Source organism: Oryctolagus cuniculus, chromosome 8 (assembly GCF_964237555.1).
Source record: "Oryctolagus cuniculus chromosome 8, mOryCun1.1, whole genome shotgun sequence".
Lineage (NCBI taxonomy): Eukaryota > Metazoa > Chordata > Mammalia > Lagomorpha > Leporidae > Oryctolagus > Oryctolagus cuniculus.
The window spans coordinates 127533076-128644536 of record NC_091439.1 but is presented as its reverse complement, the minus strand read 5'-3'; the positions used below and the strand labels follow the sequence as shown (position 1 = coordinate 128644536).

Below are 1111461 nucleotides of genomic sequence, written 5' to 3'. Positions count from 1 at the left end.
ATTCCAACAGACTTACTTCCAAGGGTAGAGTTTAAAAATTTGTTATGGGATCCCAATTCCCATTAAGTTTGGTGGTAAAAATGCCATCTTAATTGTTAAAGTGATCATATTAAGTGTTAAAGTGGACATACAAACAGGATTAAGTGTTAAAGTGATCATATAAATAGGATCCAGTGTTAAGAGCCTCAGTGGTCACTGACATCATACATAAGAATGTTAATTGTTAAATTAACAACAGGAGCCACTGTGCACCAACTCCCCATGCAGTACCTCTGACCTCAGTGAGTTGTATTTTGAGAATTAACTATAAAACTAGTTCTCAAACAAGTTTTTTTTGTGTGTATGTGTGTGTGTGTGCAACTGTTGAAATATTTACTTAGTACCGGCGCCAAGGCTCAATAGGCTAATCCTCTGCCTTGTGGCGCTGGCACACCGGGTTCTAGTCCCAGTCGGGGCGCCGGATTCTGTCCCGGTTGCCCCTCTTCCAGGCCAGCTCTCTGCTGTGGCCCGGGCGTGCAGTGGAGGATGGCCCAAGTGCTTGGGCCCTGCACCCACATGGGAGACCAGGATAAGCACCTGGCTCTTGCCTTCAGATCAGCACGATGTGCCGGCCGCAGTGCGCTGGCCGCGGCGGCCATTGGAGGGTGAACCAACAGCAAAGGAAGACCTTTCTCTCTGTCTCTCTCTCTCACTGTCCATTTTGCCTGTCAAAAACAAAAAAAGAAAAAAAAAGAAATCTTTACTTAGTATAGAGCTGGTCTTCTGTGTACAAAGTTAATTAAAGATGAATCTTAATGGAGAACGGGACTGGGAAGGAGAAAGGGGTGAAGCGAAGGTTGAGTGTGGGTGGGAGGGAGGGTATGGTGGAAAGAACAACTATATTCCTAAAGTTGTACTAACGAAATTTGTATTCCTTAAAAATAAATTCAAATAGAAGCTCTAATCTCTGATTTAAAATCTTTATTTTTGTGAATTTTTCAGTATAGCCAAAAATTTTTCTCTCTGTATAGTCTTATTAAAAATAAGAGTTTATGGAGCTCGTCACTAATATACAATCTTAATACTATTAGAAAATTTAAAAATATAAAGCAAAGTTTACTCAGATCTACTTTTAAGTGAACAAGGTAAAGTAAGTTGTATTCAACAATCACAAAAGTAAACATGTTGCTTGTGAAAATTCTTTGAACATAACAAAAATTGTCACCTTTTTTATCATTGGTTGTGACTCTCTGCAAATAATACAGAAGCTGGGGTGTAGCCCAGGGGATAGCACTTGAATGCTGGTTCTCCCAGCCTGGGGGCCAGGACTGCCCAGTGCTAAGTCAGGCCTCTGATTTCCCTGAATCAAACCAATGGGCAAAATGTTCTCAAAGCAGAGTTTGTTTATTTCACTTCCACAGAGTCTTCTCCAGACTGGTGTTCAGTGCCACATGGAAAAAAGAGCATCCAGTGGTCCACTTTAACATAATTTTTCCTCCCAATACCTTGGGAGAACAAACGTGATAAAATAAGCATTTATTCAATGCAAGTACTAATTCAATACCCTTCCTGAAAGAGATTAATTTAGGAACTATATTTAAAAGACCCACATTTCGTAGAAAGCAGTGAACTCCTATTCATTGTGCTCTGCTTCAAATCCTGCTGTGATTGGGATCTTGATGATGTGTCGTTAGTGTGTGTGTGCTCAGTATTGTATATTTCTGATCACATAAATACTTTATAATTCCTTTATTTTTTGACAGGTAGTGATTGGTATAGATTATTTGCAAGGATTTTTTGTTAATAATGTTGGTAATATTTGACCATCTCATTGATTTAGAGTCTGAACAGACTAGTGTAAGATCACACCACCATGCTGCTTTTCCAAGCAATGAAACAGTGATTTTACGAAAATATATACTCTAACTTATTCCTTTTGTGATATAAAATTGCACATTGAGTGAGCTGACATAATTAAATTGCCTGTGTATCTAGATGACTTTTTAATAATAAGAAGAAAGCCCTGGAGCAGTTAAATGATTTGGTACATTTGTTCAAACAAGGCATTCAATAGTATCTATTTAAATTCATTCATTCTTTTGGCTTCTGAACAAAGAAAGGTATTATTAGCTGTTTAGAATGATATTTCATGCAATGAATTTGTTATTCTTTCTCATTAAAATGCTACTCACTGGTTGTTGCAAGTATCATAATTCCAGAGCTACCTGTATGTTACAGGGGTATTTCTCCTTTCCCCTCACCTCACAGGTAATCATGCCTACATCCACTACAATTGAAAAATAGTCATTCTCAGCTTTAATAACGAATTGGAAACCACTCATTTGATAATTTCCAGCATATGGTAAACCTATAACTCTGCATACTTCATGCCTGCATCCTTAGAAATCTATTTATTTATTTCATCTACAAATATACTGAGTGACTACATGCAATATTTCAGAAGCAGCAGAATAAAATTCTCCTAGTCACTAAATTTTTATTATGATAGTATTGACTTCTATTTCTTTATTAGGTTGCACGCAGAGAAGAAATCTGTTATATTTTTTCCAGAAAAAATAATATTAATCCACAGAACTGAAAGATTTGTAGGATGTTGAAAGATACTGCACCTAAATTTTTCAAAAAAAGATAAAAATTATGTTTGTTTAATGAATCTTACAGACCAGTTATGTGGCCAGAGAGCTGAGCCACTGTTTGCAATGCCAGCATCCCATATCAGAGTGCTAATTTGGATCCTGGCTGCTTTGCTTCCCATCCAGTTTTCTGCTACATCAGATGGTCCTAGTACTGGAGCTTCTCTCAAGCATGTGCAAGACCAGGGTGGAGGGTCTTGCACCTGGTTTTCTCCTGGCCCAGACTTGACAGTTGTGTCCACTTGCAGAGTAAGCCAATAACAATGGAAGGAACTTCTCTCTCTCTGTTACCCTACCTTTCAAATAGATAAATTATTTAAGTTTAAGAAATTTCAAAATTTTTAACTTACGTCAGCTTAAACACAGTGCATTAACAGTTACTATGCCTATTTTTAGAAGTCCACAGAGAAATCTTTAAAAAATAAATAAATAAAAATTGGAGGCTGGCACTGTGGCATAGTGGGTAAAAACTGCTGCTTGTAGTGCTGACATCCCATATGGGCACCGGTTCCAGTCCTGGCTGCTCCACTTCCAATCCAGCTCTCTGCTCTGGCCTGGGGAAGCAATGGAAGATGGCCCAAGTCTTTGGGCCCCTGCACCCACGTGGGAAACCTGGTAAAAGCTCCTGGTTTCTGGCTTTGGATTGGCACAGCTCCAACCATTGTAGCTGTTTGGGGAGTGAACCGCCAGATGGAAAAATTCTCTCTCTCTCTGCCTCTCCACAACTCTGCCTTTCAAATCAAATAAATAAATCTCAAAAAAAAAAAAAAATCCATAGACCTCTCAGATAATACATTTTCTAGGAAGACTACAATCATTTCTAAGCTGAATTAAATTATAGCTTTAAAGGTAAGAATTAAAAAACAATATAGTCACCAGGAAAGTGGTGGATAAGGAAATCTGCAATTGTATCCCTCCAGAAAAAGCGTTGTAGACACTGGGAAAAACTAACATTGTCAAAGTGCGGAAATGCTGAATTTTTTCCAAAGGCTTACTACAACAATATGGTTGATGCTTACTCGGGAAACAATTGGATGTTGGTAAGAACAGTGAGACTGGTAGCACTTTAACTCACCCCATTGCAAACTCCCACTTTCCCACTCAGTGGCAGTGTTGAAAAATATCAGCTTCCTTTCCAGTGACAGAGGAACAGATTGGGCATCGCTCACGTCGAAGTGAAGCTATTTGTTTTGACCTTAATGGGGGCTCCTTGGAAGACTGGCTCGGTGGGTTTATCATTCTTTCACCTGACGCGGAACTTGCCCAGTGCTAAAGTTGCTACTCAGAAAGAAATGAGAGCTTACACATGCTGAAAACATTTGTAGGCAAATGTTTTAGACTTCAGAGAACACAGCTAGGGCAAATAATAGAACGGTGTAAAACTTGGCAGAAATAACTGGGAGGCCGGCGCCGTGGCTCAATAGGCTAATCCTCTGCCTGTGGAGCCATCACCCTGGGTTCTAGTACTTGTCGGGGCACCGGATTCTGTCCCGGTTGCCCCTCTTCCAGTCCAGCTCTCTGCTGTGGCCCTGGAAGGCAGTGGAGGATGGCCCAAGTGCTTGGGCCCTGCACCCCATGGGAGACCTGGAGAAGCACCTGGCTCCTGGCTTCGGATCTGCGCAGAAGGCCAGCCGTGGCGACCATGAGGGGAGTGAACCAACGGAAGGCAGACCTTTCTCTCTGTCTCTCTCTCTCTCACTGTCCACTCTGCCTGTCCAAAAAAAAAAAAAAAAAAAAAGAAAGAAATAACTGGGAAATAAACATGGAGTTTGAAAAATTATGTACAAAAGGATCAAATTTCTAGAATTGCCAAATTATAATATAAAAATTGTTCAGGGACCAGCGCTGCGGCTCATTAGGCTAATCCTCCACCTTGCAGTGCCGTCACATCAGGTTCTAGTCCCGGTCAGGGTGCCGGATTCTGTCCCGATTGCCCCTCTTCCAGGCCAGCTCTCTGCTGTGACCCGGGAGTGCAGTGGAGGATGGCCCAAGTGCTTGGGCCCTGCACCCCATGGGAGACCAGGAAAAGCAACTGGCTCCTGGCTTCAGATCAGCTCAGTGCGCCAGCCACAGCGCGCTCGCTGTGGTGGCCATTGGAGGGTGAACCAACGGCAAAGGAAGACCTTTCTCTCTGTCTCTCTCTCTCTCACTGTCACTCTGCCTGTCAAAATAAATAAATAAATAAATATAAATAAAAAAAGAAAAAAGAAAAAAATTATTCAGTATGTAACTGAAAATGAAAGGGTATACAAAGAAATGAGGGATAATAACCCATTTTCAGAGGAAAGAGAGCAATCAATTGGACAAAAACATTAATAAATCTTTTCATGAATTAAATAACTAGAGAAACACTGTCTAAAGAATTACAATAATGTATTAGAATAGTATTTCAACAAGGGGAATGTTTTTTTTTTTATCTTTTATTTAATGAATATAAATTTCCAAAGTACGACTCATGGGTTACAATGGCTTCCCCCCCCATACCGTCCCTCCCACCCACAACCCTCCCCTTTCCCACTCCCTCTCCCCTTCCATTCACATCAAGATTCATTTTCTATTATCTTAATATACAGAAGATCAGCTTAGTATACCTTAAGTAAGGATTTCAACAGTTTGCTCCCACACAGAAACATAAAGTGAAAAATAATAGATGATTTTTTTAAATGATGATGAAATCAGATCAGACCTATTGTCATGTTTAATCCCAGTGAGAGTCAAGTTGGGAATTGATAATTTCTTTTTTTTTTTTTTTTTTACAGAAGATCAGTTTAGTGTACATTAAGTAAAGATTTCAATCGTTTGCACCCCCATAGAAACACAAAGTGAAATATACTGTTTGAGTACTCGTTATAGCATTAAGCCTCAGTGTACAGCACATTAAGGACAGAGATCCTACATGAGGAGTAAGTGCACAGTGACTCCTGTTGTTGACTTTACAAATTGACACTCCTCAACAAGGGGGAATGTTAATACAGAGAGAGAAATATCAAAACTATCAAGCAGGAGTTATCAAATCCAGAATATATTAATTGATATGAAAAATTTAATATAGGAATTCAACAGTGAATTCAAGTAGAAAGAAAGAATCATTGAAACTGAAGATAGATCTTTTGAGTTCGTCCAGTCTGTGGAACAGAAACAAGAACAGAGAAAACTGAAAAAAGTCACAGATTTAGATGCCTAATTATGTAGTCTGAGAATTTCAAAACAAGAGAAATGGAAAACAAGAGAAAAAAAATAATACTTGAAAAATATTCTGCTAAAGCCCAAATTCATTGAAAAACATTATTTACATTCAGAAAAGCTTATGAAGCTCAAATCAAAATAAGTTCGAAATATATCTGTAACTAAATTCTTCATAATCAAATTGTCAATAGACAAACACAACAGAAGAATCTTGAAAGCAGCATCAAATAAGGTAATCATCACACATATTACTTGAGGCTAATTCTCAGTAGGAGTAACAGCTGATTTCACATCAGAAAACCTACAGGCAGTGAGATGAAAAATTCAAGGCACTGAAAGAAAAAAACTGCATACAAGAAATTGGTATTGGGAAAAATGAATTTTCAGACAAAGGAGCAAACAAGATATCCTCATATTAAAACAAAGTTTGTCACTTGTAGATCAACCCTACAATGAAGGCTACAGGGAGCTCTCCAAGATGACATCAACCCAAATCTACATAAGGAAATTAAGAACACCAGTAAAAGTAACTGTATGGGCAAATACAGAAGAAACATTTTCTTTGTTAGTAAGTCCTTTTTTATATTTTATCTAATTTAAAGGACAATTGCATAATGCAATAATTATAAATCTATACTATGGCTACACAATGTATGTAAATAAATTTATAATATTAGCAGCACCAAACAGGGTCAAATCTATACTGTTGTTTTTTTAAATTTACTATTGATATTAATATGCCATTTATTCTACTTAGATTGTTATAAATTATGGTGTCATTTGTAATTCCTAAGAAAATAACTAAAAAATTATAGCAAAAACAATGACAAAGGATTAAAATATTGCATTGTAAAATATCCATTTAAAACAATATGAGACAGTTAAAAAATGAATGAGAAACCAAAATATATAAGGAATAGACAACAAAAAGTGAAACGAAATGAATAATCCTTTCTACATTAATTACCACATTACATGTAAATAGATTAAATCCTCATATTAAAATACAGAGTTTGTTGGCATAGATAAAAAAAAATCTAATACATGCTATATACAAGAGACTTATTTTAGATCCAAAGATGCATAGAGATTTTTAAAAAATTAAAAAAATTTATATTCAAACAAAAAGGATCTGTAATGCTTATGCTTAAGTTGTATATAATAAAATTCAATATGAAAATTGTTATTAGAGAAAAAGAAGGGCATTGTTTAATAATACAAAGGTCAATCTATTAAGAAAATACAGCTACTGTAAACATATATGTAAATAACAATATAATCTCAAAACACATGAAGCACAAAATGATAGACATGAACAAAAATAATCTTCGAGGGGCCGGTGCGATGCAGCAGGCATTATTTGCCACACCAGCATCCCTATCAGAATGCCAGTTTGAGTGTTCTGCTTTCAATCCAGCTTCCTGCTAATGCAGGCAGGAAGGCAGTGGATGATGGCTCAACCATGTGGGCACCTGTCACCCACGTGGGAGATCTGCAAGGAATTCCTGGCTCTTGGCTTCAGTATGAACCAGCCCCAGCTATTGTGGGCTTTTGAGGAGTGAACCAGGGGACAAAAAATTTCTCTCTCTCTTTCTGCCTTTCAGATAAATAATTAAATAAATCTTTAAAACTTAGTAGTTGCTTGAGACTCCAATGACTTTTTTTTTAAATAAGGAATAGAAAAACCAGTATGAAGAGCAGCAGGAAAATACAAGGGATCTTTAAAAACTTTGTGAGAAATGTGTATTGTAGAAAACTATGCGGGAATTTCAAACTTTTTTTGCACCAAAATAAAATTTATTTTCCAGTGTCTGTCTTCATGAACAACTGTACTGTCATAGAAATCACCAATCAACAGAGGCCAGTGCTCTGGCGCAGCGGGTAAAGCCACCGCCTGTACTGCAGTGGTTTGAGACCCAGCTGTTCCGCTCCTGATCCAGCTCCGTGCAATGTGCCTGGGGAAGCAGCAGAAGTGGCCCAAGTGGGAGACCTGGAAGAAGCTTCTGGCTCCTGGCTTCAGTCTGGGCCAGGCCTGGTTATTGCAGCCATCTGGGGAATGAACCAATAGAATCTCTCTCTGCCTTTCAAATAAATAAAATCTTTTGAAAAAAAAATGGCCAATAATCCATGGAAAGTTGTTCTACATCATAAGCCACTGGGGAAACACAAATCAAAACCACAATAATGGCCGGCGCCGTGGCTCACTAGGCTAATCCTCCGCCTAGCGGCGCCGGCACACCGGGTTCTAGTCCCGGTTGGGGCGCCGGATTCTGTCCCGGTTGCCCCTCTTCCAGGCCAGCCCTCTGCTGTGGCCAGGGAATGCAGTGGAGGATGGCCCAGGTGCTTGGGCCCTGCACCCCATGGGAGACCAGGAAAAGCACCTGGCTCCTGGCTCCTGCCATCGGATCAGCGCGGTGCGCCGGCCGCAGCGCGCCGACCGCGGCGGCCATTGGAGGGTGAACCAATGGCAAAGGAAGACCTTTCTCTCTGTCTCTCTCTCTCACTGTCCACTCTGCCTGTCAAAAAAACAAAAACAAAAACAAAAACATAAGATGCTATTTCCTATCTTCCAGCATATATAAATATATACTTATATGCTATTTGTATAGTACATATATATGTGTGTGTGTTTATTACATATATGTGTATATATATATATAAGTTGGTGAGTGTGCAGAGAAATTGGAACTTTTTTTTTTTTTTGACAGGCAGAGTGGACAGTGAGAGAGAGAGAGAGAGAGAAAGGTCTTCCTTTGCCATTGGTTCACCCTCCAACGGCCGCCGCGGCCGGGGCACCACGCTGATCCGATGGCAGGAGCCAGGTACTTACCCTGGTCTCCCATGGGGTGCAGGGCCCAAGCACCTGGGCCATCCTCCACTGCACTCCCTGGCCACAGCAGAGAGCTGGCCTGGAAGAGGGGCAACCAGGACAGAATCCGGTGCCCCAACCGGGACTAGAACCCGGGGTGCCGGCGCCGCAAGGCGGAGGATTAGCCTAGTGAGCCGCAGCGCCGGCCGAAATTGGAACTCTTATACCTTGCTGATGGGAAAGAATAATACTGTGTGGAAAAAACAATCAGTGAGTTTTAAAAAGTTAAACATAGAATTACTGTATGCCCAGCAGCTCTGCTATTACCAGGTACACTCTTGAGAGAATATACTTCAGATGTTAACCCAGAAGGCTGTAAATGGTTATTTCTAGAGGTATTTTCTACAGAAATCAAAAACTGAAAATACTCCAATTGTCCATGATCTCAGAAATACATATAGAAAACTGTAATGTACAGCCTTACAATTGAATATCACTCAGTCCTAAAAAGTAATCGTATGGTATGCATAAACCTTTAAAAGTTACACTAATTTAAAGAACTTAAAAGGTAAAATATTGTGATTCCACTTGTATGAAATGCTGAGAATACACAAATTCATGGGGACACAGTTATCCTTGGATGAGGGAAGTTACAGAGGGTGAATTTGGAGCTGATTATATTAGGCTGGGGCTTCTTTTTAGAATAATGGGAACACCATGGAATTAGATGTGGTGATGATCACTTAGCATGGTGAGTATACCAAAAAGCATTAAGTGCAGAGCGTTGTCCCTCAAGAGCCATGGAGATTTGTTTAATGTACAGCCTGTACGTGCACCTTTTACACCTATTTGGGATAATCCATTACGTACTCTACTTAGAAGTAACTTACTTAGTACTTACTTAGAAGTACTTACTTGGTAGTAAGTACTACTTAGAAGCAACTTCAGAGATGGTAATTAGTTTATGACTAAGGATAATCTGTTCCATTTTGTGAAGTTGTATATTTTACAGTTTTCAATAGTCTTAATCCTTTAGGATCAGTGATTGAATTCATTATGAGTCCATGTGTATTCATATCCAATTCACACTTTTCTACTTTGTGTTCATCATCAACATGAAAGACTATTGGTTCTAGAAATACACATGTGAGTATTTTTTTTGTCTTTTGGTTCATAGATATGTATATATATTTGTTATGCTACAGCAACTCACATATATTTATATGTTTGAGTATGAACTCACTTTTAAAATTTCAGGGAAAAAGATACAATCAAACTGGAAAGTATATGCGATAAATAATTTTGAGGAAAAGTGTCAAATATTAAAGTTAGATAAGAAATAAAAATATGAATCCCTTGAGGAAGATAAGAGATATAAATATTAAGTACTGTAATTAAAATACAATCTTCCCTAAATAAAATTTTTAAATAATTTGGAACTGTACAATGAAAAAGAATCCACTTAGTAAGCATTCTAATCCATAATAACCAATAGCAAAACATATTCAAAAATATTACTGAATGTTAGAAAGGGAAATTGTTCTTTGACAACCAAGCTTACGAGGAAAATTAAAATGAGATTATCTAGCACTTTCAACAGAAATGCTACATCAGCAGAAAAAAAAGTAGCATACTTAAGAAACTCGGTGAAAGAAAATGTAACCCAAGCACTTCATATCCAGGAAAAATTAACTTTTAAGTATAAAGAGCACAGGTGAAATGCTGTGGACATGAAAGAACTCTTTTGTTCCTATTATGTCTCCCTGAGGGGAATACACCAGAGGTATTAGCATAAGGATCAGGGATGAGTGCTAAAGTTACAGTTATTTGAAAACCTAAAACTAAGTTGGGGGTAAGACTGAAAGAACATAGTGTGTAGTGCAGTGTGCAGTGTTTGTATAACACTGAAAAACTAGGTAGAGGAAAAAATGTCAAAAGGCAACAAAAAAGTGACTGGGGCCCACGCGTTCTCCCACTCCCCTTAGTCACGGTCTCAGGTATCGGTGCCGGTGTGAGCAGGCGGTGACGTCCAGGTGAACATAAAGTGTGGGAGTTTGAAGTTGATGGCCATTCATTCATTCCCTAAGAGAGTTTTTCAAATTTAGTTCATACTCAATAAACATATGTTTAACATCAGTTGTACAGCTGACAATGCTAATTGCTATATTCACAAAAGAAAATATATCACCAAAAATAAAGCCTCTAGTAAAAATAAGTTTAAAGTGTGAGCTTGTCTTACACCTTTACACAACAGAACAAAAAATACGAATGGTATTTAGGGTATTAATGAGACTGGCTTTCATTCAGTTAGGCACTGTTCTCTTTTCCTCATAGCATAGGAGGTATCTGTGAGTAGAACATGCCTGACTCCTGTTAGAGCTGGTATTATTTTTTAACGTTTACTTGTTTTTTTTTTTTTTTATTTTTAATTGAAAGATAGACTGAGATTTTGCATCTGTTGTTTCACTTACCAAATGACTGAAACAGGCAAGGTTGGACCAGGCTGAAGCCAGAAGCCAAGAACTCCATCCAGTTTTCCCAAATGAATAGCAGGGAGCCAGCGCCGTGGCTCACTAGGCTAATCCTCCGCTGAGCGGTGCCGACACACTGGGTTCTAGTCCCAGTCGGGGCGCCGGATTCTGTCCCGGTTGCCCCTCTTCCAGGCCAGCTCTCTGCTATGGCCAGGGAGTGCAGTGGAGGATGGCCCAGGTGCTTGGGCCCTGCACCCCATGGGAGACCAGGATAAGTACCTGGCTCCTGCCATCGGATCAGCGCGGTGCGCCGGCCGCAGCACGCCGGCCGCGGTGGCCATTGGAGGGTGAACCAACGGCAAAAGGAAGACCTTTCTCTCTGTCTCTCTCTCTCACTGTCCACTCTGCCTGTCAAAAAAAAAAAAAAAATGAATAGCAGGCATTCATTGACCCGTCCTCTGCTGCCTCCCAGAGTGCGCATTCGCATGAAGCTGGATCAGAAGCAGAGTAGCTAAGACTCAAACCAAGCACTCTAAAAAGGGATGCAGTTGTACCAAGCAGTGACTTAAATCACTGATCCTAACACCTGTCCCATACAGCCAGCATTATTAATAGTCATTTGTCTCAAACTAAAACCTCTAGCCATCCAAATAATTTAATTTAACATATCAAACTTATTCTGGAAACATTTTGATCATTAACTTTTTACATTTCTACAGCTTCATAAGAGTTCAAAGTAGTAAAATAAAATATACCAGAAAGTCATAAGATGATTTGCTTAGTAAAATTATATAAGGATAATAACTGAGTCTTCCTAAGAAAAAAAATAACTGTATTGTTTGGGGAAAGCCCTTGTGAAAGCTGACTTGAAATTGGGCCTTAACAGAGAAACAGTACTTTGAATGGTTAAACACAAAAGTAACACATTATATACATGGGACACACTGGTACTTTTCAAATCAGCTTTAGCACAAAGCAGTACTTCAAAAACTCTGTGGAGAAATGAAATTTAAAGATAAATTCTTGGGGCTGGTGCCGTGGCTCACTTGGTTAATCTTTCGCCTGCAGCGCTGGCATCCCATATGGGTGTCGGGGTCTAGTCCCAGTTGCTCCTCTTCCAGTCCAGCTCTCTGCTGTGGCCCGGGAGTGCAGTGGAGGATGGCCCAAGTGCTTGGGCCCTGCACCCACATGGGAGACCAGGAGGAAGCACCTGGCTCCTGGCTTCAGATTGGCGCAGTGCGCCGGCCATAGCAGCCATTTGGGGGTGAACCAACAGAAGGAAGACCTTTCTCTCTGTCTCTCTCACTGTCTAACTCCAGATGTCAAATAAAAAATAAATAAATAAATAAATAAATAAATAAAGATAAATTCTTATGCTAGAAAATAATTTTGGGAGCCAGTGCTGTGGCATAGTAGGCTAAGCCTCTGTATACAGAGCCAGCATCCCATATGGATATCGGCCCATGTCCAGCTTCTTTTCCAATCTAGCTCTCTGTACCTATGGCTTGGGAAAGCAGTGGAGGATGGCTCAGGTGCCTAGGCTTCTGCACCCATATGGGATACCCAGAGGAAGCTCTTGGCTCTTGGCTTTTGATCAGCCCAACTCCAGCTACTGATGCCATTTGGGGAGTGAACCAACAGATGGAAGACCTCTCTCTCTCTCTCTCTCTGTGTAACTCTGCCTCTCAAACAAATATTAAAAAAAAGAAAATAATTTTGAAACCCACCCATAATGTTCAATTATGTGCATTCCTCATGAACTTTTTGAAGACCTCTTGCATGTATGAATTTCAAAATTTTTTGCATCACAACAAACTTGCCTTTTAAATTCATTCTTCCTTCATTCTTCCGTAAGTTTTTTGAAGTACACTCATAAAATGTAAGCATTGATTTATTTATCATCCCTTAGACAAATACAATTAGATTCATTACTTTCTAGTTAGCACAGTGTTTTTAGATCACAATTATATGACACACAACAAGTATTTTGTGATTTAGACATAAGGGCTAGAATTTAGTTGCATTGTCTGATTTTTTGCAGTACCAGAACAAAAATGAAAAAAACAAAACGATTAAAAAAAAATCATGGTCCTCTTGGAATTTATTTTCTTATGGAGTGAACAGAAAATCAAATGAGTAAATAAGCTAATGAGGTAATTCATAACTTAACTATAAAACTACAGTATGTTACTTGAGAGAAATATGTGCAGAACAGGAATATGTGCATAACAGTGATTCCTGAAGCATAAAGGAAAGATAAAACAGGACATGGGAGGAGAAGCAGTGATTAGGTCACAAAAGTCAATAGGGTGCACTCGGTGACCCTGGTGATCCTGGAATGAAGATATGACACAAGTGAAATAACAGGCCTCAGGAAGACAGAGAATCAAGAGTCAAGTGTTCGGGGGCAGAACCCTGTCTGACCAGGCTCAAGGAAGAGTGAGGAGGCTGGTGTAAAGGGAGCAGGGGTGATAGGAATCTGGGGTGGAGACAGCGGTCATGGTCACTGCAGGCAGCTATTCTCCCCCTCTGGGTACAGACCATGACTTTGATGCTGAGTGAGATGCTGAACCAGAGTACAATGTTGAGTACAGGAGCAGCATGCTCCAACCTCAGTGTTAACAGGATCATTTCCTTGCTGCACATGGATGCACTACAGAGTGACAAGGACAAAGACAGGAGGACCAGAAAGTGAGCTATCACCAGAGGTGACAGCACACGCTGTGGGATGGCCGCACCAGGGGAGAGGTGAGTCTGCTTGCATAACACCCAGCTGCAGATTCACGATGGAGCTGAGAGATTACCTGGAGGGACACTCCTCTGCACAGGCTCCTTCCAAAGGCGGATTGTGTCCGGAAAGGAGCTGTTGGCAGGGAGCCACAGACACAAAAACGTATACATGGGGGCTGTGGGTGAGGAGAGCTGGGCTGGAGGGCAGCGCAAGGTGGAGGACTAAAAAGGAAAGACGTTTGAGCCACGAATCAGTCTATGAAAAAAAATTTCCGAAGATGAGGTTTGTAAACTTCTGAGTGTAGAATTTTTGTTCCAATTGATACCGAGTCAGAAAATTCCCTCCTGTCGGAGAAGCGTTTGATAGTGCTGCATACAAAACTGTTTCAACTTCATAAAAAAGATCTTTTGATGGAGACAAGTGCTTGGCACAGCTGTTACAAAACCGCCTGGGGAACACGTGCCCCAGCACCCCGTATCTGAGTGCCCGCGGTTGGGTCCCTTAGGGTTCCTCCTTCCTGCTAATGAGCACCCTGGGACGGAGCAGGTGATGCTCAGGTACGAGGGTCCCTGCCCTGACGTGGGAGACCTGAATCCAATTCCTACTCCTGGGTCCAGCCTAGCCCCAGCCTGGCTGTTGCCTGCATTTGGGGAATGAGTCAGTAGGTGGAAGATCTCTCTCTCTCTGCCACTCAGATAAAATGAAAATAAATACATAATAAAATTTGCAAACAAATTCTTTAAAAGGAAGAATATGAAATAGAATTTCATATAATTTTTGTGTTTGTATTCAGAAACCTATAGCATTTTTACAAACAGTGATCATATAATTGTATTTGACCTCATACATTTTATGTATTCACAGGAAATAGTTCAATGAAAATGACATAATGCACCCCAAAAATAAGGTTACCATTGGTAAATTGGGTAATGAATATCCTCCATTCAAGAAATATCAGAAATTTTTACATGAACATTCAGACGCCTGTAATTTAGTGTTTTATATGAAAGAAAATTTATAAATATAATTCTACATTCCAAAATATTACTCTGGAAAATAAGCAATCCAATAAACTTAATATTAAATAGCATTGCCAAGTTTAGATTAGAATCTGGAATTAAAAAATTTAATTTTGAAGCAAAAGATAATTTTAAATTCAATTATTTTGAGGAAGAGTGAACTGTTTTCTTCTCTTTAAAATCAACACTGTGAATTATTAATAAGCATGAAGCCAAAATTTCTAAGAAAAAATTGCTATCAAGTTGTGTCAGTGGAACCAGTATTGTGGCACAGCAGGTTAAGTAGTGGCTTAGGATGCCAACATCCCCTATCAGAGTGCTGGTTCATGTCCGTTCCATTCCAGTTCCTGCCCAGTTTTCTGCTAATGTGCCTTGGGAGGCAGCAGAAGATCACCCCAGTACTTGGGCCCTTGCCACCCAAGTGGGAGACCTGGATGGAATTCCTGGCTCTTGGCTTTGGCCTGGCCCAGAGACCTGGCTGTTGTGGTCATTTGGGGAGTGCATCATCAGATAGAAGATTCTCTCTCTCTCTCTCTCGTTCTATCAAATAAACAAATTTTTTAAGAAGATATATCAGGTAGTTCCTTAATAAAATAAAATAATTACCTGTGTTTCTTGTCAGCTTTTAAAATCTTATATCATATTATGATTCTTTTTTTTTTTTTTTTTTTCGGACAGGCAGAATTAGACTGTGAGGAGAGAGACAGAGAGAAAGGTCTTCCTTTTCCATTGGTTCACCCTCCAATGGCCGCTGCAGCTGGAGTGCTGCGGCTGGCGCACTGCGCTGATCCAAAGGCACGAGCCAGGTGCTTCTCCTGGTCTCCCATGGGGTGCAGGGCCCAAGCACTTGGGTCATCCTCAACGGCCCTCCCGGGCCACAGCAGAGAGCTGGCCTGGAAGAGGGGCAACCGGGACAGAATCTAGCGCCCCAATCGGGACTAGAACCCGGGGCGTTGGTGCTGCAGGCGGAGGATTAGCCTAGTGAGCCGGGCCCCAGCCATACTATGATTCTTAATGCAAATAAATATTCACATATGTACCTAATCTTATTTTCAAAATTTTGCATGTTGTTTCTTGAAGGAACCCACCCAAACAGAAAAGGTTCAGGTTTTATAATATCCAGATACGCCCCTAGTACTTGACAGCAGAGCTGGTAAGATTTCCTGTGACACTGAAATGGAGAAAAAGAAAAGAATTAAGAACATGTCCAATCTACAGAGATGCGGGAGAGTGGAAGGGATTGCAGGAATAATCAGGAGTCCTGTTTCCCTTGTGTTAATCTTCAGGGTAACTCTGAGGTATGGGGATGTCAGTAGACGGTGTAGAATCCTGGGCAGAGGCTCAGGTGCGATGCATGGATTTGAGAATCACCAGCTTACTCGTGGCATTTGAAGCCATGAGACTTGAAGAGACAATATCACAGTGAGGCAGCACAAGCTTCAATCTGTGAATCTGAATATTAACAGAGAGATATGGGATGGAAATATAAATTTGAAGGTCACAGTATAAATGTTTTTTGTAAGTCTAATTGACACCATGAAGAAAAGAAGATCAACAGAAAAGATTCACTATCTGAGAACTGAACCATGCATGAGCAAGTCACCTTCCAAAGGTATGGGTGATCACGAGGAGGCACCAGAGAGCTGAGCGACATACCTTGCCAGGGTGCCAAGGTGCAAGTCAGGACTCCAATTCCGAGTCCAGCTTCCTGGTACTGCAGATCCTTGGAGGTAGCACTGGGTCATTCAAGCAGGTGGGTCCCTGCCTTGGCCATGAGTGAACCAGGGGTTTCAGCTTGGCCTAACCTTGGCTGTTATGGGCATTTGGGGAGTGAGCACATAGATGCGCATTCTCCCTCTCTGTCTCTCATAATCACATAAAAAATTAAAAGAAAAGAATTATGCAAGTGAAACACTTGATGCCAGGGATGGAGGACAGAATGGCTGGAGGGGCTGGAAGGGATGAGGTTCAAGTTCCCTGGCAGCTGGGTAGAAGGCAGAATGGAAGGACACAGAGCAGGTGGGAAGCTGGGTGCACAGTGACAACTTGGAGGGCTTGTCTCTGTTTTCTGCTCTCTCTGTGAGATAAGAAATGAGGTCATCAGCTGAAAACAAGGAATGAGGGCGTCAGAATTTTAAGGACAAGAATAAAAATGAGCACTAGCTATCTTCCCTTTGGTGCTAGATGCTTTGGAATTTATCCAGCCAGTGCATAGAACTCTCTAAAAATGTCTTGTTCCCAGTGATTCTAAATCCTCATCTATAGGAGAAAAAAAAAAGCCATTCCTAATGCAGTCCTTCCCTACATCAGGTATTATGACTCAGAAGTGCCTGCATTTGTATTTTAAAGCAAAATTATTCTGGGGCCAATGTTGAGGTGTAGTGGGTTAAGCTGCTGCCTGCGACACCGGCATCCCATACAAGTACCAGTTAGACTCCCGGCTGCTCCACTTCTGATCCAGCTCCCTGCTAATGTGCCTGGGATAGCAGCGGAAGATGGCCTAAGTGTTTGGGCCCCTGCACTAACACGTGGGAGACCTGAAAGAAGCTCCTGGCTCTTGGCTTTGGACCTGCCCAACTCCAGACATTATGGCCATTTGAGGAGTGAACCAGCAGATGGAAGAACTCTCCCTCTCTCTGTAACTCTGACTTTCAAATAAATAAACTTTTATTAAAAGCAAAACTATTTTGCCCTTTGAAAATACATGTAAAGAAATACTACCTGATTTTATGTAAGATTCTACAATTTTTTTCCTATATTTATCGTCTGGAAGACGATATGAAATATTTAAGATGCTATGCCTTGAAGTCATGACCAGTGGAGGTGCTCTGGGCCTCTGTTTGACCTTTTTCATTTGCATGGTTGTTAACCTCCAGACACGAATGATTTTTTTGAAGGAATATCTTCAATTTTATGCAGTTTTTGAAGATTCTTTCTTTATTTATTTTTTTACCTGCAGGACCACCAGCTCTGTGTAATTGTGGTTTACATGCTAAAGGTAATATAAATGAACACATAAATATATGTGTACATATTCAAATACATGTAAACAGCCATCATAACCACAGAAAAAAGAAGGAGGTAGGATTTGCCCATTTCAAATGCTAGAAGCATCCTGTATAGTGCATACTAAGAAGTCATAAATTTATAATATGAAGCCATTGTGGCTTGAGGATAAATATTCAGTACCTGGTATTACCTGATAAAGTCATACATATGTATAGCTCCATTTTATGTGATAATTACTGAATCTAGCTTTAGCATCTGCCTTTACCAGATAAACTGAATTTATTATTTTGAATAAGGCAGTCACAATAATTCATGGCCTTGTGAAGAATTGGCAAACAAAAGGTTCATAAGAGAGAGGAAAGGTGAGTAGGAAATTTCATTAGAAATTCCATATAAAATCACAATGGTCCACTTTATGTAAATTTTTGAAATTGTCCATTGCATGTTCAAATTTTTAACTCTCCAGGATGAAGTAAAAATAACGCTCCGTCCAGAGACATCTGGAGGATTGCAGAAGTACCCATTTTAGCCCTTGAATTTTAAAGTGACTTTTATCGTATTTCAAAATAGCTGTGCATCCTCTCTCCACATTACCAGCAAACAACTGAACATGTTTCTCTATTTTCTGCTCAAGTGCTGCCCATCTAAAAGCAAGCAATAAGCAGGAAAATGTATTTTAGTGATGAAAGATAAGCTGGAGAAAGCAGCCAGCCATTCGGACACACGGGCGTAATAAATCCACATGCATCTCCACAGAATTCCTCTGCTTGGAGCCATCAGTTGTCAGCTGAATCTGTAAGCTGCCTATATCATAAATACTGCGTTATTTTTCCTTCATAGAGCTCAAAAACTCGACTTTATCTCAGACATTTTCCTAAAGACTGCCCATGCCAACATTCAGATTCATGATTTTAGCAGAATTTGTCATTCCTTTTCAGTGCTGTCGAATAATATATAAAAGTAAAATAACTGCAAAAAAGGAAATATTAAAATATTTGAAAAAATAAAGATGAACATTTAATCTTAAAATAGGGATGCTCATTGCAGTTAATCATAAAGACAGAAAAGGCTGTATCTATGAAAATTTATATTTACTAAATAAAAAAAAGAAAAAAAACTTCCTATGTGCTAGAGACAAAGTTTAACAGGAAGCCAAAAAGGAATTGGAAATATTAATGATCCACAAAATATATACATAATCTTAATACAAATTAAGTATAAAAGAGAATGAAAGAAAAAACTCCTGAGTACCTTTCTCCGAAGGGAGGAGAGAACTTCCACTTTGACTATGGCCTTGTCTAAATAAGATTGGAGTTGGCGAACTCAAGAAGCTTCCATAGTCTTGGCAGCTCATGACAAAAGCCTAGGGAGATTACTTACGTCATAAATAAGGGTGTCAATTGTTAAATCAACAACAGGAGTCACTGTGCATCTACTTCCCATGTAGGATCTCTGTCCTTAATGTGTTGTACTATGTGAATTAACGATATAACGCATATTGAAACAGTATTTTATACTTTGTGTTTCTGTGTGGGTGCAAACTGTTGAAATCTTTACTTAGTATATACTAATTGATCTTCTGTATATAAAGATAATTGAAAATGAATCTTGATGTGAATGGGATGGGAGAGGGAGTGGGAGATGGGATGGTTGCAGGTGGGAAGGTGTTTATATGGGGAAAAAGCTGCTACAATTCAAAAGTTGTACTTTGGAAATTTATATTTATTAAATAAAAGTTACAAAAAATTTAAAATGTAAAAAAACTCCTAAAAAGAAGAAAAATTCTCTAATGAATATTTAACTTTTTTCATCAGTTCATTAAAGACATAAAATTTAAAGTAAGAATGCTTTTTTCTTATTCCTTCAACAGCATTCTACAAATGTGAACATTAAAATACACAGTGTTCATTTGTGGTCCAATGACATATTGGTAACAATGCATAATGTCAAAACTTTTAGACAAACAATTTTCCAACAAGTCTAGGAATATTGTGATCTTTTGGACTAATAAGTATATTTTTTGAAGTTTAGTTTATGGGAAAATAATAGACACACACAAAAGATGGTATCTCATGGTAGCTTTTAATCTATATTGGGATATAAGTCACTGTCTTGTCAATTTCCTTTCTCTCTCTAAATATATATAACTGAATTACAGACAAATATAATGTAGGTAAAGAAATGTTATGTTCTTTGCAACAAGAAATTGAAAATTAGACCTTTCCACCATTTTGAAATCTCTCTATTTCTTTCAGAAGTTCCAGACAAGGTGTCAACCTTTTGAATGCTCTTGGTTTTGCTTGTTCATTTCAGGTGTTCATTTATTTGTGTCACTTACTGTATGCCAAGTACTCTGCTAGGCACTGGCAATAGAGCATCAGGTTGGACGAGCTGGATCCTTTTCCTCCTAGATCAGACATCTCCATATAGAACAGAGGTTGGAAAATCATGGCAAGTGAAGGAAGACTATGAAGCAAAAGTTCCAAGTGGTAGAGTATCACTAAATAAGCTTAAGTGAGGTAGTGATGGTAGAGGGAACTACAGTATGAAGAAAATGGACTTTAGATAGGGGCTAGGGACCACAGGTGGCAAAAGCTGAGAGGGTGATGAGAAAAGAGACATTCCAGACAGAGGGGCCGGCTCTAGGCTTCAATAGTAGAAATGAGAAGAAATTAATGGAAATCTGTAAGGTTATGTCTTAGGGGGAGAAGGCAGGGGGCAGTAAAGCTCCCTCAGTGTCCACAGACAATCAAGGGCTGTATCATACATGACCTAAGCCATGAGGAGTTTGGCTCTCACTAAAATTTTTAATGAGAATCCACTGGAATACTAATTATAAGAAATTCAAAGTATTTTTAAAACTGTATTATAAAATATTTCTTTTTTCAGAATTTAGGAGACCAATAGTAACTTAGCTCAATAGTCCAAAGGCAGAATGATTGCGATTTGGGCCAATGTGATGGAATTGTGAATGGTGGAGATAGACTCATATTTAGAGGAGTGACAGGGGTACTTCCTTTTTGAACAGGTGGAATTACAAGCGATTGACAAATCAAGCAGGAATGAGAAGGTTTTCACTGAAACAATCGTATATCTGTAAACGCTCTTTAATGTGATATGGAAGATTGGGAGGGGTAATAATTATTAAGAGCTCAATTTCAACTATATCTACTCTTAAATGATTGTAAAACACGAAAGGTTGAATTCCAAGAGTGAAGCCTACATGCAATGCAAAATAAGTTTGGGTTGGAGGTATGTGTTTGTGACTATCAGCATCTTTAGGAACATGAGTCTGGATAGGATCATCTACAGTGAAGATGGAAAAGGAAGTGTTACAACGGATACTACGGAAATAATAAGAATCATCAGAAATTACTACAAACAGCTATAAACCAATGAATTGGAAATGGATAGATTTCTGTACACGTATGATTTACCAGAATTTATATAGAATATTCAAATAGAACAATTCCAATACAGATACTGAATCCATAAGAAGGACCCAGAAAAGTACAGGACAGAAGGGCTTCAGTGCTGAGCTATGGAATGAAATCCCTTCATTTGTAGTAAAATGGATGCAAGTGGAGACCACTATGAAATAAGCCAGGCTCCAAAGGACAAATAACACATTTCCTCTGGTTTGCGGTAACTAATACTTAGAGTATAAAAATAAATGCAAGTTTTAGGAGTGAAATTGACATCTTGGGATGTGATGATTGTTTGACTACACTTCTGCAGGATGGCCGTCTTTCTATTTTTTACTTGTTGAATCTTTTTTTTAATAGGACAGTTAAGCCTGTGCTTATAAAATAAATTTCAAGAGAAAAAAGAATTCTGTTTAAAAATGTACAGTACTTAGATCCTAAGTTCTGTAACTCTGGAACCTATAGAAATACAGACGTGTTATCTCAGCTCCAAGTTCCCCATGTTGTGGCCTGTGCTGTGGCACAACTTGTTAATCTGCTGACTGGCATGCTGTCATCTCCTGTGGGGGTGCTGGTCCCAACTCCTCTGCTTCCAATCCAGCTCCCTGCTAATGCTCCTGGGGAAGCAGCAGATGGCCCAAACGCCTGGGCCCCTGACACCCAAATACGAGATCCAGAGGAAGTTACTGGTCATCTGGGGAATGAACCAGCAAATTGGAGCTCCCCCCCCCTTCCTCTCTCTCTCTCTCCCTCTCTCTCTCTTTCTCTCCCTCTCTCTCCCTCCCTGTCTCATCCTTTCTGTGTGTCACTCTACCACAAAATAAATGCAATAAATACAATAAATCTTGTATTAATAGCCCCTACCTTCATAGCTTGACTCCTAAATATGAAATATTTGAAATAGTGAAATATTTTAATATTTCTTACTTTAAACTATATATAAAACAATTAAAACTTAGCTAGGTAGACAAACATATATATTAAATATCCAGTGCAATCTACAGATTCAATATGATCCCCATCAAAATACCAAAGATATTCTTCTAACATAGAGAAAAATGATGCTAAAATTCATATGGAAACACCAGAGATCCAAAATAGATAAAACAATCTAAAACAACAAAAATAAAGCCCTAGGAATCACAAAACTAGATTTCAAGGTATACTAGAGAATACTACTGGCCCCAAAATAGGCATGTGGATAAATGGGGCAGAGTGGAAACCCCAGAAATTAATCCACACATCCACAATCAACTCATCTCTGACAAATGATCTAAAATCATTCCCTGGAGAAAGGACAGTCTCTTCAACAAAATTGTTGCAAAATTTCATCTATGCATGCAAAAGTATGAAACAAGACCCCTACCTGAGAAAGAGAGAGAGAGAGAGAGAGAGAGAGAGAGAGAGAGAGAGAGAGAGAATCTTCCATCCTCTGGTTCACTCCCTAAATGGCTGCAATGGCTGGAGCTGGGTCAGTATGAAGTCAGGAGCCAGGAGCTTCTTCTGGATCTCCCATGGGGTTCAGGGGTCCAAACACCTGTGTCATACACTGCTGCTCTCCCAGGTGCATTAGCAGGGAGCTAGATCAGAAGTTGAGCAGCCGGAACTCCAACCAGTGCCCTTATGGGATGCCAGCACTGGAGGCGGTGGCTTTACCCGCTATGCCACACGCTGACCCCATTATTGTGTTATTTCAAAAGACTTTTCTTTATGTTTGAATAGTCTCTTTTCTGCTTGGTACAGTCTTTTATTGAGGCTTTCAATTCTGTTTTATATTTGACTTACTGATTTCTTCATTTCCAATATTTTTGCCTGGTTCTTTGTAAAGATCCCTATCTCTGTACTGAATTTCTTATTCATAGCATGCATTGTTTTCTTGATTTCATTCAGTGCTCTCTCTGTGTTCTTTTGATTTCTTTTAGCATGCTTATAATCATTCCATTTGATTCTTTATCATCTTTTTCACCAATTTCCTTTTCTTTTGGAGTCTGTTATTAAAGTATTATTCTAAACAAAAATTGAAAATAGAAAGTGACAATTCTCATTTAGCAGAGATTTCAATCATTCAAAATAAAACATTTTGAAGGACTATAATTAGTAATTTAGAATGCAGACAAAATGGATGCCTTATTATAAAGGAATTAATGACCAAATATTGAATAGATTAATAATTAATATATGAATTAAAATAATAGTTTACGATGTTGTCATGAGGTCTAGTTGGTTTTTCATAGTTTTGTTAAAATTACAATTGGCAGTAGGCTCTGTTCTTTATAGATTTTTTCATATGTTGAAAAAAGTGGGACATCCGTTCATGCCACTTTAGCAATATGCAAAAACATTAAAATTAACTTTTGACAATTACAGTAAAGGAAGATCAAGTTGTGACACTGTTTGTGAAAATAGATGAGAAATTCTAAATGAAGTACAAGCATATTTATTTCTCTTGTTTTATTATTAATTTCCAATAAATGAATGAAATCAAGGAAGTAACTGCATTTACAATAGCATCAAACAGAAGCATAATCATTTCTTAAGTAAATAACAGTGACGACCTACCAGCATGAGGAAGATTTCAAACTTGAAGCAGTAGTTTGCAGGTGGTTTTTCCCACTGCACTTAAAAAACTCCAAAGCATACAGGTTATAAGACCCTGTTTGTGACTATAATGCAGTAAATTAAAATCTATCAGGATTTATCAGGGATGCATTTTCAGAATTTAGGGGAGGCACGTTGGCCCTTGAGGTTTTATAAATAACATGACTTATTTTTAAAAGATTTATTCATTTATTTGAAAGGCAGAGTTACAGAGAGAGAGACAAGGAGACACAAACACATAGGCATAGACACAGGGTGGGGATGAGAGAGAGAGAGAGAGAGAGAGAGAGAGATCCTCCATCCAGTGGTTCACTCCCCAAAGTGCCCCAATGACTGGGGCTGGGCCAGGGGAAATCCAGGAGCGAGAAGATTTCTCCAGGTCTCCCAAGTGGGTGCAGGGGCCCAAGGGCTTGAAGCATCGTCTGCTGTTTCCCAGGTGCATTAGCAGGGAACTGAATCAGAAATAGAGCAGCCAGGACTTGAGCTGGTGTCTATATAGGGTGTGACAGTGCTGGCACTAACAGCATCATTTTGAGTGGCATGAGCCAGTCTCTAGCCTGACCAAGCCTTGTCCTGCTGGCAAGCTTTATACTCACAGCTGTAGGATGTGGAGGAAGCTTGGCCTTCACCCTGTGTCCTCTCTTCAGCAGTCACGGTTGGGGTAACTCTGGAACCTTTCCTGAGGTGTCCAGGGTCTGTGGCCCAAATCTTACAATTGCAGCTTTGTGATAAAATGCACAAACATCTTTCAATACTGCTCTGCCATGTCAGCATTCTACCAGGACTAATTACCCTTCACACTGGATTTTGCCAAGTTTTATGGAAAAAGTTCACAAATGATCCTCCTCTCCCAGAAACCAAACTTGTTTCAAAGAAGATGGCTTGCAAGGAAATAATTTTGGATAAATCAGCCATTGTCTTTCAATCTATTGCCCTTATTTGACTCAGCTCCGTATAACCACAGCTCACTTTATCAGTACCTCCTATCATGTCAATCCATTACATATACAAGCAAATTGTGGACATCCTGAAGAAAATGCAGGAAGATGAACTGATAGGTACATAGGACAGGAAGTACTGTAATTAAGACCTGGAACTCTCCCAATCACGTGAGGACCATCATGCTGGTATCATAAAGCACTACGACTACTATTCAACACTTAGTAGTTTTGAACATCAGGGCTGACGGGTGGTCTCAAGAACTGGAACAGGTCCCCGGATGACTTGGAGTGGCTGAGTGATCAAGGTCTGAAACATTCGTTCAAAACTCCTCCCAAACCTAGGGAATTCTTGCCGTTCTATTCCGTGGGAGAACCCTTCTGCCAGGAATGCTTCATTTGAGGATTTGAAGTCTGCTGTTAGTGTTCATTTGATTCACAGGAAAGATGGTACAACCTGAGAGTGCCAGGAGGCTGGTAAGACCTAGAAGAAAGGTTACACTTTGAAAGGGTGGTGGCATGGCTACAGCTCCCCATCACCTCATGGAGTATCTAAGGAAATTACAACATTATGATATGCTAGTAAAAAACGTCAGTCTCTAAGAGGGCACACCAAGATAATTTTGGAAGGATTCAAATGCAATAATTAACATAGTTAATATAAGGCTACCTCAACAGGTTCATGGAAAATTAAATTAAAAGGTAAGTATTTTGGTGCAAAAATGTTGAAATCTATGTATAACAAGGGTTTTCGAAAACTTCATGAACATTCATATGATGAAAAAACTATATATGCGTTTCAAATTTTTGTGCCAAAATAAATGTATCTTTTAATTTCATTTTATCTTTGCCATATATACAACTCTCCTTCCCTTGATCTTACGTTTATTATAAAAACATTTATTTCTAGAAGCATCATAACTTCTGAATAATTGCCTTGGATGTATCTAGAAATCATAGTCACATTATGCACCCACATGATCCTATGGTACTTGGAGTCCATTTATTTTGTACCTACACCACAGTGATGACACAAAACATAACCACATTGGTTCAGAGCACCTGCAACAAGATAGCTTAAAGGTAAAAGTAGAGCCTTAGACTGGAGCCATAACAGCTAGGAGAAGACAATGACTTACAATTGATATCACCTATCTCTTGACACGCTATAGAGCTCAAAATGTTCCCAAATTCCTCAGAAAAGCAAACTGGAGGGAAACCAGCAAGGATAGACTCACGATATGCACACTAGTCAGGGTTTTGCCATTTCTCTACTTCCCTTCTCCTGGGTCCCTGTGAGATAGTAAAAAGCAGAGGAGCACCTGCGAACAACAGCACCATTCAGAATGTAACGATAGTGCAATCCTATCAGTGAATAGTGAAGGCAGAGTCAGGACAAATGCTGTTGCCAAGTTCTAAATCTCATATGTTTTGTGGGTGATGTTAAGAGAGTAGGCACTTCACTCTGTCTATTTGGATGATGCTTCCTTACACATTCCAAGAGTAATCAGAGTCATCCCTTCAAGAGATTTCAATGAGATTCGTAGACGCACTGTCATTGCTTCCACAACTGTATCTCCATTTCCATACGATTCCTGGAGTCTTAAGGCAGTTGGCTTGAACAACCCTGGATACCACAATCTGGAAATATGTACTAGACCTACACTAATGCCAATGATACCAGACATAATGTAGGGATGTTAAAGGATTTTGCAGATGTAATTACAATTTCAAATCATAAGACCTTGTAAGATATTATCCAAAAGGGATAATCACATGAGCACGTTAAGCATGACTTTAGAGTTAAAGAAGAGTCCAAAATCTGAAGCAAGAGGCGGGCTTACAGAGCTGTTGCTGGCTTTCAGACAGTGGAGGCCATGTGGCAAGAAATTACGGCAATCTCAAGCTGCTGAGAGCAGCCAGCAGCCAATAAGTAAACAGGCACCTCAGTTCCCTGCACGAGCTTAATTCTTCCACATACAAGAACAAACTTGGAAGCAGATTTTCCCTGGAGATTCCAGATAAGTCCAGGCAACACCTTGACTTCAGCCTTGATGGAGAAACCAGGCATGCCGTGCCAGATTTCTGATCTGTGGAACTGTGAGCTAATAATGGTATTGCTTTAAGCTGATAAGTGAGTGGTAATTTGTTCTGTAACAATAGAGTACCAGCACAGTACAATATCACAAGGATGGTATCACTACTCAAACTTCAAATAAGTTGCAATTCCAATTAAATTCCAAACATATAATTTAATAATACTTTACAAATTAAACAATAGAATGAAAAGCTAGGAAAAGGCAAGCTAAATTAAAGGAGAAAGAAATCAGTCAGTTATCAAGAACTATTGTAAAGCTATAATAATTAAATTGTTATATTGGTATAATAGACAAGTATTTGTAGGTAGCATTGCAAAGAACCCTCAGACAGAGAAATATGTATACACGAATTTAGTATACACAGAATTAACACACATATAAATGAGTTAAGAATAAAGTATTTTAAAAATATTGTATTAAGCAAACTGGATTTCAATAATGAAGAAAAAGTGTGATTCAACCCTCAAACAATGTATAATAAGTTCTAGTTATTTTAAATATTTTCATTTAAAATCAAAGCCTTATACCCCTTACTAAAAATCTAAATACACTTTATGGTCTCCATGGGATAGGAAAACATCCCCTCTCCCAACCCAAGGAAATAAAATATATATATATATATATATAATGATATAAACAGCTTGTTAAATATTACTATATTAAAATGATAATTTTACAAGAATGCTATCAATCAAAATCATGAGTAACCAATATCTAAAATAATAGTTAACTCCAAAAATTACTAAGCAAATGGCAAAAAAATGCAGGGAAAGCAGGAATGGTTAAAATACATATACAGAAATACAACAAATAGTAAGTAGAAAACTGAAAAATGAAATAACAAGAATTACTTTTCACATAGCAGATAGAGAAAAAAATCTAAAAATGCCAAAGATTCATAACAATGACAGAATCTCTAGATTCTGTAAATGTAGGAGAGGTGCACATTGTTGTACCTTTTTGCAATACAATGAGATACTTTTTAACAAAATTAAAGTAGTCACGATTTATGATCTGGTAATTTATCTCCTAGGTTTAAAATTTTAAGACACTTCTACATGTACTCTAAAACTCTTAAAGAATGGCCATTGAAGTGTTACTTCTCATAAACATTTATCCATAATCTAAACATTGAAAGAAAAAGCAATACATAAAACATCAGCTATTTATAAATGGGGTACTATATAACAGTAAAACAAATACATAAATAAACATGAATTAATAAACCTTGCATATGTCTTACAAATAAGTTGATGAATGAAAACATCAAAATTAGGACTTCTTGAAAAAATGGTTGATTCTATGGCACAAGAGTTGAGGATACTTCTAAAAGTTTGTGGAAAGTGAAATTAAAAGATAATTTTGTTACAAAAAATTGGACATCCATGCACTTCTTTCATATTACACATTTTTAAAAAGTTATTTTTTTCATTTGAAAGACACAGTGAGAGAAAGAGAAAGAGACAGAGAGAGAGAGAGAGAGAGAGAGAAAGAAAAAGAGAGAGAGAGAGAGAGAGAGAGAGAGAGAGAGAGAGAGAGAAGCTATCTACTGTTCACTCCCCAAATGACTGCAACAGCCTGGGCTGTGCCAGGGTAAATCCATGAGCCAGCAGTCCCATCTGTGTCTCTCACATGGGTGCAAGGAACTTAAGTACTTGAGCCCTCCACCACTGCTTCCAACACACATTAGCAGGAAGCTGGGTCAGGACCACAGTAGCCAGGACTTGAATCAGCACACAGAAACAGATTGTGTGCATCCCAAGAGATGGTTACCCACTGTGCCACCATACCTACCCCTCATACAACACTTTTGCATGTGAACTTTGCAAAAATCCCTGTGTATATGAAATGACCCTGGAACACCTTTTAGTGCCAGAACGTTGCAGAAGCACCACACAAAAAGAAAGACATCCATGACAGTGAAGTTATAACAAAGGGACACAGGAGCCAACCGAAAGATTGGCCCCAGTTCAAATATTAGGAGTAGCCCAATAGTTTTGGATTGTATCTAAAATATACAATCCGTATCCATGAATGTACACTGGCATAAGAAATCATTGAATATATACATAGAGAAAAAAAGAAAAACCTGAATTGCAGCAGAAGTACAAAATTTATACTACTAACTTATTCTCAAGGAGAGAGAACTAACCTCTACAATGTAGCTGTGTGTATTAGTCTGTTTCATGAGTTTAACTTCTTTGGAAGGAAAGGTTTATTTCAGCTTACAGTTTACAGGTAGCCCATTGCCCACCATCTCTAGAGGCTGTTCATGGCAGGTATGGAGGAGCAATCACATGGTAAGCTAGAAAGCAGAAGGAATAGCCAGGCAGAACTTGAATTCAAATAATCAACCATCCTTCAAGGACAACCCTCTGAGGGAATCCCCCACTCCCACGTCCTGAAGACCTCCTACCAGATCCAGCTCTCTGTTGCACAATTAGATCAACTCTCCATCAACTCTTACCATCAACTGTTACCACTAAGACCCCTAATCCACCAGCTGTTACCACTAAGACCACAGGGTTTAAACAGAATCAGATGTGTCACTCCCTCAGCCAGGTGGCTAGGGTGCAAATAATGTAGGAAACTGGGTGAGATTGTTCTGAAAACATTCTGCATTATTTTATCAATTTTTCTGGTAAATATAAACCCATTCTGAATAATCAAATGCGTTTCTTTTAAAAAATGGAAAAAGAAGGCCAGCGCCACTGCTCAGTAGGCAATCCTCCACCTGCAGTGCCGGCACCCCAGGTTCTAGTCCCGATCGGGGCGCCGGATTCTGTCCCAGTTGCCCCTCTTCCAGGCCAGCTCTCTGCTGTGGCCCAGGAGTGCAGTGGAGGATGGCCCAAGTGCTTGGGCCCTGCACCCCATGGGAGACCAGGAGAAGCACCTGGCTCCTGCCTTTGGATCAGTGTGATGCGCCGGCTGCAGCAGCCATTGAGGGGTGAACCAATGGAAAAGGAAGACCTTTCTCTCTGTCTCTCTGACTGTCCACTCTGCCTGTCCAAAAAAAAAAAAAAAAGGAAAAAGCAGAATAATTGAATATGGTTCTATTTTTAAAGAAAACACATGTATTATAACATGTAAAAACTACCAAAGTGGAGACATGTATATTACCTTAAACATTTTATATTTCATTATTTACATAATTTCCTCTGTCCTTCCTTGCATTATTTAATTCTTATAATTAAAATATAGGTCATGTTTGAAGAAAAAGGAAGCTCTGCCAGATATCCCATGAATACGTAAGTTTGGCGAATTGTTGACCTGAACCACCACCAAATTACTGACCTGATTTACTGATACATGTTGTCCAATGATGGCCAGAGCATGCAAAGCCGGAACTGAGATGGAATCCAGAGAACAAAGAATGAGTAAGGACATTCCCTACAAGAACAGGGAGCTCATTTGGGGCAACTTACAGACTACCATATCAAGGCAGGTGGGCAATCTGATCAACAATACTGTAGAAAGGGCTGGGAGTTTGCTTCAGTGTTTAGAGTGCCACTTGGAAAACATATTACAAGTCAGAGTCTGTGTTCAAGTCCAAGCTTCACTTATGATTCAGATTCCTGCTGATTCACATCTAGGAGGCAACAGGTGATGACTCAGGGACTTGGTTACCTGACATCCATGTGGGAGACCTGGATTTAGTTCAGGATCCTGGATTTCACCTGACCAAAGCCACACCTGTTTTGGACATTTCAGGAGTGAACAAGGGGATGGAAGATTTTATGTGCATATGTATGTATATGAATATATGTACATGTGACTATATATGTACATGTATATATTCAAATAAACTTAAAAACATAAATAACATGAAAATAAACTTAAATATATAAATAAAACATTCAAATAAATAAACTTAAGCACATCAATAAAATTCTAAACACTTAAAGAAAAGGAAGCTATGGCGAGATTTTTTTCCCCAAGAGGAAGTAGATGGAGCAAATGTCATGCATTCAAATTCCACAGGGAGCTGATGCTATACTCCCTCACATATGCTTTAGGAGCTAACCTCTTAGGCATTCTTGTGGGCTTTCTGACTTTATCAAAAAGAGTTATTAAAGCACTTAAGCCTTAGGACCTGGGAGCAGTGCCAGCTAGATCAGCAGGTGGTTCATGTCCTTCTGAGTTAGGGAGAGAGGTCAAAGCCGCGTGAGGAAGATGGCATCGCTATGGTTTGCTGTCACACATGAACGTGTTCTTTTTCTTTCACATCCACTGACATTGTGGCAAGGAATTTAAGTAGCCCTGTTTAATAGTTAGATTTATATGTAACAGTTATGACAGCGCTGCAAATTTTGACCCACTACAGCTTCATTGCTTTGTAGAATATTTACAAACCGAGCAACTGAGACGTTAGGTTTTGGGGTCTGCATTGTGGAATAGCAGGTTAAGCTGCTGCCTGGGACAACGGCATCCCATGTTGGGATGAAAGTTTGAGTCCCAGCTGCTGTACTTCAGATCCAGAACTCTGTTAATGCCCCTGAAAGCAGGAAATGATAACAAGGGTACTTTGACGCCTGCCACCCATGTAAGAGATCTGGATTGATTTCCAGGTTCCTAGCTTCAGCCTGATTCAGCAAAGGCTGTTGTAGCCGTTTGGGGAGTAAACCAGCAGGTGGAAGATTCCCTCTCCCTCTCTCTCTCTCTGTCTTTCTCTTCTCTCTCCCCATCCCGACCCCCAACCCTCTGCCTTTCAAATAAAATAAATAAATCTTTTTTTAAAGACTTTCGGTTTGCAGATCCTTTTAAGGGGTAATTTTTGTCTATCTATAAAAACACTTCAAGCAGTTGAAATATTACCAGTATATGATCATTTGTAGACACTCTGTTACAGGTAATCTGACTAATTTTCTCCACCTCATCGCTATAGAGCTCAAGACTATACAACCTGAAGTGTGGAAGAAGTAAACATTTTCTTATATCCGCCACTCAAACTCACTTTCTAACATAGACTGCAGAGAACAGCTCTGTGGTTAATGGGCCATCCATGTAGTTTTCTAAAAGCTTCTGAAAGCCTTTTGAAAAAAAACAAGATAGGAGCAAGGTGCTTGTATTTTGTCAAGAAAAAAGGAATCTGAGAATCAAGAGAAGGAAGGGAATACAGACTGGAATTACAAAGATGGCTCTGCAGAATAGACAACCTGTCAATTATTTAAGACTACTCTAAGTGGACCTGACAGGTCATTACTAATGACTTTCTCGCGGTTAAGTGCCCCTGGGGAATATGGATAAGCTGATGCAAGTCATTTGTCTAAAACATCTGGTTCAAGATCATTGTTATCTGACCCAACTGGAAAATGCTATTAATTAAAAGCCAAAGGGATGAACACTTCTGTACATTACCAACGCAATATGATAGCAGGATATTCTAAATGTGGAATTAGCTTCACTGGTTCAATCTCATCATGTTTTGCTCTAGTCTTATTAAGAAATTAGCTTTGGGGCTGGTGCCATGGCTCACTTGATTAATCCTCCGCCCATGGTGCCAGCATCCCATGTGGGTGCCAGGTTCTAGTCCCAGCTGCTCCTCTTCCAGTCTAACTCTCTGCTGTGGCCCAGGAGGGCAGTGGAGGATGGCCCAAGTGCTTGGGTCCCTGCATCTGCATGGGAGACCAGAAAGAGGCACCTGGCCCCTGGCTTCAGATCGGCACAGCGCTGACCATGGTGGCCATTTGGGCAGTGAACCAACGGAAGGAAGACCTTTCTGTCTGTCTCTCTCTCTCACTGTCTATAACTTTGTCAAATAAATAAAAAAATAGCTTTAAGAACATATTGGGTGAGGGGGAGTCAATTTTCTAAAGCAAAGTTTTGTGCATTTATAAAGCATCAGAGGAAAGTATATCTTTTGTCATGACAATGGTTCTTAACCTTTTGGTAAAAGGTGATAAATCTGTTCAAGAATGTGATAAAAGATATGGTAAATTTCCATGTTGACTATAACATACAAAGACACGCAGGCAGTGTTTTACAAACAATGTCTTTGTGGCCAGGTACTCCTGAAGATGGGCAAGGAATCTCAGATTAAGAGTGTATTATAGAGGACCTTGTTGTGGTATAGCGGGTTAAGCCACCATTTGCTATGCCAACCTCCCATATGGGCTCATGTTGGCATCTCAGCTGCTCCACCTCTGATCCGGCTTCTTGCTGATGCACCCAAGAAGGCAGTGAAAGATGACCCAAGTTCTTGTGCCCTTTCATCCAGGGGGGAGAGCTGTTCTGCAGCTCCAGCTCCTGGCTTCAGCCTGGCATAGCCTTGGCTGTTGCAGCCATTTGGGGAGTGAATCAATGGGTGGAAGTCTCTGTCTCTGCCTCTCTGTAACTCTGCTTTTCAAATAAGCAAGTAATTATTTTTAAAAGTGTTAGATTTTTCTGAGTTATTGAATTCTGGAATCTATTGTAGGCAATGAATGTTTCTATGATGGCATACAGGTATATAAATCTTAAGTAAAACAATTGTGAATATGAGCACAATGCTGCATATTATGTCAAACCTTCACATGAAACATTTAGACACAAAATAAATAAATTTAGCTTTTAAAAGGAAAGAAATGTTGGTTCCATGATAGAGAACAACAAGTTGTACTGAAGTTCTTAAGGGACATTGTTTTAATATTTTACCTTGAAAATTTTTAAAAAGATTTATTCATTTATTTGAAAGGCAGAGCTACAGAGAGGCAGAGGCAGAGAGAGAGAGAGAGAGAGAGAGGTCTTCCATCTGCTGATTCACTCCCCAAATGGCTGCAATAGCTGGGATGTTAAACTGATCCTAAGTCATGAGCCAGGAGCCTCCTCTGGGTCTTCCACACTGGTGCTGGGGCCTAAGGATTTGGGCCATCTTCCACTGCTTTCCCAGGCCATACCAGAGAGCTGGATCGGAAGTGGAGCAGCCAGGACTCAAACCAGCACCCATATGGGATGCTGGTGCTTCAGGTCGTGGCTTTACCTGTCACAGTCCCGGCCCCTTATTTTGAGATTTAATGTGAATGAGAGTAAAAGGTTTTCTAAATAATAAATATACAAAATATATATGAGGATATTTAAATAGTCAACCACATATTAGATGTATAGTCAATGTATATAATATACTTGTATTTATTATTATACTTTTATTGTATTTATTGTATTTAATATAATTATCTGTCAGAAACAAGATAATTACATTAATTTTGTTTAAGAGATTTTAAAACATCATAAGAAGCAAATTTACAAGTAGGAGACTGAACCAAAACAGAAATTAGATGTCAAAATCGATCTTTATAGCTATATATGCCTATACCTAAAAATATGAGTATGTCTGTCAAAATGAAATATTTCAATCTAAGTATTGTTCAGTTCCAACAATATTAAAAGTATTTTATTCCTCACTTGACAATGTCCATGGGAAACTTGCAACTTGTCAGACACTGTACTAGGAAAGGGTGATGCAGAATTAACCTAAGCAGGCAAGACTCCTTTCTTCATGGAACTTGTGTGGAGTTCCATGTTGGAGGAGGTGGTAGAGCTAAGCTTTGTGTCACCTAAGCTTAACCTATTTGTCTAAACTTTTCTTGAACCCTTTGCCTTAGCCATTGTTCACAATACCAAGCACACACAAGCCTTCTTTATATCTTGCCTTTTTAAGTTTCTCCTATTTGGTGTTCTTGGGAAACATCTTTTCACGCTAACCTGACACCTACCCATAATCCTATGTACTTCTAGCTAACTTCAATTTTTCAGGTCTTTTTTATATTTTGTCCTCAAAATTACTTGAGCTTTTATAGTCTATAAACTTTTTTTTTTTTGACAGGCAGAGTGGACAGTGAGAAAGAGAGACAGAGAGAAAGGTCTTCCTTTTTGCCATTGGTTCACCCTCCAATGGCCGCCGCGGCCGGCGTGCTGTGGCCGGCGCACCGCGCTGATCCAAAGGCAGGAGCCAGGTTCTTCTCCTGGTCTCCCATGGGGTGCAGGGCCCAAGCACTTGGGTCATCCTCCACTGCACTCCCAGGCCATAATAGAGAGCTGGCCTGGAAGAGGGGCAACCGGGAAAGAATCCGGCGCCCTGACCAGGACTAGAACCCGGGGTGCAGGTGCTGCAGACAGAGGATTAGCCTATTGAGCCAGGGTGCCGGCCAGTCTGTAAACTTTAAATAGTCTTTACGTTTCAAATTATTTGACCAAAGTCTATTTTTCATTGAGTTCTTAATCCATAATGACATGGACCCAAAGGCCTAGAGAAATTCTAGGAACAGAGTGGTTATTTGATAAAGGCCTAAAGAATAAAAAAAGGAGACTCTGGATAAGTGAGTGATTATGTAACATATTATTGTGGGGTTGTAATTTGTAGGAGCTTTGAAAGCTTTGTGCAAAGGGTGAGACCTCTAACGGGAATTCAGAGATCTGTAGGAGATAGATGGCATTGCTGTCATGACTAGCAAAACTGAATGCAGTGCTGTATACTGGATGTCATAAAAAACACATTTGCTTGATGCTTCCACTCATCCGTCCATCCCTCCATCTATCCATCTATAATTTACATTCATTAGAATATATTGAATGTCCAATAAATAAGAGTGCAATGTTCTTTCTTTTTTGTAACATTTTCTAGGAAACAACACAGGGGCTGCCCTATAGCAAAGATTTGACAATTTATTTAACTGGATGAATGGTTACACTAAGTTAGAACGATAGAAGTGAATAAAAAGAATAAAGTCGAAGATCAGGGTAAAAAGGATTGCAATGCTGTGTTTTCTAAAATACAACTGTTTTGACCAAAATAACCCATGTTGAATATTTACACTGTATAAACAGGATGGCATTTTTAGAAGTCAGTCTGTTGTTCCCTTCACTAGATATCTTCACATGATAATGTAGTTCTTAGTTTAAATATGTTGAAAATACATACAAATAAGTAGCAACATAGACTCACACATTTGCAAACATTTAAAATCAAAACAGAAAAACAGTCATCATCTGTTCCTTTTTCATTATACCTTAATTTGGTATGCAAATTGCACGGCTTCTACCCATACCTAAATTTTACATGGCAATTTGCTAATCCAGTTTATGTAATGTAGCGCAGACATAGACATTTATAAATGAAAATATAATAAGATCTTATTATGATTCCTGATATTTTATTAGCAGTTAATGAGTGTGATAATTTTCCAAGATAAGCAACCATTTTGAGATATATATATATATATATATACACATATATACTATTTGACAGGTAGAGTCATAGACAGTGAAAGAGAGAGACAGAGAAAAAGGTCTTCCTTCCGTAGGTTCACTACCCAAATGGCTGCTATGGCCAGCGCTGCGCCGATCTGAAGCCAGGAGCCAGGTGCTTCCTTCTGGTCTCCCATGCAGGTGCAGGGCCCAAGCACTTGGGCCATCCTCCACTGCACTCCCGGGCCACAGCAGAGCTGGACTGGAAGAGGAGCAGCCGGGACAGGATCCAGTGCCCCAACCGGGACTAGAACCCGGGGTACCGGCACCGCAGGCGGAGGATTAGTCAAGTGAGCCATGGCGCCGGCCCTTAGATCTCATTCTTGTGCTGTGTGCATTGACATTCATTAGGATTCAAATATTTCACCCATTTAAAAACAACATTGCAACTTTTGTTTAATTTCCAATTGTTGTATGTATACAATTTTGATCTATTTGAAATTGTAAAACTCTCTTACTTGACAGATTAATATTTTTAGTATACAGTGTTTTTAATTTGGAGAGAAATACCATCTGGAGATACCATTTGGAGATAAATACCAGGCACCCACATGGGATGCTGGCGCCGCAGGCGGAGGATTAACAAAGTGAGCCACGGCGCCGGCCCCTGTGTTTTTTGATATATAGTATATGGAAAGTCTCAGCTCCATCCACCAGGATGTAAGCTGAACAAAATCAAGATTAAGGTAACAGAACTGGTTCAAATCAGTTAAATCCAAAATGGTGTCCAGATTATGCACTACCTTTCCTCCAGTCCCATTATACCCTCATTGTGATGCATTAACAGAGTAAAAACCTCTCCCCCTCCTGCCATCACAGGTTACAATTGCCATGACAACCTACAGAAATGACCACATAAGGGGAGAAAAAGAGGTGGATCCTTAGTTCTGGAAGTTGCCCCCCACCCCTTTTCCAGAAATACAATGACTACTCAACCCAGATAATAACTTAGCTTTCCGGACCCCATAAACTTCATTTGTAAAGAGATCGCCACACTAAGAAGAGAGCTACTGCCAGAGGTAACTTGCCCTACAAAGCTTCAGCTTGACTAACGAGACAACTCTACTGCTCATTTCCTGCCTTCCTTTTCCCAAACTTGATTTTCCCACTCAGAGGACCCACACCTTTTCCTTTTCTTAGTCCAAGACTATCTAGAAACCTCAGTCATGTGGCCACCGCCTTGAAGGACATTCTTTGTGAACTCTTGTGTGTGCATATATACCTAAAACTCATTTTTCTTATTATCTGTCTCATATTACATGTGATTTGTAAGCCATAACCACTGAAGTAGAGGAAAACATTTTTAACCTTCTCTATATGAAATATAGTCAGAGTCTCAGTTCTTCCTGCTAAATTGATCACAAAGCATGTGAGTGTGCCACATGCCTCAACTTGGCCAAGGAATTGGTAATAGTAAGGAACTGTCTCTATAAGTGGTTGGAGGAGTTGCTGTAGAACCCCCAGACTGGAGATGTCTGTCCCACATGCATAAAGCCAAATCACTGGCATTGAGATGCTGGGAGAAAGGAGGTACTTATTGCAATGTTCAGAACTAGGAGCCAGGCTGCTGTAGCTCAAGTCACAGGCTCCTTGTGGGGAGAAGGACAAAGCTTCTTATAGATTTAAGTTGGGTCTTGAGAATGGATGTTCAGCTCATACCTAAGTTTCTGGTTGGTCTGCAGTGTTTGGGATTTAGCCATTCCGAGGACAACATGCAGATGGTAATTACTTCCTGCCACGGGCCTGGAATTTCCCTGAGAAGATACCCTTTGAGACCATACCAGCCATCAAGTTGGTAATTATTGGAGAAAAAAATGACCACATGAGACCAGTGATGGCTGCAGTACTCCCTCAATTCAGTAAGTTAAATTTAGTAAGAGGCCAACTTGCAATAAAAAAAGGTTAAAACAACAACAACAACAACAACACACATGCACACACAACACAGGACAAAGACACCTTACACTAAGGGAGAGAGGCTGAGAGGCAGGGGCCTGGTGGTATCCAACATTTGCATTCAAGGCCATGTATAGGGGTTCAGTTTCACTAACAGGTCAATGTAATGTTTGACGTAGCTTGACTGCCAGTGTGAGATAGTAATAGGAAATACATATATCTTGGTCTCTGGTTCCAGCCCTGAGCACAGATCACCTAACACCTTTGTAGTTTTCTCAGTGATAGGGGTGCTAGAAGACTCTTTGATCCCAATATTTTATTCTGGCCCAATCTCCTGAGTCACAATTCCTAAAACCCTACTAGATGGGGGCACTAGGAAAATTACTTTGCTGTAATACTTGGCCTTTGACCCCAGTTCTTGACCCAAATTCCTTTGGAATTTACTGGACACCTTTTTTTTTTTTCCCCCTAATGAAACAACTCATAGTGGGCTCTTGACTAAGGTCTGGTCACCAGAATGAGATAACCATGATTATAAGAGTAGGTCATTCAGTTCTCCCTCTCCTATTCTCCAGAGAGGGAAGAGACACTGGAAATAAATAAAACCTCCATAAAGTTCTCCAAATTTAAGGGTTCAGAGAGCTTCCCAATTGTCAAACATATCCTTGTGCTGGGACAATGGTCATCTCAACTTCACAAAGACAGAAATTTCTGTGCTTAGGACTTTTCTAGACCTCACATTGTGTAGCTTATCTGGCTTTTTTATTCTTTCTTACCTTCCCTATCATTCAACTGCTACATGTAAGCAAAGTGTTTCCCTGATCTCTGTGATTGATAGAAAATGAATTGAACTCAAGGGGAAGGAAGAAAGACCCCTGATGTAGCTGGTTGGTCAGAGTATAGCTGATGATCTATTACTTATGATTGGCATCTGAAATGGGGAGGGAGAGGTCTTGTGGAATTGAACCTTCAACCTTTGGGATCTGACTCTGTCTTAGAGTGTTGGAATTAAGAGGAGTTATAGAGTGGAAGTACCACTATGTATTTCATATCACTATGAACTACATGAAATTTGTTCAACTTATATAAATTTAAAAAAGAGGAGTTATAATGTTCAGAATTTAAGAGGTTCATGTTCTTATCTCTGACATATGAAAGAACTCAAGGACAAGACATAGATAAAGCTTAGCAGAGGAATTAGATTTACTAGCAAAGTGAAAGTACACACTTAGGAGGGAGTAAACCCTTTCAGGAATGGACAAACATTTCCAGGAATTTGGTGACTGGACATTTTCTGGCCTTTATAAGAAGTCTTGGAATTTTCATGGCATCAGGAGCACAATGGGAGTGGGAGTGTCAGCCATGGTAATTTTATTATAATGGAATTATAATAGGCTATAAGTTGTCAGTGCGACACAGTAAATAGCCATGTTGATATTTTTGGCTGGTGCTATTTCTGGGCAGCAGCTTTGCTATAATAGCAATTTCAAGTTGCCATTCATGGGATGAGTTTGAGTGGCAACCCTAGCAGGAATGGTATTTCCTCCACCTCTTTCTTGGATACGTATCTGTCTCTATAGCTATAGCAATAGGACTCCCAGCAGGCATTTTCTAGAAAATTATTGGGAACTGGGGAAGTACTTTTCCACATCAGATGTCGGAAGTGTTATTTTAAATGGTGAGTCAGATGGAAAAAACACTTTGTTTTTTCTTATATTTCAGAGCCAAAAAAGGCACCTTTTCAACAATAAGAATTTAGTCTGATGTTTAAACTGTGGCTTTAGGCATCTGCCTTATGGCTTCTTTTTGCTTCTGTATTTTATTCTGTAAAATGGATATATTAATACTGTCTTTGTAAAATTGTGAGAAAAAAGTTAGATAATAATATATTCAATATGGTTAATACTGTTTCCAGTCAATGACAATCACTGATTGTTATTTACTTTATATTAGGACTATAATTAACTTTTGTATTTTAGGCTTTATAGAGACCTTCCATAGTTTACATAAACCCCAACAAAATTAACTTAATTGTACAATGACTGTTGCTTTCTTATCTCAAGGCTTGTTGTTAGAGAAGGAGCTATTCCATGACAAGTTGAATTTATGTGACCCCTCTGCTTCTGCTCCTAGAAAACAAGGAAGTTGAAGGAATCCCATTTTCTTCTATCCCACCTTGTAGTCCATGGAATAACTTGCAATAAAACCCTCCCTTTTCCTAAAGGACATGGACAACATCCATGCATTCCCCATTCTTTATGAAAAGATCATAACACAGAAACCATGCAAATGCCCACTCTTTGGCTCATAAATGACTAATTGAATTGCTTTTTACTGCTTCAGAATATAACCCATGATGTTAAACGAGGTAAAGAAGACTGTAATCAGGATGAGGCCATCACTATAGGTGTGGAGTCCTATGAGGTGTTGCAGTGGGAGAGGGAGGTGGAACCCAAGCATATGCGTGTGACCATTTCTAGACAAAGAGCAAGGCAAGGGCAGTAGTTGGAGAATTACTAAAAGGAACATCAGGGTCAATGGGGATTCTAGCTGAAGGCAGGCCAGGGAGATGAGACATCATTTGGAAGATGGTGGAGGATGATGAAACTGATCAGACGATGAGGATGATCCGATATTGTTGATGGGGAGTTCTGCTGAAACTGGTGTAACAGGAATCTTCTTCCTAAGAGCAGATAGCGCAGCGGTAGACAAGAAGACCAAAATCTGAGCCTCACTGAACAGTGGATTCAGAAGGAGCCTGGTGCAGGTTGGTCAAGGAAAGAATATGGATCAAAGGGAGCAAAATGCTTGTAGACAAAATTTGGTTGGCTTCCCTCCTTCCCCCAAGCCCTTGAACTCAGGTCAATCTCAATTGGAAACAGCAGATAACTTCCACTATGCCCACGTTAAGGGCCGCTACCAGAAAATAAGCTGGCCACAAGGTAAAACACTCTTTGACCTACCATCCAATCAAGACACTTTTAAAACCTTTCTTCTCCATAAAACAAAGCCTCTCTCTGGCTAATTCTTGAGACTTTTGCAGGTCTGTAGCCACAGTGTTTTTCCTATTGCAATAATCTCTCCTGTATAGGGCCTCCACCATCTGCCTAGCAATGATATTTTAAAAGAAAATCTGTCCTTTCTAAGTATGAATTTTTTTTGGTTACCTGTTATAAGTGTGGGTGAAATCAGACATGACCCCCTAATATCTACACAAAAATGTGGCCCTTTAAAGTTCCCCAGAAGTGCTATCTGGGGTGCCACATATGCTACCGGAATTTGGGGTGCCATATGATTTCACCATGAGCTTATTAATAAATCCCCGATATTAATAAGCCCAAGAGGGTTCTTGCCTAATATTTAGAGGAGAATTCAAAATACTGGCACAGATAAACGAGGCAGCATAGTACATTTTAAGCTTTTATTTAGTGAGAAAGGTTCATAGGAGAGTGAGAGCTTTATTTAAGAGATAGAGGTGAATGGGGGTTCATACCAAGCACCAGGAACCAGCCACGTGGATGAGTATCTAGGCCAGGAAGCCTAGGGCGCATGGCCCGAAGGCCATGAGCCCTGGAGGCACAGGGCTACAGCAAGCCCGCCTCCTGCCAGACACTCTGTGCCCCAGGCTTTTAATCTACTTCCAAAGGGGAGTGGATAATTAACCTGATTGACTGGTTGGCACCCAGGTCTGGCCAGGTAGGGGCATGAGGTCACACAGGGGCGTGGCGAAGGCTTGGTCTTCCAGTTCACAAATCTAATCAATTTTAGCCTGTATGCCTGCCTACTTCAAGGGGAAGCAGGGCAATTTTCTATAAAATAAACTAGAAAATATACATACTTTATTTTGCTTCCTCTTATAAGAGAAAAATATGTTTTCATGGCCAAGACAGTATCCACCTTTAAGTTTTGAGTTTGAAAGAAGGAAAATGCAAGATGGCTTCTCCATACAGAGTCGCGGTATTGCTCAGAGGGCTTCTAATGTTCTTTGGTTCTTATCACCTGCTTTTAAAGCATATGTGACGAGACTCTTGGCTCAGCCTTGGAGGCTGGTCTCACCCTTCCCTTCTACCAGTGTGATGGGCATAGGTATTTTAATCTGTATTCTAGGTTCTTGTCCCCACAGAGATAAGAATCCAAAGCACAAGCATCCACATAGTGCCCAAGTGAGAGAGAGAGCAGGATTTATTTAAAATAGAGACACAGTGAACATACATTCACACATGGAAAGATGACATCATGAGTGGGCCAGAGAGTTGCCCATGAGAAGTAAGGGGGAAAAGAGGAGGCCCGAGAAGGATCCCCAAGCGTGGCAAGTAGCAAAATAAGGCATCTCGCCTGTTATTAGTCTATTTTATGTGGTGGTGGGGAGTGGCTTATGAGAATTCCTGGGATCTATATAGTCCCTAAACACAGAGTTTAACTTCCATGTGGCCATGAAGGCATCTCTTCCTTGCTGGTCCCCAGTGAGACACAGGTGCATCATGGGAAGGTGGACATATTAGATTGAGAAATGAAGGGATAAAGTTACAGTGGAGGACTGGTAAAAATTCCTGTTGTCTGGCGCATAACAAATCTTCCCAGGCAGACGAATCAATTCATTCACAGGCTTTTTTTGGGATTCCGCTCCCGGGCGAGGTTCACCAGTCCCAACAGAGCGGGGGTCCGGGAAAGTCGCGTGTCAAAAGTTGAGAGGGCTCCTTTTATAGATTCAGGGGTTAAAGGTTGAGGTGGGTCTGATCCTCACTGGTTGACCTTTAGGCACCGTGGGGACCTTGACAAGGACTTTTCTTCCCGGAAGTGCGGGTAGGGACTTTCTATTCCCGGAAGTATTATAGGCCTTCCCTCCTTGGGGATCCCAAAGCTACCACCTAGTAGTACCTAACTCCCTGCCTAATTTCACAAGGACTAAGACAAGAAATACACAGGGTGTTACTTAAAGCAACTGTCAATGAGTCTGCTGTTTAGGACAAACATTAAGAGTGTTAATTGTCACTGTGCACTAACTGCCCATGCAGGACCTCTGTCCTCAATGAGTTGTTATGGAAGTTAACTGTAAAACTAATTCTCAGTTTTTGTGTGTGTGTGTATGTGTGCAAATTTTTGAAATGTTTACTTAGTATAGAGTTGGTCTTCTGTGTGCAAAGTTCATTGAAAATGAATCTTTATGGAGAATGGGACTGGGAAGGGGAGAGGGAGGAGGAGGAGGAGTGGGAGTGTGGGTGGGAAGAATAACTATATTCCTAATCAGGTACTTATAAAATTTGTATTCCTTAAAAAATAAATTAATCAATTAAAAAAGAAGTACATAGGGACATTCCAGAAAAAAATCTGCCCAATAGGTAGTGTTACTGCAGATGTTTCCTGAAAATGTGAGGTATTATAGAGGATTCTAGTGTGGAGAAGCAGTTTAATAAAAAAAAATAGATATCAATTTTTAGAAGATTCTCTCTCCCATCTTGTTCCTCCTCTACATCCCTTTCATTTCTTTGAAGTGCACACTTTTGCTATGCAGAACAATTCAAGAGTTTCTTATCCCTACCACAGACTCAACTCTGGGAATCCCATACCTATGCAACTCATTAATGGTCCTGCTAATCTGTGATTTACAGTAGTTAGTTCCAACCTTTAGCAACACAAAACACTGGCAAAATGCTTTGAAAGTACAGTCTCCCAAACACATTAAGCAGTAAAGAGGCAGAATTGTTAAATAAGCTAGGGGCCATTGGCCTGAGGCTATCTCCATATTTTCAAGTTTCTACATGACAAGCTGCACCCTCTTTTTAGCACAGAAACTCAAACCTAACTTGGGAGAATGTTATTGTAGCAGGGAGCAGAGGCTCAGTCAATCATAAGCACCACCGTTCAGTCAATGACAGACTGATAGAACGATGCCAAGTAAGGCATTTGCTCTTTGAGAGAGAAAGCAAACTGTTTATGCATTTTACCTCTCCCTTCACACTACAAAAACTCACTGCTTTGTTGCCTTGGAGCCACTTCTGGATTTGAATGCTGCTAAATTTATGAATCTTTTCATGCATGTGTAAACTCAGCTCAATCTATTTTGTCTACAGTTTTTCCTTCAGTGGTTTTTGGAATCAGAATTGATATCCAAAGGAGACTTTCCTCTTCCCCAACAATGAGTAACCAAGAAGCCCATTCAGCTCAATGCTGAAACCAAGCCCTTATGGCCTGGGGGACTAGGCTGCCTCTGGCCTTCTCACCAGGAGTACCTCCTCCTGGGGTTGGCTGCCCTCATTCCTACCTGTACACTCACAATCCCACTTTAAATAAATCCTGCTCTCATTTTTGCACATTATTTATGCCTCTGCTTTGAATTCTTCTCTCACATGGGACAAGGAGTTGGAATAAAAACAGGAGACACTTTCCTAAAATACTTACCCAGTGCCTTGAATTCAGGTGCTAAATACTGCCAGATCCTACTCTACCATGGTCTCAGTCTCCTTCCTTCAAGCATTCCTTGCCCTGCTTTCATTAAAATTAACTCTGAGTTGAGGGTGTGGTGCAACCAGCCCTCCAGGATCCCTAATCCCCTGTGGATAGCATCTTGATGCTGGGCCTTGTCTTGAGGAGTTTCTTTCCCAGGAACTCCAGGCCTGTAGCAAAAAGTAGCCACCACCTCCACATTGCCCCCAGACTGACTGAAGGGCGCTTTGCCATTATCAAAATTCCCAGGGAATCAAAGCAAGGTCATGAGCACAACCTTAATTCCAGCCGCATGCTCTCTCCTTCTCTCTCTACTACTCTCAGCCTGCTAACCTTTTAACTCACTTACCTTCCCACCTCATGATGAAAAGAAAGCAATACAGACGCCTTCTAAAATTAGGCCCTCAGAACAACTAACTCTGCTTCGTTAGCCTTCTTTAGGCCTTGGTCATTATTGAGTTCACCACAACAGTGAACATTTTCCCTTGCAAGGGAAAGCTTCCTCTGCTACCCCAGAAATTTTCTGAGGCATTTAGTACTTTCGTTGGAAGGCAGGATCTGGGACTTCCTGATCTTTGAAGCCAGATTAGACTCCAATATATGCCTGTCTGCTCTAAGAAATATTTGCAGCTACTTATTTTAAGAAGCTTTTGAAAGACCAAATTTACATCTATAAAAGAAATTTCCATTTGTAAGACTGCTTGCCCCTCTGCACCAGGAAAGCAGGACAAAATTACTACAAATATTCCTAGATAGCAGATGGGCTAAAATCTGTAGGACATGCCTTGCCTTTGTTTAAGGTGTTTTCCCTGTCTGTAAGCTGGACTTTTACCTGCACATTTATTTATTTATTTTGGAAAGTAATGGTTTTTAAGTCTGGAATCTAAGTTCTATGTATTTGAGATGTGAATTTTCTATGGTCTCCCACCTAAGGCTGTCAATTTGAAAATGCAAATTTGAGGGAGATGACTCATCACAAGAAAGGAAGAGAACTATTTGGAAAGGAGCAAGCAAAAATCTCAGTATTTTTCAGAAATCTTAGTGTTAGTCATCTTGTTCCTGAAAACCAAAATAATGGGGAAAAAGTCTGAGGGTAAAGAAAAGACATATGAGGGTTAGCAGACCCTCCAGTCTCCAGATCTACCACCATCCTGAATAAGGGTGCTCTGGGATGTTTAGGAGGCCACAGGGAAGCAGAATTCAGGAATAAGGGAACAAAGGACAGACGCAGCAGCCTGTTGGCCGCTGGCCAGGTGATAAGGGGCTAGTTGGAGCTGCAGTGCTTATCCAGTCCAGTTACAAGGTCAGCTCAGGTCTAAGTTCCTCAGTGGTCAGCAATGCCATACTCTTCAGGGATTTTGATAATGGCAAAGTGGGCTTCAGGGCTTTCTGTCTTGCACCCAGAATTCTCCTATAGAACATTGTTCATGACAATGCTGTCCACAAGTGTCATCTATTATCTCGTGAGTCCATCGATTAGAATCCTGTAGAGCCATCTCCACCACTCTCTCGATTCAGTGAGTTAAGCTAAGAGAGATTGGCTGGGAGACTGGGGCCTGAGGTTTTTCATTCAAGGCACTGTTTGGGAGCTTGCTTTTAACCTAGAAAGGTTATTTTTTTTTCTTTTGTCCAGAAACACAGTTCAGATCTAACTATTCTTCTAGAAACTAGCAGGTTTTGTATTATTATACATAGCCCCTGATTAACAATTTAAAATGGAAGTGATATGATCTTTGTCTCTGTGTGTACGTCTATAGATGTCTGTATGTTTCTGTATGTCTATACTGGCATGTATGTTATTTATAGCTTGCCTACCATCTGTGTGGGTTCCAGGTCCTTGGATTTAAGGAACTGTGGCTCCAAAATATTTTTTTAAAAAAGATGCATATCTACTGACCATACATACATATATTTTTCCTTTGTAATTATTTCCTAAATAACACAGTGTAACAAGTATAAGTGTACTTCAAACATAGAATTACAAACAATAGAATTAAAAGTGATAACAGACTTCTCCATTCAGCTCTGTTTTCTCAGGTAGCTACTGAAAGCATGTCAGTGAGAGCAGGTACACTCAACTGGTCTTCCCATTCATGTTCAGACGATTACTGTTGTAAGAACTCTCCCTTCAACTCTGAGAAAGAGAACATTCATTGCTCATTATAGGTCTGTAGGAGAAGTGGCAGATCACAGTGAAGCCCAAAGCAACCTCTCCATTTAGAAAGAGATTTGTAAATTTTTGGAGTTAGGCTAATAGGGGGCAAACTGGACAAACCAGTGACAGAACATGACAGGTGCAGAGGAAAGGGATTGGGGGTGTTCTTTGAATAGGTATTGGCAAGTGACAATTATGGGCTATTAGTACGTTAGACAGCCCCTGAAGCTTACCATGAAGCAAGGAGAGAGGGGGTCCTCTGTTGTCTCTAGTTTCAACAGTATTAGATTTCAACAGTATTGTGTGAGTGAGAACAAGCTGTCCCTAAATTGCCTGTGTAGTATTCAAAAGAAACATCTAGTGAGCATTGTCTGAGAAGTGGTGGAACACTTTTATTTATTTATTTTGTTAACTATCAGGTCAGTTTGACATAGGGGACATGCACAAAGGTATGTTTTGTCTTAGCCACCTGCAGCAAACTGGATGACTCCTTTGCTCTGTTTTTCTACCTCGTCATGCATCCCTAAAAATGTCCTCCTTAAAGACAACGAGCACCCTTCTTGTCAGCAGCCTCTTTTCAGAGACAAAACCCTCATGTCTCTGACAGTGCTTGTAGACAATCATATCCTAAAGGAAGTAATCTCTAACCATTGAGAAATTTTCCCCTGGTAACAAAGCTACTTTTCAAGCCAAACCAAAGTATGCACATTGTTTATTGAAATTTGGATGCGAATTTGACCACTTTGGAATACTTCCAAAGACTCATTGTAAGCTGTTGGGCTTGGGTTTCCCACGAATAGGTCACTCATGTTCTACCCTGAATAAACCTCATATTAAACTTTTTTTCAGATCCTGTTTGTTTTCATCGACACTGTCCTGATTGATTCTGAGTCCCTCTAATCAGAACTTGATTTGCCAGCATTTTTACATACAAGCCCCTTCCGACCTAATCCATAAAATCTTTCCCCAGGCCCCTTATCAGACTCCTTACCTGATCTCCTTGTAATAGCTTTCTCTCTGCAAAATAACCTGGATTTGGTGATTGGTCTTCCAGCCTACAAATACAAATACACCAAAAGACAAAAGACAAAAAATACACCAAATGCCTTTGGTAACACAATGGCACTGCTGGCAGAACAGGAAGTCCTTCCTAAATGTTTGCCAGTGGTACACCAGCCCCAGTCAGAGAGCTGGACACAGCCTGTGAATAAAGCAGCTGCCAAGCATGTAGCTCCGTGATTCTCCAAGGCTTTCACCTCTGGTACAGTGGTATTTCTCTCTGTGTCTCTGTCTCTATCTCTGTCTCTGTCCCTCCCTCCTTCCCTCCCTCCTTCCCTCCCTCCCTACCTCCCTCTCTTTTGTTTGCAGTAGAAAAATGTCTCCAGGTGAGTAATCTCAAAAGGCCACTTTATCTCCCTCCTTGACTTTGTATGCCCCTATGTGGGTCCTGTCTAACCCTCTATGGGTTCTGTTGGGGTAAATCCCCAATCTCACTATTTGAGGCAGGACTGGGTTTCACGGTGGTGAGAACACTTGCTGAGTCCTTCCAGGACCCTGGTTCTACTGTACTCCGACCTTTGGTGCCTGTTCTTTGTTTAGCATCTGCTACGATTTGTGCTGTGTTAAGTTGTGTACTTTTTATGGAATCATAAAAAGAAAATTCTAAGAGCGCTTAACTGACTTCATAGCCCCTCCTCTCTCATCATGGCCCCAGCTGCACGGCCTTAGGTAGCTCCTCTGTTTCACTGTCTGCTACGTGGCAGGGTGGAGCCAATGGTGGAAGCCTGGACTAGTTTTCCATTAATGGATGATGTAGAACAACAAAGTTAGGTAAGATTTGATGTGTACGTGTGTGTGTTATATGTGTTGCATTAGTTACATATAATATTTACATGATAAAATACCATAAAGAATTGTATTTTGAATTGACTTACACATCAATGAGTGCTCACATAAATTAAAATTGCTAAATTAGTCCAAATGCCTTTTGGCTCATGTGACTTAAGTAAATCTTTGACAAATAAATTTGTAAATTTGTTGGTAAAAAGAAAGTTAAGGTTTTTTTTTTTTTTAATGATCATTAACATCCATTTGTGTCTGGGGTTGATGACCTAGAAAAAGGATGCTTATCAAAGCTGTTAGATATTTAAAATCATAAAAGCATAATTTTAATCTAAATATAAATGACGGGGATGAAAGAGCAATGTGGTTGGTGTTCACTGTTTCCTGGGAATCAAGTACCACAATTCAGCTTTGGGGATTTTCTTTTGACAGGGACAGATCCTGGGTTTTGGTCGCTAGACAACATTGCTCCTGGCTTGGCCAGCTCAGATAAATTCCTTTACCTCACAGCTCAAATCATTGTCTCCCTGTTTCCATTGGCATGTGTGCTAAACAAGAACTCTTGGGTTTTCTGCCTCATTATAAACACACGATGGATGCTGGTGTAGGTGGCATTGTTCCACCTCTGGGTGGTACTGCCAAAGTTAATTGGTTAAAATTAGAGCCCTCTATTTAGTTGGCTTCAAAGAAAATATATGCATATATAAACTAACTATCCTTTAAACTGTTAAAGTGATGGAAACTGAACTAAAATATTTCAAGTTTACATGATCTGTGATAATCTTCAGTTAATAAAAACTAGTGAAATTCTGTTTAATCAGAACAGGTCTATATTCAGAGTTTTGGACATCAAAAATGCACACACACAATTTTTAATTTATATCTGGGTTGATTAGTTATGTAGGTTTATGCCATCTTTTTTTGAGGTTTAAAAATACCGAACTATACATTCTACCTAAGAATAAATGTTGTTAGAAGAAATACACTTATTCATGTATGTCAAGCACATTTTAAAACTAAGTCAAACAAAAGGATTCATATACAGGGTTGTATAATAATTGGAAAATATATGTTGTGAAAAATCTATGAATATTTTTCCAATTTTTTGCACCAAAATAAATTTATCTTTTAATTATATTTTTTACAAAATCTAATTACTTAACATACAAATAAGGTAAAAATGGCTAAAAGATAAATAAATTGATCATTAGCCTTTTTTGGTGTGTTAACACGTATACTTTAAAAAAAGTACAAAAGTGAAAAATGAGCTACATAATTTTCTGTAGCCTTTGAAGGTCTGTCTTTTGATTATCACTTTGGTTACATGAATAGTGTTATTTAAAAGTGATTTGTGATGCCATTTTAATCAAGTGCTTTGAACTTTTGATATTGATAAACTTCCCCAAATCGAGACATAAGTTAAATCTTTTGACCTCAAACTGGTATAGGGAGCTTGCAGATGGATCCCTGATTTATAAAAATAGAGGCAGAAGGAGATTAAAATAATTCAGCATATTTGATATGTTAAAGTGCATGGAAACCATTGTCAAATAACATGTAATACTGAAACTTCTTTAATTCACATTGTATGGATACATTGTTAATGTACTTTATATATTACATGAAATTCCTAGAAATCTGATGGTTCTAATATAACCCATCAGTCATAATTATAGTTGTTATCTTAAATATTGTCTGTCACAGAAATAATGAAATTTCTTTGTCAATTGCCTTATAATGATCTCTCGTCAAACCTTTAATTATGGCCATTTTAAGTCTTGTCATCCATAGACAGTTAATTATTTTACTCTGATACTTGCATGAAAGCTATTGCAAGCAATTATAACCAAAAGTGTTTCATCTTATGAAAGACTCAAGGAAAGAATTCTCATAAGTATAGGTTTCTGTTAACTTTAAGATCAAACCATGGCACTAAGGATTCTAAAACTCTAATGACTAAACTGACTGACTTATAAAACCATTATCAAGTAAAACATGAACTAACTGAATACCCAGAAAATTCTGTGGTAAATTTCATGTTTAGTAAAGCTGGTACTGAAATGTGATGATAGGCAATCACAAATGAAATCCATACATGGTGCCCTTTTGCATCACTATCATTCAATATAATTCTGGAAGTTTTAGTCAGATCCATTAGTCAGAAAAATAATCAAAGGCATACAAATTAAAAAAAAGATGACAAAAATATTCCTATTTTCAGATAACATAATTCTTTATTTGAGGAATCAAAAACTCCACTATTAGAATTCATAAACAAAATTTGATAAAATTTTAGGATATAAAATCAACTCACAAAAATCAGTAACATTCTTATATACTTACAGTGCTCTGGTTGACAAAGAAGTTACAAGTTCAGTCTCATTCACAGTCATTACAAAGCAATTAAATTCCTTGGGATCAATTTAGCAAAGGATGTGAAAGCTCTCCACAACTGAAATTACAAAATGTTAATGAAACTTATAAAAGAGACACAACAAAATAGAAACATTTTCCATGATCATGGATTGTAAGAATCAGCTTTATCAAAATGTCCATACTACTCAAAGCAATTTGCAGATTCAATGTGGTTCCAATCAAAACACAAAGGAAATTCTTCAAATATCTAGAAAAAAATACTAATGTTCATATGGAAACAGAAAACACCCTGGAAAACAAAAGCAATTCTAAAAAATTTAAACAAAGCCAAAGGCATCACAATACCAAATTTTAAAGCATACTATAGGGCTGTTGTAATCAAAACAGCCTGGTACTGGCACAAATTAGACATTTAAACCAATGCAACAGAGTAGAAACCCCAGAAAATAACCTACCACAACCAACCAATCTTTAATAAATGAGCTAAAATCATTCTCTGAAGAAAGGACAGTCTCTTCAACAAGTGTTATGAAATGATGAACTTCCACACACAAAAGCATGAAACAAGACCCATACTTTATAGCCTATACAAGAATCAATTCACAATGGATCAAGGATCTAAACCTAAGACCTAAAACCACTAAATTACTGGAGGGAAGCATAGGAAAAATGCTCTAAGACACTGGTGTAGGCAAAGACTTCTTGGATAAAACACCAGAAACGGAGGCAATAAAAGTAACAATAGACAACTGGGATTACATCAAGCTAAGAAGATTCTGCACAGGAAAGGAAACAAGCAACAAAGTGAAGAAGTAACAGATAGAAAGACAATGTTCACAAACATCCAATAAAGGGTTAATATCCAAACTATACAAGAACCTCAAGGAACTCAACAACAACAAAAAGCAATCAAGTGAATAAATGGGAAAAAGATACGAACAGTCATTTTTCAAAGGAGGAAATCCAAAGGGCCAACAGACACATGAAAAAATGCTGAGGATCACTAGCCGTCAGGGAAATGCAAATATAAACCACACCTCACCTTAGTAAGAAGGGTTGCCATCAAAAAAATAAATAATAATTGCTGGCAAGGATGTAGTGAACAAGGTACCCTAATGCACTGCTAGTGGAAAATAGCAGCACAATTATTATGTAAGAATAGTATGGTGATCCCTTCTAAAACTGAAAAAAAAAAAAAAAAACAAATCTACCATATGACCCAGCCAACACACTCTTGGAAATATATCCAAAGAAAATGGAAGCAGCATATTGAAGAGTGACCTGAAATCCCATGTTTATTGCAGCTCCATTCACAATAGCTAAGATATGGAACCAACTTAGATGTCCAGCTAATTGGGTAAAGAAAATGTGGTATATATACATGATGGAATGCTACTCAGCTGTAAAAGAATGAAATCCTGACATTTAAAGTGAAATGGATGCAACTGGAGACCATTATTCTAAGTGAAATAAGTCTTACCCTAAAAGAAAAATACCACATGCATTCTTGTTTTTAATAGTGAATTTAGAGAGTATAAATACTATGTGGATGTCATATAATTTGAAATATAGTTATAAATTGTGTTTCACTGAATCATACCACATACATGATGATACACTTTCACATGTTCAAAAAAATAGAAATGTGGAGAATAGTTAGAATTCTTGAGGTATCATTAACCCTTTCTTAGTTTGAGTGCTGGATATGAGTGTGATCAGATGGCAAAAACCTCATTCATTTGTACACTCACGTGCATTTCTTGGGATGTATATTGTACTTTGATAAAATGCTTAAAAATTAAAGGGCTTACTTTCCATAATTCATCACGGAACAAAGTGATACAAATAACTGGTTTAGTGACACTTGTAAAATTGATAAAAATGGTTATAATTAATGTATTGTTTGTCAAACATATAATTCTAGCAAGATAATTGGAACTGCAGATGGTATATTTTTGCTACATGATCTATGATTTGAGCATTTACAGATGGGTTTCATTCAATTTTCATCTTCAATGGGTTTTAACACAGTCTTTTAATAGTTTGTAGGTTCTCCAGCAGGAAAACTTGTGCTAGGACAATGGTTACCAAATTAATAACAAAGGTATTTCATTTATGGGACATTGCTGGAGAAATCTTCACTGATAGGCAAGCTATTTTATGGACAAGTTATAAAGCAGTTAGGTAAGGTGTTACAAACATAATGACATTATCATTATCCCGGTTACTCTCACTCTTCTGTAAAGGTCAAATGGACAAATGGCATTTAAAAATTGAAAAAGTTAATTGAATTGATTGTATTGGTTTGGCCAAAGGTATTCCTATAGGCCCCGATGGCAATTAGATCCACTCCCATTGGGAAATATAGATTTACTCCTTATGAAACAGTTACTGGAAGGCTTATGGACTAAGAACATATTATCATGTTACACAGTTCTTGGCTTCAGCCTGTCCCAGCCCTCGCCATTGCAGCTATTTGGGGAGTGAACCAAGATGATTTCTCTCTCGTTCTCTCTCTCTTTTATTCTCTCTCTTTTTCAAGTAAATAAAACAATTCTTTCTAAAACCATCATTTAATTTGATTTTCCATGAATTTTTTAAGCATTCATATTTTTCAGTCTTATAAATTCTGATAAAAAGTTTCTTACCAACCCTACCTCATTAAAACTTCAATACTTGGGAACCTGATCACATACATATCAAGAAAGCAGATCCAGACTCTTGAAAATGTACGCTGTTGAAGTCATAAGGTGCAGCTGACCAGGTAAATCTTTCCCAGAAGTAGATGGAATCATGGATGTGTACAACGTTCCAAAGATCAACAACCAAGTCTTCCCTTCTCTGCCATCATAAAAAACTTATCATTGTTCTTTGTTTCTTGCTGTCACAATCCTGTCACTTACTTTCTTACACTCACTGAAAGTCATATCCCTACCTTTTAAGCTGATAACAAAACTCTAACCAAATCCTATCTGGATGATGCTTGTGGAAAGTTTATTATGCTTCCCAGTATCATGAACCCAAAACCTGGAGGCTATCTATGTGGGGTCAAGTAATTGCTTGTATAATATAACTGGGTTAATTCTGCATGGTCCCTTTTCACAAAATGTGGTTATACACCCTTACAGCCTGCCACAGAAAAGTCAATTTCTTCCCAGACCTTGTTTCAAGAAGTGTGCTGAGAAATAGGCTGACAGATTTAACTGATCTAAGCTCAAATGCTATTATGTAGCCCTCTTTTCCATTCCCTGAGGATCCATATTGGATCTGAGGAGAGTTTGCCTGCTTTGTTCTGCCTCCCCACTAGTTTGGATCTTATTTTCTAGCTTGATTCCCTCCTGCCTTCTGAATCGCTTCTCCTATTGGTCTATACAATACTTGCTATAAATAGAAGCCAAAATGACCATCAGTAGAAATTAGCATTAACCCTGAAACAGATAAAAATAAGCTAATGTCAGCTGGAGAAAAACTCCAAATGAAGGCTCACTCTTGGTGGTAATGAGGTGCCAACTGTGTGGAATTTGAAACTAATGCATAAATTGAGAGAAAGTCAGACTTTTTGACTAACTGGAATTCCTAGGGTTTTGTATAGGTAGAAGTCACCCTCCAGAAGGTGTATGACAGCATATGTGTTCAACAAAAGTAGTTACTGAATATTATCAGGCATCTTTAGATTTCCTAGGGACTTGCATATGGCACTGAACAAATCTAAATGCACGTATCTTTCCACTTATTATGCTATTGTTTAAAGTTTAATTCAAAAGGTGGTAATACCACTTTTTCTTTAGGCATTGCCAACAAATGCATTGAAGAAATTCTTTTTGGAAAAGGAGTACACAATGTATTTGTGATACTGGATGACAGTTTGAAGGCATTCTAAGTGGTGGCTAACTTGCCCCCAAGTTTTCTAAGCTTAAGGCTTCCTCAAGTAGGTGTCTAGGTCACTATGCTTGTGTTTCCAAGCTGATGACAAACACGGTTGCCTCTTTGGCTGGGCATTTGGTGCAGCTGTTAAGATGCTTCTTGGGTTCTCTGCATTCTATGTCACAGTGACTGGGCTGCAATCCTAGCTCTGTTTCTGACCCCAACTTCTCCCTATGCAGACCCCGAAGGAAGTAGGTGATGGCTCAAGTGGTTGAGTCCCGGCCACTGGATCGAGTTCCAGAATTAGCCCTAGCTGTTGTGGAATTTTGGGGAGTAAACCACCAGATGGAAGATTTCTGTGTGTGTGTCTTTCTCTCTGCCTTTCAAACAAACAATTTAAGAAAAGATTCCTAGGCAAATCAGATCATTCTACAGTGGATAATAATCCTTAATCACCACAAATTCCTAAAGATTATGACCAACCAGACTCAAATACTGTTAAACTACTTACATAGCCGGAGATTTGATTTTTTTCAATTTGATCAGTTGAGCTCCGTTGCGTTCTTGTGAAGCATTGCACTGTAATCTCCTGGAATCACCTTCCTGCTAATCATCACAGTCATCTCTCTGGTCAACTCTGTCCCCTCAAGAGTCTTAAAGATTTGTGTGCCACCATCCAGTGTACATTAGTCTCACTTTGACTAGAATGGAAAAAACAGGAGTCATGCAACTGACCTAACCTCAGGACTTGTGACCCAAATGAGTCCATTATGATGATGACAGGGAGTGTTACCAAGCTCCAAGCTTCTGAACACTGCCATTGGACAGAGTGCCCAGTGCTTTGACATTCTACATATTGGACTGCAACCTAATTTAGGAAGCTAACAAACCAAAGTCTAACTTAGAAGCGCTTAAAAAAAAAAAAAAAAAAAAAAAAAAAAAAAAAAAAAACAGAGAGTGGAGTATTGGACGATTACAGGCTTCACACACAGGCAGCCAATGATCATGCTATTAGTCTAAATAAGACAAATACCTAGTGATAACTAATCAAGCTGTTTATTCTATTTAGACTACAAAAACTTACTACCAATAATGTGGAATAGAGGTCCTCATTCCTCTGCAGGTTTTGTATGCTGCATCATTCATTAATCCTTTAACAATCAAACTACTCAATTTGTCTATGTTTTTCTTTTAATATAGAACTCATTCACTTCCCTTTCATATAGATAAACACAATTATTGGTGTAATATGCGTTATTTCAATGAATTATTTCACATATTTGCAATTTCCTTTTTCTTAATTTTTAATTAAAATCATTCTGCTTATTTGACTGTATATATTTTTTACAAATTTATTTCAAATTTGAAATAAATTAATTTAAGCTGAAGTAGGGAATAGTAATTTTCCAATGATTAATTACACCTTGTATTTCCTTTTTTTTGAGTTTGAATATTAATTTTTTATTTGACAGACAGAGTTAGACTGTGAGAGAGAGAAACAGAGAGAAAGGTCTTCCTTCAGTTGGTTCACCCCCACAAATGGCCACTACGGCCGGTGCTGCGTTGATCCGAAGCCAGGAGCCAGGTGCTTCCTCCTGGTCTCCCATGCTGGTGCAGGGCCCAAGCACTTGGGCCATCCTCCACTGCCTTTTTGGGCCACAGCAGAGAGCTGGACTGGAAGAGGAGCAACCGGGACAGAACTGGCGCCCCAACTGGGACTAGAACTTGGGACCTATATGCGATGCCGTTGCAGCAGGCGGAGAATTAACCAAGTGAGCCACTGCGCCGGGCCTGATACCTTGTATTTCCAAAGTAGATTTTCCATTTTTTTCTTCACTGAATTTGACTTTTCCAGGGTCTGTTGGAAAAGGGATGCCTCCTGATTCAGGTGAGTTCCTGGGGGTAGTCAGGCTGAAAGGACCATGGGAACATAGAGGAGCTCTAGCATTGCTAAAAGAAGATTCTCGTTTTCTTATCCCACAGACTCCATTCTCAACCAGTGTGAAGTTTTGGCTGTGTTCCTCTTCGACAGCTATCGGATTCTGCTTACCACATCTCACAGATACTTTCTCCCCTGAACTGAACCAGAACATCTTCATGCGCCCTCTCCTTATGCCATTCTTCCTTCCTACAGAGCTTCCTTTAATTCATTTTCTCTCTAGTTCCAAAACTTACGTTCCATAAATTAATGTGTTTCTAACATTTAAATCCAAGGATCAAATCATAGTATTTTTTCTTTTAAGTCTTTTTAAGCAATTTTCATTTTCCTTTTAGCTCTGCCTGTTTTCTTTGTGGTTATATTATACTGATATTACATACATATGGCATCTTAGATATACGTGGAACATCCCTAAATTATAATTCTCCCTATGCAGAGAACCCTGAACTACAATGTAATGTGCATGTAGAAGGTAGTACTTCTGACTCAGGCTATGGATTACAAAATAGATTTATTATTTCTGGAGTCTTTACATTATATACCCAGATATACTTCTTTTTTTTTTTTTTTTTTTTTTGAGAGACGAGAAGAGCTTTCTTTTTTTTTTAATTTTATTTTATTTTTTTTATTGTCTATTTTATTTTTTTTTAACTTTTATTTAATGAATATACGTTTCCAAAGTACGAATAATGGATTACTATGGCTTCCCCCCCATACCGTCCCTCCCACCCACAACCCTCCCCTTTCCCACTCCCTCTCCCCAGATATACTTCTTTGTTTTCTAATTAGTGAGTTTTAGATATATTTGTCAGGTATTTGTTAAACCTAACAGAAAGCCCAGATATATGATTTATGTCATATGACTTATTATCTAATTGTAATAGTATTTCCTTTTAATTTATAGCAGCATCCCTCCACCTCCCTCCATTCAGATAAATTAGATAATCCTATAGCATTCATCTGTAAAATTTGCTTAAGAAATTTCTTAGCACTAGTTTTCTCTCTACTCTCCAATAAAATTGTTATATTTAAAAATAAAAATTGTGTTTTTTTCAGATAACCAAATATATGAATTTCTTTTGCTATCTCTATTTTCTTGAACTAGACACTCTCCAACTTTATTATATTATTTTGCAAAAACCAAATGGAAAATAAATGAATATGGCATTATAATAAAACTGTGCTTGTATTGTTCTTATGGGTAATAATCTTTATTCACAGTTTGGCTGTGAAAACTTATCTTGCCACTCTGCAGAGAAAAATGATAGGAAACAGTAGATAAGATGTGTTTCTAGAGATAAATCTTCCTTATTCTCAAGCATTTGCCCCTCTCCAATGTCTGTCTCTGAATTGATCACTTCATAGCTCATCATCACTTCATAACTCATCTGTGAGAGGCATCACAAGAAACTTAATTGCTCAAAATGTGAATGATACTAATGGAAAGGAAAAGAGGAGGCTGTGTTCAAGCCATTAAGTCTTCAAAAAGCAGCAGATGCTGCCAGCAAAAAAATACTCTAGAGACACATTTGACAGTTGTGCTCAGATCACAAGGAGGTTCCTCTGAATCAATTTTGCAGAGTCCTCATATAAATTGTAGAGAGATTGCATATTAACAAGTGGGGTTGACATTCGGCAGAACAGGGACAATAATGTTCCATCTTTACAATCTTAATTTACTGATGTGAGCAGAGCTGATTCCTGTATAAGATGTCTCACCCTTATCAAATCTTCACACTCCACATGAACCCAGTTGCCATGACTTGCACCACTTTCTCTACCCTATCAACCCCTTACATCTCTGGCGATCTTACTACTCCAAGTGCTCAGTGAAGTGAGAACAAGAGGGGAAGACTGTACATGTGACAGTAGTATATTCCCAGCTAAGTCCAGATCTGTGGCAAAAGATAGAACTGGAGAAAGGAATAATGGAACTGAATGCCAACACAGTCAAGAATCAGGATGATAATGTGTATGCTGATGGGGTTCAGGAGAGCTGCCACAAATACTCACACTGACAATTGAGGAACTGCCAGAAGCAGAAAGCTCTCTGACCTTCTCCCATCATTCTCCCCAGTAGAAATGAATTTTCAGAAAAGAATTTTCCAGTGTTCCTCTACAATGGGTCTTTAATCCCTCATGGACTCTTCCTATCCCTAGAATAAAGGAACAAAGACAAGGAGATGCAAAGAATAATCTGAATAAACAGGATTTGATAATCCCCCCTTAATTATTTTTTGTTTTTGATTTGTTGTATTTTAAATGTAATTCTTTAGTTGAAAGGCAGAGACAGAGAGAGACAGAGATCATTCATTAGCTGGTTTACCCTCCAAATGCCTGTAATGGCTGTGGCAGGGCCAGACCAAAGCCAAGACACCAGAAATCAATCTGGTTCTCCCATATGGATGGCAGGAACCCAAGTACTTAAACCATCACCACTGCCTTCCAGTGTCCACATCAGCAGGAAGCTGGAAGTGGAGTCAAAGGCTGCTATGGACCCCAGGCAGTTGGATACGGGATGGGTCATTCTAAGCATCTTCTCAACTCCTGGGTCACATGTCTGCCTTCCTCAATTTGTTACCATTAAGTCATACCCTTTAGTCTTCCAATATTATTTCTGCATGACTACCCATAAAAACCAAGAGATTTTAAGTGTCTTTGGGTCTTCATTTATGATGGCTCCATGTCATATCAAACTTAAATAAAGTTACGTGTTAGTCCTTGTTAATATGACATGTGTTATACTTGGTCATAAATCTTGTGATGGAAGAGAAAATGTCTGCTTCTCTGCATTTCCAACTTGTATTAGAGAACAACCTGCTTTAGTAGATCTGAGTTAGTAGAAGGGACTTCCAATAATGTTCGCGATTTTCTAATTATGAAGGCACTTTAAAAATTTTAAAGAAAAAATAATTTAGAAATGAACTTATTTTTTTACAAAAGTATTTGAAAACCAAGTCTAAGTTCCTCATAATACATATTTGCCATGAATTTTTGAAGCTCCCTTGCATCATCACATTGAAAATGAAACATGAACTCTACACAAAAGAAGCAAATTATAATTATTTTCCTAAAATATTCATTGCAGCCTTTTGTTCAGTGCTGTATTAAATGCTGAGGACTTTGTAATGAACAGAATTGCCAAAAATCTCTATCTCTTTGGTACTTATTTATATCTGGGTGTGGGTTAGGTGCACATAAGTGCATGTCTGTCTGTTTATCTGTGTATCTATCATCCGTCTACCTATATCTGTATCTATCAACTCCATCTTTCTAGTATCTACCTATCATCTATGATGAGTACTATTCAAAAAGTCAACCAAGCATAGAATGAGAAAGTGTGGAAATGTGAAGGATTATGGCTGGATCTCATTTCTAAATGGGCCTTGAAATTGATCTCACTGAGTTGGTTACATCTCAATGAAGGCAGTGAGGAAGTGAGTCAGAGCCATAGCTGAGGAAAGACCACTCCAACTATAAGAAATAGGAGGCTCAAAGGCCTTGAAGTGTAAGAACAGCTGGTATATTCCAAAAGTCACAGAAAACAGCATAGATGAAACTATGATTTCAGAGAAGGAATTAAGCCCATTGAAAGATTTTGACTTTTATCCTAACTGATCTTTAAGGTGTTTATTTAAAGTAGTAAACTTGTCACTGAAATTTTCGTAAAAATAATTTATTCCTGTGGGGTTTTTTTAAAAGATTTATTTATTTATTTGAAAGTGTTACACAGAGAGAGGAGAAGCAGAGAGCTAGAGAGAGATGTCTTGCATCTACTGGTTCACTTCTCAATTGACCACAATGGCAGGAGTTGTGCCGATTTGAAGCCAGGAGCCAGGAGCTTCTTCCAGGTCTCCCACGTGGGTGCAGGGGCCCAAGGACTTGGGCCATCTTCTACTGCTTTCCCAGGCCGTAGCAGAGAGCTGGATCAGAAGTGGAGCAGCTGGGTCTCGAACCAGCGTCCACACTTCAGGCCAGGGCGTATAACCCGCTGAGCTACAGTGCTGCCCCTGATTCCAGTGTTTTAAAAGGACCAAAACATTGTAGGAGTATGAGAGAATTTCAAAGAGTTTGTGGAAAATGGAATTAGGTAACTATTATTTTGGTGCAAAAATGTTTGTTTTTTTTCATAGTAGTACATTTTCCATGAACTTATTGAAGACTGATCATGTATGTCCATGAGGTGGGGGAGAAAAGTGTTAAAGGCTTAAGGAAGGAAAAATATTAAACAGAAGGAAACCTAGAGAGGAGCTGGCATCTGACATAATGATAGGATGCCAGGTGAGACACCTGTATCCCCTATCAGAGCGCCTGAGTTTGAGTGTCAGATCCAGTTCCTGATTCTGGTTCTTTGCTAATGCACACCCCACGAGATAGCAGGTAATGATTCAGGTCGTGGACTCCCTGTCACCCATGTGGGAGACATAAACTGTGTTTCTGGCTCCTGGTTTCAACCTGGTCCAGCCCTGGCCATTTGCAAGCATTTGAAAAGTGAATGAGGAGATGGAAGCTCTCTCTCTCTCTTTGCCTCTCTCTCTCTCTCTCAGACTCTGCCTTTTTTCTCTCAAATAAATTGATAAAATTTTATAAAAGATAGGGAAAACAAGAGACCGAATGAACAAAAAAATCTATTGCAGAACTCTGTTATGTTGCTTTGATTTAATCAGCATATATTTGAGATGGGATAATTCAGTGTTGTGCTGTTCTCCAGCCATATTAGGCTGAGAAGGTGCAGGTGTATTATAGGAGTAGAGCTGCATTTAATCAAGATGAAGATTTTCTCAGATCATTACCACAAAGGATGAATTGTGATGAAGTCAAAGATTTATATAGAGGATTATCAATAATAATCTCACATAGAAGGCAAATAAAGAAAGGGAAGGAAAGTCACAAGATATGAGAAACAAAAGGGTAACAAGATTCAAGGATTGTGGACCTGTTAACACAATCAGCTGAGAGCTGGATTATTGGTAACAGACACTGTTAACACTAAGACAGAGACAGCCCTCAGCACGTAGGATGCTTGCAAGTGAGATTGTAGTGTGTGAGGTATAATTACCTGAGAGCTTCCAGTAGCATGGAAGACAGGCTCATTAAAGGAGGGTGGGCCAGGACACTGGTGGGTTTGGGCTACTTTCTCTGCTGAATGATACCCTGTGTTCTTCTAAGAAACTACACTTCTACGTCTTGATAGCTGTAAGATTCTGGTAGAATTGATTTCTTTCACACATGTAGGGATGGCCCTCATGGTCATCAGCCTCCATGCCATGGTAGTTATTTCCATTTCCAATCATAAATAATGCAAATGACAATAAGTGCTCACAAAATTTTGTGGGGAAAGGAAGCTTTAACTCTGTTCCATAGTAACTACAAGAGCTTGATATGAAGGTGCCACTGCAGAATTTAAACCAACACGAATTAGAGAATCTGAATCCTTGGGATTCCTGGACTGAACCCCTGGACCAAGCCTTGCCTGAGAACCATCTCTGAATACTTCAGTCATGACAGTGTTCTTTCCAGTATTAAGCCAATTCGTTAGCCTGGTGATGAGAATTTTCTGGAGTGTGTGAAATTTTCATTCTGTAGAAATTGTATGGTATTAGCTAATGTTACCCTGAGCTAAGAATAGAAGATGGCTTCAAAAACAGTTTTAAAGAATCAAATTATAATGTATGATTTACTAACAAGTTGAATCAATCACTAAGCATGTCAGAAGATAAAAATTTAGAAACAAAAAATTAGACTGCATTGGTAATGATAAAGGAAATAGGAACATTATGCATTTCTTGGCATAATGATTAAAGTAATATTTTCTTCCCATTTGTCCAGCCAGTTAATTGGGAGTTTGGAGAGCAGTCTGTTGATATAATTATTTCCCTGTGAATGGATATCTTTTTCATCCTTTTAGAAATAACATGGTACACAGTATTATAATATGAAAAGGAGAAATGAGTACAAGACCATCTGAGAACATGAGCATTTATATTTAAACATGAATAAACCCAAGAATAGTGACGTACTTATCAAGGAAATGTTAGGAAGTGACCTTGGCTGTAATCTCTAATTTTGTGAATACCGCTGCAGTTATGCCCATACATGAGCATTGTGCAATTAGCCTCATTGTGAAGCATTCCTTTAGGAGTAAAATTTCAATTCATATCATTTCTTACCTGTTGTTACTTTTACCACCTGAGATTAATGGCGGGCTTTATTTAATATATACGAGCAATATTGTTAAATCAACAACAGGAGTCACTGTGCACTTGCTCCACATGTAGGACCTCTGTCCTTAATGAACTCTACTATGAGAATTAATGGTAAAACTTGTCTTCAAACAGTACTTTATACTTCGTGTGTCTGTGTGGGTGCAAACTGTTAATATATTTACCTAGTATAGAGTTGATCTTTTGTATATAAAAAATCACTAAAAATTAACCTTAATGAAGAATATAATGGGAGAGGGAATAGAAGGTGGGACGGGAGTGGGAGTGGGAGAGCGAGTGTGGGGGGAAGAACTGCTGTATTCCAAAAGCTGTACATATGAAATTTATATATATTAAATAAAAGCCTTCTAAATATATATATATATACATATACATGATCAATAAGATAACCTTTTCATCATTTTGCTGTAAATGATTCATAAATCCTTAATAACTATTAGGAAATATTAAATAATTATCTTACCAAAAAAGATGAAAATCTTTACTGGTGAATGTGGTATATGCCAATATATTAAACAGTGTCCTGTATAAAGTATTTTCAGCTTTTGGGTTTGATCAAAGTTTCATATCAGTTGATTATGTTGACACAATGCACTACAGAAAGGACAGTGTTAGCTTGTGAATGAAAAGGTGGTGCTAAGCTTAAATCATAAAATTAGAAATGTCTGAATGACTATGTAGATATTTGGAAAATATTTTAATAGATAATTTTTATAAAAATTAAAATTGCTACCTTTCACTTGTTATATTTTTAATTTATACAAGGTGAGCAAATGTCATGTATTTCATATATACAGACTAAATGGCTCTCAAAGTATTGACGACTCTTAGCTTTCCACAAATGATGTTTGGTAGTAGACGTTTTATTACAGTCTTACCAGATACGGCTCTAGCCATGTAAAAGGAGGTCCTTGGTCGCTGTCCTGCCTTCCCCTTCCAACGAGTCTGTTCCCCAGCATGCCTTTGACCAAGGACAGAAACAGACCCAGGCCCACCCCCACCTCGAGCTGAGCTCCTCCAGGTGTCCTTCCATTCACAAGACTCCTCAGAAGAGTGGCTGTTCAGGGGAAGGCCATGTTAGGAGGTTTTATGTGATGAAACCAACTCTCATCCTCATGAGAGCAAAGTCTGAAATGATGGGGAGAATATTACACAAAGTGTGTAGTTTTTATTCCCTCCAGATGAATCTAATGTTCCTATAGTCTCTCACCTCACTTCTGTGCACACAGCAAGTCCTGAATTGATGAGGCAAGGATTTCAGACAGAGATATGACATGATATGACATGACATGACATGACATGACATGACATAACATAATATATAATATAATATAACGTAATACAATGTATATTCTGCTCAGCCAATCTATTCCTGCTTTCCAAAGATCTGTAGCTAAAATACATCTCTGACATGCTTTCCAGGTACTAATATATATAGTTAGGCTGTTTCCAGGAACATGAAATGGTCTGTAAATAATTCTGACTGGCAGGAGCTCAGGGATCTGAAAAAATTCAACACATTCCGCATGACCATAAAGAAAAAGAAAAAAATGTGAAAATGAAAAAGATAGAAGAAAAAGATCAGTTCAAATGAATTGCTCTGAAAAAAAGAAAAAAGAAAACGCCCATTTGAAAGACTTGGTGACAAAAATGTCTCGGCATCATCTGCCAATCCCTAATCCTAAGGACAACCACCCAGCCCATCGCTGCATCAACCTGACAGGATCCATAGGGAGGGAGAGTGTGGTGGGTGACATGGAGGGAGGAGTGGGGTAGGATTAACAGCTCTTTCTGCCCCTTGGACCCAGCACTGACATAATTGTCTTGGAAGGTACACAAACTCCAGAGAGAGCAATTTCATTTTGGAGTAAGCAAGAAGTCTGTCTAGGATGCACTCATAATTTTCCAGGAAACTGATTTTTTTTCCTGAGAGGGAGCTCTTTCCAATGAAAATGGCCCAGCAGTTCAATCTGCTGGGCCTTTTGGGGATCATTCAATTCTGTACAATTCCTGTTCAACTCATTGTTTGTAATACACGAATCACACTGCAAAAACACACATCTCTCTCTCTCTCTCTTCCATGCACTGGTCCATTCCCTAAATAGCCACAACATCCAGGGCTAGGCCAGGTCAAAGCCAGGAGCAGGAACTCCATCCAGGTCTTTCACATTGGCTGCAAGGGATCAAGTTCTTGGGCCATCTCCTGCTGCCTTCCCAGGTGTATTAGCAAGAACCTGGATTGGAAGCAGGGCAGCCAGAGCTCCGACTGACACTCCGGTATAGAATACAGCCATCATTGGCAGCAGTTTAACCTGCTGCACACCAATGTGCCCCATCTCCTTTTTTCTCTTATATTCCCAGAGATATTCTGTAAATCTGAAAACAATTTTGTAAGGCTCTTACATCCATTTTTCTGGCAGATGACACCTGTCCCAACCTGACCTGCTCCACCACCTCTCACTTCACCCACTTTGAAACTGCAATTCCAGCAGCTCAGGGCTTGGGAAGTATGTGCAAATAGGGTTGTGTCCTCAGAAATTCAGTGTGAAACCTCACTGGGTTCTGAAATACCTGAAGACAAGGACACAATCACAGGATGTTTTCCTGCTAAAATTCCAGTAAAGATATTTATTTTTATCACTGATAAGGTCCTACTTTTTCTTCATGTATCAAATACTGTATTTCCCATGGGCTGAGTGCTAAGGACACAGAGATGGAACAGCCAGCTTCCCTGCTCTCGGAGGGCAGCTGAATCTGCAGAGGAGACACAGGCACACAAAGGATGGCATTGCCGATAAGCTTAAGGTATATGAACAAATTATGCTTCCACCAACGGTACAGCAGTTATTATAGCACTTAAAATCTGGAAAGGGTACAAATTAATCATTTTTACTTCTTCAAAAGGTTCTAAAAATGATGCATTCTTAACAGCAACCACGGAGCAGAAGCAGAAGGACTGTCCGATGTGATGTGACGGCTGCGGTTATCAGTGTAGGCGGAGTAAGTGCTGCAGAGAATTCAGTGAGTCGGGGCCTGGGTATGTGTGCACCACCTGTCACTCCCTTAACAGCTCTGATCTCAACCAACTCCTTAGAATATTATTGCACCATTTTTCAATCTCTGCCTGTGAAAGCTTAATGCAGTCACTGATGCTTTTTCCCCCAAACTGAGTTAATATAGACAAGCATTTTTTAAAGCAGCCCTAAGGCCAAGGAGAGTATTTATATCCACCACTATTCAGAGAATAAAAGAGCCAATAAAGCACTCGATAAATTTTGCACTTTTCCCATTATGTTTCTGGGCTTCCTGTGGGTATTCTATGAAAGACTGTGGGTGTACTTAATCAAGGAAAACAGCATATTTCTTATACCACTGTGTGCTAGCAACGTTTTCATTTAAACAGATTTCTTGTCAAGTGATATTGAAGTTTCTAAAATATTTTCTTTGTCCACTGGAACATGTACAATGATGCCAATGTATTGGTATTCATTGGCCACATTCAATTAATTTTGATAGACTGGGAAATGCATTGAGGTTTTCAACACAGAGCTTTTCCTCTTCAATATAAGAATACATGAAACAGAGGCACGGCCAATACAGCTCAAATGCAAGTGCTAGGAAAGCTCTAAGGGAACATCGGAAAGCAAGTTTCCCTAACTGTGGGAGCCTGGATTGTCCCCTCTGCTGTGCTTCTCATTGGTTACTGATTTCCTCAAATTCAGTCTGGAGGACTTTTTCCTCCTGAAGCCTCCTGGCATCCTTGACCTTCATATTTCCAAATCAAGATAGACATAGAAGTGATAGACAGATGATACATTAGGTAGATGATAGATCGATATAGATTATAGATGGCTAGATGTGATAGATATATGGTACATAGAGAGATGATAGCTAGCTGGCTAATAGATGGATAGATATGATAGATAGATGATAGATACAAAATAAGAAAAAACTAAATGCTGAATGTGTCAACATCTACAGAATCAAAAGTACTTATAGAATTTGTTTTTATGCAACCAAAAATGCTTAAAGAATTGTTTAGGTAAGGAATTCCTTACAGTCTCACCCAATCACTAGCAATAATGAAAAGAAAAAAATGATATGTCGGGGGAATAAAAGACAAACATTGGAGAGCATAGAACTCACATATTTCTATGCAAAAACATTATAATTCATAAATCTGCTTTAATTTATGTAGGATCAGGGAAACTATTTTCTGAAATACTTATTTCTTCCTCTGCTTTTCATCTTGAATTGATATGATGATTCCAAAACAGATAACTGGGCCGGTGCCGAGGCTCACTAGGCTAATCCTCTGCCTGAGGCTGGCACACCAGGTTCTAGTCCCAGTCGGGGAGCGGATTTTGTCCCGGTTGTCCCTCTTCCAGGTCTGCTTTATGCTATGGCCCGGGAGTGCAGTGGAGGATGGCCCAAGTGCTTGGGCCCTGCACCCACATGGGAGACCAGGAGAAGCACCTGGCTCCTGGCTTCGGATCAGCGCGATACACCGGCCGCAGAGCGCCAGCCTTGGCGGCCATTGGAGGGTGAACCAATGGTAAAGGAAGACCTTTCTCTCTGTCTCTCTCTCTTTCTCTCACTGTCCACTCTGCCTGTCCCCCCCCAAAAAAAAAGCAGATAACTCGATAACTTGTAACAAGTATTATTTAACCTTTCTTTCCTTCTATTACTATACACCAACTCTTCCATTTAATGTCTAGATAAATTATATTCTCCTTCTACCATTTTTTAAACTAAGAATCTTTTTAGAACTTATTTATTTGAAATGGAGAGAGTGAGAGAGAGGGAGAGAGAGAGAGAGAGGATAGAAAGAGAGAGAGAGAGACTGGCTGGCACCGCGGCTCACTAGGCTAATCCTCCACCTGTGGCGCCAGTACTCAGGGTTCTAGTCCCAGTCGGGGTGCTGGACTCTGTCCCGGTGGCTCCTCTTCCAGTCCAGCTCTCTGCTGTGGCCCAGGAAGGCAGTGGAGGATGGCCCAAGTGCTTGGGCCCTGCACCCACATGGGAGACCAGGAGGAAGCACCTGACTCCTGGCTTTGGATCGGCACAGTGCACTGGCCATGGCGGCCATTTGGGAGGTGAACCAACGGATGGAAGACCTTTCCCTCTGTCTCTCTCGCTCTCTCACTGTCTAACTCTGCCTGTCAAAAAAAAAAAAAAAGAGAGAAAGAGAGAGAGAGAGAGAGAGTTCTTCCATTGACTAGTTCACTCCACAAATTCCTGCAACATCTGGGCTCACTCAGGCTTATGCAAGGAGCCAAAAACTCCATCCCAGTCTCCCCCATTGGTGGCAGGGATTCAAGTACTTGAGCCATTACCTTCTGCTTCCCAGGTGCATTAGCAGGGAGCTGGATGTGAAACAGAATAACAGAGACTCTCACCAGGCACTCAAACTGAAGATGCGGATGTCCCAAGCAACAGCTGAATCCACGGCACAACACCTGCCTCTAATTTATTCTTTATGTGCAAACCTAATGTAAGACAAAGAGAAAAACAGGTCCTGCTCATTTGACTTAGAAATTTATAATTTTGCTGTTATGGTGAAAAGATGACACCAAAAAGCCACCCCTTTCATAAAAATGTATACTTTATTTGGATATTAATTAGGTTATTAGGTTAATTTTTCTAATATGATAACCTCTTACTCTGAAAATTTTAGCAAACAGAACTTAAATACAAGTCTTCCCAGAGGCTATGTGCCTTCAGTTACAAGTCACAGAAACAGTGGCAAAGCTTTCCTACATGACGTCCCTAACGGATGCTTTTCATGGGTGGTTGGCAGGGAGATAAGGAGAGGGACATTAACAGCCTCTCCTATAGGTTTTAGTCACTGATAAACACAGAGGGGATATGACAAGTAATCCTTGCAGTCAAATCCATCGGACTGTGGAAAAGTGAAAGCTCTCTTCAGAAACAGAACTGAAGTTGGAAAATTTGTTGAGTTTTGCCAAATTCAAATATTCATTTTCCTGTCTCAGCTTTTTGAAAACAAAATTAAACATCATGTGTTAATCTGGGCATGTTAAGGGAGAGAAGACATGATTATGATTTTCAGCTCAAGAAACAGGCTAAATTCTTTATGAAGAATGAAATACCTGCACCAACCTTTGCATTTAGAGAATAATGCAAGGCATAAAGTTAGCTTTCTAACACAGGGAAAAACATTCACGTTTATGAGAACAAATAGTTTGTTCTTCTATCACCAACTCTTGTTTTACTGTATTTTGAATATTATGTTTAATGATCCAATGTGATTCACTGGACTCAGCAGCTAACAAACTTAGTTTCATCTGCAAGTCCAAGTTTCATAATGGCTCAGTATTCAAGGGCATCTTCTGTCTAAATAATGGGCATGCATTTAAATTCCATGAATGTTTGGTGTCAAATCCTGATCAAAGAATTATAAAAAAAAAAAGTCCCATGGCCTATACCTTAAAATCAGTATGAAAGATTTGAATTATTTAAAAAGAATTATAACAATAAAAAATGAATGTTGGTAAAATATGAATAGCAATAAAATGATAGGATTGTGGAATTGAGATGCTTAAATAAAACAAAAAGAAGTAAAAAAAATAGACATTTACAACACTCTGTTGGTCTAGTACCAAGGAGAATCAGTATAAGTGGAGAGAAAACAACCTCATTATATACAGCAGAGCTTGCTTTTTAAAGTTTGATTTATTTATTTATATGAAAGGCAGAGTTACAACGAGAAGGAGAGAGAGAAAATCTTCCATCTGCTGGTTTACTGCCCAATTTGGCTGCAACTGGTGAGATAGGGCCACACCAAAGCAAGAAGCCAGGACCACCATCCAGATCTCCCACACAGGTGCTAGGGGCTCATCTTCTATGACATTCCCAGAGCATTAACAGGGAACCGGATTGGAAGTAGAGCATCCGGGACTCAAACCTGCACTTGTCGCAGGTGGCTGCTTCACCCACTGCAGCACAGCCTTGACCCTGAATCATGTGTTAATTATTCTCTCAGTATTTGCAGAAGGCAACTGTATGCATCAATCATGCTTCATTCGATGTCAATGATTCCAACTGTCACCTTCCTGTCCTGAGAATACAACATGCTTATTCTTTTATATGTTTCTTGTGTTTTCCTCTGTTTCTCAGTCCCTCAGTATCTGCCAGATTCCTCATCCTCAGCCGTCTCTTTCTCTCTAGCTACAGTTTCAACAATACAGTCAACAGATGGTAATTCAGCACTCGCCACAAGCTCCAGTCAATGAAAATTCAACATTACACAAAAGTCCCTGCAGTCATGGAATTTATATTGAAGTGGCAGAAAAATGAAGATGAACAATAAGCATTTAATCTGAGTTATTGGTGGGAAGGAAAAGGTGGTGGTTTATGGAAATAAAGAAAGAAAGAGTAGTGAAAACACGAGGGCATTATGTTTATGGAAGGTTTATCTAAGGAAAAGAGGAAGTTGCCCATCTCCGATCTAGAGGAAGAGTGCTCCTGGCACATGGATCAGCAAATACCTGAGCCTGAGGTAGGACTAGAGCTAGTACCACAAAAGAGGACAGGGAAAGCGCAGTGCAGGGTCATGGCTGTTGGATCACTGTACCAAATTCAAGTTCTCAGAGACCTTACTACAGTCCTCAAATATGGAAGGGGTCTTGCCATTTCTTTTTGCTCTGAAACTACCAAATAAAATTCTTTCAAATTGGAATCTAAATTTTAAAATAATCTGAAAATGATATTCTAATGATAATAATCAAGAGATTACTGAGATTAGTGGTATAATTTCTTTCCAGGAAGCCGTATTTGGAAATGATACATATTCATTGATTAGCTCCATGGACACACAATACATGACATTAACATACAGATACTGGTACTGAAAAAGAATTATAGGATAAAGTTCTTGTTCTCAGATGAATTCCACCAAGAAGAACTTTACCAGGTAAGCGCATTTTCTGAGGGAAAATCAGACAGGCACTGAATCTCCCTTCAGACATGTAACACAGTCCATTGAAATGGTTGCTGGTAGCGCTTTCCCCTTCTGTTATGAGCCTTGTAAGGTAAAAATGTGCCCTGGTTCATGGGTGTGTGCTTGCCTCAGAAGAAGGGAGAGCATTTTAAAATACAGCAGGCATTCAGTAACTACTTGTTGAAAGAATGAACCCATTAGAAAACAAAGCCACGAAAAACAACGACTCTGATTCTGTCTTACAAGGATGGTGGAACACTCTGTTGGGCCCGGCGGTGATGCAGAAGAGCGCTAAGGCTGCAGCTGAGCAGCGTCTTGAAGGACCCAGAAGAGTTAGTGGGAGAAGGGAGGACGTGGCTTCTGAAAGCACATGGTTTCTAGAACACAGGCTACTCCAGGGCATTTAATTCATTCTCTGTTACTTGAGCAAGGGGAATCTATAAGAAAATGATTTGCGATCAAGAATCGGTTTACGTGTCATGACAAGGAGTTTGCATTTCATACGGAATGCGACAAGGATTGATGGAAGAAATAGTACCCTTGCTTTGCCAGTTCAGCAAGACCAATCTAGTGGGAATAAAGAAGACATTTTGGAGGGGCCTGAACCTGCTTAGGAAGTGTTGACAGTCACTCCAGATGAAAATCACAATGGGGAGCCTGTGTTTGTCCTAGCCCTCAAGACGCCATTTAAAACAGCTGAATCCCACCTGGATTAAATGCCCCTTCTCCAACCCCTATTTCCAGATTCCTGTGAAAGCAGACACTCAGAGGCAGAGGTGATAGAAAGCTCAAGTTCTTGGGCTCCTGTTCCTGTTACCCACAAGAGAGAACTGAATTGAATTCTTGGATCCCAGCTTCAGATCAGCCCAGCCCCAGCCACTGGGAGCATTTGGGGAGTGAACCCGCGGTTGGGGGTTCCCTGTCTAGCTGTTGATCTCTCTTTCACTCTCCCCGTGTCTCTCAAATAAATATATTTTTAAAAACAATAAAATAAAGAAATGGAAATAATAAGGGTGATGACAATGGGTGGAATGAGCAGAAATAAGTTTAAAGGACACAATCAGATGTGATGACTGCATATTGAGATTAAGGGGACAAGGGAAAAAGTTGTCTGAGATGATTAGCAGGTATTTATTCCTAGTTTGCCCTGGATTTATCTCCACGAAATGGAGAGAAAAAGAAATCATTGCTTTCTTGACCTGTAAATGCCATTTAAAAAACATTTAGAATCTCTATGGTCAAGCACTAGCTGTTTGTGATCAAATCTCTTACCTTCATTTTCTTTTGTATCTATTCATTGAATTGGGAAGAAAATCAATGAGATGATGGATGAAAAAGTTAATGTTAATGTTAAAAGTCACAAAAGCTACAAATTTGAGTGCCTTTATCACTTCATTATTTTTCTCCACTACTTTTATTGTCTGTCCTATCTTGTAAATTTGGTTTTTAGTTAAGCTTTCTCACAGTGGTCTGCCTATATTTTTCTTCCTTTTTCTCTCTTATCCTTTCTCTTGCTTTTAATACAATTCAGATTAAGCTAACAAAGTTTTGATGGTATCTTGAGTAATTTTTCCTCCCTACCAGTGAACAACCTCAATATTTAGAAAAAGTTGCACTAAGTACATATTAGAATATCTTAGGCTGGCGCCACGGCTCACTAGGCTAATCCTCCGCCTTGCGGCGCCGGCACACCAGGTTCTAGTCCCGGTCGGGGCGCCGGATTCTGTCCCGGTTGCCCCTCTTCCAGGCCAGTTCTCTGCTGTGGCCAGGGAGTGCAGTGGAGGATGACCCAAGTCCTTTGGCCCTGCACCCCACGGGAAACCAGGATAAGTACCTGGCTCCCGCCATCGGATCAGCGCGGTCCACCGGCCACAGCGTGCTGGCCGCGGAGGCCATTGGAGGGTGAACCAACGGCAAAGGAAGACCTTTCTCTCTCTCTGTCTATCTCTCTTACTGTCCACTCTGCCTGTCAAAAAATAAAAAATAAAAAAAAGAATATCTTGTGCACCATTATCAAGAACACAAGAATATATATATACTAACAGTCATAATAGTCATACAGACAGTGTCACACAGCATGGATTTTAGTATTAGTAACAATGATGACAACAATAATAAAGTAATATTTTTGGATTGCAACATTGTAGGTACTTCGCATTTTTTCATTAAACTCTCATGGTAATCTATGGACAAGTGATATTGTTTTAGTTTCATTTAGGTAACAAATCTTTTAAAAATGTAGATAGTATACCTAATACATGAAGTGAGGATTAAATTCATGTATGAATGTCTCCAGACATCCATAACAATAAATGCTTCTAGCATATATTTTCAGCCACAGAAATACTCCTACTGGGTCAAAAGGATATTTTTCTTAAGTTATTCGCTTCCTCTTCCTAAATGCATGAATTCTGTAAATATTCGTTTGACTTGGGATTCTGAAAGATGCTAGAAGAAAGCAACAACACAAAGATATGCAATTAAGTACCAAACAAAGGTATATAAATTCTGTGTTAATAAATGCAAAGTATTTACGTGAGATGTATTCAAATAGGAGGAATGTCATGCCAATCATGTGGGAGACATGGATTGAGCGAGTTTCCGACTCCGGCTTCAGCCCAATTATTCCAGGCATTTAGAGAGTGAGCCAGCAGATGGGATCTCTCTCTCTCTCCCCCCCTCTCTCTTTCTCTTTCTTTCTCTCCCTCTGTTTATCTCCCCTCCCCCCAAGTAAATAAAAATTTTAAATGAAACCAGATGATTTTGCTGGACTAAAACATAAATGCACCCAGTTACATAGTATGCTCAAAACAAACCAAAAAATTCAGGGCGATGAGAACTCCACTCTCTTCACCGTGGGCAAAGCACGTCCTGAAGACTCCTCAAAGGTGACAGGGGCCTGCCCGTTTAAATCAGGGAGTCTATCAGAACCACCTGCAGGACCTACTGACACCCTGTGCCCAGAGTTTCTGACTCAGCAGATTTAGGTGGGAGCTTGAGAGAATTCACATTTCCAGAAGGCCCCTGGCCAATGCTGCTTTTTCCTGAACACTCCATGCTAACACCTTTTATGCTAACCAGTTTCTAGAGTCTCACTTTTCACTTACAATAGTTCTCTAGAAATATGCTTGAAAAATTGCCTGTGGTGGAAACCTTTAACTTCTCAATTCCTACCTCTGTCCTCATAATTGCCTTTAGTTTACTCATAAAAATGGAAAGTATTCCTGGGTTCTTCCTGTGGTTTGTTGTCCAAGATTTTAAAATTTCTATGGCCCCATATAAAAGAACAGTTACAGATATCAATATTGAGAGAGAGAGAATGTAAATTAATTTATTCATACCAGGTTTTGCAAGTAAGGTAATCCCAAATTTTATTTTCTACAAAATGAAGGAGAATCTGATGAAAAGTCACCTGATGAATTTTTAAAATTAATTTTGGAGGACAAATATGAAGTCAGCAAGAAGGAATTCAAACTTCTTTAGCAACACTGCTATATTTCTCTTTATCTTGTATCATCAAAATTTGTCAGTCTATTTTTATACAAAGAAAAATAATAATAGAACTGGTGGAGACAGCATTGTGGCACAGCAGGTGAAATTGCTGCTCTTGACACATGCATCCGACATCAAAATGTCCGTTCAAGTCCCATCTGTTCTGCTTCAGATCCAGCTCTCTGCTAATGAGTCTGGGAAAGCAGCAAAAGATGGCCCAACAGCTTGAGCCTCTGCCACTTCTGTGAAAACCCAGAGGGAGTGCCAGAGTCCTGGCCTTGGCGTGACCCAGTCCGTAACATTCAGAACCTTTGAGGAATGAAGATGGAAGATTCTCTGTGTCTCCCTCAACCCCACCATGCCACTCTGCCTTTCCAATAATAAATAAAAGTCAGACTTATAAAGAGTGATGGGGACACACACACACACACACACAGAGAGAGAGAGAGAGAGAGAGAGAGAGAGAGAATCTCCCACCTGAGGTTCATTCTGCAAATGGCTAGATCAGGGCTGGTTCAAACTGAAGCCAGTAGCTGAGAAATCCACCTGAGTCTCCCACATGGGCAGCCTGGGCCCGAGTACTTGAGCCATCCTCCACTGCCTTCCCAGGTTCATTGGCAGAGAGCTGGATCAGAAATGGCATAATTAGGACCTGAACTGGCACCCATATGGGGTATTGGCATTACAAGTGGTAGCCTAACCCACTGTGCCACAATGCCAGCCCCATGTCAGGGTCTCTTGAAGCAAAGCATTTAAAAAACAATGCAAGTTCTATTTTTCTTCTTCATATATTCTCCCTCATCCCACTTCCTGCTAACATAGACAAACTCTGCTGCTCAAAGTTCGAAAATGTAGCTTGGGAGTGGATATTAGAGAATGTCTTAATTGTGTTACCCATAAAATCTGATGAAATCCTTTATCATACATCTTGCATTGACCCGGATTTTTCTTGACTTCCATGAAATGAAGGGCACCATGAAGCCAGTGAAATACGCTAGGCCGGCGCCGCGGCTCACTAGGCTAATCCTCCGCCTGCGGCGCCGGCACACCGGGTTCTAGTCCCGGTTGGGGCACCAGATTCTGTCCTGGTTGCCCCTCTTCCAGGCCAGCTCTCTGCTGTGGCCCGGAAAGGCAGTGGAGGATGGCCCAAGTGCTTGGGCCCTGCACCCCATGGGAGACCAGGAGAAGCACCTGGCTCCTGGCTTCGGATCAGTGTGGTACATTGGCCGCAGCGCGCCAGCCACAGGGGCCCTTAGGGGGTGAACCAACAGTAAAGGAAGACCTTTCTCTCTGTCTCTCTGTCTCACTGTCCACTCTGCCTGTCAAAAAAAAATGTGCTAAACCTCCACTGTAAGTATCCTCTCGTCTTACCTTCGGCATAACCCTGATTCTAGAGTCAATTCTCACTGGGAAAGGCCAGGTTGATTCACGAGAAAGATTATTATCTTTACATAACAGGAACTATTTTGCAGACTGCTTTCCAACATTGTATCTTCTCCACCCCATTAAACTGCCTTCCTGTGCATTCATTTTCTACAGCCAAAGGAACAGCTGTCTGCAGCCTTTGTGACTGGAGGCAGCACACAGTTAGATTTTGCTGCTCTGTAGATCAGAAGTCTACCAAGCTAAAATCAAGGGTCTCCAGGGCCTGGGCTATTCTGGAGGCTCCACAAGTCCACTTGTTTCCTGCTTGTTGAGATTTTGTCTGAATTCACTCCCTTGTGATCAAGGTCTCTGCTTTCTTGCTGGCTGTGAGTAGATATCTGTCCCCAGCTTCTAGAGGGCACTGAAGTCCTTGGATCATGGCCCCCTTTCTTATCTTCAAAGGATGCAACAGATAGTAAGAGAATCCTGTCACACCTCCTTGTCCAGCCCTTCTGCCTGTCCTTTCTCCTTTTAGAAGCCAAATGTTTAGACTGGGCTCACTGGGGTATGCAAGAATAACTCCCCATTCCAAGGCTTTTATCCTTAATCCTATTAACAACATAAAATTTCCATTAGGCACATATGCAATTTAATCTCAGACTTTCAGGGTTAGGAAAAGGTGCCATCGCTGGGGTTTTCAAGGTTGTACCTTCAACCACAAATCCGAGTTTTCTTACCTTTTTTTTTTTTTTTTTTTAAGATTTCTCATTTATGTTCTTTGCAGTAACTCTGTGTCTTAAGGGTCTCTTCCTGCACAGTGGACAGCTTACTGAGCCAATGGGCAGGAATTCATGTACTTTCTGCCAGGAAGCACCTCATCTTGTCTCACAAGGAAATGCATCAACCCCAATTATAGTCAACGCTTCCATCCCAAGCCACAGTGTGAGAAGTGGGCATTGCACAAACCATGGTGAAATCATTCCATCAATATTGCAAGCAGGGGGATCCTTTAGTAGCCATTAATCTGTGCAATCTACTTCACTATGGGTGAATTCAGGACTATTTAGACTTGATGGCTTTCTGGGACTTCAGTTCCTAAGGTAAGAATGACTGTGGAGACGGGCATGTGGCACAGCTGCTTAAAGTCCCCACTTCAGGCACCGCATCCCACATCAGAGTACTGGGTGTGAGTCCAGGCTGCTTTGCTTCTGATCAAGCATTCCTGCCAGTGTGTGCCCGGGAAGCAGCAGATGATGGTCCAAGTGCTTCCATTTCTGCCACCATGTGGGAAACCTGTGCTGTTGCTGTGAACATGGTGGCGCAGGTGTGTACGTGTTCATGTCTTTTGGGTATCTACCAGTTAAGAAATTTCCAAACTGTGTTCCACAATGGCTGAACTAATTTGCATTCTCGCCAACAGCGTAAGTGCTCCTCTTTCTCTACACCCTCACTGGCATTTGTTACTGTCTTTTGCAGTTCAGCCACTCTGACCAGGGTGAGGTGATATCTCATTGTGGTTTTGATTTGCATTCCCTGATGGCAAGTGATTGTGATAGTGAGCATTTTTTCATATATTTGTTGACCATTTGTATTTCCTCTTTTGAGAACTGTCTATTGAAGTTCTTTGCCCATTTTTCAACTGGATTGGTCCAGTTTGTTTGACAAAATATGAAACAATGTTTGGTAAAACTATATTTGCAAGAATACTGGTACACACGACATTTCTTTCTGTTTTTGCTTTTTTGATTTTTTTTTTAGGTTTAGTTTGCACACATACAATGACAAACTTGCATTATTCATCTTTGTTTCCAGCTTATTTCACTCAACAATATGTCCTCCCATTGCAACCATTTTGATGCAAAAATGCACAATTTCATTCTTTTTGTAACTGAGTAATATCCCATTATTTATGCCACATTTTCTTTATCCATTCATCTGATGATGGACACTTTGATTGATTCCTTATTTTGGCTATAGTGAACAATGCTGCTATAAATATGGTGATGCAATATTTTTTTGTATATACAATGTGTTCATGTCTTCATCTAGTAGTGGTTTTGCTGGATCATATGGCAATTGTCCTTCTAGTTTTCAAAGAAATTTCCACACTGTTTTCCACCGTGGCTGCACTAATTTACATTCCCACCCACGGTGTATGAGAGTTCCCCTTTCTCCACATCATTTCCAGCATTTGTTACTTTCTGTCTTTTGAGTAATAAGAAATCTGTCTATGTGTATTTCTTTTATTTCTTTTAATCATTTGCTTGAAAATTCTAATTTTCATTTGTTCTGAGCATTTGTAATTGTTGGAGCATTTTTATATTTGCCTTAGAATACTTAGGAGATAATTCTAACGGGTTATTTTAGTTTGGATGTTTTAAAAATGTTTACTTTCTTATTCAAATTCAGATTTTTTTTCCTGGTTCTTACTAAGTTGAATATTGGTGGGTTGTATCTTGGGCATTGTGAGTGTTAAGTAGTGAAATTCCAGTTCTTATTTAAATCTCCCTCTTTAGCAACTAGACAACATGTTAGGGTCAGAATCTATACCCTGACTCACTTTGTGGACTGTGGTTTGAATGTCAATTTGGCTTTCAAAATCATTGCATGCAACTCTGGCCTGTTCCATTATGTGCTGTGTAGAGGTCAATCTGTAAACCTGATGTTAGATAATAAAGTGGTTCAATTTGCAAACGTTTACTCTATTGCATCTGGTAGGTTTCACAGTTGGCTCACACAGAATTCTTACCAGGACTTCATATCTAAGTTTGAGTCTAGATCCTAAAGACATGTAGGATTTGTGTTCTCTTCTCCAATAAGAAAGTCCATACACTTTTCATTGTTCATTATTTCTTGCAGTGTTTACTGGGGAGTCTTTATGGATGCTCTTTTTGCTTTTAAAATTTCCATGCTTCAGTCTACAGCTTACTCTTAAATCAGATTGATCACTCTTAAGACATCTGATCATAATACTCATTTACTCCAGATCCTTCAATGGTTTCCCACTTCAATTTGGAGGATCTCAGTATAATTTACATGATAGGGATGGGGAACCTTTTTTCTACCAGGGATCATTTGGATACTTATAGCATCATTCTCAGGCCATACAAAACTATCAACTTGAAAATTAGCCTGCAACAGACAATGTATAAATACATATATTGTAAGCAAGAAATGTCATCCAGCTCCTCATTTTCTATTTTCTAGACAATTTGCTAACATTTTATATAATGCTCCTAGCAAATCGCTTCTCAAGGAGGTAATTTGTTTAGGTAATTATATGATTTTGCCATATCTTTTAGTTTTTCCCATTAAGTACAGCTTTCCTCTGAGAAAAAAAATAGAAGCTTGCTATAGATTTATTCAATTTCAAGCCCTGCCTAGAGTTGCCCTAACAGGGTCAGATCAAATGACTTTGCAGACCTTATATGGCCCACAGACTGGATGTCCCCTCTCCTGCATCATTTATCATCTAGGCTTTCTTATTTCTTTCACCCCAGTCCTGTTTTCCCACACTTTATCCCACCATAAGGAGCTACTTTTCTCTTTCTAACGTGCCATAGTTTTGCTTCTCTTTGGCACCCACCCATAACTCTCACCTGGATAGACACAACTCACCCTCCAATTAAAGTGGACATTTCCAACTCCAGAAAAAGTTATCCCTAGCTAAGTGTTCCTGTTAGTATTTCTGGATAACACATAACATAGCACTGTAATTTAACTTAAATAATGCTCATCCTTGATAAATATTGCCTTTCCTAATAGACAATAAGCTTTAATGAGAAAGTTATAATTTCAGTATATTTATCACTATATCCCAAGAATCTGACACATCAGGAATCCAAAAAGAATTGAATGAATTAATGCATGAATGAAAAAGGATTCAGCCTGGATGATTGAGCATGTAATGTGCCACTGCCAAAGCAAGGTAGCCAAGTAGGGGATGACTTGATGATTTGACTGGGGCAATGGCACTTCCATTTATATATGCATGTATGTGAGTATGTGGATGAGTGGGCATGTCTGAGTGCTGATTTCCTGCATGAGTTAATTGCATGTAACCACTTGAAATAGGCATGAGCACTCTGCACCTAACAAAGTTTGCCTTCAAGAGAAACCATTTTCACCAAGGTCTAACTTGGGGATTTTTCAGAGCCTAACTGACCTTAGGAAGGGGAAACAAGCTCTCCTATCCCACCTAAAGATTTGGGGAACTGACCTGTGAGTCGACATGCAAGAGGCACAGAGACACTGAAAATGAGATTTAATCATATACCTGACAATGCAAGTTCTTTCCCCATCTTGCCAACACATAACTGACATCCTATTTATAGCAGATTTTTTTTGTCAATGCATTTTGTCAAGCGTTAAGCAAAAAGCTGAAAGTTGTATTAAAACTCAAAAATGGTTTGAAGAGTAATAGCCAGGCTCAGTTATATGGCAGGAACTTTTTAAACTATGATTAATTTGCCAAGGGCTCTAGTGGATAAAGTAGCCAGCATGCAAGAACATAGCAACAATGCAAGCAGAGAGATGGAAGACGCAAAAAGGAATACTAGAGATAGAAAACACTGTAACAGAAATGAAGAGTACCTCTGGCAAGCTGCCAACGAGATTGCGTACAACTGAAGAAAGAATAGCTGACCTTAAGGATAGGTCAATAGAAACTTCCAAATTTGAAATGCAAACAGAAAAAAAAATCTGGAAAAATACAGAAGAAAATATTGATGAGTTGGGAGACAACTACCAAAGGTATAACAATACATGTAACATAAATTCCAGAAGGGAAACAAAGAAAGGAACAGAAGCAATATAAGAAGGAATAATAAAGGAGAATGTCCACAGATTGTCAGACACCAAATCACAAATCCAGGAAATTCAGAGAGTATCAAAGAGTGAAAACATCAAAAATAATACATATAAAAATAATATTCATTTTAGAAAGGTAATGATAAAAGCATAATCTTTTTTCTTTTTTTGACAGGCAGAGTGGACAGTGAGAGAGAGAGACAGAGAGAGAGAAAGGTCTTCCTTTTGCGTTGGTTCACCCCCCAAAGGCCACTTGCTGGTGCGCTGCGGCCTGCATACCACGCTGATCCAAAGCCAGGAGCCAGGTGCTTCTCCTGGTTTCCCATGCGGGTGCAGGGCCCAAGCACTTGGGCCATCCTCCACTGCCTTTCCGGGCCACAGCAGAGAGCTGGACTGGAAGAGGGGCAACCGGAACAGAATCTGGTGCCCTGACTGGGACTAGAACCTAGTGTGCCGGTGCTGCAGGCGGAGGATTAGCGTATTGAGCCGTGGCGCCGGCCAAAAGTATAATCTTGAAAGAAGCCAGAGTACAAAAATCAACATACCTATAGTAGGGAAAGGATAAAAATTATATCCACCTTCTCCTAGAAACTGTCAAGTACAATCAGAGGGGAGTGAAATATTTAACGTTGAGAGAAGAAAAGACACCCACCCAGAATTTTGTGTCATGTGAAATTATTCTTCAAAAGGGAAAGAGAAATAAAGATTTTCTCAGATAAAAATTGAGGGAGTTTGTTGGCCAGGGACCTGTCTTGAAATGAATGTTAAAAGGATTTTTTTAGAGAGAAGGAAAAGGTTGCAAGTCTGAAACTCAGATCTACACAAAGAAAGGAAGAATGTCAGAGAAGGAAAGTGAAATAAAAAAATCTCATTCTTTGAAAGCAGAGAAATTGGGGGTGGACAGCGAGAGAGCGAGAGAGAAAGAGACAGAGAGAGAGAATGAGAATCCCCCAATCCCTGATTCATTCCCCAAATGGCCACAATAGAAGAGTTGGTTCACTGTGGAGCCAGGAGCAAGAACTCCATCCAGGTCTCCACATGGGTGGCAGGGACCCAAGCACTTGAACCATCACCTGTGGCCTCCTAGAATGCATGAGCAGGAAACGATTGGAAGCGGAAGTGCCAGGCTTTGGTTCGATGCTCTGACGTGAGATGCAGGCTCCCTGAACAGCAGCTGAATCCCTGCTGAAAATGAGCAGCAGTGTGTGCTGCATGCCCATCTGTTTTTCTTATTCATTTAAAAAAACATGTATTCATTAGTTTAGCAGGGGAGAGGGGAGGGAGGGAGGGAGGGAGAGAACTCTCTCATCTTCTTTCATTCCTCAATTGCCTGCAATGACTGGAACTAGGCTGGTGCTGAAGCCAGCAGCTAAGAACTCTGTCCAGGTCTCCCACGTGGGAGAATGAGCTCAATTATTTGAGCCATCACTGCTGCCTCTCAGGGTGCACATTAGCAGGAAGCTGGAATGGGAACCAGGAATTAGAGCCAGGAACTGAATCCAGCACTCTGATGTGCAATGCAAGCACCTTAACTGAATAAACAACATAACAATTCATAGATTCATTAATACTTTAATGAGCCCAGCTCAAACTCATCTAATTCTCTCAAGAGACAAATAATTGACTGATGTTTTCCAACCTCCTAATGTTAGAAATTAAAATATGAAAAATGATGTTATAATTGGATGTGGCCTATAGATAATGATAATCTCAAAACTTTGCCTTTGCTGTTCTATGGAAAATTAACCTGCAGCTGGGGCTGTGGCATAGCAGATAAAGCAGCTGCCTGCAGTGCCAGCAGTGGGGCCTCTGAACCCACGTGGGAGACCCGGAAGAAGCTGTTGGCTCCTGGCTTTGGATCAGTCCCGCTCCAGCCGTTCTGACCATGTGGGGAGTAAACCAGTGGATAGAAGACCTCTCTCTCTGCCTCTGCCTCTCTGTAACTCTGCTTTTCAAATAAATAAATAAATAAATCTTTTTTTAAATTAACCTTTTAGCTAAATTTGTGTTCTTATTGTTTATTCTTTCTTTTTTTAAAAAAAAAAGATTTAATTTATTTATTTGAGAGGTAGAATTATAGTCAGAAAGAGGGAGAGAGACAGAAAGAAAGGTCATCCATCTGCTGGTTCACTCACCAAATGGCCACAATGGCATTGTTTCCCAGGCCATAGCAGAGAGCTGGATTGGAAGAGGAGCAGCCGGGACATGAACTGGCAGCCACATGGGATGCCGGTGCAGCAAAGGCTTAAACTACTGAGCCACAGCACTGCCCTAACCCCAAGGTTCTATCACCCAAAGTTATGAGACTGGGTAGCTTGAGCAGTAGGTGCTGAGCAGTGAGGATTCTCTGAGCATGCCTTCCTTAGAGGAAGATTGAGACCACGGATAAAGTTACTGGGGTATGGGCAAGACTTGGTCTGTCTAATACTGGGCTCTTCCAAGGTGTGAGGTGGCTAGTCTGCTAGTGGCTGCTGCATTCCTTTCTGCAAGTGCTTTGTTTTCCTTAGGCCCCTCACACACCAAGTAGTTTCTAACTTCCTACTTAACTAAACTGTCAAATAACTTTGGACATTCTCTTTGTCATGGCCCTGTGTGTAGACCATATAGCCTAGGTGTGTAGGAGGCCATATCACCTGGGTCTGTTTGTAAATGTAAAAAAAAAAAGAAAGAAAAAAGTATAAACTCTGATGTTTGCACAATGATACAATCACCCAGCGTTGCATTTCTCAACACATATTCCCAGCATTAGCAGACAATTGGCTAAGTGTAAGGATACTGGCGTAGTAAGAGCAAAAGAGCTGTTACCTCTCCAAGACCCAGAAGTAATTAAGGGAAGAAGCCGGTACAGAGCATAAAGGAGACACTGCAAGCAGTAACCTTGGCTCAGCGGTACAGTGAGTCTCAGGTTCTTGGGAGGGACAGAGCTAAAGCAATGGCAATCTGGCCTCATGTTCTCCCTCCCTCCAATTCCTTCACTGAGGTTTTCCATTGGGAATCAACCAGGTCAACTTCTTAGGGCATGGTGAAGAAGGGTGAAAAGAGCAATTAGAAGAGAGGTCCAAAGACAGAACACATGGCTGCAACAATCTGAGTGACTTTTCAGTATGCAGGGCCTCCAATCAGCCATTAGGAAAAATAGATCCACAGTGACCTTCAACCAGACTTAGTGTGTGTGTGTGTGTGTGTGTGTGTGTGTAAATAGGAAAGAAGGAAGGCACAGCTAGGAGTTCTCCCACTAAAACCTATAGGATTGCACACATATGTGGTCACACACACGGGAAATAAAGAGAAAAAGTATAAGTGGAGTTTAACTCTTTTTTCCCCTAAATATGCAGATGTCTGGTGTGATTTGATCCAGGATCTAAAGCTGCCTTACAAGTTTATTGAATACTTCCAGAAAACAACAAAGATACCAAGACTTCATCCATTTGTTTGCCAAATCATTGTCTATAAATAATTAAGTGGGGAAAGGTTTGAATGCAGCTGTGACCAAGTTGAAAAAAAAAATGGTATTCAGTTTGTGAGGATATCTTTTGCCCAAAATTATTACTACTATTTTTTATAGCTTAGCATATTTTAGAGAGTAAGGGGAATACACAGGAAGGTGAGGGCTTTATAAAAGGGAAAAGGGGTTTAGAAAAGTGAGCTAGGCAGAGAGCAGGCCAGGAGCCATGTACGAGAAATCCACAGGCTGGAAAAGTGGCATGAAATACAAACTATGCAAGTAATATTAATGCCTATTTTATCTGATTGATTGATTGATTTGGAAGGTAAAGCTTAAAAGACAGAGGGAGAGAGACAGAGACAGAGAGAGATAGAGACAGAGACAGAGAGACAGAGACTATCTTCCATTTGCTGATTCATTCCTCTAGATGACTGCAAATGCCAGGGCTGGGCCAGGTCACAGCCAGGAGCCATCTTCATCTGGTTCTCCCATGGGTGCAGGGGCCCAAGCACTTGGGCCATTTTTGCTCTTTTCCCCGGCTCTTTGCAGGGAGCTGGACTGGAATTGGAGTAGTCCGGACATGAACCAGTGCCCATATGGGATGCCAGTGTCACAAACAGTGTCTTAACCCACTATACCACAACACTGGCCCTGTACAATGCCTCTTTTAATTCTTGTATTTCTTTTGCAAATATTTATTAAATACTTAAAATAGATTAATGACTTTTTCACCTAATTATTCTTTTTGCTAACTGTGATATCCCAAGTTGTTTTTGAGTATTATTCTCTCTGTTTATCATAGTCAGGAAAACTTAGGAGAAAGGTTGAAATGGGGGAGAAAGATTACTAAGTAGCTGTCTTTTAGTTATTTTTCCTTTCATGTTGTCTGAGATATTTTGTAACTCTGTGAAGTTATAAAAACTGAAAATATGGCAAATATTTTGTCCATAGGTATATAAATAAACTCTGTCCAGTGGAAAGCAATTAATCATTTCTCACAGATACTGACCAACTTTGCCCATATGGTATTTGCAAATCCAGTTCACCATTCATCAATACCTACTACTACATGTGTACTTCAAAACCTTCCTAGGAAGTTGGTTGGAAATATACTTATACAGCTACAAATCTGTTGAGATCTACGCCCAGTTTGTTCCTAGTGCACATTTTTACATGAATTTTTAAATTTTTATTTGTTTAGTTGAAAGGCACAGAGAGAATGACCTCCCACCCTCTGGTTCACTCCACAAATGCCCGCAACAAATGGGAATTGGATGGGGCTGAAGCTGGGAGCCTAGAACTCACTCCAGGTCTCCCTCATGGGTGTCAGGTCCTCACTCAGTCACCTGCATCTTCACCACTGCCTCCTAGGTCTGCATTCGGAAGCTGAAGTCAAGGAACACAGCCAGGCACTGAATCTGGACCCTTAACACTGGACAACTGTACTCTAATCAGCGTCTTAATTGCAAAGACAAATGTCTGCTCAACTTGAACTTTTTGAAGATTGTGTACAGTTTTGTGAATTCTCCTTGAAGCCAGTCGCTAAGTCTTGCTGTTAATTGATGTGCTCAATGAAACCTTTGACATGTGTCTAGTTTGTGTTTGCAAGAGTGTCAAAATTTTGTTACTTAAAGAAGTATCCTTGGCTGGCGCCATGGCTCACTTGGCTAATCCTCCGCCTGTGGTGCCGGTACCCCGGGTTCTAGTCCCGGGTGGGGAGCCGGATTCTGTCCTGGTTGCTCCTCTTCCAGTCCAGCTCTCTGCTGTGGCCCAGGAGTGCAGTGGAGGATGGCCCAAGTGCTTGGGCCCTGCACCCGCATGGGAGACCAGGATAAGTACCTGGCTCCTGGCTTCAGATCGGCGCAGCGTGCCAGTCGTAGCAGCCATTTGGGGGGTGAACCAACGGAAGGAAGACCTTTCTCTCTGTCTCTCTCACTGTCTAACTCTGCCTGTCAAAAAAAAAAAAAAAGAAAGAAAAGAAAAGAAGAAAGAAAAAAAAGAAGTATCCTTCACTGATAGCCTGATTAAAGCCCAAGCTTGTGAGTGAAGTGGAGAAGACACATTAGTTTCTCAAGCAGCTGCAAAGGAAGGGGCTGATTCCCTGGAGGGTGAAAGAAGGATTGCTCAGCGGCAGTTCGAGTAAACATCAATTTAAGCACCATAGGCTTTATGTGTCAAGTTGATAAAGGAAACAACTTAAAACGACAAACACACACAATGCTTCTTAACTTGATCTGTGGTTTTTATGATCAACAGCGGTACTTAAAAAGCCTGCTGTGTAGTACTTCGAAAATACCTCCGAGAATGACAGGGTATGATTTCCCTTCTCTTTTTATGATACAGAAAAAAGTAATTTTATTGTTGTTTGAATATTTTTATACACATCCTTCACGCTTGGGCTCCCTTATCATGAAAATTGAGGGTTTCCTACTGTTCCATACTGTTATCAGGTTAAGGAGAAAAGGTTTACATCTCATGCAAGATTAATTAGGTCTTTGCCAAGTTTAAACGTGTCATCTATATTGTGTAGGCTTAGAGAGAACTTGGCAGCATCGTCAATCACTTTCCTATTTGCCCATGTACAAGAATGTATAAAAAAATCTGAAGGCTAGCTTGCTTTGTGTATAGTTACAGTGAGAAATATTTTCCTTTGAAATTTTTTTGATTTTGTGTAAAATTAATCAACAAGTAACTTTGATAATACTCCAAGGGTTCAATCTATATGGAATGTCAATATTAAAGTAAATAAATAGGTCCCACATTGTGGTCCAGTGGATTAAGCTGCTGCCTGCAACACTGGCATCCCATAAGAGCAGCAGGTCAAGTCCCATCCAGAATCTTAATAGTGCACCTGGGAAATCAGCAGGAGACGGCATGGGTGTGTGGGCCCCTGCAACTGATGTGTAAAAATCACTTGAAGCTCCTGGCTCCCGGTTTTGGTTTGGCCCAAGCTCAGCCACTGCAGCCATTTGGGGAGTGAACCACCAGATGGAAGTTCCCTCTCCTTCCCTCTCTCTGTCCCTTCCTCTTTCTCTGCCTTTCAAATAAATAAGTAAATCTCCTTTAAAATGAGTTCATATAGTCTAATCTGTGTTCTTTAACTCATGTATTATGTTTAATGACTTAAATTATACTTAGCTGAGATGAGCAATTACAAATAAAAACTTAGATACATTCAAAGATTGTTTAGTAAATGGCACTTGGGTTTAAATAAACAAAAACCCTAATACATGCTTTGGATTGAGATCTGATAACCCATTTGAATAAACATAATATTGAAGGAAATTATATCATTATATGCTAATGACAGATCTTGTTAAGCATGTCAGTAGGGGGCCGGTGTTGTGGCCTAGCTGGTTGGGATGCCACCTGCAATGCCACATCCCATATGGGTGTTAGTTGGAGTCTGACTGCTCCACGTCCACTCCATCTCCCTTGGGATGCACCTAAAAAGCAGCAGAGATGGCCTAAGTCCTTGGGCACATGCACCCATATGGGAGACCTGGAAGAAGCTCCGGGCTCCTGCTTACAGGCTGGCCCAACCCCGGCTGTTGTGGCCATTTGGAGAAAGGACCAGCAGATGAAAGGTCTCTCTGTCTGTCTGTCTGTCTGTCTCTCTCTCTCTCTCTCTCAAGTAAATAAATAATTCTTTAAAAAAATTTTCAATACAGCAAAAATAGACTTTCCTCATAGCTTGGCTGCTAAGGAATAGGACAAAAACATTTCAATCTCATTTCCTATAGACTCTGAAATTTTGAATTTATAGGCTGATGAAAATAGGCATAATCCCTACCATCTATCATTTAAATAAATTGTGATTTATTATGATTGACCTCAAAGGACATAGTGAACTATCAAAATATTTTCAGCTGCCAGATATGCAAAGCCAAGACACTCTGGCAAATAAAAAAAATGTCCTACATAAAGGACCTCTGTGGGAAGACTCCATGGAAAGAAGTGGCCACCAAAGAAGGTTGTACTTTTCTCTGAAAGAAGGAGAAAACTTCCACTTTGCTTATGGCCTTGTTGAGCTACTGGATCCAAAAGTTTTCCATAGTCAAGGCAGCTCATGTCAAGAGCCTTGGGTGATCACTGATGTCACACATAAGAGTGTTATTTGGTAAATAAACAACAAGAGTCACTGTGTACTAATTTCCCATGCAGAACCTCTGTCCCCAAAGGATTGTATCATGAGACTTAATAGTAAAACTTGTTCTCAAGAATCACTTCCTTTTAGTGTATTCATTGAGAATATTATTATGTCCCATAAGTTATAGTCCTGTCTAAAAGCTCACAAAAGATGTATTTTTCTTGGGTCCTTTTTTAAAGATAATTAAGTTTTTAAAAGGAAAAAAGGGGGAGGAAGGAAGGGAAAAGAAGGGGAAAAAAGCAAAATCACCTTTGAGAAGCAATAAATTGAACAGCCTTTGTCTAGACTGCTGAGGAACAGTTTTCTTAGTTTTTTTTTTTAATTTTCTTTTTTTATACCTTTCTTTTTCCTTTTCTTTCTCGGACTAAACAGGAGAGGGAGGAGGAAGAGGATGGGAGAGTGAGTAGGACGGTGGGTATGGTGGGGAGAATTATCATGTTTCTAATGTTGCATTTATGAGATACATACAAAATGCAAAAGCAAAGTGAATGAAAACAAACAAAAAAAAGTATTCTCAGCACCAGAAATTCATTTCAATTAGTAGTGTCGTAGTGTAAGTGCAGTGAACAGTAGCAACTTTGTTCCATTTCTTGTGTGGATCTCAATGCCTCCCAGTCAGTTCTGAGTGCAGCCAGGAATGTAGGAGCATTTGAGGCTGATGAACAGGGAATGAAGAACAAATAGCTCTGATCTGTTGACTCTGTTACTCAACCTTTTCTTTGCTTGTGCCACACTAATAGTTATTCTCAAACTGGAAGACTATGATTCAGAACAAGTCTTATCATAGGGTAATCCAAACATAAAGCATAAAGCATATATGTTTACTGGTAAAGGAGAAATAGGACATCAGTCTCCAGCTAGACTTCAGGCCAGAAGGTAAGCTTGGGATTGGCTGTTTCTATTTGTGATATTCATCGATGTAAAATTGAGCTCAAAACTAAGGTGCTAATTTAGCCACAACCACAATTTTTTAAGAATAATAGGCCACTGATCTCCATTATAAATGGAATAGTCCCCCACCATCTCTTTGGACAGATGTCCAAGGAAAATGTCTTGGTTTCTGTCTCCAGGGCAAAGCGTATATGTCTTCACAGGCATTTAAAAATTTCAGATTCCATTATTTGGTGTGCATAGTTCAATACAAGGCTAAGTACAAATGACAGACCTATTTTAAATATCATTTATCTCTTACCACACACATTATCTTATATCTCTCTAATGAACAGACACACAAATATGTAAAATAAATATTGTATAGGTTCTGCAATGTTAAAAATAACAAATTTGAACTTTGAAGTCAGTCTTTAAGAACAATAAAAAATTCTGTTAATGTTTTGAGTGTTTAAAAACATGTTCTCTATTTCAGAACCTTCTTATTTATTTTCACTTTATTTATTTGAGAGGTAAAAGGAAATAGAAAGACACAAAACAGTGACAGACAGATCCCCATCTACTAGTTCATTTCTCAATTTCCTGTTGACGATGAAAGCCAGGGACCTCAATTCTGTCTCCCATGAGAGTAGCAAGGACCCGACTATTTGAGCCATCACCTGCTCCTCCCAGGGTGCACACTGGCAGGAAGCTGGAATCAGGAGCAGAGAGGGGCTCAGACCCATTGGACGTGTTCTTCCCAAGTGGCATCTTCACTGCTAGGCCACACCCTTGCCTCTGTAGTGTATTGACACCAGGCTTTTCACACAGAAATTTTATACTCTTGTTTCATCAATAAACGATATCGCATTCATCAAAAATCGTTGAGAGTTCACACTTTCCAATAATGTCAAATACACATTATGCCACTTTTTCATTTCCAGGGTCATTGCAGTCTTATCTCACTTCGGGTGTATACAAGGTTTGCTTTTATTCTGATGCATTTCTGCCTTACTGTCCTTAAGAATGAGAACCCTTGTCTACAAGATAGGCACCCTTCCCCTCTTAACAAAGCATTGTTGGCCGGCACCAACCAGGAGAAAGCACCTGGTTCCTGGCTTCAGATAGGCACAGCGTGCCGGCTGTAGCGGCCATTTTGGGGGTGAACCAATGGAAGGAAGACCTTTCTCTCTGTTTCTCTCACTGTCTAACTCTGCCTGTCAAAAAAAAAAAAAAAGTAGAAGCACTGTTGCTTCCCATCGCCCATAAAATGTCCCGTGGTCACCTCACTGAAATTCCCAATCCTCCTTTCCTCTTAAAGAAACCCTGGTTTTCTGTAGTGAAACAATGGAACAGTGAAAGGAGAGCCAGGCCGTGAGAAAAGCAGATGTGCATCATCCCTACCGTGGCATCCCGGGTGACACCAGCAGGTGCAGAGGCCAAATCACAGCTTCAACTAAATTGTAGTAAGTGTGAGCTTTTCTCATTTCACTATGTCACCCTTGGGTCAGTTTAACTATATCCAGGGACTTCCAGTACTACTGGCACTGTGCATACATAGGACATTGTTGATCCCTAATGTTTCTGTCCCTTTCCGAAAACCAAACCAAGTAGAAAGTAAAGTCTTTAGTCCCTGACACTACACTATACTGCTGTATTGCACTTTATCCAACTTTTTTTAACTTTTATTTAGTAAATATAAGTTTCCAAAGTACAGTTTATGGATTACAATGGCTTTCCCCCCCATAATTTCCCTCCCACTCGCACCCCTCCCATCTCCCATTCCCTCTCCCATTCCATTCACATCAAGATTCATTTTCAATTATCTTTATATACAGAAGATCAATTTAGTATATATTAAGTAAAGATTTCATCAGTTTGCACCCACACAGAAACACAAAGTATAAAATACTGTTTCAGTACTAGTTATAGCTTTATTCCACATTAGACAACACATTAAGGACAGATCCCACATCAGAAGTAAGTACTCTGTGACTCCTGTTGTTGACTTAACAATTTGACACTCTTGTTTATGGTGTCAGTAATCTCCCTAGGCTCTATTCATGAGTTGCCAAGGCTATGGAAGCCTTTTGAGTTCGCCGACTTCGATCTTATTCAGACCGGGTCATAGTCAAAGTGGAAGTTCTCTCCTCCCTTCAGAGAAAGGTACCTCCTTCTTTGCTGGCCCTGTTCTTTCCCCTGGGATTGCTCGCAGAGTTCTTTCAATTAGGTCCTTTTTTTTTTTTTTTTTATGGGGCACGTACTCTATAGAACACTATACAGCAGTCAAAAACAATGAAATCTGGTCATTTGCAACAAAATGGAGGAATCTGGAAAACATTATGCTGAGTGAATTAAGCCAGTCCCAAAGGGACAAATATCATATGTTCTCCCTGATCAGCGACAACTAACTGAGCACCAAAGGGGAAACCTGTTGAAGTGAAATGGACACTATGAGAAACAGTGACTTGATCAGCCCTTGTCCTGACTGATGATGTACAACGTAATACTTTATCCCTTTTAGTTTTTTGTTGTTGTTGTTGTTCTAGTACTATTGGTTGAACTCTGTAATTAACACACAATTATTCTTAGGTGTTTAAATTTTAACTGAAAAGTGATCACTGTTAAATATAAGAGTGGTAATAAGAGAGGGAGGAGATGTACAATTTGGGACATGCTGAAGCTGACTTGCCCCAAATGGTAGTGTTAGAAATGTGCCAGGGGATTCCAATACAATCCCATCAAGGTGGCATGTACCAATGCCATCTCACTAGTCCAAGTGATCAATTTCAGTTCACAATTGATCACACTGATAGGTCTAAGAGTCAAAGGGATCACACAAACAAGACTAGTGTCTGCAAATACTAACTGATAGAATCAAAAAGGGAGAGAACGATCTAACATGGGAAGTGGGATACACAGCATACTCATAGAATGGCAGATGTCCTAAATAGCACTCTGGCCTCAGAATCAGCCCTTAAGGCATTCGGATCTGGCTGAAGAGCCCATGAGAGTATTTTAGGCATGGAAAGCCAAGACACTCTGAGAAAAAAAAAGACTTTATCCAACTTTTAAAACATGTATGCATTTATTTAAAAGGTAGAGCAACAGAGAGAGAGAGAGAGAGAGAGAGAGGTAAAGAGAGAAATAAAGGGAAGGATGGAGGAAGGGAAGGAGAGAAAAAGAGAGAGAGCGAGAGAGAGACATCGTCCATCCATTGATTCACTCCCCAAGTGACCACAACAGCCAGCGAAGGGCTTTGTCAAGAGCCAGGCACTCCATCTGGGTCTCCAACGTGAGGCTAGAAACCCAAGCATTTAGGCCCATTATCCACTGCCTTCCCAGGAGCATAGCAGGAAGTAGGTTTGGAATCAGAGTAGCTGGCACCCAAACCAGCACTCTGATATGGTTTAAACAGTGGCTTAATAGGCTGCACTGCAATGCCAGCCCCTTGTTCAATTTTTGGTAACATTTTCATGCCATACAGAAGGACTTGACATTGATCCTTTCATGTAAGATTGGATTATACCTTATCAATAGGATTTCATTTAAGAACATATAGAATAGATATAAATTAGCTATAAACAAAATGGTTATATATTTACATCAACATGGAAATATATCTAATACACACTAATTGAAAACAGAAAGCAGATCTTAGAATGGGTGTCATAGGATACTCAAATCATTCCAGCTGTGTTTTAAATTGTATTGAAAGAAATGAAACAGTAAGTAAAGATTTGTCCACAACATCCCCTGCGCCTGTCACACTCATGTCTTCCGTCCCTTCTCTCAGGCTGGTTTTACTCTAAGCATCTTTCAGGTGACAGGAAGGAATCCTGGCAGTTCTGCAGAGTGATGCTACTTTTTGTTGAATGACAAACTGCTGCACTGCCCTTATGAAGTCGGCAGATAATATCTAACCCACCACAGATGCTGTGATTGAAAGCTGTCTGATGGTCAGACATTTAACCTCAGGCAATAACTTTCTCCCAAGACGTGTTCCCCATCAGCGAGCTACAGACTGATGGAAGCCTAATAATTGCAATCAAATTTTCCCCAGGGCAGGCTGCCAACACCACTCCCATTTATACCCAGATTATTTACTGACACCTGTTATAATCCCCCTCTGAGCTGTTGGGCCTTCTGATTGACTGAGGGCCTGCTTCCCGGCTCAAACTGCATTGAAGGAAAAATGACTTTAAAAAATGTCTTTAGAAATGGACCATATTTAAGGCGATGAGTTACATGGCTGAGAGGAGGCAATGATACCAAAACATTTGGTAAACGTCCCCTTTGTGTATTCTATTTGGCTTCTTGCCTTCTTTTTTAAAAATTAATTAATAAGTTATTTTACATGCAGAAGGCTAGGGCATCTGTCTCCTTTTTTAAAGATTTATTTATTTTGAAGGCAGAGTGTCAGGGTGTGTGTTGGGGGGTGAGCTTCAATCTATTCATTCAATCCCCAAATGGCCCTAACAGGCAGGGCTGGGCCAGGAGTCAGGAACTCTATCCAGGTCTTCCACATGGATTGCAGGAGCCCAAGCACTTACATCATCTTCCACTGCTTTCCCAGGATACATTTGCAGGAAGCTGGATGGGACATGGAGTCTCCAGGACACAAACGGGCACTCCAATATGGAATACAGGGGACCAAAGCAACAGCCTAACCTGCTGTGCCACAATCCTGATCCCTGGTAGGGTTTATTCCTCACTAGCCAGAGGAGTTAGGAGTTTATTGGTGATTTCAGTGAAAATGCCTTCAACAATTCCCTTCAACAGGATGAAAAGTAGCTAACAGATGCTTATTAGGGAAGAATTAAACTTCGGGATATCAGGTGACTCACCAAAGCTGGAAGTCCACTGTTTTATTGTGCTTCTCTCTCCTTTGTAATAATTATACACTTGGAGTGATATATCATCTACATATGTGTCAACAGCTCTAAATACTGATGTCCTGTGAGCAGCATGTGACAATATGTAGAGTGTTTTGTAGTTCTAGCTATTTGGCCTCTCCTTCTACCATACAAGTGTTTAGCTTGTGATCCTCCGTCTTCAAACCTGCAATACTTTTTCCATGATCCTCACTGTCAGCACAAGATCTTGCTTGCTCATGCACCAAAAAATTAAGGGAAACTGAAGGAAGTTTTCATGACATCCTACAGTCACATCTTCCCACCTGTGCCCACTGTGCATCTGTTACTTGTGGTCCATCCATGGTAATACAGGTGTGTTCCTCTGTGAAGCCAAGATTTCCATCGTGTCCCAGCTTTCATTCCTCTTCTCTACTCAGGAATATTCCTCAAAGTGTCTTCTGCATATCTTGTGAGTCATGGATTTTTTCTTTTCGTAAGATTATTGAAGTCAGCATACAGTCAAGTCTTAACTTTCTCAGAAACCAATGAAATATCTTCTTTGGATCACACATATGCCTAAGTGTCCACACCTTCATCAGATCCTCTTTGATATTTCTCTGTAACCCAGCCCTTCAATGCTGTCTAAAATCCATTTCACCTGAGTTTTTGGGCTTCTTATTCCAATGCAGCTGTTTCCTTCTGATTCTCACATTACTTCCAGATTCCTACCTCAAGGGAAAGTCACAAAAATATCATCATATTCGGTCTAAGAGCAGCATTTGGCTCAACTAAGTGGTCCTTTGGAATTCTTTCTTCAGTGGAATTCCAGGATGATATCCTCCTCATACAAATAAGGTTGGAGCTGCAAGAGTAACACTGTAGGAAAATTAGATGGGTAGATGGAAAGGATCTTACATGCTTCCTTAAGAAACGTGGATTTATCTGTGAAGCACCTAGCACAAAGGAGAATTTTAAGCATAAGATGACACAATAGGACTTGTTTGAACGGCATGATTTTAAGTGTAAAAAGAATTTTATTTGAGAAATGCATGCACATGATTAGGCATGCAATTAACTTTCTCACTTTCAACCAATGGATATAAAATTAATGTGTTGTGAAGTCAGAAGACTCAAATGTGTAGATGAACACAGCCATCTTCAATAGGGCTCAAAACTGAGAGGGAAGCCAAGTATAAGAAACCGTGAAAGATCCATGGAAATACATTTTCAAGTCAATACACTGCTAATTAGAGTAATAGAATAAGTATTTCAACAATTATGTCTACATTGTTTCCAGATTCAGGCTTAGGAATGGGCATACATTCCTGCTAACATTGTTCAAGAAACTGATGCTCAAACTTTGGTTTGAATAACATTCAATTTAGGACTAAAAATTTTGAAACTGTGCTTGGAAATTACAGATTTTTCTTCTTAATATTTAAAAACCAAGTGTCCAAATAATGATATATGAAAGACCAGTTTATTTTCTGAATAACATGAAAGATTAGTTTAGTATTAGAAGACAGTTTGTAGCTCATTCAAAAACAATTCAATTGACTCCTTTGCCTATCTTAAAAAGGTAAAAATTCATGAGGTCAGTTGAACAGATTTCATGGAAACTTTATTATGAACCCATGTTACCTGCCTTACCTCCTTTAATCCTTGTGGTATATATTATTTTCATTTTCCCTCTTATATTGCTGACCATGAACAGTTTTCCCAAGCTCATATAAGAAGATGGGGAGATAGAGTAAAATCTAGATCTCTTTGCTCTTTATATATAATCTGCATCTATCAGACAGCACAGGCATTCATCCATGAATATAGCATAACTTGCAGTTCATGGATTTTATATACTGCATATTGTGAAAGAAAGACTGCCAAATGTTAGTATAGCAGACTAAGGATTTTTCTCAAGATAAACTGAAGATCCAGTATTTGAATGGTAAAGCTCAAGCTAGGAGTTATTTACTGTAGTGATAGCCACTGAACTGCTTAGAGAATGATTTCAACCTGATCCTCTCTCTCTCCTCTCAATACACACACCCCACTCGTCTCAGCCACTATTTCTCCATGACCGTGTGATTTCCAGGGACATCTCTGTCATCCAGCGTGACCGGCCCATGCACCATAAGTAATCGTCTGTCTCTGGCTATCCCAGGCCTGTGCCACAACAGTCAGAGTATGGTCCCTGAATTTTGTAGTTTGGAGAAGCAGACCTAGGAAAGTTACACACTCTCCCTTGGAGTTGAAGCTGTGGTTTGTGAAACATGAGAGTGTCGGTCACGTAATGAGAAATATTGGTCACGTATCACTTAATGTTGTTTTATTAAAAAGTACTCTTCTGCCTCAGAAACAAATGTAAATAAGAGGCCCTGAAAAGCAGGGAAGAGAGAAGCCCTGGTGTGACTTATGGCTCTGGTTCCAGTTGTTTCTGTGTTTCCTGTGGCTTCTCTGAGAAAATTTCAGAAAGCTGTTTTCTGAATGTAATTAGGATAAATGTGAAACACTTACCACTCACACATTGCAGAGTGGGTCCTAAGAGTTAGAGGTTGGAGATAAAACACTGGGTCTTTCACAGCCCAGAAGAGAGAGAGGCCTTGAAAAAGAAGCTAGGACTACACAAATGCAAATGAACTGTTGTGGGGAGTAATGGACATTGCACCTTCATCTAGGCAGTGGGCAGATTTCTTAAAAATTCTCATCTTCTAAATAGGCACCTGTGGCTGAGGGTGAATTTTCTTCCTAAAACACCAGTTAATGGAAAGGCATCAAGACGAGGATAAAAAGAGTCTCCTGTACACGCACAGATATATTCCAGGCAAGAATTCCCATGAGTCCACCCAGTAGTGAGGAGCACGACCATAAATACACAGCCATAGTCTTTATGCTGATTGGAGATTATCAAAGTTTCATCTCCCCTGTATAAAACAGATGCTTAGATATTAAAATAGAGAAATCTATACTCATGTATGTGTGTTTCTTTCATACATGAGTACCTTAAAAACGTTTCCGGAAAAATAGAAATGAAACATTTATTTTGTTATTAAAAATTGAATCCTATGGATAATTTTTGTAATATAAATTTCCAAGAAGTTTTTTAAGATGCCTCATATCTATGCACACCCATCCACACAGTCCTCATGAAGAAGCCTGACACAATGAGAAATAAAGCTTGAGAACTTGACAAGGAAAAAAACTGGTGAATAAACTGTTCTTACAAAAATCCTTGGATTTGTGTCTGACATCGGTTTGATTTCACACTTGGAAACATATACTCACTGAGTGACACAACACACTAATTGTTCAACAAAGCTTTCTAGTGTGTATTTATAGTTACTTAAAATTGACTTACTAACAAGTACTAGTATGAAAAATGTATTTGAAAATTTGTCCCTACTGTAAAGCCAAATATTTTGATTTTCAACATTTTAAACTAATGTTTTATGTGGGAGCTAAGAGAGAACTTCTGCTTTGACTATGGCCTTGTCTAAATAAGATTGGAGTTGGTGAACTCAAGAGGCTTCCATAGCCTTGGCAACTCATGACAAGAGCCTCGGGTGATTACTGACGCCATAAATTGTTAAATCAACAACAGGAGTCACTGTGCACTTACTCCTCATGTAGGATCTCTGTCCTTAATGTGTTGTATTGTGCGAATTAACAGTAAAACTGCTACTCAAACAGTACTATATACTTTGTGTGTCTGTGTGGGTGCAAACTGTTGAAATCTTTACTTAGTATATACTAAATTGATCTTCTGTATATAAAGATAATTGGAAATGAATCTTGGTGAAAGATGGGATGGGAGAGGAAGTGGGAGATGGGATGGTTGAAGGTGGGAGGAAGGTTATGGGGGGGAAAGCTGCTATAATCTAAAAGTTGTACTTTGGAAATTTATATTTATTAAATGAAAGTTGAAAAAAAGTCAAAGAAGAAACAACAAAAAGGAAAAAAGGAAAAAGGAAGAAATTTCTGGGTGTATCAGTACTGGTACAGTTTTGTAAAAATCTGTTTTATACCTTCATAAAACCAGTGGTTAAGAATGTTATACTACTATAGTTTTGGTTTTTTGTTTGTTTGTTTTTGTTTTTTGTGTTTTTTTTTTTTTTTTGACAGGTAGAGTGGACAGTGAGAGAGAGAGACAGAGAGGAAGGTCTTTCCTTGCCGTTGTTTACCCTCCAATGGGCTGCCAAGGCCAGTGCACTGCGGCTGCCGCACCGCACTGATCCGATGGCAGGAGCCAGGTGCTTCTCCTGGTCTCCCATGTGGGTGCAGGGCCTAAGGACTTGGGCCATCCTCCACTGCACTCCCTCCCTGGCTACAGCAGAGAGCTGACCTGGAAGAGGGGCAACCGGGACAGAATCCAGCGCCCCAACCGGGACTAGAATCCAGTGCGCCGGCGCCGCAAGGCAGAGGATTAGCCTAGTGAGCTGCAGCACTGACCTTTACTATAGTTTTAATGATCTGTGATTACTTTAAAACTTACTGTTTATGGGAGAAATTTTTTTTTCCATTCAATTATTGTTTAGAGCAATTGTCCATATTCCCACTAAATTAGGGTCTTTTTTATTTTAACTAGTTAAACTTATTTGTTGAAGCATTAAACCTTCTGACTATAATGTAAATTTAAATAATCTCAAAAACTAAAAAGAGAAAGTAAGGGCTTGGGCTGGAGGGAAGGGGACGAGAAGAGGGAGTAAAAGGGAATATCATATTCTTAGAATTGTATCTATTAACTATATTGAATCTATGAAAACTATTTTTAAAATTTAAATTAAAAAAAACAAAAAATAAAGGCAAAAATGATAAAAAATAAAATAGTTCCTACTGTAAGATAAGTTACAATGAGTAGGTTATGTTTGAGAGAAAACAAGTAAATGAACAAAAAATTTGTGTTTATGGATTTCCTAAAGAATATGAAAAGTGTTCTGAGATTCATATACCAACAGCTCAGTAGACCTTATTGTGGTATTGAGAGAGAAAGGGTGTAATACATTGATCACTAGTGGGATTTTTTTTGGGTCTGTAATCAAGATAAATTGAGGAATTATGATGAAATAAAAGAAAAAACGTGAGCTCACATAATGCAGCTTACTTCCAAGGGGTACTGCTAAAACATCACCACCAATAAATATTCACTGAGCACCCCACATCATAACTGTAGTGCAAATGATAATTACCCTTGGATAGGCTAAATATTTTTTCAAAGTGTCATAGTTAGTAAATGTTGAAACCCACTTTTTTAAAATAATATTTGTTTATTTATTTAAAAGGCAGAGTTACAGAACGAGAGATAGGGAGAGACAGAGAGAAATAATCCATTCGCTGGTTCACCCCTCAGATGACTGCAACAGCATGGGCTGGGCCAGGACAAAGCCAGAAGCCTGAACCCATCCACAGCTCCTATATGGATAGCAAGGGCCCAAGTACTTGAGCCATCGCAGGGGATACCATTGTCCCAGGCAGCAGCTTAACCTGCTGCGGCACAATGCCAACTCCCAAATCTGAACTCTTCACCTAAATATTGCAAGCCTACAGTAATGATTTATTTCCACAGACCTGTTTGTATTCTCTGAACTCCGTAATGCACATCCTTTTGGCCGACAGGATACCCTCACCTTCTCTCAAGGCCCCCACAGTCTCCTCATGCCTCCCCAGCATTAGCGCAAAGTCTGGGATCTCATTATCTGGTTTAGGGCCTGGGGCAGAGGAGGCTGCCTCATGGTTCCTACATCCAGCTCCTAGAGTTCAGTTCTCTATCGTTGGATCTGTGAGACTAGAGAAGACAAATGATTTGTCTCTCATACACCCAACTAATGGTCGGCGCAAGCACAGAACGCTGTAGACATTCCCATTCACACAAAGGAATTAGTGATTTGTAGTATTTCTGAAGTCCAGGAAACAGTTCCCCGTTTCCCTGTGCTCTGGGCAGTGAGCTCCCCTTTCTGCTCTGTGGCTCCTCTTTCCCCCTCCTGTAAGCCCCATCCGAAGCCACATGGGTTTGCGGCTGGTGATGGTGCCAGCCTGCTTTGTTTTAGTAGAATTTTCCAGACACAATGACCTCTCTTCATTTTGAATTATCACTGTTGCATTCCACCAAAGGTGCCATGGGATCTGCGGATTTAGTTCCCTAGAAAAGTATTGCAACCCTTCCACGATTCTTTATGAAAATTACGCATTTAGATTTCCAAACAGCAGCAGATCTTTGTGACAAGCCCTTCTTGACGCTAAGCTCCAGTTGAGACTGTGGAGGGAGAATGACTTAAAGCTTCCCAGATGACCAGTTATTTATTGTTTGCCTTATTGAGAGGATCCCAGGAGCACACCCTTAATTTCCTTAATGGTCCTTTGATTTGGGGCTGGCACTGTGGCAAAAAGGATAATGCCCTCCACTTCCGATCCAACTGTGTTATGCTCTGGGAAAGCAGTAGAAGATGGCCCAAGTCCTTGGGCCCCTGCATCCTCGTGGGAGACCCAGAGGAAGCTCCTGGATCCCAGCTTCAGATCAATGCAGCTCCAGCCATTGCGGCCATTTGAGGAGTGAACCAGCAGATGGAGGACTTCTCTCTCACCTCTGCCTCTGCCTCTCTGTAACTCTTGCTTTCAAATAAATGAATAAATAAATCTTTTTTTAAATCCTTTGATTTGGCACCACTGTGGGCCTTTCTGATTTTTAACAAAAGTGTCTATAAGTCACACTGCCTGGCAATGCCCTAGATTCAATATTGGCTCAGAAGCCAGTTCTTAGCTTGGATAGCACCTGCCACCTGGGAAAGTTAAGAATGTTCAGAAAGACCAAGTCTTGGCTCTCTTCTGACTAACAGTCCTTCCTCAATTCATCTTCTACTTTCATATTTTACTCTAAGTAGGACAAAGAAATCCCTGGTCATAGTTCACACTTTCCTTGGGAAGTTCCGTGGCTGGGTCACACAGGGGATCAGGCACATTTCTACTTTGCACTTTAGAGAAGGCAGTCATGCTGCTCATCTTTTGAGAATCCAGGCTTGCCTCCCTGCAGTTTCCAATAATACATTCCTGGCCTCCTTTTGTGACCTAAGAGAGACACTGTCCTTGGTGTTCAGAATTCTAATCATCTGATGAGGCCATGCAAGTTTTCTAGAACATTCTTCAAATTCCTTCTAGACTCTACTCACTGCTTGTTGATGCGAAGGTCACCACCACATTTATGTCTTTGCTGGGGAAGCAGCAAATCTGCCAGTGCTAAAATTATGAGTCGTTATCTATTGTGGGATAACAAAACGTTCCATACCCTACCAACTTAAACAAGCAAACAAACCTACCAAAAATGTCTGGGCAGGCATTGGACGTGCCATTAAGATGCCCATTGAAATGCCTGCATTCCACAGAGGAGTGCCTGGGTTCGGTTTTTGCTCCACTTCTGAAACTAGATTCCTGTTCATGTGTACCTTGAGATGCAGTGGTAATGGCTCAAGAAGTTGGGTTCCTAAAGAATAAAAATGCTGATATCTGCCTACTGCTATTTCTGTAAGTGTTACACCATCCTGCATATCTGACCCAGGAAATTTTGTCATCACCCAGTATTCAAGAAGCTCTAACAGACTTCTCAACTGAGAAGAATCTCAGGCTCTTCATTGTTTTGATAATAGTTTTTGCAGATCTATTAAATTTTGATAAAGTCCTTTTTGTTGTGCCACTATTTGGATGTTCTTCTATTAAGTTTCCCATCCTTCATCTACTTTTGAGGTAAGATGATATCTGATTCAGTTGTTTTAGACTCCAGTGACTCAGAAACCACTGAGTATTCCCACTTAATGTGTTTATGCATGTCATTAAATGGAAATAAAAACAAAAACTAAATTGTCATTTGGGAAGTTTTCTACTCCTATCAGTGTACTTTTTATTCTACTCATGTTCCCCTTCTAGAAAACACCAGCGATTTAGATCATGTGGGAACAACTTACACATAAAAACATTCTGTGTGTATTCTCTGAAGATTCGGAAAACTGCCATTTACTTGCAAAATATTTCTGTACTGAGGAGCACCTGTGAATCCTGGAGCACAGCCTGAGTGTCCCTACAGGTCCTGTACACCCAAACAGTGAACACCTGTGTGCTCGGCCATGAAGCCAGTGACCTTGTGCCAAAGGAAGGTGAACTTGGCAGGAAGATTGCCATTGTATGACAGAAGCCTGGTGATGGCTTTGGGAAATGATTACAGAGGTATTCTGCTGGGAAGTTCTTTTGTAGGTGAGCATGATTTTTATCTGCTACATATCCATTCACTTAACAGAGATTACCATTTTATTGGTATGGTTCAGTTGAAAAAAAAAAAAAAGAACCCACTCTAGGCATTCTGAGTGGAAAATAGAGAATTAAACAGGGCTTCCAAAGCCACTGGGAAGGTAGAAGAATGAAATTCAAAGAAGTCATTAGGAATTCCCAAATGATAGTGGTATCAAAGTCACTATCACCAATGGAACTAGCCACCAGCAGAGAAGATGTCCACACCACAGATAAACATGTCTGCCATCACCCAATGCCAACAGACCTGCTGACAGCAGCATAATGGCATTGTATTTCTCTTCTGCCTACCAAATTTTGCACAATTACCTCAACAATTACCTCTGAAATCAGAGAATCTATATATCAAAGTTTCCAGACTTTATATTCCTACAGCACAAGGAACAACTTAAAAGAGTGAGGATAGTAGTATCAACAAATTATATCTAATGGAATCTAATTTTTGTCATTCTTACAAACGTTATTCAAAAACTAAGGGTGTGGCCACTGTGGTGCAGTGGGTTAAGTCTCTGCTTGGGACGCTGGCATCCCACATTAGAGTGCTGATTTGAGTCCAGCTACTGTTTCTGACCCAGCTTCTTGCTAAAATGTCTGGGAGATGAGATGATGGCTCAAGTACTTGGTTCCTTGCCACTTACATGGGAGACCTAGATGGAGTTACTGGCTCCTGATGTTGGCCTGGCCTAGCCTCTGCCATTGCAGCAATTTGGGAAGTAAATCTCTCTCTCTCTCTCTCTCTCTCTCTCTCTCTCTCTCTCTCCCTTTCAAATAAATCAATGATTCCTTTTAAAAACTATTTAGGGGGAAAATACCTAGATTTTTTTTTTTTATGGGATCAGTGTTTCACTACTGCTCCACTTCTCATCCAGCTCCTTCTTAATGCACCCAGGACAAAAGAGGAAAATGACCCAAGTACTTGGGCCTCTGTCACCCACCCATGTGGGAGACTAGGATGGAGTTCTTGATCCTGAATTTGGCTGGTGCAGCCATTTTGGCGTGTGAACCAGCAGAAGGAAGATTCTCTCTCTCTGTTGCTCTCTCTGTCTCTCTCTCTCCCTCTCTGTTCTCTGCCTTTCGAAAAATAAATAATCTTTAAATAATTTTTAAAAGAACAGCAATAGAAAAGTGTTTTGAAAACAATTGACTATGCATAGATTTGATATTTAGTAATGACAAAAGATAAATACTAATAAATAGGAGGCATGAATCCTATCTATCATCTATGAAGTTTTGTACCATAAAATTCAAATTATGTATAAATAGAATAAGATTTTGTACTGTTTCTTTCTTTTTAAAAATATTTATTTATTTGAAAAGCAGAGTTACAGAGACAGAGGGAGACAGAAAGAGAGACAGAGACATCTTCCACCTGATTCACTCCCTAAATGGCCACAAAAGCCAGAGCTAGGCCAAGCTGAAGCTAGGGCCATTTGGTGAGCATCCCCTTGGGACACAAATATCAACTTAGACTGTTCTGAAAACACACCCCATTACATTTATCCCATATTTTTGGTTATCAGTCTTCTTATTTGTCCTCCCAGATCCTGGGTTACATATAAATAACTACTGGTTCTTTACATCCAGCTATCTCTATTTTTAGGAAAGGGGAGAAATAAACTGTTCTGCAATCCTTCCTCATGGAAGTTACCTTATCCAGTGTCCTTTATGGCTCACACAAATGAGGCTATAATATGGAAGTAAACCATTTTCAATTCATTTAAACATACCATACAGAATTTTCTGTAAGAGGCTTCATTTATATCTATCTATCTCTGTATCTATATCAACCTATCTATATATTATACTATTTATATTTTTATACTATGTGTATATATATATATGTCTATTCTTTTAGTTGATGGTGAGCCCCCCCCCCACAAATACATGTGTATATTGAGACAAGCAGTGGACCAGATCTCTAGTTGAATCACAGAGTATACCAACAAATTTTTATCCTGAAACACACTTATGCCTTGAGTATCTATTTGAGATAGATTTCTTTGTGCATAACTTCTTGAATTGTAGAATGCTCCCAGGTGTTTCTGGCTCTGTGTGAAGTTGCACAACTTTGCAGTGTCACTTGCTTTGATTTTCTATTCCAGGCTTCTATCTATCAGCACCTCAATCGCACCAGAGGTACGTCAAACACCATAAAACCTATTGAGTCACATGGGTGAATGGAAAAACAATATAATTTACAGAGTTAATACCAGTTATGTAACCATTTCTTTCTTTGCATCCCTGTGAAAGTTGGCAAATATGGGTCAATAGTAAATTAGGTTAAGGAAGAATTCTAAAATGTTACATCTTTATTAGGAAAAGGTGATGCAAATCATTAAAAGGACTATCAGGAACAAGTGCATTGACAAATTACATTGATAATTACAATGACAGGATTAGAAAGATGAGAAAGGAAATGTTTGGAAAGTCATTTAATTAGGCCAAGTAGGAAATGTTAGGGTTTATAATGAAGGCCATGGAAACAATAGTTGAGAAAATGAGATTCAACTGAGAAGAGTTAAGATGAAGAATAACTTGACATAGTGAGTGACCAATTATGAAAGGAGAGAGAGAGGTGTTGAATACGATGTCTAGACCTGACCTCATGTTTTGACAATTGATTGGCTAATGGTGTCCTTATCAAAAACAGAGAATGTAGTACAAAGAGATTCCAAAGCAAGGCTGAAACAGGGAAGCATTACATTTTTTTACAAGACTTTGATGTTTTAGGGGACATTTTCTAGTGATGTGAGGCCAGAGGAGAGAACTGAAGTTTGAACTCTTGACTTAGAAGTCAATAGTATTTGACTATTGACTATTAAATCAACAGAAGTTAGCAGCATATCCTTTAAAACTGCGGAGCTGCTGTTGATACACATTTAATACTAGTGATGTAGATGTTGTTGGAAGTTTATTGACTCTTCCCATTATTACTGATGATTTCATCAATGTCTTAACTTTCATTTTAATATACCAGGAGATTTATGGGTCAGGGATTTGGAGAGGGCTCAAATGGGCAGTTTTTGTTATCTCATGCAGTTACAATCCATTGTTAGCTGCCATTCTAGTTATGTGAAGGCTGTGCTGTGTTGATGTCAAAGTTGGCTCACTCCCATGGCTGCTGGCTGGAAGCTCCACTGTGCAGTGGACCTGTGAAATCTTGTTCACAGGGTTGTGGCCTCAGGGTAGTTGGAAATCCTACATGATAACTGAATACTCTGTGTGTAATGGTACCAGCACAGGGCAGAGTTCCTGCTGGTTACATTCTATGACCTAGAGTGAGACTCCATGCAACTTCACTGTCTTGAATTTATGACTATAAATGAATCACAAGTTTCAGTATAAATACCAGAGATGACATAGGTCCTCTTTGCAGTGGAATAAAGGTCAAAGATGTTGGAGATATGAAGGGTGTTCAAAACATTCTTGGAAAACATACTGTGAAATAATTCTACATGGATTTCAAAATGTTCAAATACATTTATGCTTTACTTCCATTTTGCACAAACTTTTTGAAGTACTTTCGCATGTTTTAAACCTGGCAAATTACCATCCCAAATGGGGCTTCTTCTTAGTCCTCTTACATTAGTTTTTGTCGCTCCCCCTCTTCGTGGAGGAGCAACACAGGACCCTGCGCTGTTCTCTCGTCTGCTCGGCCCTCCCCGGGTTTGCTGCTGGTTCTTCCCGGGTTGGCTACTATCCCTTCCACCTCCGTGGAAGGGCAGTTCCCCCTGGCCACATTCCCCACTTCCGCAGGGGAGTGGCACACCGCCGGCCGGCTCTTCTCGGGGGCTGCACGGGTTCCCTTAGATGTTCCCCATAGATGTTCCCGGTGCATGCCGTCTCTCTCCTCCTTTATAGTCCTCCTCCACCAATCCTAACTCGGCTGCCCACACGCCGAGTACGCTGCTCTCCTCCAATCAGGAGCAAGTCCTACAGTTTATTAGTTGAACTGGAGGCAGCTGTGCAGAAGCTGTTTACTTCTCTCCCAGCACCATATTGTGGGAGAGCAGATGCATAGAATAAGTCCTAATTCGAGTAACTTAGTCTAGTCCGGATTGCTCCCCATAGTTTTGTATTAGGTGGTAATGATAGCCCAAATTCAATGGCTTGAAACATAATAATCCCACATTTCTGGAGGTCAGGCAGCAGTGACACAGCTTGTGTTCTTTTTTGCTGCCATCACAGAGACTCAGTTCCTTCCTTTCTGCCTTCCAGAGGCCTCCCACGGCTCTTGGCCACATTACCATGACATCGGTGTTCTGTTTCACATGCCCTTCTCTGACTTTGACTCTGATTCTCCCGCCTCCTCTGATAAGAACTCTGGTAGTTATATTAACCTTCTGGTTACTGCAGGGCCATCTCCTATCTCAAAGATTACAATAAAATACGTAAAGCCCTTTTACCCCATAAGTTAACAAATACACAATCTCTAGGAATTAGGATGTGGACACCTCTGGGTAGGATCCTTGTCTGACTCATCACACCCATCGCTGAGGAGATTTGGACTGTAGCTCTCCATCCTCTTCTCATCTGCAGGGTTTCTGGTGGGAAATCAGCTGGAGATCCTCTGAGAGTAAGCTGGTGTTTCTCCCATGCATACTTGATAATCTTTTATGCTTTACCATTGAAAGTTTGACTATGTATGTGTCACGGATAAGATCTTTTCTGATCATGTCTATTAGGATTTCTATGAGCTTTCTGTATTTGGATGTCTCTTTCTTTCTTTAAATTAGGGAAGTTTTCTTCCATTGTTTTGCTAAATAGTCCTTGTAATCCATTCTCTCTTTTCATACCTTCAGGAACTCATAAGACCTGTATGTTTGGTCATTTGTATAGTATCCTATAGTCTCAAACATTATTTTCAATATTTCTAAATTTTTCTTCGTTTTTGTTTTTGTTTGAGATATTTTCAAGTATTTGAAAGCTCAGACATTCTTCTGCATAACCAAGTCTGTTTTGAGACTTTCCATTGTATTTTTAGCTTGATATATTGAATTCTTCATTTCTAATATTTCAGTTTGATCTCTCTTTAATATCTCTATCTCTGGGCAAAATTTATCATACATATCATGTATGGGCTTCTTTTTTAAAAAAAGATTATTTATTTGAAAGGCAGAGTTACAGAGATGCAGAGGCAGAGAGAGAGACAAATCTTCTATCCACTGGTTCACTCCTCAAATAGCCACAATGGCTAGGGCCAGGAGCCAGGAGTGTCTTCCAGGTCTCCCACTTGAGTGCAGAGGCCCAAGGAATTGGACCACCTTCCACTGCTTTCCTAGAAAGGGAACTGGATCAGAAGTGGAGCAGCTGGGACTTGAACCAGCATCTACATGGAATGCAGGCATGGCAGGCGTTGGTTTTACTGGCTACGCCACAGCACCAGCCTCATGTATAGATTTCTTTACCTCATGAATTTGTTTCTTTGTGTTTCTGCATAATCTCATGATTAGTGTTTTGAATTCTGTTTCAGGCATTGCATCCATCTCTTCACCTTCACATTCTAATACTGAAGTGTTGTTGTGTTCCTTTTTGGTAGTCACACTCTCTTCCTTTGTGTAGTTCTCTGTTTATGTTTAGGTATTTGTGGAAACGTTGTTGGTTTTCTCCAGTGATGTTTTTATCTCTGAACCATGCCCCCGGGGCTTAGCAGAGTGGATATCCAGAGGTGTGTGCTTGCTCTCAGAAGTTGGCTTCTCCTGCGGTCCCCAGCTGCAATGATCGCGGGTGGTGTCTCCTCTCACTGCTGTGTGCTTGTGTTGTCCATGCAGCTCCACAGTGTCTCTCAACTGCACACTTCTCTCCAGCTCCCCCTTGGGATTGCAGTTCCTCCATGCTGGTCAAAATCAGCATGTCTCTCTCCTAATCAATCACCAGTCTATTTTCAGTCTTTAACAACGTATCATACACCGTTTCCTATTTGGATTAAATCTGAGTACTTTGGTGCTCAGTATAAATGCATACATCTTTTCATCTGGGTTTATTTCTAAAGGACTAAAACTCTTGAATTGGCTGAAGCTGCAGAATCCACTTATTTTATATGTTTTTAATTTAGTGTAGTGAGTCTTCAGTCATGATGCAGTTATATACTTCTCTTATTTAAAAGAGATTATTGGATCCATTTGCATTTGCATTCACCCAAAATAATAATTTTCTCTGTTTATAACAAATGGCTTAGGGACACCTATCTTATTTCTGCAATAACAAAAGTGATGGAAGTTGAGTCCAAGTTCCACAACCACAGAGTGAGCTAACGGTACTTCTTTCATCTCATAGTATTGCTGTCACCATCAATGCATAAGGTTTGAAAAGCCGGTTTGTAAACTGAAAAATGCCATATGAGTAGTAGGCATTATTCCTAGTACCCCTTTTCTTTCAGTGCAACTAATTTTCCTGCTAATCAATAAAGTGTCATATTTATGTCTCAGTGTAAACACCACTCCCAGGGATAACAGCCTATGCTTTCAAGGCACAAGAAAAGCCTAACGCCATGCACACAAAAGAATAGGGCTCAAGGACTGACATTATCCATGTGGAGAGGACGTTCTGAAGGTCATGACAGAGCAGTGATTTATCACACACTCAGCCTGCTTTCTGTCTGCAGGGCACAAGCCATGTTTGCATCTCATTACCTTTAGCTACACTCTCTTGTCTTTGGGTCTTTCATTCAGGGTGACCTCTAGCTGCTTTCACCCTGGGGAAACTGATAAACTTGTTAAAGATACAGATTTCTGTATTCCAGTCTTGGAGACTTGGATGGAGAGGACTGTGAGGAGGGAACAGCAATCTATAATATTGATCTGCACCCGGATGATTCTGACGCTGTCAGTAGAGGCACCGGGAAGCAGGCTCCCATTAGTGCCATCACGGAGTCTCCTCTTAGTGTACTCATAAAAATAGAACTAAAATTTATTTACAACTCAATTTATGGATCTGGGTCAGTTGTCTTCATGCAATTCCTACACCACTTTGTGAAATGTTCTTAAGTATATTCTTTCCCTAAGGGACCTGTCTCTGAAAGCATCATACTAGAACTATTTTTTCTCCAAGTTTCTCTATTTGTGTATCTGTGTGTATTATTTCTTATTTTCATTTCTATAAATGTATTTTTTTAAATTTCGATAGCTTTTTTTTTTAGCATTTTGTGACATGTACTTCATAGAGTAGGACATACTGTCATGGTATGATTCAATGAAACAATATTTAAAACTAATGGCATCATCACAATTTTTATATTCTACATATTAGCTACCACAAATAAGAGATAACATGTAAATTTTCTTATTTCACTTAGCATAGCTATTATTTACTAAATGTTTCCTTTGTATTACTTTAAATGGTAGGTGGACTTTAAGAGAATACTATCTTATCAAGAAATCGAATTTTTAACATCTCTATAAGGTTTTGCTAGAATTCTGTTAGTTATTCTATGAAATATGTGGTTAGTCTTTAACATTTTTTCTCCATGGAAATCTTTAGTAAAAGGTGAAAGATTTTAGTATATTTTCTAATATTCATGTGTAACTTACTTTCAATCTGTATCAGTATCATATATCAGTGTGTGTATATAACCACATCAGTGGTTTTGGGAAAAAGAAGTAGGAATATATTTTCTATATAATTCTTTAGTTTCTTGCACAGAATGTATGGATTTTACATACCACCACTTTGGCAAGGTATAAGCCAATTATAACTACTTGCAAAGAGTTTCAAATATAGGCCAGCGCCGCGGCTCACTAGGCTAATCCTCCGCCTTGCGGCGCTGGGACACAGGGTTCTAGTCCCGGTCGGGGCGCCAGATTCTGTCCCGGTTGCCCCTCTTCCAGGCCAGCTCTCTGCTGTGACCAGGGAGTGCAGTGGAGGATGGCCCAAGTGCTTGGGCCCTGCACCCCATGGGAGACCAGGATAAGTACCTGGCTCCTGCCATCGGATCAGCGCGGTGCGCCGGCCTCAGTTCGCTGGCCGCGGCAGCCATTGGAGGGTGAACCAACGGCAAAGGAAGACCTCTCTCTCTCTCTCTCACTGTCCACTCTGCCTGTCAAATATAGAATCTCACAATCTTTCTACAAGGTAAACATTACTTACAGAAGGGAAATTTAGCCCCAAAATGGCTATCTTGACAAAATTCACACAGAATGTTAAGCCACTCATTCTCTTACCAATTTTGCCTATAGCAAGTGTCCTGTAGTGGAGGGATGGTTTGGAGCCAGGAAGGCTGTGCCTCTTCTTCCTTTTTTTTTTTTTTTTTCTGTTTTGCCATCATGATCACTTTATTATTTTTTTATTTTTAAGGAATTTATTACTAGACTAAATGTTCAGGACACAACAAATGCATGATAGTTACTACAGTACAATTTTCATCAATTCTCACGTTAATGTTATATTTAAACAAAGAGAACAGAATCAAAGTAGCCCATAGGTACAAGTCTAAGAATACAATGATAACTCCTTTCCTCCCTCTTTCTTGCTTTCTTTAAATTTGTGTGATAGCATATTTTTAATTTACATTATAGTCAACAAGTTAGTACTCGACTAAATAGTTCAACAGGTAAAACTTCAATAAGGATTTCAAGAGGTGAAAAACCATAGCTCCATAGGAATATAAGAAAGGGCTATCCATAAACAACATTCAAATGAAACGATGTCCATCTCATTCGTATATAGTCAAACTGAAAATAATCACAGATCATTAAGACTATTTTAGTATATCATTTTAAATCATTGGTTTCACAAACACATAAAACAAAGCTTGACAAAACTATACTTTCAGCAATATTGATACAGATGGCATTTCTTTCTTTTCGGGGGAATATTATTCAGCCATAAAAAAGAATATAATTCTTTCATTTGCAACTAGAGGATCTCATACTGAGTGGAATAACTCAGACACAGAAAGACAAATATCGCTTGGTCTCCCTCATGTGTGGGAGCCAAAATTTAAAAAAGAAAAGCAAATCTCCTTTTTCTTTCTTTCCTCTCAGCTGGGTAAGCTTGTATGCAAATCAATGTACTCACTTCCCCCATCTAGGCAGGGGACGATATTATAAAAGGAACATTAAATGCTGAATTAGGGAAGCCCAAGGTCTTCAGCCCTCTGCCTTCTCTTAAATATCCTTCTAGCCACACACAGGACAGGCATATCCTTTCCTCATCTGTATCTCAGTGACCTGGAAAACAATCACTATAAATAGAGTTTTGCAGTCTCTCAAGACACAAAACTTTATAAAATGCAACTCTATGTTTAGCAAGTTGCTGTCTTGCTTATACACTAATATTTTTTTTCTTTTTGACATATTTATTTATTTGAAAGGCAAAGCGACAGATTTTCTATCTGCTGGTTCACTTGCCAAATGGCTGCAACAGCCAGGCTTGGATGAGGCTGGGACCAGGCTGAACCAAGACTCAAGCAGTCCTTCCAAGTCTCCTACATGGCTAGCAGGGCCATCTGCTGCTGCCTTCCTGGGTATATTAGCAGGCAGCTGGATTGGAAGTGGAGCAGCCGGGACTTGAACCCACACTCTGAGAGTGAATGTGGATCACCAAGCTGCACCTTAACCCTCTGCACCACAGTGCCCCTCCTTACATAGTAAGATTCTAGGACCAGAAGAATTCATTAAAGGAATAGTTGTAGTAACAAACTGCATCACTGGGTATTAATGTAGGAATGATCAATGTCTAACAGTCTACAAGATAGTCGAAGCCATGAGCCATAAAATGATAGAAACATGCAATTTGAAATAGGTAGTTGAGTCACAGTTTGAAATCAATTCTGAATAACCATATAATATATGGATTAAGCTGATTCTCTGTGCCCTCAAAAAGCAAAAATGAAAACAAACCCAAAAAATCCAAATTCACATTTTCCTGAATAAGAATTAAACAGTTGGAACAGTCAAGTGATCCATCTACTTAAATCGCTCCAAAAAAATAGCAGTAACCATAGTCTCTACACCCCAAATATTTAATAATATAGAGCAGAGCTCCTTATCTGAACTAAATTAATGTCTGCTGGATGTGATGACCTTTCTATCACATTTTGTTATGTGATCGTCCTTAGTGAAATTTTTCTGATGTGCCTATACCTTTCAAACTGCAGAGGAGGAAAAAAAGCCGACAGGAAAAGGTCACAGCAGAGCTGGTGTGCAGCTCCAATTTCAAGGGGATGTGAAATTCACACACTGAGTGCCTCTGGATGGCATCCATGAAACTGTCAGGAGAAAGCAGGGGTCTTTAATGATCACAGGCCTCTGTGTTCAATTGAGTGTGACTAGATGAAGCCAGAATTCAAACTCCGTCTCCTCGGTGAATCGTCTACTGATTGAGATGTAGCTCAGAGAGGGGAAAATCTTCCCGAGGGAGGGCGATTCTGCCGAGAAAGCAGGAGCAAAGCCTGCTGTCAGGCTGGGGAGTGAGCCTGGGCTGGGAGCAGTGCGGAATCCTAATGCAGTCAGTGAGGAAGGAGAGGCGTGAGAGTGCTCAGGTGCTTTCCTCTGTGTGTGCCAGCTGTCCCAAATACTGGATAGGAAACACCTTTATTTCCCAAAACTTCAACAGAAAGTCATTTTCATTTCGGCAAACCATGGCATTTCTAGAAACTTCTCATCTTTTTATTGGACCTAACATTCCCAATAGAACACATTACATAATTCTGAACAAATCAGCTCTCACTGAACTAGAAAGAGACAGAAATGGGCAATACTAACTCACCTTGTTTCGGAGCATGTGTTGTGTGTTCATAGTCAAACTCCATCTCACCATGGAACCTCCCGTTTTGCTGATAAAGATGCCAGGAGTGCTAGAGCATGAAGGTCATCTGATCCCATGCATTTTGTCAGATGGGAGGACACTAGGAGCCTAACGTTCATTGTAAAGAACCGGCACATCAGACACAGGAACCCACGTGTCTTTCCTGCAAGTCTAACGGTTTCATCTTTATGCAACCTTGTTGGAAGGTCTAGAAAGAAGACCATGTCAGGGCACGTACACAAGTCATTGGCTCCAGAAAGGGTGGTCTCCCCCCCTACAGCACCAACTGAACCTGGGGACTTGTTAGAAACGCAAATTCCTGGGCCCCCTCACAGACTTACTAAATCAGAAACCTTGGTGGTTGATGTCCAGAAATCCGGGCTTAGCACCTCGCCTCCCCAGGTGATAGTAATGTGCACTTAAAAAGCCTTTTAGTGGAAGTGGTTTAAAGAAACAGTGTTTTGAGAACCACTGATACATGCAATAAAGCTTGTTACCCTTTAGACTTTCGCTCTTTCCATATAGATTTTACAGTCAACTTGTTAAATTGTCTAAAAAGGAATTACTGTTGTGCAACATTTAAATTGGCATTGCATTGATCTATTGATCAACTAGAAAACTGACCCATCTGATATTTGGCATTTCTATCCAAGAACATGGGATACATCCCATTAATTTAAGTATTGCTTAGTGTTTTTAAAAAATAAAGTTTATGCAATTTTATCCATAATAGTGTTGCCAAAGGTCTGTCAAATTTGTTGCTATGTACCTTGTCTCTTTGTTTGTATTTAACATATTTTCTATCAGTTTGTACTCACAATGTTTTTTATAACCTAACCCTAAACTCGGAACACTTCCTTAAATCTCCAAGACATTCAAACTATTTACTGGCTATTAAACCCAGTGATGTCTTGATTAAAAATGATAATAAAAATTCCCTCTTTTGGATTTTATCCTTTTAAAATAAGATATTAATTATCTTGAGAGGTAGAGAGATATAGAAAGATAGGTGAGAGAGAAAGAGAGAGAGCTCTCATTTACTAGCTCACTGCCCAAATACACACAATGGTCGGGAATAGGCCAGGCATGAGGCCAAAGCCAGGAGCTTGGAGCTCAATCTAGATCTCCCATGTGTGTGGTAGGGACCCAAATATTTGAGCCATCATTATTGCTTTCTGGTGTCTGAATTAGCAGGAAGCAGGACTTGGGAATGGAGTTAGGACTCGAATCTAGGCACCCTAGGAAGCAGATGTCTCAATTGGTATCTCAAGTGCTAGATTAAATGTCACTCCTCCAAATCTTGATTTTTAAAAGAAATGCCTCTAAAATTTAACCATTATTAACATTGTTAGTTCTAAGTTGGGAAGGGAATAGTCTTCTCAGATGAAGTTGGCACCTATTATCATGTAACTTTTTAAAAGATTTTATCATAAACAATTCAATATTCTGTTTTATTTGCCTTAACCAAATACTCAGCCTATGTGGCTTAACCAACAGAAATGTACTTTCTCAAAATTCTGGAGGGAACAAGTCCAAGCTCAAGGGTTGGTGGTGAAACACGTTCTCCTGGTTTGATGAAGACAGCACCTTCTCCTAGCGTCTTCACAGACGATTCTCTGTGTGTGAATGGAGAGACCGAGAGATGCCAGACATACCCTCTCTGGTTTCTCTTCCTGTTCTTAAAGGACCTTAATTCCATTGGATTAGAGCCCCACCTGTATGACCTCATTGACCTTTAAAGGCCCAAAACAGTCACATCGGAAATTGGGACTTCAGAACATGTACTTCTATTTGGTTTGTTTTCTAAATATTTCTTTAGTTAAAAGATAGTTAGGGAGAGGGAGAATGAGAGAGAGAGAGAGAGAGAGAGAGAGAGAGAGAGAGAATCCTCCACCTGCTGGCTCACTCCCTAAATGGCCACAACCTCCAGAGCTGGGCCATTCTGAAGCCAATGTCCAGGAGCTTCTTCCAGCAATTTGGGGGCCCCAGAGGGAAAAATGCTACAGGTTGAAAGATCTTTCAATGGATCCCATGTGTTCCGTTCTCCCATGGAGGTGCAGGGGCCCAACTACTACGGTCATCCTCTGCTGATTTCCCAGGTACATTAGCAGGGAACTGGATTGGAAGTGGAGCAACCAGGACTTGAACCCATGCCCATATGGGATGCACAGGTGGCGGCTTTACCAGCTACACCACAATGCCTGGCCCAACACATGTATTCCGTTGAAAGATCTTTCAACCCGCAGTATTTTTCCCTCTGGTCCCCCCAAATTGCTGACTTTCTCACTTGTAAAAGGCATTGTCCCCCACCCCAAGAGTCTTAACCCATTTTGGCATTATTCCAAGTCCAATGTCCTTTCTAAATGGTATCTAATTCCAATGTGCATGAGATTCTGGGTATGATTGATGCTTTCTGAGGCAAAATTCCTCTCCAGCAGTGAAATTAGACAAAATCTAGATGATAAAGCCATGGGGCAGACATTCCCACTTGATAAGGGAGAAAGAAGAAAGGGGAGACGGGGCCCCAGCAACATTAGATTCCATTCAATTTAATCTGATCTCATCTAGTTCCATTAGATCTTGGGCTCCAGAATCACCTTCTCTGGCTGGTTCTCTATTCTCTGGGCCCACAGGAGCAATCTTGTCACCATGAGGCCCTAGGCAGCAGCTCAGCCTCCTTGGCTCTGAGTGGTGGCCTTGCCTCTGGGGTCTGGGTGGGAGGCTGCTTGGCCTGCTGAAATTGAAGAGCATGTCCACCCTCTGAATCCTAGGAGAGAACAGTCTTGCACCCCTGGTCTGAATACTCTGTGCCTCTGGTGGCCATGGCAATTGTTATGATCCCTAAATCACCATCATTGTCATTGTTCCTGTTGTAGACAACTCTATTGTCCATCCTGTAGAATCTTTGAAATCAAAGTCTTTGTTTCATTCATCCTGTCTCTGTCCCCTTTAGTTCAAACTAGCAGTGTCTCTGCTGACATAAGCCCATCTCTGTTCCTGGCTTCTGCCAAGATGGCTGATTAAAGTCATGGGTAGGGAGTAGGTGTTTGGCCTAGTGGTTAAGATGCCCGTCTCCACATCAGAGTACTTGGGTTTGATTCCTGGCCCTGGTTCCTGACTCTAGCTTCCTACCAATGCAGATCCTGAGAGGCAGCAGTGATGGCACGAGTAATTGAGTTCCTTAAATCCATGTGCCAGACCTGGATTGAGTTCATGGCTCTTGACTTTGGGCTTGGACTAGCCCCACTCTTTGTGGGCACTTGAGGAGGGCAAGTGAACCACTGATGGCATCCTCCCCCATTTCAAATATAAAAATTTGAAAGCTTCTTTGAAATCATGGTACTTTTCTATATGGAGTGATTGTCTACTACACCTTGGTGTTCATCCCAGATCACACATCCTCATTTTATAATATGAATAGGCTCGGATTCTTCATATTCTGGTTCCTTTTTTGCTTAATGCTGCCTTCCATGTATCTCTCACTTCTTATATTTTACTATGAAACATAAGGAGGAGACGGGATGCAATTTATTAAACTCATCGAAGCTAATATACAATGTCATTGCTTGCAATCCTTACTTTCCACAAACACTGATAATAGAACACAATTCAGCCACAATCTTTGTCTCTTTGTTACAAGGACCACCTTCATGTGGTTTCTGAAATCCTATCTCTCATTTCCATTTGAGATTTTTACCAGGATATCCTTTAATGTTCCTATTTCTGCCATAATCAGTCCATGATGATGTATGTATTCAAGATGATAGGAGATTTTTTAAAATTCTGTTTCTTTCTCAGATTTCATTAAAGTCATCTTTAATTTTGATGTTTCAAGAAACATCTCCATCAGTGCCAACTAGGCTTTTTCTACCATAACCCTCAAAACTCTTTCACCTACTATGTACCACCTAATTCCAAAATCACTTCCATATTGTTCAGTATTTGTTACAGCAGGATGCCACTGTCAGTTAGCAAAATGTATATTGTTCAGGAATCTTGGAGAAACAGAACCAATCAGCAAAGAGGCTTATTGTAAGGGACAGGCTCATATGATTATGGAGTTTGGCAAGTTCAGTGTCAATGTCCAGTAAGAAGCTGTTGCAGAATCAGGAAGGTCTTATGTCCAGTTTGAAGGTCATTAGCCAGGACAATTCTCTCTTGCTTCATGGAAGGTCAGATTTCACACTGTTTAGGCCTTTGACAGTTTGGATGAGACTCACCCAAATCATAGAAAGTGATCTTGTTAATTCACTATCAACTTCAGTGTTAAACTTCTGCAAAGACACACTTATAGAAATACCCAGAATGATGATTGACCATATGTCTGGAAACAGTGCAGTCCAGTAAAGTGGACATATAAAATGAATCACCAAAATGATTTCTTAGTGGGGGCAGGGATTGAGCCACAGCAGGTGAAGCTGTCATATGCAACACTGGCATCCCAAATTAGTGCCATTTTGAGTCCTGCTTGCTCCATTGCCATCCAGCTCCCTGTTGGTGCACCCAGGCAAGCAGCAGAAAATGGCACAAGTACTTTGGTCCCTCCCGTTCAGGTGGGAGACCCAGATGGAGTTCTTGTTTCTTGTCTTCGTCCTGGGCTAGCCATAGCCATTGCAGCCATCTGGGGGAGTGAATCAGCAAATGGAAAATATCTCCCTCTCTCCCTTTCTTACTGAAACTCTGCCTTTCAAAGAAATGCATAAATCTCTAAAAATGATATCATGGAGCTGGCGCTGTGGCGCAGCAGGTTAAAGCCCTGGCCTGAAGTGCTGGCATTCCATATGGGTGCTGGTTCTAGTCCTGGCTGCTCCTCTTCAGATCCAGCTCTCTGCTATGGACTAGGAATGCAGTGGAAGATGGCCCAAGTCCTGGGGCCCCTGCACCCATGTGAGAGGCAAGATCCTAGTTTCTGACTTTGGATCAGCTTAACTCCGGCCATTGTAGCCATTTGTGAAGTGAACCAGCATATGGCAGACTTCTCTCTCTCTCTCTCTCTCTCTCTCTCTCTCTGTCTCTGTCTCTGCCTATCTCTATAATTCTGTCTTTCGAATAAATAAAAATAAATCTTTAAAAAATATATAATATTCTTTTGTAACTAACTATTTAGAGAAAAATAGTGTTTTGTATACACTATGGTTAGGAATTATATTGATATTGTTTTTATTATGGAAATAAATTATCCATACTATGTTATCTTTTTGAATACTTTTGGATTTATTTTGTCACACAGATTTCATATAAGAAAAATTTAGGATGCATTTTCCCTTTTTCTTTTTCCTCCTCTTTAATTTCCTTCTTTTGTTCTTTCTACAAGAGTTTACATTAACATTGGCATTATCTGTGTTTGAATATTTTCATGTTTTTATTAGAAAAGCAACCTTGAATGTTGGTTTTGCTTTTTGGAACATTTTTAACTTTTGATTCAGTTTATTTAATCATTAGTCAATTATCTAGGTTTCTCATTTAGCTTTAAGTCAGTTTTGCTGTATTTTCTGTAATTTTTTTCTAAATTTTCAAATGTATTACTGAACCTTTATTTGTAACATTTTCTTAACTTTTTAAACATGGATTTATTTTTATTTATGCTTATTTAAAATTTTCTTAAAGACTTATTTACCTACTTGAGAGGCAGACTGGCTGAGAGAGCTTCCATCTGCTGATTCATTCCCCAAATGCCAGACACAGCTGGGACTGGGCCAGGCTGAACCCAGGAGCTTGGATCTCCATTAGACTGTCCTGTGTGGCTTGCAGAGATCCAAGGATTTGGGCCACCATCTGCTGCCTCCAAGACCCATTAGTAGGGAGCTGAATACAAGCACAAGCTAACCTGTACTGGAACCAGCCCTCTAAAATGGGATGAGTGTCCCTACGGGCTGCTTAACTCACTGCATCACAGTATCCACTCCCATATTTTTACTTGTGTTCTCTGTTTTAACATTCTTTAAATTACACATTTTGCTTTTTGTTAATTATATTTTTACTTTTATCCTTGTTTTCAGTATAATCTTTGTTTTGTAATTTATTAGCTTTATTTCTTTGCTACTTCTTTCCTTCTGTTTTCTTTGTTTACCCTACCCTGAAGTTGCATTTTCAAAAATCTTGGGATGAAGAGCTTTGCCCAATTATTTTTAGTTTTTTTTTTTCCTAGTATAAACTTTTAGAGTTGTAAATCTCTCTTCCATTACCTTTTATCATATTCCATACATTTATTATAGTATATTTAGTTCAGCTGCTCTAAGCTAGTCTTTATTTATTTTTTAAGATTTACAATTCACTTATTTAGTTGAAAAGCAGTTACAGAGAGAGAGGGAGAGAGAGAGATCTTCCATCCACTGGTTCATGCTCCAGATGGCCACAAGGGCCTGGGCTGGGCTCCTCTGAAGCCAGGAGCCAGAAGCTTCCTCCAGGTTTCTCACATGGGTGCAGGGGTCCACATTCTTTTGCCATCCTCTACTCCTATCCCAGGCACATGAACAGGAAGCTGGATTGGAACTGCTAGAACTGCTGCCCATATGGGATGAAGGTGTTGCAGACTATATCCTCAATGCCACAACTCTGGCCCCCTAAACTAGTCTTTCACTAATTTCATATTTGACTATCAGATATTTGTATGGCTAATAAGAGAGTGGTTCATTAATGTTTTTCTGTCATTACAATCACTTATTTATTTGTTAAATTTTTGTTTGCTCATTTTTATTTTTCTTAAAGGGAGGGTGACAGAGAGAGCTCTCATCTGCTGATTCCTTCTGGGGCTGGGCCAGGCCAAAGCCAGGATCCAGGAACTATATCCAGGTCTCCTAAGTGGGTGGCAGGGGCTCAAGTACATGAGACATCAGCTGCTGCCTCCCAAGATGTACATTACCAGGAAACGGAGACTGGAAGTGGAGGCACAGCTGGATTCTCGGTACTCTGTTATGGAAAATGGGCATCACAATGTCTGCTCCCCCTCCTTTTATTTTAATACTAAGTTTTGATCTGCCTATGCGGTCAGGGCAAAGGGAACTATGTTACATGACTTAAGCCTGCTTTTATCAGAGCTTCATATTTGAGTATTGGGTGTGTACTAATCTATCAATGGATTGCTGTTTTTCCTATCTTAAAGCTATCTTGAGATTCCTGAAAGAAGGATGATCAACATGATTGAATACACAGTGCTACCAAGTCCTAGATCATCACAAAAATAAAGTAATACCAGATATTATTCCAGATGCTAACTATTTTCAAGAGAAGAAAAATAAAGGAAGCTGTATTACTCAACTTTTGTCTTCTGCACTGGAAAGTGTTATTAAAATTTCAAAATTTGGAAATAAAGCAGGAGAGTGAGTGTGTATCTTTCAGTGTCACCAGTTAACACGTGCCACAGAAAGATTATATGTTTGTCTGGCAGAATGCACCCATGCTTGACTTTAATTACTGTTTTATTGGAACCCATACAGTCTGAAGTTATTTCGTAACTTCAAGTTCTGCCTGTTAGAGAAGATAACCATGAAGGTTCCAGCTTACTGCCTTACAAGACATTAACCAGCCTTGCATCTATCCCAGCAAAATTTTTCTAACATTATTTCTTTAAATTGCCTGAAGTATTCAGGTCTTATCAAAACCAGTTTTAACATTGTAAAACTTCCCTTACTTATAAATGAACTGAACAAAGAGGGGGAGGAGGAGGAAGAAAAGCAGAGAATGTCATGTTCTTAAAATTGTATCTACAAATCACACTGAGTTGGTTAAAATTGAATTAAAGAATAAAATAAACATGTTTAAATATTTGGTGTGTTTTAATACAGAATATATTTTATATTTCTGGAAACATACTGTCAAGGATAAACTTATACCCAAGATTTAGTCAGTGATGAAAACCATAGGTGACAAAAATTTGGGGAAAAAAAGTCCCAAAAATATCTTTCCCACATCATCACATAAGCATTAAAAAACTATGAATTGAAATTGATAGCCTGATAGATACAAATTAAGAAAATGGAAATTAAAAGTGGCATTTAGAAGAATGTTGGGTGCACCTGTGGTAAAACAAGTGCTCAGCTGCCCTGTGAAAGAAAAGCTGCACAACTATGCAGACACCTATGCAGCAAAGCACATTTTCATAAAACTTAAACACAAACAGGCTCTCTTTTCTGGATGTAGGATGCCAATGTCCTTTTAAACCTTTCTTGCTGTTAATTTCCTGAGTTAAGACCTCAAAGTTAGGGTCATAAAATTCTGTCACATAGATGAAAGTCAGTATGTGGAGCAGAGGTTACAAGAGTATCATATTGTTATGTATTACTATGAAATGTATTTCTGCTCTTAATGATGAGAACCAGAGATTTCATCAGCGGCTTTTCTTTCACAACTCCCATCCGTCAGTGTGTATGACCATTCAGGGTTTTCATCTTCACACGACAAAAGTAGCTACATGGGAAAGATCTTTGGTTTTAGTGTAAAATTTAATATAAAATACCATTTTAACTTAAAAGTATTTTGAACGAGTTGCCCAAAATAAATGGATTGGATAACTTGCAGACCCTCTGTGTGATGTGGTAAATATAACAGTTAATCTTGGGGAAAGAGGTTTGGTGCAGAGACCATGATGTAGTTGGGATACCCACATCCAACATGAGAGTGGCTCCAGTCCTTGCTCCTCTGTTTCTGTTTCTGTTCCCAACTCCTTGCTAATGTGCACCCTGGAAGACAGCAGGTGGATGGCTCAAGTACTTGGGTCCCTCTGCTGACATGGAAGACCCACACTCAGTTCCTGGTTCCTGGGTTTGGCCTGGCCCAGCCCTTGTTGTGGGCATCTAGGGAGTAGGCCAACAGAATGAAAATCTCTCTCTTCCTCTTTGACTCTCTCTTTCCCTCTCTGCCTTTAAAATAAATGAAAATGAAAAATAAATAAAGATGTTAAAGTCAATCCTGTGATTAATATATGATTTTTTAAACTTTCAAGTCCTGGGCTGGAACTGACTTTACAGGAATTCATCATTTCATCACTTGGATTGTCATTGACATATTTAAAACATTTTCAAGTAAGATGCGAAATTCAAGGAAGTTACATTAGTAAGTAGTCTGATCATTTCAAAGCAAGGGAAAGATAAGCAGTCAAATAAAGAATAGATATTATGGATAGATGTAGTTTAAAAGTCACTAGTAGATATTTAGAGATGCAGTTATTTTCAGTGCCCACTACTGTTTTTATAAATAAAGTTGTACTGGAATCCAGCAGAGTCCGTTAGTTCACATATTGTTTACAGCTGACTTCATGCTGCGGTGTCAGAACACAGCAGGAATAGAGATGTTAGTTTTATTATGTTATATACTGTATCATATTGTCACTTAATGGAGGCACAAGTTCCCTACATCTTTCAAAATCTCACTGTAGGTCTGCCACCCACTAGTTTCCTATGTTTTTAAAAGATTTATTTATTTAATTTGAAAGGAAGAGTTAAAGAGAAGGAGAGAGAGAGAGGATGAGAGAGAGAGAGAATCTTCCATCTGCTGGTTCACTCCCCAAATGTTCACAGTAGCTGGGGCTGGGCCTGGACGAACAAGGTGCCTGGGCTCCTGATCTCAGCTGGGCTAGAGTTCTTTCTTCTCACACTAGATGAAATGCTTCTTTGACTCTCTCCACACCTCACAGCCTACTGAGGTATACTGAGGTATTCTGAGGCAGGAGTGCTCTTTGGTAACCTGGATGTAGTAAATCCTAATATCTGTGATTAATCTTGGGTGGACCACAATAACTTAGGCACATGACCAATCTTGGTATATATGAACTATATTAGGTGGTAGGGGACTTATGTAGAAAGAATAATTGTAATTGTGTATTTGTTTTATTCCTTGTGAATCTACAGTGTCTTGCATCCTCAATTTTAACTGGGAATAAAAATAATTTACTCACCACATCAATGTTTGCATTCTCAGTTCTTGATGTCGTAGACAAAATTGGAGATATTATTGGTTGAACTTGTAGTAATCTATAGTTATGCTGGCAAATATCTTTACTATGAAATGTCATCTTGCATTGGGGTCACTCTGTCCTTCACCTGTCATCATTGAAATGGTCCTCATGGGTATCCAGACAATAAAAAATCCAGCTCCAAAATCCCACCTTAAATAAATTGTTGTACCTGGATTTCACAGTAGCAGGTGCTGAGACAAATTTGCTGCATGGTATTGAGGATTAACACCTGCACAAAGAAGTGGAAGTAGTCAGGACTAAGTGAGGAACAAGGTGAACAGGCATGTGATCTGAGAAAGGATTGCTCAACCCAGTGGAGAGCTGTTGAACAAGTATTGCCCATCGGATCATTCCTTGTTAAGACAAAATGGGACTCTGTAACTTTGACTTTGCCCAGATGCAACATTCAGGCTTCCCTGGGAAGACTGCAGTATCATTTAGTTCTCTTTAGTTGAGTCAGATTCTGAAGAAACTGTTCACTGCCTGTACTCCCCACAACTGTCAATGCGTCATCCCTTGAGGAGGGATTGGGGCCACCTCTGTATCCGCCCAGGTGGTCATGTATGTTCCAATGCTGTCTGAACATCACTCACCTGAAGAGTGGTTCCAACCGTTTCTAAAGAGGAGAGAGCCCACTGAAGCAACTGCATCCATTTCCAGGCACATATTTACTGGAATGCTTATCAAATATATTGTATTATATGAGTAAAGAGTGAAAGATAAATACATTCACACAGATTTGTTAACTACTTACTTATCAATTTTCAAATTTTCATTCACTATCAAAAAATAAATGTGTCCATTAAATAATGCCTGGAGTGCATATAAATATACAAATACACACACAACACACACATTTATTTATTCAGGGAATAGGACATCCATTTTCGGGAGTGGACATGTGCCTGAGTACTTCTTCTCTGTAGCTCATCTATGTTACCTCAGCCAAAACTAAGAAAACAGGAAAGGCCTCATCTAACATATTTATGCATAAAGATGAACTATTTCCAGCCATGGAGATGTATCAGGATCCTCACACTGATCATCTCTCGAAGAAGAAAGGTAAAGTTAGAGGTAGAAAATGCTTGGATTTCACAAAGAGAAACTGGACAAAGAAGAACTTTAATTACAATATAGATTGCACATGAGTAATTTAAAAGGTCTATACATCTTTCACTTTGTTTTTTTTTAAAGATTTATTTTATTCATTTGAAAGACAGAGTTACAGAGAGAGGTAGAGACAGAGAGAGGTCTTCCATCTGCTGGTTCACTCCCCAGATAGCCACAATGGCTGGAGCTGAGCTGATCCGAAGCCAGGAACCAAGAATTTCTTCCGGGTCTCCCACACGGGTGCAGGGGCTCAGGGACTTGGGACATCTTCCACTGATGATGTGTAGGCCATAGCAGAGAGCTGGATTGAAAATGGAGCAGCCGGGACTAGAACCAGTGCCTATAAGGGATGCTGATGCTTCAGGCCAGGGCGTTAACTCGCTGTGCCACAGTGCCGGCCCCTGCATCTTTCACTTTGAAGACATCACGAGATGATAAATGTACAATACCACTACCTAAGTCATGATTTGTCCTATTATCTGATACCACAACATCCATGCAAATGTAGTCCCACAAAGACCTCTGTGTTTTGGATGAGGAAACTACATTCCCAGATTTGCTCATATTTCCACTGCTAGTAATTCACATTCCAAATCCAGGTACACTGGAGTACAGAGTTCAAGCATTTTAAGTAGCATTTCCAGTATTTAGGTATGATCAGCCAGAAGCAGAAATTAAGGGGCCTCATTGTGGTTTTGATTTGCATTTCCCTGATTGCTAGTGATCTTGAACATTTTTTCATGTGCCTGTTGGCCATTTGGATTTCCTCTTTTGAAAAATGTCTGTTGAGGTCCTTGGCCCATCTCTTAAGTGGGTTGTTTGTTTTGATCTTGTGGAGTTTCTTGATTTCTTTGTAGATTCTGGTTATCAACCCTTTATCAGTTGCATAGTTTGCAAATATATTTTCCCATTCTGTCAGTTGTCTCTTCACTTTCCTGACTATTTCTTTTGCAGTACAGAAACTTCTCAATTTGATGCAATCCCAAACGTTAATTCTGGCTTTGACTGCCTGTGCTTCTGGGGTGTTTTCCAAGAAGTCATTGCCGGTACCTATATTTTGCAGGGTTTTTCCAATGCTCTCTGATAATTTGATGGTGTCAGGTCATAGATTTAAGTCTTTAATCCATGTTGAGTGAATTTTTGTGTAAGGTGAAAGGTAGGGGTCTTGCTTCATGATTCTGCACATGGAAATCCAATTTTCCCAGCACCATTTATTGAATAGACTGCCCTTACTCCAGGGATTGGTTTTGGATCCTTGATCAAATATGAGTTGGCTGTAGATGTTTGGATTGATTTCTGGTGTTTCAATTCTGTTCCATTGGTCTATCCATCTGTTTCTGTACCAGTACCATGCTATTTTGATTACAACTGCCCTGTAGTATGTCCTGAAATCTGGTATTGTGATGCCTCCAGCTTTGTTTTTGTTGTACAAGATTGCTTTAGCTATTCGAGGTCTCCTGTGTCTCCATATGAATTTCAGCACCATTTTTTCCAAATTTGAGAAGAAGGTCTTCGGTATTTTGATTGGTATCGCATTGAATCTATAAATTGCTTTTGGGAGAATGGACATTTTGTTGATGTTGATTCTTCCAATCCATGAGCATGGAAGATTTTTCCATTTCTTGGTATCCTCTTCTATTTCTTTCTTTAAGGTTTTGTAATTTTCATCGTAGAGATCCTTAACGTCCTTTGTTAAATTTATTCCAAGGTATTTGATTGTTTTTGTAGCTACTGTGAATGGGATTGATCTTAGAAGTTCTTCCTCAGCCATGGCATTGCCTGTGTATACAAAGGCTGTTGATTTTTGTGCATTGATTTTACACCCTGCTACTTTGCCAAAATCTTCTATGAGTTCCAATAATCTCTTAGTAGAGTTCTTTGGGTCCCCTAAATAAAGAATCATATCATCTGCGAAGAGGGATAGTTTGAGTTTTTCCTTCCCAATTTGTATCCCTTTAATTTCTTTTTCTTGCCTAATAGCTCTGGCTAGAACTTCCAGAACTATATTGAATAGCAGTGGTGAGAGTGGGCATCCCTGTCTGGTACCAGATCTCAGTGGAAATGCATCCAACTTTTCCCCTACTTAATTTGCTTACAAACACTTATAGATCTGGTTTTCCGATTTCTTTAAGCTAACATGTATTATACCTCTCACATTTTAGCACCCGGGTATTAGTGTGTTTTAAGTGATGCACTAAAAAATTGTTATCCGAGATTGAAATTGATAAACTGAAAAAAAAACTCTGTGGGTGATGCTAAAGCTCAATATTAATCACCCCACAACACAGATGCTATACAATGATTATTATTGACTCTAATTGGTGGTTGACAAAGGAGACATACACACACACAACATACAATAGGCTCTCCTGTTTGAGGTTTCATTTTCTGCAGATTCAGTTATTTGTGGTCAAATGCAGTTAGAAAAAATAGTGGAAAATCCCAGGATCACACAATTAATGAGTTCTAATTTGCACACCATTACATGTAGCATGATGAAATCTTGTACCATTGCAACACCCCCTGGATGTGAATCAACCATTTTCCCAGCATATCCACACTGTGTCCACTGCCTAACTCTTAACCATTTAGTACCCATCTCAGCTATCAGACCAACTATTGTGGTGTCCCTGTATTTCTGACTAACACTCAGCTTATGTAATACTGGCCCCAGATCCTTAAAGGAATGATCCCAGTAATTTGGATACACACAGAGGGTGCCATGGAATGTTTCTTGCAAGTCAAAAGGTGATGATCTTGACTGAGTGAGAAAAAATCATATGCAACGTTGCTAAGATACACAGTAACAATAAATATTCTATCTGTGAAATTAGGAAGAAGGAATCTGTCTTAGCTTTGCTGTTACACCCCTAAGTGTTAGAGCTATGGCTATAGTCATGGTAAATACCTAATTAAGATAGAGAAAGCATTAAATTATAAGGTTCACTATTACCTCTAGTTTCAGGCATCGACTGGGAATCTTGGAATGTATCCTCCGTGGATAAAGGACTACTGTATGTTATTACATAGTATAAGGAAAATCTATATGTATATATGCAGTTGTATGCACATATACATATATGTTCACATATATCAGTGTAAAGAGAAAATCTACTTACATAAGGAACTTGAACAAAAGTGGGAAGATAGAGAACATTATTTAGATTGCTAAAATGGAGTATATATGCCCTAGCTATTCAGTAAGCCAAATCATAGGAAATATTTTAAGCACGTACTCAAAACAGGTGATTAAAAAACTCACATTTTCTGTCATAACGTCTTAATTTGTATCAGAATAAAAAATGAAGAGAATAATAAAACTATAATTGGTGTGTGCCGATTCTCACTTCTACTTAACACACAGCAGTAATCACAAATAATTAACAACCTCTCTGTTCACTTGTTTTTGTGTTTATAAATATTTAGCCATTTATTCTTCATTGCTTCTTTATCAAGAACCAATTTTAGGCTACAAAAAGAGTATTCCTTCAGTAAGCATAAGCAATTCATTAGAGTGGATATTGAATGATCAAAACTATGAAATTGATCAAGTTATAACCTAAACACCTGTCTTATCCAAATTAGCTTAGTGGTTTGGACTAGCAAATAACATTTACTTGGCCAAGATCCCTTAGATTGCATCCCCCCGTTGCTAGACATATAGTAAAAATCTATTTATCATATGGATGGGGTTAGATCACTTATTAACATTTTTACTATTTCTTATTCAAGAGTTTACTCTGGGTTGTAATTGAGCCTGGGAAGAGACTAGGTGAGGAAAAGTTGTATTACTTTAAATTGAACCTACGAAGGACCAAAGCATTTGTGTTTTGACTATTTAGCAGGCTCAACACAGTGAGACAGCCAGTTCATGGCTGCTGCTGCAAACACTGGCACGGATTCTGTGATTCCAGCCAACGAAGCAAAGCCCTGCTGCTGTGCGTTGGTCAGAGGGGTCTCAGAGAGGACCTGGCTTTCCCAGCAACGACCTGTAGAGGTTTCCACACACAACACGGAACTGTAGATTTAATGAGAGCCAGTTGGGGACACTAAGCAATAAGATACAGGGAATCTTTGGAAAACTTCTTCTCCATCCCTGGCCCAGAAAGAACCCTTTTAAGGTCTATCACTTGACGTGATTGCTTGGAAAGTTTTCGAAGAAATTGAGTAGTGGGTATAGAATATTATCAGACACTATTTCTTTAAAATCCCTACTGATCTGATGCAGAGTTACCCACTTGCTTTATTAATTAAAAATACTCTGCCATTTTCTCCATTACCAAATCTTCCCTTTCACTATCCATGTTATTTTATCTCAGAAGTGTGTATTAACCAACTTCTGTATGTTAGTAAATATTCAGGATACAGCAACAAAAATACTCAGAAAACTTACATTCTAGCAACAGAGCAGAAAATAAACAAATGAGTATGTATACTTTTATGTAGTCCTAGTGAAGAGCAATGAATTCTGTGTAGAAATTCTCAAGGACGTGACCATGGACCTTTGGCCTAAATGAATCAAGGGAATGGGACGAATGACTATTAGAAGGGAAAGACAACCAAGAGGAAAGAGCTAAGCAAAGGGCCTGTGGCATCTGTACATTCCACATTTCCACAGGAGCTCCTGCTCCTGATGTCCTTGCTGTAGAAGTGCATATTAGGGGCCAGCGTTGTGGCACAACAGAGTAAGCTGCTGCCTGCAATGCCAGCATCCCATATAGGCTCCCATTCTAGTCCCAGCTGCTCCACTTCTCATCCAGCTCCCTGTTAATGCTCCTGGGAAAACAGGGAGGATGGCCCTTAGACGTGGGCCCCTGTATTCATGTGAAAGATGTGGATGAAGCTCCTGGCTCTTGGCTATAGACTGGCCCAGTCCTGGCCATTGCAGCCATCTGGGGAGTGAACCAACAGATTCAGATTCTCTCTCTCCCACCTTTCCCCCGCTGCCCCCCATAACTCTAGCATTCAAATAAATAAAATAAATCTTTATTAAAAAAAGAAGTGTATAACTAATGCCTAAGGACGGAGAAGAGAAAATATAGGCAAAATGATAGCCCAATTTTTCACAAAGGTCCCATTAATCTTTTTCAGAATGAGCTTCTCACATCTCAAATACAGTCAGCGCATCACTAAATTGCTATGAGCACATATATTTCTGCATAGCTGATTAAGCTATATTCTTCCAAAATATTTTCTTATATGCACATCTCTTTGTGACTGAGAAAAAGATATGATGATCTGTGGTTCTCAAAAAGTAAATGTAGCAAGTTTCTATTAAATCTTTGTTACTCTTACAAGAGGCTGAAAGTATTTGCCATCCGGCACTCCCTGGACACGGATGCCAATGTGGTGTCAGTGGAGCCATGAGTGGTTTATAGGCAGTAGAGAGGGGGCCAATACGCATACCCAGTGTATGTATTTCCTGCTTGACAACAATGATTACATGGTTCCCTGTTCGGATGTTTCTCTCTAGTGAAGTCAGATTTTGTGATTTAATACATATTTATTGTGTGCTTGCTGTATGCCATGCACTATCTCAGACCACGGGGACACAGTGGTGAACGGCACAGGAGAACCTCTGCCTCCGGGAGGGAGCTCTGTGAGCTCCATGTTTTGTTCTTGCGAGTCCACACCAGACAGCAGCTGTGATGGGAATCTATTTTGTAAAGTGATAAAAATGTGCAGATTTATTAAATGTCAATTTTAGGCATAGAGATAGGAATTAAGACAGCCACTATGGATTCAAGAATTCAATTTAAAAGATTTATGCTTTTTCTCTTTCCATATGAATAGCAATATAAAATGCCATTTTTCAATAAAATGGCATACCATTTTAATAAGAGAAAATATTTTTATGGATAGACTCATTCTAAGTTGTAAAACAGTGTTTTCATTGTGATGCTCAGCATATCCTAACAAGCATTAATTTAAGCCTTTTGTTTACAGTTCTATTACTATGCCTACTGAAATATTTTTCATTAGCAAATGTTTCTAATTGGCAATACAGTAACTCTGCATTGCTTTTTCAGAAGTTAAATAAATCTACATTGGTTTGTTTATTTTCTTTCATTATTTTTTCAGGCAGCCTTACAAAAGATTTTATGAGCAGAGATCATTTATGATCAGAGATCAGAGATCCCTGTGAATTCTTGGTAAATCCACTGCAGAATCGAAAAACTAATTTCAACCCTTGTCTCTATTGTTGAGGAACAGTGTTTTTTCTTATTATTATTTGTTGAATTCTTTACTTAGTGGAGAGTTAAAGTTATGATTATAAAATAAACTGAGCGTAGCCGGCGCCGCGGCTCACTAGTGTCGCTCCCCGTCTTCGTGGAGGAGCAACACAGGACCCTGCGCTGTTCTTTCTGTCTGCTCGGCCCTCCCCGGGTTTGCTGCTGGTTCTTCCCGGGTTGGCTACTATCCCTTCCACCTCCGTGGAAGGGCGGTTCCCCCTGGCCACATTCCCCACTTCCGCAGGGGAGCGGCACACCGCCGGCCGGCTCTCTTCGGGGGCTGCACAGGTGTTCCCCTTAGGTGTTCCCCTTAGATGTTCCTGGTGCATGCCGTCTCTCTCCTCCTTTATAGTCCTCCTCCGCCAATCCTAACTCGGCTGCCCACACGCCGAGTACGCTGCTCTCCTCCAATCAGGAGCAAGTCCTACAGTTTATTAGTTGAACTGGAGGCAGCTGTGCGGAAGCTGTTTACTTCTCTCCCAGCGCCATATTGTGGGAGAGCAGATGCATAGAATAAGTCTTAATTCCAGTAACTCAGTCCAGTCCGGTTTGCTCCCCACAGATCCCCCTTTCTTTTTATTTTTGGCGTTGATACGCGCCTGTCTTCGGTGTCCTGCGGCACACACTCTGCTCTACTTGCTAGAGTTGCCACAGGCTCTTACAAGTCCTATCAATCAGGCAAACCGAATCCGGGTCCTCTCTTCGCCATGTTGTGAGGAGGTTTTTAGGCGCTGATGCGTGCCTGTGTTCGGTGCCCTGCAGCGCATGCTCTGCTCTGCCCGCAGGGGCTTACAAGCCCTAACAATCAGGCAAACCGAATCCAAGCCTTCTCATTGCCGTATTGTGGGGGAGACTTATTAGTGTTGGTTCGTGCCTATCTTCGGTGACCTGTGGCGCATAAGCTGCTAGCTGCCCGCAGGTGCTCATCGCCTCACTTGATCAGGCAGACCGAATCCAAGCTTTCTCATTGGCATGTTGAGGGGAGGCCTTTCTATTTCTCTATTTCTCTATCTCCGGGCATTCCTATTTCTCCCATTTTACTTCTATCTTCCAGCATTCCTATTTCTCTCACTTTACTTCTAAACTTCTGTTTCTCTTATCCCTGCGGCTTCCCGCTCTCATTCTTATCCCCGCGGCTTCCCGGCTGCGCCCGCCCCGAGGCTGCTTCTCGGCAGCTTTCCGGCTGAGCCGCTTCAGCCTGCGCCTTTCTCATCTGCGCTGCTTCCCGGCTTTGCGCGGCTTGGCTTCGCGCACTCCGCGGTCTCCACGCCCTTCGCGTCTGCACCACGGCCTCGTGCCAGCCCCGTTCCCTATCTATTCACGCCCCGTGCTCTCTCTGCACGTGGCTGCTTCCGCGAGTAACACAGCGTAGCTTACGTGTCCGCCACTAGCATTCAATCTAAGTTCCCCGGGCTAGCCTGGCGAATTCAACCCAGCATACGTTTCCGCCCCACGATCTGGCTTCCCGTCCTTTGCTCCCCGGGCTAATCAGACGGACCCCAATCTGGCTTACGTTTCAGCTTCTGGTTTCAACTTTTCGCCCCCTATTCCCGGGCTAACTTGAGAATCCCAAAGTGGCTTTCGTGTCCGCCTTGGCCTGCCCCCCGCGGCTTCAATTTCCCTAACATTTTTCTCTACCCGGTATGTTTCCCCAAGCTTTCCTCCAACAATATTCCTCCCTCATTTCTCCTGGCCTCTCCCCACAGTCCGCATCCGAGTTTGTTCTAGCTTTCACTTTCGCTTTCGACCTTAGAGATTTCTCCCAGCTTCCCCCGTAGTCCGTATCCGAGTCTATGCCTAGGCTTTCAATAGCTTCTTCCGGCACCCTTTTCGTCCGGCTTTTCCCTAGGCTGTTTGCTAGTCTCTCTCTCCGGTATTTTCCCAGTTCTTCCCGTTTCTTCCCTCCTAAGTTTCCTATCCGTCCTAGGTTTCCTATCCGAGCTAGGTTTCCTATCCGAGCTAGGTTTCCTATCCGAGTCATGGCACCATTATGTCGCTCCCCCTCTTCGTGGAGGAGCGACAACTAGGCTAATCCTCCGCCTTGCAGCACCAGCACACTGGGTTCTAGTCCCAGTCGGGGCCCCGGATTCTGTCCCGGTTGCCCCTCTTCCAGGTCAGCTCCCTGCTCTGGCCAGGGAGTGCAGTGGAGGATGGCCCAAGTCCTTGGGCCCTGCACCCCATGGGAGACCAGGAGAAGTACCTGGCTCCTGCCTTCAGATCAGCGCGGTGCGCCGGCCGCAGTGCGCCAGCCGTGGCGGCCATTGGAGGGTGAACCAACGGCAAAAGGAAGACCTTTCTCTCTGTCTCTTGTCTCTCTCTCACACTGTCCACTCTGCCTGTCAAAAAAAAAAAAAACTGAGAGTATGTCATTGTAAAAATTAAAAGAAAGAATAAGAAAAGGAGGAGAGAGGATGTGAATGTGGGTGGAAGAGAGGGTGGAGTGGGAAGTATCACTCTCCTAAATCTGTATATATGAAATACATGAAATTTGTTCACCTTATATAAGTAAAATATGAAAGAATAAATAAAAAGAAAAAAGAAACACTAATGTGAGCCAGCTAAACAAGGTAAGCACTGGAGTGAAATTCATGGACATTTTCTCAAAGAGTTAAAAGAACATGTTTTGCATATTCAAAAGGATCATTCTGGGCTACCTTCCTCTTGACTTTATCAAATTTTGATATTAAGAAATGTTATTTCAGCATTTGTTTTAGAGTTGGCTGTTCTCCAAGAAATTGCTTCTCTATTTGTTATTTATTCAACTGATGTTTAAAAGGTACATACTCTGTTTGGGGCACCAGGACTATAAATGAACAAACAGATTATATATGGTTTTTATCAAACTTCCTCTGCTGAGACAGATTCATGAACAAATAATTACACTGATAAAGGCAGGTACTACTATAGTCATATACTTTTGTGAATCAAATGCATTTTTATTGGGTTAGATTATGATGCAAGTCCTATGGCCAGAAACATTTTTTAAAACATAAATGATGTTCTCAAGGAATAAAAGAAACAAGCAGTTGAAATATCTCAAGAGCACAATATGGAGGCATACTCTCAGTGTACCTTAACAAGAGAGGAGGGCACGGTGTACCGTCCAGTTCTCAGAGGATGCCATTTCCAAGTCGAGTCATCCAGGGCGGAAAGCTTACCAGGTGAAAAAGCAGAAGGAAAGCAATTGCAGCAGATGGAGCCCTCCACATAATAGCACAAAAGGCAGAGGCTTGGGTCGTTCTGGAAGCTACAGGTTCATCTGCATGGCTGCAGAAAGGGAGTGATTTTTAGCCAGTGAGCCTTTTACTCTAAAATAGTTTTTGAGGGAGCTGAACTGAACAGAGGGAGAGAAGGGAAGCAGTTGTGGTGATCCAGGAAAGAGATAATGATGTCCTGACTTATTACAGATGTACCGGTACATCGAGAAAAACAAGTTAGGAGGTAATATAGACAAAGAGTTCCTCATACTTGGTTAGTAGTAGGTAAGAAACAGAGATTATCAGGAAAAGTTCTTAGTTTTCAGGAGCTGTTCCTGGAAAAACTGGGAGCACAAAGGTATAATTTCTTGAGTTATAAAATCTTCAAAGTGCATGCATTTTGGATATTTGATATATTTTAATAGGGAGACTGGAGATAAACAAACATTAATAGGAAGCAGGAAAGAAGGAAAATATGGCTAACCACACTGAATACAACAGAACAAACAGCTGAGTGGTAAGAAGCTAGAAATTAGGCATTGCATTTCCCAATTAGGACTTTTTTTTTGGGTGAATTGTGAAAAGGAAGTTCAATGGAGTAGTGAAGAAAAATGTAAGACTGTACTACAACTTCAAAATGTATACTGTCTTTTTGAAGCATAGTGGGTTTTATGGAAATCAGGAAGTGAATTCTCTACATATTACATTTTTATTTAAATATAAAATTTGACATATGTTAATCTTAAAAAACTGTGGCAGAAATTCAGTGTAAAGATGGGGAAAGGCTGTGAAGCTAGGGGAAATGGTTCAAAGCATAATCAGAGTAGGAAGGGGGGATTCAACTCTGCCTGAACAAGTTGATGAGTGCTTCAACTATCTAATCCATGTATCACCTTTAAAACTATTTAGTAACTTGGGGCTGGTGCCGTGGCTCACTTGGTTAATCCTCCACCTGTGGCACCAGCATCCCATATGGGTGCCGGGTTCTAGTCCCGGTTGCTCCTCTTCCAGTCCAGCTCTCTGCTGTGGCCCGGGAAGGCAGTGGAGGATGGCCCAAGTGCTTGGGCCCTGCACCCCATGGGAGACCAGGAGAAGCACCTGGCCCCTGGCTTTGGATCGGCGCTGTGGCGGCCATTTGGGGAGTGAACCAACAGAAGGAAGACCTTTCTCTCTGTCTCTCTCTCTCTGTCTATAACTCTACCTGTCCAAAAAAATTTTTTAAAAATATTTAGTAACTTGCGACATAGTCAGCTTTGTTTGCCTTCTTTTGCTTTTCCTGTTAAAATGTGAGGTATTACCAGGGCAGGATCTCTCTTGTGTTGTCCTTTGCATCGTGTGTCTAATCCTGCCGCGTCTGGCCCAAGTATATCCACTTGTGACACAATGAAAGACTGGAAGACCCAGATAGGACATCAAGCTTCCCAGCTTGCAAGTTGAACCCAATAAATTCTACTTTCTACTGAAAGATCCAAGTGCTAACAGCACACGAGTTTTCTATCCTCTCAACTCAATCCTGGTAATTGGCTAATGACAAACAATGAGTGAATACTAACTTAAAGAAGGAGAAAGAAGAGGGCGGATTTCGTGTGCTTACTGAAGGGGTAGAATGTGGGCAGGGTTTTAGAGTTTTGTCTGATTCAGCATCCTCCTAAGAATGCATCCTGAGCTACTCTCATCCCACTCATTAAACTGCTCCTCAAGTAAACGCCTACTTTATGCACTTAAAAGGAAATGTTCCTCTAAAGCAGTTTCTCTCTCAGGTTTTTTGGACTGGTATCTTCATTAGATGGAATTCATGTCAGTCTTCATTAAGTGGTAATTAGTGTTGGATGATAAAGGTATCATGAGCAAGATGGGGCAACACAAAAGAGATTTCATTGTCTTAAAACTTTCAAAGTGTCTGTAATGGCATTAAAACACATTTGCATCTTCTTTGGTCATCTACAATCAACAGAAGGAAATCAATCATCTTCACTTGAATATGAGATGGTCTTAGAAATAATTATAACCAATAGCATGAGGTGGAAGTGATGCTCCATGACTTTTCCTAAGTCATAAAAGGTTATTCTGTTCCCACTGACTTTCTCTTTACTATTGAGATGGCCCATGAAATGTAGTCATCACATTCCACAAGCACAAACCAGTCACATGTTCGTGTCTAGCAACGCCTTAGCTGAGATTTCGGCTGATGAACTGAGGAGCTACAAGAAAGATGACCCATGATGGAAGAGCTGATTCTGGTCCCCAGCCTCTGTCCAGCCCCAGCTAATGCCGAGCAGCTGTCTCTATTAAAGCTTTGTTGCCCTGCAAGTTCACAAGCAAAATAAATGTCATTGTTTAAGCATGGAATTTTGGAGACATTTGTTAATGAACAATAGATATTTGCCTTCCGTTAGCTAATGATATAATAAGATTTGCAAGAGAATATTCTGGGGTGGGTGTTTGGTGCAGTGGTTAAAACACAGCTTAGGGCATCTGCAGTGTGTATCTGAGAGTCTGGTTCAAGTCCTTCCTTCTCTGTTTCTGATCCAGCTTCCTGCTAATGTGCACCATGGAAATCATAAAGCAATGGCTCAAGTTCTTGGGTCACTCCCACCCACATTGGAGATCTGGAGTGAATTCTGGGCTCCTGAACTAAACCTGTCCCAATCCTGGCTGTTGCGGGAATTTCAGGAGTAAACAATCTCTTTTGGTCAGTCTTCTGATCTGTTTCTCTCTCTCTTTCTCTCTCTCTCTCTGCCTTTCAAAACACATAATTTATTTTGCTAAGAGGAGTAAGTTATACATTACTTTGTAAAGCTATTTTCTTATCCATTCTTTTTCTGTAAGCATCACACAGTAGTAGCATACTGTAGGGCAAAGTGAAGGAACAAAGCCTTTTCTTTATTCTGAAATTTTTGAATTAGTAATGTTTTAATAACTTTGTTGTGTGTTATATGGGGTTTTTAACTTAATATGTCTACTATTTTCTTCCATGAGTTTCAAGAATTATAACACTAAAATGTTGCATTCATTCAACAGCCCAGTTACTTCCATTGCATTGAATAAACACACACATACACACATTGTTTTTTCACTTTCTCTTTTGTTAAGTGAGACTTGGGTAGAGAGTATAAGTTATCCCAATGTGATGTTTGGATTTATTCAGAGAATTTTATGGACAAAATAATCCAAGAATATCAGGCACTGTATTTTATTTTATTTATTTATTTTTAGGATATCCAGGGCTTTATTTTGTAATGCAGAGGCCACACCATGGCCCCAACTCCACTTCCCACCTTGCACTTCTTAAATGTTTATCACTCTAGGAGACCCAGCAATCCCCTTCATGATCTTTTGAAGATCATTGAACTGGAAAATTACACCCTTATTTCTCTTAAACAGATCAATAGCATTACTTACAGAATTCATTTTACATAGATAGCAAAAGTTATACTAAAATTTTCACTAAACTAATTTTATATTTTCCTTGCTTCAGTTTCATTGCTAAACATCCTCACAATGCCTTCTGGTTCTCATTTTCTTGCTGCTCACAATGTCCTTATCTTTCTCTGGATCTTCTGCCTGTCTCGTGATCCCTCCTGTTACTCTCGGCTCAGATTTACGCTCCACAGAATCTGCACCAGACTTGAGATTGGTCTTTCTGGATCTCAGACTCATCACCTCTGTATTTCCAGTTACTCCTTTCTGATTCTTCATAGAGACTTCTACACTTCTCCCCTCCACTTTCACTTCTGTTGTGTTATGCATGGGGGACGCATTCTCTCCTCCAGATCTCAAGCACATTCTATTTTTACTGACTTTGCCCCTGGATGTAAGTTTCTTGGCTTCATCATCTGGTCTTTGTAGCTCCTGGCTTTCAGAGACCTCATTTTTCTTTATTTTAATAATTTCTTCTGGTATTAGAAATGCAGGTCTTTACCCTTCTTCCACATTCGTTTTATTTTGGCATCTGCAATGCAAGGACATTCCCTTATTGGGAGCGATCGAGTCTTCTTCATGTTCCTTTTTTGTAGCTTTCATTTTTTCGCTGTTCAATAGGCACTGTATTTTAAACCAACAAATAGTAAATATCTCCATGAAAATATTGGATTCTGCCAAAGCCAACTTTTTTTCACCTATGTAAAAGAACATAATACAGTCTTTTAATATCATGTGAGTCTTATTCTGCATTGGTTATCAGCAACTTTCCACCCTCACACATACATTCTTCCATGAAATTATATACATTTAAGATGTTATTCTGCCTTTGCTCTTAAAAAGTATTTTTCTTTTGAATACGGAATGCCCACAGCACAAGGCCATTTTCCAATCTCGATTTCCATTTCATGAAGTCACAGTGATAACAATAAGATTATACTTCCTGTCCTGTTTTAGAGCCTCAATTTAAGTTTACTTATTTCCCATCCTCTGTGTGGTAGCTTAGAGATGTTGAATCCATAAATATACTGAAATGATAGAACCTTAAGCCATGGTTCTGAAATCCAATTTCAACTCACAGATGGTGTTTTCCAACACAGACAGCTCCTTATAAATTTTATTTTCTTGTCTATAGACTCCAAGCTCTAGGATAGTCTTTTATGAAGTTGAAAACATATACAACAAGAGTTCATTAGACCTATTGGTCTATCCTATGTTTAAGACTAAGATTACTGAAAGATCATACTATTCATTGTTTTTATTTTTTCCAGGCATTAAAGATTCACTTTCTTAACTTTAGTAAAATGTTGTAGCCTGTATCTGTGCAAGTTATATAATGCTAACTAAGAAAGAATACTACTTAAGACAAAATAATTTTATATTAATAAAATGGAATCCTTTTATGTTACTATTATTTATAGGGCACCCATGATTGAAAGAGGAAAATGACTTATCATGATGGAACAAAGAATTAATTTTGTTAAAATCTAGGCAGTATATTTTATGAGAAGTCAAAAGATAATTAGCTAAATGGATTGATGAAAGGACAAATATAATTATAGTAATATTACATGCGTAATATTCCAAAATCGCATTCCTACCTTTATCTTTCTATCAGCTCTTAAAACATCTGAAATATTTTGCAGAAGCTATTGTAACCTTAAGAAAATTATTTTATTAGTTGGAGAAATATATGTTGAATATCTCTTGTAACAATTTTTTTCCATAGGAAATAAAGAATAAATAGGAAAATTCCCTGACATCCTTAAAATACATTCCAGTAAAGGATATAGAGAAAAATGTATAATTGAGTTAAGAATGTAATTTCAGGTAACATTAAATTCTGAGAGATAAACACACACACACACACACACAGAGACAGAGACAGAGACAGAGAGACAGAGAGACAGAGAGAGAGTTAGTGAACGAGTAACCAGGACTTAGGTTTGCAGTTGTGCATCATGGGGGAAGGCAGCAGCCACAACCCATCCAGACAATTCATAAAGCCTATGGCAAAAAGTGATAGCTGAACACACATTTAAATCATGTGTAAAACTAAGCTTTGCAACAAAAACATTGCCCTTTAAGCAAAGAGAGAAGTTATTGATGTAATAAAATGGTCTTGAGTACAGATGAAGCCAAAAAAACAGCCATCAGATTGGCAGCAAACATGGAAGCTGGGAAAATATCTGGAACACAGCATGGCATTAAGCACAGGGCCTGGAGCCAGCTAGTCCCAGCTCCACTATTGTGTAAGGCTGAGCAACCAGTTTAACCCTTCCGAGTGCTGCTGTTCAGTCTGTCCTTTGGAATCAATGGTCCGCCTGCCTCCCTGGGTCATCATGGCGAGGGTGAGGAATGCATCTAAGAGCCTCCAAGGACAGAAGGTGCAAGAATGCTCTGTTCTGCATCAGTGATGGATGAAGTCATAGAGTTAGGCAAAGACCAGATTATGCAGTTCCTTGTGGGCAATGATAAAAAGTTTGTATTTTTATTCCGGATGTAATAGCATTAGCAATTCCAAGCATGTGACGAATGTGATTTGATTTACATTTTGAAAAGATCGCTTCTCTGTGTGTGTGTGCTGAATAGAGAAGACAATTTGAGGTGTGGGGTTGGAACAAGAAGCAAAAACACTATTTCAATAATCAAACTAGAAGTGAGGCTGGCTTATGCTCTAGTGAAATTACTCTTCAGGTTTCTATTTTCTTGGCCATAACTTTGATTCTAGGCTTGAAAAATATCTCCTGGACACGGAGATCAGTTGTCAAGGAACAACGGAAAAACATGATTCTTTAAAGCATAAGAAATCTATCTTGATTTGGGTCCTACACTTGATATTAGTACTCTGTATTAATTTAATATTTATAACATATAAATATTTATACAAAATTGGTCAGTTACATGAATGACAATGGAGGTAGTCTCTAGTTCTAAAACATTATGATAAATTTTATTTGGAGTTTTCAAGTACATTATAATGTAAAGAAAGAGATAAAATGTTATAGATTATTTTGTAAAAATAGACTTGTAAAATGGTCAACTTAAATTTAGCTTTGATATCAAAAGATTTTTTATGTTTGAAATTGAAACTTCATGTCCAATAATTACTCTTTATAACCAGGTGATTTTTTTCATGTTTAATAAAGCATACATAATTCCTTAATGCTAGGGTCATGTATTGGATAAGAAACCAAACATTTCCAAAATTTGCAATCAGCAAATTGAATTGTTCAATTGCTTTTAGAATGACATGCTCAGGATGACAGCCTCCCAAGCCTGTCAGTGTTGAATATCGATGTGAATTTACTCCTGAAGCCCGCAATCCCTCACTGGCGTCTGCAGCCCATCGCTCCTTTCCCAGTACAGCTGTCACACTGCTTCTTCCTCCCACTTTGTTCTCCATCTCTATCTGCTTGGCCAAGACCAACAATGCATCCTTCTACATCAATTGCCTCTGGTTTGTTCTTAAAGTCATCTCCTTGTCTGTTGATCATTAGGGTACTTTATGGAAATATATGAGCACTTTAACCTTACTAATAAAAATAATTTAAGACCCCCCCTGTATATTAGAGGTGCAATTCCTTCTGAGGCTTTACATTTCCTGGTTTCTCTGATTAAACCTCAGTATCAAAGATATATTTCACCAAATATACAAACATTTTTCATTTTATTGCATGTTTCATGCTTTATGCTTTTACTCAATGATTACATTAAAATTGCAGCTATAAAGCTTTTAGTATTGCACCATAGTTATTTAAAACACTGCATTGTCAAAGGACATTTGAATCAGAAAACCTAATATTAGGTTACCCTATTCTGAGTAATGAGTTATTGAATGGTGATCCATGTTCAATTTTACATAAAATATCGAATCTGTTTTCTTCCCATGGTACTAGAGATGTTGATGAGTAGTAGGACACATACAATTATTAGCTTTATCTGAATAGTATGTATATTTTACTTCTATTATCACGTTTACTACTTTTTTAAGTGGTAAAGTTAACTGTATTCATTGTATAAATCATTTCTAATTATAATCAAATATATTTTTAGGAAAATATTCATGATAATCTTTTTAACCAAAAGTACTCTTGAAGAAAAATAATAGATACTATTAACATTCAAAAATGATTGTGAAATAAAATTTATGTGAAAGCATAGGCATTAGGGTCATTTTAAAAACATATTCCAAAAATTTTCTGAGTGTCATTAGAATAAATGTGTTAAAAATAAAATGATAGAAAAGAATCTATAATTCTTTTTGTAAATTAAATTGAAATAAAGTAATACCATTATTATAATACTCCATAGAAGATTTGAATTGTGCGTTTTTTGAAATTGCAATATAGTCAAGCTAAAACTATTTCAGTGATAACTATTATCATGTTACCTTGAATACTAAGAGGCAATTTTGGTCCCTACTATGAAGAGAATATTCCTGGGTATATTAGCACTTCTGTCTTACGATAGAGGGTGTGATTACTTTCCCAGTTTTATATACTTTCTCCTCCTTTGCTAAAGTAGACTATAAAATAATTAGGCAAGGGACAGAAACCTCAGAGGCAATTTTTCTAAGTGTGAAACAATGGCATCCACAAAAGTTAGAAGAAATAGAGGCAGATGTCATGTGGCACAGAGGGTACAGCTACCAGCTGCAACACAGGCACCACATATGGTGCTACTTTATATCCTAGCTGCCTCACTTACTATCCAGCTCCTGGCTAATGTCTTGGGAAAAGGCCTGAAGATGGACCAAGTGTTTGGACCCCTGCCAAACATGTGGGAAACCTGGAAGAAGCTCCTGGCTCCTGTCATCTGCCTGGCACATATCTGGCTGCTGTAGCCATCTGGGGATTGAACCAGCAGATGGAAGATTCTCTCTCTCTCTTTCTCATTCTCTCTCTCCTCTCTCTGCTGTTCTCTTTCTCTCTCCGTAACTGTGACTTTCAAATAAATAAAATGCATTTCTAAAAGAGAGAGAGAATCTTTATCTGCAAAGGTTATAGAAGATTCTCCTCTTGGGGTGGACATTTGACACAGTGATTAAGATGTCCTCATCCAATGTAGGGGTGTCTGGGTTCAAGTCCTGGCTCTGCATTCAATCCAGCTTCCTGCTAATGCACACCCTGGGAGGCAGAAGGAGATGGCTTAAGTACCTGGGTCTCTTGCACCCCATGTAGGAAACATAAGATTGAGTTCCATGCTCCTGGCTTTGGTCTGGCCCCATCCTGGCTGCTGCAGGCATTTGAGGAGTGAAAAAAACTCTCTATAAATAAATAAATAATAAATAAAATAGCTTCATCTCATTTTTTGGAAATTATTTTGCTTTCAAGTTTTAATAATATTTAAACTAGTTAAAGACTGTAAGTTAAACTATATATAAAATATTACCTTTCACCTAAGCTTATTCTCTGCAGATATCAATTTACAAGCATTGGCCTGTGCTGCGGCTCACTTGGTTAATCCTCTGCCTGCGGCACCGGTACCCTGGGTTCTAGTTCTGGTTGGGGTGCTGGATTCTGTCCCTGTTGCTCCTCTTCCAGTCCAGCTCTCTGCTGTGGCTTGGGAAGGCAGTGGAGGATGGCCCAAGTGCTTAGGCCCTGCAGCCGCATGGGAGACCAGGAGGAAGCACCTGGCTCCTGGCTTCGGATCAGCTACCTGTTTGGTTGATAGTTTTTAAAATCAGAGCAATTACCTACCAAAACACAGAGATCATATTAAAATGGTGAAACTCCTTAAGCTTGTATTTAAACTTATTTTCATAATAAAAGCTCCTGAGCAGAATCTAAATGATGAACAGGTTTGAACATGTGTGCATGTTTGGATAAATAATTCTGAATTCATTTAAGGAAAAGAACTGTAAAACATTAACTGTAAATCAATGTTGCATAGGTTGTCTCCCTTACCAAAGTGGAAATTGCTACAACATTTAAAGCATAAAATTATACTAAGGAATAAGTGTGAGATTATGGACTGAAGTTTTGTGTAGCTCCGCATTAGTGCAAACTTGTCTAGATGCAAATGGGTTTGTGTAGATTAGTGGAGGTGCTAAGCTTGTTTACCGATGATAAGATTTAGAAAAGTGCAAGCATAAAACTCCTTGTTCTACTTATAGCACAGTCAAAGCAAAAGTTGCCCCAAAGTTAACAGTCAGGAAGGACTTTCTTGAAGCTCTTGCAATAGGGCACAGAGGCCATAGCTCAGTCTCAACTCATCTCAGCCGAAACAAAGGGCAAGAATTTTAAAGGGCCAGCGTAGGAGAAGGAGGTAGGATCCCAGGCCATCTGCGTTTGCTAATTGGCTTTACCCAAAGGAAAAGTAAACTTTCTCTTATCTTCATAAGATGCAGTTTTATAACTCGGAGCAAGGTATCCACAGAAGTTCAGCTGCTACCCAACCGCAGGACCTGCGAGACAGGTGCACCATCGTCCTTGATGATTACATTTCAAAGCCATGGCTCCCAGGTACTTGGGAAAGACAGTCCTGGATTATAAAATTGACAAGAGCCTTCAAAAGAGATTTACATCTCAAAGTGGAAGGAATGAATTTACAATTACAAGATTTTCTTTAAGGTAAAAGCTCCAAGAGAAAAGAGTCCTGGGTCTAGCATGAGAAGAGATGGTGTCTAAAGTTTGGTCAAGCTGAAGGAATTGCTAAGGACTCCGGGGTTAACATGCACACATGTATTTGCACACACACACACATGCACACATCTGTTCCAATGTGTTTATAAAATAATGATAACAGCAACGGCTAGGTGCTGCACTTCCACTCTGTGATGTACTAGTCTAATCCTCAACTCAACACTAACTCGTGTGCATCGTTATTCCCATTCTCAAGGTAAGAAAGAAAATTGCAGAAGCATTACAGACACGTGTAATTTGCCTTCAGACACCAGGCTTGTAAAAATTAGGTGTCTGTCGAAGCACCCTTGACGGCAGGTTTTGTTAGTTACCTTTGTGTATCTCTAGTGATGACGGAGGCCTTTTCTGTTGGTTGAGAAAGCAACGACAGAAGGGAGGCCTTCTGGAAGCTGGAGTAACTTCTGTGTCTTCCTCTCCAAGCACATCGAGAAGGAAGAGCTGTGTTCTCCTTCCACACCTTTGGAGAGGAGGGTGCTGCAGGGCGAGCACAGGTGAAGAGGGAAGGACTCTCTGACACGCACCTCGGTGAGTCCCTAGGAGTAACCAGGAGATCTGGATGAGCCCTGAGGAGTCTCTCACATTAGGGTATTGGACACTCCCATCAGCCCCTTCTTAAGCCTGTTAGGCTAAAGAAGACGTTACTGGTGGCATGCAGGGAAATCATTGGCTGGCTTTACTCAGATTTCTACAAATGATCATTTGTATCCTTCCTCCCTGTGATGCAAGAGGTTCATCAGCGTTTAGCCAACTGTATTCTTGTTGGAGATTAAAAGGAGTGCAGCTCTCTAAGGGTGAAATGAACAACTGAACCAGCTTCAGCTGGAGAACCTGTACAGGGAAAACCCTAGAGGTCGCTCTGCAGCCAGTCCCGCAGCCTGCCTAGGGCCCCGCTGCAGCACAGGGAGTTCACAGCTCCCACTTCCCATCAGAGGGTTTTCTTCCCGCTGGTCTTACAGGGAGCACTGTGGGAAGATTAGAAGATGGAACAAGAGAGAAGCTAGGAGATTTCCTTACGTCTTTTCTCCCTGAAGAAGGACTGCTGGTGGATGCCTGGTCTCTATGGATTGAAAATAGCAGGTTGGGGAAGAATTCACCCATGTATAATCAGGAGGTAAATATCATAGAACACAAATATAAAACTGAAGCAATGAAGACAGAATGGGAGAAACAAATTGTAGAACATTTGCCAGAAAGTGTTGCTATGCAGCAGGTAAGAATGTTTAAATACAAAACACTATGACTTTGTTTAAATACAAAACACCATGACTTTTTAAAAACAGTGAAGTGAAATGGTATTTCGCTCAACAAGAAAGACACCAGTGCTCCATACTGGAGTACCTGTTCTGGAATCCTGGCTCCATGCTCCCCAGGTGGGCGACCTGGATTGAGGCTGTTGCGGGCCTTTGCAGAGTGAACCAGCAGATGACGGCTCTTTGTTGCTTTGTCTCTTTCTCTCTGATTCCCAAATAAATTTTGAAAATTAAAAAAAGATAGTATTGGAATTACCTTTACTTAAGATTAAAAACAGGTGCAAATCAGTGATATATAGATTCTGAATCCAAAGTAGAGATGAAGAAACAGCAGGAGGAGTAGAAACAACACACTACAGAGCTCAGCAACAACACACTACAGAGCCCAGGAACTAAAGGAAATAAAAATAAAAAGCATGGCGAATTTAAGAACATGCTCCTTTTTAAAAATGTTTATTTATTTGAAAAGCAGAGAAACAGAAATGGTGATCTTCCATCAGCTGGTTCACCCCCTGAGTGGCCACAACAGCTGGAGTGGGGGCTGGCCCTGGCCAAAGCCAGGAGCCAGGTGCACCATTCATGCCTCTCACACGGATGGTAGGGACCCTTCAGCCATCTCCGCTTCCCCCAAAGCTGTGCATCAACGGAAGGCTGGGTTGGAGCTGGGGGCAAGAGTTGATCCTAGGCACTCCAAAATGAAATGCAGGCTTCCCTAACAAAAGCTTAATTCACTATTCCACAATGTCTGTCCCAAGAGCACATTTTGTGATTCTGAAAACTAAAGGGAACACTGCATTAAGAGAAAGTGAATGTAATATAACTGAAATGTGATCCCTGTTAAACATAAGAGTGGGAATAAGAGAGGGAAGAGATGTATAATTTGGGGCATGCTCGGGCTGACTTGCCCCAATTGGTAGAGTTGGAAACATACCAGGGGACTCCAATTCAATCCCATCAAGGTGGCATGTGCCAATGCCATCTCACTATTCCAAGTGATCAATTTCAGTTCACAATTGATCATAATGAAAGGACTAAGAGTCAAAGGGAGCACATAAACAAGTCTAGTACCTGCTAACACTAACCGATAGAATAAATAAAGGGGAGAGTGATCCAACATGGGAAGTGAGATACTCAGCAGACTCATAGAATGGCGGATGTCCTATATAGCACTCTGGCCTCAGAATCAGCCCTAAAGGCACTCGGATCTGGCTGAAAAGCCCATGAGAGTATTTCAGGCATGGAAAGCCAAGACACTCTGGCAAAAAGATCTCTGTGAGTGAGATCCCAGTGGAAAGAACAGGTCTTCAAAGAGGGAGGTGCCTTTCTCTGAAGGGAGGAGAGAACCTCCACTTTGACTATGACTGTGTCTAAACAAGATAAGAGTCGGAGAACTCAAGGGGCTTCCATAGCCTTGGAAACTCATGACTGATGCATAGGGAGATTACTGATGCCATAAACAGGAGTGTCAATTGGTAAAGTCAACAACAGGAGTCACTGTGCACTTACTCCTCATGTAGGATCTCTGTCCTTAATGTGCTGTACACTGAGGCTTAATGCTATAACGAGTACTAAAACAGTATATTTCACTTTGTGTTTCTATGGGGGTGCAAACGATTGAAATCTTTACTTAATGTACACTAAACTGATCTTCTGTAAAAAAAAAAAAAAAAAAGAAAGAAATTATCAATTCCCAACTTGACTCTCACTGGGATTAAACATGACAATAGGTCTGATCTGATTTCATCATCATTTAAAAAAAATCATCTATTATTTTTCACTTTATGTTTCTGTGTGGGAGCAAACTGTTGAAATACTTACTTAAGGTATACTAAGCTGATCTTCTGTATATTAAGATAATCGAAAATGAATCTTGATGTGAATGGAAGGGGAGAGGGAGTGGGAAAGGGGAGGGTTGTGGGTGGGAGGGACGGTATGGGGGGGGAAGCCATTGTAACCCATGAGTCGTACTTTGGAAATTTATATTCATTAAATAAAAGATAAAAAAAAATTTAAAAAAGAAAAAAAAAAGAAAGTGAATGTAATATAAACAAAACAAACATCTTCAAATTAGATTTCGATAGAAATTTGGATTTGAAGTATGAAAAGCACTTTGGCTAACCAAGTAGAGAGAACAAGTTACCTATAAAGGAGAAAAGTTTTCTGCTAGAAATTTCTTTCTCCCAGTGATTAAATGTTAGAAGGCAGAGGGAGAACTCCATAAATCTTTTAAAAGGAAAAAAAAAGTCTATTACAGCACTATTCACAATAACCAAGAAATGAACACTAACTGTCCATTCACCAGTGAACAAGTAAAGAAATGTATATATACATAGTGGAGTATTACTTGATTAAAGAAAAGGATGAAATCATGTTATTTGGAACTGCACGGATGGAACTGAAGATTATGGTGTCAAATGAAATAAGTCAAGCACATAAAGACAAATATCACACAATCTCACTCTTATGTGGAGTCTAAAAAAAGATGTGATCTTATAGAACTTAAAAATATAATGGTGGTGGGATGGGTGTTGTGGCATAGCAAGTAAGGCAGCTGCCTGTGATTCCAGGATCACACATGGGTACAGGATTGTGTCCCAGCTGCTCCACTTCAGATCCAGTAGATGGAAGATTTCTGTCTTCCTCTCCCTCTCTCTATGTAATTCTGACTTTCAAAATAAATAAATAAATATTTTAAAAATATACATAATAGTGGTTACCAGAGGCTGTGGAGGGAAGTGTGAAGAGGGGGGAAACTGATTGATGACTACTAAGTTATAGCTAAATAAGAGTAAAAAGTTCTGGGGTTCTATTTCACAGTAGGGTAACTGTGGATAACATTAATGTACTCCATATTTCTCTATTAAAAAACACAGGATATAGGCTTTTGGATGTTTCCATTATAAAGAAATGTTAAATTCTTTAAAGAATGAATATATTTACCATGACTGAATATTACACAATATAGACATGTCATAATCAACATCTAGAACCCCATAAATATGCACAATATTGTCTGGCAATATTTTAGATCCTCTACTGTAATAAGATAATATTATTTTGAACTAATTTTAGTAGCATCTCAGAACAGAAATATCAGAGGTACATTTTCATAGTAATATATAAGGGGCATCAGAAAGGTCATGAAAATGCATATTCTCTTTCAATTCCACTTTTTTCCATAAACATATTGAAGCCCCTTGAAGAGACTTTAAATAGTAAATATAAGTGATTTTCCAAAAAAAAAAAAAAAAAAAAACGGAAAGTGTGTTTTATGAAAAATCTGCATGGATGTCAAAACTTTTTTACACTAAAATAAGTTTATGTTTAATTCCAAATCTCCAAAAACTTAGTGAAGAACCCTCATATAAAATTTGAGAAATCTGGCTCAAATAGTTTCGAGGAAATACTTGAATGACAATATCATTGGGAGATAGAATGTGGCTCCCCAAGATGGCAGCACAGCAACAGGACGAACCAAGTCATGTGGGGCAAAATAGATAGTTACAAAAGAGAGAAGATACACCCTGGAGATAGGCCATGGGAAATTCAAGATGGGAAGCCCAGGAGGCCAACACAGACTGGACAGGTCCACCCTGAAAGAGAAAATAAGAAAGAGAAGCAGAAGAGACTCAGTGCAGGCATGGGTGCCAGCCTCCAGCATACCATGTTAGGCAGGAAATTGTGGATCCACAGAGCTGCGAATAGCAGCAGGAGGAGGAGATTGGTGAGCTGCTTTTAAAGTTCCACACGGGAAAAAAAAAGAGAGGGTATAGAAAAGCAAACAGGGGCTGGCGCTGTGGCCCAGTGGGTTAAAGCCCTGGCTAGAAGAGCCGGCATCCCATATGGGCACCAGTTTGAGTCCCAGCTGCTCCTCTACTATAGCCTGGGAAGGCAGTGGAGGATGGCCAAGTCCTTGGGTCCCTGCACCCGTGTGGGAGACCTGGAGGAAGCTCCTGGCTCCTGGCTTTGGATCAGCACAGTTCCAGCCTTTGTGGCCATCTGGGTAGTGAACCATTGGATGGAAGACCTCTCTCCCTCTCTCCCTCCCTCCCTCCCTCCCTCTCTCTCTCTCTCACTTTCTGCCTCTCCTCTCTCTTTGTAACTATGACTTTCAAATAAATAAATAAATAAATAAATCTTAAAAAAAAAAAAAAAGAAAAGAAAACAGAAAGGTCGTGCACTCCCAGTCCATCTCCTTCCTCCCCTCCCCAACTCAGACCTGCAGCCTGCCAAGAGAAGCCATCTTGAATGGTTACAATTATGAACATAAGCCTTAGCCTCCTGAGCACACACCCATTAATTGCTGGGGCCACCCCACCACACCTCCAACCCAGGAATGAGGTCCACAACATTTCAGAGTAATTTCTTCCACACCACACAAGTCATACAACAAGGAAAAGTCCTGAATATTGAAAACTTGAGCCCATTCCATCAACCATTGAGAAGCCAGCTGGGGTCTCAGCAGTGGGGGCTAAGTGCACCAAAGTTCATACCTGCCCCCTATGATTGAAGGTTAAGCAGGGCTCCAGTAGATGGCTCTCTGTGCTTCCACTTGAAGCCCACAAACACATAGCAGCTCATAACAGAGAGAAACCTCACAAGAGAAAATTCCTCAGATAGATACACACACACACACACACACACATACACACACAGAAAAACAAAGCAAAAGCCCTAAATAAGAATAAGAAAGATACTATGAGCCCCCAAAGGAACACTCTTCAATAATAGAAGGTGAAGATGAAGAGATTGAGGATATGCCAGAAACCGAATTCAGAAAATTAATCATCAGATTACTTAGAAGCAAATTCAGAATCTAAATGAAAAGTGCTCCCAAGAAATTGAGATATTAAAGAGAAGTCAGAATGAAATACTAGAAATGAAGACTTCAATAGATCAAATAAAAAATGCAGTGTGAAGCTTAACAACAGAATAGGTGAAAGAGAAGAAAGGATATCAGAACTAGAAGACAAATCTCTGGAAATATTACAGTCAGACAAGAAAAAAATAATAAATTTAGAAAACTAAAAAACAAGGTTGGAGATCTACAAGATACTATCAAGCAACCCAACATACGGCTCCTAGGAGTAACAGAAGGAGTGGAAAGAGAGAAAAGACTAGAAGGCCTTCTTAAGGAAATAATAACAGAAAACTTCCCCAATCTGGAGAAAGAAAGAGACATCCAAGTACAGGAGGTACCTAGCACTCCCAATAGACACGACCAGAAAAGATCTTCATCACACACATTGTAGTGAAACCCACAGAGCACCTAAAAGGATACTTGTAAAAGTGAAATTGACACTTAAAACAATGACTTGAACAGCCCTTGTCCTGACTGTTGAGGAAGTTTACTTTTTCATTTTATTTTCTTTCCTTCATAATACCATTGGCTGAACTTTTACCTAACATAGAATTAATCATATATGTATAAAGTCAATTGAAAATATAACCCAGTAAAAAGTAAGAGTGGGAATAAGAGAGGGATGAGGAATTTTATAACTGTAAAACTGTATGGTTCTGCATACATCCCTTTGGACTTACTTCTAAGGTTACAGCTAAAAGCTTCCATGGGACCCCAAATCCCATTAAGCTGGTTGGTAATAATGCCATCTTAAGTGTTAAAGCGATCATATTAAGTGTTAAATTGATCATATAAATAGGATTAAGTGTTAAAGTGATCATGTAAATAGGATCAAGTGTCTGGTAATAACAATAGATAGAATTAAAAAGGAGAGAATGTTCCAACATGGGAAGCAATCCACACAGCAGACTCATAAAATGACAATTGCTCTATATAGCACTCTGACCTCAGAATCAGCCCTTAAGGCATTCTGATCTGGCTGAAAAGCCCATGAGAGTGTTTCAGACATAAAATGCCAAGATACTGAAGCAAAAACAAAAACAAAAACAAACAAACAAAAAAAAAAAAACAAACCCATGTCCTACATAAAGGATCTCTGTGAGACCCCAGTGGAAAGAAGGGGCCATCAAAGAAGATGTACTTTTCTCTGAAGTGAGGAGAGAACTTCCACTTCGCTTAGGCCTTGTCTAAATATTGACAGAGACTGTGGATTCAAGAGGTTTCCATAGCCTTGGCACCTCATGTCACAAGCCCTGGGTGATCACTGACATCATACATAAGAGTGTTAATTGTTAAATTAACAGCAGGTGTCACTGTGTACTTACTCCCCATGTAACCTTTGTCCTCAATGAGTTGTACTATGAGTATAAACTTTAAAACTTATTCTTTAAGAGATTTTATATTTTGTATGTGTGTGCAAATTGTTGAAATATTTACTTGGTATAGAATTGGTATTCTTGTATAAAGTTAACTGAAAACCAATCTTATTGTAGAATGGGACTGAGAATGGGAGAGGGAAGAGCAAATGAGGAGGAAGTAGGGTTGGGAGGGCAGGAAGAAACACTATATTCCTAAAGATGTACTTGTGAAGATTATACTCATTAAAATAAAAGTTTCTAAAAATAAATAAATAAATAAATATTGAAAAAATATCAGGGGCTTGAGAAAATTTGAGAATGAGAAAAGGTCCTGACTTACATACTGATGAGTTAATAATTTAATCAGATAAAGGTATTATTGCGCAGATGAGAAAAAACTTATTTCAAATAGGTTGTTTTTAAGGAATTTTTTATATAATTACTTTAATATTCTTATTTTCATATGCAAAAATTATTATAATAAATAACAATACTACCTTGAAATTATAGTAGCCAATCATTTGAGACCTGATCAACCCAGATGTATGCTGCCACTTGTGATATTCTCATATATCAAATCACTGGTGTTGGTTGACTCAGCTTCTATACAAATAAAATTTTTATTCCCTTATTCACGTGACCAGTGTTGGATAATTTGACAGCCTAGCAGATACACAAGAATATTTAGGACCTTGGAGATCAGCTTCTATCAGCACTACAAAACAAATACTAAGGAAAAAATTATCATCAGAGTTGAGAGTCTACTTATAAATCAGAGGCAAGGATAATTAAATTAAATGCAAAAAAAATAGATAAAGAGTCTCTACAAAACCAGATTTGGATGTAATAGCCAAATTACCTAATTTAATAATTTTATGTTTGTTTCCTGTATCGTTTTAGTTATATCAATGCTCCAGGAAATTATTGTATTGCTGTAAGTATAATTTTGCTTTCTGTGAATGGTACATGTTTTGCCTAACAGCCCCATATTCTACGCCTGGTAGCTTTGTTTTGAACCGCTGTCAGTCATATGTCACATGAAATTGTTATATGAAGAAGCATATAGCCTTCATGAATTTGTTAGTATCTCTGAAGGGGATCATTGTGATTTAATTGACTTTGGCGGCCTTTTATAAACTGTGAAAGGAAGTAGAATGATAATGAGGAGAGATCCCCAAATATCTCTTGAGTGCTTAATTTTTCAGACATTAAAAAAGGGCCCAGTGGAATTAACTTTACTAAATGCTTTATTTTTCCAAGAGGGGGAACTGACAGGCCAACATCAACTGTGAGGATCTGAGGTACTATCCTGAAGGCAGGCATGAGCTTTTCAAGATAACAAATTGTGTTCCAGTTGTCTAGAAAGAACCAATCACTATTTTGTTTTTCTAGAGATCTATTTAGGATATGGTGGACAGGCCCAAAGGTGACACCTAAAGAATCTCACCTGCTGATGTTTGCAACTTTATGGGTAACAGTTGTTGACTTAACGTCTGTTTTATCTAAGTACAATGTTCCTTGGTGTCTTGGTTTCCATTTTCATAGAATATGTTTTTCCACATATTCTTTTTTAGCCTTTGTGTAAGTCTTTAAAGTGAAAGCTAACATGAGCCTTTTAAAGGTAACATTTTTTGGATGATTTTCTTAACCAATTTTGTCACTTTGTGTCTTTGGATGGGAACTTTTAGTCTATTTACATTTTTCAAATATTTTTTATTCACTTGAAAGGCAGAGTTTCAGAGAGACAGAGGGAGAGGTCTTCCATGCACTGGTTCATTCCCCAAATGGTCACAATGGCTGGAGTATGGCCAGTTCTAAGCTAGGAGCCAGGAGCTCCATCCACGTCTCCCACGTGGATGCAGGGGCCCAAACACTTGGGCCATCTTCCACTGCTTTCCCAGGCCATAGCAGAGAGCTGGATCAGAAATGGAGCAGCTGAAACTTGAACAGGCACCCATATTGGATGCTGGCATCACAGGCAGCAGCCTTACCCACTACGCCACAGTGCCTGTACCTATGTTTATATTTAAATTAATTATTGGATGATAAAATTTACTGCTATAATTTTCTTGTTTCCTAATTGTTTTGTGGTTTTCTGTGTTCTATTTTCCTTGGCTAGTTGATGATTTTCTATAGTGGTATGTTTTGATTCTTTTTTCTTTATTTTTTCATGTCTTTATATGGTTTTGCTTTGCAGTTACCATGCAGGTTACCTATGGAGGCTTAAAGTCAATCACTCACAAGAACCCTACATTTTTGTGTGTTAACACTCCTAATTTCATTATTGATATCATAATTTACATCTTTTATATTATCTACCCATTACTTTAGCTATATAATTAGCTGTCACTACTTTAGTACTTCTGTTTTCTATCATTTGCTGTAGTTATTATACAAAATCACTACATTATTAGAGTACTCTGAATCTGACTATTTACCAGTTTTACACTTCCATAAATTTTCATGTCTATAAATGTTCTCTTGTTTCATATTGAAGAACTTCCCTTAGCATTTCCTGTAGGTCTACTGGTGATTAACTCCCTCAGCTTTTGTTTGCCTAGGGAAACCTTTGTTTCTCCTACATTCTTGAAGGGTATCTTTAGTAGTAAAGTATTCTTGGTTGGCAGGATTTTCCTTTCAATTTTGATTATATCATCCTACTCTTTCCTGATCTGCAAGGGTTCTGTTAAGAAATGCATTCATAGTTTAATGTATATCCTATTGTATGTGTTGAGTCCTCTTGCTGCTTTTAAAATTATCTTTAACTTTTGACAATTTCATTATAATGTATCCTGGTGTTGTCTTTTTTATTTATTTATCTATTTTTCATTGAAGTTCTTTGTGGACTTTGGGGCCTTGGAAACTAGATGACCAAATCTTTTCCAAGATTTTGGAAGATTTCTTCCTTTTTTAAAAAAATAATATTTCTGCCCTTTTCTCTTTACCCTCTCCTTTTGAGACTCCTATAAACTATAATTTGCTTATTCAGTGATATGTCATAAATCTTCTAAGTTTTCATCACTCTTTTTTATTGCTGACTTAATAATTTTAAATGGGTGGTCTTTGAGTTCACAGATTCTTCTGTTTGATCAAATCTGATGCTGAAGTTCTCTGTTTAACGTTTCTCATCACTTGTTTTACTTTTTCAGCTCCAGAATGTCAGCTTTTTATGATTTATTTTATCACAGTCTTGTGTTCATTATTGTTGCCCTAACTTTCTTCTCTAGCTGTGTTATTTTTTAGCTTGATGAGGTTGCTTAAAACAGTCATTTTGAATTCATCAGAAAATTCATAGATCTGCAGCTCCTTGGGTTTTGGTATAGGAAAATTCTCTTTTGGTGGTGTCATGTTCTTGGATTACCTTGCTTCTTAATGTCTTGCATTGCAGAATTCTTTTTATTTGAGAAGCACTCACTCACCAGCTTTGGGAAACACCTTAAGCAGTCAGCCCAGACAGCAATGCTAAGGTTCTCTTAAACATTTTCTCCACGTTTCTTGGGAGGCTGATTCTCAAGACTGTGTGACTTTATTGCAGCTTGCAAAGCTAGGCTGGGGAATGAGAGTCTCTGCTTGTTTGTCATGGGGTGATTCCTTGAGATGTTTAACACTGTGTACCTTCTCCTTTTCCACAAAGTTGAGCTGTCCTACTGCTGCTGCTCACAAGTCATCTTCAAACATTCACACTTTTTGGGGAGTGTAACTGCAGCAGCCAGTACAAGGGGAGATGAGGTGAGGTTTGCAAAGCCTTAGGAGGGGAGGTCTGCAGGAGACTCAGCCCAAGTGCGGATCTCCTCATGGAGACTGTAGAGTGATTATTAGGATACACGTTCCTCTGCTGATTTTTAAGACTTGAGAACTGAGTCTCTGCCTCTTCCTTGATCACAGCCTCTCCCAGACACTCAGACTTGAGGATCCCTCTAGTAAAAGAGAGGTAGCCATGTCTACAAAATCAACACAATGAGGATAGGTGATGGCAGAAAACTCCTGTTCTCCCCTTGCGCTGACTTCACCTTGAGGGAGGTCCTATTTTGGAAAGATGGTAGGAATAGGAAATATTTTCTGGAGTGTAACAATTATCAATACTCTCTGTCTTCTGATTTCTTGCAACTTTTCATGTGCTTTCTTTCTCTTTCTGTTTAGTGTTAACCATAAACAAAGATTTAATGAGCTTATGACTTCATTTTCTCAGTTTATACCTACTTCTCTAGACAATCATTAAAATAACTAAAGAAAATTACATTTTAATTCTCCTTGCCCTAGATTCAGTGGGAGGTTTCCAATCAGAAATGAATTTTGTAGGAAGAATTTGTTATTAGTATGATGAAGCTTTAATTAAAGACAGTAAATGAAGACTGAAGATTCTATTGTTATAGTTCCTTGTAAGTATATTGATAAAATATTATCTCACATGGAAATATATACCCTTTGCTGTAAATAACACTTTATTTTTAATTAGAAAATTTATTTTAATGGTGTTGTGTATATATTATGCATTTACATTTTATAGCATGCTGGTTGTTATAGTTTTATTGCACTTTGTAGTGGAATTTTCAGTTTCATTTCTCTATTGTCAAGTAGAATGGCTTACCCAGCATTTTAAATGAAAATGTTATAGAATGCTATGAACTATTACTAGAGAGAGCTAATTATCTCAAGTTCATAATCATTTATGTCACAGGTCATCTACAGTAATTTGGAGAGTTAAGAATTAATTATAACTTTCTAACTTTTTGCAGATAAATACTGTAACTATTGACCTCTTGGTGGTATTATAGTAAATTATTTTTTTTTTGTTTTTAAGCATGTTACCTGGAATTTCAGCTATAAGCAGGATAAATTTTGTATTCATGAAATCCTTACCATCTGGTGGCTATAGTATTTTCTTTTTTTTTAACTTTTATTTAATGAATATAAATTTCCAAAGTACAGCTTATGGATTACAATGGCTTCCCCCCCATAACTTCCCTCCCACCCCCAACCTTCCCCTTTCCCATTCCCTCTCCCCTTCCATTCACATCAAGATTCATTTTCAATTATCTTTATATACAGAAGATCAGTTTAGCATATATTAAGTAAAGGTTTCAACAGTTTGCACCCACATAGAAACACAGAGTGAAAAATACTGTTTGAGTACTAGTTATAGCATTAAATCACAATGTACAGCACAATAAGGACAGAGATACTACATGAGGAGTAAGTGCACAGTGACTCTTGTTGTTGACTTAACAAATTGACACTCTTGTTTATGGCATCAGTAATCACCCTAGGCTCTTGTCACGAGTTGCCAAGGCTATGGAAGCCTTTTGAGTTCACCGATTCTGATCATATTTAGACAAGGTTGTAGTCAAAGTGGAAGTTCTCCCCTCCCTTCAGAGAAAGGTACCTCCTTCTTTGATGACCTGTTCTTTCCACTGGGCCACTGGGACCTCACTTGCAGAGATCTTTCATTTAGTTTTTTTTTTTTTTTTTTTTTTTTTTTTTTTTTTTTTTTTGCCAGAGTGTCTTGGCTTTCTATGCCTAAAATACTCTCATGGGCTTTTCAGCTGGATCCGCATGCCTTAAGGGCTGATTCTGAGGCCAGAGTTCTGTTTAGGACATCTGCCATTCTATGGGTCTGCTGTGTATCTCACTTCCTATGTTGGATCGTTCTCTCCCTTTTTTATTCTCTCAGTTAGTATTAGCAGACACTAGTCTTGTTTATGTGATCCCTTTGACTCTTAGTCCTATCATTATGATCAATTGTGAACAGAAATTGATCACTTGGACTAGTGAGATGGCATTATCTAGTGTTATTTACTCAAAAATATAATGAACTTTATTTTGCACTTAAGATTTTGGGCTCTTAGGGAATTTTGATTTGTGACTTTTTTCTCTGATTTTGGAAGAAATGGCAAAAGATGTTTGTGCTGAATTGCGAATTTATGTTTTTTTTTTTTTCTTTTAGCACTTCTATGTGGTTAAGTCATTGGGCTGATAATAAATAATGGTAAAGAATAATAATATTTATGGATGGGTGTTTGGCCTAGCAGTTAATAAAACAGTGAAGGTACCCATGACCCATATGAGAGTTACTGGGCTCAATACCTGGCTCTGGCTCCCAATCACAACTCCCTGCTAATTCAGATTCTAGGAGGCAACCTAGTGAAGGCTCAAGCATTTGGTTTCCTACCACCAACATTTTAGAAATGGATTGAGTTCTAGTTTCCCAGCTTCAGCCCAGCCTAATCCTGTTGTTGCAGGCATTTGGAAGGTGAGCCAGCAGATAGGAAGTCTCTGTATCAATTCCCCCGCTGTCTCTCTGGACCCTAAATAAATAACATTTTAAAAAAGAATAATAATAATATTTGGCATCTTGTCTTTTGCCTCTCCCTATTCTTTCTGAACCCTCTCAGCTCCGAACTGATTATAGGTCATGACATTGAGTCCGTTAATTGACAATTTATGTATAAACCCTGAATGTAGTTTGGTTTTTCATATCATAACCAGCCCATGATTATAAGAATTTTGTAGTTTAAATAATTTGTCACCTAATAAAAGTTGATTTTTAATATTTCAAAGCTCTTAAGCAAATTCATTAAGCTGACAATTGTGACCACTACCAGATCAACTTTGTGCATTCTATACTTGCTATGGGTTGAAGTGAGCTATTAATCAAGGTTTAAAGTTCAATCATTAGTCAATGTGTTTTTTCTATGTGTTTAGGAATGCCTATAAAATTGTTTCACTTTAACTTCTTTTCCAATCAACTTCATTTCTCTGAATAAAAGCTATGGAGAAAGCACTCTCTAAAGGAATCGTTAGATCAAAATGTGTAGCTGTTAAAGAAACTAAAGCTGATCACTCTCAAGGGCACACAGTCCCATTTTCCTACAACCGTGTGCTTCCATAAATGGGTAAAATGCTTTGAATTTTTAATGATGACATCTATGGAAGAACTCCCAAAGGTAGCAAGCACAGAGTGACACAAGCTGCAGGGTCTCTATAGACATATGCGGGGACAAGACATCTGTGAAAGATGCTTTTCTCTAATACCGTGGATGTGATGACCTTTAAAATGCCTGCAACATGAATTTTAAAATATATGCTGAGAAACAGAGAGTGAAAAACAAAGTCTGGACTTACTTTGGTCTCATAAAGTCAAGAAAAGTGCTCTCTTAACAATCATCTCAACACGTTCTTGTTGACTCTGTTTATGGCTTAGATCTGTCCTGCACAGTGATCAATGCAGGAAAAAGTACAGCAACTCTGTGAGAAAGAAGTAGACTAGTTGGGCTGGCATTGTGGCATAGCCAGTGAAGCCACCACCTGCAACATCAGCATCCAAATAGGCACCTGTTAGAATCCTGGCTGTGCCACTTTCAATGCAGCACCCTGCCAGTGGAAAAGCAGCTGACGATGGCCCAAGTGTTTGGGCCTCTGCACCCATGTGGGGTACTCGGAAGAAGCTCCTGACTCCTGGCTTTGGTCTGGCCCAGCCCTAGCCATTGCAGCCATTTGGGGAGTAAACCAGTGGATGGAAGAGGTCTCTCTTTCTGTCTCTCCCTCTCTCTGTGTAACTTTGACTTTCAAATAAATAAATAAACCTTCAAAAGCAAAAAGAAGTAGACTGGTGTGGATATTGTAGCACAGCTGGTTGGCTTGGAGTGCCAGTGAGTGTTCCAGCGGCCAGACTTCCAATTAAGCTCCCTGCTAATGCATCCTGGAAGACAGCGGATGATGTCTGAAGTGCTTGGGCCCTGATACCTGTGTGGGGACCAGATTTAGTTCCAGGCTCCTGGCTTTCACCTGACCCAGTCCTGGCTGTTTCAGGTATTTGGAAAGTGAAGCAGCAGATGGAAGGTCTCCTCTCTCTCTCTCTCTCTCTCTCTCTCTCTCTCTCTCTCTTTCTCTGTCTCTATTGTTCTGCCTTTCAAGTACATGAGAATAAATAAATAAACCATTTAAAAGAGAAGTAAAGAGTTACTGAAATGGCTTAAAACAATAAATCTCAAGAAATACTGGGTAATGTCAAGAAAAAGTGTTTGAATTGCAACATTTAAAAATAAATAAAAAGACTAGAAGCCATTTTAAGACCTTAAAAGTCAAAAGAAATACATTTTTGAAAGCCAAACTTCTTACTGTATTTAAAATTACAACTGACATCTTAAGAGAAATGTCCCTGACTTTCAAACACTTGACTTTCATATAACCCACACTTTCATACATTAAACTTTGATGCTTAAAATTTGCATATTCATGAAAAGTGTTGTTTTTCACACATCGTTTGGAAAAAATAACAATTTAAACCCTATCTGCCAGCCTCTGCTACTGGAGAAAAGGCTTGTGTCTCATTCAGAAAGAAAAAAGGTACTTGTCAGCTGTTGATATGGCCAAGAGGCTTGCGTGTGGTTTAAGCCCCCCTATGCCACTCACCCGTCCTGGGTGTGTGTCATAATTTTAAATCACACTTTTTATATGGTTTCAAGTCTGCCATATATAAGTCCTCTCACAGTCTAGTTATAAATAATTCGATAGAGCCAGCCTTTAGTTTATAAATGCATTAAATACAAATCAGAAGCAACCCTTACAAATGCAAATCAACCCTGGCTAATTTGAGTCATCATATACTTTCATCTAAAAGGTATTTCAGGAAGTTTCTCTCTTTATACACTTCATGAAAATACTTTCCATAGAACACCAATTATAGCTATTCCTTATAACAGTAACTACTTGCCCTGACTCCATCACCTACCACTCATCCAACAATCATGTCATAATAACCATGGACTGTTTTGTTTTGACACTAATAAATGGGATATGAAATTTTCACAAATCACAAACATTTTCTTTGTCCAAAGTACTAAGGAAAACGGTGTCTTCTTATTATTTTGAAATAACAATATGCTCTGGATTGGTTTCACTTTAAAAGAATCCTAATAGTAACTCCACACACACCTGCAATGCAATGGATTTGTACAAAATACTTTCTTTATTCTTATGCTACACTAATTCGATGGTTCTGAGTGTAAGAACTTTCATTCTCTCCCTCCAGTGCTTAATTCATTGCTTCCCTTATTTTATTCTGTCCATACTTTTTCCTCAAATTCAGAACTGATATTGTTTCTCTAAACCCTTTATGAAATATTGATGGAACCCTCCCCACAATGTTTCTGAGAGATGCAAGCTCCCAGTTAGTTGGTGAATTTAATCTGCATTGCTGATTGCCAGAGGAACCAGTCATGGGAAACAAGAGAATCAGCCAGCCAAATGGGACCTAGGCTTCTCACAGGAGCTATGTACTATCTTTACTGGCATGAAAATTGAACAAAAGCCTAACCACCTGATGTGAGAGATAATTTTATACGTACATTTTTCTGGAAATCCCAACTGCAGGCAAAGTCCTTACGCTCCAGAGAAGTAGCCCTGAATTGCCAGCACTGGGAGCCAATCAATGCCCTGCAGATGCCAGAAGTCTACTATCCACCAACATCCCGCCTCATCCCATCTGTCAGGGGAGCGGAGATGTGGGAGCTTTCCAGCCTTGTGGACGCAATGTGCTTAACGTTATGTGACGTGTTTCTCTCTCTTCCATCTGGGGGAGTTAGGGAAGGTGGTTTCTCCTTCCCCAAGTCGAGTGAATGAGAAATTCTGCACAAATCCTTCCCCTCGAGGGTGAGAGTGATACAACATTTTCTTGGTGGATTGTGCTGACATAGGAACTGAAACATCCACCCATGGCCAACAGAGAATGCAGAATATGAAAGAGCTCATGGGAGAGTTGGGATTGTTTTCTGCACCCAGCCCAGAAGTTAGTAAGAGTGGCATGTTTACCAAGGGTTCTTAAATTTCAGGTGCACAAGTCAAGGTAAAGTCCAATGCCATCTTCCATTCTACAGCTGTCTGAAGGCAAGTGACCTGTCTTCAATGGCCCTGCTAGCCCTCCCTAAGGAGCCATCTGTCATTCCCATCTTAAATTATATGCAAAGAGGGCCTGGCATTCTCGCAGCTTTTCTTTAAGGAGCCTGGAAGATGGTGGTGAGGAGGAAGCCACATGTCTACACAGACAGCTACAAATTCAAGTGACTTTTAGGCCCATTTTGGAGAAGGATGACGTCTACATACCTGTGAGAACAAAGGGACCCAGGGAGTTACTCTTTGGGAAATGAGGTTCTCAGGCCATGAAAAGCAAAGCCACACCGGTCTTTGAGCCAAAGAACTCAATTGCATTAATTCATAGACGCTATAGCATAGTCAAAGTTCTGAACATTACACAGATGCTGACAGAACCAGAGAAAGACCGTGGACCTCTTCCCAACAGCACTTCCAACTCAACATGAGAAGGCATCTCATTTTTTTCACACCTCCTCTCAACTTCAGATACGTAAGTCTAGAGAACACAAGAGCAAATATCTTGGAATCTGGCTGTACCCATCTTTCTGCCCTTCAAGCAGCTGAGGACATTGTTAGTCTTCCCTGGGGAAAAGGGTGCAGTCAGACTTGATTTGAATATGAGACCAAAGTTAGAAATGAATGAATCTGAGAATAAGCATAGTAATCAGACTAATTTGTCCTAATAAATCTGGAGACAAGATAGTTTTTAAAAAGCCAGGGAATAAAACAAAATAAAAGGGGAGATGGGTGACAAGCACAGGATGAGAGAGAGAAGCAGTGAGGACAAGAGATAAAAAAGAGAGCTAAGACGGGTTACATATGTAGTAGAAATTTAACACATGGATTTTATCTGTACTTTTCAGAATTTCTGGTCCCTGTTAAAAATCTTGTTCAGATAGTAGCTCTGGAAGGAATATGTATTGGGATTTTTGAAAAAGAAATGAAAGAAGTAGTCTAGTAACAGTGTACACGGTTCTGGAACACTGGTCTTACAGATTACACAGAACTAGAGGATTTGCACCATAATCAACAGTCTGGTAATGCCCCACCCTGCCAGGTGCTGGATGCATTTGGAAGGAAAGGAGAAGACCCTCTGTGCCGCTATGATCATATTAGCTCCCTCTCACCAGGCAGAGAGGTGGGACTATTAGGAAAGAGCCTGTGGAACCCAGGCTGTCATTAGTCAATTCTCTCCCAGAGCCTACTCCGGCTTCCTTAGCCAAGTTTTGCCTCAAGTCCTGAAGCAGCAGAAGAAGGAAGTCCTGAGGCCATCATCACATTTGCCATGTTTCGTTCCTTTGGACATTTGCATTCTATTTGTATGCTCTGCCTACTTTCTGTGATCTGCTATTCTAGTAACTCTGCCCGAAAAAAAAAAAAAAATGAGATTATTGTGACATGAATTTGCACTTCGTGTGCCCATGCTGGGTCCTAATGAATCTGCCTTCCTCTCCTAGGTGTGCACAAATCATCCGTTTAATAATTGGATTTAGAATTGTTTGGTGAATTGATGTCAAGGTCACGGACATGTAGTTTACACAATGCACCTGCCTTCCTCCTCAGAGGATCAGAGCAGCCATACCCAGCACTGCTGCTTGCTGTGACTCCCACAGAGCCTCTGACAGTGATCTCCCTGCAGAAATGCCCCAGTGCCCCAACAAGCTCTTGTGTGCACCTGGAGAGATGAACTCACTTAAAATTGAAATTCTTCATCCACCTCAAGTTTAAATTCACTTTCCTCAATGTTCCTTCAAACTTTTTTTATCATTAGACTTCCATTCTATTTAGAGAAGAGGGATGCACAATCAATATATTGATATTCACTTTGTTGAAGGAGAGATTGTAAATCACATAATCTGCCAATTCATCAAGGCTTGGGGATGTATTCAATTATGACTCCCCGCACCTGCTGCCACACGGGACTTTGCTGATAAAGAGTCATTTGTTACTTGGCTTTGTGAGATCCAACTTAACCAGAAGGATCCTGCTGATGCATATATGCAATGCTTATTGATACATATTTTTATAGACAATAAAATGAGTATGCAAAAATTTCAAGTTTAAAAATCCACTTTCATATACTCAGATATTAGTCTTACAAACATGTGAAAGAAAATGAAGTATGATTCAAAGTCGATCTTTTTAATTGTCTAAAAATTTTGTCTAGAGCAGGCATTTAGCTCTGTCCTGGATCATCCCATATCTGAATGCCTATTTGAGTCCTGGCTGCTCCGTTTCCAATCCAGCTCCCTGTTAATGTGCCTGGGAAAGCAGTGAAAGATAATCCAAGTGCCTGGGCTCCTGCCACCTATGTGGGAGACCCACACGAAGCTCCGGCCTCCTGGCGTCAGCTTGGCCCAACCTTGGCCATTGAGGCCATCTGCAGAGTGAGACACTGGATGGAAGATTCTCTCTCTCTCTCTCTCTCTCCCTCTCTATCTCTATTTCTCTCCATCTCTCTGTCACTCTGCCTTTCAAATAAAATAAATTTTTAAAAAGCTCCCTTCACTATTTAACTTTCATTTCTTTACTCTGCTCAGCAGAATTTTTCCTTTCTTTTTCTTACACTTCATGCATATCAGTGTTGTCTCTTTTGGTAGAATTTCCCGTAACATCTCAGACTGCGCAATATGGTTTGATAAATAGACTGAGCCAGCTTTTTCTTTTTGCTTCATCACATCCAGCGTGGAGTTGTAATGGGAGATTGTATTTCTATCCATGAAAGCTCCAGATGTTAAAAACATGTCCCAATATTGACTTAATAGAGTGATAGATAGTGACTGCACCAACTCATCCATTCAAACTCCTCCCCTCCTCACCTGGAAACAAGAAGCTGTTGCATAGCACTTTTTAAATAAATTACTTTGCTTTAAAAGCTCATTAATTTTAAAAGAATTGAGAGTTTCAAATTTTATAAAATTAAAAACCCACTGCTCCCTGTTTTTATTACATTTTTATGGTGGTAAAAGGAAAAGTCTGACTTTTCATATATTAGTTCATGCTTTGGAAAATAAAACTCAAATTATCAAGTGAAAAAAAAGCAAGAGTATACTACCTATACTGAGCTTCTCAAATAGTCAGATATAATAAATTCTTTAAAGGTTAGGGGTGAGCATTTGGCTTAACATTTAAAATGGTGATTGCCAGCTGGCGCCGCAGCTCACTAGGCTAATCCTCTGCCTTGTGGCGCTGGCACACCGGGTTCTAGTCCCGGTCGGGGCGCTGGAGTCTGTCCCCGGTTGCCCCTCTTCCAGGCCAGCTCTCTGCTGTGGCCAGGGAGTGCAGTGGAGGATGGCCCAAGTGCTTAGGCCCTGCGCCCCATGGGAGACCAGGAGAAGCACCTGGCTCCTGCCTTCGGATCAGCACGGTACGCCCGCGGCAGCCATTGGAGGGTGAACCAATGGCAAAGAAAGACCTTTCTCTCTCTGTCTCTCTCTCTCTCTCACTGTCCACTCTGCCTGTCCAAAAAAAAAAAAAAAAAAGGTGATTGACATACTTCCACCCATACTGGAATATGGAACATGTGAGTGAAAGTGCCATCTCTAATTCCAGTTCCAGCTTCCTACTAATGTGCGGGGGGTGGGGGGGCAGCAGGTAGTGGTTCAAGTAGTTGGGTCCCAGTCACTAATGTGTGAGGCCTAGTTTGAACTCCCACTTCTTGGCTTGGGTCTGAACCAACTCTACCATTGTGGACTTTTAGGGAGTAGACCAATGGAAAGAGCTCTCTCTCTCTCTCTCTCCCTCCCTCCTTCTCTTTCTCTCTCTTCCTCCTCAAATAAATTTAATTTTTAAAAAAATTTTTAAAAGTCAAGCAAAGAAGATAGATACTAAGCTGATTTATAAATTATAAGCTATAACCTGATAATTATTACAAAGTTGAACATTCTTATCACTTAAAATGCATTTGAAGATATGAAAACTTGACATAGATAGATATAACATATGGCATCTAAAAATTTGTATGGAGTAATGAAATTGAAAGGCTTTTTCCTCATTAATAATTTGCAGTAATGCCTGTCTTTTCTAAAGTCTTAAACATGACATACAAATATCTCAGTTTTCTTCATGATTTATCTAGTGTAACTTCAGGTAATGGATATAAAATACCAATCAAATGAAAGACAATTTGTCACTGGACTATAAATCCATGTATTTATAACATCCCCAAAATGGGAACATTTTAAAATATTGATGACTATTTAAATGCATTTCAACAAGTTCATGGAAAATTCAATTGAATCATAAGTTTATATTGGTACAAAAATTTTTAAATCCATACATAGTTTTTCCATAATACATCTTCCACAAACTTTAAAAAGAAAGATTTATTTGTTTATTTGAAAGAGAGAGGACACACAGAGAGAGACAGAGACAGAGAGATAGAGATAGAAAGAGAAAGATCTTTCACCCAATGGTTCACTCCCAATCTGGCCACAATTGCCAGTTCAGGGTCAGGCCCAGGAGCCCAGAACTCCATCTTGTTCTCCCATGTGGGTGGCAGGGTCCAAGTACTTGGGCCATAATGACTGCTTCACATGCATAAATAAAAGAAGCTGTATCAAAAGCAGGATAGGAGGGCCAGCACTGTGACATAGTAGGCTAAGCCTCTGCCTTGCAGCGCTGGCATCACATACAGACACAGGTTCTTGTCTCAGCTTCTCCACTTCTGATCTAGCTCTTTGCTATGGCCTGGGAAGGCAATGAAAGGTGGCCCAGAAGAAGCTCCTGGCTCCTGGCTTCGGATCAACTCAGTTCTGGCCACTGCAGCCGTTTGGGGAGTGAACCAGTAAATGGAAGACCTTTCTCTTTGTCTCTCTATCTTTCTCTGTAACTCTAACTCTCAAATAAATAAAATCTTAACCCAACTATACCATGACACTGGTGCTTTCATGAAGTTTTTGAAGAAAACATATTTTTATGTATGCTTCCTCGTTATTTAAGGTCTCTGCTGAATCTAATTCTTTCAGATATATTTCCATCGACAACCCCATTTTTTCTTTATCTTCATTTTTCTTGCTATTCAGTAGTCTATTCGGCAGTTTCATTTTTTTTCTATTTTAATTTCTTCCCATCAGTCTATAAGACCTGAGAGTAGTGGATTCTTTCCTTGTGAAATGAATACAGAATCATTTTTAAAGTGGGTGCCACGGACACATTTGTTGAATGAATGCATAAATGTATATTAGTTGTAAGAATTATCTTAAAACATTTTGTTTTATGTTTTATTCAAAGTCAAATTTCCACCTAAGGCAAAGCTTCTAGCAAACATCTCTAATTATATTATAGAGGTCCTTGCAAGTGGGTAAGATAAACACTTCTGTGCTATTAAATATAGGATAAGTTTTGTGCTACACAGCAGACTCATAGAATGGCAGATGCCCTAAACAGCACTCTGGCCTCAGAGTCAGCCCTTAAGGCATTTGAATCCAGCTAAAAAGCCCATGAGAGTTCCTCAGGCATGGAAAACCAAGACACTGTGGCAGAAAAATGATCTAAATGAAAGATCTCGGAGGAGAGAACTTCCACTTTGATTATGGCCTTGTCTAAATAAGGCTGGAGTTTGTGAACCCAAGAGGCTCCCATAGCCTTGGCAGCTCATGACAAGAGCCTCGGGTGATTAGTGACGTCATAAATAAGAATGTCAATTGTTAAATCAACAACGGGAGTCACTGTGCAATTACTCCCCTTGTAGGATCTCTGTCCTTAATGTGTTGTACTATGTGAATTAATGGTAAAACTAGTCTTCAAACAGTACTTTATACTTTGTGTTTCTGTGTGTGTGCAAACTGTTGAAATCTTTACTTAGTATATACTAAGTTAATCTTCTATATATAAAAATAATTAAAAATGAATCTTAATGAAGAATGGATGAGAGAGGGAGTAGGAGATGGGATGGTTTGTGGGTGGGAGGGTGGTTATGGGGGGAAAACTGTTGTAATCTTAAAGTTGTACTTTTGAAATTTATATTTATTAAATAAAAGTTTAAAAAAGAGAAAGTTTTGTGCTAAAAAGTGTATATACATTAATTTATTTAATACAATAGTTGAATTGAGTAGATAGTGTTGAGATTCCCCTCTTGCCAATAAAAAGAAAGCACTAATGAGGTTAATAACTTCCTTAGCTAACTGAGCCAAATGGCAGAACCAGAATTAATACTTCATGTTGTGAATAACAATACACAGACACAAACTATGTCCCAATGCATCCTACACTTTTCAAACCAATTCAGCTTTCGCAACCTCTCCTTATGGTCCAAAAGAACCATTTGCAGGTACAAAGACAAAACATGATAAAGAAACTTAAAAATCTGACCCACTTAATGCCACATCAAACAGTTATGCGTATTAGCTAATGAATAACTAAATAAAGTTCTTTAGATCCTCCAAGTAATGTGTTTCAGATAGAAATTAGCAAAAGCATTGCCAAGTTGCTGGTTCATTTGTCTGAGCAGTCAATTTTTGCTATTAGTAACCTGTATTCCAGGCATTGAAAGCCCTTAAAAATCAATGGATATTGCTTCATTTTAATCGTCAGGCTTCAGACTATCTAGCACAACTTAATAGACTCTCAATAAGGTGATAATTGTGGACAAAATTGCAATGGAAATTTACTCAGTGATGATATATTTTCATTATGTCTGTGCTCACCGAGAATTGTTACAAGTTCCATTTTTTTTTACATATAGGGCTGTAGAAATAGGAGATTATAGGTTGGAGTTAATGAGCTATTAAAGTTTTATGATAATAATAAACCATGTTCCTATTTAAAGGGCAGAGTTTCGATATTCAAAATACCACTGGCCTGGAGAATCTGATTATATTCTTGGTCATGTTTTTTCAAGACTTGAGTAAGGAAGAGTTTATTTCTGACTTCTATGCATTGAGAAATGCAGTTATCAAAATCATCACCAAAATATAAGTGCCGTGCATATGTTAGGAGACTCTGGGACCCATGTCTAATTTGTCAATTCAAATTATCACCAGCAGAAAGACAAAGACAAGTCAATGATTAAAAGAAGGGTGGCTATGGTGAAAAAGAAAAGTAATTATAGCTTTTCCCTTGCTTTGAAAGGATTTGCACATAGAATTAGTTACCAAATTCTAAGGACAAAAATTCATAATCTCTCCCGAAACAAGATGAGGTGCTTCTGCTTTAGCCCTGTATACTAGCTCAACCTGGTTGAACTTATAAGTTGGTTGTTTTTAAGATTTGCTTATAGGCAGAGTTACAAAGAGGGAGAGACAGAGAAAGGGAGAAATCTTCCATCATTGGTTCACTCCCCAAATGGCCACAGAAATTCTAGGCTGAAGCCCAGAGCCTGGAACTCCATCTGCATTTCCCACATCAGTGACAGGAGCTCAAGCACTTGGGCCATCATCTACTGCCCTTCCAGGTAATTAGTAGGAAGCTGAATTGAAAGTGGAGCAACCAAGACTAGAACCAGTACTCATGTGGGATGCCGCCATCACAGGCAGTGGATTAACCTCTGCATAACACCTGCCCAGAGCTCCTTCTGACCTTGAAAATGTTGGTTTCTTATTCCTTCTCTAAGCATTTCCTTCTGTTCTCTTTTTGGACACAATACCATACTAGTTTTCCTCTTAGCACCTTGTATGATTCTGTTTGTCTTTTGAAGTCTTACCCTTATATAGTCATTAAATGCTGAAATTTCTCAAGCATGGCTCCTAGAACTTCTTTTCATTCTATTTACTCTTTCTAGACCCACGACATCAACATCTACCAATAAACTCACTATACAGAAATATACATCCATAGTTCACAATTATCATATCTTTAGCATAAACTCACATTACAACTTCTTACTGGATATCTCTTTTCTGATGACTCACAGGCAATCTAAATTCTATTATTCCAGGAGTGAACCTGTGATCTTACTTCCAAACCTCATCAACCTCCAGTAATATTCCTCTCAGTAATTAATATCACAATCAATCCTGTCTCTTGTAATCCTTTTACTTCTCCCTCTAATTCCTCATATTTGATTCAGCCCCATGTTGTACCAACAACCAAGATGTGCTACATCTTAGATTTATTTCATTGCTTCTATCAATATTGCAGTCATCCTAGTCAACTCTCTTCTGATCTTTCAAAACTGTCTCCCAGCTGTTAGCAAACACATCCACAGGGATTCTTTCTTCTAATCTCTTATCCCCAGTGCAAAGAATGGTTATTCCAGAACACAGATCAGATGTCAGCAGCTTGCTTAACACTCTTCAATGGCTTCCCTATAGGATCCACTTAGGAAATCAAAAAACTGTCATAGGCCTTTCAGAAAAGATTTGCTGCAGGAAACTGGTTATGGTAGTATTTGAAGACTAAAAGTGAAAAGCAAATTGAGAAAAATCCAGATTTTAATGACTAAAGGAAGCATCCAATACCTCTAGAACCTAGGAAATAAAAGGAGAGATTTAATTGTGTGAGAATTTGAGGGCTCAGAGGAGTAGTCCTATTGGGCCCTTGGTCACACCTCTGGGAGGAAGCTTCACTAAGCTCCTCTAAACAGTAACAGCAGAAACACAGGATGGGGCCCAATGCTGCTGCTGTTTCCTAGAGCACAGGAAGAATGCCGTATCTTCCCTCTTGCTACCTTCCAATCTCCCTCTATCCTGCTTCCTTAATTGCAGAGTCTAGAATCAAAAGGCCTCCTGGCAACGCAGAGTAGGCAGAGAGAGGGTATTCCATTTCTTTCCTTTTTTTGAGATTTATTGATTTGTTTGAAAGGCAGAGTTGCAGAGGGAGAGAGGGAGAGAGAGAGAGTAGAGACAGAGAGAGCTCTTTCATCCACTGGTTCATTCCCCAAATGGCCTGGCCAAAGCTACGAGCCTGGAGCTTCTTCCAGGTTTCACACATCGTGCAGTGGCATCTTCCACTGCTTTCCACTGCTGTCCCAGGCCATTAGCAGGGAGCTGGATCAGAATCAGAACAGCCAGGACTCACACTGATGGCCCATATGGTATGCTGTTGCCACAGGAGGCAATTTGACCCACTGCGCCACAGTGCCGGCCCTGGGATGTTCCATTTTTAAGATTAAAAATTGCCTAACTGTGATACTGATAAAATATTTTAATTATTTATATTAAAATCTGATACAATTCAGAAAGAAAGAAAAGACACCATGATATTTGTACTCTTGAACAAAACTAGTGAGTGCCCTAACATGACCACCTCTACAACAAATATCTTATTTGAGTCATTCTTTCCTCATGTTAACTAAAGCCCATTATTGGAAACAGCAAGTCACATATCTTGTCTTAATGTATTTTGGGTTAATAATATATGATCACCCAGTGTCTTTCAATAAAATAAAATTGTACTCAAGGCCTGTATCTATGACTGACTTTATCTGGTCTTGGAACTCTGCTTTTCTTGGCTTGGTTCCCATAGGGCAAAGGCAAAAATCTCTTTATTGAGAGATGACACAATATATAATCACCTTCATTTTTGTGGAGTTGAATCTGAGTCTTAGTGATATATGACAGTTTTCATTCCTGGAAGCAGTGGTTAATAGATATAAAAATTAAATTGTTTCTAGCATTTTACTTGATAGCATGAAAATTTAATTGAAGAAAATTTTACATGGGATAAAAAGCAAAATTATGCTGGAAGGTAAGATTATTAATAACATTTTTCTCATTAGAAAGCCAGAAAAAATGTTATAATTATATAATACAAAAGTCAATTTAAAGATTTTCCCTTTGGTTATATCACCAAGGTACAAAAAGAGGTAGACATTAATTGTACTCTCAGCAAAAAGTGTCATTAGAAAGATTTGTCAAAGGGAGGTTTATATCTTTAGTACTCAATCACATTTTTAATGAAGGATTGTAACGGTGGCTTATGAAAAATAAACAACTCTATGTGGATTTAGCATGGGTCAAATCGTTTTGACCGAAGCATTGATGATTTAAGGATTTTAGGATTTAAGCTAGTCACTTCCTTGTGTGTATTGAGATTGTTTTGTGAGACCTTCATTAAATTTTACTTGCAGCATTAAGGAATCATTTACCAAAATAATTTTTCCAGTGTCTGCAGCTATGTAGGGATTTTCCCTTTGAATTTGCAGATTAGAAATCTTTTCTCTCTCTTGTTATACCTGAGAACAGATTCATCTCAGTTAACACCACTTTCTTTTTGCACCAAAGCTGTTGAAGCAATGATTACCTTAATATTTTTAGGACATAGTTCTTTTTCTCAAGACTCCCAACAATGAGTTTACTTAGGCACTGCCTGTCACAGTTCTCATATTGACAGCATTATATATATGTATGCATATATATACACATATGTATTACTATTCTTATTTTTAAGATTTATTTTATTTATTTGAAAGGCAGAGTGACAGCCAAGGAGGAACTGATGGAAACAGAAACAGCCCACCCATCTGCTGGTTCAGAGGCCCAATCCCACCTGAATGGTAGGGGCCCAAGCACTGAGGCCAGCTTCCACTGCTTTCCCTTGCACATCAACAGGGCTCTGGGCTGGAAGAAGAGTGGCCCAGACACAAATCAGGGCTGCATTTGGATGCTGGCATCACCAGTGGCAGCTTAACCCACTGCACCCCAGTACTGGTCCCTAGTATTCTTTTCTTTAGAATTTGATAAGTCCTCAAAACCTTATTATTCTCAATTGTTGCTTATGTTTCAAGAGCAATCATTTAGTTTATTAATTGAGATTTTTAGAGAAGTTATTGAACATGTTTGCTTGGGTCTGGCATTGTGGCATAGCAGGTTGAGCCACCACCTGCCACACCAGCATCCCATATGGTCTCTGGCTCAAGTACTGGCTGCTCCACTTCGGACCCAGTTCCTTGTTAATGTGTCTGGGAAAGCAGCAGAAGATGGCCCAAGTCCTTGGGCCCCTGCACCCATGTGGGAGACCAGGATGAAGCTCCTGGCTTCTGGATTCTGCCTGGCCCAGCCCTGGCCATGTAGCCAACAGATGGAAGATCTCTCTTTCTCTGTCTCTTCTCTCTGTAACTCTGCCTTTTAAATAAATAGATCTTTTTTTTTAAAAAAAGAAAAGAGTATGTTTTCCTTTATAAATATGTAAGCATATATCAGATACTAAAGCAAAAGATGAAATAAGATAAAATCCTAAAGTAGATAATGGTTCAGTGACATGTACAACTTTGGGACCCCAGTAATAATGATTGGATTCAGACTGATCATGTGATTTAACAATGAGTCAGTGTCTTCTTTTCCAAGTAGAAGAATAATTGTAACATATTCTCTTCTTTTAACATATTATGTGTGTGTGTGTGTGTGTGTGTGTAAACTGAAAGCCAGGGTGACAGAAAAACAGAAAGATGGATCATCAATTGGTTCATCCCCCACAAATGGCTGCAACAGCCAGTCCTGGGCCAGGCCTAAGCTACGAGCAGGAGTTTCATTTGCGTCTCCCACTTGGGTGGCAGGCCCTGCTGTCTTTCAGAGTTCACATCAGCAGAAAGCTAGAAATCAGTGTCAAGCTGCATTTCAAATGCAGGCACTTTGATATGCTATTCAAGTTCCCAAGTGGCATCTTAATCATGCGGCCAAATGCCCACCCCAATGATAACATAATATTTCTGCTATTGAAGTTTCTCTTCTGTAATTGGTCTTGAATGGCAGATGACTCAGTGTGCATTTGTAACACTGGTTTTCACTAAGTATGAGACATCTGCAAATTGTCTGCTGGGTTGGCGTAGTAACTCCATCAGTCTAGACATATCATACATCTGCCATCTTTCATCATCTAAACTGCTGGAAGAAGGAACATGCATTTATGTTTCATAATGAAAAGGAAATGTCTGAATGCCAACAAGAACACACAAAAGATTACTATCAGAGATGCCAGGCTTGGATTGTCTGACTTTAAATGTTTTAACAGCTAATTCTTATGAATTATTGATGTTCTCACCATTTAGCAAATGGATCACATCACTATAGTAATTAGCACCCTGCCCCTTCTGCTTATCATAGTTAATGTGTCATGAAAGAGCTCAGAGCAGGACTTTTAAAAAAAAAAAATACATGGTGGGATTTGTTTGTGTTCCACTGCTGAACAGAAGATAATAATCTAGGACTTAGGGATAATATTGAACAGATTTAAAGGCACAACATGGTATGCATGAAGCAATTCATTCAGGCATTCTTTATTTTTTTAAAGATTTATTAATTTATTTGAAAGACAAAATTATAAGCAGGGAGAATGGGAGGAACAGAAGCAGGGGTGGGGGAATGAATCAACCTTCTAGCTGCCTGCTCACTCCAGAATGGCCTCAATGTCCTGGGCTGGGCCAGGCTGAAGCCAGGAATATGGAAGTCCATCCAGTCTCCCACATGGGTAGTAGGAGACCAGGTACATGAGCTATCTACTGCGGCTCTCCCAGGCACAGTAGCAAGGAGCTAGCTTGAAAGCGGAGCGACCGAGAGCCAAGACTGTGCTCATGTGGGATGCGGGCATCACGGGTGCAGTGTAACCTGTTGAGCCACAATGCAGACCCCTTTAGGCATTCCTCTTAGGCATCCGTTCTTTTGGGAAGACTATATTTTAGAGTACTCCCAAGTTGCCAAAAGTCACATCATGTCTATTAGTGCAATTGGTTGTAATTAAGCAGAGAGAAGTAATTTTTAGAATTTCTACCTCCCTATATCATGAGCATTTTTATCTATTACTGTTCTATATTGCTGATCATTATGACTAGAAACCCTGTACCTAAAAATACTTTAATCCTTACCCAAACAAATGTTAAATACATAAGAATAATATTGCTGTTTGTGGCGATGTGCTACCTTTATTCTCATTTTGATTTTTAGCCCCAATTGTCAAAGCTTCAAGCATCATTGTCATGCTGATTACACTGGAAATTCTCAAGAAGAGAAGAACAGTAGTGATTTAATTACCCTTGAAGCTATTTTAATATTCAAAGTCCATTTTGTCATAATCATAAAATTTCTTATTGTACTTGATAGTGGAAATGATTCCATCTTTACAAAAGTCTAGCCTCCAAACTGCTCAAGTGATTTTGGCCTCAAACATTCTCTACTAAGAAATTGAGTTATGATTTTGGCTTCAAACATTCTCTACTAAGAAATTGAGTTAATCCGGAAATAAAAAGCATGTTAGCTGCTCTGATTGCCTAATTGAACATCAGAAATGAAGATGTAGAATTTCTCACAGCAGTTTGTCCATTGCTACTGGCAATGGAAATGTTTCTGATTGTCAGCCAAGTCATTGTACAAGGTTCTAGGTGCTGGGGTTCTGGAACTGTGATGAACCAGAAGCCAAAGGGCATATCCAGAAAATATCTTTTACCTAGACGGCCCCTTCTGTCTCCTTGCTTCTGATTGTCTACACAGAGATGAACTCTGCATCCGCCTTCTGTCTGTGATACCTGGATACTGGGCTGCCAAGACTACAAGAGCCACTGGAGCAAGAAGTTGCTTTCTTGACTGATGATAATTATGCCCTTATAGCTTGAGTGGGTGTGTGGACCTGTAGGGAAGCAGTATATGGAAATTGTCTTTTCCCTGTAAAGGCTGAAATTTAAGGCAGCCGATGCTGACCCTGGCTATTGAGGAAGACACATCTACATCATGAATCCCAGTGTGGAGCAAGGGGGGAAATGCATGTGCTTTTTATGAATTAATAGTAAGTCCCTCTCTGTAAAGCTGAAAGCAGTGACTGTGACCTCTGGGATACAGTAGAAGGCTTTCTTTTCCAAGACAATGTTCAGTGATACTACTCAGCACTCTGATTTCCCAGGAGATTTCTCTTGCATCAACCCTCGAGTATCCTGCAGACCTGGAATCACCAGGTCTCTAACTCTCCATGGAATGACAGCTTGTGATTGCATGAAAACAATTCTGCATCACAGTAGGATGTAAAAACTTCAGGCAAGTTAGTCTCTTCCAGAATTTACATGTGAACAAATCCACCTAAACTCTGTACAATTATACAAACTCCTCAAGTAACTCACGCTATTGATTCAGATAGTAATATTACCCCCACCATAATCATAACAACACATACAGAAATGCACACACCTACACACACACACACAACCAAGGAACCACAACTTTTCTACTCTTTAATAACATGTGCTTATCCCACATTCATTGTGAAATCTGTGTCATTTTAAGGACTTAGAAACATTAATTCTTCTATTTCACACAACTGTAGATTATAAGATTCAGCACAGAAATAAAAATAAAATTCTCTTCAAGGATATAAGCTAGGATCTTTGAAATTGTCAATAAGTGAATATATCTTTGCTGGAGAGTATTATATGCAGAACTATGTGTTGTAGGCTCAGTGACTTAAGTCATGAGCAAGAGGTGGTATTTGGTGCAGTGATTAAGCTGTGGGTTAGGATACTTGTGCCCCAAGCCAGCTCCATTTTCGATTCTAGCTCTCCACTAATGTACACCCTAGGAGGCAGTGGTGATGGCTCAAGCAATTGGGCTTCTGCTCTCCCTGAGGGAGACTTAGATTGAGTTCCTGGCTCTAAGCCCCCATCACTTTAGGGATTTGGAGAGTGCACCAGCAGAAAGGAGTACATGATATTTCTCTTCTTCTTCAATAATCAAATAAATAATTTTAAAAACTTAAATAAAAATAAATAAGTAAACAAGACACAGAATCTCTGTCCCAAAATGATACTCTGCTTCGTGTCTCTTCAGAGGACTCAGGTAAGAAATGCACACCAAGTATGTAAAAAAAACCATTTGGGTACTACCGTGAAGATATCATAGGATGTGTAATAAAATACTGGGGACGTGGGGGTACACTTTGCCAATATTTCAAGGGGAGTCATTTGGAGAAGACATCTGAGAAGGACGTAGTCACACAGAGATTTGGGAGGATACCACAGTGAGTAGAAAGGAGAGTGAATGCGAAGAATGTGGCATATGGATGAGCACGTTGTGTTGAGTGAACAGAAAAGAGCAGATAGGGCTGGAGCGGAGGTCAGCAGGGGGGAGCAGAAGATATACCGTGAGAGGTGGTCAGGGTCCTAACGACACAGGGCGACTTCTGGTCAGGAATTGATGAAAACTTTAGACTGAGTCCTGGGCCTCAATGGTTTGTGCATTTATTCCTTCCCCTTACATCTTTTGAGCAGGCGGGGTTCAGCTCCTCAAATACAGATTCGATTCACTAGAGGAGTAGCTTTACAGAGAGGTCTGTCATGGTCCTGGAAATTTTGGAGCTCACCTCCCGTGGATTTCAAGTCTGTTTTTCCCTGAACTACCAAGGGTAAACACTGAGGCTGCCTTTAAAACTTCTCTAACATGAGTTAGCAGACAGAGCAGTCAACGACATCTGGTAACATGAACTCACATGTCAATATAACTAGATGTCTCAGAATAAAAAGCAAACACTGTAGAACATAGATTATGCATAAGAAGTAGGGCTACTTGGAGAAGAAAAAAAGCATGCAGATAATCCCAAAATATTTCTGAAGTATTAAGGAAAATTTTAGCAACATGAAACCATGTGAGAAATAATGGTCTACAAAGATATAGTAGTTCCATTAAAGTAGAACTGAAACTGGGGAGTTGGAAGAACGGATTGAAGAATTCTCTTAAATATCTTCCAAATGGAAGTAGAGATGATATACATATAATATATACAGAATACATATATTATTATGCTATATATTTTATGTCATATTAAGTATGTTATTTATATATTTCATTATTTATATATGTGTGTGTATGTAATAAAAGCCAACAATATATAATATAGAAGCAGCATCAGTAGCATCATGAAAACAGAAGTCTTAGGAAATGGAACCTAAAAATAACTATCTGTAAATACTAGAGGAAATAATTGAGATATATTTCCCAGTTCTACAAGTAGTTCTCAGGTGGAAGGGGTCCCCAGTGTCCCACACAAAACAAAAAGAACAGGCTAATAACACCCAGGCTAATAACAAATTTATGAGAGTTAAAAACAACTAAATTCTGGAAGCTTAAAAATGAGAATAAGGTTATTCGTGAAGGAATACACATTTGATTGACATCAGAATTTCATTAGTAACTTTGGTTGCATAAGTTCTGACCACAGAGCAGTCATTACTAGAGGTATGGAGTGTAGATGGGGAAAGAGGGAGTCTGGATGACAGGGACCAATCAGAATCAGCTAGAAAAGAATGAGTTCCTAGTGTCATGTGGCACACCATGGGGACTCCAGGTCATAGTAAACTAATAGATATTTTACGAACAAATAGAAGAAGGGAGCTCCCAGCCTCCAATCATAAAGTAATGTAGAAGAAGGGGAAACACTGCTTACTCTGATTTAATCAGTACCTATTGCTTACATGGATGGAAATGTCACATTACAGCCCATAAATATGTACAACTGTTGTTTGTAATTTTTTTACAAGCTGAAGGGGAAAAGTTTGATCCTAAAATTTTATATCCTTCTAAGCTACCATATACATGTGAGAGTATAATAAAAATATTTTCAGGGCGAGCATTTGACCAAGGGTTTAAGACGCCTGTTAGGACATCCATGTCCCACATCAGGTTGTCTGGGTTCAGTTCCTATTCCAGCTCCCTGTTAATGCAGGCCCCAGGAGGGAGCCATGGGTGCTCAAGTGCTTGGGTCCTGTCCCCTTGTGGGAGACCTGGATTGAATTCCTAGCTCACAGCTTTGCCCTGGCCCAGTCCTAGCCCTCGCTGGCATTTGGATGTGAACAACAGATGGGGGCTCTTTCTTTGACTCTCTCTGCCTCTTGAAATCATAAAAACTAAAAATTAAAAAGATATTTCAGGCATGACTGGCCTCAGTAAATTGGCACATCAAAACTCAAATTCAAAACTTTTTTCTAAATAGTATATAAACAAGAAAGTTCAATATGTTGTTAGAGATAGGAAGTTAAATATAATCAAATACATTGGTAATACTATTTGTCCTAAAGAAATGTTAGGTCCATCATGCCAAGCAACTTCATTCCATTGTGGCAAGTAAAAGATGCATGTTATGCTTTCATAATTTTTTTAATTTGCTGATACTTGGTTTATAGGCTGGCATATCAACTATCCTAGAAAGTCCCATGGATAGATGAAAAGAATGTGTATTCTGAAACTGTGGGGTGAAAGGTTCATTAGATATCAGTTAGGTCTATTTGATCCATAGGATAGATTAGCTCTGTTGTTTCCTTGTTGATTTTCTGTCTAGTTGATATTTCATTGATGCAAATATTATGTTGCTGTCTATGTTTCACATTAGATCCATTAACAGTCATTTTAACAGTCATTTTAAACAGCCAGACTCACTGGCATTGGATGCATATATACTTATTAGTCACATCTTCCTTTAGAATTATCCCTTAATCATTACTTGGTGCGCTTCTTGTCTCTTTTAACAGATTTTGTGTCAATGTCTAGTTTATCTGATATTAGGATAGCTATACCGGCTCAACTTTGCTTTCTGTTAGCATGGAATTTGTTTCCATCCTTTCACTTTCACTCTGCAGACATCTTAGTTGGTGAGGTGTGCTTTTTGTAGGCAGCACATAGATGGGTCTTGTTTTTTAATCCATTCAGCCAGTCTGTATCTTTTAATTGGAAAATTTAGGCCATTCACATTAAGGGCTATTATTGATAAGTAACAACTTGGTCTTATCATTTTTGTGTAAATATTCCTATGGTATGCTTTGGATTTCTTTTGTACTTCTCCTAAGAGATTTTCTACCTGTGCATTCTTTCACAATAGTGACTATCTTTCTGTGTTTCTGTGTGTAGCACATCCTAAAGCATCCTTTGTAAGTCTAGATGAATATTGACAAATTCAATTTCTGTTTGTTATGGATTGCCTTTATTTCACCTTCATTCATAAATGAGAACTTTTTAGTGTACAGTATTCTGGTTTGATTTTTTTTAAGGCTTGGACTATATCTCTCCATTCTCTCTTAGCCTGTAGAGTTTCTGAAGAGAAATCAGCTTTGAGTTTTATTTGATATCCTTTAAAGTATTCTGACATTTCTCTCATGAAGTTTTTAGAATCTTTATATTTTATTGTTGAAAATTTGACTACAATATGTCGTGGTGAAGTTCTTTTCTGGGCATGTCTGTTAGGAGTCCATGTGCCTCATGTTCTTGGATGTCTCTTTATTTCTCCAAATTAGGGAAAATTTCTATAATTATTTCACTAAAGAGGCCTTCTAATCAATTCTCTGTTTCTACACCTTCAGGAGCTCCTAAGACCTATATGTTTAATAGTGTTCCATAAATTTCAAACACTGTTTTCAATTTTTCTAATTTCTCCTCTTGTTTTGGTCTCACTGATGAATTTCCAAAGATTTTTCTTCTAGCTCAGATATTTTTCTTCTGCCTCATCAAATCTGTTGTTAAGGCTTTCCCGTATTTTGATTTCTTTTTAAATCTCAATCTCATGGGAAAATTTATCCTCCAAGTCATGTGTAGATGTCTTTAGCTAGTGAATTTGCTTCTCACTGCTTCTGAGAAAACCTAAGATTATTCTTTTGAATTCCATTTCAGGCATTTCACCAATCTCTTCCTCTTCACATTCTAATATTGATGTGTTGCTTTGCGCCTTTGTGGGATTCATATTGCCTTCTTTATTATTCTTGTTTCTTGAATTTCTGTACTTATTTTTTAGGCATTTGCGGAAATACATATTGGTTTTCTCCTCTGATGGGTTTTACCTTTGAACTATGCCTCTGTGACTAGTGAAGTGTCTGCTCTTTTAGTGAATGCTCACAGATGCGTGCTGGCTATGGCCAGGGAGCTTTGTTCAGTGTTCCAAGATGGGGCAAGTATCCAGGTTACCATCCAAGTTGGGCATGGTAGATTTCCTCTATTGTCAGCAGAGGGTAGGGTATGGTCACTTCTGTTGTCCTAATTACACCCTCATCTCCTCTTTTCCAAGATCATCAATGCCCAGTGTTAGCCCACAGTGGGTGTAACATTCACTTTTGCTTTCAAATGAACCATACAACCTCTGCAGTCCTCAGTATGAGCACAGATCCCTCTGCAATGACCTATAACAGGCAAGCTGGGAGCTATAGTCCTCTGAAGTGGCACAGTGGTTACCCAGAGACCCAGCTACACTCTGGGTCCTATCTTGTCATCACAGAGTTCCTACAGTCTCAGCACACAAGTCTACCACAGTCACAGGGTACAGAGGATCTGCTCTGCTATCCTGTCCATTATATGAAGAGAGCAGAGATGCTCCTAGAGCCAGCTGTTTGTGGGTGCTCTGCCTTGGCAGTTTGAGCCCCAGAGCCTGTGACATGTTGAGATGCTGGGGCATCTCTATGTCCTACACAGATGCCCAGCCCCATGTCAAACCTTCCAACCAGACTCAGTCAATGGGGGACACAAATGTTTCCCTCTGGTGAAATCCCCTGATCACACGCATGCACTAGAACCATCCTAGATGCTACTGGTGTCAAAATATCACCTTCTGCTCACCAGTTGCTGGGCACTTTTGTGGGGTATGGGGGAAAGAAATGTGCTTTTCTTTTACAGTTCAAGTGGGTACCCCACCCCTGTTAGGGTTGCAGGCTGAACTCAAAGGGAGTGTGATCTGCAATGCTCTTCCTCAGGCAGTATCACCAGTGGCATGGGCTGCTGCAGTCTCTGCACTCACCGTGTTCTCCAAAGCTTGTGTATCTTCCCACTCACGGCTGCAGGGATCATGTTTGGTGTCGTATTCATTGCTGCACACCCTCATCTTAAATGCTGATCCACCTCAGCCCTCTTCCTTCTGTAGAATATCCACTGCCAATTTCTCTCCAAACTCTCCCCTGGGCATGCACTTCCTATGCTTTGTTCCTGCTATTTCCCCCCTAGTCTAAAGCACTGTATTTTTTCCCTATTAAGCCATCTTGAAATCCCCAGAAAAATCTCTTTTTACTGTCAGCCTGCTTGCCAGATGCCAAGTCTAATGTAATTAATATAATATTAATTACAGAAATCTCCATAAATACAAATAAAATTTTCAGGGACAGAAGGAAAGAGATTGATGTAAAGGATTACTTAAACTGATGAAGAATATATAAGTCACCCCTAGTTATCCCTAAACTAAAACATATTGTGGGGGCAGGTGCTTGGCCTAACAGGTAAGATGTCAGTGTCTCACTTCAGAGTACCTGGGTTTGATGCCTCGTTTTGCTGATAACTCAAAACTTCCTGCTGATGCCAATCCTTGAATTGTAGAATGAGAAGGCCATGCCAAGATGGCCACTGGCAAGTGAGTACCAGTTACTCAGGAGTGGCTTCAGAACACACCTGGCAATGGAGTCTGCCTGACAACAGGCAGTGATTTGTTATGGCATAAACCGCCCCTTGACTGGATTGGCTGCCTCGGCAATATAAGCTGTTGCACCAACTGAAATTAATGAGTCTGTAGGCTGCTCGCTCCTGGCCCACTTTCACCTAACTCCTGGTGTCTGTGTGGTGACAATGCGCCTCTTGCCCCCACCATGCTCCTCCTCTCAAAATGAATCCACAGCAACACTTGAAGGCAGTAGTGAAGGCTAACATAATTTGGTTCCTGCCACCCACACCGGAGACTTGATTTGGTATCATTTTTAAGATAAGGCAACTGTTGCACAGAGTAAAATAGAATTCACAACAGATTATCAGAAGAAAACAATCATTCTACTGAAATTGTAGTATGACAAGGGGAAAAACAAACGAGAGCTGTTAATGGCCAATTAGAACTAGTACACCAAGAATAAGTCTAAGCTATAACAACTAAAATAAGATTAAATTCACCAGCTAAGAGGATGAGTCTCTAAAACTAGATTAGAAGACAAGATCAAACAACATATTGTTTACATGAGATGCACAAAGAGACTTAAAAATTTTGAAAATGAAAAGAATGAGAAAATGTTTAAGAATCAAAATCCAAAGGAAGTTGTAGTAATAATATTAATCTCATAGGATATATTTGAGGAAGAAAGAAAGAAGAGGACTGATTGACAAAAACAGAATTCATATACCAAAAAAATGTGAAAACAAATATATCCGTGAAAATTATATATCCAAAAAAATAGAAACTATTCATCAAGAAAAAATAAGTAGACATGCATTGAAAACAAAATAAATCAGTTAATGCAGCTGGAAATTTTAATATATCTCTCTCAAATATTAACTGGTTAGACATGTAAGCATAGCATAAAATTAGGCAATATAAGTAAAAAAAAAGAACTACAGATGTACATAAAACTCTGCTTACAAAATAAAAAGAGTATACTATTTTCAGGCATAAAATTACTATTTGTAAAAAGTATATCATTAATTAATTACATTATAAATAAATATCAGAGAAGTAATAGTATGCAGACCAAATACAATTATAATCCAATGCAACTAAAAGCTGATAAATAAAATAGAAGCAAAATCAATGCATTTATAGCTTTAAATAAATTCATCAAAAAGAAAAATGTTAAGCATAAAAATGGATAATAAATGATTCAACTCAAGAGATTGGAAAAAGATAAAAAGAAACTAAAGCTTAAATACTGATAACGATGTAAGTGAGGAGTTGAGAAAAGAAACTACAGCAATCAGAATGTAAATAAGATTCAGTTTAACCAAGTGAAGAATTAATGAACTGAAAGATAGATCAAAAGGGAAGGGATATCCAGAGTGATTCCCAGAAAATTAAAAAGTGGAAACTGGCTAAAATAGCATGAAAGAGTTGGAGATACAGAGAAATTGCAATTCTGAGAAAAAAGACGAAAGCAGGTTAGGAAGAATATTCTCCTGCAGATACAAGAAGCCACAGTACTGGGAGACAATGCCCATACTAAACAGTGCAAATAAAGTAAAAGATAAAACCTTTTAGTGTATCCCGGAAATACTGTTAAAATAAATAAAATAATGAAAAAACTAGAGAATAAAAGTTGTCTTTTAAAACATAATATTAAAACAGTCTATTTTCCAACAGAAAGAACGAGAGAAGAGAAAATGCAGTACGTTGAAAGTGATGAAATAATCAAAAACCCAGTTCTTCTGTGTGTGTGTGTGTGTGTGTGTGTGTGTAAAAGCCTTTTAAAATGAGAGTTAAGCTAATGTTTTTTATGGACCAACAAAACCTAAGAGGCTTACTCACCTGCAGGTCCTCACTACAGCTACAATAAAGCAGTATTAAGGGCTACTGAAATGTCCTAGGGTGGGTCTCCCACACTCTGAAAGGCCTACTGCTTCCTGCTCATCTGGAACAAATTGCATAATCTTAGCAAAGCCATGGGCCAGCAAGGCAGTATAACACAGAAATGAGGGTTGATAATCTTGAGATAATTCAGAAAATGTGCTCCATGCCTGCTGAGTGAGGATGGCACAGGGCAGTTTGTCTTTGATACTGAAGTCACCACATCCAGCAGAGCCCTTGTGATTCTCTGATTCAGGGCAAGTGTATTGTCATCACTCTGGAAAAAAGAGTTGTCAAGTGGGCATAATTACCCCAGACTTCAATGCTGGCACCAACAGACATATTTTGGCTTTGCTTTTGTTTCAGGCGCTTCCGCTTCACCTTTGTTATGATAATAGTCATTTTTTTAGGGATCACAATTCAGCAATATATATTCATGCCACTCTACTTCCTAGCACTAGAGGGAGAATCACAGGACTTGGATCAGCTCCACCAGATCCACTATGAGAAGAATTAATGTCCAAATGCCTTGAACCTCCATAAGCCCCCTTTTAAATCAACTCTTGGGTCATTCTGGATCCTAAATATGACTGTCCATTCAGAGCCAATTTCCAATCTCCCAGAAGGCTTGAGTAATTTGTTTTTCCCAATTTACAGTCACTCTACTAAAACCCTGTAGTGTCCTCTGAAGAATTATGATACACATGCAGGTTGTAGGGCTGGTACTTCTTACAGACACTCACCCTCCTCCCTCCTCCTCTGTCAAGAGGCTCTAGATTTGAGGACTGACTTCTGCTCATAAATTGGATAAACAGGATGTGACTGTTTAGAATACTCAAGAGAGACATCTGCCCACTAGATCTAGAAGTTCTACTTTAACTTAGTATGTTGCCATGCGTTGATTCTAATGGACTCCTAGATAAAATACCTATTTTATCTTTATGGCTCATTATGATTATCGCAGCCAATATAGTTACTGTGTATAATTTTTCCTCTAATGTTGAAGTATTGTAACTTGACTGCCTAAAATTCCAGTATCACATTTTTTCCTAATTGAAATCAATAAACTCATATCTTTGATAGGCTCTCCTACTATAGTCTATAGAGAGCCATCCACAGGGGTTTTCAAGAATTACAGAGCTCTCACTGTGGATTTCTTAATAGCTCAGTAGAGAGTGCCTTTTGAGTTATGTCAGAGAAACAGTCAGGGATAAGGGATACGGGTTAGCAAAAGATAAGCAAATTACACACAGTAAAATTAGACTAATAGTGTCTTTCTAAGCCTTTGTATACTTTCCTCTACATTTTTGCTTTTATATCTCATACTCATACTCATTTCTTCCTTCTGGTGCAGATTTCAACTGATTAATCCAACATATCACCAATGTCTGGTATCTGACAACATAGCAAGTTCTGATCTGAGAAGATGCAACAATGTCAAGGAAATTAGATGCATTAATTAATTCCATATGTCTGGTTCTAACTGCTGGAGTTTATTCTAGTAGATAGTCGCTCGTCTTTGCTGGATTAATTAGCAGGATTCTGATATTTTCCACCTTTTATGGTCTCCTACTTACATATGTAGGGTACACATCGTATCACTAAAACTACACTGATATCATGCAGTGTCAAGAAGGGGCAGATAATATCCAGAAATAAATGTGGGATTTAGAACTGAATGAAATAACATTCTAAACGATGACAGGAGTAAAAGTATTATGAGCAAGAGTCATTTTAAAATGAACAGGAGGGGCCGGCACTGTGGCTCAGCAGGTTAAAGCCCTGGCCTGAATCACCAGCATCCCATATTGGTGCCGGTAATAGTCCCAGCTGCTATGGCCTGGGATAGCAGTAGAAAATGGCCCAAGTCCTTGGACCCCTACACCCACCTGGGAGACCAGGAAGAAGCTCCTGGCTCCTGGCTTCAGATAGGCTCAGCTCCGGCCATTGTGGCCATCTGGGGAGTGAACCAGCAGATGGAAGACCTCTCTCTCTGTCTCTACCTCTCTCTTTAATTCTGTCTTTCAAATAAAGAAAGTAAATGAACAGGAATAATTTATTTTTAGTAAGTAACTTATGTGGGATCAAGGAATATATAATTAATCTTGAAAAAGTGCATATTGGTTACATTTCCCGGATGTGCAGGGCATTCTGGACACACACATTTATGAGATTAGATGGTGTATTGATCAGGTCTTCCCAAAGTAAAAACCTCAAATCATAGTTTACTGTGTCCTCAAGCAGAATGAAGAAAGATAGAACTTGCATGCCTGCATGACAACTGAATTGTCTGAAAGCATTTTAAATGTGTGTTTGTGACTGTTCCACTCACTGCTGGCAGAAAACATGCTGTTCTAACTAGTAAGATGCAAGTAGTTACTCATGCAAGATAACAGCCAAGGACTGATGCCTTCACTGCTGGAAATGTGGCAAACGGCCAGAGAGAAGGGCAATGTGGTTGTGAGGGTTCTGATATTTGAAAGATACTGAGAGCCGGAGCTGTGGCTCAATAGGCTAATCCTCTGCCTTGCGGCGCCGGCACACCAGGTTCTCACCCCAGTTGGGGCGCCGGATTCTGTCCCAGTTGCCCCTCTTCCAGGCCAGCTCTCTGCTGTGGCCAGGGAGCGCAGTGGAGGATGGCCCAAGTACTTGGGCCCTGCACCCCATGGGAGACCAGGATAAGCACCTGGCTCCTGCCATCAGATCAGCGTGGTGCGCCAGCCGTGGCAGCCATTGGAGGGTGAACCAATGGAAAAGGAAGACCTTTCTTTCTGTTGCTCTCTTTCACTGTCCACTCTGCCTGTCAAAAAATAAAAAAATAAATAAATAAAAAATAAAAAATAAAACAAAGATACTGAGGAAGGGAGATGCATATGGTACTGCAAAGATGGTAGAGTTCACTGGCTACAGCTTAGTTGTACTGAAGTCCTTCAGAGAGATAACAGGAAATTAAGAAACATGACATCAATTAAAATTAAAGTGTGAGAACCCAGACACATCCTTGGCAAGTTACATAGAAACTCGTATCTTCAGCACTGGAAGTGTTAGGCACAGTTAGGCAAAAGAGGGAAGCATCAGGATTGTCACAGTGATGCAAGGACTTGTGAATGTTCAGCCAAAACAGAGAAGCCAGGGTCCAGGACTGGAAGTGGTTAGCTTGGTAAGTCTCAGATCTCGTTAAAAACGGTGCATGTCCTGTTTTATAAAAGTTTATGCCTGGGTTAAATATCGCCATTCCACATCATTCTGGCCACACAAGGGGCCCTGAAACAGAACAAAGGACGGTGTACAGAAAAGATTGACCTGAGGAAAAAGCAGAAGTGTACTCTTGGGGCTGGTTGATCAAGAGTTGGGTACAGAAGAAGACAAGCCATAATGTGTTGACTTGGAGCACCTCATAAGGCCTGTGTTTAACAAGGATTGGGAGAGTTCTCAGAGTTGAACAACATTATGAGGACTTGGCCGGTGCCGCGGCTCACTAGGCTAATCCTCCACCTGCAGCGCCGGCACACCGGGTTCTAGTCCCAGTTGGGGCACCGGATTCTATCCCGGTTGCTCCTCTTCCAGTCCAGCTCTCTGCTGTGGCCTGGGAAGGCAGTGGAGGATGGCCCAGGTGCTTGGGCACTGCACCCCATGGGAGACCAGGGGGAAGAACCTGGCTCCTGGCTTCGGATCAGTGCAGCTCTGGATATTGTGGCCAATTGGGGAGTCAACCAGCAGATGGAAGACCTCTCTCTCTCTCTGCCTCTCCTCTCTCTGTTTAACTCTGACTTTCAAATAAATAAATAAATATTTAAAAAAGAGAGAGAGAGTATTAGGAAGAACTATAAAGGATTTGAGCTTGTATTGGGTGCTTTTTTAGAGAGCATTTAAGGAAGCAAGTCTTTACTATGCTTGTATGCTGTTCAAAGCCTGGGGTAATTTTATGATTGGTGTCTTAATAAATCTTACTATTATCTTGCTACTAAATTTATGAAAAAGGAGATTGAAACTTTAATTCTAAAAAAAAGTCATCATATTAACTAAGGGAGATGCTTGTCCATTTTTCTTCCTTTTGGACAATATTCATGGTCTGTCTGTGTTAAGGTGTGATTATGGAGTGGCCTTGTCTTTGTCTTGATCCATCACCATCACAGAGAGACCTTGACTAAGGCTGATGTTCTGTGAAATTGTTAATGTTCAGCTGAAACCAAGAACACAGCACTAACTGACAGCACCAGGCTCCTCTCAGACGCAGAGATGACTTCTCTTTTTCTAATCACACTTTCACATGAAAGCAAGAATTTAAAATAAATACACACACAAAAGTACTTTCAGGACTGCAATGGTTAACTCAAAGACGGTTGCAATGGAAAAGGTAAGCTGGATAAGGAAAATTTTATAACAAATGTCCTCTTGCAATGCTATCTCTGGAAATCCAATGTTTGTTATTTATAAAATATATAGTGGGGCAGGTTAAACGGCCCTCTACAGCACCAACATCCAGTATGGGCACCAGTCTGAGACCCGGCTGCTCCACTTCTGATCCAGTTTCCCAAAAATGGCCTGGGAAAGCAGTGGAAGATGGCCCAAGTGCTTGGGTCCCTGCACCCATGTGGGAGACCCAGCAGAAATTCCAGGCTCCTAGCTTTTGCCTGGACCAGTCCTGGTCATTACGACCATTTGGGAGCATTTGGGGAGTGAACCAGTGGATGGAAGATCTCTCTCGCTTGATTCTCTCTCTCTCTCTTTTTCTCTCTCCTGCTCTCTCTCCAACTCTGCCTTTCAAATAAATAAATCTGAAAATAAAAGAAAAGAAATGGGATATATAGGCCGGCCAACATTGTGGCACAGAGTTAAGCTACCACCTGCAATGCCAGCATCCCAATATGGGCCCCGGATGTGTCTTACCTGTTCCACTTCCAATCCAGCTCCCTGTTAATGCACCTGGGAGATCAGTGGAGGATGGTCCACTACCAACCACATGGCACACAAACACCTAAGGCACCCAAGCACCCAAGACACCCATGTGTCCTTGCCACCCACAAGGGAAACCAGGATGGAGTTCCAGTCTCCTGACTGCAGCCTGATCCAGTATTGGCTATTATGTCTCTTTGGAGAGTGAACTAGAAAATGGAAGATCCATCTATCTCTCTGTCTCTCCCTCTCTCTGTAAGTCTGCCTTTCAAATAAATAAGTAAATACTATATATTTTTTGACAGCCAGAGCTAGAGAGAGGAGAGGCAGAGAGAAAGGTCTTCCTTTTCCATTGGTTCACCCCCCAAGTGGCTGCTATGGCCGGCATGATGTGCCGATTCGAAGCCAGGAGCCAGGTGTCTCCTCCTGGTCTCCCATGCGGGTACAGGGCCCAAGGACTTGGGCCATCCTCCACTGCCTTCCCGGGCCACAGCAGAGAGCTGGCCTGGAAGAGGAGCAACCGGGACAGAATCCGGCTCCCCAGCCTGGACTAGAACCCGGGTTGCCGGTGCAGCAGGTGGAGGATTAGCCTAGTGAGCCACGGCGCTGGCCAGTAAATAACTATTTTTAGAAGAATATATAGCTGAGCAGATCATTAAATAAGAGCACAGATATTATGGGAAAGAATGACTGGCCACACTCATGAGAAATGATTAGAAAGGATCCTAAGGGAAGATAGTTCTTAAAGGCAACTCCAAGAAATGAGTAGATTTCAACAAGCAAAAATAACAAAAATACTCATTTAGAGAGATGAGTATGAGCCAGCACAGAAGGCCAAGACAAAGGGGGATAAATCAGTGTCCTGAAGGAATGTAATGAAATGTTATTTGTAAGGCCTTAATGAAATCTGAGGCATTTGTGCTTAGGAAGAAGGCCACTACAGGTCTTCATGGTTGTGTAAGAGAGAAAGAGATGTTCGAATTAAAGTAATTTGGACTTACAGGCGAGAGCTAGGGGAGAGACACATGGTTAAGGGCAGCCTTAAGATATTAAAGGTTGTGACCTCGTGAAAGGCATGGTAGAGGGGTAAGCTGCTGTTTGTGATGCTGGAATACCCTACTGGAGCACAGCTTTGGATCTCAGCTGCTCAGTTGCAGATCCAACTTCTTGTTAACATGCCTGGGAAGGCAGCAGATGATGGCACAAGTGCTAGAGCTCATGCCAGCCATGTGTGAGACTAGGATGGAGTTCCTAGCTTCTGGCTTTGGCCTGCTCCCCCCCTTCAAGTTTTCCATTTGGGAAGGGGACCAATGAATGGAAAATCACTTTCTCTCCTTCTCTTTCCTCTCTTTCTCTCTGTCACTTGGTTTTCAATAAAAGAGATCATTTTAGAAAAGAGACATTGTATTTAGTGAGGACAGAGAAATTGACAGTAAAAATAGAGAAAAAGTTAGTTTGCCTATGAAATACTAAAATTTGGAACATGGATGAAGTATCCATGGAAATATTCAATATGCATTTACAAATTCGTACATAGATTACAGAGATTGGCTAAAAGTTGGTGTATGGTGACTTAAAATAGAAGAATGATTCTAAGAATCATTTTGATGAGTATTTTATGTTAAGAAAATGGGAGAGGAATTTATAGCTTCCAAAGAGAGAGAGAGAAAGTGTGGTCAACAAACCACACAAAAAGTCATATTGTACCTACCTTGGAAAGGGAATTTCATGATTACCACAGATCCTATTAAAGGAGTATAAAATGTGAACTGAGAAAAAGAGCTTGTAGTATAGATTGTGAAATAATCGTTGATTTATTAGAAAGGAGTCACAAAATTTATTAATGGAATAAAAAAGTGTGTGGTTAAGAAATAGAGATCACTTGGGAAAAAACTGTGGCTAACTTAAAGAAATTAAGAATAACAGCAAATTTCAGAAAGTGATTTTATTAGTTAAGATAATTTTGTACATAGCAATCAAAACATAAGGGATAGAATATGTGGGTGAATGTTTGATGAGGTAAAATGTAGGAAGCAAGAACAGGAATGGTTGGAAAAAGTTCTTTTTCTGATAAAAATCAGAAGCAAAGGTGGCTAAGCTTTTGATTTGAGGAGGTACATAGTGTCTTCCCTCAGTATTTACATTAGATATTGAAACACAGTATGCAAAGTTCTAGCTCAGGTTGCATAGACAACATTTAGGGATGCTCTCTGAGGAAGAGAATGCAGAGTAAACAGCTGAGTATGCATATTTACAAAGAGCACTGAAGTGTCAGCTGAGATTAGAGCATGTGGATTCTGAGCATGTACGATAAAGATGATTTCAACTTTCCAGGAACTCCTGGAGCTTGGAATAGGAGTAACGGAATTGGCAACGAGGTGCTATGTGGATCTAACAATTGAAGAGTTATGCATTAGCAAGTCAGTTGATACTATTGTTTAAATATTTGAATTCCTAGTACTTTCCTGTTTAAATATTATGCCAGTTACTTAAAGGAAAGCATTAAATCACCAACTGTTTTTTATATTTGTCTATTTGTTTTTCACTTCTGTTAGTTTTTTATTTGTATTTTTGAGCCATTGTTAAATAAGTATAATAGAGTTACAGTATTTTTGATACATTGAGTTCATTAATATAAAATGTCCTTCTTTATCCCTTACAGTATCTTTTTTAGATATTATGATGGCATTTTACTTTTTATAGTCTTTTAATTTAAAAATATCTTTAGATACTCATATAAAATGCCCGACTTGTAGAACTTAAATTGAAATACATAACTCTTGAATGTTCCCTAGGTACTTGGCATTCAGTATTAAACAGAAGTGACTAAAATCATAATGCTTAATATACCACTTATTTCTTATTAATCAAGCAATCAAATGAGCCAGATAATACATAACTAAAAGAACTACATCATTTTTTAAATCTTAAAATATATCTAAGCTAGAATTAACTTCAAAATAAAATCATAGGACCTCATGATAATTTCTTTTTGGGTTTCTCAAATTTGATATGCAAAATTATAAGGGAAATATAATAAAGCAAATGAAGAAATGGTAACAAAACAAACCTACACTGTAAATTATAAAGAATGTCTGGAAATGTGTGAAATTTATGCCACGATAAGGGATGAAGCACAAACCTAGGAACTTGTGTTTTGCAAACTTGGTAAGACAAGACCTGGGATGTCCACATCCCAGTGCCTGAGTTCCAGTCCCAGCTCTACTCCCAATCCCAGCTTCCTGCTAATAGACGTTATGGGAGGTAGTGTAGACGGCTGGAGAAATGGGTCCCTGCCTTCAGCATGGAGGACCCGCACTGACAGGAATTCCTGACTCCTGGCTTCTGCCTAGCCGAGGCTTGGCCCAGCCCTAGCTGTTCATGAGCCTTTGGAGAGTGAGCCAGGAAAGGCAACTCTCTCTTCTCTCCTCTCTCCTCTCTCCTGTAGTCTCTCACCACTCTTCTCGCTTCTCTTCCCTCTCCTCTCCCCTCTCTCTCTCCATCCCTCTTTTCAAATAAACAAAATTAATGAATAAGCACAATTTTCACAAGCTAAATAGTCTTTAGTAAATATGCATACTCAACAGTTTATTCTGCATTCTCTTCCTCTGAGAACATCCCTAAATGCCTGCAACAACTGGGGTCAGGCAGGCTAAGACAGGAGCTCGGAACGCAATCCAGATTTCCCACCTGAGTAGTAGGGACACAATCAGTTACATCACTGCCTCCCAGGGTACGTATTACCGGGAACTGGTCAGAATTAAAGCTGGGACGCAAACTCAGGTACTCAGATGTGGGATGTGGGTGTCCTAACAACCACTAGGCCACATGCACACCTCATATTGGTGTAATACTGATGCTATCTTCTGCTTCTAAAGAGACCCCTGCCTCTTGATCAACACATCCTACTTAATGGTGACAGTGACCATTGGCTGACAATTATTTCAGCATTTCACTATTGGCTTGAAGGCTCCACTATTTTATTAGTTTTCTTCTATTCTTATTCAGAGATGTTTCTATAAATGATTGTTAAATTTAATTAAGTAGATTTGGGTTATATTTGGATATAGTATATAATTTGTCTCATTTTAATTATTGATGTAAAATTGATGCTAAGTTCAACACTAACCTACAATGAGACACCTGCACTTTCTATCTGAAACGTGTAATTTTTTTCACATTATCCTTGACTGCAATTTCATTAGGACAATTCAATGGTGGTACATGCATTCATTAAAAGCCTGGGGCACATTGACCCCATTTAATTTGTAGATTGAGTATTTTACTGAGCATAGATACATTTGTTTTGTTACATTTAATACTTATTTCTCTGAATCTAATCTTCTACACCTCTGAATGACCTGTTAGCCTCTATTTGCTCTCTGGGTGCCCCTTTCTAGTATTTGATCTTGGAGAGAGATTATTTGTCTTTTGTTTTTCTTACTTTTTTGGTATATTCTGAATTATGAAATAGATTCATTCGGTTTCTTTGATTAGAAGTTCAAATCTAAGATACATATTAATTTACAGGTTTGTAGTTCTTGGAGCAGTTGAACAGTTATGTCATAGGTGAGTATGTTTTACATGCATCTCCTTGAGAATTATCATAGTTTTTTAAAGGATTTATTGATGCCTGTGAAAGGCAGCATTACAGAGTCAACCTCCAGCCACCAGCTCACTCCTCAAATGGTCACAACAGCAGAGCTGGATGAGACCAAAGCCAGGAGCTTGGAACCCCATCTGGATCCTCCATGCCAGGGGCCGAAGTGATTGGGCCATCTTCCACTGCTTTCCAAGGCACATGAGCAGGGAGCTGGATAGGAAGTGGAGCAGCTTATATGGTATGTGGGTGTCATAGGTGGTGGCTTAACCCACTGCACCATGACACATCTCCTCTTATTAGTTTTTTTTTTTTTTCTTAGAGATCCTACATGAGGAGTAAGTGCACAGTGACTCCTGTTGTTGACTTTACCAATTGACACTCCTGTCTATGGCATCAGTAATCTCCCTATGCTCCAGTCATGAGTTTCCAAGCTATGAAAGCCCTCTGAGTTCTCCGACTCTTATCTTGTTTAGACAAGGTCATAGTCAAAGTGGAGGTTCTCTCCTCCCTTCAGAGAAAGGTACCTCCTTCTTTGATGACCTGTTCTTTCCACTGGGATCTCACTCGCAGAGATCTTTTGCCAGAGTGTCTTGGCTTTCCATGCCTGAAATACTCTCATGAGCTTTTCAGCCAGCTCCGAATGCCTTTAGGGCTGATTCTGAGGCCAGAGTGCTATTTAGGACATCTGCCATTCTATGAGTCTGCTGAGTATCTCACTTCCCATGTTGGATCACTCTCCCCTTTATTTACTCCATCAGTTAGCGTTAGCCGGTACTAGCTTTTTGATACTAGTTTTTTGATAAAGTCCCATGAGACCTATCCAGAAGGGAACCACATCACGTAGGCATTCACTCTTAATCTCTTTTCCTCAATTTACTCTTTGAGTACTAATTTTTCTTTGTCAGGTTACAATGTTGCATTCCCCAATAATCAGAACATTTTTTGGAAAAATTTGGGAAGAATTGGTATTTTTAAGTGTTTGCTAGATTTCAGTAGTGAAGCCAACTGGTACTGAGCTTTTCTTTGATGGGATACTTTTTGATTTCTGATTCTTTTTTTATTCTTTCTTTGTCAAAATTTCTTTTTTCATTATTTATTCTTGATAGATTGCATATTTAAAGGAATTTATCCATTTGTTCTAAGTTTTCCATAGTACTCTCGTATGACCCTTTGTATTCTTAGCTATCAGTTGTAATGTCTCCTCTTCCACTTCTGATTCTATTTATGCCTTCTTTTTGTTTTTTAGACTCATTAAGTGACAGTCAATTTTATTCATCTTCTAAAAGATTCTAATTTTTGAAAAAAATTTCCTATCATTACTTTTGTTCTCATTTTTTTATTTCTGCTTTGATCTTTTGAATTTTCTTCCTTCTAATAGCTTTGGGTTTAGCATGTTGCTCTTTTTTTTTTAGCTCCTTGAAGTAGAACTTGAAGTTGTTTACTTGATATTCTTTTTTGATGTAGACAGTTTCCCCTGTAAAGCTCCCTATTAAGCTGTGTTTTGGTGCATCTCATAAACTTTGCTATACTATGTTACCATTTTTGCTAGTCTCAGGCCAGTTTTATTTCTCTTTTATTTTCTCCTTTAGTCCATTGGTTGTTTAAGAGCACATTTTTTAATGCCCACATAATTCTGATTTTTCCAAAACTCCCCCTATTATTGATTTCTAGTTTTACACTATGATTATGATTATCAAGAAGGAAACTTGATATGATTTCAAACACACATTTATTAAGTTATTTTGTAGCCCAGCATATTCTCTGTTTTGAATAATGCTTGTCACACTTGAGAAGAATGTGTGTTCTGCTTCTGTTAGATGGAAGCTTCTGTGAGTGCTTATTTGATGCCTCTGATCTAAAGTTAGTTCAACTCCAATGTTTCTTTATTGATTTTTTTCAGCGATTTGTCTGTTGTTGAAAGAGTGATAATGAAGCCTCCTGCTATTACTGTGCTGCAGTGTCTCCTCAGGTCTATTAACAGTCACCTTGTATACTGGTGCTCTGATAGGCACATGAGTACATATTTATTTTATATGTTATTGATGAAATTGCCCTTTTATCACCTATAATGAGCTCAGTGCCTATTGTTATGTAAAGGATTTATAGGAAAAGATAGACTGAATGGGTGATAAGGAGGGAAACCTCAGCAGGAAAATATAAACCATAAAAAAGAAATGAACAAATTTCAGAAATGAAATGTACAGTAAAAGGTGGCATGGGGACAATCAGCCAACTCAAACATATATGGGATAGATACAGCTATCAATTTAAAAATTAATATAAATAGTGTGTATGTGTGTGAATGAGATAACATGATCTCTTATTTGTGTACTTGGATTCCCAGAACTAAAGGAGCAAAAGAAGAGAAAAGAAATATTTTAAGAATTAATGACAGGGGCCGGTGCTATGGTGCAGTGGGCTAACACCCTAGCCTGAAGTGCTGGCATCCCATATGGGCACTGGTTCAAGACTGGGCTGCTCCACTTCCAATCCAGCTCTCTGCTATAGCTTGGTAAAGAAGTAGAAGATGGCCCCAGTCCTCCCAAGACCCACATGGGAGACCCCACTTGGGAGACCTGTGGGAAGCTCCTGACTCCTGGCTTCGGATTCGCGCAGCTCTAGCTATTATGGCCAATTGCGGAGTCAACCAGCAGATGGTAGACCTCTCTCTCTCTTTCTCTGCCTCTCCTCTCTCTGTTTAACTCTGACTTTTTTTTTTTTTTTGACAGGCAGAGTTAGACAGTGAGAGAGAGAGAGACAGAGAGAAAGATCTTCCTCTTCCATTGGTTCACCCACCAAATGGCCACCACGGTGGGAACTGTGCCGATCTGAAGCCAGGAGCCAGGTGCCTCCTCCTGGTCTCCCATGCAGGTGCAGGGCCCAAGGACTTGGGCCATCCTCCACTGCACTCCTGGGCCACAGCAGAGAGCTGGACTGGAAGAGGAGTAACCAGGAGACAGAATCCAGCGCCCCAACCGGGACTAGAACCCAGGTTGCCGGTGCCACAGGCGGAGGATTAGCCAAGTGAGCCATGGCACTGGCCAACTCTGACTTTCAAATAAATAAATAAATATTTTTTTTAAAAAAAAGAATTAATGACAAAGAATTTCCAAAATTTTAATGGAAACTTAGATCATGGAAGGTATGAGTATTTATAGAAAATTTCAATAAACCCTGTGTGAATGTGCAGAATATATTTCCTTAACCTAATTAAAAGTTTCTGACTTTCTAAAAATGTTATTATGTTCTTTTTAAAATATATTTTTAATTACTTGAAAGACATCGTTAGAGAGAGAGAGAGAGAGAGAGAATGACAAATAGAGATAGATCTCTGGTTCATTCCCCTAGATGGTCACAACAGCCAGGTCTGGGTCAAGCTGAAGCCAGGAACCAGGAGCTTTTTCCAGGTCTCCATGTGTGTGACAGAGGCCAAACACTTGGTCCATCTTCCACAGCTTTTCTCAAGCCATTAGCAGGGAACTGGATCAAAAGTGGAGCAGCTGGGACTGGAACCAGCGCCCATGTGGGATGCCGGCACTACAGGCGTCGGCTGTACCTGCTATGACATAGCATCAGTCCCTGTACTTTTCTTAATTACATAAATTAATCAATTTGGTCTGTTCATTTTGAAGATTGTTGTTTTCAAATCTGAGTACAACTTATATTAATCATTATTATTTAATTTATTAAATGTGTAGATTGTCCTCCAAACATTTTTCTATTTCTCTGAAGTGCTTTTCATGTCATTTTCTTTTACTACTACCTTATACCAGGCTTTCTTTTAGTCTTTCAATCGTTTAGTTGGAATACTGCTGTAGCTCATCTACTATATCCCATTTAATATGCTCATAATTTTGTTCTTAATTTACCTAAATACTCTTCATATTACCCAATCTGTGGGTGTAGGTCTGTCTAGAAATGTTAATTTTACTTATTTAAGTTACTAGGTTTTGTTTGCAATTTCTCTTTAAACAGTTCAAATAATTTAAAAAATACTTCAATGAACACACATAGATGTAACAATTTGCAATATTTTCATGTTCACTTCATATATAAATATTGTACACATAGATATGGATTTTAAAGCAAGCGTGGATATATTAATATTGGAATGCATAGGATTCATGACAGCCAATTGAGTCTCTCATATCCAGTGCCTCACACTGACTGCTACCCTATCTGACATGTCAGGGTGCTTGTGTTTACGCTGGGCTCAGCTGCAGTACCCAGGGTATTATTTCATGCTCTGCTGATTACCAGGCTTATGTGAAGTGTGGCTGGATGCAGATTAAGAAAGACTAAGTAGACTTGATATACACCAGTGTAGTCTGTATAAATTAAAATACAAAGAAATAACAAACAAAACTCGCAGTAGTAGTGGTTCGAGTACTGACTGCTGCACTTCCGATCCAGCTCTCGAGTATGGCCTGGGAAAGCATTGGAGATGGCCCCAGTCCCTGCACCCCCATGGGAGACCCAGAAGAAGCTCCAGGCTCCTGGCTTTGGATTGGCACAGCTCTGGCCATTGCAACCACTTGGAGAGTGAACCAGCAGATGAAAGACACTTCTCTCTGTCTCTCTCTGCTTTCACATCTCTGTAACTTTGCCTGTCAAATACATAAATAAATCTATAAAAATAATGAAAAAAAGAAATGGAGTACAAAAATGAAACAGAAACTTGAGGTTAACCAACTTTATAAAAGGAGCCTGCCTTCATTAAGTTTAAATGCATGAAAAAGGCATCTAATAAGGCATAACATATGCAAATATTGAAAGAGAATACTAACATCACAGGCAATGCTTGCAAAGTGCCTAAATTCTATTTTCTAACTGTAGTTTTGATGAAGAGATCATTACCAATGTTAAGTTATACTGTTAATAATTGTTTTCATTACAGAGAATCCTTTTGTACTATTCTGTACTTCGGAAAACTGCTGTATGAATTAGAGAACAAATAAATTTACAAATTAAATATTTCAGGAACTAAAAACAATGTAAAAGGCTAATGATAGTAATACAATTTTGAAAATGCCTACATAGGAATTCCAGCACTCTTTCTCATTCCCTATTTATAAGGTGTTTATACTTAGAGGTTATTACTGATACCAACAGTAAACTAATGTACAATTTAAGCAATAGTGCTAAAAGAAGTTCAGTAGCTTAGAGTTCCTTCCTTGCTTTTGTTCACAAATGTCTTCTTGAAAACACAAATGTTTGAATCACAACTTGAAGAATGTGGTAGATCTAGACAAGTTGAAGTGATCAATGGAACTAATATTCGAACATAAAATATGCCTCATAGTCAGAAAAACACCATTTAGGTGGAGAACATTCCTTGTTTTCTCCTGCACCCATTCACTCCTTCTCGTTTAACCCTTGTTTATTCCTTCATCTCTTGTCTTTGATGGCTATTCCAACACATTCAATGAGATTTTTATAAACCGCATTGTACCCTCATGGCAAACAGAAACTCCCTCTATATTTAGTAAGGATAAAAATAGTTCAGTGGGTGCTATGGTTTCAATGTGTCCTTTAGAAAAGTATGTGTAGAGAATTTAACCCATAATTCAACTTTGTTAGTAGATGGGGCCCATGGGGAGGTGTTTACATCTTGGTCCATTCTTACAAACCAATTAGTGTAATTTATAAAGGGGCTTAGAGTTACAAGTTCTGTCCCTTGATATCTTTTGGTATTTGGTCCTTCTACCATGATTTCTTAGGAAGAAGGCCCATGCCAGATGCTGGCTTCTGTAGACCCATGAGCCAACAATCGCTGTTCATTACAAACTACCCAATTTGTATATTATTGCAGCAGCAAAAAATGAACTAAGACAGTGTGGTTTTGCGGCACACATCCAAACACATTTCCATTTCTTGTAGTGTGCAACGTGGCTCAGTAGATCAAATTGTGTTTGCTGATACTCAACATATAATTTTTGTTCAATGTCAGTTTGAACAAGTATCATGATGGTGTTTAAAGTTACCCTTACTGATTCTGTGACTGCTTCTCCTATCAGCTTGAGACAAGATTGTTCAAGTATCCAAATATAAATGTATATCTGTTCTCCTTCGTGTTTTGAAGCTTTCACAGTAAGTGAACATACATTTAAAACTGCTGTGTTGAGGCCGGCGCTGTGGCGCAGTGGATTAAAGCCACCGCCTGCAGTGCCAGCATCCCATATGGGCGCCGGTTCAAGTCCCAGCCGCTCCACTTCCGATTCAGCTCTTTGCTATGGCCTGGGAAAGTGGTAGAAGAAGGCTCAAATCCTTGGGCCCCTGCATCTTCGTGGGAGACATGGAAAAAGCTCCTGGCTCCTGGCTCCTGGCTCCTGGCTTCAGATCAGCTCAGCTCTGGCCATTGTGGTCATTTGGGGAGTGAACCAGCAGATGGAGGACCTCTCTCTCTCTCTCTCTCTCTCTACCTCTCTACCTCTCTACCTCTTTGGCTCTACCTCTCTTTGTAACTCTTTCAAATAAATAAAATAAATTTTTTTTTTCAAAAAACTGCTGTGTTTTCAGTTGACTTCATCAATACGTAATGTCCCTCTTTGCAAACATTTGTAATTTTCCTTATTCTGAAATATAGTTTCCAACATTAACCCAGTAGTATATTTTTACATCCTTTAACCTTTGCTTTGTCATTATATTTAAATGGTGTGCCTTGTTGAAAACACTTATCTGAGTATTTCCTTGTTATTCAGCCTGATGATATTTTGACCTCTGATTTGGGGGGTTAGACCATTTACATATACTTACAGTGATGTTGATGATTGATTTTGAATGTAGTTTTATAGTCTCTATTTATTTGTATTTTTCCACTTTTCCTGCTTTATTGCAGATAGAATCCAAAACCCAATTGCTTGTGATTCTTTCTCCATTCATGATTTATTACACATTAGATTTAGTTTTTTATGGGTTACACTTGTGTCTAGAATATGCGTCTTTTTTCATATGTTGTCTTCACCTGACAACTTCATGCATAGCTCATCCTTCCATAATCTGCTTCTTATGTGCTATGGTTGACATACATTTTCCTTCCCATTTGTTATAAAGCTTATAATGCAGTATCAGTACTTTAGATTTCAGTCAATCATTATCATTTAGAGTGATAACAGTAAGCTAATGTTGTTGTCCATAGTCACATTTTTTAAAAAAGGATTTATTTATTTATTTGTTTATTTTAATGACAGAGCAACAGAGGGAGGGAGAGACAAGACTGAGAGAGAGAGAGACAGAGAGAATCTTTCCATCTGTTTTTTCTCATCTAAATGGTCACAATAGCTAGGTCGAGCCAGGTGGAAGCCAGGATCCAGGAACTACGCAGGTCTCCAACATGGGCGGCAGAGGCCCAAGTAATTGAGCCATCTCCTCCCACTTTCTCAGGCACATTAGCAGGGAACTGGGTCAGAAGCTAAGTAGCCAGGACCTGGGCTGGCTTTCCACCATAGGATGATGGGCTGCAGCTGGTGGCTTAACTCACTGAGCCGTGACTCCAGCTCCCTTATTCACTTTCACCTGTACCATATCTCGTGCATTTCATTTGTGTGTGTGTAGATCCAAATTTCTTCCAGCTATCTTTTTCCTTCTATCTGACGATGATCTTAACATTTTTGGAGGCGCATCTTTTGTAGCAATTTCCCTCTACGTTCATTTGTCTGAAAAACTCCATTGCTAGCTATTAAAATCTACAGTGGGCATGTGTGTTTCCCTCAGAATCTCAAATTGTCACTGCATTTTCTTCAGGCTTCCATTGTTTCTGATTAGAATTCTTGTGTAATTTGTACTTGGTGTCTATGTGTGCAGTGTTTTCTTCTTATCCCTACCAACCAGAATTTCTTGATTACTTTAGTAATTAATTAATGAGTTGTATAGGTGTGGTATGGTATGGTATAGTGTGTGTGTGTGTGTGTGTGTGTGTGTGGTTCCTAGGGTCTCAGGGGTTGTAGTATCTGTAGTATGCTATACTTCAAAAATTGGCAAATTCTAAGTCATGAACACTTTAGTTGATCTTTTCCCACTTTGTCTCTTTTCTTTTCCCAGGGCACCTGTTATATATTTGTGAGATCTCTTGATATTGTCCCATAATCACTGCTTGCTTTACTATAGTTTTTTTAAAGCTATTTATTTATTTGAAAGACAAAGCACAGTGTGTGTATAGTGATGGGGTACAGAGAGAAAGAGAGAGCTCCCATAAGTTAGTTTGCTCTTCAATTGTGTGAATCCTAAGGAAAGACCCAGCTGAAGCAAAAACCTGGAGACCATTCAGTCTCCCATATTGCTGGCAAGGACCCAAATACTTGGCCATTACCTGCAAGAATACACACCAGCAGGAAACTGGAGTAGAAGTTGTGGAAGTGGGATTCAAACCAGGTACTCCAATATGGAATGTAGGCATCCCAAACAGCATCTTAACGGCTGCAGCAAACACCCACTCCTGGCTCTGAGTTTTGTTGATGGTTTATTTTAATTTATACAGACTACACTGATGTATATCAAGTCTACTTAGTCTTTCTTAATCTGCATCCAGCCACACTTCACATAAGCCTGGTAATCAGCAGAGCATGAAATAATACCCTGGGTAATGCAGGTGAGCCCAGTGTAAACACAAGTACCCTGACATGTCAGATAGGGTAGGAGAAGAGTCAGTGTGAGGCACTGGATGTGAGAAAGACTCAACCGGCTGTTAGGAAAGAACCAAGAAGGAAGGCAGGCAGGCAGGTGTCAGAAACTGGTAAAGAGAAGGAAATCAATTTTTTCTCTAGCATCTCTACAAATAAGACTTCTAACACCTAATAATTTTAGTCCAGTGAGATCCTTGTACATCTGGGCTCCAGAACTATGAAATAATAAATGCTCATTGGTTTAGGACACTGAGTTTCTTGTGACTTGTTAACATCAAGAGTGGTTTGAATGTATGCACTGCTTTTCCGACAAAGACAAAGGGTTTTTACTTCTACCTCTTCTCCTGAAGTGCAAGATCAGTTGGACAGACAAGAACAACAACAATAAAAATGTATATTATAGATAGGCACCACAGGCTTTTCTACTTCCTGTATGCATTCCTAAGTGTATTTCATGAGAAATGATGACACCAACTGATGTGGTTCAAAATATATAGAGAGGAAATATTTAAGACAAAAAAAAAATGCTACTAACTGGGGAACATAAATTTAGGTAAAGAGGGTTATATTTCTTTTCTCAAACAAGTAAAATGATGATAACATTAGACTCAATCATGTATATATTATGTAATGCCCAGAAAAAAACTTTCTATTAAAGTTATAAAAATGAGGTTCTAGGCCGGCGCCACGGCTCACTAGGCTAATCTTCCACCTGCGGCGCCGTCACACCGGGTCCTAGTCCCGGCTGGGGCATCAGATTCTGTCCCGGTTGCTCCTCTTGCAGTCCAGCTCTCTGCCGTGGCCCGGAAAGGCAGTGGAGGATGGCCCAAGTGCTTGGGTCCTGCACCTGCATGGGAGACCAGGAGAAGCACCTGGCTCCTGCCATCGGATCAGCGCAGCGCCAGCCGTAGCGGCCATTTGGGGAGTGAACCAACGGAAGGAAGACCTTTCTCTCTGTCTCTCCCTCTCACTGTCCACTCTGCCTATCAAAAAAAAAAAAAAATGAGGCTCTAAAAAATGTACAAATAAACAGGAAAGTAAAACAGAAAATAAAATCATAAAGACAAACAAAATAAAATGACAGATGTAAGTCCTAACACATCAACAATTAGAATAAATGCAAATGATGTGAAAATATCAATTAAAAGTAGATATCAACAGGGTAGTAAAAGCAAGAAAGCTTGATTCCATTATATGCAGCCTCAAGAAATCAGATTCAGAAATGTTGATAGAAGGAAGTTAAGAATGAAAGGGAGAAAAATAATTATACATCATGCCAATACTAATAAAAGAAAATTTGAAGTGGCTGTATGAGCATTAACAGAAGATAAAGTAGATTTCAAAGCACAGATGATTTCCAGAATCAAAGAGTGACATAATATTGAAATAAAAATCTCGAGGTCGGAGCTGTGGCCTAGCAGATAAAGCTGCCACCTGCAGTGCCAGCATCTCATGTGGATGCAGGTTTGAGTCCCAGCTGCTCCACTTCCGATCCAGCTCTCTGCTGTGGCCTGGGAAAGCAGTGGAGGATGGCCCAAGTCCCTGGGCCCCTGCATCTGTGTGGTAGACCTGGCTTTGGATCTGTGCAGCCCTGGCAGTTGCAGCCATCTGGAGAGTGAACCATTGGATGGAAGACCTCTTCTCTCTCTCTCTGGACCACTTGGGCCACCTTCTGTTGCTTTCTCGGGAGCATTAGCAGGGAGCTGGATCAGAAATGGAGCAGCTGAGACTTGAACCAGTGCCCATATGGGATGCTGGTACTGAAGGCAGTGCCTTAACCCACAACAACACAATGCCAGCCACTAAATACCTAATTTAAAAATGTATTTACTGGGGCTGGCACTGTGGTGTAGTAGGTTAAGACTCCACATGTGGTGTCAGCATCCCATATGGGCACCGATTCAAGTTCCACTACTCCACTTCAGATTCAATTTCCTGTTAATGGCATGGGAAAGCAGTGGAAGACGGCCCAAGTGCTGGGGCCCCTGCCCCAGCAAGAGAGACCTGGTAGATGCTCCTGCCTCCTGGCTTCAGTGCGGCCCAGCTCTGGACATTGCGACCATTTGAGGAGTGAACCAGCGGATGGAAGACCTTTCTCTCTGAGTCTCTCCCTCTCTCTAACTCCACCACTCAAATAAATAAACATAAAAAAGTTGGTTTATTTCTTTATTTTCTTTTTTCTAATCATTGGTTCACTTGCATAACAGCAAGTAGTGCTGGGCCAAGAGAAAGCCAGCAGCCCAGACTCAATCCGGATGTCCCATGTGAGTGCAGGGATACAAGTACTTCAGGCATCATCTGCTGCCTTCCAGGGTGTGCATTAGCCGGAAGATGGACCAGATGCAGAGAATCTACAACTAAAACCAGTACCCCAGTCTAGGATTCAGGCATATGAAGTGGCAACTTAACCACTGCTCCAATCATCTGCTCCAAAACAAGCACTTTAAGTGATAATCTACTCACTAGAATGTGAACTACTTTGATGACAAGTATATTTTTCACCATTTGTAATTATTATGGAAATTTCAAAAATTGGTTTAGTTCAAATGGCAATCATTAACTTTTAGTATCTCTAGCCACAAACATTCTCCAGCACTATGTTTAGTGCTATATGATCTCAACAAACACAAAGTAACACTTCTCAACACAGATATTTTAAAACTAGGCATAAAGCATATTATCAAAACAGGTGGCATAATGTAGGGAGCACCAGAATATTTGTCCCAGACCTTGATTTGAACCCTATTTCTTACAAGATACTGCAAAGTTGAGTTGTATAAATTGATGTTTACAGAAATTATACTTTATTAAAAATATAGTTTAGGGAATTTTTCAGCAAGAATTTATATATTACATAGCTACTGTTGATTAAATAATTCCATCAGTGAAGCCATTGACTCATTTATTCTATATATATATTCTATATATAGTCTACACACTTTTCACTATGGTTTTTCTAGAAGCTAGAGAAAAACCAATATAAGAGCATTTTTAAAAGCTTGTGGTAAAATGGAATTAAAAGTTAATTTTTGGGGGTAGCCAAAATATTTTTTGAAATCCAATGCAAATTCATAATTTGCATTTTAATAATACATATTTTCCATGAACATTTTGAATATCCCCAGTAAGCATGAATTTGCCCCACCAAAAAAAAAATTTACAACAAAACAAACTTATTTTTAATTCAATTTCACACAAACATTTTGAAGTACCCACATATAGTCTTGGCTATCATGGAATATACAACTTGGACAGTAGACAAATTGATCAGTGGCTACATGCAGAATACCAAAGGTGATAAATGCTGTGAACAGAGTTTCTGATGCTATTGTACCTGGGAGGGAGATAGGCCATTTGTGCTGCTATAAGAAATATCTTAGACTGGGTAGCGACAGAAAGGGATTTCCCACAGTTCTGGAGGATGGGAAGTCAAAGAGCACAGTCCTGGAAGGTTCAGGAGTCTGTTGAAAATCCCATCCTTGCTTCCAAGATGGCGCCTTGCAAGTTGTGTTCTTATGAGGGACAGCAGAACAGAGACAGGGCAGAAGGGACACATGGCTCCTTCAACAAATTTTTTTTCTATAAAGACATGGCTTGTTTTTAGGCCAAAAAACTGCACTGGTGACCTAATCACCCCTAAAGACTCTCATCTCTTAAGCCTATGATATTGGTGATCAAGTTTCAGCAAACGAATTTGGGTGGATACATTTTGACCATTGCAAGGGGTTTGACCAGGCCTACTCACATTAACTCCTTCTTATATGGCTTTAAGACAATAAGAAGTTTCAATGGTTTGGCAGATGAGTCTCTGTCTGTCTCTCTCTCCCCTCTGAATCTAAAAGGCAGTATACCATCCTGCAATGTATTCTATCTTAAGGAGATTGTTGCTTAAACTGTTATAATATTGGTTATGGCTTTGTTGCACGCTTTATGAATCCCAGTTCAACATCAATTTCCCTGAACTGTCTTGCTTTTGCACTGTCCATTCTGTCATAGATATTTCTCCATTTGATTTGACTGGTTTTCACAGTAGCGTGAAATATGTGTGCCTCACTAAACCTAACCAGAGTTCTCAGTAGAAAACCATTATGGTTACAAAAATTGTCAGAGGAAATTAAGTCATAGAGAAAGTGATGATCCATTTGGGAAAACATGTTTTACAATTTGTTTCATTTTGTGTGACTTAACATAATTCTAAATAAAATAAATATTTGTTCTCTTTAGAAAAATGTATGAGCACTATAAAGAATGACAGTTTTGTAAAAAGCTATCTCTAGCTAAATGATATCTACTTCCAGACTTGAAAACAAATGAACAGTGCATTAAAGATTGATATAAAATTTATTATCTTTGACTACTATATAAACATGTGAGTAATGTGATTTCTTTAAAAGGTATGTTTAATCTCATTGCCAAGAATGTTCATGAGAAAATATGGTTAAATATCTGACACTACCTCTCAGTCACAAATTCTGCACTCACATTTATCACTACATAGAAAATAAAGGCAGTGAAAGACAAAAAGAGGACTATTAAGTTTCCACGATTAAATCATTTTTCAATTTCAGTATTCGAGATCATACATTAAGACCTGAAGGTATCGGTATGGATACCCGACTTAAAACGAAGTAAGAGCTTTTGGCCGGCGCTGCTGGCTCACTAGGCTAATCCTCCGCATTGCAGCACCGGCACACCGGGTTCTAGTCCCGGTCGGGCGCCAGAATCTGTCCCGGTTGCCCCTCTTCCAGGACAGCTCTCTGCTGTGGCCCAGGAAGGAAGTGGAGGATGGCCCAAGTGCTTGGGCCCTGCACCCCATGGGAGACCAGGAGAAGCACCTGGCTCCTGCCTTCGGATCAGCGCAGTGCGTTGGCCGTGGCAGCCATTGGAGGGTGAACCAACGGCAAAGGAAGACCTTTCTCTCTGTCTCTCTCTCTCACTGTCCACTCTGCCTGTTAAAAAAAAAATGAAGTAAGAGCTTTTAAGTGTGGAATAAATTATATATTGTTGCAAAAATTCTAACAATGATTATCAACTTAAGACACAAAGGGCATTCAAAGCTTTCATTCAATGGCTCTATCTTTGTGCTGGTGTTCATTGATGAAGTGTAAAAAGGAGAGTCAAAAGAGGCAGCCGAGAAGGGTCTAGAGAACACAGATTTGGGGACTAGAAAAAGCAATCTTTAATGTTTTACCATATCAAGTGACTAAGGCAAGTACAGCTGGTCTACCATATAGCAAGTACACTGAAGCATGCAACTATTCTAACAGTACTAGAGCAACTGTAAGCCTTTTTTGATTCCCCAAACAAAAATAAGAACAATGCTTATCTTCCATGGTTGTGATGGGGATCTAAATAAGATGATGCATAGGAAGTCCCTAGAACAGTGTTTGGAACTGAGAAAAAAAAACAATAAAAGACAGCATTTTATTCATCAACAACATTATTATCTAAAGGAATCTTGATCAAAGCTTGACTGAGCATTTAAATCATTGCAAGAAACCAAAATCCAAAATGTATTCATGGGAAGTCTTTAAATATCCATCATATTCAAAGTAGCACCTACTGGGACCAGTGTGCATTTTAATAATACATATTTTCCATGAACATTTTGAATATCCCTAGTAAGCATGAATTTGCCCCACCAAAAAAAAATTTACACCAAAACAAACTTATTTTTAATAAGTTATATATATAAGTTATATATATAAGTTATATATATAAGTTTTATATATATATATATATATATATATATATATATATATATATATATCTGAGTGCTGGTTTGAATTCCTGCTATTCCACTTTGATGCAGCTTCCCGATTATGAGTCTGGGCAAACAGGGTGATGGGTCTCCACCATCCACATTGGAGATCAGCATGGAGTTCCTGGCTCCTGGGTTCAGCATTGCCCAGCCCTGCTAGATCAGAAACAGAGTAGCTGGAAATCAAACCTGCACTCTAGTAAGTGATGCAGGTGTCCCATGTGGCAGCTTAATGAGCTGCATCACAATGTCTGATACCAAGTTTTTGACAGATATGTTCGTCCGTCTATCCCAAACCCTATAAAAACAATGGCATTGCCAGCAAATACAGCATTGCTTCTAAATACAAGGCATTGTAGTAGAGACCATATGGAGGGACCAAACAAGAAGACTGCCATTTTTACCCAGAGATGACAGGAAATCAAGGTGTTACAACAAGACAAAGCCATGTCCAAAGATCAGAGTACAGAATCAAAGCATTCTCACAAGAACCGAAAGGGTACTGGCAAACTTATGTAATAAGGGACAATCTCAAGCCCAGGAGTCCAAATTCTGAAGAAGCAGCAGACATAAATTACCTCCATTTTCACCTCCCTCCCTCGTGTGACCAAATCCAGGACTTTTTGAAACCCAAACAGTGGCTCCAGGAAGTCTCGCCACCTTATCCTGTTTGGCAGTACCTTCAGCAACTGCAATTGTTTTATGAAACAATGAGGGCCAAATGTTACCTGTTCCTCGTTCCCATTTGTTTTCTCCTCCAAATGCAATTGTGGTTTTCAGCTTTAAAAGCCCAACCCTTACCTTTGCTCAAGGTCCAGAGATCTTTTGGTGTGAGCCTGCTCTCCACCTGATCAAAGGGCCCCACCCTAAACAACCCAGTCTAATCCAGTCGCTTCCCAATCACTTTCTGCATTGTACTCGGGTTAAGCCACCACCCTATTAGTATCATCATTTCATGATTTTGAGACTCCAACATCTGAGGAGTCACGTCTTGTTCAAACTATAGCCGTCTGGCATTGAGAAATTTCATTATTAGCCTGCATAATTTCTACAACTTCATAACACTTCCACCATGAATTAAGGAAACAGCTTCCTTTGTCACTCACCAAATCTTAAGAGGCTGAAATGTCCACACCAATGCTAAAAACTTCTAACTAGTGTCTGCAGGAAGAGTTGCTTTTCTGTAAATTCAGATGGTACTTCATAAGCATATCTACCTGTTATCCCCTGAGATCCTCCAAAGTCACTACAGGAACACTGTTTTCACATATCCAGACAGTGCAGACAATGAGGACCTCCCCTGAACCCAGAATTCCAGGGTTACCCTTCCCAGAGGTAAGGAATACTTCAGCAGTGCTCAACTAGCAAGCATGTTGTGGGTGATCCTGTGCCTGCCTGCCTTGCCCATGCAGGAGGTTAAGAGGGTGTGGCACACCATGCCTCCAGAGAAGGACCCTATCACTGCGGGCAGGTGGCAGGAGCCCCAGGCTCATTTACCAGAACCCTGCTTCCTGTTAAAGGGCTTTGTAATTGCCAATCAAGTAAACAGCTCCTGGGTGTGGCCAAGACCCTTAAGTACCACCTGGAAGGCTACATAGGGTACATGACCTTCAAACTGATTGGAGAAGCATAGCGGTGCCAACATCAGCTTTATCCTATGGAATTAGTGTTGCCCTGAACTAGCTATGGCCTCTGCCTGTCCCAGTTATTGTGTAAATTTGGGAAAGGATCCAATCAATGGAATCACACTCACTCTCTCTCTGTCTCTCCTTGACATTCTTTCAAATAAATAAAAATAAATAAGTAAAGTAAAAAGAATTGTTTCTGATGCAGTTTTCAAAGTCATGCTACAAATACATTATCCTAACCTTGTCTGTGATATAAAACAGAATACGGAAGAGTGACTCAGCTCAGCCCATTTACTTGAATCATTTGTCTTTTCCAATATGAAGATAAGAAAATGACTCTGAATCATTTTCCATAGCTACCTTTAGTCTTCTCAAAGGTATTTTGAAAAACCATCCATTCCTGGAGATGATTTTGCAGTGCATCCTCGTAGGAGTTATCTGGAAAAAAAAAAAAAAAAAGTCAAGTTGATTAAAGATCACTGCAGCAATGAAAAGAGGTGCTGATAGTCTGTTTCTTGGTTTTGGCATGATAGACACCGCACTTCATCTCTGTAGTCTTCTTCCTATACCCTAAATACAGTCTAGTCACAGGAACAACACCAGACAAACCCAAACACAGGGACATTGAAAAACCACCTGAGGGGAATTCCTTAAAACAGTGAATGTCACAGCCCAGAAGAACCTAAGGAGCTAAGACTCATAAATGTAATGTGCTCTTTTGGTGGGATCCTGAAAAAGAAAATGGACATTAGACAAAAACGAAGGAAATCCCAACATTGGTTAATAATAATGTGACAATCTTGGTTCACTTATTGTAATAAGCTTGCTCATACTAAAGTAAAATGGTATTAGAGGAAAGTACATTATCCTCACAGTTTCCTACAATTTAAAACTGCACTAAAATAAAGCCATTTCTTTCAATACATTGAAAGAGCACAGATATTAATCTAAAAGACCTTCCAACATCCTAAACTGGAATATTTTGAGCAACAAACATTGCTGCAATGCATCAAAAATGCATATTCATAGTAATATAAATGGATAACTGAAAACAAATATGGGAGAAGAGATAGCTTTCCATTAAAGAATCCAATTTAACAAATGTAAGAACTTAGAAAATTACATTAGAACAGTACAATAATAATTGCAGCATTGTCAAGGTGCTAATATTAATAGGCAACATTATGAGGGGATATAGGGTATTTGCAAAATCTCTTAGTAGCTCCCCCAAGATACGTATTGATTGCCAAAGGGAAATTATTATTTTAGGGTAGGTAAATCTAGTAAGCACTGCCTTATACCAATGATGAAGGCTCATATCAATAACGAGACAGAGCAACACTGTTTGCTTGCAGATACGGTAAATTCAAGGAAGGCTCATTTTTGTGACTAAGTAGCACTGGTTAAATCTTGGGGAGAAAAAATCAAGCAAGACCAAGCTGAGAGACTGCTACAACAGGAACTGATCAGCATTCTTGAAAACATCAAGACCACCATGGAAAACATGGAAGCAGAGCTGCATCTCAGTCTAATGGAAAAGCGGAGAAATCTGAGACAACACAGTCAGGGCACACAGCCTGATGTATTAGTCTGCTTTTGTTCCTACAACTGAAATACCCAAGAGAAGCTTCTTAGGAGAGAAAAAGTTTATTTCAGCTTACAGTTTAGAGCTTACATTTCAGGATCAAGTGGCCCCATGGTCTGTGCCCCTTGGAAGCTCATCTTCACTGGTGCAGAGGAACGACTGCGTGGTAAGCCAGCAATCAGAGAACAAGCAGGCCAAACCTGAACTCAAGTCAATCTTCTGGAGACAACTTCCCTCCCAGACTACATGACCTAAACACTCCCCACCAGATCCACCTCTCAGGTGCCATCATTAGATCAAGTCTCCACCCTGAATCCACTAAGACATTAAAGTTTAAACATCTGTGTGGGTCTGGGGAGACAAGTCCTACTCAACCTACAGCACCTGGCCTGGATGGAGTACTGAGTGGTTGTTTACGAACAGTAGTTAGGGAAACCTGGATCCAATCACAGTGAGCACAGTGAGTGACGGAAGGTGGCATGTGACTGGACCCTGAATGAGAGAGGTGAGCAGAGAGCCAGTTGCTATGCAGTAGATCTGTTCTGGAGCCTAATAGGCCTGGATTTGAGTCCAGCTCACTATCTCCTACCTGGCAAATTTCCTTTAAAAAAAAGATTTATTTATTTTAAAGACAGAAATGTGAATATGTTCCCTGGGTGAACTATGCACAACTCCCCACTTGGATCCATAATCCATCAGTTATATTTCACAGACCAACTTCTAACTGATGAGTTGCACCCAGACTATCTGCCAGTGGTTGAATGCAAAGACTATATCCTCAATGTTAGCACACTCCAACAGGGCCTGGTCTCACCATTAGCTCCTTAGCTGTCTTGGCAGTTCAACCTATTTGGTTGTACCAGAGTCATGAAGTCAAGTAAAATCACAAGAGCATTTCAAAAAATTCCCTTGAACCAGTCAACCCCTTGTGAAATTCTGTGCAGTGTGTTATTCTGTAAGATCCCTTTGACAAACACTGCAGGCGTGAAAGGCAGACCCACATGCAGTGTAAGTGCCAATTCCTGTGAACACTAATTACCAACACCTTCAGAGTAGAAAAGCCAGATGTGCTCATCTTATTGCCAAGCTGTCTGACTGCTCTTCTGAAGGGGTGGGACCACACCACTGTCCCACGTGCAGTCTCTGTTCTTCATCAACTGCACAAGCAGCAGCAAGAGGATCCACTGGAAAAGGATGGCCTGTTGAGTTCCCTCAGAGCTTCCGTCTCTGATTGGTTTGGGGTCTCTTGTAGAAGCAATAGAATGTAAATTTTATGAAAATCAGTTTTGTGGCATATATTTTTACATTTCTTAAATTTTTCATCAAAAACTTTAATATAGCATATTCATTATATTTACATGAAATGCCTAAAAATGAGAAATTGTTTCATGTTTTAACATAAAAATGTATTAACATGAGGAATGTTTCATGATATTTAACAATTGTTCCTTATTCGGTAAGAAAAATGTAATATATCATATTGCACTCATTCTAGAAAGCATAGACCTGAATTCAGTAAATAGATTACTTAAACTTATTTATTTATTTATTCATTTTATTTGAAAGGTAGAGAAACAGAGACAGGCAGGCAGAGACGGAGACAGAATCTTCTATCTGCTGGTTTGCCTCCTAAATGCCTGAAACAGTTGAGATTAGATCAGGCTGATGCCAAAAGTCAGATCAATCTGGATATCCCACATGGATGGCACGGCCGCAACTACTTGATCTATCACCTGCTGCTTTCCCAGGGTAGGCATTAGCCGGAGGCTGGAATTGGCAACTGATCCCAGTCTCTCCAGTACAGGATACAGTCTTCTCAATGACATCTTAATCACTGTGCCAAATGTCCCTCCTCCAGTACCTAAGCTTTACTTAGGTTTTCCACAACACCCTCCAATTTATTACATAACTGTGATTGTTCATTAATGTATTTATCTATATGTATGGAGAAAGAGTGTGATACAGAATAAGCCAGTGATTGAGTGGGAATACTGGGACATGAGAAAAACATAACTGTGCAATCATTTGTCATGAGCTATGAAAAGATTGCCCTTGTATGGCTTAGAATAATAAGATATTCATGAGACTCTTGCAGAATGAATTAAAGTACTCTGTGTGAAGCACTGCATGAATTAAGGGAAACCACTTAATATTAGGAGTTTTATCTTAAATGTAATAGAAATTTAAAAAAACTACATGCGTTTGCCCAATTACATCTAAATTTATAAAAAATATATAACTGGCCAAACCTGAAAGCAACTGACCATCTAAATTATCAATAAAAATACTTTCATACACCAAATACATATTTCAAAAAGTTAAAGTTATTAAACATAGCATTTATAATATTTGATTTAAACAAGCCATGCACATAACCACATAAAGCACAAGGATCAATTACTTTTACTCCCCAGGTAAAGTACAAATTTTCTTCTACGTAGATAATTATGCTTTTTGAGAATTGGCTATTCTAATTTTTACTCACATTTAAATTTTTTTTTTAAATTTTTTTTTTTTAATTTTTTTGACAGGCAGAGTGGACAGTGAGAGAGAGAGACAGAGAGAAAGGTCTTCCTTTTGCCGTTGGTTCACCCTCCAATGGCCGCCGCGGCCGGCGCGCTGCGGCCGGCGCACCACGCTGATCCGATGGCAGGAGCCAGGAGCCAGGTGCTTTTCCTGGTCTCCCATGGGGTGCAGGGCCCAAGCACCTGGGCCATCCTCCACTGCACTCCCTGGCCACAGCAGAGGGCTGGCCTGGAAGAGGGGCAACCGGGACAGAATCCGGCGCCCCGACCGGGACTAGAACCCGGTGTGCCGGCGCCGCTAGGCGGAGGATTAGCCTAGTGAGCCGCGGCGCCGGCACATTTAAATTTTTTATTTATACTTTAGTCTATTTATAGTGTATCGTAATAGTAACCAAGAACAATTAGAAATCATCATGCTTGTAAATCAATCCATAGGAAAAACAAAACAACAAATCAACATGAATATAGCTTTAAATGTGATTTTTATCAAATAATATATGTTGAAAATTTAGTAACTTTACACTTATAAACATATTTATATAAGGTGAACAAATTTCATATATACAGATTTAGGAGCATAGTGATACTTTCCACCATACCCTTCCTCCTGCCAACACCCCTCCCCTCCCTTCTTGTTCCTTTCTTATACTTTCTTTTAATGTTTACAATGATCTATTTTCACTTTATTTTATAACTGTGAAAATAACTCTCCACTAAGTAAATAATTCAATGAGTAATAGGAAAACAACACTGTTCCTCAACAGTAGACATAAGTGCTGTAAACAATAATCAAATATCAAAATCTCAATTTTTCTCATATGTGTTACATTTTTGTGTACTCCTATTAGTTTCCACAGATCAGGGAAAACATATGGTATTTGTCTTTTGAGGACCGGTTTATTTCACTAAGTATAATGGTTTCCAGTTACATCCATTTTGTTGAAAAAGACAGGATTTCATTCCTTTTTACGGCGGAATAATATTCCATAATATCCCATGGTATATACCACATTTTCCTTAGCCAGTCATTAGATGATAGTCCTCTGGGTTGATTCCATATCTTAGCTATTGTGAATTGAACTGCAATAAACGTGGGAGTGCAGATAACTCATTCACATGCTGGTTTCATTTTCCTTGGGTAAATTCCCAGGAGTGGGATGCTGGTTCATATAGTGGGTCTATATTCAGATCTCTGAGGAATCTCCATACTGTCTTCCACAATGGCTGTACTAGTTTACATTTCCAACAACATGTATTAGGGTACTTTTTCCCACACATCCCCACCAGCATTTTTTTTATTTCTATATAAGAACCATTTTTCACCTCTAATGAGGGTGAAACTTCATTTTGGTTTTGATTTGGATTTCCTTAATGGCTAGTGATCCAGAGCATTTTTTTCATGTGTTTGTTGGCCATTTGAATTTCTTCCTTTGAAAAATTCCTGTTCATGTCCTATGCCCATTTCTTAAATGGATTGCTTCTTTTGAGCTCTTCATAAGTTTTGGATATTAATGATTTCTTCGCAGTGCTGCAGTTTCTTGGCTTGATGTAATCCCATTTGTCTATTTTTGCTTTGATTACCTAGGCTTCTGAGGTCTTTTCCAAGAACTCTTTGCCTATGCTGATGTCTTACAGAGTTTCCCCAATGTTCTCCTCTAGTAATTTGATGGTGTCAGATTGCAGATTTAAATCCATGATACATTTTGAGTTGATTTTTGTATAAGGTGTAAGGTAGGGTCTTGTTTCATATTTCTGCACATGGAAATCCAATTTTCCCAGCATCATTTATTAAAATATTTTTAGCAGGGTTGTGGAAGCTTATAGACTAATCTGATAGATAGGAAAGCTCTGTGAATTTGAAAAATCAATATAAGCTTGAAGTATTTTATAAGGATTCAACAAATGCAAAAAGTTAAAATAGGAAAGTATTCAACATAGGCCCAATATACACTATTTTCACTCCCTTCCATGGGAATTTGTAATCAAGTGTGGGACTTAATATTGTGAATATAAATTGGGAAACAACAAAGTCAGGAGACTCTGGGAAGAATTATTGTGCAAAAGCTGTTCACCCCCAGCTTCCAGACACAACACATTGGCATGTTTACAAAAGGACTGTGGGTTGGAAGATACGATAATTAATGAACTGAACTATCAGGTAGAAAATTAAATTACTTCCTCAGAAGAAGTATATTTTAACAAATAGGATATTGGAACCATCAGAGCAATAAATTGCTTTAGATAATTTTAATCAAATTTTAATAACATTTAAATAAAAATCAAATCACTCTGATTATATTTATGTTAAAGGATGCATGACATATGCATGCTTGCATAATTTCCTGATTTTGAGAGCTTTATGTGTTTCAGAAGTGCCTGAGAAAGCAAAGCCTGTACTCAATCACTTGAGAATAGCTCATTCTGCCCATTCATACTTAATTACTATATCTCAGTTTCCACAGCACCCGATTTCCCAAGAAGGGCAAGTGGATTAAAAACTATTAGTGACTACCATATCAATATCTATCACTTATGTCAGATAAATCAACAGGGATGATAAATGATTTATGCTTCAAGGCATTGAGTTATACAAATATTTATTCATGTTCTGTTCTAATGTTCTCACAGTTGATCAGAAACTATTAGCGGTGAAAAATTTCCCTCTTCATTATGTTTGTCTTGCCTATCCTTTTGAATTCATATATAATATTTAAATTATCTTTTGGGGAATCTCAGAGAACCAAACTCATTGGAAACGATTCTGGGCAAATTTTTCTTTCTGATGTGTGATTCTAGCGTTGTGGTGACTCTATGCCTCTGGGCCTAAATATGAAGTAATGGTTCCAAAAATTTAATTTATTTTGATTATATTATTTCCATATCTACTCAATCTTTATATTTATCCAGAACACATACATTATATTTTATATACTCTATGTAATTCAAGGGAAATTCAAAAACCTCATAGAAAATGGGGTATAAATCAAGTTTATTGTATTTAAAAAAACATTTGGAAATCTACACATAGTATTTTCCATAATACCCACTTTTCATACCCTTTTTGAAGATGTGCATAAAAGCTTGGGTTTGAAAATGTTTTGCACCACGATAAACTAAGCTTGTGTATATTCTAATCCCTAGGAAAAGTGCCTGGAGGGAATTCACTTAACATCCTCAGAAGACATTCAGTTTTCAGGCCATACTTCTCTTTTCCAATTCCCGGTGTCCCAAAAGTTCACAACACCTATTCTGGCCTTGTCTCTTTATTCCATAGCAATGACTTTGATCACTGAACTAAATTTCATGAAACAAAATGCTACAACATAAGGAATATTTATCTATTAAAAGTAATTTGGCCAGTTAAAAACTTATACAGTCTAAATTTTGAATAACCCAATTCTTAATAAAGTATGTGTATATTTGAATGGAGTCATTTTTATAAAGCTGTCTGTTTGCTTTACAGTGGCAAAGACTTTGAATGAACAGAGTGTGATAGGGCAGCTGGACATAAGAGAAAATACAAAATAGTAAGACAAACCTGTAGTAATTCTGTGATAATTGTTAAGTGCAGAATATAAAAGATCATATTAAGAACTAAGCACGAGGCCGGCACCGTGGCTCACTAGGCTAATCCTCCACCTTGCGGTGCCAGCACACCGGGTTCTAGTCCCGGTCAGGACGCCGGATTCTGTCCCGGTTGCCCCTCTTCCAGGCCAGTTCTCTGCTGTGGCCCGTGAGTGCGGTGGAGGATGGCCCAAGTGCTTGGGCCCTGCACCCCATGGGAGACCAGGAGAAGCACCTGGCTCCTGCCATCAGATAAACACGGTGTGCCGGCCTCAGCGCGCCAGCTGCGGAGGCCATTGGAGGGTGAACCAACGGCAAAGGAAGACCTTTCTCTCTGCCTGTCTCCTCACAGTCTAATTCTGTCAGTCAAAAAAAAAAAAAAAAAAAAAAAGAACTAAGCACATCACTTTTCAGAGTTGTGATGGAAATATAAAAGGAAAATAAGAAATGGATATCTCCCAGATCATAGTCAATATTTTAACAGATGTCAGAGGAGGTAAAAAAATTGCACGATATTTATCATATATTTTTTTTCTTTTAAAGATTGACTTATTTGTTTGGAAGGCAGGGTTACAGAATGGCTAGGACTGGGCCAGGCTGAAGCCAGGAGCCAGGCGCTGAAGCATGGCCCAAGCACGTGGGCCATCTGCTGCTGCTTCCCAGGTGCTTTAGCAGGGAGCTGGGTCTGAAGCAGAGCAGACTGAACTGGACCAGCATGCATATCAATGCCGGCATCACAGGCAGAGGCTTAACACACGGCACCAAAACACCAGCCCCTAGAAGACGTATTTTCCAGTTGAGAAGGTGATCTTCAACATGGGAGAACTGAATAATGTAGAAGTAGTTTATTTTGTTGGTTTTTTTGTTGTTTCTTGAGGGGGTGGAGTGGGATGGTGTTGTGACACAATGTGTTAAGCAGCCACCCGTGATGCCAGCATCCCGTAAGAGCACCTGTTCCAGTCCCGGCTGACCCACTTCCTGTCTAGTTCTCTACCTATGTTCCCGGGAAATCAGTGAAAGATGGCCCAAGTATTTGGGCCCCCTCCCCCAACATGGGAGACCTGGATGGAGTTCCAGGCTTCTGGCTTCAGCCTGGCCCAGTCCCATCTCTTAAGGCCATTTTAGGAGTGAACCAGTGAATGGAAGATCCCTTTCTCTTTCTATGTCTCTCTCTCTCTCTCTCTCTCTCTCTCTCTGTCTCTCAATTTCTCTCTCTGTAACTGCCTTTCAAATAAATAAATATTAAAAATTAAATGTAGTATCAGAAATTAAATTTATGGTTAAAGAGGAACTGGTGGTAGTTCACCGCATCTTTTTAAAGGAATTTAGGTCTCCTGGCTGAGATATTAGGCACGGGGCCAAAGGGTTTCAAAAGAGAGCTCACGTGTCGACACTAATTGTTTATGAAGGTTCATGGGAATGAGGAAGTTGGCAGATTTAACAGAGGTTAACATCATAATTTTCCAAAGGGAAGATTTGTAGTGATCAGATATCAAATTTCTAAGGTATATATTTGTCACATACTCATGTTTTCTTTTAACTTATACTAAATTACCTAGATGGATTGTGGGGTAACTTAGGGAACACAATGAGATTCTAAGGAACATTTATTAATACAGTAGTGACAATTGTTACTTTTCCTTTTCAAGGGAGGGTTATATTATGCTAAACTTGCTGGCAGCTTTTTGCATAAACAAATAGTTATTATGAGTGTGGAATGCTTTATAATTTATTACAGATCAAATGACAATAAAATTGGGCAGAAGTGAAAAATTTTGTCTTTGACCTTATCTTATATCATTATATTTTATTCCATTATTTAGATAAATATATAAAATGTAAATCTATCACAATGTTAAATTTAGAATAATAGCTTCTGGGGGTTCCAAGATGCAGAATAGCGACAGGATGGTCTGACTTAGGCGGGGCAAAATTAATGCTTAAAAACAGGAGAAAGGCTGGCACCATCGCGCAGTAGGTTAATCCTCTGTCTGCGTCACCGGCATCCCATCTGGGCGCTGGTTCTATCCAGCTGCTCCTCTTCCAATCCAGCTCTCTGCTATGGCCTGGGAAAGCAGTAGAAGATGGCCCAAGTGCTTGGGCCCCTGCACCCACGTGGGAGTCCGGGAGGAAGCTCCTGCCTCCTGGCTTCGAATTGGCGAAGCTCCGGCCATTGCGGCCATCTGGGGAGTGAACCAATGGAAAGTTTCTCTCTCTGTCTCTCCCTCCCACTGTCTATATCTCTCACATAAATAAATAAAATTAAATTAAAAAAAAAAAAAAACAGGAGAAAATACACTTTGGGGAAAGAGCTCTGGGGTAACCCTAGAAAGAGACCCAGCACGAGCAATAGAAACACTCCACACCTGCACCCTGCACCGAGGGAGCAAACAGCAGAAAACAACAGAAGCTTGGAGGAAGACGCCAGCCCTGGCAAACCAGGTGAGAGGGGACAACATAGGCCCGTGGCGCTGCTGATACAGCTGCAGGGAGAGCTTGGTGAACTGCTTTTAAAGTTCCATGCAAACCCCCTAAGACAGCAGAAGTGGGAAGAAAGAAAAAAATAAGAGACTGTGCATCCCTCTCCCACGTCGCTCTGCACCATCCCCTCCCTGCCACAGCAGAAACCTGCAACTATTTTTTTTCTCTTTGGACTCAGGCATTGGGCCACCACCTGTGCACGCCCAACAATAAATAACAGAGGTCACACCAGGGCCACAACAATACAGCACCTCTCCATACTCCCACAGCTCCTCGGTTCCTATAACAGCTCATACCAGAGGGAGCCTTGCTCACAGGAAAGACTCCATAGATCAAACGTGCAGTTCCTGAAGCAGAGTGGTGAGTGTGAGCACACTGGGGACTAACACCGGGGAGTCCATCAGCTCAGAGGAGAGCTACCATGCCCAGTGGGGGTCTTTCCTGGATACTTGCCCCACCCTGGAATACTGAACGGAGCACCCTGGCCACACCCAGCACACACCTCTCAGTATTCACTCAAAGTGTAGCTGCCCCACTAAGTCACAGAGATGCAGACCAAAGACAGAAGCCATCAAAAAAGTGCCAAAGAATAAAGGAAAATATTCAAGAAATAAGAATAAGGAAGTCACTATGAGCCCCCCAAAGGAACACTACAACATTTCAATACTAGAAGCTGAAGATGAAGAGATTGGGGAAATGCCAGAAATGGAATTCAGAAAACTAATCATCGGGTTACTCAGAAGCAGTCAGAAGCAAATTCACGAATGAAAATTTTTCCCATGAAATTGAGATCTTAAAGAGAAATCAAAATGAAATACTTGAAATGACGAATTCAATAGATCAAATAAAAAATGCAATGGAAAGTTTTAACAGAGTTGGTGAGGCAGAAGAGAGAATATCTGAGCTAGAAGACAAATCTCTGAGAATTTTATAGCCAGACCAAAACAAGAAGAAATCAGAAAACTAAAAAACAGTGTTGGAGATTTACAGGATAGCATCAAATGACCCAACATATGGCTCTTAGGAGTCCCTGAAGGCAAGGAAAGAGAGAAAGGGTTATAAGGCCCTTTCAGTGAAATAATAACAGAAAACTTCCATAATTTGGAAAAAGAAAAGCACATCCAAGAAGCACATGGAACTCCCAATAGACATGACCAGAAAAGATCTTCACCGTGACACATTCCAATAAAACTCTCTTCAGTAAAACATAACTAAAAGATTCTAAAATATGAATGAGAGAAACATCAAATTACTCTCAGAGTTACTCCAATTGCACACTAAGAGTCCTTCCATATCTTTTAATTAATCCCAGTCTAACGGAGTAGTGCAGATATTGCATAAGTGGCAGACATATGTAGGATGAGTTCTGAGAAATAAAATTGGTGTAAAATTAATGTGAAAATCAAGGAGTTGTAATAGTGATGTGGATGAAATATACAAAGCATTAAGTAACATAAAGTCCATCAAGTAGTTATGACTAAATAGTTATGAAGACTAAGTTGTGACCAAAAAATTAAGCATAGATAGGATTGAGATAGGAAAGTAAGAAGTTTGCTTAGAAAACAGCCAATGGTCAAATGGATTGGAATTTTTCCTATAAAGGGAAATAATTTAAAAAGTTTTATTCCTTGTTAGAGGGGAAATATAACCTATGCTTCAGAAAACAGTGTTGATTGAGACAAGGAGATAACACTATTACAACAAGTGTGTGACACAACCAGTAGTGGTAGGAATTAAAAAGAGTCAGCACTGCAGGGCAAAGTTGAGAGAACTTGGCGACTAAATAAAAAGAAAGAGAATCCAGTAATGTACCATCATATGTCAAAAAGGGAAAAGAGAGAGTAGATGATGCTGCCTGATGGGAAAATGGTGTCCTTAATGGACAGGGTGCAGAGAAGACCACGCAGGTAAAAGTAATAGAAAGCGACAGTTCCACAAAGCCAAGTCTGAGACTACTTTCACACGTCAGGGAAGCATCTGGCTGCCCAGAGGGATACTTCCATTCAGATTTGTTTCTCTGTTTAACTTATCTCATGTAACTACAGTTCATTCGCTACAATTTATATTATCCTAAATCAATATGTCCACGTTTGTTTAAATTTGCATGTTGACATATTCTAAATGCACTTTAGGTAAATTCTCCTGATCATGTTCAATTGACGCGTAGCATGCATATATGAAAGCAGTATAAAATCGTGCTCAATGTCATGATGAGTTTATGATAAATGCACTCACCTGTGTAACCGCAGGAAGCCAGGAAATGAAACCTTGCCATCACCATAGAAGTCTCTGTTGAATCACTGTAAGAAGCTGCTCTCCTCAAGATTTCTAAAACCCGATTTTATGTTAATATAAATTAACCAACACCGTATCTACACTTCATCCATCTTTTGCTCAAAATTATGTTCATAAGATTCTTCCATAGTGTGTATGGTAGAAATGCTTTCATTATTATCATTGTGTAATTTACTATGCGACTATACCATAATTCGTTTATCTAGTCTACTCTTAATGGAAATTTGAGAGGCATATATGAATTTTATAGATTTTGGATATTGCTAACTATGTGGCTATAAAATACTATAGCTGGTATTTGGAGAACGAATATTTTGTGCATTCCTTTTGGGTGTTTATCATATATCTTGGAGAGGAATTACTAAGTCAAAATTATGCATATTTTAAGCTTTAACTGATTACCAGTTTTTCAAAGTGGTTGTTCCAGTTATAATTCCAGTAGAGAGTTGGAGAGTTCTGGTCACTCTAAGCTCTCATCAACACTTGAAATTCTCACAGATTGCTGTCTGAGATAGTATGGTGAACATGGTAGTTTTGTGTATCTCTTACAACAAGTGAACTTAAGTATTTTCATGTATTGTCAGTCATATATTCCATTTTATAAATTATCTGTGTAAATTGTGTTTTTCTACAGGTTTTTCTTTTTTTGTATGATTTGTACCTGCACTCTCATGTTTATAGCAGCTAAATTCAGAACAAATATATGAAATCAATCTAGATGTGCATGAACTGATGATAGGATAAAGAAAAATTGGAATGAAATCCTGACAGTATGCAGGAACTATTTTTCAAACTTATTTTGTTCCATTCATCTATTTTTATCATTGTGTCATTTTAATTATTATCAGTTTATATAGTTGTTGATGAATGATAATATAATACTTCACCTTTAATTTCCATGAGTATCTTTATGTTTCTTGGATATTTTTGAACATCTGTATTTTAATACAAATTTTGGAATCAGCTGATCAGTTCACACACATACCTACCCCAGTTGGGATTTTAGATGAAATTACTTTGAATCCTCAGAATTTATAATTTTATATCACTGAGTCTTTCTATCTATAAACATATCATTCAATAAATAATATTCTTCTTCTTTAATAAACTTTTAAGTATTTTATTTATCTTCATCTACTTGAAAGACAAAGTGACAGGAGAGAGAGAGAGAGGGAGAGAGAGAGGGTTTGATTTTCAAAAAAACGGTGTGCTCCCCAAATGCCTGCAATACCAGGACTGGGCCAAGCAGAAGCCAGGAGCCTGTAACTCTACACAGGAGCCCCACGTGGGTGGCAGTAGCCCAAGGGCTGGAACCATCCTCTTCTGCCTCTCAGGATGCATTCCCAGGTAGCTGGACCAGGAACAGAGGAGCTGGAACTTGAATCGGCACAGGGACACAGGCTATAGGAAGCCCAAATAGGGGCTTACCTCATTGAGCCACATTACCTGCCTGAGAAATGATATTTTTTAATTTCTTCAAATAAAGTATATTTTATCTGTAGAGATATCTGATATACATGTTGTAACATTTTTTCCTGGACATTCCTCTGCCCTTTTTTTTGATAATCTGAAAAAAGAATTATAATTCAATTATTTTATAACTTTAGATTTTTGTAGATTGAATTCACTAAAAATGATGCTCTGTGAACTGTTGCTGTAAATTTGCTTCCTTTCCAATTCTTATTTTTACATGGTCTTTTTCTTTGTGGCTATCTTTGATGCCTTGATATTCTTTTTGGGATGGCAAAAGGTGATGAACTGTCGTATTCTCATTATGCAGTTAGGAAGTAGAGTTCTCTAAAACATGTACTTTTTTAAAAAAATCCATTAGGTAAGCATTGTCTGTCACCACAGTCCCCTGCAGGAGTGACAGTGGTAAAGCAAAACCACCTGTATATGCTGTGGCAAGGTCGTAACAGAATTGTATTTTTTCTTCCAATCAGGCCATGGCAGCTGTTTACTTAGATTACAGTGACTAGCATGTGCTAGCAAATCTCTTTTAAGTACTGATGCCAGAAAGTAATAACTTAATAACATATAAATAAATGCTAATGAATGCTATGAGGAATGCAAAGTGTTGCAGAGCAGTGAGTGCTGTATGTGAGGGACCCATCTCCTCCTGAATCATCCATCCTAATAACAGAAGTATAAATTCAGAGGAAGATAACATAGGACAGTGCAAGAGGGAAAAATCAATAAAAGAATCTCAAACACAGACTCTCCCTCACTTCAGTCCCTTGTGGACATAAGTCTTAATGAACATATTGATGAGTCAGGCAAACACATTCAATTACTCTCAGGCAGGCAGGCCAGCATAACTTTTGTTTGTTTTTGTTTTCAATATTGATGGTCTCCTATAAATAAAATAATTGTCCAAGGATAACTTATTCATAGTGATTTCTTCATATGCTCTTGAAGAATAAACCAGGTCTTCAAAATGTCCATGGAAAACACATATTGTGAAATAATTACACTTGGACTTCAAAGTATTTTTACCCCAGAAATATCCTTTTGATTCCATGGAATGAAGCTGGAAATCAGCAACTGAGGAATCTCTAGAACATATGCAAACTCACTGAGACTGAAAAACATGCTCCTGAATGAATAGTAGGTCATAGGAGAAATAAGAAAAAAGTCTGGAAACAAATGAAAACATTAATACAACATATCAAAACTTATGGGATAGAGCAAAACAGTGTTAAGAGGAAAGTTTATAACAATTGGTGCCTACATCAAGAAATCAGAAAGGCACCAAATAAATGAGCTATCATATATCTCAAGGAACTAGAGAAACAATAGCAAACCAAAGCCAAAACTAGTAAGAGAAAAGAAATAATTAACATTAGAGAATAATCAACAAAATTGAATCAACAAATACAAATGATCAGGAAAATGAAGAGCTGGTTTCTTGAAAAAATAAACAAAATTGACACACCGTTGGCCAAACTAACCACAAAAAGAGAGAGAAGAGTCAAATCAATAAAATTAGATGAAAAAGGAAATTAACAACAGGCACCACAGAAATAAAAAGAGTCATCAGAAATTACTACAAAGAGCTGTATGCCAACAAACTGGGAGACCTAGAAGAAATGTATAGATTCCTGGACACATACAACCTACCTAAATTGAGCCATGAAGACAAAGAAAACCGAAACAGACCCATAACTAAGACAGAAATTGAATCAGTAATAAAGACCACCCCCACCCCCAATGCAACAAAGAAAAGCCCAGGACTGGATGGCTTCCCAGCTGAATTCTATCAGACATTTAAAGAAGAACTAACTACAATAGTTCTCAAGTTATTCAAAACAATTGAAAGGTAGGGAATCCTCCCAAATTCTATGAAGCCAGCATCACCTTAATTCCTAAACCTGAAAAAGATGCAAGAGAGAAAGCTACAGACCAACTTGCTGATGAACATATACACAAAAAATCCTCAACAAAATTCTAGCCAACAGAATGCAACACCATGTCAGAAAGAGTATCCACCCAGACCAAGTGGGACTTATCCCTGGTATGCAGGGATGGCTCAACATTCACAAAGCAATCAATGTGATACACCACATTAACAAACTGAAGAACAAACCATATGATTATCTCAATTGGTGCAGAGAGAGCATTTGATAAAATACAACACACCTACATGATGTAAACTCTAGCAATTTGGGTATAGAAGGAACATTCTTCAACTCAATCAAGGCAATTTATGAAAAACCCAAGGCCAGCATCCTATGGAATGGGGAAAAGTTGGGAGCATTCCCACTGAGATCCAGTACCAGACAAGGATGCCCACTCTTACCACCGCTACTCAATATAGTCCTGGAAGTTTTAGCCAGAGTCATTAGGCAAAAAAAGAAATCAAAGTGATACAAATTGAAAGGATGAAGTCAAACAATCTATGCTTGCACATGACATGATTCTATATTTAGGGAAACCAAGACTCCACCAAGAGACTATTGGAATTCATAGACGAGTTTGGTAAAGTAGCAGGATATAAAATCAATACACAAAAATCTACAGCCTTTGTATACAGGGACAATACCAAGGCTTAGAATGAAATTCTAAAATCAATCTCATTCACAATAGCTACAAAAAAAATAAAATACTTTGTAATAAATTTAACCAAGGATGTCAAAGATATCTACAATGAGAATTACAAAACATTAAAAAAAAGAAATAGAAGAAGATACTAAAAAATGGAAAATCTTCAATGCTCATAGATTGGAAGAATCACTGTCATCAAAATGTCCATTCTTCCAAAAACAAATTACAGATTCATTGTGATACCTATCAAAATATCAAAGACATTATTCTCGGATCTAGAAAAAAATGATGCTGAATTTCATACGGAAACACAGGAGTCCTTGAGTAGCTAAAGCAATCTTATATAACAAAAACAAAGAGAGAGGCATCAATATACCAGATTTCAAGATATACTACAGGGCAGTTATAACCCAAACAGCCTGGTAATGGTACAAAAACAGAAAGAGAGACCAATGGAACAGAATAGAAACACCAGAAATCAATCCAAGCATCTACAAGCAACTTATATCTGACCAAGGAGCTAAAACCAATCCCTGGAGCAAAGATCGTCTTCTTCAGCAAAAAGTGCTTGTAAAACTGGATGGAAAATCATTTAAAAATAAGATTTTAAAAATCTCTATAACAAGGCTGGATGGTAATATGTATGTCACAGTGAGATTGGCAAAAGTTTTGCTGGCTATAGTAAGAGAAATGAGCTCAGTGACAGTTTCACCAACAGGCCTTCACTGGGGTGACACTGACCTGTGTCAATATCCCGTTTTCTTCCACTCAATAAAAACGTGCTTGATTGGGGGATTTTTATCAGGTAGGCCTTAACAGTAACTTCACTAATGATCCCAATTTTAACCAGTGACCCAGAAATGAAAGACTGCACTTCACAAAACTCCTGGAGTGCACTATAAACAAGACTTACAAAATGTCATGCCCTTGAAAACATGAAATGCTACATGCTGGTATATGTCTTTTACTCAAAATTGAGTTCAAAAATAAAATATTGCATGGGCCACAGAAGGAGGCTAGGTCTAAGTTTAAAAGAAACACGAATCTTTTCTCTTCTATAAGCTAAACATCAGAAAATCTGAGATGTGAGTGATGGAGCTACAAGATCAACCACAGAAGTCTTATATACCAGAGGTGCCATTTCAACACTATTTATAACACTGAGGGCACTGCACAAGTCATTGCACAGTTTTAACAAGATGGTCATTTGGGAAGCCCTGGGAATTCCAGGTTTGTTCACACATAAAAATACTAAATTTACTTTGGCATAACAGCCTAGCTGAAATTCTTTAATCCAAATAATAACATGCGGATCTGCCTGTTAGAAACAATTTGCTTACAGACTATGTTTGAATGAAATGTCAGAGCTGCTGAATTGAATGTCAGAGCTTCTCTACTTTCTCGTAATGAAAGACAAGCACATATTTAGATCTAACAAATGTTAAACATAAATGTAGTACTAATATACATGGAAATAGAATTTGATACCATCCTAGGTAGACGTTTCTCTCACGACAAGTGTTTATACACTCAACCGTTTTGGTCCATAAGGATGATGTACTTGCTTGCCTAGACATCATATGGGTTAATTTATTGGTTACCTATCTGACTGTCTATGTATCATCTATTTTTTCTTTCTAAGCATTTCTCTATATATCTTGATATAATAGTTGTGATATAACGGAATTAAGTACATGATTTCTGATCACTTTGCATAAGTTATTTCTATGTAACACATGCATATTTTTAGATGGACCATATTTTAAATGGACTGTGTGTGTGTGTGTGTGTGTGTATTTCTGACACTAAGGAGTTTATGCTAGAAATACAAAATCAAAAATAATTTTAAATTCTGAATGTTTAAAAATGTAGAAATCAGTTATTAAGAAAGAACAGGTCATGCTGGCACCGTGGCTCACTTGGCTAATCCTCCGCCTGCGGCCCTGGCATCCCATATCGGCACCGGGTTCTAGTCCCAGCTGCTCTCCACAGCTCTCTGCTGTGGCCCAGGAAGGCAGTGGAGGATGGCCCAGGTCCTTGGGCACCTGTACCCACGTGGGAGAGCAGGAGGAAGCACCTGGCTCCTAGCTTCGGATCAGCTCAGTGCGCCGGCCGTAGCGGCCTTTGTGCAGTGAACCAAAGGAAGGAAGACCTTTCTCTCTGTCTCTCTCACTGGCTAATTCTACCTGTCAAATAAGTAAAAAAAAAAAAAAAAAAAAAAAAAAAAAAAAAACAGGTCAAAAGTCAGCTTTATAGTCTTAGAATTCTATCTATTCTATCTATGAACTATATAGCATCTATTCTCTTTGTATTAGTATCACATTACCATGGGAACTATTGAGACTAGTGTTATAATTACCATGCATTGGCTGAACCTTGAGAATCTAATGTATTAATAAATTCCTTTTAAAAAATTCACAGGGAGGGCTGGTGTTGTGGTGTAGTGGGTTATCGCCCTGGCCTGAAGCGCTGGAATCACATATGGGCGCCGGTTCGAGTCTCGGCTGCTCCTCTTCCAATACAGCTCTCTGGTATGGCCTGGGAAAGCAGTAGAAGATGGCCCAAGTCCTTGAGCACCTGCAGCCACATAGGAGACCTGGAAGAAGCTCCTGGCTCTTGGCTTCGGATCAGCACAGCTCTGGCTGTTGCGGCCATCTGGGGAGTGAACCAACGGACAGAAGACCTCTCTCTCTCTCTCTCTCTGCCTCTCCTTTCTCTGTGTAACTCATTCAAGTAAATAAATGAATCTTTAAAAAAAATTCACAGGGGAAATTAGAAAATATTTGAACTAAATTATTATATACATGTGAGTGTGTATGTAATTGTATTTTGTATGTCTGTGTGTATAAAAACAACCATGCACGCACACACAAACACACACACATAGTTCCCGAATGGAGTTAAAGCCTGTGTTGAAGGAACTTTGTAGCCTATATGCAATATATATATTTCTTACTTAGAGTAATAAAAATGAACAATATTGCCTAACTTCAACACCCTGAGTGACTTTCACAAACATGTGGTTCAATGTATGAAACCAGACAGGCAAACACATATACTTGTATGTATCTTTCATATGTATACAAATATAGGTAGTTTTTAGTGAAACTAAACTCTAGTGTTAATCCTAGTGCTAAAAATCAGAAACATTTCATGAAAGAGGCAGTAGTTGTTGGGTGAGAATAGGAAAGAGTCTCCATACACTAGAAACGAGAAATCTATGATGATATAATTTTTAAGGTTTTAGAATCTTTTTGTATTAGCCAGGGTTTTCAAAAGAAGCAGAATCAGCAGGCCATAAAAAGAAAAACATAGTTTAAAGGAATTGGCCGACATTACTTTGAAGGCTGGCGAATCCCACATCTGCAGGTGGGCCTGCAGACTGGGCATCCAGAGAAAGACTGATGCTACAGCTCCAGTCCCAAAGCCATATGCTGGCAGCATTCTCTCTTGGCAGGGGTGGGGTTCTGGGGGAAGGTTAGTCTTGTGTCCTATTTAGGCCTCCAGCTGACTGGATAAGTCTCCTTAGAGTTACAGAGGGCAGTCCGCTTTACCCGGTGTCTGTCAACTTAAATGTCAATCTCATCCAAAACCCCCTCATGGATGTATCCAGAATACTCTTTGGCCATGTATCTTGGCTTTGTGGCCCATTCAAATTAGCACATAAAATTAATCATTACCCTGCTTTTTAGAAGTATATTCACATAAAATTCTTCAAATAGTAAGCAGAATACAGTTCATCAACAAGTACATATTCATGAATGTAAGCCACAAGCCAGAAGGTGAAAAAAAAAAATACATAAAAGTTCCCACTTTATTCTCACATCCCAGGTCCCTATCACCCTTTTCCTTCTTCTTTCTTCAAGAGAAATAAATGGTAGGATTTAGTCGTCTCGCAGAGAGCTATGAAGTGAGTGAAGGAAGATCTGGGGAGGCAGGTTTAACAGCCATAGTGTTTAAGATCATGTCAACAATTGAATTTGGATCTGAAAAATTTCCATTTATAGCTAGAAAAATTTATATTTATCCCAATGTAGGATAATTGAACAATGATTTGGTGAGTACATGCCAGAAAATGTGAAAGTCAGATTGTCCATATTCCTGCCTGCAAAGAGTGCAGCATTTGTTTCCTGATGACTAGACTCTCTAAGCATACCTAATATAGAAGGCCTTTTTCACTACTTTGCTAGAAAAATGGGTAGGATTAATAGTAGTTTCCCTGCAACTTGATTAGAATTCCAGAGATTTGTCATCGGTTCACTTTAACACATTTGTTAGATTGGATCTTAAATTATATAGTAAGCTGTGAAGGCTAAATTCCCTTGTAATGGCATTGTTTCAAGATTTATTACACTGATTAATCCAAATCTCTAAATGGTTCCTTATTGTTTATCTGTAAATCTTTATTCAACTGAAGAAACCCTCTAGGTCACTCGTTCTCATCAGTGAGGTAGTGACCTTCCCCTCAAATGTGGAACATGTCTCCATTAGTGATTTTCATTTGTTTTAGAAAATATCTTTTGAAGAATTCTAAATTGTGTGCTTCTAGCTTGAATGAAGAAAATTGATCTATCATAGGAGTATATTAACGGCCTTTCTAATATGCAGACTTGACTGACACAAAGATGACTGATTCCTCAGAGCTTTGAAAGCAAACTTTATAATTTCATTAGTTACTAGTTCAGTCCAGGGATTAAATGTGTTTGTCTTATTTTGTTTATGCTAGTAAACTTAGAATGTGAAAAATTAATGACCAGTTAAAATATCTCAGAATTCCCTAAGACACTTAAAAGGCAATCAAATTTACTCCTTGGTTCATAACCTCCAAAGATTTGTTGTAGTTAGCCACAAATACACAACAAAATTGAATTATTCCATTTGATAACAAGCAAGGAAATACTACTTTTATTTCTAAAATTCTATGTATGTCTTCCTCCCCTTCTGCATTTGTTCCTTTACTTGAGGTGAGGCTGATTCTTAGACTTATTTCTGCCAGGGAAATAAAATGGAAAATAAATTTATGCAGACCCCATAGTTAGCACTTGAATTTGTAAAGTAAAATCATAAAATGGCATAAAGATAAAGAAATAGTATGTGCCTAACTGATAGACTTCTTTAGAGAAAGCCAGAATAGAAGTTTTCAAAACATAGACACCATAAAGGGTCTTGGCAAGCTTCTAAGATGGCAGAGTAGGGAGGGAGCTTACTGCTCTGGTCTAGATGACAATAGTTTAAAAAAAGTGCAGAGTGCAGTCTCAGGGAAGAGCTAGGGAGAAAAGGGCAGAGGAAACTCTGGGAAAATTAGAGGGACACAGTAGACCTTCGTGGAGGGCGTGGATGCCCACAACTCAGGACCCCAGCAGTCGAGAGTTTATGTACCAGCATTGGAGAGTGAGTTGAGACCAGACCACAGCAGCCCAAGCCACTAGTGATAAAGCTGCAGGAAGAGCCTACAGGGAACCCGGCTTGGAGCCCTGTCGGAGATAGTGTACCTACCAAACTAGAGGAGGAAAAAAAAAAAAAAAAAAGGAGGGACACGTTTCTCTTTCCCCAGTCACCTTACAATGGTATCCTGTAACAAGCCAATAGAGTGGGTGCCATTTGGACATATGTAACAGCTGTGCCAGCTCCTGCCCCCATCCAGCAACCAGCTGAGTGGAGACTCCTGACTCTGGTGCAGAGAACTAACAGGGGTCTGGGTGCCTGAGATTGTGAGAGGTTTGTGTGCCAGGACTGTGAAAAAAACTGAGGCTGTGTGGGAGGACTCATGGCATGGCTGGGACTTTGGGCAGTCACTGTGGGAGGCTCAACATGCACAGGGACCCCAGGTGACAGACATTGCTGGGGAATCTGAGCTTACACTGAGGACTACACAGATCCTTTGTATGGTCCTTGTGGCAGAGCGGACAAATAACATACCCACTGGGGCTAGAGCCCAGGCACTGGTCTTTTTTGAGGCAAGGTGCTCAGCTGAGCAGAAAAAAAAAATACTCCCTATGGGAAAAAAAAAAAAAAAGAGGAGATTTACCACACTAAACCTGGGTGTGTCACCTTAGACACGCCCTTCACCTTGGAGAACTGAACAGAGCTCCCTGGCCACACCTACCACATGCCTCTAGTTATTCCCTGAAGGCAGACACTCCACTTATCCACAGAAGCATAGTGCAAAGATAAACGCCACCAGAGAGAAAAAATAAAGAAATCAAGGAGTATCTCCGCATGCGAATAACAACTGCACCAATTCAAAAAACAAGAATAAGTAAGACAACATAATGCCCCCAAAAGAACATAACACTTCAATACTAGATTGTGAAGATTGAAGAAATGCCAGAAATGGAATTCAAAAAAGTTGATCATAAGATACACAGAAGTAATCAGAAGCAAATGCATGAACTACTGAAATCCATACACGATACAGAAGAAAATTTCTCCCATGAAATTGAGAACTTAATGAGAAATCCAAATGAAATGAAGAATTCAATAGAACGAACAAAAAATGCAGTGGAAAGCCTTAAAAACAGAATCAGTGAAACAGAAGAAATAATATCTGACATAGAATACAAAGCACAGAAAATTGTACAGTCAAACCAAAAACAAGAAGAGGAAATTAGAAAACTAAAAACACTGTTGGGAATCTACAGGATACTGACAAACAACCCAACATACAGGTTATAGGACTTCCTAAAGGTGTGGGAAAAAAATATTTTAAGGCCTTTTAGTGAAACAACAGAAAACTCCCCTAACTTGGAGAAAGAAAGGGACATCCAAGTACAGGAAGCACATAGAACTCCTAATAGACATGACCAGAAAAGATCTTCACCACGACAGATTGTAACCATTTAACACAGTAAAACATAAAGAGAAGATTCTAAAACGTGCATGGGAGAAATGCCAGATTATTTTCAGAGGATCTCCAATTTGACTCACAGCTTATTTCTCATCAGAAACCCTACAAGCTAAGAGAGAATGGTGAGATATATTCCAACTCTAAAGATAAAAAAAAACTGTCAATCCAGAATACTATACCCTGCAAAACACTCATTTATGAATGAAGGTGAACTAAATTGTTGAATAATGAATAAATGAAGGTGAAATAAGTTATGAATGAAGGTGAAATAAAATTGTTTTTCCATAACAAAAAGAAATTGGAAGAATTTGTCAACATCCATCCAGCCCTACAAAAGATCTTAATGATGGGCTGCAAATAGAAACACAGAAACATGGTCATCATTGTGAAAGAAGGTAAAGAAAGGAAATATCCCATTGAATGTATAAAGGAAATCCAAAGAAAAAATTAGGAATATTTGGAAAAATGGAATGGCAAAGTTGTTACTTATTAATAATCACCTTGAATGTAAATGGCCTCTACTTAACAGTTAAAAGACACAGTCTGGCTGAATGCATAAAAAACAAAACCCATCTATTTGCTGCCTACAAAACACATCTCACCAACAAGGACGCATGCAGACTGAAAGTGAAAGGATGGAAAATGATATTCTATGCTAACAGAAACCAAAAGAAACCTGGTGTAGCCACACTAATACCAGAAAAAATACACTTTAATGCAAAAACTGTTAAAAGAGACAAAGAAGGGCACTATGAAATGATTAAGGGATCAATTCAGCACGAAGATGAGTATTGTAAATGTACACACACCTAAATAAAGGTCACCTGGCTATTTAAAAGAAACATTAATGGATCTAAAAAAAGACGTAGACTCCGATACAATGGTAATGGGAGACTTCAATGTTCTACTTTCAACAATGGACAGATCACACAGATGGAAAATCAACAAAGAAACAACAGAGTCAATCAACATATAGACCAAGTTGACCTAACAGATATCTACAGAACTTTTCATCCTACACTTAAAGAATACACATTCTTTTCAGCAGTGCATGGAATTTTCTCTAGTATTGAACACATACTAGGCCATAAAGAAAGTCTCAGCAAATTCTAAAAAATCAAAATCATATCATGCATCTTTTCAGACCACAATAGAATGAAGCTGGAACTTAGCAATTCAGGAATCTCTAGAACATATGGAAATACATGGAGACTGAACAATCTACTCCTGAATGAACAGTGGGTCATAGAAGAAATCAAAAGAGAAATAAAAAATTTCTGGAAAGAAATGAAGATGACAACACAACATATCAAAATTTATGGAATACAGCAAAACAATGTTAAGAGGAAAGTTCATAGCAACTGGTGCCTATAATCAAGAAATTGGAAAGGCACCAAATAAATGAGCTATCAATGCATCTTGAGGATCTGGAAAAACAGCAGCAAATCAAAGCCAAAACTAGTAGGAGAAAAGAAATAATTAAAATTAGAGAAAAATCAAGAAAATTTAATCCAAAAAAATACAAAAACTAGCAGAACGAAGACCTGGGTTTTTTAAAAAATAAACAAAATTGGCACACCATTGGCCCAAGTAACCAAAAAAAAAAAAGGAGAAAGAAAGTCAATAAAAATAGAGATGAAGAACAGATACCACAGAGATACAAAGAGTCATCAGAAATTACTACAAAGAGCTGTCTGCCCACAAACTGGGAAACCTGGAAGAAATGGATAGATTGCTGGAGGGGTGGGAGTATGTGTAGGAGGGTGGCTATGGGGGAAGAATAATTATATTCCTAAAGTTGTACTTACGAAATTTGTATTCCTTAAAAAAATTAAGTAATTAATTTTTAAAAATGTAGTCTCCAAACCCCCATGTGATATACACCCGGTTGACTTACTTACATGTAGATTTCTGGACCTTATCCCAAATATCTGAGCCTGAATGTGGGAGATCACAATGGAGTACAAAAAAGAGTGATATAGCCTAAATCTTACATATTAATTAATAATTTTCATTACACATTTTTCAACACATTTTTAAAATTATCTTATTTAAGAGAGGTAGGGAGACATTGTCAAACAGAGCTCCCATCCATTGGCTCACTCCTCTAAATACCCACAATAGCCAGAATTCAGCTGGGACCAAAGCTAGGGGCCAGGTCTCAATCCAGATCTCCTATGTGGTTGACAGGCGCCCAGCCACTTGATTCGTCACCAGGAACTCCCAGAGCCTGCCTTTACAGGAAGCTGAAGAAGCCAGAAATCAAATCCAGGTTCTCTGATCTGGGACATGGGTTTCTAAATCATTATGCTAAATGCCCTCTCTACACATGCTCTTTTAAAAGTTATTATCCCAGAACATTTCACAGATGAGGAGAATGGGGTCCCACTGGACTGGGAGTTTCTTTGCCGTGGGGACCCTCTGTGCTGTAGAGCATGCTCAGCAGCATGCATGGCCCAGTGGATCCCAGTGTCCCCTCCATCCTACTCATGTCACCCAGAAATGGCTTTTTTTTTTTTTTTTTTGACAGGCAGAGTTAGACAGTGAGAGAGAGAGAGAGACAGAGAGAAAGGTCTTCCTGCCATTGGTTCACCCCCAAAATGGCCGCCACGGCTGGCCAAAAATGTCTGAAGACAACACAGAGCACAACTGTGCCCCTCTTTGTTGAGAAACTGGGAACCAGAGAAACATTGACAGGGAACAGTATGTTCACCTATTAATATTCTATTCTTTAATGACAGTGAAACCTGAATAGCTTAAAAATATCACTGAGAGACTAGTTCCTATTTCCAATTTTTGTCACCATCAGCCCAACCAATGACCAATCAACTTTTACAGTAAAGTCAATGTTCTTTGTCATCTCCCTGGTTTATTAATCACCCTTTTATTTTCCTCATATAATTATCTTTTGACCGAGTCAAGTTGGAGATGGTAATTTTTTTGTTGTTAGCAGCAGATCTCAGTATGCAGAAACTGAAGACTGATTTCTGAGCAATATGATTGCATATGACTATTTTTCTGTTCTTAAATAGGAGAATGATGCTCCACAGCTCCAACGACCGACATGCTCGTAAATTATTGACCGAGAATCAACAGTCATGAGATTAGTTAGTCTGGTAGTTTTGCATAAAAACCCAGTCTTCCAGTAACCTAATTTCAGAGTTTCTCAGTGGCATGGCATTCAGTCTAGTATCACAACAGGATTTCCTCTTTTGTTTCGGAACTGCATGGGCAGAAGTTCCCCCAGGCTGTGCCATTCTCAGTCTCAGTATGAACTTGGCTGGGCTTTGGATCTAAGCAAAGTATTCAGTGTCTGTATCACTGGACCTTCCACTGGGAGCAAGGAGGAACATCCGGCCTCCTCCACTGCATCTTTAGGGTCCTAAGAGAAAGCACAAAACAAGCCACCATGCGTGCGCCACACTGTCAGGGAAATTCTAATGAGTGTGGGCTTGGCAGCTTTGTTCTCTAGGAAGGATTCTGTCAGTAGAGAGCCACCTACATGGGCATAAAAATGGAAAACAGCAGCAGTGTGTGCATTCCATTAGCTGGAGCCCTGGAATGTTCAGTGGTTTTCTTAAAACTACTTTCTCATAAATCCCCATGAAGCACTTTGTTCTACTTCCAGTAAAATACATTTAAATTTCAAATTAAAGTAGTTTCATGTGCAAAAATAAAGCATTTGATTGTATTTTAAGGATGAGAGGAGATTTTTTTTTTATTACAAAAATTTCCCTGGGATACGTCAGACCTTGCTGTTTGTTGTACAGGATGTCAGAAATCACAAGGGGGCACTCTTTTACTAAATAGACCAAGAAAAAGGGCAATGATTTCAGCACACAATTTTTAATTAGTTTGTTCATGCTATAGTAGTCCTACTGATATACATACGATATTGTTTTTAATACTAAATTTAGACTATGCTAAGCACATTCTATCCATAAAAAATCACTAACTTAATTATAGCAGAAAAAGTTTGGGGATTGAATGCATTTTAAATTTACAGTACAAAAATTATTTTTTTTGAGAATAAGTAAATATTTTGTCTGAGAGCAAAAATTGTAGAATGTTTCATTTCACTGGGCTTTTAGACATAGATATGTTTTGAAATAACTTTTTCTGCTTACACTAAGAAATACAAGGGTGAGGCTACCATTTGTAAACACTTCTTTTGTCAGCAAACATTTTCTCTTTCCATGGATTTTATATAATTTAGGCAGTTGAGTGGAAATCCAAAATATATCACATTAGAATTAAAATTTACTCTTAGCCCTGTTGTATGCTAATCCTCTTTTGAGTGTTTCAGGGATGCTGATGATTTTTGAGGATGAACCAGGTACATTATTCACTTTTATGATCAAGCTAGAAGTATAAACAGGTCTAAGGAGTGAAGATAGGATAAATGACCCACACGAGTACAAAATTCAAGTCATACCAATGAGGGGTGGCTTTCAGCATGTCATTCAAGTAACTAACCATTGAAATAGTTGATAGAACATAAAATACGAATGTATGCAGTTATAAAATGTCAAGTTAGTAGGTGACATATGATTCTAACGTTGCAATGACTTGATGTTTAAATTTAAAAATAAAATATAAGCGTGGTTTATATTAAGACATATTTAGAAAATTTGCTGAATCTAGACAAATATCACTATAGAGTTCCCTAAGTTTTGTAAACAAACACGTTTAACCAGCACCAGACACAACAGCCCCCAATATGAGTTCTCACACAGGTTTTTCATGGTTTCTTCTCATTATTGTAAATTTTTACCTTTTAGAATTGATGCTACCTATAATATATACTGGATGTAGTTCTAGGTATAAATTTTATATTATATAGATTTTTAAATGATCTATACAGTTTTAAAGATTTTACTGTTAACTATTACATCAAATACTTATTTTGACATTAGGCTTAATCATCAAATTTCAACAATATTTGGTGAGTTCTGATTCACAGAGGCCCACGATCAGTTTTATTCACATGCTTTGATTTGGAACTTAGGCTCTCTCACTCAATTCCCAATGATTTTTTTTTCTCCCAATATGTCATAGCCACGAGAACATATATTTTCTATGTAGGTAATCATATATGTATATGTAGGTAATCAAAGCTCTCAAGCTTTAACATGATCTTAAAAAAAAAATTTTTTTTTTTTTGACAGGCAGAGTGGACAGTGAGAGAGAGAGACAGAGAGAAAGGTTCACCCTCCAATGGCTGCCGCGGCCGGCACACTGCGGCCGGCGCACCGCACTGATCCAATGGCAGGAGCCAGGTGCTTTTCCTGGTCTCCCATGGGGCGCAGGGCCCAAGCACCTGGGCCATCCTCCACTGCACTCCCTGGCCACAGCAGAGAGCTGGCCTGGAAGAGGGGCAACTGGGACAGAATCTGGCGCCCCGACTGGGACTAGAACCCGGTGTGCCGGCGCCGAAGGCGGAGGATTAGCCTAGTGAGCCGCGGCGCCGGCGATCTTAAAATTTAAAATAGGAAGTACTTCAAAAAGCTATATTTGTCATTATTTACTTCTAGTAAAATAAAGATTGACTTCAACTGCATAGATTTTTTTTAAAGAAAACTGTTTCTGCAGAAAAAAAATTGCAAGTTATCTGTAAACACATTTGACTCAAAAAATCTATGGGATACATCTTTGTCATAGTTGAAATATAACTGGATAGGAAGAGTAAGTCCTAGAGCTCATAGAATGGTGGCTACAGTTCACAACAATTTACTCATGAGTTTAAAAAAAAAAAAAAGAAGAGAAGGGTTCAAAATTCCCATCTCAGAGAAACGATCACTCGTGTAAGGAAACGGAAATATCCCAAATATCCTGATTCCAACAGTACACATTGGTTGAATTATCGCACTGTACCTCATAAAAAGTATATTTATTTTATTTTTTAAAGATTTATTTATTTATTTGAAAGTCAGAGTTACACAGAGAGAGAAGGAGAGGCAGAGGCAGAGAGAGAGAGAGAAAGAGAGAGAGAGAAAAAGAAAGGTCTTCCGTCTGCTGGTTCATTCCCCAGTTGGCCATAACGGCCGGAGCTACACCGATCCCAAGCAGGAGCCAGGAGCTTCTTCCGAGTCTCCCACATGAGTGCAGGGGCCCAAGGGCTTGGGCCATTGTCTACTGCTTTCCCAGGCCACAGCAGAGAGCTGGATCGGAAGTGGAGCAGCCGGGACTCAAACTAGTGCCCATATGGGAAGCCGGCACTGCAGGTAGCAACTTTACCTGCTACACCACAGCACTGGCCCAAAAAGTATATTTAAAAGAAGCATTTTGCTATTAAAATTCAATAAAATTGGGGGGTTTTGAAAAGAGAATGATAATAACACTAAACAATGGAAAAAATGAAATAGATGTGACTGGAGAACTATCTACATGCTAAAGGCATTAGGAAGAGATAAAGTATTGGTTTTCAATATAATCTATTGAGTTGTATCTGCCATTCTGAGTAGTCAATATCTGCCAGAAATGACAAAGGACGTTGAGAAGGGACACTGGATGTGACTATCAAAATCTGAGCCCAATGCACCTTCTTTCTTTGCTTCCCCCTTCCTTTCTCCCCTTTTCCATTCTTCCTGCCTCCTTTGATTCCTCCTTCATATAGGTCTCTTCTCTTCCAAGCCATCCTTGCTCTTCCTTCTCTCTTGTTTTTGTTAGAGGATGATTGTCTCATAATCATTTCACAATACCATTATCTAGGAGAGTATATTTTAGACATTCTGGTGGGAAAATTCCTGTGTTTCTATCTCTTCGGCTTGTTTTTTCCTAATGTTTCACTAATAAATTAGTGATGGAAGGAGTTACAATAGATTTTCATGCCAGTGACTTCATCAGCCAGCTGAACGCTTGCTTTTCTGACACTTGTGCAACTAGGCAACTCATCGCCTTTCTTAAAATCAAAGAGCTTTGTTATTGCTTCTTCTCTTTCATTGAGCGATATACTCATAAAAATAGCAATTGCACAAACTCCGAATGAAAAAAGCTATCACAGTGCCATCATCCTTGTATTTAATATATGGTTTTGGTGGTTCTTATGCTAATTTTGATAAATTTGAAATCACATGATATATATATGATCTTGCTGTTGCTATTGTTTACATGTGATTTCTTTTTATCTTTCTACATATAAAGTCCCATTATCTGTTCAATCTATTCCATTGACTAGTTATCTGGTATTGTAATAATTCCGCTTTGTTGGTTATCATTGTGCAGTAACAAAATATCTCGCCATTTCATCTGAAGCACAGGTTACCACTCACATTGTCAATTGTTTACATTTATTCCACCTAGTTTCAGTTCTAGGTGATGCCATAATCTTTTAATTAAGCATTTTATAATTGCTCTTTTTCATTTTCTTTTATGATAGATTCCTACAAATGAAATTACTATCACAAACAGGAGTAAAAATTTAAGTTTCCTGGTAGTAAATGCCAGTACTTTTCCCATGGTTGTGCTGCTTTCTTTTCCTGCTGGTTATAAGTGAAATAACCCACTTTACCTGCTCCTCTGTAAAGCTGTCAAGCCCAATCCTATGCTAATTTATCACAAGGAACATGTATCAGTCTGCTTTTCATTACTTTAACTAAAATACCTGAGAGGAGCTCCTCTGGAAAATAACTTTCTTTCTGTTTACAGTTTGGAAATCACAGTTCAGGACTGGGCAGCTCCATAGTCTATTTTCTGAGGAGGCTGGTCACAGTGGGTACAGAGGACAAATCACATGGTGAGGAGGGAGGAGAGAGAAAACCTAGGCCAAACTTGAACACACAATCAAACCACCGTCTCAGGTCACATGCCCAAAGAACCAAAACCTCCCATTGGCCCCACCTCTCAGAATCCATCATTGGAACAAGTCTCCACCCTTAATCCATCAACCACAGCATTGAGATTCAGAGTTTAAATAGCTTCATGGGTTTGGGAAAAACAAATCCTATTCAATCCATATCAGAACATAAATTCCAAAATGTTCTCAAGGCTTCACTTGGCAGTGTTTCCCACACAATGTCAAATGGCACCAAGGGAGCCATCCTTTTTAAAATTAAATTTGACTATAGAAAAAAATCCCTATTCTAGTTAACCAAGAAGCTCTTGCTGATGAACAAAGGAGTCTAATTTTATATATACTTTTTTAATAGATTTTTTTGAAAGGCAGAGTTACCAGGGATGGGGGGTGATATTAATTCTCCATCTGCTGGTTCACTCCCCAAATGGCTGTGATGACTGGCTGGGCCACACTGAAGCCAGGAGCCAGGAGGTTTTTCCAGGTCTCCTATGGGGTTGCAGGGGCCAACCACTTGGGCCATCCTGGGCCATCTTCCACTGTTCTCCCAGGCACATTAGCAGGGAGCTGGATCAGAAGTGGCGCAGCTGAGACTCGAACTGGGGTCCATAGGGGATGCTGGCACCACAGGAGGCAGCTTTACCCACTAGGCCACTACACAGGCTCCTACCCATACTTGTACAGCTACTTTCTGACCATCCTCATAAATTACATGTACTTGGCAAGATTTTCTTTTGATCACATTAATATGTCACGTATTTAATGTCATCATAGGATGATTACAATCACCATTTTCTCCTTAATGTTCCATCTACATATACAAATTAGAAAGGGCTCAGTTGGTGAGCTCTCTACATTAAGATTCTCCAAATATGCTACGTACCATCCTCCAGACACTTTGGGCCTCCATAGTGTCCTATTCAGGTTGACTGTATTGCACACTAACTGGAGTTCCAAAATCACTGATGTCTCAAATGAGACATATATAAAATGCCATTAAAAGGCTAATTGATAGGGGCCGGCACTGTGGTGTAGGAAATTAAGCTGCCGCCTGCAGTGCCGGCATCCCATATGGGTGCCGGTTTGAGACCCGGCTGCTCCATTTCCCATCCAACTCTCTGCTATGGCCTGGGAAAGCAGTAGAAGATGGCCCTGCACCCACATGGGAGACCCGGAAGAAACTCCTGGCTTCGGATCGGTGCAGCTCTGGCCGTTGCGGCCAATTGGAGAGTGAACCAGCAGATGGAAGACACCTCTCTCTCTCTCTCTCTCTGCCTCTCCTTCTCTGTATAACTTTATTCTTCAAATAAATAAATCTTTAAAAAAAAAAAGACTAATTGGTGGTTTCCATCTCTTTCATCATGCATCATCATGGTTTTAAAAACTTATTGAAAATATATATATTCAGTTCTGCCAATAAGAGCCAAACAACAGTAGCACCAATTACACACAGTGAGTGAAGAATCTCCCTACCCCCGAGCAGTTTAGATTCCAGGAAGTGAAGACACAGACACGCGATTAATAAGCATCAGGATCATTTCCTACATAATGAGCAACTGGAGCACAAAGAAGGCATAATAAGAATGCCTGGAGGAACCTGGGGACTTCCCAGTCGAGTGGAGATTTGGAAGTAAAGAAATGTTATGGCAATGTCAAGGGAGAGGGAATACTTCCACTGCAGTATGCAAAACTTTCATTTATACTGTGAAAGCCCAAGGGAGACTGGAGGTGGAAATGAAGGTCACTGAACTGTGAGATGTCAGGGATGAAGACCTAACGTTCTTTTTGACCTCCAACTGACAGTGCCAACATAAAAGCCATGTTTCACTGCATGGAGCATTGCATGAAGAGTGGCAGAGACGAGACAACGGCATGAAATGGAGGCCACACATTCATCTATAGATCTAGCAGGTGGGCAAATGTTAAAGGACGGAGTTTTTGCCATTGATAATTCACATTATTTGCCACCCAATTATACTCCAAATTGTGGAAATAGAGCAGAGAACAGGAGAGAATCCATGCCTTGAAGTTACTGGCTTTATACAGGAGGGGGGAGTATGTGCAATATTGCCATTTACAACATAAATGAAATATTCATTGAAATGAATAAATTCAATGAAGAAGCTAAGCCATGTTCTAATGACACCCAACTACTGGGCAGAGGGGCTGAAGCGATATTTCAATTGAGAATTAAATGTTGGAAGGAAGGCAGCCATGAAAAATTCTGATGCAAGAGGGTCCTAAGAAAGACAAGTAGCTACAAAGGCCTAGAGACTGTTAGGAGCTCACACGTTGAAGAGCCAGAAATCAGGCTAATATGTAGTAAATGAAGCAGAGATAGGAGACCACAGAGGGGAGGGAATTTGCCAGGCACACCACAGAGGTCCATGAAGGAAGCAATGAGGAATCCAATATCCAATTGGCATGCTCGTTGCAACGTTAAGAGTGTTAAGTAAGGAAGCAGCCTAACCCATCCTTAAGAGAATCGCTGTGCCCACTCGGAGCTGTTTAAGGAAGGAGGAGAATGTGGCAATAAAGGGAACCAGTGAGTATTAAACCTGCTACTTTCTAATGTCGCTGCATGTGGAAAAAAATTTGCTTTTCTTTTTTTACTTTTATTTTCTTTAGTACATGAAGGAACTCCAAAAATTTGTGGAAAATGAAATTAAAATGTTTATTTTGGTACAAAAATGTTTAAAGCCATGCATAGTTTTTCCATAATATGTATTTTCTATGAAATTTTAAAGACCTCTGTTATTAAATGTTGTGAATTTGTATAAACTAAGTTTCATAAGCCTCAGTTTCCTAAGCTATAAAATGGATTGATAAAAACAACCACCTTCCTCCCCACAGTTTATGGCTGAGACTCAATTGTGTCATCTCTGTGGCAATTTGAATAGGCTGTGAGGCATTTGAATCATCCTCTCGTGGTCTGTTCTGGTGAACTGTCTCTGGCAAGAACATCTGCTTCTTCAGGATGCATTCTGACTGTGAAGAGGCTAGGACAGAGCCAACGTGTTGGCCGGCGCTGTGGCTCACTAGGCTAATCCTCCACCTTGCAGCGCCAGCACACTGGGTTCTAGTCCCTGTCAGGGCGCCGGCTTCTGTCCCGGTTGCCCCTCTTCCAAGCCAGCTCTCTGCTGTGGCCCGGGAGTGCAGTGGAGGATATCCCAAGTGTTGGGCCCTGCACCCATGGGAGACCAGGAGAAGCACCTGGCACCTGACTTCGGATCAGTGTGGTGCTCCAGCCGCAGCGGCCATTGTGGGGTTGTGGGGTGAACCAATGGCAAAGGAGGACATTTCTCTGTGTCTCTCTCTCTCACTGTCCACTCTGCCTGCAAAAAAAAAAAAAAAAAAAAAGCCAATGTGTAACAGTGCGCACTGCAAAGTTCACCAAAACCACATACATTTCAGGGAAATATGACTGAATGGGATTGGTTTTATTATTTAGTGACTTATCCAAATCCCCACAGCTATTTGGTAGCAGATCTGACAAATACATGCCCTTCTTTCAATATTCAGGGATCAAATATTAGCCAGAAGAAGAATTTAAAAGGAAAAGATTAAGCACTGATGCTTTATGCTCAATAAAGTCAAGAAATAGTGCAGGTTATTTATTTATTTATTTATTTAACTTTTGGGGTAGCAGTTACCTTGATTAGTTCCAAAAAGACTCAGAGTGACTAAGGCTCAAATTGCAGACAGATTTGAGGGAAAATGAAGGCTTCTGAATGTTCCCAGGAATGTGGTGTCAATGCGGCCTCTAACAAACTTTACTTTTAATTCACATAATGCTCTAAGTTACAGAGCCACAATTGGTTGATCTCCATTTCATTTTTGATGTCTTCTAAGTACAGTCTCCTTTCTACTTACTCATGGGTACAAAGAACAATTTATCATTTAAAAGACATTATGATGTTTTATTCACTTAGCATCTTCTATTTGTCTTGGCAATATGAATAAATTTGAATATCCCAGCTTGGAATTTAGTTGACTTCTTCAACTGTACATGTGAAATCAGTTCTAAACTTAACAGATTGTTCCATTTCATTTCTGATCAGAATTGTTGAAACTCTAGATTCAAATAGCTATGAATATTTTTTAGAATGTGCACAAAAATTCAAGACTAAATCTACAGATAGACTATATATATTGCAGGGGGTAAGTATCTTGTTTTGAAATAAACTGATTTGAAACTAATATTTATTTTTATGTAGAAATTACTTACTGAATTGCTTAGTGTTAGGCACTCTTTTTAGCACTTGGAAGGTATCAATGAGGAAAAAAATCTTGAAAAGTATATATTTAAGCTTCTAATTGTAGGGCACAAGCAATGGTCAATAGCAATAATGTCTCATAATATATTATTTTAGAGAAAAATCAGTGCTATGGCGGAATGAGAACAGGAAGGATTTGTACACCTGCTTCACTGGTTCTTTTCTCTCTGATGACCCACTTTTACAGAATTGGCATCCTGAACATCAAACGCTGCATTTATAGTCTCCTGTGGGTGCTCATCCCAGAATGGCAGGAATATCTCAGCGTTCTATCCTAATTCCTGGAGGACAGACTCCGAGAGCTCCAGCTCCTGGTAAACTTGGGACTGCAGCCCAAAGCTGCCTGAGAAACCTTCAGGTAGAGGTCCCACCCCCACGTAAAGGAAAGTTCTGACACGGTTTGAGGCTGAGATGGAGACCGTGCACTGGAATGTACAGTCTTGCTCACAACGGGGACAGCCCCTGCCAGACCCCTGCCGTGGCATGGGTTTGGGGCAGGTGGGCCACTCTGAAGAGAGAGTTTTACACAGAGCGCTTTCTTTCGCAGAGCAAAGCCTTCTCCAGGTATTTTTCTTCAGTTTCCCAGAATCATCAAGCATGACTAATGCATGTTAGTGGCACACAATGGCACCCATTGTTCAAGAGGAAGATCACTCCGGTAAGGAAGCTGTGCAGAGGCCGGCGCTGTGGCATAGTGGGTGAAGCCACCAGCTGAAGAGTCAGCATCCCATGTGGGCTCCAGTTTGAGTCCCAGCTGCTCCACTTCAGATCCAACTCTCTGCTATGGCCTGGGAAAGCAGTAGAGGATGGCCCAAGTCCTTGGGCCCCTGTGCCTGAATGGGAGACCCAGAAGAAGCTCCTGGCTCCTGGTTTCAGATCAGCCCAGCTCTGGCTTGTGTGGCCATTTGGGGAGTGAGCCAGAGGATGGAAGACCACTCTCTCTATACCACTGCCTCTCTGTAACCCCTGTCTTTCAAACAAATAAATAACTTTTTTTTTTCTTTTTGGCATGCAGAGTTAGAGAGAAAGGTCTTCCTTCCTGTTGGTTCACCCCTGCAAATGGTTGCTACAGCCGGCGTGCTACCAGGAGCGAAGCCAGGAGCCAGGTGCTTCCTCCTGGTCTCCCATGCGGGTGCAGGGCCCAAGCACTCGGGCCATCCTCCACTGCCTTCCGCCTTCCCGGGCCACAGCAGAGAGCTGGACTGGAAGAGAAGCAACCGGGACAGAATCTGGCAACCCAACCGGTACTAGAACCTGGGGTGCCGAAGCCACAGGCAGAGGATTAGCCACGTGAGCCGCCGTGCCAGCCATAAATAACTCTTTAAAAAAAAAAAAAAAAGAAACTGCGCAAAGAGGGTGACGGGATCCAAGGAACCCCTCCTGGATCAACTACCAGGTTTCTTGGCACTGTCAGTATTTTCATTAGCTTATTTGTATTTTGTTCTTTATCCATTAACACAAGGATAAAAATTGAATTTCTGACACTTTTTATTAGGAAAATGAGCTTGGTTAATATTACCAAGAAACATCGGGAAAATTGTTAACTATTATAAATATCATGAAATCAATGTTTGTATGAATATCCTATTGAATATATATAATATATAAAAAACCTAAGATCTTTTAAAAATATATGTATTTATTTATTTGAAAGTCAGAGTTACAGAGAGAGAGGTAGAGACAGAGAGAAAGAGAGAGAGAGAAAGAGAGAAAGAGAGAGAGAGATTCTCTATCTGTGATTCACTCTGCAGATGACCTCAAGGGCCAGCACTGGGCCATGTCCAAACCAGGAGCCTGAAGCTTTATCCTGATCTCCCACATGGGTGCAGAGGCCTAAGCAGTTTGGTCATTTTCCCCTGCTTTCCCAAGCCATTAGCAGGGAATAGATTCCCAGGTTAGCAGCGAGCTGGATAGAAAGCAGAGCAGCCCCAGCTCAACCTGGCATCCATATGGGATGCCAGCTTCTTGGGCGAAGTTTTACCAGCTATGCCACAATGCCAGTCCCACAGCCTAAGATCTTAAAGACAAAATATAACACATTATTTCCTTCCTCTTACTCAGGGTGGCCCAATTAAAGTATCTCATCATGTTTCCATTTATAATGTCCACTTTAAGTGAGCCAATGTCTGTTTTGAACTAAATTTATGGCAAACACATACACTTGTGAAAATTTAGAAAATGTTAGAGAATGGACTTTCTTTTCACATTGAAAATAGAGCAAAAACTCAGAAATCATTCACATAAGGAGAAATGTTTGCTTTCTATTCTTGGTGAAGCACAGAATACACTTCCCATAATGAAGATTAAAGAAGATAAGTGTGTTACTCGACTATGAAATACATGGGTTTTTAAATATTTATTTGTTTATTTGAGAGGTGGACACAGAGAGAGAGAGAGAGAGAGAGAGAGAGAGAGAGAGTGTGTGTGTGTTCCCATCCACTGGTTTACTCTCAGATGCCTACAATGGCCCCTGCCTGGGATAGGAGCTAAGAGCCAGGAACTCAACCCAAGTTTCCCACATGTGGCAGAGCCTCCCACACTGGCAGGAAGCTGACATAAGGAGCAGAGTCTGGAATCAAACACAGAGACCCTGATATGAAATGCAGGCCTCTTAACTCCTATGCCTGATGCCTGCCCCTAATAAATCGTTTTTGGCTGACAGTTGCTATTCTGGAGCTTAAGCTGCAGTGATAAATCATTCATAACCTTTGGTCTTGGGGACATAGCAGTCATTTGGTAAAGATATTAATATAAAAGTAATTAAACTGTACAGGCTAAAATAGAATCATAGGCACAGGGTACAACACATCCCAGGGGCACAGAGGTATGCTGTCTAGCATTACACGGGGGAGGGGGGCTGGAGGAAGGTTCCAGAGAAAGGGGGTAATTGAGCTGATCAGATAGCTGTTGTTCTCCCAGAAGGAAAAAAAGGAAGGGTCTTTAACGGGAAAGGATTAGCACAAAGCCCAGAGAACGGAGAGGGCAGTGAGCATTCGGGAAAACATTCACCCATGGATGGGGACAGACCCACAGTGGGAGTGAGGACAAGAAGGAGGACACTAGGCGTGTGGACGTGGCACAGTCTTCCTGGAGCTCGGAGAGGCCATGGGACACTGAGCAGTAGGAATCTTCTGCAAAGCAGCAGGCGCTACCAAGTCGCTGGAGGTGTTGAAACAGGAGCTGGTGTGAACTGATTTCATTTTTAATTTATCATTCTGACAACCACAATGAGATACCATTAAACACCCACTAGATGTCAAAAACAGAAAGGGCTAATGACGAGAAAAGGTGGCAAGGATAGGAGAGCAACCGGTACAGACGCAGCTTGTGGGAGCCTGAAATGCTCAATTGCTTTAGAAGAGTGCTCAGCAGCTCCTTAAAATGTTAAATAAATAAACCTACCTATGACCCATTAATTATATTCCTAGATATTTACTCAAGAGAGGTGTAAATACATATTTTTTTAAAAAGAATTACACGGTGTTCACAGCAACATAACTCATAATAAGAGAAACTAGATATAATTGGAATGTTCACGAATGGCAGAGTGGATACGTAAATTGAGATATTTGCACACAGTGGAATATTATTTGGTAATAAAATTAGTAGCCTATTATTAAATATAACAACATGCATGAATCTGAAAAACATTGTGCTGACCCAATAAAGGCAGGTAGGGAAGAGTAGCCACTGTACAAATTCATCCAGGTGAAGGTCAAGAAAAGAAAGCTAACCTATAATTATGTAAACCATAGAAATGGATCGGCATGAGGAATGAGGATGGACTGGAAATGAGGTTCGGAGAATTTTTTGAAAAGTTAGAAACTCTCATTCTTAGTCGTGCCTACATGGAGTACGTATTTATCATAAAATTCATTGGTATTTAATGATTCTGTGAATTTCATTAAATGCTGTTACTTGAAGTAAATATTACTTTATATTTTCAAAAATTACAACTTACATCTGGAGGTGAACTAAGAAAAGAAGAAACTGTCAGTAATAATCCTACTAAAGAGAAGGAGGCTTTATTACAGGCAAAATGTAAGAGTTTAAATGAAGATGGCGGCAGTGATAATGTGATAATGAATGTCATTAAAATTTCAGAAGAGATGATGGTGTTCATAATAAAGTGATGACAAAGATGGAGATAAAAGAAGAAAGGGAATGATGGCAGTATTTTGATGTCATTGATAAAAATCACATTGAAAGAGAGAAGTCCAAAAACAGGCAATGATATTGAAGGAGAAGAACAAAGTCAGAGGACTGACTTTAAGGTTTACTGTAAGGATACAGTTGTAATTATAGCATGGGGTGAGTGAACAAATAAGAAATAAACGAGTGGAAAAGAATGGACAACTCAGAAATACACACATGAAAACAGTCAACTCATTTTTGGCCAAAGAGCAAAGGAATAGAGTGGAGGAAGCATAATATTTTCAATAAATTTGCTGCAACAACTGGAAATCTACATGTGAAAAAGTGAGTCTAGATACAGACCTTATAGCTTCCACAAAAATGGATCATAGATTAAAACATGAAATGTAAAATGCATTAATTTCTTCAGGATAATATGGGAAAAATTTATGCAATCTTGGGTTTGGCAATGACTATGTAGATACAATACCGCAAGCATGACCCATGAGAAAAGAATCCATAAGTTGAAATTCATTAGTTTTGCTCTGCATAAAGACACAATTGAGAGAAAGAAAAGACAAACTAGCTACTGGAAGAAAATAATTGCAAAATATATATCTGATTAAAAAAAACTACTGTACAAAATACACAGAGTTCTTAACACCTAATAATAAAAAAGCAAAAAATGCAATTTTAAAAATATAAAGATATGAACAGACAACTCCCAAGATATATATATATATATATATATATATTGCACATAAGCATGTGAAAAGATGTTTAATGTGCTATTTCATTAGGGAATTACAAATTAAAAAACAAAATACCACCGCACACCTGTTAGAATTACAAAACTAGAAAACAAAGACATCACCCAGTGCTATTAAGGATGTGGAGCAATAGTGACTCTCATTCATTGTTGGTGGGAATGTCAAATGGTTACAGTATGATGATTTCTTACAAAATAAATATAGTATACTATCCAGCAATCACTGCCATGGTATTACCAAAGTGGGCACCCAAAAACCTGCACACACATGTTTGTAGACGTGTTATACATAATTACAAAAACCTGAAACCAGCCAAAAAAGGCATTGAATAGGTGAATGGAAAAACAAACTATGGAACATGCAAATGACAGAGTCTTACTGTGCAGTAAAGAGAAATGAACCATCTACAAAAAAGACATGGATGAGATATTTATATACGTGTGTGTGTGTGTGTATATATATATATAGTAAGATTCTCTCTCCCTCCAAATGAAAGAAACGACGTAAAAAGTCTACAGACTGTATGATTCCAACTATATGACATTCTGAAAAGGCAAAACTATGAAGACGGCAAAAAGATCAGTGATTGCTAGGGATTAATAGGAAGAGCACAGAACATTTTGGGGGTGTGAAATTCTCTCATAATTCTGTAATGGTGTATGTGTGCTGCTGTATACTTGTCCAGTCCATAAAAGGTACAACATAAAGAATTCTAATGTAAACCACAGACCCCAGTCAGTAGTATATCAATATTGTCTCATCAATTTTAACAAATGTAGTACATGAAGGCAAGATGTTAGTTGTAGGGGAAATCAGGGAAAGTTGAGAGGGAATATATAACTTTCTGCTCAACTTTTCTGTAAATGTAAAACTCCTAAAAAATGAAGTCATTAATTTCAGAGAAAAAGTTTCAAGTATAACATAATGATCTTAGTGTGACATAAGTTGTGTAGGTACATGTGTTTTGCTCGGAGGAAATATAGGATTGGTAGATATGTCTAAGAAACACAAGAAATGGATGTACCTGTAGAAGAAGAAAAATAGCAGTCTTTGTCAGGAGTCTAAGAAGCATCAGCAGTTAGGAACAGGTGGAGGAGCCAGCAAAGAAGCAAGGGGTGGGGATGAAGTTTAGTGGAAGTCAAGAAGAAACAGAACAGGTTGCTTTATAAAGCAACTTTCAATTCTGTTCTGTTCAAATGCTGCATAAATATAAATTAGTTTGTGACTATTGGGAAACAATGTGAAACGCAGGCTATTTTTAGGAAAGCAGAAAGGATGTAAGCCAATTTTTAATTAGTTGAATAAAGCAAAGTGGTTTGAGAAATAAAATTGCCAGTGCGGGATCATAATTGGAAATTATGATTAAGAGGCAGAGGAAGGCCAATCACTCTTCTGTTGACTCATTCTGAAAATTGCAAAGCAACTTTTGCTTTGCAGGATCTAAAAGAGGGGATTCAGATTTTGAGATGAGCTTTGTTGTTTTTGTTGCTTTTGTTGACATATCATATATCTAGCTGATGATATTCTGGGGAATGTTGAGATGGCCAATATAATACTCCCCTTGCAGTGGGGATTTATCAGAAAGCAAACAGCGACAAAGGATATGCCCTTTAAGAGGTAAGTAAGATGACCTGCTTACAATGTTAAAGCAGAATGCTCTAGGAAGCTAATCATATTCTCACAGAATTCCTGTTGATTGCTTTTTTTTTTAAGATTTTATTTATGTATTTGACAGGGTAGAATTACAGACCATGAGAGAGAGAGAGACAGAGAGAAAGGTCTTTCTTTCTTTGGTTCACTCCCCAAATGGCCACAATGGCCAGAGCTGCGCCCATCCGAAGCCAGAGCCAGGTGCTTCTTCCTGGTATCCCATGCAGGTGCAGGGGCCCAAGGACTTGGGCAGTCTTTTACTGCTTTCCCAGGACACAGCAGAGAGCTGGACTGGAAGAGGAGCGGCCGGGACTTGAACCGGAGTCCATTTGGGATGCCGGTGCTGCAGGCGGAGGATTAACCTACTGTGCCATGGTGCCGGCCCCCCTGTTGACTTCTAATCTATGCTTTGTTATTATTACATCATAAATTGAATTCTGAAGACTACAGATTTTGGATTGAGATGATGGATTGGTTACCACAAAGGTATGTCTCTTCTTAAGAGTTGATTTCCTAAGATATTGAGCTTGAGAATAATTCCTATCAACACTTAGATAATTTGAATGGTGAATCATATCGGTTTTTGACTGGTGTATTTATGTCACTCTCAAAAAGTTTTATAAAAATAAGGAACAATCATATCATTACAGGGATGATTTAATGAATGAATGAGACAGAATCTCTTAGAAACATTTAGAACAAGTAGAATTTTGAAGTATTTATTTTCTGATATGATTTTGGTGATTATAAGGTAGTTTTTGACACTGGGCTTACATTCCCAAACAATTTTTATTATTTATTTTTAAAAGTGGTAATTTATGTTCATCAAAGTGGTTATTTTATTCACTTTCTTATCTAAAAATATTTAAATGTTGAAACATATGAGGTATCATAACAAATATAAGTCCTCCAGTATTCATTCCTTTTAGTTGTTCTATAAATAGTGTACTATGTCAAAGGATTACAAGAAGTTTTTGCCCATTTGTATTAATTCTTTGCGTTTTGCAGGTATTAGTTAAAGATTAAACAAACTACATCACATCTCTAGCAGGTAAATGTAAATTCAGGTTATGACACTGCGTGAATTTTCTACTTGAAACAATTAAAGCAGTCCCATAAGAAAACCTTGGGATTTAGCAAATATTCTCTAGCAATGAAGCATTTATCAGATTGCTCTGGTCAATGCAATTAAACAGAAGCTGTGGTTGGCATAAAAATGGATTGCGATAGGATGATTACTCGTAATGGTAGAGAATTCTGAGCTTTTTCAACTTCATCTGAGATAAACAATCATGAAAGAAATAAATGTAGTTAGGTTAATTTAAATTTATAACAATTGATACTCGGTTAAATTGACCGCAGTGTAATACTGTGCAGTCATTTTAAATGATGAGTTAAAGCCTACAATGATATAAAATAGATTAATAGTAGATTGGTAGGGTGAAATACCTAGTTCCAGAGCCTTTTGGAGGAAATATTCGTCTCTATTCTAATGACAGATGATGTCCCTCATGCAGTTTCCTGAGACCCTATGACAGCCTTCCAGGTAGAGGCAGGCATCCTGTAGTCTCTCCTTTTATGCCTACATTTAATTTCAACTCTGATGGAGAAGAATTCTCCACCAATGGGATCTGCTTTTTGATCCTTGGCTGTTTCATATCTCTCCTCAATCTGCACAATTATACAGAAAGAAATGATTGTGAATAATTGGTCTTCAAAGGTCAAAGGTGCTTTACAATAATAGTCACTGCAAATAAAAGTCACAGAATGTTGGATCTACAAGTACCCTTAGAAATGGACTAGTTTCGCCCATTAGTTTAGCAGTGAGAAACACTGAGGAACTAAACTGCTGCCTCATTTTGTATTGCACAGTTAATGACACATTTGGGGACAGAATTCAAAACATGAATAATGTGTAAAGTTGAAGTACAGCTAAAACCGAAAGAACATCAGTGAGAAATTGACAAAGTCACAGTTTCTGTTGTATGACAAATTAATAACTTATAATTGTGTAAATTGATAGAAAAAATGGGTTGTGATTTTTGAATACACTGTGGATTAATTAAATCGAGCTAGTTAACATACCCATCCCCTCATATACTTAGATTTTCCTGCGGTGAGAACATTTGAAATTTACTCTTGAAGCAATTTTGAATTTATAATACTGTTATTAGTTCTATTCACCACATTGTACTATAGTCTCAAAAAATCTTCCCCTTGTCTAAGCCTTGGTTTTTCAGTCACAGTTGGATACAAGAAAGCACACAATGTTTGGGTTAACAAATATTCAAACATGGACATATAGAATACAACTACATACATTTACATATCTAGTAATTAATATTAAGGAAATATGTATTATATTCAAATACATATTGAACACTCACAAAATTTGATCTTATAGTAGGCCATAAAAAATCACCCCCAGTCATAATCTATGTAATATGAACCAAAGCTTTTTAAACAGGGAAACTAAATATAAAAATAAGTTCTCCATTTGCATGTTAAAAAGCAAATATTCAAATAACTCATTAAGTTAATAGAGAACTAATACAGAACTTAACATGACTGAGGGACAGGTAATTGGGGCAGTGGTGAAGACGCTCTGTGGGACACCAGCATCCCGTATCTGAGGGCCTGGGTTTAAGTTCCAGCTTCACCTCCAGTTCCAGCTTCCTGAATGCACACTCAGGGAAGCAGGGGGACAGGGCTCCAGTACGTGGGTCCCTGCTACATGAGAGAGCTGTGTGAGTTCTTCGCTGGGCTTTGGCCCAGCCTAGCTTCAGCTGTTGTGGGTATCTGTGCAGTGAACCAGCATACGGGCAGTCTCTCTATGTCTCTCACTCTTCGCTCTATCTCTTTTACTTTCTCTCTCCCACTTCCTATATTTTAAATGAATAAGAATAACTAAATAAAATATGTGCATATTTATGGAGCACATTGTGATTTTTATATATGTATAAATTAAGAAAAGAGTCATTCAGACTAATTAGCATATCCATTCATTGCATTTTGTGGTGAGAAGGTTAAAAACCTATTTTAGGAATTTTGGAATCTGCATCAGGTTATTATTAGCTGTGGTCACCAGACAGTGCAATAGATCACTAAAACTTCCTCCTCTAGGCTACCCTTTGGTCAGTATCTTCCCTTTTCTCACTCACATTCCCAGCACCAGGAAACCATCAGCCTCCTTTCCACTCTCCGCTTCTAGGTATTTAGCTTTTCTAGATTCTATGTGTAAGTGAAATCATACAGTAATTTTTCAATTCAGATCATATAAACATTTTATCCTTTTTGGTCAAATACTTATTTTCATTCCCTATAGTTGAGATAAACATATTTGTATTATTAACATGGTTCTTTCAAAATATGCAGTTATCTATCTGATCATGGTCAAATTCGGGACATTCTTCTTTTTTTGTTTGTTTTTCTTAATTAGTTTACCTTGTAGTTCTTCATTTTATCTAAGCATATGTTAAAGCTACTTATCAGTTCCTTTCTCTGAAAATTAATATTTTTGGATTTTTCTGAATTGTTTCAGTGGGTTTTTGTTTGTTATTTTTTAAATAATTTTTTCAAGCTAAATCTTCAATGATTATAAACCATATGTTTCACAAAGATATCTATTAAGATCAAGTGCCTCTCTCTCTTTCTCCTTTTTAAATATGTATTGAACAACTGCCCATTCTCTCCTCCCCAGCCCTCTAGAAACCATTAAGAAAGTCTCCACCTCCATGAATGTGACATGATAGATAACTCACATGTAGTGGAGTCAAAGTAATTTATTCTGTTATTGGCTTATTTTGTTTTTCCTAATATCCTCCAGGTTCATGCACCATGTCATGAATGGTCAGATAACTTTTCTGTTCAAAAGCTGAATACCATTCTAATGTATACACACCATATGCATTTTTCAAAATTCACTTATTGTCAATGGACATTTGCTTTTTTCCATATCTTGGCTCTCATGAATAATGCTATCAGGAGCAGAGGAGTCCAGATCTCTCTTTGAGATCCTGATTTCAATTCTTTTGGATGTGTGTCCAGTGAAAATATATTTCAACTTTGAATTTTTTTGAGGTATGTTCCATACCTGATGAATCATTTTGCATCTCTTTTAAGATTTATTTTTTATCTATCTATCTATCTATCTATCTATCTATCTATCTATGTATTTATGTATTTAAAAGGCAGAGTTACAGAGAGAAAGGGAGAGACAGAAATTTTCCATCCACTGGTTCTTACCCCAAAGAGCAACAATGTCCGCAGCTGGGTTTGGCCAAAGCCAAGACCCAGGGACACCATCTGGACCTTCCCTATCGGTGGAAGGGCCTCAAGTACTTTAGTCACAGGTAACTTAGCAGGAAACTGCACTGGAAAGAGAGTAGCCAAGAAATGAATCAGTGCACTGATATGGGATGCCGACATTGCAAGCTGCAGCTTAATCCACCAAGCCACAAGACTGGCTGCCCCTCCACCCCCCACCCATTGTACATCCGCACCAACAATGTATAATGGTAAGGATTCCAATTTCTCCACATCCTTGTTAATACTTACTATTCTTTTTCTTTTATAGTAGCCATAACAGATAGTGAACTATTAATTCATAGATGTTAATAGATGTGAGGTACTATCCCACTTTTTTTTTAATTTGAATTTCTCTGGTAATTAATAGTGTTGCGCACTTTTTCATATAACTGTTGGCCATTTATGTGTTCCAATCTTTCGTCCATTGTTAAAAGGGTTAGTTGTTTGGCTATTGAGTTGTAGGAGAAACTTAATATTTTAGAAATTAACTCTTTATCAGGTATATGATTTGCGAACATTCCAAGTTACCTTTTCATTTTGTTGATTGTTTCGTTTGTTGTACAATTTTGAATATGGGAAAACATAGATAGCCCAGAAATAAGCATACGCATATACAACCAACCGATCTTTGACAAAAGTTCCAAGAATATGCAACAGAGAAAGGACAGTTTCTTCAATAATGGTTTGGGAAAACTGTTAAACATGTTTTTAAAAAAGCAAATTGGGGCCCCAGCATCACACCACGCACAGAAATCAACTCAAGATGGATCAAGGACTTAACTAAGAATTTAAAAGCCTGAAACTATAAAACTCTTAAAGGAAAACATTGGGGAAAACTTCTTGACATTGGTCTTGGAAATGATTTCTTGGATATGACATTAAAAGCACAGGTGATAAAAGCAAAAATTGACAAGTGGGACTACCTCAAACTAAAAAGCTTTAGCACAGTGATAAATCTCTTCCTTTGACATACCTTTTTACTTAGCTCTAAACATTTTGCAGATAGTTTAACAGCTTTGTGGACTTTGTTTGACAATCTAATCTTACTAAGATTCTAGTAATACGGGAACCTCACAGATTTAAAAAGCTGGAAACCTCTAGTCCACAAAATGAAGTAATTACAAACTGCAATGCAGCTTCAGTCTTAGCAAAACTATGAACCATAACTCTATATGTTTATAAACTCTCTGGTAACAGTTCTGTCAATTTTTTTAAAGATTTATTTATTTATATGACAGGTAGAGTTACAGACAGTGAGAGAGAGAGAGACAGAGAGAAAGGTCTTCCTTTGCCATTGGTTCACTCCCCAAATAGCTGCTACAGCTGGCACTGAGCCAATCCGAAGCCAGGAGCCAGGAGCCAGGAGCTTCTTTCTGGTCTCCCATGTGGGTGCAAGGGCCCAAGGACTTGGGCCATCCTCCACTGCACTCCCGGACCACAGCAGAGAGCTGGACTGGAAGAGGAGCAACCGGGACTAGAACCCAGCGCCCATATGGGATGCCGTGCCACAGGCGGAGGATTAACCAAGTGAGCCACAGCGCCAGCCCTCTCTGTCAATTGTAGGGTCAAGCTGTTCTTGGAAGTTGTTGTGGCAGATGGTCTCAAGGTGCTGACCAATACTTGAAATAATAGGTAATAGGATGTAAAAAAAAGCAATAAGTAATCAGAATTTTTAGGTTTCAGAGGAGGGGGATGGACAATAAACTGCTTGGCAGAGGAAAGCAACTTGGAGGATAATAAACAAGCCATTTTCTCCTAGGGAGAAGACAGTACTAGTCATCCTGACTAATGCAACCCTTTAGTCCTCGGGGAAGAAATGGAGTGCTGGAATTCCTGATGGATGCATGCTGTTAAGCAGTAACCACTGTGTTTCCCTTTTGCAACTGGGAATTTGTATATATTCTGTTCCTCATTCATGACTGTAGACTGGATGTATTGAAGGCGGGCACAACGTTTGCTAATTGATAGGCTATGAGCAACTATAAATAAACTTGATGGAAATGATAGTGCATCACCTATAAAATGCAAGTTAAAGTTGATGGAGCAAAAGGTGGGCTCATTTTTGAAGGGTTGTGTATTTTCTAAGCATGGAGAAACACACAGCCAAGTGGATACCCAGGGAATAATGGGTCATCAATCATACATACTGGTCAATATCCATTCTCACTATCTTCCTTCATCAAAAATTATTAAGGACATGGTTAAAATTAAAGGAGCACAATCCTGAGTTCTCCATACAGCTGAATGTGAGCACATGTCTAAATGTTGCCCAGTGACAGCTAACGAGAAATTTGAAGTGCAACTCCTAGGAAGGCGGGGTTTTGTGTTTGTTGTTTTAGAGTGAGAGGGAATGCCTGTCTTTGTTCTTCCCTCATTTCTATTGTTTGTCTATGGTGTCTGCAACTCCAACAGTCATCTTAGATATCACAAGAACCACTTCCTTGGAATGACTGAGAGAGCAGAAGGAAATTCAAGTTTCTGATTTATAGGGACCTCCTTAACAGACATGAGTATATCTGGTATCTATTATGTACTATTAAACCAGTTAGAAAAAGATGCTGTTACATTGATGTATATTGATATATGCTAACATTGATGTATGCTTAGTCAATTGTTTTAACTTTTGTTTTTGAACTGTTTCAGATTCTTGTATTTGACCTCCTTGATTCACCATCGGCCAAGAAATATGAGCTAATACTTGAATATTATTAAAATAGTACTAATTTCCTATATACCGACTTTACTATTTAGTTTACATGCTATTTCAATATTATATGATTTGATAAGATCATGCATATATTTATGGAAATAATTTTGATAATATTAAATATTGCCATCATCTTGATATGTGAACATTTTTAGCTTTATGTAAATTTTAAAAGCAAGCACCCCATTGAATTTAATCTTATTTGATATTCATATTTCATGCTTTCTTCTCTTTGGGTTTACCTAGTCTTAGTTCACATTTTAATTTCAACCTTTTTGAATCTCTTTCTTTTTGAAAGAGTTGATAATTTGGTCTAATTTATTGCTCAAATCTGAAGATATGTTCAAAGATGAGTTGATTCAATTTACAAGTATTTTATATCCAATTTACTTGACATGTTATATAATTTCAGTAATATATTGTTTTATTTTCAAAACTTACTGGATTCTTCATTCCGTTTCTAAGTAATGATATAAAGAAAATCCCATTTTGAATTTTGCAGTCAGCAGGTTCAGTTGTCCTCCTACAGTTCATATGAGACAGTTACAGTCAGGACACGTGTGTCAAGATCCAGACACACCCTGACGCAACTGACGTCACTACTGAGGTAGGAATGAGGGATAGGGGCTTAAAACTATGCGTGACTCTCTCAGTCTTGATGTTATGCAGGGAATGACCGGGAGTAAGGGAGTAAGGGAAGGGGAGAGAGAGAGAGAGAGAAAAAGAGAGAGAGAGGTCTCCCAAATACTGGTTTGCTCCCCTAAATGCCCACAAAAGCCAGAGCTGTGCCAACCCAAATCCGGGAGCCTGGAATTCACTTCAGGTCTTCCACATGGGTGGCAGGGGCCAAGTACTTGAGCATTCACTTGCTGCTTTTGAAAGAAATTAAATAAATAAAATTCTGAAATGTTTACATATGTGATATGTGGGTTCATCTGCCTCTGACCCCACAATTAGGGTCAAGTCTAAATTTTAAAAACCACCACAGAGAAATACAATTATGATGAAATATTTGGAGAGATGTTGATTATGTTCCAAAGCTTCCTCCACTCATAAATATTGAGATTATGTCAGCATATTCACTGTAACTGTGATCACTAATAAAATGACCATGAAAGTCACATGGTCTCTCTGTATCAGAAGCACAAAATCCCAAACCCCTACCATCATAAAGGCCTTCCATCTGAATCTACTAATTGGTTAAGTAATATTCACTTCACCATTTGAATATGTAAAATATTTTACTTTTTCTTCACTTATTATAAATTCTTAAGTAACTTGTATGTGTTGTTCTGGCTTTGGAAATATAATTGTGTATATACAGCTGCCAAAGTCACTGCTGATTGTTCTTCTACTCCTTTTATTCCAAGCAACAAATGTAATTTGCCCTCTTCTTCCATGGGTCCAGCATATGCTGATGCAGCCAACTGCACATAAAAAATATTCTTCTCCAAATTACAGAAATTTCTGAAAAGCAACAATTGAATGTGTCTCCCGCTGAGCAGTACACGGAATCTACATCAATGAAGTGCTGGGTAGGCACACCAGAGTGCAATTGCACCCCTGTGCAGGCCCTTATTCTGTCTCCAGCACTTGCCACTTCAGCACTGTCTGCTTTGCATCTCATTTGTGTATTCTGGTTATACTGAGGATGGCTTGGTCTGTACTGAGCAGGTACAGAGTTTGTTTTTTTAAATTTTTTTTTATTTATTTATTTTTTTGACAGGCAGAGTGGACAGTGAAAGAGAGAGAGAGACAGAGAGAAAGGTCTTCCTTTGCTGTTGGTTCACCCTCCAATGGCTGCTGCGGCCGGCATGCTGCAGCCAGTGCACCACGCTGATCCGAAGCCAGGAGCCAGGTGCTTCTCCTGGTCTCCCATGCGGGTGCAGGGCACTTGGGCCATTCTCCACTGCACTCCTGGGCCATATTAGAGGGCTGGCCTGGAAGAGGGGCAACCGGGACAGAATCTGGCGCCCCAACCGGGACTAGAACCTGGTGTGCCGGCGCTGCAAGGTGGAGGATTAGCCTATTGAGCCGCGGCACCAGCCAGAGTTTGTTTTTTTTTCTTCATATCATCCTTGAACAATACCATAGAACTGTTCACATAGAATTCATATTGTATTAGATTTTGTAAGCAATCTGGAGATGAGTCAAAAAATACAGGAGTATATGCATGAGTTATATGAAAATACTATACTCTTTTATGTAAGCAACCTCAGGAATAAGTCTGGTATCCATGGGAGGTCCTAGAACCAACCCCTGTGGATACTGAGACTTTCTTTTGTTTTGTTTTGATGTTTAGGGAAGAGAGACACAGAGTGAGAGAGACAGAGATAGACAAAAATGGATCTTCCATTTTCTGGTTCACTCTTCAAAAGATCATAACAGCCAGGGCTGGGCAAGACAGAAGCCAGAAGCCAAGAAGTTGATTCAGGTCTCCCATGTTGGTGACAGCGATTCAACTAACTGACCCATAAGTTGCTGCCTCCCAGGGTGCTTGTTAACAGGAAGTTGGTGTACCCTGTTTGAGACAGGACCCAAACCCTAGCACTTGGATGTGAGATGTGGGCATTCAAGAGGTGTTTTAATCACTGCCCCAAATGCCCACTCCTTGTTTTAATTTAAAGAACTTTTTGTTTTCTTGACCAACATGTGTGAACTTAAAGGACTCCTTGGATTTAATTGCTTTCTAGACCATTGTAGGAAAGAATCACAATGCCAGAATGACAAAGAGCAGAAGAGTTATTTGTGAGAATGACAAAATTATTACAGAGCTCACTAGACAGTATCAGTAGGAAACAATATCTGCCCCGAGGTCTCACAAAGGAGAACTTTTCTATTTCCTTACCTTATAGTTGTAATGCTATTCAATGTTAATTGATCATTCATCTTTTCAACATGTCATAGTAAGGTATAAGGAGTTGTACAATGAATTTCAAAGGAGATGATTCTCCTTAATAGCAACAGATTTTTCCATTACATGTTTTGGGAAGACTTGTTTTACCACTAAAATAGTAATAAAAAGAGTTTGTTTTGCTCAGTTGGCCCTGATGGGCTATGGTGGTCTTGCCTGCCTCTCACATTGTGGTGGAAGTGCATTGACCCTATTTTTTTTTTTTTTTTGACAGGCAGAGTGGACAGTGAGAGAGAGAGACAGGGAGAAAGGTCTTCCTTTACCGTTGGTTCACCCTCCAATGGCCGCTGCGGCCGGTGCACCATGCTGATCCGAAGGCAGGAGCCAGGTGCTTCCTCCTGGTCTCCCATAGGGGTGCAGGGCCCAAGGACCTGGGCCATCCTCCACTGCACTCTTGGGCCACAGCAGAGAGCTGGACTGGAAGAGGAGCAACCGGGACAGAATCCAGCACCCTGACCGGGACTAGAACCAGGTGTGCCGGCACTGCAGGCAGAGGATTAAGCCTATTGAGCCGAGGCACAGGCCAGACCCTAATTTTTAAACACAAACTTGAGATTACATTTTCAGTGTTGACAATTTGAAATACCAATCATATGAGAAGTATTTGTAAAGAATTGATACATCTTCTTCTCATAAGCAAATGCATGTTTGCAAACTAACCTAAAAATAGAGATGAGGTCCAAACCCAAAACTCTCCTACTGATTTATCTTATTAGATAAAGAGAAAATTTTATATTAAGTGGAAATTTCAGAAAAGATTATACATGGGATACACAAAGGAACTTTCACCTTATCTTGAAACCACGATAAAGATAAAGGGATTTTTAATGATACATCAACCGGCACAGGAAGACCAGGGTGGATGACCTCAGCTACAAATGCTAATGATGAAAGATTGTTAGGGAAAGGAATATGACTCTCAAGAATATGGAAACCAAAGAAGGTAAATAGGAAAGAGGAATTAACCATAATCACATTTTTAAAAGTCTCCAGAAGACTCTGAAATGATTGGTACCAGTTATGACTTCATGTGTAGGTCAAGAGAAGAAAATTAAAACAGAACTGGCTGAAAATCTACTAAGAATCAGCAAACTGGATACAGTCTTTCCTCTATTACAGTTACTCACCTCTCACTCCTGCAAGAGGCAGTGTTCTGTTTTCTGGAGAGGATAAAACAGGTGCTCTCTGGAGGAGACGTCACCCATCATAGATGAGGACAAGGTTGCCTTGCACATCCACGGTCCCACAGAAATGTGTGCCTACAGAGCTAACACCTTGCCTGCCACCACAGTCCCTCTCCCAGTGCGGCAAATAAGGCTTTCACTTTCCGTGCTTCCTGGGCAAACACCCTCATCAGAGTCTGAGCATTTGCAGGGGAAGTCCCAAAGACGATCACACAGTAAATGTTCAAGTCAAATATGATCCCTCTGGACAGAGGAGGGGATAGGTAAGCCCAGGATACACACTCAGAATGCTCAGCTAGCATGTGAACAAAAAGTGTCACCTGACACATGGCAAAGCATCCAATGTGGAAGGTCAAGAGTAAGAAAAATAGACAGAAGAAAGTTAACAGGGGCTAACAAAGTCTGTGCAAATACACAAAAATTCCAAAACTATAACTAGCATCCTTGGATATATAGGGGAAAATATTGCAAGCATCAGTCCAGAACAGGGTATAATACAGTTTGGCACTGTAAGAATAAACAGAGAGTTTTTGAAAACTATGTGAGTATAGCCAAAAGGAAAATGTCAACATAATGCTTGAACATCGACTTCTCAGAAAGAAAAGGAATGGCTTCCTCTGGGATAGTGTAAAGATGCAGAGACCAATACAAACTGTCGAAAGACTTTAAAAAGGCTCAGGATGTTACAGACACAAATGAGCAGTTCTAGAAAGAATGAAGGAAGAGCGAGAAGTCACTCAGGAAATACTGAAGATTGTTTACTTCCTTTGCACACTCATCAGGAAAGCTACAGGATGGTGTATTCCACCAAACACGGTAAGAAAAAGGAAGCCATGAGGTTTGCAACTTAAGCTGCATACTTAAGATACTTAAGCTGGCATAATGGGAGTGTGGTAAGAGAAGACAGAGAGTGGAGGCAGGACACACAAAAAAGAGCAGAAAGCAAAGTGAATCTATAAGAAATACCCACTGCTGGGAGATAAAAAGTAGTGACAGACATATAATGTAGAGACATGGAAGTGAGAAGCAAAATTTTAAAAAGGCAGAAAGAGACAAAATGAAAAACAGGTGCATTAGCAGGGAGCTGGTTTAGAACTGGAGCAGCCGGGACTTGAACTGGCACCCACATGGGATACTGGCATTGCAGGCGGCAGCTTTACCTGCCGAGCCACAGCACTGGCCCCCTGTGGCATCTTTTGAACAAACTTCTGTTGGAGGGACTTTCTTGGGAGCCCTGTCTATCCAAAACAGAAGCCAGAGGCACACTTGTCTAGCCTCCTTGAACTTGACGTTCCCTGTCAGACAGGTCTACTTCCACAAGGTCACGCACCATGAAAGACTCCGAGTGTGTTTTTCGGATAAGAAAAATAAATGTGACAAGAGTGATCAGACTTCACAGGGGCAGTCCTGGGTGGATCTATGTTTTGGGAAGCTGAGCGTTTAAGGTAGATTTTCTGGCTCTTCTGGATACTTGCTCATTCTCTAAAATGTTTAAATAAAGTTCTGTCCTTTTCAATCTCACTTTTGTCGGAACCTGTTGTTTGCTACTGAGAAAATGGGGGAAAGGTTTTGTTTTCATGTATATTAATACCAGGTAAAGAACTAGGGTAGAGTTTGAAATTCTTACGAAGGAAAATTATATATATGAGGTGTAAACAATAAAACAAGGTTTTCAAATTGTAATTCTACCTCTTACCTATCTCATCACACACTTTCTTACTCTGTATTTAAGTGATTACTAAGTGTTCAAGGCATACAGACAAGCTCCCCTCACCCTGGGATGTGCAACATAGTGGGAACTCAACAACAACAATAACAACAACAACAAAACATATCCTTAGGTCACTGCTTAGTAGGTACCAGGAAATAGAGTCACACAGAGAGTTATAGAGAGGCCAGAGGGTATGCAGTCAAGGTCTAGGTGACTCAAGATAGGCTTCCTATAATTAACTCATCTTTTTCTTTCTCTTACGTAAAAATTACCAAATTCTTATCCTAGATTTAGAAAAAAATACACTTTCTTATGCGAAGATGCAGTTCATGGACAAGAATGAAGTAAGAAGTCATGTCTTCAGAAAAGCTAAAAGCTGAAGCTGGTGTGAAGGCGCTGCTTATGGTGCTAGCACACTGTGCAGGAGTACTGGTGTGAGTCCCAACTACTTTGCTTCCCACTCACCTTCCTGCTGTGTCCCTGGGAAGGCACAGAAGGCAGCTCAAGTACTGGCACCGCTGCGCCCCCTGCTGGAGACCCAGATGGAGTTCCAGGCTTTTGGCTCCAGCAAGGCCCAGCCATGGCTGTTGTGGACATTTAGGGAGTGAACCAGTATTTGGAAAATCAATCTTTCCCTCTCCCTCTGCACCCCCTCTACTCTACCCCATTTCTCTTCCTTTCAAATAAATAAGTCTTAAAAAAAAAAAAAAAAAAAAACAGCTTAATAGGCTAATGCTCCGCCTGCCCCTCTTCCAGTCCAGCTCTCTGCTGTGGCCCGGGAGTGCAGTGGAGGATGGCCCAAGTGCTTGGGCTCTGCACCCGCATGGGAGACCAGGAGAAGCACCTGGCTCCTGGCTTCGGATCAGCGCGGTGCGCCAGCTGCAGCCTGCCGGCCACACCAGCCATTGGAGTCTGAACCAACTGTAAAGGAAGACCTTCTCTCTCTCTCTCTCTCTCTCTCACCGTCTACTCTGCCTGTCAAAACAAAACAAAACAAAACAAACAAACAAAAAACAAAAAAAAAACAAAAAAAAACCACAACAACAAACAAACAAAAAAAACAACGTACTGGGAAAAGAGCCTCTGTAAAGGACAAAAGCGGGACTGCTGTTCTTTTCTATGTATGTTTCCCAAGTGTTCTTACAACACCATGACAAGCAAGACATCTGACAAGAAGGAAAGGGAAAGTCGACAGGAGCCAGAGCGCCAGGTGGGAGCACTGCTTTTTATTCTCCAGCCTCGGAAGTCACATAGCTTTATTCCCGCCATATTCTATTTATAAGACATGAGTCACTCAATCCAAAGCATTTGCAGGTATATTTTAAAACCATCACTCTTATATAAGTTTATTTCTTTCTAAGGGAAACAAGTGTACAATGTCATCAGGGACTCAGGTTGCTGTCTCGCTGTGCAGATCACAGGGGCTGGTGGGGCTCGAGCCATGGAGGCCTTTATCCCAGCAGCAGGGAGGAAGACACTTGGCGGAATTGTATGCCCCTTGGCTTTTAGACAAATTTCAAGGAAGTCTCAGTGAATGCTTCTATTTAAACTTCACTGGTTAGACCCATGTTGTCCTCTTAGCTACACAGGAGGCTGAGAAATAACGTCTTGTATTACTTGTGAAAATATACCCAGCTTAAACTTGGTAGTTCTATTTCAGATGGGGATGGCAAAAGAGGATTTTAGGTCAGGCACTCAGCATCCTCTTCCCAAGACATAATTAGTTAATTCTTAAAATCAGTCAAGGTTCTTTTGGTTTTGGTAAACTTGGAGTAGGCCCATTCCTTCTTATTTCTCCCTCTTAAGACTGAAAAAACTCTAAATTTAATTTTAAAAATAAGCATATGAAGACTCAGAAACACAGAGAGAAGGAGCTAAACCCTCTTGGACCCTTAACCCTTGAAAATCAACATGAAGGTGAGTTTCCTGGGCTTCCAAGCATTGCTCATATAGCTCAGAAAGGGCATTGCAGAAGAAGAGTCCAACCAGCAGTGTCATCAGGAACAGGTAGAAGTCCCTAAACTGCATCTTGTTCTTTCCATCCAGAAGGTCTAGAAAAACGGTCTAGGAAAAAAACAAACAAACAAAGAAACAAACACATGCCTTAACAACGGAACATGTTTTGGCCAAAAACACCATACTCCAGTCCAGCAGTGGATAATGTGCAACCAATTGTCTCTTCCAATGTAAATCTGAGCCTCTGCTCTACCAGACATCAGGAGATTGAACAAGGGGTGTGAGTCTGGATGAATCAGCACTCCGGTTTCTCTTCATCCCTGGTAACAGTGGAGTCCCGTGACCGGGCATTAACAAAGATGACTGGGATACTGCGGGGAGAAGCTAGGTACCACTGCTGTCTCCACCTCCTCCCTTGTTTCAGAGATCTTTAGGGTATCTAAACTTTCTCCATAGGATTCAGCAACAAAGGACTGTAATCAGCCTTCCATTTCTCCCTTTCCCTAGATGCCACAGAAAAGCTTAGCTGCTGTGTTTGCAAGATAGTTGTTAGCAGTAGCTGAACTTAGATCTCTACAGTCTTCATTAGGGTAGTGCAGATAATTTTCAAATTATGATGGCTTGATTTACTGTGACAGGTTTAGGATGACATAAAAGTCAGAGGCATTCAGTAAAAGCCATACTTTAAATTTTACTCTTTTCTCAGGCTAGTGATTTGCCATATAATACTCTCCTTTAGTACTGGGCAGCAGCAGTGAACTATGGCTCCAGTCAGCCAGGTAAGCACACAGATAAATAACTAATAAATGTTTGGTTGGTTAAGTGTATTATTAGGTGAATTTTTGAATTACAATATTCTCAGTTTATTATGATATACCTAGAAGTAATACCATCATAAACCAAGGAGCATAAGTATATGCATAAATAAATGCTCCACTTTTGCCAGCAAGGGGTTGGCAATACCAACTTGGGAAGTTGAACTCATACACTTGGCAATATAGATAATTCAATGAGGGGGCCTACTTAAAAAAAGAAGAAAAAGAAGACTAAATAGGAACCATTCAAATACAGAATGAGAAATGCAATCCACATCAATACCAAGATAAAGTGGTTGTTTTAATGAGCTGACAGAAATAATTAAAAGCATTAAAATATTTCAACAAGTAGTTACAAATTCTCTTGAAATAAATGGAAAAATATAACATCTTAGCAAAGAAATAGGGGTTGTCAAAAGAATTAGATGAAAATGTGAATATTATAAATCCAAAAAAAACATAAGAACTTAAATAATAATTATTTAAAATTCACTGGATGGCTCCAGGAGTAAAGTGAAGATGGCAGAGGGTAGGTTCAGTGAAACTAAGAATTACAGAGAGAAGATAAATTGAAGAGTTTATGTTCATATTATTGGAATCAAAAGAAGAACTAAAAAGAACATGCTGACAGCTGAAGAGAATAAGGGATGAAAACTTTCCAAATAAGGTGAAAAAAAAAAAAACACTCCCCCAGAAGTCAGAGACTGAACTGACATCAGACAGACTGTATCCAAAGAAATCCACCCTATACACATTCTAAACTTCGGAAAAGTACAAAGAACAACAACAACAAAAAATCTTCAACTTAACCAGGTAGAAGCCACATCCATGGCAATGGATTTCATATCTGAAGCCATGCAGGACACAAAGAAAGAGTACATCAGTTTTCAGCTACTAAAATGGCTGTCAACAACAAATTATACATCTGCTAAATGGTCCTTTAGAATGAAAAAGAAATAAAGGCATTCTAAGGGAAGCTAAAAAAGCAAAGATCACTGGCCAACTTGCCTTTGAAATCTGACTAAGGGAAGGTTTTCTAAAGATAAAGCAAATGATAGAAAAAGAAATCTTGGAACTTCAGAAATGAAATAAGAACATCAGAATGTGAAAGGAGAAGGATATAAAAAATAAAATATTCTCATGAATTTCTTAAATCACATTCAACAATTGAAACAACAATTATAACATCATTTAACTTGGTGCCACATTAGACAGAGGAAATATTTAAGACATTATTTTTATAATGAACCTAAGTGGAAGTAACATAACCACATGTTGCTCAAAGAGCTTCAACATTAATAGACTAAGTGTGTTTATTTTGGTATCTAAAGCAACAAAAATAGATCATATCTTTGGTCATAAGATAAAGCTCAAAAAACTAAAAGGATCTGAAATCATCAAGAGTATATGCCCTGGCCATATGGAATAAGATCAAAATTAGTAACAGAAAAATGTAGGAAAATGTCCAAACATTTGGACTGACAAACATGCAGAGAAGATACAAATCAGCAGCATCAGGAATAAAACAGGAGCTGTTACTGTGGATCCTGCAGCCACTCAGAGGATAATAAGGGAGTATAACAATTAACTCCACACTCAGGAGTAAAAACTTAGAATACATGAATTAATTCCTTGAAAACCACCAACTGCCAATACTCAACCAAGATGAAATATACTTCCTGAGTAGTCCTATATCAAGTAAAGAAATTAAATTTGTTCTTACAAACCTCAACCCTCTCAAAAAAATGTTTAAAAAGAATCTGAATTCAGAGTAGAATCTGAGTTAAATTGAGCTTTCAATGTTGATTGCAACCAGCACTTGATTAGTACAGTAAATCTTTTAAATTACTGTGGCTCATTTAAAAAGAGCAAAAGTAGTCTCTATACCAAAAAAAAAAAAAGTTTTCATTATTAATCTGTGTTATCCTTTATGTCTTTATGTTCTAAAAGTTGAGAAAGAGTCTGCTTGATTTACAGGGGAAAGCGAGCCTGGAAAACATTTTACGGAGAAGAGTGAGGCATGTTAGGTTGAACTATGCTAAAAATAGATTTTAAGGGGCCAGTGTTTTGGCATAACAGGTTAAGCCCGTGCCTATGATGTTGGCAACACATATGGGTGCCGGTTGGAATCCCAACTGCTCCACTTCCAATCCAGCTCCTTGCTCAAACACCTGCGAAAGCAGTAGAAGTTGGCCTAATGTGGGAGACCCTGAAGAAGCTCCTGGCTCCTCCCTTTGGATGGGCCCAACTCCTGCCATTATGACCATCTGGGGAGTGAACCAGTGGATGGAAGATCTCTCTGTCTCTCTCTCTCCCCTTTCTCTCTGTAACTCTACCTTTCAAATAATTAAAATAAATCTTTTTAAAAAGAAGAATATGTTTTAAGAGAAATGTGTCTTATTTTTCCCCCTGATACCATTGTTCACTTTATTTGTGTCTCCATATTGGTGAAGTCTGGATGACAGAAAATAGTTACATTATGTGTGGGAAGGGCAATGTGGTGTAGTGGTGAAAATATCTTTTGGGATCTCTGCATCCCAGGTCAGCTCCCAATTCCTGCTGCCTGCTAATGCATACTCTGGGAGACAGCAGGTGATAGCTCAACAACTTGGATCCCTGCCAACCGTGTGGGAGACCCAGATAGAATGCTGGGCTCCTTGCTTCAGTCTGACCCAACCCTTGCTATTGCAAGCATCTGGGGAGTAAAACAACAGATGAAAGGTCTATCTGTTGCTCTGCCTTTAACAAATTAATATAATAAAGCCATTTAAAAATATTTGAACAACACTTTATTTCACAGCTTTCACATCACATCTATGCTCTTCCCTCTACAAGACATGCTACCCCTACCACATTCTTTATACTTCCCTGGTTAATAATTCTTCAAGGGCCACAGGCCATGTCTAATGACCTGTTCCTTTGTTCATACAGATTCTGCTGCCTGTGTTTGGTGGGAATCTCTTTCATTTGCCAAGGGTAAAACAAGGCTCTGAGCTTCTGTCCTTTGGGAAGCAAGTTCCTCCCCCATATCAAATCCAAAGATTTGATCGGGGCTGCTGCCATCAGAGCTGCAGTGTTGGGTTATCACTGTCTGCTTATTTATGAAAGACTGGGGCTACAACCACATTAAAACCAGTGCGCTTCAGCAACAGAACAGCTGGAGCTTCTAGGGCAGAGGAAATCCCCTTTTTCTTGGGGGTGTGTGATAAGAAAAGAATCCCTGTCTGTTCCTGGATGTGAGATCTGTGAGTGCCGGGGCATTGTTTCAGGCACAACAGCTCATGGACTTCCTGGGGTGGAGCTTCATGTTGTAAAACTCTTTGAGTTGGCCAAGTGTTTGGCCCAGTGGTTAGGACACAGATGGAGACAGCTGTGTCCCATATAAGAGCTCCTGGGTTCAAAGCCCACCTCTTATTCCCAATTCCAGCTTCCCCTTGGAGCAGACCCTGGAAGGCAATACTGATGATTCAACTAGTTGGGTTGCCACCCCAACATGGGAGACCAGAATTCAGTTCCTGGCTCCTGCCTTAGGACAGGATTCATGGGTGTTTGGGGAGTAGGTTGGCACAAGGGTTCTCTCTTTGTATCTTAAATGTTTTTAAAATTGTGGTAAAAATGGATTAAAAATACATTTATTTTAATGAAATAAAAAACTGACTAAATGGGCTCATGATGGAGACATCCCTCAGCTTTGTTTGAGGTTTTTGTCTGAGGTCAACTTTTAGTTTACATATGTCAACTTACATTTTAATGTTCTTGCATTGGTTCATGAAGAAGCTTGCTCCATATGATTTCACCTTCATTCATTGTATTTTAATTATTAATTTATAGAATTGACAGAAACAAATGTCAGTTACTCTGATTTGATCAGTGCACGTTATATACATTTGTATTGAAATGTCACACAGTGCCCCATAATATAATCAATTAAAGGACAGATAAGTAAAATAGTTTAAATGTTTAAAATAATAAGAAATGCAAGAATGCTTCTTTCTGACTGCAACTGCCTCATGTGTAAGAAGCTCCACATTACCCAGGAGTATAGAAGTCAGAGAAAAAATTTCAGTGTCACTTGGGATAGCTTTTGCCCACTGAAAAACAACATTTCATAATTTCATAGAGAACCTCACATGAAGTCTGGGGACTCAGACAAAAATAAGCAAATAACAATTTTCAGAGATAAACAAAAATTTCTCTGTAGATCTTGATTTGGAAACTCTATTGCCATTTTAGAACATAACCATGCCAACCAGCATTCTGAGTAGAAGAATAAACTCATTCCACACACATTCTTAACAGAAGGAGGAGTAAACTTTATGAGATTATGGAAAACCCCTCTGGTATTTAAAAAACCATTTTAATATGCAGATTTTTTCAATAGTTTTTTGATATCAACTCTTCCAATCCATGAACATGGAAGGTGTTTTCATTTTTTTTTTTTTTTTTTTTTTTTTTGACAGGCAGAGTGGACAGTGAGAGAGAGAGACAGAGAGAGAAAGGTCTTCCTTTGCCGTTGGTTCACCCTCCAATGGCCGCCGCTGCAGCCGGCGCACCGTGCTGATCTGATGGCAGGAGCCAGGAGCCAGGTGCTTTTCCTGGTCTCCCATGGGGTGCAGGGCCCAAGCACCTGGGCCATCCTCCACTGCACTCCCTGGCCACAGCAGAGAGCTGGCCTGGAAGAGGGGCAACCGGGACAGAATCCGGCGCCCCAACCGGGACTAGAACCCGGTGTGCCGGCGCCGCAAGGTGGAGGATTAGCCTATTGAGCCACGGCGCCGGCTAGTGTTTTCATTTTTTGTGTCTTCTCTTTCTTTAATGTTTTATAAATTTCATTGTAGAGATCATTCACCTCCTTCATTAAATTTATTCCAGGGAATTTCAATTTTGTAGTTATTGTGAATGGTATTAATCTTAGAAGTTCTTTCTCCACCATGGTATTGTCTGTCTACACAAAGTCTAGTGATTTTTGTGTGTTAATTTTATATCCTGCCACTTTATCAAACTCTTTTATGAGTTTCAGTAGTCTCTTAGTGGAGTGTTTTGGTTTCCCAATTTATAGAATCTTGTCACATGCATATAGGAATATTTTGATTTTTTTCCTTTCTAATCTGTACCCCTTTGATTTCTTTTTCTTGCCTAATGCTCTGGTAAAACTTCCAGGTCTATATTAAATAGCAATGGTGAAAGAGGGCATCCTTGTCTAGTTTCAGATACTAGTGAGAATGCTTCCAACTTTTCCCCACTCAATAAAATGTTGGTTGTAGATTTGTCATAAATTGCTTTGATTGTGTTGAGGAATGTTCCTTCTATATTCAATTTGTTTAAAATTTTCATCATGGAAGGATGCATTTTATCAAATGCTTTCTGTGCATCTATTGAGATAATCATATGATTTTTATTCTTTAGTTTGTTAATGTGATGTATCACATGGACTGACTGGCGAATGTTGAAACATACATATATACCAGGGATAACCTCTACTTTGTTGCAGGTAAATTATCTTTCTAATGTGTTGTTTGATTGGACTAGCTAGTATTTCATTGAGGGTTTTTGCATCTATGTTCATCAAGGATATTGATCTATAGTTTGTCTTTCTCTGTTGTATCTTTTTCTGGTTTAGGAATTAAGGTAATACTGTCCTCATAGAAAGAGTTTGTGAGGATTCCTGCCATTTTAATTGTCTTCAATAGCTTGAGAACTAACCCTAACCCTAACCCTAACCCTGACCCTAACTGCGTAGGCAACAGTTGCTATAAACTTCCTTCTTAATACTGCCTTTGCTGTGTCCCATAATTTTTTTTTGTATTGTCATCCTCATTCACTTCCAGAAATTTTTTTATTTCTCTTTTGGTTTCTTCAATGACCCACTGTTCATTCAGGAGCTTGTTGTTCAGTCTCTATGTGTTTGCACGTGTTCTAGAGATTCTTGACTTGTTGATTATATCATAAAAGACGTGTAGTGTGATTTTGATTTTTTTTAATTTGATGAGATTTGCTTTATGGCCTAGCATATGGTCTATCTTAGAGAAAGTTCCATGCACTGATGGAAATAGTGTGTATTCTGCAACTGTGAGGTGAAAAGTTCTGTATATATCAGTTGGGTCCATTTGGCCCATAGCATTGACTAGCTCTGTTGTTTCTTTGTTGATTTTCTTTCTGGTTGATCTGTCCATTGATAAAAGTGGTTGATGAAGTCCCCCATTACTATATTGGAATCTATGTCTTATTTTAGGTCCATTAACATTTCTTTTAAATAGCCAGGCACCCTCACAGTAGGTGCATATATATTTACTATAATCACATTTTCCTGTTTAATTGTTCCCTTAATAAGTACATAGTGCCCTTCTTTGTCTCTTTTAACACTTTTACATTAAATAACCTTAGTAAAAGTTTGTATATCTCTGAATAAAATTATTTTTAAAATATTCTTCATTTTTTTGCCTTTTTCTAATCAGTACTTTTCACTCCTCAAGAAAATCTGCATAGTTATAATTGATGCTCATTATATTAAAAAGATTTTCTTTAAAAATATCTCAATTTAAAAAAATTAATTTGCTTATTGGCCACTGTCCACTATTTCTTAGTAACAATTAATTAGCCCTCTGGTTTAAATGTTAAGAATTACAGTAATTGAACTCATTGATGAAATTCTCATATTTCCTACAGCTTTTAGAGTCTGTTTACCAACTGGATGCTTTTGATGAAGCTAAATCACAGGAAGGCTAAATCAAATTAGGTATTTAACATCTTTTGAGTTTAAGTGGGGTCATTTGTAAAAATCAAAGATACATTAACACCACAAACAAAAGCATGTTAACATCCTATTCCAGTGATTCCTGTACGGTTTTTCGTTTGTATGTTTTTAAATTCTCCCAACATAAGTCTTAGTGATTACTGCTGCTTTCTACTAAGTTAAGAACAGATGACCTGTAAAACTTAAATGGGGGACAGCATTGTTACATAGTGGTAAAGCCGCCACCTGCAGTGCCAGCATCCCTTATGCTCTCTCTGTGTAACCTTGCCTTTCAAATAAGTAAATAAATAAATATTTTATTTGAAAGGCAAGGTTACACAGAGAGAGAGAGAGAGAGGAGAGGCAGAGAGAGAGAGAGAGAAAGAGGGAGAGCGAGAGAGAGGGCTTTCATCTGCTGGTTCACTCCCCAGTTGGCTGCAAAGGCCAGAGCTGCATAGCTGTGGGTGTAGGAGCCCAAGGACTTGGGTCATTTTCTACTGCTTTCCCAGGCCATAGCAGAGAGGTGGATTAAAGTAGAGCAGCCAGGACTCAAGCGGGTGCCCATATGAGATGCTGGCACTGCAGGCGGCAGCTTTACCCGCTACACCACAGCACCGGCCCTTAAATAAATAAATCTTTAAAAAAAAAAAAACTTAAATGATTTCAGCAAATTAAATTTCCAAATGAGGACACAGAATGTTCCTTCTTGATAGGTTTTTATGATGGGACTAGCAAATCTTTAATTTGATCCTGGATTTTTAATACTTGGTATTTTGCTTTATTTTTCCCTTTGTTTCATATGCTTAATTTAAGCTCATAGATGGAGTCTGTGTAAGACAACACTCTGGATAATTGACTTTTACAGATCAGATAATGTAAGTCTAGCCTTATAACAAAATGTTTCAAGTAGTGTTATTAATAAAGCTTATTTATCAAGTAGTGATGTTAGGACCCCTTATTTAGTATTAAACCACAGTTTGTGGTGATGTCAGACTCTTTGGAAGCCCCTTACTGTCCACCTCCCTTTACCTTCCAGGAGCTGGATGAAATGGGAAGATGGACATTTGCTTAACTAGCAAGCATTTTTGCATGAGAATGAGGCAGCTTTAGTCAATTCCCTTCTCACAGGGCTCCTGGCTTGCTTCTGTTGACCCGGAAGGGCCTAGGGGACAGGGTCATCAGTTGAGACAGGGACTAAACTGCTCAGCGTGGAAGTGGAGTGACTTCTGTTGTAGCTTAGGAAGCTCCCTGAATTGCCCACTTGCTCTTTTCCTGATTTTAATCATAGAATGGTTCTAGCATTTACTGAAATAAAGACAAATAAATGTGCAACAGGTGAGGAAAGAAAGATACAAGAACAGCAGAACTGAAGAATATAAGCAGGGATTGATCCACAGCTTACAGGGTGAGAGAGAGGGAAAATCAAGAAGCAGTGTGGTATGGTCATTCTCAAGAACCCTACAGAGACTCAAAGCCACCCCTGTACTCTTACCAGCCATGGGATCATGTTGGAGACTAAAATAGGCCCTGTGTGCAAAGATCCCAGCTCTGCGCTGGTCCATAGGAGCTGCAGGACCACCTGGGTTTTTCCTACATATCCTCCTGGGAGCCGGGAAACACAAGACTAGTATGCTTTTACACTGGTGGAGAAGGTAATCTGGGAAAAACAGCTAAGTGTGTGTATGTGTGTGTGCATGTGCACATATGAATTTAAAGAAATGAAATTCTATTAAAATCTTCATAAATCCAATCTCAAGGGAATTATAAATGGACCCCGTGCCATTATATGCTTAGTATTTCTCTTTTTAGAATTGTGGCAAGTCTGGGCCCGGCGCCAAGGCTCGCTTGGTTGATCCTCGGCCTGCGGCACCGGCATCCCATTTGTGCGCAGGTTCTAGTCCCAGTTGCTCCTCTTCCAGTCCAGCTCTGCTGTGGCCCGGGAAGGCAGTGGAGGATGGCCCAAGTCCTTGGGCCTCTGCACCCATATGAGAGACCAGGAAGAGTCTCCTGGCTCCTGACTTTGGATCAGTGCAACACCGGCCATGGCGGCCATTTGACGAGTGAACCAACAGAAGTAAGACCTTTCTCTTTGTCTCTCTCACTGTCTATAATTCTACCTGTCAAAAAAAAAAAAAAAAAAAAAGAATTGTGGCAAATCTGAAAATGAAGAGATGAAGAGCAAAAAATCTAGAGAAGAAATGGACTTAATTAAAAAGTTCCTACCAAAAGTGACTTGCACATATTCAAGAATAGATAGTTATGGACTGCCTAAATGTTTACCAGATTAAGAGTTAAAAGGATAAAGAAATAAATACAGAGGTAGAGTTCAAGCTCACAGTGGCCCCAGTATCCGCTAGTTAAAATGTATACAAACCATGATTTCTGCATAAGATGATAGAAGTGACAGAGACGGGGCTGGGAACCTGAAGACTTGCGTCCTGCGGTGAGTTCTAATTTTGCTAAGCATGACAGGTACACAAGATCAAGGTCTAGACCCGCCACTTACTTTTATGGTGTCAGGATCTTATTCTACCCCTTTCCCCTGACATACCACATTCTACTTTCTGGGACTTTTTTTCTTACTATTTCTTTTCTTTTTACATTTTTTACATCTCCAGTTTCCTATAGGCTGCAAGTACAACTGGGAAGCACCTACAGAGATAACATTTCTAACCCTGCCAAGTTTTACCTCTCATGTTATTCCTCTCCTCCTATTGTGCCTTGCTGTGTTTTGCTGCTAGTAAGCTTTCAATCGATTCCCACAGAAGTGTTAACTCATAACCAAGGTGTTAACTATCCCAAGTGTCCATTATCTGAGCACCATTTAAATGTTCAAGACGGGGTCTTTGAAGACCCATTAGGTCACACAGAGAAACATGCAGAGAAGATTTCCCCATGATCAGTAGCATCCCAACACTACACTTCGGACTTTCACTCTCTCTACCCACATTCCCAGTCACTTTGCCTAGACAGCGGCAATGGCTTTGGTAGCAGAGGCCTGAGGATCAGTGGCGGATGACCTGGACCATCCCAGAGCCACAAAACCTCGAAGGAAATAGGCCCAGCCTACCTCTTATTGCTTCAGAATTTCATATTTGTGATTTGCTTGTACATCTTATCTACTACCAGATCTGGAGTTTAATGCTCTATGAGATGCTTCCCCACCCCCACAAGATTCAGAAAATAATTGTTATTTGTTCTTCAAAAACAAGTTTTTACACTTATCAGCAGTCCTCATGGAGCTGTCTTGTTGGAAGTTGTTAGCGAAAGTCAGATGTGAAAAGATTCTATAAGCAAGTCAGAGAAAGCAATGAAATAAGAAGGGTCTTCTAAAAGCTTATGGAAAGTGCATAATGGAAAAACTATGCATCCTTCCAAAAAATTCTGCCTCCAAATAATTTGCATTTTCCATAAATTTTGGGAGTAAGCGCATCAACGATTTGGTGGAAGAGAATATAAACATAAATATATGTGCTTCCATAATTCTCAAAGTGAATGTTAGTCTTAGATGGCATCATATATTTATGCTAAAATACATAATGGATGCTGAAGAGGGTGTGTGTGAAAGCATCGTTCCTCATCAAATACTTCATGGCAAATAGCATACCTCTCCTCGCAAGGTAGCTTATACAAGGTAGAGGCTTAGTTTAATTGAAGAAGTACTGACTTCCGCCATGCAGCAGGGCTTCACCTAAGGAACAATGTCTACGTTTTCCATGGTGGCTTCAAATGATAAAATAATAAGATTTTAAAATACAACGAACTATTCTTATTGAATTGAGAACAAAGGACTTTGTCAAATATTGGGGTGGAGAGGCAAGAGTGGGCGAAACAGGTAGGGCCAGGGCAGCAGTAGCAGTGATGGTGGAGGATGAACCTATTATTATCTTAATGAGGCACAAAGCAAGATCTCAAAGATGCTAACATACACAGCACAGCTCTGTGACCAAGCTAATATAAATGTCCTTGGAGAATTTACACATTAGTGTCCTGACAGTTATCTTGTGTGTATTTCTATCAACCAGGGATTCTGTGGGTTTCTGCTATAGATTCTGTGTGTGTGTGTGTGTGTGTGTGTGTTTTTCTTTCTCTAATTCATCAGAAGAGAAATAGGAAAGTTGAGGAAAACACTTCTTTTCTGAGTTGAATAGCCATTTCTTTCCTATCATGTATGCTACATTTTTAAACATCCTGGATGCGAAACTTGAAATGAACATTACTCATTGTGTTTGCTATTTTAACATATTTTGACAAATGTCACCTCACAGAACACGGGAGTAGATGGTATTGGTGCCATCCAAGTAGCTCCTGAAGTTGGGAAGCTACAGGAAACCTGTGCGGTTCTTAGCTTTGGGAGATGTAGTTCTGCCTGAAAAATCTATTAAGTCCACTGGAGATTCATAACATTATTGCAGTGTTTCAGCTTCCAGAAACCTCTGGATTTACATGGGATATTCACTTTGTCCTAAAACTCTAAGTACCGGGAGAGTCTTGGTCGCGCTCCCCTTACAGGGAACTGATGACTGGTTTCCTTCTGGCTTACTGGGAGATGTAGAGAAGGCAGGGAAAACTAAATATGTTGTCAAAGATGGGGTTGGGGGTGGGGTCGTGTCATGTCAAATGCGCGTTCAAGGGCTGCAAATGGTCTGCTTACCTCTCCCAGGGGAGACACGGGAGGCTTGTCCAGCCTTGAGTCAGGTTCTAGAACGTCCAATGCACTCGCCAAGGAACAAGAAAAAACACCCAAACCCTAAAATCCCTCCAACCGTCTAGGCTCGTGCTCAGCCAGCTAGAAGTTCAGGGCCAACTTTGTATTTCCTGAAATGAAGCAGGGCTCCCAAGCGCCTACATGTGGCCTAGCTTTCAGGGGCAGAGTCTGCCCAGGCTGGCAGGAGAGCGAGTCGCGGGGATCCTGGCTCGGCGATGCCAAGTTCGCCTCCGCTTTCCCACTCCCTGCCTTTCCTCGCTCGCACCTGCACGGTAGGGGCAACCATGGGGCGACGGGGCGCGCTCGGGGCGCCGCCGAGGACTCCGGAGCGGGAGCTCCCGCACCCGCGCGCGCCCGGCGCCGCCCGCCCGGAGGCCGGGGCTGCTGCGGGCGGGCGGGGAGGCGGGGGAGGGCGCGGGGGAAGCGCGGGGAGTCGGCGCGCGCGAGCGCGGCGCGCGGGGGGAGGCGGCTGCGGAGCGCGCGGGGCGCAGGGCGCGGAGTGGCCGGCAGGAGACGGCGGCGCGTGAGGCGGCTCCGGCAGCAGCGCCCGCCTGCATTTCCAGCGGGAGGCTGCGAGCGCAGTCCCGGCTCGCCGCAAGGTGAGGTGCGGGGAGGCGGCCGCCTGCCGGCGCGGGGCTGCTGCCCCCCGACCCCTGCGTGCTCGCGCGTGGGTGTGCGGTCTGCGGGGAGGGAGCCCCCCATGCCCCCCGCTCACCCCCAGACCCCGCTCGTCTCCTCCGCCGCGGCGCCCGCACCCCTCCGCTGACCCCGGCCCCCGCCCCCGGTTGTGTCTCCTCTCCCAGATGCTCAAGGTGTCCGCCGTGCTGTGCGTGTGTGCAGCGGCTTGGTGCAGTCAGGCTGCGGCCGGGGGGCGTTCGGACGGCGGTAATTTTCTGGATGATAAACAATGGCTCACCACCATCTCTCAGTATGACAAGGAAGTCGGACAGTGGAACAAATTCCGAGACGTGAGTGCTGCGCGCCCCCCTCACCCCACCGCCACGACCCCCGTCCCCGGGCACGGCTGGGGTGGGGGAGTGGGCTCGGGCGGAGCGGGGCCGCTCTCCGCCGCCCCGCCGGGGAGAACTTGGAGGCGCCGGGCCGGGCCGGGCCGGGCCGGCTGGGAGGGTGGGTGGGCGCCCAGCGCCCCCGCAGCCTCCCGAGGCTTGCAAAGTGCGGGCTGCACCTTCCCAACTTTTGAGTGCGATTCCTGGGCCCGGTAAATGCAGCGGATGCGCCGAAAGTCACCGGGGTCCATCCCCGCCGTGCACTGAGTGGTCCAGTGAGGGATTCGCAGGGAGAGGGACAGATGTAGGGGTTGACGGACGCCCGGCTCCCCGGGGGTGGGAAGGTGATCAGTCCGCACCGGTCGGTCGGTCGGCAGAAGTTGAACTGCCCCCTCACGCCGTAAAAATCGCCGATCCGGTCCGAGTGTCATCCAGAACCCGTTCGCCAGGCTCTGGAACCCGGGCTCATTCCGAAGGGGAAGCTGGCAGGTGGGGCGGGGGTCGGCCAGGAAAGGGTTAAACGGTGGGCTCCCCCCATCACACACACAACCCCAGCGTCCGGGCGCTCCGTCCGGGGTTGTGCGGACCCCGCCGGGAGGCCCGGGGTGCGAACCCGAGACCGCGACGTCGCAGCCCCTCGTACCCGCCACAGCCTGCCCCTCAGCTTGGAGCCTGGCGCCAGGGCGGGCGGCGCGGGTCCCCTGGACGCGCCCGGCTCTGAGGTCCCAGCCCCTCCGAGGGACACCCGCAGGCCCGACCCGGAGCCGGCCCGCGCCGCGGCACTGGGCACTGGCGGGGGGTCTCCCGCGGGGTCCTGCTGCGGAGCCCCGCGCGCCTTAACTTCTCTCCTCCGCCCCGGCTCCCCCGCGACTTGGGGTCCCCCGGACCCCAGCCCTGCACTGGGCCAGGAAGTAGCCGACGAGCCCAGCCTGGGAGAGGGAATCCGCAGAAAATGGTCATTTTGACTTTAAGTGTAGGTGCAGCTGGTTGGTGCGTGGGCACCCAGGATGAACAATGATGAAATACTGAATGAGGGCTCTGTCTTAGAAACAAAGCAGAGCGTAGTTTTATTGCTAACTGGATGCTCTTATAAAGAAAAAAAAAAACTCTTAGGCGTTTGTTTTGAATGTATATTAATATATATATTAAATATATGTATATGTTTACAAAAAAGCTAGAGAGTGAGATATGTATGAACCTGGAGAGAATGTGTTCAGCATGCTCTCGGGCGGGGGGAACATTGAAAATTTTGTCAGTATTAGAACAATATTTCAAATTTCAAGTTTTTTTTTTATTTCTTGGCTGTTGAAATGTTTTTTAAAAGGGAACTTTGGGCTTTCATCTTGAAAACATACTTTAAGATTTTAATGTGTTAGTGTTCTCTTACATTGCTTCAGTTACTTTGTTGAATTATTAAGAGTGACCGGTCCACACTTGGGCAGTTTGTGAATTTGTTTGGTTTAAAGTATTGAAAAAAGTTGAGTTGTTTACTGCAGAACTTAGTACTCTACAGTTTGTGCAGCCAAACTGTATAGAGACAGACTAGTGGGTTGTTACAGCACTCATATTTTCAGATCTTCTTAAGTGATCTCTGGGGAAAATGGTATGCAAATGTAAATAAAGGACTTAGGAGATACTTGAAACAAATACGTTTTGAAATATCTGCAATATATGTGACTATAAAAATGATTTATTTGAAACGCTTATCTCGGTTCTCAGCGTTGCCGTTTCAGTAAGACAATTTCATTTTTATGAAGATGACTTTGGAGGTGGTGGAGAAATGAAGTGCTATCATTTTCCCCCTTGAGCCACCTGTTGCTTATTATTAATATGATAGAAGGCATGCTGAGAGCCTGGCGTCTCAAATCCCACTACCGAGTAATTGATACAGAATCTATCCCAGAGTCATTAACTTCATAATTTTTTGTGTACCTTCCAGGATGTTGTTTATCTTTTAGTTCCTTTTTAGATCAAACCAAATGATTGAAAATAGACTGCATTGCCTGTGAAACTGCCTTGAAATGTTAAACCTGAGCATTTACCTAAAATAATGGATTTATGTACTCCGTCTGTATGAAGGCAAAGAAACAAGGAAATCTGAACCTCTCTGAGAAACAGTTTAGCTGAAGTACTTTTGCTTGGTCTTGTTCCATTAAAAAAGAATAGCTACTTTCATTTAGCAATAAAAGCTTCGGAAGATGCTTCAGCATAATTAATTCTGAAATTAGTACTTACCTTTTGTTTTTTGATTACATGCAAGTTTGAGTTGTCCCTTCTTTTGAATTCTATTTGAAAAGTCTCTTGAATGTTACTTGTTAATGCAACTCATTCTTATTTTGATAGAATGATTTTTAAAAATATGGTATAATTTATATGTGATATAGATATATAAATCTGTTTATTTATAAGAAATCTTTGGGAACAAAGATAGGAAGTGTTAGGTGAGACATGGTGGATTTAGAAATTACTGCTGCTAATGTCTTATTTCTTCAGTTTCCTCAGAACAAATCACAGAGAAATAGTAAAATCAAACACAAGTCTACAATAAGTGTTGACATAGAAGAAACTTCAAACAATTTTCACCACTCCATACTAGAACCGTTCCTTGAATAAAAAGTTAACTTTAGTTTTTCTTCAAAATGCACAGTGTATAACTATATATATTACATAGACATAGTTTTTATCCTTAGGAAAATTACTAATATTCTTGGTTATTTGTGTAAAGATTGTAGTAAAGCTTTTCATCTCCCAAATTCTAGTTGAGATTTTAATCTCCATGTTTTAATAGAATTTGACTTAATCTAAAAATATAGAGAAATCAGCACATTGAAAAAGAAGTGCAGGAGGTAGAACCAGCATGGTATTTTCAAGCTATAAAGATATGATTTTTAAGATAAATCCAAAAAAGCCTTGTCAACAATTGGGATCTGTTGAGCAGATAACACTCGTTGTGTGCTACTTTCAATGATTCTAGCTCTTGTTAAGTTGTCTTAAAACCAAGAACTTGTGATTCCTCAGTGGGAGAAGTATGAGAGTACTACCGCCTTCTCCAAGGATAGGAGTGAAGGATTGTCTCGTCACATTCCTGCATACGTCTTAGAATTGGAAACCATCATCATTTTGAGGAACCTGATCATTACCTCAGACGGCTCATATATTACATATTTCCAACATTTATATTTTATAAAATCTATTAAACCATGTCCTTTATCATGTAATAAATGAGTAGAAAATTTGGAAGTCAGTGAATTAATTGGCACTGTCTGATGTAATGCTGTCATCAGTCTTATTCTTATATATTTTTTACTTTCCTGAGGTACAAGTAGTAATTAAGAGTAGCAGAATAAGTAGAACAGGAGACACCCTTAAACACTGTGTGTTGGAAGCAATACTGTCACATAAAATGCTAGCAAAAGGAGCGATGATGGTCAGGCTTATTTTTAATAAATCATGTAATAAAATCAGGATTGTGGCAGTAAGTTGAAATTCAAGTAGTTCTGCATTAGATTTTTTTTTTCAATTAAAGTACCTGGCGCTCATTTGAACTTGGTTTTAAAAAATGGTTGCCATTATTGTTGCAAAACCCGCAATCAGCTTCAATTTACATTTATTCCCTAAGTGATTTTTAGTGCTCTTTAGATATATTGAAAGCACTAATAAAGCCCTACAATTTAACTTGCAAAATTTAACCTTAATGTAAGCTAAAGAATGTGTATAACATTGTAAAACTGAAAAAATACTGGTTGGCGTGTCTCAGAGAAAGTCAAGTTACTAGAGGCCTTTTCAAAAATGCTTGATTTGAGCAGTAGTGAGTAAACCTTTTTTAAACTGAATTGAATAGAAGTAAACCTTTCTTAACTTCCTTTTTTCGTTCTCTGTGCTGTTTTCATCTGAATTCAGGTTCCTGAGGGTACAGGTCATTTAAGGGATAATAATGGCTGATAGAGAGGGACATTTCCCGTCACTCCACAGAGGGCTGAAGGCTGCTGAGAGTCTATTAACTTTTACTGTTGTTGGAAAGTAAATAAAACAATTGGTTTCCATGCCTACTGCAAGGACAGCACTCTACTGCTTCCTAAGACATTAAAATTCAAACCAGGAGAATCTTCAAAGAATGTCCTCAGTATTGTTTAAGGTTGATGATGCAGCCTGATCGTGTTTCTTGAGTAGTAGGCATACCCTGAGCACTGTAGAATTCTCCCTTAGGCTACCTCAACAGGTGGCAGCACAGTTCACTCTTCTACTTTGCAAAGAATATGTGCCAAACATAAAATTAGAGGATTATTAATAATTTGGATAAGTTTAACAAAGTAACTGCTATTTTCTATAGCAGTTTCTATTTTCTAATCCTAATAATGGATACTCGATTCTTAAGAAAATGCACACTATCAGCGTTTCTTGTCATGGAACTTTGCTAACCGTGGTAATTATGTTTTATCATAGTTGAGATCATAAGCTTTTCTTGTAAATTCTTAATATTTAGTTCACTGCCTTAACATCAGTGTTTTTCTTTCTTTCTATTGCTTTATTTATTTGTGAAACAGGGAGCTCCCATCTGCTGGTTCACTTTTCAGATACCTACAAGGGCTGGGGCTGAGCTGAGGTTGAAGGTAGTAGCCACCAACTGAATCCAGGTCTCCTCTGTGGTTGACAGGAAGCCAGTTATTTGAGCTGTCATCTTCCTGCCAGGATCTGAAATGACAGGAAGCTGGAGTTGGGAGCCAGAGCCTGGAATTAAACCCAGACACTCTGATGTGGGCTGCCTGTGTCTAGGTGCTAGGGCAAATGCCTATTCCTCTTTTGCTTCGTTGATGATAATATACCATGTGCCTAGTACTTAATAAGTTGTTGACTACCCCAAGGTGCTTCAAAAAATTCATGGAAAAAAGAATTAGAAGATACATTGATTTTTGTGCAAAAATTGAAATCCATGCATACCAATTTCTTAATATTCATTTTACCTGAATAATTTGAAAGTCCTTGATACTGTTTGTATTTGCAGGTCACAGCAAGTGAGAATATAGAATGAAATAGCATTTATATGGGACTGCTATTCATATTGTTTAAATCAGGACATTTAATCAAGTGAGAGACAGTTGACTTCTGAAGTCAAGTAATAGTCTGACAATTGTAGGACCAGTGAGTACCCACAGTGCCAAGGGCTAGCCATTTGCAGCAACCTGAAGCATACCTTGTTGTCTGGGTCCTACTTTAGCTCTGATTGCCATATAACTTCTGCATTCCTATTTCTTTACCCTGCCACTGTCACCACTGCCATGCTCACTTGTCAGAGTGAAGATTGGCTTTGTCACGTCAGGTATCACATCACGAAGGAAGCCAGGTCAGAGGATGTACCCTTATTTGATAGTTTCTGGAGAGGGAACCTTGAAAGTGGTGGTATCACATTATGAGACTCCACTAGGGTGTTTGAACTGAATACAAAGTGTAGGAAATTTGCTGTGGGCTCAGTATCACTGAAGTGATAGGGAAGTAGACAATCTTTTTAACTCCCCAGCTCTCATAACTTCTAGTGAATTAGTAGAAAAGTGCAGTGAAGTATGTTATATATTAATGTTAGCCGTCGCAAAACACACCAGACACCGGAGTAAGGGAAAGGGTTTATTGGGGAATACCCTACAGACCAGAGTGAAGGGGCGGCAAAGGAAAAAGAGAGAAAGAGAATATAAGAGAGAAACAGAGAGGAGAGGAGCTAGCAAGGAGAGAAGATAGAGCAGAGAAGAGGAGAGAGGAGAGCAGAGCCAAGAGAGAAGAACCAAGAGCCAAGAGACCAGAGGAGGAGGCTAGAGAGAGGAACCCAGAGAGAAGAGTCAAGAGATCCCGTGTGCAGGAACAGGCCCTTTTTAAACTTTGCTTGAGGGCAGGCAGGGAAGCAGGAGCAGGAATCCCATTAGGATGGGGGTGGAGCCTGGCTCAGGTAGCTGGGCCATGCAGCCACCTGGCTACAACTGCGCCAGTTTCCTAACAAAGTATAATGAGAAATAAATTATTCTCTGCATGTTTATGTCATTTATATGTACATTTCTGTATTTGTAGGTGTATGCATAAATATATTTGCATGGGGGTATTTTGAAATTCAGGAAAGATAAGTTTATTTTGGTAGAAAGAAATTGAGATCAACATATAGGTTTTTCATAGTAGGCAATTTCCATGAACTTCTTGAAGATCCCATAGATGCCTGTGTTTTAGAAGTTTTTGCACCAAAATAAACTTTTCGATTCATTTTCCATGAACATTCTGAAGTATGCTTGTATACATGTGTGTGTCTTCCAATAGCTAACAGGTGAAATAATCTGAATATCAAGACATGCATATGTTATACTAAAGATACTATATACCAGGGGCTTCAAAAGGGTTGTGAAAAATCTGACAAAAAATGATAAAGATTTTGCATCAGCTTTCGAAAGTACTGCCCTTGTAATATGCTCCTATGTGTATTGTAGTTATTAGACTTAATATACTAAATAGAAAGCAAGTGCCGCACCATCACCTAGAACGTTATGATGTGTTAGGGTTCCCTCCCGCATCCCTTGTTGGGTTTTCTGCATCCTACTTTCTGTGAGTGTGGCCTGTGTGCTTTCCTGCTTCTTACAGGAAATCAGCTTGTCTGGGATTGGATTATATCCTTCAACTTTGCAGTTGGATGTTCAAAAGGAACACTGTGTACTGTGGTAAAGCATTTATGTTCCTACTCTGACTGCTGGGTAAGACTACTGTCTTACTGTGCTGGTTTCTAAGAGGAAGTGTTGGTCAGAACCCAGGGGTATCCAACAGGTTATCACAGGAGAGAGCCTGCCTCTGCTGACCAGCCCTGTTTTCCTCCAGGGAAAGCATTTAGCGTATCTTCTGTGAAAGTTTTTTCAGCTTTCAATGTGGGGGTCAGAGTTTCCGAATGCCCTTGTGTGTCAGTAGTGATGAGTCGGGGGGAAGTAGAATTTACTTTTCACTTCCCTGAGGTGAAGGGACAGGATGCTGTCTTGCAGCCCAGGTTGTACTTCCTCTGAGAAAAGGAAAAGGGACAAATGTGCCAATTCCCGTTCACTGAAATATTGCTAGAGATCATGCCATTGCCAGGTTCATGCAGCTCCTGGTATGGAAGCAAAGCAAACAGTCTGTTTAGCAGTCCCATCTCTGGGGCAGTTAGACTTGCTGAGTGGCCCTTGTGCTTTCTGTTTGTTTGTTGACATCAGAGACGGATGGCAGCTTGAATGCCGAGTCTCTGGCCTGGATCCCAGGCAGCGCTGGGGGATGACACTGGTTGACTCTTGTTGTTTTGGAGAGATCCTTGATTCCTTCCTCCTTCATACGTGTCAAAACTTTACTAATGAGCCGAGGTGCCGGCCCATTTGTGTTTTCTTACTCATTAACAGCTGTTGGGTTAGTCATTAACAGCTGTTAGGTTAGTCATTACTGGCCACTCAGAACGGTTTTCTATCTTTTGAAATGTGACATTTGGTCTTTCAAAATAATCACTTTGACTGTCTTTGTTATCTGTGAGACCAAGAGGTGGATAATGCTTTGGGATGTTTATTAGGATTTATTGTCTTTACTACAGAATCCCAGTAACTTGATGAGTTTATCTTGAAGTCAGAATGAAAGGCCTCCAGTTGACTGTCCTGGTTGACTGCCTTACCGGCCAGTAGTCACGAGGCACACTCTGCTCAAAGGGTAATGTTTGTTGTTGTAGGGACACCACTACTGGTAATAGCATGTTACTGCTATTTATACTAGTGAGCTTTCTGTGACATCTCAGCACAGTGCTAAATATCGTAGTTGGGCAGGAATGGCTGTTAGAAGGAATGTTAAAATATCCTTACACTAGCTATTGTTTGGTCAGGTGTCAGTGTGCCCATCTACAGTTGTGGTTGATTTCTTTTTTTTTTTTTTTTTTCTTGATAGATTAAGCCCCTTCCACCCCCGCCCCAACTCACATGTGCACACATATTTTCAAAGCATATAAAACCTGGAAATGGAAAAGAAATTATTTGCTTCAAATAAACATTAGGAATTCATAAATTATTGTACATGATCACATGCACCTGTAATGTAAGTGAAATCCGTGTGGAATGGGTTCTGAGAGTCTTCCAGTCTGTATCTAGCAGATCACTTACTCTTTCATGTTGAATATCAAAGCATGATATAATGCTATTGACTTAGAAAAATGAAGCCCTGTCATATATAAAGTAGGTTGGAATATAGCTAATGTTTTATATTTGGAAGGCCTTTCTATTCAGAATTTCATTTAAGAGATTAAATAGCATAATCATTGAACATGGATTCACTGCTTTGGAGTTTTGTAGCAAAAGAGCAAAACTAATTAGCTGCCAGACTAAGGAAAACACAGAATAAATTAAAATTCAATGATTTCTATATTTTATCCTTAGTGAAGCTAAATCATTTTGAACTTTTTAATGCTAAATTTTAAACTAAGTGCGATATGAAATAAGTGGGTATATGAAATATTCTCTGACAAAAATGAAAACCAGCATTTATATTGAGCGTTCCAGGTGAATTTTGTGAGTTGATTCTCAGCAGAAGGACAAACTCATTTAGCTGGACTGAAAGAAGAGGGAGCAAAAATGTAACAACTTAATCTCATTTTTTGCAAATACATAAAACGTTACTGGGCATGTCTTCCTGAATATGGTGATATACTTACTATAGAGAGTTCCTAAAAATAGTAATTTGATGGCGCCTTAATCATAGCTCACTTTTATTTTCCGATCACCAAGCTACTTTGTGACTTTCAAAATATTTACACAGGGTGCTCTAGGCAGGGTATTCTGAAATATGAGCTCGCTAATTGCCTTGGCACATGGTATTAGCATCTGCTGAAGGATCAGTTTTGGAATATCAGGAGAATATTTATAGTCCTTTCATGGCATAGAGTAGGGAATTATAGGAAACCTTCTAGTCTTTAGCAAGGCTGTCTGAGGTGCCCTTGGCAACATCTGATATTCTCCTCAAATGTCCCTCAGGCAGCCAGAGTCATCTAAAGTGAACATTCCCTGAGGCAAAGCTTTCTAGAACATTGTTTCAACAGCATTCACCTAGTGTTACCTGAGAAACCTTTCTTGGACATAAAAATATAGGGCTGAGATCTTATACTCTTTATTGTTTTGAAGAACTACTGTATTTACTGAAATTGTGTGAATTAAAAGCCCACTCCATGCTGATAACTTGGGAAGGTTCATTTGGAAGATGTAAAATTTGAAAGCAGTCCTAGGCAAAGGTACACATTTGTTTGTAGATCAATACATTGGGCATTTTGTCCCCAGAACTCCATGTTGATGAAAATGCTAACCCAGGACTGGAGTTTGGTGTAGCAGTGAAGTCACCTCTTGGGACGCCTACATCCCATTGTGGAGTGTCGGGTTTGTGTCCCAGCTACTCTGCTTCCCATCCAGTTTCCAGCTAATGTGCGCCCTGGGAGGCAGCAGATGATGTCTCAAAGTATTTGGATCTCTGTCGTCCATATGTTAGCCCCAGATGGAGGTCCTGGTTCCTGGCTCAGCCCTGGCTGAGCCCAGACTGCTGCAGACATTTGGGGACTGAACCAGGGAAATCTGTTTCTTTGCATTTTTTTTAAAGATTGATTTATTTGAAAGTCAGAGTTACACAGAGAGAGAAGGAGAGGCAGATAAAGAGAGGTCTTCCAAGAACTGTTCACTTCACCATTGGCCACAACGGCCTGAGCTGCACCGATCCGAAGCCAGGAGCCAGGAGCTTCCTCCAGGTCTCCCACACAGGTGCCGGGGCCCAGGGACGTGGGCCATTTTCCACTGCCTTTCCAGGCCACAGCAGAGAGCTGGGTCGGAAGTGGAGCAGCTGGGTCTTGAACTGGTGCTGATATGGGATGCAGGCACTACAGGTGGTGGCTTTACCTTCTATGCCACAGTGCCAGGCCCTCTGCATTTCAAATAAGATGAAAATGAATAAGCAAAAATGCTAATCCTACTTGTTAGTGTTATTGTTATTTATAATCAGAATCAAAAGAGTTCTCTTTTTAATCTACGCATTTCCTATGTAAAAGTTTTGAAAACATGGGAAAAATGCCAATAGAGAATGACATATTTAACTTACACAGCATATCAATATTGTAGGAGAAGACATCCCACCTAGTCTTTGGAGATTAAAATGTATTTGAGAAAAAGAAGTTATTGGATGCATACAGTGCTTCAAATCTTTAAAGTGACTGACAACCACAAGTAGTTTATAGGGCAATGAATGAGATCTGGAAATCTAATTGAGAACTGTTTTGTTTGCTCTGAGTATCTGGAAGCCGCCTGGCTTTTGCTGCCGGAAGTCTTGCATTTGTTCTTGGAAGGAGGCCCGTTTATTTACATGCACTGTGTGCACTGATGTTTGGCTCAGGAAAAAGATTTGCATCAGCCTCAGTGGTGACAAAAGCACCCATGGCCCAGGTGTCTTGTGTGGCTACTGCTCTGGTCCTGCAAGGAAAGTAGCATAAAGTGTCAGAACTGCACTGAAGGCTGCATGTATTTGGCCTTGAACACAGGATCATTTTTGAGCTAACAGCGGTCCCTTGATCTCAGCTTCCTCTGCTCTGGGCTCCTGAATGACTTTCGAGTGTCCTTTGAACTCTAGTCTTGAATTCTCATAATAGGTTCTTTGTGTACAGTGCTCTTAATACGTGGTAAGTAGTTTATGATTTCTAAATGTACTTAAAATTGCTTTTAATTATTGGTCTTGGATGAAATCATTTCATTTTAACTTCTGTGCTGCTGAGGTAGACTGTGATGTTTCTTATTTGTATTTGTGCTTGAATAAAACCCTGGTGTATTGAAGTTTGTGGGTGTAACTTTTTATTTTACTTAAACAAAGTTGTATAAATACCTTTCTCCTAGATAGTGCAATAAAAATCTCAGCATCTCACTTTTCCAGAAATACAGCAATATTTGTATCACATTATAGGTCTGGAGTATGTGAAAATACCTATTTAGGACAGGCTTCTGAACTGGGCTTAAATTATCTTCATTCCCACATCCTTTCTTAAATAAACATTGGCTAAGCACTTAGAAGTCAAAATAAACTGTGTAAAGAACATATGCTAATAGAATATGTGTTATGCAAATTTGAAATAGCATGTTTTCCAAATTTTGTAATATTTTAATATATTACAATTTTTCTGAAATAGCTTTGTAAATTAAAGGAATGGCTAGTTTAGAAGTTTCAAATAGTCTCTCTCTCTCTTTTTTTTTTTTTTTTTTTTGACAGGCAGAGTGGACAGAGAGAGAAAGAGACAGAGAGAAAGGTCTTCCTTTACCGTTGGTTCACCCTCCAATGGCTGCCGCGGCTGGCGCATCGCGCTGATCCAAAGCCAGGAGCCAGGTGCTTCTCCTGGTCTCCCATGGGGTGCAGAGCCCAAGCACTTGGGCCATCCTCCACTGCACTCCTGGGCCATAGCAGAGAGCTGGCCTGGAAGAGGGGCAACTGGGACAGAATCCGGCACCCGACTGGGACTAGAACCCGGTGTGCCGGTGCCGCTAGGCGAAGGATTAGCCTAGTGAGCCGCGGCGCCGGCCTCAAATAGTCTCTTTAAAAAATTTTATTTTCTTTTTGGAATTCAAATGCATTAATACAGTGCAAATAAAAACCAACATTAATTTCATCTTACATTGTTTAGTCAAGTTTTAAAAATACCGACCCATTGGAGTAAGGCAATTTGTATGTGTATGTTTAGTTTGACAAAATGTTTATTTCTACTCTCTGATCCTATTTAAATTTACTTTTAAGTTATCCCTAATGTTGTCATTCAATCAGGAGTATTAACTTCTGCAATGTAATTAATAAAAAAGTTTCTATATTTATAAAACTGACTCTTTTCCAAAGCTAATCTTCTGAGCCAAAAGTCTTTAACATTGTGGGGTACAGAAACTCAGAACTCAAGGACAGCTATGATCACTTTATCCAGAAAATGTTTAGATACACAAAACATGTTTTAAAATTCAGGTGACTCAAGGCCGGCGCTGTGGCATAGCGGGAAAAGCCATCACCTGCAATGCCTGCATCTTCACTTCCCATCCAGCTTTCTGCTATGGCGTGGGAAAGCAGTGGAAGATGGCCCAGCTTCTTGGGTCCCTGCTCCCCTGTGGGAGACCTGGAGGACACTCTAGGCTACTGGCAGCCATTTGGGGGAGTGAACTAGTGGAAGGAAGACCTCTCTCTCTCTCTCTGCCTCTGTAACTCTGCCTTTCAAATAAAATAAATAAATCTTAAAACAAAAAAAAAACCACATTCAGATGACTCATTGCTTCGCTGTGATAATCTGAAACATGGATATAGGTGCCTCTGCAAGGCAGTGATCACTGTGTGGAACAGAGGCTGTAGCTTGGAGCTGTGGGGATTTTTTGATGCTCTTGGGATTTTAGGAAATTTCTAATGGAAGTTGTCTTAGAGCCTTGTGTGCCTCCATTGTTCCCAGTCCAGGCCCTTGCCAGTCTTGTCAGGATCTCCTCTGCAGTATGTTTCAAAGCAAGACCCTTTGCTCTTCCGAGCCGCTCACTTAGACTGTGAGAAGTTACCCTCATGCTCCTGGTGACCTTCATGTTTCTAGACGATCTTCCCATTTTTCTGTGAGCGTCGTGCTTTCAGACTTTTACCTGCCAGTGAGATCTATAGTGCTTATTGATCAAGTACGTTCTCCTACAGTGTAGCTCTCCTGTGTTGCTCCTCTGTTCAAGGCTTCCCATTCAGCATTTAATTTATTACGGAGTAGTACTGATCCCATTGCTACTGTAAGCTGCCATCCAAAAATTCCAGAGTAGAATTGCCTTGAGTGGGATAAATTGTAACCTGCACATAGTGAGACTGTTCTTATATTTTGTATAGGCATATTGGAGGGAGATTATATTCTCCTAAATATGTTAGAGTTAATGTAAGCCCCAAGGATATTGTAACACCTACTGGGAGGAGGGCTGTCAGAGGAGTCTGAAATGAGTCAGAGAAAATAGTTCTCAGAAAACTCTGACGGTGCCCCGGAAGGAGAATAATTCCTTCCAAGTTTGGTCTAGTGCTCTGTAACATGTAGAAGAAAAAAAAAAAATCCCTGTCTCCGAGTCTGTGTTCATGCAGCAAACATCTGATTTCCATGTAGCTCAGACTCGGGGAGATCATGCACCGGGCTTTCTGACATGCTGTTTCTGCTGTCAGAACCAGGTTTTTTCCTGAGGCTTCGGGGCCGGAGGCCAGGTCCTAGGTGGTGGTAAATTTATCAAGGTAACGCCACAGTGTGAGCTCCTTGGTTGGTAGCCAGGATCTTTCTGGTGCAGACAGAGATCTCCAGGAGATTTCTGTTCAAATGTCAGCACCAAATAGCATTCGGTTTTCCTGTCCTCAAATCCAAAACCCCTTAGCTACCTCCTCCAAACCATATTTACTTCCCTCTGTCCTGCATTCTTTACCAATCAAATTGAATTCTTACCTGTATTTTTGCTACATTTTCTGCTTTCTCTGTGTGGCTTACTCACTGTGAGCCTTTCATCCAGAAGGGAAGAGACCAAGGCCCTACTATTTATAACTTCCCTAATATTTCTCATTTTTGATGGCCCATTTCATATTCTCTTTTTCCCAAGACTCCTGCCATGATTTCCATGGTCAAATGCAACATTTCTTTTCCTTGAACCCCTGAAGCTTTTTTGAAACATTTGTGTTTGCTCAGAGGATTATGCTCCTTTTTTTCTTCATCTTCTTTCTTTTCCCCAAGAAATCTTTTATCTACAGAATACACTTCATGCTTTTCATAATGTAACATTAGGAATTGAATGGATGTTACCACCATACCTGCCCTTCCACCCATACTCCCAGCCCTCTTCCTCTTCCCTCTGCTATTCCCATTCTTATTTTTTAATAAAACCTATTTTCAATTAACTTTATACACATATGATTAACTCTATACTAAGTAAAGAGTTCAACAAATTTTATGGAAAAAAAGCTATTCCTCAATTGTCAAGACATTTGCATCTTGAAGTGTTAATTTCACTTCTATAGATTATCTTTAAGGTGCATTATTAGTTATCACAGATGAGGGGGAGCATATGGTATTTGTGGTGTCTTTTGGATCCCCTATATATAGAATCATGTTACCAGCAAATAGGGATAGTTTGGCTTCCTCCTTTCCAATTTGTATCCCTTTGATTTCTTTTCTTGCCTTACGGCTCTGGCTAAAATTTCCAGGACTATATTGAGTAGCAGTGGTAAGAGTGGGCATCTTTGTCTGATTCCAGAAGTCAGTGGGGATGCTCCAACTTTTCCCCATTCAATAGGACTCTGGCTGTGGGTTTGTCATAAATTGCCTTGATTCTGTTTAGGATTGTTCCTTCTATACCCAATTTGCTTAGAGTTTTCATCATGAAAGGGTGTTGTATTTTGTCAAATGCTTTCTCTGCATCTATTGGGATGATAATACATTTTTTTGTTCCTTAGTTAGTTCATGTGATGTATCATATTGAGTTTTGAATGCTGAACCATCTCTTGCATACCAGAGATAAATCCAACTTGGTCCAGGTAAATGATCTTTCTGATATGTTGCTGGATTCGATTGGCTAGTATTTTGTTAAGGGTTTTTGCATCTATGTATTGCATCTAAGTATTCCCTCCCTTTCAATTGTTTTGAATAACTTGAGAAGAATTGGGATGGTGAGGCCATCTGGTCCTGGACTTTTCTTTGCTAGGAGGGTCTTTATTACTGATTCAATTTCTGTCTTTGTTATTGATCTGTTTTGGTTTTCTTTGTCTTCATGACTCAATTTAGGTGCGTTGTATGTGTCTGGGAATCTATCTATTTCTTCTAGGTTTCCTGATTTGTAGCATGCAGCTCTTTGTAGTAATTTCTAATGATTCTTTTTATTTCTGTGGTGTCTGTTGTTACATTTCCTTTTTCATCTCTAATTTTATTGATTTGGGTCTTTACCCTCTTTTTTTTGGTTAGTTGGGACAATGGTGTGTCAATTTGTTTATTTTTTCAAAAAAATAGCTATTCATTTGGCTGATGTTTTGTATTTTTTGTTTCAATTTTGTTTATTTCTTCTCTAATTTAATTATTTCTTTTCTCCTACTAGTTATAGGTTTGGTTTTCTGTTGTTTTTCTAGGTCCTTGAGATGCATTGATAGCTTATTTATTTGGGTACCTTTCCGATTTCTTGATGTAGGCACCAATTTCTATAAACTTCCCTCTCATTACTGCTTTTGCTGTATCCTGTAAGTTTTGATATGTTATATTGTCATCTTTATTTGTTTCCAGTAATTTTTTTGTTTTCTCTTTTGATTTCTTCTATAATGCACTGTTCATTCAGGAGCATGTAGTTCAGTCTCCATGTGTTTGCGTATGTTCTGGGGATTACTGAGTTGTTTCTAGCGTCTGAGTGCAGCAGGAACACCCACCAAGCAAGTTCATGTACAGATGAGTGAACAGGGATGTGACTGGTTCTTTTCTGATTACATGTGGAGTTGGCATAATTTTCCTGTTACTTATTTTCATTTTATTTAAATGCTGGAGGGAGGGAGGAAGAGACAGACTGACACACACACACACACACTGTTTGACTCCCCAAATGCCCACATCAGCTGGGGTTGTGTCAGGTGGAAGGCAGGAGCCTAGAACTCAGTCTGAGTTTTCCAGGTGGGTACAGGGATCCCAGTACTTGTCTCCCAAAGTGCACAAGAGCAGGGAACTGGAATTGGGAAACAGAGGCCCTCCAGTGTGGGATGAAGGCTACGCAAGCAGCATCTAAACCACCAAGCCAAATGTCTATCCCTGGTGTTGACAGAGATATCAAAACTCTGGTTAACACTATTAGCTGATTGCACAACATTTAATCTTATTTTCCCTTAGGGTTTTCATTGAGCCTGTCAGTTAAGGAACATATGTTCATTTCCAATTTCAGACCATCTTTCTGAGATACCTGATTTTGCAATTAAATGCTCAGCTAATATACAAGAACATTGTTTCTTTTGCCACCAAGTTTGAACTGTACTGTGGGGTTAATATAAAAGAAAAAATATTAACAAAAATTTGCCATGTCATATGTGACACATTTTTGCTCTTCCAAGCAGCCAACTCCTGATCTATAATTACTATAAAAATGTCAACGGTAGGCTGCTGGATTTCTGCCACAGTCATCACAGACATTAGCCACCCCCAGGCAATCTTTCACAGGCAGAGAAAGGGTTGTCACTGCCTGTCTTCTTCTACCTTCAAACTTTCTAAAAATGAGAGTCTTAAGTAAGAAGCACCATTGATGACCTACTGTTAAAACTCAAAAATGATTTATTTATTCTCTGATAATATTAGAGAAAAATGAAATTTATAGACTTTCTGAAAGATGATCTGCTGAAAGGTAACTCTTTAACTTGATTTCATAATAAAACATATTTAATGTCAAGAATAATCATTTGGGAAACACCTATTAAAAAGACACAGTTTGGGGCCAGCGTAGTGGCGCAGTAGGTTAATCCTCCGTCTGGAGTGCAGGCATCCCATATGGGTGCCGGTTCTAATCCCAGCTGCTCCACTTCAAATCCAGCTCCCTGTTGTGGCCTGGGAAAGCAGCAGAATATGGTCCAAGTCCTTGGGTCCCTGCGCCCATGTGGGAGACTGGAAAGAAGCACCTGGCTCCTGGCTTCGGGTTGGCACAGCTCCAGCCATTGCAGCCATTTGGGGAGTGAACCAACGGAAGGAAGACCTTTCTCTCTGTCCTTCCCTCTCACTGTAACTCTACCTCTCAAATAAAATAAATAAAATCTTTCAATAAAGACACAGTTTATCCGAGATATATTACATAGCTTGAAGTTTTACCATATGAATTAAGCAAAATACAGGTTTTGATTACTACAAATGCCATTGAATTCATAATTCGCCACAAAACCTTTTTCTTCTTTTTTCCTTGTAATCTTATATTGTTATACACTCAGTTTGGAGAACTTAGAGTACTAGAGTCAGACAGATGGACTTATATTCCATGATATGGACTGAACTTATTTTTTTTTTATCTTTTATTTAATGAATATAAATTTCCAAAGTACGACTCATGGGTTACAATGGCTTCCCCCCCCATACCGTCCCTCCCACCCACAACCCTCCCCTTTCCCACTCCCTCTCCCCTTCCATTCACATCAAGATTCATTTTCGATTATCTTAATATACAGAAGATCAGCTTAGTATACCTTAAGTAAGGATTTCAACAGTTTGCTCCCACACAGAAACATAAAGTGAAAAATGTGTTTCTATGGGGGTGCAAACGATTGAAATCTTTACTTAATGTACACTAAACTGATCGTCTGTAAAAAAAAAAAAAAAAAAAAAAAAAAGAAATTATCAATTCCCAACTTGACTCTCACTGGGATTAAACATGACAATAGGTCTGATCTGATTTCATCATCATTTAAAAAAAATCATCTATTATTTTTCACTTTATGTTTCTGAACTTATTTTTAAAGGGTAATGACAACTACTATTTGTTGACATTTTATTCAACTGTATAATGCAGTAGGAACAACTAATAGAATACCAGAAATCTGCTATATAGTGGATGATTTCATCCTGTTATACTTTCTATTTCTTAAAACATTTTCTAAAGTTACTTCTTGGAAGGGAGCCTTAGCCAATTTAATGGACGGTACATCTATACTCATAAAATCAAAAGCAGAAATGAGGCCTTTGAGAACATAATTTGAGATTAAATCATATACTCCAATTGCTTGAATATTACCATAGCATTTTACAAGTGTAAGATTAGAGTGTTTCAATTTTCATCATAGTGAAAACTTAAGATATTTAAATCATACCATCTTGTTACAATGCAGAAGATGACCAAATCTACCATGGAATGCTACCTTGAAGTTTACCAATTTTTACGGTGACTGCTTATGAACATTGTCATATGACATTTTATACTTACTGCTCTTTTGTAGTACTTCAAAGATTCAAGAATTAAATGCATCATTTCTTATGATTTACGAATCTGACCTTAATAATGTAAGGTAGCTGAATTTAGTTATATGAAAGCAGTTATGTTTTGATTGTTACTGAAATTGATCATGAGGAAAACGAGATTTCTGTTCTTTCATTATGCTTAAATAAATATTTCTGGCAATAGTGTTTGCATTTCAAACTACAGCTCCGTTTTTTTGTTCAACACTTAGTATCAACTGATACTATAAAAAAGTCACAATAAAATAGAGATGTTCTGCTTAATATTTAATGTTTCTATGTTTTTGAGAGAGTTATTTAATAGTGTAACTTAGAATTTTTTTTCACAGCCTACCTTTAATGAACATGAATGAAACAGAATAAATATTTAATATCCTCATATAAATGGCAGAGATTTTATTAACATAATTACAATGCTTGAATAAATTATGGTAGGTCTTTATGACAATGACTCCATATAACACAGAACTGCATTTAATTAATTTCACAAATGCAGTAATAAATCTAAGTTGTAAACTGATTTTTTTAAAAAAGATTTATTATTTATTTGAAAGTCAGAGTTATAGAGAGAAATGGAGAGACAGACAGAGAAACCATCCATCCACTGGTTCACTCCCCAGATGCCCACAATGGCCAGGGTTGAGCCAGGGAAAAGCCAGGGGCCTCAGGTTTCTTCCAGGTATTCCATGTGGGTGGAAGACCCAAACACTTGGCCCATCTTCTGCTGCTTTTTCAGGCACATTAGCAGGGAGCTAGATCGGAAGTGGAGCATCTGGACATGAACCAGTGTCCATATGGGATGCCAGAGTCCCAGGTGGCATCTTTACCTACTACTATGCCACAACATTTGCCCCCAAACAGTGAATTTTATGTTAAAGGTAAACTAAAGTATTGTCATGTTTTAGTGGCTGAGTATATTTTAAACCACTATAGGAGGACAGAGCTATTTCCCGAGCAAGGAGCTGAGACCTATGGGAGCAGCATCACTACTTACTTTGCCATCAGTGAGCACAGACTGACACCAGGCCATCTATGCAAACACCTGAGTGACTGAAGTGCGTGCCGCTGAGAGCACTGAAGTGATTGTTCTAGAACAGCTGAAAATGCTCAGGTATAGATTAGGCTGCGGCATCATTGTTTGTAGGCAGTGGTGACAGCCAAACCAAGCATTTTAAGATGGTTCTTGAATTTATCTGGGCTAATGCTCTGTGTTTTCATTTGTGTTGCATGTTGTCACATGTCTTAAAAAATAAGTTACTCGTGTCATTAAATATCTTGAGTTTCTCAAGATTTCTATTACTTTAAAGATTTCTAATGAGCTTATGTAAACAAATGGGAAAAAAGGTGTTTTATCAGTTTTGAAATGACTCTAGATGGATTTTGACTTGAGAGAGTTTGCTGTTTTATACTGTGATCTGTTGGGTGAAGAAAGGAGTCCCTTGGTTGCCGACTGATTTACATCAAATAGTTTTCTAGGCAATGGTTGCTCTTTGTGGAAGCAATTGGGAGAGAAGAATGATTAGTTTAAGTTGAGATGGTTAAAGCTGCTTTAATACAGTTATATATCCATAGTTAAGAGGTAGTAGACTGTCTAGCTTTTTTTTAAGTTAGATAAACAAAATAACAGCTTTAGTAAAAACTGGAAATAAGGATTACTCAGATTATAGTGCCTAGGAAAGGAGCAGAAAACACTTTGAACTTGCTTTTGTTGTGCATCACCAGTTTTTAAAAATGCTGTAATGTAGTATCATTGTCATTGCTTAACAAAGAAGGCAGAGCAACAGAAAATGGTGGTTGTAGATTAGTCTGATACTAGAGTAAGTGTGTTTATATTGGCTATTGTGTGGCAGCTTTAAGAACCTGTAAATAGTAATGAAACTATATGTTGAAGTCTCTGTGTTACAGAATGATCTGCATAGCCTAGCAGGAGAAAGTTGTTTAATTAAACCATTGAGTCCAAGTATGCTATTGCCTGTTGTCAAAATGAAAAGGATTATATTTATTACATTTTAGTGTGCGTATTTCATAATTTTATAAAGGTCATTTTTAAAATGAAATATGTTTTTTAAATGTTAGATAGACAATATGGTTTTTTGTTTGTTTTGTTTTCTGCAAACTGTCAATAAATAAGTATAAAGATAAGAACAATCCTAATACGCTTTAAAGAAGACAAAGCATTTAATCTATCTTAACTGTATGAAAAGCTGATTTGATTGACTGTACTAAGTTGCTTGTTAAGACTTAGTGTTAAACCTCTATTCATTAGTGGTCCATTAAAAATCCATTCAAAGCAGTCTCAAAATGCCGAGCATATACTTGGTCTTTGACAAAAATCTAAGACAATATTAGTGGTTGGCTCATTAGATTAGATGAACAAATATTTACATTTATTTAGAGAAACATGATTTAAAATTAATTTAATTAAAAATTAAAGATAGAATTGGTCTCATTTCCTAAGATCATTATCCACATCAGACAAAGAGATGCTAAGCATCAAAGTATGGTGTCTTCATTATTGGAGGGGTTATACGTGAGGCCTGGCATGGCTCTTTAGCTCCTGAGCTACAAATAATACTTACGTAAGAAAAACCTTCTTTTCATACAGTTTTAGAAAGAGAAACATAATAATTTCTAAGAAGCAGCAGTTTTACAGTTTGTACTATTTTCTGAGATACTGATCAAACATGAATGAATCTGTTTTTTTGGAGATTCTTAGAATCCGTTATTCCTGAAGAGATAGGTGCCTGGTTTTGAAAGTTCTTTTTTAAGTTCTGTATCATTAGCATCTTAAGAAAGTCAAAGCCTGAAGTTATTGATCTGACTGACTGCTGCGCTGGATTCCATCAGCCCAAGTAAAACCAGAAAACGCTTCAACACACAGTAACAGCAAGGAACCCTATTACAGTTCATAAACATAGTGAGATGTCATTTATTTGGTTCAATACACTGTAATCTTCTGTTGAATATTAGGAGGTTAGATCTGGATGCTATAAAGAATGGCTTTTATGGTGTTATATTATCTTGGTGTAAGACCTCCTGAGTTTGAACACTGAAGAGATACTGCTGAATGAACCTGGGTGAGTTATAGTCTGTCCTAATTGTCTGACTTTGTAAAAGGGAGATGATGTTAACACCCCCATCATAGTATGCAGGAGTGTGATGTCTTAGTACATATGACGTTCGTAGTTCATGTTGTCATATATTAAGTGTATAATATATGTTAATCATATTTTGTTCAGATCATTACCCATAACTTATTATTTTGATTTATAATCTGTTGACCTTTTACAAAAATAATTGTTTTTTGACAACTAAACCAAACTTAGATTAAGCATGTTGTCGGAAATTTGAAGATCTGGAATTTTTTTTAATACATTAGAAGTATATATTCAATGACTGAGAAGTATGATCAGATGTAAGTTAAAGTAAATATATCTTAAAAAACCATTCTTTTTTTATTTTTATTTATTTTGACAGGCAGAGTGGACAGTGAGAGAGAGAGACAGAGAGAAAGGTCTTCCTTTGCCGTTGGTTCACCCTCCAATGGCCGGCGCGGCTGGCGCGCTGCAGCCAGTACCCTGCACTGATCTGAAGCCAGGAGCCAGGTGCTTCCTCCTGGTCTCCCATGGAGGTGCAGGGAACCCGGTGTGCTGGCGCCGCTAGGCGGAGGATTAGCCTAGTGAGCCGCAGCACGGGCCAAAAGAAGCATTCTTTACTAACCTATTTGCTTGGGAGATAATTACATAACTATAATACTCAGTTATTTAGCCATTAAAAGAGAACAATACTTGTTCTTTCTAAAAGTGAGAGACCATTTGGGGGGTGAACCAATGGAAGGAAGACCTTTCTCTCTGACTCTCTCTCACTGTCTAACTCTGCTTGTCAAAAATAAAATAAAATAAAAATGAGAGGATTATTATAAACTTCAGATGATTAAATGTACCTGAAAACTGGAAGATAAATTGTTAAAATATTGTATCTTTTCAAAAACAGATGTTCATTTGTTTATAAATCTGATCTCTTTGCTAAATACAAACATTTCTATTTATAAAATCTATAGTAATCATTTTGACTAAAATATATATCAAAATGAAGGATAAATGATGTTTTATCTTAATCACATGCACTATTTATTACCTTTGCCCAAGACATACCATCTTCTCTCTGAAGAATCCTTGGAATAGTTGTAAAGGTTGACATGATGACGAATGATGAGACTGCAATGTGACAAGGGAAGCAGATAAGTACATGCAAATTACATCTGCAGGGGGAGGTGATTCAGGGAAGGCCTGGCAGAGTCCATGACACTTAATCTGAGTTTTGATGGATGAGTAGAGTGTGCTGTTTGGACAACTGGAAGAAAGCAAACCTGAGAGGGATTTGCATGTGTGAAGGTAGAGAAGTGTGCAAGGACATGGCATGTTGAATAGCTGTACAGAAATTAAGTGTGGCATAAATGAAGATTAAATGATAGGGACTCATGGGAGATGGGACTGTAAAGTATAAGGTCTGGAATGGGAGGGCATCCTGATGCTCTCATTTGAAGGCTACAACCTGCTAAGCAGATTGTCCTTTGTAAACAGTGGAAGGTTCTTATGATTACCACTCATGACAGCTGCCCGAATAATTTTGATGGATGTCCATGAAATCAGAGGAGGCTCTCCCGTTCAGAACAGCTTGTGATTCCTGCTCCACTGCTCCATGTGCAATATGAAATAAAAATAAGAGTGTGAAACTCCTATGAGGGATTTCAGCAAAGTTCTGTCTCCCTCCACCATGATGTCTGCTTTGCTTTGATTCTTCCAAAGTATAGAAAGTCTAAAAATCTCTATAATTTTTTGTTTTCTTCTTTTAAAAAAAGATCCACTTACAAAGGGAGAAGCAGAGAAAGCTATCTTCCATCCACTGGTTCACTTCCCAGATGGCAGATCAGACCAAAGTCAACAGCTTCATCCAAGTCTCCCACATGGGCGGCAGGGGCCCAAGCACTTGGGCCATCTTCCACTGCTCTCCCAGGCCATTAGCAGGCAGCTGGATCAGAAGAGGAACAGCTGGGACATGAACTGGTGCCTCTGTGGGATACTGGCATCATATCCAGTGTGCCACAACACCACCTCCCTGTTTTCTTTTTTAAAAACTGTTTGGGGGGTTTTAGTTTGCTAGACTTCTCAGTTAATGTGCCATCTCAGGCCATTTGTTTCTAAATGATTGGTTTCCCAAGTAATGACTTGGGAACACATTCACATTTTGTACTCTGTCTACTTAAGGGAGAGAGTGAGGCCTGGAATGATGTCTTAATCCAGATAGCATTAACAGGAAATCTGCAAGAACACTGGGGTATTTTGAACATAAGGACTTGTAAAGACGTGAGAGTGTTCCTGCTAGCATCCAAAAAGAGAAAACAAGATTAATTTCTATACTTAAGATTGCAAAACTTTTCAGTGTTTGCACTGTGCAGTATCTTGGAAATATAATTTTTCTTTAAAATTCATAAGCCTTTTGTACAAATGCAAAGTCTACTCATCCATCAGACCCAGATTAAGCATAATAAAACTGTCTGCTTCTATGTAAAAGTTATATTTTCAAACAGTACATGGAGAACTGATGAGTTGGAAGTTTAGAAGATACTGCTACTTTTCCGGGGACATGAACTTTCCATGGCTTGTCATCTGATGTGTGTTCCCCAGTCTGAGAGGCATGCTGTCAACACTAGCTGCTTCACCTTCCTCTTCGGTTATTGAAACTAAAGTGCTGACCTTCTTCTGGCTTTGGCTGTGACTGTGCTGTTTAATAGGAAGTGAGACAGTGATTAGGACATCTGTATAGTGCTTTCATTCATCCAGTTTCATCTGTATATTAAAATGTTAAAGGAGAAATTTAACTTCTAGTAGTCTATATGCAGACTACAAATAGTTAACTAGTGTATTTAATTTTTGAAAGGAATTATTGCAAACTAATATAATGTACAGACTATTGTGTTTGACAACAAGATTGTGATGTTTTCCTTGCTAGAATACTTTGAATCTTTTTAGTTATAGCCTCTCTGGGAAAGGAGAATTTTCTGTCAATATATAAATAAAAAATAATCACTTAATTTTAATAGATAGAAGTGTTAAATTTAGAAGAAATTTTTCTTGTATTTTCAGAAAGACCTACTTGTATAAACAGAATGTTAAATTGGTGGCAGGCAGGCATTTGGCACAGCCATTGTTAAGTTGCCGATTTTGCTGTCCACATCCCTTATTGGGGTGCCTGGCTACAGTCTTGGCTGCTCTGCTTCCAGTCCAGCTTCCTGCCAATGCACATGCTAGGAGGCAGTGGGTGATGATTCAAGTAATTGGATCCTTGCCATCCGCATGGGAGACCTTAACTGAGTTCCAGGCTCCTTGTTCTGGCCTGGCCAAGCTCTGGCTGTTGTGTGCATTTGGAGAATGAAACAGTGGATGGACGATCTTTCTCCATCTGTTTCTTTGCCTTTCAAATAAAATGAAAATAAATTTTAAAAAACTAAGAAAATATTGAATCTCACTCAGTTGCTACTGCTACGTGTAAATACATGCTTGCATTGCCAAAAATGTACTTGATTAAAAAAGGTATAAGATTTAAAAAAAAGAAAAAATATATAAATACCAGTTAAGTTTGAGAATTTATTTGCCCAAGATGACTTAACCAGTAGTTCTGAGAGATGTCCTGTTTCACTCTGAAGCCCAACTTCTTACTCATGTTCTTCACTGATAACTCAAATCAGGATGGATTTTCAAGTCTACAAATCCTAAAAGTAAATGACCAGAGTCTAGTACCATTTGGAGTGAAATGATAGCTCTAAAAGACAACACCTACATTTCTTGTTGTACCTCATAGAGACAAAGAACTATAAATAACAAACTGCAAGAATTGAAAAAAAAATGTTTCCTTAGTTTTGGTTTGACATTTTCATTCCACTTATGAATCAACCGATCTCTTTGAAACTGCCCCTTCATTGTTCTCCCTCACTGTGCCAGGCAGTGGTTATTCAAAGACAAATACCTCAAGAATCCTACCTTTTTTTTTTTCACCCTGGGTCAGAAAATTTCTCATAGAAGAGGATTCCTTGAAGCGAGTATTGAGGAATAAGTATTTGCCAAAGCTTAGCAACTGGGGAGTAGAGAAGTGTTGAGTCCTAGGGAGCCCTGAATAAGAGCTTGGAAGTAGGAAAGCTTGGGAGGCCATTCACAAATCAGGCTTCCTCCCTGAATGGGTTTTCAATTCTTGGGCACACACAGAATGAAAGCAGCATGACCCAATTTTGCTAGAGGCAATTTGGAATTTAATTTTTGTTGGATAATTAAAATATGAATAATCTAAAATTTACAATTAACTGTAGGAATACATTTACTTTTATGTTAACCATTACTCAGAACATGTGTAATATGCTTCACAACATTTAAAATAACATGTTAAAATAAATATTTTAGACAGCACTCCAGTGGGTTTGTGTAGAATAATAGAGTACTCAATAAGGTTTTACATTATGCTCATCATTGATTAAAATACTTAACTTTGACATTTAAAAATTATGTATAGCTGCGTGATTTTACATACTATATGGTATAATAGTTAGAAAATATTATTTTAAAGGTATTTCCTACATTAATTTTATAGTCTTTATTAGAAGGTCAGTGTTCTGTTAACATACATTTCTACAACCCTTTCACAATGCTATGAATTTGATGATATCAGTATTTAAATGTTTACAGTTCTTAACTTCTTTTGAGAGAGTAGAAGTTGATTGTTTGAAGTTGTAAATAAATTACTATACAAGTATAAATAGTAAATCAACAAATCTGCTGAGCCTTATTACCCATGCATTCTTGTGTAGTTTTATATCCGATAAATAAAACAGCTTGAACACGAAATCCATGAAATATTTGCACAATGACAGCTGGCCTCCCAGTTATTTAAGTTTGATAATTTTTAGTCATACAGCTTGCTTGTTAGACTAAAAAACCCACCAAGAAATCAAACACAAGGACAAAACAAAAGAAATTGTGACTCAAAAGAGAAAGTTGGTATTTGTTCATAAAAATGTTTGAATCTTAAGCTTCTTACTATGTTCAGTTGATATAATATTTTATGTGTGTATATGCTTATTTACTTGAAAGGAAGAGAAAGAGAGTGAGAGAAGGAGAGACAGAATATGAATGAATATGAGATAGAGATCTTCTGTCCTCTGGCTTATTCCCCAAATGGCCACAGCGGCCAGGGCCTGGCTGAAGGTAGAAAGCCATAACTCCATCCTGGTGTCCCACACAGGTGGCAAGGGCCCTAGTACTTGGAGGCCACCTTCTGTTGCTTCCCAGGTGCATAGCAGGGAGGTGGATTGTAAGTAGAGCAGCTAGGACTCAATGCAACACTCATCCATTGTGTCACTGCCAGCACTCCGTGCATGTCTATTTGTTGAAGAATAGCTACATCTCCTTCTCATTGATGAATGCTTTAAACAACATAGTAATTTATTATTTTATGTTATTATGTATTGTGATAAAAATAATACATTAAATTGTTTGCAGATACTTTTATCTATTAATGATTTATACATTCAATCTGCATATGTAACACATGTAAACATACTTCTAAAAAGTCTTTCCATAATAAGTGTGCTAATTACCCTGGCTTAGTCTAATCCAGATATACATACATGAATCAAAACATCACCTTCTACTTCATGGTATGTACAATTACAGGGTGTCAATCAAAAATATAAATTTCATAAAAAGCTTTCTAGAATCATAGGTAATTAATGTAAATTTTTGATGGGTAATTACCTTGAACAAACTGAAAAATCAAGAAGTTCTTCTACAGCATTTAAACTCATCTAAACTGAAATAAATCATTTTCCCTATTGGGGAACATTTTTCTTTCAAGATTTGTTTATTTGAATAGCAGATTCACAGAGAGGGAGAAAAAGAGACACAGAAAGAGATAGAGAGATCATGGGTAAATTTTTTCATTAGGGTAAAGGCTAAGCTAATATTAAAATAAAAAAACTCAAAAATAACAGTGACAAAATTTTTCAAAGATGAATTCTCTATCATATAACAGCTCAAGCATAGTTAACCAAGGACAGTTACAGCACGGAACGCAGGAGTCATGCCTTTCTTTCTTGTTCTGTTCTACTTCGTGGCTCCAGATGGTTGCTGTAACTCTGCCAGCACATCTGGATTCCAGCTCCTGAGAAGGGGAGGGAGGGACAGTGGAGGGCAGGATTTCTCTCTAGGCCTGGTTCCGTTGGGGAAATCCTGCACACCAATTTCACTGGTACCTGTTTGGCAAGGATTTCTTGGCATGCATTCACTCAGAGGGGCAGGGAGATGTGTCTCTACAGCTAAAATCAGAAGTTCTGTTGCTAACACAAATGAAAAATGGATATTAGTTGAAAACAAGTAGTTTCTGCTATAGGAATGTCAGAATGTAGTTTAGAAGTCTTAGACAAAGATGTTTGCCTAAAATGTTAGTGCGTCATTTAGAATAGTTTCTTTTTTTTAAAAAAAAAAGATTTATTTATTTGAAAGTCAGAGTTACAGAGAGAGAAAGGAGAAAAGGAGATACAGAGATCCTCTGTCCAGTGGTTTGCTCTCCAGATGGCTACAACAGCTGGGGCTGGGCCAGGCTGAGGCCAGGAGCAAAAACTCTGTCCAGGTCTCCCCTATAGGTTCAGGTGCCAAAGCACTTGGACCATCTGTGGCTGCTTTCCCAGGTGCATTTGCAGGTAGCTGGATGGGAAGTAGGAAGCAGAGCAGCTGGAACTCCAAACCATGTGGGATGCCCACAGTGCAGATGGCGGCTTTACCCGCTATGCCACAGTGCCAGCCCCAATTTAGAATTTTTTATACTGAAAACACCAAGTGATGTAATTGAAAGTGGTGTGTACTATAAGAACATTTTTTTAGCTGAAACAAGGAGAGCTATGACATGATCAGTTATTAAAAATATTTATTTGTTTATTTGATAGGCAAAATGACAGAAAGGGAGATGGTAGGAGAAAGAGGGAGAGAGAAGAGAGAGGCAGGCGGTAGGGAGAGCTCCATCTTCTCTATCTTCTATCTGTTGGTTCACTCCCCAAATAGTCACAACAGCCAGGGTTTGTCAAGGCCAAAGCCAGCAGCCAGAACTTCAACCAGGTCCCCCATGTGGGTGGAGGGTCTCAAGCACTTGGGCCACCATCTGCTGCCTTCCCAAGCATAGTAAGAAGTTGGGTGGGAAGTGGAGCAGATTGGCTCTCCAATGTGGGATGATGGAATTGAAAGTGGTGGCTTAACCCACTGCACCACTATGTCAGCCCCCAAGATTGGCTACTTTGACTCAGGAATTTTATCAAGGATATACAGTTTTCCTTGATCTCCACTTGACATCCTCAGCAAGATTGTCACTTATAATTTTGTCTTCATGGTTACAAATGGCTACTGTAGCTCCAGGCAACACCTTTTCAGAAAGCCATGCCCAAACGTAGGAAGCCCATTCTTTATTTATTTACCTTTCTTTGCTCCCTTATTTTAAAATCAGATAGAAAAAATTGTTTCTGTTGTCTCCCAGATTCCTTATAGGACTGAATGAAAAACTATGAGTCACACATTTTTTGTCTTGGTTGCAGGAAGTGTTAATATATTCTAGAAAAGAAAATATTTAGGAAATTATGCTTGAATAACATTAAAAATCTCAACCACAATTAGGTTATGTAATTCATAAGCATATATATATAGAAATGCATTTGATGTTTACTTACATTTCAAAAACAGTTCTAATGTGGAAGCTATTATTAAAAAGAGAAATATTTTATTTCTTTTTTTTAAAGATTTGTTTATTTGAAAGGCAGAATTACAGAGAGAGAGAGAGAGAGATCTTCCACGTACTGATTCACTCCCTAAATGGTCACAACAGGCAAGGCTGGGCCAAGCTGAAGCCAGGAGTTAGGAGCCAGGAGCTTCACCCCGCTTTCCCAGGTGGATGCAAGGGTCCAAACAGCTGGGCCATCTTCTGTTGCTTTTTCCAGACCATTGGCAGAGAGCTATATTGAAAATAGAGCAACCAAGAATTGAACTGGCACCTAGATGAGATTTTGATACTGCAGGTTAATGTCTTAACTCGCTCTGAGAGTTAAACATATATTTATTAATTACCACAAATCAGGGAGAACATTGCATTTGGGGGACTGGCTTATTTCACTAAGTATAATGTTTTCAGCTGGATCCATGTTGTTGTAAATGACAGGATTTCATTTTTTTAAGCACTGTGTATTATTCCATGGCTTACATATACCATAATTTCTTTACCCAGTCTTAAGTTGACAGGTATCTGGGTTGATTCTGTACCTTAGCTATTGTGAATTGAGCTGCAGTAAATGGCCCCCAATTTGCTGCTTTAACATTGAATTCATTTTTTCAAAAACATTTTTACCTTTATTTCTATAGGGAACAAATTTCATGTTTTTCATAAAATTTTAAAATTTTCAGTTTTAATTTTCATTTTTAAGAGTGTAATGACTATTCCCACCCTAAACTCCCTCTCTCACTCTTTCCTTTCTTGTTTTTCATTTAAGTTTTACAATGACCTACTTTCTTTCTTTTTTTTGGAATAAAATAATGAATCTTATTTTGGTGCAGAAAAACTTTTGGAATCTATATAGCTTTTTTTTTTTACCTATAAACCTTTTATTTAAAGTATATAAACTTCATGCATTTCATATATACAAATTTAGGAACGTAGTGATTCTTCCCACCCTACCCTCCCTCCCACCCCACTGCCACCCTTCTTTCTCCTCCCTCTCCTATTCCCATTCTTACTATCTGCTACAATTCACTTTCGATTAACTTTATCCACTAAGATAAACCCTATACTAAGTAAAGAGTTCAATGAATAGTATGAAAAAAAAAAACAAAACTGTTCCTCAACAGTTGAGACTAGGGCTGTTCAAAGTCATTGCATCTCAACGTGTCAATTTCACTTCTCTAAATTGCCTTTTAGGTTGTTTATTAATTACCACAAATCAGGGAGAACATAATAAACATATATTTATTAATTACCACAAATCAGGGAGAACATTGCATTTGGGGGACTGGCTTATTTCACTAAGTATAATGTTTTCAGTTGGATCCATGTTGTTGTAAATGACAGGATTTCATTTTTTTAAGCACTGTGTATAATTCCATGGCTTACATGTACCATAATTTCTTTACCCAGTCTTAAGTTGACAGGTATCTGGGTTGATTCTGTACCTTAGCTATTGTGAATTGAGCTGCAGTAAACATGGATGTACAGAGATCTCCTTCATATGCTGATTTCATTTCCTTTGGGCATATTCCCAGGAGAGGGATGGCTGCGTCCTATGGTAGGTCTGTATTCAGATTTCTAAGGTATCTCCTTACTGACAATGACTTACTTTCAATTTACTTTATAATTAGAAGTTTACTACTACATTAAATAAAAAATTCAACAAAGAGTAAATAGAGAAACCACTGTTATTCAAATAGTATAGACAGGCACTATAAACAATAATCAAATCTCAAAATGTCACTTTTGCTATATACATCACTTCTTTTGTATTCTGTGTATTAGTAACCATAAGTCAGGGAAAATATATATTTGTCTTTTGGGGACAGGCTTCCAGTTGCAACCATTTTGTTACAAAAGGCAGGATTTCATTCTTTTTTATGACTGAGTAGAATTCCATCATGTATATATACCACATTTTTGTTATTCAGTAATCAGCTGCTACTATAAACATAGGGGTATAGACAGCTCTTTCATATGCTGATTTCATTTCCTTTGATTCCCTCCAACAGTGTATTAGGGTACCTTTTTCATATATCCTCACCAGTATTTGTTATTTTTTGTTTTTGTATGATAGTCATTCCAGCTGGGGTGAGGTGAAACCTCATTGTGGCTTTGATTTGCGTTTCCCTGATGGCTAGTGATCCTGAGCATATTTTTGTGTGTTTGTTGGTTATTTGTATTTCATCATTTCAAAAATGTCTGTTCATATTCTTAGCTCATTTCTTAACTGAATTGTTTGTTTTGTTATTGTTGATACTGGATATTAGTCCTTTATCAGATGTATAGTTTGCAAGTATTTTCTGCTGTTCCATCAGTTGCCTCTTCACTGTGGAGTGTTTCCTTTGTCATGTAGACGCCTCTTAGCTTGATGCAATCCCATTTGTCTATTTTTGCCTTTATTGCCTGTGAAGCTGGTTTCTTATCCAAGAAGTCTTTGCCTACGCCACTGTCTTGAAATGTTTCCTCTCTGTTTGCCTCTAGTAATTTGATGGTTCTAGGGTTTAGATCACTGATCAATTGTCAGTTGATTTTGTATAGCGTGTAAGGTAGGGATTTAGTTTCATACTTTTGTATGGAAAAATCTGATTCTCCCAACACCATATGCTGAAGAGACTGTCCTTTCTTCAGGGAGTGATTTTAGCCCATTTGTCAAAGATTAGTTGGTTGTGTATGTGTGGATTAATTTCTGTGGTCTCTTATTTTTTCCATTGTTCCACATGTCAGTACCAGATTGTTTTGAATAACTGATCTGTAGTATGTACTGAAATTCTGAATTATGATGCTTCCACCTTTATTTTTATTGTCTTAAGATCGTTAATGAATGAAATCTGTTTGTGGCCTTATATTATGGTAGTAATGTTATTTTTAAATTTCAGTATATGTAGTCTCACATATAATTTTCCTGTTATAATAATAGTCACAAAATATGAATTAATCAGTAATTTCTGAAAATTTTCATTTTTGAAATCACTGTTTAATCTGATTTAATATTTTGTAATTTACATAGTTTAGGAATAATTGTCTTTTAGATATATATATATATATATGCATCAATAACACCAAGGTAAATAAAATTATTATTCCATATTATTTTAAAGAAAAATGCAAAGTCTAAATACACTTGATCTTAGCCAAAAGGCTGAGAAGTGATTGAGAAGAGTAAATAAAAGAACTTAAAAATCATGAAAGAATGTGTGTAGGAGGAGAAAAAACTCACACTAATTATACTATTGAAGTATCTTTACCCATAGGTCAAATGGTTTGCTATTCCTCTTTATCTTTGTCTTAATTTTGCTGACCTCTGGCTTTGAGCTAAGAATGCTGGAATAACAAGAAGGCAGTCTCTTTTGTTTTATTCATTGAACACACTTAAGGCTATTTTGGGAATAGATCTATCAGAAGTGTAAAGAGATCCTTGTTTCTTGGGGTGGGAGACACATGCACATCTTTACCATTAACAGTTGAGATTGACAGTATGATTTGCAAGGCAAATGTAAATGTATTCAAAGGTGGAGAGTTACAGAATGATAGCACTGCAAATGATGACCATTGGATTATTTTGTAAAAGGTTTATCTATTTATTTATTTAAAAGGTAGAGTTAGAGGATGAGACATAATGAGAGATCTTCCATCTGCTGAGTCACTCCCCAAAGGCTGCCTTGTCCAGGGCTGGACCAGACTAAATCCAGGCGCCTGGAGCTTTTTCTGGGTCTCACATGTGGATGACAGTGGCGCAGTCACCACAGTGTTTCCCCTGATAGTTGGATTATTTGAACTGGTCATGCCTTTAGTGCAAGATTTCTTGTGGCATCTCCAAAAGCTTCAGTGCACTGGTTTAAAAACTCTGCTGTACATCACATGTATTTTTATGATACTTGCCAACTACTTAAAATGGTGACTTTCATAAATATGACTGTTTCTGTGACATTTTACATGTCATATTCACAGTCTCAGGTTTTTTATTATTTCATTTCTGCCTAAACATGTATCTTTATCTCTTGGTTAAAATAGTACCCGAATTACAAAATAACTGTGTTTGTATGACTTTAGGCAAATTGGCATTTGATTATTATAAATAATGGATTGTAGTCTCAGCTGTAGAACAGCATTATTGGAACAAAATTTGGTGGAAATTACATTGTCAGAAATCTGCAGACAGGTCGTGGCACTTAAGAGTAGGTAAACAACAGCACACAGCGCAGTAATTTGTTTGGATTAGCCAAAGAAGCTAGTCCTAATAATGGTTGTAAAATTATAAAGCAGCATTCAGCACTCTCATTTCATGCTATGTATTTAATACTGAAGTCAAAACATACTGAATTGACCAAAAGATAAGTAAATTCTGTCCTATAGATTAAGTAAGTGCATAAAGCTGAACTAAAGTGAGGAATAGTGTTTACACTCCGGGAGATTACATTCATAATATATGGAACTGAAATTGCCCTATAGAAGTCATGCATAAGTCATATTATTTGGCCTGATTCTGAGAATGTCCGCAGGTACACTTTTAAATTTCTTAGAATTGATGCTTGTTTAAATCTAGTTTTCCTACTATACTACTAACATTGGGTACAGCATAAAATCACCAGGTTCAGTGCTAGATTTTAATTTCCAGAATGTGAGAAATAGCTCTGCAGTAGTATTTATTATAGAAGAAATAATGTGAATTCTTCTATTGTAATTGACAAAATGTGCTTTCAATATGCATGTTTATATGAGAATGCATTTTATATTAAATTCACTACACACATTTTAAAAATATGTCGACTAATAAGTGTTCCTCTTACAAAAGAAGGCATGTATTCATTCTCAGCTATCTATTTCCTATGATGATCCAGAGATTCAACTTAAGGAGTGCATTTGATATGTTAAGGAATCTGGGAAGTTCTACATCACAGCCTTCATACTTCTTTTCTTAATACAAGCTGACTTTTAACACTTTTTGAAGAAATGAAATTAAAATGTATTAAATGCAAAGCATGTTGAAATCCATGTAAAACATTTTGAAATCCATGTATACTCTTCATAAGTATGTAGTTCCCGTGAACTTTTTGAATATTTCTCTTATTTCATATAGACTTTATGGATGAGATCATTCATCATACTTTGTTTTATCAAATGACCAAGAAGGATGTCATCATCATCATCCTCATTATCATAATGCAAAATAATTTTTTTTATTCTTTTGACAGGCAGAGTGGACAGTGAGAGAGAGAGACAGAGAGAAAGGTCTTCCTTTGCCATTGGTTCACCCTCCAATGGCCACCGCGGCCAGCGCGCTGCGGCCGGCACACCTCGCTGATCCGATGGCAGGAGCCAGGTACTTCTCCTGGTCTCCCATGGGGTGCAGGGTCCAAGCACTTGGGCCATCCTCCACTGCACTCCCTGGCCACAGCAGAGAGCTGGCCTAGAAGAGGGGCAACCGGGACAGAATCCGGTGCCCCGACAGGGACTAGAACCCGGTGTGCCGGTGCCGCAAGGCGGAGGATTAGCCTATTGAGCCATGGCGCCAGCTTGCAAAATAAATTTTAATCCATTAAAATACTTTAACAATGTACAGAAAAAGAATGAATACAATAGCTTTCATTTTCAAAGTTTTTTGTTATCTGATTCTTATAAGAATGCATTTTTATTTTCCCTCTCCTTCCTTTGCTGATTTTTATGTTTTTCTTCTAAGAACTTTCATTCTCTCTTCTCTTTTCCTTTCTCTCTCTGCTTCTCCATTCATTATTCCCCAAGAATAAATTGCCAGTATCCGAATATATTTTTATTCCGCTCAGTTATTTCAAAGTTTGATCAGAAGCCTTACTAATTTCAGCAAGAGCTGAAATTAAGCTGTGTGATTATAGCTGGTGAGCCCAGGCACCCCGCAGTGGGTTGGCTTCTGTTGATGGGCTGTGTTTGGGATGAAGGGCCCTTCAGAATGCGATTCCAAGAGGATACGTTTTCTCTTTTGTCAACTGAAAGTTCCAGGGACTCTTTTAAATAATTTGGTTTTTAATCTATTATATTTAAAATGAAATGGCATGTTATATCAGCAGAATCACCGACTTTCTTCCTTTGCTTGTAGGTTAGCGTTGTGATTGTGGTCCCTGATGATGGTGAAATCAGCAAGCCAAGATTGCATTTGACCTTCTTTTGCTCTTTGGTATCTGCTAATTCTCTGATGACTTTGCTCTTCATAGCTGTTATCAGTTGTAATATTATATGTGTGCTATGCCAGTAAAAATGCTTACATAAGAAATATATAGCAAAGATGTTTGTTGGGAATACTCTGTGGTATATCTGGTGACTAATGGAGGCCCTTGCCTTTTCATTGTAAGCACTTCCAGTTGTTCTTTAGAGTTTTAAATTTTTTAACCTATGGATTGAGTGCCATTGAAATCTAATAGGGCGTTCTTGAACAACGTCAAGACCTAGATTTATTTTTAGGCAAGGAGTAGATAACATTGCATTTCTTTGAACATGTAGATATTCAAAGCTGCTCATCTCCTTTAAGCAGGATTTCAATCTATGAAGTAAGAGAATCTCTTTTATACATTCTCCTTTGCATCTTTAATTTTTCAAGCAAGCAGTGAGTATTTGGATTAGGCTTCCTCATGTTTTAATTAAAGTCTACTGAGTAAATCCCACATTTTGGAGCTAAGGCTGTCTTCTAGAAAGATCTAGAAATAATAACAAATATATTTCCTTGTCCATAGGATAATCACATAAATACTTAAAGGTATCTTTTAGCTGGGTTATAAGTCACATATTGTGTTAAACATACTATATACTGTATAATTTTCTTGTATTTTTCATGGTTGTATAATCATTGTTTCTCTTATTTGTAGGATTTTTCTAAGATCTTTTTCTTTAGAATTATAAGAATGCTCATAGTTTGGAGTAATGTGTACAGTAAGTATAGAAAAGCACAGAAAATAAAATTTTCTATGATTTTATCCTTCAGTGATAACCGTAGTTACCTAGGTTGGTACTTAAAGTTGTTACTGTTTATTTTATCCATGTTGCCATAGGTTGGGTAGTTTTGCTGGGGACTACTTTTTGGAATCGTATTTGTGAGCCCTGAGGGGCAGTGGGAGAAGCTGACCTCTGAACTCATAGAAGAAGTCTCAGTCACAGGAAGAACTGTGGAGTTAAAATGACTCTAAACAAGGAGTTTAAGAACACCAAATGATTTCATAATAGTGCCATTTTGATATTCTTGTTTTCAAGAGTAAAATATACTTTTCTACATTCATGATCCATTTCCATGGATATTAATGGTAATTAAGAAAAGTCATACACATAGCATTTTTTTAAATATAGAAAGGCAGAGACAGAGAGAGAAAGAGAGATCTTCCACTTGCTGGTTCACTCTGCAGATGGCTTCTGTGGCCAGGAGCTTCTTTTGGGCCTTCCATGCTGGTGCAGGGGCCCAAGAACTTGGAGCATCCTCCACTGCTTATAGCAGAGAGCTGGATCGGAAGTGGAGCAGCCAGGTCTCCAACCAGTGCCCATATGAGGTGCCGGCACTGCAGACATCGGCTTTCTGCACTATGCCACAGCACCAGCCCTCGTAGAATATTTTAAAATGTAAAATAAGGGTAACCCAATACAACTGAATGTAAGATATGTTCTTTATTCAGCAACTTAGGAGCCTTACAAAGCTCATTAGGTGAGCTTGGGCATGGAAATAGGTAATTTATTGATAAAATATTATGTTTATATTATTTAATCACTTTAACTTTATTTAAATTACTTACAGAAATTTATTCCACCTGGAGTTTATGTTTCTTTTTTTTTTTCTGATAGAAAGCAATTAAAACATTAGGGTACTTCAAGCAATTTATGGTTATGTAACTTTTGAGTATTTATTCATGAATTTAAAATTAATGAACTGTAGATGTCTCACACTTAAATTTCCAGTAGTTGATTGTCACTCTCTTTACAACTTCACTTACCTTATAATTACTGGCCCATGTTTTCACACACCATAAGGCTTATAAATTAAAATTAAATTATAAATTTTATAGGCAATAACCATGTCTGTCTTTTATTATCATTTTTGATAGCCTTGAGTGTATTCCTAAATCTATGACATTGAAATCAGTGAATTGATAAAGTTGTATACAGTTCTGTAAATTCAGGTAGCTTTGGAACTTAAATGTGGGAGTTTTACCTTAAGGTAACACCTTAAGTCACACCCTTGTGAAATCCTCCCCCTTAGAAGGTTAGAGAAAATCTGTGATGTGCTTTCTGATGCTAAAATTTGAAAAAGGTGGTAAGATGCCATTCCCATGATTAGGTTCAGTGGCAGGCATTGTGGAATGATCACAATTATTTAAGACTCCACTTTGGCAGGCTGCATGGGGAGGGTCTCCCACTGGCTTGGGGAAAGTATGTGAGAGGGCCTTTGAGAGAACCATGTGACAGCTGCCAGACGTCTCTAGGAACTAAGTGCACCTTAGTGATATTCAGTGAGATAATGAAGATCTCTGTACTACCATGACAAGGAAGTGAATTCTGCCAACAGCTGTCCAACCTTGGAAGAGAACTTGAGTTACAGAAGGGTGCAGCCGGCTGACACCTTGATGTCAGTCTTTTGGAACCCTGACTGGAGAACCTCACTAAGCTATGCCCATCCTGACGCATGAGTACTGTGAGATAAATACCTGGGTATTATATTAAGCTGTTAAGTTTGTGTTTAATGTGTTAAATGAGAATAGATAACTGATAAACCAAGGAAATTAGCTATAGCAGTTTTATAGAGCTTAAGAAGAAAAAGTAACAAAAGCACAAGCAATTGAATTGCAAGATAATAAGGGTGTTTTGATATATCCAGATACAAGATTGCTCAGTCATTAAACATTCTCTAATAATTCTTGTTTTTTTTTTTTAAGTTTTTTTTTTTTTAATTATTTGAGAGGTAGAGTACAGATGGAGAGAGGGAGAGACAGACAGAAAGGTCTTCCATCCACTGGGTCACTACCCAAGTGACTGCAGTGGCTGGAGTAGGCACCGCAGGTGGAGGCTTAGCCTACTAAGCCACAGCACCTACCGCTTTTGGTTTATTTTATATGACTGAAAAGAGGTTGCAAACCATGTGCTCCATATAGAGTTTTTTTTTTTTTCATAGAAAATTGATGGGATGTGCACTAAACATGAATAGGTTAATGGTAATCTAAAATTCCTTTGGGAGGGACCTTAGCAAATCAATGCAATAGGAGGTTCCCTACCAGTATCCTTTCACAGAAGTGATAATTAGGCAGTCCTCTATGAACAAAAGTGCCTTTAAGGGAGCTTTGAGATCCTGTGATCTGGCTCTAGGCTGCTTAGCTGTGGTTCAGTAATAGTCCTTTCTACCCAGGAAACTAGCAGAAGGCACACTGGTCCATTGCCACTTGAAGCAGGTCTTCAGACTTCAGTCTTGGCTCTGGCTGTGAAACAGGCCTGCAACTCAGTTCCACAACATACAAGCTGTGGTCCAGGGTTAATGATACCAAGCTAGGAGTCCACCCAGTCTCTCCTCCTCCCAGAGACCTGTGTGAGTCCTGCTAAGAATCTTGTCCTCTCAAGAACCGGTTTGTGAACCCTGAAGCAGTCACTTTCCTCCAGTGATAGCCTTTTTGATCTGGGTACCTGAGCATTCCAAGTATACCCAGGGACTAGGCAGGATCCGCATCCACTGGAATCCACCGACTATGGAAGTACAGCCAACTAAGCGGCAGCAGTGTCACCTGGCATCAACACCACTGGATTGCAGTGCTGGAGACCTAGCGGGGGTGTTGTCATCTGTCGAAACACTCTGTGAAGACTGAAAGTGGGGTTAGCACCTTGGAATGCACAGACACTGATGCAAGGATATATGAATCATAGAGTCAGGCAAACTGGTAGGACGGAAGGAAACTAATGATGCTGTAGTGACCAAACACAACAAAATGGAAGTCTATGAATTGCCAGACAAATAATTAAAAATACTCCTCTTAAGCTCAATGGCATGCAAGAGAACACAAAGAAAATCAGGACAATACATAAACAAAATAGAAAGTTCGATACAAATAAAAAACACAAATGAGAAACAGAGATCGTGAAATAGGAAAATACATTACAAAAATTAAAACTTTAACAGAGAGCTTTAACTGCAAAACGAATCATGCAAAAGAATCAGTGAACTTGAAGACGGGCCATTTAAGATGAACCAATTAGCAGAACAAAAAGACAAGAGAATGAAAAACAATAAAGAAACCATATTGGGCCTATGGGACATCAAGAAGCAAATGAGATTATGCAGTGTGTTTTTTCAGAAGGAAAGGAGAGAGAACCCTCCTGAGATTATCTGTGGATTTCTTAACACAACGCTTGCAGTCTGAAGGGATTGGGTCAATATATTAAGACTATTGAAAAAAGGAAAAAAATACTTCCAGCCAAGAATACTATACCTGATAAAGCTTAGCATATAAAAAAATCGCTGTTAACTCATATTCAACATCAGAATACAGAGGTGGTGGGCCATTTTGTTCTGCCAAGGACCTTTGTATATTTACAACATCATTTGCAGTTCATCCAAAATTATCTACTTAAAAATAGCTAGAAATTTTAAATAACCTGTCTTTTGTTGTTGATGTTAAATAGTAAACACCAGTAGTGATCAAGAACACAGTAATTACACATACTATACCGAGGGATTTCTTTTTTAATTCATCTTTATGAAGATTTAGAATTCATTCCTTGTGTTTAAAAAGGACTGTTTAATTGAAAAATAAACATTGGTGTACAAAAAAAAGAATAGCCTGCTATAGATTTCCCGAATCTCTAGTCCTGCCTTTGGTTGCCTCGCAGGGCCAAATCAAATGATTTTGTGGGCTTTATGATGTGGCACATGGGCCAGATAGTCCCCACTCCTATTCTAGTATATTAATGGTGATGTGTAAGTTATGGTGCGTGGATCACTTTTAACTTTAATAAGATAGTTAATAGTAATGACATGGCTGGCGCCGCGGCTCACTAGGCTAATCCTCCACCTTGCAGCACCGGCACACTGGGTTCTAGTCCCGGTCGGGGCGCCGGATTCTGTCCCGGTTGCTCCTCTTTCCAGGCCAGCTCTCTGCTATGGCCAGGGAGTGCAGTGGAGGATGGCCCAAGTACATCAATTGCATATAAAATTTCTACATTTTACTTTTCCTCTTCCACATACCTTTGTGGGCCGCTTCTTGATGAGCCTGGTTAACCAAGTGCCCAAAATAGTTCCCGATGACTTCGAGACCACGCTCAACAGCAACATCAATGACTTGCTGATGGTGACCTACCTGGCCAGTCTCACACAGTCACAGATCTCCCTCAATGAGAAACTTGTAAACCTGTGAACAGGCCTCAAGCAGCACTCCTGCCAGTCTGGTGTGAGCCCTGGGACTCAGAATGAGGTGGAGGAGAAGCAGTGTCTTGTGGTATTGAGTCACCTGAGTCAGTCCACTGCTTGTGACTAAATAAACATAGCCTACCTTTTGTAAATGAAAATGGCCCTGCACCCCATGGGAGACCAGGATGAGTACCTGGCTCCTGCCATCGGATCAGCGTGGTGCGCCAGCCGCGGCGGCCATTGGAGGGTGAACCAACAGCAAAGGAAGACCTTTCTCTCTGTCTCTCTCTCTCACTGTCCACTCTGCCTGTCAAAAAAAAAAAAAAGTAATGACAGCTTCAATAATTGGTAAATGGATACACAATAGAAAAAGATGTAAAGTATGATATCAGTAGCACAAAAGTATGTGGAAAGGGAAAAGTAAAATGTAGAAATTTTATATGCAATTGATGTTAAGTTGATTAAAGTAGTTATACCAAGTTATTTTCTGTAAGCTACATGATATCCACAATGTACAAATCTATAGTAGATGCAGAAAATATAAAGAGAATGGAATTGATCCATGTGAAATTGTAAAGAGGAGAAGAAAGGCCCCAAGGCACACAAAACAGGCAGAAAGTAGTTAACATGATGCAATAGTAAGTTCTTACCATTGCCAACGATTTTACTTCAAGAGGACCACGTTTGTGTGGAGTAGCTGAATGGAAAAAGATCCAATTCTGTTGTGCCTCTTGGTCTGTGAGATTTACAGAGACTGGAAGTGAAGGGACAGAGAAAGATATTCCATACAAATGAAAACTTCAGATAGCAGGATAGTGATAATTATATCAGGCAAAATCAACATTAATTCAAAATCTGTTAAAAGACATAAAACCACAATTGTATAAAGGTAATGAGATCCATTCATAAACGGGATATAAAAATAATAAATATATGTGTATATAATATCAGAGCACCTGAACATAAAGCAGATGTCAACTGAATTGAAGAGAGAAATAAATAGCAATGCAATAAAAGTAGGGGACCTCAGCACCCCACTTTAAACAATGGATAGATCATTCAGGCAGAAAATCACTAAGGAAACATTGGACTTGAATAGCAGTATAAACTAGATGGACCTAAGACACACATACACAATACTATATCCTACAGCATTAATTTTATTTGTAGAATCACACACACACACACACACACACACACACAAACACACACACACACAGAGAAAGAGAGAGAGAGAAGTGGGCGGGGGAGGGACGACAATAGAGAGCTCCCATCCATTGGTTCACTTCTCAGATGCCTGCAAATGGCCAGGGCTGGTCTGGCACTGGAGCCAGGAGCTGGAAACACAAACCATCTCCCGTATCAGTGGCAGGAACCCAACTACTTGAGCCATCACCACCACTTCTCATGGCCTGCATCTGGAGGAAGCTGGAGTCAGGAGCTGGAGTCAGAAACTGAATCCAGGCACTCTGATGTGGGACACTTAGGTCTTAACTGTAGGCTAATGCTCACCTCCAGAATATGCATTCTTCTGAAACTCACACAGAGTGTTTTCCAGGATAGTTAGTAGGAGTATGTTGGGTCACAAAATGAGTGTTAACACATTTAAGAAGGCTGAGGTCATCTCAAGTATCTTCTCCAACCACAACCTAATGAAATTAGGCATCAAAACTGGATAAAATTGAGAAATTTCCAAATGTGTTGTAATTAAACAACATAATCTTGAGCAACCAGTGGAATAAAAGAGAAATGAAAAAAGGAAATCAAACAGTAGACAACGAAAATATATCAGAACTTAGGAGTGGTAGCGAAAGTGGTTTGAAGGAAATTTATTACATTAAATGTCTCCATTAAGAAAAAGCAGATAGTTCAAGAGTCTCAATCCAGTTTGTGTTGGTATAACTTAATATCACAGACTGAGTTATTTATAAAGAGAATAAAATGTACATCTTACAGTGTAAGAGACCATATCTGTGTGTAGTATTGTGTAATTAATTGTTCCATTTGCTTTTATGTCTCTGAAGGATATGTATCTTAAAGAGACATGCTAGATACCACTTCTCTATTATTCTTTGTCCTCTTTCCAATGTTAGTATCATCTGTTCTTATGTCTTTCAAACTTCGTTGTAAAAATGAGAAGAGTATGGGGCTGGCGCCGCGGCTCACTAGGCTAATCCTCCACCTGCAGCGCCGGCACACCAGGTTGTAGTCCTGGTTGGAGTGCCGGATTCTGTCCCGGTTGCCCCTCTTCCAGGCCAGCTCTCTGCTGTGGCCCTGGTAGGCAGTGGAGGATGGCCCAAGTGCTTGGGCCCTGTACCCTCATGGGAGACCAGGAGAAGCACCTGGCTCCTGGCTTCGGATCAGCGGGGTGCGCCGGCCGTGGCGGCCATTGTGGGGTGAACCAATGGTAAAAGGAAGACCTTTCTCTCTGTCTCTCTCTCTCACTGTCCACTCTGCCTGTCAAAAATAAAAAATAAAAAAAAATTAAAATTAAAAAAAATTCCTTTGAAAAAATGAGAAGAGTATGGGGCGTGTGTTGTATTTGAGGATGTGTATGTATAGTCTAGAAACAGTACAAAACAAGAGTACCTCCCAGCTGTAATTAATACAGTTTGTTAACTATGTAGGCATTAAAATCTTGGATGAAGGCCAAAGAAACAAATTAAATAACATTTTTGTTTTCATTTAAAAAACAGAGTTGTCATTAGTTTCATAGTTAAGATGCCTGTGTTGCATGATGGATGCCAGTATTCAGCTCTCAGGTCCATCTCCTAGTCCCTCTATCGCAGATCCTGGGAGGTGGTGATAGCTGCATATGTAACTGGGTCCCTGCTGCCCAAGTAGAAGATATGAGGATTGAGTTCTGGGCTCCTGGCTTGTGGCTTTGGCCTGGTCCAACTCTGACTTGCAGCATTTGGGGAGTGAACCAGTAGATGGGAGCTTCCACTGTCTCCATGTCTCCCTTGCTCACTGTCCAATAAAAATTAATAAGAACAGGTCATTGGGGATAAAAGTGGGTAAAAATGCTGTTTTAAAACCATCCTGAATTGTTTTGTTCCTCACTGAACTCAATGATAGTTAATTGTCTTTAGATTTACTTTCTGCTAGCAGTTACATTTTTTTTTTCTGCAATTGTGTTGTTAGGATTTAAATTCCAACGTGTGTGAAGGGGCAGCTGTTGTTTGTGAGGAGTGCCCCTCCCACACTGTTGGTTTATGCAGAAATATGGAGAGCTCCAATCTGTTCTGGCTGTTCACGCTTCTTGTCCTCGATATGACTTCACTGACTACTGTATTTTTCTAATCAACTCAATTATTTGTGGGAGAAGAACCCACAGAGCAGATGTTGTTTATACAGGGAATCTTGACTCATGGCCACAACAGAGCTGTGGTTAATTCAGGGTTCGTTTTGGGTGAAGAAAGAGAAAAAGGAAGAGATGAAGAGAAAACAAACAAAGAATGCAGCCCAGAGAGGAGGTGCCATCGATTGGCAATTATCTGGGTTCAGGATGAGCCACTTGTTCTTGGGAGGGTGGGTGTCCTTAGAGGCAGGGATAGGGTGATAGATTCATCAATGGTGAGTATAGCACAGTAAAGGATAAATGGATGAATGATATCAGTGGGGTGTCACTCTTTGAATATTTATTTAAAAGAAATGCCAACTCCTCTTCCCATATTCCTCATCCTAATGGACATCTAGGACCATAAGAAAGTTCATTTTTTAAGAAAATATTTATTTATTTATTTACTTGAAAGGCAGAGTTAGAGACAGGGAACGAGAGAGAGAGAGAGAGAGAGAGAGAGAGAGAGAGACCTTCCATCCATTGGTTCACCTCCCAAATGTCTGCAAAGGCTGGGGCTGGACTAGGCTGAAGCCAGGAGCCTGGAACTCTGTCTGGGTCTCCCACATGGGTGCAGGGACCCAAGCACTTGTCCCGTCTCTTGTGCCTTCCCAGGTGCATTAGCAGGGAGCTGGATTGGAAGCTGAGTAGCCAGTTCTGGATACCAGCAGTCATATGGGATGCCAGAGTCACAGGTGGCAGCTTAACATGCTGAGCCATAACACAGGCCCCAAGAAGGTTCTGAAGATTTCTGTAGATTCCCATGAACCCAACACTTTAATGATCACTCCCACATTTTAGGTTCTGCTTTCACTGCATTCATTTAATATATTGACCAAGAAGTAGAACCCAAACTCTTCATTTCTAACCACTACCAACACATAAAACAAACCAAATATGTCTCACACAGGCTGAGGAATGTAGCCAACATAGAAGGGTAAATTGAGTATCAGACATCTTTATTTTTAGAAATAATTTCTGTATTCACATTTGCTAGATAACTGTCCAGACTTCTGCCACTCACTGTTCAGCATCAAACTGTCATGAACTTCATGTTTAATATTTGAATGAGAGATTTCTTCAGTAGAAAGACTACAGATAACTAATTCTCTCAAGGCCTGGACTTCCTAATCAAGCATCTTGCAGGATGACTTTCAATTCTGACTGTTCTTTCCTTAAGAGGAAATCTGGTGATGACTATTTTGTTTTACCACTTTTTAGACTGGTGATATGGTGGCAGAGTCAGTTATCAGTCAACAGGGCTTACAATGCAGGTTCTGTCCTGAGTTAGCAAATCTAATCCTCATTTCTCTGTTCTGTAAACTGCAGACAATAATAGAATTTATTTTATGGGGCATCTCTGGTGCTTAAGGGAGTTAATTATGGGAAATTAATTTTCTGGTTTGTATAAATTCTTAATAAAAGAGAGCTGCTACTAAATCCCATCTGCATGTTGATTTTGCTGGATAGGACAGAGTATGTGTTATTACAGGAAAAATGACACATGGTGAGTTAGGGATATTTGAGACATAGGTGACAAAATGTGTGTTTCATTGGCCTTCTGTATTCCCATGAATTGAAATATTCCACCTAGTTGATTGTCTCTGAATTGAATCTAGTGATATATTCTCTTGTCAGACTAAAGAGACGTTAATGCCCATATATGTATATGTGTATTCTTTTGGGGAAGTAGTCATAAGAGGGAAAAGAAATTAATTTCAAAGTCTCTTAAAATTAAAGCCTGTCTTTAGGGTATGTTCAATGTGCACATATAAAGGAAACTTTCTTTCAGTATATGTACTTTACAAGAACAAGTGGAAAATTAAGCAAGTTACCCTCACAGCCATTTTGATTTATGAGAGTCTTGGTGACTCATGAACCATTTGGGTTTCAAATAAATGATTCTGGCGTGATATTCAGGAAGACTTTCCACCAATGCTTTGTGACAGTCTCCTATAAAAGTGTCTGTGTCTAGATGTCTCCTCTGTGCCTTCCTTCAGTGGGCCCTCTGGGTAATGTTAGGTTGAGTCTGTAGCCCTCGTGGCTGAGGACTGTTTGCTGCGATTGTTCTCCTAGGCTTTTGAACAATCTCTTAGTTACAGTCTGATAAATTGTGTGCCACTTTTCATTCCATTTTTCAAAGGGTAGCTTTTATTATTCTGGGAATTCTTTTCTTTTAAGCAAACTACAGTCTTACATGGCTCTTGCACACTCAGATTCTTTATGGAATATGAAATTGCTAACATCAATGAGTATCACAAGGCTTTTATTCTCTTTATTCCTATTTTGTTTCATTCAAGCTTCTTTATCATGAAAACTCTCCAATATCACATTTTACTAATATTTCTTTTTTTTTTTTTTTTTTGGACAGGCAGAGTGGACAGTGAGAGAGAGAGACAGAGAGAAAGGTCTTCCTTTTGCCGTTGGTTCACCCTGCAATGGCCGCTGCGGCCGGCGCACCGCGCTGATCCGATGGCAGGAGCCAGGAGCCAGGTGCTTTTCCTGGTCTCCCATGGGGTGCAGGGCCCAAGCACCTGGGCCATCCTCCACTGCACTCCCTGGCCACAGCAGAGGGCTGGCCTGGAAGAGGGGCAACCGGGACAGAATCCGGCGCCCCGACCGGGACTAGAACCCGGTGTGCCGGCGCCGCTAGGCGGAGGATTAGCCTAGTGAGCCGCGGCGCCGGCCTATTTTACTAATATTTCTATGAAAATAATTTATTAAATGATAATTCATTAGAAATTCTTCCTGTGCATTTTGTCTTTATAAGGTATCATACTGGATATTTCTACCTAAATTTTGATTGGAAGTCATTTCATGTTTCTGAATTTGGTTGAACTTTTTTTTAAACTTATGAGAACTTTTTTTAAGGAAGTTTAAAGGAATGTTTTGGAAAGACGATTCTGTTGATTTTCTGTTGTGTACAACAAAGTACCTCCAAACTCAGTGTTTAAAACAATAAGTATTTATTCTTCAAATGCCTTTGGCTTGGCTGGGCTGGGCTCAGCCAAGTACTTTCTTCAGGGTATTGTGATTGTGGGGTCTCTTACTTGTTCCTGGAATTCTATGGGCTGATTGGATTTGCTGTGCTCCATGAGCTCTCATATAGAACCTGTAGAGCCTGCCATAATTAATGTAATGACCACAGAGCAAAGGACAACCAGAAACCTCACAGTCCCTTCACCTCTGTGCTCAGAAAGCAGCATACTGTCACGTCTGCCTTCACTCTGTTGGTTCAACAGGGTCACCTGGCCAAGACCAAAGTTAAGGAATAGGTACCAGTTCTTTGCCAATATTGAAACCATGGAAAGGAGGTGGGTACAGGAATATGCAAATGATTGAGATCATTACCACAATCCACCAAAGAGTAAGGAAGGAGATTAGAACTTCGCTATGTAATTGTGTAAGTTACACAGTTGTTGAATACATGTACAGTTGTTTTCATAATTGTAGCTTTCTAGCACTTCTGATTTCTAAAAATATCTATGAGCCTGGGAATTAGGAATAAATTTCTCTGGTTGTTGTCATTCTTTTGGCTCTAGAGAATTCCATTTATCTTTGGCTCATATATAAATCTGAGATCTGATGGGGCAGGTAATGTCAGTTCTGGCTTCACATGATTGCACTCAGATATGCAAAAGTTCTCTTATGATGGAACTGTAGACAGATATAGACTGTGGTTGTGTGTTGATAGTGAGAAAAACCTGAGCATGTATTGAAAATTTATAACCAAGGGAAAAAGCTAAGTTTGCCAGAATAGGCACACCATGTCCTCTAATAATTCATCAACCACATGAAATTTGCTAATATTTTATGAATTGTAACTCTGTACAAGTCTTTTAGGAAGTCAATGAAGGATAGATTAAAAGAAGATATATTATAATATCATGAAGTTCTATTTTTTTGCCATTATTGAATGTATTCAATAAACCTTTGTTAAACATCTGATATGTATGTGCTAGGGAGACCACAGTGGATACATTGGATGGTATTTTGATCCTGTGGAACCTACTCTGGCCGAGGAAGACAAGCATAAAAATGAGTATAAATTGGTTGGTTATTAGAGTGGGAGTTTAATGAGAAGGGTAAAGTGTGTCTCATTGTATCTGTTGATCAAAAAGAGTACAAGGCATGTGTACCTTTTGAGTGTATCTTGAAAAAGGGAGCCTAAGAATAATCCATAGATTTAATTGAAGAACTTTCTAGTTAGAAGACAGGGCAAATGAAAACGTCCTGATTTTGAATAGTGGGAATTTGACTTACCAAATGAGGCCTTTGTAGCTAAAATGAAAATGAAACAACTGAGTGGGAAATTGCAGAACATAATGTCAGAATGGTTTCTAAGGAACTAGATCATGTAGACCCAGCAAATATGAAGGGTCACATCATTGCAGAGAAATAGGAAGCTATTGGAACAATCCTGTGATCAAATTTTCTGGAAAGCAAAGAGCAGAAACATGGAGACAAGGTAGAAAATTCTTATAGTAGTATTGCCGATGATAGTTTGACAGTAATAGAAATAGTGAGACATTGTCCACGTTGGGATATGTGTTGAAGGAGAGCCCACAGGATTTGCTCATGAATTCAATGTGAACCCTGGAAAGAGAGGAATCAGAGATGAATCTGCCTTGTAAAATTATGTATATATTTGAAAGGCAGAGTTACAGAGAAGGGAGGAGAAACAGGAAAAGAGATCTCTCATCCTCTGGGTCATTCCTCAAAGGGATGCAATGGCCAAAGCTGGGCCAGGCTGAAACCAGCAGTCAGGAATTGTATGCAGGTATCCCAAGTGGGTGGCAGGGGCCCAAGCACTTGGACTATTATCTGCTACTTTCCCAGGATATATTAGCAGGAGCTGAATCAGAAACAGAGCAGCCAGGACTTGAACTGGCACTCAGATATGGGATGCTGGAGTTGCCAGCTGTGGCTTCAATCCACTGTACCACACTACTGGCCCTGAGTGGCAGAAGGAGAGAGAGAAGAGAGAGAGGGAAGGAGGGTGGCTGAGAGAGCTAGAGAGCAAGAGTGCTCCAGTCATCGGGTTAATGCCCCAGATGCTCACCTTGGCCCCATGGCAGGGTCTAGAGTCAGGATCTGAGCACTCAATCCAGGACTTCCATGGGAGTGGCAGAAACCCAAGCACTTGAGCCTTCACCTCTGCCTCCCAGCATCCTCATTTGCAGGAAGTTGGAGTTAGGAGCTAGGACTGGGAACTGAAGTCAGCCCCACTAACATGGCATGTGGGCATCCAAACTGGTCTCTTGACTGCTAGGCCAAATGCCTGCCTCTGACTCAAATTTTTTTGTCCTACACATTTTAAGAATGGAGTTAACAAGATGGGGAAGATTGTTGGAGGCACAGACTTATGGAGAGTTTCAAGAATCTTTCATGGGACATTTTAAGTTTGAGATTTTAAGCTTGAGACACTTAAGTATGCCAGAAGGCATATAGATGTGAGTTTGGAGTACTAAGGAGTCCATGGAACAAAGGCATAAATTTGAAAATCATTAGTCAATGGCTGGTGTTTGAAACAATGGAACTTATTTAAATCAGTTAATGAAATACTTAAGAATCAGTGCATGATAAATTGGTGCTGTTGGACATGATCCTAAGTTATTGTAAAAGGTTAATTAACACCAAAATAATTTGAATTGAAACTTAAGACTTCCCAATTTTGATGTGATAATAACATATCCATTTACTAAATCAAATCCTCTGTGGCCTGAAAATTTGTCACTTTTTTTTGTGTGTGTTTACAACAAAATAGTATCACTTACATGAATGTTATTATGCTAAAAATTCTAGGCCATGTTTTCCTGGTGTCTATCTGGTTGGCTTGCTTGCTTTCATTTATTTATTTAAATTCATTTAAAAGAGATGGGGAGTGAGAAAGAGACAGACAAACAAACAGAGCTCCCATCCAACCTGCTGGTTCACTCCCCAAATATTTGAAATTGCTGAGGCTCAGCGAGGCAGAAGCCAGGAGCCAGAAACTCAATCCAGGTCTCTCACATGGGAGGCAGCCAGCCAGCCAGTGGAGTTATCACCTGCGTCCACCATAGGTGTATGCTAACAGGAAGCTAGAATTGGGAGCAGAAACGAGACTCAAACCCAAGTGCTGTGATAAGGAATGCAGGTGTTCTGAGCAGTGGCGTAACTGCCATGTGAAATGCCCAGTGGTCAATATGCCTTCCTTTTTCAGTTAATTCATTCATTAATTTGAAAGGCAGAATTACAGAGAGAGGGAGAGAAAGAGAGATCTTCTATCTGCTGGTTTACTCCTCAAATGGCTGCAATGGTCAGGGCTGGGCCAGGTCTAAGGCAGCTTACTTACCCTGCTGTGAAACAACGCTGTTTCCTCAATCTGGCCTTTTAAAAAATACTTGGATTGGCGCCTGCACTGTGGCACAGCGGGTTAGGCTGCCTCCGGCAGTGCTGGCATCCCATACGGGTTCTGGTTCATGGCCTGCCTGCCCCACTGCCAATCCTGCTTGCCGCTGGTGCCCTGGAAAGAGCAGCTGAAGCTGGCTTGGGAGTTTGCACCCCTGCCACCCACATGGGATACTCCGAAGAGGCTCCTGGCTCCTGGCTTCGACCTGGCCCAGCACTAGCCATTGTGGCCATTTGGGGGGTGAACCAGCAGATGGAAGATCTCGCTCTCCTTTCCCTCCTTCTCTCTGCAACTCTACCTTTCAAATAAATAAACAAATCTATATAAAAAAAAAAAAGTAAAATACCCGGATTGTTGAATTCAAAGTCAGGAATCTTAGTCAATCTTAGTATTTTTCTAGTGGCTAAAAAAATAATAGCTGGGTTGTTGATATTTAAAAAAATGCTGAAATATCATCGTAATTTGTCATTCTGTACACAAAAATGTGACCACCCCAGTGCTTCTTGACCCTCAAGATTTCTTCCTTAGTAGAGCCTGCGTACTTACAGGGACACAGCTTCTCTTTCTGGTTTCTCTTTAATATTTTCTCCGCATCGATAATGAACCTCAAGCTGCTGAGTGTGGCTTGACCTGACCCTAGGCTACAGGTGTTGTGTGTATCTCACTGCCCTGGCTTTTCCACCACACACCCTTTTGGTGGGCATTCCTCAATGTCAGCTAATTCCTCTGTCAAGTTCATCTCTGTGTGAGCTAAAAAATCCCCAATTCTGCTTCTTCATCTCCACGGCAAATGTCCTTCTTTGAACTATCGTTGCTCAGAAGCTTTCCGGACAGTGATTTTTAAATACTTGGAGTGGGGGGAGGGGAGGCACTGTGGTATAGCAGGTAAAGCCACTGCCTGCAGTGCCAGCATCCCATATGGGCGCCGGTTCTAGCTGCTCCACTTCCGATCCAGCTCTCTGCTAATGGCCTGGGAAAGCAGTAGAAGATGGCCCAAGTCCTTGGGCCCCTGCACCCACATGGGAGACCTGGAAGAGGCTCCTGGCTCCTAACTTTGGATCAGCACAGCTCTGGCCATTGTGGCCACTTGGGGAGTGAACGAGCAGATGGAAGTCCTCTCTATGTCTCTTTTTCTCTTGCTCTCTCTCTGTCTCTGCCTCCAAATAAATAAATCTTTAAAAAACAAAAGACTTGGAGTGGATACTGCTTTTCTGAACTTCTCCTGATTCTTTTCCCAGAGTGTCCTCAAGGAGGGCTGGATTGTAACAGCTGTGCCCAATTTCATACAAGCTCCAGTTCTCAGGTCTGCCTGTGGGTCCAGGTTATTTAAACTAAACTTATGAGTTGCAGTCCCTGCAGGAAAGCCACAATTTCTTTCTGTAATGTGCGATTTTGGGGGCATTAACCTTGTCCCTTCTCACTTTCTCCTCCCCACTCATGTGCTGATGCTAGTTTGTTAGCTCTTCTGTGAATTATTTGATTCTTGCCATGATATTTGAGGTTTTATTTTTTTAAAGATTTATTTATTTATTTGAAAGTCAGAGTTACACAGAGAGCAAAGGAGAGACAGAGAGAAAGAGGTCTTCCATCTGCTAGTTCACTCCCCAATTGGTCGCAATGGCTGGAGCTGCACCGATCCAAAGCCAGGAGCCAGGAGCTGCTTCTGGGTCTCCTATGAAGGTGCGGGGGCCCAAGGACTTGGGCCGTCTTCTACTGCTTTCCCAGGCCACAGCAGAGAGCTGGAGTGGAAGAGGAGCAGCTGGGATTAGAACCGGCACCCATATGGGATGCTGGCACTGCAAGCAGCAGCTTTACCCACTACACCACAGAGCCGGCCCCAAGGTTTTATTTTTTAAAAACACAACAAAGCACACAAACTTCTAAGGAAATAAGTAGATTCAAATAAATTTCAAATGCAGGGAAAGATGTTTCCTTATTTCTTTCAATAGACGTATCTACAATTCAATTGTGGCATAGCTAGGATGCCTGTCTTTTAAATATCATGAACATATCTTTATTAATGTACCATGCTATCATTCTGGTCTGAATATAGCAAAATGTTCAGTGTCCACTTCTTGTAAAGCTTAAAATAGGTGAAAATATTAGGTGAAATCATTGTGGGTTAGGACAATTCATGTAATTTTTATATTGAGATTATAAGATATCCACACTTGATAAATTAGGCAAGCATGTAGAACGTCCAAGAATGAGTAAAAGGTACTTGATTATAAAACAGATTCCCTCTGGGAAATCATTTGAACAACTCCAGGAGGTTTCTGTGGCCAGAACTGCCCACGGAGATAGTGGAAAGTGGATTCTTACTTCTGTGCCCGCCCCAACGGTTTTCTACTGTTTGTCTGTAGTCCTGCTTGAAAACAGTAATTCACCAGGGCCTTTGATGGGTATAAAGTGTTGCCACCTTCCCCTCCTGGGATTCCTTCCTTCAGAGTGTCTCTGGACGTCTTACGAACTGTCTTGGGTAAATTACAACAGTATAAATGATTCATGTTCAAAAAGAGTTTTAGGTTTCATTAAACTTCGTTGTATAACTTTGTCAAACCAATGTTTAAGAAAGTTATACTGCCATAGTTCTGATGATCTGGGGTTACTTTAAAATTTCCTGTACGTGGGTGAAATGGTCATCTTTCTATTTTATTATTGTGTATAGCCCTTGGCTGCATGCTCACTAAACTAGGATCTTCGCACTTTTTACTTGTTGAACTCTTTATTTGGTGGTGCATTAAGCCCTTGATTACAATGAGAATTAAAAATATGTTACCTTGAAAACTTAAAGAAGGAAGGAGGGGGGCAGAGAGGAAGGAGGAAGGCAATATCATTGTGTTCTTAGATTTTTGTCAGTGAATGACATTGAATCTGTTAAAAACTAAATAACTAGAAATTAATGAATCAATTAAGGAAAGAAATGTAAACTGAGGAGACAGTAAGTTTATCCTGGATTTACACTGAATCTGTTAAAAACTAAAAAATGAACAATTGATTAATGAATGAATGAATTAATTTAAACATGTTAATTGTTTGAGAAGATAGTAAGTGTATTCTGATGGGCCTTTATGCAATATGACTGGTGCTATGATGTAGTAGGCTAAGCCTCCGCCTGCAGTAATGGCATGCCACATGGGCGCTTGTCCAAGCCCCAGCTGCTCCTCTTCCCATCCAGCTTCCTGCTGATGGCCTGGGAAAGCAGTAGAAGATGGCCCAAGGACTTGGGCCCCTGTACCCACATGGGAGACCTGGGAGAAACTTCTTGGCTTCTGGCTTCAGATTGGCCCAGCTCTGGTTGCTGCGGCCATTTGGGGAGTGAACAAGCAGGTGGAAGACCTTTCTCTCTGCCTCTCCTTCTCTATGTTTGTAACTTTACCTCTCAAATAAGTAAATAAAATCTTAAAAAAACGTATAGGGGCCGGCGCCATGGCACATTAGGTTAATCCTCTGCTTGTGGTGCCAGCATCCCATATGGGCGCCGATTCTAGTCCCAGCTGCTCATCTTCCCATCCAGCTCTCTGCTGTGACCTGGGAAAGCAGTAGAAGATGGCCCAAGTCCTTGGGCCCCTGCACCCGCATGGGGGACCAGAAGAAGCTCCTGGCTCTTGGCTTCAGATCGGCACAGCTCCAGCCATTGTGGCCACTTAGGGAGTGAACCAGTGGGTGGAAGACCTTTCTCTCTGTGTCTCCCTCTCACTGTCTGTAACTCTACCTCTCAAATAAATAAACTTTAAAAAAATAGTATAGAAACATTACATGATGCCCATATTTATGTACAATTTTATTTGTCAGTTAAAAATAAAATGCTTTAAAAATTTAATAAATATCTGTAGGAACGCCCTAAAATGATTCTGAAAAATAAATAACTAGATAGTTGCAAATCCTTTCAGTTGGCATTTGAATTTCTGTTCATCAAGTTTAATTAGCTAGGACATAATCCTTTATTATGAAGATTGGCATTTAAAGAACCTACTAAGCAATTCTCCTAGAAGCATCTAATAGAGTATGAAAGTTACATCAACTTGGAATATTGTGTTTTATTTTAAACATGTATTTTACATTGATATCATTCTTGTATGTCTTTGAAATCATGGTTATCACCTACTTTCTTAAGTTGTACTAATTTCCTAAACTATAGTATAATTTTAAAAAAGTTTCTTGGAAACTCTTTCTCATTACATTATCATATATCTTTGAGTAAAAGTAAAAAAGAACTGTATTTTAAATTATTTTCTGACACCGTGAATCACTAAATGTTAAAAGTTTGGATTGGGTTGCATAACAGTTGATAGTAATACAATGTATGTTGGTCAGATGAGAACCATGTGTTGCAATACTTACTCACATGCAAAGTGAGAAAGATGTTGGAACTGAGATCATCAGTCTTATGGATGGGAATATCTGGTGACTTGATTAAAAGTAATTCTTAATGACACTAAATTATCTTTTTGGTTTACAGTTAGAAGATTTTTTTTCCATCTTAGACAAAGTCCAAGTCCACAAAGTGAAAAATATATTTAAATAAAAGAATATTGATTTATCATTTAGCTTTAGGATTTATATATTTGTTTATTTGAAAGTGTGACAGAGATAGGGAGACACAAAGAGGTCTTCCATCTGCTGATTCACTTTCCAAACGTCTGCACTGACTAATACTGGGACAGAATGAAGCCAGGAACCTTCAACTGTCTCTGGGTCTCCAACATGAGTGGCAGGGCCCCAAATATGGGGCCATTTACTGCTGTCTCCCAGCAGGAAACTGGACTAAAATCAGAGGTGGGACATGAGCCCAGATACTTTCAAATGGAGTGCCAGCCTCCCAAGAGGAGGCTTACCCTGCTGTATCATGATGCCAGTGCCTAACATAACTTAAACTGCAGAATGGTGAGACGTGAAACCATCACCACTGGTACTAGCTTGATAGTTATAGAAGTTATAGGGGCTGGCGCATGCAGAAGCATGAAGCAAGACCCCTACCTTTCACCTTACACAAAAAATCCACTCAACATGGATTAAAGACCTAAATTTACGACCCGACACCATCAAATTATTAGAGAACATTGGAGAAACCCTGCAAGACATAGGCACCGGCAAAGACTTCTAGGAAAAGACTCCGGAAGCACAGATGGTCAAAGCCAAAATTAGCAATTGGGATTGCATCAAATTGAGAAGTTTCTGTACTGCAAAAGAAACAGTCAGGAAAGTGAAGAGGCAACCAAAAGAATGGGAAAAAATATTTACAGACTATGCAACTGATAAAGGATTAATAACCAGAATCTACAAAGAAATCAAGAAACTCCACAACAACAAAACAAACAACCCACTTAAGAGATGGACCAATGACCTCAATAGACATTTTTCAAAAGAGGAAATCCAAATGGCCAACAGACACATGAAAAAATGTTCAGGATCACTAGTAATCAGGGAAATGCAAATCAAAACCACAATGAGGTTTCACCTCACCCCGGTTAGAATGGCTCACATACAGAAATCTACCAACAACAGATGCTGGTGAGGATGTGGGGAAAAAGAGACACTAACCCACTGTTGGTGGGAAAGCAAACTGGTCAAGCCACTATGGAAGTCAGTCTGGAGACTCCTCAGAAACCTGAATATAACCCTACCATACAACCCAGCCATCCCACTCCTTGGAATTTACCCAAAGGAAATTAAATTGGCAAACAAAAAAGCTGTCTGCACCTTAATGTTTATTGCAGCTCAATTCATAATAGCTAAGACCTGGAACCAACCCAAATGCCCATCAACAGTAGACTGTGTAAAGAAATTATGGAACATGTACTCTATAGAATACTATATAGCATGTACTCTGTAGAATATTATACAGCAGTCAAAAACAATGAAATCCGGTCATTTGCAACAAAATGGAGGAATCTGGAAAGCATCATGCTGAGTGAAATAAGCCAGTCCCAAGGGGACAAATATCATATGTTCTCCCTGATCGGTGACAACTAACTGAGCACCAAAGAGGAAACCTGTTGAAGTGAAATGGACACTATGAGAAAAAAATGACTTCATCAGCCCTTGTCCTGAGTGTTGATGTACAACTTAATACTTTATCCCTTTTAGAATTTTTTTTGTTCTACTGAATACTATTGGTTGAACTCTGTAATTAACACACAAATATTGTTAGGTGCTTAAATTGAACTGAAAAGTGATCTCTGTTAAATATAGAGTGGGAATAAGAGAGGGAGAAGAAGTATAATTTGGGACATGCTCATTCTGACTTGCCCCAAATGAGGGGCAGGGGACTCCAATTCAATCCCATCAAGGTGGCATGTATCAATGCCATCTCAGTAGTCCAAGTGATCAATTTCAGTTCACAATTGATCATACTGATAGGTCTAAGAGTCAAAGGGATCACATAAACAAGGCTAGTGTCTGCTAATACTAACTGATAGAATTAAAAAGGTAGAGAATGATCCAACATGGAAAGTGGGATACACAGCAGACTCATAGAATGGCAGATGTCCTAAACAGCACTCTGGCCTCAGAATCAGCCCTTAAGGCATTCAGATCTGGCTGAAGAGCCCATGAGAGTATTTTAGGCATGGAAAGCCAAGACACTCTGGCAAAAACAAAACAAAACAAAACAAAACCCTAAATGAAAGATCTCTGGGAGTGAGATTCCAGTGGAAAAGACGGGCCATCAAAGAAGGAGGTACCTTTCTTTGAAGGGAGGAGAGAACTTTCACTTTCACTATGACCTCGTCTAAATAAGATTGGAGTCGGCGAACTCAAAAGGCTTCCATAACCTTGGCATCTCATGACAAGAGCCTAGGGTGATTACTGACGCCATAAACAAGAGTGTCAATTTGTTAAGTCAACAACTGGAGTCACTGTGCATTTACTCCTCACGTAGGATCTCTGTCCTTAATGTGTTGTTCAATGTGAATTAATGCTATAACTAGTTCTCAAACAGTATTTTATACTTTATGTTTCTGTGTAGGTGCCAACTGTTGAAATCGTTACTTAATATATACTAAATTGATCTCCTGTATATAAAGATAATTGAAAATGAATCTTGATGTGAATGGAATGGGAGAGGGATCGGGAGATGGGAGGGTTGCAGGTGGGAGGGAAGTTATGGGTGGGGGGAGCCATTGTATCCATATTCTGTACTTTGGAAATTTATATTTACTAAATAAAAGTGAAAAAAAAAAAAGAAGGTACAGGGGCTGACACCGTGGCTCACTTGGTTAACCCTCTGCCTGTGGTGCTGGACCGGGTTCTAGTCCGGTTGCACCTCTTCCAGTCCAGCTCTGGCTGTGGCCCTGGGAAGGCAATGGAGGGATGGCCCAAGTGCTTGGGCCCTGCACCCCCATGAGAGACCAGGAGGAAGCACCTGGCTCCTGGCTTCAGATCGGCACAGTGCCGGCCATAGTGGCCATTTGGGGGGTGAACCAGCAGAAGGAAGACTTTGCTCTCTCTCTCTCTCTCTCTCTCTCTCTGTCTATAACTCTACCTGTCAAATAAATTTAAAAAAGAAATTATAAATACGAGTTACACAAACAAGAATAAAATTGTGCAGACAAAAGCATCCTTGACACTGTATCTCCTAGAATATCACTTGTGGTGTCCTCTGGTCTGGGACAGGTGGCATTAGGCTGTCACCACTGCTACCTCTGGCTCTTGATTATAGCACAGGGTCAAAGCCTGGAGCGAAATTACTCAGGTTCACAGCTTGCTTTGCACTCATCTGTGTGACCTTTGGTCAGTAACTCGAACTTCCTGGGCCTCTGTTTTATTTTCTTTTAAACAATTTATTTATTTGAAAGAATGACTTAGAGAGGGAGGGACACACACTGAGAGAGAGAGTGAGAAAGAGAAGGAAATTTTCCATCTACTGGTTCACCTCTCAGTGATCCAAGGCAAAACCAGGAATCAGGAACTGTCTCCAGGTCTTGCACATGGCTTGGTTTGCAGGTACCTGAGTGCTTGGACCATCACCCACTACCTCCCAGGTGCATTATCACGAAGCCAAATCAGAAGCAGAGTAGTCACAACTCTGATTGGCGTGTTGATATGGGATGCAGGCATCCCAAGAGGTGTCTTCATCCACTGCAGCACAACACCCATTATTTTTATTCATTTGTATGTATTCTTTGAAAGTCACAGGGACAGAGAGAGAGAGGCAGACAGACAGACAGAGATGCCCCATCTGCTGTTTCACTCTTTGAATATCTGAAATAGCCAGGGTTGGTCCAGGCCACTCCTGGGGGACTAGGAACTGAGTCCTCCCAGGTGGATGGCAGGGACCCCAGTACTTGAGCCATCACTTGCTGCCTCCCAGGGTGTGCAGTATCAGGAAGCTGGAGTCAGGGGCAGAGCTGAGACTTGAACTCAGTCGCTCCATCGTGGGAGTGCCTCTGTGCCTAATGCCCACGTCTGTTTCTTTACCAATGGGTAATTTGGGGCAACTGAATTGACACATCTTGGCCTTGGTGTTCTTGGGAGCTGGCCTGGGCCTTGGTGTTATCCTGTTAGAAATAAAAAAAACCCATAGAGTGTTAATATCAGCTAATATCAGACAAGGTCATTCTGTGCTTTTGATAAAGAGACACAAGATGAGAGCAATTGATAATATTGTCTAAGTGAAGATAAAGGAAAATCTCCCTGTGCAGACTACAAAATTCCTGGTGATATGAGTGACTGCTACTTCATTAGCCTTATGTAACCTGTCTTCCTTCTAGAACTTGCTGACCAATATACTCAGTTACAGGATCAACTCTGCCTCATGACAGGACCTGATCCATAATGAAACCTGGCTTTTCGGAGCCTTATCCCAAATCATCTTCGTAAATCCCAAATCCTGTAGATTCTTTGAATCAGGCTACAAAATTCCCTATAACTCTCCTTGCCTCTCCTTAATGCAGCAAGGATTAAACCTGACTTGTGCAACCATTCATGCCTCTGATAGGGACTTTGGAGTGCATGTCAATGATGACAGTAGTAATACTTCATAAGGTTTTTATGAGGCTAAAATTAATTAGTGTAAAGGACTCAGAACATGCATGATTTGAAGGAAAAAAAAGAGACAGAGTGAAGAAATGAAATGGTGGCTGGCATTGTGGCACAGTGGGTTAAGCCACTGCTTGTGATGTAGGCATTGCATATTCAAGTACTGGACCAGGGCCATTCACGAGTGAAGCAGTAGATGGAAGATTCTCTCTCTCTCTCTCTGTCTCTCTCTCTCTCTCTCTCTCTCTCACACACACACACACACACTTGCTCTCTGTCTCTATTCTGAAACTATGTCTTTGAAATAAATAAAATAAATGCTAAAAAATAAAATAAAGGTGTTATTGGCCATCAGTGCTCCTGTCTGATGCTTTTCCTGTAACTTTTGACTTGTATCCATCGAGTTTCTTCTGCTAGAGACTTTCCATCTCCTGCAGCATCCCTGCCCTCAGTGGTTCAGGCCACAGACTGGTAATTCCTTTGTCTCCTAGTGCCCAGGAAAGCCCATGAAAACTAGTGTCTTGCCAAATAATTGCCCTCTAGTTTCTTGAAAATGGCAAATGCCCTCACCTATTTAGTAGGGTGAACTGAACATTGCTTTGCTAATGCCAGTTTGGGGATATCTCAGAAAGAATGTCCCTGTTTCTCATCCTCATTACTGATTTCTTCTGCTGATCATCCACGCTGGGAAACAGTGACACACAGACCTGGTCCCACCAGGCACTGCTGCTGGGAGCCTAAGCTGTGCTTTCGCTTGGAGTTGTCAGGATTGCAAGGTTGACAGGGCTCTCTCCCTGGGCTGCTGGCAGGTAGAAGTCTTTTCTACCCTTTTGTAGAGACAGAGGGTTTCCCTGCCTTGCTGGGGACAGCTTTATTTCTACCCCATCCAATGGCTGTATGACTATGTATATCACACTCATTCTTGGTCTGCTGATGCTGTCTTTGGCCCACTTGTCTATATGTGGACAACGTGATAAACAAGACTTAAAAGACATGCTCATCCCTTTCTGCCTGATTCTGGGTTTGAATCTCGTCCCTCCTTTTATGAGGATATCAGGGATCCAGGGTAACAGGCCACCCTAATGGCCTCACTGTAACCTGATTCTCTCCATAGAGACCCTCTTTTGAAATAAGCTCACACTGTGTGGTCATGAAGGTTACCCCTTCAAACAATGAATTTTGAGAGCAGCAACCCATAATCATTGTTACCTGAATTTAAAATAAAACTTAAGAGTTTGAAAGTCATGGCTGTCTTCTCAGAAAAAGAAAAAGGTGTCTAAGAATTAGTTAAACCATAACTTTTATTTTATTTTTTTTAAAGATTTATTTACTTATTTGAAAGTCAGAGCCACACAGAGAGATGAGAGGCAGAGAGAGAGGTCTTCCATCTGATGGTTCACTCTCCAATTGGCCGCAATGGCCGGAGCTGCGCTGATCTGAATCCAGGAGTCAGGAACTTCTTCCGGGTCTGCCACGCAGGTGCAGGGGCCCAAAGACTTGGGCCATCTTCTTACTGCTCTCCCAGGCCATAGCAGAGAGCTGGGTTGGAAGAGGAGCAGCTGGGACTCGAACCGGCACCCATATGGGATGTCGGCGCTAAGGGCGTTAACCCGCTGCGGCACAGCACTGACCCCATAACTTTGATTTTGCTAAGATGGTTCTTGAAAGGGCATTGTAGGGGCTGGCACTGTGGCACAGCAGGTTAAAGTCCCAGCCTGCAGTGCCAGCATCCCATATGGGCATTGGTTTGGGTCCTGGCTGCTCTACTTCTGATCCAGCTCTCTGTTATGGCCTGGGAAAGCAGTAGAAGATGGCCCAGGTCCTTGGGCCTCTGCACCCACGTGGCTCCTGCCTTTGGATCAACTCAGCTCCTGCAGTTGTGGCCATTCGGGGAGTGAACCAGTGAATGGAAGACCTCTCTCTGTCTCTACCTCTCTCTGTAACTCTTTCAAATAAATAAAATAAATCTTAAAAAAAGAATTTAAAAAAAAAAAGGCAGTGTGATGAGGAATATGCCACGGTGTAGACAGACTGTGGGGTTACTGGTTGAATAAGAAGTGGTATCATTCATGTCACCCCTGGGCTACACCTTCAAACCTAAATGACAGTTTCATTCTTGGGAAGACAACTCCCCTTTGTAATTATCGAGGATTTTCTTTAGTGGAGCCAGAAGTTCCTTAGGTCACTCATGTTTTCTTGTGAGACCCACAGAGGCGTGCATTTGCTGCATCATTTTAAGAGTCCCAGGTAGTTCTGGGGCGGACCAAGAAGCACATCTCATAAAGCAAGTGGCAGCTGTATGCTCCTAGGGAGGAAGCAGACCGTGTCATAGTCACACTGAAATCTGACTTTTATTAGATTTGTCTTGGACCAGTGGAGCTTAAAACTTCAAGGACATTTTTTTGAAAATGTGTTTTACAAAAAGCAAAGATTTGATTTAGACCAAGAAAATGTCCAATTGTGTACGTGTGTCTCTGTGTGTGTCTATTTGCTTGCATCACTTTTAAACAATTTAAAGGACAGCTTATTTTTGGAGCCCCTTGGGGCCTACTCTATAAGCTTTTTTTTTTTTCCCTGAAGCAATTTTTTTCTGACAAGCTCTTTGTTTTATCCATTTCTCAAAATTTGGCATCTTTTCTGGCTTCTAGAATTTCAGTTCCCATCTTAGAGGCACCAGGCCCATCTCTTCCTGGGTTCACATGGGCTCTTGCTACCTGGTGTTAAACCCTAGTTGTACCTCATCAAGTGCCCTGCTCCACGTTTCATCCTGGAAAATGGAAACTCGATTATTATAAATCCTTTATATGAGGGCACCTCAAAAAGTATGTGGGGAAAAGAATGGAAACAAAATATAGGATAATTTTGGTGCAAAAGTTTTTGAGACTTTTTTCATAACTTTCAATTTCCGTGCACTTTTGAAGCCCTCTATTCCATTTGGTCAGCTCTGTTTGCTTTAGTGAACATATTCTTCTTTTCTTAATTTTATAATACAATATTAGTGCACTTATAACTGATGATTTGGTGATGTATTTTCTTCTGGGACCACAGGATGCTTAGAATATCTTTTCTCCTGTGTTCTACCATGATTTTCATCCTTATACTTTTTACTATTCTTTCAATATAATATGATTTTAAATAAAATTTGCAATACAATTGCTATGTTCCATGTGAGTTAAAAGTTTCGGAGCAGTAAGAATATGAATGGAAGTATGCTATACTAATACAAGATCTTATGACTGCTATTTGAATCAGTCTCATGTAATCATTTGTTTGGCTGTTCCATTGTGTTCTCTCATAAATAAGTCACAAGTACGTTATTGTTTCCTTTCCAAGGCTCAACAAAATACAGAAAATATTGTGAAAAGCCTTCAGTCAATACACTTAACTTGATATGACCCGTAATCCTGTGGCCTTTCCTCTGCTTTTGGATGCATCTCCACCCATGAAGTATGTTGTGGACCCACCCACGTGGCTCTGAATTTAGGCACACCTCTGTCTCAGCAGTGATCATATTAGGTAGTGATCACTAATGTCTGCTCTTTTTCCCTCTCTTCTCTTTCCTCCTCTTCCTTCCTTCTCATTCTCTTCTTTCCTCCTTTCTCACTTTCCTCTTCCCTTTCTTCCTTCTCCTTCTTCTTCAACAGACTTTCTCACTGTACTCTTAGGTTATTGAAGTCAAAGCTGATGATTGTTTGAAACAGCAGCACTAGGACAGTGCCCATTACTTAATACACACTTGGGCCCTGCACCTGCATGGGAGACCAGGAGAAGCACCTGGCTCCTGGCTTCGGATCAGCACAGTGCACCGTCCACAGCGGCCATTGGAGGGTGAACCAACGGAAAGGAAGACCTTTCTCTCTGTCTCTCTCTCTCACTGTTCACTCTGCCTGTCAAAAAAAGTCTGTTGAATTAAGCAAAGAATGTGTAAACCAGTAAAAAAAGAAATATATGGGGGCATGAATAGTTTATATGAAAACAGATTTTTTTTCTTCTGTTCTTGTCACTATTAAATGCTTTTAGAAGGGCATATGAAGAATTCAGTATCAGTACTGAACAAGCATCCTTCAGATTTAGAGCAATGACTAGATACGGGTTTCAGGAGGGGAAATAAACACGTTTTTCAGGAAATTGCCAAGTAGTTTGAAATACAGGCTGAAAGTGCCAGCCAGAAAGTTATAGAATGCAAAGGAACATAAAAATCAGTGAAGGCAATATCGTGCAAGCCATTTACACACATATGAGAAGCTGTAATGACAGTGTTTGGACCTGCCTGTCATAGAAAGAGAGAAAATAATGAAAAGTAGAAGTAGAGCCATTTTTGCTTTTGTTGCTCCATCAATGAAGGGCCACTTCTGCATAGATAAACAAAGTGCTAGTGGGCATCCTTTCTCTGGTTCTCTGCCTTTCATCCTGGAGAATGAAAGTAGCAGGTCGTCAAAATGTAACTCTAGGCCAGTGAAGCACACCTGGCTGCTCTCCTGGGCTGTAGGTGTGGGGTGTGAATGAAGGAAGAGATGACAGGGAGACGTCGGTGTGCCTGTGGTTCTGTAAAGGGCAGCCTGGTTAATAGAAAGAACTGGAAAAGGAAAACAGCAGGCGGGCTTCGTTCCTGTGATTTCTTGCATCAGAATTTTCGTGTTTCATGCATGACGCATGAGGTAAAGTTACTCACCCTTGCAAAAGCATGCACTCTGAAATCTTTCCAGACTTTCTCAAAACTTCGGTGATGCGAATGCCACTGCGGCACGCTGAGTCACGCTGCTGCTCGTGATGCCAGCATCCCACATTGGAGGCTGGTTCCAGTCCCAGAGGCTTTGCTTCCAGTCCATCTCCCTGCTCCTGCACCTGTGAAAGCAGCAGACTGTGGCTCAAGTTGTTGGATCCTCGCTATCCACTCTGGAGGCCCAACTGGAGCTCCTGGCTCCTGGCTTCGGCCTGACCCAGCAGCCTTGGCTGTTGTGGACATTTGGAAAGTGAACCAGTGGATGGAAAATCGCCCCTGCCTAGTCACCCTGTCTTTCAAATCAATCAACCAATCAATCAATCTTTTTTTAAAAAAATAAAAAAACAAGGAGGAAAATAGCTTTGGTGAACTGTCAACCAGATATATCTGTCCAAAAGGAAATGCCTGCTTGGTTTGGTCAGTCTGTCTTTCGGTCTATCTATCTGCAATATGTATGTGTATTATACACATGTACATATATGCACACACATATACTTCCCTTTTTAAAACCCCTAAGTTGTAACAAACTTAAAAAAAAACTTTTAAAAATAGTCTGTAGATATATTTTAAATATAATATAAATGAACTGAACAAATTCATTTGGGTAAACTGACCAGACCTTGTTTGGAATTTCTTATCCATTTTAGGGGATATACTTTCTTTTCTATCTACGTGTAATAATCTGAAGTACAGAAGGAACAAAACAGCTATCAGGAATCCGCTCTCTCGGTAAATCCGTGCATGTGGCTGGTTACAAACCTCAGGCTGAGTGAGCAGCTCCTGCTGTCACTGGAGATACAGTTTTATTTATTATTCCTATTTTTAGGTAGTGGGTATCTCCTATGGGGCATGAACAATGATGTTTGATTATTTACTTCCAGACTGTTAAAAGCTCAAATTCAGTGTATCCCCTTGTTAGAGTAAAGAGAGATTTGGACTCGCCTGCCTGTAAACGTTGCTTATGATTTGGAGTGGAGAGTCCTGCACCTGTCAGCAGCATCCCCAGTGCCCCGCCCCGTCCTGTCTCCTGCCCTCAGCGTCAGTCCACTGCTCGCTGCTCAGAGACCCCAGGCGGGCTGTGAAGATTCCCTCACCTGGGGCCTGGCCACAGGCAGACTGGTGTTGACTGTGCCTCCCATTAATTTTTCTCGTGTGACCTGGTTACATTTGGCTTTTTTTATTATCTTCTTTCCCGGATACAGAGTAAACTTTAATCTCCTGTTTCTCACTCTGTTCAGTTACAATTTTCAGTTATCTGGGGGAAAAAAGAAATTTTCCTTTTTTAAAAATGCTATTTAGTTAGGCAGAGTGAGAGAGAGAGAGAGAGAGGAGAGAAAGAAAGAGAAAGAGAGATTGACTCCCTAAATGCCCACAAAGTCCAGGACTAAGCTGAGCTAAGCCAGGAGGCAGAAACTCAGTCTGGGTCTCCCACATTGGTGGCAGGGACTCAGCCACTTGAGCCATCACTGTTGCCTCCCAGGGTGAGCATTTGCCTGAAGCTGAAGTTAGGAGCCGGGCAGGGAACCCAGGGATAAGATACAGGATGGAGTGTCTTGAGTGGTAAGACAAATACTTGCCCTTTAAAATATTTCATAATATTTTATTTGTCCTTTTCTTGTTCCACATACAAGAGAACATGAACAGATCAGATCACGAGAGGAATATCTAATAAGACAGAGACATGATTGGAAAATTTGGATGAGTATTTTAAGGACCCAGGTTCGGAAGCCAGTCTGTTTTCTGTTTGTAGGCTTCTGTATTATGTTAAACATTTAATCTTAAGCTGGACACTTCATACTGTTTTATAGACATAGTCTTGTAAAATTGCAAAATTCCAATTTTATTAAGTTGTGCACATTCTGTACCTTTACTGAATAATTGATTAATTATAACACTGAAAATAAGTCATTTATGGAATAAGTAAGTCCTCTCTCTCCGGCCTCTACATTCGATGTCAGTCTTTTGTTCATATTGAAAGTGTTTTAGCTGAGAAGCTTGGAGAACTAGGTTCCTTGTTAGTTAAGTCATGTCTTCTTGGTGTAATTAAGAAAAAATACTCAGAAGTTACTCTGCCTTTGATATTTTCTGCTTCCTTGTTATCTGTTGCTTGCAAATCTCTCTCTCTCTCTCTCTCTCTCTCTCTCTCGTGTTCTTTCTCTTGCCCTGTTTTTCTTTGTTTTGAAATCAGGTACTCTTAGAGCTGACTTGAGTTTTTGCAACTGTGAATCACAGCCCCATCTTCTGGGTTTTTTTAAACCAGTAAATAAAATAACCCAGAGCTGCAGCTGGGGGTTGAACAGTGGAGCTTTGCTGCTTCTCCACCTCGCAGAAACAACAGCAGTTCTGAAATGTGACCGTTCTTTCTGTATTTCCAGGTTCCGGTGATAGATTATTTCCTTTTTCAGGTCTTCTTATAAAAAGGTCAACTTATACAATTGATAGAGACTAATGACTTTAGTCTGGAGCGTGAAGCTGAGTCCCCAGGTTTCAAAGTTAGGCTCTGCCACTGTCCGGCTGTGTGGCTTTGGCAAGGTGTTAGTGCCCTCATAGTATCATGGACTCATCTTCCCATTAGTAAGAATGGACAGATGAGAGAATTATGGAGATGATTTAAGGAATTAATAGATCAGTGTCTTCCCCATTGAAATTGATCAATAAATGTTAGCTTGTGTCTTCTGCTTAGTAGATAGCATGTAATGTATGTTGGCCATACGGAAAAGATTTGTTGAATGTGTGAGTGAATCATGTACCATCAGCACCTGGTGCATTTTTTGAGGTTTCTGTTTGAGTTTCTTGTAGAAGTAAGACATTCAGAATCTGTCTTTGAGCTTGTAACTTTCAGGTCAGTTCCATGCTGGACAAATCAATTAGATAATACCCTTAATTTTTATTTGCAATAGTGAAACATAGCTTTTGCAAATGATTACCCTGGATATAAAAATGAGAAATGATTAATATTTTCTCTACTTGAGTGAACACTGCTGCCTCCCAGGTTCTGCATTAACAAGAAGATAGAGGTAGATGCTGGAGCAATTTTAACAACTTCAGTGCCATTCTACTATGATTAAGTGTACTGCTACTTAACACCATTTGCACATGTATTGAAAGGGATCCATACAGTCCTCTGAATTTCTAATGCTTGGACAGATACAGACACACACACACACGCACACATAGAACTAAAGCTATTTATTGACTAATTAAATGTAGTTTTCTCAACAACTTGAAGTTCGACAAATGTTCTCTGTCTACATTTGTTCCCTCACTTAATTGTTTAAATGAAACCAGATGATCTTTTATTATTAATTGTAATCAAAGTAATCTTACTGTACCTTTCAAATAACAGTCTGCCACAGAAATTGGGATTCCATTTCTTAGCCTGAATTCTTATACAATAAAATACCCACTATTTTTGTTTCATAGTTTCCTCTTCATAATAGCAAGTGGTACCACACTCTCTAATTGGATAATTCATTATAATTTTCCAAAAGCATTTTCACAGGAGGATGAAGGTTGACTCAATATAATTATATTGAATTGCACAATGGTTGTATCAAGAAGTCCCTGCTTTCAAATGATATCTGATAATGAAACTGCCAATGCCAGTTGGTGAAAGATGATTGTTATTAAACCCCAATCAGTTTTCACAATGATGAATGGTTTATACTCCTGAAATCCCCACACCATTGGAAATCATTTATGAAATATTGAACTTTCAGTTCTACAAATAATATATTGGTATACCTGTTTTTTGGGATTATTAATGATCAATTTCTTTTTTGTTCTAACTGTACTTTTTTTTATCAAGGAAGATGCAGAAAACAGCACTAAATGTCAAGGTATAATTTGTATGGGGAGAGACAGGAGTATTATAGCACTGAGGTTGCCACAGTGAAATCTCTCATTCTGTGGGAGAGGAAATAAAAAATAAAATAAAATAAAATGATATGAGAGCATTTGAGCTGGGAGTGTCCCATAAACTTCTGGAAGTATACCGGAATTTAATCTTTTTTTCCCTCATAATTTAAACACATTTGGGACATGGGACTGTATCATAAATGCAATTCATTATGAAAACACAAAGATTAATTCTTGTGATTGAAATATTTGAGAAATATTCAGAATAAACTTCCTTTATAGTTTTTCCCCACTATGGAATCATGACACAAAAAGACTCCTGAGTATTTTAAAAAACCATTGCCATTTTCAAAATCCCATGCATATATTTTTAGCTGTTTTCAAAAAGAAATGTGTAGAAGGCTCTTCTCCCGCTGAGGGGTGAAGTTAATGACTGGGTGGCTACATTTCAATAGACGGTTTACCTTCAACTGTCATAAATATTAGCTGTCTAACTGAACACTATTAACCGGTCCCCAGGAAACTAATTGTTGAAAAGGCTCACAGGTGCTTGTAGAACCAGAGTTATAAAAATGCACAAAACTGACAGGAAGAGCTCATGAACTTTCGACAGACTGCTAAGACATTCAGCGTTTTCCTGCCCTTGAGAGATGGTTCATAGAACCAGTGTCACTGACATCAGTTTACCTTTTAGCACAGTACAAAGAGAGAGGGCTGCAGGCTGTCAAACACTCCAGGAAGTGAGAAAACAGGCCATGTCCTTGAGGTACCACTGAAAAGAAGTGTGCCTATTGGACTCTAGAAACCTCAGTTACATTTTAATTTCTTAGCCATAATTGTGTCAACTTATTATTTGAAGAAAAAAAAGGCATAGCACATGAAAGGGTCCCTTTTTAATCCAAGGAATGTGTTTTTTTTTTCAGTTTTTATTTAATGAATTTTTTTTCATAGATACAACTTTAGGAATATAGTGGTTCTTTCCCCTTTACCCCCTCCCTGCCAGCTCCCATCCCACCTACCTCTCCCTCTCCCATCTCCTCCTTCATTATGGTTCATTTTTAGTTTGACTTTATATACAGAGGACCAACTCCATGCTAAGCATAGACTTCAACAATTTGTACACATGCCCACACGCAACATATAGAGTACAGTTTGGGAAGAAAATTTGCAGTCAGTTCTCATTATAATTCATTAGGGACAGAGGTCGTCCATGGGGAGCAAGTGCACAGTGACTGCTGTTGTTCCTTTAACAATTAACACTCTTTTTTATGATGTCAGTGATCATCCAAGGCTCTTGCCATGGGCTGCCAAGGCTATGGAAGCCTTTTATGACCATAGACGCCATCTATCTTTGGACACGGCTGTTCTCTCCTCCCTTTAGAGAAGAGTGTATCCTTCTTTGATGACCCTTTCTTTCCTCTGAGGTCTCATGGAGATCCAAGGAATGTTAAAATAGGGCCATACTTTTAGTCCTTTACAGTATCAAAACCCATGGCAGGGTTGGATTTGATAAAATACAAGATTTTGTTTTAAATATTCATTTATTTATTCAAAGACAGAGTTACAAAGATAGAGAGAGAAAGAAACTTTCATCCGCTGGTTCACTCCCGACATGGGGAGCAAGGAACTGCATCCAGGGTTTCCATGTGGTGGCCAGGAGCCAAGTACTTGGGCCATCTTCCACTGCTTTCCCAAGCACGGCAGCAGGAATCAGAAATTATATAAGAGTGATCTCCCCCTGGTCTTCCTTCTCCTTGGAACCCTAGGGAATGTGTGCTCCGAATTTGCCTTTGTTGTCAGTGGCTGGCTGTGATGAATAACAATATGTCTTTGAGAGTTCATGGCCTTCTCTCAGTCAGAAGATGTTTAAGCCCTACAAGATTCTGGAAGTCAGCTTCTGGAATTCATTTCCCTTTTATTGGTTATGCTGATGGTGCCACTTATTAGAGGAAAACCACAGGAAATGGAGTCTCCCTCTGTTCCAGTCAGTGTTGGGAGTTTCTGTGAAATGGAATTTTCCTGATCCATTTCAGGTTGAGGCTTCTCCTTTAGCCTGCTTATCTCCTCTTTAGGGCAACATAACCTCTAACCTTTGTGATTTATCTGGAAATTTCTTGAATCTGTGATAACTGTTTCTTATGTGCAGTTTCTGTGTCTTGTAATCTATAGTATTTTACTGTACTCAACAAACTTCCCTCACACTGTTAGAAAATAACTCTTATGTGATGTATATATAATCTTATTGTATACTTTAGTTTATATATATATAGTTTACAGTTCATGTGCATTTTCACTTTATGTACGTTTTCAATGTATGTTTCTAAATTCTAGAAATTAAAGCAAATTTAATGCAGGAAGAGTTTCTTGTTTAGAATTTGTATTCTCAACCTATCCAATTTAATTTCCTTAATTTCTCAAATTTATTTGTTTTCATGTTTTCCTTTCCAACATCTATCTACTTATAAAAATATCCACAGCAAATACTTATACATTTTAGAACTCTCTCTATATACTTATAGCAAATATACATGATATTTTTACATTTTGGAGTATTATAATTTTGTTACTCTTAAAACCTACATAGTTGTTGTTTATACGTAACAATTCTAAAATAGTCTATTGATTAGAGTGTTCTCAGTGATACAAAAATAAATAAATTAGGACTACCATTTTGGCATAGCAGGTTAAACCATGCCTACGATGCTAGCATCCCGTATATGTGCCAGTTCCAGTCCTGGCTGCTCCACTTCCGATCCAGCTCTCTGGAAATGGCCTTGGAAAAGCAGCAGAGGGTGGCCCAGGGTTTGGGTTCTTGTACCCAGATGGGAGACCCATATGGAGTTCTAGGCTCCTGGCTTTGGCCTGGCCCAACCCTGGCCTTTGCAGCCATTTGGGGTCTGAAGCAGCATATGGAAGATATATCTCTGTCTGTGTTTCTCTCTCTCACTCTCTCTCTCCCCTCCCACCTCTGCCTTTCAAATAAATAAATAAATCTCTACAAAACAAAACAATAATGAATAAGCTGGTTGTTGATAGAAGTAATTCATTATCAAAATACAGTGTGTTTCTATTTCCTGTTGCAAACAGGAGCGTTGAGTTGTTCTTGTTTGGGAAGACTGAGTAGATCTGTTGTCTCTGGGTTTGGTATCTGTGTGTCCCTGTGTCTTTACAGTCAAGGGTGCTGCTTTGCTCTGCATACAGGGAGGCCTCTGTTGGATAAGGACCTCGAGACTTGCTTCAGGGAGGAAAGACTAGGGAAGGCGAGGGTGAGCTTTCTGCTTCTGCTGTTTCCTCCAGTGCCAATGCGCCATATGTTGGGATGGGGTGTCCTGAGCCTCACCACGAGCTCATATTTATTCTGGATCAACACAGTCCAGACTGGGATAAGCACGAATTACTATAGCAGAGAGCTGGACTGGAGGAGGAGCAACCGGGACAGAACCAGCGCCCCAACCAGGACTAGAACCCAGGGTGCTGGTGTCGCAGGTAGAGAATTAGCCTAGTGAGCTGCGGCGCCTGCCGCCATTACTTTTTAGATGAGGAAAGTCAAAGCTTAGTTGGATTCAACAACTTTCTTAAGGCTATGAAATATTCATACCAAGGGAATTTGATGCTGTAACCTCTATTTCTGCTGGTTCCCATGGTTTTGCCAACATATATCATTTTGGTATCTACCTGATGTTTGAGTTCAGCTGACTTTTTGCTTTTGTGTTTTTTGTTTTGTCTTTTGTACGCTGTGACATTTTTCTGGCTAACTAGATCTTTCTTTCAATTTGCATGGGTGGATCTTTCATTCTTGCTGAGATTTTCTCAGAGGGAAAACTAAAATAGTAATATTTTTGGTATCCTATCACCTCAATTATGTTTTATCTCAATTACATACCTTCAAGCATTCTGGGTGATACCTGCTATGAAGACGTGGAATACAGATTTAAAGATTAGGTAGTATGTGAAGATAGAATTTTACTACCCATTTTGTTTCTCCCGTGCTGTTTCAAGGAATGGAGTTTATTCAAATTGAATTATGTGAAAATTGGAATATTATTAGGCTTTTGTTAATAACAGTTTCAGATCACGATCTGAAGGAAAACCACCTGAGAGCTGGTTCATATCTGAGGTCGTCTCAGAGGTTATTTACTTGGCTCAAGATAGAATTGTAGTCTGCTCAGGAGAGCCATCCCGTGTGTATAAGAACAAATGCTAACGAAACTCCCTGGCATGCCAGGTTGAGAACCAGGTTTGCTATGGTTTGTTGCTAGCAAGTCAGTGACGATGCTGACTGCATTCCCGACAGATGCATGTGTCCATTATAGGTGCTGGCCATGCTTGGCATTTTAGCATCTTTTTCATTGTTGGAAAACTATTTTTAAATTGGGTTTAGAACCATGACAGAGTTTATTCAAGGGGGATGACATGATGAAGGTCTGTTGTCAAGGATAAATGGAGACCTCACTTCTCTATATATACATATTTTAAATCTGTTTATAATACAGGTACAAATGTAAGTCATGGCTAAGTAAGCTTAATTAATTTTTGTTTCCTCCTGTATTTATTTTTCTCCACAGCTTCCTTTCCCTGTAATCAATTACCTTTAATTTTAAATAGCTATGATAATATTAGATTGTAAAAGGTTATACAGTTATAGTTTATTTTTATTCTTATAGAACTCTCATTTACAGCCGGTGCCGTGGCTCACTAGGCTAATCCTCTGCCTTGCAGAGCCGGCACACTGGGTCTAGTCCCGGTCGGGGCACAGGATTCTGTCCCGGTTGCCCCTCTTCCAGGCCAACTCTCTGCTGTGGCCAGGGAGTGCAGTGGAGGATGGCCCAAGTACTTGGGCCCTGTACCCCATGGGAGACCAAGATAAGTACTTGGCTCCTGCTATGGGATCAGCGTGGTGCGCCAGCTGCAGCATGCTGGCCGTGGTGGCCATTGGAGGGTGAACCAATGGCAAAAGGAAGACCTTTCTCTCTGTCTCTCTCTCTCTCTTTCTCACTGTCCACTCTGCCTGTCAAAAAAAAAAAAAAAAAAAGAACTCTCATTTACAATTTTAATTATTTTGAAAAAATAAAGCTTATTTAAGAGACAGAGAGAGAGAAACACAAATGGAATGAGGTGGAGAGAGAGGGAAGAAAGAGAGAGAGAGAGAGAGAAAGGAGTGTTGCTGTGGATTTGTTCTGAGAGGAGGAGCATGGTGAGGGCAAGAAGCGCAGAGTCACCACACAGACCCCAGGAGTCTGGTGAAAGTGGGCCAGAGGCGAGCAGCCTGTAGACTCCTTTGTTTCAGTTAGTGCAGCAGCTTATATAGCCGAGGCAGCCAATCCAGTCAAGGGACAGTTTATGCCCTAACCAATCACAGCCCATTGACAGGCAGGCTCCGTTTCCAGGTGGTTTCCCAGGGGGTTTCTGAAGCCATTCCTGAGTAACTGACACTGGCTTGCCAGCGGCCTTTTCATTCCGCCACAAAGGAGGGGGGAGCTTCATCCAGTGTTCTGGTTCACTCCCCACATGCCTGCAATAACTGGTCTGAGGCTGAAGCCCAGAGTGGAGAACTCAATCCAGGTCTTGCATTTGGGTGACAGGAACCCAGTCATTTGAGCCATCCCAGCTGCTTGTTTTTTAAAAATTATTTTTGTGTTTGAGAGAGAGAGAAAGAGAGAGAGAGAGCAAAGTCCAAGCCAGTTATTTCAACTATTGCTGCTGCCTCCCAGACTCTGCATTATCAGGAAACTGGTGTTAGGACTCAGAGCCAGGAATCAAACCCTGGTACTTGGTGTGGGATGCAGATATCTCAGCGGCATCTTACTTGCTAGATCAAAAGCCTACCCAATTTTTGCCTAATTTAAAACATGAAGGATACATAATACAAAGGATCTATTTGGATTATTAACTATCAAAACAAAACTTCATAATGATTTTCACATGGGGTTTACTGAAAACTTGGTTACTTCCTTGAAAACTGTTCAGTCAAGTGGAATGAGATGATGCAAAGAAGTGCATGCAAAATGAATTGCAGATTTCCATGGAATGGGTGAAATAAACTTTTTTTTCTAGCAGTAATAAAAATTTCACTAAGGTGACATTTCCAGAGTTGTGCTTTCAGAATTCCAGATTTGTAGTGTATTTACTAATGTTGCAGAAAAAATGACTTAAGAAAAGAGCTGTAAGTACTTGTGGGATTTTAAAGAACTCTCACTATTTTAAAGTGGTGGGTAACTGCCCAAAAGAAGGGATATAGTATGTGACATTTCCCAGACAGTGCCAGAAACACCCCTGCCCAAAGCAACATTTTTTTTTCTGCTAATCAACACATGGGGTTATTTCAAGGTTTAAAATTTTATGTATATTTTTAAGATTTTTTAATTTTAGTTAATTTTTAATAGATTCAATATGGTTTGTAGAAATACTTCTTTTTTATTTCACTTTTGCTTATTAAAAGTTAGTTTTGCTAAACGTACATTTTTAGGTTAATAGTCACTCTCTCAGTGTTCAAGAAATTATTCCATCACTTTTCAGACCATAATTGATTTCATAGGCTATTAAAGTGGGACATGGCAAAACCATGATCACATTTTTGAGAGGATTGTTCTGAAAATGATATTCTGTATACCCCCACATAGAATAATGCAGTGAGAAATTTTATCCTGGAGATCCTACTCTTCGAATCACAGATTAAATTGCAATATCATGCTATTTGTCAAAAATTACAGAACATTTTCAAAGAGCCTTTAGAGTAGAAAACCAGTGTTTGACACAGTTCCACTGCTAGTAATTATATTCCCTAAAACTTGCTCTGTAATTTTTATTCTTGAATTATGGAATAGTCTTAACAATCTGATCATTTAAGTCTGTGCTTCAATTTCAGGCTCTTTTGATGTTTTTGATGGAAAACTCTAGGAACTGTAAATGCTTAAAATGGCATCAGCACAGTTGGTGCTGCGTGAGCGCTCATTTCTAAGAGTTCTTTTCAATGGAATCGGACAATCTGCAGACATCAGACATCTTATTTTTCAGATTCTTTCCTTTATGTTTTCAGTTTTAAATAAATCCTGTATTTTACATTCTTTATAATTAACGACAACTTTTACATCTTAGAGGTTTTTGTATTGGGTTGCCTGAACTAAAAATGTACTAAATGATCAGCAGTCCTTCTGTTTAGCAGCTGTTCATGAGTAGAATCAGGTTGTAGATACGTGCAAGGAGTCTTCAAAAAGTTTCTGCTAGGCCGAGCTTTTGGCCTAACAGCTAAGAGGCAGCTTTGATGTCAGGATGCCTGAGTTTGAGCAGCAGGTTCGCTCCCATTTATAGCTTCTTGCTAATGTGCACCCTTGGGGAAGGTGGGTGATGGCTTCAGTAGTTGGGTCCTTGCCACCCACGTCTCCGGAGACTCAGTTTGAGTTTCTGGTTCCTATCTTCACCTTGGCCCAGCCCCAGCTACTGTGGGCATTTGGGGAGTGAACCAATGGATGGCAGATTTTTCTCCCCTTCTTTCTGTCTCTCTGCCTTTTTAAGTGAAATAAATAAATAATTTATTTATAAGTTCATGATAAGTTGAAGCAAGACATAAGTTTGTTTTGGTGCAAAAATTTGAAATCCATGCATATGACAGATCTGAAAACATTCCTAGAGAATCCATATCATCAAAAGACTGCATAGATTTCTAACCTTTTTGCACCAAAACAAACTTCTTTTAATTCCATTTTCCATGAACTTTTTGAAAATGACTCATACATACATGTGTAGATATTTCTCATGTTATCATAAAATTAATAAGATATGACTTTGAAGAAAAGAGTTCTAAATTACTAACTTGATGAGTTTTTATGGGTTGAAGTGGTAAACTGGGAAGTGAATAAATTGTATTGCCCTTTGATTCTCATTAACTACATCTCTCTGCCTGCTCTGTTCAATAGTCTGTTATTGAACACCTGGAGTCAGGGTGGTACAAATCAAAATTATGCTGTTAGTGTAAAATAGATCACAACATTTTGAAGGCTTTATGCTTAAAATAATATGAAATACTGGGAACAGCGCTGTGGTGTAGTGGGTAAGGCCGCCGCCTGTAGGCCAGAATCCCATATGGGTGCCAGTTTGAGTCCTGGCTGCTTCAGTTCCAAACCAGCCCTCTGCTATGGCCTGGGAAAGCAGTAGAAGATGGCCCAAGTCCTAAGACCCTCTCACCTTCATGGGAGACCCAGAAGAAGCTGCTGGCCCCCGGCTTCAGATTGGGGCAGTTCTGGCTATTGGGGCCAATTGGGAATGAACCATCAGATGGAAGACTTCCCTCTCTCTCTCTGCCTCTCTTCTCTCTGTGTAACTCTGGCTTTCAAATAAATAAGTAAATCTTTAAAAATTTTATAAAAAACATAATATAAAATATTTCAATTAAAAAGATTTATTTATTGAGTTGAAAGGCAGAATGATGGGGGTGGAGGAGAGACACTAAGAGAGAGATCTTCTCCAAATGGTCTTTAACAGCTGCTGCAGGGCCAGGCTGAAGCCAGGCACCAGGAACTCTGTCTGGGATGCCCATGTGGCAGTAGTGGCCTGAGAACTTGGTTCATCTACTGCTGTTTGCCTCACTGTGTTAGCAGGGAGATGGATTGGAAGCAGAGCAACTGGTACGTGAACTGGGGCATCAATATGGGATGCCATGCCTCAAACTGTGGTTTAACCCACTGCACCATAATTTCAGCGCCAGTATCTTAATTTTTATTAGATATTGCAATACATTTATTTGTTTAGATTTATTTGTTTATTTATTTGAAAATCAGTTACAGAGAGAGAAAGAGAGAGAGATCTTTCATCATCAGGTTCACTCCATTTAATGGCCACAATAGCCAGGTTTGGGCCAGACTGAAGCCAGGCCAAGAGCTTCTTCTGGGTCTCCGACGTGGGTGCAGGGGCCCAGGGCCTCCGACTATCCTCCCCTGCTTTCCCAGGCCATTAGCAGGGAGCTGGATCAGAAGTAGAAACAGGAAACAGCATCCATAATAGATGCTGGTGCCCCAGGCAGCAGCTTTACCAGCTATGCCACAACACTGGTTACAAATGTTTTTAAATATATTAAGTAAGCATATTTTTATGATTTATTTCACTTTTTGGTTTTACTTTTTATATTTGCAGCTATTTGAAATTTAAATGTGCCTATGTGGTTCATAACAATATCTTTATTAGAGCTACTCTATATTTTTCAAATATTGCGGTCAATAATTTTCTCCTGTCATTTTAGAGTTGATGTTTTTGAGACTTTCTGCTTGTGCTAGTTAACAGTGTCTGCATTTAAGGCACCCTGCACAGTCATTTTAAATGTATTCTCTGAAAGTGGTAAGCCTGAGGGAATTAAATGCCTGCGTCAGAGTTTTGGGCTTTAACGACATGAAATATGATAGATTTTTGAGTTGTTTTACACACAAATTTTCCTGTTTCATATTTTATGTTTTCTTTGAAGCTTCTGTTATAACTTCAGTTAAACATTTGAAATCTTATGCATTTGAAAATACAAGGCAGTGACAACATCTTGGAATACATTATAAAATATTTCCAGACATGCCATAAACAGTCTTATTTTAAAGGGGATAGACATACATGTGGATGGATACATTAATGCAGGCGTTAAGGTAAAATCATCTCAAGGCAAAACATTAGGATCATTGAACACCGTTTTTTACTTCCTTCATCATAACTCCCCCTACTAAGAGAGTAAAGTAGATGGGAAAGCGCTGTGTTATTGTCTCTACTTTGCTCGCTGTTAGTAATTTCATGTGAGGTTCTTGGATCGTATTTGGGAGCTGCTTTACGACTACACAGCAGGGTGTGTATTTGTCAGTCATGGACTCCAGTAAAAAATGACACTGTGTAGTGACATCTTCAAAATCTGCAGCATTTCTGTAGCAGGAAGATTGAGTTATGAAAAAGGTTGGAGAAGTGATAGAAATTTTCATTTTTTATTGATTTCCAAAAGGTCATAGGTGAGGAAGGGGTTTGGGATAGGTCATGGAAGGATTGTACTAAAAATGAGGGTTGAGTTCAGCTCTCTGCTGTGGTCTGGGAAGGCAGTGGAGGATGGCCCAAGTGCTTGGGTCCCTGCACCTGCATGGGAGACCAGGAGGAACCGCCTGGCTCCTGGCTTCGGATCAGCGCAGTGCCGGCCGTAGCGGCCATTTGAGGAGTGAACCAATGGAAGGAAGATCTTTCTCTCTGTCTCTCTCTCTGTCTAACTCTATCTGTCAAATAAATAAAAAAAAAAAATGAGGGTTGAACAGATTTTTCCCCATAGTTCTGTTGAAACAGTTTGTTTCCTCTGCTTAATTGTTTAAATCTTTGACAGCAGCGCAGCAACTGAGAACTCTAAAAATCTTTTCGTATGACACAAGCTGTCGCTTTTCTCTCTCTTAAACTTTTCATTCTGGAAAAACAACCTCTCTTTGTTGTCGCTGTGCCATACTCATTGTGGGCACATGATTTCTTCTGGGGCTTCTGAGTGTATGTAGATTTTCCGTAGAATGCATTTTCCAAGAAATTTTTAAAGACTTATTTATTATTTGTTTAAAAGGAAGAGAGAAGGGGGGGTGGTGAGTGAGCAAGCTTCCATATGCTGGGTCACTCCCTAAATGGCCTCAGTAGTGAAATCTGGGCCAGGCTGAAGCCAGGGGCCCGTGCACTTGGGCCGTGATCCACCGCGCTCTGAGGCACATTAGCAGAGACCTGAGTCAGAAGTGGTACAGTTGGAGCTGGATCTGGTGCCCTAATATGGGATGAAAACATCAAAGTGGTGTCTCCCCTGCTGTTCCACAACACTGGGCTCCCACGAAGAAAACTCAGATTCATGATCTGAAGTGACACATGGTTTGTAATAGAGGATGACTAGTGTCACAGGGCTTGAGGTCTAAAATGGAAGGATGTAGGTAAATAAGAAAAGAAAAACAGACAGTTTTATTTTTTTTTCCTGAAATCAGCCATATTGTTATCCCCCCCCCCCCAACTCAAATCAATTTGAAGGTGTTACTATCACCTGGGTTCAGAATATTGCTATGTAGTATAAATGTATTTGTTAATTGGTGACTCTGAAAACAGCTCCCCTTGGGGTTTTGGTAGTCATTTGACTGCTAATGTTGCACCTTCAAGCTGGAGAAATCACATACATTAGGGAGAATATTGTTGCGATCGAAAGTCACAGAGTCAAACATCTTACCATACTTTTGGACTCAGATTTTCAACAAAAAGTTTGTTGATTTTTTTATCCACTTGAAAAGCAGGGAGAGAGACAGAGAAAGAGGGAGAGAGAAAGTCTTCCATCCAGTTTCACTCCCCAAGTGCATCAGTCAAGAGCCAATCTCCATCCAAGTCTCTCATGTGGTCGGTGGTTGACAGGTGTCCAAGCACTAAAACCATCACCTGTTGCCTCCCAGGGTGTACCTTAGCAGGAGCCTGGATGGGAAGTGGAGGTGTTGGGAGAGTACAGGGTCTCTGATACGGGATATGAGTGTCCCAAGTATCAGCTTGCCCTGTGGTGCCACAATGCCTGTCCCCGACTCAGATGTTTCAGGTGATGGCATACAGTGCTGTTCTGTAGAACTTCCTGTAATCACAAATGGGCTCTCTATCTGCCCTGTCCAGCACAGCAGCCATTCGCAAGGCATCATTCCTGAACACTGGAAATACGACAGGTGTGCCAAATCATCACAGGTGACACGAGAGGGGCTATCAAACAATCCTACTTGATTTAAAGTCCAACAGTTTCCAATGCAGAAATGTATCAGAGTGATGCCAGTAGTTATCCTGCTCGCTGTCCCTGGGGCATTCCATTGATTCCTATGCTATTTTGAGAGTGATTGCTAAGAGCACAGTGAAAAGATAGCCTCACATTGTGCATAGAGCCTTGGCTTATGCCAAGTCAGACAGGTGATTTGCAAATCAGGCTAAGCCTGTCATGCATTCTAACTCTACAAGGGGTGGTGTGGGCATGGTGGTACAGACGGTCAAGCCACCACTTGGGACATGTGCAGCCCATCTCAGAGTCCCCATTTGAGTCCTGTCTCCTCTGCTTCTGATGCATCTTCCTGCTGAATGTATCGTGGGAAGCAGCAGATGATGGTTCAAGTGCTGGTGTCCCTGCCACCCACATGGGAGACCCAGTTGATGTTCCAGGTTTCTGACTTCAGTCTAGCACAGTCCCAGCTAATGCAGGCATTTGGGAAGTGAACCAACCTACGGAAGATCTCTCTTTCTCTGTCAATATTCCTTTCAAATAAATAAATATTTTAATGATTCCATGGAAATATATATTATGAGGAAATCGTGTATGATTTTCAAAAGAATTAGCACCAAAATAAACTTCTGTCTTTAATTCTGTTTTTTTTCCACAATCTTTTTGATGTCCTCCCCTATGTTCAGAATACATTTTGCAGAACTTTATAGGACATTTTGGTGACTATTTTAGGTAGATGGTAGCGTGGGTCACCACACTATTTTAGAAGCATGCGATGCTTCATTTAATTGTTATGCTGCATTTTTCCCACTTTTAATAGAGAACTTTTCCTCTCCAAGTGGGAAATTCAGTTCTTGGCTCTCAACAATTGATCATAATTATATTCTATTTAAATTTAAGAGCGTGGTAATTAGTAAAGGAGTTGGAATTTTAGTTTAGTCCAGGTTGGGAAGAATTTACAATGTTCAAGTGATGGTTTTGTCATATTGATTTGTCAGATATTGGCTATTGAACTGTCAGGGAAATGAGATTTTGATGATTCCATTCAACTCTCTTGGTCGGTTGTACCCTCCCTTGCTAATAAAGTCAGAAGTAGTCCATGGGTCATTGTTTTATGTGTGAAATACCAGCATTGTTTGTATTCCCCCATACATAATGTTTCTACCCTCAATCATTTAGCCACAGTCTTCTTCCTGTGCAGTTGATAAATAACCTGACTCATACACATGGGAATTTTTATTCATCTAACAACTGTTCCACAAATAATCTTTCAACCTCTATATTAACAATATGCTTTGCTTGTTACCATAAGTGGTAAAAGTATTTGCAGTTGGTCCCAAAATGGATGGATCCTTTGGGACATGTGGCATTCTATTTCACAATTATATAAGCTGTCTACATTCATATCTTGAAATACCTGCTCATATTTTTAAACATTGTAATGCACCTCTTTATTAATTTATACTTGGGACACCAACATTTTAAAATATAAGAATACATTTCAAAGTCTCATTATTGTGCTTTCCATTAAAAACAGCTTCCTAACAGGGCCATTCTCTACCATCTAATACTGATACTGAGAATGAAGTCATCGGCTGTGGGGTAGATTACTTAGCATAGCAAAGCAGTGAAGTCATACACCTGCTGAATATGGTACTTCACAGTTAGAGGAAGTATTTTGAGGGCTTATTTCCCTCTCTTATATTTCTTCCCTTCTTTTCTCCGTATCCTCTTGTGAAAATAAAAATGTGGGAAGGGGATGTTAGGAACAGAAAGCTGGACTAGGCATCCATGACAGTAGTGGGCTGGCACTGCAAGTGCTTTTGTGTGCTCTGTCTTTCACTCTCTGTATCCTGTAGGGTCTATCCAAAGTGAGAAAACTGTATATCCTTAGTACCCAATTTTCTTAATTTAGTTATACTTAGTTTCAACCATGGCTACACATTTTATTCGCCTGGTAAGCAATAACAATTGTTGATTTTGGAATTCACCATTGAGATTCCAGTTTAGCTCATCTTGGATATGGTCTGGGCATCATTTTTAAGTGTCACCAGGTGATTCTAATGTACTGCACAGTTTTGGAGCAAGTGTAAGTAGGCACCCTCATCTATTAGATGGGCTCTTAGGCAGTGAGGCCTCTCCCTATCTCAGCTGAAAAGGTAAGATGAAGCCACTTGTTCTCATGATTTTCCTTTTTTTACTCTAACCATAAATACTTCTGAAATGCAGGACACACTTAATTCCTGTAGTATTGGGAGTATCCACATGGGTGATTTGCTGGATCACTTGAAGCAATGCATGTAACAGTATTGACCACAGGTATGAGAGTACTTCAAAAAGTCTGTGAAAAATGGAATTAAAAGTACAAGTTTACACTGGTGCAAATCATATTTCTCACAATACATTTAAAATGTCACACTGTGAAAAAATTATGCATGGATTAGCAAAATTTTGGTACCAAAACAAACTGATACTTTTAATGCCACTTTTCCATGAGCTTTGTGAAGGCCCCTAACATTAACTGCCTGTCCTTAATACCACACTTGAGAAGAGTCATGTCTGTGAAGATCAGCGGCATCGCTACTCTGACACAACCCAATGGTCTCATTGTTGTTTCTTTTTATTTTATTTATTTATTTGAAAGTCAGAGTTACACAGAGAGAGAAGGAGGGGCAGAGAGGGAGACAGAGAGAGAGGTCTTCCATCTGCTGGTTCACTCCCCAGTTGGCTGTAATGGCCAGAGCTGTGCCTATCCAAAGCCAGGAGCCAGGAGCTTCTTCCCGGTCTCCCACATGGGTGCAGGGGCCCAAGGACTTGGGTCATCTTCTACTGCTTTCCCAGGCCATGGCAGAGAGCTGGATAGGAAGTGGAGCAGCCAGAACTCGAACCGGTGCCCATATGGGATGCTGGCAGTGTAGGCAGCAGCTTTACATGCTCATGAAGCAAACATAAAACCTCAACAGTATTAAATTATTAATTTGATAAAGTATTCTTCTTATTCAATTATTAAGGATTCCTCTTGGTGCACACAAGCTGTGCTGATCTGTCAATACACAAAGTCCATGGTTTTCCTTTTCTTACTCTATCTATGCGTTTATTTTTCAGTATCGACAAACCTGGTTTGCTCTTCTCAGTACAGTTTAACCTTTTGCCCTCTATCCTACATAGCCCACCCTCTTCCAAGATGTCTATTCCTCAAATCATGTCTAATTTCAATCTCTCCTTTCTCTGCCCCTTCTGGTTGTATATAATGTTGCATTGAAATGTTTATCTGCTCCTTCTTTGTCATCTAAATAACATCTGTTCCTTCAGTTATTATTCTGCCAAACTGAAACATTTGAGCTGTTCATTAGAAAAAAAATTATGGGGCAGGCATTTGACCTAGTGATTAAAAAGTCCGTTTAGGAAGCCCGTATTCTCTATTGGAGTACATGGGTTAGATGTCCAGCTCTGGTTTCTGACTCAGCTTCCTGCTAAGCAGATCCGAGAGGCCGCAGGTGCTGGGGTCTCTACCACCTGTGGAGGACTCCTGCATTGCAGTCCCTGCTGCAGTCCCAGCTCCTGGCTTGGAGACAGTTGGGGAGTAAAACAGTGAATACTCCCTCTCCCTCTCTTAACTACTTCTCTCCCTCTGCCCTCTGCATCTCAAATGAATAAATAAATAAACTTAAAAACCATTGACCAGTAGACTGATTTTCAAACTAACCACTCTTCTAATACTTCTTTCTAAAACATGCTTGCAGGCTCCTTATTGCCAAATTCAAGGATGTGATTTTATGCCTCAAAATGCTGTATGTAAACAGAACAGACCTATTCCATTCATTTATTACTTGCAACAATTGCAGGATTTCTACAAGATGGTCATAGTTTTGAAAAATAAAACTTGTTGCAGGGCCAGCTCTGTGGTGTAGCGGGTAAAGCCACCACCTGTAGTGCTGGCATCCCATATGGGCACCAGTTGAACCAGCGGATGGAAGACCTCTCTCTTTGCCTCTGCCTCTCCTTCCCTCTCTGTAACTTTGACTTTCAAATAAATAAATTAAATATTTTTAAAAAAATTGGTTGCACATTAAGAAGACAACTTCAGCTGATGTGTATCGAGTGGTTATTGTCAGTCAGATGCTTTGCACCTACCACCCCATTTCCTCTTCTTGGCAGCCATTACCCAGGATAGCTGAGGCTTAGAGAAGTTATGCTGCCAGTCCAGTATCACAAGCAAATAAGTAATTGAACTCAAATTGGAAACCAGGCCTCTGCAGAGTTCAGGCTTTTAAAGTGTCTGTATGTGTGAGTGTATGATGAATATGCAGCATTCTCTGCTTTGAAGAGGTTGGTATTTTAGTAATAATATTATTGAGAGTTGCTTGACAGTTTCATAGACTTTTAGGATTTCCAAAGAAGGGAAAGCAGTAAGCACTGTGCAGTGTTGGTTGTCATGTGCTAGTAGGTAAACGCTAGTAGACCTAGTCAATGTTTATCTTTTGAATTGACATGACAGTGTTCCGTGTAAATTAACACTGGAAATGACGTATTAATGAGTAGTGCCAATGAATAGAGGCATCTCCGGTGTTCTCCAAGCCTGACTGAAGCTCAGTGCACACTATTGTACAACACCCCACGCATTTCCTCAGGCAGATACTCCCTGTAGGAAGGTTTCAGAGGAATTTCTAATTGTGTGCAATTGAAGTTTCTAGCTGGAAGCATCCTTCTCTATAGCAAATAGATATTGCCTAAGAAAAACAAGATTTTTTTCCCAAAGAATGAATAAATTATTCAGTATTAGTGCAAAGATCCTGCCCACTTACTTTCAACTACTTTTTCAGTACTTAGAAAAATAATGCATCATACTAGACAATAACCATTCACTGTCTAAAAGAAAGAGTGAATGGAGAACTACTGTAAGAGCCAAATGAAATTCAATTGTAATTGCTTTCAGATAGACTCTCGACCAAGAGTGGTTGCTGCTGTCATGGTCACGTGGCCCAGAGTTCTTTTTGAATTAATTTTCTGTATGCAGTTTTAAAGCATGGTGAATTTAGTTAAACAGACATGTCCAAATTTCTTTTTTATAAGATATTCAAAAGAATTATTCAAACTAAATTAACGCATTCTTCTAAAATATTCATGCAGACTATTATGTAGTACATCTTAATTATTTCTGCATGTTCATTGTTTCTTAGAATGATGTTCCAGGATCTTCTTTAGCTTTTCAGAACAGATATATTCACCTTGTTCACTTTGTCTTGCAAGTTATTTTTATTATGCATGAACATCTTTATAAAATTAATTTATTCGGTTTTGGCTTCAAGGAAGATACTATATTAAAAGGAAAAGAAAATGTGCTGAATGATTTGGTGGTTACTAAAATCTGAAATAAAAAAATACATACGCTCCTCAGGGCTATTGGTTTCTGTATACACATCTGTCTGTGAAACCATGCACTGTTTATTTTTTAAGATTCATTTAGTTATTTGAAAGGGAGAGTTACACAGAGAAAGGGAGAGAGAGAAAGAGATCTCGCATCTGTTGATTCGTTCCTCAAATGACTGAGATGGTCAGGAGTGGGCCAGGTGGAATCCCAGAACCAGAAACACCAGCCTGGTCTCCCACTTGAATGACAGGGGTCCAAGTCCTTGGGCCGCCTTTCACTGCCTTTTAAGACACATTGGCAGGGAGCTGGATGGGAAGTAGAGCAGTCAGGATTCAGACTGGTGCTCATAAGTGATGCCAGCACTCCAAGTGGCAGGTGAACCTACTGTGCTACAATGCCAGCCCCAGACCGTATGCTGCTGTTGCCTTCATATGAAGCTTAAGGATGCGTCAGTTATAACAGCACTCTCTAGGTAGAGACTCACTTACGTCTATGGAGGTGATTGTCTGATTGGCTGCCCTCATTTTAGTAATCACAAGTGTTAGGCAAGTAGTAGTTTAGCTGCAGTGTCTGAAGTCAGTTTTGTGACTTCGTACTGCTCACACCACTATTCTGCATCCGTGAACTCTGAGGGCTCTCTCTGAAGGATCAGGCACTGATACATTGCTTGGGAGAGAATTTTCCAATCCCATTGGTATTGAAATATTTTACCAAATAATTCTTGTCATGGGGGACTGACCTGTCCATGTTCAGATACTTAGCAGCATCTTTAGTCTCTGCTCACTAAATGCTAGTATCAGCCCTGCCCCCATCTCAGGTCATGACACTTGAAAACTTCTCCAGATATTGACAGATGTCCATGAGAGGGCAAACTCCCTGTTTGGGAACCACTGTGGAGAGTGACGAAGTAGGATATGGGGTCTTGCTTCCAAGGATCCCCTGCAACTGCTGTTTTCAAAATCAACAGGTGACTTGCTGGTTGCAGTGGTCATTCTTGGATGGCAATTTATTGCTGTGCCTGCAGCATTGATCAGTTGGTTTTTCTTTCTCTCTGAAACTGTGCTCTTCATTGGGTTTCTGGGAAGCCACACTCTTGATTTTTCTCAGCCCTCACTGGCAGCACTCCCATTGAGCTTCCTTTCTGGTTCTCTCTCATTTTCTTGGCCTTTCAATTACATGATAATGACACACAGCCTCACTGAAAACGTTTCTGTCTTCATACCTTTCCTTCATGGTCTTATCTAGGGCCATGGCTTTTAAAACACCATTTATGTGCTTCTTGCATGATGTCTTTGCACCTTACTACTAAGAACAGTCTCCTGGATCCAACAGCTAAATGACACCTCCAGGTAATTGTGAAATAAACATTTCAGAATCAAAATGTCCAAAGCAGAATTACTGGTCTTGCCACCTGCCAGTCTCCTTCTTCCCACCATCTTCTCCACATCAGTAAATGGCAATCCTATTTGGATTCATCCCTTAATCCTCTCTTCTTGTAATGCTGCCCATTCAGTCTGTCAGTCAGCCATACTGACTGCATCTTCAGTTAAAGACATTTGATCATTACACAATGCCTGTGTGTATTCAGAAGTCACATTTTACAACATACATTTGTACAACTGCGCACAACTGTAAATCTGTACAACTATGTACAACTGTAAAACTTAAACAATAAAATAAAGGCCAGTCCATCTATTTTCCAAAACTCCGTGAGTGACATCTAAGCAACAATGTTATTTCAATATCTTACTATTCACCATGATGCCATCTTTTCCCGATAACAGTTTGAGTGATCCTTAGAAATTAAGTGAACTTGTATCAGCACCGTGTCCCAGATCCTGTGATGGTTTTGCATCTCACTGAGGGTCTCGACAGTGCTCGAAACCTCATACACTTCTGGGCTCCTGGCTAGCTCTGTGACTGCTTTTCACTGTTTCAGCTCCTTTTCTCAAGCATGCCAAACATAGCTCCCACATCTTAACAGCCTCCTTGTTATGTCCCAGGCCTAGGGTTGTCCCTATCAATTACTGGAAATTTAATAAATATTTACAGAATGAGACAGTGAACATATGGAATATATGTAACACTGAACAGCTAATTTTTTTTCAGTGAACATTAAGCACTTGGAGTTATTTGAAGATATTAATGCACAATTTCACAGAGCATGTTTTCTTATGTTTGAATAATGGACTCTAATGTTAACAACATAAAGGCTATTTTTAGTCCAGTTGAGTAGCTGTTTCCATTAAAGGACAAAGGTAATGGTTAGGGCTCTCTTAAATAGCTCACTAATAGGAAAAAGTAAAGAACGTCAGCTCTTCACAGTTCTGTAGGCTTCCAAATTAAGGCAGTTTTAGGTATCACCAAAAAAAGAGCAATTGCTTAAAACGAAAATGAGAAGACTAAACGTGGTGGCAAAAAAAAAAAAAAAACAAAACAAAACAAAAAAAAACACATAAGTAGCAAATAATGTTTTCAGGAGCCAGAACTCTATTTGACTGGACTTGAATACCTTCTTCCATGCCTGAAACGTAACAGGTGCTCACTGGTTTTAATTAAGTGAATGAATTGGAGAATAAGCACCCTTATTGACTTTGAAACATCTACAACTTTCTTCCCCATCGCTGCCCCATATTAGTTCTCACACTTGTTCATATTTCTCATTTCATTGTTTAGATACCATTTTCACTGATAGAAAGGAGCTATATATGTAAGTAAGTGTTTCACATTGAAATATTTTGCCATTTGGGACAGTGGAGTGGGCGGTGCCTGAGCCAGTGCAAAAACGGATGCTTTGAGTTCTGTACTTTCCACTACTGTACACGTTTCATTGTCTCTGGGATGTCATTCATTATAAAACAGCCCAATTTCAGGGATATAAAATGTGAAAAATGGCAGCTGGCAGTTGTTAGGCACAATTGATTATATTACACATCTTCAGCTCAAAGCAGTGAAAACTCTTTGAATCAATACAATACAGTAACTGTCTTCTTTCCTCCTGCCTGCATTATGTTATCGAGGACGGGAGGGAATTAAAAATGATGACCACTTACTGTTTGCCAGACACGTGTTACAGGTTCAGCTTTTCTAACACTTGATTCCTTTCCAGCAGAATAATCACACAAGAGGTGAAAAATCAGAAATTCAGAAAGTAAATTGCAAATCTGTGCCCGAGTTCAAATTCTACAGTCTGTACACTTTGTAAGTTCTATGTAGATAGTTGAATAATGCAGCTATATTTGATACCTCTATCATTTTTCCCGTGATTCTGTAGGAATACAGGAGATATGGTTGTTCTCTTGGACATGCTGATTGTGTATGTGTAAGCGTGTGTTAACCTGATTTTTCCCAGCAACACCTGCACATAGTTTTAAAGACTCAAATAGTGCTCAGGGTACGTAATAAAACACCAGAATCTCTGTCCCTCTCATCTCCCCTGAAGCCTCCATGATATACTTTACAAACCATTGTTTTGGCTCTTACATATCTCCGTATTAATAATGAAATGTAAAATCTGCTCTCTATTGATTCTTCAGTTCATGATATTATTTATTATAAATCAGGATAGGTTTGCTTTGCATAGTTTATATTTTGTCAGTTTACTCCATGCTCCAATATGTTTTGTCAATTTTTATTATGTCAAAAAAGTGTTTATATTAGTATAACTGTTCCCATATCGTTCATATTTGAGCAGTTTTGTGTTTTTTGAGCATTTTTCTATTTTTGCTTTTTTTCTCTAAAATAAATATGGAATTATTATTATTGTATTTTCCTTGGTATCTCTTGCCAGTTTTCCCCACACCTTCCAATAAAACTTTATAATTTCCATAAAGGTCAGTTGCATATAGTGTGATACTTCATTCACTTTAGTTTTCTCATGATTTTCTGCAAAATATTCCTCCTAAAGATGATTGTTGCTGTCTGTGTTGCTCCTGCATGATTGTCATTCCAAGGGAGTCTTTGTTAGTGTATTGGAATCCCTTTGCTTCTTTCCATTGATGGGGTTTCTTTTTCTTGTGTCTGGCTGCTTCTTGATTCATTCACTTGTCATGGGAAGGGATAGCTTCCAGTAGTCTCATTAGGTTAAAAGCATGGCAGTGACAGGCTTGCTGACTGAGTCTTCTACATCAACGTACTGTGCTGCGTGTGCGTTGTCAGTCTGGGGTTTCATTTCACCACCCTTAAAGGGGGTTTGACTTTCCTGACAAATCTCCCATTTCTCTCTTTTGTGGCTGACTCTGATTCTTACTTGCTTTCATTGCTTGGGGTATGTTCCAGTAGTTTCATGGGGAAGAAAGTATTAAAAGCAAAAAAAAAGTGCTTTTTTTTTCACATCCAATTGTAATGTGTTCATCTCACATAATTGATTGATATGTCAGTTAAGTAGGTGAGAAGGGTAAAAAAAAAATTTAGATATTTAGTTGGCCATGAAGTTCTAGATTGGGAATAATTTTCATTCCAAAAATCCCAGGCACTAGCTTACTGACATCTTCCTTCCAGTGCCACTGTTGAGAAAGCCAAAGGCATTTTGAGTCCTATCGTTGCAAATGAACTGTTTTCTTCTTTTCTTAGAGATATATCTTTTGCTGTTTGATTTATGCCATGTGTTGTCTTATTTTAAGTTTTAATCCGTAGTGCAGGGGTCCAGTAGACCTTTCACATTCAGAGACAGACACAGTTCAGTTATGATAATGTAGTTGACCAGTTCCTACCTCCGGTTACCTCTGGTGAAGTGTTCTTGAACTATTATTCCGATCTTGCACTTCTGGGCTAGCCCTCTAATTTCGCTGTGTTTCCTGTTTTCCATCTCTTGATCTCTTCGCTCTACCTTGTGAGAGATTCAGTAAGACTTCTCTTCCACTTGCGTTCAGCAACTGAATAAAGAGAGGCAAGAGCACATGCCGCAGACCTGTTACAGCAGCTGTCCTTGGGGAAAACACCATGGCAGCATCAGTAGTGGGTTTATTTATTTTATTTTATTTTAATTTTTGACAGGCAGAGTGGACAGTGAGAGAGAGAGACAGAGAGAAAGGTCTTCCTTTTTCCGTTGGTTCACCCCCAGAATCGCCGCTGCGGCGGGCGCACCACGTTGATCCGAAGGCAGGAGTCAGGTGCTTCTCCTGGTCTCCCATGTGGGTGCAGAGCCCAAGCACTCGGGCCATCCTCCACTGCACTCCCTGGCCACAGCAGAGAGCTGGCCTGGAAGAGGAGCAACCGGGACAGAATCTGGCGCCCTGACCGGGACTAGAACCCTGGGGTGCCGGTGCTGCAGGCAGAGGATTAGCCTATTGAGCCAGTAGTGGGTTTAGAGATTCTCATAAGTGACAGCATTATACGGGGTGGATATCAGATTCTGGAGCAGGACTCAGATGCTGAGGCCATGGGGCCTTTAAATGTAATGATGACAAGAGTGTTAGCTCCTTCCTCTGCCCCTCCCCCAGCACTGTGATTAGAGGCTTGGGTACAACAACAGTATGAGGTGATGTGATATTTGCCCTGCTTGTCTCCTGTCAGGTCAGCACATTTGGTGGAAAGTGGGCACTAGCACTTCTCCTGGCAGAATTAGGACCTGAAGTTCACACTTTCCCATTGTGACTTACAACATCTCATAAAAGCTTCAGGATTTGCCACATTGGCGTTTTGTTATGGAAAAAAAAATATAGAATACCCCTCCCTCTTCTGATGTGATCAGGGCTGAGATCCAAACCCATTAGCTGAACAGGAATTACCACCTTAAGCATTGAGCTACAACCAGTTTCCATAGCATTTCTGAGCTGGCCGACCTGCACGGATTTGCTCCTAGATTGACCATGGTTAAACTTCACCGTGCAGTCTACGCCCTGGCTCCGAGGATGCTCTCTGAGTATTCATCTGTGAAGGTCACACCCTACATCATCAGCAACAAATTCAAATTTAATCTACAATTGCTATATGGCAGTAGTCAGAAAAAACAAAACCTGAAACGATAGGATTTAGCGAACACTCAGAATGTTGATCATGCTCACCTATGGCTGGAAGCGTAAAGAAATTTTTAGAAACCTGGAAGTTGCTTGTGTTGTCCAATCTGACCTTTGTGGTTCCTAGACAGGTCACAGCTATACAGGGGGCGGCTCCTTTACAGAGAGGCCATACTTCAGGGAATGAGATTAGCACAAGGGCACTCTTTCCTCCCAAATGTTCGCCCTGACCTTTTTTTATTTTCTAATGTTTTCCATTTTTAAGGGCTTTATTTTAGTTTTTAAAGAGTGTATTGAATAACTTATTCATGATGGTGCTCTCTTTGTATCTGCTTGAGTGTCAGTGACAGGTGTTTTTAAAAACTTCCTTCTGCCTGGAAAGTGTCTGTGTCCTGAGATCCTCTACTCCTTCCCATGGAGGAATATGAAAGTGAAGTTGTGGGGAGCAACTGGGAGCAACTCGGACTAGACTAAGTTACTGGAATTAAGACTTATTCTATGCATCTGCTCTCCCACAATATGGTGCTGGGAGAGGAGGAAACAGCTTCTACACAGCTGCCTCCAGTTCAACCAATAAACAGCGGGACCTGCTCCTGATTGGAGGAGAGCAGCGTACTCGGCGTGTGGGTAGCAGAGTTGGGATTGGCGGAAGAGGACTATAAAGGAGGAGAGAGACAACATGCACCAGGAACATCTAAAGGGAACACCTGAGCAGCCCCCAAGAGAGCCGGCCGGCGGTGTGCCGCTCCCCCGCAGAAGTGGGGAAAGTGGCAGGGGGAACCGCCCTTCCACGGAGGTGGAAGGGATGGTAGCCAACCCGGGAAGAACCAGCAGCAAACCCGGGGAGGGCCGAGCAGACAGAAGAACAGCGCAGGGTCCTGTGTCGTTCCTCCACGAAGAGGGGGAGCGACATAATGGTGCCGTGACTCGGATATGAAGCCTAGGCAGGGCTTAGTGTCGTTCCTCCATGAAGAGGGGGAGCAACAGAAGTGGACTCTCTCAGAGTGTAGGAGGACTTATCTCTGACCCTATAGGTAATTCAAGCAATCGTGGCTGGAGATTTTCTGAGGATTGGCATGGATATTTGTGTGGGTGTCATTAGGTCTTCCCTCTTGATGTGGTTGCTGTCCCCAGAGAGCGTTACAGCTGTCTCCTGCCTGAGTGTCAGGGTCTTGTGACTAGAGTTATGGCAATACCGTGAGGGAAGAGTACAAGGCCTCTCCAACTCAGCATTCGGTACTCACTGCTTGATGTAGCTTTGTTATGTTACCCACTCTCTCGCTGTACCTAGTGGCTCCCAAAGGTCCCCATTCACAGACCTGTTTAATGCTTTCAGGGAATAAACCTGGTGACTTCTCCAGAGGTGGGGGAGTAGCAGTAGTCTAAAGATCTAGTTGTTCTCAAAAAGATTTAACTGGGGCTTGTGCTGTGGCATAGCTGGTAAGGCTGCCGCCTGCAGTGCCAGTGTCCCATATGGGTGCCAGTTCGAGTCCTGGCTGCTCCACTTCTCTTCTACCTCCAAGTCCTTGGGCCCCTGCACCAGCATGGGAGGCCCAGAGGAAGCTCCTGGATCCTGGCTTCAGATCGGCACAGCTCTGACCATTACAGCAATTTAGGGAGTGAAGCAGCAAATAGAAGACCTCTCTCTCTCTCTCTCTCTCTGTAACTCTGCCTTTCAAATAAATAAATAAATCTTTTTTTAAAAAAAGCATTTAACTTCATCTTCTTCCATCCCATATCACCAGCATGCCTGAGATTGAGATTATTGGTTTGTATGAAACCTTTGCAGCATGAATCAGTTTGACTCTTGGATTTCTCACTATGGACTTCAGATCCACACTCCATCCATCTTCCTCCCAGCTTCTAAGATTTTGTCACTGTGTCTCAGTTTTCTTGTTGTCAAGACTTATAATTTGAAAAATCTCTATTTTCGGTAATGTTTATGGGATTTAGGGAGCAAAATTACATATATGACATTTATTGTACATATTTTAATTCACTTTAGCCTCAGAACATCTGTTCAAGGTGAACACTGTTTCCACTTTGCAAAAGTGGAAGCTGAAGCATCAGCATGGTTCTCTAACATGCCCAAGTTTATATACCTGGTACGTGGCAGAACTCAAAATCAACCCCAAGAGCCCAGTTCCATATACTTTGCTTTTTACCCTATGTAGTGCAACCTCATTTCATCCTCATCCTAAGTATAGGAGTTGAATCACCTCTTAGAACATTACCTACACTAAACCTTTGGATTCTGTAGTTGCTATGGTAGAAAAAGTGAAGTGATATGGATTCTGGGTGAAGATGGAGGGAACGCAATTTATTACTTACTGATGTAGAAGGACAGATTGTTACAAATGAGTGAAATCAGTCTGGGCCCAGCATCATGGTACACCGGCTTAAGCAGCAGCTTGAGATGCTGGCATCCCATGTTCGAGTGCCAGTTCAAGTCCTGGCGGCTCCACTCTGATACCGCTTCCAGATAATCTGCTCTGTAAGGCTACAGATGATGGCTCAATTGCATGGACCCCTGTCATCTGCATGGGAGACCAGGATGGAGTTTGTGGCTCTTGGCTTCTGCCTGGCCCAATCCTGACTGCTGTAGGCATTTGAGGAGTGAACCAGCAGATAGAAGATTTCCCTCTCTCTCTCCCAGTCTGCTTTGCAAATAAAAAAAATATTTTTTTAAAAAATAGACCTACATTATGTATGTGATTAGTTAATAACTCTTCATTTTATTTTATGGTTTAGTGTAGAAAACTGTACCTGCATATTAGAAATAAATGGGAGTGTCACAAGTTTTTTGTCAGTTATGTCGTGTGACAGTATATAATTGGGAAAAAGGAGAGCTATTTGAATGAATAATGATAAATTATTTGCTGTGGATTATTGTACATGCAGTCAAGCTATGAACATCCTAAGGCTGATTAGGTGTAAACCATTCGTATTAAGATAAATGTGTATAACAGTTTGCAATAAAGTTAATCTAAAATATTTACAACTGTCACCAACAATATGTTGCAGAAGATTTCTTGTCTTTAAAGTGTGTTTGCTGGAGTATGTGCACACATTCTCTGTTATTTAGGGTGCATTGTACTGCAAACACTTGACAACAAAACTGAAATATGAGTAGATTAAGCTAAAGTCTCACAGAAAGGAGTCCTAAGTAAAATGGCTTCATCTGGTTAATTCAGCTCCTTGGTTATGTGACCAACTTGTTGTACCTGAGCGAGTGTAAACAAGAGGAGCCCCACTCATTGATAATATTTGATGGTCCTTTATTGCTGGTGGTGGAGAGCAGGCTCATGCCCTAAAGAATTTTCAGCCCCAAAGCCCAAAGCAATAGGGTTTATAAAGGCACAAACCACAAGGGTGAGAGGAGGAATACATGGTTGCTAAGATTAAGGGATACATGGTTACTGGGGTCAAGCTGACCTAAGGCCTATGTGAAACTAGTATCAATTAAAATCTTGACAGGTGCAGCCTATCTGTTTTAAGCTTGACTGATCATGCTAGGGAGTTTCGGTGTTTTGTCAAACAGGATGAGGTATACTATTATTGTCTTAGTTTTAGCCCATAGTTAATTTCAGACCAAGATCTCATGGTGGGGGGTGCTTTCTCAAGAAGGACTCTTGGGTGCTCTAAAATGGAGTCCCTACTGTCAAGGTGTAACTTCAAAGTTGGTTCCACCTCTGTGTTCATCTGTTCTCTGTGTGAGAGTGTTAGTGGCATCCTTGAATACATCACAATTGCAAACAAGTACGGGCATCAACTCCAGATGTGGCGACGTCCAGGGAGGTAGAAGGGACTATCTATTTCTTGTATCTCTTGGTAACAGTGAGAAGATATTTCCCAGAAAACCCCAGCACAGCCTCAGTATGGGAACTATGGAGTTCCATGGCCTTTTGTAAAATAAAAATTGATTAGAGTAACCACCATGATTATCTTAAAGTGATTATCTGAGATAGGAAAGTACAATCCATAAATGCTGTTTGAGTTGCCTCTCTTTCTGATGTTGAATTGAAATAATCTTGCAGAGTGAAATTTGTTGATGTGAGCAAATATGAGCCATTGCTGATCGTGTTAAAAAGAGAACCTTTAAATTGGTAATTTTATTTTGAAAAGCCACGTAGCAATATTCTCCAAATTCACAATCGAAGAGAAATAAAAGCAATTTTGTATATGACAAACTATTAACGATTGCCCAACGTGTCTGCTCGATTAACTCAGCTGTCTCTATTCCATACCAGATAACCTTCACAATGACAATAATTTTAAATTTATACTTTTCTAGAATTACTTTGTTTTCACCAGAAGTATTATTCATCATAGAAACTTGGGCCATATGTAGCTTTTTTATATCTTCCTTTGTTCAGTGTATTTCTCTAATTCATATCAGCTGAGTGAACAACATTCAGTGATGAACAAATAAACTATTTTTATAGTTCCTTTTTAAAAATTGCTTAATGCAATAATGTCTTCAAATTTACACACAGCTTCTTATCTGCTTTCTTATATGGTTTTAAATGGATCATTGACTAAATGTGCCTATTATATGGTCACACAAATGAACCATAGATTTAAGATTTAAGGTTTTCTGCTAGAATCCCTTTATTAAGTAAAGTAACCCAGTAGTAACCAAAGCCCATATGGGATGCCAGCGCTGCAGGAGGAGGCTTAGCCCACAACTCCATAGCACTGGCCCCAAGAGAAAATATGTAGAATAAAAATCCCCCCTAGTGTGTTTCTTCTTACCCACTTTTGCATTTGTTCTCTTCTCCTCTCTTCTTTTTGTGAAAAAGCAATAGCATTTCTAAAGGTAAATTTCTAAGGCAAATTCCCTCTTTTTTTTTTTTTTTTTTTTTTGGACAGGCAGAGTGGACAGTGAGAGAGAGATAGATCTTCCTTTTGCCGTTGGTTGGTTCACCCTCCAATGGCCGCCGCGGCCGGCGCACACACTGATCTGAAGGCAGGAGCCAGGTGCTTCTCCTGGTCTCCCATGGGGTGCAGGGCCCAAGCACTTGGGCCATCCTCCACTGCACTCCCGGGCCTCAGCAGGGAGCTGGCCTGGAAGAAGGGGCAACCGGGACTAGAACTCAGTGTTCTGGCTCCACAAGGTGGAGGATTAGCCTATTGAGCCACGGCGCTGGCCCAAATTCCCTTTTTCTTAAGACAACTGTTTTGCTGTTGACTGGGACACAGCAAGAAGCAAGTAGTCACTTCTTTTTTTCTCCAAACCCTATGTTTTCTTGATATGATCCTATTTATGGTTTTACTTGGAAAATGAACAGAGTAATCCCGGGCTATGGCTGTGTCCTTCCTTCTTCCACCAGAGTGCTGCATAAGCATCAGGGTTGGGAGCAAGCATGGGGTGCAGAAGGCTCTGATGGGGATCCGCATCCCATATCAGATAGAATTCCTGCCTCCTGGCTTCAGCCTGGCCCTGCAGGGCTGTTGTGGGCATTTGGGGAGTGCACCAGTATGTGGAAACTCTCTCTCTCTCACAAATCAATAGAAATAAAACAAAAACTTAAAAAAAGATAAAGACTTGCAAATTTAAAATAATTAAGTAAATCAACAAATACGTAGGCATGGAAGAATAGATGAAAGCAGTCTTGGTTTTAACTGTTCCTTCCCACTGTCCTCCAAAAGTCTAAGTGCCTCTCTCAAAGACAGAATAAATCTTCAATAACAATTTTCTCTGCTTATGAGTAATTACTGAAGTTGGCCGGCGCCGTGGCTCAATAGGCTAATCCTCCACCTTGCGGCGCCGGCACACCGGGTTCTAGTCCCGGTCGGGGCGCCGGATTCTGTCCCGGTTGCCCCTCTTCCAGGCCAGCCCTCTGCTGTGGCCAGGGAGTGCAGTGGAGGATGGCCCAGGTGCTTGGGCCCTGTACCCCATGGGAGACCAGGAAAAGCACCTGGATCCTGGCTCCTGCCATCGGATCAGCGCGGTGCGCCGGCTGCAGCGGCGGCCATTGGAGGGTGAACCAACGGCAAAGGAAGACCTTTCTCTCTCTGTCTCTCTCTCTCACTGTCCACTCCTGCCTGTCAAAAAATAAAAAATAAAAATAAAATAAAATAAAATGAGTAATTACTGAAGTCATAACAATGTTAAGGAAACTAGATCAGTCCCAGAAATCCAATGGCTAGGACTAAGCCTGAAAGGAAAATAAATAATGGAGATACTACGAGTGGTTTGAGGTTGACACTTGAATTCTCTCCTGGACTTCTTTCTTCCTTACCCCAGAATTTCCTTTTTATTTATTTTTTAATAATTTCTTGTGCTGTAGTTTCAACAGGATTTGGCCCATGCAAACATTCAAGTCCCAAAGTCATGGAATGATGGCAATGATAGGGTGGAGGCTTCGTTCAGTTGTGGTGTCTTATGGGGGGCCTTTAGGAAGAGATTGTATTGAATTATGTTGTTAGGATCATGCATTGGTGGCTTTATAAAGACAGACGCTCGGGCATAGAGGAGGAGTGCGCCCCCATCTCTCTGCTTCCTGGTTCTCTCTGTGCTCTGCCAGTGCATCCACCACCCTCACCTGATCTTGGACCATGAACCTCCCCAACCATGAGCCAAAATACACCTTCTTCTATTGTATGGAGTGTCTCTCCACTATTTCAGTTGTAGGAATGACTGGTACACCTGTCGAGTGGTGAAGAAAAGAGAGGACCTACAAGAGGCTCACGTCGCAGTTATTTAGATCACCAGGAAGAAGTTTATTTCTTATGAAATGGTGCTGTGATAATTGGTCACCTATGAATAGATAAATTTAGAATACTTTTACATTCAAAATTGACACTAAGGTAAATGCCAGATTATTTAAGTATTAAAATGTAATATAAATATCTTAGGAAAATATGGGTGTTTAATTTTTGAATCTCTAACACAGAAGTACCACCTTAGCTTAATGCTAATAGTAGATTCAAATCAGAACATATGGATGAGTTTATATACATAAATATGTTTTAACTTTTTATATGAAAACTCATGCATGTATTTACCTTTTAATTCCATTTTTCTGCTGACATTCTGAAATTTCCTCATATTAATATCACAAAGAATAATAGTGTATCAAATGAATGTTTTGAAAATGTTTGAAATCTATGGAATTTTTGACATGATAATAAATTTCACTTTTATTGTTGACTGCCATATTTGAGTACTTCTATTGTTATATATTTATTTGTTATTCTTATAGAGGTTTATATTATTGTTGTACACAGCCCACAAAGACATGCAGAAGAAATTTAAAAACATTCATAATCTTACAAGCAGTAAATAACTATTGTTAATCTCTATGCCTTATCATTACATGCACACACAACACACACACACACACACACACACAGCCAGACACTGTCTTTGCCTTGATGGCTGTAGAACAGTAGCTCTCAAATTGTAGTTTGCATCAGGATCACCGTTGCTTCGGGACCACATTGAGGCCTTGAAAATTCTTGGGTCACACTACTAGAGTCTCCAAACCTCATGGTTTAAGGTGGGTCTCTAGAGTTGAATTCCTAACAAGATTCAGAAATTACTGATGTTACTCAATCACATGTGAGAATCATTGCCTTAAAGGTAAAGAAAGCATTGTACATAAGAAGAGGTGTGGGAGAATAGTTTAATGCCTTCTCTGTTGCATTGTGAGAATTTTTAAAATCTTCATTAAAAAAAACTGTTCTGGCTTCATGGCACATTGAAAGAATATGGTTGTCTTTTTAGGTTACGCATAGATCAAATCAGAGTTGTGGTGATAACTACAACAGCATTATGCACCTTGGGAAATGTGTTTTTTTAAAATCCAGTCATTCATTTGACAATTATTTATTTAGCAATAAATTATTAACCTTTTTGCTTTCATTTCTGCTGGATTAGAACAAGCTTCCTCAGTTTTGTGTGTGGGCATGCACACACACTTTATATAGGATAATAGATTCACAGATGTTTCTTCATTCAAGAAAATGTTTAAAGATTGCCTATGTGGCAGGCATTTGAATTTTCATTGATTTCCAGTACATTGTCAAAGATATGACTCATATGGTCACTTGGTAGTCAGAATGTTCTTAAGTGGCTGAGACAAGTGACCTGTCTCTGGTGAAACTGCTGACCAGTGAGGAAGATTACAATTTTTTATGATTAAAACTGATTGAAATTATTATCTTTCATTGATTAACCTCCTAAATTTTTTTTAAAGATTTATTCATTTATTTGAAGGGCAGAGTTACAGAGAGGCAGAGGCAGAGAGAGAGAGAGAGAGAGAGGGGGAGAGAGAGAGAGGTCTTCTATCCAATGGTTTACTCCCCAGATGGCTAAATGGCCAGAGCTGTGCAAATCCAAAGCCAGGAGCCAGGAGCTTACTCTGGGTCTCCCACATGGGTGCAGGGGCCCAAGGACTTGGGCCATCTTCCACTGCTTTCCCAGGCAGAGAGCTGGATGCGAGGGGAGCTGCCAGGACTAGAAGGCGCTCATACGGGATGCCGGTACTGCAGGCTGTGGCTTTGCACACTATGCCACGGTGCTGGCCCCAGAAGAATTTCTTAATGTGACAATGATACTTATTAAAGCTTCAATGTGAATAATAACTCAGACTTAATTTTTATGCTACTAAAATTTCTTAATAATTGGAAAATAATGCAAATAGAAAATAAGTTAAGAAATCACTTATCAGTGTTCCTTGCTATCTCCTCCCCTTATACCTTTTTCCAGGAAAATCAAAACACAACATGTACTAGTGATTCAAGTTATAAGGCAAAGTGTGATAAATATGGCACCCGAAAACATCTTTATTTTTTAATCTAACAAAGCATTTCTTTTGAAGAAAAACCATTGATACTCTTTGAAATTTGTTTTCTGCCTATAAGTGATATTTTAAGTAAGTATATAAATTTACCTTCTAGTTTTAGGCAAAGACAAAAATTAGACACAGCCTTACCAAGAGGCTTACAAGGCTGATGGGGATGGCCCACAAAAATGCTGTGTCTGCCTGCCACCTGTGTTTTTCCAGCTAAAGCCAAAAGCATCATTCAGAACACAAAGAAAAATAAAACAAGCTCCAAATTTCTGATCCTATTAAGTTGAACCCAATTTTGTTAAAATAGCTCCTGTGTTTAAAAATAGAACAGATTTTACTTTATGCTTCTCCAATCAAGCAGCTCTATTAGCTTGAACATGATGACCCAGGCTCTGTATTAGCAGGCACAGACAACAGTTCATCTACCTTTAAAAAGGAAAACGGTAGACACAGACAGAGTTTAGCCTAGCAGTTAATCTGGTGGTGGAGTTGCCTGTATCTCACAGGGAGTGTCAGGAGTTCAATCCCTGGCAGTGCAGACCCTGGGAGGGAACAGATGATGGCTCCATTTGGGGTGTTCCTACCACTGTTGTGGAGTCCTGGGTGGAGTTCCTGTATCCCTGGCCTCCGCTTGGCCAAGCTCCAGCTTTTGTGAGCATTTGGAGAGTGAATCAGTGGATGGAAGCCCTGTCTCACTCGCTGACTCTCACATACACAAAAGATTTTTTAAATGGCAGACCATCTCTTAGTTTCCTATTACAAAAAAAGTATATAAGCGAGATTGACATTTTGATATATTTGATTATTGGTTATACTCCTTTTATATACTCTTGAGGATCAGTGGTTTTTCTACTTACTACTTGTTGGATTCTTTATTTAGTGGGGGGGGGGGAGGTTAAGCTTGTGATTATAAAGAAAATTGAAAATATGTCATTGTAAAAATGAAAAATAAGAAGAAGGAAGGGTGGAGGGAGTGTAGGGTGGGAAGTACCATTTTGCTCCTAAAACTGTGTATATGAAATATATGAAATTTTTCCTTTTTTTAGAAAAAATTTTTAAAAGTTTAGAAAAAAATTTAAAAAGAAATTGTTTCAACTTAGTAGCTTAAAACAGCACAGATGGATTATGTTTCAGTCTCCAAGTAGAAATCTGACTTTGATTTTATTGGGCTAAAACTGTTGTGCTTTATCCGGAGCACCTGGGTGAGAGTCTGTTCCTAGCTTCCCCCGGTTTCCAGAATCTGCTCACATTCCTTGGATCCTATGCCCCTCACTCTACCATTTTCACGTCTGCTCTGAGCTTTCCTCCCTTTAACTCTGATTCGCTTGGGCCCACCTGAATAATCTAGTGTAATCTTCCTGTCTGCAGGTCCTTAACATAATCACTTCCACAAAACTCCATTTGCATTGTAATGCCACATGTTCCAGGGGTTAGGATGCATGCCTGTTTGGGTGTGGGTCACCCTTGTGCCTACCAAGAATGGTAGCAAAAAAAAAAAAAAATGATTAATTAATGATGGGCGGGTTCTGTTGTAGTTTGAATGCTTGCCTCCAGAAAATAAAATCCTTGTCAAAGCCCTGGAACATGGAAATTGTGCCTTATGTGGAAGGCAGTATTTTCACAGATGTCCCTAAGGAATCTGAGAAGAGGAGGTCCTCTGGGTTTATCAGGTGGACCCTCAATATCATGATATGTGAATCTGTAAGAGACTGAGTGGGAACAGGCAGAGAGCAGGAGACCAGGTGATGGTGGAGTTAGCATAGGGGTGAGCACCTGCGCCGTGGGATGCTGGGATTTGCCAGTGATGCCTGAAGCCCGAGCGCAGCAGGGGCCAGATGTCACCCCAGCTCAGTGTGCCTTGATGTCTGGCTTCCAGCCTCCAGACCTGTGCAAGAACACATTTCCCTTGTCTGGGCCACCGAATTTTTGGTGATTTGTCATAGCAGGCTCAGGAAAGTAGTGTGGTCTCTAAATTCAAAAGTGGCTCAGAAATACTTCAGATACCAGGAAGTTTCAGAGATTAAAAGAAGTAACTCTTCACACTTGTACATCCCATCAACACTAGTTATAAAGACACATTTTTAAAGAGCTATAGAGATGTTTCATATGCACAGATAACGATTTATCATTTGTGGTTGAGAGATTACTTGAACTCTGATACAAAATTTATTACAGAAATTGACTTTCTTTACTTCCAATCTTTCTTTTCCTTCCTTCCTCCTTCCTTTTTCTTTTTTTTTAAAGATTTATTTTCTTTATTTGAAAGAGTTACATAGAAAGGTAGAGACAGAGAACCATCAGCTGGTTCACTCCACAGATGGCTGCAACAGTTGGAGCTGCACCAATCCGAAGCCAGGAGCCAGGAGCTGCTTCTGAGTCTCCCATGTGGGTGCAGGGGCCCAAGCACTTGGGCCATCTTCCATGCTGTCTCAGGGCATAGCAGAGCTGGATTGGAAGAGGAGCAATCGGGACTAGAACCGGCATCCATATGGGATGCCAGCGCTTCAGGCCAGGGCTTTAACCTGCTGTTCCACAGCACGGGCCCCCTCTTTCTTTCTTTTGAAAGATTTATTTCTTTTATTTGAAAGGCAGAGTTACAGAGGTGGGGAAAGAGAGAGGAGAGGGAGAGGGAGAGGGAGAGAGAGAGAGAGAGATCTTCCATTTGCTGATTTGCTCCCCAAATGGCCACAATGACCAGGCCTGGGCAGGTCCAAAGCCAGAAGCCAGGGGCTTTGTCTGGGTCTCTCATGTGGGTTCAGAGGCCCAAGGATTTGGGCCATCCTCCACTGCTTTCCCAGGCATGTTAGCAGGGAGTTGGATTGGAAGTGGAGCAGCTGGGACTCTTATGGGATGAATACCCAGATGGGATGCTGGCATCCCAGGTGGCAGCTTTACCCAGTATGCCACAATACCAGCTCATGAATGAAGCTAAAGGATTACTTCTGTTGTTGATGCAATCAGCAAACTTACAAATTGTATTAACTGGATGTTCTAATTGAATGAAAATGATTGGCAAGAAAAAACAGACATGTCAGTAAAGAAGAGTACAGGTTGGATATGGTCTCCTGGGTGCCAAGCTTTTAAATTTTTATATAATAAAAACACGTATATTGTGTTTTTAAAAGGATATTTGATAATAGATGGCATTGTTTTATTTTCATTATGTTTCTTTTGTTTTAAAAAATGTACTTGGAGAGATGCTGATGAAAAATAAGCTTTAAATGTTAGCTAGGCTTCATTAATATAAATTCAAAGTATATATTCCTTTGTGGTCTGCTGATTTCATTCACTGTAAGTTGTAGAGTCTTGAGTTGTGCCAGGCATTGATGCACTTGCTCAATGAAAGTAGATGTTAATGGCATCCATTATTTATTTATTAGTAACATTTCCCCATGGAGTTAAAGCCTTTTTTAAGTAAAGATCAGATTGTGTTGTCTTGGAACATAGTGGAATCTAAATATTTCCAGGAACATATTTATCATACAGTATTCTCTAATTCACTCCTTTGCTTCTATGTTTATATTTTGATTGACTATAAGACAAGATAGATTTTATGTGTCTTTTCAGTAGAGGAGTTGCCAATTACATCCTGTAAATATCTAAATGTCTTACTTGGTTTGGATATTTTAGCTGTTTTTTTTTTTTTACTTTATATAATAATATTAATTTTACATGGATGAATGTGCTGTCAGGTTTGCAAACTGCTGGTGGGAAGATGTTTAAGTCCAGTGGTCTCTAATTTGAATACCTTTTATCTAAGGTTTCACAGAAGTCTCATTTGGCCAGAATATTAGCAATGAGTGTGAGTCATCAGGAGATTCTATGCATTGCCTTCAGTGGTTTCGTATTTCGTATGTTCTTCAGTAGCTCTGTGATAGACACTTTTTCCAAGTAAACAAAATAGTCTCAGATTTTGATATCTGATTTAAACAGAGTTAACTTTGATAGTTACAATGAAAATAATCTAATGTTGTTAAAGTGTTTAGCTAACTTTAATTTTGAAATCATATTTAGAAATATACTTTACCATTAGTTTGTTAACTCCAGATGTCACTCTTAACAGCTGCTCATGACAAAATAGCTTCCAAATTTTTGCCTTGGAAGTCCAGTAGACGAGACCAATAGTCTTACAAACTGGGAATAAGAAATCTCAGTGAAACTTTAAATATCATATATCTTAACTTTTTAAAAAAGATTTATTTATTTATTTGAAAGGCAGAAGAGAGAGAGAGAGAGAGAGAGAGAGAGAGAGATCTTCTATCATGCTGGTTCACTTCCCAAATAGTTGGTGGGGCAATCTGAAGCCAGGAGTTTCTTCCAGGTCTCCTATGTGGATGCAGGGGCCCAAGGACTTGGGCAATCCTCTACTGCTTTCCCAGACACATTAGCAGGGAGCTGGATTGGAAGAGGAGCAGCCAGGACTTAAACCAGTGCACATATGGGATGCCAGCACTGCAGGCAGTGGCTTTACCCACTACGCCACAGCTCCAGCCCCAAATCCTACCCTTTTATACAGATTTAATGATTGACAGTTTTCATTTTTTTCTATAATAGAAAATTTATATTTTATTGTTTACTTGAGTTCCTTTTTAGCAAAATATGAGCTTCTGAATTTATGTATTCTCATATCTGTACATTTAATTGTTTGTTGACTATGTTTTATTACTCTACACCACAGACTGTTATTTAACTACAACATTTCAAAAACTGTCGTTGTACTTGGCATGATAGGAAAGGAAGAAGGACGCCTTTGAAAAAATAGCTGGAATGCTGTGATTACAAATGGAGAAGACCCGGGGTATATGAGGAGGAGAGACCACACTAAAGGGAATAGGATGAAGAAGAAAACATGAGGTAGAACCTTGACAGGGAAGAACTTCAGGAATTAAGCAGAGCCATGTCCACCTCACTCATGAATCATTGACTCTGGAGATGGGGCATCGGTCAAAAGTGTGTTCCAGAAATATCGTGTTGGGACGTTTGTCTTTGTTTCCTTGTTTCATAATTTGAAAAATAATTAGTTTGTTTTATTTGAATGGCAGAGAGATGGAGAGGGAGAAAAAAGACAGATGGATAGATAGATTAATAGATGGGTGATTCATAGGTAGATAGACAGACAGGCATGAGAGGGGTGTTCCGTATGTTGATCAATGCCCCAAATGCCTGCAGCAGTCAGAGCTGGGCAACGCTGAGGCTAGGAACTCCATCCAGGACACCCACGTGGGTGGCAGGCTCGCAATTAATTAAATAATCACCTGCTGCTTCCCAAGGTCTGCATTAGCAGAAAACTGGAATAAGGAGCAGCAGTGGGGCACTCTGATGTAGCATGTGGGGTGTCTTAACTGCTATGCCAGATTTCTTCACCTTGGGACGCTTCTAGCGAGCATTCAGCTTGCATGCTGGCACTTGAGCCAGGTGTCTGATACTCTGCATCTGTGTTTCTCAGGTTGCACCTATACCAGAGTCCTGTGGTGAGTGGCTAACACAAAGTGTGCTGGGCAGTCTCCCGTGTTTCTCATTCAGCAGTTCTGGGGTGGGACTTGAAAATGCTCACTTCTGACGTCTTCCTGGGTGACGCTGTTCATGTTGTTGTGTGTCAGGAAGAAGATGCGTTGAGAACTGCTAGTGTGTACCTTCTTCACACTTTTGTACCAGCCCCATGCGCTGGACGGTGCTGACAGTGAAACAGCCACCCGGGATGGGTGTACAGCAGGGATGCTGTAGGCTTTCAGGGTCATTCCTCAAGAAACCATTCAGTCTGGTGAGGGTTAGCATTAACCAGCTTTTCATCACTATGGAAATTCCTGAAAAGAAAAATCCACATCCCACAGCAAAATTCCTGAAACAAGCCACTTCTGAAGGAAAGAGGTTTATTTCAGCTCATGGCTTGGGAGGCTCATAGTCTAGGAGCAGGTGGCCCCAGTGGTTTGGCATCTGGTGATGGTGCTGTGAACACCTTACATGGATAAGTCTTCACCTGCTTAGTATAGTTAGTAGAAGACATTGAGGACCAACCGTTAACAGTAGGTCTTTTGGGGATCCCCAGACTAAAACATCTATCAGCCTTGATTCATGCACCCAGGATCGGTCAGGAAGAAAATTCATGGGTTGGAGTGCCTGTTTCTGGTAGACTTGCCAGAAAAGACAAAATAAGTAGGCATAGTGTATCTTAAATTCATTGAGAGCAGTGGTGGTTAGTAGGAGGGCAAGTTTTATATGGAAACAGGTGTGAGCACCACATATAGGAGCCAGAGAGAGAGAAATACTGAGAACACACGAAGAGCACTACTTTTTTCCATGCAAAGCAGTGAACATGGTGTCCCAAGAATTCACATGTAGAGGCAGTGGAAGAGAGGTTAGCATTCTATAAAATGAGATGTTATGGAGAGGTTCTGTGAGAGGAGAAGTGGAAACTCCAGCCTTGACCTTGAAAAGAGTTTTGATTAAGTGGTCTAGTAGGAGCAACGTGCCTGTCGGCCTAGGGATGGATGCGAGGAGAGACGGAGAGAGCATTGGAAAAGATGCTGGAGTGTGCGGGGACAAGCCAGAAGTCTAAATACAGTTTTCCATCTGTGGGATGGAAAAGAAGCCTGAGTATTTCATCTGTGAGAGTAAAGATCTCAGAAAGTGAGAATCTGAGGAAGCAGGAGGAGAGGGGTAATTAATTATAGAAGAGGAAGAGGGTAATTGATTCTGTGAGTCCCTGTAGGACGTTGGAGGGGTTAGTGTCCAGAACACCGAGGAAATTGTTAGATGGCAAATGATCTTTCAAAATTCTTCCCTGGGACTGCTGTCACGGCATGTGGTAATCTGTTCTGATGCTTTCCTATGCCTCTGCTGCGATGAGAAATTGAAGTGGGAAGGAGTTTAGGGAGATTTTTTTTATTTTCTTCTCAACGTATTCAAGGCATTGCTATTTATCATCACTCTCCTTTGGAACATGTCTGTTAGAATAATATACAATCTATGTGCGCATGCTGGTGACCCGCATTTCTAGAAACATAAAAGCTGCCATACGCAATGTAAGAAGCACTCTGATTTTAACATGACTATATATTATAGGAAGAATAATTGAATTTTTTAAAAAAGGATTACTTTCATTGTATATAAAGTCAGAGAGATGGAGAAAGAGAGAGACAGAAATCTTCCTGCAGACACCAGGATGGAGTCAGGCTTAAAGCCAGGAGCTGGTACCCAATGCTTGTCTCCCACATGGGTGGCAGGGACCCAAGAACTTGAGCCATTACCTGCTGCTTTCAGGGTGCACATTCGCTGGAAGGCTGAATCCCAAGTGAAGCTGGGACAGGAAGCCGAGCACCCCAGTAAGGAATGTTGATCTTCCAACTGTCATAACCACTGCGTTAAATGCTGATCTTCCAACTGTCATAACCACTGCATTAAAGCCCCCCACCACCTTTCCCTCTCTCCATCTCTTCTCTCCCTCCCCCTTCCTTCTTCCTTCCTTCCTTCCTTCCTTCCTTCCCTCCTTCCTTCCTTCTTTGAGGGTTAGACTTCTTTGTGGCATTTGGCCAAAGGCGGGAGAGGTTAGTTCGCAGTAGTGAACATCAGACAAAATCATCATCCACATGTCTTCAGGCTACCAAATACATAGGAAATAGGGAATGGTAGACACTCTGGTAAACTAGAGACAAGGCATCCCCTGTGTAAACACTTTAGATTTGTTGTTTGTATGATATGCACCTAACAGACAAATCTGTGATTGATGTCTGCCTTCACCCTTCTGTTTGTGCTTTTCTCTTTCTGCTATATAATAATGTAAGTATTATTCGTGATTCTTTCAGATACTTCAGTAGAGAGTGTTTCGGAGATGACTGTTTGGTTAAATGGTAAAATATAATATCAACCATTGCTATTCTCTCTGAAAAGCTTCGGTAACCTCCTACTCGTGAAAACAACTTCTAGGGGGTCTTAGAGTGAAAAACATTAAAAAACCATGTCTTTATGAAGTCCAGGAGTACCAATACTAAAGCACCTGCTCTGACATGCACTTACCAAGAATTCTTTTGTTTTCTCATTCTGTCTTTGCACCAATGTGCTCTTATGCACGTGATCACTGTCTGAACTCATCATGTATGTGTGTTTATGGAGGTCCCATTCCCCACCATTTTGGAGCCATTCATTCCCCAAAAAAGCAGAAACAGCTTTTTTTATTTTTATTTTTATTAGGGAGAGTTACAGGCAGTGAGAGAGAGAGAGACAGAGAGAGAGGTCTTCCTTCCGTTGGTTCACTTCCCAAATGGCCGCAATGGCCAGAGCTGCGCCGATCCAAAGCCAGGAGCCAGGAGCTTCTTCCGGGTCTCCCACGTGGGTGCAGCGGCCCAAGGACTTGGGCCATCCTCCACTGCCCTCTCAGGCCACAGCACAGAGCTGGATTGGAAGAGGAGCAAGCAGGACTAGAACTGGTGCCCACATGGAATGCTGGTGCCACAGGCGGAGGATTAACCTAGTGTGCTACAGCGCCGGCCCCGAAATGGCATTTTAACCCCAGAATTGCCATTACCAATCATTCTTGTAGCTCTGCACAGCCAAAAGAAAATGGTGCTTTTCTTCCCTTCTTCTGGTTAAGAACGTAGAGCTATAGCAAGCTTGGTTTGGGAGTCAAGGTTGTGTGTGCGCCTCTCGTGCTAACTCCCTCACTCAGCCCAGACTGCTGTGTGTGTTGATGAAGGGCTGGGCTTGGTTGCCCGGAGAAATGTCAGAGACTGAAATGATCAAAGCACAGGTAAGAAGGGATTGGGCTAGAAGGAAATAATGGGAGAAAGAGGTGATAAAAATTTGAAAGTCAGTGTGGATTATATTAAATCCCTTCTCATAGATTTGCCGTTGACATTTGAGTGTTTATGAAGAAAGTATCAGAATTGCCCAGAAAGACCAGCACTTATGCTTTTTGAGCAACAAATGCCTAGCTGTCTTTTTTTTTCCCACTAGGAAAAGAGCTTACCATACTTGTAAAACAGCATAATGCCACTTTGATGAAGCTTTTCAAGAATAACTGGTACATGGAATATGAGCAATTTGTCTATTTAGGATTTAGCTACGATGGCAGCTGGTATTCAGAAGGATTCATTGACATGAATTTTAAAGTTGAAAATGCTACATAAGCAATCATAAAATATAGACACAGTCAAAATAAATGAGACAGTCTCTTAGGCTAGAAACCATTCACAGGGATATTTCAACTCTAAAACTTTACAGCCATGTAAAATAAGTAATACAGGTTGTTTTAGGTACCAGTAGGATGCATTTGTTTAATTAAGGGTGAACTTTAAAGAAACATTCTTTGAACTCAAATGGAGCAGTAACTGAAAAAACAAGTAAGGAAATAATTATGTTGGATTTATAAGTGATTATGAAGATCTGGTATGAAAGCTTTTAAGTAAGATGTGTGATTCTCATTATGTTATATAAGCCAGAAAATTCCTTTTAGCTTCTGGGTTTATATTTTAAATTAATTATAATCATATAAACATAGGAAAAACCCACATGTACTGACAAATAGAAGAGGACTGCTCTGGAGAGAATTTCTCAATAAAGGAAATGAGCCGACATGTTGATCTGAACCCAGGGGCATTACCATGCAAACCAGATATTGTATGTAAAAGGATGGTAGAAATCGGGGTAGTTACAGTGCCCCCCCTCCCCGTCTTTCTCCGTCGAGGTACCAAGGTGAGACACAAGTCATGTAATTTGCGTGCTGGCTCTCGGCGTTGTAGCGTTGCAAGCATACCCAGTCCTGCAGTGGTTTCCAGGGCTCACAGGGTGAGACCACGACTTCCCAGCTGGGAAGTTTTGCATTGGCAGCCCGAGGGATGCCTTCCTGCTTTACCCATTAGTTCTCTGTGTCACTGGGGACAGTGCTTTGTTCTACACCTCTCTTGGATTTCCATCCTTTGGGGAAGCCCTTCTGACTCTGATTGTAAACTTTAACCGACAACTGCTTTGTACCTGCTGTCTGCCCTGGCAGGACTGTCCTCTTTTCTGCCTTGACCTTGCCTCTGAGCAGTCTGTGGCCGCCAAATGCGCCCATGAAGGTCTCATACCCAGGTATGAGGATTCCTCTTGCTTGCTTGCTGTGCCTGACCCAGCCTGTTGCAGATTTCTGCTTTGCACATTTCAGGGTGAGTCTTTCCTCGCTTCTACCTAGGATTCAGCTTTGTTCACATGGCCAGAGTTCTCAGTGACAGTCCCGTGGGAGAGAGTGGCAGGAAGGTGAGGGTGTGCATGTGGCTGGGACTCCACCAGTCCCCAGATGACGGCTGTGGTTGCTTTGTGTGTTCTGCTGCTTTCTCCCTTCTTTTTTATGTGGCTGGTTTACTACTGTGGTCAGTCACCCTGGCTCCAGCCTTCCAGGCAGTCATGGGTCATTTTTGTCCTAGGAAGCACCTGCAACTATCCAGGTGTTAGCCAGACAGATTTCTGGCATCCTTACTTCTATGGTAGTTTTGAATATATACACTTTTTCAACTGAACTGACTTATTCTCACTTTTAACAAATCTTTTGTAGTTGTCAATATCATAAGGATAACTGGAAGGGTTACCTGTAGCTCCATTTACAGTGTGCCCAGTTCTTAGAAGTTAAAATTCATATTGCAATGAATTGTCTTCTGTATGTTTCTTAGTATGTGTGTGTAAATAAACTCATAGCTCTTGGGTATGTGAAGGTATTCCAAAAACTTCATTGAGTATGGAATTAGATAAATTTGCTTAGTGTCAAAAATTGTAGAAAGCCAAGCATAGTGTTGACGTAATAAACATCTGTGAACTTCTTGAAGACCCTTTGTATACATGGTTTCAAAATCACTCGCACTAAAAGGAAAAGAAAACTCATCTTTTAATTCTGTTTCTGCAGATGTTTCAAGTATGTCTGGAATTTCTGGATCGTAGAGTGTGCATCAGTCACGCATTTTAATTACATATAGTTTAGACTTCTTGAGATACTCTTGTTATTGTTTCATATAGTTGATTTTGATTTTTTCATTTTCATTACTCTTTATTTATTTATTTTTTTGAATTTTAGTGTTTTTCTCTGTTAACATATCCTCCTACCTGAAGAACTATTCATAATTGGGCCTAAATGGAGCCTACAGATAGTGAATTCTCTTAGTGTTAGTTTTGGTGAAGATCTTTATTTTAATTCCCAGATTACAATACAGAATTTGGGGGTGCTGGGGAGTGAGTTTCTTCTAGGATTTTAGAGATGTTTAAAGTCATTAGCTTGGGTGGAGATGTTCAGTTTGGCACATGCTCACTCAGACTTACCGCTCATGGTAGAGCTAGAAATATACCAGGGAATTCCAATTCAGTCCCATCAATGTGGCATGTACCAATGCCATCTTGCTTGTTAAAGTGATCAGTTTCAGTTCATAATTGATCAAAAAGATAGGATTAAATGTCAAAGGGATTACATAAATAAGACCAGTGTCTGCAAATAATTGATAGAATTAAAGGGGAGAAAATGATCCTACATGAGAAGCAGGATACACAGCAGACTCATAGAATGGCTAAAGCCCTAAACAGCACTCTGGCCTCAGAATCAGCCCTTAAGGCATTTGGATCTGGCTAAAAAGCCCATGAGAGTTTCGCAGGCACAGAAAGCCAAGACATTGTGCCAAAAAAAAAAAAAGTTACCTAAATGAAAGATCTTTGTGAGTGAGATCCTAGAGGAAAGAACAGGCCATCAAAGTAGGCAGTATCTTCCTCTGATGTGAGGAGAGAACTTACACTTTGAATATGGCCTTGTCTAAATAAGATAGGAGTTGGTGAATTCAAGAGGCTTCCATAGCCTTGGCAACTCATGACAAGAGCCTCCGGTGATTACTGATGTCATAAATAAGAATGTCAATTGTTTAATCAACAATGGGAGTCACTGTGTACCTGTTCCCCTTGTAGGACCTCTGCCCTTAATGTGTTGTACTATGAGAATGAATGGTAAAACTACTATTCAAACAGTACTCTGTACTTTGTGTGTCTTTGTGGGTGCAGTCTGTTGAAATATTTACTTAGTATATACTAAGTTGATCTCCTGTATATAAAAATAATTGAAAATGAATCTTGATGAAGAATGGGATGGGAGAGGGAGTGGGAGATGGGATGGTTGTGGATGGGAAGGAGGTTATGGGGGGAAAAGCTGCTATAATTCAAAAGTTGTACTTTGGAAATTTATATTTATTAAATAAAAGTTGAAAAGAAAAAATAAAGTCATTAGCTTCTGTTATTAGCTTATGCCCAGTGGCTCCTGGCTTTCATTTTGGAGTTCAGAAGAGTTAACTTCACTTTTACTATTGTCCCTGTGAGGGCAACCAGCTCCTACTCTCTTACCTCCTACACCTCATTTGAATTTGTAATGTTTTCTCTTTACCTTATACTTTAATATGCCTTGGTGGATTCTGTCTATGTGATTATTTGTAATCTCCTGCTCAGCAATTGGAATCATTCTTTTAGGTATAGCATAATATTCTTTACCACTTTAAAAAAAATCTCAGTCATTTTTTTCAGGTTATTACAGCAATATCACTCTTTCTTTTTGTCTTCGTTTATAATTACACATAAATTAGTTCCTATTCTTAGGACCCATTTTTATTTTATTCTATTTAAATTCTAAATTGTTTTCCTGCAGTATTCTGGAAATTATCTGCAGAACTGTATCCTAATCAGCAATCTTTTTGTGTAATTCATGAGTCATTCTTTGTATATAAAAGGTCAAGGAGTAAATATCTTGTACTTTGTGGGACATTGAGACTTGTCGCAACTAGAGAACCCTGAAGTTAGCACCAACATATCCTTAGACAAAACACAACAAGTAGGCAAAACTGTATTGCAATGCAAGATTTATCAAAACCAGGAGTAGGCCAGGTTTGACCCATGAACTGTAGTTTGCCAGCCTCTGGTGTAATTTAACCAATTGAGTTGTATATAATTTCAATTATTGACTTTTCCTTGTCCATCAAATTTGACTTTGTGTGGACTCCTGTTTCCTGGCAAAATTCAATATTTCTCTCACTATTCTCTGAATACATTTGAAATTAGTTTATTGATGGCATCTGATAATTTCATTATCATAATCAACTACCTTATTTTTTGTTTCCTTCTCAACTTCCTTCTATTGTTTTTCTCATGTTTATCACTAGAGCTTGAAACTTGGTGTTTAGCCTTCCCATGGCTCTTCCCTAATTTTACCCATTAGTCTTCTTAAGAGTTCTTTTTTTTTTTTTTTTTTTTTTTTTTTGACAGGCAGAGTTAGACAGTGAGAGAGAGAGAGAGACAGAGAGAAAGGTCTTCCTTCCTTTGGTTCATCCCCCAAATGGCTTCTACGGGCCAGCACTGCTCTGATCTGAAGCCAGGAGCCAGGTGGTTCCTCCCGGTCTCCCATGCGGGTACAGGGCCCAAGCACTTGGGCCATCCTCCACTGCCTTCCTGGGCCACAACAGAGAGCTGGACTGGAAGAGGAGCAACCGGGACAGAACCGGTGCCCCAACTGGGACTAGAACCCAGGGTGCTGGCGCTGCAGGCGGAGGATTAGCCAAGTGAGCCATGGCGCGGGCCCTTGTTCATGTTTTATCAGTTAATCTACTGAGTGTTCCTTCTTGCCCAAACTTTCCTATGTGGATTCCTAATCTGATTATTAGAGGGTAAATTGAGACTGTCTGGTTACAATGAGTATGTTTTTACCTGAAGTCGGGAGCTTAGTATTTATGCAGCCTTGTGAATATTGGCAGTGCAATCTAAAAGTGAAAATTTTGTAAGTAACCCCCAAATACTGATAGAAATCGTGCAACTGTAAGACACAGGGTTACACTTACCTCTGTCTCTCCCTCTCCCTCTTTCTGTAACTCTGCCTTTCAAATAAATAAAATAAATTTCAAAAAAAAGATATAAGATCAAAAAGCAGACTATTTGGTTACTGTGTAGAAAACAACTTATGAAATTGTTAGATAAGAATCTTAAGTGACAACGTACTACAAAAATCCATCTGTAATGAAAATCATATGACTTGGACTAGAGTGGGAGGGAGAAAGCTCCCTGTGTGTCCATGACACTGTGTGTTGGTGACGTCCACGTGTCGGTGACACTGACTTTGAGTGTTTCCCATTCCTACAACAATTGGTCTAAGATTTGCAGTTCTTCCCTTGACATGCTGACCTTTTCACATTGATTCTTTCTACCTGCTGCTAAGATACAAAATCAATATAATCAAGCAGGCAAATCACTTGATACTGAAAGAGCCTGATAATAGAGGAGAAAATCTAGTTATCTGTTGTCCTTGGATATGCTTGTACACGGATAAAGACAAGCGTGCAGGCTCACTTTCGGGCAGTTCCTGATGAAATCTCCCAGGGCTCAGGCGTGACCTTTATTTTTAAAAGAGCCCTCTGAACAGGGTCCAGGCAGCAGGTATGGCAGGCTCAATTTTTATGATATCTCTCCTTGGTGACTCCACGTGGTGTTTCTTTCTGTGTTCATCCTAAAGCCGTTTGGGGAGGTTTCCCGCAATGCCTGTTTTGCTCCCATTTCTGCTTTTCAGCTGGCGTATAGCTATTTGAAGTCAGATCTGTAATGGAACCGTTTTACAGGAGAATCAGCAGGGGGTGGTGCAACCTGAACGTTTTCCTTCCCGATGCGTCTTCTCCACGTCTTTTGTAGACACACTAGTCCCTTGAAGCATTAACAAGGACCCCTCAGGCCCTGAGCGTTCTTCCCAGAGCTCTGGATCCTACTCAGGAAAAGCCCACCCAATTGTTTCTTTTAACTTTCCTGGTCGGAGACCCTGAGCGAATCCTGAAAATCACAGCAAGTCAGTAGCCTTTGATTTATGAATTAGCTTTAACATCCAAAGAACTAATAGGAGCGCTTGTAACATTTTAGAAAAGTCATTTGGAGAGCACTTTGCCTTGTCTGGGAAGTGTTTACCGCCACTGCCTGTGGCACCTCCTGAGAGAAAAGCTCCACTGGAGGATTCGTATCATTTAAATACTCATTGGAAATTACATCGCACTCAGGCGTTTTATGTGTTCAAAAATTTTCGGCATGATGAGGCGTATCCACTGACTCAAGATGCTGGCCTGTTTCTATTCCAAACTAAAATATTTTGAAAGTTAGTTCAAAAAGGACATAGTGGCAGTGCAATTTATAGTCCCTTGTGATGAATCCAGACATCAACCCTTACAACAGCATCATATTAAAAATTTACAATCTGCCTTTGCCTTTGGCAGCAGTCTTCATATGTCTCACCTGTGATGATATTGTATTTTCTCAAATTGTGATGAATTAATGTTAATGGCTGGGAGGCTGAGATATGGGCTTTTCATGTGTGGTTATCAACTAGTGTCAATTTTTAAGTTGCTGTCTTGAAAATTAAACAGACTTTATGCATTTTTATAGTTTATTTGGAAATGATTCTGTGAATACGATGGATGTGGGCAAGTTGTCATCATCGTGTCAGCTCCTACCTGATGATGTGTGGCTGTGACTGGGGTGTCGTGTCGACAGTGTGAAACCAGATTCTGCCTGAAGACTAGTCATTTAACTTTTCAATGGGAACAAAAGGGATTGATGTGGGTGGCTAAATTATGAAAACCTTTTTGAGAATTGAGCAGTTGGAAAATATGTTCTTGATTCAGCAGACGTATTTTCAGACTTCTCTGTTTTTCTAAAAGCATTTATTTATTTGGAGCGGGGACACATACACACACACACACACACACACACACACACAGTGAGATAAAGACATCTTAAAGATGTCTTCCATTCACTGATTTACTCCCCAAATGCCCACAACAGCTAGGGCTGACCCAAGCTGAAGCCAGGAAACCAGGAACTCCATCTGTATTTCCTATGGTTGACATAGATCCAAGTACTTGAGCCATCATTTGCTACCCCCCAGGTTGTGCATTCACAGGCAGCTGGAATCTAAAACAAGGGTGAGAGGATCCCAAACACTCTAATATGGAATGATGGTGTCTCAAGGGACTGCGTTAGACACTGTACCACACCAGCTACCTCTGTTTTCTATCTTCATGCTTTTATTTCCTTGTTTACCTGCTTTAGGAAGACATTTTCACCATCTTTTACTTTAGAAATGTTTTTCTTTATTCCATTTAGAAAGATATCTTTTATATGAGAGAAAAATGAATAACACTTCTTTTGTTTATTAAGCACATTTTATATTAAATATTTAGTATTTTTATGATGAAAGGATGTTGCATTTTATCAAATGCTTTCTCTGTGTCTAATGAGATAATCATATAGCTTTTTAAAGCAAATTGGGTAAAGAAGGAACATTCCTCAACACAATTAAGGCATTATATGACAAACCCACAACCAGCATCATATTGAATGGAGAAAAGTTAGTAGCATTCCCACTAAGATCTGAAACCAGACAAGGATGCCTACTCTTACCATTACTCTTTAATATGATTCAGGAAGCTTTACCCTGAGCCATGAGGCAAGAATAATAAATCAGAGGGGTGCAGCTAGGAAGGGAGAAAGTCAAGTTACCCCTGTATGCAGATGCTACGCTCCTTTATCTAGGGAAGCCAAAAGACTCTACTCAGAGACTATTAGAACTCATAAGACAGTTTGGTGAAGGTGCAGGATATAAAATCAACACACAAAATCAGTAGCATTTGTATACACAAAAAATGCCATGGCTGAGAAAGAACTTGTAAGATCACTCCCGTTCACAGTAGCTACACAAAAAATACTTTGTAATAAATTTAGCCAAGGATGTGATTGGTCTCTGCAATTAAAGTTATAAAACATTAAGCAAAGAAGTAGAAAACACAAAAAATTAGAAAAATCTTCCATATTCTGGATTGAAAGAATGAGTATCATTAAAATGTCCCTATCACCCAAAGCAATGTGCAGATTCAATGTGAAAATGCCAAGTACATTCTTCTCAGATATGGAAAAACAACCTGAAAATTTATATGGAAACACAAGAGACCCCAAATAGCTGAAGCAGTCTTAAACAATAAGAATGAAACTGCAGGCATCACAGTATCAGATTTAAAGACGTATTACAGGGCGGTTATAATCAAAACAGCCTGGTAGTGGCACAAAAATAGATATGTGGAATAATGGCACAGAATAGAAACCTGAGGAATTAATCCACGCAGCTACTACCAACTAATCTTTGACAAATGACCTAAAATCACTCCCTAGAGAAAGGACAATATATTCAACAAATGGTGTTGGAAAATTTGGATTTCTGCACACAGAAGTATGAAGCAAGACCCCTACCTTATGCGCTATATGGAAATAAACACACAGTGGATCACGATGCTTAATTTAAGATCTGAAACATTCAAAGTCATTGATAAAAACATAGTGGATAGGGGAAACACTGCAAGACATTGGCCTAGGCAAACACTTCTTTGGTAAGGCCACAGAAGCACAGGAAATAAAAGCTGAGACAAATGGGGTTACATGAAACTAAGAAGCATCTGCACTGCAAGGAAACACTCCACAAAGTGAAATGGTCACTGGCAGAATGGGGGAAAATGTTTGCAAACTATTCATCTGATAAAGGAGTAATATCCAGATTATATAATAAGCTCAAGACACTCACAAGGGCTAGAAATACCTGTGATCCAGAAAGTTCTAAACTGAACACCAATCTGCTTCCAAATCTCCTCCGCCTTCCACAGGCTAACTCTCCAGTTAACATATGGATCATGTTTTAAAAATAGGACAAATCGTGTGTCCCCAAAAAACAAAATAGAATCCATAAAGGTAGCATATGAGGTCACTGTTGATATTTTCTAGGTGGACATTATAATGTTCATATTTTTATCTCATTTCTCAATGTTAAAAAATGGGATAATTTTAATTTGGCTATAATAGCAGAGAGGAGTTCATGTTTATACCAAAAGGTGGGATTCCTCTGATAGTTAGACAGTTAGGAGTTTCCAAAATTAAGGATTTTGTAATGTATATTAAATAATTACATATTGTGTTCTTAAAAATATATTCCAAGAATTTTGATAATAAGAACTTCTCTGCAAGAGAGAAAAAAATAAACTCAACAGCAACAAAACAAACCATTCAGTTATTAAATGGATTAGAGATATAAACAGACATTTTTCAAAGGATGAAATACAGATGGCTAGTAGACTCATGCAAATGTGCTCAGAATCAGTAGACATCAGGGAAATGCAAATAAAAACAAGAGTAAGGTTTCACCTCACTCCAGTTAGAATGGCTAGCATTCAAAAAAATCAATAAAATAACAAATTCTGGTGAGAATATTGAGAAAAACGTATCCTAATACAATATTGGTGGTTATGTAAACTAGTACAACTATTATAGAAGACAGTATGGAAATTCTTCAGAAATATGAAAATACATCTACGATATGACCTAGCCATCGCACTCCTGGAAATTTACCCAAACGAAATGCAATCAGTATGTCAGAGAGTTAGCTGTATCCTCATGATTATAGCAGCTCAATTCACAATAGCTAAGATATGGAATCAACCTAGATTTCCATCAAGCGATGACTGGATAAAGAAACTGGTAAATATGCATGATGGAATACTACTCAGCCATAAAAAAGAATGAAATCTGTCTTTCATAACAAAATAGATGCAATTGGAGAGCATTATGCTAACTGAAAGAAGCCAGTCCCCAGAAGACAGATGTCATATGTTCTCTCTGATTTGTGGTAACTAACATACAGGGTACAAAAAATGTAATGTGTATTTGATTAACTTTTATCGCCCTTGTCTGTACTCCTGAGGAATAGTGGTTTCTACTTACTACTCTGAATTCTTTATTAAGTGGAGGATTAAGCTTGTGATTATAAAGTAAATTAAACGTATGTCATCACAAAAATTAAGAGAATGATAACAATGGAAGGATGGAGACTAGGAAGTATCCTTATGTTCTTCATAAATGTATGTATGAAATACATGAATTCTGTTACCTTTACATAAATAAAATAAAAATATTATAAAAATTATATTTAGAAACGTTTGGCCCTTAAGTGACCAGCAGCTCAGCAGCAAAAAAAATATACTTGCATGTCATTCTGAAATAGGATTATCACCATATTGTGTAGATCGTTGTATTATTTTTAAATGAAAGAAAATGAAAAGTCTCAATTGTTAAAATAAATGGATTGTACCATATCATTGGTAGTACTGGCAGGCATACTGCCATTTTGGAGAACATCCATTATTGGTTAATCTCCTGTTAGAAGGAGCTTTTTTCTTCAGGATTATTTAATGATATTGTTAAAGTTTGTGGTGTCCTGCAGGAGTTCCTTTGCATTCCAGCCCTTCGGTGTATTTGTCAGCAAATATCTGTCAGCTACTTCTAAACATGCAACAGGCATTCAATGACCTCTTGCAATGTGGATAAAAGATGACATACAACACAAACGAAGGTGGCAGGCATTCTTTCTTGGACAGATGCTTCCCTGATACCGTTTCATTCTTTGGCTTTCTGACCCTGCATTGCTGAGTCTTTCATTTATCATCCCTGACGTGAATTGCTCACCTGTATGCCCAGTGTCTGGAATCACATAGATGAGAATCTTCTTCATGTGTGCAGCTCTCTTAAATTAAGAGTTTAAATCTTTGTACCTGATTTCCTTCAAAGCAAGAAGAGAGTGCAAGTATGGTGGGGCGGCTGTCTAGATTATGTTGCTTCTTCTGGTTTTCTCCGAGAAACGGGGGAAGGGCTAGCACTGAGCTCCACTTGGGGCTAGAGAGGGCAGATGGGGGCAGGCTCGTGATCTTGTGTTTTCCTCCAGCGACATGAGGTTCATGAGTTCTGATGCTGAGGAGCAGGATGTGTGTTGCAAAACAGAATTGTGGTTTATCCAAACAGATGCCCTGGGGGAGCAAACTGTCAGGGAGTTGTGGGTCCAGGCTCAAAAGAATCTAAAATACTTTACCCTGGCATTCAAGCTGGTAAGATGAGAAAGAAACACTGAAAATGCAGTAGGACTGATATGGTTTCCTGATTGGATGTACTATGCTTTTATCTCTCTCTCTCTCTCTCTCTCTCTCTCTCTCCCCTCTGTCTTTTACTGAACAGAAACTTTTATTGTCTTTGCAAATTGCACATTGAATGTTGTCCCTCTGTGTTTCTCTTGTTTACCTCTTTATGTCTTGTGTTTTTAATAGACGTTTTTCAAAGAGTTTGGCAACAGCATATACTTTTGTATGCTTCAAGTGCTTCTTTTTATATATAAGCAAAGTCAGTATTTGAATATTCAAACTTTAGGACTCTTGCTTTCTGAGGGTGAGTCTTTGGGCAAAAATACAGCTGAATATGAGTTGCTGTCTGTCATCCATCTTGTTACCCATGGCATCAATGTTATCTCCTAATAAAACTGCATCCTCTCTCTCCCTACTGGTGCTGGTTTCAGCTTAGATACACAAAATAAATTGAGTATTTCAGTCCAGCAAAGATCCAAGTTATGGGATGCTTGCCCAATTTCAAGTGGGGCCTGAACAAGGAGGAGGAGGAGAAAGAGAAAGTGGAGGAGGAAAAGGAGAGAAAGAGTAAGAGGAAGATGGAGGCAAGGAAAAGAGGAAGAGGAGTGGAATGGGGAGAGGGAAGAAGAAGATGAATAAGAAGAGGAAGAACAAGGAAAGGAAAGTGTAAGAAAAATAGGAGGTAATGGTGAGCCTGAGGCATATTTGGAATTAGCATCCTGAATGGAGCCTATAGGGATGGTGGTGGGTAAGTAGAATGTTTTATTTTAAAGATTTATTTTATTTATTTGAAAGATTTACAGAGAGAGGTAGAGACAGAGAGAGAGGTCTTCCATCCACTGGTTCACTCCTCAGATGGCTGCAACGGCCAGAGCTACACCAACCTGAAGCCAGGAGCCAGGAGCTTCGGAGTCTCCCACGTGGGTGCAGGGGCCCAAGGGCTTGGCCATCTTCTGCTGCTTTCCCAGGCCACAGCGGAGAGCTGAATAGGAAGAGGAGCGGCTGGGACTCAAACCAGCACCCATATAGGATGCCAGCACTTCAGGCCAGGGCTTTAATCTGCTGCGCTACAGCACCAGCCTCAGTAGAATGTTTTAAATGAGTTTTCAAAGCAGTAGATATGGTCATGTAAGTGGCTGAGGTATATGGAGAGAAAATGCTGGGGAAGACGGAGTGAAGGAACTGCCGACCAGCACTGAACTATCATCCCTATGGATAAGGAAATTATAAGAGAATTTTTGAAGAAGATATCAAGGAGTTAGTCTTCAAAGAATGAGAAGAAAGACAAAGAAGTCAATAGGATGTTATTGTAAGATGCAGAGAGAGAGAGCGAGGTGCTGGAGCATAATAGGCTAAGCCTCTGCCCTCAGCACTGGCATCCCCTATGGGGGCCGATTTGAGTCCTGGCTGCTCCTCTTCTGATGCAACTCTCTGTAACGCCCTGGGAAAGCAGTGGAAGATGGTCCAAGTACTTGGACTCAGAAGCTCCTGGCTCCTGGCTGCGGACTGGAACTGCTCCGGCCATTGTGGTCATCTGGGGAGTGAACCAGCAAATGGAAGATCTCTCTTTCTCTGTCTCTCCCTCTATGTGTGTGACTTACCTCATAGATAAATAAATAAATTCTTTTAAAAATATGCAAAGTGAATACAAGAAGGAAGGGCAATGCCTGGATGTGGAATCCAAGCCATGGAACTTTCAGAAAGCGGCAATAGGGAGAGAGCATGGTCTCAGAATCAGCAGCAGAACACTGTGGCCATGTTTGAGAAGCTGGAATGAAACTTACCCCTTGTCCAGTACTTTGTAGAAACCGTAATAGACAAATCAGTCACTGCTAGAGAGGACTTTGGGGAAAGCACCGTCCCCAAAGGAAAACCATTTTCAATTAAAGAAAATACTGATGAGAATGTTGAGGTGAGGCACTAAAGAGAAAGGGAAACTGATTGTTGCAGTTTATTTCTTAACAATGTTGCAGTGGATTGTTTCTGAGAAGAGGAGTGTGGTGGGGGCAACAGGCGCTGAGTCACCACACAGACCCCAGGAGTTGGGTGAAAGTGGGCTTGAGGCAAGCAACCTGCAGACTCGTTTATTTCAGTTAGTACAGCAGCTTATATAACCAAGACCAGCCAATCCGGTCAAGGGGCGGTCTATGCTCCAACCAATCACAGCCTTGTTGCCAGGCAGTTTCCAAAGCCATCCAATCACAGCCTGTTGCCAGGCAGGCTCCGTTTGCCATGTGGGTTTCAAAGCAATCCAATCACAGCCTGTTGCCAGGAAGGCTCCATTGCCAGGTGGGTTTCCAAGCCACTCCTGAGTAACTGATGCTCACTTGCCAGTGGCCATCTTGTCATGGCCTTCTCAATCCACCACAACTGATCATGAGTTTTATTTATATTTTTTAAAGATTTATTTATTTGAAAGTTAGAGTTGCTCAGAGAGAGAAGGAGAGTCAGAGAGAGAGAGAGAGAGGTTTTCCACCTGCTGGTTCACTCTCTAATTGGCAGCAACAGCAGGAGCTGTGCTGATCCACAGCCAGGAGCCAGGAGCTTCTTGCAGGTCTCCCATGTGGGTGCAGGGGCCCAGGGACTTGGGCCATCTTCTGCTGCTTTCCCAGGCCATATAGCAGAGAGGTGGATAGGAAGTGGAGCACCTGGGACTCGAACCGGTGTCCATATGGGATGCTGGCACCACAGGCAGTGGCCTTACCCACTATGCCACAGCACTGACCCCAACTGATCATGAGTTTTAAACATCACCATGCAAAGGTTTCAAGAGATGTATAGGGCATCACACATTGAAAGAGAACCTGAAAACAATGGAGATGCATTTAGTGATTAAATCCTAGAAAGCCTTTATTCAAAGATAAGCTGAAAGAAATATCCATGTATCATTACATCATACACTGATTCTCTAAAATTTATTTTAGAATGAAATTCTGTTGGTGACTAGTTGAGAATAATTGGGTTTGGGAATAAACTGATCTGATGGATGGCATTGTACTTAACTGAGACCATGTCTTCATAAAAGAAATGGCATTTAAATAAGTAGCACACAATATAGGGGAAACATAAAACTCTTTTGGAAATGTTGTAATCTTGTCACTGTAGGTAAATTAATTGCTTTGGAGTTGACATTATATATCCCAGTTATGCCTGCTGTCTAGTCATGCTGAATGGATAGCACAGGTCTACACTTACTCTTAAATAAGTCTGAGAAGTAGGCTTTTTGAAAGTGAGCGAGGTAATGTGGGGTTATTGGGTTTGTTGGATGGAGAGAGGTGGAGGAGAATCCATCCCTCAGGATTCCATTTTAACGTCCAAATTAAGCAAGCCGTGAGATGACCACTTTCAGCAAGGTCGAACACTCTGGGACAGGAGTGGCTGGTTCGGAGCACTCAATCAGTAAGAGAAGGAGAGAGAGAAACCTCACAGTAAGCTGCCCGAGAAAGGCATTGTCCAGTACTGAGATAAGAGACCTTGGCTAAAGCACAGTAGGCTACATGACTTACTGAGGGAAATGAAATGCAGGAAGTTGATATTGGGAGTTTGGTATTCACTGCCTTTGAAAGGGATAGATGTGTATTTCAGTAGCACAAACATGAATTCATAAAATTGTGAGAATAAATAAATTTCCCACATTATATAAAAAAGGTAAAGTCTGGGTTATACCAGGTTATACTTGTATAGGAGTCTCTTGTTCTTATTGTGGGAGCTGAGACCAGATTGTCCAGAACTGAGTACCATGTATCAGTTAATATGTCATAATGTACTTCAGTATTGACGAGACCTTCAGCTATTCTCCAAAATGGTCTTTAATATAGTACCTAACATAATTTTGTATTTGAAGTCAGAGCTTAATCATTCAAAAAGGTTAAATTTAAACAGAAGGAAGGAAAATCACAATTACTGACATCATCTGATCAGAGGCCTATTAATTGCCAGTGGTTGATTTTTGTTTTGTTTTTTTAAGGCAGAAAACTACAACTGTTTATATGACCCCTCTGCAGACTTGTGGTTTCAGAAGGCAATGAACAGGAGAAATTCTGACGAAGAGCAACTTTAAATTCATTAAGTGACTATGCAAACTTTAGCTCCTTGAAAGTTCACAGAAAATGGAATCAAAATATAAATTTTTCACCAAAAGGATCTTACCCGTTAATTCCACATTCCAGGAGCTTTTTGAAATGCCTTTCTGTGTATCATCAATTCCTGGCCTCATAGAACTCTGTCTGTGAAATACACTTGCTTTCCATCCCCTTCAACTTGTGCGGCAGTAGGGTCCCAAGTATCTCTGATCTACAAAATTATTCATCACATCTACTTATTTATACTTTGTGGCTATTTTCTGTGTGTTGCCTTTATTCTTTTCTTTCCTTTTCCTTAATCTTCTCTTTAAAGATGTATTCTATTTACTTGAATGATAGAATTACACACAAACAGAGAGAGATTTCCCATCTACTGTCTCACTCCCCAAATGGCCACAACAGCCTGGGTAGGGCCAGGCTGAAGCCAGGAGCCAGGAGCCAGGAGCTTCGTCCAGGTCTCTCATATGAGTGCAGGGGCCCAAGGACCTCAGCCACCTTCCATTGCTTTCCCAGGTGCATTAGCAGGATTGGATTGGAAGTGGAGCAGCCAGGACCCACACTTTTGCCCAAATGGGATGCCGGCCTTGCAGGTGAGGGCTTAAACTGCTGTGCCACAGCACCACAACTCTGGCCACATTCTTTTCTTTTTTAAAAAAGATTCATTTAATTATTTGAAAAGCAGAGTAAAGGGGGGAGTCGAGGGACATAGACACAGAGAGAGACACAGAATATTTTCCATCTGCTGGCTCACTCCCCAAATGGTTGTCAGGGCTGGGGCTGGTCCAAGCCAAAGTCATAATCCAGGAGTTCCAACCAGTGGCTGGCAGAGGCTCAAGCATGTGGATACCTTCTGCTGCCTTCCCAGGCACATTAGCAGGGAGCTGAATCTGAAGTGGAGCAGCCTGGACTTGAAATGTCACTCTGGTGTGAGATGCCAGCATTGCAAGCAGTGACTTAACCCACTGCCAGAGAGGCAGAGACAGGCAAAGAGCTCCCATCAGATGAGTCACTCCCCAAGTGTCTGCACAGCCAGGGCCGGGCCAGATAGATGTTGAGAGAGCTAGGAACCCAATCCAGGTTCCCTGCGTGGATGGCAGACATCTAACTGCTTGGCTCACCACTGCAGCCTCCCATGGTGTGCGTTAACAGGATGCTAGCATCAGGAGTGGAGCCAGAACTGGGACCCCTGTGTTGCAGTATGGGTTGTGGGCATCCCAAGTGGCTTCTAAACTCCTTGGCCAAACAACTGCCTTGCACTTGTTCTTTCTCCAAACTCCTCTTTTTCTACCTTCTCTGGTTTTATATGAGTATTTTATCTGATTCCATTTTATATCCTCTCTCGATCTGTTAGTAGCCATTCTCTGATATAGTTGCTTGAGTCTGCCCCTCTTTGCTTTGGATTTCCCTAGATATTCTTCGTCAGACAGAGTCTGTATCTGGCATCTTTTCCCACTGTAACCTGCTATTTTTGGACTGAATCCCTATCTGTATGTTGGTAAGGTGTTGGGGAGGAGAAACATTCTTTTATTTTATGATGAAAAGTTTAGTGTTTCATAGTGCTGTGTCTCTGGGCTTTGATCTTCACAAATGTTTCTCCTGTGGTGTAGCTTCTTTCCCTCACCTTCTTTTTGTTGTGACAAGAAAGCTGGAGTTTCTGTTAGTGTGAGAGGACTGTCTTTTTCCCAGACGTGCAGACAAGACTCTTGTAAAGTCTTTGCTCCTGGAGGCTGTGTATTTGTTTCAAGGAACGTTCTAGGTTTTTTTGGCAGTGATTTTCCCCGTCTCCAGTTGTAAGAGCTGAGAACGAGCTGTCTCAGATCCTCACTGTGAGAACCTCTTGGGGCCCGGGAGCTTACACCATTGGCTTTCCCAAGACTGGGATTCTCAACTTCCATAATCCTGAGATTTTTCAATAGAATAAGTCTCTGTGTCTTCTATGTATCATCATGTGAGGGCAGTTTTCTAGAGGCCCTTATCTTCTACACTGTCATTGTTCATAGGTGACAGTATTGTTGATGTGCAAAACTCCCTATGAATCTAAAAGGAAATTCATGGCATGAATAAAGGCAGGAACAAAGTAACAAAACATACATGGATACTACATCAATGTCAATCAATGTTGCTTTTCTTTCCACATTCAAGGGACAGTGAGAATATGAGCTTGAAGAAACAAAGTCATTTATAGTATCACCCTAGAAGAAATGCTTCAGTATAAATCTAAGAAAATAGATGTAGTATCTTTATGTGCAAAGCTATTAAATATTGAATAAAGCAATATAAAGATATATATATATATATATATATACACACATAAAGATATTCCACATGCATAGGAAACTCATAGTGAATTAGAGGCCAGTTCTTACCAGCTTCTTCTGTAAATCTAGTGCAATTCAAATCAAAATACCAGAAAATTATTTCTCACTACACTTTATTTATTTTATAGTAGTTTTAGGTTCATGGCAAAACTGAGCAGAATTTGCAAAGGGTTTGCATAGAATCCTTGTCCCCCACCCCATACTGCAAAGACTTCAATTGATGAGCCATGCTGACGCATCATCATTGCCTAAAGCCCATGATTCCATTTGAGTTCACTCTTTATGTTGTACATTCCATGAATTTGAACAAATATATAACCATCTACATCCACCGATATATTATGATACAGAATGTTCTCACTGCCCTAGAATCCCTGTGCCCCACTTACTCATTGTTCCTCACTCACCGATGCTGGAAACCAAGAATTGTTTCACTGTCTCTAGAGTCCTGCCTTTTCCGGAATGTGATTTCACTGAGGTCCCACAGTGTGCACATTTTCAGATCAGCTTCTTTCACTTCGTCATGTGCGTGGAAGCTTCCTGCATGGATTGGGAGGTCTCGTACTTTAACACTGAATGATACTCCATTATCTGGGAGTATATTTATACACCCACAAAAAAATCACTGGGAAGTGTCCAAGTTTGCATATTTGTGAGTAAACATTGCTCTAAACATTCACATACAAGTTTGTGTCTGTGTCTGTGTGTCTTGTCTGTGTGTGTGTGTATGGAAATAAGTGTTTAACTCATTTGGATAAACACCAAGGAAAGTGCTTGCTGAGTCGAATGGTAAGAAAGTATTAAGTTTTATAGGAAACAACAAAACTGTCCTTCAAAATGTTTGTATCATTTTGTGATCCCACCAGCAATGAATGAGAATTTATATTGATCTAGATCCTTACCTTGCTTTTTGATTTATTTTTTGAAACAATAGCATTTTATTAACAATAATTATATATATATATATATAATTATGAGGCATGGCTTAACATCTCCTTACAATTTTTATTTCATTACTCATTTATTTTTATTTTATTTGAAGTCAGAGAGAGAGAGACATTGCAAGTGAGTACTCCCCCAAATTGTAGTTTACTCCCCAAATGCCCGTGGCAGCCAGGGCTAGACCAGGGTGAAGCCAGGAGCCCATAACACAATCCAGGTCTCCCACAATGGGCTGCAGGGATCCAAACACTTGCACGGTCACCTTCTGCCTCCCAGGGAGGCTCTGAAGTCAAGGTGGAACTGGAACCCAGGCACTCTGGTGGGGATGTGGCATCCCAACAGCATCTTAACCTCTGTGTCAAATGCCCTCACTCTAATTGTGTATTCAAATAGATAACTCTATTATTGATTAGATGTAATTTTATCTGATTTTAAAATATCCAGTGGAGGGTGGGCATTTGGCTTATTGTTGAGCTGGTCAAGGTGTCTGTGCCCCATATCGGAGTACTTGGGTTTCGGTTTTGGCTCTCCTACAGAGTCCAGCTTCCTGCTGTTGCCCACTGTGGTAAGCAGCAGTTCTGACTCGAGTAGCTGTTTTCCTGTCGTCAGTTAGATGGAACACCTCGGCTCCCAGCTGTGACCCCAGCTAGGGTCTGTTGTAGGGCATTGGAGAAATCCTCTCTCCCTCTCCCTCTTCCTTTCCAAGTGAATGAAAATGTATTTTAAAATGTGTATCCTGTGCACATTGTACTTCAGACCCAGTCTTGTGTTCATGGTAGTCATATTTGAAGAAACCCCTTATTTACCATTTTCTTACTAAAGCTCCAGGGTTGAACTTCCGTCTCAGTGTGGTTGTGTGACATTCTTAATTAGCTTTCCAAATACATATCTGTGTTGGACAGGATTTGAGGAATTATGGAAAATAATGATGACGTGCTCTCTTCAGCAGCACATACACTAAAATGGGAAAATAATGATGACAATTTCCTGGTTATTCCACCTATAATGACACATTTTCACCCATAGTAAATGGTGGAGGCAGGGATTGAATGCAGGGTTTTTTCAAAATTCATTTTTGTTTTCCTGAAAGTCAAAGTGAGAAATAGAGAAATATAGAGATCTTCCCTCTGCTGGTTCACTCCCATAAATACCCACAGTGGTCAGAGCAGGGACAGGCCAAACCTAGGAGCCCCTAATTCAATCTACATCTCCCATATGGGTGTCAAGGACCCAGATACTTGAGCCATCACTACCATCTCCCAGGGTATGCATCAGCAGGAAGTAGGAACTGGATACAGAGCTGGGACTTGACCCCGGGCACTGTGGAATGGGACGCAGATGTCCCTTGTGGAACCTCAACTCCCGCACCACAACACTGCCCCTGAAACGACGTTGGGGTCTACTTCGTAGTGTGGATAAGGTATTTAGCTGGGTGGTTTTTTTTCCGCCAAGGCCATAGATTAAACCCTCGACTGATTTTGTAATATGGTAGATAAATGCACATCATTTTGCTAACGTGAACACGCACTTTGAATCACAGTTCATTATGATGGGAGCAGGAGCAAGAGCTTTTTTTCTTAAGATTTATTTATTTATTTGAAAGTCAGACTTACACAGAGAGAGGAGAGGCAGAGAGAGAGAGAAGAGAGAGAGGGAGAGAAAGAGAGAGAGAGAGAGAGAGATAGGTCTTCCATCAGCTGGTTCACTCCCCAGTTGGCCACAACGGCCAGAGCTACACCCATCTGAAGCCAGGAGCCAGGAGCTTCTTTTGGGTCTCCCATGTGGGTGCAGGGGCCCAAGGACTTGGGCCATCTTCCACTGCTTTCCCAGACCATAGCAGAGAGCTGGATTGGAAGAGGAGCGGCCGGGTCTCGAACCGGCGCCCATATGGGATGCCGGCACTGCAGGCGGTGGTTTTACTTGCTACAGCACAGTGCCAGCCCCAGGAGCTGTTGTTTAGGTGGAAACGATCATCTCTGGTCTCAGGGCTTTCACTTAGTGTCAGAAACGCAGAGGCCCTTCTGTGCTGACTCTCACATGTTCCAGGCCAGCACCATCTTCTCGTCCTAATCTCCACCTCTCTCCTTTTAGTTACGGTATTGGTCTAATTTGATAAAATGTATTCAAAATGGCAGGAACTTGATCTTGGTCTTCCTTTGTGTGGAAATTGAGAGTGGAGAAAATAGGGAGGACAGAAATTGCCAGAATACCCTAAACTGCATTTTACTCAGATCTTTTTGATGTGCTGGTCACTGTTTCTGTAAACTTATTACTCTCTTCCATGTGCTGGTAGAGTTTGGATCCTTCATGCTATTAAGTAGTGAAATATTCCATAGCAAAGGTTTACCCTGCTTCTGTTTTTCCTTTACATTTAAAATGTGTTTGTTTATTTTCACTTTATTTGAAAGGCAGAGACACAGACAGATCTCTCCAAAGGCCTGTAACAGCCATGGCTGGACTGAGCTGAAGCCCGGAGTCTGGGACTCGTACGGGGTCTTCTACATTAGTGCTGGGGACCTGTGAGCTGAGCCATTACCGTCTTCCTCCCAGAGTGTGCGTTAGTATAAAAGCATAGGAGCTACGACTTGAACCAGCACTCAGTAGGAGTTGTGGGCATTACAGGCACATTTTAGCCTCTGTGTCGAATAGCCACCATTAAACACCCACCCCCTTTTAACAAGTCAAGTGAATACAGCATTTGAGGTTGCCTTCACTTACTTAAGTGTCCCAAATTCAGTGTCTTTTCTAATTCAGATGAACCACACTTGAGTGGAAATTTAGAGTTGGGAAAGTAGTTTTAGGATCTCAAGGTATATGATCTCACTTTCCTAAAAGCATCTCCCAGTCCTGTAGAGGATCAAGTCTTTTTTTTTTTTTTTTAAATGTATATTGATTTGAAAGTCAGAGTTGAGAGAGAGAAAGAGAGAGGAGATCTTCCAGTCCGCTGGTTCCCTCTTCAGATGGCTGTTGAGGGCTGCACACGGTCGAAGCCAGGAGCCACAGATTCCCCTGGGTCTCCCATGTGTGTGGCAGGGGCCCAAGTACTTGGACAATCCTCCACTGCTTTTCCAAGGCCATTAGCAGGGAGCTGGGGATGATAAGTCTTAAAAGAGCAGTTTTTATTTCCCCTTACTATTTCCATAATGTGTCATATTTATCTTCACACTTTTTTACTATCTAGGCTTATGAGACACCAAATTTTAATTGCTTATTTTAAACATATTTCGTGGAGGTTTGTGGGGGTTCTAATGGAATACAAAAATTGAATTTTAGATTCATGGTTACATTGTGTGTTTGAAATACAATTATGCTTTAAAAATTTTATAATGTTTATTTATTTATTTGAGAAGCAGAGAAACAGAGAGTTCTCATCTGCTGGTTCACTACCCAGATTCTCATGAAAGTCAAGGTAGGCAAGATCAAAGCCAAGAGCTGGGAGCATGGGTCTGGCACATGGGTGGCAGGAACCCAGGTATCCCAGCCATCACTGCTGCCCCCCAGGGTCTGCATTCACAGGAAGCTGGAATCAGGAGCAGAGTTGGGTATGGAACCCAAGCACTGTGATACGGGTTGAGCGCTGTGCAAAATGCAAGCCTGTATAATGCCTTCTTTTATATTTGAGGACTAAGATTCTTTCTTAACATATAACAATGTAATATTCAAGAACATGAAGAATTTGATTGAAATTGAAAATGGGTTCTATGTTAGTGATCTGTGTATCTTATAAGCATATATGCGTTTCTGTGGCGTGCAGACAAATGGAGTCCTTCTCCCAAAAGACCCACATTCCTTGCTCTGTTCTACTGTTTTCATGGTACTCATTACATTCTAACATAAACTTAATACTGTATTTAACCTACTAAATTTTGGGTGATGGACATTGTGGTGCAGCATGTTAAGCTCCACATAGTACACCCACATCCCATATCAGAGGACTGGTTTGAGCCCTGGTTACTGTGCCTCCCATCCAGCTTCCTGCCCCTGCACCCTGGGAAGCAGCAGGCGATGGCTCAAGTGCTTGTGTCTCTGCCACATACAGGGGAGACCCAGAAGGTGTTCTGTGCTCCTTGCTGTGTCCTAAGGCAGTCTAGCTATTGTGGGCATCTGGGGGAGTGAATTAGCAGATCACAGATCTCTCCCTCTCTCTGTCTAGCTCTCCCTCTTTTCTGTTCAAGTAGATGAAACTAAATAAATTAATATGACAGGGATTTTTAGTGGCCTGTCTCACCTGAATAAATTACTTGTTCTGCAAGGGTAAAAATTTATGTCTGTTTTGATCCATGTTATACAACCACTGACTAGGTGAGCGTCTAGGACACACTAACTGCTTAATAGAAATTTGGTCAAATGAAACGAACAAGCATGAAATTATTTCTTGCATTTCAAATAATAATGGAGAAAAAGCTTTGGAAATATGTACATAGAAACATTAAAATATCATATATAAGTCATACAGATTTTGTTCTCTGTACTGTACAATTGATAATGAATTCTATACCACAGGTATGCAAACCAAACATACCATGCGCTTGGTATATTGGAATTGATATTCTTTAACTCACATGCCTGAGATAAAATAATATGTGCACAGTATTAAGATAACAGACATTACCAATGTAAACACCACTACATTAAGAAGTAAGTACTGGGGCCGGTGCTGTGGTTAGGCCACTGCCTGTGCACCAGCATACCACTTAGATGCTGGTTCCATTCTCAGGTGCTCCACTTCTGATTCAGCTCCCTGTTAATGCGCCTGGGAGTATAGTGGAAGATGGCCCAAGTGCTTAGGCCCCTGCGCTCACATGGGAGACCTGGAGGAAGCTCCTGGCTGCTGACTTTGATCTGCCCCAGCCTTAACCACTGCAGCCATTTGGGGAGTGAACCAGTGCATGCAAGACCTCTGTGTGTCTTCCTTTCTCTCTAACTCTGACATTCAAATAAATAAATAAATCTTTTTTAAAAAGAGAAATAACATACTGTTACTACCTTTAAGATTCTATTTTCATTTGAATTCTCTTAAAAGGATAATACCTATTCTGAATTTTGTCTTTTCATTCTATCTCCCATTTATATTCATTTCTTTTAAATGTTATATAAATATTAAGTTGTATTCATTGTTTAATGCTTTTATCACTCGATGCTGTTTTTAAATTATTTTTTAAAAAGATTTTGAAAAGCTTATTTGAAAGAATGAAAGAGAGTAAGAGAGAGATGGGAAGAGAGATCTTCCATCCACTGTTTCACTCCCCAAATAGCCTCATTAACCAGGGTTAGGCCAGGCTGAAACCAAGTACATGGAACTCTATCCTGGTCTTTGACAGGGAAGGCACAGACCCATGCACTGAGATCATCCTCATGGAGAACGAGTGTGTATTTTTATTTCATTTTTCTGTATATATGCAAACACACGCATGACTGCATGGCAGTATTTCAAAAAGTTCATGGACATTGAATTAAAAGATAAGCTTATTTTAGATCTTAACGTAATGAATGATTCATTTTGAGGAAGAATGCACACACATGCACACACACATATACACCCACACCCGTACCCACATACACATCTTACCCACATATAAATGGCAGTCAGTCCAGTGGCAGGTGTATGCATTCTCCTGTTGATAAATACATTTGGATTGCTTCTGTTTTCCTACTTGCACAAACAATGCTGTGAGGACCAATTGGATTATGATGTCCCTCTAGTACAAAGCTAGTATTTTATGGAATATGTATGTGGTCATATTTAGAAGTGTGACAGTGTGCAAAGCCAAGAGTTATGAGCATTCCACAGGCACACCAACACTTGATGTTATCAATGTAAAAAAAAAAAAAAAAAAGGCCAGTTTGTTGAACTCAAATAAATAGTATCTCCGGCCGGCGCCGCGGCTCACTAGGCTAATCCTCTGCCTTGTGGCACTGGCACACCAGGTTCTAGTCCCGGTCGGGGCACCAGATTCTTTCCCGGTTGCCCCTCTTCCAGGCCAGCTCTCTGCTGTGGCCCGGGAGTGCAGTGGAGGATGGCCCAAGTCCTTGGGCCCTGCACCCCATGGGAGACCAGGAGAAGCACCTGGCTCCTGGCTTCGGTTCAGCGCAGTGCGCCGGCCGCGGTGGCCATTGGAGGGTGAACCAATGGCAAAGGAAGACCTTTCTCTCTGTCTCTCTCTCTCTCACTGTCCACTCTGCCTGTCAAAAAATAAAAATAAAAACAAAAAATAAAAAAAGTATCTCTTGTGATTGAAATTTGTGTTTTTTTTTATTTAACTCATTTGCATATCTTTATCAACATTTTGGCCATCTGTTTTATTCTCTGAAATATCTTTTTGTGAAGTCTATTTAATTTTTTTCTGAAGATTTACTTGTTTATTTGAAAGGCAGAGTTACAGAGAGGGAGGGTGAGACAGAAAGAGCTGAGAGAGAGAGTGTGAGAGAGAGATGGATCTTCCATCTACTAGCTCCTTCCCTAAATGGCTATAATGGCAAGGACTGGGGCAAGTTTAAGCTAGGAGCCAGAAACTCCATGCAAGTCTCCCATGTGGGTGGCAGGGGCCCATGTACTTGGGCCATCTTCTGCTGCCTTCCCAGATGCATTATCAGGGAGCTCAATCAGAAGTGGAGCAGCCAGGACTAGAACCAGTGCATGTATGGGACGCCAGCATCACATGTGGTGATTTAATCTACTGTGCCACAACAGGAACCCCATAGAGTTTGTTTTCTATTGCATCATATGTTTTTGTTATTGTTTAATATGATTTTCCTTGTGAAAAACTCTAGATAGAATTTTTGTAGATTTTAAGTGTCTGAAATAACTTTTCTTACTGTGCCGCTTTTTTGAGCTTCTATTAGTGAGTTACTTTTGGTGATATAATGTTGAAATTCAATATATTTAAATAGAGAAATATTCCCTATTAATAGAAAATTCTTATTTCTTATTAAAAAGTATTGCTGATTTTACAAGGTTTTGATAATTTTCTTGTAAATGCACTGTGACAATTTCAATATTTTGTTTTTAATTTTAAGGTTCGAAAATGTTTCCTTGTATGCATCAAGTGTGAAGTCATCATCCGATTTCTTTTATTTGTGATATTCTGTTCTCCTAGAACATCCTTGTAATAATGTGCTGGAATGTAATTTTGAAGAGCACTCTCTTTCCCTCCCCCTCCTCCTCCCCCTCCTCCTTCTTTTAAGATTTATTTATTTCTTTGAAAATCAGAGTTACTGAGAGGGAGAGGCAGAGACAGAGAGAGAAAAGTCTTCCATCTGCTGGTTCACTCCCCAAATGGCCACAGCAGCCAGGGCTGGGCCAGGCCAAAGCCCGGAGCCAGGAGCTTCTTCCAGGTCTCCCACCTGGGTGCAGGAGCCCAAGTACTTGAGCCATCTTCTTCTATTTCCCGGGCCATAGCAGGGAGCTGGATTGGAATTGGAGCAGCCAGGACTGGAACTGGCACCCATATGTGCTGTTGACATCCTAGGTGGCAGCTTAACCTGCTGTAACACAAAACTGTCCCCAGGGAGCACCCTCTCCTAATTTAAGGTCTCCCTGACTCCCACCCACATTCCACCCTTCCTCCTCCTTCCTCCCTTATTCCTTCTCTTTCCTGCTGTTCAAGCTCTACTTGTCTATTTGCACTAACATCAAATGACTTTACTTACTGTGCATTTATGAGTCTATCGAATAAATCTTGACATCCTGTGAGACATCTTTCCCTCTTTTTTCTTGAATACTTCGGCCGGCGCCGTGGCTCAATAGGCTAATCCTCCACCTTGCGGCGCCGGCACACCGGGTTCTAGTCCTGGTTGGGGCGCCGGATTCTGTCCCGGTTGCCCCTCTTCCAGGCCAGCTCTCTGCTATGGCCAGGGAGTGCAGTGGAGGATGGCCCAGGTGCTTGGGCCCTGCACCCCATGGGAGACCAGGAAAAGCACCTGGCTCCTGGCTCCTGCTATTGGATCAGCGCGGTGCGCCGGCTGCAGCGGCGGCCATTGGAGGGTGAACCAACGGCAAAGGAAGACCTTTCTCTCTCTGTCTCTCTCTCTCACTGTCCACTCTGCCTGTCAAAAATAAAAAAATAAAAATAAAAAAATAAAAAAATAAATTTCTTGAATACTCTTTGTTTTTCTATTGCCATAAGAATCTTAATATGAGACTGTTAAATTTCATGAATAAATGTGTTCGGACTTAGACTGGAATTGTCTTAGGCAATAAATTTGGGAAGAAAGGACATTTTTCTCAGTTACTATGTCTTCTTGTGCATGAGTACAATGTCTTTTATCCATTTATTGAGGTTTTCACAATGGCTTCTAGTTTACCATTTCTCTCTTAATTGTTTCTAATCTGATATTTAACTTATAAATTCAATTTTAATATCTATAATTATCTTAGTTTTTCAGTAAATTGTTTTAGAAAAAATCATTTTAATGTTTAAAAGGCAGAGAGACACAAAGAGACACAGACAGGCAGACAGAGATCTGCTAGTTCACTCCCCAAATGCTTCCAGCAGCCAGGACTGGCCCTGGTCAAAGAGAGGAGCCAGGAACTCTGCCCAGCTCTCCCACATGGGTGTGTAGTCATGACCTGCTGCTTTCCCAGAGGCAGCTGGAATCTAACGTGGAGCAGACTTGCAGCCAGGCACTCTGAGGGGGCGCAGGGTATTCCAAGTGGCATCTAAACTGCTGCTCTGAATGCGCATCCCTGTTCTTTATTGTTAAAATACATTCTTCTGGTCGCTGCCTCACCATTACAGGAAAATTTACATAATTTCATGTTCGATATTCCACAAAATGGAAGTTATAAGTTGTCTTTTGAATTTACAGGATTAAAAAATGTGTAAGGAGAAATGAACAAATGGGAGATTTTCACTTTATTCTTTAGGATTTCATTATTATTTGTCCACAGCACTACACAAATGAGGGTTTTATATTATTCACTTTCATTTATGAGAGTGTGGCTTGGTTTGATGGCAACACTGCATATAACACTCCAAAAGTTGTGTCTGCTACACCATTAAACAAAATTATACACAAAGAGGGAGTAATGTTTTTCGTGTTTTAAATAATATATGAATAGATACAGTATTAATATTTAAGCATTAGTATATAGAGAGAGTGATTTTATTTTCAAAACAACTGTGTGATAGATGCTATCACCATCTGCAAATGAAGAACTCAAGCTCTGAAAGTGAATATAATCTTGTTACATAATTAATAATTTTAGTGACATAATTCTATGTCAGTCTTTGAAATTTGTGATCCTGCAAATATTTAATGTTTGATGTGAAATAGTAACTCAATATTTGATTAGTGCATGTTATTAGCTCATTGTCAAAAATATATAATTTTTGATATTAGATAGGTAAACACTCCAAAATCCATTTATTTGAGATATAATTTTTATTTGCTATATGAGCCAAAAATCTCCCAGAGGTTCTGTTTAGAGGACAATTGGCAACATTTTATTGTAAAATGTTTTAAACCATGATGCTTTTTATGTTATACTAAGTTCTTCTATGGCCAAACATGCAGGGATGTTTATGCATTTCTATGTGATTATACTTGGGTGATTTTAATTAGTTCTTAAAGGTTAAAGTCATTATTTCCTTTTCTCTGATGTACAGCCTCATTTTGACTTTAGCTCTTTTCACTCTTTATACCTGTATTATTTCTGTGAACAATTTAATGGCAATTAGCAGTGATTATTTCTGGACTTTAAAACATTCCATTATACTTGAAAAATAAAATGATGACCGGTAAAATGTTCTTTACAATATCCATATCTATTTCCAGAGCCTTAGAAATTAAAAGCATTACATGGAAAAGAAAAAAGATTTTACTAAACGGAAAGTTGAATAGCTAATAAGCACATGAAAAGTTGGTTAACACAATTAGTCATTAGTTAAATACAAAGGAAAATTGCAAAGAAACACCACTGCATAGTACCAGAAATCCACAGTAGAAAACAGTAAAAAGAAAAAAAAAGTGACAACAGCAAGAGCTGATGAGTTGTGGAACAACTGTAACTCTCCAGTGTTGCTTTTGGGAATGTGAAATGGTGCATCTGATTTGGAAAACAATTTAGTAGTTCTTGAAGAGTTATACCTGTACTTACTCTGTGATCAGCCTTCTTACTCCTAAGTGTTTACATAAGAATCCTGTTTTAAATATGCATAGTACATTTTTTCTTGTCTATTTGTTTGAGAAGCAGAGAAACAGAACTGTTTATCAGTTCAGTCCCTAAATGCCTGTGGCGGCCCCCTGGCTGAGGACAAAACTGGGAGCTCAGAACTCCAATGGGTGTTCCATGTGAGTGGCAGGAAGCTAACTGCATGACTCATCCCTGCTGCCTCCCAGGGTGTGTGTCAGCAGGAGGCTGGAGGCAGGGCAGAGCTGGGAGTCAAACCTGGGCACTCACATATGGAGTGGGGCATCTTCGCCAGTATCTTAATTGCTAGGTTCAAAGGCAGCCCTTGCATAACGCTTTTATTCATAAGTACTCTATACTCAAAAGTACTCCTGATTGTTCTAGAATTGCCAAATTAATAAAGAAATTGTAGTGAAAAGACCACTGATACATACAATGATATGGAATAATCTTAAAATTGTTATGCTAGGGGAAAAGAAGCCAGAACTGAAAAGCTATATGTGTTATGATCCATTTGAATTAATTTTTGGAGAAGACAAAACTATGGGGACAGAAACTAGATCAGTGCTTACTGATGCCTGGGGGGAAAGGATTGACTGTGAAGGGATGTGAAAGAATTTTCTCAGTGATGGATAATACGTGGTTTCCATGGACTTTTGAAGACCGTTTTTTATATAATAACTACAAAGTAGGATGTCTGGTTCTTTAGTGTGTTGCAATATCCATGAGGAATCAAAAATAAACCAAACACTTCTTTTTTTTTTAAGAAATCTTATTTAATAAGTATAAATTTCAAAAGTACAACTTTTGGATCATAGTGCCCCCCCCAATAACCACCTTCCCACAACCATCCCATCTACTACTTCCTCTTCAATCCAATTCTTCATTAATATTCATTTTTAATTATCTTTACATACAGAAGATCAACTTAGTATATTTTAAGTAAAGATTTCAACAGATTGCACCCACACAGATACACAAAGTATAAAGCACTGTTTGAAGACTACTTTTACTGTTAATTCGCATAGTACAACACATTAAGGACAGAGATCCTACATGGGGAGTAAGTGCACAGTGACTCCTGTTGTTGATTTAACAATTGACATTCTTATTTATGGTGTCAGTAATCACCCGAGGCTCTTGTCATGAGATGCCAAGGCTATGGAAGCCTCTTGAGTTCACAAACTCTGACCTTATTTAGACAAGGCCATAATCAAAGTGGAAGTTCTCTCCTCCCTTCAGAGAAAGGTACTTCCTTCTTTGATGGCCCATTCTTTCCACTGGGATCTCACTCACAGAGATCTTTCATTTAGGTCATTTTTTGCCACAGTGTCTTATTCTCATGGACTTTTTAGCAGATCTGAATGCCTTAAGGGCTGATTCTGAGGCCAGAGTGCTGTTTAGGGCATTTGCCATTCCATGAGTCTGCTGTGTATCCCGCTTCCCATGTTGGGTCGTTCTCTCCTTTTTAATTCTATCAAATATTTTAGCATGCACTGGTCTTATTTATGTGATCCCTTTGACACTTAATCCTATCTTTATGATCAATTATGAACTTAAACTGATCACTTTAACTGGTAAGATGGCATTGGTACATGCCAACTTAATGGGATTTGGAGTCCCATGGCACTTTTCTAGCTCTACCATTAGGGGTAAGTCCAAGTGAGTATGTGCAAACATTTAATACAAATACAGGAGCTGTGAAGGTAACATTCATCATGAAATGGAGTTGACAGGTGTTATACAATGGGTGCCTTTTGTAAAGTATGAAGTTATAATACATGAGTTGACTATAAAAATGCAAATGATTCCTTCTGATAAAAATTAATTTTTCATGGGTCTTAATTGCATGACAGCCTGCTCTTTCTTCATGTTTGAGAAGACAAAGTTATTTGGTCCTGGTGGCCTCATCTACGAGGGTTCAGAAGATTAAACTTTAAAACTCCAAGGCAAGGATTTGGTGCAATGGTTAAGTCACTGCTTAAGACACTGCCATTCCATGTGTTAATGCTTTGGTTTGAGTCCTGGTCCTTCTTTTGTTCCAGCTTCCTGCTAAAGCATACCCGAGGAGGCAGCCTGTGATGGCTCAAGTTAACTGGGTTTCTACCACCACTGTGGGAGACCTGAATGGAGTTTCTGCTTACTGGCTTATGGCTTTGACTTGGACCAATCCTGGCTCTGTTGCAGGCATTTGGGGGAGTGAACCAGCCAATGGGAGCTCTCTCTCTTTCTCTCTCTATCTCCCTTTCTCCTTCCCTCCCCCCTCCCTCCCTCTTTCTTTCTCTCTCTCCCCCTCTCCCAGCCTCCCTCATCTCTGCCTTTCAAATTAAAATTAATAGGTTGATTCATATTTTAAAAACCACTAATGTAAAGATTTGTAGTGTGGTCTCATACCCACAGCGTTTGTGTCTCCTGGAAACATGGAAGAAATGTAAAGTTTCAGGTCTCAGGTCCAGAATTTTGTGTCATAAAAATTTTATATAACAAGAAATCATGTTACAAGTCCTACAGATGATTTTGTTGTAAGCTAAAATTTGCAGTTGCCTTAAGGCATCCATCACATGTTAATTTCTCTCATGTGCATCTAGAATAGTACAACTTGTGTTTCATCCTAAAGGAAGTTAAAGAATGAGTCTTCTTTTGCCTCTAAGATTATTCCTTCTGGATTAACTGTGTTTTTCACAAATGACACCATTCATAAGTTCCCCTACCGTTATTCTAATGGTGGCAAATGTTCTCAGTATTGTTTATGTAGTATTCTTTCCGGTTCCATGAAAAGCAACAGCAAGAAGAAATCTGTATTTATATCACTGTGAATAGAATTATTAAAATGTTATTGTGATAGCAAACACTCAGAATGGTTTTTGTTTAGATTGTAAATGTTCTGAAGCAGAATTCTATCGTGATAGTCCATTTCAGCTCCCGGAAGGTAAATGAAGCATGAGAAAATGAACTATCTCCCCTGTCAATGATGATGTTTACTTTGTGTATGATGACTTGAAATAAAGTCAATAACTGCAGGTGATTTACAGCAAGAGTAATCTCAGAGAGCAGGTGCTCACCACTGAGCACTTCTAGATGATTCTGACTGATTCCCAACACGTATCTTGTGGTGAAACGTTGTAAGATCTGTGGAAGCACCTTAGGAGGGGAGAGGAACATATCAGTCCTTGGGGAAGATTTGTGAAGTATGTTGTGTTGCCTCTGGAACTAAAAAAGGTAAACTTCTTAGCAGTAGTTCTGCCTGTAGTTCTAATATATTTATTACAAATGCCAGAAGCATCACAATCCGTATTAAATGAGGTTAGTGATGACACGTGTTTTGAAATGTTAGATCATAGTATTTCATAACACGGTCAGGAAAGCAGAAATGGGATCTTCTCTACTGGGATTTGAATTCTGGCCCTGAAATTTACCAGCTCTGTGATCTCGGAATTTTTCTCAACTGTAACAAGAAATCACAGTAACACGTATTCCCAGCAGAGCTGTTGTGGTTCTTAATTTAGTTAAAATTTAAGTTACTTTAAACCCTACCTGGCCTAGTGTAAGTATATAAGTCACAAATAGTATGATGTGCAGAACAATTACCTAGAAGTTTTGTCTATGGAATACGTCTCTTGTGTACACCTCTACACTGTCATTGGTACCTGGGTAGTTTTCTTTAGTAGCTATTTTTTAGTTATTAGGAATCACCTGCTACAGCTACATCTGTTGACTTCTGGAGCTGGTAAGAAGGTGCCAGGCCTGGAAAAGCTTCTATTTGTAATGTTCTGTATTAATTCAAGGATCAAATACCTCTCGATCAGCTTTTTGGGTAAACATTGTTCTGGGGAACATGGAGAGCTTACAAGGGAGAACACATAGAGCTGCTGACCTTAAGGAACAGTTCAGTGTCAGGAAGTTCCTGACAGTTCAGTTCAGGAAGCAGATGAGTAATTAAGAGTGGAAATTGGCCGGTGCCGCGGCTCACTAGGCTAATCCTCCGCCTTGCGGCGCCGGCACACCAGGTTCTAGTCCCAGTCGGGGCGCCGAATTCTGTCCCGGTTGCCACTCTTCCAGGCCAGCTCTCTGCTGTGGCCCGGGAGTGCAGTGGAGGATGGCCCAAGTGCTTGGGCCCTGCACCCCATGGGAGACCAGGAGAAGCACCTGGCTCCTGCCATCGGATCAGCGCGGTGTGCCGGCCGCAGCGCGCCGGCCGCGGCGGCCATTGGAGGGTGAACCAACGGCAAAGGAAGACCTTTCTCTCTCTCTCTCTCTCTCTCTCTCACTGTCCACTCTGCCTGTCAAAAAATAAAAGTAAAAAAGAGTGGAAATTGAGTATGTTCATCTGAAACATGAAAAATACTGACAGAATTTGAAGTCATGCCCTTAGTTCATGAAAGTATAAAAGCTAATTGATTCTCACAAAGATAATATGAAATACACAGTATCATTTTTTCCCATTTGTCAGTCATAAGCATCACAAATTCAAAATTTTAGGGAAATTGTTCATGACTCACAGTTGGCAGAACCCAGACCACGTTCAAACTGACCTGATTCCAAACCCAACTTTTTTTTTTTTTTTGTCTACTTCATTCAAAAAAGTAAGACAGAAGTAAAATCAGTATGAACTACAACCTGATACCTTTTTCTTTTAGCTTCTGTTCTGTCTGATCTATTGATCAGTGATTTGAGAGTTTGCAAGTCTTTTTTCTTAATACATTTTTCCTTCTCTAACAGAATAATATAGACTGGGTAGCTTATACACAATAGGAATTTATTTGACTCACTGTTCATGAGCCTGGAAAGCCCAAGGTCCTGAGGTTGCCTCTGGTGAGGGCCTCTTAGTAGCATCATAGCCTGGAGGAAGGGCAAGAGCACACACAGGCAAGAGAGAGAGACGGTGGGACAAGAGAACGCTCACTTCCACATGGAGTCACAGCCGTGGTAACCAGCCTGCTCTCCAGAGAAACATGCCAATCCGCTTCTGAGGATGAATCACCGTTTAAGCTCCCGCCCTCTAATATCTTGCTTAAATTTCAACATGGGTTTTGAACGGGGTATTTAAACAATAGCTGTAAAGTCTCATATCAGTAAATGAATTTTATTATATTAATCTGTGGCATAATTAATGATGTGGTATATTTGGTAATAACAAATAAGAACTGAAGTTAATTTCTTTTAATGAAGTTTATACGAGAATATATTATTTCCCAAGGACTGTCAGAAAATATTTTTTTTAACTTTTATTTAATGAATATAAATTTCAAAAGTACGACTTATAGATTACAATGGCTTCCCCCCCATACCGTCCCTCCCACCCACAACCCTCCCCTTTCCCACTCCCTCTCCCCTTCCATTCACATCAAGATTCATTTTTGATTATCTTAATATACAGAAGATCAGCTTAGTATACATTAAGTAAGGATTTCAACAGTTTGCTCCCACACAGAAACATAAAGTGAAAAATAATAGATGATTTTTTTAAATGATGATGAAATCAGAGCAGACCTATTGTCATGTTTAATCCCAGTGAGAGTCAAGTTGGGAGTTGATAATTTCTTTTTTTTTTTAACAGAAGATTAGTTTAGTATGCATTAAGTAAAGATTTCAACAGTTTGCACCCCCATAGAAACACAAAGGGAAATATATTGTTTGAGTACTCCTTATAGCATTAAATCTCAATGCACAACACATTAAGGACAGAGATCCTACATGAGGAGTAAGTACACAGTGACTCCTGTTGTTGACTTTACCAATTGACACTCCTGTCTATGGCATCAGTAATCTCCCTATGCTCCAGTCATGAGTTTCCAAGGCTATGGAAGCCCTCTGAGTTCTCCAACTCTTATCTTGTTTAGACACGGTCATAGTCAAAGTGGAGGTTCTCTCCTCCCTTCAGAGAAAGGTACCTCCTTCTTTGAAGACCTGTTCTTTCCACTGGGATCTCACTCACAGAGATCTTTTGCCAGAGTGTCTTGGCTTTCCATGCCTGAAATACTCTCATGGGCTTTTCAGCCAGATCCGAATGCCTTTAGGGCTGATTCTGAGGCCATAGTGCTATTTAGGACATCTGCCATTCTATGAGTCTGCTGAGTATCTCACTTCCCCTGTTGGATCACTCTCCCCTTTATTTATTCTATCGGTTAGTGTTAGCAGGTACTAGACTTGTTTATGTGCTCCCTTTGACTCTTAGTCCTTTCGTTATGATCAATTGTGAACTGAAATTGATCACTTGGACTAGTGAGATGGCATTGGTACATGCCACCTTGATGGGATTGAATTGGAATCCCCTGGTATGTTTCTAACTCTACCATTTGGGGCAAGTCAGCTTGAGCATGTCCCAAATTATACATCTCTTCCCTCTCTTATTCCCACTCTTATGTTTAACAGGGATCACATTTCAGTTAATTTTCAACACTTAAGAATAACTGTGTGATAATTACAGAATTAAACCAGTCATATTAAGTAGAACAGACAAAAAAAATACTAAGAGGGATAATGTATTAAGTTGTTCATTAACAGTCAGGGCTATGCTGATCAAGTCACCGTTTCCCATAGTGTCCATTTCACTTCAACAGGTTTCCTTTTTGGTGTTCAGTCAGTTGTCACCAATCAGGGAGAACATATGGTATTTGTCCCTTTGGGACTGGCTTACTTCACTCAGCATGATGTGTTCCAGATTCCTCCATTTTGTTGCAAATGACTGGATTTCGTTGTTTCTTACTGCGGTATAGTATTCTAAAGAGTACATATCCCATAATTTCTTTATCCAGTCTACCGTTGATGGGCATTTAGGTTGGTTCCAGGTCTTAGCTATTGTGAATTGAGCTGCAATAAACATTATGGTGCAGACCGCTTTTTTGTTTGCCAATTTAAATTCCTTTGGGTAAATTCCAAGGAGTGGGATGGCTGGGTCGAACGGTAGGGTTATCTTCAGGTTTCTGAGGAATCTCCAGACTGACTTCCATAGTGGCTTGACCAGTTTGCATTCCCACCAACAGTGGGTTAGTGTCCCTTTTTCCCCACATCCTCACCAGCATCTGTTGTTGGTAGATTTCTGCATGTGAGCCATTCTAACCGGGGTGAGGTGAAACCTCATTGTGGTTTTGATTTGCATTTCCCTGATTGCTAATGACCTTGAACATTTTTTCATGTGCCTGTTGGCCATATGGATTTCCTCTTTTGAAAAATGTCTATTGAGGTCCTTGGCCCATCTCTTAAGTGGGTTGTTGGTTTTGTTTTTGTGGAGTTTCTTGATCTCTTTGTAGATTCTGGTTATTAACCCTTTATCTGTTGCATAGTTTGCAAATATTTTTTCCCAATCTGTCGGTTGTCTCTTCACTCTCCTGACTGTTTCTTTTGCAGTACAGAAACTTCTCAATTTGATGCAATCCCAATAGACTGTCAGAAAATATTAATACCAGTGAACTAGATATTAATTTTACAACAAAGGAATTTTATCATATTTAAAATTAATGTGTTGAAGGATGTAAGATAAAGAAAATAGTCACTTCAGTACATTAATGAAGTAATGTAAAAAGACATTGCCCAGTGAGAACTTACTTCCTCATACTCATTTAGGGTAAGTGTGCTGTTCTGTCCTTTCTACATCATAACTGTAATTTGGGTAGTTTGTTTTATTAAGCAATTATAGTATGTAACATGCTGCAACTGGTAATTGTATTCTTGGAGCACAATGAAAAAAATGTCTTAGTTTTCTTTGAGATAGTAAGGACTTAACACCTTCCAAAAGACTTACTGTGTGTATGGGGCCTTAAAAATAGATAATATTTCCCACGTAGAGATGGTGAGGGAGGACATTACCTACATTCACTATAGCAAAACATGCAAATTCATCATCTGTTTCTAGAATATGTGTGTAGAATGGATCTCTCCTTTGTCTACAACAGATCCTCTACCATGTCACTAGATTCACCTTTGCAAATAAGAAATTTCAAAATATATCTCTATTCCATTTGAATGCAGCATAAAAGTTACACTTTCAGGAGTGCAACCAAGACAATCTGATTGTCTCAGAATGTTTAGAAAATTCTTACATTAAATAATAATTTACCTCAAGTTTACTTCTGAGAGGTCCTAGTTCTGGTCCATTTCTTGATATGGTGAAAATGATCATCATGATGTCAGCAGCATCATTGTAACTAGTCATCACCATCACCATTGGTAACCACTAAAGAGATGTACTCTGTGGAAGGCAATGCAATTGAAGCATTACACAAACTAGCCTGTTTACTCTTCATGCTAATCTGCTACATGCCTTTGGAATGCATCACTCTAAGACTCGCTGCTTCCTGGGAGTGGAAATCTAGGACAATTTCAAGACCAAAGGCGGTACCAGCTAACACTATGACATTTTCAGCTACAAATGTCCACATAGGTAAGGGTGATGGCAGAGCAACTGCCAAGTTAATGTTTCTGGGCCATGCAAGTTCTATCCAGATTTCGGTTGACATCAGTGTGTCTGCCTCAGGGCTGTGCAGTGACATTGAGGACCAGTAGTGGGTTTATTTTCAGAGAAGGATAAAATGAAAAAGAGGAAAATATACAAAAGAGGAGAATATTGCATGGAAACAATAAAAACAAGAAGGGAAGATATCATGCTATTGTTTCATATGCTTGAACTAATGGCCTTGTGTGTTTTCATTATTGGAAGGCAAATAAAGGTCATACTTTCCAGGATATTTACATAATTATACCTATTTTAATGATTTTGATACGTAATGAAAAGCTAAGAGTGTTATTACTCTGTGTGATTGCTCATGTGTATTAGCAATGATGTTCACATCAGCCATGGACTTTGAGTCCAGTGAATATTCTGTAATAATCTTCATGAATTCCTAATATAATGCACCAAGGATCCTTTCTTCATGCTTGGTGTGGCCCTGAAAAACAACTAATCTTTCTGTTAAACAGACACCCAAATTAGCAGTATTTCGTAGCAGTAAAAAGCTCTCAGCCTCTCCAGGTGATGTATTATTATTTACTATTTGGTGATCTGAGTTGAAAAATGAAGATACTTGAGTATGTATGGAAAGTATAAGTGATTAGATTATCTGCAGTTAAAGAAACTAATTTCCATGACCTCAGTGGTGAAACTCACATCATAGAAATATGAAGAGACTTCAAAAAATTTGTGTTTATTTCAGTGCACTTTGTTTAAGAATTTATTTTATTTATTTGAAAAGCATAGTTACAGAGAGGGAGAGAGAGGTCTTCCATCCAATAGTTTACTCCCCAGATGGGCACAAAGGTGGGGACTGGGCCAGGCTGAAGCCAGGAACCAGGAGCTTCATCAGGATCTCCCAGCTGGGTGCAGGGGCCCAAGGACCTAGGCCATCCTCAGCTGCTTCCCCAGGTACATTAGCAGGGAGGTTGATCCTAAGAGGAGCATCCAGGACTCGAACTGCACCCATATAGGATTCCAGCATTGCAGGTTGCGGCTTAACCCTCTATGCCACAACACCAGCCCCTTGGTGCAATTTTTAAAGGCCATGCATAATATTTTCACATGCTGCATTTTACATTAACCTTTTGAGGACCTTTCATATGCATGGATTTCAAAATAAATGCTTCATACTAAAGTAAACTTACCTTCAATTCCATTTTCCATATACTTTTTGATGTACTCTCACATAAACAAAGAAAACTAAGGACTTGTACAAATTTCTGTAACCCTTGCTCATTATAAATATAATTTTGAGTTTAATATTGTTACAACTTTTATTAAGAATTTTGAAAAAAAAAACTTTTATTTATTTAAAAGAGAGGGAGAGATGGGCAGAGACAGAGATGTCTCCATTGATTCACTCCCCTAAAGCCCACAGCAGCCATGGTAGGACCAAGATGAAGCAGGTGTTGACTCAAGTGCTTGGGGCCCTGCCACCCACATGGGAGACTCGGATTGAGTTTTGAGCTCCTGGGCCCAAGTTATTTGAGCCATCACCTGCCCTATCGTGGACCTGCCATGACTGTTGTAGGCATTTGGGGAGTGAACCAGTGGATAGGAGATCTCTGTCTCCACACCCTGCCCCCTTCTCTCTGACTTTCAAGTACTTAAAATAAAATAAATAGGTGCCAATGCTATGGTGTAGTGGGAAAAGCCGCCACCTGCAGTACCAGCATCCCGTATGGCACCGATTCAAGGTCTGGGTGCTCCTCTTCTGATCCAGCTCTCTGCTATGGCCTGGGAAAGCAGTGGAAGATGGCCCAAGTCCTTGGGCCCCTGCACCTAAGTGGGAGACTTGGAAGAAGCTCCTGGCTCTGGCTTTGGATCAGCCCAGCTCTCTGGCCTTTGCGGCCAACTGGGGAGCGACCCAGCAGATGGAAGACCTCTCTCTGTGTCTCTGTCTCTGACTCAGCCTCTCTGTAATTCTGCTTTTCAAATAAATAAGATAAATCTTTAAATAAAGTAAAAAAAAATGAGAATGAACCTGAACTTAAGGGTTATTCTAAACAAAATAGTAATATAGTTCTGCAGTCTGTGTACAGACACAAGGAGGGAACTTGGTTTCCTTGGAGAGGACCGTCCTGAGAGCTGAACAGCCAGTGTGCTGCATCGAACCACCAACAGAAACATGGAGTTTAGCAACTGGATTCTGTCACTTGTAGCACCAAGGGAGGGCATATAGCCTTGGCAGGCCCTCAGGGAGAAGAAGTAATAAGGAACCTGATAGGGGATTTGGGCTTTGATTTGGTAAGTTTAGCACCAGTCTGATGTGATAATGGTTTTCTTTGGGTTGGGTGTTGGCAGAAATGGGGGGGGGGGGTGGAATTCTATGATTGCATTGGAGAAGTATAAAATATCATTGGGACAGAGTTGTGGAATCAAAACAGTTCTGTATTTCGGGATTTGGGGATTGTCCTTCCTTCTCTTCCCTTCACCCCCATCTCTCTCCGCACCTGTGTTTCTCCTCCCACTCCCTCTCCCTTCCCTTTCTCCTTTTCCTTCTCCCTTTGCCTTTTTTTTGTCTCTTTCTTCCCCTCTCTCTCCCTCCCTTTCTTACTTTATTCCTACCTTCCTTCCTATTTTTTTCTCTTTGTTTTCCTGGGATAGTTTGCAAATACTTTCTCCCATTCTGACAGTTACCTCTTCATTTTGTTGAGTGTTTCCTCAGCAGCGAAGAAGCTTCTTCGCTTGATGATGCAATCCCATTTGTCTATTTTTGCTTTGATTGTCTGTGTTTCTGGGGTCTTTCCCAAGAAGTCTTCGACTATGTCAATGTTTTGCAGAGTTCCCCAAAGATCTCCTCTAGTAATTTCATGGCACCAGATTATAGATTTAGGTCCTTGTTTCATCTTGAGTTGATTATTGTATAAGGTATAATGTAGGGGTCTTATTTCATACTTCTGCAAGCAAAGACCAAGTTTCCCAGCACCATTTGTTGAATGACTGTCCTTCTCACAGGGAATGATTTTAGTTCCTTTATCAAATATTAGTCTGATATAGATGCATGGATTGATTTCTGAGTTTTCTGTTCTGTTCCATTGGTTTACATGTCTATTTTTGTGCCAGTACCAGACTGTTACTAGAGTTTTCTGCAACTCCCATGTTTTTTGCAGCTTAATTAACAATAGCTAAGATAAGGAGTCAATCTAGATGTCCATGAACAGATGACTGGAATACTACTCAGGCAGTAAAAAGAAGGAAACCCTGTCTTTTGCAACAAAATGGATGGAACTGAAGACCATTATACTTAGTGAAATAAACCAGTCCCCAAAAGACAAATATCATATGTTTTCCCTGATCTGTGGCAACTAATAGAGTACCAAAATTTTACATATTGGAGTGAAAATGACATTTTTATTTTATTATTTATTTTTAGTGATTTATTTTTATTTTATTACTTGAAAGAGTTACAGAGAAAGAAAGAGAGAGAACGCACTTTCACCTGCTGGTTTACTTCTCAAATGGCCACAACAGCCAGTGCTGGGTCAGGCTGAAGCCAGGAGACAGGAGATTCTTTCAGGTCTCCCACATAGGTATAGGGACCCAAGCACTTGGACCATCTTCTACCGCTTTCCCAGCCACACTAGTAGGGAGCTGGATCAGAAGTGGAGCAGCCAGGACTTGAACTGGCACTTGCATGGGATGCTGGCTTCATAGGTGGCAGCTTTACCCTTTTTGCCACAACACTGTTCCCTGAAATTGACATTTTGAGATTTAATGATTGTTTACAGCCCTTGTCTCTACTGCTGAGGGACAGTGTTTTTTCTTCATATTGTTTGTTGAACTCTTTACTTAGTGTAGGGTTAATCTTAAGAGTATAAAGTTGGGCTGGTGCCGCAGCTCACTAGGCTATCCTCCGCCTTGCGGCGCTGGCACACAGGGTTCTAGTCCCGGTTGGGGTGCCGGATTCTGTACCGGTTGCCCCTCTTCCAGGCCAGCTCTCTGCTGTGCCCAGGGAGTGCAGTGGAGGATGGCCCAAGTACTTGGGCCCTGCACCCCATGGGAGACCAGGAGAAGCACCTGGCTCCTGCCTTCGGATCAGTGTGGTGCACCGGCCACGGCAGCCATTGGAGGGTGAACCAACGGCAAAGGAGGACCTTTCTCTCTCTCTCTCACTGTCCACTCTGCCTGTAAAAAAAAAAAAGAGTATAAAGTAAGCTGAAAGTAGATCATCGTGAAAATTAAGAGAAGCAATAAGGGAGGAAGGAGGAGGAAGGGTGGAGTGTGGGTGAGAGTGATGGTAGGGTGGGAAGTATCACTGTGAATCTAGTCTGTATACATGAAAGTTGTTTATTAGACAATCAAATGATCACAACTGAAATGAGGACTTTAACATGCATGATGCACTTGGGCCATTTTCTTCTGCTTTCCCATGTGCATTAGAGGGAGCTGGATAGGAAGTGCAGCAACCAGGACTGAAAGTTCTGTAGATATCAGTTACGTGCATTTGGTTCATGGTGTAGATTAGCTATGTTGTTTCTTTGTTGACTTTTTGTCCAGTTGATCTATCACTGCCACTTCTGTAGCAACTGTCCATAGTACCACAGTTGCACTTCTATCTCAACTTTAATTAATGTTAATTTAAAACAATCCACTATTATTATCTCAGATGCCTTGCAATAAGCAGAATTTTTGCTTGATTTCTTACTTCCAATATTACTCCTATAACTGTCCTCCAAATAACTATATACTATATCTAAATGTATCAGCTCCAGCCCTAACTACAGCACACAGATGAGTAAATGAATGAGAGAAAAAGCGTTGAATCTTCAAAAGCATTAACAGGAAAGAACTGACAAAAATTTTTCTTTTGTATTTTATTTACATGATTGGGTAGTAAACAGAAAGGTGGAGGCATAGCTTTATTTACTGAGAGTTCAATGCCAGAGTTTGTTCTTTGTGTATTTACAAGTTCCAAGTCTGAAAACTAGGGGACTGCAAAAAGTTCATGGAGAAGAGAATTGAAAGATAAGTTTATTTGTTGCTCACAGTTTTAAACCCAGGCATAGATTTTTGGTATTAAGCACGTCTCATGAATTTCTTGAAGAACATCACATTTACAGAACCCTGAGGAGATAACGCTATCCAGTTTTTCAGTTGAATATACAGAAGCCAAAGGTGTGTGATTTTTTAAACTAACCTCTGCCAGTTATTACTGAGCTATAAATTTTTAAAGTAAAGATTTATTTGTTTATCTAAAAAGAGAAGAAAGAGGGAGAGAAAGAGGAAGGGAGGGGGGGATATCTTTGATCAGCTGGTTCACTCGCCAGGTGGCCATAAGTCTTGAGGCTGAATGAAGCTGAAGCCTGGAGCCTGGAGTTCCATCTGGTCTCCCATGTGGGTGGCAGGGACCCAAGCACTCAGGCCATCTTCTGTTGCCTTTCCAAGTTCATTAACAGGGAGTTTGACTAGAAGTGGGGCAGCTGAAACTCCAGTCCTTGCTCATGTGAGATGCAATGTCACAGGTCGCAGCTTAACTGTCTGTGCCACAACACCACCTCCAGGGCTGGAACTTTTGCCTGGGTCCATATCAGTCCTAATGTTTCCATTACACCATTGCAGCCTCAAAATTCCGGGCTAGCAGGGGCAGCAGGGATTGAAGAAGCATTGCCGTAGGCCCAGGTCATTGTCATCAAGCCAAGTAGAGAGGACATAGCAAACTCTGGCTCCTTAGCTGTCCCGTGTTCATGTTCCTTTCGTTCCTCCCTGAGACGAGGTCATCCACTGTGCTAGGGGTTTTTGATTTTCTTTACGTCCTGAACCTGGTGCAGAATTGCTTGGTGGATGATGTTTTTATCCTTCTACTCACTTTTCTAGGTCCCCCCCCAATCCAGTCCCACAAGCTGCCCCGTGGATTTCCCAATGGGACATTGACACCCCTCAAAGGGCTCTGCTTTCTTAAAATGGCCTGTGGTCTTAAATTCTCCTTTTTTTTTTTTTTTTTTTTTAACAGGCAGAGTGGATAGTGTGAGAGAGACAGAGAGAAAGGTCTTCCTTTGCCATTGGTTCACCCTCCAATGGCCGCCGCGGCCAGAGCGCTGCGGCCGGCACACCGTGCTGATCCAAAGGCAGGAGCCAGGTACTTCTCCTGGTCTCCCATGGGGTGCAGGGCCCAAGCACTTGGGCCATCCTCCACTGCACTCCCTGGCCACAGCAGAGAGCTGGCCTGGAAGAGGGGCAACTGGGACAGAATCCGGCACCCCGACCGGGACTAGAACCCGGTGTGCCGGCGCCGCAAGGCAGAGGATTAGCCTATTGAGCCGCGGCGCCAGCCTTAAATTCCCCTTCTTTATGTTTTCCTCTTGCACAGAGACAGGAGACAGGCTCTTTTCCACTCTCAAGTCTTGTACTACTCAGCGTTGCCATGTTTGCTCCTTAGGAATGACTGATTGTGTGATCTCAGGGGACACTTGAGATGCACAGAGAATACTGATCAGGTGGGATTGCAGGCTTCCAGGTGCGTTCCTGCGTGCACCTGCACTCTTTGACCCTGTTACTGCCTCTGCCAAGAGCAGAGGTCCCTGGCTGGGGATGACAAGGGAAACACCAGGCGATCGCCCTCTCCCCGTTGGGAATGTGATGACTCCTACAGGGTGAGCAGGTGACTGTCGGGTGCAGATACAGTCCTGTGTAAGCCTGAAAGCTGTGGCAGGTGGTCAGGTTTGGAACATGGTAGGAGCGGAGACTGTTTGTGAAAGGCAAATCACCGTCTCTGTGCTTTGCAAGAGATCGCCTGCTCCCTGCAGACAGCAGATTCTCTTGCATTCTTCATCACTGGATTTTTAACTCTACTTGATGCTTTTTCAGCTGTCTGAATCCTTTTATCTTTGTCACACATTTTGCCTCCCACCCTGAAACTGGTAACCATGTCTGATCTAATTTAATAGCCACATTAGAGTACATTTTAAATATCATATCACTAAGTCCATAAACAACTATGCTAATGCATGAAGTAGCTCAGCACTGCTTAAAACACATTACAGTTGCCAACACCATAAAATCCCATTTACTATTGCTTGAAAGTGTTTGATATTGAATTTGCCTTCCCCTGGACTGTAATTAGCAGCATTCTAAACTGCTTACAAGATTCAATTGACTGGCAATATTAATCACACATTCACAGAAAACTGGCTATCACATTTGATATTTTTTCCTTCTTATGTGTTCTTGGCATCTAGTTGCTGATTAAAAGAACTAAAGAAAATGGCTCTCTTCATCATGCTTCATGGACATTTATTTTCTTGGTATGTTTAGTCTATCAAGATTTTCCCTATTTCTGTAGGTCTTAGTTCTACATTTCTGTAGCTATGGATTAAAATCAAGAAATACTATTTCTCATCAAAGGAACAGTTTATTCCAGATAATTAAATCCAGGAATTTTCAAAGAAAATACAGCAGGGAGCATAAATTAGGTTCTATCAAGGGATATAGGTCATTCCTCATGAATGGATACTGACAAAACAATTTATGGGAAGCTTTGAGAAGTCATTAATAGTTTTGAAAGTTTTGAAAGCTAGTTTAGTGAGTAGGGAAAAGAAACAAAAGTTCTGTCTGTGTTTTCACAGTGCCCTTCTGACACACAGTTGTTTTCTCTTTATATTTGACAGTATCTTTGAGCTAATGTCTAAGATTTCTGTGCATATACTGTTATTTTTAAAATATTTTATTGCTTCATTTTATTTGAAAGAGAGTAAGACCGAGAGAGGAGAGAGAGAGAGCGAGAGAGAGAGCCCAGAGCTTAATCTGGGTTTGCATTGTGAGTGACAGAAAAACCAAGTGCTTGAGCCATCCCTGTGCTTCCCAGAGTGTGCATTCGCAGGAAGCTGGATCAGAAGCAGAGGCAGGATGTGAACCCAGGCCCTCCAGTTACTGAGGGCAGACATCTCAAGTGGCATCGTAACAGCTATGTCAGTCTCCCACCTGGCATACACTGTTATGAGCACTAGGGATCATCTTTCTTTATTTTGCATTTGCCCAATTGCCATTTGGAGAAGTAAACAATTAAATGGTAATATCAAAAGTCAATAATTCAGAGAAGTAGACGATTTCCTCCCATGATTGTGGAACATGTCCTTTATTCATAAACTGTGTACAACTATGTGATTAATTCAGCACTGGAGTCAGACTCTAAGCTCTGAGAAGGGAAGGGAACTCTCTGTCTTGTCCACTGATTTTACTTTTTTGGACTACCAGAGACAATAAATTTTTTGCTAAATAAACAAATGATAAATACTAATTTGGCTTGGATTTCTTAGATTAGTTTACACAATGGATTTCTACTTGCACTAAAAAATGAACTAACCAAAAAAAAAAAAAAAAAAAAAAAAAAAACAGAGAGAGAGAGAGAGAGAAAAGAAAAGAAATCAAGATTTAAACACATGAGCGGTCTTCAAAAATTTTATGGAATGTGAATTATATAAACACCATACATGGATTTCAAAATTACTTGCTCCAGAATAAATGCATCTTTTAATTTCATTTCCGTGAATTTTTTGAAGTTCTCCAAAATAAAGTGGCTGAGAATGGATTATAGAAATAGGTGGTTTGGGTTGGAGTCCAGTCTCTGCTGTACCCTGGAAATGAGGACTCATTTAACTTCTCCGTATTAGTAAATTGAGATAAATGGGAAATGACAATCAGGGTAATTACAGTTTCCAAAGAGTGATTGGTGTGTGGGGCTGAGTATATTAGAGACTGTGCTTGCTATTATTTTTATTGTTCCCTGATACTTAGTGCCTGCACCCTTACCTAGGTGTAAAGGACTCATGGAAATATACTAACGTGTTGATTTTTTTCAGAAACCATTTGGCAGCGTTAAGACACTTAGACTTGCTTTAAATCTGCAAATACAGAACATGTGTCTTACAGGACAGAAACTATAAAATGAGTTTTCTTGCCTGTATCTGTGTACCCTGCTGGTAATATAAGACCCTCCCCAACCCTCTTCTTGGCCAGCAGCCATGATCCCCCATGCACATGCACCCACCCATCTACCGCCTCCCCACACACAGCTATTTAGACACTCACTTACATTGTGATCTGATAATTCTGAGCTACTTGCAGTTTCCAGAATTCTCTTTCCTTTTGTGCCTCTCCAGGGCTTTTTATTTGCTGCTGTTTCTGCACAAACCATCACAATTTGTCAGCTTTCAAGCTACAGCTCTCGTGCATGTACTCTAATGCAGGCAAAGCAGAGGCAAGCTGACCACACCGTGCCTCACTTTGTTATCCAGCCACCGTGATTGTCTGGATAGATCTTAAGCTACGAACAGAGACGGACCACGTCTGCATATTTCCGTTTGGTGGTGGCTGGTGGCTAACACAATGCCTGTTACTAAATGCATATATGTTACATTGTCTCCCTTCCTTCCTTCTTTCCCTGCCCCCTCCTCCCCTCCCTCTCCTCCCTCCCTTCCTTCCTCTTTCCAGCCTTCCCTCTGCATGGTTTCCTCTCTTCTTTCTATACATTGAGTCACAGGCAATTTGTAACTGTAACAAATAATGAAACTAAATATAGAAAATGTATATAATAGTGATTAGTATTACTCTTTTCTTCCATGGTATTCAAAAATTACTGAACTTTAGACCTTATTAAAGTGGAAATATGGAGCACAGAGCACCACCAGTAAAGCCAAATATAATGCCAAACATTAGTGTTGAATCATACTAGAAAATTATTTGTTTTTATTGCAAAGGAAAAAAGGGTAAGAGTTGTGTGTTCTCTAACTTAGGTGTAGGGGACTTGCCTTTTAAAAAACATGTAATATAGATATTGCCATTCTGAACGCAAGATTGTTCTAAAGGGAATTTTGTTCTCTTAAAAATGTTCTGGTAATTTCAGCTACAAGACACAATTAGGTAAGAACATCTTGTACATTTCCTTTCTAGTTCCATTCATGCACCCTTTATTTGGATTTTTTTCCCTTTCCTTTTAGAATAAGATCAGATAAGTGCAAAAAAGTAGACAATGCAGAATTATTAAAATCCAAAGAATTGTGAAAAGTTTAGAATGATTATCCTTTCAGATGTATCTTTTCAGTTGTATTAAGGATGATGAGGGGCAGGCATTTAGTCTAGTGGCTAAGACCCTAGTTAGGATGCCTGCATGCCACTTCACGGTACCTGGGTTTGATTCCCAGCTCTGACCCCTGACTCCAGTTTCCTGCTAATGGAGACCCTGGGGGCCACATTAACAGATCAAGTGGTTGTGCTCCTGCCGCCCTCATCAGAACCATAGATGGAGTTCTGAAGCTCCTGGCCTACCTCTCGGGGCATTTAAGGAGAGAATCAGCAGAAGGTAGCTGTCAGTATGTATCTCTCTACTACTTAAATTAATTAACTAATTAAAATTACAAAATGAGCTTCCTTTCAAAACTAATACTTTGAAATCATATATGAGGCGGCCAGCGTTGTGGTGCAGCAGGTTGAGCTACCACTTTCGATGCTACATCCATATCAGTGTGCTGATCTGAGTCCAGGTTGCTCTGGTTCTGACCCAGCTCCCTGGGTTACACATTTGGCTTTTATATTGATTCATATAACAAACTCAAAGCATATGCCTAATTTATTAACAGATACCTAAGATAATAAACAGTTTTCACTGCTTAGAATTTGTTTATTTTGTAGACTATTTATTGTGTTAGATGCTACTGGTAGACATACAGGGTATAATTTTTATATAGGCTTCTATTGTATGTGGATTATAGTAATTAGAGCTACAAAATATACAACACTACTATTACCTGTGTTCTAAAATTTTATTTTGATTCATTTTTAAAAATCGAATGAGACCTTATTCTGTAGAGCAGTTTTCGGATCCCACCAATACTGAGAGACAGATGCTGAGATTTCCTGTGTACCCCTGTTCCCACACGTGCACAGCCTCCACCCTTATCCACGTCCCCCAGAGCAGCTCATCTGTGATAGCTGATGACTCTGAGCTCACACAACGCTATCACTAGAAGTCCAAGGTTTACGTTACGGCTCTCTCTTGACACTGTGCTGTCTATGTTTGGCCAAAGACAGAATGGCAGATAGCCATCTCGATGGTTTCACACAGGATGGTTTCCCTCCCCCTAAGTCTTCCATGTCCTGCTTATTCATCCCTCCTTCCCCTACATCCTGTCAACCACTGACTCTCTTGCTGTCGCAAAAGTTTCAGTTTTGCCTTGTCCAGAATGTCACATGCTTAGAGCTATGTACTGTCTTAATTGGCATCTTTCATTTGGTGACATGCATTTGTTTCCTCCATGTCTTTTCATGGCTTCATGATTTATTTCTTTTTAGATTTTGGGTTCATTTTTGTATGTTTTGTTTAAGATTTTTAATTTATTTAATTGAGAGGCAGAGTTACAAAGAGAGGGAGAGACAGAAAGAGAGGTCTTCCATTCATTGGTCACTCCCCAAATGATCGCACCAGCCACAGCTAAGCCGATCTGAAGCCAGGAGCTTCTTACAGGTCTCCTATGTGGGTGCAAGGGCACAAGCATTTGGGCCATCCTCTACTGCTTTCCCAGGCCATAGTTGAGAGCTGGATCGGAAGAGGAGCAGTTGGGGCACAAACCAGCACCCATATGGGATGCCAGCACTGTAGGTGGAGGTCTAGCCTACTACACATCAGCACTGGCACCTGCTTTTTATGTTTTGAAATATGTAAACACATTTTTCTTTTGTGGCTTCATTTAGTGATGGTTACTTGGTAACTGTAGATAAGGGAAGAAAGAATGAACTGATACGTGTCCTAAATTATGTGCAAACCAGAAATAGGATATTGATATTATATCCTTTCTTCGTCATAAGCCAAATCTTCTGCCTTTACCATAAGCTAAAATATTTCACTTTAATTTTCCCAGCTATCAAGTTAGCTACAGTATTCTCAGCTTCTTGGGAGAAAAGATGTTCGAGTAATGACTAGATTGATTACAGCTCATTAGAATGATGGGGGCGTGGTGAGGTGGGTGCTGCAGGGCAGCAGGATAAGCCACTGCTCGGGATGCTCTCATCCCTTACCAGAGTGCCTGCTCTCGAGGCTCACCTCCACTTCCAATCCAGTGTCCTGCTAATGTGCCCAGGAGGCAGTACACGATGGCTCAAGTCCTTGGATTTCTGCCTTTCACATGTCTTTCAAATAAACAAGTGCATCTTCTTCAAGTATGTGGAGAACGAGCTGAATTGGAGCCGATCAAGGAGCTGAACTGGAAGTGGAGCAGCTGAGACTTGCACTGGCCCTGGAGCAGACTCTGATAAGGACTCCAGTGTCTCAGGACTTGACCTGCTGTGCCACATTCAAATTTGGGCTGGATTCAATAACTTAGCTGCAGCAACACAGTGCAACAACAATGGTATTCCATTCTTACATGATTTAAAAAAAAATGTGTATTCCTCATCCTCTCTCACTTTGCCCACACAAAAGGAAGCTCAGGTGTGAGCCCTATGGAGAGGCTCTTACAGCAAGACGTGGGGCTGCATTGTCGAAAAAAATGAAGACTTCAAACCAACATTCAGCAAGAAACAAAATGTTCCCCCAAACACTTGAGGAGTGGAGGACAGTCCTCCCTTGATGGAAACTTCAGGTGGAAATGCCGTCCTCATGGACACCTTGGTGTCAGCCTTTGGGAGGCCTGGAAGCAGCAGCACTGAGCTACGCTGCACTTGGACTTCATAACATCAGAAGCTAAGACAATTATTGTTCTAAGCCAAGAATTTAAGTGCAGCTTATTATGTAACTGTAGACAACTCACTTACCCTTTCTAAAAAAGGGAGGAGGACACAGAGAATCAAGCAGATTGCTGGAGACTGTTGAGTTACTATCTTATATACCATCCTTTATAGATACCGGAAACATTCACTTTTGGCATTTTGGTAAATAGGGCCATTTTTTTTAAATCTAGGTTGTATTACTATTCCAATGTTTTAAAAGTCTGAAGTGGTCTAATAGGCAATCTGGAAACTGAGGGTGGAAAATGGTCCCCCCCCCCCACCAAAAGTTATCCTTAGCAAGGTATGAAGTGCCTGCCTGCCCACTCCTTGGAAGTTTCCAGTCTTATTATGAGAAGAGCAGAGGTGTGGTGACTCCACTCTCCTGAGCTCACAGTTAATGGTAAGACAAGTTAGGTATCACACCCTTGTGATGGCTCTTTTGTTTGTCTTGAGCAAGCCAGCCAGGATAAAGGATTGCAAAAAGAGTTTTGTCCTCTCTTTATAACTGAATGTTAACCTGATGGCCAAGTTTTGTTTTTCAAAATTGTGCTTATCAAGTCATGTTTTTCTCACACTGTCCATTGCACTTCTAAAGGTTCCCTTTTAGGTGCTCAGTTAGTTGTCACCGATCATGGAGAATATATGGTATTTGTCCCTCTGGGACTGGCTTATATCACTCAGCATGATGTTTTCCAGATTCCTCCATTTTGTGGCAAATGACCAGATTTCATTTTTTTTTTTACTGCTGTATAGTATTCTATATAGTACATGTCCCATAATTTCTTTATCCAGTCTTCTGTTGATGGACATTTAGGTTGATTCAAGGTCTTAGCTATTGTGAATTGAGCTGCAATAAACATTGAGGTGCAGAGAGCTCTTTTATTTGCCAATTTCATTTCCTTTGGGTAAATTCCAAGGAGTAGGATGGCTGGGTTGAACGGTAGGGTTATATTCAGGTTTCTGAGGAATCTCCAAATGGTCTTCCATAGAGGCTTTACCAGTGTGCATTCCCACCAACAGTGGGTTATTGTCCCTTTTTCCCCACATCCTCGCCAGCATCTGTTGTTGGTAGATTTCTGTATGTGAGCCATTCTAACCAGGGTGAGGTGAAACCTCATTGTGGTTTTGATTTGCATTTTCCTGATGGCTAGTGATCCTGAACATTTTTTCATGTGTCTGCTGGCCATATAGATTTCCTCTTTTGAAAAAATGACTTGATCAGCCCTTGTCCTGACTGTCGAGGAACAACTTAGTCTTTTATTCCTTTCAGTATTTTTTGTTCTACTTAATACCATTGGTTGAACTCTTTAATTAACACACAATTATTCTTATGTGTTTAAATTTAACTTAAAAGTGATACCTGTTAAATATAAGAGTGGGAATAAGAGAAAGAGGAGATGTACAGTTCGGCACATGCTCACTCAGACTTACCCCTAATGGTAGAGTTAGAATCGTGCCAGGAGATTCCAATTCAGTCCCATCAAGGTGACATGTACCAATGCCATCTCACTAGTCAAAGTGATCAGTTTCAGTTCATAATTGATCATAATGATAGGATTAAGTGTCAAAGGGAACATATAAACAAGACTAGTGTCTGCTAATACTAACTGATAGAATTAAAAAGGAGAGAACAATGTAACATGGGAAGCGGGATACACAGCAGACTCATAGAATGGCAGATGCCCTTAACAGCACTGTGGCCTCAGAATCAGCCCTTAAGGCATTTGGATCTGGCTAAAAAGCCCATGAGAGTATTTCAGGCATGGAAAGCCAAGACACTCTGGCAAAAAATGACCTAAATGAAAGATCTCTGTGAGTGAGATCCCAGTGGAAAGAACAGGCCATCAAAGAAAGAGGTACCTTTCTCTGAAGGGAGGAGAGAACTTCCACTTTGACTATGGACTTGTCTAAATAAAGTTGGAGTTGATGAACTCAAGAGGCTTCCATAGCCTTGGCATCTCATGACAAGAGCCTCGGGTGATTACTGACGTCATAAATAAGGATGTCAATTGTTAAATCAATAACAGGAGTCACTGTGCACTTGCTCCCCATGTAGGATCTCTGTCCTTAATATGCTGTACTATGTGAATTAATGGTATAACTGGTACTCAAACAGTGCTTTATACTTTGTGTGTCTGTGTGGATGCAGTCTGTTGGAATCTTTACTTAGTATATACTAAGTTGATCTTCTGTATATAAAGATAATTGAAAATGAATCTTGATGAAGAATGGGATGGGAGAGGGAGCAGGAGATGGGAGGGTTGCAGGTGGGGGGGAGGTTATGGGGAAAACTGCTATAATCCAATAGTTATACTTTGGAAATTTATATTTATTAAATAAAAGTTAAAAAAATAAAGTTAGACTTCTTTGCTATCCAAAAAAAAAAATATGCTTAAAAATTGCCAGGGACCACTTTGGTTTTTTTCCTCTCTTGGAAGCCCCCCCTCCATGATGCTCCAGCTGAGGTCTTTGACTCTAATAAATCTTGCTTTTTCAAATCTCAAAAAAAAATCTTAAATATGGGGACAAATCCCAAGATACATAAATTCCATTAATTTTTTTGTTATATGAGGGAGATTCCACCTGCGGGGCAGAGGGTGAGCTGGATAAAGGTAGGAGCTGCTTTCAATCCAGATTTCCTACAGGACTGGCAGGAACCCAACTACTTGAGCCATCACTGCTACCTGCTAAGGTCTATACAGACAGGGAGTTGAAATCAGTCAGTAGCCACAGCTGATATCAAACCCAGGCACACTGGTCTGGTACGTGGGCATCTCAACCAACTTCTTGTATGCTAGGCTAAATGTCAGTTCCATCCCACTAAATTTTAGTTGAGCAAAGAGTCATTTTAGAAAGTGTTATATCAAAATAATGCTGAAGAGGAAATAAAAGATAAGAGTAACAAGCATATCTTCCATGATAAGCATAAAATGTAATTTGATTAAGAGGTCTTAGAGGTCAGTGAACAGAATGTACTATTACTACATTTAATAGCAGCTACTAATCAAAATCTCAATTTATACATGCAAGAAGGAAGTAATAAAATTAATGAAAGTAGATAAAATTTGGCTTAAAAACAAAGAGCAAAGGTCATCGTGAACAAAGCATCTGCTAGTTTGTTTTTTGCATTAAGGATGTTGGGGCCCATGTTGTGGGTAGCAGGTTAAGCTGCTGCCTGCAGTGCCAGCATCCCATATGGGTGTCGGTTTGAGTCCTGGCTGCTCCTTTCCAATCTAGCTCCCTGCTGATCCCTGGGAAGGCAGCGGAAGATGACCCAAGTACTTGGACCCCTGCCACCCACGTGGGAGATCGTGATGAAACTCCTGGCTCCTGACTTTGGCCTGGCCTGGCCCTGGCCATTTTGGCCACTTGGGAAGTGAACAAGAGGATGGAAGATTCTCTCTCTCTCTCTCTCTCTCTCCCCCTCTCACTCTCTATGTTCCCTCCCTCTCTGTAATTTTGGTTTTCAAATAAATAAATAAATAAATAAATCTTTTAAAAAATTAAAGATGATAAAAGATGGTAGTCACAGATATTAACCACAATAAAAGACACCTAGTTAAATAATTAAGATCATTTATGCATATGAAGGTATGTCATAAGTTTGTGGAAAATGTAGTTAAAATTAAATTTACTTTGGGACAAAATTGTTTTTTGGAATCCATTAATATAAGGTCTTCAGAAAGTTCATGGTTGCATATTATGAACAAACTGTGCATGAATTTCAAAAATTTTTTGCAAATAAATGTGTGTTTAAATTCTGTTATCCATATGCTTTGGTCCATTTCCTACTACCCAACCAGTCTAGAATCTGAAAGATTATTTTGCTGCTGGAGAAAAAATAGCACAGAAATATATTCTTGACTCAATAATTATCCACTAAAGCACTTTAATGGTACATTCTTGAATAAATATAAATATTATTTTTCTTTTGTTTGTGATGAGTAAGTTTTAACCAATCTGTAAATATTTACTTTGTGATTCCAACAGCATTTCGTTTTCACCGACAATAGATATCATGCATTAAACATTTGTAGATTATATATTTTATTTACATTTCATGATATGATTAAATATTCTCATATTTGATCTATTTTCAATACTTACTTTCATAGAGGCTTTAAAAATTATGAGTTATAAACACTTAAAAATGCTGTAATAAATTCCATAGGAATGTAAAATAAATAAGACATATTGTTATTTTGTCTAACAGCTATACAATAGCTTCATTCATTCATTCATTTATTAACTTATCTTAAAATTAATTTATTAGAAAGCAGAGGGACAGAGAAAGAGAGTGCTCTCCCATCTAACTAGTTTACTTCTCAAATGCCAGCAATGGCTAGGGCTTGGCTGGGCCAAAATTGGGAGCCAGGAACTCAGTCTAGGTCTCCCACACGGGTGGTAGGAACCCTGCTGTTGGAACCATTACCTACTGCCTCCCAGGTGCATGTTAGCAGGAAGCTGTAATGGAAAGCAGAGCTGGGACTCAGACCATGGCACTTGGATACTGTGATGCAGATGCGTCGAGTGACAGGTTAACGCTGTCCCAAAGCCTGCCGCATGGTGCAGTTTTGATTTACTGATCTGAGCAACCTTTGGAGTACTTAGAGATGCTGAACTTTAATTTAGCTTTTGATTTTCATTTTAAATCAGGGATCATGGAAATGCAACCTGTGCCTCCAACATTTTTGTGCATAATACATCATTTTTAGAATCATAATCTTCCCTACTTTCAGATTATATATCATGATGTCTTGTTCTGAAAATATGGTAAACTCATCTGTGGATTATATGCAAAGCTAGATGATATGCCGATAGAAAGTTGAAATGAAATACTTGGGAAATGTATAGACCTTCCTTAAGATTCTGAGGTTGAATCACACAGATTCAGAACATTAAACACCTCTTTTCCTCTACTAAAGATCTTGTTTCCTTATTTGTTTATTATTTTTAATTACACTTAACATATTCCATAAAATAGTGTTTTCTCACTTCCTATGAGCCTTCTTTTCTGTGGGGACAGTACTGGGTAGAATAGTGTAAAAGTCTATTTTGGTAAAAGATCAAACTTTCACAGGTTATTTACTCTATCTCTGCTTTATATCAACATCTGTAAAATGAAGCTATCATTAGCATCACTGAGGTCTTCTGAATGTTGGAATTGGAGTGCTTACAACTGTTCCTGGTACAGGATAAGGGGGAAATATCTGCACGATTTCTTCATGTATATTTGCATCCTCTTAGTTCTAGTAAAGATCCCCATTATCCACATTTCCTTGTTTTATTTATTGAAGCAATGCATACCTCCTGTCTTTCCATCATGTGAATGGATCCTATGATCTGTATGTCAATGGAAAAGTAACCAAAAGCACATGTTCTCTATGTATTCAGAAAGAGTCGAAGCCCATTCTGTAGATAATTTTAAAGGGAACTGAAAAATTATTCCAATGGTGCTGTCATTTTCACACACCTAATTTTATTTATATGCTTAATCCCTGGTGAGTCTGGAAATACAAAGTGTTTTCCAAAAAATGACAACAAAATGTGATAGTGAACTCGCTCAGGATTCCAGGATAATGAGTGCTGCCTGGGTAGCAAAGTGGCACGTAGGGATCTGAAACAGACAGTATGTCTCAGAGAGGTAACTCCTTCACCCCAGAGAAACCTGCACTTGCTCCTTCTTCTGCTCAAGCTATATGTTAAGTCCTACTACATCAGGAATGTTTCCTTTTTGTGAAATGTGCTGGCTTGATTATTGCACTCACAATTCTTCCCATAGTAGGACAAGACATGTAGAAGAGACTGTTGCAATGTGGAAGTGATTTCAAAAACACAAGCAGACTTGCACTGCTATGTTTTAGCTTTAGAACTAGAAGTGTCTCATGATTTAGCTGAGTTATTGAAATAGAGTAGAGGATGACTTAATTTTAGTAAGGAAGCTTACAGTTTTCTATCAATATTTGCAGGATCACAATCACAAGATACAGGAATGCTGTGAAATTTGCTTCCAAGCCACTCAGCATATTCACACAATCATCTTCAGGCTTTCTTATTTGTGTGTACATAAAAATATTCACAAAATGTTTGTCAATAAGTGGAATAGGGCTTGGCTTTGTGGTACAGTAGGTTAAGCCAAAGGCTATGATATCAGCATCGTGTATTGGAGAGCTGGTTCCAGTTCCAGCTGCTCCACTTCTGATTCAGCTCCCTGCTAGTACACCTGGGAAGGTGGTGGAGGTTGATGTAAGTACTTGGGCCTCTGCCGTCCCTGTTGGAGACCAGGATGGAACTCTGGGATCCTGGCTTTGATTTGACTTGGCTCCAGCTGTTGTGATATTTGAGTAGTGAGCCAACCAGTGGAAGATCTCTCTCACTGTCGCTCTCACTCTTGCTCTCTCCTCTTCTCAGCCTCTGTCATTCTGCCTTTCAAACAAATAAATAAATCTCTGAAAAAGCAAATCTTAAAAGAAGTAGAATAACAGCTTACCATGCTTTGAACTTAAAGATTTTAAAAACAATGTAGAATGGTTCTAGAAAGGTTAATAATCAGTATTTTTTATGAATTTCTCATTTCCCCCAAATATAAACATTTTGCTGGTTGACTTAATGCTTGAAAATACATAGGACATGTTAGCTCCAGACTTCTGATACAATCTTTTCTTCTCAGAAAGAGGATAAGTAACACTCCACCTAAGTGTGTATGTGTGTGTGTGTGTGTGTGGTTACACCCTACATACATAGAATTTGAGATTAGGGTCCTTTTTCTTGTCTTATACAGGGTTGTGCAAAGAAGGAATTGGTTATTAGTGATGGTTGCTCGGAAGCAGGAGGTAACCAAATACAGACTATGTTTGGGAAGTCAGGTAGGTTTGGATTCAGGGAACCTGATGAGTAGGGATGAAACAAAAATCCAGGAGGAGAAACTGACTTGGTTTCTATATATATGTGATCTTCAAAAAATTACTGGAAAAATGGAATGAGAATATAAGTTTATTTTGGTGGAAATCATTTTGAAATTCATGCATAGATTTTTTTTCATAATACCCATTTTCCATGACCCCCCATACAGTAAGGAAAACAACTGGAAGAGAGCCTCATAGAGAATTATCTACTCTGTGCTATCACAGATTAAAGTTAGGGAAGATCAGATAATCTTTTGGAGACCCTGGGAAGTCAGCTTGCTGGGTTTCTGTGTTCTGTATGCACGTGTTTGCAAGTCGCCTTCACTGAAAACTTCTCAGGTGCAACATGAGGTTCTTTTCCTGTCTCGCCTTTCTTCCATCAGGCTTTGAGCAGGTTTCTCTCCACCTGCCTGGTCCATTCTGAGTACCTCTGGCTCTCACATTAGAGTGTATTCTCCTCAAAGTAACACTCCATGCACCACTCAATCACCTTTTCCTTCACATCTATTGGAAGCACAATAAATGTTTGTTGGAAGAGTTGAAATAAAATAACATCATGATATGACCTTGGAACTTTAATTAGATCAGACTGTGTGCTCATTTGGTATCAAGCAGCAGGAGTCACAATAGAATTACCAAAAGAGGCTTTCCCACAACCATGTGTTGTCATCTTCTTCCTAACACCATGTCTTTTATTCAAAATTCAATTTTCTCATATATCAGTTTAATCAATATTTTCTTTGTTTTTATCTATTTATTTGACAGATAGAATTAGACAGTGAGAGAGACAGAGAGAAAGGTCTTCCTTCCGTTGGTTCACTCCCCCAAATGGCCTCTACTACCGAAACTACACCAATCCGAAGCCAGGAGCCAGGTGCTTCTCCTGGTCTCCCATGGGGTGCAGGGCCCAAGCACTTGGGCCATCCTCCACTGCCTTCCCGGGCCACAGCAGAGAGTTGGACTGGAAGAGGAGCAACCGGGACTAGAACCCAGCGCCCATATGAGATGCCGGTGCTGCAGGCAAAGTATTAACCAAGTGAGCCACGGTGCATTAATCAAAATTGTTAAGCTAGAATTTGGACATTTATATCCAGATCGGATGATCCTTAAATTTTCATATTGGTTCTGAGTTTTCTCAACTTTCTTTTTTCTTTACTGGAGTGATAGAGAGAGACAGGCAACCTCCTTCTGGTGGCTCACTCCCCAGATGCCCACAATTGCTGGGATTGAAGTCGGGAGCAAACACATTATCTGGGTATCCCCTGTGGCTACCCCATGTGGGTGGGAGGAATGCAGTTCCTTGAGCCATCAGTGCTGCCTGCAGGATCTGCATTGTCAGGAAGCTAGAGTCCAGAGCTGGAATTAGGAATCAAACCCAGGCACTCGAATGTGGGACATGGACATTTTAATCCATAGGCTAAGTGCTCATCCCTGGCATTTGCTTAAATATTAATTTTTTGATGCTAGTTAATTTGTAATTTGAGATAATTGTTATATGACTGAGATCACTGATAAAGCACTATTGCTTTTGTAGGTATCAATTATGTTCCTAGAATTGTATCTACAAATCACACTGAATCTGTTAAAAACAAATTAAAATTAAAAATTTAAGAATTTTACAGACACTTATGTGAATAAAATGGAATTTTTAGATAACATTTTAAAAAATTCTAGAAAATAATTTTGAAATAAAATCTGTCAAGGGGAAGTAAAAAATTTTGGAAAAAAACATAAAAATTAGTACATCACAGTAAACATGAACTCATAGATATTAATATAATAAGATATAATTCTAAATTACTTAAGAGCAAGGAATGTGATATCAGGGGAATCTATGGATTTAAATAAAATCAAAGACAGTACTATTGTAAGAGATTCCTTTTTGCTTATAGTATGGAGTTGATGCTATAATGTTGTGTATTACAGCTTTCCAAAAAACATTATCATAGTAAGAAAATTTTCATGTTACACTATTTCAGTGGTCTTTTTTCTTGTTTTAATGATGTATTTTTTCTGGTTTTAAATAAAATGAGTATTTGGATAGGGAGCACAGTTTCTCAACTTTAGGATATTACAAAGATAATCATTGTAATGATAAACTGTCAATACATATAGTTGGCAGTGTTATAGTTGAATATTTTTCTTTCTCTGAGACTAAGGTTTCCAGATTTAGTAATCATATATAAAAGTTAGTTCTGAAAATATTTAAGGATATCCTGTCAATCTTTTTTTTAAAAGATTTATTTTTTTGAAAGGCACATTTATGGAGGGATAGAGATCCATCTTCCATCTGCTGGTTCACTCCCCCAGTGGCTGCCACAGCTGGGGCTGGGCCAGGCAGAAGCCAGGAACCAGAACATTATTTGGGGTCTCCCATGTGGGTTGCAGGGGCCCTAGTAATTGGGCCATCACCCACTGCTTTCCTATTATAAAGCACTTGAGGAGAAAATCTGTTACTGGGAGCAGTTCCTGTTGCAGGGTGTTTGGACTCATTGTTGTTTCTGTTTTTCCCAATAACTCTACACAAATGGTCCTCAGATGGGTGCTGTTCCCCCAGAGGACATTTGGCAGTGTCTGGTGACATTTGTTTGCCATACCTTGGGGAACGTCCCTGCTGAGATCTTATGGGTGTAGACAAAGCAGGTGCCCCTATGTTCCAGCACAGTGAAGAATTATCCTGCCAAAAATATCAACAATCCTAAAGTTGAGAAACTGTGTTCCCTATCAAATATTTATTTTATTTAAAATCAGAAAAAAGATACATCATTATAACAAGAAAAAAGACAACAGAAATAGTATAACATGCAAATTTTCTTACTAAGATAATGATTTTTGAAAAACTAACAACTGATATTTCTTTAAGTAGAAAATGTTCAAAGGTATACACTATTAAATTCTCCTGGTCTTTGTTATTTGGGCTTGGTTGCAGTGGTCTAAACTTGAATGTTTCCAGCTGGGGACATTTCTTGCAGTTGTTTGTTGAATCCGTGGTTGGCTTATATGAGATCTAAACTGAAGCCAGAGAACACTTAGTAGTTATACAGATGGTTTGGGAATAGAAGATACTGTGCCTAAGTGAACACTTAAGTAAAAACAGTGCTCTATCTCATCCTGAAAAAAATTCCTTAGACTTAGTGAAGTTAAGCAAGAAAACGCAAAAAACAAACAACAACAACAAAAACCAAGCCAAACAAAACAAGAAAACAAGGCCAGTGACTGGAGAACATAAGAATGTGTCTAAAAATAGCCCAGTAGGCAATAGGCAAAGGACTTTGCATTTCCACACTATTAGATCCCTGCAGTGGCCACACTTTGAGGATGCCCTTGACATAGCCAAAAGAACCAAGTTCATGTTTTAAACTGTGATTATAGATTTTTATATAGGTATATCCCAAACTAACCAAACACAGTCATAATATCCAGAAAGAAATTAATTAAATGCAGTCAGATTAGATTTCACTGTGGTATTTTTAATATATGAGGTTGTTTTGAAAAGTTCATGGCAAATGGAATTAGAATATAAATTTATTTTGAAACAATGTTTTTGAAATCCATGCACAAATTTTTCTTATTATACACTTCTGTGAACTTTTTGGAGACCCCTTATATGCATGGATTTCAAAATATTGTGCACCGGCCGGCGCCGCGGCTCACTAGGCTAATCCTCCGCCTTGCAGCGCCGGCACACCGGGTTCTAGTCCCGGTCAGGGCGCTGGATTCTGTCCCGGTTGCCCCTCTTCCAGGCCAGCTCTCTGCTGTGGCCAGGGAGTGCAGTGGAGGATGGCCCAAGTCCTTGGGCCCTGCACCCCATGGGAGACCAGGAGAAGCACCTGGCTCCTGCCATTGGATCAGCGCGCTGGCCGCGGCGGCCATTGGAGGGTGAACCAACTGCAAAGGAAGACCTTTCTCTCTGTCTCTCTCTCTCACTGTCCACTCTGCCTGTCAAAAAAAAAAAAAAAATATTGTGCACCAAGACAAACTTACCATTGGATTCCATTTCCCGTGAAATTTTTGATGTATTTTCTTGTGTTTACCTAATCCCTGCTCATCTATACGGATCTTCAGTATTTTAGACGTTGAGTATTGTGTTAAAAGTGTTGCATTCACATCACCCAACTTCAATGTTAACAATTTTAATTGCATAACTAGTCTATCTTCTAGGGCTCTTTGATGCTTATATGAGTGGAATCATTACTGTAATAAAACCTTACCCCATCTTTTTGGGTGATGCAGCTGGCAAGGCTATAATACCAAAATGGCCCAAGGTGATAGCAGTAGCGCATGACTTCTTGCATTAATCACAGTCCTCAATACAGGCTTTTCGAAAGTTCACTTCATGCAACATTTACCAGATTTCCCTCCCCTCATCTCCCCTCCCCTCCTCTCCCCTCCCCTCCTCTCCCCTCCCCTCCTCTCCTCTCCTCTCCCCTCCCTCCCTTTCCTCCCCTCCCTTCCCCTCCCCTCCCTCCCCTTTTCTCCCCTCCCCTCCCCTCCCTCCCCTCCCTCCCTTCCCTCCCTTCCCCTCCCCTCCCTCCCCTTTTCTCCCCTTCCCTCCCTTCCCCTTTCCTCCCCTCCCCTTCCCTTCCCTTCCCTCCCTCCGCTTCCCTTCCCTCCCCTCCCTCATATGTTTCTTTCATTGTGGGGATGTCTTCCGATTTTGTCCGTGAGAGCTAAATTTCTAAAGAAACTTCCAGACCTGCACTGTTACTTCCTGTCTGCCATCAAGTTTATTATTATTATTATTACTAATACAAAGAGAACTCACTTTATACATTCCATAGGTACAGTTCCAAGAAGACAACCGCATTTTCCTCCTTCCCCTCCTCTCTCCCCTCCCTCCATAAACTGTCTTCATCAGTTTTTGTAAGATACCATTTAAATCCACTCTACAGTCACAAGCTTAACTCAACACTATTTGTAGTATTCAACAAGTAAAATGTATAAGGCCCTCAGTTCCATAGGAGTACAAACAAGGGCTAAAACAGCAATCATATCCCCAAATGACCATTTCATTCCTGTCATTTTTTGGCATTCTATATTAGCTGCCATGTCATCAAAGAAAGCACATGATAGCTGTCTTCTTGAAACTGGCTGATTTCACTAAGCCTAGTGGTTTCCAGTTGCATCCATTTTGTTGCAAAAAACAGGACTTCATTCTTTTTTGTGGCTGAATAGTATTCCATAGTGTATATGTACCACATTTTCTTTATCCCGTCATAGCCCCGGATAATTTCATGCAGAAAATATTAGCATGGATACCAGAATTCACCCCCTCGCTTAAGCTAACTCTGGGCATAAATGTACAACTGCCAAACATGCCTTCTATGGCTTTTCTTTTGAAATTGGCTGGGTCTGCGTGCAGAAGTTGGTAGTGAGCAGTCACAATAGAAAACCCTTTGAAACAAAATGTAGATTTTTTTCATAAATAAGTTGAATGATTTCCTTTATTTCCATGAATAAAACATGGGGGCGGATGTTGTGGTGCAGTGCTGACCGGGATCCTCCTTTCCCATATCAGAGTGTCTGGTTCACGTCTCAGCTCTCCAGCTTCCCATCCAGCTTCCTGCAAGGGTGGATGATGGCCCGCGTACTGGGGTTCCTACCAATGCTTTGTGAGATGCCGATGAGGTTCCAACTACGAGGTTCCGCCATCCCCAATCCCAGGTATTGCCACCATTGGGCACTGGACCAGAGGTTGGCGGAGATTTCTCTCTCTTTCACTCTGCTTTCAAATACGTAGATTTTTTAAAAGTGTGTACTACACTCCCTGTGTAATACACTGGAGAGTGCTAGCAAAGAAATTCTCAAGAGGATTGGGGGCCAACCTAGTGGTACAACTGAGTAAACCACAGATTGCGATGGCGTCCTCCCATATCAGAACTGTGGTTCCAGTTCCTGCTGTTCTGCTTCTGATCCACTTTCCTACCAACGCACCTGGGAAGGAAGTGGAAAATAGTCCAAGTTCTTGGATCCCTGCACCCGTGTGGAAGAATCCAACTACAATCAGATAGAATTCTTGGTTCCTGGTCCAGCCCTGGGTGTTGCGACTGTTTGTGGAGTGAACTAGTAGCTGGCAGGTCTCTCTCCCTTTCTGTATCCACTCTTGTTCTGCCTTTCAAATAAATAATAAATCTATACTCCAGTTTCTCTTCAGATCGTATAAATCTTTTGCCTTTTACAAATAGATAATAAATCTTAAAAAAAAAAGAAAGGAAGAGGATTGAAAGAGGTTAGAAGAAAATGCAATGGATGTCTGTATGGCTTTTGTGGATTGTCCAGGTTCCCAGGCCTTTTGTCTGCCAGACTTTGGTGGGTCTAAGAATGTGGCACTGGTAAATGCTATGGTGTCACCGTTGTGCCCCTGTTTCTTATAGCTGATGGCTCTAGTGAAAACAGTTTGTTAGTTTATCTGTGAAACAGTGTTTGTTTACAATAGAGGATACTATGCATGAAGTACTTTTACAAAGCTTTTAGAGTGATAAAAACAGAAAATAAAATAGATTTAATCTATTTGGCATTGCTTTTTTTATTCTTTTCAATACACATTGCTCCAGTTTTGTGTTATACCTTGAGGTTTATGAAAAATACAATGAATATACTTTACTGGTTCTTTTCTGTATTAAAGATTCACACGTTAGGCAGGATTTAATTAGGTGTGCTGTTTTTTCAAGCGCCCAGTTGCATTTTGATGAACTCCTTAGCTATTCAATTAACATGTGAATGATTTGCATGAAGCATATTTACACTCTATGGGCTACTGCGGAATCACTTGATATTTTCCTTCTTCTATTAATGGTTCCATTTACTATTGTGCTAGTGGAAAATGAAGTTGTATAATTGGAAACTGGTAAGATACTTTATAGCTTGTTAGCTTAAGATAATTATCTGCATGTTATATTACACATTGAATTACAATAGAAAGCCATGGATTATAACATTTAGGAGACATGGTGACCAAAAATAGTTAAATTGTTATGGTAACCATTGTCTTGCAATGAACATGAATACATTTATTGAAAGATGCTTCTGTAACTTGTAAACAGTGTGTTTCTTTTTGATAACTATTCTTTTTCTCTTGTTCTTTCTCATTTTTTTATTTATTTATTTTATAATTTGCTGCTTGCCATTACAGGAAGTAGAGGTTTGTATATTGCTTCTGTGTCTCATATTTAATTTTAGATTTTATATGAATCCGTACATTTTAATCACTCATGTATACTCAATCCACATTATTTCCCCCCATAGGATGATTATTTCCGCACCTGGAGTCCAGGGAAACCCTTTGATCAGGGTAAGAGTCTAATTATTTTAAAATAAAAATCTTACATTTTATAACCGTGGTACTTTGAAGATTATATTTATTGTCTGCTTAATTTTAAATAGGAGAACTTACATGACTGGAAAAATTGATGCTGCAATTGCTTCCCTACCAGTGTAATATAATTACCAATAAGCTAATTAGGAATCATGATTATGTTGGGATGCCTTTCATTTTTATACATGAATCAGGTTCCTTATGTGGGCTTCTGATCCTCCCCATGTTCCTGCTTGCTGGTTCTTGCAAGTCACTTCAGCCCAGGTTCGAGTGTGTTCACAGATAATAGAGATATTTGTGCAAAATTCCCAAATGGGTGACTTTTCTGCCTGTTTTCCTATTAATACATGATGGTACTGAAAGTGGGCCAGACCAATCCAATTAGTTTCTGTTAGGCCTAAGCAAAAGTCAAAAGGAAAAGCCTTTTATAAGATGAGGGACCCCACCCCTGAATGCACAGCTTGCAGTTTTCCTTACTTACCCTAAGCAGAGAAGCAGGGAAAATGGTTTCCCAGGTGTGCACTGGGGATTCAGACATCAAACTCCGTGCAGGGTTGGTTACATTAATGACCGAAGAGATTTATGTATTAAATTCTACAATATTAGAACCAGGGGGCTTTCTGCCTTACATAGGTTATAGGAAGGTGGAAGATGAGATTCCATGAAGTGCTAACATTTAAAAATAGGCAACGTTTTCCAGAATATGTGGGTGAACTGTTGAGTGATGGGGCCACAGGAGATCACTGAAGGGGGTTTTTGGTTTTTGCTGTTTCCCGTCCTTGACTTCCTCTTTGGGATGACCCAAGCCTCCAAGGGTGAGAACCAGCCTGTGTGGACTTCGCCACAGACTCTCAGCAACACGGTTGCTCACCTGGGGTCTGAAAGTCATTCACATTCACTCCCCCATGGAAATTACCTGTGTGGTTTCACTATTGTTACCAGTTTTTTAATTTGTGCAATCTGTCTTTTAAAATTCTAAAAAAAAGCCCACAGACTAATTTTGACTTGGTTACCAATAAGTAAAGCCAGTACATTAGATGACAGGCAATGAAAAAATAATGACATGCAGACTGAGATGTATTTGCCAGCTTTCTTGGGAAATGAATTTTTATGATGGAATCATAAACCTTGAAAAATGGGAGTTATCCATGAAACGGATGTTAAGAATTAAATTTGCCATACTTGGTGCATCCAGTTATAATAAAGACACTTTGGTTTTTCCTTTTTGTGTGTGTGACTGTGTTCTGATTTATCTCTCATTTAAAAAGAAATGACTGCTTTAGGGGAGGATTTCAACTGAGATATACCATAATTCTGATTTACTTTAAATTTTAAACAGGCTTTTAACCTCTAGCTTGTTAAAAAAATCATTTTTATCAGGCAAGGAACAATTCATGATAGGATAATAGCTAATATTTATGAAGGATGTCCTATATTCAGTCACAATTGCAAGGATTTGATTTTGTGTGTGTGTGGCTGTATTCACTTAATCATTTCAGTAATTCCACAAGGCAGACGAGGAAGCTGGGGCTTGAAAGCAGGTTAAGCTCCTTTCCGGGTGAGAGTCCTACAGAGTGTTAGGGCCAGGATTTAAGGTCACACAGTCTGAGCCCCAAACCCCATTTCCTCACCCTAACCACTGTACTCTGCTGCCACTCATATGATAGAATTAAAACGAAATAATGGCATAACAATGATACTTGGAAGTCTGTGTTTTAAAAATAGCTTTTACCTTAGCAAACATTAAGAACAACTATTTGCTTTATTCCTGTGTGTTAATATTTTGTAGATTCTCAGATCTTGAGTTTTGAATGAGCATATTATAGTTAACACACATGAGAATATTTCATTTAAAAAATGTAAATAGAAAAAAAGTAAATTGAGATACACATGTTGTTTTTGCTTTTGAGTCAAATTAACTGAATCAGTTGTGACTCACACTGAGGAGCAAGCCAATTTATCCTGTTCCCACCTGGCTCTGAATAAGACAGACAGTGCTTGTCATCTGGATGGAAGACTTGAGATATGTTAATTTCTAGTTCTTTTCCTGATGACAGACTCTTCTGTCAAGTATCTATCTGTTTCAAAAGCTGATTGATCTGTTGAATATGAAATAACAGCACATTTTTATGAGAGGTTATGATTTTTAATATATTTTGCTTCTTCATTGTTTAAGGATAATCCTATTATCAATAGAAGTTGATTTTCTCCTATTTCTCTCTTCCTTTTTTTTTTTTTTTTTTTTGAGGGGATACATGTTGCCTGAAAACATTGAGGAAAATATTTGGAATTACTTATTTTTCTGGTATTTATACCATTTTTACCATATTTATTTAATTTTTTGAAAGATTTATTTATTTATTCGAAAGTCAGAGTTACACAGAGAGAGGAGAGGAAGAGAGAGAGAGAGAGAGAGTCTTGCATCCGATGATTCACTCCCCAATTGGCCACAATGGCTGGAGCTATGCTGATTCAAAGCCAGGAGCTTCTTCTGGGTCTCCCACATGGGTGCAGGGGCCTAAGGACTTGGACCATCTTCCTCTGCTATCCCAGGTCATAGCAGAGAACTGGATTGGAAGCGGAGCAGCCGGGTCTTGAACTGGTTCCCATATGGGATGCCAGTGCTTCAGGCCAGAGCGTTAACCCAATGCGCCACAGCCCCGGTCCCACCATATATATTTTAAGTTGCCTTTTCCTTCAGTTTGTATAGAATATTCTATAAAGTATGTGGAAATTAAAGAATCACTAATGAAAATGCTTGTCAATGCTTCATAATATTATTGTCATAACTTTTCTGCATATTTATGTAAACTGCTCATAAATTAAGTACATACATGAACATATAGATACATATTTACATCCACAAGCAAGCATTTCTACCTGCAAACTCTTCTAGGTAAAAATGCACCGATTGTTTACACATACTTTATCCACATTTCAGTGGAGCTGCGACAATTTTTTAAATATACTGTTAGCTTCTGTTCATCAATCACGTTTCCAGTTTGCTTTTTAAAAAAAAAAAAACCACCTAAACAGTAATAGTTTTGGGAAACTATAATAATTTCAGATCAGACGAAGTGTTACTATTTTTTTGACAAGACTGATTTATTTATTTGAAAGGCAGAATGAAGGAGGGGGGAAAGGGAGGGCTGGAGAGAGTGAGGAAGAGGAGAGAGATCCTTCTTCCATCTACTGGTTCAGTCCCTAAATGACTGCAGAAGCCAGGTCTGGGCAAATCCAGGAACTGGGAACTATATCCAAGTCCCTCACCTGAGTAACAGGGGTCCAAATATTTGAGCCATCATCCGCTGCCTCCCAGGTTCCTTAACAGAGAGTTATGTTGGACACAGAGCAGCTAGGACTGGAACCAGCACCCCGAAGTGGGATATGGGCTTCCAAGTGGTGACGGCCTAACCCAGTGCTCCACAACACACGCCCCAACACTATTTTGATGATGGTGCGTCTGCTGCAAAATTTAAGAAAACATACACAAAATTTCTTTGGATTTGTCCCCATTGAATTTTCCGTGCCATTACTTCTCTCCATTAGTGTGGTTAATCATGAGTTGATACAACAGAAGCCAATTGAAACCTGATTTTAATGAGGACATGCATCTTGTAGAATAAGGCTTAAAAGCCTGTGTTTACTATGGCAAATAAACAGAAGCAGGAATTCACATCATTATCAATTTTTCTCTTTTTTTTGACATTTTAATTTACAAATTGGCATCATTTTGGTCGACAAATATCCGGATGCTGTTTTATCAATGTTTTCTTTTCTAGCTCTTGGAAATCAAATTAAAACTTTGCAGAAACCCATAATGTTTTTGGCACATTAAACTTTTTTCAAAAGAAAAATTTTAGTTATTGAAAAATAAAGAGAGTTAAAAGAAAGGGAAACTGTGGCATTAATTTTGGGCATTAATATCAGCATTAGAATGAGACAGTGAAATCAAAGACTAACAAAACCAAAAGTCTGACACCTCAGTCTATGCTAAGGAGTTTTAAGTAAGGAAGACGCTGTTGGGCCTGACGAATTCTAAACAGTCTTGAGAACTGAGACAACAAGTATCCATTGCTGTTTTTATGGTAAGGTCAAGCAAATCAAAAATTATTCTAAAAGAACCACGAGTTAAAGCAACCAGATGTGGGACAACCACATTCTAGGAAAGAACTGTAAGAGACAGTCCATGTGTGTAGTGAAAGTTGTTAACCCTGCAAATGGACAGAAACACAGTAACAGATCTGGAGGCTGAAAGTACTGAGTCTATAAACGTGAGAAAAACGAACAATCCCATTAAAGAATGGCAGCAAGATATTTTGGTATTGTCTGGGTAGACTCTAGCAGTAGATTATCTTCAAGAACAAGCAATTTGTTGAACTTAACAGTTACATCTGAGCTGTGTTGAAGATGCCTTTTAAAGCTATCACTGTATCCATCTTTCAGTAGCAGATAAAGAAAGGCAAAAATGTAATGGGCTAAGTCTGGAAACACTTTTCCTCCCAACTTTGGATATAGAGAATTCTGGAAAAAGGTAAAGTCAGTGACTTACAGTAATAAAATACAAGGTAATTGTGTGCAAAAAAAGCAAAAAAATAAATAAGGAAAATGAAGCTAGAGTGAGCACCATAAATATGCTGTAGTTTTTAAAAATATTTACATTTTTTCTTTCCACTATGTTAGCCTTACTTTGGTTTTGGTCATGGATTAATTTGGGTGTGTATCATAGAGTCACTAAAATTATAGAGTGATTCCTAAAAGTGAATTAGAGAATCAGCTCAGACTAAAGTGCTAAATCTTCAAATATCACATTTTATTCAAAAGTCCTTTTCCAGAGCAGGGATTTGGTGCAAGCGTTGAGAAGCTGCTTGGGACACCCACGTGGTATGCGTGAGTATCGATTTGAGTCCTGGCGCCTCCCCTGCTGATCCAGCTTCCTGCTAATGTGCACACCTGGAGATCGCTGGTGATGGCTCTGGTGCTTGGGTCCCCACCACCCATATGATGGGGCAGACCCAGATGAAGTTCCAGGTACCTGGCTTTGGCTTGATCCAGCCCTGGCATCTGTGGGCATTTGAGGAATGAATCCCCCTGTGAAGGATCTCCGTTTCTCTCCCCCCCTTCCTGCTCCTTCTCCCTCTCCTTCTCTCCCTTTCAAATAAAAATGAATATGTATAAGAACAAAATTAATAAACCATTTCCCCAGAATATGATAGATATTTCAACCTGATATGAAAGAGTTGTAAGTGAAAACATTTTGTTCTTTATTTCTGAGTCTTTACACTCCGGACCGATTGGGAGTTGTTCCTTCTGGTACCTACCATGGCAGTGAATTATACTTAATAAATTGGTAGTCAAGGAGATGCATTTGCATGGATCCAGATATTTCAGAACAATCAGTTTTATGTCACGGGTGTGTTTCCACTCTCCGGCAGATTCCTGGGCGTATGGGACTAGTTGCACTGCGGGTCAGCATCCACTGATCTTTTTGCAGCAGTATGAGAAGTACAGCAGCTTCTAAACCAGGGCCTCTCTGTGACTCCTGGGGCACTGTGACTCCTGGGGCTCAGCTAGACCCATTTCATGTAACAAAACTTCAGAAGGAGAGGAGATACCGGAAGAACCATTCCTAAACTGCAGCTGCTCAAAATGTGCTCTGCAGAATAAATGCAAACCATTGATCTTGCACTTGGCTGAGCCAGTTTTGCAAGGACAGAATGAAGGGCAGGCATACACGCAGCCATGTACTGGTCAACAGTTTTTTGTTTTTATCTTATAATAAGTTCTCCGAGTTTCATCCGATTCCCATCATTTTCCCCATTCATTTGCAGAATGTCTCTCGTGTAACAACAGCCATGGCCTGACAAGTCCCTTTACACCCAGTCTCTGGCTACAAGGGAAAAGCGATTGAGGTTTTGTCTGGAGCTTTGTCTCTCCTTCAGTGAACAAAGCTGATCATAGGAGTACGGCTGTAATTATTTCTGAAACTGAAAAAGACTAGTGTTTGAGAAAATGCAACCCCCAATTTCTGTTTCCCTTTTAATTTGCATTTCCCTACTTAAGGCATAAGTTGCATAGATGAGGCAACATAGGCATTGGCTGTCTCCGAGATGCCTTTAATTTCTAGTGGGTTAAGCAGGGATTGTTTACAGTGTGAACCTGTGTGTGTGTGTGTGTGTGTGTGTGTGTGTTCCTAGATGGTAATTATTGGTAGAATTCTGAAACAATAGATAGGTCTGATTCATGCTTCACAATAGAGGCATAGTGGTATCATAATGCTGCTTTGTTTAAGAGCTCGGGCCTTCTGGCATATTTCTAATGGAGAAATTGGTATTTCCGGAGTTGAAATTCAGTGGGAGCAATATGCAAATATAAATGCCTTTATCTTTGAAAAGTGTAAACTTCGAAATGTTATTTTGATCTGGACTGTTATTTGATCCACTTGGATGAAATGATTTGGGGGTTTTGGTATCATTTTGCACAAATTACTGTTAGAGCATTCAAGTGCTAATAACCATCATGTCAGTTTATATCCTCCCTTGGTTATATCCTCCCTGGGAGCATGGAGCCCTCTGAAATGCTAAGATAAACCTGCTACAAAATTGTATTCAACCTAGAAAATCACAGTACAGACTTACTTACTGCAGGGCAGATTGAGTCTATAAGAACTGTATAGGGCTTCTAAGTGAGGAATTAATTTCCTTTTTCTTATCCAGTTATGACTTCCTTATATAAAGATGATATTTAATTTGTTTTGCTTTATTGTCTATCCAGTGCACTAATTAGGAATTTTAGGTTGTTTTGGGTTATATCAAATAGGAATTCTTTCTTGATGGAATAATAAAAATTATAAAAACTCTGGATTTGATTCATAAAATTATACTGAGATTAATAATACTTCATTTGGTTCATATCACAGTAGCCCACCTACGTGTGCAGGAAGTCAAAGTCTATTGATTTCTTTTCAGTGATGTGTCCTGTTGCCAAATTGTGAATTAAACTTATAGAGCATGGGTTGATCAAGTTCATTTTGAAGATGTTCAGTGAATTAAGAAATTATATTCCTACCTCAAACCTTGTTAATCTGCACAGTGATCAGTACTGTGAACACTGAAAAACTGCAGCTGTCCAGTCGTAATGGTGATTTTTAACAGGAATCCTCCACTGACCAGAGGAGTGATCCTCAGCCCTGTTCAGGCACGAAAATTTATCTCAGCCACTCCGGAAGTGTGGTCGGCTGTGCTTGATGATCCCTGAACACAGCGGTTTAAATAATCTGGAGCAGAGCCTGGACAGTGTGTGTGTGTGTGTGTGTGTGTGTGTGTGTGGTATTTTACTTCTTAGAATACTGCAGTGTGCATAGCAATTTTCCATTTTTGAGTGTGCAGTGATGTTGAATTCCTTCACACTGCTGTGTGGCCATCACCACCATCCGTCTCCAGAACTCCTTTCATCTCCCATGTAATGTTTCTTTTCTTTAGGGTTTCGTGGGTATAAATAGAAACCATATCCATGAAACAATAACTGCATTATCCCTTCTTCCTGGCCATTGACAAGTATTCTATATCTTGTTTCTGTGGATCATACCTCGCTAGGTTTCTCATTTATGTCCTCTTGTGACTGGGTTATTAGGTCCTCAGGTGAATCCATGCTGCAGCCTGTGTGGGGAGCAATCCGGACTAGACTGAGTTGCTCGAATTAGGACTTATTCTATGCATCTGCTCTCCCACAATATGGCGCTGGGAGAGAAGTAAACAGCTTCCGCACAGCTGCCTCCAGTTCAACCAATTAACTGTAGGACTTGCTCCTGATTGGAGAGCAGCGTACTCAGCCGAGTTGGGATTGGCGGAGGAGGACTATAAAGGAGGAGAGAGACGGCATGCACCAGGAACATCTATGGGGAACATCTAAGGGAACCCGTGCAGCCCCCGAGAGAACCGGCCGGCGGTGTGCCGCTCCCCTGCGGAAGTGGGGAATGCGGCCAGGGGGAACTGCCCTTCCACGGAGGTGGAAGGGATAGTAGCCAACCCGGGAAGAACCAGCAGCAAACCCGGGGAGGGCCGAGCAGACGAAAGAACAGCGCAGGGTCCTGTGTCGTTCCTCCACGAAGAGGGGGAGCGACATAATGGTGCCGTGACTCGGATATGAAGCCTAGGCAGGGCTTAGTGTCGTTCCTCCACGAAGAGGGGGAGCGACAGCCTGTGTCAAAATTTCCCTCCTTGGTAACAGACTGAGTAACACTGCATTGCCCATATCCACCACGTCTTGTTTATCCACTCATCCACTGAGCAGCACTGGGTTACTTCCACCTTTTGGCTATTGTGAATAATGTTGCTATGAACATATTATGTTCGTGTAAATGTTTGAGTCTCTATTTTCAGTTCTTTTGAGTATATCCCCAGAGTTGTGACTTATGGAGCATATGGTGATTCTATTTAATTATTTGAGGCACCACCATATTGTTCATAGCAACCATACCCTATTACATTCCCACCAGCAATACCCAAATGTTTCAATTTTTTTGACATCCTCACCAATAGGGGTAATTTGCTGACTTTGGAAAATACTATTCAAGGTCAGCATTGTGGCTCAGTGGGTCATGCCACTGCTTGCAGTGCCAGCATCCCATATCGGAGCATCAGCTCAAGTCCCAGGTGCCCTGCTTCCAATCCATTTCCTTGCTAATGGACCTGGAAAAGCAGTGGAAGGTGGCCCAAGTACTTGGACCACTGCCACACACATGGGAGACCTAGATGGAATGATAGGCTCCTGGCTTCAGCCTGGCCAGGCCTTGCCATTACAGCAAGTTGGGGAGTCAACCAGCAGATGGAAGATCTCTTTATCTCTTTCTCTGCCTGTCTCTCTCTCTCTCTCTCTCTGACAGTCTGCCTTTCAAATAAATGTTTTTTTTTTTTTAAATAATACTCTTCAGTGGGTATGGATATGTCTGTGTTTTGAATGCTACGATTTAGAATCTCATGGTACTAGCCATGCCTTGTCAAAACGATTCCTTTCAGTCATTCTGTTCTGCAGTACCAGCATGTATGTCCCAAAAGAGTAGTTCTTTTGAAGGTTGCCAGAAATGTCAGGGAATTTTAAATAACCTATTCACTTTTCAGATCCAGTGCCAGGAGCAGGTGCCAAAGGGTTTTGAAAATGGATTAGAGAAGCAAGAAAACCCCTAAGATAAAATTATTCATTCCATTGAACATGTGCTTCCTATACATCAGGTGTTGCATATAAAACAATCATTATACTAACCTTGAAATGTAGATATACTTTAATTTACAGGTGAAATTGGAGCTGACGGAGATAAAGGTCCCAAAGCCAGGAAGTGCTGTAGCCAGGGCTTGAAGTCGTCTGATTTGATTGGAAGGCCATTTTCTCTTTCATTTTGAGACTCTGCTTCAGAATCTGCTCATCAGCATGCACACCTTTAGTCTGTTTCTCAACTCAGGCTACACCTTTTCATGGCAAGACATAGCAGAAACTGCAGTGATTCGCGTAGCTGAAATGTTGATCGTCTCAAATATATTGAGTCATGTTTAAAATTGCTCCACTACAGGGGACATGAGATATTTACAATCTGCATTCTAATTTTTGGAATATAGGCATTTAGTTTATAAAATTGATTTCTGTAGTTATTTTCTAATAAATACACGACTAGGTAGATTGGGTATATTTCCATTGCTTGGGAATAGCATAAAAGTATACTCATAATCCAGAAAGATGTTGTACTATAGTGTTAAATCTTCTTGTATAACACATTTAGAAGATACTTTTCTTTCAAGTATCCTGAACACGGTTCTGCCCCATTTTCTTATTTGTAATATAGAAATGCTGGCATTGAAACATATAGCTGTTTGTATCCATTCACTAATCCAATTAAGAACTCCCTGTCTTTATACTTTCTAATCTTTATAAATGATCTTATGAATAAGTTGAGTAGCCATGTGTTGATACATCATTTCAGATCTAGATTTAAGAGCATTGCTTCGTACTTCTAATGAGTATGTTACAGTAAATGTTGTAATAAGCATTTTAGGTAGGCCGGCGCTGTGGCTCACTAAGCTAATCCTCCGCCTGCGGCGCCGGCATCCAGGTTCTAGTTCCCGTCGGGGCGCCGGATTCTGTCCCGGTTGCCCCTCTTCCAGGCCAGCTCTCTGCTGTGGCCAGCGAGTGCAGTGGATGATGGCGCAAGTCCTTGGGCCCTGCACCTGCATGGGAGACTAGGAGAAGCACCTGGCTCCTGGCTTTGGATCAGCGTGGTGTGCTGGCCACAGTGCACCAGCCACGGCGGCCATTGGAGGGTGAACCAACGGTAAAGGAAGAGCTTTCTCTCACTGTCCACTCTGCCTGTCAAAAAAAAAAAAATAAGCATTTTAGGTGAAGATTCATCTATTTAAGCTCCTAATCTAAGCAATGCAGTGCCAATACTTGACAGGAGTGATACAGTCTGGCTTTGCATTCCACAATCTTCCCTATATCCTGTTACGTTTGTCATCACTTACCCTAGGGAGAACAGTGTGTGCACACTCTAAAGAAGTCCTCTAAATTTTCACAACCAACCTATGTTTCCAACCTCTATAGTGTTTACCTTATTTTTGGAAGAAACTACTCTTCCAAAGAATTTGGAATTTACAAATGTTTTTACAAATATTTTACAAACCAGTTTTGAATTTTCTTTTATTCTTTCATTAGCTAAATACAATAAAATCTACTTTGGTAGAGCTTTTTGAACATTTAACTTCCACTGAAATATATATTTTGTTTGTACCCTTGCATATATAATCATTTTCATAAAGTTAGAACATAATTTGCATATGAAAAACATTGGCTAAATGAATATTCTGTTAGCAGTCTTCACTGGAGAATTTGAAGAATTGTGTTTTTTTTTTTATTTTTTTTAAACTTTAATTTAATGAATATAAATTTCCAAAGTACAGAATATGGATTACAATGGCTTCCCCCCATAACGTCCCTCCCAAAGTTGAATCACCAGTAATTTATTAAAAGTATGCAAACTATATAAATGCACATATTTCCATCTTTGTGTATATTACCTACCTATATATATTTATCTATTATTTTATCTGTCATATTTATTGTGCAATTAATATTACCCAGATTCCAAAAGGAAGTGACACTGAGTAGATAATAGTGTCTAATTAATTATTCAATGCCTGTTCTATCAGCGAGGCATGGAGATTGTATCTAGCAAGAATTTTCCACATAGAGATGGAGTAATATGTCTGAGATTTAAAACCTCATAGAAATACCCTCACTGAGACAGGCATCCGTGCATCACACATGCTCCTCAATGGGAATGTGCATCTGTAACATATGTTTTAGCTGAAAATATTTTCCTTAAACAGTATTTTCTATGGGAAAAAAAGCATTGTCCAAACTGGAAATTTCTGGATGTATTTAGTTTTACCCAGTTGTCAGATCTTCTAGTTTTCCTACCAAGCAGATGACAAAACTAGTATGTAATACTATATATTAAATATTTCTAGTTGCTTCTGGCACTTAATTTAAAGTAATATAAAGTCATATGTACTTTTACTCTGGAAAGATATCCCACACTGTTCTCTTTTGTGTAGCTATAAATTGTTTCATAATATGGTATCCAAACTTTTAGAACAATGTATGTGTAAAAGAACTTACATGGTTGCAAGGTGAATAATTAAAGCACATTTATTTCTACTAGTGAGTGCTGGATATTTTAAAGCATTAGAAGTAATATGTATTTCAGGTAATTATGTAATTCTTTAGTTAAGAAACTGTCTAGTATTTTCAGGTGCATTTAAAGTCATGAGACGTATTCCTAAGGAAAGTAGAATTTTAATTTGATAGATTAAATATGCTCCATAAATTTAACAGTATGTAATAGCTAAGAAGAATTTTAAAATATGGTAATTATAAAATAATTTGCGGGATGGGCATGTGGCCTCACCTGGGGGCAGCAGTGAAGACTAAATTAACTGGGTTCCTGCCACCCAGGTGGAAGACTTGTATTGAATTCCTGCCTCCTGGCTTCAACCAGAGACCCGGAAGTAGCCATGTTAGGCATTTAGGAAGTGCGTCAGCAGATGGAAGCTCTCTCACTCTCACTTTCTATTTCTGTCTCGATGTCTATTTTTAGCTCTTTCTCTATCCCTGCCTCTGAAATAAATGCAATTTAAAAAAAAATGATAAATGTTTAAGGAAATAAAAATACAACTTGCCCCAATTCCATTGTTAGACATTGTATACATATTCCATATTATCACAATGCAACCCATATATCTATACAATTATTACATAGTGATTAAAAAAGAAAGGAGTAGCTGTATTACATTCAGAAAGAGCAGGCACCAGTTAAAGGAAGATTAGAGGCATTATATAATGATAAAGTGGTCAAGTCTCCAAAAACAGATAACACTCTGGATTGTATATGGAACCAATAACAGAACTGCAAAAGATCGGGGTCAAGACTAAGAGAACTACAAAGGGAAGCAGATGAATTTGGAAGATCATTCTTTTTTTTTACCACGATGCTAATTTTATGGACTGTTTGAAGATCTGTATGCATGGATTTCAGATTATTTTTAGGCCAATATGAGCAGATTTTTAAATTCCATTTTCCCATAAACTTCCTGAAGTGCCTTTATAACATATCTGGAAATAAACTTAGGCAATTACTTCACCTACAAATTGTGTACATGTTAATAAATAATTATTTTGATAATATAGTAATTCAACTTTTTGAGGAGCATAGAGCAATTTATTCTTTTTTCTTTTGGGTTGAATGTTTATAAGTATAAAGCTATTTTCCATGTGCATACCTTTTCAGGTTTTTTTTCCTCCCTACATAATAATTTTATTAAAAGTTTATTTATTTAAAGTATTACATTGTACATCAACAGTCAGGACAAGGGCTGATCAAGTCACTGTTTCTCATAGTGTCCATTTCACTACAACAAGTTTCCCCTTTGGTGCTCAGTTAGTTGTCACCGATCAGGGAGAACATATGATATTTGTCCCTTTGGGACTGGCTTAATTCACTCAGCATAATGTTTTCCAGATTCCTCCATTTTGTTGCAAATGACTGGATTTCATTGTTTTTGACTGCTGTATAATATTCTACAGAGTACATGTCCCATAATTTCTTTATCCAGTCTACTGTTGATGGGCATTCAGGTTGATTCCAGGTCTTAGCTATTGTGAATTGAGCTGCAATGAACATTAGGGTGCAGACCGCTTTTTTGTTTGCCAATTTAAATTCCTTTGGGTAAATTCCAAGGAGTGGGATGGCTGGGTCGAATGGTAGGGTTATCTTCAGGTTTCTGAGGAATCTCCAGACTGACTTCCATAGTGGCTTGACCAGTTTGCTTTCCCACCAACAGTGGGTTAGTGTCCCTTTTCCCCAAATCCTCTCCAGCATCTATTTTTGGTAGATTTCTGAATGTGAGCCATTCTGACCGGGGTGAGGTGAAACCTCATTGTGGTTTTGATTTGCATTTCCCTGATTGCTAGTGACCTTGAACATTTTTTCATGTGTCTGTAGGCCATTTAGATTTCTGATTTTGAAAAATGCTATTGAGGTCCTTGGCCCATCTTTTAAGTGGGTTGTTTGTTTTGATGTTGTGGAGTTTCTTGATTTCTTTGTAGATTCTGGTTATCAACCCTTTATCTGTTGCATAGTTTGCAAATATTTTTTCTCATTCTGTCAGTTGCCTCTTCACTTTCCTGTTTCTTTTGAAGTGCAGAAACTTCTCAATTTGATGCAATCCCAATTGTTAATTTTGGCTTTGACTGCCTGTGCTTCCGGGGTCTTTTCCAAGAAGTCTTTGCCTGTTCCTATATCTTGCAGGGTTTCTCCAATGTTCTCTAATAATTTGATGGTGTCGGGTCATAGATTTAAGTCTTTAATCCATGTTGAGTGAATTTTTGTGTAAGGTAAAAGGTAGGGGTCTTGCTTCATGATTCTGCACGTGGAAATCCAGTTTTCCCAGCACCGTTTATTGATCAGCCCTTGTCCTGACTGTTGATGCACAATGTAATACTTTATCCCTTTTAGTATTTTTTTTTTGGTCTAGTACTACTGGTTGAACTCTGTAATTAACACACAGTTATTCTCAGGTGTTTAAATTTTAACTGAAATTTATCCTTGTTAAATATAAGAGTGGGAATAAGAGAGGGAGGAGATGTACAATTTGGGACATGCTCAATCGGACTTGCCCCAAATGGTGGAGTTTGAAATGAGCCAGGGAATTCCAATACAATCCCATCAAGGTGGCATGTACCAATGCCATCTCACTAGTCCAAGTGATCAATTTCAGTTCACAGTTGATCATTTGATAGGTCTAAGAGTCAAAGGGATCACACAAACAAGACTAGTGTCTGTTAATACTAACTGATAGAATCAAAAAGGGAGAGAATGATCCAACCTGGGAAGCGGGATACACAGCAGATTCATAGAATGGCAGATGTCCAAAACAGCACTCTGGCCTCAGAATCAGCCCTTAAGGCATTCGGATATGACTGAAGAGCCCATGAGAGTATTTCAGGCATGGAAAGCCAAGACACTCTGGAAAAAAAAAAAAAAGAAGACCTAAATGAAAGATCTCTGCAAGTGAGTTCCCAGTGGAAAGAACAGGGCCATTAAAGAAGAAGATACCTTTCTCTGAAGGGAGGAGAGAACTTCCCCACTTAGACTATGACCCAGTCTGAATAAGATTGGAGTCAGTGAACTCAAAAGGCTTCCATAGCCTTGGCAGCTCATGACAAGAGCCTAGGGTGATTACTGACGCCATAAACAAGAGTGTCAAATTGTTAAGTCAACAACAGGAGTCACTGTGTACTTACTTTTCATGTGGGATCTGTCCTTAATGTGTTGTCCAATGTGAAGTAATGCTATAACTAGTACTGAAACAGTATTTCACACTTTGTGTTTCTGTGTGGGTGCAAACTGATGAAATCTTTACTTAATATATACTAAACCGATCTTCTGTATATAAAGATAATTGAAAATGAATCTTGATGTGAATGGAATGGGAGAGGGAGTGGGAGATGGGAGGGGTGCCAGTGAGAGGGAAGTTATGGGGAAGGGGAAGCCATTGTAATCCATAAGCTGTACTTTGGAAACTTATATTTACTAAATAAAAGTTTAAAAAATAAAACAATAAAAAATAAAAAATTAAATACATGCTTTACATGAATAAACTACTTTATATACTTCATGTAAAAAAAAAGTTTATTTATTAAAATAAATTTAAATAAACTGAGAGAAAGAGAATGAGACAGAGAGAATGAAAATCCTCCATCTGCTGGTTCACTCCTCGAATGCCTGCAAGAGCTGGGGCTGGGCCAGGCTGCGGCCAGGAGTCCAGAATTCAATTCCAGTCTCCATTGTGTTTGGCAGGGACCCATGTACTTGAGCCGTCACTTGCATTCTCCCAAGTTACAAATTATTGGGAAGATACACTGGAAGCAGAGCCAAGAATGAAATTCAGGCCCTCTGGTATATATGGGCTCTGGGAGTCATAGAATCACTATGAATCACTGAGTCAAATGGCTGCCCCAATGATTTTAGATGTGTGTGAAAGATGAGGGGTTTTCCAGTCGGGTTACTTATCAAACTCAACTATTGAGTTTTCTGATGTGACTCTATGAGCCTCTTCCCCTACTCATTGTGTCACTTGTTCATGTACATATAACTGAATTCGATTTTTTCACGTGCTCCAAAGCATATGAACTTAGTCCAGATATAGGTCAAATTAAAAAAAAAAAAACTGTTACATAATCCCTTTTCCTATTTATTTTTTCTGATCCTTTAATGCAGTGTACTCTAAGTAGCAATTACATTTCATTATTTATCATTTGAGGATACTCATTACTATATGTGACATCTAACTAAAGGACTGAGTAACAGTTTAGTTGGCAGAAGAGTGAATTTTGAGTATGCCTTCTTCTCACTCAACTGCAAACAGATGAATGTGTGTGTTTCATGCAGTGCTCCTTATTGAGGAAGCTATGTTCAATTATATTTAAAAACTTTATTTATTAGTGTATCCATTTCTTTATTGACAGTGTGTTTTTCCTCTTTTTTAGGGTATATTCATAGTATTTCCAAATACAGATTTTTTCAAATCACTTAAATTTATAGAGGAAGTAAAATTGTTGCCTATTCTAACATAGAAAGAAACTGGTAAAGAAATCTGGTTTTGATTTGCTGAGGTTATACAAACACTGATCAATTCAGTTGAGATTATCTTTCAGATCCTCTAAATACTAGTCCTGTGGTTTTCCAAGATACCAGGTAACACTTCTTCATTTATCAGCAGTTTAATAATAGCAGTTTAATGTTAAAGAATAGTTTTCCTTACTACAAGTGTACTAATGGCTATCCTTTGTTGAATATCAACTACATTCCAAGAGCATCCAGCTATTATCTGTGTTATGTATCACCCCAACTCCGTTTTTGCTTTAATTTTGCTTTCTTTTTTTATTGCTCCCATTAAAAAGAGGATGGTTATTTTTATTCAATAAAGGTAAATAATTTTCCCAGGATCATATAACTAACTATCCAGAATATGTACCAGAATTGATTATTATTTCACTTGGCTACAAATTCTGAGACTTCTCCACCACACTCACTACCTCAAAACTGATTAACACCACCAAGCCCGGCTGTACCCTTGGCCATTCATTGCAGCATCAAACTAGACTTCAAGAGGAATGTGATATTGCAAGAGAACGGATTGAATTCTTGCCACTCAGTGGAACTTTGTATAAATAGTTTACTCATATCCATTGGGCCTCTAGTTTCTAGTCTCCTTTGAATGGTGTATTAATAATTATGCCTGTGAATGTTACCATTGACATGTTATAGTTTTTATTCAGCCATTGAGTCATTCACTTAGAATCATTGATTTATTTGTTTGGATGCCAGCGGGGTATGGGGAGAAGGCTTTCCCTTCCATTGGTTCACTCCTCGAATGCCGTGGCTGGAGCTTGTCTGCAGCCAGAGCCCGGAGGCAGGATGGCAATCTGGGCCCCTGGTACTGGTGGTAGGAACAAGATTACCAGTGCCATCACTGATGACTCCCTAGGTCTACATTAGCGGGAAGCTGGAGCCAGGAACTGGACCCAGGTGTCTTAACTACTGAGCTGAGCACACCTCCCCCACACACTAATTTGTTAAAGAGCAGTGATGCATCCTCAAAAGAATAAACTTCACTTTCAAGACAAATTTGTAACAGAAATATTTTAGAAAAATATATTAGAGAAAACTTTGTTAGCAACACATTTTACTAAATGTGACTTAAAACATACACATATATAATTGCATATATATAATGATACTGTGTGTTTTAAGCCACATTTTAAATATTATATATATGTATATATAGAGAGAGAGACAGACAGACAGAGGAGAGAGAGAGGGAGAGCACAAATGCACCAGGTAATTGTCCATTATTATGTCTATAATGTTTTACAATTCACCGTAATTCTAATTTAAATCTAATATATTAATGGAAGAAAGAGGTTATTATCCCTTAACTTCCAGTCTCTTAATCAGAAGAGGAATACACTTGGCCATAGCTGTATTAAATGACTGATATGATAAACACTGACATTAAGTAATACACTGAGAATGAGAGCTTATCTGTCACCCAGTCCTGGGTCTCCCCACTGTATTATCCTCTGATGTAATCACCTACTACTTTTTGTCAGGACTAGAGGTCAGGACAGAGCAAGATAGAAATTCAGTTTCAGTGTGGGTTGAAAAGGTTATCCAATCATATCTGTAATGTGCATAAAAGGGGCCAGTGTTGTGGTGCAGTTGATTAAACCACTGCTTGTGACACCATATCTGAATGTGGGTTACAGTCCAGCTTCCTGCTAGTGCAGCTGGAAAGACAGTGGATGGTGGCCCAACTGTTTGGGTCCCTGCCACCCATATAGGAGACCGAAATGCAGGTCCTGGCTCTTGGCTTTGGCTTGGACCAGCCCTGGCCAGTGTGGCCATTTTGGGAGTAAACCAGTGGACGGGATATAGTCTGTCTCTTTCTGTACCTCTGTCTTTCCCTCTGCCTCTCTGTTGTTCTGCCTTTCAAACAAGTACATAAATTAATCTTAAAAATAAAAATAAGGTATGAAAAAGTATATTTTATCATAAAGTATTAAAAATCCCTAATTTCTATTTAATGTTGTCAACCTATACTGCATAACTTATGAGCATTTTTTTAGTAAATGGATTTAAGAACCTATGTATGAATTTCTGTCCTCTTCTAATATTTAATTGAATTAGGAAGAAAATATAGATTAATGCATATATTAACATTGTATACATTTATATAAAGAATTTCGGCCAGCACCGCGCCTCAGTAGGCTAATCCTCCGCCTGCAGCACCAGCATCTCGGGTTCTAGTCCCGGTCGGGGCACCAGATTCTGTCCCGGTTGCCCCTCTTCCAGGCCAGCTCTCTGCTGCGGCCCGCGAAGGCAGTGGAGGATGGCCCAAGTGCTTGGGCCCTGCACCCCATGGGAGACCAGGAGGAGCACCTGGCTCCTGGCTTCAGATCAGCGTGGTGTGCTGACTGCAGCGGCCATTGGGGGTGAACCAACAGAAAAGGAAGACCTTTCTCTCTCTCTCTCTCTCTCACTGTCCACTCTGCCTGTCAAAAAAAAAAAAAAAAGAATTTCAAAAAATTTTGCACCAAATAAATCTGTCGTTTAATTCCATTTTTCTAACTTTTTTTGGAATATCCTCATATATAAAATATACTAGGTGTGCATCCTGGAAATAAAATTTGTCTTAATTAGATTTTAATTACTGCTATCTTTTGTAAGGTAAGAGTCAATGTTTTGGATTGAATTGTATCTTCCAAGAATATCAAAGTCCAAACTGACTTTACCTGTGAATTTGACCTTAATTGAAAATAGTTATTTATATATATAATCAAGGCAAGATGAAGTCATTAGGTGTATACTAATCCAATGTGATTGGCATTGTTGTACCAAAAGGAGAATGCCATGTAGTGGAGGAGATGTTGGTTGGACACCTGCAGATACAAGGCAAGAGCACCAGATCTTCAGATCTACTGCAAACTAGACGAGATGCAAGAAATAGAATGTTCCTCTGAGTTCTGGAGGAACTGCTGACCCCTTGATGTCAGGTCACTGTAAATGTGAGACAATTAATTTTGTCGTTTTAAGATACCTAGTTTGTGACCAGTACCGCGGCTCTCTAGGCTAATCCTCCGCCTGCGGTGCCGGTACCCCGGGTTCTAGTCCCGGTCGGGGCGCCAGATTCTGTCCTGGTTGCTCCTCTTCCAGTCCAGTTCTCTCCTGTGGCCCGGGAAGGCAGTGGAGGATGGCCCAAGTGCTTGGGCCCTGCACCCACATAGGAAACCAGGAGGAAGCACCTGGATCCTGGCTTCGGATTGGCACAGTGCGCAGGCCACAGCATGCCAGCCGTAGCAGCCATTTGGGAGTGAACCAACGGAAGGAAGACCTTTCTCTCTCTCTCTCTCTCTCTCTCTTTCACTGTCTAAATCTGCCTGTCAAGAAAAAAAAAAAAAGAAAAAGATACCTAGTTTCCTAGTTTGTAGTACTTTATTAGCTCAAGCCTAGAAAACTAATGTATTCCAGAAATAAATTTTAAATAATTCTCATAATGTTGACCAATATTACATCACATAAACTCAAGAGCTGATATAAAAATGAAGACTAATGCCTATATATTTTATCTAAATTTTAGAAAAGAGTATATATTTATTATAACTTTAAACACACAAACTATAATTCTTTGACATTTCAAATAAAAAGCATGTGTATGTTGGCCGAATACTTTTGCTTAGGCAGCATCTGTTTTTCTGGCTTCAGCACCTTAATTTTCTTTTGGAGAAACAGACATACCACACGCTTCCTTTTGGACCACAAATCTCAGCAAGTTGATGTCACCACCAAACCTGGGAGGGGTCATGAGACCCAAAACTTATCAGTTAGAGTCTCCCAATTCCCTGTTCTCAGAGGAGGAGAATATGGTCTATATCAACCCATGTAGGTTCCAGGATGCACAGGGGAATTATAGAAAAGTAGAGTGGCACAGCGGGTTAATGCCCTGGCCTGCAGTGCCAGCATCCCAAATGGGCGGCGGCTCTGGTCCTGGCTGCTCCTCTTCCGATCCAGCTTGCTGCTGTGGCCTGGGAAAGCAGTGGAGGATGGCCTGGGTCCTTGGGTCCCTGCGCCCACGTGGGAGACCGGGAGGAGGCTCCTGGCTCTTGTTGAACACAGCTGCAGCCACTGAGGCCAATTGGGGAGTGAACCATTGGGTGGAAGAACTCTCTTTCTCTCTCCTCTCTCTCTCTGCCTCTCCTCTCTGTATAACTCTGACTTTCAAATAAAAATAAATAAATCTTTAAAAAAAAAAAAAAGAACCCAGGGTGCCGGCGCCGCAGGCGGAGGGTTAGCCTATTGAGCTGGATTTTGTGCCGGTTGCTCCTCTTCCAGTCCAGCTCTCTGCTGTGGCCTGGGAAGCACCTGGCTCGTGGCTTCAGATCTGCGTGGTGTGCCGGCTGCAGCGCTCCGGCCACAGCTGCCATTGGGGGGTGAACCAACAAAAAAGGAAGATCTTTCTCTCTGTCTCTCTCTCTCACTGTCCACTCTGCCTGTCAAAAAAAAAAAAAAAAAAAAAGAAGAAGAAGAAGAAAAAGAAAAGTGGAGTGTCCATGTTGCAGAGGAGAGCTCACAGCAACCATGGCAAGAACACCAAATCTGGAAGGGCAGCGTTAAGAGATGAGGGCAGGTAATTCTGACGTTAGCATTTATGTCCTGCATTGACCACACTGGGAGTGGCTGTAACCATGGATTCCACTAACCTTTCTTTCTTTGGCTAAGCCAATTTTAATCAGTTTCCTTTATGACCAAATAAGAGGATCCTGGTTATACAGAAACTTGTACCTGGAATTGAGTTGTAAGCAGTCTTACTATTTGGGATAGGTGTTTGGAGTAGGCAGTCAAGATGCTGCTGAGGACACCCCACATCCCATATCAGAGTGTTTGGAGTTGAGTCCTGCTCCTCTCCTGACTCCTGATAATGCAACCCTTGGCAAGTAGCAGCTGATGGCTGAAATGCTCAGGCTCCTAGACCCCTCAGGGAGACTTGAATAGAATTCTCAGCTTCTACCTTCAGCTTGAACCAGCCTAGGCTGTGGCAGATGTTTGGTGGCTGGAATCAGCAGATGGGAGATCTCAGTCTCTCTCTCGTGCTCATTGGCTTGCTCTCCCCCCATCCCATTTCTGTTTCTGACCATCAAATAAAATAAAGTACTAATACTAAATTCTGAAATTTTGTAGTTGAGTGAACTGAGCAAGAGGGTGGAAGGTATCCCCAATTCTCCTATGAGAAGCTGGAATTACATCTTTATCATAGGAGTTTAGTCCCACTTCATTTAATTGGTAGCCAAAGAATAGGCTGTTGTTTTTGGAATCCTGTGGCACAGGAGTGTTGAAGCTTGTCCTTGAGTAGACCTGCTAGGCAACTCTCCTTTGTCCTGAAAAATGTATATATTGATAACAAATTTAGATTTTCCCCAAGACTTTACTTCATATTTCTCTTAATGATCCTGCCATCATATCAACAACTTAAAAGCAAACATGTAAAAAAAAGGGGGGGGGGCTGAAAAGTCAATGGCTTTCCTAGAAACTGAAAATTCACTTTTTTTAATTAGGTCTCAAGACAGGTTCAGGAAGATACTTTTGTGTAACTAAGTTATGCCAAATTAAATAGCTGATATAAACCAGACTGTTTTTAAAGATCAAAGTCACGTTCTCTCTTTTTATAAATTCTAATTTTATTTATTTGAGAGAGACAAGAGAGATTTTTCCATCCATTGGTTCACTCCATAAATGTTTACAACAGCCAGAGCTGGGTCTGTTTGACGTTGGAAGCTGGAAACTCAAACGTAGTCTCCCATGAGGATGGTAGGGACCCAGTGATGATAGCCATTATCTATCGCTTCCCAGGACATTAGAAGGAAGCCAGAATTGTGAGCAGAGTGAGGACTTGAACCCAGGCACTCTGTTAGGACAGGCATCTCGACTGGCAACTTAAACACAGCCCCAAACACCCACCACCACCTCATTTTAGGTTGTTCTGGGTGACCCCTTGCTCCATAGGGACTTCTTATTTCTTTTCCATTTGGCCCCAGCAATGAAGGAGAGCACAAGTGCCTATGTACATTTGGAGCCCGAAACCTGAAAGCAATTGAGATAGATCTGTGTGGCCACCTTGAAGATGCCTTGAGATATTTCAAAAAATCTGTAAAGAAATATGGACAGTTATCGTAAAGACTTTGATTTGAATAACTTATGTGAACCATAAACAAATACCCTGATGCCCCCGAACCCTACTTTGAAGATGACAAACTTGCCTGAGTGAGGAGAGATGAGTAGCAACATTCCAAAATTCCCAGCCCTCCTGTGTCTTTTGTAAGAAATGCAGGATGTATAAACTTAAGTTTTCAAGCTGCGTCATCCTTGGTATTGGCTAAGCTCTTTCAGGAAGTATTCATAAAGCTGAGAACCAGATCCAAAATCTTAGCTAGGGAAACACAAATATTCAGTGTGATCTCTGAGACTAAATTTACAAAGTACTTGAGAAATGTGGATCTCCCAGAATGCTCACAAGTTTTTGGTATAACAGGATAACAGCGAATCCATCTCTGATCCATCTAATATGGTTATAAATATGGATATGGAAGGTGATGTTTATTTTCATTCAAGTATAGAATTCCAACAATATGTGACTTCGCTTTGCCATTAACTGTCTGTTTTCACTGTAATTAGTGGAAAAGGATAAAAAGCCAAATATGGGAATGGACATTTGGTACAAAGCTGGGTATGGTTAATATACTGTGACAAATCTGAGATGTTAATAAAGTAAATGGGTATGTAGGAGCTCATTGTGATACTATCTCATGACTTCAGTTTTGTAAATTTAGAATTAATAACAATAAAGGGAAAAAAAATTAAAAGTGCCAGGGTTCAAGCCCTGACTCCACTTGCACTTCCAAGTTAATGTTAAAGTGCATCCTGGGACACTACTGGTGATGGTTTAAGTCTTGGGTCCCTGTTATTCACACCAGATACCTAAGTTGAGTTGCAGTCTCCTGACTTCAGCCTGGCCCAGTTTTGGCAGTTGAGAAGCAAAGCAGTGGATGGGAGATCTCTGAGTCTCCCTGTGTTTCTGTCCTTTGCTCTTCCTTTTTCAAATAAATACTAATAAAGAAATAAAATTTAAAATGTAAGAGTACCTCCTTCTGTGTTTCAAAGGACACCGCATTTTGCAGGTGTTAGCCAGTTTTCCAGAAGCCTTTCATTTGTGAGTCTGCTACATAGCACTCTAAAATGACCCAGAATAACTGTATCAGCAAGGATATTTTAAGGTGGCTTTGTGCATTTTCTTCTGCACCTGGGTTACAATAGGACGAAAAGGTGTTTTCAGTTGAAACTGACTCGGCACAAGTCTAAAGTAGCAATATAAATAAAGAAATAAGGTCAAGGAAGACATGAAGGAGAAGAAACCTGCAAACTTTGGGTGTCTTTGTCTAATTTAGAACCAAGAAGAAAAGCAGATTAGGGTACCCATGACAACAGATATTCAGGAAAGTACATTTCGAAACACAATAAATGCGTACTAAACCAAACTCAAATAGTTGGGCAAACTCAAATAGTTGAGTTGTCTTATTAAAAATGTCAGCTTCTGTCAAAAGGACCAGTACATCAAGATGTGTTAAGTGATCTTTTATACAATTTTAAAATAGGAAAGGGAACAAAGGATTATGTTGTAGGAAGCTGCATTCCATAGAAACTCAAATGCAATCTTTTATCTTTAATGGATTAATTCATGATGTGGTGAAGGTCCTGATTCTTCCAAGGAAGAGACAAGAGGTGTTTATTTAGGCTGCAGAAGTCTGGGGAAAGCTGTCTTTTCAGAACTCGTGGTGTGTTAGCATGTTTTAGCTGGCCATTGCATTGAAAGATAGGCATAGCAGGTAAAGCTGCTGCCTGCCGTGCCGGCATCCCATTTAGGCTCTGGTTTGAGCCCCAGCTGCTCCCCTTCCAATCCAGCTCCCTGCTAATGTGCCTGGGAAAGCAGTAGAGGATGGCTCAAGTGCTTGGCCCCCCCCTGCACCCACCTGGGAGACCTGGGTGAAGCTCCTGACTCCTGGCTTCTTTAAGGCCATTTGGTGAGTGAACCAGTGGATGGAAGACTTTCTCTCTCTCTTTCTTTTCAAGTAAATACATCTTTTTTTAAAAAAAAGGAAAAGATAAGACATCTAACCTTTGGGATGAGAATTAAACTTTCACTAAATAAAGGACAGTGTATTTGCTGAGCCAGGAACATAGGAGGAGTCTCATTGAAAGGATTCTGGCAAGGAAAGAAAGTGAGGTCCCATCTCCTAGGGCTATGGAAATTGCAGACTAGGTTTCAGGGTTAGAGAGCAGAGGGGGGCTTGCAAAAGGTGCTTTTGGGTGAAATTAATTTCACCTGCTGATCGTGATACTTAAAGCTGCCACATCGTCAGATGTTGCTCTTCTGTCTGAATATGGGGTCACACTTAGACGTCATGAGAACTATTTAGAAATAATGGAAAGCACAATGCAAAGCCAAGAATCAACAGAAACAACAGAAAAAGCACCGCTGTGTCACATCTATGAGGTATTCAGGATCTCTAGAATTAACATCATTTGTCCTTTACCTCCGTATTTTACTGTTTTCATTCTCTTTCTATTTGGAGGTAACTTGAGTATTAAAATGGACAGTTACTCACCAGTCTAGTTTTATTGTCTCTTTTTATCTTTGTCCATTTTATTTTATATATATATATATATATTTATATATATTATTTTGTTTGAAAGGTAGAATGACAGAGGAAGGGGGGTGGGTATATATAGAGAGGTATCTTCCATTTGCTAATCCATCCCCAAATGGCCACAGCTGCCGGCTGGGCCAGGCTGAAGTCAGGGTCTCCATGTGGGTGGCAGGACCCTAGCACTCAGACCATCATCTGCTTTTATCCCAAGTGCTTAGCAGGAAGGTGGATCAGAAGTGGAGCAACTGGGACTCAAACTGGTGGTAATATGGGATGCACCACAATGTCAGCCTCTATTTTTGTCCTTTTATAAATTGTTATTTTAGAGGCAGAGAAAGAAAGAGACAGACAGACTTAGAGCTCCCATCTGCTGGCCCAATCCCTAAATGCCCGCAGTGGCTCTTAGTTGGCTGGCTGAAACTGGGAACTAGAAATTCAATGCAAGGCTCCCATATGGGCGGCAGGAACCAAATTACTTGAATTGTCACCACTGCTTCTACATTAGCTAGAATCTGGAGTCAGGAGCCAGAGCAGGGAATTGGATGTAGTGTGGGCATGGTATGTTTTTGTTTTTGTTTTTTATAAGCAAGATTTAAGTCAGAGACTTCCAGCCAGAGTGGCCTGGAGGGGGCTCTGAGAGAGACAAAACCCAAAGGGGCTAGTGATACTGGGGTTTCTAAGCACAATTTTGGGGAAGAAGAAAACACTTATCAGTTTGATATTCAGTTACAAGGCAAGGACAAAACCCATCAAAAGACCTGATCGTAGCTTTTTATCCTGTCTGCCTTGCTCATAATAAAACAAGAGTCATCAGAGGGTGGGATGCCTAATTTGTTTTACAGTAAACTGGGAGCTCAAAAGGGTGGAATCACCACTCCCTTGCTATTCCCAAAAGACTGGAAATTCTCAATGAGTGGGCAGGCACTTTTGACCTTGCTAAAAGGTCTGCACCCTCAGTTTCCACTAGGACCAACCCTGGCTGCCCATGAACCCATCTCATTCCTCACATTCCTCCCCTTGAAGAATGGACCCTAACTTCTGTTAGGGGTATGGGATGATGACCACTCTGGCTTCTTCAAGCTGAGTATGGGCAAGGTAGGGCAAGCAGTCAAGAGAGGGTTCCAGCAGGAGGGGGCCTCTTGAGGGGGTGCAGTGCCAGCTCGCAGAAACTGCTTCCCCCTGAGGTTTCATGTTCACGGTGTTTTAACTGATGTCTTAACCACTGGGATAAATGCTTGCCCCTAGTTTTTCTTTACAGATCTACACTGAATGTGTTCCTATAACTTTTAAGCTAATTATTAAAACAATTCTCCCTATTTTATAAATGGGAGTAGATATTAATTTGGGAACAAGCAAATTGCTCAGAATATACTCAAATATAAATATATTTGTTGACAAAATATTTGCTTAATATATGAAGAGTGCTGAAATTTAAAAAATTTATGTGGAGATGAATTACCTTTTTATTCAAGTACCTGACTTTTGGTTCCATCTGGAAAATCAAATAATTGCCAAACAGTTAAAAACATCCTATTAATTTCCCATGGCTTAAAAGTAGATATTAAACTGCAAAGATTTTTCTAGCTAGGTTATTGTTTACATTAAATGGACATTCTAAGCAGATATAGATCTTGGGGGCCATATTTCCTCTTTCTTGAAGAGTTTGTATTGACAATGCACATGGAAGAGCTATAGTTTTAATCACAGAACATGACGTGAGCCCTCCTGAGCTGATAAAAGGAATCATCGCCAGGCTGCCAAGTTAGGTTGAATATTGCGTCTCTGCATCCAGTTAGGTATCTAAGTCCCCATCAGACTGCTTTCAAGCCTTATCTCCATCTTTCCATTAAGGAGAAGACATTCAGTGTGTCCTCCTGAGCAATGCAGCGCTGACCTCTTACCGGTTATGCCACTTCCTGGCCTCAGATAGTTTCTTTAGTATCAAGCAGTTTCTTTTTTTAAATTAAGCTCTTCTTTATGGGCTTACGATTCATGCTTAATTTCTAAGTAGATTATCTGTTTCAAAAGTAATGTCGTCATACATGAAAATTTTCAAATATTATATATACATAATAAATTAGTTTGCTGCTATTCCTAGGTTGGCTATGTGTACATAACTTTCTATAACTCAGGAGAATTCAGAGGGTTTTTGATTATCTGGAAGAGTTTTAGTTCTAGTATTATTCAGACTCTTTTTGGAACTTATCTCTCACTGTTAGTTAGTTCAGAAAGTACATAGTGGCTATTTCCATCAGTATATTTTTATATTGCATATAGTTTCTGGTGGATAAAAGGTAATTATAAGGTTCAGTAGTATATAATAAGTTTAATATTTTGTTGTTTAGTAGGACACATTTAATAGGATGAAGCAGCTGATTGATTTTTTTAAATTTAATTTAATTTAATTTTTTTTGACAGGCAGAGTTAGACAGAGAGAGAGACAGAGAGAAAGGTCTTGCTTTTCCATTGGTTCACCCCCCAAATGGCCTCTATGGCTGGCGCTCAGTGCTGATCCGAAGCCAGGAGCCAGGTACTTCCTCCTGGTCCCCCACGCGGGTACAGGGCCCAAGCACCTGGGCCATCCTTCACTGCCTTCCCGGGCCACAACAGAGAGCTGGACTGGAAGAGGAGCAACTGGGACAGAACCGGCACCCCAACCCGGACTAGAACCCGGAGTGCTGACGCCGCAGGCGGAGGATTAGCGTAGTGAGCTGAGGCGCCGGCGGCTGATTGATTTAACATACAATTATCAGAAGAAAGCCAAGAATTTATTGTAATTTTATGTGGGAGAGTCTTCATCTATGAAATTCAGATGGAGAATTAAGATAGTTTACTGATAATAGCAACTTTCAATTTACCATACATTTAAATTTTTATGAATTTATTTAGAAGTCAGAGACAGAGATATTGAGGGACACGTAGTGAGACACAGATTGAGGGAAAGAGAGGGAGAGAGACAGAGAAAGTATGAATGAATCAGACACATCCTCTGGTTCATTCCTCGAATGCCCACAACACTTAGGTCTGGGGCTGAGGCCGGGACCTGGAGCCAAGTTCAGTCCAGGTCTCGAATGTGTGTGATAGGGACCCAGCCACCTGAGCGATCACCTGCTGCCTCCCAGGGTCTGCATTTGTGCAAGCTTGAATTGGGAGCTACACTGAGACTCAGACCCAAGGCCTCCAACATGAGATATGGGTGTCTTGTGTGGCATCCAAACGGCTAAGCCAAACATCTGCCCCCATCACCCTAAATTTATATCCATATTTTTGAACACTAAGCAATACAGACAAAGATGATTATTTCAGCACCGTAATGTCTGAGTGTGGTGACCATTGCACTTCTGTGCTGAGAATCAGTCTCAGGCTCACCACGGGTGGGGTATGAGGACCTATGTGCATGTGCTTAGTGATCATTCAGCATAGTTATGATTGTTGTTATCAAGGCTTGTTTCTGCACACTCAACTGAACTTTTAGTTTCCTATCTGCAAATGAGGAATAACACTTCATTCATAGGTCTGGTGTGAAGATTAAATAACACATATGAAGGTTTGAGGATAGTGCTTAGTCCATGGAAAACAGTCAGAACAATAATGATAACTTCCAATAATGTGCATCATTAGGGCAGTGTAACTCCTTGACTTCAAATTTTGGAAAACAGTAAAAATTGTTTTGTGTTTTCACAGGATATTAACTTGAGTGCTTATTTAAGCATATTAGCCTTTCAGAATGCTTAATGTTAATTACTGTAGTTGTAAACAATTCTTTTTCATTTTAAACATCTTATATTAATTCATGACACTCTGATTTAAATTCCTAAGTTAATAATAATGCTTATTATGATGATGATGTCATGATACCGTGATATCACCAAGAACATAAGCTGAAAGTAGTTCTGAACTAAGCTGAACCCCAGAAACATTAAGGCCACCTCACTGAGTATCTCAGCTATGCATGAACAATTAAGAAATCAAATCACTAGCTGTAATTGAAGAAATCATGTTTGGGTATAGCAGGTTTCCACAGGAAACCCAAGAAGGTGAATGCAAGGCAACCCCGAATAATAAAATAGTCTGCATTACCTCTTTAGCATCTTTTTTTAAATTTATTTTTTGACAGGCAGAGTGGACAGTGAGAGAGAAAGACAGAGAGAAAGGTCTTCCTTTGCCATTGGTTCACCCTCCAATGGCCGCCGCAGCCGGCGCACCACGTTGATCCGATGGCAGGAGCCAGGAGCCAGGTGCTTCTCCTGGTCTCCCATGGGGTGCAGGGCCCAAGCACTTGGGCCATCCTACACTGCACTCCCGGACCACAGCAGAGAGCTGGCCTGGAAGAGGGGCAACTGGGACAGAATCCGGCGCCCCGACCAGGACTAGAACCCGGTGTGCCGGCGTCGCAAGGCAGAGGATTAGCTTAGTGAGCCGCTGCGCCAGCCCCTCTTTAGCATCTTAAGAGATAATGACAGTTGAGCTCTGAAGTGTGTTTTCCAGAAACTACATAGAAATACAGCACTATTCTTCAAAATTTTACTTAAGTGAAGCTCTTTTAAGGCCTTTTTATTCTATGGTAATTAATGAACCTTAAATAACCTGTATTCAAATATCTTAGTAGATAATATTCTATTCTTATTGCTATTTTAAGCTTTAGTTTATTTATTTGAAAGGCAGAGCAACTGAGAGAGAGAGAGAGAGAGAGAGAGAGAATGAATCCTGCACCCACTAGTTCACTCCCTAGATCTCTAAATGGTCATGAGAACAAGGCCTGAGCCAAGGTGAAGCCAGAAACAAGGGTCTCCGTCCAGGTCTCTGATGTGGGCGGCAGGGGCCCTAGTATATGGGCCATCTTCTGTTGCCTTCACAGGCACAGTATCGGGAAGCTGCATAGGGAGCGGAGCAGCCAAGCAGCCAGGACTGAAGCCTCCCTCCAGCAGGGGGTGCCAGTGTCACAGGCAGCTGCCTGACCTGATGTGCTGCAGCACGGGCCTCCATTTTCATTCTTACAAAGCTGGACTGTATCAGCCATTAGCACATATGCACTCCAGTGACTGTGGTGACGAGGTCTCAGGGTTGACTGAGCGTACTGTATCTGTGGGGACGAGAGGATCTTAGGAATTGCTCAAGTCTATCATGGCATGTTCCTGGGGAAGATGTCCAAATTCAGTAGTGTTGTCGTGCGTGGGGCTGGTTAGCTTCCTGTCCCACACATCATCATCTGCCACAACAAGGCAGCTTCCAAGCTGCAGCCTTCACGTTCTTGTGTTTTTTTCTATTATTTGCGCCCAGTTTGCTGCACTCAGCAGGACCACCGCCTCCATTTTATGCCTCTAGAGTCCTGACACTATCCTCATGTTAATGAACAGTGATATAATCACCTGCTAATCTTTATGTTGCTTAATTAAATCATGTGTACAAATTTGAACACTTTAGCTTGGCTTCATATGACTGCTTCTCCCCCATAACCAAAATCTGCTCTGAACTCTTGTCATCATTTAACATGTCCCATTTGGATTTCTTGGACTAGTGAATTTGCAGTGTTTCCCAGCTTCTTCCTCTTCTTTATTGAGACTTTCTGTTCATTTATTGAAATAGTTCAGCAGTTGCTCCTTTTATAGTAAGTGGTCTTTAAGTGCATGCACAGAAAAACCAGCCCTTGGCAGAGTTCAGCAGGAAGGAAATGACTGTAGAAACTTCACAAGATCAAAGGAATAGCTAACGTTGCTGGTGCTATACACAGTCCAGCTACAAACTCCTGAGCGGAATCTGACTGGTGGAACTTAGGTCAGATGCTCGCTTTATGTCTAAGGTGGTTTCATCTCTATCCCTGGAGTGGAGGCACTGACCCGAGGAGCAACGTCCCGAAGGGGAGGAAGGATGCTACAACGAGGGGGAAAGGCTGCTGGGAGATCGCTCCGTCCCTATGGAAAACGCTCTGCTTCTGGCCCAGTCCTCTTTGTCTCTCCATTCTCTAACCCACTGGGGGTGAGCGTACATTTTCAGGTGGGGGCAGACATCTCGCCTACTAGTTAGGGTGCTGGTAAAGACCCTGATGTGCCATCTCAGAGCGTGTGGGTCCTGGAACAGGCTCCAGCCCCTGAGCAGCTCCAGCTGATCCAGATCCTGGCAGGCAGTGGTGAAGGCTAGTTGGCTTCCTTAGGGGAGCCTGGGTTGAGTTCTCAACTCCTGGCTTTCCCTTGGCTCAGGCCCTGTTACTGTGGGCATTTAGGAAGTGCACCAGCGGATGGGAGCTCTGTCTGTCTGTCTCTCTGCCTGTCAACAAATGAAAACAAATAAATTTTAAAAATCTTCAGACTAATTTTAGTTTTATAAAGTAAATGTTTTTGATCTTTTCTGCTGTTTTCACTTAATGATATGTGTTTCTTTTTTTTTTTTTTTTTTTGATAAGCAAGTCACTCACCACTCTTACAGTATTAAAACTGTGTGTGTTCTTATACTTTGGTCATAGTAACTGTGATTTTATGACCTAATAATGTTATTAAGAAATAAAATGTTTTAGTAAAGTAGAGGGATATTTGTGTTTGGGGGAAGATAAATAATATCAAGAAGATTTATTCTTTTTTCCTCTCAGAATATGTGCAAATGTCTTTATTAAACTAGCTTGTACAATTAATTCAGAATATTTAGGCCATAATAAATACATTCATTCTATTCATCTCACCTTTTCTTTTTTAAAAGTTTAATTATTTTTATTTGAGTAGAGTACTGCTTCAATAATTAAGTGGTGGGGTAAACATATAGCTTAGTGATTTCTCTGCCAGTGAGAAATTCTGTACCCACATTGAGGTACCTGGCTTTGATTCCCTGCATATTCTCTCTCTCTCTCTCTCTCTCTCTCTCTCTCTCTCTCTCTCTCTTTCTTTCTTTCTCTCCCTCTTTCTTCCTCCCTCTGTCACTCCGCCTTTCAAATAAATAATTGCATCTTTAAAAAAAAAGAGCTAGCCCCTACCAAAACTATTAAACTATTTAGGTACAAATCATAAATCCAATTATTTCAGCTAAACAAAGCTGATGGGCTTCTATAACATACACTACCAAAAACTCACAGATGCATTTCTAAAGAGCATCCTTGTCTCATTTTTTGTTAATACATTTCATTATGTTGGCCAACGGTCAATACATTGAAATAAACAACCAGTCATAGCAGACCAGTAAGATTAATCTGTGCTTGCAGCCAAGAAACAAAGCCAATGATCAAGAAATAAATTTAACACAGGCCATGTGAACAAAATATGGTTATCTGAACTGAGTAAAAATGTTCATATTGCTCAGAGATTAAGAATAACATGCATTAAAAACAAAAAAGGTGATCAGAATTAAGTAGAAATGAAATGAGATTGGGTGTATATGAAAAGGATTTAACCAGAGAACCAAAAAATTAATCAATGTCTCTGCCTCTCTTTGTCATCCTACCCAATTTCTTTCTATATACTTAGATAAACAGCATTATTAAATCACACTAAAATAAAAAATAAGAATTTTAGTGAATGTGTAAAACAGAATAAAAATAAGCAAGCTCTACGAAATGATGTGATATTGGAGCACAGAAGGCACAGGCCGCGAGGTCAAGAGGAAACCAAACACAAGGACCTATGTCAAGTTGAGGGGATGAATGACTCAATGAGTGTGTCACATGTGTTCTGCAGGTTGAACATGAATGGAAACTGCAAAATAGTTGATAATATCTGAATGTTAAAAGTAGCACATAAAATATATGTACAACGAGTGTAATAGAGGATTAAAAAATCCATTCTTACATTTATTAAATGTAAAATAATGGGGAAATACAGAGGCTAAAATTCACAAGCATGCCAGAGGGAGGGAAAGACGATGTGGCTTGCTGCCTGTAGCATTCTATATGTCATAAATATAGAAGAAAACAGAGTCCTCTTTTTAAAATTAATGGGAAGCAAATTACCACCCAAAGTTAAACACTCATTTAAATTATAATCTGAGAGCATGGGAAATAATTACAGATCCACGAAGAGATTTTTTCACCCTCCGATCTCTTCTGAAACAACTACTAAAAGGTATACTTGGAAAGAAAATAAAATAAAATCTAAGGATAGAGTAAAATGCAAAGAAAAGTGATGAATTTGGGTAAATTACTGAAATTGGTCAAATATGTTGGGGAATTTATGACTCTAAAAATATGAAGAGAGAGATGGAATCTATATGCCTAATGTTTTGAACCTAACAAGTCAGAAACACAATGCATTTGCTGTCTGTAGGTAGCAGTTGGTAAGTAATTAAAGACTGCTAAGATCCAGATGTTTGGGAGAATCGATGGTGAAAGCATACTCTTTTCTTTGTATAAAGAATTAACTCAGTCTGTAAAATGTGCCATTGTCAGTGATAATGCACCATCTATGATCTGGCGCTTCGTGGCTGCACTTTGCCCAGTTGATTGTTTCTATGCAGTTTTCCCTAGAACCAGAACTTCAGACTTTGCATGGCTTCCTAGATGAAAATTTAAATTTCTTACTCTCCTTGGAAGCTAGTGTAGCCATATGACTAAGCTCTGGCCAAATGGAATGACATGGAAATGTCACATTTATCCTTTGGCAATTGTATATAACCAGAACTCAAGAGTTCCTAATGGACCATAAATAGTAAGCCAGTTGCCAAGAATGGCAGAACAAGATAAGGGTGGCCTGAGGCTGCGACACCATATAGCCTCATTCTTTTCCCAGACAGCTTAAATTTGCATTTTATGTAAGGTTACAATAATCTTGTTAAAACCAAATTATTTCTGTTTCTATCATACATAAGTAGACTTATTCTTGAGAGATACAAATCGTTAGTCAATTAAAAAATTTAAAAGGAGTGGGATGAAGAGAACATTACCACTCAATAGCATGTAGCAAAAGAGAGAAATAAACGCCTGGTAGATAAAACAGAACATAGGAAGACAAAGAGTTCAAGCACGTGGGGATCAGAAGAAGTATAAACATATTTGTTGAAAACAAATCTAGATAATTTTTTAAAACCAAAGATCTAAAACAACACATCATTTTGATAATAGATAAATGATATTTACCAGTAACAAGACAAAGAACAGACATTATCTAATGACGAAAGGTGCTCTTTTCCAAGAAACGTCAAGTGTCGTGAGGTTGCACGCACCGAACTACGTAATCTTTGTTCCACCATGCAAACATAGACAGAGTTCATGAGAAAATGTATAACAACTGCAAGCATGATGTGGAAACAACCCATTGCAATCAGAAACACTGCAGAGCAAGTAGATGATGTTCCAACTTGTGAACAATAGGAAGAAGTTGTTCAGAATGGGGTGGGTTACATAAGTAGGAAACCTGGCCTTTTCCTAGGGAGTTGGTGAAGACTTCCTTGATGAATGACATTTCAAAAAATATGTCGAGAATAACTAGGAATTAATCAAGGTGAGGGGGTGGACAAAGCCAAGGCAGAGGAACGTGAATGATTTGATTAGAGACAGAGGAGAAAAATTACATGATTGAAGGCTGGGAAATTCCGCACAAATCATATCATATAAACTCTTCTCTGATCCTCTCCAGTTTACCTCAAAATGTCATATTTGAGAAAAGAAAATATCTTCAGCTCAAAAGTAAAAGCCAGGAAATTTGAGAAAGAAGGCAAATGCAGGGACTTACTTTTCAATCAATGCTATATACTTTTTTTTTTTTTTTTTTTTTTTTTTTTTTTTTGGACAGGCAGAGCTAGACAGTGAGAGAAAGAGAGAAAGAGAGAAAGGTCTTCCTTCCGTTGGTTCACCCCCCAGTGGCCACTACAGCTGGCGCTGTGCTGATCCGAAGCCAGGAGCCAGGTGCTTCTCCTGGTCTCCCATGCGGGTGCAGGGCCCAAGCACCTGGGCCATCCTCCACTGCACTCCCGGGCCACAGCAGAGAGCTGGCCTGGAAGAGGAGCAGCCAGGACAGAACTGGCACCCCAACCAGGAGTAGAACCTGGAGTACTGGTGCCGCAGCCGGGGGATTAGCCTAGTGAGCTTTGGGGCCGGCCAATGCTGTATACTTTCAAATAAAACAGGATTAAATTTAACTGCATGATGAATGATGTTCAAAATGTATACAATGTTTAGATGCAAAATAGTATATTATAATCAGCTATCGCCATTCACTTTTAGAGAAATTCTTGCATTTTAGTCCTTTCCTTTATTTTTAGTAATAACAAACAGTAGATTTTGGAATTTCACGATTTGCCACTAATGATACTAAAGTGTGCTTAGTGCTATTATCAGAATTATTCAGAGACCATGTCTAAATTTTTTTTAAGATTTATTTTATTTACTTGAAAGGCAGAGTGACAGAGAGTGGGAGACACAGAAAGATAGGGAAAAACAGGAGGGAGAATGATCTTCAATCTACTGTGTCGCTCCCCCTCTTCGTGGAGGAACGACACAGGACCCTGCACTGTTCTTTTGTCTGCTCGGCCCTCCCCGGGTTTGCTGCTGGTTCTTCCCGGGTTGGCTACCGACCCTTCCACCTCCGTAGAAGGGCGGTTCCCCCTGCCACTTTCCCCACTTCCGCGGGGGAGCGGCACACCGCTGGCCGGCTCTCTCGGGGGCTGCTCAGGTGTTCCTTCAGATAGATGTTCCTGGTGCATGTTATCTCTCTCCTCCTTTATAGTCCTCTTCCACCAATCCCAACTCTGCTACCCACACGCCGAGTACGCTGCTCTCCTCCAATCAGGAGCAGGTCCTGCTGTTTATTGGTTGAACTGGAGGCAGCTGTGTAGAAGCTGTTTCCTCCTCTCCCAGCGCCATATTGTGGGAGAGCAGATGCATAGAATAAGTCTTAATTCCAGTAACAGTCTAGTCCGAGTTGCTCCCCACACTACTGGTTCACTCCCCAGATGGCTGCGTTGGCAGAAGCTGGCTGGATGGAAGCCAAGAGCGAGGAGCTTCTTCTGAGTCTCCCATGAGGGTGGCAGGGGCCCAAGTACCCAGGGCTTTTTCCACTGCTTTCCCAAACACATTAGCAGGAAGCTGGAATAGAAATGGAGCAACCAAGACTCAAGCTGGTATTCTAATATGGGATGCAGGTGTTGCAAACAGCAGCTTAACCCACTGTGCCACAACACAGGTCTCCAAACGTTTGTATGTAACAAAGGAATCACTCCAACATCAACTTTTGTGTCTCAGAGAGATTCCACTAGGCAGGGTCTTTCCAGAGGTTTTTCCTTGTTACTATCTTAAAGAATTTTTTTTAGAGATTGTATAATATTCTTTAGTACCGTTGCCTGACCATCTGTTTGTTGCTGGGGGTTGGGAAGTATGGTGTGGTGTGGTGTGGTTAGTGACCTGACATATACGACAGGTAAGATATTCCAGCATTTTCACTGAATTGCATGAGTTCACATGGGAGGATTATCCTCACTGTTCCTTCCTTCCCCGTGTCCTGTGACTACTTAACCTTAACGTAGCACCACACACCTTCAGCATCATTTGGTTACGTATGTTGATTATGTATGTATGTTCTTACACTTTGAGTATAAGAAAGAATGAAGAGGCTAACTATATTTTAAAAACACGAGCTTCGGTGAGATGTACATTTTGGGTGTACAGCTTTGGAATAATGTGCTCTTGGTCAGCAGTTCCTGGCGATATGACTGTTGCGAAAGGCTGTACTTCTGCCTTTGGTTGTCACAGTTCTAAGAATCACACGTGCAAGAGGAAACCCTTGCATGATCAAGTAAGTAAGTTTCTGTCAATGCTAATATTAATTATTTCATTAATTGATTTGTATCTCTGTGTGTATATATATACATATATATGTCATGTGAACAGATAAATATCAGTTCTAAAGTAAACCTGCCATTGCTTTAAGCTTCAAAAAGGCCTTGCCCACGTATTAATATATTCAGGGCTACAGATGTAGTGGATTTTCACCTTTTGGCTTGCGATTCTGTCAGCCTTGCGATGTCTGTTGTCATTGATGTACAGTTATGGTAGCTTGGCTCACTGGCTAATGGGGAAATTTGAAGCTTGAAGCCCGGGTGAAACCTTCTGGAAATGGGCAGGGTTACCTAAGGGGGTGAAGAATTTTCCACACCAGTCATAAATGAGTGAGTGATCACTGAACACAAGATGGAAAAATGTGGGCTAATTTAGCCAGAGGATAAAAAGGAATTTTGAAATCTGTTATCTACTCACACCACGTCCACTCCTAGAGGACCATCCACATAGCTTTCCTCCCACCCTGTTATCCCCCATCATCCAGCCTTGTGCTTTCCTAGGCCCTAATCAGCCCCCAGGTAGATTTTTATGACATAGACATCAGTCTAGGAAAGTAAGAATTTGTAATTCTGCCATGAAAGAATAAGTACAAGTTCAAGCATTTAAGAGGCAAAAATGATAAAATATAGTTTTATAAATACAAGTTTTTTTTTTAAAAAATGCATAATATACTATTAGATGGATTGTTAAGACACAGCTAATTGCATCTGTTCAAATCCAACTGAAGAACATTTTCATATCCATTTTTTATGTCTTGCCTATTGATGATCTCAAAGCTTGTTCCTTGACATGTACTTGTTGTGTCACAAGGAGCTTTCAGGGCATTTAATACATACTTTAACAGGAAGAAATGAGTAAAATTTTTAATTCATAACATTGCATGTTATTTAATTCTGATGCTTTTGCACGATTAAAGCTCCTTTTTTACCTGGAAGTAAAAAGAATGCCTTTGGAAATAATTTAAACAGTGAATGTTAAAGTGATACTTTTGATAGCTTATTTTTAACTTTTCTCTCTTTTTTTAAGAAACATTTCATTTTCATTTGGAATTTTTCAGAAAGCAGCATACTGGTAGGTATAGGTGCCTCGGCCCTTTGCTAGGCTTCCATCGTCTTTGTCTCTCAGGACACATTTTCAAGCAAGTGGCTTGTTTGTGCAGGGTCAGGAATAGCATGCCAGCCCCAGAGTCTAGTGCCATCTACTTCTTCAACCAGTAAGTAGGAGTAGGTAATGAAAGGGATTTTAGTGGGAATTATGCACAAAGGTGTGTACAAGGGGCCCCTCAAGGATAGGTGAGGCACCCACCCGGGGTCTAGCAGCGAAGAAAGTTGTCACACCTTGTGTCTTAAGAGACATGGGGGACCCAGTGTAAATTGTAACCATGGGACAGTCTCAATCCCGTAGCCGTGATCAGAGACTTGCAGAATGGAGTCTCCAGGAGAGAAAAGGTAGACACATATTTTGACTTCTTTCTTCCAGTCCCTTTCGAGAGGGGAAGGAATCTAAGATGATACATTTCAAAAACCTCTGACTGATAGCACAGAGCAAGACAGAGATGGCCTGTGTGTGCAGAGAACGTCCAGCCCAACCTGCTGCCTTTCCCTCTCATCGAAGAGTCTTACCTTTTCTCTTGCTCTTTTCTCCAGATGTGAAAATTACTAAGTCCTGGGGACCCCATCACATCACTGGGAGAGACTGCCAATTTCGTCACCCTCCTTACAGAACCAAACACAGAATATTATCCACCACCAGTTCTCTTCATGTATGGTAGAGGAGGAAAATGGAGAATAGGGAGAGGAGGAGGGGAGAGGGGGAGGAGAGGGAGAAAGAAGAAAGGGAGAGAGGAGGGGAGGGAAGAGAGGGAGAGGGAGGACAGGGAGAGAGAGGAGAGGGAAAAGAAATGATCGTGGAACCATTGCTACCAAAAAGCTCTGCTCTGTCAAGAAGACTGCATAGTTAGCCGTAGCCCCCTATTTCCACGTCCATTCCTGCCCCCTCCACTCTCCTGAGTGCTCGCCCACGACTTCTGGTGTGTCTGATTACTCCTTCCTTCTTTAACCTCGTGTGATGCTGCACATACTAATTCCCGAAGGTTCTCAATGATGTCACCACCTTCATTTGGTGGTGGCAGGAGCCAACTGAGCAGCATGTCAGATAATGCAGCCTGGAAGACCACCCAAATGGCTCCTCTGGTTTCCAGCCCCAGTCCTCATGGCCGTGATGTTGTGAGAGGCCGTCTGGGCAGAAGCATCCGGGATTCCAAGGGGCCGAATAGTTCCCCTGAAGCAGTCTCATGTTGGAAGCTCTGCAAGGACCTCTGGTCTTGGCAGTTTGGGCCTTGTGAGGCGAAGGGAACACCATTGGTTAGTATGGGCTGAATGGAGAACTGCTTAGCGAGTTCTGTGTCTCTGTACATGTCACCACGGTTACAGCACACGAGGACTTGCTGAACAAAAACTAGGAAGACAGGAGGGAAATCCTTGGAGGACTAGGTAAAGAGCTACCAACGTCAGGGGACTGAGAACTCTCAGTGGCACTTAGCAGAACAAGATTATCTGCTCATTCTGTGTCACAATATTCCTCCCACTGAACTCCTGTCCAAATCATCCAGTCTTACTCTTTCCAGATCAGCAAGCCCGTATACGCCCACCGCCCACGATGTAGAGTCCGCCCGTCACTCAGGACGTAGCTCCCCTCCCACACAGTGGCTGATGGTGTGTAATAATGGAATGAGTCTACGTGTTAGAAACTGCCCCATGTATAATGAGCCAGCTGTGCCTGGTTGTTATTGATTGTCCCTGATCAGGCCCTGGAGACAAGTGGAAGAATAGACAAGTCGAGAATAATTGACAGCAAAAGAGGGTATGGTTTCACATGAAAACGCTAGGTTTTTGGACTTTTATGGATTGGATTGTAAGGTTCAAGTACCAGGCTGTGTGCGTCTCAGCTTAGATCTGTTGTCAGAGCTTTCCTTCGCTCCCTGCCCTACTTAGAAATTCAGTGCCGTGAGTTACACAGTAGGGGGGTCGGGGCAGCCCATCCCAATGAGGTGGGGCTGTCATACTGCTCTCCACACTGACAGGCTCCTGGAAGCTTTACCAGTGTGACAAGCCTGACAGTGTGTGCAATGTTTATCTCCTATTGTTGATAAGTAAATGAATTACTGAGTTGTAGAAGAATATCACGGTAGTCCAGGTATTGTTCTTATTAGTTTTATTATTAAAGATAAAGCCTAATTATAGGATAAGTAGGGTCCAAGGGACTTAAACAGTTAAAATGTCCATTTTAATGATTGTGACATTGAGAAAGATGTAGGTATGACCGTGCCTGGTTGTTTGGATGCTCTGTGGGTTCCTGTGTGCCATAGTTATCTTGTTTGGGTTGCTGTTTGGTGCCCCCTGGTGGTGACAGTGTCAACACTGGATTGGACCCATCTGGATCATCTGTCACTGCCTGGGCATTGACTCTTCTTACTCCACCATTTCTTCCCACTCTATCAGACTGATTTTGGAGCATTCTTCCTTTATAGTTGTTTTGCTTGTATTAGTGGTTAATAGTCAAGTGTGTGCAGGGCTGCGGGGAACCTGTGCTCTGGTCACTGGGGCAGAGGCCTGGCCACACACAGCTCTGGCCTCTCCCCTGTGTGCATCTTGGAGGCCCACTATCTCACTGAAATGGAAGTCTTGGAGTGAGTGGCTATTGTAGGCTAAGTCTGAAATTGTTCAACGTTGCATTCTTTATACTCTACCAATTGGAACTGAGCCACAGGATTGCAACTCTTTAGTAAAGGAGGCCAGAGAATGTGACTAGATGATGTTTTCAGGTAAAGAAGAAATGGCATTGGGTAACTGCCAGTACATCCCTGGTGTGTGTATGTCCATAGTGTGCAAATAAATGCCTTTGTGTCTACAGGTACAAAGATTGGAGAAAATATGATTTGTGGTTTAATATTTTTCCATTCAAAAGTTTAGAATAAAAAATGCAAATATTTTAAAATAGAAAACTGTACATTGGAGTATCAAGGGAACAGCAAGTACACAAGCTATTTTGTTTATCATATATTATGTAAATATAATTTTATACACTTAATGTTCTTATAAATTCATGATTATATAATGTGTATAATAGATATGATATACCTATATATTTATGTGCCTGTTAGTAACTACAATAAGTGGAAAAAACACAGAAACCAGTCAGTTTGCATCATTTTGCCAGAATCCTGAAACTTGTTTGCAACAGGAGTCAGGTTCATCTCTTCTTTTGGAACAGAGGTCTCAGTAGAGGCCTGCAATGTCAGAGGCAATGAAATGGGTGTCAGAGACCCGGGGATTTGAAAGCCTAAAGCAAAACGCAAGCCTACGTACTTGGACAGTGCACAGAGATTGTGAAATTGCCTTTACCAGCCTTCACTCTTAAGTTTTTTTTTTAAAGATTTATTTATGTATTTGAAAGAGTTACACAGAGAGAGAAGGAGAGGCAGAGAGAGGGAGGACTTCCATCCGCTGGTTCACTCCCCACATGGCCGCAATGGCAGGAGCTACGCTGATCCAAAGTAAGGAGCCAGGAACGTCCTCCGAGTCTTTCCATGTGGGTGCAGGGGCCCAAGGACTTGGGCCATCTTCTACTGCTTTCCCAGGCCACAGCAGAGAGCTGTATCAGAAGAGGAACAGCCGGGATTCGAACCGGCACCCATAAGGGATGCCGGCACTGAGGCGGCGCCTTTACCCACTACGCTACAGCATTGGCCCCCACTCTACCTTTTAAAAGAGAAGTAATCAGTGATGAAGGCCAATTAGGGAGAGTTGGCCTTCCTTGTAGAGGGTCTGTGCGTGCTGTGGTGACCGTCCTCTTCTCTCCACACTTGGTGGTGGAAGGAAGGAGAGCTGTTCTCTGTCATTTCGGTGAGTTTCCTGGTGGACCCTTTATCCTCAGTGACACGAGGACTTGCATTGCTGTAGGGCTGCCTGTCCTAAGGATAAATGCCCACAGAAATTTCTGCCTCTGGGTCTAGCAAGGTAAAACTGAGGTGTCTCCACTGAGCTGGAACAGACCTTCCATCGAAGTTCAGGTTCATGCCTGCATTGACTGGGCACTCTGCTGGCAGGAGTTAGCATAGACAGCTGGGGAGGAGAGAGAGGATCCCAGATGAGAGGTGGATGATGGGAGGCAGATTCTCAGAGGAGGATGGGCAGCCCAGAGTGGACATCCACGGGGAACCCGGCACGTGTGGAGAGGTGCAGATGAGTCTGTTCTGCAGGACAATGTCCACAAGAACCACTGTGGTACTGAAGGCCTGGCATCCTGCTCCACTATTTTTTTTTCTTTTAGGCCAATGGCTCTAGAAATGATGACGAATAATGAGTGAGTACAGGATGAGAGGGAGAAGACACAAGCTTTCCTTTTCCTACTCCAGAAATCCAAAATTGAAGCAGGACCTCTGCTGGAGAATGAGTGTAAAATATGGACGTTCTAAGTTGCAGAATAATTAAACTGCGCTGAGTGGGTAATTCATGTAAAAATAGTTAAAGTTACTCTTTGAATTTTTACTTGAAAATGGGAAATATTAGCCTTAAGGAACAAATTTAACATTGCAGAGACCCTGAGAATTGAGTGAAGCATCAAGTTTTTCCTTGCACTCTATCCAAGATCATTCAGTATGCAAGTTACATATTGGTATCAGCAGAAGAAGGTGAACTGGACTGTGTGGGAAAAGTGCAGTCTTGTCAGTTAGTCTATACATTTGTTTACTTCCCAAGTCTCCCAAAAATAAAAATCTCCTTATGAGTTCCTTAATGACATAACAATAGCAACTGTACAATCTAGTTTATAGTTTAATTCCATGATCAGATACTAATTGAATAAAATAATTTGATTTAAAATTATTTGGGTCGGGGCAGGCGCCGTGGATCACTTGGTTAATCCTCCGCCTGTGTGCCGGCATCCCATATGGGCGCCGGGTTCTGGTCCTGGTTGCTCCTGTTCCAGTCCAGCTCTCTGCTGTGGCCTGGGAAGGCAATGGAGGATGGCCCAAGTGCTTGGGCCCCTGCACCCGCATGGGAGAATAGGAGGAAGCATCTGGCTCTTGGCTTCGGATCAGCACAGCGCCAGCCGTAGTAGCCATTTGGGGAGTTAACCAACGAAAGGAAGACCTTTCTCTCTGTCTCTCTCTGTCTAACTCTACTTGTCAAATAAATTTAAAAATTATTTGGGTGTTAAAGCTTTCAGCTACCTCTTGATTCATTTTTTCTGAGATGGTGGTAGATTGGGCATATGGGAAGGAGAAGGGTGAACTTAGCTCTGTTGGCTACAGGCTGCTAATACCTAACATGGCCCCTATGTATCCCACTGACCCCACTCTTCAGCTCTGGGGACAGAGTCACCTCACCGTGCAGTTTGGATCTCATGACAAGTGGGGTGATTCTTAAGCTGGTGATTGTGCTGCGTAGGAACTAGGGGTGGCCCTCAGGGTCCAAGCAGAGGGCGCCTTCTGACTGGGCAGCTGTCCTACCAACACCGCTTTGATGTCTCAGTGTGGGATGTTATGGGTCAGTCTGTGTGGTGGCGTCTTTGTTCCCAGTGTCCTCTGTTTTGAAGCCCAAAGGAAGAGAAATAAGGAACTGCATTTAATTTCTTTGCTATCTGACGCTTCTTTTTTTCTCTCATTCTTTTTTTTTTTTTTGGACAGGCAGAGTGGACAGTGAGAGAGAGAGACAGAGAGAAAGGTCTTCCTTTGCCGTTGGTTCACCCTCCAATGGCCGGCGCGGCCGGCGCACCGTGCTGATCCGAAGGCAGGAGCCAGGTGCTTCTCCTGGTCTCCCATGGGGTGTAGGGCCCAAGCACTTGGGCCATCCTCCACTGCACTCCTGGGCCAGAGCACAGAGCTGGCCTGGAAGAGGGGCAACCGGGACAGAATCCAGCGCCCGACCTGGACTAGAACCCAGTGTGCCGGCGCCGCAAGGCGGAGGATTAGCCTACTGAGCTGCGGTGCCGGCCTCATTCACTTTTTTAAAAATGTTTATTTATTTATTTGAAAGAGTTACACAGTGAGAGAAAGAGAGGCAGAGAGAGAGAGAGAGAAAGAGAGAGGTCTTCCATCCACTGGTTCACTCCCCAATTGGCTGCAAGGCCGGAGCTGTGCCATTCAGGAGCCAGGAGCTTCTTCATGGTCTCCCAGGTGGGTGCAGGGACCCAAGGACTTGGGACATTCTCCACTGCTTTCCCAGGCCATAGCAGAGAGCTGGATTGGAAGTGGAGCAGCCAGGACTCGAACCAGCGCCTATATGGGATGCTGGCATCACAGGTGGTGGCTTACCCACTGCGCCATAGTGCCAGCCCCCTCCCCTCATTCACTTTCTGGCAGAAAAATGACTATACTTTTGTTCTTCTCTGTTTCATATCTTTTTTCTACTATGTGTTAGACTGAAGGAGATGTATTCCATATCATAGTTTACTGCTAGTAACTTAGTCTCCCAGACTTGTTGTTGGTGCTTTAAATTAGGTCAGTAATGGAGAAATTTGAATCTGGAAGAAAACTTCTTTCATGTCTTACCTCTCAAAATAGGTGAATTTCACGATTTCAAAACTGAAAATGTTCTGGTTCCTTCTTGTGCCTAAGTGGCATATCTTGTCCCCCCCCCCCCCCCAGGAAAATTATATACACGGTAGTAAAGATTTTGAGTTCCAAAAGGTGTAATGCAAATCAACAGTTTCCAAGTATTTTGTCTGTTATGTAAGTTTTAAAGTTGCCTGATGATGTACAGCAGTATAGTGTCCTTTGTTCTTTAGCCTGATTTCCCACTTGATAAATCTTGATTTAAGGATTTCATGTTTCAGCTTGGCTGTGACATTGTATCTTTCTACTTATGTTCTTTTTATTCCCTAATATCATAGTCAGAAATTTAAATTTATAATATTTGCTATCAAGTGGTACTTCCACAGTTAGCATCTTAGCCATTTGACCTGCTGTGTCTGTGATTTTGGGTATCACCTGTATTGGGCTATAATGATTTAGTCAGCTCTAATTGGTTCCTATTAACATCCATTAACTATCCCAAGTAAGTGACTACAAATACTTTTTGAATACTTTGAATGTTTAACTATCTTAGTCTACAAAATTTCCCAGCATCTTTAATTATCTAAGTTGGCCACTTAGTGATTTTGGCTACCTAATATGGCCAACCATTGATTTGATAGATCGATGTGATGGGTTTAGCCCCTCGGTAAACAGCAATCAGAAAGTGTGCACTAGTACATAGTGCAGATTAAGACTGAGTGTCCAAAAAAATTGAGGTCATTTGATTTAGTTCTCTGAATAATGAGAGGCTTTAACCTAATCACATCTAAGTAACTGACAGTCAATAAAAGCTTCATTTAACAACAGTCAGATCATTACTTCGCAAAGCACTGGTTCTATTAAGCAGTGACATTAGTTGGCCTTGACAAACTGAAGGCTATGAGAGATCCAGAACGCTCACTTCCATGCCAGGTGGACTGTGGGTTCTACTTTACTAACCGGTCTGTTAGTAACGCATTTGGAGTTCTGCACAGGCAAGATCTACCTCTTGAAAGAAGAAATATTTGAAAAACATTTAGAAAGCTTTCGTTCATAAAACATTTGCTGCATCCCATAAGGGCGCTGATTCTAGTCCCAGCTGCTCCACTTCCAATCCAGCTCCCCGCTGATGGCCTGGGAAAGCAGTAGAAGATCACCCAAGTGCTTGGGTCCCTGCATCCATGTGGGAGACTCGGAGGAAGCTCCTGGCTCCTGGCTTTGGATCGGCATAGCTCCAGCCATTGCAGCCATCTGGGGAGTGAACCAGCGCATGGATGACCGACCTCTCTGTCTGCCTCTGCCTCTGCCTCTCTGTATTTCTGCCTTTCAAATAAATAAATAAATCTTTTAAAAATATATATTTAGTTATGAATCTTAATACTTTGTATTAGTCAGTGTCATTGATTCTAAGTCTTTTTTTAGAGACTTGCTTTATGTATTTGAAAGAGAGAGGGCCGGCGCTGCAGCTCACTAGGCTAATCCTCCACCTTGCGGCGCCGGCACACCGGGTTCTAGACCCGGTCGGGGCGCCGGATTCTGTCCCGGTTGCCCCTTTTCCAGGCCAGCTCTCTGCTGTGGCCAGGGAGTGCAGTGGAGGATGGCCCAAGTGCTTGGGTCCTGCACCCCATGGGAGACCAGGATAAGCACCTGGCTCCTGGCTTCGGATCAGCGCGGTGCGCCAGCCGCAGTGCGCCGGCCGCGGCGGCCATTGGAGGGTGAACCAACGGCAAAGGAAGACCTTTCTCTCTGTCTCTCTCTCTCACTGTCCACTCTGCCTATCAAAAAATAAAAAAAAAATAAATTAAATTAAAAAAAGAAAGAGAGAGAGAGAGAGAGAACAAGAGAGAAGGATCTTCCATCTGCCGGTTCACTCCCCAAGTCACGTATTAATTGGGGCTTGAGCAGGCTGAAGCCAGGGTCCAGGGACTGCATCTGGGTTTCCAACATGAGTGGCAGCAGCACGGACACTTGGGCCAAGCCCTAACAGCAGCCTTTCCACCATTAGCAGGGAGCTGTGTCAGAAGCAGAGCGGATGGGGCCTGAAACATGCTTGACTGTGGGATGCTGGTGTTGGAGGTGGCTTTACCTGCTGTGCCCCAGCACTGGCCTCAGAGGTCTTAGTTTTAAATTCAGGAGTAAGTTTTAAAATCTGAGCATATGCTTTCTTTCCACTTTTATAATATTCATATCACAGTTAGAAACTAGTCTTTTGTGGACACTCCCAGTATGATTTCAGTTTTGGGAGATGAGATTTAGATCTCTATTCTCTTTAGCATCCTTAATTTTAAAGTAATTTTGTCTATCTGCAGTGATCAATGCTTCCCTTTTAGAAGAGCATCCTTCATTGATGGGGAAGAATTGATTTTTGGTATCTAATTTTAATGATAGGATTTGTCACACTACATTTTGGATTGCATGCTCTGCCGCTCTGAGGCAGTTGATGGAAAAGACCCTCAATATTGTCATTTTACAAAAGGAGATTTTTTTTAAAGGACAGTGCTTCAGAAAAAAAAAAGAACTTTTTTTTAATGGAAGTAGGATTTACATAGCATAAAATGGAACTTGTTTAAATGTACAGTTTGATAGATTTTGATGAGAGCGGATACCTGCTTTAACACCACCTCTATCAGTGCTCCTCCTACATTGCCAACCCTGCCCCACACTGTGGTTTTCATGTGTGTGTGTGTAACCATCTCATAGTAGCTTGCAAAGGAAATATATCTGTGCTTTTAGCATCCCTGTGTAAATCTGTTTGGTGATGAGCTTCATTGTTCTTTTAGAATGATTTAATGTGACAATGATTGTTTTTACTTTTAAATTAAAAAAAAAAAAACTCAAGAAACAGTTTATTTAGGAAGTAATGAGTTTAGAGTCAAAAGCTCGCCCTTCTGGGCAGTGATGCCGTGTCCTAATGCAGGGCTCGGAAAATGAGTGCGCCTCAGTGTGGGCCAGGGGTCCCCCCAGTGGGAGGTGGAAGAGCTCAGGGCGGGTCACCTCCCAGCACATTTTGCAAAGGGTTAATAGCTGTCACTAAAAGTCTAAATGATAATGACCACATATAACGCATTCTGTGCACCTGGACATAATCTAAGCACTTAACACACATACCTCCCAGGTAAGTTAAACCGCAGAGTTGTAGTTTGCCATTGTATGTGTTGGAATTAGTAGCTAAATTTCTTCAAATTACACCTCCCCCTTCTATCCTTTTAGAAACTTAATTGTCTTTAAAGAAGAACTCAAGGATGGTACAACTCTTGTGAGCTCTTAGACATAACTAACTTACGAGACATAGTAAATGGAGGTGATTCTTAAGAACAAGTTTTACTATTAAGTCTCACAATACAACTCTTTGGGGACAGAGGTTCTTCATGGGAGGTTAGCACACAGTGACTCTCGTTGTTTATTTAACAAATAACACTCTATGTATGATATCAGTGATCACCTGACATGAGCTGCCTTGGCTATGGAAGCCTTTTGAACCTACTAGCTCAACAAGGCCATAAGCAAAGTAGGAGTTCTCTTCTCCCTTCAGAGAAAAGTGCCTCCTTCATTGGCAGCCATTTTTTCCCACTGAGGTTTCACCCACAGGGGTCCTTTATGTAGGACTTTTTTTTTTTTTTTTTTTTTTTTTTGCCAGTGTCTTGGCTTTCCTTGCCTGAAATGCTCCTGGGCTTTCCAGCCAGACTGGAATGCTTTATGGACTGATTCTGAGGTTGGAATGCTACTTGAAGCAGTCATCATTCTATGAGTCTGCTATATGGACTGCTTCCCATGTTGGAGAATTCACTCCTTTTTAATTCTGTCTGTTATTGTTTCCAAACACTTAGTCCTATTAACATGATCACTTTAACACTTGATATCTATATGGTCACTTTTCCACTTGTTCCTATCCATTTGATCTTTATAACACTTAAGCTGCTATTTTTATCAGCCAGCTTAAGGGAGTTTGCTTATTGAGTCTTTCTGAGTCAAACTTCTAGCATTAACCAAATCATAGGAATATTTAACTCTAATACTGGAAAGAAAATTGAAATTATAAATCCTTATGAGGCAAACTCAGTGCCATCATTTTATCTGTCTAATAGTAGAATAGAAAGTGGAAGCAAATGAAAAAAAGTAGATTTTCACTTGTAATCTATTTTGGTAGAAGGCATCTATTTCATAACAGAAACAATATTAGCACTTATAATTTAAGAAGTTTGGGGGGGCAATACAATGTACTGACAGAGAAAAAAGAATAAGGGGAAACTATTTTAAAACATTCATCAACAGTAGAATAAAACTGCCTAGTAAGAGCATTTAGATTTTCCATTAATTTTGATTTGTCAATGCAGTAGTCAGTTGAATTTCACAAACATTCTTAGGCTAGAGTATTATTGAATAAAAATGATATTTTGATACTTATTTATTACACATTAAACTGATCCAGCAACTGGATCTGAACTTGCTACTAGTGGAGACCTCTTGTTTAATGCCTGTGGATGAGTCAGAGTTGGAGCAGAGGTTTTATACCTCTGAAGTAATACTAAGTGTCGAAACTAAGAAAGTCACTCCAAAGACTTGCAGCTACATTTAATCACATTTAGCACCACAAAATTGGCTGTCAGAAGTCTAATTAACTATCAGGCATTAGCTCTCTTTTCTATGCTGCTCACTCGCACAGCCTTTCGTTATAACATCTGGCAAGTTTAAAAAATTCCCTTGAAAACCACTTCTTCCTGGAGCTTTACAACATAGAGTTATGGTGAAATGAGCAGTCGTCAGAACAACAAAAACATATTTAATATTTCATTGTTGAGCCATCCTAGGAGACTGTTGACATATTGGGGTTCCTGGTTAATTCATTTTATGGGTGATCACGCAATTAAGCTTCAAGAGACATTTTAGCAAAGAATTGGTGGATACATATTTCGATTTTACTGTTTAGTCATGTGATTTATTTTTCCAGAATTTTTCCAAATTGCAGTCTCTCGGGCTCAGAGTTTACCTGCTTTTCAATCCTGAAGAATGTTCAAGTTAGTCTTTCTTTTCCTGATTTTTTTTTGCAACTGCTAAGAGCACTTTCATCACCTAAATATACTTTGTTATCAATTGCAATTCAAGTGTGTATTTGCTTATATGCTTGCTATAATAGCGACAGATAAACCTACCAAAACACACCAAATTTTGATGATAAACTATTGTAATATCTGAGAATAATGCAAACTGAGTTTTATGTATGTATTTTCTTCAGCTTACATAAGAAAAGTCACATATTTGTATATACAAGCCCAATCCCAACAATTTTTAATACCTGGAAATTTCAGTCTAAATAAATTACATAGCAACTCCTTACTCTATTCAGTAACATTTTTGGTTATATGCATGTCTTCTTTTATATTTTAATCTTTAATTTTAAAGGACAGCTCCAAATAATTGTGAAATTAATTTGAAAATAAATTGCATTTTTTTCTTTCAATTCCTTAGCCACTCACTTCAAACTTGAGAACTGCCACTCGACTAAATGTGAAATAAACTAGATTTATAAAAGAATAAATGAAGAGTATATGTTTCATTTAAAATCACATCAGATAAAGTATAAAATCAGGTTATTGTGGTAGGGGTTTAGCCTAGTGGTTAAGTCAATGGTTACAACACTGTCCCCCATGTCCAAGTGATAGGGTTCAGTTCCAGCCTGCAGCTCCTGATTCCAGCTTCATACTGATGTGGGACCTGGGAGGCTGCAGAGATGGCTCAAATAGTTGGATCCTTGCAACACATTTGGGAGACCTGGATTGAGTTCCTAGCTCTTGGCTTCAGTCCTTTCTTGTATGGTTGACATTTGGGGAGTGAAACAGCAGACGAGAGATCGCTATTAAATAAATAAGAATAAATCAGGAAATTATAGTAAAATATGTATGTAAAGTAAAGCAATGTGAATGTCATTCTATGAATGCCCATCTTAAATTGCTGTGTTCAGTGGCTAAAAGCATGCCTCACATTCTGTTGTGAATGTCTTGGGGCCTAAAGGTAAGAGAGAATATAGTTATTTACAACATGCATCAACTGAACTGTCTTTCTTAAATAGAAAGTTCTATTTGCTGACAGGCTGGTGCTAATAATGGTCATTTAGCTTGTTCACTTTTAAATTCAAGACTCAACCTTTTGTAAAATGTATGTGAATCTTTGAAGAAAGGAAATAACTTTTACAGTTGTATTTTACTAGCATTGATCTTGAAGGAAGGGTGTATTTTGTTCTGATAGTGATTGTTGCTAATGTCTGTAAAATTTAAAATTATATTTTGACGACTCTTTACTGATACATTTGAAATTGGGTAAGTAACAATGCTGACATCCGTACCCAAGGGCCTCTTTGAGTCCCGGCTGCTCTACTTCGAATCAAGCTCCCTGCTAATGTGACTGGGAATGCAGATGATGGCTCAAATACTTGAGCCCTGACCACCCCCTTGGGAGTCCTGGATGCAGTTTCTGGCCTTAGCCTGGTCCATCCCTGGCTGTTGTGGCCATTTGAAGAGTGAACCAGGGAATGGAAGCACACCCTGTCTCTTTCCCTTTTAGTCTGCCTTTCAAATAAATGAAATAAATATTTTTTTAAATAAAAGCAGCTTTGGGACTAGCTAGAAAGAATGATTGTTAGAAAAGATTTTGTTTTAGCTTCTTATTTTAATTAAAAAAAAACGTATAATTGACTCAGAGTGATTGTACGTATTGAGAAGGTTCAGGGTGGCATTTCAGCAACATGTACACTGTATGCACTGATCAGAGCCGTCAGCTCAAATATTTATTATGCTTTTGTGCAGGAACCTGCAACATGCCCTCTAGTAGCTCCTTTGAAATATTAAATTAATTGTTGTCAACCGTAGGCATCCTACTGTGCTATTCTCCCCACCCCCTTTTAAGTGAAATGAAAATAGCAAGTTCTTCTTCCCACCCAACTTCACCCCTGTGTCCTGTAAACTTCCTCTCTATCCCCTGACCATTCCCAGGCCCCGGTAATCACTATTTTGGTCTCTATTTTCCTGAGGTCAACATTTTAGCTTCCACCTGCGAATTAGAACCTGCAACATTTGTTTTTCTATATCTGACTTATTTCACTTAACATCGTGTCCTCTAGTTCCATCCATGTTGCTACACTTGATAGAATGTCACTCGTTTTTATGGTGGAATGGTTTCCCCCATGACTATCTGTCCATTGGAAAGGTGTGCCATAGGCAGCAACTCCCAAGTCAGCTGAATGAACTCCCGGCTTCCACGCATGCATGTTTCACCGATGTTGACATCACAGTAACTGCATCTCTCTTAATTAGTATTTGCCTGGAAAACTTTCCCTCCAATCCATTTATTTTAAACTCAATTTTATTATAGTTTAGGAGTAGCTCCAAAGATCCCTTAGATGCATCTATAAGCCCAGTCTAAGATTATTTATTTTTTGCTGTTCCATGCATGGTGATTTATTTTTAATGTAATAACTATCATTTCATTATTAAAATATCTCTATTTTGCTGTGTTATCATTTTTTCTTGGCTTTTCACTCCCTTTTTCTGTGTCGTAATGGATTGATTCTGTTTTATTTAGTGCCTGTTAACTTTTGATAGGTTAAAAATTATGAAACATATTTTAGTAATTTCCTTTGGATGTTTAAGTGGACTGCCAGCCTAACCTGACGAGTAAGTTGCTATATATCATCCTGGAGAACGTGAGACCTTTGAACCCTTTTACTCCACATCTTTGATAACCAAGCCCCCTCACTGTTTTACTTTACAAGTATTCAGTGTGTAATGATAAAATCAGATTAGTTAGTATGTTTGTGGAAATCCTCACTTCTCCCTCCTCACCAAAGCTGTCATTATTTCCATCATGATTTTTACTGACACAGCCAAGTTACAGTTCTCAACTCTGCCACTTCCTTGGTTCATCACTGCTTCCTATTGTCTCTCTTTGCCTTAGTTCTCATGGGCAACTTCTTTCTATTTGTTGACATATGCAAATTGGTGCTATAATTTTGGTAGTAGTTATCTGTATATAATTTTATTTCCCAGTCACTCTTAAATAATAATTTATATCAGTCTGGAATTGTGATAATTATTTTTCCATCAGAATGAAGATACTATTTCATGCTGTTTTGTCATAGTTGCCACTAAGAAGTCTGTTCTCAGTCTGTAGCTGTTCTCAGTAAGCAATCTATTTTTTCAATTTATTTCATTTCAGTGTGTTCTTTTCTCATTTATTGTTTTGAAGTCTCAACACTTATGCTTTGGTAATGAATTTATTCTTAATAACTATACTCACTAATCATGTTAACCACTCTGGAGGAATTTAATAATTATATATTATTCATCCTTACTGAATTTTTATCCTCATGTATTTTAATGCTTAAAATTTTTCTATAAGTTCTATTTTACATATTTTCATGTCATTTTTTACTTTTTGTACTTTTTATATTTAATAAAGTATTTTGTACTCTTAATTTATTAGCATACTTAATATTTATATCTGATTTTTAAAGGAATGTTTTGATTTCTTGACATATTCACTTTTTAAGTTCCTTGATTTGTTGAACTCTCACATAATTACTTGTTTCCCAGTGTGATTTCTAAGTTTTTACCTGTGATCATCTGCAGTTATTTTACTTTGTCTTCTCTTCTTATTTTTGTTTTTGTGAGGGTTGTGTCCTGGTTTGTGCAAACTTTTTTTTTTTTTTTTTTGACAGGCAGAGTTAGTGAGAGAGAGACAGAGAGAAAGGTCTTCCTTCCGTTGGTTCACCCCTCAAATGACCTCTATGGCCAGCACTGCGCTGATCCGAAACCAGGAGCCAGGTGCTTCTCCTGGTCTCCCATGGGGTGCAGGGCCCAAGCACTTGGGCCATCCTCCACTGCCCTCCTGGCCACAGCAGAGAGCTGGACTAGAAGAGGAGCAACCGGGGCAGAATCCGGGGTGCCGGCGCCACAGGCAGAGGATTAGCCAAGTGGGCCACAGCACTGGCCTTTTTTTTTCTTCTGTGCAAACTTTTGACAATCATATATTCTTATTTTTGCTTTTCTCATAGCCCTAGGATTTCTAAACGACTTTGACTATTTTCATTAGTTTATTTGCTTGAAATTTTTCCATAATGAAAGTAAATGTAATCTCAAATATCAACACCAGTGTTTTTCAAATCTCCAGAACTGAGGTGTTACACCATTTTATGATCATTTTTATATATCTCTCTTTTTTTAAAAGATGTATTTATCCATTTGAAAGTCAGAGTTACACAGAGAGGGAAAGAGAGGCAGATAGAGAGAGAGGTCTTTCATCCGCTGGTTCACTCCCCAACTGGCCACAAAGGCCAGAGCTGTGCCAATCCAAAGCCAGGAGCCAGGTGCTTCTTACAGGTCTCCCATGAGGGTGCAGGGGCCCAAGGACTTGGACCATCTTCCACTGCTTTCCCAGGCCATAGCAGAGAGCTGGATCAGAAGTGGAGTAGCTGGGACTAGCACCGGCACCCATATGGGATGCCGACATTGTAAGTGGTGGTTTCATCTGCCACTGCACAGCGCCGATCCCAGTCATTTTTTCTAACCACAGTATATGTATGCACTTACAATTTTCCATTTATTTTTGTCAGTTCTGCATTTAAGAGAGAGGCTCATCAGAAATCCAGGCTGGAAGCAGAGTTCTTGCCAGCTCCCATTCTTCCCATCAGCCAAGGGGGCACATAGTGCCCTTGGATGCTTGCTAAAAAATCCAGATTCTTGACTGTCACATATGATTTTTCTTTCTTTAATTCTTTTCCAGTTGTTGGCTGTGTATTAATGGTTTTTGCTTTATTTGATTTATCATTGTTGTGTATTTGAACAGACAATTGAATGTGGAATAGTTTCCCAAGTAAATATGATACAAAGTAAATTAGTTATATAAAATCAAAAGGGACAAGAGTCATTGTGGACATAAGCACAGTTTACTTGGCTGGAGAGAGAAATGTAACAATTTATCTGAAATAATAACTCATTTTGGGGAGAAACTGCCTAAAGCTTAAGATGGTGCAACATCTTTTTATAGTCTTAAAATATGTGAGACTTATGTCTTCAAGTCGTCTATCATACTCTTTTATGCTACAATTTTTATGGATTCATGCTAATATTTCCTCAAAAAGCAATTTAAAATGTTGCTAGTAGGAAATATAGATGTCCCAAAATTACTTAATCTTCCTCATGTTTGAGGAATAAAAAGGGTATTGAAGAAGTATGTGTTTTTACTTACAATAAAATTGAAATGCCCCAGTAATTTCTTGTAACACATTGCAGTACATAGTGAGATTGCTGAAATTATCTATGCACTACCATATATATAACATTAGAAATTGCAAGAATGTGTATTTTAAGCCTACGAATTGTATATATATAAATTACTTTTATTTTGTTTCTATAAATTTTTCCAGTGTTCAAGCCAGATTTTGTTATGCTCATTTCCCTTATTCTTTTTTTAAGATTTATTTATTTATTCGAAAGCTAGAGTGAGAGAGAGAGAGAGAGAGAGAGAGAGAGAGTTCTTCCATTCACTGGATCACTCCCCAAATGGCCACAATACCCAGGAATGAGCCAGGTTGAAACCAGGAGCTAGGAGCTTCATGAGTGAGAACCACATGGGTGCAGTGGCCCAAGTGCTTGGGCCATCTTCTGCTGCTTTCCCAAGTGCATTAGCAGGGAGCGGGATCAGAAGTGGAGCAGCCAAAACTCAAACTGGTGCCCATATAGGTGTTGCATGCAGGTGGTGTCTTAACCATGTATGCATCAAAGCTGGCTGCAGTAAATCACCATAGGATGTAAATCAGTCATAGTGCTGAACTATTGCCGGTGCTCAAGCTCAAAAAATAAGTAAGAGGTGTCTTCAGAAACTTCGTGGAAATTGCACGTTAGGGATAAGATATGCATGGATTTCAAAATACTTTGCACCAAAATAAACTCACTTTTCATTTAATACTTCCATAGCTGTTTGGAGTTCTCTCGTCTGTCTGTATTTCAAATGCTTACGTTCACTAAGCAGCTTCTCAATTTCACCTTCCCTGTTTGCCTCAGCCTGATACGTGTTAATACTGGTGACTTCTGCTTCAATCACTCAAAGCTTTCTCTTTACTTTGCCCCTTCAGTACTTAGTTTATGTGCAAGCAATGTACTTCTTTCACAGACCCTCCTAAAATAAATTAAATTGGTATTTAGATGGTTTAAGGCCTTACAGCTAATGGACCTCCAACAATGCTAATGTTCTATTCCATATACAGCCCTTTCACCTGCACCCACAAAGTGGGGATATGCTGTTGACTGGAGCAACATTAGTATGCTCTTGACACAGGTGTGCTTCTCGGAAAGTTAAGCATTTCTATTTTAACCTCATGCAGTCTACTCATAGTTTTCTACTGGAATTTTGAAAGCAATAATATGGACATTTCAGGTTTCCATAGGACAATGTCCTGGTTTTATAAACCACGTAACTAACCTCTCAGCAGGCAGTTATTTTAAGTGTTTACCATGATTACCATAGGGACTGAACTGAGGCTCAAGTGACATTATGTGTATTCTATTAGTCATACACAAATAGAACCCAAAGCAGGCTGTCATGTGTCCGTGAACACTGACTTCATACACAGTTGAAAAACAAGACCGCATGCAGGAGCATGCAGACTACTTGGAAGAAAGCTCTGCTGATGGAGAACATGTGTATGATTTCTAGCAAAAATAATCTGAAGCATCACTTTATGCATGTATCGATGGGGAGGAGTAACAAAGACACACACCCCAAGGATCCCGAGAAATGGCTGTGAGCGGTTGAAAGAGTGCAGTGGAGCATGGGCCTGTTGCATTGTGGGAGGCAGCCAAGCGAAGAGGCAGACCTAAGACAGCACAGAGAGCTATGTTTTAAAGGCCTAAACATGAATGGACAGAAAGAATAATTAAAGGGTTTTCCAGAATGTATGTTCTGCATGAAAGTGGTAGTAGTGCTTTAATGTGAAGTGTAAGATGTCAGTCAGATTAAACAGATGGTGTGGAGGTTCTGTGGAATGGTTTTCTCAACTGAAGAGGTATCAAAATTCTGTTAGGCCCTAACTAACAGTGCAACAACTGAGCTATTCAGAGAAGAGGAAGAAGCCTAGGAAACTATGAGAATGAACGCTCAGAATGAAAACCAAAGAGGCTGTGACAAAATTCTTTTTGCTTTATCTGCTTGTTTTATTATATTGCATATATCAATACTATTTCATCATATATCAATACTATTTCATCAGTTTTTGGAATCTATGTGTTCTGTGTTATGGATAATATAAAGGTCAATTGATCATATGACATCGTTACAGCTACTCTCAGTTTCACCTAAAGCACAGCAAACTGGGTTCTTCAGTGGCAAATTATATAGACTTTGTAATTCCAAGTTTTGGGGTTTGAGTGCTTATTCCACTAGTCACTATTGGTACAAACTAGAACATGGCACTTGGGCTACAGTTTCCTTGTCTCCAAAACTGATGTAACACCTATTTCAGAGAATGGCTGCAGGAATATTTTACATATAAACAGAAAAGAGCTCTACCAGGACACAGCAAACACTGCATGAATTGCGATTGTCACCTGCTCATATTATATTGCATTCAAATCCTTAGAACAGATGTGTTTTAGAACTTTGAAACTTTGTGTTGTCAAAAGGCAATATGATTTATGTATATTATAATATAAATGGTTGTCATCTAAAAATGGCTTGTTACTGTTTTTAACTTAAGATGGCATAAAAGTGATATGCATTCAGTAGAGACTCTACTTTGAATGTGGACCTTCTACTGGCCTCACATCATGAGGTATTGGTCCTCCCTTGCATTCAGGGAGAGGCTGTAGCTCCCACTCTGCAACATGGAGTCATGAAGGGAAGTGGCTGATTCCCTGTATGCTACTCTGGTGCTAAGCTGCGATGTTTGATAGGCTGTGCATATTGAATGCATTTTGGACTTAACAGTTTCAATTTACTGTGAGTTTACCTAGACATACCCTATCCTAACTCAGGGAGCGTCTGTATATGATACCCAATGCATGTACTGTAAAAACAAATTCTAATGCTGCAGCACATCACCCTGCAATAAGATAGTCATCCTTTGGAAGCAAAACACAAACTATGTTAAGGGTCATATTTTGTGTTAACTCAAGGCATTATTTTTCTACCATAGATTTTCAAAAGTGCACACACTTCTCTACACAAGAAAACAAAAACGGAAACTTTGATTTCCCAGAGCTTTCTCTATTTGTGATTATATTTTAGAATTTTAAGAGATTGAAACTCTGAGACCTAAGGACTTTGGGGCCATCTCCAGTCCAGTGTAGAGGATGCACATACAGTCCGTGTGGAGACTCTGAGAAAAAGATTCATTATGATTTAAGCACCCAAGCTCTTAGAATTTTAAGGAGATGGGAAAGAGGGTGATGATTCCAAGAAAACTGCTCTTCATTATTACATGCCTAGTATGAGCAAAACCTAGGAGATGATGCTTAAATTCTCTTCCCATCCAAACTTGGGTTGTGGGAGAGGATAGGACAGCTGGCTGTAAAAATAGGTTTTCCATCTTAGAGTATGCTATCAAACTAAGTAAGCACTCTAATAATGACATTAGTTTGTAAGATTTTGTTTTTAGTGTATAATCTTTAATGGTGTCCACCAAAAGCACCTCTTTCACCCAACCTGTCCTTGGAGCACTAGATTCAGGTACACAGGCGACCTCTGTTTATACTGTTAAGAGGTTGCAATGATCTTTCATTAGTGTATTCACAACCAAACTCTCTGTATTCCCTTTTTCCTTGCCACTGAAATCTCCTACTTCTTGTTTGGAATCACTCTCAATCACCATTTCTTTATTTTCTGACCAATTTCCTCATATTCATTGATTAGGCTCTGGTGAATCTGTCTCCAGTCTAACTTTAGAATGTGTCCTCTCCTCTCTGTCTTAACACCAAACTTCCTCGGATCAGATTCCTATCCTTTCTGTCCTGGACATTAGATTCATTTCCCTTTCTTATCACTTCCACCCAGAGTATCTCCAAACTCTTGTATGTGATCTTGCCACCATGCTGACCTGATAGTGTCTGACTCCTACCTAAAATAATGCAGTGGCATGGCAATCACTATAAAGTAAAATTCCAAAAAGTAACAAGTTTCCATCTGCCTTTTAGAGTTTTGTGCAATACCAACAACATGTACATTTTGTGTTCTGTTGGCCTGAATAGGGCATTCTTTTCCAAAAGTAATGCATTTATAGAAAGGGAAAGAGAGAAGTCATCTATCCACCGGTTCACTCCACAATGTCCGCAAAGTCCATGGCTGGGTCAGACTGAACCTAGGAGCCGAGCCGTGAGCCCAATCTGGGTCTCCCCCATAGGACACAACTACTTGAGTGATCACCTGCATTACCAAGAAGCTGGAATCAGAAGCAGAACCGGGACTCTCACCCAGTAACTCCCAGATGGGATGTGGGCATCCCAAATGACATCTTAACTGAAGCCAAATACCTGCCCCTCGGGGAATACTTGGCACAGCCATTTAAGCTGCTCATTGGATGCTCACATCCCTAATCAGAGCGCTGATTTGAGTCCCAGCTGCTCTGCTTCTGATCCAACACCTACTGATGGTTTTGAGAACCCGCAGGTGATGGATCCAGTACTTGATTTTCTGCCACCCACGTGGGAGACCTGGATGGAGTTCCTGGCCCCTAGTATGTACCTGGGTGTCATGGTCATTTGGAAAGTGAACCAGTGGATGGAAGATATGTCTCTTTCTTTCTCTCTCTCTCTTTCAAGCAAATAAATATTTTTATAAAATTCAATTATCTGCCCATTAGCAATCTATCCTGATTCCATATTTATACATTTCTGTTTCAATAAAAATGTTGACTGTAGATGACAGAGTCCATTCCATGTAGGATATCTGGTGCCAAAACCGTATGCTAAAATGCAATAATCAACTTTCACAACAGCATGTGACATAATTTAGTCTAAATTTTCATTTTGTTGCTGATTCTTACAATTTAGAGATTACTGGTTAGCACCATTTGGTCTTTCAAAACCCTGAATCAAAGATATTAGAATTAAGTTTGTCAAGTAACTGAGAATTGTTTCTCTGGAATCAGCTGAGCTAGGATAATGTCTCTAGTTAACTCCACCATGCACTTTACCTAGTGTGATTTAAGATCACTGTAGCTTAGAATCACTAGTATTTGATCTTTTAAAATTCAGGCTTGTGGTCAAGCACTGCAACTATCCAGAAATGACACTGTGCTTTTTAGGAATTCCAGACTACACTGTTAAAGTTTATCTGAGTTCTTGAGACTGATATTAATCCTGCTTTTACACCTTAGTGATGCCAAGTATTGCCTTTCCTGCTCTTAACGCCACCTATACAAACTGATAATTCATTTGGTGTGTTGAGAATGCACTGCCAAACTCCATTTATTATCTTTCTTTTTAAAGACTTTTTTTTAATTTATTTATTTGAAAGAGTTAGAGAGAGAGGTAGAGACAGAGAGAGAGGTCTTCCATCCAGTGGTTCACTCCCCAGTGGCTGCAACGGCCAGAGCCATGCCTATCCTAAGCCAGGAGCCAGGAGCTTCTTCCGGGTCTCCCACGTGGGTACAGGGACCCAAGGAGTTGCCCCATCTTCCATTGCTTTCCCAGGCCATAGCAGAGAGCTGGATCGGAAGAGGAACAGCCGAGACTAGAATCAGCACTCATATGGATGCCAGGGCTTTAACCTGCTATGCCACAGTGCCGGCCCCCAACTCCTTTTGCTATCCAAGTTTGCATTCTTGACCTGCTGTTTGCATCTTCAGTCCTTAGTCTTCTGGATCTTCTCCTCATGACATAGGTCTTTTCTTACAGTATTTGGTTTTCATTCACATTCATTTTGTGTCCTGCCCAACCCCTACACAACTTTGCCGACTCAGACATTTTGTCCGTTAGCAGCTGGGTCAGGCTCTATCCTTGCGAACTCATCATGGTCTGGCAGTCAGTGAAGAACTCTAGACTAAAACAAAGCATTTTGATTCAAGAATGTGGGAAACTCCACATCATAAATTGAATGAAGCTCAAAGGTTAAATTATAAGTCAGTTGTTTGAAATACAGGCTGCATTTTTCTGAAGCAAAACCAATGCCATAGTATTTGTTGGGTCTCCAGGTTAGTGTACCTCAATCAGAAAGAGTATAAAGACTGGGATAAATAAAAGAATATGAACAAGTGAACTCCAGTGCAGGTGAAACATTTCCAGAGGTAGTTTTATTGGATGCTTGAAAAAAATCTAAGTAAATGATGCAGAATAAGTAAGAGATGCTATGTTGAGAAATCTGGAAAGAAGAGATAGCAACAGAGTGAGGTGATAAGTATATTCCAGGCCTCTTTAAGACACAGGATTGATTCTAACCTATGGGCTTCAGCCAAGAGGAAATTGGTTATGTTATTGTTATGATTTCAAGAATAAAATTTTGAGCATCTGTATTTACAATGTGTGGTGTTTTGTAGTTTTTAAGTTGTCAATAGTGAAAGTTCTACTAAAAAATACAGATGGCTAAAATTACATGCACGCTCATTGTAGATCCTAACAATAGGTCTGATTGTTCCTGCTCCTGTTCTTCTATTATGTTTGTACCTTCTTACAAATAATTCTCCACTTATTTGTTATTTACGCAGAATTTTATGTAAAACATTCTCATGAAAGTCTTTTTCATGTATGAGATTTAGTATAATCTTTCTCTTTTTAACATATACACATTTTTGAGTCCCCAGTTTCTATTCTGAGATATAACATTAGTGGTATAATAGGATTTTTAAAATTTATTTGACAGGTAGAGTTATAGACAGTGAGAGAGAAAGACAGAGAGAAAGGTCTTCCTTCCATTGGTTCACCCCCAAAATGGCCGCCACAGATGGTGTCACACCGATCTGAAGCCAGGAGCCAGGTGCTTCTTCCTGGTCTCCCATGCGGGTGTAGGGGCCCAAGCACTTGGGCTATCCTCCACTGCACTCTCGGGCCACATCAGAGAGCTGGACTGGAAGAGAAGAAACCTGGACTAGAACCCAGCGCCCATATGGGATGCTGGTGCCGCAGGCGGAGGATTAACCAAGTGAGCCACAGAGCCGGCCCAGGGGTGTAATAGGATTTTGACAACTACCCAATATAGATTATGTGAACGAGGAGAAATAACTAAGATACTAATAGTCTCCATTCAAGATATCATAGCATTTGTTTAACAATGATATTTTACATGCAATGTTTGTGTTTTAAAATGAAAATATTTCTTTTCATTTTCAAAATAAAATATCCTATCTTAAATATAATCAAAGTGAGTATATTACATATATTTGTGTATAGTACAGAGTTTGTCAGCCATTATTTGTTAGAAAAATCCAAGTTTAGTTAATTTTTTGAATCAATCTCAATAATTAGATCTCAAAATGAAGATCAGGAAGTGCCTTAAACATGCTTAACGCCTTCTAAGCTGTTTTGTACTTTTCTATGTTGTCCGTCAGTGAGATTCTATGATTTTTAGCTGCAGTGGGTTGATGAGAATTTCTAAATTATTGGTGGTTTAAACTAACATAGGATAATGAAAATGTTCTAGCCTTTTGCATCTGCATAGTGATCAAAGTATATTCAACATTTTTAGAAAATAACATTTAATATAGCTTATTTTAATTTTTGAAGCTACTTTGCAGCTACAAGAAGCTAATTTATCAGATCATTGTTTATTTTAGCAAATGGCCAAAAATCCAAACCTTTCTTTAGTTTGGAGGAGATTGAAATGTGTGTGTTACAAATGGATACATTTAATGTCTTGACCATTTTATTGTGGTAAAACATGATATTGATTAGATAATATTTCATCAACTATCAGTGTTAATATTCCTTTTTAAAAGATTTATTTACTTCAAATGAAAAGTGACAGGGAAAAAGAGAGAGTTAGTTAGTTCTGGAATCTGGTGGTTTACTTCCCAAATGCTTGCAGCAGCCAGGGCTAGAACAGGCTGAATTCAGGAGCCTGGAACTCCGTGGAGGCCTCCTATCTGGGTGGCAGCGGCCCAAGCACTGGAGTGATCATCCATGGCCTCTCCAAGTGAATTGGAAGAAGAGCAGCCGGGACTCCAACCAGAACTCTAATACAGCATGCAGCTGTCCCAAGACGTGGCTTAACCCACTGCGCCGTAACACCTGCTGCACTATTTGTTATTTTAAATCTCATGCTTATTTAAAAGCTTAAACAAGAGTTTTGCATGCAAGTACTTTGTATCTTTTAAACAAAAATGCGTTAATTTTACATATATTGCTATCCATATTTTATTAAGTTCATCAATAATCAGATTATATTCACCTTATTTAAGTAAGATTTAACTCATTTAAAGCTAAAAATGGTTTGTGCATAACAGATGTCGGTTTGAGTTTACGCAAGGTTTAATGTCTGAAGGAATTTGACTCAGATCTACCTTTTATGCTCCTGGGACAGCCCAGAGCCCTTCTAAATACCAGTGTTTCTGCATATTCCAAATGCATATTTTTCTGGTCATCCTGGCTCTATTTTTACTCATGCCCTAGAATGTTTTCAGTTTTCCATCTTTCATTTCTTCTCTCAATTTTGGCATGGACCCAACTGGACTCTCAATTCCTTTCCCTTATTTATACCAACTCCCCTTCCAACAGTCCCTTAACAATCAGTCTCAACGAAGCATCACTGACCATAACCAACATGGATTACCCATAGCAGTATTATTCATAATACCCAGAAAGCCTTAACACTCAAACTTCTCATCTACTAGTCTATAGATAGGTAAAATGTAGAATATCCATCAATAACATTATTTAACAAAACCAAGAGGATAGAGTGTGCAGAGTGAAAGACGATGAACACAACAGACCACTTACTTTATGATTTGATTTATAGGAAATGTCCAGAATAAGCAAATCAATAGAGACACAAATTAGACTAATGTTTGTTTAGTAATAAGAGGGAAGAGAGTGAGAGGTGATAACTAGAAGATACATTTGAGTTTTCTGCTGGTGAAAATATTTTAAATTGATTGTAATGTTAGTTTCTTTTTAAATTTATTTTAAAGGCTTATTTATTTATTTGAAAGGCAGAGGCAGAGAAAGAGAGAGAGAGAGGGAGAGTATGTGTGTCTTCCACCTGCTGGTTCACTCTCCAAATGGCCATAGTGGCTGGAGCTGAGCCAGTCTGAAGCCAGGATCCAGGAGCTTCTTCCAGGTCTCCCACACAGGTGCAGGGGCTCAAGCACTTGCGCCATCTTCTACTGCTTTCCCAGACCATAGCAGAGAGCTGGATCAGAAGTGGAACAGCCAGGACTCGAACCCAGCCCATATGGGATGCTGGCACTGCAGGCAGTGGCTTTACCACAGTGCTGGCCCCGATGTTAGTTTCACAATTGCAAATATAACTAAAACCATTGATTATAAATGTTATATGAATGAATTGTAGAATATCTTAACTTCATCTCTATAAAACTATGACAAAAATTATCAATGTGTTACATAGTATTTGTGTTGGCAGAGACCTAGAATAGGTTTGCTTGAAGAAATGAAGTTCAATTATTAGCCACAAATAATCTAAAAATGAAGATGCGTCATCCTAGTTGTTGCTGTGATGCTGTCAGACCCCAAAATTCTGTTCTCCACTTTTCTTGGACATCCAGACACTCATTAATCCCCAGTGATATCCGTTTGGGTTTTTATCAATTTTCTCTGTCCACCGACATCTGACTATAGGGAGGGGAAAAATGGATTGTAGTTCTTCACTGATATAAAATACTGTAGTTACACATCCCCACTTTATATCTCCACTTCAAGTGTTACGACATTAGTAGCAACTACAGAGAGTTGTGGTCTTAAAGTCTGTTTTGATTATACTTTATTTGATCATAGGACTCCATGCATTTTAGCTTCTGCATAGAATGAAGGAGATTAACTGCAAACACTGAGTCCGGGGCCTAGAAAAAGCATCTCTTACCAGAGGAAGAAGGTGAAGAACAGTTACACGTCAATGTTGTGGAAGTTACTTGCGACCACTGTGTTTGACTAGAGTAGATACCTCCCCTGAACAGAAATTGGTTTTAACATTTTCTGCGCAATTTCTGTCTTTCTTATTTTCAGCTTTAGATCCAGCTAAAGATCCATGCTTAAAGATGAAGTGCAGTCGCCATAAAGTATGCATTGCCCAGGATCCTCAGACGGCACTCTGTGTTAGTCACCGGAGGCTTACACACAGGTAAACATGGCTAAATTAAATGCCGCTGATAGAACAGTACTCCTTAGCACAAACAAATGTGAAACATAAATATTTGGTAGTGTCTGCTAATCTTGTGTACAGAGTTTTACTGAAACAGTTTCAGAAGCTTGACTAAACCAATTCTGATTCACCTGGATTAAACACTGCTATAAATCAGAATCACTGTGGATTATAGAATTTAAGGCATGCATTTATTGTTGACTAAAGGAAATTTTTCAAATATTGTATTAAAATATTTTTTCTATATATTTGTGCTTTTTAAGGTTTAAAGAATAATTATAGTTTTGGGACCCTCTCAATATTTTTTGTGGCTACTCCTTCCCACAGGAAAGGGTTAGAAACAAATTTAAAGGGTAGAAATAAATTGACTGATATTTGTAAAAGAAATAAGCTAGCAATCACATTATAGAGATTTGGGGCTGGCACTCTTTGGGATATCTTCCTTAGGAAGCACAAATATTGTTCTTTGGGGGCTGACAAAAAAGGGGAAAGAAAGGATTTCAAATGTGTGTTCTAACAATCAGTAGTGTTCCTGTAAGGTAGGCTGTGGGTTTTTTTATTTTTTTATTTTTTCTCCCCAAAGAAACCTTTTATTTAAGGAATACAGACTTTATGAATTTATAAGTACAACTTTAGGAATATAGTGATTCTTCCTACCATATCTACCCTCCCACTCACTTTCCCACTGCTCCTTCTCCTCCCTCTCCCATTCCCAGGCCCATTCTCCACTAAGTTCCATTTATGTTTAACTTTATACACAGAATATCAACTCTGTACTAAGTAAAGAGTTCAACAATTTGCATGGTAAAAAAAAAAAAAACCCAAAAAACAAATCAAACAAAAAACTGTACTTCAACAATCAAGATAAGGGCTGCTCAAAGTCATTGCACCTTGAAGTTAATTTCACTTTTCCTTTTTTTTTTATTAATTTAATTAACTTTAACAAAACACCCAAGAATTATACCTCTTTTGGGAACACTTAGACATGGTGATAATACAACTCTTTTTTTTTTTTTTTTTTGACAGGCAGAGTGGACAGTGAAAGAGAGAGACAGAGAGAAAGGTCTTCCTTTGCCATTGGTTCACCCTCCAATGGCCGCCGCGGCCAGCACGCTGAGCCGGTGCACCGCGCTGATCCAATGGCAGGAGCCAGGTACTTCTCCTGGTCTCCCATGGGGTGCAGGGCCCAAGGACTTGGGCCATCCTCCACTGCACTCCCTGGCCACAGCAGAGAGCTGGCCTGGAAGAGGGGCAACCGGGACAGAATCCGGCACCTAGACCAGCACTAGAACCCTGTGTGCTGGCGCCGCAAGGCGGAGGATTAGCCTAGTGAGCCGCGGCGCTGGCGATAATACAACTCTTTGAGGACAGAGGTCCTGCATGGGAAGTAAGTGCACAGTGACTCCTGTTGTAAATTTAATAATTAGCATTCTTATGTATGAGGTCAGTGATCACCTGAGGATCTTGACATGAATGGCCTAGGCTCTGGAAGCCTTTTGATTCCACAGACTCCATCAGTATTTAGACAGGGCCATAAGCAAAGTGGAAGTTTTATCCTCCCTTCAGAGAAAAGTACATCTTTCTCTGATGGCCACTTCTTTCCACTGGGGTCTCATGCACTGTGATCCTTCATGTAGGACATTTTTTGCCACAGTATCTTGGCTTTCCATTCCTGAAATGCTCTCGTTGGCTTTTCAGCCAGACCAGAATGCTGTAAGGGCTGATTCTGAGTTCAGAGTGCTATTTAAAGTAATTGTCATTCTATGAGTCTGCTGTGTGGACTGCTTCCCATGTTGGATTCCCTCCTTTTTAATTCTATCTATTATTAATACCAGACCCTTAACACTTAAGATGGTATTTTTACCACCCAGCTTAAGGGGACTTACTTTAAAGTGTTTAAAGCTTAAGGGGCAAGTTTTTAAACTGTATTCTTAGAAGTAGCTCTGTAGGAATTAATGCAGAACTATACAGCTTTATAGTTACAAACTTCATATACTTCATATTTACAACTTCAGGAACATGGTGATTCTTCCCACCATGCCTACCCTCCCACTCATACTCCCAACCTTGTTTCTCCCTCCTTCTCTTATTTCAACTCTTATATTTTACTGAGATCTATTTTCAGTTGACTTTGTACACACATGTTTAACTCTATGTTGATGGAAGTATTCAACAAATAGTATTAAAAAAGAAAAAAACCAAAACTGTTCCTCAACAGTCAAGACAAGTCATTGCTTCTCAGAGTGTCAATTTCACTTCTATAGAGTGGGTGGGCTGTGTTTTGAGAAGGATCAGAAATTTAAGAAATCACCTGTGTTATTTGGTGCTGAGTTGTAAAGGTTGGAACATACCACAGCCAAGTAAAGTCATGGAGTAACTAAAGGAAACAAGTGTATTTACTGCTTTTAATACTTTTTAAGGAATTCTCTTAGATCTACTATTTCCTATGATGGTTGATTGAATTCATGTATTGCTTTTAAGTGAATGAATCAAGGAATTTTGCTATTTGGATATGGTCAGAAAATAATTGGATTTTTGGATTTAGCGTACTTGCATATAAATTCTATAAAAAATGGGAGACTTCAAAAAGCTTCTGGAAGAATGGAATTAAATGATGTGTTTCCATTAGAAATCCATGTCCTGTTTTTTTTCATAATACGTATTTTTCATTAATTTCTGGGAGACTTCCCACAGGCATGAATTTAAACTTATATTTTACTTCAATTTTTACTAACTTTTTAAAAGTTTGTTAAGATTTATTCATGGAAAATAAATGAGGGCAATGTCAAAATGAATTTGTGGTTGATCCCTCCCCTAAGTTGGAGGCTTAATCGATTAGTTTCATTTAAAAGCAAAAAACTGCTATATCACAAGTTCAAGAAAATATAGTGAAAGCTTCCATCTGCACTGATTTAGCAACTTTTAAATGGCATTGACCCAAATCCACAAGCAACTGAGGCCCTCGCAGTTAATATCGTTCCTGCCTGGGAGAACACCTGTTGAACAACAGAAGCCAGGAGACGTTAGAGTCCTTGATTGGAGGTCACAGAGCTCAGATTTTCCAAGCTTCAATCCATAGCTTTACTGTACTTAGTGAGAGCAGGGTCTGTGCCATCCTGCTGTTTCACTAACTTATGATTGCACAAAGACTGAAGTACATACAAAGAGAAACTTCTGTCTTGACGTAATAAAGACTCTCAGAAACTGATAGGCACAGTAGTCCTGGCTGGATACAAAACTGTGTGTAGCTTTGCTTTGGTGTAGGAGGGGAGTTGAGGAGTAGGTGAAACCAAGAGGCTAGGGAGTGGACTTCAGTGTGTTGTGTACCTAGTACTTACTGCTGTTCTGATACTGACAGGGACTGTTTAAAAACTCAGTGCACATTGTGTTCTCTAAAAGCTAGTTTGCAAAGAATTGATATTGAGATGGATGTTTAATATGCTATATTTGCTTTGAGAATGTCAGTACATAGTGAATGTTTATATAATCCTTGGGGAAGAACTTTGCCAGGAAGTCTGATCAATAAAGACAGCTAATATAAATAACCTAGATCATAGATTTGCAGATGTGTGTGTGTGTATGGGTGTATGGGTGTGTGTGTGTATTTTGGGGGTTGGGTAGAGAAATCAGAGAAAGATGGCTTCATTAATCAATTTTGACTATTTACACAGTTCAGATTAGAAATTGCTCCTTTTTTGTTGATGAAAAGAAACAATTTATGCTTTCTTCACTTTATCTCATGAAAGAGAAGGGAAATGTAGTCTGTTGCTTGTGTCTGCAGGCAGAGCCCCTACATTTAGAAAACAGGCCATGCTGAGTCCTCTCCCCTAATCTATATCTCATACACATCTACATTACCTTAGAATCTTGATCTTATAGTGTAATAGCTTAACTAATATTTTTAAAAATATTTATTTATAATCATGTATTTGTAAAGATTTATTTTATTTATTTGAAAGATAGAGTTACAGAAAGAGATAGAGACACAGAAAGAGAGAGAGGTCTTCCATCCACCAATTCATTCCTCAAGTGGTTGCAACGGCTGGAGCAGGGCTGATCTGAAGACAGGAGCCAGGAGCTTCTTCTGGATCTCCCACAGGGGTACAGGGACCCAAGGACTTGGGCCATCTTCCACTGCTTTCCCAGGTGCATTAGCAGGGAGCTGAATCGGAAGTGGAGCAGCTTGGACTCAAACTGACACCCGTATGGGATGCTGGCATCTTAGGGGCAGCTTTACCTGCTGCTACACCATAGTGCTGGCCCCAATCCATTTTCTTGATTAGGTGGCTCATTATGTGTTGTACACTAGCCTTGACCACCTCCACCACTGCCAGTGTAGAAAATGGTGGTGTCAGCTATTCAAACTTGTCTATGCAGAATTGGCTTCAAGCTTGCATTATAACTGTGTTCTTGTGCCAAATTTCTGCTATCATTATTATTAGTGAGAACCAAACCATTTTATAAATACTAAGAAAGAACTGAAACTGCACTGTGTTTTTCCAGTGTGGTAAAATAATGAATTATTTAGATGGCTTAATATAAAGTATAGAATGAGTTTCCAAGCTTTGAATATGGTGCACTTTTTTATATTCCCTCCATGGGAAAAAGTTCTGCAGATGCTGCGAGCTGAGGGGTTTTTTCTCCTCATTGTTTCTTCATGTTGTGAGCAAGAAGCCCAGTGTTTTATGCTCCCTTGCAGGCTGTGCAGCTGCAGATAATTAACACTATGTCTAGATCAGTGTTTCTGGCACCAATCGATGCTGCTGATATTAAAGAGAAAGATTTGGCATAATACAACAGAGAGGATAAGGCTGAAGAAGTTGTAGGACAAAACTAGCCATGTTAATTTCTGCTTCATTTACACTGAAGAAAAAAATCAATAAGGAAATGCTTTTGGCCTCCTAAGAAGGCATTGCACAACAAGAAATGATAAAATGTATCTAAAATGCTTCTTATCAATGATAGGTACCAAAAGAAATGGGTTCCAAAACACCTCATGTACTTTTTGTGATTCATACTTTGTAATAACCATATTAAAAGAAAATTGAAATGTTTTTGTGGTTATTAACTGTGTAGCTGTGTTATTTGCACTTCTGTTGTTCTAATCTTGGAATATTTGAGATGAAAAGAGTCAAACATGGGGGGGTTTCCGAGATGGTGGAATAGCTACTGGACTGTCAATCACAAGGGGCAAAATTAATGTTTAAAAAGGGTTAAGGGGGCAGCACTGTGACATAGCAGGTAAAGATGCCACCTGCAGTGCCAGCATCCCATACGGGCTCTCGGATTCAAGTCCTGGCTGCTCCACTTCCAATCTAGCTCTCTGCTCTGGCCTGGGAAAACGGAAGATGGCCCAAGTCCTTGGGCCCCTGTACCCGTGTGGGAGACCCAACTCCTGGCTTCAGATCAACCCTGCTCTGATCACTGCAGCCATTTTAGGAATGAACTGGCAGAAAATAGAGGAAGATACAAAAAAATGGAAAAATCTTCCATGTTGATGGATTGGAAGAATCAGTATCATCAGATGTCCATACTACAGAAAGCAATTTGCAGATTCAATGTGATACCAATCAAAATACAAAGGACATTCTTCTCAGATATAGAAAAAACTTTGTTGAAATACATATGGAAACACAGGAGACCCCCAAATAACTAAAGCAATTTTATACAACAAAAACAAAGCGAGAGACATCACAATACCAGATTTCAAGACATACCACACAGGCCGGCGCCGCGGCTCAACAGGCTAATCCTCCACCTAGCAGCACCGGCACACCGGGTTCTAGTCCCGGTCGGGGCTCTGGATTCTGTCCTGGTTGCCCCTCTTCCAGGCCAGCTCTCTACTATGGCCCAGGAGTGCAGTGGAGGATGGCCCAAGTCCTTGGGCCCTGCACCCCATGGGAGACCAGGAGAAGCACCTGGCTCCTGCCTTTGGATCAGCACAGTGCACCTTTCTCTCTGTCTCTCTCTCACTGTCCACTCTGCCTCTCAAAAAAAAAAAAAAAAGACATACTACATAGCAGTTATAATCAAATTAGCCTGGTACTGGTACAAAAATAGAAGGGTAGAAGAATGGAACAGAATAGAAACACCTGAAATCAATCCAAGCATCTACAAATAACTTATCTTTGACAAAGGAACTAAAATCAACCCCTGGGCAAGGACAGACTCTTCAACAAATCGTGCTGGGAAAACTGTATTGCCATATGCAGAAGCATGAAGCAAGACCCCTACCTTACACCTTTCACCAAAATACATTCAAAATGGATTAACTACCTAAATCTATGACCTGACACCATCAAATTATTAGAGAACATTGGGGAAACCCTACAAGACATTGGCATAGACAAAGAGTTCTTGTAAAGACTCCAGAGGCACAGACATCAAAGCCAGAGTTGACAAGTGGGATTATATCAAACTGAAAAGCTTCTGCACTGCAAAAGAAACAATCAGCAAGTGAAGACACAGCCGACAGAATGGGAGAAAAAACTGTAAAATTGATAAAGGTTTAATAACCAGAATATACAAAGAGATCAAGATACTCAACAACAATTAAACAGACAGCCCAGTTAAGAAATGGGCAAAGGACTTAAACAGACATTTTTCAAAAGAGGAAATCCAAATGGCCAACAGATACATGAAAAAATGTTCAGGATCACTAGCCATCAGGGAAATGCAAATCAAAACCATAAGTTAAAGTGGCTTTCATACAGAAATCAACAAACAACAAATGCTTGTGAGGATGTGGAAGAAACAGTACCCTAACCCACTGCTGGTGGGAATGTAAACTGGTCAAGCCATTATGGAATACAGAGTGGAGATATCTCAGAGATCTGGATATAGACCTTCCACATGACCCAGTCATCCCACTTCTGGGAATCTACCCAAGGGAAATTAAATCAGCATATAAAAGAGCTATCTGTACCACAATGTTTATTGCAGTTCAGTTCACAATAACAAAAGACATGGAATCAACCCAAATGCCCATCAACTCAAGAAATTATGGTCTATTTACACTATGAAATACTACACAGCAGAAAAAAAAAAACCTGAAGTTCAGTTATTTGCAAGAAACTGAATGAAACTGGAAAACATCACACTTAGTGAAATACTTAGTGTTCCCAAAGGGACAAATTCTATATGTTCCTCCTGACATGTGATAACTAATAAAGCACCTAAATGACAACATGTAGAAATGAAATTGACACTTTGAGAAGCAATGATTATGAACAGCACTTCTCTTACTGTTGAGGAACAACTTCATATTCTATATCTCTATTTATCTTTTACTTTCTTTATGTTTATAATATTTCCCTTGTCTTTTTCCCTTTTATATAATTCATTGATGCTATATGTAACATAGAGTTAATCATATATGTATAAAGTTAAGGAAAATAGATCTTTAAGAATAAGAGTGAAAATAAGAAAGGAAGAGAAAGGTGGTTGGCATGAAGGTGGGAGGGCGGGCACAGTGGGAAGAACCACCAAGATCATAGATTTGTAATTGTGAAATGTATGACGTATGCAATTGCAAAGCAGTATAGCCTTACATACATTCATACAGACATACTTCTAAGCATGCAACCTAACAACTAGCCATAAGACCCCAAAATCCCTTAAGCTGGCTGATAAAAATAGCACGTAAGTGTTAACAAAGATCAAATGGATAGAAACAAGTGGTAAAGTGACCATATAGATATGATCGAGAGTTAATGTGATCGTATTCATAGGCCTAAGTGTTTGGAAACAAGAATAGACAGAATTAAAAAGGAGTGAAGGCTCCAACATGGGAAGTAGTCCATACAGCCTTTTAAAAAAATCAGCCTTTAAGACAGTCCAGTCTGGCTGGAAAGCCTAGGAGGAGCATTTCAGGCATTGAAAGCCAAGACATTTTGGCAAAAAAATAATTCCTACATAAAGGACCCCTGTGGGTGAGACCCCTGTGGAAAGAAGTGGTCACCAAAGAAGGAACTACTTTTCTCTGAAGGAAGGAGAGAACTTCCACTTTGCTTATGGCCTTGTTGAGCCACTGGATCCAAAAGGCTTCCACAGCCAAGGCAGCTCATGTCAAGAGCCTTGGGTGATCACTGATCTCATATGTAAGAGTGTTATTCGTTAAATAAACAACAAGAGTCACTGTGCACTAACTTCCCATGCAGGACCTCTGTCCTTCAAGAGTTTCATCATGAGACATAATAGTAATACTCAAGAATCACTTCCTTTTAGCATATTGAGCGTATTGTTATGTCTCATAAGTTATAATCACGTCTAAGAGGACACAGAAAATGTACCATCCTTGGGATCTTCTTTAGGGACAATTAAGTTTCAAAAAGGAATGAAGGGGGAGAAAGGAAAGGAAAAGACGAGGAGGGAGGGGAAGCAAAAACACCTTTGAGAAGCAATAACAAAGAACAGCCCTTGCCTGGGCTGTTGAGAAACAATTCTGTTAGGTTTTTTTTTGCTCCATTCTTTATTTTTTTCCTCTTTTTTGTTGTCTCCTTTTCTTTCTGGGACCAAACAGGAGAGGGGGGAGGAAGGGGGAAGTGGGAAGAATTACTGTATTCCTAATAATGCTTTTATGAGATACATTCAAATAAATTTTTTAAAAAAGAGTCAATCACAGGACTTCATTTGTAGCAAAATACCAATAATGTATGTTGGACCTTACTAAAATTTTTGTAACTATTTTAAATTAACACTCCTTATATTTATGTAAGATTTGTCTCTATGTAATATGAATATGCTGATATATCTCCAAGGAGAATGAAATCCAATATTTGTTTTATACTTAATATGTGCAAAGCTCTTTAATAAGTGCCCTAAACTAAATGAACATTTACAACATCCCTAATGCTTTATGCTAAGCATTATTATGCCCATCTATTGAAACAGAAGCTAAAGTTCAGATATTCTGGGTGTTTGGCTTGAGATAAGTTTGATAGAAAGATGAAAGAAAGAGAGAGATAGATGATAAATAGACAGATAGAGAGGGAAGGTAGACAGATACCAGTGGACAATTTAATATTTGAAATTATATTCTTTTAGTGCTTATATTTCTTATTTTATAATCATAAATTAATTATATATACATGAATAGATATTTATAGAATTTTGTAAAATACTTAACTATCAATAAATATCTTAAACTTACATTTAAAAATGATCATATTATCTTGGATAGTGAATTGATACAATGTTTGATTCTCCTTCCTAAAGCACAGATAACAGGTACACTTCATAGTGGCTGCATGCATCCACATTTATGCATGATATGAATGGATAATTCAGTTAATCTCACTAGTAATGCTGGAGAGTAAACTGGCTCACAGTTATTATAGCCCTTTTACTAATGATAAAAGCTGAGACTCTGCATAATGTGTTCAAGGGATACACTAGGAACTTGATCTTGGTCATTGTCTGGAATTTGCACTTTTTCCATATTGCAGTGTCTTTTTTTTTTTTTTTTTTTTTTGACAGGCAGAGTGGACAGTGAGAGAAAGACAGAGAGAAAGGTCTTCCTTTGCCGTTGGTTCACCCTCCAATGGCCGCCGTGGCCGACGTGCTGCGGCCGGCGCACCATGCCTATCCGAAGGCAGGAGCCAGGTGCTTCTCCTGGTCTCCCATGGGGTGCAGGCCCCAAGTACTTGGGCCATCCTCCACTGCACTCCCTGGCCACAGCAGAGAGCTGGGCTGGAAGAGGGACAACCAGGACAGAATCCGGAGCCCCGACTGGGACTAGAACCCGGTGTGCTGGCGCCGCAAGGCGGAGGATTAGCCTAGTGAGCCATGGCACCAGCCTGCAGTGTCTTCTGACATGCATTGTTTAACATGTACAAAGAGTCTTAAGTAAACAAAACATTCCTGTAAGCTTTGTGGAGTGTTCATTCATCTTAGGTTATAAGACTACTTTCCTTTTTAGAAATCTCTAAGTACCTGCTACTTGATCTACATTTTCTCTGCATATTTTAATCCATATTCTCTTGCTGTTGTTCAAAATACAGTTCTTAGTTTCTCCTGTTGTTATGATAGCACCCTGCAGAGGGTATGAGCTCCAGCTAGTTGAGGATTGCTCATAAGAAGAAAATTGAATTAGTTAGATCACACATCTTGTTCAGTCAGTACGATTTGATCAAGCCTTACCTAGGGTCGTGTACATTACAGAAACAGAATTGTTTCTCAGTTGTTTTGTAACTACTTCTCAATTATAAAAATGAGTCAGCATATTTACCTTTTCTTTGAATTTTGAGGTACACGGCACATCGCCGTGTTACTGTGATATATTCCTGTCCAGTTGAAAATCAGGAATCTGTTGATTAAAGTACAGATCCTCTGCATGGTGCTTTTGTTACCTAGGCCTCATCTCAGGTTTCCCAGGCTGGCACATTCAGCTTAACCACACAGGGAAGTGCATTCTCTAAGGTGCAGTGACCACAGCCAAAAGGCCTGGCTTTAGTCTTACTCCCCCCTTTTTAGCTGTGTGATCATGGACTGATGACTTAAACTCTCTGTGCGTCAGCTTGTCCCACTACAAAGTAGGTATGATGAAGAAGATACCTCCTGATGACATTGTTTTAAGGATTAATCAGTCAGTCTGGAAGCACAATTAGAACAGTACCTGATCCATGGCAGGCATTATGATAAGGTTAGCTATTACTATTTTTTCCTGAACATATATATTTTATAATTACAGTCATTGTGTCTGTGTTTTTTTCCAGTGCGATATTCTGCTCATTTAGTACTTGTTCCTTAACAGATATTTCGTGTCTGAGAAAGCTTTTAGCATAATGGTTAATGATATGCAATTTGAAGCTAGACCTCCTGGCTTTGTAGTCTGGCTTCATCTCTTGGAAGCAGATGCCTTTCAGCAAATTAAATTCTCCAAGACTCAGTTCTCTTGTTTGTGTGATACAGATAATTATGCAATCTATTTCCCTCTGCTTTTGTGACAATTAAAGACATAATTTGTGAAAAGCACCTTTTACAATGTAAGCACTCAATAAACATTAATTATTGAGAAATCTCTATTCAGTTTCTCTCACACAGCTCACAGCTCAAGGTAGAATTAAATGCTTCTATGTCTTTGTGTTGATAGTGCATTAAGGGACACTTTAATCTACAAATATTGTCATCATTTGTGTATTTATCACTAAAGGTTGGATTGATGAACTGAAGTTGACACAGTATTTGAGAAAATTGGTTGTTCCTGTCATCATTGTAGGAGAAGCGGCATAAGATTAATTCTGTGTTTTAGGTGAAGGAGGGATGTGATGCTGCCAGTTCAGGATGGAGAGAATGTGGACAGTATGTTATGGCTGTGTTGGGGGATTAGTGAGACAGAGACATAAAGAGAAATGACAGGGAAGATGCGCAGTTTGAACAAGTTCCCTGCCCTGGGTGATTTATAGTTCATAGCCTGTACTGAAGGTTTCAGATCAAAAATTCTGAAAACAGGACCCACAAGTACTAAATGCCTCAAGGAATGTGGACTTCTGTGACAGGCTGTAGTCAAGTCCTCCAGTGTCCTGATGGACAGCATTTGTGTACTTGGGGCACCTGGAGACTGCTGAGCAGGGCGCCTCCTTGGGTTCTAGGAGGAGACTCTGGGTCTCAGCTGAGAGCTTTCCCGGCGCTGCTTGCCACTATGTCCTGGTGTTGAACTCCGTATGCAACACGTTCACTAGTGTATCTCTTCCATTCTTGGATTTCAGCTGAGACAACAGGACTTCAGTAAAAGAGCATACACTCAGCATAGGCACGGATGCTTGTTCTGCAGTGGCATAGGGAATAGAGGAACCCCAGGTGATGGCATCCTGTGAACAGTGAGAGTAAGGAGTTCATTCGTACGTGAGTCGTGTCCTGTGTCATCCAGTTGTGTTATGTTCTTGAGGGTCTCTTACAGAGGGGGAAAGTGTATTAATTAGAAAAAAATGGAAAAGAAGGGAGATGTAAAAATTGTTTGATAAAATATGGTCTCCAAAATATGCAAGAGGCTAGTGGAGGGGTTTGGACAAGAGGAAAAGTTGCATAGTTAATAAGGTAACTTTTAAAGAAGTGTTTTAGATGCACATTAATACCATGTATCAAAATATATAAAGATATGGGGAAATAAAATATTCACATGCAAGATCCAACTGCATTGCTTAGCTTTCTAAGTTGTAGGAAGAGAGAGGTCATTACAGTTTTGATAGATGCTTTTCATTCTGAAAGAAATATCACATCCTTCTGTCTGGAAGAAACATAAACCCAGCTGCCTAATAAGAAAAATGATTATTCTAGTTCTTTTAGCTAGAATTTATTTCTAATTTTAATCATTTTGAAGGAACTGAGAAGAGCTGTGATTATCTACAAGCCAAAAATAAAGGTGTAGGGAATATTATTCCAATAGTATAGTAAGATGGTGTAAGTGATATCAATTTTCGATGTTTTCTTTATTTTTAAAATTTAAATGTAAGAAAAACATCTAGTAGAATCTCGATGTGACAGAAAAGAGTTTATGGTGCTTACTTCCATCTCACACCTCTCAGTTCTACTCCCACAAACACACATTCACACATGATTTCCTCCAAGTGTGAACATTTTAGACAAATTGTGCTTTGTTTTCTTAATTTAAAATAATCCGAAGATTTACAATATCCCCTGTGTTTAATCTCACTTCATTAGATGCCTGTAAGGACATCCATTACATGACTATACCACAATTTATTTAACTGATATCATATTGATGGGCATTATGGTTAGTTCAAATTTTTCTTACTATAGTTCCTCAAAAAGCACTCTTTTACATGTGACTTTGCATATCTGTGTGCATATTTTGCTGTAAATTCCTAGATGCATAATCACTAAGTCAAAGGGAAACTATTCAACTTTGATGGATATTGCCAAATATCTTCCAAAGAAGTGAAGTGATGTCTCTACTGTAAATAAAGTATGCTGGTGCCTGTTACATCAGGCACTTGCCAATGAAGAATGCTGGTTAGACATTGATAATTTTGAGTTTTCAATAGCCATGCTATTTAAATTTCAAATTGATACCAAAAAAGATACCTTGTCTCATTTCAGTTTCAAGAATAAATGTGTGTGTATCTTTAACAACAGAGAGGCAGTGTGGACAGTACTAGTGGTTTATAAAGTAAATCATTATCTCCAAGATGTGATGTGGTGAGTCATACAGAAGAATAGTAGTCAATGAAAAGAAACTGTTTCAATAACATTTTTTGGAGTTACAGTAATTTTTTTCAGACAATAGAATATAATTAGCACAAGATAAGAAGATTTGATAAGGAGACACCAACAGTAGAAAGATGACAGACCTTCAAGCTGTAACAAATGAGCACACTTAACTTATTCACACAATTTTTTAGACTATTATTTGTGAAGTAGATGGTGTTATGATGAACCTAATTAGTGTTTCACATATTTCTGTTTTTGGTAATGTCTTCATCAAATGAGTATTTCTTATAATACTCCATGTAATTATATTTCTCAGCATTTTAGACAAGTATTTGTTTTTTTTAAAAAATTTGTTTATTTTTATTTGAAATCTGTGGACAGAGAGAGAAAAAGAGAGGGAGAGAGTGTGCACACTGTCTTCCAGCTGGCAATTCACTCCCCAAATACCCACACCAGAGAGGACAAGGGTCGAAGCCAGGAGCCCAGGATTACATCTGGGTCTCCCACATGGGTGACAGAGACCTAAGTAGGTGAGCCATCACCTGCTCTCCCGGGGTGCACAAGCAAGAAGGTGTGTTGAAAACAGACAGGACCTGAACCCTGGCACTCTGAGAAAGGATGCGATCCTCCCAGTGCCTGCCCCAATACTATCATTAAATTTCCAGTGATCGATTGGAATGATTATTGCTCTGAACTATTTTAATGGATTAATTTTATTTTAATCATGACATTTAAAATATTAAACCCAAACTTTCTGTTACTGAGTTTTTAATTAAAGAATCCAGACTTTTGGATAAATTACAGCTGAGTATCCTGCTATCTCTGTATTGGCAGAAAGACAATCATTTCTGGGTAATGGACATTAAGGATCAGAACATATTTATTTTTATTTATTTTTATTTTTATTTATTTGAGAAGTAGAGTTACACGTCAGAGAGAGGGGAGGCAGAGAGAGGTCTCCCATTCACTGGTTCACTCCCCAAATGGCTGCAAAAGCAAGAGCTGGGCCAATCTGAAGCCAGTTGCCAGGAGCTTGTTCTGGGTCTCCCATGTGGATGCAGGAGTCCAAGCACTTGGGCAACTTCTACTGTTTTCCCAGGCCATAGCAGAGAGCTAATCAGAAAAGGGGCCACCGGAATGTGAACGGGCACCCATATAGGATGCCAGCACTGCAGGCAGAGGCTTAGCCTGCTTTGCCACAGCACCAGTCCCAGGACTGGAGCATATTAATGGCTAATATTTGTAGAATATTTTAGCTGAGTAATGTGGATGAATAATTAAGAAATGTAATGTCATGTACTACCATCTTTCAGCTTGATTAATATTTTTCTTGCTTTATCTTACTAATTCCTTTGGAGTTGTTTAAAATGCTTTTGTAAAATCATGGAGCCAGCATATTTCCAAAATTTGGAACGCAGCTTACTTCCTGTTTATTTATCTGTACACACCGTACTATTGAATATGTGTTGTTAACTCACTGGTATCCATCCATGGGAACATAAGGCTAACCATAGGATAAGGGGTCCTGTGCCCTTCCACAGGGGAAGCTTGGTGGGAAGCGCCTGCCAGGCCAGATGCTGCGGTTTGCAGAAGCTCTTCCACTAGTCTTAGATCTCTGTGAGGTCATGTGACTGGTTCTTTTTTTTTTTTTTTAAGATTGATTTATTTATTTGAGAGTCAGAGTTACACACAGAGAGAAGGAGAGACAAAGAAAGAGAGGGGGAGGGGTCCATCTGCTGGTTCACTCCCCAGTTGGCTGCAACAGCTGGAGCTGCACCGATCCGTAGCCAGGAACCAGGAGCTTCTTATGGGTCTCCCATGTAGGTGCAGGGGCCCAACAACTTGGGCCATCTTCCACTGCTTTCCCCGGCCATAATAGAGAGCTGGATTGGAAGTGGAGCTGCCAGGTCTCAAACTGACACTCATATGGGTGCAGGCACTGCAGGCGGCAGCTTAACCCAATACGCCACAGCACCAGCCCCATGACTGGTTCTTGTACATCAAACCAGAATAGAAGTTGCCTTCACCACTCAGAGTCCACCTGGTTAAGCAGTGGATGTGTAGGCTTTTCTCCTTTACTTTCTATTCATAATTCCAAGGTCCAAACACTTCATGGAAGTACATATTATGAAAAACGTATATACTGATTTAAAAAAATGTCTGTTCCAAAAGAAACTTATCTTTTAATTTCATTCTCCATGAAATTTTATAAATACCTTTATATGTGGTTCCCAGAGTCACCATGCTAGGGTCATGCAGGAAACAGAGACAACAGCTTACTAACTGAGAGAAAAAGTGAATTTCTCTTATGTTAAGATATTGAAATTTTCTTTTTTTTTTTAAACTATTGATTTGTCAGATGACAGCTTTCTTTTTTTAATTTATTTGACAGGTAGAGTTATAGACAATGAGAGAGACAGAGAGAAAGGTCTTCCTTTTATGTTGTTTCACTCCCCAAATGGCCGCTACTGCCAGCACTGCGCCAATCCAAAGCCAGGAGCCAGCTGCTTCTTCCTGTTTCCCCATGTGGGTGCAGGGGCCCAAGCACTTGGGCCATCCTCCACTGCCCTCCCGGGCCACAGCAGAGAGCTGGACTGGAAGAGGAGCAACCGGGATTAGAACCTGGGGCCCATATGAGATGCTGGTGCTGCAGGCGGAGGATTAACCAAGTGAGCCATGGCCCTGGCCCCATATTGAAATTTTCATTATCTTAGTTAATAACATGTATTTGAAATTTACTATCAAGAACTTTTGAGAATTTCTTTATTGATGGAAAAATGGAGGTATGTGACAGACTCTTACCAGGTTGTGTGTTAGTTACAGACACAGGGACATGGTTAAGTGACGTAGAGCTTGTTCCCGGGGGATTGGATCTGGACAGGATGTGACCTTTTCTTCCGCAGAAATACCATTGACATTTTAGAACATGATATGTCCTAACAATTTCACGTACTTTAAAAAGTTCATGCAGAAAATAGAATCAAAAGGGAAATTTAGAAGCAAGTGTTTATCCGGTGGTTGGGCACCTGCATCCCATCTCAGAGTACATGGGTTCAAATCTCAGTTCCACTTTGAAATCCAGACCCCGTTAGTGTGCGTCCAGGGGGACTGCAGGCAGTGGCTCAGATGCATGGTCCCTGCCACACACCTGGGACACAGGAACTGAACTCACACTCCCAGCTGTAGCCTCAGCTGCCATGGGCATCTGGGGAGAGAAGAAGTGGATATGAGCAGGCTCTGTCTCTTTCTCTGTCTTTCTCTCTCTCTATGTCTTTCAAATAATAAGAAGAAGTTAAGTTTAACTTCTTAAGATATTTTGAAATCCATGCATAGTTTTCCATAATTGCATTTTCCATGAGCTTCTTGAAGACTACTGGCATGTATGGATTTCAGAAGTTTTTGTATCAAAGTAACCTTATACTTTAATTCAGTTTGCAAAACTCCCTCGCATTTATTTCCAAATAAAAGTACAGGTAAACGTGTAGCACAGTAAGAAGCAAAAACCACTGAGGGAATTTCCAAATGACTGCAAAAATTTACTTCAAATCATGGAGGCTCACTAAAGCTAGGGGGGATTCCGTGTGTTGGAAAGCTTGTATTAAAAGCAGTGCATAAGATTTATTGTCTTTAGGCTCATAGGTAGGTTCAAATAATTATTTTAAATAAGGTGCTTCAGTGACAACATATAAATAGCCAACACACTTGCAGTCCATTCTTTATCTCGTCTCTGGGTTCTTTTCCTTCTGTTTCAGCATTAGGTTTACTGTTTTTTCTCTAGGGTTTGTGCATAACCATAATAAAGTAGTACTGGATCTAGAAATTTCTCCAAGGACAATGTAATTCAATTAAATTGCTAAGATCATGAAAATGGGGAGGGGGGCTGGCACTATAGCGCAGTAGGTTAATCCTCTGCCTGTGGTGCCCCATCCCATATGGGCACTGGGTTCTAGTCCCGGTTGCCCCTCTTCCAATCCAGCTCTCTGCTGTGGTTGGAAGGGCAGCAGAAGATGGCCCATGTTCTTTGGTTCCTGCACTCGAATGGGAAACCGGGAAGAAACACCTGGCTCCTGGCTTCAGATCGGTGCAGCTCTGGCTGTTGCGGCCATCTGGGGAGTGAACCAACAGAAGGAAGACCTTTCTCTCTGTCTCTTCCTCTCACTGTCTGTAACTCTGCCTCTCAAGTAAATAAAATCTTTAAAAAAAAAAAAAAGAAAATGGGGAGGAAGAAAATTGAGAATCATATGAATAACAATGCCAAAATACTCACCGCCTCAAATTTTCCTAGGAAATTTGGAGGCATTTTGCATGTCTTACTTTGTTTGGTGGATAACCTCATTCCCCTCATTTTACAGATGAGTACATTGTACTTCAGGTTATGAGAATTGCAGAAAGCCACCTAAGCATTAAATGACACAGCCAGGAATAAAACTTGGGTTTCAGAGCTCCCCATAGTTGCAGCCACAGTTATTTGCCTGTAAACCTGACTCATGTAGAGTCCAACAGATCTCTGTCTGTTAAAATGTTTGAATATTTTATGTCCTTCTATTTGCCCCAGATATTTTTTATTAAGATCTGTGTGGCTTTAAATGCTGATGTCACTACTGAAGACTGGTCTGTACTCTAGCCAGACCGTGCTCACTTCCTGGTAACTGCTCTGGGTGGCTGGAGTCGGCTGTTCCTCCTCTTTCTATAAGCTGCTGTTGTCAAACTCTGTGTTCTTGTCAAGAGTCACATAGTGCCAACCTCCTTTTTGTTCCTATTGGAACAAAATTGGAATTCATTGTGTGTTCACAAAGACAACAGATGCCATCAAGTCAGGCCCCCTCTGATGTTTTGTTTAGTGATTTTCAGAGAAATAAGTCTAATTAATACTCACGAAGCACTTCAAACAGTGTCTTTTATTATTGCTGTTCTTGTTATCAGCAACAGTCTTCATTATTCTCCCCCTCAATGTGCGTTCCAGACGCTAGGCCCATCTTTCCCTGTCTCTATAATGCTTACTGTAGTAAGGATTATTCTGTGTACTATCTACAGACTTTCTGTGTCTGCTAGCTTTTTGCTTAGCTTATATAAACAAATTCAATTTTCTAAAATGATTCTTTTTAAAAAAGCAATCATTCAAAAACTCTAAATCCTCCTTTTTCCTTTGATCCATTTCTAATATAAACTGTGAAATTCTACGGCTATTTGTAGGCAAATCTCTTAAAAACAATTTCATTTTCATTCCTTTACCTCTTATTTGGGTCTATGCTTACTGCATGTTATAAAAAGTTCCGACAAGTTATATAATCTTTCTGTAAATACAGACTTGCCTCACCTGACTTGCAATTAGGTAACTTATTAGTTTGAAATTTTTATGTGGATTGATAATTTCTGTGTATCCAAATTCATTGTCTAATCATGAATGACTCTTGTTCTTATCATCCTTGAGGTTTGCACTATATTCATTTAATCCTAATTCATCCATCATCAAACAGACATTTTGAACATCTCCCATAAGCCAGTCACTCACAGGCAGGTGGATAACGTGCTACAGGGATGAGGAAAGCCCCTCACCCTGTCACTTTCACATTTTGGGAGTGGAAGGCAGACAATAAAGAAATAAAACAATACATAGTAAAATTGAAGATGGTGACAAATGACAAGGTGAACATGGAGCTGACTGAGGCGAGAGACAGTGACAGAACAGTGAAGGGATCTTCCTCAGAATAGATAATATCTGAGCAATTACTCAGATGAAATGAAGTGAGTCATTTTCAGATCTCGGGGAATAGTGATCCAGCTCAGGAAACTGAATGGGAAGATCCTGCTTTAGAAACGAAGTTGGCATGTGCCTGGAATCTGCCCAAGTCTGGAAACTGCTCAACACGCAGAGTGCACGGGCTCTGTGAGTTGGGACAGGGTTGTGGATTTTAGCCTAAGGCTAAGGGCTGAACCACGGGGAGGGCAGGTCAAGAGAAGCATAAGAAATGAGTTTCTGGAGCCAGTATTTCACCTACTGGTTAAACCACCTGCCTCCTACATTGGAGTACCTGGGTTCAACTTCCAGCTCTAACTCCTGACTCCGGCTTCCTGCTAATGCAGATCATGGGGGGCGTGGTGATGGTTTAGAAGCTGGATCTGTCCCATCCATGTGGGAGGCCCAGAACGAGTTATTGAAGGCGTTTGAAGAGTGAGGCACTGGGAGCTCGTTCACTCTCTCTGTGTGTCTTCTCCCCTCTGTCTTCTCTCGCTCTCCCGTTCTGTATGTATATGCATCTTTGTCTATCTTTCTACTTCTCAAATAAATGAACGAATTAAAAATGAAAACAGAAATTAGTTTCTTTGCCCGGTGATCTCTGCAGATGCTGTGAAAGGCAGGAGAGGAAGTTTAGGTTCTGTTAGAAGTTAGTTTCAGGTGGTGTGGTGGGAATAGGAGAGAAAATCACTTATAGAAATGTCTTTGGAAAGTGAAACCAAAGAAATTGGAAGAAGAATTGAGTGCCTTGTTTGAGTGTGTGTATGTGTGTGTGTACGTGTGTGCTGGGGGGTAAGAACGTTGTGCATCTGTGAGAAGCAATTACAATTATCCTGGATTTGTAGGCACTTACATGTCCAAACAGCAGAACAAAGCCTCCCAGCTTTTTACGTCTTCCAGATACGTTGTTAGGTCTCTTGTTGGGGATCAGGACCTCTTCCATGGCTGCCCTAGTTTCCCCTCTTCTGTTACTAGCAGTGACCATAAAACGTAAGCCTTCAACGATGACACACAGCATGTGATCCATGAATTCTTTTTCCATGTGCAGTAAGATTGTAAATGCACAGTGGCTTGGAGCTGTTAGAACCTAGTTCTCATAGAGCCGTTTCCTCTTTTTATTTATATAAGGTGAATAAATTTCAAGTATTTCATATTTACAGATTTAGGAGCATGGTGGTTCCTCCCTCCCATCCACACTCCCATCCTCCATTTTCCTTCCTTTCTTACTCTTTCTTTTAATTTTTACAATGACATGCTTTCAGTTTATTTTATAATCGTAAGCTTAGCCCTCCACTAAGTAAGGGATTCAACTGATAGTAAGAAGAAAAAACCCCTGTTACTCAACAGTAGAGACAAAGGCTGTAAATAATAATCAAATCTCAAAATGTTAATTTCACCCTATTTGTATTGCATCTTTTTGTATCCTATTAGTTACTGCAGATTAGGGAAAACATATTTGTCTTTTTTGAGACTGGCTTATTTCACTAAGCATAATTGTGGGGAGCAACTGGGAGCAACTCGGACTAGACTAAGTTACTGGAATTAAGACTTATTCTATGCATCTGCTCTCCCACAATATGGCGCTGGGAGAGGAGGCAACAGCTTCTACCCAGCTGCCTCTCGCCAATTTGATTGACTGAGCTGCAGGAGCTGATTTTGCTCCTGATTGGAGGAGAGCAGCGTACTCGGCGTTGTGGGTAGCAGAGTTGGGATTGGTGGAAGAGGACTATAAAGGAGGAGAGAGACAACATGCACCAGGAACATCTAAAGGGAACATCTATCTGAGGGAACACCTGTGCAGCCCCCGAGAGAGCCGGCCGGCGGTATGCCGCTCCCCTGCGGAAGTGGGGAAAGTGGCCAGGGGGAACCGCCCTTCCACGGAGGTGGAAGGGATGGTAGCCAACCCGGGAAGGACCGGCAGCCAACCCGGGAAGAACCAGCAGCAAACCCAGGGAGGGCCGAGCAGACAAAAGAACAGCGCAGGGTTTAGTGTCGTTCCTCCATGAAGAGGGGGAGCGACATAATGGTGCCGTGACTCGGATATGAAGCCTAGGCAGGGTTTAGTGTCGTTCCTCCATGAAGAGGGGGAGCGACAATAATGGTTTCCAGTTCCATCCATTTTGTAGTGAAAGACAGAATTTCATTCTTTTTTTGACAGCTCAGTAATATCCCATATTGTGTATATATACATTTTATTTATCCAGTCATCGGTTGATGGACATCTGAGTTGATTCCAGATCTTAGCTATTGTGAATTGAGCTGCAGTAAAGGTGAGGGTACAGATAACTCTTTCATATGCTGATTTCATTTCACTTGGGTCAGTTCCTAGGAGTGGGATGGCTGGGTCATATGGTTGATCTATTTTCAGCTTTCTGAGGTATCTCCATGCTGTCTTCCACAATGGCTGTACTAGTTTACATTTCCACCAACAGTGGATTAGGGTACCTTTTCCCCACTACATCGCCAGCATTTATTAATTTTTGATTTCTCATAGAGCAGATTTCTAAGCCAATCACTGTGCAGGGCTGGTGGGTCCCAGTTGCCGGCAGAATCTGTGCCACGTGTGCTTCTCTTTAGTCAGGAGGTTATGTTATGATTGGGAGTTCTGGGCATTTACATGCACTGCGAGGGGGAAATATAATTTTAGAACTAAGGGAAAGAAAATAAAGTATCAGTTTGACCTTAATCCATTTCGTTGGTATGGGTTTATTAAGCCAAGGTGGAAATTTTGATATTCTAGTATTAGTGAGATGACAGTTTTTGGTTGAGAGATAAGTGATTGCTATCTAGGTACCACATCTGCTTTTCTCATTAGCTTCACAGAATAGATGATGCTAACTGATCCTTATCATTTTTAAAATGAAAATAAAATTACCTACATTTCCATCTAACTATAGAATTCTAGCATTCATCCAAGTGCCTGAAAATGTGGTGTATTATCATTATTTATACTCCCAGCGTATAGAAGCAACACAGCAGTATAGGATGGTTTCCCTGGATTGAGGTCATTGTTGGTGTTTTTTGTTTTCCATTCAGAAAATTCTCGTTGTACTGTGACTCTAGATTAAGAGGACTGTCTGCTTTTGATGGATCCTTAGAGGCTGTGATGGGTGTGGCCAGAGAGCTCTGGTTCTACAGGGTTAAGGGTGTGCCAAAGGTGATTCACCCTGATTGTTCTTTTGCTTGCTCTCACTCTCTCTCTCTCTCTCTCTCTCTCTCTCTCTCTCGCTCTCGCTCTCGCTCTCTCTCTCTTTTTTTTTTTTTTTTTTTTTTGACTCAGTTGGGAAGTAATTCCACACAGCTGAGTGGAATTGAGAGTAGTTGATGTATGAAATCTGGCCCCTGTGGGTATTCGTTTGCTTACCAGAGTTAGGTTTTTCTCTTGGCTAATGAGGGGCACCTGCTTTACATATGCAAAATGGCACGCACTGCTTTTCTTGCGTAAAATGGCGCCTGCCCTTTGTCTTGCTTGGCTTTGTAAAGTGAGTGGAGAGAGAGGCTAAATGTCCATGCCGGTTCCCCTTATTTATTCAATTTTTTCTCTCCTCCAGCCAGCCTGGTGAACTTTCCCCAGTGGGGTTTCAGGCCTCGTTCTCTGCAGGCTTTTTCTGCCTTTCCCCGCCAATGTCTCGGGTTACGGAGAGGTTTTTAGCTCACCTCCCCTTCCAGCGCTGGCGCGCAGACTCTGCGGCTCCGGCGGGTCCTGCGGCCCCGGCGGCTCCCGCGGCTTGGCTTCCACGTGGTGGGCGACCTTGCTCTCCCCATAGGTCCCCCGGGTCACAGCCACTAGATCCGGAAGAGTTTCCTCTGCAATTTTTCCCTTATCCTTTTCCTGAGGCTGCCGTAACTCCACTTTTATTAAACTATCTTTTCCCGGACTGTCGGTGCGCGCCCTCACTATTCTGCCATCTTGGCTCCGCCCCTCCATTCAGAAAATTCTAATAGTGATCAAAACTGAATCTTTCGTGTTTTCTACAAAGTGGAAAGTTATTACAATTGACGTGTTTTCTACAAGCAGCTTTTCTTCAGAGGGAGAAGTGCTACATGACTGGAACGTGTCATGCCATTTCATTGAAACGACCTGACACAAAAGCAAGTCTCCACTGTAACGTCCATGTGTTCAAGATAATGGAGTCTGGCAGGCAATTTGACTTATCACCTCCGTACCTGGCCAGATCATCCAAATTATAGCAAGCTGATTTTTCTTTCTTGCAAGCATTATTGAAAAGCCTTTCCTACTATGATGTTTGTCCCAGTGTTGAATTCTCATTAGAAGCAATTACTTAATTTCTTGGGTTCAAACAGTCCAAAACCTATGCTGTGAGAAAAGTTTGGAATTTATGCCTTTTTTTTTCTCAGCTTCAGAAATGACTCAAAGACCTAAGAAATACAAAGGACAAGGAAATTGTCAATTATAAAAAAATACGCTGCAGGTTCCTTTTCTGAAGCTAATGTCTGTCTCTCTGGCTGGCTGTCTCTCTCTCTTGCTCTCGCCCTCTCTCCCTCTTGTTCTCTCTCTCTCACTTTCTTGTATAGCTAGTCCTCAGGCTGAATGCCAAGTGGCTCCTAGATAACAATTCTCTGTGTTTTTCCAAACCAAACTTACTTCAGTTATAAAGACCATGGTTAACTAAAAGCTTGATCATTAAAGACAATATATATATATATATATAATTCATGTTAAAAAAAAACCCAAAGCTTTTAGAAAGATTAAATGCTAATTTGGTTAATGAAACTTCAAAAAGGTTACTATCATGTATGTTTCATGAACTGTAGTCAGTCACATGGGAAAGACAGCATTGCTGGTAAGAGGCAAAAAGGAAGAAGCAATGGTTGACTTAGAGCCGAGGAAAACCTTAGATATCATCCAGGCCACCTGTGCACTGGAGGCATGAACCCTTCCCATTGTTTCTGCCTACCCTGTCTGCTGCTGTGAAAATCAGCCACTCCCTCAGCTGAAGCTAAAGCTATCCAGTCTCATCCGTTCTGTTGATGCTGGTACCTAGAATGTTTTAAAAGGATGACATCAATAAACAACAAATACCCCACCCCTGGTATTGCTTAAGAAATGTAATATAAAGTGTTATGCTCTTAGAATTTCATTGACCAGTTCTGAAATTGATTAAATTCTTCAGCTGTAAGAACAAAGGGAGACAACTTACATTGGGATCATGCCATATAGTTAATCTAATTAAACACTGGACATGTTCTCACTTAGAAATATTTTATACAGTTGGAAAATGGTGTTATTGGAGGGTGAAAAAGTGGCTAATTTTATAAAATAAATGTTGTAGTAACCCATTTATAAGGTGCATTATGTGGCAATGAATGGAAATACTGCTTTGAACAGTCTTTATCTGCATATACAGAAAAGGGCTGCATGTACCTTGTGTGGTATTCAGGGATTCAGATCCAAGTGACCCATCTAGCTCATATCTGAATAGACCACAGAAAGCCATAACACCCTGATTTTTAATGTAAGAAGTTAGCAAGATATATATATGAATAAATTATTAAGCAAATATGAATGTTTGAATAATTGAAAATGAATTTAATTCCTATGTGCTATTAGATTAGCAAAGTATCGTCTTCCATGTAGAAATACAGTTGCTTCAGTTATTTGGGATTATTCTTTTTAAACATCATTGTCTGAAAAATTATAGGTGTATTGTTAAAAGAGATACTATTTCTTACTTTTGCTGCAATTTTCCTAGTAGAAACCATAATGACATTTTAAATATCTCTGTGATGCATCGTCTTGTTTTTTTTCTTGCTTTATGATATTCAAGAAATGCTGAAAAACAGTTTCAGCTCAATGTACATTTATAAGGACCTACTGAATGTAAAAGATGGTGCTGGTCACTGCGGGAAATCCAAATTAATAATAAAACATACTGTACTCTTGGCTTTTAGGTAGCAATAATTCAGTAAATATGTGTCTACCATTACACATACAGAAAATATACACATTTAAAAGTGAGTTATTTGTAAAAATATAGTATATTTTAACTTCTTAAATGTTCTGTACTATGTTATGTATCATAAGGAAAAAGCAGAAACTGGTAGGGATGGAATTAGTGATCACTAAAATTCTTTGTTTTCCAGCATGCTTCCGTTAAATGGTACTCTTCTTATAGATTCAATTTTATATTCATTAAAGGCATCCTGAAAGTTAATGATTGCAGTATTAGAATATAAGTTCATTTTATGCAGTTGTTCAACCCTACCCTTACTCACAAGAGCACTGCTTGTACTCATTGTACAATTACCTCAGCAACGAACTTGGGGAAGAGATTACAAACAAACAAACAAACAAAAAAACCAACATTGCCAGTTACCTGTGTCTGTCTATAATTGCCTGCTATCATGGATCCTGGGAATAGATTGTATGAACGCAAATATGGTCCTGCTAAATATAGGGCCACTAAATTCTTTATAAAATGTCCAAAAACCAAAGCTGACTTGAGTTTTTCCTCTTTCGTTTCTGTTGGTTTTAACCTTGTCCATTTAGTGACCTAAATCTGTTATTTCTTCTGGAAGGCATTTTGCAACATGAGCATGACAAGTCCAGACAGCGTTCTCTACAATTTGTAAAATTCAGAACTGACTGACAACTGTTTATGTGGACAATTCTAAAACAGTTATTTTTACCTATGGGTGTTACTGTTTATTAATTTTTGTGTGAGACTGTAAAAATGTGTTCTGATTTTTCCATGTAAATGACAGAACACAGATATCAGATTACCAAAAGACACTATTATATTGTTAAGTATGAGAGGGCTTTACAATTATCATAAAAGTTTGGTCTAGAAATAGAGCTCAGTATAATGGATGATATTCAAACGCGTTGAAACACGTGAGGACACTTCAGGAGAGGCTGGAGATAACGAAGAGCATAGATCACTGGGAAATTCCGACTCTTTAGAGGTGGGCATTGAGGAAGAACCGACAAAAGAGACTGGAAGGGAACAAGTAACCACAAAGGAAGAAAATCAGGAGATTCCAGTGTAACTGGAGCCAAGAGAACATGGTAATGCAAAGGGGGTTTGGACTGTGACCACTCTGCAGAGAACATGAGGTGACTGCCATGTAAGACCTACTGGATCCAGTGATTTGTGATTTGTCTTCAGTTCAGAATAGATGAAGGAGTGAAGGGAAAACGGGAAAATGTAAGTTGTGTCCCAGGGAAAAGAAAACAATGGAAATGTCCCAGCCTGTCCAGGCGATCCACTTCCCATGCCTGGAAGCAAACAATGTTTTCTCCTCTGAATATTTCCAGAAAGATGTTAATCACATACAAAAAATACATCTTTTTTCCTTTTACCTATAAAGTTCTATGTTCATCTCTTCGTGTATGTGTGTGTTGTGTGTCTTGGCTCACTGATGTGTTTTGGAATCATTCTTACTGAATAATACTGTCCTCCTTCCTCCCCACCCTGCTCTTCCATCTTCATAGCTGTATGGTACGCCTTGTAACTGTTCTAAATGGTTAAGACATGTGGTCATTGAAGTTGTGTGTTACTTCAAGCTTAGCATACACTGGGCATACAATAAATATTAATCTTCCTATTCTCCCATATTTGGGGGATATAAGGGATACTTGCCCCCAAACAAGGAACACACAATAAATACACCTATGTCATTTATCCAGTTGTGGTCTTAACACTTTGTTCTTTTCAAACTGAGCTCTTGTGTTGTTCCCAACCCAAGTCTTATCCCAGTTCTCTTAACCTTTTTCTCCAACTCAGAAGGCCTGGCTTTGATTGCTGTTCGTCACCCGTTTTCCCACTTGACCTTAACCTCCCTCTGCCTGGCTTGTTCCAGTCTGTCTTAGGCAAGGCTCCTGGGCTTAAACAAGTCCCAGCAATCCTTCCAGCTTGTATAAAGAGAAAATAAGAAAGTGGAAAGGGACAGAATTTTAGTAGTGAAAGAGTTCAACTCTGCTAACGTGTGGAAAGATTACTCCCAATATGACTAATACGCTTCTTGGCCCAGCGTCAGGGAAGACATTCTTGTGAGATACTTGAAGGGAGACTCAATCAGATACCCTCGATCAATACCTGCTTCCTCTGTAGTAGGAGACTCCTCTCTTGTTTCAAAAGAGTCAATGAAACGTTTATGCAGCTTTGTAGCAATAATTTTGAATCTTGGCTAGACAAGAGTCAAAGCTTGTGTTACTGATAGGAGTCTAAAATCTGTGTGTGTATGCCTTTACAGTGTTGCCAAGAGAGAGAAAATTGATGTAATGCTATATTGATTCAAATCTATTTTACACCCTTCTTAAGAGAGGAGAGTTTTGGCTGACTTCCAAACTAATGGAACACTTCCAGTGGAAAAGTTAGTGACTCTCAGATTCTGACTTCACTGTCGATGGAACAATCACTTGAGTAGCATTAGGTTTACATGACTACCATCTTCAGACTTATCTGATATGAAAGACCCTCCAGATGTCCTTGAAAATATATATTCTGAAATTGAAAACATGAGGACTTATTATCAAGCTAAATTTCACATGACTATAAAAGCTACCAGGAAAAACATCTCTGTAATTTAAAATGACAGTCATTGTACAAATTGGAAAAGAAAAAAATACAATATTATTAGAGGGGACTGTGATTCTGAGCTTTTATTGGAGTCTTTCTTCCCTACTTAATAACTATGATAATGAATCCTTTAAAGCATTTATCAGATGTTTAATTCTTGATACATTTTATGTCATTTATTCCATCTAATTTTTCCTACCTGAGATTAAGTATAACTATGAGTTATTTTAATAGGCTTGATGGAAAATAACTCATTTAAAAATAAGTTAATCAGCCCCTCACTTGCTCACCCCTAGTAAATATAGCATTAATAAAAAGAGATTTAAAACCTACTGGTGGCCAGCGCCTCTGCTCACTAGGCTAATCCTCCACCTGCGGCACTGGCACCCTGGGTTCTAGTCCCGGCTGGGGCACCAGTTCTGTCCCGGTTGCTCCTCTTCCAGTCCAGCTCTCTGCTGTGGCCCAGGAAGGCAGTGGAGGATGGCCCAAGTGCCTGGGCTCCTGCATGGGAGATCAGGAGGAAGCACCTGGCTCCTGGCTTCAGATCAGCGCAGCACCAGCCATAGCGGCCATTTGGGGGATGAATCAACGGAAGGAAGACCTTTCTCTCTGTCTCTCTCTCTCTCACTGTCTAACTCTGCCTGTCAAAAAAAAAAAAAAAAAACCTAATGGTATAAAACAGAAAAAATATTTAATAGAAGGCATAATGTTTTGAGTAAAATGTCTGAAAATAACAAAATCTAACCCACATGTAATTGCAGTAAAGATATAGAGAAAAATCACCAGATGCTTTGTTATTTATTATGAACATAAAATAAGTTTTGAAATAAGACTTTGGTTTATATTTTTGATGTATCCCTTATCAATTTTGGGAACCTAGGTTGCTTCCTCTCTGTGAATATTATTTTCTTCACCATACACATGGCCTAATTTTTAATAATTGGGAGGGTTGTTATGGGGGGGGAAGCCGCTATAATCCAAAAGTTGTACTTTGGAAATTTATGTTTATTAAGTAAAAGTTAAAAAAAAGAAACAAAACAAAAAATAACATAATGAAAAAAGAATAATGAGCCAATGTGTGCATAATGTCTGTGAGATTTCTACTCAATATTAGTTTCAAAAAATGTCACATGAAGAGATAGTAAAACTAGTAGTGCAAATTACTTAATGGCTAAATGGAACTCTACAAGCTAGAAGGGGCAGTACCAGTCAATTCATTTCTTTAGCAAATAGTTGTTGAACAATCCTTTGTGTTATGTGTGTTTCTGGACATGAAAGGCACAGGAAGTTAGTTTTCTAGAAAAAAAAGCTAAAAAGGAGGATAGAGTGTAATGTTGGGGTGAAGGCAGAGGCTGCTGCAGGTTAATTAAGGTAGAGGGAGGGCTGCATTGAGAAACTGAAGACCTTAAGGCAGTGGAAGGCAAGAGTCACGTGGGTATCCAGTCTGAATCAGAACATCAAGTTGTAAGGACTTAGGCAAGAATCAGTGTGCTAGGAACAGTAAAGTTCAAACTTAGATTTAAGCTTGGTATACACCCTTGAACTTTGCTGAGGCTGTGCTGATGGGGAGGGGGCCAGAAGCACGGAGAAAAATTGCAGTGTTCCAGGTGGGAGATGATGACGGGTTAGGCAGGGATGATTGTACTACAGCTAGCAGAAAGAGCTTAAATGCTAGAAGTATTTCTACTGTAAAGCCAGCAGGGTTTGCTGACAGGTTGGACAAGGAAGAGTCAATAATGCTTCCAAAAAAATTGGCTTGCGTAGCTGGAAGGATGAAACTGTCATTTAAAGGGACAGTAGGAAAGTGATAAGAACAGGTGTATTTTGTGGTTAGTTGTTTAGTTGGTTGGGGAGGCAAGGATGTTGTATGACGGGGGTTGGACAGAAACTCACTTTGAGACAAGTAAGATTATGGTATCTATGCAGCAGGACACATGAGTCTAGAATTTAGGGTGCAGGTAATTTACCTTCCAAATTATGTAAACATGTAATTGTTAATTACAATTCAGTGTGTAGATAAAAGTTCCAACAACTGTGTGGTAGGACTGTTCGATCAGCAGGGACAAAGTAGAACAAATGCAGGATTCTCAGAAGGAGTGGCCATTAGGGCAAAATAAAAAGCAGGGACCATGGGCGATGGAAGTAAAGTGACTATTTTAATAAGTGGATAGGATTGCATTGTATCAAAGGTCAAATCAAGGACTGAGAATTTATGAGTTGATTTATTTTAAATATGTATTTGAATGGCAGAGTTACAGAGAGGCAGAGGGGGCCAGAGAGAGAGAGAGAGAGAGAGAGGTCTTCCATCCTCTGGTTCACTCCCCAAAGGGCCGTGATGGCTGGAGCTGGGCCGATCTGAAGCCAGGATCCAGAAGTCTCTTCTGGGTCTCCAACATGGGTGCAGGAATCCAAGCACTTGGGCTGTCTTCCAGTGCTTATGGGATGCCAGCACTGCAGGCAGAGGCTTTGCCCACTATGCTACAGCGCAGGACCCATGAGTTGATTTTTAATAACGTAAAATTCATTTGAAACTTGACAATGGTTTTATTGTGATGGCAGTTCAAGAAAGCAATTGAGGGAAAGAAATGAAAGACAAACATTATATAGATACTTCAAAAAATTAATGGAAAATGGAATTAAATGATAGTTTTCTTTGGTGCAAATAAATTTTTAAATCCATGAGCACCTTTTTTTTTATAATTAGTTTATGTTATTTGAAAGGCAGAGTTACAGAGAGAGGTAGAGACAGAGAGACAGGTCTTCCATCCGGTGGTTCACTCCCCAGATGGCCGCAACTGCCGGAGCTGCACCGATTAGAAGCCAGAGCCAGGAGCTTCTTCCTGATCTCCCACAAGGGTGCAGGGGCCCAAGGACTTGGGCTGTCTTCTTCTGCTATCCCAGGCCATAGCAGAGAACTGGATTGGAAGAGCAGCTGGAACTGTAACTGGAGCCCATATGGGATGCCAACGCTTTAGGCCAGGGCTTTAACCCGCTGTGCCACAGCGCTGGCCCCTTGAGCAACTTTTTGATAAAACAAAGTTTCCACAACTTTTTGAAAATTTCTTACATTCATGAATTTCAAAATTTCTACAACAAAGTCGTCTTTCAATTCCATTTCCATTACCTTTTTGAAATGTCTTTTTATACACACACATACAGAAACACAAATAATTGTTGAGGAATTTTATTGTAAGGAAAGGGAGATGGTTAACACATATTATGGATTATTATATGCATTAGTTATGATTAATTTGTAGACATTTTAATTAATAATAAATAATATCAACATAGGTGTAAATTATCTGGTGGTTAACGAATGTTACCTGTTTCTGTAAATTGTATGAAGCACTATTTTGGAGCGTTAAAATACAGAAATGTAGCCCCAGTGTCTGCTTAAAACTTTGTTTGCCACAATCTTAGCAGGCTTCAACACACTTTACAACTAAAAAGTATACACTGGTGACTATTTGATCAGCATTGACAGTGTATTTTGCATGATCTGCGTGGTAGATACTATTATACTTATTCAAAACAATCTTGCCTGTTTTAATTTTTTATTAATGGACTCCTAGGGCTTTGATGGACTTCTTCAAATGATACTTCAAACTTCCTGAAGAATGTAACTGGGTGGTTCTTCCACCATTGATATTACTTTTCATTTTACCACTAATCCATGAGTACTTATTAGGTAATAATTTCAAGTATTAGAGAGCTGTCAGATTTTAATGTATAAATAAGTATTATGTGCTTAACAGATGCATTTCTCAACTATAACCAAATTATTCCCATCAGTAGAGCTTTCTTTAAAAATACGTATATGTTATGTATTCTAGGGGCTTGTATCATAATTTCTGTTGGCGTAAGTTGTTTTGTTTACCTCCAAATTTGAAAAGTAATTTGCATTTCTATTAGAATTATTTTCTTTCACTCTTGAAGCCAACTGGTGATCAAACCGCTTGCATTCTCTCATGGCAGTTTAGTCAGGGCAAATTTATTTTAATGAAATTTCATCCAGAATAGTGAAGAAGTATTTTTCCTCATATTGCATACTAATTATGTTTATTTTTATTAAATTACTTGATCATGTTTAAGAATTTAATCAATGCACCACATCTTGTTCTAGTGGTAAAAATCTATAATGAAGGCATCCCTTACCTTCTCCTTAGCTAGGAGGCATCTCTACTGCCCCAATTAAGAATTTTACTGTGCACTGTGCCAGTGTTGAGTATATTTTGGTGACACTTATTAATAACTATAGGTATTGATCATGGAAATAATGACATGTATATCTGAAAATGTCTAAACCATTCCTTGTCTTTTAAAATAAGGAAAGCAAACTCTTTGAAGGAGGATCGTTGAAGCTACTGGATTAACTATTGTTAGTGTGATTACAATCAAATGTGATTTGATACAGTTATTGATACATGTCACTGATTTAGTTTTTAGAGTGTGGTGTTAAAACTATTCAGCATATTGAAATATTTTATATAGTTTATTATACTAATGAAAATGTAACTTAATTGGTTCATTGTTGACCAAAAATATATTTAAAAACTCATATAAACCAACTGAAAATAAACACGGTCAAAACAACATCAAAAGGCAAACATTCAGCTGAGCACGTGAGACATTGGTTAAAGACTCCTCCATCCCACATGGGGTGCCTGGTTGAATTCCTGGCTGTGTCTCCTGACTCTAGTTTCCCGCTGATGCACACACTGGGTGGCAACAATGTCGACTCAAAGAATTCAGTACCTGCCACTCATGTCACAGACCTGTACTGAGTCTCAGTTTTTACCTGCTCTGACCTTGGCTGCTGTGGGCATTTGGGAAGCAAGCCAGCAGGTAGAATCTCTTTCTCATCTATCTACCTGCCTCTCAGATAAAAAGGAAAAGCACCTACACACACAAATGCAATATCGAATCTTATAAAACTGTGTGTTAAGTAGGTTATAAATCTGTGTTTGACACAGGAACACAGAATTCGTTGTTTTAACCATTTTTATTATTTCAAGAGCTACCCAAGTGAACATCATTCTTTTATTGCCCCTGCCCACCCCCGAGCGTGTTTAAAGTGGGTGATGTTCTTTTGGTTTGTCAGTTGTTCTCTCTGAAGTGCTTGTCAAAACAAGGAGCTAACTTGGGACACAGTATGCTGAAGCTGCCAGCGGTTGTTTGGCATGTCATCATTTCACATTGTAACATCGCTGTGATGAAGGCCAGCTGGTGCATTTAAGTTTCTTATTGGAGGTTCTCATCTGATTCATTATTGTGATTTGTGGTTTTATACAGAGACACTTAATCATTCTTATGTAGCAAGCACTTGGGAGCTGCTGAAGGCTCTCTTTTTTGCTGAGTAGTTTGTGCTGTCAATCTGCTAGTTGGTAAAAAATTTCCAGCTTGTTGGATTGTCTATGTTTGTTTGCACAGGAAGTGATAAGACCCAGAGGTTGAATTTGTAGTAATAGTTTGCAATGGGCTAATGAGCAGTGCTGCTACCCTCATGATGTTATTATTATATGACTTGGATTAGCACACAATTATTGTGTACCTGTCCAGCCATAATTCTCTCTTGTGTGATCTCAAGAGCTAGTTGGAATCACTTGTTTTCCTGCAAAGCTGAAGTAAACTGTATGTTGTATTTTGGTTGCATTCTTTTACCCTGAAGATATAGCCCCTTAGTATGTGCCATGTTTGCTCAGTAGGGTAACCTGTCAATAGTAGTTAACTGCACACAGATTAATTCTGCCTTTGCCATTAGTGAAGCTTTAACATTTGTATTCAGTTGTAAACTGAAGGTGCTGCTGTCTAATATGTTTCGGGGAAATACATAAATACAAATTATATGATTTTACTCCATTATTTTTGTATTCACTGAATTTACAAGAGTTATATTCTTAAAGCGTTTTATATTTTTGCTTATATCTTTCTCAGATTAAAATCTAATACTTGCTTTTGGTCAAATAAAAGATATTCACAAATAATCAAAATGAAAATCTATCTTCCTTGACTATTTTAAAATACCTTTCATGATTAACTGATGAATAAAACTTCTGTTCTTGTTAAAAGAGAAGCATGACCCCATGTTTTGTGCTGATTACAAACTAGGAAAATAGGAGATATTTAAATGTAAGAATGAGTGTCACTACAGAACGTCAGCGAATCCCCAAATACCTGTCAAAGGATTTTTTTCTCTCTTTCTTCACATCTGCTTTCTAAAGTAGTCAAGCACTTCAAAAACAAATCTCTGTTATAAATGAGCTAGACATTACCAAAATGCCTCTGAACCACAAGGGCACAAAGGGCAAAATAAAAGTCCCTGTTAGCAAGGTTCCTGACATGTTGATGAGAAGCCTGGGGACACTGTGTCCGCAAATATTTATGTATCAGAAAACTCATGGGCCAGTTACCCTTCCTATCTTGGTCAAGTTTGCAGACACCTCCAGAACTTTCTCCTGGATCATGTAAATTACACATTGACGTTAGATGACAGCGTGTGGATGCGCCCAGGATGCATTTCTGCTTGTCTTTCCTCATTTAATAAATCACAGAGCTGCAGTTGGGATGTACCAAATGACCTTGATACATGTTATAGATTTAGGACTGTGTAATTTTTGCGATGGACTGCAAGTTCCTGAACTCAGTTTTACTGCATTATTTGAAAGCCTGTTTGTGGAATCGACATTTATATGGCGAACAACAGAAAGCAATATAATGCTACATTGATGATATGGCACCACAGGAGTTCACAGGAAGTTTGAACACCTAGCAATGAAGTCCCAAGCCTGAATAAGATAGGTTGGGAACTGAAGAGAGTCAGTCTGGTTTGAAGACCTGGTGGTTCACCAGAAAGTAAAATGTCTCCAGAAATAAGATCAGAATCCAGGCAGCTGAGGAAGGAGGGGCTCAGGATGGGGGTTGGGGAGCAGAATCAACATTCTCAGAAGACAGCTACTTATTCTCTAGAAATTGACAATATTTCTAATTGCATTTGAGTAACAAGGAAGGCTCGTATGTTTCTAAATCCTGGTAGCTTGAATCAATTAATATCATTAACTAAAGAAAAATATTTGCATCTGTTAAATTTAAATCATTCTACATTCATGTAATCAACTGCCAAGAGAAATGTTTCTGTGTATATTGGCACAGAAAAAAATCAACATAATAGAGCAAACTTTGATTAAGATTAGGCAGGGCCAGCGCCGCAGCTCACTAGGCTAATCCTCCGCCTTCGGCACCAGCACACCAGTTCTAGTCCCGGTCGGGGCACCAGATTCTGTCCCGGTTGCCCCTCTTCCAGGCCAGCTCTCTGCTGTGGCTAGGGAGTGCAGTGGAGGATGGCCCAAGTACTTGGTCCCTGCACCCCATGGGAGACCAGGAGAAGCACCTGGCTCCTGCCATCGGATCAGCGCGGTGCGCCGGACACAAGCGTGCTGGCCGCAGCAGCCTTTGGAGGGTGAACCAATGGCAAAGGAAGACCTTTCTCTCTCTCTCTCTCTCTCACTGTCCGCCGCTCTGTCAGTCAAAAAAAAAAAAAAAAAAAAAATTAGGCAGAATGCTGTAAGTCTACCCAGGAAACTGCTATAAAACATGCTAGGCACTGGCTATAGATAATGGACCGCTGTTGGGTTATGTGAAAGCGTAAGACTTTGATGAAGGGAGTGCTATTGGAGCAGCCTTCCTACTGATTCCACAGACAAAATGAGAGTGTTTGGGCTTCAATGTTAAGGCGTCAATGGAGACACCCATCTCTTATGCAGGAGTGCCTGGGTTTCATGACTATCGCTGGTTCCCAATTCGAACTTCCTGCAGGTGCAGACCCTGGGAGGCCGTGGTGAAGGCTCAGGCAGTTGGGTCCTTGTTATCCACATGGGAGACCTGGACTGAGTTCCTGGATCCAAGCCTCACCCTGGCCCAGCCATTGTTTTTGTGAGCATTTTAGGGAGTGAACCACTGGATGCGAACTCTCTTTCTCTTTCTGTCTGTCTGTGTCTTAAGTAAACTTTTCACAAATAGTCGAAATCTAGTAGACAACTGTTTTCAGCTATGGGGTCATGAGCTGGAGAGTACTCTGATTCCTGAGAGCTGGAGGATCACTCAGATAGGAATCAGACAGCCACGCAGACAGGTGGATCCCAGGGCTGGAACCCTGGTTCCACAGCTCAGAACTCACAGCGACTGCGGTGGCTCACATCTACAGATCAGACTCAAAGAGAGAGGGGGGTTGTACCGAGGAGGGGCTTCATGAATTTTTATGGGGTGGTCCTACTTCCTGGGTCCAATGCAAAAGAGTAAAGTAGCAGATAGCCTGTGCCGCGGCTCACTAGGCTAATCCTCCGCCTGCGGCGCCGGCATACCAGGTTCTAGTCCCGGCCGGGGCGCCGGATTCTGTCCCGGTTGTCCCTCTTCCAGGCCAGCTCTCTGCTGTGGCCTGGGAAGGCAGTGGAGGATGGCCCAAGTGCTTGGGCCCTGCACCTGCATGGAAGACCAGGAGAAGCACCTGGCTCCTGGCTTTGGATCGGCGCGGTGCGCCGGCCGCAGCGGCCATTTGGGGGGTGAACCAACCGAAAAGGAAGACCTTTCTCGCTGTCTCTCTCTCTCTCGTGTCCACTCTGTCTGTCAAAAAAAAAAAAAAAAGTGAAGTAGCAGATGGAAGATCTCTGCCTCTGTTTCTCGCTCTGTAATTTTGCCTTTCAAATAAATAAAATATATCTTTAAAAAAAAACTGCAGCACAAAGTCACAGTTTCATTTTTTATATCCTTGATAGCCTAATAAAATGTATTAATTTTATTAGCCTCAACCCTGGTGTATGATTTGTAATAATCCGTATGATGACATTGGAAGGATGCACAGCAGAACCCACTGTGCAAAATGAAATGATTGTCACAGGGGAAGGTACTCGTGTGGTTGACGTGTGGACAGAGCCCACCATGTTTTTCACAGAATAGCAGTTTCATAGGAAATAATGAATAACAGAAAATTATACTGTTCAGACTTGGGCATCTGAAAGACATATACTCAGGAATGAATACAATCATTCATATATCACTTCAAAGGAAGCACCTGACGGGATGGATACATAAAATGGGGAACTGCTGGGCAATGGAGAATTACCACTGCAAACAATGAAAATGAAAAGGAGCACTTACGAAGACACGAAGGAAACTTAAATGCACGATACTAAAGAGAAAGCAGTGGATGTAAAAAGACTATATTCTATGTAATTATAGCAACATGAAGTTCTGAAGGCCAAAACATATAGCCAGTAAAAAGATCAGTGATTGCCAGAGATATGTGTAGGAAGGGTTGAGGAAGTAGACACAGAAGCTTTCTAGGGCAGTAAATTGTAGTATATAAGGTTATAATGACGGTACATGCACAAGTCACTTTACCTTTGTCCAAAACCAAGAGTGAACTTCAAAGGCAATTGTGTCCATGTAGTTCATTTATTTATTTTTTATTTGAAATGTAAAGTTAGAAGGAGAGAGAGAGAAAGAAAGAAAGAAAGAAAGAGAGAGAGAGAGAGAGGAATGGCAGGTTCCTGTCTTCTAACTGCTGGTTCACTCCCCAGATGGCTGCAACAGCCAGAGCTGTGCTGATCCAAAGCCAGGGACCAGGAGCTTCCTCCAGGTTTTCCCATGTGGATGCAGGGGCCCAAGGACTTGGGTCATCTTCTACTGCTTTCCCAGGCCATAGCAGAGAGCTGTATCAGAAGTGGAGCAGCTGAGACTCGAACTGGCGCCCATATGGGATGCCAGCACTGAAGGAGGAGGCTTTACACATTACACCACAGCGCTGGCCCCTTTTATTTATTTATTTTTTTCATGCAGCTTAATCAGTTGTAACAAACATACCATGCTGGCCCAGGTTATTGATCCCGGGGGACTGTGCATGTGTCGGAGCAGGGAGCCTATGAGAAATTTCTGATCTTTCTGCTCAGTATTGTTGTGAACCTAAAACTGCTTCAAAAGATGAACTTCATTAAATAAAGAAAAAAGAACACAGGGAGCCTAGCCTTGTGGCATAGTGGGTAAAACCACCACCTGCTATGCCGGCATCTCATATGGGCTTCTGTTTGAGACCCGATTGCTCCACTTCTGATCCAGCTCCCTGCTAATGGCCTGGGAAGGCACCAGATGATAGCCCAAGTGCTTGGACCCCTGCCGCCCAAAGTGCTTGGACCCCTGCCACCCATGTGGGAGACCCAGATGAAGCTCCTGGCTCCTGGCTTCAGCCTAGCCCAGTGCTAGAAGATGTAGCCATCTGGAGAATGAAACAGCAGTTGGAAGATTCTCTCTCTCTCTCTCTCTTTCTCCCTCCCCCCCCCATTCTCTGTAACTTTTAAATAAACAAATAAATCTGGAAAACATTAAAAAGGAGAAACAACTGGAAGAAAAAAAAGTTTGAATGAATAATAGCACAACATTTTCCACAATTGGTGAATTATACTACTTGCAGATCTAAGAAGTCTAGTGAGTGCCCAGAGAAAAATTACACTTTCTACAAAGGGAACCAGTGACATAAATAATGACTGAGTTGTCATCAGGAGCAATGGAAGCGTGAAGACAATGGAATAATATCGTTAATGTGCTTGGAAGGAAAAACTTTCAAACCAGAATAGTCTGCAAAATTAACTTTGAATATTCAGGAGAGAACAGAAACTTATTTTCCAGCAGAGTTTTTGCTGCTAAAAACCCCCAAGGAAGAGACAAAGAGAAAGATGCGGAAGAAATACTACAGGCTGAGTGTCAGTGGCAACACACTGTTGCACAGCTCTTGACGTTTTGCATTTATTGGCACAGTAGAAATTCCTAGATGTCCGTAAAGCCGCAGGTTTCTCAAATGTTTAGTAATAAAAAATGTTCTTTTAATAAATAACTTTCGAATTCTCCTAGGTGTTCTAGAGGAACAAAGAATCTGTTAGTTCACTAAGATGCACTTGGGCTTCTTCATAAAAATGTGTGGATTCAGAACGCCTGCACTCTCAGAAGCCCAAGGTTGACCTCATGAAGACTGAAGCATCCATCCAGGCCCAGACTGCCATTCGTACCTTTACAAGGGTTTGCATTAACAAGCATGAATTCACAAAGCATTAGTATGGACATGATTTTTGTAAATATATGTTGATTATTGATGAGACCTTAAATACATCCTGGTAGAAAAGAAAATCTATTGTCCTATTAAAGAGGCCCGATTTATTCTATTTTAATGACTTTAATTTTTTATTATTGGTAAATCTTCAGTAATTTTCACTTTACTTGAAAGACAGTGATCTCTCATTCACTGGTTCACTTCTCAAATGCCTGCCACAACTGGGACTGGGTCAGGCCCAAGTCAGGGGACCAGAACTCAGCCTGGGTCTCCCACATGGGTGTCAGGGACACAAGTGCTTGAGCCACCTCCTGTCCCTTCCCACGGTGTACATTAGCAAGAAGCTGAGTGGCAGGTAGAGCTGGGACTGGAACCAGACACACTGACTTGATGTGTAGGCATCCTAAGTAGTGTCTTGTCTTGCTGTGCCGAACGCCACAACCCTCCCTCCTGCCCTTTGTTTCCAACCTCTTTCTTTTATTTTCCTGTTTTCTTCTGTAAGTGGAATATTTCTGCAAGTAAGTAGATTACAAGACCCCCGGCTCTCTCCTCCATATAAATTTTGTTACATACAGTATCAACTTTATGCATGTACATATCTATTTATACATTTGGGATATCAAAATCTAGCTATTTTATACTATGGGATGTAAAATAAAAATAGGTGCTGGAGGTTTTGGTTGAGATAAGGTGTACACTAATTGTTTTAACTTAATAGGGTTTTGTATGCCTTTTGAATTGTCATTTTTGTACAGGCTCAGAGAAGACTTGATTACAGTGACAAGTAGGAGATAGTAGGTCATTATTATGTAAAACTGAGTGCAAGTATTGCAAAAACAGAACAAATGAGTATCATCTTCACTCCTGAGACACATAACAAGACCATTAATTCATAGCTTAAATCATTACTAATCAATGACTCATGATATCTAATATCCCATATAATTATGCTCTACCCCTCACTAATGGGAAGGAGAAGATAAAACCTGACATTGGGATAAACGGCCAGTTGCAACTGCACCCCCAGTGAATACCTATTCGTGTGCACTCACTGAAGCACAGGAACGTTAGCCAAGGGCTTCGCATTAAAAGGCAGTCAGCAGGATCCTGTGTGCAGAATATTTAATCACACTTTTTAATTTGTTTTGTTATTGAACAAAAAAGGAAGCAGAGTGTCAGTTTTACATGGATCTGGGCTGTTCAGTAAAAATCTCCTGGGGTTTAAGTTAATGAATTTTAATACTGGGCCTTTTGGGTTGCTTGAAGGCCTGGAATAGCATTTCAGTGTTATGGTGCTAACATTAATCTGTTTAATTTATCTCATTACCAACAGTGATGATTCACCAACAAAATTCTAACTGATGGAAAATAATGTTAACTTCTTATTATGAGGAGAAAAAGAAACATCTGTGTCAGTCTGGTAATGTTAACATCTCAATTTCCAAATAAATTACATTAAACAAACAAAATAAGTGTCATTGTTCACTCACATTTCTATTTCTTTCTCCAAATCCCAGAGGTTTTTATCCACTTTCACAAACATTAACAAGATGGTCCTTCATCATGCTGCAGTACAGGATACAGTATTTACAATCAGGCACAGGGGCACAAGGTCTGATTTCAGGTGGCCGCCAAGTACTACAAGAGTTGAGATTTGATGATGTCAGGCCTCGGACAAGAGGCAAGACCATAAACTTGGAAAACTTTAGAATATAGCAAAGGGCAGGCAAATGGTCGTATGTGGCACAGCGTAGGGATGAGTGTCTGCTTGGCTAAAGGAGTGACACCTACCCAATTAGGGATTTCTGTAGACCAGGGAACATGGAACACATTTTGAAGTTAGCCATTCTTGGATCCTTGCATGTCAGGATTCTCAGGAGTTAATGAGCCTTTTATTTTAAAATGTAACTGTGGTTTTTGGAGTCGGAAGGAGCTTCCTCTGGCAATTCAACCTGCTGTTTCCATCAGTTGGATTTTGACAATGATGTGTTCTTTGATTGAAAATAGAATACGTCATTTTCAGAAGCTACTTGGGGCCCTCTGTTTTTGAGATCTTCCAGGATCTGTGGAAGCTCTGAATATTATTCCTCAAATAGATTTTGGGTGTGGGAAGATTATAATGCATTCCTTCCTATTAGTGAGGTTCAGAGCCTGGGGTGAGCATCTGATGTAGGGGTTAAGCAGTTTGTCTGGTTCCAGATCTTAGTGGAAATGCTTCCATCTTTTCCCCATTCAAAATGATGCTGGCTGTGGATTTGTCGTATGTTGCCTTGATGTATTGAGGAATGTTCCCTCTATAACCAATTTGCAACATGAAAGGATGTTGTATTTTGTCAAATGCTTTCTCTGCATCTATTGAGATAATCATATGGATTTTGCTCTTCAGTTTTTTAATGTGACGTATCACATTTATCAATTTGCATGTGTTATACTATCCCTGCATACCAGAGATAGTTCCCAGTTGGTCCCAGTGAATGATCTTTCTGATGTGTTTTGGATTTGATTAGCTCGAACTTTGTTAAGAGTTTTTATATCTGTGTTCCTCATGAATATTGGTCCAGAGAGTTCTCTTTCTTTGTTGTATCTTTTTTTTTTTTTTTTTTTTTTTTTTTTTTTTTTTTTTTTTTTTTTTTTTTAGTTTTGGAACTAAGGTGATTCTGGCCTCATAGAAGGAATTTGGGAGGATTTCTTCCCTTTCAATTGTTTTGAATAGCTTGAGAAGAATTGGAATTCGTTCTTTAAATATCTGGTAGAATTCAGCACTCCATATTGTATTTCTTATTTAGTCCAAATGCTCCCAGTTTCAGTTTGCTAATGATGTACATGCACACGCTGGGATGCAGTAGGTAATGCGTCAAGTAGCTAGGTCCATGCCATCCATGTGAAACAGCCAGATTGTGTTCTGGGCCCCTTATTACAGCCTGGTCCAACCACTACTTTTGCGTATTTGGAGAGTGAACCAGTGGGTGATCGGGCTCTCTCTCTCCCTCTCTTCCTCTCTCTCTCTCTTCCTTTCTTCCATCTTCCCCCTCTCAAAATACATTTTAAAAATATAAATAGAAAGAAAATTGTCTTTCACTGTAACAGCTTTCTTCAATCCTTCGCTTTCCTTCATCTAACCTCCCTAAAATATTTCTAATTGGAAGGGACATTTTTGCTTCCTTTAGAAGATTCTCTGTTACTTTTGAGAAACATGGTATCAGCACTTGGCCTCGTGAAAGTTCTAGTCTAACACTCAAGAGATGCTGGCAAGAACAACAAAATGTCTAAGAATTTGCCCTAGTTGAAAGCTACCAAGTTAGCCTGTCATAGCTTCATAATTCTTGTTGAAGGCACACGCATCCTGGATCAGAGAAAAAGGATGGTTGATTATACACAGCAATAGCAGTAGTCAGAGTAACATCACTGGAACCAGTGCCCACAGAGTGACACAACAGGGAGCCTGTGATGCCCTTACACAGCAGATACCGTGTGATGCCTTTACACAAGTCAGTTTCCATTATAGTGCAGACAACCTCAGTATATAATGAGGAGGATGGGAGACAGGACAATGGCTTCATAAATACATCCATACACTAATATGTGAGCATGCCACATCACATGTTAAAGAGGAATTAGGTTGGGGGGTTGAATGAAAGTTGCTAATCAGCTGACCTGATGATGGAGTATCCAGATAGGCCCCTCAATGTGGAAGAGGGGGACAGAAGTGCCCAAACCACAGTGATGCAAGGTCAGAAATACTCTGCCACCTTCTTTAAAGGGGGAAGGGGGAGGGAGCACTAGCCAAGGAATGCACACAGCTCTAGGGGCTGGAAAAGTTAGGAACCAAATGCTATCCCAGAATTTCCAGAAAGAAAGCCCTCCTGATAACGCTTATTTCAACTCAGTGAGATCCATTTCAGATATCTGAGCTCCAATACTGTTACACAGTAAAATTGTGTGGTCACATATGCTTGTCACAAGAGCAGCCGAAATCTAATACATGGCAACTGTTAGCAATACTAACAATAGCAATAGCCAAAATTTTACCCTGGATAGAGGTATAAACTTCATTCCTGGAAAGGAAACACATCTGCCTTCTGCCTCAGGGGACCACATTGTGTGTTCTCCTTGGAGGTTATTTTCATGCAGTCATCATTGAAAATGCAATCTGGAGCAAAAGCTGTAAATGTCTTTGCTCAGAAATTGTCCAAAGTCTGGAGAAACCAGTGCAGAATGATCTCTGAGATCTGTGCCCTTAGGAAAGAAAGTTGATTGTTTTAAAAGTTTTACATTCTTCATGTTTAAAACAAGGCTATGGGAGTGGCCAAAGTCGTGATCTTGCATAAAATCTCCTTGTAGCTCCCTGTGGAAAAGGGGCATGACTCTTTGGTGCAAGTAGAGGCTGTGTTGCTCCCAGGGACTTTGCTGGCAGCAGGTTGCCCAGATTCTCAGTGAATCAAATTTTGGAGTCCCAGTGCGCACACTGAGAACATACTGTCACTGAGAAGTGGGTTTCAGTGCTTTGCTTTTTGTTTTTAATGTGTTTTCTGCTCCTTTTGGTTTTACTGTAGTACCTGAGTTTAGTTTTATTATTCAGTTAAACGGGGACAGTTTGTCTAAGCATCCTGTTGCTTGTAATTTTCTAGGTGGAAAAAAAAAGAAATTTAGAAATATTTTAATTTCTTCTGAATTCCATTTCAGTCTATGTTTGGGGTAATTTATTTTCTTACTTTCCCTAGGCTACCAGTTAAGGGTTTCCATTCTGCCAGAAGGCTTTGAGGTGCATGCAATGGGTGGCAAATAGTTAAGAGGAGGTTAATACTGGGGGCAGGTGTTTGGTTTAGAGGTTTAGAGGCCCATGTCTCATTTCAGAGTGCTCAGGTTCCACACCTAGCTCCAGCCCCTGGCTCCAGATTCCTGCTCATGCAGACCCAGGGAGGCAGCAGTGATGGCTCAGTGGGTGAGTCCTTGCCACTCTTGCGGAAGACTTGGATCAAGTTCCTGGCTCCTGGCTTCAGCATGGCCCAGCCTTGTCTGTTATGGGCACTGGGGAGAGTAAAGCAGCTGAAGGGAGCTCTCTCTTTCTGCCTCTCTCTTTCTCTGTTTCTGTATGTTTCTCTGGCTCCCAAATAGCTAAGTAAATTTTTTTTAAAAAAGCTAATATTGTATATACCAGTGCTAATTTTGAACCTAATGTCCAACAGTGTGGCTCCACCGAGGCCTAATTAGAGTTCTCATTCTCCAAGGTCCACATCACTGTGCCCTGCTGTTTTTACACGAAATCTTCTAACAACAGTAGCTCTGACTCTTTGTCTTTCCCTAGCACCTTTTGATCCAGTGTCGTCTCTGTAAGTTTAAAACAGGTGATAGAGGTGGGAAATACTGAATGCAACACTGGCACATTCATGCTCCTGGCAGTAATCTAAAACATCTAACAGAATGTTGGCTCATGAAAAAAGAGTTCTCTGCCAGGTCATTATGAAGCCCCAAGTGATGCCATGCAGCTGAAGATGAGTGATATTCCTAAACAAACTGAGAATTCAGAAGTATTTAATGCTAGTCTTCTTAACATGTCTTAGAAGTATGTACCAGATCGTGCTTTGCAGGAGTCTAATATGATGTAAATTTTGTTGAAATTTATATTGTTCTGTATAGAAGGCATCCTTGTGTATGTGGGTACCTCAAAAACGTTGAGGAAATGCAATTACAAATCAGTTTATTGTGGTACCAAGAAATTTTGAAATCCATACATAATTGTTTCATGGTAACACTTTAAATAACCTGTTTGGAGACCTTTCATTTTTCCATGTAGTAGTATAGCCAAGAGAGAGCTCATGAGCTTTGGAATATGCAATAATGTTAACTTGTAAGTACATATTAAATACAATTGGGGCAAAAATATCATTAAGTAATGATGTAGTTTTGGGGAGCAGTTATATCACTGAGATAAAAATGGATTAGTAGACATTTTACAATGAGAGATACATATTAGCAAACATTAATAGCAAACGTTCCATCGTAATGGTAATGCCGCAGTGAAGTGTTCAGTGTTACATTCACATTTGAGGTCTTGTCATTCTCCAAGCAACTGTGTGGAATAGGAACCCCCTGATTGCCATTTCTCAGATCCAGACATATCTGCAGATAATACTGAACAGTTTCTCCAGGGTTTCTTTTCTTTTCTTTCTTTCTTTTTTTTTTTTTAAAGATTTTTTTATGTATTTGAAAGTCAGAGTCACAGACGGGGTGGGGAGAGAGAGAGAGAGAGAGGTCAATCTTTCATGTGCTGTCACTCTTCAAATGCCTAAGCAGCCAGGGCTGGGCCAAGCCAAATCCAGAAACCAAGAACCCCATCCTAGTCTCCAATATGGATGTTGGGGACCCGAGTACTACTGCCTCCCAAGGTGTTCATTAGCAGTATACGGGATCAGAAGCAGAGTAGCAGGGATTCAAATCCAGTATGGGATGTGGGCATCTCAAGTAGCAATTTAAGCCACTGTGCCAAACTCCTGTCTCACATATTTCGTTTTCTTAACACCCACTAACTTACCCTCCAAAAGGTTTCCTAAAATAATATTGCAATCATCCAATTGTAAGAGTGCCCAGTTCGGTGCATTCTGTGTTGAAGTTTTCATACATGTCTATGGGATGCAAATGTGATCTATGACCCAAGTTTAAGAAGCTCTTCTGTAAATATGGATATTTTTAGTTTCATAGATGAAATTCACATATTTAGAAGTTGTTTTTAATTTAAAATGTTTATGACCAAAATTTTGTGAATTTTATTGATCTGACCATAAGTTTCCTCTTTGCTTCACTGAGGTTGAATTAATTTTATTTTTTCATCTGTTTTTAGCTGTTTCTGTCTTTTTTCTTTTATTGTATTGTGATTTCAGTTTCCTTTTTTGTATTTTTCTTTGGTATGATACAATCATGATTTCAAGAAGTGTGAAAGTCCAGATCTGCAGCTGCCAGGTCACTCATCCTTTGCAATAAGAAGGGTAATTTCTACACCAATTCTACAACTTTTGTTGCGTCTCGTTATCTCCTATCCCCAGGCCTTGCATCTCTCTAAAATGTCATTTCTAGATTCATTCTAATTATTCTGTCCCTACAAGACTGACCAATCTGGATTCCTTAAAACTGGTCCCTCCAGGGCCTCAAGCACAGCTTGTCAACCGCATTCTACCCTCAGACCCCCTGCCAAAGCAGCTGGGGTTGGTTATTTTATGTTCTGGGATAATGAATAGTCTGAGATAACGGACACATATATCCATCCTTCAGAATAAACTCCAAGTGCTCTCTAGTCGGTACATTTTTTTATGATGTTTCTCACCTGCAGTTATTTCTCCCACTTCCAATATCTCATAGAAATTTATGTCCGTCATTGTGGCCTTTCACTGTTATATGAGTGGTACACACCATCTGCTAAGGGCTATAACTCTCCTTGTCTTTTTTATCTTCGCATTTCCCATATCAACCTCAATGAGCTTGCTTGGATGTGAAAGTGTGAAACCTTCTGAGTTAGTATAAACAATACTGTTAAGAGTAATTCTTGAATTACCAAGGAATTGCACTTTTTAAATCATGCATTTCTGCATTGTTTGATAAATTAACATGCTACTTTCACTCTTAGAAAAGTAAAAATGTTAAAGTGGGATATTAGGTTTGTACTCCATGAGTAGTGTTATGAGAGTTCCAAAATTGCTCTATCCGTTTAGACAAAAAATCCCAATTAGTAGTCTCATTTGCTTTTATTGTGTTTTATTTTGGTAATAATAAAAAAGAGCAAATGGAAAAATTTGATATTTTTCTTCTACCCTCTTAATTAAATTCTGTGTTTGTTTTCTCATCATGACTAGCTCCTTTATTCTCTTGTTACATATCAGGAATGGTATACATGAAATACACTATATACACTATGCACATAATTACAATGGCATTACTTGCAAGCAATATATATATATATATATAAAATGTATGTATATATATATATCAGATGTATCTCTAAAGCTCTAAAAATTGTGCCTATACTTTTAAGTACAGATGGTATTTAATTTTTAAAATTACTTTTCCTTCTCATGTCTCCTTGAGAATTCAGTCTATTTTTCTCACTTTCCTAGTTAGTCTATTTTTCTTATTTGTTTTACATCTGTTAATTAGTGGAATAAAGTCATGTGTTGTATCTTCTAACTTATTCACGTTTTCCTTGATCACTGTATTCTCTTCTCAACTTTTTGCTTCATTTATTCAATAAAAAAACAGATAAAAATGTCAAACAGCAGCCGCATTTGTAGTGGTCACCCTTCATACATTCAAAAATTTAGAAATAATTGAAAAGCAATCACCACTTCGCTAAAAGCATTCATTTTGTACTTCTCAGAATGCATTAGTAACCATTTATGGTTTAGTTTGAGATGTTACCAAAGATTTACACAGTATCTCTCCTTTCCAACAACACATTTAATAATTTTGTATTGAAAGAAAGGGAAAACAGACCATTTTATCTTGTTCATTTCTTTCCTATGCTTATGAAAGTGTCTTTCATAACATTTTTTGAAAGATACAATTTTTATCTCTGGGAATTCCAAAGTAAACAAAAGAAAGGAAAATCCAAGCCGACATGGGACGCTGGCTTCTATTAGAAGGAAAACAAAAATGAGCTAAATACAGAAATCATCACCTAAATATCACCTGTCGACGTGCACTTCCAAAGGCACCTTATTTAAACTGCAGCCTTTCCCCCATGCCATGCTCTACATTTGCTTTTCGCTTCTCTGATTATTCTCCGTAACAGTTTACCACCTTTCAGCATTAAAGTAATGGGGGAAACGAATCACTTTAGTAACCTTTTGGAGAAAATACTGCGTGGTCAAGGAAAAGAACTGCATTCAGCAGATTGTTTAAGAAGCTATTACCATAGTTTAGAAGAACCGTGGTGAAGGCATTGTCCAGAGAAAGTGATGCCAAGTGGCCAGACTCAGAGAATATTATGGAGAAAGAACCAACCACTTTTGTTTCTGTGAAAAAAAGCAAGAGGTGTCAAAGATGACTTTGTGTGTTTTGCTAGAACTACTGAAACCATGGTGTCACAACCAGGTGGATCAGAGAAGACTGAAAGAGATACATTTAGGGGGTGAATAAATCAGGAGTTCCAGTTGAAAATTTGTTATGAGGGTTATGTCTTGGAGAGGGAGTGAAGAGTGACTGTTTCAGGAAAAATAATGTGTGATCTCAAGGATCCACTCAAATGTTGTGGTCGTTAGTTTGAAGTTAGAGACCAATATTAAAGTCTCCTATTTTATTTCAAACTTGTGCAGCTCCACAAGTGTAGGGCAGGAGCTGGGGTTCTGCTAACTGTGTATGATGAAAGAAGAGATAGGCAGTGAAATGGAAGCTGTTTGAGAGGATTGGCTTTGGTAATAGTTCACCACAAGAGAGACAGAGAATCTGTTAGGAGAGAGGCAAAAGAATTTGCTGGGGTGGAAGAATGGTTGGAACTGGGATATCCAGTGACTGAGCTTAGATTTGAGATCATGGGGCCCGTACAGTTACGATAATTGCGTAACTAGTGTGTAACCACAGAATGGGTGACAGAGGCTGGGTGGAGGAAAGGACATTTTTCACTGACTTGACTGAAGGTCTCTTCTATATAGATACTGAAATCACCAAGAATTACAGCAACATAGTAGGGACAACCACTACAAAATAACGAGTGTGTGAGGTCTCTATACAACTGTGAAATGAATGGTAGATGCTGATGACTTGAGAATCTAAAGTTACTGTTTTTAGGGAGAAGTGGCAGAGAGAGCAGGAGATGTCTATCCTTACACGAAGTTCATGGTGTGAGTCATAAGAGAGGATTTCATGTTTGTTATGTAGTATTTTGAAGTATTCTTCAGAATGACTACGTGAATACTAAATTCCTGCATAAGCAATTTCACTTGAAGAATTACCTGGACACAAACTATGTGTCAAGGGCTCATATTAGGAAGTATTTCCGTGAGCACACTCATGGAAAACATACAATTTTTGCATCAAGAAGTAGTAAAGACAACGATGAACTTCAAAAATTACAGTAAGTGAAAGAAGGCAGATATTTAGAAAGTGCAAAGAGGGAGTTTCTCAAAGGAAAGCTTTATTTACCTGTGAGAAGTAGAGGAGAGGGTTGGAAGGCAGAGTTCCCTAAAGAAACCATCTCTCTGAGAAGCAGGTTGCCAGGGCTTTGATAGCAAGGGTTGAGGGAGTGCTGGGATGTGGGAAAAGGCACAGCCACAGGCAACTTCACACATTGTCTGTTTAAAACTGCCTCAGCCTCACAGCGGTGTCCTGCAGCTTTCATTGTTGGGATGGTCTGGTCCCCTTCTGAGTGCGAAGCTGCAAGATGAGTTTTCTGGAATGTACTCCGAAAATCAGGCTCAAGGGAGTCCACTGTTTCAGCTTCTCTGGCCCTGTTCCTATGCCCTCCTGTTGTCAAAATTCTAGAATCTTGGTGACAACATCACCCCCACGGGCTATGTGACTCTATATTCTTGAAGGGTAAGGGAGAAAGGTCACTATTGTTTAATCACTTCCTGCTGAACAGGGCTGCTGCTCCCCCCCTAGCTACAGGAGTAAAATTCTACTACTGCAGGCCAGCACAGCGCTCACTAGGCTAATAGGCTAATCCTCTACCTGCGATGCCGGCACACTGGGTTCTAGTCCCGGTTAGGGTGCAGGTTCTGTCCCAGTTGCTCCTCTTCCAGTCCAGCTCTCTACTGTGGCCCTGGAAGGCAGTGGAGGATGGCCCAGGTCCTTGGGCCCTGCATCCGCATGGGAGACCAGGAGGAGGCACCTGGCTTCTGGCTTTGGATCAGCGCAGTGCACCGGCCATAGAGGCCACTTGGGGGGTGAATCAATGGAAAAAGGAAGGCCTTTCTCTCTGTCTCTCTTTCTCTCACTGTCTAACTCTGCCTATCAAAAAAATAAAATTCTACTACTGCAGAAAACCCTACTTTCTATCTATTTCTAGGGTGACCTAGGATCTCTTGGGGGAAAACCTGGATTTTATCAGGAGGAATCCATCAGGGAACACTCTGGCTCTGCCAGTCTACTTCTTCTGTCTAAGGGAGCAAAAAGGAATCCGGTTTGCCCGGATTTCCCTCTCGGGACAGTTTGGGTGCTACATCCCCAGTCTCCCTCTTGCTTTATCACCTGACTTCCTGGGCTTCAGGGTCCCAAGGCATTTACTGCCTGAGGCTCTCTGTTAGCCCCTCTGTGGAGGCCAAGGCTTTTCTCCTAGTTGCTGTTGTGCGTCTCACCTTACTCCAGATAGCTGGGGGCGAGGGGGTAGCTTACTTCTGCATGCCTTTTAGCAACATATTCCTATGGTGCTCTCATCTCATTAGCCCCTTTGGCATATTTGGGTCCTGATTTGGGGCCGTCGTTGAGACCAGTGGCTCAGCTGGTCTGCACACCTGGCCAGCAAGCTGATTGTTGTGCTGCCTGTCAGCCCCCTGCCTGGCGTTTGCAAGTGCAGCTGCTGCCTGCAGCGTGGTAACTAAGGTTTGCATATGTGCCCAGGTGGGATTGAGAGCTGCAGAAACACTCACTTGCAGTGACAGGAGTTCCTCGGGGTTGGCTTTCAGGCCTCAGCATGTGCCTTCCAATTATACAAGTCAGAGAGTAGAACAGTGCAGGCATCCTTCTCTACCCACTGTCATCACCTGGGACCGGATAGCGGGGAGCCTGCCTTTCCCAGGCTCATAGCTGGCACCGTGCTAACTAGTGCCAGTCCTGCCATTGGGAGGGGTGGATATGGAGCTGGCCAAGCTGCCCCCATAGATGGAGTGCGAGTCATAGCGTCAGGGTGTCGTTCCCCCTCTTCGTGGAGGAACGACACAGGACCCTGCGCTGTTCTTTCGTCTGCTCGGCCCTCCCCGGGTTTGCTGCTGGTTCTTCCCGGGTTGGCTACTGTCCCTTCCACCTCCGTGGAAGGGCAGTTCCCCCTGGCCACATTCCCCACTTCCGCAGGGGAGCGGCACACCGCCGGCCGGCTCTCTGGGGGGCTGCACAGGTGTTCCCTCAGATGTTCCCCTTAGATGTTCCTGGTGCATGCCGTCTCTCTCCTCCTTTATAGTCCTCCTCTGCCAATCCCAACTCGGCTGCCCACACGCCGAGTACGCTGCTCTCCTCCAATCAGGAGCAAGTCCTACAGTTTATTGGTTGAACTGGAGGCAGCTGTGCGGAAGCTGTTTACTTCTCTCCCAGCGCCATATTGTGGGAGAGCAGATGCATAGAATAAGTCTTAATTCCAGTAACTCAGTCCAGTCCGGGCTGCTCCCCACACAGGGGAACAGGCTAGGGATTTTGTAGGTTGTCTTTCAAACTACTATTTAAATAAAGGACTTTCAGCAAGTTTAGACTTCTTCATCATTCGACTTTGTCTCTTCATCCTGGGGCAAAGAATCAAACAACAGAGGCACAGAAAACCACACCTCCCACCGAGAGAAGGCAGCAGAGTAAGTCTGTGGAAGCTCAGCAGTGGCGCTGGTATTGTGTGGCTCGGGGGATTCAGCCACCACTGGTGATGCCGGCATCCCGTATGAGCACTGAGTGCAGTGCTGTGTCCCAGCTACTTCGCCTAAGATGCAGCTCCCCACTAGTGCCCGTGGGAAAGCAGCAGAAGATGGCCACTCACATGGGAAACTGGAATGGAGTTCCAGGCTTCTGTCTTCATCCTAGCCCAGACATGGCCATTGCACCCATTTGGAGAGTGAACCAGTGGCTAGAAGATGGATCTCATTTATCAGAATGGCAGAGTTAAAGAGAGAGAGAGACACAGAGAGATCTTCCTTCCGCTGGTTCACTTACCAAATGGCTGCAACAGCCGGGGCTGGTCCAGGCCAAAGCCAGGAGCTAGGAGCTTCTTCCAGTTCTCCAAGTGAGTTCAGGGGCTCGAGAACTTGGGCCACTCTCCGCTGATTTCCCATGTGCAGCAGCAAGGAGCTGGATTGGAAGTGAAGCAGCTAGGACTGGAACCAGTGCCCATATGGGATGATGGTGCTCCACCTGTTGCGCCACAGCGTGGGCCCCATGGCTTTCCCTCTTAGCGCCTCTTAGATGTTTATGAGAACAGCCAACCCAAATTACGCACTCCTTGATTCTGTGAGGTAGTGGACAGAAAGGGCCCCAGGTGGCCACTTTACCTCTTGGATCCTACAGTCAGCAACTCGGGACTGCCAGGCACCAAGGGCAACCTCCCATGTGGATGAGATGGGCTTAGCCGCTGGTTCCAGCCACCCTGATCCTAAGCTTGAGCAGGTCCCATCTGGCTTTCCCGATTTCACGAAGCAGACACAAGGAGTCCATTTGCAAAGTGTCACCAAATAATCAGCCTCAAATGAGAGCTGCTGGCAGGAAAGCTTTCGTGACTTGATACGAGGGAAGGAGAAAGTGGGGATGTGGGACTCCCTAAGGAAACTGCCTCCCTGAGAAACAGTTTTTGCCAAGACATTTGTAGCAAGAGGGGAGTGTCCATCATAGGGGAAAGGAGAGAGCAAGAGGGTTCTTTCTGCTCAAGCCGCACACTTCTTCATCTGGTGTTTGTTCAAAAATCTGACCCAGACAGGTCTCTTGCAGCTTTCCCTGTTTCTGGTGGTCTGGTCCCCTCCAAGTAAAATGTTACAAGATGAGTTTTTCTAGAACAGCCTCTGAAAATTGAGCCCAAGTGAGTGAATCTGTCGCTCCCCCTCTTCGTGGAGGAACGACACAGGACCCTGCGCTGTTCTTTCGTCTGCTCGGCCCTCCCCGGGTTTGCTGCTGGTTCTTCCCGGGTTGGCTACTATCCCTTCCACCTCCGTGGAAGGGCAGTTCCCCCTGGCCACATTCCCCACTTCCGCAGGGGAGCGGCACACCGCGGGCCGGCTTTCTGGGGGGGCTGCACAGGTGTTCCTTCAGCTAGATGGTCCCCTTAGATGTTCCCCATAGATGTTCCTCCTGCATGCCGTCTCTCTCCTCCTTTATAGTCCTCCTCCGCCAATCCTAACTCGGCTGCCCACACGCCGAGTACGCTGCTCTCCAATCAGGAGCAAGTCCTACAATTTATTGGTTGAACTGGAGGCAGCTGTGCGGAAGCTGTTTACTTCTCTCCCAGCGCCATATTGTGGGAGAGCAGATGCATAGAATAAGTCCTAATTCCAGTAACTCAGTCCAGTCCGGATTGCTCCCCACAGAATCGGTTTAGGTCCTCTGTCCACGTTCCTGTGCCACCCTCTTACCTAAATCCTGCCCTCTTGGACAGAACTGCAAATGGAGCGTGAGTCATTGGGACCATAGAAATTCTCTCAAATTACACTGCGGCAATATTTGCACAATTCTGCAAGCTTACCAAAAATCCTTGACTTGCAAAGTTAGAAATCAGTTTTGAGATGTATACATTATATCTCAATAAAGCAATGAAAGTAAAAATAGTACAGAGAGTGTTTAAAATTATATATTTAAGTCACAAAACTAGAACCAGACACCAAACATAGTGCAGGTGTGTTTTACATAAACAGAAACAAAAAACTATTATATTTTTTGGTTTTTGCCTTTTATTGTCAGTGGTCTTGTAATTGAATACTTATACATTAAATTCCTTGATCCTATTACTTCATATGAGAGAATGCATTTTAAGAAATAATTCAAAGAAGTCACACGTTACATGCACAACTTTGTTACTGTTTGAGAAATGTGCTTTAGTAAGCAAATTTGTGTACATTATTGAAACGGATGAACAGTCAGTAAATTATACAATATTTGTGCTGCAGAATTTTTATGCAACATGATTACTCTGATAGTTTAGAAAATATGTGGAGTAGTAGGGAATGTGATACACTCAGAATAAGAAATATGAAAGTACATTCATGGGCACAGAAATTCAAAAGTTAAGATACCTAGAAAATCATTTGAGAATTTGCTGACTTGTTTGTATAATGGAAATATATTTTATATATAGAAAATAAAGCAAAGTAATAGGGGATGAAAATGTTAGCATTATATAAATGATGGTGATTTGTCATTTCAAAAGAGCAAGACAGAGGTAAGAGAAAGGGTGCTGATAATTTCTTTAGGAAAAAAAGGCTGAGAATATGTTCCTTTGGGCAAGATATCAGGTATAATATACAGAGATATTTAAAAATGTATGTTAAGGAACCTTGATATTATATGAACAATCATCACAAAACCATCTAAATCTAAACAGGTTTAGAAAATTATTTTTGAATTTTTTCATAGATGCTATTTGTTGTTTTGCACTGAAGAGCTTCACTTGTGTATTAAATGTCTGTTTGCTTTTCATCTGAAATGTAGCAGGTACTACTGAACTTGCTCGGGGACATCTGTGAGCAAAACAGAAACCAGACCCCACGCCTTCCCATGTCGCACTTCCATTATGGTGCAAAAAGAAAAGCTGGAGGCAATAAAGATAATACATGACATAAACAGAACATACTTAAGTGGGCTAAGTAGGATCTGGCACTTGGCCTAATGATTATGGGATTCCATATCTGAGTGTCTAGTTCAAGCCCTGACTCTGTGTCTGATTTCAGCTGTTGGCTAATGCTCATTCTGGTAGGCAGCAGTTACTCAAGTAACTAGGATCCTGCCACCCCCACAGGAGACCTGGATTGAGCTCCTGGCTCGCAGCTTCAACCCGGCTGAGCCCTGGCTGTTGTGAGCACGTGGGGAGTGAACAAGCAGATGGAAATTCTATCTCTTTCTGTCTCTCTGCTTCTCAAATAAATAAATACATAAATGAGGCCAGTGTTGTGACACAGCAGGTTAAGCTTTTGCCAGTGTTGCCGGCATTGTTTATGAATGCCAGTTCAAGTCCTGGCTGCTCTACTTCTGATCTAGCTTAGTGCTAGTGTGCCCGAGAAAGCAATGGAAGATGGCCCAAGTGCTTGGGCCCTTCTACCCATGTGGGAGACCCAGATGGGGTTCCAAGCTCCTGGCTTTGGCCTGGTCCTGCCCTGGCTCTTTCAGTCATTTGAGTAGTAAACCAGCAGATGGAAGATCTCTCTCTCTCTCTCTCTCTCTCTCCCTCTCTCTCTCTGTTTCTCCTGTCTCTCTCTCTTGCTCACTTTCACTCTTGCTCTTGGTCTGCCTTTCAAATCAATAAATCTTTAAAATAGAAATATATAAGCATGTGCATTTTTAAAAATTTTTTTTGACAGGCAGAGTGGACAGTGAGAGAGAGAGACAGAGAGAAAGGTCTTCCTTTGCCGTTGGTTCACCCTCCAATGGCCGCTGCGGCCAGCGCACCATGCTAATCCAAAGCCAGGAGCCAGGTGCTTCTCTTGGTCTCCCATGCGAGTGCAGGGCCCAAGCACTTGGGCCATCCTCCACTGCCTTCCCGGGCCACAGCAGAGAGCTGGACGGGAAGAGGAGCAACCGGGACAGAATCCGGCGCCTTGACCGGGACTAGAACTGGTGTGCTGGTGCCGCAGGTGGAGGATTAGCCTAGTGAGCCCTGGTGCTGGCCCATTTTTTTAATTTTTAAAAATGATTTAGAGTTGTAAGACAGGTAGAATAGAGTAAGTGGGATGTGATGTGGCAAGGAGGGGGAAGGGCCGCATCTCATCACTGCAGGGTGGCCAGGGCATGCTCAATTGTGAAAAAGGAGTGTGTGCACGAGGATCTGAAGCAGAGAGGAAATTGGCCGCTTGTCTGTCTTGGGAAGTGTTGGGGCAGAGAGAAGGAGTAAGGGACTATGAAAGCACATGGTAGCAGGAACGTTCGGGGGACATCAGCGAGGCCAGTGCGGCTGGAATAGAGCAAGCCTGAGGAACAGAAGGCTAAGTTCAGAGAAGTGAGAGTCTGCTCTTGCAGTGCTTTGTAAGGAGGTGAGCTCGTGCGCTGGATGAAAAGGGGAGTCCACGCTTGGTTAGAGCTTGAGCAGATGACTCTGGCGATAGTGTCAAGACTGTAATGGTGGCGGGGCGGGGGAGGGAGTAGGCAGGTGGCCTGGCGGTAGGAGGCCCCAGTTCACATTTCCATGTCCCACATCAGAGTGCGTAGGTCTGGCATCCACCTCCAGCTCCTGACTCCGGCTTCCTGCTAATGCATTCCCTGGGAAGCAGTGGTGCAGGCGCAAGTGGTTGAGTTCTTGCCACACATGTGAGAGACCTGGATTGAGTTATCGGTGACATTTGGGCCATAAGGCAGCAGGTGGGAGTTCTGTCTGTCTGTCTTTCTCTTCCTCTCCACCCTTTGGCTCTGAGATAAGTAAGTAAATAAGTGAGTAAGTATGTAAATAGCTGTTTTAAAAAGAATATACTAGGGGCTGGCACTGGGTAGCATGTTAAGCCGCCACCTGTGGCACCTACATCCCATATGGGTGCCAGTTCCTGTCTCAGCTGTTCCACTTTCCATCCAGCTACCTGCTAACACATCTGAGATAGCAGTGGGAGATGGCCCACATATTTGGGCCCGACACCCAGATAGGAGACCCACCTGAAGCTCTGGCTTTTGGTTTCACCCTGGCCCAGCCCTGGCTGTGGGGACCATCTGGAGAATGAACCAGAGGATGGAAGCGTGCTTTCTGTTCCTCCCGACTCTGTGTGTGTGTGTGTGTTTCTGTCTGTCTCTACCTCTCTCTCTGTTAAGTGTGCCTTTCAAATACAATAATAAAACTTTGAAAAGAATACACTGAAATTTGTGGGGGTGGTGGTTGAGGGGGAAGGTTGGGAGGCTGAGGGAGGTAGAAGCAGAAGCCTGTCACTTACTTAGAAATTTTGCAGTAATCCAGACAATTGAGATTCAAATCAGGGTAATGACTCCACCTTTTGGCTCTGAGATAAGTAAGTAAAAAGAACTGGAAAATTTTGGTGTGTGTTGGTGCAAGGGCAGGAGGATTTGATAATGAGTAGAATACAGGTGTGAGAAGATGAATCCAATATTTTTGGTTCAAGCATCTTTTTTTTTGTTTGTTTTTTTAAGGACTTTTTTTTAAGGGAAAGAGAGAGGCAGACAGAGGGAGAGAGAGAGAAAAGAAAAAGAGAGAGACCGAGAGAGCTTCCATCTAATGGTCACTCCCCAAATGCCTGCAACAGCCAGATCTGAGCCAGACTGGAGCCAAGGGTCAGGAAATTCATGCTGGTCTTCCACATAGGTAACAGGAACCCAAGTACTTGTACAATATCTGCTGCCTCTTAGGTTCATTAACAGGAAGCTGGATCGGAAGAATTCAATCCCAGGAGCTCTGATAGGAGATGTGGGCATCCCAAATGGTACCTTAAGCCACTCTGTCACAACATCTGTCCGTGATTTCTTCCTTTTTTGACAAAGAGGGTAAAAAAGGATAAAGAAGGTAAAAAGAATATATGTGTTTATTTCTCCTAACCTAACTGAAATAAACAGCTTTTATGTGTCACAAGTTTTACATAATGATGATTCCAAAATGGCTTGAAACTGCAACAAGTCACTTTCATTAAGCTATGAATATTGAACAGCAATTATTGTTTAATAGACTTTTTGTAAGGCACTATTTACAGTACAGCTGCTAAGTTGCTATAAATTCTGCTTCAATATAATCATGCAAATATCAACACCTGCGGCACTAAGAATGAAACCAAACTGCATAAGGTATTCTTAGTCTAATCTTCTCTGCCCCATAGCTTTTGAACTTTTCACTTATTTACATTTTTTTACATTTTGCCTCAATATAATAAAGCCTATTGCATAAAACTCTACTGTTCTATAAATATTGGAGATTTTTTTTTGAGGGAAAGGGTTTCTTAAAATTTCCAATGATTATATCCTCTTTGCTTTTTTTATTTTAAGATTTATTTTACTTATTTGAAAGGCAGGGTGACAGGGACAGAGAGAGGAAGAGACCTTTTATCAACTAGTTCTCTCTTGAAATGATTGCAATGACCAGAGCTGGACCAGGCCAAAACCAGGAGTCTCGAATCCCATCTGGATCTCCCACGTGGGTGACGGGTCCAAGTCCCTGGGCCACCTGCTGCTGTCTTTGCAGGTACATGGGAGGGAGCTGGATTTAGAAGTGGAGCAACCGGGAATGGAACCAGCACACAGATATGGGAGGGCAGTGTTGGAACTCGGGGCTTAATGCACAGCACCAAGACACTGGTCCCTGTTCTCTTTGCTTTACCAGGCCAGTTCATTAACACTAGTTTTTCAAGAAATAGGAACCTCAAGTGACCTAGACGCAAACTATGGATCTGTTACCTACATTTCAATATCTGGTTAGTTTGTTAGAAAGTCTAAAGGAGATAAAGTGTCATTTAAATGTTTACCAAAATACATATTAAAACATGTGTGTCTGCCTAAGGACTTATAGGAAACCTTGAAGCAGTTTAGCTGGGTGTCACTTACTTAAGGTCTCTTACGAGGTTACGTTCAGAGTCATGGCTGGGGCTGGAGTCACTCAAGACAGCTAGGGCTTACAGGTCCCCTCCAAACTCACTTGAGATGCTCGACAGGCTTCAGTCCTCACTGACTGTCACATAAAACGCCGCAGGTCTTACCCTACCAAATAGGCCTCCTCCAAGGACTACTGACAACGGGACAGGTTGCAACAGCACATGAATGATCCAAGAGAGAGCAAGAGAAAGTGAGTGACCAGACAGAAGCCACCAGCACTCCTCCTGTAGCCTTAGCTGGGGGTGACACTGGGTCACTCTTGGTTGTATTTGATGTATTGGAAGCAAGGCAGTGAGCTTAGTTCATATTTAACAAGAGACCACACCAAAAGGCAAGGATCTCTGAGGATCGTTATGGAAGCTGACTAGTCACAGCTTTTAAAATGTTAAGAGAATTTCAATAATATGTTCTCATCTTGGGCGACTGTTATGACTATAATAGATACTATCTATAGGTATTAGTATGTTAACAGGACAACAGTGGATTTCAAAAATATTTTCCCATCTTGGTTGATACTGTGTTTTTCAGACTCTGGCTGGAAGGAGAATGCGATTCTTGAAAAAGAGGAAACAATTACGTTATATGTAGCATAACACCTGCCCCCTCAAATGTTTCTTTGCTTTTATTCTGGTGTTAATGTGTTGTCTTTCGTAGCTTCGTTTTCCAATCCCAGAACAAAATCACATCAGAAAAAGATGAGGATGTTTCGCTTCTGTTGTCCACAGATTCTGATTTTATGTTCTTGAGGTCCTGACTTACCTTAGAGATTGAAAAGTGATTAACTGTGTCACCCCCAAATCAACATTTGTAAGCATACTGCAAGAGACTAATGAAAAGAAATAGACTTTTCAATGCAAACGAAGACACACCAGACAATGCAGTGCTCAGAACAATGGAACTAGCTGTAGGTGCATAAGAGGAACTGATAATGACCCCTCACTTTTATGCACTTATAAATACTTTTATGCACTTATGTAATAGGAGGATTTTAGTCACGGGACAAACAGCACTGAAAAATAAATATACACATATGTATGTATATATATATATGTATAAATCTCTGTTCTTTGAGAATTTATATTCTGGGGAGAGGTAGATAGAAGGATGATAAACAAAAATCGTTATAGAGGATTCAGTAGTAAATATTGGACAAGTTGGGGCAGACGAGTTGTTTCTTATGTCACCAGTGAATTCCTTCAAAGCAGTACCCTAAATGCAGGAGTAAAGTCAATTCAAAGGGTCTTTTACCACTCACATGGGTAAGGTAGCAGAGTGCGTGTGAGGATGAAGAACACTTAGTATGGGTCTATAGGGAAGATAAAATAAGACATTCATGTAATCCCTAAAACAGCTTAGTTACTGTTTCTGGCAAATAGCAAGTTGACATATTTATATTTTTAGAGGTAAATCTAATTACACACTTTTATATTTAAATATTTTTAAAAAATAGATCTTAGCAATTTCATGAGAATTATATTTTAGGAAAAAAATGAAGGCTTCTCATAGAAACATACGTTATAAGAAAATGCATGTTAACTCTCTTGTCTGTGCTTAATCTTATGATCGCTTGACAGGAAATGCAAATATTTTCCATAAGTGCCTTTTATGTTAGTCTAAGTGTCTGACCTTTTCATAATGCAGGGATTTTTGTTTCAGTCATTTCTCTTTATCTTCTTGCATGAAAGGTTGCAATTTTTTTTTTCACTTTTATGGCACCAGTAGAATTATTAAGGGGCTGTCAATCGAAATATGGCTGTCATGGTCCCTTTTTACAAGGAGAGAATATTTAACAGGATCTACTTCAGTTTCATGGTAGTGCCTTTCTACATACAATATACTTGTTACTTTTAATGATATAGGGACATATTTTAATCACTGATGTCAGGAACATCATACACACACATCTATGGTACCAAGAGTAAAGGAGGCATGTTGAAACACCACCTAATATGTGAAAGCATTGATTGATCTATGTTTATGGGTACACCTGTAGTCTCTTCTCCCTCCCCTCACCCCCACTGCTCTGAGGGGAAAAAGTAACATATTTTCTTCATAATTTCATTACAGTCATTTCCCTTCATTTTGGAAAAGTAATAATAATTCTAGAAAAAATATTTTTTTCCATTCAGATCATTCAATTTATCTAGCAGCCAAAGAATTAATTTAAAAGTATTGTACAGAATTAAGGAATTAGAGAGTTAATGATTACAGAATAGTTACAACTACATCCTGGTCCATATTCCTTCTGGAAACTTTTGTAAAATATCCTACTTTAAAATATTATTTAAATGCATACTTCTTGATTGAGTCAAAACCATTATATTCGCCTATGATCATTATTATCACTGAACATTAACTGAATCATGCCGTACACATGAAACAGTTACAGTAGAACGCTCAAATTTGTTTTCTAAATTATTTTCTTACATATTCTTAGACTAATAATTCAAGCTGGATGTGAAGTTAGGAATAGCTTGGGGGAAAATTGTATTTCTAGGGAATTTTCCAGGTGAGCAGGGTAAGAGTAGCACTAAATCTTGCTAGTGCATTTCAACAAAGCAGCACATACTAAGAGCACCCAAGAACCCAACAGATATTTGAGAGGAAGGGGTTCCTGATTTTATGGAAAAAATGCATAGAAATGGAAGCTTTTGGATGGAAAAATATCAGAATTCTCAATATCACATTAAGGCTATTTAAACCTCTGAAATATCCTTGTTTCTTGGAGCTGATCTCATTGGATCTTTCAGGAAGGCTATCTGATCCTGATTGCAATTCCCTGATGGCGCAGGACATGGGCTTCTTGTTATTTGCTTATTCGTTATCTGTATGTATTCTCTGGTGAGATGTCTGCTTTGGTCTATCTCTTATCCACATGGGATGCCAGTGTCTCACACCACAACACCAGCCCTTCCAGGACTGTTTGTTGAAAACACTATTTCTTTTTTGTTTTTGTTGATTTACTTTGATATTTATTTATTATAAACAAAAGCTATACTAAAAATGAGAAGTGTGAGGTAGCAAGTGAAAACTCTTCTGAAGGTTCTGTCGCTTCCTGTTCTCTCCAGCACACCGTGGCATCAGTCTCTGCCTTCACATCACACGGCATGTGACCTCTGTTTGGGCTGGGAAGGTGGCACATTGAACTGCATGAATCCCATTGCTTTAGAAGCCAATCTCACCATTCCAGACACTCAGGGTTGTGACACTGGGTAGCAGGTGGTTCTAATGGAAAGTGAATTCCGGTCTTTATGTTGGCTCTGGCTGCCTTGAGGGGCTGTGCAGCCAACAGAAGAGGCTGAGCTTGCTACATCTGCTCACTTCCTTTTACACGTCAGGTGACTATCTAATTGGATCTGCTCTGCTGTCTTTATCCTGTGCTACTGATCCACTTGTCTGTACTTCCACTTTATAGCTTTAGAGTGAGTCTTGAAGTCAGAGAGTGTTAGTTTTTGTTCTTCTCATGTGTCGTTGCGGTTGTTATTTTGAGTCCATTCGACTTTAGAATCAGTTTCTCAAGTCTGTTAGACAACTCATGGGCGTTTTGATTGGGATTGCATTGAATCTATGCATTAAATTGGGAACAATCAGCATCATGACCATGTTGAGTCTTCCTGTCCATATACCTATCACTATTTCCCCATTTATTTAGCTCATTTCTGATGTTCTCAGCAAAATTTTGTTTTCCTTATGTTTCATCGTGCTGAACTTGGGACAGGAGTGACTCTGCAAGTGGCAGCAGGGGAATTCCTACATTGGGGTGCCCTAAACTGTTCCTAGATGGAGCTGGCTGGGATTGTGGGGAAATAGGCATTAATACTGTGCTAGGTTGAACAGCCCAAAAAATGTTATTAGGGGAGCTTAAGGGTGTTGCATTCTCACAGTGAATGGTAAGACAAAAGGAGTGTTACATTCAAGTGTATTGGAATTAGGATACAAAGGATTTAAAGAATTTTGGCTTGGAATCAAACAAGGTTCTTCCAGTGCTTTGGACAACAACTTAAATAAATACCTTTTTATCAGAACCTCAGAATGTTCTAGGCTCTAGCTCAGGTTCTTGCTGCTGTACAGCAGGCAGCTGGCAGTCTCTTCAGTAGTATGCTCTTTGACCTTCAGTAAATCACGGAATCAAAAGGGGAGGAGTGGGGGATCCTACATGTCATATAAGTCTTATAAATCTGCAGTTTGATTTATACCTAAGTACTTCATTTTAGGGGTGTTAATGTAAAGGGTATTGTTTGAAATTCAAATTCCACTGTTCACTGCAGGTAAACAGGAAAACTATTGGCTTTTGTGTATGAACCCTGTATCTTGAAATCTTTATGGCACTGCTTACTGGTTTCAGAAATTATTTTGTTGATTCTTTCAGATTTTGAACATAGTCATGTCCTTTGGAAACAGAAATAATTTCATTTCTTCCTTACTAATCTTTAGACCTTCTATTTCCTTCTCCTGTGTTATTTTAATAGCTACAACTTTGAGTGCAATGTTGGAAAATGGTGGAGAGGTGGATAACATCATCTGTTAATATAATAAAAGGTTGATCATCTTATTAAAAATAATGAACATTATTAGAAAAAGTGAATCCTTAATTTTAAACAGAAGTTTGTAAACCCAATGATGATATAGCATGTAAGCTGTAAATAGAATATAATTTAATTTTTCCTTAACATTTATCCTTTATATTTGATTTCTTGATTATTTGTATTGATTTTGGAAATATTTTTGAACCTCTATTTAACAAAAAGATGGTTAACATTTTAATATTAATGTAAGCTAATAGTGGAAGAAAAAAATTACAATCATAAAGAAAATATTTAATTTTATTGTAATCACAGTGCTGTATTTGTATGATACAATACTATATACTATATTTGTTGCTGAATTCAGAAGTGTTTTTTTTAAATTATATAACTTACTATTCAAATGCAGGTGATACTTTTTTTGCACTGCAATGTATATTACTGAAATACATATTGAACATAAATGTGACAATGTTTTTAAAAAGAATTTCAGTTTAGTGCAACAGATTTATCTCATGATATAAAGGATTACTGCCACTAATTTATCTCATGTTACAAGGGTCTCCCCCTTCTCAAATGTGTAACTTCTTTTTAAAAACTTTTATTTAATGAATGCAATTTTCATAGGTACAACTTTAGGAATATAGTGGTTTTTCTCCCATACCCACCCTCCCACCCCGACTCCCTTCCCACCTCCTACTCCCTCTCCCATCCCATTCTTGCTTAAGATTAATTGTTAATTAACTTTCTATACAGAAGACCAACTCTACACTAAGTAAAGATTTCAACAGTCCCCCCCCCAACACACAACGTAGAAAGTACTGTTTGAGAACAAGATTTGCAGTTAATTCTCATAATACAACTCATTAAGGACAGAGGTCCTATATGGGGAGTAAGTGCACAGTGACTTCTGTTGTTAATTTAACAAGTAACACTCTTATTTATGACAGCAGTGATCACCTGAGGCTCTTGCCAAGGCTGTAGAAGCCTTTTGTGACCACAAACTCTGTCAGTATTTAGACAAGGCCATAGCAAAGTGGAAGTTCTCTCCTCCCTTCAGAGAAAAGTACATCCTTCTTTGATGTTCCACTGGGGTGTCACTCACAGAGATCCTTCATGTAGGATATTTTTTGCCTTGGTGTCTTGGTTTTCCATGCCTGAATTGCTCTCATGGGCTTTTCAGCCAGATCCGAATGTCTGAAGGACTAATTCTAAGGTCAGAGTATTACTTAAAGCATTGTCATTCTATGAGTTTGCTGTGTGGACTGCTTCCCAGGTTGGACATTCCCTCCTGTTAAAATCTGTCTATTATTATTACCAGGTACTTGATGCTGTTTATATGGTCTCTTTAACACTTAATCCTATCTATATGTTCACTTTAACACTTAATATGATTACTTTAACAATTAAGATGACATTTTACAGCTTTACAGTTACAAACTTCCTCCTCCCTCTGATTATTTTTTACTGAGATTGATTTTCAATTGCCTTTATATACATATGATTAGCTCTATGTTAAGTAAAGGGTTCAAATATATATGAAGAAGAGAAAAAAATACAAAATACAAAATAAAAATAAAAAACTGTTCCTCAACAGTCAAGATGAGGGCTGTTCAAGTCATTGTTTCTCAAAGTGTCAATGTCATTTCTACAGCTTTTGTTTTAGGTGCTCTATTAGTTCTCACAGATCAAGGAGAACATATAGTATTTGTCCCTTTGGGACTGGCCTATTTCACTAAGTATGAAGTTTTCCAGATTGATCCATTTTGTTGCAAATGATTGGATTTCTTTTTTTTTTTTTTACTGCTGTGTAGTATTCCATAGTGTACATATCCCATAATTTCTTTATCCAATCTTTGGTTGATGGGCATTTAGGTTGATTCCATGTCTTAGCTATTGTGAATTGATCTGCAGTAACCATGGGGGTGCAGATAGCTCTTTTGTTTACTGATTTCATTTCCCTTGGGTAAATTCCCAGAAGTGGGATGGCTGGGTCATATGGTAGGTCTATATTCAGATATTTGAGGTGTCTCCATACTGTCTTCCATTGTGGTTTACCAGTTTACATTCCCAACAGTGGGTTAAGGTAACTTCTATTATATAAAACATATAGACATTGCATACGTAGTACACATTGCATACATAATATTTTAAACTTTTTTGAGTAACAAAATAAAAATTGTGGGTTTTTTTTGAGATTTATTTTCTTTATTTAAATGGCACAGTTACAGAGACACAGAGAGAAACAGAGAGAGATATTCCATCCTCTGGTTTACTTCTCAAATGACTGCAACAGCCAGGGCTGGGCTAGGCTGAAGCCAGGAGCCAGGAGCTTCATTTGGGTCTCCGACCTGGTTCACAGGTCCAAGCACATGGACCATCTTCTGCTGCTTTGCCCAGGCCAACAGTAGGGAGCTGGATCCAGCAGTGGAGCAGCTGGATTTGGAGCAGTGCCCATGTGGAATGTAGGCACTGCAGGTGGCAGCTTTTCTCACTATGCTACAATGCCAGCCCTCCTCCCAATTTTTTCCTTTGCCATTACATAATTGCTTAGTGAGCAAAAGTGAGATTACTGTCCAACGGGAGTTCAGGGAATTTTGTTTTACTTTTTTTTTTTAACTTTATGGAATCTTTTTACCTGTTACGGTTGTAAAGAAATGTTAGGAAAGAAAGTCCTTGGAATCTTCTTGTTCTATATCTACATACTATCAAAACTTCATCATTTCACAGAACTTTTTGTTGAAAGTATTTTCAGCCATGAGATATATGCCAAATATTTCTTTATAGAATTTACAACCTGCTGTACTTAAGCCACATTATACTTCCTATTGGGTACTTAAGAACTATAAAGCATGAAAAGGAATTGTTCTAATTCTCCTTTCATAGCTAATCAAAAATCCAGAGGGAGTTCTTACCTTGTTTTTGTTTATTGACTGGGGCTGTTGCCCCTCTGAATATAATTCACATGGTCAGTTTTCAGAATTTGATAAAATACTTCACAAGTAAGTAAATTAATAAAATACATTGGGGAATTTTGTTCATCTGAAGATAATTAAGAAATAAACACCCAGTACCAGTTTCTCCTCATTGTTACTTGGGGAGCAAGGGCAGTTGTCCTAGAGTGAAGGCGTATGTTAAAGTGTCTGTTTCCCTGTGCTGACTCTGTGGTTCTCTGAGGTTGGCTGAGGCCTGTAACACCAGCTTCCCATATGAGTACTGGTTGGAGTCCTGGCTGCCCCACTTCCAACTCAGCTTTTTGCTAAATCTCCCTAGTAATGTTCTTGAAAAAGCATCAGAAGAATGGTCCAAATGCTTGGGTCCCTGCCACCCATGTGGGAGACCCTGATGGAGTTCCTGGTTCCTGAGCAAGCCCCAGCCATTACAGTCATTTGCAAAATGAACCCACAGAGATTCTCTCTGTGCCTGTCTCACCATCTCCCCCAATTTCTCTGTAACTCTGACTTTCAAGTAAATAAATAATTTTTCTTAAATATCTCTTAATGGAAGTTGGGTCACATGGATATAAAGACAGTATTTAAAAATTCTTAGCGCCTGGCTGGCGCCGTGGCTCAATAGGCTAATGCTCAGCCTGCGGCGCCGGCGCCCCGAGTTCTAGTCCCGGTTGGGGTGCCAGATTCTGTCCCGGCTGCTCCTCTTCCAGGCCAGCTCTCTGCTGTGGCCCGGGAGGGCAGTGGAGGATGGCCAAAGTGCTTGGGCCCTGCACCCACATGGGAGACCAGGAGAAGCGCCGGCCGTAGCGTCCATTTGGGGGGGTGAACCAACGGAAGGAAGACCTTTCTCTCTGTCTCTCTCTCTCACTGTCCTCTCTGCCTGTCAAAAAAAAAAAAATTCTTAGCGCCTTAGAAGCAAAGTTCAAATAGGTCATCAAAGAAAATGGGACCTCAGGCCCTCCCACCAATTATTTCATGCAAGATATAGAGAGCATAGCCTGGAACAAATGCTAATGGTGGAAATTTTCTGCTAAAAGAGGAGCAATTTTCCTCAAATCCTTTGGAAGCCTGAAGTTCTAGAGATGTGGCTTGTGGACCGGGTGGCTCTGAGTAGGCTGACATGCTCCTAAGAATCTAGAGGGTTCTGGTAGTTATTGAATATGAAATTCAATGCATAATTCATAAACTACATTTTCACTTCTGCTCAAATTCTATATTTAGTAAAGCTACACCACTTATTGAACATCTGTGTTTCATTCCAGTCTTTGGGTTTGTCAAATGTAACTTCACCAAGGGGATTATTAAGTTATAACTTATTTTCTCTTGATGACAATGATAGATATGCTATGCAAGCAATAATCTTTTTTATAAAAAGCTCTAAGCTTAAAAATCTAATCATTTCTTCAAGTTATAGTATAAATTTATACATGTAAGTTCATGATGAAAAAGAACATTTGGTTTCCTGTAGGAGATTGATATGTTAGCATGGTTGTTTAAGTAAGGAGTAAAACAAAATAAAAAACAAACAAAAAAAATTCCCAAAACTTGGAGCATAAATTCAATGCCTTCATGTGTTTACCATTACTTATCTTAAAATAGAATGGATTTTGAAACTCTTTCACCTTGAAGATTATGAAATTTGCAAGCACAACCTTTATTCTAATCTATATTTAGTTGAGAATTATATTTTTACTTTATATCTTTACACATTCAAATCCAAGATTGAAGTTCTGTGCTTGGAGAACTTAGAAAAGATTATAACTTAAAAGAATAATAGTTTTATTTCCACTGGTGTAATTGAGGTCTGTGTCTAGCAAATATTTTCTACACTTTCATTTTGTGACAGTTAAAATGAAATATATTTGCAATATTATGTCTAGATTGCTGCAAATATTTCTATATCAATTTATAGTTGTGCTGTGTTAGAATAAATATACCCCCGAGTTCCGTCTTATGACTCAATTAAAATTAATTTCTTATTCATGTGTTAAACCAAGAAGGGCATTTTTTGAAAGCTTTTATTTAATGAATACAAATCTCATAGGTACATCTTTAGGAATTTAGTGGTTCTTACCCCCATACCTGCCTTCCCACCCCACTCCCATCCCATCTCCCACTCCCTCTCCCATCCCATTCTTCATTAAGATCCATTTTAATTATCTTTATACAGAAGACCAACTCTATGCTAAGTAAAGATTCCAATAGTTTAAACACACACAGACACAGAAAGTATAAAGTACTGTTTGAGGACAAGTTTCACAGTTAATTCTCATAGCACAACTCATTAAGGACAGAGGTCCTACATAGGGAGTAAGTGCACAGTGACTCATATTATTGATTTAACAATTGACACTCTTATTTGTGACGTCAGTGATCACCCGAGGCTCTTGACATGAGTTGCTGAGGCTATGGAAGCCTTCTGAGTCCACAATCTCCATCAGTATTTAGACAGGGCCATAAGCAAGGTGGAAGTTCTCTCCTCCCTTCAGAGAAAAGTACATCCTTCTTTGTTGGCTCAAGGAAAGGATTTTAGGGATGGAGGGAACAGAATGGCCCTATTCCTTGCTGCTTTAGGGAACAAGGCTCTTCCTGTTGTTTGTAGCTTTATAATTTCCTAAAGTGAAATCAAAACACTTGGCTTTGGACAAAATCTTCATGACAATCTGTTTTACAGACCCTATGAGAAAAAAAACAGTGTTTAAAATTTAAAATGGTAGGAAAGAAATTAAAAAGATGAGTAGTATTCAGTGTCATAGAAATTCAATTTCAGTGTCAGTAAAAGTTTTCTTGGAGTGCAGTGAAGGTCACTTACTTATGTATTGTTGATAAGCATGCTTCCCTTCTCTACACATGCCATAATAATGCATAAACATGGATCTTCCCCTGTACATACAGCCAGTGAGCTTCATAGGACAGGTTTACTATCAGATTATATTGGGTCTGCTGTTAGGAAATGATTAGAGACATTCACTGATACTCAAATGTTGCACCAAATAACACATATACAAGAGAAAAATGCATCAGTAAATACTGGAGAATGTGGAATGTCCCCAACACACACATCAAATGATTTCTGCGTGAGATGATAGCTCTGACAATTACCCTGATCTGATAATTTTTTAATTTGTGTGTGTGTACCCTGTAAATAATAAGTACCATGTCAAATAAATTTATTTTTTTGAAAAGCAGAATGACAGGGAGAGAGAGAGAGAGAGAGAATCTTCCATCTGCTGGTTCACTCTCTCAAATGGCTACAGCAACTGGGACTGGATTAGGCTGAAGTCAGGAGCTGGGAGCTCCATTTGAGTCTTTTGTGTGGGTGGCAGGGGCCTGAGTACTTCGGCCATCATCTGTTTCCCAGGCATATTAGCAGGGAGCTGGATTGGAAGCAGAAGAGGCAGGACTGGAGCCCGCAGAATGTGCAGTAGGAGAGTAGAGCAGGAGTAGAGGAGGAGTAGTAGAGTTTGGTTTCAGTCAAGTGCTTGATACTTATGTGGGCTTTTGGCTTCCATGACTGTGAGAGGTGAAACTGTTAAGGGTGAAATGGCGGGGGAGAGAAGATTTCCTCCATTCTTTGTCTCACGTGGAAGAAGAATTTCCAAGGCAAAGAGAAAAACAAGATGTATCAAAAGCAAGACTTATTTAAGTCAGAGACCTCTAGCAAGAGTGCTCTGGAGCAAGGCTCCAAGAGAGGCAAAATCCAAAGGGACTGGTGGTACTGGGGTTTTTAGGCACAATTTTGATGGGGAAAGGCAGGGACAAACCCATCAAAAGACCTGATTTGTAATCTCAGTAAATAAGCTTGCTTATGTTAAAACAAAAGAGGCATTGGAGGGTGGCATACCTAACTTGTTTTACCATGAACTGGGGGCTCAGAAGGGTGGAGTCACCACTGCCTCGCTGTTCTCAAGCCAAGATGGTAGCTCCCAAGGAGTGAGCAGGCAGGTCCTTTTGACCTTGCAAAGATAACTTTGGGGTAAAGCAAGCACTTTGCACCCTCAGTTCCCACTGGGAGCAACCTGGCTGCCTATTAACTCATCTGACTCCTCACAAAACTTCAGTTGTTAAAGTCTGCAACTTCCCAGTAACATCCAACAGCAGATGTGGAGACTAATGCGTTCCCCAATCACAGAGGCTCTATTTCTGTAAGCATGATCTACCAAAAGGAAAATCAGGAATGGGGCTGGATACATTGCACAGAAGTCAGAATATTTAGTATGGTGACTCTGGAGGACGCAGTGGTTAAATATAACTTATGCACAATCCTAAGCTGTAATTAAAAAGACATCATTTACTGCCCAGCTGGTTTCACTTGCGACTGAAAGGAGAACCCCAACAGAAGCTAGAAATATTTTTAGGCTGCACAATTTGGCCTTTGCCCTAAGTGACTCCATTCTCCTCCAAACTTCAGAAGGAGGAGAAATAGAAGTGAGGAAGGAAGGAATGACTGATAGGCACCTGTGTGTCTCCTACTGGTGCTGCAGATTTTACAAGAGCAAGAAACAGGTTCAGAATTAAGAGAGTGTGAAGAGGACTTGGATTAAATGGGAAAGGGCAGCATATGGATGACTTGTATAATGGAATGGACAAGCAATGCAGAAATGTGCAGGTTAAGTCAGGGGTAGGAGGGGCACCACACAGGTGGTGAAAATGTGCTTGTGGAATCAGAAAACATTTTCCAAAACAAATAGCATCAATGGTTGTATCAAACTTTGTCATGGCCAACACCATGGCTCACTAGGCTAATCCTCCACCTGCGGCACCAGCACCCCAGGTTCTAGTCTCAGTTGGGGCGCCAGATTCTGTCCTGGTTGCTCCTCTTCCAGTCCAGCTCTCTGCTGTGGTCCGGGAAGGCAGTGGAGGATGGCCCAGGTCCTTGGGCCCTGCACCCCATGCGAGACCAGAAGAAGCACCTGGCTCCTGGCTTCAGATCAGCACAGAACACCGGTCATAGCGGCCACTTGGGGGGTGAACCAACGGAAGGAAGGCCTTTCTCTGTCTCTCTCTCTCTCACTGTCTAACTCTGCCTGTCAAAAAAAAAAAAAGTTTGTCAAGACAGGCTTTGGATTGTCCTTATCACTTCCTGGATCATAGGAAAACCCCATTGCAAGCTACACTTAAGGGTTTTTTCTCTGCAGGTAACATCTGAACTCCATGCACGTCAATGACTCTTTCCTTCTGATACCTCCAGATTGAAAAATAGTTATACCATTGCATGGTATATTCATGAGGAAATCGATACAAACAGCACCTAGAGGGGTGCATAACTATATCCTCCGCAGCTGAAAAGATAAGACGTCACGGGGCGAACTAGTGATACGAATTCCAATGATTCCTTATTCAATTCCTAGAACATAAGAGGCAGCTGTAACTGTAGGTGACACTATACTAAACATGAAAGCAATACAACTCTTCCTGAAGAGCCTTTCTGATCTTTTAGCTGTGACACAAGCGACTGAGAAAACATTTCTTGAAGAACATTTCTGCCTCTGCTTTGTTTAAACTGCAGAAGCATCAAGACTTGCTTGAAAATATGCTCTTTCGAGATGGGAAACAAACAAATCTGGGAGAGACAAAAATGCTACGGAGTGAAAGCTGCGGCTTTCTTTTCAATTTAGCTAATGAGTTGTTAACTTGAAAAACGCAAAAGGACTTCGACAATTAGAAGATAAATTGGGGCAGACCAGCCCTTGATGCCAGTGAAGCTGGCCATATCACACATCAGAGTTTGACCCTAGGCTCCAGCTCCTGACTCCAGGTTCCTGTCAGTGCAGCTCCTGGGAGCACAGGTGATGCTCCAACTAACTCAGTCCCTGCCACCCACTTAGGAAACCCTGGATTGAGATACTGGCTCTCGGCCTTGGCCTTGGCCCAGACCTGGCTGCTGGTAGTCTTTGAGGAGTGCACTGTTTGTGTGTGTCTCTCTGAATCTTTGCCTCTGAAATGAATTCTTTATTACCTTTTTTTTTAAAGAAAGTTTTTTCTGGTGCAAAAAAATTTGAAATTCCTGCATGGTTTTTTTCATAGTTCATTTTTTCCTTGTAAAGATCTCTTGTGCTGTTAGAGCTTTGTACTCTGCTAAGGTCATGGATCATACTGGAGTGAACAGGCAGCTTCTTGCCCCTTTCTTTTTCTGATAACTTCCTTTTCCCACAAAGAAGTTAAGGGAGAAGGAGGCCAATCATGGTGATTTCCATGTAGGAAGGGCTGCCTTCCTTCCCAGACCTTGGCATGGCCTTCAATGACTGCTTTCTAAAACAAAGCACAGCATTTCATTGTTAAATGCTTCTGGTAGGACTGCCAGGCCTTTTTTTTTTTTTTTTTTTTTTTTTTTGAGTAGCAGCTAAAGCATTTTTTTGAAGTGTAAATATAGAAATTTTATTACTATTGTTATCTTTTTGTTTTTTTTATTGTACTAATAATCAATGTTAAATTGCTATCATTTCAAAATAGGCTTTTATAAGAAATAAGCTTTCTGCAAGTTTCATGGTAGTCACATGGCACAAAACTATAACAGACTTACCAAAAATAATAAGCAAGGGATCAAAACACATTACTAGAGAAAATCACTTAACCACACAGGAGGATTGCAGGGAAGTGATTAAAAAAAAGAAAGAAACTACAATGAAATTGAAAAACAAGCAGAATGGCCTAAGTAAGCCTTTACCTGTCAATAATTACCTAAATGGACAAAAAACAAGATCCAACCATATGCTGTGAAACCATATGACAAGGAAGTCATGTCAGCTCTAAAGATGTGCATAGACTAAAAGTGAAAGGGTGAAACGAGAAATTACATGCAAATAGAACCCCAAAGAAAGTAGGATTAGCCATTCTTAAAACATATAAAATAAGAATTAAAGCAAAAGCAGTCAAGAGAGGCTTGGAGGGTCTTCATGTAATGATAAAAGGTTCAATTTAACAAGAGGAAATAACAATTTTAAATATATAACACACCCAGTATTATAGCACCAAATACATAAAACAAAAAAATCCCAAAATGAACCTTTTATAACAAACATGTATTTTGACATACAAAATATATTCTAAATATTCAAACAGAATATTTTCTCATCTTTTGAGGAAATGTTGCATTGTGAATCATTTTCTTTTAGGTAGAATATTTTTCCTTTTAAAGTTACACATCTGTCACTTTTGTTCTAAAAATATGAATGTATTTTTCCAAATGTAGAGTCTCGTTGATCTTTAAGAATCACATACTTTTGTTGAACACGAATCTTAGTTCATACTTTGTTTGTGCTGATACTGTAAAGTTACTTGAGGTTAAAGTAATAATACAGTTTACTCTTAGAAGTTTACTTTGCTTATGAACATTTATCACTGAAAAAAAATAAGTAATTTTCTAATTATGTTAAATGTAGGGAGCTAAGGGATGGGTGTTGTAGCATAATGAGCACCTGCAGAATGACAGAGAAAGAGAAAGGAAGGAGGGAGGGAGGGGGCGAGGGCGGGGGGAGAACCTTCCCTCTGCTAGTTCACTCTCCAAATGGGCACAGTGGCCAGGACTGAGCCAGGCTAAAGACAGGAGCCTGGAACTCCATCCGGGTCCCCCACATGGGTGGCAGGGCCTAAAGCACTTCTGGCCATCTTCGCAGATGCGTTAGCAGAGAGCTGGATCAGGAGCATAGCAGCGAGACTAGAACCCGAGCTCTGATAAGGGATGACTGCATTGCAAGCAGCAGCCAGACCCGCTGTGCCACAGCTCTGGCTTCTCTCCTTATGATTTCTTGGCAATATTCCTTAGCATTGTAGTGCAGTGTTATTTGTTTCTTCAGTATACTTTCACGGAAGTGATGCCTGTTAGAACATTCTCATGTTCTGTCTTCCCTCTTTCACTAGTTGTCACATGATGGAACTTTCTCCATGTCTGCTGCGTGCTACCTGGAGAGAGCAAACGATTGCAACCTCAGCGTTCCTACTAATCTTTTACCCCATTCAACCTCATCCTGCACCTGATACTTTTATGTTTGTGTGACTCGCTAGCACTAACTTAAACTCTAAAATTATAACATGTGGCCCATATTACTGTGTGTTTCCATTTTTTTTTACATTTCTCCACATAAGTAATTTTATAGAGATTTGTAGTATCAGATTGTTCACAATCAAATGATCCATCATGATGAAGTGATGAAGTTTTTCTTGTACAAGTGAAGAAGCCAGACCTAGGAAAGTTACTGACTTTCCAAGACTGATTAATGACATGGGTACAAGTGAAACTTAAATCAAGTTGAATGAGATTTTTTTTCCCCTGTTAATCATTTTGGTAACATCATTTATCCTCTTTCCAAAGTCAAATTAAATCCCCAAACATGCGAATTTTGTTCAAATTATATTGTAAAATGTGCAACATCATTAACTGAACAGAAAATTAAGTAGACCTTAATTGAATAAACAGATGTAGCACTAATTAACATCATAGTTACTAGAAAAAGAAGAGAAAGAGGTTGAATTTTCATATCCCCTTGAAGCTGGGGCATACGCTGAAGTCTCAGGTATGAAGAAGCCGGTGCAGAAGGCAGGTCAGACACACGAGTTGGTAGTTCAGGTGAACTCAGCTGCCCCAGAACTTCATGTGAATGAACACATCAGCAGTGCGCACATTTCCTTACATCAGCTTAATTTCTCCAACTTCAGAAACGTTTGGATTGCTGTGAAACCAACTTACTTAGTGCCTTGTATGATAGAATCTTTAAATGGAAGATTCTGAGGGAAAAGAATGACTTCATAAAATATTATTATAACACATTTCATTTTTCTGCTTCAAAAATACAGTATTTTACCATTTAAAGGAAAGGATATGGCCAAGTACAGGTTGCCATTTCAAAGCATATAAATTTTTAATTCAAATTTTAAAATTAAAGTTTTTTTTAAAAGTAGTTCTGCTAAAGGTGTACATTTATTTCAGCACATTTTCATTGCAAGAATAATTTCTAAATGCATTCAGAGTTTTTAAGTCATCTTGATTTTTGTATTTCATTAATGTGAGCAAATTATATCACCCGATTTGATAATAATTCAAAATAAGTTAACAACATATTAATGTCCTGTGGTATATTAGCATGAGATTTACCCACACAGATTAGAAATCACTTTCACTCCAGGGATAGCACAATAATAAGCCCATTACCACTCTGGCCAGATTCAGTTTCTTACCTGTCACTGCTCCACGGCAGTGGCCAGGCAGCCATTCTGACAGCCTGAGCCAATGTCGTCTTCCCTTGAGAAGATTCGCTGCCCATCTTGGCCTGTGCAGTGACTGCCACAACTTCATCTCCCCCATCAAAATGCATTTCTTTCCAATATGATTGAAAGCCAAACAGCGCAGCATGCATTCCACTGGTATGCCATTACATATGCTTCCATGTTCCATTCAATACATGGCCATCGAATTAAGTCTTAGAAATGTCCCGTTCTAGCCTCATCTAGTCTACTAAATTTCCCAAGGAAAAAATAAGCTTCTTAATAGACAAAACTATGAAGAACCCTAATTCTGCTGGAGCATTTCTAAATAGCAAATAAAACAAATTCTGAGCCATTTGATACCTTTTGATAACAGGACACTGGATATGCAAAAGTGTCACCCACAGTAACCAGAGATACCACACACCATTAGGCAGGTAAAGCTATTTCCAATGTTAGATGCACCAAATATGTAGTTTACAAGTGTGCACATGGCTGCCTTGTTCTCCAAGCTTTACTGAACTACTGTTATTAGAATGGATCAGTTGCTCAGAACAGGAAAGCTCTTGTTAATGATGTAGTTGATTTGCCAGATGTTTGGTGTGTTACTTTATTAGTTTGTTTACACATTGAAACCTTATTTTCTCAATTATAGATGTTTTCCTTTTTGAAACAAAGAGACATGTATGTCTCATGTGTGTATCTCCATTGGTGCTTACCAGTACATTGTGAGATTATTTGTGTTTATAGTATTTTTAATTTAAAGTAAGATTTTTATAATTTATTTTTATTTTTGCATATTCTAACATTAATATATACCTAGAAAACTGCATTTTTAAAAGTTTTTGTCTTCATTTTATTTGGAAGGAAGAGAGCAGAAAAGTGGGAAGGAGGCGGGGAGAGATCTTCCATTCACTGGGTAGCTTCTCAAATGGGAGGCTGAGCCAGGTGGTAGCTAGGAGCCAGGAATTCAATCTGGGTCATCCACATGGAGGTAGAGAACCAACCAGTTGAGCTTTCTGTGCTGTTTCTAGTGTCTACAATGGCAGGACACTGTTGTTCAAAGTGGAGCTAGGACTTGAACCCAGGCCCTTGGATATGGGATGTAGTGTCTTAGCCACTCTGATAAATGCCTACTCCCAAAACTGCATTTTTAAAAAAGATTTATTTATTTATTTGAAAGTCTGAATTATACACAGAGAGAGGAGAGGAAGGGAGAGAGAGGTCTTCCATCCGATGGTTCACTCCCCAACTGACTGCAACTGCTGGAGCTGCACTGATCCGAAGCCAAGACCCAGGAGCTTCTTCCAGGTCTCTCACATGGGTGCAGGGATCCAAGGACTTGGGCCATCTTCTACTGCTATCCCAGGCCATGGAAGAGAGCTGGATCAGAAGAGGAGCAGCTGGGACTAGAACCGTGCCCATATGCAATGCTAGCGCTTCAGGACAGGGCGTTAACCCGCTGCACCACAGCACCGGCCCCTAAAACTGCATTTCTTATGGCTCTGTATATGTTAAAATATAGTTTGACTTTCTACAAAAGATGAAATAAATGATTAGTTTTTAATGAATAAATCACATCAATCTGAGATAATTTAAGATACATAAATCTTACAAACTTAGAATTTCAGATTTAAAATTTAGACCCAGGCCAGTGCTACGGCTCACTAGGCTAATCCTCCGCCTGCAGCGCTGGCACACCGGGTTCTAGTCCCAGTCGGGGCGCCAGATTCTGTCCCGGTTGCTCCTCTTCCAGTCCTGCTCTCTGCTGTGGCCCGGGAAGGCAGTGGAGGATGGCCCAAGTGCTTGGGCCCTGCACCCCATGGGAGACCAGGAGAAGCACCTGGCTCCTGGCTTCGGATCAGCACGCTGGCCGCAGCGGCCATTGGAGGGTGAACCAACGGAAAAAGGAAGACCTTTCTCTCTGTCTCCCTCTCTCACTGTCCACTCTGCCTGTCAAAAAAAAAAAATTTAGATGCAAACTTTCCCAACCATTTTGAAAATTGTACAATCTGTTCTTTAAAGATTGTCTTACAATGACAAAATATTAAGTGCTTCCTTTTGGATTTTATGGTAAAAAGTGTATGATTCACTATTCTCCATATGTTATGGTATGGATAATATTTATTTAAGCAAGAATTCCTGTTCACTTTTTGTCATCTAAAGTTCTATATTCAATGTTTAGGAAATGGTATAGTTTGGCATTAATTCCTAAAGTGATGAAATAAATATGTAAAATATTATAAAGTTGATAATTGTATTTCACTTCAACACATCCTTATCAGGATTAAAACTAAACAAAAAAACATTTTTATGGATGTATTTTAGGAATCTGAGCAATTTATTTAGTGTTCAACAAGTTAACATTGAAGGTAACAAAAATCAATTTGTTTTACCTCGAATCCTATCTCATAAGTACCTTTTAATTTCAGTTTAAAAGAGCTAATTTCAACTTCAGGATATTCTAATAACACACCAACATTATTTTTAATTGCTAACTTGAGAGGTGGAGAGAAAAAGACAGGAGGAGTGGGAGAGGGGGGCAGAGAGAGAGAAACCCATGTCTTGCCATGCTTTTTAGTCCTTTTGTATGTTTGATTTGCTCATGAAAACATATAAAACTTAATAGGAAACATATTATTCTCATTCTGGCATAGATACCAAATTATTTTCTATATAAACAAGACTAAAGAACGAGTGTTGGTTTTCTAGAGGACTTCTAAATATTAAATGGATACCTTAGTTCGTCCTTCCTTGTTTTTAACCCCTTCCCTACCCAAATTGTTGACACAAATAGGCATAGGAATGAAGCAGTCTGATCAACGTGGGGAAACACATTTCTAAGTAGGTAACAGAAACAAGTGGGTTTTCCCAAATCATCTGGATCAAAGCCTGCTGGGTCCATTTTGAGAGACTTCTACACAATAAAGAGGGATTTGCTGTCATGAAATCTTCTAATTTTGTCTCTCTAGATGCTGGTATGTTCTAGAAAATTATAGCCCTTTATTACTGTTCTCTCTCTAAGTTAGTACTTACACTTTTAGGCACAAAGGGAATTTAGGTGTGTTTTTTGTTAATATTGTCTTTAAAGGAACACAAGGTAAACTTTTAAGGAGTTCCAGATGTGTGAATGAGTCCTTCATATTTCAACAGGTGTTGCTTCTGTTTCTGGCGCTATAAAAACACAGCTCACAGCTATATAATAAAATAAGCCACATGGAAAACACAGCTGTAGCTTACATGTGATAGGAAGAATATACTTAAGGTATTGTTCTAGCTTTATTCGAGGAAAACTTTGAGACATGAAACCAATGATCCTAATTGAGAGCACTGGATGGATTAACATGCTGAAATCGGAATATGGTTTACTGATGCTACTTTAATATTCAAGAATTAGAATGACAACAGAGACAAGAAATAATGCTAACATAAGTGTGACTTCTAAAAATGAAATGCACTGAACACTCATATTTTATTTTTCAACAGTATGAAAGAAGCGGGAATAGGCCATAAGCAATGGAGAGGCCCTGTATCATCCTCTTGCAAGCAGTGTCCAGTGGTTTATACCAACCCTGTTTGCGGCTCAGATGGTCACACCTACTCTTCACAGGTAAAGACAACTACAGTCGTTTACTAAGAATCAAGTCATTCTTACATATTAGTAAGTGGTGAGGACCAGTATCCAATGTGGTCATCTGAAGAATTTAACTTTTAAACTATTACAGGTAATCTCCCTGGTTTGGAATATTATTCAATATAAATTTGTTTCTCCAGTATCTGAATTTGAAATTCTAAAGCTCCAAGCACTCTGAATTCACAAACAGCAAAGCCAACATTTGCTTTGTTGCTATGATGAGAGAGGTCAGAATTGTTATCATGCTGGAAAAATGACACGAATAATCACATTAATATCTATCATGATCTGTCAGCTTGATGACTTTTTAAATCTCGTGTTTTATCTCCTGCAGTAACTCATTTAAGTGTCCAAAAAGCCATTTTAGCAGACAAATAAACAGGACAGGAATACTATAGCAATTTGACAAGTTTCACTTATTTAATTGACCATGAGTCCAGATCTGATATCATCTCTGATTCAATGCACTGATCTCTTGTCTGTGTTTTTCTGCCTCCCTATTAGTCGCCCTGTGTTAAAATATTGGGAAGCTTTGAAAAACGTTTCCTGAATAAGACAAGGAAAAGTTTTCTTTGATTGTGTGACAGTAAGGCGTATAGACTCACAGCCTATTAATTTGAAATCAACAAAGCAGAGTACACTCGCACATTTAGATTTTTAAGTATATATTTTAGAAAGGTAATACATCATAGGACACAGTGTCCACAGTGGAGTCTTATCTTAAAATTAAACATGTTAACATTTCTGTAGGGAATATTTGAATATATAAAGTCAATGGTACACTTGAGTTCTGGATGTTAATCACACCCCAGTTTGTACCTGACTGTGCATACCATAGATTAATTCCAAAAAGGTATGAATTTCAGAACATTTTGGTTTTGTGGCTACCTACTTATAAATCGTAGGTTGTCCAGATAAATATTTCTCTTTAACTTCCACTTTTATTTTATACTTACAAACCTGAGAACAGCACTGTGATGGTAAAAATAGATTAATTTACTCAATAGAGCTATACATGTGCGTAACACTTGAGTGCCACGTACTGGGTAACCTCAGTACAGCAGTTCTGCATCTTCTGAAGTTTTCAGGTGTGTACAGAAGTGGAATTATGGCCAGGAGAGGAGGAGGAATGTTGGGGTCCCTCAACATGGCCTCTATTTTAGTGAATTTACTGTGGTCAAAGACCTCAGCTTTGCAAGCATAGAAAATTCATGTTGTAAGTATGAATGAGAGTGTAGCTGTCTCACATAATCCTTATAAAGTCGAAATCATTTTAAGTGCTAGTGAAAGGTACAGATTGCAATATTCAAATGGGTAGGTAGAAATAGCCGCACTGGAAGCAAATTATAACCCTGATTTTACCTAATGAACGTTAATCGTTGAGCAAGTTGAGTCAGTGATGTGTTCGGAACTGTTTCTGGCAACCAGCTGAGATTCACTCACATCTTTACCAACATTAGCAAGGTGCCTGTCAAAAGTACTGGTACGTTTGTACTCAAACTGTCATTGTCCCCAGAGAGTGACAACAATAATCTATCAGATACTTATTTGGAGTTCTTTGTAGAATGGCCATGGAAAGTAGATGACTCCTTCTTTTCCAATTTAGTTCCATATCTAAAGAGAAAAATCAAAAGTGATTTCTGTTTGCTCATGACTACATGTAAGGTGGTGTTTGATAGTTTTGAAGTTACTAAGTAATTAGGAAATATAATTAGCCTGCTACCAACCTTGACAAAGCACTCTGACCTTAAGAGGATTAATCCATATGTGGATGTATTTTCAGATTTCTGAAGAATCTCCACACTGCCTTCCATGAAGGTTGTACTAGCTTACATTCCCATCAACACTGTATTAGGGTATCTTTTTCCCCACCCATTCCACTCTTGGAAATTTACCCCAACAAAATGAAATCAGCATATGAAAGAGGTATCTGTACTCCAATGTTCATTGCAGCTCCATTTACAATAGCAAAGATGTGGAATCAATCCAGATGCCCATCAACTGTGATAACTAGACAAAGAAAATGTGGAATGTATGAACTTTAGAATACTATTCAGCTGTTAAAAAAAGGATGAAATCCTGTTTTTAGCAATAAAATGATTGTGGCTGGAAATGGTTATGCTTAGTGAAATAAGCCAGTCCCAAAAAGACAAATACCATGTTTTCTCTAATATATGACAGTTAATATAGTATACCAAAAAAATCTATAGGAATGAAACAGACATCTTGTGATATGATTGTTGTTTTTAGCCCTTGTTTATACTCCTGTGGAACTAGGATCTTCTTACTGTTTTGCTAGTGGAAAATTTTCCTTAGTGGTGAATTGAGCTTGAGATTATAGAGTGGATTATAGAGTGGATTATAGAGTGGATAGATATAGATGTCTGCAGAAATTAAAGAAACAAAAGGAAGGAAAGAAGGAGGAGGATTGAGGGGAGGAGAGGGGGAGAGAGAAAGTATGGTTATCTTCTTAGAACTGTACTTATGAAACACATGAAATCTGTTCTTTTTATATTAATAAAAATTAGACACACACACACACACACAGAAGGTTGATCCGTGGGTAGCTTCATTCCCATGGAGTCCTTTTGTCCATGGAGCTTACAGATCCTATGGTATTGTAGACCAATCTTTGAAGCAATCGATATTTAAATTATTTTAATATTTATATGCACAAGTATCACTTCCAATAGATGCATTGTTTACACAGAAAGGCATAAAAAGTTCATAATTCAAGTGGATATGGAACTCTAGCACTCACAGACCACTATTTTCATTTCTTTTGATTCTAATTTAACTTCTTGACCCTCCCACTCTGAACCTCCCATTCAAATTTGAAACGTTTGTACTGACAGCCATGATGTTGAACTGTCTCGGGATGCTTCATACAGCTTATAGAAAAAAATGGAATTAAAGAGAAAGTTTATGGGGTAAGGGTAAGGACACTCATGTCCACATCTGAGTAATTGATTTCAATTCTCATCTCCAGTTCCTGACTCCAGCTTCCAACTAGTAGGAGACATAGTGATTGCTTAAGTAGTTGGTTTCTTGACACCCACAATGGGAGCCCCAGGTTGAGTTCCTGGCTCCTGTCTCGGCCATCCAGCCTTTGCTGCCATTTGAATAGTGAATCAGCAAGTGGGGGCTGTCTCTCTTTTGTTGGTTATCTCTCTGGCTTCTGTCAAACAAATATCTCTAACTCATTTGCAGGCGAGGTCATTACAACTGTATCTGGTGTAGGGGCTGGGCAATGGGGTATGAGAGAGACTTATGAGAAAGATTGCAAGGAAAGGCTTTTGTCAAAAGCCAGAACTAGGATATGATTTAGGAAGCTATACCTTGTTGCACAGTATAATCGACTTTGCTTAGTTATTTTATTGGTGCTCAGGCTCTGGAGCTGGTCAGCTTCTCGAGAAATCCTCAGCAGAGGATTTAAAAACTGCATATATGGGCCGGCGCCGCGGCTCAACAGGCTAATCCTCCGCCTGCGGCGCCGGCACACTGGGTTCTAGTCCCTGTCGGGGCACCAGATTCTGTCCCGGTTGCCCCTCTTCCAGCCAGCTCTCTGCTGTGGCCAGGGAGTGCAGTGGAGGATGGCCCAGGTGCTTGGGCCCTGCACTCCATGGGAGACCAGGAGAAGCACCTGGCTCCTGCCATCGGATCAGTGCGGTGCGCCAACCGCAGCGGCCATTGGAGGGTGAACCAATGGCAAAGGAAGACCTTTCTCTCTGTCTCTCTCTCTCACTGTCCACTCTGCCTGTCAAAAAAAAAAAAAAAAAAAAAAAAAACTGCATATATGAAAAGAGATAAATAAGTAAAGAAAAACACATGTTGGTTTGAAAAAAGTTGGAACATTTTTGATTTTCGTAAGTCTTTTGTGGTATCGTCTTCTATTTTTCTGTCAAGAAAAATGATTGATTTTTTAGAACCCTACTTAATCTTTCTTTGTGTCAGAACCAATGTTTTCTGAATTCTTTCAAATTCAGCAGTGCCAGAGAAATCAAAATATAAGTCTGTTCAAGGTTATTTGAGAAGTAATCATTCCTGAAATTGACACAAAAGATGAAGGTCTTTGTTTCTTTACTTCAGGCAAAGATTATTTTGATTGCATTGTCAAGCTTCAGTAGAACTAGGAATTGTTCTCCAGTAGAGCATCTGGGTTAGACGGTGGATATGCCTGTCACTGTCTCATGTAAATTGCATATTACACTGACTGTGAGCATGAGTCAATAAATAATATTAACGTTTACAACTGAGAAGGAGATCCATAATAGAAATTCCCTGAGGATAATAGTGGGTAATTTTGAACTCTTTTCTATCATATTTACGCGTGCAATGCTTGGCAGTTGGACTAAATAATGGTGAATTCCTAAAAAAAACAGCTTTGTTTGTAAAGTCATGTGTGCATTGAGGGGAAGCAAAGAGAAAGCTGGTTCATTTGCTACCAGAGTTCCAGCTCCAAGTGCACAGCAGCTGCTTCAGCCGGCTTGGAATGGAGCCCCTGCATCTGAATTGTAAACGCTTCCTGAGTGACTTGTATACTTGTATGTGTTACCATGCTTGAGAACTACAGTGGCATTCTGTCCAATTGTTGCCTTTGGATTCTGAAGCATGGTGTTTATTTCATATACATATTTGCATAAACTATGCATACTGATCCTTTGTGTATACATATGTACATATGCATATATTTGTATACCAAAGGTCTGCAAAAATTTCATGGAAATGCATATAATGAAGAAGCTGTGCATAAATTCCAAAACGTTTGCACCAAAATGAATTTATTTTTAACTTCATTTTTGATAAGCTTCTTGAAGAACCATTATGCATATAAGATAGAACAATAACATTAACATTACATTGGAAGTATTTATTTTTGTTGCAGCTTGGGAAAGTTACATGTTAAGTTTCAGTACTCTACTGTTATGTCATTTATTTTTTTCCATATTTGAAGTCTGTTGTTATTTTCTCATAATAGTTACTAGAAGCACATTATGCAAATTTTGAAAGGTAGATGGTAGAGTTTGATATGTTGTATTTATAAGAATTTAGCATTTAGTTGTTCCGTCATCCTTCTTCTGAATATTTTGAACTAAGATAACTTTAGGTTAGAAGGGAAATTGTCAAAAATAGATACACATTGTATTTGAACTGGCTTTTCATTTAGACAGGTTTGAGTTGTGGTGTAAATATGCCAACTTGTACAAGATTACAACCTTAGGACATTTTTGTGATCATTTACTAGGATAAGCTCTTATTAAAGCACTGAACATGAAAGGAAATAGTGTGAGTTAATTTTATCATAAAAATCTCAGATTTAAAAGGATCTCATCAGGACATCTGGGGTACTAAGTCCCTGTCACATCATGTTCTGCATGATTTCCTCTGTATTTCAGAGGAGTTCTGTTTGTCAGAAAACCTTTCCTCTCCTTCATTATATGGTTTCCAACACTCCCTATGCTTATTCTCGGAGGCATGTTTTGATGCTTAATAATCCAGAATCCATGTCCTCATTTACTAAGGAAAGATGTGACTTCCTCAGTTTTCCATTAAAATGGAACAAAAAGCTAAGAAACATTTGCAAAGCTGGCTTAATGGTTGAATGTTATTTAATTTTTAAAAGTTCCCCAATGTTGTAGAATTGTCTCTCAAACATTTAAAATCTGAGACATTTGACTTTGTTCTCAGAGAAATCCAATCCTCTAGTTTGCAGTTATATGTAAGTATATTAAATTGCATTTAATTCAGTTATGCGAATATGATAGAATTGACTTGAACATGTTTTAGGAACCAACAAAATGATTTGGGAATAAGCATAAAATGTATCAGACAGAAATGAAACAGTTTGGAGTCACGCATGGCTCAGCTGTTTCTTTGGAGATCTGTTGATGGAAAACTTCCTGTATATTTTGTTTTTGTCAATCAAAAATTGTTCATTCAGTAGAAACTAATTAATAGTCTCTTCTTATGTAAATATTACATGTTTAAGTTAAAAATCATTAGCAAGTAATGGGTGAAATATGATTTATATCAGTTCAATATGCAGAATTAGAATAATCAATGAATTATAATTCTTAAATTCTTTCTGGAAAATGAATTTTAACATTTTAGTTTATTTTATTTAATTTTTAATTTTTAGAAAGCTTTTATTTAATAATTATAAATCATTGATACGTCTTTTGGAATATAGCAGTTCTTACACCCATACCCGCTTTCCCACCCCCACTCCCATCCCACCTCCTACTCTCTCTCCCATCCCATTCTTCATTAAGATTCATTTTTAATTATCTTTATATACAAAAGTCCAACTCTATACTAAGTAAAGATTTCAAAAGTTTGCACACACACACAGACACACAAAGTATAAAGTACTGTTTGAAGACAAATTTTGCAGTTAATTCTCGTAGTACAACTCATTAAGGACAGAGGTCCTACATGGGGAGCAAGTGTGCACAGTAATTCCTGTTGTTGATTGAACAATTGACACTCTTATTTATGATATCAGTGATCAACCAAGGCTCTTGTCATGAGTCATGAGCTGCCAAGGCTATGGAAGCCTTTTGGGTCCACAAACTCCACCTTTTTTTTTTTTTTTTTTTTTTTTTTTTTACGGGCAGAGTGGACAGTGAGAGAGAGAGACAGAGAGAAAGGTCTTCCTTTGCCATTGATTCACCCTCCAATGGCCGCCACAGCTAGCGCACTACGGCCAGCGCACCGCGCTGATCCGATGGCAGGAGCCAGGTACTTATCCTGGTTTCCCATGGGGTGCAGGGCCCAAGCACTTGGGCCATCCTCCACTGCACTCCCTGGCCACAGCAGAGAGCTGGCTTGGAAGAGGGGCAACCCGGACAGAATCTGGTGTCCCAACCGGGACTAGAATCCAGTGTTCCGCCCCCGCAAGGCGGAGGATTAGCCTAGTGAGCGTGGCGCCGGCCCACAAACTCCATCATTATTGAGACAAGGCCATAAGCCAAGTGGAAGTTCTGTCCTCCTTTCAGAGAAAGGTACCTCCTTCTTTGATGGCCCATTCTTTCCACTGGGATCTCACTCACAGAGATCTTTCATGTAGGCTATTTTTTGGCACAGTGTCTTGTCTTTCCATTCCTGAAATGCTCTCACAGGCTTTTTAGCCAGATCTGAATGCCTTAAGGGCTGATTCTGAGGCCAGGGTGCTGTTTAGGGCATTTGTCTGCTGTATGGCCTGCTTCCCATTTAACATTTATTTTAGATTCTAACTCTTTTTCTCCTCAATTCTAAATTTATTTTCTCCTCATAATAACATTTTATAAGTATGGAAAATTATAATGAGCAGTTTAATGTTTTGTGACATAACATTTTGTTATCAGTATATTTGAATGTACCCATAAAGGTTAGGGAAATAATTATTTATAGCCATGTATGATTTTTGTGTTTCAGAAAGGAAAGAGAGATTTAAGAAAATTAAGTCTGAACATGAAAACAATGTGCAATTTCTGTGGCAGAATTGTTACTGAAATTGTATTGCTCCTTGTTAAGTAGGGAATTCTTTCAAAAATTCATGGGAAAATGGAATTAAAAGATAATGTGTGTGGATGGGCATTTGGTGAAACAGTTAAGATGCCACTTGGAATGCCAGTGTCTCATATCAGAGTACCTGGCTGCATTTCTAGCTCATTCTCAACTCCAGCTTCCTGCCAGTGCAGACCCTGGAAGGCTTCAGCGTATGCTCAACTGGTTGGGCTCCTGCCACCCACATGGGAAACCTGGATTGGGTTCCTGGCTCCTGGCCGGCCATTGTCAGCAGTTGGGAGATGAACCTGTAGATCGGGCTTTGGCTGTTGATCTCTCTTCCTCTTTGACTCTCTGCTTCTTTCAGGATTTTCTACTTACACCATCATCCTGGTTGGGGCAAAGTATTTATTGCTTTGTGTGGCTTTACTTTAATTTCATTAACTGTTGTTCTGGCTTGACCTTCCAGTTCAATGTTCAATGTATTTCCTTGCCTTCATACCAATTTAGGATTAAGTAAGTATTCAGCATTTTAACGGTTAGGTAAGAAGTTACCTATAGATTTTTGTACAAAAAAATGCAAACCCTTAACATAACTTAAAGCAATGTTAATTGGGTTTTTTCTGTATTCAACATCATAAAATAGATTATACAATATCAGTGTCAATGTTTTGTGTTACTATGTAAGCAAAGGAAGGACATCTCATATACTTACTTGTGGAATTTTCATCAACTTTATTTCTTAAGCAATATATTTTTTCTTCTTTTTAATAAAGATATTTTATAGTCTATAAATTGTCCACAAATTTGTATTTAAAGGGGACTGGTTTCTCCAAAATCTTAAAATATATAGAACATGTTTATTGAAGAGAAATGTGAGAATGGTACTAGACACAAACTAGTTGCAACAATAGAAATTTTAGTATCATTAATAGTAACTGCTAAAGTAATCATTTGATCAAAATCAGATAATATTCACTAATTTAGGAGGTACTAATTTAACCTTTAGTCCTAGAGTCATACCCAGTCTCTAGATAAACAAACCGTTCCACTGGTAAGAAGCAATGCTTTAACAAGGAACCATGGTGCTGTGCAGTGCAATAAAATCACCAGCAAGCTCTCGATTGATGTATCCATAGGTTACATAGGTTTCACCTTATTTGTATCTTTTGCAGTACCAAATACTCATAACTTGGCCAAGAAAAGAGAACCGTGGGGGCCACAGGGAAGATTTTTTGGAGTCATTTGTAACTCCTGAAAAACTTAAATTGCAGCAAGGTAAATAGGGCAACAAGTATGAATATAACTGCGTCAGGTACCAGTCTTATAGTGCGCGTGGGAATTATTCCAGCTGAGACATCCTGAACTGTCCAGGTATGCAACATCGATATACCTACGGCATATTTGGAAAAGTTGTGTTTTGTTTAGTCAAAGGCACACAATTCACACCGACAAAGACGATTTTTTTAAAGATTTATTTATTTATTTGAAAGTCAGAGTTACACAGAGAGAGGAGAGGCAGAGAGAGAAAGAGAGAGAGAAAGGTTTTTCATCCGCTGATTCACTCCCCAATTGGCCACAATGGCCGGAGCTGTGCCGATCCAAAGCCAGGAGCCAGGAGCTTCTTCCGGATCTCCCACGTAGGTGCAGGGACCCAAGGACTTGGGCCATCTTCTACTGCTTTCCCAGGCCATAGCAGAGAGCTGGATCAGAAGTGGAGCAGCAAGGACACGAACCGTCACCCATATAGCATGCCGGCACTGCAGGTGGAGTCTTTACCCACTACACCACAGCACCAGCCCCTAAAAAAGAAATTTTTAAAAACACTGGCATTTATTGAATATCTAATATGTGCTCATTACATGTCTAAGTTAATGTATTTATTTAATAATTAATCAAGTTGGTATATTCACTTATAGATAGAATAATTTATTTTTGTAAGAAGATGAGGACATATGTGCTAATGCTACTCCCATTTTGTGGCATTATAGAATATTGAGTTTCATTTTAATTGTGTGTATATTTATTACTAATTTTTAATACAAAACATTTTTCCCATTTTTTAACTGGATTGATTGTTTTTTGTTGTTGCTCGAGTTTTGGAGTTGCTGATATATTCTGGATATTAATCTTTTGCTCAATAAGTGGTTTGCAAATATTTTCTCCAATTCTGTCTGATCTTTCTTCACTTTGTTTCCTTCTTGGTGCAGAAGCTTGTGAGTCTGATATAATTCAGTGTTTTTGAATTTTGCTTTTTTTGTCAGTGTTTTGGGAGTCTTATCTAAAATATCATTGCCTAAACCAATGTCTTTATTTTTTTAAGATTTTATTTTTATATATTTGAAAGTTAGAGTTACAGACAGTGAGGAAGAGAGACAGAGAGAAAGGTCTTCCTTCTGTTGGTTCACTCCCCAAATGGCCGCCGCAGCTGGCGCTGCGCCTATCCGAAGCCAGGAGCCAGGTGCTTCTCCTGGTCTCCCATGTGGGTACAGGGCCCAAGCACTTGGGCCATCCTCCACTGCCTTCCTGGGCCACAGCAGAGAGCTGGACTGGAAGAGGAGCAACCGGGACTAGAACTCGGCACCCACATGGGATGCTGGTGCTGCAGGCAGAGGATTAACCAAGTGAGCCACAGCGCTGGCCCCTAAACCAATGTCTTGAAGTGTTTCCCCTAGTTTTTTTTTTTTTTTTCCCCAATTTCATAGATTTAGGTCTTATATTTATGTCTATGATCCATCTAGATTTGATTTTGCTTGTATATGGTGACAGGTAGACACCTAATTATATATATATGTATCCTGTTTTGCCAGCATACATTTATCAATGTATGGTCTTCCCATCTTTGTTAAAAAATGAGTTGGGTGTGCGTAGATGGGATAATTTCTGGGCTCTCTATTCTATTCCATTGGTTTTTATGCCAGTATTTAATGACAGTGTCCTGCTGTTTTACTTATTGTAGCATTGTAATATGCTTTAAATCAGGTATTGTAATACCTCCACCTTCATTTTATTACATTTATTTATTTGCTAAGGATTGCTTTGACTGTCAGGTCTTTTTAGACTCTATGTGAACCTTAAAGAATTTTTTTAATTTTGTAAGAATATCATTGGTTTTTGATAGTGATTGCATTCAATCTGTAGATTATTTTAAGTACAATAGATATTTTAAAGATATTTCATTTTCCAACTCAAGGGCAAAGAATATCCTTCCATTTTTTAAATCCTTGATAACATCATCAATTTTTATATTAATTGTAAAGATCTTCCAATGTTTTTGCTACATTTATTTATAAATGTTTAATTTTTTGGTAGCTATAATGAATTGAGTTTCTTTCTCCATTCCTTGTTCAGTAAGATCTTTTTTGGTGTATAAAAATGTTATTCTTTGTATGTCGGTATTGTATTCTGTGGATTTGCTGAATTGATTGATTTATCCAGTTGTGACAGCTTTTTGGTGGAGTGTTTAGTTTTTCATTGTACAACTTTATGTCATCTGCAAACATGAATATTTTGACTTCCTCATTTCCTGTCTTGTTGCCCTTTGTTTTTTCCTTAGTTGCTCTCGTTAATGTTACCAAAACTATGTTAAATCAGAGTGGTATAAGTGGACATCACTGCCTTGTTACAGATCTGAAGTGAAATGTTTTTAGCTTTACCCCATTGAATATGAAATTGGCTGTTTATTTTGTCATATATAGCCTTTATAACTTGTTTGGAAGACTTATTTATTTATTTTAAAGGCAGTTACAGATAGAAAGAAGGAGAGAAAGGGGAGAAATCTCCCATTGTTGGTTAACTCCCCTAATGACTGCCAACGTTGGGGTTAGGCCAGTCCAAATCCAAGAGCCAGGAACTCCATCCAGCTCTCCCAAGTGGGTAACAAGGACCCAAGTAGTTGGGCCATCCTCTGGTGCTTTCTCGGGCACTTTAGCAGGGAACCAGATCACAAACAGTGTACCTGGTGCCCATATGGGATGCTGGGATTGCAGGTAGGGTTAACCCACTGTGGCACAACACTGGCCCAGCTTTCATAATCTTGAGGTATGCTCATTTTACATATAATTTCCTGAAGCGTTTTTGTCATTAAGGAGTTTTGAATCTTATCAAATGCTTTCTTTACATCTAATGAGATGCCGTGTGGTTTTTGTTTTTTATTTTGTTGATGGGATTTATAACATTATTGATTTTTTAATGATGAACCATCTTTGGAGCTCTAGGATAAATCACACTTAATCATGTTGTGTGACTTTGTTGATACAGTGTTGGAATTGGTTTGCCAATGTTTTGTTGATAATTTTTCCATCCATGTTCATCAAGGATATTGGCCTATAGCTTCTTCATGTGCTGTGTCTTTAGTTTTGGAATCAGAGTGATGATGTCCTCATAAAAAGAGTTTGGCAGAGTTCCATTTGTTCCAAACTTTTTGAATACATTGAAAAATATTATAGCTAATTACTCTGTAAATATTTTATAGAAATTAGCAATAAACCTATCAGGTCCTGGGTTTTTCTTTGATAGGAGACTTTTATTATTGCCTCAGTCTCATTGCTTGTTATGGATCTGTTTAGATCTTTTTTGTATCTTCTTGATTTAATATTGGTAGGTTATATGTATCCAGGAATGTATTCATTTCTTAGGGGGTGTCATTGGTCACTTCAATTGGTGACAAATTTTGCATTACCTTTTCTATTTGGATACCGTCTTTTATATGAAGAACTTCCTGCAAGATGCTCATAAATAGTGAATCAGTATCTCTCCTGGAGCTGAGTAAACAAGGGTAGGTTCAGTTCATAGATAGACTGGTTTTCCAATTCGCTTATAATAAATGGCTCCTCTTTGGAGTGACTGCTTGAAGGCAGGGTGTCTGGTCTGTCCTGTTTTTCCCAGCAGCCACACTAAATGCATTCACCTCACCAAATGACTGAAAATGGCAGTGGGAAAGACTTCTGCGGGTGTTGACAGTTCAGGAGCTGTTGCCATCCCTTTCTGTGTCTAGGCCTCTTTGTAAGGTTAGGAGGCATAGGAAAGAGAATGTCTGGGAAGGCAGATCTAGCAGTCAGTAAATGGAAGGCATGTGAAATGTGTCGCACGAGCCACACAAGGCCATTGTGCTCAGGGAGGAAAGATGTGGGGTGTACTGTCTCTTGCTGTCTGCTTCCCCCAATGGTCTTCAGTGTTCCTTTCCCAGCGGTACTTGGTAGTTGTTCTTCCTCTCTCACCAAAGTATTAACGGGTCTCCTTAGTTGATGTGAGGAACTCCTTTTCTGCCAAGGGCTATTTGGATAACATCATTCCCAGATCATTCAAAATTATCACCTACAGGCCGGCGCCGTGGCTCAATAGGCTAATCCTCCACCTTGCGGCGCCGGCACACCGGGTTCTAGTCCCGGTCGGGGCGCCGGATTCTGTCCCGGTTGCCCCTCTTCCAGGCCAGCTCTCTGCTATGGCCAGGGAGTGCAGTGGAGGATGGCCCAGGTGCTTGGGCCCTGCACCCCATGGGAGACCAGGAAAAGCACCTGGATCCTGGCTCCTGCCATCGGATCAGCGCGGTACGCCGGCTGCAGCGGCGGCCATTGGAGGGTGAACCAACGGCAAAGGAAGACCTTTCTCTCTCTGTCTCTCTCTCACTGTCCACTCTGCCTGTCAAAAAAAAAAAAAAAAAATTATCACCTACAAAAGTAGCCTGCTATAGATTTACTGGTTTCAGTTCCCACCTGTGGCCGCATCAGCAGGGCCAGAAGCAATGATTCTGTGGATTTATGTGGCTTGCTGGTGGGATGTGCCCCACCCCTGTGAGTAACTAAAATTTTCCATCTGTTCCTGTCAGTTCCTAAACTCCACACCGAAACATTTCCTTGGGGGCAGCGGACCAGGGGAATTTTGCAAAAATAAAATCCAATTCATTTCCCGTCTGCCCTGCATGGACTACAACCAGATGACTAGGTAGGCAGTGTGACACATAATTTAGTATGAATTCCCAGGGACCATTTTGGTCAGGCTGACATCCAGAGGGTACAACAAAGAGACAGCCTATGGCTGCTTCTAAGGGAAATAATGAGAAACCTTGAATATTTGAAATTGGTGTATATAACCTCCCTTCTTTCTGTTCATTACCTGCGAGACCAGTTGAGGGATATGCTTACTCACTGGAGACAGCATTTCAATAACCAGATTCCCTTTTAAGGTGTGTGAACCATGTGGAGGAGAGGGAGGTGAAGTCAGAAAACTTTTTGAGTCTATTTTCAAAAGTTCATCCCAGGGTTGACTCTGTGGGTGGCTGGTAAAGCCGCTGCCTACAGTTCCGGCATCCCATAGGGCACTGGTTCAAGTCCCCAGCTGCTCCACCTCCTATCCAGTTTACTGCTTATGGCCTGGGAAAGCAGCAACAGATGGCCCAAGTACTTGGGCCACTGCACTCATGTGGGAGACCTGGAAGAAGCTCCAGGCTCCTGGCTTCAGATCAGCCCAGCACCGGCCATTGTGGCCATTTAGGGGGTGAACCAGCAGATGGAAGACATCTCTCTCTCTCTCTCTCTCTCTCTCTCTCTCTCTCTGCCTCTGCCTCTCTGTAACTCTGCCTTTCAAATAAATAAATAAATCTTTTTTTTTTTTTTTTTAAAAAAGACCTCATCCAATGCTTAACAGTATCAGCTGCTTGTGGATCATAGGGAAAATGAAAGGTTCATTAAATACTTCGCTGGTCAACCTCTTATTGGGTTGATTTGGTGACAAGTGTGCTCTGTTGTCAGGGGACATTTGGACATTTGAGTCAAGTCTACTTCTTGCTGCTCAGGCTTGAAACTTTCAGTAGCATAGAACACAACCTTGTTCATGGGGTACATGAAAGCTTTCACTGTGGCCTCACGGGTATCTTCTCAGATTTTCTGATCTGGTCATTGGGACTTGCATTCATTTCACTTCCAGAAAGCCATGTCTCTATCAGCATTTCATCATCTATGCCCAAAACAATCATGAACTGTGAAGGGCCTAAGACTTTAACTCTACTTGTAATATGCCACAGTTTCATTGGATACTGGCAGAACATAAGAGACCCCCAAGCCAGAGAGAGGATATGCTGATATTTTATAGTGAGCTACAAATGAGGCTGCCCCACGTTTGCCCATTGAGAAACAGTGCCTTTGTTGTTGTTGTTAACTGGGCAGCAAACAAGGCTGCCCTGTCCTTCCAAAGAAAACTCTCTGTCTTGCCAATGTCTTTCTTACATACAAAAAATAGAATGGAATAAAAGCTACCTCCATGTATAGAAGCACTAGAGATCTTTAGGAAGCTATCTCTCAATACCATAATTTATAATAGAGTAACTATTAATATCAAGTGAGATTTTCAAAAGTGTTGTAGATGTGGAAGAGGGTTACTACATAATGACTAACGTTAATTCATCTGGAAAACCTAATATAATAATTCTAATGAGTATGTAGGGGGTACTTCAAAATTTGTGGAAAATGAAATTAAAAGATTATTTTAGTGCAATGTTTTAAAAATCTATGCAGATTTTCCTAATATGCATTTTATGAACTTATTAAAGTTCTTTAATAAGATCAGGGATTTTCAAAATGTTTAAAGATGTATTTATTTATATTAAAGTTGGAGTTACACAGAGAAAGGAGAGGCAGAGAGAGAGAGAGAGAGGGAGAGGGAGAGGGAGAGGGAGAGGGAGAGGTCTTCCATCTGATGGTTCACTCCCCAATTGGCTGCAGTGGCCGGAGCTGTGCAGATCTGAAGCCTGGAGCTTCTTCCTGGTCTCCCACATGGGTTCAGGAGCCCAAGGACTTGAACTTCTTCTACTGTTTTCCCAGGCCACAGCAGACAGCTGAATCGGAAATGGAGTAGCCAGTGCCTTCTCTCTTGTTAGCTATGCTTAACCTTCTGTCCTGCATCTCCCATCTTCTTGTATATATACACATACATACATATATATATATATATATATATATATTTTTTTTTTTTTTTTTCTGGGACAGAAGACACCAGGAAGCCATCTCCCGGCTGCTCCTGGGAGGCAGACTTCCAGAAGCGGGGCTCTCAACCCGGATCTGTTAGGACAGGACCAGGAGTGCCAGGGCCGGGCCGCCCACTGCTCTTCAGTTGCCAGGCTGAGCTGCCAGTCCCGAGGCCGCGTTCCTAGGTGGGGCCCTGGCCCGGGGACTCACAGGCAAGCGGTGCAGCGCCTGCGGCCTAGTCTTCCGAGCCGGTCCCTCGGCCAAAGTCCGTGTACTTCCAGGCGGAGCCGCGGGCCAGGTGCACTGGGTAGCGTCGCCGGTTGGTGTCCATTTTGGAGAGCACCGCTCGGGGCAGGTCCACGCGGCAGCGGGCTGCCAACGCCACGAGGTAGATGAGGACGTCGCTGAGCTCCTCCTGCAGGGCGGCCGGCTCCCGGGCGGGCCAGGCTTGCGGGCCAGGCTCCTTGTCCGGCTTCCACTGGAAGAGCTCCGCCAGCTGCCCCACCTCCCCCACCAAGGCCAGGAGGAGGTTCCCAGGCTGGCAGAACCGGTCCCAGGCTCGTTTTGCAGCAAATTCAGCATGGAGGCGCCGAATGTCCTCGAGCATGGGCTCCGGGCTAAAGCTGAACGGGCCGGCAGCGGCAGTGCCCTCTCCTCCCGTGTCCCCACCAGCACCGGGCATGCCGCAGACCCCACCGCAACCGGGACTTTGTATATTCTTTTAAAGTGCATCTCTTACTGCTCACTACAGTTCTTTTTAAAAACAAATTTCAGGCCGGGGCCGCGGCTCACTAGGCTAATCCTCCGCCTAGCGGCGCCGGCACACCGGGTTCTAGTCCCGATCGGGGCGCCGGATTCTGTCCCGGTTGCCCCTCTTCCAGGCCAGCCCTCTGCTGTGGCCAGGGAGTGCAGTGGAGGATGGCCCAGGTGCTTGGGCCCTGCACCCCATGGGAGACCAGGAGAAGCACCTGGCTCCTGGCTCCTGCCATCGGATCAGCGACGTGCGCCGGCCGCGGCGGCCACTGGAGGGAGAACCAACGGCAAAGGAAGACCTTTCTCTCTGTCTCTCTCTCTCACTGTCCACTCTGCCTGTCAAAAAAATAAAAAATTTCCACTTACAGCTGTAAAAATAATTTATTATAAAATGTTATCCTCATTTTCAGAGTACTTGGAATCATAACCTTCTAGTCTTATCACAATATCTTTCCGGAAAACTCTGTGAGTTATCTGTCAAAGCCCATACCATATACTAAGGGAAATAATGAAAATATAAATAATTGTAAGATTAAAATAATTTTATTAATGTTATATATGTATTATATCAATTATTATAAACTTTTTTTTTTACATTTTGTTTAATGTGTATGTATGTGAACATTTCAGTGACAGAGATATACAAAAAACATCATCCAGGAGTTCATTTTTTAAAAGTTGCAACAGCCCAGGCGGGGCCTGGTCAAGGCTAGAACCCAATCAGAGTCTTCCCGTAGGGGCAGGATGTCAATTACTTGAGCCATCACTTGTTGCCTCAGAGGTTGCATAATAATAAGAAACTGGAATTGGAGGCAAAGCTGGACCTGAAACCAGGTAGTCTGATATGCAACGTGGGCATCCCAAGCAGTGTCTTAAACCCTGTACCAAATACCTACTCAATAAGTTTTGTTTTAAAGGAAGGTGCTACTCTTAATTGATAACAGTGTTGATCTGAAATAATTTAAATACTTTTAAAATTTTTATTAATATAAAGAGAACAAGTTTCATGTATTTGATAGATACAGTTCTAAGATGATAATCATACTTCCCTCCCTGTCCCTCTCCCTCCTTCCTTCCTTCTTTTCTTTTTATTTTTGCGGACATAATTTCAATCTCCTCTATAATAACAGGCTTAATTCACCACTAACCATAATATTTAACAAGTAAAAAGTGGGAAGACCACAGTTCCAGAGGAGCATAAGTGAGGGATAAAAATGACGATCAAATTATAAAATGGCCATTTCATTTCTATACTTTTTTTTAAGATTTATTTAATTTATTTACTTGAAAGAGTTATAGAGAGAAGTAGAGACAGAGACAGAGGTCTTCCATCTGATGGTTCACTCCCCAGATGGCCACAATGGCCAGAGCTGCGCTGATCCGAAGCTAGGAGCCAGGAACTTCTTCTGGGTCTCCCATGTGGGTACGAGGGGCCCAAGGACTTGGGCCATCTTCTGCTGCTCTTCCAGGCAACAGCAGAGAGCTGGATCAGAAGTGGAATAGCTGGGACTAGAACCAGGGCCCATATCGGATGCTGGCGCTTTAGGCCAGGGCTTTAACCTGCTGCGCCACAGCACTGGCCCCTCATTTCTATACATTTTTTTGCATTATATATTAACTGCCACATATCAGATAAAACATAGGATATTTGTCTTTTGGGGACTGGATTATTTCACTAAGCATAATGATTTCTAGTTGCATTCATTTTGTTGCAAAAGACAGGGTTTCATTCTCTTTTATGGCTGAGTGGTATTCCGAGTGTATATATGCCACATTTTCTTAATCCATTTATCAGTTCACGGACATTTGAGTTGATTCCACATCTTAGCTGTTCTGAATTGAGCTGCAGTGTATCTGGGGGTACAAATGAATTCATTAAAATCAATAAAAACTAAGCAGTTATGAAATACGCATACTCGGCTTTTGATCTTAAATTTTAAAATGTATTACAATTATTTTTTAAAGATTTATTCATTTATTTGAAAATCAGTTACACAGGGAGAGGAGAGGCAGAGAGAGAGAAAGAGAGAGAGAGGTCTTCCATTCGATGGTTCACTCCTCAATTCAACAGCCGGAGCTGCGCTGATACGAAGCCAGGAGCCAGGAGCCTCCTCCGGGTCTCCCACATGGGTGCAGGGGCCCAAGGACCTGGGCCATCTTCCACTGCCTTCCAAGGCCACAGCAGAGAGCTGAATTGGAGGAGGAGCAGCTGGGACTCAAACTAGTGCCCATATTGGATGCCGGCACTGCAGCTCAGGGCGTTAACCCGCTGTGCCACAGCGCCGGCCCTGTATTAACAGATTTTTAAGTATAGTGTTCCTGTATATAATAATGGCCTCACAAAGAAGAAAATTCAAGAGTAAAGGTTACAAGGGCACACAGATCCCAAAATAAAAGACACTCCCGAGGCAGGCGTTTGGCAGAGCTGTTAAGAGACAGCTTAGGACTCCAGCATCCCACATCAGAGTGCTTGGGTGCGATTCCTACCTCCAGCTACTGACTCCAGCTTTGTGCTCGTGCAGACATTAGGGGGCAGCAGGGAGGGCTTCAGTGATTTGCCTCCTGCCACTCATGTAGGAAACCTCAGTGAGTTCCTAGCTCTTCATGGGCATTTGGGAAGTGATTCAGCAGAAGGGAATTCTCTCCCTTTCCAGTGCTGGTGCATAGATTCCACAGCTGGGGTCCTGAGCCATGGGCGGCCGTGCCCTCCACGTAGGTCCACCATGAACCAGCAGTTCCGGAAGAGTTTCCTCTGCTGTTTCTTCCCTAACTCTTCCTTGAAGTTGCAGTATCTCCACTTTTATTAAACTGTCTTTTCCCAGAATGTCCCTTTCTATTCTGCCATCTTGCCCTCTCTCCTACCATTATATTTTAACTTCTATTTTTTTTTTTTTGATTCCACATATGAATAGGATCTTGTGATATTTGTTTTTCTGCGCTTGGCTATTTCACATAACATAATGACCTCCAGTTCCACTCTGTTGGAAATGCAAGATTCCATCATTTTTATGGCTGAGTAATATTCCATTATATGTACATACCACATTTTCGTTATCTATTCATCATTGGATAGACATTTAGATTGTTTTCATTATCTGGAGATTGTGACTAGATGCAGCTGTCTTCAACAGAAGGGTCTCATTTCCCTTGGATATATATCCTGAAGTGAGATTGCTGAATCATATGGTAGTTCTATTATTTTTTTTGAGGGAGCTCCATCCTGTTTTCCGAAATACCTATAGTAATTTATATTTAGTAATATGCAAGGGTTGCCTTTTCTCCACGCCCTAATCAATGCATGCTATCTTTGTCTTATTGGTAATTTCCAGTCTTACAGAAATGATATCTCATTGCGGTTTTGGTTTGCATTTCCTGATGAATAGTGTTGTTGACATTTTTTTCATGTTTCTGTTGGCTGTTTGTGTCTTTCATTGAGAAATGTCTGTTTACTTCTTTTGTCCATTTTAATTGTGTGTGTTTTTTTTTTCCATTGAGTTCTTTGAGTCTTTTAGACATTCTGGATATAAACCCTTTACCAAATGTGTAGCTTGGAAATATTTTCTCTCATTCTGTAGGTGCCATCCATTCTGTTGATTGTTTCCTTTACTGTACAAAATATTTCTATTTCATGAATTCCCAGTTGTCTGCTTTTACATTATTTCCTGTGCTTTAGTGACTGATCCAGAATTTATAACACAATTCATGATATTCCATATTTCCCTATTTGTTTATTCACTAGGATAAATTTTTTTGCTGTAATAAGAAAAAAAGAACATTATTTATATTTCTTACCTGCTGCTAATTGTAAACTTTTCCTGCATTAGAGTTATACAGCACTTGAGTCCCATTTCAGCTTGTATTTTGCAAAACTTTCTAAGCAAGTAAAAAAAGACTGCAAAATATTTCTATCATTTTTATGATCAAAAGAGTATTGAATTAAGACTGCAGAACATGGATTTTGGCAAACAGTAATACCTCAGTGAAAGCCAGCCATTGTCAATTGTGCATTTTGTTTTAGCTCACTTGCTTTTTGTGTTGTTTTTAGTATATGTGGTTTACTTTAGTGACTACTCAAGAATTTTCTAAGGGAAATATGAAGGCACTCTTGAGAGTTTAGTCAATTCTTTCGTTGTCTTTCAGTATTTCAGTAGATGGATGCCTACTTAGGGTTTCTAAGTCTTGGCACTGTTTTTTTTACTTTTTATTTTTTATTTTTTATTTTTTTTTTTGACAGGCAGAGTGGACAGTGAGAGAGAGAGACAGAGAGAAAGGTCTTCCTTTGCCATTGGTTCACCCTCCAGTGGCCGCCGCGGCCGGCGCACCGCGCTGATCCGATGACAGGAGCCAGGTACTTCTCCTGGTCTCCCATAGGGTGCAGGGCCCAAGTATTTGGGCCATCCTCCACTGCCCTCCCGGGCCACAGCAGAGAGCTGGCCTGGAAGAGGGGCAACCGGGACAGAATCCAGCACCCCAACCGGGACTAGGACCTGGTGTGCCGGCACTGCAAGGCGGAGGATTAGCCTACTGAGCCGTGGCGCCGGCCAGCACTTTTTTTATTTTGTTATTATTATCATTATTATTTTATTTATTTGAAAGGCAGAGTTTACAGAGAGAGAGGGAGAGATGAAGAGAGAGAGATCTTTCACCCACAGGGTCAGTCCCAAAATGACTGCAACGGCTGGAGTTGGGCAGGTCTGAAGCCAGGAGCCCAGAGCTTCTTCCAGGTCTCTCACAAGACTCAGGCCATTTTCTAGTAGTTTCCCAGGCACATTAGCAGGAAACTGAATTGGAAGTGGAGCAGCCAGGACTGGAACTGGAGCTCATATGGAATACTTACATTGCTGGCAGCAGCTTTATCCACTAGGCCACAGCGCCGTCCCTTGCATCTTGGCATGGTTGACATTTGGTGCCAGATAATTCTTTCATTGTGCATTGTAAAGTATGCAGTGGCATGTTTGGTCTCTAACTAGTTGATATCAGCAACAACCACTCCACCCCCTAGTTATGACAAACAGAAATGTCTCCAAATGCCATGGGTAGAGGAGGAAAATTGTCCCCAGCTGAGAGAGCCTTTGATGGAAACCATCGACCACAGCCATGGTGACTGCATGGCATCATCTTCAAAGCTGTGGTCAACAGCCTGTGCCAATGTGTTTAATTGACCTGGATCTCTCATAATAATATCACCCTTTTTCTTTTTGATTCTGTTATTAAACAAGTGATTATAAAAGAGGTTTCCATGACTGGTATCAAAATCATTCTTTTTTTTTTTATTTTTATTTTTTTGACAGGCAGAGTGGACAGTGAGAGAGAGAGACAGACAGAAAGGTCTTCCTTTGCCATTGGTTCACCCTCCAATGGCCGCCGCGGCTGGCGCACCGCACTGATCCGATGGCAGGAGCCAGGTGCTTATTCTGGTCTCCCATGGGGTGCAGGGCCCAAGTACTTGGGCCATCCTCCACTGCACTCCCTGGCCACAGCAGAGAGCTGGCCTGCAAGAGGGGCAACCGGGACAGAATCCGGCGCCCCGATCGGGACTAGAACCCAGTGTGCCGACGCCGCAAGGCGGAGGATTAGCCTAGTGAGCCACGGCGCCAGCCCAAAATCATTCTGAAGTTAAATTTTCTCACTATTCAGAGTCTTGGATAATTTTGGATGCATTAATCATGGCTTTCTCTACATTATTTGCATTTTTTGGTGATTATAGACTAATGAGGATGCCCTTTATGTGATATTTTAGTTCACTTATACCTTTATAAATATTTCAGCTTTGTGATAATTAAGTAAATTGAACATTATTAATTAGAAATGCAATCAGTATGTGTAGCTAAAAAAGTTGGAAAGCAGCATTTTAGTATTTTAATAAGTTTTAGATATAATTCTTTAAGTTTTTTTCTAAAATCAATTCATAACTAAATAAAAATAAGTAGTTTTCAGCACAGTAAACTAAGTTCATGTGATTATGCACACAGGGGGTATTTACTGTTCAATTGATTCTGCTACACCTCAAATAAATGCATAGAGAAATAAGGTCTTTAGTAGACTTATTCTGAAGGAAAAATGTTTCATCTGTAAAGTCACATTTGCAAAGCTATAATTTAATCACATCATGCAAATCTTAAAGACGGCTTTAAATTTTTAAATTATAATTATGCCAAAGAAAGTTAGCCATGGTGAGGTATTTTTTATGAAAATTCAATGAAATTTTCCTAAATACTATGTTCTTTTAATTTCTTAGTGTCTAGCAATAAGAAAAATGATTCACCAGCTTTTGAACTTGCAGATACATGGTTCCTCTTTTTAATAAACTAATGGCTCTGGAAGTTTGCTATTCTTTCAACTCTTAGCAAGACCTTTATGTTTTTAAAAATCACTGTACAGTAAACTACATTTAAAATGTAAATGAGTGTGTCATAATACATCTTTGAAGGGAGCTAATGCATTTCCAAATGGTAAAATACAACATTAACTCTAATTAATATTGACGGGTTTATTTGTATACCACTTAACAACTGCTCTTGAACTTTCTTAAATTATGTCATGAATCAGAATTTCATATGACTATATATAGCATCCTGAAATATTAAGTTAACAGAAATTACTGTAAGGAATATTGAATTTGCTGTCACAAAGTTTCATATAGCTCACTTGGCTTTCATTAAAGTACTCATAATTGCTGAACCATTTATTTCTTCTTCTGATTAGATATTGGAATGTTTAATTACACTCTAAATGATTGTGATTTTGAATGACAAAGCCTCTTTTTCAATTATTGAAATATTCAGTTACATTTAAAAGAGTTTGTTCCTCCAAAGGAGCCACTGCAAGCATATTCAGGATGCTTTATTTTTAATTATTTCTTACAGTCATAGTTTTGTTGTCCACTGAAGAGTTATTGGACAAGGAAAGATGAAATGTTGTGGAGACGTGAATAATCTGATTAGTCACTGGGTGCACTTGGTACTTCTTGGTATCAGCTGAAGCTGAATTAAATTAGTCACTGATGCATTTGTCGATTGGAGCCAGGACGTCTGCCCTATTTAATTTTAAAATAATTTGCTCTGAGTAAATTATAGAAGTAGCCACTAAAGAAATCATATTACTTCAGAATTAGCAAGATCTATTTCTTTTAGAGTAGGGAGATAATTATTGCTTTTTAAAAATGAAGTAGGTTCACATTTTTAAAAATCATGTCAAATGTGCAGTTGGAAAATATTATCTTAACAGTAAATTAAAAGATACCCAGGCTTAAACTTTTACAGTCACGTTTATAAGGGAAACTAAGCCAAACCAAAACAAAATTTAACTGGAAAAAAAAATTATGGGTATAATTTTTTATTGTTTTGCTTTAATTCCATTCACCTTTTACTGACTTTTGTGGAGAACTTGGTTTATGTGATAGCTATTCCACATGGGAAAAAAACTGCGTGATTTTACTAAAAATTATGTATTATACATATTATTATATATAAAAACTGAGACGGAGTTTTGGGAAGGTAACCATAAATTTGACATTTAGGAAATGATCATCATAAGATTAAAACTCAGGAGGGACTATTTGTTCCTTACCCATTGTCCTTTCCTGTCACATGTGTCGTAGAATCATAGATGATTCTGAATTCTTTCTAGTTCTATGTCCGTACAAGCACTGAAGAGAAATATGCTATGCTATATATTTGTAATGAAACAAGGCAGGCAACCTCTAAGCCTTATAGAAACAATCTTGTGTTAAACTATTGTGTTATGACTACACATTTGTCCCCTTGTGAGAATTATTGGGAGCTCATATTAAAAAGCATTTGTATGTGAGGATTAGAGAGGCACTAAAAAGATCATCTTAACAAAAATATATATGAAACGTATACAAGTACAGAGTGTAACATAAATCTGAGTTCTTTACTCATAGAAAGGTTTTACGTATTTATTTCATACAGAAGTGTATGGGGGAAAGAGTATTGTGTCTTTGCTAGAAACCACAGGTAAACATAGATGATGTCAATTTGTAAGTACATACTTTAGAATCTCTTGCCTAGTGTGAGATGATGAACCACTGATGATGTACAAGTCACTGGCCAAACACTGATGCATAGTTTCTGTCTTCAAAACTTAGAGCCCACTGAGAGAGATAAATCATGCTGCTCAAGCAGCTAAAACCCAAGAATGTACTTAAAGGAGGGCTCAAGAGTGGCACAAGGGTGCTTGCAAATTGTGCATAAAATTGAGTCAAAATAGAGGTCTATTGTGGTGCAAAAAATGCAAATCTATCCATAGTTTTTTATAGTATGTATTTTTTGTTTGTTTGTTTGTTTTTTGTTTTACTTGAAAGAGTTACACAGAGAGAGAAGGAGAAGCAGAGAGAGGGAAAGGTCTTCCATCTGATGGTTGACTCCCCAGTTGGCCACAACGGCCCAACGGCCGAAGAAGCTGTGCTGATCCCAAGCCAGGAGCCAGGAGCTTCCTCCGGGTCTCCCACAGGGGTGCAGGGGCCTAAGGACTCGGGCCATCTTCCACTGCTTTCCCAGGCCACAGCAGAGACTGGATCGGAAGAGGAGCAGCCAGGACTCGAACCGACGCCCATAGGGGATGCCAGCACCTTAGGCCAGGGGGCTAACCCTCTGCGCCACAGCACTAGCCCCTATAGTGTGCATTTTTGATGGACATTTGAAGATCCTTTGTACTATCCAACTGTGTGTCAACCTTCTACACGTTTGCTTCTGAAAATTTGTACTCAATATATAAAAGAGCTGACACATTAGAAATAAATTTTGAGACTATTACATTTCTCCATGAACACTCACCAAAATGACACTGAAGCCAACTGTCTCCTCAATAGAGCACTAGATAGTGAGTGTGTAAAATGACACCTTAGTATTGGGAATATATTATCCAGCAGAAAAAATTTTCAAGCTGTACGCAAAATAACTTCCTGGCATTCTAATGTTATGACTAAGTGTATTTTAATTACTACTTTTTTATTCTCTTTTTCTTTAGTGCAAACTAGAATATCAGGCGTGTGTCTTAGGGAAACAGATCTCAGTCAGATGCGAAGGACATTGCCCATGTCCATCGGGGAAGTCCACGAGTACCAGCAGACATGTTAAGAGAGGTAAGTGATGACAATTTATTTATAAAATTATTTATAAAATTGTCCCACTTGTAAAATGCTTTGTGATAAAGTTTGACATTAAATATGCAGTAAGTTTGTTTTTATATATATACTGAACGATAATTATATTGTTAGGGTGATTTTGCCCCCTTAGCCTGAATTGTTGCAGCAAATAATAGGTTTTTATGTATTTTGGTTATAACTCATGGGTGCCTCATCCCTATGTTCTTACCACATATAAGAAATCTAAAACAATGCCTTTTATAAATGTCTCTGAGTGCATGCTTTAGATCAATTCTTTTCATTTTGGAGAAGGTAAATTATTTGTAATTAACTTTTGAAGGATAAAGTAGTTTGATTAGATGTGAAACTGCTCAATTATTACTGACAGTTTTAAATAAAGAGGTATGTACTCCATATAAGTGTGTGTGTATGTCATACCTTATGAAATAATCTCTTAAATTAAAATTGCTTCTGTTTTTATTTTATTTGTGTAATAGCTGATAAAATAATGAAATAAATTTGACATCTAACTTATGTATATAATTTGACTTTGATTAGTTACTAAAGTTTACATAATATTTTTAGAGTTGAGATGTTGTTTACCCTTATAAAATGTCCCTGTGGCTATACTTTCAGTCCTTCACTGCTCTAAAAAATAAAGTGTAGGAAATAGACGTTTCTGTCAGTCAAAACCCATTCCCAAAACATTTGCAGCAATTTATCATGTTTTATTATGTCTGACACGCATTATTCTGGAGTGCCCTTATTAATGTGAATAACTGATTTTTGTCTTTGTTTCCCAGACAAATGTGAATAATGAAAATACATAGTTAGCATGAAATTGATTTAATGTACACTAGGTATTGTTCTGGACATGGTATACTTACTGGTCCATGTTACAGTCCCACAATGACTAGTTCAACTCCTGAACTTCTATTATGACATCTATATTGGTCTTTAATTAAGTAATATTGCACATAAAAATCTAACATAAAATTATGTACCAGTGTTGCCTTTAATAAAGCAACTAGCCAGTTTCTTTTTCATACAAAAGTAGGTTTATTGATGTGAAGGTCAGGGTTAGTGCTCAGACATTAGGACACGTGCAGAATGACAGGAAGCGCTGGTAGAGGGGCAACATGCTGATTTCCAGGAGCTCCGTTCCTGAAGCTCCCTTTTGCTGCCTCACGCCTCTGTAGGGTCAGCTTTAGAGCCCTCTGCCTTCTGTGTTTCCTATCATCGCCTCCAGCATCCGTTCTCTTCAATACTGCCCATCCAGTGACTTCTGGCACCACTTTGGATGTGTTCATCAGCCCTCTTTTTACATGGTGTAGCCAAGTATAGCTTCTTTTCTAAAGGGTTCCTTGATGTTTGTGTCTTCCCCATTCCTACTCCAGCTGAATATATTTTCACAACTGAGTTGGAGACATGTTGAATTCATTTTCCTCTGAAAATCACCTTAGATGTGAAATAAATGGTATCATGTTCAATATCCATGGCCCATAATCTTCCTTGGATGCTATTAAGAACAGCATTTGAGAATTAATCTTACTATGTATATGTACCTCTAATACAGCAGAGTCCTTCAGTAAGATGTCCCTTTAATAGGATTTCCTGCTTTGAGATTGACTTATCAATGAGATTTGTTTGATGTAGTATCAATTTATATTATCATCAGCGAAAAGAAAAAGGAACTCAATACACATTAAATACCAAAAGTCCGCATCTAAGAAGAGAATTATTTGTGAATGAATTGCAATTATGCTCCATATTACTCAAATTCTCTGTATAGTGTTTATATTAAGATATCAAGAAGGAAATTTTTCTTGAAGTCATGTCAAAGGGATAAAGATCATCTGTGTTCAATTTTGTGTAGAAAGAGAGGCAAGAAGAATTTAAACTAGCCCTGCTCTGCCAGATTGTCAGGGCAAAACAAGTACAGGATTTTGCTAACTGCAGTGGAAAAAAATACAGGCAATTTTGAATGTTGTTTCCATACAGTGCCAAAGGACGAGGGACATTGGAAATGTAATACCGAGCTTCATATCAGTTCCAGTCTTTCAGCTGTCATTGACTGGTCTTCAGCACTCTATTAGTACAAACAGTTCCTTTTAATATCATCACTGTTCACAAAAAGTGAGGGAGATACTGCTAAGCATGAAACAGTTCCCAAGTCCTCTGGCTTCCTATATTTGATGTCAACTTGACACTATACTACGTTTTCACTCTGGGAAGAGCAGAAGTGAACCCTTTATACTACTTGAAATAAGGCTTATAGAATAGATTTCGATTAAAAAATAAGAAAAATAAAAAGTTTCCTCTATTCTCCTATTTTATTCACTTATGGATCTGCATGATTGGCCGAAAGATTTACATTCAGGAATCCCAAATAAAAAAGCCTCCGATTCTGACTTTACATAAACACACCCATCCTTTATTTGTTAACTTCTGAGTCACTTTAGTGGATTTCCTCTTTCTTTCCTTATTTTCTTCACTTAAAGAAATAGATTGTACAATCACAAACCAATAGGTATCACTTAGAAGGTAGGTCAACTTCATTCAAAGAATATTGACATTTCAGCTGATTTTTAAAGGTCCCTAATATTTCTGCAGTGGCAAGGAAAATATGAGATTCATAATTGTGAGCCTGGAGTATAAATAGTGTAAACTCATCTGAAATGTAATTCTAAATCTTAGAAGGGACTTGCAGAACCAAATATCAACAGAGTTGGAAAAGACTTAGAATGCACTATGTTGCAGTTGGTAAGTTCAAACTCAAGGAGTCTTCCTGAGATATGTCTAAAATTGTCTGTATCACAGTGATATATAAGCACAGCAGACATTATAGCTATCACAAATCAAAAGTATCCCCTTTGGATATTTGTTTTATGAGTGTGATACAGAATATTATTTCAGTTGAAATTTTCACTCTGTTTCATATTTTATTTTCCTTATTACAAAACAGGTCAGATGTCTTGCAAGTCATATGTGCTTATTAAAGTCTTATATATCTAATCTCATCTCTTAAAATTTTATTAATGTTTTGGGAATCAGTCCACACAGCAGACTCGTAGAATAACAATTGCTTTAAGTAGCACTCTGACCTCAGTATTAGCCCTTATGGCATTCTTGTCTGGTTGAAAAACCTAACGGAGCATTTCAGGCATGGAAAACCAAGACACTCTGGCAAAAAAATGTCCTACATAAAGGACCTCTGTGAGTGAGACCTCAGTGGAAAGAAGCAGCCGCTAAATAAAGAAGGTGTAATTTTCTCTGAAGGGAAGAGAGAAATCCTACTTTGCTTATGGCCCTTTCGACTTAGTGGATCTAAAAGGCTTCAGTAGCCTAGTCAGCTCATGTGAAGAGCCTTGGGTGATCACTGAGATAATACATAAGAGTGTTAATTGTTAAATAAACAAGAGTCACTGTGCACTAACTTCCTGCACAGGACCTCTGTCCTCAAAGAGTTGTTTCATGAGATTGAGTAGTAAAACTTGTTCTCAAGAATCACTTCCTTTCAGTGTATTAAGTGGAGAATATTCTATGTCACAGTTATGTCTAAGAGCTTGCAAAAGATGTATAATTCTTGGGTTCTTCTTTAAAGATAATTAATTTTCTAAAATAAAAGAAGGAGGAGGAAGGAAGGGAAACAGGAAGGGGGACAAAAAAGCAGAAGAATCACCTTTGGATGCAGTAACTGCATCTCAAAGGTGATCTTTGAACAGCCCTTGTCTGGACTGTTGAGGAAGAGTTTTTTGTTGCTGCTGTTTTTTCTTTTTTCTTCCTTTCTTTTTTCTTTTTCTTTCTCCTACTAAGCATCGAACTCTTTACCTAGCATGGAGTTAATCCTCTGTATATACAGTTAGATGAAAATAAAATTAGTGAAAAACAGGACAGGGACCAGGAGAGGGAGGATTCTTACATCATTCCAACATGCATCAAAATACCACGACCACCACCCCTCAACACACACACACACTGATGGTTTGAAATGTTGAATTTGACTGGAGACAACCATGGAGAAGGAGGATAGCCTGAACTATTTCATCTGATAAATCTGAGTGAGAGAAGACAAGACAGAATAAAGAAAATGAAACCCCAGAGGCATGGGCTTGTTGGAGAACCGCACATATTCCATTTGTGCTGCGATGCAGGGTCCTTTTAAAGATGAATTGATGCAAGGTGTTCAGTCCCAGAAATGAAAGTGCTGGGTTGTATTGTTTACAGTTAGACACACCAAGACATTCTTGGGCACAAAGTTATCATTGCCGACATGATTTCTTAAGTTCTACTTATGTTAACTGTGCCATAATGGTAACTGGTTGTTTGGGGGTAGAGGTGAAGGGGCGCATGTAGAAGGTTATTTTCAGTATGTCAAAAAGAAGTCTATCACGTCCCATGAATAAATAAGAGGTGAAAGTGACTCACTTGCTGAGGCAGAATTCACAGAGCTTCAAATGCAATTAAATATGATGGACAAGGCCCAGGAATCCCTCAAAGATAATTCTCAGATTTAGTAAACTGGGTGATTTATAGAATGCTAACAAAAGGATTGACTTACCTGAGCCTCGTGGCTCACAGCTTCTACTGTATCCCAGGCTCAGATTTCCTTATATCAGGAGATGAGCATCTCTAACAAAATATTTCCCTTCAGGCTTTATTCTCTAAAAGTGTCAAAAAATTGATGTTAAATCATGTAACATGGTTAGCCTGCCAGTGAGACTTGCTTGCTCATTATTTTGAATACATGTATGTTGTAACTGTTTTCCAGAGGTTCTTTCCATTTTGCATGTTGTTGACCTAAGGGGTAGTATAATTTATTGGTTACGAATATAGATTTTAGCATCCTGGTTTTGCAATGCTGAGCTGTGAGATCTTTGTAAGTCTGAGCTTCTTCATCTGTGAAATACAAAATACATGTCATAAGGATTTATGGCTGTATTTCCTCAAATTAAAACATCTTTGCTCTTCTATTTCATTTTAATTGATTATACTTGTAAAATGCATTGAATTCTAATACATTGTAAATTTTTCATATATCTAGTGTCATTTGCAATTGTATTTTTATGCTTTTTAATATTTATATTGAATCACCAAAAAGTTGGAATATTTTCAACTTTTTTATAGTCAGTGGCATTTATTTGGAAGAATTATGTATATATTGAAAATTTGAACTAACTCAGCAGTTGCATTCTGTGGCCTAGAAGTTATTATTGCTTACTTACTTTGTTAAATCTTTCACATTCTTCCATAGCTATTGACTTCGCTATACACAACAGAACACACACACACACACACACAATTAGTTATCTATATGCATTGCTTCTTTATAGAATTATGTTAATTTATGGTTTCTCAAATATATTAATCATTTTTTACAGTTTTAAGTGCACTAGTCTGTGCTGTATGATATTACTTTGTAATTGTAAATAACCTTTCTGGGATATTCCAGATCTTCAGGAAAGATACGCTAGTTTTAACTACAAAACCAAACATATTTGTTAATGCCTGTATCTGTATTCTTTCATTGTTTTGCCAGTTATACTTTAGCAGAGTTAGCCTACTTGAATTTTTTAAGTACTTGGTTTTGCTAATTCATTTACAACAGAATCGTATTGAAATGCAAAGTTGGCACTGGAGGTCTAGAAGGAGGGTTAGAAAAATGTGGTTTTGCATGATTTTCAAGTGTTACTGACAGACGTTTTCAAACACCACAATTTGGTATCAGCCACATTATTCTAATCACAAAGGGTTCAAGAAACACAAAGGCGCTGTACTTTTTTCCCCCAGCCAGCTGCAGGTAGAGAAGGAATCGTGCTGAGTCTGGATGGTTGTCATTAGTGTCCAGTGTCCGTGGAATTTTGGTATGAGATCAGAGATCATTCAAGACAAACATAAACAAAAGTCTAGATTTTTTTTTTTCCAACAAAATACACTTCCATCTTAGACAGACTGATATATTTGAAAGAGATGTGGGAGCCACGGCTATGGAATTTTAGTTCTCAGTTGTCTTTCCACATGCTAAACTAGAAAGCCTGATAGTTTCAATCTACAATAACCAAGACATGGACATAGTTCTTTGGTCACCTGCTAGTCATTTTTTCTTCTGTTTTTATTGTTCTGAGTCCTGTGGAGCCCTATCATGGGACAGAGTTATTTCATTATTTGCTATGAGTATGCATCTATTTATATAGGGAAATTATATTAAGAATTTAAGCATGCCTTTTTCCAAGTGTCAAAATTATTTTAACATTTAATTTTGCATAATAGACTTTTTATCTGTTCTCCACATGATGGAACGAACTTTCAATAAAAAACTAACATGAGTGCATTAACATATTTTCACAGCATACACACTTCTCTCAGATAACATATTCATAAATGATTTGTTCTTAGTTTTGTTTTACTGGATTTATACAAAAATAAATACACTTGTTGGAAAATAGAACATGATTTATAATAAAAATTAATATATTGAGATATTTTCTCTTGAATTAGATTAATATATATTCAAAACCTGACAATAACATGAAAAAGGACAATTTTAAATGCAGACATTGTTATAGCTCTTCTGTGGAGAACTAATGTGATTTTAATGAGCAAATTAAAACTTTACACAAATATTTTATATTGTGCATGGTATGACCAAATGTTTATCTTTGCTATGAATTCAAGTTAGAATTCTTTTTTATCTTGAGTCTGTGTTGTTGTAGGATTTCAAGTATGAAAGTGAGCACAACCCTGTATTAGTTCTTATAGCACTAAAGAATTATTTATATTTTCTCTCTTGTTCCAACAAAAGCTGGCATGTTCTCAGAAAATAATTACTTACAACATGCAATATCAGCACTCTTTTAAAAGTAGGGATCATAGCCATGGCATTTAAAGCTGTTATGGACTGAGGCTGTAACAAACCAGAATGAATGCAAGCCCAGCCAGAAGCAGAGGATGGTGTGATATTGCTCATCCCTTCTTACTAGTTTGCACATTAAGCTTCAATAGAACCAAAAGGTTCCATTCATCCTTAGTACAAAGATAGTTATATAGCTGCGAATAAAAGTACAATATCACATATCATTTCTAGGATAGCACATGACCATTAGCCACCTTTCCATCCACTACTTACCTTAACAATAATCTATCCCATAATAAATGTATCTAGCTTCCAGCAATATTAAATATAATATAACATAATAAGGAGATGTTTGCCATTCCACTTGCAATATAAAATGTATTAGCTTTAAAGTTCATGGGATCTATTGACTTATATTTAGGATATCTGTGAAATTCTTGTGTAAGTAAAAGAATCATGGAGCAGGTTTGAAGTCTGCACATTTGGAATCATTCTTCTGAATACCAGGAGACCAGGAGGAAGCACCTGGCTCCTGGCTTCGGATCACTGCAGTGCGCCTGCCGTGGCGGCCATTTGCAGGGTGAACCAATGGAGGGAAGACCTTTCTGTCTGTCTCTCTCTCTCACTGTCTAACTCTGCCTGTCAATAAAAAAAAAAGAATATAAAACCATGCCAATGCACTTTTTCAATTAGCAAAAGATTACAAAAGTACAATTGTATTTGCATTATATTTTATATAACTCGAAAATTAATTTTAAAAGCATATATTGAAAGTTCTCATGGTTTTCTAAGTTTTTACTACAATTTTACTTTTCATTATTAGTATGATAATTTGTTTGGAAAAATCTAAAAGTATATATAGAATAAACAATATAATAAAGGAAGAAATGAGTCTACAAAGATTTTAGGTAAATTCAGCCTTTATGAGAAAAGTTAGGTATGGACTTTTAAGTATTTTATTGGGGATATGTGACTTATTAAATATGATGGCTAATGTGTCAGCAAGAAGTAGCTCTAAAGACAGTCCTGCTACCGCTCCTGGACTTCTGGGACTAATGTAATCCCATACAACTCCTGCTTTATAAAAAACAAAAAGGGGAAATGTTAGTCAAATGGCACAGTCTTATCTATGGCACCATCTACGCCCTGGACACCATCCTAGCCTCTAGCCCCCACTGCCATTGCTGGAAGCCAGGTGGCCACATGGCCCAACCACTGGTTTCAAGCTCCACCCCCATCCTAATGGGATTCACTGCTCCTACTTCCCTGCCCGCCCCCCAGCAAAGTTTTAAAAGGACTTGTTCCGGAACACATGTCTCTCTTGCCCTCTCTCTTCCTTTTGTCTTCTGACCTTTGTCTCTGTCTCTGTCTCTCTCTTATGCTCTCCTTCTTCCTCTTTTCCTTCTTTGCCCCTTCCCTCCAGTCTGTCGGGTTTCCCCCAGTAAACTCTTTCCCTTAAAGAAGAATGAAATAAAGAAGGAGAGAGAGGGAGGGAAGAAGAGGAAGGGAGGGAGGAAGAAAGAGAGGAAGGAAGGAAGGAATAGAAGAAGGAAGGAAGGAAGATGGCTAATGAATGGAGACTCATGATTGTAAGAAGGTTTGTAGTAGTTGAGTTTTGAGATGATGGTAATTAAATTAATGGTGATAAGAAACACATGATGCTGATGCATTCAAGAAATGTTTGGGAAGGAAAATAGTCAGGACTTACTTATTGACTGAACTTAGGAAAGGGCTGGTAATTGATGCAAACTCCCGAGAAGACTGTGGAGATAAAACTGAAGTGGAAAAATTCTAAGAACCTTTAACTGAGATGAGAAAGTTCAATGTCCATGGTGTTGATTGCCCATCCTGATGAAGGTACATTTGTGCTTATAGATCTTCGAGAGATCAGAGTTGGAATAAATTCTGGCAAATTAAGAGGTAGTAAACTATGAGAATGAATAAAATCCACTGAAGTGCAAAGAAGCCGAGACAAGCAGGGGCGAAGTCCCTGGAAGGCTAACACGCAAGAGCTCAGCATAGGAAGAGGATGTGAGGGAGAGCCTATGCAGTTAAGAGGACTGCCCAGCACTGGGGGTGCACTCGGACTTGAAGGGTAGTGAGCTGGACTGTTGAACACAGGGGGAACGTCTGGTGTTAGGAAGCCTGTGAAATGACCACAGACTTCAGCTGCTGAAATGCCAGTAACCGCTGTAGAAAGAGCAACTTCAGTCCAGTGGAGTTAAACAGCATAATACAAACAAAACTCTTGGCATAGATAGCGGGAAGCCAATCCGTGTTTGCTCTCTGACCACTTCAAACCTTGCATTCCCACCGTCTAACTCATTTCAGCCTATATGCGGGGATTCAGAAAATACAGTACAGACACAGAAATGGGAAAATACTATATATCTGGCATCTACTATTTATCTGATACCTGGCTTTGTTATTTCATCAAAAGCTTGCAGTTGTTATTGGTGGGCCAGTTGGGCCCATGAGGAAACAGAAGCTCACAGCATTAAAATAGTTCTTTATTTCAGGGCAGTCATGAGACAGTCTACCTTCTGAACCCACGGTTGCCATATTTCTTTTGAAGAATGAACAAAATGATTTCAGTTAGATTTTCCACTTTTGCAAATATTGATTCCATATTTTAAAGTTGTTGGACATAAATTTCTAGCAATTTTACTGCAAAGTAATTTTGCTCTCACTAGCGTTGGATCAACATACAACTGAGTAGTTTACATCTATTATTTAAGTGCATGCTCAGTTGAGACATGATTAACCAGAACCACGGAGCATGTAGGTAGCCAGTCAAAAATCGCACTGCTAATAAGTAACAGAAAGGATTTGAAACCACGCCTACTACTCCCGGCCATATCATCATCCCAGCTTTTTTGGATTCCTCTTCTACTATGGCCACATGTCATGTGCTTTTTCAATTACAATGTATGAATTTAGTGATATGTATGAAGTGACATATAGTATGCATATTATCAAATAGAGATGTATATGAAGAATGACATTACATTTTAAAAAGAAATTTAGTACGAGAAGAGTTATGCATACATGTAAAAGACACAATGTTAATCATTTTTGGGTTGTTTGTTGAAAGTCTAAAAATTTATTGGCTTATGTTAGGTAGAATCTTGGCCAGCTTCTGATAGTGTATATTTTCTGGAGCCAAATTTTCATAAAATATTACATAATAAACATCTGAAATGCCAACAAAGAAACATGTATCATTTAGTTTCCTTTTCTTAAATGTTTTCTTTGTACCTTTTCCTGTAGTGTTTTTCATGATTCCAGGGTGATGCAGGAAAGATAATCATGGTAGCAATAAACTATTTAACACATTTTTAATTAATCTCTCTTGTGTACTTTCTTCTAAAGTATCTGTGCCAATTTTCTATTTAATGGCAAAAGGACTGTTGTTACTATTATTTTTATGGAATTACTACCATCAGGTTAATGCAAAATAATTTATAACAAAAGTGTGATTAGAAACAAGTCTGTTCAATGATTGTGATATGCCAGGATATTTCAAAAACTTCATGGGAAATGCAGTTAAAATGTTTATGATGGGGACCTGCATTGTGGCACAACAGGATAAGCACCCTTTGTGACACTGGCATCCCACATTGGAATCTTCACTGCTCAGCTTCTGATCCATTTCCTGCTAATTTGTGCCTGGGAAAGCAGCAGATAATGGCCCAGGTACCTGGGCTTCTGTCACCCCAGAAGGGGACCTAGATGGAGTTCCAGGCTCTAGGCTTTGCCCTGGCCCAGACCTGACATCATGGCCATTTGGGAAGTGGAATCAGCTGATGAGATCTCTCTCTCTGTCTCTCTCTCTCTCCCTCTCTCTCTGTCTCTCTCTCTCTCTCTCTCTCTCTCTCTAATGCACACACACACACACACTTTCAAACACAAAATTAAATCTTTTTTTAAAGTTTAGTGCAACATTTTTCGAAATCCATGCAGTTTTCTCACAACATGCATTTTCCTTGAACTTTTTGAAGTCCTCTCCTATTACGTTTTGTGATTCATCTCTAAAAGTGAAGCTACCATACATCTCTGAACAAAAATGACCCAAATAGGAGGAGGATTGTTACATTATAATGTGCTTTCAAATGCAGTGTGCAAAATTACATCCCCTACTATTTCTGTTTTTCATGTTTTTTTTTCTTCTTCTGTCCATCCTCACCAGAGACCTAGTATTTGATAGCATTTTTCTGATTTAAAATTGTATTGTATTTTGTTGAGAACATATTTATTTATTTATTTATTAGCTTAGGTTTCTGAAAGAGAACTTTTTTTAAATCAAAGTCTTTACTGAAGATGTGACAAGAAACGATTTCAACTCTAATAATAGAATTCACCCAAAACACAATAAATTATCAAATAATATTTATTAGAACTGAAGAAAATAGCCACAGCAAAATCTACTTTTGAGTCACAACAAGTAAGTTTGAAATGTGTCCAGATGATTTATAATTTCAACTTCTATATGAGGATTACTTGTGACTTCAAAATAATGTATTTCCGCAGTAAAACACTACTACAATGGAATTAACCATTCCCTGCACCAGCCATTAACATCCATTTTATTTTTTGAAAGAAGTCATTTTAACCACTATCATTTATTCTTCTGGTTGTCCTATCCTAACTCTGATGAGTGTGTGCCTTTCGTTGTGATGTGTCTGTATCTCTTATATTACATCTGCTTTCTTTTTTGAAAAATAAAAATTTATTTCAGTATCCCATCTGAGACTTTGCAATGATGATAGTTTACTATTATTAGTTATTTTATCAGTATTTTGAATTTTCAATAATAAATGTAAAAAACTATTTTTTGTTCCATCAACCACAGAAAACTGTCATCAGTTAATTCTACAACACCTCCCACCAATTTGCTTCTTTATATCCACATAAAATATGTATGACATTTGTTATTATTTACTTAAGATAATAATTCTGTATTTTGTCCAAAAGTTGATTCTCAGTCTCTACAAACCACTAAATACTATTCTATTATCATTATAAATATTTACTAAATGCAATATACTGTATCTGGCTACAGGCTACCATCACTATAACTAATGCTGCACATTCTGATGCAAATAAAATGAGAATGTTAAGATCAAATAAATTAGCTTTTCAGCACTACCGGTTGCTTAAAATTACGTCAAATTTTGCAGATTATTTTTCTGCTTTTACTTTTGTTTACATTTATTTCATGCTGCATTTATTCCCTGCCATACATTTTTGTTTCTTCAGTTGAATTTTTAAGTAGCTTTCCTTTTGTGTGTTTTGCTTTGAAAGACAAAATTCTATTGGCATGTTTTCAAACTGCTTTAGCCTCTTAATTGTAGAAAATCACCATTCACATCGTTCAAGGTGGCAGTGGGTAGATTTTCTCACCATCCCCTCATGGTTGGTGTTTTCCTCAACTGTGCAACAGACCTACTGTGTGCTCAGCATTCCCCTTGGTCCCACCTTACATCACCTTTAGGAAACTTGAGCACCAGTGGGAACCCCTGTGTGCAAGAGCCTCGTGCTACTTGTTGCATAATAACTTATCCAAATTCTTTCAGAATTCCTATTGTTTACTGAGTGACTGATTTATGACCATGTGGCAAGCAACAGTTCACTTTCCTGCTGCTTAGGAGCCTCTTCAAAAAAAGATTTATTTATTTATTTATTTGAAATTCAGAGTTACACAGAGGAGAGGCAGAGAGAGAGAGAGCGGCCTTCCATCTGATGGTTCACTCCCCGACTGGCCGCAATGGCCAGAGCTGTACCAATCCGAAGCCAGTAGCCAGGAGCTTCTTCCAGGTTTCTGACGCAGGTGCAGGGGCCCCAAGGACTTGAACCATCTTCTACTGCTTTCCCAGACCATAGCAGAGAGCTGGATCGGAAGTGGGGCAGCTGGTTCTCTAACTGGCACCCATGTGGGATGCCAGCGCTTCAGGCCAAGGCGTTAACCTGCTGTGCCACAGCACAGACCCCTGGTTAGGAGCCTTTTGCCCTTCACTGGGCATCTTGTATGTTCTGCACCTTGCCACTTTTCTGCCCCAGTCCAAACTGGTATGTGAGCCTGCAACAAACCCTCAACTCTAAGTCTTAGCTTCTGCTCCTACTCCACATATTTTTTCTTGTATTGTTTCCCTTGGTTTTCTTCATACCCTTTAATATTTTCTTGAAATATTTGTGTGGATGTTAGACATGTTGAATACTTCACTACCAGAGTATTTTAATCATTGGATTGGTAAATCATATGACTGACAATTTAATGCTAGATAAAATAATCAAGTTTCCTCAGTATTTAAAGACCTTGACTTTTTATCTTCTAGTGTTATTGATAACAATGATATTCTTTACATTAAATCAAATGCTGTAGGAATAATTTGGAAGGTTACCACTTTTAAACAATGGCACTGGGTCAGGCATTTTTGCTTAGCAGTTAAGATACCACTGGGGGATCTGCATTTCATATCCCAGTGCCTTGTTTCTAATTCCAGCTGCACTTCTGATTCCAGCTTCCTGCTGATGGGAAAACATTAGGTAGGCAGTAGCAGGTGATTGCTCAAGTCCTTCAATTCCTGCCAGCATGTGGGAGATTCAAACTGACCTCTACGCTCCCAGCTTCAGCCATTGTAAGCCATTACATCAGCCATTATAAGCTATGAACGAGCTGTTGGGAGATATATCATGTCTCTTCCTTTCAAATTATAACTAAATGATAAAGGATTGCACCTAATCAATTAGTGTTATAATTGTAGACCGAAAAATTGTATGTACCAAAAAATCCAAAGTTATATCTTAAACTAAGTAGTGACTTATTTTTTTTCCAACTGTAGATATTTTAATCATAGCTTCAGCTTCTTTTTTTTCTCATATATAAAGGTATCACAGATAAGAAACATTGCTTACCAAAGCAATGGCCAACAGATAAATCCTTGTATGTCATTCGAATTTACGTATTGTAAATATGTCAAATATCTCTGTATTTGCCCTTTTAAAAATCTTTGTATATCATCCACTCCTCTTTAAGAGTTTCTAAATAGATTTTAGCCACTTCTCAGAGAGTTGCTAAAGATAAAAACGCTTTGCCATTTAGGCGATTTCCACAACCTTCTGATGTTCCAGTCTATTTATATAAAAAGAAGGTATTGATATAATTATCTAATTAGGTCAAGCGCAAGAATTTTCATTAAAATTCTACAACTTTAAGGACTACTTCTTCTAATAAGATACTGAATTTGCATTTAGCCCAATTTTCTGTCATTTTGCATATATCTCATGTAGTGGATCAAGTTCAGGAATTTATGTTTCTAACATGATCACTGTGACTTCTTCAGTTTAAAACCCGAGTGTCCAGGGACTCAGCTGATCCTCGTTGGTTAGACCGGTGGGTGTGGGTAGTCAGTCATATCTGTGCTTGCAGTGATAAGACTAGCCCTGCCTGGAAGTTTGACTTTGAGGTTAGGGAAACACTTATTATCAGTGTCCTCTTCTGTACTACAGTCAAAATAAAACCTGCGGGTGTCCATGATGGTGAAATTGAGTTAAGTGCATACAGGGTCTTAACACAGTTAGTAAAGGATAACCTCTGTTTGTCAGGGGCCTGTATTTCAGGGGTCCGAGATTTTTTTCCCTACTCAGCAACTTACAAGCTAGGCAGCTGCCATATTTTCATAGACACTGGCAGCAGGAAGGGGACTCCTTTATCAGAGACGTAGACCTACACTGACGACTCCATGCTTGTGCCCGTCCCCAGGACCACAAGCCCCACAGCTGTGAACCAGCGCAGCCCAGAAACACTCTGTGTACACAGTGGGGCTGAGATCCAGCTGAGGATCTGCATTTTAAGGAGACTCATGGCACAAGTGTCCAATCTCTGCCCCAGAGAAAGACATTGTTATTCTAGGAAGCAACAAAATTTGTCTTCTTCCCTGTAGGGAGAAACTGTGTCAGTCTCCCCAGAGTGTTTCCAAGTAAACATTTTGGAAATGATAGTCCGAAACAAAAACTAGGAAATTGTTTTTTAACAACCTCATGAACACATCCTCCCCTGCTTCTTAATGAATATCCGCATGCTTTTGAGCTCTGATGATTCTTTCCATTCCTCTGTTTCCTTCTGAGTCTGCCCCTCCTGCCTCTTTTGAGTGCTACACCCTTCCTCAGTTACTATGCCTTGTCTCTCATATGATCTGCAGTGGCCTGTTTATACAAGATGTTCAGAAAATAACTACTGAGGGGCAGGTGTTTTGTGCAGTGGTTGACATGCCAGTTAGGACAGTCGCATCATACATCAGAGTGCCTGTGTTTACATACCAACTCTGGTCCCAATTTCAGCTTCCTGTTAACATGTACTCAAGTAGTTGAATTCTTCCCATGGAGAGACTCAGATTGAGTTCCAAGCTCCTGGTTTTGTTCCCAGCTGTTGTGGATGTTGGAAAATGAACCACTGATGAGAGATCTTCCTTTGTCTCTCTAGCCTTGTCTCCCTTACAAATAAGTAATTTTTACAAAAGAAAATGATTATTGTAATCCAATGAATTCAGTTGTGAATTTATTATTCAAGGATCTAAATAAAGTGTTAGTTGTGAATCCTAAGGAAGGGAAATTAGAATTTATCGCCTTCATGATTCTCAAAACCAATACTTTTCCCCAATGGTACTTAAAATGGATGCTATAATTTTTTTTCAAAGTAGACTTTATTTGTGGAGCAATTTAGTTTGATTGAAATACTGGGCATAGGGTACAGAGCTTTCCTATAAAGCTCCTGTACTCACACATGTATATCCTTTCACTGATCAATGTCCCATATGAAAATGGTATGTTCATTACAGTTGATGTAACCTCATTGAGATATCATTATCACCCAATGTCCACAATACGTCCATAACTTAAATTCAGATTCACTCTCAGTAGTGTATCTTCTAGGGATCTGGACAAGTTGCTAATGATATATACCAAGCAGAGTAGTTCAATTCTGTAAAAAGCCTCTGTGCCCTGCGTCTGCATTTCTCTCTCCCGATTCACCACTGGCAGCCCCTGCTTGTCTTTTCACTTTTTTTCTTAGTTTTGCCTTTTCCACAATGCCATATGGTTGAAAGCATACCATGGTATCTTTTCAGGTTGTCTTCTTTCACTTAGTAATAGCCATTTAAGTTGTCTCCACATATTTTCATGCTCTGATCACACATTTAATTTTGGTGCTTAATAATATTGCCTTGTCTGGGTATACCCATTTATCCATTGACCTACGAAGGACATATACGCTGTTTCCAATTTTGGCAGTTCTAAATAAAGCTGCTGTAACATCCATGTCTACGTTTTAATGTGTAGATAAATTTTGAATTCATTTTGTTAAATAACCATTGCTCAGTAGTACAGTCAGATGGTGTTTAGTTTTGTATAAAACCATCAAAATGTTTTTGCAAAGTGGCTATACCATTTTGCATCCCCATTAGCATTAAATGAAAGTTCCTGTATGTTCACATTTCCTTATTCTCAGTGTCCTGGAAATTGAAATTCTAACCTAGATAGTATGCCATTCTTGTATTCATGTACACTTTTCTGAATACGTATGATATGTAACATATTTTAATGTTATTTATTTATTTTCATTTTTACTTGAAAGGCAGAGAAAGACAGGGAGAGAGAAATTTTTCACCTGCTGGTTCACTCATGCACATTCACTCCTCCTTGCATATTAACAGGGCTTTGAATGACAAGTGGAGGAGCCTGGGTTAGAACCTGGGACTCTGAGATGAGAGGCAGATGACCCAAGTGACTTCTCAATGGCTTCCCCAAACGCCTGCCCTGTAGTTTGCCTTCTTTATATTATATTTGGTAGAGCAGCTGTCCCAGTCTTTGGCCCATCATTATACTGGGTTGTCCATTCATGTTGAGTTTTAATAGTGCCTTCTATGTTTTAAACAGTAGTCCTGAATGAGATCTTTTCATACATTTTCTTTCAGTCTGTTGTTTATCTTTCATTCTCTTGCAGTATCTTTCAGAAAGCATACATTTTTATTTTAATGAAGTTTGGCTTATTATTGTTTTCCCTCCTAAATCATGCAATCAGTCTACATATAAAACGTTATTTGAAAACCCAGAATTATACAAAATTTCTTCTGTGTTACTTCCAGGGATTTTAAGTTTGGATGGTATAGTTAGGCCTGTGATCTGTTTTGAGTTAATTTCTCTGAAGGGCATAATATCTGTGTCTAGCTTTATTTTTATGCATGGAAATGTCCAGTAGTTCTATCACAATTTATTGGAAAAACTGCCTTTGCTCCATCATTTTTCTTTATTCTTTTATAAAAGGTATTTCACTATAATTATGTGGGATGTCCATTCCGTTCTGATCACTTATTAATTTTTATTATAGATTTATTATTTTATTTTAAAATATGACAGTTTTTAACATTTTGCCACATTAACCCCAAATGTAAGCATTATATATATTTATGCGTGTATAGGTATATACACATTTATACACACACATGCATCCTATTTTTTTCTTGAAAACAGAGATATTAATATCACAAATTGAAGAAATTGACGATAATAACATGAGGAAAGAAGGATATATTTTCATTTTTATGGCATAATTCTGTGAAGTAATATTTATAACTATATGTCAAATGGTATGGCCCATACACAATTTTTATGTTGTCTCTGTGTATTAACTTCTATAAATAAGAGAAAACACATGATATTTGTCTTTCTGGGTCAGGCTTATTTCACATAGCATAATGATCTCCAGTTCACCAATGTTGTTGCAAATGTTAGAATTGCATTTTTTTATGGTGGTACAATGTCTGTTGTGTCTATATATAAAATTGTCTATATACCCATCAGTCGATGAACATCTAGGTTGATTCCAGATCTTTACTACTGTGAATTGAGCTGCTAAACATGGGAGTGCAGGTATCTCTTTCATATGCTAATTCCATTTCTTTTGGATATGTTCTCAGGCAGGTGATAACTGGGTCTTATGTTAGATCTGTTTTTTTAGTTTTCTGAAAAATCTCCATATGGTTCAACATGATGGTTGTAAAAATTTGCATTCCCACCAGCAGTGTGTTAGCATATGTTTTTCTCTACAATCACCAGCATTTGTTATTTTTTTTTAAATTTTTGGATATTAGCTATTTTAACTAGAAAGAGGTTTTTATTTGCAAGTACCGCTTGGCTAATAATACTGAGCGTATTTTCATGTGTTTGTTGGCCGTTTGCATTTCATCCTTTGAAAAATATCTGTTCTTGTCCTTTGCCCAATTCTTTACTGGATTGTTTTTATGTTGCTGAGTTTCTTGAGTTTCCTATGTATTCTGGATATTAACCACTTATGGGATGTACACTTTGAAAATATTTTCTCCAGTTGTGTCAGTGGCCCCCTTGCTGTGCAGAAGCTTTTTGGCTTGATGTAATCCCATTTGTCTGTTTTTGCTTTTCTTGCCTGTGATTCCCAGTCTTACCCAAGAAGTCCTTGCCTTGGCCAATGTCTTCAAGTGTTTCTCCTCTGTTTACACTAATAGTTTGATGGTTTCGGGTCTTAAGTTCAGATCCTTGGTCCAGCTTGATTTGATTTTTGTATGGGGTATAAGGTAGGGATTTTGTTTCATGCTTCTGCATGCGGAGATCCAGTTTTTTCAACGCCATTTGTTGTTGAACAGATTGACTTTCCAAAGGGATTGGTTTTAGCTTGTTTCGCAAAGATTGGTTGGTTGTAAATATTGGGTTAATTTCTGGGTTTTATTTTCCATTCCATGCCTCTACATGTCTTTCCTTATGCCAGGATCAGGCTATTTTGATTGCAATCACCCTATGTAGTTAAGTTTAAAAATCAGGTATTGTAATGCCTTGAGTTTTTTTTTTTTTTTCATTGTTTAAAATTGCTTGGTTGTATGGGGGTCTTCTGAGTTGTCCTATGAGTTGTAGGATTTTTTTTTCCAGATTTATGAAGAATGTCATTAGAATTTAGATTTGGATTGCTTTGAATCTGTAAATTGATTTGTAGTGTGGACATTTCGGTGATTGTACTTCTGTTGATGTGAGGTGTCAAGTTTATTGATTTAGAATGTTGAACCATCCCTGCTTCCCTGGCATAAATTCCAATTTGTTAGTGTGGGTTATCTTTTTCATGTGTTGTTGGATTCAATTTGATACTGTTTTCTTGGGATTTTTGCATATATTTTCCTCAGGCATAATGGTTCATAGTTCTATTTTTTGTTGTATTTTGTTTGTATTTTTGTTGTATTTTTTATTTTGTAAATAAGATAATGCTGGCCTCATAGGGTGAGTTTGACGTGTTCTTTCCATTTTAGTTGTTTTGGATAGTTTTAAGAAAAATTGACAATAGTTCTTCCTTAAAAGTTTAGTTGAATTCAGCACTGGAGGCCATCTGGTCCTGGGTTTTCCTTTGTTGGCTTTATTATTGATTCAGTGTTAATCCTGGTTATGGGTCAATGCAGTATTTTTATGTCTTCATGCTCCAATTTTGGTAAATTGTGTGTGTCCAGAAATCTATCCATTTCTTCTAGGTTTTATAATTTGTTGGCATATAGCCATTTGTTATGATTTTTTTTGTATTCCTGTATTATCAGTTATAAAATACTTTTTTCAGCACTGATTTTGTTAATTTGGGTCTTTCTTTTTCCTTGTTTGGTTCTGCCAAAATGGTTTGTCAATTTTGTTTATTTTTTTCAAAAAACATCTCACTTATCTTTTATATAGTTTTTTTAATTTTGATTTTTTAATTTGTAATTTTTATCATTTATTTCCTTCTACTAATTTTCAGTTTGATTTGTCCTTATTTTTCTAAGTCCCTGAGATGCATTGTTAGATTACCTATTTTATGTATTTCTGAAGTATGCAGGCATACAGGTTAAAATTGATCAGATTTGTGAACTGGAAGACCACACCTTCACCACGCTCCTGTGTGACCTCATGGCCCTACCTGATGCCTTTGCCAGCACCTGTGTGGCCTCATTCCCCTACCTGGCCACACCTGGGTGCCCACCAGCCAATTAGGTTAATTAACCACTCCCCTTTGGAAGCGGGTTAAAAGCCAGGCCACGCTGTGGCCCAGCCGGCTCTTTTTCCCTGGCCTCTTGCTAGGAAGGGGGCTTGCTGTAGCCCCATGCCTCCAGGGCACATGGCCTTGGGGCCATGTGCTCTAGGCTTCCTGACCTGATGCTCTTCCATGTGGCTGGTTCCTGGTGCTCGGTATGAACCCCCATTTACCTCTCTCCCTTAAATAAGCTCTCACTCTCCTATCTATGCATCTTTCTCACTAAATAACAGCCTAAAACGTACCATGGTGCCTTGTTTATCTGTGCTGGTATTTAGAATTCTTCTCTAAATATTAGGCAAGAACCCGCTTGGGTTTATGCTTATTAATATGGGGGATTTAGTAATAAGCCTGTGGTGAAATCGTAAGGCACCCCAAATTCAGGTAGCACATGTGGCACCCCGCATAGCATCTCTAGGGAACTTTAAGGGGCTACATTTCAGTGTAAATTTTAGGGGGGGTCTTGTCCGATTTCACTTCTAATATTTTTATGTAGGCACTTACTGTCATAAAGTTTCCCCTTTACACAGTTTTACTGTATCCCATTTTGATAAATTTTGCTAGATTTTGATATGTTGTATTTTAATTTTCATTCATTTCAAGGAAATTTTATTTCCTTTTCGTTTATTCTATTACTCATTGTTCATTCAAATCATGTTGTTCAGTTTCCATGTGTTCATATATTTTCTGGCATTTCTTTTGTTAATTTCTAGTTTCATTCCATTTTAGTCAGAAAGTGTATATGATATGATTTGAATTCTTCTAACTGTGCTGAGACTTGTTTATGGCCTAGTATGTGGTCTATTCTAGAGAAATATTCCACGCACTGATGAAAAGAATGTATGTTCAACTTCATAATGGAATGTTCTGTAGATTTCTTTCTTTCTTTTTTTTTTTTTTTTTAGATTTTTTATTTATTTATTTGACAGGTAGAGTTACAGACAGCAAGAGAGAGAGTTAGAAAGGTCTTCCTTCCATTGGTTCACCCCCCTCAAATGGCCGCTACAGCACGTTATGCAGATCCGAAGCCAGGAGCCAGGTGCTTCCTTCTGGTCTCCCATACAGGTGCAGGGCCCAAGCACTTGGGCCATCCTCCACTGCCTTCCCGGGCCACAGCAGAGAGCTGGACTGAAAGAGGAGCAACCAGGACAGAACCGGCGCCCCAACCAGGACTAGCACCTGGAGTGTAGGTGCCGCAGGCAGAGGATTAACCAAGTGAGCCATAGTGCCGGCCCCTGTAGATTTCAGTTAGGATCATTTGGCCTGAGATTTATATTAGCTCTGTTGTTTCTTTGTTGACTTTGTCTGGTTGGCCTGTTCACTGATAAAATGTGATGCAGAGGTCTCCTGGTATTATTGTATTTGAGCTTACGTCTCCCTTTAGATCCATTAATTTTGTTTTAAAAAACTGGATTCTCTAATATAAAACTGTGTTCTCTGACGTTAGTCAAATCTTCTCGAATTGATGTCTTAATCATTAAATAATGACCCCCTTTGCCTCTTTCAACAGTTTTTGTCTTAAAGTCTATTTTTTTTAAACTTTTATTTAATAAATATAAATTTCAAAAGTACAACTTTTGGATTATAGCGGCTTTTCCTCCCATAACCTCCCTACCACCCGCAACCAGCCTATTTCCTATTCCCTCTCCCATCCCATTCTTCATCAAGATTCATTTTCAATTATCTTTATATACAGAAGATCAACTTAGTATACTAAGTAAAGATTTCAACAGTACCCACATAGATAAAAAAGTATAAAATACTGTTTGAGTACTAGTTTTTTCATTAATTCGCATAGTACAACACATTAAGGACGGAGATCCTACATGGGGAAGCAGGTGCACAGGGACTCCCGTTGTTGATTTAACAATTGACACTCTTATTTATGATGTCAGTGATCACCCGAGGCTCTTGTCATGAGTTGCCAAGGCTATGGAAGTCTCTTGAGTTTACCACCTCTGATCTTATTTAGATGAGGCCATAGTCAAAGTGGAAGTTCTCTCCTCCCTTCAGAGAAAGGTACCTCCTTCTTTGATGGCCTGTTCTTTCCACTGGGATCTCACTCACAGAGATCTTTCATTTTAAAGTCTATTTTTTTCTGACATAACTACAATTATTCCTGCTCAGTTTGGGCTTCCGCTTGTATAAAATATTTTTTTCATTCTTTCACTTTAAATCTATGGGTATTTTTACTGGTGAAACATGTTTCTTATAGACCACATGTATTTGTGTATTGTTTTTAAATCTACTGGGCCTGCCTTTATACTATAATTGGGTAATGCAGTCCATTTTTATTCAGGATTATTATTGATTAGTAATGAGTTGGTCTGCCATTTTTCCATAAACATCTCTATAACTTGTTTTGAATCGCCTTTATTCTTTTACTGGAAGCTTTTCTCTTCACATTATTTCACGATGTGGATTATCATCCCTGTTTCTGCATTTAGTGCATCCTTAAATACCATTTGTAAGTCTGTCTGGGTAGTGACAAATCCTTTCAATTTTGGCTTGTCTTGGAAAGTCTATTTCATCATAATTTATAAATGAGAGCTCTGCTGGGTAAAATATTCTGGGATGGCAAGTTTTTTCCTTTTTAGAACTTAGACTATGTCTCTCCATCATATTGTTTCTTTTGAGAATTCTGCTGTCAATCTGATGAGGTTTACTTTAAAAATGACCTGGCATTTCAATGCTGAAATACTTGAGATACACTCTAATTTTATTCTTGAGGGTTTGTGTATATTGTGTCATGGTGAGGATCTTTTCTGATACCCCTATCTGTGGTTCTAAGTGCTTCCTATATTTGATGTTGATATCTTTCTCCAAATTGGGGAACTCTGCTGATATTATTTCACTGAATAGGTATTCCAAGCCTTTCCGTTTTTTTCACTTCTTTGGGAATTCCTAAGACTCCTAAATTTCACCATTTCGTGGTATACCATAAATCCTGAACACTGTATTTGTTTTTTCCAATTTTTTCTTATCTTTTTTTTTTTTGTTTTTTTTTGTTTTGTTTTGTTTGGTCTGACAGATTTATTTGAAAAAAGTTTTCTAGATTGAATAATCTTTGTTTTTCCTCATCAAGTGTGTTTTTTTGGGCTTTCCACTGTTTTTTTTTGTTTTTAATTTGTATTACTGAGTACTTCATTTCTTTTTTAAAAAAATATTTATTTATTTGAAAGAGTTATAGAGCGGTACATGCAGAGAGAGAGAGAGAGAATCTTCCATCTGCTCATTCACTCCTCAGATGGCTGCAATGGTGCCAGTCTGAAGCCAGGAGCTTTAAGCTTCCCCCCAGGTCTCCCACGCAGGTGCAGGGGTCCAAGGACTTGGGCCATCTTCTACTGCTTTCCCAGGCCATAGCAGAGAGCTGTATTGGAAGAGGAGCAGCCGGGACTTGAACTGGCACCCAAATAGGATGCCAGCCCTGCAGGCAGTGGCTTTACCTGCCATGCCACAGTGCTGGCCCTGAGTACTTCATTTTTATAATTTTATTCAATCCTTTGCCAATATCTCTATCTCTGCTGAATTTCCCGTGCATGTTATGTACTTGTTACCTAACTTCATTTTTCTGGTTCTTTGTATTTCTGGGTACCTTTCAGCAATTCTCTTGGATTCCTTTTCAGCATTTTGCCATGCCTCTCTTCACAGTCCAACAGTAATGCATTCCTTTTAGGGAGTCACGTTGCCTTCCTTGTTCATGTTTCTTGCATTTCTACACTGATATTTTGTGCATCTGGGTCATCTCTTGCTTTTAGTACTTCTGGGGGATGGTTGGTATTAATTGAAGGCTTTATTCCGGGGTGGGAGAAGGGGTGCCGGATTCTGTCCCGGTTGCTCCTCTTCCAGGCCAGCTCTCTGCTGTGGCCCGGGAGGACAGTGGAGGATGGCCCAAGTCCTTGGGCCCTGCACCCACATGGGAGACTGGGAGGAAGCACCTGACTCCTGGCTTCAGATCGGCACAGCACGACGGCCGTAGCAACCATTTGGGGGGTGAACCAAAGGAGGGAAGACCTTTCTCTCTGTCTCTCTCTCACTGTCTAACTCTGCCTGTCAAAAAAAAAATTTGAAGGCTTTATTCCTATAGCTGTATCCCTGGGTTTTGGTTTGGTAAAGTGCTTTATCTTTACCTCTGGTTAGATTTCGTAGTATTATCTCCCTATGCCTTTATCACTTCAGTGGATGGTAGCCATCGTAAGACTCTTGGTTTTCCTGGGGCTCAGTGTGATGACTGAGATTCTTGTTACACAGGTCTCCAACTGTTTCTTTAAGCATGGGCTGCCACATGAGATTCTCAGGTGTGAGACTTAGGCCTTGCTGGTGGTGTTGGTCTACTTGGCACAAAGATTCCCAGGCAGTATCCAAGTCAGGCCCTGGAGTTGAAAGGTCAGTTCTGGTTCTAGGAGCTCAGTGGATTTTAGAGATCCTAGTCACTGCCCAGATCCAGACCTCCAAGAGTTACAATAAAGTTGGGTGGGGAAGGCAAGACCTACAGGTGCACAAATGCTATCTGAGATAGTGGCTGAATATGTTAAAATGACTTTCTGTGTAGCAGCAGGGGAAGCTGTGTTGGGTCATTCTGTGTTTCTTGCAGGTTTGAGCCAAATGCAGGTCCCTCAGGCCTGAGCATCAGATGAGCAGAAGTACCCTTCTGCTTCTGTGGCAGGGGCTGGAGACTTAAGCCCTGAGCCACCTGCAAGGCATGGGTCAAGCATGGATTCTACATGCCAAAGATCCCTGCAAGCCATAATGTTGTTCTGTGTTAGCTCAGCACACAGAGCACTGATTGTGAGTCCCAGTGAGCAGGCTGTTTCTGGGCTGGAGGGAGTGCTTATGGTTTTCACCTGAGCTTCAGCCATGTGCAACACTGTGTGGGGCCAAGGAGCTCTGGCCGCCATTCATGGGTGGAGCTGGAGTCCAGAGTTTCAACCAGAAAGGGCATGCTGGCGTACCTCTGGCTGTAGTCAATAGAAGGAGGGGTTTTTGGAGCCATCTGGTGTGTCTTTCAGAATCTTCCTATGTTGGCAGTGAGGGCTAAGCCATAGAGTTTGGGTCCATCCTGCATGAGAGAGAGGTAGAGCTTGACCAGAGAGTCATTTCCAGGAGCTGTAGCTGTAGGCTGTGGGAAGGGAAGAACCTAACACTGGTCGGAGTGCCCTTCAGGGGTCAGCTCATTTTCCTTCAGTTCTGCAAACATAATGCCCTTTCCCAGGTCAAAGAAGATTTCACTTGTAGCAAAGCAGGCCCAGTTAAAGTCTTTGTTTTTTTCTTTTTAAAATATAAGCTTCTCAGCCTCTAGAACCTGTTTTTCCGACTTACTAGTTTTTGAGATACTAAATTTTAATTTGCATTACAGACCAAGGCTTAATGGTTCTTCTAAATAAAGAGTCCAACAAATACAAAATAAAAAAAGGCTATAGTCCAGCAGGAAAGCAGGCAGGGACTATAAACAATAATCAAAATGAATAGATGACCAACCTCCCTGATTTACAATTTTAAATAGTCACAAGATCGTTATAACTCTACTAGCATGTAATCCTATCAATTTGCTTGATAAATATTTTCTTTTAAAGATTTATTTATTTATTTGAAAGTCAGAGTTACACAGAGAGAGGAGAGGCAGAGAGAGAGAGAGAGAGGCTTTCCATCCACTGGTTAACTCCCCAGATAGCCACAATGGCCAGAGCTGCGCTGATCCGAAGCCAGGAGCCAGGAGCTTCTTCCAGGTCTCCCACGTGGGTGCAGGGGCCCAAGGACTCGGGCCATCTTCTACTGCTTTCCCAGGCCATGGTAGAGAGCTGGATCAGAAGAGGAGCAGCCGGGGCTAGAACTGGCTCCCACGTGGGATGCCAGCGCTTCAGTGGGCGTTAACCTTTGCACCATAGTGCCGGCCCCTTGATAAAGATTTTTAATCATACTTAGACGAAGCATTGTATTTGTGGAAATAAAAAAAAAAGTCTAGTAAAAGCAAGAAGGGTTATGATTGATTGACTAAAAATGCTACAAGATAGGGAAAATTTCCAGAGATCCAAAAGAAGAAGGAAGGGGAGGCGGTGCTGGCATCCCATCTGGATGCTGGTTCAAGCCCTGACTGCTCCACTTGTGATCCAGCTCTCTACTACTGAGCCTGGGAAGGCAGTGGAAGATGGTCCAAGTGTTTGGGGCCCCTGAACCCTTGTGGGAGACCTGGAAGAAGCTCTTGACCCCTCTGACTTCGATCTGGCCCAGCTCTGGCCATTGCAGCCATTTTGGGAGTGAACTAGTGGATGGAAGATCCCTCCCTCCCTCTCTCTGTCTCTCTCTCCTCTCTTTCTCTTCAACTAATAAGTATTTTTTAAAAAGAAAAAAGAATTGCTAGATGACTGATAACTCAGGGGCCAGATGGCTACCATTCATCCTCCTTCACCTGACCTGCCAAGGAGTTTGGAAAGGGCCCCCTCCATGTTCCTGTCCCAAGAGATTCTGGGGGCACTCCTCAGAGGTGACTGTGGGTTGCTGCTGCCAATGCAAGAATCATTTTCAAGACTTCTCTCTGTTGTGCTTGCATTATTTCTCACTAGAAGTTGGGTTGAATTCTTGTCACTGTGTAATTTAATTATTCTGTGTAAGTGATTATTTCACATTCCTTGGTTATCTACAGACAGTGGTGTGCAGTGTTTTTGTTTTTGTCTATTTCCATTTAGGATATTTATATTGCTTGATATTCTCTGAGCTTCTTGAATCTATGGTGTGGTATCTGTCATTCATTTTGGGAAAAAGTGATGAGCATTTCTGAAAATATGTTTTTACCTTGTTCTCCTGAGGTTTTCTGATTAAGCAGTGATTACAGACTTTGATATTATCCAATATTCAATGGTTCTTGCATGTTATTTTGGTTTTCTTTGTTGTTGTTGCTATCGTTTCTCTTTCATTCTTTTTTGTTTTCTTTGTGTTGCTGTTTGAGAAGTTTCTGCTAACCTCTCTTAAAGCTCATTAATTCTTTCATTAATTGGGTCAACTTTGAAAGGATTCTTTATTTTATTGTGATTTTCAAATGTTTCCATCATTTCTTTTTGATTCTTCCTTGTATTTTCTATCTCTATGCTTCTATTATTCATATGGTCTTTCATGTATGCTCACTTTTATTACAACCTTTAATATGTCAATCAGAGCTCTGTTAAAGTGCCAATGTATTAATTTCCAATACCTATGTCAAATTTGTCTTGAGAGCTTTTGTGTAAACTTTGCCATGATCTCTTAACTTTCTTGAGGAAAGATGGCCAAGTTGTGTATAGTAGTAAGGACTAAGGTAAATGAACCATCAGGGTAGAATTTTATATTACAGTGATGAAGACATGGACAGGGAATCCTTGTTTATTGTGGCTGCAGACCTCAGAGGCTTCTGGTTCCTCCTGTGTCCTTACTTTGTGCTCTACTTTTGGATTCAGGTCTTCTCTGTGTATCACGTCTCCCTCAGAGAGGGTCTGTGTCTGCCATTTTGTCCAGTCGCTGTTTCCTACTGTTGCTGGAAGGGTAGGCATGAGAGAAGGGAGCATATTCTCATTTTTCAATGAAATATTTAGTTTATAGTGGCCCTGTATTGAGAATGTTGCTTTCCAAAGACCCTCCCTCTATTCCAGACACAGGGTGGTGGTGATTTTATCCTTTCCTGGCCTATACTTCCATCTCTAACTTGAGGGTTCCCAGGCTATTTCATAAGACTTTATCCCCCATCAAAAACAATTTATTTTCTAGTTGGTAGTATAGTGTGTTTTCTTAGCTGAAATAGGAATTTTGGAGAGGGCAGAGCATGGAAGAATTCCTTCCCTTTTGCTGGGCTAAGGCTCTGGAAATGCATTTCCCCATGGAGAGCTGCTCTCTGTCTTAGAAAAGACTCTGGGTTTATTTCATAACAATTACTTTATTCCTCCCCCTTCTGAAGCCATAAAGTCATATTCCCTTGTGAAGCTCCTAAAGAAATTCCATGAAAGTGTAGAGATTCCCCAGTCTTCCAGCCCCAGGAGTTTCTCATTCTCAAGCTGGTCCACATTAGCCTTCAGCATTTTGTCGAAATTGCAAATGCCTCTATCAGTTTATTACACCAGTAACTTCTATTCCAAGTGGGGAGATTCCAGCTTTCCGTCTCTCTGGATGGAGAAGAGCAGAGCTCCCTAGCTGAGCTGTGATTCTGCCCTGAGGTGAAGGCCTGTAGGAGGCATTTGCTAGAGAGAGGAGACCGACAAGTTTTCCCGGGGGTGCTGCTTCCCTCCCTGCTTCCGGAGCTATGTATGGAAACCCTTCTCAGTATCTCAGTGAATAGCTGTGGGATTCCTAGAAGAGAAGCTACAGCAGCATGAGCCTCTCCACTGTTGGCCATAGCTTCCAGGAGCTTCTCATTTTATATCTAATCCACACTCAGGCTCCGGAACAATCAGATGTTCCTTTCTACTTACTTATGATACTCACCCATTTATGCTTTAATAAGTAAACACCACGTCAGGTGTCGTATCTCTGTGGATTCGCCTGACTACACTTCAGCGTGATGTTTGTTTGCATTGTCAGTATTTTCAGTTTCTTTAGGTTTTTGTTTGTACAAGGACAGTGATGACTTTTGAGCCGTGTATGCACTGCAGCTGAAATTCAAAGTCTCTGAAAATACTTTCAAAATATAAAACACCACACGAGTGTTAATGCATCGTTAGTTATTACTGTACGATTTATATCAGTCTGATGCTGATCAGTTGCCTTTTGAATAAAAAGCTAGAGATACCATGACGCTATGCTGCAAGACAAAACAAGAAAATACTGACATTTCCTCTCTATGAAAATATCCTAGATGTTTTAGTATAGTCAATTTCAGGCCCAGATTTTCTCAAAACCAGTAAAATGCACAGAAGAGCTGTAACTGAGGGTTTAGCTTATCCTTCTAAACAGTAGGAGAGGCAAAAAGTGAATCTTGCCACCACACTCAGACTTTCCACTTCCTACTTTAAGACTTCGGATGATGCAATTTGGCCTATGTTTAACTCTGCCTGCTTTGACTCAGAAGACAAAAATATTAGCAATTTGCATTTTGTAAAAATTAGCAGCACTATCCTTGTAACAGTTCCTGCTGTTTCTGCAAGATCAAGCCCCAGAGAGCAGCCTCCCAGGTGTTTGTCAGCAGTCCCTCAGTGGAATCAAATTGAGATCTCTGCTCCATTAGCGTGGGAGCGGTTTTGTAATTTTCTAAGTAATGAATGAAAACACCCGCTCACAGTTCTGTCTCACTAAAAATTGTGTGTTAATTTATCTTAGCGTGACAGTCTAAAAGACTTTATTTTGAAAATATTAGACTTGAATATCAAAAGTATAATTTTTATTAACATCATAGCATAACAAAGAAGACAGTGGATATTATTTTACATAATTTGGGGCAGAGACAATTTAATTTGCTATAGGAAGTTCCTGACTTCAAATAGTATGGAAAATATACGTTTAGAATATAGACATTGTTTTGCTTTTGCTTTTTGGAATTAAAGGAATAAAACTATATTGATAGAGATTGTTCAGCAAGATTGTCCTTTTTACTTATTTATAAATAGATAAAAGAATGAATAAGCTAATAAACTGGACTATTCTTTCCCAGGGGAATTTGAGCTTGCTTAGATTTCATATGGGGATTATACTTGAATATTATGTGTGTTCCCCTGAGAGAATCTGGATTTAGCTTTTAATAAAAATTAAATTTATAACCCCAGCTTATTCCAGATGGTAGTGTAAGATTTAACTCAGACATTTTACTTCCAGAATGCATAAGTTCAATGGCATGAAGCAACAGCAACACAAACAGCAGAAAAGTTCAGAATTATGTGGTTGTTTGCAGTTATTATATCCTGCTTTATTAATAAATTCAATATTTATTGAAATTTATTGCCATTTTATTCAAAGAATTCTGAACACTGGCTCAAATAGAGAAGGCAACATGGTCAGATTTAAGGATTTTATTCAGTGAGAGAAATGTGCAGGAAAGTGAGGGCTTTAATTAGGGGAGAAAGAAGTCTAGAAGCTAAGTTGGGTCCATAGCAGGCAGATAGCAGGCCAGAGCCACATGGAGAAAGCATGCAGGCAGAAAAGCAGAGGCAAGGTGGAGGCCATGAGGCCTAATGCCCAGAGGCCTGGTGCAACAAGGGCACAAAAAAGGGAGGGACCCACTGTGCTACAGGCCCTTTATCTACTCCCAAAGGGGCGTGGTCACATAGTCTGATTGGCAGGTGGGTGTCCAGGTGAGATCAGGTAGGGGCATGAGGTCACACAGGGAGCAGGGTCTCCAGCTTACAAATCTAATCAATTTTATTGTATCTGCCTGCCTATATCATTTAGCTAATTTTTTTCTTAAAATTACAATTAAGGGGCCAGTGCAGAGGCTCAATGAGTTAAACCAGTATCCGCAGTACCAGCATCCCATTTGGGTGCCAGTTTGAGTCCTGGCTGCTCCACTTTCAATCCAGTTCCCTGCGAATGTGCCTGGGAATGCAGTGCAGAATGGCCTGAGTGCTTAGCTCCTGCACCCTAACAGGAGACCCAAATGGAGTTCCAAGCTGTTGGTTTCTGATTTGCACCTAGCTCAACCCTGGCTGTTGCAGCCATCTGGGCAGTGGACCTCTTTCTCTTCTCTCTCTCTTTCTCAATTTCTCTCTAACTTTGGCTTTCAAAATAAATCTTTTAAAATTTATAACAAAGATGAAAGTGGACCTGTTTAATTCTTCAAAAATTACTTTAAAACAAAATTAGTTTTTTTCCTCTCTCAGAAGCCCCCCTCCATACCACCCCGGCTGGAGGTCTTTGACGCTAATAAATCTTTTTAAATCTCTCTGCTTGTCCACTTGGAAATTCTTCCATGTGAGACAAAGAACCAAGGTAATAATAATTGATCTGCCTTCATTTTCCCATAACATTCTGGAGTTGTGACTCGGATTGCAACTCCAACATGACATGGATCCCACTCAAGTTCAACTCCAGCCAGCGTTGGATCATCCTACCGGACCAATGAGCATGGGGACCTCTGTTGCTTTTTTTCAGAGAGTCTTGCTCTCCTTCATAGTAACTTGCATTTTCTCAAAAGCACCGGGTCCCTGTCAGCCAGTGAAAAGCTATGAGTGCAGCTGCAGGTCTTAAGATTCAGCGGGGAGGCTTGCTGATTAAGGCCAGATCACTCCCCTGGAGCTGAGACTCTGTCCTAACACCTCCCCTCCCTCTGGCGTGGATGGGCCTTTCCGGTGGGACTGGAAGGAGGCCTTGAGACAATTGCTGAATTCTGGGTGGGGCTACCCCGCAGTGTTTCCAGGTCTCTTGGCCAGGCTCCAGACTGCCCCTGCCAGAACGGTGCTGGGCTGAGAAACACACTTTCCAGCAGGGAGCAAGACCCCTGCCCTTTTGGGGTCTACCCACCCCACTCCCCACCTCAGAACTCTGTCTGCTAACTGGCATGTTGCCTGCATGTGCTCCAATATGCATCAACTTTTTTCCCAGAGTAGCAAAGAGTCCTTGCGTCTATTCAAGTGAGCCACCAGGGCTCTTCTGTTGTCACTGTGACTGTTGCTGAGGCTTTAATCCCAGTAGAGGAGTGTCGCTCCCCGTCTTCGTGGAGGAACGACACAGGACCCTGCGCTGTTCTTTTGTCTGCTCGGCCCTCCCCGGGTTTGCTGCTGGTTCTTCCCGGGTTGGCTACCGTCCCTTCCACCTCCGTGGAAGGGCGGTTCCCCCTGCCACTTTCCCCACTTCCGCAGGGGAGCGGCACACCGCCGGCCGGCTCTCTCAGGGGCTGCACAGGTGTTCCTCAGGTGTTCCTGGTGCATGGTGTCTCTCTCCTCCTTTATAGTCCTCTTCCACCAATCCCAACTCTGCTACCCACACGCTGAGTACGCTGCTCTCCTCCAATCAGGAGCAGGTCCTACAGTTTATTGGTTGAACTGGAGGCAGCTGTGTAGAAGCTGTTTCCTCCTCTCCCAGCGCCATACTGTGGGAGAGCAGATGCATAGAATAAGTCTTAATTCCAGTAACTTAGCTTAGTTCAAGTTGCTCCCCACAGAGGAGTCTTTATTTTTTATCAGGTGACTATTGTCCCCATTGTGTCAATTTTGTCTGTGGGTTTCTAGGCCCAGTAACTTCAGATGTGATTGAATACCTATGGATTAACCCACATGATGACTTCTTGAGACACCTCCCGACCTGACTCCTCATCCCTGAGACTGGTGTGACTGACAGCCCACAATTAGACACTCCCAGTCCTGGCTTTTGGACTTGGAGTATAAGGTTATTATCTCTTTGCAGGGCCTCCAGTTTCCTTTTTTTTCCCTTAGCCTTCCCTTTCAAGGGGCAGGAACCTCCTTGTAGTTATTGCCCTCTATTCTGCCACCTATCAAATTCTCCTTAGGAATCCCCAGAGGGTTGCGCACCTGCTTGGTGGATGCCCTCTCCCATGAAGCCCTACATAATGGTAAACATTCTCCAGTGCACTCTCATCCCTGGCATATCAGTCCCTGTCCCACAGTCATCCTTGAGACCATCTTGTAGCTCCTGAAGCTTTTGTTTTGGAGGCAGTCCCAAGTAGCTGACTGCTAAGTAGGCATCGACTGGCCAAGGCCCATTGGTGGCAGCCATTTGAGGAGTGAACCAATAGATGGAAGATCTCTCTCTCTCTGTCTCTTTCTCTCTCCCTCTATCTCTAACTTTGCCTTTCAAATAAATAAAATCAATCTTTAAAAAACTGTTTTTGAAATATTTTCCAAGAACAATAAGCAGCCTCCTTTTGTTGAAAATGATGATCATAAAATTATAAAGTCATTATTGAACACAGCTAAGAATTAAAAAAAAATATGACACAGGAAACCAGAGAAAACCTAATTTCTAGTAACAGTGCAATGGCTAAATAAAGCAATTGCATTGAATGAAACCATTATACTTTGGAAATATTAGATGCTATGTAAAAAAACAAAATATGTAGGACCTCAGTTATATTACTTCATCTATATCAATATTTCTTCAGGAAAAATATAATTTCCCAAATATTACACATATCAATCAACAGACTTCTCTGCCAAACAGAAGACTTTCTTCTTTATTTCTGTATTTACAGTTTTTCCAAATTTCTGAGTTGCCACATGTTTTTGAACGAAACAATAAAAAGATTTATTTTTAATAATATGATACTTTCAGATTAGGCATGCATTTTCTCATCAAATAAAGTGGCATTTATTACAAATATTCCTGATGTTTAAAATAAAAGTGGAATCAAAACATGAAGAACTTTAATGTAAGTCATATAATTGTGATTAATGTGCTATTAAATAGTGTTAAAGTATAAATATTAGATTAATTACTAAGTTAATACTGTAACTGAATTTTGCACACACAGCTATATTTGAAATCGCTTCTTCAATATATGGATTCCTCTGGAAATTTATCCTACATTTATAATTAGTCTACTTTTCTCTTACCAACATAGCTACAATTATTGACTTGATGGATTCATAAAGAAAAATTGTGACAAGTCATGGTAAAAGTTGAATATATATTATAGTGATACAGAAATAGCATTTTACTACATTTTTTGACTTAATACTTCTTACAATCTTGTGAGATAGTTGGGAAATAAAAATATTGCATTAAAGTCTGTATTAATTGGAGTATCAAAACCAAAATAATTTAAATAAATTAAAATGCTAGCTGATTGATAGTTGTAAAATAAATTTTAGCTGAGAGTCTAATGCCTTACTATAGAACCATTTTAAAGAAAAACTAAAGATTTAGATCAGTCTCATTTTAACTTGCTTTAGTGACCAGAGAAGGGGAAAATCAGCACTAACACATTCTCAAAACAACTCAAGTAAGATTAACGAAAGCATTTCATAGGGCCGGCACCATGGCTCACTTGGTTAATCCTCCCCTGTGGCACCTGCATCCCATATGGGCACGGGGTTCTAGTCCCGGTTGTTCCTCTTCCAGGCCAGCTCTCTGCTGTGGCCCAGGAGGGTAGTGGAGGATGGTCCGAGTGCTTGGGCCCTGCACCCGCATGAGAGACCAGGAAGAAGCACCTGGCTCCTGGCTTCGGATCTGCGCTGCGCCGACTGTACCAGCCAATTGGGAAGTGAATCAATGGAAGGAAGACCTTTCTCTGTCTCTCTCTCTCACTGTCTATAACTCCACATGTCAAATAAATAAAAAATAAAGCATTCCATAGTGTTTAAAAAGATTTTAAGAAATGCTTTATTTTACTTTTTTGAGAGGCAGAATTAGAGAGAGAGAGAGAGACGGAGACAGAGAGGTCTTTCATCAGCTCATTTGCTCCCCAGACGGCCACAACAGCCGGATCTGGGCCAATCCGAAGCCAGGAGCCACAAGCTTCCTCCAGGGCTCCATGCAGGTGCGGGGGCCCAAGCACGTGTCCCATATTCTACTGCTTCCCCAGGCCATTAGCAGGGAGCTGGGTTGGAAGAGGAGCAGCGTGGACATGAACCGGCACCCACATGGAATGCCGGTACCACAGGCAGAGGGTTAACCTACTAGGCCTCAGCACTGGCCCCAACCTTTCACAGCCTTTGTAACAGCTATTGAAGAAGGTTCAGTGATTAGCCTAATTTTTATGTACCTAACAAATATAACTAGTGAAAATTTTAAGAGAATTTTTAAATGTTTTAACTTCAGGTTATTTTGTAATAAAATAAAAGTAAGTTAATACCCAAACTAAATTATAACTAAATTGACTGTCTTTCTTTTTATCTTCTCAAATTCATGCCACTTCCATATTAGTACATGAACTTGACAAATGCATTCTCACTGTTATTTTCTTCAAATTGACTATGTTCATGTTTTTCACAGCTTTACTTTCTTCCAGCTTTATTACTAAAAGTTGGGGTGGGGGGCGGGTGTTATTTGTTTTCTTTTTGATTTTGTCTTTCAAAGATCTTTAACTTGGTTACCTTCTAATATCTCAAGCCTCAAAAGACATATCAATTGCATGGAGTAGGAAGCCTAGCTCCCACCTGCTTTTCCTAAATTTAATCACGGTGCTCATTTTATAGGCTTCTATTTCTGTCCTTGAGGAAACCTGATCCACTTCCACCGTCCGTGCTACATAAACTCCTAAATGTATACACATTTACGGGGTTGAAGTTGCTGTGCTGAAAACACATGGCTGACAGAACCGAGATTAAAAACTCAGTCTGTCTAAGAAAAATATTGAACAAATGCCATCATTCAAGCTAGCGAGGACAGACAGTACACATGTCTCTGGGGGCAGAGGGAACAAAATATTATCAGGGAACTACTGAAGTAGAGCTAATGAGCCCACAGATGTAAAAGCCCACTTTGATCACATGGGAAACCAAAAGAAGAATGAGAATCTCAAACCAGAGAAGGGTTGAGGAGGTTTGCAGCTGATACCAAAACACACTACTTGTGCTTCTTTTCTGAAGTTTTTACTGCAATATAGATGTAGTAAAAATGTACAATCAGAATGGGCATTTTGCCTCGTGGTCAAGATGCTCCATGGGACACCTGCATCTCTTACGGGGTTGTCTGGATACAATTTCCCGTTCTGCTTCCTATTCTGACTCCCTGTTAATGTGCATCATGGGTGGAAATAGATGATGGGTCAAGTATGTTGGTCCCTGCCACTCATGTGGAAAACTCGCATTGAGTTCCAGGGCCCCGCTTGGTGGGTATCTGGGGAGTGGATCAGCAGGATGGAAGTTCTCTCATTCTTTCTCTGTCTCCTGACTTTTAAAATAAAGTGAAAATAAATTTTTAAATTTTTCAAAAGAAAAGGAGGTGTAGAGCAAGGAAAGGAAATGTACCACCTCTGAGGCTGAACAGCCGGGGCACTGTGGAGAGGTCACGTGTGTGGGAGGGTGCTGTGGATGTGCGGGTCTCACTGGAGGAAGCCACAACATAAACACAACAGGCAGTGGAAACCCCACAAAGGAGAATGACGCCAGGAATTTATTTCACTTGGTGTCATCTGAAATTTATTGTTCAAGGTAATCTCGGCACTGTTCCATACACTGATAAAAACAATGTGTATTCTGCAACTGTGAGATGAAAGATCTTGGAGATATCAGTTAGATCCATTTGGCCCATAGTGTCAGTTAGCTCTGTTGTTTCTTTGTTGATTTCTGTCTAGCTAATCTGTCCATGGATAAAAGTTGTTGTGTTGAAGTCCCCTATTACAATAGTATTGGAGTCTATGTCTCCCTTTAGATCCATTAACAGTTTTTCTAAATAGCCAGGTGCCCTGGCAGTGGGTGCATATACATTTATTATTGTCACATTTTCCTGTTGAATTGAGCCCTTTATCATTACATAATGCCCATCTTCATCTTTTTTAACATTTTTTGAGTTCAAGTCTATTTTATCTGACGTTAGGATAGCTACACCTGCTTGTTTCAGCTTTGCATTTGTAAGGAATATTGTTTTCCATCCTTTCACTTTCAATCTGTATGTATTTTTCTTGGTGAGGTGTATTTCTGTAGGCAGCAATAGATAGGTCTTATTTATTATTATTATTTTTTTTTTTTGACAGGCAGAGTGGAAGGTGAGAGAGAGACAGAGAGAAAGGTCTTCCTTTTCCTTTGGTTCACAACCCTCATTGGCTGCTGTGGCCAGCGCACCGTGCTGAATCCATACATCCAGAGTTTATCTTTTAATTGGAGAGTCTAGGTCATTTTCACTCAAGGTTGCTATTGATAAGTAATGACTTGGCCATGCCATTTTCCATAAATATCCCTCTTGTTTGCTTTGGGTTTCCTTTGTACATATACTCAGAGATTGTCTGCCTTCACATTCGTTCATAGTATTGACTGTATTTCTGTGTTTCTGTGTCTAATCCATCATTAAACATCTTTTGTAAGGCTAGACAAGTAATGACATTTTTTCAGTTTCTATTTGTTATGGAAGGTCTTTATTTCACCTTTGTTCATAAATGAGAGCTTTGCAAGGTACAGTATTCTGGGTTCACAGTTTTTTCTCTTAACACTTGGACAATATCTCTTTAATTTGTTCTATCCTGTAGTGTTTCTTTGGAGAAATCAGTTGTGAATCTAATTGAAAGTCCACTAAAAGTAATGTGGCATTTCTCTTTGCATATTTTAAAATCTCTTTTCTGTTTTACAGTTTAAAGTTTGATTACAATGTATCATGGTGAAAATCCTTTCTGGTCATGTCTATAAGGAGTTCTATGTGCCTCATGTACTCGGACCTCTTTCTTTCTCCAAATTTCTTCTTCTTTTTTTGGTCTAAGAAATTTCCAAAGATTTATCTTCTAGCTCAGTATTCTTTCTTCTGCCTCACCAAGTCTGTTGTTAAGGCTTTCCACTGCATTTTTTTATTTGACATATTGGTTTCTTAATTTCTAATATTTCATTTTGATTTCTCTTCAAAATCTCAATTTCATGAGACAATTTTTCATTCATGTCATGTATGCATTTCCTTATTTCATGTATTTGCATCTCATTTCTTCTGAATCATCTTGTGATTAATCTTTTGAATTCAATTTCAGATATTTCATCAATCTCTTCATCCTCACACTCTAATATTGAAGTGTTATTGTTTTACTTTTTCGGGGGGGTCATGTTGTCTTATTCTTGTTTCTTGAATTTCTGCATTTATTTTTATACATTTGTGGAAATACTTTTTTTCCTCTGATGTCTTTTGTCTTTGAATTGTGACTCTGTCTTAGTGGGGTGTCTGCTTTTTCAGTGAGTACTCAGACGTGTGTGCTGGGTGTGGCTAGGGAGCTCTGGTCAGTGCCCCACTGTGGGATGAGTTCCAGGATAACACCCAAGTTGTGTGTGCTGCATCTCCTCTTGTTGACAGAAAGGAGGGTATGGTCACCTCTGTTTGTGCAGTCACACCCTCACCTTTCTTCCAAGGTGATCAATGCCCCAGTGTCAGCTCACAGTGGGTGCAGTAGTCAACTGTGCTGCTGCCTGAATCGCACAAAGGAACTGTGCAATCCTCGGTGTGAGCGTGGATCCCATTATAATGACCCACCCCAGACAATCAGGGAGCTCTGAGCCTGGGTAGCTGCCTTCTTTGATTGCCTAGTAACCTAGCTGCACCCTACACCCTCTCATGCGGTCAGAGTTCCCACAGTCTCAGCACACAAGGCTCCCACAGTCATGGGGTACAGAGGTTTTGCTCATCTCTGCTAGCCTGTCCTGTCCACAGTGAGGCAGAGATGTTCCAATAGCCAGCTTTCTGTGAGTTCTCCACTTAACTGGTTTGAGCACTGGAGCCCCAGAGCCTATGATGTGTGGAAATGCTGGGGGTACCTCACAGTCCTGCCTGGGTGCCCAGCCACCTGTCAATCCTCCCAGCCAGACTCAAAGTCACTGGGGATCACATAATTCTCCCTCTGGATCATACACATGCGCAAGAGCTGCTTACTGCAGAGCCTACTCCTTTCACAATGGTGCCTTCTCCCTACAGATTGCCAGGTACACACACCCAAGCTGCTACACTGCAAATGCTGACAAGGTGGCATCTTGTCCCAGCCAGTTGCTGGACATGGTTGCAAGAGCTTCTGCAGCTGCTGCTTATGCCCAAAATGGTGCCCACCCTCTCTCAGCTGGTTGACAGGCACCGTTGTGGGGGGAAGATGTGGAGAGACAAACGTGCCCCTCCCTTTTTACACTGGGTTAGCAGATACCCTATCCCTCTTAGGGCCCTAAGCCAAACTCTCCCTCTAGCTGTATTACCAATGGCATGGGCTACTCCAAACAGGTGCTTTCACAGCTCTTGGCTGCTGGGGTAATGGACTGTGTCTGTCTTCATGCTGCTCATCTGCACCTTCCACACCAATCCAGTGTTCCTCTTCCTTCTGTAGAGTTCTCACTGTGGTTTTCTAACTGTCCCCTGAGAATGTACTACTTCCATCCCCACTTTTATTTACTCGTAGGCTAGAGAAGTATGAACTTCCCTATTCTGTCATCTGGGACTCTCACCTTTTAACTTCTTTTCCATTGTGTTTCATGTTGCCTCCTAGTGGAATTGCAAAAAAAAAAAAAAAATCTATTGGTATCTTTCAGTGATAGAAAATGTTGCTAGCTACTCACACTTGAAAATGACTCCAGTACAGAGAAGAGGTTGACATTATGACACTTATCAAAGAAAGCATTTAATGCAAACAACACCTTCTTGGCCAAGTGGGCATCAATGCTTCTGTGTGTTGTTCAAAACATAGCCTTACCTGGAGAGTCCTAGAGACTCAGTGCCAACAGGTTATTATTTGACCATTCTTAAATGATATATCACCTACCATACCTGATTTATGAAAACACAGAAAATCTGTCATTCACTGCTGCATAGTTGAATGGATTGTAGTTTAGAAGATAAAACAGCCTTTTTTCTTACTGCAAATAGATCATGACAGATACTAGTACATATTTTTATCGGTAATATACTTGTAATTAGCTCTTCTCAGCTTAGTTATAAAAATCTAATATTTCTGCTGTTGTTCAGTGTGTAGGATTTTGGTAAGTAACTGCTTTTGGAAAGTGATATTTTCAAAGTTGTTGCCATATTTCCTTTTTTATTTTTTTAACTGAAAGGCAGAGTCACACCACACACACACACACACACACACACACACAGTCCTACATGTCTGTGGAGAGAGAGAGAGAGAGATATTCTATTTGCCGTGTCATTGCACAAATGCCCTCAATAGCCACTGCTGAACCAGCTGATGCCAGTAATCCAGAGTGCCATTTTTCCATCTGAGTCTCCTGTGTGGGTGACAGGGACTCAAGTACTTGAGCCATCACTTGCTGTCTCCCCAGAAGCACATTAGCAGGAAGCTGGATAGAAGTGGAGCGAGCACTTGAACTCAGATATTTTCAAATGGGATACAGGCATTAAGCAGCATCTTCATGGTTGTGTTAAATTCCCACCCCAGGGGTCATACTTCTGAGTAAGTATACTATTTAGAACCAGGACCTCCCTGAATATCAGCTATACTTAAAGCATCCCTCCTCCAATCTTTCTTTACAAAGAAAAATCGTGGTTTGACTATGCTCCCAAAGTGCAGTGGGTAACTTTTATTCAATTCACAGCCACAATTTCATCTAGTTGGGTGTAAGATGCCTGAATTGTCAAAGAGTCAGCTCATGTTACTGGCATATGGGTGTGATTAATGATATTAAAATGTTATGACCCTAAAAATACACTGCTTATGGCATTTTATCTATTGTTTGTCAAATACTAGCTGAAATAACCCAGATCAGGCTGTTGTAATTGATGCCTAAAGAAGGGTAAATACATCATGCATTTTTTTTTTAATTTTTGAAAGCCTTTTTTATTCTTTCTCTTTGCAAATTTTTGTATAACAATTTTAATTTACTTTGTAGTTAAAGACTGAATGCTCCACAAAGAGTTCAAGGAAAAAAATGTAGAAAAAAACAGTGTAGCAGGAATATGGGCAAGGACTATAAACAATAACCAAGTAAATATATATATGACAACATGTGTTCTCCCTTATAAATGGGAGCTAAAATTAAAAAAAAAAAACAAATGCCTATATGTTGTCACAAATATACTGTGTTATGAAACTTCATTTTAAATTTTTGTCAAATTGTTAAGAATTTTATTATAGTTTCAATGATCTGTGACTATTTGACTATTTAAAAATTTACTTTATATAAGTTAGATTGAACATTTGTACAATTTTAAACTCAAGTTGGCTTAGTAGAAAGTAATTATCCCCACAGAATAGATGTGATCAAGATATAAGTCTCTGTTACAAATGATGTTGCTGTTTATCTTACATATCTGTAAATCAACCCAGACTTTCTATAGGTATATGACTAGGTGTATTTATAACACACAAAAAGACTTCAAAAAGGTCATGGAAAAGTTGCATTGAAAATTAACTTTGTTCTGTTGCAGGAATGTTTTGAAATCCATGTACCATATTTTCATAATACACATTTTCCATTAATTGTTGAAGACCTCTCATACATATTTACAAATATTCTATTATATGTATGTTTGTATTTCATGTGCTTGTGGTAAGAGAGATAGAAAGAGAGCCAGTAATTGAGAGAGAGAGAGGGAGAGAAACTTATTTATACTCAGAATGTAAAGAGGCCAACAGTGAGTAGGAAGGAATTAATATGTGAATCTATGGTTTGTATATTACGTTGAGTTTCAGCAAAATGCAGATGAGTTAAAGGCTTGGTCCTCAAAATCTTATGATAATACTTATTGGATCATGTTAATACCTAATGGATTCAGGGTATAAGCTTGATCCTATTTTGGGTTTAGGAAGTGGGCCTAGTGGGAGGTCCTTCAGTCATGGAGGCATGCCCTGGGAAAGTAATTCTCATGAGAGCATTGGCTGTGTAAGCCAAGTTGGGCTTAGCTTTTCTAGGCTTCCTGGGTACCATGTGATATGTCCTTTTGAAGATACTTTTCTTTTTCTTTCTTTACTTAATTTTAATTAATTTTTAACAGATTCAATATGATTTGTAGACACAAGTCTAAGAAAAAAATGATATTCCCCACCCCGCCCTCCCTTACTTCATCCCACCTTCTTTCTATGGTCCTTTTGATCTTTTGGTCTTTTTGTTTGTTTGATTGTTTTTGAGATAATATATTTAAATTTACTTTGAAAAAGGCTTAATATATCACCAAAAAAGAAGTGTAAAAAGCAAAAAGACTCTAGTTTAGTGGGAATATAAACCATGGCCATTATACCCATATACAGTTTTTCATTTTATCAATTAGTCATTCATAATTTCTTTGAATGAAATAGAACCAATGACAATGTGAAATCGAAATATTTACTTTGTGGTTAGAAGATAATAATTAATGATCATAATGATAGGACTAAGACTCAAAGGGATCACATAAACAAGACTAGTGTCTGAAAATACTAACCCATAGAATAAAAAAAATGGAGAGAATGATCCAACATGGGAAGCGGGATACACAGCAGACTCATAGAATGGCGGATGTCCTAAACAGCATTCTGGCCTCAGAATCAGCCCTTAAGGCATCCGGATCTGGCTGAAAAGCTCATGAGAGTATTTCAGGCATGGAAAGCCAAGACACTCTGGCAAAAACAAAAACAAAAAATGACCTAAATGAAAGATCTCTTTGAGTGAGATCCCAGTGGAAAGAATGGGGCCATCAAAGAAGGAGGTACCTTTCTCTGAAGGGAGGAGAGAACTTCCACTTTGACTATGACCTTGTCTAAATATGATCAGAGTTGGCAAACTCAAAAGGCTTCCCTAGTCTTGGCAACTCATGACAAGAGCCTAGGGTGATTACTGACACCATAAACAAGAGTGTCAATTTGTTAAGTCAACAATAGGAGTCACTGTGCACTTGCTCCTCATGTGGGATCTCTGTCCTTAATGTGCTGTACATTGTGATTTAATGCTATAACTAGTACTGAAACAGTATTTTACACTTTGTGTTTCTGTGTGGGTGCAAGCTGTTGAAATCTTTACTTAATATATACTAAATTGATCTTCTGTATATAAAGAGAATTGAAAATCAATCTTGATGTGAGTGGAAGGGGAGAGGGAGCAGGAGAGGGGAGGGTTGTAGGTGGGAGAGAAGTTATGGGGAGGGGAGCCATTGTAGTCCATAAGCTGTACTTTGGAAATTTATATTCATTAAATAAAAGTTAAAAAAAAAAACAAGATAATAATTAAGTTCATTTAGATTTTCAGCCATTTTCTCCTACAGTTTATGAACAAGAATAATTTTATGTAGATTACAATGCAAATAATTATACATTACAATTTTTGTACTCTGTTAGTTTCCACAGATCAGGGGAAACAAGCAAAAAAGCAGTGTTCCTCAACAGTCAAGACAAGGACTGTTCAAATTCATTGCATCTTAAGTGTCAATTTCATTCCTATAGATTACCTTTTAGGTACTCTGTTAGTTACCACAGATCAAAGAGGACATACGGTGTTTATCTTTTGGGGACTGGCTCATTTTACCAAGTATAATGGTTTCCAGTTGCATCCATTTTGTGGCAGATGACAGGATTTCATTTTTTTAAAGATTTTTATTTATTCATTTGACAGGTAGAATTACAGACAGTGAGAGAGAAAGAGACAGAGAGAAAGGTCTTCCTTCCATTGGTTCACTCTCCAAATGGCCCCAACTTCCAGAGCTGCACTCATCCGAAGCCAGGAGCTAGATGCTTCTTCCTGGTCTCCCATGCAGGTGCAAGGGCCCAAGCACTTGCGCCATCCTCTGCTGCTATCCCAGGCCACAGCAGAGAGCTGGACTGGACGAGGAGCAACCGGGACTAGAACCAGTGCCCATATGGGATGCTGACGCCGCAAGCAGAGGATTAACCTAGTGCACCACTGTACCAGCCCTGGGATTTCATTTTGTTTTAAAACTGCTGTGTAGTATTCCATAGTGTATATACACCATATTTTTTTTACCCAGTCTGCAGTTATGGACATCGGGATTGATTTCATATCTTAGCTATTGTAAAAAGTCTTGCAATTCATTCATTCATATGCTGATTTCATTTCCTTTGGGTAAGTTCCCAGGGGTGGGATTGCAGGGTCATAAGGTAGGTCTGTATTCCGATTTCTGAGATATCAGCAGACTGTTTTCCGCAGTGGCTGCAACTAGTTTACATTCACACCAACAGTGGATTAGGTTACCCTTTTCCCCACATTCTCACCAACATTTGTTGTTTGTTGATTTCTGTATGAAAGCCATTCTAACAGGAGTGAGGGAAAATCTCAGTGTGGTTCAGATTTGCGTTTCCCTGATGGCTCATTTTCCTGAGCATTTTTTCTTGTGTCTGTTGTCCATTTGAATTTCCTTTCTTGAAATATGTCTGCTCAGATCCTTTGCCCATTTCTTAACTGGATTGATTGTCTTGTTGTTATTGAGTTTATTGGGCTATTTGTAGATTCTGGAAATTAATTCCTTATCAGTTACATAGTTTGCAAATATTTTTCCAACTTTGTCTGTTGCCTGTTTACTATGTTAAATGTTTCTTTTGCAGTGCAGAAGCTTCTAAATCTGATTTAATCCCATTTGTCAATCTTGGCTTCTATTACCTTTGCTTCTGCTCTTTTCCAAGAAGTCTTTCCCTGTGCCAATGTACTTCAGGAGTTCCCCAACGTTCTCTAGTAACTTGATGATATGGGGTTGTATATTTATGTCTTTGTTCCCTTTTGAGGGGATTTTTGTGTAAGGTATAACGTAGGGGTCTTTTTCATATTCTACATGCAGAGATCCAGTTTTCCCAGAGACATTCGTTGAAGAGACTGTCTGTGCTCCAAAGATCAATTTCAGATTCTTTGTGAAAGATAAGTTGGTTTTAGATGTGTGGATTGATTTCTGGAGTTTCTATTCTGTTCCATTGGTCTACATGTCTGTTCTTTTGCTACTTCTAGGCAGATTATAACTGCCCTGTAGTTTGTCTTTATATCTGGTATTATAATGCCTCCCACTTTGCTTCTGTTACTTAAGATTGCTTTAAAGTTTTGTAATTTTTATCATAGAGATCATTGATATCCTTGGTTAAATGTATTAAAGGTATTTAATTTTCTGTAGCTATTTTGAGTGGGATTGATCTTAGAAGTTCTTTCTCAGCTATGGCATTGTCTATGTATACAAAGGCTATTTATTTTTGTGTTTTTATTTTATATTTTTCTACTTTACTGAAATCTTTTATGAGTTCCAATAGTCTCTTAGTGGAGTCTTTTGGATCCCCTATTTATAGAGTCATGTCATCTGGAAATAGAGATAGTTTGACTTCCTCCTTCCGAATTTGTATCCCTTTGACTTCTTTTTCCTACCTAATAGCTCTGGATAATATGTCCAGGACTATACTTAATAGCAATGGTGAGAGTGGATATCCTTATCTGGTTTCAGATCTTAGTGGGAATGCTTCCAATTTATCACATTCCATGAGATGCTGGCTGTGAGTATGTCATAGAATGCCTTGATTATGGTGAGGAATATTCCTTCTGTACCCAATTTTCTTAAAATTTTCATCATGAAAAGGTGTTGTCTTTTATCAAATGCTTTTTCTGCATCTATCTAGATAATTGTATGTCCTTTGTTCTTCAGCTATTAATGTGATGTATCACATTTATTGATTTGCAGGGATAAATCCCAGGTATCTATCATGGATAAACTGTACTTTGTCCAGGTGAATGATCTTTCTGTGTTGTTGAATTCAACTGGCTAGTATTTTGTTGAAGATTTTTGCTTCTATGTTCATCAGGGAGATTGTTCTGTAATTCTTTCTGTTTTTTTTTTTTTTTCCTGGCTTCATTGAATGACTTCGGGATGATACTCTCCCTTTCAGTTGTTTTGAATAGCTCGTGAAGAATTGGAATTAGTTTTTCTTTAAATGTCTGGTACAATTCAGTAGTGTAGCCATCTGGTCCTGGGCTTTTCTTTTTTTGGGAGGGTCTTCTGATTTAGTCTCCATCTTGGTTACTGGTCTGTTTAGGTTTTCTATGTCTTCATGACTCAATTTTGGTAGATTGTATGCATTCAGGAATCTATCCATTTCTTCTAGGTTTTCTGATTTGCTGGCATATAGCTCTTTGTAGTAATTCTATTTATTTCTGTAGTATCTGTTGTTATATTTCCTTTTTCATCTCTGATTTTCATGATTTGGGTTCCTTTCTCTCTCTCTCTCTCTCTCTCTCTCTCTCTCTCTCTCTCTCGGTTAGTTGGGCCAATGGTGTGTTAATTTTGTTTATATTTTAAAAACCAGCTCTTCATTACACTGATCTTTTGTATTTTTTGTATCATTCTTGTTTATTTCTTTGAGAATTTTAATTTTCTTTCCTCCTACTAATTTGTGACTTGGTTTGTTGTTGGTTTTCCAGGTCCTTAGATGTATTGATAGCTCATTTATTTGGGTCCTTTCCAATTTCTTGATGTAGGCACCAATTGCTATAAACTTCCCTCTTAAAACTGCTTTTGCTATATCACATAAATTTTGATGTGATGTATTGTGGTCTTCATTAATTTCCAGATTTTTTTCATTTCTCCGTTGATTTATGACCCACTTTTCACTCAGGATCGTGTTGTTCAGTCTTCATATGTTTGTATATGTTCTCGAGATTCTTGACTTACTGATTTTCAGCTTCAATCAATTGTAATCAGAGAAGTTTATGGTATGATTTTGATTTCTTTTAATTTACTGAGACTTGCCTTATGGCCTACTATATGGTCTATCCTAGTGAAAGTTCTGTGCACTGTTGAGAGGAATGTCTGTTCTACAACTGAGGGGTTAAAGGTTATGTAGCTATTGGTTAGACCATATGGTCTATAGTTTCGATAAGCTCTGTTGTTTCTTTGTTGATTTTTCTCTCTGGTTGATCTATCCATTGATGAATGTCAATAATTGAAGTCTCCCATTACTATCTTATTGGAGTTTGTGTCTCTCTTTAGGTCAGGTAATATTTCTTTCAGTCAGGTGTCTTATAATAGGGTGCATGTAAATTTATTAAAGTCACATCTTCCTGTTAAATTGATCCCTTAATTGTTACATAGTGCCCCTCTCAATTTTTAGCAGGTTTTGTGTTACAGTTTATTTTGTCTGATATTAGGATGTTTTCACCTGCCCTTTTTAGCACATCCTTAAGCATCTTGTGTAAGGCTGGACAAGTGGTGACAAATTTATTCAATTTCTGTTTGTTATGTAAGGTCTATGTTTCACCTTCATTCATAAAAGAGAGCTTTGCAGGGTGTAGTATTCTGGGTTGACAGTTTTTTTCTCTTAAGACTTGGACTATATCTTGCCATTGTCTTCTAGGTTGTAGGGTTACTGTTGAAAAGTCAGCCGTGAGTCTAAATAGAGATCCTCTGAAATTATCTGGTGTTTCTCTCACGCACATTTTAGAATATTTTCCTTATGTTTTACTGTGGAAAGTTTGACTACAGTGTGTCATGGTGAAGACGTTTTCTGGTCATGTCTGTTAGGAGTTCTGTGTGCTTCATGTACATAGATATTGCTTTCTTTCTCCAAATTAGAGAAGTTTTCTGCAATTATTTCACTGAAGAGGACTTCCAGTCCATTCTCTTTCCACACCTTCAGGAATTCCTAATACCTGTAGGTGGGTCATTGATAGTATCCAATAAATCTCTGACAGTTTTTTTTTTAGTTTTCCAATTTTTTCTTTTTATTTATTTATTTATTTGGTCTGACTGAAAAATTTCCAAAGATTTGTCTTCTAAGTCAGATATTTTTTTATTATGCTTCACCAACTCTGTTGCTGTGGTTTTCCACTGCATTCTTATTTGCTGTATTGAATTCTTCATTTCTAATGTATCATTTGATTTATCTTATAATCTAAATTTCATGGGAAAAATTTCATTCTTTTCATGTGTGGTTTTCTTTAGTTCAGGGATTTCCTTCTGATTGCTTTTGAGTAACTCTATGATTGATTTTTGAATTTTATTTCTGGCATTTCGTCAATCTCTTCTTCTTCACTTTCTAATATTGAAGTGTTGTTGTGTTCCTTTGGAGGGGTCATGGTGTCTTCTTTATTCTTGTTTCTTGAATTTCTGTATTTATTTTTATTTATTTTATTTATTTATTTCTGCATTTTATTTTTTGGAGTTAATTTTTGTTTTCTTTTTCCCTTCTGATGGCTTTTATCTTTGAGTTATGCCTGTGTGGCTTAGTGGAATGTCTGCACCTTCAGGAAATACCAAGGAAGTGTTTGGTAGGTGTGGCCTGCGAGCTCTGGTCAGTGCTGTAGTGTGGAGTGAGTATCCAGGATAACACTCAAATTTGGTCTGATATATCTCCTCTTGTTAACAGAAGTGGGGTTGTACTTTCTCCACTTTTTTTCCTACTAATTTTGATGAACCTCGAGTAGACAGCACCATTGATATTCCATCATCTTGTGTGGTGTTTTTGTTTGTTTTTTGATACTTGAACTGTGTTTCTGCATTCACTGTTAGCCTGTAGGATGTCTGATGAGAAATCAGCTGTGAGTTTCATTGGAGAGCTTCTTAAGATAATCTGTGTTTCTCTTGGGCACAGTTCAGAATCTTTTCTTCATGTTTTGATGTTGAAAGTTTGAATACAATGTGTCTTGGTAAAGATCTTTTCTGGTCGTGTCTATGAAGAGTTCTATGTGTTTCCTGTACTTGGATGTCCTTCCTTTCTCTGAATTATGGAAGCTTTCTTTATTATTTCACTGAAAAACCCTTCTAACCCATTCTCTCTTTCCACACCTCTAGAACACCTAAGAGCAGTGGGTTTGGTCATTTGATAGTATCTCATAAATCTCAAACACTTTTTTTGTGTTTTCTAATTTCTTCTTTTTGTTTGGTCTGACTGAGATATTTCCAAAGATTTGTTTTATAGCTTGGATAGTCTTTCTTCCACCTCACCCAGTCTGTTGTTGAGGCCTTCCACTATATTTTTTATTTGACATGTTGAATTTTTCATTTCTAACATGTCAGTTTGATTTCTCTTCAACATTTCTATCTTCGGGAAATTTTTCATTCTTGTAATTTATGGATTTCTTTAACTCTTAGATTTTCTTCTCATTGCTTCTGAGTAACGCTAGGATCATTCTTTTGAATTCTTTTTCAGACATGTCATCAATCTGTTCATCTTCACATTCTAATATTGAAGTGTTGTTGTATTCCTTTGTGGGAGTCACGTTGTCTTCCTTGTTCTTCTTTCTTGTGTTTCTGCACATATTTTTAGGCATTTGTTGAAGCACTTATTGGCTTTCCCCACTGACAGTTTCATTTTTGAATTATGTCTCTGTGGTTTGGTGGAATATCTACTCTTTCCATGAATACCCACAGGCATGTGCTTGGTAGGGCCAGGGAGCTCTGGTCAGGGCTCAAGGGTGGGACAAGCATCCAGGTGACACCCAAGTTGGGCATGGTGGATCTCCTCTATTGTCAGCAGGGATGAGCGTATGATCATGCATGTTGGCATAATCACAACCTCACCTCCTCTGTTCCAAGGTGGTCAGAGCCTGGGGTTGTCCCACAGTGAGCACAATCCTCACCCACATGGTACTGGCACATGGACCACACATAGGATCTGTGCAGTCCTCAGTGTTAGTGTGGAACCATCAGCAATGACCCAACCCAGGCAGTCAGGGAGCTCTGAGCCTCTGGCACCAGACAGTGATTTTTCCAGAGATCCAGCTACACCCTGTTCCCTATGGTGCTGTCACAGGATTCCCAAAGGCACGGCACGCAAGGCTCCCAAAATCTTGGGGGTGCAGAGGATCCCCTTTCTGCACCATGAGCCTGCCCTGTCCTAGGAGAAAGCCAAGTCGTTTCTAGAGCCTACTGCCTGTGGGCTCTCCACTCTGGCAGTTTAAGCCCCAGAGCCTCTGATAAGTGAGAGGATGGGGGCACTTCACAGTCGTGTGGAAATGTCCATTCCCCTATCAACACCCCTAGCCAGACTCAAAGTCCATGGGAAATGCAGATTTTTCCCTCTGGTAAAATCTGAGAGCCTCCGCAGCCTCTACTTGGGTCAAGATGGTACCTCCCCACCAGCTGATGGGGACCATTTTCTGGGAGTGAGGAGAAAGACATGTGCTTTTCCTTCCCTGGTTTAGGGGGTACCCTGCCCCCTGCTGAGGTTCCAGGCTGGACTCAGAGTGTGGTCCACAGTGTTCTCCCTCAGGCAGTATCCCCAGTGGCACGGGCTGCCCCAGGCTGCCCTCCCCTCTCTCTCCAGCCCCTGGCTGTGGGAGTCACGTGTGGTGACCCCACTGGCTGCTGCATGCCTGCACCTTGCACACTGTTTCATCGTCCCAGTTCCTTCTGCACATTTTCCACTGCAAACTTCTCTCCAACTCACCTCAGGAGCATCCTTCCTCCCCTTCTCTTCCGCTCTCTTCCCCTCTCTTCCCCTCGTCAGAATCAGCACACCTTTCCCTATTCAGCCACCTTGAATCTCCTGCCAGCTGGTACTTTCTCTGCTCATGCTCTGCCTTTGCCAGCCTCCTGCCTCACAGACAGCCAACATACTTACAGTACCCAGGCACGAATGTGCTCCTCTGAATCATGTGCTGGGGTAATCTCCTTCCTTTAAAAGTTGCTTACTTGTAGTAACAAAAATTGAACTAATACAGGAAATAGGCGCCTTCAGTATTCCCTTCCTCATTTAAAAAATGTCTTCAGCAATATAATTGTGACAACACATTTTTTAGGAATTAAATTATTAAATGAATCCAAAACAGTATGCATTATTCTGAATGCAATGAACAATCCATCAATATTGACAGAAATCTTAAAATGAATTTAGCTCACAGGGAAGCTGTGCCTTTTGATAAGTTTTCCCCAAAGAATAAAAGAATTCAATTTGTTGAAGCTATGTAGGTATTTCTTAATTATACTGCTCAGTGAACTGAGCTCAGCAAATAGTACCAAATATAATCTGTTATTTAAATCAGGATTTGGACAATGGAAAATGGATTATTTTTACATTCCAGATCCAATCGCATGTTTATTCAGAGTCTGCTGTGTACAGATCACTGTGTTAAATGTGGTAGAGAAATATAATGAGTCTCAGAACCCTCTCTGACCTCGAGAGTCTGCACAAAACATGAACTTATACATCACAGCTTCCACCACAAAAACCTTTCATCCCATTCTCATCTGTTTATCATGGTTAAAACACAGCAAATGAGCTGACACACACTAGACTGGCTACTTCATAAGAAGGGTAGAGAAAGAAAGGGAAAGAATTGGAGAGAGAGAGAGAGAAAAGGAGGGAGGGAGGGAGGGAGGGAGGGAGGGAGGAAGGAAGGAAGGAAAAGAGAGGGAGGGAGGGAGAGAAGGAGGGATTGGAAGGGGAGAGGGAGGAGGGGAAGAAAGAAGGGAGGGAGGGAAAAAGATGGCAAAGGAGGGAGGGAGAAAGGAAAAGAAAAGAACAGCTGATGAGCATGTGGAAAAATTCAGTCATTCATTGTTGGTAAGATTATGAAACGATGAAGCTAATGTGTATCAGCATGGCAGTTCATCAGGAAATGGTGAATTGAATTATCATATGACCCAGCAATTCCACTTCTGGATGAGTACTTACAAGAACTGAAAGCAGAATTTCAAAGAGACGTTTGTGCAACCATGCTCATAGGAGTATTATTCCTAGTAGCTGAAAAGTGGAAGCAGCTCAAGTGTCCATCAAGGAATGAAAGGCAAGAGATTATGGTGTGTATACACTATGGAGTACCACTCGGCTGTGGAGAAAAACATGAAATCCTGTCTTGTTCAACAAGATGGGTGCAGCTGGAAACCATTATACTTAGTGAAATAAGCCAGTCCTCAAAAGACAGATATCATGTTTTCCCTTATCCGAGGTAACTAATAGACTACCTAAAATGTAATGTACTAGAGTGAAATGGACATTTTGACATTTGATGATTGTTTACAGCCCTCGTCTCTTCTGTTGAGGAATAGTGCTTTTTTTTCTTCATACTATTTTGAAGTATATTACTTAATGTAGGTTAACCTTATGATAACTAAGTAAACTGAAAATAGATCTTTGTAAAAATTAAGAGTGGGAATGGGAGAGGAAGGAAAAAGTGTTGAGGTATAGGTGGAAAGGAGGGTAGGATTGGTAGTATCACTATGTTCCTAAATTTGTATCTATGAAATACATGAAACTTTTACAGCTTAAATAAGATTTGAAAAAGAAAAGAAAATGTGAATGACATATATGTCATATATACATAATGTGAAGTATCTATGCATATGTATGATATAGTTAATATACATACATATGTATACACATATATATACGTATATACGTATATACATATCTGAGGGTGCTTAAAAAGGAAGAGAATTCTGAGAGATTCTAAAGTGTGAATGAAGTTTGAGGTCACTGTGTTTATTGAAACAAGTCTGTCAGAAAGCGCAGATAGTAATTGATTTCACAGGAGATAACTAAAGTGATAGAATTCAGGAACAGTAAGTGGAAGTCTGTTTGAGAGGAGCTGGGGAGGTGGAGGAGGTGGAAAAATTGTTGTCTAATGGGTACAGAGCTTCAGTTTTGCAAAATGCAGAGTTCTGATGATTCCACAGCAGTGCAAATAGACTGAAGTCTGTGCTTAAAGATGGTTAAGGTAGTAAAGTTCATGTAATGCACATCTTGCTATAACGAGAAAAACTTTTAAATAGCAAATGAGTCAAGATAACTTTTTAATTTTGTTTCTCTCTTTTAATAAATGCTTTTTAAAATTCCTGTTTTTTTTTTTTTCTTAACCGGTCAAAACTAGTATTGGATGATTTTTCTCCACACGTATGTATGTTTAGTGGTGTCTCCACTTGGTTCATACAACACAAAATGCATAAAATAATCTGATATATTACAGGATGAACATATTTGAATTTTTATTTATTTTTGATAGGCAAATGAATTAATATCTCAAACTATACAGCATTATGGGGTAGCAGGGAAAGCCTCTGCCTGCAAAGCCAGCATCCCATACGGGCACTGGTTCCTTTCGCAGCTGCTCCACTTCCGAGCCAGCTCACTATTGACGGCCTGGGAAAGGCGGAGAAGATGGCCCAGTTGCTTGGGATCTTGCCACCCATATGGGAGTTCTGGATGACGATCCTGGCTTCTGCCTTCCACCTGGCGCAGCCCCTGCAGTTGAGGCCATTAGAGGAATGAACTAGGAGATCTCTCTATCTCTGTCTCTGTCTCTGTCTCTATCTCTATCTCTCTTTCTGTAACTCTGACTCTCAAGTAAATAATTAAATATTTAAAATTTATATATAGATTGATATAAGTATGCACTCATCAATAATTTATAAATACATGTGAGGTAACTGGAAATGATGAAACATTTTACTGATGGGACACTAGATAGAAAATAGCCCTATGATTTTGATTATTTATGCTATCTTTCTGCCTTATTTTAAAAAATGTGTCTCACTTCTTTGTTTTATTTTTTTAGAAAGACTTATTTTTTATTTACTTGAAAGGCAGTTACAGAAAGAGGAGGAAAGCCAGAGATAAACCTTCCATTCACTAGTTCACTCCCCAGTTGTTGTTTTTTGTTTTTGTTTTTGTTTTTGTTTTGACAGGCAGAGTGGGCAGTGAGAGAGAGATAGAAAGGTCTTCCTTTACCATTGGTTCACCTCCCAGTGGCCGCTGCATCCTGCGCACTGTGGCCGGCGGGCGCACCGCGCACCGCGCTGATCCGAAGCCAGGAGCCAGGTACTTCTCCTGGTCTCCCATGCAGGCGCAGGGCCCAAGGACTTGGGCCATCCTCCACTGCACTCCCTGGCCACAGCAGAGAGCTGGCCTGGAAGAGAAGCAACTGGGACAGAATCCGGCGCCCCAACCGGGACTAGAACCCAGGGTGCCGGAGCCACAGGCGGAGGATTAGCCTAGTGAGCCACTGCGCCGGCCCCCAGTTGTTTTCAATAGCTAGGACTGGGCCAGGTGGAAGCCAGGAGCCAGGAGCTTACTCAATGTCTCCCATGTGGGTGCAGGGGCCCAAGCACTTGGAGCATCCTCTGCTACTTTTCCAGGAGCATTAGCAAGGAGCTGGATCAGAAGTGGAGCAGCCAGGTCTGCAACCAGTGCCCCTATGAGATGCCAGCATCCCAGGCAGAGGCTTAACCCGTGTGCCACAACACCAGCCCCTGTGCCTTCTTCTACAAGCCATAGAGCCTCCTCAGTGACAAGACCCCGGATTGAGATACCTGAATGTTTCTAAAGTACATAACTGTGTCCATGTGGACTTACAATGTTGGCCTCTGAACTTATGCCATGTACTGAGTTCCTCTAAAGAAATGAAATCTAATTATAATGAGCAAGTGGTAACATTTTACTTAAGCTATTAGGAAACATGGCTAACAAAAAATTGTAAGGAAAATGATCCATACGGGGGTTTAGAAAGAGTAAGAAGCAAAGAGAGGGGAGGAAGCCAGGAAAGCAGCAGCAAAAAGAAAGAATGCACCATGAATGGTGCACATGACCCTTCTCAGACACCGGTGCACACTGGCTCCCAAAGTCCCATCGGTGCTTTCTGGCACCCGCATTTCACATTTAATGCTTTGCACCAAAGAACAGCGAGTCTCACCATTTTCAATTAGTAAGCACAGGGAGTTCGAATGTTGGGTTACTTTTGTTGTCTGGCTGTCTTTGAAGTCAAGCACTGGTTACACAAAGCAACTAGCCTGGAGGATTCAGGGCAGGTAGCTCACCAAAGAGTTCGGATCCAGAACGCTTTCCTACTACTTGCAGCAAAGTTTTATCGACTGTTTCTGTACCGTATATTTTATGTCTCAGAGAACTTCAAAACATCACTCTGTAACAGAAAAAAAAAAAAAAAAAAAAGATTCTGTTTGCCTCTGGGCCAACTGATTCAGGAAGCTACAAATCCTGCCGGAAAGTAAATGGCATGCCACGGTTTGAGCATTTCTCTGCCCTTTTCCTCAGTGTGAGTTTTCTGACTCTTTCCCTGGCATAGGCAGGTACTTATATACTGCAGTCATTTGAAGACATAAGGGGTCTAATTTCTGCTGTATTCCAGCTGTTCACAAGTAATTTGCACTGGAAGCAGTCTTGAACTTTAAATGAAATAAAACCTCATATTTATTTAAAATTAAATGCCAGTAATCAAACAGGACTACCGTAATTAATGTGGTAGTTTTAATGGAATGCTAATGTATTTAAGTTTGGGTTGTTGTCCATAATTTTTAAATGTTTCCATGCAAATACTCCTGAATTTATCTTAAGAATTATTCTGTAGGATCTGTAGGAAACTTGATTGTAAGTGATTCTGGGTTACAAGCTTCTTGCTTTAATTTTCACAGTTCAGATGATATAAATATTTTCCAAGTTTGGCTATGTATTTAAAAATCATTGAATCATTATGTGATTGATAAGATGCATCATCTAAACTTTATTGATACTGCTTGTATTTGTCCCTTGTCACAAATATAGAAGAATCTCTGCCTCATCATCTTGCTTAAAGCTGAGCTATTCAGGGGTGGCTGGTATTCAATTATCAGAAATAATCCTGAAAAGTACCATTGTAAACTTCCAAAAAGTCACATGATTCCTGTTCAGAAAAATCTAGAACTGTCTTCATAAATTATGACTTAACTTCCTCTACAATTGCACTCTCTCTTCTCCAAAATCCGATAGGCTGAACTTTCTTGAACTCCCCGTGAGTTGTGAGCAGTCTGGTTTTCCCTGGGTGGTGAGCACCGTCTCATTCCTGTTAGTTTGCCAGCACCTTGTTCAACCATAAATGTCTGCGCATTCGTGAACAGAACAGAAATGCCAATTCCCCTCAGATGTGTGCATTATAACATTAGAAGCCGTAAGGCCTTGATACATTAAGTCTTTGAGAAATGTTGCATGTCAGTTATCTCAAGAAAATTTAGTAGATTTCCAGCATGTTTTCATATCCTAGATAGCTAACTGAATAAAAATAAATGACGAAAAGGAATCCAAATACTTGCTTCGGCTTTCCCCAGTGGCTCATGGTAAATGAAAAGCACTGGGCCTGAAAAAGAATCTTGTATCTGTCTTTCTTCCTCCATCAGCTGACAGTGAAGTTTGCAGTACAAGAAGACGCATCCGTCTTTCATTTTGATGTAATTGAACACTTGACTCGTGTTCTTCTCTCTCCTTTTAAAACTGTGATCTGTTCATGACCAGCAAGATTACTTTTGCTAAACCACAGGGCAGCCTTTATGTAACAGTAATGAAGGGAACTTTTTGACAAAATCAGGCAAAGACTTTCTTCCTGTGAGATTAACTAAATTGAATATATTGTATGATCTAATCAAATGTTACAGCCATTTTCCTAGATTGAAAGTAGCTAATGTACATTTATTGGGAAATTCAGTTTGGAGTCAGTTTTCTCTTTAAATCTTCTGTTGTCACATTTCATAAACATGTCATGTTAAAGTCTACAGAATTCTCTGAGGCAAATGAGGAGTTCTAAAATTGTCTTACAAATTATCATATACCTAAGAAATCTCAACAAAATGATTAAAATATAAATAAAAACTAAAACTAGCACTCTGTCACATTAAGTTCTTCTAATTTACTTAGGTGTTACTATATTACAGTGTACCTCTTTTAATTGTTTGAAGAAAAGTGATGTATCAAAAAAAGGCTTTAAATTATTATACCAATTACCTTAAAAAATGTAATACCAATAATGTTCTCATTTGTACTGACAATATTCGTTGTAAAAACCTCATTTTTAATGTAGATAGGATAGATTATGTATATTTCCCCAGCCTTATTTTCTTTTTAATCTGTTCACTATTAGTATGCTCAATCATATCTGTACTTAAAAGAATGATCTGTTATAATAATCCTTAATAATTCAAAATGTATATACTGATATTAGACCTTTAATACAATGATAGAATTTTCATTATTTTCCTTCCTTACCATAATCCTTCCCAGACATCCCAGGTCAAAATAGGAGGATCCTTCAAAATGTTCATGGGAAAAAAATGGAATTAAAAGATAATCTTGGAGAAAATTTTTGAAAAATGTACTTCATTTTTTCATAAGGCTCATTTTCAATTAACTTTGTGAAGACCACTTAAATGTATACACTTCAAAATTTTTACACAAAAATAAATTCATATTTCCATTTCCACAAACATTTGAAGTATCTCCATGTACAATTATGCAACAATAATTATTGTGTCTTAAAGCAGTTTTTTTGACCCCTTGTTTTTAAAATCACCTAGTTAATAAGTTGGTGGGAAAAATCCAGAGCAGAGCATTTTGGAGTGTGAGTGTTCAACCATTGCTTGGTAACTATAAATGAAAATTTCAGCCACTTGAAAACTGGCTGTCAGATCCATTTTCCATCCTCTGGTAAAGTCAGGTAATTTGTTTGTTCTCCTAAAATCATTGCTTATAAAATAGAAAACATTTAAAAATTCCTTCCAGGGCTTAAGCAGTACTCAGAAAGTGTTTTTTCCAGAAATGAGAAAATACATGAGATTATAAATTTTGTCATGGTGAAAACTGTTTAAAATAAAGTCACAGCTGTAATTTTTTTTACTGTATAATTCAGAAGTTACTAAGGGGCATTTGCTTTTCCTGCTGAAATTTCACATGTCCAGTATCACATTCTCACATTAGTAAGCCTTTTTCAAAATGAATGATTATTTTGGAGCAGGGGTGGGTCATTGCAATTGTCTTGTGACGTCAAAGTGTGAAGGTACAGACAGAAGAGAGAGTGACTAGTGAGGCAAAGCTTAATGCGGAGAAGTACTCCTGATGGGCGGGGCAGTATCTCAGGAGAGACCCAAGAGCCCAGTCTGCATTCGGATGGGAGATTTTATGGATGTGGTTGCTGGAGAGCCCTGTCTCTTCTCCCTCCTCCCTGTCTGGGATGTCTTGTTAGGAGGAAGGGTTCCTGGGTATGGAGTTTGTAAAATTCCACACAGAAATTCCTAATGGACCTCATAGCTCCCTTGGTGCAGGGAGGGAAGATTCCCCAGAAAGTGTTGGGACCCAGTTAACCAGGTTCCTGAAGAAGGACAAGAATTTTGATGTGTAAATGCTGGTCTGCTCCCAAGGCTTGCTTCTACATTTCTTCCCTAATATAGCACACAGTAATGTCTACAAAAAGAAAATTCCCATTTTCTTTGGCCCCTCTTAGACACATAGGCTAAGATCTACCAGATACCTTAACAATATTAGTACACTGCCTTTTTTTGTTCAAATCACTCAGATTTAAGTTAGTAATTACTGTGCCACTTCAGCATTATTCAGCACTTTTCAATTTAAAATATAATTTCCATGCAGTTAATTTATACTTGTCTGTGATAATTGTTTAATGGAGCTATAATATTACTGAATAAGGTAGATTAGCAAAGGATTTTTTTTATTAAACATGACTCTTTTAGATTATAGCAGATTCAATAACAGTGATTTTATAAATTTTTATACTAGGTTACTTAGTGATTATTGGTACAATTCCTTTCCTTAAAATTGTGAGTTTCATGGTAGCTTCTTCAAGCCTACTCAAAAAAGATTTGCTGGCAAATCTTCTCCCCTATTTCCACACCAATTTCTAAAGAGCCCACCTAATTAGGTCAGGTTCAACTACAGTAATGGCACTTTTGATTGAGTCAGACTCAACTGGATGAAGAGCTTAAGGACATCTGAAAGACCTCTGGACCTTTGCCTTATAACCCAACTTAATCATGGGAGAGATACCTATTATAATCACTGGCCTTGCCCTTACTCAGTGGTGGATAGCATGAGTGATGTAGCTCAGGGGGTTGGAGGGTGAGGATTGTCTTTGAATTTTGCCTACCACAGCAACATGGCAGAATTTGCTTCATTATTGCAATGAGGGGACATTTATAGAAAAGTTCACTATCTCCCATACTAAGAAATTACACAAATGAAGGAAGGGCATGGTACAAGGCATATGCATAAGTGGCAGACGAAAGTAAGAGCTAGGTATCACTGGAAAACTGAACAAATTTCCTTCTAGAAGTGGAGTGATTATTCTTTATACTGTCAAATTGTTTTTCTTTTTCTTGGATCTGCATCTATCACCATTCTTTATTCTGTGGCATCCCACTAATGTGGCTAATACGTGACACACCATATCCTACTATTCCAGACATGATTTAAGAAAATAGCAGTTGGCCAGCACCATGGCTCAATAGGCTAATCCTCCGCCTGGAGCACCAGCACACCGGGTTCTAGTCCCGGTCGGGGTGCCGGATTCTGTCCCAGTTGCCCCTCTTCCAGGCCAGCTCTCTGCTGTTGCCCGGCAGTGCAGTGGAGCATGGCCCAAGTCCTTGGGCCCTGCACCTCATGGGAGACCAGGAGAAGCACCTGGCTCCTGCCTTCGGATCAGCGCGGTGTGACCGCCGGCCACAGTGCGCAGGATGCAGCGGCCATTGGAGGGTGAACCAACGGTAAAGGAAGACCTTTCTCTCTCTCTCTCTCTCTCACTGTCCACTCTGCCTGACAAAAAAAAAAAAAAAAAAAAAAAAAGAAAGAAAGAAAAGAAAATAGCAGTTGATAACTTAGACATCCAGAGCTTTGTGTTCAAAATCCTTATTGCACTTGGGTTTCTCACATGGTCACCTTGGTGTGTAATAATCAAAGAGGCAAACTCCAAACACATAGTTTTGGCAACACCAACTTTCTTCTTTCCTCTCAGAGAATCACTGTTAAATTAGTAGAAGGCACCTGCTTCTGGGGAGATGGGTTGGAAATTCTTTTCCCTATTTCTCCTCCTAAGTGTAATTAGAAACCTGGAAACTGTATCCAAGGCAAACGTAAGAGGATTCAGAGATGCAGGTCCCTAACAGCCTTGTTAGGGACCTAAGGAACCAAGTGGTAGGGGAGCTGCCTGGATTTTCATTTTGCATCATATAATACGCTTGGAGCTGAAGAAACTAAAAAACCATGAAACGTCAATCAGTACATACAAAAGGAAAAAATAATAATGAAAAAGCCTTTCTGTCTCTATTTAAAGAATGAGAATAGGGGACACAGAGAGACAGAGAAAACCTTTGCACAATACTTGTTCTCCTACAGACTTGAAAAAGAATAAGAAAAGAAAATGCAGCCAGTTCCACCCAAACTAGAAAGGCTGATGGGAGTCGAGTCTTTTGACGTCTCCAAGTGATAATGATGCTGCTCAGTCAACCTACAGGGTAGTGTCAGGAAATGAAGCCTAGATAGGAATTCCCCTGGGAGAAAATGAGGGCCCCTTCACTAAGCTATTGGTGCAGACCATGCAGAGAGCGTGAATTTCACCCCCAGCTGGAAATGAGGCACTGCTCTCTCCACCTGCCATAGATGCAGAAGAAGTCTAATAGAAAGTCAAGTCTTTGCCGCCCAGTGGTGATGAGTGCCCTCTGTCTGTTGTCAATGGACACTTGAGCAACAGTAACAAGGCAACCACAGCTGATGATCTAATGGGGACCAGGAACCCCCACCTCCACACATCAGTAACCAGCAAGTGCCGCCTGCACTAACCCTAACCCTTTCAATGTCTATAACTCTACCTGTCAAATAAATAAATAAATAAATACCAAATGGACATTCTAGAGCTTAAAGAAAGGTAATAAGGAAAATAAAAGAAACTCTGTGCATTGACACAATAACAATGTAGGAGCAAAGGAAGCCGTGAGTGAATGTGATGAAAGAGTAATAAGGATCGCATCATCACAGCAAGCTTGGGAAATCCATGAGACCCCGCATGAGGGAAAACCAAAACCCACTTCCCATGGAGCCTTTAACCACTGAGGAACAGGCCACACAAAAAAAGCTTCAATGAAGTAAATCTACAGTGAAACAATTATTTCAGATCACAAAAGGGAAAGGTTGTGTCAGCACATTTAAATGCAAAACAATTGTCTTCCCAAGATCTACAAAAACAATACAAGAGCATGGAGCTGACCTAGCAGTTAAGGTGCCTGCATCCCACCTTAAAGTGCCTGCATTTGACTCCTTGTTCTGTCTCGTTACTCCATCTTCCTGCTGATGTGCACATCTTGGGAAGCAGTGGTGATATTCCCTGTCCTTGAGTTTTTGCCACCCATGTAGGAGAAGTGGACTGAGTTCCTAGCTCTAAGTTTAGGCCTGGACTATTGCTATTTTAGTCATTTGAACCAGTGGATGAAAATGTGTCCCCACCCCCCAGTAAATAAAAAAAATTTTAAGAAAAGTATACCATACTTAACTTTCAAAAATGCCATTTAGATTTTTCTTTATAAATGATTTTTACTGGGGCTGGAGCTGTGGCATAGTAGGCTAAGACTCCTCCTAGGGCACTGGTTAGTCAACTCCCGGCTACTCCTCTTCCGTTCCAGATCTCTGCTTATGGCCTGGGAAGGCAGTGGAATGTGGCCTAAATGCTTGGGCCTCTGCACCCTCGTGGGAGACCCAAAGGAAACTTCTGGCTTCTGGTTTCAAATTGGCCCAGCTCTGGCCGTTGTAGCCATTTGGGGAGTGAACTACTGGATAGAAGACCTTTCTCTCTGTCTTCTTCCTTTCTCTGCCTGTAGCTCTACCTCTCAAATAAATAAATCATAAAAATAATATTTTTTATTTATTCAAAAGGCTGAAAGAGAGAAAGATAGAGAGAGCTGACCTCTGCTGATTCTATTCCCTAAATGCCCGAGCAGCTAAGGCTGGACTGAGGCTGAAGCTACCAACTGAAAGCTCAGTCTAGGTCTCCCACATGCATGGCAGAAAGCCATGTGCTTAAATCATGGCTGCTGCACCTCAGGAATTGCATTAAAGATCAGCTAGAGTGTTGGGGCCAGCGTGGTGGTGTAGCAGGTTAAGCTGCCACCTCCAACAACAGCATCCCATATCAGACCACCAATTGGAGTACAGGCTGCTCCACTTCCAATCCAACTACTGGCTAATAATATGCCTGAGAAAGCAATGGGAGCTGGCCTAAATGTGGGCCCCTGCTGCCTACAAGGGAGACTCAGGTAAAGCCCCTGGTGTCTGGCTTCAGGCTGGCCCAGCCCTGGCCATCGCAACCTTTCGGGGACTGAACATGCAAATGGCAGGTCTTTCTCTTTACTTCCTGCTCTGTCCATAACTCTGTCCTTGAAACAAATAGATCAGTCTTTAGGGGGAAAAAAAAAAAAGCTGGAGTCAGGAGCCGGACCCAGGTATCAAACCCAGGCACTCCAACATAGAATATACATGTCTTAACCACTAGACAAAATGCCTGCCCCAGAGGCTTTAATATGACTCTACTGAAGTAATTTCTTCTGTGAAATTAGAGAAAAAATGAAATAATATTAAGCAAAATATCCATGTTATTTTTTAGATTTTTCTATGAAAGTTGAAGAAATTATGACAAAATGCTATGAAAGTTGAGTTTTTAGTTTTTGAATGCTTGTCACATTATTCTTGAGTTTCTTCATGCCTTAAACTTTGAGAAAATAACTTTAGAAAATGATTGGCAGGGGGTCCTGGATTTAGTTAAACCTGTCACTGTGGACTACCGTGGATCTTCACCTTAGCCATTACTCCTTATTGGATGCCAACAACGTGGGTGCAGAGGACCAACTTAAGATGCTGTAATAAGGCTGATAGAGCAGACACATAGACTTTTTGGAAGGCACCTCAAATATTTCAATAATGAAACAGCATTCTTTGCAGATACATTTATACTGTATCAAGAAATTCCTCTGGTGATAAATAAAAAGAGTCTACAAAGGATAAACAATGCTTAAAATCCACAAAAGTAAAACCCCCTGAAGCTGAAATATAAAACAATTCTGAAGACAACTAACAAATTATTTAAAAATAATTTGACAGAAAGGGAACAGTGAAAGTTCTGTACTGATGAACAGTGAACGCCTAGATCACATTGGATATTCCCATTTGGTTCTCCCTCCATAGTTTTAGATGCAACATAAAAATGACTGCAAATGTTTAAAAAAATAAATGTTGTGTTTGCTCAGATAGCTTCTATTTAAATACCATTCTTGAAATTTTCCACTCGTTGGCAGCAAGGCAATCAAATTAACTGAATCCCAAAGAGAGACAAGTCCGTCCAGTGACGACAGGCCACAGGACCTGTTTCAGATTTGGTGGAGTGTTGGAGAAGCAGGTGGCTGCAATCAGAGTCAGGGGACTTCATGAGTTAGCACAGTGGAAGCAAATGAAAATGGGTCACTTTGAGACACTTGGGAGCCCCGGGGCATAAAAGGAGTTTGCGTTCACTGCTAAGTTCTTTTCCATGGGCTTTCATTGGTGCTCAGGACAAAGATGGGACCAAGGAACCACTGAGTGGTGCCGTGTGCATAATGTGTGGTCAACCAGGGGTGGGTCAATGGACTCTCTGGCTGTCAATGGACAGGGAAGCTCTCTTGCTTCTGGGAAAGGAGTAGACACAGAACTTCATTGTGTGCCAACCAGCTTGCCCCTAGCCTGTTGACTTGTAGAGCTGAGACAAAAGCAAAGTCTCTCTGCATAATGAGAGGGCTATTTCTGAACATAGGAACAAGCAAAATAAGCTACCTGTCACAGAGGGCAGGTACCCATCGTGTGCCCATGTCAGATGGAGCTTGGCTAGCACTGGGAGAAGAAACAAGAACATTGAAAAGGTTGCACCATGAGTTCCATGTGCTCTAGACACACCAAAGAGTAAAAAGCCAATACTGGAGCTAAAATGACACCATAAGTAAGTCAGTTGTTTCCAAAAGCAAGAAAAAAGGAATGGGGAATAGGTGGAGCAAATAAAATACACATAGCAATCTGATGGGTTTATCCTACCTACCAGTAATTACAAATAATGTAGATATAATTCTGAATGTGTGTATATCTAACAACAGAAGTTTGATAAAAAAAAAATAGTCTAAAAATTGATGGAACTGAATAGAGAATGACAGATCTGCTATTATAGTCAGAGGTTTTAACATTTGTCTCTCAGTAATCAATAGAGCAAGTAGTCAGAAAGTCAGTGTTTATGGAAGATCTGAATAACACTGTCAACCAGCTCCCTGTAAATGGCATTTACTGAATGTACCACCTCAGAACAGCACAGAACACATTCTTTTCAAGTGTATATAGAACATTCACCCAATAATCCATACACTGGGCCATTAAACAAACATCAACAGAACTGAAATGATATCATGCCTATTATCAGATCAGAGTAAAATTAAATTAATCCATAGCAGAATGATATAAAAGTTCAGATTTATATTTTACCCTTCTAGCTGAAGAGTTTAGAGAAAGAAGAGAGAATTAAATATAAAGCAGTAAAAAGGAGCGCATGTTAAAAATAAGAGCAGAAATATGTTATATTGAAGAGAAAATAGTGAACATTAATAAAAGCAAATGATGTTCTCATGAAAAGGCCAATGGCGTGGACAGAGATCCACCCAGATGGGCCAAGAAAATAGTACAGAGCACACACCACTGAAATCACCGTAGATAGCATCTGTAAGGACAAAGTGCGTCTATCATGGACAAGTCATGGTGATTAATTTGATAACTTTAATGAAATGGACAAATAATTTCAGAAACAGACTACCAAAGCTTACTCGAGAAGAAATGTACACTCCCTTTTGTCCCTGCACATGTTTAAGAGAATCTAATTTATAATTAAACGTTTTCCCACAAAGAAAACTCCAGACCTAGATGACCTCACCGGCAAATCCTTATAAGCATTTAAGGAAGCACTGATAAGGATCCTGCTGTGCCACAAAGTCATTCCCTGAGGAGGTGAGGAGGTTTTAAAATTTGAATGAAAGAGAAGACATTTTGAAAGTTCTCACAAATGCATATTTCCAAGGGACAAAGGGGGTATCTGCTGAAAAGCCCTGTTTGTTAAACCATCACTTTGAAGCTGTCACACAGGCTTCCGGTCACACCAGGAGCTTTACAGGAGAATTTTCACCATCAGTCAGAACTTGCCAAGAAGATATTTCTGCATCAAGAGTGTTCCTCACTTAGGGGATCTTTCCAGAGGGTGCATGTGGTTTCAAAATTGTTTTATTATTTTTAGCTAATACTCATACTATTGACTCAATGCAAAAGACTGGTAAATTAAAAAAAAGCCAAAGTTAGACAGAAGGGAGGGGGGTTATAATATACACTTAAAATAGTCTATTTTCCCTAAATATTTTTGTATAAAAATTTTAGTCTTATTTACAGAAAGAAATGTGTTGTTGTTGGTAAATAAATACATTTTTTGCCATCTGGCTAGTTAAGGATGCTATTATGCTTTACAAAGGTGGTTTTTAGAATTATCTGTTAACCTCAATAGTATAAACCCCAAATAAACGATTTTGAGTATGCTAAGCTTTGTGCATTGATGTATAATATATACCATCTGATCTGCATCAGCAGCCTATCCTCCACGACATGTTTGTTTGTAGATGTGTGTGTGTGTGTGTGTGTGTGTGTGTGACATCATCCCATTAAGGTTCTCAGGAAGCTGATTGCATTACGTAACTAGATAGAGCCGATTATCAGATATTTAAATCATTTAAATTGGCTTACTAAAATAAACACTTTCACAAGATTTTCAATATTGCAAATCCAATTATTATTTAATGGAGAAGCAAACTAGGAATATCATCAATCTTCTTAAGAGAAATATTTCATCTCAAAATGGTTCTCCCCATTAAAAGCAAAAGATACTGCTCTTGGGGGATTCCACCCATTTAGAAAGAGCTGAGTAAACTGAGGATCAATAGTCAGTAGAAATATTTGCTTCATTCAAAGGCGTCATTTGTACTTTCAGCATTAAGAAGAGTCATTCTGTAGGCATATTATTCTTTCAATGCATTAAAATGAAAAAAAAATCTACCAATACAAGAGCTTGTTCTGCATTTCTGTGATGCAAAATTATCACTTTCCCACCACCACAATGTCAAGGAGAAGGCTTTTTATCCTGGAAATATGATTAAGCCCTGTGATAAAAATAATCTGTGTGCCTTGGGAGATAAGTAATATGATACTACTACAGAAACCCTGGTGTAAAGCAATAACTGGGAAAATTGTTGTCCACATAATGTGATCAGCTACACAGTATTATCTAATTTCTATGTGTTGTAGATAGTAAATATTTTTCTTCTAGAAATACTCGAACAAAATTGTACAAAACCAAGCTAAATTATGTTTTAAAAAACATGTTATTTTCTCAATGAATACAAAGGAAGATTTGAAAATCTTGGTATATAAAAATTCATTATTTACATATGAAATTATCATTCTAGAAAAATGATATGACATGAAATTTATAAACTGTATTGTAACTCATAAGTTATTGTTATATTTACTTATGTTCTACAATATTTAGAAGGTATGAAAGGAAAAAAGTATTGGAAATATAACCAATAATTTTTGAAAAACTGAAGATATACCAAAACTAATAAAGCACATAATTATAAAAAGAAAATAAAAATAATGTTATTAAGTATTATGCTGCTTATGCATTATTCTAAGATGTAATTTTCTTTTGAATTACAGAAATTCAGATTTTTTTTTAAAGATTAATTAATTTATTTGAAAGAGTTACACAGAGAGGAGAGGCAGAGAGAAAGAGGTCTCCCATCCAATTGTTCACTCTCCAATTGGCTGCCACGGCCAGGGCTGTGCTGCTCCAAAGCCAGGAGCCAGGAGCTTCTTCTTGGTCGTGCATGTGAGTGCAGGGACCCCAAGCACTTGGGCCATCCTCCACTGCTTTCCCAGGCCATAGTAAAGAGCTGGATTGGAAATGGAGCAGCCGGGTCTCAAACCCGCGCCCTTATGGGATGCTGGCGCTTCAGGCTAGGGCTTTAACCTGCTGCACCACAGCGCCAGCCCCAACAACAATTCAAATTAATTTTTTTGGAAGATTCAAATTTTAAACTTATGGACTACTAAAATATTTTTCACCAAATGCTAAGATGTGTAATATCTGGGAAGTTTGTGAGTATATACTGTGGTTTTAGAACTATTTACATTCTGTTGCAGAGTTTCTTTTCTACGGGTAGTAAAGTAGCTATAAGCACCATTATTCTCACCCTCGGATTCAAAGCAAGAGCCGGGCACACAATTCTTTGTGTGGGAAGGTCGTTGATTTCAACACACTCTACAGATGCAGAGTCAAGCTGGCAGGATGTATAGTCCTAACAGGTTTTTGTTTTTTTCTGCTTTAAAAGGGCTCCCTCTTTGCTGTTTTCCCAGTTATTTTCCTTGAATACTAACCTGAGCCTCTATCTCCCTCTGGGAAAACCAAATGGTAACTGATGGAAGTCCTATTTTATATAAAGTAGTTGGAATATATCACTTCTGGTCATAAACTCACTATAACTTGCTACTGGAGAACCCAAGGATGCAGAATGATGAAGGTACTTATTAAATGTTGTTAAATCTTATTTAATTCAGTGAAAAGTGATCCCGACTGCCACTCTCTGGGAGCTTGTCCCATGCCTGGTCTTGTTGTCAGCCACTGTACACAACTTTTCAATAAGAAGAGAACAAATCTCTAATTGCCTCTTAGTATCTCCTTTTCAAAACACAGGAAGTCATCTTAGAAAGCAACTATTTATATAGTAATTAAATAACTTGTCAAAGATTAAGGGGAACTTTCACTTTTAATTAGTCCTAATAATTTGACACTATTAGTTCCTTATCAACAGATAAGTTAACTTTAATTTTCAGGCTGTATGCTCCAGAAAATCTCTGATGTTGGCAAAATTAAAACTAAGTAAAAGCACCATCAAAAAGATAAAATGTGGATTGATTTAGTGACCACTGACAGTTTTAAGTTTGCATTTTCTATTAAGCTTCATGCAACTAGATGAACACAAACAAAACAAAATAAAATATAGTTTTATTTTCATAAAAGATGCGGCAAAGTTGTTAAGAAGGTCTCCGTTGCAGTTGGAAGATGCTTTGGCTCCCAAACTCATTTAGGACTTTAAAATTTAAGTTTAATGGTACTAAGTGGATGGAAATATAAACCAGTTACTGTATTTAGAGGATGCAGCCTAATGAGTGTTCCTTTACTCATTGGAGGCATGCCTCTGATGGTGGTTCCTGTGAGAGGATTGGTTATAGAAACCTGAGTTGGCTCAACCTCTAGCTCTGTTTCCTGGATCAGCATGAATACTTCCTCTGTTGGTGTGCCAGGCTTCACCACTGCTGACCTTATCAGAGGCCAGATTGATAAGACAGCCCAGTCTTGAACTTGAACATCCAAAACTGTGGGCTAACTAAAACATCTCTCTCCATTCCTGTTTTTTTCTTGAAGATGTATTTTTCCCAGAAACCTTTTATTTAAGGCATACAAACTTCATGCATTTCATAAATACTTTAGGAATATAGTGATTCTTTCCACAGTGAGCACCCTCCCAACCCACACTTCCACCTTACTTCCTCCTTCCTCTCCTATTCCCATTCTTATTTTTTACCAAGAACTATTTTCAATTAACTGTATACACATATAACTAACTCTATAGTAAGTAAGGAGTTCAACAAATTGCATGAAAAAAAAAAACTGTTCCTCAACAGTTGAGACAAGGGCTCTTCAGTCATTGCATCTCCAAGTGTCAATTTCACTTCTACAGATTTTCTTTTAGATGCTCCATTGATTATCACAGGTCAGGGAGAACATGTGGTATTTGTCCTTTTGGCACTGGCTTGTTTTAGTAAGTATGATGTTTTCGAGTTTCATACATTTTGTTGCAAACGACAAGATTTCATTTTTTTTACCACTGAGTAGTATTCTGTGATGTCTATATCCCATAATTTCCTTATCTAGTCATCAGTTGATGGGCATTTGGGTTGATTCCATATCTTGGCTATTGCAAATTGAGTTACAATAAACATGGGGGTACAGATAACTCTTTCATATGCTGATTTCATTTCCCTTGGGTAAATTTCCAGGCGTGGGATGGCTGGGTCACATGAAAGGTCTATATTCAGATTTCTGAGGTATCTCCATACTGTCTTCCACAATGGCTGTACCAATTTATTTTCCCACCAGCAGTGGATTAGGGTACCTCTTTTCCCCACATTCTCACCAGCATTTGTTGTTTGCTGATTTCTGTATGAAAGTCATTCTAACTGGACTGAAGTGAAACCTCGTTATGGTTTTGATTTGCATTTCCTTGATGGCTAGTCATCCTGAGCATTTTCCCATGAGTCTGTTTGGCCATTGGATTTCCTCTTTTGAAAAATGCCCATTTAAGTCTTTTGCCCTTTTTTTTTTTTTTTTTTTTTGACAGGCAGAGTAGACAGAGAGAGAGACAGAGAGAAAGGTCTTCTATTTGCCATTGGTTCACCCTCCAGTGGCCGCCTTGGCCGGCCCACTGCGGCCAGCACACCGCGCTGATCTGAAGGCAGGAGCCAGGTGCTTCTCCTGGTCTCCCATGGGATGCAGGGCCCAAGCACTTGGGCCATCCTCCACTGCCTTCCCAGACCACAGCAGAGAGCTGGCCTGGAAGAGGGGCAACTGGGACAGAATCTGGCGCCCCAACTGGGACTAGAACCTGGTGTGCCGGCGCCGCAGGCGGAGGATTAGCCTAGTGAGCCGCGGCGCCATTTTGCCCATTTTTAACTGTGTTGTTTTGTATTTGGTTTCTGATTTTTTAAAATATATCTGGTTATTAATCCTTTATCAGTTTTACAGTTTGCAAATAATTTCTCCCATTCTATCAGTTGCCTCTTCACTTTGCTGAGTGTTTCTTTTGCAGTATAGAAGCTTCTCAATTTAATGTAATCCTGTTTGTTACTTTTGGCTTTGATCGCTGGTGCCCCTAGGGTCTTTTTCAAGAACTCTTTGCCTATGCCAACATCTTGCAGGGTTTCCCCAATGTTCTCTAATAATTTGATGGCATCAGGTCATAGATTTATGTCTTAGATCCATTTTGAGTAGCTTTTTGTATAACGTGTAAGGTAGGGGTCTTGCTCAATACTTTTGCGTGTGGAAATCCAGTTTCTCCAGTGTTATTTGTTTAAGAGACTATCCTTGCTCCAGGGATTGATTTTAGCACCTTTGTCAAAGATAAGTTAGTTGTAGACATGTGTGTGTTGATTCTGGTGTTTCTCTTCTGTTCCATTGGTCTTCACATCTGTTTTTGTACCAGCAGCAGGCTGTGTTGATTATAACTGCCTTGTAGTATGTCTTGAAATCTGGTATTGTGACGTCTTCAGCTTGATTTTTGTTGTATAAGATTGCCCTAGCTATTTGGGATCTCCTGTGTTTCTGTATGAATTTCAGCATAATTTATTCTATCACAATGAATCTGTAAATTGCTTTCAGTAGTACACTTTTGATGTTATTGATTCTTTCAATCCATGGACTTGGAAGATTCCATTTATGTGTCTTCTTCTATTTCTGTCTTTAATATATTGTAATTCTCATTGTAGAGATGTTTGACATCCTTGGATAATTTTATCCCTAGGTATTTGATTTTTTTGTAGCTATTATGAATGAGATTGATCTTAAAAGTTCTTTCTCAGCCATGGCATTGTCTGTGTATACAAAGCCTATTTAGTTTTATGTGTGGATTTCATATCCTGCCACTTTATTAAACTCTTTGAGCGGTTTCAATAGTCTCTTAGTAGAGTCTTTTGGATCCCCTATATATTGAACCTTGTCATCTGCAAATAGGGAGAGTTTGACTTCCTCCTTCCCAATTTGTATCCCTTTGATCTCCTTTTCTTGCTTAATGGCTCTAGAACTTTCAGGATTATTTTGAATAGCAGTGGTGAGAGTAGGAATCCTTGTCTGGTTCCAGATATCTATCAGAATGCTTCCAACTTTTCACCATTCAGTAGACTGCTGCCCATGGGTTTGTCATAAATTGCCCGTATTGTTTTTAGGAATGTTCCTTCTATACCCAATTTGCTTAAAGTTTTTTTTCTTTATCATGAAATGGTGTTGTATTTTATTAAATACTTTCTCTGCATCTGTTGAGATAATCATATGGTTTTAGTTTTTCAGTTTGTTAATGTGTGTATCACATTGATTGATTTGCGAATGCTGAACCATCCCTGCATACGTGGGAAAAATTCCACTTGGTTCAGGTGAATATTTCTGATGTGTTGTTGGATTTGATTGCCTAGTATTTTGCTGTGGATTTTGCATGTTATGGTCATCAGGGAAATTGGTCTGTAGTTTTCTGTCTCTGTTGTATCTTTTTCAGGTTTAGGAATTAAGGTGATGATGGCTTCAAAGAATTAGTTTTGGGGGATTCCCTCTCTTTCAGTTGTTTTGAATAGCTTGAGAGAAATTGGAATTAGTTCTTTAAATGTCTGGTAGAATTCAGCAGTGAAGCCATCCAGTCATAGGCTTTTTCCTACTTGGAGAGTTTTTATTACTGATTCAATTTCTGTCTTGGTGATTTGCCTGTTTGTGTTTTCTGTGTCTTCATGGTTCATTTTAGGTAGGTTGTATGTGTGCAGGAATCTATCCATTTCTTCTAGGTTTCCCAGTTTGTTGACATGCAGCTCTATGTGGTAATTTCTGTTGATTCTTTTTATTTCTTTGGTGTCTGTTGTTACATTTTCTTTTTCATCTTATTGATATGGGTCTTCTCCCTCTTTTTAATGGTTAATTGTGCCAGTGGTGTGTCAATTTTGATTCTTTTTTCAAAATATCAGTCTTTCAGTTTACTGATCTTTTGTATTCTTTTTTTTTTCATTCTGAGCAGCTTACCCATGCCCTTTTATTATTTTCTATTTTATTTATTTTAGAAAACTTTTATTTAAAAATTTTGAACACACAACTTTTGGATTATAGCGTTTTTTTCCCCCTATAACCACCCTCCCACCCGCAAACCATCCCATTTCCTACTCTCTCTGTATTCTTTTTTGTTTCAATTTTGTTTGTTTCCTCTCTAATTTTAATTGTTTCTTTTCTCCTACTAGCTTTGGGTCTGGCCTGCTGTTGTTTTTCTAGGCCCTTCAGATGCATTTATAGCTCATTTATTTGGTGGCTCTCCAATTTCTTGATGTAGGCATTTTTGCAATAAACTTTCCTCTTAAGACTGTTTTTGCTGTATCCCATAAGTAAGCTAACAAATTCTTTCAATTTCTGTTTGTTATAGGTCTTTTCTTTACCTTCATTAATAAATGAGCACTTCGCAGAGTACAGTATTCTGGGTTGACATTTTTTTTCTCTTAAGACTTTGACTGTATCTCACCATTCTCTCCTAGCCTGTAGGTTTCTTATGAGAAGTCAGCTGTGAGTCTATTTGGAGATCCTCTGAAAATATTCTGGCGTTTCCCTCATGCACATTTTATAATCTTTTCTTTATGCTTTACTGTGGAGAGTTTGACTACAGTGTGTTGTGATGAAGATCTTTTCTGGTCATGTCTATTAGGAGTTCTGTGTGCTTACTGTATTCGGACATTCCTTTCTTTCTCCAAATTGGAAAGTTTTCTGTAATTATTTCACTAGAAAGGCTTTCTAACACATTCTCTCTTTCCACACCTTCAGAAACTCCTAAGACCCGTATGTTGGGTGGTTTGATAGTATCCCGTAAATCTTCAACACTGTTTTTTTTAATTTTCTAATGTCTTTTTTTTTTTGGTCTGACTGTAAAATTTCCAGTGATTGGCTTCTAAATTGGACATTCTTCTAACTCACTGAGTCTATTCTTAAGGCTTTTCACCATATTTTTTATTTGTTCTATTGAATTCTTCATTTCAGATATTTCATTTTGATTTCTCTTAAAATCTCAATTTTTGGGGAAAAATTTTCATTCATGTAATGTATAGATTTCTTTAGTTCATGAATTTTCTTCTGATTACTTCTAAGTCATCCTACTATCAGTTTTTTTGAACCGCATTTCTGGCATTTTGTCAATCTCTTAATCTTTACATTTCTAGTATTGAAGTGTTGTGTTCTTTTGGAAGCCTTGTTTCTTAAATTGCTGCATTTATTATTAGGTAATTGTTGAGATACTTGTTATTTTTCCCCCTTGCAATAGCTTTTATCTTTGAACCATGTCCTGGGTCTTAGTGGAGTGACCTCTTCAGTGATTACCCAGAGGCGGTACAGGGTGTGGTCAGGGAACTCTATTCAGTGCTCCAGTGTGAGGGGAGTGTTCAAAGTGACACCCAAATTAGGCATGGTAAATCTCTCTTTTGTCTTTAATCAGAGGAGAGGTTTCTTCAGATCTGTTGGTATAGTCTCACACTCAACTCCTCTCAAAGGAGACCAGTCCCTGGGCACTACCCCAGTGGGGACAGCTTTCCTCTGCACTGCCACAAGAACCACACTGAGGATCTGTGCAGTCCTTGGTGTGAACAGAGATCCTGTAGCAGTTACACTCACCAGGGAGTCAGGGAGCCCCAAGCATGTGGAGCTGTCCACAGTGACTGCCCAAAGTCCCAGCCACACCCTGTGTCCTCCCACACAGCCAGTGTTTTCACAGTCCCAGCACACAAGGCTCCCACAGGCACGAGAACCCAGCCCCCTGTCAATTCTCCCAGCCAGTCTTAAGGGTCTCCCCCTGGCTAGTTGCTGGGCATGCAGACATGAACTGGCACAGCTGATACATATATCCAGAATAGCGCCTGCCCTCTCTTGGTTAGTTACAGGACGCTGGTGCCAGGTAGTCAGGGAAGAGAAATGTGCCCCCTTTTTTCTCTCCAGGTGGCAGGTATACTGGTCCACATAGGGCTCCAAGCAGGGTCCACGCCAGGCTCTTCCCACAGCTTCATGACCAGTGGCTCGGGCTACTGCAGTCTGATCTCACCTCACTCCAGAGCTAGTGCCGAGGTTCCTGAGCTGTGCATATCCACATCCTTCACATAGGTCCAAAGTGCCCCCCGCTGTGTGCCAATTGGCATTGTTTTCTCTGTCATTTTCTCCCAAACCCTTCCCTGAGATTGCACTCTCTCCACTATCCTCCCTTAGACTAGAGCAGTAAGTTCTCTCCCTAGCTGCCTTCTTGAAAAAAATTCCAAGATGTATTTTTTTATTTGTTGGAAAGTCCAAAGCCAAGAGCCAGGAGTTTCCTCCAGATCTCCATGGTGGGTCCAAGAGCCCAGGCAATTGGGCTATCTTCCATTGCTTTACCAGGCACATGAACAGGGAGCTGGATCGTAAGTGAAATAGCTGGGACTCAAACTGGCACCTGTCTGGAATGCTGGCACTGCAAGCAGCAGTTTAATTCTTGGAGCCACAGTGCCAGCCCTAATCCCTTCCCTTTCGTAAGTTAGCTTTCTCAACTACTTCATTGTAGTGATGAAAAGCTAACTAATGCTCTCTAATTATTTCGGGTATTTTTGCCCTTAGGTTGATTCCTTATCCAATCTCTGGAGACTAAATAAAATTAGATATTTTGACTTACCTGTCCAAGCCATTTGCCCTATGTATCAGTAATATAATATCACAGACTGGGTAAGTTTTAAAATAAATGTATTTTAGTTTACACTTCTAGAGGTCCAAGATTGTATGGTGACAGCCTGGGCCAGAGCAAGGCATCCCACAGCAAGAGACAGGGAGCCTTGTGTGCCCTGTGATCTCTCTCTCTTCTCATAAAGCCACCAGGCTTCAATCTTGGGATTTCCACCCCAACACTCTTCTCTAATCTTAATGACCTCCCTCTAAACACCACAGTGGGATAAGTTTCCACAGTCTGAATATCTCCAACTGGGAATTGAATTTCAAAACACAAAGGGCCAGTTTTGTGACGCAGTGAATTAAGCTTCGACCTGCGATGCCAGCATACAATATCTGAGTGCCAGTCTGGGTCCCTGCTGCTCCAGTGCTGATCTAGCTCCCAATTACACATGGGAAAGCAGTGGAAAATATCTCAGTACTTGGGCCCATGCCATCCGTACAGGAGACCCACATGGAGTTCCAGGCTTTTGGTTTCTGGCTGGTCCAGCACCAGCCGTTGTGGCCATTTAGTGAGTAAAGCAGCAGATGCAAGACCTATTGCTGCCACTCCTCATCTCTGTCTGTAAGTTTGCATTTTACATAAATAAATAAATCTTAAAAATCAATACATGCCAATACATTAGTCCTTGAGGAACACATCCAAACCACACCCAAGCCACAGCATAGACCCAACCTGGGCAGATGGAAACCCAAACCTAGCTCCACCTGAAACAAATAGATCATTAAGAAGTAGAAGACAAGATAGACTTAGAGAAAAGAAGATTTCAAAAAAGAGCAGCATGAAGAAAAAAATATATTTTTATGTTTACAGTGTTCCTAGAAATAAGGCCATTCTCACACATTAAAAAACATTTATTTTATTTGAAATTGGACATAAGTTTTTACCCAGTAAGTCTGTGGTTTGAAAATCAGCCTCAGTCCGTATTCAGAGGGGTCTGTGCAAAAAAATGGTAGTCAGAGACTGAATGGTGAGAGGACGGAACAACCAGGCTTGACCGTTCACATTCTGAATTAATGCATTTTTATTCAATAGTCAGCTAACTTTCTTATTTCATTTATTCGTAGATGTTGAAGTGATGCACCTTGATTTTATATGCCACTAACTAGTTGGTCATTTGGTTTTAAAAATACTATTGGTGGCCAAATTTTACAACACTTAATTGAGAAAAAAAATCACATATTAAAATTGATGATTTAAATCAACATAGTACAAAATATAGCTCAGAATATTCTTATGGGAAAACATAACTTTGTGCAAGTTGTGAAAAATTATTTTTGACAAGTCTATTATGTTTCTGATGGTCAAACTTTCTAGTAAAACAATTGAACCAAAATAGAGTTCAAATACTTTTAATTTGTATGTCAGAAATCTTAACAGAAAGACATTGGAATCCACTATGAAAGATACAGTGAAGTCAAATCTAAAGTAAATTGGGATCTTCATCGAATGGATTCTTTGTTTGGATACTTTCTTAATATATTATAAAGATTGTTTTTATATCCATGGGCCATATGTATTCAAAGCCCTTAGCTTTTTTTAAGTATAAAATAAATAGAGTACACAGTACAACGTATGAATAAATGAGAAATTCAAGGCCAAATGATTATTCCATAGTTTCACCTAATTAAATATGATTTCATTCTTACTGGGAGATTGAAAAATTCATATTTTCAGCTTCATAGATTAGGTTTAATTTGTTTTTTATCCCGTTGGCAATGCGACTTTAGTGAAGTGTATCGATCAAGGTAATTTTCCCTTCAAGAATATGAGAAGTCTAACCAAAATACATAAAAATAATAGGATTTATGATTTCTTACAATATTTAGACAGGTGTTCCAGAACTGATGAATTCGGTGTACATTGAAGCCAAGGTGTAGATTCTGGCCTTTCCACTCTTGCATATTTAGTCTTCTCTAGCAAGTGTACAACAAAGCAATGGATGGTCCAGCTCCATGAATCATAGGAAGAAATAGCAGAGACTAGCAGTGATGAGGAAAATGCTTGTTTCTTCCATGTGTGTTTATTTCCTCTTAATGTATTTTTATGACAACCAGAGAAACCCAACTTGGAAGGTTCCCAGTAGACGTGAAGTGTCTCTGGTCAGAACTGTCATGCCTTCATTCAGAAATATGTCACTAGCAAATTTCATTAGGTCAGTTACATGTAATTCTGTTTGGAAGAGAAGATAAACTCGGGTATAAGATTCAAACTCTGCAATTGTGGAACAAAGGGAAAGTGCTTTGGGGTGGTGATCACCACCATGAGTTTAAGCAACTCAGTGTTTGAAGGCTCCACTGTACTGGTGTAAATCTGGTGGACCTGTTTTAGAAGTTTCAAGTGATTTGGATGTGATCTACAAAAAAGACACAGCTATGAGAGGCAATGATCAGCAAGCTTTATTGGATAACAACTGAATGAGTTTGCATGAGACGAGAAGTCTCTGCATCTCGAGACTGTCTGGAGACGTGGGCCTAGGGGTCACTCTCCAGAAGAAGAGCACACAGGAACAGAGAACACAGGCATTAGGCAGGCAGCTGACAAGTCTAGGTGCTATTGCCCAGCCACCTCTGGGATAGAGAACCCCAATGGGCGGTAGTGGCTTGCAACCTTGTGACCTTTTAACTGCAAGGCTCTATTGTAGTCAATTGATTACACCTGTTGGGTGAGGCATGCTTGAAAACCAGGTGGGGGCTACCTGTTAAAATTCTGCTTGTTTGAACTACTTTAAAAATAATTGCATGTGTATAAATTTGGTATCAGTGGGGTTTTTGAGATAATGAGTGACATCCTACAGTGAAAAAAAAATCAAGAATGAAGGGGCCGATAAATAAGAGCTATCATTTGTTCACTGGTACATTGTCCATCTCATAAAGTCATTCTGTGGTGGTCAAATGATAGATGACATAGATAGTCACAGTGGAAACACTGGATACCCACATTTTAAAATCAGTAACACTGAGTTTGTCTCCGTGCTGACTTGCTGAGTCAACTGGTCAATCCCATGTTCCCTGGCACATAAAGCCCATGTGTAATGAATAAGTCAGAGTTTTGACAGGTAATATAAATAATCTTCCTTAGTCTGGGTAAGAGAGTTATTGCAATAAGATAACTCCTAGATCTCAGCAGCTGAACAGCATCAGCATTTACTCGGTGCTTCAACAAATGGGCACAGTCAGCCTTCCACACTGTGATACAGGCGTTGAAAGCATTTTCACTGAGTATCTGATTTTTAGCTCTCCATCAGCTCATCTGGATTTGGCCAAAAGATGAGGGAAGCTGGTATGGAAAAGGTAAAATTCCTCTTATTTGTCTAAACTTGGAAATGATCAAAACTTTAACTCACATTAAATGGTGAAAATGCAGTATTTCTTTTTTTTTTTAACTTTTATTTAATGAATATAAATTTCCAAAGTACAGAATATGGATTACAATGGCTTCCCCCCCATAACGTCCCTCCAACCTGCAACCCTCCCCTTATCCACTCCCTCTCCCCTTCCATTCACATCAAGATTCATTTTCGATTCTCTTTATATACAGAAGATCAGTTTAGCATACATTAAGTAAAGATTTCAACAGTTTGCTCCCACACAGAAACATAAAGTGAAAAATACTGTTTGAGTATTAGTTATAGCATTAAATCTCAATGTACAGCACACTAAGGACAAAGATCCTACATGAGGAGTAAGTACACAGTGACTCCTGTTGTTGACTTAACAAATTGACACTCTTGTTTATGGCATCAGTAATCAACTTAGGCTCTTGTCATGAGCTGCCAAGGCTATGGAAGCCCCCTGAGTTCACTGACTCTGATCATATTTAGACAAGGCCGTGGTCAAAGTGGAAGTTCTCTCCTCCCTTCAGAGAAAGGTACCTCCTTCTTTGATGACCCGTTCTTTCCACTGGGATCTCACTCGTGGAGATCTTTCATTTAGTTTTTTTTTTTTTTTTTTTTTTTTTTCCCCCCCCAGAGTGTCTTGGCTTTCCATGCCTGAAATACTCTCATGGGCATTTCAACCGGATCCGCATGACTTAAGGGCTGATTATGAAAATGCAGTATTTCTTTAAGACTTAGTTTATTTATTTATTTGAAAGACAGAGTTACAGAGAGAGGTAGAGATAGAGAGGTTTTCCACCTGCTGGTTCACTCCCCAAATGGCCACAGCAGCTGTAGCTGAGCTGATCCGAAGCCAGGAACCAGGAGTTCCTTCCGGATCTCCCATGTGGGTGCAGGGGCCCAAGGATTTGGGCCATCCTCTGCTGCTTTCCCAGGTATGTTAGCAGGCAGCTGGATTAAAGTGAAGCAGCCAGGACTCAAATTGGCGCCCATATGGGATGCCAGCGCTGTAAGCCAATGCTTTAACCCACTGTGTCATAGCACTGACCCCAAATGCAGTATTTTTAAACCAATCAAGTATTTATATAACTTTTCAAGTTCTTAAACATGTTATAATTAAATCAGCTTTTTTAGAAAGTACAAATAAGGAGGAGAGGTCTAGTTACTCTGTAAAATTTTGAGGAAGTCATTATTTGAATCCGGAGTATCAATTCCATTAACATTTGCATGTGGCATCATAAATATTCACTTTCATTAGTTGCTAGTCAATAAAAACTTATTTTTATAGTTATTTTTACTGTTGTCCTCTCTTTTTTTATCAGTAATGTAACAGAAAGAGAAAAAATATGAGTTTCTCAATCAAGATAGTCAACCAAAGAAAAGCTCCTTAATAAAGAGCACAGATGAAAAGTTAGCCAAACAATTTAGAGTAACTTTCTAAGGTTAAAGGCTTGAAACTGTTCACTTTTGTTTTTTTAAGATGCACTGTCCATGAAGTCATATGTGCTCTTAAAGGGAAAAATGAGTGTAATTTCAAGAATAACATATTTTAAGAACAAACCTGTTATCAAGATATTGTTATCCTGATATTGGGTGCTCATGATAGCGAAATAATGCGCAAGGAGTTCTACCTGGAATGGTTTCTATGATTCCCATAATTGCTCCATGTGACAAATACTGACCCACACTTTCAGAGGGCATGAGAGACAGAGAGCTAAGGAATTTGTCCAAGGCTATTCCATTGATGAGCTATTCCATTGAAAAGCAAGAGATCAGATTGTCCAGCTTTCAAATGAATCCTACACATGGTTGTGCCACAGAGATAAGGGAAATAAAATAGCTTCATAATGAAATAATAACTGATATTATTAGTCTGATTATTTAATTAAAAATCAAAGAGCAGTATTATTTTAGTTGACAGAACAGGTTGGTGAACACAAGGGAAAACACTGTCCAGACCATTTAGTTTTGAAAAACTTTCTAAGAATGCTATTCTGCTTTAATGCCTGCTAGGTCATTTGCATATATTCACAAACATTTTATAGTATCAATTATATTAAACAACATGTGCAGTTTTAACAATTTTATGTAGATGTGATTGAGATACCATAAAATTCATTCATTTTCAGCGTATAATTAAATAATTTTCATAAATTTATAAATGGGTGCAACCTTAACTGCAGTGTAATTTTAGAATACTACATAATTCTAGATATTTCCTGTGCTCACTTTAGCAGCACATATACTACATAATTCTGGATATTTCCTGAATACATTGCTTCAATAAAATCATCTAGCATGCATTCTTTTGCATTTAGATTCTTACTTTTTTGAGATTCTTCTGTGTTGTATTGTCTTTCATTACTCTGTGCTTTTAATTGCTGAATAATGATGTGTTGTGTGGATGTACTATATTTTGTTTATCCATTTATAAGTCAATGATCATTTAGATTATTTCCACAATTCTTGTATTGACATTTTTGGAATTGTCAGGTCATATGGTTAATATACACTGAGCATTTTAAGGAACTACCAAATTGCTTTCTAAACTGTCTTCATCATTATACATCTCTCATAGTAGTTGATGAGTGTTCTGTTTTGTCAACACTTGCTGTAGTCTGTAAAAATTATAGCTATCTTAGAGGGTGTAAAGCAGTATCTCATTGCAGTTTTAATTTGTGTATCCTAAATGCTGATAATGCTGGGAATCTTTTCACATGCTTATTAGCCATTTCTTTATATTCCTTAATAAATGTTCATTTTCAAACCTTTATTTTTGATTGGATTGTGTTTTTATGAAGTTGTATGATTTTATTATATGTTCTACTAGCCCATTATCAGATACACAGTTTGTAGCAATTTCCTTTCAGTGTGTGGCTTAGCTTTTTGCATTCTTGATGATGCAGAAACTCTAAACTTTTATGGGATTTAATTTACCAATGATTTCTTTTGGGTTTTGTAGCTAAGAAGTAATCACCTAATAAAAGTCATTTTTTTTTTTCTGAAGAGCCTTACACTTTCAACTCAAATTTGGGTGTATGATCCATTTAAACCATTGTTTGTGTTTGGTAATAATATTTTTTCAAAAATCAATTGACCATAATTCTTAGGTGTTTATGATTATAAATATTGGGATTGATATCTGGATCCTTAAATTTGTTCCATAGATCAAAATATCTACCTTTATGGCAGTGCTGCACTGGTTTATTGTATTTTACTTGAGAAATAATAAGCATATATATTTATAGGGCATACTGTGATGTTCGACGTATGCGTGCATTGTGAAATCATTAAATCCAACTAATTACTATCCCCATTATCATTCCACCTTCTTATCATGCTTTTTGTGATTAGAACATTTTAAATCTACTCATTCAGCAACTTTGAGTTATATAATACATTATTATTAAATAGAATGTTGTTTTATTATTAACTCAAGTAATTAAGAAGCTGTGCACTGTTTTAACGACTGCAGTAGTGTAGCAAATCTTGAGACTGGAAGACCTCTCACACAACATTGGATGTAAGTAGTAAGAGCAGACACATTGCATTGTTTTTATCTTGGGAAGAAAGCAGTATTTTATCTTCAGTTAGGATGTTATTGTAGGTTTTTTTGCCGCTGCTTTTGTTAAGTTATTTATTTATTTAAGAGAGAGAGTTACAGACAAAGGGGGAGAGACAGAAAGAGAGGTTTTCTAAGGTCTTCCATCCACTGGTTCATTCCCCAAGTGACCGCAATGGCCAGAGCTGAGCCAATTCAAAGCCAGGAGCTAGGAGCTTCTTCCAGGTCTCCCAAAGGGGTGCAGAGCCCTAAGCACTTGGACCATCTACTGCTTTCGCGGGCCATAAGCAGAGAGCTGGACTGGAAGAAGAGCAGCTGCATCTTGAACTGGCGCCCATATGGGATGCCGGTGCTGTAGGCAGAGGCTTAGCCTAACAGCGCTGGCCCCTTGTAGCTGCTTTTATCAATAAGAAATTCACAATTAAGTACACAATGCTGGGAATAGATTTTTAAGCCTCAGATTGTAATAAAGCAGACAGGTTATTTTGTTGTTTTGTGTGTGTGTGTGTGTGTTTATTTGACAGGTAGAGTTATAGACAGTGAGAGAGAGAGACAGAGAGAAAGGTCTTCCTTCTGTTGGTTCACTCCCCAAATGGCCACTATGGCTGGCGTGCTGCGCCTATCTGAAGCCAGGAGCCAGGTGCTTTCTCCTGGTCTCCCATGCAGGTGCAGGGCCCAAGCACTTGGGCCATCCTCCACTGCCTTTCCAGGCCACAGCAGAGAGCTGGACTGGGAGAGGAGCAACTGGGACTAGAACCCGGCGCCCATATGGGATGCCAGCAACGCAGGCAGAGGATTAACCAAGTGAGCCAGGGCGCCGTCTCAGCAGACAGGTTTTGTAAAAGCAGCTCACATCCCTGTTAAATTTTTATTTATCAATCTCTCGGTTTTAAAAATAGAAAATTCATACGTTCGTGTGGTAAATTTTTTATTGAAAATCATGTTTGTCTGTAGTTGCAATGAGATTAAAACTAAGATAATGTGTCTTAAGATAGATTTTAGTATAGCATAATGTTATATTTTCACATTCGTAAAAGATTTATTTATCTGTTTGAATGTCAAAATTAGAAAGGGAAAGAGAGAGAACCTTTCATCTTCTGGTTCACTCCATAGGTTAGCCGCCCTAAAGGCCAGCGCTGGGCTAGGTCTCCCACATGGGCAGCAGGAGCCCAAGCACTTGTGACGTGTTCCACTGCTTTTCCCAGGCCATGATCAGGGAGCTATTGGAAGTAGAACCCATATGAGATGAGATGCTGGTGTCCCAGGTGACAGCTTTGCCTGCCCCCAACAGAAGAATTTTTAAAAGGATGTCTGAGTGTTTGGGTCAGTTTCCCAACAGCAATTTTTAGCATCAGGTGTGATAAGTGAAGTGTGTGCCTAGTTTATTGGTAACAAGAGAAAGGGGAAGAGGAACTTAATAGACACAACATTCTAAGTATGCATTATGTAAAAAGCAGCATAGCCAGTAACATGACTCAAATAACACTCTCCATAAATAGTTAGTTTAACCTAATCCTGCTAAGAGAAGAAAAAAACAGACCTACTTCTTTTTAAAATAAAATATTAATTGTTTCATAACTTCAATCAAATATTTTCATTACAATGTAAGTTATTATACAAAGACATTGATATTATACTAAATATATTACATCCTATAACATAAGGTAAGATATATTAAATATCTTTTCAGGTACTCTATTGAGACATTTAAAAGGATTGGGTACTTTTGCTTTCAAAATAGTTGTTTATTTATTAATTGTATAATCTTGGATAAATCATTTAACTTGATTTGTTTGTGGCTTTTTATTTTTATAGATGAACATAATAATAGTAACCTACTTAATAGAGCTGCTAAAATTATTAAAACAGCAATTTTACAGAATTTCAAACAATACCAGACATATTATATACATTAACCAACTAAATTGTCCTTATTTTGTATTTTAGGGCTGACTACTCTGTGGGTATCTGTCAGTTCCTATTATGTTTTCTTGATCCACTGTTCTTAAATACATTTATTATTCCTCTCTGCCCTTTATACTGTTTTTATTCTGGCGTTCTATTTTGTTATATATTAATATCATTACTCAGTTTCCTTTTTTTTGCCTATTTTTGTTTTCACATTCCATCATTTTTCCATCAATCTTGGAGCTTCCCTCTTTCTTGATTCAGCGACTTCATCCTCAATGTGGATGAGGAGGTGATGGCTAGGGACCATTCAGGCATGGATGTGTTTGTAGTAATTGTAATTTACTTGTTGCCCATATTTAATTCTGATGCTGCTTGTTGCTACCCTGTGACTCAGGGCAGACTCAGGGTACGATCAGGTGGGCTGCAAAACTCCACGGATCCTTTCTGCTTATAAGCCTGTTGTGAGCAGAAGCACCGACCACCCCTGTTCTGGCCTCCCTCTCCATGCAGCTCTGGAAGAACAGCTTTCGGACAGGAAGGGAATGCATTCTGTCAGAGTAAACGGCAGGTGTGCTTACGGCCTTGAGAGTGAAGGGTTAAAGTTGGTCTCCCTGTGACCGATGCAGGTGTGGCTATAGCCCACTGTGAAGGGTTAATGTTGGTCTCCCTGTGACCGATGCAGGTGTAGCTACAGCCCATTGTGAAAGATACAGGTGTCCTAAAGCTCAAGTGTCCTTTCTCGGGATGCAACCCAGGACACGACATGAGCAGGCATCTTTAGTGCTGCATAGGTGACCTGATCCTTAGCACTTTGCTATGCGTGCAGCAGGCCTTGGGAAAATAGAAAAAATTAGATTATATTCTGGTTGTTCTTAATGCTTTGGGTAATCAATTTACCCCTCCTCTTTTTTTTTTCTTTCCACTGAGTCTGAGTGGCCTGCTGGTCACCATACCACTGCGGCAGGCCACTGTGTGAACTGTGAACATGCAGCCCTTCCCGTCACTGACCCTGTTCTTCCAGGCCGTCAGGAGTGAAAGGACAGGAAGTGGTGCACCCAGAACAACGTGGACGTCCCCATTTCTCTGAGTTCCAGACAGGAGCTGACTCTTCCGTTGATAGACAGACAGAGCCTCTGTCTTCCAAGGGTTCTCTCACAGTGTCCTTAGGTGCTTCCATCCATGCCCAGTTCTTACTGCCGCGGTCTCTGTAGGGTTTCTCTGGAGGAAGGAATAGGATTAAGTGCTTTTATTTAAACATCCTGTAAGATCACGTAGAATGTTTGAGCATAAAGTGTGCAATTTTTATGTAACACCCTTTCCAATCCCCTCCTCAACACACAGTAGACCAGAAAACTGCAGACTTAACAAAGCACGTGGGGCATTTTATAAAAATGCTATTTGATGGTGATGAAGTTCATTAAAAACCTGTAAGGCCAAGATGCATACAGCCATAAGAACTATTTTTGGCATGCATTAACAGAATGAGTAATGAAGTTTAGGGCACCAGTTACTCAGGATATAGAAAGAAGTAGGAGACAGACTAGAAGAATTATGCATATTTTAAAATTCACATTCACACAGAGAGTAGAGCATCTATGCAAGCAACTATCACATTTTTAAGGCTAAAATAGAGATGGACAGATAATCATTAAAAATGGGCTATTTATATGAAAATAACCTTAAATGGCTTTGAAATGAGTTAGTTTCATTTCTTAAGAATAGAGAAAAGGGACAAATTAGCTTCAATTAAAGCAGAAATTATTTAAGATCCTCATTAAATACCTACTTTATGTTATTAGTGGAATTCTTCAATAGTTCCTACCAGATTATGCCATTATTTTTAAAAATCTTCTGTAGTTGTAAGGATGAAATAATGTAGTACTAAGAGTAATAAGTACTGGGGCCGGCACTGTGGCACAGCAAGTTAGCGCCCTGTTCTGAGGCGCTGGCATCCCAGATGGGCAACAGTTCGAGACCCAGCTGCTACTCTTCTGATCCAGCTCTCTGCTATGACCTGGGAAAGCAGTAGAAGATGGCCCAAGTGCTTGGGCCCCTGCACCCACGTGGGAGACCAGGAACAAGCTCCTGGCTCCTGGCTTCGGACTGGCGCAGTTCCAGCCGTTGTAGCCAACTGGGGAGTGAACCAACAGAAGGAAGACCTTTCTCTCTGTCTCTTTCTCTCACTGTCTGTAGCTCTACCTCTTAAATAAATAAATAAATAGAAATCTTTAAAAAAAAAAAAAAGAGTAATATGAACTGTAAAATCCTTAATAGTTGGATCTGTTACATAGTTATGCAATTCAGCCATGTGTTTGGATTTGGGTTAACTATGTAAATATGCTTAGCCTCAGTTTGCTCATCTCTAAAGTGGGGAGAATGCCTCTCAGGGCTGATTAAAATGAGTTGCTCATGTTGAAGTCCTGTTCTAAGACCTATGATAAAACTTCAAAATATGCACACCTTTTTGGCAGGTCATGTTCAACAGATGCAGGCATTTTATAGAAGACCAGATATTTTTTCCCAAGTTTGTAACCATATCAAATATGAATTTCCCTATTACTGATAAATAGGCTCCAAGTACAGAAAATATTGTCCCCTGAAATCAACTATTTTTAGCAGTTCTGAGGTGGAAAAAATCATGCATTTTTGAAAATTAAATAGTTCTACACTCTTATCAACAGCCACTGTTTATCAATGTATCTATCTTCAATTATATATATATATTCTTATTTTCCCAAGTATAATTATATAGTCAATATATTATAAAAGTAGTAAATATTATATAATGTATTATATTATATAAATATATTAAATTACATATATTGCTCTATCCCAATCATACTCCTATTTCGGGGTATGCCTTCTGATATTTCCTTACTGAAATAAATTATTATTCTGATGAATGAATGAATATTTGAGTGTAAACTTCTAATTGCTTTGCAACATGATTTTTAGTTATCACCTTTTCAATCTGAAGTAAGGGGAGTGTTGAAATAATTTCAGACACACTCCTCAGAGCCCACCGATATCCTTGAGGCCTCCACTGGCTGTCCGATTTCCATCTTCAGAGTAGAATCTCGGGATGTGGCTGTGATATTTGGGAAGAGATGTAGATCCTTCCTTAGCCTTCCCTGTATATTTATTGCTTGTTCCTCTACATGGTCATCTAGTTTTTGTCCTGCAAGCTTAGTGTTAGTAGTCTTCCCAGTTGGGTTGAGACAATGAGATCAGATTTATTTATGCAAATGTAATTTAATTTAAATCATTTTAAGGTTTATGATGCATTAATCAGGGACAGAAAGTGTATAAGGAACATTAATTTGAAACACGGATAATAAGCAGTTGAGCTTTCCTGATATGAAAAAGATAGTATGATGGTATTTATTTAATTATCTAATGGAATGGAATTATTAGAACAGAAAATTTACTGTGCTTCATTAAAGAGAGATGAAATCAAAACACTTATATTTATCACTTGCAAAAAGTCTCCCCGGACCCATAGGACTTTTAATGGTAAGTTAACTTACCATTAACTAACAGGAAACATAGAATGCTGTTACTCTGAATGTGTTTGTGTACATAGGTGTGTATGGATAAATGTTGAAAAGGTATAGATGCCAAGATTTTAAAATTAAATTATTCTGATCAAATTCTTTTCTGAAAGAAATATATTCCAAAATTTAAAAGTCCATTCCAATATATATTATTGATATATTTTGAATATTTTATTACTTTAATACAAAATAAATAGAATGTAAATATGGACATTATTTCTAAGAAGTGAGGACATTTCACTGGAACCCTTCCAGATCATTCAACGGATGTGTCCTCCTGCATATATGGGAAAATGTTTATTTTAAATTTTCTGGGAGTGATCACTTTTATGAGGGGAAATCTAGTCATTTGCATATTTCTCTCAAAAGAAGATTACATATACTACTTTTTGCTTCTGTGAATGAAATTTAATTCTGTTACTTTTTAATAAGGCTGATTACTTTTCATTTAAATTTGATTCATAAAGCATTTATAAGCATATTGAAGACCTCACTGAAAGTGAGACGAATATTAAGTATTACGTGCCATGCTGGTATATTGGGTCAAAGGAATGCATTTTGATGGAAGGAATCCTTGATCGACTTTGTTCAGTGTATGAATTTAGTGCAGTGCTGTCCACTCTAGGTGCGAGAGAAACCACAGCGCCACGTCTGTGTTGCAGCCGTAGCTTGACCCCTGCTGGGATCGAATCTAATCTGGAATTTCACTGCTGTCGCTTTTGGAAATGTCTGAAAGTCTTGCTTCTCCAGCTTCTTCATAGTACAAGAAAAACACGAAGGCACAACTGCTCCCTGAGTCACAAATAGTTATGATGACACTGGAGTTCTATCAAAATTATTATATAGGAGAAACATTTTAAACTGCAAATTTCTGCAGAAATAAAACTTTGAGGTAGAAGAAGGATATATCTTACATGCCACCTGGGATCAAGAACTCAAAAGCATATAAAATCTGGGAAGGAATGTAACTAGGAATAAGGGCTTTTTCCTTACTGGATAACAGAGGGATTGGGACAGAAGATGATTAAATTTTCAGCTTTTTTCATTCAAACTTTAGTACTGGGAAGAGGAACTAACATTTGAGTTCCATTGGAAAGCACTGGTGAATACATCACTCAGTTCAAGTAGAAGCAGTGTCTTGAGTTCCTATTTGATGGCCAAAATAATCAGACACAACAGGTTTTAACCAACACACACTCACTTTGATTTAATAAATGATGTGGGGCGTGCAACAACATGCAAAGCGACACCACGGCTGAGCTCTCAGGAATCCAGGCATGAATTTTGTTAATCAGTCACTCTAGTTGGGACAAGCAAGGAACTCAACTGGTGAAGATGAGAGGCTGATTCCTAATCTAATCTCAGGACCTGGAGAACATCATGTTGAGCCAAAGAAGCCAGACACAAAGACAAGTGTGTCATGTTTTCCTTTAAATGCAAGAGCTCAAATAAAAAAAAAAAAAAGACACGCAATCTGAACACAGGTTATTGATTACTAGAGGTTATTGATTACTAGGGGTGGAAGGCGTAAAAGGGTTTGGGTGAAAAAATAAGAGAAACTGAGTGAGGTTCTTTAGTGGGACAAATATACTGTGATGAGATGTTAATAATGGGGAAATGAGGTGAGTGATATATGAGATCATTTTCCATTACTAGGTCACAATTTTTGTTCCACAATTTAAAAACTATTCTGAAATAAAATATGGAAGAAGAGGAAGTCTCTTAGGTAGTCATACAACCCTTTGGGAATATTGTGCCTAGCTAGAAAGAGAAAGGAGAAAGAGAAAAGAGAAAGACCAAGCCAGTTGTATGACGTCACATCGCTATAGATCCATTTCTTACTGGAAAAACTCAACAATTAAGTACAAAGGCGGCCAGTGCCGCGGCTCACTAGGCTAATCCTCCACCTGCGGCGCCAGCACACCAGGTTCTAGGTCCGGTTGGGGCGCCGGATTCTGTCCCGGTTGCTCCTCTTCCAGGCCAGCTCTCTGCTATGGCCTCAGAAAGCAGTAGAAGATGGCCCAAGTCCTTGGGTCCCTGCACCCACATGGGAGACCAGGAGAAGCACCTGGCTCCTGGCTTCAGATCAGCATGGTGCGCTGGCTGTGGCTGCCATTGGAGGGTGAACCAACGGTAAAAGGAAGACCTTTCTCTCTGTCTCTCTTTCTCTCTCACTGTCCACTCTGCCTGTCAAAAAAAAAAAATTACAAAGGCTTGGTCTGGCACACGTTGCCTGTCTGAATTCTCACTGGACGTTTACCTGATAGGGATACACTACCCCAACTCCCTTGGGTTAGTGGTACAAGTACGTTAACTTTAGTTATAGGTATATATACTTTAAGATAAATCAATTAATAGTTAGAAATAATAATCTAAGCAATTGTACTCCTTGAGATCATTAAAATTTTATTGCATATCTTGTATAATATACTCACACATTTGATAAATTTTAGTACATGCAATGTTTAAATTCATTGAAATGACATTTCACTTTGTACAAAATATTTTTTATGAAAACAGACTTTTCAATTTCACCATTGTTTAACTAAACTCATATATATGCAAAATAGAGGCATATCCCCCATCTGGTGGCAACTCCTCTTAATTAGAGGTAAATTACCCAATAGATAAACAATCTCCAAGGAGATGACGTGGTAAAACCAAAAACTATTCCTTTATGATATACTGTGAAAAGGGAGGTACATGGCATGCAAAATTATGCATTGCTCATGATCAAAAGACAATTTATTATTGAGATCTGGACAAAAATTTGAACCACATGAAGTCTTTTGAGTATTTTGGTTGTGGATTCAAATTAATAGTGAAACATATTTGACTATTATTTATGTATATGATATTTAACTACTATTAAAATGGTAATTCACAGAAATATACTTATTTGTTAGCAATATTGCAGAATTTTAAGAATTATTCAGTGTTACCTTCAACTAACTGTACTTTCCTACAAATCTCAATAGTCTTTGACTCTAGTATAGGAAAGATAAAGTTGTTAACATTTTACTGTTCTGACCCATAAGCAGTAATTACATTCTATTGCTTTGTTTGACAATGTATTTTATAGTAAGTGGAAGAAAATTAGTTCAACTATTAAAATAGTATTTATTACAAAGGGTTTTTTGAAACATACATATGTTCTTTTATGAATTTGAAAATTCATACACGTTTCAGTTATACATGTTTCTCTTGCAAAGTTGATCAGCTTTTATTATTTCATGTGATTGCTAAATGGAGCAACCTTTGAGCTGATGTCTTCATTCTTACCCCATCATAATTTTCTTAATGGCTACTGGAATTGATTTTAATAGCAGGCATGCGTTCCATTAATATTATGCAAGAGTAAAAGCAGTTCTTGGCAGGTTCCTGAATGGAATTCATCTGATTAAATATGCATTTTTTGATTAATGTCTAACCTTCTACAACCTTTACTGTCTGTCTTATGCCTTTAAAGATTAATCTGCCCATCCATCAGATGAAATAATAATCTGAATGTATCTGCATTACTTTGTCTTAACTATAAAATCAGTTCAACCTGTTGTTTTTACTCTGTAAATACATATGATCATAAAATTATTACACACTAGGAAAGAAAATCCACTAGATTTCAAATGCTATGTTTCTTTTTTTTTTTTTTTTTTTTTTGACAGGCAGAGTTAGACAGTGAGAGAGAGACAGAGAGAAAGGTCTTCCTTCCGTTGGTTCACTCCCCAAATGGCTTCTCCAGCCGGCGTGCTGCTCTGATCTGAAGCCAGGAGCCGGGTGCTTCCTCTTGGTCTCCCATGCGGGTGCAGAGTCCAAGCACTTGGGCCATCCTCCACTGCCCTCCAGGGCCACAGCATAGAGCTGGACTGGAAGAGGAGCAACTGGGACAGAACTGGCGCCCCATCCTGGACTAGAACCAAGGGTACTGGTGCCGCATGGCGGAGGATTAGCCAAGTGAGCCGTGGTGCCAGCTGATGCTATGTTTCTAAAATATATGAATTATGAAGCATATTTCTGGGTATCCAAAATTGCCACAGCTACAAAAATAGAATTTCAAGAGAAGTAAAAAAAAATTTAACACTGCAGTTTTAATTGATTTACCCATCCATCCATTCATCTATCCATCCAATAATCTTGAGATTCTATTTGTTTGCAGTGTATTTTGACTATTCATATCAGGCATTAGTGCAAAAGGTATGGAAAGCGTAGTTTAATTTCTCTTTTTTGAAATATATTTTATATATTTCCATGTAAATGTTATTTAATATATATAAACCAAACATATATATTCTTATCCATAGAACATTATTATTTAGAAGAAAATATTGTTCATGACAAAAAATTAAAGTCGTGATATTAATAAAAATATCACTTTTGAAAGTTCAAGACAGTTAAAACTATATAAATGTCTTGATGAATTTTATGACATAAATTTGTTCCTAAATCATGGATATTTAATATTTTATTTATTTTTAATTAGTTTTTAGCAGATTAAATGTGATTTGTAGATACAGTTCTAAGTACAGGATGATATTCCCTCCCTTCTTCCCCCACTTCCAATTCACTCTCCTTCCTTCTCCCTTTCTCTGTACTTTTTTTCTTTTTGAGATAATATATTTTAAATTTACATTACAGTAAAAAGGCTTAATATCACTGAATAAGAAGTTTAACAAGTAAAAAGCAAAAAGACTATAATTTAATGGGTATATAGACAGCAGCTATAAACAATGATTGAATAACAAAATGACCACTTAACCCATATGCACTAATTTTTAAGTTAATCACAGATCATTAAAACTATAGTAGTATAGCATTCTTAACCACTGGCTTGACACAGGTATAAAACAAAGTTTTACAAAAATACAAAAAAGTATTGCAGTAATACTGATACACACATACACTTCTTTTTAATTTTTTTTTAAATTTTAGCTCCCACATATAAGGAAAATCATGCAATATTTCTCTTTATTTCACTCAACACTATGTCCTCCAGTTGCATTATTATTTTTGAAAGCTGAATTGTATTTCATTGTGTATATTTTCCACATTTTCTTTATCCATTCATCTGATGATGGACACCGTGGTTGATCACAAATGTGACCAGTGCTGCTATAAACATGGTGGTGCAGGCACCTCTTTGTTACACTGTGCTAAAATCTTTTGTGTATATGCACAACATATATATCCAGTAGTGAGATTGCTGGGTCATATAGCAAATCTATTTCTAGCTTTGTTTTTTTTAAGAAATCTTCACACTGCTTTCCACAATGGTTGCACTAATTTACATTCCCACCAACAATGTATAAGTGTTCGCCCTTCTCCACATCCTCAGTGGTATTTGTTACTCCCTGTGTTTTGGATTTTGGTCATTTTGACAGGGTGAGGCGATATTTCATTGTGGTTTTGACTTACCTTTCCCTGATGGCTAGTGATGTTGAGCATTTTTTCATACACTTGTTGGCGATTTGTATTTCTTCTTTTTAGAACTCCCTATTGAGGTCCTTTGCCTCAATGAAGCCCTGGGTTGCTTTATTTTTTGTTGTTATTGTTGAGGTTTTTTTTAAAGTTGCTGGTATATTCAGTGTATCAATCCTTTGCAAATGTTCATCTCTATATTTGGAACTCTTCACTGACATTGGAATTTATTTGTGTGAAACAAAATGTAGCATTCCAGACACCATAATCCCTGAGGCATTTCTTGGGAAAGACTGGTGAACTTGACTGCTTCTTCAGCGTACTTTTCCTGTCCTAGAACTGACCAGAGACCACTGCATTGTCTCTAGACGCAACATCATCAGTTGGAGTTGGGAATAAATAAGAAATGTGTATGCTCTTTTTTCCCGTTACTTTCTTCAATATACAGTTATGAGTGGTTATTGTCAAGAAAATACAATGCTTGAAAAAGAGGCAAATAACAAATGTTTAAAACGTATCTGGTACAGTCATCCTTCTGTATCCTGTTTGGCTCCAGGATACCCATATTCAAGGATGCTCAAGCCCCTCATATAAAACGGTGTGGCATGTGTACAGAATTTACATGCATCCTTCTCATATTCTTAATCATCTGTAGATTATTCATAATCCCTGCACAATGTGAATGTTATATAAATAGCTGTTATACTGTGTCGTTTAAGGAATAATGACACCAATGTCTGCAGATGTTCAGTGCTGAGGCAGTTTGTTTTACTACAAGCCTGCATTGCTCAATGGTCAGGATAAATTCTGAGAAATGCAATCAGGATTGTGCAGATATCACATGGTGTGTCTACACAAGCTTTAGATGGACAATATAATCATTTTGTGGAAACACCATGATATATGTGGTCAGACATTCACTGAAATCTTATTATACCCACATGACTGCATTTTTAATCCTGGTAGTCTGAATCCCTTGGAAATGCAACACATGGATCTGGAGGGCCGTCTGTATTTAAGAAGAGTTTGTAGTGTGCACAGTATTTGTCCAGGTTGGCTTAACTTAGATTCTGTGGCACTGAAATGTGCCTCCAGCTCAGTGTATGCCTGCTGTTACGGGCTGAATTGTGTCCTCAACGCTCAAAGGCCCTGTGTTGAAGTCTTTACCCCAAGACCTCACAATGACTCTGTATTTGGAGATCAACCCTTTAGAGCAGTAATTAAGATAGTATAAGGTTCTGTACTTTCCCAGATAACATGGAGTTGGAATTAAAATTTGTGGAGGGCTGGCGCCGCAGCTCAATAGGCTAATCCTCCGCCTTGCAGCGCCGGCACACCGGGTTCTAGTCCCGGTCGGGGCGCCAGATTCTGTCCCGGTTGCCCCTCTTCCAGGCCAACTCTCTGCTGTGGCCCGGGAGTGCAGTGGAGGATGGCCCAAGTGCTTGGGCCCTGCACCCCATGGGAGACCAGGATAAGCACCTGGCTCCTGCCATCGGATCAGCACGATGCGCTGGCTGCAGCGGCCATTGGAGGGTGAACCAACGGCAAAGGAAGACCTTTCTCTCTGTCTCTCTCTCTCACTGTCCACTCTGCCTGTCAAAAAAAAAATTGTGGAGGATTTTTCCTCTGATCAACTCCACAATTGTATTAAGAAGAGAAAAACAATCATATATGCACTCAGGTGAATTACATAATTATATCTCATTGTTCTTTCAGAATGCAAATTATTAACAAGGCTAGGCATGGAATTTTGTCATGGGGGTACTTCAGAAAGTTTGAGGAAAATATGCATTGTGGAAAAAATGCATTGACTTCAAAAATTTTTGCACAAAAAATAAACATCTTTTCATTTCATTTTTTCCACCAACTGTTTGAAATACCCTGGTAGCATTTTTGATTATGTTGTAATTAAATATCATGGTTAAGCTAAGCTTCCATGTCATGTTCTGTTAGTAGAAAAGATCAGCATATGTCTGGAGTCATGAATTCAATGATTCACATGCATTAGTTTACAGAGTACGGACAGCCTCATGTTCATTCTTTTCCTATCCTCAGGATAGAAATGGATTCATCTGTGTTTTGCAGGACATTAACTATTCCAACAGGGTTTGTCATCCTTAAGGCAATTTGCCTGGAATGACACTTCGTCACTTGATCCTGTCCCTGCTTGCTCCTGCTTTTCAGGGAGATCTTTTTAGAACCCCAAATGCCACCAGCTGTCAGAATGTAATGAATCATGTATTGCGGCTGCCCAAGTGCCTGCTTAGAAACTTGTCTGTTCAACTTGTACTCTCTAATGTCTGAGCAAAATGCCATCAGTGCAGAATACCATCCATCGGCCCGTCCTCAAAGAGCACATTATTTATGAATCACAAACTTTCACGTACACTTGTGAGCATCAGTGTTCCTTTAATGGCTGTAGACATTATTGTTCATGTGTTTTTAAAAGTGTATGATTTATAGATATATGAAGACTCACGCTTCCACTTACATAATGTATCACTTAACATGTTAGTGTGATTTTAATATATAGAAAAATTAGATTGAAATAATACTTAGCAAGGAATTATTCTTTAAGATGTACGTGTGGATGTGCTTTGACACTGTGTTTTATTTGTCTGAGGATTTGGAGAGAAACTTAAACTGATCTGACACTTTTGTGCTGCAGAATCATCATCATCATATTACAGTAAGATCTACGCCAAGTCCATCTGTCTGTCTACAACAACATCTGTGAGCTTTTTTTATAAAAAAAAATTAATTGCTTCCCTCTACTATGGAATGAGGAATATGCATTTTATCCTGAAACCAGGCATTCCAGTGTGTACACATAGACTTATGTGTGTGGACATATGCCTACCCTAACAAATAACTCTTGTGTTTTAAATTTCCAGTTCCACTTCCTTCACCAGATGAAACTCCTAGTAGAGTGCTTTGGTCTGAATATTTGCATCTTCCCAAAATCCATGTGTTGAAATTATCATCCATGATTATAGTAATTGGGAGGTGGGACCATTGAAATGCTGGCAGAGCCCTCACATGTAGGATTAGGGACTTTTTTTAAGTAAAACAACTTAAAAAAAGAAAAGGAGCCCAGGGGAGCTCATATTAGCCCTTCTACCAAGTGAGCACCAAGCAAAGGTTTGTCCGTCTGGGAAGCAAACCCTCACCAGGTACCAGTTGTGCCAAACCAGCCTGAGCCTGGTGTCCACTTCTCAGCCACTAGAACCATGAGAAATAAAATTCTTGTTTATCAGCCTCTCACTCTAGGGGATTTTGTGACGGTGGCCCAAATGGTGTAAACAGTTTCTGTTGATCAAGTGAACAATGTAATCGCCTTCATTTCTGAGTCCATCCACACTTACTCTGTTCCTCATATCGTGAGCTTCTGCTTAGGACTTTCTCATAGACTGTATCTATTGATTTTATTGATGACTGCTCCCTCTTACATACCTGCAGTATGTTCATAATTATTTACTTGTTAACTAGGAAATGTTCTCTCATTCTCTGATTATATTTTTCTCTAATTTGTGTGTTGCATGGATTTTATGAAACTGTTTTGTATCTCAGGTTGGCATTGGATCTGTTTATCTGCTTCAGGAGCCACTTTCTGACTGGGCTCCATTTTGGAAAACCAGCTCACACCTGAACAAAATGCATAAACTGCCACTTAGGTTAAAGCTTCATGGTCGTATTGCTGGAGGGAATTCAGGCATTTGTCTTTCCTTGTCTGGTGCTGGTTAGCCTATGGACCACACATGCTACATTCATTTTTATTTAGATTGTTCATCATAAACATGTAATTCACATCATTCATGCTGTTTTCATAATAGAACATTTTTAAAAACTTAATTGAGTTAGTTTAAACTGCAGCAAGCATGTATTATTTCAATTCTCAACAACTTTAATTATAAATAAATAACTAAAACACTGCACATCCTAAATATGTTTAAATATTTTCTAGAGTTAACAGTTTGTATAATATTAAAGCAAGCTGTGTATGTGTACTAAGAGCCTTAACCATTCATATTTCATGACCCAGTAATTCCATTTCTAAGATTTTCTAAAGAAAATAAAAAAGAATAGTACATTGTTGAATAAAAATTTACCCTAGTTCTTTTCACAGACACACAAACCAGAAGCAATATGCATATAATTAATGCACAATATAAATTGTAGAGTTGTAGAACATGTTATGATATATTAATATAATGGAATTTTCACATCTAACAGCTATTTCATTATCAGATTTTAAAAATTAATTATGGGGCCGGCACTATGGCATAGCAGGCAACAGCCGCCGCCTGTAGCGCCTGAATCGCATATGGGCACCAGTTCGAGTCCTGGCTGCTCTACTTCCAATCCAGCTCTCTGCTGTGGCCTGGGAAAGCAGTTGAAGATGGCCCAAGTCCTTGGGCCCCTGCACCTACATGGGAGACCCAGAAGAAGTTCCTGGCTCCTGGCTTCATATCGGTGCAGCTCCAGCCGTTGCGGCCAATTGGGGAGTGAACCAGCAGATGGAAGATCTCGCTCTCTCTGCGTCTCCTTCTCTCTCCTTCTCTCTGTCTCTGTCTCTGTCTCTCTCTATGTGTGTGTGTGTGTGTGTGTAACTCTGACTTTCAAATAAATAAATAAATCTTTAAAAAATACTTATGTATTTATTTATTTGAAAGAGCAACATGGGTTGAAATTGAGAAAGAGAAAGAGAGATGGAGAGATGTTCAATTTGGTTGTTCACTCCCCTAAATGCCCACAACTGCTAAGACTGCGTCAGACCACATACAGGAGACTAGAGCCCTGTCTAGGTCTCCACGTGGTTCAAGGCCCAAGTACTTGTGCCGTCTTCTACTACCTTCCCAGATACATTAGCAGGATGTAGGATCAGGAGTGGAGCCGCCAGAACTCAAATTGGGACACTGTGGATGCAGGAATGACAAGCAGTGTTTTCCGTTTTTCTTTTATTCCTAAAGATTTATGTGTTTATTTGAAAGGCAGAGTAACACAGAGAGAGAGAGAAGGGGTAAAAGAAAGAAAGACACACACAGAGAGAGAGAGAGAGAGAGAGAGAGAGAGAGATCTTCAATCAATTTGTTCACTCCCCAAATGGTTGCAACAGTGGCCAGGGTTGGGACAGATGGAAACCAGGTGCCTGAAATCACATTCAGGCTCCCACCCGGGTGGCAGGGCTCCAAGGACTTGGGACAACTGCTGCTGCCTTTCCAGGCACATTAGCAAGGATCTGGATGGGAAGTGGAGCAGCAGGGACTTGCAAACTGGAACTCCAACAGAGATACCTGGTACACTGGAGAATCAAAGTTGTGTCTGGTTTTATATAAGCTATGGAACAAATGCATAATGGATACTCACACTAAATATTTTCACAATGCCTACCTATATTGGTGGCAATGTTAAGATTTGTTCTTATTCTTGTAAATATGTATTGTAAATATATACATTTACAAAACTGCCATCTTTTACTTTGTTAATCAGAAAAGAAGAATGTTAATGCTGCTATAAAATTATGTGAAAATTCACATTGTTCATATAATGTGAACTAGAGTTGAAAATTTCTAACAGATGATTCATAAATGGCCCTTCAAATTAAAGAATAATATTATCATTATGGAAAGTTGGAACCTAGGAAAAGAAAATTGAAATTTTTGAATAGAACATAAGGTAAAAGTCACCTAAAATAATCTGAGTTTTTCAGAGTTATATAATTTTATCTTTTTATTTAATTATTTGAAGCCAGCTTTTCTGAATATGGATTGAACAAAAAAAGATAAATTAAATAAGTACTTAAAACTTTGTGAAAATCCATTCAGCAAAATAGAAATCTATGTCATTTTTCATAAATGCACATTAATCACAGTTTTGTGTATCTGGCATGGCTAAGGATACTTCAGGAGTGTATAATTACCCTTACTCAAATAGCTCAGAGTAGAGTTCACTAAGTGATAAACTCACTGTCCTCCTCATCACTCTGAAATAAGCCATGGACTACTCTGAGAAGTGTGTCTTGCATTGTCTTTTTCTTGTCTCTGGGTCATCATGGCCTTACATAATAGGAGTATAGGAGTTTGACACACAGAGAGACAAATTCCTTGGGCTTTGCTTTTATAATGGGATTGATCTTGCAAGAAGATATTCACATCACGGCAAACTTAAGTTGTCTTGCCTTTAGAGTCATTGTATTCTGCAAAATTTCATCATCCCACACTCACATTTCTACCTGATTCCATCAATGAGACAACACAGTCTCTATACTTGAAATGTTTGCAGGAGAAGAATGACAGCTAATGGTTTTATTTGCCAACAATGAGGAGTGGTGATGTTTAATTTCTTCATCTCATAAAACCAGAGGCTTAGGGAAATTTTTTCAGAGATTATTTTTTTATTTGAAAGGCAGAATCACAGAGAGAGACAGAGAAAGAGAGAGAAAGACCTTCCATCTGCTGGTTCACTTCCCAGCTGACCATAACAACCAGGGCTGGGCCAGGCAGAAGCCAGGAGCTGGGAGCTTCTTCTTTGTCTCCCACTTGGGTGACGGGGACTCAAATAGTTGGGCCATCTTCCACTGCTTTTCCCAGGCCACTAGCAGAGAGCTGGATGCTGGCATCTTAACCCAGCACTAACTCCAGGGAAATTCCTTTAACAAAAATCATAAGAGAAAAAAATATCAAATTAAAAGTCTGCTACTTGAGGATTAAGATTCATTCAAGTCATTTAGCTCACTACATGCCAATGCTATTCTATTTTAGCATTTGTTACATAAGGTAATTATTTTCTAACATTCATCAAAAGTGAATGATATTCTGAAAAATGCTTTCAAAACTTTGTAAATTGGGACCATTGCCTTGGCACGGCAGGATAAACCACACTTGCCATGCCAGCATCCCATAGCACAGGGCGTTGGAGTCCTGAGTGCACCACTCGTGAGCCAGCCCCCTCCTAATGCACTGGGAATGCTGCGCAAGGACTTGGGCCCCTGCCGCCCATGTGGGAGACCTGGCTGAGGTTCCTAGCTCCTGCATTTGGCCTGGCACAGCCCTGGGTTTTCCAGCCATCTGAGGAGTAAACCAGTGAATGGATGATCTCTCTCTTGCTCATTCTCCCTCTCCCACTCTTTGTCAGTCAAATAAATAAATAAATCTTTAAAAAAATTGGTAAAGCAAGCCTAATAGAGATAGGAGTTGGTTTTTTCAATCTTCTGTTGGAACAAAGCTCATAGAACTCTCTCAAAGGTAATGCACCAGGGCGTGCAAACTCTGTCTCTGATACCGACATTCTCAGAGCGACGTCTCTGCCTAGACTCTGCACTTACACCAAAACTTCCTTTTCATATAATGTAATCTTACCAAGAAACTCAGTCTTCTCAGTGTTCATTCTTCAACAAATGCATTTTCTTAATATTACATTTAAGTGTGCTGCATTGCACCTTAGAACTTGAAATGGCTATAACACAATACATAGAGCAGGTGTCTCATAAACAATGAGAACTAATGGCATAAAGTTCTGGATACTGGGGCATCTAAGACCTAGTCACCATCAGGTCCATTGTCTGCTCAGTGCCAGATTCCTGGTCAGTAGATGGACTTCCTCTTGCTGGGTCCTGGCATGGTGGAAGGAGTGAGGGATCTGCTTGCTTATGAGGGCACGAATCCCAGTACTGAGGGTTCTCCCCTCGACATAACCACCTGCCAAAGCCCCATGTCTTAGTAACACAACTTCAGGAAGTAAGTTTCAACAAAGGGATCCTGGGGGAGATAAGCATTCAGTAAACACAGAAGAGAATTTTTAGTTGTTTTCTGATAGACAGAGCTTATCTATTAAAATGTAAGAATCTGGCTGGCGCCGCGGCTCAATAGGCTAATCCTCCACCTAGCGGCGCCAGCACACCGGGTTCTAGTCCCGGTCAGGGCGCTGGATTCTGTCCCAGTTGCCCCTCTTCCAGGCCAGCTCTCTCTGTGGCCCGGGAGTGCAGTGGAGGATGGCCCAAGTGCTTGGGCCCTGCACCCCATGGGAGACCAGGAGAAGCACCTGGCTCCTGCCTTTGGATCAGCACGGTGCGCTGGCCGCAGCGCGCCGGCCCCGGCGGCCATTGGAGGGTGAACCAATGGCAAAGGAAGACCTTTCTCTCTGTCTCTCTCTCTCACTGTCCACTCTGCCTGTCAAAAAAAAAAAAAAATGTAAGAATCTATGTAAATGCTTGAGACCTGAGAAAAAATGCTTGAGACTTGAAAAAATATCCAAAGTGAAAAGGAAAATCAGTACTAATGAATGCTAATTTAATAGTTATAAAATATATCAACTTTGTTAAATTTTACATATATGAAATTTAATTTTCAGAAAGTGTATGGTTTGAAGTTTCTGACTTGGTAACAATCTCCACTTTGCCCAGTGATTTCAGATAAATCATTACCAAAGCTAAAATTAAATCAGTTAATTGTTGGCACAAAAAAATGATTTGGTAGACAGTGATACATGAATATCATGCCACAAAAATATTGTATTTCAATATTCTATAAACTAAATATTTACTTTCTTTTGTTTGTAACAAGGACAGATTGACTCATAATTTAAAAAAAAATAGCACTATCATGATCTTTCTTAAAAGAAATTAAAAACTTGAAATCTGTGTTATTGTTAACCTGTTGGATGAGACCTTTGTCAGCCGCTGTGGAATAAGTGGTAACAAATACTATAGCTGGGGCTCAATACCATCTCTCCGATCTGTTCCCGTGGGCAATAATGATCGCCCCTGAAATGTGATTCCTGTCACATCCAGACAGTATAATAATACTCTGCAGGTTTTGGGTTGTCTTCTAAAAGTGTGGTTTCCTATCAAACATTTCTTCAGTGATGATCAATCCCACACCCCTATAATCATGACATGTTGGTTTTGAACTGCTGTTCACTACAACGTTAATTTTCTTAGCACAGAATTGGTTTGCTGTAGTGATTAGGACCTTGGATTTCAAAGTCTGACTTTCTGGATTCAAAATGCGGCTCTGCCAATTGTCTGTCTGCAGCCAACTTCTTTGGTCATCTGTGCCTCAGTTTCCTAATATTTTTTTAAATGGAAGCTGTGATAGTGTAACTTCTTAGAGTTTTTATGAGGATTGAATGGGTTCACAGATAAAAGTTCTTCTAACAATCAGTATGCATCCTTACCTGCTGTTACCATTATTACTACAAGATTCAGAGTTCCTAACACATGTTCAACCAACTTTTTATTTCATTCTTTAGCAGGTAGTTTATTAGATAAAATTTTTTTCTTTGCTGGGTTGGTGTGTGAAAAACAAGATTGTATTAGAGAAATAAAATTCATTTTTAAATGTTTGTTTAAACTAGATAATGAAGAAGTATACTTTAACTTTTAAAAGTAGAAGAGTTCAATACATTAAGTTTTCTATATTCTTACTTCCCATCTCCCAATTCCCATTGCAGAGATGAATGTTTCACTCTCTTATTCATTTGCAGAGATATTTTAGGCGTATATAAGCAAGTGCATCTTTCTTCCCCTTTTACACAAATGGAAGTATAATAGACGCACTTTTCTGCTTCTTACATTTTTTCACCCTTATTTTAGTTATTGTTCCATTTCAGGGCATAGTAAGCTTTTTACTTTGATTAATAACTCAGAGCTTCATTGGATGTACCTAATTAATATTGCCGGACCACTGATCATGGGGAATTTTGTATAAACAAACTTTCTATCCTAAAAGTACTAAATAAATAATGTTCCACTATTTGAATAAATGTTTTGGATAGGTATTGGGTATCTGCATGATAAAGTTTCATAGAAGAGAATTTCTGAAGTTAAAAGTTAGAATTTCTGAAGTTAAAAGACACATTCATAATTATTAAGGAAATTGAAAATCTTTATTTTTGAAAATTAATGCATACATACAGCACATGCTTCAAAATAAAAAAAAAAACAGAAAAATGATAAAAACTGAAACTCCCCTACATTTTCTTCCCTCTGTTAATCTGGGTTCCCTCACTGAAGTAGTTTAATTGGCTTCACATATCCTTCCATGTGTGCAAGGGTACTTCCAGAAGTTCATAGAAAAATAGAATTCAAGAAGGTTTAGCTTGTTGTAAAACAATTTTGAAATCCATGCATAGTTTTTTTTCATAATATTCATTTTTGTTGAACTTTTCAAAATTCCTCCATGTGAATGAATTTAAAAATTCTTTTCATAATACAACATTACCTTTTAATTCCATTTCCCAAAAACTTTTGAAGCCCCTTGTTTGTAGAAAACTTTCTTTTTTTCTTTTCAATTTTTTTATTTTTTTGACAGGCAGAGTGGGCAGTGAGAGAGAGAGACAGAGAGAAAAGTCTTCCTTTGCCATTGGTTCACCCTCCAATGGCCACCGCGGCCAGCACACTGCAGCCGGTGCACCGCGCTGATCCGATGGCAAGAGCCAGGTACTTATCCTGGTCTCCCATGGGGTGCAGGGCCCAAGCACTTGGGCCATCCTCCACTGCACTCCCTGGCCATAGCAGAGAGCTGGACTGGAAGAGGGGCAACCGGGACAGAATCCGGCGCCCCGACTGGGACTAGAACCCGGTGTGCCGGCGCTGCTAGGTGGAGGATTAGCCTAGTGAGCCGCGGTGCTGGCCTGTAGAAAACTTTCTAATACTGAAACAAAATTTCATTTTTTTTCTTGTGCATAGTTTTGGATTTTTTTTTTGATTGTTTGTTTGTTTTAATAGGGAGCATATAGCCCCTACCAAGATGCTACTGTAAGAGGTACTGGCTGGAGATACCATGTACTGTCAGCACCATTCTGGGGACATAGCATTCACTACCTTACCTCTCAGCCTCACTAATGTGAATTTTACAAAAGTGATGCTTTCCTTGATTTTCACTATAACGAAGTTTCCCCCAGGTGAAGGAGGGATAAATTCAGCCTATCATTCCGGGCTTGGCCAAGAATTTTTAGGCCACCACTGTCTACCTTGACACTTGGCACATGACATGAGCTTAGGAACTCTTCTACCATCTTCTCAGAAATTTCCTTCTTTGCTCTCCTCCGTCTTCTAACTCCTGTGCCTGCACCATCCACTTCCTTGCTTTTCTCTCTGGACTGTCATGTTTTCCAGTTGCCTCCTAGGTAAAGATTATATAGGTGCTAGTTACTTGGATTTTACGTATGTAAAAATCATTAACTTACTCTCCTACCTGATGTTTCTGGACATGGCGCTCTTGATTAGAAGCATAAAGTGACTTGTCCTTGTCCAGGTGGCCCTCTGATGTTGCTATTGGAAACATTGGAGGCATTCTCCCCATATGCTTTGTATATGACAGTTCTTGTCATCGTACAAGTTTCCAGGATCTTTTCTCTCCTGGGTGTTCTCAATGACTTGCTAATCTGGGTCATTCACTATTCTGTCTCACTGGGGAAGGTCTTTTTAATCATTTTAATCTTTTGCTTTAGTGGTAGGGAAGTGTATAACATTACATTATATTGTGTTATGCTACACTACATATGCTGCATATGCTAATATATGCTAATATAATGTGTATAACATATATTAAATATAATGTAATATGATACAGTATCCTTGTATAAATTATTATTTTTAACAAAATGAACAAGAAGAATGTGAGTATAGAGTGCTTGTCAGTTGAAATGCTACATTGGAAGCATGCACGAGAGACCTGCAGGAAAAATGACATCTAAATAATGCAAACAAGGGGACATTTAAAATATTTTTATAATATTTTTAATAGCCAATAACTGAATTTGAAACCTGTATTTAAGCAATTGTTATTCATACGCATATTCTGTTATTGCTTATTTTGTAGGCTATTTTAAAGAATATAATTATTGGTAAATAATACATTTGAAAAGCAGACAAAGTCAATTTCACTCCAAGTGTCATTTTTCAATATTTTAAATTCCAAGCGTCATTTTTGCAGTCTTTCCGGTATCAGATAATGTCATTCTTATTATTCTACACTTAACAAACTTAAGAGGCTAGCATTAAACACATGTAAAAAGGTAGTATTTCTATATGGATTGAATATGTGAATGAAAAATTCTGAATCATAGTTTATTTAGTAAATCTAACCAATAAATATGCATTTTGGATTTTGCAATTTTGCTTTCAGAGATGGCCCACAACCTCTTATCACAAAAAAAATCACATAAATTTTGTGATTTAATTTGTATTATATTCCCAGTTATAATCCTCAACCACGTATTTTATGCCTGAGAGAAGAAGTGGAAGTAAAATTCTTTTAATCATATTCCTCTTTGAAATAAGATGTGATCATTGCATTATGTCTTACTATGTTTGAAGTACTTATTGATCGTTCATTTTAAAAACATTTCAGTACACTTAGGCATTTTATTACTTCTTTCAGTCATTGTTGCCTTTGGTGTATTGGAATAATTTGAGAGGCAGCATTGGCGCGGTGCTGAGTTATTACTCAACATGTGTGTCGCTTCTCTTTGCTTCTAGCATGCAGTGACCTGGAATTCAGGGAGGTGGCGAACAGATTACGGGACTGGTTCAAGGCCCTTCACGAGAGTGGAAGCCAAATCAAGAAGACCAAAGCCTTACTGCGGCCTGAGAGAAGCAGTAAGATTTCTAACTGGGATGAATGCTTTTATCTCCAACAGGAGGTTTTATTTCCAGTGAATTCCTCAGAACAAAACAACATCCTTCCGTGTTTATTCTTTCCTTAGATGCTGAGCAAAACTCAAAACATTATCATTACTTCCAGCATACCCATAATATTTTGCAAGGATATAAAACATTGGCAACAACTCTGATTTGTAGAAAAGGGGGCATCTCCCTAGAAGCCATTTAGCTTCCTGTTGACTAAAAAGAATATTTTTCAGTGTTTTACCAAAGAAGTACAGCAACACAGGTAGTAAAAGTAAGAATTTTAGGGTAACTAGATTTTTAGAGAACAAAGCTAGACTCTCCCAGATTTTAGCCTTTGGAAGATTGCTTTGCTGATTCAAATCTGACTCTGTGAAATGGGTCGGTAGACAAGATGGGTTATCAACAAATCAAAAAACTTAAATACAGAATGCCACAATAGTGGCACCTGAAGGTGATATTTTGATTGTGACTCCAATATCAAATGCTTTAAGAATAAGACTTGCAGCTATGGAAGGTGGGAATTGCAAAAAATTCCTTAATTCAACGAAAGCAATGGAGGCATTTTAGGAAGCAGATTATGTACTGTGTTATTACTCCTGGATTTTGTTCAAGATTGCACTTCCACATTGAAGGTGACAGCAGAAGAATCATGTCCCCATAAGCAAGGAAGGTCATAATTTGGTTCCGTCGTCTTAAATCTTTGAATGTGTGATGACTACTCATAAGTGCCTTCTAATGAATTTCACTGAAAAATTACACTATTTTCCCTATCCTAGAGAAGAGTGTCTTAATTTTGTCTGTGGGTTTATTGAGTAAATTTTGGTTAATTGTAGCATTTTTGGATGCCTTTTAGACTGAGCTTATGTTCTAGAAATCACAGCAGTTAAGATTCACCTCTGAATGACTGGGGTGTGTAAAAGATCTTACATCCTGGTCTAAAGAAAAAGCCCACGTCTTCACTTCTGCCGATACCATAGTTGAATATTTTTTTGCTATCAAATTTCTCCTTTGGCCTGGAGTTCAGACTAATGATCCCTTCCAGATTTGTAGAGGGAACTATCTAGCTCTTTGAGGAAACATCTTGAGACTCTTTGGAAAGGGAATCAATCAGAAGCAGCTCCTCTGGCGTTGGGTATCTTGGGACAGGAGAGAAAAAAGTGAACCTCAGGATTATTGTCATGATTGAAGGAGTCAGAGACCAGCTAGAAGTAAATGCCCAGAAATTAGCCTCCAGGGAGCAGAGGGGTGAAATTTTAATTCCCCACGCTGCTCAGATGTGCACGGCACTGGGCGACTCTTTCTTTGACTCGATCATAGTTAATTTGTGAACCAGTCCTCCAATACCACCCTGCCCTTATCTTTTCCGTCTTTCCTTCATAGCATTAATTACTATCCAGCACAGTGGTAATCTACATGTGCATTTTAATCATCCTTCTCGCCCTATAATCTGCTGGAGACTGTAAAGATAGTTTATCCACTACTCAATTACCAGAGCCTAGCATAGAATTTGACGCAATGTTCACAATATAAAAATGAATGGAATAAGTGGACACACAATGCAAAAACCATCTAATATACATTGTGTGGCTATCCCATAATTAAAGCAAGAGTAGTCTCCTGTCGCTCCCCCTCTTCGTGGAGGAACGACACAGGACCCTGCGCTGTTCTTTTGTCTGCTCGGCCCTCCCCGGGTTTGCTGCTGGTTCTTCCCGGGTTGGCTACCGTCCCTTCCACCTCCGTGGAAGGGTGGTTCCCCCTGCCACTTTCCCCACTTCCGCGGGGGAGCTGCACACCGCCGGCCGGCTCTCTCGGGGGCTGCACAGGTGTTCCCTCAGATGTTCCTTCAGATAGATGTTCCCCTTAGATGTTCCTGGTGCATGTTGTCTCTCTCCTCCTTTATAGTCCTCTTCCACCAATCCCAACTCTGCTACCCACATGCCGAGTACGCTGCTCTCCTCCAATCAGGAGCAAGTCCTACAGTTTATTGGCTGAACTGGAGGCAGCTGTGTAGAAGCTGTTTTCTCCTCTCCCAGCGCCATATTGTGGGAGAGCAGATGCATAGAATAAGTCTTAATTCCAGTAACTTAGTCTAGTCCGAGTTGCTCCCCACAGTCTCCCAGAAATGATTATTTGTTGTGTCATTGTTTTCCCCGTGATAATACTGCAGTCAGGTTATATTTCTTTTTTTTTTTTTTTTAATTTTTTTTTTTTTGACAGAGTGGACAGTGAGAGAGAGAGAGAAAGGTCTTCCTTTTGCCGTTGGTTCACCCTCCAATGGCCACCACGGCCGGCGCTCTGCGGCCGGCGATCCGGTGGCAGGAGCCAGGCACCTATCCTGGTCTCCCATGGGGTGCAGGGCCCAAGCACTTGGGCCATCCTCCACTGCACTCCCTGGCCACAGCAGAGAGCTGGCCTGGAAGAGGGGCAACCGGGACAGAATCCGGCGCCCCGACCGGGACTAGAACCCGGTGTGCCGGCGCCGCAAGGCGGAGGATTAGCCTAGTGAGCCGCGGCGCCAGCTTATTAGTTATGTTTAGTTGTCTTTTTTAAAATATAACCCATAGTTGTTTTTTTGTTTAATGTGACAGTGATCTGATTTTGTTTTGTTTGTTTGTTTTCAAATAATTAATGATGTGAAGAAGATAAGGACATGACAAAGTGAACTTGAAGCACATGAAAATATTGTGATAAGACACAAAATGTTTGCCTTTCAAGTATATTACCCAATTTGAAGAAAAACTAACATTAAAATATCCTACTAATGGCAGACCAGAAATCCAAGAAAATTTGGTCAAATTCTAATTTTGTACCAGTATAATAGTTGATTCTATTTTTTAAATTCTTATAAATAAATCCTTTAAATAGTGGCCTATATCTACCATAACAAACAATGTTTTTGGTTTAATCTTTTATAATTTTTTATTGGCTTAGGTTTTTGTTCTTCTTGTTTTTGGAACATTCAATTTGTTATAAAACAGAAAAAATACCCTGTGTATCTTGCATAAAGAGTTGTCTTGTTTCATTATTTTTCCTAGGAGAGTATATATATAAATATTCATTGCCTTATTTTTTACTTCATAGAGAAAATTCTGAGGTAGATAATTTAAACAGTCATGTATCAGAATTGTGTAGTAGATTAACACAACCTATAAATACACATTTTATGTTTTTATAGCCTTATGCTTCTTTGTCATATATCTTTTTAGTGTGGCAAAAAGAACATGTGGCAAAAGGAACGTGTTTATTAACATAATTAAGTATATAGAAAACACTTGACATAAAAATAAAAGACACAAATGACATAAAAATAAGAGACAAGATGCTATATAAATTAAAACCATGCTTTATTGTTTTCACTGTTTTTAGAGATAATTTAGATACTAGATATTCATCAGAGAATATTCATCAATTATCTAGCATAAGTCTAAGATTTTAAATTAGCAGAAAGTCTTGGAAATTATTTTTGAGTTGGTCAGTTAAAAACATAATTACTATTGAAATAAAGTTTGAGATCTAAATGACTTAATTTTACTAAAAACAAGTTTATGTATTTTTATGATCTTACACATTTAGTAGATATAATATCAGCTAATGTAATCAATACATTTATGTAAGTTTAGGGAAATATACCAAATAGAATAGCATATGCATGTGCTATTATAATTAATGACGATAATGCTAAAGCTGTGGCTCAATTTAAAAATATATTTATTTTGCTTATTTGAAAGGCAGTGTCATGGAGAGACAGAGAAAGATATGTCCGTTCACTCTGCAAATGGCCACAATGGCAGGTCTGGTCAGGTGGAATCCAGGAGCCTGGAACTCCATCTGGGTCTCCCATACGGGTGGCAGGGTCCCAAGCACTTGGGCCATCTTCTGCTGCCTTCCCAGGCACATTAGCAGAGAGCTGGATGGGAAGTAGAGCATCTGGGACTTGAACTGGTGCCCATATGGGATGCCACCATTGTAGGTAGCAGCTTTGCCCATTAATCCACAACACTGGCTCCACCATTTAAAAAAAATTCAGCTAGTCTCTCTTATTTAAATTATGCAAATTCAATTATTACAGCACTTTTCTAATAAGACTTTTTTTTTTTGGCACCATGGTCGAGATGCTGCTTGGGACACTCACATCTCGTGTCAGAGTCCCTGGGCTCAGGTCCTGGCTCCTGCCCACGTTCCGGCTTCCTGCTCTCCTGCACTCTCGGAGGCGGCAGTGATGGCTCAAATCGCCGAGTCCCTGCCACCCAAGTGGAAGACCCAGATTGAGTTCTATTCTCCCGGATTCAGCCTGGCTCAGCCCTAGCTGTTATGGGCTTTTGGGGAGTGAACCAATGGATGGGGGTATTCTATCTCTTTCTTTCAAATAAATAAAATTAAAAATAAAAACTAAAATTTAAGAAGAATATTTTTGAAAGAATTAGTATCTTTTTAATTTCCAGAAATGTTAAGATATAATTTATACAAGCACTTAATTACCTCTGAGTCAAACAGAATCAAATTTTCATAAGAGATTTTATAATCTAATTTGGTTATACCATCTGGAGGCCTGTAGAATAACATAGGTAACACGCACACACTAGCCTTTTTGTGTAATAAATCTATATACCAATTTGTACCCATTTCTCTGGATTACAATACCCATTTGACTGAAAAGATAGAGAGATGTAGATTGAAGTTGACGTGCATTTTGGGTGGTCAGAATATCTGCTTAATTGCCCAACTTCAAATTTAATGCACAAAAAAAATGACTGTAAATCTGACAAAAATATGCTTGATTGTGTTTGTCATTAAACTCTGTTGATTTACTATGATTTTGTTTTTCATTCATTGACTATTAAATTATAACCCAAGTACTTAAAATGAAACAATTCATCTGAATCTTCTAAGTCAATCACATTTTTAAGTCAATAGAATTTGCAAAGTATGCTGCACTTGTTGTTTTATTTAAGTTTCAGAATAGTGATGGTAGGGGCAAATATACAAGAGAGGGCCAAAATACACATTTTTTAAAAAAATATTTTAAAGACAGGGAGATGCATAGAGAAAGGGGAAAAGAGGGAGAAGGGGAGAAAGACAGACAGGAGAGCAAGACTGAGAGAGCGCTCCCATCTGCTGGCTCATTGCTTAAATGCCCACAATGTTCAGGGCTGGGACAAGGCTGAAGCCAGGAGCTGGAAATGCAACCATGGTGTCCTTCATGGGTTGCAGGAACTCGATTACTTGAGCCATCATTATTACCTCCCAGAGTTTGCACTGGCAGGATGCTGGAATCAGGAGCCGGAACCAAGAACTGAACCCAGACACCATGATGTAAAGGATGTAGGCATTTTAATTGCTAGGCTAACTGCCTGTTCTATAACCTGCTTATTTTTGTGATTGTGCAAAGATTACCTAAATGTCAATGTCTATTGTTTAATGTGCACACAGTTACCTTTGAAGTAGATTTGTCTTTTGATAAATCTGCCTCTCCAATGACATTTGAATTACGAATGCCTTTTTTATTAAAATTGCCAATTTGCATTATGTGAGTATCATAGATCTACTTTGTATGAAATTAAAATAAATGTAAATAGAATATGTAGTTCCTTGCAAAGTAATTTCTTGCAAAATAACTTTTAAAACTTAGATGTATTTGACCAGACTATATAAAGTCATATATTATATTATATATAGTATATAAAGTTAAATATATATATTATATATATAAACATACAGTGAAAAGCTAATGAATGGTATTGAGAGGTCCATATAAGTTGGCCCTGCACAGCTGGGCATGGAGGAGGAGGGTAGAGAAGGGTGGTAGTGTATGCCTTCTTTGTTAATACTTTATATTCTTTAATAATCTGAATAAGTTAGCACTCCACCCCACTGCAGACCCTACCTTTGTTATGTAATATTTCCAACTCTAACACGTACAACTATTAAGGCTCAAATGTATAGTCCAGAAAAGCTACATGTAAATATTTGCCAAGAGAGAAGAACCAATATTATGAATCCACTGTTTAAGTTCTCCTTTGTAAAATTACCCATTTTAAAACTACCAAACAATAGTTTTTTTAAGAGTGAATCCAATAAAAGTCATCTAAAAATTCATTGCTTTTTATATGTGTTAGTCTGTAATACTCTCATGGCCTAAATTGCTTTCTCAGGTAATACATACATTTTATCTGCTTGTGTAATTTCCCTGTTTTGTTCTAATGAGTTAAGCTATACCATCCTTCATTTTCTTTTATGCTAATCTTACAACGCAGCATCAAAATAGAAACTTTAGCACTTATACACACACACACACACACACATTCACGTAAGATTAATTTATTTACTTGAGAGGTAGAGTTGTGGGCAGACAGAGAAAGACAGAGAGAGAGGTCTTCCATCCTCTGTTGCAATCCTGGAGCTGGGCCTATCCAAAGCCAGGAGCCAGGAGCTTCTTCCGGGTCTCCCACATGGGTGCAGGGGCCCCAGCACTTGGGCCATCCTCCACTGTTTTCCCAGGCCATCAACAGGGAGTTGGATAGGAAGTGGGCAGCTGGGACTCCAACCAGTGCCCATATGGGATGCTGGCGTTGTAGGTTGAGGCTTAACCCACTGTGCCAGAGAGCCGGCCCCAAGCAATTAAGTGTAAACTACATGGCTACAAATGATACTTAAGCTGAATACAGAATGGGTACTGTGATCTCTAATTCCACTATTTTTTCCTACTCATAAAGCTGATAGGCAAATGCTATTAGTACATATCAGTAATGGGGGCTGACCACTGCCGGCTGACCTGACCTTTCTCTGGGCTCTCAGAGGTATTATAATATCTCTTTTGATGAACATACTTTCTTATGGTAGATACTGGCTGCACAGTTACTGCTCACTTTTCCCAGAACACTCTCCACACAGGCTCATGCATGCATGGTCGGGCGCCTTTCCTCCACCCCTTAGGAAACAGCCACACCACTACACAGCGGTTGCCTCCTCATGCTGCTTTGCTCCTTAGCACACATTGCTCCCCAACATAAGAATATCTGGGGGCTGGCGCTATGGCGCAGCGGGTTAAAGCCCCGGCCTGCAGTGCTGGCATTCCATCTGGATGCTGGTTCGAGTCCTGGTTGCTTCACTTCCCATCCAGCTCTCTGCTATGGCCTAGGAAAGCAGTAGAAGCTGGCCCAAGTCCTTGGGCCCCTGCACCGGTGTGGGAGACCTGGAGGAAGCTCCTGGCTCCTGGCTTCAGATCAGCCCAGCTCTGGCTGTTGTGGCCAACTGGGGAGTGAGCCAGAGGATGAAAGACCTCTCTACCTCTCTCTTTCTCTGGCTCTACCTCTCTCTGTAACTCTTTCAAATAAATAAAATAAATCTTAAAAAAAAAAAAAAAAGAAAAAGAATGTCTTAGGGAGTTACTTTCTCTGGCTTCCCAATAACATGTAAGCTCTCAGAAGCCCCAGCTTTTCTGCTGTGGAATCTTTAGCTACTGGAAAAGAACATGTCACATCATAGACTCGGTAAAAATTTGTTTAATGATTAAGTAACAAGTCTAACACATTTTTTTTAATCTACACATTCCCCTATTTCCAAAGAGTGATAAAGAAATCTGGAGCTGCTGTTTCAAGCCCACTGAATGATAGGAGGGCAAGCGTCTAAAAAATAGCATCCAGACTTGATAGAATATGATTGGAAAGATACTTCATTGATTTTTCAAAGTTAATGCACCCTAAATGTAGAAGATGGTTTTATAAAGAAAGAAGAGCTGGCTAGACCTTGTACACTGGCTATCAGATTAACATTACTGTGTATGATACATTAAGTAAGCCTGTCTTTACTCTGCTAAAATCTTAGAACATGGTCACAAGAGTACCTTTTCTAGTAATTGTTTTAGTAATCATACATAACTGTCAAACACTGACACAAAACGTCAATAATGGCATAGGTTTTTTAGACACTCAGCAAGCTGAAGTCTGTGATTATTTTTGATAACTTAAATTTTTCTCATGTTTTAAAAAAGGACTTCTTGAATATATCTTAGAGCTATCAAGGAAAAATAGAAATATCCAAGAAAGAAACTAATAAGATGTAAAAATTATGTCTTATGCTAATATTTTGAAGAAAATTTAAGTCATTGGGCCTCTGCTAGTATTATTCCCGTGAAAATAATTTTTGAGACTTTTTCAATAAGTATACATTGCATCTATTGTAATTTCTATCTTTATTTTGTTTTGTTTTTTAAAACCCAAAATCAAAGAACAGAAAGACTATACCCACGTTTTTTGTAAATATAGTTGCAATCTAGAATATGTACTGCTTTGAAAGGGATGTTGTGTTAATTTTCTTTTATCAATTCAGAAAGCATCAGGAAACTAGTGTCATATGCAAAATCCTCCGATTAACAGCCTGACCTAGATTAAGATCATGTCTTATTTTTGCTTTCTTACACACCAAATGTTCTCCTCAGTCAGAGAAAATGAGAGAATTACTTAAACCCCCAGGGTAAATAAATACAGTCTAATTTCTCACCAAGATATTGCTCTCTTTGTGTCATGCTGTCTTCATGTTGTGAGGAAGATTGAATTTGGAATCAGAAGGCTTAAAAACAATGCATCGTTTTAATGCAATTAGGAGCCTCCCAGGAATAGCAGGGAACTTCATCTTCTGAAAACAAAGATTTGCAAAGTCGGGAGATAAATTTTATCTTCTTATTTCAAGTAATACAATGAAAGACCCAGATCATTGCCTATTTTGGTAGTTCTAATTATTGAGACATCTGGCATTTTCTTCTTTTATTAGGTAGACACAGTAACTGTCATAAAATTTGATTATATACTTTAGTATTTCAATTTTGTAGAATTTACATATTTCAAATTTAGCTGAAATGGTATAACCTTTTATGGATTAAAACTTTTACAGTCCACTTAGGGAGCTCCGTGAATGACATAATACAGGAGCTCTGTGTTTTGTTACATCATCATGGCCTTGGAAATTCCTCTGTGTAATTTGTTAGCCTGTAGACTTTAGGACTTTGTTTAACCTGTAGTCTTTAGGAAATATTTTATTTATTTATTTAGCTTATAGTCTTTAGGTAATATTTTATTAAAAGACAGTGGGGGTTACTTTTAGCATTGGCAATTTTGGAATCACTGATAAGTAGTAATAACATTTTTCCCTCAGTGAGTGAAATATTATAAAATTTATTATGTTTTCAATAAAATGAATACCTTAATTTCTAAATATAACTCTGTTGGATGTTCAGAACAAGGGTTAAGCTGTGATCTCAATGGTCTAAAATTAAGCAATACTCTCCCTACAAAGACAACAAAGAGGGTAAGAAATTATGTTTTTGATGAAAAATAAAACAATACTGCAAATATGCCCGGTCATTTATTACATAAGCATTTTCCTGTCTAATTTGATTCCAATGCAGTTGTGTAATACATAAAAATCCTTGAACACTGAATATAAGATGTTTTAGAAAAGTGATCATTAAATCTAAAGGCAAAGGTAGAAATAAAAAGCAAATGAAGTATCTCAGAAGCAGTATCATCTAAGGTTGTTTAATGGGGAAACAAAAGAGCCCACGCACCATAACTCTCCTTAAAGCATATGTTGAGCAATCAAATAAAAACAATTAAGTTTATCATGATTCCTTTGAGATGTTAATGAATGTTAAATTATTTTCAACATATCACAATTAGGAAGGAACATACATGTAACATATTTATTCATTTTCTTTATTTTTGTAGTCTATATGCTAATTATATAAATAGTATAGGCTTATTTAATAATACAGTAGGTGAAGACACATGAATATGGTTTCCTTTTGAAGTCGACCGCATACAGGTTACCATTGATTAGGTTTGTGAGCTTGAAGACTATGGCTTCACCACGCCCCTGTGTGACCTCACACCGCTACCTGACCACACCTGAGCGCCCACTGGCCAATCAGGTTACTTTAACCACTCCCCTTTGAAGGTGGATTAAAAACCTAGGACAGGGTTGTCCAGGCCTTTCCTTCCTTTCCCTGGCCTCTTGCCAGAAGGGGGCTGGCTGCAGCCCTGTGCCTCCAGGGTGCTTGGCCTTCGGGCCAATCCACCTCATGCTTCCTGGCCTGGATGCTCTTCCACATGGCTGGTTCCTGGTGCTCGGTATGAACCCAGATCTACCTCTCTCCTTTAGACTTGGCCCTCACTCTCCTCTGCATCTTTCACACTGAATAAAAGCTTAAAATGTACCGACCGTGCTGCCTCGTTCATTTATGCCAGTATTCAGAATTCTTTGAATATTAGGCAAGAATCCATACAGACTTATTAATATTGGGAACTTATTAATAAGCATAGGGTGATATCATATGGCACCCCAAATTCCGATATCACTCTTACCAGCTCCATTCATTCCCCTGGTCACAGAAGAGGCCATGGAAGCTGTGGGGTCTTGTCTTCAAGCAAGAAAGAATTCAGGTCTGAGACAGACCGCAGAGTGATAAGGCTTTTTGGGGATAGGGCATCCATCAGAATGGGAGGGGCAGACAGAGTGCCCAGCCACTAGGACTGGGGGAGAACAAGGTTACATGGTTGAATGGAGAGAATACACCTGGGCAGGCCAGGCAGGCGGCTCAGCAGAGGCAGAGGGCTAAGCCCTGAGCCCACAGTCTGTTTGGACTTCCTAGGTAAACCCACCTCCCCCTCTCCTCATTTTATATCTGATTTAATTACTGATACCGTTTAACTGCAATCTAGCTTCTTGCTGTTGTTTTCTATATTTTTCCAACTCTTCTTTGCCCATTTTTCTTCTCTTACAATGCCTTATTTTGAATCAATTAAGTATTTTTATGATTTTATTTTATTTGTATTTTGGTTTATTATACTTTTTGCTTTTAAAAATCGCTTTTAAAATCTTTCATCATTGTCCTAGGGTTTACAAGATGCAAATTTAATTTTTCATGATCTTCCTTTATATAACATTTTGCAATTTCAATATATTTAAAACAGGACTTAAAACTCCCCATTTTTCCATGTTCTGTGCTATTTTTCATCAACATTTTGCTCTTACATGCTATAATTCAAAATATATAATCTAATAATTTCAGAAGAGATATGTATTTTTAAATGATTCCAAGTGAAAGTTATAAATTTATATCTTCTCTTATGCTATACCCAGAATCCGTCAGTTGTCTCTGTTTGTTGAGATTCAAGTTTCTGCTTCACGTTGCATTTAATGAATCCGTAAAGCCCGCTTTTTTCTTATGGTTCACTTCTACTTGAAATAAATGCATGCTATTTGCCCGAAAGCTAGTCCTCCTTCCTTTTGGAGAGACATTTCTCTGGGAGGAGAGCCGCTTTCTTCTTTCAGCGCGTTACTCCTGTCGGTTCATTTTATTCTGGCTTGCAGAGTTCCAGCAGCAGGTCTGCTGTTGTCTTAGGGTCGCTCCTCTGGGGGAACATAGATTTTGCCTCTAGCTGCTTTAAATTTCTTTCTCCTTATCACTGGGATTGAGCAGTTTGACTTGGTGTGTCTCGGTTTTGTTTGCTTTTATATGTTTGGTTGGTATTCATCCTGGTTCATGTTCTGGAAGATTCCTATTTCTAGTTAGATGCAGGTCTCCAATTTTGGAGAATTTTCTTTTAACCCCTGAAATGCTTCTTCTACCCCATTTTCTCTCTCCTGCCATTTCAGTTGCTTCTCTGTTAAATTGTTGGATAATTACCCATAGCTCCTTTATTTTCTGTGCTCTTTCTCCTCCCCTCCTCTTTCCTGCCTTCACCCTCTTCCTCCTCTCACCACCCTCTCCCTCCTCTTTCTACTTCTTTGTCTTCCTCTACACCCTCCCTTCTCCTTCTCCACCTCCTACTCCTTTGCCTAACATTTCCATTTGCTTATTGCTCGTGTTGCCATTTATTATTTTAATGCAAATTTTCATCATTTACACTACATTTTGAAATTTTCTCTTTTTCTCTGATTCTTGTACATCTGTCCTGAACATAGTTCTATCAGTTGCTTTGTCCTTTGACAGGGAGGTGATTTTTTAATACTTCATTCCTTTTTCTGTGCATCTCTATCTTTTTTATTTTATTATTATTGTACATATTGTGCAAGACAGTGGAGACACTGTTAAGTATTGCCTGTTACTAAAAATGAGGATTTTTTCTTTGCCTGAGTTATTAGTAATTTGGTTGGGCCAATCGAGTTAGATATTTGATCTAGGTTACTTCCAACAACCAGATCATCTCAGATTCCTTCTTGGTTAATTATATAATTTTCTTTGAGAATAAGTTTTAAGTCCCATTTTCCTGGTGCTTAACATGTCTGCATTTACTATTTGCAGACCTTGTGAATAATAATAATAATAATAATAATAGAGTGCATTATTTTTCTCTGAACACTGATTTATTTAGCATATTGTTAACTCTTTTGGACTCAGAATGCAATCTTACTGTGTTGTGAGTTTGTGAAATGTCTGACTTCAAGTTACTCTTGCAGTCTCTGGTGGAGCTGACTCAAGTCCAGGAAGTGCACGCCTGTTTGACAGATTATCAGAGTCTTGGCAGACAGTATTTTCTGGTGTCCCTCTCATTTACTTCTTGGATTTCTCTGTCTCTCTTCAGTGGTTCTGCACAATTGTATGAGTCTCTAGGTTGGAAGTATACATTTTTTTTTCTGCCAGTGCCTTTGCCACCCTCTACCATGAGAACTCTGCCTTCCCCAACCTGAAAAACATTAAAAATTGAGAATTTACTTCATATAACTTTCTTCTTCAAAATGTGAATTCTTGTAAGACTCATCCTACTTCTATTAACTCTTTATTTCTGCACTGCTTAAAAAATCAGATCTTGAATGTAATGACTTATCTGCACAACCATTACTGGAAACGGAATCTAAAGTAGCTATTTAAATGAAAACATAAAGAGAAGAATTTTGCCTTGTCAGCCTGTGAAACTTCAAACCTGGGAACACGCATTGAATCTGCCACGGGCTACAGTAGTGCTTATCCCCCCACACACCACCTATTTCTACTTATCCTTTCCCCTTCCCAGATCCAACTATTATAAAGCTTTTAAAAATAGCAAACTCACATCAACAAGGACAATCTAGCAATGCTGAATTTGTATTAAAGCATGCATTTACCCTGATTTTGCTTTCATTTAAATAAATTGATTTATATAAATCTCAGTTATGCTCATGGTGCATTTGCTGGCTCAGCAAATGTAATTGATCATAGAACCTTGCTATTTCATAAAGACCAGGAGGTGAACTACCTTCATGCCTACAATCTGGAAGCAAATATCCTCATCTTACCCAAAAGCATTAACGTTCAGGGACTGTTAGTGTTTCTTGTTTCTGTTTGGTAAAGATTTTGTATTGATGTCTTCTTCCTTTCAGAGGTCTTTGGAGTATTTGTAACAGAAAAGTCATGGTTCGACATTTCTTGCAGGAGAGTTAGATTTAGTCCCATGAGGATTCTGCTGCCCCTGAAAGATGACAAAGATTAGAATGTGGAAGAGGACAAAGGCAGGAGGAGCACAGGGGTCCTTGTCAACAGTGAGAACAATGTGGTGGCCTGCGCCGCGGCTCACTAGGCTAATCCTCCGCCTTGCGGCACGAGCACACTGGGTTCTAGTCCCGGTCAGGACGCCAGATTCTGTCCCGGTTGCCCCTCTTCCAGGCCAGCTCTCTGCTGTGGCCAGGGAGTGCAGTGGAGGATGGCCCAAGTGCTTGGGCCCTGCACCCCATGGGAGACCAGGAGAAGCACCTGGCTCCTGCCTTCGGATCAGTGCGGTGCACCGGCTGCAGCGGCCATTGGAGGGTGAACCAATGGAAGGAAGACCTTTCTCTCTGTCTCTCTCTCTCTCACTGTCCACTCTGCCTGTCAAAAAAAAAAAAAAAAAAAAAGAACAATGTGGTTTGAACCTGGAGGTGCTAATTCATCCCCAATCTCTTGGGATTCAGAAACTAAAAGCATTCCCCATGTATCATTTACCTTAAATCGTGTAATTTTTGTAACAGTCTGTGAAGTAGGTCTTGTTGACCCCATTTTATAGTTATGCAGGTTAGGAGGTAAAACCTAAGGTCACACAATTAGTTAGTGGGAGAGCTGAGATTTGAGTCCAGGTTCTACGGACTTGGAAACCTACACTCTTTGACTAATTATGTGATCTCCCAATAGAGCCCTTGGAATTCAAGTAATTTTGAATCAGTTTCCAGTATGGGATTCATCCAGGTATCTGTAATCACCTCTGCTGCACACAGCCACACAGCTAGATGGGCTCGTCTGCACACAGGCTCTCCACCTCTCTCACTTCATCTGAATATCTAAGGAACGTTTTCAGAAAACTTTGAGCCATTTTTATTATTCTGCTTCTGAATGAGTATTTTAATTTATTTTGTGTGACTGTAGATAACATAGACTGAGATAAGTCAATACATGCACTTAAAACTCTAATTGGATTATATTGATAACCACTATCAACTTTCACTTGAGTGATTTTTGTTCATGTAAATCTTTTTTTTTGTTATATTTACTATTGATCTTTTTGGTAACTATTCAGAAATTGAGAATTTTACCCAAGGTTTAGAATCTTAGCATTTAATTATTGTAACCATGTTCATAATATTAACATGCCTTACACCTAAGCAAATAGATATTGTCAGTGCCTCGCCACCTTTATCGTTTTGCGAAGGAATTATTTTAAATAATTGCTTTGAAAACAGTAAGACATTTACTCCCTCCATAGTTTTCTACAGAATTAACTGAAGATCTTTCCTGTTAATATACATTCCATCAGAAACAGCATCTCTAAGTAGCTGAAAAATTCCGGATGGTGATCCTTTTCTTTCCACAAATGAAGGATCATCTCCGTCATTTGAGCAGTACTCCTGTTGACACGCGGGATATTGGTTTTCTCTTTAAATGAGTCCCCGAGTGAGTGTTTTCTCACTGTTTTTCTCCCACATCACTTCCTTAGCTGCAGTCTGACACTAATCATGAAGAATTTATACTGCTTCGGGTGGCATTCACCACCTGAATACTCACTTCACTTCACCACCCAGGATTTTCAGTGTGAACTAAGAAGATGATAAATCTACTGAATATTTTCTTAGAGATCATTTTATAAAACAATTTTTTTAAATTCCATATGAGACCCAGCAGAAAATGTCTCGTGCACCCCATGCTTGCATGCCCTTCTGGTGCCAGGTGTCCTACCTACCGTCACAAAGCACCAGTACTGGTCCAGCTCCTTTCAGGTTTTCAAATTTCACCTCAGTTGTTAGACCATCAAAGTTCTGTCAACATAAGGACAAAGTTTGTGGGCAAGGAGTTTTGCCTGGCAACAGGATGCTTGTGTCACACATCAGAGTCCATGGATTCAATTCACAACGCCCCCCTCTTGATTCCAGCTACCAGCTAATGAGGATGCTGGGAAGCAGGGGTGAAGGCTTAAGTAACAGGTTCCTGCCACTCCAGTGGGAGACCAGGATTGAGCTTTCAGCTCCTGGCCTCGGCATAGCCCTATCCTGGCCTTTGTGGGAGTGAACCAATGGACAGGAACTCTGCTGTATGTCTTTGTCTTTCTGCTCCATGAATAAAGGAATACATAAAAAAATAAACAAATCAAAGCACATGAAAAGTGAAATTTATAGATGTTTATTTTGGTGCATAAAATTTTGAAATTCATGCATAGATTTTTCATAATACCCACATTCCAAGAACTCTTTGAAGAACACTCTTATATATATGGATTTCAATTTTTTCTTTCAACCAAACAAATGTATCTTGATTTCATTTTCTAAAAACTCTTCAATCTACCCACAGGTCATGTGGAAGTTATTGCTTCTTATGCATTAGTTATTTTTTGTAAATAATAGTATTTTAATTTCTTAAATGATATGCAATTTAATATGCTTTCACAGAATATTATCAATAATATTAACATATATAACTAATAAGGATTTTACCAAAATTTACTGTTTATGTAAAAGAAACTTGATAATAATGTAAATCATATATCATCACACTACTAATTGGGACTAAATGAATGGGTGGCTAATAGTAGTAACAGATACTTTCTGGAAAACTTTTAAAATGAATTGTCTTATCTACAAAACAGATTAAAAGACAGCTAGCTCCCCTGCAGTGATTCACTCACTAAGGACCTGTATGGCTTGTGGGACCAAAGCCAGGAGCTTTGAATGCGATCTAGGTCTATCCCACGGGTGGCAGGAACCCATTCACATCCACCATCCCCACTGTCTCTTCAAGTTCACATTAGCAGGAAGCTGGAATGCCCAGTCAGAGCTGGATATGAAACCCAGGCTTCCCGATGTGAGACTCAGGCATCCTAACTGTGGACTTCACTGTTGGACCAAGTACACATCCTGTGCTTTTTGGCTAAGTAAGCCTCACAACTACCCTGAAAGATAAATATCAGTATATACACTCTACTTGGAAGCAAATGGCCCAAGATTAATGTAAAATCCTACTCTCTGATGCTTCAGTAGGTGCCCTGCACTGTTTACATATTATAGTGGCTTGCTTTGTCTTCCCCTGCTGGTATCTTTTATACTTAGCTAATCATTTTCTGTCTTTGTCTTTAGGATTTGATACCAGTATTTTGCCAATTTGCAAGGATTCACTTGGCTGGATGTTTAACAGACTTGACACAAACTATGACCTGCTGTTGGACCAGTCAGAGCTTGGAAGCATTTACCTTGACAAGAACGAGCAATGTACCAAGGCATTCTTCAATTCTTGTGACACATACAAGGACAGTTTGATATCTAACAATGAATGGTGCTACTGCTTCCAGAGACAGCAAGGTAAATGATGAGAAATGCACAGATGTGAATAGCTTACCTACATGTCAAATATTACCTATTCCTTCACAATTAAAAAGAAAACAGCACATCATGCCCCATTCATTTTATAGTCTTTATCCGAGTGGTGAACAGAAGAGTAAATAGGCAGCTTGTTGAAAAATTAACTCTGCTAGGGATGCAAACATGCTAAACAAGATAAAGATAGTGATGAATATTGTGTGTTAATGCACTTCATTATAGTTTCTATTATGAACCACCAAGAAGCAGAGTTCTCATAGAGATATGAGAACACAGATATTAAGAGTAGTCATTAAAAGTAATTTGCTATCTGCTTTGCCCATGGTGTAAAATAAATGACTTTGTTTTGGCACCATACTATGGAGTTTTAATGTTCTATGTTGTGATCTTATTAAATGAACTAGATGAACCACAACATTCACCAGACAGCTTTTAAAATGACTTTAACTTTTCAAAATCATTTAGCATTTAAAAAATTCACTAGCAATAACGGTGTTTTCACACTCTGGAAGAGGTGAGTTGTTGGAATGGTGAGAATCCCTTTATGCCTCTTTAGGAAACGTAAATGACAGTAACACTGGAATAATGGGCATAGAACCAAGTGGATGATGGTTTCTATTAACTATACAGGGAGCTCCAAGATGGCGGCTGATAGTCTGGGAAAAGATATTTTAATAAAAGTGTAGATACTGTAGTTTCAGGGAAGAGTTAGGGAAAAAACTGCAGAGGAAACTCTTCCAGTACTAGTGGGACATGGTGGATCTACGTGGAGGGCACGGGCACCCATGGCTTGGAACCCCAGCCACTGAGTCTACGCACCAGCACTGGAAAGGGAGATGAGGCAAAACCACAGTAGCCAGAGACACTGGCAGAAAAGCAGCAGGAAGAGCCTAGAGGGAATGAGGCTTGAAGTCTCATGGGGGAAAGTTCACCAGGCTAACTAGAGGAGAAATAAAATTAAAAAAGGGACCAGTATGCACACGATTCTCTCTCTGTAACCACCTTACAAAGGCGAGCAAGACAAAGAGCAGGCTCCATTTTGGACATATATAACAGCTGCACCAGCTCAGGGCTAAGCCCACCCTCAGCCTAGCAGAAAAACCTGACTCTGCTGGGAAGAAGTAACAGGAGGTTAAGACATAGTGAATGTGTGGAGCTTATGAACTGGGACTGTGGAAAAAAACCAGAGTGTGTGTGGGAGAATTTACGAGTGACTGAGACATACTCTCTCGGTGGGAGACACCACAAACTCGGTAACCTTGGCAACCCGGTGTGAGATTGCAGGGGAATCTGAGCTTACACTGAAGACCGCACAGATCCTTTCTGTGGTCCCTGGGACAGAGCAGACCAATAATATACCCACAGGGGCTAGTGTTCAGGCACTGATTGCCTTCAAGGAGAATAGCTCAGCTGTGCGGAATCACTTCCCTTCTGAATAAAAAAAAAAAAAAAAGAGAGAGAGAGAGAGAGAGAGAGATTTACCACGCCAAACCTAGGCGTGTCACCTTTGGCACACCCTTAACCCTGAAGAACTGAACAGAGCTCTCTGTCCACACCCACCAGAAACCTCTAGAGATTCACCAAAAGCAGACAGTCCTCTTAATCTAGAGTCATAGTATAACGGGAAAAGACACCACAGCAAGGAAGAAAAAAAAAAAAAAAAAGAAGAAGAATAAACCAAAGAATATTTCCACAATGACAACCAACAAACGCAGAAACCAAGGAAACAAGAACAAGGAAGACATTATGATGCCCCCAAATGAACATGACACTCCAATACAACATTATGAAGATGCTGAGATAGAAGAAATGCAAGATACAGATTTCAAAAAATGTGTGATAAGAACATTTAGAAATTCTCAAAAACAAATGCATGAACTACAGAAATCCTTACTGGACAGGATAGAAAATCTCTCTCTCATAAAAATGAAATCTTAAGGAGGAATCAAAATGAAATGAGGAATCTAGTAGAACATGAAATTGTGATATGGAAGAGAATCGAAATGAATAATTCAATAGGTCAAATGACAAATGCATTTGAGAGCCTTAAAAACAGAATCAGTGAGATAGAAGAGAGAATATCGGACTTAGAAGACAAAGCACAGGAAATTATACAATCAAACCAAAGAAAAGAAGAGGAAATTAGAAATCTAAAAAATATTGTTGGGAATCTATGGGTTACTATTAAAAAAAAAAAAAATTCGGGTTCTAGGAGTTACTGAAGGCATGGAGAGAGAGAAAGGATTAGAAGGCCTTTTTAGTGAGATAGTAGCAGAAAACTTCCAGGGTTTGGAGAAGGACAGAGACATCCAACTGCAGGAAGCACATAGAACCCCCAATGAAAATAACCAAAAGAGATCTTCACCACAACACGTTGTAATCAAACTCAACACAGTGAAACATAAAGAAAAGATAGATTCTAAAATGTGCAAGAGAGAAACGTCAGATTACTCTCAGAGGATCTCCAATTAGACTCACAGCAGACTTCTCATCAGAAACCCTACAGGCTAGGAGGGAATGGCGAGATATAGCCCAGGTAGTAAGAGAGAAAAACTTCCAGCCCAGAATATTATATCCTGCAAAGCTCTCATTTATGAATGAAGGTGAAATAAAGACCTTTCATAGCAAACAGAAATTGAAAGAATTTGTCGCCACTCGTTCAGCCCTGCAAAAGATGCTTAAAGACGTGTTACACACAGAAACACAGAAACACAGCCGTCAATATGAAAGGAGGTAAAGGAAGAAAACCTTCCAGTAAAAAATCACAGGAAGCTCAAAGCATATACTAGAAAATATCTTTGGGGAAATGGCAGGGCAAAGTTACTACTTACCAATAGACACATTGAATGTTAATGGCCTCAACTCTCCAGCTAAAAGGCACAGACTGGCTGAATGAGTTAAGGAACAAAACCCATCTATTTGCTGCTTACACATCTTTCCAATAAAGATGCATGCAGACTGAAAGTGAAAGGTTGGAAAAAGATATTCCATACCAACAGAAACCAAAAAAAAAAAAAAAAAAAAAAAAAAAAAAAAAAAGCTGGCATAGCCATCTTAATATCAGACAAAATAAACTTTAACACAAAAACTGTTAAGAGAGAGAGACAAAGAGGGGCACTATATAATGATTAAGGGATCAATTCAACAGGAAGGTGTAACTATTATCAATAGGTATGCACCTAATTACAGGGCACTGGTTTATTTAAAAGATATGCTAAGGGACTTAAAGGGTGACTTAGACTCCAATACAGTAGTACTGGGGGACTTTAATACTCTGCTTTCAGAAATAGATCAACTGGACAGAAGATCAACAAGGAAACGCCTATTTAATTGACACTATAGACCAAATGGATCTAACAGATATCTACAGAACTTTTCATCTTACACTTAAAGAATTTACATTCTTCTCAGCAGTACATGGAACCTACTCTAGGACTGACCACATACTAGACCATAAAGCAAGTCTCAGCAAATTCAAAAGAATTAGAATCACACCGTGCAGCTTCTCAGACCACAGTGGAATGAAGTTTGAAATTAGCAACTCAGGAATCCCTAGAGAATATACAAGCACATGGAGACTGAACAACATGCTACTGAATGAACACTGGGTCATAGAAGAAATCAAAAACTTTCTGGAAGTAAAGGAGGATAACAACACAACATATCAAAACTAAAGGGATAAAGCAGTGTTAAGAGTAAAGTTTATAGCAATAGGTGCCTACATCAAGAAATTGGAAAGGCACCAAATAAATGAGCTTTCAGTGCATCTCAAGGATCTAGAAAAACTGCAGCAAACCAGACCCAAAACTAGTAGGAGAAGAGAAATAATTAAAATCAGAGAAGAAATCAGAATTGATCCAAAAAATATTACAAAAGATCAGCTAAACGAAGAGCTAGTTTTTTTGAAAAATTACACACCATTGGCCCAACTCACTAAAAAAAAGAAAAGACCCAAATCAATAAAATCAGAGATGAAAATGGGAATGTAACAACAGACACCACAGAAATAAAGAGAGTCATCAGAAATTACTACAAAAAGTTGTATGCTAGCAAACAGGGAAATCTGTCAGAAATGGATAGATTCCTGGACACATGCAACCTACCTAAATTGAACCATGAAAACATAGAAAACTTAAATAGACCCATAACTGAGACAGAAATGGAATCAGTAATAAAGGCCCTCCCAACAAAGAAAATCCCAGGACCAGATGGATTCACTGCTGAATTCTACCAGACATTTAAAGAAGAACTGACTCCAATTCTTCTCAGACTATTCAGAATAATCGAAAAAGAAGGAATCCTCCCAAATTCTTTCTATGAAGCCAGCATCACCTTAATCCCTAACCCTGAAAAAGATGCAGCATTGAAAGAAAATTACAGATCAGTATCCCTGATGTACATAGACACAAAAATCCTCAATAAAATTCTGGCTAATAGAATGCTGCAACACATCAGAAAGATAATCCACCCAGACCAAGTGGGATTTATCCCTGGTATGCAGGGATGGTTCAATGTTTGCAAATCAATCAATGTGATACACCACATTAACAGACTGCAGAAGAAAAACCATATGATAATCTCAATAGATGCAGAGAAAGCTTTTGATAAAATACAACACCCTTTATTGATTAAAATTCTAAGCTAATTGGGTATACAAGGAACATTCCTCAAAAAATCAAAGCAATTTATGAAAAACCCACAGCCAGCAACCTATTGAATGGGTAAAAGTTGGAACATTTCCACTGAGATCTGGTACCAGACAGGGATGCCCACTCTCCCCACTGCTATTCAATATAGTTCTGGAAGTTTTAGCCAGAACCATTAGGCAAGAAAGAGAAATTAAAGGGATAAAAATTGGGAAGGACAAACTCAAACTATCCCTCTTTGCAGATATGATTCTTTATTTAGGGGATCCAAAGAACTCTACTAAGAGACTATTGGAACTCATAGAAGAGTTTGGCTAAGTGGCAGGATATAAAATCAATGCACAAAAATCAACAGTCTGTGGGGAGCAACTAAGACTAGACTAAGTTACTGGAATTAAGACTTATTCTATGCATCTGCTCTCCCACAATATGGCGCTGAGAGGGAGCAAACAACCTCTACGCAGCTGCCTCATCAGTTTGACTGATGAGCTGCAGGAACTGATCCTGCTCCTGATTGGAGGAGAGCAGCATGCTCAGCGTGTGGGTAGCAGAGTTGGGATTGGTGGAAGAGGACTATAAAGGAGGAGAGAGACAACATGCACCAGGAACATCTGAGGGAACACCTGAGGAACATCTAGGCAGCCCCCGAGAGAGCCGGCCAGCAGTGTGCTGCTCCTCCGCGGAGGCGGGGGGCCGGCAGCTAACCCGGGATAGCGTCGTTCCTCCACGAGTGAGGGACCCGCAGCTAACCTGGGAAGAGCCGGGCAAAGAGAAGAGCGCAGGGTCCAGTGTCGTTCCTCCACGAATGGGGGAGCGACACAGTCTTTGTATACATAGGCAATGTCATGGCTGAGAAAGAACTTCTAAGATAAATCCCATTCACAATAGCTACAAAAATAATAAAATACCTTGGAATAAACTTAACAAAGGACGTTAAAGATCTCTGCGATGAGAATTACAAAACCTTAAAGAAAGAAATAGAAGAGGATACCAAAAAATGGAAAAGTCTTCCATGCTCATGGATTGGAAGAATCAATATCATCAAAATGTCCATTCTCCCAAAAGCAATTTATAGATTCAATGCAATACCAATCAAAATACCAAAGACCTTCTTCTCAGATCTGGAAAAAATGGTGCTGAAATTTATATGGAGACAGAGGAGACCTCAAATAGCTAAAGCAATCTTGTACAACAGAAACAAAGCCAGAGGCATCACAATACCAGATTTCAGGGCATACTACAGGGCAGTTGTAATCAAAACAGCATGGTAATGCTACAGAAACAGATGGATAAACTAATGGAATAGAAAGAAACACCAGAAATCAATCCAAACATCTATAGCCAACTTGTAGTTGATCAAGTATCTAGAACCAATTCCCAGAGCAAGGACAGTCTATTCAATAAATGGTGCTGGGAAAACTGGATTTCTATGTGTGGAAGCATGAAGTAAGACCCCTACCTTACCCCTTACACAAAAATTCACTGAACATGGATTAAAGACCTAAATCTATGGGCCGGCACCGCAGCTCACTAGGTTAATCCTCCACCTTGCAGCGCCAGCACACCAGGTTCTAGTCCCAGTCGGAGCGCCGGATTTTGTCCCAGTTGCCCCTCTTCCAGGCCACCTCTCTGCTGTGGCCAGGGAGTGCAGTGGAGGATGGCCCAAGTACTTGGGCCCTGTACCCCATGGGAGACCAGGATAAGTACCTGGCTCCTGCCATCGGATCAGTATGGTGTGCCAGCCGCAGCACGCCAGCCGCAGCGGCCATTGGAGGGTGAACCAATGGCAAAGGAAGACCTTTCTCTCTGTCTCTCTCTCTCACTGTCCACTCTGCCTGTTAAAAAAAAAGACCTAAATCTATGAACCAACACCATCAAATTATTAGACAACATTGGAGATACCCTGCAAGATATAGGCACAGGCAAAGACTTCTTGGAAAAGACCACAGAGGCACAGGCAGTCAAAGCCAAAATTAACAATTGGGATTGCATCAAATTGAGAAGTTTCTGTACCGCAAAAGAAACACTCAGGAAAGTGAAGAGGCAACTGACAGAATGGGAAAAATATTTGCAAACTATGCAACAAATAAAGGTTTAATAACCAGAATCTACAAAGAGGTCAAGAAACTCCACAACAACAAAACAAGCAACCCACTTAAGAGATGGGCCAAGGACCTCAATAGACATTTTTCAAAAGAGGAAATCCAAATGGCCAGCAGACACATGAAAAAAATGTTCAGGATCACTAGTGATCAGGGAAATGCAAATCAAAACCACAATGAGGTTTCACCTCACCCCGGTTAGAATGGCTCACATTCAGAAATCTACCAACAACAGATGCTGGTGAGGATGTGGGGAAAAGGCACACTAACCCACTTTTGGTAGGAATGCAAACTGGTTAAGCCACTATGGAAGTCAGTCTGGAGATTCCTCAGAAACCTGAAATTAACCCTACCATTCAACCCAGCCATCCCACTCCTTGGAATTTACCCAAAGGAAATTAAATTGGCAAATAAAAGCACTGTTTGCATCTTAATGTTTATTGCAGCTTAATTCAAAATAGCTAAGACATGGAATCAACCTAAATGCCCATCAACAGTAGACTGGATAAAGAAATTATGGGACATATACTCTAAAAAATACTGTACAGCAGTAAAAAAAATGAAATCTGGAGGAATCTGGAATACATCATGCTGAGTGAAATAAGCTAGTCCCAAAGGGACAAATATGTGTTCTCCCTGATCATTGATATCTGAGCACCAAAGGGGAAACCTGTTGAAGTGAAATGGACACTATGAGAAACAGTGATTTGATCAGCCCTTGTCCTGAGTGTTGATGAACAACTTAATACTTTATCCCTTTCAGTATTTTTTTTTTGTTCTACTTAATACTATTGGTTGAACTCTGTAATTAACACATAATCATTCTTAGGTGTTTAAATTTAACTGAAAAGGGATACCTGTTAAATATAAGAGTGGGAATAAGAGAGGGAGGAGATGTACAATTTGGGACATACTCATTCAGACTTGCCCCAAATGCTGGAGGTAGAAAAGTGCCAGGGATTCCAATTCAATCCCATCAAGGTGGCATGTACCAATACCATCTCACCAGTCAAAGTGACCAGTTTATGTTCACAATTGATCATAAGAATATGATTAAGGGTCAAAGGGATCACATAAACAAGACTAGTGTCTGCTAATACTAACTGATAGAATTAAAAAGTGGAGAACGATCCAACATGGAAAGCGGGATACACAGCAGACTCTTACAATGGCACATGTCCTAAACAGCACTCTGGCCTCAGAATCAGCCCTTAGGCATTTGGATCTGGCTGAAGAGCCCATGAGAGTTTTTTAGGCATGGAAAGCCAAGACACTCTGGAAAAAAAAAAAAAACCCTAAATGAAAGATCTCTGTGAGTAAGATCCCAATGGAAAGAACAGCCATCAGAGGAGGTACCTTTCTCTGAAGGGAGGAGAGAACTCCCACTTTGACTATGGTCTTGTCTAAATATCATCAGAGTTGGTGAACTCAAAAGGCTTCCATAGCGTGGTAGCTCATGACAAGAGCCTTGGGAGATTACTGACGCCATAAACAAGAGTGTCAGTTGTTAAGTCAACAACAGGAGTCACTGTGCACTTACTCCTCATGTAGGATCTCTGTCCTTAATGTGTTGTACAGTGTGAATTAATGCTATAACTAGGACTCAAACAGTACTTTATACTTTGTGTTTCTGTGTGGGTACAAACTGTTGAAATCTTACTTCATATATACTAAATTGATCTTCTGTGTATAAAGATAATTGAAAATGAATCTTGATGTGAATGGAGTGGGAGATGGGAGGGTTGAAGGTGGGAGGAAAATCCTGGGGGAGGGAAGCCACTGTAATCCAAAAGCTATACTTTTGGAAATTTATATTTACTAAATAAAAGTTAAAAAAAACTATACAGGGAAATACATCCAAGAACCCCATTATATGATAATTTTTGTAAAACTAATTAAACAATGATATGCAAAATTCTGATGCTAATTTAGGAGGAAAAATATAAAACAAAAATCCTGGGAGTTGTGGTAAACCTGCTGTTGTCAATGCTGTTTCAAATTATTAACCAAGAGTGTGAACAAAATATTTTGTATGTTAGTCTTTTTTATTATTCTTTATTTATTTATTTGAAAAACAAAGTGAAATAAAGAGAAGGTGGGGAGGGAGGGAGGGAGGGAGGGAGGGAGGGAGGGAGGGAGAAAGAGTGAAAGAGAGAGAAAGAGAAAGAGAGAGAGAGGAAGATAGAGAGAGAAAGAGAGAGAGAGAATCTTCCATCCCCTGGTTGACTGCCCAAATGGCTGCAGTGGGCAGGGCTGGGCCCAGCAGATACCATGGGCCTGGAGCTCCACCCTGGTTTCCCATGCTGGTGACAGTTGGGCCATCCTCTGCTGCTTGCCCAGGTGCATTAGCAGGGAGCTGGAATGGAAACATGGTTCTCTGAGAGGGAACCCTGACATTGCAAGCGGCGATTTAACCCACTGTGTGAAAATACAGGCCCCACTACTGTATTTCCTATGGCAATCGAATACATTTTACAGGGCAGTTACTTTCTCATATTTAGTACTAGTTTATCAGTTAGGGATGAATTGATTATGCATGAATTGATTAGTGGGGAGTCAACATCAGAGTTAGCTAAGTATAGTAGCTTAACTATTCAAAACAAGTTTAAACAAAGTTAAATAGATTTTCTGTATTAAAATATTTTAAGTCACACACATATAAAACACAAGCACACATTATTGACTTTACTAATACATGCTGTCTAGATAATTGAACATTTCTAAAATATACTCTGATATTAATGAAAAATATGCATGTAAATAAATAATAGAGAGTATTCAATTAAAGTAAATTCCCATAGAAAGACTGGTACTCAGGCAATCTCTTATTATGTCACATGATAATTTTTGTGAATGTTATCATTGCATGTTTTCAGTGTTTGTACATGAACAGTTAAAACTATTCTGAAAACTGAACATTTCATCTACAGAAACAAATACTTTCATCTTAGAACATTCTTGAATTTTGCAGCTATATTTTTAGAATTAATAAACATTCCCCAAAGCAAAATTTTTCTACACATACTTCATGTACGAAGCCACATTCTTCCAAATTGTTACAGTGTTCATGGTCATATGAAGATTCATCCTTTGAGATCATTTAATGCATGATAGAACATAAATTATTAATTTTTTTTTTTAATTTCTGCCAGGCATCCCCTGGGATTCAGCTGAAGAGTGGGGGTAGGGAGCATGGGTATGAAAAATACTTACAAAATAGAAAACTAAAATATTTTTATAGTCATTTATTTGAAAGGCAGAGAGAGAGAGGTAGAGAGAGACAGAGAGAGAGAGACACACAGAGATCTTCCATCTACTGATTCGACTCCCAAGAGCCCACAACACTGCAGGAGCTGGCACTTGGGCCACCACCTGCTGCCACTAGGGTGTGCGCTAGCAGGAAGCTGGAGTCAGAAGGCCTGAGTTCTTGAATCCAGAAGTGTTGATATGGGGGGCAGACATCTGAAATGGTGCCTTAACCACCATGCCAAATGCCTGCCTCAGTGAAAGGTAGAAAAAATGCATAAATATTACTGAGCAGGTAAAAAAGTTTACCCAACTTTGTTAGAGCTTAGGAGAGCTTGGCTATACTCTTAATCAAACTTTTTTTTTACTTTTATATCCTAGAGAGCATTGCCAGTATAACTGAGCAGAGTAGGAATATGACACTACTATGCTTTTATGCATTATTTTAATTGTTAGTGATTTCATGAGAAAATAATTATAAATTTAAAAATATTTTAAATGATTTATCTTATAAAATAAGCTATTTTCCTGCCCTTCTTAACTTCATTATGATTAGAACCATATACACACTCATGCACATTGACTTAGGATTGCAATCAAGACTATAGGTATATATGGCTGGAAACTTTTTTTTTAATTTCCAAAAATATAAAACCAAGGTTAATTGGGAAAATTGATAAATGATGCTGAAACGGTACAATTTTGAGCAAGTGAAATACTTGTAGTATTCCAACATAAAAAAAAAATACATTAAAACATGTTTCTGTAGCTAGTTTTCTGAAATCATGGCAGTTAAACAGAGACAATGAACACAGCAGTAATTGGTAGAACTCTTTAGTCTTCGTAATCCTGAAAGAATAAGTAGGGTCAACACTGATGTGGGAAGTTTGGTTATCTTCATTGTTAATAACTAAATTCCATATAAAGTATGTCTAAGTCTCTAGAAAAAGAGTAAACCAATTATGAGGTCCTATTTCATTTAAATCCTGTTGTGTAAGGTGTCAAAGAACAAGAAAATTATCATTTAGAAAGAACAAGAAAACTATGATTTATTCAGCTCCAGTATTTATGTGTCAGATGGCCCTGCGAAAGCATTGCTGTTCCCTTTATATGGCTACAGACGGAAGCTTATTATCTCAGATAGCTCACATGACAGTGCACGTGCAGAATCAGCTGGGATCTCACCCAAGGGGCCCTGGTGTCTGGTTCAAGGTAATTTTAATTCCACTGCCAGGATTGGCGAGGTAATGATGCGGAAGCCTCACTGTGCAACGTGAGGGGAAGTGCTGTTTACGGGCAGCGTCGACAGTTTGTTCAGAATGTTTTCCAGGAATGCAGTGAAAACGGATGACATCTTCAGAGTTTACACATTTAATCTGCAGGAGGACATATCAGAGCCTGTGTTCTGAAGAATTAATGTATTACTTATCAATGTGCTTCCTGTCAAATGGAAGACATGTGAGCAGTTGGTATTGTGAATATTTGAAATCCCTATGAACAAAATAAATTCAGTAAAGTTTTGCAAGTAGACCCACTCTGTGACAGGAGCTGCAACTAACAAAACACTGAAAAGAATGGGCAGAGCAGTGACTGATTTAGAAGGAAGTCAGAGGCTGCCCTACTGTAAAACCCAGGACCTGATTCACATTGCAGTCGGATTCTGCTGTCCTTGGGAGTTGCACAGCCTGTGTAGTTGTGTTCTGCCAGTTTCAAGATTCATTCACAAAGCTCCATAAAACCCACTTTCTTTTCAGTTTTCACTCTGAATTGTTCATCTACTTTGACACCTGATACAAATAGATCCCTTATAAATTACTACTTGCAAACGTTGGAAAATATTTTCATATTTGTGTAACTATTGCAAACATACAGATGCTCCTTGATTTTCCCTGACACTCTATTCTGCTGAAAAATCACACATGCAAGTAAAATTGCATTGTTCTTGTTGCATTGAAAATGATTGATTTTAATATAGATAGTGTGTGGAAGTTCCCAGTGTAGAAATGTGTGCCAATCGATCCAGAATACCGAACAATGAAAAATATTTGCAAAAACAACATCTTGAAGATTAACCCACATTTTTTTCATTTTCCCCTTGATATTATTTTATGAATTCCAGTGACTAAATTAAATATCACACCTTACTAATTTATGATATTCATACAATCATAAGTACATAAATCAGGATTTTCCGTAAACTTAACACATTGTGTGATAGTAGGGACTATAAACCTTGTGATATCAATCTGTTCCTGTTCCATAACCTGGACATCCACAGACCTATTGTGTTAAAATCTTCAAGCATTTTGTTGGGTTACTAACCTTTCATCTGGGTTAATGAGCAGAATTACAGTGATGGCCTATAAATAATGAGGATCTAGTTCAAAGTCAAATATTGTCTGTGATTGAACAACCTAATTATCCATGGTTTCTCCTCAAATCTTTTTTTTTTTTTTGACAGGCAGAATGGACAGTGAGAGAGAAAGGTCTTCCTTTGCCTTTGGTTCACCCTCCAATGGCCACTGCAGCCGGCGCGCTGCGGCCAGCACACTGCGCTGATCTGATTGCAGGAGCCAGGTACTTACCCTGGTCTCCCATGGGGTGCAGGACCCAAGCACTTGGGCCATCCTCCACTGCACTCCCAGGCCACAGCAGAGAGCTGGCCTGGAAGAGGGGCTACCGTGACAGAATCCGGTGCCCCAACCGGGACTAGAACCCGGTGTGCCAGCGCCACAAGGCGGATGATTAGCCTATTGAGCCGCGGTGCCGACTCTCCTCAAATCTTAAAAATGTTCCCTTAAACCCAGCTGGAGGTACTAGACACTAGGTTATTCATTGAGGTTCTAATCAAAAGTTAAAGATAAATTTACCTGGATGTTCAACTGGTGAAATATAAGAAATAATGCCGCCACTGTGCAGTAACTAGCCCATATCAACTAATATAAAGCTGCTTTCGTAGTAATAATTTGACATTTCAGCTCAGATCTTCCCTGTTGGTCACCAAGGTCTTCTAACCTTATATGACACTCTATTTGTAATAGGATCTCTGACATCATCTGAAAGAAGCATTGGCCAGCGCTGCAGCTCAATAGGCTAATCCTCCGGCACACCGGGTTCTAGTCCCGGTCAGGGCGCCGGATTCTGTCCCGGTTGCCCCTCTTCCAGGCCAGATCTCTGCTGTGGCCAGGGAGTGCAGTGGAGGATGGCCCAAGTGCTTGGGCCCTGCACCCCATGGGAGACCAGGAGAAGCACCTGGCTCCTGCCATCGGATCAGCGCAGCGCGCCTGCCGTGGCGATCATTTGGGGGGTGAACCAACAGAAGGAAGACCTTTCTCTCTCTCTGTCTCTCTCTCTCACTGTCCACTCTGCCTGTCAAAAATAAATAAATAAAATAAAATAAAAAGAAAGAAGCATTAAGTTTTGTTTTGTTTTGCTTTTGTCTTTTTCTTAGAAGCATTACATTTTTTCGCAGATTACTTTTGTAGTGTGGAGCTATTTCTCTGTATCATCAAGCTACTTTGAGTGAGGGGGGAAAACAGTTTCCTGGACAGCAGCTCATTGGGTGGATTCCCATTGCTAAGTTGAATGATATTTTGAAAGTGAATAAGCATTTTTCAATCTATATTATGTATCATTTCTATATTTTACCTAATTCATTCATTCTGAGAAAAACCAAGGTAACCTACTACTGATAATACTTAGGAAATTTTCTCTCTAGATAGATAGATGATGAAGGTTTCTCTCTCTATGGATAGATGATGATGACGACAGATGACAGATAGATATGATAGACAATAGACGCACAGATTTATCTATCATCTATCTGTTTCTATCTAAATGTGGCTTCATGGATAATCCAACCATTAGGAAATCTGTGTCTTCCACAGGCATGCAAAGACACACTGACCTTTGGTAACCTAGAAATGCCTCTCTCCTTGCTTACCCATAATCCTTGAGGTAACGTTTCCATGTCATTGCAGACCCACCCTGCCAGACGGAGCTGAGCAGTATTCAGAAGCGGCAAGGGGTAAAGAAGCTCCTAGGTGAGTAATAGATCACTCTTCTGAAAGGTTTATTGCTTACATAAATAACCCCAGGGAAACAACAACATAAAATCAATATTAATCCAACAAAGATAGACTGTACTAAATTTCAGCAACAAAATTTATGAACTTTCTGCAAGCCATTAAACTTACTTTTATTATCTTACCTATTGAAAGATATTATGTCTGTTTTATTACCCTAATATAATGTTCATTTTGAAAGTTATTAAGTAAAAAAATGATTGGAGCAACGCTAAAGTGAAAACATCAGCAGAAACTTTAATTTTATTTCCATGGCTAACAATTTAAGAATTGATAGCAAAAATGTGCAAATATATATATGATGGTCAAAGCAAGTACTTGTATACGTGGGATGAAACAATTCTGTACATACTTCCAAATTTAAACAAATTCTAAATGTTTTTATTAGTATTTTCATCTACTTTTAGATATGTAATCAGGTGGATAGATAGAGATTATAAGTGAAAGACTGATAATTTCAAATTTCACCCAAAGTCTGGCATGTTTACATGTCTGGCTATAAGTAGATTATATACTATTACCCCTGATAATTGTTTATGCTTGTGCACATGCAACTTTTAAATGAACTCTTCTTAGGAAAAATTAAATTCTTAAAAGGCTGCAATGATAGTATGTCATTTTCATACATTCTTCACCAAGCTTCCCCTAACGATAACACTTTGCATGTACAAAAATCATCATGCATTTGTAAAATCCCCTGAGAATTCACCTTACTATAATCCTACTCACTAGGCCTCAGACTTTATTTGGATTTCACCAGTTTTGCCAGTGGTGTTCTCTCTCTATGGTAGGATCAAAGCAGGACTTCCCATGTATGATGTTTCTTTCCATGAATCTTAATGTACTTTTTTAGGGGCACATGACTTTATCGTATTTCTTGATATGATTAATCTGTGTTATATTATATAGTATGTTTTGATTAAAAGATATTTCATATCCATTTAAATTCTTAGTTTAATGCACATTGTACAAAATGAAAAAGCTTAACGCATTATAATAAGGAATTTTTGTGATAAAAGCTCCAATTTACCCTTGACTCTGTTATAAGATACATGAGCTATTACAGCTCCCAGTGTAAATGTTCCATTCTTACATAGTTTCTTTCTGCAAATCAAAGTTTAGTCATATACAATGGGGAAACTTTTTCAGTTCAACTGAAAGTGTGTTATTCTTTTTTACTAAAATAAAATCTACTTTGGTTGTTTAAACCTACAAATAAAAAAGAAAAACTTAGGACCCAATTGGGATTGAAGTGAAGGTTGTCCTGTGTTCCAGTTTACGGCTCAGTATTGGTTGATGTCTATAGTTCTGGCAACATTCTTTGCGGTGTTCTCTCTCCCTTCCATATTGCACTGCCACTAGGCAGAATTACGTGGACATACTATGTATCATAGCATTTTGGTGTCAAATACGCTGTGATAATGTTTTAGGAAGTTGATATCAGAAAGTTTACGTTCTCTGGCCGGCGCCGCAGCTCACTAGGCTAATCCTCCGCCTTGCAGTGCCGGCACACCAGGTTCTAGTCCTGGTCGGGGCGCCAGATTCTGTCCCGGTTGCCCCTCTTCCAGTCCAGCTCTCTGCTGTGGCCAGGGAGTGCAGTGGAGGATGGCCCAGGTGCTTGGGCCCTGCACCCCACGGGAGACCAGGAGAAGTACCTGGCTCCTGCCATAGGATCAGCGCAGTGCGCTGGCCGCGGCGACCATTGGAGGGTGAACCAACGGTAAAGGAAGACCTTTCTCTCTGTCTCTCTCTCTCTCACTGTCCACTCTGCCTGTCAAAAAAAAAAAAAAAAAAGAAAGAAAGAAAGAAAGTTTATGTTCTCAGGTTATTATTGGTGATACTCTGTTCACCAAACAGCATTCAAATGAATTCTAAGTTTTAGATTAAATCGCATTATCTGTGCCAGAATTTTGAAGTTTTTTGCAAGAGTAATACTATGATCTCCTCATATGTTTATGAAACGAATGAGCTTCATATTTCATCTATTTATTCAGTTATTTTTTCTTTCATCTTTTTTTAAAAGATTGATTGATTGATTTGAAAGTCAGAGGTACAGAAAGGGGGAAGAGACAGAGACAGAGGAGAGAGACCGTGCATCTGCTGATTCACTCCAGTGGCCAGGGCTGGGTGAGGCCGAAGCCAGGAGCCAGGAGCTTCTCTGGGTCTCGCACCTGAGTGCGGGGGCCCTCACATGTGGGCCATCCCCTGCTGCCTTCCCACGTGCACTAGCAAGACACTTGATCAGAAACGGAGCAGTGGGGACTTGAACCAGTATCCATTAGGGATGCTGGCACTGCAGACAATGACTTAACCTGCTGTGCCACAGTGCCAGCCCCATCATTCATAAAATAACTATAATATTTCTGGCCACAGATAAAAATGATAAGATAAACACAAGAAAACTTTCCAACCTCTGAGAGCCAATATTCTAGTGTTAGTGTTGGCTGAAGAATGTGACTTCACTTCTAAATCACTCATTAAACATTTTTCATCAACAGTATGCCATATAATATGTTAGATACTGTAGTTACGAAAATAAATGTCTAGCTTTCCCACAATCCCTGCTAGACTGTGTGCTTAAGAGCTGTTGTTATAACAAGTAAAAGCATGAAGAACCTAAATATATCCAGACAAAACCTACCAGACCTGTGATAAGATACGCAATGACAATAGAGTGAGAGCGAGAATGAGAACGAGAGAGAGAAGGAGGGAGCGGGCAAAAGAGAGATGAGAGAGAGAGAGAAAGCATGATACATCATCATAAATTTTCCAGCTTAAGAGAGGGCTTCCTGGTGGGGACATCATATTACAGTCATCTTCCCATGGAGAAGGGAGCTGAGGAGAGGGGTTCCCAGTGAGATCAACAGTGTAGGTAGAAATGAAGCTGCATGGAAACACAGAAATGAGGACCTTGATGTGGAAAGAGCTTGGGACACGAGTGTGAGATGTGGGGTAATGAAATAAAAGGTGGCAGTGATGAGATGGGGAAGGGCCTGTGTGCTGGCTAAGCAGAGGGCGTGGTGTAACATGACTGTGGGAAGCAACTCGGACTAGACTGTTACTGGAATTAAGACTTATTCTATGCATCTGCTCTCCCACAATATGGCGCTGAGAAGGGAGTAACAACTTCTATACAGCTGCCTCTCACCAATTTGATTGACTGAGCTGCAGGAGCTGATCCTGCTCCTGATTGGAGGAGAGCAGCGTACTCGGCGTGTGGGTAGCAGAGTTGGGATTGGCAGAAGAGGACTATAAAGGAGGAGAGAGACAACATGCACCAGGAACATCTATCTGAAGGAACACCTGAGCAGCCCCCGAGAGAGCCGGCCGGCGGTGTGCCGCTCCCCTGCGGAAGTGGGGAAAGTGGCAGGGGGAACCGCCCTTCCATGGAGGTGGAAGGGACGGTAGCCAACCCGGGAAGAACCAGCAGCAAACCCGGGGAGGGCCGAGCAGACAAAAGAACAGCGCAGGGTCCTGTGTCGTTCCTCCGCAAAGAGGGGGAGCGACACATGACCATCACAAGATTTAGTTGTATGTCAGGAAGCACTACCCTTTCACAGTGAGAAACAGGAAGGTAGTGATTTTCTTGACAAGGAGATGGGTTAATGAAATGTCAGCAGGTTGTCTCAGCAATGCTAGCTCCAGGACAGCAAAGGCCTCCTCCTGCAGGTATTTCTTGTGCAAAGCCTGGAGTATGGTGGGCGCTCCATCTCCGTATGTCTTGACTATACTATAATGAGACCTTATCAAAAAGCAGCACAAGAGTGTGCATTTGGTGTTGTAGCTAAGATGCCACTTGGCCTCCTATTGCAGTACCTAGCTTTGATTCCCAGCTCCACTCCTGATTCCAGCTTCCTGCTAGTGGGCATTCTGGGAAGCAGCCGTTGATGGCTTTGGTAGTTGAGTTCCTGCCCACGTGGGAGACCTGGCTTACATTCCTGGCTCACAGCCTTTGCCTGGATCCGTCCCAGCTATTGCAGGTATATGAGTAGTAAACAAAAGAATAGAAGCTCACTCTGTCTCTCTCCCACTCAAAAAAAAAAAAAAAAATCAGCCAGTGAGCCAATCAATCACTCATTTTTTAAAAGGCAGTATGACTTACTCATAAAAATATATGCGTGTGTTTGTGTGTGTGTTGTGTGTTTCACAGGACAGTACATCCCACTGTGTGATGAAGATGGTTACTACAAGCCAACACAGTGCCACGGGAGTGTCGGGCAGTGCTGGTGTGTGGACAGATATGGAAATGAAGTCATGGGATCCAGAACAAATGGTGTTGCAAATTGCGGTAAGAAGTGTTTGCTATTTAATGATTTTCCAAGCACAGGATGAAGTATAAGAATCTACCATATGCAAAGATCACAGAATATGTAGGGATAGGAGGAGTGATAAAAATACTCCTTGCAGGTGAGAAACGTGTAGGGGTAATATATAGGATATATAATTTAGATACAGGAGGATAATTACAGGTGGGTTCCTTTTCCGACTTTAAATGCAGACAGCTGTTACATAGTTCCTCTTTCCTACTCAGGTTAGGCAGGTTATTTTCATTCATTCTCCAGGTCAGTGAACTCTAATGTGTGCTCTGACCCCAGATGACTCCCTATTGTCTGTAACTCTCTTTCTGAAAGGGGCCAAGAGGGAGTAGATGATTTTTCTAAGTGAAGAGAAGTAGACTTTTTTGAAGTAAAATTTCTTTCATTGCAGCTATATGAGCCATTTTCCTTCTGTTTGAGTGAGGAAAATGTAGCTTGTTTAAAGAGTGATTATAATCAATATTCAAATTATTTTTATGAACATGCATTATATGTATACCTAAAATACTGTAATAATTAAGTCAAGCATCATATCCATGCATTTTAATGCTTTAAAATGTGTTAACTTTCATGCTTCAGAAACCATTCTTCCAGATTGCAGGTTTCATATCAGTATTTTTGTTTTTATTGTGAAAAAATTTTCACTACCCAAACCAGTTAGTGGTTCAGACATGTTCACACACACGCAAACAGCAGGGGATAATGGATTGTGTTTCAACTAACACGAACGATCATAAATGAAAACAAAGTGCTTAGTCATGCATCTTAGGTGCTTCCTTTATATAATTTTTTTAACTGACAGACCAACATTATTTAGGAAAAGACAAATGGTAAATAATAACAAGTGCTCTCATTTACTGCTTCAATTCCTCTTGTACATTTATTGATTATATAATTTTTTGGTAGCTTTGTTTTGGTTTTCTGGTCTGATCAATGTGATCGGGTTTAAGGAGGAAGAAAATAATATTCAATGGTTGCTCACGCCACTTTAAGATGTAGAGAACATGTCTTTGCAAGATGTTGTTTAAGGCAGTTGCATTGTTGATGACTTCAATTACCAGTGATACCAGTGATGGGAAAAAAGTTTTGATTTTTGTATCTTGGTGAAGAAAATTCTGTGGAGTGGAGTCAAATAAGTGAACAAGGAAATGGCTTGGGAAACATGGACTTGGCTTTCTGGATTTTCTTTTCATGTTGCCATTAAGAAAATAAAAGTTGGGTAACAAAAAAAAAATTTGTTCACGTAAGATGGAAATTTCAGTGAGTTGTTTTACGTGATCAAACACTTTAAAAATATTCAATTATGTTGTTAGAATCTGTTGTAATTAGCTGCCAAATAATAACATTAAAATATTAGAACTACTAGAAAACAAACACATGAGCATATGAGGACTTGAAAAGTAAACACTTGTCAAGATTCATGTGCATTATTATGTGCATAAATATTCACAACTAATTTTAATACATTTTTAAAACTATTAACTAGTCATTCATTTTCTATTGCTGCAGTAACAAATTCTTGCTAACTTGGTTGCTTCAGCAACAAAATGTATCATCCCAGCAGTTCTGTATGCCAGAAGTCTCATTCAGATATCCATAAGCTTACCATCAGGATCTCAGAGTGGTACGCTCCTTTTTGTGGGCTCAAGAACAAAATCTGTCTCCCCACCTTCTCAGCCGTCTAGAGTAAGGGGTGTGCACACTCAGGGGCCTCCCCTCCAACTTCAAACCAACAACTTGCACCTCACTGACCATTTGTCTGCCATCCTATTTCCCTCCGAATCTGTCTACAAGGGGTTGTTTGGTTTTAACAATCCAGTTGAAACTACAGCCCCACCCAGATAACTAAGGATCATTTCCCTGTTTCAAAGTACTTTATTCCCACTTGCAAAGGCCCTTTGAACGTCAGGTAGCATTCTCATGGATTCCAGGGATTAGAAAGTGAGCTTTTTTTTTTTTTTTTTTTTTTTTTTTGGTGGGGGCAGGGGAAGGAGGGATTGGGTAGTGCATCATCCTACTCACCACACTTGTAGGAGAAATGTTAAATGCTTTTTGAGACTAAAAATGAGGCTGATGCCAGTATTACTTTGCAGGAAATGTCAAACAGCACAGATTCAGGGATTACTCTGAGTTTTAGCACCTCGGTTTTAACAAACCATAGAGTTTTACTGTAAGAGTGTTTTATGGTGTGTGTCTTTCCTTATCTTCATTAATTAAACTGCAGCACAAATTAGAATTGCACTAATTTCTTCCATTTTCATCAGAATTTTGCATTTCTCAGAAGTTATCCCGTAGCTCAGGCGAATAAAAGTAATGTTTACTGTTTTAAAGCTATGGATTTTGAGATCTCCGGAGATTTTGCGAGTGGCGATTTCCATGAGTGGACTGACGATGAGGATGATGAAGATGACATCATGAATGACAAGGATGAAATTGAAGATGATGACGAAGATGAAGGGGATGATGATGAGGATGGTGATGACCGTGATGGATACATTTGATTGATAACAGTCGAGATTAAAAATTCTACATTTCTAACATTTACAAAACGATAGCCTATTGAGACTTACCCTCTTGTCCCAAAATAAAATGATTCCAAACCTCACATATATTTTGTATAATTGTCTCAAATATTGCAGCTAAAGTCATAGAACTTTATGTTTAAATAAGAATCATTTCCTTTGAGTTTTTATATGCCTTAGGAAAAAAGAAGAGCTTAAGGAGTCCACCCAGACAAAATAAGTCATGAAGAGCTATTACAATACATTTTTCATCGGAGCAAACCTTGTAAATCTCTCTTAACAATAACAGACAATGCGTGCTTGGGATCATAGATGTTATTTCTCTGAGATATATTCTAAGCTGATGACTCGTTAGTGACCTGGGCCCCCAGAGATTTAATGAAAATCCTTAATTGCAATTCTAAAGTAGCATCTTGCAAACCATGGAATGAGACAGGGAAAGTGAAGGAGGTAGCACAGGGTGAGAAAAACAAGATGAGGATTGCAGGACCTTCCATTGCCTTTGCTTTGTGAGACTTAATTATGAGGCTGTTTTGGTTATGATGGGGTGTTTAGACAAAATGGCAAATATGGAAAACCATGGAATCTGAAAGTTAAAAAGTTATCTTTTGTACTTTTTATTTTAATTTGGATGGCAATGTCATGTAGTTTTGTTTTTGTTCTGTGAATATGCTTAAACAGCATGATTTCTTTACCTTTCTAGATTTCTGACCAGCAAGGTAGGGTGCAGAATTAGGAAAACAAATGGAAAGATTCATTTAAAGCATATTTTCACAAATAAAGTTTGTCATTTGCCCTAAGGTCAAATTTAAAAATCTTAATTCTCTTTTATTTTCTGCCTTACAAACAAATTTGCATTTAATCTCAGAATTATGCTATAATTTTGTTAGTAGTGCTGAAATGTAGAGAACATATTGTATGGTGCCTTGCAAAAATAGAAATAGAAAGATTTTAGCATGCATACCAATATAGGCTATTAGGCAATATTTAAGCACACCTAATTAACAAGTGAATACCGATACAGGTACTGCTGCTGGAATGAAGAAAATGGAATATGTCTCTTTCCTTTGTTTCTATTGTTACATAATTGCCATGTGGACTTGTTTATGATTCTTGTGTAGAGTAACACTTAAGATTTAACTGTAGCAAAAGTTACTTTAGTTGCTGTATTTAAGTTAGCATGTTAATTAATTGTGTAGACATTTTGGCACACCATCACTTTTAAGTATATCAGACCAATGGTTTCGTGCCCATAATAAAAATGGAACAACCTGTTGAATGTTACACATTGATAGCATTAATTTCAACAATGGGTCAGCTGGTTTCCCAGTTCATGATTCATTGAAAGTAAAATTGGTGGATTCTTTCCATTTAATTTCTACACAGAATAAAAACTTTAATGTTGACCTTATGTAATATTTAAAGTATAATGCATTTTCTTTTTTACTGTTTATGTATAGTTTACAAAATAAAGACTCTTGTAACCAAACCAAACTGTTCCTTTATGGCCTTTCTGGGGTATAGATAGCAGTACAAAGGATTCCTAATCTGCTGCTGGGTTTACTAGCTAAATGGCCACAACAGCTTGGGCTGGGATAAGCCAAAGTCAGGAGACCAGAGAACTCAATCCAGGTCTTCCACATGAGTGGCAAGAAACCGCATACTTGAGCCATCACCTTCTGCCTCCCTGGGTACACATTAGCAAGAAGCTATAGAAGAAGCAGAGCTGGACAGGAATTTGGCATTCTGAAAGACACTTATATATTGCACCTGGGAGGTGTCTTAGCTACTGCACCAAGTATTTATGTATATTCCTTGATTATTAAAATGAATGTATCAAGAAGCAGCGGAAAAATATTTCTGAATTTCAAAACCAGAGTTCTTGACATCTTGAATGTTGTTTTACAAGATATGCTTTGTTTTATTAGCTTTGTTTTAACTTATATTATTTGATAGTATTACAAATTAAGTGATTTTCTTTGGTTAGGGGGTGCTATTTGTAAATCACTTTTGTTGGATTATACTTGACATATTTAGCCACATATTTTTTTTAATTTATTTTACAGATAGAGTTAGACAGTGAGAGAGAGAGAGAGACAGAGAGAAAGGTCTTCCTTCCGTTGGTTCATCCCCCAAATGGCCGCTACGGCCGGCGCGCTGTGCAGATCCGAAGCCGGGAGCCAGGTGCTTCCTCCTGGTCTCCCATGCAGGTACAGGGGCCCAAGCACTTGGGCCATCCTCCACTGCACTCCTGGGCCACAGCAGAGAGCTGGACTGGAAGAGGAGCAACCAGGACAGAATCTTGCGCCCATATGGGATGCCTGCGCTGCAGGCAAAGGAGTAACCAAGTGAGCCATGGCGCTGGCCCCCCAACCACATTTCTTTAACAACGGTATTTTGGACAGTGATTGGATAGCCTTATTTATTTAACAATTTTATAGAAATCACAAAGTGTGAATTGGTTAGGAAAACATAAAACAATGGTATATGGTTTAGCAAATGAAACTAAAGTAACAAATATAGCAGTCTTGAAATTCAATCCTTTTTTTAAGTTTCACCTTTCAAAGCCTCAGGAGAGCAAATATTTGAACATCAAATATAAAATTGAAATTATTTGCATTATTAAACTTCATTTAAATGGTTTGTGTATAGGATTTATGTGGTAGGTCTTTAATCATCATTTAATTAATGCAACTTCAACATTGTTTTCAAAAATATGAATATTGTGTATCTACAGTAAGCCTGTCATTATTCTTGGCACTAGAGATTTCATCAGTGAACAAAATGCTCATGAAGCTAATATTCCTGTGGGGAAGACAGGCAATAAATTTATTTCTAGCCTGTAGCACAAGGTAGCTCTACTTTGCAGTGGAATATATCAAACAAGTATTTCCTAGATTTGATTTACATGAAGAACAAGCTGTGTTGATCTCCAATGAGAGTCCTTAATACAAACCCAAAATCTTGAAAGAGCATTTTTATTAAAAAGAATTCAGCCACCCTAACATTTTGTTCTACCTTAAGTGGAATTCTGGTTTGCAAACATGAAATCAAACTAACAATTATAAATTTTAGCTTAATTTCTCTATTGTTATTTGGGAAGCACACACATGAGCCAAAAATGACATGATACAGCCAATTAAACATTGGAGGAAAAAAGTAGAAACATACAAACACAACATTAAATGTCCCTATCACAAATCTGGTTTATAGGTTTGTGAATGTGGCCCTGTTTTGAATATCCAGCATGGCAGTTTTTAAATGTTGCATAATGTATTTGGGGGAACTAGCTGTTTAAAATACATACAGCATGTCAATAGTAATCAAAATGATATGGGGTCAGAGGCAAATTAAGTATTCCTACCAATACAGTAAGGCTGTCTTAATCAACAGAACTGCTCAGAGCACTTTATCCTCTATGTATACTTTTACAGCATTTTCATTTTCTAGGAAGCTAAAGACATGTAACTCATCATCATGGATCTCTGGCTCACTGATGGTTTGTTAAGAGTGGTTCTAGGCTGGCGGCGCGGCTCACTAGGCTAATCCTCTGCCTTGCAGCGCTGGCACACCGGGTTCTAGTCCCGGTCGGGGCGCCGGATTCTGTCCCGGTTGCCCCTCTTCCAGTCCAGCTCTCTGCTGTGGCCAGGGAGTGCAGTGGAGGATGGCCCAGGTGCTTGGGCCCTGCACCCCATAGGAGACCAGGATAAGTACCTGGCTCCTGCCATCTGATCAGCGCGGTGCGCTGGCCGCGGCGACCATTGGAGGGTGAACCAACGGCAAAGGAAGACCTTTCTCTCTGTCTCTCTCTCTCACTGTCCACTCTGCCTGTAAAAAAAAAAAAAAAAAAGAGTGGTTCTAGAGCATTGTGAATGGGTCTACAGTATTGTGTCAACCATTGCCTCATCACTCCCAAATCCAGCTCTTTCTTAATATATCTGGGAACTTAATGTTAATGTTGTTAATGATGATCCTGAAATGCACACATACCTGTGTTTTAAGTGTGTATACCTTAACCTTTCTCATCTAACTGTGGCTTAATGTACTTATCCTAGAGTTGTGTGATGGCTCCCTGCATTGCAGATTTAAAGCATGAGTACTGTGTGCATCATATAGTAAGTGTCCACTAAATGTTAGCTTTTGGCTTTCAAGCCTGAAAAATAGGTTAGCAGCTGCTATCTTACTAAAGTTTTCATAACTTTGTCATAACTTTCTTCTCTTTTCATAGCTTCATTTGCATTCACCCAAACAGATGATCTGTTTTACCCTATACTAAGTGAATATCAAAAAGTGTGGTTCTGTCACAGGGTCAGCATAAGCATAGAATGGATTAACATGAGGTGTCTGGAATGTAATAAATACAAGATCGATAATTATTTTTGTTAGTTGTGGGAGCGTGACATAGCAAAATCACTTTACTAAATGAAAAATAATTCTAAATCCAAGTATCTTAGCTGGTTGGTTTTTGAATTGGCAGGTTTCAACATAAATGAGGCTAGTGTTTGTGCACATGGCCCAGGTATAATAACATGCTTTAAATGCTATGTAAATTAAATTCATCCACTGAACTAAGAGTTGGGTGTGGATTTTCTTATATGAGCAATGAAAGAGTCATAGAAGTCACTGTTCACCACGGCCAGTCTCTTTCTCTTCCCTGGGCATATGGGATGTCACTCATTTTTCTTCTCAGGTTCGTGCCCTGTAAATAGTTCTGGGCACCTGACAGCTGAAACGATGTGTGGTGCTTGACAGGGCAGGACAGGGCTCTTGACTGTGAGTTCATAGGTTGTTGGATTTAAATAGTGACAATGTGATGGTTTCAACCTGAATCCTCCCTCTAGTTCCTCGGGTCCATTCTCCATGTCATCCTAATTCCATGTACAAATTGGCCACGGTTATATACATGAATGTTTTAATATTATATGTAACATATACCTTTTTTTCTTTCATAAAGTCTATTTTATTTGTTGGAAGGAGTGGAGATTCCTGGCTCAGTCCACAAATATCTATAGCATCCAGGGCTGGGCCAGGCTGAAGCAGTGAGCCCAGAACTCAGTGCTGGTTCTTGATGTGGGTGGCAGAAACCTAGCTACCTGTGCTGTGCGCCTGCTGCCCAGAGTGCATGTTAGCAGGAAGCTGGGATTGGGGGTGGAGCCAGGACTTGAACCAAGGCCCTTCAGTATGGGATGTGGGCATCCCAATACTGCCCTTCACAAACATGCCTTGAAGGCTGTTTCAAATCCCACTGAAGTGCATGCAGCACAGTGTTAATAAATGAATTTAGTTGCTTAATGAAACATACTTGTGTATAGCCATACAGGAAATGCAAAAGATTTCTGAACATTATCTGGTACATATTATAACACTGGGTAAACCGTTGACTTTGCCTCTGCCACTCGGAAGCTGTGTGACCTTTGGTAAGTTAGCGAACATCTCTAACTCAGTTTTCTCATCAAGGAAATAGATATCATATTAATTCTCACCTTATATAGTTGTGTATTTGACTTACAAATTTTACTATGTGTAATTGCACTTAAAAGAGTGGCTACTTAAGCCCTAAATAATTAATATCAAGAAGGGAAAGAAGAAACGTGAAATCAACATACTAGCGTCTATTTTTGTATCCATCCTATTTTTGTGTTAACACAGGAACATAGAATCTATTCTTGTACTAGCAAACCTCTAGTCCAGAGATGTTAGGTGAGTTTTGAAGGTCACCAGAGACATCAATTTAGAAACTAACGCACAGATGGCCCCCACTCAGTATGGCCCAATACTTTCTTTTGGTCTCTTAAAGAGGTTCTCTCTTAAAATGTACTTTCTATTTAAGAGCTAACCTTTTCAAAACATTGATTAGCCACAGTTTTAAGATGGCTCATCCGAAAGATTGGCTAGTCATGGAAATTTCTTAATATAGATTTCCCATAATTGTTACTTTCAATGTGTCTTTTTAATCAGGATATTAAATATTGCCAAATTTCATTATTGTTTTTGGACCCTCTGGGGATATGATTTCTTAAATGCTAGAGTTGAAATATAAATAATAATTAAATACTATATAAATCTGTTTTAGTGTTTAACAGAGGTTACATCAAGATGTCATTTTAAATTTATTAGCTTAAATAAGTTTGTGAAGAGCATTACTTAGAATTTTAAAATAATTTAGCATTTGTTGGGGAGGCAGAGGAAAAAGGAGAGGGGCTGAGCATTAGAGAGAGGGCAGTTTGACTTTATCCATTAGAGCATAACCAGGTAATATGAGTGATTTTGCATTTCTCTAGCAAACCTTTATCATAGGAGTAGCATTAGTATAAAAATGGGACATGACATGATCAGTGAACTCCTTGTCACTTTAATTGAGCCAGATGCGGTCTTCCTGCTCTGACATGTAAATATTTGACATTTTCCCTTTTAGGATAATTTGTTCCATGTTCTTGTCATTTTTATCCAGAACAACAGATACTTTTTCAGGGCTAACTTGATGACCTGGAAAAGGACTGACAAAAGATGGTGGAGAATGCCCAATTAGATAGCTTTGTCAGAAAACTACAAATAGAAATCTCCAATATTGGCATAACTTTCTCCTTATAAAACAAAGATACCGCAGAATAAGTCATATGCATATTAAATTTGGACAAAAACATCTTTTTTTAGGAGTGGTCCAGAAAGCTTTGTGTGTCTAGAAGACCACGGACTTGTCCACTGAAGTGTACATTTGATTTCAACTTCACAATTACAGGAACAGTGCCAGTCTATGTCAATGTAGTTTAGTTTCTAAATTTGTGATTAGTTGAATATGTTTCCGTGTGTGTGTGTGTGTGTGTGTGTGTGAATTTTCTTATATTTTTAATTTTTTAAGAGTTAATTTATTTATTTATTTGAAAGGCAGAGTTACACAGAGAGAGAAGGAGAGGCCAAGAGAGAGGTCTCCCATCCGCTGGTTCACTCCCTAATTGGCCAGAACAGCTGGAGCTGCACTGATCTAAAGCCAGGAGCCAGGAGCACCTTCCAGGTCTCCCACACGGATGCAAGGGCCCAAGTCATCTTCTACTGCTTTCCCAGGCCATAGCAGAGAGCTAGATCAGAAGTGGAGCAGCTGGGACCAGAACCGGCACCCCATGGGATGCCAGCACTGCAGGTGGCGGCTTTACCCACTAAGCCACAGCGCTGGCCCCTAATTTTTTTAATTTACTTAAGGGGCAGATGGAGAGGCAGGGAGAGGGAAAAGGAGAGCCCTCATCCACCGGTTCACTCCCCAAATGCCTACAAGGGCCATGAGGGGCTGGGGAGTGGCCAAGCTGGGAACTAGGAGCTCCATCCAGGTTTCCCAGGTGGGAGGCATCACTGCTGCCTCCCAGGGCCTGCAATAGCAGGAAGCTGGAAGCAGGATGCAGAGTCAGGAAGAACCCAGGTACTCTGATGCGGATTGCGCCAGCCTAACCAATGTGCTAACCACCAGGCCAATGTCCGCCCCCTCTAGTCCCAGAAGGACCCCTGTTTGAAATAAGACTGCATCCTGCCAATTTAGTGTGTGAAGAAACAAGAGAATTAATGAAGCTAAGTATGTTGTACATTAATTACTATAGATGCTTGACACTTAACACATTTAAAGTATTCCAGGGTCATACCAGCATGTTTAACTTGAATCATTCTTACTTCCACATAGATGAGAATAAGCAGCTGACATTGTAAGGAAAGGAACCTAACAATACACTCACCATCCAAAATACCTTCTTTTAAAAAAGATTATTTAAAAGGCAGAGTTACAGAGAGAGTAGGGGTGGGAGAGAGAGTGAGATCTTCTACCTGCTGGTTCTCTCCCCAAATGGCTGCAATGGCCAGGGCTGGGCCAGGTGGAAGCCAGGAGCTTCCTGCAGGTCTCCCACGTGGGTTCAGAGGCCCAAGCACTTGGGCCGTCCTCCACTGCTTTTCCTGACTCATTATCTGGATCGCAAGTGGAGCAGCTGGGACTCGAACCGATGCCCATATGGGATGCTGGCACTGCAGATGGCAGCTTACCCTGCTGCACCACAACGCCACCCCCAAAATAGCTTTCTCAGAGCTCTCTTCTCTTTCTCTGGTTTGAGAGGAATTCTCACTTGTATTTTTACCCCATTTGGTAAAGACAATTGCAAACTACAGGGTGTCAAGAAAACCTTGGCAAATGTTCAATGGGTCCCAAACTACTGCCAGTGGTGTCTAGTTGTGTTTATAATTATCTCTAATGGGAAGTAACTTCATGACTGGTTTTAGCTTGGTAATAACACATTCTCCACTGTGATTATGGGAACAGCAATGCCAAAATGTGGTCCAAGATCTTGCAAGATGAAGACACACTTGATACAGCAGCTCCATTGAATTCTTCCCAGGGTGGCTGCCACCTGAGTCACTTGAATGCCCATAAAGACATTGCCATGTTTTGTCAGCCAGAACAACCTCTCTCTGCCCATGAATTGCCTCGGGTAGATTAATATTAGCCGTGGGCTTTGATTGTCCTATTCAAAGAGCTGCGCATTTGAAACGCAGTCCTAAGATACGTTGTAAGGAAGATCTGTCAAACATTTGTACATACTACAGTCTCTATTTTAATTCTTCATGACGAAGGGGGAAAATGACAAATAATGAAGCCAAAAACAAAAATTAAATTTGTATAATAGATATAGCCTGCTCTCACTGTAGTACCCAGTTACAAATATAGTGTCTCTTAATAATTGTTTAAAAGGCATTGCTAGGCCATTGTAACGATGACTTCCTTGCGTGTAAAGGCTGTAAATGAATTACTGCTGCCACACAAGCACATTAATTTCTGACTGTAGGAGGAAGTTTCCTTTTTGACAGACTGAGTTTGCAGTCCAAGCATTAGCACCTGTTTCAACATAAAAATATATGCTGCAATATAATTGAGTTCCAAGTGAACTTCTTTATGAAGTTAATGAGGAAGTAAGTAATTGGGTATTACAGTAAAATACTGAGTGATTATTTTATAATCACACATAAATTCTTAAAAATAAAACTCTTGGCAAACAATCTACTAAACCTACATAACAATTGTCCTACTGTAATTATGTGAATTGTCTGGTTTCTGGTTTTTTTTTTATGAAGAAAAATATCTAATTAGAACCTATAAGTTCTTAACTAGCAGGCAATAATGTTTTTGAGGCACATTTCCATGGAGAACACTTGGCTCTTTCTCGAGTTGTGAAAAATGTTACTTAATTCATTTTCTTAGGAAAGATGGCATTCCTATATAGCAGAAAAAGAGAAAAGTTTCAAGCAATAAAAGATCCAGCCTCAGCTTATGCCTCATGTGAGCTACAATGTCTTTCCCAAGAACCACCTCCCTTGTCAGACACAGTGAGCTTGCTCCTGGCCCGTATTTCCATTGTAACTTCTAACTTCTCTCATGGAACTCACTGTATTGAAGTTTACTGTCATTTGCTGTCAGTCATTTATCATCAGTCTCTTGGAAATGAACTAGCTTACTTTTCTTTAATTCTAGCAATGGACAACCGCCTGCCAGAGCTAATACTGAAAAAGTGTTAGACAATGAGATTGTCAAACTGCAGAAAGGGCCGCAGAGGAGAGGGTAGGAGGAGAGGGAGTGGCAACAGGGCACATGTGATGCAGAGACAGCCTTGGAATTAAAAACCGGTTATAAAATGTCATGTCTGGTCATTGCTAGGAGCTGCTTTCATACTTCAGGTTTGGAGAAGTTACATGAAAAGATTTTTTTCCAAAAATGCAAATGGCTTTTAAAAAATAAGCAGTACTAATGGTCACAAATATGGCACTAACTACTTATGGATCACAGGAATGAGGTCTACTCTGAAGTGTTTTGATGAACTCTAACACATCCCATTGCTATTTCATGGGAACTGTCCATCGTCAACCCCACATGCATGATTCAGCCGCTCTTGACATCTGTGACATGCTTCATTCATTATGTAGTTCGTGGAATAGAATCGGCTTAACTGTTACAGGAACATTCCCTTAGCCTTTGAAACCTGATGAATGGAAATTCAACTAAATCAAACCATTAGTTCAAGTAAATATCAGGTTTTAGCATACATGATTCTCACATGACTAGAGAATCATACAGTGGCCAAGATAATGTCAGAAAGAATATTAATCTGATTCTTTAGGCCTCAAGTGAAAGAAATGAAACAAACTACAAGAGAAAGAAAAAAACTGAGCAAAAAGAAATTATTGCCTTTTTTTTAAAGATATATTTTATTTATTTGAAAGAGTTACAGAGAGAGGTAGAGGCAGAGAGAGAGGTCTTCCATCTGCTGGTTCACTCCCCAACTGGTCACAATGACTGGAGCTGTGCCAATCCGAAGCCAGAAACCAGGAGCTTCTTCTGGGTCTCCCACATGGGTGCAGGGCCCAAGGACTTGGGCCATCCTCTACTGCTTTCCCAGGCCACAGCAGAGAGCTGGATCGGAAGTGGAGCAGCCAGGACTCTAACAGGCACCATATGAGATGCTGGCACTTCAGGCCAGGGCTTTAACCTGCTGCGCCACTGTGCTGGCCCCAATTTATTGCCTTCTTACAAGTAGAAGTCCAGGGTATGCAGTATAATGGGCCCAGTTTAATGTAAATATTTAGTGTCTTCTAAACCACTATTTCTCTCTCCTTCACTTTGTTTTTCCTTCTATGTGCTTTCTGCTAATTCAAGGCCATTTTGTGTTGTTGCAGAAATGGCATCAGAAGGTCTGGGTAACCCTCGTGTTACCTTAATAGCCAATCCAGTAAGAGAGGTCTCCTCCCTGACCCCCCACCAAAATTCTAAGAAACTGGAATTAACACTGATTGGTTTTACCATGAGATTGCTGAAACTTACGCCAGGGAAATGTGGCTTTCATTGGTTCTGCCTCAACTATTGTGCAACCATAATACGAGAGTGTGATCAGCTCTTCTATGCGATTGAGATGTAAGAGATTCTCATAAATAAATAAATAAATAACAGTGGGAGATGGGGCAGGTGGCAGAGGATCACAGATATCAAACAGACAAAGTTGTATAGACAAAATGCTGGGTTATCCCTCTCTTTCACTCTCTGCCTTTCAAATAAATAGAGAATTTTTTATGTCAACAAATTTCAGGAGACTTTATTTCTGAAAGCATCAGTGGAGAATTAGAGAAATCGTCATGAACCATAGAAAGGTTATTTACTTCCTTATGGGGGGGGGGGGCTGTGAAGACTGTTATCGTTGGTCCAGAGTATCACTTCCATCACTACATTTGGAGTATATGCCTATGCAACTGTTTTCTTTTGTTAATTCTTTTTCATTTTAACTTTTAATTAGTTTTTAACAGATTCAGTGTGCTTTGTACATACTATTCTAAGAAAGTAATGATATCCCCTTTTCTCCCTCCCCTCCCCCCTTCCACCTTTCTTCCTTCTCTTTTCTTTCTTTACTTTTTAACTTTTGAGATAACATATTTTAAATTTACATTACAGTAAAAAAGGCTTAATACTTCTCTGAATAAGAAGATTAACAAGTAAAAAGCAAAGAAGACTCTGGTTTAGTGGGAATACACAATAATTGAATGGAAATAATAAATATTTTAAAATGAATATCCAAAATACAATTTTACACTCTTACAAAATATATATGCACTATAGAAATAGTTTTATATATGTACAGAAATATATACACAAATTTTTGTCCAATTTTATATATATACATACAGAGATATGCACACTACATACATATACACATGTGTGAAAATGAATATAAGTATGCACAGCAATAAATATCATGGGGCAGGCATTTGGCCTGGTGGTTGAGATGCTGTTTAAGATGTGTGTGGCCTAGGGCTGGTACTGTGGCGCAGCAGGTAAGGCCACTGCCTGCAGTGCAGGCATCCTATATGGGCATCAGTTCAATTCCTGGCTGCTCCACTTCTGATCCAGCTCTCTGCTATGGCCTGGGAAAGCAGTGGAAGATGGCCCAACTCCTTGGGCCCTCGCACCCACATGAGAGACCCAGAAGAAGCTCCTGGATCCTGGCTTTGGATTGGCCCAGCTCCAGCCATTGTGGCCATCTGGGGAGTGAACCAGTAGATGGAAGACCTCTCTCTCTCTCTTTCTGCCTCTCTCTAACTCTACCTTTCAAATAAATAAATAAATCTTCATATATATATATATATATATATACATATAAAATACCAAACACCTACCCCTGCAACAAGGAAATTTTAAGAATTTTTTCCTTTTTCATTTTGCACTAATCTCTACTACCTATAGGATTCTAAAGTTGTATTTGATATTTTATAAATTCCAGGTAGTCTTTAAAATTTCAGATGTCGAAAGGACTGATATGAAGAACTTTAGATTTGTTACTGTCCTGCAGTTGGTTGCTCCCTTCCCCAGCTATATAAGCGAAACGATTTATTTTTGAAGACTTCTACGGACACACAGCTGGTTCTTTTTTTTTTAACCATATTTCCTTTTGAACATTTTAACCTGTGAAGCTTGCACTAACATCAAAGAGGGTAGGGCTCCTGGTGGGACGGAAGATAAGGTTTTCTTCCACAGTCTTCCTGGGGCTCCCCGCTGATTCTGAATTTCTCCTCATGCTGACTCACGCATCCCCAGCCCCACTTCCTGGGCAGGCTCCAGTTCCGACAGACTTCACTCAGCTCCTTTTGCTTCCTCCGGCTCTAAGTTTTGCATTTTCCTTTTATGCTTCTCTCCTTTCCACTCCACTTTAGGGAGTAGCTCTGGTCACCCAGTCCAGGCTGAGCAGATCATTTATAAGTCAGAAATATTTTTAAATATCCCCTTCAACAACATCAAAATAATAAGACGTTGTTCTCTATTTCTGTTTGGCTGTATCAGCTGTGGTATAAAATATATACATATATATCAGAAAACCTGCAAATGGGTTAAAATAACATCTCTGGGTGACTCCTCTGATACCTTTGACTGGTTCCTGTTGCTAATGTCGGAGATCTGATGATATCTACGAGGATACGGGGAACCTCTTAAATAGATTTTCCATGGGCATTTTTAGAAAAAGAATTTGGAAGAGAATATACTGGGGAATTATTACCTAACTTTCCCAGTATGTACAGGCTCCCAGTACAGGAGCTGCATTCCAGCTCTCTGTGATCTCTGGATTAAAGTATGGCCATGAACGTACTATTTCCATGCTTAACTCTGATCCATTAGCCCTGCAAGCTCTGGAGAATAGTGCGAGGCCCTCTTGTTTTACTTCCTTTGTATAAAAATCAGAGCATCTATGTGTGACAAAGACCTAGAATACCAGGAAAAGAATAAAAATAACAACTCTCTCTCCCTCTCCCTCTCCCTCTCCCCGCTCCTCTCTCCCTCTCTCCCCCTCTCTCTCTCTCTCTCTCTCTCCCCTTCTCCCTCTGTCCCTCTTCCCCCTTTGATTTACACACTGTGATTATGTGCTATGTAAATTTTGTTGGAGTTTCTTAGAGTAGATGCGTTAGGTAGGAAGTCAGATGTGAGCTTATGTGTGTGTGACAAAGGCCTAAGGAGATGACATCTAGGTCCAGCATATGCATCTCAAAGTCATTCCAATAACCTTCCAGGTGCAGCCCAGTATCTGCACTTGAAACAACCTGCCCTGCCCCTTCTACCCGATAACCTGCCAGGTGGGGGTCCTGCCCCTTCTGCCTGATAACCTTCCAGGTGCAGCCCAGTATCTGTACTTCAAAACATCCTGCCCTGGATCCTGATCTTCCAGGGAATCCTGACCATCCTTCCTCTAACTGGGGCAACGCCAGCCAGGTTTCCTCCTGTCTGATAACTTCAGGAGAAAACTCAGAAAGGAATTTTTAGTATTTACATCCAAAAAGTCCCTTGTTCCAGGAGGAGAAGATGTGGGAAGGCAAGACCCATCCCCTTAAAAACCCCCGGCCTCAACCAGGCTGTGTGCTCAGCCCTCTGCCTCTCTGCTGAGCCGCCCACCTGGCCTGGCCAGATGTACTCTCTCCACTCAACCATGTAACCTCCTCTTCCCCAGTCTAAGTGACTGGGCACTCTCTCTCAGGTTCTGCCTGGAGAGGTGCCCATCCGTTCTTGCGGATGTCCCTACCCTAATAAACCTTGCTATTTTGCTTTCCACTTACTCTCTGTCTCATGCTTGAATTCTTTCTTGTACGAAGACAAGAACCCTTGAATTTTCTGGTAACAGGTTCTTTTATGTTGTAGACAGTACCCTCAAACATCCGATGGGGGAGACACTTCCCCAACCTTCCCATTCAAGATCCAGGGGAAAAATATTAAGTTTCCTTCAGCCTCTCTCTCCTCATCATTTTTCAAGATTGAGAGTCTACCATTTTTTGTTACACATTAAATTGATATGATGGTTGTATAGCAAAATTAATAATGATAATATGTCACAGAAATGGCCATGGGGGACATTTTCTCTAAAAACAAAAGCTACAATGGCCTTTTTGCTCGTTTTAATTTGTCTCAGCTGAGTAATTCCCCTTATGCTAGGATGGGAAACCTGCAGTTGTATTGAAAGCAAGTTACTTGGACTTGCTCAGAAGGTAGTGATTCAAACTGAAGCAGCAGAAGCAAACAAGAGCTCTCTGTGGTCTGTATCTCTGTCTCTTCACATGTTTTGCCAGGATCACTGTAGCTGACTTCTCATGGAAAACTGTTCCTCCAGACGCTCTGAATCCAAAATCTACCAAGTAATTCTTCAAATGGTTGCCACTCTTCTTATCATTGCCTCTCAGCTTGGATCATTTAATAATTTCAGCTACTTCCAAACCCTTGGGATGGTCACTGCAATCTACCCTACTCTATGTCTATCCATAAGCTGTGCATGCTCTGGCAGCCAGAATTAAATGTCATGCTTTTAGTTCATGAACTTCATGCCTTGTCGCTGTGTTTGGAATAGTTCCCTGGTTTCTCCGACTATACAATTCCAACTCCTCTTCTGAGTTTCTTTCTTTCCTTTTTTTAAAGATGTATTTATTTATTTATTTGAAAGTCAGAGTTACACAGAGAAAGAAGGAGAGGCAGAGAGAGAGGTCTTCTATCTGCTGGTTCACTCCCCAATTGGCAGCAATGGCCGGAGCTATGCCGATCTGAAGCCAAGAGCTGGGAGCTTCCTCCGAGTCTCCCACACTGGTGCAGGGGCCCAAGGACTACAGGACATCCTCCACTGCCCTCCCAGGCCATGGCAGAGAGCTGGATCAGAAGTAGAGCAGCCTGGACTTGAACCAGCGCCCATGTGGGATGCCGGCACTGCAGGTGGTGGCTTTACCCGCTTGCACCACAGTGCCAGCCCCTCCTTTGAGTTTCAAGAGAAGATTCAGTTCACCCATGTTCAATACCCCTTTTCGGGGTGACTCCCTGTAGGAGGAGGATACAAGCCCTATCTGATTGGTTCAAATGAAGTGTAGTGACTTGCTTTAACTAAGGACTCTTAATCAGAAGTACCACGCAGAAAGCTTGAGTCGGCACACACACTCCATGATCCTTAAATTCAGATAGAAACTGCTCCACTAGTTTGTGTACCTGAGTGAAAATGATGTGGAGCAGGACATTGGACCTATGATGGACAGATGGTGCTACAGCCCCTGTCTTACCACAAGCATAAACTAACCTGCATGACCAATGCATTATTTGTTTCCAAATTATAATGGGTGGTTTTGCTATTGTTTCAATGTCTTTCCCACTAGGCTTTGAAATCTTTGAAGAAAGAAAGTGCAATTTTCAACTTTTTTTTTTTTTTTTTTACTTTAGCAAATGGCACAATGCATTGAGTATAATAGGAAGAAAGTTAATGTCTGTTGATAGAAGACATGGGAATGAAGCTTTGTTGTGAAGATCAAAGTCGGCTACCCCCCACTAGCTCCAGGATGCAGATAAAACACGTGCAATTACTCATTTCAGCAACAGATCGCCATTGTGGTTGTTTGAACTGGTTTGTTTAGATTGGACAGAGATGAGGTGGACAGACTAAGGCACAGGTATGTGCTCGTATTTCTTATTGTGTGTATATCTCATGCCAAGCACATGCGAGGCATTGTATCTCAGAGATAAACTTCTGCCTTTAATGAATTCATGGGCCACTATAGGAGGATGCCTGCAGTGCTGGCATCCCATATGGGCACCAGTTCTAGTCCCGGCTGCTCAACTTCCAATCCAGCTCTCTGCTATGGCCTGGGAAAGCAGTGGAGGATGGCCTGTAGTCCTTGGGCCTCTGCACTCACATGGGAGACCTGGAGGAAGTCTTTGGCTTCAGATCGGCACAGCTCTGGCCATCACAGCCAATTGAGGAGTGAACCATCGGATGACGGAAGACCTCTCTCTCTGCCTCTCCTTCTCTCTCTGTGTAACTCTGACTTTCAAATAAATAAATAAAATAATCTTAAAAAAAAAAAAACCATAATATGATCACCGCAGTGATGTAGAGTCACCAAAAAGGACAGAACAGGTAAAATTAGCCAGGCAGGGGCAGTGTGGAGCCACAGCAGGTTGGGTCTCCCTTGGGAAGCTGCCATCTCACACCTGAGCTCCAGGCTGAGGACTGGTGGCTCCACTTCTGGTCAGCTTCCTGCCAATGCTCCATGGAAAGCAGCAGAAGACAGACCTAGGGCTGTGTATGTGCCACCTACGCAGGCTACCAAGATAGAGTTCCTGCCTCCTGGCTTCAGCCTGGCCCAAACCTGGCTATTGTGGCCATTGGGGAGTGAACCAGTAGATGGGAGTTTCTCTCTCCTCTCTTTCTCTCTCACTTCGCCTTTCAAATAAATCTTAGAATCAAAGAACAAGAATACACATTACAGCTAGAGAAAGCAGTAGGCCTGAAGGCCCAGAATCAAGACAACTGGCAAATGGTGTAGAACCGGGTGGTTGATGAATAGGATGCAAGGTGGCAGGTGGTGAGCAGAGACTAAGTAATACACGGGGCTGGCACAGTAGGTTAATCCTCCACCTGCAGTGCCGGCATCCCATATGGGCACCGGTTCTAGTCCCAGCTGCTCCTCTTCTGGTCCGGCTCTCTGCTATGGCCTGGGAAAGCAGTAGAAGATGGCCTAGACATTTGGGCCCCTGCACTCACATGAGAGACCTGGAAGAAGCTCTGGGCTCCTGACTTCAGGTTGGCCTAGCTCCAGCCTTTTGCAGCCATTTGGGGAATAAACCAGGAGACTGAAGACTTCTCTCTCTCTCTCTCTCTGTAACTCTATCTCTCAAATAAATAAAATCCCAAAAAAAAAAAAAAAAAAAAAAAAAAAAAAAAAAAAAGTAATACAGCAAAGCATGAGGCACTAATATGCAGTTTGGAGGTTATCACAAAGCTCTGGGGAAAACATTGACTTTTTTTAATTAAAAAGAAAGCAAGACCAAATTTGTGATATAGAAATTGCATTCTATGATATGTGAAGATTAAATGAAGATGATCAGGACAGTGAAACAAAAGACAGAAACCCAAATTTAAAAACAGTGGCCATGTGTGAAAAACATGCATGAGGGTGTGCTTTTTTTCTTTCTCATGCATCCAGGAAAATTTACCATCCACAGTTCACAGCAATGATATGAACCGGTGATGCCAACCAAACTCACCGGGAGAGAGGCTCATTGAAATAAAGACACGTCTCAGTGAGATAAATACACATCTGTCAGACTGAGGGGAATCTAGCAATGACTCACAAAAGGGAGTGAATCAAGTCAGCAGTGGGGCCTTGTATGGAAATGTGCACCCACCCGCCACCATGCAGGCCCTTGATGGCCCGTGATTCCAGCTTTTCTCTCTTTGACATCAAGGGCCATGCCCATATCCTGTATTGCTTTCCATGTGCCTTAAAGTTGACCCACTATTCTGGGATTTGGGATAATTTCTGCTCTTTGTAAACGAAAGATCGTAAAACAGGTGGCAGAGTGGTAACCAATGTTATCACTAACTGCCATGGACTTCGGATAAGCACTCATTTCATGTGGAAGCAATCGCGCAGGAGGAAGCATAGACCATAGGAATGCAGCTTGACATGGATGGTGAAGAGACATGAAAGGAACAGAGATTGTTAAAAAAGGCGAATGTTCTAGAACAAAGATGTTCACCAACCGCTAGGAAGTTCATGTCCCTGTTTCTCAGTGTAGGAGAGTAGCTCAAATTGTCTGTATTGTGGGGAAGCCACTTAAGACACCAATTAAGGCTGGCGCCGCAGCTCACTAGGCTAATCCTCCACCTTGCGGCGCTGGCACACCGGGTTCTAGTCCTGGTCAGGGCACCGGATTCTGTCCCGGTTGCCCCCTTCCAGGCCAGCTCTCTGCTGTGGCCAGAGAGTGCAGTGGAGGATGGCCCAAGTACTTGGGCCCTGCACCCCATGGCAGACCAGGATAAGTACCTGGCTCTTGCCATCGGATCAGCGCGGTACGCCAGCCGCGACGGCCATTGGAGGGTGAACCAACGGCAAAAAGGAAGACCTTTCTCTCTGTCTCTCTCTCTCACTGTCCACTCTGCCTGTCAAAAAATAAAAAAATAATAACAAAAAGACACCAATTAAGACACCCACATCCCGGGGCCAGTGCTATGGCACAGTGGGTTAACACCCTGGCCTAAAGTGCAGGCATCCCATATGGGTACCGGTTGGAGACCTGGCTGCTCCACTTCCTGTCCAGCTCTCTGTTATGGCCTGGGAAAGCAGTAGAAGATGGCCCAAGTGCTTGGGCCCCTGCACCCACATGGGAGACCCGGAAGAAGCTCCTGGCTTCAGATCGGCGCAGATCAGACCATCGCAGCCAATTGAGGAGTGAACCATCGGATGACGGAAGACCTCTCTCTTTCTCTTTGCCTCTCCTCTATCTGTGTAACTCTGTCTTTCAAATAAATAAATAAATCTTAGGGGAAAAAAAGACACTCACATCCCACATCAGAGCGCCAGTTTGAGTCTCAGCTTCTCTGCTTCCAATCCAGCTCCCTGCCAACGCCCCTGGGGAGGCAGTGGATGATGTTCCCGCCACCTGTGTGGGGGATCTGGGTGGGGTTCCTGGAGACTGGCTTCAGCTTGGACAAGTTCTGGCTGTTTTGATTATCTGGGGAGTGAACAATTAGATGAAAGATATTTCTCTCTCTCTCTCTCTCTCTCTCTCTCTCTCTCTCTCTCTCCCCCCTATGTTCTGCATTTCAAAGAAATAATAAATGTTTTTAAAATTGCAAATCTTATTTCACTAAGCATAAGCCTCTCCAGTTGCATCCATTTTGTTGTGAAAGACAGGATTTTATTCATTTTATTTTTTGGTCCCCAAAAGACAAATACAGTAAGTTTTTCTTATTTTGTGGTAACTAATATACAGAATACAAAAAATACAATATGTATGAATGAAATTGACATTTTGAGATTTGATTATTGTTTATAACCCTGTCTATACTCTTGAGGAACACTGGTTTTTCTACTTACTATTTGTTGAATTCTTTATTTAGTGGTGGATTAAGTTTGTGATTTTAAAGAAAATGAAAGTATGTCATTGTAAAAATTAAAAGAAAAATAATAAAAGAAGGAAGGAGAGTGGGAGGGAAGGAGGGGTGGTAGGGTGAGAAGCATCACTTTGATTTTAAAACTATACATAAGAAGTATATGAAATTTGTTCCCTTTTTATAAGTTAAAATTTTTGAAAAATCACCTTGGGATATTTCCAGCTGAAATACATCAGCTCAATAGAAAAGGCTGTTTTTTACTTAGCAGTAATATATATGCTCTTTCAATAAGTTTACCTGCTTCCTGGCAATAGCATTTTTGCACATGTGGCGACATGTTTCAATGTGTATCAGGAATCTGGTTCACCATTGTATCTTGAGATCCCTTTACACACAGTTATTTTGGGCCTGAAGGAAAAGGGATCATGGGTGACAGAATGGCAAATGGAAATGTTTACCAATCTTCCTGCCGCTGTTGATCCCACCGGGATCCAAAGTGAGTAAAATTGTGATGATCCAATTTACAGCACACTAAGTACATCTGCAACACTGCCTTAGGTAGCTTGGGACGTGCCAGGGCAAATCAGTGAGAGATTAGAGATTTTCAGTCTCTTAATATTTTAATTGTACATATTTGTAGAATGTGGTGTATTAATTTGAGACATGTGTACAATGTGTAATGATCAAATCAGAGTACTTGGCTTTTCCATCTCTCTAGATTTTTTTCTTTCGAGTTTTTAGTGACATGTACTAACTGTCCTTTTGGGAGGGGTCCAGGATGACAAATTTTTTGAAAATTTGCTCTGATGATAGGGGCTGGAGGATTTGTTGAAGGTGTGGCAGTGAAATAAGTGGAATCTATTTTTCTGTAAAGCTTTGAGATCTAGATCAGGTCTTGGGCAACCACCAGGGTTGTTTTGCTCGAAGGACAATGCGGTTAAGAGGTCAAGCGTTAAAATAGAAACAAGAACATCTGCTCACCCAGTTGGTCGCATTCCCCTTCATTTCTTTATCTTTTACACCTGTCATCATCTTTCTCTTGTATTGCAGGAAGTGTCACCACTACGAATACAACGAATGCTTTAAGTCACTACACAGGAAGAAAACTGTAAAAACCTTGTGGAGCCCTGAGTGAGGAAGCCTTCCTCTTGCTTGATTAGCTAGGATACGCCAGACCCAGGTCATGAAATAATGCATTTTAAGTAACGGCTGTCGCATCAGCTGATCACTTGTCAACAGCATGATTCGAAATACAAATAACATAAACATTGGAGCTGTGTAGAATATATTGATGATTCGTATATTGTAAAGAGGAATATAAATACTTTCAGATTACTATAAGAGTGATGCATAGGGCTTTTTAATTAGCATGATATTTTTATTTATTATTTGTTAAATTTATTTGCATTTATTGGCAGACAGAGAGAGAGAGAGAATGACAAATCTTTTATATGCTAGTTCACTCCCCCAATTGCCTGCAAGACCCAGGAATGGGTCAGACAGAAGCCATGGCATGTGTGGCAGGAACCCAAATATTTGAGTGATCACCTGGCGCTTCCCAGGGTGTACATTAGCAGGAAGCTGGAATCAGAAGTGAATCCAGAACTCAAACACAGACATTCTCCTCTGGGGGTCAGACATCCCAAGTCAGGGCTCACTATTGTGTCATGATACCTGTCCATATGGCCTTTATTTGACTGGCACAGCCTTTGGAATAATAATTCCTTCAATATGTTTGTACAAAAAAAAATTGTCCATGGAGGTGATACAATGATTCTCTCCAAAATGAGGATACAGAAAATCTAAGTGCTATTGTCTTACACCCTCAAGTAAGATAGCATTAAAAAATCTAAGAACAATCTTTGTATATTTAAAACTTTGGAGGCGGGGGTGTGGTGTAGCGTGTTAAGCCTATGCCTGTGGCACCAGATCCCCATATGGGTGCCAGTTCAAGTCCTGGCTACTCCTCTTCCAATCCACCTCTCTGCTATAGCCAGGGAAAGGGAGTTGAAGATAACCCTAGTGCTTGGAACCCTGCATCCGGAGAAGGCTCCTGACTCCTGGCTTCATTGGCTCAGCTCTGGCTAATCTGGCCATCTGGGGAGTGTCTCTCCCTCTCTCTGTAACTTTAACTTTCAAATAAATAACTAAAATCTTTTTAAAAATTGCATTAAAATCAGAATACCAAGTGTGTTACAGCAAATTCCAGCATCTGCTCTGTCATTCATGTGTGCTTGTCATAGAAGTCGTGCAGTGTCCCTAGCCATGTGGCGACTGAATTCTTAAAATGAGGCACTATATCAGAGGAACCGACTTCTAACATACGTAAAAGACTCAAAGAATTATGTTGTGGGCTTGATCATTTACTCCACACTATGTTTCTTTGTAAATTCAGAAGCCCTTGGAGATAAAAAGTCCCAATACATTAATTTTTGTTTGACTTACATAAAGTTATACACCTTCATATTTTTATATTTTTGAATCAATTAATCTTTGATATTGCTAGAGAAGATTTGAAAATCTTTTATGGTTCTACTGAAGATGTTTCATTTTTAAGACATCTTTTTAGTTTTTAAAGGGAGCTCAACTACAGCTAGATTAGCAAATCAAGAATACTCAAAAGAGAAAGGACTCCCTGCTGGGAAGATCTTTCTGTTGGGGTTGAAGAGAGAGAAGTGGAATCCAAGAAGATGGGCACTGACTTGGAAGGGTAGGATAATGAATGCTGTCAACAAACTTTACACCCTACATCTGGCCACTTGTCTCTCAAAGCTATCCACTACCAATGGGCTCAGTAGAATGCTCTCCACACACCAACTTCATATGCTGAAAGTTTTCCTCACTGTTGACATGCACACCTTTTCTCCTGCATCCAGTTGTCCATTCCAACTCCTTCGCGGTTTCTTCCTTGGCTCAGAGTCCAGTGCTGACTGATGGCTTTTCATGGCTTCCGCAACATCAACCCAACCTACGTCGTGGAACTGGCTCCCTGGTGGGAAGAATCCATTTATTTCTCTGCTTTCCTAACAAGACAGCAAGAGCTTGGACAGCCAAACGTGTGCCCTTTCCAATTTCGTATTCCCGTTGACGAACGTTGTGTAGCTCAAAGTGAACACTCCATAAATGTTTGTTGAAGTATTAAGCTGCCTAGTGAAGCTTGGATTTTGGATGGTTTGTTTGAATAAGCTTTTCTGCATATTATCTTTAGGATTTTTGTAAATTCTAATGACTGCCTCCATTCCCCAGCTTTGTCTGGAAAAAATCCCTATGGGATTATTCAGCCAGTATTCATTCAAGTAAATGGCAGAATGCCAAAAGTGACATATTCAGCCACTGGTTGGAAATTTGGTACTGGATTTAATATTGGCCTATTTCCTTTTAAGAAAAATATATCTCTAAACATTTGGCTATGAAAATTCAAAAATCCAGTTACAGGATTGGCATATTATAAATTAAAGACGGAAATGTAAACATTCGATCAGTAGTACCTAATGTCACCACCAGTAGCAGGAAACAAAAATCATTTCAAAATCAACTTCATAAAATAAGAATCATTGAGAATCAGCCCATCCAAGGCATGTATTTGTTCAAATTAAATGCATGCATGCTGCAGAGTTGAAAGTTTTCTTGTAACCAGTGTTATCACTGCATCTTAATGTATCTTAACATGCCATTATTTCTTTTCAGATGATAAGTGAAATTCCATTACATCAATTAGAGAAATCATTTTTTAGTTCCTCAATGACTTTCAACGATCCTGCTGACTCCTAGGGTTTTTCACCTGCTTTGCAGTGAAAAATGACAAATTAATGGAACTCTTCTCACAAGATATTTCTACAATGTACTCTATAGACTAAACAAGTTGATTGCTTTGTGCTGCCTTAAGACAGAAGCCAGGGCTATTTCCATACAACACAGAAAAGGCAAGAAGAACCACTTCCAAATACCAGCAAGCCACAGGCTGTTCCTGCCAAGAGGACCTTGTCCTTGGGGAAGCATATTCAGGGTTAAGTAGGAAATGGAGAAGCTGTATATTCAGTGCAGAATGTTGCTTATCATGTTATATTAAGAATTAAGAGACTCCAAATCTAATTGATGCTCCTCACAAATTTTTCATTTTCAGCAGACAGAGCTGTACCGGCAATATTATCCAAAGTCGAGGTGTGTTTTGGCAGAGCAGTGTTGTAAAAGCATCACGTACCTGTTCACATAGTGGAGGCCGTGGCTCCAGAAGGCAGGTGTGCTGGCCTCAGGGCCCTCCGTGCACACCCACTTCCCTGTGAGTTCGTTCCAGTCATGGGTAAGTTATTTTTCTCCCTCTTCTTCCTTTCTTACAAAAATGCTTTTTGAGTTCTATTATGGACCAAGTGCCTCCCTTAATAGTGAGAATGAAAAAGTGACTGCAAAAAGTTTTGTCTTTGCCTTCAAGATCCTAGAGTCTTTTTGTTTTAAGATTTATTTATTTATTTGAAAGACAGAGTTACAGACAGGCAGAGAGAAAGAGAGAGGTCTTCTGTTTTCTGGATTACTCCCCAGATGGCTGTAATGGCTGGAGCTGGGCCAATCCAAAGCCAGGAGCCAGGAGCTTCTTCCGGGTCTCCCATGCGGGTGCAAGGGTCCAGGGACTTGGGCCATCTTCTACTGCTTTCCCAGGCCATAGCAGAGAGCTGGATCGGAAGTGGAGCAGCCTGGACTTGATCTGGTGACCATATGGATGCCGGCACTGCAGGCAGCAGCTTTACCCGCTACACCATAATTCCGACCCCGAGCCTAGCGTCTTGTGACTCAAATAGACACTAAGGAGACAATTTCTCAAGCAAAGCATAATTATAGAATAGGATAGGAATCATAAAAAGAAAGGTAAGGGTCTTGGGAATGTTTAAAACGTTAACTCTGATAAACTGTCCTGTTCTAGAGGGTCTAGAAAATGTCTTTCCTAAGAGTCATTGATCTGAGTAATACAAAAAACGTAAGTACATCTAATTAAGTAAAGAACAAGAGGAAAACAAAAGAGCTTCTTGGTGAAAAACCAGCGTGTCGAACAACTCTGAAGAAGGAGAAACATAATGGATTCTAGTAAATGACAGAACTTTAGTGGAGTCTGATTTACAGAATGACAAGTTAAGGCTGCCAGATAAACAGCTCATTCATGTCCTTGCACACTGTAGAGATGCACATGGCCTCCTCTCTCTCTCTCTCTCTCTCTCTCTCACACACACACACACACACACACACACACAAACACCAAGTAGCCTGTTACTTCATTAGCCATGGGAAGATAATAAAGGTTGCAAGAAGAAGGCTTTATCATGAAGACACATTTACCTTTGTAAAAAGTCCACCGTTGGGGCCAGCACTGTGGCGTAGCGGGTTAAGTTGCCACCTGCGTTGCCAGCATCCCATATGGACACCAGTTTGAGACGTGGCTGCTCCACTTCTGATCCAGCTCTCTGCTGTGGCCTGAGAGAGCAATGGAGGATGGCCCAAGTCCTTGGGCCCCTGCACCCGCGTGGGAGACCCAGAAGAAGCTCCTGGCTCCTGGCTTCAGATCCTCAGCTCCCGCCATAGTGGCCATCTGGGGAGTGCACCAGCAGATGGAAGACTCTGCCTCTCCTTCTCTCTGTGTAACTGACTTTCAAATAAATAAATAAATCTAAAAAAAAAGTCCACCATCATCACTATGGTCTGGATAGCAGACTGTAGAAGGGTGGGGTATGCACATGGAAACCAAAGCATGAATATTTTAATCCCTCGGGTAAGCAGTGATGGCAGCATGAGTTACTGTGATGACAGCTGAAGATGATAATAAATGGAAATACTTGAATTTCATTTAAGAAATAAATCGAGGGGGCAGGTGCTGTGATGCAGCAGGTTAAAGCCCTGGCCTGAAGCGCCAGCATCCCATATGGGCACCAGCTCTAGTCCCCGCTGCTCCACTTCCCGTCTGGCTCTCTGCTGTGGCCTGGGAAAGCGGTGGAGGATGGCCCAGGTCCTTGGGTCTCTGCACCCACGTGGGGGACCCGGAGGAAGCTCCTGGCTTTGGATCAGCACAGCTCCAGCTGTTGCAGCCATCTGGGGAGTGAACCAGCGAAGGGAAGACCTCTCTCTCTTTCTGCCTCTCTCTGTAACACTGTCTTTCATATAAATAAAATCAATATTTAAAAAAAAAAGAAAGAAAATCCAGAAGTACATAGTGTGACAGCCCAAAATATGTCAGACTGGCAAGATGTATTCATAGTAATATAGAAATAATAGATTTTGTTATAATGCTATAGAGATGTTTAATAAAGAGGCTAAGGCAGGAATAGTGCATTAGTTTAATCAGAATCAAAATCAGTAATATCAGTAAAGTGGCAAGAAACAAGTATTGCATGCTATTTATAACATATATTAAATTTATAATATATTTACAAAATATATACTTATGTATATGAAATATGGAGATAAGGTTTGGGAACATTGATGATCAAATTATATTTAAGCTGGTCTTTTTTTTTTTTTTTTTTTTTTTGACAGGCAGAGTGGACAGTGAGAGAGAGAGAGAGAGAGAGAGAGAAAGAGAAAGGTCATCCTTTACTGTTGGTTCACCCTCCAATGGCTGCTGCGGCCAGCGCACTGCACTGATTCAAAGCCAGGAGCCAGGTGCTTCTCCTGGTCTCCCATGCAGGTGTAGGGCCCAGGCACTTGGGCCATCCTCCACTGTACTCCCGGGCCACAGCAGAGAGCTGGACAGGAAGAGGAACAAATGGGACAGAGTCTGGCGCCCCGACTGGGACTAGAACCCGGTGTGCCAGCGCCGCAGGCGGAGGATTAGCCTATTGAGCCGCGGCGCTGGCCCTAAGCTTGTCATTTATAAAATAAGTATATGAGTGCTAGATATTTAAATGGTAAAATTCTCTCTTTTCTTTTTATTGCATTCCAATGAAAACTCCATTCCTAAATATTATAATGAGCCCTTACTTTGGTTTATACGTGTTTGAAAAATGTAGTGTGTAATGTGACTTTGATGATACTCAAGCAAGCCAGTGCTGCGTCTCACAGGAAGGAACGCTTTAATTTGTGAAATGGTAACCTTGGCATTTATCTCAGCCGCACAGGATGGGCCATAGATTATTATTTTGAGAGACCTTTGTTTAAGGCCAGAGGTGAATAGTTTGTAGCAAATAGTCCATTAGATGTCTGTTTCAAGACCTACATATAGGCATAGAATTCTTTCCTTTTTTTTTCTTTTTAATGTAGCAGATAGGTTTATCACAAATGCAGTCATGAAAGAACTGGAACAAAGGCAGAGTCGAAACGTTGTCCTTCTTACCTGAAACCCAAGAAATAAAAAGCGAGAGGAATAAAGAAGGGTGGGAGTCTCTTTGGGTGCTCCGGCTGCTCATTCTTAATCAGAGAAGCAGCAGCCGCCGCCTCAGCAGTGCCCACGTCCAATTCAAGGACGCGTCAGAGTACAGCAAGGACAGCTTGGGTTTTAATTGAGAGGCAAACATTTCCTAAGGGGTCTCATTAAAATCATTTTAAAATCCATTGTAGGTAGGTATTTTCCTGACTTAGAGGCTTTGATAGCCAGAGATAAAGCACAGGTATCCGTACCTTCACTGAGGCACTAGTCCAAGTGTTGACACCAAGGCTGTCCCATGGGTCCCTCCAACCCCACTTGGACTCTGGGTCTCCTGACAGACCAGGTAGCGATTATGTAACAGGACAGATAATTCTGCTCAGGGTCTCCCTCCAGTCCTCATATGCTGCTTCAACTGGGGAATACTGTTGGATAACAGTGCTCTTTCTTGTTGGTTTATGAAGGTCACCTGAATTGCTAACTTCTCATACAAACGTGCAGTGCTGCACAACAGGACGTGTGCACGCTACTACACATTCTGGCTAGTCAGAAGAGGTCCCCTGTGAGTCTATCCCCTGTCACTCAGCACATTACCCCACTCTCCCCCAACATGGTGCCAAAAAAATTAAGTTATGAATATGATAAATTTCTTTTAACTTTTAGATTGATACCACGTGGAGCGCTTGTATTAGCACCTGAAACTGTAGCCTTTTTTGTATGGTGGCACTTACCCAACTTCACATGCTTTAAACTATATCAATCTTTTGTGGTTACAACAGCATCACAGGGTGTTACTAGGGTCTAGGGAAGACAGTGACTCTGCCTTTTGAGTAAAAGAATAAGAAAATGCATTTTTTAGAGCAATTAATGGGTTGCTTGAGTCAGTAACCATTTTCAGAAATTTTGTTTTATTTTGCTAAATATAGCTTTCACTCACAAAATAATGAATTAATCACAATTAGGAGAATGCCATATAAGATGATGTCTTGTTTCTAACAACAAAATCTGAACACATAGAAGATTAAAAACATTTATTTGCTTATTTGAAAGGCAGAGTTACAGAGAGAGAGGGAGACATGAAAGAGACAGAGCATGCCCTTATATCCTCTGGTTCACTCCCTCAATGGTTGCAACAGCCAGGGCTAGCCTGGGCAGAAGCCAGGAGCCCAGAACGCCATATGAATCTCATAAGTGGGAGGCAGGACCCCAAGTATGTGGCCATCTTCTGCTGCTTTCCCAGTCACCTTAGCAGGGAGCTGGATTGGAAGTAGAACATCCAGGATTCAAACCAGTGTTCACACAGCGTGCCAGCCTTGCAGGTAGCAGCTTAACCCACTGTGCCACCACCCTGGGCCCAAGGGTGCTCAACTCTTAAGAATATTTTCAGTTTACAAGTAATAATTAGCATTCTTTAAAAAAATAAAGATATATTTTTATTCTGAAAAGCCACATACGTTTCTATACTCTCAATGAATGGTAAATGGTAAAATATGCTTGTGTAAATTTAGGGCTATACAATTTGTTCCTTTTTGAGCAGAACTAAAATGTGAAAATATTAGTTTCGTTTATCAATGTGGCAACATTTAAGTGCACTTACATTTTTGTAATGTATTTCTGTCATTTTGTACAAGAATATAATCATTCAGTCTAGGGCAACACAAAGCAAACAAACGTAGAGCCTTGAGGTAATAACTTTGAAGAATAGTGCAAATTTAATTTAAAATAATGGAGCTATATTTCTTATTGACATTATTTTGTAAGCATCCAAAGTGAGTGATCCTTCTCTCAAGTCCTCTGCTGGTCATTGACCTTCTGATTTGTTTATATGTTTATATCGTCTTGCTAAAGAAAATGGCTAAATTTGCCATGAATTCAATATGAAAAATGGAAAATCGACATTGTAAGTCACCAGTATATTTTGTAAAAAAATTAAAAACCACATCAACTCATCAGTGACCTATGCTTTCCAAACCAATATCTCTTTGAAGTATGTAAAATAAGAACATATTGAGGTGTTGGAAGATTATGTCCATAAAAGATGCAACTATTTATTGTAGCACTTTAACATCGTTCTGTGGAATTGAAGAATCAGTGATATTTCTGTAAATATGCCTCATCTTAAAAAGCAATAACAAGTCAGACTACATATAGCCAGAAGAGCAGACCAAAGTTCAAACAAACAGAGAGGCAGTGGCAGGACTGAGGCCACCATGACAGACACTGATGTTTGAAGTCAAGTCCATGGAACCCAAAAATTGCAAATATGCCAACAGTTGAAGATGGCATAAGGGTGAGTCAGATGGAGGAAGAAGTGCCTGGGACAGGCTCTGACAGCAGGGGATTTGGTTTTGTCTTTTTGGATGATGGCCCTTTGGATATGGGGCTAGCATGTGGTAGCCTAGAAAAGCAACAGAACAAGACAGGAAAGTTTTAGATCAATCATATTTTTCCCAAATATCATTTGATGGTTTAAGAGCAATACATTTGGATTGCATTGAAAGTGTGCAAGACACACAAATCTGTAGACATAAAAAGGTTTAAGATAACTGGAATAGAAGAAGTGATACTACTACATTGTTATTCTTTCTCTCTCTCTAATTTAAAATTTTTTGAGAGGCAGAAAGACACAGAGAGGAAGAGAGAGGGAGAGGATGAAAGAGAGAGAGACAGACAGCGTTTCCCTCCAGTGCCACAAATGTCCTTGATGGCCAGGGCTGGGCCAAGGCTGAAGCCAGAAGCTAGGAACTTCTTTCAAGGTCTCCGACGTGTCTGGCAGGAACCCAATCACTTGAGCCATCACGGCTGCCTCCCAGGGTCAGCAGCAGCAGGAAGCTTGAGTCAGAAGCCAGCGGTAGGTATCAAAGCAGATATCCCCAAAGACAATGCTCTGTTCTCTTCTCTGCACCCGTGACTGTCCTCGTACTGACTTTAGACTTTGATTTTGATTTGTTTTATTTTCTATTTTTTATTTTCAGATTGAGAAAAGCACCTGAAAAAATTGCAGTTTGCTAGGTATCCCAGACACAAAGGACTAGATGAGTTTCTAGAATTCATTTCATCCCTTCTGCTATACTTATATATACGTATACCTTCTCCCAAAACCAAGATCTGTGATGACTTGGCCATCCTGATGTGATTGTGAATTAGGAAATTTCTTAAATATTAATATCAAGTCTCTAATTAGAGAGAAGCAGTCTTCTCCCAAATCAGAATACTAAACACTTTTGTAGAAAGTTTATTTTTAATTGTAATTTCCAGTATCTAGATATTGCAAGCATACCACCTTAATATGCTGTCTCTCCTCCCTACGAAGGCTGTGGAATGCTAACAAAAATAGAATACCTTTCTCATATGTGGTTAAGCTCTTGTATGCTTTCATGCAGTCTTGCATGAACTGTTACCTATGACAGACATCCAAAACAACATCTAACATGAAACTAAGTATTTTGATTTCCTCATGTTTTGTTACACTGGATTTCTTCTTTCAATGTGCTGTTCTTACCTTAGAGTGTTTGAACAAGACTTGAGAGTAGTCTGGGACCTTGCTGACATGTTAGTTTGAGGTTGATGTAATGACAATAAATGAGTCCACTATACTTGATTTCAAGTAACAACACTTATGTAAAAACTACTCCATCAGGCCGGCGCCGCTGCTCACTAGGCTAATCCTCTGCCTGCGGCACCGGTACCCCAGGGTTTTAGTCCTGGTTGGGGTGCTGGATTCTGTCCCGGTTGCCCCTCTTCCAGGCCAGCTCTCTGCTGTGGCCCGGGAGTGCAGTGGAGGATGGCCCAAGTGCTTGGGCCCTGCACCCCATGGGAGACCAGGAGAAGCACCTGGCTCCTGGCTTTGGATCGGCGCAGCAGCCATTTGGGGGGTGAACCAACGGAAGGAAGACCTTTCTCTCTGTCTTTCTCTCTCACTGTCTTAACTCTGCCTGTCAAAAAGAAAAAAGAAAACTACTCCATCAAATATGAATTCAGTCCTAACTGCCCAGCTGGCGCAATATTTACTTTCAGTCCTTGGAGGTTTTCTTCATAGTGCTTCACGTGAAACTGCAGAGGACATAATTCTTAGAAAGGGATTGGTTTTAGGATATTAATGGCGAATAAAATGCTTGAAAGGACAACTCTACACAATACAGGAGAAATTCTCAGGTGGGTGCTCCTGTGTGCTCCCACAGTAGCTACTGCCTCTGAGTTGAGAAACTGTCATGCACCTGCTGGTTCTAGAGCCAAACCCTGTTTCCTGACAGGAATCCTACACATTCCGGAAGCTTCCAACACTACTCTGTTCTAGAAAGGTGTTATCCCACACACCTGAAAGAAGCAGATGGGGCCTACGCTGTGGCCCTGCAGGTTAAGCTGCTGCCTGTGATTCCAGCAGTCCATATTAGAATAGCAGTGAGGTTACTCTGCTTCTGATGGAAGTTCCTTGCTAATGTGCCTGGGAAGGTAGTAGGAGTTGTCCCAAGTATTTGGGCTCCTGAAACCCATGTGGAAGAACAGGATGGTGTTCCTGGCTCCTGTCTTCAGCCTGGGCAAGCCCTGGGCAATGTGGACATTTGGGAAGTGAGCTGGTAAATGCAAGACTTTCTCTCTCTCTGTCTCTCTCTCTCTCTTTCTCTCCCTCTCTCCTTCTGCCTTTCAAATAAGTAATCAATAAATCTTCTTCCTCCTCCTCTTCCTCCTCCTCTTCTTCTTCCTCCTCTTCCTCTTCTTCTTCTTCCTCCTCCTCCTCTTCTTCCTCCTCTTCCTCTTCTTCTCCTTCCTCTTCTCCTTCTTCTCCTCCACTTCCTCCTCCTCCATCTTCTTTACAAAGTAACTGCCCCGCAAAAGAACTCTACTAACACTTATATAGGAGGATTAAATGCCTGCTGGTCTGAGTTTGCGTAATAGCTGCTCCAAATCCTACTTTAACCTAAAGTTTCACCAACTCTTATGTGACAGAATGTGATTGAGCAAGAATGTGAACCTCACTTGTAGCTTATCAAAAATTGGGATGGGGCAGATTTTGTGGTGCAGCAGGTTAAGCCATCTCTTGAGAATTCTTGCATCCTACATTGGAGCACCTGGGATGGAGTTTTGCCTCAACTTCTAATCCAGCTTCCTGCCAATGCACCCTGGAAAGCAGTGGAAGATGGCTGAAGTGATTGGGCTTTTGCCACCATATTGGAGACCTGGATGGAGCTCCTGGCTCCTGCTTATGGCCTAGTTCATCTCAGGCTGTTGCAGCCATTTGGGGAATAATGGAAGATCCCTGTTTCCCTCATCCTTTCTCTGTCACTCTGCTGTAAAATAAATAAATAGTTTAAAATGTCTAGACAATGTCATTTTTAGTCTCCCCGGTGTTCTGTACAAGAAGGAACACTCAAAGGAACCTAGAACAGATGCTGAACTTCATACCATCATATCCACTGTGTATTCTCCCTTCTTCCTGTTGACAGAACTTGTAGGTGATGGAGTTCATGAAAACCATCAAAGATCTCTGGTCGGGTTTTATAGTCATTGATGAAGTACTTTAAGGGCTTTGTGGGCAGCCCATGTTTTGCAACCTCAAACTCCCAGCTGGCTTTGATTTCTGGCCCCAAGCTCTCTTGAGCAGATTTATCATCTCAAAATGTATTTGCCAGTATGCAGAAAGCAATCAGCTGCTTCCCAATTCTCTGCAACCCTAATTCTTTAAATGTAATTTTGATCAAACTTTCTTTCTCTACGACACCTTAGCTTAGTTTGAAGAAGACTGGACCAATTGGAAAATCATTTTTTCATAAAACAAATTTCTTTCAAGTGAAAGTGAAAATTTACTATTTAGTTTATACTGTTTCTTTTCTGACAAATGGCGTCAAGCAAAAAGTCAAGGCAATGCTTAATTTTGCAAAAATTCATTGTTTTGTCTGTGTGCATTGTTAGTGTGGAGCAGGTGTGGAGGCCCACCGTTTTCTTTGGGTTACTGAGGGGATCTGTGAGTGCAGATTTCAAAGCTTCTGCCTTTAGGTGGCCCAGTCCTAAGCTGGGAGCACCCTTTTTGGTTCTTTCCCAGGCTGTAAGTCATTTTCTTTTCTTTTTTTTAAGATTTTATTTATTTATTTGAGAAGTAGAGTTAAGACAGTGAGAGGGAGAGACAGAGAGAAAGGTCTTCCCTCCATTGGTTCACTCCCAAAATGGCCGCAACGGCCGGAGCTGTGCTGATACAAAGCCAGGAGCCAAGAGCTTCTTCCTGGTCTCCCATGCAGGTGCAGGGGTCCAAGGACTTGGGCCATCCTCCACTGCTTTTCCAGGCCACAGCAGAGAGCTGGATCAGAAGAGGGGCAGCCAGGACTCAAACCAGTGCCCATGTGGGATGCCAGCACCACATGCAAAGGATTAACTTACTGTGCCATGGCACTGGCCCCATGGATGTTTTTCTGAAAAGGAATCCAGAGGTTTGTCACCTTCAGGCCCTAAATAACGGCTTACAATACTGTTGGCAATGCAAGTAACCAACTGTCTCAATGGATGTGGATCTTCTAACACCAGACAGGATGTCTGGTCCTCCCATCAGGACTGGGATATTTTCCCAAAGGAGAAGAGTAGGCTTGGGAGCAATGCTATGGTTGCTGGTTGTTTTGTTCTGTTTTGTTCTCTAGAATGCCATGATGTGAACATAGATAAAGCCTTGAACTTACCAGATCTGGCAAGGTATCTCTCTGGGTTATTCTTCCAAGCACCCTCCCCTTCTCTGCCTTCTCTGCTTGTTTTCAACTGTCTTCAATAAAACATGTCACTGCAAGCCTCACACTCCTTGTAGACTACCATGTGATGCTAGGAAATGAAGCTTTTGCATCGAGAGTAGACTGAGAGGAAACTGATCCAAGACTGATCTTCCACAGGAAGATCTCCCAGGAAATGCTTCTCAACAGTATTACTAATTTATTATTCATGCTACAGCAGAAATATAAGTCTTTGGGGTTGATAAGCAGGAATCAAAACTGATGTGTGTTTTCTACTTGACAGAAAAACATTTTTTTTCTTCAAATTCTACTAAATGAATGGGATATGTTTTTATTACTATAGTTGAATCAAAACTATATTTATTTTGGTTCCTTCCCTTTTCTTTGAAATGATATTATTAACTAATTTAAAAACAAAATAATAACTAAAAGCAGAAAATCTCCACAAATACACTTTGACCTACCTACCTGGTGTTATTATAAATTATGATTATTCTAACTGTTTTACCACCCTAGAGTTCTTTGTATCTTTGTATTCACACAATACAGAATTCAAACAGCCATTTTAGTACAAATTTTGTGAATTTCTCATTCACTTTATGAACTGGACATTGTTTATAGAAAACAGCTGTGTCTCTCATTGTCAAGTGAAAGCAAATATTTAGGTTAGCCTGAAATGTGGAATAAAATCCAATCTCAACAAAACACTTGACATTGTCACTTGGAGTAAGGATTTGATGCTGAGGAGAATGTTTTACTGAAATTTTCTTATTTTTGAATGACATTAGGCAGATGCTGTTGGGTGATATGATTTCAAATTGCTAAACACATGGGAGAATTTTATTAAAAGGGATTTTAGTGAGCCAGTTGGAATTATGTATGCATTACTTATTTGTTTCTTCATATCAGGGCAAGGTCGAATTGAATCAAGACCTGATGATGTTTACTGTGCTCTCATGGAGAACCTTTGAACATTTGCCACTTGAAAATAGAAAGCTGTCATTCCATCTTGATTTGTAGGTCTCCTTGGGAAATGCACATTTCTTTGTGGTTGAAAGACTCAAAAAACAAACAAGCCAGATACTTTCTATCTGAAGCACACATCTTTTCAGTCAGGTTATTATATCTAGTAATATTTATTGCAATGACATGTTCTCTCCATGCTGATATTTTATCATTACTGGATAAAACTGATAGAAATCTTAGTCACATCCATTTTCTATGAACCCTGAAGTATCTCTGTGTGTTACTTCTGGGTCTCTCACATGGATGCGGGGGTCAAGGACTTGGGCTATCATCTACAGCTTTCTCAGGCCATAGCAGAGAGCTGGATCAGAAGTGGAACAACTGAGACTCAAAGCAGCACCCATATGGGATGCTGACACCACAGCTATAGGCTTTACCCTCTACGCCACAGTGCTGGCCCCATGATTTCAGACTACATTACCCCTGAGTATTCCAAATACCCCAAGACCACCATGCTCCAATAAAACCTAAATTAGGCCACATAGAAAGATCACATTGTGAGCTATGAATCAAGATGAAGACAAGGGAGAAGGTTCAAGAGAGATGCATAGGACACAAAAGTTAAGGACACACTCATGCTTTGGGTCTTGAAAGTGAAGATTATGCCTTATAAGGCAATGCATCCTTAAATTTGCATTCTAGGTATCTGACACTTAAAGAGGAACCCACTGTTACAGGTTGAGGGGTGCCAGACTGTCACTTTCCTGATCTTAAGAGCGAGTGCCTCTTCTGTTTCTGCCTTAAGCACTTCTCATTTCTCATTCTAGGCAAACTCCTGCTCTGAGTCTATATGTAGAGAAAGTTTTCAGCTGCATCAACAGCCCAAATGCATGGAAATCTTATGCCATAACTGTATAGTCAATTCCTGCATGACTGATGATACACAAAAACTTTATGGATAATAATACATTGTCATTTGAACAACCACGTTTTGAGATTACTTTCATGCATGTGTTGAAAAACAAGAACAGTTCTTTTACTGTGTGCCTGGCAATTTCTGGTTGAGTATTAGGCATTATGCATGCTATTTTCAGAATTCACATTTTCATCTTCCAAGGAAAATTTAAGTTTTCTGGAAGATAAAATACCTACTTGATCAGAAGCATAATGGGGATAACTTGAGGCTTATTCTACTTTGCAGGTAATCTAAGGTGTATTTTTTTTTCCCTGTTGGGGTTTTAAATGTAAATTGGAAGGCTTTCTGCAGAATTGGAAGGCTTTTTCTTGCAATGTCCCACAATTTCTGTGTATGTATGTGTGTTTACATGAGTGTCTACATATGCATGTGAGTATGTACGTGTGTATATGGACATGAGTGTGGATGTATATGAGTGTGTGTGTATATGTGTTTATTGGATTTGTGAGATGAAAAACAGGTCGACTTTCTTCATTAACCTCTTTTGATGTGCTTCTACTATTCCTTTTTGTGACCAGAACAATTTAAGACAATTTATTTGCCTTGAGGACATACAAACCTGAGTGGAATATCTAGTTTACCCCGCCAGTGACCTTTTCTATCTATTATTCGATCTGAGTCCTGTCTCCTTGGTAGTTCTAAATTGTAGTCTTTTTTTACTCCATGCCAGCAAGGCTGACACAAAGCCTGTGCTGCACTTTGAGCTGAGTGTCTTTGGTCTCCAACAATAATGACGAGTGGCCTGGAGGAGAAAAGCAGCAACAAATCTGCAACTCATGTAAAGGAGCTTCCGTTTCCTCTTGGATCTTGCTTCCTAATTTAACTGCATGTTTTAGCTGCCTTGGTTGCTTTGCAATGTAAAGAAAAGGATGTTTTAAAATTTCATTCAGTTTTTGTATTGTTTGGTAAGCTGAAAGTAGAAGTCACTTCCAAACTCTTTGCAATTAGACACATGGTATATAGGTTTCTATTTATGAATTTACTGTGAGCTTTTAAAAGATATTTTAATTTGAATAAAATAATATGCATTTGAATACTTACAATATTATCATTTTTATAATATTGGATAAGACATGTTCCCTTTCATCAAGGACTTCTAAGATCATATTCGTGATAATACTAAGTGGAATAGTAGCAGGAAATTATTAGTAATAGTTTTCACATTCTCAAAGTTATATGACTTTTGGTTTAACCTCATGGTCTAAAGATCGGCTCCTACACATTCTACATATTTAAGTTATATAGACAATTTTTTTTGGTAACTTGTATCTGAGTGAGACAGCCATGCTACCATCTGTTATATTTCTGATGACCGTGACCCTCATTCCATATTTCTGCATGTCTCCAAGGGCTAGACTCTCTGCCTTTGAGCCATTTTCTAACAAAATAAAAATGGCTTGCATTTCCTCTTGTCTCTGCACAAGCTGTACTGTGAAGATAGCCTCAATTATAGCATCACTTATGTTATCTTAAGGAGAATTGATTTTGTTTTCATGTTGTTGGGATGAAAGTTGGCTCAGTAAAAGCTTTTCTAAGTACAATTGCTGTTCTTTCATATACCAGAATCGTCACATCATTCTGATTTTACATGATGATAATGACATTATTTAGTATGTATTTTGGATTTTTACACAGAAAAACCTTGTGAGATACAGTCTGCCATCTGTTTACTACAGCAAGGAGGCATTCTTTAGAGATCATTATCACAAAATTAAAACAACAGGGTAGTTCTTTCAATTTAGCATTAAGACACAAATGTCAATTATCTCTATTATCCTGGCAAGACTAGCGATTTTTATACAAGAACAGAATAGATCTTGTCACTAAGATTTTATGCTTTGATGGATAATGTGAGGGGCATATTGTCTGCATATAAACATTTTTCAGTTATCTTTCTATTTTTTTACAATGGTGCAGCTAAATTACTATTATTATTATTATTACTTTTTTATTTGAGAGAGAGGGAAAGAGGGAAGGAGGAGAAGAGTGAAAATGAGAGAGGGAGAAGGAGAGAAAAGAGCCAAGCTCTCACCTGCTGGTTTGCATCCCATCCCCACCCCTAGCTGACGCCTTCAATGTTAGGGGTTAGGCAAGTGCTGACTTTGGGAGCCAGGATCACAAGCTAGGTCCCCCACGTGAGTGGCAGGAATCCAATTGCTTGAGTTATTATTGCGGACTCCTAGAATGTACACTGGTGTGAAGCTGGCATCAGGATCTGAGGCTGGTGATTAAGCTTATACACCCCGACCTGAAAATGAGTGACTTAACTTCTAGGCGTAATGAAAACTCTGGAAATATTTTAATTTGCTGAAAACCAAACGCCAAATCCTAAACATCTTTAAAATCCCATTGCACTGCTATGCACATTTATTATAAGCCTCAGCTCTGCATTTTCCTATTCATGTATTTCTGGATTAGCCATGTATTGTGTGCAGGCACTTTAAAAATCAATTTTAATAATAATACCATTTTTCTATTAAAATGGGAAAAACCAAAATGTATAATAGTACAGTGACTAAAGGATAAAACTGAGATCCAAGAGATATTCTACTCGTTGCTACAATTTAATGTGTAATCATGATTTGACATATCTTAATTTATAATGCAGGTGGAATCTAATTATTAGTAAGCTCTAAGATTTCTTTTCACAAGTCATGCAAGACTTTTATAACAGCTATCACAGTTCTAGCCACATTTAAACCATCCCATAAAAGTGTTTTGTTACAAATATTATTGATTATTTTCAGCTTTGGAGGTTGTATGTTTTTCTTTTTAAGTGTCTATACATTTAATACAATCATTTTATAGTCAAACTCTAAATTTTTCTTTTCTTTTACTGCTTTTGCATTAAGATTTATATTCCAAACATTTCGTAATTTTAGTTACTTTTTTCTCTAAGGTATCCAAAATTAATGTTCTCAGTTCCTAGGTTTAAGTTACTAATGCTCTACTTTCTTTTATTGTTAGAGAACTCAATCTTGTGCCATGGAGAAATCAGTTAGTTATTGAGACAGGTTGACTTCTGGGTAAAGCTGAATCAAATTTGATGTTTAGAAAACAACATCCAAGTTTCTAATCAGTCTACCCTATGTGTAATAGAAATGTCAGAGAAAAGATAAGTATCTGATGTACTGTCAGAAGAAATACTATGCGGGATGAACATTGTATAATGGCAACAATATTTTGTTATTTGGAAAAGCTTAAGCCTCAGGTTAAATTTTAATTTTAGCAAATATTGTATAGGTGGTGCTGTACATATGTAAATGATGAAATATTGGTCAAAATCACAAATCTACCAAAATATATTGGGCATCTAATGAACAAAATTATCTAAGAATTATATTAATTCTGGGAATTTTAAATTAATTTTTAGAAATATTTAAATATTTAGATTTTTGCATGTTACAGTTTAGTAAATTTTAAATATATTGTTAGAGTCATAACCAGCCACCCAACAACGTCTTTCCTAATTTTCTAAATAATATCATATTCATATATGAATAATCCACCAACTGGTCATATTTTCTAGCTTAAAATATGATTTTCCATGCATAACTCTGCAAATCATTTTATTTATAATTATTTTCAGTGTCCTGTAATATTTCCACCATTCTTATAGGGTTTGATTGGGGGTACAAGGAGATAACATATACAAACTCTAATTTATAATGTCCTTTATGTTTCCTCTTTTTTTAATATTTATTTTATTTATTTGAAAGACAGAGTTACACAGAGAGGTAGAGACAGAAAGACAGAGAGGTCTTGCATCCTATGGTTCACTCCCCAATTGGCCATGACTGGAGCTGTACGGATCCGAAACCAGGAGCCAGGAGCTTCTTCCAGGTCTCACGTGAGTGCAGGGACCCAAGGACTTAGACCATCTTCTACTGCTATCCCAGGCCATAGCAGAGAGCTGGATTGGAAGAGGAGCAGCCAGGCCGATATGGAATGTTGGCGCTTCAGGCCAGGGCTTTAACCCGCTGTGCCACAGCACCGGCTCCATCTGTTTTCTCTTAAATCAGCAAATTCTGTACATAATCATTGGAAGCATTCTCTTTTAATATCTAAGGTGTGGTTATATCCTAAGGCAACCAACCAGTTTTAATTTTGAGATACCGTTTTCTGATAACTTGCTCTTCCAAATAATACTCCATTGACCATCCTTATATCTCTGTATTTCATATTTTAGTATTTAAACTTTAATAATTCCTTTCAAATGATCCCCCAAAACTATTATAATAAAAATATTTACCCACTGTACAGACAATTATGTTTTCCAGCATTTAGCATCTCAAATTTATAACATTACCTTCTCATATATAATGTAATATAACTTAAAATGATACAGCATTAGTATTTTGCCTTTCTTTAGCCATTCTAGGAAAATTTTCTTGTAATGTCCATATACATTTATTAGTTTAATTGTTGATCCTTCTGACTCTTATTTTAAAGGAGGTCTTTGAGCTTTAGGGATGTTAGTTCTTGGTCTATGTTGTATGTTATAAATATTTCCTATTTTTAAATTTTGAAAATATTTATGGCTTATTTTTGACTACTTAAATTTTTATTTTTTGACAGGCAGAGTGGGCAGTGAGAGAGAGAGACAGAGAGAAAGGTCTTCCTTTGCCGTCGGTTCACCCTCCAATGGCCGCTGTGGCCAGCGCACCGCGCTGATCCGAAGCCAGGAGCCAGGTGCTTCTCCTGGTCTCCCATGGGGTGCAGGGCCCAAGCACTTGGGCCATCCTCCACCGCACTCCCTGGCCACAGCAGAGAGCTGGGCTGGAAGAGGGGCAACCGGGACAGAATCTGGCGCCACGACCGGGACAAGAACCCGGTGTGCAGGTGCCACAGGCGGAGGATTAATTTAATGTTGATGCATCCCATTCTTGCCTTTGTTGTTGTTGTTTTTGTTCTTTGGTTTTTGAGTTTCCGATTGTGCTTACAAGGCGAAGCTGTGTGAATCTTTAGCAGTCCGTTCATGCATTCCATTTTCTGTAACAGCAGAACTGATATTCTCTACATTCGAGGAAACTAGTATTGCACTTTCCCCCGCAGACTTCCATTATGACTGTGGAGAGAAATGCATGTTCCTGCAATAGCAATCAACCTCAACAGGGACAAAGTACGGAAGCAGCAGTAATGGCTTTGTAAGAACTGGGAATTTTGAGAAAAACATAATTTAGAAAAACAGAAACAGACATCGAGGGGAAAAGAGAAGTCCATTCCGATGCATTTTACAAGGATATTTCTGAAGATATAATCTGCTGCAATCACATAAGGCTGGGAATGTGTCCGTTAATACAATTTAAAGTAATTGGGGCTGGCCCTGTGGCATGGCGGGTATCCCATAAGGGCCCCAGTTCGAGTCCCAGCTGCTTCACTTCCAATCCAGCTCCCTTCTGATGCACCTGGGAAAGCAGTGGAGGATGGCCCAAGTGCTTTGGTCCCTGCACCCATGTGGGAGACCCAGAAGAAGTTCTTGGCTCCTGGCTTTGGATCACTCCGCTCTGGCCATTGAAGACACTTGAGGAGTGAACCAATGGATGGGAGACCTCTCTCTCTCTGTCTCTAGCTCTTTCTGTAACTCTTTCAAATAAATAAAATAAATCTTAAAAAAAAACCAATTTAAAATAATTCACAGACTTCATCTTAACCAATCAGCTCCTCCCCTACTTAACCAGCATGTTCCTTCACATTTTCCCATTGATTTCACTTTTGTCTCCCTTCCATAAAGTTATTGGGAAAAAGAGTTCTTGTCCTCACTATATTTTCATATAAATTCTTTATCTAAAAATCCCATTAAATACTTCAAGCATATAAACCACCCATGTGAATCTATGGGTAGCAAATTTAAGTTAAAACAATGGGAAACCATTTTAATACATCAGAGTGGCAGAATTAATTATTAAATCCAGGATTATGTTTGATATTGGGGAACAGGTATTTTTGATTTAACTTCAAGTTCAAATAACATAATATTTATAGATTTTTATGTAACACAGTGCAATATTTTAACACGTGTATGTAACATTACGTGATAAAATCAGGCAACTAGGTTTTCTAAGTTCTTATTTATCTTTGTCAGAGCCTACCAGCTTCTGTCCTCAAAAGTTCCCCCTAGCGTTTTTCCTAAGTAGTTTTATGATTCTAGGCCTTACATTTGGATCTTTGGTTCTGTTTGAGTTGGGTTTTGTATAGAAGTATGCAAGGAGAGCTGGATGCAGAGCTGGGACTTTCACCCAATCACCCTGATAGGATAAATGGGTGTCCCGGCCACATCTCAGCTGTTATGGCAAATGTCTGCCCTCCAAAGTTTTTAGTAATAAAGGACTGAAACATATTACTGAAATTGTGCTAATATGCTATTAGAAAGGAATAATTTGTCTCATCTATCCAATAAAAGCAACTTTTAAAAATTACATATGGTCACTGGGAATCCCTACATGTGAGCAGCGAAAAGACTACACATTTCCCTGCAAAGAAAATCAATAGAATTGGAAACAACAGACACCTTAACTAAAATTGGCACCTACTTCCATAGGTACGTACTTATTTTAAGAATGTGTTTAGTACTTAGATGAGCTGTAAGCATCGTTTCTTCACGTGCTTTTGATTTCACGATTTTATTCTCATTGTCACCCGATTTAATGAGTTTTACTGCCATCTTTATGCTGGAAATGCATTTAATAACATAGATGGATATTTTAAGATCAGATGTCAGATTCAAATGAAAGAATGACTCAATTAATTGATGTCATAATACTATCTACTAGAATTTTACAACTTCTACTGCACTTTCATTATTTCAGTAATGATTTTGAGCATCATTATGTGTCCAGCCCTGTTCCAAACACTGCTGGGATGATTAATGAATCAAACAGAAAAATCTGTGCTTGTGCAATGTCTGCTTCCATTCTAATGAGAGGAGAGACTGACAGTAGGGGATTTAACAAGCACAATCCTTTTTATTGTGTATACGGATAGTAGAATGAAGACAACTAAGCCAGGGAGGAAGGTAGAGTGTGGGAATGGGTCCACCAGTACTGTAACTCAGGAAAGTCTCCTTTCGAGAAAGTAATGGAGAGTTAGGTCTTGCACGAAGAGAGGAAACCCTGATCTCTAGTTACATGGTATTTAGGCAACGAGCACAGAAACTTCAAAGAACTTGAAGTGAAAAGAAACCTGGGTACAGTGTACAAAAAATCATACAGACCACTACTAGAGCTTTCTGTCTGTACACCTGAATGGGAACCCATGGAGAAGAGAGAGGCTTGAGAAGCTACCTAGTCTAAAGATGAGTGAAAACTTTATGTGGTATTATAAGAAAAAAAGGATGATGATTCAGATAAAGGTGATATAGGTAGAGGTACTGATGTATTTTGAAGGGAAAAAACATACCCCACACCAGAGGATTGTCTCTTGCATTGGTTAGGGGTGCGACAGAAAGAGATGAATCAAGAATTACTCTTAGATTTTGGCCAAAACCATTGAAAGATTGAATTTCTTCTTGAATTGTCAAATGGAAAACTGTAGGATGAACAGGCTAAAAATTAGTTTTCGAATATTTAAGATACTCATTGCACATTCAAGTGGATATTTAAAAACAATATAGACATGCTTGCCTGGAGTTCTGTGAAGATAACTAGGCTAGAAATGTAATTTAACAGGTCATTAATATATAAGTATCATTTAAAGCATGGGAGTTGGATGAGATTAGCACAGAAGAGTAAGTAGGAAGAGGAGATTAGATGCAAGAGAATTGAGCCTTGGGGAACTCCAATGTTTAGCAGATCAGAGGATGAGAAAGAACAAGTGCAAAGATCTGAGAAGGATATATCAATTTTTTTAAAGATTTATTTATTGATTTGAAAGTCAGAGTTACACAGAGAGAGGAGAGGCAGGGACAGAGACAGAAAGGTATTTCATCTGGTAGTCACTCCCCAGTTGGCAGTAATGGCTGGAGCCGTGCTGATCCAAAGCCAGGAGCCAGGAGCTTCCGCTGGTTCTCCCATGCGGGTACAGGGGCCCAAGCACTTGGGCCATCCTCCACTGCTTTCCCAGGCCACAGCAGAGAGCTGGACTGGTTCCTACCAGCACTGCAGGCGGAGCCTTTATGCCACAGTGCTGGCCCCAGGAGGAGGGATCCTCTAACGGCGTCATTAAGGAGAGCAGACTTCTTGAAATCAATCTAAAAATTATTTCAAGAAGAGAAAATTCTCAAGCCTAAGAATGTAAATGAAGTGTGGAATATGCCGAGAATAAATTATTTCGTTTACCAGCTCAGTGGTGATACCTGATAAGAGCAGATTGAAAAATAAATGAGAAGGAGAGGAATTAAAGTTAGCAAGTCATAACAACTTTGGGAGGACAGAGGAGTAAAGGGACAATTGCTAGGGGGGTTGTGGTATTTCAACAGACAGTAACAGAGTATGAGGCATGTGTCACCTGCTCCAGGTATAGGTTGTGTTTGAATGCAGTGAAAGGAGACCGTGGACAACTCTTCAAATGTCTGTATTTGGAGAATTGTGAATTGGATGCCAGGTCATCGCATAAGAAGAAAGTTGAGGTTGGAAGTCTTGAGAAATGGGAGAAATCATTAGCCCTGATGGGCAGAGTGAGTGGGCCCACACAGGCTTATGATAATCATATTACAGAGCAATAATGGTCAATTTGAAGGTAGACACTCTGCATTTTGAAGTGAGATAGCATAGCTGTTTGTTTTTCTCTAATTATGTGTGGTTACACAGGTGTAGGCGTGGGCTAGGAGAGATATATTTAATCACGGCTTTGACTGACATGCATGTATTATCTGCGGAAGCTAAGACAAGAGAGTTGAAAGTATGGGAAGACTTTTGATATTCATCCTGTTTGGAGAGTGAGACCACAGGAGAGCAGAGCCGGTACGTTGGGATCAATGACTTGTAACCACTGCAAAGTTCAGACCTCATAAACAATAATCCATGTGAAGCAGTATGTATCATTTCCACTTTTGATGACAAAAATCAAGACAGAAATGTTAGGTGAGACACAAGTCTCTGCTTAATGTCAAGCTGAAAGCAAGGATGTTGCTGACTTCACAGTCACTGTTTCATTTATAAGAAAGATAGTATTGACAAGTGCCTTAGTAGGATATACAACTCATAAAAAATAACCACTTTTGTGTTTTCCACAAATTATTAAAACAATCTCCAGAATATAAATATAAAATATAACACTATTTTAATAATTTAATATTAATATTTACTATTTAATATTTAATAATAAATATGAATAATTTCCAGAAATAATTTTAGCAGACATTTTTGAGCAGGCATCTCTTGAGTGAGCTCAACTGAGTGTCTCTGTGATCTTAAATCTCTCTGGGACTTTTCCCTTTATCTCCGTAGCATGACTAAAGAAAAAAAAATTAGAGTTTTTACGACATGCCCGTTGTTTGCCTTCACACTGGGTGTCTGTGTTGTCAATGCCTTATGCCAGCTGAACTTCTTTTATTAACCTGATGTTTCTCTGTAACCATCTGTTGATGTAAAAACTCGGATTTATCACCAGGAAAGTGTAACGTTGATTTATTGCTATTCATGAACATTTGTCAGACTTACATTTTACCCAGGCCCGCAAACTCAAACCTGATTGAGAGTAAGCACTGGGAAATAAGGGTTTGTTAACTAAAATAGAATTAGGTTTTTTTCTTCTATTTCTCGCTCAGTGGCCAGGGACAGATTGGTGTAGAGAGGCAAGGGGCACGCATCCAGTGAAACTAATTGGAAAATGGGACAGCGGGAAAGGGAAAATGTAATCATTTCAAGTGGTTCTACGTGGTGGTTTTTGTAAAAACCTCTGCTCCCCGAGGTTCTCTGTGAATGAAGCCGGCAGCCTGGCACAATAGTGTGTGTGATCAGCCATGGGGAAACCTCACTCCCAGCACGCCTTCAACATAATGATTTCACACAATATTCCTCAACTTATCACCACTGTAAAAGGAATTACGCCTTCTACAGGCATCTTTTCCCATAGGCTTCAGTGAACAGTGTAGAGGCTCTTAGTGTATGTAGCTAAATTTCAAGTGTAGTTTTCTGTTGGACAGTTTTGATCATTCAGTTAAGTCGGTTTACTTCTGAGGCTCAATTACATTCATCTGTGCAATAAAACTTTAATGAAAGTAATAGCAGGTCTACTTATATCACAAAACTCTTTCAAGTATCACAGTAAGTAAATTCCACACAGGAGAATTTTATGAAACTCATGTTCAGTAAGCATTGTTTCTTATGTTAGTTACGTGACATATACACATCTTAAATACCTCCTTTTCTCTGGGAGTTAAAAATGGACCTCACTTGTAATAATCAGGAGATCAAAGTTTACTTAACACTGACAAGGGATATAGTGTCAATGATCAAAGCCAGTGTCATCTAATAGGACTAACGGCACGCTCTGCTCTAGTTTAAAAGCTATGAAAGTAAATTAGCGACTTGGGATGCTTCTCTGGACCACGTTGGCATTCTTTCAGGTGCATCTTTCCTGGGGTGCCTCCCCTGTTTCTTATAGAATTTACATTTTTTAGAAGGTATGTGTAGATCAAGAGAAAACCGCTCCAGAGAGCATTGGAAGAACTACTAGTAATGACCAAAGGGGCAAGTTTTAAACTTTACATGTAGAACTTGGATTCCTGTGGGACAATGAGAAAGCACTTAAGCAATGGATGACCAGCAGAAAGATTAAGGAAAGAAATTGTGTTAAATATAGGAGCATTCACGGTAAGAAAAAGTCCACTCTGAACTCTGGATTAAGGGCTTCTGTACAAAAGGTCATCTATTGTGGGGAGCAACTCGGACTAGACTAAGTTACTGGAATTAAGACTTATTCTATGCATCTGCTCTCCCACAATATGGCGCTGGGAGAGGAGTAAACAGCTTCTACTCAGCTGCCTCCAGTTCGACCAATGACCTGCAGGAGCTGATCCTGCTCCTGATTGGAGGAGAGCAGCATACTTGGCGTGTGGGTAGCAGAGTTGGGATTGGTGGAAGAGGACTATAAAGGAGGAGAGAGACAACATGCACCAGGAACATCTATCTGAAGGAACACCTGAGCAGCCCCCGAGAGAGCCGGCCGGCGGTGTGCCGCTCCCCCGCGGAAGTGGGGAAAGTGGCAGGGGGGCCCGCCCCTCCACGGAGGTGGAAGGACGGCAGCCAACCCGGGAAGAACCAGCAGCAAACCCGGGAAGGGCCGAGCAGACGAAAGAACAAAGCAGGGTCCTGTGTCGTTCCTCCGCGAAGACGGGGAGCGACAATCTATAGCTATGAAAATGTGTACATCTCTGTCTTGTACATTAAGTAGAAATAAAGAAAGGGTCTTTTGTTGAGTAGTTTCTTGTTTATCTTAATACTTATGAAGACTATATTAAAATCTCAAATAAAAGCAAATATCTTAAAACTTTTTCTAGTTAATAAAATTATATGAAAAGCTTAAAATTATATATTATTCCATATCCAAAATATTTATATCCATTATGCTTCATAATCCTACCTATTAGCTTTTCTATTGTTACTTTGTAAATTATTTTCTCTAATTTTGTAACTACAAAAATCATAAGTTTACTTATATCTATGAATCTAAATAATTATGGTTTATGGTATTTTCAGTAAGAAATACTGAGCACTGACTCTTAGATGTACCTTTAAATTTATACATGCATAAAATTTAAGTAGTTTTAAAAATGGTAATAGTATAAACTCCTCCCCGTAAGAATTTGACATAATTGAATACCATAGCAAGACAATGAGTATCTATGCATATGTACACACAAACACAGTTATCTACACACTAATATCAATATGCAGAATGATCAAAGATAGTAACAGGGACATATCTCTGGAAAGAGAATCAAAGGAAATTTAATTTTTTTCTGTTTGCTTTGTAGTATGAAGTTTCTTCCAAGTACACATAACTGTTATCATTTTAAAAAAAAGATTACTCAGTTTTTTTTTTTTTTTTTTTTTTTTTTATCTTTTATTTAATGAATATAAATTTCCAAAGTACGTCTCATGGGTTACAATGGCTTTCCCCCCCATACCGTCCCTCCCACCCACCACCCTCCCCTTTCCCACTCCCTCTCCCCTTCCATTCACATCAAGATTCATTTTCGATTATCTTAGTATACAGAAGATCAGCTTAGTATACCTTAAGTAAGGATTTCAACAGTTTGTTCCCACACAGAAACATAAAGTGAAAAATAATAGATGATTTTTTTTTAAATGATGATGAAATCAGATCAGACCTATTGTCATGTTTAATCCCAGTGAGAGTCAAGTTGGGAATTGATAGTTTCTTTTCTTTTTTTTTTAACAGAAGATCAGTTTAGTGTACATTAAGTAAAGATTTCAACAGTTTGCACCCCCATAGAAACACAAAGTGAAATATACTGTTTGAGTACTCGTTATAGCATTAAGCCTCAGTGTACAGCACATTAAGGACAGAGATCCTACATGAGGAGTAAGTGCACAGTGACTCCTGTTGTTGACTTTACAAATTGACACTCCTGTTTATGGCATCAGTAATCTCCCTATGCACCAGTCATGAGTTTCCAAGGCTATGGAAGCCCCTTGAGTTCTCCGACTCTTATCTTGTTTAGACAAGGTCATAGTCAAAGTGGAGGTTCTCTCCTCCCTTCAGAGAAAGGCACCTCCCTCTTTGAAGACCTGTTCTTTCCACTGGGATCTCACTCACAGAGATCTTTTTGCCAGAGTGTCTTGGCTTTCCATGCCTGAAATACTCTCATGGGCTTTTCAGCCAGATCCGAGTGCCTTTAGGGCTGATTCTGAGGCCAGAGTGCTATTTAGGACATCTGCCATTCTATGAGTCTGCTGGATTACTCAGTTTTAAAAATCCCTGTAAAGCAGCACTTACATAATTCTTGCCAGTAGGTTTTTTTTTTTTTTTTTTTTTCATTCTCTAAAGTCTCATTATTCAAAGCTTGGAATAGAACATTAAGTACAAGGCCATTTCCTAAAAACTATCAAGAGAAAAGTATGGTTAGCAAAATTACCTCCACTCCAAGTAATCACACAAGCTAAAGAAAGGGAAATTTCTTTGGCTTGCCATCATCACAAGTTTAAATTAAATTCTCTCTTCTTTTGGTTGCTTTGTTTCTCTTTTTTTTTTTTTTTTGTTTCTGTGTGGCTTAGAAAGGGATCATTTTGTGTGAATGTCTCATCTCTATGGGAACTCTGAGAAAACAGAAAAACAACTGGCAGAGTTGGAACAAACACAAATAAGAAAATTCATTTTTTGGTCTTTTGTTGTCTGTGATTGTGCAGCCCATCTATATTTTCTATTTGTTCTTATGCTGAAATTCTTCGCTTGCCTACTTTTCATTGCCGCCGCCACCCGAGGGACAGATTGTCCTTCAGCACCGTCATTGTGAACAGGAAGGGACTTGCTATCATAGATAACAGCACCAGCAGGAGCGTGTTTTTCTCTTTACCAGCGTGTTTGGGAATCTGGAGGAAAGGAAATGAGGGCTCTCTTGTTCTAGGGCTTCGCTTTATTTTTCTTTCTCCTTGATTGAAACTGAGGTTCTATAAATGGCTACTTAGTAAAGCAGTTTAGCAATTCTTTCCTATTGAAGCTAGAGGGAAAGCTGGTAAAAGTGTGACTTCTCCCTGCAGGTATTATATCCTACCACACACACACACACACACACAGGGCTTCCAAAAGTTCACAATCCGTGCCGTCTTCTAATTACGTTTTTCCATCAACTTTTTGAAGCCTGTATGTGTGTATGTGTGTGTGTTAGGGAATCAGTGTGTGTGTGTGTGTGTGTGTGTACATGTGTGTGTATATATATATATATATAATTCTCTTCTCCCAGAAGATGGACTTAGCAAAAATGTCAACATGAGATCATTAGAAGCAAAATTTCCAAAATGCAAAGTGATAAAAATTAAAATCACAGAAAGATAGTACTAGATTTGAGAAAAAAAAATTCATATTTTAATCAAAAAATCTGAAAGTTTCATACTTTTGTGTATTGTAAGCTTCACAAAGTAAAGAATGTAACCTGTTTTCATCTTACTTGACGAATTATTTTATGATGCAACATTTTTTAACTACTTTTGGGTAAATACCTGTATAACAATTCTTCTCCAGGACATAAGATCATATGATAATATTAAATATATTCACTGGAAAAATAATAGATATCTTATAAAAGTTCAGCTCGGTGACAAGTTCAATATACAAATGATTCCTGATATGCTATGATTCCACTTAGGAACTTTTATTTTATTTTGTTTGAAAGGCAGAGTGAGAGAGGGAAAGAGAGAAAATGTTCACTTTCCAATGGCCACAACAGCCAGAACTGCACTGAGCCAAAGCCAGAAGCCCAGAACTCCATCAGGTCTCCCACGTGGAACATGGGGACCCCAAGTACCTGGGCCGTCTTCTGCTGCTTCTCACACACATTAACAGGGAGCTGAACCAGAAGTGCAGCAGCCAGGACTTGAACTTGCTCTTAGATATGGGATGCTGGCATCCAAGGTGGTGGCTTAACCAGCTGTGCCACAATGCCTGCCCTAACTTATAATTTTTTTACTAATTAAGGTGCAAACATATACACAATCAGAAGTTGTGCTTGCTGTATGCAATGTGGTACACTCATGAGGTACTAGATAGCAGTGAGCTGCAGCTCCCAATCATCCCCACCATCACAAGAAAGAACATGTACATGCTATGGTGCTGTATGCTGCTAAGCAGTGACGATCAGAAGATTAAGTGTATTAAACGCATTTTTGATGTGTGATATTTTCAACTTACAATGGGGTTTGTTAGGATGGATTGCCACCATAAACTCAGGAGTATCCATACATAAAGAAAAGCAGAATGAAATAGTACGACCCTACTTGTATGTCAAAAAATCAAACAGAATAGCTGATCTCAAACTAAAAAGCACTCCCATTTGGAGAAGGCAATATGTGCAATTATGAATAGGATTTGTCAATGACTGTTACCTACATCACTCTTTATACGAATACTAAGCAAGTGTTTTAAAAGATTTTTTTATTTATTTGAAAGGCAGTGTTACAGAGAAAGAAGGAGAGAGAGAAATCTTCCATTCGCTGGCTCACTCTCCAAATGGCCACAAAGGCCAGAGCTATGACAAGCTGAAGCCAAGAGCCAGGAGCTTCACCTGGGTCTCTCATGTGGGTGCAGGGGCCCAGGGACTTGGGCCATCTTCTAGTGATTTCCCAGGCACATTAGCAAGGAGCTGCATCAGAAGGGGAGCAACTGGGACTTGAACCGGCACCCATACGGGATGCCAGCATAGCATGCCATGACTTAACCCTCTGCAACACAGCACCAGTCCCAAGCAAGACATTGGTAATAAAGTTTAGCAATAGTTTCAATTGTACCAAACAAAAAATGATGAGGAGGAGAGAGTTCCCCATGGGTTTCTTATATTTTTGTATGTTTCTGAGCAAAAACATTAGGGTCCTTTTTTTACACTATTTTTTCAAGAACATTTGTGTAGTTAACAATCTTAGAAGACAGAGATATTACCCACCCAGAACATAGGCCAGGGATTACTATCATCCATTAGAAGCATTCAGATTCCCTTTGTCCAATGTCTTCTCCCATGACAGAACTAACTGTAAGGGCAGAAGTCACCTAATTCTTTGAATTACCCTACAATTATTGAGGCTTAAGAAATAGGCACGAGAAAATATGACAGATATTCCAGTTCCTGCTGTTATTAATTGCATCCTTTGACCCCAAAGTCTATATCTTCAGCAACTATAAAACTGTAGCAGGCTGACTTGTAAGCTTGTAAATAATGTAAAATCTTAGGCCCTTTATAATTCCTGGCATAGCTTTCATAGAAGAAAACAAAATGAAAATTAGTGTCATGCATATTGATATTATAAAGTCTGCAAAGATAATGTCAAGTGCAATAAATGAATCACATGAATATAATTATTATATAATAGTTTACAAAATTTTTTAAATGTGTGGAATTTACTGTGTATGCTTTGCACATATGTACATAATTGCATGAAATTACTCATGCATATGAGAGAGACCTGAAATGGACTACATGTTTGTGCCCCCTTGCCCTGCAAATTCATGTGTTGAAATCCTAATCTCCGATGTGATAAAATTAGGAGGTAGGGTCTTTGGGAGGTAATGATATCACAAAGTTAGGGTCTTCATGAATGGATTAATGTCCTTATATAAGGGATCCCAGAGAGCTGTCTCACTCCTTGAAGATACAAGGAGAAGAAAGCTGTCTGAAGCCCAGAGAGGGCACTCGCCAGCACCTGGACAGGCTAGCACCCTGGTCTTGGACTTCTGGCCTCCAGAACTGTGAGAAATAAATTTCTATAGTTTAATCACTTTAGTCAATAGTTTTAAAACAGCATTTCGCTTAGTAAGACAGATGTTGGTACCAGAAGTGACCATGATACTATAGCTGCTGTAAATACCTACAACTACGGCTGCAGCTGTGGAACTGGGTAATGAGTGGAAAGTAGAGGCTTTGTAATTGCATGCTGGAGAAAGCCTAGTTTGCCAAGAATGCATTTTGATGTTAATTCTGGTGAGATCTCAGAAGAAAAACCAGGAAAGTTGTAGAGATAACTTGCACCTTCTTAGAGAATACCTCAGGAATTTTAAAAAAGATATTGATAGAAATATGGATGCTCAGAGTCATTTTGATTAGATCTCAGATGGAAAGGACTAGCACAGCAACAATTTGGCTACAATATTTTTGTGTTCTACTGTTTTGTGGAATTTGTGAGCAGTGAAATTGGGTATTTGGCCAAGAGGATCTCCAAGCAATGTGTGCAAGGCATGGGTTAGTCCTCTTAACTATTTCTAGTAAAATGGAGGGTAAACAAATGAATTATTCATCAAAGGGTAGCCAGTGGGTGGACATTTGAAACAGAGATTAGGATGTGGGCTGGTTTCCTGCATCCCATGTCAGAGTGTTTGTGTTGAGTCTCAGCCCTGCTCCCATTTCCAACTTCCTGCTAACATGCACCCCAGGAGGTAGCAGCGATGACTGTGTTTGGGTCCCTGTTACCCATATGGGAAAGCCTGATTGAGTTCCCAGATTGTAACTTCAGCTGCCCCAACCCTGGCCAAAGCAGGAATTCGAGAGTGAAGCAGAGGATGTGAGTACAGTTTCCCGGTTAGGTTTTGGACATGCTTGGGACCCATGGCCCCTTTCTTCATCCCTGTTTTCTCTTTTGGTTGACATTGCAGAGGATACCATGTCTCAAGCCGTATTTTATATGAGGTATTGGGAAAACCAAAGATAGAAGAGGGGAAAAAAATAAGGGCACTAAAGGACGTGATATTCTCTGATACATGCAGGGTAGCAAACAGTGAGGACTGGCAGACACATAAAAGCAAAGGCTTGTCCTAAAGCTTTTTTCTCTCAGGTTTTTGAACCTAATACATCATGTCCCTCTATCAAAACAAACAAGTAAACAGAAAAGCAACACGAAAATGGAGAAATGAAAGACAAAACTACGGAAAGAAGGAACAAGTAAATTTCACAAGCAGACATATGGTGGACATTTGCAATGACCTGATCAGGAATTTATAATCATTTGGTAAATACGCCATGGGCTGTAATGGAAAAAGTGCACACCATACAAAAACAGATGGGTAATGTAAGCAGAGATGGGTTCTTTCAGGAACACTCAAAAGGAAATCCTATAACTGAGAAAAAAAATAGTACAATATTAAAGAAACACATGCTCTATGAATTGATTAGATAGACACAAGTAAAGAATCCATGTGCTTAATGAGAAAACCTCCTAAAATGAATAGGACAGGAAGAAAAATGAAAAAAATGGAATAGAATATTTTTTAACTGTAGCACAGTCACAAAATGTACAACATTCATGCAATGAATGAGAACATTAGAAGCAGAAGCAGGAAAGGCACAAAATAAATATTGAAGTCATAACATCTGAAAATTTTCACCAGGCCACAGACTGTAGACTCTCAGAGAAAACAAAACAGCACATACACTAAAAAATCACATTAAACTGCAGAGATTCAAAATTAAAGAGAGAATCAGAGGAGCAGCTGAAGTATGGGGTGGTGAGTAGGTTTGTACAACCTTACTTGTAGAGGAAAAAAAGATAACAATTAATTGGGACTTCTGTTAAGAAAAAAATGATGAGTGAAATATACTGAATGTGTTGAAAAAAATATATATACCAATGTAGAATCCTCAACCCGGTTAAATTAGCCTTCAAAACTGAAGGAAAAGTAAAGACTTTTTTGTTTAAAAAGTAAACACGTTTTTGTTTAAAAACGTATTGCCAAGAGACTGTTACAAGAATAATTAACAATATTTCTTTGGAGTTAAGGAAAATGACGTTGCTCAGAAACTCAAATCAACCTAAGGGCCTAAGGGCATGCACATGACTCAGTAGATGCCACCAGGAACACTCATCGCCAATGTCAGAGTGCCTGGGGAAGGGTGGCGGCCATGTTCCTGATTCCAGGAACAAGTGTGTACCGTGGGAGGCAGCCAGCAATGGATCAAATAGTCGCACCTCTTGACACCCATGTTGGGGACAAGACTGAATTTCAGGCTTTGGAATTGTGCCTGGCCCAGTCCCACTGTTGCAGGCATGTGAGGAGTGGGAGGCAGTCTTATGATACTAAACACTAAAGCTATGGGATCTAATGCTATCTCTAGGTGGATACTGCTAGAATCCAGTCTAATCATAAGACAGCGAGTTGTAAAGTAAAAGTAAAGACTTACTCAGGCCGGCGCTGTGGTTCACTAGGCTAATCCTCCGCCTGCGGCACCAGCACCCTGGGTTCTAGTCCCGGTTGGGGTGCCGGATTCTGTCTCAGTTGCTCCTCTTCCAGTCCAGCTCTCTGCTGTGGCCTGGAAAGGCAGTGGAGGATGGCCCAGGTCCTTGGGCCCTGCACCCCATGGGAGACCCAGAGGAAGCACCTGGCTCCTGGCTTCGGATCGGTGCAGCGCCGGCCATGGCGGCCATTGGAGGGTGAACCAACGGCAAAGGAAGACCTTTCTCTCTGTCTCTCTCTCTCACTGTCTAACTCTGCCTGTCAAAAAAAGACTTACTCAGTGTCTGGGCAAATGCATCTGATGTCAGAAGTGCTGTGTGGTGTTAGACGGTAGTAGCAGAAAATTTTTTTTTTTTTTTTTTTTACATACACTCAAAACACTAACATGCTGTGTTATGTGGAACAAAGAAATTGTTAGGACAAAGAGATCATTCCGTATGCTGTGCTAACCCAAATTGTAAAACATTTGTTAAAGCCCATAGAACTGTAATAGTGTGTAATACATGTAAATTACATAGTGAAATACCTGTTGTGCTCAATAAACACCCAATGAACAGGCAAAACTACTGTGTCACTGTTAAACACTTTTTAATGTTAATACAAACTAAAGACTCTTTATTAATATAAACTATCTCCTAAAATAAATGAAGGAAACACATTGTAATGGCTGTGTGGTGTGCCTAACAGGTATTTCCTATGTGACTTGTGGTGAAATCAATATTCAACATGGATATTACAATGATTTTGGTCCCATTAGAGCTTAATCAGGGATAAATAGCTTAACATGAACTAAAATATTTTTCGTATACTAGTAACACTTCTGTACTTAATCGTAAGTATTAATAAATACTATTACATATTTTGGAATAAAACAATTAACATGATAATTTCTCTAGTGGTTTTGTTAATCATTTTACCATTTTATATTTATGTATTTTTTTTAATTTTGCATAAACATTTATTGCCATTTCTACTGAAAGTTAATATTAAGGGTACCATATGAATACATATAATTATGAAAAAGAGAGAAAAGCAGTTTAAATCAATAATCAACAGATGAAACATACATATGGACACAATATACCAATATCATCTGGAAATATTTGTTGACATCATTGTAATTAATCTATTATAACTTTGTGTGGTGATAACACTCATATCTATTTATCATGCCTGCATGAAATTTTATATTATATTTATGTATTTTAAAGGCAATCATTTTATTTAAAAAGTCACATATTGTTTCTAATCAAATTTTACTTTATATCTTGGCTTTGTTGCCAAGAAGGACATGTTGACCTTATTTTTTTATTCTTAAAAAGAAAAAAGAAAAATGGATGAGATAATATAGGCAGCTTAGTTTGCAAGTCATGAATTTCAGGAATCAAAACTCACTGTGGCAACAAATCCTTTCCTCTCTGTGGTACTTGATACCTGGCTGGTCAATCCTCCGCTTGTACTGTGATATAATGTCCTGCTGATTTTGATGCAGCTATTACAGATAAAAAGAGAGCAACCGTGTGTTCACTCTCAGTGTGTTCAGTTGTGCTCTTGCTATGCCCTCCATCAGAAATACCTAGAGAACCACTCTGCAGCCCTGGCTTTGGATATCTGCAAAGCCTTATTTAATGATCTTATGTAGTCCCAGCCAATTTATTCAGCCTTTCTTGATAATGTCCCATGTTTCAAGTGATTCTGTTTAATTTGCCTGCATTCAGTTTATTAGGAACTAATGATAGAAGCAACCAGGGAAAACATATTTCTACTGTCATTTTAGCAAGACTCATGGATGTAGTTATACTGAAGCTGACTCCTTAAGGATAATGAGAATCTAAATTTTAATTATATTTAAATTTTGTGGTTGAAGTGTTTGACACTTAAAAATGGGATTTTATTATTCTAGAAAACAGAGAATGATAGTGGATTTTTTTTTTTAAGATTTGTTTCTTTGAAAGGCAGAGTTACAGAGAGAGAAAGAGAGGCAGAGAGAGATCTTCCACCTACTGGCTCACTCCCCAAATGGCTGCAAAGGCTGGGACTGGGCCAGGCAGAAGCCAGGAACCAGGAACTTCACCCAGGTCTCCCACGTAGGTGCAGAGGCCCAACCAAGTGGACCATCTTCCACTGCTTTCCCAGGTGTTGTAGCAGGAAGTTGGATCAGAAGTGGAGCAGCTGGGACTGGAACTAGTGCCCATTTAGGATGCAGACTCTGCAGGTGGTGACTGAACCCATTATGCCACAATACCGGCCCCAACAAAGTTTTCTAATGTGATGGGAGACACCATCTATACCATACGCATGGGAGATCCTGACTGAGTTCCCAGCTGCTGCCTTTAGTCTGGCTGTGGCTATTCTGTTCATAAAGATTTCACGCAGCTCTGAGTATGGACCCACGTGGGAGCCCTGAGTCGAGTTGCTGGCTCCCAACTTTGTACCCAGTCCAGTGCCACAACTGTGGGTATTTAGGATGTGAACAAGCAGATGAGAACCCTCTCTTCCTTCTTCATGGTTTCTCTTAGCCTCTCAAATAAAGAAATATCAAAATTAAAAATCTGTATTGAATGGGAGCTCAGCATATATAAATATTTTAGTAATGATTGAAATAATTCCTCTTTTATAACCCAGTTTTCCTGAAACTGCTGTAGATATTAATTGTTTGGTAGGGGGATGACAATTTACCTATTAGCTAAATCAAATAAAACTTAATTCTTCTTATGTTAATTCATCCAATTATTTCCATGGAAAAAGATGCAAGTCAGACATCACCACTTTTCTCTCTCTTCATATATTTCACTCATAAAAATGAACACAGTGACAGAAATTGGCAATACATACGATAACCAAATGAGAATTTCAAAGTGTTCATTTAAGATACAACTGAAAGACGGCATTACAAAGAAAAGGGTGGAAAGACTGACGAAGAGACTGCTGAGTGATTTCATCAGTCTGAGCGTGCACTCTATGTTTAATGGGCCCATAATGATGATAAGCTTCTAATCAGATTGCGCCAGCAGAGTTGATGCCCAGGCAGAAAATGTAATGCTTTAAAAATGTCGAATGTTATTTAGGGAGACTTTATGTAAAAAGGTTAGACACAAATACAGATATCAAATAACACTTGGTCTGTCTGACAATTGTTTACTAGTGTGACCTATGACAAGACCCACTGAATATATGAAAATGCTTTGTGTGAAAACTGAAAGAGGGACATGAACCAGTAGACATGGGAATTTTAATTGGAAAATTGCTAATGAAATATAAGTATGCTCATATAGATTACAATGCGATTTATTTGTATTTTTCTAGATCAGATAAAAACAGAGGGCAGGGTGTTGACTACTACGTATAGAACCAGCTAAGAACAGACAATTTTAGTAAAGGGAGGATATAAAAGAGTAGAGACTTTTTCTGATTCTTCTATCCTTTGTGACTGCATCAAAGGGATACTAGGATATTATGAATCTAAGTTGGATAAGACTCTATTGCAATAAAAACAAGCAGTAACATACAATCTTATTCCTCTGTTGACATGAAATTTTACAAGTTCGTATAAACTCAAGTTTAAAACACTGTTGTTTGCAATGAGTCTCATATATCTGACTTGTGATAACACACAGGAAGTTGGTTAAAGGTGCTCCATTGAGAAAACCATAGTAAATGCTTACAGAGTTTTGTGTAGAAAAAAATAATATTCTTGCACTGAAAACACAAACTCTTGACCACTTAATAATACATTTTATCGCTTCTTGGTGATGAACCTCATGTTGATTGAGACAATTATTTTTGCCATAACTCTAAGGTAATTTCAAATAAACCAATTGGATTCAGGAAAATCTTGGGTAGGAAAGGATCTGAGAGAGCTCTAGATTATACTAATTGATTGAGAAATATTTTCTCTCCTAGCTGTGTGACCACAGCTAATTGCATTTTCTTTTCTCTTCATGTATGTGTGTATATCTAACCATTCACTTCATTTATTTGAAAATTTAAATTTTTCTGCTAAGAATAAAACCTATTGCACACTGGACCCTAGAATTGAACTGGATTTCAGTCTATTAAAATGTTCATATCACAGAACTTCACTGGAGTCCTTCATATCCCAGCCTTACCAGCTCGTCAACAGCACATATTTTTAATAATGCAAGACCCCAAATAAAACAGAAGCTGGAAACCTGCTGCTGACTTTGATTTGAAGAATTTATTATCAAAACAACATTTTAAATATTTATCAAGGAATGGTGAAATCAGAGAAACCTTCTAACTCTGCTGGGGTATAACTGTCAATTTCTGCTAGTTGGTTTTATCTTTAGCACCAGTTTGCAAACACTACTTCAGAACAGATAGATTTGTCTGTCAGAGAACTAATTCTCTGAATGGCATCTGAGCTGGGTCCAGAGCACTCTTCTGTAACTGACACCATTGCAAACAAAATACAAAGCTCTCCTTGCATGAGGACTTCTTCTTGGTCTGTGGGTTGATCAGATTCATTTTTAGGTGGAAGTTGCTAGGGATGGAGGATATATGATTGTTCTGTAAAGATGCCTAAGGAAAACAGAAACCAAGAGAGGGCTAAGGAATTGCTGGTGATCTCCTGGTGAGGTGGGCTTTACCATATGGAAAGAAACTTGCTAGGGTAGTGGGGACCTGGAGCTGGGGGTCATGGCAGGATCCCATGCCACTTTGCCACATTCCTCCATTGCCAACTCAGATAACCAGGAGTCTGAGACCATCTGTGCCTACCTCCACTTCCAGCATACAACAGGTGCTCAATTTTTGTTGTGAATGAATGAGCAACTATCACTCTCCTGAAAAAGAAATCTAAGTGCAGAGCAACCAGCCAGGGAAAAGGATATTTACTGGTCTGCTAAGCTGCATGCTTATACAGTGTGAAAGATCCATCGGTCTTCATTTTACAGAAGGAAAAAACAAACAAGAAAAAAAATTTCTAGAAGTACAGTGAGGAAGGTGAATATGAAAACCTTTGGGCCATGCTTGTGAGTTGCTGTTCTTGCTGCATTTTTCTGTTTAATAAGATGAATTTAAAAGTTATGCATTTGGGCACCGGTTCGAGTCCCAGCTGCTCCACTTCTGATCCACCTCTCTGCTATGGCCTGGGAAAGCAGTGGAAGATGGCCCAAGTGCTCAGGCCCCTGCACCCGCAAGGAGGACCTGGAAGGCACTCCTGGCTCCTGGCTTCGGATTGGCGCAGCTCCTGCTGTTGTGGCCATCTGGGGGGTGAACCAGCAGGTGGAAGATTCTCTCTCTCTCTGTGTCTCTCTCTCTGCCTCTGCTCCTCTGTAACTCTGCCTTTCAAATAAATAAATAAATATTAAAAAAATCATGCATTTGGTAAGCTAGAGTTGTTTTCATTTTTGTGGTTACTGAATTATTTTTTGAGCAGTTTCATGTCCATAGGAAAAGGAGGTGGCAGTATTAGAGCATTCTGACTAACTCCCACACCACCAAAACACTCTCTCTCTCTCTCTATATATATATATATATGTATACACATGTATATATAGATATAGATATAAATATACACACATACCAACATACACACACAGTGCTTCCTCCCCACCCCCCTCAGGAGAGTGGCACATGTGCTACAACAGATGAACCAAATATTGATGCATCATTATCAACTAAACTACATAGTTTACCTCAAAAATCTCTCATTCAGATTGGGCAGTCAATGCATTTTGACAAAATGAATAACGGTGTAGTCACCATTATCACCTCACAAAGAAGAGCTTCACTGCTCTCTGAATTCTGTGTGTTCTGCCTGCCCCCCTGCTTTCTCCCAGATCCTGGCAGTCCCTTTGCTGCTCTGCTGTCTTGCCATTTCTAGAATGTCACAGAGTTGGAATCCTTCTGCCTAAAGCCTTTTCCAATCGGCTCCTTTCACGTAGCAAAATGCAGTTGAGGTTCTGCAAATCTTTTGGGAGCAAATGAGCTTAATTGCTAATTTCTTTGCTTTAGTGAATGATAGTCACGTGTCTGGATATACCACAGCCTATTTATCCATTTGCTTACAAACGGACATCATGATTCCTTCCAAGTTCTGGCATTTATAAATAAGACTTCCATGAACACTTGTGTCAGGTTTCTTGCAGACCTACTGAGATACTCACTTGGGCAGATGCTAGCGAATGTGATAGCTGAATTTTATGGGAAGATGATACTTCAGAAACTGCCAAAATGTCTTCCAAAGTACATGTCGCATCCTCATAAAAAATGAGAGTTCTTCTTGCCAGAAATTGGTTCTGTCAGTGCTCTGGATTTTATCATTCTAATAGATGTGCAGTGGTACCTAGCCACTTTAATTTCTAGCCCCCAGATCACCTATGGCACTCCACAGTTTTTCACATGCTTATTCATCATCTCTATATCTCCTTTAGTGAGATGTATGTTCAGTTTTTTATACATTTTCTTATTCTTGAATTTTCAGAGCTCTTTACATATTTTGAATAACAATTATATCAGATATATCTTTTATCTTTCACTGTGTGTTTCCAGTCTGACTTATTTTCTCATTCTCTTGATAATGTCTTTTACAGAGCAGAACTTTTCAATTTTAATGAAACCAATCTTATCAATTCTTTCTTTCATGGATTGGATTTTTTTTTTTTTTTGACAGGCAGAGTGGACAGTGAGAGAGAGACAGAGAGAAAGGTCTTCCTTTGCCATTGGTTCACCCTCCAATGGCTGCCACACCACACTGATCTGAAGGCAGGAGCCAGGTACTTCCTCCTGGTCTCCCATGCGGGTGCAGGGCCCAAGGACTTGCACCATCCCCTACTGCACTCCCAGGCCACATCAGAGAGCTGTACTGGAAGAGGGGCAACTGGGACAGAATCTGGCACCCCAACCGGGACTAGAACCCAGTGTGCTGGCGTCACAGTCAGAGGATTAGCCTATTGAGCCATGGCACCGGCCTCATGAATTGGATCTTTGGTGTTGAATTTACAAAGTCATCATTAAGAGCAGGCATACTGATGTAGCAGGTAAAACTACCATCTGCAATGCCATCATCCCTAATGGACACACGTTAGAGACCCAGCTGCTCCCCGTCTGATCCAGCTCCCTGCTAATGGCCTGGTAAAAGCAGCAGAGGATGGCCCAAGTGTTTGGGCCCCTGCCACCCACATGGGACACCTGGATGAAGCTCCTGGGTCCTGGTTTGGGCTTGGCCCAGCGCTGGTTACTACTGCCATCTAGAGAGTGACTAGCAGATGGAAAATTCTCTCTTCTGTCTCTTTCTCTCTCTGTAACTCTCTTAAATAAATAAATCTTTAAAAAACACCGATTCATCATCAAACAACATGTCATGTATATTCTCTTCTATATTATGTTCTAGATGTTGTATCTGTTTTACATTTAGCGAATGATCCATTTCAATGTCATTTTCTTTATATGTAGATGTCCAGTTGTCCTAGCAGTTCTGTAGAATTTTTGTAATGTTCTTTTTCAGGTTTTTAAACATCTTGTTTTGTTTCTAACTTGGTAAGTTTTTTTTTTTTTTTGTATCATGAAATGGTGCTGTATTTTGTCATAATATTTACGCATTAATTGCACAGGAAATTATGATTTTTCCTCTTTGGTCTGATGATATGATGGATTACATTAATTGATTTTTAATTTTGGAATTGACCCAGCCTAGATGTTATAAGTCCCATAGTCTAGAATGATTTTATACATTGTTGGATTCTGTTTGCTAATACTTTATGAGGATTTTTACATCTCTGATTATGAGATGTATTTGCCTATGGTTTTCTTTTCTTATACCTTTGTCTGCTTGTGGTATTGAGGTACTACTATTCCATAAAATGGGATAACAGTATTTTCTCTTTCTTTCTTCTAAAAGAGATTGTAGATAACCGTAATTTTTAAAAACAAAATATGTGTTTGAATTTACCAGAAAAATATCCCTTTTGAGGATGGTGTTTTCTGTTTGCAAGATTATTACTGATTCTATTTTATTAATAGATATAAACCTACTCTAATTGCCTATTTCTCTTTGTCTGAATTTTGGAAGATTTTATCTTTCAAGGAATTGGACCATTTCATTTAGATTAAAAAATTTTTAGATGTAGAGCTTTCATTGTATCCTTTATGATCATTTTAATGTCTATGGGATGTATAATGCTATTCCTACTTCTTTTTTGGTGTGAATAATTTTGCGCTTTTCTTTTTTCTCCTAGTTTGCTGTTAGAGGCTTATTGATTTCATTTTTCCTGAAGAACCAGCTTTTGGTTTCATTGATTTTCTATAGTGATTGTCTAGTTTCAGTTTCATTGATTTTTACTCTAAATTTTATTATTTCTCTTAATATACTTAATAGCTCCTCTCAACATATTTTTAATACTGAGTTCCAGAAAATTATCCCTGCTTTTTGAAATAGCAAATAATTGTGACAATATAGGCAGTGTATCTAGTGCACAATGGAGCATGATTGTATCATTGCAAAGTAATGAAATTCCAAAACAAACAAAAAATTTCAACTACACAACCAAATGGATGAGGGTGTCCACAGATGAATACAGGCAAAGGTAAAACTTCTTGGTAAATAGAAGATGACACAAAAAAATGGAAAAACCTGCCATGCTTATGGATTGGAAGAATCAATATCATCAAAATGTCCATTCTCCCTAAAGCAATTTACAAGTTCAATGCAATACCAATCAAAATACCAAAGTCATTCTTCAAAGACCTAGAAAAAATGATGCTGAAATTCATATGGAGAAACAGGAGACCCAGAATAGCTAAAGAATCTTTTACAATAAAATCAAGGCCAGAGGCATCACAATTCCAGACTTCAAGGCATACTACTGGGCAGTTATAATCAAAACAGCCTGGTACTGGTACAAAAACAGATGGATAGACCAATGGAACAGAATAGAAACACTGGAGATCAATCCAAACATCTATAACCAACTCATAATCGACAAAGGACCTAAAACCAACCCCTGGAACAAGGACAGCCTCTTCAACAAATGGTGCTGGGAAAACTGGATGTCCATGTGTCACAGTATGAAGCAAGACCCCTACCTTACACCTTATACAAAAATCCACTCAACATGGATCAAAGAACTAGAGATGCACCACGACACCATGAAACTAATTGAGAGCATAGGGGAAACCCTTCAAGATATCGGAATAGGCGAAGAATTCCTGGAGAAGACCCCACAGGCACAGGTAATCAAAGATAAAATAAACAAATGGGATTACCTCAAATTGAAGAGTTTCTTAACAGCAAAGGAAACAGGAAAGCGAAGAGGCAACCAACAGAATGGGAGATGTTATTCGCAAACCACACAACAGATAAAGGATTAACAACTAGAATCTACACAATGATCAAAAAACACCACAGAATCAAAACAAACAACCTAATAAAAAAATGGGCCAAGGACCTTAACAGACATTTTTCAAAAGAGGAAATCCAAATGGCCAACAGACACATGAAAAAATGCTCAGGATCCCTAGCCATCAGGGAAATGCAGATCAAAACCACAATGAGATACCACCTCACTCCGGTTAGATTGGCTTACATACAGAAATCAACCAACAACAGATGTTGGCGAGGATGTGGAGAAAAAGGGACAGTAATCCACTGTTGGTGGGAATGCAAACTGGTAAAGCCACTATGGAAGACAGTTTGGAGAGTCCTCAGAAACCTGAATATAGCACTACCACAGGACCCAGCCATCCCACTCCTTGGAATATACCCAAATGGAATTAAAGGGGAGAAAAAAAAAGCCATTTGCACATCAATATTTGTTGCAGCTCAATTCGCAATAGCTAAGACATGGAATCAACCTAAATGTCCATCAACGGATGACTGGATAAAGAATCTATGGGATATGTACTCTACGGAACACTATACAGCAGTAAAAAACAATGAAATCTGGGCATTTACAACAAAATGGAGGAAGCTGGAAAACATCATGCTGAGTGAAATAAGCCAGTCCAAAAGGGACAAATATCACATGTTCTCCCTGATCGATGGCAACTAAACGAGAACCTAAAATGATACCCATTGAAGTGAAATGGACACTATGAGAGACAATGACATGATCAGCGCTTGTCTAGACTGTTGAGGAACAACTTACTATTTTGTTCCTTTAGTATTTTTGTTGTTGTTGTTGTTGCTTGGTTTGCTCTACACAAGGCCACTGGTTGAACTCTGCAATCAATGCACAACCATTCTTAAGCGTTTAAAAATTAACAGAAAATTGATCTCTGTGAAACATAGGAGTGGGAATTAGAGAGGGAGGAGATATATAGGACGGCACATACTCACTCAGATCTACCTCCAATGGTGGAACTAGAAATGTGCCAGGGGATTTCAACTCAACCTTACCAAGGAGACAGGTACCAATGCCAGAACACTTGGTAAAATGATAAGTATAAATACACAACCGATCAAAAAGATAGGGTAAGTGTCGAAGAGATTTCACAAGACCAGTGTAAGCAAATAATGAAGGATAGAATCAAAAGGGAGAGAATGATCCTGCGGGGGAAGCAGGACACACAGCAGACTCATAGAATGGCAAATGCCCAAAACACCACTCCTGCCTCAGAATCAACCCTTGGGACATTCAGATCTGACTAAAAGGTCCATGAGAGTCTCACAGGCATGGAAAGCCATGACATAGTGGCAAAAAACAATCTAAATGAAAGATCCTGGTGAACAAGACCCCAGCAGAAGGAACGGGCCATCAAGGAGAGAGGCGCCTTTCTCTGAAGGGAGAAAGGAACCTCCACTGTGATACGGCCTTGACTAAACAAGTTCAGAGTCGGTGAACTCAAGGGGCTTCCATAGCCTAGACAGCTCATAGCAAGCGTCTCGGGTGATTGCTGACATCATAAATAAGAGTGCCAATTGTTAAATCAACAACGGGAGTCACTGGGTTCATGCTCCCCACACAGGATCTCTGTCCTTAATGTGTTTAACTAGGAAACTCAAAAACAACACTACTAGTCAAACAATACCCTATAACTGGATCGGTTGTGTGAGTGCAGCCTGTTGAAATCCCTGCTTAGTATATACTAAGTTGATCTTCAGTATATGAAGGTAATTGAAAATGAAATGTGATGAAGGGCGGGGTGGGAGAGGGAGTGGGAGAGGGGAGGGCCACGGGAGGGAGGGAGGTTGTGGGGGAAGCCACAACAATACAAAAGTTGCATTTTATATTCCACTTATAACTATTGGTTGAACTCTGTAATTAATACACAATTACTCTTAGGTGTTTAATTAATGCTATAACTAGTACTCAAATAGTATTTTATACTTTGTGTTTCTGTGTGGGAGCAAAATGTGGAAATCTTTACTTAATATATGCTAAATTGATCTTCTGTATATAAAGATAATTGAAAATTAAAAAAAAAACACTTCTTGGTGCTAACAAAAATTATAGCAGAATATGATTTGATTAATTTATTGTTTTGCTTATTATATTACCTAATGGGGCAATGTTCTGCCATTTGTGTTAACTTTTTCAATGACAAGTTTCTAATATTTTTTAAATGTGATTTTGTTCTAGTTAGATTTCATTTTATCCTGTTTATGCCAGGAAGTATATATAGCAAGTAAAAGCTGAGTGTAGATCTGTACAAATAATTCAGAGAATCTTGAAAAGCAACACTGGCAAAATGTTATGAACCCATGGCAGAGGAGTGTATGTGAGTGATTGGTTGCCTTGGAGATGAAGCATTCAAGCCTATATAGGAAAACATTTTGGACTTGCTCCCTACCAAGGATTTCCAAACAACAATATTCTGAAGAGATACAGATTTATATATATGTTATATATATTATATATATATAGTTGTTATATAACAACATGTAAATGCTAAGAACAATGAGTATCTCTTATTGAATATTGTTTACCTAACTTATTTTGGCCCAATATCTTGAACTGCTTTTGAATTTTGATATGTTGTTCTTGTTCAAAGCAGAAATTGAGAATGTTACAGTGAATATGCATAGAAAAATGCATGTTAGTGTTTAAAAATGTGTTCAAAGATTGAAAGAACTCTGTCATCACCTTACTTGTTCTTGTTAGAGTAATTGACATTTTCATGGTAGGGTTTGTATGGTGAACTGAGACAAGAAATCTTTTAGATATTCTCTTGGCTATTAAAACACTCAAACGTTCACATTGATAATTTATTTTCAAAATAATTCTAAATTTCTTTTCTTGGAGTAGAGGAAATTAATAAAAATTGAACTATTCTTTTATTTCATACTAGTGTATCTTAAGAGGTATACAGAATTCTCTTACCTAAGGCAATAAGAATAGATAACATTTTAAAATTTCTTCTTCAGTTTGTAATATGTACATAAAATTAAATATGCATAAATCATCCACTTATATTTCACTGAATTTTCAAAAGATGAACACTCTAACATCCAGTCCAAAAAATACGTCACCAAAGCTCACATCTTGTTTCTTGTTAAACGCTCCCTCAGTAAGTTAACCACAATCCTGACTTTGAACACACTAAGGTAGATATACCTGTGTCTTCATTTTATATAAATATAATCAGACAGTACACATGGTTTTGTGTGGCTTATGCTCAGTATTATGGTTGTGGCATACATCTATAACACTTGCAGTTCTTACTGCTTTTTACTGTTTTATTGTATGAACTTTATTTCTTTCTATCTGTTTGCTTATTTTATGAATACTGATTTATTTTCCTATTATTATCCATTCTCTTACTAGATATGTGGTTCTGGAGGATTTTGACTATTCGAAATAACACAGCTGTGAAATGTCAAAGACAAAACAAAGTCCAGACAAAATTAACCAAGAATTTTCATACTTTAATGAGTTACTTTCACTGAAGCAGGGTTAAAAGGTATTACAAAAGACAGTACCTTTTAGAATCAAAATTGTAAACACTGAAAGAATGATTGCCAAGTGTTCCATTAAGGTGAGGGCTTTGGGAGTGAGGGACTTCATTTGTGTTCAGTCCCATCTACCAGCCCTTGATTGCCTACAGGCAGCATTTGAAAGGAGTGTTGTACAGTGGTTGGCATGGAGGATTTTCTGTGTCTGGGCCCATTCCAGGAGTACGTGCTGACCCACTGAGGTGGTCTTCTAAAGTCATAATGGTGTTTATGGAACTCAAGTGGGGAGGTAATAGGCCAAAACAGTTCCTCAGAAGATTCTGTTACATTCTTTATTGGCGGAACCAAAACATTCCCCGAGAGTTCTGGCCTGATTTATGGCCATGGGAGGAGACAACGATTCTCTCCCTGACCTAACTCCTAGTCTGCATCATCCACGCCTTCTAGACCTGGACCTTCAGTGTTAGTACTTACCTGGCCTGCATGATCCAGTTTTAGAAAGAATTCTGATGAGTCAGTTAAGAAAGCACTTCTACCCTTGATATCTCATTATGCTTACTCAATCAAGTCCTGCTGGTAGCTGATCACCCTGGCCCACCTTCAGCAAGAGTTCTGGTAGGTCCATTTAGCACGAATCTACCCTTATCTGATGTTTCTTCTTGGTTTTTCATCCATATATGCCTCCAACTGCTTCTTTGGCTACAACCTTGGCTTGTTGTATAGAAAATCCACTCCAGCTCTACACTAAGGTCTCTTTTCCCATATTGTTATAGCTCCTAGTTAAAAAAAAAAAAATCTGCTTTTACCACTTTATTACCCAGCTCTGGTTTTCTTTTACAGAGGAAAAGCAAAAAAAAAAAAAAAAAAAAAAAAAAAAAAAAAAAAAAAAAAAAAAAAAAGAAGAAGAAGAAGAAGAAGAAAGAAACACAGGCAGGCAGCCAATGACCTGAACTCTGAGCTAGTTAGTCTCAAATTCTCTGGTGGACTCTATGTCTGGCTGATTGACACGAAGATAAGCTTTAGGTTTGGTTCCCAGTGCTTCTACCACAGTAGTGAGAAAGTTGGCTAGGATGCACCTCCTGAACCTCTTACGAGAGCTTTGACCAAGCAAGCTGCTTGGTAGACAATATAACCTGCCGAGAGCAGGTTCGGTTTAGACTACATGGACGAAACTCAATCTCCGCTCATAACAGAAAACTCAGCAGTGCTACCTGAAGCAGGTAGGCTTTCCTTCAGTGAATTGTACTTGAACACAGAAAAATGAGCAGGTAGGTATTTCACACCAGCACAACTAAAAGGCATATTCAAATGTAACATGGCTCTTTACCTAGGAACTGCATGGTTTCCACAGTGAATTTACTCCTACACTTCTGGAAGAATTGAAACATTCAAATTCCTAATCAATTTAAAAATATCAGTTTCCTAAATTAAAAAAAGTCCAGCAAAAACTTCTAATACTTATTCACAATGCTACTGTATACCCTTAGAATATTTAAAATTAAGTTCCTTGTACTCATAGTCAAATGAAAATAAAAAAGTACAATCCTGATTGGAAAAGAAATGTATAACTATAGTACAGATTTGTTTATTTCACTTAACAGTGATCAACAGTTAAATCTATCTTTTTTTTTTTTTTTTTTTTTTTTTTTTTTTTGACAGGCAGAGTTAGACAGTGAGAGAGAGAGACAGAGAGAACGGTCTTCCTGCCATTGGTTCACTCCCCAAATGGCCGCTACGGCCGGCACACTATGTCTATCTAAAGCCAAGAGCCAGGTTCTTCCTCCTGGTCTCCCATGCAGGTGCAGGGCCCAAGCACTTGGGCCATCCTCCACTGCCCTCCTGGACCACTGCAGAGAGCTGGACTGGAAGAGGAGCAACCGGGACTAGAACCAGTGCCCCAACCGGGACTAGAACCGGGGTGCTGGTGCTGCAGGCTGAGGATTAGCCTAGTGAGCCACGGCACTGGCCAAGTTAAATCTTTCTTATTACAAAATTCTAGATTCATTTACTTGGTAGCTAAATAATATTCTGCTGTATATTTTTGCCACCTTCTCTTTGTTCATTGTTCATGGAAATCTAGGTTGTTTGAACACTATTGCAATGAGCAGGGGCCTGAAGCTGTCTGATTGCGTGCTAATTTCATTTTCTTCGGATACATACCACAAAATGGTATAACTGCATCATTGGGAAGATCTGTTTCTCTTTCTGAGGAACTTCCATTCTGTTCTCCATAATGACTGTGCTAATTTTCATTCCCATCAACAGAGTATATAAATTCTCTTTTCTGCACATTCCTGTCAATATTTGTGTGTGTGTGTGTGTGTGTGTGTGCCTTTGTTTAATAGCCATTCTCAATGGAATGGGATCATGTCTTACAGTAGTTTGAATTTGCATTTTCCCAATGGCTAGTGATGTTGAGTACTGGTAAGCATTTGCATTTTTTCTTTTGAGAAATATTTGTTGAGGTCGTTTGCCCACTTTAAATTGAAATAATTTGTTGATTGTTTTTAGTTCCGTGTACATCTTGGATATTAATATTTTTAGATGAATTATTTGCAAATATTTCTTCCACTTACTTTGATTGTCTCTTCTCTCTGTTGAATGCTTTCTATGATGAGAAATTTCATAGTTGAATATATCCCACTTATCCAATTTGCTTCTTTTTAAGATTTATTTATTTATTTGAAAATCAGAGTTACACAGAGAGAGGAGGAGAGGCAGAGAGAAAGGGGGGTGCTCTATCCACTGGTTTACTCCCCAATTGGCCACAATAGCTGGAGCTGTGCTGATCTGAAGCCAGGAGCCAGAATCTTCTTCCAGATCTCCCACATGGGTGCAGGTGCCCAAGGACTTGGGCCATCTTCTACTGCTTTCCCAGGCCATAGCAGAGAGCTGGATCAGAAGTAGAGAGGTCAGGACTAGAACAGGCACCCAAATGGGATGCCAGCACTGCAGCCTTATGCACTAAGCCACAGAACCAAACCACCCCCCTCCTTTAAAAAAAAAAGATTTATTTATTTGAATGTCAGAGTTACACAGAGAGGAGAGGCAGAGAGCGAGCGAGCGAGCGAGCCAATTTTTTTTTTTTTTTTGGACAGGCAGAGTGGACAGTGAGAGAGAGAGAGACAGAGAGAAAGGTCTTCCTTTGCCGTTGGTTCACCCTCCAATGGCTGCCGCGGCCGGCCCGCTGCAGCCGGCGCACTGCGCTGATCCGATGGCAGGAGCCAGGTACTTCTCCTGGTCTCCCATGGGGTGCAGGGCCCAAGGACTTGGGCCATCCTCCACTGCACTCCCTGGCCACAGCAGAGAGCTGGCCTGGAAGAGGGGCAACCGGGACAGAATCCGGCGCCCCGACCGGGACTAGAACCCAGTGTGCCAGAGCCGCAAGGCGGAGGATTAGCCTAGTGAGCTGCGGCGCCGGCCGCCAATTTCTTTTCTTTCTTTTTTTTTTTTTTTTTTTTGACAGGCAGAGTGGACAGTGAGAGAGAGAGAGACAGAGAGAAAGGTCTTCCTTTGCCGTTGGTTCACCCTCCAATGGCCGCCGCGGCCAGCGCGATGCGACCGGCGCACCGCGCTGATCCGATGGCAGGAGCCAGGAGCCAGGTGCTTTTCCTGGTCTCCCATGGGGTGCAGGGCCCAAGCACCTGGGCCATCCTCCACTGCACTCCCGGGCCACAGCAGAGAGCTGGCCTGGAAGAGGGGCAACTGGGACAGAATCCGGCACCCCGACCGGGACTAGAACCCGGTGTGCCGGCGCCGCTAGGCGGAGGATTAGCCTAGTGAGCCGCGGCGCCGGCCCGCCAATTTCCTTTTGATGTCAGCGCATTTGGGGTCTTATACAGAAAAAATCATTGCCCTTGCCACTGTCTTGAAGTGTTTCCAATTTTTCCCCCTAGAATTACATGGTGTATAACTTTTTATTATATTGGTTTAGAGAATTATCTGTTTTTTTCTTCACATTTATATTTTGTCAAATATTTTATAAATATGTGTGAATAAAATATGCATTTTTATAAATACATATATTCAACAGAATTTCATAGATGAAAATTCCTTGAAGAGTGCTGCTCTTGTGTACTATTTTTAATGGATGCATGCTATTCTTGTTGTGAATTTGACTTAAGTTATTTAGGCATTTCTCATTTACTCATATCCTAAGAGTCTAGGTTTTGCAACAGTGAGAATTCCTGCAATAAATATCTCTTTGTGGCCATTATGGTTTTATTAATATGAGAAAGATTCCTGGAGTGAGATTACTGATTCAGAGTATACATATTATTCATTTTAATAGATATTACACAATCACTTTCCAAACAGACTGTAGCAATATATCCACCATTAATATGTGAGATTATTCTTTTTCCCATATTGAACACAGTAGATATGGGATAAATCACAATACCTTTCCATTGGATGCTGACTTCTGGTGGGGTACACATAGCTAACAGTTTTGGTGTTTAATATTCAACATTAACTTTCCACTAGATATATCAAGTTTAAAAAGATCAAAATTGTTATTATCCTTCAAAATTAAATAATAACCATGATAATTGGAATAAGTTAATATACTTTCTCTAAATAATATTTCCATCCAAATATATAGTATGATTTCCCATTTGCTGAAATTTCTTTTATGTCTTTCAACAGGATTTTTTAACTATTTTCACGGGTACCCTTTCTGATATGCACTATTTCTAATTACTTTATTGTTATGTATCCATCATAGAAGCAGTTTTTTCCCCAATTCTGTTTCCTGGCATGTCTTGTCAATCTAATCTATTGATATGTGGATCTGTATATTTGTCAATTTCACCTTAGCAAAATACTATCAGAAAACACCATTGAACAATCAAAACTTATTTCCTTGGATTTACTAAAATAAAGAAAGTTACTGTGGTTGATTCTTAGCACCTCAGAAAAGGAAAGTAGAAAAGGATGAGGCTCTGAGATGTGTTGACTCTATGCCAAATCTATCAAGGTTGGGAACTCCTTGAGATTGGGCAAGTGTGACATGGTAATTTTAAATTCATGAACATAATGAGGTGAAGTCTTAAACCAGGCTTGGTCAAACAGATTGATTGTTCACCTTGAAAAATCAAGTGTCGTTCATTGATTTATATTGTATCTTCAGAGCAGAACTATTTTATAGAGCTGGACCCTCAGAAATCTTACGTTTTTCTGTCTTGATACACTGACAAGAAATTATCCTGGTATCTACATGTTCTTAACAGAAAAAATTTTCCTTGGTTTAAGTTCTTACTCACTAGTTGGCCCAAGATGTAGATTACTTCATGGTCTCAGAATATAATTAATTTAAATTTTCACTGCTTTTTGCTGTGTTGTGGGTACATGAGATGGCCCTGTGGGTAGTCTTTCCAATATCTATCAATGCCATATTTTTTTTTGTTTGAAGATCATTGGTTAGGTCACTTAATGGAACATTGTCCCTGAAGCATTTTTCACACATGGGCATGACATATCCACACACATTAGCAGAGGAAAACATTAAGAGATTTAGCTACAAATACTAGCACTTTAGTATAGGAGAGTTTATTTTATGATGACACTTCTCTGTCTAGGCATGATTTGATAGAGACATATGCTTCTGATCATCTGGCCTATTGCTTTATCATCTAAAGTCATTCAGTGGTCAAATCTAATTATGCAGAAAACCATCTTTCTTAATACACCAGACTTACATCAGCGGAAGATGGCTCTCATCCGAAGGGATGTACGTGTAAACACTGTAATTGTATAGGAAGGGCATTTTAATCAGAACACAGGCACTGGAAACATGCAAAGGAAGTGACCAAAGGTTCCAATAGCAAAATCAAGGTTAGAAAAAAGTACAGACATCGTTGATAAGAGGCAAAATAATCATTAGTGACAGATGGAATAATGTATAGGTGAAAATGAAATAAAATAACCATGAAAGATCAGAACAGATTAACATAAGGTACAGCAGACATTAGATGCAGTGGTGAATACGCTATTTGAACACCTGCCTCCCATGCTGGAGTACCTTGGTTTGAGCTCCGTCTCTGCTTCTAACTCCAGCTTCCTGCTGATTTGCATCCTGGGAGGCAGCACATGATAGTTTCAGTATTTAGGTCCCTGCTATGCATCCACATTAAGTTCCTAGCTCCTGACTACAGCCTAACACAGATCTCTTTCTTTCTGTCTTTCTCTGTAACTTTCTGCCCCTTTCTCTCTGCCTTTAAAATAAATAAGAAAATAATATAAAGTCAAACTAAAATAAAATATGGCCATCTGTGTCTCTAATCATTTAGAGCTTTTTTCCTGGATGTGGTATAGATGGCGTTTCCCTCTGGAGTTGCTATGTTGATTAATGTTCTTGGTGAAATGCTACATCTGTTCCAAAATTGCCTGAAGCTCCTGCAGGGCCCTGGCCTAAGGTCTCCAGCTAAGACCATTTCTCATGATTTGAAGATGGCTTAAATCTCTTCCGCTGCGAGACAGCAGTCTATGCCTCAGCAACTTAAACGTTCATTGTTGCTGTAGTTGTGGAAAACTCAAAATCCATGCAATTCTCTGATGCTTCATCCAGAAGATGAAATTTCCTATACCACAGGCAAAACTGGGGGGTGGGGGGGAATAATCTCTCGAAGTGTAACACAGAATTTACAATGATCAAGTCACTGATACTCTTGGGGTATCAGCTATGTGAAACGTGGAAATGGAAAATAACCAGTTTCTTAACCATATGATAAAGTATGTCATGATTATCTCAGACAAACAATGTAAATTGGAATTTAGCAATCTAAGCATAATCTTTCAGTAAAAATATTCTTTAGTCTGCGAGTATGAAAACAGGTATTCCTTGGGACGTGCACAATCACTGACATATGCTGTGATTTTTAATTTACCTATAATTAACCTAAGACTACTGAATTTTTTTTCTTTTTTGGGGGGAGAAGGGTTAGGATTTTTATCTTACAGTTGATTAACTACAGAGCTCTCACAGCAGTATTAATTAAAATTTAAATAATACTTAATCTCCCCACCCTTGCTTACAAAATTAAAGTTCACATTTTTTATTTACTTTGAAATTTGGTACTTGAATTGGGAAAAACCAAATTACTAAGAATAGTGGTTAATGAGATAAATGTTAACAGTCACAGTATCTAAGTAAAGGTGTCTTTATAGAAAATATTTTGAACATACCTAATAAATAACAGTTAATAAAAAGAAAATTCTTTCAAATATAAGGAAATTTCACCACATGATTCAGAATTATGACAAAAATTTTGCAGGGGGGCTCCAACCCCCTCCTCTTAAGTAGGACTTTAAGGGTATCAAGGGAGGGATCGAGTTTGGAATTGTGCTGTCCTATATTTTATGGGAGTACACTCACCTGCAGTCCGATTAGCCCGTCAGCGACTTCGTGAGTCCTCACACGGGGCACCAGTTGCTGCTCGTCACGGGGTAGCAGGTCCGATAGAGCTGCTCAGGGCCAGCCTGGGGAGCTCGGGGCCGAGAGGGATGAAGAGTGTCGGCGGCAAAGGAACCACACCAGAGCCGGGAGATCAGCCAACGCCCAGGGCGTAGCCGGGTTCTCGACTTTATTGGGAGGGGAAGCGCTTTTATAGACACAGAAAGGGGGCTGTCCAGGGCACAAGGGAACTGAGCCAATCAGCTGAAAGGTAAGGCAGGACATGAGCCGGGCATGCTCTCAAGGGCCAATCACAGCTGAGGACACGTACTGTCCACGAATACAGAAGTCTCCTGTCAGGCTAGGTACCGCCCCTGGGGGCCATCTTGGATGTTGGAAACGCTGAGTCACTGGGATGCGGAAGTGTGGAAAACTCCAGCAAAGGCTTAGAGGCCTTGTGGAGCGAAGGCTTAGCAACTTTGTTTCCTTTTCGGTTGGAGACCCCTGCAAAATTTCAGCTACTATGGTAAGTACTTTGATAATGCAAAGAAGCTTGTCTGGAAATGTAATAATCTTGTCATTTTACAAGAAAAGAAATATCAACTCTAATTTTGTCTTTTTAATATATTCTATATATCTTACTATTGGATAATAGCGTTATAAATAAAAAAGTAAGACCATTAACACCTAGTCTACTTTATAAAACTTCAATCAAATCCATCCGTTTTTATATTTGAAATATTTTATTTTTTTATTTGATAATTCATATATATTTTTAAAGTTAATCTGAGAGGCAATGAAACAGAGAGAGACAAGCAGAGTTCCCATACAGGGTTAATTCTCAAATAACTACAATAGTCAGGGCTGGACCAGGCTGCAATTAGCAGCCAGGCACTGTGAAACCAAGGAATGCAGCTTTGCCTGGCTCAGACCTTTTAAGATTTAGTGTCATCTCAAATTTGTCTTCTATGGCTTTTTAAAACTCTTTATCAGTGTTTCAAATCTTTCAACGTACAAAGCACAAATGTATGATAGAATTAAATCTTTCTATTTTAGCATTAAATCATGCAAATTATAAAATTATACCTATATTTTTATTTTGAAATTGAGTCATATTTAAAATAAACATTAAATAAAATTTAGCTATATGCATGTAAAATCTCCTTAATGAAAAGTATAAATCTCACTTTGCTATGTTGGATATGTATATCCTATTGTCAAAAAGTATTTAAATTAGTTGCTTATGTCATAGAATATTGTTATACTTTTTTGTTTACAATATAAAACTGAATAACTAGTTAGTTTGTCATTGTTATACCTGTGGTATGTACTTTATAACTTTACAAATTTGGGGTTCATAATTCCTATGTGTAGGCACAAAATTCAGTTAGTATATAGTCATTTTTCTATAAGTGAAATAATTTAAATTATATTTAGTCAATAATGTGCACGTATTTGTAATTTAGAAATGAGCATCAATTATTAATCATTTTAATGTAACATTAGTCTAACTTCTTAATTGATCAAAATCTGGAAATTACAATTTAAACCAAAACATCAATTACTTAATGATTTGAAGCATTACTAGATGTCATTAGAGCCAATGCTTTAAACTATTTGAATAATGTAAAATATTAAATTTCATTAAATTAAGCATACATTTATGTTTTGTAATTTAAGCAATCTGTGGAAATAATAATTTACCCTGGAGCTGTGATTACATATAAATGTCCTGGAAATGCAATGTAAGTTATGAAATTTAAATGCAGATCTTGTGTGAAGTAAACATATTCCAACATTACTTTCCCACTGTGATTATATCAGAGAGAAAAGAAAGTTATTTTAAAATAAAATTTTTCCAATTATGCTTCTGTTTATCATGACTACAAATGAATTATTTTAATATATTTTTATGCACATATAAAATTATATTTTTGTGAAGGTGTAAGTATATAGTTTTAATTGTTAAGATGTTTATTCAAACTTGATTGTTTCACAACTACATAAAATGCTTAGTAGTTTTAATGAATTTTAATTATTCCTGAAAGTGGACTTGATTAGATCTTCTAGAGTATAAACAAAAATCTCGCAGCTGGGGTAGGTTAAGCCATTGTCTGAGATGCCAGCATTCCGGATTGGTGCCAATGGCCCACATACTTGGGTCCCTGCCACCAGTATAGGAGACCTGGATGGAGTTCCAGGCTCCTGGCTCTGGCCAAGCCCAGCCTTGACTATAGACTAGGCCATTTGGGGAGTGGACCAGTGGATGGAAAATTCTCTCTCTTTCTTTCTTTCTTTCTCTGTGTGTGTGTGTGTGTGTTTGTGTATTCCTTTCCCTCTCTCTTTCTCTCTGTAATTCTGCCTTTCAAAATAAATATAAATAATTCTTTTTTTTTAATGACTTCCAGGAGCTTGGAACTCTATACAGGTATCCCACATGGGTAGCAGGGGCCCAAGCCCTTGGGGCACCACCTTTGATTTCTTAAGTACATTCGGATGGAGATGGATTAGAAGCAGAGCAGCTGGCATTTGAACCAGCACTCTGATATGGTGTGCCAGAGTCGTGGGTGATGGCTGAACCTACTGAACCTCAACATTGGCCCCATAATGGATTAGTTTTGCTTGCTTGTTGAAATTTATGTACGTGTGTGTGTGTGTGTGTGTGTATGAGAGTACTTTGGCAAGTTCACGGAAAATGAAATTAAACTTTTTTTGGAAAAAAATCTTTGAAATTGTGTATTAGGTGCCTTCAATGTGTTCATGGAAAAAGAGTATCGTGAAAAAAAAATTAAGATAAAAAATGCAACTCCTGTCATTGCCAGCACTTGAATAAACCAGTGGATAGGGGCGCTCTCTCTCTCTGCCTCTCAAATTAAATAAAAAAATTAAAGACCAAAAAGAAAACCTATAGATGATAAAGAGGATTTTATACCACTGTGCTCCTATGAGCAAACAAAAAGATGTAAAAGCAGTTCTTGCAGGAACATCTATATAAGTAATTTATCTTCTTTCTTTAAAACTTACGGTTTGAGAGAAAAAGTGAAGTACCAATAAATATGTCAATGTCAGTTTATTTTGCAATCAGAAAAAAGTCAAAAAGGCATAAATGGAGGTGAAGAATTTTTACACTAAGTTCTTAAATCTCCTGAGAACTGTGTGTACGTAAACATATTTCTAGTATAGAAAGAGGTTAATGAAAAGCCAGTCACCAGTTAATGAATCTGCTAATCATGTTTTTCCATTATTACATTAGGCTGCTTTTGCTCTTCCGCTGTGGCAATCAGCTCTACATATCCCAGGTGATTGTGTGTGTCAAACGCAATCTTTATGATATCTGGTATCTCTGGGAGAGGAAAACAAAATAAAATGCTTCTTGCCTCTGTCATTGTGAAAGTAGGCATATTCCTATATCTGATCAATCATGCTGATTAGCAACAATGCATTTACTAAAGAGTTTTAGAAAAGATATAGATATTACTTATTCAATCCTAATAAGTGACACTTGTTTCTTAGCATGCTATTAAAAAGCTGGAAGGGAGCCTGCACAGTGGCTCACTTGGTTAATCCTCCACCTGCGGTGCCGGCATCCCATATGGGCACCGGGTTCTAGTCCTGGTTGCTCCTCTTCCAGTCCAGCTCTCTGCTGTGGCCCAGGAGGGCAGTGGAGGATGGCCCAGGTGCTTGGGCCCTGCACCTGCATGGGAGACCAGGAGGAAGCACCTGGCTCCTGGCTTCAGATCAGCGCAGCGCTGGCCGTAGTAACTATTTGGGGGGTGAACCAACGGAAGGAAGACCTTTCTCTCTCTCTCTCTGTCTATAACTCTGTCCAAAAAAAAAAAAAAAAAAAGCTAGCAGAAGATGTCTCAGCAAAAAAATCTTTTTAAGATCAAAAATTATGATAAAGAATATATTCTCAGCTTGTTTAAAATAAAAGGGGGAGTCAAACGATTGTACTATGTCAAAATGTAGAAAGCATGTGGTAATGGCACATTTTAAAATGTTGGTTTTAGTAAGCAGCCTTCTCCATTTTTATAGAAAATAGTGTCCTCTCTAGACAAGTGTTACATAGCTTCAGCTCCGAGTTTCCAACCACATCTCACAGATGCTAACTTTGATTCCCACTGCTCTAAGAAAATAACAATCACCAGAAGAGAATTCTTACAAGGTTCGCACACACACATATATTTAGCTCACAATCATGTAATAACAGGGGCATGAATCATTTCGATGGCAGCTAGATTTTTTTTTATTTTAAGAGCTTAATAATAACTTTCAACTTTTCTCCGTCAGTCCTCCACGACCTGAATAACAGTAGCTTCTGATGGTGTTTGACCACTAGATCATTAATTTCTTTGTTTTTTTTTTTTTTTTACTAGATCATTAATTTGTCTCAAGTCCCTTTACTGAGTCACTTTTTCTGGTTGTTTTAACTGGGCGTACTAAATCTCGCACAAATTGAGCATTAATTGAGTGCAAATGCTTGACTAAGGAAGTGAGGGAGAGGGAGAGACACAGCCTGATTTCAGCTTCTAAGCCTGTGTTCCTTGGGTCAGGCTGTCACTAACCCAGATAAAGGGACGTCCAAGGAAAGTTGCTGAATGGACTTGAGGATATTCTCAATGACTGCCCATTAAATTCCAGAATATGTCTTTGTAATTTCATTAGTGATGCCTGTCAACTACTTTGACAAATACGTAGTTTATGGAAAATGAAAACATATGGCAAGGGCAGACATGGCACCTGTGACTATAAAGGAGTTGACACGCACAGTTGTGGAGCAATGACGTCAACATCATAGCAACCTAAGGTACACTGATGGCCTGGCACATTATGCCATAGAATTTTTATCCTGTATTATTTTAGGGCAAAAAGCAAATTGTTTATGAAAGTACTTTTTTTGTTTGTTTGACAGGTGAAGTTGTAGACAGAGAGAGAGAGAGAGACAGAGAGAAAGGTTTTCCTGCCGTTGCTTCACCCCCCAAATGGCCACTACAGCCGGCGCGCTGCAATGATCTGAAGCCAGGAGCCAGGTGCTTCCTCCTGGTCTCCCATGCAGGTGCAGGGCCCAAGCACTTGGGCCATCCTTCACTGCCTTCCCAGGCCACTAGAGAGCTGGACTGGAAGACGTGCAACTTGGACTAGAACCCGGCACCCTTATGGGATGCCAGCGCCATAGGTGGAGGATTAACCAAGTGAGCCACGATGCTGGTCCACATGAAGGTACTTTTAAAAGCTCATGGGAGGGGCCAGTGATGTGGCACAGTGGGTTAAAGCCCTGGCCTGCAGTGCCAGCATCCCATATGGGCGCTGGTGTTAGTCCTAGCTGCTCCTCTTCCAATCCAGCTCTCTGCTATGGCCTGGGAAAGCAGTAGAAGATGGCCCAAGTCCTTGGGCCCCTGCACCCATGTGGGAGACCCAGAAGAAGCTCCTGGATCCTGGCTTCAGATCAGCACAGCTTAGGCCGCTGTGGCCATCTGGGGAGTGAACCAGGGGATGGAAGACCTCTCTGTCTCTACCTTTCTCTGTAACTCTTTCAAATAAATAAAATAAATCTTTTTTAAAAAGTTCATGTGAAATGTAGCTAAAAGGTTATTTTGATGCAAAAAATTTTTTGAAATTCATGCATAGTTTCTTTATAATATGCATTTTTCCAAACATTTTGAAGACCCTAATATTTAAGAATTTAACGTTTTTAGCACAAGAAAGGCTTAACTTTAAATTCCATTTTTCGTGAACTTTTGAAGTAGTGTCACATTTATAAAAATGCTCAAGACATATAAAATCATAAATATCATGTACCAATTACTGTGAAACACTACAGGAAATTGAGCAGGGCTTTTAAGCTATTAAGAAAAAAAAAACTGAAATGATTTGTTTGCTCTTGTTCTTTTAGGATGACAATTCAAAGAAACACAAAGGTCATTTCTTTCCATATTAGATAAGAAAATTGTTTTGTGAGCATGCATTGTTATTATTCTATGTGAGTATTTTCTATGGAAGGGAGATCATCATATTATGTAACTATGATATGATATTATGTAATGCATGAGTGTTAAACATCAGGCTGTTGTAGAATCAAACATTAAAACCCACACTCAAAAATTCCTCCTGGTTTCTGCACTACAAATTATATCCTACAGCAGTAATTCTCTTAATGGTTGGCATGTACATTTCTAAACATTTCTCTATCTGTTCACAGACCCTATAGACACGTGTGTACTGTTTTCCCCAGAAAAATTGAGTCTTGGTATAAATAGCCTTTATTAATTTCTTTGCTCTTCTTTTAATAATATACTGGGGGCATTTCTCAGTACTGAGTAATTAGAGTCTATTTCATTTATTTCAAATATTTTCCATATAGTACATTGAATGTAAAATATGTAATGTTTCATTAATCAGTATTTCAATTGTTTTCAATGATTAATAAGTAACTATTCAATAAATTATCATTCATATATTCTCCTGAATAAAGATACTTTTGGGTATTTAAGTGGAACACCGTGGAGTATGTGGTAGAAACTTTCCCCGCCCCTTCAAGAAGCCCATGTCTTGGAGCCAGCACTGTGGCATAGTGGGTACAACCACCACCTTCAATGCTGCATCCCCTATGGGCACTAGTTCAAGTCCTGGCTGCTCCACTTCCAATACAGCTTCCTGCTAAAGGCCTGCAAAATCAGCTGGTTTCGGCCCAAGTATCTGGTCCCTTGCCTCCAACATGGGAGACCTGGAAGAAGCATGGCGGTCATCTGGAGCGTGAATCAATGGATGGAAGATTCTCTCTCTCTCTCTCTTTCTCTCTCTCTCTCTTAGTAACTCTGACTTCCAAAATAAATAAATCTTAAATAAAAAAGTCATGTCTCAACCCCTAGAACCTGTGAATCTTACATGGCAAAATGGAATGTACAGAGGTGATAAAGTTAAGCATCTTAACCTGGGGAGACTTTGCTGCATCCTCCATGTAGGCTCTGCGTGTAATTATAATGATATTCATAAGAGAGAGAGAAGAAGGTGAAAGTGGAAGAAGGTGAGAAGGAGGGAAGTAGAAATTAAACACAGGTAGATAGATTACCTCTAGATAGAGGATATAGGTGATAGATGATACACAGATTGAGACAGCAAGTGATCAAAGTTAGCATCAGTGATCCACTTATTGTCAGGTATACTTATTCATCTGCATGTTATTCTTCCCCAATCCCATAACAGAGCCAAATCATGAGAAAACATCAGACAATCTGAAATTGAACAACGTTCTACAGAATACCTAACTAATGCTCTTCAAAATTGTTCAGGTCCTGAGATACTAGGAAAGGCAGCTTAACATAGATTTGGAAATGGGTAAACAGACATGTGACTACTATAATTGACTCAGAATGGTAAAAATGAAGAAGAGGAGGAGGCATCAGTGGAGAAACATGATGAAATCTAAAATCTATAGTTCAGTTAATTGTCTCACACCAAGGTCCAAGGTCAATTTCTTGTGACCAATATTTTTTTAACTTTTATTTAATGCATATAAATTTCCAAAGTACAGCTTATGGATTACAATGGCTTCCCCCCCCCAAAACTCCCCTCCCACCTGCAACCCTCCCCTTTCCTGCTCCCTCTCCCCTTCCATTCACATCAAGATTCATTTTCAATTCTCTTTATATACAATATATTATATAAAATAATTATATAAAACTGTCTGAAGAGTACACATTAACTCTGAATTATCTTTACAACTTATCAGTAATCTAAAATTATTTCAAATAAAAGGTTAAAGGAGAAATAATTCAGTAGTTGAGTATTTAACTACAAAATTTCTTCAGATCTCAAAGATATTGTGGGAAAATATTATCACCTTTAATGCTGCCAATTATTCTCCTTAATGTGGCAACCAAATAGTAATGGTACTTTGGTCATTTTTCTGGCACATCTGACTTACTTATTCCTGGTTTCTCCATCATAGGGATATTTCCAAGAGCATGAGATCAAAGTCTACAATATTATTGAAATAGGTATAAAAATTTTCTATTTCTTAAATAAAATTTTCTATTATTGACTAATCCTACTACTTCACATAAAAATATAACATTCATTTACTCTGCAACTGTGTTAAATACTTTCTCTTTATAAACTTTTCCTTTGATGACTTTTTAGACTCTGCGAATCCTGCTGAGATTAGTTCAGTGAATATTTAATTTTTCTCTAAGATTGAAAGAACACGCAGTACTTAAGTGTAAGGTACTATTAACTGTTCTATGCTGAGACATACTGACTTCTCCCCCAAAAATATTCAAGCTTAATAACAAAGCAAAAATTGTTCATGTTGTCACAAAATTCGAAAGTGAACCCATGAAAGCAATCAGTTTTCAATCTCTCTGATTTTTCATTCTACCTGAAAGCTAAACACAATACTTTGAAAAGACTGTTAACAGAAATAAGAACTTCCCATGGATTCAAATGTATGACTGGTGTCATTATAACCTGTGTGAGAGAAGAAAAAAATCTCAAAATATTGCTCACACCAGAGGAGACATTTATAACCTTGAACTTAGAGATTATGCAGCTCTCCTTAAAATGTATCATTAAGCTACATGGCAGCTTAGTCTTAGAATTTTGCCTTTTCATCTGGCCAAAGAGCTCAATCCAGATTTCAACTTCTCACCCTCACTCCCATCTCTTGCCCTCAGGTTGTCATGAATATCGTCCTCTGCTTTTTGTATTATTGTTTTTCTCTGGTATTACTAGTATGGCCCTGACCTAAAAGCAAAAAAAAAGCCATAATAAATCTTCCTTCTCCAAATCATTTGGGAATTTTTATGAATCAAAATTTTGGCAATTATCTTGAATATCTTACTGATTCTGACAGTTGTATAATTTTTTTAAAAAGATTTATTTATTCAAAAGTCAGAGTTACAGAGACAGAATGAGAGACACACACAGAGAGAAAGAGCTTCCGTCTGCTGTTCACTCCCTAAACGGCAGCAAATGTTGGGGCTGCGGCAGACCTAAACCAGGAGCCAGGAGCTTTTTCTGGGTCTCCCACATGAGTGGCAGGGGCCCAAGCAAGTGGGCCATCTTCTGATGCTTTTCCCAGGCCATCAGCAGGGAGCTGGATCAGAACTGGAGCAGTTGGGACATGAACTGGCACCCATTTGGGATGCTTATGTGGCAGGTGGGAACTTTACCCACCTGTGCCACAATATTGACCCCAGACAGTTGTATAGTTGATGGAGCAGTAATCAAAGGTTTAAGATGAAAGGTGAATACAACATGCCTGATTTTTTGTTTTTGCCATTCAAAGACATATGCAGTACATTTCCCCCTCTTTTTTTTTTTTTTTTTTTTTTTTTTGAGATTTACTTATTTATTTGAAAGGGAGAGTAACAGAGAGGGGAAGAGAGAGAGAGACAGAGAGAGAGAATCTTTGATCTGCTGCTTCACTCACAAAATGGCTTCAATGGTAAGGAGTGGGCCAGGTCAAAGCTAGGAGCCAGGAATTCCATCTGGGTCTCCCATGTGGTTAGCAGGGCCCAGATACTTGGGCCATCCTCTGTTGTCTTCCCAGGTGGATGAGCAGGTAGCTGGATAGGCAATGGGGTGACCAAGATTAAAACCAGTGCTCTTGTGGGTTGTGCCTTAAACTATTGCACCACAATGCTGGCCCAGGGGAGTACATTTCTAATTACATGCTTCATCAGTCCCTAGTTGCTGCAAATAACACTAAATTCACAACGTCAATCTGTGAATATTGTGTAGTTTCATTATCTTTCATATTTTTTTAAAAAAAAATTTATTATTTATTTGACAGATAGAGTTACAGACAGTGAGAGGGAGAGACAGAGAGAAAGGTCTTTCTTCAGTTGGTTCACTCCCCAGGTGGCCACAATGGCCGGAGCTGTGCTGATCCTAAGTCAGGAGCCAGGAGCTTCTTCCCGGTCTCCCATGCGGGTACAGGAGCCCAAGCACTTGGGCCATGTTTTACTGCTTTCCCAGGCTGTAGCAGAGAGCTGGATTGGAAGAGGGGCAGCTGGGACTAGAACCAGTGCCCATATGGGATGCCAGCGCCGCAGGCATTGGATTAACCTACTGCTCCACGGGGCCGGCCCCATCTTTCATACTTTTTTGTCACTAAAGATTTATTGAGAATGTTCTAGGAACTTAGCAATGTAAAGAAATGGAAAGATGATTACTAGCCACGGGCACTTATGGTATCAAGATTTGAGGTGGGGTTGGTACTGGAGGTGATGCCGCTGTTTGTGACACCAGCATTCTATATCAGAGGCCAGTTCAAGTCTCAGCTGTTCCTCTTCCCATCTAGCTGTTGGCCAATGTGTCTGGTAGGCAGGAGTTGATAGCCCATGTGCCTCCATTCCTGCCCCCATGTGGGAGACCTGGATGGAGTTCTGGGCCCCCAGCCATTGCAGCCATCTGCAAGTGATTTAGTGGATGGAAGATCTCTTTTTCTCTCTCTTCTCTCTCTCCTTCTCTGCCTTTTAAATAAATAAAATCATATTTTTATGATCTATTATCTTACATACTGTGAATACTAATCACAAAAAAATGTAAGTATATTAAAAATTAGAAAAATAAAAGCATTACAATGTTGATAAGTAATTTGTTTAATATAAAGAAATGATAAAATATAAATATTCATGTTTTTGCAAAAGATAATCTCAGTCTATCAGTTCATTTCTTCCTTAAGTAACCAAAACACAACTGCTTCCTATGTGCTTGCTGCTTATCTCAAGTAGGCTGCTTAACACTCACCATGATTTAGGAGGCAGATTTTTATGCAAATTAGTGTTGAATTGGGCACAACAACCAGAGCCAATGACACAAGACTAGCAAGTGGTACATTTGAATTTAAACCCAGATCTACCTGGCTTTGAAGTTTTCTTCAGTAACCCACAGCATGATGCTTCTTTCAGTCTCAATTTTTAACCATGAAATTATCAACATAAAAAGAAGTTAAATATCATTGCAAGTTTCTGGTTATTTTAAAGATATGAACAGGTGGAGGCTTAGCCTACTACGCCACAGTGCTGACCCCTAGGATTGTATTATGTTGGGTCACTCTAAAATCACATACTTTCTCTAAGTCCTAGGATCTCTCAATACTTCAAATCCAGTCAAGATTTCCTGAATTCTTACTGAATCTTTCATTCCTTGAACCTAACGGTGCATATCACATAAAAAAGAGATGGTGAAAAATTGTGGAATGAATTTTTGCAAGAACAAAAAATACAGCTCTCTTTTTTCTTCATTTTATATGATACTTTCATGTTACAACAAATTTTAAATGTTCATAAATTACATTCTACATATGTGAAAACCTACCCATTTAACTGCAAGCAGTAGGATGATTTGTGAGACCCTTTTCTGAGGATGACCCAGAGAGATGAGCTCCTGAGGAGGGTACTGTAAGTGGTGTTGGAGAATTTAATCTATTTACTGAAGCCTTTTGAGAGACTTCTAAAAGTAGTTTAAAGTTAGAGGATTCTAAATGTGTTCCTTCATCATTCAAATTTAATATTTTCAATATCATGTCTACTTATGATAAGTTTATTGCCGATACTGCTACATTTCCACTTTGCTACATTTCATAATATCAACATAACACAATTTCAGTAACTTCAGCTTAAATTGCCTTGAAAACTTAGCATGAATATATTTTACTTGGTAACAATATTCTTCTTTTATGCAAAACCTTATATTCCTTACTTTATCCTTTCATAGATGCAGAATCTGGGGTCATTTTCTTTTTTTATTTTCAACTTAATGAACTTAAATTGTTAAAGAAAACACTTCATTCAGTTTGGCATTTGAAGCAGAGCTCATTATTTTTAGATAAGCAAATGAAATGTTGACATATTCTACGTAAACTGTTTGAACTTCAAGGAAATTTTTGCCTTGAGTCTCTTTAGCAATAACAACCACCAAATGCATCTATCAGAGCAAACTTCACTTACATGCTTTGCTGAAAAAATAAACACACCCTTTCCCTTTGCTACATGAATATCTGCCAATCATGACTCTCTCTAGTTTGGTCTCCAGGAAACTGGCAGTTAAAACCCTCAAATGCTTATAAGGGAACAAGTGACTCTGATATACATATTGCATTTTTTTTTTAAGGAAAAGATTTATTTACTTATTGGAAGGCAGAGAGAGAGAGAGAGAGACAGAGAAAGAGAGAGAGGGGCCGGAGCCTTGGCCCACTAAGCTAATCCACCACCTGCAGCACTGGCATCCCATGTGGGCGCCAGTTCTAGTCCTGGTTGCTCCTCTTCCAGTCTGGCTCTCTGTTGTGGCCCAAGAGGGCAGTGGAGGATGGCCCACTGCTATGACCAGGAGGAGGCACCTGGCTCCTGGCTTTGGATCTGCGCAGCTCCGGCTGTTGTGGCCATTTGGGGAGTGAACCGGCGGAGGGAGGACCTTTCTCTCTCTCTCTCACAATCTGTAACTCTATCTATCAAATAAATAAAATAATTTTTTTTTTTTAAAAAAGAGAGAGAGAGCAGGGACTCAAGTAGCAGGGACCCAAATCCTTGGGCCAGCCTCTGCTGCCTTCCCAGGCACATTAGCATGAAGCTACATCAGAAGCAGAACAGCCAGGTCTCACACTGGCATTCCATTGCGGGTGCTGCTGTCGCAAGCGGTGGGTTAATCTGCCGCTTCACGCTTGCCCAGCACAACACGTCTCTAAGGAGTAATAGCTGCACTATTCCTACTTGATTGGTTGATCTAACTGTGTTTATTTTCTCAAGACAACGACCCCTGGAACTGCCTTATTTTTCTGGTGAGCCACTGGAAGCTAGCGTAGGGACTATTTCAAGTGGTCACTGTCCCCAGGGTACTGTGGGTCTTCTGAGCCATTGTGGATTCCACAGTCACCTGTGCAGATCTTAGCTTCTGGAACCCAGCCTGCCATCAGGGTAGAACTCAATGCCCTCCTAGTTGCCTAAAGTGCTGCACAGAGTCCCACTGAAAGGCGTCTCCGGGCTGCTTCTGGTAAGTAGAGATTTGTGATTTCTTCATATTTGTCAGAGTCAACCCAGCCTGAACCGTGAAGCCTTGAAAACCATGCCGTTCCACAGAACCAAAGAACGCTTCCTTTGGGTGGGCAGACCAACACAATTTGTTCGCCTCAGGACAGCAACGCATTAAAAAGTCACACATTACACTTTGTCTGACTGAGTTACGTAGTAAGCCTTTCTCTTCCCAAAAGTTGGGGTAGAAATTTCACAAGCTAAAGCACAGTATGCTAGAGAAAAATAAATGTTTGAGGAGTAGAAAAAACTTAAAAATACTTATCAGTTTGTGCAGATCCAATAGCTAAATAGTTCATGAAGTTTTCACTTTTCTTTTTAAAATATTTTTAAGTCTATATCAGCAGTTTTAAATTCATAAAACAAAAATTGTGAAGTAATACAAAGAGTTTCCATAAACCCTACCTCTAGTTTCTACTATTTTATATTTAGCTTAATTTAATCTTTCACTATGGTTATTTAGATCAAAACATCACATTTAGACTTCTAGCCTATAATATAATTTTAGATTTATAGCCTATATGTTATTATATGGCAATTGAAATGAAGAAAAATAAAATACAAAACCTATAAATTAAAAATAAAAATAAAAAAGAAAATTAGTTGATTTTGTTAATTAACCAGGTATAAATAACAGAAAAGTAAATGAAAAAGATGAGACTTTGTTTTTTCCTAATGATTAATGATATTTTTCTGAATAGACTGTTTTTAAAAAGTTTTCACTTTTTGAATCATTAATTTGCAAAACAGAAATTGTTAATTAGTACTTCAACATGTTCTCATATACCCTTGTCCCCATTTCCCATAGGAACATCTCATATACTAGTATCTTTATTACAATATATGAACCACAACCAGCTTCCCCTACTTTGTTTGCTTGTTTCTTTCTTTCTTTCTTTCTTTCTTTCTTTCTTTCTTTCTTTCTTTCTTTCTTTCTTTCTTTCTTTCTTTCTTTCTTTTACTTCAGACTGACTCAAGAAAATGCTGTTGGTAGCTTTCATAGGTCCAGGATGTTTTTAATTACTGAGTCATAATTCAGAAATGCAAATCAATAGACTTGTGTATGTTGTGTACTCATTAAAATTTCCTTTTAAATTCCTATTCAAATGTTTTAAGGTCAGTATACCAAGTGACCATATTAACTCTTTTCCTCTAAGGAAAATTTTCGTTTCTGTTTTCAGTACAAAATGATCAGCTCATTAACTGTAGAAAAAGGGTTTCACAGTTCCACATCCTTGAATAAAAGCTATTATCAAATTAGGTGGAGTAGAAACATACCTCAACACAACAAAGGCCAGTTATGAGAGGTACGTAGACTCTTTGTGTACTTAATGGTGAAAAAATAAGTCTTTTCTCTAAGATCTGGAGCCACACTAGAGTGTCAACTCATCATTTTTTTAAAAAAGATTCATTTATTTGTTTACTTGAAAGGCATAATGAGAGTAAGAGACACAGACGGAGAGACAGAGAGAAAGCTTTTCCATTCTCTGGTTCAGTCCCCAAATGGCATCAACGCCCAGTGCTGGACCATGCTAGTCAGGAGCCTGGAACTCGATCCAGGATTCCTCTGGGCAAGGCAAGGGCCAGGAGTCAGACCACCATCCACTGCCTCCCAGACACATTGGCAGGAAGCTGGGCCACAAATGGAGCAGCCAGGACTTGAACTGGTACTCTGTTATGGGATGCAGGAGCTGCAAGCAGTGGCTTACCTCTCTACTTGCTACAATGCAGACAACCTCACTCTCACTACTTCTATTCAACATCATTTTGGAATTCTTTGATAGAGAAATTAGGCAAGAGGAAGAAATTAAGGCATCCAAATAAGAATGCAAGCTGTGATGTGTCCCCTGTTTGCTGATGACATGACGTTATATAAGAAAATCTTACCAAAAATGGAAACAAAAACTAAACTGTTAGACCTAATGGACAAATTGAGCAAAGTTGCAGGATATAAAAATCAAGACACAAAAATGAGTAATTTTTTTAACAATAAACCTCCCAAAAAAAGGGATCAGATAACAAAAAACATTTACAATAGCTACAAAAACAAACAAACAAAAACTTACAAATACATTTAACAAAGGCAATGAAGGACCTGCATGCTGAAACCATAAAACATGATGAAAGAAATTGAAGAACACATGAATAAACAGAAAAATATAGTATGTACATGGATTGGAAGAATTAATTCTGCCAAAATGTCTACACGACTACTTGATTTTAAGTGTAACTAAAAAGATATACTAAGAGAGTGTGGTATTGACAAACAAGGGACACGTCAAACAAAGGAACAGAATAGAAAGTTGATAAATGAATCCAGCCATGTATAGTTAAGTAATTTTCAACAAAGTGACTAGAAATCATAATAGAAAAAGGACAGTTTCTTCAGTGAACAATTTTAGAAAAATTGGATTTGACATGCAGAAAAGTAAAATTGAACCCTTAGATCACCTTATACAAAAAAAAAAAAAAAATCAACTCCAAATTGATTGAAGAGTTAAATGTGAGACCAGAAGCTGAAACTTCTAGAAAAATCATTAGGGTAAAATTATCCACTATTGGTGAGAGGCTTTATTTATTTATTTATTTATTTATTTATTTATTGTATATCAGCCCCCAAAAAGAAGGCAACAGGAAAAATAGATATATGATATTATATCAACTTAAAATGCTTCTGTAAACCACAGGAGATGATTAGCAGCATACAGTGACAATCTATGGATTAGGAAAAAGTATTTCCAAGGTGTATATATATGATTAAGCATTAATCAAAAATGCAAAGGTACCTCAAAGTGTTCATAGAAAATGGAATTAAAGATAAGTCAGTTGCAGAAAGACAAATACCATATATTTTCACTTACTCATCGAATCTAAAACAGTCAAACCATAAGCATGGATTGGATAAAAGCTGGGGGTTTGGGGGAATGACTGATGATGATACTCCTTTGGGTACAAAGCTTCAATTATTCAAATAGAAATGAGGTTTTCATTCAAATATCTTGCAAAGTGTGATGAATAGCATAAATAATAATGTATTGTGCATTTCAAAATCCCTAAGAGTATATTTCAAATGTTCTCACCACAAAAAAGGATAAGTAATCGAGATGTGGATATATCATCAGATTGACTTAATTATCATAATTTGTATTTATAAATCATAATATCACCTTGTACCTCATAAATTAATATAACTATAATTTATCAATGTACAGTAAAATTATTAAATGACTATAATTAGTGTGCTTAGTTGAGCTGAATAAAGATATCATGGGTTTAGAAAGCAATTGTATGTGTGTTTTTTTAAACAAGTATTTGCTGTTTATTACAGCAGAAGGCTGTGCAGAGGGTGAGAAAAGGAATGACTCATCAGGCCGGTGTTGGAGAGTGCAGGGAGAGAGAGGCTCAGGAGGACAAGAAACACACTTGTTCCCACAGGAAGAATTGTAATTCACGCAGTCTTAAAAATATTTATTTGTTTGAAAGAAAAAGTGACAGAAAGGGAGAGACAGACAGCCAGACACACACACACACACACACACACACATAGATAGATGAAAGAGAGAGAGAGAGAGAGAGAGAGAGAGAGAGAGAATCTTCCATCTATTGGTTCACTCCCCAGATGGCCACAGTGGGCAGCACTGGGCTCAACAAAAGCCAGAACCCAGGAACTCCATCCAGGGTTCTGTTGCTCTCTAGCCATATTCAAGGGAATTAAATTAAAAGTAAAGTATCCAGGACTTGAATCAACCTGCAAACCAGCACTCCAGTGCGGGGATGCAGGCATCCCAACCTGCAGCTTAACCTGCTTAGCCCCAGTGACAGTCCCGTAATTTACATGGTCTAACTTCAGTATTCAATGAATAAGACAGTGAAATGATGGGATAAAAATAAAGTTATTTTCAAAACTGTCACAGGAGAAATATCCCATTATTAACTTGATAGCATTAGAAGTAACTGCCTTAAGGTCTGCACTCTGGCATGGTAGACTAAGCCTCCACCTGCAGCACCAGCATCCCATATGGGTGCCGGTTCGAGACCCGGCTGCTCCACTTCCCATCCAGCTCTCTGCTATGGCCTGGGAAAGCAGTAGAAGATGGCCCAAGTGCTTGGGCCCCTGCACCCAGGTGGGAGACCTGGAAGAATGGCTTTGGATTGGCCCAGCTCCAGCTGTTGTGACCAGCTGGGGAGTGAATCAATAGATGGAAGACCTTACTTTCTGTTTCTCCCTCTCTGCTCTCTTTATCGGTAACTCTACCTTTCAATAGCAAAAAGAAAAAAGAAGTAACTGCATTAATAATAATTAGACATTGACTGAAGTTATATTACAACTAAAAATATAAACACAAGCCCCTTTATTCAGGAAGAGAGTCAAAGTAATAACAATACAAGTATTGTTTCCCTTTTTTAAAGTTGACGTGACTTTAAAAAATTCATTTCTGGGGTCAGCATTGTGGCACAGCAGGTAAAGCTGCTGCCGTAACACCAGTATCCTATATAGGTACCTGTTGGAGTGCCGGCTGCTCTGCTTCTGATCCAGCTCCTTGTTAACGTGCCTGTGAAAGCAGTAGCAGAGTACCCAAGTGCTTGGGCCCTTGCACCCACATGGAACACCAAGAAGCAGCTCCTGGGTGCTGACTTTGGCTTGGCCTAGCCCCAGCCATTGCAGCCATTTGGGGAGTGAGCTAGCAAAGGGAAAACTCTCTCTCTCTCCCCCGCCAGCCTTCCTCCCTCTCTCACTGTAATTCTGCCTCCCAAGTAAAGAAATAAAATTTTCCAAAAATCCCATTTATTTATCTATCTTGTGGTTAATTGTCAGCTATTATTAAGATAATGGAAAATAAAGTTTTTTGTCAATATAGTCATCTTACCCAGTCACATCATTGACTATTTTCAATTACATTGAACAAAACCTTATCATCTTGTCCTCATGGACACCCATCGGAAAGCACATCCTTTCTAATATTTTCTGAGACAAAGAAGAGCTCAACACAGAAGAACAGCCACGTTTCTTTCAATGTTGTGTACTTGTGAGTTGGCAGTGACTTCTGATTTCTTCCATTACCTGAGTTTGGCTTTCCCTTATTGACTTTTTCCTCACACCTTTAAAATGTGCTAAGTTTTCTGATAGAAAATATTGGTTTTTTTTTTAGAAAAGTTTGTCAGGGTGTGAAAAGAACATAAACCATGCGGAACAAATCTGAAACTGTGATATCGGAACTTTGTTACTCCAAAAAGAAAGAAACAAGTGTTTAAGAACAAAGACTAGTAATATAATGAAAATAAGACTGGGGACCACAGAAGGACCAAAAAGGAAAATTAGAAAAAAAAACCCTGAACCTGGGATTGTGGCTAATGGTTTAAACCGCCATCTACAATGACAGCATTCCATCTCCGAGCACCGGGTTGAGTCCTGTCTGCTCCACTTCTGATCCAGCTTCCTGCCAAGTACCTTCAAAGGCAGCAAATGATGGCTGAAGCGGTTGTGCCCTGCAGCCATGTGAGAGACTGGGATGGAGTTCTTGATTCCAGGCTTCAGCCCTTCCCAGACTCTGGTACTGCAGCCATTTGGGGAATGAAACAGTGGATGAAAGATCTTCCTTTCTCGGTCTCTTCCTTTCTGTAACTTTGCCTTACAAATAAATAAAGTAAATCCTTAAAAAAATCTTCGGCATGGGAAATACAAGGTTAACAAAATATCCAAAGGTAAAATTAATTTTCCAAAAAAGTCAGTGGTGTCCAAGGATTAACAGGAAAATTCTGGTGGATAAATTAGCAAAGATGAGTTATTTTTAAATTTTTTTCAAAGGCAGAGAGCCTTTGAAAGAGAGAAAGGAAGAAAGAGATTTTCCATCCACTGATTCACTCCCTAAATGCACACAACAGCCAGGACTGGGCCAGGCTAAAGACAGGGGCAAGAACTCCATCAAAGTCTCCAATGTGTGTGGCAGGGAACCAAGCATTCAAGCCATTTTGTGTTGTTTCCCAGGATGCCTGTTAGAAGTGAATTAGACCAGAACCGGAGGTGGGACTCAATCCAAAGTACTCTGATATGGCATGTGATCACCTACTGGTCCAGATTCCTCAGAGATTGAACCCAATAAAACAGGTGCACAGCCCTAAATCATATAACAATGTTTCAGTCAATGATGGACTGTTTATATGACAAGGGCTTCACAAAACCATAACATGTCTGAACATACCTGTTACCCAGTTATACTGTGGGCATAATGTAGTCACGGCTCACATGTTAGTGGTGATGTTGGTGGAAAAATCCTACTGTGCTCCCATTCATATAAAACGTATATCACCTGATCATATAGTTATATGCTGTACATAGTAATAATGGGTAATGACAGTCAATGGCTATATTACCGGATTATGCATTTTCTCTACTACTTTATCACTATAGTATGTGCTTTCTCTATTTATAAAATGAAAAGCTTACTGTAACACAGAATGCCTTTTTATGTGTGCAACAAACTCACACCTTGCATGTTTACTGAATATTTTCATTACGTAATTTTTCCTAGTGCTTGATTTAATCTTGCATGGTTTTGCTCATAGTGGACCTATGCATACAAAATCCACTGCTCATGCTTCCAGTAAAGGCCATGTGGACAGATGACCTGGAAATGAGATTTCAAGTGGTTGAGGAGTGCAAGGGTGAAAACTCAGTGCTGGTTATTGCCTGGCAGTCATGCACATCTCATTTGACCACAGCTTTCAGCTTGAAGAACAAGAGCAAAGTCATTGAAGCCTCTAAAGGATCTGCCTCCATCAAAGAAGGAGGTACCTTTCTCTGAAGGAAGGAGAGAACTTCCACTTTGACTATGGCCTTGTCTAAATAAGTCGGAATGTGATGTCCAAGGCAGCAGAAATTCTATCCCAGCTCTTACAGAAGATTTCGTTTGCCTTCAGTATTTGCTGTTTCCTGCCCTCTCTGATAAGATGGTGCTGCTCAGAGGCTGGGATTTCCCATCTACTCCGTGCAGATTCGCACACTCAGCTCCTCTGGAACCACGCTCAGACACATGAAAGCAATGTCCACCCAGGCTTGTAGGTTTTTCCAGGCAAGCAGACACCCAAAATTAATCATCACAGTCGCTTAGCAGACATATTTCCCATTTTATTCTTTTTCTGAGTCTGAAACCCATGTTCATGATCATTTTATGATACTAGTTTTTTTTTGTCATAAACAGAAATATAAGGAAAATTACTTTAATGACTGTTTACAAACACACAATCCTGCACTCAAACACATACTCACGCATATATCCCTAAAACCAAAAGAGCTTCAAGAGAGCACTTCGTCTATACTTAGCATTTACAATCAACTTTAAGAATTAAAGAGGTGCGTCCTTTTCTAAAGTCCTTATAGCTTTTAATGGTATCTTTCATCCAATGAGGTGTTAGTCTATCTCCTGAAACCTTTTGCTGCCCTGGGTTTTATTTCATGCCATCTTCTCTCTCCAGGAAATTAAAATAGATCTTTATCCCTGTTGCCCATATCTGCTTTGTAAAGACCATAAGACACATTACTGTGATGTAACAAGTGCAGAAAATAGGTCTTCCTCTGCCTTTTCTGTGTTATTCAGGTTATTTTCTTCTAAATTCAAGTCCATGTTATTCCCCTCTTGTGTCCTCTGGCATATGAATATTCTATTCTACTCTGGGTTCTTCTCCACACCAAGGTACATTCTGATTTCTTTCTCATTCTACTTTTGCTCTGCTTTTGCTGACATCTTTGATGGGCACACTTCCACATTGGCAATACTTAAAAAATATCTTGTGTTGATTTACATTAAATCTCACATTATCTTCCATTGTCATTTGATATTTTGTTGAGTTTGTTACGCAGAATTATATACACATATACGTATACATGTATGTATTTTCCTGCCTACACATGTGCGTGTGTATATATATATAAATGTTGCATACAATACTTATTCCTGACCATATATGTGTGCACATGTACATGTTTATATATTCTATATGTTGTATATGTTCATTATATATAAACATGTGCATACATACATATAAACATGCATGTATCACAGGATATTTCTCAGCAAGACAAAGCAAAAAGTAAGCTTAACTCAACATGTTAATATTTAATCAGTGAAGAATGTTTACTAAGCACTGATTACACATCAGGTTAACATGGTGCCAGTTGACATGCTGTGCCCTGTATATCAGAGAACCCAGCGCCAACTCCTAACTGCAGCTTCCTGCTGGTGCAGAGCCCGGGAGACCCTGGTACTTACTCCAGTATTTGGTTTCCTGCCACCCACATGAGACACTTGAACGGAAGTACTGGGTTCTGTCTTCAGCCTGGCCCAGCCCTGGCCATGTGGGTATCTGGAGACTGAACCAGCACATGGAATCTCCCTCTGTCTGTCTCTGCCTCTGTTGCTCTTTTTCTACTTTTCAAATTAAATTGAACAACATAAAATGACTCTTAGGTAGGAGCAGGCTGCCATGAATTTTTGAAGCATAGCCTTTAGAATGATATTTAGCATGCAGTTTGATTACACAGGATTTTGTTTTTTCAGTTTCTAATAAAATTGTAAAGCCAAGTGTTTAGTATTGTAGAAAAGTGTCATGGTAAATAATAAATACTGTCAATATGTTGATTAAGCTTACTGTAGCTTCTGCTGTTCTTAAGGTGTTTACCCAACATCCACGAAGAAGATTAAATATTGTCATCTGTTATTGTATTTCTATATGTGGTGTACTTCTTACATGTGTAAAGCTTTATATATTTTGTTCATAACCACATTGTTAAGAGCCACTGCACATTACTATAATTCTTGTATAACCTATTCCAAGGGAATTTTACTCCAATTAATGACATCTAGTTATTCATTAACATGGAGAAGCTCAAATGAACGAAAAACTAGAAATGCCCAGAGTGGTTTTGTGGCAACCACAAGATGAGGTGTTGTATGTGTCTCATGAACATAAAAAATCTTCAAAAACGATAATCCCAGTTGCCATTATTATTCTTTTAAGCCCAAAATCCCTTTTGTAACCACAGTGTTCTCAAAGAATCAGTTTTCTCATTTTACGTTTTCATATATTTTTTCTGTTGTGGATTACCAACTTTAGTATTAACTGATTTTGGTGGTTATTACTGGAAAGTATTTTCTTCAATGGAAAGTTATTCCAGAGGAAATTATCAACATTTTTTTAAATCTTAAGTTATACAAGTTTCTTGTGTTTCATATATAAAGATTAGGAACATAGTGATACTTCACAGCTTAACCTTCCTCTCACCCACCCTCCCATCCTTCCTCCTCCCTCTCTTAATTGCTACAAAAATCTACTTTCAGTTAAACTTATGATTGTCAGGTTAACCCTATACTAAGTAAAAAAGTTCAACAAATATTCCAAAGAAAAAAAGATTAACTAAAGGTAATTAAACTCATTCATTTATAAACCTGTCTTTGGGGTGGTTAATTAAACTAATATGTTTACTTGTTTATCCTTTTCACAAGTCACAATTTGTCTATATAATTCTGTATTATTACATGTAGCACTTGCTAGTCTTAATATTTTGACAACATACCCCTAGATTTTGACACGTTGATTTTCCATCATAAATGCATCAGCTCCTAGCCTCTGTAAATCTGAAATTTAGGGCCCATAAATTTCGTGTTTTTCCATGGGAAGGAGGGTAGCCTCACTTGACAATGACCCTCCCCTAAAGGATTGTCGTGGTGGTGTGAGGGATGAAGATTGTCCACTTAATCACTGAATTAAGCAGAAGATATCAATACAGGAATGGGAAGTGGAGAGTTCACAGGGAAAGTTTCTTCAATATTGCCTAAAAAATGTACATGATCCTGGCAATATGGAAACGCTTAGTATGATTTTTATAAAAAAGAAGTCAACTTATTTTTCTGAGTGCAGAGCATAAAGGATTATGAGGCACCGAGTTCTTTCTTTCTTCATCTCATACCCTTGGTCCCAGTGCCAGATAACCTTACAGCTTCAACTCTGCGGAAGTAGGTGATTGGTGATGGATGCATGTAATATCAGTGCCTCCATTTGTTTGTGACCATCTGGCTGCGTGTTCAATTAGAGGAATGCCATGAAGTGAAGTATGTCCATCTAGGCATCTAAACAAATAGAATGCTTACCCCTTCAGCCCAACACCATTAATGCTTACTCCTTCATCAGAAAGGGGACCCAATGGCCATCTACTCCCCAGGATTGTATTATTATTGTATTAGAAATAAGGACTCAATAATTATGAACGTATTTACTTCTGAAAGTCAATCTCTGTAAGTGACCCTCTAATTGTTATTGATTTTCAAACACATTGTGTTGCTTCTGAATACTGCTGTATTGTGTAACACATCAGGCAAACATTGAAATATATTTGGTTAATGGTTAATGAGAGTAAGTTTAATTTGCAATGGTGTTGCATTATTAGTCATGAGCACGTAAATCTAATCTTTGTTCCTTATATTCCTAGGCAAATCAGAAGAAAGTATAAATAATTATCTAAAATGTGTTTGACACTGAAACTGTGTTGAAAGCAATAAAAATTAAAATACAGCCATTGTTTTTGTTCTAATAAGCCTACAACAATAAGCCCATAATTCTTGACACTGGCATTGTCTTGAGGAGTCACTCCTGACAATAGCTCAACTTTTGATCCTATTATATTGTATTTTAATAGTGGTTTTCCCAACTAGTCTTTGCTTGGAAACCATCACGTATTTCAAAGGACAAATATTCTGCATTTTGTGAATTTATTGTGACAAACAACCAGGATTAGAAGTGAAGGTTATTTTCACTTGACTTAGAAAACCGAGGAGACCCTGATAGGTTTTCTAAAACAGGGTCAACTTGCTGGAGATCTCTAGAGAACATTTCAATGGAGAACTTTAGTTTAAGTTGAATAAGATGACATAAAAAAAGTAAATTACATAATGAAAACAGGGTTGTTTTTGTCTGCCATGGCACATATAGGATGTTTGCAATCAAAGAATGGTTATTTAGCTTATTTACATTGAAGTGTTTAAATGTTATATTTTAATAAAAGTAGTGCTCTCAGCATACTTTGGCAGTATTAACACTATTGCATTTCTTTGCAAGTAAATAACGACATATGAACAGTACTCAAATTCTTAGTAAAATTATGTGCAATATTTTTCATTGATCCAATGGTTCCTACCCATTTTTTCTCTATACTTCTTATTTTGTCTTGAGTATTTGTTACATGTAAATACATTTCAGACTATGGTTCTAGATGTATATACTTTTGCTGGATTGATATATTGAGTTCTGACTACATGCCTGGGTTTTGGAGATGGTAGGTCTTGGGGACAGAATGATAAAATATAGAGAGAGTGGGGATGGCATTGTGACATAGCAGGTTAAGCTACTAGCTGTGACACCAGCATCCCATATGAGTCCCAGCTCCTCCACTGCCTTTCCATCTTCCTGCTCGTGCTCCTGGGAAGGTAGTGGAAGATGGTCCAAGTACATGGTCTCTGCCACGTATGTGGGAGATCTGTATAGAATTCCAGGCTTCTGGCTTTGGCTTGGCCCAACCCAGGCATTGCATCCATTTGGGAAGTAAACCAGCAGCTAGAAGATTCTCTCTCTCTCTCTCACTCTCTCTCTCTCATTTTCTCTCTCTCTCTCCTCCTCCACCTCCTCCTCTTCCTCCTCCTCCTCTTTCTCCTCTTCTCTGTAAGCTATATGTTTCAAATAAATAAACATTTTAAAGAAATGTATATAGAACTGAATAATGCCGTAAACTCAGTTTTCCAAAATAGAGTGTACAATTTATTCTTCCTTCTTTCATGTTTCATTCAGTCATTGCATCCTTGGGGGAGACACCAAGCAGAGTTGGTTCAATAGAGAATAGAGCCTAACTACTATTCCTTAGACCATATTTTGTTGTTATTAGGGCTATTAAGGTAAATCCCAAGAATAGTCTTTGGCCTTCCATGTGGCCTTCCTCTGAATACCAACCTCCTGCCTCAGAGTTTCAGTGGTATCTCTTCTTCATAATTTCCACCTTGTGAATCTCATTCATTTCATTCTTGAAACTCAAATATTTCTTGGTCTCAGATGTCTAAAACAATGTGTAATTTTTCCTTCATATCTTCTCATTTTTGCACTTATGATGTTTCCTTTTGTTTGCCTGGAAACAGCCATATCCATCAAGAGCTAACTGCTAACTTTTCTGAAAGGCTTTCTTTCTTTAAGTTCAACATTACAGTAGTATTTTTTTCAACAAACACATTTTTAAAAATTTTTTAATTTTTTAATTTATTTAGTGAATATGAATTTCCAAAGTACAGTTTATGGATTACAATGGCTTCCCCCACCCCCAATAATTTCCCTCCCACTCGCACCCCTCACATCTCCCACTCCCTCTCCCCTTCCATTCACATCAAGATTCATTTTCAATTCTCTTTATATACAGAAGATCGATTTAGTATATATCAAGTAAAGATTTCATCAGTTTGCACCCACACAGAAACACAAAGTGTGAAATACTGTTTCAGTACTAGTTATAGCATTACTTCACATTGGACAACACATTAAGGACAGATCCCACATGAGGAGTAAGTACACAGTGACTCCTGTTGTTGACTTAACAATTTGACACTCTTGTTTATGGTGTCAGTAATCTACCTAGGCTCTAGTCATGAGTTGCCAAGGCTATGGAAGCCTTTTGAGTTTGCCGACTTTGATCTTATTCCGACAGGGTCATAGTCAAAGTGGAAGTTCTCTCCTCCCTTCAAAGAAAGGTACCTCCTTCTTTGATGGCCCCGTTCTTTCCACTGGGATCTCACTCGCAGAGATCTTTCATTTAGTTGTTGTTGTTGTTGTTGTTTTTTTTTTTTTTCCAGAGTGTCTTGCCTTTCCATGCCTGAAATACTCTCATGGGCTTGTCAGCCAGATCCAAATGCCTTAAGGGCTGATTCTGAGGCCAGAGTGCTATTTAGGACATCTGCCATTCTATGAGTCTGCTGTGTATCCTGCTTCCCATGTTGGATCATTCTCTCCCTTTTTGATTCTATCAGTTAGTATTAGCAGACATTAGTCTTGTTTGTGTGATCCCTTTGACTCTTAGACCTATCAGTGTGATCAATTGTGAACTGAAATTGATCACTTGGACTAGTGAGATGGTATTGGTACATGCCACCTTGATGGGATTGTACAGGAATCCCCTGGCACGATTCTAACTCCACCACTTGGGGCAAGTCTGATTGAGCATGTCCCAAATTGTACATCTCGTCCCTCTCTTATTCCCACTCTTATATTTAACAGGGATCATTTTTCAGTTAAACACCTAAGAATAATTGTGTGTTAATAACAGAGTTCAACCAATAGTACTACAACAACAAAAAATACTGAAATGGATAAAGTATTACATTGTACATCAACAGGACAAGGTCTGATCAAGTCACTGTTTCTCATAGTGTTCATTTCACTTCAACAAGTTTCCCCTTTGGTGCTCAGTTAGTTGTCACCAATCAGGGAGAACATATGATATTTGTCCCTTTGGGACTGGCTTAATTCACTCAGCATAATGTTTTTCAGATTCCTCCATTTTGTTGCAAATGACTGGATTTCATTTTTTTGACTGCTGTATAGTATTCTATAAAGTACATGTCCCATAATATCTTTATCCAGTCTACTGTTGATGGGCATTTGTGTTGGTTCCAGGTCTTAGCTATTGCGAATTGAGCTACAATAAACATTAATGTGCAGACAGCTTTTTTGTTTGCCAATTTAATTTCCTTTAGGTAAATTCCAGTGAGTGGTATGGCTGGGTTGTATGGTAGTAACAAACACATTTTGATGACCTGCTTTCAAAGTGTTTATACTCTACCCTTGAGGAAAATAACAATAAATGAGATACTTCCTCTGTCTTTGAAACTGCACATATTAGTAACTGAGTTCCCTTCTCTACTGTCCTATGTTATCTTGTATATATCATAAATACAATATCAATAGTATGAAATTATTCAACAATGGTTAACTTATTTATATGTCTCTCCATTTGAAATTTAAATGCCATTGGTTTACTGATTATATCTTATCCACCAGAGTGTCTGTAAACTCTGGGATTGCTTTACTAAATATTAATAAATGGATATAAAATGGAACTGTTTTTACATAACTCATTTATAGTACTTGATAAGTGGAGATTGACTAATTTCCATAAAGCAAAATACCATATTTTCCCAGTTTGTCAACATTATGGTTGTAAGCTGCTTAAATTTTATAGTCATAACTACTATTTCTTTTTAATCTCTTTAAATTGCCTTTGAGCTCTCTACTTAGTGGATTCTCAACATGTGTTCTTAATGGATTAAAGATGATCATAATTTGAGAACACTGCTGAAAAATCAAAAGCATCCATGTGAACAAATAATTTCTCTGGGCTGCAAATATTTTAACAATTTATTATTGTGTGAGAAATGACATTGTCACTCTGAGGGACACTTGATGTTCATTAAAACAAATGCAGCTCAGTTGAAAGCTATTTGACTTTATGTAAATCTGAAATAAAAAGAATAATCCAATATCATGTAACAAAAAACAAAATTTCAAATATTAAAAATTAAACCACTAAAGAGGGAAGGAAGTTGTTTTTATTATTGAAGATTTAATTTTATCCTTGCCCAATGATTATTACTTTTAATATTTTACTCTTTGGTAATATATGACTTGAAAATTCGTACAAGACTCAGCCACATCAATGTTTGATTAAATTTCTTGACTTGATGCTACAGTTATTCAATTAGGGTAACTTTTTTTAACAGCACTACCTGAAATTTAGTTCATTTTGCTTAAGCATTTAAAGGACCATTTTCAGATTTACTTTTATTTTAAAGGAAGAGAGGGAGAGAGATTAAGCAAGTTTCTATCCATTGGTTCACTCCTAAGATGCCCACAATATCCTAGATCTGGCTGAGACCAAGCCAGGAGCCAGGAACTCAATCCAGATCTTCCATGCAGGTGGTGAGGATTCAACTACTTGAGCCAAAACCTGCTGCCTCCTGGGGCGTGCATTAGCAGAAAGCTCGGATTAGGGATTAGGAGCAGATCCAGGACCCCAAACCCAGGCACTTTGATATGGGATGCAGACCTCCCAAGTGGTTGTATTAACTGCTATGCCAAACATGCAACCCCCCCAAGATTTCCTTTACAAGCCAATAAAATGGATATTTACTGTAAAATTTCCTGAGACTTTCAGACGTTAAGTGCGTAAAAGTAGCTGAAGCCTGAATGGAGGTTTGGATCCCTACTTGCTCTGTCTTTTTTTTTTTTTTTCTTTCTTTTTTTTTTTTTTTGTCTCCTTAGAAAGAAAGTGAGAAAAAAGGAGAAAGAAAGAGAGAAATAAATAAATAAATAAATCTCAGAAATCTTAAGTATTATCTGGAAAATATGGTCACGTGGTAGATGCCAAGACAAGGGCATGGGTCCCAAAACTTCTATTATCCATGTAGGTTGATGGAAACTGGCATGTTTTAACACTTTTCAATTATATAAAAGATTTTATGAATTTTAAGCATGCCAAAGAAAGTCTCTGAAAAAAAAATGAAAAGAAAACAAAACAAAACAGGACTTTTGATAGTCTTCTGTTTTTCTTTAGCCATGTTATTTTTCATTTCTCCTAAAATTTGGAAGGGTTAATCAAGCTTACAAATCAACTTCTTTCCATGTGCTCACTTGTTAATTCTATATGATTTGTAGTTCTCTTTTTCAAATTTGTTAACACATAATTCATCAAATAAAAACTACTCTTATTGAAAGTAAACAGTTTGTGGGGCCGGCACTGTGGCACAGTAGGTTAATCCTCCGCCTGTGGTGCGGGCATCCCATATGGGTGCCAGTTCTAGTCCCAGCTGTTCCTCTTCTGATCCAGCTCTCTGCTGTGGCCTGGGAGAGCAGTAGAAGATGGCCCGAGTCCTTGGGCCCCTGCACCCACGTGAGAGACGTGGAGGAAGCTCCTGGCTCTTGGCTTTGGATCAGCACAGCTCCGGCCATTGCAGCCATCTGGGGAGTGAACCAGTGAATGGAAGACCTTTCTCTCTGTCTCTCCCTCTCACTGTCTGTAACTCTACCTCTCAAATAAATAAATAAAATCTTAAAAAGCAAAAGTAAACAGTCTGTGCACTTTTAACACTTATATGCAGCTGTGAACTCATTAATGAATAAAGAAAAAGGAGTATGTCCATTCCTCCATCCCCACCCAACACTGAGTGGTTTGCATTTTTTAGATTATATATTAATATAATCACATAGTAAATATCATTTTGTACATAATTTCTCACTTGAGATAATTACATTGAGTTTCATTTGTGTTGTTGTATGTGTTGTTATTTCATTACTTTCAACCGCTGAGTAATATTCCATGGTATAAATATGCCTTACTTTCTTTATCTACACACCTCTTGTTAGACATGTGGGTTGTTTCTAAATTTTGACTGTTTTCAACATAAGTACCATGAACATTTTAATCCAGGTCTCTGGGAAACACAAATGCTTTCATTTCTCTTGGATAAAACCTAGATGTCGAGTGTCAGGACATAGCATGGGTAGGTTTGTTTTAGATTTTTAACAAACTGTCAAGAGACCAGCATTATAGCAGAGTAAATTAAGCTTCTGCCTGTAATGCCAGCATCCCATGTAAGTGCTGGTTCAAGGCCGGCACCGCGGCTCACTAGGCTAATCCTCCGCCTGCAGTGCTGGCACCCCGGGTTCTAGCCCTGGTTGGGGCGCCGGATTTTGTCCCAGTTGCTCCTCTTCCAGTCCAGCTAAATTACTATTAGTTTTTTACAAATGAGATCAGTTTACTTGGTAACAATTTAATTCCTTGGAGACTTGTTTTTTTTTTTAATTTATATTTTTGACAGGCAGAGTGGACAGTGAGAGAGAGAGACAGAGAGAAAGGTCTTCCTTTTGCCTTTGGTTCACCCTCCAATGGCCGCCGCAGTCGGTGCGCTGCGGCCGGCGCACTGCGCTGATCCGATGGCAGGAGCCGGGTACTTATCCTGGTCTCCCATGGGGTGCAGGGCCCAAGCACTTGGGCCATCCTCCATTGCACTCCCAGGTCACAGCAGAGAGCTGGCCTGGAAGAGGGGTAACCGGGACAGAATCCGGCGCCCCAACCGGGACTAGAAACCTGTGTGCGGGCGCTGCAAGGCCGAGGATTAGCCTAGTGAGCCACTGCGCCAGCCGAGACTTGCTTTTAAGATTTCTAAAGGCAACCCAGAGGAATCCTTAATCCAGTTCTTCATTAGAAGAGATGTGCAATTCGGGACATGCTCAAGCTGACTTACCTCAAACGGTAGAGTTAGAAACGTACCAGGGGATTCCAATTCAATCCCATCAAGGTGGCATGTACCAATGCCATCTCACTAGTCCCAGTGATCAATTTCTGTTCACAATTGATCATAATGATAGGACTAAGAACCAAAGGGATCACAGAAACAAGAATAGTGTCTGCAAATACTGGCTGGTAGAATCAAAAAGGGAGAGAATGATCCAACATGGGAAGTGAGATACACAGCAGACCCATAGAATGGCGGATGTCCTAAACAGCACTCTGGCCTCAGAATCAGCCCTTAAGGCATGCGGATCCGGCTGAAATGCCCATGAGAGTATTTCAGGCATGGAAAGCCAAGACACTCTGGGGAAAAAAAAAAAAAAAACCTAAATGAAAGATCTCCGTGAGTGAGATCCCAGTGGAAAGAACGGGTCATCAAAGAAGGAGGTACCTTTCTCTGAAGGGAGGAGAGAACTTCCACTTTGACCATGGCCTTGTCTAAAAATTATCAGAGTCGGTGAACTCAGGGGGCTTCCATAGCCTTGGCAGCTCATGCCAAGAGCCTAGGGTGATTACTGATGCCATAAACAAGAGTGTCAATTTGTTAAGTCAACAACAGGAGTCACTGTGTACTTACTCCTCATGTAGGATGTTTGTCCTTAGTGTGCTGTACATTGAGATTTAATGCTATAACTAGTACTCAAACAGTATTTTCCACTTTATGTTTCTGTGTGGGAGCAAACTGTTGAAATATTTACTTAATGTATGCTAAACTGATCTTCTGTATATAAAGAGAATTGAAAATTAATCTTGATGTGAATGGAAGGGGAAAGGGAGTGGGAAAGGGGAGGGTTGTGGGTGGGAGGGACGTTATGGGGGGGAAGCCATTGTAATCCATAAGCTGTACTTTGGAAATTTATATTCATTAAATAAAAGTTTTTTTTTTAAAAAAAAGAAGGGTGAAATCCTTCTTAGAATACTACCCCATGTTGAGATCATTACATTTGCTCAGAAGAAATGTCAGATATTCCCAGCCTTACAATACTCTTTTTGAATTGTTTCCCCCCTGTTATTTGGTAGTTTTATTTCACAAAAATTTTACTAATATTCTAGATAACCCAAAACACAGTTGAGTTTGGGATTTTAATCAACTGGAGACTCATGTATACTAAAGAATCAAAGATAAGTATTCCAACACCTTGTTAACGAAGTAACGGAATAGCAAAATAAAATAAAAATTATTGCAGCTTATTAAGTTTCTTCTCTAGAGTAAGCATTTAGTTGTGTGAAATCAAGTGAATCAACACCTTCCTTTTTAATTGACAAAGAGAAATTATTTTCTCACAGCTATCATAAAACAACATTGATAGCTATTTTCTATGTAGAATATTTAGGATCAAGGGATTTTTTTAATTCTTTATATTTTGCTATAATAATTGGTGTGTTGACTGAAGAAACGGAATTTTCTAATGAAACCTTTTTTATCATTGAGATTTCTTTATCATAGTAAAGATTTATTTAATTATATTAGTTCTAAAAATAAGGGTTCAGAGCTTAGGTTTAGCGAGCACCTATTTCTTGATAGATCCCATGCAGATCTAAGTGAGATATGTCCCTGATAATGACTCAATTAAAGGGCAGAACATGTAGCTTGACACTGAATCAAAATCAATAGCCAACAACTCCAAAGCAGATGGTCTGTGCTAGTTTTTGGAAGTGCATCAGTTGATTGATTGCATAATGATGGCTTGGCATTATGTCTTTGCCTGACTGCTGTTACTAAAGGTTAGTTAAATTTTCCTGGGGAAATTAACTTTAGGAGAAGTCCTTTTATTTTAATGGATGTTTCAGACTAGCCGTGATGATGGGTAACTGTATGCAGAGTGCTCATTCCCAACACCAGGATTACTTTGTTCAGGAGCTAATCAAGCAAGCAAAGGTGTCCAGGAGTGGAAGTTAACTGATAGTCAAGAAGCAGTAATCCAGAGTAGGTGATTGACGAAGATATTCTTCCCAGATGCCATTTTGTGATCATTTGCTTAAGACACTGCTAAGCTTATACTCTCAGACTGTGTGCATGGCCTCTAAGCATAGCTCTTTTCAATGTATCTGAGTTATGATCCTCCAGTCTTTATTTCTCTAAGAACAACTGCCCATGGGACAGAACAAAAGGACAGAATTTAAAAGCACAGAAAGGCCATCAAACTTAGTATTTAACCACGTTGATATATCTTTTAAACATGTATTTATCTATTTGAGAGGTAGAGCTACAGAAAGGCACAGAGAGAGGGAGAGGAGAGATATTCATTTGCTGGTTCACTCCTTAAATGGCTGCAATGGCCAGAGCTGGGCCGATCCGAAGCCAGCAGCCAGGACTTTCTTCCTGGTCTCCCACATGGGTGCAGGGGCCCAGGCACTTGGCTCATTCTCTCCTGCTTTCCAAGGTGCATTAGCAGGGAGTTGGCTTGGAAGTAGAGCAGCTGGAACTGAAAGCAGCACCTTACAGGATGTGGGTACCGCAGGACGAGGCTTAACCAGATGCTACAGAGCTGGCCACTCAATTCATTTTTTTTTCATTACTCCATATTGGTAACTTGAAATGCAACTTGAAATACTAAGAATGTAGTTTAAGACAAGATGTTTAATAATGATATTTTATTATGATATACACAATCATCCTCTCGCTGCTGAATCTTGTATCAAAATATTATTTGCTTCTTCTTGTTCCAAATGTCAGGAAGGCCATAATTTTCCAAGAATAAAGCTTTTTTCCTCTTTTTTTTGTAGCTGCTGTTTTTTATGAGTCTATCATATACAAAATTGCACTCAACTGAAAAATAGCATTGAAAATAGTTTTTCTCTCTTTTACTTTAATGGGAAAAAAAACATTTCTTTAGTATTTGTCTAAGTGAACTTCTTTTTACTCTTCAGGTAATATACAAGAATAGTTTAAAATAGAAAAATACAATGCAATACTATACATTCAAATCTTTTATATTTCTCTCAATTTCAAAATTTTAAGCTCTCATTTTAGTACATGTGCAGTGTATAAAACATTTTTTTTTAAATGACCATTTTGCTTTCCATTTCAAAGAATAAGGCATTTTGATGTCATGGTGCTGCCCTTGACTTGTTTGAAATACATAGTTCTGAATAACATTCTTTCGCTTCAAAAAGAAAGAAAATCAAATTGCTACCAGAATGAATTAGCAAAGGAAGCTGGGGCAGAGGAGCTGTGAACTAAATTCCTGTGAAATGTAAGCTCACTGCTGCTTTTAGAAATATTAAAATCCATGGTCATGTGTGGAGTTTCACCAACTTGAGAACTGTTGTGTGATAGGCACAACTGCCAGAAAATAAATACTTAAAACATAACCCTCATGGTCCTATTCTCTCCATAAAGAATCTGGCTTAGCCCTAAATTTTATTATGCAACCTGCCTTTTCCTTTCCATTAGACAGTTTTCCATTTCCTTCAGACTTTTCTTCCTTTGATTACACAGACTGGAAAGAATTGTCACACTTTCTTTTTTTTAAGCTCTTTCCAAAAGGGTCAGTTTTAGTCTTCAATCCCTTTCTTGCCCAACTGTACTTGTAACTCTTTTTGAAAACTACAAAGTGGTAGAAATGATCGTATGCAAGTTGCTAGCATTACTCTCACATAGTCTCACCTAGTATTGCAGTTGGAAGTCTCTGTATTGGGCAGATTCTACCATGGGAGCCAACGCAAGCTACCTTGCAGAAGAACGGGATACCCTCTGGGTAGAAGCCCAGTCATACCAGCCTTTCCAGTAGAGGATCCAAATGCGTAAATGAGCCTAGGCAGTTTGGCGTGGAGTACACAGGCCTCGGTGAAGAGCCCAGACCCACTTGTACACTCACGGGACATAGGCAAATGTTTTATTTTCTTTTTATGATAAGTGTTAGAGCAGTTATCTTATCCATCAATAGATACTGAATAATGTTGTCTCTCAGAACATCTAACTGGGTTTTCCTCATAGCCCTCTAGATCCTGCTTCTTAGTCTATTTTATTAATCTTTTTTTTTTTTTTTTTTTTTTGACAGGCAGAGTGGATAGTGAGAAAGAGAGAGACAGAGAGAAAGGTCTTCCTTTGCCGTTGGTTCACCCTCCAATGGCCGCCGCGGCCGGCGCGCTGCGGCGGGCACACTACGCTGATCCGATGGCAGGAGCCGGGTACTTATCCTGGTCTCCCATGGGGTGTAGGGCCCAAGCACCTGGGCCATCCTCCACTGCACTCCCGGGCCACAGCAGAGAGCTGGCCTGGAAGAGGGGCAACCGGGACAGAATCCGGCGCCCTGACCGGGACTAGAACCCGGTGTGCCGGCGCCGCAAGGCGGAGGATTAGCCTAGTGAGCCAAGGCACCAGCCTGTCTATTTTATTAATCATTCTTTATTTCTCTTTCTTTTTGACGCATGGAATTCTCTTTTGTCAATCACTATGCTGACAACCACAACATTTATATATTTAGGAGACATTTCTCCTAAGCCCTAAGTTCATGTATATGTATCCAAATACATATATTTTTCCACTTAGACACGTAATAGCTATCTGTCTTGCACATGTCCAACACCATCCCCCTGGGTTTCCTCTCCAAGGTTGCTCTTCTGAGGGCCTTCATCATCTTATGGACTGACAGCTCTATTAGACTAGTTCCTCAGCCCCAAATCCTCCCTGGCTTTTTCCCATTGGTCCCTTAATCTTACACATCACAACCAATTCAACAGAAAATCCTGTCTCTATCATAAAATTATCACTTCTCATCATCTTCAATGTACTTTGGTTCAAGTTACCATTTCTGGCATCTGGATTGTTGACAGAAGCTTCAAGGTGGTCCCCTCATGTACTCTCTTAATACGTAATCCTCTCTCCCGTGTATCCTTCGGTCTGTTCAACAGATGGTGTGATGTCTTTCCATTAAAACACAAACCAGACTGACTTACTGATCTTAAAATGTTCCCTTCTTTTAAAGGGGTCTACATCATCAACACCCCTACAAAATGCTGTAACATAATCTCTTCTTTCTTTTCCTTCCTGGCTGCACTCCATCTTCAGAATTCTTCTTCCCTCTCTGAGAAATTTCCAAGAACAAACCAAGTTTGTTTCTCCCTCTGGAAATTTCTTTCCTGTTTTATGTTCATGCATCCTGAGCTTACTCCCAGTCTTTGCTGATATAGTCTCCCAGTGAAGTTTTCTCTGATCATTTTATCTGCAATCATATTGCAATAGATATTCAACTCTCTGCTATCTATCTTTTCTGCTTCATTTATTTTTATACCACTTATTGCTATCTAATCTACTGTTACAGATTTTATATATATGGAACACAGATAATATAGCATTTAAAAATTTTTCTCAACTAGAATGCAAATTCCATGAAAATAGTGATTTTTATCTCATTCAGTATTCTAGCTCAAGTGCTTAGAATAGTAACTTGGATATAATGGTCACCCAATATTCTTTAAGCAAATAGATTAACAAAAGAATCATATCAAAAATAGATATCAATATCTGAATGGCTACAGTTCAAAGTGATTTTTTTAAATGTATGTGGTTATATTAGTAACTGAATTAGAATTTTGATGACTTCATTATGCAATGACTTGTCATTAAGATAATTACAATTTCACTTTCTTTACATTTTTTTTGTTTTCACTCTGATTTTATCTTATTTCCATTTAATGCATTTTATTAACATAGTATGTGTATCAGATTTTTTATATCCTTATTAAACATTTTTTCTTGCATTGTTAAAAATAAATTCAAAGGGTGCTTCATTGTGATAAAGCAATAAAACTGCCACCTACAATGCTCCACTTTGGATCTGGGTCTCTGCTAGTGGCCTGTGAAAAACAGCAAAGATGGCTGAAGTGTTCAGGTGCCTATAACCCACGTGGAAGACATGGACTAAGCTCCTGGACTGTGGCTTCTGCTTGGCACAGACCTGAACATTGCAACCATCTGGGGAGTGAACTAGTGGATAGAAGATTCCCTCCCTCTCTCTCCCTCCCTCTCTCTCTCTCTCTAGTTCTGACTTTCAAATAAATAAATAAATATTTTAAAAATTAAAATAAACCAAAATCATATTGTGGCCAGACCAACCATTTTTAATTCTTGGTGTAAAAATAAAACAATACACTAGTTTGAGTAATTTGTTGAATGGCTCTAAGACTCATTTCTGCATATATAAATCAGGAATAACATACTTACCTCAAAGAAATATGTGAGATTTCAATATGAATACAAATATTGTGGGTACTAACATTTATCATACAAAAATAGTTTTCTTTCTTTAAAAAATATCATGCTATATAATTCACATATAATCCAATTTATCCAATTGAAGTTTACAGCCCAACCTTACATTCTTTTAATGGTTGGATAGTATATTTTTAATGATTGATAGTATATTTATGTGATACATACATATGTAATACTGTATTTCATTATGTATTTATCTATTAATTAACACTGAGGTTGATTCTACATCTTAGCTATTGGGAATAGGACTAATATAAACTTGGAAAGATTGTTTTTTCAACAAGCTAATTTTCTTTGGATATATGCACGATATGAAGATTGCTAGGTCACACGTTAGCACTGTTTTTAATATTTGAAGCATATTTTAAACACAGAGCTTTGAAAATGTGATTAAAGTTATCTGAGGAAAATAACTTGTTGCAACTCTTAATATTGTACAGTAAACAAAAAGCAAAAACCTATAGTGGACAGACTTAAAATAAAAAGGAAGGAATCAAAGCATACTACTACAGAAAATCAGCTTGCCCCACTAAAGAAGACAGTAAAAGAAAAAGGAAAAATTTATTTACAACATAACTAGAAAACAATAAACAAAATGGAAAGAAAATTCTCCCATATAAAGATTACCTTGAAATGCACACGGATTACATTTTCCAATTTAGAAACCCAGATTGACTGAACAGACTAAAAAAAAAAAAAAAAAAAAAAAAAAAAAAAAAAAAAAAAAAAAAAAACAAAACAAAAAACACATAAAACCAGAAGCAGAAAACATAACCCAACTCTGCTGCCCATGTGAATTTCCATTCACCAGGAAGGACCCACAAAGAGTGAAAATGAAAGGGTAGAAAAATATTGTCATTGTAAATGGAAACTGGAAGAGAGTAGGAGTGGCTATACTTATTTCAGGCAAAATAGACTTCTAAGTCAAAAATTGTACAAAGTGACAAAAGAGGTTTAATTGAATGATAAAATGGCCAATTCAGCAAGAGGCTGTCACTGTTGTAAATATAAACTCACTCAACATCAGAGGACCCAAATATAAAAGTCAATATTTGTAGCCCTAAAAGATGAGGTAGATTGTAACACAATATTAGTTGCATTACACTTAAAGCAATGGCTTGATTATCCTGACTGAAAGATCAATAAAGAAACATTGAATTTAAATTGCACTCTAGACCAAATAGACCTAACATACATTTATAGATGATTTTATCCAATATCTACAGAATGTCCATTCTTCTCAATTGAACATGGAACATTCTCCAGGATAGATCATATGATAGGTCACAAAAAGAGTGGTGACAAATTTATGAAGATAGACATTATATTGAGCAGGTTTCTATCTGGTCACAACGGTATAAAGCTGTAAATCAGTAACAACATGAAGTCTGGAAGTTGTACAAATACGTGGAAATTGAACAACATGCTCTTAAAAGACCAATGATCAATGATGATTTTAAAAAGGAAATTAAAAATTACATCCAAATAAAATGGAAACACAACATACTAGAGATACAGAAAAAAGCATTTCTTTTTTAAAGATTTTATTTATTTATTTGAGAGATAGAGTTACAGACAGTGAGAGGGAGAAACAGAGAGAAAGGTCTTCCTTCCATTGGTTCACTGCCCAAATGGCCACAACTGCCAGAGCTGTGCTGATCCAAAGCCAGGAGCCAGGTGTGTCTTCCTGGTCTCCCATGCAGGTGCAGGGGCCTAAGGACTTGGGCCATCTTCTACGGCTTCCCCAGGCCATAGCAGAGAGCAGAATTAGAAGAGGGGCAGCCAGGACTAGAACCGGCGCCCATATGGGATGCAGGTGGAAGATTAACCTACTGTGCCACGGCGCGGACCCCAGAAGAAACATTTCTAAGCGGAAGTTCATAGCAATAGACACCTAAATTAAAAAAGAGGAAAGATTTCAACCTAATGTTGCACTTCAAGGGATTAGAAAAAAAAAAACAAAAATAAAATGTAACCCAAAATGAGTAGAAATACAGAAACAATGGAAGTCAGAGCAGATGTTACCTGAATAAGAGTGGGTGTTTAGCACAGCTAGGTAAGATGTTGCTTGAAATACCTGCAACCCATATTAGAGGGACCACATTTGAGTCCTGTCTCTGCTTTCAAATCTAGCCTCTGCTAATCTGTACTTTGGGAGGCAGCAGATGATGGTCCCACCACTTAAGTGCCTGTCACCCATGTTGGAGGTAGGGATGAAGTTCCTGGCTCCAGCTAAGGCCTGACACAGCCTTAGGAACTGTGGGCATTCGGGTAGTCAGCCAGCAGATGGAAGACTTCTCTTTTCTTCCTTTTCTCTCTGTCTGCCTTTCAGATCAAATTGAATTAAAAATAAACAAAATTGATAGACTGGTAGCTAGACTACAAAAAATTATAGAAGGCTGAGTTAAATAAAATCAGAGATAAAAAAGGAGACACAACCATTGTTGTTTTTATAATCTATAATACAAAATGGGAAATAAAAATATTTTTGTAATAGCAACTACAAATATTGGTTGGACTATCAATGTCAAGAACTCATAAAGCAAGAAGGCACATGCAAGTGGGTGAAGATCAATTTCACAGCCAAAGAGAGAATCCAGGGACTATCAGGGAACTCAGGGCTGAAGATACTCAGATTTCAAGACCAAGAGAGGGAGCACGTGGTAAGAGTCTGTTGTGCCTGGCTAAAACCATTCCAGAATCCTTGCTCTTCCTGGGCAACACCCCACCACCTTCAACCTCTTCACACATTAAAATCCTGAGAAAGTTCAGTATACATGGAACGAATATGGTGTGCAAATATTTACACTGAGAATGAGCCATGTGTGTGCTTATGCCGTTCGAATCTAGACTGTTTGGCATCAGATTCAGAGGGTGTATCTAAGAACGTAAGTGTACTCCTGACTTATACTCAGATTGGTTATATCATACAACACTCTAGGAGGAAAAAAATCTTAGCAACCAACTTAAAAATGACCTATTAGCTTTATTTTTTTTTCCCAGTTAGAACTGTTATAAATACCACTTCTACTGAAATTAGCATGTAAGTCTTTGTGAGGTCATATGTTTTCATTTCTCTTGGTGGAAATGCAGAGAAGTATAACTGCTGGGCCATACAACAACCTGCTTTAGGATCTTCATCTGCTAAGTCCCCTTGCTATGTCCCCTTTGAGTCACGTTAGATGAACTGCCCATTTTCCAGAGGGCCACCAAGGCTTTCGTGTGTCTTTCATATCTGCCTGTTATAAAAAATGGATATTTAGACAGTAATTTAGCAACTGTGGATTATGTTTTATTTTCCTTCTCACTGGACAGCCTAAATTGATGTCTCTGCTCAATTTGTTTTTCCCATTTGATTTTTCATCTGGACTCCCAGTGGTCAGCCACTTGTGTGGTTTAGTCAATGTTTACTGCTTTGGACAAAGGTTGGGTTCATATACCTGGGGCCGGAGAGACTTCCTTCCGCTGCTGACTGCACAGTGTGTGGGCTGGGAACACAGGCAATGTTGCAGTCTGTTCTGAAGGCCCCCTAGGATTTTATGGTTTTGGACTCCATTGGGTCTCCAGTGTGAAAGTGAAGTGGAGGCCGGCGCCGCAGCTCAATAGGCTAATCCTCCGCCTTGCGGTGCCGGCACACCAGGTTCTAGTCCCAGTCGGGGCGCCAGATTCTGTCCCGGTTGCCCCTCTTCCAGGCCAGCTCTCTGCTATGGCTCAGGAAAGCAGTGGAGGATGGCCCAAGTGCTGGGGCCCTGCACCCACATGGAAGACCAGGATAAGCACCTGGCTCCTGGCTTTGGATCAGGGTGGTCCGCCTGCCGCAACGTGCCAGCCGCAGTGACTATTGTGGGGGTGAACCAACGGAAAAAGGAAGACCTTTCTCCCTGTCTCTCTCTCCCACTGTCCACTCTGCCTGTCAAAAAAAAAAAAAAAAAAAAAAAACAACACCACAAATGTGATTGTTTTTTACTTTTCTAAGGAACTCTTCACCTTGAACTCTGTAAAGCCATGTATTTTCACACCTTTGATTCTGGGTTGAGTTTTCCATTTCTGACACCAAAACTGCTGTTATTTTACATCTAACTCCAATCTAGCCAAAGCTACAGTTCATATCTGTGAACCGATGGGGATATGGGGTGTTGACTAGCCCCCACAAGAAGACAATAGACTCTGGCTTTCTCAATTTCTCCAGAACACATTCCTCTCAATTTGTTATCTGATTTTGGTTAATTTTCATGGTCCTGAAGTGTTTGTGTGTATTTGTGTGTGTGTGTGTGACAAATTTTCCACAATTTTTGTACTTGTTTTCTGTAGAGAGGTATTACTTGAATTGCCATCTCTTCAGCAAGCTCTCTCCAAGACTGCTTCTTAAAGTTTCCTTATGAATAACTCATGTGTGCCACATTTTCAAAAATAATCCCCGAATTTTTTCAGAGGTTTTAATACATATATGATAAATACAGATGTAGATAATATCCTGCATTATCAGGAGAGCAGATAACTAGGACAATAAGACCAAGCAAAAATTTTAAAATGGTTGGCAAACTGCATGGTGTCATCAAACCTGACTAAGGAATTATAGGAGGATAAATCCATTCCCCTACTGACTTGAATTAGACATGCAGCTCCATGAAGCATATGTCTCCAATCATAACAAAAATATTTATGGAAAGCAGTGTCTCAAAACTTGAAGTATCAGAGTGTATCCATATGTTACTATCTGAAACGCATGTATATCACACAGATGTCAACTTGTCTATGAAACTGCTTTCTCCTTAGCTGGCTGTGCCTCTGGCACTTTGTTCCAATGACAGAATATGAGATAGAAAAAGTGAAGACTAAAAATCAATGACCTCCTGCTGAGGAAGGAAATCATGTCAAGAATTTAAGTGAAGAAAGTTGGAGCACACACACACACAGAGAGAGAGAGAGAGAGAGAGAGAGAGATTTTCATGCATTGTTTCACTCTCAAAATGCTTGCAATAGTTGGGGCTGGACCAGGCAGAATCCAAGAACCCAGAACTCACTCCAGGTCTCTCATGTGAGTGGCAGGGTGCTTCCCAATGCGCACATTAATAGGAAGCTGGAATTGAGAGTTTTTAAGCCACAAGTGAGAAAAAAAATCTTAAATCAGCTTTACAAAATTTCCCTAAGAAGTAACACTAATACCCTCTCCTTATTCTTCAACCAGCCATCTTGTAGGTATTCAACTTGACATGACTGCAGCCATTCTCTATGTAACCTCAATTTCTGGGTGTCCCCCTAATCCTATAACAGAGTAAACAAAGCCATGAAGCTAACCTGCTGGATCTATCTTCCCAGAACAAACCCTGAAATACCTCTTATCTAATGCCGAAAAGGTTCATGCTTCTTTTTCCAATTTAAGCAAATTCCTTACCATGGACTGGGGATGTAGGGATCCACTGTCTTGTGGCCATCCAAGACCATGTTTCTGTCTCTAAGTTAAACCAATATGTTACATTTTGTGTAATCTTGGATTCGTCCCATTTCTTCCATCTCACTGAATCTTCTGCTTTCAATGGCTGGTTCTTATGCATGAGCTTTTCCAAAACAGCTTAAACTTGTTTTAAAAATTCTAAACAGCTAGACGTCTTGGTAGGTACTGTTTAACTCAATAAATTTGTGGTAAGTTCATAGAGCTAATTTATAGTTTTCACAAGATTCACCTGATGTCATTTATCAACATGTTAGTTCCTCATAATGAGAGAAAGATTTTTTTTCACATTTCTAACATTTGAACAAACCTCAAATAAAGTAGACAACAACCATATTGATCCTTAAAAAATTAAACTTGTTTTCCTTTTATTTAACTAGACACAAATTATTCCATAAGAATAGACCTAAGCATGAAGTTGATGTGAGTTTTCATTGGAAACTTAGTTTGCCAGTCATGAACAGCTCTTTAACTTACTTATTACTTTATCATCTTGAGAAAATTTGTCTTTCTCTTCCCTCTAAATAGTAAAATGTGGTGATGATTCACATCACAAGATAAATTTCAGTTCTAAGGAAATAATGTACAATAATTACAATGCATCTATAGATTTTGGGGCATAAGCCATGAAATGCTGGAACAAGAAATCATCTCATTTATCACTTTCTGATGTGAAAGATTTTTTTCTGCCTTTGACTGTTGCTTGTTTACAGATAGTATCAGCAGGTGGTGATGAAGAAGCAACTCTGCCTGCTTTGCCTCAAATTGATTTACACAATTCTCAGCAATACAGACAATCTATGTGATGGATGTGCTGTTTAATTAGCCTGTTGTAAAAGCTGTAATTACATCTACAAAGTGCACTTCTATGTGTGCACACACAGGCCATTTTAAGGAATGCCATTTATATTCCATCAGGCATTGTCTGGACTTCTGGAATTGGTTTTTGGGTATATGTGTGTGTCTTCTGGATTTTTATTTTATAATCAATAATGACTTTTAAATGAAGGGATCTATTCAGACATATTCTTGGAAAACACAGAAGACAAGGGAAATACAAAGAATCTCTAATATAAACTATAGTTTTTGGGACCCAAACATGAGTTCTATAATTTAAATTAAGCCACTTAAAAGCATCCATTTTGAACGTGTTTTTTTTTTAAAGTCTGTTATCTCAATCTGTTGCTTAGCTTATATAGGCATAAAAGTGAAGTCTAAAGGACTAATGGCATTCATGATACTCAATTTAGATTAGCATTTGTGTCATGTTCTTACCCTCTTTGTGATCCATTAGTAAAATAGCTTTGCCTTATTATATGGAGTAAAAGTGATTTATTTTTAAGATTTCTAAGAGTGTTTGGACTCATGCTGCATCTTCAGCTGTTGGAGAGCTACTGCAGCCAATAGAAACACATTCAGCATCTAAGCAAATGGAAAACATTTGCCAAAAGGCAAAAGAAAATTGATTCAAACAATTCAAAGATTCTTTGTAAATGAGCTGCTACTCTTCTGATGTTTTTGTTTCCAAATGTTACATTTTATGGCAATCTATCAACAGTTCAGGTAGGATAATTACATGTCTAGTATTATGGAACTTTCCTTTTAAAACTATTTTTAGAAAATTAAAATTTTACTATTTCAACAAAGGCTACATACAAATAGAGTATTATCACTTAATAACATTAGATGGTTTTATTTGAATGGTATAAGCAAAGAAAATAATTTACAGAAAGGACAAACTTCCATCTGGAGACTTAAATTATATTACCCACATTATTGTTTTTATGAAGTTTTTAAATGTTGGCCTCTGGCCCCACAAAACAACAACCCCTCCCCAAATCTTGCTCCCTCTGTTCAAAACTAGGCTGGGCTTATTTTAGGCTTCTAGACAAACTCTATAAAGAAGTTTTTGCTTCGTTATTCCTTTAAGATTTATTTATTTATTTGAAAGGCACAGTGTCAGAGATAGAAAGATCAGGAGAGAGAGAGAGAGAGAGGGAGGGAGAGGGAGAGAGAGAGAGAGAGAATCTTCCATCTGCTGATGCATTCTCTGACAGATGAGGCTGATCCATGTGGATGCTAGGAAATAGAAACTCCATTTGGGCCTTCCACATGGGTGGCAAGGGCACAAGTACTTGGGCCATCATTCATTGTCTTCTTAATTGACTTGTCAGGAAGCTGGATCTGAAATACAGGAGTTGGGACTCAAACCAGCATTCTGATATGTGATGTGGGCATCCAAAGTGGTGGCTTAAAAACCAAAAAACAAAAACCAAAAAAAAAAAAAAAAAAACAAGCCACATGGTGGTTTACCTTGCCACACCATAATGCCTACTTAAAGCCTTTTTTGGGCACGCTTTATGTGATTGAGGCACACAAGGACAAAGTATTGATTGACAGTAGATCTACCTGATTTATGTGGTTATGCTTTCTATGAATAAATGTTGAATCTGTAAAAATTGACAATAGGCCCTCCTCCCTAATTAGTTATGTTTTCCTGAGTTCATTTTTGTTTATTCACTATCGTAATTAGAAAAGCCTAAAAGTAGACATAGGCTGTAGCTGAATGTGACACACTTCATTCTTTCACAGTCCAGTTCTCTGCTGCTGTCATGCCTCTATGGCATAGAAGTCCTGTCTGAGAAATGATTAGCTGTATTCATTAAAATTGTGTAAGAAGTGATCTCTGTTCAATGTAAGAGTGGAATAAGAGAGGGAGGAGATGTACAGTTCAGCACATGCTCACTCGGACTTACCCGTAATGATAGAGTTAGAGACGTGCCGGGGGATTCCAATTCAATCCCATCAATGTGGTGTGTACCAATGCCATCTTACTAGTTAAAGTGATCAGTTTAAGTTCATAATTGATCAAAAAGATAGGATTAAGTGTCAAAGGGATTACATAAATAAGACCAGTGTCTGCAAATAATTGATAGAATTAAAGGGGAGAAAATGATCCTACATGAGAAGCAGGATACACAGCAGACTCATAGAATGACAAAAGCCCTAAACAGCACTCTGGCCTCAGAATCAGCTCTTGAGGCATTTGGATCTGGCTAACAAGCCCATTAGAGTGTCGCAGGCATGGAAAGCCAAGACACTAGCAAAAAAAAAAAAAAAAAAAAAAAAAAAAAAAAAAAAAAAAGACCTAAATGAAAGATCTCTGTGAGTGAGATCCCAGCAGGAAAAATGGGCCATCAAAGGCAGCAGTACCTTTCTCTGAAGGTAGTAGAGAACTTCCACTTTGACTATGGCCTTGTCTAAATAAGATCGGAGTTGGTGAACTCAAGAGGCTTCCATAGCCTTGGCAACTCATGACAAGAGCCTAGGGAGATTAATGACATCATAAATAAGGGTGTCAATTGTTAAAAATCAACAACAGGAGTCACTGTGCACCTACTCCCCATGTAGGACCTCTGTCCTTAATGTGTTGTACTATGCAAATTAAAGGTAAAACAACTACTAAAACAGTACTCTCTATGCCTTGTGTATCTGTGTGGGTGCAGTCTGTTGAAATCTTTACTTAATCTATACTAAGTTGATCTTCTGTATATAAAGATAATTGAAAATGAATCATGATGAAGAATGGGATGGGAGAGGCAGTGGGAGAAGGGATGGTTGTGGGTGGGGGGAGGTTATGGGGGGAAGCCGCTATAACTCAAAAGTTGTACTTTGGAAATTTGTATTTATTAAATAAAAGTTGAAAAAAATGTAAAAATAACAAGTATCTCTTTTCCGTGTTTCAGTTTTAGTAAGTGGCATTGTCTCATGCCCAGAAGCTTGAGTTTGGAATAGCCTCTGACAATTAAAAGCAACACAAATATGTTCTTGAAATGCAATGACTTTTGCAAACTAGAAAGTATCTTGTCACTTTAGACACCTTTTCTTTCTGTTATTTCTCACATATTTCTATCAATATCAAATAATCATAAACTCTGTAAGGTACAACGTTGGGCTAGAGGTGAAGGAACCCACTTTTTGTTCAACTTGTAAAAGACCAGCAAGTGAGAAAGGAATGTGGACCCTGATCACACCCTCTGCCCACACCACTTCCTGTAGGAGCAACATGGAGGCAGGCGCCCAGTGCCCTTCAGGAGTGGCTGACTAGGGGGCTGGACACGGGAGAAGGAGGAGAAGGGCATGAGGCAGTGGTGACAGGGTGGGGACCGAAAGTGGGTTCAGCGGAACTGGAGAGGGCAAAGTTGGAATGAAGATTGGGTTTGCAATAAGGCAAAGGGCATGGAGGGAGGTATAGACATGGGCAGGGACTGATTTTGAAGAAAGGACAAGCAGGGAATTTGAGATGAGGTGGGAGAGGGGTACAGTGAATGCTGGAGTAGAAGCCAACACCACCTCCTGGAAATCCTGGGCAGGAGGGGAGGTGCTGACTAGATAGTGAGGGCTGGAGCAGGTAGTGGGATTTGATGCTGTCAAGTGGGAGATGATGGCGTGGGGGCCTGAGCCACCGGGGCCCCAGGAAGTGGCAGAGCCCATGCCTGTGCATGGGAGCTGGGAGCAGTAGGGTGGAGGCTAATCAGTAGGATTGCAGGTAGAAGAAAGGGGTTTCGGCTCAGGCTCTGAACAGAAGGTACAGAGAGAAGGTTTATATCAGAGGTAGAAAAAATCTTGACCATATGGGATTTTCTTCCACTTTCCCAAACATTCACAGAACTGATAGGGATCTTGCATGATGTCAGGGTCAAACGCGTGTTAAGCTGCCATTTGTACTCATCGTCGAGGTCATACATGGGCCACGCATGATTACAAAGAAAGACAAGGGGACAGCATTTGAAGTCTGGGCCAATTTGAGAGGAACTAAGTTATTTAGAAGAAAACTGAAAAGAGAATGAGATGCACGACAGGGAAGCTCCCATGGTGACCCAAGCAGTTGGACTGGCGGATATCGGGCATCCCTGAGGTCATGGCCATCCGACAGGGGAAGGTACAGCAGAAGAGAGTGGGGCCAATGTCCACACCCACTGGAGCCTGGGGATAGCCCATAGAAGGAAAACAGGGGGTTGAGCTGTCACCCACACCTGCTGCTGCCCGGGACACAGAGTCCATAGAGGCATGAGGTCGAAGGAGTTGAGGTGTCTGGTACCAGGACTTCGGGGGCAAAGTCACGGAGAAAGTCTTGATGAGAGGTTCCTCCACCTACCCCCTCTTACCTAAGGATGTTGAAGGGCCGGTGTGGAAGGGAACACCAGACCATTCGGTGGTGAAGAAGGAGGACTAGGGGTGTGCTTTGTGGCTGGCAGGTGTCCGGAACCCTGAAGCAGCTCAAATCCCCAGGGGAGAGCAAGGTCTACTGGAGATCCTGGGTCCGAGTCACAGCACCAGTGAAAGGCCACCACAAAACACACCAAATGCTGGAGTAAGGGGAGGGGTTTACTGACAGAGGGAAACCCGACAGGCTGAAGAGGGAGAGCAAAAAGGACTGGGTCAGAAAACAGGCCTTGTGTAGACTCGTAGGGGTGAGGGAATGGGGACAGCATATCCCGTTAGAGTGGGAGTGGGGTTGGGCTTACGGTTGGCCTATTTGGTCACCTGACTCCTGGTAAACCAGGCTGAGTCCTGGAGAGGCCAAGATGCCATCCAGGGCTTGCGTTGGTGCTTTTAGATAAGGTGGCACCCTTTGGCTACCAAGCTCCAGGTACTCGTCCTTCTATTCTATGCTTCCATGAGTTTAACTTGTCTGCACTCCACCTCAAGTGAGACCATTCAGAGCTGTCCTTCTTGACCTAATTTCACTTAACACAGTGTCCCCTGGGTTCATCTCTCTTGTCACAAGTGGCAGCGTTTCCCTCTTTGGGGACTATCCATCATGTACACTTTTTCTTTGTCCATTCATCTGTTGACTGACACTTAGGCTGTTTTCAAATGTTTGGCTATGAATAGTGCTACAGAAAACATAGGAGTGCAATTAAGTTTGATGTACTGATTTTATATTTGTTGGATATACACCCAGTACTAGGATTACTGCATCATAGAATAGATTAACTTCTAAATATTCCGAGTAAACTCCATACCGTGTTTCATAATAGATGTTCTAATTTGCAGTGCCATCAATAGCATAACAGGGCTCCTGTCACTTTAAGTGCTCACAAATACTTATCTTTTGTCTCTGATAAAATATTTGATGTGTGATTTCATATCCTCTTTTGGACTTTATTGCATTTCCTTGAGGATTTCTGGTGTTGAGCATTGTTTTTTTCCTTGTACATGTTGACATTTGTATGTCTTCTTTTTAAAAATGTCTTTCACGATCCTTTGTTCATAATTTATAGTTTTAATTCTTTGGGTTCAGTCAGTAAGACAAAAGGGAATTAAAAAAACTTTTTTGGCCAGTGCTGTGGAATGGAAAAGCCAGGAGCTGTGACACCAGCATCCCATATGGGTGTAGGTTCAAGTCCTGCCTGCTCTGCTTCTAATCCAGCTCCCCACTAATGTGCCTGGGAAGGCAGCAGAGGATGGCCCACATATTTGGGCCCCTGCAACCAGCATAGGAGACTGGAAGGAGTTCCTGGCTACTGAGTTTGGCCTAGTCCAGCCCCGGGCTATTGAAGCCATTTGGGGAGTGAACCAGCAGACGGAAGATCTCTCTCTCTCTCTCTCTCTCTCTCTCTCTCTCTCTCTCTGTGTGTGTGTGTGTGTGTGTGTGTGTTTCTCCCTTTCTCTGCCTTTCAAATAAGTAAATGAATAAGTCTTTAAAATATTCGTCTTCTTGAAACAATACAGCAAGTGATTTGTCCCATTAGAAGCAGCGAGGCTTGGATTTATTACCACTGGCATGTATAATAAAGTGTAAAACCACGAACAGTTTCTAAGTGGTGGTTCATGTCATGGAGCCTGATCTTTTCCTTTCGGAGGGACAAGTGCTTTAGTAATGGTTACGGAAAACCTCCTCACCTCTTGCTGAATATGAATCCCTGTAACATTCTGGACACTTTATTTAATGAGTTTCTTGTGTCCTTCTCATGCTACTTCTTTGTTGATTGACAGTGATCTATCGCCCCCAAAGCTAAAGCTCTGACAGAATGATGAAACGCTGCTCTCTTGCTTCTTCCAGCTCAGTGTCATGTCGTCGCTTTCTCTATCTGCTGCTCATTGTTCATCATGGGCTTCATCAGTCACCAAGCAGAACATTTACAAAGATCAGTGTGGCAGGGGAGAAAACATTGCTGACCCAATATCATGGAGTCTATCAAATCCCTGTCAGGCTGCAGCCAGGATGTCCATTCCAAGTCCCAGGCAAGGGTATAGCAGGCCTTCCATAACTGTTCTTCTTCAAAAAGCAAATGGACTCCCCCCTCCAGTCTCTTTGGGGAGCTGCTCTAAGTGAGATGGCTTATTCAAGGCCCTGGTCTTCCCTAGGTGGATCAAAGCTGATAAAATTCTCTAAATAATGGAAAGAGAGCCAATAACACCTGAGTTTTTCTTTGTTAGAGAAAGCATGCATGTGCCCTATAAGAAAAACTCACATAAGTCTTCGCTTTCAGAAAATTATAATTTAATGCCTGCTGCTATGTTTGAAATGAAAACAGAGTAAACTTGTTGTAGAATATTGTGTTTCTCAAAACTCGCAGATTTTTTACACAGAGCTGGAATAAAGCGCTGGAAGGATAATAAACTCCCACTGTTATATGAATGTCTTTCATTTTCATGACTGATTTCTCTCCTAAAAGCAGGCCAATTTTGATTGAAAATATGTTGAATTGGGTATTTATTCAGTATTATATGATTTTGCATATTTTATATGGAGATTTTTACTGAAAAAAGGCAATACAACTTTAAAAATAGGAAAAATACCTAACATTCTCAGACCTGTTGTGGTAAATAAATGAGGTAATCCTACCTAGGATCCAGCATTTAAAATTCTCAATTAATAGTCACTATTATATTATAATTTTGTTAGTATGGTCTTCACTATCATTAAAAATTCTGAAACATTAAGAAATTTGCTGAGTAACTAAAATTGGAAAATATAGCACATTGCACTTAGAAAAAAAAAAAAAGCCCACTTCCTAAGACCTTGGACCTGGACTGTTCCGGCATAGCCCCGTGCACTGTGTAAAAGCCAAGGGGTCTGCCATCCCAGACTGTGTGTTGATCTTAATCTAACCATCTCTGCACATTGTGTGGTGCTCTTCATATAACTTTTTTTAAAGACACACACAGGATGTTCTTTCACTTAAATACATGCAAAGTGATTATCTAGTGTTGGGAGATCTGTAAAACATACCATGTAAACCATGCTGTAGAGAAACATATAATTGTAGGGTAGAAGAATCTTAGTGAGGAAATCTTGATTTTCTTTAAATGTTTAGCCTATCATGCAGGAGTGATTAGGCATAGTATGTGAAGCAGCAAAGAACAAAATTAGAAACCATCGTGGTGATAAGGACTTGGGTTCAATATTAAAGGGGAGATTTTATTTATTTTTTATTTATTTGACAGGTAGAGTTATAGACAGTGAGAAAGAGAGACAGAGAGAAAGGTCTTCCTTCCATTGATTCACTCCCAAAATGACCACCACGGCTGGCGTGCTGTGCCAATCCGAAGCCAGGAGCCACGTGCTTCTTCCTTGTCTCCCATGTGGGTGCAGGAGCCCAAGCACTTGGGCCATTCTCCCCTGCTCTCCCAGGCCACAGCAGAGAGCTTGACTGGAAGAGAAGCAACCAGGACTAGAACCAGCGCCCATATGGGATGCCAGTGCCACAGGCAGAGGATTAACCAAATGAGCCATGGCACCAGCCCCAAAGGAAGCATTTTAAAGATGGGGAGAGCTTGCTGCTCACCAAATGTAAGATTCTGTGTGATCCACCCTCTGGAACAAGACAACTATAAATTCTGCATAACATGTAAAACCAAGAGCAGGTGTTTGGCACAGTGGTGTGATGACATCATTTGTGACACCGACATCTCATATCAGAGTAACTGATTTTTTTTTAACTTTTGTTTAGTAAATATTAATTTCCAAAGTACAGTTTATGGATTACAACGGCTTCTCCCCCCCATAACTTCCCTCCCACTCACACCCCTCCCATCTCCTGCTCCCTCTCCCATTCCATTCACATCAAGATTCATTTTAAATTATCTTTAAATACAGAAGATCAGTTTAGCATACATTAAGTAAAGATTTCATCAGTTTACACCCACACAGAAACACAAAGTGAAATACTGTTTCAGTACTAGTTATAGCATTACTTCACATTGGACAACACACTAAGGACAGATCCCACATGAGAAGTAAGTACACAGTGACTCCTGTTGTTGACTTAACAATTTGACACTCTTGTTTATGGTGTCAGTAATCTCCTTAGGCTCTAGTCATGAGTTGCCAAGGCTATGGAAGCCTTTTGAGTTCGCCGACTTCGATCTTATTCAGACAGGGTCATAGTCAAAGTGGAAGTTCTCTCCTCCCTTCAAAGAAAGGTACCTCCTTCTTTCCACTGGGATCTCACTCACAGAGATCTTCATTTAGTTTTTTTTTTTTTTTTTTTTTTTTTTTTTGCCAGAGTGTCTTGCCTTTCCATGCCTGAAATACTCTCATGGGCTCTTCAGCCAGATCCAAATGCCTTAAGGGCTGATTCTGAGGCCAGAGTGCTATTTAGGACATCTGCCATTCTATGAGTCTGTTGTGTATCCCACTTCCCATGTTGGATGGTTCTCTCCCTTTTTGATTCTATCAGCTAGTATTAGCAGACACTAGTCTTGTTTGTGTGATCCCTTTGACTCTTAGACCTATCAGTGTGATCAATTATGAACTGAAATTGATCACTTGGACTAGTGAGATGGCATTGGTACATGCCACCTTGATGGGATTGTACTGGAATCCCCTAGCACGTTTCTAACTCCGCCACTTGGAGCAAGTCTGATTGAGCATGTCCCAAATTGTACATCTCCTCCCTCTCTTATTACCACTCTTATATTTAACAGGGATCATTTTTCAGTTAAATTTAATCACCTAAGAATAATTGTTTGTTAGTTTCAGAGTTCAACCAATAGTACTAGATATTGGAACTCATGGAAGAGTTTTGCAAAGTAGCAGGATATAAAATCAATGCACAAAAATCAACAGCCTTTATATACACAGGATTGCCATGGCTGAGAAAGAACTGCTAAGATCAATCCCATTCACAATAGCTACAAAAACAATCAAATACCTTGGAATAAATTTAACCAAGGATGTTAAAGATCTCTACGATGAAAATTACAAAACCTTAAAGAAAGAAATAGAAGAGGATACCAAAAAATGGAAAAGTCTTCCATGCTCATGGATTGGAAGAATCAATATCATCAAAATGTCCATTCTCCCAAAACCAATTTGTAGATTCAATGCAATTCCAATCAAAATACCAAAGACATTCTTCTCAGATCTGGAAAAAAATGATGCTGAAATTCATATGGAGACACAGGAGACCTCGAATAGCTAAAGCAATCTTGTACAACAAAAACAAAGCCAGAGGCATCACAATACCAGATTTCAGGACATACTACAGGGCAGTCGTTATCAAAACACCATGGTACTGGTACAGAAACAGATGGATAGACCAATGGAACAGAATAGAAACACCAGAAATCAATCCAAACATCTACAGCCAACTTATATTTGATCAAGGATCTTAAACCAATTCCTGGAGTAAGGACAGTCTATTCAATAAATGGTGCTGGGAAAACTGGGTTTCCACGTGCAGAAGCATGAAGTAAGACCCCTACCTTACACCTTACACAAAAATCCACTCAACATGGATTAAAGACTTAAATCTACAACCCGACACCATCCAATCATTAGAGAACATTGGAGAAACCCAGCAAGATATAGGTACAGGCAAAGACTTCTTGGAAAAGACCTAGAAGGCACAGGCAGTCAAAGCAAAAATTAACATTTGGGATTGCATCAGATTGAGAAGTTTCTGTACTTCAAAAGAAACAATCAGGAAAGTGAAGAGGCAACTGACAGAATCGGAAAAAATATTTGCAAACTATGCAACAGATAAAGGGTTGATAACCAGAATCTACAAAGAAATCAAGCAACTGCACAACATCAAAACAAACAACCCACTTAAGAGATGGGCCAAGGATCTCAACAGACATTTTTCAAAAGAGGAAATCCAAATGGCCAACAGACACATGAAAAAATGTTCAAGATCACTAGCAATCAGGGAAATGCAAATCAAAACCACAATGAGGGTTCACCTCACCCCGGTTAGAATGGCTCACATACAGAAATCTACCAACAACAGATGCTGGCGAGGATGTGGGGAAAAAGGGACACTAACCCACTGTTGGTGGGAATGCAAACTGGTCAAGCCACTGTGGAAGTCAGTCTGGAGATTCCTCAGAAACCTGAATATATCCCTTCCATACAACCCAGCCATCCCACTCCTTGAAATTTACCCAAAGGAATTTAAATTGGCAAACAAAAAAGCTGTCTGCACATTAATGTTTATTGCAGCTCAATTAACAATAGCTAAGACCCAGAACCAACCCAAATGCCCATCAACAGTAGACTGGATAAAGAAATTATGGGATACGTACTCTATAGAATACTATACAGCAGTCAAAAACAACAAAATCTGGTCATTTGCAACAAGATGGAGGAATCTGAAAAACATTATGCTGAGTGAATTAAGCCAGTCCCAAAGGGACAAATATCATATGTTCTCCCTGATCGGCGACAACTAACTGAGCACCAAAGGGGAAACTTGTTGAAGTGAAATGGACACTATGAGAAACAGTGACTTGATCAGACCTTGTCCTGAATGTTGATGTACAATGTAATACTTTATCCCTTTTAGTATTTTTTTTTGCTCAGAGTAACTGGTTTTAAGTTCCAGCTCCACCCATGGTTCCACCCTCCTGCAAATGTACACTTTGGGATCTAGTAGATGATAATTCAACTGTTTTGTTCCCTGCCATCTGAGAGAAGGGGATTGAATCCTCATACCTTGGCTTCTGCGTGTCCAGGCCCCTAGCTGTTGGGGCAAATGAGAAATGAACCAGCAGAGGGAGTCCCTCTCTGTATATTAAAAAAAAATAAAAAAAATAAAAAAATAAACAACTAAAACTAAAACCAACCATCTGAATGTAAAACCAACCAACAGAATGAACAAAAAAAAGAGTCTGTAAGAACTGACACTTGAAAGAAGACAGTAGCTGATTTGCCTCGACAGAACTTGGGCTTCCCAAGCCAGGCTCATCTCAGATAGAAAATCCAAAATCTACTGACTACAAAAATCAGGGACCAGGTTTATTAGTTTTCTGTTTGTACTGTGGTATATTATCAAAAAGAATGCAAATTAATTGCCATACGATTCTGTAGGTTAAAAACCAGACATGGATTTCACAGGGCTGAAGTCAAGGTGTTGGCAGGGCTGTTTTCTTGTCTTGAGGTCCTGGGGAGGATCATGGCTTGCCTTTTCTCTTTCTAGAGACCATTCTTCTCCTAAGCTCAGGACTCTTTCTCATTCTTCAGAACCAGAAACATAGCATCTCTGACCAAAGCAAAATGATTCTCAACTTCTAAGCACTCATGCAAATAGATTGGGGTCACTCAAAAAACTCATATAATCTCCCCCATCTCAAGATCCCTAACCTTTATCACATCTTTAAAGCCCCCTTTGCCATGGAAGGTAATTTACAGGTTCTAAGGGAGTAGGTTACAGGCATATAGAGTGGAATTGCACATAATTCTGCCTGTCACGGTGGTGGCTGTGGCAACCTCAGCTACCACTAGAAATCTAGTCTGGAAAGAGACAGAGAAAGATGTTGTCGAATATTGTGTGTCTGCTTTCTCAGTTCTCTGAAGCATCAGTGTATGGCACAGTTTCCAAGCAGTCTAGCTAGACTAAATTAAAGAACTCTGCCATAATTTAAGCTCCCATGCACTAAACAGGAAGTGTAGCTTTTGGCTAAATTGAACTAAGACAACAGAATGCTTAAATTAAATTATGATAATGATAATAATTAAAGTTGCCAAATACATAAAAAAAGCAAAACACAATAAAAGATTAATATCTTATTACATGAAATATCCGGAGACTTTGATTGACACACTGTAGAAAGCATATCATCACATAGAAGGTATCCAAAATCCAAAATCTTTCCTTCATGTTTGTTTCGTAACTAAGTTTTCATTATTTATAGCTTATGTCCTTAAATTCCTTATGCATTAAGGCTTCAGGCTTTTTGGAGATTCCAGGTTTCCTACAAGAATTTGGAAGAAAACACTAGACTATCGAGTTGACGTTATTAAGAAAGCTGTCAAAAGTCCGAAGTTATATCATTATGCATGACTGAAGAGGAAAATTATCACCTATTTAAGTCCTACAACCAGGAAATGAACTAGAAGATTTTCATACAAGATTATTTATTGTTTAAAAACTTCCTTTGAAGATTGCATTATTTAAAAAATTTTTTAATTGTTCTTTATTTGAAAGGCAGAAAGAGAGAGGCAGAAGATAAAAATGAAGATAAAGGAAGTCAAGCATATCCTTGGAAGTCACAGGCTTGGGAAGCAGAAGATACCTAAGACCATTCAAATACAGTCTGCTTGGTTTCACCACCTTCTACCAGAGGGGCACTAAATTGGCCAACTGGAGTTGTTACAACATTGAGAATAAGATGATGACAAAACAGCTTAAAACTCTGTGTGTGCATATATGTATATCAGAATAATTTTTGTGTTTTTACCAACATATTTATTTATTTGGAAGATAGAGGGGAGGTGGCTTTCCATCAATTGGTTCACTCCTCAAATGACTACAACAGCCAGGGCTGGGCCACAGTGAAGCAGGGAGCCAGGACCTCCTGTGTGTTTCTGACAGGAAAGCAGTAGCAGACTCTTGTATCTAATTTTCCAGCTTATCCTTAATGTTTATTTCTCATTATATTTCGTGCATATTCTGTTCTTAAAGTTGCTGTCATTTTGAAATATTTTACTTATAATGTTAATATGTCTGTCACATTTTGAAAAAGCTTATTTGATTATATCTTCTTCTTTGTATCTCTTGCGGACTTTAAGTAAGATGCTCAAGAACTTCTCTTCACAGACTGTGAAAGGGGAAAAATGTAACAACTATTCAAATGTAACAACTATTCAAATGTAAAAACTATTCAAGTGTGTGTGTGTGTGTGTGAATAGTTGTTACAAGAAAGATAAAGCTGAGGCCAGTGTTATTGCATAGTCAATAAAGCCTGTGATGCCAGCTTCCCGCATGGGTGCTGGTTCATTTCCCAGTCGCTCCATTTCTAGTTCAGCTCCCTGCTAAAGGCCTGGGAGAAAATGGTGGAAGATGGCTCTGCCACCCACTTGGGAGACATGGATGAAGCTCCTGGCTCCTGGCTTCAGCCTGGCTGAGCCCAGGCCATTACAGCCATCTGGGGAGTGAACCAGTGGGTGGAAGATGTCTCTATCTCTCTGTTATAAGTCCGCCTTTTAAATAAATTTTGCCATGTACATGACCTGGCAGAAATTTGATACTGAGATAAAAGGAAAAAAAAAAAAAAAAAAACAAAGAAGGCAGTGCTCCAAAAAGAAAGGACTTTGTATAAAGGAGACAACCTGAGTGGGAACCATCTTACTTGGGAGGTGGAAATAAAAGCCCATCATGAGAAGGCAAGTGGACATAATCAAGGATACTCCGAAAAGTTCATAGAAATGGAATTAAAAGGTAAATCTAGGGTACTTTCCGAAATACCCTTGTACTTCAGTTCCCTTTAGAAGGAGCAGAAAGCACACATTGCTACTTGAGCAGAAACATATCATTTAAGACATGAAGGCAGCTTACAGTACATACCAACTTTAAACATTTTCCATAGACTAGGGGTTGCATAACTGCAGCACTTAGAACACTCGAGTGGCAGAACAGGACATGATTTAGGATCTCCAATATAAAGTGGGCTTTAATGCTCACGCACGATCTCTCTCCATTTCCCTGATCTATTTGCTGTCCCAGGGATTATTTCAAATATCTTTTAAGTTTTTCAAACATCCATCTGCCTTCCACAGTGTCTGACTTCTCACTATATAGCTTCATAAATAATATCAGATAGTGTTCCTCTCACCTTTCAATCACAAAATTGGTTAAAAGCAGCATTTTGTAGATAACTTTATCTGAAGCACTCATCAAACATTGCTAACTTGCAGCAAAGGAAATAGAAATACAGCCACAATTTTGCCATCAGAAAGAGCAGGAAAAAAGGGAGACATTTCAGAGAAAGCATGAAACATGTCACTCATATTAGCAGCTGGTTTGCTAGGTTTTTTATTTTAGTAAGACTATTTTGTTTTATTTCACACATTTAAAATGTTTGTGTGTGTCTATGAGGTACACCCAAAACAGTTGTTAGAAAGGAAGACTGGCAAGATGATTGAAGATTGTATCTTTATCTTCCGTCAGAGGAAAGCAGCACATAGAAAAAGCAGCTGTTCAGGATGCATCTGACTATGGAGCCAGAGTTACAAGGTCTCATGCCCCAGCGCTGGTGCATGGGAGAGTCAGCTGACAGGAAACCGTGAAATGGGATCAGACAGAAACCAGAGGCAGGCACCAAGCAGTATGACCTCCTTGTAAACAAGACGCCACTGAAGACTTGTTATAGGCTGCAAAGGTGCAGGCTTCAGCGTGTACTCATTTGTTATGGCTGGGACCCAAACTTTTCCTTTGACAAAGCTGCCACTGTACCAGGATCAGGTGTTCTTTCTTCCCTGTAATTAACGGCTGTGGAAGTCAGTTTCCCTCCTCCTTTTACAGTCAAGTCCTTTTTCCCTCTCGACTGATTTACTCCAGCCACCACTCCTGAGTTCTCTTCAACCTTCAGTTGCTTCAGTACTGCATAACCGTCAGCATTTTCACAGACTCGACTCTCTTCCGAATCCAATGACACCCACCCTACACTTTGTGATCTTTCTGATTAAAAATTCTTTTCTCCTTTAATTCACAGCCAATTACTGAAGAGAGTTTTCTGACTTTATAAATGAATGCACATATTCTTTTCAATATCACAAGTGTTCCAAGTGTTCTTCCTTTTCTTAAACTAAATATATGAATATATCTGCATCTGTCTACCCATCCATATATCTATATACAAGTTCAGCCCAACTATCACTTGAGGGCTTGGGAGCATTGGGGATATTCAGTGGAGTAAATCCTTTCTTTCAAAGCTACTAGTGATCCCTCCCACAAACCACAGTAACACCTCCATCTCCCTGTGGAATTCAGGCTGATAATCTAAACTTGTATTCATTCCCCACCTCTGCAGGTCTCCCATCCTGTGCTTTCCCTACCAGAAGTCTGCCTCCACATCTCTCCTCTCTTGATGTCCGCCCACCCCCTCCTGTGGAGGCTTTCTTCTCTCCACAGCAGGAAAGATGAGCCACAGCCGATCCCATGTCTTGCTCCGTTTTCTCCTCAAAGGGGCTTCTCTAGCTTTAGGTCCAGATTGAAGGACCCATGGAGTTTTCTTAGCTTCACCTCGCCGCTCAGATGCCTGTTCCTGCGACCTACAGAGGGAGGATAAATTGGTGACCGGTATTACTTAGAATCATATATTGGTCTTTTCCAAATTTTCAGAAGAATAAAGGGTATTACGTGAAAGAAACACCTGATTCCGCTGCAAATATCTTACATGATTTCTGTCTCTCCCATTTTATAGCCGCACTAACTCTAATTTCTCTGTGTGTTCCAACCGGACTCACAAGTTTGATTACCAACCTTTAGCTTTTTATATTTTTACATTGTTAATCTTTCCTTTCAGCTACAATTCACATAACAATTTTCCTAGTCATACCTCGAATACATCACAGCCATCGGAGACTATGCCCTGCTCACCCTATCACTTCTTCCACGGTGCTTCCAAAGCTGGTGATCTTCTGGGGTTTTCCATTACAGGTAATGACAATCACCACTTAGAAATTTAAATAAGGTATGATCCTAGAAGTCATCTACAGAAACTCCTTTTGCCTTCCCACATAGCTATTCCATCACAGCATCTTATCAATTCTCCATCTTCTTCCATGTGCTACACCTCCACTTTCATCCAAGATGCTTCCACACGATCTTGGGCTACTGTAATAGCTACTTCTCACTACAAACTATCCTCTCTGGCTATAATCTAATCTGTGGTAGATTTTTAAAACATGCCCACAAACTACTTGATACTCCTCTTTTCAGAGGTAGAACCTAATTCTTCTCCTCTTGAATGTTTGTTACACTAATGAATCACATCTAAGAGTAAGATTTTGAGAACATGCAACTTTGGAGACTAGGTTATAAAGGTTACTGAAGCCACCCTCTTGAATTACAAGGTCTGGGGAAAAGGGAGCTGCCATTGTGTGCAGCTAATACAGAACCCATGGGAAAATCCCTGGGGTGGGGTACTGAGACCTCTGGCCAGTAGTCATGTATGCAGATGAATTCCACTGCAGGCAGATCTCCCAGCCCTGGTTTAAGCCATCAGTTGCCTGTGACATTGCCCCACATCCTGATTGGAGGTACAAAAAGAGCCCAAAGTCAGTAGTACCCAGTGATTCCAAATATGTCCTGAACAAACACTGAAAAAATAAATGCTTTATTAAGCCATTAAGTTCGTTATGAAGCAAATGATAGGTGTTACTGTATTCTAACAGTTCAACTCATGCTATCAGCTGTTGCCTTCCCACCCTTGCTCACCCTAGCCACAGTCATCTTCTTTTAATCCAAAGTATTTTCTGTCATTCCTCTCACCACAGAACTTTATTCACATGACATTCATTCACTATTTTTGAAATGTTTTTCTTATTCTTTGGTTACCATAGTAACACCAACTCATCTATTAAATGCAGCTCAGTAAGTTTTCTTGTAGAGCTTCCCTGGACCTCCCCATAACTCCTCTTACTGTACCTGTAAACCTGTACCTGTGTTTCTTTCTGCTTCTTTTCTTTTCTTTTTAACAATTTATTTATTTATTTGAAATGCAGAGTTACAGAAAAAGAGGAAAGACACAGAGAGAGAGATCAACCATCTGCTGATTCACTCCCCTGAGGGTTGCAATGGTCAGGGCTGAGCCAGGTAGAAGCCAGGAGCTTCATCTGGGTCTCCCACATGGATGGCAGGGGCCCAGGTACTTGAGACATCCTCTGCTGCCTTCCCTGCCCATTAGCTGGGTGCTGGATCAGAAATGGAACTGCCAAGACGTGAACTGGTGCCCACATGAGATGTTGGTGTTGCAGGTGGTGACTTTACCTGCTAGGGTACAATGCCGACCACGGTGCTTTTCACATTGCGGCTTTCTGAGGGCTCGTATAATATATTTCATTAATATTACTACTAGTAATAGGAAACTCTGTGAGTTTATTCCTACCATTATTTGCTCAGTGTCTAGTGAAGCACTGGTAGCACAAATAAGTCAATGGATGACTAATATCAAAACTCACCACTGTAAAAATAAACATTTGATCCTGTATTTTGGCATATGTCCAGTTATATAGTACAAAAAGATTGGTTCTTTTAGAAGCGTATTCATTTATACAGGCTACAAATATACTCTCATTTCAAAAAATGGTAGGAGAAGGAAGGATTAAATGTCCAGTCTTAAAAACTGAGGCAACCAGTTTGATTAATGGGTGCATCTAAATTTGTTGTTGATTCACTAGATCAATGCTTTTTTCAACATTTTTAGATGTGTTTACAGTTGGAATCATTTCTTCATGAAATCTGTAGATAGCCTGCAAAGAACACTCTTGTAGAAACTCACGCATTTCAAAGTGAAGGGAGTAAAACTGCCTATAGAATCCCACTAATGTCAATGAGAATCACTCACAAATTCCCAAGCAGTACTTTGAAAGCATCTTCATTGTTGCCTTGGGGCTATTGCTAATGCTGTGCACAAATAAGATTTAGCTCTTAAAGAGACAATTGCTTTTAGACTGCTGAGCCTGTGTCTTCATTGATGTTAAACAGAGATGGCAGCACAAGAATGTGTTGTTCCTTTTACTTATCTGAAAGGCTTTATTACACTTTTTCTCCACTGTGTCCTAATTTGAAGCAAGCAAAACAAATCTTTCTCAAAACAAAGCTGCAATATGAGTAAATACAGATGACTTCAATTTTTTTCTTATTTTCATCCAACAGCATACACATCAAAATACTATTGAACCACTCTATTGATGAACCAGTTGCTGAAATTTCTCCACAGATACATAAAACAATAATGAAGAGTCAAATTTGATTTACCATACCCAAAATTGAAAGCAACACAAATTGTCTTTGATTTTGGTACAAATAATAGATTGCATGAATTAAAAAATCTAAAAGGAAAGGACATTTTTATGTATTCTCTACCACTCTGCTCTCTGTTGTGAACTTGTAAAGAGGCCCTTTGTACATTAGTCACAGCAGGTTTTCAAATACCAGGCTCCAGGTTTTGAGGGCTCCTGTTCAAAGCATTTAAATGAGAAGGAAGCAATGGAACACAGATCTCCAGGAAAACTTTCAAGAGCATGAGTGACTGTTGCATTTTGCTCTGCCACATCTTCCTTGATTGTTTTCTGGGCTTTCCATTTACCATTGGGAAATGAGGGTGCTGAAAATAAGCAAACTTGCTTTTTCTAACTGATTAATTGGAGTGGAAAGAGAAAAGGAGGAAATGCTCATTAATAGAAATCATTGAAAATCCCCAGTGACTACAAAATGATGCTGGCCTTTTTTTATTTGTCAAAAATAATTTTTATATGCATTAATATTTAAACAATTTTATTTCTATTTTGATGGTGGTCCATAGCATTCATTGTACTTTACAACAAAATGTACTAAAATGGACTGTTGAGTGATTGCCATGAAGAAACATCTGAACATAAATGGATAGGATGAGTGATGGTGATAGGGACAACTGAACCGAATCACATGGCTTACATCCTGGAGTCCTGGATGACAGCTGGAGATGACAGCAAGCCTACTGCAAGTTGCCATCCCAGGTGCTGTGCAATAATAAAGGAACCTGACAAGCAACCTTGGCCCAACCATAATTCACACTCAGGTTTTCTGGAGCATTTCTACAAAATACAGCCTCCTACCCACATACCACCACCACCACCACCACCACCACCGCTGCTGCTGCTGCTGACTTTTTCTTGGACCATATTTTCAACTTCTTGGTAATAGCATTTTTGAGATACAGCACAGCATAACATCATGCTACTGGCATTCTCTGCTTTCTGTCGTGATATTTAACTTGGGGTTTATTCTCCTCATTTCCAGTAAAACATACAACAGAACCATGTGGATGCTTCTTACGTAAACATTTAATATCTGTCTTAGCTTACCCCCTGTTCATTCCCATTTGTCAATGGTACCATACTCTATCACTGGTATTGATTCTGGTGGCTTTGCTATGCTAAGGCCAACAAATGAAAGAACAATATTATGTTTTTACTATTAAACTATTAGGTTCCATGGAGTTACTAGTCTGCATGGCCCTGATTCTTTCTGCCTCCATAGATCCCTTCCCCCAAACAAACTCCAGAACTTCATTTGTGAATCATCTTTCAGAGATACTTTCTGCATTCTAGTTGTGGTCCTACAACCTTGCTGGGCCTGAAGGAAGCCTCAGGAGTGGATTCAGTTTCATGTCCTTGCTGGGGAAGGCGGAAGGACCACAGGGATTCCAAGAGGCAGTGAGAAATCCTCTCTGTTCTTCTGTGTAAGAGTAGTGGACTGTCAACTCTTCAATGCCATCTACATCTGATGTAGATGCATCTTCAATGCATCCACATCAGAAAATGTACTGCAGTCCACTTGCTTGTGTCTGCTCCTATTCTAGAGAGTCAAGGAGCGTCACCTGTGGAGGTTCTAAGAGAACGTAGAACCATGAAAAGATAAAAGGGGAAATAGTCACTGATGGAACTTCAGTGGGCAGAAGAGAGAACTCTAACCTTATTATATAGCACAGATTGTTCTGAATTGCAAATACAGAATAAGAAAGAGGGCAACAAATTACACCATTAAGTTATGTCATTTCTGTTTGTTGCATGCATTAAGTTTCATAAGCTAGGTACGCTTCTCACTAAAAGAAATTGGGGCAGATATTGTGGGGCAGCAAATTAAATCCCTGTCTGCAATGCTACCATCCTGTATCAGATCTTGTTTGAGTCCTAACTGCTCAGCTTCTAATCCAGTTCCCTGAAAAGGCACCTGAGAAGGCAGTGGAAGATGGTCCAAGTGCTTAGGCCCTTTGCCACCCGTGTGGAGGACCTGGAAGAAGCTCCTGGTTCCTGGCTTCAGTCTAGCTCAGCCTGGTGATTGCAGTTATTTGGGGAATGGAAGTAAGATCTTTCTAACTGTCTCTCCCTCTCTGTCTGCCACTCTGCTTTTTAAATGAAGAAATAAATCTTAACTATATTAAGTTATATTTAGTGAAAATTATAGTTTAGATCTCTGTGCAAAAGTGGATAAACCTTCAGTAAAAGATGAACTACAAAAAAAAAAAAAAAAAAAAAGCAAGCAAGCAAGCATGCACTGCCTAAAAAGAGGCAGTTGTAGGGGAAGTGTGTCTTCAAATTTCAGAATCACAGCCATGCCCTCAATCGGTTTGTGAGGTGAATATATGTTACCAAGTTGCTTGGGAAATGCCTTGCAGAATAAATAACACATAAGGCAGGAGTCCTAAGGCAGAAAGAGCCTTAGACACTTGGCAAAAGTAAATGCAAAATTGATTTGGACAGATATACCCTCAATCCAGGTCACATAATGTGCAAAAAGAGGATGATATAAAATCAGAAAACAAACACAATCCCTCATGAACCAAAGGCATCACATAGAGTAAACTATTATGCATTTCAGATAACAGAATAATTAAATGACAATTATAAGTAAGCATATTCATAGTGATGAAGACAGTATTGTAAAATGGAAGAAATAGGAAAGAATGTTTAAGAGATGAGATTTACAAAGAAAAATGTAACAACTTCATATAAAGGATAGCTGCTGAAATGATAAAATAAGTTCATGACTTTAAACAATAGACTAAATTCGGCTAAGAATAGAATTAGTGAACCAATCAATTGATTATTTCCTTAGAATGCAACATAGAATGTGATCACAGCAGAAATATATGGGAAAGAGATGTGGAGACATTGAGAGATCAAGAAATCCAGTGAATATCTAATTGAAGTTTTAGATGAGGGGGCAGGTCTTTGGTGCAGTGGGTAACACATCACTTGGGACACCAACATCCCAAACTGGAGAGTCTGATGTGAGTCCTGCTACTCCGTTTCGGATTCTGCATCCCTGGGAAGCATTAGGTGATGGACCAAGTACTTAGGTCCCTGCCACCCAGGTGAAGGCTCTAATTTCAAGGGTCCTGATTTCCGCCTGGCCCAGCCCTGGCTGTTGTAGGCATTTGGGGAGGGGACCAACACATGGAGGAGGATCTGTCTATTTATCTATACCTCCCACAACACCTCCCACTACAGCCTCTCTGCTTTTCAAATAAAATAGACAAAAAAATTAAAAGATTGAAAACGAAGGGACCCAAATACAGATAAGCTTCAAATAAATAGTGATTGAACATTTTCCAGACTCCATAAAGATATTGTTGTTCACACAGGGTCCAGAATGTATAAAAATTATTCCATACCTGCTCACATTGTAAAACTATAAAACATCTAATAATCAAGCATATTGTCAAAGAAACCATATACAAATGAAGTTTCCTTAAAGAGAAAGGATGGAAATCGACCAACAGATGACTTCATACAAATACAAACTTGTCTGAAGAAAATAGAGTGCATTCTAAGTGAAGAGGGGAAAAATTACCCACCATGTGGGTTGTGTGGTGCACCGGTTAAGATGTGGCTAGGAACGCCTGCATCTCGGATCAGAGTGCCTGGGTTCTGGTCCTGCCTCCACTTCCAATCCAGCATTCTGCTAATGCAAATCCTGGGCCTCAACGGGTGATGACCCGAGTATTTGGGTCCTTGCCACCCACACTGGAGACCCGTATGGAATTCCTGCCTCCTTGTTTGGCCTCACCCAGCTCAGGGTATTGTGAGCATTCGGGAATTGAACAGCAAATAGATCTCTCTCTCTCTCTCTCTCTCTCTCTCCCCCTTTCACTCTGTGTTACTCTGTCTTAAATAATTCCATCTAACACCCATCTATTCCACATGTTACACACATATGTGTAAACATGTATATATGCATATATAGTCATATAGTGCAAACATGATATATACTATTTGTATACATCATATATATTTTATATTATTATTACAGCATAAATACTGCTATTAGATATCTTCTTAAATATATACTATAGCATTTTTTCAAAATCTCTGTATATTTTTATATAGTGAATATAGTCATTCAAAATAGCATCGTACATTGGCTGTCTTTAAGTTTTTTAGTCTTGTTTCCCTGTAAGTTCTCCTCCCATCAAGTGATGGGAGCTGAGCACTCTACTTCTCTAGAGCACTTCTTGCCCAAATCTGTCCACATTCATCTTGACCTTGACTCATGTAACTTCCTCACAGCATCACTTCTTCAAGAGACCTCCAACATTAAGCACTTGCAGCATCTCCTCTCCCCTGAAATGCCATCCTCTGTCGTCATAGTGGGTCCACACTATGTTCTTACCTCCTATACAAGACCCGTGACCCACGTGAACTTTCTTTAGATGTGTGCCGTAAAAGCTCTTCCAGCCATTTGTCTTGGCTCTTTTTTTTTTTGTCTTCTCCCAGGTTAAATGCAATTTATAAACACTTTCATCTTTTCTTTTGTTTCTCTTCTAGCCCCCACACATTCCTATGAGACTCAGTTTATGAGTGTGAATTTGTTTCCTGGGTCCTGTACCACCAGGCATCCAGGTGCTTGTATCAGCTGGTTGCAAGGCAGCCGCAGCCCATGTCAACTCTTTAAACTTGTTATTATCTAAATGCTGCTAGTTCCTTAATCTTTTTTTTTTTTTTTTTTTTTTGACAGGCAGAGTGGACAGTGAGAGAGAGAGAGACAGAGAGAAAGGTTTTCCCTTGCCGTTGGTTCACCCTCCAATGGCCACCGCGGCTGGCGCGCTGTGGCCGGCACACCGCGTTGATCTGATGGCAGGAGCCAGGTGCTTCTCCTGGTCTCCCATGGGGTGCAGGGCCCAAGCACTTGGGCCATCCTCCACTGCACTCCCGGGCCACAGCAGAGAGCTGGCCTCGAAGAGGGGCAACCGGGACAGAATCCGGCGCCCCGACCAGGACTAGAACCCGGTGTGCCGGCGCCACAAGGCGGAGGATTAGCCTAGTGAGCCGCGGCGCGGCCAGTTCCTTAATTTTTACCCTCAGTTTAGAGGCCTCTTGAGCCCTTGATCAACATTTTTGACTGATTGTTGTCTAGGCAGACCCTCTTCACAATGCATCAGGTGCTTCATCCACCACATCTGAAACTGAGCTCTTTTTTGTGTCCAATCTGCTTCTTAATACCTCTTCAGAGTGGATGTTAACATGATCTTATTCATTAATGTATAACTTTGACAAAATCCTTTATCCTTTATTCTTCTAACACCTCTGTACAAACATTCACCAGGCCCTAACATTTCAACATCTTAATCTCTATGAAGTGTATCCACCATCCTGCATATCCCTTCTCCTGCCTCAAGAACAAGCATCCATCAATCATATTGTCCTTGCTACTTGACAATGAACTTGATCCATCCATATCATTCCACTGTGGATGCTGCCTCTGAAGAGATGCTCACAGCATGCAAACCTCATCATGTCTTTCCCCAACTGAATAGTGCTGAGTTGATTTGCATTGTCTGCAGAATAATTAATAAATACATTAGACTGGTTCACAATATATAATTCCTTACTTCCTCAGGATTAACTCCACGAACTGCTTCCACATATCTCTTGCACTCAGTTATGTAATATATTATAAAGATGTATAATATCTAAAGCAAATTTTCTCTTCTTTTCTCTTTTGTCTCCAATTAATTTTGGATAGCCACGCTTTATTCCTGCTCTGATAATTGAGGGGGGGAAACCCTTAAATAAGTTTATCAGGCTCTGAAAATAAAATCATAAAAGGTATTATACTCAGGATTTTGATGTTTTGCTTAAGGACACATTCTGTCACTTCAGATGCACATGTTCCAGGGTCTGTGAGAGAACACTGAAGTACATAAACCTTACACAGTAAACAAACAAAAAAAAGTGTGTGGCCAAAGACCACCAGGAACATTACTGTAGTGGAACAGGGAGATTTCTCTGCAATAATATTAGATGAGATTTCTTAAAGGGTAATGGTTTGTTCTGGATAATGATTTTTTCCCTAAGGCTGATGGAAGCAGAGGTCTGCTCTGAACTTGGTGATCTCAAGACATGGAACTAGTTCTTTCTCTAAGCATCTTAGGTGTTTTTGTTTGATTTAAATTAGAAGAGGGGAATAATGGTGGTAGTTAAAACCACAATTGATAAAGAAGCAGTAGCATTCAGCAAGGTGAGTGAGAGAGTGGTTGGTCACAGTTGTGCTTTTTCTGTGTTAAAATTATTATTAATTTTTTTTTCTGAGAAGCAGAGAATGAGAAAGAAATAGAAACAGTGTGTGTTTCCATTTGCTGTTTTACTCCCCAGACTCCTGTATGGGCAAGTGCTGGACCAAGATGAAACCGGGAGCCAGGCATCCAATCCAAGTCTTGCACATTGGCGGCAAGGGCTCTTGAGCCATGACCTGCTATTCCCCGGGATGCAAATTAGCAGCAAACTTGAATTGAGAACAGTGCTGGAACTCAAGCCCAGGCAGTACAGAATGAGATGCGGGCATCCCAATGGAAAGCTCAACCAATCAAAATTATCGCCTCTGCACAGGCTTTTGTCTTAGGAAGTTATAGGTAACCTCCACGCATCTTGGTCTTTGGGTGACTTCTAGAGATGTATTTCCTGAAATTATGGATCAAAGGGACATGCCATGGCCTAGTTTTTAAGTGTTATGACAACTCCCAAATAAGAATTTTCAGAACTCCCATTTTCTTTCTCAGAAACAAAGAATCACAGTCCACCTGGGACAAGAAAATTAAGAATGTGTGCCTTTCTGGGAGTGATGACTCCAGCCTCCTTTTCTATGTACAATGAATGCGAGTGACTGCAAGAGAGGTGGAAGAGGAGAGATGCTTCTGAAATGTAATTTTACTGCTCACAGAATCTTGGTGGAAGTAGTTCTGTGAGTGGTTTCTGATTTGGGGCGGTATTAACTTCCAAGTTATGTAGGATGCTGAGTGTACAATTATCTCTCCTGGATTTCTGCTGTCTATTTGATCCTGTGACCATAGAAGCCACAGAAACAGGGTGGGAAGGGGTGTTGTGTAGATCTCGGGTGAAAAAAATTTGTATCTGCTTGCATAAACATACCAGTCATAGAAATTGTTCACGTGTCATTTCTCACTTTTGAGCAATTTTCTAACTACTCCCTCTATCAGCTGAAGCCTGCTTATATTTTAGACTGCAGATTAAATTTCTGTTCCTCCCTTTTTTATGAGTACAGATAGGGAATCTCAAATTATGTTGTGGAGACTGAGAGCACTGTCTGGGTTGGAGAGATTCCTGGCTAGACTAAATCAGGTTCTTGTCTTCCCACAGGTAAGAATATGTTGGGACGCATAGGTAGAGGTGGACATAAGAGCTGGATTTATTGAAATGCAAAAAGATAGTAGACATAGAGACCTGAGGCATTTCTCTCCTCTAGAGAGAAAATTACTTTTTTTTTTTTTTATTTGACAGATAGAGTTATAGACAGTGAGAGAGAGATAGAGAGAAAGGTCTTCCTTCCATTGGTTTACCCCCCCAAATGGCCACTATGGCTGGAGCTACGCTGATCTGAAGCCAGAAGCCAGGTGCATCTTCCTGGTCTCCCACGTGGGTGCTGGGCCCAAGCACTTGGGCCATCCTCCACTGTCTTCCTGGGCCACAGTACAGAGCTGGACTGGAAGAGAAGCAACCGGGACTAGAACCCCGTACCCATATGGGATGCTGGCGCTGCAGGTGGAGGATTAACCAAGTGAGCCACAGCGCCAGCCCCTGAGACAAAATTACTGTCATCCGTGCTGGGGTTGTCCTATTTATAGTATAAGGCTTCGGACTGTGTTGCATGTGGTTACCTCAAAGATGGTATTTTGGTGCCTACTGCCTGACACAGGGTGACATGTGGGTGTGCCAAGTATTCACCCCTGTGAAATCCACATGGAATTTGATGGGATTAGTGAGATGCTCTTGCCTGAATGTTGATGGTCCTTAGTTCTTTGTTCCTCACTGACTCCTATATAGTTCACATCACCTTGGCCATAACAGTTACTTTCTATGCCTTTTTCAGAATCCTGACTTTGCTAATCAAACACTTGGCATGGTTTAGTCTATTTATTTAACTGTCTGTCTCTCTACGGTGAGAATCATTGTTCCATGAGGGAAGAAAAGGCATCTGTTATGTTGGGTCTTATTCGTTCTGCAATTAGTATGCACCTGTGCCCACAAGTTGAAAATAATTACACAAATTTGCTGAATCAAATTATTAATAAAACAGGTGGAATGGAACCTGGCCAATATTTAGAAAATGGAAATGTTTGTTTTTATCTCTTCCTCTTCCGTATGTTATTCAGCGTGCCAGTAGCATTCATTCATTTTTCTTTCAATAGTCTTTACAAAGCCATAATACCTGACAAACATTCCGCTTTGCACTTGGATATGATGGTAACCCTGACCCACACAGAGCCTCGTTGCCTCAGAGAGCGTCTGGTTGCCACGCAGGAGCAAAAGAGTAATATAAACTATGGAATAAACACTTGGCTGGGAGAAAGTTCAGGTTGTTATGGAAACAAATAGGAAGGTGCTGAGGCGGACTTGTTTGTGAGAAACAAAAGCATACTTCAACTACCTCAAGCAAACAAGTGCTTACTATAAAGACATTCCTGAATGGACAAGATAATCCCTTTGAAATGCAAAAGCAGGAAGGGTAATATTCAACTCAGTATGATATGAGTTCAAAATATAGGCTCTCAAAAGTGAAGGGGAGGGTTAGATTCCCGGAGACATAATTTGCTAACACTGTGTCCTTGAGAAGTGTTTGACATTGCTACTATTTAGAATGATAGTAATTGTTGTGTTACCCTCATAAGCTAGTTGGGACAACAAAACGTCTTAATCACAGAAGCGTTTAGAATACCACCTGACACAGACTTCACTTTCAGTAAATATTTTTGGTTGGTTTGAATAATATGGTGTTTTATTAGCAATGTAGGTTCATTATAAAAGACACATCTGGGAAACATAAAAAGTCATGAACCCTGATAATCGTTCTCAGCATACCCAATAGTTGTTGCTAAATCAGAATTGGCTTCTCCAACTGGTTTTACTTCAACTTTCCAAGGGGGACTCTTTTGTCTGAACACTAAACAAAACCTTAGATCTGTGGCCTCTAACAATCACTACCTAATTCTGTTTCTATTTGTTATCTCCAAGAGAGAAAATTGTTTTCTCTGCAACACAGGTTGCAAACATGAGAGGTTCCTGGCTATCCTTTAGTCTGATGAAGGATCTGTGGTCCAACCATCTTTATTCGTGGAGTACTTCTATGACACAAACGAGATAGTAGTCTACAATGAACAAGGCATACAAATCCCTCAAAATTGAACATGTTTAATATCCATTTCTGAAAAGAAAAAGGTTGGATTGGTGCCGTGGTGTAGTAGGCTAAGTCTCTGCCTGAGGTGCTGGCATCCCATATGGGCTGGTTCATATCCCAGCTGCTCCTCTTCTGATCCACCTCTCTGCTATGGCCTGGGAAAGCACTAGAAGAGGGCCCAAGTGCTTTGGTACTGCACCCACATGGGGGACCCGGAAGGAGCTCCTGGCTCCTGGCTTCAGATCTTTCCAGCTCCAGCCATCTGGCCATTTTAGGAGTGAACCAACAAATTAAAGACCTCTCTCTCTCTCTCTCTTTCTCTCTCTCTCTCAGTAACTCCACCTCCTATTAAACAAATAAATAATTAACTTTTGGAAGAAAAATGTTACAATTATTAGGAGAAGCAATGCCAACAAATTAAATTGAATTATTTGTAAAGTCATTTTAATTCTATGTATAATATTTTTTTGTTTGTTTTTTTAAACTTTTATTTAGTAAATATAAATTTCCAAAGTCCAGCTTATGAATTACAATGACTTCCCCCCCATAACTTCCCTCCCACCCGCAACCCTCCCAACTCCCACTCCCTCTCCCATTCCATTCACAACAAGATTCATTTTCAATTATCTTTATATGCAGAAGATCAATTTTAAACAAGTACTAGATATACTTTAAAAATGTGTTTGGAAGAAAAAATATGTCACTACAGAATCATCTTTTTACTACCCATTAATACCAATGATAAGCATGCTCAAGCTGACTTGCCCCAAATGGTAGAGTTAGAAATGTGCCAGAGGCCAGCACCGTGGCTCACGAGGCTAATCCTCTGCCTTGTGGTGCCGGCACACCAGGTTCTAGTCCCAGTCGGGGCACCGGATTCTGTCCTGGTTGCCCCTCTTCCAGGCCAGCTCTCTGCTGTGGCCCGGGAGTGCAGTGGAGGATGGCCCAAGTGCTTGGGCCCTGCACCCCATGGGAGACCAGGAGAAGTACCTGGCTCCTGCCATGGGATCAGCGCGGTGCGCTGGCCGCAGTGCGCCAGCCACGGTGGCCATTGGAGGGTGAACCAACGGCAAAGGAAGACCTTTCTCTCTGTCTCTCTCTCTCACTGTCCACTCTGCCTGTCAAAAAAATTTAAAAAATTTAAAAAATTAAAAAAAGAAATGTGCCAGGGGATTTCAATTCAGTCCATCAAGGTGGCATGTACCAATGCCATCTCACTAGTCAAAGTGATCAGTTTCAGTTCACAATTGATCATAATGATAGGATTAAGAGTCAAAGGGATATATAAATAAGACCAGTGTCTGCAAATACTAACTGATAGAATAAAAATGGGAGAGAACGATCCAACATGGGAAGCAGGATACACAGCAGACTCATAGAATGGCAGATGTGCTGAATAGCACTCTGGCCTCAGAATCAGCCCTTAAGGCATTCAGATCTGGCTGAAGAGCCATGAGAATATTTTAGGCATGGAAAGCCAAGACACTCTTAAAAAAATAATAAAAAAAAAACGAAATGAAAGATCTCTGCAATTGAGATCCCATTAGAAAGAACAGGCCATCCAAGAAGGAGGTACCTTTCTCTGAAGGGAGGAATAAACTTCCATTTTGACTATGACCTTGTCTAAATAAGATTGATGTCCATGAACTCAAAAGGCTTCCATAGCCTTGGCAACTCATGAAAAGAACCTAAGGAGATTACTGATGCCATAAACAAGAGTGCCAATTGTTTAATCAGCAACAGGAGTCACTGTGCATCTACTCCCCATGTAGGATCTCTGTCCTTAATGTGTTGTTCAATGTGAATCATTACTTAATTCTATGTATAATATTAAAAGTATGTACTTTTTACATTCTACAGCCTTATTGAGATATATTTGGAAAACAAAAATTTGTATTTTTGAAATGTGCAACATGATGTTTTGATATATGTATACACTGGGAAATGACTACCAAAATTAAGTTAAAATATCCATCAATGACACTGTTATATTTTTTGTGCATGGTGAGAACACTTAAGATCTATTCTAGTAGCAAAATCCAAGTATACAATATTATGTTAGAAACTGTAGTCAGTGTACTAATTTTAGACTTCCAGAAATTATTTATCCTACATAAATGAAATTTTTAAAAATTATATTTTAAATGCATCTCTGAGCTACCAAGAAATTCAGGAAAATCTCTATATGCAAGCAAACAACAAAAACTGAGGAAACCAGGAATTCATAAAGATAAGAAAATGCAGAAGTCTGTGTCTCTCCGAACCCTGCAAATCTGTGGTAACTCAGAACTTCCATTTTGATGTCTGTGAGGTGGTAGTGACAGGGGAAAAATCTCAATATTTGCTTAAAGGTGTCACTTCAAAAGCTCATCAGAAGGCCCACCTCAGCACTGGGTGGTGGGAAAATTTATCTATCGCCTGAGAATTGCTATAAACTATATATAGATTTGAAGCCTCACACAAACTTGAGACCTATCAAAACATCAAGCAGGCCATTATTGCAGTAGGCCCCATAATATGTAATGACTAACTATTTCAACCCATGTAAGACACCATATCTAGGAGCATTAATCTGTTTAAAATATGATGATTCAGATTCTTCAATTATTACTGAAATTATTTTGCAGATATTTATATTTGCAATCATTTCTGTATTAATATTCATAGTTTTTAACTGTAGTTTGGGTTAGTTAATGTCGATATTTTCTGTTCCTACAGAAACATCTATAAAAACTTCTCTAATCTTGAATCACTGGATTTCTCTCACATATTCCCCTGACTACGTTCCATTTTATATATTATCCAGGGTGTCTCAGTTACCACACATGGGAGCATGCCTTTCTTTTCCATGAACACATGGAATGATGGAATATGCTATTCCTGACACACATATTTTCTTAGAAATCTCTGTCACTGCACCACGAATTTAGTACTTAATCTTTCTCAGTAAAGCGTGACTTCCATTGTATTCTAGATTTCTGCTTGTTTCTGGAAATCTTTTACCTCTGAATGAAACATTTCGTCATATTAATTATAAGATTTTAGATTGTTAATTCAGATTTCAACGTGGACCAATTAATTGAAAGAAATACTCTTTTGTATTTTTTTATCAGAAATACTTTTTATCAGGATAGCTAAAGCATTATTCTGCAGGCAAAAATACTGAATAAAATCCTGCAACTTCATGGAAATATATGTTATGAAGAAATTAAGTATTATTTCAAATTTTTTTCATCAAAAAATTTACCTTCTAATTCTATTTCCTTCTATTTGCCTATTTACCTATTATTCTATTTTCCTTCTAATTCTATATATTCTTAATAAATATATTTTTTTTGTCAGGCAGAGTTTGACAGTGAGAGAGAGAAAGAGACAGAGAGAAAGGTCTTCCATTTCTATTGGTTCACCCACTAAATGGCTGCTACGGCCAGCGCACCGCGCTGATCCGAAGGCAGGAGCCAGGTGCTTCTCCTGGTCTCCCATGGGGTGCAGGGCCCAAGCACTTGAGCCATCCTCCACTGCACTCCCGGGCCACAGCAGAGAGCTGCACTGGAAGCAATCAGGATAGAATCCGGCACCCCGACCGGGACTAGAACCCGGTGTGCCAACGCCGCAGGCGGAGGATGAGCCTAGTGAGCCGTGGCACAGGTCACTGAAATATTTTTGAATAAAGTTGATCAGAACAGAGTTGTTGTCTGTATAGAATTTATTTATTATGTACATAAAATTCAAATAAAGTTCTATTTCACAGGAATAAATGGAGAACTTTAGATATTAATTAAAATCTCTCTCCTTTTCTTTTGCCTGAAAATCACTAAATTGAAGGTTGCACACACTCACCTCTGATAGAAAATATCTTAGGTACAGATATTGCCTGTTATGTGAATTTCCTTTTTATCTCCCTGTTAGACAGTCTAATGCATTACCCCCTTCATTTAATCGATATTAGTTATTTTATATACAGTTTATCATGGTAAAGTGATTGAAAAATAAGCTTATTTTCCCCTTATCTTTATTATAAACCATTGCAGCTCAGTGAACCACTAGCTGTCATAGTGAAAAATAGTTTAATGTTTACATCTTTTTGTAATCTCTTAAAACAAGAAAATGAGTTGGCTAACGTCAGTGCTGAGTCAGCCAAGTATTCAGCTAATGCTGTGCTCAATGCTTAATCTTTTCCTGAATAAATGATTTTACTAAACACATGGGGGCATCTAGTTAGGTCACAGGTACAGAGATCTCTCACCACTTCTGCAGAGAATCGTTTTAACGCTTCAAAACAATCCTTTGAGAAAAGCATAGACATTTAGTCTTACATTCAAATGAACTCCATAAATCCCTCATTTCTGGATTGAACTGTCATCTGGCATAACTTGAATCAGTTTATATGATAAGCATTAAAATCTCTTGTGTAGTCAGTGAACTTCATCTGATGGATTTTCCCAAGGATCCACCATAACTTTATATAAATAGTTTGAAAAGGTCTATCTTGGCATATCTTTTACTCTTTATATAGTCTCCCCAATGGTCAGTTTAAAACTTCCAATTCAACATGTATACACTGTTTATCATCTGTGACCCTTAATAGAAGAGTGTGTTCATGGGACAAGTTCCAGGTTAATAGAAACGATGGAATCTTTATTTTGTTTCCTTTTTAAAATTAGAAATATTTTATTGACAATAATTATACATATTTATGGGATACAGTATGACTTTTTATTTTTTGCACCTAGAAACACTTTAAAAATTCATTTTGATGGGGTCAGCCTTGAGGCACAGCAAGTCAAGCCACCACTGCAATACTGGCATCCCACGAGCACCAGTTCCAGTCCCAGCTGCTCCACTTCCTACCCAGCTCCCTGCCAACATGCCTGGGAAAGTGGCAGAGCATAGCCCAAGTGTTTGGGCTGCCACTAGCCACATGGGAGACCTGGATGGAGTTCCAGGATCCTGGCTGTGGCCTGGCCCAGCCCTGGCCTCTGGGACCATTTCAGGCCAGTAAATGGAAGTTACCTCCCCCTCTCTCCCCCATCTCTCCTCCTCTCTCTCACTCTACTTCTCAAATACATAAATCTTAAAAAAAATTAAGACAATGACTTGCTTGCAGATGATGGTCTGTGAAAGACACAATCTCTAATGGCTTTTCTTTTCTTTTTTTTTTTTTTTGGAAAAACTGAAGACTTTATTTCTATGTATGTGTGAGCAGGAGCTAGGGGAACACAGGAAATAGTTAATCTTGAGGGAACGGTACCACAGAGAGCAGAATATAAGTCTGGATAGGGGAGAGTCTACTGGAAACTTCTTGGCTTTTCTAATAATATATATTCTGCAATTTTGGATAAGAGAAAATGTACTTCCATGTTTTCAAAAATGTTGCCTAATAATTGTAATTATGATGACATAACTATATAGAAGTTTGAAACATTTATTGGTGGAACCATTGTAAAATCCTATAAGACATGATATAATAAGTTAGAGGAGATCCACCTGCTTTATTTCTTAAAAAGAAGTAAAATAAAAGCTATAAATGGTACAGAATAAGCATATAGGAATTGTATTCATTATTGTAATTTTAGAAACATACAAAAGAGTTAAGCTTATATATATATATGCAAAGAAATGTTAATGATGATTGTGTTAATTAACAAAAAATGAATTTTATTAAATATTGATTTTGCTTACATTACACTTCTACTTATAATTGTTTAATGTTTAATTTAAATGCATTTATTTAAATAAATTTGTTTTTTCTTTCTTTTTTTTTAACTTTTATTTAATGAATATAAATTTCCAAAGTACAATTTATGGATTACAATGGCTTCCCCCCCATACCATCCCTCCCACCCGCAACCCTCCCCTTTCCCACTCCCTCTCCCCTTCCATTCACATCAAGATTCATTTTCGATTATCTTAATATACAGAAGATCAGCTTAGTATACATTAAGTAAGGATTTCAACAGTTTGCTCCCGCACAGAAACATAAAGTGAAAAATAATAGATGATTTTTTTAAAATGATGATGAAATCAGATCAGACCTATTGTCATGTTTAATCCCAGTGAGAGTCAAGTTGGGAGTTGATAATTTCTTTTTTTTTTTTTTTTTTTTTTTTACAGAAGATCAGTTTAGTATGCATTAAGTAAAGATTTCAACAGTTTGCACCCCCATAGAAACACAAAGTGAAATATATTGTTTGAGTACTCGTTATAGCATTAAATCTCAATGTACAGCCCATTAAGGACAGAGATCCTACATGAGGAGTAAGTGCACAGTGACTCCTGTTGTTGACTTTACCAATTGACACTCCTGTCTATGGCATCAGTAGTCTCCCTATGCTCCAGTCATGAGTTTCCAAGGCTATGGAAGCCCTCTGAGTTCTCCGATTCTTATCTTGTTTAGACAAGGTCATAGTCAAAGTGGAGGTTCTCTCCTCCCTTCAGAGAAAAGTACCTCCTTCTTTGAAGACCTGTTCTTTCCACTGGGATCTCACTCACAGAGATCTTTTGCCAGAGTGTCTTGGCTTTCCATGCCTGAAATACTCTCATGGGCTTTTCAGCCAGATCCGAATGCCTTTAGGGCTGATTCTGAGGCCAGAGTGCTATTTAGGACATCTGCCATTCTATGAGTCTGCTGAGTATCTCACTTCCCATGTTGGATCACTCTCCCCTTTATTTATTCCATAGGTTAGTGTTAGCAGGTACTAGACTTGTTTATGTGCTCCCTTTGACTCTTAGTCCTTTCGTTATGATCAATTGTGAACTGAAATTGATCACTTGGAATAGTGAGATGGCATTGGTACATGCCACCCTGATGGGATTGAATTGGAATCCCCTGGTATGTTTTTAACTCTACCATTTGGGGCAAGTCAGCTTGAGCATGTCCCAAATTATACATCTCTTCCCTCTCTTATTCCCACTCTTATGTTTAACAGGGATCACATTTCAGTTAATTTTTAACACTTAAGAATAACTGTGTATTAATTACAGAATTAAACCAGTCATATTAAGTAGAACAGACAAAAAAACTACTAAGAGGGATAATGTATTAAGTTGTTCATTAACAGTCAGGGCTATGCTGATCAAGTCACCGTTTCCCATAGTGTCCATTTCACTTCAGGAGGTTTCCTTTTTGGTGTTCAGTTAGTTGTCACCGATCAGGGAGAACATATGGTATTTGTCCCTTTGGGACTGGCTTATTTCACTCAGCATGATGTGTTCCAGATTCCTCCATTTTGTTGAAAATGACTGGATTTCGTTGTTTCTTACTGCGGTATAGTATTCTAAAGAGTACATATCCCATAATTTCTTTATCCAGTCTACCGTTGATGGGCATTTAGGTTGGTTCCAGGTCTTAGCTATTGTGAATTGAGCTGCAATAAACATTAGGCTGCAGACCGCTTTTTTGTTTGCCAATTTAAATTCCTTTGGGTAAATTCCAAGGAGTGGGATGGCTGGGTCGAACGGTAGGGTTATCTTCAGGTTTCTGAGGAATCTCCAGACTGACTTCCATAGTGGCTTGACCAGTTTGCATTCCCACCAACAGTTGGTTAGTGTCCCTTTTTCCCCACATCCTCGCCAGCATCTGTTGTTGGTAGATTTCTGAATGTGAGCCATTCTAACGGGGGTGAGGTGAAACCTCATTGTGGTTTTGATTTGCATTTCCCTGATTGCCAATGACCTTGAACCAGTTCAGTTTGTCATCTGTAAATGTCATTTGCTAGTAGTTGCTTTTTGCAAATTATCATATGTACAGGTAAACCCTATGTGAAATCATGTTAACAGATAAATGAATTTCTATCAGTCAAGCTCAGGGACCAATCTGATTAATTTCTCCTATATTCTTTCCTAAGTCCTTTATGCACAGGTCCGTGTTCAACGTGTTATCACTCTTGTCTTTGTCACCTTATCACACTACACATTTTGAGTGACTTTCCTCAGGGATACAGAATGCTACCAGCTCATCAGTGGAAGCGCTGACTCATAAAACCACCTACAGCTAGGGTAGGGGATGGTGTTGGCTAAATCTCCACTCAGTCTCTGCCTTCCTGATAATAGATGGTACAGAACAAAGTGAAGAAAGGAAAAAAAACCTCAGATATACAAGGCCAGGGTCACAGGGAAGGATGCAAAATCTGCATTAATATTATAGGTGGACATGAAGCAGCAGGGAGACAACAAAACTAATAGAAGGCAAATAATAATTGTAAGTTTTGGATAGAATTCTGTGATCTCTATGTATCTGGAAAATTTCCCCCAAATCTATGAGATTCATAAATATCCCTTAATGTCCATAGTATAATTAAACTAGTCTCAAGTACTTCATAATCATAAGCACATTTTGTTGAGGGGTGGGGAGTGAAGAGGAGGGAAGGAGAAATAATCGTGTTGCTGAACTTCATAAATCGATTGTCCTAATCTAAGTTTCTAGTTCAGTTTTACAAGTAGGTTGCTGCTTAATACGAAGCAGGGGTTTTGGAAACCTCATATGCCCCATATTACACTTTCGTCATTTACTTGCTGACCCATGAAATTATCTTTACACAGGTCATTGAAGTTAACCTATAATTAAAATATAAGGAATTACGTGATAAATGGTGGCAGCCAGATTGCACTGATTATTTAAGCACCTGCCTTCTTTCTTGAGAACTGATTGATCCTGTCTGAGTAGAGTGTAAAGGAGGCCAAAGAAAGGAGCCAGGAACAGCATCCAGCTCTCCCACGTGGGTGACAAAGAGCCATGCACTAGGACCATCATCTGCTGCCTCCCAGGCTCATTAGCAGGGACCTGGATCAGAGGTAGAGCAGCTGGACTTACATGCTGGCATTTCAGGCGGGGACTTAGCCTACTGTGACACGCCTTCTATGCCTCTTTTTGAGAAATTACAGAAGAAATGTTTCTTTCTAGTCTTAGGAAAAAAGATGCAGATTTGAGTACAAGACTGAGCACAAGCCATTTAATCAACTGGGGTTCTGTTCTGGAAAATAGATCAACTGAAGAATGGTCTCTGGTACATGGAATCTGCATGGCCCTCTCCCTCTGCTTTTCCCATTCTCCAGGTTTGCTGGCCTGTTTAGTGAGTCTCATATATGTAATAGGGAGTACTCCGCACGCTGTAGCATCAGGCAGCTCATTAAGGCAGTATTGTAGGTTCCAATGCCATGTTGTGCAAGTGAAGATGTGGAAACAAATGTGAAGTCTCTGCAATCTATACTCTTAACTACTACTCTAAAGACCCACGTTACAAAAGATGACTCGTTTCAGCTAAATAAATCTCATGATTTGTTTATTTCTTCTTCTTTAAAAATATTTCCCATTTGCCATGATCATATATTTAGACTCTCAATACACTACAGCTGTGGGTTTTCCAGCAGATTCTCGTGGGATTTCTGTTTAAGTAAAATCACATGTTTTTGTTTCTTTACTGATGTGCAATACTGGAATGGGCCTTACTTCTTCCTTCACATACTGGGTGTGTTCATGGTTGCACAATGAGCTCTTTAAGGACAGGAAATACAAGAATATCTGATTTATGTTTATATTCCTTTGCATTATACAAAGTCAACAATCAATAGATATTGAATTCTTAAGTAAATGAATTAATAAATTAATGGGGGCAAAATAAACCACATTGGTTCAGGAAAGGTAAGGGTATATATCACAATTAAAGTGAATTTTCCATTACCCATATTGATAAATCAAAAGCATTAGTTATTTTTTTTTATAAACAGGCAGATTTAGACAGTGAGAGAGACAGAGAGAAAGGTCTTCCTTCCGTTGGTTCACCCCCGAAATGGCGGCTACGGCCGGCGCTGTGCTGATCCTTAGCCAGGAGCCAGGTGCTTCCTCCTGGTCTCCCATGCAGGTGCAGGGCCCAAGCACTTGGGCCATCCTCCACTGCCTTCCTGGGCCACAGTAGAGAGCTGGACTGGAAGAGGAGCAACTGGGACAGAATCCAGCGCCCCAACCAGGACTAGAAACCGGGGTGCTGTGCCACAGGTGGAGGATTAGCCTAGTAAGCCACAGCACTGGCCAGCATTAGTTAATTTTTAAATTTAAAAATACCAAGCATATGTGTACATTATTTTTATTTGGCTTTTGCTGAATCACTGCCAAAAGAAATTGCAAGAAGACATACGGAGAAGAATGCTAACAGATCACACTGAACTGCGGATATTGACCAAGGTCATTTTCCACCAGGATATGAATTATGCACATAATTGGACAATTTCCTTGTGAAAAATCTACATAAGTATGTAATCAAAGCTTAAAGCAAAATGTTAAGTTTCTATATGGATTAAATGCTTTAGTTTTCTATCACAACAATTTTCCCTTTTTTCTAAATTAATTACAATCTACATTTACATTTTCCAAAACTATCTTGAGTTTATCTCAACTCAAATACTTGCCGTCGGTATTCTTAGGACTCTGAATTTATTTTTATAATCCTGTCTTTTAAAGGAGTGGGTAGGGAGGGATAGGGAAAGGTAGTTGCTATAAACTAGATTTTCACTCAATAGTATTAGGGTGTTCTGGTTTCTATGGCACGGTAGAGTGAAGTTAGATATTATGAATGTTCTGTATGTTTCTTTGTAGAATTTTTGATTTTTTCCTTTTTTATTTTATTTAAGGTATACAACTTTCATGCATTTCATACAGATACAGAAACATAGTGATTCTTCCCACCCTATACTCTCTCCCACCATGCTCCCACCCTCTTCCTCCTAGTCCCACTCTTAATTTTTATAAAGGTCTATTTTGAATTTGCTCTAAACTCATAAGATTAGCCCTAACCTAAGGAAGGAGTTCAATAAATAGTATGAAGAAAAAAAAATCACTGCTCAACAATAGAGATAAGAACTGCAAACAACCATTGAATATCAAAATGTCAATTTCACTCCTATAAATTACATTTTGGTACTCTTATTAGTTACACAGATTGGAGAAAACACATGATATTTGTCTTTCGGGGACTGGCTTATTTCACTCAGTATAATGGTTTCCAGTTGCATGCATTTTGTTGCAAATGACAAGATTTTTTTTTTCCCACTGAGTAGTATCCCACAGTGTATATATGGCATAATTTCTTTATCCAGTCATCAGTTGAAATGGACATCCTGGTTGATTCCGTATCTTAGCTATTGTGAGTTGAGCTGCAATGAACATGGGAGTGCAGATAACTCTTTCATGTGCTGATTTCATTTCCCTTGGGTAAATTACCAGGAGTAGCATTGCTGGGTCATATGGTTGATCTATATTCAGATTTCTGATAAATCTCCACACTGTCTTCCATGATTGCTGCACCAGTTTACATTTCCACAAACAGTGGATTCGGGTATCCTTTACCCCATGTTCTCGCCTCATTTATGCTTTGTTATTTTCTGTATGAAGACCAATCTAACTGGGGCAGATAGCTCTTTGTAGTAATTCCTGATGATTATTTTTATTTCTGTGATATCTTTTGTTACATTACTTTTTTATATCTAATTCTGGTGACTTGAGTCTGCACCCTCTCTTTTTGGTTAGTTGGGCCAATAGTGCGTCAATTTTATTTATTTTTCAAAAACCAGCTCTTCATTTCACTTATCTTTTGTAATGTAATTTTGAGTTCATTTTATTTATTTTTATCTAATTTTGATTATTTCTTTCCTCCTATTAATTTGAGGTTGGTTTTTTGTTATTCTAGGTCCTTGAGATGCTTTGATAGCTCATTTATTTGGTACCTTTCCAATTTCTTCATGTAGACACAAATTGCTATAAACTTCCCTCTTAACACTGCTTTTGTTGTAATCCATAAGTTCTGATATTATTTACTTAATTTGTTTCCAGAAATTTTTTGACTTCTCCTTTGGTTTCTTCTATGACCCCCTGTTCATTCAGCAGTTTGTTGTTTAGTCTCCTTGTGTTTGTCTCTGTCCTAGAGAAACTTGAGCTGTTAAATTTCTAGATTCATTCCATTGTGGCAAGAAAAGATGCATGGTATGATTTCAATTTTTTTGAGTTTGCTGAGACTTGCTTTAAGGCCTAGCTTATGGTCTCTCCTAGAGAATGTTCCATGCACTGATGAAAAGAATGTGTATTCTGCAACCATGTTATGAAAGATTCTGTCAATATCAGTTAGGCCCATTTGGTCTATTGTGTTCATTAGCTCTATTGCTATGTCTGGTTGATCTGTCAATTGATGAAAGTAGGTGTTGAAGTGCCCCATCACTATTGTTTTGGAGCCTATGTCTCCCTTTAGGTTCATTAACATTTGTTTACATAACCAGGCACCCTGGCACTGGGTGCATATACATTTACTACAGTCACAACTTCCTAGAATTGATCCCTTAATAATTGCATAGTGTCCTTTTTTGTCTCTTTTAACAGTTTTTGTGTTAAAGTCTATTTTTCTGATATTAGGGTGACTATACATATTCTTTTTTGCTTTCCATTGGCATGGAATATCTTTTGTCATCCTTTTACTTTCAGTCTGCATGTATCTTTATTGATGAGGTATATTTTTTGTAGGAAGCAAATTAGATCGGTCTTGTTTTTTACTCCATTCAGCCAGTCTGTATCTTTTAATTGGAGGGTTTAGGCCATTTACATTCAAGATCACTATTGATAAGTAACAATTTGGCCCTGCCATTTTTCCACAAATATTCTTATTATTTGCTTTGAATTTCCTTGTACTTTCACTGGGAGATTTTCTGCCTCCACATTCTTTCATAATGATGACTGTCTTTTTGAATTTCTGTAGGTAGCACATCTTTACACTTTTTTTGTAAGGCTGGGTGAGTGGTGACAAATTCTTTCAATTTCTGTTATGGAAGGTCTTTTTTTCTTTTTTTAACCCTCATTCATAAATGAGAGCTTGGCAGGATACACTATTCTGGGTCGACATATTTTTTCTCTTTAGACTTGGACTGTGTCTCTTCATTCTCTCCTAGCCTGTAAGATTTCTGATGAGAATCCATCTGTAAATATCTTTGGAGATCCTCTGTTTTTTTTAGTTACTTTCCTATAATAATTCTATACAGTCTGAATTTGTTACATGTAGTTACCAAAGTCTATGTTAGTTTAGTGGCCATCTAGTGATTAGAAAAAAAATCAGTTTATTGTCTTGAAGCAAGAATTCACGGCCTTTGCTGAAAAGATTGGGTATGTGTTGGAGTTTATCTTCTATGGTTTACTGCTCAGCCATAGCCTTCACCTTTTGCCTACTCAGGGTCCCCTTGTCTCCCTGAAGTGAGATATTAGGGTCTTATCTGGTAATTCCTGGTCTAAGCATAGAATTACAATATTTGGGGCACTCTAAGTTTGCAGGATTATGTTAGAGATGTCCAAAAATCCCTTTCAGACATTTCATTCTTTAGCTATTCCTTTTCAGTTTTATGGTCATCCTATTTTTGGCTCCAACTGGTATGACCTAAGGCATCTGCAATGTCAAACAATTTCCACTGATTATTTGTGACAAGTACCCTGGGGATGGAACATTTCACATTGAGTAAGCTTTGGATAGATCTAATAAAGACACATGGTATGACATGGGCTTTTCCAGACAGCTGTCAGACAAGCCAGATAAGTGATAGGTTCTGAGGATGGAGCTTTTGGAGCAAACTTTAAACTTCTGTATGCCCTCCAGTAACTACCAGTTTCCTGGTTTTTCACAGCTTCCTTGATGGCAAGGATGCAATTCAAGCAGGTTCTGGGTTATTGGAGATAGGAGGATCAGAATAGGGCTGGTGAAAACACAGTATTATTTTGTGTCTTTCCTGGACTTTATCCATTTTTTTTTAAGATTCATTTATTTTTTTGAAAGGCAGAGTTTATAAAGAAGGCAGGCAAGACAGTGAGCACTGTATTGTTTAAAGTTGTATTTTATAATAAATTTAAATATTTTGGTTTTCCTAGCAGATATCACATAATTAGAATATGCCATACAAATCCAGTGTGACAAACCTTCCATACTAATTGCACATTTAATGGAATTATTAGTACAATTGAAACTGTATATATCATTTTGTCGTTGCTTTCTATTTGTCTTTTTTTGTTTTTCTTCAATTGTCCTTCCTTTGTTTTGGATATTTTACTATTTTTAGAATTTTATTTTTTAAAGATTTATTTATTTGAAAGGCAGAGTACAGAGGCAGAAGGAGAGACAGAAAAAGAGAGAATCTCTATCCACTACCCGTATGGCCTCAACAATTGGAGCTGGGCCAGGCTAAAGTCAAAAGCCTAAAACTTTCATGAAGGTGGCAAAGGTCCAAATATTTGGGCCATCCTCTGCTTTTCCAGGTTATTAGCAGAGAACTGGGTCAGAAGTGGAGCACCCAGGATTCAAACTGGCACTCATCTGGGATGCCCGTGTTGCAGACAGCAGCTCTGTAAGATGTGCCACAACATCAGCCCCTCTATTTTAATTTTACTTTTCTATGATTTGTGATTGTTCAGGGAACTACAATATAAATCCTTTACTTCCACATTCAAGCTACTGTTATTACTATTTATACTACTAAAAATAGCATATATAAACTGCAGCCACAAGTACCTACCTACCTCTACCTTGTGATTCTGTGACAGTTTCCATGTTTTACACTTTCATGTTCTGTAATCCCACAGAATAGAATAATAGTATAAATTTAGCTTTAAACATATTTCTAAATTGCATAGACATGAAGAGGAAAACAGCAGAATAGTTCCGATGTATTTATGCAGACAGTTGCAATTTCTTTGCTCTCCCTACTTTTCTGAGTAGCCCCTCCCCCACATGTCACCTCCCCATCACGATTTAACTACTTTTGTTTAACAGCTTTTTGTTCACTCTTCAGTGACTTCAGTAGCTGCTTTTTCACTATGTCCTGGTTTTATGGCTGTTTTCTGCTGACGGAGCTGGGGGTCCTGGAGCAGACTCTTGCACTATAATAGCAGAATTTCGGCTCAGTCATATTAAGCTTTCCTTACATTACTAAGGTTTATGGGCCTGGAACTATGGTTTTCTTACCGGTATTTCATGCTTTATAAATAGTGTTGGTTAATGAAGAATAAAAATTCACATGCACAACATTCAAAACAGTGAGTATGGGTGTCTTAAAAGAAATGAACATGTTCCTTAAACAATGTGCTATTGTCACTGAAAGCTTGGTCCCTGTCCCTAGTGACAAATCAAAATAATAAGTGCAAAGTTTAAGAGTAAAGAAAAAGGTCAGTCTTTCAATAAATGAAGGGGTAACTGACGCCGGAGTCTCAAGGACAACTGCCCTCCTGAATCAGGGTGCAAGGACAGCCGCATGATGGCCTCCAGCCACGCTGTGAGGGGCTGGCTGGAATCCAGCTTAATGTAAGCTTGTGTCCAAGCTTCCAGCTGACAGCAATGCCACACTCTTCAAGGAGTGTTTACGATGACCACGTGGGCGTCGCCATCATCAAGGTGCATCTGATTAGAACCTTGTAGGGCTGGCTGTACCACAGCTGGGGCCTGATTGTACCTAACATTCCAGGCACGTCCTAGGGCTCAGTTTCACTAAAAGTGTTATCTGGTTTAAGCCTAACAGTGTCAATCAATCTGTGCATGAACTATTTATAATTTAGATTTTATCACCTGGGTAAACTGAAATTTAAAAACATGTTGGACTTAACAACCATTTAGCCTCAAAGCTTATGTCTTTTTTCCAGTATATTCTGTTACAGTGATTACGTGACGGGGCCATCGTAATAGAAAATACATAAGCAGATGTTAGGAAAAACCACACGTGACCCTGAAAAAGCAGTTTGGATCCAGAAACTTAGAATGCAGAGATTCTTTAGCCCTCTTTTTCATTCTGATCCATGACAACTTCTATCCATTGTCCAAGAGCGATGAAAAGAACATCTTTTGGAAGCAAATACATGGGTTTTTCAGTTGCTTCAAATTAAAATTTACATTTCTTGCTGATACACAGATGTCAATTTTTTTCTTCTAGGTAAAAGCTCAGATATGGAAATTCATTTATGGGAAATGAAATAGCATTTTCCAAATACAGATATATGCATTGCTTATAATAGAAAGGCTTGAAACCTTGAAGCTTTCTGAAATTCACTGATTTGTGTATTCCAAGCCTCTTAGCCTGAATGGATCTATAGTAGATTCTGTCAACTTATATTTTTGCATATTTTCCTAAGAGTCCAATGAGCACTGAATCTTGTAAACCATTGGAATGGAAGCTGTAGTGAAGGTGGATATTTTAAAAAGTTTGTTCTTATAATAAATAAACATTCATTCCTGCCTATGGAGAGTTGCTTAGAGTTTTACAATTTGAAGAATCTGGTGTCAGAGATGGATGCTCAACTGTGAAATTATGGTAAATTAGGAAACTGGCAAAAATAATTTTCTACTTGAAACTGATCAAGCAGTTACCTTAGTCTTAACCTGGGATCTATTACAGAGTCTACTTATGCACATTAAAAAATATCCTATTGTGGTCTTCCACAATTTGGGACCACAGTTTTTTTTTTTGTTCAAGTAGGAGGCACAAGACCTCAGATTGTCTCTCACATCCAGGAAGGTGAGGTATTGTACTGTGTCCCAAAGGCTCTTGGGGCTGCAAGTCACAGCTTGACTTAGGAAGACAGTTGGTGCTGCAAATTTCTGCTAGAAAAAAAAAATGGCCACTCAAGACAATCAGTCTTTATCCTGTTCCTCCGAACAGCAAACCTAAATAGGTAGGGTTTCTTCTCCCTTTATGAGCTGTCAGGTAGCTTTTTTTAGGTTACTTTTCAGAGCTAAAAAAGAAGCCATTGTTATTTAACTTGATTTATCCTGTGTTAAAATTCTCGAATCAATAGGACTGGGGAAGACTCAATAGTGTTTTCTGGACCTCAATTTATGTAGTTAAGATCTTAAAGTTTACTGTTATATAAAGCAATGTGCTAAAAGTATACTGTTAGATAGAATTCATAAAAAGAATAAATCCAATACAGAGCACTGAGATTTGACGATGACCAACCATTCAGTCCACCTGCAACAAACGAGTAAGAATTGAATTGATGCTTCGGTTTAGGCCACAAATCGTATTAGAAGTTAACTAAAAGAAATAAAATGAAAAGTTCAGACATTCGCACTCACTGAGAAGCAGCCTTATGGTTAGAAAATTAGGAGTCGATCATGTGCCATGCAGCACTGGAGAAACTTGAAGGTATAGTTCATGACTTCACAGATTTGTAATCTAGCTGGGGATTGCCTAGCAAATAAAATTATTGGAAATTCTCATTAAAGAAATTAAAAGATGCGCACAATTCTCTTATCAAAGGAAGCAATAGCATAGTCAAGAGTTGGACTTTTGCATAAGTTATTGATGTCATGCAGTTCTTTCAACCACTCTGCATAAAGCTATTCCTCTAGATTCAGGACTACATATAGGTTGTGCAGAAGACTTAAAATAATCCCCTAGCCAAAACACAACCCGTATTAGACATACTAAATAAGTGCTCGTTAATTTCCTTTATCATCGCGTAAGGGTGATTACAAGGGGCTGGTGCTGTGACACAGTCAGTTAAGCTTGGGACTGCTGCATGTCATCTTGGAGCTGCGACTCAATTCCTGGTGGCTCTGCTACAGATCCATCTCCCTGCTAATGCTCGTGGGAAGGCAGCAGAAGTTTGCCCATCTGTCGGAGACTTAGATGGAGTTCCAGGTAGCTGGCTTCAGCCTGGTCCAGCTCCAGCGCTGTGCACATTTGGGGAGTGAGCCATTGGATGGAAGATCCCTTTTCTCTTGTCAGTCCCTCTCTCTGTCATTCTGCCTTTCAAACAAAATACAATAAGTCTTCAAAAACATACGGATTAAATTTGAGGGGACAAAACTAAAAGCAATGACATAGAAATGTAGATATCTGACCTGTATTTTTGGTTTGCCTATTTACTGTGTTCTTATGCAGTCTCCAAACGCTCCTTATTCTTCAAATTCCCATCATTAGACTTCGTATCCACCCCCTAAGTACCATTTACATTACATTTGCTTTTTTAAAAAAAAGCCTAAAACGCCATCCAAGAATGCTATAATTATTAAATGGAAAGTTGAAGAGGGAACACAAAGTATTTTGATGTCAAAATGCACCAACACAACCTGTATTTCAGTTTAAATGATCTAGATTCTCTGCCCATGCTGACCACAGTGGCCAGGAGTAAAATGTTCCGCACTGCCACTGTGGTTGCTGCTGTAGGTGCAGCCATTGAGTTCACAGCACAAGGTGTGAGAGCAGGTCAGAATCTGCTGGGGCATACAGGTACATGTGAGCTCTGAGCTGCGGTTCTACTCCTTCCGGAAGCTGTATTTAACTTGATTTTTAGTGAGTATTGGTTGAGTTTTAGAATTATAATATGTTTCTTCTCTTTTCTTACATTCAAGATCTCTGAATTATGAGTTTCATGTCTACAAAGGCTGTCAATGAATTACACATTTAGAATACTGAATAAATGTCCAGTTTTTAAAATAATAATACTTAATAGGAAATTTCTGCTGTATACTCCGTCCCTACATATGTACTATACAAAAGATTTAATTTACAATTATGTATGTATTTTTCTTAGGAATTAGATACCTTCAACAATATGAACTGTGTGTAGCTAGCATCATGAAATATAGAAGAGTAAACTACTTCCAATCTAAAACCAAGTAGACTGATAGAAATAAACAGTTCGGATTTATTAAAATTCTGTCTATGACTAATCCCTTCCATTGATTCCTTTGTTTAAGATTTTGTTGTAGCTTCAGTAGGAGACACAACAATGGATGATTAGATAAGTTGTATTCCATGAAGAGGTGAGAGAGGAGTGAGACTGAGACAGATATGTAATAGCAATCTAAAGGAAGAAGCAGTGTATGCTGTCAAGGGTGTAATACTACCATGGAATTTCAGAAAAGCAGGGAGAGAGTACATTTCTTTGACTCCTTCTTTGAAGGATTGCTAACAGTGACACGCAGAGAATATGCATTAAACATATGGATCATTATGGAAAACTTACTCTGATGCCTAGTACTCGAAAAACAACCCCTTTTAAGCATTTTCATACTGATTTCATAGTCAGTTCCCTGCCATAGAGAGGAATCTAATGCAGAGTGAAGTAGACTTACAGGTATTTTTCAAGTTCAAATTGATTATCTCTGAAGATTAAGGACATAAATAAATGAGACAAAAAAAATCACAAGGCTGAGTTTTGACAGGCTTGATTCAGGATGAATGCTGAGCTGGTTCCAATGTAGCCAGGGTTGATAAATTTGGGACCCATGTAACATAAAGGCAGCACAACATTGATACATGAACCTCTACTAAGAAATAACTGGAGTAACAGTACTTGTGGTGGCGCTATGGTGCCGTGGGTTAAGCTGCTGCTGTGACACCAGCACCCCATATCAGAGTGCCATTTCAGTCCTGGCTGCTCAGCCTCCAATCTAGCTTCCTACTCATATGCCTGGTAAGGTAGCAGAGGATGGCCCAAGTCCTAGGTCCCTGCCACCACCCATGTAGGAGACCTGGGAGGAGTTCTTGGCTCATGGCTTCAGGCTTGCCCAGCACTATCTGTTGCATGCATCTGGGTGGTGAACCAGTGAATGGAAGAGACTCCCCTCTCTGCTTCTCTCTCTCATTCTCTTGCTCACTCTTTCCCTCCTTCTGTCAGTTTACATTGCAAATAAATAGAGCTTTAAAAAAGAATAGTTATGGTGATTGTGGTTTCCATGTTCAAAATCTGTTTTTGTACATTGTCTTTACCTACATATCCCATTATGTACAAACAGAGAATGATACTCATTTCCTTTATCTTATATCTAAAAGCTAAGAAAAGGGCAAATTACTTGAGTTAATACAGTCATGATTAAGGGAAGTAAGTCACAAAGCATGGTACTAATATGTTTTGAACTTGGACAAGAGGTCAATTTTTAGAGATTAGCATATTTACTATTGGAAAACGCATTATTTTATTATTCAATTCTCCTGCTGTTTTGATATAAAAAGAGTAATAGCTCTAAATGCCCTTTCCCTCCTAAGTACAGCTGAGACACTGTTTGCTGAAATGATTGATTCTGATAAGCTTTATTTCAACCATGAGCAAAATCAATCAAGGATGTTCAGTGGAAACCACAAAGAGAGGATTATTTAGAAGAAATAAGCCTTCCTGGGACTGGCACTGTGGTGTCGCGGGTAAACCACAGCCTGCAGTTCCAGCATCCCATAGGGGCGCTGGTTGGAGACCTGGTTGGAGACCTGGTTGCTCCATTTCCAGTGGAGCTCCCTGCTATGGCCTGGGAAAGCAGCGGAAGATGCCCAAGTCCTTGGGCCCCTGCACCCACATGGGAGACCTAGAGTAAGCTCCTGGCTCCCACCTTCGGATTGGCACAGCTCTGGCCATTGTGGTCATTTGAGGAATGAACCAGTGGATGGATGGACTCTCTCTCTCTCTCTCTCTCCCTCTCCCTCCCCTGCCTCTGCCTCTTTATAACTCTATGCCCCTCAGATAAACATAAAACTTTTTAAAAAAGAAAGAAAAAATAAGATTCTCTATTTAAAGTTAATATCACAAGTGTACATATAATGAATGGTTTTCTGGATTCTTCCTTTGCTTATGCTATTTTTCATTTATGTTATTCTTCAGTATAGAAATACTGAGTCAGTGAAGTATTTGAGTCTAACTCATTTTTTGGAAACACCACAGAGGCAGCTTCTAATTCACGTTGATTTTAGCAGAAGAGTATCTGCCCATTCACAGAATGAAAATCAAGTTTAACTGTATTAGCTGCATACTTTCATGAAATTTTCTACTTACTGCATTCAGGTTTTTGAAAGATTGCTCCATGGTATAGTAACATTTAAGACAATGTAGTGATTATTAACAGATTTATTTAGTTATTCAAAAGGCAGAGGGAAAGAGATAGAGAGCTAGAGCTAGATGATAGATAGATAAACACCCACCCAGAGAGGGGGAAAGAGGAGGGGAAGATATCTTCCATTTGCTGATTGACTCATCAAATGGCCACGACAAACAAGGTTGTGCCAGGCTAAAGCCAAGAGCCAGGAACTCCATCCAGGCCTCTGGATGGCTCTACCTTCCCCGGCCCAGGAACAGGGAGCTGGATCAGAAGTGGAGCAGCCAGGACTCAAACTCTACTCCTATATGGGATGCTGGTGTTGCAAGTGGTGGCTTAACCTGCTGTGCCACAATACCAGTCCCCATCCAGTGATTATTTTATCACCATCGAATGGTTTTTAAAATCAAACGCTGTTAAGTTATCCATTGCTATGTTTACAAAGCCTGGGCAATGAACATTTACCTGGATCATATTAGGGTATCCCAATCAGGATTTGTGGTTTTTACCTACAGCTAGCTCAGTTCTTTGTAAAAGATTGTGCACGTAATGTCTTCAAAGAGTTCATAGCAAATGCATATAATAAGAAAATTGTACACAGAAGTCAAAATTTTTGGCACCATAATAAACTTATCTTTTAACTCTGTTTTCCAAATTTTTTCTGATACACTCTTATATGCTAAAAAGCTGCCCCTGCAGGTCCTCTAAATTCATGAACCCTAATTACAAACTCAACTGATATAAAAAAGTTTATATATTTAGATTAAGATTATTAAATGCTACGGATAAAGGCAAATTAACATGCATTTCAAAACAGAAATAATTCAAGTTATATTTGAAGTTAGAACAGGAGTGGGCTTTGCACTTATGCCCATGAATGCTGAAAGTCTAAAGATTAGCACAAAGTATTTATACAAGAGTAGACGTTGTGGCACAGTGGATTACTCTGCTGCTTAGAAAGCCTGAACCTCACATCAAAGTACCTGGGATGGAGTCCCACCTCTGGTCCTGATCTGGCTTCCTAACACACAGCCTTGGTGGCAGCAAATGATGGCTTAAGTACTTGGGTCCCTGAGACTCATTTGGGAGACCTAGATAGATTTCCTGGCTCTTTGTGTTTTGATCTGGCTCATACCTGGTTTTTGAGGGCATTTGGGAAGTGAACCAGCAGATGGAAAATATTTCTCTCCTCCCCTCTCCTGTCCTCTCCTCTCCGCTCCTCTCCTCTTTTTCTATCTTTTACAGTATCTTTTTCTCTCTTTTTGCCTCTCTTTCTCTGTCTTTCAAATGTCTTTCAAATAAATAAAATTCAATAAATGTTAGAAAAATTTAGACAAAATGATTAAATTAATAAAAGTTGTATTCTTGTATTCTAGGCATGCTGTATTCAAAAGTAATGGCAAAATATGTGGGTAAATATACAAACACATAGAGGGTACACAATCCTTGTCCACACCATATGATGAGAATATTGGGGTTCATGGAGGACACTCATCAGTTAATGATCCAAAAGAGTTCTCAGAATGTGGGAGACAAAGAAGAGAAATGGGAAATACACAATTGTAATAAAAGTACAAAATAAAAATAGTAAGCAGGAAAGAAATAATAGTAATGGTAATAATATTGAAAATGTTAGATAATGACTATGTTAATAAACAAAGATGTTTGTCACAATGAAAATAAATAAGGGAGGTAACGTTTGGTTAAGGATCTAACCCTTAAGTGGAAAAGAAAACGATAAGGAATTATTGAATTTTTTTCATACTTACGTGATAAGAAAAATAGGCACGTAAGCAGAGGAAGTACAGAGTAATGTGTAGGTCAAATAATCACCTGTTTCTTCTTAGTAGATGCATGATTTTCCAAGGATCACTACGTTTTCTAGTTATTCTAGTGTGTGCCGGTGTGGTATATATCCATAGTATACACTTTTATAATTATTTGAAAACATCACAAATCCTGGGCTAGAGCTCTATCTTTCCACCTAGATTGTCTGGTTTTTGTCATTATTTTAAAAAATTACTGAGGCTCTCAAGACACTAACTGATGTTTACAAATAAATATTACAGGTGAATTAAAGATTTCTGCAATTTATTTGTTCTCTATTAAACAACATCAATTTTTATCTTTGTTAAGATCTGCTTTTTGTCTTATCGTGATTTTCTATCTAATGACTTTTTCTTAAATTTACTTATTTGAGAGACAGAGACAGAAAGAAACAGAGAGAGTGCCCATCTACTGGTTCACTTTCCATATGTACATAATGGCTGGGACTGGGCTGGGCCAGAGCAATGAACTAATAACTCAGTCTCCCAGTGGGTGGCAGGGACCCAGTTGCTTGAGTTAGCACGGCTTCTTCCCAAAACCTGCTTTGCCAGGAAGCTGGAGTTGGGAGCTGGAGCTAGGGACTGTACCCCAGCAATCCTCTGTGGCAAGTAAGCATTCCAACTCGCATCTTAATCGCTAGCCCAAACACCATTCCTCTTTCTTATTTTTTAATCCTAGAATCCTATTACTTCATTTCTAGGAGCATAGTTTTATGGTGAGAAATGTTTTACTACATCTCATTGCTTTCTCTCTTATATTCAAACAGCAATAGTATCTCAAATCTTTTTAAAATTATGCCTTGATCAGTAGTTTTGTAGTTGTAACTTTCTTAATTGTTAATCCATCAACATTTTTCTGTGAATTCATTATTATATTTTCATAATCTAACTATACATTAATTAAATGGTTTATCTACCTAAATGTATATTTAGAATTAATGAAAAATTCAAGGAAACTTTTTTTTAAAAAAAGACATTTATTTATTTGAAATGCAAAGTTAGAGTGAGAGAGAGATCTTCCATCTGCTGATCACTCCCCAAATGGCCACAACAGTTAAGGCTGGGCGAGGCTAATCCCAGGATCCTGGAAATCCATCCAGGTGTCCCATGTGGGTGTAGGGACAAATGCTGTAACAATCATATAATTTCAAAATGTCATTTTTTTTGTATTTTGTTAGTTACCACAGATCAGGGAAAACACATGATATTTGTTTTTTGGGTACTGGCTTATTTCACAAAGTATAATCATTTCCAGTTGCATACATCGTGTTGCAAAAGACAGCATTTCATTCATTTTTATGGCTCAGTAGTTCTCCATAGTGTGTATATACTGTAAGTTCTTTATCCAGTCAATAGTTGCTGGACATATCTGTTGATTATATATCATAGCTGTTGTCAATTGAGCTTCAGTGAACATGGGGGTACAGATAACTCTTTCATATACTGATTTCTCTTTATTTAGGTGCATTTGCAGGAGTCAGGAGGTTGGGTCATATGGTATACTTATTTCCAGCTTTCTGAAGGTTATCCATATTGTCTTCCAATATAGTATACTAGTTTACATTCCCACCAACAGTAGATTAGGGTACCATTTTCCCGACATCCTCACCAGCATTTATTATTTGTTGATTCCTATATAAGTGCCATTTTAACTGGAGTGAGGTGAAACCTCATTTTGGTTTTTATTTGCATTTCAATGATGGCTGGTAATCCTGAGCATTTTTTCATGTGTGCATTGGCCATTTGAATTTCCTCTTTTAAAAAATGCCTGTTCAAATCTTTTGCCCATTCCTTAACTGGATTGTGTTTTGTTGTTGTTGAGTTTCTTGAGCTCTTCATAGATTCTTGATATAAATCCTATATTAATTGCATAGTTTGCAAATATTTCTCCCATTTGTTGGTTGCCTCTTCACTTTGCTGAGTGTTTCCTTTGCAGTGCAGAAACTTCTCAATTTAATGTTACCCCGTTACTCAATTTTGGCTTTGATTATCTTGCTTCTGGGGTCTTTTCTAAGAAGTCTTTGTCTATAAAAATTTCTTACAGAGTTTCTCCATGTTATTCTCCAGTAATTTGATGGTATCAAGTAATAGATTTAATTTCCTGATCCATTTTGATTTTTTTATAAAGTGTAAGTTAAGGGGCTTGTTTCTCAGTTCTGCATGAAACAATTCTCCCACCTCCATTTGTTGAAGATACTATCTTTTCTCCAGGGATTTATTTTAGCTCCTTTCTCAAAGATAAGTTGATTGTAGATGTGTGGATTGATTTCTGGAGTTTATATTCTATTTCATTGGTCTACATGTCTTATTTTTTGCCAATATTAGGCTGTTTTGACTATAACTGTCATGTAGTGTGTCTAAAAATCTGGTATTGTGATACATCTGGCTTTGTTTTTGTTATATAAGATTGGTTAGCTACTTGTGGTCTCTTCATTTCTCTATGAATTTTAGAATCATTTTTTTCTAAGTCTGAGAAGAATCTTAGGAATTTTGATTGGGATTGCTTTTTGATTTTTATAGTATAGAAATTTTAATATTAATTCTTCCAATATGTGAATATGGAAGGTTTTCCAAGTTTTTGTGTCTTCTAGCTCTTTATTTAATGCTTTGTAATTTTCTTCTTAGAGATCTTTTGCCTCCATAGTTAAATGTATTCCAAAGCATTTAAATTATTGTATAGCCATTATGAATGCGATGGTCTTAGAAGTTCTTTCCAGCCATGATATTGTCTGTGTATATGAAGGCTATTTTGTTTTATGTCTGCTAGTTTTATATCCTGCCATTTTACCAAACTCTCTGTTTTATGAGTCCTAATATCCTCTTAGTGGAGTCATTGGGAGCCTCTATATGTATAATCAAGTCATCTGCAATTAGGGATAGTTTTATTTCCTCCTTGCCAAATTGTATTTCTTTGATTTCTTTTTCTTATTTAATGCCTCTTGATAAGGATTCCAGGACTATATTGAATAGCAATGGTGAAAGTAGGCATCTTTGTTGGGTTTCAAATCTTAATGGAAATGCTTCCAACTTTTCCCTATTCAATAAGATGCTGGCTGTGGGTTTTTCTTACATTGCTTGATTGTGTTGATGGGTACTCCTACTATACCCAATTTGCTTATGTTTCTAATCATGAAAGGATGTTGTATTCTCTCAAAGGCTTTCTCTGTGTCTATTGAAATAATCATATGGTTTTTATTCTTCAGTTTGCTAATGTTATGCATCACATTTATTGATTTGCAAATGTTGAACTATCCCTGCATACCAGGATATAACCCACTTGATCCATGTGAATGATCTTTCTAATGTGTTGTTGGATTCAGTTAGTTAGTATTTTGTTGAGGGTTTTGGCATCTATGTTCATCAGGCATATCAATCTATAGTTCTCTTTCTCTGTTTTAACTTTTTTCTGGTTTAGGAAATAAGGTGATGCAGGCTTTATAGAAGGGCTTTTGGAGGAGTCCCTCCCTTTCAATTGTTTTGAACAGCTAGAGAAGACTTAGAATTAGTTCTTTAAAAGTCTGATGGAATTCAGAAGTGAAGCCTTCGGCCTGGGCTTCTCTTTTCTGCGAGGGTCTTTATTACAGATTCAATCTACATCTTGGTTATTGATCTGTTTAGGTTTTCTATGTCTTTGTGAATCAATTTTGGTAGATAATATGTGTCCAGAAATCTATCCATTTCTTCTGGATTTTCCAATTTGTTGCCATAGAGCTCTTTAAAATAATTCCTGATAATTCTTTTTATTTCTGTGCTTTCCATTGTTACATTTATTTTTTTCATCTCTGATTTTATTAATATGGCTCTTCTCCCTCTTGCAGCTGAAAAATTAAGATTTAGAGCCAAGAAATTGTTAAAACACATGGAATTCTCCTTAGGATAAATTTGGAAGAATGGAGAATATTGACAAAATTACATGTTGACCTATTTTAAAAGTCCTCATTTATAACTACATCACTTTCAAAGGTTTCAGAGGATCTGCCCTATATATTTTCAGGTCAGGACAGCTGTAGAACTAAGAGTTCTCCTGATGGATGAGCTAATTTTTGCATTTCACTAAAGCACAGTTATAAATAGATACTAATGATTTTTAGAAGCCTTGATGGCTTCTAGCACACTATACATATTAATTATCTAATCACTTTGAGCTCTTTGATTTTTCTCAGGAGGAAATTGCTACAGGAAGTCAAAGGATTTACAGCTTGAACCTGTAGATGCATTAAATAGATGCAAAGCCTGGGTCACATGCATCATCTGTGATGGGCAAAGCTGTCAAGCTAAGTGTAACATTTTTGCTACCCATTCTAAATGAATCCATGTTCCTTACAAACTAAATACAGATAATATATATTAGAGAACTGTATTGCCATTTCACAAAGATAAAAGTGTTGCTACAAATCCTGAAGGGAGAATATATCCATCAGAATAAACTAGATTATGCTGAGGCAGCAAGTAATCCTCAAATCTCACTGGTTTCAATTAACAAATATACAATTTTTTTCTCAAGTAATATACCAATACATCTTGTTCAATAACTTGTTATGGACATCATGGTAATATGAAGCCCAAGATTTCAAATACAGGCCACCATAATGAATATTGCCTGCACTCTTTCAGAAAGAAGAGAATTCTGGAAAGTCTCACAATAATAGTTAATGCTCTGCTTAGATCCACATCATATTCATGTACAACTCTTTCACTAGAACTGCCCATGTGACCCTAACGTCCCAAAAGTGCTTTAACCATGGGCTGAAAAGCCCATGAGAGTATTTCAGGCATGGAAAGCCAAGACACTCTGGCAAAAAAAAAAAAAAAAAAAAAAAAAAAAAAAAAAAAAAAAAAAAAAAAAAAACAAACTAAATGAAAGATCTCTGTGAGTGAGATCCCAGTGGAAAGAACAGGACTTCAAAGAAGGAGGTACCTTTCTCTGAAGGGAGGAGAGAACCTCCACTTTGACTATGACCTTGTCTAAACAAGATAAGAGTCGGAGAACTCAAAAGGCTTCCATAGCCTTGGAAACTCATGACTGGAGCATAGGGAGATTACTGATGCCATAGACAGGAGTGTCAATTGGTAAAGTCAACAACAGGAGTCACTGTGCACTTACTCCTCATGTAGGATCTCTGTCCTTAATGTGCTCTACATTGAGGCTTAATGCTATAACGAGTACTCAAACAGTATATTTCACTTTGTGTTTCTATGTGGATGCAAACTGTTGAAATCCTTACTTAATGCATACTAAACTGATCTTCTGTATATATAGAAAATTGAAAATGAATCTTGATATGAATGGAAGGGGAGAGAGAGCAGGAAAGGGGAGGGTTGCGGGTGGAAGGGAAGTCATCGGGGGGGGAAGGGGGAAGCCAATGTAGTCCATAAGCTGTACTTTGGAAATCTATATTCATTAAATAAAAGTTAAAAACAAAAACAAAAAACAAAAGCAAAAACAAAACAAAAGTGCAATGTGAATTATAATTCTTTAGCCAGGACCACTGATTGCCTATCAGTGTAGGAGCACAAGATATGTTGCTTTTAAATCTGACCCAGAAGCACACAAGAGTTTCTGATACATGCAATCAGTTCTCATTAAGATTATGTGGCAGGTGCCCCATCAAATCCCATCATTCAACCTTGAGGGGCATATGGAAAGGACCATAGGAAGGTTCGTTAGACTTCCTGTGGTAAACCACATCTACTTCATTACAACATGACAAGGTATTTGGGGGTTTTATGAGAAATTTTCAAATATTTTTATTAGTAATAATTATATATAAAGATAGACTATAGTCTGACATTTCAATACTTGTATAGAATGTGTACTGGTCAAATCAGGCTAACCTATATTTCCATTTTTGATCTTACTTATAGGTTTACAGTTACTTGCACCTATTTGTTAATAAAATAAAAAGGTCATTGTGATCTCTAGAAGCCCAGTATGGCCTGTAACACTAGGATCTTACTCTTTCTGTCCAACTCTGACTTGGCATCCATTTCCCAAACTGCCTCTATATCCAGCCCCCTCCAAGACTCCACTCACAATGACCAAGATGAGGAACCGACCAAGATGTACATCATCAGATGGATGGATAAAGAAAATGTGGTAGATATATTCAGTACAATATATTCATCAACAAACAAGAGGAAATCCGTAATAAAAATCCAAAAACAAATAATCGAATGTTAGTCCTAAATACAAACATATCAATAATCCCACATAATGTAACTAGTCTAAATCCATCAATTAAAAGACAGAAATTGATCTGTTTTAAAATAAATTAATTCTTGGGGCCAGCACTGTGGCTTAGAAGCTGTGCTGATCTGAAGCCAGGAGGCGGGATCTTCTTCCAGGTCTCCCACATGGGTGCAGGCCAAGGACTTGGGTCATCTTCTATTGCTCTCCCAGGCCATAGCAGAGAGCTGGATTGGAAGTGAAGCAGCTAGGATTTGAACCAGCGCCCATATGGGATGCTGGCACTGCAGGAAGTGACTTTATCTGCTAAGACCAAACCCAGCACACCTCAGCTGCTAGCCATGATAGAGGTGTGCAAATAAACTTTCCCTTTGCTTGTGTTTTCTTTCATTAACCAGTCTACCCCTCCAGGGAAAAGCCCAGGGACCAATAGCCTTGAAGCCCACAAGTTTTCATATTCTCTCTCTCTCTCTCTCTTCTCTCTCTCCCTCCCTCTCTCCCCTACTCCCTTTCTCCCTCCCCTACCTGCAAGTTGGTTCCCTTCTGTCTCAGGATTTACCCTTGGCCTCCCATCAGCATTCCTACCGAACCTCTCTGGGACCTGAGACCTATGATCAACACATTTCTTCAGCCCCATGCACTATTTTCACTCTGACTCATCTATCAGACACCCCAATACCTAACTTTCCCTGCACTCAGGGCGCTCCTGGGGAGTGGTTATGCTGGCTGACATGAACACTCTCAACAGAGACTTGTCCCGACCAAATCGGAAAGACATCACACTAGAGGTCACGACAGAAGGATAACAACTTCACTAAAGAGCCAGAACAGCTGGGACACCTGAAAAGTTGAAACTTGCTGCCAGCATTGTGGTATAGCAGGTAAAGCCACTGCCTACATTGCCAGCAGCCCATGTGGCCTGGGAAAAGCAGCAGAGGATGACCCAAGTGTCTGGATCCCTGACACCCACATGGGAGACTTCCAAGCATCTACATAATTATTTTGCAAAAACATACATGTAGCCTAAAATCATTATCGTGGTGTCTCATATGATCTTCCATCTCAAAGTCTTGTTAGTTTTCTATGTGATGGGTTAAATGTCCCTTAACTCTATTTTTTAAATAAATGATTGTTTATACTTTTAATACATTTAATAGAAAAGAAGGAAATTTTATAATATAAAGAGGGAATATGCATCTATTAATTACAAAATTTGTTTCACTGGAACAATTGCAGAGGTCAAATTTTGATCAAGTTTCTGTCATTACGATAAATTAAGTGCCTTATATTGCACGTTTTTCAGATAATCTGGTTAAAGTACCCAGTATTTACCTTTGCATTTTAATCTACAAACACAATTATTCCCCCCCCCAAAAAATAGAGTCACAGAATTTTCAAGAGGTCAAGATTGTAAGAAGAGTATATGGGAAGCACAGAGTAGGAAATGAAGATTTTGCATATTATGCTATCATAACTAAAGTTAATGAACAATTACTGCATATTTGGCTTTGCAAAAATAGTTGTACATATATTTTAAAATGCAATGTTCTCATAATCCAGTGAGTTAATTTCATTCTTATTTATCTTTTACAAATTTCCCCAGAGCTGTATGGAGAATAATGACAAAATTGGGGCTTTGAGACTAGAGTTAGCTGGTATCACATATGGGCTTGAGCAAACAGGGCACCGCCATCCTCTGCTTCTTGCACTTCTTTCAAAGCACAGAAAAGTCATTCTGTTCTTCAAAAGCTAAATATGCTCTGTAAGTCTGCAAATCTCCATGGCTCCTATAAAATCCCCTGTCCATTTCGACAGTTGTTAATGCATGCTCTTTTCCTCCTTCTAAAATTATTTGTCAATTCGAGTAGTTCTTCGGAGTAGACTGAAATATTTCAGAGGGAATCATTTATGCACTTAGAGAATCTGTCTCAATGTGAATACCTGTGCACAATTTAGTGGGAAACCATTATACTTCTTCAATACATTTACGGTCAGAAAACCTATATGTTAGACATCGTTACAAAGATAAATTACCTCAGTTATAAACTACAGACCATAAAAAATAGCAGCAATCTTGCTTCAGTAGGTAGGGATAAGTTTTCTTGGACTTCACTCTCTTTAAATTTCTGTCACTGTAATTCAACTATGCTACGCCATTTGTTCATGATGTCTGTAATTCTACTGAGATTTGAGAAGCTCATAATGTGTGGGTTGGGACAGTTCTATCAGAGAGTCCTGCACACTGTGGACCTTTTAGTCACACTTTGTGGAAAGAACAGTAACTCTCTGTCTCTGTATAAAACATAGCTGAATTATTCTGTGTTCTGAGAGTGGATGGCCCCAGGGTCACACCCAGGAAGCTCTTAAATTTTATTGCTATTGACAGCAATTTTTTCTCTTGATGCATAGCTATTATATGCACCTGAATTATACTAGGAGTTATATGATTTTATAATGGGAGTTATGATTTTGTCTACCAGTAGTCTTTACATTTAAATAGTAAGCTATTGCTGCAACCAGAAGTATAGACATACGACTCCAGCCTGTAAGAAGATCATCAGTTAGTATGAGAAAATGCACACAAAGCAAATGAAGATGACAGTAGATAAACTGTTTAATGAGGGAGGAGAGACAGTGTAATAATATACCAAATAAATGAGAATAAAAATTGGTATAGATCTGGCTGGAAACTGATTGTGAAAGGTTGTATTTCACTAAGTCTTAGTGTAGGAGCATGTAAAGAAAATAGTTGATAAAAACATTAGATGTATATTGAAATTGTTCTTGGATAATTTGGACACCTTGGTCAGTAGTGTTGGAACATAATATAACTCTACCTCCCTTAAGGTCCATGTTATCTGGGTTGTTCTCCAGGAAGACAGAACACAGCCCTTCCCTGTAGACTGAACAAAATAAATAATTACTTCTCATTGTCGTTTTCAGCAGGACAAAGCGGCAGATACTTGGCAATTTTAAATCTTTGTTTAACTGAAAAATTTCCTTCATTCAAATCTGTGCTGGGGCTGGTGTTGTTACACAAACAGATTAAGCCGCCCCTTTCAACTTTGGCATCCCATGTCAGAGGACTGATTCATGTCCCAGCTGCTCCATATCCAATCCAACTCCCTGCTCAGGCACCTGGGAAGGCAACAAAAGACAGCTCAAGTGCTTGGACTCTTGCCCCACGTGCGAGACACAGATGGAATTCCAGGCTGAGTTCTCTCTCTCTCTCTCTCTCTCTCTCTGTAAAATAAATATTTTTTTTAATTTTATTTATTTATTTATTTGAGAGGTAGAGTTAAAGACAGTGAGAGGGAGAGACAGAGAGAAAGGTCTTCCTTCCATTGGTTCACTCCCCAAATGGCTGCAATGGCCGGAGCTGAGCCGATCCGAAGCCAGGAGCCAGGAGCTTCCTCCTGGCCTCCCAAGCAGGTGCAGGGCCCAAGCACTTGGGCCATCCTCTACTACACTCCCGGGCCACAGCAGAGAGTTGGACTGGAAGAGGAGCAACCGGGACAGAATCCGGCGCCCATATGGGATGCCAGCGCTGCAGGTGGAGGATTAACCTAGTGAGCCACGGCGCCAGTCCCAATTTTTTAAAAATCTTAAAAACAGGAAAAATATTCATTCAGGACAGTTTTTCTTCTCTCTTCCCTCTGCACATTGCTATAATAAATAAAGTGCCCCTTTCTTTATTTTGAGGGTAAATATTTTGAAAAAGCTCAATGGAACGAGCATGAGATATCCCAGGAGGCAAAATTTTAAGTTGAAGTAGCTGTTTCCTAAACTGCATTCTAAACAGTGCAGGAGCCAATGCAACTTGCGGCTCCAGTGTGTTGGGTCGGTTGCTTGTTGGGAGGGGATTACAGCAAGCCGGCTTGCACAGAGATGCCTTAAACACTGAGAACCTTCTGAGGGGAAAAGTTTAAACAGCAAAGAAAACCAACCTTTCCTTTGAGAGAGGCATAGAAAGAGATGTCTACAGACACATAGTTGAAATGAAAAGTTTGGTGCATTTTGTAGCTAAATCACCCTTCATTCTGTCTTGAAGAATCTTCAGCACATTTTAAAAAATGTTTTTGATATAGATTTGTTTCCAATAATATTGAAAAAAGTTCAGTCCCACTTTGGAGCTAATACATGCAACATCCGTGGCCATTCATAGGAAGCCACACACAGGTGCCACACAAAACAGACACTACCCAGTGAGTGCTAAAAGGCCTCTTTTTTTTTTTTAACTTTTTTTTTTTTTTTTTGGACAGGCAGAGTGGACAGTGAGAGAGAGAGACAGAGACAAAGGTCTTCCTTTGCCGTCGGTTCACCCTCCAGTGGCCACCGTGGCCAGTGCGCTGCGGCCAGCGCACCACGCTGATCCGATGGCAGGAGCCAGGTGCTTCTCCTGGTCTCCCATGGGGTGCAGGGCCCAAGCACTTGGGCCATCCTCCACTGCACTTCCCTGGCCACAGCAGAGAGCTGGCCTGGAAGAGGGGCAACCGGGACAGAATCCGGCGCCCTGACCGGGACTAAAACCTGGTGTGCCGGCGCTGCAGGCGGAGGATTAGCCTAGTGAGCCGCGGTGCCGGCCGCTAAAGGGCCTCTTGACAGATGAGTTTAGAGACCTAGATAAGTTTTCTCAAAGAATTTTGAACAAAATTGAAGTTTGGGAAGGCTAAATTGAAAAGCAATATTTGTCAATTGTATTAGACTAAGCATGACATATACAGCCCACCTAATAAAAATAGATCCTTGTATATGTTAAGAAATAGAAAATTTGAAAAAAATATATTTATTTCTCTTAAATTGAGAATTTAACCTTTACCTGATAAGAACACATGTAATTCTCAAAGCATTGTTAAAATAATCAATTTTCTTCAGAATAAAAAGTGGTAATTGCTAATTTATAGAAGTAGAACTCCTCATTTTCCAGTTAAATCATTAAAGTTCTTCTTACAAAGGGTTTATCCTTTAGGCACAATATTTCCACAAACAATGTTTTGTGAAAACATTACAATTTCATATATATTTATAATAAATATCTAAAATCACCAGCAAAAGTTGTATTGAATAAACAGCCCTCTGAGGTATTTCTAAAAGCAGTCATATTTTATAACTAAATGTATTTTTTCTTCTTTTTATTTTTGGGTCAGTTTATGTCAAACCTTTAAAAAGCATTATATATGACATTATCTACTCGAAATAATTTCTAAATAGATTATAAAATGTTCATTAACCCTTTGATTTAAACTATCAAAATATAAATGGATTTTTCCCATTTAACAAATTGTTTAGAGCTGTAGCTGACATTTTCTATATATGAATTACAATAAATAAAATAATTTGTAGCTTTTGTATCCCGATTTCTGTGCAGTGACCTTGCAGGAAAAATACTTTCAAGAACACAGCTTTTCCATTTAAAGTACAGCAGTGTTTGCATATACTGTAAATAATTTAAGCAGTTAAATTATTATAAAAATTCAGAATGCAAGCAGTATTTCTGAAAATAGTGAAGGAAAATGCTCTGATTTCAGTCTTCAAAGGTCAAGTCCCCCTGTTTATCACAGCACTATTCACAGTCTCCAGGACACGAGTCAACCAAGGTCCATCAGCAGACACCAGGATAAAGAAAATGTGGCGAATACATAGGACAGAAGATTACTCGATATACAAAGGAAACTGTCGTTCTCAGCAAAATGGATGAAATTAAAGACACTGTGTAAGAGAAAAAAACCAGACACAGACAGACTAGAACAGCACATTCATATTTGGAAGATAAAAAAACTGAATCTGAAGGTGGAATCATGATTACTAGAAACTGGAGGGTAAAGGCATATTGAACAACAGGCTCCAAAACACAGAAAAATGAGTTCTAGTGTTCCATAGCATAGTGGAATGGCCACAGTTCCCATGAACACATTTAATATTTTAAGAAGGATGAGAACAGAGGAGCAAAAGTGTTCCAAAGATGAACAAATAATAAGGGCATGACATGCAAATTACCCTGATTTGATCAGTACTTTTTGTATATACCCTATGTTCCATAAATATGAAGTCTACAAAATATTGCTGAAAATAAACATTCTCCTTTAATTTCATTTTCACATGAGTTTTTTTGAAGGATCCTCGTATGAACAATTATTACACACTAGTCAAATGCTTAAAGGTGTAAACATGTTTTTAAATTACAAAATAAACATTTTGGTCTGGCTTCATTCCCAGGCATGGAAGTCCCTCCATTTCTCACAATTAAACACCACTGAAGGAGACTTCAGAAAATTATGGAAAATGGGGTACTGGCATTGTAGCATAGTGGAAATAGCCAACGCTTGTAGTGCCGGCATCCCATATTGGTGTTGGTTTGAGTCCTAGCTGCTCCACTTCTGATCCAGCTCCCTGATAATGCGCTTGGGAAAGCAGTGAAGATGGCACGAGTCTTGGGCCCATGTACCATGTGGGAGACCCTGAAGAAGCTCCTGGCTTCCAGCTTCTTCCTGGTCCAGCCCTGGCTATTGCAGCCATTTGGGAAGTGAACCAGTGGATAAAGATCTCTAGATAGATAGATAGATAGATAGATAGATAGATAGATAGATATAGGTATACATATCTATGGATATATAGATATACATCTCCATTTATAGCTATATATACATATATCTCTCTATAACTCTATATCTAGAATACTGATATATATATATATAGAGAGAGAGAGAGAAAGAGAGAGAGATGGAGATATATCTGTAACTCTGCCTTTCAAATAAACAAAAATGAGAAAGTTGTAGAAAGTGGAATTAAATATAAGCTGGCTTTGGTGAAAAAAATTTTTAAGTCTTAATCATAATATTAATTTTCCATTAACTATTTGAAGATTCCTTCTCTAATAAAAAAAATGAATAAATAAAATAAATAAAAAGAAAACGCCCCACTATGGAAAAGCTTCAGAAATAGCATTGGTCTGTTTACAATCAATAGATATTGATTACTGTTAACTAATAGAAAAATAAAATTTAGAGTAAGAAGATTTAAAGTTTGGTTTGAATTTAGAGAATGGCAGTAGTAAGACAATACATTGGGGAAAGATTTTGGGGCTACTGAAAATGTTAATTTCCATACTATTACCGGCAATTAATTAATTCCACAAAGGTTTAGAATCTACCCTGAGAATAGAACTGTTCTTGGCCCAATTATCTTAATAGCACCTATATGTAAACGGAAGCAAAAGAGTCTCAGACTAAACTGTGAAGAATATGATCTTTCAAGAACTTTCTTTTAAGACATACATGGCACACATAGGGATTCCAATTTTAATTGCGATTACTTTTCCTGATGTTTTCACTTTTTTTTTTTCTGGAGAGGAGTGTGCACTTGAATGGAGAGGATGGAACTATGCTGCTCTTCTGTTTTTTTTTTTTTTTTTTTTTTCAGGAACACAAAATGCATCATGGAATTTGTAGCAACTTGCTTACTCATGAGTGAAGGGGTTTCTTTCAGTTACTTTTGCCAAATCTAATCACTGTCCATAGAGTTGCTTAGAAGTTTGTAGTTGGTGTTGTTGCTGCTGTTACTGTCTCTGGAAAGAACTGAGTTACTCTATGCTTTTGATGACACGGCTTTCTGGCTTCAGGAAAGCCCTTTACATCTCTTCTATGTGGTACAGCTACCACAGCATCCCTGAGACCTGTGGTTTCATGTTGCCTCCTTAAGCACATTAGCACAGACTATGTTCACAGGGAGAACAGACCTACTTTTGTTCTAATTGGAGTACATATTCAAGGTTATTTGGTTGGTTCATTACTACCTGTCCTTTGTACCATCCCTTCTCCCTGCTCAGCTGGACGAATATACTCACGCATCAGATCTCAGCTTCAGTGTTATTTCCTTATCTTGCAGTTTTCCTTAGCTCTGAAATTGGGCCACCTGTCTAACTTGTGTTCCACAGCACCCAATAAATATTACATTTGATTAAACTTTCCTGCTTCTCTGTCTGTAACTTCCAGCAAGCCATAACCTTCAGGTGATGCTGGAAATCCAGCATGAAGCACTTGATCCAGTATACGTAGAACCCAGTGTTTATTGAAGGGATCACTGTAGGGACTTTTTAATGATTTCTATTGCGTCAAGAAACAGAATCAATGAATTATGCAGATTTCTAAAGTTTACATCCTCCTCATTACATTGGCTTTTTTAATTGTCTGACTTACCCACAATAGGTGGTGTTCCCTGCACCTAGCATGTGGTTGATGCTTAATATGTACTCTAAGAGTTATTGAATTTATACATTCAGGAACAAATAGATACATGATGCTGGCTAGGCAAGCAAAAGTAACCCACCTCTGTGATGCAAGTGTATTTCCCTAAATTCTTGTTTGAAGAGTAGGAGGAGTCGGGATCTAATGGGAGGTGCTTAGATTCTGTGCACTCTGAATGAATTAATGCTGCCATGAAAGGAGCTTGTATGGTACCCGATGAAGATGAAAATGCAAATGTATTACAGGTAAATATTCATTTAATACATTGTTTCTTAAGAATAAATGTGAAAATGAAGTTATTTTAAGTTTTGTGTGTGTTTGTTTTCTCTTTCACTTGTCTGCTATTGGAGAAGAGCCTTCTACATTCTGATGGAAACACATTCTTTCTGTTGTCTTTGAATCCTTTATTTTTGAGATTTTATTTATTTATTTGAGAAATAGAGCTACAGAAAGTGAGAGGAGGAGAGACAGAGAGACAGGTCTTCCTTCTGTTGGTTCACTCCCCAGATGGCTGCAATGGCCGGAGCTGAGCCAATCCGAAGCCAGGAGCCAGAGCTTCTTCCAGGCTTTCCACGTGGGTGCAGAGGCCCAAGGACCTGGACCATCTTCTGCTGCTTTCCCAATCCACAGCAGAGAGCTGGATTGGAAGAGGAGCAGCCGGAACTAGAACCCGGTGCCCATATGGGACGCCAGCGCTGCAGGTGGAGGATTAACCTACTGTGCCACGGCGCCAGCCCCATCTTCGAATTCTTTTAAGTGAAAGTACCACACTGGACTAAAATCACTCTTTTTCCATTGTATTCTGCATCTCCGAATGTATGTTTCCTCGAGTTTCTATTCCTCTGTACTGCCATAAACAGGTCCAAGTTTAACCCCTGTATTCCTTCAGAGGAGGGCTCAGTGGACCAAGGGTTAAGTCCAATCTGGATGGCAACTTGTCTGTAAATTAAGTTTTCCTGGAGGGAAAAAAAACCTGTTGTGCTCCTTCCTTTAAAAGGCGAAATATTTATAGGATCTGAAGAGAAACCGGAGTAGCTGCACCTTCCTTTAAACACTATTCTGCTTATTCCTTTATTCCTCAGTGGCACTGTGTACCAAAGGCACAGTTGAGTTGTTGAGATAGAGACAAAACCTAAAATATTTCCTATTGTCCCTTACAGGAAAAATTTGTCAATTGCTGTTCTAGCCTCTTCATCAAGTAAAATTCAGTTGATAAAAGTCAGTGTTGAGGGGCCAGCACTGTGGCGTAGTGGGCTGAGTCTCTGCCTTTTGTGCCAGCATCCCATATAGGCGCTGGTTCGAGACCCAGCTGCTCCTCTTCTGATCCAGGTCTCTGCTTTGGTCTGGGAAAGCAGTAGAAGATCGTCCCAGTACTTGGGCCCCTATGCTGGCGTGGGAAACATGGAAGAAGCTCCTGGCTCCCGGCTTCTGATTGGTCTCGCTCAGGCGTTTGTGGCCATTTGGGGAGTGAACCAGAGGACAGACCATCTTTCTTTCTGTCTCTCCCTCTGTCTGTTTGTAACTCTACCTTATAAATAAATAAATAAAAATCTTTTAAAAAATCAATGTTGAATATGACCTTTATACTGATCTTTCATCTGCTAATGTGCAGAGAAGGGTGAATTAAGGGTAAGAATGCAGTAAGTTCAGTTGATGTGAATGCATCTGCATATGACTAACATGACCTTAACCAGTAGCACGTAATTGAAAATCTTTCATTTTTAGCCTTCCGTTGTGTGATGTCAAGCTCCATCCTATAAGCAATGCAAAATTGTAAGAAGGCTACTTACTACATACATCACAAACAGCTTTCTTAAAGAAATGATATTTCTATATGCTTAGGCAATTTATAGTCTATAACTTAATTCTGTAACATAGGACCCATTAATGGTTGACAGGTGTCAGACAAGGCCAGACGAAATGATTCACTCTAGTTTAAAAAAAGTTTAATAACTTTTTAATTTCTATGGTTAGTTACTGTTTTTCTCTTGTTTAGCCTTATGGGTTCACAGAGTAAGCAAGCATCCTCGTGATATGAATCTAGTCATATTGGAGACATTTTTAAATACCCATACTGGAGAAAATTTTGGCATCTAGGGTAAAAATAAACATAATTAGATTGATTATATAATTGCATGTGTGGGTGTGAAGGAGCCAATGCTGGAGCACATGATTTTGTTAACTTGGAGCTAGGGAAGCTTGATTGCAACATTTAGTTAATTTCTTTCATGTTCGGGTAACAACCACATGAGAATTTTAAAAAATACTTATGGAATAGCTAATTAATTAATTTAAAAGTGAGAAACTTCTAAATAAGAATGACTACCCTGACATTCTGACATGACAATAGGTTTCATTATGCAGTGTGTTGTGGTATTTGTCTTCCATCTTGCTCTATCAAGTACCAAGGGATATACATTCATGACTAAGAAAATCGCCTCTAAACCTATCTGTCTGGCAAGCGTTTTTATTATTTCATGCTGTTAACATTTACAGTTTTAGCTTGTACACTCATTCATAATAGTCTTTGCACATTTCTCAGTTGCTACACTCCCTCTTCTTCGTTGGGTAGCGTCAACAACAGAAACGTATTTCCTCACAGACCTAGAAAGCAAGTCCAAGATCGAGGTGCCAAACTGTTCAGTTATGGGTGAGGACCCCATCCTGATTGAAATGCCTCCCTTCTTGCTATGTTCCCACGAGGCTTTTCCTCAGTTGAGTGGGTGTGCTCTGTCCTATGTGTGTGTGTGTATGTGCATGGATAAAGTAAGAAAGAAAAAGCTGACTGGTGTCTCTTTTTATCAGAACCTGTTGGATTTTAAGGGCGCTGGAACTGTTAGATCAGAGCCCCACTCTTTGGTCTGATTTAACCTTAGTTGCTGCCTTAGGAACCATCTCTGAGTGCAATCACACTTGGGATCAGGGCTTAGACACTGCTGTGCAGTTTATTTTGTGCCGTTGTCGCTACATAATGGGAGTCACCTGCTTCGTTTGCTAAAGGAATTTTTTTTATAGTCACTTTTTTTAACTTTTATTTAATGAATATAAATTTCCAAAGTACAGCTTATGGATTACAATGGCTTCCCCCCCATACCGTCCCTCCCACCTGCAACCCTCCCCTTTCCCTCTCTCTCCCCTTCCATTCACATCAAGATTCATTTTCGATTCTCTTTATATACAGAAGATCAGTTTAGCATACATTAAGTAAAGATTTCAACAGTTTGCTCCCACACAGAAACATAAAGTGAAAAATACTGTTTGAGTACTAGTTATAGCATTAAATCACAATGTACAGTACACTAAGGACAAAGATCCTACATGAGGAGTAAGTGCACAGTGACTCCTGTTGTTGAATTAACAAATTGACACTCTTGTTTATGGCATCAGTAATCACCCTAGGCTCTTGGCATGAGCTGCCAAGGCTATGGAAGCCCCCTGAGTTCACTGACTCTGATCATATTTAGACAAGGCCATGGTCAAAGTGGAAGTTCTCTCCTCCCTTCAGAGAAAGGTACCTCCTTCTTTGATGACCCGTTCTTTCCACTGGGATCTCACTCGCAGAGATCTTTCATTTAGTTGTTTTTTTTGTTGTTTTTTTTTTTTTCCCCCCCCAGAGTGTCTTGGCTTTCCATGCCTGAAATAGTCTCATGGGCTTTTCAGCTGGATCTGCATGCCTTAAGGGCTGATTCTGAGGCCAGAGTGCTGTTTAGGACATCTGCCATTCTATGGGTCTGCTTTGTATCTCACTTCCCATGTTGGATCATTCTCTCCCTTTTTGATTCTATCAGCTAGTATTTGCAGACACTAGTCTTGTTTATGTGATCCCTTTGGTTCTTAGTCCTATCATTATGATCAATTGTGAACAGAAATTGATCACTGGGACTAGTGAGATGGCATTGGTACATGCCACCTTGAGGGATTGAATTTGAATCCCCTGGTATGTTTCTAACTCTACCGTTTGAGGTAAGTCAGCTTGAGCATGTCCCGAATTGCACATCTCTTCCCTCTCTTAACTTAATGTTATCCCTCTTAGTATTTTTTGTTTGTTTGTTCTACTTAATACTTTTGGTTGAATACTCTAATCAATACACAATTATTCTTAAGTGCTGAAACTTAACTGAAAAGTGATCGCTGTTAAATATAAGAGTGGGCTGCTAAAGGAATTTATTGAGATTTTTGCTACTGTCTCTTCATGGATGCTCTTATGTCTGGAATCAAAGTTTTGCTGTGTTCTCAGGAAAGGGCGTCTGAAACAATCATAGCAAAGATAAGCTTTCTCCAGAAATGCGAGCTGAAAGCAGATCCCTGTACCCTTCCTTGGAGTACTATTAGGCTTCCCACTGGAATCCATGCCTTCAGGATTGATTCCATAAAACAGATGTTTACCCCGAATCACCCAAGAAGAACTTAGTGTAGTCCAAGTTCTACCAAGCAAAAAGACAAAGGTAATACTGCACTGTGTTTCAGGAAGGAAATTTACAATGGTTCCAAACATCAAAACAATAAATGCTTGTGAAGATTTAGGGAAAAGGGCACCCTAACACGCTGCTGGTGGAAATGCAAACTGGGACGATCACGATGGATGACAACATGGGAATTCCTCAGAAAAGTAAAACCAGTTTCACCAGATGACCCAGCTACTATCCTACTTTGTTAATGTATCCACAGGAAACGAAATCAACATATGAAATGGTTACCTGCATTCCCATGCTTAAAACAGCTCACTTCACTTTAGCTATGATATGGAAACGACTGAAATCTCCATCCACTGACGACTGGATAAAGAAAATGTGACACACACACACACATGCGCACACACACACACACACATAAAGGAATATTACTCATCCATAAAAAGAATAAAATGCTGACTTTGCAACAAAATAAATGCAACTGGAGATCATTATTCTAGTGAAGTAATTCAGACCCAAAAAAACAAATATCACATTTTCTCTTACTTGTGGAACCTAATATATAATAGTTAAGAAAACTGTGTGGACATCACATCATTGGTATATGGTTATAAATAATGCTTCCCTGAACCATACAATGTAAATCACTGTGTAGTCTTGTTTCACATGTTAAAACAAAAAGAAATGGAGAGAGAGGAAAGAGTGAGGACTCTCATGGTGTTACTAACTCTTAATTTGAGTTCCAGTTATGAGTAAGATAAGATAACAAAAGAAATATTTATCTGTATACTTACATTTCTTGCTATACATACTGTATTTCAATAAAATGTTTTTTTTTGTTTTTTTTGTTTTTTTTGTTTTTTTTTTTGTTGTTTTTTTTTTTGTTGTTTTGACAGGCAGAGTGGACAGTGAGAGAGAGAGACAGAGAGAAAGGTCTTCCTTTGCCGTTGGTTCACCCTCTAATGGCCGCCGCGGCCGGCGCGCTGCAGCCGGCGCACCGCGCTGATCCGATGGCAGGAGACAGGAGCCAGGTGCTTTTCCTGGTCTCCCATGGGGTGCAGGGCCCAAGCACCTGGGCCATCCTCCACTGCACTCCCGGGCCACAGCAGAGAGCTGGCCTGGAAGAGGGGCAGCCGGGACAGAATCCGGCACCCCAACCGGGACTAGAACCCGGTGTGCCGGCGCCGCTAGGCGGAGGATTAGCCTAGTGAGCCGCGGCGCCGTCCATCAATAAAATGTTTTTAAATGAAGTCAAGTTTTTGTAAAATGGATGGAGTAATTGTTTTCAAAGTTTTTGAGTGACAATTAAAATTACTCTCATTTTATCTGTGGAATTTTGCACAAAATTTGTAGATCTCTCTGGATTTTATTATGGATAAAACAGTTTACTAGTGAAACAATCCGACAAGGAGACAAGTGACTTTGAATGTTCATCTTGTCAGCCAGAAAACAGTGTTGTGTGAGTGGATAGAAGAAGTTTTCTTCACATCTGTAAGTCACAATTGCCTCTGGCTCCATGGGGGACCTTAAGAATCTTCAACTGGACACACAGCACTGTGTTTAAAAAATCGTAGCCAGTTCTATGACTTAAGAATTTTATAGAAATCACTTGATCTAAGCTTTATATTGTTACCTGTAAAGTAGGACTAAGAATATCTATTTTAGGGTGTCACAAATAAAGCCCAAGTCTAAGGACATTGTGACTTGTAAAAAAACTCTAAATAAATAATAAGAACTATTAATATTCCCTCAACCAGAATAAATAACATCTAGGTATTAATGAGTTGGTTATGATTCATATTCAGGGGAAGTGTTACTTTTCCTTCAACCCATCAACCTGTCGTCAATGTAAGGAATAAGATCTGTCCTGAATAATATTATCCATTTTCTTACTTTACATAACAAAATAAAAAGGATATTTTTAAAATTTAAATTCTCAGCAGCGATAAAGGAAATGACTGTGGTGGCTATATATTTTTTAGGTATAAGGACTCTACAGAACCATACATAAAGTATTAGGTTGACTTTTCATATTTTAAACCATGTATTTTCCCCACCAATAGCAAGAAACTAATAAAATACATTTTCTTCTTTTTAAAAATATTTGCTTTGCTAACTAAGTAGAAGATTTATTCAAGTTTAATCCAAGTGAGCCTAGAATTCAATATAGTTCAAAGTAATCCTTTTCAGCAAGTGAAATATGACTTACCTAGGGGATAAATATGTCTGTTAAAGGTGTATTCTTAGATTTGAGTCAAAAGATGAACCCATACTTATGACAATTTCAAAACTGGCTCATTTTGATATTCTCATTTAGAGAAAGAAAAATATCTTTTGATTAAAAAGTGGAAATTATTTCTAGTTTGGAAGCATATTAATAATATTGAGTGGTTTTTTTTTACCTATAAATTTCACCATGGACTTGAAGACTTTACATAAAGTAAATAGCATTTCATGGGAAAAATTTAAAAAGATTAATTGACCAAGCTCCAAATATTAAATAGAAAGATGCTATCCTTTATAATAAATCTTATCAGAAGTAGTGGATGTGTCGGCAGGGAGAGGCTTTGTCTACATGTTATGTGGGTGGGGACTATCAGGATGTAACAAAGCACCTTTCCTGTGGGAAACACACCCAGAAAACAATTTCAAGCACTGAAAATGCACTCCGAGACACTTCACACTGTGTTCACACAGCAGCCAAACAGTGCCTGCAGTCAATGCACAGGGACACTGACTCGAGACCTCTGGAACTTTGAGTTTCCAAAAGAAATGTCACACCAGATTCAGCTTCTTTGTTAATTGATCCGTCAGAAAACTTTCCATTAGGATAAATTACAAACCAGATACAAATGATATGTTAGTTTTACTTATTCTCATCTTTCAGTTCCATGTTCAGTGCAGCAGTAGGTGACTCTGCCAGTAGTATGATAGTCTAGCTTACTTTATTACTTTCTTATAATTTTTAAATTTGTAACTGGCATGTAAAAAATTACACCTTTATATGGGGCACCATGGGATGTTTCTGTACAAGTATACATGGTATCATGCACAATCACAGTAAACATAAATGTCCTCAAACATCTGACATAACTTTATAGTGAAAACATTAAAATCCTCTCTTCTGTGTCTTTGAAATAGAAATATACAGTGCATTACGATTATCTATACTCAGCCTAATGTACAGTATAACTTGAGAACTTCTTACTCTAACTATCCAACTTAGTACCTGTTTATCAACCTTTGTAGCCATCAATGAATCACAGCCGAAATACACATTTTAAAATCACCCTCTTTACAACAGGCAGGGAATAGAAGGCTACGATTCATATCCATTTGCCTCTGAAGTTTGCTGCGTGTTATATACTGAACATATGTATGTGAAAGGCTCGGGGGTATATCTGAAAGCAGAAACAAATCATGACATTTATAATCATTTGCCAACACTTGGCTAGATTATCTCAGGCTGTCGTAAATTTGTAGTGGGTCACCATCTGTGTCTCCTTAAAATTTATAGCAGGGGAGAAAGGAGAATATGTCTCAAGACTTCAAGAATTAACTGTCTGGGCATATATGTGAGCCATCTATCTTGTTCCTTAAACCTAAGGACTTGCGCAGTTGTGAGTCTTCCTAGGTGCTCTCGATTGCCACTGAACATCAGTACAGACATGTTATGTACTGCATAGTCCATTTCTCATAAAATCTATGTTCAACAGCTGGAAATTCTCTTACCTCTGGTATTTTTTATTATCTTTAAAATGAATGTAGCTCTTGCATCTCTACTAGACTGTATGATTATTAAAAAAAATTCATTGCAAGTTAGTTAGAAAAAAGGTATGCAGCGGATGTTTTAAACCCATTTGATGCAACTAATCTATTTTTTTAGTTATTAATACTTCAAAAAACTATGCTATTATAAAAGAAATTTTAAGTCATCTAAATTAGAAATGTCAGTGATAATAATCTGAGGACTTTTAATTTAATTTTAACCATACAACCCCAGTGCATAAATTGAAAATAGAAATAAAAGAAAATGAAGTTTTTTTATTTTCTTTTAAATAATTTAACCCTCTTAGACCATTTCTAATACTCATTACTTGTGAAGTACTTGTGAAGTGAAAAATGTCTCCTGGGAAGAGGGAAAAGCGATTAGGCACTGATGTTTGTGCTAACGTAATTATCTTATCAAAGGTTACTAACTTCAGTTTAGTAGTTGGGGATTATTAGAATTCTACTCTTCTGTGTTTTTGCATAATTGTATCACTGGAATGATTTGAGGGGAGTTGCCTTCTATAATGTCTATGAACAAGGCACTCTACTCTCAACCTAGTGATCAGTTGCTTAGCAACTCTGGGGTGGACGAAACCTGTCAGATCTGATGTCTCCTGAAAATGCCAGCAACAAGATGATATGGGTTAGGGATTCCACAATATTTGAGCATTTGCGGTCACTGAAGGATTACTAATTCTATTTTCCAATAGAATTTATTTTTGCTCTTCAAAGACACATACCCTCTCACATTCATTCTTTCAAAGATGGTCAGACCTCTAGTAAGCAAACAACCAGGTTATTTTACTTGAACACCTGTTGTGCTCAAGATATTATTATACTACATTATTGATTGGTTGGCATAATCTTATCTCCATTCAAGGGTTTAAAATTTTGAGATCATTCATGTTGATAGCACAGTTAACAGCAGAGGCAGTGTTTTCTATCCAACAGGTGTAGAAAATGAAATTGTTACAGGAAAAAAAGAAACATTACTGCATTTAATCTGTTTCCAGAAAGAATAGTTATGATTGATTTCCTAGACACTATACCAGAATAAGAGAATGGAAACCTTTCCAGCTAGGAAAAATATAGCTTTCCTGAATTTCTCTTAAATGTATAGCAACACATAAAAATGGTAACACTTGTAAAGACAAGTGCCTTTTTCTATTAAACTATTTTATTGCACTTAGTATTCAATTTAAAATAGAATTGGTACTTCTTACACCTGCAATATCATTAATGAAATAGCTGAATATCCGGGGTATCACCCAAGTTAAGCATCATAGATCTCCTCTTGTTAACAGAAGGTGGAGAGGAATGGTCACCTCTGTTGGTGTGATCACACCCTCACCTACTCTCCTCCAAGGTGATCAACGCCTGGTTGTCAGCCCCCGGGGGTGCAACACTCTTCTACACCCCCATAAGGAAACGCACAAGTGATCTGTGCAGTTCTCACTCCGGGCACAGATCCCACTGCAATGGACTGCCCCAGGCAAGCAGGGAGCTCTGAGCGGGTAGACTGCACACAGTGATGGCCCAGAGACCCAGCTGTACCCTGCACCCTCTCATGCAGGCAGAGTCCCCACAATCTCAGCACACAAGGCTTCACAGTCGCTGGGTACAGCGGATCACTGTGTCCCACCAGCCTGTCTGGTCCAGAGAGAGGCTGATCCCGGAGCCGCTCTCCGTGGTGCTCCACTTACACAGCTTGAGCCCCAAAGCCTAGGTATGCTGGGATGCTACTTTGGGTTTTCCAGTGGTCACTGCTGTGGTTCTTTTCTATAGATTCTGCTACTGAATTCTTTGTGGCTTGTGATTATCTGCATGTTTTGAATCATTAATAAAGTCTGGTTATTTGTTTTTTTTTGCATGAGCGTACTCTAACAGTTCAACTCTTTTTGCTCACAGAAGGTATAATCCTAATATAAGACGAGATAGAACTCAAGCTAAAGCATCCACAAACACAAAGCAGAGCCTTGTACTTGTCCAATGCCAAAGCCCATAAATTACAGTCAAGGTGCAAGAATTTATATAGAGGCCGGCGCCGCGGCTCAATAGGCTAATCCTTACCTTGCGGCGCCGGCACACCGGGTTCTAGTCCCGGTCGGGGCGCCGGGTTCTGTCCCGGTTGCCCCTCTTCCAGGCCAGCTCTCTTCTGTGGCCAGGGAGTGCAGTGGAGGATGGCCCAAGTGCTTGGGGCCTGCACCCCATGGGAGACCAGGAGAAGCACCTGGCTCCTGGCTTTGGATCAGCGTGGTGCGCCGGCCACAGCGGCAATTGGAGGGTGAGCCAACGGCAAAAGGAAGACCTTTCTCTCTGTCTCTCTCACTATCCACTCTGCCTGTCAAAAAAAAAAAAAAAAAAAGAATTTATATAGATCCATCAAAGAATGCAGAAATCTCCTCCATAAAACAAGAACAGAAAATTGAGGATAAATTTCAGAAATCCTGCCATCTCCATTCGTATCCTCCTTTTTTCCCATAAGAGGTTATGCTTCGTTTGAGGATTACCACCAGTGCATTGTCACTGATGGCTCTGCAACACTGCACAAGGGAGAGATGTTGATGGAGGAGCAACCCTACTTTATACCCCACCCATGGGACAGCCTGTGGGAATATCCTGTGTTCTACAGAACCACAAAATACAATTTTGTTAACTATCAAGAAGGCTAGATAGATCATGAATACCCTGTGTAACACTATTACATATGGATTAGTGTTCTTACTATACAAATGGTTAAAAAAATGGATGTTGTGTTTGGGATGGGTGATCATTTTTAGACTAAATAAGTATTTAATAACACCTGAAATTGCTGATCTATCTTGTGATTGATTGAGAGTGGAATCTTGTTTGGGTTGCAAAAGTAATGGAATTCAGATATGCTTAAAAATATGCTGTATTGCTATGTTAAATATAATAATGACTGAAACCAACTGGAATGTTAGATGTCAAGAAAAATAGAGGATTTTGCTGGTATTAAATTTGTAAGACATTATAATTCACATGTTCACATTTCAGTTCAGAAGGTGTAACCTCAAACTTTGTTTTTCTTTTTCAAGGCTGTTTTGGCTGTTCAGAGTTCCTCCAGATTCCAGATGAATTCAAACATTGTTTGAACGCCTTTGATGATATTATTTTAATATAAAAGTCATTAAAGTAATATATCATTTCATCTAGTCTTAGAAGTTAAATTCAACAGATTTAGAATAAATCAAAAAAAATTATTCGAATGATTTATCCCATAAGCCTAGTTCATGAAATGATTATTTAATTGGTCATTTTAAAAATAATTACCCTACTTTTGCTAGCTTATGTAAAATGTTGAGTGCGGAGCTTCCGTCTCATACACAAACATTAAAACTGAAACACCCATCAATAGTCGGGACTCTGATTACCTGATCTGGACTGTGTTGTCTACGTCATACTTCCAAAAATAGCTGAGCGAGACCATGAGTAAAATGACTTGACAGTGGGTCCCTAAGCTTCATGAGGGAATGAAATACCGATCTACTGTCACATCTAAAAATGTACGTTACTTATATTGTTAACTTTTGTACTTGCTTTACCAAACTACATGTAGTTGGATATAAGATTTATGACTCTGAGACATGAGAAATATTTGTTAAATGGTGAATTTGTAATCGCAGACATTTTTTATATAAAGGCTTTTTAATGTGTGGGAAGAGAGGATACACAGAATAGGCTAATTATATGCATTATTGCCTGCATTACTGTAAGTTCCCCATTAATTCGACTTTTAAGAATTTTTCCTATAGATGCATTAGCACAAGCACAATATGCCTATATGAGGATACTTCAGAAAGTTCATGAAGAAAATTCAATTGCAAAATAAATTTATTTTGGCACATTTTTTAAAACATATGTGATCCTTTAGTAATAATATCCATATTCTGTGAACTTCTTGAAGAATCTTTGTATATAAAGAATATCTCTGCTGCTGTTTGTAATGCTGAACTTTGAAACAACTCAATAAGCAATAAGCAACAAACAAACGTGAATTTATAAAATGAAATATTATTTATGTATTCAAAGGAATGTGTGAGACAAATATTATTAATTTTAAATATTTCAGAAAATATACATTGAAATATTGCATTTTCTAAACATATGTGTATATTTGTTCATCTAAATGTGACATAATTGTGCATTAATATCCCAGTGATATTTCATTAAGAGACAAAAGCATTGGAATCATAATAGATCTGTATGTCACTATCTCTTAGGAAGGGTTTTGATGTGGAAATATTTAACACTTGGCAATTTTATAAGTTAAATTATATAAAATTTTAATAATTTAAAGTGTTACTTTTTCATATATTTTCTTCCTGCTGCTGCTGCCACATAAGAGGAAAAAACCTAAAGCAAAATGCAAGCATAAATCTAAATGGGTTTTCAAAGCACTTTTTAGCAATATTTATTATTCAGTACTGGTTAACTGTCTGAATCAATTTACCTAAGAAATACATTCTCAAGAAGATAATGCTGGAATTCTTTAAAATAAAATATTACAAAAACAACTACCAGGAGTAAGTTTATAGTGGGTCTCCATGCTACCCCAGATTTAAAATGATCATTAACTTTGTTTCAGAATTTAAGCAAGCATTGTGTCTAAAAGAGCCCTCTTGTATCATGAATAAATAATTTGAGGCTGGTGTTGTGGAAGAGCAGGTTAAGAGGCAGCCTGCATCACCATCATCCCTTATGGGTGATGGTTTGAGTCCTGGTAGCTCCACTTCCAATCTAGCTCCCTGCTATTGCACCTGGAAAGCAACAGATGATAGCACAAGTACTTCAGCCTCTGCCACCTATGTGGGAGACTCGGACGGAAATTCCAAGCTCCTGGATTTGGTCTGGCCCTGTCCCAGCCATTGAGGCTATTGCAGAAGTGAACCAGAGGCTATTGTAAGAGTGAACCAGAGGATGGCAGATCTCTCCCTCCCTCTCTCTCTCTCTCTCTCTCTCCCTCTCTCTCTGTCTCTCTCTCTCTTTCAAGTAAATAAATGAATCTTTAAAAAATAAATACATAATTTAAAATATATTAGAATATTGAAGATCCTTGTGTAAACATTATGTTTTAGGGGTTGGAAGAGTAACCACAGTTATTTCATTAGAATTTATGGCTAACCAGGTGGTGCTGTTGACCTTGTCCTGAAAGAGGATGGTTCTCTTCTCCCATCTCCTGCATGCTGTTTGAAAATCAGATTGACAGCTGATGGATTCCACTTGGAGATCAGCCCTGACAACCTGCAGAATCTCTCAGTTATGGCTTCAAGGAAAATTTTAATGCCAGTACTCTTTTTCAAGGTCAAGTAGGTAGCTGTAGTTTTGCTGCAGTTTAAGAACTGACTTGGTAAGGAGAGACAATGAGATGTCAAGGAGCCCTGATTTGCAGAGCTGGCTGTTCTGTGACAAAAATGCTCCCATCAGGACTGACTCTTCAGCTAACAATGTGAAGTTCTTGATGAACGTGAAGCTGGAAAATAATGGGAACAAATAACTCTTAAACCACTGCAAGCCAATGTCAGTCCATCTCTGATTTAAGAAATGTTTGGTCTCTTGTTCGTTATAGAGCTAGAAACTATCATGCTGTTAGTTTCTTAAAATGGCTTTCTAATTATGTATGCATTCAACATATACACAAATTGATGCATCAGTATATATGTATATGTGTGTACATATATGCACGTGTGTATATATGTGTACATATATATGTATATGTGTGTGTAAAATCCTTTCCTTCTTCCAGGATGATGTAACCCCTGCTGCTATTCTAAGAACAGGCTGCTGACAAAGGTTTTGTCCCCAGGAGAAGATGGCACAGACCAGGGCCATTGCTGAGTTCAGTTGGAATGTGTTATGAGCAGGCAATAAGCCTTTGTTACAAGCAAACGTTCTTTGAAGGTCATATCTTACCACTACATAAGTTAACAAGCTGTATGTAAGGTGTGATCTCCATGGCGTGGCAGGCTACCCATGGAAGAGTGATAACCTGGCACAGTCAGAGGTTCAGGCTAATATTTCCTATGAGATGAAACAATCTTTCTGAAATTGGTTCCCAAGTTGTCTGGCAGTGTGCTTCCTCATATTTTCAGCTACACTTATCTCCTTGTTAAATAAGTGAGAATTAGAAATAACACTGACAGCTTACAATATCTTTCTAAGTTGTAAGAAGTTAGTCTCCTAAAAGGCTTTACTTTGCAATCTCAGCTGAAGTAAAATTTTATTAACAAGTAATATTACCCCGGTTTCTTTTCTAAAGCATCTCTGAATAAGGTATGATTTAGGACCTTTATTTAAGCTATCATAATCCCTTTTACAACAAGAAGTCTCCTGTGTAATACAGACTGAAATGCACTGCTGCTCTCTCATCAAGATAAGCCTTAAAAAATTACTCTATCGTCAGCACTCCCTGCCTACTTCCTCCTGTAAAAACCTGAGCTCAGTCTTCCATTACCTGCTATTCTTTCTATTAACCTAACTCTTTGCAATGGTGTAATGATTCAGAGTACGGAAGGTTTGCAAACTTTGCAACATTTCAAAAGCTATCACCAAGGCTTCCTAAAAATACCGCAAAATTCCTTTCATAAATATGACATTATTTGAATAGGCACATTGAACTTGGCTCTTCCTATTATTCCATCCTTTTATTTCCTTCTTAGAATTTCTCCAAGTTCCCAACGCTATCTTCTCATTTTTGTTTGCCTGCATTATTTTATTTTTATCCTCGATTAGAACTTATTTTTCCAAGTGGTTTTCTCCTTTGTTTTACCACGTGTTTAATTCAGTGGTGAGAAAAAAAAGGAAGGAAAGTAAAATTCACCTCACAATGTTTTTCCAATAATAAAAATATTTTTTTATTTTGTGTGTGTGTGTTTAAGATTTATTTGAAAAGCAGAGTTACAGGAAGAAAGAGGAAGAGATACATAGATAGAGAGATCTTCCATCCACTGGTTCACTCTCCCAATGGTCACATGGTTAGGGCTGGGCCAGGTGGAAGTCAGGGGCTAAGAGCTTAATCCATGTCCCCCACATAGGTGGAGGGGTCCAAGCACTTGGGCCATCCTCAGCGCTTTCCCAGATGCACAAGCAGGGACCTGAACAGGACGTGGACCAGCCGGAACTCAAACTGGCGATCTTATTGGATGCCAGTGTTGCGGGCAGCACCTTAGCCAACTAACCCTACAGCAGAGGCCCCATCACACATTTTAAAATCTCAAGTTTCTGAAGTGGTATTACTACCCAACACAGAGAGCTTATAAAGTGTAGGTGAGACATCCGATGAAATTTGAACAATAAGAACATCCCTAGAAAATGCTGGTTTGCTCTTTCTTCACACCACTGTCTCCCAAACTGCCAGAGTCTATCCCTTGGCAATCACTGGTGCTCTGGTTCAGCACTCCCCCAATTGGGAAGCATCAAAATCATATAAGAGTTGAAGAAACAAAGAGAGAATGTGTTTAGGCTCAGGATGATGGACTAAATGTGGATCTCTTCAGTTGAAGCTGGAAAGTTGGAGTGCCCAAATCTTACAAACCATCCTGCTATGGACTCATTTCGTTAGATTATATGTGGAAGGCAGGTGCTATGGGTTATAATCTTATACTCTATCTTCTTTGACTGAACCCGTGTAAGGTCTGCGTTCTATTGAATGGGAGTCATTTCAGGTTAGGTCCCTCTTCATACCTCCCCTGAGTCTGCCCCACCTCTTCCCCTTTTAGATACCTAAAATTATGTTGAGTTCACGTGGATTATCCAGGATAATATCACTATTTTAAAGTGGGCTAATTATGAAATTTATCCATCTGCAATCTCAATTTTCCTTTCCATGTAATCTAATAATGTTACAAATTCTGGTGGCTAGGACATAGAAATTTTGGGTGGTTATACACACCCCCTATAAAATGGATAAAAATAATTTTTTATGCATGTACATGTGTGCCTGTGTGTGTATGTGTTTTCGAGTCCTGGTGTAGACATTATTTTTGAGTAACATAAACCAGTAACAAATACAGCATCTATTTATATATCCGTATCTATAGCTGTATCTATCATCTACCTTCCTCCTTTTCTATCTACATGGACAAACAATGGCATAGTGTGCATTATGCTCACAAGGACCTGGCTGGGCCAGTGCCAAAGTCAGGAGTCATTAACTCAATCCAGTGATGGCAAGAACCCCATTACTTGAGCCATTACTACTACCTCCTGGAAACTGTATTGACAGAAAGCTGCAGTCAGAAACCAGAGCTGAGAATGCTCATACTCCGATATGAGATGTGATTATCTTAACAGCCAGGTTATGCTAGGCTCATGTACTTGATTAAAAATGCTGTAATATGAGGCCAACAATGTGATATAACTGGTAAATCCACTACCTGTGATGGCGACATCCCATGTGGGCAATGGTTCATGTCCTGGCTGCTCCACTTCTGAGCCAGTTCCATGCTAATGACCTGGGAAAAGATGTAGAAGATGGCTCAAGAGCTGGGTCCCCACCACCCACATGGGAGACCCAGATGAAGCTCCTAGCTCCTAGCCCATTCCTGGCTATTGTGGCCATCTGGGGAGTGCACAAGTGCATTGATGATTTCTCTCTCTCTCTCTCTCTCTCTATCTCCCTCTCCTTCCCTCCTTCACCCCCCCCTCCCCGCTTTGTCTGTAACTCTGATTTTCCATAAATAAATAAATCTTTTAAAAAATGAAAATTCAATTTCAGAAGTAGTTTGAAGCCTGTGAGTATGATAATCTCCATATATAGTAAACCGTGCTTATTTATTGCAAAGCCTATGCTATCCAATTGATGTGAGGTTATTTGATAAAACAAGCCAGAGACATACTAATGTGAAGAAATAAATACATTTAATATCATATAATTTTAGTTTGGATGAGTTGTTTAGTTGCCAAGAAAAAAATGAAGAATGTAATTTTTATTATCTACTACAAGAAAAAACTCAAATTGTCTCTCATGTATCCCTAGAATCAGAGGGAAGTTATTTGCATGAATACACAGACAAAGAATTTGAGTAACAAAGCATAGTTTTTTTACATTTATTAAATAGTCAAGATTTTCTTTTTTTGAAATATTTATTTTATTTAAAAGGCAAAATTAGAGAGAGAGAGAAGAAAGAAAGAGAGAGAGGAGAGAGAGGAGAGAGATGATTCTGAAATTTCTATGGAAACACAGGGAGACTCTGAATAGCTAAAGCAACTTTATACAACAAACAAAGCTGAGGTATCACAATACCACATTTCAAGACACGCCACAGGGTAGGTATAAACAGCTTGGTCCTGGCAAAAACAAAACAACTACAGATGGGTAGATCAGAAGAGAAACTCAGGAAATCAATCCACAAATATAAATAACTTATCTTTGACAAAGGAGCAAAAACCAATTGCTGAAACAATGACAATCTTTTCAACAAACGGTGCTGGGACAACTGGATCTCCATGTGGAGAAGTATGAAAGTAGACCCTTACCTTACATCTTAGCATAAAAATGCACTCAAAATGGAGTGAAGACCTAAATCCATGACCCGATACCGTCAAATTATTAGAGAATATTGGGAAAACTCTTCAAGACATTAGCACAGGCTATTTTATAATTAGCATAGGCTAAATTAACATAATATAGCCCAATTAACAAAGGCTAAAGATTTCTTGGGAAAGATTCCAGACATACAGCAATCAAAGCCAAAATTGACAAATGAAATGACATCAAGCTTGAAGCTTTTGCACTGCAAAAGAAACACTCGGCAAAGTGAAAACACAACTGACAGAATGGGAGAAAATATTTGAAAACTATGCAACTGATAGAGAATTAATATCCAGAATCTATAAAGAGCTCAAGAAACTCAAAAACAACAAAACAATCCAGTTAAGAAATGGGCAAAGAACTTCAAACAGCCATTTTTCAAGAGAGGAATTTCAAATGGCCAACAGACACATGAAAAAATGCTCAGTTTTAGGCCGGCGCCAGGGCTCACTAGGCTAATCCTCCGCCTAGCGGCGCCGGCACACCAGGTTCTAGTCCCGGTCGGGGCGCCGGATTCTGTCCCAATTGCCCCTCTTCCAGGCCAGCTCTCTGCTGTGGCCAGGGAGTGCAGTGGAGGAAGGCCCAGGTGCTTGGGCCCTGCACCCCATGGGAGACCAGGAAAAGCACCTGGCTCCTGGCTCCTGCCACCGGATCAGCGCAGTGTGCCGGCCGCAGCGCGCCGGCCGCGGCGGCCATTGGAGGGTGAACCAATGGCAAAGGAAGACCTTTCTCTCTGTCTCTCTCTCTCTCTCACTGTCCACTCTGCCTGTCAAAAAAAAAAAAAAAAGAAGAAGAAGAAGAAAAAAATGCTCAATTTCACTAGCCATCAGGGAAATTCAAATTAAAACCACAATGAGGTTTTGTTTAACCCAGCTGTAATGGCTTTCATACAGAAATCAACAAATAATAAATGCTAGTGAGGATATGGAGAAAATGTACCCTAACTCACTGTTTGTGGGAATGCAAACTGGTGCAGCCCCTGTGGAAGACAAAATGGAGTACCTCAGAAATCTCAATATTGACCAAATCTACTAAATGACCCAGCCATCCCACTCCTGGGAATTTACCCAAAGAAAATGAAATCAAAATATGGAAACATTCTCTGCACTCATTGCAGCTCAATTCATAGTAGCTACGATATGGAATCAACCCAGATGTCCATCAACTGAAGACTGGATAAAGAATTTATGGTATATGTACAGCATGGAATATTACACAGTGGTAAAAAAATGAAATCCTGTCTTTTGCACCAAATGGATGCAACTGGAAACCATGATAGTTAGTTTCTGTAGTAAATGCCATTGAGGATTTCATAGAAAATGCATTCGTCTGTAAGTCACTTTGGAGAGCATGGACATTCTGATAATATCCCATCTCCCAAGCCATAAATATATATATATATATATATATATATATATATATATATTTCTCTTTTTTCCCATATGCCATGTACCAAATACTCAAGCCCTAGCCACCCACATGGGAGACCTGGATGAAGCTTCTGGCTCCTGGCTTTGGTTCAGCCCTGCACCAGCCATTGCAGCTACGTGGGTGGTGAACCAGCAAATGGAAGAGCTCTCTCTGTTTCTTTCTGTAACTCTGTCTTTCAAAAAATAAATAATATATTAAAAATAAATCAATATAGCTAATGGATGTTTTAATGTACATGATCTTAATGCAGTTTCCTTAAATTTTTCAAAATGCAAAATTATAAATTATAAAAGTAATATCTGTCCTGTTTATTCCTATAATAGATTTACCCTCCACTTCCAATTCTAACTTCTTACTAACGTAGACCCAGGGAAGCATCAGTGATGGTTCAAACATGTGGGTCCCTGCCACCCATATGAGAGATCTGGAGTGGGCTTCTTATCCATGGCTTCTGCTTGGCTCAGCATTGGTTACTGCAGGCATTCAACAAGTGAACCAGCGATTGGAAGTTTTTGCCTGTCTTTTTCTCCCACCATTCAAATAAATACAAAAAATAAAATAAATACAAATAATTGTATGTAGAAGTGTACATTTGGCTTACTGCAATTCCTGAGTTCGACTTCCAGTTATGCTCTGGAATTCAACTTCTTCCTAACATGTACCTTAGTAGGCAGCAGGTGATAACTCAATTAGTTGGGTTTCTAGCCTTTGGCTTCAGCCTGGACTATTGCTGGACAGAGTGAGCATTGGGGAGTGAACCAATGGATGAGACTTCTCTCCTTTTCTTTCTTTCATTCTCCCTGTGTCTCTGCCTTTCAAATAAATGAACAAAAAGAATAACTAAATTTAAAATTAATAACAACAATTATACAAAGGAAACACAAAACTATGATATTTATGCCCTTGATTATACTATTAAAAGAAAACAGCTGTGATGGGCTCTTGTATAAAAACTCAATTCTATTTAGAATTCAGAATGTTACCTTATTTAAAAAGAAGATAATTGAAGATATAATTAAAACATCAGATGAGATCCACTTGATTAGCATGGTCCCTAAATCAAATGACAGTACCCCCATAAGACAGCGAAGGACACAGAGAGACAAAGAGAGAGCCATGTGCAGACAGAGGCAGAGACTGGAGTGATGTTTGTATCTATGAGCCAAGGAACACCAACAACACCGAGCAACCAGCAGGAGCTAGGAGGACTGCAAGCCACTATTTTCCTTCAGTGCCTCCAGAAGGAACAAGCCCTGCTGACTCTTTGACTATGCACTTCTGCACTAGTGAACTATAAGAATATTTCTGATATTTTATGGCACACAATTTGTTGTAATTTGTTATGATAGCCCTGGGAAACTAATACATTAGCATAACCTTATTTTCAAAATCAGTGTTCTTTGAGGCAAGAAATGATAGCATGATCTCACTCATAAATATGAAAGTAAAAATCACAAATGAAATCTTATACATGCGATTTAGGAAATAACAAAATAGATAATGCTTCAAGGCAACTGGGATTTATCTCGAGATTTAAAGATGATGTAAGCAAGAGGAAGTTAAACACAGGACTAGGCAAAAGATGAATAAACAAATGATTTAAATAGAAGACAGCATAAGTTAAACATATATTCTTATTTTTCTTATTCTTCCACAAATTCACTGTATGTGCTACAATCTTAATGTTACAATATACAATAGATATAATAAATATCAATACTTTGGACACTTCAGACATCTTAAAATTATTCCTTTCATTTATTTGTAGAGCAAAGTTCTGATTTTTCCTCCACAGCTCATTCTTCATTTTTATTGGATAATTTATCTTCCTCTTCTTTCAGCTTTTAAAAGCTTTCTTTTCATGGCCTTTTTTTATACTTGTAATATTTTAATAGGCAGAATGTGTAGTTAAGATTAGATCACTGAAAAAAATCAACTATTCTTTGGGATTTAGTTCCTTTTCCAAATTTGTAATCTATGTATCTAGAATAAAGTAGTTGAACACTTCACAACTGTATCTGTTTCATGTATTCCTTATCAAAAGCATAATGTGATTGCAAAAATTTAAAAACAGTAATGAGAATGTGAAGACTTTAGATAACAAAGAAAAAAGGGAACACAGAGATTTGTTTTAAAGAAGCTATTTGTCATTCTTTTTGTTAGAGATCACAACATACATACAATAAGTGAATTTTATCAAACTACAGCACATTTCTTCTACTATCTCCATAAAAATTAATTCCTATATAAATAGTACTGAAAATGAACTAAAATGAGTTAAAATTTACAAAGAGCTGTTAAAGGGCTTCAATCAAAATTAGTAAAACTACACAGTACAATAATGAATTGACAACATCTTGAAAGAAGTGTAACATTTGAGTTCATTATTTTAAAAAGTGCTATCTGGTCCTGCGCCGTGGTTCACTAGGCTAATCCTCCGCCTTGCGGCACTGGCACACCTGGTTCTAGTCCCAGTCGGGGCGCCGGATTCTGTCCCAGTTGCCCCTCTTCCAGGCCAGCTCTCTGCTGTGGCCCGGCAGTGCAGTGGAGGATGACCCAAGTGCTTGGGCCCTGCACCCCATGGGAGACCAGGATAAGTACTTGGCTCCTGCCATCGGATCAGCGCAGTGTGCAGGCCGCGGCGGCCATTGGAGGGTGAACCAACGGCAAAAGAAGACCTTTCTCTCTGTCTCTCTCTCTCTGTCCACTCTGCCTCTCAAAAAAAAAAAAAAAAAAAAGTGCTGCCTATTTACTTTGGCTAGCATATACGTGGAAAATAAGTCCAACTTACTCTTGCAAAAATAACGCAGGTCAGTGTTTTATCACTAACCCTGTAATAATTTTTATTAAATCAAAGTAAAAGAATAAAGCATAACATAGTAAAATTCCCAAGTTCTCATAGTAATTAAAAATGAATTGCAAGAACTGAATATTGCTCTAAAGACTAGCCTCAACTAAAATATTTATTGGTCTTCTATGGCTCTGGTGCAAATAACCATACATTAATTCTTACCATTGCATGTTACCCAAATGTATTTGATTACATAGAAGAAAAATAAAAACTAATGGTTTGGGAAAACAAAATTAAAAAACTTCTATCATCAAATAGTTGTTATAGTAACTAGAACAAAAGGCAATTGGTGGTGAAACACTATTACACTGATGCACTTAAGAAACGCTTTAAAGACTGACGTGTAGAGTTCTCATTTAAGGTTACCTGTAGGAACAGCCCTTTATTTGAATGTCTTCACACACGAGCAGGCCTCAAGGTCCGTCCCTTTGCTCTACAGCTCTCCACAGCGATTCTCACTGTGCCAGTTTCACAAGCTTGCTTGGTATCCTAGCACCATAGGTGCTCCATGTTTCCTTTTACTTTACCAAGGCAATGCAAGGAAAACAAAAATCAAAAGGCTTCCCTACAGAAAACCCAATCTTAAAACTGGTCATTTTAGTTTCACTTGCCGCTTAAAATAAAAAAAAAAATTATGAATTAGATTTAAATGGGGTACTAGTATAAAACAGATTGCAGGTACCACCATTTACATAAAACAAACAAGAAAAGTGGGGGGATTTCCATAGCACAGAAAATGCATGGACATGCATCCAGAGTAGAGTGAAAAATGTCCTGAGATTAAAAACTTAAAAATTGATAGAGAATTTTATTCACAGGTTTTTACATGGTGACATATAGAGAGCATTTTAGAGAACCTGTGGTTGAAAATCATTATGGTTTCTCCTGCTTTCCACCAGCCAAGACAATGTTGTGCATATTTGTGTTTTGTACTTTAAATATTCATATCATTAAACAGATTTTTATTTTTTAAATACATGGTCTGTTAGGCACCATAATAAAACTAAATGATCTTTTATAACCCACACACTTAATTTGTACTCCCAAAATTCAAATACATACTTCAACAAAGGAAGCACCTTGTAGTTAGCAATCACCATCATGTTTGCTTTAACACTACTTTATTCACTCTCTTTCTTCGAACAAGCTATATTTTGACTATTCATGGATACTTATCACTTCACCTGATCCCTTTCCTGAACTTCATATCAAAATTTCAAGCTTCATATTAGATATCTCTAACAGAAAAGTCACACACCCTCATCAAAATCAGTGTATCCAGTCTTAGTAGGCCTCATTAAAAAAAAAAAAAAAAAAAAAACACTACATGTGTAGCAGTCCATATCTTGATTAATGGCATAACTCGAAGAGAGTTTTCAAAGAAAAGTTTTCAAAGAAAGCTCTCAAGAGTTATCTTTATCTTCCATTTATCTCATTTTTGTTCTAACAGATGTTGAACCTTATCTTAATAAAGGCATTTATTCTGAGTCATATTCTCTGTCTCTGCCCCCAAACTGGAGTGTAACAGTAGCACTTGTGTGATATTGTGCTGTCCATATTTATTTCACAGCATTCATTCACTGAGTGTAGAACAAAGTGTGTCCTGAATAAACAGTGCAATCATTATTCTTATATACACATATGTGAATAAATGGATTCTTAGAATCAACTTGATGGGAACATGAATTTATCTGTTTAGTGGAGGTTGAATGCACTTCCCATGCATTCCAAGTTAATCATTTCAGTTTTTCAAAAATGAAACAGTAAATGTAGCAGTAAGTAACAAAACAGTTTGTAAGATTACAACACCGAAATTTTCCTGTCTAATGATTTAATCATACAAAAACTAAATCTGTCAGAAATTTGTACACAGCACAATTATAGTATTTATGCAGAACTGCATTTGGCAATAAGCACTGCTCTCTTGAACAAAAATTTTAGTCATGCTTTACGACACTAGTATGTCAGGAACACATTAAGGATCTATCTATAAAAAAGCAAAATTTTCAGAGCCCCCTTGATATCTTCATTGTGAATTACTTTAAACTGCTGTGAAGTAAACTACAATGAGTCTTTAACAACAACAAACGAAATAGACACACAACATAATGACATGAAAATCAAGTGTGCTGGTGTAGTCAGATGGGGCCTTGCTAAGGTTTCACTCAGAGCGCCGAGAGGAAAAGCTATTTGGTATCGCTCTAGACAACTGCACGCTGTGTACTACAGAGGAATAGACAACTAGAAAGAGGGCAGGTTACAGCTTCTCCATTCAGTTACAAACATCACACATTTCTTCTGATTTCTGCTAGTCAATATGTAGAGTTTAAGCATTTACCGCATATGAGTTAAATTGACATCTTTAGATTAAATTATTTTATAGTCCTTGTCTGTATTCCTGCAGCACATAGGTGATATTTTTATTTTTTACTAGTTGATGTATTTTAGTAGTACATTGTCTTTGATTATAAAGTAAGTTATAAAAATTATAAAGTAAATTATCTCAAAAACTAAGGAAAGAAGGAAGGAATAAAGGAAGGAAGGAAGGAAGGAAGGTGGAGGGAGGGAGGAATGGAAGTATCATATTCTTAGAATCGTGTCTATGAATTACATTAAATCTGTTTTAATAAAAATGCAACCAAAATAAATCTTTCTCAAAGGTTAAAAAATAAATATCCATATAAATGAGAAAAGTTATTATTGAGTAAGTACTTGGTGCTTGGGGAGTAGCCACTTGTCAAAAACACAATAAAACAGACAAAATTTCCTCTTCATTGCAGTATAAACCCTAGTGGAGGGACTGATCAACTAGAACCAGAATAAATATTAAATATGTAGAGTGATAAAAGTGAGGCAGATGTGAAGAGTGAAAAGTGAGGCAGATTAGAAGTATTAGGTAGATTGTGTGTGTGTGTGTGTGTGTGTGTGTCAGAGAGGGAGGGAGAAAGAATGTATGTGTACAAGGATAACATGTTCAAAATAATTCAGGTCTGTCTTCAGCTGGAGCTGGATCCAAAGCCAGGAGCCAGGAGCCAGGAGCTTCTTCTGGGTCTCCCATGTGGGTGCAGGGGCCCAAGGACTTGGACCATCTTCTACTGCTTTCCCGCCATAGCAGAGAGCTGGATCAGAAGTGGTGCAGCTGAGACTCAACCCGACACCCATATGGGATGCTGGCACTGCAGGCGGTGGCGTTACCTGCTAAGCCACAGCACCTATTTCATTTAACACTGAGATCTCCAGTTCCATCTATTTAGTTTGGAAAAAAAAAAAAAAGAATAAAATCGTCACATGGCATTTTTTAATGCAGAAGTTTGTGTGCAGAATAAACAAAAACACTACCCTGATCTGTTTTCCCAGGACTTCTGCAACATCTGGGAAAGCCCATCTGAGACCTCCTTAGCCAGTCGAAGCCTGTCTGGAGAAAGCTCATCCTGGTGTCGAAACGGCCCTGAGAACATAACACACTGGGAACGACGAAGACACGGCTGCTTTCACACTCTTGGAAGTCTCTCACACGGATCAGAATCCTTCTATGTGGCCCCAAACGGTCACACTGAGCAGTTCATGATGTATTTGTGCCGAAATGAAAGAAAAACAGAATCTCTCCCAAATCACCTAAAACTGGAACCAATTCTGTAAGGAAGCTAAATGGATAAATTTTGTTTGAGAAAATCTCTAAGGTCCTTGCTGTTGGTGAGAGACCGTGGCTACTTTGTTAGCGTGTTTGCATTCTGAGGTCAAAGTAAGCCTTTCAGCTCAAGGCTTAAAACACACGCACCTTAAATTCAAGTCACATCGTCGCAGAATAACTGCTAGAAACTCGAGTCTCCTGTAAAACATTGACCTATTTGTAGAAACAAGAAATGTCTCAAGTGGCTAATTCAAGCTGTAATCTGGGACTCATTCTTTAAAAAAAGTAAGGTGATTATGTATCCTAAATGGTGTTTATATATATGTATCTTATAGAAACATAAAAGGAAAAGTCTTAAATAATATAACTTGACTTCTATAAGTCATTAAATTGCATTAATATACTTTTTGGGATAAATTCTTCAAAGAAGATGTAATACCTAATTTATATTTGATAAAGTGAAATTTTCTTCTTGAAAGGGGGAATTATTAAATTCCCTACAGTGCACTGAAGCATGATTACAAATGTAGAGAACCAGGTATTAGGATCATTGGAGCTTAAATGTATTTTAAGTAAATGTGGAATGATGAAAAATGCACACATAGTGATTGGAATTTCACACATTCATAAACACTAATGTTAATATTTAATATTTGCTGCAAAGGTATAAGATCCCAATATGTCAGAAACATATATCATAATCATCTTGGGTCTCTTTTCCTTCCAGTAACAAATAATGTTAGTTAAAATTATGTCTGAAATCTCCCTTGATGAAAATAAATTAATTATGGCTTAAAATATTTGTATTCACATCCAAGTTGTGTTTCTCAGTTAACCTGTGGTTATACTTCAGCAACATCAACTCAAAGATAATTATTTACCTATCCTAACACGTATAGTAATATGTTCAAATGAGTTCTTGGATCTGCTTCATTCTTTCATGTGAGATAACTTCATTCAAAAATTCAGGTGAAATGTTTGTAAAGCCTTTTGCAACCTAAATGATCTCTGAAGTATTCTGTTTATTTGTATGCAGTGGAGCCTCATATACTTGCTTGGAGCCTAAGAAATAAGGTCACGAATGAGTATCAATGGCTCATGGGGGAAAAAAGGGAGAGTTCAGCAGGATTCTAGAAGAATGAGGTGGTGGCGAGGAGGAGGGGGAGGAGGGGTGGGGTCCTCAGGGCCTCGACCTAATTTCCTCTGACCAGCGGCAATTACTCTAGGAGATGAAACTGCTCTGACCTCAAGGCTCTCGCCAGCAAAAACGTAGCTAAAGCTGCTTTGTGCTTACTTCATTCAGAGTGGAGACTCTGACGGGACTATCTGCTCTGAAGGGGAAGGAGAAACCCGTGTCATTCTTTCCCTCCAGATGTTTGCATTGGAAATTTTTACTTTACATGATTCGTATTTGGCAGAATTATGTAAATATGCTATTCTGATTCCAATAGCAGTGCATTCTCACTACAGAACAACAAATAACTATAGTCTAAATCACTCTCAGACTTGTGAGAGAGATGGAGAGAGAGGGGGAACACTGTTGTAAGAGATGACATCAGAATTCCAGTCCTGGTAACTCTCTTTGTTCTATAACATATCATCATGTGTGACAAATCATGAGAGGATTGCATAAAAACTACCAAAACCAACAACAAACGGTAATATAAATTCAGTACTTAATATGCATCATGCTGTTCTTAGCATAATGGAATAATCCTAAGAGCAGAGGGGAAGAAAGAAGCAAGGACAGATTACAGGAATGGATGCTTGGTTAAATTAAGACACCACGTAGAACGCCTGTATCCTGCATCAGAGTGTCTGGGCTTGAGTCTTGCCTCCATTTCCCATTCCAACCTCTTGTTAATGTGTATCTGGAAGGCAGCAAGTGATAGTTGGGTCCTTGTCACTGTCACTGGGCCTCTGAGCTCAGCCTGGTCCAATCCTGATTGTTGCTGCAATTTAGAGAATGTATCATTGGAAGGAAGCTCTCTGTGTGTCTGTGTCTGACTCTGTTTCTCTGTCTTTCAAATAAATGAAATAAATAAGTAAATTTAAAACAGGGTTATAGCTATTTTTTCACAAGTTTTCAAATTTACTAAAGAATTATGAAGTATACTTTTACAATGGGTGAATTGATCATCAGATTATACTTCAATAACGCTGTTTAAATATTCTACCAATCCTAAAATATTTTTAAGATTTATTTATTTATTTGAAAGTCAGAGTTACAGAGATAGAGAGGAAAGGCAGAGAAAGAGATCGAGATCTTCCATCTACTGGTTCTCTGCCTGAATAACTGAATGGTCATGCTGGGCCAGTCTGAAACCAGGAGCCAGAAGCTTCCTCTGAATCTCCCATGAGAGTCCAGGGGCCCAAAGCCTTGGGCCATCTGCCACTGTTTTCCCAGGCACATTAGCAGGGAGCTGGATTGGAAGTGAAGCAGCAGAGACTTACTGGCACCCATATGGGAAGCCAGCATGGCAGACAACAGTTTTCCCTGCTCCTGGCAAAATATAATTTTAAAAAATATTTAACTATTTAAGGTCTCAGCAAGGGTGTCCTTTATGAACATAAGTTTATAATGAATAATGTAAAAGCTCTTTAGAGTATCCCTCAGATCCAGTTAACCCAAGTTAAACTGGTGGTATCTATTTCCCATTCTTACCTCCATCATATAGATGTTTCCTTAAGAGAGATATTTGCTTCTAACATGTTATGAAATTATTCCATGCTTATGTCTATTATAACATGACCATTATTACACCTCATAATATATTCTTTTAAAATGTGATTTTATTGCTGCAGAGTGTTCAACCAAATCGGCATAATTAATTACTACCTTTTAAAATGTAGGCCATTTATAAAATTTGTAATGCTATGATTTTTATAATAAAATACCCTATGTTAATATTCTGAGAAATGTCTGTGATTATTTTCTTAAGTTGCTTTCCTGAAACAGGTACCACATTTTCTAACAAGAAGAAGCAGAGTGAACTAAATGTCCATAATATAACCTTGCAGGCCATGTATCTAGAAGACTTAGCTGTGAGCTCTGTAGGAGGAACATGCGACTCACATGTGATAGGCTGTGTTTTGTTCTCCCAAATCATTTGTTGGAACTCTAACCCCCAATTTGACTGTTTTGGGAGAGTGGATCTGTAAAACTGCAATTAAGTTAAACTGAGGTGAATGATACTGGACCTTGGTGAGTAGCATTCTTGTAAGAGAGGCTCATACACACACACACACACACACAAAGGAAAGAACACGGAGGGGATATCATGTGTAAGCCATAGCGAGGTTTTGGAGGAAGCAATCCTGCAGACCCCCGAATCAGATGTCTAACTGCCCCCCCAAATGTGACGCATCACACCAGCCTGTCTGTGACACTGATTAGAGCAGCCCCAGCAAATAACATACCCTATAGAATCTAAGTGAGATTGACATGTAGTATTCATCTGTCATGCTGCTGCGATACTCATGTTTGTTGTTAATAATCAGCATTGTTTAATACTCAGAGTTTTATGATCAATGAAGCTGGATGTCATTTCATGTTGCACATTTATAATCTTTTTTTCTGAAAACAAAATTTCCTTGGTCATTTGTATTTTCTCTTCAAGTTTTATTAGTTTTATTTGTATATTAGTGGAATTAATATATTATTTATTGTATATTTGATAGTAACGTGTATTTTTCTTAGTGTGTTTGAATTGAAATTTTTATAGCTTACAAACTATTGATTACCATGCAAAGATTTAAGTGGAAAATTTAACAAATTGAACAACAGCCAATTTTTCAAAATTTTCCTTCATTACTTCTTTTATGGTTATTGTGATAAAAGTCTTCCATAACCTAAAAGAGGACACACTTCCTGCCTATCTCTTGTCATGTGATGCCCTGTGGCACCTCAGGGCTCTGCCAACAAGAATATGATAGCCAGACATGGTCCCCTGACTTTAGCCTTCTAAATCATGGACCAAAAATGCTTATATTCTATATAAAGAAACCAGCCTGTGGCCAGCATTGTGGCACAGCAGGTAAAGCAGCCACCTACAATGCTGGCATCCCATATGGGCTTGGATTGGTGCCCCAGCTGCTCCACTTCCAGTCCAGCTCCCTGCTGGCTCGGGAAAAGCAGTTGAAGATGTCCCATGTGCTGGAGCCCCTGCTATCCACTTGGGAGACCTGGGAGAATCTCCTGGCTCCTGCTTTTGACCTTGCCAAGCACAAGCTGTTGTGCCCACCTGAGGAGGGAACCAGCCAATGGAAGATCTCTCTCTCTCTCTCCTCTCTCTGTAACTCTGAGTTTCAAATAAATAAATAAATCTTTCTTTTCAAAGGAAACTAGCCTTACAATATCTCAGCACACAAAACAAAACAAAACAGAAAGCAGTCTAATATACTTAGCAAAAAAGGAATGAAGAAGAGACAGAGTCCAAATAGGTCTTAACAAATAAGGAATTAAAGTCAGGAATCAAAATGATCCCAATAAAGATAAGTCCAGGCCAGGATAGTTCCCCAAGTGAACCCTACCAAAGGTTTAAGGAATGGCTACCAACTCTTCTTAAACTTTCACAAGAAATAGAAGATGAGAGAACATTTCCAAACAGTTTCTGAGGCTAGTATCACTCTGATACCAAAGACAAAAGTAGCATAAGGATAGACGACTACAAGTCAGTATCCCTGATAGCCATAGACAAAAAACCTCCTCAACAAAAATACAAGCAAACCAAATGCAGGAACATTCAACCTATTGTACACTCAGACCAACTGAGATGCACCCTTGGCATGCAAACATGTTTCAGTTATTCAAATTATTCTGTGTGACATAACACATTAAAAAAAATTGGGAAAATCTAAATGCTCATCCTTATTGACACAGCAAAAGCATCTGACTTGGTTAAATTTTATTTGCATCTAAAATTCTCAACCAAATAGATACATAAAAAACGTGCTTCGATACAATAAGGGTCATCTATGAAAGCCCATAGTTACAATCAGTTAACACAGAGAAACCAAGACCCTCTGTCTGAGATTGGGTATAAAGTAAGGATGCCCACATTCAGCACTTATTAAATATAATATTGGCAGTCCTAGGAAAAATGATTAGACAGAAAAAGAAGTGAAAGTCATCCAAATTGGAAAAAAGAAGTAAAATTACACCAGCCTGAAAGACAGCAAGATCATATGTAGAAATCCCCATGGATTCAACAAAAAAATCTCTTAGAACTAGTAAATGAATTCAAGAAAGTTACAGGATATGAAATCAATATACAAAAAACACTTGCATCTCTCTATACACAGTGAACTAACTGAAAAGGAAATTAAGAAGGCAATTCCATTTACAATAGCAACAAAAAAGAATAAAAGAACTGACTGGTGGGTATAAGACGGCTGAATTGAGATGCTCCATATCTGTCTGTTCCACAGAAAATAAGCTGGAAAACAAAGGAAGGACAGTGTGTCAATGAGACTGACTGAAGGAGAACTTCAGTAAAGAAGTAATGGGGGCCCCAAACGGCACAGAGACTCAGGCAGCCAACATAGAGGAACAAAGCACATCACAGCCCCGACCCTGACTTCCCAGACTGGGGCCATGAGAGGAGATCCACACTGCCCGGAAAAGATGAGCAGGAGGCGCCATGACGCTCATCGTTAACTGCTTTGCTTCCAAAATGGAAACCACATTGCACCCTTTCTGTTGGCCATAGAATCCAGGCTGCTGCGTCACAGCCATGGCTAGATTCCATTCTGTCTCAGGGGTCCCCAGAAGCTCTGGCGCTAGCGGATCTCACAGGCATAGAGGACAGGCTCCACTGCAGGGTGCCTCTGTGGGATCGGTGCTGTACAAGCCCCAGAGTTACACTTGCTTGTACCACAGGGTCTCAGGAAGACCCCACCGCATCTCAGGGACCAAACTTCTTATGCCAGAACACATGCATTGGTATCACTCTAGCCCACCTCCGTTGGACATGAGGAAGCTTCCTATGGATCTTCCAGCTCTAAGACTGTATCTGTTTGTTTTAGCAGCGCCAGCATTACCCTCACACACCCTATGAAGCCAGTGTGTCCTACAATGCTGGGGCAGTGACTATTGGTGCCACAATTCCCCAAACCACCTACATTTGTCCTGTGCACCCTGGAGAAGGCCAAATTTGTTTCTTACATCTCCTGTCTAGTGGTTGACAATGTACAATTCCCAGAAAAACATGCACTAACCCTGTGGAAGCGGGGTAAGCTACCCTCTGCATCCTTCACGCTGAGACTGAGATGGTGGTTCTACAAGCCTTGGGGATGCCTGTTCTCATGCTGTGGTACCGGTGGAAAGCATTGTCTATATTCCACTGCTCCAGGCCTGTTCCTACCAGTGCACAATGCCCAGCATAACCTATATTGCCCTAAGAGACCTGGTAAGGTCTGTGCAGCTCTGCGACTTGGATTAATACTCCCATATTCCCCAGAGTCACTAGAACGCCCCAGTGGGTCTTGGGAAGGCCATAACTGCATTACAATACTCTAGGACCACGCTTGTCAGCACACAATCCCCATTGTTACCTGCACACACAGACAGGGGGGACCTGGGAGAAGTCCCTATTATACCCTGCAGATCTGCAGCTATGACTGTTTGTACAGTGTTTCCAAAAATCATCTGAGGTAATGCCATGGAACCTGGAAAAAGTCCTGTATGCATTCTGCTCCATACCTTTGGCTGGTATTGCAAAAATCCTCTTTCCAAGCTTATGAGCCAGTACATCCATATTAGGAGACACAAACAAGTAAGAACACAGGCTACTGTTCCCTGCCTTTTCCACTGAGTGGCCAGCTAGCAGAGTGGGGGTATCACTCAGAAAGAAACTTGCTCCTCAACCTCCATTATTGGTTCAGTGACTTGCCAGGGAGATGAAGCAGGACATAAAACATATAGCTCCTGATTTCTTGCCAAAGGAATTGACCTCATTAGCAAGAGGACAGAGATTTAGAGTCTTACCCTGATATCAAAACCAGACAAAAACATCACAAGGAGAGGAAATTATAGAGCAATGACTCTTATTAATATAAGAATTATAACTCTTATTAGTATAAGAATTCTCAGTAAAATACTTTAAAACCAAGTCCTGCAATCTAAAAAATGAATGTATGATATAACCAAACCAACAGTATCTCAGAGCCAAAGGTTGGTATAACAGTTTAAAATGAATGTAATATATTTTATATATTGAGTAAACCTCAAAATCATGTCATAATCTCTATACATCCACCCCACTACATATGCAGTATTTGAAAAATCTAATCGCTGCTTTTTGGGGAGCAAATACTTCTTAATGGGCTATTTTATTTTATTTTTTTACAAACACACTGGTGGCTCCTGCAGGGCTGCCTACATTGGATGCAATCATGGGCTACAAGTCTTCACACTCCTTTGCAACTGCTCCAGCGATGGCAGAACCTTTCATCTCACCTTTGTTGCTTACTATGACCCCTGCATTATCTTCAAAATATAGAAACACGCCATCTTTTCTCCGGTATGACTTTGGTTGTCCAGTTACCACTGTACGATGTACCTTGTTTCTGAGCTCTCGTTTGCCTTCTTGACTGTGGCCATCCCCACGTCAACCACACCAGCAATGGGGCATCTGTTCAGCCAGCCCTTGATCCTTTCAAAGAGGTAAACAGATACTTGGCTCTTACGCTGTCAGCACAGTTGATCCCCATGCCTACTGGTAGACCCAGGAAAATTCAGAATTTCACTCCCAAGGACCCACCACTTCCTTGCTTTGGCATCTCGAATGCCAGAAATGGACAGAAAGCTCTAATTACATTTTGTGATAAGCAATCAGCAAACCAGGAAGAGAGGGGACCTGACAAAGGGCATCTTCAAAACTAACATCATCCTTAATGGTGAAAGATTGGAAATTGGCAATAAAATATGAATTTCCACTTTCATTACATCTATTGAATAGTGTACTGGATGTTCCCATCAGGGCAATCAAGCATGAAAAAGAAGAAAAAGGTTTCTAAATCAAAAATTAAGAAGTGAAACTAATTACTAATGATAAGATCTTGATTTTCAATACATAAAACACTAAGAAATCAACCGAAAACTATTAATAATAATAAATCACTTGAAGTGGTTGTAATGCATAAGATTAGATATAAAAATAAATTAGATTTCTATAAACTTGCAAGGAACAACATAAAATGAAATTAAGAAAGCAATTCAATTTACAATAGTATCGAAGGTGCTAACATATTTAGTAATGAACTGCACAAAAGAAATGAATAGCAACCTACAAACTACAAAGAATTTTATAAAATATTTGTAAATTTTTATAAAGTATTTATAAAGCATTTTATAAAGTATTTGTCCTTTTTTAATCAAATGTTTTTCATGTACTTGAAAAGTTGAATGACAGTGAGGAAGGGAATGATGAGAGAGAGAGAGAGAGAGATTCTTCCCTCTGCTGGTTCACTCCCCATACACTTGCACAACCAGCTCAGAGGCAGCCCTAAGCCAGGAAATCAGAACTCCTTCTGGGACTCCTGCATGAGTGGCAGGGGCCCAATCCCTAGAACCATCAGCTGCCTCTTAGAATGCATTAGTAGGGAGCTGGATGGCAAGTGAAGTAACTTGGACTCTAACAGGCACTCTGATGTGGAATGCGGGCATCCCAAGCAGAGGCTTAACACACTGTACCACAAGCACTTCTGAGAGAAGGCACAGAGTACCTTAATAAATAAGTAAACATTTACAATGAAATGTTGTAAGATGATAATACTCCTTAAGCTGATCTACAAATTCATTTTAATTCCTGTCAGATATTCAGCTGACTTATTTGTTAACACTGAGAAACTGGTTCTAAAGCTAATTGGCATTGCAAAGAACCAACATAATTGAAAATAATGCTGGAAAATAAGAATAAAATAGAAGATCCAATATTTCACTGTGTTACAACTCACTCTAAGCAATGGTAATCAAATGGTATGGTAGTGGAACAAATATAAATGTCTACATCAGTGAAACAGAATAGAGAATGGAAAGATACACCCACATGTATATAATCAACTGATTTTCAACAAAGGTGACATTATTCAGTAGGGAAAATACTTGCAAACCATTGATTTTATCAGTGACTGGAATCTGGAAAATACAAAAACCTGCTTAAAATTAATAATAAAAGACAATCTAATTTAAAAATGGACATGTCTGTGCTAAGACTTGTACTCAAATATTTGTAGCAGTATTATTCATGCTGGCTAAAGGGTAGATACAAATATCAATCAGCAAGAACAAATACTGACCAACAATGAATGGATAAACAATGTATATTCATACATTGGAATAAATTCAGTCATAAAATAAATTATCTCAGCATGGATAATTTTTGAGTACATTATGACAACTGAAGGAAGGCAATAAAATCATTTGTTATGTAATTCTCTTCTCATGTTAAATTCCAGGATTGGGAAATCCATAGAGAGTAGATTAGTGGCTGCTTTGGGCTGAGGGATAGTGGACGGCTCTGAGAGATCAGGAAGTCATAGCTAAAAGGTAAAGGATTTCTTTTTGAGATGATAAAATACTGTAAAACTGTGGTGATTGCAAATAATAATGAATATTCTAAAAACCACTGCTCCCTGTAAACTGAAATATTATCTTAATAAAACTTTTCATTTTGGCCGTGCCGCAGCTCACTAGGCTAATCCTCCACCTTGCGGCACCGGCACACCGGGTTCTAGTCCCGGTCGGGGCGCCAGATTCTGTCCCGGTTGCCCCTCTTCCAGGCCAGCCCTCTGCTGTGGCCAGGGAGTGCAGTGGAGGATGGCCCAAGTGCTTGGGCCCTGCACCCCATGGGAGACCAGGAGAAGCACCTGGCTCCTGCCATCGGATCAGCGCGGTGCGCCCGCTGCAGCGTGCCAGCCGTGGCGGCCATTGGAGGGTGAACCAACGGCAAAGGAAGACCTTTCTCTCTGTCTCTGTCTCTCACTGTCCACTCTGCCTGTCAAAAAATTTAAAAAAAAAATAAACTTATCATTTAAAAAAATATATGAACCTTGCAATTTATCTCTGATTCAAAGCAAGACAAATAGAGAGCAATCACAGATTCATCACAGGTTAAAGAAGTATGTGTCAGGTGATTGGGCATGCAAAATTTAGAGAATAATGAAGAGCTGCAAAGTCAGACCAGACTTGGGAATCTCTCTTGAGAATCAGAGATCAAGATCTGCCATGTTAAGGTAGGAAGTCATTTTTCCACCAATAATAAGGTAAATTGTTGGCCAAAATTAGAAGTAGAACAACAAACAAATCAAACCTGGTAAGCAAAAATTAGAGAGAAAGTGAAGAATGGGAAAAGGAGCTGTAAGATAATTTAAAATTAGATAATATTAGAATGTTGAATCCTGTGAGGATGATAATATTTCATTTTGGTGTTTTCTCTAAAATTATTAATAAACATATTTTTGAATGACTCAAATGAATTATTTATTTCATTATAATTATCAGCTGCTTGTTTTTATAAACACAAACTAAATGAGTTTGATGACTGATCAAGTACAGTGATGCTGAGAATTTGCCTTAGGTAATGTGACTTCATTTTTTAACCAAGGTAGAAATCTCATTGAAATAGAGTTTAAATTAAAAAAAATAATAAGTTTAATTGATAGAATCATATCTTCCAACCTATCCACATGAATTTCAGGGAGAGCGATCTGTGCCTATGTTCCCAGAAGCTAAATGTAAAATAGTGAGGCATTTGCTCCATTTATATTGGTTTCTATTTTTCACTCTTCTATTTTAGTAAGTCATGGCATTGTATAGTGACAAGACATCTAAGTACAAAAGAGTACTATTGTGAATGACACCTAAAAACATAGGAAGGCTAGAGATAACTTTCATGCTGTGGGCACTGCAGATTTTAGCATCCTGTTGATTTTTAAGTCTTATACAGGCAACAAATGTATGTATCAATAGAGAAAAGAGAGCCAATTATTAGTGTGGAGAGAACTTTCTGGTGTGCTGCTGTTCCCTGTTGTCCACCGTTGTCATGGTGACAACAGCTTCTGTGTAAACTGGAGTTGGGTAGTTGTCACTGCCCACTGCTTTGGAAAAGTACAATGCAGCCAAGTTGGAAGCACCATTGGTGGGCTTAATATAAGTAATTCAGAGAAAGATCATAATGCTGAATAACAACAGAGGGTTTTTAAAAATGTGGCTAGCATAGGACAAATAGAACTTAAACATGTGATTAATTAGTAAGACCAGATAGGGAAAGGTAAGGGAGAAATTTACAGATCTTACGTACCCATTTCTATAACTTTTGCTGTCTTATCACTTGAACGGACAATAATGAATTGCTTGACTCTAGAAAGAAAATTGACAAAGGAGTACAATGTGAGTTGACTTTGTAGAATATATTCTACAGATTTACATTATGGTTCACCATCTGCTTAATAAAATTACAATGCAGCATAATAAACTCTTGAGGGAAATTTCTATTTCCAACACTTTGTTGGAAAAATATATAAAACTAGATGTATACAGCTTTTGGAATACTGTATTATTTTCTCAATTTTCAATAGTAATCCAATTTCTGTTACTTTTGGCTCAGTAGAGTTTGAATAACAGAAGGTATGCAGCTTAGCTAGCACAGAAGTACTTTTTATTGCTTCTAAGATATTTGTTTCCTACCATATTGAAGGCACTTGCTAGCCCCAACTATATTTTCATTTGCCTCAGGCTCAAATAAGTGGGCCATAAAATTGGGTCATGTGGGGATGATGCTGTTTCCCCTGTTATATATATTACGAGACATCACCACAGAATACACACAACCTTGACTAAAACCAGGTCCTCATCAATTGCAGAGCTCCACCTGCCCTGTAGGATGTGACGTGAACACAGGTTGATATTGACCGCCCCCCCTTTAAATTAACAACCATGAATATTCCTGAGCATAATATATGTGGAGGTTTTGCTGTCTTTCCCTCTTAGACAATTATTTCACATCACCTTCTTACCTCTCTGATCTCATCACCTACTATTCCCACCTACTTATTCTGTTCTAGCTACCATGTCTGTTTTACATTTCTTCACTTTTAGGGAGTGAATCAGTGGATGGAAGCCCCCCCCCCCCCTCCTTTGCCTCTGCCTCTCTGTAACTCTACCTTTCAAATAAAATAAATAAATCTTAAAAAAAAAAGAAGCCTGACTCAGAAAAGATAAGCATCACATGTTTTCTGTTATTTGTGGAAGTTAGTATAGAGCATAAAGCTCTGTGGATGTCGTATCATTTGTACTTAGTTATAAATATTGTTTCACTGACTCATACCCTGTTTCACACTCTTCGCTCCCTACATTGTCATTGTCACGAATCCCTCACTTTGTGACATGAATATCACTGTGCTCAAGAAAAATAAAGTGAAATGCATGGAAAAAGTTGAAACACTATGTGATAATTTCATTTTGGTAACGATGTGAAAAAAAAACTAACTCAATATGAAGAAGCATTAAACACAGAATAACGTTGGGGAACACTGCACAGCCATTTTATATGTATTCGAGGTTTGATTTGCTGACCAATGAGTAGTCCCCTTCTCCTCTCCTCCTCCTCTTCCTCCTTCACCTATTCTCTTTCTCTTATTCTTCTTTTTTTGTTGGTAAGATAAAGCCCAAAGAAGAAACGAAATAAAATTCCCAGTCTCATTTCTCTTAGAGTCTCATTACTCTTAATCCTAAGTTGGAAATTCTTGGGTATTTGCAAATTGTCATATATGTCTACAATGGCACCAAAATCACTCCTCTATATTTTACTTTTATTGGATTCAAAATAAAGTGGTACATTTAAAAATATTATTCAAGGACAGGAATGACAAAATTTCATTTTTTTAGTTTTAATTATTTTTTAAAAATATTTATTTATTTATTTGAAAGTAAGAGAGAGAGAGTCTTCCACCTGCTGGCTCATTCCCTAGATGACCACAACGGCCAAGGATAGGCCAGGCCAAAGCCAAGAACCAGGAGGTTCATCCAGGTCTCTCACATGGAGGCATTGGTCCAACCACTTGGGCCATAGTCTGGTGCATTTGTCAGCCAGTAGCAAGGAAATGGATCAGAAGTAGAGCATTCGGGACATGAATCAGCACCCATTGCAGGTGGTGGCTTTACCCGCCATGCCACATTGCTGACCCTTGATATTTTAATTATTAAAAACTATTTTGCTCTTTGGATTTCTATAAAATTGACCTTTATCTCTATAAAGCACTGGAAACATATTGAATGACAGCTAAAATTGGGCAAACAAAATTTTTTTAATATTCTGCAACTGTGCTTTGCACTATTTTGACTCATAATAATAATCTTTCACTGAGCTGATATTTTTAAATTGTAGATAATATTTTGTACTGGAATAAAATAGTATCAAGGAAACCTAAAACTTCACAAAATTTCAATTTTTTGAAATATATATTTAAATTATAAATAATGACATCATATGTGACAGCTTTTCTCATAAAAACACTGGTTGAGGCTGGTGTTGTAATCTAGAGGGCTAGCTGGTTGCAATGCTGGCATCATATATCAGAATGTGGTTCAAGTCCTGGCTGCTTCACTTCCGATTCAGACCCTTATATTGTACCTGGGGAAGCAATGGAAAATGGCCCAAGTGCTTTTGACCTCACCATCCATGTGGGAGACCCGTAAGGATTTCCTGACCTGGCAATAGCCTGACCAAGAACTGGATATTAAGATCATTTGGGGCATGAACCAGCAAATAAAGATTTCTCTATCTGTCCCTCTCTGTCATTCTGTTTTTCAGACAAATAATCTTTTTTTTTTAAAAAAATACTTTTCAAATCGGTACTCTGAGAGAGGAGAAAAGTAGATAAAATTATTTGAGCTAAAATATTGACATACTGAAAGAGAATATACACTATCAGAATTTGTGCTTGAGACAACCAGGTATTTCTTTTTTTTAACTATTATTTAATAAATATAAATTTCCAAAGTACAGCTTATGGATTACAATGGCTTTTTCCCCCCATAACTTCCCTCCCACCCACAACCCTCCCCTCTCCTGCTCTCTCTCCCATTCCAGTCACATCAAGATTCATTTTCAATTATCTTTATATACAGAAGATCAATTTAGCATATATTAAGTAAAGATTTCAACAGTTTGCACCCACACAGAACATAAAGTGTAAATTATTGTTTGAGTACTAGTTATAGCATTAATTCACAATGTACAACACATTAAGGACAGAGAGCCTACATGAGGAGTAAGTATACAGTGACTCCTGTTGTTGAATTAACAAATTGACATTCTTGTTTATGGCGTCAGTAATCTCCCCAGGCTATAGTCATGAGTTGCCAAGGCTATGGAAGCCTTTTGAGTTCACCAACTCTGATCTTATTTAGACAAGGCCATAGTCAAAGTGGAAGTTCTCTCCTCCCTTCAGAGAAAGGTACCTCCTTCTTTGATGGCCCTGTTCTTTCCACTGGGATCTCACTCACAGAGATCTTAAATTTAGGGTTTTTTTTTTTTTTTTCCAGAGTGTCTTGGCTTTCTATGCCTAAAATACTCTCATGAGCTCTTCAGCCAGATCTGAGTGCCTTAAGGGCTGATTCTGAAGCCAGAGTGCTGTTTAGGACATCTGCCATTCTATGAGTCTGCTGTGTATCCTGCTTCCCATGTTGGATCGCTCTCTCCTTTTTAATTCTATCAGTTAGTATTTGCAGACACTAGTCTTGTTTATGTGATCCCTTTGACTCTTAAACCTATCAGTATGATCAATTGTGTACTGAAATTGATCATTTGGACTAGTGAGATGGCATTGGTACATGCCACCTTGATGGGACTGAATTGGAATCCCCTGGCACGTTTATAACTCTATCATTTGGGGTAAATCCAATTGAGCACAGACAACCAGGTATTTCAGCACGTGTAAGGAGACTACATTCTCCATCTAAAACATCATGGTTAATAGAGAACACAAGTTATAGGCATAAAAAACAAAATTTGTTAAAATAGAGTAAAAATGTATAAAGATTACATACACTTTGGATATAAAATAAAATAGTAAGATCATATTTAAATTCTTACTTTAGGGCTGGCATTATGGTGCAGTAAATTAAGCTGTCAAGTACAATGCTGGCATCTCAAGGCACAGCTGCTCCACTTCTAATACAGCTTCCTACTAATGTGCCTGAGAAAGCAGCAGAAAATGGCCCACATATGTAAGCCCCTGCTACCCATGCGGGAGACCTGGATGGAAGACCTGACTTCTGGCTTCAGCCTGGCCAAGCCCTGGCTATTGCAGTTATTTAGTTTGTGCTGTGAACCAGTGGATGGAAGAGTTCCCTATTTCTCTCTGTCTCTCCCTCTCTCTGTAATTCTGCCCTTCAAATAAATAATAAATAAATTATAAAAATGAAATAAAATGAAACTCTTCACAAAAATTAAAATGACAACAATAAATGCAAACATGGCTAAGAAAATAAGTATATAAGTATCAAATCTGTGTTTTTTATAATCAACTAATTAAAAGTGTTTTTTCCTAGTTTTTGTTTGGAAACCTAAGGTTAACTATTATTGTTGTTATAAAATATTAATAAGATTCAAAATAGTTTTTGCAATAGGATCATTTTATAAGTCCACAGCATAATTAAATGAATTTGAAACAAACTTTTTTTATTTTTAATTTTTTTTTTTTATTAGAGAGAAAGAGACAGAGAGAAAGGTCTTCCTTTTCTGTTGGTTCACCCCCAAAATGGCCACTACGGCTGGCGCTGTGCCAATCCAAAACCAGGAGCCAGGTGCTTCTCCTGGTCTCCCATGCGGGTGCAGGGCCCAAGGACTTGGGCCATCCTCCACTGCCTTCCTGGGCCAGAGCAGAGAGCTGGCCTGGAAGAGGAGCAACCGGGACAGAATTCGGCACCCCGACCGGCACTAGAACCTGGGGTGCTGGCGCTGCAGGTGGAGGATGAGCCCAGTGAGCCAAGGCACCGGCGAAACAAATAAACTTTTAAAAATTGTATATTGCAATTAACCACTTCAGATAATAATTATGTCACAGTGTCCATAGAGGAAATATTGTATTTAGCTTTTAATCATATTGTAATCCTTAAAATTATTTTGCAATAAGCTCAAACAATTTTTGTGACGTCATTTGGTTTAGTTTTCTCTCTAGTCTACCATCATCACACACAGACATTCAAACAATGTCCACCAATTCATTAGTACACAAACAACTTATTTTAGAGCAATCAGTTTTATGAATTGATAGGAAACTAAATGCACACTAATTAAGCACTGGAAAATACTTACATTGAAATAATAAAGACAACAGGCATAATTAAAGTACCAGAACAAATGTAAAAATGGTATTTCTTTATTTTTTCCTTTTAATTTTTACAATAACGTATTTTCATTTTACTTTATAGTCATAGGCTTAGATTTGGACTCAGTAAGGGAAGCCTCTCCTAAACAGACACATATCTGTTTCCAGCTCCAAGCCAGACTGGAGCAAGGAGCTTCCATAACCCTTCTGGCCTTTCAGCAAATTGGGTATAGAAGGAACATACCTAAACACAATCAAGGCAACTTACGACAAATGCAACTGAATGGGGAAAAGCTGGAAGCATTTCTACTAAGATGCTAAATCATACAAGGATGCCCGCTCTCATCATTACTATTCAATAGAGCTGAAGATTTAGCTAGAGTCATTAGGCAAGAAAAAGAAATCAAAGTGCTACAAACAGGAATGAGGAAGACAAATTCTCCCTGTGTGTAGATGACATGATTCTCTATATAAAGGAACCAGAAGTCTCCACTAAGAGACTATTGGAGGCCGGTACCGCGGCTCACTAGGCTAATCCTCCACCTGCGGCGCCGGCACAGCAGGTTCTAGTCCCGGTCGGGGTGCCGGATTCTGTCCCGGTTGCCCCTCTTCCAGGCCAGCTCTCTGCTGTGGCCAGAGAGTGCAGTGGAGGATGGCCCAAGTGCTTGGGCCCTGGACCTGCATGGGAGACCAGGAGAAGCACCTGGCTTCTGCCTTTGGATCAGCACTGTGCGCTGGCCGCAGCGGCCATTTTGGGGGTGAATCAACGGAAAAGGAAGACCTTTCTCTCTGTCTCTCTCTCTCACTGCCCACTCTGCCTGTCAAAAATTAAATTAAATTAAAAAAGAGAATATTGGAACTCATGAGAGTTTGGTAAATTGCAGGATATAAAATTAATGCACAAAAATCAATAGCATTCTCCACTGATTTAATGTAATTATTGTTTTAGCATTACTGTTGTATTCCATTACAACAAAGTGCTATAATTTATACATTCACTTGCCTACTGGTGTGTGTTCACATTGTTTTCAGCAATTTGCTGCTACTCTGAACAAAGCTATAACAAATACACTTACATACAATAAATATGTAAATTCTTACCAAGTAGAATTCACTTCTTAAGAATCAATTAAAATCATTAAACATTCTATCCAGAAGAGTACAACCTTTCAACAGAAATAGGTTCCTGTCATCACACATGTTTCATTTGAATAGGCAGTTCTTTTTGCCAGACTACAGTTGAAACTTTCCCTTGAAAACAAGCAATGTTTGAATTAGCAATGCCACTAACATGTGCTCTGTAATCACCTGAAAATATTTCACGCAGCATTTTGCTAGGAGGAACACTGACCTTTAAAAAGACATTCCAGAATGGCCCCAGGATAGTTAGTCTACTTTGTTTTATTAATTCACATATTGATATCTGCTTCATTTTAGAGAAAGAAATGGAAAGCAAATTTTCGGACAAATGTATATAATAAATAAATAATGTATATAACAAATATAATAAATAAATAAATAAATAGAACATATTAGTGAACTGTTCTGTCATTCAGTGGAAAAAACCACCATAAGATCCAAGAGATCATGGACCCTTCTCTGATTCTGACCCTATCCCAAGTGCTTAGACACTTAGACCCTAGGGCACTGCAGGTGCTCAGTAAACACTCATTGAATGTAGAACAAGCCCCAGGTTAGGAACATATGATTGTGTCTGCTGAATAATATTAAAAAGTATACTGGTAGTTTGTCTAGTGTTTTGGAAGACAAAGAAGGCGTCAAAAAAAAAAATTAAAGTAGAGATGGAAAGGGTGATACCAGGAAGAGGACTTGCAAAGAGACCAGGTCCTGAGATAGTTGAATATGCTTGAGGACATGTACTAAGTAGTACAATTGTAGCACACAGAATGACATGGAAGAAAATGAAACTTGAAAGTTTTAAAGAACTCTATGCAATATCTGCCATTCTCAGAGACCTCCATGAATCAAATCCAGCGTATGACTGAACAAGGTGGGAGATGACTTGTATTTTGTTGTATTGTTGCTGCTACTGCTGCTTTGAATACTATATTCATGTTCATTTGATATTCAAGGGGCTTAAGCAAGCAAATTGGTAGATTGATTGATGCAAAGTCAAAGAACAGAAATCTTCCATCTGCTGATCACTGCCCACATATCTGCAGCAGTCAGGACTGGGCCAGGCTGAAGCCAGGACCCCAGGACTCAATCCAGGGCTCCCTCATGGATAGCAGGAACACAAACATCAGTGACATTATGTAGCCTTGTAGTGAATATAAAGGCACTTCAAAAAGTTTGTGGGAGGTGAAATTCAAAGATAATCGATACAAACATATTTGATATCCATTAATGGTTTTTCCATAATATGCATTTCCATGAACTTTGTGAAGACCCCTTGCATATATAACAAAATATATATACTTTATATCTATTAAGTAGCCAGATACCCATTATCCACATACTTACAGAAGTAAATGTTTAATTATTTGATTCTTACTTAATTTCTACTTTTTACTCCTGATCTATTTCTCATTTAATGCTAAGTATACAGACCTTTTATTGACCATTTCACTCACATTCAGTAATTTTAAAGTAATCACAGATTATTCAAACTATACTAATATAACAATCTTAACCATTGGTTTGAGAAAAGTACAAAACAAAGATAGACAAAACTGTATCTACTGTAATTCTGATGTACTCAGATAATTCTTTTTCTATTTTCTTTTTAAATTTTAGCTCTCACATAAAGTGAATATGTGGTATTTGTCTTTCTGTGTCCAGCTTGCTTCACTCAGCATGATGTCTTCCTGTTGTACCCATTTTGATGCAAATAGTCAAACTTCATTCTTTTTTTTTAAGCTGGATAATGTTCATTGTGTATATACAGCACATTTTCTTTATCAGTTCATCTGATGATAGGCATCTTGGCTGATTTCGGCTGTTGTGAGCAGTGTTGTTATGAACATGACAATGCAGCTATCTCTTTGATATAATATTTTCACGTCTTTTGGATTTATACCCAAGTGTGGGATTGCTGGATCATATGGCAAGTCTCTTTCTAGTTTTCTAAGGCAGAATTAAAAAAAAATGAGCAAGAGAGAGATATCTTCCACCTGCTGGTTCACTCCCTGAATGGCCACAACTGCTGAGGCTGGGTCAGGCTAAAGCCAGGAACCTGGAACTCCATCTGGGTCTCCCACATGAATAGTGGGTGGCAGGGTCCCAAGCACACTTTCCCAGGTGCATCAGTAGAGAACTGGATCCAAAGAGGAGTGGCCAAGGCTCCAACTGGTACTCTGATATAGAATGCAGGCATCAACAAACTTGCTGTGCCATACGCAGGCCCTTGTAACAACTAAATTTTGACAGCAGGTTTCTATTGATAAATTTAGGTAAAACAATTAATTTTTAATTCTTCTTTAAAAGATGAATGAACATGCAGATATATTCTGACAATAAATATTGTTAACCTACCTAATAAAAATAAGAAGCTGATGTAATTTGATTCTGATCCAGTGTTATAAATTCACTGGGTATAAAGGGTGTCTGGACTGGTCTACCAAGGCTCAGTAAGTAGTTTATGTGTTTCAAATATAATGTCCAATGGATAAGGCGATTTTCTGGACTTAATTTTTTAATTAAGTAGAGAATACTTAATTTTATTCATATCTCAGCTTTACCAAAGCTACAAGACTGGAGGAAATATTTATGTTTTTTTAACTTCTGGCAATTTTTAAATGTTCATTTGAGATAGTTTTATTTTTAAAAAGCATCCCACATTTTTTCATATGTGATACAGACTTTGGACAAATGTGCTTAATATAGCTAAGGGATTAAAAGAAAGAACTGAGAAATTTGGCATAAAAATTAACTCTATAGCAGAAAATTATTTTCTTGGCTCAATTCAGATCCAAACAGGAAGTCCAGCATCTGGTAGCTTTTTAAATGTTGAAAAGACTGTATACTACACTGAAGAATCTTCACATTTAGAAAGTTGCCCCCAAAAAAATGACTTTGTCATTCTTTTAGGTAATGATCATAGAATTACCACAACATTGCGATATTGGAAGAGTAGCACTGGCATATTTTAATTTGGGTAAAAATTTCTGTATAATTTGCTAGATTGTGACATATTACAATATTTTCCAGAATAGAAAAGGAGAAGAAAAGGAATTTTATGGGAATTTTATATCTGGAAAGAGCTCATAAAGGTATTGAATAGTCTATTTGTAAAGATAAAAGCTATCAGAAAATAAAATGAATTTATAAATCTCTTAACCATAAAATTTATTCTGCTTGCACAATTTGTAGTACAGTTTTAATGTCATCTATATTCTAAATTATATGCATTAATGTTGACAAGAAAAGGACTTACTCTACTAATACAGTCAGCTTTAAAGATGGAAACAAATGCTGAAACTGTAATATATATATATTCCATATATAACATATATATGTTATATATGTAAATATATATTTATATATAAATATATTGAGAGAGGTTCCATCTGCTGATTAACTCCCCAAATGCTTGCAACAGCTGGGGTTGGATGAAGACAAAGCCAGGAGACAAGAACTCCATCCTGGTGTTCCATGTGGGTGTGGGTAGCATCAGCCCAAGTATTGAACCATTATCTGCTGCTCCTAGGATGCACATGAGTGAAAAAATAAAATTGGTCACAGAGACGTTATTTGAAACAGTCAGCCTCCACACAGAATGCAGGTGTTGAGCAGCATCTTAATTGTTGCACAAAATATCAGCACCCAGTGCTTACATGGAAGGAACGCATTCCTAGACCAAGGGCTATGCTGCAGGCCTAAGGATAAAAATAGAATGACAAAGCTTCAAAGACCAACTGTGTTGGCTGATTTTTAAAAAATCATCCCTTTTCAAAGAAAAAAGCTGAGAACCTTGTCTCTGTAATAGCATTTCTCAGTATACAATGTTATAAAAATAAATTTTTGGATATAAGGAAATCAAAGAAAATTTGACCTGGCATACAGAGGAAAATCAGCCAAGAAAAAAATTTCAGAAAAGTTAAGTACTTAAATTAGGAGCTAAGGATTTAAAAAAAATGATGATTAATACAACAGAGTCTACCAAAAACAATGGGTACAACAGGTAAACATTAAGGGCTTTTAAAATAGATGTAAAATCTAAATTATAACCAAAATAACATCTTCAAGCTAAGAAAATTGAAAATTCAAATTATAAAAAAATCTGTTGGGCATTGGGCATTTTGTGCAACAGTTCAGGAAACTGGTTTGGAAACCCACATTCCATATCAGAATGACTCAGTTCTAGTCCTGACTTTGCCCCTGGTTCCAGTTTCATGCTTATGTGTGCTGTGAGAGACAACAGGTGATATCACAATATTTGGGCCTCTGTAATGCATATGGGAGACCTGGATTGGGTTCCCAGGACTGCTTCTACCTTTCTCAGTCCTGTTTGTTGTGAACATTTGGGAGCAAAACAGTGGATGGGAGATCTGTGTCTTTCTCTGCCTTTCAAAATAAATAAGTGAATAAATAAAAGTATATTGACATTAACAGCATATTGGAATCCACATTTAAAAAGCAAGCATGGAATTGGAGACTGATAAGTAGAATTTATTCAAATAAAAAAAGGAAAAATAGGCTGGTCAAAAACCATATTGTTTCAATGAGGTCTATTGCCAACAGGGAAGCAAAAACAAGAAGTGATTCTCACCAGAAAGAAGGGGGGCCAGACAAAGGCATAATGGCAGCTTTGAAGTGTTGGGAAGACGAACACAAAACAAAACAGAACTGTAGAGCCTAGAATTCAGTGTCTACAGAAAAAAGCCGGTGTTGAAGGGAAGCAACGGCTTGTGTTCCAGAATGAAATTTACCCTTTCACTTAAAAATGGAGAAAGCAGACAATATGAGTTCAACAAACAATATTTTCTAGGCATGGCATACCAGCCAGCGCAGAATTGTGATCCCTGAGGTAGGGGGATAAATGAAGCCAGCGCTCTGAGGACTCTGTGCACTACCAGGAGGCACCCAGAGCAAGAGGGAGAACATAACAGAGCCTGCTGAGTGCTGAGTTGAGCAGGAGCTTGGGGTTTGGAGAAGTCAAGGTGGCCACAGGTTGCAGGGAAGAGAGGCAGAGAGGAGGCAAAGAGGATGCCCTGATGCCATGGGCTCTTGTCTTTTTTTTTTTTTTTTTTCTTCTAATGAGTGCAAGGGAAAGGATACTCCTCAAGGCCCAGGGAACAGCCCCTGTAGATACTAAGAGCCATAACTATTATGTTTCTTGTAAACTGTAGTATCTTACAAAAGTGTCAGTCATATACTGAAAGAAAAATTAAAAACAAAAGGTCAAAATGAAAAACTAGTCCTTTACAAGCGATATTTAGAAGCAAGGTGACCAAAGATGTGACCGTCTAGCCATTCTCTGGAAGAAAATGCCTACTATGGCGTGACTTATCTTACTTGTGGGCCTACTGTGTGCCGGTGTTGCGCACCTGTTCTCCCATGGTCCTGCTGGTGTAAGTGGGCAGGCACTGGCTGTGCAGGCAAAGCGGAGACTAATTTGGAGCATCTCTTTTGAATCTTTGGATCCAAAGTATGGGAAAGGAACAACTCAGATGCTATAGAGAATGGCATTGTTTATAAAACTGTTAACAAAATCAACCATGTCCCAAAAAATGTGTGAGGGGACGATCTAATAAAAGATGACTGGGTCTAATACTGAAATTGAACTTCTTTGGTTTTCTTTGATTTACATCATTTTTCTTCAATGCATTCTTCATATTCCAAAACTTTGTTAGTTACTTGAAAGTTCTTCAAAATATGCTCCCTGGGCAAGTTCACAGTGAGGCTTGTTATTTTAGGGTGTTGCATTTGTCCACAGGCATAAACACTGACTAATTCCAATGATGACACAACTCCGATCTTTGAGGCATAGTAATTATTCAGTTCTGTTTTGATTTCCTCAGACTTTGCCAGAATTTCTGTTCCTTGAAAGAAACAGATGGAGGCAAATGTTCTCCCTGACTAATGTGTTCTACAATAGTCTCAGATACGTTTCTTCTTCCAATTTGTATATTCCAATGTGACCCAATACGAGTACATGATTTGCAAAAACAGCAGTGACTGGTACTGTAGCACAGTGACAAGGGCTGTTGCTTCCTATTGCTGATGGTGGCATCCTTTGTCATTCCTAAGAGTCCTGGCTGCTCTGCCCCTGGTCCAGCTTCCTGCTTATCTACCTGGAAAGACAGCAAAGGATGGCCCAATACTTGAGCCCCTGTTACCCATGTGGGAGACCAGGGTACGGTTCCAGGCTCTTGGCTTCAGCCTGACGCAGATCCAGATGTTGCAGCCAGTTGAGGGGTGAACCAGTGGATGGAAGATCTGACTGTGTGTCTCCTATCATTCTGCCTTTCTAATAAATAAATAATAAGTATGTTTAAAAATATGAATTCATTCAATATGGCCCCCTGTACATACAATTCCTCATTATGTAGTACCCTGTTTGTACTTTATAGAATTGTATATGCCTCAAATCTTGAGATATTTAGAAACAAAACATTTTAATCTAAATTTATTTTCAGAACACAGGAAAAAATGTTTGAAGCAATAGATAGATCTCTTAATACACATTTGAACGCATGGTAAAATATCTCAAATGCCAAATACAAAATAATGCCTTTGACAAAGCATGACTGTCCAGTTAAATGATGTAATATATAAGTGGACCTGGTACTTTTGCTCTATGTGCAATCATTTCTATAATGATAGCTGTACTGTATTGCTTCTTTGAGGTTGCAGTGGGTTGGGTGATTTGTTTTCAAAACTACTTCCTGGCAGGAGATAAAAGATATTGTTCTTTGTTCTGTTTTTCATGCTGGTCTGCAATTTTTCTCTTGTTGCATTTATTTTTAAAGAACTTGTGAAACTGAACAATGATATTCCTTTAGAAATGAAATAGAAAATATATAGAAAATATGGTAAATGTCGCAGTTCTCTAGTTCATATATGCTTTTAATATTTAGTTAAAATGATGTCAGCGTATTAGCCAAGGTGGAGTGTATCTTTACTGCTCTATGAAAGCTATATTTTTTTCAACTTTGTATCTTCACGTAATAAGGTATATTTAAAAGGAACTGGTAAGAACATTTGTATATATGAAATGCTGATGTGGTATCTGTTACTAAGCTCGCCTCCCACCTATGTGCGCACATCCCAATAAACAGGTATGTTCTACAGGCATGTTATACCATGTATGCACATGTGGACAAGTGCTTCTACTTTGCTTCAAACTTGCATATTCATTAAAAACACAGATTGCAATGGTCCAATAAACCCTTCAGATGCCAAATATAATTACAGATTAAAATTCCTTTTAATGATGCATAATTTTGTGAACTAAATCTGAATAACTCGTTCAGATGTTAACTTCCTTGGACCATTTTAATTAGCAAATTTGATTTGGTTAGGAGTTCAGATTTTTAAAAAAATATTTATTTATTTTGAAAGCCATAATTACAGAGAGAGAGCAAGAGACAGGGAAACACATCTTCCATCTGCTGGTTCACTCCCCAGATGGCCACAATGGCCAGAGCTGTGCCAGGCTGAAGCCAGGAGCCAGGAGCTTCACCTAGATCTCCCACATGGGTGGCAGGGGTCCAAACACTTGAACCATCTTCATTGTTCTTCCCAGGCCATGAGCAGGGAGATGGATTGGAAGTGGAGCAGCCAGTACATGAACAGCTGCCTATATGAGATGCCAGCACCACAGATGGTGTTTTAACTGCATGCCATAATGCCAGGCCCAGTGGTTCAGACTTTATTTGAAGAATGCAGGAGTTTAGTTTTCAGTCTTTCTTTTCCTGCTAATCACTAAATAAAACAGCAAAGATAACCAATTAAAATAAACAAGCAAGCAAACTTGGATGACAGCCTAAACAGCACACTGTTGCAGAAAACCCCCACAGAAAACCTGTGCTAGGAGTAGCAATCACCAAAAGACAGCCAGAGCAGAGGGCTGTCAAATCAGTAGAACAGGAGTGATGGAAGAAATGATGTTTCCTGTATGCACGGAATTCAGAAGTAATAAGCATACCCTCACTTGCAGAACGACTAGGGCTCTATCCTGAACGCGGTGAATGGATGTGTGACAGAAAGACAAAACTTAATGCTGTAATGGCGAAGGGGGAAATGCCTTCCAGGCTCCAACTACGCTGAGTGTGAGTGCCAACCAAGATACCATCAAACAGCAAATTGCAATGGAAGTAGCTCAGGCCCCCTGGAAGGCACGGGTGTTCTGAGGCATAGCATCCAGGAACAGTCTACTCTCTTGAAGATTTCAAACCTCCCCAGCAAATATAGGCTGGGGGGGCGCTGGGACCGATTGTGAAAGCAGAGCTGAGATCACGTGGTGCAAAGGCCCTGGAGGGTAACAGGAGAAGACTCCTGCAGAAGGCAGCTCTTCAAGTGCCAACAAAAGACAGATAGAAGCTGAAAGCTTCTCTGTGGAAGTCAAGCCCAAGTTCTACTTTAGTTGCCCAGAGACGGAGCTGTCTCAGACATCTTGGTATCTAACGAGCTAATGGGAGTCGTCGTAGGGAATGGAGAAAGGGCACTGAGATATTCATCTAAAAGTCTGCAGACACCTTCATGACTGGTTGCACTTCCTTCTGTTACAGGACTGTATTTTTATGTTCTTAAGGCTGCATGATAGGTTTCTCTACGGAGTCTCGTGTGTTCTCTCTTTGGAGTCTGGTGAGTATTTCTTCAATGACCTCACCACGTAATATTGCTGCATGAACTTTTCATAAAGAATAGGGTTTTCCAGATTGTTAGAACGTCATTGAGTTAGAGAGCAGATTGGATTGGGTCTGTCAATAGCTACATTACACTTGCTAATACAGCACTGGCTAAACTATGGAAGACTGCCAAAACTACATTCAAAACCCAGATCCCTCCACTGAGATAAAAGAATTCCCTAACATTTGTACTTGGCTGTGTGTTTCACAGTCGATATGCCTCACACTGAACTCACAAACCCTTCCCCTTTGTCATAGACCCCAATGGCTCTCAGTTCCTTCAGTGTTTCCTGAAAGTAGGGGCAAGTAGGGCCCAGGAAGCACTCAAAACCGTACCCACTCCTCAATCTTCCATTCCTTCTCCTGGTCCAGGCACCATCTCAAGTTAAGTCCTCAAACACAGAAGAGCTGATTACTTTGCCTGACTATTGTTCAGTGTGATTGCTGCCAAGTAAGCTCAGGCCACAGCAAGAAAGGATTTTTTTTAAATAGGAAGAGGTCTGGAAGCATTTCCTGTGGGACCCACAAACACTGGAACAATGATTACTGCCCAGCTCAGACAAAAGAGCGTGATTGCTCATAATGAACTCACAACATAATGCCCTTCTGTGCCTCAAAGGGGATTCATGCTCACTGGCACATGTCTCCTGAGGTCAGACAAAGAGATTTGTTTCATCTCCGGTTAAGTATCACTTCTCTTCAGTGAAATGTGGCTGTGGAGACTGGTCAGTTTCACCACTGCACCTAGCAGTGCGATCGCTAACAATCTGCATCATGGTTGAAGGTTTGCTTCTCCTTTGTGAAAGTGAACTCAATGATGGAAAGCATCTCACAAGGTTACTGTTTTAATTAAATACTTTTCTAAGGACAGTTAGACATGGCAATTTCCTAAAAGGTTCTATTTGGCTTATTATAATTATTAAACTAAGGGATATCCATTGCTACCTGAGTAGACTAGTAAGTTTTCTAAACATGCCTGAATACTTAATGCTATACTCCAAACCATATGATACTTCATCTATACTCAGGTTAATTTCAATCCCACTTAGGAAAATCTACTTGAACTTGATACTGTCCTCTAATATCAGAGGGTAACCATGTCTTTCTTTGTCCACAAAACACACTTTTTAATACACTACATTTGGGCATCATATTGTAATTTAACTTTCAAAACATACATGTCCTATACATCTTGTTACCCTTTAAGCTTTACTAGAATGGAGAACCAGCTCCATTTTTCTTTTTATGTTCAAAGCAGCTACTTTACAAGTAGAAACGGTTCAAAAATGCTTTGTTGATTTATGTATTTTGTCAAGGAATGGCTAGCCAGTAGGAAAAAGTAGAAAATATGGGGGTAGCATGGAAGAACGACCTAGAACAGAAGCTCTTACAAAGAGCAAAATTAAAAAATAAAAATAAATCTCAAAGCAAAACTACCAAGAAATTATTTTGTTTTAAAATTGATGTTTTAGTTTTAATTTTTAAATATACTAAGTAAGCAGCCAGCGCCGTGGCTCAATAGGCTAATCCTTACCTTGCGGCGCCGGCACACCGGGTTCTAGTCCCGGTCAGGGCGCCAGATTCTGTCCCGGTTGCCCCTCTTCCAGGCCAGCTCTCTGCTGTGGCCAGGGAGTGCAGTGGAGGATGGCCCAAGTGCTTGGGCCCTGCACCCCATGGGAGACCAGGAGAAGCACCTGGCTCCTGCCATCAGATCAGCGCGGTGCGCCGGCCGCAGCGCACTGGCCGCGGTGGCCATTGGAGGGTAAACCAATGGCAAAAGGAAGACCTTTCTCTCTGTCTCTCTCTCTCACTGTCCACTCTGCCTGTCAAAAAAATAAAAAATACTAAGTAAGCAAGAGCTGGCATTGTGGTGCAGATGTGTTGAGCCAGCATTCCATAATGGAGCACCAGTCTGAGTTTTGACTGAGTTTCTTCTGATGCAGTTCCGTGCTAGTGCACCTGGGAACGTAGCAGAGATGGCCCAAGTCCTAAGGTTCCTGTCACCAACATGAGAGATTAAGATGGAATTCTGGGATCCTGGCTTCAGCCTGGACCAGTACTGGCTGTTATAACCATTTAAGTAGTGAACCAGGGGATGGAATCTCTCTCTCTCTCTCTCTCTCTCTCTCTCTCTCTCTGAGTTTGTGTGTGTGTGACTTTGCATTTCAAACAAATAAAATAAATCTTATAAAATGCAAAGTAAAGGAATTTCAGAGAAAGACATAACTGTGGAATAAAAGTAGAAAATGAGAAGTTCCACCTAAATTCTCAAAGATCACCCCAAAGTCTGTTAAGTTGAAGTTCTTAATTAACCATTATTCAGAAAACATCAAAGACATAAAATACTTAGATGAAAGCAATATATACATATATAAATATACATATTTAGTAATTGCACAGTCTGAAGTTGAAGTTTTTTTACTCTTTCTCCCCAACATTTAAGGTTTCCATTCACTGCTCTACAAATATTTTTGAGGATCTGTTTCCTAAAAGACAATAAATGAAGAAACATAGTAAATGCAGCAAGAGAATTGACACTAATAATAACAAGGACTTTTGTACTTTTATTCCAATGGAGGAGTGAACATGGTACAGTGATCAAGGGCCCAGACTCTCATGGCAATTCTGACCCAGGGTTTAGCTGCAGAATTCTGAGTGCATTTTTCAATTCTCAGTGCCCCTCCCTCATTCATCTAGAAAACTGGGATAATAATAGCAGCAAATTTACACCTGCGGGGAGGGTTAAAGAAGACAATACATATTGTTGTTGTAATTTTTGTCATTTTTATTATAATCAAATGAATTAAAATATGATCATTTGCCCTCTGATAGACCTCTATCCCTTTCAAAAATCAGTTGAGTAAGGCAATCCTTCTCCTACCTTTTCTTCAGATCCAAGAAGAGATGGCTAGAATAATAATCAATTTGACTAGAATAAAAAATCAAGTCAAAAGAATTATTTAAAGTGTTTCCAATCCAGGGGAGTGGACCAGTGACACCTGAGTCACACAGATTTTCTGGCACGAGAACTTATTGTAACCACTGTGATCAGGTGTCCCACTGGGGGCCAGATCCATGTGAGGACTTAATAAATGTTTGATTAAAGGACCAGACTACTTTGCATTTCAAACATTTATTTCTGGAACTTTGTGTTCTTTCATTTCAGCTATAGGCACTTATTTCCACTCTCTGCATACATATGAAGTTTAAAAATGCAAAAATTGGCAGGAGGTTATTCATGAATGGTATTATCAAAATCATTTCAAGGAAACCCAAAAATATGAGAATGCCAATGCATACAAGCGTCATGCAGCATATATTGAAGAAATTAAGAATGGGGAAGATTTACATCCAAGCTTTTCCTAATAAAGATTTTTTAAATAGAAATACACATTTACTATTAAGGTCAATATTTTATAATGTATAAGTTGTTATTAAAGATTGCCTAAAAGAGAGTTTGATATTATCACCTTTCTACTCAAGCTGCTTGTGTTTTAAAGGGAAATAAAGATGCTTCTATAAGCTGAGCTTCTCATAAACCCATGTTTAAAGGAAATTTCAGAACTGAGAAAATAGCTAAGATAGATTTGACTCAAATACTTTGTTTTCAATTTATTTTTGATGACATCAAAATGAAGATCTTCCACAATTACTCACTAATGCAAGACAATGATTATTCTTTTTTTTAAGAGATTTATTTTATTTATTTGAAAGACAGAGTCACAGAGAGAGGTAGTGAAAGAGAGAGGTCCCCCATCTGCCGGTTTACTCCCCAGATGTGGCCGCCACAGCTGGAGCTGTGCTGATCCAAAGCCAAGAGCTTCTGGGTCTCCCAGGCAGGTGCAGGGGCCCAAGGACTTGGGCCATCTTCTACTGCTTTCCCAGGCCATAGCAGAGAGCTGGATCAGAAGAGGAGCAGCCAGGACTAGAACCAGCACCCATATTGGATGTCAGCACTTCAGGCCAGGGCTTTAACCCACTGTGCCACAGTGCCGGCCCCATTTTATTTTGTTCAATAACCCATAATATTTAGACAAATTTATGAAAAAATCATGATGACTTAATTCAGGTATATACTGAGCAATGATGAACTAACATCAATTATCACGCTCGTCACTTTAACATTTTGCTTCTTTATGGTAAGTCCATTAAAAATTCTTTTCTATTTTAAGTTACATGATGCATTAATGGAAATTGTCCATTAATTTGGCCATATTTCCTTTTACTGTTTTACTGTTTGGTGTTGGGATATAGACCAACAGAATGGGTAATAGTTATTAGAACTGTTGTTTTCTGGCTATTTTGTGTTTCACTATGACCTTAGTTGATAGTTACTTATGAATCTGACTTTTCAAGGCTTCAATGGAGTCTATTCTCTCGCTCTAACTCAGTGTTTAAATCCTATCTCTGATATGACTGACAAAAATTCCGTTTCTACTTTAACGTCTTTAGTAATGAATAAACCACCACCGATTTCTAGTCAAAGCTAAATTAGTTAAAATGACGACCCTTTGAAGCATTTAAAAGAGTATGTTGACCTAAACTAAAAAGACTAGAAACCTGATTTTTTCCAAATTAGGCCATCCATGTTACTTTAAACCTTCATAATAATTAGAAGTAATGTATTCTAGCTTTTTTATTTTAACAGGCCAGAAGCTCAGCCAAATCCATACTGAGTAACTTTAAAAAATGTAAAATGTGGCAATTATTTTTAATTGCTAGGTTCAGGATACAGCAATCTAAAATTACTACAGCTTCCATTTTTTCCAGCACTTTAATTTGGAACTGAGTCAAATAACTCTCTACCATAGCAATCTAAATTATATTAAGGCAATTTACAAATGGAACATTGTAAGACTCATAAATGAGGATGAAGACCATTGAAATAAATAAAAATGGATATAGGGCAAAATCAGAGGGTGATTATTTTAGACCAGAAGCAGGAGTATAATCATGCTTTCTATATATATGATACAGAAGGGGTAAGTCATATATCTAACCTTTACTGATTCAGCTACATTCTGAGAATCATGTTCACTTCTTCGTGTTATAATATAAGCATATCTTTATCATTATAAACCACATAAAAAGAACTCTAGATTGGGTCATTAGAAACATTCAAAATATTTTACCTGTAAAATAATTGATGTGATTGGAGCTATTTAGATAAGAAAAAATCAAGAAAGAGATCACAACTGTTTAAAGAATTCCTGAATACCTGTGATATAGTAGTGATCCCTGCTTGTCAATTTCTGAGGAAAAAGCAGATGAAACTGGAACCAAAAATCATGTGACCGCATGATGCATTTGTAATCAATGTGAGAAAAAAATATTAATTAAATTAAAGGTCTCCATCACCAAAATTATATCCATAGAATCTAGAATTTTAAATTTTAAAGAAGATGTAGAGGGAAATATGGACAAAGTAGAATGCCAGGTTAGACATATTAGAGAATTGTAACTTCATTAATATGAGACATAAATGGAGACTAAAAACCACAAACTCAATTTCTTTCCTCCTAGTACAGTAGATTGACATACAAAATTTTATTTTATAGAAAGTTAAAATTAATATGTGTTTTCTTTTTTCTAAATTCATTATTTCTTATCACTTCATATTTCTCTATCAAAAATATGTCAACTTTAAATGCCCAAGAAAAGTTTAAAAGAACACCTGTATAGTATATAGTTTTCTCAAATATTTTCAGTTGAAATAAGCTCCATATCAGAGACAAATCAATATATGTCCCCAGGTGTTGGTATGCAGTTCAAAATGCCTAATGTAGGTGAAAAATTTCTTTGAAGTCTAACCATGGGTCTTTGAAATCTGACCATGGGTCTTTGAAAGGCATGTTAACATCTCGTTCTAAAAGAGATAAGCATTGAATATAATGGTTTCTCAGCACTTTTTTTTTTATAAAACTTATGCTTTAGGAAGATAAACTGTGCTTGCCCAGTAACTTAACATACCTCCACACCCACAAGAAACCCTTGTCCATAGTCTGAGCAAGATAGTAACAGATGAAATATGAGTTGTGTGTGTGTGTGTGTTTTTAAATTTTCATTTGAAAGGCAGAGAGAAAAAAGTGAAGCAGAGACTTCTAAATGTTGGTTCAATTTCCAAATGCCTGTCAAAACCAAGCCTGGGCAAATCTTGGAGCCTGAAATTCAGTGCAGATGCAGTGCTTGGGTAGCAGGCACTGAAGCTTTTGAGCCATCGCCTGTTGCCTCCCAGGGTATGCATGAGCAGGAAGCTGGAATCAGGAGTTGAGACGCCACTCCAGGCATTCAGTATGGGATGTGGGCATCCTAACCAACATCAATCACTGAGCCACATTAAACATTTGCTTTAGTAATTAAAATGCAGTTACTGACATCCAAATGAATTATTGCCGTATTTCTAAATAATTAAAAGCAAAACAACTTTTGTTCATGCTAACAAAGACAAATGAAAGAATTTATAATTATAGGGGAACCATGAATATGAAAGACCATTTTTAGACTTTTTCAAAAGAATAGTTAAAACTATTTTATATGAAGGAATCTAACGATTTATTTTCATTTAGAAAATGTAAAGCACTTCAATTTCAATTACTTGATATTACTCTGAAAGCTTTCTAAAATTGAGTCATTATGGTTTAGAACATTGGAATAAAGAGCTACTTGAAGATCTAAAAAGAAAAGTAAGATTATAACAAATATATTTCATTATTCCTTACTACCTAAGCAACCAAATGGAAGACAGGCTTCCAATAAAATATGACTAAATAATATAAGTGACAGAGGTCTCCATGCAGCACATTGGACCCTAAAGGTTGCTTCACCATCATAAGACTTAAATATTAGATAATAATCACTGGGTGGAGAAATAGAAATTCAGGGAGGAAAATTACTATTTTCCAAATATGTCATGGAGAATAGAGAGAGCAGGTGAAGAGGTTTGTGTTATGATAAATGAATTTTTCTCCATCCATAAGAGTTGTAAGAATGAGACTGACAGGTTCAATTTTTCTTTATTTTGGAAAAATGAACTAAACATTTTGAAAAAGAATATGGTAGCAAGAGTAGAGACAATATAATTGCTTAGGTAAAGGCTAGTGAAACCTTAAACTAGACCTGTGGCAGGTGGAGAAGAGAAGTGGTATTTACATGGTATTAAGTCAGCACACTGAAATGAGCTGGAAGTCATTTTGACATGGAAGTCAAGGAGGCAAAGACTTCACGGGAGGGATCTCATTATCCAAATACATGCCATAGGAAAAGAACAGGGTATCATTCTTAAGAGAGGAGGAGATTAAACAAAAAAATGCATTTGGTTGTTGACACCCTGAATTTGAAATATGTTTGGGATATAGATGGCAGATAATCCAAAGTTAGAAATCTGAATCTGAATCTCAAGAAAATGAGGGTATATCTCTGAATAAGCAAGCTTCGGCAGCATGTCAGAGACCAAGGATGAAAAATATGAGGGCACCTCAAAAATTTCATAGAAAATAGAATTCAATGGTAAATTTATTCTGGTACAAAAATATTTTGAAATTCATGCATAGAAACATTCTTCCAAAGTATGCCTTGATATCCATTTTTAGCACCAAAATAAACTTGTCTTTTACTATGAACTGCTTGAATTCCCCTCATGTACAGCACAGAAGCATTAAAGTGTGTCTCACAAAGCGAAGTTGATTAGGAAAGATTCCAAGTCCAAGTGCCAAAATCAATAGAAGAAATGACAAGGGCTGGCCCGTGGCACAGCCAGTTAAACCGCCACCTAGGGAAGCAGCCTCCTAGATGAGCTCTGGTTTGAGTCCTGGCTGTTTCACTTCTAATCCAGCTCCCTGCTAATGGACCTGATTACACAGCGGAAGATGGCGCAAGGACTTGGGTCCCTGGCTCCATTGTAGGAGACCTGGCTTCAACCGGGTCTAGCCCCAGCTGTTGCAGGCATTTAGGGTGAACCAGGGGATAGAAGATCTCTCTGGACCTCCCTTTCTTTCTGTGATTCTGCCTTTCAAATAAATAAACCTTTTTTTTAAAAATACTAGTGGGTTGAATTCTTCAAAGAGTCAAATAAATTAGGAACTTTGTACATTTCCTATTGAATATGGTGTTCGGAAGATTTTCTGGTCCTGATTCTGCATTGGGGAATGGGAAGCCATATTGCTAAGAATGATGTAATGTGGAAATTCTGTGTTAACTTCTCTTTCAAAAATCTTAAGAGTTAAAAGGAAATATCAACATAGGTCCACAGTGTCTCCAGAGAAATACAGAATGTAGGAAGGACTTTATCAGAAAGAAGAGACTTTAAGGTATTTGAAGTTTAGGAAAATTTATTTACTAAAATTTCCTGCTCCATAATATTTCAACTTTGTGTCCCTATGTGGTAAATGGGAAAATTTAAACTTAAGAATACATCCTGCCTTAGCAAATAGAGCTTGTAAGGAAAAGTTCTAAAACATGAGCCCAGTTTGGTTTGATTGCAGAGTCAGTGCACTCAAAGTCAATGCATCACACCCATATTATGGCAAATTAAACTGAAAATGCACCTTGTCAATTCTCCCGACTCTATTTGCATAGATCACCCTTTCAGATCTTGAGTACTTTTAAAATAACCTTTTATCAAGTTGTCAAACTTTTCTGTCCTCTCATGTGGCATTTCTCCTGACTGAAAATCGAGTTAATCAAGCGTTAATCCCATCACCTTACATGAATGTCTCATAAACTTGCTTTGCACATTCATCCATTTCATTTTCATTCCTACAGTTACCTACATCCATTTGTTTAGTTACTCAAACATGAGGGGGCAATATTCTTGATTCTTATCCATTACTCCCTCATCTGGTTAATCAAGGTAAGTAGAATGAGTAGGTGATCAGAGCTGTCAAATTAAGAGTAGCAGCAATCAATGCCTATTTAATTAATTATTAAAAACAAATCACATGCAATAAATGGGAGTGAAATTATTTAATCACATGGCTTTTTGTCAAGCTGGACTATAAGTTTCTTAAGAACTTCTTTTTCCCAATTTATGCCAAGTACTTAGTATCTGATTTGACTGAGGTTAGATACCTGGGGCCATTTAGTGGGTAAATAACCAATCCTCCACATCAGTGATGCTTAATGTTGCCCTGTTTCTTAAGAAACAGACTTCACTCTGCCTACTCTATGATTTAGTATGGAAAAAATATTCCTCATAAATACTACTCATCCCACTAGTAAAACAGAAGAAGAGAATGTGCACCCCAGCTACACACACACACACACACACACACACCCCTTTGCCTCCAGTCTAATACTTGTTCTTCAAATTCTTAACCAAATAATAATGAAATGTGAGCACATCAAATAAGGATAAAGAAAAATTCAGTGGAGTTATTTAATTTGCCCCTTATGCAGTCTGCATCAACACTGTATAAGCAATACTTGTACATATGGTAAATAATATATCATTAGAAATAAACTATTTACTATACTAAACTGTGTAAGCATTGCTGACCTACTGCTTGGTGATATCTGAAATAAAATAAACAGATTTCTCTGGGGGGAAAATCTTATAAATTTTACAAGTAAATAGAACATTTTTTAAATTAAGATTTTTTTTCTTTTGTGAAAATATAGCTTCCAAAGCTCTCTGTTCTAATGGGAGATACAGTATTAACCACCAAGTTTACATTTTGAATATAAACACGGATACACTAATAATTATAAGACATTGCTGAGAGATCACACTCTAAATAATATAAATAAATAATGAAAAATATATGAGGAAAATGGGACATGTTTCATCAACCAGAAGATAATAGTTTAGAATAAGAAAGACCAATTGTCCTTTAGATGCAAAATGATATTTTCCCTAAATTTTCTGTAAGTATTTCTTTGTATAATTACACAATAGGTAATCTACGTTTGGCTGAAAACGCTAAGAAAATTAGAGATTAAAGTTTTTGGAACAGCTCTGCTTCCATGAGGATCTCACTGCAAAACAAATCTAAGTGATACTCAATGCCAAATACAGAAAACAGAATTACAATTTTACATTAAAAATGTACTTTTACTTGTGCAAATAATCTGTATAATATAGATTCCTGAGGCTTTATACCATATTCTTTCCATACATCCATGCAATTTCTTCTGTTTATGTATGTACTGAAAACTCTAATGCCTTCATATTAATACAGTAGCTGAACCCTTTTTATCTATTGGAACTGTATTATTCTTAAAATCAAGAGGCAGCAGAGTGTTTTAAGTAATTTTTATAAGCAGGAGTGTGTCCTTAAAATAATTATAAACAAAATAGTGTAGAAAATGCATCAATTAATCACAAAATCATTTATTATACAACTGGTGACACAGTGAATTTGTTTATGTGAGTATCCCAGAGGCATGCATGTAATACATTGCACTACAAAATTATGACGGCCATATCATCACTAGGGAAACAAAATTTTTTCTATTTCTTTTAAATTTTGTGGGACCAGCATCATACCGAAGGTCCATCATGGACCAGAACAATCTTTCGTAGAGTGTGGTTGTGTTTCTTTTTCCAATAATAAACTATCTTAATTAATATAGTAAATTTTGAAATCAAACAATGTGAATTCTTCCATTTTCTTATTCTTTTCAAAACACAAGGGTATTTCACAAATTGGAAAGTAAAAGATACGTTTGCTTTGGTGCAAAAAAATTTTAAATCCATGTTCTGGAGGTATCTTCAAAAATTCATGGAAAATATGTATAATGAGAAAACAATGCATAGATTTCAAAAGATTTTTGCACCCAAATAAACTTACACTTCAGTTCCACTCCCCCACAAACTTTTTGGAAAACCCTCATTACAAATAAAGATCATAAGAAAAAGCTCAAACTTTGGTTATAAACTAGCTAGGATAGATTAATTGATTTGTAAAAGTGACATACAATTCAGTTGAGGTAAGCTTTCTCCGCAGCTCCACAAACATAACAATAGTGCTTTCACCACTGCATACTTCCACTGGAAAAAAAAAAAAAAAAACAAAAAACAAAAACAGTTCAGACCACTGAGGCTATTTGGGGAGTGAACCAGCTGATGAAAGACCTCTCTATGCCTCTACATCTCGCTATCGGCACTCTACCTCTAAATAAATTAAATCCTTAAAACAAAAATACATACAGCACGTAGTAATACCTGAATATCTGACTTCAACAATACTAAATACGTTTAATTTTTGTGCCACACAATGAAGAGAATGGAAAGACAGCCTCACAGTGGGAACTGTTAGTTACATTCATCTGACAAAAGCTTGTATCTAGAATTTGTGTGTGTGTGTGTTCTTATAAATCACATAAGGAAAAGCTTTGAATGGTAAATAGAGCATCTGCTGTGATGTGTAGCTTGCTCTGTTATGACTCTTGTGAATCCAAGTAACTTGGCATTTTAATTATGATTTATATGGCTATGTTTTGACAGCAGTAACTTCATTTTGAGTATTTTATCACACAGGCTGTAACTGGGCCAAGGGCCTGGCTGTTAGCAAGGAGGCCCCTACTTCACTCTGGCTGATTGATAGTCACATTGACAACTGTGTGACTGCATGCAAATGAAACAGTTTAAGTCCAAGACTTCCCCCTCCAGTGTTGACATCTGGAAGCTAGGGTAATCTGCCTCCCAGGCAACTGAAACTAGTTTCTTCCAACTGTAATTTGACACACAGCTCGCCCCGACACCACTCCCAGCAGGAATTCACTCTGAACAGGCATGGACCACCGGCAGTTCTCCAGAGTGCAGAACTTTAACTTCATTGCTGATGACTTGATGTCACGTGGACCCGCTGAGCATTGTCTGGAAAGGGTGTTGTTCCAGAACATTTGGAAAACTTGCTCTGTGGACACATCGTGTTTGTTCACTATGTACTGAAATCACGTTTTTTCTCTATATTTACATATATCCTGCCTATTTATTCTACTTATGTGAGCATCGCCATAACATAAACCAATGAAATTAGGAATTGTCTCTGCCACATTTGGCCTATCACCTGATTAAAGTATAAAAAGATCTGCTTGTCATGAAAAAACTATAATAATTTAGGCAGAAATTCTCACCAGGAATTGGAGAAACTGGGTCACCCTGGGTGGTCCAGTGAGCAAGCATGTGAATGCGTATTCTTTCCTAGGACCAATATGAAAAGTATGTTCACCAGAGAATGCAAATTAAAAACCACAGAGATACAATTCATACCATTTAAGATGTCTAAAATAAAAAAAGATTTATGCCATGAGATATTGTGAAGAAACTAAAACAATTCTATCCTAATACACCCCTGATGGTAGTAGAAAATACTACCACTTTAAAAGATTACTTAACACTTTCTCATGAGTTAACTTTCTTCACCTATGCTTTGATCCAGTAATTCAGCTCCTACAAAGGAAAACATACGTAAATAAAAGACTTGGGCAGAATTTGTACATCCTATGTACTCATAAGAGTGAAAAATTTAAAGCTCAATTGTCCAATGGTAAATGTTTACACAAATTATAGGATAAATAGTTCATGCAACAATATACTATAAAAATTATATACTGACATTAGTAAAAATATATAACACTCTGGTGGGCCAACTGGTAATATCTCAGGTAATCATATCTCTGTCATGCGTGAGAAAGCTGCCTCTATCTGTATGTCTCTCTTTGTGTCTGCCTTTCAAATAAAAATTAATTAATTAATAAAAACAGCAAAATAATGTGGACAAAACCCTAACTTATCATGTCAACAGAAAGAACTCAGAAAAAAGAGCACATTTTGGGTGATTTCCTTTCTATGATATCTGAGGTGGGCTAATCTATGGAAGTAGAACTCAGGACATCGACTTCTTGTCGGGCATAGAGACTGTTTTAATGAATCTCTAATAGAAAAAAAATTTAGATTTTAATTTGGATGTTGTTTATATCAATTTTGTATATATTTTCCCAAACTATCAAATTGTATACTTAAGTCTTGTCCTTCTCTCTATATCTAGAGTTTATTTCAAAACTAAATAAATAGGCTGGCGCCACGGCTCACTAGGCTAATCCTCCGCCTTGCGGCGCAGGCACACCGGGTTCTAGTCCCGGTCGGGGCGCCGGATTCTGTCCCGATTGCCCCTCTTCCAGGCCAGCTCTCTGCTGTGGCTCAGGAGTGCAGTGGAGGATGGCCCAAGTGCTTGGGCCCTGCACCCCATGGGAGACCAGGAGAAGCACCTGGCTCCTGCCATCAGATCAGCACGGTGTGCCGGCCGCGGCGGCCATTGGAGGGTGAACCAATGGCAAAGGAAGACCTTTCTCTCTGTCTGTCTCTCTCACTGTCCACTCTGCCTGTCAAAAAAAAAAAAAAAAAAAACTAAACTAAATAAATAACTATATACACATGTACTTACTCAAACATTTACATATGAGAAATCTTCCAAATGTTAATGGAATGCACATATTATTAAAAAAAACTACACATGGATTTCAATTTTTGCATCAAATAAGCTTGCATTTTAATTGCACGTTCTATAAACTTATTGAAGTTTTCTCTCTCTTTATCTCTCTCTCTCTCTCACACACACACACACACATACACACACACACACACACACACTCAGTACAACTGTCCAAGAAATCTGGATTGATTTTACCCTGTAGGTCAAAATCTTTCACTTTTTCCTCCCAGAGACTTGTTACTACAAGATCCTATTTGCCTATTTACTCTTCTTCAAACTCACCATTCATGATCATTCACTGAACTGCTTCCTAGGTTGAACCTCCTCCTCCAAGTGTCTATGAGAAACTCCCTCACTAATTTCAATGATGTATGTAAGTTTTATCACCTCAAATAGCCTGATTCTCTCCCTTGCAGTCTCTCTGCCCTTGTCCTGCTCAAGTTCATTTACCCATAGCACTTACCAGTTTCAAATGTGGTTCTCATATATATCACTTATCTTTCTTATTTCTATAACCACTAGTTTGTAATACTCGTAAGAAGGGGAGATTCACAGTCAAATTTCTGTATCAGGGTATTGCTTGAAAAACGTGGAACTAAGTTAAAAAAAGACAGTTTCTTTCAAATGACATCTTTCTGCCACAATCAGCTATCACTAAAATTTCAGATTGAATAATGACCCATATCTTGCGAAAGGCTGACCAATACCTAGCTGTTTTGTCATCGTCACTTACTCACTCCCTATTTCCTGTATTCCTGTTTCATTTCCTCTTTTTTACCATTTCCCCACCCCTCCCTCCTTTCTTTTCCTTTTTTACTGTTATAAAGTCTGCAATAAATATGATTCTCAAAGAAAAATATTTGGCTTAATACCTTTCTGGAAATGAATTACAGATGAACTAAGGAATAACAGAAAAAAATCTTTATTTCATCGTCGAATGCTTTCCTGAGAGAACGCTTTGTACTTTTGGAAACATCTCTTCATGACAGAGATAGAATATTATTATTGTATAAATTTTTCAGTACCTGGAATTTTATGTTGATTGATTAAAACCAATCTCTAAATTTTATTTTCCAACTAACTTTCTCTTTCTTCATTCCTCACTGAATTGATTTCTTCCAAATTCAGAAAATCAAAATCACAGTTCAGCCAGGAGGGCAATAAACTTTTGTTTTGAGATTGAAATAAATTTGTAACTCAGAAAATACAGCATGCTCTTAGAATTCAATAAGCAGAAAATCCATATAGGTGTAGTGCTTTGCTCTGTGATTTATCAGATTAATAAAGTACTAATTTTCACTCTAAATATTTTAGACACTAAACCAATACAAACAAACAAAAAAGAAACTTTGAGGTGACATTTTGGGTATAGAGTATGAATTGTGTTATTTATAATCAGCTGGTTGATCCCAAAATGTTAGAAAACCAAAAGGTGAAATTTAGAAATGGAGTCACAAGTAAATATTAAAACAAAATGCAAAATGTATAGCAAGTTGGTATGGAAATATAGTTGAATAGCCCTACAAAACAAAAAGTGCAATAAAGTAGAAAATTACACTGAAGTTGTAGTCTCTTATTTCTGAATGTGTATATAGAGATGACCATTATATTTTAAGTCACAACAGAAGGCAATATAAATTGTAGCACACAGAAACGTATTAACTGTGGAAAGGAAAGTCATAGGCTATATACCTTTTCAATCTTTAATTTATTCAGGAATCTTAGGAAATGGAATAAAGGTTGGCAATAGCTGAATTATGCTCTAATACTCTTTTTGTGCACAAAAGTTTGGAGCCTAGAAATTTATACATTGTGCTTTCTGCTTATAGCCACAAACAGAGATTATAGCCAAAGAATGGCAAGCACTGACATTATTCAGTTCCTGGAAATAAGGATACAGCATTTCACTTTCAAATACAGGCAGAAAAATATCTCTTAAAATTGTCTTTTCAAAAATAATCTCAGAAAATAGCTCATGATATTTCAATCAAATTCTCTATAAATCGTATCAATACACAGCCCACCAATATTTGATTAAATTACCCACCGAAGAACAACTCTTAAGAATTCAAGGTCCCCAAGACAATGAGAATTTTTTCACTTGCCTCCTACAATCTGATAAATATCCTTTTAAACTAATCTAACAAAGAAGCACTAGTAATGATTTTCAAAACACTCAAATATCTATGCTTGTTTCACCATCTCTTGGTTGCACCTATACTAATCTGATTTAGAAAAAAAAAAGAGTTATATGTAAATATCTTCATTTAAAAGCCTACAAACTTTTAAGATTAGAATTTTAATTAGAGAACAGAATTATTGCCACATTGTCTTAAAAGTGAACTCTTAGTTTAATTGTAAGTCAAGAGCAAGAGCAGCCATAAAACTATATCCTTACTTTTTCAACAGCAACAATCAGTCAGATTGATTCAAGCTGCCTGCCTTGTACCAAACTGTGAATAGGGGTCAACAAGATCTTAATGAAAAAAAGGATGTGGTAACTTGCTTCAAATAGCCAATAGTTTCAACAGAGAGAAAACCCATCAAATCACAATTATCCTGAGGTTTCATTATGTTTAACCATAAAATGTGATTCTATCAATATCCAAGCTTAGTCTAAACCTTAGACAGCAGCATTTCTGTGCAGGAAATGAACACGTCTCATCCAACAGCAATTGACTAAATACATCATCCCAGATGACCAATTGTGAAATATTTTGTTATTTCTATTGCCTCGATTTGTGTTTTAATTTATTTATTCTGTAATCTGTTGCTTTCTGTGAAAAAGTTTTTAAGTCGTCTTGCTGACATCATTAGACCCATAGTTAAGGACTGGGTTTCAACAATGCACGTCTTTGTGAATTTCCTACTATCATTTTTACAGGGTAATTGTTACTTCACCTCTTAAAGCAGTTCATTTTCCTTTTCCATATCTAACTTTCATTCTCATGATCAGTACCTTCTGCTATCAAAACAGTGAGTCTTACTGCTTGTATAAAGAAAAACTTAGCAAGTGAGTGATCACGTTGGATTCACAATTGTTCACACTGAGGTTAATTGACCCTGACATAATATACTGTATTTCAGACACACATGCAAATAAAGTATGAATTAGCATGTATTAAAGTCAAATTTTATCTGTGGGAAAATATTGTTATGTAGGCATTTTCCCCCCTAAGGTGTCAATTTCTTTTTATCAGAAACCAAGAAAGTTACAAATTCCCTTTCAGGTAGGAATTCTCATGGAAGATTCAGAAACAGGCCTTTGGCAACATGATCCAGAGGGAAATACAGTGGAATCATATCACTGAGGGACTAAAAATTGATCGAAGGCCAGAGAACAACTGGAAAATAGTTAAGAATAAGAGAGTCCTCAAAGGCAAGGCCTGGGAAACCCAGCAGAAGTAGCCTCCTAAATTTGTCGTCTTTGCTGCCACCACAATATTGTCTTCCTGATAGATATATTCGGACCACCCACCTTCAAAGTGGCTGTAATCTAGTTGTATTAACACCTATCCAGCTCATAACAGCTTTCTTCTCATTTTACTTGTTCTCTACATCCTTCTGAAGTATCTTTTTTTACCTTCTCTGGTTTCAGTTCAGTGTTTTCACATGGTTCCAATTTCTTGATTTCCTAAATGCCAATTCCTCTTTTTAAAAATTATTTTCATGGTTTTATCATTTTACTGGTTATCTTTGTTTATGGTATGTATTTTTAAGAAACATAATCCTGCTTTCAGATAACCTATTTTCCATTACCAGGAGTGTAGTTTTCCTAGAGTATTCTCTACGCTTCCTTCCCACCACTCTGTCATTGCAATCCCTTATTTTGCCTATCGGCAAGCTATAATTGCTCAATGCACTGTCAGTTCCATTCCATTGAAAAGGTATGTATCTAATCAATTAGGAATAAGAGAAAGATTATACTTATCTCTACTTCTTTCCTCTCCAAACAATCCCTTTCTTTATGAAGACCCAAGTTTGCAAATCCTTTTTCTTCTCTCTGGAGTACCTAATTCCAACACTTGTCACGGGGCAGCTCCAGGAGTGATGAATTGACCCAGTTTTTGTTTGTCTGACAGTCTTTACATCTCCTCCACTTCTGAAGGAAAATTTTGATGGATATAAAGCTCTAGGCTGGTGGTTTTTCTCTTTCAGTTCTTCAGATATTTCTTTCAGTTCTCTTGCTTACACAGTTTCTACAAAAAGTCTGACACAAGTCTTATCTTTGATCCCTTAAAGGGAAGACTTCTTCCATTTTTGTTTTGCTTTTCTTTGACGTCCTTTGATGTTTGTCTTTCATTTCTGCTGTTTGGATGTGATATAATAATGGACTGATTCACTGGTGTTTAATCTTCTTGGTGATCACTGTCTTTTCCTGGATCTGCCTTTTAGTCTCTGCTAATAATACTGGGGAAAAAATATGACCAATGAATTCATGACCAAACACTTCTTCAGCTCTTTCTTTGCTTCAAGGCATCCCAAATAAATGTATTATCTGTCTTAAAAATGATCTACATTTCTGGGATGTTTTGCTCCTCATTCCTCAGTACCTGTGTTCTCTTTGCATTTCAGTTAAGGAAACTTCTAGTGATAGCCTTAAGAACACCAATAATTTGCTGAGCCATGTCTAGTCTAGTCTACCAACCATGGATGTTTCATATTTTTCTTGTGAGGATCTCAATGATGACTTCACATTCTTTATAAGCAAGAACTTTATCCTTGTTATTGAAGGGATCAATCTCCTATCATGCCAATAACAGAATCCTTGGTACCAGATCCAGAAAAACTAAGTTTTAAAATCAACAAAAAAAAGGAACAACTTTTGCACCAAAATAGTACATACTTTACATCAATATTCCTTATAGATTTTGAAGCGCCCTTATGATTAATGCACCCCCTTCCTATTGTCCTCTCCCTTTTCTCAAGTGATACTTTTGAATACTTTAGCTTTTCAGACTTTATTGCATATTTACTTATCTTGTTTTAAAAACGAGTTCTACCTACGTGTGGGTTTCACTGTGATATTTCAAGATGTGTATACAGTGTATACTAATCTAAAGAGAGTCACCATTTTCCCTTCACTGACATCGCTTTATGATTGCAGGCTTAGAACTTCTTTCTTCTTTTTGTTCGCACAATATACATGAGGATGTTGTGAAATATAGTCTCCCTGCATTGCTGTGTAACACTAAGAACTTACTCCTTCTATCTAACCCTGATTTGGTACCCAGTATCCAAACTCCCTCTATTCTCCTCCCACTACTTCCAGCATCTAATAATCACCATTCTGTGTGCAGTCTAAGGCTTTTTAGATCCCACATATGAGAGAGAATCAATCGTATTGTTTCTGACTCATTCTTCTCCAGAGGCTACTGAGTACTCCACAGAAAAAAAACATTTGTGAAGGACCTGTCATATCTTGTCCTCACATATTTGAAGCAATCTTAGAATAAAGCAGATTATATGTCCAGAGTGGGTAATAAAAGTTGACAATCACACTTGTTATGGAAAAATATATGCACATTATGTTATATGATGGTTTTAAAACAATTTTTCAAATTTTTTATATTTAGGCAGCAGTCCTGTCCAAGGAATATGATATTTGGATGTAGGAGATTAAATATCAACAAAGTTAAACATCTCCCAGCAGGGCTACAATATTTGATGGTTGTGAAGTCTCTAAAGACATTTCAGTTTTATTTATTGGGTAAAGCCATCACAGTTTATACACACTATGAAATTCCAGGGTGACTATTAACAAATGATAGGATGGCTGCCATATGTGAAGCAGATTAGAATTGATAAATCTTATTTGCACAGAGATAAATGAATATATAGAGGAATGTAGTAAAGAAACACTAAAAACAATGGAAAGAGGAGTAGTGTCTTTGGGGAACGTTCCCACACTGATATTATACTCAATTAGCTAACTATTATGTTGTTTATTAAAGGATCGTTCTTCACTTATAGGTATTGAGAAGAAAGTGGACGGATGAAAAGGAAATGTAAACTTCCTTTACAATTAACTGAGTAAACGCACAATCTATTCCTCTACTGCTCTTCTGTGAAAGTCTCGGAGGAGGCTAGGACTAGGGTTCGGAACACAGAACTCTTTCCTTGAACATATCCAGTCTTACCTGTGGTCACTTCACAGTAGCATCCTCACTGTACCAGACACATTCCTATCAATTTCAATTCATTTTTAAAGATCTATTATTTATTTGAAAGAATTATGGGGTGGGGGGAAATGAGAGAGAGAAAGAGAGAGAGAGAGACCTTCCATCCACTGCTTCACTCCCCAGAAAGCCAAAACAGCAGAAGCTGAGCCCCTCTGAAGCCAGAAGCCAGGATCTCCTTCCAGGTCTCCCATGCAGGTGCGGGGGCCCAAGTCTTTGGGCAATATTCCACTGCTCTCCCAGGTACATTAGCAGAGAGCTGGATAAAAAGTGGATCAGTGGGGATGATAACTACATTACCCACATACCACAGTGTTGGCCTCAATTTCAATTCCTGAGATGTTTGCCAGTGCACTTCTTTGGCTTTTGCTTATCTGTCAAGCTACCTCCAATGCAATGTGATTTCTGCCATTTCTTTTTTGACCAACCTTACTCCAGCCCAAACTGCATTCATATCCCATCCCTTCAACTGCATCGTCTCAGCAGACTTCTAGCAAATTAGCCATCCTTTCTCCAGACTTTCTGCTTTTCATAGTGCATGCATGTACATTGCTTTATTGTCGAATTTCTTTCAATGTAATAAGTTTGGAGGCCCGTGTTGTGTGTGTTAGCAGTTTTTTTCTGTTTTTATTACTCAGAAGTATTTTGTTGCCTACTGCAACATTGTTGCATAGCAACCATTTATTCATTCACCTGTTGATGGGCATTTAGATTGTTTCTAGCTTTTGGCTATTACATATAAAGCTGGTGTGAAGATTTATGAACATGGCTTTATGGGAATTTAATTCCTCATTTCCCTTGGATAAATACCTAGGAATGGAATGGTGGGGCCTTATGGCCGATGCATATGTATCAAGCCATCTAAAAAACTAATAACAGCTCACATGTAGGAGCATGTCATCAAATAACCATGAATCCACAACCAAAAGAATATAGTTTTACCTTTATCTCACACAAGACCTGAACCCTTAGGCTAAACTGTGAACCTATTGGAAGAAACCATACGAGTGCATTTTCATAATTTTGGATTAACCAGTAGTCTTTTATAAATGACACAGCTGCAAGCAATAATATCAACAAAAGTAGACACATTAAGGCTACATCAAAATGAACACCTGCGCTCCCAGCAGTAAAGAAATGATACCACTAAGAAAGTGAAAATCAGTGGGACACATCTCAGATGGGTGCTGGTTCAGGCCCCAGCTGCACCACATCTGATGCAGCTCTCTGCCAAAGGCCTTCAAAAACAGCAGAGGATAGCCCAGGTGTTTTGGCCCCTCCCATCCATGTGAGAGACTGGAAGAAGCTCCTGGCTTTGGCTGGCCCAGTGCTGGCTTTTGCAACCATCTGGGGAGCGAACCAATGCACAGATCTCTCTCTCTCTCTCTCTCTCTCTCTCTGAATTTTGAATGAATAAATAAATATTTTTGAGAAAATAAAAAAGTAAAAATCAGACCTAGATACAGATAAAATATTTGCAAATTATGCATACCATAAAGCACTAGAATTAAATTTCAAAGTGGAAAGACAGGACCAGCACTGTGGTGCAATGGGTTAACGCCCTGGCCTGAAGCGCGGCATCCCATATGTGCGCCAGTTCTAGTTCCGGCTGCTCCACTTTCTGTCCAGCTCTCTGCTGTGGCCGGGAGAGCAGTAGAAGATGGCCCAAGTCCTTGGACTCCTGCACCCATGTGGGAGACCAGAAAGAAGCTCTTGGCTCCTTGCTTCGGATCGGCGCAGCTCCAGCTGTGGCGGCCATCTGGGGAGTGAACCAGTGGATGGAAGACTTCTCTCTCTCTGCCTCTCCTCTCTCTGTGTAACTCTGACTTTCAAATAAATAAATAAATCTAAAAAAAAAAAAAAAAGAAACAAAGTGGAAAGTATAATTCAATTGTTAAATGGTCAAAGGACTTGAATGGACATTTCCCCAAAGAAGATATGAATATGGCCAGTAAATGCATGAAAAAGATATTCAACATCTGTATTAATTTCATCCTATCTCTGCAACAAATGATCACAAATTTAGTGGCTCAATATGATAAAATATGATTATTGTATGGTTCTGGAGGGAATTATACTCCTGGCTGCTTACTCAGAAGAGCTGAAAACATATGCTCACAAAGACTGTGCACAAATAATCAGAATCATTTTTCTAACATCCACAAAGTAAAAACAATTCGAATCTATTTCCCAAATTAATGGACAAGAAAAGTTTCTTATATCCATACACTGGAGATCTATTTGCTACAAAAATTAAAGAAATGTTGATAAATACATGCTTCAACATGGATAAACCAGAAAATATGCTGAGTGGAAAATTCACGCCAAAAGCCATATATTACCTAGTTCCATTTGCATGATCAGCCCAGAACAAGCAGATCTATAGAAAAACTTTACCATACCATAGCCTGGTAATAGGGGAGATTAGAGGAAGAGGTGATGAAAATATTCTGAAATGAAATCATGTTATTGGTTGTACACTGTGGGAACATAATAAAAACCACTGAACTGTACACTTTCAAATAATATATTTTATGGTCCACAAGTTTTATTTAATCTTTAAAAGTTTAAAAAGCTTAAATGCAGATGCCCTGTGCTAAGGTGTTAAGTAGGTGTCATGTGTTTATTTGATATCCACAACTGCCCTTCGGTGTGAGTATTATTGTTACTACCATCACATCACATATAGACAAAGAATAAGCAAATGAAGGTGGGTGACTTTCCCAAGGGCAAATCCCACATGGGCAGCAAAAGAAAGAGGTGAATCCTGGCATCTGACTCCACAGCCCACTCCCGGAGCCATACAGCTGTCCAGCTATACTTCTCAGAATGGGAGGGGGGCCCACCAAATAAACTGCAGGTGTTACACTGACAAGGGTTTCATAAGCTATTGTTGCTTCCAGTGGCTAGCACGTCAACAGTTGACTCACAGCTCTACCAGTCATTTTTCTTTGCATTTTTATTTACTTATTGAAATTTCAAGGGCAGGGAGAGAGAAAGAGAATACATTTGAGGGAAGGCTCCCGTCCACTGGTTCATTCCCCAAATGTCTCAACAGCTGTGGCTACACCAACAATAATTAGCTCAAAGCACTGTTGTTTTCAGTAAGGTCTGTATAACCCACTTGTTATGGTATGTGGTATTTATTACACTATTACATTCATTCATTAATTCTTTTAGCAAATATTTTATGCCTAGTCTTCGTGGCAAGCACTCTTCTAAAGGTTAGTGAAACATTTGAGGAAAACTGGCAAAAATATCTACTGCTCTTCTACTTATACTGCGATGACAGACACACAGAATAAAGCAAGTAGTAGAAATGCTTGCAATATTGTCTGTTGTTCTGTCTTAAAATATAAGCTCTAGAGATCATTGAACTGGAGCAGGCTATGCAGGGGCTTTATAATGTGTATGTGGAAAGGTGCAGTTCTGTTCAAAAAGATTTCAACAAAAGCTTGAGGAGCATGAGGGATACATGGATCTGGAAGAAGAGCATTGTGGGTAAAGGGAAGGGCCACCGAGTTTGGGGGAAGAGGTACACATGCCACATGATATCTCTGGCATGTTGGAGTCAAGAAAGTTAGAGGGAGAACAGTAAGACATGAGGCTGGACAGGTCCCTGAAAGATCAAGGCTTAAATTCTGGTGTAGGCCAAGGTTTGATGATCAATTAAATACTAATGGAATAGATTTTGAATGAAATAAGGAGCCACTGGGGGTTTTCAGTAATTGAGTGATAAGAAGTAACTTGGAAATAATCACCCTGCCTACTGTGTTGAGAATACACTATAAGAAGAAGACACAGCATAGAAACTGAGGGACCAACTATGAAGTCCTAAACCCAGGTCAGAAAGAAAGAGATTCAGCACAGGTGATACCTAAGGAGGGGATGAGATAGTGGTGGTGGTAGACTGTTTCTATGCTGGAGCCAACAGGACTGGTAAGATGCTGCGTGACTTGGATGAGTAAGTAACCTGCAGCACTAGAGAGAGACTCCAGCGTTTGTAGCCTTAGATGGTAAGGGCAGGTGGCCCTTAGATAGTTTGTAGCCTTAGATAATAAGGGCAGGATGACATACCAACACAAAAGAACTGAAAATGAAGCCAGCTGAGAAGAGAGATTAGGAGTTCAGTTTTGAAAATGTTAACCCAATTGAAAATTTTTAGACATGTAAAGAGTCAGAAAAGAAAGGGATGCAGTAACTATTAGAATCATTTATCTGGTACTGCATAAACCTTAGATAAATAAGTTAACATTTAACTACAATATTTCTTCCATCTAAGTTACTACTTGGCTTTCATAAGAAGAGAGGAGTTTGCTTGTAGGTAAAAACTAGATGGATTAAATCTGCTAAGGATGCTTCATTCCTACACGTATTCAAATCTAGTCTCGCAGACAAGAAATTCTATAAAAGATGAACAGACATGGTACTGCATTATACCTCAAGGTGACATGTATTTCTAGAGGTTTTCTTAGCTCAAACCATCTTAAAAAGGAGTCATAGATATTATTACCCTGACTTGAGTGGTAAAACTTGAAAGTTACTTAAAAATTAGTAATTTGGCTGAAGCAGAACCACTTTTGTGAAATAGAAAGATAGGGAAATTATTTTTTATTGTCGTAGCTTCCTATAATATATGACAACATCAGAGAGAAAGTCCAGTAAAAGGTCACTCTTCCCTTTCCCAGGATAATGTAATTATTAACTGAACTATCATAGCATGTACAAATTCATGGAAAATGTCATTTCCAGAAACACCTGTACTCTTAATTACTTTAGTATTATTTATAAATTATGCTGTCAAGAAAGAGACAAATGAGGAAATGGAAACCACAAAGTCGGTGTGTGGTGGCAGACAAGATTAGGCTGTGGAAGCCCTTATCCATTCACATATCCTGATGAGTACCTCCCGTATGCCAGCAACACAAAAGAAAAATGCAATTAAGTGGTAGAATGCATTTTTTTTCTGAATAAACTGACATAGAATTGCTTTATGCTGTATTTGTATCAGAAGCAGCTATAAATAATTTGTGGACTCCAATTCCTCCAATAATTAATCAACTTCCTGCCACAAGTAGAGAGAGTGAATTCATCATCTTGTTCTATTTAAATTTTCTTAGAATCAGAGAAGGAATAATAATTCAACATTCTTTGAAGATTAACCTCTTTGTCCATTAAAATTAACATCAAAATCCAATACAGTTCCAATGTCATTAGCATAGTCACAAAAGTTTCCAAAGTAGGCCTGGAGGGACAGAATGAATGTTGATGTGTTCTACCTGGGGTCTCTCTTTTAATGTCTTAAACAAGGAGAATCTGATTAAAAATCAATGGTGATGGGCAATTATTATTAATAACTAAGCTAATCAAAGTTCCATTGACTGGATTTTTTATTTCCCACAGTGAGGCAGGTGGAGATTTCTGAAGCATTTGTAACCATGTAGGCCTCAGCACTGCACTGTTTCTAACTCCAATCCTCTGTCTGTTCCGTGTGAGTGTCTTGGATCAAATACTTACTGTTGATTGAAGAGGCAGATTCAACATCTTGACCTTTTAGAGAGTCTACAAAACTTTTGTTTAAAAACTGTGTAAGCAAAAAACAATCTTTCCAGATCTTTTTCTTTTATAAACTTCTTCTTTTTATAAAATCTTGGCATATTCTTCAGGTAATAGTATAAGAGGCCATAAAAAGTTCGTGGAAAGTGCACATTATGAAAAAACAATATATGAATTTCAAAAAGTTTTATGCCAAAATAAATTTACCTTTAAATTCCAGCTTTTCTGAACTTTTTGGAATACCCTAGTACTTTCCCACCATCTTTATCTCCTATCTCTCAAACCATATCTGAGACTCTACATCACCATGTTTGTCCTGTATTACAAAGTTAATTACTTCTCATTTTTCTCTAGATCTCATTCTATCTCCATTTCCTAGGTTTTGGCTCCTTAATGTCCAGACTTATACATCACAATCTTTATCTTGAGTATCTCTCTCCTGCCTTTCAACATGCATATCTGCCTTAGTGTTTATATTTTTTGCCTGCCTTTGGAGTGTCTGGTGACTTTGCCATTTCCATTTCTTTATCCTAGAATACTATTCTACATTACTCTGTTCCGTATTGAAAAACAAATCACTGAATTCAGGGACTAGTTCCTATTTTTTGAATTTTATGAAATGTGTAGATGTTACTCTCAACATTTATTCAAATGGTGCATTTAATCTAAGACTTTTTTCCTCTAAGAAGAAAGCCTTATTACAGATGTAACCATTACATAGAGATGGGATTTAAATTTACATAGAATTAAAAAACTCAGTATGAACTCATAACATTGAACATCACACATTCTCCCACTTAGTGACTGTGGAAGAGTCCCAGAAAGAGCCGGAACTCCTAACCAGTGTACATGTCTAGTGCACATAGCATCCTATATCCAGATCATGATTTATGCTATTGCGCAACCAGAGACTACTGGACTCCTAACAAGGAAGCCCTTTCCATTTCTTGAGCTGGGTGCTGGTTTTTACACATGTTAATGAAATGGAGTGTTCCATAACACATTTCATGATGATGCATTAGCTAAATGACCTAACAGCAGAACTAAAAGCACAGGCTATGTTTTTATCCCCTAGGGCATGCATGATATTAATAAGACACTTGCAATTTTTGTAATGGTAATAGGTACATACTTATGCTGACAAGCAAATAAATTATGCAGTAGTCATCAAAGGGGACTTTAGGGACTGTGGAAGATGGCCCAAGTACTTGGGCTCTTGCACTAATGTGGGAGACCGAAAAGGAGTTTCTGGCTCCAGGCTTCAGATCAGCCCCTCTCTAGCCTTTGCAGACATTTGGGGATTGAGCCAGTAGATGAAGACCACTCTCTCTCTGTCTCTCCCTCTTTCTCTCTGGAACTCAGCTTCTCAAATAAATATTTAAAAAAAAAAAAAAAGAAATGATATTCTGAGGAATACAACCCATAGAAATACTTAGCAGCATGAGGGCAGGTTGCTAGGATTTTTTTTTATATATTAAAGATTTATTTATTTATTTTAAAGGCAGAGTTACAACAAGAGGGAGAGGAAGGGAGAGAAGAGAGAGATTTTTTTTAATTTAAGGTAAACAAATGTCATGTAAATCATATCTAATGATATTTCCCATACTACCCTTCCTCCTGCCCACACTCCCACTCTTCCTCCTCCTCCTTCTCCTATTCCCACTCTTAATTTTTACATGGAGCTATTTTCAGTATACTTTATACTTATTAGATTAACTCTACACTAACAGTTCAACCAATAGTAAGAAGAAAAATAAAACGAAGGAACAAACAAACAAAAAACAGTGTCCCTCAACAGTAGAGACGAGGGCTGTAAACAATCATCCAATCGCAAAATGTCGATTGTACTCCTACACATCACATTTTTAGGTACTCTATTAGTTACCACAGATCAGGGAGAACATCTGGTATCTGTCTTTTTGGGGCTGGCTTATTTCACTAAGTATATGGTTTCCAGCTTTGTAGCTAGCAGAAGGCATTCTAGGCAACGCAGTAGCCAATGATTGGCAGGGTAAATAGGTAAAATGCTGTGCAGGGTGTATTAAGCAACAATTATAAGCAATAGAGTAAATGTATACAAAGCATTTCATGAAATACATAAAACTTGCACAACAAATAAAATTTTAAAAAAAGAAAATAAGCAACAAAACATAAAATAAAATACAGTGTTTAGTTTAAAAGCAAAGCAGAAGTGGGCATTTGTCCTACAAATTAAGCTACTGGATGAGATACACACATCGCGTGTTAGAGTGCCTGGGTTAGCGTGCCTATGTTCCCAATTCCATCTTTCTGTCAACGTGCTCCCTGGGAGGCAGCAAGTGAGCCTCAGGTAGCTGGGTCCCTGTTTCCCTCATGGAATACCCAGATGCAGTTCCTGGACTCTGGCTTCAGACTGGCTCAGCAGTGGCCTTTGCAGGTAGGTGCTTGGAAAATGAACCGCACACAGGGTCTGCCTGTATCTCTCTGTCTCAATCTCTTTCTCTCTCTGTCTAGGTCTTCCTCTATCTCAAAAATAAACTTTTGAGAGTAATTTTTAAAGATAAAATATGAAAAAGCATTATCTAGGAAAATTACATATGTGTAACAAAAATGCATACATACGGGGGCCAGCGCCACGGCTCACTAGGCTAATCCTCCGCCTAGCGGCGCCGGCACACCGGGTTCTAGTCCCGGTTGGGGTGCCGGATTCTGTCCCGGTTGCCCCTCTTCCAGGCCAGCTCTCTGCTGTGGCCAGGGAGTGCAGTGGAGGATGGCCCAAGTGCTTGGGCCCTGCACCCCATGGGAGACCAGGAGAAGCACCTGGCTCCTGCCATCAGATCAGCACGGTGCGCTGGCCGCGGCAGCCATTGGAGGGTGAACCAACAGCAAAGGAAGACCTTTCTCTCTGTCTCTCTCTCTCTCACTGTCCACTCTGCATACATACAAAACAGTAGCCCATTAGCAATAAGCAAAATATACATCTTTAGTACAAGAAAAATCAACCTACTTATTTTAGAAAACAGTGTTACTTTTATTGGTATTTTAGCGTATTTATAAATTTCTTTTAGAATTGACATTATTATAACATTGAGTGTTCCTATTCAAACACAGTAATACAACTGTCATTTGTTCAAATTGCTTCATTTGTTCTAATCATGTCTGAAAGGCTAGAATATAAAGCCATTGAAAATAAGGAGGCATTGTGAAGTGAAGTTTCAGGAACAGTGTAATTGAGCAAACATCTTGCTGCCCTTATGGTGAGAGTCATAGGAGTAGTTGCATCCTGGCTTTTAGTCATTTGCTGTTGTAAACTCATCACGTGACTGACTAGACTGTAATAGGACTAAACTTCTTGCCATTTCTTTTTCTCTGTTCAGAAAAGCAGAAGGAATATTGAAAAGTGACTTCCTGGGTCCCATTCAGTCTTGTTCCAGAAGCCATCACTGAATACCTTCTTATCCCACAGGATCAGAGACCGTTTCCAATGTATCAGCCTGATACATGCCATGACTTTGGCATCCATGGCAGCACCACACGTTCACAAAGTTTAAATAACTTGGTAAGGAAAAATACACTAACAAAGAGGACTGGATTTCACTTGAAGAATTTTTTTTTTTTTTTTTAACACCGATTTGCTTCTAGAGTTCTTTTTCCCGATCCTTGGCACTTAGTGAATTTGCTGATGCAGATCCAGGTCCCCTTCTCCCTTTAACTCATTATCACTGTAATCACTCAGGTTAAGTGGCTCCTATTGTGATTACACTCTCATTCAGGGCCCTATTGATTATTGATTGTGTCACCACTTCGAAGGCGAACTTTCCATTCCAAAGGCTCCTTCCATGATGAGTGCATCCTCTTGATGACCTTGAGCCCATGCAGCTTTGGCAGAAGCTGAGGATACATTGCTGAGTCTCAGGAGCACTGCTCAGGACTCCCTAAACCACCTGTTAATGAACCTCCACTTCCTGGTTTTTGTTTTTGTTTTTGTTTTTTTGTTTTGTTTTTGTTTTGTTTTGTTTTTGTTTTGACAGGCAGAGTGGACAGTGAGAGAGAGAGAGACAGAGAGAAAGGTCTTCCTTTGCCGTTGGTTCACCCTCCAATGGCCGCTGCGGCCGGCACACCACGCTGATCCGATGGCAGGAGCCAGGTGCTTCTCCTGGTCTCCCATGGGGTGCAGGGCCCAAGCACTTGGGCCATCCTCCACTGCACTCCCTGGCCACAGCAGAGAGCTGGCCTGGAAGAGGGGCAACAGGGACAGAATCCGGCACCCCGACCAGGACTAGAACCTGGTGTGCCGGCGCTGCAGGCGGAGGATTAGCCTAGTGAGCCGCGGCAGCGGCCCCACTTCCTGTTTTTAATTAATTCTGAAAGCCTTCACAGAAATTTGCTCTCAAAAGGCTAACAGAATTTTCAATTTCACTGATGTAATTTTCATATGTGTTTGTTGTGTACTTTAAAATACAATAGTCTGCCTTGTAACAGATTATGTTATCTTTCATTTCTTTTAAAAAATTACAGAGAACTCTTTTAATACTGATTTCCCTGTGTTAAAATACCCAAGTGGGAACACAGTTAATGGAATGCCTGTGCCAAGTGTTCTGCCCCTTCTAGCTATGAGATAGTGGTCAGGTTAAAGCCTAAAATGATCCATTCTCTCACAGATAAACATACTTCAAAAAGTTCATGGAAAAATGGAATGAAGAGACCACTTTATTTGGCTGCAGAAATTTTTGAAATCCTTAAGTAGTTTTTTCATATTATGTATTTCCACAAATTTTTGTAAGCACCCTTATATAAAGTGAATATAATACTGCCCACCTCCCAGGACTACTGAGTACATGGGCAACCATGAATAGAGGGAGTTTGGCTTTGGGCGGCTAAATGGAGGAGATAAATGGTTGCAATTATTTAAATGTGTAATGGTGACAGAAATAAAGGGTAGGGATTCCAGAGCCTGTCATAGATGGATTAAAATCTTAGCTCGGGGTTACCTCACTAACTTCTTTGCAGAAGAATTCATTTCCTTTTCATTATTGTGTATGTATCTGTGTGAGCACTGTGTTAACACAGATTTGTTTCTAGGTCTTTATTGATGTTTTGATGGGAAAAAAAATGGGAAATCTACATTAGTTAAGATTTCTAATGCTGCTGTCATTTATTTGTTTATTTAGAAGAAGAACAGAGAAAGGTAAGCAGAGACAGAGAGAAATAGAGAGAGTTCCTATTTGTTGATTCACTCGCCAAATACTCATGATGGCCAGGATTGGCTGGACTGAAGCCAGGAACTGGGCACTCAGTCCAGGTCTCCCATGTGGGTAGCAGGGAGCCATTTACTTGAGTCATCACTGCTGTCCCCAAGGATGCATGTTTGCAGGAAGTTGGAATCAGGAGCTTGGAACCTACTGCAGATACTGATGTGGGAAGCAGCTGTCCGGAATGCCATCATTATTGCTAAGCCAACATCTGCCCCAGATTACTGTTGCAGATTCTCATCATTTGATTTATTGCCTACTAATATTGTTTGCATTTTGTACCATCTTTTCCAAAAGGGGGCTAGATTCTCTTCAATATTCTTGCAAGTCTTGTGTCATTAGACACTAGTCACAGATAATCAATAAACGTTTTAGTTATATCCATCCACAAAATATGCACACGCATCTTCTTTGAAAGCTATCAGAACCTCACCTGTTTGTGGCTGTGATGTTTCCAACACATCCTCACATTGCTTGCAGTTAGGAAGTTTCTGACAAATTTTGAGATGTGTACTTTAAAGTTATTTTTAAGACTATTTTCAGTTTTCCAAATATGGGAGCCCAATCATCCTTACGGATTTCTGTTATAAAAAAAATCATACATTCAGCAATTTTATTAAGTATTATGTATTCTTTATGTGGCAATTAAAGCTGGCAGAAAGGGTAGGTATTTGGCAGAGTGGTTAAAGGTCATCTGGGATGCCCACCTGCCATATCAGAGTACCTGGCTTCCAGTCCTCTCTACACTTAGAATCCAGCTTCCTGCTAGTGCACACTCTGAGAGGCAATAAATCATGGCTCAAGCAGTTGTGTCTCTTCCTTCCATGCCATGAGGGCGGGGGGCAGAAGGGGTTCTGGGCGCCTGGCTTTGACCTGGCCCAGCTCTGGATCTTGTGGGCATTTGGGGAATGAATCAGTGAATGGGAGTGTAGGAGTTCTCTCTCTCTCTCTCTCTCAATTAGATCATTGAGACTTTAATAAAAAGCTGGCAGAAGATGGGTATGAACAAATGACTTTTGAGATATAATACAGTAGGAAGACATAATTACCTCCAATGTTATAATCGAATGCCATGATGAGTCAGTTTTATTTTCCTTCATCAATGAATTTAATCAAGTTAAAATTTCAGTTTTACTTGAAAGTGTAATACAGATTCTTTAGTTTCTTTGTATTAGTTTAGAGTGAATTCTCATGTCTACTGATAAATATATATAACTATTATACATATTTATTTAGAAAGGTTTTATTTGTAGGGTGAAAAGTGTTGTAGTATGTGATTAGCCTGGTAGTTAACATGCATGTAGCTACCGTTAGAGTGCCTCAGCACAACTCCCTCTCTGCCCTGTGACGCCCGCTTCCTCCTGATACAGACTGGGAGGCAGCACACAGTGGCTCAAATCCTTAGGTTCCTGCCACTCACAAGAAACACAATGATTGCATTCCTGCCTTCATCCCTGGCCCTCTCCCAATCATTGTGGGCATTTAGGGAAAGAGAGGGTTGAGCACTCTCTCTCTCTCTCTCTCTCTCTCTCTCTCCTTCCATGCTTCCAAATAAATTTTTTTTTAAAAATTTTAAATGATAGGACAGAAAAAAAATTATGAGAACATATACTTTAAAAAAAACAAGCAAAACTTACGATTTTTTAAGCAAGTGTATGCACAAGAAATCGATGAAAATTGCTATATAATACATGTAAATACACCAGGACAAAGAAGTTGAATTAAGACACCAATGTAAATGAACGCACGTTACATGTAAGGACACAGGAGAAGGAAGCGGTGCTAAAACACTGACCTAAGGGAATGTGTGTTACATGTAAATACACCAGGAGGAGGAAGTTGGATTAAAGAGACTTTAACTTGACACTGATGTCTTCAACTTCTCTGTTGACGGCTCATTTCTAGATCTATCTAACTGTGATTTTTTTTCTCTTCTTTCAGTTTCCCACTTCTTTACCCAACTTTCCTCATGCTATCTTCTGTCTAGCTGAATCCCAAGGCTGAGCAAATTCTGATTTTCTGACAGAGGCCAGCAAGTGTTAAACTGCTTCTGGATGCAAGGAATCTCTCAATGGCCACAAGAAGTCCCTTTACACAGTATTGTACATTTACATCCAAACGCATGTCTCCAAGCTTCCAAGTGAGTAAATCTACTCACTGACCCTGGACTACTGATGGTCATTTTGGACTTAAAATATTTGAAATGGCTATTTAACTTCAGTTCAAATAACTCCTCATGCTCAACCACCCATTAAAGCTCATCAAAAATTCTACTTCCATTAGTCACCTCCTGGTTGGGAATACTTTCAAGTCTCAGGCCACTTAGTGAAATCATCTATGGTAATTATAATGTTGATAGGCTAAAGAAGATGAATTATTTTAAAGGACAGTTTCTTCTTATATATCTAACATACATATTTGTTGATGATACTCATGTTAAGTATTTTTGTGGTATTTATGGTGCTTCTGATTCACAGGCTTTATCAAAAAGAAAACTCCTCTATTACGGCCTGCTTCTACTATGAAATCTGCATTTTCTTTGCCTTCTATTTAAGAAAATCCTGTAGCAACTCCATGAAGGACAAATATTTTTGGGTAAACAGATTGACAGATATGACCTTTGACTCAATGTTATATTCAACTCTCAGTTGTCCTGCTTACTAACAACCTATTCATTAACAGGCAATCTGTCACCAGACAGTTCCACAGCATTTTTCCATCATGACAATGATCTATGATGTGTTTACCCAAAAAGCCTCACTGCTGAGTGAGTGCCCCCCAGGGAGCTCCCATTGAAGGTTTGAGCTGCTTTGTGTCTGATGCACCCTTATGGGTTGTCATTGGCCTTGTAATAAGGAAGACCACTTCTTAGTAGAGAATGAACTGGTAGTGACCCTGTCATCACAAACTCAGCATGGCTCTCACAGGTACAGCTTGGTCTCTCTGCTTCGTGTTCATCCCAGCACTTTTTAATTAGTTCCTGACATGTCCAAGCAGCTGCTTTTTGGATACATTTCAACTGCCTACAGTTTTTCCCTTGGCTGCTTGAGAGCAACGCAAAGTAATTATGATGATATGTATTAACCATCTGACGGTTGTGAAGTCTTGCTCCAAACCCCATAAGCTTTTCAGTGGTCCTGAAAGTCTGAACCAACTATTTTGCTCTTGAGAGCATTTCCTAGATTTTGCTTGTGTCCTTTAATTAAAAGAATTGTCTTCACACACATGTAAGGGCATAGTGTTAGCATACAGTCAAAGTTAATAGTCGTTCCTTGGCAAATTTTGTAGCTGATCTTATTTTAATAGTTTTTTAAAAGACAGGCAATGAGGAAAATAGTGAAACAAAAAAATGAGGATAAAACAGTTATTAGAATATGAAATCAGTTATGAGGCTAATCACTGTGGCCTTCTCTTTCTATTCCTGTAATGGTTTCATTTGTGTATACTGAGTGGAATAATGGAAGGAGAAATCCTTCCTCCAAATCCCTTTCCGCAATATTGCTATCAGATTGTAATATTCAGTTGGGAAAGGTGTTTATTATTTTATGCAATTGGATAGAATTAAGAAGAAAAGAAATTTTGGATTATTGAGTATATTCTGTGAAATAGCAATGAGGAATAACTTGGTAAACAAGAATAGGCTAACTGTAGGATCACCCCTTTTCAATGTACTGGTATTTAAGAAGAAATTAAAAACTTCTAATTGATAAGTAAAAGCAGATGCAAAGCAGGGAAGCCCAAATAAATAAGTATATATCCAGATAATACAGATTTGCTGGGGAGGATTCAGCTATCAGTTTACACATTTGATGATATTAGAAACTTATAAAGCTAAAGCACAAGTAGACAATTCACTTGTCCATTAATGCATCAAATAGGGTTCCTCTTTCCCATTATCTAGTGTAACATTATTTACATTTAAGAGTCTTGTCCCAATAATATTCACTAATGTTCATCTCCTGTCCAGTAGCCTACATTACAACAAAAAAGAAAGCTCTAGCTCTCTAAAGCCCTCTGTAATGGTTTTATACAAGGGGCATGGTTTTTAGCAAGTATGACTTTACTGGAGAGAGGAATCCATTTTCACTTTGTTCCCACAGGGTCATTTGTTTCCATGATGAGAAAAGTAGGATTTTAGCCATGTGGCAAAGCATATTGAGGAGTGCCCAGAGGATGTTGCCTGAGAGGGATCAGAATGAGACTGAGACTCCGGGCCACTGTGGAAGAAGTCTTTCCAACTACGGCTGGAAGACAGAATGACATTTTGGAAAGAATAAAATGCCCTTGATATTTAGTTAGCAATGATTCCAGCTAAAGCAAATGTAAAGAAAACTAGGTGATTCCTCTACAACACACACAGGCACACACAGGCACACACACTTTTTAAAAAATTTTTTTAACATTTATTTACTTGTCTGAAAGGCAGAGTTACAGAGGGGCGGGGGGGGGGGAGGAAGAGAGAGAGGGAGAGATCCTCCATCCACTGGTTTACTAGGCACATTAGCAGGCAGCTGGATTGGAAGTGGAGCCGCCAGGACTCATATGGGCCCATATGAGGTGCCAGCACTGCAGGCAGCAGCTTTACCCACTATGACAAGTGCCGGCCCTGCACACACACTTTATTGATTTATTAGGGTTTAGCCACTTGACCTTCTTTCTGGTTCTTGAATGATGTGCATACTCTTCCATGCTCCATGAGGTGCCCTCTTTACTCAGAAACCTTTCCCAATATTTGCAGTTTCCTCCAGCACAGAGTTCATTCACTGGACAACATACCGGAAGTCCTTGCTTGCCAAGTCTTTGTGCAATCACATTTTAAAAAATATATTTATTTATTTAAGAGGCAGAGAGACAGAGAGAAACAGAGAGCGAGCTCTATTCTGCTGGATCATTCCCCAAATGCTCAGAAAGGCCAGAGTTGAGCCAGGCTGAAGCCAGAAGCTGGGACTCCAATGGAATCTCCCATTTAGGTAGCAGGGATCCAGTTACCTGAGCTGTCAGCTACTGCCTGCCACGGGGGCATTCGCAGGAAGCTGGAATTGGACGTGGAGATGATACTCAAACTCAGGCACTTTAGGATGGGGAGCAGGTATCCCAAGAGCTTAACCACTATACAAATGTCTGCTCCGACACGGCTGGATATTTTACATTGCATGTATTCCTATTGATAATTAACTTATTTTTACCTGCTAATTTTCTGTTTCCACCATCCCAAAATATAAACTCCTTAAGAGCAGCACTATTATCTATTTTATACACTATTTCACACTTTCAAACAGGCTTGGAGTTCCCTTCTGCATTACAGAAACATGCATTGCTGTTGCATATATGCTGTTGAAAATAATCAGTGTGCTTATGACTGAGCAAAATTAATAATACTTATTACAACCAATATTCAGCATGAACAAACTTCAATGTAGGGGGCTAGTTTCCTACTCCTGCATGTGGGGATCCAGTTTTCCCAGCACCGTTTGTTGAAGAGACTGTCTTTGCTCCAGGGATTGGTTTTTGCTCCTTTGTCAAAGGTAAGTTGATTGTAGGTGTATATCACACGGTTTTTGTTAGAAGTGAATCCTTAAGGTCAATACGTTTTCCATGACAACAGAATTAGAGTTCACCTTTTGGTTGGTGGAGTGTCAAAATTTTGCAAATATGTCCGAATATTCTCAGAGCATTTAAAGTTTTTAATCTATAAATTATTAGAAAAATGAAAATGAACAAATAGGGAGTGATACTCATTCAAGGGTGGGTGTTGTATCCCACAGTAGAGTAACTGGATCCTATCTCCACTTCTGATCCAGTGTCCTGGTAAAGTACACTCTGTGAGACAGCAGTTGGTGGCCATGTACTTGGGTTCCTGCCAACCATGTGGAAGACCTGAACTGAGTTCCTAGCTCCTTGCTTCAGCTAGACCCAGACCCAAGCTTGGATATTTGGAGAGTATATCAGTGCATGGAAGACTTGTTTTCTCCTTCTCTCTCTTTGCCACTCTGCCTTTCAAATTAAAATAAATAAATAAACTTTAAAAAAAATGTGTTTCTCTCCCCCCACTTTATCACTTGCATACAAAAAGTTCAGCTAATAAATACATGCATTAAATTACAGTAACAGACCAAAAAGTAAATATTTATTTAGAACTTTCTAAGGTTATGAAATTCTGAGGATAGCTATATATTATAAATGATCAAAGACATTGTAACATTCAGTTTTTCAAAATACAGTAATTACATATGCAGTTCAACTCCTAGGAAGATGGTATCCACTATCTTATACCATAATGCCAAAAAGTAGGTTTGCTTTCATGTACCCACATGAGACTTGGGGCTCCAGGTTTCTGACATGTTTTCCAACTTTTATTGTGTGCCTTATTTTTTTCAAGGGAACCCTCAGAGGAAGCAATATTCATGTTCTGGTCACTTTCGTTTCCAATCTTTTCATTAATCAAATGCAAAGATCATTTACACACACATTATAGCTAAAATCCAGCTGAACTTACTTGTTTGGTTTTAATTAGGTCAATTGGCATGATTAAATTTAAATGTCACAGAAAGAGTTAAAGTTCAGTCCTCTTTTTGTTAATATACTATATATTTAAAACCTATATTAGTATTTTAAGAATGCATATCTATTGCATAGTATTAGGAAGAGTAACAGGCAAATATGAGACCAATAAAAACAACTATTCAAAATAAACTATTTCTAAAATGGTAAGTTAAGAGAGAGAAATCGGCAGGGAATTTTATTTGTTTTACTCTATGGTAATCTTCTATTTTATTCCTTTTTTATTTTTCCTTTTGTTATTAACATATGAATCTGGCAACAGAATAATAATTTAATTAAATAGTCTTTGGAATACATAATAGCTATTCTTCATCACCCAATAAGCTCTTAATAAAACTTAAGTGAATAAATGAACATCAAAATTGGAATTGTTATTTTATCTAATTTCATTACATTCCAGACATCCAGCTTACATAAAGTTTAAATCAAGTGGGAAAATTAGAATATTAATTTAATACAAAAGAGAAGTAGGAAAATATAACTTCAAATGATAGAGAATAATGGTTCTCAAATGTCTACACCTTAAAAATATTTTTATTTAATAGAATCACTTGGGAATAAGTCTTAAGAAAAGGGCCAAAGAAGAGAAATAATTGACTAGGCAAGCTGCAGCATTTAGAAATGTATTGTGAAATGTGGCCGGCGCCGTGGCTCAATAGGCTAATCCTCCACCTTGCGGCGCCGGCACACCGGGTTCTAGTCCCGGTCGGGGCGCCGGATTCTGTCCCGGTTGCCCCTCTTCCAGGCCAGCTCTCTGCTATGGCCAGGGAGTGCAGTGGAGGATGGCCCAGGTGCTTGGGCCCTGCACCCCATGGGAGACCAGGAAAAGCACCTGGATCCTGGCTCCTGCCATCGGATCAGCGCGGTGCGCCGGCTACAGCGGCGGCCATTGGAGGGTGAACCAGCGGCAAGGGAAGACCTTTCTCTCTCTGTCTCTCTCTCTCACTGTCCACTCTGCCTGTCAAAAAAAAAAAAAAAAAAAAAGAAATGTATTGTGAAATGTTTCCCAGCAAACAAAATGATCTTTTAAGAAAATATCCACTTATTTTTATATTTAGATAAAAGGACAGAAAGCTTACTAAAATGTTACTAAAAATTTAATTTAACTTAATACATTTGAAAAACTGTATTATTGGAAAAGTCATTAGAGTTATAGAAAAATTTTTAAATATATTTGTCCTTGAGTTGTGTAGAAAAATTGATCATTTAAAGATAGAAGGCAACATATTTGTAAAATAGCTTGAGAAGAAAAATTACTGAATTGTAAGTATTCTGAGGATTGGATGATACCTTCTTGATATTTTGTTATTGACGGAATATGTTTTTCTTAAGACTCAAGGTGTGGGTTTTAGTGTTTTATATCTGTGAAAACAATCAGAAGCGACGAATCCTCATGCAGGAGCATCTCTCTTTACTATTTCTACCCAAACAGTACAGTAGCATTATGAGAAGCTGCACATCTTATAAACAAGGTTGGCGTTATGGGCATATGATCTGGGGTCAATGTGTGGGACAGGCTTCTGAGCGCTCTGGAGGTCCTTCCATAGCTTTGAAATTGTGCTTTGCATGTGAAGTTCGCAGAGCAATTGCGCTTCTCCACACATAACCAGAGAGACATGCACTGTACGCGTGTCCACCGTTTCTAGCTACCCGTCTCACACAGGCTTTATCCTGCCCCTGCAGCATTGGATTCTCATGGACGGTGATGTGTGGGAGCTCAGCAAGTCTGTTAGGTCTATGACCGGGTCAGGACTGGGTGGTGACAGCAGGGACAGGTAACTTTCCATTCAAAGCAGAGCTTGTTTGACTCAGTAGAATAAAACATGCTAAGAAACATCAATGACCAAGGACCCCATCACCTCTTTTCTTCATGACACAGGAGGAAAGACATCAGCTGACAGGTTCTCTACCTGTTACGGCTTCCTTTCTCATCAGTAAGCAAAGGTAGAGTTTGGTAGAATGTGTGCAAATTAAGAAGTCAGATAAAAATCAGTTCAGTGCCATTTGTGTAAAATTTCTACTTCCCTGAGAGGAAGGAATTCATATGCATGTCAGAGGTATGAAATATGGATTGTGCAAATGTAGTCCTTCCACAAATGAGTTAAATGGTGTTATACTGGAAAATCACATTTTATACTATAAAGATGAATAATAAAATTAATGCTAGTAATTTAAAATTATATTTTTTCTATTTATGATATTAACAGGAAATTTAATAAACATCATGGTAATGTGAGAGAGTCACCATGAAAAATAGGAAATAATAGTTTTAAACTTTTAATGAATTGACTGAATCATTTTTCTTGTACTTCAACACAAAATACTGCTATTGAGGAGTTTAGAGATAAACTATAATCATTGCAAGAATTCCAAAAATGGAAATCTATGATTTAGTGCGAAGGCAGAACATAAACCACCTATTCTTCATCAACAACTTTATCATGTGTTGTTTGCTGAATTTACCTGTCACCAGGCTTTCACCACTGCCACCTCTCCTTGTTCAAAATTCACGAAATTTTTAAAACTATTCAATTATTTTACTCACAAAACCTCATTCTTCAAACTTTAGTAAGATAGTGTTGTAATAATTTATGGACCTATAGAGAAACGTTGGAGAGGACAAATTATCTTATTAGTTTAATTACTCATTTCCCCATGACAGAGGCATAACCTACTGAGCTGTTCTTCCAGTGCACTTCTCAATTATTAATTATTTATATCTGCCACAATACATTTACTCCATGATAACTGTTTCTCATTAGCTTCATTTCACAGTCTTCTGCCAAAAGATAGGAAAATCTTTTTGAGCCAAGTGCATAAATGGAAAATGAAAAGTGCCTGTAATTATGCAAAGCTTTTGAACTCAATTTTAAGCCAGGCTGCAACAATGGACACAGTATGAAAGAGATTGGAGCTTTATTAATCATAAAACAGTAAAAATAGATAGATAGATGGTAGATATTCTGCCTAAAGACCTTATCTTTATTGCTGGTATCCATTCTTTTAAAGATTTGAATCTGATAGTCTCTAATTGATTCTTCCTGCCTTATTTGGGCCATGATTTTGTGTTGAATAATTTAATTAACCCAGCAGTCATTTTAGTGTTAAAAAAAATGATTAAGCAGACAGTTGCCTAAATGGTACTAGTATGGTATTGAATTATTCGAATTAAAGTGGGCAAATCACAGTACAGGGGACTTCAAAAAGTTTGTGGAAAATGTGATTAAAAGATAAGTTTATTTGGTAAAAATCCATTTTGAAATACAAGCATAATTTTTTTTCCACTAATAGCATTTGCCATTATTTTTTGAAGACTTCTCAAATGCAAGGATCCCAATTTTTTTGTACCATAACAAGCATCTTTTTAAATTCCATTTTCACCAGAATTTTTAAGTCTCCTGCAACAAGTTGCCAAGGGCTGATGTGCAGAACAGCTCCCTCCTTGCGTTACACATCTGTGTCTAACTCCATCGAGATCATCTAACAGTAAGCTTGATAGATTACAAACATATTCAACAAGCTCCCTGTTTATTACTCTTTATCTTTCCTCCTCATAAAAAGTACTTGATTTTCCTTCTATATTCCCCATCTCAATTTTCTTCCTCTCCCCACGTTCTACATGCTTCTGTTTAGCATTGCCTGTTCCTTCTATATCTTATTACCTCTTACTCCCCTCAATTTACTGTCATATCTAATGCCACTGCTTAGTTCATGCCATCATTGTCTCTCACCCTGCCTTAGTTTGTTTTCTTAGTTCATTCCCCAGACTGCAGACAAAGTCATCTTAAGGCCAAAAGATGCATGCCATTCTCCCACTGAGAATTCTTCACTCTCAGTTCCTTCAAGGCACTTCTTGATGCAGCCCTAATTTAATCCTTTCTTAAATGTTTTAAGCTCCAAAATTGCTGAACAATGCTCAGATGATCAGAACTGCTCTACTCCAACCCCTCACCTCTATATATTCTGCTCCTTCTGTTCAAGGCTGCTTTTCTTTCGTTCCAGATGGACAATTCTAATGTTCCTCAAACCACAACCAAGTCATATGCTCTGAATACTTCAATAAGACTTTACCAATCAACTCACATTAGCCATCACCACACTGATGAGAATGTTGTCTGTTATACTTCACTTCTTCCGTAATGAAACAAATCAACAAAATAACATGAATTTTATTAGAAATGGAGCCATAAATTGTGGGTTTTTTTTCAGGAATGGATAATAATTTTAAAAACAAGAATTTAGAAGAAGTGACTAGAAAATCTTTTCTAACTATGGTATCCCTAAAAGTGGAATGACAATGAGAATGGCTGCCAATATTTTTGTGTGATAAAATGATTATTTTATTTATTTATTTATTTATTTTTTATTTTTTGACAGGCAGAGTTAGACAGTAAGAGAGAGAGACAGAAAGAGAGTTATAGACAGTGAGAGAGACAGAGAGAAAGGTCTTCCTTTCCTTTGGTTCAGTCCCCTAATGGCTGCCACGGCCGGCGCTGCACCGATCTGAAGCCAGGAGCCAGGTGCTTCCTCCCGGTCTCCCACGTGGGTGCAGGGACCCAAGCACTTGGGCCATCCTCCCTGCTCTCCTGGGCCACAGCAGAGAGCTGGATTGGAAGAGGAGCAACTGGGACTAGTACCCGGCACCCCAACCGGGACTAGAACCTGGGGTGCCGGCGCCACAGGCAGAGGATTAGCCAAGTGAGCCACGGCGCCGGCCAGATAAAATGATTATTATAAAAGCATTGGCACAGTACCTACTGAGGAATTACAGAAAGCACATTAATATATCCTAGATTATTCTCTATATTTATTGATTAAAGCTCCATTGGAATTTTATTTGGGAAAATAGTTGTGTATAACTGGATTGATTTAAGATGTTTGGAATTCATAGGCATCCTACGCTTACCATGGACAGTAACACTGCCAGTAATGTGACAACCACTCCAACACAAATGCCCCCTGGAGGGACATGGGCAGCACCATCTGTGGTTAAGAATCACAGCCCTGTTTAAAATGCTATATTCTTTCACTCAGTATCTTGAGGCCATATTTTCATTTCGGTCAGCTTAGTTTCTTCAACTTAGACATAAATGCAAAAGAATTATATAAATCAGTTTGCATTCACAAGAACCTATTTTGCTGATGTTTTACTAGTAACATTGTATTAAAACTCTTCCTACAATGCACTTCAACAATGGATCTCCAAACAACTTAATGTCTCTTGGTTTTGCTTTTATTGCTTTTCAAAGGCAAACTCCTTGCAGCGAGCAAGGAATAGAACTCTATGTGCCCAGATCTGTGAGGGAATGCTGAGAAACATGTTTCAATATTGTGTTCAGGAACTAAAACCCAAATACCACAACGATACTAATTTTTAAATCCATCATATTGATTCAGCCTCACTAAATGTATTTAGTTGCTAGACAGAACTAGAAACGTTGGTAGAAAACTACGCTGTAAGTATGTTAGGATCTGCATTGGTTAATTAATTAATTAATTTACTTACTAAATTTTATTTAAGGTATACAAATTTCATGCACTTCATATATACATATTTAGGAATATGATGATATTTCCAACTCTACCCTACCTCCCACCCACATTCCCACTGTTCATCCTCTTTCCTCTTATTCCCTCTCTTAATGTTTGCAATGATCTACTTTCAGGTTACTTTATACTCATAAGATAAACATTACACTAAGTAAAGAGTTTAACAAATAATAAGAAGGAAAAAAAAAACTGTTCCTCAACAGTAGAGACAAGGGCTGTAAACAATCACTGAATCTCAGAAGGTCAATTTCACTCCTATATATTATATTTTTGGTACTCGCTTACCACATATCAGAGAGACCATACGGTATTTGTCTTTTTTTGGCTATTCTTTTTTTTTTGTAATTTTTAATTTCGACAGATATAGTTAGTGAGAGAGAGAGAGAGAGAGAGAAAGATCTTCCTTCTGTTGGTACACCCTTTAAATGGCTGCTACTGCCAGTGCGCTGCGCCGATCCTTAGCCAGGAGCCAGGTGCTTCCTCCTGGTCTCCCATGAGGGTGCAGAGCCCAAGGGCCCAAGCACTTGGGCCATCCTCCACTGCCTTCCCAGACCACAGCAGAGAGCTGGACTGGAAGAGGAGTAACTGGGACAGAATCCGGCGTCCCAACTGGGACTAGAACCCGGAGTGCCGGCGCCACAGGTGGAGGATTAGCCAAGTGAGCTGCAGCACCGGCCCCCGTAAGTTTTTTGACATGTTGTATTGTCGTCTTCAGTAATTTCCAGAATTTTTTTTTTACTTTCCTTTTGATTTCTTCTATGACCTGCAGTTCATTCAGTCTCTGTGTATTTGTATATGCTCTAGAGATTCTTGAGTTGTTAATTTTCAGCTTCATTCCATTGTGGTCAGAAAAGATGCATGGTATGATTCCAATTTTTGAATTTGCTGAGACTTGCTTTATGGCCTAGCATATGGTCTCTCCTAGAGATAGTTCCATGCACTGATGAAAAGAATATACATTCTGCAATTGTGGGATGAAAAGTTCTATAGATATCAGTTACGTTCATTTGGTCCATAGTATCAATTAGCTCTGTTTCTTTGTTGATTTTTATGTCTAGATGATCTGTTCATTGATGAAAGGTCATGGAAGTCTGCCATTACTATTGTACTGGAGTCTATGAATCCCTTTAGATGGATTAATATTTATTTTAAATAACCACATGCCCTGGCATTGGGTACATATATATTAGTTACTATCACATCTTCCTGTTGAGTTGATCCTTTAATCATTACATAGGGTTCTTCTGTGTCTGTTTTAACAGTTCTTGTGTTAAAGTCTATTTTGTCTAAAATTAGGATGGCTACATCTTCTTGTTTTTGTTTTATGTTAGCATGGAATATATTTTTCCATCCTTTCACTTTTAGTCTGCTTGTATTTTTGCTGGTGAGGGTCTTGCTTTTTAATCTATTCAGCCCATCTGCATCTTTTAACTGGAGATTTTAGGCCATTCACATTCAAGGTTACTATTGATAAGTGATGATTTGGCCCTGTCATTTTTCCATAAATATTCCTTTGTTTGCTTTGCACATATACTGTGAGGTTTTCTGCCTTTACATTCTTTCATAATGATGGCTGTATTTCTGTGTGTCTGTGTATAACACATCCTTAAGTATCTTTTATAAGGCTGGATGAGTGGTGACAAATTCTATCAATTTCTGTTTATTATGGAAGGTCTTTATCTCACCTTCGTTCATAAATGAGAGCTTTTCAGGGTACAGTATGCATATAGTTTTTTTTTTCTTCTAGACTGTGTCTATCAATCTTCTCACTGGTAGTTTCTGATGAAGAATCAGCTGAGAGTATAATTGAAGATCTTCTGAAAATCTGGCATTTTCCTTGTGCACATTTTAGAATCTTTATGTTTTACTGTGGAAAGTTTGACCATAATGTATCAGTGATGAAGATCTCCTCTGGTCATGTCTGTTAGAAGATCTATGTGCCTTTTGTACTGGACATCTTTTTCTTTCTCCAAATTAGGGATATTTCTGTAATTATTTCATAGAATAGGTCTTCTAATCCATTCTCTCTTTCCACATCTTCACAAACTCCTAAGACTGATATGCTGGGTCATTTGATAGCATCTTATAAATCTCCAACACTGCATTGGTTTTAAAACATGATCACAAATTGACATACATACCTTTTGTGTAGCAGTCTATTTTTTCTCCCCTCAAATCATGCGATTGTTTTGACACACTGTAAGGTATAGGCAACATTATGTGACTTCTAAGGCCAGGACATAAAAGGTTTAATTCACTAAAATATTCATTATTAAAACTTTGAGCTGCTTTTTAAAAATCCCAATAACCAAGTGGTTGCTATTCTGCAAGAAAGCCCAATCTATATGGAGAGGCATTAAGTAAACATTCTGATCAATAGGCTCCAATTATACCTTCCCAGCACCAGACACACTATTGAAAAGTCTCCACATGATTTTCGCCTCCAGGTGCTCAAGTAATATCAGTCATTTGAAACATCCATGCTAAGATCTCATTCATCAGGGGATAAGGCATACATTTTTAAGGCCATAATCTGTGAGAGTAGCATAACAATTTTATTGATAACATTGTTTATGGTTGTAGATTTTAATGCAATGATAGATTACTAAAATGTGTATCTGTGTGTATGTATGAATGCACCTGTATATACATAAACATATGAAAATTCATGTGTGTTATGTGTCTCTATAGCACATACACACAGCCACATGATAAAATAATATCAACAGGTAGTATACTATGAGGCAACAAGTGATCTAGGTGACAGTCTCAATGTATACAAGATAGTTCAAGCTGTGAGCAAATCAATTAACTACTTATCAAGTTTCACATTTTTAAGGTAGGGAAAACAGATTTTTTCACAAAGATCCTATATTGTGCACATTAAAACGCAAATGTGGAATCTTTGTAGTGGCGTACATGGTGGCACAACCAAATAAGATGCCAACTACCTCAACAGCATCTCACACTAGTGCTGTTTCAAATCCTGGCTACTCTGTTTCTGTTCCACCTCCCTACTAATGTACCCGAGAAAGCAGCAGAAGATGGTCCAAGTACTTAGGCTCCTGCAACCCATATGGGAGACCTACATGGAGTTCCAGGCTCCTGGATATGGCCTGGTACAGTCATGGCATAACCATTGTGGCCATTTGGGGAATTAACCAGTGGATGGAATCTCCACCATCCCCCCCCCCAACTTTTCCTTTCAAATAATAAATCTTTTTTCTTAAAAAAGCCAACTTTAAATGGGAGAATGGAATGAAAAATTGATTAGATGATATGGAGACAAGTAATTTAGAACAAAATCAGGATAGTGATCATGTAGGCAAAAAATTAGTACCTAAATGATAATTATTTCTAAAGAATACATAATCATTTGCATCTGTTTCAGGTTAAGAAGTGTGTGTAGTATAATGGAATGATGTTGTTGACTGCTATTCAAATGTACTGCCTGGAACTATAAAGCACATCAAATTTAGGTTTCTGTGACTAAGTTGAAATATTTGACCACTAGAACTATTTGAACCTCCTTTTAAAGTGTTATTAGGAAGCATAAACAGTATTCTTTTCATGAAATATATTTTCAAGGGAAAACCCTCCATGCTTGGCATAAGATTACCAGTTCCCTAGCTGTAGTTCTTATCTGCCAAAGTCAAGAGAGATGTCAAATATCATTGTTTCCTATCTCAAAACAACACCCGTTGCCTCCCCTGTCTTGAGATCACAAGGCAAAAGCTCATGCTACTTTATGTGGTCTGCTATCCTTCCTGTTTCTGTTAATAGAAAAATCCATCTTTCCATTTGCACAGGCCCAAATTGTAGAATCATCAATGAATCTTTTATTTGCATCATTCATCACAACCCACACCTATTCCTTCAGCAAATTCTTTTTTGCTACCTACAAAAAAGTCCAAGATCTAGCTGCATCTCACTGGCTCCATTTTTCACACTTTGATCCCAGCCACCATCATCTGTGTGAAACCAGTATTCCTCCTTTCACACTTGCCCACAATGTACTAGAAATAACACAGCCATAGAGATGTTTCCAAATATAATCAGAGTATCTTTATTGGCTGAAATTCTACAGTGGCTACCCAACTCGCTTTCAGTGGATTTCTCACAACGCATACACAATCTGCCTTCATTTTCCTTTTTGATGTCATCTGTTAATATTCTCAACTTCTGTCATTCCATTCTAACAACTTCTTACTACTACCAGAACTTTCCAGACATACAACCACTTCAACAGGTTGTAGTCACTTTTCTTCCATCTGGGTCTTTCATCTCTTTCCATTTCAGTATGTATGTATGTGAATGTTATCTTCCTGAGAAAGTGTTTGTGAACCCTGTTTGATTTCACTTGGAGCTGTCATTGTGGCATAGTTGCTTAATCCCCTGCCTGTAAGACTGGCATCTCATATGAACACCAGTTCAACTCCTGGCTGCTCCACTTCACATTCGCTCCCTGTTAATGTGCCTGGGAAAGCAGCAGATAATGGCCCAAGTACCTTGGGCCCTGCTACCCATGTGGGACAGCCGGATGGAGTTCCAGGCTCCTGGCTTTTCACTTGGCCCAGCCTTGGCTGTTGCGGGCATTTGAGAGTTGAATCAGTGGATGGAAGATCTCTCTGTCCCCTACCCCTTTCTCTATAACTCTGCCTTTCAAATAAATAAATTTTTTCAATCATTTAATATGAACAATTTCAACCATTTACAAAAACAGAGATAACAGTATTATAAACACACAGGCACAAATTATCTAAATATAAGAATTATCAACTCATTGACTGTCTTATGTCATCTCTATCCCTTTCTATTTTCCTATGCCTGATCAAAGAAAATTCCAAACATCATATAATTTCATACATAGATACACTACATGACTTAATTTATATATAGATATCTATATTATATATAGATATTTATAATGTGCAATACTCATTTCCTTTGCTTGTTTATTGTCTCTTCATAATTCCTTATGTTTTTTTTTTTTTTTGTCAGTTCCTTCTTTGGTTTACTTCATCTCCCCAAATTCCTTCATAATGCAAGCCATGACAGTAAAGACTTTTACATATTTTTCACTGCTATAAATGAATAAATTATTATGATGTGATAATATTGGCACACAAAACTATTCAATAAACATTTAATGAAAAGGAACATTTGTTCTAAGTTACTCAAAAATATATTACTTATGTGACTTGTCTAATAAATATGCATTGTTCTTCATAGCCACATATAAAATTCAATACACTCCCAAATGTTAAAGCTGGAATTTGAGAGATAAAATTACCTACTGGTGAGAAATGGGGCTTGTTTTTCATTATCCCTGAAAAAATAGTTGAAGCACATAATATTCTTTTCCTAGTAGACTCAGAAGGTGAGCTAAAAATGCTTTAGAAACATTCAATTTACATTTTTGAAAAAGAGATAATCAATAACATACTCAATCTAACAATACTTGTATGCACCTGCCAACAGACAGACACATTCATTAAGCCAGTATGGAGACAGATGGAGTCACATCACTATTAAAAGAAAAGAAAATTTTATACAAATGTGCCCACTGGTATTAGCACCAAATATTAACAACATATCCATACCCTGAAGTGACTAAATGTTTGCCAAAGTCTGTTTGCTGCTTCAATCATTTTTAATGATTTCAACAAACACACATATTTCATAATTCATCCTTCATCCAAAGAGGTATTCTGCAGAATCTCCTCAGGGATTAATTTAAGACCAGCTTTTCTCTATTATATTTATACATAGCCTTGGGCTTATTGTGAATTTTCATGGTTTATTTTATTTTATATGAATGCCAGGATCATACACTTTCATTTCAATTCATTATTTCTGGCCTTAGCATGACCTTTTGTTGTTTTGTTTATTGGCCTTTTCTCAACCATCAAAGGATCCTGGTTTTATTGCACTGCACCAATAATGTTAGTGACTTTGGAAAATAAGGTAACCGAGACTCATTTTAGTTTTAACACAAGTACTTTGAACCACAAAGTTAGTGGACTCTTCAAGGCAGTAAGGGTGTCCAACAGTAACACATGAAAAGGAATCTGCAATGGCATACGTGTGCTAAACCAAAGTGCAGATGACGTCATCCCTATCTCTGTTCTTATTGAGAATAAAGGGGATGCTTGACTTTGCCCTATAGCCTGGTCCATAATCGATAGCATTTTGTGGTCCCTGAGCTCCATGATCCCAAAGCACAAGGACCTTTCATATAAATGTTTCTATAAAATAATTAAATTATCTGAGATCTTGGTCATGGGTATTATTTCTCTGAAAGTAGCTGCATTGGCAACTGTCACTTGTGTCAATTCCCACTGCAGGAATTAGGAGCCAAACACGAAGGGAGTGGGTGAAGCAATCTAAAAAGGCAGTTTAATACCATTTGCAAAGGGTTAAAATAATCAGAAGACCTAAGAATTACGTAAATAAGATGAAAATATTCATATACACTTAAATTGAAATCTAAAGTGTCATTATACTTAGATATAATAGAATGACAAATGATCCAAAGGAGTAATAAAACAATTGACTAAATATTTTCAGTCTTGGGTATTTGTATAGATACCAAGAAAAACCCTAAATGATAAATGGAAGAGAAAAAATTTCAGCAAAAGGACAAATTACTATTCTATGAAGTTATATTCCATGAAATATAAATATTCTATAAAGTTATATTTCTATAATTTAGTATTTTAAGACTCAAATGGCTGATTTTAATTCACTATACACACTTCATGCATATTAATCCAATTCCTGGAATTAAGCAGGAACTTTAAAAATCATGACTAAATAGTTAAGAGTGGAATCTATCAATGTAACAGAAGCATTTGAATTAAGACTTTTTCTTTAAAGGCTGCTCAGTCAAACAAATTTTAGTGATTAATTCAACAAACATTTATTAAGCATCTAAAATAATCCAGTCGTTGTGCTAAGTCCTAGGAATCTCATACATTACTGATAAGCCTCTTATTCCCCACATTGTTCCAATGGAAGGAGATGATGGTAAGTAAATATTTTCAATAGAAAGTGGAAAGGTAAATACAGAAGATGGGAGATGCTGACTGAAATTGAGCATTTGAGGGGAAACAATTGACATCTTCAAAGAAAAACACATAACTCAAATTTTGAACTTAGGGAGAATCCATTACACAATCCATTACGTGAAGGAACATTCTGTAGTCACAGAGGACAGCAAGAACAGGATATCCAGAAGAGGAAAATTGTTAAAAATACATTTATAGGGGCCAGCGCTATGGCGTAGCAGGTGAAGCCGCGCCTGCAGTGCCGGGATCCCATATGGGTGCTGGTTCCAGTCCTGCTGCCCCACTTCCGATCCAGCTCTCTGGCATGAGCTGGGAAAGCAGTGGAATATGGCCCAAGTGCTTGGGCCCCTGCACCCATGGCAGAGACCCAGAGGAAGCTCCTGGCTCCTGGCTTTAGCCTGGCCCAGTCCTGGCTGTTGTGGCCATTTTGGCAGTGAACCAGCAATGAGAGATTTCTCTCTCACCCTGTCTCTCCCTCTTTCACTGTAACTCTGACTTTCAAATAATTAAATAGATCTAGAAAATAAAAATAATATATATTTTCATATACATTTCTTATGAACATTTTCATATTTGCATATTCAGTTAAGTAGCATATACATTCACAAACATATGAGATGGTTATATTTTCTGGCTTAACTGCTGCCCCAAATGCCCAGTACTAAACTTATCCTTTTTATTTTTATTTTATTTTTTTAAGATTCATTTATTTATTTGAAAGTCAGAGTTACAGAGAGGAGAGGCAGAGAGAGAGAGAGGTCTTCCATCTGCTGGTAAACTCCCCAAATGACCTCAATGGCCGGAGCTGTGCCGATCCAAAGCCAGGAACAGGATTTTCCTCCAGGTTTCCTACGAGGGTGCAGGGGCCCAAGGACCTGGGACACCCTCCATTGCCCTCCCAGGCCACAGCAGGGAGCCAAACCAGAAGAGGAGCAGCCAGGACCAGAACTGGTGCCCACATGGGATGCCAGCACCACAGGTGGTGGTCCTACCTGCCACACCACAGCAGTGGCTCAACTTATCCTTTAAAAAAAAAACTTTTATTTAATAAATATAAATTTTGAAAGTACAATTTTAAGATTATAGCCGTTTTTACCCCCACAATCACCCTCCCACCTGCAAACCATCCCATGGGGGAGTAAGTGCGCAGTGACTCCCATTGTTGATTTAACAATTGACACTCTTATTTATGACGTCAGAAATCACCCAAGGCTCTTGTCATGAGCTGCCAAGGTTATGGAAGCCTCTTGAGTTCACCAACTCTAGCCTTATTTAGACAAGGCCATAACCAAAGTAGAAATTCTCTCCTCCCTTCAGAGAAAGGTACCTCCTTCTCTGATGGCCCATTCTTTCCACTGGGATCTTACTCACAGAGATCTTTCATTTAGGTCATTTATTTTGCCACAGTGTCTTGGCTTTCCATGAGGAACTCTCATGGGCTTTTTAGCCAGATCCAAATGTCTTAAGGGCTGATTCTGAGGCCAGAGTGCTATTTAGGGCATCTGCCATTCTATGAGTCTGCTGTGTATCCCGCTTCCCATGTTGGATCATTCTCTCCTTTTTAATTTTATCAGTTATTATTAGCAGACACTGGTCTTATTTATGTGATCCCTTTGACATTTAATCTTATCTTTGTGATCAATTTATCCTTTTAGTTCATTTTTGCCATGTGCTGATGTACTCTCATAATCTGGCCATCAAAAAAGCATAGTGGGGGTCAGCACTGTGGCATAGCAGGTAACGCCGACACCTGCAGTGCCGGCATCCCATATGATCATTGATCTGAGTCCCACCTGCTCCACTTCCAATTCAGCTCTCTGCTGTGGCCTGCAGAAGGCAGTGGATTGTGTCCCAGGTCCTTGGGCCCCTGCACCCTCGTGGGAGACCTGGAGGAAACTCCTGGCTCCTGGCTTAGGATTGGCACAGCTCCAGCCATTGCGGCCATCTGGGAGTGAACCAGCAGATGGATGACTTCTCTCTCTCTCTCTCTCTCTGCCTCTGCCTCTCTGTAACTCTGCCTTTCAAATCAATCAATCAATCTTTTTTTTAAAAAAGAATACATTTGTTTCAACATTTTTTGTTTTAAAAATAACACAGTAAAAACAAATCCTGTGCTTTAATTGTACAAGGTATTTCAAAATGTTTATGGAAAAAAGAATTAAATGATAAGTTTATTTTGGCACAAATTTCTTTGAAACCTACGCATGATTTTTCATATAGGTATTTTTCATAAAATTTTGGAAGACCTATCATATTATTTTCTAAGAACAAACTCTTAAAAACAGGATATTGATCTAGAGGATATAGATTTAACAAATTTAAGACTCTTTACTGGGGCCGCACCATGACGCACTAGGTTAATCCTCCGCCTGCAGTGCAAGCATCCCAAATGGGCACCGGTTCTAATCCCAGCTGCTCCTTTTCCAATCCAGCTCTCTGCTGTGGCCTGGAAAAGCAGTAGAAGATGGTCCAAGTCCTTGGGCTCCTGCACCCGCATGGGAGACTGGGAATAAGCACCTGGTTCCTGGCTTCAGATCGGGGAGTGAACCAATGGAAGGAAGACCTTTCTCTCTGTTTCTCCCTGTCACTGCCTGTAACTCTACCTCTCAAATAAATAAATAAACTTTTAAAGTTAATTAAGTTTCTTTAAAAAAAAAGACTCATTACTATTATGCTTATTGCCAATGTATTTAAAATTGTTTTCCATAATGATTAACTTACAGTTCCTTTTTGTGCAATAATATTAATATGACACAAAATTTTTGGTTAGCTTTCAATGTTACATCTGCAACACTTTTAATCTAATTCTCTATTCTTCAGAAATATATTCTTTCCATTTGGAAACATAAATTTTTTACAACATATGAAAATTTGTGTCTTTTCTTTATGGTCCTTAGAACTCAAGAGACTTTTTAAATAAAGAACTATGTCCTTAAGGGGTGGGCATTGACATAGGGGACAAAATGCTGCTGGGGATGGATCCCACTCCATATCTCAGCACCTGGGTTGAAGTCCCAGGACAACTTCAAATTTGTATTCTCACTAACATGCACCCTGGGAGGCACTAGGTGAAGGCTCAAGTACTTGGGTCTCTACCACTCATATAGGAGACATGGATTGAGTTCCTGTCTCCTGGCTTCAGCTGTTATGGGCATTTGAGGTGTCAACTGATGAATGGACTATCTCATTCTGTTTCAGTCCATGTTTCTCTGCCTTTCAAATAAATTAAATAAATACTGTAAAAGATCTAGAGTCTTCGGTTCAAAACCATTTTAAAGTTAGTTCTTGTACACTTTCTCATTATTTATTATCCTTTTCTAGGACTTCTTATATTTAACTGCTATAATATTTCTCTGGAATTAGTTCTTGAAATTACTATTCTTTCATTATTTAATTACACTCTGTCTTCTCACCAAGTTATGATATAATTTTTTCCACTAAGACAGGGTGATTGGGCAGGTGCTATGACATAGTGAGTAAAGCCACCTGCCTGCAGTGCCGGCATCCCTATGGGTGCCAGTTCATGTCCCAGCTGCTCCATTTCTGATCCAGATCTTTGCTATGGCCTGGGAAAGCAGTAGAAGATGGCCCAAGTCCTTGGGCCCCTGTACCCACCCACCTGGGAGACCCAGAGGAGGCTCCTGGCTCCTGGCTTCAGATCGGCGTAGCTCTTGTATTGCGGCCAACTGGGTAGTGAACCAGAGGATAGAAGACTCTCTCTCTCTCTCTCTCTCTCTGCCTCTCCTCTTTCTGTGTAACTATGATTTAAAATAAATAAATAAATCCTTTAAAAAAAAGACTGGGTGACTTATTTTGCTATTTTTGTCTTAGACTTGAGGTTCTTTGGTGCTAAGATCAAATCTCTTTGAAATTTTTCTTTAAAATATTCTTTACTACTAATCTTCTACTTGGTTTCTGTCATTCTCTTTATTGAGTCTGGTTATTTATTCATATGGATTTTTCATAAACACGTTCAAATGTCCATACTATTTTTTGGTCAGTGACAGATTAGCTACAGGGGAATGTATTGCTGTTTCTGATCATCTGGACACAATTAAGAGTTTAATCAACTGCTACCTGTCAGATGAGAATTATAGATAAAGCTTCTATTTGTAGAGTGCTCAGTGTGAAATTAGAGCTCTCTACCAATGCGAGACAAGGGAGCAACTCGGTCCTGCAGCCGAGTTCCCAGGGGTCTTCATGAACTGAGATTTAAATCCAGTCCCAGAGCTCACCTAGAGGAAAAAGTCTTTCCCGTGACCTCTGCTTTGCAGTGGTTCAGCTATCCCTTGAAGTGAGGAATAAGGGACATTTATACACACGTAATTGGAAAACCCTTGAAACTCCAACCTCGTTAGATGAACCACAGACTCCATCATTGTTGTTTTTATTTGTGACACTACTGTATAGGGTAAATTTGGAGAAAAAACAAAAACAGAACTTAGTTGACCTTTTTAACATGCTAGAATTAACCATTTGTGACATGTTTCAATTTATTTTCTTTTCCCCATTTGCTAGCTGGTTGTGGGTTAAGAATGGTTAGGATAATGTGAGGTCTGATGTGGAGCATTCGTACATCCTGGGCTAATGCTTCAGATGGAATGAATCTTACCCCCAGCTGATATTGTGTGGGAGAGGTTTGTTGCTTCAATGACAAGAAAAGTGGGTCAGAGCTAAGACCTCAGCTAACTTTTTCTGAGTTTTATAAGTCAATCATTCATTAATATAATGAATGCAAAATGTTCTTAAACCAATATATAAACTGCAGTATGCAATGACAATAAATGAAATCCAATATAAATCCAATCATTTTTATTTCCTGTTGCTGCAAGTCAAACCATGGCTTCAAGTTATTACCTGCTCAACCTTAATGTTTTTGTTATTATATCACTCTTTTGTGATTTGATTCAACATTAGTAATTTAGATGTGAATACATGATTACTTCATTTATCTAGTAATAAAACTAAAATGGTTTCATATCTTGAGTAATCATTCAAATGTGAAAAAAGCCAAAATGGAAATGACTTATAGTAGAATGAATATGAACTAAAATGTAAAACAACTTACCAAAACTTCAAAATCTTTGGGGATGATAAGAGTCATAAAGGAAAATAATCAAAGCTCTTTCTTTCAAGAAGACTGCTTGATTTCCAAGTTTGCATTTCCATTATAGTAAGCAATATTTAATGCACATACACAATAGTGTTTTTATAAGATCTTAAAGTTGAAGAATTTATTTATTTTACTATTAAATAGATAAGATAATATTTATTTTTATTATATGAGTGCTAAAATGGTCATTGAGAGAATAAATGAAATGCTTACCATAGTTTTATAAAGTGTATATGAGATTTTATGTCATGATTGGCACTGGGGAAAACTATGTGGAATGTTTATGAAGAATTGAAAATCAAGCAAATGATAGTTTAAAGGTCTGTCTTCAAACTGTTCCTCTGATCAATGAACACATATGGACAGGATTGCATTTTCTAATGACTGTAATCTTTCTATGGTGCTGCATCACTCAGTTATGACATCATCAGCTACGACATAAATCAATTTATATATTAAAATTTTTTAAAGTTCATCAGGTTGATGTAAGATGGAAGTTAACCATGCTGCTGCCTCATATCAGTCTTGTATAAAAGTGTTGTCAATGGGACTGGTGTTGCGATGCACTGGATTAAGCCACCACTTGCAATGCCAGCATCCCAAAAAGGAGAGTTGCTTCGAATCTCAGCTATTCTGTTTTCAAAATCTAGCTCCCTGCTGATGCACCTGGGCAGGCAGCAGAAGATGGTCCTGCCACCCACGTGATAGACCAAGGTGGAGTTCCTCACTTCTGACTTTGGTCTGGCCAAGGCTTGGCCATTGCAGCCCTATTGAAATTGGATTCTCAAAACACACACTCTCTCTCTCTCTCTCTCTCTTTCTCTCTCTCTTACTTTCTGTGTATGTGTGTGTATGTGTGTCCTCTCTATGTCTCTGCATTTCAAATAAATAAATCTTTTTTAAAAGCACTATTCATAATTGCTATACAAAATGATAGTTTTATATAGTTTTTATATTTATATAGTTTAGATACTGAGTATTTGCTTCATAATCTGATAACATTGGTAGATACATAACTATTTAATTTAGTTTCTTCAGAATAAGAGGAATATAAGATGATGGCTAGCTAGTCATTTAATAAATGTAAAACCAGCACTTTTAAAAATGTATTCATTAATTCACTCATTTGCATTTTCATTTTTATTTGAAAGGCAGAGACTAAGACAGAAACAAACACAAAGAGACCTTCCACCCGCTGATTCACTACCCAGATGCCCACAACAGCCTGGCATTGACCAGTCTGAAACTGGGAGCTCAGAACTCTATCCAAGTCTCCCATGTGGTATCAAGTACACAAGGACTTGAGCTATAACCTGCTACCTTTCTGGGTGCACATAATTGGAAGCTGGGATTATAGGTGGAACCAGAGTTTGACCAAGGCACTCTGATATGGAATTCACGCATCTAAAGCCATGTCTTAACAGCTGCACCAAATGCCTACTCTGAAACCAATATTTTTAGACATCAACTCATACATTGAATATTTGGGAAGCATTTGAGCCGTCAGTGGAGGATAGATGTGAATCAAACATTTGGAACGACTGTCAACATTCTGCCCTTACACCAATTCTTAGAGGAGATGTTGTTGCTAGGTTTTAGTCTACGGAAGTAAAAATTTCCCAGGATACAAAATAAGATTCTACAAAAATATCTGGAGAAATTTCAGGTGCAAAAGTCAATGTTAAGGGCACATGTAGCAAAAACTGCAGTAATGTCACATGGCTTTAAAATTGAGTTATAAAGCAAAGCAACGGGTTATAAAGGTGACAAAGCTACAGTCACAAAGGTAGTTGAAGTGGAACAAAAAAGGAGGAAAACAAGTTGAACCTCAATGTCAAAAGAGTGAACCGAGGCCACTGTGGAGCCCAGCAGTGGTGGACACTCATCCATAAACCCTAACCCTGTTCTCTTTGGGAGAGATGGCATCACAAACTCAGTGATAATGTATCCAAATGCAACATGAATAACACAACGCTCTCCATATGGGAGCTGCTACTAGCCACTGAGCCAAGGTTGACGATGCAACCAATACGGATGGCTGGGGTAAGTCTGAGGAAAAAGCAGGTTTGAAGTGGCATACCTTGAGGTAGTAGTTGCAATGAGATTTGCCTGAGCTTAGATCTTTTTTCTAGGCTTTCCAGTTATTGGATGTATTTATCATAAGCCAAGTTGCATTGTGGTTTCCCACAGTTAGAATTCTTAATGATGCAATCATCTTCATATAATTGCATGACATAACCAGGGAATATGTTCTGAAATATTTATAAACAGAATTGATAAAAATCTTTCAAAATAGTAACATCACATCAACGAAGATTTCTTTTTTTAACTTTTATTTAGCAAATATAAATTTCCAAAGTACAGCTTATAGATTACAATGGTTCCCCCCCTCCATAACTTCCCTCCTACCTGCAACCCTCCCAACTCTGGCTCCCTCTCCCATTCCATTCACATCAAGATTAATTTTCAACTATCTTTATATACAGAAGATGGATTTAGCATATATTAAGTAAAGATTTCAACAGTTTGCACCCACACAGAACATAAAGTGTAAAATACTGTTTGAGTACTAGTTATAGCATTAATTCACATTGAACAGAGATCCTACATGAGGATTAAGTGCATAGTGACTCTTGTTGTAGACTTAACAAATTGACACTCTTGTTTATGGCGTCAGTAATCACCTGAGGCTCTTGTCATGAGTTGCCAAGGCTATGGAAGCCTTTTGAGTTCTCCAACTCCGATCTTATTTAGACAAGGTCATAGTCAAAGTGGAGTTCACTCCTCCCTTCAGAGAAAGGTACCTCCTTCTTTGATGGCCTGTTCTTTCTACTGGGATCTCAGATCTCACTTGCAGAGATCTTTCATTTAGGTTTTGTGGTGGGTTTTTTGTTTTGTTTTGTTTTGTTTTTGCCAGAGTGTCCTGGCTTTCCATGCTTAAAATACTCTCATGGGCTCTTCAGCCAGATCCAAATGCCTTAAGGGCTGATTCTGAGGCCAGAGTGCTATTTAGGACATCTTCCATTCTATGAGTCTGCTGTGTATCCTGCTTCCCATGTTGGATCGTTCTCTCCCTTTTTTATTCTATCAGTTAGTATTAGCAATTAGTCTTGTTTATATGATCCCTTTGACTCTTAACCTATCAGTATGATCAATTGTGTACTGAAATTGATCACTTGGACTAGTGAGATGGCATTGGTACATGCCACCTTGATGGGATTGAATTGGAATCCCCTGGCACATTTCTAACTCCACCATTTGGGGCAAGTCAGCTTGAGCATGTCCCAAATTGTACATCTTCTCCCTCTCTTATTCCCACTCTTATATTTAACAGAGATCACTTTTCAGTTAAATTTCAACACCTAAGAATAATTGTGTGTTAATTACAGAGTTCAACCAATAGTATTAAGTAGAACAAAAAAATACTAAAAGGGATAAAGTGTTAAGTTGTACATCAACACTCAGGACAAGGGCTGATCAAGTCGCTGTTTCTCATAGTGTCCATTTCACTTCAACAGGTTTCCTTTTTGGTGTTTGGTTAGTTTTAATATGACAATTTATGGTATCTAAGGGTAGGAAAAATAATCATTAAAATATTTAGTATAATCCAATTGTTATAAAAAAGATATTAGTGATGTTAGCCATTTTAAAGTTAACCTACATTGGACTGGAACATTAGTTCATATACTCTATTTGAATACTCACTTTAGGGTAGGCTCTTCTCTATGTGTTTTAAATGTAAAGTGTCCATATAAATAAACTTATAGAATGAAAGGTATTGCTATGAAAATTAACAGCAGGAAAACTATTGTAAACTGAGTCTGTATGAAGAAATTCATTCTTGCAAGTATCATTTCATGTCCTCATTTGTGAGGACAAACAAATGTGCTGTCACTGACGTCCATATAAAGTGGAGGAAATTGAGACAGTGTGAAGTTATGTGATTTGCTGCAAATTACATGTCTAGGAAAAGACACAGCCCTGGTTTGAGTATAGAGATGCAGATTGTAGTGACTGGGTGCTTACTTCCCACAACGTGCTGACAGAGAAATGTATATGTGTCAAACAGGAAAACTTCAGACACAATATTTGTTGAAATTTCTACAACTATAATTCCTTGCTCTGTGCACATGAAAAATTCCACTTAGATTGAAATACGATGTCATGCTATTCCAAAGAAAGAATGTGTTTTTCCTTTTAAACGTCTAACAAGTTCTGTGTCCAATATTTATAAGTATGTAAAAGAGACATCATAATGTAAGAAACTGGAAAAATTATGGCTAAAGAATTAAAAATCACTTGCAAAATAAAAAAGAAATGTTATTTGTAACATATTTATATTTATATATACTTGGAGTATACTCACGTGAGGGAACTACCAAAATTTAATGGAAGAGATTTATTTTGGTACAAAAGAAATTTTAAAATCCATTTATGGCTTTTTCATAATATACATTTCCGATAGATTTTTTGAAGATTTCTCATATATACCATAAATTCTGTTTACAAAGGCTTTAAGCTGAAAACATAACTTTTAAAAATGTTCTCTCAAACTGGTTACTATGAAAATGAATTAAAATCAACATGGCACAGGTTAGTTGAAGCTATGGAATATGAGGTTAAAAATTTTTTAAAAATGACAAAGCACTCTTACACGTATGTCCCAAGTCTTCCCGGTGTGCAGTCAATGCTCCCTTTACAACAAGATGTTCTACAAGCTGTGGAGTGACCTTGTGCAGCTTCCCCCGCCCTTTGTCCCTCCGCACTGCCTTCTGTCTGGGCTTTGTCGGGGAACTGCATTGCCTCCGGTTCACACCTGAGCAAGTCCACACTGTGGTCAATATTGTGCCTGTTGCCTGTGAATGCACCATCTCTTCTTGCCTGGAACTCATACCCTCTTTCTGCTCCACTGAGTCAACATTGGTTATCAACCCCTTCCTCCACTCTTCCAGCTGCCAGTGCCAATGTTATTGTGGTGGGTGGGTTTTAACTGAAGGTTTCAGCTAAGACAGAGTGAAACAGCAACATGTTAGTTGGATGCCACTTCTCCCTTGTTTTCCAGTCTCAACATCTATCTTTTCTGAAGACCACGTTTTTAGAACTTATCAGATGTCTCATGTGGTTTTGCTCAGAGTGCCAATCCCAAATTCTAAAAACCTGATTGCCTCTTACTCCCCACAATGATTTCATCGAAACATCTCTTCTCTAGCCTGCGCCTACTTTTCGCCTTCTTCTGTAAGCCAAAACGCTCAATCAGTGTGTTTTCATACAACAGACCCACAGCTAAGATAAATGATACCCCAAGTCTGAGAAGACAGAAATAGCACTTTCCATTATTGGATGAGCCATTTTTTCCCTTCCCATTGTGATGCCTGGAGAAAAGCAGAGCGTAGTGATGGATGCATTTCCACATACCTTGGATCCCCAGAAAAGGGATGAGACAGCCTTTCAAGTGTTGGAAATAAGTCTCATTTGAAAAAAAAAATACGTCAGGTGTTAACTAAGTTGAACCACCTTAATATTGAGAAAACAGCACAGATGCACATCTTTTTCTCATCTATGTTGATATTCCTGTATTCCTCACAGTAGGATGAGCTATGCCACAGCATCAACCCTGAGATCTCAACAAACTCGACTTCTCTTCTGGATCATTGAGAGCCTATCTCGCTCAGCAGGTGCTTGCCTCCGATTTTGAGGCATAGGCTGCATTTCTGAAACTGAATCCCCTATTGCACTTAACTTGAAACCCAGAAAGAACAACTACTGAAGTGTCGTATCTATCTATCATAAACTTACCCAATAAGGACCCAGCCACAGCTCACAGCTAACCGAAAGAAGGCTGTCAAAAGTCTTTTGTGTACCAAGGAAGAGGACATGGGTCACAAAGGGGATTAGATTCTGCTACAGCTGCCACTCCAAACAATGTCTCAAATGACTGAACTTCTGTACTATTAGATTATAAGTGCTAGACTTCATGACACTGAACTTGAAGAGTTGAAGAACTTAACGTGAATACCTGAGAAAATACCCTCTATGGCTAAGAAAGCCAAGTTAAGGTGACGCAAACATTGTTACCTGGAAGGTGTTGTTAATTCTGCCCAGTGAGTGTGACAACGTACAAACAACTGAACACTCTGGCATTTAAAGAACTCGTCAAGGATGTGTGTGCTAACTATAAATTTTAGAGCCTCAAAAACTCTTTGCAATTCTTTTTACCCTTCAGCAATTTACATACATCAGATATTAAAGCCAGCCTCAGCATATTGAGTTTTTATAGGTCTCAGCTGCTGAACTATCTCATTAAATTAGTCTTCCTAAGCCTGTTCAATTTTGATTATGCAACGTAGATACAAACAAAGTTTCTTTGGCCACCAGACTTCTCTTGTTATTCATATCTGTAATAGTCCTCTCTTCTGTGAAATTCTCTTTTTCTAAAATGACAAGTTTTTTGTTACTGTTGTTCCAGCTACTAAATAACTTTTTTTTTCTTTAAAAATGTGCTTCTCTTTATATCAAAACATAATCCACGTCCATTATAGAAAATATAAATTAGGAAGAAAATAACCATTCATTACTATGATACTCATACCAAAATATGAATTACAAATCACAGGTGTGTATGTGTCTTGATAAACACACACATGTGATACACATACATTCTCATTACTTTTGGTTTGGCAAAAATAACACACTTGATAACACACTTGCAAATGCCTTTCTTCAAAGCTTTTAAACACAAAATACTGAGTAAAATAGGAGAGTGCATGAAGACAGTGGTAAATTTAAACAAGCACTCAAAGAAACAACCTTTAGTCCAACAAATGCAGACAACAATCTTTAGTAGCAAGGAGTGCAACATAGGAAACTTTTAAATAAGTTGTGCAATTTATGCAACACGCATTGAAGACAATCCTCAGAATCTAGGAATTAATGCATCTTGTAGTTCACTGAATGTATTCATTTTCTTTTTAAAAACTATATTTTTATTTATTTGTAAGACAGAAAGCCAGAGAGAAACACACATAAACAGATCTTCCGTCCACCAACTGACTCCCTAAACGCCCACCACAGCAGGAGCCCAGAATTCAATCCAGATCTCTCATGGAAATGTCAGGGACCCTTCTGCTTCCCACGGTGAGTATTATCAGGAAGCTGCACTCAGCGGAGCTGAGACAGGAGCCCAGGTCAGGATTCTCAAGTGGAATCTCAACTGCTGTGCCAAAAGCCTACCCTGATTCATTTTCATGAGAAAATGTTTACTTAACAGAATTTATAGACATCAAGTCCTCTTTGATTCTTCCTGTACCAGCAACACAGTGGCAAACCCTTAACAAAAATAGTGCATTTCTATCAGTTAACTTTCTGGAAAAAAATGGTATCATCGTCTCATTCATCTCTCTCAAGCTTTGCAGTTATAATAATTGAAACTTGAATCTTTTTGCAATTCTAAATGAAAATTATATTAGTAGATGAGAATTAGTGGATGGATGGATAGTATATAATAATCAAATACAGAAACAGAATTTAATTTTATTACCATTTGCACTCAAATATGATTTAAAAATTCCAAAGTTAAAGCCTACTATAGTCTTCATTCATTTTGGTACACATATATGTAACAAAAATTATTTACAAATGACATTTTACATATGTGTAGTTTGTCTTATATATTACTTATGCAGGTAACCTTTGTGTGTTTTATCCTTATATACTCATATACATACACATGCCTTATACAGATATTGTCCATCTAATTAATATTAAAGGTCACTAAGTAAAGCATTACAATTCAGACTGTTATTCTAATCTGATTCTACAGCCAATTTGCTGGATATTCCTAAGCCCATCATTTTTGATTTTACCAAAATTTCATTGGACTTTCATCTCTCAGATACTTTCTTAAGCTACAAGAGATTTTTATATTTTACTCTTTGGACATTTAATTAATACTTTGGGTAATCTTAATATTGCTTAAATTGGATGTCCTTTCCTTCTCTACTAGGTGTTAGTAATGTCTCCTACACATTAAACTTTTACAGATTCTACCATGAGTTGAAATCAGTCTGGTTTATTCATGCCCCACTGAGACAATCACTCACTCACAAGTTGCATAACCAGATATGCTTTATAAGATTCTCGGCTCTGTTACACAACTTTTAACTGCATCCTCAGAGATGTAAGGTCTATGATCATGAAAGTCACATCATCCCCTAGTCTTTATTTCAATGATCTCTACTTGTTATTTGCTTTTCACACTTGTATTTAACCATTTATTTATTTATTTGAAAAGCAGAGTGACAGATAAACAGAGAGAAAGAGAGGGAGAGACAGAGAGAAAGAGAGATTCATCTTATGGGTCACTCCCCAAATGGCTGGAACAGTCAAGCTAAAATCAGGATCCAGGAACTCCATCCAGATCTCCAATGTGGGCAACAGGGCACAAGTACATGGTCTATCATTTGCTGCCTTCCAAGGCTCAATAGAAGTGAAGTGGATTGGAAGCAGAGTAGCCATGACTCAAATCAGCACTCCGTTAAGGGATCCACACATCCCAAATCATGGCCTAATTTTCTATGCCACAATTCTGCTTGAGTCTGATTTTTTAAAGAATCTCTTTATGGCTGCCAATTTAGAAAACAATGTGATCATTTTCATACCTGCACATTTAACATTCTTTTTCAATGTTTAATTGAAACACATTTTTTGTTCAAGTTACCCTCTCATGATAAAGACACACACACACAGAGAGAGAGAGAGAAAAGTGTGCATTGGTTATTTAAAAATAACTGTGAAGAATAACATTAGCTATCATTTCTCCTCTTATCTACTATAATGAACATATAATTCCTTAAATATACAAAATTTAAGCTTTCTTCTATTTCTACAAATTTTCTAAAAGAAAAAACAAGACATTTCTCCAATAGTTTTTGTTTATACTGTATTCAATATAGAACATCATAAGTAAAAGAAAGTTTTATCTTAAATTAAAACATTTTTATGAAATTGATGAATTATATTAAATTTTATAAATTTGTTCATTTGTGTTCTAGATGGAATTAATATATTATTTTATTGACTGAAAATCAGTCATCTTAATTAACATGGTCCACTCCCTTATTCTCACTTAGTTGATAACTATTATTTTTTCAAGAAATATTTTCATTGCTATCTATGTAAATTATTTTAAATGTTTCCTCTCCTCAAAGAGAATCTAGTGGATGTAGTCACTGAATTTTTTTAGAGTAACTGTTCAAAAGTTTTTTCCAAAGTAGTAAAAGAAAGTGTTTTGATTATGTTTTAATTTCTCAATCTTGCCTATTATTTACTTATTTTGGCTGTAGTTTTATTAGCAAGCCTCTATCAATTCAATTTGAGAAGAAAAATGTTGCAAACATTTAAGGGACAATAAATTGTGAATATCTAATACATTTGGTAACAAGAAAAAAAAAGTTATGAATCAACCTGGGGCCTGGGGCTGGCGCTGCGGCTCACTAGGCTCACTAGGCTAATCCTCTGCCTGCGGCGCTGGCACACCAGGTTCTAGTCCCGGTAGGGGCGCCGGATTCTGTCCGGGTTGCTCTTTTTCCAGTCCGGCTCTCTGTTGTGGCCTGGGAAGGCAGTGGAGAATGGCCCAAGTGCTTGGGCCCTGCATCCGCATGGGAGACCAGGAGAAGCACCTGGCTCCTGGCTTTGAATCAGCGCCGTGCGCCAGCCGCAGCGGCCACTGGGGGGTGAACCAATGGAAGGAAGACCTTTCTCTCTGTCTCTCTCTCTCACTGTCTACTCTGCCTGTCAAAAAAAAAAAAAAAAGAAAGAAAAAAAAAGAAAAAAAAGAATCAACCTTTGCAAGGTTGTGGTGCGACAGGTTAAACCATGCCTGCAACAATATCATCCCATATAGGTTTGTCGGTTCTAGTCCAACTCCCCGTTAATGTTCATGGAAGGCCACAGAGCATGGCCAAGTCCTGCCTCACCCATGTGGAAGTCTCAGTTGGAGTTCTAGGCTCCTTACTTAAGCCCAGACCAGCCCTAGTCATTGTGGCTATTTGAGGAGTGAACAGATGGAAGATCTCTCTCTTTCTCTCTTTCTCTCTCTCTCTCCTTTCAAATAAATATTTAAATAAATAAATAATATGTATCAGCTACATGTTTCTTCACTGATAAAAAGCAGCAGATGGTCCATGCACAAAGAAAGGTACACGTATGTTTCATCACGCAGACATTCTAAAGAATATTTCTGTGTTCTGTAACAGCATAAGTTGAATCCTGAGTTTTATTAAGGATCATTTTTCCCAACTCTCTTATCATTGAAGAGAGGGGAAGATCCATGATCTATCAATCATCTTATTTTCATTGTAAAACTTTGAGATATGCAGCATTTTTCTCTTTTATTTATTCCAATCTCCTGGAAATCTTGGCTTGCATGTTCTATATTAAATGTTCAAAAAATTCTGTTGTCTTACTTCAAAACTCCTTTGAACTGCACCTAAGAAGGTGGTTCTTTATATATTAATAAAATTTTTTAAAAAGAAAAATGTTAAGTGGGAAAATACAGTGGCATTTTCACTATATATTTTAGATACTTTACTTTTGTTTTACCAAAGTGTTCATAATCCACAGTACTACAGAACAGAAATAATATTAGCACAAGTGAATACTCCATTCACAATTTTTCCACCTATCTACATCTGTGTCCCCCAAAACCCCTATAAATTAACAGGACATAATCTGTGCATCTGTCAATAATGCTCATGCCTCAATGAAGTACACGTTACAGCCACATACAGGAACCTTCCCCTTTTATTTTTTCCCTTCAAACAACATCACATATTGTTGATCCATGTTATCTCTATGCACTAGAGATTCAGATCGTCCCTTCTCACTCCAGAATTAAATCTGACATTCACACAGTCTTCCTGACATTTTCTATCTCTACTTCCATAGCTACACCCTTAGCTTCTAGCTACACCATTCACATATCGGATCATCATGCCAGTTTCCCTCATAAATCTCCTTCAAAAACCATATACACCACTTGAAAAGCACAGTCTCCAAATTGTACTTGCAAAACATTGTAACTAGAATAAACTTTTTAAAAATAAAATTAAAACACCGAAAGTTGAGGACTCTTTCTAAAAAGGAATTACCATCTTTAATAGTAACGTTGGTGATTAATTTATTTTTTTAATCCTAAAATTGCTGTGTGTTCCTCTCAGAGCTCCTTCCTATGTCTTCTAAGTTGTGCCATGCACCTTCACAGGCACACTTGAGGCTGTATGAAGTTCTTTGGGTAGCCTAAAATCCACCCAGATCCACCTGCTAATCTGCATCGACCATTGCTTCTTCCAAAGCTCCCTTCCTCTTCCCTGTCTTGCGTTTTTTTCTATGCATTCTTCAAAATCTCATAAATACCACTCAGAACCCTGTGCTGATTCCTGGATTCCAAGTTACATATTTTTCCTTGTTCCCTACAGAGCGGTCATTAGCCATCTGCTTTTTCGGGAAATATGAGGTTTAAACTTTTCCATGGTCTTGTTTTCAAAAATGGTAAAGCATAGTACATGGTCCTCAGTTAAGTATTCAACTACATTATAGTAAATTAATTATCATTCCAAATAAGCTACAAGTGCCTGAATAATGAATCCCTCTGAATTTTTCACCAGTTCCTATATTTTTTGAGATTCTGGTTCAGTCTATTTCATCTTTTTATTGCCCATAAAGTAATATGCTTTTCCAAATAGCTTAGCTTCTTCATAAGCTGGGTTTGTCTTCTTTTATCTTCACATAAATATATTTTTGCTCATTAAAACAATTTCTTTATCCCACATCCTAAATAAGACATATTACCAGACCAATAAGATCATGACATCCAAATCTGAGCACATGATACATCGAATTTCCTCAGAACAAGTTAGTTCTATATATGGCAGAACCCACAGTACAACTTAAATGAGCATAAAGCTGTGGGGTTTTTTAAAGATTTATTTATTTATTTGAAAGGCAGAGTTACAAAGAGACAGAGAGAGAGATCTTCCATCTGCTGATTCATTCCGCAAAGGCTGCAACGGCCGGAGCTTCACCAATCTGAAGCCAGGAGCCTCCTCTAGGTCTCCCAAATGGGTACAGGGTCCCAAGACCTTGGGTCATCTTCTACTGCTTTCCCAGGCCACAGCAGAGACCTGGATTGGAAGTGGAGCAGCTGGAACTCAAACCAGTGCCCATATGGGATGCCAGTACCATAGGTGGCAGCCTTACCTGCTACACCATAGCACAGGCCCCAATGCTGTGTTTTAATACTATATCCCAGGTTTTCACTATTTCAGTGTTTTTTTGCATCTATTACTAAAGCAATGAAAGGTGCCTTAATTTTATGTTGTAGGTCAAAGTTATTTTTTGTCACACTAACCACGGAACTACCTGAGGCCCATTAGAGATTCTTTTTGGCTGCATGCTGTGGTCTCCCATCTTGATGTATGTGGGGAACAAAGTTTCTGCCAAACACTCTCAGGGAGGACAAATCCTCCTAAACACAGGATGTGGCCTCAGGAGCTGATTAAGGGTGATAAATGACCTATTAACAAGAGGAGCACCGAGTCCTTGTGGGAACGTTGACTCCCACCAGGACATGTAGTTGCTTTCCCACGCATGCTTATCTAACATCCAAGTCACAAGGCACCCTAATGTCTTGATATGGGGAAAAGCTGGGAGCATTCCCAGTAAGATCCAGAACCAGACAAGGATCCCAGTTACAGCATTGCTATTCAATATAGTCCTGGAAGTTTTAGACAGAGCCATTAGGCAAGAAAAAGAATTCAAAGGGCTATAAATTTGGAGGGAGGAAGTCAAACAATCTCTATTTGCAGCAGACATGATTTTATATATATGGATCCAAAAGACTCCACCAAGTGACTCTTGGAATTCATGAAAGACTTTGGTAAGATAGCAGGATATAAAATTAACACAGAAAAATCAATAGCCTTTGTATATGCAGAACGTCTGAACCTCTGAGATCAATCCAATTCACAATAGCTACAAAAAATACATTGGAATAAATTTAAACAATGACATAAAAGTTATCAATGATGAAAACTACAAAACATTAAAGAAAGAAATAGAAGACGATACAAAACAATGGAAAAATCTTCATTGTTCATGGATTGGAAGAATCAATATCGTCAAAATGTCCATACGACCAAAAGCAATTTACAGATTCAATGTGATCCCAATCAAAATACCTAGGACATTCTTCTTAGATGTAGAAAAAATGATGCTGAAATTCCTATGGAAACACAGGAGATCCCTAGTAGCTAAGGTAATGTTATACAGCAAAAAGAAAGCCAAAAGCATCCCAATACCAGATTTCAAGACATATTACAGGGCAGTTATAATTAAAACAGCCTTGTACTGGGACAAAAACAGATGGATAGACCAATGGAACAGAATAGAAACTCCAGAAATCAATCCATGCATCTACAACCAACTTATCTTTGATAAAGGAGCTAAAATAAGTCCCTGAGCAATTACAGTCGATGCAACAAATGGTGCTGGAAATACTAGATCTCTGCATGCAGAGGTATGAAGCAAGACACCTACCTTACAACTTACACAAAAATCCACTCAAAGGAGATCAAAGACCTAAATCTACAACCAATACCATCAAATTATTAGAAAACATTGTTGAAACCCTCCAAGACATTGGCATGGGCAAAGACTGTTTTCAAAAAGACCCCAGAAGCACAGGCAGTCATAGCCAAAATTGACAAATGGGATTACATCAAATTGAGAAGCTTCTATACTGCAAAAAAGAAGAGAAAAGAGAAGAGAAGAGAAAGAGAAAGAGAAAGAGAAAGAGAAAGAGAAAGAGAAAGAGAAAGAGAGAAGGAGAGAAAGAGAGAAAGAGAGAAAGAGAGAGAGAGAGAGAGAAAGAAAGAAAGCAAGAAAGAAAGCAAGCAAGCATTCAGCAAAGTGAAGAGGCAACCAACATATGGGAGAAATAATTTGTAAACAATGCAACTGATAAAGGATTAATATCCAGAATCTATATGAAGTCAAGAAACTCAATAACAAATATAAATAACCCAGTAAAGAAATGGGCAAAGGACTTGAACAGGCATTTTTCTTATTTGACAGGTAGAGTTATAGACAGTGAAAGAGAGAGACAGAGAGAAAGGTCTTCCTTCCATTGATTCACACCACAAATGGCCGCTACAGCCGGAACTGCACCAATCCAAAGCCAGGAGCCAGGTGCTTCTTTCTGGTCTCCCATGCAGGTGCAGGTGCCCAAGCATTTGGGCCATGCTCCACTGCCCTCCTGGGCCACAGCAGAGAACTGGACTGGAAGAAGAGCAACTAGGACTAGAACCTGGTGCCCATATGGGATGCCGGCACCACAGGTGGAAGATTAACCAAATGAGACACGGTGCTGGCCCTTGAACAGGCATTTTTCAGGAGAGGAAATCCAAATGGCCAACAGAAACATGAAAAAGATGTCAGGATCACTAGTCATCAGGGAAATGCAAATCAAACCCACAATGAGGTTTCACCTCACTATCATTAGAATGGTTTTCTTACAGCAATCAATAAAGAACAAATGCTGGTGAGGATGTGGGGAAAAGGCACTGTAATATACCATTGGTGGGAATGTAAGCTGGTACAGCCCCATGGAAGACACTACAGAGATATCTCAGAAATCTGAACATAGACTATAATATGACTCAGCCATCCCACTCCAGGGAATTCACCCAAAGGAAATGAAAGACTATATGCAAGACTTGTCTGTATCCCCATGTTCTTGCATCTCAATTCACAATAGTTAAGATACAGAATCAACCTACCTGTCTGTCAACTGAAGACCGGGAAAAATTATTTGATATATACACCATGGAATACTACACAGCAGTTAAAAAATGAAATCCTGTTATTTACAACAAAATGGATGTACCTCAAAAACATTATACTTAATGAAATAAGCCATTCCCAAAAAGACAAATACCTTATGTTCTCCCTGATCTGTGGTAACTAATAGAATACCTAACAGGTAATCTATAGAAGTGAAATTGACACTTTGAGATGTTATGACTTTGAAATGCCCATCTCTTGACTGTTGAGAAAGTTTTTTTTATACTATTTGTTGAACTCTTTACTTAGTGTAGGGTTAATTTTATGGGTATAAAGTTAATGAAAATAAATATTAGTAGGAGGAAGAAGTGTGGGAGTCTGAGTGGGAGGGATGGTAAGGTGGGAAGAATCACTATGTTCCTAAATTTTCATTTATGAAATACATGAAGTTTGGTTGCCTTACATAAAATTATTCTGGGTTAAAAAAAGAAATAGCTTAGATAAATAAATTACTTCCTATTAAAATGTGTTCATTTGATACATGGAATCAGATAATCATGACTGTATTTCTACACACTGCCTCTATACTGTCAACTTGAGAAAAACTAGCTATTTCACAGGAAAGTAGAGATTAGATATATAAATGAAAAGCATAACTAAATAATATTGATGTTTATACAAAACCTAGAGATTATAAAATGATTCCTGATCTAAAAGGATGAGAGGAATCCACATTGCCCATTGATTACTCTCAGATAAATGGTAAGTAGGCATTTTGTGTTTGCGGTAGCCCATAGAGATGACCATAAATGCTGTCATTTTACATTTATGAAAAATTAATATTAATAAAAAGTAGTGTCTGCACAAGGTTACATAACTGCTATGATTGAGATTGAATCATATGATTCCAATTTCAGTGTGTGTTTGTAAATTTTATTATTTACTTTGTAGCAGTTCTTATTTCTGTCTTTATTTTGATGAATGCTCTTCCTGGGAGGGAGTTATATACTATATGTTCAAACAATAGGAAGATTATCATTTAACAGAGTTCTAGTTGAGGTAAAATTACCAAATAAAACAATAAGAAGGCCGGCGCCGCGGCTCACTAGGCTAATCCTCCGCCTAGTGGCACCGGCACACCGGGTTCTAGTCCCAGTCGGGGCGCCGGATTCTGTCCCGGTTGCCCCTCTTCCAGGCCAGCTCTCTGCTGTGGCCAGGGAGTGCAGTGGAGGATGGCCCAAGTCCTTGGGCCCTGCACCCCATGGGAGACCAGGAGAAGCACCTGGCTCCTGCCTTCGGATCAGTGCACCGGCCTGGAGGCCATTGGAGGGTGAACCAACGGCAAAGGAAGACTTTTCTCTCTGTCTCTTTCTCTCTCACTGTCCACTCTGCCTGTCAAAAATAAATAAATAAATAAATAAATAAAACAATAAGAAATGAGAAATCAAGGATCAGTCATGATGAATGTTTCAAATGTCATTTAACCATTTTGTTGACTTCAAATTGGAACTTGAATTAGACAAATTTCTGTTATCAGAATGCCCAATACGTATAATAAACATTGAGTTTATGCTATATTTGAACAAAGAACCTATTTAATAAGCTTCATATCTAGAGTCTCAAGATATGTTTATTCAAATAGTCATTAAAATCTTTGGCTCTAGTGGACTGAAGTTGCTCCCACAAATCCCATTTTCTTCTGAATTCAGAACCTGGTGAAGGGTTAAAAAGTTAAAAGCCGCTCCCCCCCAACCTCCTCTGGTGAACTTTCCTGACCTCGTTAGACTTGCTCTGCATAGCCATTCTCTATAAAGTTAATTGGTCAGTAAATTACCCCAATGTGAGCGTAACCTTAGTTTCACCTAAGTAAGATAGAAGAAGTCACCATATATCTCTTTGCCTCCTGGAACCCTGGCGCCACCAGGTGTCCCTTATCGCCATTCGGCTGCATTCCTAGGTATCACTCCCTGTATTCATAAATCAACTGGTTGTAAAATCACTTAACTTGTATCAATTGTTTACTCTATACCACTGTCTGCTCTATACAATGATTGATTTTCTTTGTTTCAATGTGTATAAAAACCCCAACCCAAGACTATTCGAGGCCGCTCGCCTGTACTGGGACGGGGGCCCCGACATGTCGGAACATCAATAAACTTTACCCTTTGTTAATTACATGAGAGAAGGTCTCTTGGAGCGTTTTTGGGGTGGCAAGAGCAATTCAACTCTAATTCGACTGTAACACTGGTTTCACTGGAGTGACTTTAATTCCAACAGATATGATAGTCATGTTTCTAAGAGCTGTTTAAGAGTTTTGAGAGAGTGGTGTAGTAACTCTCATACTCAAGAGATTTTTATGCTTCTTAGATCAGAAACCACACTTCTCCAGACACCAAAACTGTCCTACTCTCTTTTTCTCCAACCTCTCTTCCATCCTAGGAATCAATGAAACCAGGGACACCTAAATTCAGACACAACTCAACATGCAACTTTATGGAAGTGAGAATAAAGTCTTTCCTCCCAAGTCCTCATTCTAATGCAGTGTAGTGCACTAATGCAGTATGGAAGTGGGTAAAAATGTGTACATGCACATAGCAAAAAAGGGATGGCAGTCCTCAGCCTGGGGTTTGGTTTTTCTGGATTCCTGTACCAGCTCAATCAGAGAAGATGTTGGTTGCCTCTTTCAGGCCCGATATCCCTACAATCTCCACCCTCTGCTCTTAATCACACCCAGGGACCCTTGAAACTCTATTTCCTTCTGATCTCACTTGAATTGTCTAGTTCTGATTGGATTGTTGGTGATGGGCTTATTTTTGGTTCAAAGTGTTCACTCCAACATTCACCAGTATAACATTAGCTAGGTAGCTCCATGAATATTCCCTCTTCCCTTATCAGATAATTTGCAGGGAATATCTCTAGAGAATCTCACATTTTAGATTCTCAGTACTGAAGTCTATCTGCCACATATTGAAAATTAATAGCGCACATTATTTTTATAGCACATCTTCTCTGTTCATTGACAATGACTCATGTCTACTGATTTACTTTCAACACTGAAATATAATTTTCCATTTGCCTCTGGAAATGTAATTTAAAAAGTACAAATTAATCCAAGAAAGGTGAATTACTTTTACATTCAAGAAGTGTGATCCTTTTTTGCCATTGATCAGAGAAATTGTTGGCTTTCAATTTCTATTATTCTTTATAAATGTCATGTTTGAAATCAAATAAGCAACCCTAACCAGTGAACACTTACCAACCTCAGAATCTGTACAAACATACTTCAAAAATTTTGTAGAAAATAGAATTAAAATGCTTATTTTGAGGGCAATAAAATGGAAATCCTTGCTTATAAGACATCTTCAAAAATACATGAAATAGAATTAGTTTCCCATCTTGAAGAGAATAGAGAAATCAGGGAACAGGTAAGGCTTCCCAGATCGCTTACTGACAAAAACAATTCAAATGACAACTTAGCAATCAACTTAATTGTTAATTAATGACTTATGAAAACATTTACAAAAAGGTCCAATACCTTCTATAAATTTCAAGACAAGAGTACCTGTGTTTGGAAACATCACTTAAATATCTAACACAAGTCTAACTCGTTTGACCAGCAAACCCAAGTACAAACATGTCAACAAATTTTAAACATCCGGTACAGAAATTTAGGTCACATGAACCAAAATAGTGTCTTTGATTAATTTAGCAGTTTGGATTAATGCGAATTATTTTATCTATAAGCCAATTAAAACAGAGTTCTTAATAAATTTTCCCTTGTGGACATACGATATGTGCACAGATATAACATAAGATAGAACAAGTCCTTGGGAATCTAAAAGGACACAATTTAACACAGAATCAGCAACTTCATGAGCAATGAATCTGATTTTTAGGGCTTAGAGAATACAAAACTGTGGATGACAAAGGCTTCAAATAGCAATGTTTAATATTATAAACTCATTAACCGACAAGCAGAGGCACTTGCTAATTCCACACAGTATTTTTGACAGCACCTGTGGGATTTTATAAAACAGTTAACCCTTTTAAGCCTCTGGGCATTTCTCATTGAGACAACCATCATGTCTGATAACACAAGATCATTAGACTTTTGTAACTTTTGCACATTTGCATCAGTAGCATTTTATATTATATAACTTAAGATTTAGCACTGCTTCACATTTTGTCAGTACCTTTAATACAATCCAGATAGCCTTATTAGTTGGTGTCTCTACATGATGAGAGACATATACTTTGATATTTTCAGGGGCACAGCTGGAAATACCAAAGTCTGAGAATTTGGAACTTTTATTTTTTTTGAATGTCTGTCGAGGATATCAAAAAGGCTTAAAATATCTGGTTGAAGTAGGCTCCCTTAACATCATGACATAATACAGACCAGATTTGATCATTGATGCAAGGCGATTACTCAAATGCTTTAGAATGAATATAGATTTAAACAAACCATAACTCTTAATAAAAACACATCTGTTTTTAAACAATTAGAACTTAACAGAGTCATTAACAGAACACAATAAATTACTTCAGCAGAGCACAAAATCTGTCCTTGGTCATCCCCAAAATCGAAAATAAAATCTTAAATATGACTTGGAACAATTTTAACAGAATCAGAACTAGGGAAGAGAAAATAGCTTATTGGAGCTGACTAATAAACTGACAGAGTCACCAATTAAACAAGACTATTAAAAGGAGATGGCTGCAGTTTTTAAACAGATTTTTAACACTATTTTGGAATATTTACTAACATATATGCATTGCAAAAGAACTCATTGCTCTATTCTGAAGGACTCTCCAGGACATACAATTTAATCTTTAGACCTTCTAAAAGGGATGGCTAATATTTTTCTATAATAATAGCATAGTTGGCCGGCGCCGTGGCTCAATAGGCTAATCCTCCGCCTTGCGGTGCCGGCACACCGGGTTCTAGTCCCAGTCAGGGTGCTGGATTCTGTCCCGGTTGCCCCTCTTCCAGGCCAGCTCTCTGCTGTGGCCAGGGAGTGCAGTGGAGGATGGCCCAAGTGCTTGGGCCCTGCACCCCATGGGAGACCAGGAGAAGCACCTGGCTCCTGCCATCGGATCAGCGCAGTGCGCCGGCTGCAGCGCAGTGGCCACAGCGGCCATTGGAGGGTGAACCAACGGCAAAGGAAGACCTTTCTCTCTGTCTCTCTCTCTCACTGTCCACTCTGCCTGTCCAAAAAAAAAAAAAAAAATAATAATAGCATAGTCAAAAAGAGAGCTTAAATTATGATTCCACAGCTAGATTACTATGACATGGGCACAGTAAAAAGGGATAACCTCCCTTTTTCAATGAAACAAAGGGAGAGAGTTTTACTAATGACTTAAAATTTTGTAGATAAGGTGGTCATCATTTTGGCATAGCTTTCCTTCTGGGCCTTGTCTACCTCAAAGTAAAACCACTATTAGAACATGCCTATGACTACAGATTTCTAGTTCAGGCTACCAAATATTAGGGATGGAGCACCCCCTTGACTTGCATTCTCTTAAAGGTTTCCTCTGGTCTGTTTTAACAAAAAACCAGGAGGAAGAGGAAACCAGGCTGCAGAAGCAAAGTAAAGATAGGTAGCAGGCCAATGAATGGCTGCTTTATATCTGCCATCAAGGAGACCCAATAGTCCAGTCCACTACATTGGTTTTTGATATAGAAATCCAGGGCTTCAGCAGAAGGCAGCTTATGAAGAGCCCTAGCAGCTACGACAGCCAAGAGTTGGGTCACTGGAAACAGAACTGTCCTGGATTCCAAGGGCTCCAGGTCAAAGCCACAGACATTGTTTGCTCTAAGCTGAAAAGCCCTTCACTAGTCCCAGCTTCCAAAGTAACCACAGCTATCAAGAGGATAGCCAAGTAAGGTCAACAGCATTGCAGGCAGAACTGTAGAGTAACTAAAAATGTTTTCCTTTTAGAAATGCCACCTAGCTTCTCTTCAGCCAGCTCTCCTCCAGGCCAGCTAGGTATTAGAAGTCAACAGGGTGCCTCCCTTATGATGTACGCCATGTAAATAGATAGACAAAGCTGAGCCTCATAACTGGCCAGCTCTTTCTGTCAGTTTCTATTTGCCTCTGAATGAGAAAACTTGCTCATGGTTTAGACACCTTTCTTAGGGCCTCTAATAATGACTCTGTCCTCAGTTTTAGATCCTTTGAGTTTAAACTGCATGTTAGATTTGTTTTCTCTCCAGACTTGAAAAAGTAAAATTCTAGGAGGATATGCACATGAAACCTCCAATGGAGGCAGTTTCTGCAACTGGCACTGCAACCCCCTGGAGAAGCCACCTCCTGCTGAGAAGCCACTACTTGCTGGAACCCTGTCTTGACTCCTCTTCCCAAAATGGCCCTTTTCAGCCTGGAGCAGCCAGAGCCATCATCATCCAGTCCCCCTAACAGATGTCAGGGTACATTCTTAAGTGGGGGGGATGTGAGGAGTTAGATGGGTTAATAGGTAGTCAGGGTGGTCCCAATAGAATCTGGGATGTAAAATATTTGCTTCCTCTACCAAAATGTTATCTCTAGCAAGAACAAACAAGCTGCCCTCCTTCCTTGGAATCTCCAAATTTACCATGAAAATAGCAAGGGAGCTCTTCCTGAGGTCACAGCTTACTGTGAAAACAAATTTCCTCTCCCACCCTTCTGGATGGCTTTTTGTTTCATCAAGAGCAGCTTTTTTGTTGTTGTTGTTTTATCCTTAAAAGGATGAAGAATTGTAAATCAGGTCTTTTGATATATTTTGTCTCTGCCTGGTAACTGAATGCCAATTTGATTGTCAAGTATATTTTTTCCTTTAAAATTGTACCTGGAAAACCCCAGTGCTACAAGGTTCTTTGGGTTTTTTTTCCCCTTTCTTGGAAGCCCCTCTCCATGCTGCTCTGGCTGTAGGTCTTTGACTAATAAATCTTTTTAAATCTCAAAAAAAATAATTCATGGGAAATGTGTAAACAGGTATTGTGGATAAACTATGCATGGGTTTTTTAAATCTATTTTACACCTAAATAAAATTATTGTTTCAAAATGCATTTATTTATTTATTTATTTGTTTGTTTATTTACAGAGGGAGTAGGAGGGAAGGAGAGACAGACAGACAGACAGACAGACAAACTTCCATCTGATGATTCACTGTCCAAATGCCTACGACAGCTGAGGCTGGGCCAGGCAGAAGGTAAGATCCAGGAACTCAAGCCAAGTTTCCCACCTGAGTGTCAGGAACCTAACTATTTCAACAATCACTTACTGCCTCCCTGGCTACCTATCAGCCCGATGCTAGATTTAGGGCCGGAGTTGGGCTGGAACCTAGGAACTCTGACATGGGATATCACATTCGAACCTGTATCTTAAATTCTAGGTCAAATCTCATTGCCAAATTTGCCTTTAAATTACACACTTCCAAGAATTTTATTAAGTACACATATATATCAGAAAATAAGGACAAGGTTATATTAAGGAGCATGAAGGAGTCATAGAAAATGGTGCCTAGAAGACAATACAATCATTAAATATATAACATAAAAGGGAGCTCCTTTAAATGATGCTGATAATCCACATATATTGCTTCTAATGAATATTCTTTCAAAACCCAACTAACTAGGTGCACATATCAGAAACCAATGAAGCCAAGAGAATAGGAGAGGAGATGACAGTACTAAGATTTGGAAGCTGAAATCAGATGTAACTGATACAGCATGCAAAGTGCACTGAGCCAAGTGCTAGCAGCTGTAAAGTCCAGAAACCAGCAGCGTGCAAAGCAGCAGGTAAAACCCAGAAACCAGGTGATTCCTGCAGAGATCAACTCTCAGAACCCAGAAGTGTCAAGAGAGGTGGAGCTGACCTGCCTTTCTCCCAGACCCTCTCACCCTCTTCATGCAGTTGGATATCGGTCCCTCTAAAAATCTCAACAGAGGAGTGGAAGTTTCACCTCTGGAAGAGGCTGAAACATTGTCCCTCTAAATTCTGCAGTAGCAAACCTCATGCCAGAGGTGGCCCTGGGGCTGACAGGAGGGAATGAGTGAGAAGCCTGCAAGCTGAACATTGGCATTCCTCTCCTCAGACTTCACATACTCCAATAAGGTTTGGCAGCCAATTTTATAACCTACATCCAGGAAAGTGGAAAATTCCTCTCCAGTAAAATTGGCTAGCCCAAGAGGAGAAAGAAGTTCAGGCAATGAAAGTGGGAAATTCACAAAAAGGCGATTCAATTTGGACATGCTGCTGTAACCCACCACCCCACTCAGCACCTAGGAAATCCAAGGTGGTGACAATCAATACATTGGCAAGTAAATTCAGCTCTCCAGCATAGAAATTGGTGAAGCTATTCCTCTTCCTGTACATTGAATGAAACACGAATATAGGCCATGGAGAAAATAGAGTGAAAATTTTAAAAATCATGTATTTTGAATTTCATAAGCCCACTTAAAGCACGTTATTTCAAAATCACATTTGACAGATTTATGTGAGAGAGAATTTACTACTTTTGATAAATGTTTCAGTTTTGTTTCCATGAGTTCTTTTTATCTTCTTACCGTTTTCACTTTTTCATGGACATCGTTACTTCACAATGGCATTAAACTTTTCTTGGGTCCAAATGAGTATTGTTATTATAAGAACAATTCACTACTTATCAAATTAATGTAGTTGAACTATTCATTTTAGCAAGTAACAGGATTATAATATTCTCAAAACTTCAAGGAAAATATTAGTAAAATCTGATTGGGTTCTTGAGGCCAGTGTTATGAGGCAGTGGATTAAGCTACAGCTTGAGCTACAGGTGTTCAATATCCGACCAGTGGGTTTGAGCTCCAGACACTCTGCTTCCAATCTAGATTACCAGTAATGTGCTTGGGAAGGTGGCAAATGATGACCCAAGTGCTTGGGCCCCTGAACCCATGTGGGAGACCCAGATGGAGTTCTGGGCTCCTGAATTTAGCTTGTTACAGCTCTGTCTGTTGCAGACATTTGGGGATTTGGGGAGTGAGCCAGCAGCTAGAAGATTATCTATTTATTTGAGAGGTAGAGTTATAGACAGTAAGAGGGAAATACAGAGAGAAAGGTCTTCCTTCCTTTTGTTCACTCCCCAAATGGCCAACAACGGCCAGAGAAGATTTTTTTTTTCTCTCTCTCTCTTTCTCTCTCTCTAGGATTACTAGATATAAATTTTCTATAAACTTTACTCTGATTTCAAGAAATCGGTTACCTTCATTTTCTACTTAATCATTCCAAAATGAAAATAGATTTTAAACCTAGTATAATAGACAATGTCCTTTATTGTCCTTTGATCTGAACTCAAACAATATTTTTTATTTTGGTTATATCTATAGATTTTACAGCCTCTTTGGGGTCTTATCCTGAATCTTCACCTACAAATTTCGATTTCAAATATAGAATATTCTCTTTCCTCCTGCTCTTACCATACATGAATATGACCAACTATATTTTTTTGCCTGTGCTGTTTTAGGACATTTCTGAAATTTGTGGAAGCATATTTATGATTTGATTCAAATCCTTATTTTCTTTTTAAGTAGTACACAACTGGGAACATTTAATATTTTAATATAGCTCAAAGAAAATAAAAGGAAGAAAAAATATCTCCAATTCTGAAATGTATACACAAATGAGCCACTAAATGGAAATTTAAGCATTTTTCAGTGAAATAATATTTTACAACAAGCATAAAAACTAAATCCCTTTTTCCTTAGTGACAGATCATTTTTTGCTCAGACATAAAACTTAGATTTCCGAATCATAGTCTGAACACCACAATCGTTTCCTCCTCCCCCATGGTGTTCTTCTCTTCTCCCACACCAGATATCGCTCATCCTAACAACCAACATAAGACTAAACTTTCCAGATAGCAAATAATTTCAATATTTAACAATGAGCAGTAGGAAATATTTGTGGATTCTTGACATAAAATAATTCTCCCCCAAAAATTCTCACAGTATTTTAATACATACACTAGGCTCACTTTTTTCTGGTCAGTAGAATTTCGGTTTCAGAAATAATACCAACCTTCTTAAATAAACACAACTGTCAACTGTTTTATCCTGATGGGAATTCTGGGATCGTGCTTAGTCCACCAGGAAGAGTTTGCATTTACCTCAGCATATTATTCTTCAGCAGTTATATCTGGCAGAACTGGTATTGTGAACTGGAAATTTTGACTGTCTCTACCCCCAACCCGCCCCATGGACTGTTCACTGAATTCTAGAGTGGTGACATTTAAGCTGAATGGGAATGGGAAAAAAAAAATCCCAGAATTTCATAGAACCAAGGAGAAAATGTCTCACTAGAGGGGAAGACCAGGACACAAATCAAGGCCAGCCTGTGATGTGCAGCATTTGCCAGATTGTGAAGCAAGTGAGTCAAGGAGCTGTAGCTCCAACCTGAAGATTTCTGAAGGCTGTAACTGCATTTCCCACCCCAGTCTTACAGGAAAGAAATTCAAATCCCTCCAATTGAAGCCCAGGAGATGGATAGAGTTCCCCAACTATGTGTTGTTGATGAGGTAGTTCTTGTAATGAAAACGAGACAGGAATCTACATAACTAGTATTTTTTATTTGAAAAGTTAATCATTGAGGTGTATTATACACGTAGAGAAGTAGATCAAAATAGAATCTCCTTCTATGATAATAATGTTACCCAAATTGTGTGGATGTCAGATCATTGGTACATAGTTATAAATATTAATTCATCGAATTATACCAAGTAAATGGCAATATATTCCTGTTTCACACATTTAAAAATGAAATGGAGATGGAAGTATATTAAGGAGCAATGGGTAATCCTTTGTTCTTAATTTAGTGTTAGTTATAAGGGTGATCAGCTGACAAAATATCATGGATATGAGATTATACACTTAAGTGCATTTTTTGGTTTGTATACCGTATTTTAACAAAATGTTTTAAAATATTCTCTGATCTCTTCAATTTGAAAAAGTCAAATAAGGATCTGATACTGAGTGCTATAGTTTGTCTTTCATCAGTTGTCAACATTTTTACATTCTCATTCCAACCACTGAAAGAAAATAATTGGAAGTCAAAGAGTTGCTAAATATTTAATACATTGGTTATCAATCATTCATTTTAAAAGACTGAAAGGCAGAATTACAGAAAGAGAGGAAAGGAGAGAGACAGCGAGAGAGAATCTTCCATTCACTAGTTCACTCCCCAAATGGACAAAATGACCAGGGCTGGGCCAGGACAAAGTCAGGAGCCAGGAGCTTCTTTTGGGTCTCCCACGTGGGTGCAGGGGCCCAGTACATGAGTCAACCTCTGCTATATGCCCAGGTACATTAGTAGAGAGTTGGACTGGGAGTGGAACAGCCAGGACTTGAACCAGCACCCATATGGAATGCTTGCATTGCAGATGGTAGATTTATCCCCTGCACCACACCACCAGCCCTAGTCATTCATTTCAGAACACTTTGAATTTTGCACACCACTATCTCAAAGATTTTTCTACCCAAGCAATATACCATTCTAAAATTAGGACTCTGTGATAGGTACACCATTCCTTGCAAAGAATGGGAAAAAACACATAAAGCACTACACTGTCTTAGTAAAAATATTAGATTGGGTCATTAAAACTGGTTGTCCCATTCATGTTGTAAAACTATGCCATGTTCTTATGTGTTGAGGCCTCAATTAAGGACACCAACAGCTTAAAAGACATGTTGAAGAGAAAGAGGAGATGAAGACAGGAGGAAAATCATCAGAGTGTAGTCAAGGACGGAAGCTTGGTGCTTAAAGAAGGTGACAAAGAAGTTAAGTACATGGGGAGTTAAATACGTCCTCTAGCATCCCCACCTGATTGGCGCCGTGCCCAGCTCGGCAGCCTCTCCCCTCGGCTTCCTGTGAGCCAATCTTGGATGCAAGGAAATCCCATGCTCTTCATTAACCTCAAGGTTTTTTCATTGCTCTCTTCCCTGCCAGGAATGAGACTCTGTCTCTGTTCACATCACCCCTGCCTATTCTGAACAATTCATAACCATGCCACAGGCATTGTTAAGGTAATGATCCTGCCAGCGCAGCTGCTCACTAGGCTAATCCTCCACCTTGCGGCGCCAGCACACCGGGTTCTAGTCCCGGTCGGGGTGCCGGATTCTGTCCCGGTTGCCCCTCTTCCAGGCCAGCTCTCTGCTGTGGCCAGGGAGTGCAGTAGAGGATGGCCCAAGTCCTTGGGCCCTGCACCCCATGGGAGACCAGGAGTAGCACCTGGCTCCTGCCATCGGATCAGCGCGGTGCGCCGGCCGCAGCGTGCCGGCCGCAGTGTGCCGGCCGCGGCGGCCATTGAAGGGTGAACTAACGGCAAAGGAAGACCTTTCTGTCTGTCTCTCTCTCTCTCACTGTCCACTCTGCCTGTCAAAAAAAAAAAAAAAAAAAGGTAATGATCCTAAGTGAGCTTCCCAAACTCACAGATGTGGTCATGTTCCCTTTTATCTGGACTTCAGCACATGTGCTATCTTTCTTTAGCACAAATCCTAATAATCTGTGTTTATTGATTTAACGTCTCTACCCCTTGTGAAACTTTGTTAAGTTTCATGGTAGAAGCTATATAAATTGTGTGCACTGACATCCTATTATTAACCACTTTGAAATGCACCATTAATTCATTTTACCAGGAAATACCTTACAAAGAAAAATTATACTTATGCATCTATATGTTGTATATAAATATGAGGGATAAACATAAAATAAAAAAGGATGTGTTCACTTATCTTCCAACCTTAAGTGTAAGTAGTAGGATATTAATACATTCTTTAAAAATGTATGTTTAGGAAATCCAAAAATGTATTTGTAAAAAGCAAACGGTTGAACATATTTAAATCATGGGAAGGAGCTACACTGAATAAGAAAACTAGAAAGGATGATGGGAACATGAAGAAAGCATACAAGAAGAATTCATCTGAAACACAAGAAACCTGCCCCTTTCAAGGTAGCAAAGGTAAAACTAGGTATGGAGAAGTATATCAGTGGTGGCTGGAAATTGAAGGATTTTCTCCAATGGTCTCTTTCCCTTTTTCAGTAAGGTATGAGTAAATGTCACACTTTCTTTAAGACTTATTGATTTATTTGAAAGGGAGAGTGGCAAATTGAGACAGGAGAGACACAGAGAGAAAGAATGAGAGAGAGAGAGAGAGGTCTTCCATCCACTGGTTAAATCCCCAATCAGAGTTGTTCTGGGCTAAAGCCAAGAGCCAGGAACGCCATTTGGGTTTCCCATATGGGTGGTAAATCAGGGAGAGAGATCTATTCATCTACTGGTTAATCCCCAAGTGGCTGCAATGGTTGGAGCTAGGCCTGGTTGAAGTGAGGAACCAGGAACTCCATCCAGTTTTCCCATGTGGATGGCAGGAATCCAAGTACTTGGGCCATCTTCTACTGCTTTTCCAGGCTCATTAGCAGGGAGCTAGGTTGGAAGTGAAGCAGCTGGAACTCAAACTGGTGGCCATATAGGATGCCAGCATTGCAGGTGGCAGCTTAACCCATTATGGCACAATGCTAGCCCCGGGAAATGTATTGCTTCAAAACACTCCTTCTCTTTTTCTTAAGGGATGCAGCCTTGATTTATTCCACCAGGGGTATTTAATAGTCTAAATAAGAATGACTCTACTAGAAGTAGAGCTGGAAGTATAAGCATTGCTTTTTTAATCATGGTAATTTAGGCTAGGAACAAAGACCCAAACATTAAGAGTGGGGCATAAGTAAACTTTAATACCTCCTTATGACCTCTCCAAACCTAGTGCGGAAGAGGAGATCCTGTAAGCAATGGGGGAAAGCACACAGGATTCCAGCCTTACCTCACTCTGGACAGAGTAGGGTTAATCACTGGATGTGGAGAGAACATGTGAATGTTTTAGGTTGGTGGAGACACAGCAAAGGTAACTGTTCTGGCTTTGACAATTGGTAGTGCTTCTTCGATCAACAGTATATAATGGTTCACAACAGGTCCAACAGAAGCTGCAAATGAACCTTTTCTCACTTATACTTCAAAAGTAGGCATCTGCTCCTCTCTGTTATTGACCAGCTGGGTGTAATCTTAACTTTTAACCAGAGTTAGCAGGTATCTGATCTCCCAGAAGCTCCGACCAATATAATTCATCAATGTTCTCAAAATAAATATATGGAGGCCAATTACAGTGTTACGATTTAAATATGTTGGCACTTTAGACAGCCAGTAATAGATGAGACCTGAACTCACTACTTTAGAGGGCAAATTGGTTAAAGAAGAAAGAATACTTAATAGAAAGATAGCTTTCTAGCTAATAGCTTCATTTCCTTGAGTCCTAGGACTTACTCTTTGAAAAGATTTATTTATTTGTTTGAAAGGCAGGACATCAGAGAAAGAGGACAAGCAAGGGAAATTTTCCATCCACTGGTCCCAATATACAGAGCTGTGCCAACCTGCGGCACAATGAACTGGGTTTCCTGAAACAGAGAGTGGGAATGCGGGGACAAGGACGCAAAGAATGGAGCCAAGACAAGTCCTGATCAAGGCTCCTTTATTGAACAAATCCAGCAGTATTTAAACATGACCAGTTGTTTACAAGAAGGAGCACAAAAGATTTACATATCAAAAAGGCTTTTAAGGTTACAATAAAACACTTAGGTGATAAATGCAGGTTTCAGGTTTGACTGATTATCTATATTATCTCTTATGAGTGGTTTAGGTTTCCTGCCTCTTCCTAGCCTAATTGTCTGTGCCTGGAAGTCTCCATTCATATGTTTAAGTGTAAACAAAGGAAGTGACTACCTGTGGCTGCCCACACAGAGCTATGCCAGGCTGAAGCCAGGAGCCAAGAACTCCACCCAGGTCATCCATGTGGGCAGCCTCTGCTGCTTTCCCGGGTACTGGATCAGAACTGGAGCAGCCAAGACTTGAATGGGTGTTTTGATATGGGATGCCAATGTCCCAAGCAGTGGCTTGACCCACAGAGCCCCAGTACAGGCCCCTGGAGAGTCCTAGACTTTAAAGGTGATTTTTACCCTGAAGAGTCCCTGTCTAGATGGGGAAACCACTCCATTTTTGGTGGAAAACACTATCCAGTGAGTTTTTAAATTTCTATATAGATAAATCAAAGACTGTTCTTGAACAATCAACCTTGAGCAGCCATGCAAACATATATCACAAGTTGCCTGCTTTAGATTAAAACATAAACTAAAAGGCTGTATCTGTATAAAATGATACACTTTGATTAAAGAAAAACTTCAGGTTAATCATTTTCAGTTGAAATATTCTTAAACTATTCAACTACTATGTTGTAGTTTCTTCTTTGAACTGATAGGAAAAGTGAACAGATAGAAGACATAGAATATTCTTAATCAAATTTCACAAAAAAGAGAAGATTGGAGAGGGGAAAACATTTGCCAAAAAAAATGGGCTACATAAGTTGTAAGTATGTTTAAACTTGACTCTGTTCCATTCTTTACAACTAATTCCTTCTCTTATGCAGGAAGCCTTTCACTGTAAAGAAACAGATATTTTCTGCTATAAAATAGATGGAGTCCCCATTTGAAAGGCTTGTCAACCACTGTTTTAGAAGACTTAATAGCTGGCTTAGTAGATAGATGGTTCAAGATTACAGTTAAGTCTCTGAGATTCCTTATGAAAACACTTAGCCTACTGTATCCAAAGCTATTTTTAAAAAGTTTAAAATCTTGTGAATTCTTTCATAGAAATTTCTTTGTAGCAAAATTTCACAAAAGCAAGTTGAATAATTAAAACGAAGGTGTTTGGGCCCTTTTCTTAAAACAGAAAGAAATTTGATTATAGCAGGAGCCAATGGGTAGCTATTATTGCTCTGCATAATGACATCCAAGTTTGTCTTCATGACGGTGGAAATTGTAACTCTGCTGAGTGCATTATTTTTTTTTTTTTTGGTAAGTACACCTTTCTTTCAGAGCTTTGAGGGGTGAGGCTGGCGTCACATTGGAGGGAAATTCTGTCGTGGAAGGCAACACTCTGGAAGCTTGGGAGTAAGAAGGTAGAACATTGCTAAGACTCTGTGGAAAGGCTTTGGTCTAGGGAAGGTGGTAGCAACATATGTAGAATGAAGGTTTCCACAGTTGCCACTTTCTTCAGCTATCTCCAAGTCTTCAGTTAAATGTGCTTAACTGTTGTAGCTTCCCTTTGCTTTACTGGAAGAATTTAAAGAAAAGTTTGTGCCCATGTTTGGATCAAAGCCACAAAGTTGGATAAGCAGTCCTGTAGGAGAATAAATTTATGTGTGAAGTACTAACCTCCAGAAGAGATGGGAGGTTGCATGTGGTAAAATTAGACAACCAAGAGAGGACTGTAGAACACACCAGCGTTTCAGGAGGCTTTTCAGCTACTCAGGACTTGGAGTTTAGTGAAATCAATCAAGTAGGATGCAATCTCAGTAGTGAAAATTTAAATATAAGAATACGTTACCTTATCTATAGTCAGAGGTCCATGAAATCTGGGATACTTAAATTACAGCCACCACAGGTATTAAAAATGCAAAAGTGGTAAGTATGAAAAATTAGTCAATCTTTGCAAAACTAGTGTTGCTTCTATTTACTAAAGTGAATGCCCTTTGATTATACACAAACAGCACAGGGGTCACATGTGTGTCAGAGGTGGCTCTGTTTTAGTACTTATAGCAGTTTGCACTACGTATCTATTCAGAGATTTTGTCTTTTTTTAAAAATTTAATGGGATGACAAAAGAAGAGTAAAAGATTTCTTTCTCCAAAGGAAAAGACAACCCTTATAAAAATTAATTTTATGGAAAGAAAATAATCAAATGAATATGCTCTTTTCAGAAACTCATGGACAGGGTTAGAATGGACATTAAAATCTGGGAAAAGACAGGGATGCCGTAAGGATCTTGAAGAAAGGGTTAGCGCAGCAGGTTTGGATTGCTCAAACTCTGTGCAATGCCGAGATGTATCTGCCTTCAGGATTTGTCTTTTGCTGGTTGCTGAGATGTAACCTCTCAGCGTTTGGAATATTCTGCCTGACATAGGTGATTTTATATTCCTGAGACTTTGGGTCATGCTGTACCAATTTAACAACATAAATGTATTTATCACAATAATATACTTTATCATAATAAGCTGTTTGATACGGAATGAGGGGAGTTGGTAGTAAGTCATTGAGATCAGTTGTGTAGGCTCAATATGTTAAGGGACAGACTCCCGGTAAAAACCCTGAGAACAGGGGCAGGCTTTTGGTCTAGTAGTTACAATGCAGATTGGGATGCCCACGTTCCATATCAGAGTACACAAGTTCCTCCCATTTCCAGCTTCCTGCTAATAAGAACTCTGGGAGGCAGCAGCTGGTGACACACGTGGTTGGGTCCTTGCCACCTGCATGGAAAACCTGGACTGGAAGTCCATATCCCAAAGCTTAAGTGCACTTCCATGGTTGGCAACACAGCATAGCTGCCATCACCCCTTGGTGCTGGGATAAGTCTTTCATCCTTATAGGACTCCACTGGGAAAGAGTGGTCGAAAGTATGTGCTTGGTCCCTCGCAGACTTCACTCCAAGTGCATTATTCCTTGCTGATCTTAATAAAGATCCTTTGTCATTAATAAGCTATATCCATTAAGTATAGTAACATTTCTGAGTCTTATGATTCCTCCCAGCAAATCATGAAGTCTGAGATGGTTTGAAGATCCCCACTCAGTACGCTAAGTTTCAATGTCTGATTATCTCTATTCTTTCCAAGTAATTTCAATGCACTGCCCCATAATCCTTCATGCAGATCATAAATAGTGTTTATGAATTCCTTCAAGGAGTAGAAGATATTAGTGGTTCTTTTTTTATTTTATTTTTTTATTTTTTTGACAGGCAGAGTGGATAGTGAGAGAGAGAGAGACAGAGAGAAAGGTCTTCCTTTGCCGTTGGTTCACCCTCCAATGGCCGCTGCGGCCGGCACACTGCGCTGATCCGATGGCAGGAGCCAGGTGCTTCTCCTGGTCTCCCATGGAGTGCAGGGCCTAAGTACTTGGGCCATCCTCCACTGCACTCCCTGGCCACAGCAGAGAGCTGGCCTGGAAGAGGGGCAACCGGGACAGAATCCGGCGCCCCGACCGGGACTAGAACCTGGTGTGCCGGCGCCGCAGGCGGAGGATTAGCCAAGTGAGCCGCGGCGCCGGCCTATATTAGTAGTTCTTAAACTTATTTTAGTCATAGGACAGATCTTCAGCCCATACAAGCAGAGCTGCTCTGATTAGAGAAGATGGGAGGAGGCAAGGAGAGTCCTTCCCTTTCAAGGAAGTGGCCCCTGAAGCATTTTTAAAGTCACTGAAAGGTTTGAAGACAACATTGAAATATGAAGTCAATAATTCTGAAGGTATATAAGCATGAGCAGTTTATGTCATGTATAAAAACATAGCTTAATGCTGCATGATAATTCAGTTTTGACTAGATGAAATGTAGCCATGCACTATGTACAAATAATGCAGGAATCCAGAGGACTGTAGAGTTTGAAGATCCCTAAAGTGTCAAAAGTATTGATTCTCCATTAAATATCTTTCTTTAAAAATAACTTCTAGTGCTGAATAAAAAGATCATGAAAGACATATAAGAAAAAGTAAAACCACTAAAATGTTTTGAATGCATAAAAACTTCAAATATCCACCAGCAAAATTTCTTAACCAGGCATGAAGCAATACTGATTTACCCCTATGGATGTCATAACATTTTAAAGGCACTGGTGAGGAAAGAGTCCCTTTTCAATATAAAATGTTGAGACTTAAAAGCTCCATGTACCATAAAAAAAAAAATGACAATTCTGACAACAACCCCCTTGGCCAAAATGTGGTAATATTTTCTAGAGGATAACATTGAAAACCAACAATATGCTGAAGCAAATTCAATTTGTTATGTATGCCTCAGGAAAAAAGGCTATTGGAATGTGTTCATATATTAGTAAAATATCTCAGAGAAAAACAAATGTTTCTTTTTCTTCCCTCCCATAACTAGTATTGAAATAATTTTATGCAATACCTCATTTTGTTAAAATATATTAGATATAAATTACCTTTATCATACAGATTAACTGTAATAAAGCAGAATAGGTCATAAAATTATTATCTGATTACTAATAGCCCATTTTTTTAAATGTTGTCTTTTTTTTTTTTTTTTTTTTTGGACAGGCAGAGTGAACAATGAGAGAGAGAGACAGAGAGAAAGGTCTTCCTTTGCCGTTGGTTCACCCTCCAATGGCCGCCGTGGCTGGCATGCTGCGGCCGGCGCACTGCGCTGATCCGATGGCAGGAGCCAGCTACTTATCCTGGTCTCCCATGGGGTGCAGGGCACAAGCACTTGGGCCATCCTCCACTGCACTCCCTGGCCACAGCAGAGAGCTGGCCTGGGAGAGGGGCAACCTGGACAGAATCCAGTGCCCCGACTGGGACTAGAACCCGGTGTGCCGGTGCCGCTAGGTGGAGGATTAGCCTACTGAGCCGCAGTGCCAGCCTACTAATAGCCCATTTTAAAGTATATTTCTAAAGATATTCATGGATAGATCCTAATACTCATGCTCTTTCTTTAATTTTCAATTTCCAGACACTAAAGAGAAATTTGTTGAAAAACTATTATCTTAGCAATGTGTCCAGGATCAGCAAAGTGTTTATATTTTTTAAAATCTTTAAATATTATAAAATTAAAACAAGGAGAAAGAAACACTGCATTGACAATTTTGGGAATGAGTATTTGGCACATTGATTAAGTTACCACTTGGGAACTCCTGCATCCCATACCAGAATGCTTCAATGGAATATGGATTCCTCTGCTTTCTATCCAGCATCTTGTTAATGTACACTGTGGAAAGCAGAAAGTAATGGTTCAAGTACAAGGGTCTCTGTCATTCACATGGGAAACAAAGTTACAATTCTGGGTTTGTGGCTTCAGCCTGCTAGAGTCCTGCCTATTGTGGAAGCTGGATGGTGAACCAGTAAATAGGAGATCTCTCTCTCTCTCTCTCTCTGTCTTTCCACCTTTCAAATAAGATGAAAATAAATAACTAAATACATAATTGTGTAGAGGTATTATCCTATTCTTTGGGTTTATTTTTGTTAAAGAATCCTGCATTTGTAGGATTCTGGAGATAGAGAAATAAATAGCTTCTTCCCTCATGGACTTGATCTTCATCCAATTTCAAGTTATGTTGACATAACTCATGCTTTAAAGTTACATGTATATTCTACATTTCTTTACAAAACTCATAAACAGAGAGTGTAAATTTAATTATAAAAATAAGAAAGGACATCAGTAATCAACCTAGGCTCTTGTCATGAGCTGCCAAGGATATGGAAGCGCCCTGAGTTCACTGACTCTGATAATTTTTAGACAAGGCCATGGTCAAAGTGGAAGTTCTTTCCTCCCTTCAGAGAAAGGTACCTCCTTCTTTGATGACCCGTTCTTTCCACTGGGATCTCACTCGCGGAGATCTTTCATTTAGGTTTTTTTTTTTTCCAGAGTGTCTTGGCTTTCCATGCCTGAAATACTCTCATGGGCTTTTCAGCCGGATCCACATGCCTTAATGGCTGATTCTGAGGCCAGAGTGCTGTTTAGGACATCTGCCATTCCATGGGTCTGCTGTGTATCTCACTTCCCATGTTGGATCATTCTCTCCCTTTTTTATTCTATCAGCTAGTATTTTCAGACATTATTCTTTTTATGTGATCCCTTTGGTTCTTAGTCCTATCATTATGATCAATTGTGAACTGAAATTGATCACTGGGACTAGTGAGATGGCATTGGTACATGCCACCTTGGTGGGATTGAATTGGAATCCCCTGGTATGTTTCTAACTCTACCGTTTGAGGTAAGTCAGCTTGAGCATGTCCCAAATTGCACATCTCTTCCCTCTCTTATTCCCACTCTTATATTTAGCAGCGATCACTTTTCAGTTAAGTTTCAGCACTCAAGAAGAATTGTGTATTGATTACAGTATTCAACCAAAAGTATTAAGTAGAACAAACAAAAAAAAAAATACTAAGAGGGATAACATATCAAGTTGCTCATCAATAGTCAGGGTGAGGGCTGATCAAGTCACCGTTTCTCATAGTGTTCATTTCACTTTCACAGGCTTCCTTTTTTGCTCAGTTAGTTGTCACCTATCAAGGAGAACAAGTGGTATTTGTCCCTTTGGGATTGGCTTATTTCACTCAGCATAATGTTTTCCAAATTCCTAACAGGGATCACTTTTCAGTTAAAATTTAAACACCTAAGAATAATTGTGTGTTAATTACAGAGTTCAACCAATGGTACTAGAACAAAAAAAATACTAAAATGGATAAAGTATTACATTGTGCATCAACCATCAGGACAGAGCTGATCAAGTCACTGTTGCTCATAGTGTCCATTTCATTTCAACAAGTTTCCCCTTTGGTGCTCAGTTAGTTGTCGCCAATCAGGGAGAACATATAATATTTGTCCCTTTGGGACTGGCTTAATTCACTCAGCATGATGTTTTCCAAATTCCTCCATCTTGTTGCAAATGACCGGGTTTCGTTGTTTTTGACTGCTGTATAGTATTCTATAGAGTACATGTCCCATAATTTCTTTATCCAGTCTACTATTGATGGGCATTTGGGCTGGTTCCAGGTCTTAGCTATTGTGAATTGAGCTGCAATAAACATTAAGGTGAAGACAGCTTTTTTGCTTGCCAATTTAATTTCCTTTGGGTAAATTCCAAGGAGTGGGATGGCTGGGTTGTATGGTAGGGTTATATTCAGGTTTCTGAGGAATCTCCAGACTGACTTCCATAGTGGCTTAACCAATTTGCATTCCCACCAACAGTGGGTTAGTGTCCCTTTTCCCAACATCCTCTCCAGCATCTATTGTTGGTAGATTTCTGAATGTGAGCCATTCTAACAGGGGTGAGGTGAAACCTCATTGTGGTTTTTATTTGCATTTCCCTGATTGCTAGTGATCTTGAACATTTTTTCATGTGTCTGTTGGCCATTTGGATTTCCTCTTTTGAAAAATGTCTATAGAGGTCCTTGGCCCATCTCTTAAGTGGGTTGTTTGTTTTGATGTTGTGGAGTTTCTTGATTTCTTTGTAGATTCTGGTTATCAACCCTTATCAGTTGCATAGTTTGCAAATATATTTTCCCATTCTGTCGGTTGTCTCTTCACTTTCCTGACTGTTTCTTTTGCAGTAGAGAAACTTCTCAATTTGATGCAATCTCAAATGTTAATTTTGGCTTTGACTGCCTGTGCTTCTGGGGTGTTTTCCAAGAAGTCATTGCTGGTACCTATATCTTGCAGGGTTTTTCCAATGCTCTCTAATAATTTGATGGTGTCGGGTCGTAGATTTAGGTCTTTAATCCATGTTGAGTGGATTTTTGTGTAAGGTGAAAGGTAGGGGTCTTGCTTCATGGTTCTGCATGTGGAAATCCAATTTTCCCAGCACCATTTATTGAATAGACTGTCCTTACTCCAGGGATTGGTTTTGGATCCTTGATCAAATATGAGTTGGCTGTAGATGTTTGGATTGATTTCTGGTGTTTCAATTCTGTTCCATTGGTCTATCCATCTGTTTCTGTACCAGTACCATACTGTTTTGATTACAGCTGCCCTGTAGTATGCCTTCAAATCTGGTATTGTGATGCCTCCAGCTTTGTTTTTGTTGTACAAGATTGCTTTAGCTATTCGAGGTCTCCTGTGTCTCCATATAAATTTCAGCATCATTTTTTCTAGATCTGAGAAGAATGTCTTTGGTATCTTTATTGGTATTGCATTGAATCTATAAATTGCTTTTGGGATAATGGACATTTTGATGATATTGATTCTTCCAATCCATGAGCATGGAAGATTTTTCCATTTCTTGGTATCCTCTTCTATTTCTTTCTTTAAGGTTTTGTAATTTTCATCGTAGAGATCTTTTAACGTCCTTGGTTAAGTTTATTCCAAGGTATTTGATTGTTTTTGTAGCTATTGTGTCAATTTGTTAAGTCAACAGGAGTCACTGTGCACTTACTCTTCATGTAGGATCTTTGTCCTTAGTGTGCTGTACATTGTGATTTAATGCTATAACTAGTACTTAAACAGTATTTTTCACTTTATGTTTCTGTGTGGGAGCAAACTGTTGAAATCTTTACTTAATGTATGCTAAACTGATCTTCTGTATATAAAGAGAAATGAAAATGAATCTTGATGTGAATGGAAGGGGAGAGGGAGTCGGAAAGGGGAGGGTTGCGGGTAGGAGGGACGTTATGGGGGGGAAGCCATTGTAATCCATAAGCTGTACTTTGGAAATTTTTTTTTTTTTTTTTTTTTGACAGGCAGAGTGGACAGTGAGAGAGAGAGACAGAGAGAGAAAGGTCTTCCTTTGCCGCTGGTTCACCCTCCAATGGCCGCCGCTGCAGCCGGCGCACCGCGCTGATCCTGGCAGGAGCCAGGAGCCAGGTGCTTCTCCTGGTCTCCCATGGGGTGCAGGGCCCAAGCACCTGGGCCATCCTCCACTGCACTCCCTGGCCATAGCAGAGAGCTGGCCTGGAAGAGGGGCAACCGGGACAGAATCCGGCGCCCCAACCGGGACTAGAACCCGGTGTGCCGGCGCCGCAAGGTGGAGGATTAGCCTATTGAGCCACGGCGCCGGCTCTGGAAATTTATATTCATTAAATAAAAGTTTAAAAAAAATAAGAAAGGAGAAATTTTTCTAAAGACAAAATTATTGAATTAGAACAAATTCCTATATAATTTAAACAAAGACCTCTTTTGTTGGAATATCTATTGTTGCATTTGTTAAATAGCTATGTAACATTTTTTCATATTTCAAAAATTATTTCCTATGCAAATGTGTCTCTAAATACTTTACTGTGCATCATCCTAATACAGCTCCTGACAATAATGCTATGTGGATGAAGAAATGAACAACAAGGCCAGAAGAAGGGGTCCAGAATCAGATGAGTATCTTAACTGCTGGGCTTAATGCCTGCTTCCTACTTTGTGTATTTAAATGTGTGATTTCATTTACTCTTTGGCCAAAGTCCAATTCATTAAGGAGATTATAGAGATTCCTCAAGGTGACCAGACTTCTAAGACACTAAGCTGGAATATTCACATATACAGCCTGGCTACAGTGCTCAACCTCTTCACCACAAAGCTAGCTGATCTCATTCTACTGCATATTATAATTACCAGGGTTGGCCACTAGTGGTAAAAAAGTTATCATGTACACTGCGGCAAAAAATGCCCTAAATGAAAGATCTCTGTGAGTGAGATTCTGGTGGAAAGGAGGGGCCATCAAAGAAGGAGGTACCTTTCTCTGAAGGGAGGAGAGAACTTCCACTTTGATATGGCCTTGTCTAAATAAGGTCGGAGTTTGTGAACTCAAGAGGCTTCCATAGCCTTGGCAGCTCATGACAAGAGCCTAAGGAGATTACTGACATCATAAATAAGAGTGTCAATTGTTAACACCAGGAGTCACTGTGCACGTGCTCCCCATGTAGGACCTCTGTCCTTAATGTGTTGTACTATGCGAATTAACAGTAAAACTAGCTTTCAATCAGTGCTTTATACTTTGTGTGTGGGGGGGTGAAAACTGTTGAAATTTTAATTTAGTATAGAGTTGATATTCTGTATATAAAAATAATTAAAAATGAATCTTAATGAAGAATGGGATGGGAGAGGGAGTAGGAGATGGGATGGTTTGCAGGTGGGAGGGTGGTTATGGGGAGAGGAATCGCTATAATCCAAGTTACACTTTTGAAATTTATATTTATTAAATAAGTTTTCTATAAAAATTTATGTAAAATAAAAACAAATCAACAACAATAGCAACAACAAAACAAAAAATCCAAAAACCTAGCAACCCTAGCAGCCAGCTTTATAACACTCTAAATTAGAACTCTGAGGCTTCCAGATGGTCTAATGTGAAGCAGGGCTGAGGAGCACCACTGACAAGGCTCTGTGTTTATAGAAAGGGAATGAACGGGGGATGACAAAATGCAGTCACAGCTTTGTTCTATTGTTATTCCCATTGGCTATTGCGAGGATATTAAGACAGTGAAACTTACTAAAACATAACACAATGTTTATCCCTCTGTCTGTCTGGAATTCATTCTATCCTTTTATAATAGCATTATAATAGATTATACTTTGGAGAAACACTTCTCATCTAACTAAGCTAATCTGGTTCAATTAAAAAAGATAGGGGGCTGGCGCCATGGCTCACTTGGTTAATCCTCCACCTGCGGCGCCGGCATCCCATATGGGCACCAGTTCTAGTCCCGGTTGCTCTTCTTCCAGTCCAGCTCTCTGCTGTGGCCCAGGAAGGCAGTGGAGGATAGCTTAGGTGTTTGGGCCCTGCATCCATGTGGGAGACCAGGAAAAGCACCTGGCTCCTGGCTTCGGATTGGCTTAGCTGCAGCCGTAGAGGCCATTTGGGGGTTGAACCAACGGAAGGAAGACCTTTCTCTCTGTCTCTCTCTCTCACTAACTCTATCTGTCAAAAAAAAAAAGATAGGATATCATCCCTACCCAATGATGGGACACTCTTTCAAGAGAGTCCAGTCAGGTACTCTTTGTATTTAACAACTTTTAATTTGACTGAATTTAATAAAAAGATAAAATGGGTTAAAGCTAATTTATCTTGACATCAGTGCCATAAACAGTCTACTGGCGTAAATCTGTAGGGATCATTTGTTCTTACGTCCTGTTCAAGGAATTTTTATGATCTTTCCTTGCATAGACACATACACACAAACACACACATGCAAGGGTACTTCAAAGGTCATGTAAAAATGGAATGAAAAGATAAGTTTATTTTAGTACAAAAACACTTTGAAATGCATAGTTTGTTCACAATAAGCATTTCAAGAGGTTTATAAAGATCTCTCATATGCATAGATTTCAAAAATGTTTGCAAAGCAAGAAAAAATTGATCAGGTAGCTTTGATGAGAAGAAGTCTACTTTAGTTTTTTCAAAGTCACAATTATCAAAGCCATGTTTATAAACATAGGACAATCAATGAGACTTACCAGAAACACAAGGAGAGATGAAGAATGAGGCAAGGATTTGGCACTTAGTGAAACTCTCCAATACAAAGGCCAAATGTAAGTAGTTTGAATTTGAAAAATCTCATGCATTATTTTTCCGAGGAGTGCTTACTGAAGGAAACACTGGAGATCTAAGCTGAGGCATCTACATAGTGTCTGGATAAATTACTGTCAAAAGAGACAGTGACCACCGAATATACATAAAATAGCAAAAGCGCCAGAGCAAGTGTGTTTTACTAAACACACAGGTGAGAGGATTACTAAAACATAACACAGTGGACATTTTCTTAACATAAAGTTAATTAAAATGGATGCATAAGTAAAAATTGGGAGAGAAAGGAGAAGGAGCAATGGACAACTAGAATGCTTAGAAAACAGGGTTAAAATTATATAAGCCTGAAAAATCATGGAATACTAACATTGGAATTTTTATCAGATCTATTTGGACCTAATTTAAATACAGTGACTATATCCAAAGTGTACAATTTAATAAAAAGTGACAATGCAAATAATTCTAACAAACTTAAACTAAAACATTAAAAAATTAAGTTATTTTTTAGAATTCACCATAATATACCAGTAACAAACTTGTACAAATATTGATCAAAACTTTTAATTGCAAGTAGGCATATGACCACCACCACAATGAATAAAAATGTCTGGAATTAAGCATAAAAATACCAATATTAAAATAATCATTAGAAAATAGTTTCCATATATCCTTTCGCATGCACTTGAACCAATAAATGGAATACAAAATTGTCTAGGAAAATATTTTCAACAAAACTGGATAAGAAAAGAGATAAGTTCTATGGAAGAAAAGCAGAAAGTTGTAATGTCAAAATTTCCACCAAGCACAAACCTATATGATTTTGTAAACAAAGTCCAACAAGAGACAATTATTCCAAAGAAACTATAACAAAGTTAAAAAGTGAAAAAACAAGATTTTTTTAAAAAATTAACTATAATACTGATAATAAGCTAGAACAAATATTAATCAAAATTTAAAGATACAAATTCAATTTATTTATATATTTTGTTCCATAGTAATTTTGCCAGGCAGAATTATTAGAGAACATTGGAGAAACTGCAAGATATCGACACTGGCAGACTTCTTGGAAAAGACCCAGGAGACACAGGCAGTCAAAGCCAAAATTAACTATTGGGATTGCATCAAATTGAGAAGTTTCTCTACTGCAAAGGAAACAGTCAGGAAAGTGAAGAGGCAACTGACAGAATGAGAAAAAATATTTGCAAACTATGCTACAGATAAAGGGTTAATAACCAGAATCTACAAAGAGATCAAGAAACTCCACAACAACAAAACAAACAACCCACTTCAGAGATGGGCCAAGGACCTCAATAGACATTTCTCAAAAGAGGAAATCCAAATGGCCAACAGGTACATGAAAAAATGTTCAAGATCACTAGCAATCAGGGAAATGCAAATAAAAACCACAATGAGGTTTCACCACACCCCGGTTAGAATGGCTCACATTCAGAAATCTAACAACAACAGATGCTGGAGAGGATGTGGGGAAAAGGGACACTAACCCACTGTTGGTGGGAATGCAAATTGGTTAAGCCACTATGGAAGTCAGTCTGGAGATTCCTCAGAAACCTGAATATAACCCTACCATACAACCCAGCCATACCACTCTTGGAATTTACCCAAAGGAATTTAAATTGGCAAACAAAAAAGCAGTCTGCACATTAATGTTTATTGCAGCTCAATTCACAATAGCTAAGACCTGGAACCAACCCAAATGCCCATCAACAGTAGACTGGGTAAAGAAATTATGGGATATGTACTCTATAGAATACTATACAGCAGTCAAAAACAATGAAATCCAGTCATTTGCAACAAGATGGAGGAATCTGGAAAACATCATGCTGAGTGAATTAAGCCAGTCCCAAAGGGACAAATATCATATATTCTCCCTGATCGGCGACAACTAACTGAGCACCAAAGGGGAAACTTGTGGAAGTGAAATGGACACTATGAGAAACAGTGACTTGATCAGCTCTTGTCCTGACTGTTGATGTACAATGTAATACTTTATCCGTTTTAGTATTTTTTTGTCCTACTTAATACTATTGATTGAACTCTGTAATTAACACACAATTATTCTTAGGTGTTGAAATTTAACTGAAAAGTGATATCTGTCAAATATAAGAGTGGGAATAAAAGAGGAAGGAGATGTACAATTTGGGACATGCTCAAGCTGACTTGCCCCAAATGGTGGAGTTAGAAATGTGCCAGGGGACTCCAATACAATCCCATCAAGATTGCATGTACCAATGCCATCTCACTAGTCCCAGTGATCAATTTCAGTTCACAATTGATCATAATGATAGGTCTAAGAGTCAAAGGGATCACACAAATAAGACTAGTGTCTGCTAATACTAACTGATAGAATAAAAAAGGGAGAGAACGATCCAACATGGGAATTGCGATACACAGCAGACTCATAGAATGGCAGATGTCCTAAACAGCACTCTGGCCTCAGAATCAGCCCTTAAGGCATTCGCATCTGGCTGAAGAGCCTATGAGAGTATTTTAGGCATGGAAAGCCAAGACACTCTGGCAAAAAAAAAAAAAAAAAAAAGAAAAAAAAAAAACAAATGAAAGGTCTCTTCGAGTGAGATCCCAGTAGAAAGAACGGGCCATCAAAGAAGGAGGTACCTTTCTCTGAAGGGAGGAGTGAACTTCCACTTTGACTATGACCTTGTCTAAATAAGATCGAGGTCAGCGAACTCAAGAGGCTTCCATAGCCTTGGCAGCTCATGACAAGAGCCTAGGGAGATTTCTGACGCCATAAACAAGAGTGTCAAAGAGTGTTAAGTCAACAACAGGAGTCACTGTGCACTTACACCTCATGTGAGATCTCTGTCCTAAATGTGTTGTCCAATGTGAATTAATGCTATAACTAGTACTCAAACAGTATTTTACACTTTATGTTCTGTGTGGGTGCAAACTGATGAAATCTCTACTTAATATACACTAAATTGATCTTCTGTATATAAAGATAATTGAAAATGAAAAAAAAGAAAATTTGAAAATATTTCAGCAATTATGTGGCTCGTCTGCTGATTCTGTTGATTGCTTCCTTCTGTGTTCTCTGTGTTGAAGCTCTTAAGTTTAATGAAATCCCATTTGTCTATTTCTGATTTACTTTTCTATGCTTTGTGTCTCTGATCCAAAAAGTCCTTACCAGTTTCAATGTCCTAAAATGTTTCCTTTCATTTCTCCTAACAATCTCAAAGTTTGATATTTTACATGAAGGTTTGTAATCCATTTTAAGTTGATTTTGTACAGTGAGAGATTACTGTGTAGTTCATTCCTCTGCATGTGGATATCCAATTTTCCCTTCACCATATGTTCAAAAAGACTAATGCATTTTCTTAGCAACTTCATCAAAACGTAGTTACCTATAGATTCATTGTTTTGTTTGTAGTCTGCCCCATTGGCTAGTGTGTCTGTTTTTGTGATGATACTATGCTGTTTTTAATACAACAGCTTTTCAATATATTTTAAATCTAGGTAGTATAATGTCTCCTACGTCATTCTTTTCCCTCAGGCTTGCTTTGGTTAGGGGATTAAAAAGAACATCCACTCTGACTATGACCTTGTCTAAACAAGATAAGAGTCGGAGAACTCAAGGGGCTTCCATACCCTTGGAAACTCATGACTGCTGCATAGGGAGATTACTGATGCCATAAACAGGAGTGTCAATTTGTAAAGTCAACAACAGGAGTCACTGTGCACTTACTCCTCATGTAGGATCTCTGTCCTTAATGTGCTCTACATTGAGGCTTAATGCTATAATGAGTACTCAAACAGTATATTTCACTTTGTGTTTCTATGGGGGTGCAAACTGTTGAAATCTTTACTTAATGTATACTAAACTGATCTTCTGTTAAAAAAAAAAAAAAGAAGAAATTAGCAATTCCCAACTTGACTCTCACTGGGATTAAACATGACAATAGGTCTGATCTGATTTCATCATCATTTAAAAAATCATCTATTATTTTTCACCTTATGTTTCTGTGTGGGAGCAAACTGTTGAAATCTTTACTTAATGTATGCTAAACTGATCTTCTGTATATAAAGAGAATTGAAAATGAATCCTCATGTGAATGGAAGGGGAGAGGGAATGGGAAAGGGGAGGGTTGCGGGTGGGAGGGACGTTATGGGGGGGAAGCCATTGTAATCCATAAGCCGTACTTTGGAAATTTATATTCATTAAATAAAAGTTAAAAAAATTTTAAAAAAAAAGAACATTTAGCAAAGTGGATAATTTCCTTCTAGGGATGCCATATTCCATACTGGAGCCCTGCTCCCAATTCCAGCTTCCTGTTAATGCACACCCTATGAGGCATTACATTACTTGACATTAAAATGTTTTACAGGTGGTGGCTCAAGTGATTGGTTCCCTGACTTCCACGTGGAAACCTGGATTGAGTTCCCAATGTCCTACCTTGACCTGGCTTTGCCCAGCCCTGACTGTGGTGGGAACTGCAGAGTCAAACAATGGATGAGAGTTTCTCTCTGTCTCTCTCTCTTCCCCATCTCTCTCTCTCTCTCCCCCCATCTCTCTCTCTCTCTCTCTCTCTCTCTCTAATCTCTCCCTATCTCTCTCACCCTTCTCTCTCCTTTCTGTCTCTTGCTCTCTGCCTCTCAAATAAAATTACTTTCTTTAAAAAAATTTATTTTATTTGTTTGAAAGATAGCGTTACAGAGAGAGGTAGAGACACAGAGAGAGGCCTTCCATCCACTGCTTCACTCCCCAGATGGCTGCAATGGCCAGAGCTGCGCCAATCCGAAGCCAGGAGCCAGGAGCTTCTTCTGGTCTCCCATGTGTGTGCAGGGGCCTAAGGACTTGGGCCATCTTCTACTGCTTTCCCAGGCCATAGCAGAGAGCTGGATGGAAAGAGGAGCAGCTGGGACTAGAACCAGCGCCCATATGGACCGCTGGCGCTTCATTCAAGGGCTTTACTCTGCTGTGCCACAGCGCTGTCCCCATTGTTAACACCTATACTCTTAGGATATATGTGCCACAGTCTATAAACCACACCCAGATTTCTCTTGTTATTAATATCTAATGTTAGTATATTTGTCACAATCAATGAACCAATCCAATCCAAACATCCTCTACCCCTCCCTTGCTCTATTAAGCAATATTTTGTGCTCAGATTCAGTGTTTTATAGCTCCCAAATTTAAGAGAGAACATGATACTTGTCTTTTTCTGTCTCACTAATTTTATTTAACGTATATCCTCTAGTTCCATTCATAATGCCGTAAATGACAGAATTCCATTGGTTTTATGGCTAGACAGTATTCCATAGTGGATGTACACATCACATTTCCCTCATGCATTTATCTGAGGAGGAACACCTGGGTTGATTCAGGATTCTGGATGTTGTAAACAATGCTGAAATAAACATGGTAGCACAGATATCTCTTTGATACAATGATTTATTATTTTTTGGATATATACCCATTTTAACATTCATCCTTGTTAGACCACAGACACAGGATGTCTTTCCATTTTTTGTGTTCTCTTCAATTTATTTCCATCAGTTTTCCTTGCAAGATCTTTCGCTTTTTTTGCTTAAATTTATTCAATTATTTTATTTTTTAGCTATTGAAATTGGATTTCTTTATTTTTTTCAAGTGATTTGCAATTGGTGTATAACAATGTTACTAATTTTTGCATATTGTATTTGTATACTGCAACAGTGCTGAATTTGTTTTAGTTTTTTGTGAAGTCTTTGGGGCTTTCTATACATAACATCACATCATCTGCAAACACAATTCACCAATTTGGATGCCCTTTATTTCCTGCTTTTGCCTGATTTTTCTAGCTATAAATTTCAATACTATGGTGAATAATATTAAATATAAATGTACTAATGCATATATTAAATGTTAAAGAGATGGGGAAGCACATATACATTTTCTTTTGAACATACAAATTGCTTTAATATTAAAATTGTCCCTAAGTAGTCAGGTACAATTCTTGACTAAACTCAACTCAGTCAAGAAATACATCCAAGTCCCTACTGAAATACAAGGAAAAGCAAGAACAGGCTGCAAAGTGCTATGGGAAAACGTCTTATATCACAAGAATCATTGCATGTGTTCACCAGTGAAGCTCAGGACAAGGCGCCCTCTTGCCCAGGTCCAAAGATGTTAATGGATTGTAGGAAGAAGAAAGCAAAAACTCATCCCTGAGTGATACTTCAACAACTTATCTTTTGTCTCAGGCCCCTAAGGAAAAAGAAAGTTGGATATTGAAGATGACTTTACACAGCTGGTGGTGCTGCACTGCACGTTAAACTTCCACTTGGGACATTTGGTGGGACTGAATCCTGCCTCAGTTGTTATCCAGATTCCTGCTCTCAGGAGCCTGGGAGGAACATGGGAGACCTAGACAGAAATTCTGGCTCCTAGCTTTGTCCTGGTCCAGTCTTTGCTGCTACTCCAAGCATTTGGGGAGTTAATCAGTGAATCAAAGAAGTGTCTCCCACACCCCATAAATTAATTAATTAATTCATCTTTTAAAAAGAGATGACCTTACTTAGATATAAAACATTACAAGTTGCAATAGGCTATTAAAATGGAAGTTTTGGTTAAAGGACAACTATAATAAATATAAAATCAACCAAGATGTCTCAAATGTGGTAACTACCATGGAAATGACTACTTTACCAGATAAAAGATCATTAAAATGTTCAGACTACAAAGAGAGAGGAAAAGCTGAGAAGAAAAAGTCCCTGTTCACCGATTAATGGGACCTCCTCACCGGTGACATAGAGAATGTTATTTTATATTAGAATATATTAGAATGCAATCTAAAAATGTATAAAATAAAATGCTTGAAATGGTTGAAGAGATATTTAGGGGTATATGTAGAAATCATGAGTAAGGACTACTATAGTGTGAAAAGTACAAAGCATCATCAATGCTAATAACAGGATAATAATATTATACTCTAGGAATATTTAAGCCTTTAATAATCTACAAGTAGCTGTTTCTAGTGAAATTAAATGGCAATAGATGGAAATATTTGCCTCCTAATTAGATGACAATCCATGTTTCAATGTGCAAGTTTTACTCCAACTAATAATTTGAAGTGTTCTTTTTCACGTCACCAAAGATCCAAATAAAGTTAAATACACAGTGATTTATAATTTAAACATTTTCTCCACCACAGGTTTTGTGCAACTTAAGTGCCACAAAAACAACTTTGAGTCACATGTGTTTGTAAGTTATGAATTGAGGGGTAAGTGTACGGTTACAAGAGCAAGTTATGGAGTCCAGTGATCTGGGTTGGAATTTTAATCCTTTCCCTTCCTAGTTACTTGTGTGAGTATAAGGTAACCTACATGTGTCTCAGTCCCCCATCTATACAAGAAAGACAACCATAGTGCACAGAGGACAAAGGTTAGTATTAAAGGAATTAGTTGCGAACAACTTCTACAGACACCTGGAACAGTACCTGCTACATTGTAATGTTATAATATTATTATATTATATTATTATAGTATGTAATCCCTAAACATCCTTCTAAACATCTCAGAGACAATTATGTTTTCACATGGTTTTTGTGTGCTCAGATATATGATAGAAATCAGGATGCTCTCCAGCTTATCACCTCCAGAATTAAAATTATTTAAATGATTATTTGTATTATTTATATATTCGTTTATATTCATATTTATTTATTATGTTTATTTATATCATTTTATTTATATTATTTATTATAATGAATATATTTATATTATTTATTAAATTATTAAAATTATTAGAATGTTTTTTAAAAATCTTTAATTTTTTTCCTGTTTGATTTGGATATTTAACTCCAGAATTTGTGGGAACACAAATCCTCAAGACAAAGTTTCTCCAAGAAAGGTGTCTGTTGGACTGGAACTTAAAAAGCTTTTCTTCTCTTGCTTTGTCTCTCAGTGCTCTCTCCCTCTATTACTGGAATTATTATTTTCTTATTTTAAAAGTTAATAATTTTATTATAATTAAATTCAAAAGGATTAGAATTTTTACTATTTATTTGTATCTACTTCAATGAAATGGAACAATAGAGAAAGAGAGAGAGAGAGAGGTTTTTTTAATAATACAAACTTCATGCAGCTCATATATATAAATTTAGGAATATAGTGATTCTTCCCACCGCACTCCCACTTTTCTTTTACCACTGGTTCATTTCCCAAATGCCTACAACAGCCAGGGCTGAACCAGGCTAAAGCCAGAACTCCATCCATGTCTCCCAGCAGTGCCACAAGCACTTGAACCGTTACCTGGTGCCTCCTAGGAGACAGGAAGCTGGATCAGAAGCAGAGGCAGGATTCCACACCAGACCGTCTGGTGAGAGGTGTGGATGCCCCAGGCAGTGACTGAACCCTCCGTGCCACACCAGCCTCTCGCAGCTTCTTGTGCATCTATAGTACAGGAATTGGTGTGCAAATTCTGTCCCTTTCCAGATGACTTAAACAAAAGTAGTAGTCAATGCAATGTAAAAAACCTTTAGCTATTAATGTCAGAATTTTAAATTACCATGTATTATGTCTTAAATTATGAAATGGTTTTGTTTGTGTAGAATATGTCTAATTACATACATTTTTTTATCCTACATGTAAGAAGTAGACATTTATATTCAAGCTGCCTTGAAATAGTTTAGTGATGAAAATTATATGTGAAAAAATAGGAAATTACCTGATTGTCTAACTGTTGTTCCAAGGAGAGAACTGAATGTTTTGCATTTGTAAAAACAATGTGTATACATGTAAATGGAGAATCTTCAGCAACACTTTCAATGAAAAAAAAACCTCCAGTTTTTACTTACTTTAAGCAGAATCTGGTGGTACATTTCAAATAAATACGCTGAACTCTAGGAAAAGATACTGCCATTTTTATAATTTTGCGGCAGTTAATTCGCTTACATAGATAATGTATAATACATACTAAAATTAAGTGTAGTAATTATATAGGTGTGCACAATGGACTCATAGAATCCTGGAACAGAAAAGAGTCAAGAGCAGCTCGCGGTTCATTCTTCTCCAGTGACCCACTCACAAGCAAGCCACAGTATTCATCTCAGACAAGGTTGCATCTCCATGTAGCGTTTTCCCAATAAACTGAATAGCATTTCTGCTGATGACAATTCACCAAATTAAGTATATCACACATAGCAAATTTTTCTTAAAATTTGTCCTAGGCAACTCGAACCTATTCATTTTCAAAAATGAGTAAATTCCTTAACCTGTAAGTTTTTGTCAGGTGTGACTTTCATGCTAATCATTTTCATATAAAACAATTACCCTAGAAAAAAATGGTATAATTTCCAAACTCCCCAGCCTAAAATAAGTGAGCAAATCAGACAATCAAGGACTATAGACTGAATAGAGAACATTTGTGTCTGAAATGTAATCAACAGTATTTTCTTAAATTTTTCCTGAAATGTTTTTCTATTATCTTTTAGGACTATAGAATTTGTTCTCTCGTATTGCATATTTAAGTGTATTCTTTTGCCTAGACTAAAATTAAAATTCAGCACAATTACTACCTACATCTTCAACAACACTGAACTCCTCTTTTGAACAAGAGCATTTAAAGGTGTGTTCAATTTTGTTCATTGAATCTAGAGGTATAATTATGCGAGCCACTGAATTTTATAGTTTGTCTGTTTTACCATAAGACTCAATGGCCTGGCAAAAAGACCAATATATAGAGCCATCATTTAGTTTCCATATTAGAAACTTCATTTGTGGTGTGCAGAGAGTTAACTACAAAGTGCCAGAATTCACTAGGCTTGATTCTTTATTTGAAAAATGACAAGAATGGAAGAAGCTGATCTGTATCAAAACATAAATACTGCTTTCAAATAGCAGGTAAGAGAAAAAAGATGACTTTGGGAAGATTATTCACGGGTAAAAGAAACCATAAACTTGGTGTAGCGTTTCTGATCTCTATAAAAACTAAAACTAAGTGTTTTGAATATAATCAGACTTCATCTTGCTATATACATGATGGTGACTTTCCAAAATAATAATAATACTCTCATTGTGTTTCATATTTATAAATGGGTCTGAAGACTATAAATTAAACAGATATGAGCATTGTAAGGAAATAACCTAGCTATCAATTCCAGCCCATGTCAGACTTATGTCTAAAATTGCCACTGGGCTGTGAAACACTCAAGATACACATCAGAGTCAGCAAATATTATGAACATCTTAATTTCAACAAGAAGTGACCTACTTAATCATCAAGTTATGTCAACTTCCATATCAAGAATTTAACTTTCGAATATCCTACTTTAACAAGTCCAAAATGAAATGCAAATGCAGGCATTTGGCACAGCAAAGACACTGCTTAGGATGTCACATCCCACTTGAGAGTGCCTGGGTTCAAGTCCCACCTCCACTCCCCATTCCAGCTCCTTGCTACTGTACACACTAAGAAACACTTAAGTACTCGGATCCCTGCAACCCACAGGAAAAAAACAAGATGAAGTTCCAGGCTCTGCTTCAGGCTGCCCCAGCCCTGGTTACTGTAAGCACTTGGGGAGTGAACCAGCAGATAGGAGATCTGTCTTTTCCTCTTTCGTCTCAGTCTCTCTTTGTCTCTCTGCCTTTCAACTGAATTTTTTGAAAAAATACTTTAAAAATAAAACAGTATATGAAAGGGGTTAAAATATTTTGTAAAAATCTGTGTGTTGTCAACCCATGAGTTACAGATGCGTATCTCTTTTAAAATAGCTAAAACTAAATCATTTCAATCATCCATTATCTAGCATTATTGGAGAACAATATCTTGCATCCAAGTGACTTTTAATAACCAGCATTCCTCCTCCTCATCTTACATATCTCAACTGATTAAACCATTCTAACATTCTTTATTCTTTCAGGTACACATAAAGAATCCACAGAGCAGCCTAGCCTTCTCAGAACCACCAAATGGTTTGTCTAAATGTCAGGCCCTGTTTTAAATCACAATCTCTGTGTCACTCATTTGTCTATTTCTCACCCTCATCCTTCTTCTCATTGTTCCTCTGATTAGTTTTTCTCTCTAGCCTCTCTGCCAATTAACGCCGCTTCTTTCATCCACCTTGAGTTGCCCTTCAAATACAGAATACTAAACCACAGTATGACTGGTTGGTAAGAGTATTTGAGTTGTTAAGATTTGTTGACATTGGTTACATGTTTTAATTACTTTAACAATTAAACTATTTATTCCTCAACTGGGGACTCATATTAAGATTATTTGTGATGCTAAATGAGACAGATATGGATAGTAAGTCCAAAGTAGATGGCAGATTGTCGACACTGAAAGAATGCCAGTTGTTATCACCCACACCAAGAGCAAGAGTAATAGTGAGTAGTAACAGTGGCAAATGCTTCCTACTTTCCACTTCCCTAACAAGACCTTCAATGCTTTTCATGGATTAACTCGCTTAATCCCATAATGACGGTATGAAATTGATACTATTCATATCATCATAGTATAGATCATGAAAACTTAGGCCTGGAGATGTTACAGATATTGAGTATATCAAGGCAGTTGGTGGAATTTGGTACACATACACTTTAGTCAAGAACACATGATATTTAATATGGAACTAAATTCATAGGAACAAACATCATTATATCCAACCTGATATACCCTATTTTGTTTCTGTCTTGTTCTTTGAATTTTCCTAAGTGATTTCTTACTAATAGAAGCTATATGTAGTACTTTGTATTAGATGCATACCAATATAGTTATTTTGTGACAAAAATCACTTTGAAATATAATATAGATAAGCAAGAATGCTTGTATACGTATTTAAAAAAAAAAAAACTCTGGAAAGTTTCATATTTCAGAAAAGACAGGAAAAAAATTTTCTCTTGGAATCGTGGTAATGTATAATCAAGGCCAACAGTGCCTCCATGAGCTGAAGGCAAATCCTTCACCTCTCTGGGTGAGTAGGCTGCTTCATATCATGAGAATTGGTGTGTAGATGATCAAAATGATACCCTCCAGCATCAAAGTAGGACTCTTGTTATTTAGAAAAATAATTGTGTTTATGTAATAAATGTAGAAGGCAATCAAAATTATGTCACACTGTAACTCATAAATAAAGACAATTTTGCTAACAGAAATTTTAAAATTATTTCTAAAATAAAGCTTTTGTCAAAGTGAAGCAAAATTATGACTAAGTTCATGTGGACTCAGAAAAGAAGTTTAAAAATTGGATGAATAATTCACTGCTGAAATTTGAAGAATTTTAAAAATATATTGCTATCTAAATAATTACAAGAATTGAAGAAATGTGTTATTTCTCAAGAATGGGAAAAGGTAAAGAATAAAATATTTGAAAGAGAAAGAGTAATTATATTCATGTTAATTAAAATAATGGCTAAATTTTTCCTATAAAACACAAAAGTGGAATTGTCAACAATTATTAGATGAATAGTTGTTGGTAACAAATTAGCAAATATTTTCCTTCATCAAGAAACACAAACAACTCAGCTAGAGTTGTCTAGAAACACATGTGCCTAAATAATATTGGTAAATTTTCTTATTAACCGTTTTGTAGACGTCTCTTAAAACAAGAGAAAACCTACATACATGACATCTGTTTGGTTTTTACAAATGCAGAAGCATCTACAATCTTACTACAAATATCAGATTTCTGGGCACCCAGAGATACTCCCTAGTTATTGTAACTTATTCACCTGAAGTTAGGAAACCACACTAACATTTAAACTTTAGTGTCTTGCTTATTGAGACAAAATTCTATATATAGAAATTGTAAGCATTCCTCAACAGAATTCCATATCAAAAGAGGTTAGTAGGCTGACAAAAATATATATTATTTATTTATTTATTTTGGTATGACTGAAAGATTTTCAAAGATTTGTCTTCTAGCTCAGATATTCTTTTAGATATTCTTTCATCTGCCACACCAAAAAGGTGCTAAGGCTTTCTACATTTTTTTATTTGATCTATTGAATACTTCATTTCTAATATTTTGTTTTGGTTTCTCTTTAAAATCTCAATTTCATGGGAAATATTTTATTCATATCCTGTATGATCTTCTTTAGTTCATGTATTTACTTCTGAGTGCTTTTGAGTAGTAACTATGATTAATCTTTTGAATTCAGTTTCCAGTATTTCCTCAATTCTTCACCTTCACATTCTAATATTGAAATATTGTTGTGTTCCTTGAGGGCAGGGGTTCATGATGTCTTCCTCACTCTTATTTCTTGAATTCCCACATTTATTTCTAGATATACATGGAGTTACATGTTGGTTTTTTCCTCTCACTGCTTTTATCTTTGAATTATGTCTCTGTGGCTTATTGGAATGTCTGCACATTCAGTGAATACCAAATGTGTATGCTGGGTGTGGTCAGGGAGCTCTGGTTAGTGTATCCAGGGTAGTTGGCCATGGTAGATCTCTTGTTAACAGAAGGAAAGGAATGGTCTGGTCACCTCTGTTAGTGTGTTCACTCCCTCACATCCACTCCTCCAAGTGGAGCAATGCCTGTTATTCCCCAACAGATTCAAATGATCTGCACAGTCCTCACTCTGAGCATGGTTCCTGCTACAATGACCCACCACAGAAAACCAAGGAGTTTCAAGCGTGTGGAGATGCACCCAGTGATTTCCCAGAGACCCGGTTACAACATGCACCCTCTCATGTAACCACCAAGTCTCCACATCTTAGCACACAAGACTCCCCTAATCTCTCGGTGCAAAGGTTCTGCTCTAGCCTGCCAACTTGTCTGATCCACAGAGAGGCAGATGTTCCCTGAGCCAGCTCCTCCTGGGCGCTTGAGCCCCAGAGCCCACGGTATTTTAGGAGGCTGGGGGCATCTCACAGTCTTATGTGAATGCCCAGCCTCCCATCAATCCTCTCAGCCAGGCTCAAAGTCACTGGGGACTGCAGATTTTTCCCCCTGGTAGAATCTCTGGATCACATGTTGCCCTCTCCTCAGCAGGTTCTCCCTCTGCTCTACTACCACGGGATGCTGCAGTCTGCTCTCACCCCCCATCCAAGCTGCCACCTACCTCGGTTCTCTGCTGCTGCAGTCACGTGTTGTGGCCATGTCCGTGCTGCATGTCTGCACCTTCCACACAGGTCCACCGGCATCCCTCTTCCTTTTGCAGAACTTCCAGTGTGGTTTGCTCTCGGATTCTTCCCTGAGAGTGCACTTCCCACACTTTTTTTTCCCCACTATGTATCCCTACCTTAGCACAGTACATCATTCCAAATCTTCCATCTTGGAATCCTCCTCAAAATTGGTTTTCCTAAAAAAACATAGAGCAATAGGTAAATCCCTCATTTTATAATACAAAATTCAAATTGTAGCAGAGATGTGCAGCACATTTTTAAATTGAATATTTTAATGTATATTAAATAGAATATATATCACGTACTATGCTCATGGCACAGGAAGATTTTAAATATATGTTTCTTTAAAAACTGCTATTTCATGTCAAAAAATTTATACATTACAAATGAAGGGTTTCTCCCCCTCTAAAATGTCTAATCCTGAAATATTAGGATTCAATTCAAACTCCAAAAAGAAACTCTTACAAAGAATGTATTTCGCCCAAGTTGGGAAGGCATTCAATGAGAAGCCATATTCATTCTCCATAGAAACCAAAGAGGATGAGACTTGAGTTTAACCCTGGAATCATGTTTAGCAAAAACTTGAACATTATCCATTTGGTTAAATCTTTAATTCCTATACACCTTGTCAAGTAACAAAATCACATCTCCTTTTTTTCCACTAACTAACTAGAGTTAATGGAAGCAAGTAATGATTTCACTGCATTTTATTATCTATGCTACTTTACTGATGTATAAAATAACTTAATCGTGGTTTTAAATGTACCATTTTTAATAGTATTGAGGGATAAAAAAGTTTGCGATATTGAGCTTTTACATTAAGATTTGCTATATGATTTCATTATGATCAGATTCAATGCTTTTTAAGGAAGCATTTACATCGATGAAGCACTCTTAATGGTAGGACTATAGTGCTTCCTACATATTAAAAAGTCTGAGAACTAGATCTTTTTAAGTGAAGAAAGTAAATACAGGCTTTACAAGTTTCTAATGAATTTAGTTAATAGGAACTACTCAAATAAGTTTGCAACTTGTGGTGTTCAGTTAGTTGATGGTTTCAGAAATTCACTGAATTTCTGAAGAGTGAAGTCTCAGGTTCAAAAAGGCAAACATAAAAATAAGTCAAAAATTACTTAACATCATGAAATAGATGACAAGTACATATTAAATTTCATAATTTTTAAATATCTTTCGATATGTGGAACATCTGTTATTTAATTCTACTCTTTCATCAGTGTTTCTTAGCCTTCAACTCGACTCTCAATGGAAAATACAATGGCCTTCTTCCTATGTGTTCATATATTATGAATAATATTCTATGCACATAGAACAACCATCCCGTATCCACATTTCAAGAGAACCATGGGGCCAGAGCCATGGCTCACTTGTTTAATCCTCTGCCTGCAGCGCCGGCATCCCATATGGGTGCCGGGTTCTAGTCCAGGTTGCTCCTCTTCCAGCCTAGCTCTCTGTTGTGGCCAGGGAAGGCAGCGGAGGATGGCCCAGGTGCTTGGGCCCCTGTACCTTCATGGGAGACCAGGAGGAAACACCTGACTCCTGGCTTGGGATCGGCGCAGTGCCAGCCGTAGCGGCCATTTGGGGGTTGAACCAATGGAAGGAAGACTCACTGTCTAACTCTATCTATCAAAAAAAAAAAAAAAAAAAAAAAAAGAACCAGGGGATGCCTAAAACCTAAAACCTTGGATACAACTGAACTTTATATATACTCTGTCTCTGTGTCACATATAAATGCCACACACACACACACACACACACATACACATATAGCATATATATGTATGACAATATATATGTGTATGTTTTGCTTATACAGACATACTAAGATAATGTTTAACTTGTAATTAGGCACAGTAAGAGATTAATAATAATAATTAACAACAGAACAACTGTAAATGTAAAACTTTTATTGTAAGAAAAGTTATGGAAGTTCTCTCTTTCTGTTCATCTTTGCATTGTGTTCACACTTCCTGCAGTGAGATAACACGAAACAACACCTGCATGACAAGATGAAGTGCGGGAAATGATGTAGCATTGTGGCACAGTGTGTGGCTGCTATCAGTCGTCTCGCTTCAACACAAATGCTGCCTTACCAGAACTTAGCCTGCTGACCTGACGGTTATTAAGTGTCTGATAGGCACGCAGTGAATGTGGCACGGTCACATCCAGGGGGGGATGTGGTGAGGCCACACAAGGGTTCAGAACACTCCTCAGCATAACGTGCCATTTAAAACATTGGAGTTGTTTGTTTCTAGAATTTCCCACTGAGTGTTTTCAGACCACAGGTGACCACAGGGAATTTCAACAGTATAATGTGGAACTATGGATTAGGAAGGCTATTGCATATGCTGACTTTTAAAATACACAGGAGAAAATAATGTGTAGACTTCTGCTTGTTTACATTTTAAATCAACAATATCTTGGAACTTCTATTATATCCACACACAATGACACTAATCTTCTGTAACTGCATTATTATTTTTGTGTATTGATAGATGATGATAATTTTTAAATATATCTTCAAACGAAGACTTTGCTTCCTCTATTGCAGTATGATAAAATAATTGCTTAATGAATATGTGCATTATTTGGAAAATACATTTTTATAAGGGAAAATTCCCCAAAATGTATTTGACCTAGAATTATTTGAAATATTTTTTAAATGTAATGTTTTAATTGCTTTCAAATTTGAAGACTTTGCAAATTACCTCAAACTACATGCATTTACATCCCAATCAGAAGTGAATACCTTCTTCCCCTTAACTTCATCAACACAGTGTGTTCTCAAGCTTTTTAAAGAGTATATATTTTTTAAAATCATGGTACTACATGAATATCTACTTTTACTTATGTTTATTAAAATTTCCCTTATGATTGACACTTCTTATGTTTTATCATTTTAAAATTTTCTAACTCATGTTGGTGAAAATATTCTTTAAATTACCCTCTAAAAATTGTATAGTTCTATCTTTCACATAAGTTTCTTAATAAATTTAAAATCGTTATGAGGCAAACTTTAATTTCAATTCTTATTTTTCTCCTAATACGCAGGTTTAACAACTCATTATTATTAAGGTCTACATTATTACTCTTTTCATAATGCATGCTCTCATTTTTGTGCTTATTGACATTTATAATCAAGTTGTGATCTCCTTAAATGAATAGATTGATAGATTTGCTTTCTTCCCTTGAATAGTTAAAATTTTACTTAGTTCTCATGTGTTTCTTGTCTTCTACGGTTAGTGATTTTGGTCAAACAAAATTTACCATAATCCTAGATCGAACCTAATGTTAAATACAGAATTCAAGAATCATAAACAAAGAAATCAAGTGAATAATACTTCATCTAACATAATTTCCGATCAATAAGTGATATGAGTGTGAAAATGTTCACTATATTTTTATAGTTTTTTGGAACCTCAGTGTGGGAACTGTTTGATAAGTTTGAAGCCATATCCAGCAACCTCAAAAGCATACTGAATTCTACTTCATGAAATTAAATTTATATATATATGGAGAGAGAGAGAGAGGAAGAGGGGAAGAGGGGGAGAGAGGGAGAGAGAGAAATACCAATGCCTTATAGTTGGAATCTCTTTATTCTTCGACTTTTTTGATAAACTGCTTTCCTAGTTTTTCTTCATCTTGAAACTTACCTGTTTTATTCTAGGATTCATCTTCTTCCACCCTCCTTTAAATTCAGGTGTTTGCCATTTTTAAAGTTTTCCTACTTTTCTGTGCTCAAATGACACATTTCCATAGTCTTACTATCATTTAAGTTCTAGTAACTTATATGGATGTGTGTGTTTTTAATGTGGATTCTAGATCAATGTTTCTCAAAATTTAAGAGGCATTTAAATCATACAGGATCTTATTAAATAAGGAGCTAGAGATTCTACGTTTTTAATAACTTTTCAGAGATGATGCTGATGCTTTGATTAGTAAAGGCTTAGGTAACTCTCTTGAGCTCTATGCCTACATAACCACCTATCTATTGAATATCCCCACAAGGCTGTTCCATTGGCACTGAAACCATCATATTCAACCTGATCATACCAATGTATCTTCTCAGACTTCCTCCTTCTTTGGTATTCTTTATCTCAGTGTGTAGAATATGCAGACAAGAAACTAAGCAAATGAGAAATGGGTATTGGTCATAACGTCTCCCTCTTCCTTAGCACACCACGTCTTTTATTTTTTAAAAGATTTACTTATTTATTTGAAAGGCTGAGTGATGCGGGGAGGGGAGGGGCAGAGAGAGAAAGATATCTTCCAACTGTTGGTTCATTTCCCAAACACCTGTAACATAAAAGCTAGGCCAAGCCAAAGCCAGGATCCAGGAACTCAACACAGGTCTCCCATAGGGGTGGCAGGAACTCAAGCACTTGGGCTACCACTTGCTGCCTCCCAGGCACGGTAGCCGGAAACAGAATCTGAAGTGTAAGCTACCTGTGACTTGAACCTGGCACTCCAATATAGGGTGCAGATCCCAAACTGCAGTGTAACCTGCTGTGGCACAGTGCCCACTCAGCATGCCACTTTTAATCAATTCTCAATTTGTGGTCATTCTTCCTCAGACATGCCTTTAATTACTCACTCCCCCTCTGCTTTGACATTATTTCAGGATGACATAAAATTTTGCTCAAATTACTTCAACAATCTCAAAAATTATTTTCCTGCCTCCAATCTTCCATGCTATAATTACACTCTAAACTCTTACAGTAACTCTTCTAAATCACATAGCTGATTATGTCATCATCATACATAAAACTTCTGATATATTTTAGACATCACGTGAACTTCTCAGCTCACTCTGACTTCTCTACTTATCCACGCACCCAGTTATATATCTTCCTACAACATAGATGAGGGTCATACTCCTGTCACACAAGGTGAGGAGACACAGATTTCCTGGCTATCATCTTTGCCTGGGCTCTAGTTTCTGCCCATGGTGGCCTAATTGCATTTGTATGTGAAAACAAGCTTTCCATTTTCCACAAGTTATGTTACAATTAATATCTAAACACCAGCAACTAGCCCTGGGGTGAAAAAAGTCTACTTCAGGACCATCCTTCCTATATGAGCACTGTAGTCCTTTCAAACGGTCTAATAGCCCTTAACACACTTACCTCTCCCTCCATTCCTGAAAGCCTAAGTGTCTAGGGTGTGATATCCTGTTAATATCTTTTAAAGTAATTAACAAGTTTATAGAAGACATGATCTCTGAAACATCTTTAGGAAATTCAAAACATTTGAAATTATCATCAGCCTGATAATTACGAATAACCAGTATCTTGTGCATTTTATTATATTTATTTTTAAAGTATGTAACATACCAAATTACAATGTTCACAGTCTCACACACACCTATGTAGATCAGCTACACATTATGCATATGTCTTTCTACAACATTCCCCTAATTTAGTTTCTATATCTCGTCTTTTCTTTCAACCCAACCTAAACATCTTTATCACACTAATCTTCTTGAAAAATCCAAAATATTCCTTCCCTCTTCTCCTTGATTTCTGGGGCCAGTGTTGAGGAGCAGCAAGTTAAGCCGCTACCTACAATACCAGCATCCCATATGGGCACGGGTTCAAGTTCCAGCTGCACCACTTCAAATCCAGCTCCCTGCTAATGTGCCTGGGAAAGCAGCAGAGGATGTCCCAAGTGCTTGGGCCCCTGCACCCACATGGGAGACCTGGAAGAAGCTCCTGGATCCTGGCTTCAGCATAGCCCAGCCCTGGCCATTGCAGCCATTTGGGGAGTGAACCAGTAGATGGAAGATTCTCTCTCTCTTTTCTCTCTCTCTCTCTCTCCCTCTCTCCCCCTCTCCCCCTTCTCTCCCTCTGCATAACTCTTCAGAATAAATATTTAAAAAGGAAAAAAATCTTTCATTTAATTTCCTTGTATCAGAAATAGTGATCAGATTCTTATCAGCTGTCATAGTCCTTTCAAGGCTGCTGCAACAAAACATCATAGACCAGATGGCTTACAAACAGCAGAAATTTGTTCTCAGAGTTCTGGAGGCTCTGAAGGCCAAGATCAAGAAGCTGGTAGATTCTGTGTCTGGTGGGGGCCTGCTTTCTTGTTCATGGATTGCTGTCTGCTCTAACATCAAGTGGTGAAAGTAATGAAGGATCACTCTGACCCTTTTGTATAAGGGTGCTGATTCCGTCAATGAGGCCTCTACACTCAAGACCTAATCACCTCCCAAAGGTACCACTCCTAATTCTATCACCTTGAGAGTAGGATTTCAGCATAAGGACTCCAGGGGCACAAACCCCCCATCCTTTCCCTCAATTAAGCTCTATCACCAAGCAGTCTGGGCATAACTTTCAGAATTTTTCCACTAAAATTCTTTCATTATATAAAATTCCCTCTGCTTCAGTTTAGTTTTCAGTAAACATTTTCTACTTCACTGCCTTGGCTCACATGTTTCCTTCATGAGGGCATATGTTCAAATCTTTCAAATCCTTACTTAAAGTCTGGTTCTTTTAGGAAGCCCATCTCTCTAAATTTAATCAAGGTCTCCATCTATCAATGCCTGCAGCATCATATCTGTGAGATCCTAAGGCACCCAACCATTTTCATGTTGTGTTAGTGGCCATTAACCAAGAAAATTATATACAGTGAAGCTATCCTTTAAAAATGAACAATAAAGTATTTCCCAGATAAGCAAAATCAGAGAATTGACTGCCTCCAGACCAGCCTTACAAGAAATTCTGAAGGGCGTCCTGCATTAGAAGTAAACATCATGAAAACACATGACACCACCAAATTCACTAACACAGCAGGCAGAATCATCATCCAATCGACAAAATGACAGGGCTTAGTTCTCATCTGTCAGTACTAACCTTGAGTGTAAATAAAGGATTAACTTAGATTAAATTCACCAACCAAAAGATGTAGATTGGCTGAATGGATGAAAAACCACAACCCCACTAGAAACTGCCTATTATAAACTCACTTCACAAAGATTCACAAAGGCTGAAAGTGAAGGGTTGAAAAAAAATATACCAGGCAAATGGAAACCAAAAGTGAGCAGATGTAGCCATCCTAATATCAAATACAACAGACTTTAAATCAAAAACTGTAAAAAAAGGTAAAAAAGGACATTATATTGTGATAAAAGGTTCAATTCAGCAAGAAGATATAACAAGTATAGATTCATATGTACCCAACACAAGATCACCCAGATATATACAGCAAATACTATTAGACCTAAAGGGAGAGATAGACTCCAACACAATAATATTGGGTGACTTCAACATCCCACTCTCATCAATGGACAGATCATCCAGACAAAAATCAAGACAGATACATCAGAGTTG

At 39.3% G+C, this 1111461-nt stretch overlaps 1 protein-coding gene, 6 long non-coding RNA genes and 2 pseudogenes across 12 annotated transcripts; 3 read left to right on the top strand and 6 right to left on the bottom strand.

Annotated features, from left to right (window-relative positions):
- Positions 1-40294: 40294 nt before the first annotated feature.
- Positions 40295-55457, bottom strand: LOC127486512 (uncharacterized). The gene is made up of 3 exons (XR_011378106.1): positions 55229-55457; positions 47627-47690; positions 40295-40719 (listed from the first exon to the last, which is right to left on the bottom strand). It is a non-coding gene; the product is annotated as an uncharacterized lncRNA (long non-coding RNA).
- Positions 55458-136570: 81113 nt separating this feature from the next.
- LOC138843591 (uncharacterized) lies at positions 136571-277533 on the bottom strand. Its single transcript, XR_011378533.1, has 3 exons — positions 277350-277533; positions 208764-208841; positions 136571-137472 (listed from the first exon to the last, which is right to left on the bottom strand). It is a non-coding gene; the product is annotated as an uncharacterized lncRNA (long non-coding RNA).
- On the top strand, positions 250806-257384 carry LOC127489350 (uncharacterized). The gene is made up of 3 exons (XR_011378532.1): positions 250806-250853; positions 256435-256725; positions 257319-257384. It is a non-coding gene; the product is annotated as an uncharacterized lncRNA (long non-coding RNA).
- Positions 277521-761845, top strand: LOC100344368 (SPARC (osteonectin), cwcv and kazal like domains proteoglycan 3). 6 transcript variants are annotated; one of them, XM_070048215.1, is made up of 11 exons: positions 277521-277675; positions 278207-278371; positions 450395-450440; positions 514792-514906; positions 593020-593143; positions 618361-618475; positions 722481-722600; positions 739200-739421; positions 753414-753476; positions 757669-757806; positions 760166-761845. In XM_070048215.1, the coding sequence occupies exons 1-11, from the start codon at positions 277619-277621 to the stop codon at positions 760333-760335; spliced, it is 1335 nt and encodes a 444-aa protein (XP_069904316.1). In that variant the 5' UTR covers positions 277521-277618; the 3' UTR covers positions 760336-761845. The 6 variants fall into 6 exon arrangements, with proteins under 6 accessions (XP_069904316.1, XP_069904318.1, XP_069904320.1 ...); XM_070048216.1 differs by lacking the exon at positions 277521-277675 and adding an exon at positions 277844-278002; XM_070048219.1 differs by lacking the exon at positions 450395-450440 and having other exon boundaries at positions 277651-277675.
- On the bottom strand, positions 335663-385000 carry LOC127488165 (uncharacterized). Its single transcript, XR_007915617.2, has 4 exons — positions 384906-385000; positions 381686-381792; positions 343056-343216; positions 335663-342083 (listed from the first exon to the last, which is right to left on the bottom strand). It is a non-coding gene; the product is annotated as an uncharacterized lncRNA (long non-coding RNA).
- On the bottom strand, positions 608709-609314 carry LOC108175733 (dCTP pyrophosphatase 1 pseudogene; annotated as a pseudogene).
- Positions 761846-830115: 68270 nt separating the features above from the next.
- LOC103345416 (uncharacterized) lies at positions 830116-835042 on the bottom strand. Its single transcript, XR_515327.4, has 3 exons — positions 834834-835042; positions 833481-833534; positions 830116-830350 (listed from the first exon to the last, which is right to left on the bottom strand). It is a non-coding gene; the product is annotated as an uncharacterized lncRNA (long non-coding RNA).
- A 221-nt stretch (positions 835043-835263) lies between these two features.
- Positions 835264-836728, top strand: LOC138843590 (uncharacterized). The gene is made up of 2 exons (XR_011378530.1): positions 835264-835377; positions 836532-836728. It is a non-coding gene; the product is annotated as an uncharacterized lncRNA (long non-coding RNA).
- A 138892-nt stretch (positions 836729-975620) lies between these two features.
- LOC108175734 (large ribosomal subunit protein uL14 pseudogene) lies at positions 975621-976065 on the bottom strand (annotated as a pseudogene).
- Between the last annotated feature and the right edge of the window lie 135396 nt (positions 976066-1111461).

What these genes read in the sequence shown, in the direction of transcription:
- LOC100344368 (XM_070048215.1), top strand. Translation starts at nt 277,619, where the DNA reads ATGCCAAGTTCGCCTCCGCTTTCCCACTCCCTGCCTTTCCTCGCTCGC. An exon ending in AGGGAAACCCTTTGATCAGG is followed by an intron (nt 450,441 to 514,791) that starts GTAAGAGTCTAA and finishes TCTTATTTTCAG; the next exon opens with CTTTAGATCCAGCTAAAGAT. An exon ending in CTGCTTCCAGAGACAGCAAG is followed by an intron (nt 739,422 to 753,413) that starts GTAAATGATGAG and finishes ATGTCATTGCAG; the next exon opens with ACCCACCCTGCCAGACGGAG.